General features: G+C 40.1%; 5 protein-coding genes and 1 pseudogene across 23 annotated transcripts; 2 read left to right on the top strand and 4 right to left on the bottom strand.

Moving 5' to 3' along the window:
- Positions 1–61,270: 61,270 nt before the first annotated feature.
- LOC124595961 (ubiquitin-conjugating enzyme E2 H-like) lies at positions 61,271–114,371 on the bottom strand. The gene is made up of 2 exons (XM_047134894.1): positions 113,042–114,371; positions 61,271–61,965 (listed from the first exon to the last, which is right to left on the bottom strand). The coding sequence occupies exon 1, from the start codon at positions 113,912–113,914 to the stop codon at positions 113,363–113,365; it is 552 nt and encodes a 183-aa protein (XP_046990850.1). The 5' UTR covers positions 113,915–114,371; the 3' UTR covers positions 61,271–61,965; positions 113,042–113,362.
- LOC124595963 (tetratricopeptide repeat protein 32-like) lies at positions 114,195–176,865 on the top strand. Of its 5 annotated transcripts, none has more exons than XM_047134897.1 (4): positions 114,195–114,426; positions 114,564–114,654; positions 114,895–115,049; positions 121,242–121,372. In XM_047134897.1, the coding sequence occupies exons 1-4, from the start codon at positions 114,384–114,386 to the stop codon at positions 121,292–121,294; spliced, it is 342 nt and encodes a 113-aa protein (XP_046990853.1). In that variant the 5' UTR covers positions 114,195–114,383; the 3' UTR covers positions 121,295–121,372. The 5 variants fall into 5 exon arrangements, 3 of the variants coding, with proteins under 3 accessions (XP_046990853.1, XP_046990851.1, XP_046990852.1); XM_047134895.1 differs by lacking the exon at positions 121,242–121,372 and adding an exon at positions 176,667–176,865 and having other exon boundaries at positions 114,196–114,426; XR_006978268.1 differs by lacking the exons at positions 114,195–114,426; positions 121,242–121,372 and adding exons at positions 156,120–156,301; positions 176,667–176,865 and having other exon boundaries at positions 114,433–114,654.
- On the bottom strand, positions 176,778–279,117 carry LOC124595960 (apoptotic chromatin condensation inducer in the nucleus-like). 4 transcript variants are annotated; one of them, XR_006978266.1, is made up of 14 exons: positions 278,953–279,117; positions 256,761–257,108; positions 256,507–256,658; positions 254,081–255,259; positions 244,796–244,886; positions 244,663–244,690; positions 242,954–243,069; positions 221,406–221,598; positions 203,214–203,434; positions 199,953–200,303; positions 189,596–189,752; positions 189,382–189,494; positions 178,260–178,608; positions 176,778–177,728 (listed from the first exon to the last, which is right to left on the bottom strand). XR_006978266.1 is itself a non-coding variant. In XM_047134892.1 (14 exons), exons 3-14 carry the CDS (start codon positions 257,103–257,105, stop codon positions 178,387–178,389), a joined length of 3,168 nt encoding a protein of 1,055 aa, XP_046990848.1. In that variant the 5' UTR covers positions 257,106–257,108; positions 261,509–261,555; positions 278,953–279,117; the 3' UTR covers positions 176,778–178,386. The 4 variants fall into 4 exon arrangements, 3 of the variants coding, with proteins under 3 accessions (XP_046990848.1, XP_046990847.1, XP_046990849.1); XM_047134892.1 differs by adding an exon at positions 261,509–261,555 and having other exon boundaries at positions 176,778–178,608; XM_047134891.1 differs by having other exon boundaries at positions 176,778–178,608.
- A 44,172-nt stretch (positions 279,118–323,289) lies between these two features.
- Positions 323,290–852,197, bottom strand: LOC124596602 (protein bric-a-brac 2-like). 12 transcript variants are annotated; one of them, XM_047135809.1, is made up of 8 exons: positions 851,937–852,196; positions 844,818–844,930; positions 842,150–842,335; positions 816,143–816,358; positions 786,075–786,711; positions 760,073–760,132; positions 519,355–519,613; positions 516,032–516,154 (listed from the first exon to the last, which is right to left on the bottom strand). In XM_047135809.1, coding segments are annotated over exons 1-8 (1,482 nt in total). In that variant the 5' UTR covers positions 851,947–852,196; the 3' UTR covers positions 516,032–516,153. The 12 variants fall into 12 exon arrangements, with proteins under 12 accessions (XP_046991771.1, XP_046991766.1, XP_046991772.1 ...); XM_047135815.1 differs by lacking the exons at positions 516,032–516,154; positions 519,355–519,613 and adding an exon at positions 323,290–323,577 and having other exon boundaries at positions 851,937–852,195; XM_047135810.1 differs by lacking the exons at positions 516,032–516,154; positions 519,355–519,613 and adding an exon at positions 444,674–445,464 and having other exon boundaries at positions 851,937–852,195.
- On the bottom strand, positions 492,382–492,499 carry LOC124597501 (annotated as a pseudogene).
- Positions 852,198–985,356: 133,159 nt separating the features above from the next.
- LOC124595383 (proteasome subunit alpha type-7-1) lies at positions 985,357–1,026,055 on the top strand. Its single transcript, XM_047134100.1, has 6 exons — positions 985,357–985,556; positions 985,870–985,996; positions 1,011,561–1,011,674; positions 1,013,996–1,014,129; positions 1,020,902–1,021,084; positions 1,025,875–1,026,055. Exons 1-6 carry the CDS (start codon positions 985,455–985,457, stop codon positions 1,025,962–1,025,964), a joined length of 750 nt encoding a protein of 249 aa, XP_046990056.1. The 5' UTR covers positions 985,357–985,454; the 3' UTR covers positions 1,025,965–1,026,055.
- Positions 1,026,056–1,153,433: the final 127,378 nt, after the last annotated feature.

Genomic DNA, 1,153,433 nt, shown 5'->3' with positions numbered 1-1,153,433 from the left:
TTGTTTTAAGATCACCTCCTCCTCGGTCCACTAACATCCACAAGGAAATCTCACTATTAAAAACACAGCTATTGTTTTTTCGAATGCAGCACAAGCTGGTAACAGTTCTTCCACATGTACCATTAGAAGGAAGTGTCTAGTATCCAAATTCCTTTGTGTTAGTGTATTTACGTTTTTGGTCATTGAGTTTAACAGCACATATAACACGCAGCAAATCAGTTTTTTTTATTCGAATTGAGCCATTATGGGCTACCGGTTAACAATCAATATAACTTTCTATTTTATCTCTTGTTCGTCGGCCAGCTTTGTTGTCCTGCCAAAATCTCTTGCGCCTGTCGCTCAGTGCCTTCCTTTCGTCTTCTGACAGAGCTCCCCTTCGTCTTAGAGTTGTTCTCCCAGCTTAAAACTCCAGTAGTTTCTCACCATTTGTCTAAATTAATTCCTATCCGTTATTTTGTTCTCTGAGACAGCGTTTTTCTCACGTTCATGGAACTATTCGAATCTTTTTGTCTTTAGCCTTGTGATATTTCAGATTTTCTTTGTTAGAATCAGTAACATAATCAATTAAAAAAGGAAAGATCTATGGATGCGTCTTCAGAATGGCCGATGATCGTCTACCTTCCTGTACAGTTCCTCATATGATTTCAAATTGCCTAAAATTTTCCTCAATACACTGCGCTCTTTCTACGAATACTGCTATTGGTGCCCGTCTATTCACAGTCAAGGTCTCCGAAGTATAGAATCCGTACAACTCAAAACACATTCTTAAGGATTAGAACTTTTTTCCATTAACCCCTTCATATCTGAAGACATGTCCTGTTCACAATAGTTTCAGATTATTGACTACATACGCCAGCTTCCACCAGCATTTTGGGTTCAACACGAAAGCACGAGTCCTCCCGGCGGGCGAAGTCCTCAAATTCCCTGTCGGCAGAAACGCAGAGCCTCGAGAAAGCGACTTTCTCTGCTCTCTGCCAGCCGCCGCAGAGCGGCGAGCACTGAGCAGTGAAACCTGTGGTCGCATTTCCGCTCGCACAGTTTCCCGGCTCATTACACGCGTCCCTCACTTGCTCCGCTACTATCGGCGGCCAATGTGGAATATCGACGAAGAAGTACCGTCACAAGATCATAATCGTCATAATGTCTGACTCCTGATCGTCCTTATATACTTTAAATAACATTATTATGTCTTAAAATACTAACTACTATATGCGGAATAACACGAAATACGAGGCACTTTTGTAATGGATTCAGGACTTCATACCAGATACGACTTCTTAACGGGCCAAATCGTGAGATGTAAATTTAGTTCGATGATACCCCCCAAGGACTGTTTTACGGACCTTACTGTCCGCGAAAAATAGAAATGATCTGATGGACGACGTCGGAACCTCTGTAAGTCTGTCTGCGGGCGACCACTATGCGTACTGCAAAGACGCATCGCAGCGAAATGCACGAAGACAAGCAAAGCGTCACAGTTGATCTTCAACATAAACAAATTTAGCGTACTGCGCATGAACAGGTGGAAAGATCCATTACTGTCCGTTTACACGTCTAGCTGTATACACTGGAAATAAACACTGGAAACAATAACAACCTGAAAATATCTAAGAGCATCCGACCAAAACAACCTGAAGCTGAGCGACTACATAAAACTAGTGGCAAGAAGAGCAGATGGCAAGATGAGGTTCACGAGAAAATGATGTTGTTGTTGTTGTTGTTGTTGTTGGTGGTGGTGGTGGTAGCAGCCGCCGCCTTCGGTTCGAAGACTGTGGCAGCTCTCCTTGCTAGTATTATCCTGTGCAGCCCCCCCTCATTACTACATAACTGTGACCCGTACACACAGGAACCTGCGAAGCCACGGGCTCCCTCATCAGTTTTTACTTCCACACTTAGCTCCATAATCAAATTGTACTAAGGAAATTCCAAAGAAGTTTAAATCGTCCACGAAAGAACTCGCTTAGAAAACACTTGTTCGGCTGATCCTTGAGTACTTTATGTCAGTTTGACACCGTCGCCAAGTAGTAGCGGGTATAACGAAGATCCAAAGAGGATAGGCATTTTTCCTCGCGGGTTCGCTTAGTAAAAGCGACAATATCAGGCGTGCTCATCAAACTTCAGTGGCAGACACAAAATGTACGTAAAGTGGCTTGCTGATATGATTACCAGAATTTACTTTGAAAAATTACGCCGAAAACATAACATCTCGCGACATTATATATATAAAGTCGCAAAATGACTTACGTGAAAATCATAGAAATTCGAGCTCATTGGATCATGTTTTCTTGAATAGTATTTGATACTAGCTGTACCCGGCCACGCTTTGCTGTGGCCCAGTCTACTTAAACGGAAAAGAAAGAAAAGTGAAAGCACACGTTTCTAATATGTTACAGAACTGGATATACGTCCTAAACTACCACTCTCCCCTGTCTCTGTCCATCTCCCTCTCCTCCTTTCTTACCTTTCTTAGTCCATCTTTTCTCCTCCCCCCCCCCCCCCCCTCTCTCTCTCTCTCTCTCTCTCTCTCTCTCTCTCTCTCTCTCTCTCTCTCTCTCTCTCTCTCTCTCTCTCTCTCTCTCACCATTTCCTCCTCTCCATCTCATCTTCCCCTTCCGCTCTCTCCGACACTGAGCCTTCTTATCGCTGATTCAGATTGTGCAGTAGTATTCTAAGCATAAACCAATGAGTCATAAATACATCTTTCCTGTTTCCTAACCACGTTTCACTATTGTATACAATAAGCTGTAAAAATTTGAAGTAAATCGGAAGGGTACATTGAGATTTTCGTTAACCATGATTTCCCTTTACACGTACTACATACATACATTTATATGTTATATATATTAAAAATATGCATAGGTATCTAAAAACACGCCTGTATTAGAATGCAGCGTTGTCAAAATTTCAAAGCACTCTGTCAAGAGCTTTCGGAGATACACGATTTTGAAGCAACGAACATTTTTGTTTTTATTTATGTAGATCGTTCCTTTCTATTACCTTTATGTAACAAGCATAAACCAGTATGAAAAGATTCGGTGATTGTGTGCGCATTGGACGTGACTGGTATGAGGAAAAGAACATGATATTGCAGAGTAACACTGGATGTTTTCTCGTATGGACCTTCGCAGGTGATGCCTGGTTCGTATACCCATACTGACTGCTGGAATTTGCATGCCAGAACCGCTGGTGGACGTCACTGAGTGGCGGCAGACGGCCTTTTCAGATGTGTCAGTTTTATGCTTCATCAGACATATCGCCATTGGCGCTTACGGCCCTGCAACAATCCTCTGAAGGGTCCACGCCGCAGGAGGGAGCGTTATGGTCTGGGGAACGTTTCCGTGGCATTTCGTGGGTGAGCGTGTCATTCTGGAAGGCACAATTGATCGACACAGGTATGCTTCTATCCTTGGGGACCATGTCCACCCTTACATGCAGTTTGTTTTTGCTTGCCACGATCGTCTGTATCAGCAGGACAGTGCAACGTATCACGGGGTTTGTTGCGTACATGCATGGTTCGAAGAGCATCAGAGTGCTTACCGTTGTCCCTTGGACACCAAACTTCCTGGATTTGAAACCAACCGAGAATCTGTGGGACCATCTCGATCGGGCTGTCCTCAACCGAGAAACCTAGTGTAGCTAGCGAGGGCACTCGAGTAGATATGTCTGTACCTTCCAGAACGTCACTGGCACACTTCCTGCGCCTCTCACAGTGGTCCGCACAGCAAAAGTTGGTCATTCAGGCTTTGGGCAAGTTGTCAGAGTGTGACTCGACAGCGTATAAAGACCAGTCATCCTCCAACTTTTTCTAGTTCTTATTAGCTGAAACTGCCATTACGAGTATGGAATGGAAGTCAGGTCCAATTCTCTCTCCGTAACAATCCTAAAAATTAGATTTAAGAACACATGGTATTCTATTAAAAATGTACGTATTACCTAACATAACTTACGACACATTCTCGTCTTTTAAACAGTTTACTAGCAAAATTTCTTCCCATTTAATAAACAACGCACACTGAGGGTAATAACTGATGAAGCATTTTTGCACCATAAACACAAGAGTAGAATTTCCTTTGTATTTTGCTACACGTTTTTAACCTTTGCTTTAATTTTTGTCTCTACGGACACTGCTTCTGCTCCATCCTACACTAACACAGTTCAGCTAACGTATTTGCTACGTTGTTGCTATGTTACTACTCAATTCAAAATACTCCGCAGTTTCAACTTCCAGTTCGGGTCTCCTTGGGAATCAGGCACAGAGAAGACCAAAGAAGAGTATGATGCTGGAAACAGCAGTACTGTAAGGAAATTGGACGTAATCAGAGGATAAATGGAGAGAATTGGCATAGACGTATTTGGAAAAAGTATAACGATGTGGACTGGTATAGAGAATTTGCTTTGAATGACTACAGGGTATACCATTATGGACAACAGAAGGAAGTAATCCAGTAGCCTTCACACTTAGTAACAGATTAAATGAAACTATGAATTGGTGCAACTAAAAATGATAGATTGATATTCAGCGTCAGTCAAGTTGATACGTCAGCCACCGATGCAGAAATGGTTGTTACTGACAAGTTCTATGGAGATTTGCAAGAACTACTGCTGTCGACACCAAGAAAGGATACCTTCATTATTGGGCATCGGGACGCAAAAGTGGATGTAACGGGAAAATTTGGTCTCTGCACAACAAAATAATGAAGTAGGACGGATATACCTAGAATTCTGCCAATACAATTCGGCGATTATCAACACACTGTTTCAGCTGCCCAGAAGACACCTGTACACCTGGAGGTCACCAGACGGCCAATAGTAGAATAAAAATTACTACTTACTTTGTGATTAGAGATGAAAGAGTACTATGAAGACAACTGCAACGAGACCTGGAGCTGACTACGGATCAGTTAAGCTCTTAATTAAGATCATAAGCTCTTAATTTCAAAATTTCAGCTAAAACTGTGGAAAGTAGCTAAAGCCACACCATCTTACAAATATGACCTAACATGCATACCTTCTGATTATACAGTGGCAGCCAGGAACAAATTTAATGAACCAGAGTTAGAAGTCGAAAAGCTGTGGGTAGAAATGTCCTACGCTGTTGAGGAGGCAGCAGAAAAACATTCTCACGAAAAACAATAAGGAGGAAGCCAGATGGTTATCGGGCGAGGCACTGCAAATAGTATTAGAGCGAAAGAAAGCAAAAGTCAAGAGGGGATAGATGGCAATGCTTGAATTAAATGCTGGGTTTCGGAAATTGGAAGACAGAAGAATATCTTCTTAAATTAACAGTGCAAAGAAGATTAACAGAACAACAAAACGGGGAAGACAAGGGTGCTTTACAAGAAAACCGTAAACAATAAGGAAAAATTTAACGCGAAAACTGGAGTAATAAAAGACAAATATGATAAAGATCTAACAGAAGGAGAGGACATGAACAAAAGACGGGTGAAATACGTGGAAGATCTATATAACAAAGAACCGTGTACTAGTGGTGATGAAGTTAATGTGGCATTAGAACCAGAATCAGATGTTTTAGAAAGTAAAATGAAATGGGCCCTAGAAAATGCTTCTAAAATCGAGGCTAGTGGGTATGATGGACCCCCAGAAGAATTGTTCCAAGTCATTGCAAAGTATGCGGTGAAAGTGTTGCACTCCACGTAGAACCGAACAGTAGCCAAACGACTGAGAAAGTTTAGTATTCATCTAGATTCCAAAGAAGGGACTTTGGTTGGTTGTGGACCAAACAACGAAGTCATCAGTCCCTCGCTCCAAGAGTGGTGCAACCGAAAAGAGAGACGCCCACCGTCTAATAGGAAGACACATAACAGTAAATGCGACATGGCTAAAAACATAACGGACATCTTTTGAGCCGTCAGTAATAAAAGCAAGATCAAGGAGACAAGGAAGTCAGAAGGTGTGCGTAAGAAGGGAATTTCTAAGGAGTTTTTGGATCACCGAACAGTTGCACTTATCTCAGACGCTAGAAAAAGTAATGCTTAATATCATACAAATTAGTCTTCGCCAGTATATAGACCAAATGCCACCTGAAGAACAAGCTGGTTTTCGTAAAGGATTTGTGACCAGAGATAAAGTTGCCAACATCTGACGCATTATTGAAGCGGCACGAAAATTTCAAAAAGATTTATACCCAGGGTCAATGGATTATGATAAAGCCTTTGGCTGTGTCCATCATAGTAAATTATGGGAAGCATTCGAAAACATGGGAGTACCAGACCATCTCACCTGTCTCTGACCAAAATGCCACGGTGAGAACCCTATATGGACCAACTAAAAGAGGCAAGATTGAGAAACGAATAACATTATGAGGAATGCCGGGTTAGACGAAGGAGAAATTGGAATTAAATCAGCTAGGATAGTTATAAATAATATTAGATATACAAACGATACCATCATGATGGCAGAAAGTAAATAAGAGCTAAAGATATTCTTATTGAAGGTGATACAAGAAAGTGCAAAAAGCTGGGCTAGTGTTTAATGTCAATAAAACGAAAATTATGGCAACTACACCTATCACTTCACGGCAAGTAAGAGGGGAAACAATGGAAGTAGTTTCTGCAGAGCGAGTCAAAATGGACTTCACAACTTTTGAATGATTTAGAAATTCATTGAGATAACTTTCAGAATCGGTAGATTTGTCATTTTGTAGCAAACAATCTCAAGTTTCGCATAACATTTTGGTTCGATGTGACAAACATTTGTGATGCGGCTAACATTCCACCGGTAATAAATGTCTACCCACACTCGCTGAAGCAAATCGGGCGTTACTTGTGCAACGGCAGCGTAGACAAAATTTTTCAGGTCCGCTAAATTGTTTGGTAGGGGAGAAACGTACCCTCCGTCTTTAATGAAACCGCAGAGAAAGAAATCTAGTTGTGTCAAGTCTGGGGAGCGAGGTGGCCATGAGATTGGCTCTTCACGGCCAAACCACCGACCTAGGAAGCGATTGTCGAGGAAACCTCGAACTTCTGTGAAGAAATGAGGTCTTGCAGGTAGTAAACCATCCCATTTCTGTCATCTTCATCGATCTGTGGAATTAAAGTTTTCAAGGATATCCAGATACAAAATACCAGTGACAGTTTTCTCCATGAAGACGAAAGAGCCATACACTTTCAACTTGCTAATGGCACAAAAAACTTTAACTTTGAGGGCTGTCACGAAGGTCTTCCAGGGTTGCATATGGATTTTCGATGACCCATATTCTGCAGTTGTGGGTGTCAACCATGCCACTGATATGAAATGTTGGCCCATCGGCGAAGATTATGTCCAGGAATGTCTCGTCGTCCTCAGTTTCCGCACAGAACCGACGAGCAACCTTATCTGCATGACTAATGTCCTGTGTCGTTGTGAATGTGTGAGGTTTCAAGTGTAAACGTCTACGCAGTGTCGCCAGTCTTGTGGAATGCCGGTCTCGCGAGATGCACATTCCACTGAGTTTTGTGGACTGTGAGAAAGCTCTCCCTAACCTGTTCGACACAATCATCAACACGCGGGCGACCTGGTGATTTATGTCGCAATGAACAACCCATCTTAACAAAGTTCTTGTGCCAAAGGCAGTGTCCAACCTTGACAATTTTTTAAGGAACTGAGACGTAACTTTAACAACAAAGATCTGTATAGTAAGCGCAACGTTCTTTCTAGAAAAAAATAAAATGAATAAAGCTGAGCGTCGTAGAATTGCGTCCTTTAAATTGTGGTGGTGGAGGAAATGCCTTATTGTTGCATGGACTGCATAAAGATTGAACAGGTCGGTCGGTATTACAGCAAATAAAAACCAGATTGCTCCTTGGAAGGTCTGAGGTTGAAACAAAAATTAAACTAGTATGGGCACATAAAGAGATGAGACGATTCGCTGGAAAAGGCATTGATGCTGGGGAAGACAGAAGGTACAAGGAAAAAGATGCCGGCAAAGGATGAGGCGAACGAAGTCAACACAGACGTAATGGACTCCAAGGAAAAATCTTGGGGCGGGGGTGGGGGAGGGGGGGGGGGAGCGCAGGACAGAAGAAAATGGCATTCGGAATGAGATCTGGACCGTAAGAAAAGCTGAGCCTCAGACTTGCCTCCTTTGAATTGTGTTGGAGGAAATCCCTCAGGACAAAAGAAATTGGTGTGTATAGTTGGAACCGATAACAGAAATACAGAGCTGTTAGCTTTAACGCAGCATTAGCATGTAGCTATACTGTCAACAGAAATAAACTTATCCACGTTTCCTAAGAGCTAAGTGTAACGGCAGCCACATTTAAAGGAATCATTCTGTGTAATCAAAACTGCTTGGCTATGGAAGCACACTTTTTGCTGTTGTCACTCACGGAATGTACATTTCCTTGAGCACTAGGAGGTATTACCTCGTTCGTATCTCTACACCTATATGGTTACTCTGCAATTCACAGTTAAGTGCCTGGCAGAGGGTTCATCGAACCATTTTCATACTGCTACTCTACCATTGCACTCTCGAATGGCACGTGGGAAAAAGGAACACCTAAATCTTTCCGTTCGAGCTCTGATTTCTCTTATTTTATGAGGATCATTTCTCCCTACGGAGGTTGGTGTCAATAAAATATTTTCGCTTTCGGAAGAGAAAGTTGGTGATTGAAATTTCGTAAATAGATCTCGCCGCAAAGAAGACCGCCTTTGTTTCAGTGACTGCCACCCAACTCGCGCATCATATCAGTGAGACACACACCCCTATTGCGCGATAACACGAAACGAGCTGCCCTTCTTTGCACTTTTTCGATGTCCCCCCCGTCAATCCTAACTGGTAAGGATCCCACACCGCGCAGCAATATTCCAGCAGAGGACGGACAAGTGTAATGTAGGCTGTCTCTTTAGTGGGTTCGTCGCATCTTCTAAGTGTTCTGCCAACAAAGCGCAGTCTTTGTTTCACCTTCCCCACAATATTATCTACGTGGTCTTTCCAATTTAAGTTGCTCGTAATTTTAATTCCTAGGTATTTAGTCGAATTGACAGCCCTTAGATTTGTGCGATTTAACGTATACCCAAAATTTATCAGATTTCTTTTAATACCCATGTGGATGACCTCGCACGTTTCTTTGTTTTGTGAAAATTGTCACTTTTCGCACCATACAGAAATTCTCTGTAGATCATTTTGTAATTGGGACTGATCGTCTGATGATTTTACTAGACGGTAAATTACAGCGTTATCTGCAAACAATCCAAGGGGCTGCTCAGATTATCGGCTAGATCATTTATGTAAATCAGGAACAGCAGAGCGCCTGTGACACTACCTTGGGTAACGCCAGATACCACTTCTCCTATACTCGATGATTTACCGTCTATCACTACGAACTGTGACCTCCCTGAGTGGAAATCACGAATCCACACAACTGAGACGATACTCCATATGCACGCAATTTGATTAATAGTCGCTTGTAAGGAACGGTATCAAAAGCCTTCTGGAAATCTAGGTATATGGAATCGATCTGAGATCCCTTGTCGACAGCATTCATTACTTCATGGGAATAAAGAGATAGCTGTTGCACAAGAACGAAATTTTCTGAATCCGTGTTTGTTATGTATCAATATGTCATTTTATCAAGGCGATTCATAATGTTCGAGTACAGTATATGCTCCAAAATCCTACTGCAAATAGAGGTCAGTGATATGGGTCTGGCCGGGCGCTGTGGCCGAGCGGTTCTAGGCGCTTCAGTCCAGAACCGAGCAGCTGCTACTGTCGCAGGTTCGAATCCTGCCTCGAGCATGGATGTGTGTGATGTCCTTAGGTTAGTTAGGTTTAAGTAGTTCTAAGTCTAGGGGACTGATGACCTCAGATGTTAAGTCCCATAGTGCTCAGAGCCATCTGAACCATTTGATATGGTTCTGTAATTCAATGGGTTACTCGTATTTCCTTTCTTGAATATTGGTGTGACCTGTGCTACTTGCATCAAGTGAGCGGTCGTATATGATTGCTAAGAAAGGCGCTATTGTGTCTGCATACTCTGAAAGGAACCTGACTAGTATACCATCTGGACCGAAAGACTTGCCTTTCTTAAGTGATTTGTTTCGCAACAGCTAAGGTGTCTACTTTTATGTCACTCATGCTAACAGCTATTATGGTTTCGAATTCTGGAATATTTACTTCGTCTTCTTTCGTGAAGGAATTACGGAAAACTGTATTTAGTAACTCCGCTTTAGTGGCACCATCATCGGTAACATTTCCATCGCTATCGCGCAGTGGCGGTATTGACTTTTTTGCCACTAGTGTACTTTACATACGAGCAGAATCTCTCTGGGTTTTCTACCTTGGCAGACCTCACTTCATACATTGTATTCTTGCAAATGATGTCGAATTATGGGATTTCCTCGATAACAGGACTTCCTCATGTTGCTCGGAACTCTGAAATCAGTTATGGATTACCACATCTCTAACACCCAGTTCCAAAACTCCTGTTTAGGAAACATAGTTGGGAGCGAAGCCTACAAGCACTGATTCAAAACTGTCTAAACGCACTGTAGTGGAAGTTCATCCCCCAGCGTTGTTTATATTTCACTTCCGCTCCATATCTGGCAGCTTCCCGCACTTCTCAAAGGCGGCCGTCTCGCGACGGCGTCGTTGGTGTGACCGTGGCAGCGGCGGCGGGAGTGTCCCACACACTCCGGTTAGCTCCTGGTATTTTCTACACAGTAACATTGTTTACTTCTCTGCGGGGACCTCACAGCAGAATCATTGTCCCATTTACAACATTAGTCATTGTTCTGCCAACTGAACACTCTGTCAAAGGCGTGTCAAAATTGCCACGTAAGTAGACCGCGGATTTTCAGTTTGTAAGAAGTGCATTTTAGGCACATAAAATAGGCTCTTTCGGTATCTATACCAATCCTTAAATAGCCCCTAAAACGTATTACGCGGAAAAACTAACATAATGTAAAATACACAGTGTTGATACATGAGCATATTATTAATTATTAAATACAAGGAAAATGAAAATATGCATAGTTGCACAACGCAGCAAAAATTATACTATTGTGATGTTCAGACAAATGCCAACTCTTTTTAGTTTTCCCCAACATAAAAACACAATATGAAACTGGTATATCCCGTTAAATGTAACACGTAATTTAATAAACGTCGGGTATACCACTGGTTTCAAACACTCAGACCATAGTTGGCTTCACAGCAAATAACAAACCTTTTCTAGATTTTCCGCAGAAAAAGTATGGCGCTTATCAATCACCATTAATTTATACACTGAGAGAGAATGTTCTACATCAACAGAACTGACAGCGGCGTACTTCAATTTTGGCACATGTTGGACAGGAATGCTGCAGTCAGGGGAGCTGGTTTATATATGATGCTGAGTGAGAGTCCTTCAAGCTCGATGTGTTCTTCAGCAAAACCTTTTTCATTTTGCCCGTACTTTTTCTCCCACTTCACCTGACGCTTCTTTAATTTTCTTTTTAACTTCCTTCAGTAAAGAAATGCTCTCGTAGGAAAGTCTCCCTGAGCCTTCCAATTCGGAAATAATTCTTCCTATAAATGTATAGTTGGCTGTAATACCTGTATAACCCAATCCCTATATGGTTGAGGAACATTTGTATTGAGTTACTCAGATTACAGAATCCGCAGCGGCTGGTAGATTTTCAGTTAACATATGAACTGGTGGGAGACGCTTCCAAGGGGACAGGAGAACTTTTTTACTACAATACACTGGCAGCTTTAACTCTCCCCTCGTGCATGTGGTTTTTTTTTCATCTGTAGTCAGTTCAAGCGCTATGAATATCTGTCTTTGTGGAAACAGGTAGGCTTTTTTCCATGTATCGCCTTTGATTCTTTTAAGCAGTTCTAATCTTTTGAAAATAGTACAAGATTTTTATTTTTAGGTATCTTTTAGGATTTTGAAGCCCAAGTGGCCAAAAATTGGCGTTAACGTCGATATAGGGAGTTTTAGGTACTAAAAAATTAACGGTTTCGAGAAGTTTATTTGCAACTACGAACTTAGGAAGAGAGTAGATTTTAACTTAAAGGTCCGCGGTCTACATGTAACACCTCTTCATTCTTTACACTGCGTGCAAAGCTGGCTCTGTCGCAAAGCCATCTGTATAGTACGCCGACATTTGTTGAGTATACGGATGATGTTGGAGGAAGAGGACAAGATTTGATTTTGCATTGCAGTTTGGAAAAATCCTGAAATTGAGTTTTTCAGCGTAGTCTCCTGACCTATATAAAATAAAACCCTCGTTTAGTCCAGTAGTGCTCAGTCTTTAATATGTCACGAAGTTTTCATTTCTTATTAAAACAAATCCTAAGTTCTACTTTCTTTGTGAATGTTTATACTGTCCGTATCAAAGTTCGCGGGTTAAAACCCATGTCAGGTTGGTAGCTGTTTTCTTTTCCTTGAGACACAAAAGAAAATTTGGAAAGAGAGAGCCAGTGAGCACATACAAACGGCAGAAAGGCATTTAAGACAATATAATCTATCGATAAACAGCAAGAAATTAACACACACAAAATTTTGAACAACAGAGCTGGCAGCTCAGAGGATTTCATTCTAAGTACTGGGGCTGAAGACCTAAAAAGAGTGCTGTAATAGTTTCCTCGGAATAGAGGTGGACAAATTTGTGACATGGGGAAAATCAAGTTGATAAGAACTGTTTTAAAATAAATACAAATATATTCTTAATAAAAAAAATTCTCCTACACAGTGGATACAGAAATCTCGCTAAAAATGTACTACGGAATTGTCTCAAGCGCCAGAGAAACTGATATAGGAATACGTTTTTAAATACAGTGAGATGTAAACAGGCAGAATACGGCGCTATGGTCGGCAACGCCAATGTAAGACAAGTGTCTGGCGCAGTTGGTATTATAGTCGGTGCACGAGCGATGGGACACAGCATCTCCGAGATAGCGATGAAGTAGGGATATCGGGAAACCGATAAAACATCAAAACTCCGACATTGCTGCGGCCGGAAACAGATCCTGCAAGAACGGGACGACTGAAGAGAATCGTTCAACGTGACAAAAGTGCAACCCTTCCGCAAATTGCTGCGGATTTCAGTGCTGGGCCATCAACAAGTGTTAGCGTGCGAACCATTCAACGAGACGTCATAGATATGGGCTTTAGTAGCTAAAGGCTCACTCGTGTACCCTTGACTGCACGACACAAAGCTTTACGCCTCGCCTGGGCCCGTCAACAACTACATTGGACTGTTGATGACTGGAAACATGTTGCCTGGTCGGATGAGTTCCGTTTCAAATTGTATCGAACGGATGGACGTGCGCGGGTATGGAAACAACCTCATGAATCGATGGACCCTGCGTGTCAGCAAAGGGACTGTTCAAGCTGGTGGAGGCTTTGTAATAGTGTGGGGCGCTATGGGACTCCTGATTCGTCTAGATGCGACTGACAGGTGACACGTACGTAAGCATCGTGGCTGATCACCTGCATCCATTGATGTCCATTGTGCATTCCGACTGACTTGGGCAATTCCAGCAGGACAATGTAACTACTTCAGACAGTCGTAGAGTCCATGCCACGTCGTGTTGCGGCACTTCTGCGTGCTTGTGGGGGTCCTACACGATATTAGGTAGATGCACCAGTTTCTTTGGCTCTCCAGTTCATATTTTATTGTATACCATCACAGGGAGGAGCAACAGGTATACACAATCAGACAATTTTAAAATTACTAAAGAAAGCCATCACATGCATAGCGGAACTAACGCAACGAGAGTCCTGCAAAAACCAGTTTAAATAATTTCAAATATTAACTTAGTAAGTCTGTACATACGAGTGCTTCCTTTAGTTTTAAACTGTGCAGCACCTACAAACAGTGATTTTTCATGATCACAAAACAGAAGCTAGAAGTAATCCCCGATTCTGTAGCAAACGGCTGAAAATGACAGACAGGAACCCTAGAAATGCAGGAAACTTATTTTATAACAGTCTGCCGCTTTTCATGAAGGACCTGAGCATCTTCAAAAGATGGAACATCTCACTCTGGATGTTGATATAATGTGAAGCAATACTTGCAGACAGATTCATAGAACAAAGGGAAATTGAAATGGGGACAGTGTAAAACACTTCTCATGTTGTTGTTGTGGTCTTCAGTCCTGAGACTGGTTTGATGCAGCTCTCCATGCTACTCTATCCTGTGCAAGCTTTTTCATCTCCCAGTACCTACTGCAACCTACATCTTTCTGAATCTGCTTAGTGTATTCATCTCTTGGTCTCCCTCTACGATTTTTACCCTCCACGCTGCCCTCCAATACTAAATTGGTGATCCCTTGATGCCTCAGAACATGTCCTACCAACCGATCCCTTCTTCTGGTCAAGTTGTGCCACAAACTTCTCTTCTCCCCAATCCTATTCAATACTTCCTCATTAGTTATGTGATCTATCCATCTAATCTTCAGCATTCTTCTGTAGCACCACATTTCGAAAGCTTCTATTCTCTTCTTGTCCAAACTATTTATCATCCATGTTTCACTTCCATACATGGCTACACTCCATACGAATACTTTCAGAAATGACTTCCTGACACTTAAATCAATACCGGATGTTAACAAATTTCTCTTCTTCAGAAACGCTTTCCTTGCCATTGCCAGCCTACATTTTATATCCTCTCTACTTCGACCATCATCAGTTATTTTGCTCCCCAAATAGCAAAACTCCTTTACTACTTTAAGTGCCTCATTTCCTAATCTAATTCCCTCAGCATCACCCGACTTAATTAGACTACATTCCATTATCCTTGTTTTGCTTTTGTTGATGTTCATCTTATATCCTCCTTTCAAGACACTGTCCATTCCATTCAACTGCTCTTCCAAGTCCTTTGCTGTCTCTGACAGAATTACAATGTCATCGGCGAACCTCAAAGTATTTATTTCTTCTCCATGAATTGTAATACCTACTCCGAATTTTTCTTTTGTTTCCTTTACTGCTTGCTCAATATACAGATTGAACAACATCGGGGAGAGGCTACAACCCTGTCTTACTCCCTTCCCAACCACTGCTTCCCTTTCATGTCCCTCGACTCTTATAACTGCCATCTGGTTTCTGTACAAATTGTAAATAGCCTTTCGCTCCCTGTATTTTACCCCCGCCACCTTTAGAATTTGAAAGAGAGTATTCCAGTCAACATTGTCAAAAGCTTTCTCTAAGTCTACAAATGCTAGAAACGTAGGTTTGCCTTTCCTTAATCTTTCTTCTAAGATAAGTCGTAAGGTCAGTATTGCCTCACGTGTTCCAGTGTTTCTACGGAATCCAAACTGATCTTCCCCGAGGTTGGCTTCTACTAGTTTTTCCATTCGTCTGTAAAGAATTCGTGTTAGTATTTTGCAGCTGTGACTTATTAAGCTGATAGTTCGGTAATTTTCACATCTGTCAACACCTGCTTTCTTTGGGATTGGAATTATTATATTCTTCTTGAAGTCTGAGGGTATTTCACCTGTTTCATACATCTTGCTCACCAGATGGTAGAGTTTTGTCAGGACTGGCTCTCCCACGGCCGTCAGTAGTTCCAATGGAATATTGTCTACTCCGGGGGCCTTGTTTCGACTCAGGTCTTTCAGTGCTCTGTCAAACTCTTCACGCAGTATCAAATCTCCCTTTTCATCTTCATCCTCTTCCATTTCCATAATATTGTCCTCAAGTTCATCGCCCTTGTATAGACCCTCTATATACTCCTTCCACCTTTCTGCTTTCCCTTCTTTGCTTAGAACTTGGTTTCCATCTGAGCTCTTGATATTCATACAAGTCGTTCTCTTATCTCCAAAGGTCTCTTTAATTTTCCTGTAGGCGGTATCTATCTTACCCCTAGTGAGACAGGCCTCTACATCCTTACATTTGTCCTCTAGCCATCCCTGCTTAGCCATTTTGCACTTCCTGTCGATCTCATTTTTCAGACGTTTGTATTCCTTTGTGCCTGTTTCACTTACTGCATTTTTATATTTTCTCCTTTCAATTAAATTCAATATTTCTTCTGTTACCCAAGGATTTCTACTAGCCCTCGTCTTTTTACCTACTTGATCCTCTGCTGCCTTCACTACTTCATCCCTCAAAGCTACCCATTCTTCTTCTACTGTATTTATTTCCCCCATTCCTGTCAATTGCTCCCTTATGCTCTCCCTGAATCTCTGTACAACCTCTGGTTCTTTTAGTTTATCCAGGTCCCATCTCCTTAAATTCCCACCTTTTTGCATTTTCTTCAGTTTTAATCTACAGGTCATAACCAATAGATTGTGGTCAGAGTCCACATCTGCCCCTGGAAATGTCTTACAATTTAAAACCTGGTTCCTAAATCTCTGTCTTACCATTATATAATCTATCTGATACCTTTTAGTATCTCCAGGGTTCTTCCATGTATACAACCTTCTTTCATGATTCTTAAACCAAGTGTTAGTTATGATTATGTTGTGCTCTGTGCAAAATTCGACCAGGCGGCTTCCTCTTTCGTTTCTGTCCCCCAATCCATATTCACCTAGTATGTTTCCTTCTCTCCCATTTCCTACACTCGAATTCCAGTCACCCATGACTATTAAATTTTCGTCTCCCTTCACAATCTGAATAATTTCTTTTATTTCATCATACATTTCTTCAATTTCTTCGTCATCTGCAGAGCTAGTTGGCATATAAACTTGTACTACTGTAGTAGGCGTGGGCTTCGTATCTATCTTGGCCACAATAATGCGTTCACTATGCTGTTTGTAGTAGCTTACCCGCATTCCTATTTTCCTATTCATTATTAAACCTACTCCTGCATTACCCCTATTTGATTTTGTGTTTATAACCCTGTAGTCACCTGACCAGAAGTCTTGTTCCTCCTGCCACCGAACTTCACTAATTCCCACTATATCTAACTTCAACCTATCCATTTCCCTTTTTAAATTTTCTAACCTACCTGCCCGATTAAGGGATCTGACATTCCACGCTCCGATCCGTAGAACGCCAGTTTTCTTTCTCCTGATAACGACATCCTCTTGAGTAGTCCCCGCCCGGAGATCCGAATGGGGGACTATTTTACCTCCGGAATATTTTACCCAAGAGGACGCCATCATCATGTAATCATACAGTAAAGCTGCATGCCCTCGGGAAAAATTACGGCTGTAGTTTCCCCTTGCTTTCAGCCGTTCGCAGTACCAGCACAGCAAGGCCGTTTTGGTTATTGTTACAAGGCCAGATCAGTCAATCATCCAGACTGTTGCCCTTGCAACTACTGAAAAGGCTGCTGCCCCTCTTCAGGAACCACACGTTTGTCTGGCCTCTCAACAGATACCCCTCCGTTGTGGCTGCACCTACGGTACGGCTATCTGTATCGCTGAGGCACGCAAGCCTCCCCACCAACGGCAAGGTCCATGGTTCATGGGGGGGACACTTCTCATATGAAAACCAATTTCCTGACGAGGGAAAGAATGAAGATCAAATGGTGTGCTGAAAATACAGACGAGTATGTATAGACTAACAATGGACACCTTTGACCTCTGACGCTCGAAACCACACGAAACCATGCTTACACTAGTGCTCGATCATGAAAATAACACTGGTCTGTGTCACTTCCATGCAAAACTCCGCCTTGTCTTCTAGCGCCATCAGACGGTGGCACGTTGTAGCTGCGCTAACAAGTTCTCGAGTTGCGTGAATGGTATAGGTGCAGAAAGAATGCGTCTGAGTGTTCGCATCCGATTTACTGTGTACAGTGATACCAAGAAGCAAATTAATCCTACGAATGCGGTCCAGCTTTAAGGAACAAGGTTGCGACGTGCTGAATGTGGAAATGAAATCGGGGTCGAGGATATATAACATAATTCAGAAATATAATGAGGATGACACAAACAAATGACGGTACGCTCAATACACAAAATGATTTTGAAGGACAGAAGGTAGCTGTTCGAGCAGTATACGATGTTTACACCCAGTAGAACAGTAACAGTGCGGTCATCGCGAGTACGAATTATCTCCACCCGAACAATAGGGGGCCAATGTATTAGGAGATACTGATGACAGCACACTAGAGAACATTTATGAAGGCTGTGACAATCGTGGCTTCAATTCCAATAGCAAAAATGAGCCGCTATAGGTGCATTAAAAGTTAATCAAATTGCAGATTAATTCTAAATTGTGTGTATAGAAGAAGGCGAGCAGGAGCTCGTTTCAAAGGAAACAGACTGTCGGGAGCATGTAATATCGCAATTGAACAGAGCATATTCGTACGGATCCACAGTTCACTATTGGCATCACAAATGTGGGTACTAGGAGCGTCTAAATGAGTTGGCTTTGACGATTTCAAAGCTTCGATTTCCTTTATCGACAATTTTAAGTGAACGTGTTTTTGACAGCAGGGTATGGAGAGAGGAAATGTTTGGAACAGTGACCATAGTCGATTCTGGTATGAAATGTCTTAACACTGTCTGACAGAGGACAGGAAACTACAGCTAGTGTGTTGTAGTCTGTACACATCTGTAGCCATAGCTACGCAATTGATGTGGCTTTATCAATGCAGGCAGACTAGCAAACAAGTTGTACCTCTATTTTCAAGAGGGACATGGCACTTCCAAATTCTTTGAAATATTAGGACCGAAACAATCGGCCCACGAATTGTTCACGCGCAGGCAAGCAAAAGTGGAAAATGACTAAAGAATACATGAAACGTTTTTTAAGTTCAGTCCTTGGCGAGCATATATCAAACGAAAAGAGCATATTGCTGCGAGATTCCTGTTCAGGTCATACTGATGGTATCCTTCTAGATGCAAGTTTTCCACACAAAGTTGTTACGCTGAAGATATTGCCAACCCCTTGATGTTTACTTCTTTCAGCAATACAAGCTCTGTATCAGTAAGACTGTTGATTTTGTAAGACTACAATGTGCCTAACCACAAGTGAAAATACAGGATCGTTATTTAATCATCAAACTTCACTCTGTGATTTACAGTCAATTTTCTGCGCCAAACCATACGCCTGTGCTCCGTATCACCATCTGAAAATGTTTTCACAATAAAGGATGGCAGCCAAAAACAGTTGCAGGATAGAATTTTTTTTTTTATTAAAAATTCTATCCTGCAACTGTTTTTGGCTGCCATCCTTTATTGTGAAGAATTTTAACAGTTGCTGCTGCAGCCATGTTTAAAATTTTGAAATCTGAAAATGTAATTGGTGTGACTTGATATTGGACTGCTTGAATGCAAAGGTGATTTTGAATGTAAAAACATGGCTTTAGTGTGGTGTGCACATTGTTCTCTTCCATTCAGTTTTAACCACTTCGTCGAAATACTGCATCTGCACTATGAGGATTAATATATGCTCTATCAGGTATGTAGGATGTGTGTGCTAGACAATTACTTTAAGCAGTGGATTTTTGACACTTAATTGAAAATGTAATGATACAATGACGTCAGTGCACTATTTATAATTTCCCTCCTATGGTATTGATATCTGGTCACATTGTTTCTCCCTATTAAATGTCACTAGAGGTAGAATGCTACGTTTTGCATGGAAATGACACAGACCACTGTGTTTTTTCTTTTTCTTTTTTTTTTAAATGATCGAGTGTTTGGCTTCGTGCGGTTCAGAGCGTTCGAAGTAAAACGTGTCCGTTGTAAACGGAGAACTGTGTTTCCTGGCACTATACTTAGTACAAATATGATTGGTTCAAAATGGTTCAAATGGCTCTGAGCACTATGGGACTTAACATCTATGGTCAGCAGTCCCCTAGAACTTGGAACTACTTAAACCTAACTAACCTAAGGACATCACACAACGCCCAGTCATCTCGAGGCAGAGAAGATCCCTGACCCCGCCGGGAATCGAACCCGGGAACCCGGGCGCGGGAAGCGAGAAGCGAGAACGCTACCGCACGACCACGAGCTGCGGACTAAATGATATAAAAATAGTTTTTCAGTTTGCATAAATTTCTTAATATTTTCTACAGTACGGCATACATATACTCTTATAACTGTGTTTTTACTTGTGCCTGCAAGATTGTTGTGTAAATAAATGCATGCTACTAGGACCTATCGTTCTCACATACCAAAATTTGTTCTCTTTTTTTGCTGTATTTACAATATCTAGCTATCATTTATAATCTGTCATTATTATTGTTTTTTGTTTTCCTGTACCAATGGTAATTTTTTAAAATTTTGTTTGTTCTTTGTAAAACTTGCAACGTGGCATATCTAATACCATTGTAATATATGATCTAAACTGCCGCAAGCCATGCTGTGTAACGTTGTAATGTGTCTCGTGTGCTACTGGTTGTTTCTAGTGGCGCTGACATCGGCATCACTATCACCACTCCCAGAATTCTCAACACTTTACCTTTATCAGCTTTTTGCATCCAAGTTTGTCCATGTTTCTTTGTGTGGTCAATCCATCTAGCGTAAGGTCGCCCTCCGAGGTCTTCCTAATAGAATATGAATGGCAGCAGATTCTTTGCCTGCTGCGCCGAAATCACTTACAGGTGGCACTGATCGCGTGGTAAATGTTTCAGAGTCTGTTTCTTACAGACTTTTTTATAGTACCCCTTCAGATATTTTACCACGTACAGTATTCACGCAGTGGGATGAAAGTTTTAATACGAGGTGCCGGCCAAATTTCTGTATCAACGCATTTCAATAGTACGAAGATGAGTTGTCACCCACATTGAAGTACTTTAAATCAAAGATAACAGACGGAGACTTACTAACTGCTGTTTTTATAATCATAGGCGGTTGGTTGGGGGAAGAGACCAAACAGCGAGGTCATCGGTCTCATCGGATTAGGGAAGGACGGGGAAGGAAGTCGGCCGTGCCCTTTCAGAGGAACCATCCCGGCATTTGCCTAGAGCGATTTAGGGAAATCACGGAAAACCTAAATCAGGATGGCCGGACGTGGGATTGAACCGTCGTCCTCCCGAATGCGAGTCCAGTGTGCTAACCACTGCGCCACCTCGCTCGGTATAATCATAGGCGGACCTGACACTATGTTATGGAGGTTCAGTGGACTTATTGAAAATCTTATGTTGCTGACCGTGAGTAAGTATCGCTACAGTGTTCCCTACAACAGTTTGGTACTCGCATGTCGCATTATCGGACGCAAATTCGTGTCCGACTCGGTATTTCACCAGTTCGTCCTATCGGGACGAGTGGGTAACATAACGACACGGCCCATGGCTTCGTGCCAACCTCAGGAGAGTCGATAGGGACACTGCGTAACGAATACGTATTCCCTTTCGTTGCTCTTGATGACTCTTTACACTGAATTCGTTCCCATCATGCATGTGCCTGGCGACCAAACAAAGGGTGTAATATACAGATTTTATATGGTGACCTGTTCGAAACTCTAATCTCATTTCCTTCTTGCGAGCTGTAAATAGCAACAGTACTGATACAGTAATCATAACACTGGTTTCCTTAAATGAGAGGTCTTAATATACCTGTCCCATTCAACAAATAAAACAGACACACACACACACACACACACACACACACACACACACACACACACACACACACACACTCTATAATATATACATTATAGTATCTCACACTCAGTGATATGGAGGGGAAGATCTGGATGAAAACAACAGACATTTATGGAACGGAGATTGGTGTTATATTCGGTGGTGTCATTCATGATTCTGCTCAACAATAGCAGTCTGGAGCCGGATCTTCGCTTCAGAAGAAAAACAAATGAAAACCAAACACCTTTGAAACGAAATCAGTTACTGATGTCTCGGTGCAATCCAGAAGGTACAATAGAATATTTTATAACCCGCATTTTCTATGGATCTTCGATAGGCCAGTGGCTACAAACTTATTTTTTGCTGCACTTTAATACGAAAAACCAACAAATACGACGCTTTCCTTAAGGACTATGAAATCAAAACTGACCTGCTCCCGTCTATTATCAACCAGTCACAGCACAGCAATAGTGGCGGATCTGTGGACAGACGTCATCGGTAACGAAAGTAGCGATTAACATTTTCTAAAACGGTTAGATTGTTCGACATTACCGAATACACTTAAGCCGGTACTTTTACAGGTCTACTCTTCAGTTGTTTCCTCCAGACTCTCGGCGGAGGACACCACACTGGAGATAGAGGGGAGTGGCAACAAGTTACTTCTCGGAAGACGCACGGGCACCAGCGCGGGCGCCGTGTACCGCTCCACTGAGCAGCTCCGAGTGCAGGAAGTGCGGGTGCGTGCTTCCTGCAGCACCCCAGTCCCGCTATGGTCACGGCGTGCGCTTCGCCGGAAGACGACCCAACGACCCACCCCTCGTCTCGTCTCTTCTCTTCTTGTCTCCCCTGGCTGTTGACCCTGGACTGTCCAGTCGCAGCCGCCGCCCTTAATAGTCAGGGCCGATCGCAGTTCGCTACAGACTTAACTGCCATGTAATACTAGAAGGCGGTCGCACAGTTTTGTAGGAAGGACACGACTGCCTCCTGAATTTGATGAGATACCCGTAAGGAGAGTTCTGTGCGGATAAGAGAAATGCTACCCCATCCCTTATCCGAATCCGCGGATATCAGAAGGTTTGTATCACGCCTGAGAATCCAATACTTTGCAAGAGAAACAAGCCACTTAGATGTTCCCCTTCATATCAGAAACTGAAGCGAATATCTGCCAGACCGACGATGTAGATATCGTTTCTCGCATTAATGCGTGGCCAGATTGACTCACCTTATATACTCTATGTAGAAGAAGAAGAAGAAGAAGAAGAAGAAGAAGAAGAAGAAATGAACGATGCACCATGAAGGAATTATCCGAATGGGATGGAAATTGGTAACTATGATGAAAATGTACAGACAAATTATTGAAATTCCAGAAAAAAACTGGAGGATTTATTCAAGAGAAAGAGCTTCACAATTGAGCAAGTAAAAAATGCGTTGGTCTACCTCTTACGCAAGCAATTATTCGGCTTGGCATTGATACAGTTGTTGGGATGTCCTCCTGAGAAATGTCTTGCAATTGGCGCGTTACATCGGAAATTGGAGGGTCCTACCCAAAATGCTCCAAACGCTCTCAATTGGGGGGAGAGATCCGGCGACCTTGTTGGCCAAGGTAGGATTTGGCTAGCATGAAGACTGACAGACGCACTCGTCATGTGCGAACCGGGATTATCTTGCTCAAACTTAAGCCCAGGACGGCTTACCACAAACAATAAAAAGGGGCACAGAACATCGTCGACGTATCGCTGTGCTTAAGGGTCCTATGGGTGACAACCTGCTATGGGAAGAGTGGCACCCTACACCATCACTGCAGGCTGTCGAGCCGTATGGCGGGTAACAGTCAGGTTGGTATCCGACCGCTGTCCAGGGCATCACCAGCCATCTTCGGCCTGGAATCCCATTGAGAAGAGTAGAATGTCTTCAGTCATGAGTACCGCTTCGAAATGACAGCGAACGCGTGTCTGAGACGCCCCAGAGAGTGGTACGAAACTTACTGTCGCCCGCAATACGGCCCAACAATCAGGAGTGATTTCTGGGGAGCCATTCCACTTCGCGGCAGGTCACCTTTGGTTGTCATCCACGGCACCTTTAACACAGCAGTACGTCGACGATATTCTACGCCCTATTTTATTGCCCTTAGTGGCAAGCTATTCTAGGTTTACATTTCAGCAAGATAATGATGCCAGCTCGCACATGGCGAGAATTTCTACTGTGTCTTCATGTTTGCCGAACCCGATCTTGGCCAGCAAGATCGCTGGATCTCTTCCCAATTGAGAACGTTCGGAGCATTACGGGCTGGGCCCTCATAGCAGCTCGGGATTTTGACGATCTAACGCACCAATTAGACAGAATTTGGCTCGATAACCCCTCAGGAGGACGTTAAAACTACTGTCAATGAATGCCAAACCGAATACCGGTTTGCATAAAGGCCGGAGGTGGACTGACACGTTATTGACTTCCTAAATTCGTGAAACTTTTTCTTGAATAAAAAATCCAATTTTTCTGAAATTTTAATTATTTGGTTGGCTGTACATGTACATCACATCTACAGATTTCCGTCCCTTCTGGATAATTCCTTCGTGGTGAGTCTTTTTTGTCTTGGAGGACACGAAACTACATTGCCGAGTCAAAATATAATTACCGCTGTCCACAGCGAGACTGAGTGGCACCTGGTGGCGCTATGGGCATATGCGCGGTAATAAAGTATACAACTGAAGCAGAGACGGATAGAGAAACATTCTAGCGACGATAATAGCCCAAACTGTGAACCTGACAAAGAGTAGACTGCTATGGTGCGGCGTCTGAGAACGAGCATCTCAGTAACAGCGAAGCTGGTCGGCTATGCGCGTCCCACCTGTCCTCAACATCTGTGAAGAGTGGTCGACAGCTTGCCTGCTCTGCAAAGCAGGATAGGCGCCTACCTGCGACGGATCTTGACAGATTAAAATGCCGGTGCAGGCACGAGTATTTCAGAGCACAATGTTCGGTGCACATCGTTGAACAGACGACCTCTGTGTGTTCCCATGTTAAACCAATGAAACGGTCGTTCACAGGATCATCGTGCTTAGTCTGTGGTCGTATGAATCATGTTTCTTGTTATACCAGTTCGATGCTACGAGGGACATTCATCTGTGTTTCCCCACGGGATATGTGGTACTAATCGAAGACACTGTAACAGCTGCAGCATACGTGAACATTATTGTCGACCATCTGCACCCCTTCATGCTTTATGCCTTGTCTGTGGTTATAGCACCTTCCAGCAGGATAACTTCTGCAGTATCTGTCCAACTTGCCACTCTTTTCTTAATTTTGAGAGAGACTTGCTTCAGATAAAAGCTGGTATGTTAGTCATAAGCTACAGCCTATGTACTAACAGTTGGTTCTGATGTATCCACAGGCGTCCGTAGAAGATTATCTGAAAGGCGGAGGGAGGGGGAGAGGGCGGGGAAGAATACGAAAGCAAATTATTTTTTATATAGAAGAATTGGTCAGCCTCGAGACGTGTCATGATATAAGAACTGCGATCAGCGACATAATCTAAAATTGGTTGAACGAGAATTTTAGTGGAATGATGGGAAATCACTTCTGAAAGTCTATGAGAATTCTGCAAGGAATAAAAACTCTTGGTCCGGAATTCAGAGAGAAAGGGGGAGGGAGGTGCGCGTAAGTCCTCCCTTCTCCCACGACCCCCTTGCACACTCCTATGGATGGAACGTAAAACATTTTGTGCCGCTATACAAAATTCCTTGAAATTATTAGTTCCTTTCCATACTCCTCTTTTCACTTATACATGGCGAATCAGGACGAGGGGGTGATAGTATTAGTGACTAAACAGAAAACACGTCATACGAACATGTCCAGTTCTTAACAATTTCCAGGGAAACTAAAGGATACAAAGGGGTACTGGGCAAATGCAGATGATAGTAAATGAAACGCAGATGTCATATTTTGCTTGTGTTCAATTCTTTACAAAAGATGTTAAAAAAGGCCCTCAACTGCAATACGCTTTGTAGCTATTGTAGACAGCTGCTGTGTTGCTGGTTTGAGAGCATTCGTACAGTCATTTTCTTGAGCACATGCATGTAAAATAGACGCGAGAAGTCCCTCTAGTGTCCACTCTGCGCTTGTAGACTTCACTGAGGCCAATACCACAAATAGTAATCCAATTTATTAAGTTCGGATGACCTCTGGCCACGAAATTATTCCACGTCTACCGAGCCAACGCCCAGGATACGTTTCAGTGATGTACTGTGTCACTGGGCATATGGAATGTACAGCTAGTCCGTCGTGCTGGAAGTAAATATGACCGTTTTGCCAAAGAAACATCCTCCAAGTGTCCTGGTAACCCATTTTGAAGTAAATCAAGATACCTTACTCCATGAAGATGGTTATCTAAAACAACTGCTCCAATGAGTTGGTCATCGACAATAACGCACCACATGTTCATTCAGAAACGCCATTGAAACTTGGTTTTCACAGTAGCGAGCTGATTTTCGTCTATCCACACGTGAGAGTTGCGCATGTTACTGATGCCGTTACAGGTAAGTTAAATGTTGACGTATCAGGGAACAGAATACGTAAAATACAGCGATCATTGGCAATGATCCACTGACAGAACCCTTTCGTTTGGCATCATCTCCCACGAGCAGATGCACATACTGCCGATGGTACTGATGCAGACTCTGCCCCCGATTTGAATTTCTGGAACACAACGCTATGCAGCAATTCTTCTAGAGCTGGTAGTTGGGCAGCGTTCTACCATGTCAAGAACGTCCACATTCAGTCAGATTTCGTTGGTCTGGTCGTTCAGATGTAACATGTATGCTGGGAAGCCTACCACGCCCACACAATGTCAGACACTCCGCTATCCGTAAGTCTTCGATTACGAAATGGTCGTTTGTATTCGTTGTGGAATTCCCATCGAGAAAACAGTAGACAAAGGTGATGTCATCATACTCTGCATGTGTGAAGGCTTGTGACACTGACCAGTACTGTTGTGACTGTACACCTAACAACACTGTAGCACATTGGTGCAACCACATAAGTGCTGAGACGTGAGGTAAACAACGTGTACACTTGCCGGACTCGTCGCCCACCATGAGCAAGTGAAGCACGCATTGAAATGGTCAGTAAAGACAACACTACGTAGCCTAATATCGCTGGTAAAGGACATGCGACTGACGCCCGTGACTTTCAAACAGCTGTATGTAGGATACGGTTAAGGAAAGGGCATATGTTCATTTGAAGTGGTTTTTTTTTGTTCAGCAGTACCATGTACCTTTCCTTCTGAATCACCCTCTATTTACTTTATTCGTTATTTTCGTGTGGTTCAAGATGTCGTCCTAGGTTTGTCTTTTGAAAATTATCACCAGCTTTTGTAACATGTATTCGAAGTCAGAACTGTTTATTCATTGTGGCTTCGTAGGTTTAGTAGGAGGGTAGCTTCCGCAAACCTGTCATCCATACGACACACTGGGCATCGTTATTTTAACTCCTTAACGAAGTCCCGATTTACCTCATTATTATTTTGATAGACACTTAAAATCCCGAATATATTCGGGCAACTCAAGAACAAATCATCGAAAAAAATATAACCTCGCTTATAGCCATTTCAGCGATAATAGTTACGTGTTTGGCCGCTAAAGAGCATCCACTCTTACATTCGTAGCTTGTCTGTTGTCTTCTGGTCGAGACAGTTGCCACTAGATATCGTCCTTACTGTGGGCAGCTTTAGATACTTTGCAACAAAATGCGACCTTGTAACCTCTTTTCTGTATTATTGTTAAAGTGGTGCTTCTGAGAATGGATAGCTACAGTGATCCCCAGTTTTATATCGGATTTAGTGGCTCAGAATTACTTCATTAGAGATTGAAAATATGGCAATTTGTTAGATGACTGGCAAGTGCTTCCCAATGGTACGAGATAAATACGTCCACCGTGCTCCCACCCATCTCCTCCAAATTTCTGATCACAGGAAACCTTTGTGAAACGCATGGCTCGACTTTAACATACACAGAAACTAAAAAGTTCTTAAATTGCAGGATACGAGTATTTTAGTCAAAAGTCCAGTACACGAATATATTCGGTGTTTTATTAATGGCGCCCTTCGAAAATTTGTAACTCATTGTTTTGAATTTAAAAACTACATGTCTATATGTAATAATTCACTATAGAAAGTTTTTCCATTAACAAAAGAAAGAAGAGGTCTGTTCCAAAAATTCCAGAATTTTGTCCACAAAATTTTTCTAGGCGTACCTTTTACTGTGCATGGTCTCCTCCGAAACTCTCCTCCACAATTGACACACCGCTCCCAACGCCGTTTCCACTTCCGGAAAATCTTCGTCCTTTCAATGGGGTTTTCAACTTTGGAAATCAAAAAAGTCCGCGGGGGGGGGGGGGGGGGGGGCAGGTCTGGTGAGTACGGAGGATGGGGGCAGGGAACTGATTTCCTTTTTTTTTGTGCAATAGTCACGCACCAAGAGGGATGAATGTGCGGTTGCATTATCGTGATGCAAGAGCCATGAATTGTCTCGCCACATTTCAGGCCGTTTCCTTCTCACATTTTCTCGCAGGCGTCGCAACACTACCCCACAGTACCATCGATTAACAGGTTTTACCTGTCGCAGGAATTCGTGATGGACTAATCCTTCAAAGACACAGAAAACTGTCAGCATGGCATCGGTAGACGTGGAAGGGCGTCCTGAATGAGGGTCATCTAACTTAGAGTACGGCTTAAGCACTCATCATCGTAGGCTTTCTGCATCATTTGGCGTGTTTCTATAAAGGTCTTCTTGAGTTTCACGTAAATTTTAATGCAGACGCGTTGTTCCTGTAACTCTGCCATCCTTAAATTCGCATACTCTGTGACAACGTTCTTACTGTGTGAACGTACTACCCAATATAGCACTGAATAATAACTAACAGAGATACAACCATGAAACTTCCAGCAGTTACACATTAAACACAGGCGTATACATATTTACCAACCACATTCCGCTCCAACACACCATTGGCGCGAAATTACCACTGTTCTGCAATTTTTTGAACAGACCTCGTACTGTATTTTGTAACATAATTTGAAAAAAAAGGGAATATATTAAGTAGTTATTACTTTTATAAAAGCCTTTTGAAGCAACTGGTTTATTTCAATCGAGTCAAGTATCTCAATTTTGAGAACTAGTTTCATTGAAAAGACTAGATTTTAGCTGATATTAATTATACAGCGATAGAGATACATCGATAACGAGGCTCAGAGCACCCCGTTCCAGTCATCAACAAAATCCCTGCCAGTACCGGGAATGGAATCCGGGTCAATCCGCGTAGTACTCAGCCGCGCTGACCGTCCACATACGCAGGAGAGCAGTCAGTTGTGTAATGAGCTGCTACAATGGAATCGTTTGGTACAAATCACGATACGCTGTTTTTCATTTTGACGTTTTTCTAGTAGTTTTTTCTTTCGTATGTTTTTAATCCTTCCATGACCTTTCAGCCCGGTTCCATATATTATATAAATAAAAATTTAAATGTTCGTTTGTTGAAAATCGAGAATCGTTGAAAGTTCTTTACCGATTGCTCTTAATTTTTTACACAACGTTGAATTTTTAGACATGTTTTTAGGTACTTAATAGTTTAACTTGTGTGGATTTTTAATAAACATAATACATAAATATGTACTTGTAATATGCAAAGAGAAAACATTTTTACCAAAAATCTCAAATGTACCTTTCCGATTTACTTCAGATTTTTATACGCTACTGTAATAAGCGTTCAGACACATACAGACTATCGTTGGCAAACAGGAAAGTTGTATTTATTGGTTTGTGGTTAGAATACTACTACTCTGCTTAATATGAACTTGCAATAACAATAAACAAGGCTCAAGGTCAGACAGAGGGGTGTAAGAGGAGATGGACAGAGAAGTGGGGTGGAGGTAAACGGACTTACGAAACGAGGAGGAGGAGTAGGAGGAGGAGGAGTAGGAGGAGGAGGAGATGGACAGAGAGAGGGAAGGAGAAGATGGACAAAGGAAGGAGGAGGTGACAAATGGAGAGTTGGGGGGGGGGGGAGGAGGAGAACAAAGAAAGGGTGAGAGAGAGGGGGTGAGAGAGAGAGAGAGAGAGAGAGAGAGAGAGAGAGAGAGAGAGAGAGAGAGAGAGAGAGAGGACGCATATCAAATTCCGATTGAAATTAGAAGCGTGTGCTTTCTGTTTTCTTTCTTTTCCATGTAAGCAGACTGTGCCACAACAAAGGGTGGCCGGGTACAGCTAATGCATTATATAAATCCGATTTGCATGTGAACAGAACCGGTAATTTTTGAGGAACTACTAAAGCCATTTGCATGCACTGTACTACCTGTACAATTGCGCATGTTTTCAAGACGGCGCTCCATTATTTTTACTTAGGGTGATTGTGGCAACAATGTCGCAGCAAGGTATTTCATTACATGTCATCTCATTGTTTATGTACAGAACAATAAAAAATATTTTTTTAAATTGTTTGATCTTATTTTCAAATTTAAAAAACACCGCAATATATGAAGCCGTTTGCCTGCAACCCTGGGTAACAAACGGCTACCCAGTACGTATACAAGGTGTGTGATAAAAGTAACGAGTGAGACTTTACTTATCGAAGTTTTTATATTTTGCAAACAAAAATATTGTCCCCTTGAATGTAGTCCCATTCCGCAGCTATACACAGAGTCGTCGACCCCAGTCTTGGAAGCAGTGTTGAAAGGCTTCAGCTGTTACGGCCATTAATATGTCTGTTACATTCTTTTGAATGTTCTTCAGTGTCCTAAAAAGACGCCCTTTTAAGACTTTTTTTCTATTTAGGGAAAAGGAAAGAGTCACAAGGACTAAGATCAACTGAATAGGGTGCTACGAAACAACAGGAATGACTGTTGAGGTCAAATATTCCGTGATGGAAGTGGCCGTGTGACGTGGGGCGTTGTCATGATGCAGCACCTACTTGTCTCCAATGTCCTGTCTCATACGATTCACCCTTTTCCAGAGCCTTTCAGGAACGTCTTTGTAAAACATCTGGTTGACAGTTTGTCCTGGAGGAACATATTCTGTATGCATGGTACCCTACTGCAAATCAGCATTGTTTTGATCTTTCGAGTTTTTTTCCGGTCGAGGAGATGTCTCAGAGTGCTACTCCCTACTTTCCCACTTTGTCTCAGGGTCGTACTCAAAAATCCACAATTCAACACCTACGATCACACGACTGAACCATTCGTGGTCACCGGCAATACTCTCAAGAAGATCAATGCGCACGTTTCTTCGATTGTCCTCCTGGTTTGTTGTGAGGTTTTTCGGTATAGTTTTGGCACAAACCTTTCGCATGTTTAAGACTTCGGTCAAAATTTGATGTGGGGTTGAAAGTGTTTAACAGGTCATCCATGTTTATTATTAAACGTAGGCCTGATATCAAAAGAGCATGCACACATTCGGCATTTTCGTATGTGTCTGAAGATAAGGTCTTCCGAGCGAGGTTCATCTTCAATGTGTTCTCGGCTTTCCAAAAATGATTTGTGCCAGCGATAAACAAGTGCTCTTGGTAACGACTGTTCCCATAGGGCTTTTTCAACTTTTCAAAGTTCACACTCGCGGATTCCCAAAGTTTAATACAAAACTTGATGGCATAACGTTGCTCTAAATTCAGCTGTTCTATTTTCTTAACATAACAAAAAGACAACTTCACTGATGGCGCTCCGAAACATCACGTGATGCCTATGCGGAGCTGAAACAGACAGCGTCTGGAATGATGTACACACCGGTCTACACAAGTAGAGCAACGCTGCATTGTCCAATCGCTCGCAGTACTATCAGTGTCGTTACTTTTCTTAAACACCTCGCCTTTCCACACGAGTTGTGGATTTGGGAACCTGCTTTATTAATGATGGTCTCGTATCAATCCCATTTAAAATAAACTGCAGGCAGATCTCAAACCAAACTACCCGTGTCAAAAGGCCAGAATCGTATTTCAGAGTTTCTAGGAGCATGACAGCTCACATCGTTTTGGTCACCAAATTCACTTGATCTAAACCCAATGGAACACATCTGGGACGCTACCAGGAGCCAGTTCTTCGCCCATAATTTACGGGAATTGCATGTCTGCGCGTACAGTGTATCCCGGTTCTGTTAGGACTGCTTGTGTGAAATTTCAAACTGCAATGCTATCTCGTGGCGAATTGCGGTGTTAAGTTTTCTGAAGTTTCAAAAACAGTTGCAGCAGGAGCCACCCAGGCTGCGAATGTGGCAGTGCGTGTCTAACACTCGTCGGAAACTGCCAGTGGAACAGTGAGGCAACATCAACTTTTTTTTTGAGTCCTCCAGGGTTTGTGGTCGAGAATTCGTCGAATTCGACCCTAATACCACGATGCAGGTTCCTGATTGATCTCCATGACGACACCCCAGCCCACAAAGTGCAGATTGTGGACGAATTTTTGGCCAACGAATGTATCACAGTTCTGGATCACCCATCGTGTTCTTCGGATTTCGCCCCACCCGACTTCTGGTTGTTACCCAAATGGAAGCTGGCAATGGAAGGACACCGCTATGGCGTAATTAAGGACTTTCAAGAAAATTTTGCTATAGCGCTATATGCAGGCTCAAAAAAAGGGTAAGTGACTGTTTCAAAACACTTAAAATGATTTCAGGTATGCGTTGATACTAGGCGGGACTATTTCGAATACATATTGATTTTGTGACATAATCGATGACTTTTTTCATAACCACATTCCTAATGGAACTGGGACATACTCTGTAGACATATAACGCTACGTACCGCCAGAAACAAACCAAGGACTTGGCAAATACACGCCAAATATAGTCTCTGCTGCACGGCGTTCCACAGGTGGAGCAAAAAGCTATTAAACAGGTCAAGATTTACTTTACTACCGCTCTATTAATAATGCTGAATCTGACCTCTCTTTACCTGGTCACTCGATCATTACAAAGCGTTAAGGGCGGCAGAAGCTTCACAGCTTACACCTTGCAGTTATCCAGCGGCCAGGCGTGTCACCTAGAACACTTTCCAGATTGCACGAAAGATATGATCGTGGCAACAGAGTCAGTAGGTGCACGTAAAGAAACATATTTTGCCTGGAGCGATTTAGGGGAAATCACGGAAAACCTAAATCAGGATGGCCGGACGCGGGATTGAAACATCGTCCGCATGTACTAGGCCTTAAAAAAAATAAATGTGCGTATGGCACTACTTATCCCGTAAACTAAGGACTTCACACACACACACACACACACACACACACACACACACACTGCAACCTGCAATGGATGTGCAGTTTCGCTTTATGCAATCGCGTTCAGCATCGCGTCTCCATTTGATGAAAATATAATAATAATAAACCCCGTGGAGGCTCGGGAAAAGAATAGGCCTTCAATATGTTCTTCCAGTCGTAAAAGGAGACGAAATGAACAAACCACTAATAGTGCTAACCCCCCCCTTTTAGTTTGATTAGTTGGTTCAGGACAGAACTAAAGAAGCCTCGGACAAGCGCTGTCATGGTCGTGGACGACGCTTGAACCCTATGCCCGTCCACAATGGTAACAACACTGCTAGCCACACGGAAAATGATTTAAATCCAAATAGAGGTGTTTTGCAGGACATGCTTTCTGCAACCACTCTAGAAGGAAAACAAAGACAGCGGATGAGGTGGTCAGATGAAGTTAACCGACACCTCATGTTCTGTTATTACCAAGCAACAAACTTAGGAACCAACACAACTGGCTACAGATCACAAGTATACACAACATTTATTACCAGATACCCAGAATTAAAATTTTTTACACAACAACAACTAGCTGATCAGATTCGTGTAATAATCAAAAATAACAGGATACCCCAGTCAGAATTAGAAAACATCAAACAACAAGTACAACAAATACTGGAACAAAATAATGTGCAATCAGAAGAAGAAAATACAGTTATGGACTCAAACATCCCAGAGCAAACAAACAAAGAACACCACGCATCAAGTAAACAATCAGAGGAAAACGAAATCTTAAGACAGCCACCAGAACAAGCACAAATAGAACATGAAGTGACACACATGTTAGATATAGAAGAAAAATTTCAGTTGACATACAGGGTGTTTCAGAAATGACCGGTATATTTGAAACGGCAATAAAAACTAAACGAGCAGCGATAGAAATACACCGTTTGTTGCAATATGCTTGGGACAACAGTACATTTTCAGGCAGACAAACTTTCGAAATTACAGTAGTTACAATTTTCAACAACAGATGGCGCTGCGGTCTGGGAAACTATAGTACGATATTTTCCACATATCCACCATGCGTAGCAATAATATGGCGTAGTCTCTGAATGAAATTACCCGAAACCTTTGACAACGTGTCTGGCGGAATGGCTTCACATGCAGATGAGATTTACTGCTTCAGCTGTTCAATTGTTTCTGGATTCTGGCGGTACACCTGGTCTTTCAAGTGTCCCCACGGAAAGAAGTCACAGGGGTTCATGTCTGGCGAATAGGGAGGCCAATCCACGCCGCCTCCTGTATGTTTCGGATAGCCCAAAGCAATCACACGATCATCGAAATATTCATTCAGGAAATTAAAGATGTCGGTCGTGCGATGTGGCCGGGCACCATCTTGCATAAACCACGAGGTGTTCGCAGTGTCGTCTAAGGCAGTTTGTACCGCCACAAATTCACGAAGAATGTCCAGATAGCGTGATGCAGTAATCGTTTCGGATCTGAAAAGTGGGCCAATGATTCCTTTGGAAGAAATGGCGGCCCAGACCAGTGCTTTTTGAGGATGCAGGGACGATGGGACTGCAACATGGGGCTTTTCGGTTCCCCATATGCGCCAGTTCTGTTTATTGACGAAGCCGTCCAGGTAAAAATAAGCTTCGTCAGTAAACCAAATGCTGCCCACATGCATATCGCCGTCATCAATCCTGTGCACTATATCGTTAGCGAATGTCTCTCGTGCAGCAATGGTAGCGGCGCTGAGGGGTTGCCGCGTTTGAATTTTGTATGGATAGAGGTGTAAACTCTGGCGCATGAGACGATACGTGGACGTTGGCGTCATTTGGACCGCAGCTGCAACACGGCGAACGGAAACCTGAGGCCGCTGTTGGATCACCTGCTGCACTAGCTGCGCGTTGCCCTCTGTGGTTGCCGTACGCGGTCGCCCTACCTTTCCAGCACGTTCATCCGTCACGTTCCCAGTCCGTTGAAATTTTTCAAACAGATCCTTTATTGTATCGCTTTTCGGTCCTTTGGTTATATTAAACCTCCGTTGAAAACTTCGTCTTGCTGCAACAACACTGTGTTCTAGGCGGCGGAATTCGAACACCAGAAAAATCCTCTGTTCTAAGGAATAAACCATGTTGTCTACAGCACACTTGCACGTTGTGAACAGCACACGCTTACAGCAGAAAGACGACGTACAGAATGGCGCACCCACAGACTGCGTTGTCTTCTATATCTTTCACATCACTTGCAGCGCCATCTGTTGCTGAAAATTGTAACTACTGTAATTTCGAAAGTTTGTCCGCCTGAAAATGTACTGTTGTCCCAAGCATATTGCAACAAACGGTGTATTTCTATCGCTGCTCGTTTAGTTTTTATTGCCGTTTCAAATATACCGGTCATTTTTGAAACACCCTGTATATAGAATACAAAGACACAAATACAGACATTAGACCATTCTTGCATAGACCACCAAATAACCCACAAGTGGAAACAACAATAACAACTATCAACACAATCATACACAACAAAATAAATGAAAATACAACTATGGAAGAGATAACTACACTAAATATACACACTAGGCAGAGATCAGAACCAACCAACACACAGAAGAAACCCACAAAACCAGCATGGCAACACAGGCTACAGATCAGAATACAAAAACTGAGAAAAGACATCGGACAGCTAACACAATTTATAAGAAATGAAATATCAGACAAAAAACGAAAAAGGTTAGGTAAAATCTCACAAGAAGCGATAGAGCAATTAGATGAAAAGAAGCAGAAATTACAAGCATTGGCCAAACGACTTAGAAGATACAAAAAAAAAAAAAAAAATGAAAATAGAAGGAAACAAAACCAAACATTCAACACAAACCAAAAGCAATTTTACCAGACAATAGATAACACACACATTAAAATAGACAAGCCACCAAACATAACAGACATGGAACACTTCTGGAGCAACATATGGTCAAACCCGGTACAACATAACAGGCATGCATGGTGGATACAAGCAGAAACAGATACATACAAGATGATACCACAAATGCCTGAAGTGATAATTTTGCAACATGAAGTCACCCGCGCAATTAATTCTATGCACAATTGGAATGCTTCTGGAAAAGATAAAATAGCAAATTTCTGGCTAAAGAAGTTCACCTCAACACATTCACATCTAACTAAATTATTTAACAGTTACATTGCAAACCCATACACATTCCCTGATACACTTACACATGGAATAACTTATCTGAAACCTAAAGATCAAGCAGACACAGCAAACCCAGCAAAACATCGCCCCATAACATGCCTACCAACAATATACAAAATTCCAGAATGAGATTTTCACTCTGCAGCGGAGTGTGCGCTGATATGAAACTTCCTGGCAGATTAAAACTGTGTGCCCGACCGAGACTCGAACTCGGGACCTTTGCCTTTCGCGGGCAAGTGCTCTACCAACTGAGCTACCGAAGCACGACTCACGCCCGGCACTCACAGCTGTACTACTGCCAGTACCGCGTCTCCTACCTTCCAAACTTTACAGAAGCTCTCCTGCGAACCTTGCAGAACTAGCACTCCTGAAAGAAAGGATATAGTAGTAAAGCTGTGAGTGCCGGGCGTGAGTCGTGCTTCGGTAGCTCAGTTGGTAGAGCACTTGCCCGCGAAAGGCAAAGGTCCCGAGTTCGAGTCTCGGTCGGGCACACAGTTTTAATCTGCCAGGAAGTTTAATATACAAAATATTAACTTCAGTCATTACACAGAAACTAATGACACATACAACACAGAACAAAATTATAAATGAAGAACAAAAAGCCTGTTGCAAAGCAGCACGAGGATGTAAAGAGCAACTGATAATACACTCCTGGAAATTGAAATAAGAACACCGTGAACTCATTGTCCCAGGAAGGGGAAACTTTATTGACACATTCCTGGGGTCAGATACATCACATGATCACACTGACAGAACCACAGGCACATAGACACAGGCAACAGAGCATGCACAATGTCGGCACTAGTACAGTGTATATCCACCTTTCGCAGCAATGCAGGCTGCTATTCTCCCATGGAGACGATCGTACAGATGCTGGATGTAGTCCTGTGGAACGGCTTGCCATGCCATTTCCACCTGGCGCCTCAGTTGGACCAGCGTTCGTGCTGGACGTGCAGACCCCGTGAGACGACGCTTCATCCAGTCCCAAACATGCTCAATGGGGGACAGATCCGGAGATCTTGCTGGCCAGTGTAGTTGACTTACACCTTCTAGAGCACGTTGGGTGGCACGGGATACATGCGGACGTGCATTGTCCTGTTGGAACAGCAAGTTCCCTTGCCGGTCTAGGAATGGTAGAACGATGGGTTCGATGACGGTTTGGATGTACCGTGCACTATTCAGTGTCCCCTCGACGATCACCAGTGGTGTACGGCCAGTGTAGGAGATCGCTCCCCACACCATGATGCCTGGTGTTGGCCCTGTGTGCCTCGGTCGTATGCAGTCCTGATTGTGGCGCTCACCTGCACGGCGCCAAACACGCATACGACCATCATTGGCACCAAGGCAGAAGCGACTCTCATCGCTGAAGACGACACGTCTCCATTCGTCCCTCCATCCACGCCTGTCGCGACACCACTGGAGGCGGGCTGCACGATGTTGGGGCGTGAGCGGAAGACGGCCTAACGGTGTGCGGGACCGTAGCCCAGCTTCATGGAGACGGTTGCGAATGGTCCTCGCCGATACCCCAGGAGCAACAGTGTCCCTAATTTGCTGGGAAGTGGTGGTGCGGTCCCCTACGGCACTGCGTAGGATCCTACGGTCTTGGCGTGCATCCGTGCGTCGCTGCGGTCCGGTCCCTGGTCGACGGGCACGTGCACCTTCCGCCGACCACTGGCGACAACATCGATGTACTGTGGAGACCTCACGCCCCACGTGTTGAGCAATTCGGCGGTACGTCCACCCGGCCTCCCGCATGCCCACTATACGCCCTCGCTCAAAGTCCGTCAACTGCACATACGGTTCACGTCCACGCTGTCGCGGCATGCTACCAGTGCTAAAGACTGCGATGGAGCTCCGTATGCCACGGCAAACTGGCTGACACTGACGGCGGCGGTGCACAAATGCTGCGCAGCTAGCGCCATTCAACTGCCAACACCGCGGTTCCTGGTGTGTCCGCTGTGCCGTGCGTGTGATCATTGCTTGTACAGCCCTCTCGCAGTGTCCGGAGCAAGTATGGTGGGTCTGACACACCGGTGTCAATGTGTTCTTTTTTCCATTTCCAGGAGTGTAGATACAGAGGTGACATATCAAGCTAAAACCAAACAAAGGTCGCTGCACTACCCATACATTGATTACCGAAAAGCTTTTGATAGTGTACCCCACTCATGGTTACTACAGATATTGGAAATATACAAAGTAGATCCTAAATTAATACAATTCCTAAACATAGTAATGAAAAATTGGAAAACCACACTTAATGTCCCAGCAAATTCAAATAATATCACATCACGGCCAATACAGATTAAGCATGGAATATACCAAGGAGACTCATTAAGTCCTTTCTGGTTCTGCCTTGCTCTGAACCCACTATCCAACATGCTAAATAATACAAATTATGGATACAATATTACTGGAACATACCCACACAAAATCACACATTTGCTATACATGGATGATCTAAAACTACTGGCAGCAACAAATCAACAACTCAACCAATTACTAAAGATAACAGAAGTATTCTGCAATGATATAAATATGGCTTTTGGAACAGACAAATGTAAGAAAAATAGCATAGTCAAGGTAAAACACAGTAAACAAGAAGATTACATATTGGATAACCACAGCGACTGCATAGAAGCGATGGAAAAAACAGATGCCTATAAATATCTAGTATACAGACAAAAAATAGGAATAGATAATACAAATATTAAAGAAGAACTAAAAGAAAAATATAGACTAAGACTAACAAAAATACTAAAAACAGAATTGACAGCAAGAAACAAGACAAAAGCTATGAATACTTATGCCATACCAATATTGACCTACTCATTTGGAGTAGTGAAATGGAGTAACACAGACCTAGAAGCACTCAATACACTTACACGATCACAATGCCACAAATATAGAATACATCACATACATTCAGCAACTGAAAAATTCACATTAAGCAGAAAGGAAGGAGGAAGGGGATTTATCGACATAAAAAAACCTACATTATGGACAGGTAGACAATTTAAGAAAATTCTTTCTAGAACGAGCAGGAACTAGCAAAATACACAAAGCAATCACTCATATAAATACATCGGCTACACCATTGCAATTTCATAACCACTTCTACAACCCTTTAGATCACAAAACATCAACAGATATGAAGAAAGTAAATTGGAAAAAGAAAACACTACATGGCAAGCACCCGTATCATCTAACACAGCCACACATCGATCAAGACGCATCCAACACATGGCTAAGAAAAGGCAATATATACAGTGAGACGGAAGGATTCATGAATGCAATACAGGACCAAACAATAAACACCAGATATTACAGCAAGCATATTATTAAAGATCCCAATACCACAACAGATAAATGCAGACTTTGCAAACAACAAATTGAAACAATAGATCTGCGAAAGCAAAGAGAGCTCCACTCCAAGTTTAAACGCAGCCAAAACCTCTCAGACAAACAGAAGCTAAACGATGTCAAAGTTAGCGTAAGGAGGGCTATGCGTGAAGCGTTCAGTGAATTCGAAAGTGAAATTCTATGTACCGACTTGACAGAAAATCCTAGGAAGTTCTGGTCGTACGTTAAATCAGTAAGTGGCTCGAAACAGCATATCCAGACACTACGGGATGATGATGGCATTGAAACAGAGGATGACACGCGTAAAGCTGAAATACTAAACACCTTTTTCCAAAGCTGTTTCACAGAGGAAGACCGCACTGCAGTTCCTTCTCTAAATCCTCGCACAAACGAAAAAATGGCTGACATCGAAATAAGTGTCCAAGGAATAGAAAGGCAACTGGAATCACTCAATAGAGGAAAGTCCACTGGACCTGACGGGATACCAATTCGATTCTACACAGAGTACGCGAAAGAACTTGCCCCCCTTCTAACAGCCGTGTACCGCAAGTCTCTAGAGGAACGGAGGGTTCCAAATGATTGGAAAAGAGCACAGATAGTCCCAGTCTTCAAGAAGGGTCGTCGAGCAGATGCGCAAAACTATAGACCTATATCTCTTACGTCGATCTCTTGTAGAATTTTAGAACATGTTTTTTGCTCGCGTATCATGTCATTTCTGGAAACCCAGAATCTACTATGTAGGAATCAACATGGATTCCGGAAACAGCGATCGTGTGAGACCCAACTCGCCTTATTTGTTCATGAGACCCAGAAAATATTAGATACAGGCTCCCAGGTAGATGCTATTTTTCTTGACTTCCGGAAGGCGTTCGATACAGTTCCGCACTGTCGCCTGATAAACAAAGTAAGAGCCTACGGAATATCAGACCAGCTGTGTGGCTGGATTGAAGAGTTTTTAGCAAACAGAACACAGCATGTTGTTATCAATGGAGAGACGTCTACAGACGTTAAAGTAACCTCTGGCGTGCCACAGGGGAGTGTTATGGGACCATTGCTTTTCACAATATATATAAATGACTTAGTAGATAGTGTCGGAAGTTCCATGCGGCTTTTCGCGGATGATGCTGTAGTATACAGAGAAGTTGCTGCATTAGAAAATTGTAGCGAAATACAGGAAGATCTGCAGCGGATAGGCACTTGGTGCAGGGAGTGGCAACTGACCCTTAACATAGACAAATGTAATGTATTGCGAATACATAGAAATAAGGATCCTTTATTGTATGATTATATGATAGCGGAACAAACACTGGTAGCAGTTACTTCTGTAAAATATCTGGGAGTATGCGTACGGAACGATTTGAAGTGGAATGATCATATAAAACTAATTGTTGGTAAGGCGGGTACCAGGTTGAGATTCATTGGGAGAGTGCTTAGAAAATGTAGTCCATCAACAAAGGAGGTGGCTTACAAAACACTCGTTCGACCTATACTTGAGTATTGCTCATCAGTGTGGGATCCGTACCAGGTCGGGTTGACGGAGGAGATAGAGAAGATCCAAAGAAGAGCGGCGCGTTTCGTCACTGGGTTATTTGGTAACCGTGATAGCGTTACGGAGATGTTTAATAAACTCAAGTGGCAGACTCTGCAAGAGAGGCGCTCTGCATCGCGGTGTAGCTTGCTCGCCAGGTTTCGAGAGGGTGCGTTTCTGGATGAGGTATCGAATATATTGCTTCCCCCTACTTATACCTCCCGAGGAGATCACGAATGTAAAATTAGAGAGATTAGAGCGCGCACGGAGGCTTTCAGACAGTCGTTCTTCCCGCGAACCATACGCGACTGGAACAGGAAAGGGAGGTAATGACAGTGGCACGTAAAGTGCCCTCCGCCACACACCGTTGGGTGGCTTGCGGAGTATCAATGTAGATGTAGAATGTAGATGTAGATCACAAGCGGATGTACAATACTAGCAAATACAGAATACCCCAGAAGACATGACAATGTAGCAAAAATAATACATCAACAGCTTGTCTTACAACATAAACTTATAAAACAACACGTTCCCACATACAAGTATGCACCACAAAATGTACTGGAGAATGATGAATACAAATTATACTGGAACAGAACCATTGTAACAGATAAAACAACACCACATATCAAACCTGACATCATATTCACCAATAAAAAGAAGAAATTAACACAACTAATCGAAATATCCATACCAAATACAACAAATATACAAAAGAAAACAGGAGAAAAAATTGAAAAATACATCCAACTGGCTGAGGAAGTCAAGGACATGTGGCATCAGGATAAAGTTGACATTATACCAATTATACTATCAACTACAGGAGTCATACCACACAATATCCACCAGTACATCAATGCAATACAGCTACATCCAAACCGATATATACAACTACAGAAATCCGTAATTATTGATACATGTTCAATTACCCGAAAGTTCCTAAATGCAATATAACATATACCGTACAGTTGAAAGGAAGTCACGCTTGATCAAGGTCCGCGTCACTTTCCATTTTTGACCAGACATAACGTCTGAGAAAAGAAAGAAATAATAATAATAATAATAATAATATTGAAACTGTCCTACTTCTAACCACGCACTTATATAATTGCGGATGTTTCCATGTACAGTCGCGCCAACTTGCCCCCGTAAGATCGTTTGACGTGTGGTCCATCTGAAGGTTGGTTGGTTATTTTGGGGAAGGAGACCAGACAGCGAGGTCATCGGTCTCATCGGATTAAGGAAGGACGGGGAAGGAAGTCGGCCGTGCCCTTTCACAGGATCCATCCCGGCATTTGCCTGGAGCGATTTAGGGGAAATCACGGAAAACCTAAATCAGGATGGCCGGACGCGGGATTGAAACATCGTCCGCATGTACTAGGCCTTAACCGTTGACGTCAGACTGTAGCAGGACATTTTTCACGCGTGCGTATTATGACTTTTTGGAAAATGAAAATGTTCTGTATAAGAATCAGTAGAGATACCTCTACAGGCATTTTATTTGTCTCAGCTCACCTTCCTCTTCTGTCCGATCCAGGAAAATTTAGTGATCCCAACTCGGTGCCGTGTTTCTTACTACCTGGCGGAGTGCGATATACAGGTCTTCCAGAGGGGATTGAGTACCAGACTAGTTTTTTGATTGACTTGGTAACAGAAAAGACACAGTTTTGTTCTTGACGGGCTGAAATCGTCAAAAGTGAAAGTGGCTTCTGTTGTATCCCATATCAGTCCACTTAAATTTTCCGAAAAAAAAAAGAAAAGAAAAAAGCACCTTTCCAAGGGTGGGGTAGAAAATTTCATTTTTTATATCGTTCGTATGACTGGAAAGATTAGAAAACAAAGTTTTGCCAACAAAAGTCATGTTGGTAAACTTCCTGTAGTAAAAAAAGAACTTTGAAAATTTCAGACTTATTCAATGCACCCAATACCAAGGGCGTTACATCATCACAGTCGTCGTCAGATAAACACTTTGTGAACGATGTGCCTGCATTGATTTCTGTCCTGGTATGGCTTCTCTCTCTATCCACTGCACCCCAGGTTACTCCTCTCTTCTTGAGATCTTCATTGACCTGGTCTGTCCATCTGTTCTTAGGCAGCCCAATCGGTCTTTTTCCACCTTCCTCCATCTCCAAATACTGACGTGGAGTTCTAGCCAGATGTATACGCTTCACATGACCCAACCACTTCAACCGCTAAGCAATCATTCCTTCCTCCTTGGTCAAGTTCACCTGCAGGACACTCCTTACATATACATCCCTGTCCTTTTTTAACAACTGACCCAAGGAACTTCATTTCACATGCTTGTATTTGACTCTTCTCTCTTACTTATGACACAGGTCTCCAGACTATACTTCACGACTGTCTGGGGATAGGTTTTAGACTTGGTCTCTTTAACTCTTAGGACTCCCTTGTCCCAGATTAGGTTTCGTACTTGGTTCTTCCTACTCTGTTTAAAAGTTCTGGTTTGGCACTTCCATTGCTTGATATGGCACTGCCCATATAATTGAAACTTTCTACACATTCAACCTTTCCGTCCAATTTGTTGTTACAAGGTCAAACTGATATTGTCACTGTTTTATTCTCACAATCAACTTAAATTCTTTAAATATTTTATCCCAGTAATCCAGTCTCTTCTGAACTCCCATTTCTGTCTCTCCCCAAATGGCGATATCATCAAAAGCAAAAGTACTGATTTCTTCATTTTCTACTACAGTTCGTCAAAAAATAACGATTTTTCAGACTTCGTGCAAAACTGCAAAATACCTAGTTTTTGAGCACTTTTCTCTTCATAAAGTAGAAATACATGTAATGCTATACACCGCAATTGAACATCTCACTTTCTGGTATGCCAAGAGTACATAGCATCGCTGATATTACAGTCAGTACCTACAGACATAGTCAGGCCAGGCTGTGTGAGTTCTGTATTCCTGCATTACTGATGAAAATAAGACGTATTGGTATAGGGACAGTGTGACGCGTGCAAGTTTAGGTCGGTCCGGGATGCGTGCACGGATAGCCTAATGTCAAGGCGACAGCTCGCGATAAGCGGGAAATCCACGGTGCAACACCAACTTCCACGTGTCACCAACAGGTAAAATATCTGTACCTCGTAGAGCTGACACCAAGTTTTTCGTGTTTAGCGAATTTATTTCCATCGAACTGGAAGACGCTGACTCACTGTTGGACGAACAGGTTGATATGAAACCCACTACTCACCCGGAGTCTCCTACCAATAGTTCAGTTTCCTGCCGGCGGTTACTTGATATAAATGAGTGAATGATGTAGTTTTAGAAATATGCATAAGTCAGGGCTGAAATGCCCTGGAGCTTAACTTCGACTGCTGATGTACGAATCAATCGATGGATGCCCAGGACTCACCCGATTGCATATGGAGTAATTGAATACGCCCTACTCCTCAGTGAGACGTTCAGTTCCTTTAAATGACATAATATTTGTTATATTTCTACTATATGTACATAAACTGAAATAAAAGCGTTCTGAAACTACATTTTTACCATTTCGCACAACACTTTAAAAACCGATAGTGTTTGACTACCAGTAGCGCCAATGGTACTGGGTGCAGAAAAAGTTTTAGTAATCGAATTTGTAGAGAGAAATGGATGTCAAAGCGCTAGGTGCACAAGAAACTGGATTTTTTGAAAAACACTGAAAAAGTCAGTTATTTTCAAAACTTGTCTATAGGGAGTTTAGCCAACATAAATTTCGTTGGCAATACTTGGTTTTACACTCTTTACAACCACACAAACAAGTTAACAAAATGAAATCTTTTTCTCCACCTTTTGCAAGATGAATATATATTTTTTGACTAGACTATAGGGCGTGTTATAGGGTCTTTAGTATTCCAATTGTGACCGGTTAGTAACTTTGGAAGCTCTATTAGGCAGTTCCCAGGTGATGCTGTTTTATATCAGGTCGAAAATTTTTGCGAAAAGCAAAGTATTCTTAGGACGATCTAGGCTTCTTGTACAACGGCTATTTACCCTCTAACAAATGCGTTTCGCACAAACAGGGGGAAGGATACGTTGTAGTTTCATTACTGGTACTACAGCCATGTGCACAACCCCCCTCCTCCTCCCCCCCCCCCCCCCCCAAGGCCCCCCCAACCCCAACCCCCACCCTCGCCGTCCTGAGTTCGGTGGCAGGAGGAACAAGACTTTTGGTCAGGTGAATACAGGGTTATAAATACAAAATCAAATAGTTGTAATGCAGGAGTAGGTTTAATAATGAATAAAATATAGGAGTACGAGTAAGCTACTACAAACAGCATACTGAACGCATTATTGTGGCCAAGATAGACACGAAGCCCAAGCCTACTACAGTAGTACAAGTTTATATGCCAACTAGCTCTGCAGATGACGAAGAAATTGATGAAACGTATGATGAAATAAAAGAAATTATTCAGGTAGTGAAGGGAGACGAAAATTTGACTGGAATTCGAGAGTAGGAAAAGGGAGAGAAGGAAACATAGTGGGTGAATATGGATTGGGGGAGAGAAATGAAAGAGGAAGCCGCCTGGTAGAATTTTGCACAGAGCATAACTTAATCATAGCTAACACTTGGTTCAAGAATCATAAAAGAAGGTTGTATACGTGGAAGAATCCTGGAGATACTAGAAGGTATCAGATTATATAATGGTAAGACAGATTTACGTTGGTTGGTTGGTTGGTTATTTCGGGGAAGGAGACCAGACGGCGAGGTCATCGGTCTCATCGGATTAGAGAAGGACGGGGAAGGAAGTCGGCCGTGCCCTTTGAAAGGAACCATCCCGGCATTTGCATGGAGCGATTTAGGGAAATCACGGAAAACCTAAATCAGGATGGCCGGACGCGGGATTGAACCGTCGTCCTCCCGAATGCGAGTCCAGTGTCTAACCACTGCGCCACCTCGCTCGGTACAGATTTAGGAACCAGGTTTTAAATTTTAAGATATTTCCAGGGACAGATGTGGACTGACCACAATCTATCGGTTATGAACTGTAGATTAAAACTGAAGAAACTGCAAAAAGGTGGGAATTTAAGGAGATGGGACCTGGATAAACTGACTAAACCAGAGGTTGTACAGAGTTTCAGGAAGAACATAAGGGAACAATTGAAAGGAATGGGGGAAAGAAATACAGTAGAAGAAGAATGGGCAGCTCTGAGGGATGAAGTAGTGAAGGCAGCAGAGGATCAAGTAGGTAAAAAGACGAGGGCTAGTAGAAATCCTTGGGTGACAGAAGAAATATTGAACTTAACTGATGAAAGGAGAAAATATAAAAACGCAGTAAATGAAGCAGGCAAAAGGAATACAAACGTCTCAAAAAATGAGATCGACAGGAAGTGCAAAATGGCTAAGCAGGGATGGCTAGAGGACGAATGTAAGGATGTAGAGGCTTATCTCACTAGGGGGTAAGATAGATACTGCCTACAGGAAAATTAAAGAGACCTTTGGAGAAAAGAGAGCCACTTGTATGAATATCAAGAGCTCAGATGGAAACCCAGTTCTAAGCAAAGAAGGGAAAGCAGAAAGGTGGAAGGAGTATATAGAGGGTCTATACAAGGGCAATGTACTTGAGGACAATATTATGGAAATGGAAGAGGATTTAGATGAAGATGAAATGGGAGATACTACACTGCGGGAAGAGTTTGACAGAGCACTGAAAAACCTGAGTCGAAACAAGGCCCCGGGAGTAGACAACATTCAATTGGAACTACTGACGGCCTTGGGAGAGCCAGTCCTGACAAAACTGTACCATCTGGTGAGCAAGATGTATGAGACAGGCGAAATTCCCTCAGACTTCAAGAAGAATATAATAATTCCAATCCCAAAGAAAGCAGGTGTTGACAGATGCGAAAATTACCGAACTATGAGTTTAGTAAGTCACAGCTGCAAAATACTAACGCGAATTCTTTACAGACGGATGGAAAAACTGGTAGAAGCCGACCTCGGCGAAGATCAGTTTGGATTCCGCAGAAATGTTGGAACACGTGAGGCAATACTGACCCTACGACTTATCTTAGAAAATAGATTAAGGAAAGGCAAACCTACATTTCTAGCATTTGTAGACTTAGAGAAAGCTTTTGACAATGTTGACTGGAATACTCTTTCAAACTCTAAAGGTGGCATGGGTAAAATACAGTGAGCGAAAGGCTATTTACAATTTGTACAGAAACCAGATGGCAGTTATAAGAGTCGAGGGGCATGAAAGGGAAGTAGCGGTTGGGAAGGGAGTGAGACAGGGTTGTAGCCTATCCCCGATTCTATTCAATCTGTATATTGAGCAAGCAGTAAAGGAAACAAAAGAAAAATTCTGAGTAGGTATTAAAGTTCATGGAGAAGAAATAAAAAGTTTGAGGTTCGCCGATGACATTGTAATTCTGTCAGAGATAGCAAAGGACTTGGAAGAGCAGTTGAACAGGATGGACAGTGTCTTGAAAGGAGGATATAAGATGAACATCAACAAAAGCAAAAGGAGGATACAAGATGAACATCAACAAAAGCAAAACGAGGATAATGGAATATAGTCGAATTAAGTCGGGCGATGCTGAGGAAATTAGATTAGGAAACGAGACACTTAAAATACACTCCTGGAAATGGAAAAAAGAACACATTGACACTGGTGTGTCAGACCCACCATACTTGCTCCGGACACTGCGAGAGGGCTGTACAAGCAATGATCACACGCACGGCACAGCGGACACACCACGAACCGCGGTGTTGGCCGTCGAATGGCGCTAGCTGCGCAGCATTTGTGCACCGCCGCCGTCAGTGTCAGCCAGTTTGCCGTGGCATACGGAGCTCCATCGCAGTCTTTAACACTGGTAGCATGCCGCGACAGCGTGGACGTGAACCGTATGTGCAGTTGACGGACTTTGAGCGAGGGCGTATAGTGGGCATGCGGGAGGCCGGGTGGACGTACCGCCGAATTGCTCAACACGTGGGGCGTGAGGTCTCCACAGTACATCGATGTTGTCGCCAGTGGTCGGCGGAAGGTGCACGTGCCCGTCGACCTGGGACCGGACCGCAGCGACGCACGGATGCACGCCAAGACCGTAGGATCCTACGCAGTGCCCTAGGGGACCGCACCGCCACTTCCCAGCAAATTAGGGACACTGTTGCTCCTGGGGTATCGGCGAGGACCATTCGCAACCGTCTCCATGAAGCTGGGCTACGGTCCCGCACACCGTTAGGCCGTCTTCCGCTCACGCCCCAACATCGTGCAGCCCGCCTCCAGTGGTGTCGCGACAGGCGTGAATGGAGGGACGAATGGAGACGTGTCGTCTTCAGCGATGAGAGTCGCTTCTGCCTTGGTGCCAATGATGGTCGTATGCGTGTTTGGCGCCGTGCAGGTGAGCGCCACAATCAGGACTGCATATGACCGAGGCACACAGGGCCAACACCCGGCATCATGGTGTGGGGAGCGATCTCCTACACTGGCCGTACACCACTGTTGATCGTCGAGGGGACACTGAATAGTGCACGGTACATCCAAACCGTCATCGAACCCATCGTTCTACCATTCCTAGACCGGCAAGGGAACTTGCTGTTCCAACAGGACAATGCACGTCCGCATGTATCCCGTGCCACCCAACGTGCTCTAGAAGGTGTAAGTCAACTACCCTGGCCAGCAAGATCTCCGGATCTGTCCCCCATTGAGCATGTTTGGGACTGGATGAAGCGTCGTCTCACGCGGTCTGCACGTCCAGCACGAACGCTGGTCCAATTGAGGCGCCAGGTGGAAATGGCATGGCAAGTCGTTCCACAGGACTACATCCAGCATCTGTACGATCGTCTCCATGGGAGAATAGCAGCCTGCATTGCTGCGAAAGGTGGATATACACTGTACTAGTGCCGACATTGTGCATGCTCTGTTGCCTGTGTATGTGCCTGTGGTTCTGTCAGTGTGATCATGTGATGTATCTGACCCCAGGAATGTGTCAATAAAGTTTCCCCTTCCTGGGACAATGAATTCACGGTGTTCTTATTTCAATTTCCAGGAGTGTAGTTAAGGAGTTTTGCTATTTGGGTAGCAAAATAACTGATGATGGTCGAAGTAGAGAGGATATAAAAGGTAGACTGGCAATGACAAGGAAAGCGCGTCTGAAGAAGAGAAATTTGTTAACATAGAGTATAGATTTAAATGTCAGGAAGTCGTTTCTGAAAGTATTTGTATGGAGTGTAGCCATATATGGAAGTGAAACATGGACGATAAATAGTTTGGACAAGAAGAGAATAGAAGCTTTCGAAATGTGGTGCTACAGAAGAATGCTGAAGATTAGATGGGTAGATCACATAACTAATGAGGAGGTATTGAATAGGATTGGGGAGAAGAGAATTTTGTGGCACAAGTTGACAAGAAGAAGGGACCGGTTGGTAGGACGTTCTGAGGCATCAAGGGATCACAAATTTAGCATTGGAGGGCAGCGTGGAGGGTAAAAATCGTAAAGGGAGACCAAGAGATGAATACACTAAGCAGATTCAGAAGGATGTAGGCTGCAGTAGGTACTGGGGGTGAAGAAGCTTGCACAGGATAGAGTAGCATGGAGAGCTGCATCAAACCAGTCTCAGGACTGACGACGACGACGACGACAACGTGCTTGTTCTGTGAACGGCTGAAAGCATAATCGTTCCTGAGGACATGCAGCTCTCCTGCATGTTTAAATGATGATGGCATCCTTTTATATAAAATATCCTCGATGTAATACAATTCCCATTTTGATATCCGGGTGGGCACTACTCGGGAAGACGTTATCAGGAGAAACAGAACTGGCATTATAAAGGTTGGAGTGTGGAATGTTAGATCCCTTAATTGGGCAGTTAGGTTAGAAAATTTAAATAGGGAAATGGCCAGGTTGCAGTTGGATATAGAGGGAATTAGGTAAGTTAGGTGGGAGGAAGAACAGGACTTCTGGTCAGGTGAGTACAGCGTTGCAAATACAGAAATGGGAGTATGCAGAAATATATACAACAATGAATAACAAAATGGGAATGCGGGTAAGTTAACACGAAGAGCATAGTGAACGCATTATCGTAGCGAAGTTAGACACGAAGCACACGCCTGCCACAGTAGTACAAGTATATATGCCAACTAGCTCCGCATATGAAGAGACTAAAGAGATGTATGATGCGTTGCTGGACTGGAATTCGGCAGAAGTAAAGGGAAAGGGAGGGGAAAAAATAGCTGAATATAGACTGCGGAAAAGGAATGAAAGAGGAAGGCGCGTGGTAGAATTTTGAACAGAGCATAATTTAATCAACACCTACACGGAAGAAACCTGGATGTGTCTGAGTGTTTCAAATTTATTGTGTAATGGTAAGCCAGATTACGGAACTAGGTTTTAAACTGTCAAACATTTGCTAGGGTAGATGTGAACTTCGATCATAACTTATTGGTTATGGACTGTAGATTAAAACAGGTAAAATTGCAAAAAGGCAGGACATTAAGGAGATGGGATCTGGATAAGTTGAAAGAATCAGAGGCTGTTTAGAGTTTTAGGGGAGCTATAGGCAACGACTGACAAACGGGAGAAAGAAGTGAAGTAGAAGACCAATGGGTAGCTTCGTGAGATGAAGTAGTGAAGGCAGTAAAGAATCAGGTAGGAAAAAGCTTTGATGAAAGGAGAAAATATAAAAATGCAGCAAATGATCAGGCGAAAGGGAACACAAACCTCCGAAAAATCGGCTAAGCAGAAGTGGCTAGAGGAAAAATTTAAGTATGTAGAAGCAAGTATCACTAGGGGAAAGATACATTCCGCCTACAGGAAAATTTCGAGAGGTCTTTCGAGAAAGGAGAAGCAACTGCATAAACATCAAGAGCTCAGATGGAAAACCAGTACTGAGTGAAGAAGGGAAAACTGAAAGGAGTATATCGAGGGTCTATGTAAGGTAGGTGAAAGTAGGTGGAGATGAAATGGGAGATACGGGATTGCGAAAAGAATTTAACAGAGCACTGAAAGACCTAAGTCGAATCAAGTCCCCGAGAGTAGACGAGATTCCATCAGAACTACCGATAGCGTTGGGGGAGCCAGCCGTGGCAAAAGCCATCTAGGGTTCAAGGTGTATGAGGCAGACGACATGTCCGCAGACTTCCAGAAAAGAATGTAATAATTCCAATTGCAAAGAAAGCCGTTGCTGACAGGTGTATAAATCACCGAACTATCAATTTAATAAGTCATGGTAGCAAAATACTAACACGAATGATTTACCGAATAATGTTTGGTTTCCCGAGGAATTTACTGACAGCCGATGCAATACTGACCCTGTGACAAATCTTTAGACGATAGGTTAAGAAAAGGCAAACACACGTTTATGGCTTTTGTAGATTTGGAGAAAGCTTTTGGCAATGTCGACTGGAATACACTGTTTGAAATTCTGAAGGTAGCAGGGGTAAAATGTAGAGAGCGAAAAGATATAAACAACTTTTACAGAAACCAGATGGCGGTAATAAGAGCCGAGGGACGCGAAAGGGGAGCAGCGGTTGTGAAGGGAGTGAGACAGGGTTGCAGCTTATCCCCTCTATTACAGAATCTGTACAATGAACAAGCAGTAAAGGAAGTCACAGCAAAATTTGGAATAGGAATTAAAGTTGAAGGAGAAGAAATAAAAACTCTGAGGTTTGCCAATGACATTGTAATTCTGCCAGAGACAGCAAAGAACTTTGAAGAGCAGTTTAACGGAATGGACAGAGTCTTGAAAGGAGGATATAAGATGAAACTAACTGGCAGATTAAAACTGTGTGCCAGGCCGAGACTCGAAGTCGAGACCTTTGCCTTTCGCAGGCAAGCGCTGTACTGACTGGGCTACCCAAACCCAACTCATGATCCGTCTTCACGGCTTTGACTACGCCAGTATCTTGTCTCCTACCTTCCAGGCACTGGCTGAAGTAAAACTGAGGACGGATTGTGAGTCGTACTTCGTAGCTCATTTGGCAGAGCACCTGGCCACGGAATGGAAGGGTCCCGATTTCGAGTCTGTCTAGTACGCATTTGTATCTGCCAAGAAGTTTCACAACAGGGCACAATCCGCTGCAGAGTGAAAATTACATACAGGATGCAAGATGATCGCCAAGAAACCAAAACAACGGTAACTGAATGCAGTCTACTTAAATCAGGCGACGCTAAGGGAATTAGATTAGGAAACGAGACATGGACAGGAAAATAGCCGATTGCAGAGGCAGAGGGGATGTAAAATGCAGACTGGCAGTGGCAATAAAGTTTCTGACGAAGACAAATTTGTTAACATCGAATATAAAATTCAGTGTTCAGGCGTCTCTTCCGGCTGGTATTTGTCTGAAACATCGCTTGTACGGAAGAGAAACGTGGACGATAAACATTTCAGACTTTAAGAGAATAGAGGTTCAAATGGCTCTGAGCACTATGGGACTTAACTTCTGAGGTCATCAGTCCCCTAGAACTTAGAACTACTTAAATCTAACTAACCTAAGGAAATCACACACATCGATGCCTGAGGTAGGATTCGAACCTGCGACAGTAGCGGTCGCGCGGTTCCAGACTGTAGCGTCTAGAAACGCTAGGCCACCCCGGCCGGCGAGAATAGAGGCAAAATGTGGTGCTACAGAATAATGCTGAATATTAGATGAGTAGATCACGTAACTGAAGAGGAAATTTGGGAGAAAATGTTTTGGCACAACCCGACTGGAAGAAGGGATCGGTTGACATGACTTATTTTGGAACATCAAGGGATCATCAACATAATATTTGACGGGAGTAAAAATTGTATATGGAAAACGTGAGCTCAATACAGAAGAAAGGTTCAAAAAGATGTAGGTTGCAGCAGTAATTCACAGATGAAGAGGCTCGCACAGGATAGGGTAGCATGGTGAGCTGCATCAAACCAGTCTTCGAACTGAAGACAAGGATGACGACGACACCAACATCGGTCCGGAGCGATTAAAAGTACAACGACAACATAAAATTGGTTGTTGGAAAGTAAGATACCATACCGATTTGTAGGAGAAATCTTTACGAAATATCGTCAACACAGGAGGGTGTAGCGTGCAAAACCGTCGTTCAAGCGTATCTTGAGTACTATGCACCACAGGGGGCATTTACCAGACAGGATTAAAAGAAGCAAGAGTTGATGCGAAGAAGAGTAGCAGTTTTCGCCACGGGGTTGTTTAGTAAACGCGACAGTGTGTCATGGCTGCTCATCAAAATCCATTGGCAGACGCGACAAGAGACGTTATACGTTTCTGCTGTCGAAATTTCGAAAGCGTACTTTTCATGTAGAGTCCAGCAACACATTACTTTTCTTTTACCAAAATACACTCCTGGAAATGGAAAAAAAGAACACATTGACACCGGTGTGTCAGACCCACCATACTTGCTCCGGACACTGCGAGAGGGCTGTACAAGCAATGATCACACGCACGGCACAGCGGACACACCACGAACCGCGGTGTTGGCCGTCGAATGGCGCTAGCTGCGCAGCATTTGTGCACCGCCGCCGTCAGTGTCAGCCAGTTTGCCGTGGCATACGGAGCTCCATCGCAGTCTTTAACACTGGTAGCATGCCGCGACAGCGTGGACGTGAACCGTATGTGCAGTTGACGGACTTTGAGCGAGGGCGTATAGTGGGCATGCGGGAGGCCGGGTGGACGTACCGCCGAATTGCTCAACACGTGGGGCGTGAGGTCTCCACAGTACATCGATGTTGTCGCCAGTGGTCGGCGGAAGGTGCACGTGCCCGTCGACCTGGGACCGGACCGCAGCGACGCACGGATGCACGCCAAGACCGTAGGATCCTACGCAGTGCCGTAGGGGACCGCACCGCCACTTCCCAGCAAATTAGGGACACTGTTGCTCCTGGGGTATCGGCGAGGACCATTCGCAACCGTCTCCATGAAGCTGGGCTACGGTCCCGCACACCGTTAGGCCGTCTTCCGCTCACGCCCCAACATCGTGCAGCCCGCCTCCAGTGGTGTCGCGACAGGCGTGAATGGAGGGACGAATGGAGACGTGTCGTCTTCAGCGATGAGAGTCGCTTCTGCCTTGGTGCCAATGATGGTCGTATGCGTGTTTGGCGCCGTGCAGGTGAGCGCCACAATCAGGACTGCATATGACCGAGGCACACAGGGCCAACACCCGGCATCATGGTGTGGGGAGCGATCTCCTACACTGGCCGTACACCACTGTTGATCGTCGAGGGGACACTGAATAGTGCACGGTACATCCAAACCGTCATCGAACCCATCGTTCTACCATTCCTAGACCGGCAAGGGAACTTGCTGTTCCAACAGGACAATGCACGTCCGCATGTATCCCGTGCCACCCAACGTGCTCTAGAAGGTGTAAGTCAACTACCCTGGCCAGCAAGATCTCCGGATCTGTCCCCCATTGAGCATGTTTGGGACTGGATGAAGCGTCGTCTCACGCGGTCTGCACGTCCAGCACGAACGCTGGTCCAACTGAGGCGCCAGGTGGAAATGGCATGGCAAGTCGTTCCACAGGACTACATCCAGCATCTGTACGATCGTCTCCATGGGAGAATAGCAGCCTGCATTGCTGCGAAAGGTGGATATACACTGTACTAGTGCCGACATTGTGCATGCTCTGTTGCCTGTGTCTATGTGCCTGTGGTTCTGTCAGTGTGATCATGTGATGTATCTGACCCCAGGAATGTGTCAATAAAGTTTCCCCTTCCTGGGACAATGAATTCACGGTGTTCTTATTTCAATTTCCAGGAGTGTATATCAACGACGGCAAAATGAGAGAGAGAGAGAGAGAGAGAGAGAGAGAGAGAGAGAGAGAGAGAGAGAGAGAGAGAGAGAAAGAGAAAGAGAAAGAAGGGTGTATGGGGGAGGGGAAGTATGAGACAGGAAAAGGACAGTTTTCTGGTAGATAAGTTTCTGCCGTGCTCTTCGTTCACAGGCGATAAAGTTCTGTTAGTGTTTAGCGTCCAGCCTACGTTGTGACAAAACTTTCCAGGAAGCAGGTCGTTATCTCTGGCACCTTCTTGCGGTCAGTCGCGTACTATCATTCCCAGTTTTCTGCCGAACCGACTAACGGAACATTATCACCTGCAGTGTAAGCATACGCAGCATGTGGAGGCCGTCAGCCAAGAGCTCTTCCTGGATTACGGGCTTTGTTTTAAAAAGTTCACACATTCTCCCTTTCGTTCCGACGGAATGCATACTCGTCGCCATTAAACCAAAACGTTCAATACTAGCTAACACTTGCATGACAACGCGTGGATACCAAATAATAAAATACTTACTTTTGTTTTCCAAAATCAACTAACCGAAATACGTCCTTCCTACTTGTCCGTCGCACGGGGAAATTAAACGTATAGAAAGAGCGGAACTGAAAATCATCTCCAAAAAAAAAAAAAAAACGCCTACTTTTTTTATATCGTGCCCACCTGTCTCTATATTGACGATCTGACAGTCTTATAGTAAAGCCTCTTTCACACACGCAACGTAACTAACTCCAGAGCTGATGGTATACTGTACCGGCAGCCCTTTCATAAAGGGCGCAACAAATTCTACGTTGTGGTATAGTTTTCAGTATGGAGACAGTTGAGACGATTCGTTCGGGTATTAACGTTATAGAGCAGGTTACTGCCGGGATTAGGCAAAACGTAAGCGCAAGGAAGAGAAAACTTAAATGTTGGACTCGAAAATGGATTTCATGTGGGAATAAAAGGTGACAAGGAATATTTACATAGAAATAATCCTCTAAGGGAAAATGCTGTCTGCTGTGGCATACAAATTATCAATTGGCTTGTAAATTTCATCTGCAGACGTGCCACTCTTTGGATTTATAATGTGCTCGTTAATGAAAGCGCTCTGAGCAATTTTAATTTTTACTTTCGAAACGTCACACCCCACTCGGAAGTATTCCCTGCAGAGAGAGAATGAATTTTAAGCAGTAGGAGCAGGCCGCTCTTTGTATAGTACCAGCGAAATTGGACCTGCCGAGCGCCGTATTTTTAAAAACAAAAAATTAAATTCAGTAAGAACATAACAAAAACGCAGAACAAACGGACTAATCAGCAATTATCCTACAAAAACAGACATTCTCTGTCTTTCGAATACCACCACCAGGGTGAAGGAAGTCTAGTGGCGTCACTAACTATAACCGAGATGAATTTTTTGAGGCATGGCAGCAAGCGGCACCATTCAACTGACACCACCGAAAATCGTATTCTCACATGCAACTGCGGTACCAGTGCAGTAGGTCACGAGCAGTTGTGGCGCTTGATGTGACGTCGACGGAACAACGGAGCGTGCTACGTGGGAGAAAGAGATGCAGCTCGTTCCAATATGTTAGGAGGGTCGCAGAATAAATACGCAGAACTATTAGATAAATTAGAGAGAGCGAGGCAAACTTTCTCCCCAGAGAGAAATTAAATCAATAAGATAGACAAAGTGTTTCAAAAACAACAAAGTTATAATATTTTGTCAATATTCGTAGAGTTCAGGAAAACGGGAAACTTTGTAGATAGACGAACATTGCCCCAATTTTGGAGGAGATGAGCGGACAGAAAATCCTTTGAACTGATTCAACAGACTTAAACCAAGACGATATCCTAGGATAGATCCAAAGGAAAACGTTCAGGGTCTTTCAAGATCGAAACTGGAATCAGACAGGGAGACTATGTAACTGTGTCCTTGATAAGGTGATCATGGAAATGAAAGGAGTGGGTGGAATACGACTGGGATGCAGGAAAAAGGAGTATAGAGGTAATGTATGACATTGGCAGAAGAGATTGTGATACTGTTGGCATCATTAGAAAATACGACTAGCTCCAGAGACGACCGGCTAAAAAATATTTGTAAATCTCTATAGAGAAGGCACAGTAACAGACGAACATGGGACACATCATAGATGGATGACCTTAGGAGGAGGAATTTAAACACCTAGGAGAATGAATAGAAGCTATTCTGGTAGAAAAAGATGCTACGTAAGAACGAATACACACGACGAATTTGGCATGCGAACTCTATATGAACACCTACAATAAGAAAAATCTTTATATCAACGAAAAATGAAGAAACTGCCAAACAGTCATCTGCCCTGAAGCCATACACACAGCGAAAGACTGAACCTGTAAGAAAGGTATTACTTAGACTGGAACCTATGAACGAAGGATTTTCAAGAGGATATTGGGGCACTGAACAGGAGACGGTAAATTTAGAAAACGAATGAACCAAGAACTGTACACCCAAATAGAAATGATCTAACACCCCCTCGAAAAAAATTAGTATGGCCTTCGGACACATCTTTAGAAGAGACCAGAGGACGTTGACACATATATCAGGTAATTTCTTGTGAACAAGCGAACCAAGTAAGCGCGATTCAAGAGGTACGAATGGATCTGGAAAGAAAGCCCACACAAGAACCATACTTACAACAGGGCGACTTTCAAATGAAAAATTCAGACTTCCAGGACAGTATAGAGAAAAACTTTGTGGGCAGACGAGCAAAGAAAGTTTTAGAGTATGAAGGTCGAAGAATATTGAACAGAAGAAACGAAGCTAATTCGAATTAACATGCTCCTTAGCCGGCAAAAATGGAAGGACCACAAAGCCCACAATGCTGAAATATCTAAAGTCGAGTAAACGCTGGAATATAAGAAAAGAATACTTTGAAGAGAACTGGCGAAACGAATGCAAAAACAGGGAACTAAAGACGGAAGAGTATGAATTACTACTTATTGCGGATTGTGTTTGTAGCCAGGAAACCACAGGACTCTGATAACATACAGTCCTAAGCAACCACGAACATATATTCCGATATACTGTACAGAAACGCGGAAGAAATTACTAACCATGTCAGTAACTTTAATGGGAAGCACACTGCCGGAAAAAAATGCAGTGCACTCAATAACAGGACCATTTTAGTGACAAATGACATGACAGGTACTTCATCGTGCTAGGATTATATGATGACAAATTCAGACCAAATGAAACATGTCACAGTAAAGTGTACCGTCAGTCATATAAATATACAATGTACCCCTCAGTGACCGCAACGTAGATCTGTATTTCGCATGCAAACTATTCTAAAGGTGCGGAATGGCGTCCTAAGACACACTATCCGAAGCATCTTGCTCCTTTTGGTGCAATTCGGCCTAAGTCATTTTGACTATCGCCTCTTACTAAGTTTCCTCTTCTTCCACAGGATAACCACAGCATTTATGGAAAGACTATGTAACATCAGTATAATCTTACCGTGAAATTGTTTTTTGTACTGCCATTTAGCCTGAGAATGAGGTATTCCCTCGAAACATGTAGCAAAATAAATAAATAATACAATAGTTCACAAAGTTTGTGACTGGTAGCGGTAATTTAAAAAACCTTTACATATCGGTCTTGATTCTTGCATGCACTAGAGAACGATTAAGTTCCTACTTTATCGTGTCCCATATGGGTTCACTGGCGAGAAATCTGGTAATCTTGCTGGCTAGTGGACTAGCTGTACACCACGAAGGGCACATTGTATCACAGTAGCCCTATGTGGACGTACAGTAAGCTGCTGAACAAGCACATCACCTTACTCTCGAATAAATGGCAGTAGCACAGAGTAACGACTTGTGCAATGTAGCGGGAATTAGTTATTTTACCCTGCAGAATATCATCCGTGAGAGTGAGTTGTAACGGACGACCCCCTTCCCCCCCCCCCCACCCCCCCCCTCACGAAACTATGAAGCCTGGCGCTGTACCTGTGTCGTGGGCGCATACACTAAAAAATAGGGCCCTCATCGATTCTACACGCGTACGTGCCTCACTCGAAAGCAGACAGATTAGATTAGTTTTTTGTTCCTTAGATCCGTGCTGAGGAAATCCTCGTGGATGTGGGTCAATTTTCTTGTTTTGTTTTTAAAGCTGAAATAACAATAATAGTATGAATATATACCATACATTCTATTTAAAAAATCGTCAATGGAGTAGGAGGAGTTGGCCACTAGTAAGTCTTTCAGGCTCCTTTTAAACTGATCTTTATTTGTAACTAAATTTATGTTTGCTGGCAAATTCTTGAAGATGAGTGTTCCTGAGTAGTGGACCCCTTTTTGACCCCCTTTTGAACTAAAGTAAGTGCTTTTAAGTCCTTGTGCAGATCATTTTTGTTCCTGGTACTGTATGTATGAACTGAGCTATTTGTTGGAAAAAGATTATTTAGGATAAATTTCATTAAGGAGTAAATATACTGAGAGGCAGTAGTTTGTATACCCAGTTCTTTGAACAGGTTTCTACAGGACGTCCGTGAATTTACTCCACAAATAATACGTATTACACGCTTTTGGACTCTGAAAACTTTTGTTTGACTTTAAGAGTTACCCCAAAATATTATACCATATGACATTATGGAATGAAAGTAGGCAAAGTATCCAAGCTTTTTCATTTTTATGTCGCCTATGTCTGCTGACACTCGAATTGCAAATACAGATTGGTTAAGGCGTTTCTGCAGTTCTGTGGTGTGCTGCTCCCAACTGAATTTATTATCAAGTCGTAATCCCAGGAATTTAAGACTGTCAACCTCTTCTATCCGCTCTTCTTCATACTTTATGCATATGCTGGGTGGAAACCTCTTACAGGTTCTGAATTGCACATAGTGAGTTTTTTCGAAGATTAATGTCAGAGAGTTCGCTTTAAACCATTTATTAATATCCATGAAAATATCATTAACAGATCTTTCTAGAACTACACTTGACATACTATTTATTGCAATACTTGTGTCATCTGCAAACAAAACGAACTCTGCTTCTGGCAGTGTAACTGATGAGAGATCATTAATGTACACAAGAAAAAGCAATGGCCCTAAGATGGATCCTTGCGGGACACCACATGTAATTTCTTCCCATTCTGGTGATGACTGATGACTTAATTTACTAGTCGCTTGCACTGACACCTTTTGTTTCCTGTTAGCGAGGTATGACGAACTATTTTGCAGCACTGCCCGTGACACCATAGAATTCTAATTTATTTAAAAGGATGTTGTGGTTCACACAATCGAATGCCTTTCACAAGTTACAGAAAATACCTGCTGTTTGTAACTTTTTATTTAATGAATTAAGTACATTTTCACTGTAGGTGTAAATAGCCTTCTCAATATCAGAACCCTTCAGAAATCCAAACTTTGTCCTTGATAATATGTTATTTGTGGTCAGATGGTTGAGAAGCTGCCTGTACATTACTTTTTCTAAAAATTTTGAGAATGGTGACAGAGCTCCATTGCATTTTCCACGCGACTCATGACACCAGAGTAGCCGTGGTGGAGGTGTGTGTGTGTGTGTGTGTGTGTGTGTGTGTGTGTGTGTGTGTGTGTGTGTCACTGGCGCCTGGATCGAGGCACACATGGTCTTAGTCCTGTTGCCAATTGTCGTCCGTGAGAGCAGGTGTAAAATGTGCTAGATTTCTTCCCTGAATGACGTTCAGTCTGAAACCAACGTTAACAAAATGCCTCTGTCTTGACGTGCTTCTGTACTAAGCGAACCTACAGGTCCACAGGTGCAGGAATGCTGAAAGTGGCAACACACCGCCGATATATTCTGCCCAACATGTGCAGCAATCCATCAATGCGTACACCCAGTTTTCCGCAAGCCCACAATAGGAACCCATCGAAACGACTGAAGTTGTCCGACAGGAGTACGTAATCGATGCTGAGGCATACTGTGCCCTAGTGTATGTGTTACAAACCCTGTTCATCACTAAACTCAGGTAAGTTACTGCCAGCAGAGTCAAAACAAGAGGGTGCACAGACAAACCTCCTGAGCGTCATCTGATTGGCGGTGGCCATGACGAATGAATCATCAACGCTACAAGCCCTCAGTAGCACACATTTTACGCTGCTGCCACTGAACGCAGTCCTTTTCCCCCTCGCAGCAGTGTGTAAACGTGGGAAACTTGTGTATCTGGTACTGTCAACCGTCTTCACTGTGGGGCGAGAGCCGCAGTGAAGGTAACAACCACGCTGCAAGCCACACATTAGAAAATGTGATTACTTTTAGAATCCTGATATTTTTAAGTCATTGTAAATTTTCCATATAATTGGACGTCTATTCCCCTGGATGGCTTCGGTACCATGGACTGTGACACGTGATAGTGCCATATCTATTTATTGCTTCATCTTTACCTTTTGGAAACGATCTTATAGCCCAAATTTTAGGTTAATATATCATTATGCTAATAAAGTCTGAATTTTTACTATTCTGTATCTTTTTCTCAATAACCTAAAATAATTGCTAGTTACTATGATACGCTCTGATTTGTAGCCTGCTACTGTGTACTCCGTTTGAAAATGCTGTAATTTCTTTTTATCATAACATGTGTTAACTAAGTAGTATGGCAATGGCATAATGGCATATATGCCAAAAAACCGACAAAAGAAATAAAATAAAATGTGAACAGGACTATGATGGAAAAGGAATATGTCTGTGTCTTCCTCAGTGGAACTGATATGTTCTGTGCTGGTTTAGGAGCAATGCGAACTCAGCCCAGATAAACAATATACAATAAGTTTTTTAATAAATATATAAACAAAAGCTCCTTCCAAGAGCACGTTAATTAAAGGAAATGTTTGTAGCAGTTCGTGTTAATCACTGATTTTACACAAGTTTGTAAATGGCCAGGTGGCCCCAATAAAGAAGAAAGTCAAATTCGGAGTTCACTCTCTCACAAACTAAGACAAAGGAGATGGAAAATTCCAAAGACATTTTTCAGCCTCAGGCGGAAGAGCCACTTCCTGGCGATGTCTGAGGTAGTTACTGGCGGCTCCGCTGTGGCGGTGATCGGCTGTGAGACTGCATTGACAGTTCTGATGTTTTCCTTAGCGACAAGCTCTGATGAACCACAACTGTGGTTGGCAACTGGCCGGGAGGACTAAGGAAAGACTGTTCTGGTGACGCTCGTGCAGCCACCTACCAGCCTGGTCTTAATCTGCAGGCTGCTGGTGTGGCCCCTGTCGCTTCACTGGGTTGGACACACTCACTGTGTATGAAGCGTTGCTGATAGGCAGGGCTAACAGCCCATACACAGCACCCCTCCCCACGATGGACGAGAGAGTGTGCCACGTCACTAAGTCCCAGGAGGCTCTCACCTTCCTCTTGGCTGTTCATGGAATCAGTGAGCCTGGAGGGCTCCATCGGAGCAGGTGTGTGGGACATAAGGGTGCTGACTTCGCTGGAAGCTGGAGGCTGAAAGACCAGTTGACACAGTGGCTGGTCAGCATCGTCCGTGGCCCTGAGAGAGGGAGGTAGTCCAACTCTGGAACAAAAGACTGTGAAAGACCACAGTAGAAGTGTGTGTGCACTGGGGGTACATTTGGTAGATTTGTTTGTGGCAGAGCCATCTTTTAGTTCCACTTCTCACAAGGTCTAGCCTCAGTGGCAGCAGTTCTTGGAGAAACAATGCTCGAACTTTATACTTAATTCAATAAGGGGGGGGGGGTTATGGCTGTTAAGGAGGGGGGTCAGATCAAGTCAGAAGAACGATGGAAACCTATGAGCAGTGTGGTCGCTCACGTAATTTCTCTGTTGGCCTGGCTCTGTATTGTGGGGTAGAGCGGTATGAAGCGAAAAATAGGGTCGTACATTAGCCAGTGGATAGTATCAATGCAGCTTTGTTAGCAGTGACTTATGTGCAGACAAACCATTCTGCCGATCTGCTGGATGTTGTATGGAAAGCTCCTTGGTCGAAAATACATGGGTCAGTGTCTGACTTGTTTGAGATTATTATGATGATGATGATGATGATGATGATATGCGTGACACATACGAGAAGCCACTGACTGAACTGATAACAATGAACCAGGAAGACCCTTAAAAGGGGCCTGCAAAATTTAAGTGGAGATATGGCCAAGGAGATGTATTACAACAGGGCAAATACCGCTAAGCTGAAACTGACAGTTGTGGTAATCTGCAACCATGTTGGCAATGTATCACTCTCACGCCAATATAGATGTTGCCTAACCAGCCGCTTTGTCAGCGCTATCCCCCAGTGTTCTGTTGGAGGAGTGACAATATGCGATGCCAGAGGGTGTATGGAATCATGTGATGAGTGCGATACTGTCCCCCTGTAGTAGGCTGCCTTTACGGGCAGATAGCTTGTTGCGACGATACCAAAAGGCTTGTGCTACCAGATAGTCCAGATGTTTTCAGTCCACTGGTCATCCTTGGTCCAGTAGTCAAGAGTACTTCTCAGATGACCAAGTCATTAGAGGAGTGACAGGCGATGAGTATCGCGTCTGCTTCATTGCCCACATGGAAAAAGACCACCTGTCATACATCAAATTCTGGGTGCTGGCCTGTTGGAAGTCTGGAGAGAACGTCAGAATTGGCAGGTTGAGCAGTGGAATGATACTTTATGTTTGAAGAGTAGATGGACAAAATCAATGCCTACTGCTAGAGACAATGCACTGCCCAGGTAAGAATATGTCTGGCGGCCTTTAACCATGATAAGAGGTTCATCATCCGTCAATAGTACAAGTTGTGAGGGCACAAACGACCAGAACTTCCTTTTCTATACAGCTCTAGCTGAGTAGGTCCTGCGTTAACGTCCTGGGGATAAATACAATAGGGCGTACCATGCTGTTGACTTCATGTGATAAAAGCATGCTCAAACCATAATCCAGTGCTGCCACAATTAATGGCTGACAGGTCATTGGCCATAAGACATTTCAGGTGCAGAAGAGCTTGTGTTTGGTCCCTAAAGACTGTCACATAGGCCTACAGATATCCAGTTCCATTTAACATTTTTCCTGTAATAACTAATAAAGTGGTTTGGTTTTGATTTTATTTTACTTTAGGGCGCAAAAAACAACTGGTGTCATACGAGCCCAAGTCAAAACTATAGAACACGAAGACAGAGAGGAATTAAAAAACGACTGTACATCAGCCTCAATTGACATAACAGAACACAGCTAAAACAGGCATGTGGAAAAAGGACTAAAAGAGACACCTTACAGAAACGGAAGTCCAAACCTAAAAATTAAATGGCCTTCGCCATATTGCTTTGGCGGATAAAAAGTAAAACGCGGTCGAGAACCCGCGCGTCATTTGCTAAAACGGCTGATAACTCAGGCGGCAAACCCAAGCAGGAACGTAAGCTGTTAAAAAATGGGAATTCCATCAGGAAGCGGTGGACAGTTAAAACTTGGGCGCAATTTGTACAAAGTGATGGGGTAGCGCCACTTATCAAATGACGATGGCTAGAAAAGGCAGTGCCCAATACTCAGCCTAGTTAAAATGACCTCCTCCCAGCCGAGAGGAGGTCGTCCAAGCCGCTGGGAGAGGCTTAATAAGCCGGAGCTTATTCCCGTGAAGGGAGGACCAATGGCGATGCCAAATGGACACCACCTCCTGACAGACGGCAACACTTAGGTCATCGGAGGGAATATAGGAACTCGCGGACTGAGATACGAGGACTGCAGCCTTGGCAGCAGCTTCAGCAGCCTCGTTTCCTGGCAGACTGACATGACCGGGAACCCACAAACATCACACTGGCTCCACCAAGAGTGACCAAGTGCAAGTTTTCCTGGACCCACTGCACTAAGGGATGGGCGGTGTATAGCGTACATAGACTCTGAAGGGCACTGAGTGAGTCTGAGCAGAGAACACAATTGAAAATGCTGTGTCGCTGGACGCACTCCGTGGCCTGAGACAGAGGAAAGAGCCGAACAGTGTGCCAGAAGCCGATATCGAAAGACATGGGCATCAACGACGAAGGCACACCTGACACACGATCAGTCAGAGCCATCAGTGTACACAAAGGTATTAACGTGAAGTTCCATGCGAAGGTCGTGAAACTGAAGGCGATAGACCGAGGCTAGAGTAGTGTCCTTAGGAAGCGAATGAAGGCCAAGGTTAACATGGGGCGCTTCATGAAGCCATGGTGGTGAAGGGTTGCAGATAGTGTGAAGTTCAGCCAGCATAGCAAGTGCCGAAAGTTGACTCCAGGATGTGCCCCATACTAGTGATCAAATGAATCATCAAAGGAGGAGGCATAGGATGGGTGGCCACGCATGGCACAAGAACAGCATGCATACTTGCTGAGGAGAAAGTATGGCGGTACGATAGTGGTAGTTCAGCAGCTTCAGCCTACAGACACTCAGCTGGGCTAGTGTAAGAGGCGCCTGTGGCTAAACAGATGCCACGATGGTAGATAGTGTTGAGACAGCGTAAGAGGGATGGACGTGCTGATGCATAAACAAAGCACCCATAGTTGAGTTTCGAACAGAAAGGGACTGGTACAAATGGAGGGTGGTTCGATCAGCAACCCAGAAGAACCATTGAGGACACTAGGACATCGAGAAACGGCATACAGTGGGCTGCTAGGTAAGACACATGGGAGGACCAAGAGTGTTTCCTATCGAGCATGAGCCCAGGAATTTCGTAGTTTCAACGAACGGAAGGGCAACAGGCCCAAGATGTAAAGATGGTGGGAGAAACTAACTGCGTCGCCAGAAATTCATACAGACGTTTTCGTCAGTGGAAAAGCGAAAGCATTGTCGGTGCTCCAGCAGTACAGACGATCAAGACATCGCTGAAGATGCTGCTCAGTGATGGAGGTCCGCGGAGAACTGCAATAGATGGCAAAATCGTCAACAAAAAGGGAGCTGGAGATGCCTGGCAGGAGACAGGCCATTATAAGGTTAATGATGATAGCAAAGAGGACAATGCTCAGGACAGAACCCTGAGGCACACCGTTTTCCCGGATAAATGTGTCTGACAACGCACAACCCACACGCACCTTGAAAACTCGGTCTTTTAAAATTGCCTGAAGGAAACAGGGCAGGCATCCATGGAAGCCCCACATGTAAAGAGTATGGAGGGTACAAGTTCTCCAGCTGGTGTCTTAGTCCTTCTCCAAATCGAAAAACACGGCCACAATCTGGAATTTCAGCAGAAAACCAATAATGACATGAGTGGACGAAGTAACTAGATTGACGACTGCAGAACGCTGCGCTCGAAATCCACACTATAAATTCGTCAGTAAATTGCGAGACTCTAGCCAACATACCAGCTGGGAATGAATCATATCAGTCTTAGGTATGGGTATGACGGTGTCTCCATGCCAGCGTCCGGGAAATGTGCCCTCTGTCCAGATGCGGTTGTATGTGTTAAGCAGAAAGTGCTTGCCCGCAAGAGAAAGGCGCTGCAACATCTGGATGTGGTCAGCGTCTGGCCCTGGGGAGGAGGATCGGAACGAAGCGGGAGCGTGATCTACCTCCCTCATAATAATGGCGGCATTTTAGCACTCACGATTCATAGAAGAGAGCTCGAGCCGACTCCGCTCGTTTCCGATGCAGGAAGGCGGGGTGATAGTAGAAAGAGCTCGAAACTTCCGCAAAATGGCGGCCCAATGTGTTGGAGATAGCTAGCTGTTCGTCCAAGACAACATCGTCTGCTACTGTCAGGCCGGAGATTGGGCAATGGATCTTGGTCCCTGAGAGCCGTCAGAGGTTGGCCCACACGACAGAGGAAGGGGTGGAACTGTTAAAAGAACTATTGAGTGAAATCCAGCTAGCCCTTTTGCTATCCCGAAGAACGCGACGACGCTTTGCGCGCATCTGTTTCTAATGAATGAAGTTTGCCATCATAGGATGACTGTTAAAAACGCGAAGAGCACGTCTCCATGCGCGAATCGCGTCGCGGCACGCCTCAGTCCACCAAGGGACTGGAACGCGACATGGTAAAGAGAAAGTGCGAGGAATGGAATGTTCTGCAGCAGGAAGGGTAACATTTGTGAGATATTCCACTTGATCATCACAACTGGGGAAACCATGTTCTTCGAAGGTCGCCAGGGAGGAGTAAAGCTGCCAGTCAGCTTTAGTAAGCTGCCATTTGGGCGAGCACACAAATAGGGTAGGAATTAGCAAACGGATAGCACATGGGAATTGGTCGCTCGAGTTAGTGTCAGAAAGAACAGACCACTCAAGACGATGGGAAGCTGGGTAGTGCAGAAGGAAACGTCCAAATGGGAAAAGGTGTGTGAGGAGTCGGAAAGGAAAGTGGGTGCTCCAGTGTTAAGGCAGAAGAGGTTGAGTTGAATAAGAAGATCAGCCAAGAGGTCACCTCTCTGACAGGTCCTGGAAGAACTCCAAAGGGAACGATGCACATTAAAGTCACCAAGTAGCAAAAATGGGGAAGGTAGCTGCCCAGTAAGCTGAAGGAAGTTTGCCCTTGTGACATCCAATGACGAAGGAATATAAATGGTTCAGAAGGAAAAAGTCAGGAGGGGAAGAAAAAGGCAAACTGCAACAATTTGAAGATGGGTAGTCAGAGATGGGTTGACTATGAATGTCATCTCGTATGAGCACCAGGACACCCCCACGAGATGGAATGCCAACCTCAGGGGGAAGGTCAAAACGAAGTGGTAAGAAATGTGAAAGCTCAAAGTAGTCATGGCGCAATTTAGTTTCCTGAAGGCGGACACTGCGATGCTAAAAGCAGACGTAAATCATCCTTATGGGACCGAAGGCCACAAACGTTCCACTGGAGGAGAGTCAAATGACAAGAGATGCCAAGTGACAGCCCGTGAAGAGTCGCTACTACAGGGCACAGAAGCAAGAGGATCCTGCTCCATGGGGTCCAAAGAAGCAGTGGGTTGCTTGTGCAGTCAGTCTGTGAAGTCCAACGCTGAAAAACGCTTGGTGGTGCACACTGGCGACATGGAGCTGGCCAGGCTAAGATGATATGTGGCAACATCATCGAAGAGGATCTGAGTTGGCAAAGGAGAAGACTGTTTGCTTTTGGTGGACTACTTCGAGCCTTTCCAGTCAGAGGAAGACTCTAGTGTTGTTTGGTTGGAGGGACGAAGGAAGTCTGCATGAGAGTACTACTACTGTCCTTTCCCACCTACCGGTTGTGTAGCTGGTGGCTTCACCACTTGATTTGAGGCAAGAGCTTGATGGCTTCTTGCACAGCTGGACGGGGGGGGGGGGGTGATGGCGATACGTTGACACTGGGTGAATTCACAACCTCGGAGCTGAGTTGGAGGTTGCATATCCGCGTGGCCATGTCCTTCATGGAGCGAGGGGGTAACAAGAACATAACTATAGGTGCCAGACAGGAGACTGCAGGGTTACGACTAGCCAGTAACTTGCGATGACTGGGTATGGCACTTTTTCCTTTACCCAGCAGACAATCGCCCTCATGCGCATCCCTACCACAGGTTACACATTTGCCTGGGTGTTGACAAGACGTTCTGTGGTGGCTGAAACGATTACACTGGTATCAGTGGGTTCAGAATGTCTTGCCAGACTGAATTTCGTAGCCTACTTTTATCTTGCATGGAAGCACCATTCTAGGAGGAATCTACCTTTTCATTACACAATGGACGGCAGTAATCAGAGAGGTAAGATTGGATTTTGGCCTCGGTTAGACCAATGAGCACCCTGGTGTAAATTACACTATGGGAAGAATTCAAAGTTCAATGGGCCTCAACACGAACAGGGTAGCCAGGGAGACGCAAGGCAGCAAGCAGTTTTTGTGCTTGGGAATCAGAAGTAGTCTCCAAAAGCACATTGCCATTCCATAAATGAGCAGGAGTTCACAGGGCAGGCAACTGCACAAACACCTTTCTCAATAATAACCGGATTTACCATGGCAAAGGACTGACTGTCTTCAGTGCGTGAAACCACAAGGAACTGTGGTGCAGCAGGAAGGGTCTTTGAATCATTAGCCTCATTACGTTTACGTTTTGTAGACGCTGAGTGCAAAGATGATTGTCTCATCACGAAGAAATCCCCATGATTGCCAGTGTCTCCGATGGCATGCTCCTTCCAACTAGGGGCCCCTTCACAAAGGGGCGCACCCGCCTTAGGTGATTGTTCACACCTCAGGTAAAACCTCCCGGACACCTGACAGACGGACCAATCGGCAATTTGGGAAGGTTGCGGCTCAGGCAATCACCCCTCCCTGGGCCTGGCCTTTACCAGTGGGTACATGTGAACCCTACCTGTCGATCTGAGGCTGGGAATTACACGTTACCCAGTCACCCGTTATGCGTCAGTCGTGCGTGCCGGCCTTTAGAAGTTCACAGGGAGGAAGAAGAAAACGAGGAACCTCAAACGCCGAAGCAGAGGAATGAGAGGATAAGGGAAACAAAGAAAGAAAAAGGGAGCGAAAAACAAAGGTGATACTGTTCTTACGTCAGCGACAGACAATGCAGAACATTCCCCATAACATCCCAGGCATGTCTTCCAAGGGAGGGAAAAAAAATAGCAAGAGGATAGACACGCAGCACGGAAGGGAAAAAAATGTTGCCAAGGCGGGGGCCCTGTGGTAGCGAAGCACGAGTCCGCCAAAGAGTGGTGAGCCCTCTGGAGGGCTGATGAAGCGTATCTACTATGGCTGCTGCATGGAGAATGAATTTTCTATACTATTTTGATTGGCCTAAGCCTGGCTGTAGTTGCTTAGTATCATTAGGTGTCTGATGTTGGATGGCCTGAATAATGTGGTTCATAAAGAAATAGCATTTGTCCTTGCCGTACTACACACTTGTGTGCTGGAGCACAACAAAAAGGGAGTCTAGGTTGTTTGCTAATACTCGAGCATTTTTTTTTACATGTAACAGTAATGTCATCCAGCTGGTTTGCTCTTCCGGGCATATCCTGATTCAGATTTTCAAAGTATCATGGAAAAATAGTTGGGGGGGGGGGGGGGGCTACGATGCCAAACGGAAGTCTGTTGTGGCAGAATAGCCTAGAAGAGGTGTTGATCACTAAACTGTTTCATGAGGCCTCGTCCAAAGGGAGTTGAAGATAACCACACTACAAGTGAATCTTTATGAAGATCTTGCCACCTGCATAGCATGCCTTAATGTCCTTGAGCTTAAGGATAGGGTAGGTGTTGATAAAGGACTGTGCATTAATCGTAGACTTTAAATCTCTGCAAATCCTGTGGGACATATTTATCTTTTCTACAATAATGATCAGGATGTCCACCGACTGTTAGGTACTGCCTTCAAGATGTTTTCCTCTTGTAGGTACTGGAGCTCCATTTGTAGCTTCTCCCTGAGAACAAACCGAATGTTGCATGCCTTGAAGAAGTGAGGCATGGCTGACAAAGTTGGGCAACATGAACCTCAAAACCTGTGACGCCAGTCGAGGGTTGAGAAATAATTTAGTTGTATTTGTTGCGTAAGTCCCATAGATATGAGCTGGCCATTGCAGGCTGCACGCTGTTAGCAGAGTCCAGGACTTCCAAGCCCAAGGTGTTAAACAAGCCCATGAGGATGTTCATGGCCCCTTCCTTGCTGACCATCAGAATGCATGCCATTTAGATGATAGACTGGTACTGAATCTGAGCAGTAAACTGTCCTCTGACTTCAGTAATACCATTGCTGTAGCTGCGGGTTGTCTGGAGAAAGCCTGAATTGGAAGGGAGTCGATGCAATGATAAGTCCCCAAACAAGATAGTCATGGAAGAATTAGTATCAGTCTGGAACACCATTGGATGGTATTAATTTCCACTGTGAGAGTTAAGAGTGAGATAAGGTGGTGGTGGTAGTTAGTGTTTAATGTCCCGTCGACAACGAGGTCATTAGAGACGGAGCGCAAGCTCGGGTTAGGGAAGGATTGGGAAGGAAATCGGCCGTGCCCTTTCAAAGGAACCACCCCGGCATTTGCCTGAAACGATTTAGGGAAATCACGGAAAACCTAAATCAGGATGGCCGGAGACGGGATTGAACCGTCGTCCTCCCGAATGCGAGTCCAGTGTGAGAGATAAGGAGCACAGCCTGGACATGTAGGACATCCAGTGAGGCGGCCTCAGGCACCTCATCTAATCCTTGAGTCAGAGATAGAGGAGCTCCATACAGACAACAGATGTTCATCTTTAGGGGTCACTAAGAGACTTCAGCTTTGTGTCCCATTTTACTGCACGAGGGACGTCTTACACAGTGATAATGGCACAGTTGCCATAGTTTTTGCAAGTGTTTGCAAGTAGGGAGCAACTCAGTTCAGTTGGAAGGCTGGCTACTTTCTTTAGAGGAGCCCTGCAAGGCAACAGAAGATTGGATAGATTGTTCAGAAACTCTGATGATGGGGGAAATAGGATCTTTGATTTTGAGGTGGTCACTGAGGTCCATCATTTGGTGACTGGATGAGGATCATGTCCCAGGCTAGGAAATTTGGGAAAAATTGTTTATATAGGGGTTTGGTACATTGGAAAAGGCAGTCTCTGGACAGACCCTGAACCTGGCAGTTCATTCCCTATAAGAATATAAATTAAGCCCATGGCAGCTAAAGAACTGTAGCCACAACGTGCACTTGTGAATCAAAATAGTCGAAGAGAGAAGACTCCAATGTTGTTCATATGGGAGGGCATGGGGCTCCACTTCCGAGTTGATCTGCTGTAACAAGTGGTAAAAAAAACGCACTTCTGAGTGTCACCTACGATACCATGGACCAGAAAATATTGCTCCACCCAGGCCATGTAGTTCACACATGGTTTGATCTTTTGTCTAACACTTGGAATGGCAGAAAACGCCAAGTGCATGTTGACCAGATATTGCGACAATTGATTTTTAACATTTTATTTGCTGGACAGCCAACAAACAAGTGGTTGGCATTCTATTTGCTGCAACTGCATATTGGTAATGGTATAAAAATGTAGTGTAGCTGCTGTGGTTGAACGTAAGGCATGTTATAGTGTTGTTGAACCTTCTAGAGCTTAGAAGCTTCTTGTGCCTGTACTGGGTTGAATCATGCATAATATCTGCCTCTGTAGTTGCACGACTCTTGCCACTCTGCATTCCACTTCTATGATCGTTAAATTGAGGGCGTTTAACAGTTCCACAGCTAGTATTCATTTATGGACCTCCTCTGTCAAGATTAACTGCTTTGGACTGCTGATCTGCTGTTCCATTTCCAGGAATGCCACAGGGAGCCCCACATGGTATTATACTCAATCCTACACGCATTTGGCAAACTCCCAGTTCAAACCCCTTCCTATCATAGAGACCAGTTTCATGGGCTTTTCATTTAATCACTGGATACAAAGTCTGGGCACAGCCAATTCCCATATCTGCCCTTTTCCTATACAATCTTGCGCTTGTTTCGAAAACAATCAGTGTAGACAGAACATTAAAATCTAAATGCCTTTTTCTGCAACTTTTTTGGTGTACATTGCTCGAGACCTTTTCATTTCTGCATCTACGTTCTGCAGACCACGGTCATCAGATCCTTGTTCTTGGAAATAATGTAGCTAGAAGAGTTCTGGCACAAAGAGTACTGCCATTCCATCCCATACTACTCCTCTACATGTACCAATTCTGGGACAAATTAGATTGTCTCCTAAGGTCACATCCCTCCCCTGTGCTAGTTCTCAAACAATGGGCATTTTCTGCGCTGTAGTCAGTTCATTTATTCTAAGTTTACAAAGGTGGGAAATCCAAAAATCATTGGTTTTCCACACACTTGTGACATTACAGTTCACTTTCTCTAACGTCCACTTGCGGTATGTTTAAACAGTTTTCCCCAACCCTCTGACATCACAGTTCAGACTATTGTCACCTTAAGCTCGAAATCCAAAAAGCTCACTTTTCCCCCAAGTTTAAAATAGAAGGAAAACTGAATTCACTTAGTGTAAGTTTAAAATGACGGCAAGCCCTCTGGCTGACAGAGCCAGAGAACTTGTCCTAACTTTAAAACTGTGTAGGTCATGGATGCAACCTGTATTACTGGCAAACACTCGTTACTGGCATTTTTATGGGTAGCACAATGTGGTAGTTTAAATTAAGACAAGTTGATCCTATCCTAAGACTACACCGGGAAGTGGCCCCCTTTCGCAATCTTCCAAAACACAAATTGTGAAGTGCACGCACATGGAGTTGCACTGAGTCAGAGAGCTGCAGCCACCGCTCTCAGCCACCAAGCTGACAGAGCCTGCATGGTGCTGTGCCCTCGCTGCACTGCGTGAGACCGTAGCCTACTGTCTGGTGTTACATGTCGACGACAGTATGTCCAAACAGAGTCTGCTACACAGTTTAACAATTGCTCCTACTTTAATTTTAGAACTACACTTTATCGCCACAAATATTCTGTGAACCCTCTCCACCATCCACATTCACTCATTACATATTGGAGCATACAGGATTTTATGGGAGCAGAACAGTACCTAGTCCATACAGGTACACTTTCATATGGGCTATATGCAAATTATGATCCTAGCAGGGTGTTGATGAGGAGGAGATAGGTGTTTAACATCCCGTCAGCAATGAGGTCATTAGAGAGAGCACACGTTCTGATTAGGGAAGACTGGAGAAGAAAAGCATCGATGTAACTTCGAAGGAACCATCCTGTCATTTGCATTAGGCGATTTATGGAAATCATCCAAAAACTAAATCAGCATGGCCTGACATGGGTTTGAACGGTCATCCTCTCGAATGCGAGTCCACTGTGCTAACCACTGCACTTCATCACTTAGTTGGTGTGTGATTTCGTTCAGTTTGTTGTCATACTTACTTCATAAGTGCTCCAAACATCTAGAATTGATTGGAATTGTGCCTACAATGCTATTTCCTTTACAGTTCATGACATTTTCTGATAACTATTCCAATTAATTTAACTCTTCCATTCGCTTCTCCTGCACTTTAGTTAAAAATGGTTCTATTGCTCTTAATCGTCTCAGTTTGATATCTTCTACACAAAGTCTAAAGACAATATCACCTCTCTGTTGGTTGTTATGCAGTAGAAGGTGTTGTGAAACCACATGTAGAGGACTGTGGAATAACTACTTAGGCGAGCGACGTGGAATAATATAATTTTACATGTTTAGTTGTAGATTTTGGGCAATTTGTTACAATTTTTGGTTAATTCTTTACAGTTCCTACTGTAAGATGTAGATGTATGGGGTGAAGTGTTAGGTAGACTCCAGGGCATAGTGCTTCAATTGTTCTATTTCCCACCACTTTCCTGCTTCATACGGAATCCAAACTTAATCCAACATACTTCAAGGTAGTCTACCAAAAATCAAACTCCTCATGACCTTAGTTTTCCAAGTTCGACGATAGTCTGCACTATTTCACTACAGTGTAACACATCTGAATGTCTTACAGTCTAGCAGGATTGTAGAATTTCCCACAAAACTGCATGCACAGCCATTTCACATCACATTTCCAGATGCCTACTATCACGATCTGCAAGAATACCACCTGCACAAGTACCCTTGTTGGAGCAACCATACACCCACTCACTGGAGATATAATGATGTATTTTGTGCCATTTAAGGGAATGGGATACATAACAAATATTTAGGTATAACACTATAACGTAAAAAAAGAAAAAGCTTGTTTCCTGTGCGCATTTCTTGTGCATTTGACACGTTCCACATCATAACGGTTTTTCCGTGCTTTGATCAATGGAACACTAACTTTAAATACTGTCTGGTAATGACAGAACACCGATTGCGTATCAATATACAGGGTGTTTCAAAATGATCATACAAGTTTTAAGGCGTTGTAGCATTTATTACGTCGCACTTACAATTTTAAATAACACACCAACTGAAAGAGCAACTCAAACAGTTTTGTTTGTATACCTGTGCGCAATGGGAACAGTATGGAATAACAAAGAGTGACTGAAAAACGTATTGAACAAGTGCGAGTCTTTCACGCTTAGCCCCAAGAAATATCCCCGCGGAAAGTTTATGAGCCTTTATTTTTCGGCGAATCAACTGTAGCTGATGTTTCATGGTTAAACGAAGTTGTATCCGACCGGTGGACTGGGCGCATTTGACAGCATTTTATGCATGACTTCCACGTACACACACACACACACACACACACACACACACACACACACACACACACACACTATCTGACGCGATCATGTGTATGTGCCTCCGATACCAGCTGATCCATCCGACTTTAGAAACTGTGCATTTGCAACAGTTGCTCCTGACACATTTATCAAGGTTTCGGAACACCTCTCCTATCGACTGTGTGTGTTCGGTGTTCACACTGTATAACTGTAAGAAAAATTGTGTTTCTCTTTCATTTGGTGTATTATTTATAATTGTAAGGTGAATGAAATATGTGCTACAATGCCTTAAAACCCGTATATTCATTTTGAAACACCCTGTATTAAACTGATGCTAAAAAATCACACATCGCAGTGTATATGTATGTATACAAGTTCATGCTCTTTCCTCGCAAGATAGTGAAACTGTAATATAATCACGACATAAACTAATACATAAACCTAAGAACAGCCGAAAGAAACATCGTTCAAAGTAGTTTCCTGGATCGTGTGGCTGTCTAACCATAAGGAAGAACGGGGAAACAGCCACCCTTTTCTATTATTATTATTATTATTATTATTATTATTATTATTATTATTATTATTATTAATGTCAATTTACACATCACTTTGTAAATCTTGAATTAGTACATATTTTTTGTATTTCTAGACATTATTTATATAACAGATCACAATTGCTCCAGTGTCCAAGAAATGAGAGACTTTTCTAAGGTACCAGTGTTACGGGCAGTCTTCAACAGTAGGCCTAGGTCTGAGTGTCTTAGAAAGTCACAGGTGGATTCCCCAGGGAACATCTTTCCCCATCTGCAAAAGGTAATTACATCTCCCATGGTTACTCTGACTCCTGTTAGTGTACTCTGTGACGAACAGGACAGATCAACTTCCCAAGGTTTGTTGTTGACTTGGCGACAGCTATGGATCTGTGGTTAAATATTATTACAACATCCTTGAGTTGCTATAACCTTAAAATACTTTACACGTGACATCGCTATGGCTCCTATATCATCCATTTCTATATATTAATGTTAAAACTGATTAATAAAATCTCGACTTCCCATTAAAAAAATATATTTTAAGAGAAATGGATGCGCAGTCAAAGTTGTTAATCTATGACGCAGATAATCGTGACTGGCTTAATCACTGACTAATAAGGCCTGAACCAGGCACTCATTAATAACGTAGCCTACTCAATAATCTGGGCAGGAGTCCTGACACACAAAATTCTGCACTCATCTCAGTGTTACTTGAAACGGTGGACAAATCATTATCGAGAAAAACTGCTAATCTCTTTTCGGATTATTAACTGCAGTCGAGTAAGCGGCGCACCGACAGCGATACGCCGCAAGCATCGGCACGGTCGACTCCTCCCGCTGGAGAAAATGCTTGTGCGACACGACAGTGCCCTACTCTCAGTCATACAAACGCAACTTCTTTCCGTCTTAGTGACTGGGAGATGGTTCGCCGAGGCAAAACTGCAACCTTCACCAGGCTTATTTACTTAATTTTTCCATCCAGCCATAAAACTCATCAACGAGGTAACAGCAAAAGATAAGAAGAAATACTGTAAATTGTTTTACATACATGATAAACACAAATTTAAGCACCCACAGAAGATTCAGGAATATGACAAGAATGATCATTTGAACAAAGAAGCGTAGTAAATATGGGCTCTAAAATGCATACCGCATGAGCTACAGTATCTGCACTTTTTCATCTTCACTATTGTGAAACTTCTCCTCGACTGACGAAGGGCTCATAGCTCTTAAGGTACGCATTTTAGAGAACATGTTTACTACATTGTTTTTGCTTCCAGTAATCATTCCTGTCATACCCTTGAATACTGACCATTACTTCTGGGACACACTCCAACCACGCTCCAAGTCAACTGCATTAACTTCTTACTTCTTATGAACTCTTCGCTTGGCGTCACTGAACGCAACAGCCTTATGGTGGAGTTAGTGGAAAGTCCAGCATAACATTATTTTAGTTTTGGTTTTCACTTTCCAAACAATTAACACAAAAAACTGAAGCATCGCAAGTGATGCAAAGAAAGGACACAGCAAAAAATGTGCTAGTCGTTACAAAAAGAAAAGCTGTGTAAGTCTCTAGCCATGCTTAGTATAACAGATTATTTACAATTATTTCTTTACCCGTGCTGCAGTCTAACAGGAGCTGTTATGTAACACTCTTTCTTCTTCCATCCTACTTCAAATGGGAACGACATCAAGGGCCTATGACTTTCATTGGGACCATGGCCGTTGAAGTCCTATTGTGTTCAGATCACCAGCGGTGTTCATGGCTTTTGCTTCATATGACATCTCCACGCGCAGTCTCAATGGACGATCTATTTCGCTGGAGACCATGCAGCGTTTATTCGTCATAAATACTGAGACTCTGACGCACAGCTTCAGAGGAATCTGTTGGGCATATCGCCCGACAATATGCGACGAACATGCAGACAGCCCTTGTCGGCGGAAATGGACTATGAAGAGAAAGATGATTCAGAGCGCTGCGGTTTGCGACCAACTTTCTCTAGACAACATGATACCAGTAGCGCTTATTGGCAACAGGGTCAAATGCACACACACTTTCCGGAGATCGCGAAACTGCGACGAGCGGATGATGCTGTCGATAACTGAAATAGCTGCGTGGATCGACCGAAAACTGATTATTAAAACTATCGTCTAAGAAACTATCGCAGAAGTTATTAATATTTAACGATTCGCAATACAGACTTAGTATTCACACTAACTGCCAAACGGTAGAATGCCAGTGAATTTAATACTTTCACTGAATATGAATAGTTGTTAGAAGTGACTGAAATTCCAAAAGCAGTGAGTGAAATGAAGGCGACCTGTCTTTTTGTATAAACAAATATTTATTCATAACTTACCAATAGTGAAGATATTAATACTACAGAAATTGACACTCACAAGGATAAAACACATTTTGCTTTATGGTTGATCACTTCTGGTGTTTCTTTCGCCATATGAATGGAACTTCCACGTCTTGGGCACTAATATCCATTAAGAACATACAAGGTACTTAACCGACTGCTTCATTTGACACGGCAGCAGAAAAAGTCGCATCGATAATGGTGACACCAATGACAACAGTGGAGGCTTTTTTTTCTTTTGACTGAAAAGCTTTAGGATTGTAATGGTACTTACAGTAACACTTTTCAAAAGCTTAAGAAAGTGCAAATGATAAAGATAAAATAGATGGTAGGCAATGAAAACCTCTTAACCCCATTTTGTTAAATTTTGCAGGTGAAGCAAAAACAGTTTCTTAATATTATAAAATGATACAGAAAGTGGCTACATGTGTGACTGTATAGCAGAAGCCTAGTTATTGTCGTATTAGAGAAATCTGTGCACTTCCAAATCTCTGATTATGGAGTTACTGGAATTACGAGTTTTCACAGTCAGATGGAATTACGAGGGTTTCATTGCCTACTGTCTAAACGAAACATACAAGTTAGCACTTACTTTCGGTCTCGGTAGAATACTTCATCTAGAAATAATTCAAAAGCCAAGATCGCTTAAATGCTGTTTACTGGATAACCGGTTTCAGCACACTAAAGGTGCCATCATCGGATCTGAATGTAGAATAACAGTTATAAACCATTTGTATATAACGATACAGTTGATATAAAATCATTGTCACAAAAGAAAAAACAACTGCTCTCATGGTCATTCTTTTCCATAAAATATGTAAAACCGACCATGACCAGCGGTCATGTGCCAAATAGTTTTATCTTGTGGCTTCGGTTTTACATATCTTGTGGCTTCGGTTTTACATATCTTATGGAAAAGAATGACCATGAGAGCAGTTGTTTTGTATCTTTTGTGACAATGATTTTATATCAGCTGGTCTGCCTTATGTATCGTTATATCCAAATGGTCTATAAATGTTAATCTACATTCAGATCCTATGATAGCACCTTTAGTGTGTTAAAAGCGGTTATCTAGTAAACAGTATTTAAGCGATCTTGGCTTTTGAACTATTTCTACAACAGAGTGATCGCCCCACTATGTACTATACTACGTGTTCACTGCAAAATCGTTCATCTCTCACCTTTTTATACTTTTTTTTTCTTCATCTATTGCAAGGTTAGTTTGAGCCAGCTGCCACGTTTATTTGAAACCGGTGCAATGGATTTCTTTAATGAATTATGTTTCAATGTACGCTCGATTGGTTAAGTTGCTGTCTGATCCAGGATCCACATTGGCGCTGCACAATATTTTTGGGCGTCTCTTTTTCGGGGTGCAGTAACATTTATTGCCTCGCGTGGTGTTTCACCTAACTTTGCTGGACGCTGTTTTTGTGATGCTGTCGGAATTTCCCCGAGTGTGTATGTGGATCATAGTATCTACATAACCGCACTGCCAGAAAATATTAGTATGTGTAGTAATTATTTTGCCGTTTTTCGTAGGCGGCTATTTTGTCACATACAATAAGGTGCCAGATAGGTCGGAAGTAGATACATTTTTTCCGTTTCGTCAGACAATGGTCCATCTTATATGCGGCGTTTTCTTTACAATTAGTAGTGTCTGGACTGGACTGATAGGGTTAAAGGGACGAAACAATGTCATCAGTTCCTCCATCCTATAAGCGTCATGCCAGGAAGAGTCTCAGAGAGGAACAACATAAAACAAACCCTGATGAAACTGACTGTGACCAAGAATCATAAAAAGAGATAGAAGCAAGTAGAAGTGAGAGAGGGCTAAGAGGGTGAAGGTTAGTTGCTCTGCAGCTGGAGGTTCCCATAACACGTTATGAGATGGGAGAAGCAACCTCTGTATCCGACCGGTGTTTCTTCGCCCTTCATAACAAGCGCTGTATCATTATAAGATGTACGAAGGCGAGCGAGTGCTTACCCCAGTTAATTATCACCAGCGTCACATTGTCATAACGCGCCTGTGCTTAATGTAACAAGGGACTTAACCATAACCTTAGAGTGAAATTAAAAATTAAATTAACTTTTCCAAACTTGGGGTATGCTTCAGTATATTAACGTTAACACTGTAAAGTCTCAAAATGATCAAATGAATACGTTAGGAAAAATTTACGGTCTTAAGAAAAAAGTGGCGCTGAATAACAAACTACAAAGCTAAACAGTTTTCATAATATGCGAATGTATGTCACAAAAGTTACATGTCTCAACTTCAGAGTAATATTTTGGTTAAAATCAGGGTCCTTTCGAAAAACTGAAGGCCCTAAATATTAGACTCCGAAAGCTGAAAATTCGCATGTGGCCCAAGTTTCACGCAAAAACATTAAATACGTGACACCAATATCAGTTTTCAAGTTATTTAATAAATAGTAAATTTAAAAAGAAAATATCCTTTTTCATGGTAGATTAAGTATCACTAGTAATAGAAATTTTTAATTACAGCACTCTATTACACTAATGCAATAATACACCTGTACCAACTTTAAAGATAGTATTGTACATAACATTGGTTACAAGGAATCATAAAGACGCAATTCAGAGGTCATGTTCTACTGTCGTCTCCATTCTAAAAATTGTGGAGAGCAAAGTTTAAATGCAGTCGTGCTAAAAAGTTTTCAGTTACTACAGCAAATTTCATTCTATTTATCCAAAAATTATTAAGTTTATGAATTGTTAAACAGAGCTACTGTAGAAATAATTCAAAAGCCAAGATCGCTTAAATACTGTTTACTGTGTAACCGGTTTCAACACACTAAAGGTTCCATCATCGGATCTGAATGTAGATTAACATTTATTAATCTGCCGGCCGCAGTGGCCAAGCAGTTCTAGGCGCTACAGTCTGGAACCGCGCGACCGCTACGGTCGCAGGTTCGAATCCTGACTCGGGCATGGATGTGTGTGATGTCCTTAGGTTAGTCAGGTTTAAGTAGTTCTAAGTTCTAGGGGACTGATGACCACAGCAGTTACGTCCCACAGTGCTCAGAGCCATTTGAACCATTTATTAATCTACATTCAGATCCGAAGATGGCACCTTCAGTGTGTTGAAACCGGTTTGCAGTAAACAGTATTTAAGGGATGGGCAGTGTACAGCGCACATAGACTTTGAAGGGCGCTGAGAGTGTCTGAGCAGAGGACAATTAAAAAGTCTGCGTCGCCGGATGCACTCTGTGGCCTGATACAGGGAGAAGTGCTAAACAGAGTGCCAGAAGCCGATATCGAAAGACGTGGGCACTAATGACGAAGGCACACCCGACACCACGGTCAGTCCGAGAGCCATCAGTATAAACAAAGGTACGATGGCAAAGTTCCATGCGAAGGTCGTGAAACTGAAGGCGATAGGGCGAGGCTGGAGTAGTGTCCTTAGGAAGCGAATGAAGGCCAAGGTTAACACGGGCCGTTTCACGAAGCCAAAGTGGTGAAAGGTTCACACCCACCGGGAAAGCTGCAAGTAGTGTGAAGTTAAGCCGGCGTAGCAAGTGCCGAAAGCGGACGCCAGGAGGTAATAGACAAGAGGGATGCGATCAAAGGAATCATCAAAGGAGGAGGAATAGGGTGGGTGGCCACGCATGTCAGACAAACGGCATGCATACCCGCTGAGGAGAAAGTCACGGCGGTAGGACAGTGGTAGTTCAGCAGTTTCAGCATACAGACTCTAAACCTGGCTAGTGTAAAAGGCGCCAGAGGCCAAACGGATGCCACGATGGCGGATAGTGTTGAGACGGCGTAAGAGGGACGGACGGACGTGGAGACGCATAAACAAAGCACCCATAGTCTAGTTTCGAAAGGACAGATAAGACGTATGAGAGAACCAAGAGTGTTTCCTATCGTAGTTTCAACGAATGGAAGAGCAACAGGCCCAAGATGTAAAGATGGTGGGAGAAATGTGCGGTTTGAGTGGCGAAGACTACCTTGATAGCATCCAGCCACGAGGACAAGAGTATAAGGCCATGTAAAAGAATAAATTGTTAAAAGTAATAGTATCGCTTTATTTTTTTTTATAAAGGTTCCATATGGAATTAAGTCAGTCACGGTTGAACTACTCTTGAGGAGAGTCGACACAGAAGAGCCTGGCTGAAATGGGCAGTCTCAGTACAGGTGACTTGTAAATAGCTATTGCTAACTATATTGGTGCTACGTGCAGCAGAATAGTAGCACCTGCAGTGTGGAATAAATTAGGTTTTCTTTTTTTGCTAAAGTACTGATTGGCTCGATTTAGTTGAAGGGTAGATACTGCAAGTTTTCACTCATGAATTCTTAGTAAAAGTTAATGTGTGTAGATTTAAGGAACGAGGGAGATATAGCTACGAGATCGTGAGGAGCAGGTAAAATATTTCATTGGATGTGAAAGTTATATAGTACGAACTGTACGTAGATCAGACTGTGGTTAATGAGTCGTTACTGTTAATAGGGATCACATGCTGATCTGAATAGTTCTCTAAAATCGTATGAGTGTTCCAGTTATTTTTGGTATTGGGATTTGGTACACTCTGACAGAATAGTGTGTTCATTGTGGAGATTTCTAGACTTTTGTACTCACAGAGAAAAGTGTAGCGTGTTACTGTCGGTAAAAGGTGACTGCTTTTCACTTTGAGTCAGAGGAATTCAGCTAGTGACAATTGGTATATTTCTGGCTCTAACGGATTTTGGGATGTGATAACTGCTTGGTTGTTAAGTGTTAATTTCGAATACTCATTGCCAAGACCTTACTTTAACGTCGACTGATAATTAGCTGGCACCATTTATTCTGCGTGTGGCGAGTTACTTTTGAGGTAGGGAAAGATAGTGAGTTGCGATCGGATAAGCATGAAGAGGCTTAATGTTGATCCCGTTGTTTAAAAGGTACGGCAGAAAATGGGGGTGGTACATAGGATTATTATTTTTCTATTTTTCGCTTTACTGTGGGTTACAACTTCAGTCACTTTTTCTCCATCAGCTACTTTTGTATACTGATGTCAATTAAAGCAAAGTTGTGTTAAAATTAAAGAAGTCCAACTCTCAGTTTCAAAGAATATAGGAAAAGGCCTTCCTCCCTAAAGAAAGCAAGGGAAATATTTAAATGGAAATAACAGAATTGATTAATAGGAGACAGTACTGGATATAATCAGGCAGAGAAGTTTTTTTTAATGTTGACATTTAAGTATGTGAAGTAATTTAAGTTCGAAGATTAGTAGTTTAACTGCCGGTCTGAGATAATATTATCAGTAAATAATTACTAACTAAAGTTTAGAAACTTTCAAAGCAATTTGTTTACATTAATGAAAGGAACTATTAAGATGATAAGTCTAGATTATTCATTTGCACAACAAACAAACATGTAGGAAAGACACTTTTTATTACGTGAACACATACTCTGTAGTGAGATGATGATATATCGCTAAGTAAGCGGAGTGACCGTCACAAAAATAGGCACCTCAAGTTCACATCTGGTGTCTGCAGTCCGCCGGTGTTAAGAGTTGTGATTCAGCTGCCTAATAAGGTTTGTTGCCACCTGTACGCTCTATAGTGCTGTAGATCAGCGCCAGCTGAATGTTCAGTATTTCCGTGCGATATCGTGCGTTCACGTGTAATTTAATTCTTCCGTGGAACGGTTCATTGACGTGTGTGTGGTAGTCAGTGAAATGCAGTTGCTAGGGCCTTCGCATAGTGCTACTCCGGCCAGTGCGCATAAAGGGCGGAAAGACATTCGTAAACAATCTAAAATTGTATCGAATCTAATGAAGTCTTTTTTCCAGATATGGCCAACAATCAAGAAGCAGTAAGAATATAAATTTTGCGTAAAATTCATAAACTGGGAATTTCAAAGTATTCATTAGGTCGCATTAGCAGGTCATTAAATTCGGCATCATCTGCAGATGTGAACACTTGTTTCGATTCTCCAAGAAAGGGGTATAAACGAGAATGGAAATCTACAGAATTTGACTGTTTCAACAAGGAGCTTGTCTATAGAATTGCACGCGGTTATTACGACAGAGGAGAGTATCCGACAGACAAAAAGATACACGGTAATATCCATAAAAAAATTATCCTAGCTCAGAGTCCTCTGCCCATCGTTTTTGCCGCCAAACTTGTTTATCGTGATGGTAAAAGTTCGTGCAACTCCGACTAATATTCAGAAATGGACGGAGTTTTTGTGGGTTAGTTTATTCGACTGCTGTCTGTGCTTGCAGAAGGCTCAGTTATCATGGTGGATGACGCCAGCTGTCATTCCATTAAAACAGAAAAGCTGCCACGTTCAAATTGGTGTAAAGCGGAGAATGTGGAGTGGTTGATGAGAGAGGATGTTTCCTTTTCAGTCGATGAAACGAAAGCTGAACTGCTGTCTAAAGAAGAAATCCTAGGTACCAGAAGACGTATGAACTAGATCATTTGGCAAACTAAATAGAATACCACCGTATCGCTGCCAATATAAGGTTTAATTGTCGGTGCAATATGGCGGTCTGTGAAAATAGTTTTTTGCTGCTGAAAGTTGTCAGCAGAAAGAAGAAAAAAAGGCAGACGGTGCTCCCACACCGGCGGCACCAGTAATTCGGCGGGTAAATTCGATAAGAGCCAATCACAATTCTCTATTCATTCATTCACAAGACATCCTTTGTGCCGGGACGTAGGAGCGTCTACAAACAGATTCGAACAAGATGGATGCGAGGTATGTAAGTAAAGTTCTGAGAAAGCAAGTGTTCAAAGATAAATTGAAGCATACCATCTGTCTCTGGCGGAGATGCCGTCACTCATCCGCCGCTGCGGCATTAGGACATCTCCAGACCTGTAGCTGTAGGATACCGAAAATTAAGGCCTTTTTTCTCTTCTGTATGACAGTGCTTCGAATTCTGTTTGCGTAATTGTTCTGAATCATCCCCGTCTGTGCTTAGGCTCCAAACAAGGAGACTGCTTTTATGATTAAGGGTGTTTTCGCAAGCCAGCACAGGCTTTTAGCTGCGTGAACGTTTAACGTTGCTGAGAGGTATATTGACAGCAGGACGAATATTCCGCAGCGAAGCGTGGGCCACGCTGGGTATGCAAGCATGGCTAGACACAGCTCGCATTAGGGATGCGAGGAACAATGGACCCTGTGATATTCTGGATACGATTTCTGCAGTGTCTGCGAGGGTGAGTCGCTAGGCAATTAGGTCTTCACTGGACCGCAGGTAGAGGTGCCTAATCTGTAGAGGAGGAACCCCAGCCTATGCTGTGTTATGGTTGGCATTGTTCCATTGTGCGACCTAAGTTGGCAATACTTCTACCGCCTGCGTTTTATGAGATCACAGAGTGTGTTTGTGGGCCAGTGGACAGTGACGGTACGGAGCAGGAGGAAGTGGCAATTGTAACGGGTTTTCTCGTGAATGGATGCCCACAGCTGGTTTGGCGTGTGCCCTTAAGCTTATGCTCTGAAAGACGCCTGCATCCTGCCGAGCTTGTATGGTAGAAAAGTGTGCATTTGTGGTGTGTGTAGCGAGCCTGGGCTACGTTTGCTCTTAGTGCTAACAGGTACTTCCTATTTGCCTAATTCTGTCTTTGAAGGCAGTGAGATGTTTTGAGTCCACCGGCAGACTGTGTTCCTGTATTGAAACACACAGTGTTTGGTTGCCGAGATTTCTGATTGCTATTTTCTGAATTCGATTTGCACTCACATGATTGACTATCATTTACTGGGACTTGTACTGATATTTACACTGGCCAGCAGTTGTGGTGAAAGAAAGAAGTGTTTAACTGTCTTGACGTTAAGAACAATGATAACTGGATATTAATTATAGTCTGTTGCTGGTTCGGTTCTCTTTATATCTGTTACTTGAAAGAATCCATGTGCTACGTGCCGGCCACACGTAGGAAGGAGAGTGACGCCAGTGCAGCATGCAGTGAACAAGCTAACACTTGGCTTGTCTGATACGCTGTGAGCTAGTTTATGAGTTGCAGAGACAGGCATTAGAAGCAAAGGCACAGTACAGGAACTGACTGAACAAGTAGGCCAGCACACTCATCTACAGGTGTCTTGTGAAGCGACCGACGACAATAAGGAAAGCTTGGTGGTAGCTGCTATTTGTGCTTTATTCGTAGAGGTCCTAGAAATTCCGGAGGACACGGGTACTCTTACACCAAGTTAAATGTGTAGGTTACATGCGCAATAAATTTTAAGTTATTCACAGAGCTGGTCCAAAAGACATCTGTTGGAAGATGGACACCAAAATGGTGTACTGGGTCCAGCATCTGCAAAGCTGAATGCAATGCGGAGCCATATAAAAGACTCCCATAATCAAGAGAACCAGAATATTGTAAAGCCGCAAAAAGTGAAGAGTTGTCGGTGCCCCAGCTGGTGTTACTGAGGCAGTGAAGAGTATTAAGGTGTGACCAGCATGTTTGGTAAAGATGGAAAGGATTGGGAAGCCACATCAAACAGGTAACTAAGACCAGTCCCAGGAAGCGATAAGACTCCACCACATTGAGCAATTGGTCATCGAGGTAAAGTTCTGGTTGTGGATGGATAGTACAACAGTGACAGAAGTGCATGATGCCTGTCTTCGCAGGTGAAAATTGAAAGCCATGGGTGAGCCCAGGATGCACCATTTATAGAACAGTTAGCGTTCAAGAAGTTCTGGACAAAAACTGGAAACCCCACACATGTATGGTAATGAGGATATGATGGTTCCATATAGTGTCTTAAGTCTCTTGGAAGTCTAAGAAGACAGCGATAACATGTTGACGCTAGGCAAAAGCTGACTGGATAGCAGATTCCAGACAAACCAAATTCTCAGCAGTAAAATCACCTTTGTGAAAACTGCCCTGTGACAGAGCCAAAGGACCTCAAGACTCAAGGTACTATCACAGCTACTGGCTCACTATAGGTTTGAGTAACTTGCAGAGAGCATTAGTAAGAATAATTGGCCGATAGCTGTCCATCTTAATTGTGTTTTTACCCTGTTGCAGTACCAAGACAATCACACTTTCTCACCACTGAAATGTGATCTCACCCTTGCTGCAGATACTGTTGAAAACAGCAAGGACATGATATTGGCAATCCATTAATAGGTGTTTGAGCATTTTTCTATGGATGCAGGCCAGCCCTGGAACCATGAAAGGGCAAAGGTCAATGGCAATGAGGAATTTCCAGTCACTGTATGTAGCTGGCTCCAGGAGACCTGTAGTGAAAAGTTAGTGAATTCACTACATCTGCTGTTTGAGGAAACATAATGCAGGCTGATAATTCTCAGAGAGGCTCGAAGGGTAATGGAGAACAAAATGTGTGGCAACAGCATTTGGGTCGTGTAGACAACACCAATGATACAGCTTACAGTATTGGTGTCTGTAGAAGTATCGAGCATTTGCCCAAACGCATGAATGAGGGGTATGTGGTCCAATGATAGTAACTTACTGTTTCCATAATTCTTCTTTCTATCACTTTATTGGATGGCAGACCTGGGGACAGACCTGTTTAAAACCAATGAGATGGTCCATCAATGGATGTCACTTATGGCACTGGAGAGCCCATCTGTGATCTCCAATGGCCAAGACTATTTCGGAAAACCCCAAGATACTGTCTTCCAATAGGGGGAGGGGGGGGAATCCTGAGGAATAGGTGATCACTAAGTCTGCTGCTGACAGAATGGCTGCAATTGTGCTCTGGACAGCCCCATCGATATCTCCATGTGGCAGGGTGCTTAGAACACCAGTAGAGGCAAAGGCATTGTTAAAGAGTTCATCTGAGTGGACACCCAGGTGAGTGACACTGAGGAGGGGACAGAACGACCAGAAAACGATCACTGTCACAGAGGTCATCATGGACTCTGCAATGAGTTTGGAGAGAAGACCACAGCTGCAAATGGAACAAGACCTATACACCACACTGAAGTGTGTTGGTGCACTGGAATTCAAGAGAGAATGATCACATTCTGCAAGCGAAGTTTCAATAACGTTATTGTGACCAGTGGTTGTGGATACTGAAGTCAGCCAAAATTAAGAAAGATGGGGCAGCTGAGAAATGAGTGCAGACAATGCATTCCGAGATACTTGACCACTGACAGGGAGATCAAATTACATAAAGTAAAATCCAAAGACATCCTTACACAAAGATCCAAAGCCATATCAAGTGCCATGTGTTTGCCGTAGACAGAGTGCAGAACGTATGTGCAAACTCAACCCAGTGCTCTGTCACTGTCAATTTTAGTAATCATGCCATTCTTGGAAGGGCACGTATCACATACATCAAATATAGAACTCGGAATAAAGGTGTGTGATCGCAATTAGTTCGTAAACATTGGGCCATATATTGTGTGAAAGTATTTCTCGACAGTCTACCTGCTGGAGAGCATTTGTAATCTCCATGGGGCAAGGAGGAACAAAGGAGCTCTGGTACAATGGAAGACATCTGGCACCAAGGAAAATATTATATAAGCGAGTTTTGTTTTATATTATTCACAGACATGTTAACGAGAAGTCTCTGAGACAGTAATTTTAGTTGGTTCTGGGAGAAGGAACTTCCCATGTAACGTGTGACCGTTTATGAAAGTTTGTGACAACTTGAACCAGTATACACTTTATGTAAATAGAGAAGCAGTGTTTTATTTTATAACCATTTCACTTATAGAAATCTACGAGGAAGAAAGAAGTTCAATGCTGAGGAAGAATGGGCACAGCATAGTTGGACCCTGAGATAAATTACAACAGTTGCAAGGTTTAATCTCTACACTAAACTAGGGAGTGTTAAGGTGGCGGTGTTAGAGCTGCAGCTTCATGGAGTAATAGGCCTAGAACAGACATTGCTCAAGCAGTCGAGACACCGCCACACAAACTAAATACAACAGTCATCAGCCATTAATAAACACTCCAAGCTCGATTCTTAAAATAGCTGTAACAGCTTGGAGGGTACAAGTTCACAATACTGGGAACCGAGTTTCCTGGGGGCCAGTGCAGAAAGCAGAGGAAATGCTTACAGGATATCTTAGATCAACCTGGTGGAGAAGAAAAGTGCTAGAGTTTCACTGGATGAGCGTGATATTAGTATCCTGTGAGCGTGAAGAGACCAAAGAGGCAGGTCATGCGGCAGGGTCACCTTGCTGCCACCGATCACAAGGATACGACGATTCTGAAGCAGGTTGTGTGGAGGGATCCGGTGCCACAGGGGCCACCAGGAACTCCACCTTGGGTACAGAGTCAGAACATGAGGGGTCAAGGGGCATGGGGGACCACTAGGAACAGTTTTCATTCTGTAGGTCTTTTTGTCCCTGTTCTCTCGGATGGTTTCTATATCCACAAGGGCTTGTCTGCCCTACTTTCAGGGACAGAGGAGGAAAGCGAAACCATACGACGAACAACCAGTAACTCCGACAGCCACTGGCTGGTATCCACTTGCAGATCAGTAGAATCCTGGGAAGGGAGCACCTTGAGGGACCACTCTCTGGTGAGGAATGCCAGAGGAGGGTGTTTCTTTTCCAGCTAGGGGTTGGGGATCGATATCCTCACTAAAAGTGGATTCAAGGTTCCAAAGTGTGGGTGTGGAGGAAACGGTAAGAGGAGTGCCCCACCATCACAGGAGTGGGTGTAGTTGATGGCCCGAGAGCCCAATGTAGAAGGCATAAAGGATGAGGATACCATCACTAGAAAGAATGACACTGTCATATGTACAGGATGCAAACTTATATTTCTTGGCCTCCAGGTACCTGATTCAGTCAAGATTCTTATAATTTTTCGATTTTCTTTTCTCTTTGGGAGGCAGTACAAGCCAGTGAACATGGGAAATGACGTTTCCAACAGATGGGTGGAGGAGGGGCACTAGGAGCATTTGTATGCATCTCATATCTACAATCTATACAGATGGTGCTGGCATTACAACCGAAAGACATGTGCTCTAATCTAGTGCATCTGAAGCAGCACATGGGAGGGCGACATACGGTTTCGTATTGCATCCATATACCATCACCCTGGCCTTTTCAGGTAAAGAATTTGCTTCAAAGGCCGAGATGAGGATCCCAGTATCAACCCATTGTATAAGGGGCATTCAAATGAAACCAGGTCACCAGTGTAAAGTAACGGTAGCGATTTTATTAACTCAAAAATGTAGTTATAACCAGTACACATACTCAAAAATAGCCACCAAAACTGTTGGCACATTTCTCCTGTTGCGACACTAGCTGATCAGTTTCATCCTGGAAGACGCTAGTAGACTGATGTCGGATCCAGGCCTAGACCCAGTCTCACTATTCGTCGTCGGTTGCCCACAATAATACCCTGTAACCAATGGATCTCTTCCACGGTGATTCTGCAGTTGTCCAAGACTAAAGCATTCACTTCTGCAACCATTTCCGGTGTGACGACACGATGAGCCTGTTCGGGACGAGCATCGTCTTAAAGTGACTCCCATCTATCAAGGAATCGTTTGCGCCATTCCACAACACTTGAAAGACTCACATTGTACTCATCGTACACAGCCTTCATCTGTCGATACATTTCACGGCCTCTAACTTCTTCCGCCGCCAAAAATTGAATCACTCCTCGTTCCTGCTTACTTGCCTGCATATTTGGTAGTGGACGGTAACATGTGTGAGCACATTCTCTTCGGCGTGAAACCACAATGGCGCTATGCAACATCAAACAGTGCGCACGCATCAGTCCCTCTACCAATAGATCGCGCCACCATACATGCAGTTACGTGGTGCCACCTTACCTGTAAGGCAAAGGTAGACGTACTGACCAGGTTTCATTTGAATGAACCTCATACTTTGGTCCCTTCTGGACAGCAAGTTGGGGGGAACTATCTGCACTAGATGGCAGCGCAATCTGCTGGAGACGGCAATTCAATTTTTCCATCTTGAATTGTGCTACGCAAGTATGGTATTGACCATTATTCTCAGAGAACATCATTCTTTGCCGTCATATGCATTTGCCTCGTTTTTGGTGGCTACAATTCGAATTGTACAGAAATATAAGCGTATTTCGGTCTAAAATATTGTTGGTACAAGTAAGTTCTCGTGTTTGACGGTTCTGTGATGGGTGGTTATGTTACTGTCAATAGAATAGCCACTGTCCACACAAATTTTTGTGGGGAATTTTATGTGCATAATACGTTATGCCTATTTTTCTCGCTTCAGGCCCGCCGTCCAAGTTTCAACCAACAGGAAGACGAATCTGCACCCCTCTATTTTTCAGTGTCCATGCAGAACGTATGTATCATAGGATATTTTCAGCTCACATAAATTTTGACTCCGTCATACAGGGGACGTTCAATAGGTAATGCAACATCTTTTTCTGAAAGATCGGTTTTATTCAGGATTGCAATACACCATATTATTCTCCGCTCTTTTGGCTACAAAAGCCTATTTTTCAGCATAGTTCTGTTCAGTGTGACAGCCTTATGCCACCTTGCCGGTAGGACCTGCATGTCAGCATCAGAGCAAACTTCTTGCTGCAACAGCAGCCTCCCCGTTATACACGTACTGCTTCCCACAGAGTACATTCTTATTGGACCAAACTGATGGAAGCTGGAAGGTGCGAGACGCAGACTGTAGGGTGGACGAGGAAGAACTGTCCAATGAAGTTTTGTGAGCTGCTCTTGGGTGTGCAGACTTATCTGAGGCCTTGCGTTGTCATGGAGCAGAAGTTCGATTGCATTTTTGTGCCGACAAACACGCGAAGTCGTTTATTCTATTTCCTGAGCGTATCACAGTACACTTGAAGGTTGATCATTCCACCACGAGGGGGCATATCAAACAGAACAACACGTTCAGAATCCCAGAAAACTGTCACCATGACTAACAGCTGAGGGGTACAGCTCTGAACTTTTTCTTCTAAGGAGAGGTAATGTTGCGCCACTCCATGGATAGCCGTTTTGTTTACAGTTCGAAGAGTTGAACCCACGTTTTAGCGCCTTTAATGACGAAAAAAAGCCAGCCTCTTAATGTGGAAGCAATAACACACAGTCGTGTGGTGTTTATGGTCTTCTGCCAGGCAGCGAGGAACCCAATGGCCACACACATCTTTGAGTACCCAGCACTACCAATCCTATGGAGTCATCCGATGTTAACTGCACCGTTCAACACACAGTGAGGCGGGAGTCTTCTCGTACTGAGACAGCGTGCTGGGTGACTTGACCACATATGACGGCCACTACATGGCAACAAACTCTGCAGGCGGCAGTAGTTCAGTCTTTCATCTTTAAATGCGCTGGAGAAGTATGGTATTGACCACTGTTCTCGTAGAAAATATATCTTCCTGTCATATGTCTTTGTCGCACATCTGACAGCTACAATTCGATCTGTAAATAAGTGTGTTTCATTCTCAAGTTCTGCTGCTAAGACTGGGCTGATAATTCTGGTAAAACAGCAAAAAAAAGTTTCTTAAACAACTCACCTTACTTTCTGACAGTCCCCTTTGAGGGCTGTACATTTGGTCCAATGAGCCTACAGCATTTTTATCCCATTTGAAAAACAGATTGTCAAACTCTGCAAAATACTCGTTAACTGTAACTATCACTTCCTCATTTGATGAAAATTTCTTCCTGGCAAGATAAAGTTTCAAGTTAGAGGAACGGAAGAAGTCACTTGGAGCCTAATTCATGCACTTCTGCCATCGTCATCACTGATGGGTGGGATGGTGCGTTATCCTGCTGAAAAGAACTTTGGCATGCCAACCTTGGTCATTTTTCAGCCAATGCAAGTTTCCATGCGATGCAACTTTAACATCTAGGTATGGATCTGCCTTTTACCATGTACTCTATGGAAATCCCAAAAACAGTGGCCATCACCTTACGAGCTGACAAAATGATCTTTACCTTCTTCAGTGCTCTTTCAACTGCTTTCATTAATTGTTTTGATTGCAATTTTCACTCTGCTGTTTAATGATGGATCCGGGTTTCCTTAATAGTCAAAACTCGACGCAAAAAGTCGTGCGAATTGCGATTAAACATCGCCAGACATTGTGTTGAAATTATGCCGGATGTGCTTTTGGTCAACTGTGAGCAATCAGGGCACCACCTCGCACATATCTTTTTCATAGACAGTTCTCCATGAAGGATATTATGGAGTCGCTCAGTTGAGACTTACACTCTCAGCAATCTCACGAATTTTTATTCGACAGTCTTGGATTACCAACTCATGGATTTTGTCAATGGCTTTCTTTGTGTGATCTCAATCTGACGGCCGAAGCGTCCATCTTCAGGGCTTGTCTGACCATGTTTGAGTAATCCAGAAGTAAATGGTCTTCAATGATGGTGCAGATTCGATATGATCATACAATTCTGTTTAGATTTGTGCAGTAGTGCAACCTTTCAAACAAATATGTCTAATAACAGCAAGATACTCTTGTTTTCTTCATTTTCAATCACAGTGGACACACTGACCAACTCAGATGGGTGTTAACAATGAACTGTAGGCTGTAAATTGTTGAAGTTCTTTATAAGATACGTTGAATCATCAGGCTTAGCAGATGAAGGTGCAACAAAAATAGTCCATTATTTTATGGAAATTTAGCAGAATTATCAAACCATCATACACCCCTGGTAAAGGTAAGTACGAGGGAGAGTTTGAAAATAAGTTTCCCCTGTCGACTGTGGCCAGAATTGTGTGATATGGGCGAAAGACGACACGGCAGGTGAACGCGCATGTGCAAGACACCGATAAACCATTGGGTTGAGGTCGACCGCTATCACGCAGATGGCGCTGTCATAGTGCCTTCGCAATGCGGAGGCCAGCTGCTCAGTCTTCTCCCGGAACTATGGAGAGAAGGTGCGTTTTGGAGTCGTGGTCACGGGCGGAAGTGAGAGCTGTTATCCGCTATGTGTGGGCACGTGGAGTATATCAGGCACAGAAATTCATAGCCACCTTGTTGAGGCAAATGGTGCGGAGATGGTGCCCGCAATTCAGTGATGCACGTCAGCAAGTGCAGGACATGCCGAGACCTGGACGGACGCGCGCGACCACTACAGATGCAAATGTCAGGAAGGAGGATGACACGATTAAAGTGAATCTGCGTATTACCATCGATGGAGTAGCGGCAGAACTTGGAATCGGATATGAGTGAGCTCACAAGATCATCCACGACATTCTTCGATACAGGAAGGTGTCAGCAGGAGGGGTGCCCCGCCAACTGACCCTAACACACATGGAACAACGCATGGCGTTCAGCCTGGAACATCACTGGCAATGACCTTTTGTTTCGGATTGTGACGGGGGATGAAACGTGGGTTCACCATTACACACCCGAATTAAAGGCCGCATCCACGGAGTGGAAACATCCGCCATCACCTGTCCGAAAGGAGTTCAAAAGCACTTCGTCTGCATTTAAAGTGCTACTCACTGTTTTCTGGGGCGTTAAAAGGAGTTTTGCTGCTGGACTTTCTGGAGGTTGCAAACATCAATGCTGCACGGTACTGTACCACTCTGTCGACATTGAAAGAAGTGATTCGGAAAAAGCAGCCTGGCCTTCTCAGATCTGGCGTTCTGCTGTTGGATGACAATGTGAGACCACACACGATAACGGCAACGCAAAACCATATTGCAACTCTTGGCTGGGAGCGCCTACAACATCTGCCTTACAGTCCGGATCTCGCACCAAGTGACTTCCATCTGTTTCCTGCTTCGAAGAAGACTCTCGGCAGAAGGCGCTTTGGCAGCAATGCTGTCGTCAAACAAGCCGTTCATCGCTTCTTCCATATGCAACGCCCTGATTTTTTCCTGGAAGGATTTTTTAAGCGTATAAAGTGGTATGAAAAATGTCTATGTACTTGGAAATTATGTAGAAAAATAAAGATATGTCTTATCTTTAATGTCTCATTCTCTTTTTTTCCTTTCACACACAACTCTGACCACAGTCGACAGGGGAAACATTTTCCAACTCCCCCTCATACATGTGTGACTGCTCTGTGGATCTACCTGAGTTGGAACTTTCCCCATGCAAATAACTGCCTGGGCTATTAAAAGGGTCGAAATCTTAGTAGGCAGAAGTTCACAGCCATCGCTATCTACATCACCACCATTGCCGGCAGGCCTTGATCTCCATCATTGCCTCCACTGCCAGTTATCTTTGCTACCAGTCCTCACTGCCAGTCGGTCCTTTTATCATCAGTCCTCACCAATGATTATCACATTTGCCACCAGACCTTGCCCTCACCATCAGTCATCGCCAGTCCACATCTTCACTGTATCACCGTAGTTGTAGCATCCTACAACTACGATGTCTACAATCTTCTTCTTGCGCTTGTACTCCACTCTCACCTCCACTTACTCCTGTATCCTATACTCACTATCACCTCTCGCACTACCCTCTTTTCCCACTACTCTGATGACTCCATCATCCCACTCACACAACCTCCATCCCGACAATTAACTCCTCATTTGCAGATTTCATCACTGAAGCACGCATTGTTGGTCCATTGGCACTGCCGTTTCCACTAACAATGTCACCAACTACGCCACTGTCAAAATTGCACCAGCCAGCAGCGCCACCAGCTCCTACTACTACTCTAGTGCCACGACCATCCCCACCACATCTGGGTTCAAAAACACCAGCCACACCTACTCCAGAACCAACCAGACCCACATGAACAACATATACCACATCCACATCTGCATCAGCTTCAACCTCATCCTCACCCTCACCGATTCCAGGTAAGAAAAATAAGTCATACAAAATCCTAACCCATTCCACTCTGACACCCTACCCTCAAACGATCCCTGCAAGTCACATTGTACAGGCACCCCACTTATCTCTGACACCCAACTGCCCCCTCCCAGCACCACAAAACAGAACCTACGGAGTCTTCTCCCATTCCAACCACACATCACCAACACATCCAGTCATTCTATTACATCCCAATGTCAGATTTTTCAATCATAAAACACATTCCCTTGAAACAAAAAATACTTCACAAACAACATATCGCAACTCATAACCTAGTATAACTCCATAATCATCAAATCCTCTGATCCTAATTTCCATATCCACCTACTGCAATAGTACCTACCATCACATTTGGTCGATACGCCTCCCTACTCCCACTCTGCCCAATACGACACAAACAATACCAGGAGCTAAATTCCAATCACAATTCCCAGATCCCAAAGCTATTCGAATTCACCATCGTTCTGGTCCTACATTCCTCATTCATGCCTTTTCTGAGGGTCCCTCAACCATACATCACCACCTTCAGAATGGAGCCTTCATCTATCACTAAACACAAAGTTGAGCTTCCCTGATTTCACGCCTATTGTTGCTGCAAATGCCTCATCTACAGTGGTTAACTCATGGGTGCAACCACCCACCTGTGTCACTTGCAATGAATCTTCTCCCAGTTACCTGAAATTACTTTCCCAATCCACTCTACTGACACCACTTTACCCAAATAACTCCCTACATTCTACTCCTACCACTGAAGACAACATCCACTTCATTGTCCCTGTCCTTCAAAACGTCCAGCAATTTGACTGACCACATATCGTCTTTTCATGTCACCCTGGCAGCCCATTCTGTACTTCATTTAATAGACAATGGCGCACACATTCGCGAAACAGCTTCTACCTCCTCTTTCCCCATGTAGACACCCTTGTCTTATACATTTCCACCCCATTCTCGAGCAGCCCCTCCAACCCCACAGCACACTAGAGACCCCTTCCATCACTACCCCTCTCACAACCACACCAACAACCTCATCTTCTCCACAATTTCAATTCCAGCTCTTCATCCTCATTCTTCATTTTACTCTCTACTGTACTACTTCAATCTGTTCCATCTAGCCGCCACCTGGAGATGGTCATCAAGCAGTAACCACATAAGCATCATCATGTGCAACTAATTGGCTCCAAGCTACTTGCCATGAAACGCCAACTCCACTGCATCAGCATCACCCAGTAATTTCAATACTGTTTTGTTCACCTTCCTATGTTATTAATACAATTTATCTTCAAAAGCTATAGGCTGAAGAACAGCTGAATCACTGCTGCCAACCTGCCCCCACAAGGGGAATTAATAAAAAAATATAAAAAATGTGTGTGTGTGTTTATGGTACAGCTGAATGAAGCCACCATCCATTACACAGACAAATTTTTGTGGCGAATATTACAAGCATGGAAGTTTTGGCTTCAGAACCACCGCACAAGTATCCACTGTAAGGAGGACAAATACGATTCCCTAGATCTTTCAATTTTCGTGCAGGACTTTTGTGGGTCATAGGTTATTTTCATCTCACACGAATTTTGACTCCCTGTCATTCAGATTAAATAAAAATGTGATGCCTACATTTTTCTAGTTCACTGTCATTTTAAGTCAGATCATGCACGCTGTGGCTGCAGTGCCATCACAACAGCAGGCTAGTGTTGGGAACCTTAACTTCTGCACTCCATTCTGCACTAAATTCTCGAACCGGTAGTATGCGTGTAGTGTGTCTCGCACGGAGACATCATCAGTGCACGACGGCGCAACTCTAGCGGGAGTGGAACTCTTATACCCCAGTTGGCTCTTAGTGAGGTACTGCGAATGGGGCGGAGGAGGAGGAGATTAGTGATTAACGTCCCGTCGACAACGAGGTCATTAGAGACGGAGCGCAAGCTCTGGTGAGGGAAGGATGGGGGAGGAAATCGGCCGTGCCCTTTCAAAGGAACCATCCCGGCATTTGCCTGAAGCGATTTAGGGAAATCACAGAAAACCTAAATCAGGATGGCCGGAGACGGGATTGAACAGTCGTCCTCCCGAATGCGAGTCCAGTGTGCTAACCACTGCGCCACCTCGCTCGGTGCGAATGGGGTGGTGATGGTCTTATTGACCAGTCTGGTGATAACGAATTTTGCGGCTGTGTTATACGGAGCTCTCCCTGGCAAGGTATTTGTTTAAATAGAGACGATAGTCTCCCTACTAAACAGAATACAGTACGAACTTTAACTTAGGGTAATAAAGTCGGGGCAGCAGAGAAATATGTCCAGTAGCCACTTACGCGGTGTTTGTTTAAACAAAGATGCAAGTGGAGATATTCAGACAGAGCCAGGAGCAGTAGTATTCAGTGACCATACACCTCAGAATGAACAACAGCTTGGGGGAAGCATGTTAAGTAGGGCATCCTTTGTCTAGCAGACAGGCCTGGACCTGCAAACATCGGTCTCAGGAAATGTGCCATAGTGCCAGTATTCCAGAACTGGGGTTCTGACGTCAGAGATTGTGTCAGCATTCCAGGTCAGCCAGCATGATAATGCGCCATCCTGTATTTTTGAATTTCTCGCCAGATCATACTCTGAACATCAGCCCTGCTTCACAGGAGTGAGGAGAAAACATTCGCCAATATTTGTCAGACGAGGAAGGGGGAAAAAAAAAAGGAAGAAAGAAAGAGGGGGGAGGGGGCATGACATATGACACTTCGTGCCCCAGCTGTAATTATTTACTGGTATGGATGAAAACAAGAAGAAAACTTCATTTATTGCGTTACTTATAGCTTCATTGTGACATGCCCATCATTTCGTTAATGGTCATAGTTATTCTGACATTTGCGCCAAGACGCTGCACGAATGGCGGCCTCCCCTTCCAAACACACTAATGAACTCTGACTAAAGCTGGTCACTGCGCACTGGCCATCGTGCCTGCGCGGCGACACTGTCTGAAGACAGTTTTACAGTAGGTGTGCTTGTTTGATTCTCAGCAAAGGCTTTGCGCAAATTCATATGTCGTCTGGACATTTTAATGTAGACCAAATTTGTCGAATGTTTAAGAAAGTTATTTTTCTTGGTTTGCAGAAAAAATTACGAAGTTCTACAAGTTTCTCCCTTTTCCAGAGCATAATCCGTTTTTTTATGCTTGTGTACTTCTTTATAGAGACCGGTAAGAGCAAGAATATTCTCGGCGTGGTGACAAGTGGGAGCAGCTGCAGCGGTTGAAGTCTGATGCTGGTGATTGGTACTGCTGCTTTCTGATCACTACCAGATTTAAAAGCGGGCAACAATCAATTTGATGGGATTCACACGTCAATAAATAACACGACTGCAAAAATCAGCTACACGTAACATTTCAGTGATCGTTAACTAAGTGTGTCACTTCAGCTTTCGTAGATGTTGATCTAATCTCCCTGGTGTAGATGTACGTAAGACTAAAGTGTTTTCTGCTTGTTCACATTTGACTTCTATTGATTTAAGTAGTCCCATCACCCATCTCGCCGAGAGCCTTGTTAGAGTGTACGTATAATAAGTGGAAACTCAGTTTAGAGAAGCAAATGATATGCAAGGTGTACACTATATCCGATAGCACGATTTAACAGTGTACAATCCAAGGATTTCGGTTGCTTTTAACAGTCTGGCTGCACCTCTTAGTCAACTTGAGTGCAGGATGGCAAAAGTCCGGAATGGTTCCTACTACAGTATAAGGCTAAAGGGTTGTCCCATCGTTGTCCAAGCGAACCTCTAAGTATGTAATGTCTGTATAAAAGATGAACCTTCCCCACCGCCACAATTTCGGCGGTTATTTTGATATAAGAGGATTATGAAGTGCATTTCGTTTGATTTCTTATTCTGATTTATCTTTGTATCTTTATTACACTCAAAATTTCCGCACAATAATGCAAACGTCAATGGTATGCATTGTGGCTATGTCTAAGCAGAGGGTGATGAAAGTCTCCCACTCCCCAACTTCCTTTCTTTGTCGTGCTTCACAGCAGCGACGTCAAAAACCTTCAAATGGAGTGACTCAGGAACGAAACCTGCACCGCTTAATCGAGCTCATTGTTTTTACTCTCTCACGACTGTGCCTAAATAACGCTAGATACATTTAAACTCACCTACTTATACATATAATAGAAACTACAGTCTTACCCTGGTTTGCCAGGTGTTTGGATTTTTACCCGACTGTTCGGAAATTCAGTCCCGTGTTCAATGCCGATGTATGAGTGGTTGGATATGTTTAGAATTCCATTCATATCACAAATATATTTACTGATTTGCAAAACCAAATTAATAAACATCTGGTGAGCGTTTGCTAACCGGCATGTCCTGCATTCGTGACCTTGGCTGGTCATTCTCCCTCTATTTCTCTCGATTCTGCTGCTACCACTACATTTATTTTGTACATCACTTTTAAATGTATTTCAGAAACATGTTTAAGTTCTGGAACGAGAATACATAAATCCTGTAGAATTGTATAATATTATGACAACATTAAAAGAGGATATCCAATCATATAGAAACTGATCATTTCTATGGAGCAAAATCTAACCTTTTTAAAGCTAAGGCCGTGTCCTACGTAAAGCGTCGGAAGCGAGCGACGGCTAGATATGCGACAACAGCAACAAGCGGCAGGGCAGCATACGGCGATACGCTTGCGTGTCCCATGTGCGAGCGACCATCTCCAGCTACAAGATGGCTACTACAGCCGACCAGCTGTTTCTATAAAACGCCACCCCTAAACTGTAGAATACTGTAGTTCGAGAGTACGGCTACAAAATTAGCTTTTCACAGGAAAATAATGCGAAAAGGAGCGCTGTGCATGAAACTTACGAAGGGAGGAATCTTCAAAGAGCATTTCGTAATTTATATCATCAGCTGCGAAGATAAGAAATTCTTCCAATAAACGTGGATGATCAGAGAGGCATTACACCATGTTGTTTGTTGTTTTTGTGGTCTTCAGTCCTGAGACTGGTTTGATGCAGCTCTCCATGTTAATCTATCCAGTGCAAGCTCCATCTCCCAGTACCTACTGCAACCTACATCCTTCTGAATCTGCTTAGTGTATTCATCTCTTGGTCTCCCTCTACGATTTTTACCCTCATTAGTTATGTGATCTACCCATCTGATCTTCAGCATTCTTCTGTAGCTCCACATTTCGAAAGCTTCTATTCTTTTCTTGTCCAAACTATTTGTTGTCCATGTTTCACTTCCATACATGGCTACACTCCATACAAATACTTTCAGAGACGACTTCCTGACAAATCTATACTCAATGTTAAGAAATTTCTCTTCTTCAGAAACGCTTCCCTTGCCATTGCCAGTCTACATTTTATATCCTCTCTACTTCGACCATCATCAGTTATTTTGCTCCCCAAATAGCAAAACTGCTTTACTTCTTTAAGTGTCTCATTTCCTAATCTAATTCCCGCAGCATCACCCGACTTAATTCGACTACATTCCATTATCCTCGTTTTGCTTTTGTTGATGTTCATCTTACATCCTCCCTTTAAGACACTGTCCATTCCGTTCAACTGCTCTTCCAAGTCCTTTGCTGTGTCTGACAGAATTACAATGTCATCGGCGAACCTCAAAGTTTTTATTTCTTCTCCATGGATTTTAATACCTAATCCGAATTTTTCTTTTGTTTCCTTTACTGCTTGCTCAATATACAGATTGAATAACATCGGGGAGAGGCTACAAGCCTGTCTCTCACCAACCACTGTTTCCCTTTCATGCCCCTCGACTAACTGCCATCTGGTTTCTGTGCAAATTGTAAATAGCCTTTCGCTCCCTGTATTTTACCCCTGCCACCTTCAGATTTTGAAAGAGTATTCCAATCAACATTGTCAAGAGCTTTCTCTAAGTCTACAAATGCTAGAAACTTAGGTTTGCCTTTCCTTAATCTTTCTTCTAAGATAAGTCGTAAGGTCAGTATTGCCTCACGTGTTCCAACATTTCTACGGAATCCAAACTGATCTTCCCCGAGGTCTGCTTCTACCAGTTTTTCCATTCGTCTGTAAAGAATTCGCGTTAGTATTTTGCAGCTCTGACTTATTAAACTGATAGTTCGGTAATTTTCACATCTGTCAACACCTGCTTTCTTTGGGATTGGAATTATATTCTTCTTGAAGTCTGAGGGTATTTCGCCTGTCTCTTACATCTTGCTCACCAGTTGGTAGAGTTTTGTCAGGACTGGCTCTCCCAAGGCCGTCAGTAGTTCTAATGGAATGTTGTCTACTCCTGGGGCCTTGTTTCGACATCTCATCAATAAATTGAAGATAAATGTTTCTTACATGATCAACAGCTTTCAACACCCGATAGGTGCGGAAGAATGACTACCGTAAATACAAAAGAATGAGTGCTATTCCATGAGGGGTATCAGTATTGCAACGGTGGCGTCTTCGACTTTTAATTGGACTGATTTATGGTCCTGGCCATATTAACTGAGTCAGCTACAAATCTGTATACTGTTTAAACTATGTCGCTAAGTGTGTTTTTAAGGTCTTGCTAAATTATTTGATCTGTAAGTGTATAGGCATTATATCCCAGCAGATCACATACATTAAATTCCTAATAAAATATAATGAACCACGAAATTGTACTGATATCTGATTGTTGGGAACGTAATTCATCAGCAGTCAATGTTACGGCCAAGCTTTTCATTTAATCTAAATATTCTGTATAAGTAAAGCGTATTTTTTTAAAAAAAAGGAACGTTTTGTGAAATTATTTGTCTAAAAGTATGAAATAACATTTAGAGAAACATCTGGTACAACTCATTTTCTGTACACGATTTCTAGCATCATTCAAAGGTACGTCAAATGTTTCTCTGATCTATTTTATTTCTTTTAGACAAATCATTTCACAAAATATTTTACCGATTTCTTTTATTTTTTATTTTCAAGTTTTATCCAGAAATCATGATCTCATTAACACTTCATTTGCTTTCCTATAATCCTAAGTTTCCGAAAATCCTAAGTTTAGTATGTATCTGATTCGAAGGGAGCATTTTTTATAGTTAAATATCACACCAATGTAAGTTTTTATGGACAAGATATCTAGGCTTTGGACAGATGAACTTTTTGACACTTCATTTACACCGCTAGCAGCAGCTTTTCGTCAGATATTTCCATTTTTCCTAAACTCACTGATTAAATTTTCCAGAATTACCCTTACTACCGTCAACTAATTATACGGGGCATTCAAATGAAACCCCGTCACTAGTGTAAAGTAACGGTAACGATTTTATTAGCTAAAAAATGTAGTTATACACAGTACACCTACTCAGAAATAGTCGCCCAAACTGTTGGCACATTTATCCCATTGCGACACTACCTGGTCGATTCCGTCCTTGAAGAAGCTAGTAGGCCTGGACCCAGTCACACACTTCGTCGACCGTTGCGAATCGATGTCCGCGAATAGCTTGTTGTAGAGGTCCAAACACACGAAAGTCACACGATGAAAGGTCGGGACTGTGCGGTGGATGTTCCAGCGTTTCCCACTGAAACTACTGCAATGTCGTGTTCACCGTATTGGCCGCATGTGGGCGGGCGTTATCATGCAGGAGGATACGTCAATGGACAACATGCCTCGGCGTTCCGACTTGATGGCTCGTCTAAGGTTCTGTAACGTGGCTTGATAACGCTGGGCATTGGCGGTGGTTCCCCGTTCCAGGAACTCGACAAGGTCACTTGTGGCAATACGCGACAGAAAGCCGTATTCCTCCTCATGATAATGTTGCAGATGACTCAAAGACAGCGCCATTCGAGTTTGCACTGTTCGGCGGTCAGTTGGTGGGAAACCCACTGTGCACAGACATTTCGAAAGTTCAAGTGTTGATGCATTATGGTGTGGGCGGTGCCCACGCTAATACCCAGTAACCGATTGATCTCGTCCACAGTGATTCTGCGGTTGTCCAAGACTAAAGCATTCACTTACGCAGCCATTTCCGGTGTGACGACACGATGAGCCTGTCCAGGACGAGCATCGTCTTCCAGTGACTCGCGCCCCCTCGAGGAATCTTTTGCGTCATTCCACAACACTTGTACGACTCAGACTGTACTCGCCGTACACAGCTTTCATCCGTCCAAGGCCTCCAATTTCCTCCGTCGCCAAAAATCGGATCACGCCTCGTTGTTCCTGCTTACTCTCCTGCATATTCGATAGTGGACGATAACTTGTGTGGACCAAAATCTCTTCGGCGTGAAACCACAATGGCGCTATGCAGCATGAAACGATGCGCACGCGCCAGTCCCTCTACCAATAGATGGCGCCACCATATCCGCAATTACGTGGTGCCACCTTACGTGTAAGGCAAAGGTAGTAGACGCACAGACCAGGTTTCATTTGAATGAACCTCATAAGTACTTTCATGTAAAACTACACCTCACGCTGGTCGCTTTGATACCCTGTTTGCGCATTTCTCTGTCTGCTTGGCTATGAAAATTCTGACAAAAACATGTGCAATTTATAGGGGCTCTTGTTTTCTCTGCCCAAACATTTGACAAAAACGTGTCGTGTTAATCATACGATAAAATACATCCTTTCTGCGTGCTGTTATTTTTTTAAAAAACTCGTTTCGATATCGTGAACCGTTTATGAGGTACGACAATTTTTACGACCCCCGATGCGCAGGAAAGGATGCGGACGCGCCGCGAGCAACCCGTCGGAAGATGTAACAACCAATATGTCGACAATTAAGCTCCAGATACAATTTCGATGTATTGTTTACTTTTCAAACGCAAAAATCTATGGCCTAAAATGAACCATGTGGAAAGATCACGCAGTGCGATTTTATCTTTGCAAACTCTTAAAAAAGTTTCGTGCAGTCATATACTAAGTTTCGTGCAGCACAGTAACTATGACGAATAGCTGAAATAAATTCACATCTTTATCGAGCGAAGATATCAAGCTGTAAGATGCGAAAGAATTTTTTTCACTGAACAGTCTTCTTAAAATCGGATGACTCACAGCCGCCGGCACGTCCGCTCCACTGCTTTGCCGAGAAGACTCGTAGCTGTTGCTTTCACTGTCGCGCGTGCTGCAGCGACGAGATTCAAAAAACGTTTGAATTCAAACGTCGCTAGTTGTAGCAGAGGACAGGCAGCGCCAAGGACGTCGCTCACGTAGCACTTCCGTAACTATACATGCAGTTGTGTTTCGTTGTCGCGAGCTGTCGCGCGCTTTCGATCGCTTCTGTCGCTTACGTAGGACGTGGCCTAAGTGAGGCTGAGCGAAATAAATTCAAGAATGAAGCTCTCGCAGCATACCAAAGAGCCGAAGATGTCCTTGGAAAGCTGTTTGACTGCTAAAAATCTTCTTTTAATGTATTCAGCTAATTGGATGTAGGAAAACAGCCCCTACATATGAAAAATATGTGCAGATATCAAAGGTGGTAGGTACTGAAAAAGACATTGATAATGCTAGTTTATACGAAGAGCACCGTGTACTAAAAAGAACTTTGAAAAATTACGAAGTCAAGCTTCTACGTCCGGAAACTCGTTTTCGTGATAAACGATTTAACAGAAGAAACGCCTAAGACAAATTATGAAAAGGATAATGGCAATTACATCCAGCAATACCTTTGTGGAAAGAGTCTTCGGTCACACGAATCATCATTGTGATCTGAATCTAGGAAGAAATTGAGTGCCGATAACCCAAGGCAGACCTACATATTAATTGTAATATTGCATACTTCAAATCACCGGCTTTAACCAAAAAATTAAAGGTAAAAGACTGTTGAAAGCTATAACTAGCTAAAATAAATATTTTTAATGTTTACTAGGCGTTTTATTGTGTTCACCTTCAGCTCAGCAAGTCCTTTGCCAGGCAGTGTTCAGTTATTTTGTCAATTTAATCTGGAAACCCTAGTCTTCTCGCCATCCTTGATTATTCTTTGCGGACGCCCATAGAAATACGCCAAATAGGTTTCAATTCGACCTCCTGTATGTACACGAATGTACGGTCAAAGAATCTGTTGATAAAGTCCGTAGCAAGACAAAGCTACCTGTCAATCGTGGCTTGCGACGGTACATAACGGTTACTGCAAATGTAATTGTTCTTCCAAACACCATCCCTTATTACCTGCAGTTACTCGTACTTTAGGTACTTGGGCTATGCACAGCTCAGTTTAAAAGGAGTAGCTACGTGAAGTCATAGGGTCGAACCGCGAAAGTTTGCTTTCATGCCCCGCAGCTAATTCGCTGCAAATAACATGCCGCTGTGATCCTGCGGTCAGTTTATGCATTGGCTAGAACTTCAAGTTAATAAAATACTTAGAAATACTAAATAAATGAATAATTTAATAATAAGTGTTCTATTCTAACTCTGTAATTGATGTACACAGAGAATTACGTACAATAATGTTTATTCAAGAAAGGACATGTCAAATGGAAGTGGTCGTACGATATTTAATTAAAATACAGACAGAAAATACCCTTGTAAACTGCAGTGACGTGACAGAGTTATGAGAATGGTGGCAAAATCCCCAATTAATCAAAGATACGCGAAAACTAAAACCATTTGGTCATCACAATAAATGAAAAACTCACCAGCTCAGAACAGTTCAGAGTTCAACATGATGATTCACAAATTAACACACACGATACAAAGAATAGCATCTCTTACTCTGCCCATCCTCGATTCCGTAATAGAAGCGGAAAAAGAGTCCTATTCGGGGCACACTCAGACCTCTCGAGATATGTAGTCCCTTCACAAGCTAGGTTACGGTAGTGGCCCTTCACCGCCCAGAAAATCGCCTACGCGACTGAATCAGGCATATTACCACAGGCAGTGACTCCGACAGAGTTCCGCCAATGTGCAACTCTCATTGATCAAGGCCGTCTCCACCAAAAATATATCGTTCTCCGGTTCTACATGCATGATCTGACTCATCTTCACCTCTTCCCAGACTAAACTAAAATATTACAAGAACATTTAAATGAAGAAATGTCAAACATTCGGTTACACTAAGATCAGTTACAATAAATATAATAGTTGATTCGTGACTAAATGAGCCAGCATTCTTGCTCAAGTGAATTCACGTTAAATGACAACGAAATGTAGTTAAACATTGTTTAAACAACTACAGAAGTCTGTTTTAGTTTTCTTTTCAATCGTGGTGTGCGCTAACATGCGACTTCTGTTAAACGGGCACAGTTTTTAACAGCACTTGCGATCACGATTTAAATAAAGTTACTAGCAAAATAGTGAACTGTTCATTGAATGTGACAATATGTGTTGTATTCATGCAGTGTAATTGTGGAGAATACGATGCTCTGATAAGCATTTGTGTAATACAAATATACAAGAGACATAATACGTCAATAAATAAAGTAGACACAGATGAGTGGGTTTCCGGGACGATAGCTACCGTGCAGTCCTTTCATCTGAGGTATCGTTTGTTGAAATCTCATGAAGTATTTAAAAGTTATTAATTCAGAGGTTCATTGTGAAAATGTTTATTCACCGTGAAATATTAACTTCTGTAGTTTTGAAGATATTGACATACTGCTGCGTCATTGAATCCGCCTCATTTTCTGGCGTCGCGGCTGTATTCATATTTGCTTTACACTTGACTGAATTATCATAGATGCTTGTAGAGCTGTAAGAAGCCATCTTTCAGCTTGTCTGACACCCCGTTCCATGCGAACAACCACCGTCCACATTCGCAGCTTTGCCCATTTCGGGCGACGCCCTTCTTGTCCCTGCACCTGAGCTCGCCTGGGCGGCTGCTCGGTTTTCTTTAGGGCGGCCGTGAATGCTTCGACTTCGTCGGCCGACAGAATTACATTTTGTGGCAACAGTGCACAAGAGTAATTATCGACTGACGTTGTCAACTTGTTAATCAAGTAAGTGAAATCTAAGTTTCTAATTAACAATGTATTTTGTTTCAAATACGTAATTAGTTAACTAAATACGGCTTTCAGTACTTTAAGCACTATTAAGAACGAAATTATGCTCTATAGTATGAGGTTAGAAACTAGCAAGTAAATTATCAAAGTCATTGCCAGATATTGTGGTGATGTTTCAAAATTTCGGCAGATCAGGCCTCAATTCTTCGTGTAAGACCTACTGAATCGAACTTCACCGCTTTGCCATTTATTGTTTTAATTTTATAAGTAGAGTTCAAATACTTGTTAACGTCCCAAAATTCTTGTTTATCCGAACTGTTGTGTAAACAGTTCGTGCTTCGTCGTCGATCCTAATCGGCCCTACACGCGTACCAATTTATCGACCGCCCGATAAACTGGACGTGTGTAGCGGCGTCCCGACCATTTTTTCTTGTCGGGCGGTTGGTTGAATGTGACCATCAGACAGCCGGGCCCTCCACCACTTCACTCAACAAACTGTGCCGCATGTAGCGCTGTCCGACAAACTTCCAGACTAACGATTGTCTGCAGACCGCGCGCGCGGAAATATACGCTGTTCAAAACAAATGGCTAGAGTGGCAGATAGCGAGGGAGGTAAGTGTTGTGAGAGAGTTTCGAAAGAAGAATCTTCTGTTTCTATCATTACTGTTCTTTATTACAATTATTTACGCTATAAATGCAGTATACTTTTTACTTAATCTTTTGTTTTCCTTTATATACCGGGTGATCAAAATGTCAGTATAAATTTGAATAAATCACGGAATAATATAGATAGAGAGGTACGAATTGACACACATGCTTGGAATGACATGGGGTTTTATTAGAACCAAAAAATACAAAAGTTCAAAAAATGTCCGACAGATGGCGCTTCATCTGATCAGACTAGCAATAATTAGCATAACAAAGTAAGACAAAGCAAAGATGATGTTCTTTGCAGGAAATGCTCAATAAGTCCACCAACATCCCTCAACAATAGCTGTAGTCGAGGAATAATGTTGTGAACAGCACTGTAAATCATGTCCGGAGTTATGGTGAGGCATTGGCGTCGGATGTTGTCTTTCAGCATCCCTAGGCATGTCGGTCGATCACGATACACTTGCGACTTCAGGTAACCACAAAGCCAATAATCGCACGGACTGAGGTCTGGGGGCCTGGGAGGCCAAGCATGACGAAAGTGGCGGCTGAGCACACGATCACCACCAAACGACGCGCGCAAGAGATCTTTCATGCGTCTAGCAATATGGGGTGGTTCTAATAAAAACCCCATGTCATTCCAAGCACGTGTGTCAATTTTTACCTCTTCTGTCTACATTATTCCGTTGTTTATTAAGTTTTCAAATTTATACTGACTTTTTGATCACCCGGTATTTCCTCAACCAATTACGTATCATGTTCCAGGTTTCAACTATTATTTTGGACAACAACTGTTAATCTGAGATCCTCTTAACGTCTCGCATTGGATAGAAACCGTAATGTGGCAAACGCCCTCTCCTCCCAGCTTGCAGCTTCTCTCGTCAATGTATTGCTTTTCGTTAAGAATGGTTTCGTGATGGTCAGCGGCTCCGAAAACCGTGTTCCATCCATTCCTAGATAATTACGAAAATCATTGGCTCCCAGCTCCTTAAGAAACAGCATGGCTGAATTTCTTTCTTTGCATAAAAGCCACTTCTTTGCCCATGGCTTTCTCTCTGCTTTTCTTGGCCTTGTTACCTCCAAAACAGCCAAGACAACTCCCAGATTTTGTTTGTGTCAGAAAATTCTGCATCTCGTCGAACACAATCTCAATGAATTTACTATAGGAGCAGGGACACGTTCAATATTTACTGACATTACTAGTTTGTCAAACCTTAAATATATTGAAGCGACCTCATTAGCAATAACATTGACAAAAATTGTCAGTTGACAACGCGATTTGACAAGGTTAAGATGTGTAAGACAGCAAAGAAAGCGTGTGCTGCAAATATATTAGCTATAGTTTGCAAGCAACAGAAAACAACGAAAAAGAGGGAACTGATCCGACGAGATTGGTTGAAAAAAGGCGTCTTCAAAGTTGCTTTCCAGTTCTCTTCAATCATGTATGGTATTTTCCCAGTACTTCATCCACAACTTACCCTTTGGTAAGTTAACTGGTTCGACTGCAAACATTCACCAAATAGATCATTAATATTATGGACTCTCTCATAATTTCATTAACAATTTGTGCATTCTCTTCTAAATCAGACCAGGCAATTTCGGCTCGTAAATTTATCCACCGAACCTCACTGACTATCAAAACCTGGTTCTCCACAACTAAGTACTTGATACTAGAATCATAAAAATTGTCAACGATTCAGAAGAATTTTTATTACCTGAATACTGTTATTTCTTTTATTGTGCTTAGCAATTCTTTGGCAGATGATGGTATTAAAACAAACACACACACACTTTCTTTTGCGCGCTGCTAAATGACGAGACAAAAAAAGGACATAAAATGATAAAAACGTGTAGACAAGTTATTTCACACACGAAAATAACATTAACACGCTGCCCATGTTGAGTTGCTGAATGACTTGAGAAGTTAAAGCACGCCGGTAGCCACGCCCACGTCTCCGCTTGCTCCAAGTGTCGGCTGAGAGGCACGGCCGCAAGAATGTTCAAGAACGTGATGCAGAACATCTAGGTCTAAAATTCAAAAAATCCTTGCCAGTTAAAATTCTCAAATCCTGGACATTTTCGCAAACCTGACAGCATTAAAACACCAGGATACAGCCGGACGATGGTCAGCATACTTCACTGCACAGCAACGTAGTTATATTAAAAAATACCCACGTATGTTCACATGACGCCAGACCTGTTTCTGTATTTAATGCCGAAGGTCAGTCGGTGCAACTGTTTATTTTAATAATCATTCCATATTTAAGATCCTGTAATTGTAATATATTGAACTTTTCAACCAATACCTTTAGGATATATGCCTACAATTTTAGAATCACTTCAGTCCATTCTTTTTTGAAAGTAACTGTGCATTCGATAAGTGAAAGATATGAAGGTTCTTCAATGTTCACACGTAGCACATTTTAAGTGTCACTGTCAGTAAACCAATCATGACGAAATTCACTAAGCGTCACATTTTTGTATGCTTGAGAGGAAATACGGAAGCGTCCGATCCCACCCGTCCGCTTTGACCCATGACGTCACAAATATGGCGGAAACGACCATAAACGACAATTCCAATATGGTGGATATAAAATCGTTGCATACGTATCATAAAGACGAAAATACATCGAAAAACAAACAAACACACACACACACACACACACACACACACACACACACACACACACACACACACACACACACATATTTCACAAAAAGTCTAATGACTAACGGGACAAGCGTGGGAAATTGGGGGTTTTTGGGTGGGGAGAAACTAAATATAAACAAATTTGGCCACCCACACCCATACAAAACCACGCAAAACGACGAAAAAAATCGACATCACAAACCTCACCAAATACCACAAAGCAATATCTGGAATCAGACACTTCCCTTGACCTATATAGATATACAGCAGCTCCCGATCCCATAAATTGGGATCGAACACTTCCCGTGACCTATATAGCTCAACAGCAGCTCTCGATCCCATCACCCAATACAAAAACCAAAATGCACCGCCAAACATTACGAACAAACACTTCCCTTGACCTACACAGATCTACAGCAGCTCCGGATCCCATAAAGTAGGATCGACCACTACCCTTGACCTATGTAACTCAAAAACAATTCCCAATACCAATCTTCACAGCCACAAATTTTAATGAAACACGTCCCTATACCACAATACACAACACATACGCCAAAAACAAGAAAATGAGAACTTACCACAAGAAAGTTCCAGCCCCACGAACTAGATTGGCCACCACACACACACACACACACACACACACACACACACACACACACAAACTCACAAACTCTAAACTATGGTTCACTCCTAATGATTAAATCCCCTCTCACCCAACCTCCTACAAGAAGAAAAAGCATCAGAAACTATTGTGGACCCCGGCTCTATATATTCCTCAATTAACCCCACTAATTCAGCCTTGGACCTCCCTTCCACAACCCTAAAAACACATTCGGAACCCCCCCCCCCGGAACAACAGCCACCCCACACCCAAAGACCAGCCACAGACTTCCCCCTCCCATACTTCCTTTTCCCCAAACTGTGACTCGTCCACCTCCACAACAACCCCATGCCCCCCAACTTACCCCTGTACTTAATAAATTCCGAACACACTTCACGACAAAAGGAATACCAATCTAAAACGCTACTCTCACTCACACCAGTCTCATGCGCGCAAAAACTGTGGGGATCTATAACAAAAATAATATGTAACAAGCACAATCTCGTGCATGCCCAACCTAGACTTCTCGAACCGAGTACCGGGCCGTATGGAACGCCATATGTCGTCTTTGCGACAGCGCCACATATAACCGTCCCTGGTCCGAGAGGCCGGAACTTTAACCAATTTCATTGGTTCACGGCACACACCGCACTTCACCACCTCGGCAATTAAGCCAAAAAGCCGTAGGAACTTACAGCTCTAAAGCTGTGTCCCCCATCATAGCCCTCAACCTACAACTATTGATCTTTTCTTTCATATCCATTCCTGAACAAAAAACCACAACCGATTAAACTTAATAACAAAACTACCCGACGTACAGCAATCATCACTAAATTAACCTTCACACAAAACCACAAAACCGTTAACTCACTGATACAAATTCCGCTTCAAAAATACGCAAGCAGCACTCGCCACAGAGCAACATCAAACCGAGCCCAATACACCAAACAAACGAAAACCCTGAACATACCACCAGAGGGCACAACAATCCAAAACACGACATCTACAAACACGCCACACTCACAAACCGAACTCCGCGCCGTAATGACGTTACACACCACAACATCCTTACGTCACGGGTCAAAGCCGACGCGTGGGATCGGACGCTTCTATGAACTCGCTTGAGATACGCCGAAATATGAACATGGGATGGGCCGAGAAATTCTTTACCCAGAATTGTTTCAATAACGAAACTAAGGTACAGACTGATGAAGTCACTTTAAACGCCAGAAAAAAAATGACAGACAAGAAATGTTACAAAACAGACAATTAGATAAGCCAAATTTTCCTAACATATTCAGATTTTAATTTTCAGATACCTAACCAGTGACAAATCTAAGCATAATAAGTCAATCACGGATAATACAATTTAAAATTTAAGAAATCTTCCTTTCCAATTTTTGACGTTTTCCCGAAGTTTTGCAAAGAATTAAGAAATGGTTAGAAATTTTGGTTCCTGCATGAGTCAGTAAGCACATGACATAATGGTTGGGAAATACATCAGTTCCTGCACCTGGATATTATCACTTTACGAAAGTGGCAGGTTATAGAGTTTATACTAGCCGGAAATGTATATCTTACTACGTCAAAGAACGAAAGTCCATTTCCCATTTACTACAAAATGTTTACTATCCATATGTAAAGATCATGCGCAATCTCATCGCCTCACATTGACGTGACAACCACCTGTTGCGCCCAGTTTACCGGCGAATTCCGAGGGAAGTTCCGTGGGCCTCTTAGCGAAATGACAGTTTATGCTATAACATCCTATAATGCTTACTCATCTTTATAGTACTTCAAAAGTGATATTACCGAAAACCCACAATTCCATTAGCTGCAACATACGTCAAACACTATAACCAACGCATTTCATGTTCGTAAAAACAGTATCGTCCTGGGGGTTACTGGACGTAAAGTATATAACAGCCCCTTGAGGCCACAGGTTCCCAAGATACAATGAATCTTACAAGGTCACATCATAAATGTATACATAGGTTTGTACCATAAATCTCTTATTTAATTCTGTATAAGGATTATTGTTGGAGGACATACGAAAATAGATGAAAAAGTACTTTTACGAATCGAAAGCTTATGTGCGTAACGTTTTGAAAAAGCAATACATATATTTTTTTTTTGGTTAAGTGATCAATAACTAAATCTTAGCTATAAATTTTATGCAAATGGAAATACAGAAAGCCAAAACTAATTTATACTTATAATGAAACATTTGTCTAATACAATACGGTGACACTTACTTCTCAGAAGGCTCCTGATTGTAACGCCGAACACGTTCAGCCGCGTCTTGTTTTATAGGACACAAATTTACACTGGTTTTTACAAGTTCACTGGGGCCCCGCAATTAAAAAACCCCGCCGCACTCTTGCTTATCGATGTTTAACACACGTTAAGTCGAAGAATAAAGTCGACTAGTTTTCCATCGTATTAAGTAACACAGTGACATCTAGCGTTTTCTTGAAGTATCACATCTTACGCTCAGTTTTTTTCCGAAACAGAGATGACTAAACTACGTAACAAAAGTTCCATAGAAAGTTCTTGAAACCTAACAAATATGAATGTCATAAGTCCATATCTCTCAGTTCGTCCTCTGTGTTGTCAGTCATGGATGATTCAGAATCGGATGAATCATCATTACTGTCCTGATCTTTAAATACATGTTTTGCAGCATATTTCTGAACATATTCTTGCACTTTCTTCTTATAATCATCTGGTTTGTGTAAATACAAGGCAGCTGCATCCGAATTCAAAGGATCTGTTGGGTTGGGATACGCGAGCAACTGGGGCAAAAATGACTCGAATATATTTGACAAGTCATAAAGAGCTGTCCATGCCTGATTAATTACATCCAGACAGACTGTCCCGGACGATTCATCTACATTTGGATGATAAATTTTATTCATGAAACCGATTGAAGGCGACTTAAAAGGATACTGTTCAGGTAAGTGAACACGTACATTCCATATTCCACCTTCGTACGGTGTTCCTTTCGGCCCATTAAATTTAACACAAAATTCATTCAGACCTGACAGGAACGTTACCTCCAATTTACTTTCTATAAGTTTAATAATGTCTGTGTCGATTCGCCTTTTGCCTGCACTGGGTGAAGACATGATTTAGCGATGTTCCTTTCGGTGCGATGTGCTGCGTGATTTAACCACCAGATTCTTGGACACTTCTGCTCCTGATCGTTGACGTATAGGGAACTCACGTCGCATACTCCTTAACGTCAGATGTGCTTCGCCACCATTACCAACACACTTTGACAGTACGACAGATTCCCTGGCTTTGCTGCACTGCCCGTACTGTCTGTACCATTTCACTACTAACGCAAGCGCAGACTCGCAGTACAGTGATGACAAAATCTCCCGTCCTACTACGAGTCATCTGTCATAGTAAAACAGCAATATCTTTGGAATACTTGAGTAGAAAATGTGCGGTATTCATAGTGGAACAGCTGATCCGATAACTAAATTTCACAGATTTGCTGTTACTGGCTAAACTTCGGCGCTACTGTTGACTTCTAAGACTACTGAACGATGCCTAAACACAGTAACATTTGACGCTTAATATCCGATTTGCATGTTAGTCAATGCGCAATGTCGGCGAAGCTGTAATAAACAATGTACGTATTTGCTTCGTTTCCACATTAGTAGCAATTGTTTTCACAGATAAGCATTGGTGTGTGATGAAATTGCTATCGCGTAGATAACTTTCTACCCCCACTTTTTGTCAGAATTATACTTTCAATCCTTTCACTAGTTCTCGTGATTTTCAAAATGACAAGCACAAATGAACGCCGCCAGCTTGAAATGGAATTAACCGACCTCATAGATGCTGAAAATTTAAGGGGGTATGAAACTCTTTGTCAACTAAAAAAATACGAGAAACAAGTGTGCTGATGAAATATATAGTACGTGCTCTTAGAAGATAACAACGGTAGGCATTCTTAAGTCAGCATCAACGCCAGTGAATTTTACCGCTGTGTTGTTCCTGCACCCTTTTCGAAACTCTACTAAAATGTTTTAAGTTTGTTGTGCTCGTGTTGTTCCAGTGCTAATAGGTCGCTCGTAAATCATATATTTGTCTACAGGAAGGACGCAGCATTAGCTTACAACAACAGGGGCCATATAAGATATTTGCAAGTGAACTTTGATGGAGCAATAGAAGACTATGATAAAGCAATAGCAATCGATCCTGACCTAGCAGTTGCATATTACAACAGAGGAACCGTTTTTTACAGACTAGGTAATGGGTTTACAATAATTTTTTATTACGTTGGGAAATACAAACTTAGTACTCGGGAAGTTTACCATATTGTTTTTCCTCATTGATCTCACAAAACACAATGAAATGATATTACTTACATGATAGTTTTTCCACATGGAATCAGAAAATAATGCCTCCACTATCTTAGGTCTTCACTATTTGTCTTTTAGCACCATAACAAGGTGTCAGGCATGCCATCAGTGGACCAAGCTACATTTTAGCTTGTTAACTAACATATCCCCCTATGCTAAAGATAAAGTAAAGAAATGTGGCTTGTGCGTCCAGTACAGTAGCAAAAATTGATGTAATGAAATGATAGTGTGCACTACATGTGCTGTAATTGTTAATGCTGTGATTGTGCTACTAGAATTAGGAGTCATTCCATGTCAAATCAACACACCTATTTTACCCCACCCTCTTAGATTTTGCTGAAAGTTGGTATACTTATAGTGGGCACTGAGACTAAGAAAAATACCAAATTTCAATTTTTTTTATCTCAAACCATTCCTGAAATATGGCTATGTAAACTTTTCAAAAACCAGCCAGAAATGTGTGAACGGACTTTATTTAAATTGTCCTAGGAGCTGCCCTAATTGAGCTAGAGAACTGGGAAAGGTGTCATTTTGCATGCTCTCTCCAGGGATGTACACAAAAACATAGCTTCTAATTAATAACCTTTTTCAAAATACTAATTAATATTTTGATTTAATTTTAATTGTTTTACAAAAAGTACATAATTGAAAATTTTCAAAATATTTACATAACTACTACATACTTTTGTAAATCACATGGCAAAATATAAATGTGGGATGATGATGGGTTCATTGTTAAAAAAAATTATTCTGGACTCTTGTTTTTCACTAACGGCCCTAGCTTGACCAAATTTACCTTTAACAAACAGGAATTCCTTTAAAATATACTGAAAGGTAAGTAAAAAAAGTATTAGAAATATCAAAACATCACCTTATTAAACCAAAACTAATCAGCATATTTTATAATTAAGTTGATTGCTTATTTTGATTTCATACAACTTCACTAACATTATATTAACCGATATAACAAAAACAAGAAATTGAGCATTTAACTACAAACTGAAATAAAGTATGAATAAGTACAAGTATTTACATAATAGTTCTGGTCCATGATATTTGAAATGGAACTATTAAACAAATTAAATACGTAATGCTTGTTTTTGAGTAACAGGTGTCTGTACATAGCTAAATTTAACACAATAGGTAGTAACAATAATTTTGAAACAAACTTGCACGAGCTGCCAGTCTCTTTACTGAACCCCCTACTCCATCACAAGGTCCTTTCCCATGTGCTGTGGCTGGAAAGTGCCATTCAGCTTTTATGTTGAAGTCTTCCTCTTGAAATCAAAGGTTCAGGAAGTTTTTCTTATTTTTATACTGAGTGGCAGAACTGCCAGAATAATAGTATATCTTTTTTGGAATCTTTTGAAATTTACTTGTTAGATATGAAATTAGCTTCTTTTGAAAGGTGTAAACAGCAGTTGTATTGTGCTCCAGGCAATCAGAAACAATGACAAAGCTCATATGCTCAGTTTTGTCTTCCTGTTTGTAATATATAACAAAAGGATGAATGGTAATCTGTTTTCTTGTCCAGTGGAAACTCTGAGCTTCATCCTGTAGAACTATACCATAATTTTCTGAAAAATCACATGTGACAACAAATTCAGATTCCATAAGGTTTTCTCTTGTGGAGTTAGGAATGTTGGTTGTTGCTTGGCGATGAAGTCATGTCGAATCAAAGTTGACATCTTACTACAAAATAAATCTACGAATTCTTCAGAAGTTTTCTGAACAATTTCCAGATTAAATCGGTCAACTGATGTCCACTGTCGGAAATGAACTTGTTCAATTAAGTTTTCATGAAAAGAGTCTTTTAAAATTTAACATATGACAGTTTCTCCTGGGAAGAATTCACAGTTTCCCATGTTGCAATCAACTGATGATGGGTTGCAAAGCATTTTTGCAATGCACTGCTCATAATTGTTTAAGCTGCTGTTTGTGACTGTATTTAGTTTGGCACTTTCTATCATTCATTTTATGTTTTGGTGAATTGTGCACATGCAGACAGTGTGTGTGTGTGCCACTCCAGCCAGAAAAATACACAATGTTTTGGTCTCAACTCAGCAAATTAAGAGAAACCTATTTTTAAGTTAGGAAACTTGTCTTTAAAATGCTTGTAAGCTTCTTTAAGGTTACACAAAATAAGTCTTTTTGATATTTTTGTTTTATTTCTTCTTGTTTCTGTAATTGTCACACAATCTTTAATACCTGCCATTGCCCTGCTAACTTCATCATTTTCATAAAATGAATGTACAGTTTTGACAGTTTCTGTTGGTAAACACTTCCCTGGTTTTGGGTTTGGACGTTCCATGAATCCTTTCTCTTTCAAAATTTTTTTGGACTGCCAAACAATGTAATGAGGAGCATTAAATTCCCTCATTATTTTCCTGACACTCCACTTTTCAGGTAAACTTTTAAGAATCATTAGTTTTTTTTGCTCTACTTATAGAATTTTTAAAGTTTCTTTTAAGATTTTCAAGAACGGATTCATCAGTATCAGCATCTGACGGAGAAGTTTCAGGAGCAACAAAAAGTTTACTTGCCATTGATGAGATTTTCTTCACTTTTGATTTGGCGTAATGCCTAGATGTTAGTTTTCTCTTGTCAATTGGGGACTCACCTAGTTCTTGAAGTGTTGTGTTAAATGTTTTAACAGCTACTGAAGTTGGACTGAAGCCAGGGTCTTGGTCTTGGACGATTATCTCTGATCCAGAAGATTCTTCTTCAACACTTTCATCACTGATGGGCTCTGGTGCATTTTTCAATTTGGTTACATCTTTCGTACATTCATCACAAATCTTAGGCACCACTTGGTATTTGAAGAAATGATTTGGGCATCCATGTTGTGACATTTCACAGTTTTTTTCTGTCTCTAATAAAATGATTTGACTTCTTCAATGGATTATGACACTGCACTCTTACAGCACTGCACTTTTTACTTGGTTCCATATTTAGACAAAAACCACTTATAAACTGCCCTTCAGTGTATAGATTTACTTGAAAATAAACTATTAAATATAATAGATACAGACTGATCAGCACAGAGGTAACAGTTGATTTGCACTAAAACCACAGTGCACAACAATGCTGTAGGCACACAAAGCCTTAGAAGGTAACAATGCAGACTACATCTTCTCAACAATGGCTCCAGTCTCTGAATTATTGTACAGACACCAAGCCCTACGTATACGGTCCTCTACTGACGTACTACCTTAAAGGTCAGTTTGGTCAAACTAGGGCCGTTAGTGAAAAACAAGAGTCCGGAATAATTTTTTTTAACAATGAACCCATTATCATCCCACGTTTATATTTTGCCATGTGATTTACAACAGTATGAAGTAGTTATGGAAATATTTTGAAAATTTTCAATTATGTACTTTTTGTAAAAAAATTAAATCAAAATATTAATTACCATTTTGAAGCAAGGTTATTAATTAGAAGCTGTTTTTTTCTATCACTGGAAAGAGCATGAAATATGCTGCAAAATGACATCCTTCCCAGTTCTCTAGCTCAATTAGGGCAGCTCCTAGGGCAATTTAAAAAAAAGTCCGTTCACACATTTTTGGCCAGTTTTTGAAAAGTTTACATGACCATATTTCAGGAATGGTTTGAGGTAAAAAATTGAAATATGGTATTTTTCTTAGTTTCAGCACCCACCATAAGTATACCAACTTTCAGCAAAATCTAAGAGGGTGAGGTAAAATTTTTATTTAAAGTGTGTTGATTTGACATGGAATGACTCTTGGTTGAATTGAATTGAATTTAATTTTATTTGATCCTGTAGGATTACATGATGTACAGTGAATGTGCATGTAATATAAGACATTTCAGAATTAGAAAACATTCATTATCACACACTTCGTAACCATTTTTCTTACATTCTAACTTCATTCTTTATAAGTAACAATACATACAAATTTAGCAATATTATGAAAAGGAAAGTTGCCACTCACCATATAGCGGAGATTTTGAGTGGCAACTTTCCTTTTCACAATGTTGTTACATTCCCTACTGGATTTTTAATTATGTACACATTTAATGTGATAAATACTCAACAACACTGTACAATTCCTTTTCCACGAGGTAGTCTTTGAAAACTTAGTGTCACACACATTGTCACTCAGTCTTTTTAGGCAGACTTGATAGTAAATTGATACCTGAGTATTGGGGTGATTTTTCAACCATTTTCAGTCAGTGGGGTATGCTTTGTATGTCACTCTTCCTCCTTATTTGTAATGTACACTGCACTATCTTCTGTGACATGTATTATTGTTTTATATATGTGCAAGGATATAATATGATGATCCTGACTGCTTTCTTTGTAATGTGAACGCCCTTTTTATTTCTTGAATGTTTGAGTTTTCCCACACTCTCTGTCCATACTGCATGTACAATTTGAAGAGTCCATGGTGTACTGTGCACAGAAGCTGTTTGTCTGCATACTATGATAGTTGCCTCATTACGAATATGATGGTTCCGAGTTTCTTACAGAAAGAATTAATATGTTGTTTCCATTTCAGCTTGTTATCTACAGTAATTCCTTAGAGTCTAGTAGGTTCTACTTCTTCCAGTCTTGTTTTATCCACCTCTAAACACATGTGCACAACCTTCTCTTTATTTGTGAACAGTACATAAATAGTCTTTTTTTAGGCTTATAAGAAGTCCATTTTCCAGGAGCTACTGAGCTGTGGTGTATGCAGATACGTATGCTCTCCTTTAAGCTGTACCAAATTCCAGTCGTTCAGTATTATCATGCCATCTGCCTACAATATTTTCTTCTCTTTCTGTTCAACACCTATGTCATTGACAAACAGATTAAACGACAGTGGCCCCATTACATATCTCTGCGGAACACCATATTTGACAGCTTTGGTTTCTGACCGATATGCATTCCTTACTGGTACATATTGTTTCCTGTTGCACAAATATGATTGTATCCTCTCGCCTGCTTGCCCTCAAATACCATAGTTTTCCATTTTTCTTATCAGTATGTCATGGTCAGTAGAGTTAAAAGCTTTGGAGAGATCCATAGACATTACAGAAACAACTTGTTCCTCGTCTAAGGACTGTATAATATATTCTGTCAGACTGGCAATTGCTGATTCCATAGATGTACTCTTTCTGAAACAATGCTGTGAAAGTATAAGAGTGTTGTGTTGTCCCGGTAATCAACTAATCTATTATATGTAAGCATTTCCAGGATTTTTGAGAAACCTGATATCAGTGAAACTGGCTGTAATTGTTAAGGTCATCCCTATCCTCTTTCTTGTACACTGGTGATATCCTGCTTATCTTCAGTTTACTTGGAAAAATTCCATCTCTGAAAGAGCTGTTTTCTATGTCCAGCAGTGGTGAGATTATTTGCTCACTTGCTTTATTATATGGTTCTATATTTAATCATTACCAGCTGATTTCTTGGACGTCAGTTTTTGTACAGTTTTTCTCAGTTCATCATCTGTGACTTGTCCTTAATTTTTTTTAATTACTTAGTAACCATTTTTTGCTGACTATTTCTTTGCAATTTTAAGTTCTCTACCACAATTGTATAGTTATCATTGAGTATGTTAGCTATTTCTCTGCCATCTGTAACCACGGTATGGTCTATTTTCATTTTGACCTGATATGTTTCTTTGTGTGATCCAGCTTTTTTTCTTTCTTTCTTTAATCATTAATTATATTCCAGGCTGCCTTTACCTTGTTTCTTGAGTTCAGCATGATGAAATCAATTGCTCTCGCTTTTGCCTCCCTTATTACTTTTCTATACTTCTTTGCAGTATTTTACTATTTTCAGCTTCACCCCTCCATTTCAAATCCTGCAGCTTCCTTTGCACTTACCTTATTTCATTGGTAATTCACTCTGTCTGATCCCGCAACTGTTCTTGTCTCTTTATTTTGGGAAAGCTACATTAAAATGGTGACAATAGTTGTAATAAATGAATCATACTCTTCATTTACATTCTGCACCTGTAGGGTTTCATTCGAGGTGTCCCTGCATAATATTTTACTGTAGAAGTTAATATTTTGTTCACTGATTTCTTTGATTGATTGTTTTGGTTCTGACATTATTTCCTTACTGCAGAAGCAGGTCAACTGTTGCTGATGATCAGATATTTCTGTTTGGACTACAGCTAGCATAGTTACGCCTACCAGTATTATTAATGATGATGTCAATAACTGTCTGACTTTGAGAAGTCACTCGTATAGCTGCAGGTATTGTTGCCTCCATATTGTATATTGTACTAATGATTCCTCAAAATTTCCTCTTGGTTTTGATTCTTTTCCCATGTCAGTATTGAAGTTTTCACATGTAACAATGTTTTTCTTCATATTCATTCTGAGTATGTTGGCAGCTTTTTTTCCAGAAAGATGCTAATCTTGTAGCTTGGTATATTAAACACAAAACAAACTTAAAGTTATCTGTCATTGCACCATTAATTTCAAAGTCTTTTCTCTAGCTGTGGGTAATCTCACATGTAGTATTTGCAGTCTTTAGGGGTTTTCCTATTTAATATATAAGGAAAATCCACCACCTTTATGTTTAGCTCTGCAGAAGTAACTGGGTAAGATATAGTCCTTTATTGTCAAGTTAGCTATCTGAAAGTCAGTTAGACCATGTTCACTGATACATAGCACAGTTGTATTTCACTTAGGACTATTCCTGCTCATAGTTTCTTGTCGGTAAGGTATTGAATATTCTGATGTAGCACTTTTATGTAACTTTTCTGTTGCTAGTTTACATGTTGTGGGCTGCGTTCTGAGAGCCTATTCTGTAGTCCCTCCTTTATTGTGCGATTTTTGCTTCTTCAGCTGCAGCTAGTGTTGTAAAATTCCTGGGAATTTAAAATCGAAGAAATATGCCCAGGGAATACTGCTGGCAATATTCCCAAAATTCATAAATTCCTGGGAATTTATGATTAATTTGCAAAATAGCTCAAAAAGCTGTCAATTAATAAATAAAAGCAATAATTATATGGTTAAATCAAACTCAAAAATGGAAATATAATTATAATTAAATAAAATTTCTGGGAATTTATAATTTTAAAAATGGAATTGCTCACGTTAATAGGTCAATGTGGTAATTGTGTGATTATATTTAAAAAAATATGAACACTCTTATATTTCAAAAAATATTATAATTGAATAAAAACATCAGAAAAATAACCAGAATGTAAAATGTTATAAAAATCAAATTAAAACTACTAAAAGGCAAAAGGTTTAATACAGCATCTTTACTTTCCACATTCAATCTTTTCTTAAGTCCCCTAGTCACTGTCACTCTCAATGTCCATTAAATCATCTTGATCCTTCTCCTCCTCTTCTACATTTCCAAATAATTAAAAAAAAAAAAAAATCATCGTCATTGATACAGTGACTTACTAGATCTCATCATCTTCTTCAGTCTCAAGGATTTATTCATCTTCTTCCTGTCCTCCTGTTTCCACTGGGTTGACTTCTGCTTGCTTGCTTCTTTCTTCTCTTTTGGAGGTGGAATATTCATGAGCTTCAAGTTGTAAGAAAGAAATGTCAGTTTCGGTGCTCGCCTCAGAAGAAAAATGTACTGAATGTATGCTCGCTCTGTGGCAGTCGAAGTTACTGGTGCCCACAATATTCCTATGCCCGTATCTGCCAAGTCACTAGTACCTCTCAAGCCCCTCCACCATGACAGAGGCCTGATAATTTTATCCTTTTCGCCCATCCCTTCCCAAGAAACTTTCTTTAGAATAAGTCTTCCTTGCCTGTAGTCAGCCAAACTTTCTCTTACTTTTAAGATGACCAAACCCATTAGCCAAGCACAATCACAAACGAAACCTATGGCGTCTAGTAGTTCCATAGCGTTGAGCAAAGTTTCCTGCATTTTAGGGTCCAGCATAAACTCTGCGAGATGGATTGATTCAATGTCAAAATTTTTTCTCTTGATGAACTTCTCCATGACTGTCTTTTCTTTGGATTTTTGCATGTGTGATGTTAGTAAATTTTCCTTCATACTTTTCTCTAGTTCATTTAATTTCCTGACCACTCTATGTATTTGTGGATCATTTGATTCAATGTATGTGATAAGATCAACAGTTGGTTTCAGCAAATTTATCTTCTTTTCTATTCTAACCCAAAACATAGTTTCCTTTTAATGGATGGGTCTATATCAGCCTTTTCATTGACAGCCAATGTTTGGAGGACCACTTTGTTCGATTTGCTAGCTCTCCAAACAAAAAAGGTGGCTGTTCCATGTGGTCTGCCCAGGTAACTTCAGCTTTTTCTCTGAAGAAATTTCATTGAACAAAGCTTTCAATACGTGGCTGTTTTTCACAGTTTTTACTATAGTTATCACCTCTGCTAAGAAACTTTGAACAGTCTGGCGTCCGAAGATGTCAGCACACAGTAAATGGAGAAAGTGAGCAATGGAGCGTAGAGGTACTATATGAGGATACTTTTCTTTCAAGAGTGATAAGGCTGCCTTCATGTTCGTTTTTGTTGCCAATAAGTACCAAAAACTTATCAGGACCATACTTCTCAGTGACAGATCTAATTATCTCTGTTGGGTATTCGGCATTATGTCTCTGGGTTTTGGTCATTTTTAAATCTACAAAAAATGGTTCTGCCTTTGAAATCACAAAATTAATTATAGACATGTTTCTGATATTACTCCAGCCGTCACATTGAAGAAGTAAATTTTTTGTTTCCTGAATTATTTTTGTTATTTCTTCTTTCATTTCTGTGTACTGAGCCTCAAAATAAGTTGTAGACATTAGAAATCTTGATGGTAACTTATATGCAGGTCCTCGATTTTTGGAAAAAATCCATCCACAGTGGGTGCTATATCAAAGGTAATGGGGATCAGCTTACAAAAACTGCTTTAGCTAAGGATTGGTTCAGCACCTTGTGCAGAAAAAAAAAAAAATGGCAATGAACCATTTAATAAAGCCACAACAAAGAATAAAATCTATATACTTGTGCCACCTAAAAAGTTTTATTGCTTTTGAGAAATGGCATAACACACTTCATTGTAAGCTGTTTTGAGATTTGAAGGAGCAGTTGCAACCTAGGCCTACTACTCCTAAATGCGAAAATAGTTATTTGTCAAAGGAATAGTGAAGTGATATTCTATTAGCATGAAAGTTCAGTCAGAAAAACTAACCTACTTTTGTTAACAAACTTTTGTTTTACAAACTATAACTAACATACTTTTGTTTTTGTGATATTTAAATGGTGGGAAATACTAGGCTAGGGAATGCTACTATATCTCTTTTATAGGATTAAGGAAAAAGACTAGAGTTTCCAGTTTGGCTGTTGGTTGGTAATTTTCCTTCTTAATACAGTGGAATACATACAACATTCTTACTGTTTAACATCACGAAAGCAATTGAGGCCTACAATATAATAGGCTACAAAAAGGACTACTATGAACAACCCATTTTCATACCAAAAAATAGTTGGCCTTAAGTGATTTAAACTTAACATTTGTTTGGTTATCCACGTGATCCAAAAATGCAGTTATTCTTCTTGATGAACCTGGGCTGTAAATTGGTATAGTACCAGATCCCAAACTACAAGAGTGTTCAGATAGGGGACTTGGCCAAGGCTTTGGTGGAGGTGGCGTTGGTGACTTGAAAGGAGAGGTAGCTGAACCAGCCGAGGTTACAAAAGCTTCGCCTTGGGTAGTCTGGCCTACATTTGAATGTGCATCCACTGTCAGTCCTTGATTGATATCCATTTTGGTTGATGGTCCATGTGTTAGTTTATTGACAGTGAGAATATTTTTCAATCCTGCAGGGCATTTGGTACATTTTTTATGCACTTTTCCATTTTAACTGAATTACCTTGCTTGTATTCTTGAGTACAATACTTACAAACACCTTTTCCTGTAATATTAAAGAAGTCCGAAACTACCACTTTTTTCTTGACCATTTTGCAACAGTGAATGAAAACACAACAATGAACAAAACAGGAAGCAGGCCTACTCAAAGTTATTTGATTCACTTGTCGCTTAAATGTTACAATTTCACACTCTTATCTCACACAAAGTTCTAATGAAACTGGTTCTTTAACTTGTAAGCACAACTATCAACTGAAAAAAACATTATGGCTGTTTCTCTGAAAGCTGCAGTGATGCAGTTTTCAAGGGAGCAGGGAAAAATTCCCTCTTTCGCCTTGTAAGAACTAAATTTCCCCATTACAGCTTATTGTAATTAAATTACCCTTTAGGCCTAAAACATGGTTATGATCAACTTAATTAGTTTTTCTTAATTTTAATACTTTTTGTTTGGAAGATATAATCTGAACCAGTTCAAATGGATGCCTCTGGTGCTACAGGACTGTGTTTTCTGCATCAGCATCTGTACTCTGCAAACCACTGTGAACTGTGTGGCAGAGGATACATCCCATTGTTCCAGTTTTAAGGTTTTTTTCCCCATTCCAATCATGTATGGAGAGTGGGAAGAACGGTTGTTTAAATGTCTCACTGCTTGCTATAGTTAATCTAATTTCGTCATCACAATCCCTACTAGAGCGATATGTAGGGGATTGTGGTATGTTCCCAGAGCCATCATTTAAAGCCGGTCCTTGAGACTTTGTAAGTAGCCTTTCTCATGATAGTTTATTCAAATTGTGCCTTGTTGATACTGTAGTCATAGGATACTGTGTTTTTTTTTGAAGTGCACAGTTTTACATTTCAGAACATTTAAAGCACTTTGCCAGGATATGAAGGACTTTAAAATCAACAGGCTATCTTACTGACTGTTTGTGCTAGATAGCAACATCATCTGCAAAAAGTCTGAGGTTACTATTAGTATTGACTGTAAGGTCATTAATATTCAGTCTGAACAGCAAGGGACCCAAGATACTTCTCTGGGGTACACCTGAGGTTATGTCTATATCTGTCAATGGCTCTACAATCCTGCTTTTGATAACAATTGTGGGTGTTGTACTGAGTCAAATGCTTTTTGGAGATCTAGAAATACTGCATATACCTGACTGCCTTGATCCATGGTTTTCAGTAAGTAAAGTGCAAATTGGGTATCACATGATCAATGTTTTTGGGATCAGTGCTGGTTGACATTCTGTTCAAAATAGCTCATTATGTTTCAGCTCAAAATATGTTCTAAAAGTGTACAACATATGAACATGAAAAATATTTGATAGTAATACTGTGGATCACTTCTGCTCCCCTTCTTATAGATGAGTGTGACCTGTGCTTTTTTTCCAATTACTGGGCAGGGTTTATTGTTTGCGGAATCTATGATAGATTATAGTTACCTGAAGGGCTAACTCGGCCAAAAATTCAGTATAGAATCTGATAGGGATTTCATTGGGCCCTGGAGCTTTGTTCAGTTTTAATAATTTCAAGTGTTTCTCAACACTGCTTACACTAATATGTATTTCACTCATCTTTTTAGTGGTACAAGTGTTAAATAGGAGTAACACTCCCGAGTTTTCTTTTGTAAAGTAGCATTTGGAAACAGAGTGAGGCATTTCTACTTTTGCTTTGCTTATTTTCATTTCAGTCTCTGTCTCATCCATGAGTTACTGGACACTAACTTTGGTGGCACTAACAGTCTTTCCATATGATGGAAATTTCTTTGGGTTTTGTGAAAAAAATTTTGGCAATATTCTGGTACAGTAGTCGCTGCAGGCTTCAGACATTGCTCTCTTGATAGCCAGGTGCATTTCATTCAGCATTTTTCTGTAGCTCTATGCTTTGCTGTATTCTGTTTGCAGTTGTCTGTATCCTTAGAAGTTTCTTTACAGCAACTGTATACCATGGAGGGTCCCATCCCATCATGAACTGTTCCACTGGGCACATATCTGTCCAGTGCAAGGCCAGCTATTCTTTTAAACTTGAGTCATAGTTCCTCTGTGTGCTCCTGCCCTGAGCTGAAAGTTTAAAGTTTCTCATTGAGATATGATACTACTACTTTGTCTAGTTTGTAGATCATATAAATCTTTATATTTGTTGTAGGTGCCCTTCCTACTGTAGTATTCATTCTTCCAATTGTTGCCTTGTGGTCAGTGATATCAGTTTTGTTGCGGACATCCTCAAGGACGTCATTGAGGACATCAGGACTATTTTTTGCCGGATACATTTCCATCATGCAGAGTTCCAGAGTATCTGTTGTAGGTAGGTATCAGAGGAGGGATTCAGAAATGTCCCTATTTTAATCCACTACGCACCCGCTTACAATTTTAGCCTGATATATCTTCCCTTTTAGCAGATGACATGTGCTCAGCCAGTTGCATCCTTGAGTTTAACAGTGTCAGTAAGATGACATTGGTCATTTGAAGCTCCTCTTTGGGGAATACAACCCCCCCCTTCAATAGAAGTTTTCTAAGATTTCCTTCCACTTTTAGTTTCCCTCCTCCTTGAGTTTCGCTCCCATTGCTGCTGATTTCACATTCGGTTTTTTACCCTTCCCTAAGCCACAGAATGGGCACTTATGACTGTAGCAGTTTTGCACTCTAAAACAACAAAAAAAGTAATGTTCTCTGAGATAGCATTTTGTACTTCATGATGTCAAATACTTTTGACAAATCTAGACAGTTCCTATAGTTTGTTGTTCTCTCTCTCTCTCTCTCTCTCTCTCTCTCTCTCTCTCTCTCTCTCTCTCTCTCTCTCTCCAGGAGTAGGAGTGGAATTTGGACTTGTATATAGCAGTAGTTGCAGATTTATTCTTCCTGAAATCATGCCAAGCATTAGAGCAAACTTGGTTCCTTTCCATTAAATCGAGTATTGTTTGACAAACTAATCCTTCCAGAACACAGGCAATAATTATATAGGTCTGTGACTTTCTTTCCTTTCGTAAAGAGTGAAATAATGTTTGCTACTTTCAGGCTCTCGGTAAATGCACACATTAGAAAGTGGAACAGTCATTTTATTTTTGCAGTTCTCTATGGTAAAATCAGGGATGCCATCAGTTGCAGACCACAGCAATATTTTAGATTCTTCATGCTCAATAATACACTCAGTGCTCAATAATGTACTCCAAGTTGACTGGGTACGATGACTGATTGTTGCTCCCATCAGCCACCGCATCAAGTGTCTACTGGGAATGGCATGAGAGTGATTTCATCAGCAAGGAATATAAAGGATAGGGAAGATTTTATTTTACTTTGTACATTGTGTAATGGTTTGTTGAAGCATCATAGTAATTTCTTTACAGTAACTGCTTTGATACTGAATATATTTGCAACTTGGAGTGGCTTAGTGCCTCATCAGCAGTTGTGAATTGGAGCTGTGTTCTCATTTTCAAGAGGCAGGTGATTTGTTTAATCTGTTATAATACTCCACACTGCCTGTGTGTTGTTAGCAGATGATGTCACATAATTGTCATTAGCCATTTGCTTGTCTTGTGCTGTAGCTTGTACATACTGCTTTATGTACATCACTTAATAGAGGATAGTGTAGTTGTGTTTGAAGAATGATAATTCAATAGAAATCTTTTCCTTTTACAGGAAGTCTTTAAGCCAGTTGTTAGTCACTTTTTAAATTCTTTTCCATTTAAGAGGAGGAAGAGCAATATAAAAATAGTAGACGAATGTTTTTAAGAAAGTTTTTTTAAACACCTCATTCAGAAACTTCATCTGAAAGTGTTTCTATAATAGTTGTATTTCCTGTTTCCATTTCAAGAGAGAACATTTAAAAGGTTGAAGGCTTGAGTGCAATGGTCCTAATAAAGTGGTTGGTTGGTTGGTTTTGAGGAGGGGACCAAACAGCAAGGTCATCAGTTCCATTGGATTAGGAAAGGGTGGGAAGGAAGTCAGCCGTACCCTTTTGACAGGAACCATTCTGGGATTTGCCAGAAGCAATTTAGGGAAATCACAGAAAACCTAAATCAGGATGGCTGGACACAGGTTTCAACCATCGTCCTCCTGAATGTGAGTCCATTTTCCTAACCACTGCACCACCTTGTTTGGTCTAATAAAGTGTATCTGCAACATCTACAGATGGGAGGAGTCATTTGTAAACACCTGGTCTAGAATTGTTTTGCGTCATGTATCAAATGTTAAACTAGCTTTCAGATTGAATTCACTTGTGATATTCAGTAGATATTCCAGCTCTCCAAAGAGGACCAATGGTGCTGTCTTTTAGTGAAATTTGTCTAGGAGTGTTTAAGGATTTCTGAAAAATGTTTGACGCTGCTAGTATAGAAATGATAAAGGAATGATGATGTAGGTGTCTAAAATTTTGATAACAGCTGGTTTCAAATCCACGTCTTTACTTAAAAAACTTAATTGCTCACTATAATATTTTATGAATTTTCTTGATATAAATTTGACCATCCACAGCCCTGTATTGACTTTTCCTATGATAATGAGTTGCTAACATTAACCAAGTATGCTAATATACCAAATTTAGTTTGATTCCAGCCAGTGTTCTGTCACGCGTAGGGCATTGTTTACATACCATGAAGTGGTTGTAAATAACAATTCAATACCTGCTGTCTTATTAGTGATAGACTGCATGTCTTGTCGAACATTCATGAGTACTGTGATAAACTTGTATGGTTATCATCAATTGTAGGCTTAAACTTAGTTGTGCTCTTTTAAAATTTTTGAGATCAGTAGGCCTTATTCTCATTCAGAACAATCACTCTAATTTCATTGTACAACTGCATGAGAAATAGGCAATTCTGACAATTTTTGGTTGCTTACAAAATTATATTTTTGTTCAGCCAAAGAATACATCATCCCTGAATTTCATTATATATCAACACAAATAAATATCCATTTTTGAGAATTTTTACGAGAAATTTGCAGTAAATCAGTGTTTGTGATTTAGTTACTGCAGCGTATTTTCTAACTAACATATTGTGTTACACCTAGATTTTCCTTAGAGATGTAGCCCTGTACAGGGTGATTTTTTTTCCACTGTGTTCAAACTCTAGGGATTGATCGATGAGAGGATATGGAATAAATAAACTTATGTCTGGAAATGCTTGGTTTCCATGCTAGAGACCATTTATTCAATCGTACATTGTTACAGAGACTGTGATCTAATACACATTTGTACCATGAAGCCACAGTTACAGTATGTGTTGAAAATGCTTTCCGTATGCCTCAATGCATGCGTGTACGCACCGTAGCATGTTCTGTCTCTCACATTCGCATTTGAAAGGCTGGATTGGAACAGTGCCAAAGGCAGCATGAATATGCTGGTCCAGTGTCTCCACATCATCATCATCGATGCTGATGATTCGCTATCACCATAGCATGGGGGTTTTGCGTATTATCTCACAGATGACCGTTATGAAAGTTGAAGCTACCATTCCGCATAAAGGTGGCCTCATCTGTGAGTAGGCTGGATCGCACAAATCCCGGAATTGTGGTTGCCTGGTGAAGAAACCAGCAACAAAACTGCTCCTGATATGGGAAGCCTGTCGCTAATAAGCCGTGCATGTGCTATAAGTGATAAGAGCAGTAACAATTGTCATGGAGAATGTTCCACACGGTTGTCTGGCTTGCGTAGTACTGGTGGGCCAACAGCCTGCTACTGACATGGCAGTCGCCTTCCACAGTGGCAATCACATTTTCCTCCAAGTTCAGTGTCTGAACATTTAGGGTATGTCCTTCATTTCCTGCTTCCTAAAACACCCTTGTCTCGGACAAATGGTGAAACACCATTGCAAACATTTAATGCTGTGGTTGTTGGCGGGGATAGGTCTCCTGATACTAAAACTTTGAACATAGCTGCAAAGGTTTAGTGACAGTGTCAGAATTATATTGTAACAAATAAGCCCTCGGTCACAAATATTAAGTCAAAATTGACCTGGTTTCAATGCTATTATGAGCGTCGTCTTCAGTATTAGACTAACTGTACTAAAACATTAGGTATATAGTACATTAATTTTATTAAAGTTTGTACTGACTCGAAACGATGCAGTACTTAAAAGTCACATATTAAAAAAGATCTCGGCCGGAAAGGCGACGTCATGAACACTTGTCAGATGGCGAGCCGCTAAGGGCTGCTTGTACTGTGGACAGGGGTTGCAACAAGACTGAGGTCCCATTCCACTATAATCATTCGTGGAGACTTCAATCATCCAACAATGAATTGGAAAAATTGCAGTTATGTTAGTTTCCAGAATGAGATTTTCACTCTGCAGCAGAGTGTGCACTGATATGAAACTTCCTGGCAGATTAAAACTGTGTGCCGGACCGAGACTTGAACTTGGGACCTTTGCCTTTCGTGGGCAAGTGCTCTACCAACTGAGCTACCCAAGCACGACTCACGCCCCGTCCTGACAGCTTTACTTCTGCCAGTACCTCGTCCCCTACCTTCCAGACTTTACAGGAGCTCTCCTGCGAACCTTGCAGAACTAGCACTCCTGAAAGAAAGGATATTGTGGAGACATGGCTTAGCCACAGCCTGAGGGATGTTTCCAGAATGAGATTTTCACTCTGCAGTGGAGTGTGCGCTGATACAAAACTTCCTGGCAGATTAAAACTGGTCCAGAGTTCGAGTCTCGGTCCAGCACACAGTTTTAATCTGCCAGGAAGTTTCAGTTTTGTTAGTAGTTGGCATGATAAGACATCCTGTTAAACTGTACCAAATGCCTTCTCTGAAAACTACATAGAATAGGTAGATAGGAACCCCACTTGTAATGGAAATATATTGGATGTAATGGCAACAAATAGACCTGACCTCTTTGAGGATTTTCACATTGAAAACTGGTATCAGAGACCATGACGCGGTTGTGGCAACAGTGATTACCAAAGTGCAAAGGACAACTAAAATGAGTAGAAAAATATAGATGTTCAGTAAACTACACTGGTGTCCAAAATTAAAGGAACAAACTGCTATTTCCCATTGTGTGTCTAATTCATGATATAATCATACAAACTGTCAACAGATGTCCATAAACCATGTTCTGCACAGAAGGTGGAATTCTGGTTGATGGACAACCACACCAACGATGACGTCAGGGCATTTATAAAATCGATAGTGTTTGCTGGGTAGTCCCTCATCCACAACTTCTGTGTACACTGTCACAGACGGTACAGTATGGCACAGAGAAGATGCCTACCAGACTATCTATGGTGGAGGGCCATAGGAATAATTGAAGCAGGACAGTCGCAAACTGATGTGGCTCGTAATGTGAATCGTTATGTTGTTTCTCAGATGTGGCACTGTTTATAGAGGTTGAAACTGTATCCTGAAGACTGAGACAGGGCTGACCATTTGTACCATCAGAAAGAGAAGACCATTATTTGATTGTAAGGGCATGACGATACCACCTTAGTAGTGCACAACAATTGACATCTGACCCTGCAGCATCCACTGGATGTGTTGAATTGAGGCAAACAGTGTACAGAAGGCTTTGGCAGTGTGGACTTTATTGTCAGAGACCTGCTGTATGTGCACCTCTGATGTGTCTTCACACAAGGGAACATATTGACTGGAGTTGTCAGTACGTCACCTGGACTGTCAAACAGTGGGTCAATGTTCTTTTCACAGGTGAGTCTTGATTTGGTGTGGAGAGTGATTCTCGACAGATTTGCATCTGGAGGGAACATGGAATTCGATTTTACAACCGATATCAAGGAGTATCCCTAATGGTGTAGTCAGGGATTAAGTTAACCACAAGAACACCTTTTCACGAAATTGTACAGCTGAATTGGCGAGGTTTAAATGCTCTCAGGTATCATGATGAGATCTTGGGACCCCATGTGCAGTTGTTGTGAGGTGCTGTGGATCCAGACTTCATATTGATGGAGGATAAATGCTCGACCTCATAGAGCACAAATGGTTGATGTTTTCTTGGAAATGGAAGATTTTGCACCCATGGTGGGGCCTGCTCGCTGTCCCAATTTTAATCTCATAGAGCATTCCTGGGATGCACGGGGAGACAGGTTGTATCACGTCAGCTTCCACTAACCACTTTCCAAGACTTATGACTTGTTCTGCAGTAGGAATGGGTGTTACTGCCTCAACATGAGCTCGATGACATCATTCACAGCATGCCTCATCATTGTCATGCCTGTGGTGCTGACAGAAGTGGTCCCATCCCATACTGAGCACGTTAACCAGTTGTCAGAACGTGTGTGCAAATCCGTTTGGCAAACACGAAGAACATTTTTGTCTACTGTTACGGATGTTGCAGTTGTTTACATTCTGTGTTCTTTACATTGTTTCTACTTTACTATCACCTGTGTATATTGTTCTGAGACAAAGTAAAGTCAAACTTTGCACAATTTCCATTTGGTGTTTTAATTTTGGACATCATTGCAGATAAAAAAAAAAAAAATCAGTAGTGTCATGTTAAAATGAGGAACTTGACACTTTCTGCTCAGAGTTGGAGCATGTAGAGGAACTCTGGCTCAAGTTTAAAAGAACAGTTGACCATGCACTGGATAGACATGTACACAGAACAGTTCATAATTGAAGGGACCCTTCTGTGGTATACAATCACTGTAAAGAAACTTCTAGAGAAATAGAGATTACAGCATAATAAGTGTAAAATGAAGTGTAGGCTATAGATAGAGAGATGCTGAATGAAACATGCTTGGCAGTAAAGAGAGCAATGTGTGATGCCTTCAATGACTACTGTAGCAGAATATTGTCAAATGATCGTTCACGAAACACAGACACATTCTGGTCATATGTAAAGGCAATTAATGGCATTGAAGTTAGGGTCCAGTCCCTAGTGAATAAGACAGGAAATGAAATTGAGGGTAGCAAAGTAAAAGCTGAAATGCTTCACTCCATTTTCCATTGTTCCTTTATAAAGGAAAACCCAGGAGAATTGTTCCATCCTTGTACCACTGAAAAGATTACTGAAATAAGTACACTACTGGCCATTAAAATTGCTACACCACGAAGAAATGCAGATGATAAACGGGTATTCATTGGACAAATATATTATACTAGAACTGACATGCGATTACATTTTCACGCAATTTGGGTGCATAGATCCTGAGAAATCAGTACCCAGAACAACCACCTCTGGCTGTAATAACGGCCTTGATACACCTGGGCATTGAGTCACACAGAGCTTGGATGGCGTGTACAGGTACAGCTGCCCATGCAGCTTCAACACGATACCGCAGTTCATCAAAAGTAGTGACTGGCGTGTTGTGATGAGCCAGTTGCTCGGCCACCATTGACCAGACGTTTTCAATTGATGAGAGATCTGGAGAATGTGCTGGCCAGGGCAGCAGTCGAACATTTTCTGTATACAGAAACGCTTGTACGAGACCTGCAACATGTGGTCGTGCATTATCCTGGTGAAATGTAGGGTTTCGCAGGGATCGAATGAAGGGTAGAGCCACAGGTCGTAACACATCTGAAATGTAATGTCCACTGTTCAAAGTGGTGTCAATGCGAACAAGTGGTGACTGAGACGTGTAACCAATGACACCCCATACCATCACACTGGGTGATATGCCAGTATGGCGATGACGAATACATGGTTCCAATGTGCATTCACCATGATGTCGCCAAACACGGATGCGACCATCATGATACTGTAAACAGAAGCTGGATTCATCCGAAAAAATGACGTTTTGCCATTCGTGCACCCAGGTTCGTCGTTGAGTACACCATCGCAGGCGCTCCTGTCTGTGATGCAGCGTCAAGGGTTACCGCAGCCATGGTCTTAGAGCTGATAGTCCATGCTGCTGTAGACATCGTCGAACTGTTCGTGCAGATAGTTGTCTTGCAAACGTCCCCATCTATTGACTCATGGATCGAGACGTGGCTGCACAATCCGTTACAGCCATGCGGATAAGATGCCTGTCATCTCGACTGCTAGTGATACGAGGCCATTGGGATTCAGCACGGCGTTCCGTATTGGCCTCCTGAACCCTCCGATTCCATATTCTGCTAACAGTCATTGGATCTCGACCAACACGAGCAGTAATGTCGCGATACGATAAACTGCAATCGCGATAGGCTACAATCCGACCTTTATCAAAGTCGGAAAAGTGATGGTACGCGTTTCTCCTCCTTACACGAGGCATCACAACAACGTTTCACCAGGCAACGTCGGTCAACTGCTGTTTGTGTATGAGAAATCGGTTGGAAACTTTCCTCGTGTCAGCACGTTGTAGGTGTCGCCACCGGCGCCAACCTTGTGTTATCTTGGATGGAAAGTCATTGTCAGATGTAGAAGTAAATTCGGGTTTGCTCCAGGGAAGTGTGGTGGGACCCTTGCTGTTCGTGTTGTACATTATCATCTTGCAGACAATATTAACAGCAAAATGAATGTTTGCAGGTGATGCAGTAGTTATCTATAGTGAAGTACTATCTGAAAAAAGCTGCATAAATATTCAGTCAGATCCTGATAAGATTTCAAAGTGGAGCAGAGAATGGCAACTTGGTTTAAATGTTCAAAAATGTAAAGTTTTGTGCTTCACTAAATGGGGGGGAAAAAAAAGAAAGTAAAATACTCCGACAATAATATCAGTGAGACACTGTTGGAATTGACCAACTCATACAAATACCTGTGTGTAACACACTTTAGGGATATGAAATAGAATGATCACATAGTTTCACTCATGGGTAAAGCAGGTGGTAGAGTTCAATTTACTGGTAGAATGCTGCGGAAGTGCAGCCGCTCTTCAAAGGAGATTGCTTACAAATCACTTGTGGGACTTGTTCTAGAATACTGCTCAGGAGTGTGGGACACATACCAACTGGGAATAAGAGAGAATATTTAATGGAAACAGAAAAGGACAGCACAAATGGTCACAGGTTTGTTTGCTCCATGGGAGAGTGTCACAGAGATATTGAAGGAAGTGAACTGCAATATCCTCGAAGATGTATGTGAAGTATCCCGAGAAAGTCTATTAACAAAGTTTCAAAAACCAGATTTAAATGAAGACTCTAGGAATATACTGCAACCCCTAACATATCACTTACATAGGGATCGCGAGGATAAGCGTAGAATAATTACTGTATGCACAAAGGCATTCAGTCAATCATTCTTCCTGTGCTCCACACATGAACGAAATGGGAAGAAATGCTAAAAACTGGTACAGTGGGATGTACCCTCTGGCATGCACCTTACAGGCTTTGCAGAGTATAGATGTTGATGTACTTAGCCATATTTGTAATTTTTCCTTTAGGAATGTTCAGTTTCCGGAACGATTAAAGTGCTCGGTAGTAAAACCACTTTATAAAAAGGGAGAAAGTGATAATGTAGACAATTTTAGACCTATTTCTATGCCATCAGTGTTCACTAAAGTTATTGAAAAGGCTATGTGTGTAAGTACAATTGATCATTTTGTATCAGACGATTTTCTATCAAATGTACAGATCGGCTTTAGAAGTTGTTTAACAACTGAAAATGCTATATTCTCTTTTTTTATGTTAGGTACTGGATGGGTTAAACAAAAGGTTTTGAATGCTAGGCATATTTTTTGATTTAACTAAGACGTTCGGTTGTGTTTATCACAAAATATTGCTCCAGAAGTTGGATCATTACGGAATACGGGGAATAGCTCGCCACTGGTTCACCTCTTACTCTAGCAACAGACAGCAAAATATCATTATTCACAGTGTTGAGAATGGCTGTGATGTGGGGTTTGAGTGGGGTATGGTCAAATAGGGGTTGCCCTAGGGATGAGTGTTGGGGCCACTCCTCTTCCTTATTTATATAAATGATATGCCCTCTAGTATTACAGGTAACTCTAAAATATTTCTGTTTGCCTATGACACTGGCTTGGTAGTACAGGATGCTGTGTGCAACATTGGCTCGGTTTCAAATGGTGCAGTTCATGACATAAGTTCATGGCTTGTAGAAAATAAACTATCGCTAGGTCACAGTAAAACTCAGTTTGTACAGTTCCTATCACATAATTCAACAAAACCTGATGTTTTAATTTCACAAAATGGCATAGGATTAGTAAAACTGAATTCAAATTTCTAGGTGTTCAGATAGATAAGACTGTCATGGAAAGACCACATTCAGCATCTTGTTCAAAGACTTAATGCTGCCATTTTTACTATTCGAACAGTATCTGAAGTGAGTGATCGTTCGACATGAAAATTAGTCTACTTTGCTTATTTTCATTCGCTTATGTTGTATGGTATTATATTTTAGGGTAACTCTTCCCATTCTGAAAAGATATTTTTGGCTCAGAAATGGGCTAACCTCGTGTCAACTCCTGTTCAGTAGTCTGGGTACTTTGACATAAGAATAAGTAGCTTTCATTCAGTTAATACTCTGCAGAAATCCAACCTATATTTGGATTGGACTTCCTTCACTCTTGTGCAGAAAGGTGTGCAGTATACTGTTGCATCCATTTTCAGTAAGCTACCACAAAAATTCAAAAATCTTAGCAGTAACCCACACGCTTTCAAATCAAAACTGAAGAGTTTCCTCATGGGTCACTCCTTCTATTGTGTTGAGGAGTTCCGTGAAAAAATTAAACAGATTCCTATGTTATATTGTTGACTGCATTTATTTGAACTTATGGCTTGACTTTTTCTGGGTTCATAAATATTTTATCTGTTATTACTTTTATGTTGTAATGTCATGTACTGACACATTTCATGACCTTTGAGATTTGCTCGTCAATTTGGTCGTACGGAACTTGACGTGTAACTAAAATGAATGAAATGAAAATAGTGTTCATGAAAAGATTTATTCTATAATTTTCTTGCCAGGTGATACTACTTATATTATTGCCTAAGCTATCTTGTATTGGTTGCCTCTTATGAGTATACATCTGTTTTCAAGTTTTTAAGTTATTGTCATGTGAAAAATGATAGTGATAAGCACAGATAAAGCAACTAGGATGGCCAAAGCTGTTACATAGTATCTGTTAAGAGGCCAGACAAATGCGTGGTTCCTGAAGAGGGTATAGCCTTTCCAGTAGTTTCAGGGGTAACAGTCTGGATGATCAGGCCTTGTAACATAAACCAAAACGGCCTTGCTGTGCTGGTACTGCGAACGGCTGAGAGCAACAGGAAACTACAGCCATAATTTTTCCTGAGGGCATGCAGCTCTACTGTATAGTTAAATGGTGATGTCATCCTCTTGGGTAAAGTATTCCGGAGGTAAAATAGTCCCCCATTCAGATCTCTGGGTGGTGACTACTCAGTAGGATGTCAGTATCAGGAGAAACAAAGCTGGCGTTGTGCAGGTCGAAGAGTGGAATGTCAGATCACTTAATCAGGCAGATAGATTAGAAAATTCAAAAAGGGAAATGGATAGACTGAAGTTAGGTATAGTGGGAAATAATGAAATTCAGAGGGTTAGGACTTCTGGTCAGGTGAATACAGGGTTATAAATACAAAATCAAATAGGGGTAATGCAGGAGTAGATTTAATACTGAATAAAAAAAAATAGGAACACTTGATAGCTACTATGAACAGCATAGTAGTGCTTTATTGTAGCCAAGACAGTTAAGAAGCCCATGCCTACCACAGTAGTAAAAGTTTATATGCCAGCTAGCTCCACAGACGACGAAGAGATTGAAGAAATGTATGATGAGATAAAAGAAATTATTCAGATAGTTAAAGGAGACGAAAATTTAATTGTGATGGGGGGACTGGAATTCGATAGTAGAAAAAGGAAGAGAAGGAAAAATAGTAGGTAATGTGGACTGAGGGAAAGGAATGAAAGAGGAAGCTCTGCCTGGTAGAATTTTGCAGTGAACCTAATTTAATCATAGGTAATACTTGGTTCAAGAATCTTGGCAGAATGTTGCATACATGGAAGAGACCTGGAGACACAAGAAGGTTTCAGATTGAGTATATAATGGTAAAACAGATATTTCGGAACCAGATTTTAAATTATAAGACATTTCCAGGGGCAGATGTTGACTCTGATCACAATTTACTGGTTATGATCTGTAGATTATAATTGAAGGAAACTCCGAAAAGGTATGAATTTAAGGAGATGGGACCTGGATAAACTGAAAAAACCAGAGGTTGCAGAGAGTTTCAGAGGGAACATTAGGGGACGAGTGACATGAATGGAGGGGTGGGGGGGGGGGGGGGGGGAGGAAAGAAATACAGTACAAGAAGAATGGGTAGCTTTGAGAGATGAAATAGTGAAGGCAGCAAAGGATCAAGTAGGTAAAAGGATGAGGGGTAGTAGAAATCCTTGGGTAACAAGAGATCTTCGGAGAAAAGAAGACTACCTTTATGAATACCAAGAACACAGATGGAAAACCAGCCCTAGAAGGGGAAGCAGAAAGGTGGAAGGAGTATGTAGAGGGTCTGCAGGCAATATTATGGAAATGGAAGTGGACATAGATGAAGATGAGAAAGGGGCTTATGATACTGTGTGAAGAATTTGACAGAGGACTGAACACCTTAGTCGAAACAAGGCCTCGGGAGTAGACAACATTCTGTTAGAACTACTGATAGCCTTGGGAGAGCAATCCATGACAGAACCCTTCCATCTGGTGAGCAAGATGTATGAGACAGGTGAAATACCCTCGGACTTCAAGAAGAATATAATAATTCCAATTTCAAAGAAAGCAGGTGCTGACTGAAGTGAAAATTACCAATCTATCAGTTTAATAAGTCAAGGTTGCAAAATACTAACAGTCATTCTTTACAGAAGAATGGAAAAACTGGTAGAAGCCAACATTTGGAAAGACCAGTTTGTATTCTGGAGAAATTGAGGAACACACAAGGCAATACTGACTTTACGATTTCTCATGGAAGATAGGTTAAGGAAAGGCAAACCTATGTTTACAGCATTTGTAGACATATAGAAAAGTTTTGACAATGTTGACAGGAATATTCTCTTTCAAATTCTAAAGGTGGCAGCAGTAAAATACAGTGAGTGAAAGGCTATTAACAATTTGTACAGAAACCAGATGGCAGTTATGAGTCGAGGGGTATGAAAGGGAAGCAGTGGATGAGAAGAGAGTAGGACAGAGTTATAGCCTATCACCAATGTTATTCAATCTGTATATTGAGCAAATAGTAACCAAAAGAAAAATGTGGAGCAGGAATTAAAGTTCAGGGAAAAAGAGAGAAGAACTTTGAGGTTTGCCGATGGCATTGTCATCCCATCAGAGGCAGCAAAGCACTTGGAAGACCATGTGAACGGGGTGGATAGTGTCCTGAAAGGAGATATAAGATGTACATCAACAAAAACAAAACAATTTTAATGGAATGTAGCAGAATTAAATCAGGTGATGCTGAGGAAATTAAACTAGGAAACGAGACACTTACAGTACTAGATGAGTTTTGGTATTTGGGCAGCAAAATAACTGATGGTGGTCGAAGTAGTGAGGATATAAAATGTAGACTGACAATGGCAGGAACAGCGTTTCTGATAAGGGAAATTTGTTAATGTTGAATATAGATTTAAGTGTCAGGAAGTCTTCTCTGAAAGTATTTGCATGGAGTGTAGCCATTTATGGAAGTGAAACATAGACAATAAACAGTTTAGACAAGAGGAGAATAGAAGGTTTCGAAATGTGGTGCTATAGAAGAATGCTGAAGATTAGATTTGTATGTCACTTAAATAATGAGGAGGTACTGAATAGAACTGGGTAGAAATGAAATTTGTGATACAACAACCTGACTAGAAGAAGGGATCGGTTGGTAGGACACAATCTCAGTCTTGAAGGATCACAAATTTAGTACTGGAGGGAAGTGTGTGGGGTAAAAATGGTAGAGAGAAGTCAAGAGATCAATACAGTAAGCAGATTCAGAAGGATGTGTGTTAAAGTACCTACTCAGAGATGGAGAAGCTTGCACAGGATAAAGTAGCATGGAGAGCTGCATCAAACCAGTCCTTGGACTGAAGAAGACCGCCGCTGCCACCACCACCACCAACAACAACAAATATAAATTTTGTACAAAAACAGATTACTGTATTTTTTAAAAATAAGGTTGACCCTGTCATTGAATTAATCTACTTTTCACACATATACTGACGAATCTTTAGAGGAGAAAAATATTAGTTTTGTTTTTCCATTAAAGCCTCAGTATGTGCTATGTATATTCTCTTTTTGAATCCTATCGAACACTTTTGACAGGGCAAGAATACACAGATAGGCTGGATTATTGAACTGTGTGGATTTCTCCATAGTGTCGTAAGAGTGAAAATATCTATTGTGTTCTTGTTTTTCCTGAATCCTTGCTTTTCTATATCATTCTGTATCCTGTCTCTGATTACTGATGTTAACAGTTTTAAGGTGGTATCTAAGACTTATCTCCACTTTTATATACTGGAACTGTAATACTTTCCTTCCGTTCTCTTGATATCCTACCTTCCTTCAGAATACTGTTAAATAAAGTATTAAACTGTTGACATAATACCCTCTCCCATATTTTATATGCCATCTGGCCAAGAAGATTTTCTTTTTTTAAATCTTTTTATCACAATGCATATTTACTCTGTTGAGAAGGTTATTTGGTTGTCATTTTCTGTCTTGTTTCGATTTTCTCATTTATTACATTCTTATACTGTAATTTAAAATAATTTTCCCACTGAATTTTGCTTACGCTCGGTGTCCGGATGTGTTCATTAATAACCTCACTTTTGCATTTGGAGTATCTGCCATACTTTCTTTTGTATTCCAGTAAGGTCTTTTTCCATACATTTTCTATACTGCTCCCAATAATCCTCTTGTTAATTCCAGTCTTTGTTAGATGTGTGAAGGATGTTATACTGTACATTATGGGAACAATTTTCACTGCAAGATTCTCAGTGAAAGGTGATTCAGCTTATTGCTACCTTCAGTTATGTTTATGTGTGAATAACCTAATTGATTGACTTAACATATAATCTGTCAGAGTTTCTAGACGTGATCATGTAATCAACGTCTTCTTCAAACAGTTAGTTTGTGCATTGCAGTTGTTACGACATTGGCCTCATATTTGGGAGGATGGGCGATGCTCTGTACAGCCATCTGGATTTCTTTTCATCATCATGATCATCATCTATCCTTCAAGGATTAGGCTGTTGCATGTTTTGAACGCACAGACAAAATCATCCCCATCTGTTCTGAGGTCTTTCAATATATCTTTTTCCCATTTGGCTCATAGTTCCAGATCATCTGGGGAGTTCTGTGATCTAGCATTGTTATGAAGTGCTGTCTCCAGTTTTCATTTTTAATCGTTTCTCTTTTTGTACAGCCCTTCATCTTTCTTAGGAACCTCACTTCTTCTGTTTGAATTTCATTTTGTTGTCATTTTTTTTGGTAGCCCAGTTTTTGCTTCCACAGGATATCGCAGGAACCACCATTACTTTATAGACTTTCATGATGCTCTCTTTTTGTACTTTATGGCCCAATAGTCTGCTAATGGTATCACAGGCAGCTTGGAATTTGTGTATTTTATTTTTAGTATCAGAGTAAAAATCAAAACTTATAGCACAGCCTACATACGAGATTTGTTCTAAAACTTAGTTATCCAAAACAGTTTTTGATCTGACTGGATATTTTCCTCAGAAAGCCATTATTTTTGTTGTAATGTTATAAATTTTGAAGTTATACTTCTTGTAAATTTTGTTCAGCTGGTGGACTGATTTTTGGAGGTCATCTTTATTCTTTTTAATAATAATGATGTCACCAGCAAACAAAAGTACATTCAGGTGTTCTTCATTCATTATCTTAATTCCTTTGTTTACTTTACATTTATATTGGCATAGAATGAATTCAGTGTAAATATTAAAATGAGTTGGTGATAGTCCGCCCCCTTGTCTAATATCTTGGTTAATTATTATGTCATCTAATTGATTCCCACCTGTGTTTATTACAGTATGTGCAGTTCAGTTTTGTAAAGATTTTCACTAATTCTGTTAGGTAATAAGGATATCCGCATCCAGACATAATCTTCCACAGGCTATCAAGGCTCACATGGTAAACATGACCTGATCTAAATCCATTTTGTTGTTCAGAAATAATAGCTTCTGTGATATTCTGTATGTGGTTATTGATTATCTTTGAGTATAGTTTGTAGCCAGTGTTTAGGAGACTGAAGATCCTGATTTATGCTTTCCTAAATAAATTCTGGTGAATGCTGGGATGGTCTGTCAGCAAGACCATGGCCAACCATTGTTGTACTCATGAGCATCATCCTTATATAACTGTAAATTTGAGCTGTTTATTTTCATAGGGTTATGACGACAAATCCTACGTCGTTATCAGGAGACCCCCCCCCGGACAAATAAATAAAAATCTTTGCTCGCAATTGAAATGTTAGCTGCAGTGCTAACAATAAGACATGCATTTGTGACATTTCAAATTTTTTTCAGCACATGCAGTAAATTTTGTCCACATGCAGGATAGTCACTATATTTTTTTTTTTAATCAACCGTGACTGGTTCATGTCTGAAAGTGTACAGGTGGCTATAATTTTTACTTCTTTTTTGTATATTTTGATAATATTGATGCAATTGAAACTGTGACCATTGATGAAAGCAATGTATTCGATCAAGCATAACTTGGTTTGAAATTTTGATTTTGGTACTAGAAGACACATAGAAGTGTTGACGTACTAAGTGTACCACCCCCATTCTATTTGTATGTAAAGTGGCACTGCAGTTATCATCCAGTCACCTGTGGATGAGACAGGGACTGATATTGATGGTAGCATGGTAAAAGCAGGAATGCATAGAAAACCAAATTTAATCCTCGTACCACTGCAATAAGTGTTATACTGAATTTGTAGCAGAGTTAGCCCATCTTTTAACTATAATCTATCACAGACCCCTCGAACAAAAGTAGCTGGAAGAAAGCATAGGTCTACAAGAAGCCGGCCGAAGTGGCCGTGCGGTTAAAGGTGCTGCAGTCTGGAAACGCAAGACCGCTACGGTCGCAGGTTCGAATCCTGCCTCGGGCATGGATGTTTGTGATGTCCTTAGGTTAGTTAGGTTTAACTAGTTCTAAGTTCTAGGGGACTAATGACCTCAGCAGTTGAGTCCCATAGTGCTCAGAGCCATTTGAACCATTTCTACAAGAAGGGTAGCAGAAACGATCCACAGAACTACACTCAAATATCCATGATGTCCATTGATTGTAGAATCTTATAACATATTCTGAGCTCAAACATAATGAGGTATCTCAAATGACATCGACAATGCCAAACAACCATTCGAAAACTTAGATCATGTGAACCCAACTCACAGTTTTCTCATGACATCCTGAAAGCTATGGATCAAGGCAGTCAGTACCACACCTGTGCTTATTTTTAAAAGTAAGATTGTATGAGGTATCAGGTGAAATTTGTGACTGGACTGAGGATTTCTTGGTAGACAGGATGCAGCATATTATCGTGGACGTTGAGTCATTGACAGATGTAGAAGTAACTTTCTGTGTACCCGAACGAAGAGTGTTGGGTCCCTTGCTGGTTTGTTGTAAATGCCTTGCAGACAATATTAATAGCACCCCCATACTTTTTGCAGATGGTGCAGGTAACCACAATGAAGTACAATCTGAAAAAAGCTGCATAAATATCTAGTCAAACATTGATAAGAATTCAAAGTGGTGCAAAGCTTGGCAACGTGCTTTACATGTTCAGAAACCTAAAATTGCACACTTCACAAAAAGAAAAAACATAGTACCTCTACTACTATCACATAAGTGAGTCACAATTGGAATCGATAACTCATACAAATACCTGGGTGTAACGTTGTAGGGGTATGAAATGAAATGATCACATATAGACAATGTCTTGGGTAAAGCAGTTGGTAGACTGGATTATTAGTAGAATACTGGGAAAATGCAATCAGTCTACAAAGGTCATTGCCCCAAATCACTCTGTGACCCATCCTAGGGTATTGCTAAAGTTTGTGGGGCCTGTACCAAATAGGACTAACAGGGGTATTAAGTGTATACAGAGAAGGGCAGCAAAAATGGTCACAGGTTTGTTTGATCTGTGGGTTGGTGTCACAGAGATGCTGAAGAAAATGGGCTGGCAGATTCTTCAAGATACAGTATCCTCAGAAACCCAGCTGAAGAAGTTTCAACAACAAGCTTTAAATGATGACTAGCAATACGCTACTATGTATCACTCTCGTAGGTATCGTGAAGACACAATTAGATTAATTACAGTAAGCATGGAGGCATTTAAACAGTCATTCTTTCCACACTCCATATAACCCCTAATAACTGGTTAAAGTGGAACGTACGCTCTGCCAAACACTTCAGTGGTTTTCAGAGTATATATGTGTATGCTGCATTTAACAGATTTTAGAAAATAATAAAATTCCACGAGACTGGAATAGAAGGGAGAGCTGACAGATGTTCTCAAGGTACCCTCCGCCACACACCGTCAGGTGGCTTGCGGAGTATGGATGTGGATGTAGATATCCATAAGCACTGTGCAAAATATGCAGGTCTACACTTACCTGTGGCTGCTGGATTGTCTGAACAGCTTGTGTTTGGTAGAAGGGGGAGAGTTATTCAGCTTATGCTAAGCAGCTAACTGTTTGAAGTTCTACATAAGACAGAAAGATGAGATTACCAGAAGTATTAGAAATAAATACACCACAGAAAACACCTTATATTACATGCAAAAACATTACTCGAGTTGAAACTTCCTGGCAGATTAAAACTGTGTGCCCGACCGAGACTCGAACTCAGGACCTTTGCCTTTCGCGGGCAAGTGCTCTACCAACTGAGCTACCGAAGCACGACTCACTCCCGGTACTCACAGCTTTACTTCTGCCAGTACCTCGTCTCCTACCTTCCAAACTTTACAGAAGCTCTCCTCCGAACCTTGCAGAACTAGCACTCCTGAAAGAAAGGATGTTGCGGAGATATGGGTTAGCCACAGCCAGCGAAAGGCAAAGGTCCCGAGTTCGAGTCTCGGTCGGGCACACAGTTTTAATCTGCCAGGAAGTTTCATATCAGCGCACACTCTGCTGCAGAGTGAAAATTTCATTCTGATTACTCGAGTTGCCTCCTATACTTAAATAATTTTCACCCATAAGTTAATTGATGCATAGGTCTTTGTTACTAGATTATTCCAATGGTAGGAATAAATTTATTATTGTAATGTAGAAATTTGCTTTCGTGTAGAATGTTTACATAATGTCTTTTCAATTGTAAATGATGTGTATACTGTCTAATAATTTTAGTTGACCTTGAGTTATTTTATCATTTTTAAGAAGCTTAAAAGCAGATCTTGAACAAATAAAACATGTTGCAGAACATCAAGAATAATGCATTTTCTTATTTAGTTATGATGTTATGCTATGAACTGACTGAGAACTCAGTATAAAGAATATTACTGTTCAAGGGAAAATACTTACTTCACAGAATTGGCTGCTTTTTTCCATTTACACTCTGCACCACTGTTTCTTCCCTCTACAGTAACTGTAGTTGAAATATGCAAATAGATATAACTGGTTATGTGTGAAGATATAGATTTATTTGTATAATGACTTTAAATATCTAGATGTTTTCATCAATCAAGCCCCCTGCTGATTTCCTTTGCCATCTTTGTCCAAATGATCTATTCTTCACTATTAAGGCCTTGTTGGCAACAGGACATTAACACATTGACTGCCATGAGTCTGCAGGCAGACACAGCAGTGTCTCACACGCAGTGTCGTTTGCCTAGTCCCTGCTGGTGAAATATTGATCACTACGCGTGTGTGTAAAGTTTAATATACCTTCATGTATAGAACTGTGAAAACTGTTTGCACAACGTACATTCTGGAAGAGTGAACTACACACCATATGCTAATAAAGGTTTTAGACAGTCAACAATCCGTAGAAAGTTTTGTGAACAAGTGTATGTCTGTACCTTCTTTTCCAGATCCCTGTTATACTGTACATTAATCAGAGTTTCTTAACAAATTTTGTGCAAGAATATTGAACTTATGTCTAAACTTTGAGAAGTGTGTGATGTCTGTAAATATTTAAAAAATAACCATTATGTTCAGTTTTGAGCCAAGATTGTAACTTGGTGTTTCACATGCAAATAAAAAATATTAATAAAATGATTGTACATCTTTTGTTTTTGTGGAGGATGTTCTACACCTACGATTGCTCTGCAATTCACAGTTAAGTGCCTGGCAAAGGGTTTTGAACCACCTTCAAGCTATTTCTCTACCATTCCACTCGCAAACGGCACATGGGAAAAACGAGCACTTAATTCATTCTGTGCGAGCTCTGATTTCTCTTATTTTATCATGATGATCATTTCTCCTTATGTATGAGCCACCAAAAGAATATTTTTGCAATTTTAGGAGAAAGTTGGATCACGAGAAGATCCTGCCACAACGAAAAACACTTTTAATGTTTGCTGCACCAATTCAAGTATCATATCTATGGCACACACTCTCCTACTTCACAGTAATACAAAGTGAAATCCCCTTCATTGAACTTTTTCAATATCCTTTGTCAGTCCCATCTGATGTGGATCTCTCACCACACAGCAGTGCTCCAGAAAAAGGCAGACAAGCATGGTGTAAGCACTCTCTTTAGTAGATCTGTTGCACTAAGTGTTCTGCGAATAAATCAGTCTTTGGTTTGCTTTAACCACAACATTGTGATTGTTCCAATTTAATTTATTCATAATAGTAATCCCTAAGTATTTAGTTGAATTTACAGCCTCTAGATTTGAGTGATTTATTGTGTAACCAAAATTTATCGGATTTCTTTTAGTACTCATGTAGGTGACTTCACACTTCTCATTAATTAGTCAGTTGCCACTTTTTGCACCTTACAGTTATCTTGTCTAAATCATTATGCAATTGGTTTTGATCATCTGATAACTTTATAAGATGGTAAACACCACCATCTGCAAACAATCTAAGAGGACTGCTCAGATTGTCTCCTGTGTGGTTTATGTAGATCAGGAACACCAGAGAGCCTATAACACTTTGTTGGCAAACATCAAATATTACTTCTGTTTTGGTGAATGACTTTCCACCAATGACTATGAACTGTGACCTTTCTGACAGGAAATCATGAATCTTTTCATACAACTGAGGCAATACTCCACAGGCACACAATTTGATTACAAGATGTTTAATGAAGAACAGTGTTGGAAAGCCATCTAAAAATATGAAATCAATTTGACATCCCCTGTTGCTAACATTAATTACTTTGTGAGAAAAAGGAGCAGTTGTGTTACACAAGAATGATAGTTTCTGAAACCATGCTGACATTTGTCAATAAATAGTTTTCGTTGAATAATTCATAATGTTTGAACGCAATATATGCTCCAAAATCCTACTGCAAATTGTCATTAGTTATATGGGCCTGTAATTAAGTAGATTACTCCTATTTCCCTTCTTGGGTATTGGTGTGACTAGTGCGATTTTCCAGTCTTTTGGTGCAGATGTTTTGAAGAGTGAGAGGTTGTATGTGATTGCTAAGTACGGAGCTATTGTATCAGTATACTCTGAAAGGAACCTGACTGGTGTACGGTTTGTATTGGAGGCCTCGCCTTTCGTTAGTGATTTTCGCTGCTTTGCTACACCGAGGATATCTACTTCTAAGTTACTAATGTTGGCAATTGTTCTAGATTCAAATTCTGTAATATTTACTTAGTCTTCTTTCGTGAAGCAATTTCGGAAAACCGAGTTTAGTAACTCTGTTTTAGTGGCACAGTCATCACGCAGTGAAGGTATTGATTGTGTGTCGGTGCTGGTGTACTTAACAGATGACCAGAATCTCTTTGGTTTTCTGTCAGATTTCTAAACAAGAGTTTGATTGTGGAAACTATTAAAAGCATCTTACATTGAAGTTCACACTACATTTCGAGCTTCTGCAAAACTTTGGCCAATCTTATGGAGTTTGTCCCCCCATGAACCACGGACCTTGGCGTTGGTGGGGAGGCTTGCGTGCCTCATCGATACAGATAGCTGTACCGTAGGTGCAACCACAACGGAGGGGTATCTGTTGAGAGGCCAGGCAAAAGTGTGGTTCCTGAAGAGGGGCAGCAGCCTTTTCAGTAGTTGCAGGGGCAACAGTCTGGATGATTGACTGATCTGGCCTTGTAACACTAACCAAAATAGCCTTGCTGTTCTGATACTGCGAACGGCTGAAAGCAAGGGGAAACTACAGCCGTAATTTTTCCCGAGGCCATGCAGCTTTACTGTATGATTAAATGATGATGGCGTCCTCTTGGGTTCGGAGGTAAAACAGTCCCCCATTCGGATCTCCGGGCGGGGACTACTCAGGAGGACGTTGTTATCAGGAGAAAGAAAACTGGCGTTCTACGGATCGGAGCGTGGAATGTCAGATCCCATAATCGGGCAGATAGGTTAGAAAATTTAAAAAGGGAAATAGATAGGGTAAAGTTAGATATAATCGGAATTAGTGAAGTTCGGTGGCAGGAGGAACAAGACTTTTGGTCAGGTGAATACAGGGTTATAAATACAAAATCAAATAGGGGTAATGCAGGAGTAGGTTTAATAATGAATAAAATATAGGAGTACGGGTAAGCTACTACAAACAGCATAGTGAACGCATTATTGTGACCAAGATAGACACGAACCCCACGCCTACTACAGTAGTACAAGTTTATATGCCAACTAGCTCTGCAGATGACGAAAAAATTGATGAAATTTATGAGGAGATAAAAGAAATTATTCAAATAGTGAAGGGAGACGAAAATTTAATAGTCATGGGTGACTGGAATTCAAGCGTAGGAAAAGGGAGAGAAGGAAACGTAGTAGGTGAATATGGATTGAGGCTAAGAAACGAAAGAGGAAGCCGTCTGGTAGAATTTTGCACAGAGCATAACTTAATCGTAGCTAACACTTGGTTTAAGAATCATGAAAGAAGGTTGTATACATGGAAGAACCCTGGAGATACTGACAGGTTTCAGATAGATTATATAATGGTAAGACAGAGATTTAGGAACCAGGTTTTAAATTGTAGGACATTTCCAGGGGCAGATGTGGACTCTGACCACAATCTACTGGCTACGAACTGTAGATTAAAACTGAAGAAACTGCAAAAAGGTGGGAATTTAAGGAGATGGGACCTGGATAAACTGACTAAACCAGAGGTTGTACAGAGTTTCAGGGACAGCATAAGGGAACAGTTGACAGGAATGGGGGAAAGAAATACAGTGGAAGAAGAATGGGTAGCTTTGAGGGATGAAGTAGTGAAGGCAGCAGAGGAACAAGTAGGCAAAAAGACGAGGGCTAGTAGAAATCCCTGGGTAACAGAAGGTATATTGAATTTAATTGATGAAAGGAGAAAATATAAAAACGCAGTAAATGAAGCAAGCAAAAAGGAATACAAACGTCTCAAAAATGAGATCGACAGGAAGTGCAAAATGGCTAAGCAGGGATGGCTAGAGGACAAATGTAAGGATGTAGAGGCTTATCTCACTAGGGGTAAGATAGATACTGCATATAGGAAAATTAGAGAGACCTTTGGAGAAAAGAGAACGACTTGTATGAATATCAAGAGCTCAGATGGAAACCCAGTTCTAAGCAAAGAAGGGAAAGCAGAAAGGTGGAAGGAGTATATAGAGGGTCTATACAAGGGCGATGTACTTGAGGACAATATTATGGAAATGGAAGACGATGTAGATGAAGATGCAATGGGAGATACGATACTGCGTGAAGAGTTTGACAGAGCACTGAAAGACCTGAGTCGAAACAAGGCCCCCGGAGTAGACAACATTCCATTAGAACTACTGACAGCCTTGGGAGAGCCAGTCCTGATAAAACTCTACCATCTGGTGAGCAAGATGTATGAGACAGAATGAGATTTTCACTCTGCAGCGGAGTGTGTGCTGATATGAAACTTCCTGGCAGATTAAAACTGTGTGCCCGACCGAGACTCAAACTCGGGACCTTTGCCTTTCACGGGCAAGGTAGGAGAGGAGGTACTGGCAGAAGTAAAGCTGTGAGTACCGGGTGTGAGTTGTGCTTCGGTAGCTCAGATGGTAGAGCACTTGCCCGCGAGAGGCAAAGGTCCCGAGTTTGAGTCTCGGTCGGGCACACAGTTTTAATCTGCCAGGAAGTTTCATGTATGAGACAGGCGAAATACCCTCAGACTTCAAGAAGAATATAATAATTCCAATCCCAAAGGAAGCAGGTGTTGACAGATGTGAAAATTACCGAACTATCAGTTTAATAAGTCACAGCTGCAAAATACGAATTCTTTACAGACGAATGGAAAAACTGATAGAAGCCGACCTCGGGGATGATCAGTTTGGATTCCGTAGAAATATTGGAACATGTGAGGCAATACTGACCATACAACTTATCTTAGAAGAAAGATTAAGGAAAGGCAAACCTATGTTTCTAGCATTTGTAGACTTAGAGAAAGCTTTTGACAATGTTGATTGGAATACTCTCTTTCAAAATCTGAAGGTGGCAGGGGTAAAATACAGGGAGCGAAAGGCTATTTACAATTTGTACAGAAAGCAGATGGCAGTTATAAGAGTTGAGGGGCATGAAAGGGAAGCAGTGGTTGGGAAGGGAGTGAGACAAGGTTGTAGCCTATCCCCGATGTTATTCAATCTGTATATTGAGCAAGCAATAAAGGAAACAAAAGAAAAGTTTCGAGTAGGGATGAAAATCCATGGAGAAGAAATAAAAACTTTGAGGTTCGCCGATGACATTGTAATTCTGTCAGAGACAGCAAAGGACTTGGAAGAGCAGTTGAACAGAACGGACAGTGTCTTGAAAGGAGAGTGTGAACATCAACAAAAGCAAAACTAGGATAATGGAATGTAGTCTAATTAAGTCGGGTGATGCTGAGGGAATTAGATTAGGAAATGAGACACTTAAAGTAGTAAAGGATTTTAGCTATTTGGGGAGCAAAATAACTGATGATGGTCGAAGTAGAGAGGATATAAAATGTAGACTGGCAATGGCAAGGAAAGCGTTTCTGAAGAAGAAAAATTTGTTAACATCGAGTGTAGATTTAAGTGTCAGGAAGTCGTTTCTGAAAGTATTTGTATGGAGTGTAGCCATGTATGGAAGTGAAATGTGGACGATAAATAGTATTGACAAAAAGAGAATGGAAGCTTTCGAAATGAGGTGTTACAGAAGAATGCTGAAGATTAGATGGGTAGATCACATAAGTAATGAGGAGGTATTGAATAGAATTGGGGAGAAGAGGAGCTTGTGGCACAACTTGACTAGAAGAAGGGATCAGTTGGTAGGACATGTTCTGAGACGTCGAGGGATCACCAATTTAGTATTGGAGGGCAGCGTGGAGGGTAAAAATCGTAGAGGGAGACCAAGAGATGAATACACTAAGCAGATTCAGAAGGATGTAGGCTGCAGTAGGTACTGGGAGATGAAGAAGCCTACACAGGATAGAGTAGAATGGAGAGCTGCATCAAACCAGTCTCAGGACTGAATACCACAACAACAACATGGAGTTTGTGTTCTTTAAAATTTTATGTGCTTCCCTAGTTGCTTCTGCAACTGTGTTCTGACCTGTTTTATGTGCCATTATCAGTTTGCGTGGTGTATCTCCCAACTTCTGTCGGTACTGTTTGTCTGAATTCAAACCACAGCTGGTCTACGCATACACAGTCAGATCGGAATGTGTGGAAACTGTCTAGCAGAATTTTTATCTGCTTTTTCAAATGCATGTGCTTTGCATTTATTTTTGGTGGGTTTGCATATTGCACTATTCAGTCTCACTACAACTGTGTTCTGGTTGCTAATCCCTGTGGCTGTCCTGATGCTCCCTATTTGCTCAGGACATCTGTTACGATGAGGTCAACATTGGTATTGCAATCATTTACACTTTGAATGGACTTTTGAATTGTTCAAAATAATAATACAAGAAACGATTTCTCCCGGGTGGACATTCACTTTTCCCGTGTTAAGTGATAGTATACTTTTCCTCGGCACTGTAAAACTTATCAGTCCTTTGAATGTTTATGGTTTTATATGCCGACGTAGAATTCCCCGGCAGTTTAGAAAACGAAACTAATGGGGGAAAACAGCACGTTTTGGAAAGATCTTTGATGTACAGCAACATGTACGCTGCATATTTTCATGTTATGGCTCTGAGCACTATGGGACTCAACTGCTGAGGTCATTAGTCCCCTAGAACTTAGAACTAGTTAAACCTAACTAACCTAAGGACATCACAAACATCCATGCCCGAGGCAGGATTCGAACCTGCGACCGTAGCGGTCTTGCGGTTCCAGACTGCAGCGCCTTTAACCGCACGGCCACTTCGGCCGGCTTTCATGTTATGAAGGTATAAATTAGAATTTCACCATACACCGCATGTTACTTTCCAAAGCATTGAAATCGAGATTGCCACGCGCCTTTGTAAGCCAATCATAGCTCATGTCACGTGATCTCGCCAGCCGAAAACAGCACAAGACACGTGATGTAGTCAGCCAATAGCAAGATCACTCTTACGTAGTGCGAAAACACAAATGGGAAAAGTTAATGGTTTAAATTAATATACATAGTGTTGCTACAAGAAAAACAAAGCTTTCACTTATAATCGTGGTCTCGAAGATTAACAAGCTGCAAGAGATGTTAAGCTTCCACATATAATGTTGATCTTTTTTGCGCATGTTACACTTTCAGATATATCACACAAATGTGCCAGTATAATTTTTAATAAAGACGTATATTTCTGATCTTATGAGCTCGAAATTGTTCTAGATGGTCGTCCTCAAAGAGTTGATTTTTAATTAAGAGTCAAACGCTCTGTGATTTAAGAAATTCATCGTACATTCTCGCACATTGTTCATCTTGTGTAAAAGTAAATTTACTTTGAAAGTAAACTGATTCGTTACAGCAGTTCCCAGAGAGCACTAGATAACAAGCGTCACTGCTCACGAGCTTTCTGCGTCATCGTAGCTGCGCATATGTTCGTACGTGTAGAACATTAAAAGATCTTGCACTATGTAACAAAAGAAACAAGACATCAGAGGATACTTCAAGAGTATCGGAATTTCGTGAACCATACTAAAATGCGTAATTCGGCTTAAAGTGCACATTCGTATGTCCAGATTCGGATGTAAATTTTCTTGAGTACAAGTACTGTCTGTTACATCACGCTCATCGGAAGCAATTTGTTGTTAGGAAGCGTTGCATAGTCTTCCTAAAGCCTTTGACGCACTTTGCTGTTGGCAGACACTTGTATGAGCACTATGTTTTGCTGTTGTATATGGCGCATTTCATTTGCGACTTAAGTTTTATTTTCGTTTTTTTCCCCTCTCGTTCATGTTTTGTTGCTGGAGTATTATTCCGCAGAAGCGGGATACAGTAATATCCTTTGTTGCAGTATTGAGTCTTACCAGTCAAAATCACAAAAATTTAACTGAAAACTAAAATAATAATAGACTCCCGGAATTCTAAAAAATTCCCGGATCTCCCGGGTCGTAGACACCCTGTTATTGGTCTCATACAGATGCGATTTTATGTACGTAAACTGAAGCAGCGAGTGAAAATTCCCGACCTTGGTACAAATTTTCACTTGCCGCTTCAGTCTATATAGATAAAACCAGTTATTAATTTACTCTATTTGTCAAATATAACCTCTTCCCACACTAACTCACAGGAACTACCTACTTTAGTTTCAGTACAACGTAAACTACTTCTGACAGCAAAAGTACACCACTGTCAACTATATTTCATCTATCTGTTCTTAACATGGTTAAGTCCTTTAATTTTGGCTGAACTTATTTTCGGCTTTAGCCAGCTACCTATAACGACTTGAGCTTCAGTTCTCTGGTTCTGCCCCAGCACAATTTACAACTACAGTACCTATTGCTGCTTGCTGCGAGGTCTACCTTTCTGTATTTGCCATGCATCCTTTCACACTGGTGTCCTTTCTGTAGTTTCTTGAGATACTCTAACCTAGAGAGAGAGAGAGAGAGAGAGAGAGAGAGAGAGAGAGAGAGAGAGAGAGAGAGCCCTCCACACAGTTTCCACTACCAGTGTAGCCGTTTCTTGTGTGTAGTCTACCCCTGACCCATCACACGGAATCCGGAAACCCATCATACAATGGTACAAGTTGAGGAATGTGCATACTATGTGGCAGCAGAGTCACCTGAGCCTCTGATTGAGGCCCCCCACTCTGCTGTACATCACAGGACAACAGTCAGTTCTGTTGATGGTGCTGCAGATGGTGAGCTCCCTTCATCTTGCAAGCAAGACTGCCAGTCTTTACTATTCAGATAGCCAGCCAAAAGCAGAGAGAATCTCTTCTGATCCAAAGTGACAAACAGTGTTGATACCGACATGAGCCAAATTATGCAGTTGGCTGCTGCTTGTGGTCTTCATGGCATCTGGAAGCACCCTTTCCACATCTGGAATGATTCTTCCTGGTGTGTACACAGAGTGCGCACTGGCTTCCTTCCCCCACTTGGCAGCCATATTGCTAAGGGACACCATTACGTGCCTAATGTTGGAGCTGTCAACTACCAGTGAACCCACCCTCTGTGAATTTCCAGATCTTGCAGGCTGAGAGGCTTCCTCTGGAACAGGGACTTCATCAGCCATAGATATTGCCTGACGCCTGTTTCTCAGACAAACTGGTGAGGCCCTCCAAATGGTCCATTGGAAAGTTATTGAGACCAGTGCTTTAGGCATTATTGAAAGCAGTTGGTTTGATTGACCGAAATGATTGAAAAATGGGGGTGTATCATATTCATAATGTAAGATATTCTTGGGAAAAAGATGAAATACTATAAATACAGACTATGCTGGACAGTATTATTGGCCTCTGTGCAAGTTGCTGTTTAATCTTGTCAGGTTGTGTGCAACTGGGTTTGGCAAATGCACATATAAAAATTCTATATCTAAAGAAGCTTTTGTGTATCAGTGTTTGCAGGTTTTATTGAATAAAAATTTTATGTTTTGGAGCATTACCCCAAGAAATTATCCAACGTAACAAAGGACGAAAATGTGTTGTATATTTGTATGCACGTACAAAACCCTGAGACTCCTAAGTTAAAAATTACATTGTTTATCATGATGTGAGAAATGACCCATGCCATGAAACATAAATGTGGAGAGTGGGAGGGGGACTAGAAAACTACCACAGAACATTTCTTTTTAAAATTTCATTTTAACACAAATGATTTTTATTATCATTGCCAAATAGAACATATTTAAATTTTGCCCTGATGTACTTCCAGGCAGGTGGCACTAATTTGATGTGGACTTCGAGAAAAGTACATTCATACAGCTATAGTAAGAAAACAAGTGATGATTCCAAAATTGTGGGTATAGCTGTATCCTAAATTGACAGACAGTAGTGATATTTTCAGAAAAAGATGTGTATGTTACAGAAGTTGACACAGGATCTGGAGTTTGGAAAGTAAGTGGTGTTTTTTACTGTTTACTAATTTGGCACCCCTGAACATGAAAGTGATACCACTCTCACCCCCCACCCCCCCTTCGGTTTTCTCTGCACAGTTACTGCTTCACTCAGTATTCTGCGGGCTATTTACCATTGGCTACAAAATCTATATTATGTAGTGTAATTTACATAAACGTGGCAACATTGCGAGTTTATAAGATGACTGGTCAGAGAGAGAAAGTGAACTTCAATGCTGATGTTCCATCATTGCCACAGAAATCAACAGCTGACTGAGTGCGAGTGCTAGAAAGTACTTACACATAGTGTTGAGTGGTTTTATTTAATTGAAGCTGTATTCAAAGTGTCAGGAAGACAATGTGTGAATAGCCCAGATACATTTTGTTATATATGTGGAACTGCTGGGGTAATTACAAGATATCGGAAAATAATAGAATTTTTGCTTGCAGAAATCATATTTTGCTTATTATGGAATGCTCCTAGAATAAAAAGTCATTTGTTCCCATTAAAGAAGTAGCGGGAAGGTAAAATGAAGTGCTGAACTTCATTATTTCCATGGTATGGCGCAAACGGAAGAATTGTCAGTGATTCTTCTGTATGACAAATGTAGTGTGATACAACAAAAGAAATGTGAACAAAAATCTTGTGTTCAAACTTGGATTCAATGATTAAACCTATCCCTCATGGCCCAGAGTTGCGTTGTGATCCCTTGTCCAATATCATCAATGGATATATTTGAATTCTCTGAACCAGAGGTAAGTTATTAAAGTAATGAATCAACTATTTCAAGTGTGTTACTAATAGTAACCCAAAATCTCTACTTAAACCGAAAGGTCTTGATATCTCTGGGATCACATCTTGGTGAAAATAATGTACTTGCACGTGATACCTCATATTGTGTGTATAGAAAGAGTGATAAAGACTTCAGGGTGGTGTCCTGCAAAGGCATTAGTGATGAAAGTGGAAGCTCAAAGGTATGACAGTAAGCAGTGGAAGTTATTTATAGATTCTTCAGAGTTGAGTTTGAAAACAGTATTGCTGCTTACTGGAAATGAGCTAGCATCAATTCTAAATGGATATACAATGCACTTAGAGTTACAGTACCATGGAACTACTACTCCAAAAAGTGAAGTGTGAAGAACACCAATGTTTTGTAAGTGGTGACTTCAAACTGATGGGCATTCTTGGCCAGGAAATGCCGCAAACCGAGATGCCTTTCTATCTGTGTGAATTGAGCAATTTCCCCCCCCCCCCCCTCCCCCAGGGGGCTCACGGTTCTTTCATGAATTCATGTGTGGCACACATGGGCCCCAAGCTATTGCAGCTCTTTCTTCATTCCCTAGCTACATTTCCTTCTCCCTGCCCCCTCCCTCCCTATCCCCACTCCTTCCCCATTGCCACCTCCTTCCCCTCTCTTGGTGTTCTGATTTATGTCGACCTGGCTATTCCCCTGGTTTCCTGTACTGGTTGCAATTTTGTTCCTTTTGCCTGTTTTTTCACCCTTTTGGCGTTTCGGTCCCCAATTCCGGTTTGACCTCAACTTCAAAATTTCCTGTTTTTGGTGTGAGCTATATGGGGAATAACTCCCTCCCTAGCATCTATGGTGTGGATTCCTCTCCCCCCCCCCCCTCCCTTCCCCACTGTAGCCCCCTTCCACCCTGCTAGGTCACCAGCATGTGTAGCCAGTTCGTGTGGTGGGGCTGTTATGTACCTATATGGCTGAGCTCCCTGACAACTCTGGGATCACACTACTGATACCTGAGCTGATCCCTCCCCCGTGTATTCCAAGGAGCGGTTGCTTGTCTTCTTGGAGCACTGGAACTCCCAGCAATGGCTGTCGTGACTGGGTGGTGCCCTTGAGGAGAGCCCCTGGTTGGAGTGGGTGGTACCAGGGTGGATGCTTGGCACATGAAGCGTATCAAGCTGCAAAAATCTGCCCGTTCTCACACGGCCTTCTCTTAGAATGGTGAAGGATCCTTAAATGTTGCCTCGTATGACCTGGCAGCTTTCCCTTCCCTGGCTACCCCATGGGAGGAGGGCCAGGCTCGCCGTCTTGGGCTGAAACCCTTTCCCCGCTACCTCGTCTGTACTAGGACGGATGGGGACACTTTAACTGCCACAAAGCCATTGTTTTTCGTGGAAAATATTGAGGAAAAGTTTGGTGAAGTGGAGTTCATTAGTAAGATGCGGTCAGGCTCTCTGTTGATCAGAGCTTCTTCTGCCACCCAATCCACAGCTCTTCGAGCCTGTGATCATCTTGGCAACATCCCAGTGTCTATCACTCCTCACCAATCTCTGAATATTGTCCAGGGCATCATTTTTCACCGGGACTTCATCCTGCAAACTGATGAGGAACCCCAAGGTAATTTGGAGCGTCGTGGCGTTCATTTTGTTCGATGTGTGCAGAAGGGTCGCAAAGATAACCGCACCGATACTGGCGCCTTCATTCTGGCTTTCGAGGGAGTACCCTCCCAGAGGAGGTCAAGGTTATGTGCTACAGATGTGACATGAAGCCGTACATCCCTCCACCTATGCGGTGCATACGTTTCGGGCATATGTCTCCCCGCTGTACAGGACTCTTTGTGTGGTGATTGTGGCCACTCAGTCCACGAGGGAAGCCCTTGTGTTCCGCTGCCTGTGTGTGTCAACTGTGCTGACCGCCACTCCTCTCACTCGGCAGATTGCCCAGCTTACAAGAGAGGAAAGAAGATACAAGAATACAAGTCCTTGGATTACCTGTCTTACATTGAGGCTCACCAAAGTACGAGAGACTCCATCCAGTGTCACTATCTTCCACTTTTGCCTCTGTTACTTCCTTTCCCCCTCCTCCTCCTCCTCCTCTTCCTCCCTCGTCCTTACCCCAGCCCCCCCCCCCCCCCCCTGCAGTTCCCACAACCTCCTGGCAGGAAGTCACTCCCCTTCCCTGGCTGACGAAGTGTCCCCCTTCTTAGTCATCTGCCGGTGATCGGGCTCCTTCCCAGGAACTCTCTCCCTGGTATCTCCCAGGCTAGAAGATTCTCGCTACTTCTTGGCCACGAGGCACAGCACCTGTGTGCCCCAAGGTTGTCTGCTCTCTTTCGTGCCTCGATCTTGCAGATGCCTGTACTCCCCGTGTCCTGCTCTCCTCCACTTCAGAAAGAGAAGAAGAAGAAACATAAATCTCGGAGGTCCCAACTCCCCTCTCACAACCTGCATCTGACATCTTATTTAGGGATGTCACACCATCCTTGTCGGCTCCTTCATGCCTACCTTGGACTCACGCCACACAATCATCCAGTGGAACTGCCACACGATCATCCATTGGAACTGCAACGGATACTATCTTCACCTACTGGAACTGCAACGTCTTGTTTCCTCTTATTCTGCGTTCTGTCTTGTTCTCCAAGAAACGCATTTCTGTGATGACCACTCTCCAACTTTCTGTGGTTATCGGGTGTTCTGTTGGAACTGTGCTGGCCCTGAGATAGCATCTGGTGGGGTCTACGCTTTGGTTCGCTCCGATGTCCTTAGTGACTGTGTGGCGTCACAACTAGTGCGCGATCGCCCATTTGTCTATTAAAAGCTTTACTTCAGAATGTATGTGGGCTGCAATGTAAGCCGGTAGAGTATTATACGGTCAGTAACGGACGAGTTGTGTCCTGCAGATCGACGTCACGACCATCTGTTGCAGCTGCGCGTGTGAAAGCAGTGGAGTAGCACTGGCGGCCACTTACATTATACGAAACTAAAAATATTAATAACTAATAAAGTTATAATGTCATATTTGATGTACATCCTTCTGTTGTGAAAAAAAAAAAAAACAATATGTCAAAGTCTGAGATCAAAAATAGTTGTATTTTGGAAGTTAGTAAAATTCCATAAAAAAACGTAATTTTCAGTCAGTCAAGAATTTAAATAAGTCAGTGATGTAATAGTTCACCTTCAGTGACTATGTACGATGATCTGATAACACTTTCAGTGTTCATATATAAATTTGGAAAGTTTTTAGTTTCAGATAACCTCTGTGACTTTTCTATAATAATAATTTCAAGAATTCTAAGTAAATATGTGTATTGTGTGTTAGGGTACGTGTGAATGAGAATGCGTGCGTGAATGTGGGACGTTCGGCATTATTAAAAATCATTCATGTAATTCTCTACAGGAACTGGCAAGTGTTCCAACTCTGTAACGTGGGAACGAATCCACTAGCGGTTCCCCTACTAGTGAATGTCGGATGTCCAAGTACGTATGCTTATGTATAAGACAGCCAGAACATTCGCGACTACATAATAAATTTCCAGATATAGAGTAAAGCTTATAGTTCATTTTGTTTTGTTTATTTAATTAGAGAGTTTTGTGTTACTTAATTTGATGACGTCAATGAGCCTAGAGAAATGGTTGGTGCTTGCTAGATTTTGGTGCGAGCTGCGCCCTAGAAGTGAGTTCTCATTGGTCGTAAGTGCTGACAGCCAATGAGAAGCGAGACGGTTGGCCGCCTAGCGAGGAGATATAGTTTTGAGTGTGGGACAGTGAGAGGAGAGTCGCGAGCTAGCTTTGATTGGAGGAGGTTATGCTGGATGTGACTTTTCGCATTATGTGTAAGATGAAGTCTTAGGTGACTTCCGCGTTATGGTCCAGTGTTAATGGTATCTGGTAGTGACCAGAAACTGTTTACGAAAACTTTAGAGTGTTGTGATAATTCGTTCCGACGAAAATCGCTTGTGAACTTTGAATTATATAGCGTGGTGGTACTGAGTATATTCTTACTGAGTATTTTAAGACGAGCATAAACTTTTACTAAAGACAACCACTGAATATTGTGTGCAGAAGTAATTGGCTGATCATTGACTGTGTTACAAGTAATTGGTTTCAGAATTTGGGAAGGTTAAAGTTCTGGCTGTTTTAGGTATGGTGATAACTGTGAGCAGAAACTTTAGTAATTTTCGTAAATGTGAGCTGATGATCTTGCTTAACAGCAATAAATATCTATTGATGGTTTAAAATTGAACTTCATATTTAAAGTACGAGTGACATCCCCTTTCTGAATCATTTCTTTAAAGTACATAGACAATTTTCAGCAAATTTTACTTATAGCGGCCTCTGGCGTGTAGCTATGAGGTTACAGTTTCCTCAACACTGCTTTTCTGTGATCTCGTAAGTAGCTGCAGTCAGGAGTTTACGTGCAAAGATCTACCACTGTAAAGAGGTAGGTGAACAAAAATTATAAAAGAAATTGCATTGCAGCAGCAACGTATAATCTGTCGCAATTGGTGCATCGCATCGCAAGCACGTAAAAATCCATCGCAACTGGATCCCCCTCTGTACCACTTTGGGAGTTAGCGGTTAGAGCGCAAACGACTCTGGCAATCATCCTTTGCAATGTCTACCTCCCTCCAGGTCTTCCACTTGCTTATGTTGCACTATCTACCTTAATCCAGCAACTCCTGCCCTCGGTTCTCCTCCTCGGGGATTTCAATGCCCACCATCCACTGTGGGGGAGTGTCACTTCAACGGGTCAGGGTATCCTAATCTATCAACTTATCATGGACTTCGATTTGTGTCTCCTCAATGATGGTTCCTTTACCTACTTCAGTGCTGCTCATGGCACCTTCTCTGCTATCGATCTCACGATCTCTTCCCCTGCCCTCGTGGCTTCCCTACATTGGTCACCTGATGATGACCTTTGTGACAGTGACCACTTTCCAGTGACACTCTCATTCCCCCCGCCAGGCAGACAGGTCCCCATGTTGGGCATTCTGCAGGGCCAATTGGCCTCTATACATGTCTGCTGTCCGCTTTCTCTTCTTCATGCTGCTGGCACTGCTGTCCCACTATCCACAGGGCGCCCTTTTCATCAGCCGGTACCGTGGTGGACCAAGGACGTTGCAGTCGCTGTCCAGGACCGCCAACGGGCACTGCAGTGATTTAAGTGACACCCCTCCCAGACCAACCACCTAATTTTTAAGCGTCTCCGAGCTAAGACTCGTTACGTCACCGTATCAGTGTGGCTTCCGGGCAGGGCGATCTCCAACTGATCATCTACTCCAATTGGAGTCTGCCATCCAACAGACTTACGCACCGCCAGCACCTTGTCGCAGTTTTCTTTGACCTACATAAGGCGTATGACATTGCTTGGGGCCATCACATTTTAGTTACCCTCCATGACTGGCTTCCGTGGTGGTCCCGTTCTGATTTTTATCTCACTGTCTCTTCCGGGTTCGAGTTGGCACTTCACTGAGCACCCCTCAGATTCAGGAGAATGGTATCCAACAGTGTTCTGTGCTAAGTGTCCCACCCTTCCTCATTGCCATAAATGTGCTTGTGATCTCTGTTGGGCCTCTGGTTACCCGGTGTGGTACATTGACAATTTTTGCATCTGGTGCAGCTTCTACTCAGTGGTGTCTGCGATGCCAGCTCCAAGGCGCCATCTGACGGGCCTCTGCATGGGCCACCACTCATGGCTTCCAGTCCTCCCCCTACAAAACGCAGGTTATGCATTTTTGTCGTCGACCCACAGTACACCATGATCCAGACTTTATTTAGGCAAGCAGCTCCTCGATGTAGTAGCACAGTCCCATTTCTTGGGCCTTATTTTTGATAACAAGCTGACATGGCTGTTCCACATTTAACACCTAAAGACTACATGCATACAGAAGCCTAATGCTCTCCGCTTCCTGGCCCACACATCTTGGGGTGCAGACCGTTCCACTCTTCTCCATCTTTACCGTGCCCTGGTCTTGTCCAGATTCGATTATGGTGGTCAGATTTATGGCTCAGCAGCTCCTTCCACTTTGAAACTCCTTGAAGCTGTCCATCAATGTGGGGTGCGTCAGGCTACTGGTGCCTTTTGCAGTAGTCCTGTTGGTAGTCTTCTCACAGAAGCAGGGACTCCCCTTCTACACATCCGAGAACCACCACCTTGTTTCTTATGCAGTCGCCATTTACCAATTCCCTGACCATCCTGTGCTCTTCACCAATGAGAAATACCTCCCCTGTAACACCCGCCCACGTGGGATTTCCAGTTGGCATGTTGCATTCAGGTAGTGAAGGGAGACGAAAATTTAATAGTCATGGGTGACTGGAATTCGTCAGTTGGAAAAGGGAGAGAAGGAAACATAGTAGGTGAATATGGATTGGGGGGAAGAAATGAAAGAGGAAGCTGCCTTGTAGAATTTTGCACAGAGCATAACTTAATCATAGCTAACACTTGGTTCAAGAATCATGAAAGAAGGTTGTATACCTGGAAGAATCCTGGAGATACTAAAAGGTATCAGATAGATTGCATAATGGTAAGACAGAGAATTAGGGACCAGGTTTTAAATTGTAAGACATTTCCAGGGGCAGATGTGGATTCTGACCACAATCTATTGGTTATGAACTGCAGATTGAAACTGACGAAACTGCAAAAAGGCGGGAATTTAAGGAGATGGGAGCTGGATAAACTGAAAGAACCAGAGGTTGTACAGAGTTTCCGGGAGAGCATAAGGGAACAATTGACAGGAATGGGGGAAAGAAATACAGTAGAAGAAGAATGGGTAGCTCTGAGGGATGAAGTCGTGAAGGCAGCAGAGGATCAAGTAGGTAAAAAGACGAGGGCTAATAGAAATCCTTGGGTAACAGAAGAAATATTGAATTTAATTGATGAAAGGAGAAAATATAAAAATGCAGTAAATGAAGCAGGCAAAAAGGAATACAAACGTCTCAAAAATGAGATCGACAGGAAGTGCAAAATGGCTAAGCAGGGATGGCTAGAGGACAAATGTAAGGATGTAGAGGCTTGTCTCACTAGGGGTAAGATAGATACTGCCTACAGGAAAATTAAAGAGACCTTTGGAGAGAAGAGAACCACTTGTATGAATATCAAGAGCTCAGATGGCAACCCAGTTCTAAGCAAAGAAGGGAAAGCAGAAAGGTGGAAGGAGTATATAGAGGGTTTATACAAGGGCGATGTACTTGAGGACAATATTATGGAAATGGAAGAGGATGTAGATGAAAATGAAATGGGAGATACGATACTGCGTGAAGAGTTTGACAGAGCACTGAAAGACCTGAGTCGAAACAAGGCCCCGGGAGTAGACAACACTCAATTAGAACTACTGACAGCCTTGGGAGAGCCAGTCCCGACAAAACTCTACCATCTGGTGAGCAAACTGTATGAGATAGGTGAAATACCCTCAGACTTCAAGAAGAATATAATAATTCCAATCCCAAAGAAAGCAAGTGTTGGCAGATGTGAAAATTACAATACTATCAGTTTAATAAGTCATGGCTGCAAAATACTAACGCAAATTCTTTACAGACAAATGGAAAGACTGGTAGAAGCCGACCTCGGGGAAGATCAGTTTGGATTCCGTAGAAATGTTGGATCACGTGAGGCAATACCGACCCTACGACGTATCGTAGAAGAAAGATTAAGGAAAAGCAAACCTACGTTTCTAGCATTTGTAGACTTAGAGAACGCTTTTGACAACGTTAACTGGAATACTCTCTTTCAAATTCTGAAGATGGCAGGGGTAAAATACAGGGAGCGAAAGGCTATTTACAATTTGTACAGAAACCAGATGCAAGTTATAAGAGTCGAGGGGCATGAAAGGGAAGCAGTGGTTGGGAAGGGAGTGAGACAGGGTTGTAGCCTCTCCCCGATGTTGTTCAATCTGTATATTGAGCAAGCAGTAAAGGAAACAAAAGAAAAATTCGGAGTAGGTATTAAAATTCATGGAGAAGAAATAAAAACTTTGAGGTTCGCCGATGACATTGTAATTCTGTCAAGACACAGCAAAGGACTTGGAAGAGCAGTTGAACGGAATGGACAGTGTCTTGAAAGGAGGATATAAGATGAACATCAACAAAAGCAAAACGAGGATAATGGAATGTAGTCAAATTAAATCGGGTGATGCTGAGGGGATTAGATTAGGAAATGAGACACTTAAAGTAGTAAAGGAGTTTTGCTATTTAGGGAGTAGAATAACTGATGATGGTCGAAGTAGAGAGGATATAAAATGTAGACTGGCAATGGCAAGGAAATCGTTTCTGAAGAAGAGAAATTTGTTAACATCGAGTATAGATTTAAGTGTCAGGAAATCGTTTCTGAAAGTATTTGTATGGAGTGTAGCCATGTATGGAAGTGAAACATAGACGATAACCAGTTTGGAGAAGAAGAGAATAGAAGCTTTCGAAATGTGGTGCTACAGAAGAATGCTGAAGATAAGGTGGGTAGATCACGTACCTAATGAGGAGGTATTGAATAGGATTGGGGAGAAGAGAAGTTTGTGGCACAACTTGACCAGAAGAAGGGATCGGTTGGTAGGACATGTTCTGAGGCATCAAGGGATCACAAATTTAGCATTGGAGGGCAGCGTGGAGGGTAAAAATCGTAGAGGGAGACCAAGAGATCAATACACTAAGCAGATTCAGAAGGATGTAGGTTGCAGTAGGTACTGGGAGATGAAGAAACTTGCACAGGATAGAGTAGCATGGAGAGCTGCATCAAACCAGTCTCAGGACTGAAGACCACAACAATGTCTCAGTACTCTCTGCTGCCGGGATCTCCATCTGCACTCACTGGACTGCACCCCGTGTCTTTCCTCCCATAACCCCCCCCCCCTTCCCCCCCACCCCCACGGATTAGGACCGATCTCTTCCAGAGTCCTAAGGTCTCTGTTGCTTCTATGGTTTTTCGGCATCTTGTATGTGCCATCCTTGCAGAGTTCCAGGGTGCCACCATCTTTTACACATGATGGTTCTAAGACTACTGATAAGGTGGGATACGCTTTCATGTCTCCTACCGGCTTCGAGCACCATTTGTTGCCAGGATCACGTAGTGTATTTACATCAGAGCTTCTAGCCATTCACAGGGCCCTCCTTTTTTTTTTCTCAGGCCTCCCTCCATAGTGTTTTAATTTGTTCCGACTCCATGAGCAGCCTGCAGGCTATTGATCGATGCTACTCTCATCACCCCTTGGTCTCTGCCATCCATGACCTTCTCTCTGCTCTTGAGCATGCTGCCTATTCAGTCGTCTTTCTCTAGGTCCCAAGTCATGTGGGAACCCTAGGGAATGAATTGGTTTGGCTAGAGAAGCAGATACTTATCCCATGTGGATCTATGTCAAATTGCTCTTTGCCAAACAGTGGAATGCCATCTGTAGCACTACTGCGCACAGTAATAAACTCCGTACCATCAAGGAGTCTACTACAGTTTGGGGCACTTCTTTCCATCCCTCTCAGAAGGAGTCCACTGTTTTATGCTGTTTACGTATTGGCCATACCAGATATAAGGTTCTCCTTTAGTCTTGGACCAGGGGCAGGTTAGTTGTGGTTGGGACTCCTTTTGCAGTCTTCACGGTCTGTGACCCCATGACCGCCCCCCTTTTTTTCCGGTTTTTAGATTTTGTCTCACCTTTAATGCTTTTACTGTGTGTGTTTAATGTTCATTCTTTTATAATGTGACTCTTCTGACTGAATCCATCCACTTTTAGCATACCCTCTTTCTTATGTGGGACTGATGACCTCACCATTTGGTCCCATACTCTCTCAATCAATTGAGCAGCAGTGCATATCGTGACCATTGAAGCAGGAGAGTGGGGCCTGAGAGGAAGTACGTGAAAGCACTGGATAAAACAGGAAGCTGTTTCCAATACCTGTATGCCAATTCTCAAATTTGTCGGCTGCTTACCTGTATGTCAATTCTCAAATCTGTCGGCTGCATAGTTGAAAGGAAGGATATTTGTTCGATTGGATGTATGTAAATTGATGTCTGATGAACACTTTGAAATTACAATGATAGAAATAAAATGGCAAGCTTGGGGAAGTTTAAAAAATGTGCATCATTTCCATGGGCCACAATAAGCAGCCCGATTACAAGGAAATAGTGAAAGGTTATCTTACAGTTCATTTAAGCAGACAGGTTGCAAGATCTCCCTAAAACTAAATTTTCTAATGTCGTACATAGACAATTTTCAGAACAATTGAGCTAAATGCCAGAGGAACGTGGTGAATGCTTCCACTAGGAACGTAAAACTCTGGAACATTATCAAGGTTGTTGGCGAATAAATATGATGTCTGAATGCCGGTGGCGAATCACACATGAAGAAGTGACACGCAGGAGGAAGGGCACAAGCATTCATTCACGGGCAAATGTAAAGAGAGGCAATATCTCCACTTGGAAAGCATCCAAATTACCATATTTGCTTTGTCCAAGTTACCTTTTTTTCCTTTTACCATTTCACTTCCATCTTCCTTTCATTGGGTAAAGATGTCGATGATGGTAAGAAAACCTGAAGCACTGTAAAGAAACGGGCTTCACATTCGTGATCAGCACAGTCAATTGGTTAGAAATTCATATTTTTATGCAACCTCCAAACAAAAAGTCAAAATTTGCTGACTTGTGTTGTTAAATGTATTTACAATCCGTTAACATTTGTTTGTCAATATTGGTAAGAAGTTTAATTTGAAATTTTATATTATGTAGTAATGCTGATAAACACCCAAGTACTATACCTTTTACCCCTGAAGTAAGTAATGGTCAGCAATTGTGTCTGTTATTGGTTTTCCTCAATCTAATTTTCCTGCTTTATGAACATACGACAGTTGTTGTGATTTCTCTTCTCAGCTTCTGTGTCAGACAGGATGAACAGCAATCTGCGACTCTTTGCTGATGACGTAGTAGTATACAGGAAAGTATCATCGTTGAGTGACTGTAGGAGGATGCAGTATGGCTTACACAAAGTTTCTATGTGGTGTGATGAATAGCAGCTAGCTCTAAATGTAGAAAAATGTGAGCTGATGCAGATGAGTAGGAAAAACAACTGCATAATGTTTCAATGAGATGTGTGCTGCTCACTGTCGTATCTATTACATATCTAGGCATAATGCTGCAAAGTGATGTGAAGTGGAATGAGCACATAAAGACTAGTAGAGAAGAATGGTCGACTTTGGTTTATTGGGAGAGTTTTATGAAAGTGTAGTTCATTTGCAAAGGAGACCGTATATAGGCTGCTTGTGACGCATTCTCAAGTACAGCAAAAGTGTTTGGGGTCCCCATCAAGCAAGATGTCAAAACAATTCAGAGGCATGCCACTATGTTTGTGGCTAATACGGTTGATCAACAAGTAGAAATGGAGGTGCTTCATCAACTCAAATGGGAATCCCTGGATGAAACACATTATTTTTGTAAAACACTACTGAGAGTATTTAGAGAATGGGCATTTGCAGATGACTGCAGAAAGATTCTACTGCTGCCAACATACATTTTGTATAACAACACTGTAGAAAAGGTAACTGAAATTAGTCCTCATATAGAGGCATATTGGTAGTCCTCCTCTGCTCGCTCCATTTGTACATGGTACCCTCTGCCATACACCACACAGTGGCTTGCAGTGTGTGTAGCTTTAGATTTTATTCTGTAGTGAACAGTTAATTACATTAGCTGCCACAATGACCAACAATACAAGTAAAATTGAAAGTCTGTATATTAATGCATGCACCATCACCTTATCGGAAATGAATGAACAAAGCAGTCAATGATAAAGTTTCTAAAAGTCATTCAATGTCATCACCACTTTGAGCATTGAATAAAAGAAAAGAAATAATGGAACATTTTTATACTTTCTACTTTCGCAAAATATTTGGGTATTGTGAAATACTCCAGAAATTGTTTTCCACATCTGGTCTCAAAGGGCACTGTATTTATTGTCTGAAGGAGGCTTGGGTTTGGAATCACGTTTTGTATGACCAATTGTACTGTTTATTTCTTGCTGATGCAAAGACAGTGTGGGAAATTCTCCGCATGTCCTAAGCACCATTTTGAGAAAATGTATGTGTTGGCGATGATTCTCTACACAAACCATTTAACATGCATACTACCTCTTAAAGTGTGTGCTCTCACTAATGCTCTAAAGTGTTTTATTTTTGCCTTAATACCTTTACATGTTTAAAGCATTTCAGATGTCACATTTGGTCTGACTTTGTTCTACTGGTGAATTTAGATATATAAGTTCTTTTCAGGTGTGTTCTACCCAGTTTAATAATTGGCTCTCTGCACACATTTTCAACAATGGGACTTGATGCCATTTTCACATAACTGTTGATGAAGAATGTACTGGTTCACTGGGGCATTGTTTTCTATTTCTTATTGATGCCCTCACCTTTAGGCAATGGGTGCCATGGTCAAAGACTCAGTTGCTGAAAGTTCACACACTGTGCTCTTTATGCCAAGCAAAGGGATCATTATGCTAAGATGTCCATGTTTATTAGGTAACACTCAAGTCAGATTTGGGCTTTTTCTTTAAGCACACATACAGGGTGTTCATAAAATCCAGGAACACTTTCAATTATTAATTGCACATGAACCAAACATTGTACAGATATTATACGTGTCATTTTGAAGAGAACACCCCCCCCCCCCCCCGCCCCTCCTCCTCCATGTATACTGCCACAGCATAGGTAGTTTGGTAATTTGCTGATAGTCAATGCTAGTCGCAAACATGGTGAGTTGAGGTGTGGAGCGAGCTTTGTGAGTGTTGGAGCTCGACAAAAACAAGTGTGCTACAGCTGTTCAATGGATGTTTAGAACCAAGTATGGTAAGAAGCCACCAACCACTGGCACAACAAATTCGTTGCGACAGGTTGCTTGTGCCCGGCAAATCCCAGTGTGAGTGAAGTGAAAGTGGTGTGCATATGAGAGAGATTTGTAAGGAGTCCAAAGAAATCGGTATGCCATTTATCCCATGAACTCGAAATGTTTGTAAAAAAAACTTTCAGTGTTTCTCTTCAAAATGTAATATGTATGACATCTGTACAATGTTTAGTTCTTGTTCAATAAATAATTGAGTGTGTTCCCGGACTTTTATGTACACCCTGTATTTAGAAAGTATTGTTTACATAGTCTATAGTGTGTCCAGTTTTTTAAAATGCTCAGAAATGGCTGATTTGGTGGAGTCCAGTACGACTTTCACACTCCGTCGCTCTCCTCAATGCTGAATATCGTCTAGACACTTTGCCGCATTGGCAGAGGATGCAGTGAACTTGATTTGCAGAGGCCCAGATTCTCTCACAGATCCTAATATACGAAGGGTAAAAAAACACCGAAATAACACTGCTGTGGGTGGAGCTTGTGCAGCACACATTTCTGCTGCTAGGCGTGTACAGTGCAACTCATTGCCAGTTCAGAGCTGCCTGTGTTGTAGACCTGGTTTGTTCTGTTCATTTGCAGTGCTCTTTTGTTCTTGTTCCGTTTTCTATTATGCCAAGTTTAAGTGAACAACATGCAGTTATGAAATGTTATTTTCTCCTCATAAGAAATGCTGCCGAAATTGTTTTAATGTCGAAAACAGCTTACCAAGGTGGTGCTATGGGAAAAACTCAAGTGTACGAGTAGTTTGCTGGATTCAAAAATGGCAACATGTCGATTGATGACAAACCTAATTCTGGACATCCATCAACTACCCGAATTGACAGACTTCGAGAGCTTGTGTTCACACTGTCGGACAATTGATCAACTGTTAGAGATTAGTGGGTTATCTTGGAGCTCGGTGTTCAACAAAAAAGACCAGATTTGTGGCAGACAGGAGACTGGTTCTTCCACAACACCACACCTGCACACACACACACACACACACACACACACACACACACACACACACACACACACACACACACACACACACAGCCATCTGTTAGTTTTTGGCTAAAAATGGCATGATTCTGGTGACCCAAGCATCTTACTCACCTGACCTGGCTCCATGCAACTTTTTCTTATTTCAACGCATGGAAAGGGGCATGAAAGGACAATGATTTGACAACACTGAAGTCAAGGAGAAAAAAAAAAAAAAGCTATCAACCATTTTGAGGATGACTACACAAAAGGTTTTGAACAGTGGGACAAACATGTTAGTTGTAATGGAGGGTATTTTGAAGGAGATAAGATTGTTTTGTAAACAATTTGAAAATATATAGCTTTAATTTTTTTTTTTTTTTTGGGTGCCCCTTCGTAAAGTAAGGTTGTGGACGTGCTTGGAACACACTTGATGTTATGCATTCCTAGTATCCTGCTGACCTCATTTATAACACTGCCCATGAATGCTATTGTCTTGGTGTGTCTTCTTGTTGCTGGCTGTTGGAAAGTGCTATGTACTTGCTGGTTGTTATAAACATTTCTTTTGAATATGTTCATGAAGTGTTTGAGTCTGCTTGTAACCTTTCTTTGAGGATAAGTGTCACGAGCATTTGTCACACACAGCTCTGCCAAACCATCCATTGCAGAGCCCAACTTAAACTGAAACACAGGGCTTACCAGAAAGAGCTCAAATACTTGAAAATCCCATTTAAAAGCAATGGTTGTCACAACATGCAAATACAACTCACATTTTGTGGAAGGTAATGCTAACTTGAGAGCAAGATGAGCAGGAGACTGAGCCACACTTCATATGCAGGCAATACAATGAATAAGATCAGCAGGATCCTAGGGTGGCACATCATCAAATAGTGTTCCACCCATCACTCAAGACCTTGGCTTTAGTGGCATCTGTGTGATTTGATTTGGGCCTCCACGAGACAAGTCTACTGCATCCCCTGCCAATGTGGCAAAGTACACTGGAAAAGAAGAAACATTCTGTTGAAGGATATAAGTGACTGGTTTATGAGCTTTATTTGATTTTTGACACAAATCATTTTTCTGATACAATCATTACTGGGTTTAGCACACAATGGCGGCGCTGTCTTCAGGTAGGCAGCACTCTGTGAACTAATGTTCATGCAGTGTGAAACTGAACATATTACCAGAAATCATGGAATTCTGAGGGATGACTGAAAAGTAATGCCTCCACATTTGTAACACTAACAGTTGGCAGCACTAGTATGCGGCAGGTACTGGCTTGTTCCGTAGCATCTTCTCTACAGCTCCAGTTGACGGGAAGCCTTAGCGTTGAACAGTTGTATTGTTGTAGTGTAATGTATGGAACACTGCAGATGGTCAGTCAGTGCAATTTAAGCAATGTGGAGTCATTGAATTCTTGACAGCAGAAGGTGTCACCCCAAAGGGAGAATGAAAGCAGTTTATGATGACACTGTTGATATGTTGATGCTTGAACATCTGACCTGCGTGACTAAGCGTTGCTGTGACAGCAACCACACAGTTTCACAAGCAAAATGTTGACAGATTGACTCAGACAGAAAGTGCAAGCACAATTGGCATTTCGCAGGAATGTGTGGGTCACATAATTGATTTGCTTGGCTATCTGAAGATCTGTGCACGATGGGTACCCCGGATGCTGACTCCTAAAATGAAAGTGCACTGACTTGAAATTTGCCAGGAATTTAGCACTGTTTGACTTCTGCCTGTTCCTGATAATGAAAGACGATTTGCGGGGACATCATTATGCTTCTGATGAAGACGTTGAAAGAACAGAGACTGTGGTTGCGGAAAGTTTTGACTTCTTCCGTGACAGCTTCAGAAAACTTGTTCATCGTTGGCAGAAATGTATCCAATTGGCTGGTGATTATGTGGAAAAGTGAAAATTGGTAATTAAAGATCACATTTTAAGCATTATTTCTGCGTTTGATTTATTAAAATATTCCCATCCAGACCCAATCAACAAAGGTGGAGGCAGTGATCTGCAGTGGAATGTCGATCTTGTCAGCTGCATAATCTCTTCTGAGATTATGGTCACTGATGTGAACGACTTGCAGCCTGAAGAGCAGTGCAATCAGCTATTGGAAATTGTTCCAAACTGATCACTCCTGTTTCCATTTTATAACAAAGCCCTTACTCTGTTTTAAATATGGTTTTACTACTTCAATGACCTGTATTCTACTTTTTTATTCTAAAAACAACAGAAAAAAATTTTATAACTTCAACAATTTTATGATTTTTACTAATAAAGAATTGTCTTTACAGATCTGCACATCCAGTGCAGAGAGTAAGGGGGGGGGGGGGGGTTGTACACTTGCTGATTTTTGTATTGTGATCAGTTTGCCATCACATGAACATTTGTCCACCATAACATCTGAAGGTGGCATTGTGGGCTGAAACTAGTAATGATTGTATCATAAAAAGTGACTGTGCCTAAGATGGTTCATAAACCATACATTTGGGAGACACTTAACTGCAATCAAGGAGATGTGTAAAGAGAGTAAATGTCAGACACAGCTCCACCGCCCTCCCAAGTTGGCCATTATAGAGATTACTCAGAAACAGAACATGCCACAAACAATGAAAACTGTCCTTTTTGAGAATTAAAGAAGCAGTACTTCCAGACTTAGATAGTACCTGGTAAACGGAGATAGTCAATTCTGTTTTGTGGCCAGGCATGGGGTCATGGACTTACCATAAACATTAATTAAAAGGTTTAGAAGTTCATGTAATTGAAATACTACCACATACTGGGGATCAAGAATGGAATAATGTGTGAGTGGGACAGCAACCTTGTGCTACAGTTACACAGATTGGTAGAGGTTGCATGTATATGTGCTGAAGAGTAAATTATAAGGGGCAGTCAAATGAAAATGAGGCAGATGAAAAAAGTAATTGCCATATCTGTTAATACTTTTTCCAACTGTGAGACAAGGTCAGTGTGTCTTCACAGAAAAAGGTTTGAAGTTGCTTACAGGACCAGGATTGTACCCAGGCATGCACCTCTTCATTCAAAGCACATCGACAGCCACAAATGTTTTTCTTCAGGGCACTAAAAATACGGAAATTGCATGGGGAGGGATCAGGATACCATCCTGGTATGGCTAACTCCTGCAGCATAGCTGAAACAATGTTGGCAAAATATAATTTCATCCAGGCACGAGTCCACCCTCCTCACCATTTGTGCGTTTACTATTCCATGTTTTTGGAGCTACTCGACAGCACTAGTAGAACTGTATTAAGGCAAAATTTTCTCTCCTGCTGAGGTGACACCATTAGCAAAAAAGATGTTTGAAATAGGCTATCACTAATTTAGTGTAACATGTCTATTCGGATTTTCTTTGATGATGTCTCCTATGCAGGAGATCCCCAAACAGAAGCCCCCAACAATATTGAAAAACCTGGAAATTTTGACAAAGTAGTGAGTTTTCCTACAGTATAACAAATAAATGTAATTAAGTGGTCAGCATATAATAATTATAGTGGAAAATGCTTCTTTCCAGGAACTAATGAAATAAGCACACAGTTTGTTGGAGATGGTTCTTCTAACATGCTTTATTGTCATTTTATATCCCTGAATGTTTTCTGTGCTATTTATGTCTGTCAGAGTTAGGCATTGGTTGCTATTACATATTTGGTACCCTAATTTTATGATAACCATCCAAAACCTTGATTAAAATTAGCCTCAAAATCCTCTCACCTGTCTGCTCTGTCAGATTCTGTTAATGCAGCTTTTATACCAAATAGCTTAACTGCTAACTTTAAGACAGCAGTGAATTAGTCATTTGCATACAATCACTTGTTTTAAATACCCTTAGTGGAAAACCTATGAATACTATGACAGGTTTTCAGATTTAGTTAACTGGAAGGCTAGCAAAGATACTCTGCAAGTTAGCATGTATATGATGAGAAAATGGAACAATCCACCATAACATCTGAAGGTGGCATTGTGGGCTGAAACTAGTAATGATTGTATCATAAAAAGTGACTGTGCCTAAGATGGTTCATAAACCATACATTTGGGAGACACTTAACTGCAATCAAGGAGATGTGTAAAGAGAGTAAATGTCAGACACAGCTCCACCGCCCTCCCAAGTTGGCCATTATAGAGATTACTCAGAAACAGAACATGCCACAAACAATGAAAACTGTCCTTTTTGAGAATTAAAGAAGCAGTACTTCCAGACTTAGATAGTACCTGGTAAACGGAGATAGTCAATTCTGTTTTGTGGCCAGGCATGGGGTCATGGACTTACCATAAACATTAATTAAAAGGTTTAGAAGTTCATGTAATTGAAATACTACCACATACTGGGGATCAAGAATGGAATAATGTGTGAGTGGGACAGCAACCTTGTGCTACAGTTACACAGATTGGTAGAGGTTGCATGTATATGTGCTGAAGAGTAAATTATAAGGGGCAGTCAAATGAAAATGAGGCAGATGAAAAAAGTAATTGCCATATCTGTTAATACTTTTTCCAACTGTGAGACAAGGTCAGTGTGTCTTCACAGAAAAAGGTTTGAAGTTGCTTACAGGACCAGGATTGTACCCAGGCATGCACCTCTTCATTCAAAGCACATCGACAGCCACAAATGTTTTTCTTCAGGGCACTAAAAATACGGAAATTGCATGGGGAGGGATCAGGATACCATCCTGGTATGGCTAACTCCTGCAGCATAGCTGAAACAATGTTGGCAAAATATAATTTCATCCAGGCACGAGTCCACCCTCCTCACCATTTGTGCGTTTACTATTCCATGTTTTTGGAGCTACTCGACAGCACTAGTAGAACTGTATTAAGGCAAAATTTTCTCTCCTGCTGAGGTGACACCATTAGCAAAAAAGATGTTTGAAATAGGCTATCACTAATTTAGTGTAACATGTCTATTCGGATTTTCTTTGATGATGTCTCCTATGCAGGAGATCCCCAAACAGAAGCCCCCAACAATATTGAAAAACCTGGAAATTTTGACAAAGTAGTGAGTTTTCCTACAGTATAACAAATAAATGTAATTAAGTGGTCAGCATATAATAATTATAGTGGAAAATGCTTCTTTCCAGGAACTAATGAAATAAGCACACAGTTTGTTGGAGATGGTTCTTCTAACATGCTTTATTGTCATTTTATATCCCTGAATGTTTTCTGTGCTATTTATGTCTGTCAGAGTTAGGCATTGGTTGCTATTACATATTTGGTACCCTAATTTTATGATAACCATCCAAAACCTTGATTAAAATTAGCCTCAAAATCCTCTCACCTGTCTGCTCTGTCAGATTCTGTTAATGCAGCTTTTATACCAAATAGCTTAACTGCTAACTTTAAGACAGCAGTGAATTAGTCATTTGCATACAATCACTTGTTTTAAATACCCTTAGTGGAAAACCTATGAATACTATGACAGGTTTTCAGATTTAGTTAACTGGAAGGCTAGCAAAGATACTCTGCAAGTTAGCATGTATATGATGAGAAAATGGAACAATTTTACAACAAAATAACTTAAGATCTTTGTATGTTTTGGTGCCATCCCATTTAACTGCTATCAAAGTACAGCTCATAGATAACTTCATCTTAAGACAAAAGAGTAATTGGAAAAAAGTAATAGGCACACACTGTTATAAATGAAACATGTGGCACACACACAATACATAATTTGGATTTTCATTTTTTCTTGCACCCATTAGTGAACCATAATATGATATTCTCATTGTACATGTTAATATAAGAATTTCATTAATTTTATTTTGATGTACGTGCAGGACAGTTTGAGGATGCACTGACAGACATGGAACAGGCTGTAAGACTGGAAGCAAAAAATGGAGAATTTGCAGAAGGACTAACTGCTTGTCTTACAAAGAAAAATCAAGTAATTGCAAAATAATATTCTTTTGTATTAAAATTCAATCTGCTTGACAATCCATGTAATAATTTGCAATACAAATAAATTTGTAACTGAAATGCATATTTTTCATTCATCATCAAAGGCACAATTAAATGTTTATAAGACAAGGTATTGCCATGATGCTGAATTTTTTCCCCCACAAACATATATATACATTTACAAAACAAGCACTGTTGATTTACACAATATTTTTGAATTGTATTGTTTCACTATATTGGTGTTATTAGGAGAAAGTGCACCCACTTTTTATAACCGCTGGAGCTAAAACTTTTTTTTTTTTAATTTTTAGCTAGGAGAGTAAAATGTTCCAATATTTTTTAGAGATCAAAAGATTAAAACAAATATTTGTATCAACACAACTAACATGTTGTGCTTTTGACAAATTTATTTACAAGAAGATAAGGTACCTGATGATGCTTCCTAACATTTGCATTTTGACACAGTCTCAAAGATTACCAAAGAAGTAGCTGTTAGAATTTTAGGCACTATATTTGCACTGTGGCAACACAAGAAGCTATACAGATTGAAGAGATGCTCAAAAGAAGTGCCTTGTTAGAATCTGCACACATCTGTCACCTCATGGTCTATAGCCACAGCAACATTTCAATGATGAATATCTTCTTTCAAACATATTAAGCAAATCACTTCTTGCCACAGTGACACCACATATCTTCTAAACTTTGATAACGTTTGAGTTGCCTATCTTCAAACTGATGGAGAATTGTTACTGCCGGAGAAGCAACAGGTAAAATTCTTTCCATTTCCCGACGATTTTTCGCTGCTGTCTTCTGAGACCATTACAGCGTGGAACACACGTCCGATGTTTATCCTTTACTAATCTTGTCAGCACAGACACCCAAAGGACTGGGCCCATACACCATCCCCCCAAGATCTTAGAGGGGGCTGATTGCTGTGTCCCCTAATAAGACAAAAAGTAATCAGCACCCGCGAGATCATAATTCTCATCACCAATTCTTCGTTGAACCTGAAAATAAAATGCTGAAACTTCTTCAATAATACAACAGGCAGTGGAAAGCATATCCCAGGATTAGTCAAGAGGTCAACCAGTCATTCGTCAGTTTAAGCAGTCAAATAAGTCATCTGAAAAATTATCTTACTCAATACTCGTGCAAACGTGAGCAAAACCAGTACTAACTTTGAAATGTTATGGTCTATTGTATTTACAACAAAGATACTGACACGACCTATAACTAAGAATAGAAGATTGGTTTAAAAACACACGCATCAAAGGCCTGTCTATCTGTGACAGAAGAATATGATGAAAACATCATTTCAGAAACTAACTTTGTAGCTAAGATAAAGCAAAAAATACTAATATGCTGACATACCAAAAGATGGAATTAGAATGTATCATAAAGCAAAACAATTATCAAGAATTTATGAAGATGTAAACAATGATTTGAGAAACACTTTTTACGTGATAACCGACCATTGGGGACCCTCCAGACGAGCGCGAGTGGGCCCCGTGTTGTGGCCTGGGAGACCTATATCTGCCAAGACTTAGTCATGCCAGTTCTCCTGCTGGCTGTCTGTGTCACCAGACAGCGCCTCACTCTTTATTTCTTAGGTGAACCACTGGCAGAGCGTCGCCGTCCAGACCGGCGGTCCCTCTCCCTGTCTCTGTCTCTGTCACCAGCTCCACCACCACTTCGGCGGTGGGGCCTCTGCTGAGCTCGTGCACGTTCCCTCTCCCTTTCACGTTCTGCTTTCCGCATTTCTGCCATACGGCGCTCGTGTTCCGCCATGTGCTTGCGCCTCATTTCTTCCTTCACCACTATCTGAAATACCATTTTTTTTGGTCATTGTATGTACAAACAGTATCAAAGATAGGAGTAAAATGAAATCGACGTGTTATGTCTTGTTAATAAGAGACAAAATTGTTAGCAGTATGCCATGAAGGATCTGTGATCTGCTTTTTTGTTGACTAATCATTTATACCTGACTCAGGAAAATCTAGCAGAATATCATCTTATACATCAGGAAGAAAGAAAAACAGGAAGTAATAACTTGCACAAATTAGTTATCACAAAAGAAAGGAAATCAGTTCTTTTCTAGGGCATGGTTCAATTCATTGGAGTATTCCAACTTGAAAATCTGCTCACTCTTCCACCATGTAGGAACCTGTAGACTGTTCCAACTTTGCCCCATAGGGTTTGGACATCGCAAGGCAGCTGCACGCGGTAGTCTATCCACCATGTGGACGCTACTGCAAATTGTTCAGGTCTTGTTCTGTAGCTTGCTGAGCCATTTTCCTACCCAGCGTCTGTGGCCACTTACAATCACATATGCTACCCTCCTCCCTGACTGCCAGCTCATCAGCTGTTTGCCCACACCTGCGTAAGGGTGGGCACTTGAGCCTGGCTTGATGTGATGCTCTACTGATGTAGCAACTTAGTATTACTCACATAAAGCAATTTGAAGTCAAATGATATTCAGTTCCTAGAAATCTTAAGACCAATATGAAGAATAAATCTTTGAACTGGCAGTCGATAACCTAATGACATATTTTAAGTCTTTTTTGTTTGTTTAAGACATTACTGATCGAAGATACAATCTGAAACCTTGATCCTAAGCAGGACAGTTTTAGTCAACAGGAAAACATCAAGGCAGCTGCTTGAAATATTATAGAAGCAAAGGAGGCGATCAGATACACTCCCTCACTTATGAAACCAATTATAAGCAAAGTAGTAAGGAACAGGTTCTCACCACAGATGGTTACAGTAGGGATTCACAATGCAGGACATACATATGCCATTACTTGTTTTGTTCCATATGGAGTCAGTGACTAAAGTACTGTCAATCCTTCCCTCTGTGATATTATTTATTGCCATTATTGGGTTTTGAACAGACTCAGTCTTATTTAGCACTCTAACGACCAAGAACCATCACCGTTAAACAAGAGCAATAAAGATTAAATAGCTACAAGATGATTTCCTACACTTGGGCTATTTCCTCCTCCGCTGACTGTTTTGAACGCTCAATATTGTAGTCTCTAGTGCAACAAAAATTCAAAAGAAACAGATTCTAACTAAAGAAGTTAGTAAGAGGTGAATGCTAGGTAGCACATAGACATACTGAAACGTCATAAAAGTTCTGTCTGTAAATATGCTCATGTACCACCTAGTATCCATCTGGAGATGAGAGTATGCTATCTTGATATCTGACACGGATTCTATTTTGTAATTTTTTTTTATCAGGATGTCAGACTGACAAGTGTGTGTACGATGGGAACTTCTAAACAGGAACTGCAACAACAAGAAAAAAATAGACTAGACTTGAGTCAAAATTGAATATCAGAACATAATGATTAGTATTGGTTGCACAGTGAAATCTACTTAATTCCCAAAATGTGGCAACACTGCACACAACTCTCCTGCATTACACTGCTCTCATCTCATAGAAAGGAAGTGAAGATCTTACTGTGTCTATGATTAAAGAGGCAGAAGAAAAGGAGAAGCCTAACGGACAAGAGACAAGTTTAAACAGTGTGCCAGATCTGGATTAGAACTGTCATCCTCACCTTCTATGGGCAGTGTTCTACCAATTGTGCTTTCTTTGGTGCAAGAGGATATTTTTCTGCTCTTTACGGATATACACTACAATGAACATTTGCCACGAATTAACACAGTGGTCATTGCAATGTATACTTCCCATTAATAATAGGCTATTATCACCTCAAGTGGCCTAAATGTATTAAGGCATATGAAGACAAGTAACAAAATTATGAAAAGGATAGTTGCTACTCCCCATATAGCGGAAATGCTGAGTCGCGACTCAAATCTCCACTATATGGTCAGTAGCAACTATCCTTTTCATAACACTGTTACATTGGCTCTCCGACATTGGAATAGCACCCCAGCGTTGGATGTAATGGGAAAGTCCTGTACCATAGGAGATATTATAGATCTTATAATTAAATGTTTCCCTGAGACATTTAAGTCTCTTCATTATCTACGATAATGATCGAAGCAGAAGAGGGAAGGGCACTCAACTTGGGTAGTTCATGCAACAATGTTGACCATTGTACTGCAGTGGTGTAATGGTTAGCATTTCTGCCTAGCAAGCAAGAAGACCCGGGTTCGAGTCCTGGCCGCAGCACAAATTTTAATTAATTTCTTATGCTTCGATCATTGTGCCTGGGATACAATGAAAAGGGCTGTTTATGGATAGTGTGACCCACCAACCACTCTTGAGGGATCTATGACAAATCGCCTTTGAGGAAAGGGACAATTTGGACCAACAGTGCCTTGATGAACTTGTGGATAGTATGCCACGACGAATACAGGCATGCATCAATGCAAGAGGACGTGCTACTGGGTATTATAGCAATCTGGGCCACCACCTCAGAAGGTCTTGCTGTATGATGGTACAACATGAAATGTATGGTTTCCATGAGCAATAAAAAGGACGGAAATGATGTTTATGTTGATGTCTCTTCAAATTTTCTGTACAGGTTCCGGAACTCTCGGAACCGAAGTGATGCAAAACTTTTTTTGATGTGTGTACTTTGTCAATAAAACAGTTCGTAATCTTGATTAGTCAAAACATGACGGTAATAAATTTTTCTCTAGGAGCCTCTTAAAAAAGGGGGTTGTCTTATACTCGGGCCCATCGTATACTAAGGTAAATGCAGTACTAAATTGTGAGAATGTAGTGCCCTCTTCTTTCAAATGGAGGAAAAGTTTTTCACTGTGTGTGAAATGAACTCTAATGAGGTTTTGGTCAACATGCTATTCTGAAGATATTGAATAAAATAATTTAAGAGAGTTTGAGTTACTAGTTTTCAGTAGGTTGGATTCAATTTTTAAATATCTAGTGTCGAGGAATACCCTTCAGGAAATGACTAGCATAAGAAATCCAAATTCAGTTAGCAACAAATTTGGTGAAATAAGGAATTTACTGTACACCACTGTGTAGCACAAAATTTGCGTGGAAGCGTACAGTCGAAGATTTTCATTTCTATGATTTAGAATGTTTAGTGACAAACAACTCTGTGCACAGTTTTTTTGCATAATATTTTCCAAACGTATACAGAAACCAATATTTATGTTTATGTTACTATGCAGCTCTCTAACACCATGCTGGTAATTTTCTTTTTTAAAGTAAAAACACTTTAGACGTCAAATATGAATTTAAATCTTACCTCTAAAAAAAACTGACTCACTTTCTCTATCCCTCTCTCTCTGAACGTTTACATTTTAATAACACACACATAAATACATTCCCCTCTATAATGCTTCAAGCACATTAAATTCAATTATTCAAATTAGTGTAAAAATCCAAGTCCCCCCCTCCCTGCATCCAAAAAGGTACAGGCACTGAAGGATCAGTTATTTCATCACCTAGCACAGCTAGCTGCCTAGAACATTATTAAGAGAGCCAAGAACTTGCGTATGACCAACTGAAATCCAAGCTGGAACATCTTAACTTGTTATTAAAGAACAATGTCTGACAACAAAGCAGCTGTCAGCACTACTACTTACCAGAGGCACAATCTCCAGTCAAATAGGTCAAAACTAGTGCTCTCGATAGCCATTGGAGATAATGCATGTGCAACCAACCCTGAATCTGCAATATCTTTCTGTAGTACATTTCAAAAACTTTTATTCACTTCTTGTCGCCATTGATTATCATCTACGTTTCATTTCTTTATGTTTGAATGTTACCGATTTCCTTTTTTACAGAAATGATGTTCTTGCTATTGCCATTCTGCATTTTAAATTTCTCTACTTTGGCCATAGCCAGTTATTTTGCTGCTTAATTGGCAAAACTTATCCACTACTTTTAAGTGTCTCATTTCCTTTAATTTGACTACATTCCATTATTATTTTTTATTAACTTCAGCTTGCAAGACCTTTTCAATACAAAACACAGGGTGCCATTCAAAAAAGTCATATCTGGGGGGGGACTACAATGAAGGCAATCATGCTGATTGATGTCCCCCTGACGGCTAAAGAACATTTGCTTGAAAAATTTTGTAATTTGCATCTGGACAAACAGTTATTTATGGTGGTCAAGATAAATGGGACAACCTGTACAAAGCACTGTGTGTAAAACAGGAACAGCTTCTACTAGGCTAAAAATTTCATCACTGAAGACTAAACCTATGAAACTACACTCATTCTCCCAACCTCATTCATGGTCACCCTGACAAGCACACTATCTGACATCCATTAAGGTTATGTAAAATCCCTGAAATGTGTTAAAACTGTAATGAAAAACACACGTAACGCAGAATAAGAGCTAAAATAACTAGATGGAGATGTGACTGGCTGACCATCTTAAAAAAAGGAGGGGAGGGGGCACACACAGGAGAGTCCCCTCGCTTCCTTGTATTTACCTGTCCTTTGTTTGAGAAGGAGCATTCATCGGTAAATAAAACATTGGAAAGAAGTTTGGGTTGGCGAGGATTTGCTGTTGTGCCCGCTGACAGAACTGCACACGATTCTGGGAATCATTCCCTCGAAATTCTTGATGTAGGTGTACATGGTATGGATGGAAGCTATGAATCATAGGTCTGTGTCCTGCTTCAGAAGGACTTCACCCCACCTGCGTGGCTGGAAGGAGATACAACATGGCCTAGTCGTGGACTTTACTAGATGCAGTTTATTGCCATCAGCTCCAGCCACACTTCTTCCCATTGACACATGATTCTGTACCTCAACAGCGATGTGATAGCATGCAGGGGGGGGTATCTGAGGATCACAACATGCGTCCTCGGCTGCTGCATCCACCCTTTCATATTCCATAATATCCATATAACCTGCCAGCCAGCAGAAAGACACCTCCTTCCCAGCACTTTTTAGGTGGAGGAGGGTGTCATGGATAGTCTGGACTACTACAGCTCCCGAGTAAAATAAATGATGGAAATTCAAATTAGCAGCATCAATTTTAACCCCATTTCCAGTGTTCCCGTGTGATCTGATTTGTTCACGAGTGGTTTCAGTCTTCTGTAGAAAAGTGCACTGACTTTAGTTTTGTAGTGAGGGTAATGGAGGAGGAAGGCTCCCAGCTGGCCGGCGTGCGCAATATTTTTGAAAATATTGCGAATCCTATATATCGATATTTAAATAAATATCATTATCGGCCCTTGATATACTGAAAAAAATTATTGACAAAAAAAATATTGACTTAGCAGCCAAAAAAAGTTTTCAGCTGCACATTGTAAATAAGTGCCAATTTTAGAGCTGTATATCTAGGTAGTGACTTACTATTAAATATTCTGTACATCAAAAGCTAGCAGCAAGAAGTCAACAAGCTAGCAGCAAGAACAAAGTAAAATGATGCACGTTCATGGCTGGCAATAACCACTTTGCTAACAATGGTAACTGCCGGCGAGTTGCACAATAAAAGGTGTCGATGGATCCATCGTTCACTTTCGTCACATATCGCATTTGTCTGGAACATTTCCCCATTTTTTCATTTCTGCAAATGCCAGCTACCTAGCAAGCCGTAATGTCAAAATTGTGTGGTTGAGTTAAACATTGCAGTTTCTGTTGGTAGCACTGAGTGCTGCTTACATCAGCATTTCTCCTCACATGTCTCTGCCTACTGGTAAGACTAATCTTAACATTTAGATTTTTGTTCATCAGTTTCAACAACTGTTTTTGAAGAATCATAGCACACTAGTTGGGTTAAAAATTATTTTTTAACACAACTGTTGTGCTATTTCTTCATATCAGACATTTTGTTCTATCATTTACACCCCCCCCCCCCCCCCCCCGGTGCAATCGGACTACTACTTTGTGCCATCTACCCTTGCTTCACACAGTCATAGAGAAAGACTGGACGCGATGGAAGCTCAAAAAATAGGAAGACTCCTTCACATGGTGAAAGTCAAATTATGTTCAACTACAATTTCAGAAGAACTACTTCAAATATTTTTTGAAATTTTTTTTAATAGAATAACATAAAAATATAGGCACTCAATATTGCCATTTCAATATTGATATACCGGTAAAAAAATTATTGCCGGTATATATCAATATTTTTTGGAAAAAGATATTGATGTATCAGTATCTTATCAACAGCTCTAGTGCATAAAGGGCAAGAAGACATCGGAAAATAAACTAAGATTGTAGTATTGAAAGTAGTGAAGTTTTTTTTTTTCTGGTCTGGCCAACAGTGAAGAAACCGTAATGTAAATTTTGTGCAAATTCATAAATTGATAGCAAAACCTAATGTTAATTCTGAATTGACTGTATTCCGTATTACGTGATCACATACTTTGATCCTCTAAGAAAGGGATACAAACAAAAATGGAAATTTACAGAATTTGACAATTTTAACAAAAATTTAGTGTGTAGAAATGTACTTGGCTATGACGACAGAGGAGAGCATCCAGTGGACAGAAAAGTACAGGGCAATCTCCGTTAAATAATTATGTTCTTAATCTTTTCCACTCCATTTTCTGTTCAGAAAGTGTAATGATGGACAAAAAAATTTAATGCAATGCAGACACACTACTGCGGAAAGAGTGAGGTTTTTGTGTAAAATCCACTTACTGCATACTGAGGACAACAGTCTTGTAGTATAATTCGATAAACCTGGGTTTCACAAAACCATATGAATAAATATATTTTGCTAGACTTCAATGGAAATAGTGGGCTGAAGATGTTACTTTTGTGTAGCATATATCGGTGATGGGTGCAGTGCCAAAGGTTCTTTCACAGCTGCAAATGAAACAGAATTTTGGAGGTAGGGATATTCTCGGTCATATTCGGACAAGCTGTCGGAACTAAAGTCCTGGCAGTGGCATACAAGTAATCGTGCACTGTCATAACATGATGCAATAGTGATGTCTCATATGTTACCAGAATTAATTATATAGTTTAACAACTTTCTTGCTGGAAGTTTTTAGTAGATCCAACAGAACGCAAATTCATCAGTGACGAAATTGTTCATTACACAGGCGGAACAGTTTCACACAACTCACTATATTTTATATTTTTATCTCTGAATACTTTTTGTTTTCAGGATAAAACAGGTAACAAATGAATCTATAAACTCTGAGAATGTTCCTATGTTTTTTTCCAATCCAAATATGTCACTGGTTCTATTTTTCCCACATGTTGAAGAAAAAAAATATTTTTCTTGAAAACTCCTTGTAATATTAGGGATAGGACCAAATCAATTTTCCATTTTTGTAAATTGTCGCACACTCTTCCAATGGAGGCTGCAAAGACCAACACTCTTCTGTTTGTGTTGAGGGTTCAAAATAAAAGAAATTCTTCAGTAAACTGCAAGTTGTGTAGTGCATGTTATGCGGCGGACAAGGTGTGACGAAGTGCAGTGACCCAAATGAACAGTTGCATCAGGGCAGGCATAGTTGAAGGTTGTATCTATATTGAAAAATTTTTGGAGTACATTAATTAATATTTAGACTCAAATGACTTGATTTGTTGTTTTGGTATTTACCTATATTGCTTAAGTAGCTTATTTGTATTTACATTTCATACTTCATCATTTTTTGATGTATTCAGTTTATTTTATTTACTTAGCTGTCCCCGCGATGCAACGACGCTTAGCTCAGAATATTACTATTTACATTAAACTTAAAGGGACATTACATTTTTAAATTTTTTTCTTTACTTTTTGGCGGTTTTATTGTGTTTTTTTAAATTTTAAATTTAAGTTCTATTTCATGATTTCTAAACTTTATATTTTACTGGAAGACATGGTATGATCGACACACTATTCCCGCATTCACACAAATACTTTCTTGGACGAAAACACAAAATTGCGATACGAGATCTTGCCTCCCCGAAATCTGCGTATACTGACAAGATATGTATTTTGATAAATAGCATTAAAGATACAAGATTTTGGCAATGCAATATCACATGTGCAGTTTTGAGCTACTATTAGCAATTAAAATACATTTCACTATAATAGTATTTTACCAATTGTCACTTATGCACAATTTGTGTGTTTCTTTTTTTAATTCACACGTTATGTTTTTAGTACATATTTGGTTAATTTAGGTAACATCAGCAATAAGCAGTGGCAGTAATTCTAAACCAAGTTGAAAGGAAATGGGTTGCCTTTGCCCCCTCTTGCAAAAGGCTGCCTTAACTATTGGGACAAAAATCACCTGATTAGTGTTGAACTGTAGACCCCAAAAAGAGCTACAAAAAAAAGACTATCATATGTTTATCTTTTACAGTTGAGTAGCAATACCCTTTTTCTGCTTTGTAGGTGCTGAAACGGGCAACTTCAAAAGACAAAAACCATTGTTTGTAACTGTAAAAGATAAAATATATGTTCTCGTGGATGTTTATTTAGATCTTTTTGACCTCTGCTATCTGGTACTATGTATCTTGATGTAGCTCCTATGTATTATGTAGTGTATATCAAAAGAGTGCACGGGTGGAAAACATTTTTTTTGTATTTAGTTGATGAAATTTAAATGACTGAAGAGACTTTCATGGAACACAGCTAAGAACCATTACCCAGCTATCAAATTAAAAAATTGCATTGAAATCGGAGCTTTCATTTGAGAGCTACGATGCCACAGACAGATACACACGTTAAACTTTTAACACCCCCAGTTTGCACCAGACATTAAAAGGAGAAGGAACTGCAAAGTTGTGCCTCATCTGTTCAATTTTTCTAAAATTATCATTTACTTGCGCAAAAAAGGCCACATGAAAAATATCCATCTATTTCAAATATTGCCAATAACTGACACGAAGAACAGCACAAGCAACCTAGAAATAATGTGAAACAATAGTTTTCTGTCAAACAGAGTGAAGGGGAACTTGAAAACATTAAATTAAAGAGAGACGTCAGAAGGACAATTCTGACTGTTCCACAGATTCCATGAATTTTTCTCCTGGTATTAGAAATGTTCTCTGATGACAAATATTTATTTTTAGGTGTTTTTGGTTTTACAGTAATACTACTATGAAATAGTTAGTGTACAAGTAGTTTTAGTTCAATTTATGTGGTGTGATGAAATGATTAAACAAATGACACAATAAATCCTGATATATTTTCTGGGGAAAAGACGGGTATTAAGGAAGGACACACTACACAATATATCCATGATGCAAGCACAACTAGGACAAATCAAAGAAAAAATACTCTGTACACAAGACCTATTTTCCCATACAATTCAATTCACAGATCAATCAACGTAAATTACATTAATAGAAAATGAGGATAATTCAACATAAAGTCTTATTTTATTTTTAACAGCCTAAATTGGAACAAATGTACGAACTGAATGTAATAAATAGACATTAAAGATGTTGATACATAATGTACCACCTGATTAAAATGCCACAAAGTGTATTTCTGGTATATCATGTTTATACATTACCTGATCCTAAACAACCAGACACCTATTATTGAACATTAATGTGGGTTATGTCCCTCCTTCACTTCTAACACCTGGAACTCTGCTGGGGACACTTTCAGCGAAGTTCCGGAATGTCTGTGGAGGAATGGAAGCCCATTCTTCCTCAAGGGCGCAAACCACAGAAGGCAGTGATGCTGGACACTTGGGTCTGGAGCGAAGTGGTTGGTACTCTGTGCAGGTCAGTCCATTTCAGGACTGCAGGGTGCACTGTCATGCTGATGCTATCAGCCATTGTTTCTGAACAGTTTCACTACCATACACAGTACACAATGCTGTCAAATGTTTTCATTTCCTTCTGCATTTAGGATTTTCTTAAGCATAACAGGGAACCACACATTAACCATGAAAAATAACCCCATACTGTAACTCCACCTCACCCATACTTCGTTGCTGACATTACACAATGGCAGGTATTTGGCAAACCCAACCATTCAACCAGATTGTCACACGGTATAGTGCGATTCATCACTCCAAATGACTTTTTTTTTTCCAGCGATCCACTGTTCACTGACATTACTCTTTACATCGCATCAAGTGTCGCTTAACGCTGACTACAGAAATGTGTGGCTTATGAGCAGCTGCTCGGCCAATGGGCATTTATTTAACTGTGGTTGTTCCTTCATGTTCCACTTCATTTCACTTCACTTCACAAACACATCACTGTCAGTAAACTTAGGCAATTTTAGAAGGGTTTAAATGTTACTGACAGATTTGTTACTCAGGTAACTCACAATGACTATTCAAAGGTCAACATCATTTAACTCTCCTGGCTGACCCCTTTTGCCGTTACTGCTTCTCTACTGACAACACAATACTGCCTGCCAATTTTTATACTGGTGGGCCTGCCTCAAGACAGCTAATGGTCAATTCCACATTACATAGGGATGTCCGGATATTTCTGATCAGATAGTGCATGTGACACTGTGGTAGGTTAGTACAACAATGTGGATTTTCGAAAAAACAAATCAACAATTACAAGCTTATTGCCACCGACACATCACTGTGACTTTACACATGTGAGAAATCACTACGAGTGGTTATTTTTGTTTTACTCTATATGAAGAATTCTGGAAGTACAGGCTGTTTCTTGCTTTTCTTAACTAACTGAAACCTCGGTTGTCATTTAAAAACTATTTTCCTCCAGCCCTACAAGATGATGAGGACACATTTAACAAAAGACATTACCAACCTGTTCTGCAGTAAGAGGCAGCCAATATATACATGGTGCTGTTTTTGTCTTCCTGAACAAATCGTCCAAAAGTTTTGCTGGTGCATCATCCTCTTTTTTCTTACTTTTTCTAGCTGGAAATCATGAAAATTCAAGTTAGTTTCTACACAGTCACCCACATCACAAACTGAAATGCATAGCCTGATCCACTACATAATTAAAAAGGTCAATCTACCAGATATGTCAGAAGGAGATGTGCTCCTGCTCCTATGTGGCTTATCTTTGCGAGATTTTCGTTCTCTGTCTTTGGTTCTTTCTTCCGATCTGCTATCTCTTTCAGGAGACATTTGCCCGATCTTACCAAGATCCCACTCTCTAACAGCAGGAGGAACCTGAAATAACATTTAATGTTTATAGAGCGCTTAATAAATGAAAGATTCCACTTAGAAGTGTAAGTTTACACACACACACACACACACACACACACACACACACACACACACACACACAAAATGCTATACGTGGCTTCAGATTTGCCAATTTACGTCTAGCCTGAGTGCCCAGGTCTAGAACAGAAAATTTTAAGATACTATAACGAAATAGAAGTTACAAAAATAGATCATTAAGAAAGTTTTTATTTTGGTGTATATTCACAAATTAAATATAGAAACATCAGTGTGGGATCCGTACCAGATCGGTTTGATGGAGGAGATAGAGAAGATCCAAAGAAGAGCGGCGCGTTCCGTCACAGGGTTATTTGGTAACCGTGATAGCGTTACGGACATGTTTAATAAACTCAAGTGGCAGACTCTGCAAGAGAGGCGCTCTGCATCGCGGTGTAGCTTGCTCGCCAGGTTTCGAGAGGGTGCGTTTCTGGATGAGGTATCGAATATATTGCTTCCCCCTACTTATACCTCCCGAGGAGATCACGAATGTAAAATTAGAGAGATTAGAGCGCGCACGGAGGCTTTCAGACAGTCGTTCTTCCCGCAAACCATACGCGACTGGAACAGGAAAGGGAGGTAATAACAGTGGCACGTAAAGTGCCCTCCGCCACACACCGTTGGGTGGCTTGCGGAGTATAAATGTAGATGTAGATGTAGCTTCAGTGTGTGTGTGTGTGTGTGTGTGTGTGTGTGTGTGTGTGTGTGTGTGCGTGCCCCGTGTGTGCGCGCGCGCATGCGTGTGTGTGTGGGCGCGTGCATGTAAAATGTCTCACTGAAGACTAACATGAACTTTTCTTATGAGAGATAGTTTTCTTTTGAATAAATTTGGCAGAACACTATTAATACTGAACCAGGACTGTGTGTTTTTGCTTCGCTTGTCATCAACTGGCTCATGAGCAACACTAACCATACCTATCCTGTAACGTTCCTGATGATGAGAAATGGCGTCTCTATGCTAACATAACGAAAAGAAAGGAATGGTTGAGCCCAAACAAAGCAGCAACTTCCCGTACAAAGACTGGTGCGCATCCAAATAAGATAATATTTATGCATCTAGGGGAAACAGTGATGGTGTGGTGTACTATGAATTGCTTACCCGAACTAAAACCATCACTGCTGGCATTTTAATATCAACAACTGAGATGTCTTGCAGGTGCAATCCAAGGAGGATGACTAGAGAGACTGCGTGAAGTGATGCTGCTCTACAATAAAGATCGTCCGCATTGTGCTAGACTGACAAAAAACTGTGTACAGGAGCCAGGTTGTGAAGTCATTCTGCATCCCCCTTATTCACCTGATTTTGCGTCCTAGATTTTCAGCTATTCCACTCTCCAGCGAACAACCTTCAAGGAACTTCCTTTCCAGATGAAAATGCATTCTGAACATGGCTCGAAGAGTTCTTCACTTAAAAACCCAATTGATTTCCACAGTCAAGGAATCTACACTGAAGTGCCAAAGAAACTGGTATAGGTATGCGTATTCAAGTACAGACATGTGAACAGACAGAATATGGCACTGCAGTCGGCAACACCTATACATGACAAGTGTCGGGCACTGTTGTTAGACTGGTTACTGCTACTACAATGTTAAGTTATCAAGTTATAAGTGAGCTTGAGCGTCGCGTTATAGTCGTTGTACGAGTGACGGAAAACAGAATCTTTGAGGTAGTGATGAAGTGGGGAATTTCCTGTACGACCATTTCATGAGTGTACCGTGAATATCAGGAATCAGGTAAAACGTCAAATCTCCGACATCGCTGCAGCCAGAAAAAGATCCTGCAAGAACGTGACCAACGGCGACTGAAGAGAATGGCTCAACATAACAGATGTGAAACCCTTCAGCAAACTGCTGCAGGTTTCAATGCTGGACCATCAACACATGTCAGTGTGCGAACCATTCAACGAAACATCAATATGGGCTTTGGGAGCCAAAGGCCCACTCATGAACCCTTAATGACTGCATGACACAAAGCTTTACACATAGCCTGGGCCCGTCAACTCAGACATTGGACTGTTGATGACTGAAAACATGTTGCCTCGTCGGACAAGTCCCGTTTCAAATTGTATGAAGCGGATGGACATGTACAGGTACAGAGACAACCTCGTGAATCCATGGACTTTGTATGTCAGCAGGGGACTGTTAAAGTTGGAGGAGGCACTGTAATGTTATGGGGAATGCACAATTGGAGTTATGAGGGACCCGATACGTCTATGTATGACTCTGACGTAACACGTACGTAAGCCTTCTGTCTTATCACCTGCTTCCATTCACATCTCCAGCGTGCATTCCCACAGACTTGGGCAATTCTAACAGGAAAATGCGACACCCCAAATGTTCAGAATTGCTATAGTGTGGCTCCAGAAACACACTTCTGAGTTTAAACACTTCTACTCGCCACCAAACTCCCCAAACATGAACATTACTGACTACATCTGGGATGCCTTGTAACATGCTGTTTAGAAGAGATCTCCACCGCCTTGCACTCTTCAAATTTATGGACAGCCCTGCAGGATTCATGATGTCAATTCCCTCCCACTACTTCAGACATTAGTCGAGTCCATGCCATGTCGTGTTGCGGCACTTCTGCGTGCTAGCGGGGGCCCTACATGCAGGCAAGTACACTAGTTTCTTTGGTTCTTCAGTGTAAATGTTACCCCACGGTTGGCAGACTGTTGTAAATACTGAAGGAGAATATACTATTGATGACTAAAGTCTCTGTTACGTGTATGTGTTCTGTTTCTTAAACTTATGGAAAAACGCTACAAACTCGTGCACTATCTCAATATATATAAAAATGGGAAATACTGCTAGCAAACATCTAGAGAAGTTATGCACCGATTGACTTTTAGATTTTTACACGATACCTTAATAAACATTTGGACAGACATAGACTATACTTTTTTTTTTAATTCACACGCACACACACACACACACACACACAGAGGCAAACTTTATTAGCAAAAATCTCGAAAAGTTCATGACCCACATACTTCAAATATTTGCATAATACTCTAATAAATGCTTGGCCAGACACAGGCTACATATTATTTTAAAATACTGTATATCCACGTATAATCCATGCACCATTATTTTAAGGGGGAGGGAGGACTTTGTGTTTTATTTAAAAAAATACTTATGTAATGATTTTATTCACTTTTGTCATCACTAGCAGAAGAATGATCATTGTCGTCGACACCTTCCCATAGAGTGTCGTCCTTGCTTCTGTCAAGTGAATTTGCAAAACCACATTTTTTGAAGAATTTTTCTGCAAGTGGTAGCAGAAACGAGTCCCAAGCACATTTCACCCAATCACAAACCTGAGACAAATCCAGCCACTTGAATTTTCCACTCGGCATGAACTTGTAGTTTCCATCAGCTCTCCATTGTGTACACTGCTGTTTAAATGCAGCTTTGAATGGTCGATTTACACACACATCAAGTGGTTGCAGGACAGGTGTTAGGCCTCTAGGGATAATGACCAAGTCAGTTTTCCTTTTCTGTAACTTCCTCACACTTCCTCAATTATATGTCCATGGAAACTGCCCAGGACCAACATGTCATATTCATTCAGCAGCACACCAGGGCGACATTGCCGATCATGGGTCACCCAGTCATCCACAAGATAGTCACCGCTTATCTGTATTGTCGCTTCTCATCTACAAAATCACAAAGCCTATTTTTTGAGGTCTGAATGCTTCGCTTTTTGGCTGCAAAATGCCTGGTGATTAGAGTTTATTTCTTGATGTCATTTTTTGATTTTTCACCCATCACTAATACAATCCCAGCTCACATCATACTACCTTCCTGTTGCATAGTTTCCAATGCTCTCTGCTTCTTCAATAATTTTTGGTTTTTCTTTAGCTGTGTATGAGCGATAACGAGAACTTGTAGCCACGATTAAAACGTTAACACTGTTAATACCTCACTTCTAATGTGTTACTGACGTGTCACAGACTGAGGCCGCAAGAATGTTATAGTGTAACGGGATATACTGCTGGATTCAGAGCAGTACCTTCTTATTACAATTAATCCGCACACCCAGTTTTTGTCCTTAAATTCAGGAAAAATTATGAACTGATTATTGTGCATATACAGTATACCGCATATAAATATGTAAGAGGTTAACAATTTTCATTTGAGCGTGTTGCTGCAGCATATATACAACCTAGTGTTAACTCCAATGTGGGTATATAAGCACTGACATGTAGGCAAGGGAAAAGTGTGGCATTTTTGTCTTTTCAATGTGCAAGTGGTTAAGTGTGGAAATGTGAACTATGGCGAAGTTATTACAAAATGAGTCCAAACAGGACCAAAGTGCAGTTATTCTTTTCTTGAATGCAGAAAGATGAACACCAGTGGACATCCATCAAGGAATGACAATGTGTACAGGGCAGCATGTCTGCCGAAAACCAACAATGTGGAATGGTGCGCCAAGTTCCATACTGGTCGCGATTTGAAACGACGCTGGTCAATCTGGGAGGCCAGCCTCATCCATTATGGACAACAAGTGGGTGGTTCATGATGCAATTGGGGTGGACCAGCACAACCACTCATGGACTTGCAAAGAATCTCAACATCAGCTTTGGTAGTGTCCAACACACTATATGGCAGGATTTAGGCTACCATAAGGTCTGGTGCCAGTGGATAACTACGTTGAATGCCGAACGAAACCGGATGGCTGTTTCCTGTAGCACCTGATACATTCCAGTACTGAAGGCAACACATTACTTGAGCGCATTATTGCAAGTGATTAAAGTGCCACCATAGGGAACTGGAATCTAAAGCATTGACGATGCCATGGTGTCGTTCCCTGTCCCCTCATCCCAAGAAGTTCAAGGTCCAGCAATCTGCTGAATAGGTGTTGCTCATCCTGTTCTTTGATTACCGGGGCCCACTGCTTATTGATTTCAATTGATTGATTATGGAGTGCAATTAAGGTGAAACATCCAGGAAAAATATGACAAGCAATGCTGCTATTTCACGATAACACACGTCCCCATATCACAAATGTTGTACTGGAGAAATTGTGCTAACTCAGGTGGGAGATGCTTGAGCACCCACCCTATAGTTCGGAATCTCTACCCATGTAATTATCATGCATTTGGTCCCTTAAAAATGGCCTCATCCAGTTGGATGAGGATGTAGAACAGGTAGTTACACTTCTTCACACAGCAGGACACTGTTTCACCAAATGCGTACCTTCAACTTCATGCATCGGTGGGATGATTGCCTCAATGCTGAACCGATTGTACTGTGTATACGTGCAATTTCATTTACTTTTTCAGTCAGTTTTAACTACAATAGAATGTCAAATCACACAGGTCATGTTACCCATCATCTCGGATGTTCATGAAACTTTGCTTATACTTATAACATAAGAATTTGGGCAGAATCTTTTTGCTCTCAGGCTACAACTTTTTTTTTTTTTTTTAAATTATTATTAATATCCAAATTTAAATGTGGTGATATTCTGATAACTGGACTCTGCAAGAATGTCAATACAAAATAGTAATTATCTGCATAAATGGCCATGATTCAGGTGTTTATGAAGCTTTCGATTTGGAATTTTTTTTGTAATGTAAGAGATGCACATAGTTAACAGACATTTAAATATTTAAGCAGCAAAATTACAAAGAATACAAAAAAAATTAATGTGTGTAACTTTCCAATTTCCGGAAAAGTACAGACACATTCATAAATACTATACTCACAGTTCTCCAACCTGGTGGGAACTTATGATTGGTCTTAAAATAATCCCCAAGGCAGTACACATTGTAATAAAATAAAATTATTAATTGGTTTTCTACAAATGGACAGACAAATAAACCTGAAATAGCAATACCTGACACCCACTGCTGCAATAGTCTATGCAAAATTTCTCGACACACTTAATGTAGTTAGAGAGAAAAAAATGGAAATTTTTTTACAAACATAAATGCCGCAACTGAAGCTTGTTATTTGCATTGCTTTACTTCAGACAAAAGTAATAATAACAACAGAAAGTATCTTGTTTTCAACACATCACTGTCATATTTCCCCAGATGTCACAGACGGGAAAAAATTAATGACTATTCTTGAATTATAGGAATATAGAAAATCAACTTAAGCTGTTGTGGTACAAACAAAAATGATTATAAAAAAAGCCCTCCGAGTTTTGATAGATACTGGATGATCATTTAACATATATGCCATCATTGTCCAGAAGATCACTGAAATCAGATTATGTACACTGACAATCTATAGTAAGGCTGCCTCATGAAAGTAAAGGGCCCAAAGTTATAAATTTCATTGAAACATTTTCATTTTCATTACACGGGTTAATTTTATTTAGGGTGTCAAATTACAATCTTTAAACAATGATTATTCAGCCACACTAATGTTAATTTAAAATCTACATGTTCAGCAGTGAAGATCCTGAAACTTATCAATGAAACTTCTTAAGAGCATCTCTGTTTTTAATCCATTGTGACAAATTACATTCTGTTAACTTCATATCTTTTTTATTAAAGTAATACATTCTGCCTAATAATGTTGATTCAGGTACACCAATAGCACATAAAATGCTTTTCAAAGGCACAAAACAAGTCTTCCTTCTTAGGCCAAAAGAATGACACTGCTGGTCCATGTGGGTGGAGAAAAAGTAGTTAAACGTCATCTTCATCACAAACATTTCTGACGAAGGCATGTCCACTGTGGGCATTTTCATTGAATGAAAAAACGAAGGAAGACTTTTCAGAAGAAGTTAATTTTCTAATCTCTAAAGAATCACAAGAAAATGGTTTGTAATGGTGAAAATTCCTGATACCAGGTATTATGCAGGTTGTTGAAAATCTCTTCTCGAGATTCTTGTGAAGGAAATCTACATTGACTTTCCCTTAGAGGTGAAAAAAACATTTGTCAATATTAGCTTTGCAGAAATCCTAAACATCAGATGCACATGTTATTTGTGCATCATCTTCTCAATATATATTTTATAGTTTTTCCCAAACCATTGTACATGGATTTACCATGGCTAGTAGCAAAAAAGGAATGCTCAGCATCAATAGAAAAATCATTTTTGTGCTCAAACAAATTTTTAAAGCTTTTTATATTGAGCAGCGCATCCATCAGCAAAATAATGCACTTCCTTCACTCTCTGCCAGCCACTTAACCATTTCTTTCTGGACATCATTTACAAATTCTACGTCCTGTTCCATATCATCACTAATAAAGCAGTGGCTCACCATTACCAATTTACTTTCTTCATTTACCACAAATACACACGGGTGGGATTTACAGCTGATTCTCGTCCAGTGGTAATTCTGAATGAAATTGAGAATTACAAAACTGTAGTTTTCAGCAAAGTCCATTAACAGAATTGCTTTTTCCAGAGTTAAGACTTTCTTTCAATTTTTTGAAAGATTTTGACTGACACTTAGATGTAAACGAGTGTGGTATAAGTGCCTGTAATTTTGTTACCAATAAGTCTATGTATTCACCAACAGTTGCAGACTGCTTTACTAATACTGCCCGATGACCCGTATTTATCCACTGGCTGAACTCAATTTCATCATCAGTATCTTTGTAAGCTAATTTCCGTTTTAATAATTCTGGCAGTCCTTCGACAATGGGACAATTATCACAGTGATTAAGCATGCAGTCATAGTTTTCAGAGTCATGAACAAGAAACATGTTCTTTGTATGTTTCTTCCATGTGTTCCGCATCCAAAAGCAGTTTTACGTTTTGGTGGATCCATTCTTACGACTAGAATATGACTACAGAAAATCATCCTAAACATTGCAGTCCTACCATTTCACAAATTAAAACTTTGCAAAATACTGTCATGGAAGCTGTTTTCATCACAGATCCAGAAGCTGGAGACCTCTTTGTCATATACTGTATACAAAATGATACCAACCACTTTCCCATTCACTTTCAAGCACCTTCAACTGCCAATCAAGGTTTTCTTTGCAGTTATAATAAACAAGGTCTCAAGGTTAGAGAGACGTGGAAGTGAAGGAGGTGGGGGAGGAAGCAGAAATACAGAGGGGGGAAGGAGGAGATGGACAGAGAGGAAGGGAGGAGGAAATGTGGAAGGAGAGAATGAGGGGGGCGGGAGAGGGGGGGGGGGGGGAGAGAGAGAGAGAGAGAGAGAGAGAGAGAGAGAGAGAGAGAGAGAAAAGAGGGGGTGGGGGAGGAAGGAAGAGAAATTTGATAAGGAAGCAAGGCAATATTAACAAATTCATTATATAAGGATTAAATTGATCTTGAAAGTGGTCTAGCCTGAGCAGCCATAGGTATAGTTCAATTCTTTTATCTTGGCGGCTCGCGCATGCCTGCCCAGATGCAGGAGATTGCTGCGTTGCCAGTTGCACGCGCCAAGAGAAGCAGCGCCATAATATAGTATAGTATAGTTCACAAACTTACGTTTAGGGGGGAGCGCGCAGTTTATGAAGTAAAGAGACCACGCCCGCATTAACCCTTTCGCTGCTACAGAGGCGTGCTCCCCGCATTCCGCACTGTGCGCGATTTTCTCATCACTGTACTGCTCGCCTGTGCAAACACATGGTGTTCTGACTGCGTTGACACACTTATCATTCTATTTCACAAAAACTATTTGGCCCAAAAATTTGATTTTTACACATCTTCTTGACTGATACCTTCCCCCCATAAATGACTTAATATTGTTTCGATGTTCAACGCAGTTATTGAGCAGCATTAAATGTAGTAAACCATTGCACGAAAAGAGTTCGCAGAGGTAAAAGTCCACAGCATATACTTTCCGTATGGTCGATTTTAGTTGCCACTAGAAATTTCAAAAAATTACATTCAAACGAATAAATTTCATGAAGTAAGACACTTCAATATTGTTTTTAAATAAAGAAAATATTAAGCACCGAACAAGGTTCGAACTCAGAACCTTTTGCTTAGCAGCCAAGCACCTTAACCATTATGCTAACGCAGCTCATCACTCAATGGAATTCCTGAAGGACTTTAAAGCACCACGCAAAATACCGACAAACACTGTTGTTATGACTATGAATTACTCACGTCAAAGTACAATAGGAAATAAACAATTACTGCTGTTCTTTATCACGAAAAAACGGTTAGTGAGAATGAATTTCCTTGCTATCGCCTGAATTAGGAGGCTTATTGCTTGTTTGGTTTAATTAATTAATAGAATATGAAGTAATTGGAATAAAGAATGTTTTTTTCCAAACTACCTTTTGTAGAAAGTCTGCTATCAAGACATTGCTTTTGTTCAATTACTTTATTTATGACTGAACGTTTCCAAAACTGAAGACACTCGTCCGTGCTCTGCACTGCAGCCGAGCTCTGGCAACGTCGTTCTCTGTTCATTGGCTGACTGTGTTTTGTGACATCAGATGCGCAGAACGAACCTAAACTCGGCCGTCGTCGTAAATGACGCGCACTTTAGTGGTCCTGTGAATGTGAGGTGTGCTTACTTGTGTGAATACAAAAGGGGGTTTCTTTTCTAATGAAGGCTTTGGCCACATGCTTAATGTGTAACAGTCTTTTTGTTGTGCCTGTTTGCAAATTGTGTCACCTTTACAGTGAATAGCAATCTATCCTTCCCATAATTGCTGATAATATTTCTGATTCCTGTGCAGAATGTCTGACTGTGTAAAACAAATTTTTTTAGAGGTTATAATTTCTATAATTATCTGGACAACAGTTTCTGAGTGGCGCAGGACTACTTTATGAACTACCCAGCACATCACAACTCATTTATCGTATTTATCATAGGTTGTTGTTCTCTGGGCAGATATTACAATTAGCTCCACTAAACATGCATCGACACATCGAAGTAGTAAATAATTTTTGAAAATGTAGCTTCCCTTAATATAAAAAATAATATTTGGAGCTTCTGCAACAACTCAGCTGTTTCATTTCGATATAGTACCGCCTTTTGGAAGTTTTCATTGCAGAAATGAAGGAGTTTAGTGTGGACTCTACCGTGATTAACTCGTAGAGAACTTATTAGTGAGCAAGGCATTTAAACTCAGTTTTATGGAGGTATAGGTAGTTATAATTTTTAAACAGAAACCACACATCAGCTACATTGGTACATTAAAAGCAGAGTTGTTTTTAAGGTAACAGCCCCTCTTAGCATCTGTGCAAAATGAAGTTTCAAAACAACTCACCTTCTGTGTCCTCTGTTCTGGCGGTGCAGCTCCCCTTTCCTTAACTCGCCCCCTGTCCCTCTCCCTTTCACGTTCTCTGTCTCGTTCTTTGTCACGCTGCTGCTGAGATGCAACCCAGTTCTCAACAAGTGGAATATTTCCGCCTTGCACAGGCAGAGAGACTGGAGGCACTCTTTCCACCTGTAGCGGATCTGTCTTGCGCACAACACTGTCAGTTTCACCCGCTGCCTTTGCTGCTTCCATATCTTCTCTTCGTCCAAAATCTACACACAACTGTTTTGGATTGGAGACAGGCCACCTTATACCATGGAGCGCATGCCGTGTCTCCCTTGCTTGGTCCTCTGTTTCGTACTACGTAACAAACAACATCTCATCTCATTAGCAAATCCAACCTTCCTCATAATTTTCAAGACAGCTTAAGTTCTCATATTTATATAATTATATGATTTTGCAAATGACCTTATACAAAGAATGAACTTTTTGTTGTTCAAAAATGACATTACCATAAATAAATAACTGACATCGAACAAATCACAATGCTAACAGAGAGTTACGACGTTTTAAAGAGTACTGAATAATCAAACACACGAAAACTGACAAAAATTTGCTGTAATATTTTATTCCTCATAGCTCCTGCATTCAGAAATTTTTCTCTGCAGAGTAACTGCAAGTTCGTTTGTGAATGGAAATCTTTGAGTGGCTAGCAGCAACACAGCTAAATATATAAAACTGAAACCAGTTATAATGGCGTCAAAGGGACCGACGGTTCACAGTCATTATAGACGGTGGTAGCACGAACTGTGTTTTTGCCTTGTTTTTTGAAAAAAATTTGCATATCTGTAAGTTTCAGGCTGCCATAGAGTAACAGTCCAAAAAGTATTTGTGGAAAGGGATTGAAGAGAAATTTTTCTTATGTTTATGCCCTGCATACAGCAAGAAAATGCTAGTAAAATGTAAAAATCTTCCAATACATGAAGAAAATAGCAACTATGTAACTTATTCAATAACATCAAACATGTTCTTGGATAATGAATGAGGCAAATGTTGAGCATGTTTCATAGTATAACAGACATGAATGACAATTTGTGACGAAGCAAGCGGGGATATTTTTAGTTCTCTTGTTTTGCCATCTGTCTCCTTAAAATTCATTTTTCCATATCCGACTATTTACCATTAGCATGCATGAGTATAATCTGCATTTTCATAAAAGAGTAAGGTTGGCCCTCAGTTTTAAAGAATGTAGCACCAGACCTAATTTCGTGCTTAGTTTTATGTATGTAGTTGATTTTCTAATTTATTTTGACTATTCCTAGTTAATATCTTTCATTACAGGGTGAAATCAATAATTGTTTCGTAACTTAAATTCTATTGTTGACTTATAAACAAATATAAATTCTATAATAATTGTAAATATTTGGAGGAACAATTAATTGTATGCTTAAATGATCTATTTGGCTCATTTCGAAAACATGTTAGCAAAGCAAGCTTTTAATTAGTTCCAAAGTATTTAACAGTTTTGTCACAAGTATTGTTTGTGTAACAATATTTGTTAATTTCATGATTTAAACAAATAATCTTGTAGTAGAAGAAAATGTTAAAAAGAACTAATTTTTCGATGTATTCAGTTAATTTAACTTCGAACAATGTGTAGTTTCAATACCCATTATTGTGAGGATATATAAGGGCCTGATTTTTGGTCCCGAGACAGTCAATCCATGGCCGACTTTCAGCAAGAAACCTGTGTTGGTTAAATCAATAACTATGCATCGTCTTAACTGTGAAATAAGTGTAACACAATTATACCATGTTTTAATACAATGACAGTGCCTGTTTAATACGTACCACAATTTATTTGAAAGACTGAACCGTGTCGTTAGGCTTTTTCTGCTCTTAGATGTTCAACAGTAAACTATTGCAGCAGTATGTGCATGTTTGCCTACAACCTATTAATGGGGCTTATCGAAAGTTAAACAATAGTGCACTGGCCATATAACTGTGTATTATTGGGGGGTTGTGAACAGTTAAAGTAAAGAACTGTGAAACGCAACTGTGCACCTGTCAGCTACATTATTTACAGAAGTCAGTATCGAAATTACAAACCCCATTTTTCACCCAGTGTAGCAACGCAAGTACGTCGACACCGAGGACAATCAATGAAGAAATAAAGCAGGCAAATGTCACAAGCTCCGTTCTAGTTACTGTATTACAAAAATTAATCTTAAGTCCCGAAATGAAAAGGCAATATTCTATACACAATTAAACGAAGGCCTACACTTTCTCCTGTGTTTCTCTTCAAAATTTTATAAAAATGTGATGTACTTTACCTAATTCATTGGAAGTATCTAATACAGATAAGGACAAAACGAGTAATTCCACTTCTGTACTTAAAAAAAAAAAAAATTACCACCACTGGAATTTAATTTTTTCGTTTTCTACATCACAGCAAGACAATTTGTATTTAATTTTTTAAGCAGTTGCTTTAACTTTAAAAATGCAATACAGTAACTTAAGTACATTATACTGTTTTGCTTCAGATAATTGGTCATCTTTGTTTGCTTTTTGTATTTAAGGCGTGCATACCCATTCGCGTTTGACGAGTCATTTGTTTTAATGCCTCATCTGAAACCAACATTCTACAGAAAACAAGATTTTGAAAATAAGCATTACATTTTTGTTAGTAGTTCCCAAATATGTGACAAACAAAAATGAACATTGGATGTTATAGCCAACATATTTCTCAGAAAATGCAGTAAAAAAAATTTGTTTTATAAGTCACAATAAGCGAGTCGTACTTAGCAACATTTAAATAGAGTGCTTACGTAGGATTTAGACAGGACATCAGAATTTGCTGTTATGGGCAATACATAGCTACAAGGGGTGTCATTATGAACGGTATTGACTGTATATCAATCAGTAGTGAGCACCTGTGAGCACCAATAATCTGATGAACAATAATCACTTTCGTAGTCCAATAACATAACATGAAATTCTAGGACACTTTCTGAGCTGCTAAATTCAATGTCAAATGTTTTATTGCTATCTATGTTTAAACACACTACGTACTAGTGGCGATAAGCAACCATAATTAGGCTGACACTCTGGAGGTGATCAGTAGGTATTTCTATCACTTGTACACTCTACTCTCAGCAAACAACAAATCCAAACAGAATTTAAATCTTTTAAAGTTTGCTACACTGCCCACTTAAAGCAAGAAAGAAGAGAATACTAATGAGGTTAGGCATCAAAACAACACAATATTACCTGCACAAAACATTTTGATTTAATTTTATCAATCCAGAAGCCATCTTCAACAATAGTGCCAGTCCTTGCAAGCAATTCCTTCAGTTGGTGAACTGTGAAAGGCCGTACCAAATTGGTTATAAACAATATGTCGGACACCTTGTTTTTTGGAGGACTGGGGGAACGCTGCAAGGTCCGGGCATCATCAGACACAATTGAGATCTTCCTCACAGCAAACCTATCTGAAAAAACATAACCAGTGCTGTGTTAATCTTCAGATATAATAAAAAGGGCATCCACAGCAAAAAGCCGGAGGACAGACAGGAAAATAGTCATTCTCAAAACAAATGGTTCATTAGTAGCAGACAAACAAACAGACACCAAAAATCACAACATGTTGCCTGCTCTCGATAGGAATGCCAACTTTCATTTCTGGGACAACTGCAATGATTCTATCGATTCTGATGCCACTGTTAATTTGCATGTAACTTTTCCATCATCATACCATAATGCCCGTACTTAAAATTCAAAAGTACAAATTTATAAAATCAAATAACTGAATGCAAGAGGAAATGTGATTTTTCTTAGAAGTTAATTTGTAATTCAGTGGTCATCCAATAAATGGAATCATTTGAAGAAAACAAAATTATTTGGACACAACACAACTGTTACTAACAGAAATCTAAATCAAACATACTTGATAAGGAGTAAAATCAAAATTTTCGATGGGCATTTACTACTACTACTACTACTACTACTACACTAGACACTCGATAATCCGTCCATTTCTGGCACATATGGTTGTCGGATTAGTGGAAGTGCCGGTTTATTGAGTGTCTGAAATTCATTTATTTTCTTTTTATTTATTTTGAAAACATAGGGGATATAGTGTACTGTACTTCATTAAACCGAAGGATACAATTTTAAAACACAGAGGATATACTTTATTAAGCCCAAAAATACAATAATTTTCCAAGAAAACTTTGTCCTTGAGTGTATAATTTTTAACTGTCGCAATGATGACGTGTGACGGTGGCTTGCTTTATCACGCAACCACTTTACAAGCATTTCATCTGGTTGTTGCATAATGTACTTCGCCAGGAAGACCTCGGGAACTTCAGCACCAGCAGTGTGAGAAATCTTCATGCTCGACCGTCCTGTATCCTCTTCTTCATCACTTTCATCATTACTTTCTTGCCGCTTTTCCTTATTTCTTCATATGTTAAAGTTAGGTCCATATCACAGTTTTCTTCATTCAGCCACTTAGTAACATCTTCATCAATTTCTTCTCCTCCTCCTCCTCCTCTAAAGGTTGTGGAACATGTCAGTTAACAAAGTAATTGATAATACTGAATTGACTGGCTAATCGCTGCCACTCACTACTGGATCTAACTTGGCATCAATGCATGGCCACAATTTTCTCCAGCTCTTCATTGTGGTAGCACACTCCACTTTATCCCACGCTTCGACTGCTTGGAAAACAATATCACGTAAGTTAATTGCCTTCCGCATAGTCTCCATAGAGTCGTTTTCACTTTTGTTCAGCAAGGAGACGAGAAGTGAATGTCGATAATGACGTTTAATTGATTCAAAAATTCCCTGGCCCATGGGCTGAATTAGAGCTGTCACATTGGGCGAGAGAAAGAGTGCAATACCATCGGACTTTAGATAAACATATGAAGGATGACTGGGAGCACTGTCAGTTATAAGGATAGTTCTCAGTGGAAGCTTTTTCTTCTTTAGCTCTTTCCTCACTGCTGGTACAAATGTTTCACGGAACCACCGAGAGAATATTTTTCTGTCCATCCACACTTTCTTCTGAGCGCAATACTGCACTGGTACAGTATTTATGTCATTGTGTTGAAAACAACATGGCTGTTGGGAGTTTCCAATCACCATAAGTGGTAGTTTATGACTCCCATTTGCATTACAACATGCCATTAATGTTAGTGCTGTTTCTATTGCTTTTAGCCACGCGATTCCTTCTTGTTTTTGGCAGCTAATGTTTTTGAAGGAAGCATCTTGTAAAAAGAGTCCTGTTTTGTCAGCATTATACAAAGCATCAGCAGTTAAATATTCTTCCTCTATTATCTACCGTATCTTGCTTATAGACTCTTCAGCATACTTATCATTAGCTGAGCGATTTTCCCCGGTGACTGTCAGCTGCTGAATGCCACGTCGTTTTTTCCAGTTTGATAGCCAACCTTCACTCGCTGCAAACAAGTTACTATCACCAAGTTGTTTGTTAAATGCAGCTGCTTTGTCCTTTATAATTGGGCCACTGACTGAAATTCCTTTACTGCGTTGTTATATGAACCATCTTTGAGAATGAAGAACTGGATGTAGCTGTTCACTCTTTTGCAAAACCTTCCGTTTTCCCAACTCACTATCCATTTGTGTTGGGTACTGTTGAATAACATCTTCCGTTATGATGTCATAAATAGTTGCTCGTCCAACACTGAACTCAGCAGCAATGGCTTTCTGCGAAGAACCTCTATTTAACTTATCTAAAATGTCGAATTTCTGCTTGAGGTCTTGCGTAAAGTATTTCCTTTTACAAGACATGATTCTGAACTGTAAAGAAAGCTACAATTTCGAACACAGTATATAAAGCATTATTTAACTAAGCATTGCTGTGCACAATAATTCACTGTGTACGTGTTTTTGGATGAGACCGGACTACCGAGGGCTGGATTAATGAGAGTTACTACTAGAATTACAGGGTCGTGGTGGTTTGTTTCTCCTGTACATTAACTAGGATAATGTATCTCATGTTAAAGACTTATATTTTTCAATTAAATTTTATTCTGGAACTTAGCAATGTCGTACAAAGAAAACTGAAATCCTTGCTAATGCTTTAAGACCCTTCTAGACTGTGATACACCAACTAATCCAATTAGACCACACTTACAACTGTTTAATGGCTGTGTGTGTGTCACCCAATGCCGTGGGCCTGACCCCCAGCAAATATGGAAGTGGTGTTAATTGAGTGATTTGTTTGACGTGTTTAAGTGTTCATTTGTGCACCATGATTATGCGACAACCGTGCCGGGCACTCATGATTTGGATTGCAGTGAGGATTGGGTATTCAGTGCCACATGAATACTGGCGTGTGATGACATTAATAGGCGAACTGTGACGAGTTAACAAATATCACTTTGACAGACAACAGGAGTAACTGCCTCATTCGTGCTGTTTAAACAAAAGATAAAAATATTAACAACAAGTATTTACTGATTATTACTACCTGACATCCTAATTAGCTTTGTTGGATTTGACACGAAACGACTCCAATGCAAACTTTAACCGATCAGCCTTTATCAGTTGCACACGGTCAAACTATTCTAAACTGTTAGGCTGTAATCCACTAGTCAATAACAGTGGGTTTAATAAGGGAGTGTTTCAATGTTTTACACAAACAATTACATATTGGGGAAAGAAGAACTACAAGACAAATGAAAATTACCCTCGATTCATTCTTCGCTAAAAAAAAAAAAAGGAAATACCAGGGGTGAATAACTATTGTGGTATCTCGTTACTACCATTAATGTACAAGATCTTGTCACTATCCATAATTTACAAGATATTGTCACTATCCATAATTTACAAGATATTGTCACTATCCCTCCTCAAGTGATCAGAACAACAAATCAAGCTTCATAAACTGAGAGAACATTGAGGAAGATTTAAAAAAGTTTTGGTCATCAGTGGAACAAATACAAATCTAAAATTGTTAATAAGACTATTCTAAGAGGAAGACAATATGTTTCTACCTTTGTATATTTTAAGAAGGCACATGACTCCATCAATTATGATGTGCTACTAACATACCAGCAGAACTGAGAACTTGATGAAAAACTATTAGGTATAATAAATGCAACTGTTACTAAAATGAACCAAACTCAAATTTAAGGGATGTATCTCTACACCCTTTGAAATCAAAACAGAGAAGTAAAGTTTGGAACCTGTTTAAATCTCTCAGTACTGAGACATACAAGAAGGCTGTGGAGATACACTTTAACTTCTGTAGATGAGATAGCCATAATGTCAGATGTCTTTGAAACAGCAACATAACAAATAAATGTGAACTGGAAAAAGTAACAGAACAAACAGGCTTGCAATAATATTTGAGAAAAATGGAAATAATATCAAAAATTGAGGACAATACAAACCAATTAAATACCCAGTATGGAACAATATAGCATACGAATTTATTTAAATATGTATGTGAATGGATTAGGCTTGATAAGGACACCTTGAAAGGGAAAATACAGGAAAATGGAAACTAAGGTAGTGTATCTAGACACTCCTGAGCGACTTAAGTATGTTATACAGAGATTAATGGAATTATAAGGAAAGGAGAGAAAGATTTTGAACAGTACACTGCGTCTATATTGTAAAAAAGGAATCTACAAAAACAATTAACAACAAATATATTCTGAAGGAATATACACTGAAGAGCCAAAGAAACTGTTACACCCGCCTAATATCCTGAAGAGTCTCTGCAAGCATGCAGAAGTGCTGCAACATGACATGGAATGGACTCAACTAATGTCTGAAGTAGTGCTAGAGGGAACTGACACTATGAACCCTGCAGGGCTGTCCATAAATCCAAAAGAGTACGAGGGAGTGAAGATCTCTTCTGAACAGCATGTTGCAAGGCATCCCAGATATGCTCAATCATGTCTGGGGATTTTGGTGGCGAGCAGAAGTGTTTAAACTCTTAAGAATGTTCCTGGGGCAACTCTTTAGCAATTCTGGACACGTGGGGTGTCACATTTTCCTGCTGGAATTGCCCAAGTCCGTCAGAATGCACAATGGGGCATGAATGGATGCAGGTGATCGGACAGGATGCTTACGTACGTGTCACCTGTTAGTCATATCTAGACTTATCAGGGGTCCCTTGTCACTCCAACTGCACATGCCTCATATCATTAAAGAGCCTCCACCAGCTTGAACATTTCCCTGTTGACACGCAGGGTCCATGGAGTCATGAGGTTTTCTCCATACATGTACATGTCCATCCACTTACAATTTGAAATGAGACTCGTCTGACCAGGCAACACGTTTCCAGTCATCAGCAGTTGAATTTCTGTGTTGACAGGCCCAGGCGAAGCGTAAAGCTTTGTGTTGCGCAGTCATCAAGGGTGCACGAGTGGGCCTTCGGCTTCAAAAGCCCATACTGATGACGTTTCGTTGAATGGTTCGCACGCTGACACTTGTTGATGGCCCAGCATTGAAATTTGCAGCAATCTGCGGAAGGGTTGCACTTCTGTCACGCTGAATGATTCTCTTAAGTCGTCATTGGTCACGTTCTTGCAGGATCTTTTTCCGACTGCAGCAATGTCAGAGATTTGATGTTTTACCAGATTCCAGATATTCATTTTACACTCGTGACATGGTCATACAGGGAAATCCCCACTCCATCACTACCTCAGATATGCTCGTGTGCTGACTATAACACCACATTCAAACTCACTTAAATCTTGATAACTTGCCATTGTAGAAGCAGTGACTGGTCTAACAACTGCACAAGACACTTGTCTTATATAGGCAATGCTGACCGCAGCACCATATTCTGCCTGTTTACATATCTCTGTATTTGTATACACGGGCCTATATCTGTTTCTTTGGTGCTTCAGAAAGAAAGAAAGAGAGAGAGAGAGAGAGAGAGAGAGAGAGAGAGAGAGAGAGAGGGGGGGGGGGAGGGAGAGGGGGGGGAGATAGGGGGGAGAGAGAGGGGAGAGGGGGGGGGAGAGAGGGGGAGAGGTGGGGAGAGGGGGGAGGGGGAGAGAGGGGTGGAGAGAGGGGGGAGAGAGGGGGGGAGGTGTGTGTGTGTGTGTGTGTGTGTGTGTGTGTGTGTGTGTGTGTGTCACTACAGATAGTGAAGGACAGTCCTGAGCAGAAGCAGACATGGTCCAGTGTGCATAAGATGGCTACCAATTCTGCAGTAAAAACACTACACCCATCTGGCAAGGAATGAAGTTCCATGTGTCTTGCATAGGTGTAAGCATAACCAGTGTGACTAGCAACCATGGAGCCATCAGTATAAATCACTTCTGAACCCTGGAATGAACTGAGGAGGCAGTAGAATTGGTGGCAAAGGACCTCCGGAGGGATAGAATCCTTTGAATTGGTGGAGAGATCAAAACAGACCTGTGCCCGAGAGACACACCACGGAGGAGTATGTGCGTTTGCGGAGAACAGAGGTGGTAAAGGGAAGTGCTCGAGCTCAGAAAAGAGTGACTGAATGTAGGCAGCCATGGTAAGCCTACATCGTGGTCGCCGCTGCGGGAGATTGATCACCACGTCTGGATAAAGACCATAATTAGGGTGCTTTGGGGGGGGGGGGGGGGGGGGCAGCGAATGCGGAGTGTGTAAGATATCAGCTGATGTTGGCACAAGACTCGCAGCGGTGGAATCCCCGCCTCTGCAAGAAGGCTAATCATGGGGCTGGTCCGCAAGGCACCAATTGCAAGTCATACCCCACAATGGTGGATAGGGTCTAGTATCTGCAATGTCGAAAATGTCGCAGGACCATAGACAGGACTCCTTAGTCCCAATGCGACTGGATCAGTGCTTTGTACAATCACAACAGAATAGAGCGGTCTGCACCCCAGGTGGTACTGCACAGACATCTAATACCATTGAGATGTAACTAGCGCATCCTCTTTAGCTGGTGAAGATGAGGGAGCCATGTCAACCGGACATCGAAGACCAGACCCAAGAAGTGACGGATGTCCACCACCTCAAGGGACTGGCCATCGAGGAATAGGTCTGGATGGGGATGGACTGTACAGCGACGGCACAAATGCATGACACACATCTTGGCCACCGAAAACTGAAAGCCATGGGAGAGAGCCCAAGATTGCACCTGGTAGACTGCCCCCTGTAGACGGTGTTCAGCAGCCCCCATGATGGAGGAAGCAAATTAGATACAAAAATCATTAGCATACAAAGAGGGGGACACTGTTGACCCACCAGCCGCCCCCAGTCCATTAATGGCGACGAGAAAGAGAGGTACGCTCAGCATGGAACCCTGTGGAACCTCATTTTCTTGCTCATGGGAAGTGCTGTAGGAGGAATCAACTTAGACCCAGAAAGAGCGACGAGAAAGAAAGTTACGGATAAAAACAGGCAGAGTGCCAGGAAGGCCCCATTCGCGAAGGGTGGTGAGGATGTGGTGGTGGCGCCAGGTGGTGATGTAGGTTTTATGCAAAGACTGCAATGAGGTGTTGCCGGTGGGCAAAAGCCGACCAGATAGCGGACTCCAGATGGACCAAGTTCTACACCGCAGAGCGGCCACAGCAAAAACCACCTTGAGTCGATGACAAAAGGTCATGGAATTCAAGGATCCAAAACAGCTGCCGACTCCCCAAGCATTCATTCAAGGAGCTGGCAGAGGGTATTGGCAAGGCTAATTGGATGGTAGCTATCCAATCGAATTCCCAGGCTTCAACACTGGAATAACAATGCTTTCCTGCCACTGGGCAGGTAATACCCCCCCTCACTCCACAGACGGTGGTTCTCTTGTGAAGGAAGAGAAGGGCAGACTGCAGTAAGGTCTGGCACGGAATTACACCAGGCAATCTTGGCGCCCACCAGCCATGGATTGCGTGGCCGATGTGGAGCTGCAGATCGCCTTTCAGTGGGGTGCTGGGAAGAAGAGTCCTGGGAGGGAGCTCCAGTACCGGCAGCTGCCGAAAAAGGGGAGCACTTCTCCAGTGGGGGAGGGGGAGCAGCACCTGAAGGGGTGGGTATGGGTACTGATGGGGAGGGGGAGGGGGGAGTGAAGGTGAGGAGGAAGGTGTGGGGAGAAAGGGGCAGGGCTGGGAAGAGGAGGGGGTAGGAGAGAGAATGGACGTAACTGAATCAAAAGTAGAAGTATAGGCACGGGATGGAGCCAGTCGTACCTTCGACAAGCCTCAGTGTAGGTAAGTTGATCTATGGTCTTGTAATCTTGAATCCGTTGTTCTTTCACATACACCGGGCATGCTGGTGAGTGTGGAGGAAGCTGCGCATTACAATTTACGCCCACTGGCGGGAGAGCACAGGCACTCCCCTCATGGAGGGGGCGCCTGCAGTCACAGCAGAGGGGAACATTGGTGCAGCGGGAAAACATGTCCAAACCGTAAGCATTTAAAGCATCTCACTGGTGGTGGAATGTAAGGTTTTACATCACACCGATACACCATCACCTTTACCTTGTCTGGGAGGGTATTCCCCTCGAAGGCCAGGAAAAAGGCGCCTGTATCAGTGCGATTGTTTTTAGGGCCTCGCTGTACATGGCGGATAAATCAGACTCCTCGCCACTCGAGGTTTGCACAGAGCTCCTCGTCAGTTTGGAGAAAAAGACCCCAGTGGAAAATGATGCCCTGTACAGAGTTCAAAGATTGGTAGGGTGTGATGGAGACTGGGATGTCACCACGATGGTCACACAAGCACGCAGGGCTTCAGATTGGGCAGCAGCTGATGTCTTTTATGAGCAAAGAACCAGACTGCATTTTACTCATGGATTCCACTTCACCATACTTATCTTCAATCATCTCCATGAAAAACAAAGGTTGTGGCAAAACTTTCGCCATCCGTCCTGGTACACACCAGGTACTGAGGGAAAGGTTTCAACCCAAGCCAGCGAGCTTGACGCTCTTCCTATGGGGTGGCTAGGGAGGGGAAGGCCGAAGGAGGAGTCATGTCCATTGTAATTATCCGGGCCGTTATGCTGTGGTCGGTTGATGAAATCTGTGGTGATTCCCAACGTTTCGTCTCCGACTGCGGGAGACATCTTCAAGGGGTCCGGAGCTTGATGGAAGGTCCAACACACACACTGGCTCGCTACTGACTGCTGCTAAATTCCGTGTCCGCGCGCCCTCGCGCCGCGGCGTGACGTCACGTGTTTTGAAAACGTCAGTGCAATTGGCCGCTGTCCGTCGCCGTCGATCGCCGTTGCCATCACCCAGTAGTGGACGGGTGGTACACATCATCTTTAACACTGGCATCCATATACCGTTTGACGCCCTCCTCCTTTCAGTTGAAATTATTTGGGTGTTTAGCGATTTCGATTGCCTCCCTGTAGAGCCTTTCGTAATATCCGCTCGTGGCCGCTAGTACTTGCGTCTCCTCGAAACAAATATTGTGGTTCCCTGGCTGGAAAGCATGCTCCGCAACAGCTGATCGTTCCGTTTCTCCTCTTCTACAGTTTCCCTTGTGCTCTTCCAAACGTTTAGAAACAGTTCTTTTAGTGGTACCCACATAAACATCACCACAGCTGCATGGGATCCTATACACTCCAGATTTTTCCAATGGTTTGCGAGCGTCCTTGGCAGGCTTAAGGTATTCCTGTATCTTCCTGGTGGGCTTGTAAGTTACGGTAATATTCCGCTCCGTCAAGATCCTCCCTATTCTTTCCGTTACATTTTTAACAAACGGCAGGAAAACCTTAGATTTTGCAGTAGCCTGTACGTCAGTATGATTTCTGCGTGGCTGCCTCAACGCACGTTTTATTTCGGCGGACGAATATCCGTTCTTTATTAGTGCATTGTGGAGATGTTCCATCTCAGCGTCGGGCAACTCAGGTTCACAAATATTTCTAGCTCTGTCCGCTAACGTCTTGATAACACCCCGCTTCTGTTGTGGGTGGTGGTTCGAATCCCGGTGCAAATAACGGTCCGTGTGCGTGGGTTTGTGGTACACTGAGTGGCCCAAACTACCATTTTCGTTTCTAAAAACAAGCACATTGAGGAAATGTAATTTGCCGTCTACTTCCTCCTCCATTGTAAACTGAATTCTCGAGTTTATACTGTTCAGATGTTCGTGGAACCGGCTTAGTTCCTCCCTACCATGTCTCTACAGCACAAACGTGTCATCCACGTATCGGAACCATACATTTGGTTTCTTGCTGGCCGTACCTAAGGCCTGTTCTTCGAATTTCTCCATAAAGAAGCTTGCAATTACGGGACTTGGGGGCTTCCCATAGCCACGCCATCCATTTGCTCATAAAACTGTTCACTCCACTTGAAGTATGTGGTTGTCAAACAACACTTAAACAGTTCTAAAATATCGGCAGGAAAAATTCGATCCAGCTGTTCCAATACATCATTAAGTGGAACCATGGTAAACAGTGATACCACATCGAAGCTGACCAATATGGCTGGACCACTATGCCATTCAATCTGCTGATGAAATGTGTCGAATTTCTTATATAAGAGTCCGAACGGCCCACATGTGGTTTTAACAGCGTAGTCAAAAACTTGGCTAACGAGTAGGTGGGCGAACCAATGGCACTTAGTATCCGTCTTAAAGGCACATTTTCTTTATGAATTTTGGGCAATCCACAAAGCCTCGGTGGTAGAGCAACCGAATTGCAGAGACCTTTCTGTACACTCTCTTCAATGGAGGACTTTTTTATTAACCGCGACACAGTTCTGAGAACGTTGTTAGTGGGGTTCTTATTCAGCTTCCTATATGCTTGCGGATCCAGCAGATCAGTAATTTTTCTCTGATAGTCGGCCACATCCATAACCACCGTTGCGCTTCCTTTGTCAGCTGGGAGAACCAAAATACTATCGTCGTCATTCAGGAGTTTTAAAGCTCTTTTCTCACCCACAATTATATTACTTTTCGGCGGTTTTGCATTGGCTAATATTCTCACTGTTTCTATACGGATTTCTTCAGCTGTTACAGAATCCACACTGCGAATAGCCAGTGTAGAAGCAGGAATTGCACTGACGTTTTCAAAACACGTGACGTCACGCCGCGGCGCGGGGACACGGAATTTAGCGGCAGTCAGTAGCGAGCCAGTGTGTGTGTTGGACCTTCCATCAAGCTACGGACCCCCTTGAAGATGTCTCCCGCAGTCGGAGACGAAATGTTGGGAATCACCACAAATTTCATCAACCGACCACGGCATAACAGCCCGGATAATTACAATGGACATGATATTTCCGGCTGTGAAAGTCTACATTTTACTATCGAAGGAGGAGTGTCATGTCTTCTATCACTTTTAGAGACGGCCACAGAATGGCCAGGATGTTGAAGCTTTTGTTGCTTTATGTCTACAGCGTCTGCCCTAGTATCACTCACTCCGACCAGGGGCTCACCCCATGGGCGCCACCCAGCCACAGCAAGGGCTGTCTAACACGGTGGCCATTCCCGGGAGTTCTGATACCCCAAAATGATGAGCATCAACTCCTTGGCATACACGAAGCGTTAACAGCTCAGGTACTAGCAGTGTGATCCCTGTGTTGTCAGGGGGCTCAGTCAAGTGGTACTTAACAACCCCACCACACGGACTGCCTACCGTGCTGGTGACCTACCAGGAAGTGGTCCAGGGTGCAAGGGGAAAAGGGAGAGGAGGGGGAGATGAGCCTGCACCATGGAAACTAGGTTGGGAGTTCATCCCCAAATGGCTCACACTGAACAGAAAACGTTGGAAATGGAGGTCAAACCCCAAGGGATCAAGAACGCCGAAAAGGAGATGGAAACAGCAAACTAAACAATAGCACATACCAAAACATCGCTGGGAGGACAGCCAGGTCGACATGAAGTCCACTAAGAGGGAAAGGAGGGGGCAGGGAGAAAGGAGCAAGGACAGGGAATGAGGGGGACAGGGATGGTAATGCAGTCTGGAAAAAGGAAGGAGACTGCAATAGCTTGGGGGCCCGTGCGCGCCACAAGCATACACACAAAAGGGACTGTGGCCCTGCGGGGAATTTGCTATGTTAAAAGTGTCAGCATTGTACAATCATTGGAGCTTTAGGCAGGTCTTTGTTATAATGTGTTAGGTTTCACGGCTGAGTACTACATCGCATTATGTGGCATGTACCTTAAATAGACTCTTCAACCGTCACACATGGCATGCCACCAGATCATTGGGCATATTGGCACATCGTTGCTTTTGTACACTTTTTATTTTGCAAACAGGTTCTTACACACACTATCTTTCCAAATTCGGCTTTGCCAGATGATGTATAATACCAGTAACTGAAAATTGGTTACGTTTTTTATATTTATATGCAGAAAATAAAGCTATTTCAAACTATCTCTGACAAAATACTTAATCTGTATTAGTATTAAGTAATTTTGCATTTTCGCACTTTGAGGTAGAATTCACATCTATTTCGCAAAACGCGAATTTATCTGGTCCCTACTTATCACTAAAACTGGGTAGACATTTATTACCACTGCATATTTGGTGAATATTTAAATAATTACTAGGAACCCCTTGACTGTGAGGTCACAAGTTCAATATCTAGCAAAGTTCATTAGAAAGTGTTGCATTAACAATTATGACAGAAAAAACATTAGCTGCTAATGACTCACCATCTTCATCAGGAGGGTGACAGAAAATGAGTGTCCTAGAGGTGCACATATCAATCTTCTATAGTGTGTATGTATTACACTTCACAAAAACGTTCAAGAAATGTTCAAAGGAAATGATGAACTTCCATCATGAACACCAAATAAAAAATGGCACACCACAGTGATCACAAATATTCACACCATCAAGATGAAAAGTGCACTCTTTGGGAGTTACATATTGTACTGAGGTTCAGCTAGGTACCCACTCTTTAAAGAATGCATGTAGAATCATACTGGTGTAACAGGGTGATTAGAACTGATGGAATGCGATGGCATGCAACTGAATGCGAAACTGTCGTTGTGAAGCTTATCGTTAAACTGGTTATCATTTAAGGAGCAACTGCAGATGATGTGTGATGATGATATGATATGTTTTATAGGCACAGAAAGTACAAACATCCAGAGGCTGAATTTGTCCAGTGGTTCAAATTGGTATAAATTGCATGTCATACACTTTTCATGAGGGATAGTTTTGTCTAAAGGAGTATGATATCTATACGCAGACCAGGAATCAAGCAAAAGCACGTTATTTTGACCAGCTGTTGGCCAAAAGCAGTGCTGATACCATAGTTGTACTGCAAAATCTGTAGAACACTGATTTTGAATCTGTAACGTGTAAGTCCTCATTAGCTTATTGCAGAGCCATTTTGTGGGTAATGAGACCCGTACTTGCAAATGCTAGATAGGGCATACTAACTACTTAAGTAGAAATAGGATCAAAAATAACTTTATTTGCACTTTACAGGATCTCTTTCGGTGTGGTTGCTATACGTTGACTGGTTTCTCTTTCCAGTCACTATGGTGCGGGAACTATAACCAGTACAATGTGGCTGGTAGCCACAACTGTAAACAAATGATAATTTTAATGGCCCAAGGAGTGTAGAGTGGTTTAGGGAAAGAAGCCCTGCCTCCCTCCCACAGGACAGCCATTTTACACCCGTGTTCTGCGAGAGCAGAACTGACATAAAGATCATAAGGATTGCCAATCCCTTCTGGTGTTGAGAGACCGCTCTCACCTGTGGTAGAAATGTGAGAAACTGAAAGATTACTAGATTCGGTGTGTGCAAGCATTTTTGTACAATATACTCAATACTGATTACAAAAATGTGCTGAAAAACGTGACAATGTGGAGAGAAACAGGCACTAGCGTGAATCGGACAGGTAGTAATTCATTCAAATATTTATAAATAAATGTGTATTTCATATATTTATAAATAAATGTATATTTGTATAATATGTACTGCTATCAAATTAATACTGCTGTGTAACAAATAGTTCAAATGACATAACAATATGCTTGCACAAACTTAAGAACCAAAAATGGAAACCATTTCCTATAATTCTTGGATGACTATTTTCCCTTTCTACCTTTTGATTAGATGATTAACGAGGCACAACTGGAGCCAGTCAATATTTTACATTCAATGGGCTTGGGTAACACACTGAACTGTTCAAAACACACTTGAAAATAACTGAAGAGAGACTGTCCACAACGCCAAAGTTCCTTGCAAAGATGGTGAAATTCACTATAGTCTTACCATTTACTAATGATACGATGCAGCTGCTTTTCTTCCTTGAAAAGAGTGTGAATACAACGTATGGCTATAAAATAATGGGACTGATGCTGTCACAGAGTAATGCCCAAAGATGAATGACCAATAGCTGTGACGTATGAAGTCTTCTCAGTCGAATGCGGCATCTCTGGTTTCTAGACAAATCTGCACGGCCGTGGCCTTCACTTGTGTAAGAGCTGTTACTTTGTTTTCCCAGAAAAATTACAAGTGTAATAATATTCAACAAATAGTCATGAAGTTTCACACAAAACTTGGAAGAAAAGAAGTATATGGCGAAGACAGTTTATCATATATGTGAGTTTGTGAGAGGTTCAGCCGTTTCAAGATGACTGAGAAGACGCTGGAAGGTGACACACGACCTGGATGCCCTTTAACATAAAAAATGGACGAAAATATTGCGAAATAGGTAATCTGATATGATCTGACTGTCGGTTGAATTTTTGATTGATTGCTGAAGCTGTAGGAATTGATCAAGAATGTAAGGCAAATTTTATGTAACCAATTTAACATGAGAAAAGTGTACGTGAAACTAGTGCCAAAAATTCTCACGATCAAACAAAAAGAAGCCTGTGAAAATGTTTGCACTGACACTTTGAACAATACAGAAAACGATCCTAATTTCTATGAAAAAGAGATAACATGTGACAAATCTTGTTTTTTCACTTATAATCTAAAAACTAAGCACCAATCCGTGCATTGGAAGTGCCCAACTTCATTGAGAGTGGGAAAAGCTCGAACGAGCAAATCAAGATTCAAAGCGATGATTTTTTTTTTTTTTTTTTTTTTGGATTGTTTATCTTCACAGGTTTCCCGAAGGTAAAACTATTAACAGACTTTATTACACTGAGGTTCTTGCTCAGCTCCGTGAGAAATTAAAAAGAAACCCAAACTGCGAAGAACAAGTCATGGGCTCAGCATCATGACATTAAACCACCTCTTACCGCAGTGTCTGCTAAGAGGTTTCTAGTGAAATACAGCAACCTGTGTTAGAGCACACACTTTATTTGCCTGACCTAGCACCATGTGACTTATCTATTCCCAAAGATAACATCTGCATTAAAAGGAATAACATTTCAATCCACTGAAGCAGAGAAAGAAAAATGTGGCAGACGTTATCAAGAAGCTCACAGAGGAAGACTTGGTTGGTTGGTTTGGGGGAGGGGACCAAACAGTGAGGTCATCGGTCCTATCGGATTAGGGAAGAATGAGGAAGGAAATCAGCCATGCCCTTTCTGAGGAACCATCCCGGCATTTGCCTGATGTGATTTAGGGAAATTACAGAAAACTTAAATTAGGATGGCAACTAGGGGCGAAACAATTTAAAGAGAAAACATAAGGAAAGACAGTTGCAACTGCATCATAGGGCTTATCAGGTATGAAATAAGAGGTTTGATATTCAATCAAATACACACAACATCCAGTGAAAGACTATGAAATACAGAAATTACATGACAAAAAATAAAAATCGTAGAGTGAGACCAAGAGATGAATACACTAAGCAAATTCAGAAGGATGTAGGTTGCAGTAGGTACTGGGAGATGAAGGAGCTTGCACAGGATAGAGTAGCATGGAGAGCTGCATCAAACCAGTTTCAGGACTGAAGACCACAACAACAACAACAACAACATGACAAATACAAGAGACAGAATGCAAATACAGTAAGAATATAGGGAATACAGTGAGTCTATAAATGCAAGAGGTACAAAACCTCTTAAGTATTATCGAAGACCACAGTGCAAAGTAAGGTCAAGATGAGCGTCTTGTTTTAAATGATTCTTTGACTAGCATATTAAAATAAAATGTAACTATCTTCCATGAGTGCCTTGATAATTAAGTATGGCAGACATACTTTGTTTTGTGATTTCTCTTTTACTGGACACACTACTATGAAATTTTAGTTAAGTTAATGAAGCAATGAACTTACACATACTCTTTCTGAAACTACTTACGGAAGTGCAGCTGGGAGACTTCATAAATGACCACTGATATTTTGACAGGTGACCAGTCTTTTTCAAGAAAAAACTGCAGCTAGCACTCTCTCTCTCTCTCTATCTCTCTTGTAAACACTAGCACCACCACACAAAGATGACTGACACCAGAAGTTACCAATAGTGAAAATTACTTAACAACAGGTGAAGCGACACTAACTCTGTCCCTTGACATGGGATAGCAGGATTCCATGGAGAACTTAAGCAAAAACTCCCTCTCTATTTACAAGGTCACTTGCTAATTTAATTGCAACTAGTTCCCTAATAACACTATCCCAGTAGCTGGAAGTTCATGCACGGGTCTCCATGTTTTTATATTCTATAGGATGACCAGTGCCAAGACAATTGGCTTGGCTGCTGCTAAGTGTGTGTGACACTTCTGCTCATTACACCACAACTCCACTACCCTGATAGTTTGCCCAATATATGAATTGCCACAAGCTCAGGGAACATGACGGACACCTGCCTTACACAAACCAAGATCATCCTTAATGGAACCTAAAAGGACACTAATCTTAGATGGCAGTCAGAAAACATATTTCAGATCATATTTCCACAAAATACAACTGAGTTTGTTGGAGATGCTCCCCGAGTAACACAGAAAGGGTGAAGACTTGGTACCAACTCGGTATTAACATCAATCACCCGGTGCACGGTTGGCCGATAGTACAACACAGTCTGATGTGTCTTTCACTGTATCCATTCTGACAGAAAATGACTACAATATCGGTCAACTCAGCTGACAAACTCGTCAAAGTCTGAAATGATGTGGGCCCTGTGAACCAAGTTAGGAAGTACCTCTTCACACTGAGCTGGATGGTGACAACTATAAGCCTGTACATACAAGTCAGTGTATGTAGGGTTCCTGTGAACAGCATGTAACAATCTCCTGACCGACAAATCAAGGAACGGAAAGCATCCATCCTTTTCCACTTCCATTGTGAAACAAATATATGGGTGGATTGTGTCCATGTGTTCTAAAAAGTTGTTCAAATTCTCACTGCCAGAATGGATACAGTGAGACACACGTCAGATCTGCGTTGTGCCATCAACCAACCGTGCACCAGATGAGTGATTATAATACCGAGTCGGCACTGATGTCTACAGCCTCCATACCTTATGCAGGGAGCATCTCCAACACACTCAGTTGTATTTTGTGGAAATATGATATGAAATGTGCTTTCTGACCTGTGTCTAGGATAAATATCCTTTTAGGTTCCATTCTGTCACATTCTAGCAAGTCATACATTGGTCACACTGTCAGGACCGTGAACGACCAGTGCACTGTGCGTTAAGCATCACACATGCTTACAACAGTTGAGCAGATCGGCTATTGCAGGATACTGTCTTGGCACTGGTCATCCTATGGAATATAACAACATGGAGACTCTGGCACCCATTTCCAACTATTGGAAAAGTGTTATTAGGGCAACAGTTAACATTAAATTAGCAAGTAACTTTGTAACAATACGAAAGAAGGAAAGTTGCTACTCACCATATAGCGGAGATGCTGAGCCGCAATAGGCTTAATAAAAAGATACACAAAAGCATAGTTTTCGGCCATTAAGGCCTTTGTCAGCAGTACACACACACACACACACACACACACACACACACACACACACACACACACCCCTCTCTCTGAGACTGCAGATGTGTGTCCAAGTTGCACTTGCGTTAGTGTGTGTGTGTGTGTGTGTGTGTGTGTACTGCTGACAAAGTCCTTAATGGCCGAAAGCTATGTTTGTGTGAATCTTTTTATTGTGCCTATCGCGGCTCAGCATCTCCGCTATTTGGTGAGTAGCAACTTTCCTTCTCTCATATTGTTACATTCCACCGTGGATTTTCCATTGTTTGCTTCGAGTAACTTCGTAAATAGAGATGAAGGTTTCTGCTTAAATTCTGCATGGAATCCTGCTCTTTCCCTGATCAAAAAACAGAGTGACACAGTTAATGCTACTTCACCTAGTGTTCAGTAATTTTCACTACCGATAACTTCTGGTGTCAGTCATCTTTAGTCGTGTGATGGTGCTGGTGTTTACACTGTGTGTGTGTGTGTGTGTGTGTGTGTGTGTGTGTGTGTGTAAATATGATCAGTTGTTAATGTCACCCCACTGCATTCCCTTGCGTTATTTAAACACTATAGGTAGAAACTCTGATGTCACTTACACATACTCGTTTTGAAAATTCACAATACAGAGCAGTGATTCCACTTAGATAAAGTGCAGTAGGTGATACAACGTATCAGCATAAAGATTTCATTCCAGAATAAAAGTACAAGCTTTACTTACTGTGATCATCTGCTGCTGATGTAGTGGGTCTGCTGGTGTCTGGCATCACTGCAAGTGGCCTCATCAATTCCTTTACCTCTGTAACTTTTGCTGACCAGCTTTCTTCCACTTCAATTTTAGTATCTTTACAGTTATCATCTTCAGTCAGCTGAACTTCTCCGGCAGAAAGTGGTTTGGCACCAGGAATCAAGTTCTGTAATTACAGTTCACACTTTTCAGACTAATAAAGTAAATGGAAAAATCAAGGGTTGTACTTCTTGTAACTGAAAAACTTAGAAACCCACATCTGAAAAAAAAATTTACATGAGAAATATTCTTGTGTGCACTGAAGTGCAAACTGCAAACTCTTTATGTTTTAGTTTACTGTCTCATTTGTTTTGACCAAGTCCCTGTGACATAATTCATTTTTATGAAACAGTAATTAAACATGGTGTGTCATAGAATTCATCAGGTGCTGACGCGACCCTGCACCACACCTCTCCCAGGCAGTCTGTTGCAAGTACAGCCTCTGTGATTCAACAATTGCACAGTCCAGTGAGCCAAGAAATTTGCTGCCGAGGGCCTTCTTGTAGATGAGACACGAGGACAGATGGCGCGCACAACTACAACAGGGATTGGTCGCACTGCAGACTTTTTGCTGCATCCACTGCATCATATGCGGCCAATCAAATGCAATTATGCCTCCGCCCAGCGAGAATTTAGGCCCAAGCCGGCCCTGAGCTAGCCAGTTCTGTCGTAGCCGGTAATCTGGCGTCTTCCGTTACGGACCCAGCACTGCTTCCGACCACACGCTGCCTTCGCCACCAGTGAACGCCACCAAGTTCGTCGACATGCTTGTGGGAACTGTTGGTATCATTTGATCACTCGATACTGTCAGATGCTTCCAATGAGACTGAAGGGACTTTGAAATCATAATGGTTTTGTTGGAAGTTTCATTCTGTTAAGGCTTAAGCTTCCCAGTGGAATTGCGGCATTAGAATTTCTCAGTGTTCAGTCAAATAGGAGGACTGGATCACATCACAGAGAATATTTTAGTGTGTTCCAGGAAGAGGAGGACTGTGTTATTAAGCATTCAGTGAACTTACTGTTTAGTGGAAGATTTTCTTTCAGGTTTTTGCAATTTTTGGACTCAGTCAGTGTTGAGTTTCAGTATCAGTCAAAGGAGACCATTTGGGTTAAGTTGAGGAAAATTATTTTATCAATTTATTTGTTAATAAATGGAGACAGAACTGCACTCTTATTTTTTGTTGTGGGAGTGTTCCGAGCCTCGAACACTTCAAAATATAATCAACAATGATGATGATAACAGTAGGTAAAGAAATGACGTGCAGTTATCATTACCGACAATGCTGTGTGATTTTGTAATATACAGTAAACTGAAAATAATGAAGCATGTTATTTACAACAATATAGAAAGGATAGGTTGCTATTCACCATACAGAGGAGACGTTGAGTGACAGACAGGCACATTGAAAAAAAAAAAACAAGACGGCTGGATATTATAAGCTATTGGATTAAGTCCTTCGTCAAATGTACACACACACACACACACACACACACACACACACACACACACACACACACACACACACACACTCATTCATAGAAGCATACTATATCTATACGTACTCAATAATTAGCGATGGAATCATTATTCTGTGGGGTAGAAAAAACGGGGTACACAAGTGGTCAAATTACAAAGAAGGGCCATTAGCATATTAAGTAGAAATAATAACTGAGTTCCATGAGATGTTTAAACTGCTGTAAATTCTAACCGTACAGCACTTTCTACAAGGGAATAAAATTGTGCACACACTGAACAATGAGATTAGAGAGATAACTAAAATCTAAATATTTACAGTCAGTTAAGGCATACTGCTTACATAATTCATATTACAAACTCAAGAATTATTTAGCCGAGACAGGGTGGGTTATGGTGAATTTAATATTATTTACTAATAAACAACTATCTTTCTACATTAAACTGCTGTAGTTTAACGAAAGCTATTGTAGGACAGCATGCTCAAAATCTCTGATGGAAAATACTAACATCTTTCCATTTCCTTGAACTCAATGCCTCAATCACTGCGGTGAGGTCCTGTCTCTGTTTTTTCATGTGGTCCGCGCGCGCGTGTTCGTGTGTGTGGGGAGGGGGGGGACGGATGGACGACACTGCGCATTCATGTGCATGTGAGCGTGCACAATGTTACCACTGGTGTGATACAAACAAACAGCAAAACTACTTGTCTTACTTCTAAGGGCTCATCTTTTCTGCAGCAGCAGTAAAAAAAAGTAATATAATTTATATTCTATGTTTTCACATCGTAATAGTCTTGTTTAGACCAAAATATGGTTTACATTATTTCAGAGCATCTTTGGTGGTCATGTAACAATTTGGTTTTTCTTGCAAATCTGTTTGTCAGCATCTTAACAGTCCTCAAGCTTTACATTACTACAATTAAACAGCATTAAATTACAATGATTGTTCATGATTTATTTCCTCCTACTGCATTACTAATTTCTTCCACACATACAGTAAAACCCTAAACTAACGAGCCAGCATTTAAGGAAATCCCGCTTTTAAGAAATATTTCCGTGACCCAGATGAAACTCCCATAAGAACAATGTTATTCCTACCTGCTTTTAAAGAACACTGCTTTAACAAAAAGCCTGCTTTTAAGGAATGAATACAGAACACTCTAACAATTAAAATCCAGTTTTTGCTAAATTTATTACATATCCATTTGAGTTGCTGAATTCTTTCGGTTTCACAAACGTCTTTTGTGTCGTGTGATGACAGTATAAGGAAACTGATTCTTTCGGTCGATAAGTACCTGGATTGAATTACATTGTGGCGATATCAGAAAAAGCATTGAAAGAATCAGAAATCAATTTGTGTCCTGTCTACAGTGCAATATTACTCACATGATCTGATGTCACATTCACTGAGTTAGTTAGTTATGTGTTCCACTCATCAATCTCATGGTAACCGTTACATGTGGAATGCGGAAGACAAATGCATAAGAAATACACACATGAATCAAGGTTATCTTTCTCTCTCTCTTTTAAAAAAGCTTAAAATTTTTATTACCTACCCCACTGTCTTAAATGGCACAAAATGTATACATGACACCTATAGATTTATTTATTTCTATTCAAGAGTTCATCTATGGTATAGAAATAGTTGTCAAGGAGATACGACTTCAAATTGTTTTTGGAACTATTACTGCTGTCTGTCAGACATTTTATTTCTTGTGGTAATTTATCAATAAGTTTTACAGCAGGGTTTGGGTTGGGTTGTTTGGGGAAAGAGACCAAACAGTGAGGCCATCGGTCTCATCGGATTAGGGAAGGATGGGGAAGGAAGTCCGCCGTGCCCTTTTACAGCAGCATATTTTTACCCCTTTCTGTGCCATAGACAGTTTAAGAAGAGGACAGTGAAGCCTGTCTGTCTCCTGGTACTGTAATCATGAATGTCACTGTTGTTTTTAAACTGGTACATGTTTCGGAGAACAAATTTTATTACTGAGAACATATACTGTGAGGCTATTAAAACTGAGTTTTAAACAGATGCCTACAAGATGTGCGACTATGAGCCCCACACATTATTCTAACTGCTTTCTTTTGAGCAGTGAATAATTTTTGCCTAAGTGTTAAGTTACCCCAAAATATTATTCCATATGACATCTGAGTGAAAGTATGTTAGCTTAGCTTCCGTATCCTCAAAACTAGCAATTATTCTGGCTGCAAAAGTTACTGAACCTAGTCGCTTTAGGAGACCCAAAACATGGATTTTGCCATTTCTGTTGATGTATTATATTTACTGTAGGAACTGTACTCCTTGCAGCAAAAAATTGGATGTACTGTGTTTTTTCAAAGACATTATTTGTATCATCTTCTAATGGAGTTTCTTTTACTGGATTAATAATGATGCTTTTATCACAGCAAACAGTGTCAGTTTAGCTTCTTGTTTCAGATAAGAAGGGAGGTCATTCACATATATCAAGGAAACGAGGGGAACCATGATTGAATCCTGTGGAACATGTAATGTAATTTCACCCCAGTTAGATGAAGTGGCAAAATTCCTTAAACCACTTAAACCATATAAAAGGAAGTTTCTGCTTCCAGTTTTGTAGATATGACAAAGTGGGAGACGTAAAGTGTTGCCTCTGTTATTGTCAAATTTATCAGTTTTACATATGTGGGGTTACGGCCTGCAACTGTAGAAAACTGATGATCATCCTCCACAATACTGAAGATAGTTGCAACATAAAATTTTCTGACATGGCAAAGAACTACGATTTAGCACCGTCTTCATCATGTGGCAAATAACACCCACACCACACGTTAAATTCTAAGCTAGTGATTCCCCTGGATGCAAAGAAAGAACAATCACATCAACATTTAGAGATGTGGAACCTATTATTTTTAAACGGTTTGAAGGAATGAGAAGTGGCGGTATTCCTGTAAGTGGAAACATGCTGCAAGAGAAGCTTGGGAAATCCCTTTGAAGATGGGTCTTGAAAATTTCAGTGTGTTGAATGGCTTGTGACGAAGCAAGCTGGTATATTTTTACTTCCCCTCTTGTTTTGCCATCTGCTTCCTTAAATCGTTTTTTTAATTTCTGACTAATTACCACAAACATAAGCGAGTATAATCTGCATTTTCATTAAAGAGAAAGGTTGGTCCTCAGTTTTAAAGAATATAACACCAGATGTAATTTCGTGCTTAAGTTTTATGTATGTACTTTATTTTCTAATTTATTTCGACTTTGCCTAGTTAGTATCTTTTGTTATAAGGTGAAATCAGTAATTGTTTCATAACTTAAATTCTATTGTTGACGTATAAACAAATATAGATTCTGTACTAATTATAAAGATTTGGAGGAAAAACTGATAGTATTCTTAAAAGAACTATTTGAAAACATGTTAGCAAAGCCAGCCCTTAATTAATTCCAAAGTAATCAACAGTTTTGTCAATAGCATTGTTTGTGTAACAAGTTAAGTTCATGATTTAAACAAATAATTCGGCTTAACCCTTACAGAAGAAGAAACTGTTAAAAAGAACCAATTTTTCGATGTAGCCAGTTAATTTAAAGAGTTAAGTTTTAATTGTAATTTCTGTAAATTTAATTTCAAACAATGTGTAGTTTCAGTTCCTATTACTGTGATAATATATAAGGGCCCAAATTTTGATCCCAAGACAGTCAGTCCACAGCTGAGTTTCAGACGAGAAACCTGCACTGGTTAGAACAACAACAATACTTCAACTAACTGTGAAATAAGTCTTACACTATTAGGCCATCTGTAGAAACAATGACAGTGCCTGCTCTTCATATGTAACTTTCTATTCTTCAAGAACAGTGAACTTCATGGTTAGGTTTTTACTGCTCGTAGATGTTCAATAGCAAACTATTGTAGCAGTATGTGGTTTGCTTGCTACCTATTAATGAGGCTTATCGAAAGTTAAACAATAGTGCACTGGCCATATTAAAAGTGTATATGGGGGGTTGTAAAAAGTGAAAGTAAACAACTGTGAAACGCAAATGTGCACATGTCGGCTACATCATTTACAATAGACAGTACTGCACTTCAACCCCCTATTTTTTAGCCAGTTCGTCAACACCGAAGACAATTAACAAAGAGATAAAGCAGGGAACTTCGTCACATATGGTGCTCCGGGTAAGGACTATTGTGTGTAGGCACAATAAACTAGAACTCACGAAATCTGATAGTGAAGTTTGAACTCTGGCAGTTTACAGGGATTTAAATGGAAGAGATCCTACAGCCAACCAGCTCTGGGGATTCATGGCCACAGTATAACAGCAACTAATCAGTGAGTGGGTTCTATGGAAGCAGACATTGAGCACAGGGACAGCCAATCAGCATGCAGGTGACACAAAATGACCACAAATAAACAGGATGCCTCGCCGAGAGAATTACAACTTGCAACAGGTGACAAATCGGGAGGACAACTGCAGCAGCAGCAGACGAGCATTTAAAAAACATGGTAATTTCATAGCGAAAGCCATTTCATATTAAGTGATACATAATGAGTGACCTTAACGAACAAGGCAGTGGGACTGAGAACAAAGCTGTAGAGGTCAAGTTTTTAAGTGAACAGAAAGTCCTAAGTGGGGCTGGTTCTGTAGAGGATAGTACTTATAAATAAATCAGACATGAATGTAACTTTGAATGATGGGGATGGAAATCCTATTGTAGATGAAATGATAAAAGCTTCATCTACATTGTATGGTGATATCAGCGAAATGGATGAAAACAGTAATGAAGTGCATGAGGTCGTTAAGTTTAAAGAGGAGGAACCTGGTAGTAAAAATCAGCAAGGGCGAAAGCGTATGGCAGACGGAAAAGTGAAAGTGATGTTAAGGCAAATTATTAGTAGTTTGAATACTATGGAAATTAATATGAAAGAAGAAATTAGTAGTATTAAAACTAACATGATTAGCTTAAAAGATGAACTGAAGAAAGAAATTAAGAAGGAAATTAAGGTAGTTAGTTCTAATCTTTCAGAATTAAATATGAAGGTTGAGGCAGTAGGGAAAGATTATGATGAAAAGATAAAGAAAGTAGTACATAACACCAATTAGAAATTAACACTGATGAGTAGTAAATGTGTAGAAGAGAGAAAGAAACTGTGTGTGTGTGTGTGTGTGTGTGTGTGTGTGTGTGTGTGTAGGAGGGCGGCAGCTTCTGAAAAACAGTGTAAAGATGAAGTCCAAGCTGCCAGGAATATTGTGTGCTGATAACAGGGTTAAACTTGAGAACCGAATCGTCAGATTATAAAATGATTTAGAAACAGAGGTAGAAACCAAGTGTGCAGTAGTGGCAGAGGAAAAACTGGAAAAAGTAAATGAAAATGTAGATTCAAAATTGACTGAAATGGAGATAAACGTGGAAGAGGTACAAAATCTAAAGCATAGAGAAAGTGACAGTGGATCTGATAATTTTTTGGTAAGCTGGATGATAGTTTCTTCCAGGCAAAAGATTAATGAGGATTTTTTTGTATGAACAAGGTCACATGGTAAGTAAAAAGGAAGTGGATCAAAGTGTTTACTGGATAGTGGCAGTGATTTGAATGACATTGGACAAGCATTTTTTGAATCTATTAAGAACACGAAGGGTATAGTGGTGATGTATGTTTCTGGAATAAAAATTATTGGTGCTACTGGTAAGCTATCAACGAGTGTAAAACTAGAGGATTGATAGGGCAGCTGTTCGAGTGCAATTTATTGGTAATTTAAAATCTTAGCATTGATGTAATATTTGGGAATAATTTTTTGTGCAATTAGCAAGTTGGGGGTTCAACATTCTGTGTTGGATTCATTATGTGGTGATAACGCTTACGTCAGCTGCCTGTCTAAATTTTCACATTCCCTGAGGCAGTCAAACTCTTCTCCTATCCTATCTGTAGTTTATCAGTGAATCAATAGGATTCTGAAGTATAGAAATATGTTACAGAAAGTTTTTCTAGTGTTATCTATATACATTATGTTGTGTTAGTGATAAGTAATGGAATCATAAGAGGATGAAAGAAAGTAAATTGGTACCATGGTGAAAGAATTTATGTCAAAGAAAGAGGTTAGGTAAACGGAAAATGAAACGAGTCAGCATATGTAGAGGATAATTAACATATGAAGTGATCAGCTCATTGGTGCAGCAGCAGAGTCAATATGCAGAAAAAACCATCTTAAATATGAGTTCTTAATATTAATTATGGTATAATAGAAGTGTTTGTGTTCAATGCAATCAGTATATGGAGACAACTATCAGCCCATAGAAGTGAACCGTGGTACAGCCTCTTCTAATAACATAAGCTATTTGATGGAATACAGTGAAATAATAGTTTTTCTAAGTTATAATTTTGTCGGATCGGTAATGAGAGTTAAGTCTGCCTTAGCATACAGATCTGTTACTGTGGAGTGTTTGTCAGTAGAATCAATTTTGCATTGGATAAGCAGAGAAGATGTTCATTTATTAGTTAATGAAGCAACAATGTAATAATAACATGATGAATAATGTTAGGGATTTAATCGTTGGGAGCCTGTCTCCGCAGTAGGGATACTTTTTGAGAATGCACTCCACTGGTTAACTAAGTGAGAAAGGTAAGTGAAACAATGGACCTGACAGACATGATTAATGAAAAAGATACCTGTTAACAAACAAATGTGGTGTAATTCTATTGATGATCTAATTGTGAACTAGGCAACATCTGGTACTGCTTATATTGTTAAATTCATGACACTGCAGCTGGAATGATAGCTTAACAGAAAGAGCAATATTTTAGTGACGTAAACGTTATATAATGCTGCATCATTGGATCTATAAGTTATCTCAAAACTTCTATTGGTGTTCTGAGGAATTATGAGCTTAAAGTGGTAATACTGGAACGAAGAACAGTATGCTTGCTGATTAACTGTGGTGATAGACTGATGTGAATATTCTGTCAGGTCAACCATTTGATAACATTTTGTGAGGATTTAATTTTCTGGTTGAAGGAGAGTAGTGCTCAGAGCTGAGTAGAGAAATAGGGCAATTATTTGGTACAACTTCTATCCCCTTAATTTTGATTTTATTTGTAATTAAGTTATGTGATGGTGACTATTTTTTTTATAACGTAATGATTAGTAAATCTATGCTGTTGCACATCTTGAGTTTTCGCTATTTTGCAAATGGGAAAGAAACCCAAAGTCAAGTTTCAGACTAGTTATGACAGTAATGTTTGGTGTGTAATGTGCACTTGATTTTAATATTTTTTCTAGTTCACACTTTCCTACTACAGTCAATTTTAGTGCTAATTACTATAATGTTATGAGAACTATGAACTGCAATTATTTATGATGTAATGACCATAGTTTGCCATTAGTGTTAAACTTTTTTTTTAGACATTAAGTTAGAATTAATCGTTATGGGTAATTTTTGCTACCCATGAGGATTAATTCTTTTAAGCAAGACAGGGCTTGCATAAAGTGATACAGATCTTAGCATGCAACCATTGTTTAACCAAAAAGGACAACACTTATCATGAATATGCCTAATTTCTATTAAAACTATAACCTCTGGATATTTTGTGCAAATGTACAATACACTGTGAATTAGTGAAGTTCGGTGGCAGGAGGAACAAGACTTCTGGTCAGGTGACTACGGGTTATGAACACAAAATCAAATAGGGGTAATGCAGGAGTAGGTTTAATAATGAATAGGAAAATAGGAATGCGGGTAAGCTACTACAAACAGCATAGTGAATGCATTATTGTGGCCAAGATAGACACGAAGCCCACACCTACTACAGTAGTACAAGTTTATATGCCAACTAGCGCTGCAGATGACGAAGAAATTATAGAAATGTATGATGAAATAAAAGAAATTATTCAGATAGTGAAGGGTGACGAAAATTTAATAGTCATGGATGACTGGAATTTGGTAGTAGGAAAAGGGAGAGAAGGAAATGTAGTAGGTGAATATGGACTGGGGCTAAGAAATGAAAGAGGAAGCCGCCTGGTAGAATTTTGCACAAAGCACAACTTAATCATAGCTAACACTTGGTTCAAGAATCATAAAAGAAGGCTGTATACATGGAAGAAGCCTGGAGATACTGACAGGTTTCAGATAGATTATATAATGGTAAGACAGAGATTTAGGAACCAGGTTTTAAATTGTAAGACATTTCCAGGGGCAGATGTGGATTCTGACCACAATCTATTGGTTGTGACCTGTAGATTAAAACTGAAGAAACTGCAAAAAGGTGGGAATTTAAGGAAATGGGACCTGGATAAACTAAAAGAACCAGAGGTTGAACAGAGTTTCAGGGAGAGCATAAGGGAGCAACTGACAGGAATGGGGGAAAGAAATACAGTAGAAGAAGAATGGGTAGCTTTGAGGGATGAAGTAGTGAAAGCAGCAAAGGATCAAGTAGGTAAAAAGACGAGGGCTAGTAGAAATCCTTGGGTAATAGAAGAAATATTAAATTCAATTGATGAAAGGAGAAAATATAAAAATGCAGTAAATGAAGCAGGCAAAAAGGAATACAAATGTCTCAAAAATGAGAGCGACAGGAAGTGCAAAATGGCTAAGCAGGGATGGCTAGAGGACAAATGTAAGGATGTAGAGGCTTGTCTCACTAAGGGTAAGATAGATACTGCCTACAGGAAAATTAAAGAGACCTTTGGAGAGAAGAGAACCACTTGTATGAATATCAAGAGCTCAGATGGCAACCCAGTTCTAAGCAAAGAAGGGAAAGCAGAAAGGTGGAAGGAGTATATAGAGGGTTTATACAAGGGCGATGTACTTGAGGACAATGTTATGGAAATGGAAGAGGGTGTAGATGAAATGGGAGATACGATACTGCGTGAAGAGTTTGACAGAGCACTGAAAGACCTGAGTGCACAACTAACATTATTACGTTTTATGTAAGTTTACGAGTATCAGAAGGAACACCCTCATGTTCCCCAGAGTTCCTCCAAACTACAACAGAACAGAAATTAGATTACTGGTGTGTCACGAACACCTGGCATTTACGATTGGAAGGGGGGGAATGTTGTCGATGTGATAAAGTTATATACAAACCTACGTAATAAATATATACTCTTAAAATGTGAATTGTTATTATGTGTGATATTAATGCGCATAATGATTATGTATAAAATATTGTGTGTTCGATCAGAGGATGGTGATGTGTAGTGTTTCGAGAATTTCCATGTAAATTCTAGAACCACTCGGCCTTCTACCGTCTCAAACACATAAGTGTGAGATAGCCTATCTACTGCGCATCGCCTGTCTGTGTGTGCAGGTCCAAAGTGTGTAGTGAGAAGACCGTAGACATGGCAGTCGAACGGCACCGACAAGTACTTGTCGGTTGCGCCAAGGACGTTGTAATGAAAGAACACAGCAGCCCCAAGGAACCTCTGTGTTATTTGGTGCTGTTTTATAACTTTGACTTCTGTGTTGAGAGAAGAAAAAAAAAAAAAAAAAAAAACAGTGGAGTTGAAAAATGATTTTTAGTAACTTTCAACACAGGCGTGCTAGAGGCAAGACTGGTTTGTGATTTCCGCAGTTGTTAAACCAACGCTTTAGTAAATGTATCTTAATTGTGTCTAATGTGAGGCGACACGGGCGACTTACAAGAAGTAAAATATTTATGTGAGAAATGACAATTTGTTCTTTATGAAAGTTGAAATATACCGACAGTGAACTAAAAGTATTCTTAGAGTACCTACTTATTTCACGAGTAAAGAGAGTGTCTTATATATTCCTTTAACTAGCATCATTCTTCAGCGAAGTAGTTTATAGAGATTTGAGAAGCCGGCTATCTAGAGAAGATCGGCAGCGCATTCCCAAATAAGACGACTGGTGTAACAGAATGAGGGAAAGTTGCAATCCAACTTCATACATTGTTGTTGTCAAAAACATTGGAATACAAAAATCCCCATACAAAATATTTACATACAGTGTATTGTTGTTGTTGTAGTCTTCAGTCGTGAGACTGGTTTGATGCAGCTCTCCATGCTACTCTGTCCTGTGCAAGCTGCTTCATCTCCCAGTACCTACCACAACCTACATCCTTCTGAATCTGCTTAGTGTATTCATCTCTTGGTCTACCTCTACGATTTTTACCCTCCACGCTGCCCTCCTATACTAAATTGGTGATCCCTTGATGCCTCAGAACATGTCCTACCAACCGATCCCTTCTTCTAGTCAAGTTGTGCCACAAACTTCTCTTCTCCCCAATCCTATTCAGTACTTCCTCATTAGTTATGTGATCTACCCATCTAATCTTCAGCATTCTTCTGTAGCACCACATCTCGAAAGCTTCTATTCTCTTCTTGTCTAAACTATTTATCGTCCACGTTTCACTTCCATACATGGCTACACTCCATACAAATACTTTCAGAAATGACTTCCTGACATTTAAATCTATACTCGATGTTAACAAATTTTTCTTCTTCAGAAACGCTTTCCTTGCCATTGCCAGTCTACATTTTATATCCTCTCTACTTTGACCATCATCAACTATTTTGCTCCCCAAATAGCAAAACTCCTTTACTACTTTAAGTGTCTCATTTCCTAATCTAATTCCCTCAGCATCACCCGATTTAATTCGACTACATTCCATTACCATCGTTTTGCTTTTGTTGATGTTCATCTTATACCCTCCTTTCAAGACACTATCCATTCTGTTCAACTGCTCTTCCAAGTCCTTTGCTGTCTCTGACAGAATTACAATGTCATCGGCGAACCTCAAAGTTTTTATTTCTTCTCCATGGATTTTAATACCTACACCAAATTTTTCTTTTGTTTCCTTCACTGCTTGCTCAATATACAGATTGAATAACATCGGGGGTGCTAGAAACAAAGGTTTGCCTTTCCTTAATCTAGCTTCTAAGATAAGTCGTAGGGTCAGTATTGCCTCACGTGTTCCAATATTTCTACGGAATCCAAACTGATCTTCCCCAAGGTCGGCTTCTACTAGTTTTTCCATTTGTCGGTAAAGAATTCGCGTTAGTATTTTGCAGATGTGACTTATTAAACTGATAGTTTGGTAATTTTCACATCTGTCAACACCTGCTTTCTTTGGGATTGGAATTATTATATTCTCCTTGAAGTCTGATGTTAATTTAAAGAGTTAAGTTTTAATTGTAATTTCTGTAAATTTAACTTCAAACAATGTGTAGTTTCAGTACCTATTACTGTGAGGATATATAAGGGCCCAAATTTTGATCCCAAGACAGTCAGTCCACAGACAAGTTTCAGACGAGAAACCTGTGTTGGTTAGAACAACAACAATGCTTCAACTTAACTATGAAATAAGTCTTACACTATTAGGCCATCTGTAAAAACAATGACAGTGCCTGCTCTCCATATGTACCTTTCTATTCTTCAAGAACAGTGAACTTTGTGGTTGGGATTTTACTGCTTGTAGATGCTCAATAGTAGTGCACTATTGTAGCAGTATGTGGAGGTTTTCCTGCAACCTATTAATGAGGCTTATCGAAAGTTAAACAACAGTGCACTGGCCATATTAAAAGTGTATATTGGGGGGGGGGGGGGGGGGGGTTAAAAGTGAAAGTAAACAACTGTGAAACGCCAAATGTGCACACGTCAGCTACATCATTTACAGTAGACAGTACTGCACTCCACCCCCTATTTTTTTCGGCCAGTATGTTGAGACCGAGGACAATTAACGAAGAAATAAAGCAGGGATTGTCATCACGAGCTGGTTGGATCATTATAAAAAACATAGTAATCGCTTATTTCAGAGTGTAAGTGGAAAGAGTGAGGCTGTAGATATAGAAAGTGGAAATCACTGGAAGAAACGATTCCTACAGGGTTACAAGCCAGGGTAATTTCTAATGCAGATGAAACTGGTGTTTTTTTAAATTTACATATTCTGTTATGGGAGAAAAATATCATGAAAGTAAAAAAAGTGAAGAATGAATTACAGCGCTACTGTCTGTAAATGGCGACATAAAAAGGCTACCTACGAATACAACAGTAATCCTGCATGACACCAGGCATCTGGTAAAGATTTCTCAGACATTTAAATGTTACGATGGAAGCAATGGGTAGGAAAATAGTGAGTATTATTAACCTAAGCCCTGAACATCGCAAGAAAACACTGTATCTGAGGAGTGTAAATGTTGTGTTCCTTTCACTGAACTATGCATCACCTTCAGCCTGTGTCAGAATGCTCTATCTTAAAGCCAAACATGATGTAGCAGCTGTCCTGAAGTCAATTCCATTCATTCAGGCAGTGATGAGACTCTACATTCTACAGCTATGCATATGCTTGTTGCCAGCTGGAATTGTGAAACACAACATATTGTGTTACTGCACATGGTTTTGCAAATGCTGACTGTGGTACATCAGCTGCAATGGAAGTTTTGCAGCTGCTGGGCAAGGAATTTATACACTCCTGGAAATTGAAATAAGAACACCGTGAATTCATTGTCCCAGGAAGGGGAAACTTTATTGACACATTCCTGGGGTCAGATACATCACATGATCACACTGACAGAACCACAGGCACATAGACACAGGCAACAGAGCATGCACAATGTCGGCACTAGTACAGTGTATATCCACCTTTAGCAGCAATGCAGGCTGCTATTCTCCCATGGAGACGATCGTAGAGATGCTGGATGTAGTCCTATGGAACGGCTTGCCATGCCATTTCCACCTGGCGCCTCAGTTGGACCAGCGTTCGTGCTGGACGTGCAGACCGCGTGAGACGACGCTTCATCCAGTCCCAAACATGCTCAATGGGGGACAGATCCGGAGATCTTGCTGGCCAGGGTAGTTGACTTACACCTTCTAGAGCACGTTGGGTGGCACGGGATACATGCGGACGTGCATTGTCCTGTTGGAACAGCAAGTTCCCTTGCTGGTCTAGGAATGGTAGAACGATGGGTTCGATGACGGTTTGGATGTACCGTGCACTATTCAGTGTCCCCTCGACCATCACCAGTGGTGTACGGCCAGTGTAGGAGATCGCTCCCCACACCATGATGCCGGGTGTTGGTCCTGTTTGCCTCGGTCATATGCAGTCCTGATTGTGGCGCTCACCTGCACGGCGCCAAACACGCATACGACCATCATTGGCACCAAGGCAGAAGCGACTCTCATCGCTGAAGACGACACGTCTCCATTCGTCCCTCCATTCACGCCTGTCGCGACACCACTGGAGGCGGGCTGCACGATGTTGGGGCGTGAGCGGAAGACGGCCTAACGGTGTGTGGGACCGTAGCCCAGCTTCATGGAGACGGTTGCGAATGGTCCTCGCCGATACCCCAGGAGCAACAGTGTCCCTAATTTGCTGGGAAGTGGCGGTGCGGTCCCCTACGGCACTGCGTAGGATCCTACGGTCATGGCGTGCATCCGTGCGTCGCTGCGGTCCGGTCCCAGGTCGACGGGCACGTGCACCTTCCGCCGACCACTGGCGACAACATCGATGTACTGTGGAGACCTCACGCCCCACGTGTTGAGCAATTCGGCGGTACGTCCACCCGGCCTCCAGCATGCCCACTATACGCCCTCGCTCAAAGTCCGTCAACTGCACATACGGTTCACGACCACGCTGTTGCGGCATGCTACCAGTGTTAAAGACTGCGATGGAGCTCCGTATGCCACGGCAAACTGGCTGACACTGACGGCGGCGGTGCACAAATGCTGCGCAGCTAACGCCATTCGACGGCCAACACCGCAGTTCCTGGTGTGTCCGCTGTGCCGTGCGTGTGATCATTGCTTGTACAGCCCTCTCGCAGTGTCCGGAGCAAGTATGGTGGGTCTGACACACCGGTGTCAATGTGTTCTTTTTTCCATTTCCAGGAGTGTATCTTCCTTCAGGAACTACTTTTCCTTGTTTAACATAGACAAGTCAATTCTAACAAACATTAAGCAACTGGAGTGACAACTTCTGTCACTATAATATGCAGGAAGGACCAAACGAACAATTCTTCCTGTTTCTGTCTTTAAAAAAGTGTGTGTTTTTTGTATTTAAAATTTCAGATTATTCGTGAGTTTATACACAGAAGTGCCAAAGAAACTGGTATAGGCATGCATATTCAAATACAGAGATATGCAAACAAGCAAAATATGCCACTGTCGTCGGCAATCCTATATATAGACAAGTGTCTGGCGCAGTTGTTAGATATGTTACTGCTTTTAAAATGGAAGATTATCAAGTTTGAACATGGTGTTATAGTTGGTGCACAAGTGATGGGACACAGCTTCTCAGAGGCAGCGATGAAGTGGAGATTTTTCCATACAACCATTTCAAGAGTGTACTGTGAATATGAGGAATCCGGTAAAACATCAAATCTCTGACATCGCTGTGGCCAGAAACAGATCCTGTAAGAATGGAACCAACAACGGCCGAAGAGAATTGTTCAACATGACAGACGTGCAACCCTTCGGCAAATTGCTACTGCAGATTTCAATGCTGGGCATCAACAAGTGTCAGCGTGTTAACCATTTAACAATACATCATCAATATGGGCTTTTGGAGCTTAAGGCCCACTCACGTACCCTTGACGACTGCACAACATAAAGCTTTACGCCTCACTGGGCCTGTCAACACCGACACTCGACTGCTGATGACTGGAAAAATGTTGCCTGGTTGGACGAGTCTCATTTCAAATTTTGTCGAGCGGATAGATGTGTGCATGTATGGAGACATGCTTCACGAATCCATGGACCCTGCGTGTCAACAGGGAACTGTTCAAGCTGGTGGAGGCTCTGTAATGCTGTGGGGCACGTGCAGTTGGAGTGACAAGGGACATCTGATACGGCTGACAGGTCGTCTAGATACTGACAGGTGACACGTATGTAAGCATCCTGTCTGATCACCAGCATCCATTCATTGCCACTGTGCATTCTGACAGACTTGGGCAATTCTAGCAGGAAAATGTGACACCCCACTTGTCCAGAATTGCTACAGAGTGGCTCCAGAACACTCTTCTGAGTTTAAACACTTCTGCTCGCCACCAAACTCCCCAGCCATGAACATTATTGAGCATATCTAGGATGCCTTGCAACACGCTGTTCTGAAGAATCTCCACCCAGTCATACTCTTACGGATTAATGGTGTCAATTCTCTCCAGCACTACTTTGGACATTAGTTGAGTCCATGCCACATCATGTTGCGGCACTTCTGCATGCTCGCGGGGGCCCTACACGATATTAGACAGGTGCACCAGTTTTTTTGGCTCTTCAGTGTAGTTAAACAGCTCTTACAACATCTTAACAAGTGGGAAATATAATTCTGGGTCACTCCTTCCATGTATCTAGGCTAAAACTCCATTTAAGGACTGTGTGTGTGTGTGTGTGTGTGTGTGTGTGTGTGTGTGTGTGTGTGTGGGGGGGGGGGGGGGAGACATGTTTACTAATTTCTGCGTGCGCACATTAGTACTTAGTTAACCCTTTTAGTGCCAAATACGATCTGATCGTGATCCACATTTTCGGCGAAAAATGCCAGTAACGATCTGATCGTGATGCCTTTCTCACTCATTTTTTCCGCTCTTGAAGGCAAAGTTGTTAGTATTTCCTAGCCAAGACGCAGGAGGAAGGTCGAAGGCACAGCATATCGATCTTCTTTTCGATTGTCAGTGCGATATTTTGAGTAAAATAAACTTCTCTGGTGGTGTTTATTTACCAACTATTTCGCGGCAGCATGGCGTCGCCAAGTAAGAAGTTGCGGTTCGATACAAGTGATTTAGACAATAATATGATAAGTAGTGGAAGTGAAGATGAATTTGCAGGATTTGCAGAATGTGAATCAGATTATGAGATGTCAGGTGGAGAAGAGGACTCGTCGTTTTCTTCAAGTGACGATTGTGCGTCAGCAAATGACGACGACGACGACCAAACACAACTAAATTGCAGTGCAAATACTTTTGTTGAAGTAATGGATGAGGCATCCGATAATCCACCTCCTCCAAGCTTTGTGTATGCAGACGTACCAGGCCCTAAACATATACCAGCAAACGCCACACCAATTGATTTTTTCAATTTGTTCTTCTCACTGCAGCTTTTTACGATTATGGTGACAGAGACTAACAGATACGCTCGCCAGGTGATTCAGTCAACGCATTTATCGCCAAATTCGAGAATCAAACAGAAATGAGGGCTTTTGTAGCAGTAATTTTGAATATGGGACTGATAAAAAAAACCGACGATTTTTAGTTATTGGTCAACTGATGCAAACCTGTTGACACCGTGGTTTTCACAAATGTTTTCATGTAACAGGTTTCAGTTGTTGCTGCGGTTTTTCCATTTTGTAGACAACTCGAAACTTCACCCTCCTGGTCACCCATTATATGATCCAACAGCCAAGTTTCAAGTGTTGGTGGATATTGCCAACAATGCTTTCCGTCGCTACTACACTCCACACCAGCAACTGAGTGTCGATGAAAGTCTTGTTGGGACAAAGGTGCACTCACAGCTAATCCAGTACCTTCCCAATAAACATCATCACAGATGGGGAGTCAAATTTTGGATGCTGTGTGATTCAGTCGTAAATTACTGCCTAGGGTTTTATGCATACCGTGGTGCAAAAAGTGATGATGACAAAAACGAAATAAAAGAGAATGGCCTGGGATATGTAGTCATCATGAAACTACTAGCTCTTGGGAGCTACATGCAAAAAGGTTACCATGTGTTTTGCGATAACTTTTTTACATCTATTCCTCTGGCAGGAAAGCTGTATTCAGTTGGCACTTATCTAACGGGAACAATTAGAAGAAACAGAAAATTCCTGCCACGTGGTCTTCTGTCGAATTATGCTGTAGGTCAGCTAAAGTTTTTCAAGAAATCTTTTATACTTCTCTGTGGCTTCAGACAGAAGAAATCACAGAGAAATCCAGTCCTCCTTGTGAGTACATCATCGTCTGCTACATCATCAGAAAAGACAATTCGCAATAGACAGTCGGTCAAGAAACCGGATGTTATTTTTGAATATAATAAGTATATGGGTGGCATTGACTCATCTGATATGATGGCATACTGCTATTTAGATGAGAGAAGGACTGTCAAGATGTGGAAGAAGGTAGTGTTCAGCATAATTGCCAGGATGTTGCTGAATGCATATGTTTTGTATAAGGAAAGCCTAAACCCCAGCGACAAACCACTGACACGGCTGAAGTTTAACAGCATAGTCATTTGCAAACTTTCTAAACAGTGGTTTCAGGCAAGGACTGCAACCACAAGTGCAATAGATATAAATGTACCTGCTCCAACAGTATATGGTGTAGAGACTCTTCCAGGGAGAAAGGAACGCTACTGTAGTGTTTGTTCTACGAAGGATAAGAAGCGGCATTCACGAACAGTATGTGTTTGTTGCAAGAAAGGACTGCATCCTTCATGTGTTGGTCAGCATGTGTGCAAGTAGTTGTCATAACTGCAACTTCACATTTGTCAGTGATTTATGACTGAAGAACTGAGAACACGTTCAGAGCAAAACAATTTTTTTTGTAATGTTATGTTCTTTTTGATTTTTTCCTTAGTGAAATAAAAAAATTTTGTATTCCTTTATGGTGTTTTTGTTAAGGAAACTACAGAAATTCTATATATACCTGAAATTTTTGAGTATCATCATTTGATGGGTCTCAGAGTAAACTGAAATCAAAGTTTTAATTTTTTTCGATAAACCCCATCATGAAAATATTTTTTTTCTCTGAAAATATGTTCTTTGATAATGTGTATTGCACATATTACTGTAGCCAGCAGCATTCCCTAAAAATTAAAAAAAAATTACATTCCTTTATGCATTAGTTTCGATTTTATTGCAAGTATGGCAGAGGTCTGCATTTTACTGTAAAATCGCATGGCACTTTTAACATGATCGTTTGAGAAAATGTCTGGCACTAAAAGGGTTAAAGCTGCTTTACTACAGGGTAGTGGATGATCCTGAGTGGGTATGTTGACTGTTTTCTTGTGACACTATTTCTGCGGTAGCTAGGAGGATTGTTATTTCTCTGCTATGTTTGATTAGTTTAAATGATGTTTGGGTGCTGGTGTTTGGTTGTTTATTATGTGTTTCTTTTCTGTGAATGCCCATTGAATCTCGAAATTTTCTTGTAGTGTCACGAAATGTTTTTTGTTGCTGAATCTGATTACTTTCATATCCAACAAACAGAATTTGGAATATCAGAAATCTGACATATACCAACTCAAGTGCAACAGCTGGGATGCTTTATACTTAGGACAGACCAGCAGGCAATTTGAAAAAAAAAAAAAAAAAAAAAAAAAAAAAAAAATTGGAAGTATGATACCAGCCACTCAACATTTCCACCAACCACAATAGAAGCAAATATGAATGTAGTACTGACTAAGCAACAAAAAACATCACCTGACACTGTAAGAAAACTTCCAAACTCGATAGCCAATCACAGAAAGAATGACATGCTAAACGACCAAACAATCATCAGTTATTTAAATAAAACAAGTTGTTTTTGTTGTGGTCTTCAGTCGAAAGACTGGTTTGATTTAGCTTTCCATGCTGGTCTATCTTGTACAAGCCTCTTCATCTCCAAATAACTATTGCAACCTACATCCTTCTGCTTACTGCATTCACCTAATGGTCTCCCTCTATGATCCCACCCCCCGTTTCACTCCAATGCTACACTGGTGATCCCTTGATGTCTCACAATGTGTCCTTATCAATAGATCTCAACTTCTAGTCATGTTGTGCCACAAATTTCTTTCTCCCCAATTCTACTCAGTAGCTTTTCTTTAGTTAGATGATCTATCCATTTAAAATTCAACATACTTCCGTAGCACATTTCAAAAGCCTCTAGTCTTTCCTTGTCTAAACTGTTTATTGTCCATGTTTCATTTCATACAGACCTACACTCCATACACATCAGTTATTTTGCTGCTCAAATAGCAAAACTGGTTTACTACATTAAGTGTCTCATTTCCTAATCTAACTCCCTCAGTAACACCTGAAACATATAGCAGATAAATAAAACTCCATCTAGCCACCAAAAAGACAGTATCACCCAAAATAGTCAGCATACCCACTCAGGAGCCCCCCCCCCCCTCCCACTATTGCAGTAAAGTACCTAAAACAATGTAATAATGTGTACGCACTGAAGTTAGAACATGAATCTCACATATACACCCACACCAAAATATTGAAACCTATGTACATGTGCACTCTCTCTCTCTCTCCCCAACCACAGATAACAAGACAAATGATAATCACATAAAGCAACAGAAAAACCAACTACATGTGGTGTACATGCCTCCACACAACATGAAAATGTATGTATATCCAGTGTCAGTGAAGTGCAATCTTTTAGAAATATGTGGGAGACCATTAGGAATGCAGTATGAAAAAGTACATTGTGAGTATTAATCGTAATTTAGAACTGTTTCATTGTAGTAATGTAAAACACAGGCACTGCTTACAGTACCGACAAACAGATTTGTAAGAAAAACCAAATTTTTGTGTGACTGCTGAAGATGTTTTGAAATAAAGCAAAAATTGTTTTGTCTAAATAAGACTTATTACCGTCTCAAAAGATGGAATATAACATATATTACTTGAATAGCAAAAATACTTTTTGCTGATTTTTGTGTATGCATGTTTCCACTTTTAATTCAGATGACAGTATTATGTAAACAATCAACAGATAAATTATTCATTTGCATCTGTTGTGATGTAGACTCTGATAATCAATACAAGTGCCATAGCTTTCTTTTGAAATCATTGTCATAATGAACTTTAAACAGGACCACAGTGAGTTATATAGCGAATTGTTCTAGATAGACTTTAAACAAGTAGTCACCGTCTTTGATTGTAACACACTACATGAGCAAGTGGGTCAGATCAATTACACAATACATGGCTTCATCAAACTGGAAGGAGAAAGCTGCTGTCCATTTATACATTTTGTTACATCTCAGTGCACAGCAGAAATTGTTGCCAATAGGCAATAGTGCAACAACCATCCCTGCTTCTGCCTGCCTGGTCCTAGCCATCTATGTCGGACTACTACAGCATACTTCCTTGTAGGTATAGACAATATTTACCTTGAGAGAATCTGATGAGATTGAAAGTACAGGCTTCTTATTGGCTCGGCTTGTCTTACTTGCACCCCAACGCCTTTTTCGAGAAATGCTGCCTGCTGCTGCTTCTGCTGCATCTGCTGGGTGAAATCATAAAATTTTGTTGGAAAAATATAATTAAAAGATAACACATCGCATTTCTGACTAAAAAATGATGCCATCAAGAATAAAAGGACCAATTAAATTCATTCCATTAGAGTGACTCACCATTTCAAGAAAGTAGAAATAAAGATTAATAATAAATGTTTACATAATGAGATCTGGAATTACAAATCCATCCCATCATGAATAAGGTTGAAAAATAGAAACCACAAAGGATAATTGAAAGAAAGATCACGATCTAGAATAAGAAATATTATATTTTACAGTATTTTATGAAACATATGGTAGAAAAGCTATTTAAACTGAACTGCTAATTTCCACCATTGTTCTACATCATTTAAATATGTTACACACAAACAACACAGACTATGTGAGTTTTACAAATCATGCAGGAGAGGTGGTGAATATGGGGTAAGGCTGTGTGCGAGGGGAGCAGCATAATGAAATCTACATCATGAAGGCTAAGATTAAGTATGACAATGAACACCACAAACTGAAAACCCCACATTGCAACAACTGTTCGGCTGTCAGACAGGCACTGCATTTGGTCTTCACAGTCTACCCTTTTTTCCCCAACATTTAATCAATGCATTGTAGCTCAAACTGTATTTTACTTCCTGAATACGAGGTCAAATGAAAAACAAATTTCTTCAGTTTCTGCTGTTGCTTCATTCATTTATAATACTGTTCTTGTATTTGTTTACATTTCACATTACATGGAACTTGATGATGACCAATGCATTTATCAATCATACACACACAACCAAATATGAAACATATCATAAAACAATGGACACTGGAACGTAAATGCCTGTACGAATGTTTTGTAATTATATAATGTTTGGGAGTACATAGCAGGTCTTACTTTAAAAGGAGTGCATGATTGGTGCACTGGAATGTGGCAAGACACACGATGCAAAAACACTAATAAATTCAAATCAACATCAGTGAAACTTGGATGAATAATTGTACAAAAGCACATTTGTTTCACATTTAAATTTATCCGGTATTTGGAACTTTTATAGTGTTTTGAAATGTAGCTTTAAGTAAATGGATAATGTATCAAGTAAGGCTTTAAGTAAATGGATAATGTATCAAGTAAGAAGTACAATATTCTGAAAACGGAGATGCTGAGTTGCAGATAGGCACAACAAAAAGACTCACAAAATAAGCTTTCGGCATGGCTTCAGAGACTGCAGTCATGTGTGTGTGTGTGTGTGTGTGTGTGTGTGTGTGTGTGAGGCCTTGTTGCCACAAGCTTATTTTGTGACTATCTGCAACTCAGCATCTCCACTGTATTGTGGGTAGCAATTATCCTCTTCAGAATATTGTTACATTCCATCCTGGATTTTACACAGTAAGAAATACAAATACGTAAATGCTATCGTTTTTAAAACACATGACCAATTCAGGAAAGATCGAAATATTTTTGCAAAATAATAGTTACTAAAAAGAGAACAGCTTCAAAACAGTTTCAAAATGTAGAAAATATCAACAATTAAGTAGAACATATTGACAATTAAACTCTAAATGTTGTAGTTCTTGCTTGTTTTGCTGGTACACCCACTCACCTTTATTTGAGACCAGCTTCTCATTCTCCTGAAACAAAATTAAAAAGATGTATTTATAATAAAAGCATTGAATGGCTTCAACTCAAAACATCAGCTGAAGTGGTACTGAGGGAACAAGTAACACTTTGATTACCTTATTATCCTTGCAATCTGTTGCAATATCAGTTTTGGCACGGGAAACGGTTCCTGTGTCCCCTTCAATTCTTGAAACAGATTTTTCTGAACTGCAAATAATAACAACAATAATAGTAGTTATATAAAATGAAATGTGTGATGAGACTGGATAACAAATAGAGATACTTCACATGCAGACACCCTCACAGAGAAATATCCAGAAGCGCACCACATGGTACGCCTGTAATAAAGGTCAAACAAACAATTAATTGCCACAAAGCAGATGATGTCCTACTTCTCTATAGCAGCTAAAGTACGATATTGGAAAACCATACAAAGCATCATATTCTATTATTAGTTTATGCAATACACCATTTCTTGCACACGGCGGGGAAAAAACTGACTAGGCATGAACCATTTCCTTCCCCTTTTTAATGTTTCTGAATTTACCTTGCAGTTTTACTTAGTACAATAGATACTGAATCAAATATGGAGCAAATGTTGCATTCATAAAAGAGTAGTAGTTCTTCCTGCATCTACAACTACTCAGCAATTTATATTTAAGTGTCTGGCAGTGTGTTCACAAAACCATTTTCAGATTATTTATTGACTGCTCCACTCTTGAATAGTGTAGGCAATTGAGGGTTCACATGTCATCAAAATCTCAACAGATATTACGTATCAATCAAATGATACTGTTGTGGCCTGAACTTCGGATAGACCTTTGCAAGTGAACATCGTTTATGTGGGGTGGTTCCCGACGGATTAATCAAGGCAGTTAGGTAGATGTAGTATTTCTTAATTTCTGAAAAGCATTTGACTCAGATCATAAGGGGTGTCAAGTGAAATTTGTGACTGGATTGAGGACTTTTTGGTAGGGAGAACACAACATGTTATCTTCGATGGAGAGTCATCAAGAGATGTAGAAATACTTCGGGTGTGCCCCAGGGAAATGTGTTCGGACCCTTGCCTTGTGGTGCATTAATGATCTCACAGATGTTGTTAATAGTAAAATCAGGGTTTTTGCAGATGATGCAGTTATCTATAATGAAGTACTATCTGAAAGAAGCTGCAATCAGAACTCTAAGATAAGGTTTCACCAAGTGGAGCAAAGATTGGCAACTTCGTTTAATTGTCCAGAAATGTAACTGTGCACATCATCAAACAAATGAGCACAGAATACTATGACTACAGTATCAATGAGCCACTGTTGGAATTGGCCACCTCGTTCAGATATGTGGATGTAACAACATTGTAGGGATATGAAAGGGAATGATCACATAGGCTCAGTTGTAGGTAAGGCAGGTGGTGCACTTCCGCTTACTGCTGGAATAATGGGGAAGTGCAATCAGTGTATAAAGAAGATTGCTTACAAATCACTCATGCGACCAGTTCTGAAATACTGCTCAAGTGTGTGGGACCCTTACCGAATAAGACTAACAGGGGATACTGAACATATACAGAATGGTCACAGGTTCTTTTGATCCATGGCAGTGTGTCACAAAGATATTGAAGAAACTGAACTGGAAGGCTCTTGACGATAAATATAAACTATCCCGAGAAAGTCCATTAACATAGTTTCATGAAGTGGCTTTAAATGATGATTCTAAGAATATACTACAATCCCCTATGTATTGCTTACATAAGCAACATGACAATAAAATTACAATAATTACTGCACGCACAGAGGCATTCAAACAATCATCATTCCTGCACTCCAAACGTAAACCCTAATAACTGGTACAATGGGACTTACCCTCTGCCTTGCACCTAACGGTGGTTTGCAGAGTACGGACGAATACGTATATTCGGCAGCCGGGCACTACAACAGTGCTGGTGCAGTACCCTATAATGCGGCATTCTGCTGCTGTAGGTTGACTGGGCTGCTATGTTGTGTAGCACAACATGGGGTTCTAACAGCTGAGTGCACGATGGGAGCCTACACATATGGTTGTAGAGGGTAGGAATGCTTCCAGCTCACCAATAAAAGCATTCCTTTGACGTTGTGCATTTGACTGGTCCAGTCTCTGTTGATTTTACAGCTAAGCTACTCCAGCCTCAACGAGCAGTGTCAGTGACTGGGTGGAACAGATCTGTGAGTCTCCAACCAGCGCCGACAATTCTGGACTTCATATAGGATCTGCTGAGGCAAGATTGTCCACCAAATGCACATCGTAAAGACTGGTTAGATGCCATAGGAGGGGGAATATTCATTGCAGTCAACAAAAATATTGTCTCTATAGAGGTTGAAATTGATTCTAACTGTTAAGATATCTGTTCATGAATAACTGACCTAGAATGACTTAAGTTAATCATTTTTATCGGCCAACTCTATTTAAAAAATGTCTAATTAAAATACGTTCAGCCCTCTGAATTTCCAGTTATTGTAGTATTTTATTCCTTAATTTACCTTTAATTTTGATGTTACTCCCTGTACAGATTGATATCGTTATATGTTACTAACTATTGCCACTGTATATAATACTTACATCACCCTTTCTGTTATAGATTTCACACACTGTTATCATTGTTGTCCTCACACAGGGGCCTGAAGATGGTGTAATGTAGTGTTGAAAGTGGTTCAAGTAAAATGACAACAGGAAATTTAGACCACTGAAGCTGTTCTGACATTCTATATTGAACAGCCAATGTCAAGCAAGCAACCTTCTGCATAAAGATGGACTTGCAGAGACATTCAAAGAAAGTTATGTTCAGTAGTGCAGAAATGCCCTGATCATGCAATATTTGTTGGAATTGACATTAACCTACCAGGTATGCAACAACAAAAGCAATCAACTATTGATAAAATCATTTAATTGGGCGGATAAAAAAAATCTACTCACCAAGCATCGGCAGAACACACACACACATAACACTGTTGTGACTGACAAGTAGATCTGTTATCTATCCAATTAAATAATTTTATGAAGTATAGACTGGGATGTCCATGGATTCACTGCAGGTGGTATGGCCAGACAGTCTTGTGAAGTAGTTCTAAACATGTTTCCCAAAAATGTCTTTAGCAGTAAATTCTATAGCCCACGCAAAACTGAAATAATTCAGACCTTACAGCCAGACAGACCTGACCTTACCGACTGTGTCACCATAGACACATGATTAGTGATCATGATATTGTGATGATGCTTACTAAAGTTAATAAATCTGCCACTAAAGCTAGGACAGTACTTATGCTGGAAAGAGCAGATAAGGAATAGTTAGCATCCTACTTAGACAGAGAATAGATATCATTTAGTTCCACGATAGTGAATGTACAAGAATTAATGGCAAATTTAAATTGATTGTAAATTGCACTCTGGAGAAGTATGAGCCAAGTAAGTGGGTGAAGGGTGGAAAAGACCCACCATGGTTTAGTAATAAAATTGAGTAAGCACAGTGTTTTGCAGTCTCAGGTAAAAAAAGAATGTGTAAATGTCAAAAGGCAGAAGTTGGTACAAATTTTTGAATCTGGAAAAAGATCAATGTGCAAACCAAACAACTTTCACTGTCGTACCTTTGTGAAGTGTTTAGCCAAGAACCTGAGAAAATTCTGGTCCTATATGAAATCACTAAGCCATTTGAAGGTTTCTGTCCAGTAACTCGTCATCCATTCTGGTGTGGGAATGGACAACAGCAAAAAGAAAACTGAAGTTTTAATCTGACGTTTGAAAAATCATTCACATAGAAGGATCATACAAACATACCATCATTTGACCATTGCACAGTCTCAAATATGGAGAACAAGTACTCTATGGCATTGGTCCCTTACTTAGCTCGCATTTGTAATGAATCTCTTACCCAGCATAAAGTCCCGAGTGACTGGAAAAAAAGTGCAGGTGACTTCTATACAGAAGGGTAAAAGAATGGACCCGCAAAATTACAGGCTCATATCTTTTAGATCAGTATGTTCCAGAATTCTTCAACATACTCTAAGTCCAAAAATAATAAATTTTCTTGAGACATCTAAGCTTCTGTCCACAAATTAGCATGTAAACCAAACATCCCCTTTTCTTGCACAATATCTTGCAAACCAAGGATGAAGGACAATAGGCAGATTCCATATTCCTAGACACCTGAAAAGCATTTGACACGATGCCCATCTGCAGACACTTAATGCGTATTGAGCATACGAACTAAGATCCAAGATGTGCTAGTGGTTTGAAAACTTCTCAAGTAACAGAAGGATATGATGTCCACGATGGCGAGTATTCAGCAGAGAAAAACAGTATGTTCAAGAATGTCCCAGGAAAGTGGGATAGACCACTCTTATTCTCCATGTACATAAATGATCTGACATATAGGATGAGCAGCAATCTGTGATTGTCTGCTGATGATGATGTAACATATGGGTAAAGTATCGCCACTGAGTGACTGTAGTAGGGTACAGGATAACTGACAGAATTTCTATTTGGTATGATGAAGGGCAGATTAGTCTAAATGTAGAAAATGTAAGCTAACACAGGTGAGTAGAAAAAAGAATCCTGTAATGGAAGAATACAGCATTACTGATGTGATGCTTCATGCTATCTTTTTATTGGGAGAATTTAAGGATAGTGTAGATCATTTGTACAGGAGACCACATATGGAACATTTGTGAGACCCATTCTTGAGAATCGCTGATGTGTTCGGGATCCCCACCAGGCCACTTTAAAGGAAGATATCAAAGCAATTGAGAATAATGCTGTAACATTTGTTATCGGTAGGTTTGATCAACACATGAGCATTAAGGAGATGCTTAACGAACTCAATTGCGAATCCTTGGAGGAAACACAAGCTTTCTTTTGTGAAACACAGTTGAGAAAGTCTAGAGAACAGGGATTTGCCACTGACTGCAGAACAATTCTACTGCTGCCGATGAACATTTGGCATGTTGACAGTCATTTTTCCCTCGCTCCATTTGTGAGTGGAATAGGAAAGAAAAGACTGGTGGTGGTATGTGGTACTATACAGTGGCTAGTGGAATATGTACATATACACAGATCAGCCTCTGGAGTCCCATGTGCAACATGGGTTGTGCCTACAATTTTCTTCCAGCTGTTGTGGATTGTGGCCTACACCAGCCATTGGCATTGTGAGGTGAGAGTCAACACGCTACATCGTTGACAAGTATGTACAATGACATCATCTGTTGCCTCAGATTTCCGCTGCTTGGGATTTCAACGCACTGCGTACTAACCATGATCAGCATATGAGCTGCATTTGTCAAAGTATTGTGTGGGAGGCATCGAATAATGAATAATGTTCCTGTCGAAAAAGAATTCTTGACCCCAGACTTGTCATTGCGCTGGAAAACCAATACCAGAGTTTCCTGTACATGCAACTCTACAGTCAGAACTGGCCACCCCACAACATTGGTTTTACTTTGCTTACAATAGGGTTGGGCAAACGCTGTCAAATTTCTCAGATTGAAGAGCTGGATGTATAGTTCAAGTGATGAAAGGGGATTTAGTGGTTTTGGAGAGCACAATAAGGAAAAAGATGGTTGTTTATAGGTGTTGGCTTTGTAGTTTGTTGGCCACAATGATCCTTTTCCTTGCCACAATGGCTTATGGTGCAACAGTGTCATGCTACAGGACCAAGGCTGGTGTAGGCCTGTGGCCTCCGGCGACTGATTGAAATATGCAGGTGCCCCACGTTTTAACTCGGGACTTCCCAGATACTGGCCGAAGTGTCAGGCAAAGGAATGTGCCAAAGGAATGCTGCTACTGGACAAGTAGGGACTATTTATATTCCCCTGACCAGATGTGTGGTAGACTCCCATCACATGTCTGGCTGTGGAAATGATGGATTGTTCTACAGCATATAGCAACTTAGTCAACCACTGGCAGTAGAATGTTGCATTACAGGGTACTGCACCACCATTAATGCCATGCCCAAGAACAGTATTAGATCTGTGGCTGGCCCACATCTTCCTAACCCAGTTGTGAAGACTCACGTAAAGCTCAGACCAAAACAATGCCAATAACAAACTTCCGGTTAGCAGAGGAAGAGTCAGGTTGGTTGGTTGGCTGGAGGGATGTAGGAAGTCTTCACGGGAGTATTGCTTCTGTCCTTTCCGGCCTGCCAGTTGTGTAGCTGATAACTTCGCCCCATGAGGTGAAAGTCCGATGGCTTCTTGCACAGCTGGATGAAGGGATGGTGATGCTACCATGACACTAGGCGATTTCACAACCTCAGAGCAGAATTTGAGGTCATGTCTGCATGGCCATGTCCTTCATGAAGTGAGATGTAGCAAGAACAGACAGTAGAATGCAGGGTTTGCGACTAGCCAATAACTTGCGGCGATTGGGTATGGCACTTTTTCCTTTACCCGAATTTCCCGGATAGCCCGCTCAATCAAGATACACGGAACAATTTCGAGAGGAGGCAGGAGTCGCCATTGCAGTTGATACAGGGGTGAGAAGGAGGCCGACAATCGCCCTCATGCACATCCATACCACGGGTAACACATTTCACCAGGTGTCGACAAGACACTAGTGTGGTTGAAACGATGACACTGGTTGCAGTGCATGGGGTTCGGAATGTATGGTTGGACTGTGATAACTTCATAGCCTGCTTTGATCTTGGATGGAAACACCACTCTATCAAAGATGAGCAAAAGAGTGCGTGTGGGCACTAAGGAGGCATCTACCTTTTTCACCACCCGATGGACGGCAATAACACGCCGATAGGAGAGGTATGTTTGGAATTCGGCGTCTGTAAGACTGTCGAGCAGCCTAGTGTAAATAACACCTCGGGAAGAGCTCAAAATTCTATGGGTCTTGGCGCAAACGCGGCAGCTGAGGAGAAGTAAAGAGGTAAACAGTTGTGCTCGAGTAGTAGCCTCCAAAAGCAAAGCGTCATTCTGTAAACGAGAGCATGATTTCATAGGGACGGCAATTGCAACAACACCTTTCTGAATAATAAACGGATTTACTGTTGCGAAGGACTGACAGTCTTCAGTACTTGAAACCACAAAGAACCGTGGTGCAGCTGGAAGGGTCTTTGAAACATTAGCCTCATTCTGTTTACATTTCATAGATATTAATTGTGAAGACAATTGGTTCATGGCAAGAAAATGCCCCACGATTGCATTGTCTCCAATGGTGTGCTCCTTCCAACTGGAGGCCCCCTTCACAAGGGGGTGCACCCATCGTAGGTCACTCTTCACGTCTCAGGTCACAACCCCCAAACACCTGACTGACGGACCAATCGGCAATTTGGGAAGGTAGCAGCTCAGGCAATCACCCCTCTCTGGGCCTGGCCTGTACTAGGGGCTATGTGCGAACCGTACCTGTCAATGCAGTGCTGGGAATTACGCCTTACCCAGTCACCTGTCAGACACATGGGCCTGCGTTCAGGAGTGCAGCACAGGGAAGAAGAAGAAGAAGAAGAAGAAGAAGAAGAAGAAAATGAGGAGCCTCAAATGCCGAAGCGGAGGAAGGATATGAGAAGGTGAATGAAGAAAGGAAAAGGGCACGAGAAAAAAAAGTGGAGAGACTGTTCTTATGTTAGCAACGGACAATGTGGAACATTCCCAATAACACCCCAGACATGTTCCCCAAGGGAGGCGAAAAAGAATAGCAAGAGGATACACATGCAATGCAGAAGGGAAAAGATGCTGCAAAGGCTGGGGCCTCGTGGTGGTAGCCAAGAACCAAAGAGTAACGAGCCCCCTGGGGGGAGGTGTGGTAACAGGGATGTGGTGTCAACTGTGGTGAGCAGGGATCCAGGAGGTAAAGGGGTTGGGGTTGTGGAGTGTAAATGACAAAATGTCATTGGTACTTTGATGTTGGCAGTTAGATTGTAGATGTTGGAGAGCCCTGTCTGATGGCTCCATCTGCATCTCTGTCCACATTAAACCCACCTACCACTAAGAGTACCTGCATTTTGACAGCTGTTATCCCTGTCACACCAAAAACTCCTTCCCACAAAGCCTGGCCATGCGGGGATGGAGTATCTGCAGTGACAAGAACTCCCTTGCCCAGCAATCTGAGGGTCTCACCAAGGGCTTCAAAGACAGTTACTATCCCCCAGACCTAGTCCGCAAACAAATCTCCCATGCCATTTTCCCTTAAATTCCTAATCCTCCCCTTACCCACAAGAACCAGACATAAAAGAGTGACCCACCTTCCTCACCCAGTACCACCCATGACTTGAACAACTTAACCACATCCATCGCCATGCCTTTTGAGTACTTATCGTCATGCCCTGAAATGAGGGACATCCTACCTGAGATCCTTACCACCCCTCCTAAAGTGGTGTTCTGTTGCCCACCTAACCTCCTAAACACTCTAGTCTATCTCTATACCACATTCGCTCCCAGCCCCATGTCACAAGAATCATATCCCTGTGGAAGACCTAACTGGAAGACCTGCCAGCCCACCAACCTAACACTTCCTATTCCAGTCCTGCCACAGGTTTATCCTACACCATCAGGGGCTGAGCCACCCATGAAAGCAGCCATGTCGTTTACCAGGTCTGCTGCAATCACTGCACAGCTTTTTATATTGGCATGATTAATAACCAGCTGTCCACCAGGAAGAACGAGCACTGCCAATCTGTAGCCATGAGCAACGTAGACCACCCTGTGGCACAACATGCATCTGAACATAATATACTGGATTTCAATGGCTGCTTCACTACCTGAGCCATCTGTATCCTCTGTGCAGGTGGGGGTTATCCTTACAACACATTCTCTGCTGCCGCATTAATCCCGGCCTCAACATACGGTCCCCATACCCTCCAGCCAGCAGTTTCCATCCCTTCTGTCATGTCACTTCCTCCCCACTCTTGTCTCCAACCTCTTTGTTTGTTGCCCTCTGCATCTTTACCCTGCTCCTTTCCTTTTCCCCCCACCTCCCAGCACACAAAATTCTGAAGCTTTGCCTGTTGGCATTCTAGCCCCTGCACACACCACCAGACAGTGTTCCTCTTTCCTCCCAACTCATACACTACTATCCCTTCCCATTCCCTGCCCCTTCCAGATTGCTGCTTCCATCCCATACAACAGTTGCATTTGGCCCGAGCTGCAGGAACTGGCAACCTTGTACATGAGCTGTGCTTGCTTGTGTGTCTGAATGGTGGGTGCTTCTCTTTTGCTGATGAGGGCTGTGGTTGTAAGTTTTGTTTAAGCGTCTTTTAATTGTGCCTGTCTGCAAGTTTGCAAACATGTCACCCTTATGGTAGGTAGCAATCTATCTTCTCCTACATTGTTAACGAGACCTCTAAACGTGAAATGAGCGACAATAACTTAAACAGCTTAAAATAAATCAGAAAACAGTATAATCACATCTGTTCCCAAATTGACTGGTGATGGTAAACTTACAATGATCTCCTTAAAATAATTCTTTCGTAACGTTGACCCGGACTGCGAGGTTCTTGTGAGTCACTTTCCCTTCTGCGACTCTTCTGTGATGGCTCTGGACTACGGCTTTTCCTGTTCAACTTTACAGGCCTTTGGTTCTCGTGTGAATCAGGGCTGTGGCTTCTGGTGTCTTTACTGGCTGCACTGTAGCTGTTCGTATCTCTACTTGTCCGACACAATTTTATTCTCTTTGGTTTCACTTTCACCTCTTCTGTTTTCGGTTGATCAGATGAGCCACTCTCATTTTTTGCAGATGAATTACCTGCCTCATGGAGCTTCTCCACATGCTTATCAGTCTTCTGTGAGTTTTTCTCATGCACCGAGTCGGTTTCCTTGGCAGAATCGTCTGCCTCAGGCTGCTGTTTATCAGATGATGAGACAGTTTCCTTAAGAAGAGCATTTTTTTCATCAGACAATTCCATTTTCACTCCTTCTGATGAGTCACGTCCACCCTCCTCCCTATTTGACTGAAAATCTGCCGAATCACTGCTGCTGCGTCTCCTTGGAACAGCACTTTCCTTGGAAGGTGTCTCTGAAGACGCTCGTGATGCACTACTGTCATCTTTGATTGCATCTTGTTGTACAGTACTTTCATCTGATGTTTCTCTGTCACTTTCTAACTTCAAACTGCTTTGCACTGCAGAACTGTCATCACCTAGAAGTTCCAATACCTTTTCTTTAGTCATGCCCTCAGAAATATCTTTCCGAGAGTTGTTGTCGCAGTCTGTTTCTGACTTATCACACGAAGAATCATTGCACATATCTGCAATCTTTTCTTCTATAGTTTTTTCTTTTTTTACTACCTCAGAATTTAATCCAACAGATAGTTTCTCTTCAGCAGGATCTTCCTGCTCTGATCTATTGTCCACGGAATTTCTTCTACCCTGTTCACTAGAGTTCTCATTCAATTTAACTTCACTCCCCTTTGCTTCTGACACATTACTTCCCTGAGCACAGTCTGAAGCCACTCTATCCCTTTTACTAACTGTCACTTCAGTCCCATTGTCAGATTCACTTTCAGTTCTTCCTCTCTGTTCTTCACTCTCAACTGCAGAACTGGCTGCAATTTCGTCACATGTTGCTCTGTCTGCAGCAGGTTCTCCATCCTCACAGCCACTGGCAGTAGACCTTCTACGTATCCTGCAAAAAAAAATTTACAATCATAGCACAGAACCTGGCAAAAATTAGATATGTGTAAAACTTTCAATCCTAAATTTATTACAATAAAAGTGCATAGGTGCATGTGACTTCATAAAAAGTGGCAGTGGCAGAAATTAGAATTGTTATAGTCAGTTTATGCACGAATCAACTGTATTACACAGTGTGCAGTACTGTTCACAAAAGTAAATAATACATGTAATTGCGAGTGTCACTGACAGAGTTATCTCTCTCTGCCATTCAGCTCGCATCCTCCAAGAACATGAGAAAATCTGCTCTGTGCCATTCTTAGGATTTTACTCATGGAAAAGGCACTTGAAATTGTGAGGTGGAGTAACAAGTAGAACAATAATAAGAAATAGCTGAATATCACAAAACTGTGTGTAATAATTCTGAAGTTTAGAGACATAGTTGACAATCTGATAACTGCAAGAAGAAACTAAGATTAGGGTTTAACATCCCACTGACAACTAGGTCATTAGATATGGATGCGAGATAGCACAATTCGGACTGAATCCTATCTTCAGGAATATTTTTTGTTTTACTGCATTAATTTATTTCACAAAATGAACAGTTATTGGTTCCTCATATTTATTCTGGACCTCAAATGGGCGGAGTGTGTGTTTCTTCACCACTTAATATCTGTCTGAAGACCTTACATTTCAGTGAACATCGGCATCCTCAGTGGAAGGCACTCAGTTAGGTGTGCAAAGAATCTCTAATTTTCATCAACCCTTTCCCAGTTTTCTCACACGGTCTGTGCTGTTTCTGCCCATACATTTTTAATGGGCCTAAGGCCGTGGCCTACGTAAGCTACCACAGCCTAATCCCACAAAACAGAAATCACCAAGGACTTTGTGAAATTACTTTTCTTCACAAGAGCAATGTTGGGGTCACGAATAGCTCGTTGACGATGACGAACTGCTGAGCTAAAGTGAGGTGGTTGATATTTGACCTTGAAGCATGTACTGTCCTTGGATATTCCAGAATGAATGGTGTGATGACACACATCAATGCAGTAGAATACTGCTCACTATTTCAGGTACATTTCTGTGTAACTGAAAATATCTCCATTCCCACAGTGTTGAGCAAGAGCACGCATATCAAAAATATCAGAATGGATGCCAACAACAAGCTTCCTTGTAGAGGCAGCTAAAATGTTTTTGTTATTACTACTGTTATGTCAAAATTTTTACAGTGAATTCCTCATTTCAATTGAACATGTTTACCGTTTTGTTCTTCTTGTCTTTGGTTCTAAAACAACACCTCTCCCAGTCTCAGGCAGAGACTGCTGAGACTGTGAACCTTCATCTGTGTCCATCACTTCTGTGGTGGGTAACTTTTTCTGAATTGGTTCTGTAGTCTCTTTAGGAAGCAATCCCTGCAAAAGGCAATGTAATGTTCAGTCATACCTCCTTAATCCAAAATTCAATTATTGTTGCTGCATTATTAACTGAACATGTGAATTTATGTTCTCACAAACCTGTGGGTTGTCTTCGGACCAAAATGCAGTGTCTTCTTTCCAATCCTCTTCACAGCCTGTCAAGTTTTTTTCTGTATTTTTGCCTGGATCCGTCTTCTTTTGGCCAGACTTAATTGTTTCATTTAATTCATTAGAAACTGTATTATCCTCTTGTTTCTCATCTGGTTTCAATGATCTACTCCTGCATTGAGACTCACTATCATCTGCACCAGAGTCTTCCGCTTCTGGTGAAGAGGAATGGGAGTGTTTTCTCCTCTTAGAATGCCTCCGAGATGAGCGCCGGACTGTTTTCTTTTCTGGACTCTCTCTATCTTTTTCCTTCAGCTTGTCACTTTTCCTTCTCATTTCCTAATTAAAGTGTTAAGTTAGAACACATTATAATTTTATACATATATCTAATAATAACAAGTGAACAATCTGCAGGACTGAATTTTTTGAATTATATCAATCACAGACATAACAGTAAGGTTAATAAGCACAACATTCTGAAGGAGAAAGCAGAGGCTATGGGGCATATATACAATGAAATAAATATCAAAATCAAGGTTAAGATTTAACATTTAAGTTTGACAGCACTGCAATTAAAAAGATACAAGCATACATGGATTTTTTTTCCCCCATCAAAGTATAGTCATCAACAATTGCTGCTTTCATTTGTGAGAAGGAAACAGCATGGCATAGGATAACGCCACATATAGCTTCAATTCTGGTATATCATGAATATAGCGTACAGTAGCTGAGGCTTTTGTTTTATCAGAGTACTCCTTTAATCATGTATATTGGGTAGGGGGCTTTTGCCAGTTAATGGTCGACTTCTTGGTATCAGATTTGTGGTACAACAGTACTGGGGAGTCTTTTGGAAAAAATGTTGAAAATGCTTTTAAGAGATGGAATTTGCGAGGGTAAATTTAACAGAAAAGCTGCAGCATTTTCCCCAGAAGGTGTTGGGAAAGAGATAGAGAGACTAGGATTTAATATCCCGCAGGTCATTAAGAGGGTACACAAACTCAAATTGAGGGGAAAAAGGCTGTTTCCTTTCCAAAGGAATCAGACTGGTATTTGTGTAGACGTTCTTTAGGGAAACCATGAAAAACATAGATGTAATGGGCCTGAAGGGGATTTGAATCACTTGAATGTAAGTGCAAGGATCTCGAGTTATTGTGCAACTCACTTGGTCTGTCAAGGCTGTACCACAACGGCAATACGAAAATATGTTCCAAAAGTTTCCTAAGTTGCTAAAGGGCAGCATACTGAAGTGGTTACCGAGTTAGACAAATTCAGAAGTTACAAATGTAACTCTCTCATGAACAATATACTTGCAAATTAAAGTTAAAATCAGAGCTGAAGTTTTGTAGTGGGGTGGCCTTACTATGGAAAAGCAGTCTGGCAGTAAGCTTGGAATTTTGCATCTGAAAAGAGTTGTCAAGTTCCGTATTATGGTGAACTCAGCAGTAAGTTATGTAGCATTTGAGATGCTGAGCAACTTACAAAATCCTGTTATGGAGAGGAAGAAGGAGGTTGAGCCAACAACAGTCAGTGTTAAATCAGCTGAAAGCAGGGAGTTTTAAAATCTTCCTATGGGAGGAGCAAATGTTCAGGTGAGTGACAGACATGTGAAAGAGTGGAAAGTACTAAGGAAAGCTGAAGCTTGTAATGGATTTTGAATGGCAAGAATTACAGGGGGAACACAGCAAAAACCGTAATCATTATAGATTGTTTTGGTTTGACTTTAAGTTTTTGTAGGTCTTGTACGTCATACGTAAGAGACTGAGTGCCAGAAATAATTTTGTTAACGAACTAGGCACAGCTACAGGATTACTCTGAAATTCATGCAGAAGTATATGGTAAAGCATTCACATCTAGCCACTTTTAGACTATTTCCTGACCATTCCATTCTCACGTAGCATGTCAGAAGAGGAACACCAAAAACCTTTAAGTGCGACCTCCGTTTTATGTCTTTTGACACAACACAACAGTCCTATGGAATTTAGCTCCTCCTGAGACAACAGGCTTTTACTTCAGTTAACTATAAGCTGTAACAGATTAGATATGCTTGTCAGACTGTGATTCCAAGCTGGATGCTTTCTTCTACTGGGCAGTGTATGGCCAATTGACACTTGCACATTTTTGTTTTTATGATTCAGCTGTACTTTTGTTCATGGTTTTTAACAACATGTATTTTAATTATTGTGGATGGTACCTTAGATTGAGTGTATCTTAGACTAAGTTGCACACTAGACCTGTAATATAGGTGTAGCCGATATAGCGAGTATATTGAATATTGCAATACTGATGTTCCACTTTGCACTTTTTTAAATGGTGGTTGTGGTGGCAAACTGATGTGTTGCATAGTCTAAGGCCTAAATAAAGCTGGAAGGTGATGGGTTTGCTAGGGAGTTGGCAAAGTCGGTGTGTATCTCACATCGAAAAGCTATCTGAAATATGAAGATAGTGACATTGACTGATCTGAAGTGCAGCCTGAGGTTTAGGTTAGACTGGAAGGCAGATGATTCCAGCTGGCGAGAGCAACAAATGTTATAACAACATTTTTTATGCATTTATTATATCAAAGTTACACTTGCTTCCATGGTGGGAAATCTTTTTTTCCTCTGCAGTGTGATATTTCCACATTTTAAATGTTTTTCTATGTACAAATAACAAGAACAAACCCACTCAAAAATGTGTATTACTGTGGAGGTCCTGTTAGTTCACAAACTTTTGTTCTGTTTTGATAATGTTTCAGTGTTGTTAGTGACTTTGTCCATTAGTTGTTTCTTGAGGCTTGCATCTCTGCCATGTTAAGAATATGAATCCATGCACACTTCATAACAGTGAAAAGATCATTTATTTTAAATAGTGAGCAAAATGATAGCAAGGCTGAGAGGTTTACGTTAAAACACTATAACTCTCTGTACCAAGCAACAGCAAATCTTGCAGCCATAGTGTTACTGAAAGTGACAGCAAAGTTGAAGGAGGCAGGGTTGGCATGTTCGAATTTACAGCACTTGATTTAGAGAGAGAGAGAGAGAGAGAGAGAGAGAGAGAGAGAGAGAGTGTGTGTTTTGCCTTCAGCAGGAGTACACTACTTAGCCGCTATCAGTTAAAATCAGAATTTCATTTAAGTTAGACATGAACATATTTCATTAACGTAACTAAAATTTGTTTCTTCCCTATTGGGTAAACAATAGAAAACTTAATTTTTAAGCACTAAGGGGAAAATAGCAAAGTTTAAAAAGTCACTACTCTTTAAAATATAAACAATGGTGATTGCACCTTATCCATAGTTCTGTGGTCAGATTTTGAAATTACTCACTAAAATTAATTTTGTCAGACATTGAACCACTGCTCTATTATTCCTTATCAAATTACTAGTAATATTTGTTGGGAATGGAATCCTGTGACTGTAAACTTCTGAGAGGAATTTTTCTCTATGTGGATTGTATGTTTGGCAGGTGAAGATTAAATGATTAACGCCACTCACATCAGAGTTGCTGCAGTCACAGGTGCCTGAATTCCTAAGTTGTAGACCAAATAATGATACAGAGAACTGCCTTGGTTAAATCTCATCCTTTTGCAGTGTAAAAGTAGCTCTGTGGTGTACAGATAAATCGTAAAACCACAGTATGCAGGATACATGGGGTTGTACCCAACTATAATATTTTCATTTATTCACTGATGATATTTTCCATTCCCCTTCCTAATGGAATCTGATTTCCATTTTAACTCTATGTAATAAAGCAGTGAAAGGTAACTGGATATCTAAAAAGGTTCCAGATAAAAGCACCTGCCTTGGCCAACTCGTCTACAGTTTTGTTATACAAAACGCTTGCACGAGCTTTAATCCAAAGTAAATAAATATATTTCTTTATTTGAAAGCATTCTGTTATTTCACGAACTACGCTGATAAGTTCATTGCTTTGTTAGCCAATTCCCGTTCTCTATGGTACTAAGAATGTTTTTGGAATCAGAAATAATCACAAGTCTTTTATCGTTCTGGGTTAAATAGTACAGTGTATCATAGCAACCGTCATTGAAAAAGTTAACAATCAGTCAAGGTGGTTATGAGAGTCTTTTTGCTAGAAAGAGCAGATAAGCAGTTGTTAGCAGCTCACACAGACATGAACTGCAATCATTTAGTTCCAGTATGATGGATGTTACATTACGTTAATGCTTGTTTCATAGATTTTGAATTCGACCAAAGGTTTCTGTGGCAGCACTTTCTGTGCCACATAGATGAGTAATGGGCAAAGTTTAAACAAATTGTAAGTCATGCTCTGGACAAATATGTCCTAGTAAGTGGATTAAGGGTGGAAAAGAACCCCCAGTAGTTTAGCAACAAACTGCAGAAAATACTGACAAAGAAAGGCTGTTGCATACTTGGTTCATGCTTGAGGGATACAACAAATACGACTGTAATATATCAGCAAAAAAATCTGGTCCTATGTAAGCTCTCTAAAGCTAGTCTAAGCCTTCCTTCCAGTCACTCATTGACCAGTCTCATGTGGCAGTTGAAGATAGCAAAACAACAACCGAAGTTTTAAATGTTCACATTTAAGAAATGGTTGCAGGAAAATTGTACAAACATACCGTCGTTTGACCCTGGCATAGAGTCCCATATGGGAAACATACTAATAAGCAACCCTGGCATTCAGAAACAACTGATAGAGTTGAAACCACTTAAGTTTATAGGTCTGGATGGAATCCCAATTTGGTTATACAAAGAGTACTTTAAGGTACTAGCCACTTACTTAGCTTGGATTTTTCGTAAATTTCCCACTCAGCGCATCCCAAGCAACTGGAAAAAAAAAGCACAGGTGACTTCTGTCTACAAGAAGTGTAAAAGAAAGGTCCTACAAAATAACAGACCAATATCCTTAACATTGATTTGTTGAGGAATTCTAGTACAATTCCAGTTTAAATGTAATAAATTTTGTAGAGACCAAAAAGCTTATATTCATGAATCATCACTGTTTTACAAACCACTGCTTGTGTTATGCTCAGTTCGTCCCTTCCTCACATGATATACTGTGAACTATGGATGAAGGGCAACAGGCAGATTCCATATTTTCAAATTTCTGAAAGTATTTGACATGGTGCCCCACTGCACACTGTTAATGAAGGTACGGGCACACAGAATAAGTTCCCAGACATGTGAGCGGCTTGAAGACTTCTGGAATAATAGAACCCAATATGTTACCCTTGTCAGCGAGCGTGCATCAGAGACAAGGGTATCATCAGGAATGGCATAGGTAAGTGTGATAGGACGGCTATTATCTTCTATAAAGATAAATGTCTGGAAAGGGTGGGCAGCAATCTGCAGTTGTGTCTGTGGTGTGTGGGAAGGTGTCAAAGATGAGTGACTGTAGGACGATTCAAGATCACTTAAGACTAAATTTCTACTTTGTGTGATGAACAACAGCTGGCTTTAAATACAGAAAAATGTGAGAATGCAGATGAGCATGAAGAAAAAACCCTTAATGTTAGGATACAGGACCAGTTGTGTCCACTTGACACTGTCATGTCATTTAAAATCTGTGTGTAATGTTGCCAAGCAATATGACATGGAACTAGCATGCAAAGACTGTGGTAGAGAAGGCAAATGGTCAACTTCAGTTTACTGGGAGAATTTTAGGAAAGTGTGCATCATCTGTAAAGGAGACTGCATATTGGACACTGTTGCGACCTATTCTTGAGCACTGCTCAAGTGTTTGGGATCCAAGTTGGGTTGTACCAAAGGAAGTCATCAAAAAAATTCACAGGCAGCTACCTAGATTTGTTACTGGTAGATTCGAACAACATGCAAGTGTTATGGTGATGCTTTGGAAACTCAAATAGGAATCCCTAGAGGGGAGGTGATATTTCTTTTCGAGAAACACTATTGAGAAAATTTAGAGAACTGGCATTTGAAGCCGACTGCCGAATGATCTCACTGCTGCAACATACCTTCCACGTAAAAACCAGTAAGGTAAGATACAAGAAATTAAGGTATAAGGGGGCATAAGGACAGCTGTTTTTCCCTTGTTCTACATGTGAATAGAACAGGAAAGGAAAAAAACTAGCAGTGGTACTTCGTACATTGCATCACGCACTGTATGGTGGCTTCCAGAGTGTGTATGTAGATGTACAGTGACGTATGTGATTGTTACTGCTTCCTCCGTATAAGAAGAGACTGAGGAAGGAGTTCAAAAAGTAACCCGTTCTTTGGCATAAAACAGCACAGCCACATTGCCTTCTGACATGATTCTTGGGCCATCCATATAAATATGTAGAGCTTTGCTCAATAGCATCAAAGTAGTGCTGGTTATTGCATTAAGGTTAGTGTACGCACTAAATTCCACATAAAGCAAAGGAGCAGAGCGCACAGTACACAGGCCATACATACATAAGTAGTCTTGCTTCTTGTTATAATAAATTTTGCATATATGTTTCAACCCATGAAAACTTTCTGGAGGTCGATATAATATTATGTTGGACACGATGATGTGTAGCGTTTTACATTTATTAATTACTGGGTGAGCTAAAAGCACTATCATTTTCAGAATACATTTGCTGGAGGGCCTTTGTTCCCTAAAATCAAGAGACATTACCAGTGGGTCTATTACGAGTACACTGGCAGGAGTGAGTTTGTTTGGTTTGTTTTAGGGCGTGAAAAGAACTGGGGTCATGTGCCCAAGTCAAAACTATAGAATACGAAGGGAGTAAAAAAAATGACTATATGTCAATCCCAATTGACATAAAACAGCTAAAAACAGGGACTTGCAGAAAGGGTTACAAAAGACACCATACAGATACGGAGGTCCAGAACTAAAAATTAAATGGCCTTCGCCATACTACTATGACGGATAAAAGTAAAACGCAGTCAACAGCCCGCGTGACATTTGCTAAAACAGCCGATAACTCTTGACAGCAAACCCAAGCGTGAATGTAAACAGCTAAAAATGGGCATTCCATCAGGATGTGGCAGACAGTTAAAACTTGGGCACAATATGTATAAAGCGGTGTGGGAGCTCCACTTAACAAATGACAATGGCTAAAAAGGCAGTGCACAATAAGCAACCTAAAATCTGGAGCTTATTCCCATGAAGGGGACCAATGGTGATGATAAAGTGACACCACCTCCTGACAAATGACAACACAAGAGACCATTGGAAGGAGTAGAGGAACTGCTGGGCTGAGGTACGAGGACTACAGCCTTGGCAGCAGCCTCGTTTTCTGGAAGACCAACATGACCAGGAACCCAAATAAACATCACAGTGGCTCCATCACGAGTGAGCAAGTGACAGTTTTCCTGGACCCGTTGCACTAAGGGATGGGCAGCGTACAGCGAACGTAGTCTTTGAGGGTGCTGAGAGTGTCTGAGCGGAGGACACAATTGAAAAGTCTGTGTTGCCGGATGTACTCCATGGCCTGATACAGGTAAAGAGTTCGGCTGTAAATACTGAGCAGTGTGCCAGAAGCCGATATCGAAAAACGTTGGTGCCAATGACAAAGGCACACCCAACACCATGGTCAGTCAGAGCCATCAGTGTACACAAAGGTACTACCGCAAGGTTCCATATGAAGGTCGTGAAACTGAAGGCGATAGAGTGAGGCTGGAGTAATGTCCTTAGGAAGCGAATGAAGGACAAGGTTAAAACAGGCCGCTTCACGAGGCCAAGGTGGTGAAGGGTTCACACCCACCGTGAACGTTGAAGGTAGTGTGAAGTCAAGCCACCGGAACAGGTACCAAAAGCGGACTCCAGGAGGCAAAGTAGAAGAAGGACGTGCCCCTTACTGGTGATCAAAGGATTCATCGAAGGAGTAGGCATAGGATGGGTGGCACTGTACGCCAGACAAACAGCATGCATACCCGCTGAGGAGAAAGTCATGGCAGTAGGACAGTGGTAGTTCAGCAGATTCAGCATACACTCACAACCGGACTAATGTAAAAGGAGCCAGTGGCCAAATGGATGCCAAGATGGTGGTTAGTGTAGAGATCGCGCAAGAGGGACGGATGTGCAGAGACAAACAAAGCACCCATAGTCTAGTTTCGAATGGAAAAGGGACTGGTACAAACTGAACAGGGTGGTTCGATCTGCACCCCAGGAAATACCATTAGAACATGTAGGACATTGAGGAACTGCGTACAGCGGGCTGCCAGATAAGACACATGGAAGGACCAAGAGAGCTTCCTACCTAGCATGAGCCACAGGATTTTGTAGTTTCAACGAATGGAAGAGCGACAGACCAAGATGTAAAGATGGTGGGAAGAATCAATTGCACTGCCAGAAATTCATACAAACAGTTTTGTCCATAGAAAAACAAAAGCCACTGTCCATGCTCCAGGAGTAAAGATGATCAAGCCATTGCTGAAGACGCCGCTCAGTTAGACAGGTCCATGGAGAACTGCAATAGATGGCAAAATCATCAACAAACGGGAGCCGGAGACGCCCGGCGGAAGAAAGGCAATTATAAGGTTAATGGTGACAGCAAAGAGCACGGCACTCATGATGGAACCTTGAAACACACCGGTATCTTGTATAAAAGTGTGTGACAAGGCAGAACCCATATGCAGCTTGAAAACTCTGTCTTTTAAAAATTCGTGAAGGAAACAGGGCAGGCGGCCACAAAAGCCCCACGTGTAAAGAGTACAGAGGATACCAATTCTACAGCAGGTGTCGTAGGCCTTTTCCAAATCGAAAAACATGGTCACAATTCAGAAAACCACTCATGACATGGGTGGACAAAGTAACAAGATGGTCAACTGCAGAACGGTGTGCTCGAAATCCACACTGTGCAGTCGTTAGTAAATTTCAAGACTTGAGCTAACATACCAGCTGTGCTTGAATCATACATTTCATCACCTTGAAAACACATCTGGTGAGAGAGATAGGTCAGTAGCCAGGAGGTGGTTTTTGTCCTTACCGGGCTTAGGTATGGGTATGACGGTGGCTTCATGCCAACATTAGGGAAACATGCCCTCTGCCCGAAGTGGTTGTACATATTAAGCAGAAAGTGCTTGCCTGCAAGAGAAAGGTGCTGTAACATCTGAATGTGGACAGCATCTGGCTCTGGGTCAGAGGATCAGGATGAAGTGAGAGCATGATCTAGCTTCCTCATAAGAAGCGGTATTGTAGCACTCACGATTCTGAGAAGAGAGGGGTATTGCATGAGCCGCCTCCACCCATTTCCGATGGAGGAAGACAGAGTGATAGTGGGAAGAGCTCAAAATTTCTACAAATGGCGGTCCAAGGTGTTGGAGATGGCGATAGAGTCTACTATGACATTGTCCGCTACTGTCAGGAAACAAATCGGCAAATTGATCTTGGTACCAGAGAGCCATCAGAGGTTGGCCCACAGGTCACAGGAGGGGGTAGAACTAGTGAATGAAATCCAGATAGTTTTTTTTGCTGCTTCGAAGAACGCGACACTGTGTATGCACCTGTTTATAACGAATGCAGTTTCCCATCATAGAATGACGGTTACAAATGTGGAGAGCACATCTAATCACAGGAACTGCGTCATGGCATGCCTCAGTCCACCAAGGGACTGGGACACAGCATGGTAAAGATCAAGCGCGAGGAATGGAACACACTGCAGCGGTAAGTATAAGGTTTATAATATATTCCACCTGGTCATCACAACTGGGGAAATCTTATTTGTTGAAGGTTGCTAGGGAGGAGTAAAGCCACCAGTCAGCCTTAGTAAGCTGCCATTTGGGTGTTAAAGCAGGTGCGGTAGCAGTCAGCAGGTGGATAGCACACGGGAAATGGTCACTCGCTTACGTGTCAGAAAGAATGGGCCACTCAAGACAATAAGCAAGCTGGGCAGTGCTGAAGGTAGGTCCAAATGGGAATAGGATAGGCCCCAACGGGAATAGGTGGGTGAAGAGTCTGAAAGGAATGTGGGTGCTTCAGTGTTAAGGCAGAAGAGGTGATTGGTGTGTTTTTTTATTTTTTTATTTTTAGGGTGCTCAACTACTGAAGTCATTAGCGCCCAGTCACAAATGTAAGTGCACATATAATCTGGTAAAACTCAATTGGGGGGGGGGGGGGGGGGGGGGACACCAGAAAGTTCTTACAAAGACGCAGATAAAATAATTAAAAGAGTTAGATGTCTTTGGAGAAGTCCGTCAAAGTAATAAAACGAAGAACATGAGCAGCTGCTCGAGTGTCATTCAGCTAAAATTTCCTGTAAAGTAGATGGCAAAGACAGGGCAACACGAGATTGATTAAAACGGGGACACGACAATAAAACATGACGCACTGTCAATGCATCACCACAAGGGCACTGCGGGGTGGGCTCACCAGATAACAGGTAGCGGTGGCTAAACCGGCAATGTCCAATCCGCAACCTGGCCAAAAGGACCTCCTCTCGCCAAGATGGTCGGGAAGAGGTGGTCCAAGCTGTTGGGAATGGTTTTATGGCCCGGAGCTTATTTTCTTGAAGTGACGACCAAGTATCCCACCATAATGACACAAGCCTCTTACAAACAACCCCACTAATGTCAGACGATGGGACACAAAGGGAGGCTGGCCGAGGCAGGAGGACTGCAGCCTTGGCCACAGCATCAGCAGCCTCATTCCCAGGCACTCCTACGTGGCCTGGAACCCACATAAAGCTAACAGGAGAGCCATCATCACCAAAAGAATGGAAGGATTGCTGGATCCGTTGCACCAAGGGATGAACCGGATACGAAGCTCCAAGGCTCTGAAGAGCACTGAGTGAATCAGAGCAGAGTACATATGGAGAATGGCGTTGGCGGCGGACATACTGAACGGCCTGATTGAGAGCAAAAAGTTCGGCCATAAAGCTGGAACACTGGTCGAGGAGCCGGTATTTAAAGGTGACGTCCCCGACGACAAAGGCACAGCAGGCACCATCGTCAGTTTTGGGGCCATCAGTGTAAATAAGGGTGTTAATGGCAAGTTGCGCACGAAGTTCGACAAACCGTGAGCAATACACTGCATCCGGAGTACCCTCCTTCGGGAGCGAGCTGAGGTCAAGATGAATGTGAACCGGAGCCTGTAGCCAAGGTGGTGTCGGGCTCTCACCCTCGCTGAAGGTGGTAGGGAGGGCAAAATCCAATTGTCGAAGCAGGCGAAGAAAGCGGACTCCATGGGGCAGCAGGGCAGACACATACAACCCATACTGACGGTCGAGAGAATCGGCGAAAAAGGACTGGTAAGAGGGGTGGTCGGGCATTAACAACAGCTGGCAGGCATACGGACAAAGCAATACGTAGTGCCGGTAGGTCAATGGTAATTCGGCAGCTTCAGCATAAGGACTCTTGATGGGAATAGTATAGAATGCCCCGGTGGCAAGACGTAACCACTGATGATGGATGGAGTTGAGACGGCGTAAGAGGGATGGCCGAGCACACGAGGCTCCCATAATCCAGCTTTAATCGGACTCTGGACTGATATAAGCGAAGCAGGACAGTGCGATCCGCTCCCCAAGATGAACCACTAAGAACACGGAGGACATTAAGGGAACGTGTACAACGGGCAGCCAAATAAGAGGCATGCGGAGACCAACAAAGTTTCCTGTCCGTGTGAGCCCTAAAAACTTCGTTGTCTCCACGAATGGGAGAACAACAGGAGCGAGATGTAAGGATGGTGGAAGGGATGCTTTATATCACCAAAAGTTGATGCAAACCGTCTTCTCTTCAGAGAACTGGAAGCCACTAGCCACACTCCACGAGTATAGGCTGTCAAGACAACGCTGAAGGCAGCGCTCCACGAGGCATGTTCTCTGGGCACTGCAGTAGATCGCAAAGTCATCGACGAAAAGAGAGCCCGAGACGTTAGGTGGAATGCAATCCATAGTTGGATTGATCGCTATGGCAAAAAGGGCTACGCTCAAAACGGAGCCCTGATGCACTCCGTTCTCCTGGAGGAGGACGTCGGACAATACGGAACCCACACGTACCCTAAACATTCGATCTGTTAAAAATGAATCAATAAAAAGGGGCAGGCGACCATGTAGGCCCCACCTGTGCATAGTGAGGAGCAGGTAACAGGTATTGTAAGCCTTCTCCAAATCGAAGAACACAGCTACCGTTTGGTGTTTTCGCATAAAGTTGTTCATGATGAATGTCAACAAGGTCACAAGGTGGTCAACAGCGGAGTGGCGTCGACGAAAGCCGCATTGAACATTGGTAAGTAGCCGTTGAGATTCAAGAATCCAAACCAACTGAGCGTTAACCATGTGCTCCATCACTTTACAGACACAGCTTCTAAGAGAAATGGGGCGGTAACTAGAAAGAAGGTGTCTATCCTTCCCGGGTTTGGGTATGGGAACAACGACGGCCTCACGCCAAGGCATGGGGACCTGACCTTCGGTCCAGATGCAATTATAGGTACAAAGAAGAAAGCATTTGCCTGCCGGAGAAAGGTGTGCCAGCATCTGAACCTGAAAGGCATCTGGCCCCGGAACAGAGGACCGGGACAGTGCAAGTGCACATTCGAGTTCCTGCATGGTAAAGGGGGGCATTATAATTTTCCAGTTTCAGTGAGTGGAAAGAAGGTCGCCGAGCCTCTTCAGACTCTTTTCTGGGAAGGAAGGCAGGGTGGTAATGGGCGGAGCTTGAAACCTCTGTGAAAAAGCGGCTGAAGACGTTGGAGACATCCACAGGGTCCACAAGTACCTCATTACCTGAAGTCAGGCCAGGTATCGAGAGTAGGCCTTAATGCCCGACAGCCGGTGCAGGCCACCCCAGATGACATAAGAGGGAGTAAAACTGTTAAAGGAGCTTGTGAAAGAGGCCCAACAAGCTTTTTTGCTGTCTTTGATGACTCGACGACATTGCCCTCGGAGTCATTTGTAATCAATACAAATCGCCAGCGTAGGATGGCGACGAAAGGTGGGTAAAGCACGTCGTCTAGCACGGATAGCATCTCTGCAAGCCTCATTCCACCAGGGGACTGAAACATGACGTGAAGAAGAGGTAGTACGAGGAATGGAACGCTCGGCAGCATTGATGATAACAGCTGTGAGGTATTCGACCTGACTGTCACAGCTGAGAAAATTTTGGTCCGGAAAGGTCTCCAGGGAGGAGTAAAGTCTCCAGTCAGCTTTCGGTATGTTCCAGCTCGAGGTACGTGGGGATGGGGTGTGGTGCAGGAGACGAACGACACGGGGGAAATGGTCGCTCGAATAGGTGTCAGAAAGGACATACCACTCGAAACGACGGGCAAGAGTGGTAGAACAGATCGAGAGGTCCAAGCGGGAGTAGGTATGAGTAGAGTCCGAGAGGAAAGTCGGGGTGCCAGTATTGAGGCAGACAAGATTGAGATGGTTGAAAACATCCACCAAGAGGGAGCCTCTCTGACAGGATGCAGGAGAACCCCAAAGGGGCTGATGGGCATTGAAGTCGCCAAACAATAAAAACGGCGGAGGAAGCTGAGGAATAAGGTGCATCATGTCAGCCCAACTAACTGCGCATGACGTTGGAGTGTAGACAGTACAAACAGAAAAAGTAAAGGCAGAAAGAGTAATACGGACAGCTATTGCTTGGAGTGGGGTGGTCAATGGGATGGGATGGTAATAGACATCGTCCCGAATGAGCAACATGACCCCACCATGAGCTGGAATACTGTCCGTCCACAGGGGTTAGGTCAGATCACTCGGAGGTAAAGTGGGTAAAAGCAATATGGTCAGTTGGGCATAGCTTCTTTTCCTGGAGACCAATGACGAGCGGACAGTGCAGGCGGAGGAGCAGTTGTAATTCCTCCCGATTAGATCGAATACCTCTGATGTTCCAATGTAACAGAGCCATCGCGAATCAGAGAAAGGGGGAACGAAATGGGTGATGAGCTGGTCACCTCGACGGCCGCGGAGGGCCACGTTTCGAGGGAACATCGTTACAACCGTTGGGAGGCGGATCCTGTTCCATCGGGTCGTCGCCAACTGCGGCCACATTCCCGAGTTGCACATGAGGGGCGGCATCATTCGCCGACGACAGGCCAGCTGAGCGCCTGGCAGCAGAGCGTCCCGGCGAAACTGAGGACGGCCGGGAGCAGCGACTGTCGGATGGAGCATCAGGCGAAACGTGCCGGGGTGGAGAGGGGGATAAAGACTTCTTCTTTGAGGCCTTCTTGGAAGACTGATGAGTCACAGGGATGGTGGGCTTTGGGGGCTGGACCCGAAGAAAGTCCTCACGCTCGGGGTCCTTTTTGGAACGCCGGAGCTCGGAAGCCGGTGTCTGTAACGTTTCCCTGATTGACGCCTGAGAAGAGGATCACTTCTCAGGCGGCGGCGGAGGAGGAGGTAGGGTGGCCCCTGGGGCAGAGGCCGCGAGGGAGGAGGATTTGGAAGGGAGGGATTTGGGAGGCGGAGGCATAGACCCCGGATGGGGTGAGGAGGTGGAGGGGGGACAGGATAAGGGTGAGGATACTGCGGAAGGAGTGGACACGACCGAAGCAAACGACGTTGTCAACATCATGGGATGGAGGCGGTCATATTTCTTCCTGACCTCAGAATAAGACAGATGGTCCAAGGTTTTCAATTCTTGTATCTTCTTCTCCTTCTGATATGCGGGCAGTCGAAAGATCTAGGCGAGTGGAGGCCAGGACAATTGATGCACCGAGGTGGTGGTGTGCATGTATGTCCCTCACGAAGAGGACGTCCACAATCGCCACAAAGGGGCTCAGCTTCACACCGTGACGACATGTGCCCGAAGCGCTAACATTGAAAGCATCGCATAGGAGGCAGGACGTAAGGTCGCACGTCACACATCACCTTTACCTTTTCCAGGAGAACATCCCCCTCGAAGGCGAGGATAAAAGCCCCAGTGCCGACGTGACGGTTCTATGGGGCTGCGCTGGACTCGCCGGGCGAAATGCATGCCACGGCGCTCCAGTTTGGCCCTGAGCTCCTCAGCAGATTGTAGCAGGAGGTCCCGATGGAAAATAATCCCCTGCGTCCTATTGAGTGCCAGATGTGGGACAATGGACACTGGAATGTCCCCTAGTCAGTCACGTGCCTGGAGTGCCGCCGACTGTGTAGCGGAGGTGGTCTTTATGAGAATGGACTCCGAACGCATTTTACTAAGAACCTCGATTTCTCCGAAGATGTCCTCGATATGCTGTACAAAGAACATGAGCTTGGAGGTGGCGAACGTCCCCCCATCGGTCCGAGAACAGACTAAATAGCAGGGAAAGTATTTCGCTCCAAGCCGGCGGGCCTGTCCTTCCTCTCAAGGAGTGGCCAAGGGGGAAAAGGCGGAAGTACCAGAACCAGAGACAGAACCTTTCCTCTTGGAAAACGCGGCCGCAGAGCGACCTGATGCATGTTGACGTTTCATCTGCGAAACGGCCGCCCCGATACCACCCACTCCGACCAGGGGCTCTCCCCACAGGCACCACCCAGCCTCAGCAAGGGCCACCTGGGAGGATGACTGTTGCCGGGAGTCCTGATGCCCCAAGTAGACGGGCATCTACTCGTTGGCTGACATGGGGAGGGTGCAGCTAAGGTATTGGCAGTACGTTCCCTGTGTTGTCAGGGGGCTACAACCTAGAGGGTACATGACGACCCCACCACAACGGGCTGGCTACCGTGCGTGATTTCGGGTGCCATGGAAAGTCCATCATGATCGTAGGTGCAGATGGGGACGCACTATGGGCATAAATTGTGCAACCCATCAGGTGTTTAGGCCCAAATTGATGAACAGTGGGTGCAGTTATGACGATGAGTGCCAAGGTCTTAGTGCACTGAGGACCAGTGATACACCACGTAAGGTGTCCTTCCCCAAAAGGCTCGTACTTCTGTAGAAATTTGAAAAATTGAGGTCAAAGCCCAATGCGGACCATTACATTGAAGGCCGAAATGGTTGAAACTCCTTTTAGTGTCACCTCTTAGGACAGGCATGAATACCTCGGGCCTATTCTTACCCCGGACCCGCAGGAGGCAGAAGAGGTTGAGTTGATTAAGATGAGCCAAGACGACACCTCTCTAACAGGTTCTGGCAGAACCTCAAAGGGATGATGCGCAATAAAGTCAATGGGCAGCAGAAATGGGGGAGGTAGCTGCTCAATAAGCTGGAGGAAAACTTCCTAGCAGATTAAAACTGTGTGCCCGACCGAGACTCGAGCTCGGGACCTTTGCCTTTCGCAGGCAAGTGCTCTACCAACTGAGCTACCGAAGCACGACTCACGCCCGGTGCTCACAGCTTTACTTCTGCCAGTACCTCGTCTCCTACCCTCCAAACTTTACAGAAGCTCTCCTGCGAACCTTGCAGAACTAGCACTCCTGAAAGAAAGGATATTGCGGAGACATGGCTTAGCCACAGCCTGGGGGATGTTTCCAGAATGAGATTTTCACTCTGCAGCAGAGCTGTGAGTACCGGGCGTGAGTCGTGCTTCGGTAGCTCAGTTGGTAGAGCACTTGCCTGCGAAAGGCAAAGGTCCCGAGTTCGAGTCTCGGTCGGGCACACAGTTTTAATCTGCCAGGAAGTTTCATATCAGCGCACCCTCCGCTGCAGAGTGAAAATCTCATTCTGGAAGCTGGAGGAAGTCTGCCGCAGTGATGGGTAGTGAGGGAGAATGTCATCATCTATGAACAATATGACACCCGCATTAGATGGAATGCTGACCTCAGACAGAAGGTCGAAACGGACCGGGAAGAAATGTGAGCTCAAAGCAGCCGTAAGAACACAATTTTGTTTCCTGAAGGCAGAGTACAAGGGGCCGTTGCAATGCTAAAAGCAACAGTAAAGCCTTTTTGTGGGACCGAAGTCCGCGAACATTCCACTGGAGGAGAGTCATGATGAAGAAATGAAGAGGTGTCACCTTGGCGGCTGCCAAGTAACAGCCTGCGAAGACTTGCTGCTACAGGGTAAATATGCGCGAGGATCTTGCTCATGATGTCCACAGGAACATCGGCTTGCTTGTGCTGTTGGTCTGTGGAATCCAACGCAGAAAAACAGTAGATCCTGTGCACCGGCCAACCGGACAAAGGTATCACATTGGCAACACCATCGAAGAGGATCTTCGAGTCAGTGAAGGAGTAGGCTGTTTGCCTTTGTTGGAATCCTTCGATCCTTCCCGGTTAGCAGAGAAAGGCTCAGGTGTTGGTTGGCTGAAGGCACAGTCTCATGGGAGTACTACTACTGTCATTTCCGGCCTACAGGTTGTGTAGCTGGTGGCTTCGCCCCTTGAGGCAAGAGTTTGATGGCTTGTTGCACAGCCGGATGAAGGGATGACGATGCTACCTTGACACTGGCAGATTTCACAACCTCAGAGCTGAATCTGAGGTCACACGTCTGCATCGCTATGTCGTCCTTGGAACGAGATGTAGCAAGAACAGAACTGTGAGTGCAAGATGAGAGAATGCAGGGCTTGTGACTAGCCAATAACTTGTGAGCGACTGGGTAAAGCATTTTTTCCTTTACCCAGATCTCTTGGACAGCCGGCTCATCAAGATACACGGGACAATTTCGAGAGGCGGCGGCACTGTCGCCATTGCAGTTGATACAGCTACAGCAGTGAGGAGGAGGTGGCAATCGCCCTCGTGCACATCCCTACCATAAGTCACACATTGGGTCGGGTATCAACAAGAGACTCGAGTGTGATCAAAACAATCACACTGGTTGCAGCGCACCGGGTTCGGAATGTATGGTTGGACTGTAATAACTTCATAGCCTGCTTTGATCTTGGACAGAAACACCACTCTATCAAAGATGAGCAAAAGAGTGCGTGTGGACAATAAGTAGGCATCTATCTTTTTCATCACCCGATGGACAGCAATAACACCCTGATCAGAGGTATGTTTGAAATTCAGCCTCTGTCAGACTGTCGAGCACCCTAGTGAAAATAACATACTAGTGGGAAGAGTTCAGAGTTCTATGGGCCTCAACACGAACAGGACAGCCGTGGAAAAGTAAAGAGGTAAGCAGTCACGTGCTTGAGAATCAGAAGTAGTCTCCAAAAGCAAAGTGCCTTTCCGTAAACAAGAGCATATTTCACATGGCTGGCAATTGCATCAACACCATTCTGAATAATAAACGGATTTACCGTTGCGAAGGCCTATCTGTCTTCAGTAGGTGGAACCACGGGGAACCATAGTGCAGCTAGAAGGGTCTTTGAATCGTTAGCCTCATTCCATTTACATTTTGTAGACATTAATTGTGAAGATGATTTGCTCATAGCAAGGAAATCTCCCACGACTGCCAGCATCTCTGATGACACGCTCCTTCGAACTGGGGGCACACACGACTTGGGTCACTGTTCACATCTCAGGTTACACCTCCTGAACATCTGACAGAGGGACCTATCACCAATTTGAGAATGTAGCAGCTCAAGCGATCACCCCTCCCTGAGCCTGGCATGTACCAGGGGGTACTTGCAAACCCTATCTGTTCACCCGGAGCTGGGAATTAAGCATTACTCAGTCATCTGTTGTGTATCAGACTCATGGGCCAGCCATCAGGAGCGCACAGGAAGGAAGAAGAAAAAGAGGAACTCCTAATGCCGAAATGGAGGAACGGGAGGAGAAGAGAAACAAGGAAAGGAAAATGGAATGGAAAACGGTGGTGAAACGTTCTTAAGTCAGCGACAGACAATGTGGAACATTCCCAATAACACCCCAGACATGTTCCTCAAGGGAGAGGAAAAATAGCAAGAGTTTAGACATGCAGCAAAGAAGGAAAAAGATGCTGCAAAGACTGGGGCTTTGTGGTAGCCAAGCACAAACCCTCCAAGAGTGGTGAGCCCGCTTGGGGGACTGGGAGGAGTTGATCTCATCAGGCCAAGACAAGTCCAGATACAGCAATACTGTAAAGCATCTAATTTACAAATACTTGATGCTGGCATTCCCACATACCACACATCCATATTCGATCCTGCTCCTAATAAACACCCTATATAGCCAATAATAGATTGGGGTTTGCACTCCACCAAACTTTAGTTCAAGATCTGGTGATGTTCATAACTGGGAGACAAGTATTAATAATGTAATCAATGTGTGGAACCCATCTGCATCTGGAACTCAATCACATTCCCAAGAATTTAGCTGATAGTTTAACTTGGAATGAATAACTCAGTATGAATTTCATTATAGTGCACATGACATCTTGAAATAATAACTGAAGTCTCTGAAGAAGTAGTTCCAAGTCCATTGAAAAAATAATACCTGAAGTCTTTGAAGTAGTAGTTTCAAGTCCATTTGCATGTAATCAATCACCCACTTCTGTTACTGCCCATATCAGTTTACCGATTGCTGAATCCTCCATCGAATCATATGATGTGAACATGTATCATCAGCATACTATAGTATGTGGACATCTGGATGAATAATTTCTTGCATATCACTAGAATAAATTATGTGTAACAAGGGGCTAGGGATTGCTCCGCGAGTTAAGCCTATGGAACAAATCAAAGGTTCTATAAATTGTTTCTGATAGGCTATCCTACTGAAATCACTCTCCTCACAAGGCTACTGAAATCACTCTCCTCACAAGGGCAGTACAAATGCCATATATCCAACTGATAAGAAGACCAGCTTGCTTTCTAAAACGATAGAGACCTGGACATTATTACGAGCTGATGTCACACCTGAGAATCATTACATTAAGAACAATTTTTCTTGGAAAGCTGAGCATCACAGCACAAAATTGTTACGTTGTCCATTGTTATTTTATCTTTACTAAAGCCAAACTGGGATAAACTTAAATAACTCAGTTTCCTGCCATATTTCAAGATTACTTGATGAGTCTTTCAAGAATTTTCCCCACACAAGGGTACAAGGCAATTGGTCTACATGAGATATAAATTTTGGGGTTATTCCCTGGTTTCACTACAGGTATGATAATTTGTGTAGTCCATTCTCCATTTTGTTCCCCTTTCCCAACATTTTATGGAATATCCAAAGTAGTAGTTCCACAGCACCCATGTGCTCCTGGACAGGTATTCACAGAATTTTTCATAGCTGATTCAACTTGTCAGAGGAACAAGGCTAGTGGAGAATCATTGAAATGTTTCCTCTGGAACGACCATGGGGGTTTCATGACAAAATGGAAGAACTGCCTGTATCACAATCCTTCTAACCACATGGGATCCACTATTGGCAAACCAACTGCATTAGAATGTTTTAGAGATTGATTTTCCTTCAGACATCTGAAATGTTAAGAGACCTTATTCAATCTATTACAGAAGTTGACTCAAGCCTTGTTTTTCCTGTTCTCAAGGAATCTTCTGGTGTTTGGATCTATTCTTCTGTACTCCTGGAACCACTGCAGCATCTGTTCCCCTACTTAAGGCTAACCTTTGTTTAACCACATTTTTGGAGCAGTCAGAGTCTCACCAGAAAACAGTGTTTCACAGAGTAAAACTCCTTGAGGTCATCAGTGCTCACAGAAATTTTAGTAACTGGTAAAAAGCCAGTTTATAAATCCAAGTTTGCAGGTTCAATCCCTGGTCACACCTAGGATTTTGAGCTGTCACTTACTTCCCTTTCACCTCTGTTAATGTGAAAAATACTGAGCTGCACCTTGGTTTGGACCCCATGTTTAACTGTAGATTCCCCAACAACTGACTGGGCCGGTCAGTTCAAAGTGTTGGAGGTCAATAATGGCATACTACCTCCAATAGGACCAGGCCTAGTAGAACCTTCTAATTTTCAAACCAATTTATGGATTATTACAGTTTTATTTTTTCCATTCAAATTTATTGCTGAGCAAGTTGAAATAGCTTTGTTTGCAATATTGAATAAACAATCACAATCTTGAGATACTGTATGTGTCACCACATCACACGGGCAAAAGCAATGTTGCATTGAGATATTGATCAGTTAATGAAGAAAAAAAAAAAAAAAAAAAAAAAAAAAAAAAAAAAAAAAAAAAAAAAAAAAAACAAACAAACATATGACGGGAGGAGGGAAGAGTAATGCCGCAAGAAATAGGATAATAATGAAAAGTACAATAAAAATTAATAAGTTATATATGATTTAAGACTGAGGTGAAAGAGGAAAACATGGGCAAAAATAAATTACTGATACTAGGGATTCATACAGAAAAGTGTAGATGGGTAACGGGAGCAATAGTAACAATTAAGTAAATAAATGTAAATGTGTGGCGAGCGCCTCCCGTCGGGTAGAACGTTCGCCGGGTGCAAGTCTTTCTATTTGACGCCACTTCCGCGTCGATGGGGATGAAATAATGATGATCAGGACAACAAAACACCCAGTCCTTTAGTGGAGAAAATTTCCCACTCAACCGGGAATCGAACCCGGGCCCTTAGGATTGACATTCTGTTGCACTGACCACTCAGCTACCAGGGGTGGACAACAATGATGTTAAGGATAGGGTTTTATTTCTAAAGTAAACAATACTCATCATACATGTTCTATAGTGGATAACTGCAACAATGTGGAGCACAGAATGGCACATCGTAACTAATTGTAGGCACACCAATTCCTCCTAAACGTAACTCGAACTTTTCACTCTTTTAGAGTTAGAGATAACAATGAGAGAAATCTGTGGTCTCCTTCAAAACTATCAATCCTATCTGTAATGTGTTTGTTTCATGGTAAAACTGCGTACTTGATCCATTTCTGGGATAAAATGAGATTCACTAAAAATAACACTCAGGCTCAGGCCAGGATTGGAGATAAGAATGCAAAAAACTTCGGAATGTCTGTACACATAAATTTCTTTAACGCAATTATTTCCATATAATTCCACGTTGTGTACTAGTATACGATTACCTACACATGATACTATGTACAAATGAACTACCAATGTACATATCGCCTACCACAAACAATAATTACCGAATATTATTCTTATTTATCATGGAATTTCAGCAGCATGTAATCGAAAGTGATCCTTTTTACACATAAATATACGAATACATTTTAACGGCAAGTTACGCAAATTGTTATTGTTACGTGGCAAAAAATGACTAATAAAGCAAAGCCACTAAAAGACGTTCCTAAGCAAATTACAACTGCAAGACATTTACATCGACGGCAGGCAAACTTTTCTTCTAAAAAAAATAATAAAAGTAAAAATATTAGTTATCTTCTTCCACGCTATCTCTGCTCCAGAAAATTCAGTATAACTTAGAGGCCAACTCTTTTTATAACAGATTGGGCGAAAATTATATGGAGAATACGGAAAACACTTAACTACGATCACAATGAGCCATTGTAATACGTAAATTGTAAAGTAATAAACACACAAATTCAGTCACAAAAGCACGCCATTAATACTTACTTCAATAGAAAAGTAATTATATAGATGGGAGTAGCAGAGAGAGTCTATAAGCAACAACGACAATCTGCAAAGGGCTCAAAATCATTCACAAGCCAAACAGACATACAAACGCTAATAAAGACCAAAACACAAATTCCAAATACGATATCACAGTTTTCCTAATCAAAGATAATACATTCGCATCGACAAACAGATATACTTTGCCAAAGATAAGCAGCACGGAGGTATAGGAAACAGAGACGTTTGCTGGTCAACGATGAACTCCATACTGAGAAAAAAAGTGAGGACATATATTCCGTGCTTACAGTGGATAGTGAGTTAAGTCCAAAAGTGGTGTAAGCGAGTTAAGTCAACAAATAATTCCCCGGAACTTTTCTTCTTGTCTGCGAACACTGTGTTAAGTCCTATGTCGTCTCCCTCTGTGCACAGCATTAGCATTTAGTGAGTCACGTTCGCGAAAGTTGATCCGGTACAATGTAGAGTGTGTAAGGCGGACATTACACTGTCAAATTTCTTTGTACAATATCTTCGTCAAAGAAATGTTATGGTGTAATAGGGAACTTTGTCAAATGTCGTCAAATATTTGATCAATCTAGGGCCTCGCTGTAGATATTAACCGAGCGATGTGGCGCAGTGGTCAGCACACTGGACTCGCATTCGGGAGGACGACGGTTCAATCCCGTCTCCGGCCATCCTGATTTAGGTTTTCCGTGATTTCCCTAAATCGTTTCAGGCAAATGCCGGGATGGTTCCTTTGAAAGGGCACGGCCGATTTCCTTCCCAATCCTTCCCTAACCCGAGCTTGCGCTCCGTCTCTAATGACCTCGTTGTCGACGGGACGTTAAACACTACCCACCACCACCACCACCTGTAGATATTATCATAGAAGTCGCTTCGTCTTCTGTTCACTGCGATGTGACTTTACCACGTGGAGCGCTAGTATGGTTGTAGCGTTCTGCTATCTGTAGTGTTTTTATAAACATTGCCGTAAATACAATTGGTATGTAATGACAACTACAAAATTAATAGAGAGGTATGAAGATTATGAGGTGCTTTATAACGTGAGGCACCCTGAATACAAAAACAGATTAAGAAGATTGGAGACTTGACCTAACCTAACCTAACTCTCTCCTGTAGCAAGGAATCGGAGTGCAGACATAGCAGTTCTTGAGTGAGTATTGTGCTTTGTGATATGGAAGATACACTTCACTGAGCACATACAGAAATGTATGCTCATCCATTTTTAAGTAATTGATGTACGACTTGACGTCCTCCACTATAAGCTCACGTAACAACTTTTGTTGAATGCTTTCATCGTGTCGTCGTAAAACCCACGGCTTCACCCAGGTACGTTTCCTTCTTTTCTCCCGCTTCTCTTCCGCATGTGCACACAGTGCAATTTTGGTACATGCAACTGCTGCAGTTAATAACAAGTTGTTGTCGGCCATCTTGAACTTTGACGAAAATGTGACGGTGTAATACCCCGTTTAAGCGCCACGTCAAAGATCTTTGTCAAATATATTTAACAAATATTTGATCACATCTTTGATCAACCCTTTGACAAAGATTTTTGATAGTGTAATACCGGCCTAAGGTCCGTCCATCCTGACTTCATACATTCTTCGTTGAGCTCAATGCAGTTGGGTGTGTATACAATGAACCAATTCTGCTAACCCGTAATACGTGCCGTCGCCAGTCGAGTCTTTTTAAGGAACAAATGCTACCTGATAAATCTGGCACGATGCAGCGATATTTTCGCATGTGTCGCCAAAGATAGCAATAGTGCGTTGGCACATTAGACGCACGTACACATGAAAAGGAACCGTTTTAAGGTGTGTGGGGTGGGAAACGTGTTGAGTCACCTGCAGGTGTGGATGGCGCTCGTTAGAGGCAGCCACCGGCGGTGCGAGGCAGATCCCAGTCGACAGTGCGGTGGGGAGAGAGTTCACAGTTGGGGAACGTGAAGGGAGGCAAAGCACGATGTACGATATCACATGCAGCCGTTAGTTATAGCGCACGGAAGAAACAACGACCACACTGATAGGAACAAATAAATATCCCACTCATACGGTTATAGTTGGTGGGGACTTCAGCCTTCCCTCGATGTTGTTCTTGTTGTGGTCTTCAGTCCTGAGACTGGTTTGATGCAGCTCTCCATGCTACTCTGTCCTGTGCAAGCTGCTTCATCTCCCAGTACCTACCGCAACCTACATCCTTCTGAATCTGCTTAGTGTATTCATCTCTTGGTCTACCTCTACGATTTTTACCCTCCACGCTGCCCTCCTATACTAAATTGGTGATCCCTTGATGCCTCAGAACATGTCCTACCAACCGATCCCTTCTTCTAGTCAAGTTGTGCCACAAACTTCTCTTCTCCCCAATCCTATTCAGTACTTCCTCATTAGTTATGTGATCTACCCATCTAATCTTCAGCATTCTTCTGTAGCACCACATCTCGAAAGCTTCTATTCTTTTCTTGTCTAAACTATTTATCGTCCACGTTTCACTTCCATACATGGCTAAACTCCAAACAAATACTTTCAGAAATGACTTCCTGACATTTAAATCTATACTCGATGTTAACAAATTTTTCTTCTTCAGAAACCCTTTCCTTGCCATTGCCAGTCTACATTTTATATCCTCTCTACTTTGACCATCATCAACTATTTTGCTCCCCAAATAGCAAAACTCCTTTACTACTTTAAGTGTCTCATTTCCTAATCTAATTCCCTCAGCATCACCCGACTTAATTCGACTACATTCCATTACCCTCGTTTTGCTTTTGTTGATGTTCATCTTATACCCTCCTTTCAAGACACTATCCATTCTGTTCAACTGCTCTTCCAAGTCCTTTGCTGTCTCTGACAGAATTACAATGTCATCGGCGAACCTCAAAGTTTTTATTACTTCTCCATGGGTTTTAATACCTACTCCGAATTTTTCTTTTGTTTCCCTTACTGCATGCTCAATATACAGATTGAATAACATCGGGGAGAGGCTAAAACCCTGTCTCGCTCCCTTACCAACCACTGCTTCCCTTTCATACCCCTCAACTCTTGCAACTGCCATTTGGTTTCTATACAAATTGTAAATAGCCTTTCGCTACCCCTGCCACCTTCAGAATTTGATAGAGAGTATTCCAGTCAACATTGTCAAAAGCTTTCTCTAAGTCTACAAATGCTAGAAACGTAGGTTTGCCTTTCCTTAATCTTTCTTCTAAGATAAGTCGTAAGGTCAGTATTGCCTCGCGTGTTCCAGTGTTTCTACGGAATCCAAACTGATCTTCCCCGAGGTTGGGTTCTACTAGTTTTTCCATTCGTCTGTAAAGAATTCGTGTTAGTATTTTGCAGCTGTGACTTATTAAACTGATAGTTCAGTGATTTTCACATGTGTCAACACCTGCTTTCTTTGGGATTGGAATTATTGTATTCTCCTTGAAGTCTGATGGTATTTCGCCTGTCTCATACATCTTGCTCACCAGATGGTAGAGTTTTGTCAGGACTGGTTCTCCCAAGGCTGTCAGTAGTTCTAATGGAATGTTATCTACTCCCGGGGCCTTGTTTCGACTTAGGTCTTTTGGTGTTCTGTCAAATTCTCATGCAGTATCATATCTCCCATTTCATCTTCATCTACATCCTCTTCTACGTCCATAATATTGTCCTCAAGTACATCGGCCTTGTATATAGATACTCTATATGCTCCTTCCATCTTTCTGCATTCTCTTCTGTGCTTAGAACTGGGTTTCCACCTGAGCTCCTGATATTCATACAAGTGGTTCTCTTTTCTCCAAAGGTCTCTTTAATTTTCCTGTAGGCATTATCTATCTTACCTCTAATGATATATGCCTCTACTCCTTACATTTGTTCTCTAGCCATCCCTGCTTATCCATTTTGCACTTCCTGTCGACCTCATATTTGAGGTGTTTGTATTCCTTTCTGCCTGCTTCATTAACTGCATTTTTATGTTTTCTCCTTTCATCAGTTAAATTCAATATATATTCTTTCACCCAAGGATTTCTACTAGCCCTCGTTTTTTTACCTACTTGATCCTCTGCTGCCTTCACTATTTCATCACTCAAAGCTACCCATTCTTCTTCTACTGTAATTCTTTCCCACACTCTTGTCAATCATTCCCTAATGCTACCTCTGAAACTCTCTACAACCTCCGTTTCTGTCAGTTTATCCAGATCCCATCTCCTTAAATTCCCACCTTTTTGCAGTTTCTTCAGTTTTAATCTACAGGTCATAACCAATAGATTGTGGTCAGAGTCCACATCTGCCCCTGGAAATGTCTTACAATGTGAAACCTGTTTCCTAAATCTCTGTCTTACCTTTATATAACCTATCTGAAATCTGTCACTATCTCCAGGCTTCTTCCATGTATACAACCTTCTTTTATGATTCTTGAACCAAGTGTTAGCTACGATTAAGTTGTGCTCTGTGCAGAATTCTACCAGGCGGCTTCCTCTTTCATTTCTTAGCTCCAATCCATATTCACCTACTACGTTTCCCTCTCTCCCTTTTCCTACCTCCGATTTCCAGTCACCCATGACTATTAAACTTTCGTCTCCCTTCACTGTCTGAATAATTTCTTTTATTTCGTCATACATTTCATCAATTTCTTTGTCATCTGCAGAGCTAGTTGGCATATAAACTTGTACTACTCTAGTAGGTGTGTGCTTCGTGTCTATCGTGGCCACAATAATTCGTTCACTATGCTGTTTGTAGTAGCTTACCCGCATTCCTATTTTTTCATTCATTATTAAATCTACTCCTGCATTACCCCTATTTGACTTTGTATTTATAAACCTGTATTCGCCAGACCAAAAGTCTTGTTCCTCCTGCCACCGAACTTCACTAATTCCCACTATATCTAGCTTTAACCTATCCATTTCCCTTTTTAAATTTTTGAACCTACCTGTCCCATTAAGGGATCTGACATTCCGCGCTCCGATCCGTAGAATGCCAGTTTTCTTTCTCCCGATAACGACGTCCTCTTGAGTAGTCCCCGCCCAGAGATCCGAATGGGGGACTATTTTACCTCCGGAATATTTTACCCAAGAGGACGCTATCATCATTAACCCTCGGGAAAAATTACGGCTGTAGTTTCCCCTTGCTTTCAACCGTTCGCAGCACCAGCACAGCAAGGCTGTTTTAGTTAGTGTTACAAGGCCAGATCAGTCAATCATCCAGTGTGTTGCCCCCTGCAACTACTGAAAAGGCTGCTGCCCCTCTTCAGGGACCACGCGTTTGTCTGGTCTCTCAATAGATAACCCTCCGTTGTGGTTGCACCTACGGTACGGCTATCTGTATCGCTGAGGCACGCAAGCCTCCCCACCAACGGCAAGGTCCATGGTTCATGGAGGGGCTTCCCTCGATATGTTGGCAAAAATACTTGTTCAAATCCGATGATAGGCAGAAAACAATTGTCCTAAATGCTTTCTCCGAAAATTATTTCGAGCAGTTAGTCCATTAACCCATGCGGATTGTAAATGGTTGCGAAAACACACTTGACCTCTTAGCCACAAACAATCCAGAGCTAATAGAGAGCATCATGACTGATAAAGGGATTAGTGATCACAAGGTCGTTGTAGCTAGGCTCAATACCGTTTCTTCCAAATCCGCCAGAAACAAACGCAAAATAATTTTATTTTAAAAAGCTGATAAAGTGTCACTAGAAGCCTTCCTAAGAGACAATCTCCATTCCTTCCGGACTGACTATGCAAATGTAGACGAGATGTGGCTCAAATTCAAAGATTTAGTAGCAACAGCAATGGACAGATTCATACCTCATAAACTGGTAAGAGATGGAACTGATCCCCCATGGTACACAAACAGGTCTGAACGCTGTTGCAGAGGCAGCGGAAAAAGCATGCAAAGTTCAGAAGAACGCGAAATCCCGAAGATTGGCTAAAATTTACAGAGGCGCGAAATTTGGCACGGACTTCAATGCGAGATGCCGTTAATAGGTTCCACAACGAAACATTGTCTGGAAATTTGGTAGAAAATCCGAAGAAATTCTGGTCGTGTGTAAAGTACACAAGCGGCAAGACGCAGTCAATACCTTCATTGCGCAGTGCCGATGGTACTGTTACCGATGACTGTGCCGCTAAAGCGGAGTTATTGAACGCAGTTTTCCGAAATTCCTTCACCAGGGAAGACGAATGGAATATTCCAGAATTTGAAACACGAACAGCTGCTAGCATGACTTTCTTAGAAGTGGATACCTTAGAGGTTGCAAAGCAACTCAAATCGCTTGATACGGGCAAGTCTTCAGGTCCAGATTGTATACCGATTAGGTTCCTTTCAGATTACGCTGATACAATAGCTCCCTACTTAGCAGTCATATACAACCACTCGCTCACGATAGATCTGTACCTACAGATTGGAAAAATTGCGCAGGTTGCACCAGTGTTTAAGAAGGGTAGTAGGAGTAATCCATCGAACTACAGACTTCTATCATTGACGTCGGTTTTCAGTAGGGTTTTGGAACATATACTGTATTCAAACATTATGAATCACCTCGAAGGGAACGATCTATTGATACGTAATCAGCATGGTTTCAGAAAACGCGTTCTTGTGCAACGCAGCTAGCTCTTTATTCGCACGAAGTAATAGCCGCTATTAACAGGGGATTTCAAGTTGATTCCGTATTTCTAGATTTCCGGAATGCTTTTGACACCGTTCCTCACAAGCGACTTCTAATCAAGCTGCGGGCCTATGGGGTATCGTCTCAGTTGTGCGACTGGATTCGTGATTTCCTGTCAGGAAGGTCGCAGTTCGTAGTAATAGACAGCAAATCATCGAGTAAAACTGAAGTGGGGGTGTTCCCCAGGGAAGCGTCCTGGGGCTTCTGCTGTTCCTGATCTACACTCATGGAAATGGAAAAAAGAACACATTGACACCGGTGTGTCAGACCCACCATACTTGCTCCGGACACTGCGAGAGGGCTGTACAAGCAATGATCACACGCACGGCACAGCGGACACACCAGGAACCGCGGTGTTGGCCGTCGAATGGCGCTAGCTGCGCAGCATTTGTGCACCGCCGCCGTCAGTGTCAGCCAGTTTGCCGTGGCATACGGAGCTCCATCGCAGTCTTTAACACTGGTAGCATGCCGCGACAGCGTGGACGTGAACCGTATGTGCAGTTGACGGACTTTGAGTGAGGGCGTATAGTGGGCATGCGGGAGGCCGGGTGGACGTACCGCCGAATTGCTCAACACGTGGGGCGTGAGGTCTCCACAGTACATCGATGTTGTCGCCAGTGGTCGGCGGAAGGTGCACGTGCCCGTCGACCTGGGACCGGACCGCAGCGACGCACGGATGCACGCCAAGACCGTTGGATCCTACGCAGTGCCGTAGGGGACCGCACCGCCACTTCCCAGCAAATTAGGGACACTGTTGCTCCTGGGGTATCGGCGAGGACCATTCGCAACCGTCTCCATGAAGCTGGGCTACGGTCCCGTACACCGTTAGGCCGTCTTCCGCTCACGCCCCAACATCGTGCAGCCCGCCTCCAGTGGTGTCGCGACAGGCGTGAATGGAGGGACGAATGGAGACGTGTCGTCTTCAGCGATGAGAGTCGCTTCTGCCTTGGTGCCAATGATGGTCGTATGCGTGTTTGGCGCCGTGCAGGTGAGCGCCACAATCAGGACTGCATACGACCGAGGCACACAGGGCCAACAGCCGGCAGCATGGTGTGGGGAGCGATCTCCTACACTGGCCGTACACCACTGGTGATCGTCGAGGGGACACTGAATAGTGCACGGTACATCCAAACCGTCATCGAACCCATCGTTCTACCATTCCTAGACCGGCAAGGGAACTTGCTGTTCTAACAGGACAATGCACGTCCGCATGTATCCCGTGCCACCCAACGTGCTCTAGAAGGTGTAAGTCAACTACCCTGGCCAGCAAGATCTCCGGATCTGTCCCCCATTGAGCATGTTTGGGACTGGATGAAGCGTCGTCTCACGCGGTCTGCACGTCCAGCACGAACCCTGGTCCAACTGAGGCGCCAGGTGGAAATGGCATGGCAAGCCGTTCCACAGGACTACATCCAGCATCTCTACGATCATCTCCATGGGAGAATAGCAGCCTTCATTGCTGCGAAAGGTGGATATACACTGTACTAGTGCCGACATCGTGCATGCTCTGTTGCCTGTGTCTATGTGCCTGTGGTTCTGTCAGTGTGATCATGTGATGTATCTGACCCCAGGAATGTGTCAATAAAGTTTCCCCTTCCTGGGACAATGAATTCACGGTGTTCTTATTTCAATTTCCAGGAGTGTATAAAAATGACCTGGGTGACAATCTGAGCAGTTATCTTAGGTTGTTCGCAGATGATGCTGTAATTTACCATGTAGTAAGGTCATCCGAAGACCAGTATCAGTTGCAAAGCGATTTAGAAAAGATTGCTGTATGGTGTGGCAGGTGGCAGTTGACGCTAAATAACGAAAAGTGTGAGGTGAACCACGTGAGTTCCAAAAGCAATCCGCTGGAATTCGATTACTCGATAAATAGTACAATTCTCAAGGCTGTCAATTCAACTAAGTACCTGGGTGTTAAAATTACGAACAACTTCAGTTGGAAAGACCACGTAGACAATATTGTGGGGAAGGCGAGCCAAAGGTTGCCTTTCATTGGCAGGACACTTAGATGATGCAACAAGTCCACTAAAGAGACAGCTTACACTACACTCGTTCGTCCTCTGTTAGAATATTGCTGCGCGTTGTGGGATCCTTACCATGTGAGATTGACGGAGGACATCGAAAGGGTGCAAAATAGGGCAGCTCGTTTTGTATTATCACGTAATAGGGGAGAGAGTGTGGCAGATATGATACGCGAGTTGGGTTGGAAGTCATTAAAGCAAAGACGTTTTTCGTCGCGGCGAGATCTATTTACGAAATTTCAGTCACCAACTTTCTCTTCCGAATGCGAAAATATTTTGTTGAGCACAACCTACATAAGTAGGAATGATTATCAAAATAAAAAAAGAGAAATCAGAGCTCGAACAGAAAGGTTTAGGTGTTCGTATTTCCCGCGCGCTGTTCGGGAGTGGAATGGTAGAGAGATAGTATGATTGTGGTTCGATGAACCCTCTGCCAAGCACTTAAATGTGAATTGCAGAGTAATCATGTAGATGTAGATGTAGAACTGTGGTGAGAACAATTGAATTACTCGGCGAGTCCTGATGGTTCGGTTCTTGTAACTATGTCCGTAAGAGCAAATCATGTTTGACGGATATTATTATTCTTGGAAGTCCAGGTGTTCCAATGCTCCCCATTCTGGTTGAGCCAGGTATTGTTTGTGTTTAGCCCTATACCTTTTGCAAGCAGGACTAAGTGATAAAACGGTTTTCCTTTTTTAAAAAATCATTGTTCATTAAGAAAGTTTGGTGATTCCTCTCGTCTTTGAAATGCGTAGCCTCATAAAGTTTCTCTGTTTTTCAGATCTCAAGCTGGTTGCTTATGTAATGTTTTGTTGGCTGTTACATATACAGCAAGTTGTACTTTTATGATACTTTGCTGTGGACAGTAGCGACTGCTCACCAGGAACCGCCCTCTGCCTCCCCCCCCCCCCCCGCCCCTTCCCACCCCCCCACCACAGATGTTTTACATAACTGCTAATAATTCCAGCACTGTATTTGCAGTAGTTATAAACTCTGTACAGGTTTCGTTGGGTTAAATCCACCTAGCGCTCTCTTGGTGGGGTGAACTTGATGCAAATTTCTGTTGACTTTCTACCCATTTTATTACAAGTAATAATCTGTAGACCAGTTAATGCTTTGGAAACCACAGTAGATCAAATAAGGGCTAACACCTGCCTTCTGTGTTTTGGTACTGAAATTTATTTAATGTTTGAAGGGGCTAGTGCCCGATATCTGTTTGCTGATTCTTTGTATCAATTGTTTTTAATCACTAATCATTTAAAGGGGACAGTGCATACATATTTTTTTCTAGACCAGAATTTGTTTAACATTCGAAGGCACCTGGCACGTATTTGTCAATTTCTCTGCATTAACTGTGTTTAATCTAACCATTCAAAGAGGCTAATGCCTGCTTATCTTTCTGTATTGAGATTTGTGATTCTTGAGTTTCTCCCGGCGTATTTGATAATCAAAATATCCACGGGTGTACTGCCGGTCTATAGTGTCCAACGGGCACAATATTTCGGCGATCATACATGTCGCCATCATCAGGTGAACCGACGGACTGAGCTCCTGTGAACGTGCCGGCACGGAGATCCGTGCGCTATGGGTGCTCAGAGGGAACTGGGTTCGGTCGCGGCGGCGGCCGATTTAAATACCCTCCGCCCGCGGCGCGCTCCCTCCGCCGTCCGCGCCCCGCGCCACGGTGGCGCGGTGGAACAGATTGCGACGGCGTATGAGATGACGTCGGTGTGATGGCTCTGTCCGCCATGGTCGTCACAACTATACGTTTGCTTGATTTACTCTTGATCAACCCAATCGCTGGTTCCCTATACCTCGCTAAGATTATAGCCACAGTCACGGTTTATGAGGTCGTCATTGGTGCGAATTTCGATGGCCTCTCTAACAACGCTGTCCCAGTATCTCGACGTCTGTCCCAGAATCCTCGTGCGGTCATACTCCATGGCGTGATTTTCCGACAAACAATGTTCAGCGACCGCCGACTTGCTCGGATACATCAGTCGATATTGTGCCTCTGGTGTTCACGGCATCGATCCTCGACGGTACGCATCGTCTGACCAATATACGACTTGCCACACTGACACGGAATCTGGTACACGCCGGCCTTCCTCAAACCGAGGTCATCTTTGGCACTCCCCACCAGTGCACGAGTTTTATTTGGAGGACAAAACACAGTTCCGACCCGGTGTTTCTTCAGAATGCGGGCGATTTTCCCCGAGAGTGCGCCTGTGTATGGAATAAATGCAGTGCTACCTCCTCCCTCGTGACTTCATCCATCTCAACAGGTTGTGCTGAAGTGGTTGGGCGGAGAGCACGTTGAATCTGCCACTCTGAGTACCCATTTTTTCGAAATACAGTTCTCAGATGTTCCAATTCCTGGGGTAGACTCTCTGCATCAGAGATAGTGCGCGCCCTATGTACTAGAGTTTTAAGTACCCCATACCTCTGTGAAGGGTGGTGGCAGCTGTCTGCGTGCAAATACAGATCAGTGTGCGTTGTCTTCCGATACACCCCATGACCTAGGGTGCCGTCAGCCATTCTCTTGACCAAGACGTCAAGGAAAGGTAATTTCCCCTCCATTTCTGTCTCCACAGTGAATTTGATGTTAGTGTGTATGGAGTTTAGATGTGTAAGGAAGTCAAGGAGTTTATCCATACCATGTGGCCAGATGACGAACGTATCGTCCACGTAACGGAAAAAGCAAGTAGGTTTCCTTACGGATGACGACAGGGCTTCCTCCTCGAAGTTCTCCATGTACAAATTCGCTACCACTGTTGAAAGTGGGCTACCCATGGCGACTCCCTCCGTTTGTTCGTAGTATATATATCCAAATAAAACTCGTGCACTGGTGGGGAGCGCCAAAGATGATCTCGGTTTGAGGAAGGCCGGCGTGTACCAGATTCCGTGTCAATGTGGCAAGCCGTATATTGGTCAGACGATGCGTGCCGTCGAGGATCGATGACGTGAACACCAGAGGCACATTCGGCTGATGTATCCGAGCAAGCCGGCGGTCGCTGAACATTGTTTGTCGGAAAATCACGCCATGGAGTATGACCGCACGAGGATTCTGGGACAGACGTCGAGATACTGGGACAGCGTTGTTAGAGAGGCCATCGAAATTCGCACCAATGACGACCTCATAAACCGTGACTGTGGCTATAATCTTAGCGAGGTATAGGGAACCAGCGATTGGGTTGATCAAGAGTAAATCAAGCAAACGTATAGTTGTGACGACCATGGCGGACAGAGCCATCACACCGACGTCATCTCATACGCCGTCGCAATCTGTTCCACCGCGCGACCGTGGCGTGGGGCGCGGACGGCGGAGGGAGCGCGCCGCGGGCGGAGGGTATTTAAATCGGCCGCCGCCGCGACCGAACCCAGTTCCCTCTGAGCAGCCATAGCGTACGGATCTCCGTGCCAGCACGTTCACAGGAGCTCAGTCCGTCAGTTCACCTGATGATGGCGACATGTATGATCGCCAAAATATTGTGCCCATTGGACACTATAGACCAGCAGCACATCCGTGGATATTTTGATTGTGTTGAGATTTGTTTACCATCTGAAGCGGCTAGTGCCAGACGTCTATCTGCTGATTTTGTGTTGAGTCGCTAATCGTTGAAAGTAGTCAGCGCAGCTTTAGCTTTTCTGTAGTGAATAGTGTTGAATATCTCAAGGGACTAGTGCCCAACATCTATATTTAAATTTTCGTAAAATCTTACAGGGACTGGTGTCCATTTACCTTGCCATATCCAAATCATTTTGACATTTTGAGAGGCTATTTTCCGACCTTTATTAATTACATTTCCTCTTGTGAATTTTAATGTAGGGAAAGGCAAATGGTCATTGCCTTAAGTAATCTCACTGTTGTCACTTGTGTCAAAAAAGTAAAAGCACTGCAATATCCTTTGGGCGTTAATTGTTAGCTTTTTAGAGAGTTTAACTGGCAAGAGTTCTTTCCTAATTGTTGAAGTTGTATATTGCACAAATACTCAAGGATACTGTTGTTTAATCGAAAGTGGACACATATTCGACCTGTGACAAAACGAAAATACAACTGAAGTTTGGTCCAGAAAATGAAAAAACCTGAGTTAATGAAAGCTATGAAAGAACATCATGAGGCAGCTGATGCAACTTACAAAAGTAAGGCTACTGAGAAAGAAATTGCAAGTAACAGTAACGAAATGCAGACCATTATATTTTATTTGCAGCAATGTCTCCCAACTCCTTTACTCAAAAATTCGATTTCATTTTACAAAAGGACTTACAGATGCACTGTTTAATAATATAGGACTGTTGAGGGAACTGCCACACTGTTATTTATGGCATGAGGCTGGAGCTACGAGAGGAGCTAATGAAGAGGGACCCTGCTTGTACAAATTCATTCAGATATTAAACCAGATGTGAAAACATTGATAATGTATTGTTCAGGCCAATCACAAATCTTCTACTAATGGACACACCCACATGGAGAGTGATTCACAGCATAGTTTGATAGAGCGGAAGAAGGAAAGCTTTCGTTGTACTTATAGAACACTCATATGACTGAATGTGATTGATTAGACAAACTAGAAAAAACAAGTTTCACTGCCATCGAAATGCAGAGAAACGATTTTCTTGGCTACTCTGCCCTCATGAAAATGCAAATACAAAATTGCACTAAAAACGATAGTAATCCATTATAATGGAGGCGGATCAGGTGGCTTCAATTAAACAATGAACAGTCAGGGACTATTCTTTATAAAAGATCACTGGAAAAAGAAGAACCATTTAAATCTGTGAGCTTCAAGAGCCGAGAAAAACAGCAAACACTGAAGCCTCTTCTGAAGTATTCCAAATCATGTAACATTTCACCTGAGAAAAACAAGGATTTGATGGACCTACTACGTTTCATTTCTCCAGTATTACATTATTTTTACCAAAATTTACCATCATTGAGGAGAGCAGGTAACGATGAAGAGCCATAAATATTTTGTGCAAACTATAATTTTTGTTCACTTTGTTTTTTCCAATATTTGTATAGAATAAATGCTAGAGGTTGAAAATACCGCTTCAGTTGTAAATATCTTTTATTATCACGACTGGTTCCCTGTTCTGGACTCATTCTGGAAACATCCCCCAGGCTGTGGCAAAGCCATGTCTCCGCAATATCCTTTCTTTCAGGAGTGCTAGTTCTGCAAGGTTCGCAGGAGAGCTTCTGTTAAGTTTGGAAGGTAGGAGACGAGGTACTGGCAGAAGTAAAACTGTGAGGACGGGGTGTGAGTCGTGCTTGGGTAGCTCAGTTGGTAGAGCACTTGCCCGCAAAAGGCAAAGGTCCCGAGTTCGAGTCTCGGTCGGGCACACAGTTTTAATCTGCCAGGAAGTTTCATCAGTGATTAAAATTCAATCTAAATGGAATACCAAATTATGCTGATGAGATGCTTAGTTTGGGAATACAATAAACTGCAAAATAATTTTTAGCCACCATTGTACGATTTTGCATAAGTTGTCAATCTTTGAATTGCGATTTGCCAGAATTCTAATTTTTGGACCTGACACACTATCCATTGCAGGCACAGATTTATAATATAAAAATGTAGGAAGATGTTTTAAGATCGAGTAACACTTCTGGAAATGGAGTGGGATCGAATGTTAAAACATTCCACAATGCATTTCAAATGGTGACATTCACACATACCTTCAACAGAAGAGGACATTATGTAAACATAAACATGTCTCATGAAAGAGATTTACTTCCAGGTTTGCGAAAATCTCAGATGGACAGTGGTGGGCCCTACACACGCACTAACTGGCTGACCGATCGACCAATGTCGAGTGCAGCCAACTCCACCTAGTTGGTGTTGGTGCAGACTATGTATGTTCCGACTGACTTTACTCAGCGAGTACAGAACTACCCTTTTCCTATCGCTGGTTGTAAATTGTTTGTAGCAAGTTCACTGGGTTACATTTGACGAGTTGACACTCGTTTTACACAGAAACAAAAACTGAGTTGCCTAGGCTGTTTTAGTGGTAACAAGACAAAAGAACTGAGGGAAAGCTTTGGGTGAAAACGTGGCTAACAAATGAAGAAATTCACCCACGCTCTGTTTGTTAAGGAGGTGGGAGCCGATTATTTTCGTAATTATCTAAGAATGGATGAAACACATTTTTTTAAGCTGAAGGACACCATCAAACCATTCTTGACGAAAAAGAATGTAGTCATGATAGAGGCTGTAAGCAACGAGGAGGGGTTGTTAGCTATGTTATAGATTCTACCCACTGACCACTTTCCGATTTCAGACAAGTGTCACACGTACTTTTTAGTCACTTCGCAATCAATTGGGTAAAGTGGTGACAGTGTCAGGTGAAGTGGTGGGGAGTTGGCTGTCAGGTGGTCATACTATACTGATCGCTCAACAAGAAAACTTGGTCAGTTGGTTGGACAAAGCACCTAGACATATCCAGTTTTTCAGTTGGTTGGAATAGAATGGAATAGAATGTATTGTAGGTCAAGGAAATAGATTAGATTAGATTAGATTAATACTAGTTCCATGGATCATGAATACGATATTTCGTAATGATGTGGAACGAGTCAAATTTTCCAATACATGACATAATTAGGTTAATTTAACAACATACTTAAGTTAATAGAACAACTTTATTTTTTGTGTTTTTTTGTTTTTCTTTATTTTTTATTTTTATTTTTTTAATTTTTTTATTATTTTTGTTTTTTTTTTCTTTTTTTTTTCTTAATTTATATCTAAAAATTCCTCTGTGGAGTAGAAGGAGTTGTCATTCAGAAATTCTTTTAATTTCTTCTTAAATACTTGTTGGTTATCTGTCAGACTTTTGATACTATTTGGTAAGTGACCAAATACTTTAGTGCCAGTATAATTCACCCCTTTCTGTGCCAAAGTTAGATTTAATCTTGAATAGTGAAGGTCGTCCTTTCTCCTAGTATTGTAGTTATGCACACTGCTATTACTTTTGAATTGGGTTTGGTTGTTAATAACAAATTTCATAAGAGAGTATATATACTGAGAAGCTACTGTGAATATCCCTAGATCCTTAAATAAATGTCTGCAGGATGATCTTGGGTGGACTCCAGCTATTATTCTGATTACACGCTTTTGTGCAATAAATACTTTATTCCTCAGGGATGAATTACCCCAAAATATGATGCCATATGAAAGCAATGAGTGAAAATAGGCGTAGTAAGCTAATTTACTAAGATGTTTATCACCAAAATTTGCAATGACCCTTATTGCATAAGTAGCTGAACTCAAACGTTTCAGCAGATCACCAATGTGTTTCTTCCAATTTAATCTCTCATCAATGGACATACCTAAAAATTTGGAATATTCTGCCTTAGCTATATGCTTCTGATTAAGGTCTATATTTATTAATGGCGTCATACCATTCACTGTACGGAACTGTATGTACTGTGTCTTATCAAAATTCAGTGAGAGTCCGTTTACAAGGAACCACTTAGTAATTTTCTGAAAGACAGTATTGACAATTTCATCAGTTAATTCTTGTTTCTCAGGTGTGATTACTATACTTGTATCATCAGCGAAGAGAACTAACTTTGCCTCTTCATGAATATAGAATGGCAAGTCATTAATATATAATAAGAACAACAAAGGACCCAAGACTGACCCTTGTGGAACCCCATTCTTGATAGTTCCCCAGTTTGAGGAATGTGCTGATCTTTGCATGTTACGAGAACTACTTATTTCAACTTTCTGCACTCTTCCAGTTAGGTACGAATGAAACCATTTGTGCACTGTCCCACTCATGCCACAATACTTGAGCTTGTCTAGCAGAATTTCATGATTTACACAATCAAAAGCCTTTGAGAGATCACAAAAAATCCCAATGGGTGGTGTTCGGTTATTCAGATCATTCAAAATTTGACTGGTGAAAGCATATATGGCATTTTCTGTTGAAAAACCCTTCTGGAAACCAAACTGACATTTTGTTAGTACTTCATTTTTACAGATATGTGAAGCTACTCTTGAATACATTACTTTCTCAAAAATTTTGGATAAAGCTGTTAGAAGGGAGATTGGACGGTAATTGTTGACGTCAGATCTATCCCCCTTTTTATGCAAAGGTATAACAATAGCATATTTCAGTCTATCAGGGAAAATGCCCTGTTCCAGAGAGCTATTACACAGGTGGCTGAGAATCTTACTTATCTGTTGAGAACAAGCTTTTAGTATTTTGCTGGAAATGCCATCAATTTCATGTGAGTTTTTGCTTTTAAGCAAGTTTATTATTTTCCTAATTTCAGAGGGAGAAGTGGGTGAGATTTCAATTGTATCAAATTGCATAGGTATGGCCTCTTCCATTAACAGCCTAGCATCTTCTAATGAACACCTGGATCCTACTATATCCACAACATTTAGAAAATGATTATTAAAAATATCTTCAACCTCTGACTTTTTGTTCGTAAAGTTTTCATTCAATTTGATGGTAATACTGTCTTCGTCTGCTCTTGGTTGACCTGTTTCTCTTTTAATAATATTCCAAATTGTTTTAATTTTATTATCAGAGTTGCTGATTTCAGACATGATACACATACTCCTGGATTTTTGAATAACTTTTCTTAATATAACACAGTAGTTTTTATAATTTTTGATAGTTTCTGGGTCACTACTCTTTCTTGCTGTCAGATACATTTCCCTTTTCCGGTTACAAGATATTTTTATACGCTTAGTAAGCCATGGTTTGTTACAAGGTTTCTTACGAGTATATTTAACTATTTTCTTGGGGAAGCAGTTTTCAAATGCATTTACAAAAATGTCATGAAATAAATTATATTTTAAATTGGCATCAGGTTCACGGTACACCTCATCCCAGTCTAACTGCTGTAGGCTTTCCCTGAAATTTGCAATTGTTAAATTGTTGACTGAACGTACTACTTTGAAGGACTGTTTAGTATTGCTGAATGGAGCTATGTCATATATTGTAACTAGCTGTGCACCATGATCAGAAAGACCATTCTCAACAGGCTGAGCATTTATCTGGTTAAACTTATCTTGGTCTATAAAGAAGTTATCTATCAGTGAGCTGCTATCCTTTACCACCCGAGTAGGAAAATCAATAACGGGTGTCAAATTGAAAGAACCGAGTAATATTTCAAGGTCATTTTTCCTATTACCCTCTTTCAGAGAATCTACATTGAAGTCCCCACAAATAATAATTTGCTTCCCCCTGTCTGACAGATAGCACAACAAGGAGTCCTAATTTTTCAGAAATAGATGAAAATTTCCTGATGGGGACCTATATACAGTTACAATTATAAATGTGCCTTTATTTAATTTAAGCTCACAGGCACATGCTTCTATATGTTTCTCTACACAAAACTTTTTTGTTTCTATACTTTTTGCACAATGATAACTTTTGACATATATGGCAACTCCTCCTTTCTCCATATTTTCTCTCATTAAATGTGCAGAGAGCTTATAACCACTTACATTTACCTTATCCATATCAGTAACAATGTGATGCTCAGACAGGCATAGTATATCTATTTCATTCTCAGCTTCTAAATCTTCCAAGCAAACCAGAAGCTCATCTACTTTATTCTTTAAACTCCCAATATTTTGATGAAATATACTTACATTATTTTTAATTATACTTTTTGAGAACCTTTCCTTATTCTAACATTTGCAGTACTCTCCTGTCTGAGTTTCTCATTGTGCTTAGGCCTAGTTCCTATACCAGTGGTCACATGGTGTTCAGAGATGCAGATTATGTCAATTGGGTTGGGTGACTTTAGTTCATCAATGCAATTATCTAGGACTGAGATACAACTTGGTGGAGATAAAATTTCTGGTGATTGGTGAAAATTTATAATTGATAGCTGTGATTGGTGATCCAATGTGCTAGAATTGTGCTGTTGAATTTCTTTCCTAAACTGAAGATTTGTTTCAATCCTGACCTCTCGTAGAACTTGACATCTTTCTGTCTTACCTATCCTAAAAAAGGTGCTGCTCCAACACCTGTAACCACTGGTATTTTACCATTCATGGCAGTGCCTCCCCCCTTAAATTTCCTGCTATTACCCCAGCCAGTTTCCCCTTCCCTTTCCTGTTGAGATGTAGGCCGTGCCTGGTATAGTCCCACCTACTGAGATAATCAACAGGAACCACACCAATATGAGTCCCCGCACCCGACACAAGCAGCCGTTCCAACTCCAAATTAACTCTCCCAACAGAAGAGTTCAAATGAGGCCGGTCATGGCGTCTCAGGACAGATACAAACTCAACATTGGTGTGTCTCGATGCCGACGCAATCTGGTTGATGTATATGTAGAAACCTATAGTCATCTGCTAACATCGGAAGTCAACCCCTTACTACCATGCTCACTCATGTTGCAGTACTGGGTTTCCTGCTTTTGTATCTAATAAGTCTCTATTAATTTATTGTTTCCTTTCTTTTTGCAGCACACTGAAAATGCCGATTTGGATATTTTTTCAGTGAATTTTTCAACAACAGAGGCCAGATATCTGAAACTGAAAAAGATTTAGTTTTGACTACACCTGGACAGAGAAAAGAAACAATTTTTACTAAACAACATTTTTAACAGTGTAAAAGTCAACACTATTAAAGGAGAAAATACAAGTGTTTCTGGCAGTATTTGATAATTAGAAAGGGAAAAACTCTCAAAGGATATGGAAAAAAGGGTCCATGTATTATCTTCCAAATATTGACTGAAGTGTTTATGCATATATATTTTCTCTGTCAATACAAGGTAAGGAAATTACTCAAAAGCCACAACATCTCGACATACCAACCTCGATGTATACATGTCCAGCACATTTGTCACCTGGTGGGGATGTCTATCGAGTTTTGTGTAAGTACATCACTGGGGTGAGGGCAGGAGTCAGCCCAAAGCTTACAAAAATGTAAGAAAAAATGTATAACGTACTGATCAAAGATGCCCCAGATTTGCAGAAAATTTCAATAACATATTTCCATCAGCAGCAGATAATTTAGGTTTTAACTCATCCTTAGCAGACAGCCTACAGTACGTAAGCATAGCCTTCCAAAACAATTACAATGAAATTCGACTTTGTCTTACATCTTTAGGAAAAGCCCTTTCCTTAAAACCAAAAGTTCAACTGATTATGATGAAATGACTAGTGAAATAAAATGTTGTTCATGTGAACTAAAATATATTGATTTAGTTATGGCGCTTTCACTGAGACAGCAACTCCCTTGCCACAGTGGACACACTGGTTCCCGTCAGATCACCGAAGTTAAGCGCTGTTCGGCGTGGACGGCACTTGGGTGGGCGACCATCCAGGCCACCGTGCACTGTTGCCATTTTTCAGGATGCACTCAGCCTTGTGATGCCCATTGAGGAACTACTCGACCGGATGATAGCGGCTCTGGTCAAAGAAAACCATCATAACGGCTGGGAGAGCAGTGTGCTGACCATACGCCCCTTCCATCTGCATCCTCAGCTGAGGATGACACGGCGGTGGGATGGTTCCAATGGGCTTCACAAAAAGTAGACAAACGTTTAGCAAGGAATTACTGACTTATTTCATTACTGCCAGCCTTTTCTAAAATTGCCACTCTTAGTACAGGAAAACATGCTCAGTAACAAAGAGTTTGGATTTTAAAAATGACTGTCAACTGAAAAGGGTGTATTTACATTGATGGATGATATACTAGAATCATTAAATAATAAATTACTGCCATTTGGAATATTTTGAGACTTGGCTTTGACTTTTGGTTTGTAAAACATGATAGTGTAATAAGTAAAAACATTACAGAATAGTGAGCACATCAGGTTCATGGTTTTTACCTTATTTGAATGACAGAAAACAACATGTACCAGTGCCAATGGTATAACGATTGACCCTGAGAATTGGAAGAAATTAGACATGGTGTACCAGAAGGCTCGATTGTGGGTCCTTTGCTGTTACTAATATACATAAATATTCTGCCATATGCAGTTTCTGAACATGCAAATTGTGGTCTTTTTGCAGATGTAACAAGTATAGGAATAAGAAAATGTATGAGCAATCTTACCGAAAAGGCACCTTATGAATTACTTGAAAACATCCACAAATGGTTCAAGGCAAATGGATTATTATTGAATTTTGATTAGACTCAATAATACAGTTCAGTACTTCTCATAACTCCACAAGCTATAAAAATAGGTTTCTCAAATAATGAATTGCAAGAAGTAGGATGTGTTAAGTTTTTGGGACTACAAACAGATCATAATCTCAATTGGAAAACCCACCGGCTAGAATTAATAAAGCACCTTGGTTCAGCTGTTTTACAGTATACATAATTTTGTTATAAACGATTTGAAAATGATGAAACTAGTTAATTCTGAATATTTCGATTCACTAATGGGTTAAGCAATCGTTTTGTAGAGAAATTCAATCTTCAGGGATACTATGATATCTGAGGCTTTTCTGGCATATATACTGCGTTTCTGAAGAAGAGAAATTTGTTACCATCAAGTATAGATTTAAGTGTCAGGAAGTCGTTTCTGAAAGTATTTGTATGGAGTGTAGCCATGTATGGAAGTGAAACATGGATGATAAATAGTTTGGACAAGAAGAGAATAGAAGCTTTCGAAATGTGGTGCTACAGAAGAATGCTGAAGATTAGATGGGTAGATCACATAACTAATGAGGAGGTACTGAATAGAATTGGGGAGAAGAGGAGCTTGTGGCACAACTTGACGAGGACATGTTCTGAGGCATCAAGGGATCACAAATTTAGCATTGGAGGGCAGCACGGAGGGTAAAAATTGTAGAGGGAGACCAAGAGATGAATACACCAAGCAGATTCAGAAGGATGTAGGTTGCAGTAGGTACTGGGAGATCAAGAAACTTGCACAGGATAGGGTAGCATGGAGAGCTGCATCAAACCTGTCTCAGGACTGAAGACCACAACAACAACAACATACTGCTTTCAAGGTTCTTTGGTGTACTGGTAGACACAATCGTCAAATACCTACATCATTTCAGTGGATAGCCATTCTGCCATCATCGGATCATCCTGATGGAATGATGTGTCTGCTGCATGTTTGTCATACTTATGGCTACAGATCCATAGCTGGTGTTGTGCTCGGCAGTGCATGGGTGGGGGTGGGGGGGGAGGGTCGTGCAGCTGTGGCGGTGGTGAGGGGGGAGTCACTCATTGTCAGTTGGCACCTGTTGCTGCTCACTGTTCCAGCCGCATCTTGTGCCTGGATGTCGCATTCTGCTTTGATGGAGCTTAATATAGGCTCCAACAGCTTGCTCAGTTGGAAGCCTGTGTCCATATTGATTAAATTATCAGTCACGTGGATTTCGATTGCTTCTTTGGAAATGTAGTTCCAGAATTTATCAGTAGTTCCAATTGTCCTAATGTCCTATGTCCATTATCCATACAGTTTTCTGCTACTGCATACTTGACAGGCTGCAGTAAAAGGATGTGGCACTCATGTTCTGTGCATTCACCATGGACTGTTAGTTACTTAGTTATTCTGTTAGTTACATGTTCCACTGATCAATCTCACAGTGACTGTTATGATGTGGAAAGTGTCCAAGTGCATAAGCTTAAAATTTTTGTTACCCATCTCATTCCCTTAAATGGCACACAATGCATATATTTTACCTACAGATTTATTTATTCCTGTTCAAGAATTCATCTATGGTATAGAAAGAGCTGTCAAGGAGATAAGATTTCAGTTTATTTTTTAGAAACTATTACTGGTTTCTGTCAGACATTTTATTTCATTTGGTAATTTATGGAGAATTTTTACAGCAGCATATTTTACCCCTTCCTATGCCAAAGATAGGTTATGTACAGGATAGTGTCTTTCTTTCTTCTGGTATTGTAATCATTAATGTCACTGTTGTTTTTAAACTGGTCCATGTTGTTGAGAACAAATTTCATTAGTGAGTAAATGTACTGTTGTAAGAATTCCTAACCTTTTAAACAGATGTCTACAAGATGTGTGACTATGAGCACCACAAATTATTCTAACCATTTCCTTTTGAGCAATGAATACTTTTAGTCTAACAAGTAAGTGCTGAGTTACATAAAAATATTATTATGTACGACATCAGAGAGTGGAAGTATGCAAAGTATGTTAGCTTACTAATTTCTATCTCCTGAAAATTGGCGATAATTCTGATTGCAAAACTTGCTGAACCTAGTCGCTTTAGGAGAACCAAAATATGAATTTTCCAATTAAGATTCTCATCTATATGTACACCCAAGAACTTAGTGTGCTCTACTCTGGCTACTCACTTCTGTTCATGTATTATGTTTATTGAAGGAACTGTACTCCTTGCAGTAGAAAATTGGATGTACCATGTTTTCTCAAAGTTCAGAGCAAGCCCATTCACAGAAAACCAATTAATAACTTTTCCAAAGACGTTATTTGCATCATTTTCTATTGGAGATTCGTTCACAGAATTAATAATAACGCTTGTATCATCAGCAAACAGTGTCAGTTTAGCTTCATGTTTTAGATAAAAACGGAGGTCATTCACATGTCTCAATAACAGAAGGGGGCCCATGATCGAACCCTGTGTAACACGTAATGTGATTTCACCCCCATTAGATGAAATGGGAAACTAACTTAAATCACTTAAACAACGAAGAGTAACTTCTAGCTCCCTGTTCTGTAGATATGACTTTCACATGCTGTTCCATTTATACCATAAAATCGTAATTTTTGTAACATAATGTCATGGTTCACACAATCATATGCTTTGGATAAGTCACAGAAAATTCCTGTAGGTGACATTTTACTGTTTAAAGACTCTATTATGTGGGCAGTCAAACTGTATATCGCTGTCTCACTGGAACAGCATTTTTGAAATCCAAACTGTGATTTACAAAGTATCCCATTACTGTTGAGATGGCTAACTACTCTTGAGTACTGTGTAGATCGTTTTACCAATATAAGTTTTTCCCCAATTTACACAGAACTTTGTATACCACCGATTTTTGAAGATCATATCATCTTTAACTGTCCCTAATAAAGTTCATATTTTGGCTGGTGGCCTCCATGTGAGACACGACAGGGACAGTGGGCAGAAGGCAACTAAGGCTCTTGCCCCCACCACTGCAGCCACATGACCTTCCACCATTCACCACCACATGGAACCTGTGAGGCCCAAACTCTGGTCTAGCAGGCATAAATACCGCCACCATGCTGCAGACACATCATTCTGTCAGCATCACCTGATGATGGCAGAACAGTTAATCACAGAAATATTGTGGACTTTCAATGATTGAAACCGACAGTATACCCAAGAATGTTAGAAGCTTCAGGGATACTGTTTTCAGGATATAGAAATTTGCTGTCAGAATTACACCTGATATTAAGTCTAGAACATTCTGCAGATATTTATTCAAAAAATTGGGTGTTTTGACTAGCCTCCACAAACAGGGCAAGGGAATAATATTAATACAGAAAGGAGTCAAATAAATTGGTACATATGGATAACAACTTACTAGAAACATTAAACGTATTTTTTTTTATTTACACGGCAAGTTCCGTAGGACCAAATTGAGGAACAAACCTCCAAGGTCATAGAATGTGTCACCAAATGAAATTACTACATAGAAATAATAACAGATAAAATGTTTATGAACCCAAAAAAAGTCGAGCCATAAGTTTAAGTAAATGCAATCAACAATACAACAAGAATCAGCTTAATTTTTCAAGGAACTCCTCAATAGAACAGAAGGAGTGACTGATAAGGAAACTCTTCAGTTTCGATTTGGAAGCGCATGGATTATTGCTAAGATTTTAAGACTGAATGTTTTAGGTTAATTTTTAATTAGAATTAGCACCATAAAGTAGCAATGTGATGTTAGTTCACTGTGTTGCACTTAAATAGCATTAAATTTACATCTTTGACTTCTTTCAACATACTAGGGATGTCCCCTTTCTGGGACTCGTGGTATATGACTAATGTAATGTAATGTAGTGGATGGCTGACCAACTGATTTTGTTTGCCACTGTCAGCTGTAGCTGACCACCCCGTACTTGATCCTCCCACCATGTCACACAAGCTGAGCCATGTGCAGCACTGTTGTGGTAGCAACCCGTCCGACATTCGTAAATGATGTAACTTTCAAGAATTATTTTACTTAGCTAGTATTTTTCTACATACAGCTGCAATCAATTGGAAAACTTCAAAGCTCTGCCGGAATCATATCCTCACAGTTTACAGCTTTTCTCATCACAATATTCTTTTTCATCGGCTGTGGGTTCATGAGGTTTAGTAGCACAGGAAAGAATTTCTAGTGCATTCTTAAATAATTTCAGAGCTTGTCGGATCACAGCCTCTTCAAAGGCCAAAAAAATTCTAGCTTTTTCATCTTTTTTATACCATGCCAGATGTCGAGGAATGCAGTCTCAATGAACGTAACATAAACAACACGCAGATGGCTATAGGAGTAGGGCAGCAATGTGATCACTGCTTGCCATTAGTCAGGCACTGTGAAGGGTGCCACCAAGTTGATCGGTTGGTGCATATTTAGGACCCTGGTAGGAGCATAGAAAAATCATTCTTTCTTCTTGTGTCAGTTTTACGGGATGGACGAAAATGTAGAATGCGCTCGCTTTTGTACTCAATCAATTATAGGAAATGGTGAGTTATTCTCATTTTTAAGTTGCCTACATTATTTTGAAACCAAACACTGAATTCGAGTTCTGTTTAAAGCACGTAGGACCTGGTACCTCAAAGCCGAAACAAGAAGGATGAGGAGGAGGAGCAGGAAGATATATGGCGACGTCTAACACGACTTCTAAGCGCTGCAACTCAAGACCCGTACTACAGTGTTTAAAATTTAGGAACAATCTGAACTACAATTGATGTTAAAAGGCCTGAACATTTCTGTTTCGTGAAACTAACTGGATACGACACAAAAAAGGAAACAGCCCGACAAACAGCGAGGGAAACTATCACTGACTAACATGACATGACTATTGTGGGAATAAAAATACTCAAGTCACATCTTTCAATTTATTATAGAATCTGCACCAAGTACATAGTACACGTAATTTTGATAGTGCATGTGTTGTTGTAATCGTTTTCATTCCTTGGTAACTGAAAGGCAACGCATCTCTGCTAATAGTACGTGATTAGCTGAAAAAATCGTTGTGAGTAAGCATTCATCATTTTGTTTTATTGCAATTATATAGTAAACAGCAGTGACATTTATTTCTTGTGTGAGAATTTACAGCGAAGAAAGGAACCTAAGTCAGTACAAAATGTTCAGATAAAGGCAATCAAAGAAGCTTTGACCACAAAATTCAGGGAAGAGAAGCAAGGATCAAGAGGGAAACATGTGGAAAAATTCCATAGTATGGATACCACATTAAAAAGAAAAATGGCACTGAAGTGCAGCAGAAGATGAACAGCTGGTGTAAAATGTTGATACTTAAATCACAGAATGGCATAATGTACAAAAAATGGTGTCTGAATGGAGACAAGCACATGCCAAGGAGTTGTGTGGTGAATTTTAACAAATTTTTGAGTACCCTATCTTAAAACGAAAAACAGAAATGTTCATCGAAGAAATAATCACATTACAAATCTGTGCAGTAGAGAATGACAGTGCTGACGATGTATGAGACATGTCTGAATAAAAAAAGCAATGGGATAAAATAAAAGTAAGCAATTACAGAACAGTTGCAAACACTAAAGATGTTAGGGTAGCTAGTGCAGTTGCAATGACCACTGTGTCTGGATGGTTTAATGGTAAGAGTATCTGCCTAGTAAGCAGAAGACCTGGGGTCGAATCCTGGGCCATCCCTAATTTTCAACTTTCCCTTTTGATTTAAATCAATGTCCACTTGCGGCCAACGTCTGTAATATCTTCGTGTCTTAATTTATAGTGGTTGTTAGATCAAAATGGCGTCTGTCCTTTCAGACGTGTCTGAAAAACAGAAACCACATATATATTAACATTTACTAAAATTGTGATTGGAGGTAGGGGGTTATGATCCCTAACGACTACCTTGGACCTGCACCTGCCACTGTATTTGCAAGCAGTGAGGTCGAGTAGTGGCTAGGACTTTATACGCGCATTCGGGATGACAATGGTTCAAATCCGCGTCCGAACGTCGTGATTTACGTTTTCCATGAGTTCCATAAATCACTCCAGGTATCTGATGGGATGATTCCTTTGAAGTAACATGGCTGATTTCCTTTCCCATCCTTGAAATAATCTGACTTTGTGCTCCGTCTTTAAAGACCTTGTTGTTGATGGGATGTTAAATTTTCCTTCCTACCTCCTGTATTTGATTGTTTATTAGTGCTTGCTTCGTTTGCTACCACCATCCGGAAATAGGGGTCAAATTTGGCTGCAAATGATTTAAATAGGCCAATGTCATTATTGATTCGTAGATATTGTCTGGGTATTGGTATTATTGGTTTTGTTCCTTGTTTATTTGGTCTTCGGTGTTGACAACGTGCTTAGTTTTTTACTAACAAAACCAGAGTATTTCAATATGCTGGTGTACTGCGTCGGGAGAGGACGAGACATGGAGGCCGTTAGGGGAGGGGTAGATTACAGAGACAGCATTTCTGCCTCGTCCCTTTCACACCTGATTTTTGGTTTTCAGACCTTTATTCATTACGATATTTTCAGGCATTTCTAGAAGTGTAGTCCATTCAAGTAATCTGCATTTTTATCCATACTTGGCATTACGAGTCCGATTCCCATAGGAGATACTGTGTCTCGCAGATGCAGCGTAACTTAGGTTTGTTTGGTTGCGACTCTCATCATGGGAAATTAAGTAGCGTAGCATCGATTTCGATGCTGTCCTAAAGACAAACTGTATACGAGGCTTTGCAGAACATCACTTCAATAGGAGTTCCAAGAAAATTATGATCACCTGCTTGATAGTGTTGGCCCATTACTGGAAAGCAATTCGCGATTCTGTGTGACATGGATTCAACAAATCTTTGGTAGGTTTCCAGAGGTATATGGCCGCAGATAGATCACGTCATTCCCATAAATTACGAGGCAGTGGTTTGTGAGCGAGGAGCTGGTGCCCGATAGTGTCCCAGGTGTTTCATTGGGACCATATAGAGTGAATTTGGTGGCCAAGATGTCAGCACAAGTTCCACATCATGCCCCCCCCCCCCTCCAAGCCACTGTAGCACAAATGTGACCCTGTGACACAGGCAGTTATCCTGCTGGAAGATGGCCAGCAATAATGTTTACACAGACCACAGCTGTCAAGATACCTTCGATTACCTCCTCAGGTCGCATAGGAACCCAGGTGAAAGACCCCATAGCATAATTACTGCTCCAACCAGCCTGTGTCCGACGTGCACGCATTTTTCGAGCAGCTATTCACCTAGGTGACTGCATATCTGGACACAACCATCGACCAGGTGTAACAAGAAACGAGAGTCATCCAACCATGCGATAATTTTCCACTGACCGACGGTCCAATCTCGACGATCCCACGCCCGCTGCAATCCTAAAATATGACGTCGTTGGGTTAGTATGAGAACACACAGAGGTCGTGTGCTGCAAAGCCGCATGTTAAACACTGTTTGCTGAACGGAGTTCTCTGAAACACTTGTGCCTACACCAGCTTTGTATTCTGTCGTCAGAACTGTCATATATTGCCACATATCCTAATTTACAGAGCGGGTGAGCCTCCGACCTCCACTTTCCGTGATGAAATGTGGACGTCCAACGCCTTCTCAGCTACTCGTGATTTCACCGTCGGTCAACCTACTCCTATACATGCTACTGACAGTAGCAAGCGGTCAAGCGACCAGCAGATGTTCAACTTCGATGCTGTTGTGAGGATCCTGACACTTCGTGTTATTTACTGTTATCTGGAATTTAAAAAAAAAAACTGCTTTTTAGTTTGGCTGCATAAAGAGTGTCGACAGTGATGCAACGACAGCTGGTTAAGTTGTAACAAGTAGTACAAAAAATCTTTGCTGCTGACAATTTTTTTATGATTTAGTGTTATTGTTCATGATGTGCACGTGATGGACGTAATATTTGAATGGGTACGCTTCATTTGCCGGTGCTCTTAGGATGCAGGGGCTTTAGGGAGTGTGTGTCCTTCTCGGGATTATGTTCAGTTTAATCATTAGCACCCCATTTATAGTACACTGGAAGTTTCAGTGGGAAGAAATTCACTATGTGTTGTGGCATACATTGATTTTCTTAATCAAAATATACCTTGAAATTTTGGAGAAAGACCAATTGCAACAATAAACAATAGTTTGTGATTCGTCATTAATTGTTGTCTATTAAGTTCTTTACTGGTCATATTATAACCCACTACTGAAGGAACAAGTAAATCATATATATTACAGAATAGCTGCCCCAGTTCATGGCACACAGTACCAGCTGCAGGTTACTTATCTAACGGTTTAAATGGGCAACAAAAAATCGATTTTCAGTGTTTCATACATTATTGGTCATATTTAAAATGGTCATTAAGATGTATAATTTGATATTAAAAAGTTAACACAGTAATAAAAATATTACAGTTAGAAACTATACACATGTCTTGAGGCAGTGTAGCTCATGGTGCACAAATCACCCAGGCTATATTCATCCAGTATTTGAGACTGACATCACTTATTGACTCCAAGAAACTTTACTCGTAATTTTCTTATTCATTATTAAACCTACTCCTGCGTTACCCCTATCGGATTTTGCATTTATAACCATGAATTCACTTGACCAGAAGCTCTGTTCCTCCTGCCACCAGACTTCATCAATTCCCACTCTATCGAACTTCATACCTATCCATTTCTCTTTTTTAAATTTTCTAACCTATCTGACCGATTAAGGGATCTAACTTTCCACGCTCCGATCCCTTAGAACTCCAGTTTTCTTTCACCTGAAGACGACATTATCCTGAGTAGTCCCTCCACGGAGATCTGAATGGGGGGACTACTTTACCCCTGGAATCATCATTTAACCATACAAAAGAGCTGCATGCCCTCGGGAGGAATTACGGCTGATTTTCCGATTGGAGAAACTGATGTGGAGAGGAGGATTACTGTTGCCAATATTGCAATTCGAGTGTTACACTATGTGTAATACGTTGTTTGTTAACAAATGGAGAAGACAGAAATGGAACGACCAGAAGCCTTTGAAATGTGGTTTTACAGGAGACTATGAAACATCAGTCAGGTGGATCGAGTAAGGAATGAACATGTCCTGTAACGATTGATCGAGAAAAACTGTCTAAAAGCGCGTGTCCTCTAGCGAATAAGTTTCCGCAATTCGTTTGCAGAAGCTACTTCTGCCTCTTATTTGATGTGGAAACACCCCCAGTAAGTCGAATTCTGCAAGCTTCATCAACTTGCACAAGTTCCTTCCGCAAGTTAATGGGAACAGTTTCTTCGATCTTGCTGCAAGTACTTGCCGAACTTGTCTGATACTGGAAGTTTTTCGAAAACTGGCAGAACTTTTGTGTGTTCAACCAAGGGTGACGACTTTCCAAAATCTCTGTGGGTGGATGTCAATGGCGGAATGTAGTATATGTTTCCTGGAAGTCTCGTTTGTTTTATAATTATTACCTTTCATTTATAATCTTTTATGAACACTGCCTGTGTCATAATGATTTGTGCTGTGATAAAGTAAAATATACCGGTATTACAAGCATAAATTAGACTGCCCTAGCTAAGTCAGTAACACAGCTGACTTGAAAGCAACAGAAATCAGATCAAACTCGGGTTAGAATGTGTTTGGACGAACCCACAGACCGAGAGGCGTAGCATGCGCGATACGGGCCCACCTGCAAAAATAAAAATGTAATGTATAATCTATCATCAAATACCGTAACTTTCATTACAGCAGGTAGAGATAGAAATTTAATTAAGTATGTTGTAAAATCCCATGTAATATAAACAAAGAGATCATTCGTTTACTATTTGCAAAATATATGGATAAATGTTATTAAAAATTAAACACACTATAGTTACTGACAGACAATATCAACAAGCATAGGCCTGTAGTTCTCTCTGTTGTTTGATTGATTTGTACTTGTAAAACCTTATGGTACTCACCTTGACCTCTAGTAAAACTGGACCATGTGCTGTTCGTTCCATAATGAAATGTACTGATTATTTCACTGGCATCAATAGATCACTTTGGATACTGTGGAGGCTGAGTTCTCTAACTCTGTCTTGGCTCATAGAATTCCACAGATAGTTTTGCTGTACATTACTGGATAATAACGAGACAGGTTCACTTATATGAAGTTCGCTGCAGCCAAGATTTCAAGTCAGGGGCATCTTCTGCCCTAAGCAGCAGCAAATGATGAATATTGCTGCTTAATTGGTGTGACCACAAATTGCTAGTCCTCGATGACTTAACTCAACTTAAAAGCTGGAGGGACCTTATTATCTTTAAAACCATCTTGCATGCATTTTTCCTATATTCTAATTTATGTGTTGAGATGACAGATGCAAATAATAAAAGACAATGTTAAAAATAGTCTATCAAAGGTTAACTATGTTGGGATCAGTACAGATGCTAGTCATCACAAGAATGTAAAAATGTTTCCTGTTCTGCTCCAATAGTTTTACATTACACAAGGTGTTCAAAGCAATTTTTTACATTTGAATGAGTGTGACAATGAAACCACAGTACAGTGCCTGAGTGTGTGTATAAAATAATTTTTGAATTCAACCTTAGTGACAAAGTTTGTGCTTTTGGTTGGGATAATACAAACACTAACTTTGGAAGTGTTGAAAGAAAAACGGAAAACAATGTATTCAAGAAACTTGAAAACAAACTAAACAGGTCCATAGTAGGGGTAGGTTGCCCAATTCATGCACTGCGTAATGCTATTCAAAGTGGAACCGACATACTTTCTCAAGATGTGCAAAGTATAATTATTAAGGTCTATAACCACTTTTCAATTTATACTGTTCATGTAGCAGCATTAAGGAATTTTTGTGATTTCTTCCATATGACTCACAAAGATTTACTTAGGCAGTGAAAGCTAGGTGGATGAGCTTATTTCCTGCAATTGAAAGATTTGTATACATGTTTCAAGCTCTTAAATCATACTTCCTGTCTCTCGATAAGTGTCCAAGTCTTCTCAAGTCTTTTTTTCTGATACTTGTGGAGAGATGTATTTACACTTTCTGCTTGCTCAGAGGAGTCCATTTCAAAATGGAACAAGCCTTTATCTGAACTTGAACATTTGGCTGGATACTGTTGAAGGCTTTACCTGATTGGCAAAAAAGTTGAATGTACACTCAAGTGGATGCAAGAAAACACAACTTGCAAAGTGGATGAGAGTTTGCTATTTGACCAAATAGCGAAACTGAAATGTTTTCTTACACAGGAAGATAACCAGAATTTGGAGATGATGCCTCATAAAAAGTGGGTTAAATTTTTTGAGAATTGTGTTTCTAAAGAGCAGTATCCAGAACTGCTTGCTATTGTGCAGTGCTATTTCTCCATTCCAGGGCATAATGCCTATGTGGAGAGAGTATTTTCCCTAGTGACTGCACAATGGACAGAAGAAAGAAACAGGCTAGCTTTAACATTAGTCAATGCAATGCTCCAAATCGAATATAACATGAAGAACACAAATTGCACAGACTTTCATAGACTGATTCAGAATCGGAGCGAGTTTCTTTCTTCTGTCCAGATCTCAGAGAAATATGACTGGTTTAAAGCGTAAAGTGAAATATATATATCAATTGTAGCAGCTTGATTGTGTACATGTTGATAATGTGTGTTCAGTGCTTTAATTAAAAAGTTATTTAATGTCAATTGCAATTAATTTTTTTCACCGTTGACCACTCCTTTATTAATGCTTGGATTAATTTTCCTTGTTAATTACAACTTCTTTGCTGACAGAATTACTGTTTGAATTATGGTAATTATGAAGATTTGGCTGATGTGCAGAAAGGTGAAAGGACATTGTGTGATTCCAGGTTTCAACCACATCTTCATAATTACCACTGTAAAGTAATGATGAAGATTCAACTGAAATGCAAACCAGTGGTCACTTGCACAACATATTGGTCTGTTTCAACCACATCTTTATAATCACCGAATTTTGTCCTTGATTTTCGTCCTTGGATTATGGCAACCCTAATTGGACGTATTGTACAGAGGGAAATGGTGCACAGAATGCTTCGGCAAAGTGGCCTTCATTGTCGCAGACGTGCTGTATGTGTACCTCTGACGTGTCTTCACAGAAGGGAACATCTAGAATGCCACCATGCCACCTGGACGACTGAACAGTGGGCTAATGCTCTTTTCACACGAGTCTCGATTTGGTTTGGACAGTGATTCTCGACGGATTCGCATCTGGAGGGAACGTGTGACACGATTTCGGGATTGTACAGTTAAATCAGCAAGCTTTAACTGCTGTCAGGTATCGTGACGAGATCTTGGGACCTCATGTGCAGTTATTGGGGACTAGTGCAGCAGGGGATACAACCCGTCGGCTTTGAACAATGATGTCACAAGTCGCCAGAGAGCATGTATTACAGAGATGAAAGAGCTGAGGAGAATGTTGAGAAACAAAGGAATGCGAGAGAGATAAACATTGGTCTTGCCAAAAGCATAAGTATTTTTTGAATTAAAAAAAAAAAAAAAACTCACGAGATAGAATAAACTGATCCTACTTTATTAAGCAATATCTTGTCAAAAGCCGAGAAGCGATTGTTCTTAATGTTCTAGCTCCCTTCAGTACGTAATAAGGGTTTTTTGACTTTTTAAAAAAAAAAAAATCTCACGAGATAGAATAAACTGATCCTACTTTATTAAGCAGCTCCCTTCAGTACCTAATAAGGAATTTTTGGCTTTTTAAAAAAAAAATCTCACGAGATAGAATAAACTGATCCTACTTTATTAAGCAATATCTTGTCAAAAGCCGAGAAGCGATTCTTCTTAGTGTTCTAGCTCCCTTCAGTACGTAATAAGAGTTTTTTTGGCTTTTTTTAAAAAAAATCTCACGAGATAGAATAAACTGATCCTACTTCATTAAGCAATCAGTAAAGAAACGAAACTAAAATATAACAGCTTTATTATTATTTATTATAGTTGTGTCGTCAGTGTAAAGGCGAAGTGAAGGATGTTGTTGTGATGGGGGTTTCGGAAGTACACATTCGAAAATGTCATGCTGATACTAGAGCTGGAAAACGAAAAAAGATCGCCAGCTCCGAAATTTCTGTTATGTACTTCGCAACACGGAAATACACATATTGGTGGAATAAGAAAGTGAAATAAATATTAAGTACCGGCCGAATAAAAAACAAACAATTAAGTTAATTAAATCACACGTTTAATGATGTACCGAATATCAAGCGATCGCTTTTAGATTAACATTCAATTATTTTAATGATAGTGCTTATTAGAACACAGAACTGCTTTATTATCTATGCCTCGAAGTGAAGACATTACGATCTATGACTAAGGAATGACGTCATTGTTCAAAGCCGACGGGTTGTATCCCCTGCTGCACTAGACCCAGTTATTGTGAGGTTCTATGGGCCCAGGCTTCATATTGCTAGACGATAATGCTCGACCTCATAGAGCGCAGGTGATTGATGTTTCCCTGGAGACGGGAGATACTGAATGCATGGTGTGGCCTTCTCGCTCTGTCGATTTGAATCCCATAGAGCATGTCTGGAATGACTAGGGACTCCGGCTGCATCCCGTTAGCGGAAATACAGAAGCGTCCGATCTTACTCGTCGGCTTTGACCCATGACGTCACAAATGTAGCGGAAACGACTATAAACGACAATTCCAATATGGCGGATATAAAAACATCGCATACGTATTATAAACACTGAAATACACAAGTTTCACAAAAAGCCTAATGACTCTAACGGGACAAGCGTGGGAAATTGGGGGTTTTTGGGTGGGGACAAACTAAATATACACAAATGTAGCCACCGACCGCCATACAAAACCACGCAAAACAACGAAATAAATCAACATCACAAAACTGACCAAATACCAAAAAACACATTCCTATCCAGAATCGGACACTTCCCTTGACCTATGTAGCTCAACAGAACCTACCGATCACATCCTCCAATACAAAAAAAAAACGAACACTTCCCTTACACCTACATATATCTACAACAGCTCCCAATCACATAAATTACGATCGAACACTTCCGTTGACCTATATAGCTCAACAGAACCTACCGATCACATCCCCCAACACCAACCTAAAAAACCAACACTTCCCTTACACCTACATACATCTACAACAGCTCCCAATCAGATAAATTACGATAGAACAAAGATAATAATAAACAAGTGGTACTCGAGGCCAGGCAGGGGGGGGGGGGGCTGCGCCCCCCCCTTGACCCCCCCCCCCCCCGCCAAAAAAAAACCTCCCAACCTAACCTCGTATTCAGGGCTACGCTACAGATCAATGTGTAGGTCCCTAACGTCACGGGTCAAAGCCGACGCGTGAGATCGGATGTTTCTGTTGACACAAAACACACATCAAAAACAAAAAAAAACGGAACTTACCTCAAAAAAGTTCCAGCCCCACAAACTAGATTATCCATTCCTAAACAAAAAACCACAACCAAATACAAACTCACCCGACATACAGCAATGAGCATTAAATTAAAACAAACGAAAACCATGAACACACCACCAGAGAGCACCACAAACAAAAACAAGACTAAACTCCGCGCCGTAATGACGTCACACACCACAACACGCTTACGTCACGGGTCAAAGCAGACGAGTAAGATCGGAGGTTTCTGTTGACCCCCGTTAGCATCCACCAACCACTCTCCAAGAATTGCGAGCAATGCTGCAGGAAGAATGGGCGTTATTGCCACAACATGAGATTGATGACATCATTCACAGCATGCCCCGTCTTTCCTCATGTCTGTATTGCCGCCAGAGGAGTCACACCCCATACTGAGCACATTAACCAGTTGTCAGAAAGTGTGTGTAAACCCGTTACATTGGAAAAAAACTAAGAACATTTTTGTCTACCATTATGCATGTTGCAGTTGTTTTCGTTCTGTATTCTTTATATTGTTTCTACTTTACTATCACATGTTTATACTGTTTTGTGGCAAAATAAACGCAACCTTATAAAATTTCGGTTTGTTACTTTAATTTTGGACACCAGTGTATATAAAAGACGACTAAGGGATTTTCCTTTGTGTGAGACCGCATGTACAATATCGTCTGCCGGTTTAAAGTTTAGATTCGCATATTTTACTGTCCGAGTCGCTTCTGCATAATCGTTCATTGATTGCATCAATACCCATTTGTATTGTGAAATTTCGAACATTCGCAAGTGCTGCGATAAACTCGTTCTGTTATCGTTAATTGTAGTGCTCTTTTGAAATGCTTGAGAAAAGTAGGCCTATCCTCGTTCAAAACAATCTTTCTCTAATTTCATTGAGGTGACAGAAAGGAAATTCTGAAAATTTTCAGACACTTAAAAAACTATATCTTCTCAAGTTACCGGTAAAAATGTTTCGGATACGTAATATATTTCGTAGAAAATCAGCGTTTGTGGTTCACAGTCTGTAAGGTGGCTATAATTTCGTACCATACAAGCACTCATCTACATACTTTGCCGTGATTTACTACGGGAATTAGGTATCATTTTATAGGTTGTACATCGTATGCAGAGTGTTACAAAAAGGTACGGCCAAACTTTCAGGAAACATTCTTCACACACAAATAAAGAAAAGATGTTATGTGGACATGTGTCCGGAAACGCTTAATTTCCATGTTAGAGCTCATTTTAGTTTCTTCCACCTACGCTCAATGGAGCACGTTATCATGATTTCATACGGGATACTCTACCTGTGCTGCTAGAACATGTGCCTTTACAAGTACGACACAACATGTGGCTCATGCACGATGGAGCTCCTGCACATTTCAGTCGAAGTGTTCGTACGCTTCTCAACAACAGATTCGGTGACCGATGGATTCGTAGAGACGGACCAATTCCATGGCCTCCACGCTCTCCTGACCTCAACCCTCTTGACTTCATTTATGGGGGCACTTGAAAGCTCTTGTCTACACAACCCCGGTACCAAATGTAGAGACTCTTCGTGCTCATATTGTGGACGGCTGTGATTCAATACGCCATTCTCCAGGGCTGCATCAGTGCATCAGGGATTTCATGCGACGGAGGGTGGATGCATGTATCCTCGCTAACGGAGGACATTTTGAACATTTCCTGTAACAAAGTGTTTGAAGTCACGCTGGTACGTTCTGTTGCTGTGTGTTTCCATTCCATGATTAATGTGATTTGAAGAGAAGTAATAAAATGAGCTCTAACATGGAAAGCAAGCGTTTCCATACGCATGTCCACATAACATATTTTCTTTCTTTGTGTGTGAGGAGTGTTTACTGAAAGTTTGGCCGTACCTTTTTGTAACACCCTGTATATGAATATTTAAAGAAGACTGACATTGTCACGTACACCTTGTAAATAGTTGTTAACGCTTATTGCATGAAAGTTGATGGAGTGTCTTTATATTAAAACGGCGTAATGAATGATTGCCTGTACTAGTAAAGGTTGGAACGCCAGTGGAAATGAAACAGCTGGGTGGAAAAGCCTGCACAGATGTGTTGGTCCTGCTTAACAGAGGAAGTAGCCCTAGCCGGACGGTCGGGGCACCTGAGCGCTGAAGCACAATTGAGTGGCGGCTGGCCGATATTGTAGCTAGACCCGAAGGATAACCGGAAACTCTGAAAATCTTGGACGCAGCAGAGAGGAGCAAGGAAGCGTTACTTCAGAGATCATGCAGGCTGGGCTATTTCAGAGGATTTTTTCTCTTAGAAGCGTCCCATCGTATGAATTCCTAATTAACGGGGATAGGTATTTCCTTGCAAACTTTCCGCGCTGGACGACAAAAGACTTAATTATTGTTGGTCGGTGTGTGGAAGAATCTGTAGAGAGGGAGAAAAAGTGTGGTTTCGAGCATATGATTCGCCTTCTACAGTTATGAGGGAGGGGAGCCGAGCTTTGCTGGGAAGCCAGCGGTGGAGAGAATGAGGTCTTCCATTTTGAATGCCTGTGTTTGAGAGACGCTTAGTATCAGCTTTTGCTGGTACAGACAGACTTGCTGTCTTTGCTCTCAGGAGATTTTTATAGTTAGAACCGTTATGCACTCTACTGTTGTGAACTTAAACGGTTATGGACTTCGCCTCCGGGTAGGGAGTCGTCGTTGTGTACACAGCATCCAGTGATTGAGAGCACTTGTTCTGTCTATACTCACGTAGAGACGTTATCTGAATTCCGGCCTTGTGGCTGGGAGCTCGCGTTTCTTGTGTGTAGAATACAGAGAGGAGAAGACAGTATTAGATCATACTAGTCAGAGGACCGCCTTCTGCCGTCCTAGTGTTTGAAAGAGTTTTTTATTTTGTGGCTGGAATTCTTCCATCGGTCAGACGTGTACGAGAACCATCGCTCTGATGCACCGGATACAGTACATACGGTGATATTGCAAATTGTTTCGGCTTATTAGGGCTATAAAGCTAAATAGGTGTGATCACATAAGTTTTATTTCCACTGAGGTTGCACACCACTGTAGATCATCTTTGAAAGTATTGTCTTCTAGTGTTTGGTACGTAGATGATATTAGCCATCTCGCGTTACTTGTATTAGATCGCGTAGCCATAAAAAGGGGCAGATTTGGGCAACTGATCAGTAATATTAGTTAGGAAATTCATTTGTGTCTCTTTACGTATTTTGGACATTGATATATAAACATTTATAATATATAAAGGGGTTTTAATCCCCAATAAATGTATAAGCAGAAACAGCATTTACCATTTATAGTTACTAGTTCCCTTAATTATTCATGTATGTTTATGTTGTAATTTATATGTTAAAGAGCAAGAAGGAAGAGATAATATCATCACTAAGAGATCCTGAGAACTGCTTCAGGGGGTAGTCAGGCAGGGCCAAATCTTCATTTTCGCGTTCAGTATTTTCTGTTATTTTACACCCGCCTGGAGTAGCGTCTTGGAAGTTCTGTCAAAGAATACTTTACCCCTGAACTTCATAGTCTATCAACGCAAGTAAACGTGCGGTTTTTTTTCAGAAGCTACAATTGTCCTTTGCATAATCTACTAGCAATTTGTAGCGAATCGGCGTTTGTGATTTAGTTACTGTAGGAGATCTTCTGAGTAACATGTTGTGTTACATCTAGTTTTGCCTTAAAGACGAGTAGCCTTATAAATTATCTGCCTACATCGTAAATTAACTCTGCTTTTGAATTTGCTAACAGCTATAATTAACCTCACAACTTTTTAGGAGATAGTAGTTTTCCACCACAGGCTTTTGTGGTGATTTAATAGAAATCTCGTTTTGTGCATTTGCTTTGATTCTTATAGGGAATCAGCAGATTTTTTGCTCAACAGATTAAAAGATAATCAGCGCACTTAATTTAAGGTTATTTGTTCAATGCCTTATAAACAATCCTCTAGCCAAAAAGCAGCCGCACTATGAATGCTGTTTTCGAGCATGGTATGTGTGAATGCTGTTCTTGAATACGGGATGAGCTGGTAAACGTTCGTAAGCAGCTGGAAATAGCCCTGACTACTATCAAATGATAGGCAGCTGCTGCGAATCACTGTGTAGGAAGAGCACCCGAGAGTCATGTACCTGTGATACCTGTACCAGAGGTGCCTCAAGTACTATCTTCGCCCGTGGACCATGTCTCCTCTGCAGAAATTACAGGATCTGTCATTACTCATCCACTTGACTGCAAGTGGCGTATCAGTGGTAGATCTAGGCGTCCTTTAAAGTGTGGATGTGGACCAGGGAGGACTCAGGGTCTTGTACCGATCTCTCTAACCAGCAAGTTTGAGGTGCTGTCTTCCACTGAAACTGAAACTGAGCCTGTGGGACTAACTTCACCTGTTTTAGGGAAACCTGTTTTGTCCAGTGTCAGGAGGAGGCAAATGCAAAAGATTAGGTGCCTATTAATCATTCGCAGTTCAAACGTACAGCGAACGATGATGCCCCTTAGGGAAGCAGCAGCAAGGGACAGGAAAGATCACTATTGCAATCAATGTATATTCCTGGGGACATCATTCAACATGTTGAAGAGGCTTTTCCAGCAGCCATTGAGGGAACACTGTGCAACCAACTGCATATTGTGGCACACACTGGTACAAATGATGCCTGTCATCTGGGTTCCGAGGTCGTTGTTGGGCCATTCCAGCAACTGGCAGAGAAGGTTGAGAAGACAAGCCTTGGGCATTATGAGTTTCAACGAAGCTCCCAATTTGCAGCTTTGTCCCCAGAAATGATTGTGACCCTTTGGTTTGAGTCGAGTGGAAGGATTGAACCAGAGACTTCGAAAGTTCTGTGACAAGCTAATCTGCGACTTCTTGGACTGTCGCCATAGGATTAAGAACTGTAGGGTCCCCATAAATGGGTCAGGTGTGCATTACACATCAGAGTCTGCTATTCAGGTAGCTAACTGCGTGTGGGGTGCACAGAAGGTGGAGACTTTAATCACCAAGTGACCCTCCATCCAATCCAGATCATCATTGGTGGAGATTTTAATCATCTAACAATTAATTGGGAAAATTACTGTTTTGTTATTGGTGAGACATCCTGTGAAACTTTACTAAATGCCTCCTCTGAAAACCATGTAGAACAGATACTTAGGATCCCCACCCATTGAATTTAATGGCAAGAAATAGACCTTATCTCTCTGAGCATGTCCACATCGAAACTGGTATCAGTGACCATGACACGGTTGTGTTAACTGAGATTTGAGCACTGATCTGATAATCAGGAAACAACAATTTTTTATTTAAATAAAAAAATGTGGTTGCTGTAAGGATCTTGCACCACGCATGTGTCAGGGTAGCGTCTTAAAACGATTTGTACATGTTGATATTATTGTGCTCACTGCTGCAGAGGCAGCAGACAGCCACCAGTGAGATGTGTGCCCAAACAGTGAGGCACACAGTGGACTAGCTCCATGTCATTCGACACCAAGTGCCACCTGGTGATCTCAGCATTGGCCTGCTGTATCATATAAAGCTCCCACCACTGCAGACTGTGGCTCCTTTATGTGCAAAAGAGTCAGACATCCACTGCGAGATACTGGCGCATATGAACAGCTCCGCCCCTGATGACAGCTGGCACATTCGTACAGCAGCTGCAGCAGCTGTGAAAGTACATGATTTAATCATAGATTAGAGGCTTTGAAAAAGACAAACAGTACACTTTTCCTTACCGCTATAAATTATTATCCAAATGTTTTCCAAGATCATGTTACTTATCATTGTAATTTGTTATTCAGTTAGCACTGTCTAGGGGTCCTGGTTGTCACACATTTTTCCGAGGACATGTTGCTTATCACTATAATTTTTCACTCTGATGGCTACCAGACGTCTTCCAAGACACTTATAATTTTTCACTCAGATGGCTGCCAGATGTTTTTCCGAGAAACATGTTCCTTACTGATATAATTTTTGTGGGCTGTTACCCTATTGGCCAGATGCATCAGTAGCATCCTCCAGCTCCTCCCTGGCTATTGGTTGTAAACGGTGGAAGTTACCCCACTCGGTGGATTGATAGGATTTGTCTCCACCAACGAAATGCAGTTGTGTGTGCTTCCTTCCTCTTAATCCACTCAGCCCCTGGGGGGGGGGGGGGGTATAAGTGCTCTAGCTGAATTTCCTTCTGTTTTAGACTGACTCTCAGCCATTATCAATTTGGCGATGCTGACAAGGGAAGCAGATACCTTTGTCTGGAAGACGACAGTGTATGTATATATCCAAAACATTTTACCTGTATATGATTTTGTTTGTGTATTGGCATGATCTAATGACTTTTGGTGTTGTTACAGATGGCAGAATTCTGTCATCACTGATATGGGATCAACCCTCTTGATGGAGATTATTATTACTCTTGAGGGAGGTGGCTGGTTTGTGATGGCTGAACTAGCACCACAAGCAATGATGAATTGGGTTGTAGGTAAAAGTCTTTATTTATGTGTTCAAAAAATAAATTTACATTCGTTGTCTGACATCATGCTTTTCCTCCAGGATTGTTGAATACTGTTCGTCAGATGGAGATACATCAAGGTACTATTACTGAGCCCAGTCCACTGGTTGTGTATTCGATTAGCATTACATCTAAACCAAATGAGGCCAGTGTGGATATCGCTAGCTCCAATATGGTTAGTTCCTAGGCTGTTAGAACTATGCAGGCTACAGATGTCGAAATACATAACATGTCTCCATCTCTCTATTTATATATACAGGGTGGTCCATTGATCGTGACCAGGCCAAATATCTCACGAAATAAGCGTAAAACGAAAAAACTACAAAGAACGAAATTTGTCTACCTTGAAGGGGGAAACCAGATGGCCCTATGGTTGGCCCACTAGATGGCACTACCATAGGTCAAACGGATATCAACTGCCTTTTTTTAAAAATACACTCCTGGAAATTGAAATAAGAACACCGTGAATTCATTGTCCCAGGAAGGGGAAACTTTATTGACACATTCCTGGGGTCAGATACATCACATGATCACACTGACAGAACCACAGGCACATAGACACAGGCAACAGAGCATGCACAATGTCGGCACTAGTACAGTGTATATCCACCTTTCGCAGCAATGCAGGCTGCTATTCTCCCATGGAGACGATCGTAGAGATGCTGGATGTAGTCCTGTGGAACGGCTTGCCATGCCATTTCCACCTGGCGCCTCAGTTGGACCAGCGTTCGTGCTGGACGTGCAGACCGCGTGAGACGACGCTTCATCCAGTCCCAAACATGCTCAATGGGGGACAGATCCGGAGATCTTGCTGGCCAGGGTAGTTGACTTACACCTTCTAGAGCACGTTGGGTGGCACGGGATACATGCGGACGTGCATTGTCCTGTTGGAACAGCAAGTTCCCTTGCCGGTCTAGGAATGGTAGAACGATGGGTTCGATGACGGTTTGGATGTACCGTGCACTATTCAGTGTCCCCTCGACGATCACCAGTGGTGTACGGCCAGTGTAGGAGATCGCTCCCCACACCATGATGCCGGGTGTTGGCCCTGTGTGCCTCGGTCGTATGCAGTCCTGATTGTGGCGCTCACCTGCACGGCGTCAAACACGCATACGACCATCATTGGCACCAAGGCAGAAGCGACTCTCATCGCTGAAGACGACACGTCTCCATTCGTCCCTCCATTCACGCCTGTCGCGACACCACTGGAGGCGGGCTGCACGATGTTGGGGCGTGAGCGGAAGACGGCCTAACGGTGTGCGGGACCGTAGCCCAGCTTCATGGAGACGGTTGCGAATGGTCCTCGCCGATACCCCAGGAGCAACAGTGTCCCTAATTTGCTGGGAAGTGGCAGTGCGGTCCCCTACGGCACTGCGTAGGATCCTACGGTCTTGGCGTGCATCCGTGCGTCGCTGCGGTCCGGTCCCAGGTCGACGGGCACGTGCACCTTCCGCCGACCACTGGCGACAACATCGATGTACTGTGGAGACCTCACGCCCCACGTGTTGAGCAATTCGGCGGTACGTCCACCCGGCCTCCCGCATGCCCACTATACGCCCTCACTCAAAGTCCGTCAACTGCACATACGGTTCACGTCCACGCTGTCGCGGCATGCTACCAGTGTTAAAGACTGCGATGGAGCTCCGTATGCCACGGCAAACTGGCTGACACTGACGGCGGCGGTGCACAAATGCTGCGCAGCTAGCGCCATTCGACGGCCAACACCGCGGTTCCTGGTGTGTCCGCTGTGCCGTGCGTGTGATCATTGCTTGTACAGCCCTCTCGCAGTGTCCGGAGCAAGTATGGTGGGTCTGACACACCGGTGTCAATGTGTTCTTTTTACCATTTCCAGGAGTGTAGTAACCCCCATTTTTATTACATATTCGTGTTGTACATAAAGAAATATAAATGTTTTAGTTGAACATATGCTTGAAATGTTATATGGTCAATAAAATATGAATAAATGAAAGAATTACTAAAACTGGATATGGGATTTAATTCATAAACCAGCAGTTCCACATTATATGTGTAAGATAATAAAATCTAGGACTTTCTAGCAAATAACAGAATGACTACAATCAACAACCATTGAGGAGATCAACCTAAAATTAATGCTTTGCTTGCTGTTCTTGAGTAATTTTAAATACATTGCAATGAATGCCTCATTTCAGAGTAAATTGCAATTGCAGCTAAATTCTATATAAATTCAGTCTTCATGATTCAGTGCATGCAGCAGCATAACAATAACTTCATTCATTCTGCATCCCAAAGATTCTGCTACATAATGAGATTTATGGAACACAAACCGTGAATGAAGCTTGAACTCAAATGGCAGCAGTCTAATACAGATTGCACCAAATTAAATAAGTATTACATTAAAAACAGGGGAAAATATTTTATTTTTATCTTTCATGTTTGTACAACACACAGTAATGTCAGAATTAATCAGAGTATGTTGTGATAATCTTCGTTAAGGACTAAAGTTGCAAGGACACAGTTGATAATATAATTAACCTAAATATACTGATATTATTTTGTAAGAGTACTTATACAAAGACACAATATAAGTTAAGTGGATTGCTTCGAAATCTGACTGTTAGGTAATGGAATTGATAGGTACAATTAACTTTACGCTTTAGAATTTTGTTTGGTTTTCTTAAGTGCTCCAGTAAATTGTTGTGTGATATGAAAAACATTGCTGGATACTTATTCTGAAACGTGAACTAACGATCTGGCAGGGACTGTCTAAGAACAAGCAGGTTAAAAGTAATTCTCGGTATCAGGAGTCAATGTCTTCCAGGTTCCACGATGTGATCTGCTTCGATGAACCCACATGTTATACCTGTTTTTGAACACCTTTCCACAGATTGGACATGTCTCAGGTTCAGCTTCAGCACTTCCATGTGCACAGTAAATGTGACGTGATATGGATGTGGTCAAAGCAAAAACCTTCAAACATATTGGGCACTGTCGAGATCCTCTCAGATCTGAAAAAAAATAAAAGCAAAAACTTTTACATACAGTTAAAAATTGTGATGGTCCAAAGAATTCTAGAGCACATTACAAGTCTATGGATTGCACTGTGTTAAGACTACTGCACTGTAACATAACTAGCAGATACAAACTAATAGGTGAAAAGAATTGCAGCACTAAAAAATAATTAATGTAGAGTAATGAAATTTCAGGAATACATTTGTTTAGGTAACATATTTAAGTGATTAACATTACAAGATCACAGGTAAATGCAAGAACGAAATAAGCCACTGCAAATGTCAAATGCTGATACATTAATAACTACTGTTACTACCAGAATGTTGAGTGCAAATATGCAAACGTGGTTGCATTGTGTTGTACAAGAGCCTGATGTCAGTTTGTGGGACGGAGTTCTATGCCTGTTACATTTTGTCAGTCAATACGGGGACAGTTAATATTGATTGTAAATGATGCTGGAGTTGTCGTCCCGTGATGTCCTATATGTCTTCGATTGGATCTGGTGATCAAACAGTGCAAAACACCCTGTCGACACTCTGTAGTGTATGTTGGGTTACAACAACGGTTATGTGCGAGCGTTATCCTGCTGGAAAACACCCTCTGAAATGCTGTTCTTTAATGGCAGCACAACAGGTCGAATCACCCAATTGACGTACAAATTTGCTGTTAGGATGCATGGGATAAGCACGAGAGTGCTCCTGCTGACATGCAAAATCACATCCCAAACCATAACTCCAGGTGTACGTCCAGCGCGTTTAGCACACAAACAGATTGATAGCAGGTCCTCAACTGGAATCCTAGCACCGAGGGAGAACCATCTTTCATCAGGAAACACAACAGACATCCACGTTGATCTCCATGAGCTCTCACGTGACATCACTGAAGTCGCAAATATTGGTGGGCTGTGGTCAGTGGAATGTATACTACAGGGTTTCTGGATCAGAGCCGTCCTTAAAATAACCGATTTGTAATAGTTTGTTGTGTCTATGTGGTGCCACCTGCTGCTCATATTGCTGCCGCAGATGCAGTACAGTGCCCAGAGCCATACACTACACACAGTGGTCTTCCCTCTCGGTAGTGCCATGTGGAAATCCAGAGCCCAGTCTTCTTGCAACCGTACGTTCTCGTGACCACCACTGTCAGCAGTCATGTACAGTGGCTACATTCTAGTCAAGTCTTTTGGCAGTATCGCTGAAGGAACTTCCAACTTCTTTTAGCCCTATTATACGACCTCATTCAAACTCAGTGAAGGGATGATAATGGCATCTTTGTCGCCTTAAAGGCATTCTTGGCTAACATCAACTCACGACGTCTCAAAGGTAGCTAACGTTCACGACCGTTACAACGAGTATTTAAAACAAACCTGATTTGTACCCTGATAGTGGTGCTACTACCACAACCCTTATGCGACTGGCGCGATATTTGAATTGACATCATATTTCAGACGTAGAAACATATTTACCAACTTTCTTGTATGTCACACAACTGCTTCTTGATTTTGCGTTTTTTTCCCCGCCAGCGAATGTATAGTGTGACCCAAAAGGAACGGTTAAAACTGAAGGACGTGACAGGAGTGATCACTGGAAGCAGAAGTGTCTAGTAAACATGGGATATAAATGCGCCCTTAAGAGCTATGAGTACTTCATCAGCTTGGATTCTATGAAACAAATCTCTTCTGCAAGGTCTTTGCTTTCCACGTTCACAGAGGTGGTAGTGTGAACCAAAACAACATAGTTCTTCAGCTATGCCTTTTAGAGTACATATTTGCAAGACACCCTGTCATAGTCCTGCATATTGACTATTCCTCCTGGGGCACAGTATTTGTGGGCGCGTCTGTGTGTGTGTGTGTGTGTGTGTGTGTGTGTGTGTGTGTGTGTGTGTGTGTTTCTAAGATGTTTTATGAAGCAGTCTAAAGTATAATAAGATGAAGTCATCGTTTTCACTGGAGAAGTCTGTATTTGCCACAAGCAGGTAGGTGTATGAATATTCTCATTAGACTCATTCAATGGGATCCGGAACTGTAGGAAAGTTGTATTGATTTAATTTGGTTCAGGCATGAAATGATGTAATCATATTCGCTAATGGACGGACTATTAATGGTCGGCTGACTCTGCATCTGAATCTCAAAACAGGACATGATTATTGGTAGACAGAAGACAGTTCACAAATTATAGCTAAATATGAGACTTGAACAGCACTTTTATTGTCCTTTATTACTAGTGTGTGGAACCATCAGTGAATTTCATAATGCAGTTGCTTAATGACACCTAATGAGTTGACACCTAATGAGTTGACATAAATTTTTCGATGACAACAAGTGGCAGTAGCACTTACTTTTGTGTCTTTCTCTGCATATGCAAATTCAAGCTGAGATCATATGAAAATGGCTTATGTACGACAGATCGCATCTCTAGGTGCTGTATGTGACAGGTGAGGTGTAACACGTTGACTGTATGGAGTAACATGTTGCACTTCTAACCACTCCGGCTGATGAAAGATATTCATGGAAACTGGAAACCTTGCTTAGGTAATTGTTATATGTGGAACATCCCATTGTGCATGCTCAGGTTTGCCGTATGTCGACACTTGGTGTAAAAGGTGTCAGATCAGAATATCGGCAAGGTGTGATGGTGAGTCAGCATCTTCACCTGCTGCGGAGATGTGGAACTACCAGTCAAGAGAGATCTGTTTCAGTTGTAAATGAAGTTGTACAGTGGAAACACTACACTTATAATACAGATGAATTACAGCGTAATTTTCGTAGTTTGAATAGTTTGGAGGTGTCTTTCAGCACCCACCCACTGCAAAACATAAAGAAGTCTCATGATACGATCTAGTGCCACAGCACAGCAGGTCAACTACCGCAAATGACCTCGAGAACATAAAATGTAATGGCTCATTTTTCATAATATTTCGAAGCTAACTCGGTTCACTTGATTAATTGTCAAGTCATTAAGTAGGACTCATACACTAACAGACCAAAACATTATGACCACTGACCACCACGATGTCGGATGCCGCTTGGTGGCATTGAGGGCACATGACGAAGTAATGAAGACATGTAAGCACGGCAGACACAGACGGGGAATCACCCCAGTGAAGATAAGGGCTAAAAATGTGGAAATTCATTGAGATAAGCGACTTTGACAATGGGCACTCTAGTATTACACAGAGCTTGTAAACGAGTATCTCGAAAATGGCGAAGCTTCTGTCATGAGCATCTATGGAAAGAGCAGCTACCACTAGGTGATAAAAAGTTGGATATCCATGACTCTTCGCAGAACATGAGATTTGTAGGCTTGTCTGTTCTGTAAAACAGGATAGATGGTGAGTAGTAGAACAACGACGACGTCACCCCACTCGCCATTGTTGCCAAATGTATCCAAGATGGCGGCCATGACGTCATCCAAGATAGCGGCGATGACGTCATCCAAGATGGCGGCGTGTAGACTTGGCAACAGCACATGACATCATCCAAGATGGCGGCCGTGACGTCATTTAAGATGGTGGATTTTGGAGGGAGATAGATCCAGTGGGCTACCTCCACTAACCTAACCGCCCTCCCCTCCCCCAGAAAAACGGCGGGAAACTCAAATTCCAACAGGATAATGCATCACACCCTGGTTATCTCTACTAACCTAAGAAAATGGACGGGAAGATAGGTCACTTGTGCTACCTTCACTAACCTAAGTCATCCAGCTGCCACCTCTTCCTAGGAACTGGCACCAAGTTTGAATTTTGGCAGGAAGATAGATCAATTGGGCTCACTCTACTAACCTAAAAAAATGGCTGGAAAGAAAGGACACTTGGGCTACCGCCACTAACCTAAGTCATCTGACCACCATCTCTTCCTAGGGATTGTTTGGAAAGGACCCACCCTGCACCGGTGGCTGCAGGAGAAAGGGAGGAGTGTACTTTTTTTATTTTGGGACAGTTTATTTAGGGGCGGATTTTGAGAGATAATATATTTATCACAGTGATACAGAACACATGCTCTGACATGCCACAAGCCTACAGACCTGCAAACCACTCGTAAATAATGCAATACATTTATGTGCAGAGAGCCAAAGAACTCGTAAATCATCAAAATAATAATCCATCTAAGAGACTCCGCAAACATGCTTGCTAATTGCCAATTGTTGAAATCATGCACCAGTCTTTATTTAAGCAATTTGAGGCACTACCACAATCCAGTGTGTTCGCCACGAGGTCCAGAGCCCAAGTGACCTAATACACAGTACCACCTCCAGAGGCCGCTGTCGTCCATTCTGTGACGTAATCTAAGATGGTGGGGGAAATGGCGGGAAACAGTGTGGTCGCCAGGAGATATGGACCTAGTACACAGTACTATCACCAGACGGCGCTGTCCTCCACCCCATGATATATCCCAAGATGGCTGTCTGGAGGAGAAAATGACTCAGTCTGCGCTGGGTTGCTGGAGAGGGTAAGGAAGGAGTGTACTTACTTTATTTATTTTGGAACAATTTATTTAAGGATGGAGTATATTTATCACACTGATACAAAACACACGCTCTGACATGTTTTGGGTCACGCCACACAGCCTACAGATTTGTAAACTACTCCTAAATAACGCTCTGCAGACGCGAAATCAACTCGTAAACTGTCCAATTAGTGCGTAGCACAGACAACAGCGCAAAATAATGCAACAGAGACACGCAGGCACCACCCACCGCCCCCTGTCCACTAGACCACACAGGAGGCTACCGGCAATCGAGATGCACTGACAGCCCGTGCAAAGTGACGTGACCTTCAGCTGCCAATTCACGCACAGGTGTCTGCAAGAATGAGGTGGCAACATCCTGTTCATACTTGGTACCTGAGGAATTGCCATTGAAATACGTGTTTACCTAAGCACCATTGCTGACACGACCAGATGGGAGTGAAGATCTATTTGCAGAGCATGTAAAAACTGGATGCAAGCCAGCGTGACTCATCGCTCTCACTCTGCTGCCGACGGCATGTGAAAGTTCTTCGAATGTTATGCTGACTTCACATGTCTATCTAAATAACCGCCAAGTCATCCTCGGGACTGCACTTAGCTGCGGTGCGGGTCCAGTGGGAGCACCATTCGCCATTGTTTTCTGCAAACGAGACTTTCAGTGGTAAAATTATTTTGCACAGATCGCTAAATTGCACTGACAGTTAAACCCACAAAGTTGTCTACAGATCGTCAAATACACTCCTGGAAATGGAAAAAAGAACACATTGACACCGGTGTGTCAGAGCCATCATACTTGCTCCGGACACTGCGAGAGGGCTGTACAAGCAATGATCACACGCACGGCACAGCGGACACACCAGGAACCGCGGTGTTGGCCGTCGAATGGCGCTAGCTGCGCAGCATTTGTGCACCGCCGCCGTCAGTGTCAGCCAGTTTGCCGTGGCATACGGAGCTCCATCGCAGTCTTTAACACTGGTAGCATGCCGTGACAGCGTGGACGTGAACCGTATGTGCAGTTGACGGACTTTGAGCGAGGGCGTATAGTGGGCATGCGGGAGGCCGGGTGGACGTACCGCCGAATTGCTCAACACGTGGGGCGTGAGGTCTCCACAGTACATCGATGTTGTCGCCAGTGGTCGGCAGAAGGTGCACGTGCCCGTCGGAGTGGGACCGGACCGCAGTGACGCACGGATGCACGCCAAGACCGTAGGATCCTACGCAGTGCCGTAGGGGACCGCACCGCCACTTCCCAGCAAATTAGGGATACTGTTGCTCCTGGGGTATCGGCGAGGACCATTCGCAACCGTCTCCATGAAGCTGGGCTACGGTCCCGCACACCGTTAGGCCATCTTCTGCTCACGCCCCAACATCGTGCAGCCCGCCTCCAGTGGTGTCGCGACAGGCGTGAATGGAGGGACGAATGGAGACGTGTCGTCTTCAGCGATGAGAGTCGCTTCTGCCTTGGTGCCAATGATGGTCGTATGCGTGTTTGGCGCCGTGCAGGTGAGCGCCACAATCAGGACTGCATACGACCGAGGCACACAGGGCCAACACCCAGCATCATGGTGTGGGGAGCGATCTCCTACACTGGCCGTACACCACTGGTGATCGTCGAGGGGACACTGAATAGTGCATGGTACATCCAAACCGTCATCGAACCCATCGTTCTACCATTCCTAGACCGGCAAGGGAACTTGCTGTTCCAACAGGACAATGCACGTCCGCATGTATCCCGTGCCACCCAACATGCTCTAGAAGGTGTAAGTCAACTACCCTGGCCAGCAAGATCTCCGGATCTGTCCCCCATTGAGCATGTTAGGGACTGGATGAAGCGTCGTCTCATGCGGTCTGCACGTCCAGCACGAACGCTGGTCCAACTGAGGCGCCAGGTGGAAATGGCATGGCAAGCCGTTCCACAGGACTACATCCAGCATCTCTACGATCGTCTCCATGGGAGAATAGCAGCCTGCATTGCTGCGAAAGGTGGATATACACTGTACTAGTGCCGACATTGTGCATGCTCTGTTGCCTGTGTCTATGTGCCTGTGGTTCTGTCAGTGTGCTCATGTGATGTATCTGACCCCAGGAATGTGTCAATAAAGTTTCCCCTTCCTGGGACAATGAATTCACGGTGTTCTTATTTCAATTTCCAGGAGTGTATATATTAAGAACAGCAGAGGACCCAAGACCGAACCTTGTGGCACCCCATTCTTGATTGTTCCCCAGTTTGAGAAATCACCAGTTTTTTGCATATTATCTGAACTGCAGAATGTTTCTAAACCACGCGATGAGTTGTGTTCTTACGAGAGTTACAGGTGCTGTTCCATGTCATGGCAACGGGGACAAACATCGTTACGAGTCGCATGTCCTCCTGGTGAGTGAAGAAGGAGCGAAGGGACGTTACAGGTGCTGTTCCATGTCATGGCAACGGGGACGAACATCGTTACGAGTCGCATGTCCTCCTGGTGAGAAGGAGCGAAGGAACTTCACAGGTAGTAATCGAAGACATGCTGATAGGTGCGAACCAGTTGCATCTTTTCATGCTTGATAACTTCTCCGACGGCGATGTCGTCTTTCAGCAGTGTAACTGTTCGTGTCTCTGAGCTAGAACCGTACTATAGTCGTTTGAGAAGCATTATAGCGAACTCACATTGATATCTCGGCGAACAAATCACCTGATGTAAATCCTATAGAACTCATCTGGGTCGCTATCGTGGGGTCATAACAGAGTAGGCAAATCAGCGGCCCCACTGTCATCACACCTCATGAAAATATATGAAGAACACGCACAAAAAACACTCTGCAAACAAAAATTTCTTCACATGGCGTACTGAACTGATGGTGTTGAAGAAATCATGAAATAATGGAAGATTATATACCCTGGTTGTTGTGATGCCTAATGTGATTGTAGCTGCTGGTACTCACAGTTCCACAGTCCAGTATCATCGTTATTATAATTTATTGGTTTCAGAATGTTTACTTTACTTTACTTTACTATATCTTCGTCATTTACCAGCCATGGCTGGACAGACTGCGTCACAAATACAATGTTTATCAACTAACATTTATACAACACCATATACAAAATTTATATTGCAAATAAAAGAAAATATTTATGGAGTGCACAAAAACACATAGAACATAGTGGGAAAGTAAAACTTCATAGCAGCAAATGAAAATACCATAAAGCAAAATGTCACACACACAAAGTTTCATTTTGGCAAAATATGTACTTTAAGTAAAACACAAAATTAAATGTGTAGTTAACATAAGAAGAAGATTAAATTTAGGCAAAATTATGTATAAAACATAACAATATTTATTATATTGTCCATTCAGTAGAACCGCTGTTGAAAAACTCTTCCAATGAATATAGTGGATGTTGTTTCAAGTCCTGAGCAATTTTTTTCCGAAATAATTCAGGTGGCAGGGATTTCACTTCTGGAGGCAGTTGATTGTACATTTGTAGGGCGACTGTTGGAAAGCTGTCTTGTGTACTTGATAGACGACACTTTGGCACTTCAATGTTCCTCTTACAGCGAGTGTCATGATTATGTATTTCTTGTCTTATGCTAAAATTCCCTTGATTTTCTTTTATATACATGAGGCAGAAATACACATACTGGCTAAAGACAGTCATTATGCCTAGCCTGGTGAAAATAGGCTTACAGTGGTCCAGTCTTTTGCTAGAGGATATGATCCTGACGGCTTTTTTTGGTAATAGCAACACATCTTTGCTGTCTGAGGAGTGTCCCCACAACAACAGTCCATAGCTAATGTGGCTGTGGAAGAGTGCATGGTAGACTATTGTGAGAAACTGGTCAGTTATTACGCTCTTCAGCTTCCTCAGGAGGTATATCACACGAGAAAGTTTGGTGCATACATATGCAGTGTGATCATTCATGGAGATTTTGCTGTCAATCTTGAAGCCCAGTAGTCTGACAGTCTCCATGTTTTCTTGGTCTTCAATGTTGGTTAGACTGCATATCAAATGTTGGGTTTTTTCTTCATTGATCTTCATTTTGTTTATTACGAACCATTCTTTTATTTCTTCAAACATCAAATTTGATGCACCAAGAGCTTCTGCGGCTGTATGTCCTTTGGCAATAAGGGTAGTGTCATCTGCAAACTGCAACATTTGACTATTACATCTCATATCATTGACATATATGAGGAATAGGAGAGGTCCTAAGACTGATCCTTGAGGCACTCCATGTTCCAGTTTTTGTTCAAGAGAAGTTGCTCCATGCACTGATACTACCTGCTTTCGGTTTTCCAAATAAGATTGGAGTGTTGATAGAACAACACCTCCTGCACCATAGCATCTTAACTTGGCTGTTAGTGTTGTGTGTGAGATGCAGTCCAAAATTTTGCTTCCCAAATGATATTGTCTTTCAGTCTTGATGTTAGAATGGTACACCTGGACTCACAAGCTGACTTAAGTACTATACCTGAATTAAAGCAGTATCCCAGACCATTCCACCATGATGCATTGTAACTGACTTGCTGCAGATAACGATTGTTAAATAAAAGTAAAGCAAAGTAAAAGTCTTTGCTAAAGTTAGTTCTGAAAAACGTAGATGAAATAAAGGTTCTTGAAGTTAGATGGATGTAACTCAGAACTGTTCAGAAAAATGATGGAGAGAACTCCGTTTCATTACTCCACTGCAGTTATGTTTTCCTATAAACATCTTAGATGATAACAGGCCAAAGAAGAGCATGGTTCTCGAATAAGATGAAAAGTCAAAGGATTCAGGTGTACACACATTTATTTGACATTATGTCACACAGTTTAGCTCAAAATCTCACACTTTACTGGCTCTCTCGTACTATTTCTTGTGGGTCTTATATACTCTTGCTATCAATTCGAATATTTTGCATGTAGTAATTTCGTTAATTACAGTCACAGAAGTTGTTCAAAATTACAGAAAATGTTATCATTCGGAGATCACAACTGAATTATATGCAACTGTATACAAAGTCGAATACTCATTTTTCGTTTTGATGGAAAACAAGTAAAATGATTCAAATAAGCAATTCTGATTATAGTTCGGTTAATGGCACTGAAACTACATTATCCCAAGCATTATTACCATGTTTCTTGCTTCAGATATGAGTGCATATGACAAACAGAGTTTTTACAGTTTTCTAATATCATAAAATATAGTATGTTTTGTGCTTCTTTTGTTATCCAATTGTTTGTAAATGAAAAGTTCTAATTTAAGCTAAACGATACATATTCCTGCCAATGGACAGACATAATATTAGCCAATGCTTTACCATGAAGTTGTTGCAAATCACATTGCAGAACTCAAAAGGCGAAGTTACATACACACTGATGAGCCAAAACAAAACATTGTGACCATCTGTTTGATAGCTTGTTTGTCCGATTTGGGAACGAAATACATCACTGCATATCAAGGACCCGGCAATTTGTTGGTAGGTTTGTGGAGGTATTTGGCATTGCAAAGTGAGGATGAGAATAGAAGCGAAGGCTTACTAAAAATATACAAAAAAATTATTGAATACGTTTGGATGAATGATATTAGAGTTTTAATTAAAAGATTAGCAGCTATTCATGGAGAAAAATGAGCTGGAAATAAAAATTGTCATAATGAAAAAGTGGTAATAACACCAATGTAAACAAATAAATTCAGTTGTTTCGTTATCAACAGTCCAAAAGGAATACCATGTCTGATTAAACTTTTTAATAATTTTCCATACACGATTTGGAAAAAGGAAAAATGTGGAAAAGGATTAGCTAATTCTTTAACTAATAAATTACCATTTGAAATACATCAGCCTGGTTATAATTATTGTGGCACAGAAACAAAATTAGAAGAAAGATTTCCTAGAGTAGATCAAGGAATAAATTCACTAGATGAAGCTTGCAAATCTCTATAGAGATGATAATGATTTAGTAAAAAGACATGAAACAAATAAAGAACTTTAACTAGCTGTCAAAGAAGGAATGGAGCATCATCTGGAGAAAAATTAGGTGCTACAGCAGTCAGATGAATAATGTATAAAAAGAAAAAAATAGGGATGGGCTTGGAACTTGATGACAAATATTGGAACTATAAAACTATTAAAATTTATAAAAATAATAACTTCAGCAGCAGCTATACTTTGGTACCTAGTGGAAAGACTAAACCAAAAGCAATTAAAATTAAACTAAATAATGATCAACTACACAGTATTTATAATTTTCTAACTGATGTACAAATAAGTAAGACAGATAAGAAGACAGCCGGGACTTGCTTATAACATTAGGTATTCCTGTTGTGAAAAAGATTATCGAACATCTAATAAAAAAGAAAGATTATTCTGGATTAACGAAACAGGAAGGAGGATTTCATCCACTACTTTTGGCAGTATTACTATATCTAGCAACTATTGGTTCATTAGCAGGTGGAACAGCTGGTATTGCAAAAGCAATAATGTACAAGAAAAAAGATGATAACGAGTTAGAAGACCAAAAATGACATAATTTAGTAATGAAGAAAAAAGTTTCAGCTGGCGCTCTAGTGAAGACAAAAAAATTTCCAAAAAATAATTCATTTGTATTCTAATGCATTAAGTTATTTTGATAGAGAAAACTTTGCTAAACAATTAAAAATCAAATACTTTCATGGTGTCATTATGATCCATGAATGGCCAATTCATCCTAGAGAATGTGAACCTGGAATAGTAAATTCAGATATGCCTGATAATGTGGCCACTCATTGTATATGATAGTATAACAATAATGATAAAAATTGTGTTTCATTGGTTTGGAGGAACTACTCCCAAAGAATTCATTAAATACCTTGGCTCTGATGAGCTGTTTTATAATGGGCAGCGAATCAAAATTTTAATGGAACTAAATGCAGCCATTTGTGTCTCATTGTGCTACAGTTATGGCCAGATAATTGCACATTTAATGATACATTGAACATAATAAATGTACATTTTTGGAAATAAGGTGCAGCCTAAGGGCTACCGAATAAATTTGCAAGAATTGGAAAAAATAAAGTCGGCTTTACAATCATTTGACCCAAAAATAGAAATATGATAAACATTTTCATAAAGAATTAAATAAAAATTTTCAAAGTATCAAGGGTTATATTAGTTTTAAAGGAACAAGGTTAGTCTATATAAAAGATCCACTAAGTGGTTAATGTTAAGAAATCAAAATAAAAGATCTTGTCACAGAGGCTCAGTATATGAGTATTCTCACACAATTAAATAATTATATTACCAAAGAGGAATAAGTTTCAGATAGTCTGCGACTAAATAATTGCTTTACAGAACATGAAATAGAAGAAGTATTAATAGATCACTCAAACAAAACACTGCGCCTAGTACTTGAAAAAAGCCATAGGTCATACTCATCTACAAGTAGGGCAGTAGAAGTGATCCACAAAACTACAGTCCAATATCCATGACATGATTTGTTGCAGAATCTTAGAACATTTTCTGAGCATAAACATCATGAAGTGTCTTGAACAGAATGACCTCCTCAATGCCAACCAGCATGGGTTTCGAAAACATTGATTATATGAAACCCAACTCGCACTTTTCTCACATGACATACTGAAAGCTTTGGGTCAAGACAACCAAGTAGATCCATTGTTTCTTGATTTCTGGAAACAATTTGACTCAGTACTGCACCTATCGTTGCTGTCAAAAGTACTTTGTGCCTGGATTGAGAACTTTTTGGTAGGGAGGACATGGCATATTATCTTGATGGAGAGTCATCATGAGGTGTGAAAGTAAATTCAGATGTGCCCATAGGTAGTGTGTTGGAACCCTTGCTGTCCATGTTGTATATTAATGATGTTTTAGACAATATTAATAGTAAAATCAGGCTCTTTGCAGATGATGCAATTATCTAAAATGAATTACTAAGTAAGTATTCAGTAAGATATTGATAAGATTTTAATGTGGTGCAGAAATTGACAACTTGCTCTAAATGTTCAGAAATGTGAAATTTTGCACTTAAAAAAGCGTAAAAACATAGTAGCCTATGACTATAATATCATTGAGTCACTGTTGGAATCAGACAACTCGTACAAATACCTCGGTGTAACACTTTGTAGAGATTTGAAACGGAATGATCACATAGGTTCAATATGGGTAAAGTGGGTGGTAGACTTTGGTTTATTGGTAGAATACTGGGGAAATGCAATTAGTCCACAAAAGAGATTTCTTACAAATCAGTCATGTGACCCATCCTATAATATTGCTCAAGTGGTTTGGGACCCATACCAGACAGGTCTAACAGAGGATATTGAAGGTATACAGAGAAGGGCAGCATGAATGGTCACAGGATTGTATCATCCATGGGGTGTTTTCACAAAGATACTGAAGGAACTGAACTGGCAAACTCTTGAAGACAGATGTAAACTATCCCAAGAAAGTCTATTAAAAAGTTTCAAGAACCAGCTTTAAATGATTACTCCAGAGATATATTAAACCCCCTACATATTGCTCACACAGGGATCATGAGGGTAAGATTAGAATAATTACGACATGCATAGAGACATTCACACAATCATTCTTCCTGCACTCCATATATGAATGGAACAGGAAGAAACCCTAATAACTGGTACAATGGGATGTACCGTATGCCATGTATGTCATGGTGGTTTGCGGAGTCTAGATGTAGATATAGATGTAGATTTAATTTCAAGTATTAAATCGAAATGCGAAAAAATCCATTATAAACAAACAGTTCAAATGGCTCTGAGCACTATGGGACTTAACATCTGAGGTCGTCAGTCCCCTAGAACTAGAACTACTTAAACCTAACTAACCTAAGGACATCACACACATCCATGCCCGAGGCAGGATTCGAACCTGCAACCATAACGGTCACGCGGTTCCAGACAGAAGCGCCTAGAACCGTTCGGCCACACCAGCTGCCAACAAACAGTCGATTTTACATTTATTGAATGATATGAACAACAAATTCATCATGTAGATTATGTTTTTATTCTTAATCAAGTTTTTGTTATTGGTCTATATATAAATAAAAATGTATCTAAACGATTTTGATATGAAATTAAGTGATGACGGTTCGTGCATATCGAGACAAGGACCAGGATTGCATTGTTGACTATTCCAAGTGATAGTTGCGGTACACACATGCACATGCTTTACGCATGAAGAAAGCATATATCCCACATTATGTGTCCACCTTTCTTATGTGGATTGTATTACTTACCGCCACCATAGAGATGAGAACTCGCAACAGATGGAATAAAAATTCACTAAACAACTTGGTACGATCACGTTTCATGCTCACATAGCTACGGCATTCAGAGCAGAGTGCTCAGAATACTGCTGAACACTCATTCGTTGTCAGTGAATGCATGATGTAAGTGCACAGAACAAGCCAAATTCGACCACCATCATTTATGACTCCAACTATAGTGACATTGTATTAAGAAAAATCGAACATAAATCAATCTTTCTAATTGTATTATTAAAAGATTTCGTTAAAAATTGTATCAGTTGATGTAAAGATAATTATGTGTTGGTAAAACAACTTAAAATTTAGCAAATTTTTAATCTATAAAAATGGACACTCACACCTGGTGCTTGAAGTGCAGAAAATTTACTGAGGCTCAACCTCAAAAGAGTCAACTCTAAAAAGGGAAGACAGAGGATTAAAGGTATCTGCACAACATTCAAGACTAAAAAAAGTATATTTATTAAAAAAAATTGTAGGTGATGGTCTGAATATTTGTGAAGAAATTGTTAATGAATTACATAAACCAATGAGAGGGAATTTTAGAAGAAGAAATGCTGTTTCCTTCGATATTGATGATTTATAGCAATCAGATGTAGTAGAAATGGAATCTGGAAAATTAAAAGAAATTTCAAACAAAAATAAAGGACATAAATATTTATTACCTATCTCAAAGTTTGCTTGGACTATTCCAGTCAAAGATAAAAAAAGTAGGGAATGTAGTTGATGTTTTGAAAAAATATTTATAGAGAAAACTCCAAGAAATCTACAAACAGGTAACGCAAAATAATTTTATAATAAAGATTTTCAAGAACTAATGAAAAGTATAGCAGTAATCACTATTCTACTTTTTCTGAAATGACTAGTGTGTCAGCACTTACTCATGCTCATGTTTTGCCGTGGTACTGTTGGTCGCAATCGCTTATTTAGGTGCGCCCAGAACAATTTAAAGAAGGTCAGTTTCCATCAAGGTTGGAGTGAGTTACGAGAGGGCAGTACTCTCCTGGACCAAGGGTGGTATGGCTACGGAGGTTGAGGCGAGTCACCCTGAAATAGTGCATGGCCGCTGTTGGTTTGGCATAATGTGGAGGAGTGACACAGCTGAGTGGGTGAGTACAGCGAGGCCACATTGGCCTATTGGAACTGGGGTCAGCAGTGTCCGCAGTGGAAGCCGCTGGTGCCTGTTGCTGATTTAGGCCTGGATGTTGCTGTCCTGTGGCATCATGCAGTATCTCCAACCCTCATGCTGCTGTTACCAATGGCGTAATTTCTAGTGAGTGAGCCGTTTTAACTTTTGTACTCCGAAATACCAAGACGTTGGCGGTTATTTTTCTGCTGGAAACCACATTGTGTTGCGATTGCACTGCTTTGCTTTCTGGCTTAGCAGTGTCCGAGTTATTACCCATCTATACTCTTATTCATGTTTAAATCAGTTTGTTGTAAATGTTCATGTCACCCAAGTTTACAGCTGTGCCTGGAAATGAGTTTCTGTGGTTGTATCAAGCACAAACTATTTAAAATGTTTTAATGGAAAGCCAGTGAAAAACGCTATGCACCTGTAGTTCTGTTAGTGATACTTAAATCACATTCAATTTGGGAGGTGTCATTATAAACACTATAAATTTTAAATCTTACTGTTGAACATTACTGGTTTTCGGTGTCACTTAGGTTAGTTAAGCCTCTTAGCAGCCCAATGCTTCTATAAACTTTGTTATGTAATTAAATACTAAAGTGCTGCCAGTTTTCACTTTGGTTTTCTATAGAGGAAATCCAAAATCTCATTTGTCATAATTAATTTTCACATCATTATCTGAAAGTTGGCTTACATAAACCATGATACGAGCTGTCTGGTATGTGCTGAAATAACTGATTCCTCTGATAGATTAATTCAGTGGTTGCCATCTTAAATTAGTGCTGCGTAAAAGGCTCATGGCTTCACTAGAGTCACAAAGCTTGGCTATAAATTTATTGCTTTGTCCATATGTTGTAGAGTGCAGTTCGTCCGTGTAGTGTTTGAGGCTGCCTTAGGTGCTACCACTGTTGGGCGCTGTCAGTGAGGCCTATGCTCTCTCTCAAGGGTTCTATAGTGCAACAACACAACGTTGATGAGAAAGTGCTTTCTTTAAAAAACTTTTTTAGTTGTAAATACGCTATTTTAAGTAAGACATAAAGGTTACTGATTCTACTGGACCCTTCATGTTCCAAAATAGGCAAAATAAAATTGGTGTTTAAAGAAATTTTTTCTATTTTCCTCTAAAATAACTTTGTTTAAATGCTGGAAAATTACATCTTGCTTAAAGTCCCCATGGCAAGGGATTGGTTGCTTCCTTGTGATGATTAATTTTTTTATGGAATTGCGATATTACAATTTGAAGTTTAAATTCAGTTGAAACATAATTTCCCTAGCAGTGCCTTGGATTGATTTGGCTTACATTGAAGTATTCATAAACAAACATTCTATTTTTGTTAATAACTTACATTTTTAATTACTATGTATGCTATGTTTCATGGGCTAATCGTCAGTGGCTCCAATCTATGAATTCAACATATTGTCAGTTTTAGTTTTTCATTTTATTGTTACATTTTATTTGTATAAAGTCTACCAGCTAAGAACAGGTTAGTGAAGTAAAGTGGCAAGAAATAGCGAGTTTATAAGATTTAATACAAGTATTTCCAAAATTTTCAAAAATGTTTGCTAATATTAAAACATCAGATTTATTATATAATTTCGTACATTCTTCCAAGTTCCTAATATTGAATTTTTTCCAACCTCATTTCTCGTGTCGATAGTGTTTAGCTCCTACGTTATGTTTACTAATTCTCGAATAAAAGTGTTCTTTTTTAAGTAATTTTGTTTGTTTCAATTTTTCTACAAACTCCATATATTTGTATGAATAAACAACTTTTCTTAACCATTAAACGTAATTTTTTACCTTGTGCTTTACATTGATTGTTCTTTTTTAAGATTAAATGATAATTAATCAATACTTAATGACACAAATCTAATAGTATCCAAAAATCTTAAAGGTAACCCACTTCAACTACTTTACTAAAGGAAATATAATTTTCTTCATATTTTTGGCATAGTGTTGACATCTTTATTATCCAAACAAATAAACAAATGAATATCATAATTTGTTAAATTATGAACATAATGTGGAAGAGAAGGAGTTTCATAGGTAATGTAACAATCATCATGGGTGGCACCTCGAAATTTTCCCTTTAAATGACAATGGTCTCTTATTTTTTCTCCAATAGTAAATTTTTCTTGTTGAAAAAACATTTTTTAGAATTTTTAAAATTCATTTTTTCATGATTTCAACATTTTGTTCATATATCTTGTTTTAACATTCATACAAAGTTCTGTAGGACATCATAATCAACATTATGGGTAGTTTATACTCTCCAACAGAATATTTTATATAATAGCAAAGGGAAATTGTCAAATGTTTTTGGTATTTATTAATATACAGTTTATTAGGATGGCCTTGAGTAGTACTAACATATTTCAATATACATTCAAAATTGGTAAAAATCACAGAAGGCACCATTAATGAATTATTACAATTTTTAAATATGTATTTTTCTCCTTTTTTGGGCATATTTATTTTCACTTCATTTTGTTCTCTGCAACTATATTTGTGACTGTCTAAATTTTCTTCTGAATGAAAAAACCTTAAGCATCTATCACAATAATAAGTTTTTTCTTCATTTAGTTTTTTGTGATCTAGATAATCTGGACAAGTCTTTTATCCAACAGTAAAGAGATTTGTTTTGATTCTGAATGTAAAACAAGGTTGTCATATTTTTCTTCTTTGGTTTTTGTATGGTAAAGAGTATACATAACAAATTTTCTCTTATATACATACAGATACATTGAAATATTTGATTTGTTCTCAAATTTATTAATATCTGTGAATTCTGCAGGAAAAGTAATTTTTTCTGTTTTCAAAAATTTCATCTATTTCTAGAACGATATTTTTATATTTATTAACCCTGTCCACATGACCTTTTGCTGGATACATAGCAGTTTTTAGATACAGAAAACATGTATGTTCGTAACCTTATCATTAGTTTTTTATCTTTAATTTCTTTTGGTAAATTGATATATGAGGAGCCAAAAATTGGATTGTGTCTAGTAACACATAATTCTAACTGATTTACAGAATATAAAGCCCAACCTGAGTGCCTTGTTTGCATTTCTTCCATTTCAATTAATAATTTTTTTGTTGATCTTTGGTAATTGACTTATAATTGTTTTACTTAATAAAACTTTGTCTTTTGGTTTAAAACTAAAATCTCATATTAACGTTAATCAAGCTCCTTTGTATAAAAATATTTTTAAAGTCATTAATTACATGTTCTTCGATTTTCTTAAAAAATAGTGGTAGTACAATATTGTCAGTATTATTAATTTTATAAGTTATTATTCTGGATTTGAAAGCCGCAGCTATCCTATTATTTCGTTTAGTTGTTTCAATTTCATTATCATCAAGAGCGTTTTTTTCAATTTCCTGATATTTATCTTCGAGAAGCTTTTAAAAGGTCGTTTCATTACTATTATTAATATTAGCATTTTTATTGGAGTTATTATTTTCGAATATTACAATAAGATTGATTAACTGCTGTTTATTAAGTGTAGAATACTCACTAAAATGTTTTGTTTTAGAAATATTTATGGCTCTTTCAAAAGTTTATTCTCCAATCCATTATCCTTATCATTCATATTATCCTTATTATTTTCAGTAAGTTTAATTGATTTTCGTTTATGAAGTTTAGAATAGCTTGATTTACAAATTCAGACTTGTTCATCTGTCTGTCCAACTGTTAAGAATCCTTTCTCTCAGGATCTAATAGATGTACCAAGTTCAAAATTATTTCACATTTTAAGGTCTATGGTCCCTTGGAAGTGCAAAAAATTTTGAGCTTTGAAGTCACTCCAGTCAGAATATGTTGCGATCTATGTATGTGTCACATATTTTGAGATCACTGCTCACTCATCAAAACCCGTAGGATGCTTCCCTGTGTCCTAGAATCATTTTAGGCAAGAGACTTGGTTCTGCTTTTACCAGTATGGAACCCTAAAAGTGACAAATCAAAGAACCCATGAGTTAGTAAGTAGTTCTATTTTATTCTGTGAAATCTGCAAATATTAAATTGAGATTAAGAACCAACTTGGGATTATTCTCGACAGAACTTGGGAAGCTAACTTTTAATATTTATAGCAAGCTTTCGTCTAAAGGAATGGAGAAAAAAGTAAAATTCAGACATTAAGAGCTGGACTGTTGTAATTGTTTTTGATGTGAGTGGAATGGACTGCTTTAATAATAAAAAATAAAAATAAAGCTTATAATCTAGTAGTAATGAATAGATCCCTGGTGGAATTGACAACAAGCATGTATTGGAACATGAAGGCTTCTAGGAGAAGCTAGCATGAATGTTATTACTAGGTAAAGGCTAAAAGGTTATCTAGCCAGTTAAAGACTAATAGGCTTACCTGGGTAGTGATGATTCTTTGAATGTTTCTGTACATGTTTGATTTGCCACAGGCCTGAGATTTGAAATTGTGGAGAGTGGTGCAGATTAAAATGTCAGCACATAACTCCTTATTGTAAAGATGAACTTCAATATTTTCTATCTCAATACACTTGATAAACTTTCTGTTGTTGGAATCAATTAATTTAAAACAAAGCAGATCCAGTTATCATTGAGTAAGAATATTGTAATAATAACATAGTCTCATCAAACAGGACAAATATCTCTCGTTTTTATCTATGAAAATTAAACAATGTAAATCTAAAGCACATAACTCCTTATTGTAAAGATGAACTTCAATATTTTCTATCTCAATACACTTGATAAACTTTCTGTTGTTGGAATCAATTAATTTAAAACAAAGCAGATCCAGTTATCATTGAGTAAGAATATTGTAATAATAACATAGTCTCATCAAACAGGGCAAATATCTCTCGTTTTTATCTATGAAAATTAAACAATGTAAATCTAAAGCAGTAGGAGATAATACAAGGGAAAACCAGTGTAAGTGTAGTAATAAAATGCACAATGGGAAAGTCATTCATTGTATTATAGCATGCAATGAACAGCTGTATGATTGAAGCGATTGTAAAGGGACACCCTCCTGTAGCATTACTTTTCCTCAACAGAAATAGTCAATAGCAGAACTAATTTTCGAATTTTGGATGGGTCAATATTGTCTCAACTGTTTAATGAAAAATTTCATATAATTTATTCACAATATGTTATATTTCAAGCTAAAAACCATGAAATTGAATTGTATGAGCTGTTAAAATTATTTTTTTATAAACATTTGAAATTGCAAAATATTTGGCACACTTAAAATTTCTATTATTAATTACGCAATCTGGTACTGTTTATTATGTTTATTTCTGGATTCACTTATAAATTAATGTAAATTCATTTGTCAAGAAAATTTGAAAGCCATTTGGAATATTGTTATTACTGCAGAATTAGGAAGAAGTAGTGGGCATGCCTCTGATGTAATCGGACATGTTTTTGTATTTTCGAAGAACAATTTAATTTCGGCTTTGTTAATATGAAAATTCAAAAGACAGTGTGATATAGTAAAGTGTGAAGTAAATAAACATAAATAACAATAAATCTGCGCAGGCATTCATCAAATTTATTACACCAATTGAAACATGAGAACCTAAAATGTGAAAGTTTCAGCTTCAAAAATCAAACGCCTAGACATGAAGAACTGGACCAACTACGAGAAAAGAAGGTAAGTAAAAATTTTATTGTAAATCTTACTCCTCCCGTATTTTTTGAAAAGACATTACCATCAACAATAGTGGTGACAACAACAAAAGGAGAGAGGAGGAGATTACAAATGGTGGCATCATCTGGGATCAACTGATTAATAATGAAGTTTTCTCTGTTGCAGAAAAGAAAGTACTTTATTGCATTTACAATTTTTGTATGAATGAATTTCTGATGACATGATGAAAGAAGACCAAGGGCCGCCCAACAAAGCAAATCATATCAACAGTGATGATGTGCTACCAACATTGATGGATTGGATTGAATGAAAGAAGACTTTACAAATCCAACCAAGGACATCAAGAAGGAAAGATAAGTACAAACTATTTGTGAATTTAATTTGTTTGTGGATTTGTATGCTTGGTAACGAAATGAATAGAGATGAGGGTAGGAGTGAGTTATACAAGTAAGTGAAACCTGTAGGATCGAGTCAGGGCATGTCTGAGCTGAGTGAAATCATAGTCAGCAAAGAAACAGTAAAAACTGATATTTTGCAGTTAATTTTAGCAAAACTAGAGGAAATGAAAATAGACAACAATAGTAAATTAAACAAATTGCAAGATCAGATGGACCAACTTACCAATAAAGCTTCAGAGCTAAAAAATGAGTTGTAAGAGGGGTTAAAAAGTGTGAATGAAAAAGTTGATGTTTTAGAAAATAAATTTTTTGGAAAATGAGTTGATAGTTGAGTCAGTGAGACAATCGAAGAATGTTGGTGATGTCAGAACTGAACAGAGGGCTGTAACAGAGAAAATGGAATAAAACATTGCCAGTATAACAAAAAACAGTTTTAAACATTGAAAACAATATACAAACTAATGTAACTATTTTAAATCCAAAAATTGCAGCAGTTCTGGCAAAATTGCATTCACAAAAATCTGTGTGCAAACAATGGTACTGCTCAATGCAACATTCCTGTCAAAAGTTTTCCATCAGATAATTTACATCAAGTGGATTTTCTGCACAACTGTAAAGATAGTTTTGTGTCAGGCATGAATGAGAATCAAAAAATTAAATTTGTTAAAAGATATCTTGAAGGCGAAGCTCTCTCATGGGTAAATTTAAATTTAAGTCAATGGTAAGCATATCAAAGTTTCGAGAAAAGTTTTTTAAATAAATTTTGGTTGGAAGCTGGACAGGGAAGAATCAAAAGTGAATTTTTGAATGCTCCTAATTATAGGAACAGGGCTGGTACTTTGAAAGAGTTTTGTATGAACCAACTTAAAAAATTAACACACCTTGATAAATCATTTGACGAAATGAACTTGGTTGATGCACTTAAAAGGAGATTACAAGAAAGATTGCAGCAGGATTTAGTACACAGACCTGATGACTGTCTTGAACAATTTTTATGATAAGTTGACAGGCTAGATAGGGCAGTAGAAAGAAGCATGTACCATAACAATTGGAATGATAGAAATCACAATGGGAGTAATTACGGAAACAGAGATAATGGTAACTTCTATCAGGATCAAAGTGTCAATACAGAGAGTAATTTTTAACATTGGCAGGATACGAATGATGGGGATAACCATGGGCATTTTAATAGAAGAAACAATCATAGAAGTAACAACTGGGAAATTGGCAGTTCGCTTCTATGAAGGTCCACAGTTTTGGGGCAAGGAAACACAACAAGCACAGGACCCTCAAATAACACTTGCAATTAATAACAGTAATAGTGTTAATGGTATGGAACATGTATCTGAAATTGAACAGAAGGATTATCAGATTTCTCATTTATGTATTGATCAAAAGTTTTGGAGTAGTATGTTTAATTATGGTGATTTAGGTGCTAATCACAAACCAGAATGTGAGAGTAGTGAGAATTTTAATGTAGTGTGTACTAATGATTTCTTCTCTTGGTTAAAAAACAGTGTTATTGCTGTATGTAAATCAGGTGATGACTGTATGGGATCTGAACTAGGTGATATTTTTTATGACATGTGAATGAAAGCTGTGAAATAACTGAGGCTGATGATTCTGAGACTGGTGACTTGTCGCAAATGAATGTAGGTGAGGTAAGTGACTTTGATGGAAATGAGACTTGTATTCTTAGTTGTAGTGGGACACCCTCCTCTAACACTACCTTTTTTTTTTTTTTTTTATAGAAATAACCGATACCAGCTATACTGGCAATTCTTGTATAGGTGAACATTATCGGCTGTTTCACTGAAAGAATTTCATTTGATTTTGTATACGATGCATTATATTTCAGGGTAATATGCATTAAAAGAAAATAATTTGTTACAATCGATATGTACTAACAGTTAAAAATTATTATTGTTTTAGAATTATTTGAAATTAGAAATTCTGGCATACTTAAAATTAATACTTTTAATTGCACAATCTAATGCTAATTATTTAAATTTTTTCTGAATTCATTTATAAAATAATGTTATATCTTGGTGATGATTCTTCAAAAGAGGAGCAAGGGATGAAATATCCAACTATTGGCCCATCTCCCTGCTGCCTGTATTCTCAAAGGTATTTGAGAGAATAGCATATGATAGGATTTATAGTCACACTACACAAAATGGCTTACTGGCTCCTACACAGTTCGGCTTTCATAAGGGCTCCTCCACATACAGAGCTATATTTAACCTAACACATGAAATTTTAGGTGAACTAAATTACAAAAGGTATCCAGTGGGGATATTTTGTGATCTTGCCAAGGTATTTGATTGTGTTGATCACAACACACTTTTAAAGAAGCTTCCACATTATGGCATTAAAGACAAATCTTTGACTTGGTTAGAATCATACTTACAGAACAGGAAGCAAAGGGTTGTCTTAAGGGGGACAGGAATGGCATTAAACATCAGACTGGGGAAATATAAAGTATGGAGTCCCACAGGGCTCAATTCTTGGGCCATTAATTTTCCTGATCTACATTAATGATCTACCAATCACAATTAACAACAGAGCAAAAATAGTAATGTTTGCCGACGATACAAGTATCCTCGTAAAAGGACCCAACTCAACAATGCATGATACAGCCACGACAGTCTCTACTTAAGTACGCAAATGGTTCACTGCGAATAGCCTAACCTTAAATAATTGAAAAACCAATATGATACAGTTTCTGACAAAAAATAAAAAAATTAAAGCTCCTGAAATACATGTTAACAACCACAAAATTAATGTAACCACGCATACAAAATTCCTAGGTGTCCAGATAGACAGTCACCTAAGATGGAAAGAACAAACTGATCAGCTGGTCAATAAACTTAGCTCATCATGCTTTGCACTAAGAGCTCTCCATCAGTTAGTAGACAAAGAAATAATGTTGTTGTCATACTTTGCATATTTCCATTCTGTTCTCCCCTATGGCATAATCTTCTGGGGAAATGCTACAGGTGTTGAAAAAATCTTCAGAATACAAAAACGAGCAGTGAGGCTAATATGTGGGGTCCCTAATGGGACATCTTGCAGAGGTCTCTTCAAATCTCTCAGGATAGTTACCATCACAGGTCAGAATATATACTCACTGATGTTATTTGTAGCCAACAACAGGGAACTGTTTCAGAAAAATTGTGACATCCACAACCATGACACAAGACAGGTGAAAAATTTTCATCAAGGCTCTGCATCTCTCACTAAAGTACATAGAGGAGTTACTGAGTCAGGTATAAAGGTCTTCAATAAGCTCCCCATCAATATAAAAAAGGAAATAAATAATGTACAGGTTATGAAAAGGAAACTAAAATTATTTCTCATCGAACAAACTTTTTATAAAATGAATGAATACTTAGAGTTATGATGTACAAGAGTGGGGGAAACTGCCTAAGAAAAGCACTCCCTTAGAGTGTGATGCTGTTACTTGTAGTTTAACTGAAATTGTGGTGATAAAATGTAAATTTATCTGTTTCATTATGAGAAAATGTGAACTCCCATGTATCCCACTCTCTTGAGCATTCACTTAAACCTCTTCTTAAGGAATGCAGTTAAAACTTGTATTCATTCAAACCATGACCATGAAGAAAATTTACTTCCTTATATATGTCAGTAGCATAAAAATATGCGCTGTCACTTATTCTACTGTTTTAAACAATCACTTAAACTGTTTTTGGCATAATGCAGGCTTTAATACTGCATGTAAGTAATTGTTTTTGTAAAATAAACCAATGTCTGTGCAATGTGATGTATAAATGTTGATGTACTACTGTAATTGCATCAATTGACTTGTCCTATATTACTTGTACACTGGCTGTATAATATGTAATCAACAGGACCAAATAAATAAATGATATCTAAAAACAAAGATGATGTAACTTACCAAACGAAAGCGTTGGCATGTTGATAGACATACAAACAAACACAAACACACACACACAATTCAAGCTTTCGCAACCAACAGTTGCTTCATCAGGAAAGAGGGAAGGAGAGGGAAAGACGAAAGGATGTGGGTTTTAAGGGAGAGGGTAAGGAGTCATTCCAATCCCAGGAGTGGAAAGACTTACCTTAGGGGGAAAAAAGGACAGGTATACACTCGCACACACACACATATCCATCCGCACATATACAGACACAAGCAATGTCTGCTTGTGTCTGTATATGTGCGGATGGATATGTGTGTGTGTGTGTGTGTGTGTGTGTGTGTGTGTGTGTGTGTGTGTGCGCGAGTGTATACCTGTCCTTTTTTGCCCCTAAGGTAAGTCTTTCCGTTCCTGGGATTGGAATGACTCCTTACCCTCTCCCTTAAAACCCACATCCTTTCGTCTTTCCCTCTCCTTCCCTCTTTCCTGATGAAGCAACTGTTGGTTGTGAAAGCTTGAATTTTGTGTGTGTGTTTGTGTTTGTTTGTGTGTCTATCAACAGGCCAACGCTTTCGTTTGGTAAGTTACATCATCTTTGTTTTTAGATATATTTTTCCCACGTGGAATGTTTCCCTCTATTATATAAATAAATAAACAAAAAAATTTGTCAAGAAAGTTTGTAAATGCTCTTGCTTTGTGAACTCATTGGAATGTTGTCAGTACTGCAGAGTGTAGGTAGTGGTAGGCATGCCTCTGGTGGAAGCAGGTGTTTTTCTAAGTTTGTCAACAACAATGCAATTATTGTGTTTTTTTATATATATATGTATATATGACGGTGTGATATTTAATAATGTGACAAAGAATAAAATTCAAGAAATATACAAGAAAATCTTCATCAGTTATTTAGTCATCAGGAACCCACAATGTTAAACCAAAATTTCAGCCACAAGAATGTACCCTTAGATGCAAGACTTGGAGCCAACAACAAGAGAAAATGAAGGTAGATGAGTAAAAAGTTTTTCTTTTGTAAATCTTATACCTCTTGAAGCTTTTGAAAATAATGAAGAGACTAAGAGAAATTTTAATAGTGATGTGTGGGAGGGTAAGATTACATAGCGATGTTGCTGATAAGGTAATTTTTGAGGAATATGATGATGATGAGCATCAGGTATCTGCGGAGCTTAAGATTAATGACATTTCAGAGTTATTTGTGAATGATGTTGAAAATGAAGGTAAGGTAAGTGATGTATATGATATTGTAAGTGAGAGTTGTGGAATACCAGTCCAGTCAAAACAGTTTTTCATTAATGTCATGCAGAGTAATGATCCAAACAATAAAGGTGAGTTATCTGTGAGCCTGGAGAATAAAGGTGAAAACTTTTTGAAGTTTCTTTGGGACCACAGTGACGACAGTATAGATAAATGTGCATTCTGGAATACGTTAGCTGTGGTTAGTTAGAATTTGTATCCCAATTGGTGGAATGAAGTGAAAGAAGATCTAACCAGAAAGTGTAATTTTATGAGGAATGTGTTTTGCATTCCTTCTGCAACAAGTGATGTTAGTTGTGCCATGGAAGCCATTCATTGTGTTCAATCTTTACCTGACAACATGAGTAACCAAAGTAATGCTATGATGCCAGTAAAGTTGATAAAAACCCATGAAGTCAGTGTGGATGTAGCATTTGATGAAACTGAAAGTGATCTTGTACATGAAGTGCCTGACAACAGAAAAGGTGATTTAGATTTTGGGTGTCCTTTCATTAAAATTAAGATTTATTAGTGGCAAGGTAACTATTTGATTGATACAGTTAGCCCAATTTCTGGTATACCTGAACAATTTAGAGACAAGATCAAGTGTACTGATGAATTCTTCTTGGGTTATCAGCCGAGTGGTGGCGTCGTCTTGTCGCAACATTTTGACGAGTTTCGTACCCATCATCTTCTGGCGAAACATCAGAAAGTATAGTAATAATTTTGTGGAAAATGGTTCAAATGGCTCTGAGCGCTATGCAACTTAACTTCTGAGGTCATCAGTCGCCTAGAACTTAGAACTAATTAAGCCTAACTAACCTAAGGACATCACACACATCCATGCCCGAGGCAGGATTCGAACCTGTGACCGTAGCGGTCGCTCGGCTCCAGACTGTAGCGCCTAGAACCGCACGGCCACTATGGCCGGCAATTTTGTGGAAATTCCCATTGTGTAAAGATAAGATGAGCTACAGGAAAGCAAAGCAAATTAGGAAAATCTCAGGTACTTTTAACTTTTAGTATAGAAGACAAAACTTTTGAATGTGGATGCTTAGTGATCCCTAGTCTGGAAGAAAATATAATTTTCAGTATGAAATTTGACAGTGAAAGTTGAGGTTTTTTTTGGGTGGAATGCTAAAGAATTGTTTATTCTGGAACCTAAAAGTAATAATTATGTGAAAACTAATTTCTGTATTTTAAACTATGGGAAAAGTTGTAATATTGTGACCCAAAGTGAGTACCAGGTGTTTGATGATGATATAGATTTTGATGAGACTGAGGATCAGGATTTTGAAAATATAATAGATTCTAAAGTAAGAGCAGCTACAACTCCTAATGCCCAACAAAAGGAACAACTTAGGAAGTTTGTTATTGGAGTTTAAAAATGTGTTCAGTGAACTTTACCTTAGAGACCATCAACTTTTCTTTCTCAAGCCATATAATATACCATTTTCAAAAAGGAAAGATGTAGAGAAAAATTCCAGAAAATGGAAATGTGTGTGTGTGTGTGTGTGTGGAGGGGGTAATTGAGAGAAGCAGGAGTGATTGCAATTATCCTTTAGTTGTGGTAAGAAAGAGAAATGGTGGAGTGAGAATTGTTTTGGACTCTAGACATCTTAATAAGTTTCTTATCAGTCAGAATGACCATCCTGAGAACATGGACGAGCTGTTATGCAAATTTGATTATGTAAAATATATGGGTAGTTTGGACTTGAACGCTGGACTTCACCAGATCCCATTTGAAATTAATTCTAGAAAGTACACTATATTTTTGTATGGAGGTAAGTGTTTCCAATCCCATGTGGTGCCATTTGGGCTAAATGAATCTGCAGCTGAATTCATAAGAGCACTGTATTTTGTCTTGGGAAGTGAATTGAGTTCAAAATTGATTGTGTATGTTGATTACATTTTGGTGATTGAAAAGGTTTGGGAAGAACATTTGAATTTGTTAAGAGATTGTGAAGGTTTGCCTTCTTTGTTTCTTCTTTTATTGTCCTCAGTATCGACATACTACCTGAAAAAATAGGGGCTGGAAGTGCAGTACTGTGTACTGTAAATGATGTAGCTGACTGGTGCACATTTGCATTTCACAGTTGTTTACTTTCACTTTTCACAATCCCCCATATACACATTTAATAAGGCCAGTGCACTATTGTTTAACTTTCAATAAGACTCATTAATACTTGTCAGGCAAACATCCACATACTGCTACAATAGTTTACTGTTGAATATCTATGAGCAGTAAAGAACATAACCACATAATACACAGTTATTTTGGAATATTCAGGTACATATGGAACAGACACTATCATTGTTTCAACACACAGCCTAATTGCGTAACACTTATTTCACAGTTAAGTTGAAGCATTGAGGTTGTTCTAACCAACACGGGTTTCTCATCTGAAACTCGGCCATGGACTGACTGTCTCGTGACCAAAAATGAGGCCCTTATATATCCTCACAATAACAGATTGATTGATTGATTTTAACAGGAGAGCTAAAACAGCTCAGGTCTGACCTGCCACTGCCCGCACCGAAGCTAGGTTTATTGTGCGGTATCGCTCCCTGTATATCTAGTAAAGCCAACCAGTGCCCTTAAATAGTGCAAGGAGACCCTCTACTAGTTTTTTGTTAGACACAATTTCTTCAGGTCTAGTTGTCCCGAAGATTCTGTATCTTTTACTCTCCAGTGTTATGCATTCGAAGATTAGGTGTGATGCAGTTTCTTCACCCTCATCACAGATCCTACAATCAGGGTCCTCTTCTGTTATACCCATTGTGTTTAGGTATTTTTTGAAATTCCCATGGGCGGTCATTAGTCCAGTCATGAGTTTGATCTCTTTCTTGTTCAATCCCAAGATTGCAGGGCTTCTTTTAAAACATGGCTTCGGCATCATTACCTTACCATGTTTTTGTTTATGGACCTTGGTTCCATATCCTATGTGCTGTTTCCTAAGCCAGTTCTAATTTGATCACAGCTTTGCCGATTGTCAGGACAGGTTCCGGTCCAATAAATGGAGTTGTTGCCCCCATCCTAGCCAATCTATCAGCTTGTTCACTGGCAGAGATCCCTGAGTGGCCAGGGACCCACACTAGGTTCACCCTATTGCTTCCCCTAGCTCCACCAGAGCCCTGTGGCAATCTGCAACAATCTTAGATCTTGTTGCAGGAGCTGCCAATGATTTCAGGGCTTCCTGGCTGTCTGAATAGATGTAGATGCTACGGTAATTGTAGCACCTATGCATATTCTCCTCCACACATGCCCTGATTGCAGTAATTTCAGCTTGGAATACAGAGGCCAGTTTCCCTAGAGAGACGATACTCTCCAGTCTTGGCTGAACCCCGTACAATCCTGCCCCAATGCCTTGGTCTGTTTTCGACCCATTGGTGAACCAAACGATGTCCCCCATATGGTGTCGAACTGTTTCCTTCCACTGCTTCCTACTTCCAGTTATTACGTTGTAAGGCTTGTCGAAGCAGTTGGGAGTTATTATATAGTCGGTGGGCATTTCCCCAGCCATTCCTATATTTACCTCACTCACTATGTTAGTGTGTGATTCTGGATATCCGAATGAGACCCAGTTTTTGCCAGTTTTAAGTCTGTATGCCCCAGCTGCTGCCTCCATCTTGACCCGAAGATGAAGTGGAGGCATATCCAGCATGGCTTCCATTCCAGCATTTGGGGTGCTGCTAATCCCGCCCGTTATGGCTAAGCAGGCCAATCTCTGCACCTTAGCAAGCTCCTTAGCAGTAACCCACTGTTCTACCTTCTTCCACCACACTATGGTCCCATAGGAAATCCTACGTCTAACCACTGTGGTGTATATCCAGTGCATACCCCTGGGGCTTAGGCCCCAGTTTTTACCACAAGCCCTCCTAGTACTCACTAAAGTACTTTTTGCCTTGTAGCAGATGCTCTTAATATGAGGGGTCCAAGTTAGCTTCTCATCCAAGGTTACCCCTAGATATTTCACTATCTCCTTCACAGGTAGAGTTTCATCGAAGAGCTTTAGATTCCAACTTGCATGCTGAATATGTCTCTTCGTAAATGGCACCACAACTCTCAGATCCTGTTTAATGCACCATTTTTGCACAATGTCCTACCCTCCTTGTGCCATATTCCTGACAGTGTAGCAGAGTAAGTAGCAGAGGTTGTTACCTCTGCCATAGTGACCTCATATCAGGACAACTGCACAATCACCATGAAGTGCACAAGTAGGAGTTTTCCTTTGTGGAATAACAAACTGGAAATGCAAAGAAAACAGGTATGGAGGCTGTTTAACATTGTGAGATGTAAAGGACAATGGAGTAAATATCGTGAGGCCCTTGTCAATTACAATCTTGCAATAAGACAAGCAAAGGAGGCATCCTGGAAGGCATTCTGTGAGGAAGTGGAGGGCACGGCTGCGCTAGCCAGACTTCACAAGATTCTCACTAGAGTACCAATCAATCCAGGAGGTACGTTGAGGAAGGAGGATAGGGAATATAAAAAGACAGCACATGAGAAGCTGGAATTGCTCCTCAAAACTCACTTTCCTCAATATGCTCTGCCGGACAACACAGACCAGTATGTGACCCCAGAGGGACAACAGTTCTCAGGCACTCGAAGAGAGGACGGAATCAGCCAAGGAATGTGTGAACTTCAACAAAATAAAGTGGGCGGTGGGAACATTCCAACCGTTCAAGTCACCTGGCCCAGATGGAATTTTTCCAGCTGTCCTGCAAAAGGCAGGAGGAAAGCTTATAAGAGTCCTATGCAGGCTACTCAGGGTTAGCCTAGCAGTAGGAACCATTCCCAATGCTTGGAGGGCAGTGAAGGTTGTCTTCTTTCCAAAGCCAGGGAGAATTGATCATACCAAGGTCAAAAACATGAGACCAATCAGTCTGTCCTCCTTCATTCTCAAAACATTGGAAAAACTGGTTAATGTATATGTTGGGGAGAGGAGGCTAAGTACGGTCCCTCTACACCTGAACCAACACGCATAACAACCAGGTAAATCGTGTGAGACAGCTCTCCACCAACTCATTGGGAAGGTGGAAAAAGCACTTCACTTCCAAGAAATAACCCTCTGCATCTTCCTGGATATTGAGGGGGCCTTCAGTAATGCGACCTTCGATTCCATGGTAAGGGCAGCAGAGGTGCATGACCTGGGGACCACTATATATAGGTGGACCAGGGCAATGCTTAGTGGAAGGAAGGTAGAGGCTACCATGATGAATGAAAAGATGGTAATTAAGACCACTAGAGGCTGCCCACAAGGAGGAGTTTTGTCTCCTCTATTGTGGAATCTAGTGGTGAACGACCTCATTGAGGAACTAAATTCCAGACAATGCTTCTGCTAAGGATATGCAGATGACCTTGTCATAGTAATACAGATACTAAAACTACATATTTTTCAAAGTTTAATTTACAGAAATTACAATTACAATTTAACTCATTAAATTAACTGAATACATCGAAAAATTCATTCCTTTTAAAAGTTTCTACTACTACAAGGTTTAGGATGAATTATTTGTTCAAGTCATGAAATTAACAAATATAAGTATGCAAACAATACTTCTGACAAAGCTGAAAGGTACTTGGGAATTAATTAAGGACTGGGTTAGCTAACATGTTTTCGAATAGAGATAAATAGATACTTTAAGATTACTAGTATTTTGTCTTCCAAATGCTTATAATTAGTACACAATTTATATTTGTTTAAATGTCAACAATAGAATTTAACTCTTTCACGCTGGCACCATGATTGTTGTGTTGTGCGCTGTAGATGAGTGCCAGTCCCACCCGGCCGTGCCCACAGTACGGCGCACTTTTCGCACTCCCCGCGGCGCCACTCTGTCCTGCTTTCACACTCGTAGTGTTGTCACAATTATTGGATTTTATACTAAATGTTTATTCGGGAAAATATTTACACAAATCACACATGTTTTTGATATTGTATGTCATGTCTGTGCACAAATCCAAGTCTGGGGACATCAATGGAATAGCTGGAATAGCACGTGTAACTGATGTAGAAGTAGCTACAATAGATATTTCATGTTCATCATCAGATTGAGATGATGATTCACTTTTATCTTCGAAGTAACTATCCAGTATGAGACAAAGGGCTTCCTCCACAGTATATCGCTTTTCTGCCGTATCACATCTAGTAGAAACTAAATGAGGTTAATAACAAGTTACTTCAGATTAGAAACGAGGCGGCAAATGAGCAGTTGAGTGTGTTGAACAAAGCTGCTAGATGGTGCATAGGTCGAACTTCAACACAAGTCGAGTGTAGTGAAGCGGAGAAATATGACGTGAAGTGGAGCTGATACAGCAGTTCACCAGCTGGGCGGCAGGGGCCGCACTTGACTGCTGCAGCAGTGCACCGGCTGAGTGACACATTTGTTACCGACTTCAACAGAAGTTCACGGTTGCAAAAGGGTTAAGTTACGAAACAATGACTGATTTCACCCCATAATGAAAGTATTAACTAGGGATAGTCCAACTAAATTATAAAATCAATCACATACATAAAACTAAGCACAAAATTAGATCACCAAATACTTTAAAACTGAGGGCCAATCTTTCTTTTATATGTAAATGCAGGGTTACACTCACATATGTTAATGGTAATAATTTAAAAAAAAAAATTAAAGGAGGCAGATGGCAAAAGAAGAGTGGAAGTAAAAATATCCCAACTTGCTTTGTCACAAGATGCATTTTCAAAATTTGTATCAGGAGACATGGCTTTGAAAATAAGTAAGTGTAAATTTGATGTGGAATTTGATGCTATTGCTAATTTTCCTACTCTTTGCAACAAAAAAAAGCCTCAATAATTTTTTGGATGAACCGGATTTTATAGAAAATTTTGTAGCAGTCAAGCTTGAATGCTTCATGGCTGTGTGAACCTTTCAAGTAGAATACTGTTTGGGACTGGAATCAGGAATGTCAGGATGCTTTCAATGACAGTAGAGGACAGTTGTGTCAAAGTCAGGTATTGTTCAGACTGTATTTGTTTCTTCCTTTTTGTATGATGACAGATAGTAGTGATATTGGTTTGGGTGCTCATTTATTTCAGGATGTTGAAGTTGAAGGTGTTATTGAACATAGATCTCTTGCATTTGCTAGTAGAGTATTGCAGAAGCATGAAAAGAGATACACTGTAACTGAGAAAGAAGTTTTGGCTGTACATTGGGCATTCAACAAGTTTAAAAATTATCTACTAGGTCACAAAGTCATCATCTATACTGATCACAAAGCAATGTGTTATCTCCAGGTGTGTAAGCTGTACCATAACAGAATTACTCATTGAGACTTGTTTTTACAGCAGTTCAATTATGAAATTAGGGGCACAGACAATGTAGTTGCTGGTGCTTTGTCTAGGCTACCTTTAGGGAGTGACTCATCTAACATTTGTAGAAGGAAAGAGAGAATTTAAAATTATATACTTGAGATGTGTGAAAGAGGAAAAAGAGACATTGAAAATTTGCAGAGACATCTGCAGGTATCAAAATCATGATCAAAATTGGAAATTGGTTAAGAGCATGCTGGGTAAGAAAGGAGGAGAAAAGATGGAACAATATTATAAGGCACACAAGAGTATTTTATTCAGGAGACATAAGAATGATTCAGATCATTGGAAACTATGTTGGCTGGAACAATGTATTGATTCTTTAATTACTTATACACATGAGAGTTTTGGTCTTTGGTGGATCAACCAAATGTACACAAAAGATCCAGAAAACATTTTTTTATAACATAGGAAGGAGAGTCAAGAAGAAGATTGTCAAAGAGTGAAGGTAAGTAGCCAAACAAGTAGAGGCCAAATGCAAAACATACTGCCTAATAGTAGCCTAGATATAATGTCTGTGGATGTTTATGGAACTTTGCCTAAGTCTAGGAATGGATTTTGTTATGTTTTTGTGGTGGTTGACGTATTTTCAAAGTTCATAAAGCTGTTTCCTCTTAAGATAGCTACCGGTAAACAAGTCATCTCTAAGTTTGAAAACACATATTTCCGTCAGGTGAGTATTCCTAAAACAATTTTACCTGACAATGGTTCTCAGTTTAAATAACAAGCTTGGTAAGATTTTGCTGATCATGCAAAAATAAAGCACATTCTAACCTTGGTGTACCATCCTTTGAGTAACCCTACCGAAAGATATACAAGAGAAATTGAAAGACTGTTTAGAAGATATTGTAGTAAGAATCATACAAGTTGGATAGATTACGTCTGTGATTTTGAGGATATTATGAACAGCTTATAACATTCTTCAACAGATTTTTCACCATTTGAAATCATATTTAATCACAGACCAGCTAACTTTATTTCTGAGAATGTTAAGTTTCCTCCATGTAAAATTCTGTCACTTCAAGAGAGGGAAGAGTGTGTCAGGCAGATGATGAAAAAGCAGAGGGATAGGAGAAAGCAGAGACATGATGGTAAATGCAGATTTTTTAAGTTTGAGGTAGGAGATCGTGCATTGGTGAAAGCCAATTTTTTGATATTTATATAGCACCATTCGAAATCCTTGAAAATCCACATCCTGATGCATACAGACTTGAGTATCCTAAATCTAAGAGGTTGTTTGCATTAGGGGTGACAGCTTATAGACATGATCCATAAGTATCTAATTTTTTTTGTTTCCTTTTATTTTTCCATTGTCAGGAATGTAATACATAAGATCACGTGATTTCTAAAGTTCTATATTATATATGGACTAAGTTTAAATCTACGACACACTATATTTGCAGGTTCATACAACGATATAATTATGTTTTGCAATATATTTGTGCTTTATAATTTGATACATATATGCCATGATACTATGGGAGTAGATCTTTTCACAATTTTGCAATGGGACAGTGCCATTAAATATCTAGTAATAAATTTTCATATTTTGCACTGTAAAAATTAGGAGTAGTATCATAGTATATCTGTGTGTATCACCTTACTAGTTCATTTTTCATTGCATTTAGCTCTGTTTATTAAAGTTTCATATTGGTTATGAACTGCAGATTGAAACTGAAGAAACTGCAAAAAGGTGGGAATTTAAGGAGATGGGACCTGGATAAACTGAAAGAACCAGAGGTTGTAGAGAGTTTCAGGGAGAGCATAAGGGAACAATTGACAGGAATGGGGGAAAGAAATACAGTAGAAGAAGAATAGGTAGCTCTGAGAGATGAAGTAGTGAAGGCAGCAGAGGATCAAGTAGGTAAAAAGACGAGGGCTAATAGAAATCCTTGGGTAACAGAAGAAATATTGAATTTAATTGATGAAAGGAGAAAATATAAAAATGCAGTAAATGAAGCAGGCAAAAAGGAATACAAACGTCTCAAAAATGAGATCGACAGGAAGTGCAAAATGGCTAAGCAGGGATGGCTAGAGGACAAATGTAAGGATGTAGAGGCTTGTCTCACTAGGGGTAAGATAGATACTGCCTACAGGAAAATTAAAGAGACCTTTGGAGAGAAGAGAACCACTTGTATGAATGTCAAGAGCTCAGATGGCAACCCAGTTCTAAGCAAAGAAGGGAAGGCAGAAAGGTGGAAGGAGTATATAGAGGGTTTATACAAGGGTGATGTACTTGAGGACAATATTATGGAAATGGAAGAGGATGTATATGAAGATGAAACGGGAGATAAGATACTGCGTGAAGAGTTGACAGAGAACTGAAAGACCTGAGTCGAAACAAGGCCCCGGGAGTAGACAACATGCCATTAGAACTACTGATTGCCTTGGGAGAGCCAGTCATGACAAAACTCTACCATCTGGTGAGCAAGATGTATGAGACAGGCGGAATACCCACAGACTTCAAGAAGAATATAATAATTCCAATCCCAAAGAAAGTAGGTGTTGACAGATGTGAAAATTACTGAACTATCAGTTTAATAAGTCACAGCTGCAAAATACTAACGCGAATTCTTTACAGACGAATGGAAAAACTGGTAGAAGCGGACCTCGGGGAAGATCAGTTTGGATTCTGTGGAAATGTTGGAACACGTGAGGCAATACTAACCTTACGCCTTATCTTAGAAGAAAGATTAAGAAAAGGCAAACCTACATTTCTAGCATTTGTAGACTTAGAGAAAGCTTTTGACAACATTAACTGGAATATTCTGTTTCAAATTCTGAAGGTGGCAGGGGTAAAATACAGGGACCGAAAGGCTATTTACAATTTGTACAGAAACCAGATGGTAGTTATAAGAGTTGAGGGGCATGAAAGGGAAGCAGTGGTTGGGAAAGGAGTGAGACAGTGTTGTAGCCTCTCCTTGATGTTGTTCAATCTGTATATTGAGCAAGCAGTAAAGGAAACAAAAGAAAAATTCGGAGTAGGTATTAAAATTCATGGAGAAGAAGTAAAAACTTTGAGGTTCGCCGATGACATTGTAATTCTGTCAGAGACAGCAAAGGACTTGGAAGAGCAGTTGAACGGAATGGACAGTGTCTTGAAAGGAGGATATAAGATGAACATCAACAAAAGCAAAACGAGGATAATGGAACGTAGTCAAATTAAATCGGGTGATGCTGAGGGGATTAGATTAGGACATGAGACACTTAAAGTAGTAAAGGAGTTTTGCTATTTAGGGAGTAAAATAACTGATGATGGTCAAAGTAGAGAGGATATAAAATGTAGACTGGCAATGGCAAGGAAATTGTTTCTGAAGAAGAGAAATTTGTTAACATCGAGTATAGATTTAAGTGTCAGGAAGTCGTTTCTGAAAGTATTTGTATGGAGTGTAGCCATGTATGGAAGTGAAACATGGACAATAACCAGTTTGGACAAGAAGAGAATAGAAGCTTTCGAAATGTGGTGCTACAGAAGAATGCTGAAGATAAGGTGGGTAGATCACGTAACTAATGAGGAGGTATTGAATAGGATTGGGGAGAAGAGAAGTTTGTGGCACAACTTGACTAGAAGAAGGGATTGGTTGGTAGGACATGTTTTGAGGCATCAAGGGATCACAAATTTAGCATTGGAGGGCAGTGTGGAGGGTAAAAATCATAGAGGGAGACCAAGAGATGAATACACTAAGCAGATTCAGAAGGATGTAGGTTGCAGTAGGTACTGGGAGATGAAGAAGCTTGCACAGGATAGAGTAGCATGGAGAGCTGCATCAAACCAGTCTCAGGACTGAAGACCACAACAACAACAATGTGAACTCCAGTTGGACGTAAACATTGTATGCTTGTTCTTTTTCTCTTTTTTCTTTTTTTGTCGATATAAATAAGCAGAGAATATGCCATGTGATACGAGGGAGGTATTGAACAGCATATTTAATACACAAAACAATGTTGTAGGATTTGATCTGAATGCTAGACAGGAAGTAACCAATCCACTGGAGTGTGTGATGAGAAATCTAGGGAGGAAACTGAAAGATGTGGGTTTATCCACTCCCACACTGCTCTATGGTTGTATACCCTTGCTCGTCTAGTCCACTTAAAAGAGATTGCAGGTGCTAGGTAATGTACTCAAGCATCTGTCAACTACATCAGTGTTGTCACTGATATTTTTAAATTTTTAGCCAAGAAATTATCCTGTATGAAGAAGTCATGGAGCTATTTGTTTAGAAAGATCATCACTGGCATGAACGTGTTATTCCACATAAATGTATGTTTTTTCAAGTAGGGGGATTAACTTCCCAATACATTATGTAACTTCAAATAAGTATGTGCTTTTTTCCAATTTTAACTGAATCTTATAGGCCTCTATGTACATAGTTAGTTTGTATGAACAATTAGCAAATAGTGTGTAAGACATTTATAACTACAGACAGTATAACAAGATGTATACATTTCTGAGTTTGGTCCTCGAGCTACTCGATTATGTCATCAGTCAAAGCTATTTATGACTATGATTACCTGTATTTATTTTGAATACTGCTTTATTGAATCTCATTGCAACTTGAGTTGTGGGCAAACTCACGCTTAACTCTGTTTTTGGTACCCCTGGTCATCGCAACTCTGTGTGTGTACTCAAGGAGAGTGTGCAACTATTGATTGATGCTAGATGCATCCTATAATTATTCTTTACATGTGACTGACCTTATTGATATACCATTGTGAGCTCTATTCATTTTGTTGTGTTGAAACATTTTTGCTGGTCTGTACCTGGTGTGGTTTCGACTCATGGGTTGGTCCACACATCTGGTCTGTACCTGGTGTGGTTTCGACTCATGGGTTGGTCCACACATCGTAAGCTTAGGCACTAATATTTTTTCATTATTTTGTCCTTTCATGAGTCAACATATCCTTGTACACTCTGGGTTATGTGGCTGTTTGATTTTGTGCTGTATTCCTACTCATGACTGAGTATATCTTTCTGGTCTGTACCCATCGTTGTGAGTTTTTCGAGTCGTCTCACTCGTCATACACTTAGGCTCTGAATATTTTTTCTTCTGTTTTGAAGATTTTGAAAGTGTGACTTTATAGATCTAAACTTGCAATTTGTAATTCTACATTGTCTGTGCACTTATTTCTATAGTTTAGTGTTATAATGTTGCAGATTTGACTTTGTATCATTTGTCTTGTGACAGAATGCTCTACAGGTCTGAACATCTGAATGCCATGTCCTGATATATGCATAAATTATGACGTGTATAGCAGATATTTTTCTTATGTTTTCTGTAATATGTTACGTATCAGATACTTCTATACATCTGTATTCCATCTTTTGGCATCATTTTGTACATTGTTTGGCAAACTTCATAGTAGGTCCCAAAAATTGTAAACATATTGTTTCCAACTTTTGTGAGGGGGGATATAGTAAAGGGGAACCCTCCTCTAGCATTACTTTCCCTCAACAGAAGTAGTCGATACAAGAACTAATTTTCGAATTTTGGATGGGTCAGTATTATCTCAACTATTTATCTAAAAAGTTTCACACCATAGGCAGAATAAAGGACAGATTCCAGCCAAAATTAATGGCATGCTCCAGTAAAGATGGGAAAATGGTAAAGGAGGAAGAACAGATAGTGGGGAGATGGGCAGAGTGTTTCTAGATACACTAACCACAGCCTAGAAATGAAGAGACAGCTACACAGGAAGAAAGAGTGGAGCTGGAAGTAGACAATTATGCCATTGAGGCAAGAAAGCCAACATTACAAGAGGTCTTGCAGACTGCACAAGTCAAAAAACAATCAAGCCTCTAGGGAAGACAGCATACCCCTTAATTAATAAAAACTGGTGGTGAGGCTGTAATAAAAGAACTGCACACATTAATGTCAGATATATGGGAAACAGAAACTATTGCCAGATAACTGGAAAACTGGAATAATAATCCCAATTCATAAGAAAGAGTACAGAAAAGCAAGTGAAACCCTGTAGAGGTATAAGTGGCTTTCGAACAGACAGAGGAACAATGGATCAAATATTTGTGACAAGACAAATGACGGAAAAGTTCTATGAATATGATATAGATCTACATTTCCTATTCATCAACTTCAAACAAGCCTTTGAAAGCATAAATTGGAAGAGCTATACAGAGTACTGGAAGAGTTTTGTATATGTGCTAAACTAACAAGACTAATCAGAATGACCATCACAGAGACAAGAACAAAAGTGAAGGTTCTTAGCAGAACAAGTGAAAGCTTTGACTTTAATAAAGGCGTGAAGTAAGGTTATAGTCTCTTCAATGTTCCATTCAATATGGCCCTGCATAGTCTAGTCTAGTATATAAAATCAACAAAAGAGGCACCATATTTATGACAACTAGCCAGATATGGCATATGTTAATGCCATTGCTACAGTAGGAAGCAATATCAATACACTCCAAGAAACATACCAGGCAATGGAAACAGAAGCCTTAAAAACTGGCCTCATAGTAAATGAAAACAAAGCAAAATATATGGTGATGTCACAATCTGAAGCCAGAAGAACCCCTAAAGACATAAACATCAATGGGAAATGCTTCAAAGGAGTGTCCTCTTTTAACTACTTGGGAGCCCTAATAGCAAATGACAACAGTATTGCAAAGGCTATAAGGGAAAGAATACAAGCAGGAAACAGAACTTACTTTGCAAATATGCAACATTTCAGAAATAGCCTTCTTACAAGAAAAACAAAACTGCTAATATATAACTCCCTAGTCTGCCCAGTTATCACATATGGGTCACAGATACGGACATTGACAGAATGTGACAAAAATGCACTAAGAGCTTTTGAGTGGAAAATACTATGCAAAATCTTTGGTCCAATAAGGGAGGCAGAAGGCTGGAGAATATGCTACAATCCCAAATTACAAGTGTCTGTACACTGTAGCAACATAGTAAAATTTGTGAAATCACAGCAAATACATTGGCTAGGACATGTGGGGAGAATGACAAAGGATAGAATTCCAAAGAAAATAATGAAAGTTGTGATCCATTCATCGAGATTGAAAAAGGCATTAAAGAAGCTGTGGAAGAAATAATAGGCATAAGAAGGAACAGAAGAACCCAGGAATGGCTTGACCAAGATTGCATGTCAGCAATAGAGGAAAAGAACAGGGCAAGAACAAAAGTGCTACAGAGAGAAACCAGAAATAATGTGGAACAATACAGAGAATTAAGGAGGAGAGCTAACAGACTTTGCAAGAGGAAGAAAAGAAAATGGACTAAGAAGAAATTTCAAGAATTAGAAGAAGATGGACTGATGATGTCATGGTGGATCTCACCAGTATGGGAGTCTGGGGGTGGAAAAGAGCAGCAAATAACTGAGAAATGTGGAGTAAGAATGTTGAAAAAGCCAAGGTTCACCAAGGGCTGTAGTGCAACCGAAAAAGAAGAAGAAGAAGAAGAAGAAGAAGAAGAGGTGAAAAAAGTCATGGGATACCTCCTCATATCATGTCAGACCACCTTTTTCCCAGTGTAGTGCAGCAACATGACCTAGCACAGACTCAACAATCGAAGGAAGTCCCTGCAGAAATATTGAGCCATGCTGCCACTGCAGCCACCCACAATTGTGTAAGTTGCCAGTGCAGTGTTTTTTGCACAAACTGACATCCTGATTCTGTCTCATAAATGTTCGATGAGGTTGACACTGGCAATGTGGGTGACCAAATCATTCTCTTGAATTGTCCAGAATGTCTTCAAAACAATTCAAATGGTTGTGACCATGTGACATGTTTGGGACTATGAAAATGGTCTCCTTGTGGCTGAGTATGACCATTTCCAGTCAATGATTGATTTGGTTGGACTAGAGGACCCAGCCCATTCCAAGTCCACACCATAATGTAGCCATCACCAGCTTACACAGTGCCTTGTTGAGAACTTGGGTCTATGGCTTTGTGGGATGTCAGTTGGGTTGTAGCCCAAGAAAACACACTTATTTCTGTAAGACTCGGTATATTTCATTACAGATGTCCACATTACAACAAATCATATAGTGAACTGAAGAAGCAAGATGGCATGGGTCGTTAGGTTAACAGAGTCAAAGAACTTGTGATGGCGGAGATATGTTGTTCGTATTTGTCGACACCACACAGTCCCCCCTCCCCACAGTGTGGAACACTGTCTGGGCGCAATGGAAGGAGGGGGGCATGTCCAGTGTTGAAGGCAGTGAGGGAGACAGCAGTGAAGTGATGGGGATGTCAAATCTCCGTAGGTTGTTGCAGCAGGGACCACGCTGGGAGGCCGACGTGGAACCCTGTAGGTGGAGTGGGTGGACGAGGTGTCGGCCCGTGGAGTTGTCTGGGGAGGGCCTGGTAGATGCAAAAATACTTGCGCTATGAGGAAACTGCCCTCTTATGCCTTGTGTACACGATCTACTGCCATCTGGATATGTGCATGTCACTATCCCATGACTTTTGTCCAATCAGTGTATCTTTAATAAGTATGAGTATCTGCTGCAGTAAGCATTTTCTAAAAGCTACATGATTTGTAATTGTTGATGTGATAAATTATATCCCAAAGCAACTTATACCGAAGTTTTTGACATAGTTAATCTAGTTACTGACGAGTATTTTTGAGTATCGGGTTTCCTGTTATGCAGAAATATAGCATACAAATATATTCTGTAGTGGTACGAGTTGTGACTATCACTATTATAATTTGTTCACAACATCCTTAATGAGACCCCCTAGTTCTAGATTGGCTGAAGCCAGTTGATGTTGGCTGACTTCAGGCAATGAGTGTTTTGTGTACAGTCACTACCTACATTGGTGATCTAAAAATACAGTGCTGTGCATACCATGACACGATTGTTATGTTGTGCCATACTGCTTGAGTAAGCACACAATTAGTGCCAGCACCCCATGAGGAAAGTACAAGTTGTTCCCTCTGCAACAGCGTTCTCCCAGTGGGTGCATGAGTTGAACTTCAGAGGTTGGAGCTTCCTTCCTTCCCTCCCCACACAACCTTGAAAAATTAGTGAGGACATTATGAACAAACTATAGCTATTACCACATGGCATGCACAGATTTAGGGAAGCAGCCACAGAAGCCTATGATCTGAGTGTTCTTTTATTGAATATATTGTAATTTTATTCTGGGTCTATTGATAAAAATTCTGGTTTGATGTACTTAGAATAGCTTTTGATATACAGAATAAGTGTTAAAAAATAATTTCTGCTTTGAATATAAAAAAGTTACTAATTGTATCTGACCAAAATTTTTGATTGAATTAGCTGTCAACATCAGCAGAAAAGTCATTAACGGAACTATTTTCAAAGAAGAAACTTCAAATAGCCTGGCCTTACATGGTTTTGAATCCTGTCAACTAAAACTACAAGTTAGATCTATGGGAGAAACATTTATGCCCAGCTCACCTGGATACACCACATCAGTAATGTAATTCAAGTTGTGAAATGGCACTTAACATTATTCGATCTGTCTCGAAGGTACGGTGGTGGCAGGCAACCCAGCATTTTTCTTGCTACTTACAGAGCACTCATTCTATCTAGAATAGACTATGGCAGAATTCTACATCATAATGGTCAAAAGGGCTGTTTGAGAAAATTAGATGCATTTCATAAAGATGTATAAGCAATGAGGAGCACACCTATGAATGCACTATCAATAGAAGCCCTAGAGAAACCATTCAGCCTAAGAAGACAACAGTTGTCTGATAAATGTTTGCTTTCCAGATTTTCAGTTATTGAACATCTAGTTTACCTAAACACTCTGATGCTTGCACCCATGCAAGAAAGGAGAAGTACCAAAATGCTACCAATATTGTAGTAGAGTTATGTGTCTATTAGAGTCAGTTCTCCAGTGGAGATCTGCCCCAGTGTATGGAAGCAATTATATCATACCATTTTAAGCTCTGACTTAGATAAAAGAAGGGGAAGAATTTCAAGATTTTATGTTACCTTCAATCATTTGTTAATGCTGCAAATTAAGAGGTCAAATTATTTTCCAGTTTACATAGATGAATCAAAAATGAAAGATGCAAGTCATGTAGGATTCATCTTTTTGCGTCCACAGGTATGAGTAAGAAAACTGTTCACAATTTCTCAATAATCTTATACATGTACAGCTGGAAGTGTTGGGATAATAGAGGCAATGAAGCATGCTAGAAGAATCTTAGTAACAAAAGTGATTAAACAGTTCATGGATGAACTACAAGATGTCAGTGTCAGATGGGCACAATATTTCAGCAAATGACGATGGCAGTGTGGTTATTTGCTGAAATACTGTACGCATTGACACTGACATCTGGCAGTTCGCCCATGATCTGTTTCATTCAACATGAGGTATGCCAAACGAAGCTGAAGAGTCACAACAAAAGTGTTGTTATTACCAGACTCTCAGTGTCTGCAGAGAACACACTGAAAATCATGAACAGCATCTTTATTAAAATAATGCATGAGTTATAGTATGTAGAAACTCTAATCAGTTAATATACACTGATGAGTCAAAACATTATGACTACCTGCTTAGCAGTGAGCAAGTCTGCCTTTGGAAAGCAATTCAGAAGTGATCCTGTGTGACAAGGATTCAGCAAGTCTCTGGCAGGTTTCTAGTGATATATGACACCAGATGTCTATATACAGCTCATGCAATTCCCATAAATGGTGGGCAGGTGATTTGTGAGTGTTGAACTGGCACACAATAGCGTTTGAGATGTATTGTATTGGGTTGAGATCAGCCCATTTGGTGGTCAAGACATCAATGTGAGTTCACTATCACATTTCTCAAACCACTGTAGCACAATTGTGGTCTCATGACATGGACAGTTATCCTGCTAGAAGCAGCTTTCACCTATGGGGAAGATATCAAGCATGAAGGTATGCATGTGGTCTGCAGTAATGTTTATATAGTACACAGCCACCTTAGATTACAACTACAAGTCCCATAGAAGAACAGATGAATGCCCCCATACTATAAAATGGCATTTATCAGCCTACATACATGGTGCTGTACATGTTTCGAGGAACTATTCGCCTGGATGAGACTGTATCTGGATGTGACCATCAGCATGGTGTAACAATAAATGTGATTCATCCAACAGGCCGCAATGTTTCCATTGGTCCACAGTAAAATCTCAATGATCCCATGGCTACTGCACTCATAATTGACAATGTCACTCGGTAAATATGAAGTCACTTAGGGTTCATATCCTATAGACCCTAGGTTCAACAGTGTATGCTGCACAGTATGCTCTGAAACACTGTCTCTGTTGTCAGATCAACCATGGATCCCAGGATATTCTGCTTTAGAGAGTGTCTCTGTGATGAGGCTTGGACGTCCAGTGCCTTGTGCCTTCCTCTACTCAAGGCTTCAATGTCCTTCAACCATTTTGTGTAGATGCTTACGGCAATAGCACATGACTAACCGACCAGCTTCACCACTTCTGAGATGCTTGACATCAGATCACAGGCCATATGAATACACCCTTAGTCAACACTGTGTATGTCAGGGGGTTTCCCTATTTGTGGCTCATATTGTCACTAGAATAGTCTGCCATTCATCTATGGCCCCTTCATATACTTTTCCTTCAAGTTACCACAACACTGCCAGGCAGGACTCAATCTCACGGTGGGCAGTGGTCATAATGTTTTGACTTGCTGGTGTAAATAGTCTGAGTTAGAAGCCACAGTGGTGTAATGGATAATGAGAAGGCTGACCAGCTGGGAAAGGATGCAATTATTGATGAGTTATATCTTCATATTAGCCTCTGTATGAGTAATTTTACATCTTCCTGTCATTGACAATTGCGACCAAGTAAGAATCATGATGGCATCCTCTTGTGTAAAATATTCTGGAGGTAAAATAGTCCCCCCAGTCAGATCTTTGGGTGGAGACCACTCATAAGGATGTCGTTATCAGGAGAAAGAAAACTGGCATTCTTCGGATCAAAGTGTGAAATGTTAGATTCCTTAATTGGCCAGGTAGGTTAGGAAATTTAAAAAGGGAAATGGATAGGATAAAGTTGGATATAGTGGGAATTAGTGAAGTTTGGTGGCAGGAGTAACAGGACTTCTGATCAAGTGAATACAGGGTTACAAATACAAAATCAAATAGAGGTAATGCAGGAGTAGAGTTAATAATGAATATGAAAATAGAAATGCAGATAAGCTGCTATGAACAGCATTGCGAATGCATTTCTGTATCCAAGACAGACACAAAGCCCACACCCACCACAATAGTACAAGCCTACATGCCAACTAGCTCCGCAGATGATGAAGAAACTGAAGAAATGTATGATCACATAAAATAAGTTATTCAGACAGTTAAGGGAGATGAAAATTTAATAGTCATGGTGGACTATAATTCAGTAGTAGGAAAAGGAAGAGAAGGAAAAATAGTAGATGAATATGGACTGGGGGAAAGGAATGAAAGAGGAAGCAGCCTGGTAGAATTTTGCATAGGGCGTAATTTAATCATTGTTAACACTTGGTTTAAGAATCATAAGAGAAGGTTGTATACATAGAAGAGACTTGGAGACACTACAAGGTTTCAGACTGATTATATAATGTTAAAACAGAGATTTAGGAACCACTTTTTAGCTGTAAGACATTTCCAGGGGCAGAGGTAGATTCTGATCACAATTTGTTGATTATGAACTGTAGACTAAAACTTAAGATATTGGGAAAAGGTAGGAAATTAAGGAGATGGGACCTGGATAAGGTGAAAGAGCCAGCGGATGTTGACAGTTTTAAAGGGAGCATTAGACAACAGTTGATTAGAACAGTGGAAAGGAATACAGCAGATGACAAATGGGTAGCTTTAAGAGATTAAATAGTGAAGGCAGCAGAGTATCAAATAGGTAAAAAGATGAGGGCTAGTAGAAATCTTTGGGTAACACAAGAGATATTGAATTTAACTGATTGAAGGAGAAAATATAAAAATTCTGTAAATGAAGCAGGAAAAAGGGAATACCAATGTCTACAAAATGAGATTTATGGAAAGCACAAAATAGCTAAGCAGCAGTGGTTAGAGGACAAATTTAAGGACTTAGAAGTATATATCACTAGAGGAAAGGTAGATACCACCTACAGGAAAATCAGAGAGACCTATGGAAAAAAGAGAACCACCTGAATGAATAACTAGAGCTCTGATGTAAAACTAGTCCTAAGCAAAGAAAGGTAAGCTGAAAGGTGGAAGGAGTATATAGAGGGTCTATACAAGGGAGATAAACTAGAAGGCATGATTATAGAAAGGGCAGTGGCTGTAGATGAAGATAAGATGGGAGATATGATTCTGCTTGAAGAATTTGAGAGAGCTCTGAAAGATCTAAGTTGAAACAAGGCCCCAGGAATAGATGATATTCCATTAGAACTACTGATGGCCTTGCAAGAGACAGCCATGACAAAACTCTTCCATCTGGTGTGCAGACTTTAAGAAAAATGTAATAATTCCAATTCCAATGAAAGATGTTGCTGACAAGTGTGAAAATTACTGAACTATTAGTTTAATAAGTCATGGTTGCAAAATATTAACAAGAATTCTTTACAGAAGAATGGAAAAAAAAAACTCATTGAAGCCAACCTTGGGGCAGATCAGTTTGGATTCCATAGAAATGTATGAACACACAAGGCAATACTGACCCTACTACTTATCATAAATATAGGTTAAGGAAAGGCAAACCTGGATTTATAGCTTTCGTAGACTTAAAGAAAGCTTTTGACAATTTTGAATGGAATACTCTCTTTCAAATTCTAAAGGCAGCAGAGGAAATATACAGGAAATGAAAGGCTATTTACAACTCTTACAGCAAGCAGACAGCATTAGAAGAATTGCAGGGTATGAAAGAGAAGCAGTGGTTGAGAAGGGAATGAGACAGGGTTGTAGCCTCTCCCTGGTGTTATTTAATCCACATATTGAGCAAGCAATAAAAGAAACCAAAGAAAAATTAGGAGTACGAATTAAAGTTCACAGAAAATAAATTAAAACTTTGAGATTTGCCAGTGATATTGTAATTCTGTCAAAGACAGCAAGGGACTTGGAAGAGCAGTTGAATGGAATGGACAGTATCTTGAAAGGAGGATATAAGATGAACATTGACAAAAGCAAGATGAGGATAATGGAATGTAGTCAAATTAAATCAGATGATGCTGAGAGAATTATATTAGGAAATGAGACACTTAAAGTAGTAAAGGAGTTTTGCTATTTGGGCAGCAAAATAACTGACAATGGCCAAAGTTGAAAGGATATATAATGTAGATTGGTAGTGGCAAGAAAAGCATTTCTGAAGAAGAGAGATTTGTTAACATTGAGTATAGATTTAAGTGTTAGGAAGTCTTTTCTGAAAGTATTTGTCTGGAGTGTAGCCATGTATGGAAATGAAACATTGATGTTAAACAGTGTAGACAAAAAGAGAACAGAAGCTTTCAAAATATGGTACTACAGAAGAATGTTGAAAATTAGATGGGTAGACCACATAACTGATGACGAGGTACTGAATACAATTGGGGAGACAAGAAATCTGTGGCACAACTCGACCAAAAGAAGGGATCAGCTGATAGAACACATTCTGAGGCATCAAGGGATCACCATTTTAGTATTGGAGGGAAGTGGGGGGTGGTGGACAAAAATCATTAGATTGATAATTACTGGTGACTTCAATGTTGATTTCCTAAATGAGAGCAATAGTAAAGCTGATTTAGTACATTTAATGGAGTCTTATAATCTGATGGCAATAGTAGATTTCCCAACTGGGGTTACTGTTAACAGTAAAAGTCTGATAGATAATATATTTATAGATAAGTCTAAATGCAATGAGATCACTGTGCATTCAATCCTTGGCCTTTCTGATCATGGTGGTCAATTGCTTAGGCTCAATTACATCAGTGTGTGCAACAGTTCTGAGGATTCTTGGAAATCTTTTAGGATAATAAATGAACAGGGCCTTAAAAAATTCAATGATAGCCTAAAAGAGATATATTGGACCCCAGTTTGTAGGGAAACAGATGTAAACAAAAAGTACAATTCATTTTTAAATGAATTCATGTCTGTATTTGAGTCCATCTTTCCCAAAAAAGTAGTTAGAAATAGTCACATAGGCAATGCCAAGAAGTCTTGGATCACTACAGGAATAATAACATCTTGTAGAACAAAGAGGATGTTATACAGTTCTCTCAGGACTTGTAATGATCCAAAGAAATGACAACACTACAAACTTTACTGTAGCATTCTCAAGAAGGTTATAAATAAATCTAAAAGTATGTGCATAAAATCAGAAATTGAAAGCTCAGAAAATAAAATTAAAACTATATGGAATGTAATAAAGAGGGAAACTGGCAGGACAACAGGGAACATGTCTCAGGTAGAGATTGAAACAGGGGACAGTATCATAAAGAAACCTGAGTTGGTTGCAGAAATATTTAATAACCACTTTTTGAGAGCAGCAGAGAAGACAGGCTGTAATGGTTCTATGGAAGAATCATTGTCCCTCCTACAGAAAGCTATTAGCAACAGAATTCCACAGTTATCCTTACCTCCAGTTACTGTAAGCGAAGTCATAAGAGTAATTAGATCATTAAAAAATAAAAATTCTGCTGGTGTGGACAATATTTCTAGTAAAATACTGAAACACTGTTATAAATTTGTTAGTCCCATCTTATGCAATATATACAATGCATCCCTACAAGATGGGATTGTCCCTGACAGACCTAAGTTGGCTGTAGTGATTCCTCTCTTTAAAAAAGGTGATAGAAGCATTGTTACAAACTATCGCCCAATATCCCTATTAACTACCTTCTCGAAAACTCTAGAAAAACTCATGCACAGGAGGATTGTAGACCATCTCAACTTCCACAGTATCTTAAGCAAAAATCAGTTTGGTTTTCGTGCCGGTCTTTGTACTGAACAGGCAATATTCTCTTTCAGCAACCAAGTTTTGGAAGCCATTAACAAAAAAATGTCTCCAGTGGGTATTTTTTGTGATCTTACGAAAGCCTTTGACTGTGTAAACCACCAAATTCTTTGGAAAAAGGCAGAATACTATGGTTTAAGTGGTACTGTTGGCTTGTGGCTACAATCATATCTACAGGATCGGAAGCAGACTGTAATGCTAAATGGCTCTTCTGGAGAACCTGCCTCGTCTGAATGGGGCACGATAACATGTGGTGTGCCTCAAGGCTCCGTTTTGGGCCCACTGCTTGTCCTCGTCTTTATTAGTGATCTTCCTCTTTGTTCTGAGACAAACAGCAAATTTACCCTGTTTGCCGATGATACCACAATTCTAATTGACGATTTGATTGATCATGATCTTGAACAAACTACAAATACTGTTTTTAATGACATCTTAAATTGGTTCTCCTCAAATGGTCTCTCACTCAATGCAGATAAAACTCATTATATGAGGTTCCATACATCACAAAGTAATCCCAATGAAATTAACATAAAATGTAGAGATCAACCAATACAGAAAGTTGAAGATACAAAATTCCTGGGTGCTTACATAGATAGTAAATGTAATTGGTCAGTTCACATTCTTCATCTATGTAAAAAACTTAACTCGGCAACATTTGCATTACGGGTAATTTCTTCAGTGGCTGAAGTTGACACTATTAAGGTTGCCTACTTTGGCTACTTCCACTCATTGATGTCATATGCTATCATATTCTGGGGGAACCAACCACTTGCAAAAAAAGTTTTCACCATCCAAAAAAAAGCAATCAGAATAATGTGTGGGGTCCATCAAAGACACTCTTGCAGGCACTTGTTTCGGAAGATAGGTATCCTAACAACTGCCTCACAGTATATTTTTTCCTTGCTGACCTTTGTGTGCAAAAATTATTCCATCTACCAAGACAACAGTAAATTCCATGTTATAACACCAGAAACAAAGACAATCTACATTTCGAAATGAAACGTCTCACTCTGGTACAAAAAGGAGTTTACTACTCCAGCATTAAGCTGTTCAATGCTCTACCACTACATATCAAATGTGTTCACACAGAACTGCCAAAATTTAAACAAGTTCTCAAAGATTATGTGACAGAGAAATCTTATTATACTGTGGATGAATATCTGAAAGAAAATGTATACCATCACTAAACTTATTGCATCTAGAAGTAGTTCAATTGATTTTATTGTGCATTTGGGCATTGGCACACTTTTTGTAACAACAGATTGGCTGTACATGTATTTACTCTTGTAGGCCTAATATCTGATATAACTTTGTGCTCTTATCTTTAACCTTTACTTGAAACTCCTTTTTCTGTTAAATGGTTGTTATGTTATCTAGCTGACATTGTATCTGTTACTGTATTTATAGTATGTCTTACTTAAAATATGTACAATTTGCCATTGAATTGCCCTTTTATTTATTGTAAGTTTAAATTGAAACCTGTACAATTTGACACGTTCCATATCCTTGTGATTGACTCACTAACTGGATCTACGGAACAAGAAATAAATAAATAAACAATAGAACTCCTCAAAACTTGTTCAGGGAAGGAATTATGCAGAGGTACTGCTTAACACCATCATGATTTATGGGTTGAAATTTGGACCTGGGTGTTTTCCCTATTATCTCTTTAAAATCAATATCAATGCAGTGCCATTTTGTGACTGTGACACTGAGTCTATTGGAGATGTAAAACATCCGTTTGAACCATTCCTCCTTCTCTCTCTAAAGTTTGAAAAATTTCAATAAAATTTTTCCTTTGTAAGTCACAATATGAACAGACCACGAACACTAAGAACTTCTGGCTAACTTGAATATCACAATGAAAAAGAGAAGGTCCCAATAACAATGAATGAAAGTTAAATTCTTTTTAGACAATCTGCTGTAAAATTCCATGTAATCATATGACAGCATTCATTTTTGAAATAATTCATCATCAAAAGTAAACTGTGAGCACAATATGTCAGACCATTGAGGCAACTGACATCATCATTGTTCAGTGATAGATGAGCAATCATTTTAAAAAATTATCACTTTAAAATATATGTGATTATGAGTAAATGATTATAAATCGCAGGATGGGTCTGCTTTGTAGTAAAGAAGAAATAATGAAAGAACACAAAAAATGTCTGGTCATTATCCTACCAAACCATCTGTCCTAGATCTTTTCAATCTGGCTGCTGAAACAATGGGAAAATACACATAAAGTTATATTCATTACACAGGAATCAAGAAAGGTTAGGTGTTTTTAAATAAATAAAATATGTTTCAAGGTACAATATAATCTGTTTCAACCCTGGACACAGCTTGACGTCAGATACAGAAAAGGTGCAGTACATGGAAGTAAAAACTTAAGAGAGCTATTTTCATACGTAAAAAAAAAAGAAAAGATAGTATAACTTCTCAATGCTTCTAATGGTGTAGCTCATTAATTACAGTCTCTGACCACTACAATACAGTTATTACTATGACAATTTATGTTATTTGAAAAGATATAAAAAGAAAAAAAATACAATATATTGAAATAAATGTACAGTCACTTATAATACATGAGATCTTGACACATATACAGTCTAAGACATAAAAAACAACACAACACAAAGAAATTACCTGAATGAGACAGATACTGTTACATATGATGTAAATGTACAGACAAATAAATGATTACAATTTCAGAAAAATTGGATGAAATTATTCAAGAGAAAGAAAGCGCGTCAGGAACTGAGCGAGTCAGTAAAGCATTGGTTCACCCCTGGCCTTTATGCAAGCAGTTCTTCTGCTTGGCATTGATTGATAGAGTTGTTGGATATCATGCCAAATTCTGTCCAACTGGTGTGTAGTCAAATACAAGATGACTTAGACAAAATTGCTAGTTGGTGTGATGAATGGCAGCTAGCTCTAAATTTAGAAAAATGTGGATGTGTAGGAAAAGCAAACCTATAATGTTTGGATGCAGCATTAGTAGTGAACTGCTTGATGTGGTCACAACAAATTTATACCTGGGCGTAATGTGCACAGTAATATGAAATGGAATGAGCACGTGAGAAATGTTGTAGGTAGGGAAGGCAAATGTTTGACTTCGATTTATTGGGAAAACTTTAGGAAAGTGTGGTTCATCTGTATAAGAGACCATATACAGGGTGTTACAAAAAGGTAAGGCCAAACTTTCAGCAAACATTCCTCACACACAAAGAAAGAAAATATGTTATGTGGACATGTATCTGGAAACGCTTACTTTCCATGTTAGAGCTCATTTTATTACTTCTCTTCAAATCACATTAATCATGGAATGGAAACACACAGCAACAGAATGTACCAGCGTGACTTCAAACACTTTGTTACAGGAAATGTCCAAAATGTCCTCCGTTAGTGAGGATACATGCATCCACCCTCCATCGCATGGAATCCCTGATGCGCTGATGCAGCCCTGGAGAATAGCGTATTGTATCACAGCCGTCCACAATACGAGCACGAACAGTCTCTACATTTGGTACCGAGGTTGCGTAGACAAGAGCTTTCAAATGCCCCCATAAATGAAAGTCAAGAGGGTTGAGGTCGGGAGAGCGTGGAGGCCATGGAACTGTTCCGCCTCTACCAATCCATCGGTCACCGAATCTGTTGTTGAGAAGCATACGAACACTTCGACTGAAATGTGCAGGAGCTCCATCATGCATGAACCACATGTTGTGTCGTACTTGTAAAAGCACATGTTCTAGCAGCACAGGTAGAGTATCCCGTATGAAACCATGATAACGTGCTCCATTGAGCGTAGGTGGAAGAACATGGGGCCCAATCAAGACATCACCAACAATGCCTGCCCAAACGTTCACAGAAAATCTGTGTTGATGACGCGATAGCACAATTGCGTGCGGATTCTCATCAGCCCACACATGTTGATTCTGAAAATTTACAATTTGATCACGTTGGAATGAAGCCTCATCCGTAAAGAGAACATTTGCACTGAAATGAGGATTGGCACATTGTTGCATGAACCATTCGCAGAAGTGTACCCGTGGAGGCCAATCAGCTGCTGATAATGCCTGCACACGCTGTATATGGTACGGAAACAACTGGTTCTCCCGTAGCACTCTCCATACAGTGACTTGGTCAACGTTACCTTGCACAGCAGCAACTTCGCTGGCGCTGACATTAGGGTTATCATCAACTGCATGAAGAATTGCCTCATCCATTGCAGGTGTCCTCATCATTCTAGGTCTTCCCCTGTCACGAGTCATAGGCTGGAATGTTCCGTGCTCCCTAAGACGCAGATCAATTGCTTCAAACGTCTTCTTGTCGGGACACCTCCATTCTGGAAATCTGTCTCGATACAAACATTCTGTGCCACGGCTATTGCCCCATGCTAATCCATACATCAAATGGGCATCTGCCAACTCCACATTTGTAAACATTGCACTGACTGCAAAACCACGTTCGTGATGAACACTAACCTGTTGATGCTATGTACTGATGTGCTTGATGCTAGTACTGTAGAGCAATGAGTCGCATGTCAACACAAGCACTGAAGTCAACATTACCTTCCTTCAATTGGGCCAACTGGTGGTGAATCGAGGAAGTACAGTACATACTGACGAAACTAAAATGAGCTCTAACATGGAAATTAAGCGTTTCTGGACACATGTCCACATAACATCTTTTCTTTATTTGTGTGTGAGGGATGTTTCCTGAAAGTTTGGCCGTACCTTTTTGTAACACCCTGTATAGGATGCTGGTGCAACCTATTCTTGAGTACTGCTTGAGTGTATGGGATCCGTACCAGGTTGGATTAAAGAAATACATTGAAGCAATTCAGAGGTGGGTTGTTATTTTTGTTGCCAGTAGGTTTGAATGACATGTAAGTGTTATGCAAATGCTTCAGGAACTCAAATGGGAATCCGTGAAGGGAAAGTCAATCTTCTTTTTGAGGAACCTATTGAAAAAATTTAGAGAACTGGGATTTGAAGCTGATTGCTGAACAGTTCTTCTGCCACCAACATACGTAGCATTCAGGGATCAGACGGAGGCATGTAGACAGTTGTTTTTCCCTTGCTCTATTTGCTTGAGGAACAGAAAGAGAAATGACTGGTGGTGGTGCAGGGTACGCTCTGCCATGCACTGTACAGGGCTTGTGGTGTATCTGTGTAAATGCAAATATAAATGTATATGTAGATCATCAAAATCCCAAGATAACTGGAGGACCATACCCATAATGCTCCAAAGGTTCACAGTTGGAGATTGAAGTGGCAACCTTGTTGGCCAACGCAGGGTTTGGCAGGGTTATGCAGTTCAGGTGTGAACCAGTTGTTCTGCTATTTTTTGTTTGGGGCACCATCTATTTGCATCTTTTTAGTTACTTGTGGGCAACAGCTTTGAACTAAGCTCATTAGCATGTTAATAAAGAATTTAAAAGCATTACCATTGTTGTCACAATTATACACTCTATCCCACTAAAGTTCTGATAATTTTTGCCTTAGCTGCGTAATATTGTCTAGATAAAACAGTCTCATCCTCTTAATATGTTTGGGTTGCAGAGCAGGACAGTTTTTACAGTCGACTATCAGCCATAGGCCATGATGGCTAGATAACATTAGAGCTATCACTTCATACTGATACTCACCTCTCATCAAATTGGAGATTATGTTATCCCAGGATAGTTTGCTATTCAGACAGTACAAATTGTTGGATCTTAGCAGGTTTGAAAATGGAAGACTGTTGATATTGTATGTGTGATATCAATACTAACACCGCCAATACATATTATCTTGTGGCCTGTATTTTGCCAGTAGGTACTTATCTAGAGTCTCCATTTGATCAACAAAATGATTCATGTCAGAGGTTGGTGCAGTAGCCACCAGAAAGATTGTGAGAGGCGCACATCGGCACGGCGTGTCACGGACTGTAGTTGCCGCAAGTAGAGTCCTGTCCACCAGAGGGCACGTGAGAATTCGGACGCGACCTCTGCCGGCGTAACAACAACTACTCAGGCAGCACGGGCCATGCCCAGTCAGTTAACATCGGGCATGCCTAGAGCACAGTCCCAGTCTACACTAAGTGAAGTGCGACGTAAACGTGAACAGTGTTACTACACAATTGGCGACGAGTAGGGTTGTTCTTTCGCGTGTTGCGTCGTTGTTCCGGTTTCGCAGCTTCTCCACGGCATGGAGGATTTAGTGCGGGTTTTGGTTGAGCAGCAGACGGAGCTCATGGCCACCATGAAACAAGTGCTTCCAGCATTGCTCTCCACGCAGTCTGCTCCGGCGCCGTTCCCTCCTCCCTTTCCCCCGTATGACGAGATGGTGGAGGATTAGGACGCATATGAACATCGCCTTCGGCAGCATTTCCAGGCGTTTCATGTTGCCGATGCAGAGGTATGTCATGCTCTCTTCTTGTCTTGGATATCTCCCTCACTGTATCAAGTTTTGCAGCAGCTAGCGCCGTGGCAGGAACCCTTGTCCTTGTCTTTTGACGCATTGTGTTCATTGCTGTCTTCATATTATCGCCGCCACATACATGTTGTGGCGGCTAGGGTCGAGTTCTATCAATGCAAGAAACAGCCCCATCAGTCTTACTGGGCGTGGGCCGCCACCCTGCACGGTCTTAGTCGCAAGGTCACGGAGCAGTCACGAGAGTCGTATGCCCACGTTATGGTACGCGACATCATTGTTCGTTCAGCCCCTGATAGGGAGGTCCGGCAACAGGCACTGCAGTTAGAAGACCCTTCCCTCGAGGAAGTCCTGTCCATTGCTCAATCATATGAAGTCTCTCACGCTGCAGGTCAACAGCTGGAAGCGTGGTGTGACGTCGCGGTGGTTCAGGGCGGCACGTCCGCGTCCACTGTGTCCGGGGAGGACGACGTGCGAGCGGAACAATCCAGCCGTTATGGCCGCTCCCGCACGGCACGTAAACAGAATTCCGGCCACCGGCCCCCGTTGCTATCCTGTGCGTCGTGCTATATACATCATGATCGGTCAGAGTGCCCCCAGCGTTGGGCCGTTTGTCGCAAATGTAATAAAAAAGGTCACATTGCTAAAGTTTGCCACTCAGCCTCAAAAGAATCGAAGGAAGCAGGTACAGAGGACATGGACGTTGACATTCAGGAAGTTTCATCGGGCCAGGCTCCTGACGCATTGGCACGCAAACTCTTTCTCGAGGTGTCGGTTCTGTCGCGCCGGTTACAACTGCAAGGAGATACGGGCGCGGCAGTTTCGTTGTTGAATGCACAAACTTATTCCGACCTTGGATCGCCCCCGTTGGCGCCAGTTTACCAGTGTCTACACGGTTATGGTAAACAGTTCATTCCCCTTCTGGGTCAATTCACTACCGACGTGAGTTACAAATCAGTCACTCAGCCTATTACTTTTATTGCTGTCAGTGATGTGTGGTAAACAGTTCATTCCCCTTCTGGGTCAATTCACTACCGACGTGACTTACAAATCAGTCACTCAGCCTATTACTTTTATTGCTGTCAGTGATGCGAGCTCCGCTAACCTTTTTGGCCTGGATGCCTTTCAAGCTTTCGGTTTTTCTATCGCTGACACCATACAGTTGGTCGCCGAAGATGTTCCCTATCAATCATTGGAATCTTTGATCTCAGGCTTTCCAGATATCTTTGAGGAGGGCCTGGGGCGTGTTTCAGATTTTGAAGCTCACTTAATGTTGAAGGCGTCGGCTCGCCCGCGTTTTCTACACGTGAGGCAGATCCCCTTGGCTCTCCGCCCTCAGGTAAAGGAAGAGCTAGACCGGCTGACAGCCCTAGGGGTCGTTCTTCCCATTTCTTCTAGGGAGTGGGCTTCGCCCCTCGTTATTCTAAGGAAGCCCTCGGGAAAATTACGTCTTTGTGGCGATTTCAAGGCCACCATTAATTCCCAATTGGTGGTGGACACCTATCCTTTGCCTCATGCTGGTGAATTGTTCTCCGCCATGGCGGGAGGCCAATATTTTTCGAAAATCGATCTTTCGGAGGCTTATCATCAGATACCACTTGATGAGGACTCCAAATGGCTGGCGGTCGTCAACACCCCGTTTGGCCTTTACCAATACCAGCGGTTGGCCTTCGGAATATCCAGTGCCCCGGCGATATTCCAGCGTTATCTTGAGCACGTCACGTCGACAATCCCTCATTGTATTAATTACCTGGATGACATAATTGTCACAGGCCACAGCACAAAGGAACACTTGCACAACCTTCGCACCCTCTTTCTCAAATTCAGGTCTGTGGGCTTGCGTTGCAACCTGCATAAGTCAAACTTCTTCCAACTGTCCATTGAGTATGTAGGCTACACCATCTCTCGGCACGTCGTCCAGCCACTAGGAAGTTTGGTCCAAGGTATCGTAGACCTTCCTCAGCCCGCTTCACTGAAAGAGTTGCAAGCTTTTTTAGGCAAGATAGCCTATTACCAACGGTTCATTCCTAGGGCTTCCACCATAGCCCGCCCCTTGTACTGCCTTCTGCGCAAGGGTGTTCCTTTTGATTGGTCACCTGCATGCGAGCGAGCGTTCACCTCGTTGAAGGGCCTCCTCACGTCATCGCCTTGTTTGGCTACTTTTGACCCCATAAGCCATTGGTCCTGGCTACAGATGCTTCGCAGTATGGCGTGGGGGCGGTCCTGGCCCATCGCAACGCAGATGGTTCCGAGCAACCACTGGTGTTTGCGTCTAAAACTCTTAGTCCTGCGCAGGCCCATTACTCCCAGGTGGAAAAAGAGGCTTTGGCCATTGTCTACGCTGTTACCAAGTTTCACCCTTTCTTGTATGGCACGAAGTTTCAGTTAATCATTGTCTACGCTGTTACCAAGTTTCACCCTTTCTTGTATGGCACGAAGTTTCAGTTAATCACTGACCATAAGCTGTTAATATCGTTATTTGGCCCCGCCTCTCAGATCCCGGATAGGGCGGCCCACAGACTACAGCGCTGGGCCTTGTTCCTCTCTAAGTATCATTATGACATTCATTTTTGCCCTACCAGACAGCATGCCAATGCCGACGCTCTTTCCCGTCTTCTGGTGGGCCCGGATCCTACGTTCGATCGAGAGGAGATTATGTGTTTTCATTTGGATGTGGCATCCCACCAAGCGGTTGATGGCTTCCCGATCACTAGTTCTCGAGTCGCCAGGGAAACGGCAGCTGACCCGGTTCTCCGGCAAGTAGTTTGCCTCATTCAGCAGGGGTGGTCATCCCGCCCTCCAGGCCGGGCCTCGGACCCTCTTCGTGATTATTTTATTCTACGAGACCGCCTCTCAGTCTTGGAAGGAGTTCTCCTTCTGGCTACTGAGGATACAGCTCCTCACGTGGTTGTTCCTGCAAGTTTACGAAGGGAGGTCCTCACGTTATTACATGCGGGGCACTGGGGTGTTTCCCGTACTAAAAGCTTGGCTCGCAGACATGTGTAGTGGCCCGGCATTGACAGAGAAATTGAGCACTTGGTGGCCGCCTGTTCCCAGTGTGCGAGCCAACAGGCATCTCCCAGGGCAGCGTTCTCTTCATGGCCGCCGGCAACCCAAGCATGGGAACGTGTTCACATCGATTTTGCGGGTCCATTTCTCAATGGCTTTTGGCTCATTGTCATTGATGCTTATTCCCGATTCCCATATGTGGTTCGCTGCTCCTCAACCACTTCAGAAGTTGCAATCCAGGCACTAGTGAAAATCTTTTCTGTGGAAGGTCTGCCAATCACCCTGGTCTCGGACAATGGACCACAGTTTATTTCGCAGACCTTCCAGGATTTGTGTAGGTGCTTCGGTATTCGGCACGTTTGCTCTCCCCCCTTCCATCCACAATCAAATGGGGAAGCCGAGTGCATGGTGCGCACATTAAAGATGCAGATGAAAAAGTATGTGCACGAATTTCCTGCGGAGGAGGAATTAACGTTTTTCCTGATGGCATACCGGACTACACCAATGGGAGAACACAGCCCCGCAGAGCTCCTCCATGGGCGCCAACCTAGGACTCTGCTGCACCTCCTCCGGCCTGGTCCTTGCCAGTCTTCGCAAAATGGAGTACCTGGCTTTCCACTGGGTATGTCGGTCTGGGCACGTGGGTTTGGTCGCAATCCACGTTGGATACCGGCGGTGGTCCTGTGCCGAAATGGCCGCTGGCTCTATACCTTGCAGGCAGGGGACCGGGTGGTACGTCGTCACCAAAATCAGCTACGTCCATGTTTGGGCACCCACCCTCCGACCTCTCGGACACCGGCTTCCCCATTGCCGGCACCCGTGTTGGTTTCTCAGGGGACATTACCGCCTCTCCCCGCTGTGACTCTGCCACACTGCGATGGTTCTCAGCCTTGGCAGCCTCCAGTAGCTCCAGCACCAGCATCGCCATCATTTGAGATGCCCCAGCGAGAGCCGGCCCCCCTCGCAGGCCCGGTTTCTCAGGAGGCTGGTTCACCTGTGGTCGTCCCTTCCCCATCGTCCCTGCCACTGGGTCTTGCCCCTCCCGAGGTGGAACAGGATCCGGAGTTCAACAGCTTGTTGCCCGTACTGTCCCGGGCTCCGGTGGTGGGACGATGGGGGCCTCTTCGTGTGGGTCACTTCCAGCCGTATTCGAAGGTTCCGGCTCGAGGGTTGGCAGATCCCCTTGACTCCGGCCTTCCAATGGATGTGGAGGTCATCGCTCCTGCCCGACGCTCCACCTTCCGATGCAGTGGATCACAGTGGCTTCACCCCCCGATGGAGGAGGAGTGCAGTAGCCACCAGAAAGATCGCGGGAGGCGCACATCAGCACGGCGCGTCACGGACGGTAGTTGCCGCAAGTAGAGTCCCGTTCACCAGAGGGCACACGAGAATTCGGACGCGACCTCTGCCGGCGTAACCACAACTACTCAGGCAGCACGGGCCGTGCCCAGTCAGTTAAAATCGGGCATGCCTAGGGCACAGTCCCGGTCTACGCTAAGTGAAGTGCGACGTAAACGTGAACAGTGTTACTACAGTTGGGGTGTGATAAATAGAGATAAACACTAACTTTGGTTTAGGAAATAATACTGCAACAACTTCAAAAAGTTGTTTCTTTCAAAACTGATCAACTTTCTGAGTTGCTTAAGATGTTTCATTTTTTTATTCTTTTCCATCTATTTAGTATCCTTACTGCATTCAGACATTGAGATTGAGATAGTTGCACCAGCATTGGCCACCGCACTGTGGGCAGCATGGACTTTATGTCAGCTGGCAAGACTCACTGGCAGTGTAAGCTAAGAATCCAGGAGTGCTTTCCCGGTCCAGTTGTGTAGATGTTTTCAGCACTTTCCAATCACTGACATTATTTTTACACACAGTTACTCACTTGCTATTGGTTTTCATCTCAGTTTGCTGTTGTGACTTCATATGTACAGTTCTTAGCTTTCACATTTTGGATTACTCTTGGTTTGCTCTTTTGAATATATGTACTGTTTTCATCACTAACCACAGTGTCCTTAAGGTTACTTGCCATTTCTCAGAAACTGATTCATAGAACTCTCACACATGGGCAGTACATTACTGACATCTAAGTATAGCATTGCCATAGAGTATTATTCCATAAAATATTGATGAAACAAAAGATGCAAAATAGTGTAATTTTTTTATGTTTTCGTCACCGAAAATGCCAGCCACATACATAGTAAAAGTTTCCAAACTTTTACATCAGCATCTATGTAAATACTCTGCAAACCACTGTGAAGTGCATAGCTGAGATTACTGCCACTATTCATGCTTCTTGCAATTCCATTTATGTACAGAGCACAGGATGAAATATTGCTTAAATGTCTCTGTGTGTGCATTAATTAGTCTGATCTTGTCTCTGAGGTCCTTACAGGCATGATACATAAAATTGTATGATATTTTTAGATTACTCACTTAGAAGTGTTGGAGATCTATTATATAGGATCTTCATTCAAATTATTATCAGTATTACCACCACAAGTTTTTAACATTCAGTTTTACATGTCTTCTGTTCTATGTTTTTACATGTTTTCTGTTCTATTAGTCCATTCATTGCAATAATCTGTTAAATTTTTGTGAAAACTATGAACTTCAATAATATTCACAATGAAAGATTGGCTGCATCCAAAATTACTTTTGCCATTTGAGCCATTGTACTTGTTAGATTCCTGGATTTGACATTATACTTTCGCTGTCTCATTTTTTATAAATCAGATAACACTCATCAGTGTTCAGTTAAGTCTTTAATTAAAATTTGCATAAATTAACAAAATTACAAACATGGCAACTCTACTTGTAAGTAAGTAATCCACTGCGCAGGTATACAGTATATTATCACTACGTACCACCCTACCCACCTCCTCCCCCCCCCCCCCCCCCCCCCAAAATTGTCAGTCCATGATCAGCATTCAACATGATAAGTTCTCTGCATAATATCTGCAACAAGAAGTTATATGAGCAACATCTACGGAACAGAATCTGTGTCTTGCAATAGTCCAGTTCCTTATTTATGAAAGCTTGTGGCTAGAAGGCACTAAATTAACATTTCTTTGTTAAAAAAATTATAAAAGTTGAATATATTCATCAACTCTTTTTGATTACTATATATGTGTGTGAACAGTGTCTGCCAGTCTCCTAATAATGTGTTTTTGACTTTACCATTTTGAATGTGATTAGTGACTCATACCAAGAGCTATGCATAATTGACTACCTTTTGAAGAACACAGGTATTGTTTTAGCCAATGTTTTACCATAGATTCCTTGAAGTACACTAAAGATTATGAAAAATTAAATGATATTCTATGTACTTATAATCTGTCAGACAGAGTTGATGGGTCAACCAGACTATTTAAAGATTCCTTTAGCTGTAATTCTGGTGCAAAACTTACGAGACTAGCAATCCTGGAAGTGCAGCTGAACGTCTTTGAAGTTTGGAGGACAGAAGACAAGGAACTGATGGAAGTAATGTTGTGAGGATGGGTTGTAAGTTGTACGTGCGTAGCTCAGCTGATAGAGTACTTGACTGCAAATGGCAAAGGTCCTGAGTTCGAGTCTTGGTCCACACGTACTTTTAATCTGCCAGGAAGTTTCATATCAACACACACTCCATGTGTTGCTGCGGTCTTCAGTCCAACTGGTTTGATGCAGCTCTCCATGCTACTCTATCCTGTTCAAGCTTCTTCATCTCCGAGCATCTACTGCAACTTACATCCTTCTGAGTCTGCTTAGTGTACTCATCTCTTGGTCTCCCTCTACGATTTTTACCCTCCACACTTCTTTCCAATACTAAATTGAGGATCCCTTGATGCCTCCAACATGTCCTACCAACTGATTCCTTCTTTTAGTCAGGTTGTGTCACAAATTCCTCTTCTCCTCAATTCTATTCAGCAGTTCTATTCACATAACTATTAGTTAAATCATCTACCCAACTTATCTTGAGCATTCTTCTGTAGAACCACATTTCAAAAGCTTCTATTCTCTTCTTGTCTAAACTATTTATCATCCATGTTTTGCTTCCATACAAGGCTACACTCCAGACAAATACTTTCAGAAAAGACTTCCTTACACTTAAATCTGTACTTGATGTTAGCAAATTTCTCTTCCTCAGAAATGCTTGCCTTGCCAATGCCAGTCTACATTTTATATCCTCTCTCTTTCAACCATCATCAGTTATTTTGCTCCCCAAATAGCAAAACTCTACTTACCTTAAGTGTCTCATTTCCTAATCTAATTCCCTTGGAATTGCCTGATTTAGTTCAACTACATTCTGTTATCCTTGTTTTGCTCTTGTTGATGTTCATCTTCAGTCCTCCTTTCAAGACACTGTCCATTCAATTAAACTGCTCTTCCAGGTCCTTTGCTGTCTCTGACAGAATTACAATGTCGTCAGCAAACTCAAAGTTTTTTTATTTTTTTCTACCTGGATTTTAATTCCTACTCCAAATTTTTCTTTTGTTTCCTCTACTGCTTGCTCAATGTACAGATTGAATAACATCAGAGATAGGCTACAACCCTGTCTCACTCCCTTTTTAATGACTGCTTCCGTTTCGTGCCCCTCGACTCTTATAATTGCCATGCTTCCCTTTCGTGCCCCTCGACTCTTATAATCACCATCTGGTTTCCGCACAAATTGTAAATAGACTTTCACTCCCTGTATTTTACCCCGGTCACTTTCAGAATTTGAAAGAGAGTATCCCATTCAACATTGTCAAAAGCTTTCTCTAAGTCTACAAATGCTAGTAACGTATGTTTTCCTTTCATTAATCTATCTTAAGATAAGTCGTAGAGTCAGAATTGTGTGTTGCAACATATCTCTGGAAATCCAAATCCAAGCTGATCTGCCCCAAGGTCAGCTTCTATCAGTTTTCCATTCATCTGTACATCTGTAAAGAATTCATGTTGGTATTTTGCAGCCATTACTTATTAAACTGATAGTTCACTAATTTTCACACCTGTCGACATCTGCTTTCTTTGGGATTGGAATTATTATATTCTTCTTGAAATCTGAGGGTATTTCACCTGTCTCAAACATGTTGCTCACCAGATGGTGGAGTTTTGTCATGGGTGGCTCTCCCAAAGCTATTAGTAGTTCTAATGGATTGTTGTCTACTCCTAGGGCCCTATTTTGGCTTAGGTCTTTCAGTGCTCTGTCAAATTCTTCATGTAGTATCATATCTCCCATTTCATCTTCATCTATGTCCTCTTCCATTTCCACAATATTGTCCTGAAATACAGCGCCCTTGTATAGATCCTCTATATACTCCTTCCACCTTTCTGCTTTCCCTTCTTTGCTTAGGACTGGTTTTCCATCTGTGATCTTGATATTAGTGCAGGTGCTTCTCATTTCTCCAAAAGTCTCTTTAATTGTCCTGTAGGCAGTATGTATCTCACCCCTAGTGATATATGCCTCTACTTGCTTACCTTAGTCCTCTAGCCATCCTTGCTTAGCCATTTTGCACTTCTTGTCAATCTCATTTTTGAAATGTTTGTATTCCTTTTCACCAGCTTCATTTGCAGCATTTTTATATATTCTCCTTTCATCAATTAAATTCAGTATGTCTTCTGTTACCCAAGTATTTCTACTAGCCCTCATCTTTTTACCGTCTTGATCCTCTGCTTCCTGCAATATTTAATCTCTCAAAGCTACCTGCTCTTCTTCTACTGTATTTCTTTCCCCTGTATCTGTCAGTCGTTCTCTAATGGTCTCTCTGAAACTCTCTACAGCCTCTGGTTCTTTCAGTTTGTCCAGGTCCCATCTACTCAAATTCCTACATTTTTGCTGTTTCTTCAGTTTTAGTCTACAGTTCATAACCAACAAATTGTGGTCAGAGTCCACATCTGCCCTTGGAAATGTCTTACAATTTAAAACCTGGTGCCTAAATCTCTGCCTTGCCATTGTATAATCTGTCTGAAATCTTCCATTGTCTCCAGGCCTCTTCCACATATGTAGCCTTCTTTCATGATTCTTAAACTAGGTGTTAGCTATGATTAAGTTATGCCCTGCGCAAAATTCTACCAGGCATCTTCCTCTTTCATTCCTTACCCCCAGCCCATATTCACCTATTGCTTTTCCTTCTCTTCCTTCCCTACTATTGAATTCCAATCCCCCATGACTATTAAATTTTTGTCTCCCTTAACTAATTGAATAATTACTTTTATCACATCATTCATTTCTTCAATCTCTTCATCATCTGTAGAGCTAGTTGGTATATGAACTTGTACTACTGTGGTAGGCATGGTCTTTGTGTGTACCTTGGCTACAATAATGCATTCACTATGCTCTTCATAGTGGCTTATCCGTGCTCCTATTTTTTTATTAATTACTAAACTTACTCCTGCATTCCCCTATTTGATTTTGTATTTATAACCTTGTATTCACCTGACCAGAAGTCTTGTTCCTTCTGCCACCGAACTTCACCGATTCCCACTATATCTAACTTTAACCTATCCATTTCCCTTTTTAAATTTTGTAACCTAGATGCCCAATTAAAGGATCTGACATTTCACGTTCCGATCCGTAGAATGCCAGTTTTCTTTCTCCTGACAACAACGTCCTCCTGAGTAGCCCCTGCCCAGAGATCCAAATGGGGGACTATTTTACCTCCATAATATTTTACCCAAGAGGACAAAAAAATGGTTCAAATGGCTCTGAGCACTATGGGACTCAACTGCCGTGGTCAGAAGTCCCCTAGAACTTAGAACTACTTAAACCTAACTAACCTAAGAACATCACACACATTCGAACCTGCGACCGTAGCGGTCGTGCGGTTCCAGACCGTAGCGCCTTTAACCGCTCGGCCACTCCGGCCGGCCCAAGAGGACACCATCATCATTTAACCGTACAGTAAAGCTGCATACCTTCGGGTAAATTATGGCTGTAGTTTCCCCTAGCTTTCAGCTGTTCACAGTACCAGCACAACAAGGCTGTTTTGGTTAACGTTACAAGGCCAGATCAGTCAGTCATCCAGACTGTTTGCCCTGCAACTAATGAAAAGGCTACTGCCCCTCTTCAGGAACCACACATTTGTCTGGCCTCTCAACAGATACCCCTCCATTGTGGTTGCACCTACAGTACGGCTACTGTGTCACTGAGGCACGCAAGCCCCCCAATCAACAGCAAGATCCATGGTTCACACTTCATTGTAAGTGAAAATTGTTTCTGGAAACAGTCTGCAGGCTGGGGCTAAGCCATGTACCCACAATATCCTTTCTTCCATGAGTGCTAGTCTCTCCCATTTTGCAGGAGAACTTCTGAGAAGTCTAGAAAAAAGGATATGGGGTATTGGTGGAAATAAAGCTGTGAGGACAGATTATGAGTCTTGCTTACCGCACTTTTTTTCTGGTTTTGTAATCCAAAAAACTGTCTGCGGCTTAGAATCGAGTGCAAAGTAAGCGGAAGTTATGAAAAATGTTGATAGGTGCCAACACAACTACCTTCTGCCATCGAATATATGTATCACTACACAGGTATGCTTTGCAGGCACAAAGATAAATACTGGCACCAAAACCTCTGCGTCAGTAAATAAATTAAAAAAAAAAAAAAGGTGGAGCACGAGCTTTTTTCTCTGCCCCGAGCTTCGACCACTGCATTTTCATACATTATCCAATGAAGTAAATACAAATTCTGTATTGTTCATCTTAGAATGTAGCAGCATTTCAATGTACTACAAAAATCCGACTGGCAAGACTGCCTGTGATGTTTTTCAATATGGCCATCTCTACGTTCTGAATTTTTTCCTACCTGTGAGAAGAGATGGTTACTAATAGGAACTTTTATGAATTGTGAATCACACGCAGTATTCTCTTCACCATAAGAATAATACAAATACACTCCTGGAAATGGAAAAAAGAACACATTGACACCGGTGTGTCAGACCCACCATACTTGCTCCGGACACTGCGAGAGGGCTGTACAAGCAATGATCACACGCACGGCACAGCGGACACACCAGGAACCGCGGTGTTGGCCGTCGCATGGCGCTAGCTGCGCAGCATTTGTGCACCGCCGCCGTCAGTGTCAGCCAGTTTGCCGTGGCATACGGAGCTCCATCGCAGTCTTTAACACTGGTAGCATGCCGCGACAGCGTGGACGTGAACCGTATGTGCAGTTGACGGACTTTGAGCGAGGGCGTATAGTGGGCATGCGGGAGGCCGGGTGGACGTACCGCCGAATTGCTCAACACGTGGGGCGTGAGGTCTCCACAGTACATCGATGTTGTCGCCAGTGGTCGGCGGAAGGTGCACGTGCCCGTCGACCTGGGACCGGACCGCAGCGACGCACGGATGCACGCCAAGACCGTAGGATCCTACGCAGTGCCGTAGGGGACCGCACAGCCACTTCCCAGCAAATTAGGGACACCGTTGCTCCTGGGGTATCGGCGAGGACCATTCGCAACCGTCTCCATGATGCTGGGCTACGGTCCCGCACACCGTTAGGCCGTCTTCCGCTCACGCCCCAACATCGTGCAGCCCGCCTCCAGTGGTGTCGCGACAGGCGTGATTGGAGGGACGAATGGAGACGTGTCGTCTTCAGCGATGAGAGTCGCTTCTGCCTTGGTGCCAATGATGGTCGTATGCGTGTTTGGCGCCGTGCAGGTGAGCGCCACAATCAGGACTGCATACGACCGAGGCACACAGGGCCAACACCAGGCATCATGGTGTGGGGAGCGATCTCCTACACTGGCCGTACACCACTGGTGATCGTCGAGGGGACACTGAATAGAGCACGGTACATCCAAACCGTCATCGAACCCATCGTTCTAGCATTCCTAGACCGGCAAGGGAACTTGCTGTTCGAACAGGACAATGCACGTCCGCATGTATCCCGTGCCACCCAACATGCTCTAGAAGGTGTAAGTCAACTACCCTGGCCAGCAAGATCTCCGGATCTGTCCCCCATTGAGCATGTTTGGGACTGGATGAAGCATCGTCTCACCCGGTCTGCACGTCCAGCACGAACGCTGGTCCAACTGAGGCGCCAGTTGGAAATGGCATGGCAAGCCGTTCCACAGGACTACATCCAGCATCTCTACGATCGTCTCCATGGGAGAATAGCAGCCTGCATTGCTGCGAAAGGTGGATATACACTGTACTAGTGCCGACATTGTGCATGCTCTGTTGCCTGTGTCTATGTGCCTGTGGTTCTGTCAGTGTGATCATGTGATGTATCTGACCCCAGGAATGTGTCAATAAAGTTTCCCCTTCCTGGGACAATGAATTCACGGTGTTCTTATTTCAATTTCCAGGAGTGTATAACCATTTTGCTGTGTCTTGTTTTGTGTTTGCTGCTATCTCATTTAAATCCTGTCTGCCTAATATACTATGAAACTAGAGTGAGACAACAGCAAACATGAAGAATATACATATCATGTCATGTTGATATTCGTATTACTCTTATGCCTAATAGTGATACAGTCAGAAATGAAGCACAGCAATTGACTAGATTTTTAAATCTAAGATGACTCTAATTTCTGTGCAGAATGAATTTTACTAGAGATGTGTCTTCAAAGATTTTCAAATGGAGAAAAATTTTTGCTAAACTCTTGTTCAGAACATCTTCTATCATATGCATTCTATTATTTGATTCTTGTTGATCATTATCAAAGAAAGTAGCAGTGTAAGTAACAACAAATAGCAGTCTCTTTCCATTGTTTTGCTAATGAGACAATTCCTCCCTTTTTTTCTTTTTTTAAAATTGTAAGCAGCGGTAGCACGCACAAAAGCAAGCCATGCTACGAGCGGTGACATGTCGTAAACACTCATTATCAGAATGCGACAAACAATGCATGACACAGTACAGTAATGCATTTTCAGCCTAGAGTGATGTAAACACCTATAACAAAGAGATCGGTACTTATCAGATCAAAGAAAAATAAGCAATTGATTCAAGCACATGAAAAAGGAAGGGTACCCATATAAATACGGACGGAGTGCCTGACGCATAGCAATGGCTACCTGGTGAAGCTTAACTGCTAAGCTTACGACTCGAACCAAACTACTGTAGCTGTATCGTCATTCATTCAACCTAAATTGTGCCTCATATTACAATGGACCAACTTTGTTTTGATTTGGAGGTGCGGCCTAAAACTTTTCTCTCGCCTTGAATTTTGAGTCTCAAATTTCAGGTGCGGCTTAGATTCGGGAAAATTCTTTTTCCTTGATTTCGAGTCTCATTTTTCAGGTGCAGCTTAGATTCGAGAGTGGCTTAGATTCAAGTAAATACGGTAGGTAACTCAGTTGGTAGAGCACTTGCCCATGAAAGGCAAAGGGCCCAAGTTTGAGTCTCACTTTGGTACACAGTTTTAATGCCAGGAAGTTTCATAAAAGTGCACATTCTTCTGCAAAGTGAAAATTCATTCTGCAACCAGAAAACATTGTTCAACTTGAAGATGGCCTCCAGGAAATCGCCCCTCCCCCCTCCCCCCCCCCCCAAAAAAAAAAAAAAAAAAAAAAAAAAAAAAAAAAAAAAAAAAAAAAAAAAAAAAAAAAAAAATTTACAAATAATTATTGTGCCAATTATCGATGCAAGTATGAGTTAGAAAGCCATTGTGTCAGAATATTATAGGAAAGAAACTGAATTTTTATTGTTACAAGATTTCTGCTATGCATGAGTTAAAACTTTTTCTGAACGTTGAAATTGTTCAGCTCTGTTGGTTCTTTCTGAATGAACCGGTGCTGGGTCATTATGTTCCTTCATTTTTTCAGATGAGACCTGGTTCAGTCTGTCAAAGTATGTGAATTCACAGAACACAATTTTCAACAGTATTATGAAAAGGAAAGTTGATAGTTGATATTCACCATATAGCAGAGATGATGGGTTGCAGATAGGCACAACAAGAAGATTGTCACAATATAAGTTTTTGGCCAACAAGGCCTTTGTTGAAAATAGACGACAGGCACACACACACACACACACACACACACACACACACTCTCTCTCTCTCTCTCTCTCTCTCTCTCTCTCTCTCTCTCTCTCACCAGCTGTGTGGCTTCAGCTGCCGGTGTGTGTGTGTGTGTGTGTGTGTGTGTGTGTGTGTGTGTTGTTTCAACAAAGGCCTTGAAGGCCTTGTGGGCCAAAAGCTTATATTGTGGCAGTCTTTTTGTTGTGCCTATCCCGACAGCTCAAATAGCTGAAGCATGATGCTTGTTCCAAAAATGAGGTAAAAGGAATGTACTGATCACATGCTTGTACTTGGCCTCTGAGTGAAGGATGCTAGTGACTGGCTTGTAGCACACTGGCTGCTGACGAAATTCCCACCTCCTTCTCTTAGATTAGATTTACTTTCATTCCAATTGATCCGTAGTGAGGAGGTCCTCCAGGATGTAGAACACGTCAGAAAAAAATAATACATGACAAATATTTTCAACTGAAACAAATAAGCTAATGTATCTTCCACAGGTCCCAAGTGGAATGATCATTGGCTTTTTTAATGAACACTATTTGAAAGAATCATTTTACAAACACTAATGCATTGAATTTAAAACAAAAAAGATTTTTTTATTTATAAGGTAATAAACATGTAATAGAACTACTACAATACTTATTTCAAATGAACACATTACTCCATTGAAATGGTACCGAAGTTAGATTGTATTTACACTCACACACACACACACACACACACACACACACACACTTATTTATGATGAACACATTACTGCACTGAAATGGTGCAGAAGTTATCAAATCAGTTGGTCCTACTAAGAAATTCATGAATGGAGTAGAAGGAGTTGGCCACCATTAAATCATTTAGGCTTCTCTTAAACTGAATTTCATTGGTTGTTAAGCTTTTTATGGCTACTGGCAAGTCACTGAAAATGTGTGTGCCTGAATAATGCACACCTTTTTGTACAACAGTAAGTGACTTTAAATCCTTGTGAAGATTATTCTTATTTCTAGTATTGATTCCATGAATTGAGCTGTTGGTTAGAAAAAGTGATACATTTTTAATGATAAAATTTATTAAGGAATAAATATATTGGGAAGCAGTAGTTAGCATCCCTAGTTCCCTAAACAGGCTTCTGCAGGACGTTCTTGAGTTCACACCACATATAACTACTGCATGTTTTTGTGCCCAGAAAACTTTAGCTTGGCTTGATGAATTACCCCAAAAAATAATCCCATATGACATTATGGAATGAAAGTAAGCATAGTATGCCAGCTTTTTCATTTTTACATCCCCTATGACTGACACAGTTCGCATTGCAAATAGAGATTTGTTAAGATGCTTCAGCAGTTCTGTGGTGTGCTTTTCCCAGTTGAATTTATTATCAAGCTGTAACCCCAAGAATTTAACACTGTCCACTTCTACAGGGTGGTGCACAAAGTGTGTTACCAATTGTTTCTTTCACAATTTACGACGCACATTAGATATCCCGCTCGGATCTCTACAGCAGTACCAGCAGAGCTTGGAAAAACAAATGAGTTACAAAATGATGTGTAATTCACAATACTGCTGCTAGGAGACTAGTAAGCAGCAATGGCTGACAATGGAAGACTGACGAAACAGTAACAATCGGCAATTGTGTTACTTTTTCATGAAACGAAAAGCCTTGTTGTGACTCAGAGGCATTTTCAACAACAGTTTAACACATGATGGGTCCCTTGCAAGAAGACCATCCACACGTTGTACGATAAATTTGTACAGGAAGGAATAGTAATAGAAACGAAGTGACCTCAGCCTAAGCCTGTCTGTTCGCCGAAGAATATTGAAGTGGTACGAGTTACTGTACAGAGAAGTCCCGGGAAATCGTGTAGAAAGGCAGCAGTGCAACTGGGAATATCCAGACGCTCCGTTCAATGCATTCTTAAAAGTGACCTCCATATGTTCCCATACAAGATGACCTGTGCACAGAAGCTCACTGAAGAACACAAGCTACTATTTGCTCAGTGGGCGGAGGATAGGGAAGAAACTCTCAACAACGTTTGGTTTTCAGACGAGGCGCATTTTCATTTAGACGGTGTGGTTAACAAACAAAATGTACGCTTTTTGGCCAATGAAAACCCACAAGTGCTTCATGAATGACAACATTATGCTCCGAGGATTACAGCATGGGCAGCAGTTTCCAGTCATGGACTTATTGGACCCTTTTTCTTTGAAGAAACTGTGAACAGTGAGCACTATTTGAGCATGCTTCACAATAGCTTCATTCCACAGCTTTTTGCTACTGCCTTGCCCTTCAACACGCAGTGGTTCATGCAAGATGGAGCAAGGCTACATACTGCAAACACCGTGTTGGAGTTTTTACACGAGCATTTCGACATGCGGATCATTTCACTCAGGTTTCCAGGTCGCTTCAATGATGGACAAAATTGGCCCCCCAATTGTCCAGAACTCAATCGATGTGATTTTTTTCTTTGGGGGTACCTAAAGGAAAAAATTTTCCCGAAATGTCCACTTGACTTAATGGAGCTCAGAAGACTTATTCTTCAAGGTTGCAATGAAATTACGGAAGACATGTGCCATAGGGTAATCATTAACTTCAGTGTTCGTTTGAAGGAAGTTAGGAAATGAAATGGTGGACATGTTGAGCATGCGCTGAGTTAGAACAAATCTCCATGAATGGCTCTTCATTGTAGTATATGTTCCTTTCATACTGTATTGACAATAAAGTTTATATTCAAAAACAAAATGGTGACACATTTCGTGCACCACCCTGTACCTGCTTGTCATTGTATGTTAGGCATATACTTGTGGGACATCCCTTACAAGTTCTGAACTGCATGTAGTGTGTTTTTTCAAAGTTTAGTGACAAAGAATTGGCTAGGAACCAGTGATTAATGTCCACAAATATTTTATCAGCCGATATTTCTAAGACTACACTTGATTTGCTATTTATTGCAATGTTTGTATCATCAGCAAACAAACCAAACTTGGCATCTGGTAATGTTACTGATGAAAGGTCATTGATATACACAAGAAAAAATAAGGGCCCTAAAATGGAACCCTGTGGGACCCCACATGTAGTTAATTCCCAGTTGGATGTCTCTTTCCTAATAACACCCTTTGTTTCCTACCAGAGATATAAGCAGCATTTCCTGTTACATCATAATATTCTGATTTACTTAAAAGGATGTTGTGATTTACAGAGTCAAATGCCTTTGACAGATCACAAAATATATCAGTTGGCTGCAATTTTTTGTCTAATGAATTAAGCACATTTTCACAGTAAGTGTAGATAGCCTTCTCAATATCATAACCATTTAGAAATCTGAACTGCTTCTTTGACAGTATGTTATTTGAGATAAGATGGTTATAAAGCCGATTGTACATTACTTTTTCTAAAATTTTTGAGAATGCTGGCAAAAGTGAAATTGGACAGAAATTTGATGCTATTTCTTTATCTCCCTTCTTAAACAGTGGCTTAACTTTAACATATTTCAACCATTCAGGAAATATTCCACTGATAAACGACTGGTTACACAGATAGCTTAATATGTTACTTAATTCAGAATCACATTCTTTAATTAACTTTGTTGATATTTCATCATACCCACTAGACGTTTTTGATTTTAAAGATTTTACGATGGACATTATTTCTGCTGGGGTACTGAGGGTCAAATTCATATTATGGAAGTTACTTGAAATGTCTAGTCTGAGGTATTCCATAGCAGCATCTACAGAGCCTGACAACTCCATCTTTTCAGTAACAGTTATAAAATGTTTGTTAATAAGATCTGCAACACTATACACATCTGTCGCCAATGTATCATTTACTCTTAATGCTATTTGTCCCTCTTCATGTCTGGTTCTACCGGTCTCCAATATATCCCATATTGTCTTTATTTTGTTATGTGATATGACTATCTTTTCCCTGTAATATATTTGCTTTGATGTTCATATTACAGTCTTTAATACTTTGCAGTATTTCTTGTAATGTGCTATAGCATCAACATCAGAACTGTTTCAGCTTGACAGATACAGTTTTCTTTTTGTTTTACAAGATACCCCTATTCCTTGAATAATCCATGGATTCTTTGTAGACTTTGCTCTAACCTTGGCTAGTTTTGGGGGAAAACAGTGTTAAAAAAAGGTAAGCACTTTATTAGCAAAAGTGTTATATTTTTCATTCATGCCATAAGCACTGTAAACATCAGTCCAGTGACTGTCTCTGAGGAATGGCCTAAAAAAATCAATTTTTTGCTTATTGATTACCTTATTTGGCTTATTGAGCAGCCAGCTTAGAGCTTATAAAGAAAACAAACATGTAATCAATTAATGAGTCAAAGAAGTCACACAAAAATTGATAGCAAGTCACTATAAGGACCTGTTAAAGCCTCTTCACTCATTTCTGTAAACAATATACATTTTGCTATTCACAACCTTGCACAAGGATCAATACTGTATTCGCAATGGTTACTTATTGTAATGGTGCACAGTACTGTTACTTAGCTAATGTTGGCAATGAGCATAAACATTCTGGACTGGAACAAAGCCAGTCAACTTCCACAGATCACACAGGAGGATCCAAGTAAAAGTGTGTGACCAGTACTGGGCCCCTCCTTCCTTGTATTTTTCAATACGGATAAGTGTAAATATTAGGCTTCACTACCAGCCATTTCTTTTACCACAACCTTCATTTGGCCTTCACATTCATTGGCTTCCCCAACTCACAACCTAACTGTCACCTTTCAACCTAACCTAGACCTCAGACTGTGCTACCAATCAGTTTGTCACCACAACCAAGATTTCAACAAGCATCCAATACAACTCCTTAACCCAGAGTAGGGTATCCATTTAATTTTTATTAGAAAGTGGGGCACTTAAAAAATTTTAAAAATGTGGGACTATCAAGGGAAAAAACTAAATTTAATGAGCACAGAATTTGCATCAAGCACTCAGATGATCCCAAATGACTTTTTATAATTATTCTGCTGCAATATCACCATACTTTCCACTTTAATGTACTTTATCAAGAAGTGCCTTTTCGTTTGAACACTTATGTGAGGTTTCCTTGTCTTGATACGATTCACAGTGTCAGACCTACCACCACATTGTAAAGGGACACCCTCTTCTAACATTATCTTTCTTCAACAGAAATTATCAATACCAAAAATACTTTCTACCTTTTAAACAGGTTAATATAATCTCAGCTGTTTAAATAAAAGAAATTCATATGGTTTTGTACATAAGGTATTATATTTCAGGGTAAAATGTATAAAAAGAAATTACTTTATTTTCTTTGTTACAGTTGATATGTACTAACACCGTATGTACAGTCAAAATTACTCTTCTTTTAGAAACATTTGAAATTACGCAATATTCAGCACACTTAAAATTCCTGTTATTAACTGCACAATATGACACTAATTATTAAATTTATTTCTGGATTCATTTATAAAATAATAATAGAAATTAATAGAAAGTCATTTGTCAAGAAAGTTTGTGAGCTGCTTGGAATATTGTTAGTTCCACAGCATGGGGTAGTAGTGGGCATGTCTCTGATGTGATTCGACGTGCCTTTATGTTTGGCAATAACAATGTAATTTACAATTTTGAAGTGGAAATTGTAAAGACAGTGTTATATAGAAAAATGTGATAGAATAAAAAAATTACAGAAACAGAAATTATGGAGCAGGTTTACTTCAGCATTGTCATGTCATTTGGAACCAAGAATGTCAAAAATTTCAGCCTTAAGAATCAACCCCTAGACATAAAGAACTGGTGCCAACTGTGAGAAAAGAAAATAAGTAAAAAAGTTTATTGTAAATCTTACTCCTTTCAAAGCTTATTAAAAGATTTTATTTTGAAGAAAGTGATAATGCACAGGTGATAATAGGGAGGAATAAAATTAGAAGTGTGGGCGCCATCTGGGATCAATTGACTGATAATGAAGTTTTGTCTGTTGCAGAAGAAGAGAGAGTGATTTGTGGCATTTGCAGTTTATTATGTAAATGAATTTCCTATCATGCAAAGAAAGAAGATTGAGGACTGCCCAATAAAGTCATATCAACAGTGACGAGGTACTACCAACAATGACAGACTGAATGAAGGACTTTACAACTACGACAAGGGACATTGAATAGGAAAGATAAGTACGAACTATTTGTGAAATTAATTTGTTTGTGGACCCGTGTGATTGTTAACAAAATGAATAGAGATGAGGGTAGTAGTGATGTAGAAGTGAAAGTTGTGGGATCCAGTCAGTACATGTTTGAGCTGAGTGAAATCGTAGTCAGCAAAGAAACAGTAAAAACTGATATTTTGCAGTTGATTTTAGCAAATCTACAGGAAATGAAGACAGATAACAATAGTAAATTGGATAGGGTGCAAGACCAAATGGACCAGCAATCAGGTTTCAGAGCTAAAAAATGGGTTATCAGAGAGGTTAAAAAGTATGAATGAAAAAGTTGATGTCTTAGAAAATAAATTAGTTGTTTTGGAAAATAAATTAACTGCCAAATCTGCAAAAAATTCTTCAAATGTTAATGATGTCAGAGTTGAACAGATGGCCATAGTGGAAAAAATGGAACAAAACTTAAGTAATTCAGACCGAAACCTTTTAAATGTTGAAAACAATATCCAAATTAATGTAAATGTTTTAGATCAAAAAATTTCAGCAGTTCAGGAAAACTGCATTCACAAAAATCAGTATTCAAACAATGACATTGCATGGTCCAACACTCCAGTCAAGAGCTTTCCATCAGGCAATTTACATCCTGTGGATTTTCTGCACAACTGTAAAGATAGTTTTGTGTCAGGCATGAATGAGAATCAAAAAATTAAATTTGTTAAAATATGTCTTGAAAGAGAAACTCTGTCATGGGTAAGTTTAAATTTAAGTCAGCGGGAAACATATCAAAGTTTCAAGAAAAGTTTTTAAAATAAATTTTGGTTGGAAGCTGAACAGGGAAGAATCAAAAGTGAATTTTTGAATGGTCCTAATTATAGGAAGAAGGCTGGTACTTTGAAAGAGTTTTGTATGAACCAACTTAAAAAATTAACACACCTTGATAAACCATTTGACAAAATGAACTTGGTTGATGCACTTAAAAGGAGATTATCAGAAAGATTGCAGCAGGATTTAGTACACAGAGCTGATGACTGTCTTGAACAATTTTGACAGGCTGGATAGGGCAGTAGAAAGAAGTATGTACCGTAATAATTGGAATGATAGAAATCATAATGGTAGTAATTACAGCAACAGAGATAATGGTAACTTCTGTCAGGATCAAAGTGTCAATAGAGAGAGAAATTTTGAATATTGGCAGGATAGGAATAATGGGGATAACCATGGGCATTTTAATAGAAGGAACAATCATAGAAGTAACTACTCAGGAAACATCAGTTCGCCTCAATGAAGGTCCACAGTTTTGGGGCGAGGAAACACAAGAAGCACGGGACTCCCAATTTACACTTGCATTTAGACAATAATAACAGTGTTAATGACATGGCACAGGTATCTGAAGTTGAACAGAAGGAATACCAGACTTCTCACTTACTTTTTGATCAAAAGTTTTGGGATACTATGTTTAATTATAGCGATATAGGTACCAATCACAAACCAGAATGAGAGAGTAATGAGAATTTTGATGTCATGTGTACTAATGATTTCTTCTCTTGGTCAGAAAACAGTGTTACTGATATATGTAAATCAGGTGATGACTATATTGGATCTGAACTAGGCGATATTTTTGATATAGATGTAAATGGGAGCTGTGAAAGTTGTAAGTCTGAGACTGGTAGCTTATTGCAAATGAATGGAGGTGTCGATGGAGATGAGACTTGTGTTGTAAATGATGTTGTTGATGAAGTAATTTTGGCAGAATATGATGATGATGATGATGATGATGATGATGTCGATGTTGATGAGTAGCAGGTATTTGTGGAGTTTAAGAAAAATGAAGTTTCAGATAAGGTAAGTGATGTATGTGATGATGTAAGTGAGAGTCATGGTATACAAGTCCAGTCAAAGCAGTTTTTCATTTATGTCATGTGGAGTAATGATCCAGACAATAGAGGTGAGTTGTCTATAAGCCTAGAGAATAAAGGTGAAAAATTTTTGAAGTTTGTTTAGGACCAGTTTGATGATAACATAGATAAATGTGCATTCTGGAATAGATTAGCTGTGGTTAGTCAAAATTTGGTGGAATGAAGTGAAAGAAGATCTAAGCAGGAAGTGTAATTTTGACAGTAATATATTTTGTGTTCCTTTTTAAATAAGTGATGTTAGTTGTGGTATGGAGTCCATTCATTGTGTTCAATCTGTATCTGGAAACATGAGTAACCAAAGTAATGCTATGATACTAGTAAAGTTGATAAAACCCTGCAAAAACAATGTGGATGTAGCATTTGATGAAATTGAAAGTGACCTTTTACATGAAGTGTCTAATAACAGAGATGATGATTCAGATCTTGAGTGTCCTTACATTAACTAATGATGAAGTATTGAATAGAATTGTGGATAAGAGGAGTATGTGGCACAACTTGACAAAAAGAAGGGACTGGTTAGTAGGACATGTTCTGAGGCATCAAGGGATCACAAATTTAGCATTGGAGGGCAGCATGGAGGGTAAAAATCGTAGAGGGAGACCAAGAGATGACTACACTAAGCAGATTCAGAAGGATGTGGGTTGCAGTAAGTACTGGGAGATGAAGAAGCTTGCACAGGATAGGGTAGCATGGAGAGCTGCATCAAACCAGTCTCAGGACTGAAGACCACAACAACAACAACAACATTATTAAGATTAAGAGTGATCAGTGGGAAGGGAACTGTTTGTTTGACATGGGTAGCCTGATTTATGGTATATCTGAACAATTTAGAGATAAGACCCATCATAGTAAGAATTGTGTGAAAGTGTCCATTGCATGTGTAAAGACAAGAGGAGCTACTACTGGTAAGCCAAGCAAGTATGTAAAATGTCAACTACTGTTAATGTTTAGTATAGAGGACAAGGCCTTTGAACATGGATGCATAATGATCCCTAGTCTGGAAGAAAATATACACTATGTTAGCAGATCTGTAAGACTATATAATTATGCTTTTTTCAGTTGTAAATGAATGTAGTATGTAAGATGATGTGATTTCTAGAGTTCTGTCTTATCTATTGACTTAGTTTAAATCTATGATACACTTGGTATATCTGTTAGTAGCACCTTGTTAGTTCATTTTTTTGTTGCATTTAGCTCTGTTTATTAAAGTTTCATATGTGACGACTTTTTAATCTCATCTGACATAAATCCTTTATACTTGCTTTTGGAATATAAATAGGGAGAGCATATGCCGTGTGATGTGAAGAAGGTATTGAACAGCATATTTAGTACACAAAACAATGTTTCAGGATTTGATGTGAATGCTAGACAGGAAGTTACCTGTCCTTGGAGCATGTGATGAGAACTCTATGGAGGGAACTGAAAGATGTGAGTGGATCCACTCCCCTCACTGCTGTATGGCTGTACCCTGCTGAACGAGTCAACTTACAAGAGATTATAGGTGCTGGCTAATGTCCTCAGGCATCTATCAACTACATCAGTGTTGTGACTGAGATTTGTAAACCATTAGCCAAGACTGCCAAACACAGTATTATTCTACATAAATGCATTTTTTTTTTCAAGTAAGGGGATTGACTTCCCAACACATAATATAACTTTAAGTCAGTATGTATTTTTTCAGTTGTAAATGTATCTTCTAGGTCTTTATATATGTAGGTTAGTTTGTATGGATAATTAGAAAATAGTGTGGAAAACCTTCACAAGCACAGAAAATATAACAAGATGTATACATGTCTTCTTTCGTACGCTGGTTTTGGTCCTCAAGCTACTCAATTATTTCATCATTCAAAGCTATTTATGACTCTGTTTACCTTTATTTATCCTGAGGACAGCAATATTGTATCTGACTGGAATGTGAATTGTGGGAAGAGTCATGCTTAACTCTGTTTTGGGTACCCTGGTCATCGCGACTGTGTGTGTGTACTCAAGGAGAGCACACAACTATTGATCAAGGCTAGATGCTTCTTATAATTACTCTTTACATATGATTGAACTTATTGATATGATTATGAACTGTATTCATTTTGTCATGTTGAAACTTTTTTTCTCATTTTCACCCATTTTAGTTTAGATTCATGGGTCTGTCTCCACACCATAAGCTTAGGCCCTAATATTTTTTCATTATTTTGTCCTTTCATGAGTCAGCATATCCTTAAATACTCTGGCTTATGTGACTGACTGATTTGGTGCTATACTCCTCCTCATGATTGATTATATTCTTCTGATCTGTACCTGTCATGAGTTTTTCGAATCAGCTCAGTCATCATACACTTGTGATTTGAAGTTTTTCCTCTTCTCTTTGGAAGATTTTGAAGGTGTGATTTTATGGCTGTAAACTTGCAATTAGTAATCCTAGTAATTTACCTTGTCTCTGTATTTATTTCTGTAGTTTACCAATTGTCTTGTGCAGAATGTTCCACAGATCTGAAAATCTGAATGCCATGTCCTGATATATGTATAGATTATGACTTTCATAGTAGATATTATTCTTATGTCTTCTGTAATATGTATCAGATACTTCTGTACATCATTTTGTACACCATCTGATAAACCTTATAGTCTGTCACAAAATATTGTAAAGGGAAACCCCGCCCCTCCCCCCACTAACATTACCTTTCTTCAATAGAAGTTATTGATACCAAAAATACTTTCTACATTTTAAACAGGTTAATATTATCTCAGCTGTTAAACTAAAAGAATTTCATATGATTTTGTACACAATGTATTATATTTCAGGGTAAATTGTATAAAAAGAAATTACTTTATTTTCTTTGTTACAATTGATATGTACTAAATCTGTACGTACAGTTAAAATTTCTCTTCTTTTAGAAACATTTGAAATTACGAAATATTCAGCACACTTAAAATTCCTAATATTAACTGCACAATCTGACACTAATTATTAAATTTATTTCTGCATTCATTTACAAAATAATAATAGAAATTAATAGACAGGCATTTGTCAAGAAAGTTTGTAAACTCTTTGGAATACTGTTAGTACCGCAGAATGGGGTAGTAGCGGGTACACCTCTGATGTGATCGCATATGTTTTTATGTTTGGCAGTAACAATGTAATTTACAATTTTGAAGTAGGTATTGTAAAGACAGTGTTATATAGAAAAATGTGATAGGAAAAAAAATTACAGAAACAGAAATTACGGAGCAGGCTTACTTCAGCATTGTCATGTCATTTGGAACCTACAGCCCCTAGACATGAAGAACTGGAGCCAACTATGAGGAAAGAAGATAAGTAAAAACATTTATTGTAAATCTTACTCCTCTTGAATCTTATTAAAAGATTTTAGTTTGAAAAGAGTGACAATCAACAGGTAATGTGAGGGATAGCAAACTTTGATTTACACAAGTCCGATAGAAAACTTTGATTTGCACAATGTACATTCTATAGTTTTTGCACTGCCAGTGGTAAAAGTACTCATTTTTATTTTGCTGTTAAAATTATGTTTTCATTGTTAGCAACAGTGCAAAACATTAATAATAAATAAACAAAGATTATGGAGAAAGTTGTTCAGGTGGTGCTTCTAGCATATATATTTGCACATTGTGCGGCAAATTGAAATCAAACATCTGCTAGCACAAAATACTTTAGCCAAGTGGAATAACAAGAGTGTGAAACATTTGAGTGACACCAAACAAACTTTTGGGACAGTGAAGCACTTTGAAAAATGTGGGCTGTCCCAGGCAAAATGGGATGATGGGCACCCTATTCCAAAACCATGTTGTCCACTGAGATTTCAGGCCAGATCCCCCCCCCCCCCCCCCAAAAAGAAAAAAAACACCATTTTAGCCTTAGTTGTAAAGATATTAACAATGAATTGTTAACTAGGTAATTCATGAGAAGAGGTGCACATTTTAAAACATTATCTTTTCTTGCACTACTAGGGTATTATCTGCTTACAGCACATACATATATAAATAAATAAACAATAAATCATATTACATCCTTTATCTGCTTACATAACATACAAATGTAAATTAATAAATAAATAAACAATAAATCACATTACATCCCTGAAAATCTTCCTCTATGTAGGAATTTACTGAACATAATATGTGAATCAATGAGCCACAGTGAAAGTCAACCTTGGCAAGGAAAACATGTATTGCTAATAAGGACTTATGTATAAGTACATTCTGCAACTACCATCTCTGTTTTTATGCTCTTTTTTTTTTTTTTTGTTAACGCAGTATTAATGATGGAAGCAGAAAAGTAACCCTCCGACCCTCCCCCACACACGTATATCCAAAGCTGCAATACCCCAGTTGACAACATTGTCCTGGTGGGCTGAGATGCACTGACAAGAAAATATAGACAGACAGAACAATGTAGTCATATGTGAGTGTTTTGTAATAGCTATCTCTAAAGGACATTCTCTGAAAGTCAGCAGTGTTTTTAGTCTTGTTTATGTGCCTGTGGAGCATTCAATGGCTAACCTATATGGTGAGTGGCTATCTTTATTCCTTCCACCTTCTGCATTCCACCCAGAAGTTTCCAGTATCATAATGATAAGTCTCTATACTGAGGGTTAGTCTAAAAGTTAAGATTCAAGAAGTAGATGTTCTGGGGTGTGTTTTTATGCGTTTGTGTTTTTGGGTGTATGTGATGTCAAGCAATAGTGATTTTATCCGCTTGTACTTGAATTATTGTAAATGATGTCCACAGTGGTTAGGGTCACAGTCTCTAGACTGCAGGATCCTTGGTTTGATTTCCCTGGAATGGAGATTTCCTTCATTTGAGAATTCAATATTTGAGCTGTCCTAATCATTTCATCTCATCTTTATCACAAAGATGCTCAAGGTGCCGATGTGGTATCAAACAGAAAGACATGCACCAGATGGCTGAACAGCCCTAGATGGGGGTCTCTTGGCCAACAATCCCATACCATCATTTCACTTCAGTTCATTCTAGACGATAGCTCTATTTGAAAGTTCATCTGATAATATAAAGCACAGATCACTGTGGTTGATTAATGTGCAACTCATTTAAAAAAATAATAACTGTATAAATATGTTTGTAGCATATCCAGGAGCTTGTTTGATCCCACAGGTTAAAACATTTGATAGAAGTGGAAATAAAATATTTTATTTCACTTTAAATTGCATTTTGAGACAGATCTCTTGCACAGCCGTCCTTTCTTTTTGTCACCTTTGGCTCTGCTTCCAAATTTTTAAACTGTAATGCAATAGAAGGTAGAATAGTGTTGACTCACATTATGAACAGACTATGTGCAGATGAAATAATTTTCTCTCAGCAGATGAAAATGTACGGTGACTATGTCTGCAGCATTAAAGAATACACTGTAGAAACACAAAATTTGCCATAGTCACAAAATAAACTCGAACTATTAACTGACCCAGTAATTTAATACCGCATTTCACATGGGAAGTGCTGGTGAAATGATGATGACTTACTTCAGCTTATGTTTTTATTTACTTTTGTTTGTCTTTTACTCACTGGTTGACCCGAGACTAGACACTGCTTATGTCAACATGAATTGTTTTATTATAATACTCTAAATTCCAGGACAGAAACAACAAACAAAAATGAAAACATCTGTTAACATCAAGAAAAGTAATGAGAATTTTGTACTTATACTATAAAAAGAGAGGGAAAGCTTGAAGGCTTGGGAAATTTTCTGATCTTTAAGGTGTGGCTATGTGCCAACTACCACAAATTTTGCAGATGAATGGTTACATTTCCTCACTTTTCTTTTACTAGTTATTTAATTACTGTTTTTAAGCCTTTTAAGGCTTGTTGTGTGGGTAATTCATTCATGCTTATTTTTGCAAGGAAACTAAATGGCTGGCCAGTACAGTGGAATTCCCAGTACTCTTGTTATAAACAAGCAGAAAATATTAATCTTAGCTTTCATAACTCATATGTATCTTCTTCATGGATGGATGAGGGATCAGTTGAGTAAGGTTGCAAACCGTCTTCACTCCCTGAAAAAGAAAAACCAGTTCTGAAAGTTAGAATTAATATTTTCCACTTTTAAGTGTTTTTATCAACATTACTATGAATTTTGCCTTGTGAAGGTAAGTGTCGGATAGTCATTGTGCCTCACTGCAGTTTTAAATTTTCTCAGCTTAATTTTCCTTTTGGTACATACTTACTTTTAAGGAAATATATTTATAGTGCTGCTGTTCATGTGAGCAGTGGTCAACTGCTGTGAATAAGTTTCACATTATATTACTTTCACTGTATGATTAAAGATTAATGCCATTCACCCAAAACATGAGTTTATAATTGAGTTAATGTTAGCAGGTGTTACAGCTGAAGATATCTCCCTGAGCCACTGCTGGGGCTCTGGAAATCTACATGGCCATGCACCAACTTCATATGCCTCTGAAAGTTTGACGTGCGGCTGAGTACTTTGTTGCAAAGTTTACACACAGTCTCTCCTGAATGTATTTTCTTGTGTGATGACAAGTTTTTAGCGTATCTGTAAGCTGCTCCACAAATGTCACAGGAATACATTCTTCCCTCAGATGATGACTCCCCAGTGTGGTACAAAATACCGGGTAGACCTGTAGAAGAAAACAGTCCTCAGTGTTTGCAAATAAAATTGAACTATTTGTTCTTAGACATTGTATTTGTTCATCCAAAGCCAATTAAAGTACTCCAGTCTTGAACAGAAAATTGTGATACTGAATAATTATGAGTTATGGAGGTGTAATCTTTGCTATTTACATATGGTGAATTTTCATCTTTTTTAAGAATTAAGCAAACTTTATCGTGTGGTACAAACAACATAACTGGATATGGAACAATTGACAAGCCATAGACCTTAATTTTCAGTTATCTGCAGAAATGAAAAATATTTAGCCAGCTAGCTAGGGAGGAGGGACAGATGGGGAAGAGTGGTGAGAGAGGGGGGATTTTCTGGTGGACACACAGTTCAGCATGGAATTCAAACACAAAATAACTTCAAATTTTTATTGAACAAAATGCAGTTCCCGAGACAAAATCTACCACATTCTTGTGGGTTATCTTTAGGTACTTCAGCCACAAAATCTCAGTTAAGAGGGGCATATATTTAATAGCTGATGATTTAAAGCTGACAGGATGAGTGCTAATTAAAAAGGCTGTAGGGAAAGAGAACATCAAACTTATTAATTAGTTTTAAAAAGGAACAAGTGGATTCAAAAACTTCAGAACAATGACAATATATGATGTCTTCTATCCAAAGCTTCTTTCTTTATTTTGGACAACATAGCTATCTTTTATGTAAATGGATATATTCCACTTTGTTTTCCCACTGGGATTACTGCCTGAGAAAGCAAAGCAGCCATCAAAATTGAGATTCCAGAATGAAATTTTCACTCTGCAGTGGAGTGCGCTGATCAAAACTGTGTGCCGGACCGAGACTCGAACTTGGACCTTTGCCTTTCGCAGGCAAGTGCTCTACCGACTGAGCTACCCAAGCACAACTCATGACCAGTACTCACAGATTTAATTCCACCAGTACCTCATCTCCTACCTTGAGTGAAAATTTCATTCTGGAAGCATCCTCCATACTGTGGCTAACCCACGTCTCTGCAATATCCTTTTTTTCCAGGAGTGCTAGTTCTGCAAGTTTCACTAGAGAGCTTCTGTGAAGTTTGGAAGGTAGGACAGAAGATACTAGTGGAATCAAAGCTGTGAGAACAGGTCATGAGTCATGCTTGGGTAGGTTGTGAGTCATGCTTAGGTAGCTAGTTGGTAGAGCACTTGCCTGTGAAAAGGAAAGGTCCCGAGTTCCAGTCTCGGTCTGGTTCACAGTTTTGATCTACCAGGAAGTTTCATATCAGCACACACTCCACTGCAGAATGAAAATTTCATGCTGGAAACATCTCCCAAGCTGTGGCTAAGCCATGTCTCTATAGTATCCTTTCATCCAAAAGTGCTAGTTCTGCAAGTTTCGCTGGAGAGCTGCTGTGAAGTTTGGAATGTAGGAGATGAGGTACTGGCACAATTAAAGCTGTGACGATGGGTCATGAGTCGTGCTTGGGTTGCTCAGTTGGTAGAGCACTTGCTTGTGAAAGGCAAAGGTCCCAACTTCGAGTCTCGGCCTGGCACACGGTTTTGATCTGCCAGGAAGTTTCGAAATTGAGGTTGGTTTGAACAACAAAGGGCTTCTCTAGGTACAATCCGAACAGAGGTGGTTCCCTTTTGCTTTTCTGGGCAGTTGCAGTGATGTCTAGAAGTTAGCATGGAGTACTAATTACGGTGCAACTTCGCATTCATACAGGGAAAATGAGACAAAGATGAAAACAGTGTTCAATGCTAGAAAAGGTTGCTAAGTGGAAGCAGTGAATAAATCTTGTAACTTTTAAAATAACAACAGTCCAAAGCAAAGCTCAGTTGCAATTCAAGCCAACAGCTTGTTTGTAATGGTCTGAATAGTGACAGATGCCCTAATCAGGCCATTCAGCAGAGAAGAATGAATAAAAAAATTTTATTTCTGTAAAACTGACATATTTTTAAACAAAGCACACCGTAGCACTAGTATATGATAGTCGCAGTTTATCTGAAGCTGTTGTAAGTTAGACAGTAATTCAGCGGGGAAGCAGTCTTGCATGTAAAATATATATTTGAACTGAGAAATAGTTTTCAGAATAATATCTTTCACAAAGTGAAGAAATCTTTGAAGATTTTAAATATTGCAGAGTAAGTGTTGCTCAAATTGAAGATCAAAATTTACAGTCCTTGAAAAAGAACAAGAGAAAAAGAAAGACAGTTGACATTTACATTAAACAGGAAAAGCCCAAAAAACAAAATTACATTCAAGTAGCATTTATGTGTGAGAATGAAACTGTAAAATCATCTCCATTAAGAAATAAAAACTAGCAAACCATTAGCTAAATATATGGGATCATAAGTTTGATAAAAAATTAGTTACCAGTACTATTTTTTCAAAAACAAGTATAAGAGACAGTCAAATGAAAACTAAACCCCTCACAATGGGATCATGGAATGATTCCATTCAAAAGTAATCACCACACATTAAGACATTTATTCCACTGGGAAATGAGATGAGCAATTCCTGTTTCATAGAATGTGGGCAGTTCCTGTTTCATAGAATGCGGCTGACCACTGACACATCCACAACCATACCCACACTTGCATTTCCTCATCCAACTGAAACTGACATCCACACTTGTCTTTCTTCAGATTGCAAAAGATGTGAAAATTAGATGTGAAAGAATCAGTTTTTATGGAGGATGTTGCAGTGTTTCTCAAACAAATCACTGAAGCACAGCCCGTGATTGTGGCAGTATGGAGTGGGCGTTATCATGCAACAGGATGATTTCGTCCAACAGTACTGCTGGGCACATTGACTTCATGTCAAATTGTGTTGCAGTTTCTTCAATGTGTCTGCATAGCACTGTGCACTGATTGTTGTTTGAAGCTTGAGGAATTCAACAAGCAGAGTGCCCCAGCAGTCAAGAAGATGGTCATCATGACCTTTCTGGAACTTGTCTGAACAGTTTTGGATTTCTTTCATGGGGAAGATGTGGGTGTTGTCACTGTTGGCTTTGCCACTTGCACTTGAGCTGTGACAGTGCTGTCAGAAAGAATCATTCTGTTGCATGATAATGCCTGCATCACACTGTCAATCATATGAAGGCTATGCTACAGTGATTTGTTTCAGAAACACTATAACATTCTCCGTACATCCCAGATCTTCCACCGTGTGATTTTCACATTTTTGGTGATCTGAAGAAAGACATATGTCAATGTCAGTTTCAGTCAGATGATGAGGTCTGAATGAAATGCATTTGGCTCTCAAGAGAGCAATGCATGATGCCATCAATGACTACTGTAGCAAAATATTGTAAACAACATTTCACAAAATCCAGAGAAATTCTGGTCATATGTAAAGGCTGTTAGTGGCACCAAAGTTAGTGGCCAGTCCTAGCAAATAAGGCAGGAACTAAAGTTGAGGGTAGCAAACCAAAAGCTGAAATGCTTAACTCCATTTTCAAATTTTCATTTACAAAAGAAAACCCAGGAGAACTGCCCCAATTTAATCTTCATACCACTGAAAACATGAATGAAATAAGTATTAGTGTCAATGGTGTTGATAAACAGCTGAAATCATTAAAACTGAACAAAGCTCCATGCCTCAATGGAATCCCTGTCAGATTCTATACTGAATTTGTGGCTGAGTTAGCCCCTCATCTAACTATAATCTATCGTAGATCCCTCAAACAAAAAGCCATGCCCAGTTCTTGGAAAATGGTACAGGTCACACCCATCCACAAAACTACCATCCAATATCCTTGACATCAATTTGTTCTAGAATCTTAGAACATATTCTGAGCTCAAACATAATGAGGCAGTCTGAACAGAATCACCTCCTCAATACCAACCAGCATGGATTTCGAAAACATTGATCATGTATAACTCAACTTGCGCTTTTCTCACATGATGTACTGAAAGCTTTGAATCATGGCAACCAGGCAGATAAAGTGTTTCTTAATTTCCAAATAGCAATTGACTCAGTACTGCATTTATTGTCAAAAGTATGATCATATGAGGTATCAAGTGAAATTTGTGGCTGGATTGAGGACTTTTGGTAGGGAGGATACAGCATCTTATCTTGGATGGAGAGTTGTAATCAGATGTAGAAGTAACTTCAGGCATGCCCCAGGGAAGTGTTTTGGGCCCTTGCCATTCACGTTGTATATTAATGACCTTACAGACAATATTAATAGTGAAATCAGGCTTTTTGCTGATGATGCAGTTTTCTATAATGAAGTACTATCTGAGAGAAGCTGCATACATATTCAGTCAGAATATTTCAATGTGGTGTAGAAATTGGAAGGTTGCTCTAAATGCCCAGAAATGTAAAATTCTGTACTTCGCAAAATGAAAAAAATGTAGTTTTCCTATGACTATAATATCAATGAGTCACTGTTGGAATTGGCCAACTCATACAAATACCTGGGTGTAACACATTGTAGGGATATGAAATGGAATGATCAATAGGTTCAGTCATGGGTAAAGCAAGTGGTAGACTTCAGTTTATTGGTAGAATACTGGGGAAACACACTCAGTCTACAAAAGACATTGCTTGTGAACCACTTGTGTGACCAGTTCTAAAATACTGCCCAAGTGTGTGGCACCCATACCAAATAAGACTAACAGAGGATATTGAATGTAGACAAAAAAAGGGCAGCACAAATGGTCACAGGTTTGTTTAATCTGAGGGAGAGTACCACAGAGATACTGAAGAAACTGAACTGGCAGACCCTTGAAACAGATGTAAACTATCCTGGGAGAAAATCTATTCACAAAATTTCACAAATTGGATTTAAATGATTACTCTAGGGATAAACTGTTATACTGGAGCCAAAGTAGCCCCTTGAGGGCCGGCAACCCATATTACACCTCAGAGGATGAAGGTGTCTATGCCCAAGGCATACAAAAAGCACCATGGTAAACACCGGCTATTTACATACAAGATAATGGAAACAGACATTCCGAGCACTACTTCCTGCAGGGGGAGCTTGAGCCATGGCCTGCAGGAAGTATCACTACGCCAGAACCTGATTGGCTGGAGACAGCTCTTTAGGGGCTAGAACCAGCCCCGAAGTTCAGTTCAGGCCGGATGCCGACCTCGTGCACTGCGACCGTTGAATATTACGTCTTCGTCTCTGAATTGGACTGTTACTAGTGTGTGTGTGTGTGTGTGTGTGTGTGTGTGTGTGTGTGTGTGTGTGTGTATGTGTATGTTACCATGAACCTTTGTGGAAAATCAGATGTGAACTTTTGTGTGCCTCAATTAGGAGACTTTTACTGTCATCGTTATTGTTACCTTTTTATTGTTTCCTTTTGTTTGTTGTTCAGTCATTAACCTTACATCAATAAAAGTTGTGTTTGTGAAAAATTTCAAATTGTCAGTCACAACATAAACTACAATCACCTATGTATCACTCACATAGGGATTGTAAGAATAAGATCAGAATAATTACTGCACGCACAGAAGCATTCAGACAATCATTCTTCCCACACTCTATATGTGAGTGGAACAGAAAGAAACCCTATGGCACAATGGGACATGCCCTCTGCCATGCACTTCATGGTGGTTTGCAGAGTATGGATGTGGATGTAGAATTGGAAGGATGGGTGCAGTTGTGGATGTGTCAGCAGTTGAGCACGTTTCGTGAAACAGGAATTTATCTTCTAGTCTTAATGCATGTGGTGATTACTTTTGAATGGAACCATGCCATGGCATCGTTTTTAGAGGTGTCTGATTTTCATTTGACTGCCCCTCACATTTATTTCTCATTATAATCTCAGTTTAGTAAGACTCCAATTTTTCTACTCCAGTTTTGCATTGTACTCACATGAAATAAAGATAAGCTCTTCAGTTGATGAAAATTGCTTCTCTGAAATCCATTTTTTTCCTAGTGTACACATGGCACTAAATTTGAGGAACAGGAAGAGCTGGAAATTATTTTCAAATCTAGTTTGTGCACTCGCATCACCACAATGGTTGATGTGTGAGGAGATGCATAGATCTAGTACAAAATAACTTGTTTGTGTGCTGATCTTAGTCACTTACACTTCACATCTCTATGCAAATTGTGTAATAACATTGCATTATGAGAGTCAACCACTGCATTACCTTTTTTACAAACAATAAATCAAGATTAGAACCTATAACTTTAACCCCATCTCACCCCTCCCTCTCTGCAAAGTCACTTTTCCCATTGAGAACAGGAGGGTTTTTTTTTTTTTTTTTGTTCACCCTAACCTTCATCAACTCACTATTCAGCAGTTTAGTCTCTGCTGTATAATGGAGGATCTACAGTGATGTAATCACACCAGAACCTTTAGGATTATGGTTCAGTGTTGTCAGACACAATTCTGAACTGTCCTTCCTTGAAGGTCTTTACTCTGAAGTCAGAAAATGTGGCTCCCATATCGCACTCAGTTTCTTCGTATGCAGAACTCTTTTCAGGATATTATGAACCCATTCATATAAAATATGCACCCTGTCAATGATCTCAAAATCATAATCTGACAGCATTTTGTCAGGATAGTATGAATTTTATTATTTCTTCAAAAGAAATAGGCCACATCTGCTGTCCCTATAAGAACGCATTTATATTTATTTATTCATAAGTACATAGTCTTAATTTCTAGTGCAAACTTCCCATCAGCTCCTCTTGATTCAGTTTGTACGTATTGTCACAGTCCACTTTTCTCAATAAAAATGTTTTATCACTGCACAAAATTCATCTTTATCCATTCTTATGCCATGTGGCACAGATAACTTTTGGCAGATACTAACAAATAACTGTGGGTTGCATCTGTTACAAGCAACACACTAATGTTAAGAATATATTTACTTCTGTACTGTGTGTTATCAACAATGGAGAGACACACAACATACTTGTATGATAGTAGTACAGCAGACTAGATTTTTATATTTTTGCATAGAGATCTCCATAATTTCATAGTTATGGTGATATGATTCTCATCTCTATGAATAACAACAAATGCTTGCATAATAACAGCTCAATCATTTTTCTTAAATTTATGTTATGTACTTACTACCCACATAAACAGTGGCAATTTGAGCAAGGATAACAGATAGAAAAATTAAAATGATCTGCTCTGATTATTATATACACATATAAAATCTGTCTTCTCTTTTCATCAAATGTAGGAACTGTTTCAAGATCCAAAAGATAATAATCAGAGCAGGTCATTTTAATTTTTCTATCTGTTATCCTTGCTCAAATTGCTACTGTTTATGTGGATAGTAAGTACATAACATACATTTAAGAAAAATGGTTGAGCTGTTATTATGCAAGCATTTGTTGCTATTCATAGAATGAGAATCATATCACCATAGCTATGAAATTATATAAGGTCACATTTTTTGGAATCCAAAACTTGCAAAAAGAGCCATTAGAATCATATCTCGATGCAAACACAATGACTCATACAAACCAGTGTTTTAAGATTTCTGGTATTCCACCTTTATCATGTATATACATTACAGAAACTCTTATTTTCTTTAAAATAAGTGTAATGTGATAGCATAGTAGTTTTTAAAAAAAAAAGAAAGATGACATTCATGATCACTACACCAGTCAAAACAGTTACTTATATTTGACCCGAACCAGGACTTGCCTGCACCGTAAAATTGCTTTCCACGTGGGAATTAAACTTTTGATCCAAATCAAAACTTTTTTGTGCCAGAATTGCCTTTCCATGTGGGAACTAAACTTTATAACAAACTACCAAGAAATTTAGGAGTACTAAAAGAAACTCAAAATTTAGCACAAAATTCAGTGTGGTATGCTTTGAATAGTTTGTAGAATGAAAACCTGTCTTGAAGTCTGGCAGAAAACCCACAGAGATTCTGGTCATATGTAAAGTACACCAGGTAATACTTTCCATGCATGATAGCAATGGTGATGTTACTGCTGACAGTGCCACTAAAGCAGATTTACTAAACATAGTTTTCTGAAATTCCTTCAGCAAAGAAGATGAAGTAAATATTCCAGAATTAGAATCGAGAATGCCAAATGAGTGACTTGGAAGCAGATATCCTCGGTGTAGCAAAGCATTTTCAATCATTTAATAAAGGCAAGGCCTCCAGCCCAGGTTGTATATAAGTCAGGCATCTTTCAGAAGATGCTGATACAATAGCTCCATACTTAGCAATCATATACAGCCACTCACCCACTGAAGGCTCCATACGTAAAGACCCGAAAGTTGCACAAGTCACACCAGCACCCAAGACAGGAAGCAGTACTAATCTGCTAAGTTATGGACCTGTATTGCTGACGTTGATTTGTAGCAGGATTTTGGAACATATACGGTGTTCAAACATTATGGGTTACCTCGAAAAAAAAAAAAAAACAATTTATTGACAAACAGCCAACATGAACTCGGAGAATATCATTCTTGTAAAATGCAACCAGCTCTTTGTTCTCATGAAGTAATGAGCACTATTGAGAGGGGGTGTCAAGTTGATTCCATATTTTTAAATTTCTAGATGGGTTTTGACACCATTCCTCATAAGTAACTTCTAATCGAACTGTGTGCCTATAGATGATATTATGTGTCTGGAGCATGATTTCCTGTCACAAAGATCATAGTTCATAGTAACTGACAGAAATTCATAAATTCATCAAGCAAAACAGAAGTAATATTTGGCATTCCCCTAGGAAGTGTTACAGGCCCTCTGCTCTTCCTTACCAACATAAACAATTTAGGAGACAGTCTTAGTAGCCCTCTTATATTGTTTGCAGATGATACTGTCATTTACTGTCTTGTAAAGTCATCAGATGATTTAGACAAGATATCTGCATCGTGTGAAAACTGGCAATTGACTCTAAATAATGAAATTATGAAGACATCCATATAAGCACTACAAGGAATCTGTTAAATTGTGGCTGGATGATAAATCACACAAATCTAAAAGCTGTAAATTCAGCTGAATACTTAGGGATTAAAATTATGAATAACATAAATTGGAATGGCCACATGTTGTTGGGAAAGCAAACAACAGACTGTGACTTATTGGCAGAACATTTTGAAAATGCAGCAGATGTACTACAAAGACTGCTTACACTATGCTTATCCACCCTTTTCTGGCATACTATTGTGTAATGTGGGCCCTGCATCAGATAGGATTGATGGAGGACAATGAAAAAGTTCAAAGAAGGGCAGCTTGTTTTGTATTATGAAATAGGGGAGAGAGAGTCACAGATATAATGATTGGAGTGGCAGTCATTAAAACAAAGGTATTTTTCGTTGCAGCAGGATCTTCTCAAGTAATTTCAATCACCAGCTCTTCTCAGAGTGTGAAAATATGTTGTTGGCACTGACCTACATAGCAAGAAATGATCATTGTAACAAAATAAGAGAAATCAGAGTTTGCATGGAAAGATTTAAGTGTTTGTTTTTTTCTGCATGCTGCTCAAAAGTAGAATGGCGTATAAACAGCTTAAAGGTGAGCCGGTGAACCCTCTGCCAGTCACATAATTGTGAATTGTGGAGTACTCATGCAGATGTACCGGGTGATCAAAAAGTCAGTATAAATTTGAAAACTTAATAAACCACGGAATAATGTAGATGGAGAGGTAAAAATTGACCCACATGCTTGGAATGACAAGGGGTTTTATTAGAACCACCCCGTATTGCTAGATGCATGAAAGATCTCTTGCGCGCATCGTTTGGTGATGATCATGTGCTCAGCTGCTACTTTCGTCATGCTTGGCCTCCCAGGTCCCCAGACCTCAGTCCGTGCGATTATTGGCTTTCGGGTTACCTGAAGTCGCAAGTGTATCGTGATCGACTGACATCTATAGGGATGCTGAAAGACAACATCCGACGCCAATGCCTCACCGTAGCTCCGGACATGCTTTACAGTGTTGTTCACAACATTATTCCTCAATTACAGCTATTTTTGAGGAATGATGGTGGACATATTGAGCATTTTCTGTAAAGAACATCATCTTTGCTTTGTCTTACTTTGCTATGCTAATTATTGCTATTCTGATCAGATGAAGTGCTATCTGTCGGACATTTTTTGAACTTTTGTATTTTTTTGGTTCTAATAAAACCCCATGTCATTCCAAGCATGTGTGTCAATTTGTACCTCTCTATCTACATTATTCCGTGATTTATTCAGTTTTCAAATTTACACTGACATTTTGATCACCCGGTATATGTAGATGTAGAGATATAAAAGCAAATACTGTGAACAAAATCTTTAAAGTTAGATATGCAGCATCATTTGTTTTACACCACTGAAGAATATTTAAATGTATCAAGTATATTACATAAATGAGAAGAATTTGTAATTTTATATGTGTGTGCATAGAAAATTAGTTACCATAATACTCCTTTTGTATACCGGAGGCCCAATAAACATATAATACAATATAATAGATAACTGAAAACAACCATTTTAGTGTGCAAAGAGCATGCTGTGTGAAGTTCAACCTGCTATCAGTATGACCACCAAGTTGTTTTGAGAGGTGTGCTTGCTTTATTACAGCATTATTATTATTATTATTATGTATTATGTACAGCAATAACAACTTTCGGTCAAATGAAGTGGCTGGTACCGAGCATTAGCTTTGACTTGTGACATAATGATGATGCGACGTCATCTACAGGTGACAAATTTGAAAATTTGTGTGTGATGAGAGGGCATTTTGAAGTAAGTATTGTTTAAGAAGTCACTCTTTTGCAGTAAATTTCAGTATCCAGAATGTTCCTGTGTATGTCATTTAAAAAAAATTGTATTTAGAGGTTTTTGTGTGTCTCGAGTGTGTAATTGTGGTAGTCCTATTGTAAACTGTGGAAATGTGCAACACACTGCATACCATATCATTTCTTCAAAAGCATGGTCTATCACTTTAGTAACTTACATGTCATGAGTGCAAAAAGTTATGAAGTTTCTGCTATCTGTACCAACAACACATTTATTTAGCATTGTCAGAAGTACAGGTCAAATAGTAGGGGTATTTGGTTTGAAAAATTATGGCTTTCCAGCTGTAATACTGTTTTGTTGATTTATTTTTTTCTGTTATTATTCTTTGATTTGGTAGTCTGCAAATCTATGAGTTTTCTGGAATTCAATTTAACTATACAGAAGACACCATTTTTTTATGAAAATTTGTTGATTTGTGGTTGGTAAGTATGAAGTTGAATAGCTACATATGATAAGTGAAGATGATGATATCAATTTTACATTGAAACTGGCTTTTTTGACTTGTTTGTTAGTATCATGACGATTAAGTTAGCTACATAGGTTTATTGCAGATAACAATACCAATTTTGCGGGTTGTTTAGGAGGTTTTATTTATTTTTTTTGTTTCATTAACGGATTGTTTGTATTTATTAAATAGGTTATCATTTCATACAGTTTTTATTCTTAATGAGTACACTGACTTGAATTGTAACCTTTCTAAAAATAATTCTGAAATCAAAGAAAATCTTAAATGGAATTATTTCAAAACTGCAAAGTCTATTTGGCAGTCATCAGAGACACTGCATGGGATTGCAAAAGAACATGCTTGCATGTGATTCAAAGGATGGAAAATATGAACAGAGTTGTGCATTGTAGCCCAAGGGGTTACTTTAAAGGGAGCAACATGTAAATTAAATGCAAAAATCTTTTGAATAAAAGGTTTTTCAATTAGTTTTCTCAGTTTCCATGAGACTCTCTTGAGTCCGAGTAGTGTGGTCATATAATGAAGTACTACATAAAATTTATGAATGACTGAACAGTTCACAGAAATATGATAAAAAATTAAAGTGATGATTCATGATAGTACATACATATAAGAAATTCGATACAGTAAAAGGCTCTGAAGTACTCTAATCAAACTTTGTAGAAAATAGGATTGTATCACAAAGAAGCCATGTAATAGCTTAAAGGAACTTTTGGCTGTACAATTCAACAGTGCTAAAATAGATAAAAACTAAAATGAAATATAAACAGGAATTTAGTCCTATTCCCACTTACAAGGAAACATCACCAACTTGACCTCGTATTTTTTGGAGAAATAAACAATCACGCATACATGATATTAGCCCCAGCAATTGATCTGACATGAAAATATGGCAATTATATTGACAGTTCACAGTCATGACCTTCTGAAAGTACAACTTTTAAACATGCATGTGCATCACTTGTTTGTGACTTGCTCCACCCCATTGTGCCCGCTTGATGTCCGACAGCAAAATACTGTACAGCAAAATGACAACCAGTGCCCTCCTATTTAAGAGTAGCACAACTCTTGCAAATGTACTCCATTTTAACAGTGTCAGCTTCACAGTCCAATAGTTAAATAGTGCTATCTTACTTCTTTAATACCACACGCATTTGTTTTGTTAATTTACATTACATTTGTGCATGGTAACATAAAAGTGTTCAAAATACATAGATCTCTGGCACCAGCTACAAGTTAAAAAGTGACAAAATGATATTTTGATGGATATTCAAAGTGATCAGGCTGGTTACTGATGCAGCTTCTTCAATATCAAGTGCAGTGGAAGACAGGCGTGTAAAGAAGAGAACGCACTTGAAGGATATTGTTACACTGGCTGAAGTTCACATCAACACCCAGAAGTCATGTTGCACTGGTAAACCTGCAGACAAGACCCTTGAAATGTGAAAGACAAATACTCCTAGTGGCTGAAGTATCTTGTTTCACCTGGAGGTATTGTCAATACAGATGTTAGTAGTACTCTGTAGTACACCTAATGATGACAAAAGTTTTAATTTTTCTTGTATATTTTCATGTCCTGTTGTTTTATAATATAATTTTAGCAGCAGTGGCAGCATCGGTGGTGGTGGTGGTGGTGCCTGAAGTATTTTAGGAAAACCACAGAAAACATAAACCAGGATGGATGCATGAAGACTGTAGGCATCACCCTCCTGAATACAAGGCCATTTAGTTTATCCCTAGCGCACAAAACTGTTTTGCAAAAAATTACTTAATAATCTGCTACACTAGTGCTGAACTCTTCATTCGTTTCTCAGTCTTAATTGTTGCAAGCACTATACATACATTGTTTCATAATGTATTCAAGAAAATACACACACTATCAGCTGTCATCAAGACCATAACAATGATGTTTGATTTCCAAAGAGACATTTATTGATAATGTATTTATTCTTCAAAAATAAGCAGTAAGAATATTGTTCAACATTGGTGACAATATATCTTGGAGAAGCTTCTTCTAGAGCACTTTGAATTATTTTTCTTATGCTCTTGTTCATTTACTCATTAATTTTATTTATGTTTTCTAATAAAAATCAGCTTCAGATTAGCAGTGCAACAAACAATCATGACTCAGGATGTAAAAATAATTGATGTATTTTTGTCTTGGCTTGAACTGTTGTTATCTATTTCAGTCCACAACAACAACTACTACTAACAAAAGACTGTATAATTGCACTAATAAGTATCTTGTGGTATTCAGTCCTGAGACTTGTTTGATGCAGCTCTCCATGCTACCCTATCCTGTGCAAGTTTCTTCATCTCCCAGTACCTACTGCAACCTACATCCTTCTGAATCTGCTTAGTGTATTCATGTCTTGGTCTCCCTCTATGATTTTTACCCTCCACACTGCCCTCCAATACTACATTGGTGATCCCTTGATGCCTCAGAACATGTCCTACCAACCGATCCCTTCTTCTAGTCAAGTTGTGCCACAAGCTTCTCTTCTCCCCAATCCTATTCAACACTTCCTCATTAGATATGTGATCTACCCATCTAATCTTCAGCATTCTTCTGTAGCACCACATTTCAAAAGCTTCTATCCTCTTCCTGTCCAAACTATTTATCGTCCATGTTTCACTTCCATACATGGCTACACTCCATACGAATACTTTCAGAAACAACTTCCTGATACTTAAATCTATACTCGATGTTAACAAATTTCTCTTCTTCAGAAACGCTTTCCTTGCCATTGCCAGTCTACATTTTATATCTTCTCTACTTCGACCATCATCAGTTATTTTGCTCCCCAAATAGCAAAACTCCTTTACTACTTTAAGTGTCTCATTTCCTGATCTAATTCCCTCAGCATCACCCGGCTTAATTCGACTACATTCCATTATCCTCATTTTGCTTTTGTTGATGTTCATCTTATGTCCTCCTTTCAAGACACTGTTCATTCCGTTCAACTGCTCTTCCAAGTCCTTTGCTGTCTCTGACAGAATTACAACGTCATCGGCGAACCTCAAAGTTTCTATTTCTTCTCTGTGGATTTTAATACCTACTCCGAATTTTTCTTTTGTTTCCTTTACTGCTTGCTCAATATACAGATTGAATAACATTGGGGAGAGGCTACAAACCTGTCTCACTCCCTCCCCAACCAGTGCTTCCCTTTCATACCCCTCGACTCTTATAACTGCCATCTGGTTTCTGTACAAATTGTAAATAGCCTTTCGCTCCCTGTATTTTACCCTTGACACCTTTAGAATTTGAAAGAGAGTATTCCAGTCAACATTGTCAAAAGCTTTCTCTAAGTCTACAAATGCTAGAACATAGGTTTGCCTTTCCTTAATCTTTCTTCTAAGATAAGTCGTAAGGTCAGTATTGCCTCACGTGTTCCAATATTTCTACGGAATCCAAACTGATCTTCCCCGAGGTCGGCTTCTACCAGTTTTTCCATTCATCTGTAAAGAATTTGTGTTAATATTTTGCAGCTATGACTTATTAACCTGTTAGTTCGGTAATTTTCACATCTGTCAACACCTGCTTTCTTTGGGATTGGAATTATTATATTCTTCTTGAAATCTGAGGATATTTCGCCTGTCTCATACATCTTGCTCACCAGATGGTAGAGTTTTGTCAGGACTGGCTCTCCCAAGGCTGTCAGCAGTTCTAATGGAATGTTGTCTACTCCCGGGGCCTTGTTTCGACTTAGGTCTTTCAGTGCTCTGTCAAACTCTTCACGCAGTATCGTATCTCCCATTTCATCTTCATCTACATTATTTTCCATTTCCATAACAGTGTCCTCAAGTACATCGCCCTTGTATAGACCCTCTATATACTCCTTCCACCTTTCTGCTTTCCCTTCTTTGGTTAGAACTGGGTTTCCATCTGAGCTCTTAATATTCATACAAGTGGTTCTCTTTTCTCCAAAGGTCTCTTTAATTTTCCTGTTGGCAGTATCTACCTTACCCCTAGTGAGATAAGCCTCTACATCCTTACATTTGTCCTCTAGCCATCCCTGCTTAGCCATTTTGCACTTCCTGTCGATCTCATTTTTGAGACGTTTGTATTCCATTTTGCCTGCTTCATTTACTGCATTTTCTCCTTTCATCAATTAAATTCAATATTTATTCTGTTACCCAAGGAGTTCTATTAGCCCTCGTCTTTTTACCTACTGATCCTCTGCTGCCTTCACTACTTCATCCCTCAGAGCTACCCATTCTTCTTCTACTGTACTTCTTTCCCCCACTGCTGTCAATTGTTCCCTTATGCTCTCCCTGAAACTCTGTACAACCTCTCGTTTAGTCAGTTTATCCAGGTCCCATCTCCTTAAATTCCCACCTTTTTGCAGTTTCTTCAGTTTTAATCTACAGTTCATAACCAATAGATTGTGGTCAGAGTCCACATCTGCCCCTGGAAATGTCTTACAATTTAAAACCTGGTTCCTAAATCTTTGTCTTACCATTATATAATCTATTTGACACCTTTTAGTATCTCTGGGATTCTTCCATGTATACAACCTTCTTTTATGGTTCTTGAACCAACTGTTAGCTATGATTAAGTTATGCTTTGTGCAAAATTCTACCAGACGGCTTCCTATTTCATTTCTTACCCCCAATCCATATTCACCTACTATGTTTCCTTCACTCCCTTTTCCTACTCTCGAATTCCAGTCACCCATGACTATTAAATTTTAGTCCCCCTTCACTACCAGAATAATTTCTTTTATCTCATCATACATTTCATCAATTTCTTCATCATCTGCAGAGCTAGTTGGCATATAAATTTGTACTACTGTAGTAGGTGTGGGCTTCGTGTCTATCTTGGCCACAATAATGCGTTCACTATGCTGTTTGTAGTAGCTTACCCGCACTCCTGTTTTTTTTATTCATTATTAAACCTACTCCTGCATTACCCCTATTTGATTTTGTGTTTATAACCCTGTATTCACTTGACCAAAAGTCTTGTTCCTCCTGCCACCGAACTTCACTAATTCCCACTATATCTAACTTTAACCTATCCATTTCCCTTTTTAAATTTTCTAACCTACCTGCTTGATTAAGAGCTCTGACATTCCATGCTCCGATCCATAGAACGCCAGTTTTCTTTCTCCTGATAACAACGTCCTCCTGAGTAGTCCCCCCCCCGGAGATCCAAATGGGGGACTATTTTACCTCCGGAATATTTTACCCAAGAGGACCCCATCATCATTTAACCATACAGTTAAGCTGCATGCCCTCGGGAAAAATTACAGCTGTTGTTTCCCCTTGCTTTCAGCCGTTCGCAGAACCAGTACAACAAGGCCGTTTTGGTTATTGTTACAGGGCCAGATCAGTCAATCATCCAGACTGTTGCCTCTGCAACTACTGAAAAGGCTGCTGCCCCTCTTCAGGAACCACATGTTTGTCTGGCCTCTCAACAGATACCCCTCCGTTGTGGTTGCACCTACGGTACGGCCATCCGTATCGCTGAGGCACGCAAGCTGCCCCCCCCCCCCCCCCCCCCCCAACGGCAAGGTCCATGGTTCATGGGGGAGGGGGGGGGGGGAATATAACTGCAAAACTGTGAAATAAAAATGGAAGATGAACTGCTGTATGTTGAAAACCAGAGATGTGTCCAAAATTTAGCATTTTATTCAAATTAATTTTTTTACAATCATTTGTGGGTACATAAAATGCAAATAGTGTTTCTCATCCACTTTCGTTCATTCATCGTGTTCCAAAAATCTTATCAAGAAAGAAACCCTTAGGGATGTGGGTGAACCCATGCATATTAACCTATAACCACCTCATCTTTGGATTTAATTTATATGATGCATTACCAATAAACTAACCTATAGCAATCACTATACTGCTAAATGGTCTGCCTCCATAGCTGAGAAGTTGGTACATCTGGCTGCCACATAGAGGACCTGCATTCAGTTCCCAGTGCAGGTGGTGATATTTTGTTTTGGTAGTAGGATTCGAATGAGGTGCACTCAGCATTGTGTGCTGAAAAGTAGTTGCTTCACCATCTGGATACCTGACAATAGCTGGGACAGGAGTGTCTTGATCTTATTCACTTCAAAAACACCTTCAAATTACGCAATTGGGCAGAGGATGACATAGCACCCTGGCAACATCACATGGTCCCATGGGCATGATCATGAAGTTAGTTTATTTGTTTATTTTGAATTTTGCTTAGTATTAGTTGTGCTCACAATAGCTTAATTTAACCTAACTTGTGTTGTTGATGATGATGGTGATTCTGAGTGAGAAGGAAAAGCGCGGCACTCAGTGCTGGCATATAGCACACTCCTCTTGAGTAACACCGATTGGACTACACAACTAAGATAACATTCGCAGTTGTCATATGTTGCTGTAATATTTGTATACTATTGAACTTTTTGACTCTTTTCACACTCCTGAAAGTTTTCTGCTAATTGGTCCTAGAGACATGATTCCCAGGAAATAAATTTTTTACAAAACTGTTAAGGCTTTCATGGCCACTTGTTGGCAAATTGCCTGTTGGCTTCTGTCTCATGTTCTTCGGCCGACATTTGTCTGCTGATTTTTCTGGCACTTAACCAGCATGTCAAAGTTTCACCCTCCATTGCTGATGGTGAGCTGGATCTGAGCTCGCAGCCATAGGCTATATGTACCTGGCATGCCAAAGTCCGAGGGCTTCTCCATAGTCATTTCCGGTGCACTTTTCTCGCTATCTGCGATGGTTATTCACTGCAAGACAGGAAGCCAGGACCTGTTTACATTGAAACTTTCTTCTTTCTTGTTGAAACTATTCTCGTTTTTGTGTATTTCTACAGTTTCTCTGCACAAACGGGTGCGATAGTTCTTTTCTACAGCCAGAACTTCTGTGTCGGAGAATTTTACTACATGGTCGGGCTCTCACACAGAGCGCACTCTCCCACAGTCGATTTCTCCACTTGTTCTGTGATCCTGGTGTTGATCAATTGTCCAGTCATTCCAACATAAACTTTTCCGCACGTGCATGGTATGCGCTATATTCCTGTCATTGCAAGTGGGTCCCCTTTCTCCTTTGCTGATCTGAGACACTCTTTGATCTTCTTTGTTCATTAGTAAATAATCTTTATGCTCTGTTTTACAGATTTCAAAAATGCTGTTCCACTGAGACAGCAATATACAATTTCACTGTTCACATAATAGAGTCTTTAAGTAGTAAATTGTCACCAATAGGAATTTTCTGTGACTTGTCCAAAGCATTTGATTGTGTGAACCATGACATTATGTTACAGAAATTACAATTCTATGGTATAAGTGGAATAGCATATGAGTGGTTTAAGTCATACCGACAGAACAGGAAACAAAAGGGGTCAAGTGATTTAAATGAGTTTGCCACTTCATCTAACTGGGGTGAAATTACATTAGGTGTTCCACAAGGTTCAATCATGGGTCCCCTTCTGTTCTTGACATATGTGAACGACCTCCCTTCCTACCTGAAACTGGAAGCCGAACTGACACTGTTTAAGCATCATCATTAATCTAGTAAAAGAAACTCCAATTAAAAATTATACAAATAAGGTCTTTGGAAAAGTCGTTAATTGGTTTCTGCAAGTGGGCTTGCTCTAAACTTTGAAAAAACACAGTACATCTAATTTTCTGATGCAAAAAGTACAGGTCCTTCAATAAATATAACACATCAACAGAAGTCAGTAGACAGGGTAGAGCATACTAAGTTTTTGGATGTACATATAGATGAGAATCTTAATTGGAAGATTCATATTTTGGATCTTCTAAAGCAACTAGGTTCAGCAACTTTTGCAATCAGAATAATTGCCAATTTTGACGATATAGAAATTAGTAAGCTAACATACTTTGCATACTTTCACTCTCTGATGTCATACAGAATAATATTTTGGGGTAACTCAACATTTGGACAAAAAGTATTCACTGCTCAAAAGAAAGTGGTTAGAATAATGTGTGGGGTTCATAGTCGCACATCTTGTAGGCATCTTTTTAAAAGATTGGGAATTCTTACAATAGCCTCACAGTACATTTACTTACTAATGAAATTTGTTCTCAACAACATGGACCAGTTTAAAAACAACAGTGACATTCGTAATTATAATACCAGAAAAAAGAAAGACTTACACTATCCTTTACTCAACCTATCTTTGGCACAGAAAGCGTTAAATATGCTGCTATAAAAATTTTTGACAAATTACCAGATGAAATAATATCTCTGACAGACAGCAGAAATAGCTTCAAAAATAAATTGAAATCATATCTCCTTGACAACTCCTTCTATACCATAGATGAATTCTTGAATAGGAATAAATAAATCTATAAATAAAGAATATGCATTTTGTGCCATTTAAGGGAATGGGGTAAATAATAGAAATATTAATCTTTAACTCTGTATTGTAATATATATGGTGATGATGATGATGATGTCCCATGCTCCAAGGAGCATAGGTAACAATGCAGGAGACCCGCACCACCGACTACGCAAGGTCCTAGTGGAGGTGGTTTGCCATTGTCTTCCTCCGACCGTGATGGGGATGAATGATGATGATGAAAACAACACAACACCCAGTCATCTTGAGGCAGGGAAAATCCTGACCCCGCCGGGAATCAAACCCGTGAGCCCATGCGCGGGAAGTGAGAATGCTACCGCAAGACCATATATTAAAAAAAAAAAAATCTTCTTTCATATGTGCATTTCTTGTGCACTTGACACGTTCCACATCATAACGGCTACTGTACCGTGCAATTGATCAATAGAAAATGCAACCAACTAACTAACTTTGTACAATATACAGCCAATTCTGTTCGTCACTCTGGGAATGTACAGAAGAAAGGCTGTACTCGACAGTTCTTTCTCTAATTTGTCACTTTGCCAAGTGTTTGGCTTTGCTATACTTCTAATATCACTTGTGGAGTACCCATTGCTCCTCAGAAACTTTCCAAGTGTTGTAATTCGCGTCAGAGGTGCTTTGGCTCACATATTCATCTTGCTCGTATTATGAGCATATTAATCATGCCTCTTTTCTGGCTCAAGTGGTGATGTGACAGTTTGTGCAGGTATCAGTCCATGTCAGTTTTTGATACATGCTGTGTTCCAGGTTTTTCACCATCCCTTGTGACCAGTACATCTAGAAATGGTAGATTTTTGTCTTTTTCTACTTTCATTGTAAATTTGTGTTGGCATGGAGCCTGTTCAAGTGTATTAGGAAGTCACCAAGACGTTCTTCACCATGGCTCCGCACAATGAAAGTATCATCGATGTATCTGTACCACACCTTAGGTTTACAAGGTGCCAAGTCCAGTGCCTGTGCATCGAAGTGTTCCATGAATAAGTTGGCCACCACAGGACTAAGAGAACTACTCATGGTGATGCCTTCCAGCTGATTGTAGAAGTTATCATTCCATGTTAAATAGCTCGTAGTGAGACATGCATGAAAGAGCTTAGTGATGTCTTGCGAGAAGACGGAACTGATGTGCTCCAGATAGTCCCAGAGTGGCACTTTTGTAAACAAATAAACAACATCAGAGTTGAGCAGGATGTCATTTGGTGCAAGTTTTACTTTCTTCAGCTTCTCAATGAAATGTCTTGAGTCCTTTACATATGTGTCAGTCTTCGCCACATGTGGCCAAGTTTTTGCCAGTTTATATGTTGGTGAGCCAGTAGTGCTAACAATCGGTCTTAGTGGAATGTTATTCTTATGGATCTTAGGCAATCCATACAGCTGAGGTGGTAGGGCTTCTGTGTTGCGCAGGTCCTCTGTATGACGGTCAACAGAGAAGACGTCTTGATTAACCAATCTGTATTTCGTGTGATATGCTGTGTCAGATCTGCACTTAGTTTTCAGTATGTCATCAGATCTAACATGTCCCGGATCTTCGGCTCATAATCTTTGGTCTTCATTATGATGGTTGCATTTCCCTTATTGGCAGGCCATACCAATATAGTGTTGTTGGCGTTAAGGTTCTTAATGGCTTGTACCTCTTCGTTCTTCAGATTTAAAGCTGGTGGCTTTGCTCAGCTTATTGTCCAGGCTGTTTCAGTGCATATTTCCTCTGCTCTTTCACTTGCACCAAATGACATCCTGATCAGCTCTGATGTTGTTTCTTTGTCTACAAAAGTGCCACTCAGGGACAATCTGGAGCACATCGGTTCCATCTTCCTGCAAGATATCACTAAGCTCTTTCATACATGTCTCACCACGAGCTATTTCGCGAGGAATGGCAACTTCTACGAACAGCTGGAAGGCATCGCCATGGGTACTGCTCTTAGTACAGTGGTGGCCATCTTATTCATGGAACACTTCGAAGCCATGGTGAACAATGGCTTGGTGACTTCCTAAGACAATTGAACAGTCTCCATGCCAACATAAAATTTACAATGGAAGTAGAAAAGGACAAAAAACTATCATTTCTGGATGTGCTGGTCACAAGGGATGGTGAAAACCTGGAAAACAGCATGTATCAAAAATTGACATACATGGACCGATACCTGCATAAACTATAAAATCACTACGCGAGCCAGAAAAGAGGCATGATTAATATGGTCATAATGTGGGAAAGATGAATATGTGAGCCACAGCATCTCAGATCCAAAATATAACACTTGGAAAGTGTTCTGAGGAGCAAAGAGTGTGCCACAAGTGATATTAGAGATATAACAGAGCCAAACACTTGGCAAAGTGACAAATCAGAAAAAGAACTGTCGGGTACAGCCTTTCTGCCACACATTTCTAGAGTGACAAACAGAATTGGCTGTATATTGCACAAACACAGTGTAAAGACTATTTACAAATGAACAAAGAAGATCAAAGAGTGTCTCAGATCAGCAAAGGAGAAAGGGGACCCACTTGCAATGCGAGGAATATACTATATACCTTGCAAATGCAGAAAAGATTATGTTGGAATGACTGGACAATCGATCAACACCAGGACCACAGAACATAAACGACATTGCAGGTTGGGGCAGATGGAGAAATCAGCTGTGGCAGAGCACATGCTGTGTGGGACCGACTACGTAGTAAAATTCATTGACACGCAAGAAAAGAACTCTCGCACCCACTTGTGCAGAGAAGCTGTAGAAATACACAAACATGAGAATAGCTTCAACAAGAAAGATGAAAGCCTCAAGGTAAACAGGTCCTGGCTTCCTGTGCTGCAGCTAATGACTGTCACAGGTAGCAAGAGAACTACACTGGAAATGACTGAAGAGAAGCCCTCGGACATTGGTGCACCAGGTACATATAGTCTGTGGCCGTGAGCTCAGATACAGTCCACCACCAGCAATGGAGGGTGAAACTTTGACAATGCCAGCCACTCGTGCTGGCAAAGCATCAGAAAAATCATCAGACGAACGTCAGCTGAAGAACCCGAGACAGAAGCCAATAGGCAGTTTGTCAATAAATTTTTTATTTTAATCATCTCTTTTCTTTATCAGATGGTATAAGTTTGTTAGAAAATTCATATTGTGACATAATAGGTCACTGCACAAAGACAAATTAAATTTTATCCTTCAGCATTCCACAATATTTTGGAATTTACATGATAAAATTGGTGATTAATGGTGTATGAAATATCTGGTACTTTATCATATCAGAGGGAACAGTATGCTGCATCTAACATGACAAGTTAACAATAAGAAACTGTAAACAAGATTTGTGTGTTTACATGTATGTGTGTTCTGTGTTAACTAAGAGAGAAATATGAAATGTGTTTTTTTGTGCTAACTAAGAGAGAAAATGAAATGTTTTTCTCAGTAATATTAGACCCCCCCCCCCCCCCTAAAAAAAAAGGAATGGACAAAAACCCTAATTTTGTGTGATGAAATGTTACTGTGGATGAAATGAGATCAAAAATGTTTTTCATCTGAAAAATGCACCCTTCACAAATATGCTTTGGCAGTGGGAAAATTGAAGGGTCTGGATAATGAGTTGTTGAGTCACCCACATTATTTATCACTTTTGGCACTTTACGATTTCACTGTATCCTCATTTATAATGCTCTTCTGCCATGCAAAGATGAAGTTTTATGACATTTAGGTCCACCACATAGAGTATCTGCCAAATTCTGCTTTGACTGACCTTTGATCCAATTTGTAGCCTGACTTTACTGTTGAAACGTCTTCCGCACACACCACTTGCCAAAACCACTGTAGATGCTTTTTTCACAATTTGTCCTTAACTGACACAATACTTACGGACTTCATAAGGTCATCATTTAAAATGCTCTTCTGATTAGTGTCAGCAGCTGCCCATTTGAGGTCCTTTGTTTCCATGATGCTTAAAACTGATCGTACAGCTCATTTCTAGTGGGCCAACATTTGGTGCTATAGATTGTGAAAAGACTGGTGGCAATGTGGCAAATTTTAAATTTCAGATTATCTTTTTCAACAGCTGCAGTTGACTTTGGTTGTTATTTCTAACTTCATCAAAAATCTATTGGTCCTTGCACTGACTTCATCAGTAAATTGGCCACTGTTCATGACTGTGTACCCAACATACTTGAAAGTTGGTCATTTGTGATAGATCTAGGCTGCGAACATGTATTGATCTAGTTTTTTTTAAATGAGATGTCACATACTTTGTCTTCATTATTATGAGGCACAAGTCTGAAGTGGCAGTGTCCATTTTGAAACAATGGAAAATCTGGAATGGAATAACAATGGTATGAAGAAGATAGATTCCTACTCACCACATAGAGGAGGTGCTGACTGGCTGTCTTCCTCAATGCGCCTTTCAGCTGCTCAATGCCATCTCTATGTGGTGAGTGTCCATCTTGAGAGGGAAGGAAGGAAGGTTAGGGTTTAAAATCGTATCAATGGCAAGGCCTTTATAGATGGAGCACAAGTTCAGTTTGAGGAAAGATGAGGAAGTAAATGGGCAGTTTCTTGCTTAAAGGAACCACTCTGGCATTTAACTTTAGCGATTTAAGACAGCACTTTTATGGATTGAACATAACTTCTCAGTTTGGAAACAGGAGCAATGTGCGACTGCGATGTTACTTCAAAATGACATATTTCCAAAGTATTAATCAAGTCAAGCCATGTGGTACTTGATCAAAGAAATTCTTTAGCCCTAGTGTCAAGTTAGATGCAGCTACATTATTGTCCACAAATAACCAAAAAAAGTCGTAAGTTATGGCACTGCAAACAATAACATCTAGATGTAACTTGGCTTGAGACGATGGAATACTGAATAACTATGTTCTTTTTACAAGAGATAGCCTTTGAAACATATGTTCAATGAAGTCTAGAAGACAATTGTCAAGGGAAGCAACATACTGTCATTCTGCAAAGGTCTGCATCACACAGTGACCTACAAGATACGAAAGTCAATGACAAATGGGACAGTCAGCAGACTCATTTCAAGAGCCATTATGGTTTTTGTTGAAGCTTGAAAATGCAGAAAATTTCTTTCCAGATGTTATGATACTGTCTGCTATTGCTAATGCTCAGGTACAGTTAGTTCCCACATCTATAGTGAGTTTTGTGGGAGCTGTACATAACCATTCTACACGCATATTGTTGTAATGGTGGTACATGTGCAGTATCATAACATGTACAATGGGTGCCTGGATCTCAGTCTTTTCACACTTACAGACTGTGCCATGAACTGTCAAGACTTTTCTAACAAGTATAATTTCTGTTGTTGTTATTTACTTTTTATTTTTAGTATGTTCCTTACAGCCACTTCTGGAATTACAGGCCTCTACATATCTAGTAGCAGTTTTATTGTTTTAGTTGGCAATCAAGAAATGGTATCTTATATAGCTGTTATTTTATTGAATTTTAGCAAACTGATTTGACTGTAGCACTTTTTTCAAGTCCAGCAGTGTAACTATAGGTTAACATATGTAACCGGAACATAGGGAAGTGCATAGTGTGAAATTTTATCTTTTCTTGTTGTTCTGTATTTCTTAAAATGTTACTCTTTACCCAATACTTTCACTAAAACTACAGTTATAATGGCTATGACTGGTATCATAGATACATACTCCAGAAAGTTAATTACTCTTTTATTGTGACCTGAAAAAAAGCAGCACCTTATTCTATTAAACAAAATCATACACAAACTGTAAAGCTGGTGGCAAAGTAGCCATTCAGATTATTATTCATTATTTCAGGGCAGAAAAGGAAATGAGTGGAAGTAGGTACAGTTTGACAAAAAAATTGTTGGGCTTACTAACTTCAACTCTTTATTATTAAAATGAAATACATTTTTGTATAGTTTCACATAATTGTACTGCCACCATAAAGAAAGAAATATTTTGTTACATGTTATGAAATACAATAATTGTCACCTAGGAAATCAAAATTAAAGGTATTATGAAAATGCATAGCCATTATGTTTATACCCAGTTTATTTTCCATTTCCCTACAGACTTTTTATCTGGAGTTTTACGGTGGCTAAAACTTTATTTTATACTTAACAACCAACTTGAATAGCAGCTGTATGACAAGAACACAGTTTGTTAGAGTTATATGGAGTGGAGGAAAGTCATTTTCGATTGCAATACTTGAGTGCCAATAGTGAAGGTGCACCTAAAGAGCTTGGTGAGGAGACCAGTACCTAAATGGTAACACATCTTAAAAATCCTTACAATCACATGTGCCCAGGGAGATGCACTGGCTTATTGTAAGAAGGAAAACAACTGCCTAAAGATATGAGTGCTTGATATACTGTACACTTATTTTTATTTTATGCACAATCACAGAATATGATTACAATCATAACAAGTTTTACCCATACATTGTCATACAATGCTTTCTTTTCCAAATGACCTACATAAAATGAAGCTGGCCAAGGAATGGCTAAAACTGGTTATAATCAAATAATATAAATCAGTTGCCTGAGACTGCAGTTGTGTGTGTTAGTTGTGTTTGCATGTGCGTGTGTGTGTGTGTGTGTGTGTGTGTGTGTGTGTGTGTGTGTGTGTGCATGCGTGTGTGCATTTATTGTTGACAAAGGCCTTAATGGTTGAAAGCTATAACTATGAGAGTCTTATTGTTGTGCCTATCTGTGACTCAGCACATCTCTGCTATATGGTGAGTAGCAGCTTTCCTCCTCATAATACTGTTACAAAGCTGGTTATAATTATAATCGTGCCCTATGAGTGACTAAAAGCTTTTGGGACAAAATGAATTGTTGGTGATACACTACTGTCAGATCATGGCAACAGCACATGGACAAGTTAACTAAAAATCTCATTTCTGCCTGATATGCATTTATAAATCTGTCTCCTTGTGTTGACCTACAGACAAGACTTTGTGTATTTTCACTCAATACTGCCTTATGGTATAACCTTCTGTGGCAATGCAGCTAAGATGAAAAAAGTATTTATTCTACAGAAAAGTGGAATAAGAATATTGCAAAAAGTTGACAACTGAACATCTTGCAGAACTCTCTTTGGGGATTCTTACACTTACATGTCAATACACAGACCCTCTATTGGTAAAGGGTGGCACAAAAAGAACACAAGGATTTGACTTGCATAGTATCGGTCGTGGGAGTGAAATGGCAGGGTGGGGGGACCTGTTGTTTTGAAGGTTATTACTTCCAGTAGCAATGTCACAATGTACCATGCATCATCACATGTTCACTTTTGAACATTTCCTCAAAAGTAATGACTCTGGGGTCACAGTTCAACAGATTTTCCATATGCACTTCAACGATTTGCGAAATCGTTCAACACCTGATCACAACTGGATAATCATGAAGCAGGCATCACCTGGTCATCCTCACTCAGTACGAATGCACAAAAATGTTGATGGAGTAAGAGCATCTGTTTTTCAAAGTTCTCACTGCTCCACTAGGTGGCATTCTCCAACTCTGGGTTGTCTCACTGCTAGCTGCAATGCATCCTGAGTGATGAATTACATTTTAATCCTTACACAGTGATGATAATGTAGAAGTTTCATGGCTGTGATTATGATGAATGGAGACAGTTTTGTGAGAGAATGGTTGATGTTCCTGCTGCTGATGACATTGTGTTAATGATGAGCAATTAAGCACACTTTCAGTTAGAGGTTATGGAAACATACAAAAGTGTTGCTATTGGGCAACAGACAACCCACAAGAAGTGCATCAGAAACCACTGCATAGTGCATAAGTGACAGTGTGGTGTGGAGTGTCCAAAGTGCAAATCGTTGAGCCTTGTTTTCCTGAAGAATGCAGTGTTAGTGTAACAATGAATGCTGCATGTTATGTTGCAATGCTAGCCAATTTCATGTGATCACAACTGGGCACTATTGGGATGAACATGGCAGACAAGTGGTTCCAAAAAGATGGATGCTGCTGTTTCACATGACATGTTGATGAAAGTTATGGTGAACTTTGAAGAAAGACTTTTAACTGTGTATTCACTAAGGAGACCACTAAGTTATATGTTATCTTAAAATGTACAAAAAAATGTAACAATTCAGAAATTGGATACATTATCAACTGTCATGATGTGAGTACATTTTGTATGTGAGCAAAATAGAGCCAATTATACTCGTATGAAATTCACACATTCTTTTTGCACCACCATTTATTTGTGGTTAATAATAAAAGTGAATTTAAGATGAACTCTGACGTCTGCAACCACAATATTAGAAATAAAAATATTTTTCATATAGACCATGGATCCTTATCTAAGTTTTAGAATGGCATTTTATATTCTGTTGTAACAGTTTATAGCGTACTATTCACAGAAATCAGACACGAAAATGAAAAACCCCAGATATTTAAAAACAAAGAAAATGAATATCTCATTAATCACTCTTACAATCTGGTATAATATCTGGGCTCAGAGATGTAAATTCCAAATAAATCTAATGTTTGAGTTAACCAGATCTTGATACCACCAATATATAAAATGCTGACAGTGGGCTGCGGAAACTAAATGCTTTATTTGAAGTGTTAGATAAAAACATTATCTGACAGTGATAGTATAAGTGAAGCAGCAGTAGCTTTTTTTCATTTCTTTTTCAAAAGACCTTTTTTTTTCCTTCTGTAACAAAATAATCTAGAAGTAGTTCCCATATTTATCAGTGTGGGTAACTTAGCACAAGTAATAATTTGTTGTTAACATATATTAAAGTAGTAGCTGTTAGTGGCTGCTTTTCCCTGTTAATGTTTACGTATAGAACTGAATTATAGAGGTATGCTGCAGCCAAGATATAAACAGAGTATTCATCCTTTTTTTTTTAAAAAAAGGCAGTTAAGGCATTAAGCAAATGTCAGCCAAAGAGCCTGAGATTAAAGTCAACAGGACATACATTAACAAGTAACCACAAAAGCCTCAACAATTTTGGAGTTTGGATCCTGTGCAATATCAGATACAATGAACAATATAAAAGTATGTTCAATATATGAGGGCAAGCTGATAAGTTATTCTCCAACTTTTTATGTGAACCCTCTTAAAGCTTTTTAAATAAAACAAACTTTATTAAGATTCTACATCTTTATTCTTCATGTCTACATATTTTTTCTCGTACATAGTCACCTTGGGGATGAATACACGCTTCACAATGAGAGACAAGTTTGCTGATACAATCACTGTAGAATGTTTGACTTTGTCGATGAAGTGATGACCTCACATCTGTTTGCACCACTTCATCACTATTAAAGGGAAGTCTTTGAAAGTGTTCAATTTCTACAAACAAACAAAGATTGGATGGGACTGTATGATAGGTAACTGAGAACAGTGAACCCTGGGATGTCAGACTGTTGCAGATGTCACAGTGCTCATGGTGCAGGAGAGGGTGCTCCATGTGTGGAAAAACATTCTCTATGGTTAGAAACTCGATTACAGCACACTGCATCCCAAGCACCGGCATAGTTACATTACCCACCACACTACAATTCAGAGCCCTCGAGCAGCAGAGGGTTGCGACTTGAATCAGTGGAGCAGAAAGTCAACCGAGTAATATGCATGACACAAAGTATCTCAACTGATATTGAGAATAGGATAAAAAATTTGGAGGCATTACTTCTCAGCATGCCCTCGTGTATTTCTCACATTGCACAACTAATTTTAAAGTACAGGCAGTACAACAGATTTTTTTTTTTTTAAAAAAAAAAGATGTATATATTTTTAACACTAAGGCAGGTTGTGATTATAACATGGCAAGATACGACATAAAATGTACAGACAACATCCCGCAATCATATGAGAATCAAATTTTTTAACAAACTTCCAAAGTTTATTAAAAAGTTTAAATGGAAGTTGCTTTAAATACGATTTGATGGTGTACCTCTGTAGAAATGTTTTTATAGTGTTATGGAATTCCTCCTAGAGGAATATATTATCTTAATTTCCACTACATTATTTATAGGTAATATGTAAAATAAAGGAAAGGCTATCACTCACCTACAGCTGACTGACACATGGTGCATAACACATACGACAAAATCAGTGTTTAGTAGCTTTTGAGCTCTTGCTCTTTGTCTAGTTGGAGTACTCACATTCACACACACAATTGCACAAACACCCAAATGAAGACACGTGTGGTCATGGCGAGATTGACTCAGTCAGTCAGTCTTTCTGCGACTGTAGGTGTGTTCATTTGCATGTCTGTGTGTGACTCTGTGTACTTTTACTAGACAGAGAGGGAGAGCTCGAAAGCTACAAAATATTGTTTTTGTTGTTTATGTCTGTGTGCCACATATCGATCATATAGGTGAGTGGTTGCCTTTCCTTTATTCTATGTATTATTCCATCCAGGAACTTCAATTGCTGTTAGTTATAACTAACTAATATAATGGGTGGCACAGTTAAAAGTAGCTTGCCCCAGACCCCATTCTGAATGTTAACACAATATTTTGGCTTTTTTCAATTCAATTCAATTCAATTTTTATTATCACATAACATGCCTTATACAATCAAAGATTGTGACATAGGTGACTTGTCAGTTTTTACACTATATATAACAATACTAAAAATAGACAATAAACTAATAATATACATGGTGTAACATCTTCAAAGAGGTATTTTAATTACAATTATAATGCATTGTTACCATTCATGAAATCTTCTACACTATAGTAACATTTATCTTTCAGATATTTTTCCAGGTCTCTTTTGGTGCCTTTTATATTTGGGTCATCCATATCTTTCCATATTTTATTTACAAATTTCATGCCCATATAGTATGGGGTTTTTTCATATGATTTTAAACGGTGGGTAGGTAACATGTAGCTCGTTTTATGTCTTGTATCATATTGATGCAAGAAGAAGTTGCCCTCAAAAAGTTGTGGGTTTCTTTTCGTGAAAGTGAGAGTTTCATAGATGTATATGCTTGGAATGCTCATTAGATCCAGTTTTACAAATAAAGGTTTGCAGTGTTGCTTTGGTTTTGCTCCCACCATTGCTCGGATGATTCTTTTTTGTAGTCTAAAAGCTCTAAGTAAATTTGTTTTTTCAGACCCCCAGAAAATTATACTATACCTAATGACTGAAACAAAATATGCATTATATACAGTTTTTCTTACAGCTAAATCAGTAATACTATACAAGATATTCATAATATATACAAGGCTATTCAGTCGACCCAGTATGTTATCCACATGGCGACTCCATAACAGGTTTTTATTGACTAACACGCCAAGGAATTTGACACAGTCTGCAGTCTCTAATTTTTTGTCCATATACCTTATTTCACTTATAGACTGTGCAGATTGTTTTGTGGTAAAATGAACAATTTCTGTTTTCGTAAAATTTAATGTCAAGTTATTGTTTTTGACCCATGCCTCCACTTCCCCAAGTGTTTGTTCAATATGACGAATTAGGTCTACCTCATTTTTACAACAGACTACAGCTGTTGAGTCATCTGCATAGAGGATAGTATCAGACTGGACCTGACATGGCATATCATTAATATAATATAGAAAAAGCAGTGGCCCTAATATTGAGCCTTGTGGAACACCTAATTGAGTGTTTTTCCAGCCAGAGAGAAATTTCTTGCCGTTGATGTTAATAAGTACTCTTTGTTTTCTGTTTGCCAAGTATGATGACATCCAGCTAAGAGATTTGCCTTGAAAACCATAGCGTGCCAATTTTTGGAGAAGCAGGTCATGATTTACTGTGTCGAAGGCTTTGGACAGGTCACAAAAGATGCCTGACACACACATTCTATCATCAAGACATCTGCTGACTTTTGTGACTAATTCATTTATTGCATGGATTGTGCTGCGGCCTTTTCTGAAACCATATTGATTGCCTAAGATAATGCTGTTAGATGAATTGTGATTTTCAATCTGATCACATGCAGCTCTTTCAAATATTTTTGAGAAAATTGGTAACAGTGAGATTGGCCTATAGTTGCCCAATTTATCTTGTTTGCCTTTTTTGTGTATGGGCCGAACTTCTGCATATTTTAATCGATCTGGGAAACATCCCTCATCAAATGATTGGTTGATTATGAAAGAGAGTGGATATGCAATACTGTGACGGACCATTTTTATTATTTCAGTGGGGACCTCATCCCACCCCGCAGATTTTGAATTTTTTAGGGACATTATGATTTTGATGACATCTGAGATGGAAACATGAGAAAACTTAAAACATGTGCAATTGCTATCTGTCATATTGGGCTTTGTATTTGGTGGTGAACAGTCACCAAATTTGTTACAATTTATGAAAAAGTCATTGAATGATTCACAAATGGCACTGGGTTCTGTAACAGCTCTACCATTAATCACTATTTTAGAAGGGCATTTTCTCTCTGCCTCACTGCCAACTTCACTTCTTATAACAGACCAAACAGCTTTTGATTTGTTTTTTGCATTTGAAATGAAGTCGTTATTTGCAGTACGTTTTGCTAGTTTAACTATTTTGTCAAATGTTTTTTTGTATGTGCTTACATACTTAAGAAATTGAGGGCTTCGATTTACTTTTGCCTCCATATGCAGTTTCCTCTTAGTAGCACTAGACACTCTAATTCCTTTTGTTACCCAGGATCTACTTTTTTGGGACCTGGTCCTCACTGTTACAAAAGGGAAGCATTCATTGAATACACCCAAGAATTCAGTTAAAAAGTTATTGTAATTGTCACTTGTGGAAGTATGTTTGCTGACTGTCCACTTGGTTTGGCTTAGTTTTTTGCAAAATACTTCCACATTTTCTTGACTGAAATTCCTACATCTTTTTGTTGTGCAGACTGAATTTTGCTTTGGTAGTGATACAAATAGTGCTTTATGGTCTGATACTCCTAAATCTAGAAGAAATTTTTCTTTTACATAATAATTATAACTACTTACAATATTGTCAATACATGTTGCAGAGCTTGCTGTAATTCTTGTATACTGATCGAAATTGAGATTTAGCCCATTTGTGGCTACCAGGTTCTTCTAAAATAAAGTAAACAACCACAACAATGCTCAATTTTATGCAATAATTGATTGTTATCATTCTTCTGTCAGCATTTCCGTTTATTTCATCAGCGAAGTTAGATGTTTCTCTTTGCAGTCTGCAAAATGACTTTCTTGATAGAAGAAAGAATTAAAATTGTGGAAGCATATGTGAAAACCAGTTTGATTTACGAAACTCATGAAACTTTTTGGGGTCACGTATCCAGATAGAGGGCTACCTCCAAAGAGAGCAATGCAGAATCTGTATAAAAACTGGTGCACCTATGCATCTGTGCAAAATGTAAAATAAAAAAGAATTCCTTCACTTTGCACACCAGAAGTTATTGCAGACATCCACCAAAGAACCCCAGAGCCCAAAGAAGTCTACACATAAATTGGCCCAACATGCGCATGTAAGTAGGTAGAGTTGCTAGCGGATACTGGACAAGTCTTAATTTGACGGTTGTGCAGCAATTATGGGAGCATGATAGTCATAAACGTGTAGTTTACAGCATTTGGCTATGGGATAACATCAACAGCGGTTTGTTAGACCCTTTCCATTACATCATGAGTGATGAAAATTGTTTCAACTTTCCAGTCATATGAATTCACAGAACACGAGGTACTGGGCAATAGAGAATCCTGGCATTGTGTGTCAGCAATCACTCAAGAATGAAAAAATTGGTGTTTGGTGTGGTGTAACATAGTCATGCATTATGGGACATATTTTTTGGCACTAATCTCAACATGGTTGTATATATGGAAATTTTTGATACATTTTGTGCTCAACTCACTGAATACAAAAGACAATACCGCTTCTTCCAGCAAGATAGGACAACAGCCACATGTCTAAGGTATCCCTGGAAGGAGTCTATGACGTCTTCACTGAGGAACAAACTGTCAACAAATATTTTTGGCCATATTTGCTGGGTCTAGCAACATGTGATTTTTTCCTGTGGGCACACTTGCTGAGGCACACATGATACAGAAAGTGAAAGACAATATCAGCTGTGAAGCTACTGCCATTGATACATGAACTTTATGCTGGGTGTATCCGAATATTCTTAAACATGCACAGTTTTGTACGATGTTGCAGGTGTCACTTTCATCATCTTCTACAAATGGGTTTTTCAATGTATTTTTCATTGTAAATAAATGGTAAGTGTGGTGTCACCGCCAAACACCACACTTGCTAGGTGGTAGCCTTCAAATCGGCCGCGGTCTGTTAGTATACGTCGGACCCGCATGTCGCCACTATAAGTGATTGCAGACTGAGTGCCGCCACACGGCAGGTCTAGTCTAGAGAGACTCACTAGCACTCACCTTCTTGTGTATATCAATGACCTTTCATCAGTAACATTACCAGATGCCAAGTTTGTTTTGTTTGCTGATGATACAAACATTGCAATAAATAGCAAATCAAGTGTAGTCTTAGAAAGATCAGCCAATAAAATATTTGTGGACATTAATCACTGGTTCCTAGCCAATTCTTTGTCACTAAACTTTGAAAAAACACACTACATGCAGTTCAGAACTTGTAAGGGGTGTCCCAAGAGTATATGTCTAACATATGATGACAAGAAGATAGAAGAAGTGGACGGTGTTAAATTCTTGGGATTACAGCTTGATAATAAATTCAACTGGGAGGAGCACACCACAGAACTGCTGAAGCGTCTTAACAAATCTCTGTTTGCAATGCGAATTTTGTCAGACATAGGGGATATAAAAATGAAAAAGCTGGCATACTATGCTTACTTTCATTCCATAATGTCATATGGGATTATTTTCTGGGGTAATTCATCAAGCCAAGCTAAAGTTTTCCGGGCACAAAAACGTGCAGTAAGAATTATATGTGGTGTGAACTCAAGAACATCCTGCAGAAGCCTGTTTAGGGAACTAGGGATACTAACTACAGCTTCCCAATATATTTATTCCTTAATGAAATTTGTCATTAAAAATATATCACTTTTTCAAACCAACAGCTCAATTCATGGAATCAATACTAGAAATAAGAATAATCTTCACAAGGATTTAAAGTCACTTAGTCTTGTACAAAAAGGTGTGCATTATTCAGGAACACACATTTTCAATAACTTGCCAGCAGCCATAAAAAGCTTAACAACCAATGAAATTCAGTTTAAGAGAAGCCTAAAGGATTTATTGGTGGCCAACTCCTTCTACTCCATTGATGAATTTCTTAGGAAAACCAACTGATTTGTATATAAGTACAACATAACTTCTGCACAATTTCAGTGCAGTAATGTGTTCACTGAAAATTTGTGTGTGTGTGTGTGTGTGTGTGTGTGTGTAAGTATAATCTAACTTCTGCACCATTTCAGTGCAGTAATGTGTTCATTGTAAATAAGTATTACAGTAGTTGTATTACATGTTTCTTACCTTATAAATAAATAAAAAACTTTTTTATTTTAAATTCAGTGCAATAGTATTTATAAAATGACTCTTAGTGTTCATTAAAAAATGACGATCATTCCACTTGGGACCTGTGGAATGGTACATTAGCTTATTTGTTTTAGTTGTAAATATTTGTCATGTATTGTTGTTTTTCTGACATGTTCCACATCCTGGAGGACCTCCTCACTACGGATCAATTGGAATGAAAGTAAATCTAATCTAATCTAATCTAATCCAGTTGTGCAGACAACTTTGCTAGCAATGGTTCACTGTAAACAGACACTCTCAATTGCATGACAACAGTTTAGCATAGCCTTCAGCTACGTCATTTGCTACGACGTAGCAAGGCGCCATATTCAGTTACTATAATCTGAATAGACAATATTGTGAATCATGTACCATCAAGAGTGACGTTCATCATTAATGGATTAAAGTTAAGTATCAAACCAGCTATGTCCGCTTTCTGAATTCTAATTCCTTGTCATGTTCCAGACCTCACGTCAGTATAGTTCTTCCCTCCTCACGCCAGCCTGCGTGAGCTAAAACGTGTGCATTTCGGCCTCCTCTAGTAACACGGTGTTGGCTCTTTTGCCAACACAACAGTAAGTCCATTTCAACTTTTCGTTTCTGTAATTTCACTACATTTCCTTTATACTTACATGGGCTACATTTATCTGTGCCATCCTATACATAACGTTTCTGTAGTTGTTTCCGGAAAGTTGTGACATAAATTAAAACATGTGCCCACAATCCAAAACAAATGTAGCATTCATCTAAGGTGAATAAATAAATAAACTTGACTCATTCCATATCCCTCCCTGGTGGGATTTATTGAACATAATGTGCGAATGAATGTATGGTGAATTGTTGAAATTGCTGGTAATTTCATTGATATATGGTTCAGAAAACCATCACCACATGGGATGACTACTAGTTTAGTGATTCAATAAAGAGCAGGGTGACGACCATCAGTGTCACAGTGAAAGGTTGTATGCATCACATTTTGACATACTTTTTTGCCATCATTTTTCTGGGCAGCTCCTAAAGAAGTTTCTTCTGGCAGTTTCCAGCAGCCTTATAAAAATTGTCAAAACATATTGAACGCAATGAAGTTAGCTTTGCAGATCAATAAAGGTATAAGTATAAAGCTGTACATAGTGCGTATTCCTAGACACTATGTTGCAGCTTAAATAAATGGAGGCATTCTGTCTGTAAAGTCTGCATTTTATTATCAAAGAACAGAAACTCCAAATTGGAATATCAACAATTTCCTAATTTGCTGCATTTTATTATGATATTCAACTTTTTAGATGTACCTTGTAATAATTCCATTGGTGGTTTGGTTTAGGGGAAAAAAAGAAAAGAAAAAAACAGCAAAGATTTGCATTAAAGGAGAATTTAGTAAGGCCAAGGAGAGTTCTGAAAACCAAAGTGCACTGCAATAACAGGACAAACATGCCAAAACAAAAATTTTCAAAGATTACAAGGTGCTAAATTAATACCAGGAATTGAATTACCTAAATGCAAATTAAAATACGTGAAAAAAGAATTTTGTGCTAGAAACACAGTGACATGATAATATCAATAAAGTACTGTCTGAAAAAGAAGAAGGAAGTATTGTGCACAATACAAAAGATGCCACCCGTAATTCTGTGTCCCAGTTGACATTTAATTTCTGTTTAGTCTTATTTCCTCCTACTTTTTTGTATATATATATATATATGAACATCTGCCTTCAAAGGGTATCATTTTCTGTGACTATCCATGTGTACTTGTTGCTGTTGAAACTTGTTAAAAGAGAAATTTCACAAAATATTTTCTTTGATGTTTTTATTATCTATACAGTACAAATCAAATTATGAAATTATTTTGCCTTGCAAAAGTTACCTAAGAAAATTACAGAATGGCTAGGAAAACAAGACTATCTGAAACAATTATAAAAACTAATTTACATAAAATATATTTGGCTAAAAAAGAAGCATAGGAGTAATATGTAAATCACATGTTCTCTTGAGTCATACTCAATGCTGAACTCACATAGCAAAAGCAATACAAACTTATAGACTAATAGAAATAACGACACTGAATACGGCAGCAGTACTTCAATGTAGCAATAACTTTTTATTTTTTTGTTACTATGTATTGTTATTAGATAAATTACTAATACATTTAGAATTCCGTTTTCCTTTTTTACTGTGTCAGTGACTGACATTTTTAAATATCAGAGTACATTAAAGAATAATGCCAAAGTAGATATTTCTGTTTCTGACTTGTAGCCATTGCCAACTGATTTTGTAGGAGGATCCACACTGAATTAAAAATTTTATTAGTAAAAAATTCAAGCCATCGACTTCAAAACATTGTGATAATTAAATGCAAAACCTCCAGGAAATTTGTCAACAACAATTTAAAAACTTATAATTTTTATTACAGACTTACTAGTATTACAAAGTGAGACATAATATTGAAATAGCTGTTAACGTGAATTAAATGAAACATAATAAATATTGACAGTTTTAATGAAAATTCTCTTCTACAAATCATTTATAGGTCCCGGAAAAGAATCAGAGTGAAAAGACATCTGTTTGTGGTAACGACTGTTGTGAGTAGACAGGCTCCATTTAGTTTTAAAATAACGATTGCATTTCTCACACATAAAGATCCGGGACTGTACTCGATGTTTCGCTGCAATGTGACGTGAAATGATGGCAAATGTGTTGAATGAACTTTGGCAGATATTGCACATGTAACGGTCACCCATAACTGAGTACTCATCACTGCTATCTGAAAAATGAGAAAAAGCAGAAGATTACTGACAATATTAATTTCCCCAGCACATCAGTTATGAAGTCTGGCAAAAAAGAATAGTGTCTGCTGGCAATACTAAAAAACTATATGTACTAGCATGTGCATACAAGACTTTTTTGACATTGGACTATATCTTTACACTGTGATAAATTTCATCAAAATTGATCAATTCAGGAGCAATGGGTGACCGACCAGTTTGCTAGAGATGTTTTTGGTGTAAGATATTACTTTATTTTACTGTTTTCAGAAGGTGTAACAAAAGAGTAGTCAATTGTCTGGAATATAATGAGGCAAAAATGGAAGAGATCCAGTGTAGCTTCATGGAAAATGACATGTGGCAGTACTTTAAGTAATGACAGGTACAAATACGGGCAACAAAATTATCTGGCAAAGTGCAAGAACCCACTGCAGTAAATAGTATGTACACTATCACTGAATTGATTAATTTTGATGAAATTTGTTACAGCATAAGGACAAAGTTTAAGGGTGAAAAAAGGTGACAGACTGTTCCTTATAATGCTAGCAGTCTGGTCTCCCTTTTGCCAGAACTTATATATATCCCAGTTCTAAGTTCAAACAAATGAAGCCTACATTTCACATGAAAATTTGAAGCCACTGGAAAGCAAACTAAAGACAACTTCAAAACAAGTATTTCATATCTGGAAAGATGTGATAAGAATGCAGAATTTTGGAAAAATAATGCATTGCCAGTCAGAGTGCTGAAAATGACCACATTCAAAGGGAGAGAAAAAGAGTTATTTTTCATGTATCACCATCAGTATTGGTTGTATAAAAGGAACAGATTGCTGGAATAAATACTGTTTCAGACAGAAGAGACATCTCAGCTTAAATAGATGTGAACAAATAGATGTTGAATTTTCAATAGTCCCTTCATCAGAAGGAGCTCATTTCTGTATTGTTTGTTACTTCTTATACACATTTAGACACAATATTTCTGTCTATCCAAAATTCACAATCTTTCCTTTAATTTTTTTCCCCATTTATCTTTTCCCCTTAAACAGCCTAAGACATTCTGATAGCCAGGGATTCAAACCCACCCCACCCCGCCCCATCTCCCCCAAGAGTTGGACACACTAATATAAACATCCTGCAACAAACTTGTTGTTTCAGAGCTAATAATCTGACTTACTTGTTGCTCACTGTCTTTCATTTCTCTGTTGTACTCTAACATATCCTGAAGCGGTCTACACTCATTAGTGCATCTTTGAGCACTGTGTTGATTTAACATGTTGTTACAGAATTTCATTGAGGAAAACTGTTGGTACTCAATTCACTGGTGCATCCATTAAAACTGCCACAGATTTACAAGGTTTATCATAGAACTAATATATTTACTTGCACAACATGTGTTCTTTGAACTTTAACTACAGAATAACTAGTGAAAGAAAAACTAAATTTGCTGGCAGAGACAGGAGGGTACTAAAGAGGATCACATTGATGTTTTTGACACTACATCTGATTCAGTTTAACTATTTCTTTTGGCCACAGGTACAGTATAGATAATGAACATTTTGCAACCAAATGAAGTTGATAAACTGAAGTGGGTGTAACAATCTTAAAAATTGATGTAGACTTTGAAAATGAAGTTGTACTTCCAGAATGTGTTGGACTTACACAGAAAAATAAAATATTATGGTTGAAGATTATGTAAAAAGATCTCTAATTTTATGTGACAGAAACTGGATAAACAAAACATTCATACTGAAGTGGCTATACTGCTTGTACACCATGTTAACACAAAGAAAGAGGTTTTAGTAGTGCATAAAGCACAAAACCTGGGCACCTATGAATGGAAATATATATTTTGGTGAGTCTGGGATACACTGTTTCCTCATGAAGAATTCATTTATACATCAACAATACCAGGGTATGTGAAATTCAGACAATTCTGAATTATAGTGCAGTTCTGTAATGAATTGCAAGGTCTTATCATCATTTTTAGTTCCATCATTGTCCAGCTCCAAGCTAAGAATGAGGATGGAGGAGAGTTAGTTGGGTCGGCAACCAGCCAGAAAATCACTTACATAGAACACTGGTAAATAACCCAATTCCCTAATGAAGGCAATGGCTTCACACACAAGGCCTTTAAGGAGGATGATGTTACCTCTGTGGAGGAACAGTCACTGGAAAAATCTCGTGGTATCTGTTCTGCTGTTAGGGGTGACAAAGATATCTGTTCATGATATAAGGCCAGTCTCTTGGTATGTGGAAACCATTGGGAAGCTACTGCATTAACAAAGTACTCAAACTGCTTACATAGCATTACAAATCTTTTGACAGTAAAAATTAATTTCAGACAGACATCTGCATGCAGGATGCTGAAGAAGATCACATTGATACAAGATTAAGAACAGGAGCAAGGAATGTTAAGATCTTCTTGCAACTGGGACGTTGGAGAATCTGAAGGAGGAAATGAGAAGAAACAGAGTGGATATAATGGGACTCCCTGAATGGAGAATGGACAATTTGTACAAAATGAATTCAGGATATTTTATTCTAGAGCAGCATGCAGAGTAAACCATGGTTTTGGCATAGTATTTGGGCCAAAAGTCAAGGATGAAGTGACATGTGTAGATAAAAGGCTGTACCAGTGAAAACCCACAACAAGAAAAATCTGGTGAAAAGTTTACAAATGCCAGACAGAGGTCAATCTGATGGTGAAGTAAATGAAAACCACGACAACGTAGAGGCTATAATAAAGAAAGAAGAGAAGAATGTATGTTTAACAGTAATGGGTAACTGGAATGCAATAACAGGTGGAAGAACTGTGAGCAAATGTGGATTAGGAAGAAGGACTGAGTGAGGAGAAGTATTGGAGGACTTCCATAAAACAAATCTCTTCAGTATTGCAAATATTTTCTATGAGCAATACAGAAGAAAAATGTACACTTGGACTAGATAGATGGCTCAAACATACCAGATTGACTACATTTTGATAAGGAAAGGTTTAGAAATTGTTCAGAACATGATAAGACATTATCAGGAGCAGATATCACATCAAATCAGCTCTCTTGACAGGAGAAGAAAGATAGAAAAATGAAGACAAAATTTAATGTGGAAAGACTTAAAAAGGAAGAGGTGACAAGTGTATTTCAAGAAGAACTTAAAAATAAGGAGGTAACAAATGTATTTGAAGAGAAAAATCCACAAAAAAAGAATCCAAATAACATAACAGTGTAAAACGCAGCCACAACCCAGCCTCATAGCCAAGATGCAGCTACCACCAGCAGTCGCGGTCATTATCTGCCTGCACAGCAAGTCTAGCAGCAGAGAAATGTTTCCACATCAAAATTCTGTGAGTCAACAGAATCCAAATAACATAACAGTATAAAACGCAGCCACAATCCAGCCTCATAGCCAAGATGCAGCTACCACCAGCAGTCGCGGTCATTATCCGCCTGCACAGCAAGTCTAGCAGCAGAGAAATGTTCCCACATCAAAATTCTGTGAGTCAACAGGCAATTCTGGGGCACTGACAAACTTTTGAGAGGCTTACATGGCTTGATCCAAAACTGTGGGCAATCTCGGTCATTGGTCCTATTTGAGTCCCTACTGCTTGACAGAGAAATGTGACGGCTTCCATTTTGTCAGAGCCTGACAGCTGCATATACAGCCCCACAGCTAGCCAGTTACCATTCCAGACAGCCAGTCAGTGTCATGGCAACAAGCCAACCACAGAGTCAATGTCACACTTAAGAGGCAGCCGCTACTGCTGGTGCCGGACTCAGAACAACTGGCTGTCTGGTTTCCAGGCCATGGCAACCAGAAATCCACTTCTCTGTCCTCAATGAGAACACTCATTAATCTGCCTGCTGCCTAATGGCTGGAGAACGAATGGAAGACATCCCCCCCCCCTCCCCCTCCCAGCTTCATTCCACTGATGTCCATCACAGCCAGTGGTCGAGAGTTCATCTCCCTGGGCAGCTTGGATACTGTTGCATCACCAGATATTGAGCCACAGCATATGAAGACTGTGCTGCCTAGTGCAGGTTGCCAGATCTAAGATGGGGGCTGTGACCCCAGTATCGACTAGATGCCTGGTGTGTCAGCAAAACTAAGTCAGTGCACCGCCTCCTGGGTAATGTGTGCATTCCACAGGCCACATGTATGCTCACTTTACTGAGTGGAAATATGAGACAATGCAAAGCTATGTCCTGGGTGAGGTCACACCAATGTAATTGTGCAGATCAGATGAGATGGTAAAGAACTGTTACGTTTATTTGTTGTTTTGCTGCAGTTGCTCACAACATCCTACAGTCCCCTTGCCATCACATGAACGCTGCACACCCTAGGTGAGAGTCAACCTCCTCCTTATAGGTACTAAGACGCCTTTCACCACTGAGTAGTAGTAATTAACCTTCTGACTCGCTACATTTTGCATTTAGAAGTAGGATTGCTTGGAGATTGAGAAGAAGGTATGCTCCATTCTGGTGACAGAAGCAGATGAAGATTTCAATGATGAGTCAACTGGGACAGCAACATATGTAAGCAGCAGTTCAGATTTTGGGTTTTTACTCAGGGGTCCTTGTAACCTTGTATCCTGGGAATCCCCCCCCCCCCCCCCCCCTCCCCCCAGTGCCTGGATCAGTCAGATATCATGACAGTATTTTGTAAAGGCCTGAGGGGTGAACCATTAACTCCAGTAACATTCACTGAATGTAATCTACCAGGGCATGCAGCCCCGTGCACCAAGTCGCATGGTGTAATTTGTTGGGTACGTTATTGTAAAAGACATTACACCAGAAAGTGATGGAAGTGCACCTAGCTTACGTGTGGAGGAATTTTGTGAAGTAGAATCAGTACTGTGAACAGTTAACAGCTTAAAAGAACTGTTAGGTGAGGCTTATGTTACATGGACTTATGTTATATGTCACATCTGATAATGTGAATAGCTGGAACATGGCATATTTAATTCAGCAGGAAAAACAGATACCTTGTAGCAAAATACTCTGAACCTTTAGTAAAGTGTGTACAAGAAAATAGGAAAATCTGATAATACAACAACTGCCAAGGTAATAGTTAGAGAATATCATTTAGTTCGAAGCTTTAAGTTAGTTAATGTAGATGTAAACAATAACAGTACAACATTGGCAAATTAGAACATGGACTAAGTGTCACAACAGTATAGAATGGTTAGGACTTCCTGTCTTTGCATTATGTGACACAGTCTCAAAGTAGCTATACAATGAGGCACTATATGAACATGAGATTATCATTAGATTTAACGTCATCATTAAACCATTCTAAGTACACCAAGATATGGTGAGCTCGGTAGCGGTAAATCTACCTATGATATCTGTCCAGGCTAGAGATTTGACATTATGGAAGAACAAGTCAGATGTTAAGAAATATTACATAGTATCAAAGGTGCACCAGAGGCATACGAGGGTAACTGACAAGCAAGTGTGACTCAGGAAATCAGTCCATGATATCGGAGAGCTCTGTGAAGTGCAGCAACTGGGCTAGTTTCTCAAAGTAAGAGGTAACTATGAGTTGAGATTTTAAGGTTTCTTATGAAGTACTGAGAATTTATTGTGCAACTTAATGAGTTAGAGTTACTGTTATGTACTATTGTGGGAGATGATGAAGTACAATGTGCATTACTGAGTTATTGTGAGAATGAAGTTTGTGTTACGAGGATTTAATGGGTTAATTGAGTTAGAGAATAATGGTGTTTTTCCTGGTCAATACATCTGAGAATGCAACCATAGCAATGCTACTACTGACTCCTTTCTACTCTAAATAGCTTCCACGATGTTTAGCATTGTGGAAATAAGGTGACAGGGTAGAATAACATAAATGAGTTCATACAAGTCAAGAAATGCCTGTTCTTTTGATTTTGAGCACTGGTGAGGGCATGACATTGTGTGTGTAGGTTAATGCAGGATGTAGCATAACAAGATATACACTCCTGGAAATTGAAATAAGAACACCGTGAATTCATTGTCCCAGGAAGGGGAAACTTTATTGACATATTCCTGGGGTCAGATACATCACATGATCACACTGACAGAACCACAGGCACATAGACACAGGCAACAGAGCATGCACAATGTCGGCACTAGTACAGTGTATATCCACCTTTCGCAGCAATGCAGGCTGCTATTCTCCCATGGAGACGATCGTAGAGATGCTGGATGTAGTCCTGTGGAACGGCTTGCCATGCCATTTCCACCTGGCACCTCAGTTGGACCAGCGTTCGTGCTGGACGTGCAGACCGCGTGAGACGACGCTTCATCCAGTCCCAAACATGCTCAATGGGGGACAGATCCGGAGATCTTGCTGGCCAGGGTAGTTGACTTACACCTTCTAGACCACGTTGGGTGGCACGGGATACATGCGGACGTGCATTGTCCTGTTGGAACAGCAAGTTCCCTTGCCGGTCTAGGAATGGTAGAACGATGGGTTTGATGACGGTTTGGATGTACCGTGCACTATTCAGTGTCCCCTCGACGATCACCAGTGGTGTACGGCCACTGTAGGAGATCGCTCCCCACACCATGATGCCGGGTGTTGGCCCTGTGTGCCTCGGTCGTATGCAGTCATGATTGTGGCGCTCACCTGCACGGCGCCAAACACGCATACGACCATCATTGGCACCAAGGCAGAAGCGACTCTCATCGCTGAAGACGACACGTGTCCATTCGTCCCTCCATTCACGCCTGTCGCGACACCACTGGAGGCGGGCTGCACGATGTTGGGGCGTGAGCGGAAGACGGCCTAACGGTGTGCGGGACCGTAGCCCAGCTTCATGGAGACGGTTGCGAATGGTCCTCGCCGATACCCCAGGAGCAACAGTGTCCCTAATTTGCTGGGAAGTGGCGGTGCGGTCCCCTACGGCACTGCGTAGGATCCTACGGTCTTGGCGTGCATCCGTGCGTCGCTGCAGTCCGGTCCCAGGTCGCCGGGCACGTGCACCTTCCGCCGACCACTGGCGACAACATCGATGTACTGTGGAGACCTCACGCCCCACGTGTTGAGCAATTCGGCGGTACGTCCACCCGGCCTTCCGCATGCCCACTATACGCCCTCGCTCAAAGTCCGTCAACTGCACATACGGTTCACGTCCACGCTGTCGCGGCATGCTACCAGTGTTAAAGACTGCGATGGAGCTCCGTATGCCACGGCAAACTGGCTGACACTGACGGCGGCGGTGCACAAATGCTGCGCAGCTAGCGCCATTCGACGGCCAACACCGCGGTTCCTGGTGTGTCCGCTGTGCCGTGCGTGTGATCATTGCTTGTACAGCCCTCTCGCAGTGTCCGGAGCAAGTATGGTGGGTCTGACACACCGGTGTCAATGTGTTCTTTTTTCCATTTCCAGGAGTGTATAAGAGCTTTTTACTAGTTATTACAGGTATGCGGTGCATATACTATAAGAATGTTTGAAATTCAAAAGTCAGTAGCATCAGCATGCAAATATTAAGTGGGAAGAGTGGTGACGTTATTCTCGTAGGATGCTTCACCCTCGTCATTACTTTCCCACAATATGGAATAACACAGTGGCTAACTGGACTGAAATGTGAGAGTTGAATGAAAATACTCAAGACAAGGATCTACAGAACCTGTGTTGTGAGACAGTGTAAAAACAATGATAAGACATATTAGCAGTCTTTTGCAGCTAGTCTCTCAAGTGGAAATCTGGTGGGCAGGATTTACCTATGGTGGGAGGAAGTGTAATGGCATAGAAGGCAGCCAAACCTAGAGTCATAACAAGGGTACAGCTACTGCCACCAGTTGTGATCAATAACCTGCCTGCACAGGAATCCCAGCAGCAGTAAGATGTTTCCAGACTGAACTTACGTGAGTCAATACCTGGGTCTGAGACACAGACCAACTATCAGAAAGCTTCCACTGTTCTATCCACTATTGTGTGGAAATTGCCAGACCTTGGTTACTGGCCTTTATCCAAGGCACTTCCATGTGACACAGAAATGCAATGTCTTCTGTGTGGTCAGCACTTGACAGCTGTATTTAAATCCCCTTAGACAGCCAGTCATCATCCCCATATGCTGGAAAATGACTCTGTGTTGGATGCAGCCAAGGAATCAACACTGCACTTATGATGCACCACTGACACCAGACTCTGAACCCCTGACCACTGCCTGACTGGGCAGGTCCTGGCAGCCAACACTCCACTACAGACTGTATGTGACTGCCTCATGGCTGAGGCATGAATGGAAGACTGCCCAGCTCCATGATGCTGATGTCCATCACAACCTGATGCAGCCAACAGTCCAGGGTTCATCTCCCTGGGTTGCTCTGTCTGCTGTTGTGCCACCAGGACCCTGAGCCAGAATGTAAAATGTCTTTACTGCCTGCCACAGGCTGTCAGTTCTGAGGCGAGTTGTGACCTTCATGTCAACTCAGCACCCAGCATGTTGGCAATGTCAAGTCAATGCGCCACCTCCTGGGCAGCATAGATATGCCGTAGGCTGCACTACCTCCGGAATGCTCACCATACCAAGTCAAAATGTTACAAGATGACATCAAGCTCTGCCCTCGGTGAGTGTGCATCCATAAAATTGTCCAGATCAGGTAGGATAGTGAAGAACTGTTATGTTCATTGATTGTTTTGCTGAGCCACCCACTATGTCCTCCAGTCTCCCTCATAATCACAGGAACCCAGCAAACTCCATCTGAGAGTCGAGCACCCCTGACAAGCACCAAGACAGCTCCCACCATGCAGTAGTGGTCAGTGCACAGCCAACCCTCTACAATACACAACTCCTCAGACAGTAGTAGCAACAATTTGCCTTGAAGAAGAGAACAGCGTTAAGCAACCGTGGGTAACAGAAAAAAAAATGTTGGAGTAGATGAAAGAGAATACAAAATATGAACATTTTGCTAAATAAGAAGGTAGAAAAAGATACAATGCTCTAAATAATCAGCTTCAAAAAGAAACTGGTAAAGCTACAGCAAAATGCCTACAACAGAAATGTGAAGAAATTTAGGAATTAGAAAGAAAGGGGAAGTATGGAGTGATGTATGGGGAGCAAGTAACTTGGACCTCAGGAATAAGGAGAACAAAATGTGGATGATAAAAGGTGAGAATTGGAATGAAATTGCAGGAAACAAGGATTAATCAATAAATGAAAGATGTATCATGAAGAATTATATGAGGTACGAGGTTGCCCAGATGCTTTGGATGTGTTGTGGTCTTCAGTCCAAAGACTGGTTTGATGCAGCTCTCCATGATGCTCTATCCTGTGCAAGCTTCTTTACCTCCTTTATGGCCGCCGAGTAAGTGACGCCAGAAACCATTTCCAGAAAGTTAAGTGATTTAGACAGGAATATAATTTAGTTTAACGCTGACAACAAATTAAATACGTGCATTAGTGTATCGTTTAGTCTTGCCGTTAAAGGTTTGACTTTTATTTGCGTATTTTTTCAGAAAATACGAAAAGATCGTAACTTCGCGAAGTCGTGCTTAGGCTTAAATTTTGTAAACGTGTTTGTTTCTTGTTTCAAGGTAATTTAACTAGTTTCTCGGTAACAAATAAGTAAACTACTGTAAATAGCGTATAACTTCATTGTTTTAATACAGATTTCAGAAAAACAGCGTAACTTTATATCAGAAACTTGCCTATATACATTTGTTTATAGGCCTATTCTCGTAACGTTTTTGGAGAATCAAAGTTAAAGTATCTCATTTAATTGCCCTTTTTTCATTCCATCGAGTGAAATATATAATAAATAGCGTATACCTTCGTTGTTTTAATACAGATCTCAGAAAACCAGCGGAATTTTAAATCAGAAACTTGCTTATATACATTTGTGAATAGGCTTAATTCTTGTAACGTCTTTTTTGATTTTCGGTAATTTAATTGATTTATTCTAGCTAAAGTATTATTTTTGCCATGAGTGAGAAGTGCCTGACGTGCCGTAGAATTGTTAGTTCCGGGGTTTGGTGTGATGGATGCAGTAGTTTTTTTCACTGGGGGGACTGCAGTGGCGTGGGTGTTGGGAAAGTGGATCAGGCTCATCAGTGGTTATGTAGGATTTGCAGCAGAGATAGGAAGATAGTGGAACAGGAGGGGAAAATTGCTGCCCTTCAGGCTGAGCTAGATCAGGCTAGGGAAGATCTGGACAGGTTAAGGAGGGAGAAGGGCAAAGAGAGGTGGGAAGTGGCAACAGGTAGCAGAAGGAACAGGCCTAGAACTAAGTCTGACAGTTTTGTGGTGAATGTCAAAAATAAGTTTGACCTGTTGCTTCAGTTAGAAACTGATGAGCCTCAAGCAGAGGTAGGTGTAGACAGGACACAACAAACTTTCAATAGGAAATTGAAAAAGAATGTAGGAAAGTCATCGAAAAGGAAGAAAGTTTTGTTGTTAGGCAGTTCTCATGCCAGAGGTGTAGGCCAGCTTCTGCAGGAGGAATTAGGACCAGAATACCAGGTCACAAATTTTTTCAAACCAAGTGCTAGTCTGGATCAGGTGACAGAGGATTTAGGCTCACTCTGTAAAGGATTTACCAGGGAAGACACCGTGGTTATTGTGGGAGGGCCAGGGAACAGCATCGACAGAGATCCTGGGTACAGTATAGAGTGTGACCTGGTAAAGATTGCGTCGGCATCGAGACACACCAATGTTGAATTTGTATCTGTCCTGAGACGCCATGACCGGCCTCATTTGAACTCTTCTGTTGGGAGAGTTAATTTGGAGTTGGAACGGCTGCTTGTGTCGGGTGCGGGGGCTCATATTGGTGTGGTTCCTGTTGATTATCTCAGTAGGTGGGACTATACCAGGCACGGCCTACATCTCAACAGGAAAGGGAAGGGGAAACTGGCTGGGGTAATAGCAGGAAATTTAAGGGGGGGAGGCACTGCCATGAATGGTAAAATACCAGTGGTTACAGGTGTTGGAGCAGCACCTTTTTTTAGGATAGGTAAGACAGAAAGATGTCAAGTTCTACGAGAGGTCAGGATTGAAACAAATCTTCAGTTTAGGAAAGAAATTCAACAGCACAATTCTAGCACATTGGATCACCAATCACAGCTATCAATTATAAATTTTCACCAATCACCAGAAATTTTATCTCCACCAAGTTGTATCTCAGTCGTAGGTAATTGCATTGATGAACTAAAGTCACCCAACCCAATTGACATAATCTGCCTCTCTGAACACCATGTGACCACTGGTATAGGAACTAGGCCTAAGCACAATGAGAAACTCACACAGGAGAGTACTGCAAATGTTAGAATAAGGAAAGGTTCTCATAAAAGTATAATTAAAAATAATGTAAGTATATTTCATCAAAATATTGGGAGTTTAAAGAATAAAGTAGATGAGCTTCTGGTTTGTTTGGAAGATTTAGAAGCTGAGAATGAAATAGATATACTATGCCTGTCTGAGCATCACATTGTTACTGATATGGATAAGGTAAATGTAAGTGGTTATAAGCTCTCTGCACATGTAATGAGAGAAAATATGGAGAAAGGAGGAGTTGCCATATATGTCAAAAGTTATCATTGTGCAAAAAGTATAGAAACAAAAAAGTTTTGTGTAGAGAAACATACAGAAGCATGTGCCTGTGAGCTTAAATTAAATAAAGGCACATTTATAATTGTAACTGTATATAGGTCCCCATCAGGAAATTTTCATCTATTTCTGAAAAATTTGGACTCCTTGTTGTGCTATCTGTCAGACAGGGGGAAGCAAATTGTTATATGTGGGGACTTCAGTGTAGATTCTCTGAAAGAGGGTAATAGGAAAAATGACCTTGAAGTATTACTCGGTTCTTTCAATTTGACACCCGTTATTGATTTTCCTACTCGGGTGGTAAAGGATAGCAGCTCACTGATAGATAACTTCTTTATAGACCAAGATAAGTTTAACCAGATAAATGCTCAGCCTGTTGAGAATGGTCTTTCTGATCATGGTGCACAGCTAGTTACAATATATAACATAGCTCCATTCAGCAATACTAAACAGTCCTCCAAAGTAGTACGTTCAGTCAACAATTTAACAATTGCAAATTTCAGGGAAAGCCTACAGCAGTTAGACTGGGATGAGGTGTACCGTGAACCTGATGCCAATTTAAAATATAATTTATTTCATGACATTTTTGTAAATGCATTTGAAAACTGCTTCCCCAAGAAAATAGTTAAATATACTCGTAAGAAACCTTGTAACAAACCATGGCTTACTAAGGGTATAAAAATATCTTGTAACCAGAAAAGGGAAATGTATCTGACAGCAAGAAATAGTAGTGACCCAGAAACTATCAAAAATTATAAAAACTACTGTGTTATATTAAGAAAAGTTATTAAAAATCCAGGAGTATGTGTATCATGTCTGAAATCAGCAACTCTGATAATAAAATTAAAACAATTTGGAATATTATTAAAAGAGAAACAGGTCAACCAAGAGCAGAGGAAGACAGTATTACCATCAAATTGAATGAAAACTTTACGAACAAAAAGTCAGAAGTTGAAAATATTTTTAATAATCATTTTCTAAATGTTGTGGATATAGTAGGATCCAGGTGTTCATTAGAAGATGCTAGGCTGTTAATGGAAGAGGACATACCTATGCAATTTGATACAATTGAAATCTCACCCACTTCTCCCTCTGAAATTAGGAAAATAATAAACTTGCTTAAAAGCAAAAACTCACATGGAATTGATGGCATTTCCAGCAAAATACTAAAAGCTTGTTCTCAACAGATAAGTAAGATTCTCAGCCACCTGTGTAATAGCTCTCTGGAACAGGGCATTTTCCCTTATAGACTGAAATATGCTATTGTTATACCTTTGCATAAAAAGGGGGATAGATCTGATGTCAACAATTACCGTCCAATCTCCCTTCTAACAGCTTTATCCAAAATTTTTGAGAAAGTAATGTATTCAAGAGTAGCTTCACATATCTGTAAAAATGAAGTACTAACAAAATGTCAGTTTGGTTTCCAGAAAGGTTTTTCAACAGAAAATGCCATATATGCTTTCACCAGTCAAATTCTGAATGATCTGAATAAACGAACACCACCCATTGGGATTTTTTGTGATCTCTCAAAGGCTTTTGATTGTGTAAATCATGAAATTCTGCTAGACAAGCTCAAGTATTGTGGCATAAGTGGGACAGTGCACAAATGGTTTCATTCGTACCTAACTGGAAGAGTGCAGAAAGTTGAAATAAGTAGTTCTCATAATATGCAAAGATCAGCACATTCCTCAAACTGGGGAACTATCAAGAATGGGGTTCCACAAGGGTCAGTCTTGGGTCCTTTGTTGTTCTTAATATATATTAATGACTTGCCATTCTATATTCATGAAGAGGCAAAGTTAGTTCTCTTCGCTGATGATACAAGTATAGTAATCACACCTGAGAAACAAGAATTAACTGATGAAATTGTCAATATTGTCTTTCAGAAAATTACTAAGTGGTTCCTTGTAAACGGACTCTCACTGAATTTTGATAAGACACAGTACATACAGTTCCGTACAGTGAATGGTATGACGCCATTAATAAATATAGACCTTAATCAGAAGCATATAGCTAAGGTAGAATATTCCAAATTTTTAGGTATGTCCATTGATGAGAGATTAAATTGGAAGAAACACATTGATGATCTGCTGAAACGTTTGAGTTCAGCTACTTATGCAATAAGGGTCATTGCAAATTTTGGTGATAAACATCTTAAAAAATTAGCTTACTACGCCTATTTTCACTCATTGCTTTCACATGGCATCATATTTTGGGGTAATTCATCACTGAGGAATAAATTATTTATTGCACAAAAGCGTGTAATCAGAATAATAGCTGGAGTCCACCCAAGATCATCCTGCAGACATTTATTTAAGGATCTAGGGATATTCACAGTAGCTTCTCAGTATATATACTCTCTTATGAAATTTGTTATTAACAACCAAACCCAATTCAAAATTAATAGCAGTGTGCATAACTACAATACTAGGAGAAAGGACGATCTTCACTATTCAAGGTTAAATCTAACTTTGGCATAGAAAGGGGTGAATTATACTGGCACTAAAGTCTTTGGTCACTTACCAAATAGTATAAAAAGTCTGACAGATAACCAACAAGTATTTAAGAAGAAATTAAAAGAATTTCTGAATGACAACTCCTTCTACTCCATAGAGGAATTTTTAGATATAAATTAAGAAAAAAAAGAAAAAAAAACAAAAATATTAAAAAAATAAAAAAAATAAAAATAAAAAATAAAGAAAAACAAAAAAACACAAAAAATAAAGTTGTTATATTAACTTAAGTATGTTGTTAAATTAACCTAATTATGTCATGTATTGGAAAATTCGACTCGTTCCACATCATTACGAAATATCGTATTCATGATCCATGGAACTAGTATTAATCTAATCTAATCTCTGAGTAACTACTGCAGCCTAATCCCTCTGAATGTACTTACAATATTCATCTCTTGGTCTCCTTCTATAACTTTTAATCCACAACTCCCTCCAGTCCTAAACTCGTGGTTCCTGATGCCTCAGAATGTGTCCTACCAACCTTTTAGTCAGGTTGTACCACAAATTTCTCTTCTCCCCAATTCTATTCAGTATTGCCTCATTAGTTTACTGATCTACCCATCTAATCTTCAGCATTTTTCTCTATCACCACATTTCAAAAGCTTTTATTCTCTTCTTGTCTAAACTGTTCATTGTCCATGTTTCACTGCCATATATGGCTACTCTCTGTACAAATACTTTCAGAAAGGACTTCCTGGCAAATCTATACTTGACATTAACAAATTTCTTTTCTTCAGAAATGCTTTTGTTGCTATTGCCAGTCTACATTTTGTATCCTCCCTACTTTGACCATCATCAGTTATTTTGCTTTCCAAACAGAAAAACTCATTTAGTACTTCAAGCATCTCATTTCCTAATCTAATTCTCCCAACATCAGCTGATTTAGTTTGACCCTCATTTTGTTTTTGTTGATGTTCATCTTATATCCTCCTTTCAAGATACTATCCATTCCTTTCAACTGCTCTTCCAAATTGTTTGCTGTATCTGACAGAATTATGATGTCATCAGCAAACCTCAAAGTTTTTATTTCTTCTCCCTGGACTTTAATTCCTACTCCAAATTCTTCTTTTGTTCCCTTCACTGCTTCCACATTATACAGATTGAATAACATTTTTCCATTATTCTGTAAAGGATTCGTGTTAGTATTTTGCAGCCATGACCTACTAAACTGATAGTTCAGTAATTTTTACACCTGTTGCCACCTGCTTTTTCTTTCTTTGGAATTGGGATTATTACACTCTTTGCCTGTCTCATTCATCTTACTCACCAGATGGAAGAGTTTTGTCATGGCTGGCTTTCCCAAGGCTATTAGTAGCTCTAACAGAATGTTGTCTACTTCTGGGGCCTTGTTTTGAATTAAATCTTTCAGTGCTTTGTCAAATTCTTCATGCAGTATCGTATCTCTCTTCTCATCTTCCTCTATGCTTTTTTCAATTTCCATAATATTGCCCTTACCCTTGTATAGACCCTCTATATACTCCTTTCACCTTTCTGCTTTCCCTTCTTTGCTTAGGACTCTGAGCTCTACATTCATACAGGTTGTTCTTTTTATTTTAGATATGGAGGATGAAAAAGAATTACTTGAAGAGGATAATGCATTTCCAAACATTACAGAAGCCAAGAAAAGGTGGAAATACTGAATTCGTCCAATAAGATTTATGATTAAGGTGAGTGGTCAAATGACTTCACAGAAATAGTGAAGATGCCAATATCGATAGCTAATACCGTGGAATAAATGGAATATAGGACAATAGATGAGATATCTTACTCGGTCAAAAATTCTATTGAGAGTAATGAACTCATGTTGAGATTTCTGGTAGAGAGAATTAGATGAAAAACAGTTTGGCTTCAGATGGGAATAAGGTACAAGATATGCAAATGGACTGTTACAGATCATTGGGGAAAGATGCCTAAAAAAAGGTGGAGAAGTTTGTGCAATCTCTGATGATACTGAAGGAACCTTTGAGAACAATTTTCTGAAGCACAAACTGCAAATAAGAGGACAAAAAAGCAAATCATCATATGACACAACAAGTAAAAATAATGAGAGGTAATTAAATGGCTGTAAGAATTAAAATTGGGTTAGAGATTAGACAATGCTGTTATCGTTCACCTGCTATTTATAATATCCATTTAGACGATTCAGTGAAAAACCAATCCAGCACAAGAGTTGTGTGATGTATCAGATTTGCTGATGGATTGGTATTACAATATGAAAATGAAAAATAAATTAACAATATGACAAAAGAACTAAACTCCAACTATGCAGAATATGGAATGAAGATAAATGTGAAAAAGATTACGCAATGGTTTCAACAAGGCAACTGAGAAAGATGAAAGTGAAAATCTGTGATGAGATAGTGGAACAGCCTGATAATTTCAAGTGCCTAGGATGCAAAATAACATGATTTGTTATCAAGAAATAAAGATAAGGAAGCTATTACAGAAGAAACATTTTACAGAAGGAGGAGTATTTTCTATGGTCCATTAAATGAGCAATTAGGGACAAGATTAATGAAATGTTTTGTGTGGAATGTAGTCCAATATAGCGCCAAAACTTGTACACTGCAATGGAGAGAGAAGAAACATTTGTGCCCCTCACCACAGACACTATGTCAGGTTCATTTGTTCATAATTCATAAGCTGGCACTAGATGTCATGAGTATTGCTACCAGAGGCAGCCAGACAGCAGACGTGGCCACCAACCGATGGCCGTATTGCGGACATGCCTTCCTAGGCTGCCACTGGCAGTGCTGCTATCAAATTGGATACGAAGCTAGCATCAGGCCCCCTTCAGTATTATGACTGATGCCTTTGAGTACACAGTCTCTTTGTGTCAGTGACTACAGTATTACAGACTTGTCTACAGGCTATGGCACTCGGGGCATTGGTCGAAACTGACTGTACCCGTGCTCTTCAACCTATTGAGTTAGGTACGCGATTTTCTTTTATTTTATTTTTTTGTCCCTGTTCTCTGTGTTCTGCTGTTGAGGCTGGTCCTTTGTTAACCTGCTGCTTGGTGGATTCGTGTCTTGCTGTGACAGCAACACTAGAGCAATGAAGATAGTGTTGTGTTTCTTGCAGATTTCTGGACAAACACCACATTGCTTGGTAATGATTTTCTCTGTTTTTCAGAAACTTATCTGTGACTTCTAATTGAAACATTCCTTACAGATCCAGTTTTTACATTCTGTTTCTATTCAGTGTCTACTCTGTGTTGAGTCATGGCGAATGTGCTGCAGGATTTACCACTGAGCCTAGCTATTAAGTTCCAGGCCCAACAACTTCAATAACTTATCACAGGAATGACACAACTGATGCATCTACACACAGAACTGTTGGTGTCACTCGCAGCGCCACAGGGAGCGCCAAAACTAGCTCTGCCTGTCTGTGCACCACAGTTCCAGACATCTGATGCACAGTAGGAAGACTGGTGTGAATACTGTGCTCAGCTTGACACCCACAACACTGCACATCATATTCAACAGAAAACCACATTTCTTTGGCAACAATAGGCACTGTAGTACACAAGCTGGTATGTGAACTTTTTCCCACCACCTGCCCCAAATGTGTAGCCTATGAGGACTTGATTGCTGTGTTAGGCAAATACTTTGATGAACAAGTGAATGTGGCTGCTTCTCATTACAAGTTTTTCCTATTACATGTGCAACCTCATTAGACTAGCAAACTGTGTGTAGCTGATTTACAAGGCCTGACCAGGCATCGCAACTTTAAGTGTGAATGTGGTAAATGTTATAGTGATGCCATAATCTGAGACACTATCACAGAGAACATGCCTCACTCTAAAATCAAGGAACAAATACTGAAGTACCCAGATCTAAATTTAAAGCAAATATTGGAATTAACCAAGTCACAGGATTCTTATGACAGTGCTGCAGTAGGCTTTGACTCTCCTCACATTTCTGTGGTGCAAAGTATGATTGATAGTGAGCTGGTTGTCCACCTGTTTCAGGCACCGCACTACTCCAAATCACAGCCAGGGCAGGGCTGTGCATAACAACAGTGTGATAGGCAGATGGTGTGTGGTGTTAAATCTTGGCTTCAGTGCTTCATGTCACACAAGCGGCAGGCATGCCCTGCCATGATGCAAAGTGTTTGCATTGTGGTAAGCATGAACATGTAAAATTAATGTATTTGCATAAGCAGAAATCCCACAAGCAATCTGTTCCTTATTCAAAATGTCAGTCTGTGAATCTCAATGTTGTACTTTCAAAGTCGCCTGGTGCTATTCATAGTGCCAAGTCAGTGTCAAAATCAGAGTCACAGAAGTCTAATAACTCTTATGCTATTCAGTGACAAGCAAATAAAGTCTTTTTCACTTTGCAGACTGCTAACTGCAACATGCACATGCAGTTAGGTATCGGAGCTTCAGTGACAATTTTGAACAGATGCATGTATGAACTGTTAGGAAAGCCTAAATTTCACAAATCACAGAACAACTCTCTCAAGTTTTCAAAAGCTATGATACTGGTCATGGTATCCCAGTTCTTGGTGTTTTTAGATTGCCTACCACTTTTCACAATGTTACAAAGACAGCTTCATTCACAGTGTTGTGTTCAAAGGACAGTCAAAACATTTTTGGTATTGATTCATTAAAACTTTTTGAGTTGCAATTTCAGTACTCTGTTTCAAAACTTTGTGGTGATTTCAGTGAACTTTTTCAGGACTGCCGCAGCAGAGCCACCAATTCTAAGGCTCATATTACAACGAAGGAAAGTGTGCAACACGGGTTTAGCTGGGTATGGCCTGTACTTCAACCAATTAGAGACCTAAGCACTACAACAATTGTTAAACTGGCAGGGCAAAGGTGTAAACACTCCAGTAGCAACTAGTCAGTGGGCATCTCCTCTTGTAACTATCATGAAACCATGTAGCAAAATAATATTGTGTGCTGATTTCAAGTCAGCAGAGAATGCTCACACAGTGATTTACTCCTTTCCATTAACATGGTCTCATGGACTGATGGATGAGCTAGGAGCAGGTAGCTTCTTCTCTAAAATAGACTCACAGGATTCTTATTTGCAGATGGCGTTGGATGAGCAGTCTCAGAAATTTTTTGTGACCAACGCTCACAGGTGGTCACTCAAGCTTTTGCATTTGGCCTTCAGCAGTGTTTCAGTGCTTGCAATTTTTCGGCGCTTTCTTGAACAGCTGACTGCTATAGTGCCTTCATGCACAAATTATTTGGGTGGTATTGTGGTTTGGGGTCATACTCCCAAGTAAAATCTTTCTAAGCTTCTGATGGTCTCAAGTGCTACAAACACAAGTGTTATTTTTTTTCAGACCAAAGTCGAGTGTCATCAATGCTCAGAGCATCCAACCATGGAAGTCTCATTAAACTGCAATTCAGGACCTTCCAGTGCCTTGCAACATAAGTGAACTTCAAGCAGTAATAGGAAAACCCACTTACTACTCCATTTCATTCTGAATGCAGGGCCAATTGCTGATCCTTGGACAGGTTAAGCAAGAAAAATGTTCCTTTTGTATGATACCAGGAGTGTCAAATGGCTTTTCAGAGACTGAAGGAAGCTTTGTTGAGTGTTTACTCCATCATGATTCCATTACTCCAGCCTAGTTAGCGATAAATGCTTCCTCATATGGGATTGGTGCAGTGCTTTCACACATAGTTGGATCCATGGACAGACCAACTGTGTTTCCTTCCAAGCTTTTTGCAAGGCTCAGTGCAATTATTCCCAACTAGAGAAGGAATCCTTCGCCATTATCTATATGTGAAAAAATTCCATTAGTATCTTTATGGAAAAACATTTTACTTGGTGACAAATCACTAACCATTGACATCATGGTTTAGACCTTCCAAGCCAGTTCTGCCATACACAGCAGGGAAGCTGCAGTGCTAGTCTTTGATATTATCCAGTTACCAGTATGAAATCATGTACAGACCAACAGCTAAACATTCCAATGCAGACACCTTCTATCATTTACTTGTTGGCAACAACGCAGCATTCAACACATTTAAAGACTCTTGTTCCCATATTGATGTGCAGGACCATGAAACTCTCAATATATTCCCCATTGAGCTTGTCAGATTGCTTAGGCGATGGCTGCAGGTCTCAATCTGCTGCAATACATCCACACTAGTTGGCCACATACTGCATTTCAGGGTGGGTTATTGGTACAACATGGTGTAATTCTACTTCACTTGGGTAATGATTAATTTATGTGATAGTTCTACAGTCTCTACAGAAGAAAGATCTTCATCTTTTGCCTCAAGGCCTTGGAGGCAGCTCACTTAATGCCACTGTTTATGCCAGGATGGACACACAGATTGATCAGTTGACCTCTCATTGCCAGGCATGTGCAGAGCACCAAAGATATTTCAATGGCCCAAGCCCAGTGCCCCTTGGCAGCGACTATATATTGATTTTGGGGGTCCATTTTGAGACAACCATTGGCTAATTATTGCAAAAAAAAAAAAAAAAAAAAAATGGTTCAAATGGCTCTGAGCACTATGGGACTTAACATCTATGGTCATCAGTCCGCTAGAACTTAGAACTACTTAAACCTAACTAACCTAAGGACAGCACACAACACCCAGCCATCACAAGGCAGAGAAAATCCCTGACCCCGCCGGGAATCGAACCCGGGAACCCGGGCGTGGGAAGTGAGAACGCTACCACACGACCACGAGATGCGGGCTAATTATTGCAAATTCCCATTTGCGGTGCCAATGAAATCAACCACAATAGGAAACACCATCAAAACTCTCAAATAAATTTTCAGTATAGAAAACCTCACAGAAGTTATAATCTCAGATAATGGACCATAGTTTACATCGGCAGACCTCAAACATTTTCAGAGGCCAACAGTAATCAATATGTGACAAGTGCACTGTTCCACCAAAAATCTAACAGCGAAGCAGAATGCTTTGTTAGAACATTTAAGCAGCAAGTGGGCAAGTTACATGTCTCCCACACATGGGAGCTAACTCTGGTGATTTCCCTGTCCTCATACCATTCCCAGTCACACAACGGCAAGTTGCCTGTGGAAGTCCTGCATGGATGTAAACACAGAACACTGCTGCATCCACTACAGTTGTCAGGCCTTCCCCTTCGGTGTACTAAATTTAATGTCAATGATCATGTCTTTTACAGAGTCTTTGGCAGAAACAGACGGTGGGAACAGGGAGTCGTAACTCAAGTCTTGTGCTGCTTTCTTTATCTTGTACAGCATTTGTCCAGGCTGCACAGGCAGCTGCTGTTGCTGTTTGATCCTGCCACAGATTTCTCATGGAGCCCTAAGGTACCTCACAGCCCCAACTGGCCTTGCTTCCCTTGTGTCCCAAGCCACTGGCACTGGATGGGGAGCCCACAGACGTCAACATGGTACCACCAACTCAGCAGAGTCAGCAGTCCTTACCATGGAGGTCTGGTCCTCTCCATCCTTCCCCTTTTCTGCATGCCTCCGAGGACCCACCAGTCACCAACGTGTCATCATTTGTTCACAAAGATGCTCCATCTCTTGGCATGGGTGTACACCCTATGACCGATTTCTCAGCTGGTGTTTGTGGTCATTTGTAAGGTGAATGTCAGAGTGCAAGCAGGAGCTTGCCATCACCTACAGTTCTGGCTCCTGCATCCACTATGACACCTGCATCCAGACTGCTCTCCCCTTCCCCCACTGTCATTACCAATGAAGCCAGTACACAACACAGTGAGGACGTTTCCAAGAACAGAGGGGGCAAAATGTGGTGTCATTCGCCCTGACACCATGCCAATTGTGTCTACTTGTAATTCGTACGTTGGCACCAGACGTTATGAGTACTGCCACCAGAGGCAGCAAATGCAGTTGCTAACCAGTGACTGTGCTACAGACATCAGTTTCTAAGCCAGTGTTACTATTGAAGTGGTAAGAGGCTGCTGTAAGCTAGTATCAGCCGCTCTCCAGTATTATGATCAATGCCTGAGACAACACAGCCCCTCTCTATTAGTGACTGCAATATTATGGACCAACTATGACACTCTAGACATTGTATTGGCTCTGACTGCACTAGTGTTCTGCAACCCATTGAGCTAAGTAAATGAGTTAACTGTTGTTGTGTCTCTCACTCACTTCCTTCAGCCATAGAACCCAAACTTCACTACAGGATACAACAAGCCACCTAGTGGGTTTTGAGATGTGGTTTTGGAGAAGAGTGGGAGATATGAAATGGACGTATAAAGTAAGGTATCAGGTTGTGTTACAAATGGTGAATGAGAGAAGACATATAGTGGAAACAGTGGATGAGAAGAGATTGCATAATCAAGAGTGGACTAGAACAAAAGATGTTTGGGAAGAGAACTAGAGGAAGTAGATGATTCTAAGTAACTGACAACATCAAAAGGCATTCACAGTACAAAGGACGTAAAAAATGTATACACACCAAGTATACACACCAAGTATACACACCAAGGAATGAAAACTATTTATTATTTCATTGTTTTAGATTAAAATACTGATCACATATGTGCCTGTGGTGAGGTTATATGTTCAAAATGTCCACTGCTGGGCAGCCAAACACATAGCGGAACAATGAGTGGTCACCACAGGAGCATCGGTCAATGTTTCAATGGTTATTGCTGCACATGCTACTGTAGTCTCATGGCATGATCTCCAACGCACATGGCTTGAGTTGATAGACTTGCTCTTTCACAGTTTCCCACAAGTAAAAGTCCACAGGGGTTAGATCTAGAGACATTGGTGGAAACTCACTGGGCTCTCTTCGTCCAATCCAATGTCCCTGTTGACTGTCACCTGTGAAAGCTCATAAGGTTAGGTGTTAGTGTGGTTGTGCCCCATCCTTTTTGTAGAAAACTTCACCACCAGCTCCATAAAGTGCACGTACACTTGGAAAAATTTACTCATGTAATATTTCAAAGGGCACTTCTCCAGTGAGAGTACCATCAAAGAAAGTGTGTCCTACGAAGCCTCTAGATCAGTGGTTCCCAACAGGTGGTCCGCGGACCCCCAGGGGTCTGCGAGCTATGCCAGAGGGTTCTGCAAGGTGCTATTAGAATAAAAAATTTATTAAATATATTTCGTATGATAACAGATATTTTGTTTTGGCCGCTTTCTGCATAAGCAGAGCTTTAGCGAACACTAACTTCTGCGTCTAGCATATTTTGAGCAATAATCAAAAATTTAACAGTAACAATGATGGCTAAATTGAAAAAGTTTTAAGCTCAATATTTTTTCAATAATGAATATGTCAATGTTTTTTTCTAAGTACCAAAAATAGAAAACATATAAAAAGATTCTTAATTTAGCTTTTTTAGGTACTTGATACTGTGATACGACAAGGTAACAATCATGCTCGATGAGGGGGTCCTTGAGAAAATTTTGTTGGGAACCCCTGCTCTAGATGATAGTCCACACACGCGTGAACCCCTGGTAGACTGACCACCTTACCCAAAAGGACATGTGGATTTTCTGGTGCCCAGTATATCCAGTTATGCTCGAACACCATGCCATTAAGTTTAAACTGGGCCTCATCAGATCACACTACCTTCATCACAAACAGAATGTCAAATAAAACGCCTTTCAGCCATCTAATTTCCAAAGTGTTACTTTATTTGGATACCAGTTTTGGCCATTTACTATGGTGCCTTCAGGCCCCCTGACCAATGTGTAGGGAGATTCTGATCTCGGTTTTGGTCAAAATATGGGCCAGCATTCAGATACTGGTATCTGTAGATTTCTGCTTGATACAGTGATCACTTCAACCATCACCTGCTGACTCAAATCATCAGTCAGCAGATGATGGTTGAAGTGATCGCTGTATCAAGCAGAAATCTACAGATACCAATAGCTGAATGCTGGCCGCTATTTTCACCGGAACCGAGATTGGAATCTTCCTACACATCAGTCAAGGGGCCTGAAGGTGGTGTAGTAAATTGCCAAAACTGGTAGCCAAATAAAATAACAGATTGAAAATTTAATGGCTGAAAGGTGTCCGATTTGAAATTCTGTACTGAGCAGCTGAGTCCCACAACCATCTCTGAAAAGATGTACATACAGAAATTTCATCACAAACTGTTCATCATCAGCTATCATTTGTTGCTGATACCATTCAGAAAATTGTATTGATGATCAGAATCATCATCATTAATTGCACACAGTAATTGTGGGATGTAAATTTTCCATTTAACCACTTTTAGAATTTATTGTACACTTGTAATGATAATCCTGACTTCGCATGATAATCCTGATTTCGCATGCACATTGTGTAATAAACTTCTGTGGAGAAGTAACACACTTTTCCAACACAAGATCTCATGAAGCAGGACTTGTAACTGTACATGGTCTTTGTAATATCACAAATTGTTCCATATGTTTCAAACTAATCAATGATGCCTTTGGGTGCACTGGAGGTTCTGCTCCAAACTACCACCTCCAGTGACACTGCACTTCAACGGCATTATCAAACTTGATAAATCACTTCAGAATGCATTTTTGCTCCTCAGACATTGTGTTCAAGCCATTTTGTTTTCTCATTATTGTGATGAAAGTACTGACATCCACTGTGTGAAAGACCATACTACAACATACTCGTAATTCAAATTGACTGACAATATCAGTATTCTGATAGTCTGACAAAGAGCATATACATTTTTTGGCAGACTCTGTACACAGCTATGAGAACTGGGTGGGACTGGAGAATGCTCAGTTTGCAGTAATGGACCTGCCTTATGGACAGAAAAGTCATCATAATTGTGATTTTCAGTGGCTACACTGATGTACTGAAAGGAACCATATCTAGTAACAGTTTTGAATCCAGTTTAGGTGTCTGTATTTGTGGAAAGATAAAGCCATTGCTCTCAGCAGGGGACAGTATCTTCCAAGATGGTGTTAACCGCCACTCACAATCTACCCAAAACTAGACTGATGAGAATGAGAATCAGTAAGTCATTACACCTGACCTAATGAGTTTGAATATTATTCAGCCATTGTGGTTGTGCTGAAAAGACAACAAAAAATATATATTTAAAAAAAATCAAGAGTTTGTTCCCTCCATCCAGCACCTCACAAGGTACTGGCATGGTTTCTTTGTGAAGATACATAAAAATCCTGTTGCCCACCTTTCAAGATTTATATGCATTGGTCCTCAGGAGGATTCAGACTGTTAGTTTCATTTTCCATGCAGCATTTGTGCAACACATAATAATGATGGAGAATGAGTCATTTTACTTTGACATCATAGATTAATTTGTAAGTATGTTTTTCTTTAAGTTACTTCAATTTTTTATTCAAAACATACAGATTTGACTACGTAATTCCTACCCACCATCTTCCATACATTACAACAACAGAAATTATTCTACAAAATAGAAGGAGTTGTCAAGGAGAAACTTTTTCAGTTTGTTTTCATATTTTAGTTTTGCTGTCTGTGAGACATTTTATATCACTGGGTAAGTGATCAAAAGTTTTTGTTGCGGGATTCTGCACCCCTTTTTGTGCTACAGACAATCTTAATGTGAAGTAACAAATGCAATTTTTCTTCTGGTATTGTAATTACTTACATCATTGTTCCTTTTGAAAGAGGATTGTTTACAACAAACTTCACAAGGGAATAAATAGCAGTAGTCAAAATGCTGAACTCCTTAGTCCGATGTCTACAAGTTGTCATGGGTGACCACTATATATTATTCTCACAGCCTATTTTTGGGCAATGAGCACTTTCTTTCTTAAAGATGAGTTACCCCAGAACATTTTTTAGAAGACAAACTTAGTGCTTCACTCCTAAACAAACACAACATTTCAGCTGTTCAGAAAAAATAATGAAAGCTGATAAAATGCAAATATATGAGACAGGCTGGCCATGTACTGACTTACTGCCTTACAGTGGAATTCAGAGTTATGGCGACAAGGAAGCTGCAGCAGAGGAGGAACACCAGACATGGGCAAACAGAACAGAGATTGGAGATAAAACAGCTAAAAAAGCCAAAGGGTGGAGGGCAGCAGTAAATATGTGCACCTGAGTTGGTGAGGAAATTGGAAGTTAGTGTCACCAGGGTAGGGTGCATGAACAGAATTCCTCTATCTATAAATGAGTCAGAGGCGTGCAACTGAAAGACCTATTTCTGCCATTCAGGAGCCTCAACTGTTCATTTTCTGACTCATACCAATCAAAAGTACAGCTCTCTCCTGCTTCAGCATGTACACACAGTTAATTGCTTTTTGTAGCCACAACTTTCCTTTCACAGCTTCTGTTGATCCTCACTTAATTTCTTATAGTAAGGTAAGTTCTGGCACACACAAACACACACACACACACACACACACACACACACACACACACACACCTGTGTCCTATGTACAGGGTGTTTCAAAAATGACCGGTATATTTGAAATGGCAATAAAAACTAAACAAGCAGCGATAGAAATACACCGTTTGTTGCAATCAATATGCTTGGGACAACAGTACATTTTCAGGCAGACAAACTTTCGAAATTACAGTAGTTACAATTTTCAACAACAGATGGCGCTGCGATCTGGGAAACTCTATAGTACGATATTTTTCACATATCCACCATGCGTAGTAATAATATGGCGTAGCCTCTGAATGAAATTACCCGAAACCTTTGACAACGTGTGTGGCGGAATGGCTTCACATGCAGGTGAGATGTACTGCTTCAGCTGTTCAATTGTTTCTGGATTCTGGCGGTACACCTGGTCTTTCAAGTGTCCCCACAGAAAGAAGTCACAGGGGTTCATGTCTGGCGAATAGGGAGGCCAATCCACGCCGCCTCCTGTATGTTTCAGATAGCCCAAAACAATCACACGATCATCGAAATATTCATTCAGGAAATTAAAGACGTTGGCCGTGCGATGTGGCCGGGCACCATCTTGCATAAACCACGAGGTGGTCGCAGTGTCGTCTAAGGCAGTTTGTACCGCCACAAATTCATGAAGAATGTCCAGATAGCGTGATGCAGTAATCGTTTCGGATCTGAAAAATGGGCCAATGATTCCTTTGGAAGAAATGGCGGCCCAGACCAGTACTTTTTGAGGATGCAGGGACGATGGGACTGCAACATGGGGCTTTTCGGTTCCCCATATGCGCTAGTTCTGTTTATTGACGAAGCCGTCCGGGTAAAAATAAGCTTTGTCAGTAAACCAAATGCTGCCCACATGCATATCGCCGTCATCAATCCTGTGCACTATATCGTTAGCGAATGTCTCTCGTGCAGCAATGGTACCGGCGCTGAGGGGTTGCCGCGTTTGAATTTTGTATGGATAGAGGTGTAAACTTTGGCGCATGAGACGATACGTGGACGTTGGCATCATTTGGACCACAGCTGCAACACGGCGAACGGAAACCCAAGGCCGCTGTTGGATCACCTGCTGCACTAGCTGCGCGTTGCCCTCTGTGGTTGCCGTACGCGGTCGCCCTACCTTTCCAGCACGTTCATCCGTCACATTCCCAGTCCGTTGAAATTTTTCAAACAGATCCTTTATTGTATCGCTTTTTGGTCCTTTGGTTACATTAAACCTCCGTTGAAAACTTCGTCTTGTTCCAACAACACTGTGTTCTAGGCGGTGGAATTCCAACACCAGAAAAATCCCCTGTTCTAAGGAATAAACCATGTTGTCTACAGCACACTTGCACATTGTGAACAGCACACGCTTGCAGCAGAAAGACGACGTACAGAATGGCGCACCCACAGACTGCGTTGTCTTCTATATCTTTCACATCACTTGCAGCGCCATCTGTTGTTGAAAATTGTAAATACTGTAATTTTGAAAGTTTGTCCGACTGAAAACGTACTGTTGTCCCAAGCATATTGCAACAAACGGTGTATTTCTATCGCTGCTCGTTTAGTTTTTATTGCCATTTCAAATATACCGGTCATTTTTGAAACACCCTGTATGTACGAGTGCATGAGTGTGTGTGGCTGTGGACAACTCAGTGCTTCTACTATTTGGTGGGTGGTCACCTTTCCTCACACACTATTCACTTCTTTTGTGATTCCCAAGGATAAGCATGCTCTAGACTTTAGTCTCTGTTTCGAAATTCCAAATTTTAGTTGTTGCTTCCAATAGTGAACTTTCATGTTTCAAGAACAACTCAGACTTTGGCCAATTGAATCTCACAATTCATAGTTGGGAAAACAGAATATTATAACTATACATTCTATTGAGATGTCACAAAAAGGAAAGAAGAAAAAATGGGACTTAAGATATTTAACCTAGAGTATGTTACTGCTAATAAATATTTTAAAATTAGTTCTTTCTCTGTAGTCTGTTTCCTGTTTTTCACTTAGTTTATTATAACGGAATTTTTAATTAAAATATGAGATTAACCACTGCTGCCAAAATTTCAGGCAGTTGTTGATAAAATGAGCTGCCCTTTTTCTGATCTTTTCTTGTCTTTGAATACCATACATTAATTGTAAGTTTAATACCATTTATGGAGAATGGGTAACAGAAACCATATATTTGACAACAGAGTAGCTGTATTCTATCCATTCTCCAGTACGAAAAAAAAAAATCTGAGAGTGATGTAGAAGTGTGTAAATAATGAGCAATCGGGGAATCTTTCTGATAAGTAGGTTTTTAGTTAACTCACAACATCAAGCTACAATCCATGACTTAATTCCCACAACCATCAAAATGTGCTATATACGTATATGCTGCAATACGCTCTTTGTTTTGTCTTCATGACACTGACATGGAATTACAGAAAAGCTAAGCTGAGAAAGACCTTCAGATTTCTCAGCTGTGGTTCAGTCTTGTAATATGGTACATTATGTTTTATGGAACAACCTCATTAATTTGAATCATTTAAATATTTTTGTGAGAATGTGAGTGTGATCTACTGATTGCCACTATAATTCCAGTTTTTAACTCTCTTTGCCAGTCATTCATCTGATGAATATCAACTAGTTTCTTATGCTCATAACTGGAAGACCTGACCTAAACATGTCGCTCCTCTCCCATACATTTCTCCATGGTGGTTGCCGACCTGATACAGCAGAAGACATAAGATTTCCCACAATAACATACCTGCTGGATCTACACTGTGAAATCAATCACATAAATTTCTTGTATGTGTAGCTCTTCATTACCCATTATACAAATTTTCAAAGGCTAAATTAACATCATTGTTTCTGACTGAGCTTTCTTCTAAATGGAAGTTAGAATACGTGTGCTAGATGAACTATGTTGCTGCTCTTCATGTTTGTTTGATTGACTAGAATCTTCTTAACATTGACTCATTAACTTACTGTGCTATACACATTATGTTTATGTTCACTGATTTCATCCACAGATCTGACAACACAGTCTGACACTAAGGATGTTGGACAAAATATGTTAATATTTACAAGGGTAGACTGAGGTTCACAGTACATTAAAACGTGTTTATATAAGGTTTGTTGCATTGAATAGTTCATGTGCTACACTTAATCATAAACAGCACATTTACTGTTCTAGATATTCTTTTCCCCTACGAACCATGGACCTTGCTGTCGGTGGGGTGGCTTGCACATCTCAGTGATACAGATAGCCATACCATAAGTACAACCACAGTGGATGGGCGTCTGTTAAGAAGCCAGAAAAACAAGTGGTTCCTGAAGAGAGCCAGCAGCCTTTTCAGTAGATGCAGTGGCAACAGTCTGGATGATTGGCCTTATAACATCAACCAAAATGGCTAGTTGTGCTGGTACTGTGAATGGCTGAAAGCAAGGGGAAACTATGGCCATAATTTTTCCTGAGGGCATGAAGGTCTACTCTATGGTTAAATGATGATGGCCTCCTCTTGGGCAAAATATTCTGGAGGTAAAATAGACCCTAGTCGGATCTCCAGGCGAGGACTGCTCAGGAGGATGTCATCATCAGAAGAAACAAAATTGGTGTTCTTTGGATCGGAGAGTGGAATTTAGATCCATTAATTGGGTAGGTAGGTTAGAAAATTTAAAAAGGCAAATGGATACTTTGAAGTTAGATATAGTGGGAATTAGTGAAGTTCGGTGGCAGGAAGAATAGTGCTTCTGGTCAGGTGAATACATGGTTATAAATACAAGATCAAATACGGGTAATGCAGGGGTGGGTTTAATTATGAATTCAAAAATAGGAATGCAGGTAAGCTACTATGAACAGCATAGTGAATGCATAGACAAGATAGACCCAAAGCCCAGGCCTACCATAGTAATACAATTTTACATGCCAACTACCTCTGCAGATGATGAAGAGATTGAAGAAATGTGTGATGAGATAAAAGAAATTATTCAGATAGTTAAATGAAACGAAAATTTAATTGTGATGGGTGGCTGGAACTTGACAATGGGAAATGAAACAGAAGGAAAAATAGTAGATGAATATGAACACAGGAAAGGGAATGAAACCATTGTTAAGACTTGGTTTAGGAATTATAAAAGAAGGATGTATACAAGGAAGAGACATGGAGGCACTAGAATGTTTCAGACTGATTATATAATGGTAAGACAGAGATTTAGGTTCCAGTTTTTTAACTGTGAGACACTTCCAGGGGCAGAGGTTGACTCTGGCCACAATTTATTGGTAATGAGCTGTAGATTAAAACTTCAGATATTGGAAAAAAGGTAGGAAATTAAGGAGATGGGGCCCAGATAAGTTGAAAGAACCAGAGGTTGTTGAGAGTTTCAGAGGGAGCAATAGACAACAATTAACTAGAACAGAGGACAGGAATACAGTAGAAGACAAATGGATAGCTTCAAGAGATGAATTAGTGAAGGCAGCAGAGGATCAGCAAGTAAAATGACAAGGCCATGTAGAAATCCTTGAATAACACAAGAGACATTGAATTTAATTGACGAAAGGAGAAAATACAAAATTCTGTAAATGAAGTAGGCAAAATGGAATACAAATGTCTAAAAAATGTGATTGACAGAAAGTGCAAAACAGGTATGCAGGAGTGGCTAGAGGATAAATGTAAAGACTTAGCAGCATCACTTGGGAAAAGACAGGTACCACCTACAGAAAAATTAAAGAGATCTTTGGAGAAAAGAGAAACACCCGAATGAACAACAAGAGGTCAGACGGAAAACCAGTCGTAAGCAAAGAAGGAAAAGCTGGAAGGTAGAAGGAGTATATAGAGGGTCTGTACAAGGCAGACAAACTAGAAGGCAAGATTATAGAAAGGGAAGTGAATGTAGGAGAAGATAAGAAGGGAGTTATGATACTGCGGGAAGATTTTTTAACAATGAAAACAATCAATTACTGACAAAATTATTTAATTGGATAGATAAAAAATCTACTCACCAAGCAGCAGCAGAAAACACACATAAAAGATTGTTGTAATTGGCAAGCTTTCAGAGCCAGTGGCTCCTTCTTCATGCCGAAAGGTTGAAGGGGAAGGAAGAGGGATGAAAGAAAAGGACTGAAGAGGTCTAGGAAAAGGGGGTAGATTATGGGAAAGTCACCCAGAACCGTGGGTCAGGGGAGACTTACTTACGGGATGACAAGAAAAGACTTAATTGTGGGGACTGCATCAGACGAGATTTGAAAAACTCAGAGCTTAAAGGTGGAAGATACGAGTAATATGCAGACAGAGATTACTGCTTAAATACCATGCATGAGTTAATAAGAGTGAAAGGCTAAGTTCATTGTACATAACAGAGGTGGGAGGGGGGGGGGGGGTAGTGAAAAACAGACATGAAAGACAATGAATTATGTAGAAAACTAAAACAGAGTGAAGCAAAGAGTAGTTGCACTGAAGAAATGCTGAGACTTAATAAATTTACATAAATTAAGGCCAGGTGGGTGGTGAAAACCAAGGACATGTTGTAGTACTAGTTCCCACCTGTAGAGGAACTGGTGTCTGGGGGAAGAATCCAGATGGCACGTGTGGTGAAATAGGCACCGAGGTCACGAATGTCATGTCGTAGAGCATGCCCTGCAACAGGATATTGCAAGTTGGCAGTATACACCCTCTGCTTATGCCCATTCACCCTAATTAATAATTTGGACCATCCCTGCTGCGAGACTTGCACTATGCACCCTCCTACCACCACCTATAACAGCCCTGTAACTGGCAAAATATAAACTATCAAAGGGAGAGCCACCTGTGAAAGAACACATGTCATATACCAGCTGTTATGTAAACACTGTTCGACCTTCTACATCGGCATGACTACAACATGACATTCATGACCTCGGTGCTTGTTTCACCTCACACGCCAAGTAGATTCTTCCCCCAGACACCAGCTTCTCCAAACTCTGTAGGTGGAAACTAGCACTAGACCATGTCCTTGGTTCTTGCCATCCACCTAGCCTTAATGTTTGTTAATTTATTCCAGCTCAGCATTTCTTCGCTGTAGCTACTCTTTGCTTCACTCCGTGTTAGTTTCCTACTTCTTTCATTGTCTTTCGTGTACATTTTTCACTGCCCCCCTCCCACCTCTGTTATGTACAATGAATTTAGCTTTTGACGCTTATTAACTCTTGCATGATGTTTAAGCAGTAGTCTCTGTCTGCATATTATCCTGACTTCCCCCTTTAAGCTCTCAGGTTATCATATCTCATCTGATGCAGTCCCCAACAATCAGTCTTTCCTTCTCAGCCCATACAGTAAGTCTCCCATGACCCATGGTTCTGGGTGACTTTTCCGAAATCCACCCCCTTTTCCTAGACCTCTCCAGTCCTTTTCCTTAATCCCTCTTCCTTCCCCTTCAACTCTTCCGCCTGAAAAAGGAGCCACTGGCTCTGAAAGCTTGCCAATTACAACCATATTTTATGTGTGTGATCTACCGCCATTTGGTGAGTAGATTTTTTATCTATCCAATTAAATAATTGTGTGAAGAATTTGATAGAGCTCTGAAAGATCTATGTCAAAACAAGGTCCCAGGAGTAGATGATATTCTATCAGAACTACTGATAGCCTTAGGAGAGTCAGCCACGTCAAAACTCTTCCATCTGGCATGCAAGATGTATGAGACAGGTAAAATACCCTCAGACTTTAACAAGAATGTGATGATTTCAATTCCAAAAAAAAAGCAGTTGTTGACAGGTGCATAAATTACTGAACTATCAGTTTAATAAGGCATGATCACAAATTACTAACACTGATTCTTTGCAGAAGAATGGAAAAAACTGGCAGAAGCCAACCTCAGGGAAGATCAGTTTGGATTCCGTATAAATGTAGGATCACGCAAGGCAATACTGACCCTGATACTTATCAAAGAAATAGATTAAGGAAAGGCAATCCTATGTTTATAGTTTTTGTAGACTTAACAAAAGCTTTTGACAATATATATATATATATATACTAAGATGGTATCTGTTCTTTCAGACATGTCCGAAAGAACAGATACCATCTTAGTATATATATATAGTTAAGGCTCACCAGCCACTTGACCATCTTCTTCTTCTGTGCGAATGCACAGACTGTGCCCGAACTCTTACCGGAATCGGCAATGCGCCGCGAGTAATGAGTAAAATGGGCGGGGGCACTACGAATGTAGTGCGGGACAATACGTTGACAATGTGGGTTTCGCGGCAGGCATGCCAGAGATGAATCCCTGCAGTTGCGCTATCCTCTGTGTCCACGGTGGCTCAGATGGATAGAGCGTCTGCCATGTAAGCAGGAGATCCCGGGTTCGAGTCCCGGTCAGGGCACACATTTTCATCTGTCCCCATTGACGTATGTCAACACCTGTAAGCAGCTAAGGGTGTTCATTTCATTGCTTATGACAATGTTGAATGGAATACTCTCTTTCAAATTCTAAAGGTAGCAGACATAAAATACAGGAAGCGAAAGGCTATTTACAACTTGTACAGCAACTGGATGCCAGTTATAAGAGTCGAGGGACTTGAAAGGGAAGCAGTGCTTGAGAACGGAATGAGATAGAGTTGTAGCCTATCTCTGATGCTATTCACTCCTCATATTGAGCAAGCAGTAAAGGAAACCACAGAAAAATTTGGAGTACAAAGTGATGTTCAGGGAAAGGAAATAAAAACTTTGATGTTTACCAATGACATTGTAATTCTGTCAAAGACAGCAAGGGACTTGGAAGAGCAGTTGAACAGAGTGGACAGTGTCTTGAAAGAAGGTTATAAGATGGACATTGACAAAAGCAAGATAAGGATAATGGAATATAGTCAAATTAACTCAGGTGATGCTGATGAAATTAGATTAGGAAATGAAACACTGAAAGTAGTAGATGAGTTTTCCTATTTGGGGCAAAATAACTGTCAATGGCCAAAGTTGAGAGGATATATAATGTAGATTAGTAATGGCAAAAAAATTGTTTCTGAAGAAGAGAAACAAAATTTGTTAACATTGAGTATAGATTTAAGAGTTAGTAAGTCTTTTCTGAAAGTATTTGTCTGGAGTTTAGCCATCATGTATGGAAGTGAAACATTGTCGATAAACAGTTTAGACAAAAAGAGAATAGCAGCTTTCAAAATATGGTGCTACAGAAAAATGTTGAAGATTAGATGGGTAGATCATGTAGCTAATGAGGAGGTACTGAACTCAATTGGGGAGACAAGAAATCTGCGGCAGAACTTGACCAAAAGAAGGGATCAGCTGATAGGACGCATTCTGAGGCATCAAGGGATCACCCATTTAGTATTGGAGGGAAGCATGGGGGATGAAAATCACAGAGGGAGACCAGGAGATGAATACAGTAAGCAGATTCTGAAGGATGTAGGTTGCAATAGTTATTAGGAGATGAAAAGGCATGTATAGGACAGAGTAGCATGGAGAGCTGTATCAAACCAGTCATAGGACAGAAGGCTGCATCAACAGGTATTCTTTTACAGAATAAACCAATGACTCAGCAAAGAGGGCTTCATGGGTTTATAAATTTGTGTATTACCCTCAACAGGTTTTTACTTATGATGAGCTTACTGAACAGTTAACGCCCATATAGAATGCTCCCTTTATACAAAGTTGTGAACTAGTATCTAACTCATTTAGGTTTGAATTTGTTCTAGTATAATGTTAGTAGTTTCGCTATTTTTCTTTATTCTGCAGTTGTTTGATACTATGTGGTTTTCAGAAGAGTTTTACAGTTTCAAGAATTTTCATGCAAGGATCTCCAGCCTTCTGAAAATAGGTTTGCTAGAGTCCTTGATTTTGATTCCATTAATGATTGTCACAATGTTCTTCTGGATTCTAAAAATAATTAGGGCAGTTGTAAAATTACCCCAGAATGTCACACCATATCTTAGATGGGCCTTTATTTGTGCAGAGTATGCACCGTTGACCGTTTCCTGACCCGTGCATGCTTGCAGAACACACAAAACACAGCAGCCAGTATTTATTTTACTAGCTCAGTGTGTTTATCTTGTTTCGATTATCTAGCTCCCACAGACAAGGGATATGTATTCAGTGTTTTTTTATTTGGTTGCTCATCGACTATTACAGGTGGTTTGGATGGGTTTATGTTTTGTGTGGTTTGGAAATTGATGAATACTATCTTTTTGCTGTTTATAGTCTCTTTTTACAGCTCAGTTCCAGTGTTATTCTGCTTTCTATATTGCTGTCCCCTTTGAAGGGTACAGCTGTGTCGTCTACAGCTATAATGTTTCTGTAATCATTTATATTCATGCTTGGGTCATTTACATACAGGAGGAATAGCAGAGGTTTCAGTACTGAGACCTCATTATGGAAAGGGTCTTCAAGAACATAGTGTAAGTAAAGGTATAAATTGTTTCTGTACAATATGTTCGTAATAGCAATCATTAATCTGTTGATTTCTATTTGAGTTTGAAAAGGTTGCCACTGGCCATGTCATAAATGACAAAGAAGTTATTACTTTGGGAAGAAGGTTTCTGATTTCCCAGTTATAGCACATAATTTCTGTTTACTTACTCCTGATTGCTCCATATTTATATATAGTGTATTGCTGTTTGTCCTGAGGCAACAGTAATCCACATGGTATAGAATGAAGGCCTCTAAAAGTCACACTTACAATTCATCACTTTAGTAACATGAATTTTCAATCCCCGAGTCTCCAGTTATGGCACATAATATCTTTTTACTTACTCCTGCTTCCTCCATATTTATATATAGTACACTGCTATTTGTCCTGCGACAACAGTAATTCACATGGAATAGGATGAAGGCCTCCAAATGTCACACTTGCAATTTGTCGCTTTAGTAACGTGAATTTTCAATCCCTGAGTCTACATGATCATATAATTTATAATGTTCTTTTCAGTTTTTAGAATTTCCAGACTTGTTTCCTTATGTCTGCAAATAGTTTATTAAAGATATTTATACCAGATTACGGTACTCAAGCCTATACCTACAACAGCAAAATTTACACGAAAATAATCAGGCATTATTCCCAATTAGTTTCCTTAAATGATACGTTATGTCTCCTCTTTGCAACTGAAGTGATTTTTTTAGTACCGTATAAGCATACTCAAGTCTCCAGTTCACATTACTTACAGTTATGACTATCACATCATTTCAAATTCCCTCACTTGTTATTTAGAGACACTTGAATGGCATGTTTTGTTTTCACTGTGCTCAACAAAACCCAGCAGCGGCAACTATTACAGCTCAAATATGACATTATATTTAATAAAAATAATGCATTTTATGTAAGCTATAAGATGAACATGTACTAAATAATAAAGGCTTATAATGAGATGAAATATTATTACCACTCACAAAAATTGGCACGATTTGGGGTGAACTGTTGGGAACATGGAATGACATTTGATGGGAAACCACAAAATTAAAAAAAAAAAAATCCAGCATTTCTTCCAAGTTAAAGATACAATAAAAATAAAATATGTTTTGTAGTGCAAGCTCTTCTTTTTGATGCTGTTTTAATAGCTTGTGTGTCAGTTTGGTACTTATTTTTATTAAGCAGCTTCATTGTTAGGCCTCTTGTAACTTGGTGAAGTCCATTCCTGACCATTCAATTAAAGAAAAATGTGAGATGTTGATTAGGAACTGAATGTTGGGCCTGTGTATTAGTAGCCATCACATGATAGACACCAAACCATGGGTGAGACAGGAGACAGCAAAAGTGGTGAAAGCACATGAGAGTAATTAAAAAAGGGAGAAGTCATATAAAACACTGAGCTGGAGATAATGTTATGTAACTGAAATTGAGCAAAAAATTGAAATGGAGCAAAAACCCTGTGGGCCCATCAGTAACGAACAGTCCCAATGTTATACTCTGCCACTGGCATTATTTAATGCAGTATGGAGGGGCGTGGGGTCAGCACACTGTTCTCTTGGCTGTTGTCAGTTTTCATGATCTGGAGCTGCTGCTACTCTGTCAAGGTTCAGTGCACCCCGTTCCAGTCCTCCCACTGAAGAAAAATCCCTTGCAGTACCAGGGATTGAACTCAGGTCCTTTGCATAGCAGTCAACTGTGGAGGCAGACATAAAATTTTATATACATACTAATAATCAGGAACTGAAACTCGTGACACAGGCATAAGAAAAAAATAAGAGACAAATGGGAGATGTAGTGTCAAATTTGCAGGGGGTAGGAAGGGGACTGGCAATAAAAGACTAGGGGAAGGAAAGAGTATGTGGGGATGAGAAAAATTAAAAAGATTATAAGTGAAAAGGCAAGAAAGCTAGAATAAAAAGTGATAGTTGCAGTAACAACAAATTGCGCTGCTATGACAATATTCAAATTATAAGTGATAATTTATTACAGTCACAGTTTAAAATTAAGTCCAGAGAACATAAGTGATTTCAACCTATTGGAGCCATCTTCTAATCTTTAACCCCCTGCCCCGCGCAGAAGCACAAGAGCGCACGCACGCATGCACACACACACACACACACACACACACACACACAGAAAGAACTGTAGTAACTTGCTGTTTGATTATATATATATGTAGATGTTCGAGGCATGTTGGAATATAAAATTATATGAAGATTGACTGGTTATAGATTATAAGGCCACAAAGAATTATTTGTTACGAATCACTGTCTCAGTGCTGAAATACTGAACAGGAAAATGTCCAGAATGGTATCCATCTAGATGTTAATCTAAGAACTTTAGGAAACAAGTGGTATGGAATGGAGACACGCACATAAGCTTAAAAGTAACTGGTGTGCATTACAAATAATGGTGACCTTTTTGAGTTGTTTAAAGAATGACATGCTTAATTTTAAAAACATATATTCTAGGTAATATGAAATCTAAAAGTTGAAACATTTTTAAAAAATAGAACATTTTTACAGTTGATAAAACTTGATTATTTAGAATATGTTTCACAACTACATAACCTATGTAAATAAAGAATTTTCATTTCAGTTTACATTAAAAGGTACTTATAATTCAACCACTGTATTATGTGAAGGCCTTATTTAGATGTAGTAACATAACAAAATGGCCCAGATGGTCCTGTGACATGGAGGGGGTTGCAGCACTGCTAAAGAAACTAAGTGTAGTCTTCAGTTGTCATAAAGACACTGGAGAGGTGCTGTCCACACATGAATATTGACTTACATAAAAGAAAAGTAAGGAAGGCTAGGTTTACTGTCTTTTTGTTGACATGGTCAACAGAGATAGAACACAAGCTGAGAATGGAGGATAGTGAAATAAATCTGCTGAGTTCTTTTCAAAGGCAACAGAAGCACAACAGCATTTTAATTCAGCTATTCAGGGAAATCTTGGAAAAAATGTAAATCTACATGGCTGAATAGTGATTTGAACCTCATTTCATTAAAATATGAGTGCAAGGCCTCGACCAAAGCACTACCTCGCTTTTTGTTAGCATCAGCTGTCCAGCATACTGTGGGCACTGCAGGACAGGGATTCAATCGCATATTTTATGTGTTGGATGGCACATGGAACGGACAGCAACAAGCTAAAATTATCATCAGGTTGCACCACACAATACCAATAAATTTCTAGTTCTTCAAGTGGATTCAAAAACCATCATTTACATGTCTAAAAATGTTAGGAAAGGCATAGATTGCTACTCACCATAAAGATGACCCACTGAGTTGCTGGCACGCATAATGAAGAGACTGTTATACATTATAGCTTTTGGCCAAAGCCTTCTTCAGAAAAGAAAATGCATACACATTCACACAAGCAAGCACACTTCATGCTTACACGACTGCTACCACTGGTGGCTCTGACTGAAATGTGACTGTCAAGTGAACGGCAATCTGGAATGGCATGCGGAAGGAGGAGGGATAGTATGGTATGGGTGGGGGGGAGTAGAGCACTGTCTGGTGGTGGGTGCAGGGACTAGGTCACGACCCGACAATACCTCCAGGCATAGCATCAGGAGGTGGGGGAAAAAACAGGGAGCGGAAAAGGAGAGGAGCATGGAAGGGGAAAGAATGCATGGGTACATTGGCAGAGGGTGGCACACAATGACGATGAGGGATGTGAATTGGGAGGAGGTGATAGGATGGGGGGGGGGGGGGGGGGACAGAATCTGTTTGGTGTAGGGTATGGGGACAGTATGTCACCATAAGTTGAGAAGGGGACAATTTTGGGAGTGAAGAATGTGTTGTAAGGATAACTCTGAACTCTGCAGTTCAGAAAAACTGTTGTAGAGGGGAGGATCCAAATGGCCTTGGTTGTGAAGCAGCCATTGAAATCAAGCATGTTGTGTCACAGGGTGGTCTACTCTTCCCTTGGCCACAGTTTGTCAGCAGCTGTTCTTCCTGGTGGACAGCTGGTTGGCAGTTATACCAATATAAAAAGCTGTGCAGTGGTTGCAGCAGAGTTGGTACACAACATAGCTGTGTTCACAGGTGGCCTGGCTTTTGATGGAGTAAGATAATCTTGTGATAAGACTGGAATAGGAACTGCTTGGTGAGTGGATTGGGTAGGTCTTGCACCTGGGCGGTCCACAGGGATATAATCCTTCTGGTAAGGGGTTGGGACTGTGAATGGCATGGGGATGGACTAGTATGTTGTGGAGGTTGGGTGTGCAATGGAACCCCACTTTAGGAGGGGTGGGAAGGATCATGAGTAGGATGTCCCTAATTTCAGGGCATGATGATGCATAATCAAAGCCCTGACAGAGAGTGTGGTTCAGTTGTTCCAGTCTGAGGTCATACTGCATGACAAAGGGGGCACTCTTTTGTAGCTGGCTCTTTGGGGGTGGTGGGAGGATTGGGGGTGTATGGGGACATGCCATGTGAAACCTGCTTTTGGATTAGGTCTGAGGGGGGTAGTGCCTGTCTGTGAAGGAATAGGTGAGACTTTCAGCTCACTGGGAAAGGGAGTTCTTGTCACTGCAAATATGCTGTCCCTGGGTGGCCAGGATGTATAAAGGGCGCTGATGACCTCGATGTTGAGCGCCCATAAACCCCAACACACACACACACACACACACACACACACACTCACACACACACAGGATGTATAAGAGTGATTTTTTGGCATGGAAGACATGGCAGCTGTAAAAATACATGGACTGTTGGTGATTGGTGGGTTTAATTTGGACAGAGGTGTGGATGGAGCTGTCAGAGAGGAGAAAGTTAACATCCAGAAAGGTGGGACACTGTGTTGAGGAGGACCAGATGATGCAGATGGGAGAGAAGGTGTTGTGGTTGTGAAGGAATGAGGATAGAGTGTCTTGGCCCTGAGTCCAGATCATGAAGATATCATCAATGAACCTGAATCACATCAGGGGTTTGGGAGGCTATGGAGATTTCCTCTAGATGGCCTGTAAACAGGTCAGCATAGGAGGGTGCCATCTGTTAGAATGAAGTTGGTTAGAGGTATGAGGAATGAGGTAGTAGGTTTGGAATCTGAAGGATGTTGGGAAAGATAGTGTTCAGTTGTGGAAAGACCATGGATATGAGTAACACTGGTGTATTGGGAAGTGATATCAACAACAACCAGCAGGGAACCAGAAGGTAAATGGATGGGGATGGTGGAGAGTTGGTGATGGAACTGGTTGGTATATTTGATGTGGGAGGATAGATGATGGTCAACTGGTTGGAGGTGTGGGTCAATGAGGGCCCAAACCCTTTTTATGGGGGCACAATAACAAGCTGTAATGGCACAGCCAGGATTGTTGGGTTTGTGAATTTTGGGGAGCATGCAGAATGTTGGTGGGTAGGGTATCATGGGAATGAGGAGGGAAATGGATTCAAGGGAGAGGTTCTGGGAAGGGTCTAAGCCTTTAAGCAGAAACTGAAGGTTGTGTTGAAGTTCTGGGATGGGATCACTCTGGCAGCATTTATACACACATCAAAAAATGTTTTCCAACACCCCAGTTCCTGGAACTCCTGAAGATACGACATTGACTGTGGATATTGTATCACAGACACAGACCCTTCGACTGTTCGGAGATGTCACTACACCCGCCAAAGATGTAAATAACCATGCATGAGCAGCACCTATTAGACGGAGGGGGTCCGACAGCCGATCAGTTCCAGTTATTCCACCAGGAAGGAGGTACAGGTTCGTGTTGTCTGTAGTTCAACCATGCCTAGATGGTCAATACTACAGTTCAATCACATCCGCATTGTTACTTTGTGCCAGGAAGGGCTCTCAACAAGGGAAGTGTCCAGGCGTCTCAGAGTGAACCAAAGCGATGTTGTTCGGACATGGAGGAGACACAGAGAGATAGGAACTGCCAATGACATGCCTTGCTCAGGCCGCCCAAGGGCCACTACTGCAGTGGATGACTGCTACCTGTGGACTATGGATTGGAGGAATCCTGACAGCAACGCCACAATGTTGAATAATGTTTTCTTGCACCACAAGACATTGTGTTACGGCTCAAACTGTGGGCAATAGGCTGCATGATGCGCAACTACAATCCCAGTGTCCATGGCGAGGTCCATCTTTGCATTGCAACCACGGCACCATGCAGCGCAGCCTGACAACATGCCGAATGGAATCATGTTCTCTTTCACCGATTAGTGTCACATATGCCTTCAACCAGACAATCGTCAGATATGTGTTTGGAGGCAACCAGGTCAGGATGAACGCATTAGACACACTGTCCAGCGAGCGTAGCAAGGTGGAGGTTCCCTGCTGTTTTGGGTTGGCATTATGTGGGGCCGACGTACATTGCTGGTAATAGTGGAATGTGCAGCAATGGCTGCATGATACGTGAATGCCATCCTCCAACCGATAGTGCAACCATATCGGCAGGATATTGGCGAGGCATTCATCTTCATGGATGACAATTCGTACCACCATCGGGCACATCTTGTGAATGTGCTTCCTTCAGGATAACGGCACCACTCGACTGGAGTGGTCAGCATGTTCTCCAGACATGAACCCTAGCAAACATGCCTGCGACAGATTGAAAAGAGCTATTTATGGACGACGTGACCCACCAAGTACTCTGAGGGATCTACGCCAAATCGCCGTTGAGGATTGGGACAATCTGGACCAACAGTGCCTTGTTGAAATTGTGGATAGTATGCCACGACAAATACAGGCATGCATCAATGCAAGAGGTCATGATACTGGGTATTAGAGGTACTGGTGTGTACAGCCTCTGAAGTTCTCACTGTACAGTGGTACAACATGCAATGTGTGGTTTTCATGAGCAATAAAAAGTGCAGATATGATGTTTATTTTGATCTCTATTCCAATTTTCTGTACAGGTTCCAGAACTCTCGGAACTGAGATGATGCAAACTTTTTTGACCAGTGTAGGTTGACAAGTCAGACATTTGGCAGAGGCAGTCTGCCAGGTAGTCACTACGACTCATCATGACACAGGTGCAGCCTTTGCTTGGATAACTTATGGAGGTGATGTCTGGAATGCTCTTTGAGGTGCTGGAGAGCAAAGCACTCAATTTCAGAGATATGACGTATGTAGTAGGCATTGCACAGTAGCAGCATCTTGCAGAGGGAGCAGAGGTGGCTCTGAGATGCCTGTACCATGGAAATGTGTTTCTGCAGTATCAGGTTTGTGAGGGGCAGGTTCAAATGGCTCTGAACTCTATGGGACTTGACATCTGAGGTCATCAGTCCCCTAGGGCTTAGGACTACTTAAACCTAATGAACCTAAAGACATCACACACATCTATGCCCTCTGAGGGGCAGGGACTGGTGAAATTTGAAAAGTTGGAAGTCATTGTGAACGGAGGAGTGGGTTCCAGAGAAAGGAATTTTTATGACTAGGCTGTTGGGAGGGGGGATTCAATGGTTTAGGCAGTATTTAACGAACAGAACGTGGGACTGGTTTTTAGCCAGGGAAAGGAATACTTTTTTGAACTGGTGCAGAAAGATGGAGTGGTGGTCCATTGTGGCAGTGATGGCGTTAGGGAAGTGGGAAATGATGTAGGAAATGGGCAAATGAAGGTGTTGGGTGGTTGTGAGGGGAGCCTAATAACAGAAATATACTCGTAAAAATAGACAGAGGTGTGTAAAAACATGCACAAATGTGTAAAAAAAAAAAAAAATGCACAAATACTTCTTTTATGCATCCTGCATGCAACTTTGAAATTCTGAGCAATATTACCAATAAAGAAATTAAATGTATATAGAAGTGTAAACTGGGGGCTGTTTCATTGCTTCTTAATTGAATATACCCTTTAAAGCATATCTCAAAGATCCTTCCCGTGTGCTCCACTTCAAACCTCATTATATTTTGCCATTTGTAATTTTGTAGATACAAGAGTGGACCAATTTTGTTTTAATCATACTAATGACAGTCATTTGTGTATAACAGCAAATACCTTACAGTTCACAGCTACATACTACCCCTATCTACACTCTTGTTTGTAGGTATGAAATACTTTCTTGGAAACCAAGTGTACAAAATATGGCTCCAATATTAAAACTAAAGGAAGGGCCCATAAGAATAATAACTGAAAGTAATAACTGGGATCACTGTAAAAATATGTTTAAAGGGTTGGGTATTCCATTTACCTTGCACTACTTCTGATACACAAAATGTTCAAGCAACTTACGGACATGTCTTTGACAACTGCCGTTATTTCATCAAGTGCACAACCCTGTTGTTTTCAAGGGACAAATGCCATTCCCTGCCTCAAAAAGATGGGGTCTGTATTTGGCAAAACATTGGTGGTTGTCGAAGACATCACTCAGCTGCATTTTTTATTTTATTTTTATTTACACATCAAGTTCTGTAGGACCAAATTGAGGAGCAAATCTCCAAGGTCATGGAACCTGTCAGTACATGAAACTACAATATATGAGTAATAACAGATAAAAATAAAATGTTTATAAACCCAAAAAAAGTCAATCCATAAGTTTAAGTAAATGCAATCAACAATACAACAAGAATCAGCTTAATTTTTCAACGAACTCCTCGACAGAATAGATGGAGTGACCCATGAGGAAATTCTTCAGTTTTGATTTGATTGCATGTGGATTACTGCTAAGATTTTTGAATCCCGGTGGTAGCTTATTGAAAATTGATGCAGCAGAATACTGCACACCTTTCTGCACAAGAGTTAAGGAATTCCGACCCAAATACAGGTTTGATTTCCACTGAGTATTAACTGAGTGAAAGTTTCTTACTCTTGTGGATACGCTAATATTGTTAACAAGAAATGACAGTAAGGAATATATATAATTAGAGGCCCATCATCTGGCAGCATTTTTTATTTTATTTTTATTTACACGTCAAGTTTCGTAGGACCAAATTGAGGAGAAAATCTCCAAGGTCATGGACTCGTGAACAGGGGTCGACAAGAAGTTCGTGAACTTACACCACTTATTGCCCGAACCGCCCATTTCTGAGCCAAAAATATCCTTTTAGAATGGGGAGAGTTACCCCAATTTACAATACCATATGACATAAATGAATGAAAATAAGCAAGGTAGAATAATTGTCGTGTCGAATGATCACTCACTTCAGATATGTTTCAAATAGTAAAAATTGCAGCATTAAGTCTTTGAGCAAGATCCTGAATGTTGGCTTTCCACAACAGTTTACTATCTATCTGAACACCTACAAATTTGAAATGTTCAGTTTCACTAATCATATGTCCATTCTGTGGAATTAAAACGTCACGTTTTGTTGAATTGTGTGTTAGAAACTGTAAAAACTGAGTCTTACTGTGATTTCTGTAAGTTATTTGATCATTCCATTTACCAATCAACAATGCATATTAAGAAATCTATTATTCATTACATGGTCATTTATGATCATGCCATAAGAGGAAGGAAAAACATTTTCTATCAGATTAGAAAACTGCCAATTCTGAGCAACACCATCTCTGGCACTGATAATGGCCTCAATTTTGGAAAGAAGAGAGTTCACAAATTTCTTCAGAGTTGCCTATCCAGCTGAAGCCACTCACTGATGATTACATCCTGTACATTTATCAAATTGCAGGGATGTTGAGTGCTATATTACAACTGCTGTTTCCAATAATCAGAGACATTTTCTGTTGAATTAAAACCAAGTGATTTAGCATGTCAGTCAAGATGCCACATGGCATCTTCAGTGTTCATCAAACTGCAAACGGATTTGTGCGGTCCTGTGAACAAGAGCGTTGTCATCTTGGAAGACAGGAGTGTCCACAGCATACTCATCATGAAGAGGTAGAAGATAGGGCAGCAACTGTCACAAAAATTAAACAAACATCTTGGTTCTCATTCACAGTAATCTGAATGTGTGAGTCAAAGTCATGGTAAGAAAAATTCCCCAAAAACATTACAGAACTACCTCTGACATGAACTACATCCTCTCCACACTGCAGGCTAAATGCCTCAGTGGATCATTGATGAATTTGAGGACTTTGCATCATATGAAGAGGCAAAATTGCAGCTCCTCGGATCACACTACATGTCTCCAGATGGCTACTTTCCAGTTCCTGTGTTGTTTAGCCCACTGAAGACACCTAGTTTTATGTGCTGCTATGAGCAATGGTCTTTTGTGGGATACCAGTCTTCAGCTGTCCAAGGCATGCACTTCCGTTTTTGGGTTTGAAATCGATTGTCATTGACAAGATACTACACTCACCTTTAGTACCCGTTAATTAGGATATTCTTACAATCACTGTTCTTATGCCATGTTAAATGGCTACTAGTGGTACACCATTCTTGTAAACACATTGGACAACCTGCATCGATTCACTGACAAATCACGATACTTCATTCACTCTGATGTCATGGGCACTTCCAAACATGAAACTCCTTTTTGCCGTTCTGTCATTTTTCTGTGTTGATCCAACTTGTTGTGCTGATTCTATACAGCTGACTGGCACATACACACCACTTCATTATCATGACTTACACCTGTGGTAGATGGTCACATGACTACCTGGTAGCAGTTCTATGGCACCTACTCTCCTCCAAAGTAACCACTGACCTCATTTAATGGGATGAGTAATACTTTGGCTGGTGAGCTTACATACTACACAGTAAACTATCACACAAATAACACTACACTGAGGTGACAAGCGTCATAGGATACCTCCTAATATTGTATCGGACCTCTTTTTGTCTGGCATAGTGCAGCAAATCGATGTGGCATCAACTCAATAAGTCGTTGGAAGTTCCTGCAGAAATATTGAGCCATGCCACCTCTACAGCCACCCATAATTGCCAAAGTGTTGCCGTGCAGGATTTTCTGCCCAAACTGATCTCTCGATTATGTCCCAGAAATGTTTGATGGGATTCATATCAGGCAGTCTGGGTGGTCATATCATTTGCCTGAATTGGCCAGAATGTTCTTCAAACCAGCTGCAAATAACAGCGGTTTGGTTGCATGCAGCATTGTCGTCCACAAAAATTCCATCATTGTTTGGAAACATGAAATGCAAATATTTAAGTAAAGCAGTCTTCAGGCCACAAGTGGCCCATCGGGACCATCTGACCGCTGTATCATCCTCAGCTGAGGATGAAGATAGGAGGGGCATGTGGGCAGCACACCGCTCTCCTAGTCATTATGATGGTTTTCTTTGACCAGAGCCGCTACTATTTGTTGAGTAGCTCCTCAATTGGTATCATGAGGCTGAGTGCACCCCAAAAAATGGCAACAGCGCATGGCGGCCCAGTAGGTCGCCCATCCCAGTGCTGACCATGCCCGACAGCATTTAACTTCAGTGATCTGACGGGAACTGGTGTATCCACTGCGGCAATGCCGTTGCCCACAAATGTTCAAGTACTAAGTGCAAATGTTCTCGAAGAAGTTCACTTGGACCAGAGGACCCAGTCCATTTCATGTAAATACAGCCCACGCCATTACGGAGGCAGTCCTAGCTTGCACAGCAGCTTGTTGACAACTTAGGCACATGGATTTCTGGTGTCTGTGCCACTCACGAAACCTACCATTGGCTCATACCAACTGCAATCTAGACTCATCTGACCAGGTCACAGTTTTCAATTCATCTAGTATCCAACCCATATGGTCACGAGCCCACGAGAGGCACTGCAGGTGACATCATGCTCTTAGCTAAGGCACTTCTGTCAGTTGTCTGCTGCCATAGCCCATTAATCTTAAATTTCACCACACTATCCTAATGGATACATTTGTTGTATGTCCCACATTGATTTCTGCGGTTATTTCATGCAGAGGTGCTTGTCTGTTAACACTGACAACTCTACACAAACATTACAGCTCTTGGCCGTTACGTGAAGGCTGTGAGCCATTGCATTGTCTGTGGTGAGAGGTAATGCCGGAAATTTGGTATTGTTGCCACTCTTGACACTGTGGATCTTGGAATACTGAATTTTCAAAGGATTTCTGAATTGGAATGACCCATGTGCCTGGCTGCAACTACCATTTCGCGTTCAAACTCTATTAATGCCCGTTCTGCAGCCATATGCACTTCAGATTCTTTTCACATGAATCACCTGAGTACAAATGACAGCTCCACCAATGCAGTGCCTTTAATAACTTGTTTATGTGATACTACCGCCATCTGTATATGTGCATATCATGGCTTTTTCAGATATTTTTGGCCAAAAACAATTCTGTAATGATGCCGCAGACTCAATATTTACTGGAAGTGGCCCCATATGATTTTTATCTGTTCCAAAAGAAAGAAAATTTTAAGGGACCGTCATTTTACAAGAAAAGTTGAGGTTAAAACCACATCAGTGTGAGAATTAAATGCTATCTCGAAGATCGAGTTTGTAATGGAACTGGTCAGTAGAATGAGATTTTCACTCTGCAGCGAAGTGTGCGCTGATATGAAACTTCCTGGCAAATTAAAACTGTGTGCCCGACCGAGACTCGAACTCGGGACCTTTGCCTTTCGCGGGCAAGTGCTCTACCATCTGAGCTACCAAAGCACGACTCACGCCCGGTACTCACAGCTTTACTTCTGCCAGTATCTTGTCTCTTCCTACCAAACTTTACAGAAGCTCTCCTGCGAACCTTGCAGAACTAGCACTCCTGAAAGAAAGGATACTGCAGAGACATGGCTTAGCCACAGCCTGGGGGATGTTTCCAGAATGAGATATTGGCAGAAGTAAAGCTGTGAGTACCGGGTGTGAGTCGTGCTTCGGTAGCTCATATGGTAGAGCACTTGCTCGCAAAAGGCAAAGGTCCCGAGTTCGAGTCTCTGTCGGGCACACAGTTTTAATCTGCCAGGAAGTTTCATGGTCAGTAGAGATCAGAAACAGCAAGGGCATGTCTAATGTTCGAATTGCATATATAACAATTCAAGGTACCACCATTACATCAGTAGTGATGGGCTCCCTTCATTCTTGTTGCACTTCTGTGAGCATGAGAACTGTGGCTGCAGTCACTTCATACTCATTGACTTGTTCTTTCTTACTAAACCACACAGGTGTGTAAGGGTAGTTGTGAATTATTGTTAGTACTGTTAGTACAGAAGGTGAGTACACAACTTGCTGTTGTAAAGTAACACTGACAAGGCAAAGTGTCTGAGTGTCGGGATCAGATGGTGTTTAATGAAACTGTTTTTTGTGAGACTGTGGAGGGTATAGCATGAAAATTAATGATGCAAAATCCTCAATGGCAAATGTGTTCCATTAGAGGAGAAGTGAAACCTGGAATAAGTTTCACACTGTAGTTCATGCTTGAGATGAAAAATATACAAATTTTGTCCAATGCAAACAAAATATTTGTATTCTTATTTATTCTATATCCACCATGAGAAAATATACATGCTGTGTGAAATGAAAACTGGGTATAGAAAACATTACTGTAATATCCCTGCGACAAGAAAGTACGCTATTTCTGTGCTCATTTGATCCTGGCAACTTGCAAGTTGTGTAGTGTACCATTCATTTCTGCAATTTATTTTAACAATTATTCACAATTTAGAGATTGCACTTCAATCTCATGTCATGTTTTCTGATACTGTCGTAACACTCTCAGTAACATCTCAAAAGTGTGTTTATGTCATTGTAAATATTAGACATTCTCCGAATAGGTAGTAAATAATAAAACAAATTTACAGAAGTCTCAAAACAAGTTTTACCTACTTAAACGTTTGTATAAACACAACAATAATCACTGCTAACAAATCAGTTGTTACATTGGTATATAACTTACTTCTGTCATTTAGGTAGGTTGGACATTTTGTGACATTTCAGCTCGCACTTGAGAATGGCTGTCAAGCAACAATCATGATTATGCAAAATAAATTAGTAGTAATTTACAGTTTAATGGCAGAAATTTCTTTCAAGTCATTTGTGTGTGTAGTGGGACTGCTGCAAGTCCGTGGTTACACTTGTGAATTTGTGTACTTCTCTCCTTTCTGAGCAAGCTGAGTCCACTTGTATCCAGCATCAAACTCAGGTAACAATTTGGCTGTGGTAGAGACTCAAGAGTCGAGTCTATGGGCACATAGAGCTGGCAAGTTGGGAGATAATGTCACAGTGCTCGCTGGTGTGTTTGCAGCAAATATAGGGAGCTCATTTCTGACCTCTACTGGTCAGTGGTCTGATACATATATTTAATTCATGTAACATCTTCGATCATCTTTGGTTGTTTTGGCGGGAAATGAGTTGTAAAGTAACATGAGTTGTAATCTGACATGCACTGAAGTCAGAAATGTTTATGGATGACATTATGTTGTGTCAAAAAAATGGCTCTGAGCACTATGGGACTTAACTACTGAGGTCATCAGTCCCCTAGAACTTAGAACTACTTAAACGTAACTAACCTAAGGATATCACACACATCCATGCCCGAGGCAGGATTCGAACCTGCGACCGTAGTGGTCCCTTGGTTACAGACTGTAGTGCCTAGAAGCGCTCGGCCACTCCGGCCGGCTATGTTTTGTCAGTTAAATGGATTTTGTGGAGATTTACTCTGACAGAGTTAAAATATTGGAGCTGTAAATAAAATCAACTTTTCATTTACAAACATATATAAAAGAAAACTGAATTCTGTAATTTGTTCTAAAGGGTAAAAATGTCGTATCTTCAGATGACTGTGCCAACTGTGAGAACATCGAGGAAAAAAATAATTAATGTAAGTAAAATATTATTACAATTTTTGAATTATATTACCATTGTGCCAATTACAGAAAAGGTTAGAAGGTCCAGAAGTGTTTTGGGGTCTGGAAAAAGTGCTGATATATGTGTGTAATATCTAGTGGAAAATTTTGGGAGATAACATTCATGTAGATGAATAAATAAAGATGTTTCCAAGAGACAAAATTCTTATTATTTTTAACACTCTTCTTATATAGTAGTAAACTCTTTTAAATGGTAAAAGAAATATGTGTAGATTCAATGGAGTTAGTGGTATAAGAAGAGGTCTCATTTTAAAGTAAGACTGAGACTATCTACTCTTTAAAAATGCCATTATGACCTCTGCCCACCACTGCTTAGTGGCATTGCAGGCATGTGATGCAGTAAGGAAAAAAATGTAATGAGAGTAGAGATGGATGGGGAATCATTCAAGTGACAATGCAGGCTCCAAATGGGGAAATCCACTGACATTTGTGTCACTGACAAAGGGCAGACTGTTATAGGTCCACACCTGGTGAATATGAAAGTGGTTGAAGGATGGTGAAACCATGAGTAGGTGGCAAGGTGTTGGGCATCCATACATCATCATGGGACACGTAGGTCAGAGGGTTGCACACTAAGTAAAGCAGTATAGGTGACGCTCTGTGGCAGATTCGATGACAGAGTACAATGCTACTGGAGGCACAAGTGTTTGAAGTAAACCATCCAGCACACATTGTTGAACATGGGACTCCACAGTAGATGGTGTCTATGTTTACAGACGTTGACCCAACAACTTTGTCAGTTACAATAGTGGTAGTCATGGGATCAGCAAGATTGGACTATGGATCAATGTAAATGTGTTGTGTGGTTGAGGAAACAAAGTTTCTTTTTACACCAGGTCACAAACAGCTGATATAAATTCAATATATTGTGTGCTGTAGCTGTACAGATTTGTTGCACAATATGCTCTTCATACAGACTGATTCCAAGCATTTATGCAATTTTCTGCAATCCTGTGGCTCTGCATACTTAATTTTTGACAGTTTTCTTGTGTTCAATAATTTGTACATCTGTAATTCAATAATATTGTCTCAGTATGATACTGGGGTGTGATGGATAAAACAAACAAAATGAAAGGCATGTACAGCTGTCAACCTAAATGAATGGCTGTCCGCTAACTGTGTTCAAGAGCAAAGTTTATCACCTAATGACTGAACATGCCTAAAACTTTAACAGCTGTTTCACAACTCATGGAATACACCTTCCCACCACTCCCCCCACCCCTTCCCAGTTTCTGTGAATTGCGTATGGCAATTATCTTCCTAATACATCCTTCTAATTTCATACTCCTCCTTTCTTCAATCTCTGCTAGTTCCTGTCAAGCCCCCATTTTACAGTTACCTGGCAGAGAATAGCCCAAGATTATACCAGCTTGAGGAATTTGCTAAAACCTATATCAGTATCTGATTTGAAGATGCCCCAGCACTTTATGACAGAATTGGCTATTGCTGGTGATGATGATAACTTGGCATAATTTTCTGCATTCACGTTCGACAGTATGAATTACATTAGTCTACATCTACACTCTGGAAAACAGTGTGAAGTACACGGCAAGGGACACTTCCTATCATATTTGTTAATAGGGCTTTTTCTCATTCAGTTCACACATACGGAGTCTGAGAATAATGATTGCTTAAACACTTCTGTGCACACTGCAATTAGTCTAATCTTGTCCTTGTGACCGCTAAAGAAGGAGCCTGCATAATTTTCCTAGCTTCATTACTTAAAGTTGGGTTTTGAAACTTATTAAGAAGGCTTTCACAGAATAGATGACATCAGTCTTCAAACATCTGACAGTGCAGTTTTTTTCAGCTCTTCATGATGCACTCCAAGGGTCAAACAAACCGGAGATTATTTATTCTGTCTTTCTTTGTACACATTAAATTTCTCAAGTAGTATTATTTGGTATGGGTCCCACACACTTGAGTCCTATTCTAGGATGGGTTGCATAACTGTTTTGTATGCAATCTCCTTTTCAGACTGATTACATTGCCTTAATATTCTACTAATGCACTGAACTTTGCCCCCTGCTTTATCTATGACTGAGCTTATGTGACCATTTCATTTCATACACCTACAAATTGTTACACCCTGATATTTATATGAGGTGGGTGACTCCATCTGTGACTCACTGATAATATAGTATGTTTGTTTGTTTACATTTTTGAACTTTAAAGCAAGTCACCAGCCTTTGCACCTGTTTGAAACCTTATCAAGATCTGACATGCTCAACTCCCTTAGTTCCATGAAAACACAACTTCTCTGACAGAATCTCATGAACAACACAACTAATATCTTGGTTAAGCTATACAGAATCTCAGCTGATGACACAATATGATGTTTAATTAGTAGATAAATGTCTGTAAGGGTGAAGGATAAGGAGACACCAAGGTGGAACCTTGGTTAAGTATATTAGCAACACAAAAATTTAGAAAATCGTTAGATCAGGGAGATCAGACAATAGTTATTGGCCTGTGCATACTCAACCTATTATAGAGAGGTGTTATAATGGCATCAGTTTCAGAGTAGCCTCCCTGTGAAGTGAAATAATACTAAACAGACACGTGACTGATTATTTCAATAAAACAGTTCAAAAAGTTTTCAACTTTTATTTCTATAAGACTGTACACTCACTGAAGATTACAGTATATAATAATTTCTTTTTAATGGATTGAATTGTCTGGACATACAATCCAAAGATTTTTAATAAAGATTTAAAATCTTTCTTTAAAGCATAGAAATAAAATAAATTCAGTTCTTAAAAATGATTGTCTGAAAACTGTTTTGTCACATTCAGCTGTAGGTTCCTGTGTTGATTGGATAACATCTTTACAAACAAGGAAGAAATAACATGCACTATGGATGTGGGTATAAGCTATGCACTCTGGTCAAATAAATTCTCTAATCTACTGTTTTTTTTTATGATAACAAAATCACCATTCAGTCAATTACTAAATTTCTGCCTGGCTCTGTAGGCATCTGCATTAATGTTGCATGAAAAATGACCACATTTTTTGCCTTACAACTATGTTGGCCAGAGAGAAAAAAATCTCAAAATAGACATTTCTATCACTGCCTCTTCTGGGCTATAAAAGTCATTACTACACAAGCATTTGTGAATTGTAGGACAAGAAAATTTTCACCATCAAACTCTAACAAGTACAGATTTTGAATTATTTACAAAGAAATGTGTTCACTCAGTTATGAATAAGATAGAGGAAGAGAGAAATACGCATTCAGACTGAGAAATTAACATTTATCAGTTTTGCTTCTTTCTGCAATAAAATGTTAGAAGGGTTCAATCATAATCACAGATTAGATTGAAGACCATAGTACATTTACATGAGAGTTTATAATTTGGAAATTAGAATTTTCCAGTTCAATGCAAAGATACAACAATTAAGTTTATAAACACTGTTTATAGCTTTACAATTATTTCAATTCTGTTCTTTGTAGGTTTAAGGCAATGTTTCAAACCTTTTCATGTCTATTCAACTGTGACTAACCAACCTTCAGGAGGAAGGTGTATGGTAACCCTCTTTGAATAGCAGGTATTCACAGGCAAGCTGCTGCAGATCCAGTCTACTCTAACAGGTGAAAACAGACATCATACACAACAGTTTACTTAATATTGCCAGAAGTGCAATTTCATAAAAACAGAACTGTTTTGTATCAACAGTTAACTTCATTTATCAATACCACACACTCAGAATAAGTTTAAATTTAACATCAAAGCAAAACTGGCACTAGAAACTGTTATCAGAATTCAATTACAACTGTTGAAACTAATAGCAGAAACTGAGATAGTATGACAAGCAAAGTAAAAGAGATCAGATGGATATGTGATCTGAGCTTTTGCACAGTTAAAGGTGGTGATGGTGGTTGTATCCCAGCTCCTGCTTTTCTAGTGGTTCACACTCCACTTGAGCTGTACCATTTAAGTTTGAAGTACATGTTTTTCTGAAAACTTTTAGGAGAAAGGACTACATTTTTAATCAGCAAACATAATACAATAATGGATAGCCCATGATAGAAGATACATAATGGTATGATGATGAACCTGCTATCACTATACAGAGAATATTTTTAATTCATGTGGACATGAAAAACTAATGATGATACTGATCATGTTTAAAGTTTCTCTCTTTCCAGGTTACTCACACACAGACGTATTAGTACCTAGGGTAAACTGGAAAGGAAGAGAATACAGAATTCAGAAATGGAGAGGAAAGGAGTCAGATGAGAAACTTTGGAAGAAAACTTTTTTTATAAGGCACAACTGTGACAGTTATCAATATCAACTGAAATACATAAATAACTGTAACCAGATACTTCATTTATTTGTCCATTATGCATTTCTGAGGATTAAATTTCTAGCATCAAGTGAATTTATTTAAAACAATGAAACATACATGGTTTCTAAATATGATTTACTGAACAACATGTGTGTAATATAAATACGATTCAGTAAAGGGCCTACGAATACTGGAAGGTATTATATTGCTGTCTGCCCCCGATAGCTGAGTGGTCAGTGTGACGGATTGCTGTCCTACGGGCCTGGCTTCAATTCCCAGCTGTGTCGGAGATTTTCTCCGCTCAGGGACTGGGTGTTGTGTTGTCTTCATCATCATTTCATCTCCATTCAGCACGCAGGTCACCCAATGTGGCGTCGAATGTAATAAGACCTGCACCAAGGTGACTGGACCTGCCCCGCAAGGGGCCTCCCGGCCAATGGTGCCAAACTCTCATTTCCATTATATTGCTATGTACAAAAGCAACAAAAGTTTACATGTAACTACAAAGTTGCATAAAAGCCATGTACTAAATAGTTTCGTTTTAGCCTTTTGCTGGCAGACAGTGCCACTTGTTGATTAGAAGAGATATGTGTAGAAATGACCAAAAATAAATATTTAAAAAAAATTTTAAGTTGCAAAACCTACTGTGTCATTAGTTCATCCATGATTAATATTATATTAATTTAAATAAATCCACCGCATGATGGGTTACAATGCACTGATAAGCATACTGGAAAGATGAATAAAAATGACTGGTTACATCATTTCAGGTTTTCTTGCATCCACAGTCATGCAATATTTCAGAAACTGTTACATTTTCCACTTGGACTGTTATTAAATATATTTATTCATGATTCCGACTCTGGCCTATTACGCATTTCTCAAATGACAGCTCACTGTGAAGTGCATCAGTGCATAACTGAAAGGAACATTGTCATTTCTTGAGTGACTGGTTACAGTTATATGTATATTTGATACAGGAAGCTAAAAATAAAAGTATGATAAGGCTAAAATAGTATGGGGTAATGGGACTGGACCAAAAGCATGTGTTGGGGCAAGAGACTGGATGGGAATGAGCTGTGCACCATCTGCAGAAAATAAGAATCCAGGATTATACACTGAAGGGAAAAAATCACAACACCAAAAAATAGTTAATGTAGAGTAATTAAATTTTTGGAATGCATCTGTCTAGGTACTATATTGAAGTGATTAACATTGCAATACCACAGGTGACAGTAAGTGCAAGACAAGCTATTGAAAATGTGAAATGCTGGTACATTAATAGCCAGTGCCATTGCCCAAATGTTGAATGAAAGCATGCAAACTTGCGTGTATTGTTTTGCACAGGTGCTGGATGTCAGTTTGTGGGATGGAGTTCCATGCCTGTTGCACTTGGTTGGTCAATACAGGGACAGTTAACGGTGTTTGTAGATGATGCTGGAGTTGTCATCTGATAATGTCCCATATGCGCTCGACTGGAGACAGATCGGTATGTGGGTGAGCGTTATCCTGTTGGAAAACACCCCCTGGAATGATGTTCACGAATGGCAGCACAACAGGCTGAATCACCAGACTGAAGTACAATTTGCAATCAGGGTGCATTGGGTAACCACAAGAGTGCTCTTGCAGGCATATGAAATTGCACCCCAGACCATAAGTCCAGGTGTAGGTCCAGTGCATCTAGCATGCAGACAGGTTGGGTTCAGGTCCTCAACTAGCCTCCTTCTAATCAATACATGACAATCAGAAAAACACAACAATCTCCACCCTGCTCTCTGAAGAACTCTCGCTTGACACCACTGAAGTCACAAATGGTGGTGGTTTGTGGTCAGTGGGATGCACACTACAGTGGGTCTGGCTCAGAACTGTCCTTAAATTAACCAATTTGTAACAGTTCATTGTGTCACTGTGGTGACAATTGCTGTGGAATTTGCTGCTGCAGATGCAATGTGATGCAACAGAGCCATATACTAAATACAATGGTCTTTCTTCTCGGTAGTGCCATGTGGCCATCTAGTTTTTAAATCGTAATTACAGATATTTGAAGAAAACACATACAATTATGAATTCATACCTTTTTACCACATGGTGTGGTTTTTCTGATATTTGTGTTTCTACAGTGACTGCTTTGTTTCACAGTTTGTCATCTGCAACCACTTACACCTTAAAGCGGATAAATTGTTTAAGCAAAAATTACGATTTGAAAATTGTTATTTCTATGCCTGAAATTAATTAATTCTCCATGTGTGTGTGTGTGTGTGTGTGTGTGTGTGTGTGTGTGTCACTTACATTTTCTTTTCCTCATCTTCATCACTGTCAAACACTATATATTGAGCAGTCACTGTCACTATTTCACTGTTTACCAGCCGTAAAAAAAACATGGCGGACAGTGGAACAGTTGAAGTTATAAAAACAAGATGGTTGACAGTGGAACAGTTGATGGTGTTCCTGGCGACTGTTCTGAATCTTTCAGACAAGTCTGTGCATTTGTGTGTGTGTGTGTATGTGTGTGTGTGTGTGTGTGAAAGTGGAGGGGGGGAGGGGCAGAGAGAGAGAGAGAGAGAGAGAGAGAGAGAGAGACAGAGAGAGAGAGAGAGGGGGGGGGGGAGTGTGACAGTAGGTTTGAGGATTTTTTTTGGGGGGGTTGGGGGTGGGAGGTGGGGGAGCACTCTATAGGTTGGTCTTGTCTAATAATTCCTTGTGAGGGCAGAGAACAGAGTGCTGTTGCAGAGAGCTGTGTATTCATTTATCACTTGTTTGCCTCCCACTATGATTTTTTGTATCTGATAATTTTCGTTAATTATTAGTTTTTGTGTGGGACTGTTAAAACATTTGAGAATTTTCAAATCAGTATTGATGTTTGTTGGGTTATGTTTCTTGTCCATAAGGTGTTCAGAAAATGTGGAATGACAGCTCTTACTTTTTAATGCTCTTCTGTGTTCTGTGTATCTGGTATTAAAGTTTTTGCTTGTCTGCCCTACATAAAATGATTTGCAGTCTTGACATGTTAGTGGGTAAATACCAGATGTGTTGTGTTTGTCTGTGCCTGTGTTGGTTGTCCTTAGTTTTCTCGGTGTTGAGGTGTCTGTCCTGTAGACTATTTTTACCCCTTGTTTTTTTGAGTATGTTGCCTATTCTGTGGACTGCTTTGTTGTTGTAGGTGAGAGTTTTTACAGCTGGTAAACAGTGAAACAGTGACAATGACAGTGACTGCTCAATATATAGTGTTTGACAGTGATGAAGAAGAGGGAAAAGAAAACCTAAGTGAAACATAATGAAAATACACACACACACACACACACACACACACACACACACACACACACACACATAATTAATTAATTTCAGGCGTAGAAATAACAATCTTCAAAAAATAATTTTGGCTTAAACAATTTATATACTTTAAGGTGTGAGTGGTTGCAGATGACAAACTGTGAAACAAAACAGTCACTGTAGAAACACAATATATCAAAAAAACCACACCATGTGGTAAAAAGGTATTCATAATTGTGTGTGTTTTTTTTTCCCAAATATCTATGATTACAATTTAAAAACTAATAGTTACATGTATACCAACAGTAAAGAACATTCTTTATCTTTAACAGTCATAAACTAAATACCCACTGAAGATGCTGCAACTGCAGTGAAACATGTTTGGGTTAAAAAACAAAACTGTGTTTTATTAAAGGCAGACCCTATCCAAAAAACATATGTATTGTTAAAGCAAACAAGGAAACAAGAGCTTCAACCCCAAGATGATTAATGGTGTCTTTGTCACAGTAAAGGCATTCTTGACTAACATCAACTCACTATGTTCAGTCTCAAAGATAACAAATCCTCGTGACCATTACAATGTGTATTTAAAGCAAACATGATTTGCATCCTCATAGTGGCACTACTAGTGCTACTCTTACTCGATTTGCTTGATGTTTGAGTAGTCATAATCTTTTGGATGTAGAAACATGCCTACCATCTTTCATTTGTTGCACAACTCCTTCTTGGTGTTGCATTTTTTTTCCTCATCAGTGTAAATTTCAGAATGTAACCAGAATAAATGGTTGAAACGTATCACACTTTACAAAATTTAGTTCACCAGACACATCTGATTGCTTACTGCCATCACAAGGAAATACCTGAATAGGAAGGGACAAACCATGGAACAGAAACAGGACTTAAGCTATAGTACTACAAGGAATGGAAAAAAACAATAAAATGAGAGCGGAAAATAAAAACCAGGAGATTTTCCCCAAAACTACCTGCAATTAATTATTTTTTACAATCAATCTATGGCAGCAGGACAAAGTGTGAGGGGGAGAAGCGGGACAGAGAAGGGGGGGGGGGGGGGGGGCACTGCGTGTGTTTGCACTCTGACATGAATAGGAGTTCAAAAGCTGAGCAATAACACAATACCATCATTATTACTTTGTGTACCTGTCTATCACTCAACCTTCCACTCCGGAGTGAGTGCTCATCTGTCCTTAATCATTCATTTATTTTTCCATGAACATATGCAATTTGTACCTCAAAAATCAAGATGACGAACACATTCACAATGGCTAATAACCATCTACTGTACATGAAGCTTCTATCACAGACTTAAATTTTCTTCACATTCATTATTTTTAGTGAAGGCTATTAAAATGGCAATAAGAAATATAAACTGCTTTTCAGGTGTACATACATTAACAAATGCTCAACTCTGGGTCAGCTTTACAGTACAGTGAGAGTAATACTTCAAAGAGAAATATGAAAAACCAGTCATTCATTTTCCTAGAGTTACACTACAAATAGTTTTCTGCCAAGCCAGCCTGAAAAACACAATTGTGTTCCCTTACATATTTCCACTCAATCAAAAAAAATCTCAAATAATTGCCCATTAAGGTTTGGTATGCCTCAGACCGAAGCAATGAAGATGGCACAGTGTAGTGTACATCTCCATCACTGCTAGAGAGTGCAAGTGTTATCTTTTCCAAACACCGTGCACCATGCGGGTGTGTTCACGTAAGCTGTACTTGTTCTTGAAGATGCGGCTGCAGTAGGTACATGAGGCAGGTGGTATGCCTGCATGTTGTGTCCTGATGTGTCTTCGAAGATTGCCCGAGGACAACACTGCATAACAGAAGGGGCACGCCTCCATCCCCGGAGATGGGACGGTGTTCCCTGTGATGCAGGCAACAACAGTCAGTCAGTACCTATGTGAAATACAATACTATCGTAACATATAGAAAGTAGTTCCTGTTGAGGAGTCTTTTTTCAAGAAATTTGATAGTAGTGTTGCAACTTTAACTCAGTGTAGGATAGTAAATGAAACCAATAAAAATTTAGATTCAACAAAAGTTTTCTCAGATGTAAATATGTATCACCATGTCTAAACGCAAAAGTGTGGAAAGATAAGAGAGGTACAGCACATCTAAGCAGAAAAATGTTAGGGATAATTAGAATAACCACTACACCGTGACAGAAAGCAATAAACAAACAGAAGAACTTAAAGAATATATTGAAGGACCACTAATGGGATAAGATAGATACTGAGAGGGGGTAGGGGTGGAAGTAGAGGAGGCAAGAGTCCTGAGACAAGGAACGGGGGGGAGGGAGAGAGAGAGAGAGAGAGAGAGAGAGAGAGAGAGAGAGAGAGAGAGAGAGGGGGGGGGAGGATGAGTAAATAATTACTTTATTAATTAATTATTCCATCAATGTTTGCACACTTAGCATATTTGTATTTCTTGTATACTTCTTTTTAATACTTCATCGATCTGTTATCCTTATTGCTGTTCCCTGAGCAAAAATTTACAGTCCAAGTTTGTACAACTCGATAATTTGCACACTGTTATTGTTGCAATTTCGAAATAACAAATGTTCCTTTCAATTCAGATCAGATGTTCCCACTATAATGATAAAATATTACCTGTATCATTTGTGATTCAGACAGGTAACCTTATGTCAATAGCAAGGCTCAAAACCACCTTCAAGAAAAAAGACAATGGGGCATAAAATATGTAAAAGTCTGAGAACAAAGTGTAGACAATTTCATGCATTACTATACATAAAATGAATAAACTCAATAAGGCAAATGATATCCAACTTCTCGAAGAGAGGAACAAGACACATGATAACAAGTTGAAATAAGTGACTGCAAAATTCAATGAATTCTTCCTACCAGTAACTGAAAACAGAAGAAAAAGAATATTTGAGGATCAGAAGGAGATCTATTACACTTACTTAGACAAACATTGATTACTCCACCATGACATCAATTTTGCTAAGTCACCTTTCAGGAAATTTAGAAAAATCATCAGATCACTGAAAAGAAGTAACTCTCTCTGGCTGTGATGGTTCCCATCAAAGTATGAAAACCTTGTGCGACTAAGGTGAGTTATCTTTGCAACCATTCAATGAGTTAAGGCGTATTTTCTGAAAGACTGAAGTATGTGGTAGTAACAGCTATTTATAACAGTGGAGTTATTCAAGGCACTTCTTATTATAGAACCACCTTCTCCTTCCTATGGTTTGAAATTTTTTTGAGAAGGTAGTTTATGACAAAATACTGAATCATGTGCCAAGAATAACCATCCAACAAGAGCTCTGTTTGACTTCCATGAAGGCTTCTCTACTTAGAAAGTTCTTCTGGGGAAACTAAAATGATATAATATTAAAGGCATTCTCTAGGCTTGGATTAAGTTGGATCTTAACAGTAGAAAACACAGGGTTACATTAGCAAATGAAATAACAGGAATAAAACTACACTTAATGTGGAAAAAACACTAAATTTGGTGTCCCAAGAGATATGATGCTGGGTCCCTTCCTGTTCTTGGTCTACATAAATGATTTACCTGAGGGATTAGAGAACTTTTCAAAAACTATGATGTGAGTTGAGGACACTAGTATATTGATAGAGAATATAAAAACACTGACACCAATCATAGCGAGAAGATTAATTCAACAGGCTTCAACTAGTTCACAACAAACAGTTTAATCTCCAGTCTTATAAAGACTCATATTATCGATTTCCAAAAAAATAAAGATTACTTAGAGGTGCCCAAATATAGAACAATGGGCACTCATTTACATGGACAAGAAACTGAGGTAGATACAAATATATGGATAAGTTAACTGAAAAACTCAGCTCTGCCTGCTTTGAAAAGTATTTACTGTACAGAAGTGAGCAATAAGAATATATTATAAAGTCAATAACCAAACATCTCGCACATGCCTTTTCAGGGAACTTGAGATTCTCATCCATAATACATGTACTCCCTGACACTTTTTTGGGTTAATAACAACAGTGAATTTAGGATGAAATGTGAAATTCATGATCACAATACTATTAACAAAAATAATTTCCTGTAGGGAATACATTCCTAGCTAGGGTCCAGAATGGACTCTTTTATTCTGAATTAAAATGTTATAATGTAACAGAATACTGCCAGGAAATTGGAAACCCTCAGATATTCAAAAACTTAGTAAAAGAATACCTCATCAGCCAGCCTTTCTACAGTTTATCTGAGTATTTTGTACTCAGGGATGTAAATTTCATATATCTCTAATGTTTATAGTCTTAGTTTGTATAAAATAAATTTCCTTGAGAGAGAAAAGCTTCTGTTCACAAATCAGCACAGATCTAGAAAGCATCACTTGTGTGAAACTCAGCTTGTCCTTTCCTCACATAATATGCTGTGGCTCATGTATGAGGGACAACAGACAGATTCTATGTTCCTAAATTTCCAGAATACATTCAACACGATGACCCACTGCAGAGTGTTAATGAAAGTATGAGTATACAGAATAGTTTCCCAGATTTTCAAGTTGCTTGTTACGACTTCTTAAGTAACTGAGCCCAGTGCACTGTCCTCGAAGTCAAGCATTTATCAGAAACAAGAGCACTGTCAGGAGTGCCCTGGGGATGTGTGATAGGACTGCTCTTGTTCTCTATATACGTAAATGATCAATGGACAGGATGAGCAGCAAGCTGCAGCTATTTGCTGATGATGGTATGGTGTATGGAAAGGTGTCCTCATTGACTTACTGTGGGGGGATACAAGATGACTCCACAAATTTCTAATTGGTGTGATGAATGGCAGCTAGCTCTAAATGTAGAAGAATGTAAATTAATGCAGATATGTAGGAAAAACAATCCCACATTGTTCAAATACAGCATTAGCAGTGTGCTGCTCGGCACAGTCACCTTGTTTAAATATCTGAGCGTAAAGCTGCAATATGATATGAAATGGAATGAGCATGTAACAGAACATAAGTGCAACCTATTCTTGAGTACTGCTCAAGTGCTTGGGATCCCTACCAGGTCAGATTAAAGGAAGATGTTGAAGCAGTTCAGAGGTGGACTACTAGATTTATTATCGATAGGATCAATCATGTGAGCATCATCATGAAGCTTTGTGAGCAGAACAATTCTACTGCTGTCAATGTACATTTTGCATAAGGACAATGAAGAAGAGATAATGTAAATTAGGGCTCATATGGAGACATAGGTCAGTTGTTTTACCCTTGCTTTATTTGTTAATGGAATGGGAAAGAAAATAACTAGTAGTGATACAAGCTACCCTCTGCCACTCACCATGTGGTGGCTAGCAGAGTACATACTTAGATGTAGAAACAGATCTTGACTCAGTATACAGGGAGTCTCAGGAGTAATGGCCACTATCCAGGGATATGACACGAGTGATTATTCAAAGCCAAAAAAAGTCTAGGAGACACAGGCTGTAAAATGTATACCTTGAGAGCTACAAGCACTTCTTTATCTTTGATATGGTGAAACAAATCTCTTCTGCAGCAAGCTCTTTACACTCCATATTTTGGGAGGAGGACCAAAACAAGAAAAAACTGTCTACTAAACATGGGCTCTACAATGCAAACCTCAGCAGCTGTGAGCACCTATTCAGTAGAAGTGATGTGTTTCACAGTAGTGAAGGTGAAGAAGTGCTGTTAGCTCTTAAGGTATGCAGTTTAGAGTCGACGTATACCAGACTTTTTTGCTCCAAATGATCATTCCTGTCATGTTCCTGAATATGGTCCATTCCTCATGGGACGTCCTGTGTAGAGAGATGATAGGCCTGTGTTAACTTACATACAAACTTTGTTTGAAGCAATTCCAGTAAGTATCATGTGACACCTGTCATAATTTGTTATTAGAACATTTTACAGAAGTACCTTGTAGTGGCTGGTACTGCCTGTGAATGTATAACTTGATTCAATCCATATTCCTGAAGCCTCTCCTTCTTGAGCTTTGAATGAATGCATTTGCTTTGTTAAAAACATTTTAAGTGAGTATTAGTCAGTCCCCTAAAAAGAAATTTCATGATGCATCTGTGAACTTCATTACTCAGTTTACAGTTATGTAATGGATTCCACTAAAAACTGACATCCTGAAGGCTGGAGCCAATCACCAGATTATTTGCCAGATTATTTTTGCTATGGCCAAAATTCAAGAAAACACATCTTTGTTAGCCTCCTGGTATCTGACACATTACTGGATTCACAGAAAAAGGCAACAGGATTTTTTTCAATCACTTGTTCTGTTCTTCTTACAGAGACTGTGGTGTTTGTTCTTTTTGACAGAGCACTCATTTATAACAGAGCACAACGCACTCCTGTGAATACTTGCACATAATAATAGCATGTTCATTATATCATGAGTAGTGGAGCTAATTTGGCTGGAAAAATCTTTTTTAACTACTTCTTTATTTTCAAACATTCAAACATCAGTAGTACCGATTGTTAAATCACTCTACTTCTAGCTGCATGGTGGTTATTTGCATGAAGAACATCTTGAGCTTCCCTTGCAAAGTAACAATTCACAACAGTATGTGAAATTTTACGTTTTATTTTCTCATCTTCTGCTTCATTTCTTATTTGATTAATGACTTTGTGGACAATAATTTCAACGTTACTGACAGCAGTAGTGCACAAACACAATTTCCAGTGACTGACGGTTATCTTTAATAAACAAAATATAAGCCTGTGAACACTTGCTTTTGACAGTGTGTTAATTACATCATAGGCTGCTGACTTTGTAGTAGAAATTAATGTCAACACTATGAGTAGACAGCTAAAGAATGTCAGAGTTTTTTTTTGAAGTCTTAAACAAGGGCTTGTTTCTTCATATACCAGGAAAAGTAGGTGGTTCATTGAAATGGAAACTGTACAGTAGTGAATCTGAACTACTTGCAGAAGTGTAAAATATCATTTGTTTCTGTTCCATTCTCTTCAATGTACAAGATATTAACTCGTGTTAGGATATAAAATAACTACTGATACACATATTACACAATGTTTGATGCCTATGCTACACAACCCATAAGGGAAACTGGGTTTGCAGTAAACTACTGGATGCAGAGGGTTCCTTCCATCAGTTTCTTTTTCGAGACTTGCTTCTGTGGCTACAGTTAACTTTTTGAAGGAGAAGATGTTTCTGTATAACCTGTATTCTTTATAAATAATTATACTTTGTAATTATCTAATTTATACCTCATTGGTGATTACCAAGCATACGCCACCAAATATAATAATCAATATGGCTTAATAATTTCAGAATTTGTTATGTTCAAGAAAGATCTGAAGTAAACATAACAGCTGGATGCACCTCGTATGTCTGACACTGCCATGTGGTGGCACGGGGGTTGGAAAAAAATATGCTAACACCAAAAGAAATGCATGCTTGAACATAAATGCACAGATGCTAGCCAAGCCTGCAGGTTTCACTGTTGCATTTGACCATGAACGGTACCTGCACGATGTCCTCAATACACTGCAAATGACAGCCATTGTCACAACAGTGTTCTATGTAATTGTGAGCACATTATGTCAGGACTAAGTGAATTCGAACATGGTCAAATTGTTGGCGCCGAAGTGTATGGTGTTTCAAGAGACTGGATTTATACTGCATACAGAGAAAATGGGAAAACATCAACAAGTCACAATGGGGACAAAAGTGTGTTTTGATTGACTGTGACAGATGGTCATTGAAGAAGATTGTGATGAAAAATAAGATGATGATAGCTACAAAAGTCACTGCAGAACTGAATGTCACACTCGCAAACTATGTCAGCACCAAAAAAACATGAAGGAAGTTCCATAAGCAGGGCACTGCAGAGTGAGCTGAAATTCTGTGACCACTCATCACTGATGTAAATGCCTGTAACAGGAAAAGAGGGTGCCAAAGTCATACAATCTGAACTATGAGTGATGGAAAAAAGGCATTTGGTCATGCGAGTCTTGTTTCACACTGTAATCAGCTTATGGGCAAGTTTTACATCCCAAGAGTTATACAAGTGGAGCTTTGGTAATGTATGGCCAGCCATGTCATGGTATTCCATGCCCCCCCATCGTTAGTCTGAAAGATTGCATTATTGTGAAGGATTATGTGATCATTTTGGCTGATCAGGTCCATCCTATGCTACAATGTCTGTTCCTCAGTGGCACTGTTGTGTTCCCAGGTGACAGGCCATCGTTGAAAAGTTCACATCATCCAGGACTGGTTTTGTGAGTGTGAGGTGAACTATTGCATCTCCCTTGGTCACCACAGTCACCAGATCTCAATATTATTGAACCTTTGTGGTCTACTTTGGACATAAGGGTGCATGATCCACTTCCATCATCATTGCCGGAATATGCCACTATTTTGTACAAAGAATAATACAAGATTCCCTTGAAAATTTTGATGCAATGAAAGAACATGCACCAAATATGCGAATAACTGTACTCCTCTACTACTCTAGTGTCTCATTTTGTAATCAAATTCAGTCAGCATAATCTGATTCACAATTCGACTACATTCCATTACTCTTCTTTTACTTTTGTTGATGCCCATCTCATTGTTTCTTTTCAAGACACTATCCATTGCATCCACCTGATTTCCCAAGGCCTTTGCTGCCTCTGACAGGCTCCAAAACTGTCTCACTCCTTTCTCAATTAGTGTTCCCTTTTCATCCCCTTCAACTCTTATAGCTGAGGTCTGGTTTCTGTACTCTGCTCCTGTATTTTATCATTACTACCTTCAGAGTTTTAAAGAGTGTATTTCATTTAACATCACAAATGCTGTAAACAAGAGCTTGTCTTTCTTCAGTTAATCTTCTTAAGATAAGTCACAGAGTCAGTATTGCATCATATCTTCCTACAGTTCTCCGTAGCTTTCCTGAGGTCAACTTCTATCAGTTCTTCCATTCCGCATGAACATTTATGACTCTGCATACCATTAGCTCATCAAAAACGTGCTGTTCCTCCTAAAATAGTCTTTGTAAAAAAAGAAAATGGCAGTGTTTATTAAAGGGCGAACCTAAAATGAAGTATAAATATGTGGAGATATATTCCAGCTTTCATAAAAACGAAATTTAATTCACTTACATAATAATAAGCATGCCATTCACATCCAAACCTCATAATACATTGCATATGGTAATTATGTTCATTAAATTGTCATTACTGCTAAAGAATACAGACAAAAATGTAAGTTGCTCTTGAAAACTAGTTAGCTTCAGATTGAGATGAACTTTCCCATGAGAGTTCCAATGCAATGCTTTTCACTTCTGATATTATAATATTAATAATGTAGCCTGTTGTAAAGAATAATGATTCCTTCATATGAAGATATTCAGGGATATCTTAATAAGCACATGAAATCTCCCAAGCCAGTATGTTCTGGCTTTATAATTTATTCTGTACATTTTGTGAGGAATACAATGGTGCAATATATAAGCTTATAACAGTGAAAATCATGTTTAGCGACAATGATGCCTTTTTAATGTTAAAGCTTAGCCTTCCAATAAATGATGCTTCAAGAAAATTTGGTACCTGAATATTTTGAAACCAGTGGTTGAGTGTGATCATAACCTCACTTATGAAATGGATAAATTTGTAAGCTAAAAGAAACAGTTCTTGTTTCAGTAAATTCTCAGATTCATAGGTGAGTGTACTTACAAGCAATTTAAAAAAAAAATTATTAGGATACAGCACTCTTGTTCAGTGTGGTTTTACCACGTCTGTTGCAAAAACCAAAGCACACTATGTGCCATGTTGGTGCTCTTTCCTTTTACAAATTGCCCTCCTTATCTGCAACTAAGATACAGAGCGCGCTGTTTATCTAGGGAGTGTGGTGGTGGTACACCAATCAGGGTAGTCAGATGTTGCCACGTGGAGTAGTTAATGGGACCACTGGTGCTTGGGTGGCAACATTCTCCTCTCTTGGTGTCAAAGGGGTCACATGGCACGAATTATGGTGAGACATACTGACTTTGGGCACTGGGAAGTTGTGTCATGGACAGTGCGGTATGCTACCTTATGGCACTTCTGGACCATAGTGTCTTTGCAGCTGTGCTTCTATAAGCCACGCCAGCCTGCATCATCTTCATTGAGGAGGTCGTCGCTCACCAAGTTATGTAATTGTAATCTATTAATGTTCCATATAACAGCTGTTATCCTCATTCTAAAAGCCTACGTGGTCAGTGGAGGTTGCCACTCGATAACTGCCACATTAGATGTGGCAGCCCTCAACCCTTCCCCCTTTCTTTTAATGTCGGGGGCAGTAAAAGCACTGGCTTTGGTGACCTCATGCTTGGTTTGACCACAATTGACTGTATTTCATAGGCACTGTGTCTAGGCACAAACAGACTGTTTTCAGATATTCCTTATTTTGTCAGGTCATCACACTGTTGGGTTCTATTTATTGTGCTTGGTGTTACTAGTCAAATTTTGTTAGAGAAAAAGCACATAATCCCCACTGTATAAATTAAACGTTGTGCTTAAGAGATTTATCTCTCTTGTGCAGAGTAGAATTCCTTAGGAAAGGCTGCAGAGCCAAATAATAAATTTGTTCCTTACTCATTGAATTCTAAGGTTAGCTAAGGTGCTGGAATTTGTTTCTCGCTGCAGATATAGAGGCAGTGCCTAGTCGTGGCATTTCATATTCATTATTTTTTTAATTCTATAATTCAGGCAATTGCATTTTAATTTTAGCGTTGTTTAAGTGTTGAGTTAGCCCAGTGAAGCAAGTTTGTAACATTCTTGTCAAAGGTGATGGAAAATTATATTTAACTTATTTGCACCCATTGCTCTTCTCTCACACTGTACAATAACATTTTGTCATAATCTGACATTTAAGGTTTCCTGTTTATGGTTTTGTCTATAGAGAGTTATAGTCTGACAAAAGGCCCTATTTAATTTTATAAGTGTTGTTGGTATCCAAATTGTTGTCCCTTTCTAACTGCCGTTTAATGTAATTGTTGCTTGTCTCAGGAAATGATTCTCTTAGTATATATATCATTTTTTAATGGTAATAAAGTTTGTCAAATGGTGAAAGAGGTGTCCTTAAAACCTTGGCCCAGTCCTTGGATATGTTTGATTTTGGTTAAGCTGCACTCTTCAAAAGGTGACAATTTCACACTATATGTAAATTGTTGTTTAGGTTTTTTTGAATAAAAAATATTATTTAAAAAGAAATCTCCATACATTATAAAAAGGCTATTGTAAATCCTTTCTGTGAGTTCCATTGACATTAAAATGATTTCATTCACTGTAACAGTAACATGAGACAAATCAAACTTGTGATTGAACTTTTCATAAACCGTTTGCAACTACCCATAATGCAATAACAATTACTTAACTTAAATACTTTTGTCTCCTTACAGTGAAGTGGGAGACTGTTTACCTGCCTTCTTGCAAGTAGGCAACACTAATAAATACTAGCAGATAATTTTCTCTACCACTGGTATACCAATTCAGTCACCAATGGTCATGTAAATAAAAATGTATGTGTTCATTAATCGTATATGGAACTTCTTGCTAAAGACTTCTAGTTCTCATACTTCATCCATGCCATTTCCGTAGTACACAAATACAAATTGTACATCACAGATCCCATTGATATGTCTCTTACACCTGAGTTATGTATGTTATGAAACTAATACATCACAATTCACAAATCTGTTATGAATCTAAAAAATAAAACATGATTTCCGGTGCAGCACTACGAAACAGTATAACAAAAACAGTTACTAAGAAAATGTTATTTTCCAGTTAAACTGCAGGTGAATTTACTTAGGGCATAGTAACTAATATCAAGAACAAGATTTGACTCTCTAAATTATACAGTTTACAGAATGCATTGTGAATGAGAAATACTTCCAGATTCTTTTAGAGAACATAATAATAATTAGCACTTTTTGAAAGATGGCACAGTTTTTCTGAAAATTGTGTTTGTCTGTGCCATCATGGTAACAGATGTCTCTCTTAGCATCTAAAGCAACAGGTTTCAGGAAAGTCATTACTTTTACGCATAGGTCCTTTTACATTTTTTTGTAGTTTTATTTCATTAGTTACAATTGTATAACAAATGCAGTCATTTTATTTTCAATGGAGGGTAAGAAAATTTAGCTTACTTACAGGAAGTAAACTACTAATTACACATAAATATACAAAAATTACAATATTTATAATAAGGATTAACACTTATTTTATATAGTGAAATGTCTTTTAATGCAATCTAATATCACACTCATGGCCACTGTGTGCAGAACATGAAAATGACAGGTTGCTCTTTGACTTCTCCCATCTGCAGGTGTTAACTACTTGTTGCAAAATAAGTGGCACACTAGATGGAATAAAAGACTTTTCGGTATTTCAGTTGCCACAGGTGCCTCCACCTGACAGTATGTCAAACATTCATAAATTTATTTTACAATTTTTTCTTTTGTTGTATCACAGACTGTTGTCCCAATCACAGACATATTCTGGCCCAGATTCAGCATTTGAGGATTGTAAGTGTATATCTCATAAGTCATTTAGCATGAGTCATGTGAATATGATTCTTGCCACACTTTGGACAGACGATGCACCTTGCTGCGATGGACCCACATATTGTACTTATTTTTGAACAATTTTCCACAGACTGTGCATGGTTCAGGCTCAGCTCCAGGATCCGCATGTGCAGTGTGAATGTGACGTGTTAGGGATGTAGATACAGCCAAAACCTTCCAGCATATTGGACATTGCCGAGAAGCCCTCATTTCTGGAATGAGGAAACCCACAATGTTTTATGAACAATTAACATAAAATAATTAGACTGCTCCCTTCTTAAGGTTAGTGATATTGTTTCTGAACTTCAGATGGTCATCTTTATGTAACCATATTAAAGTCAGTTTAAAAGTAAAATACATGTGGAGAAAGAGCAGTATTCTGTAGATGACAGACACATAGTGTTGGGTATCAACATCCACTTCCTGAGTGGCTTTGAATACTTATATTGTACTTATAAATACTTTCACACATGTGAGTAAAATTGCAGTAGTGGTCAGCATGACTGGTAACAAAAGTTTATGTACATAAGGAGAAGATGGGGTTGACACCATAACAGATTAAAAATTTTTCTGCAACAAAGCAATTCATCTTCAGTAAAAAATACTAGTTCTGTCACAAATTTAGCTGTGAGTATTTTCTATTACATTAAATTCCAACTGCTGAAAGTTATTATAAAGACGCCCTGCATAATTACTGTGCTTCTACATTTCACACAACCTATCCTAACACACAGCAAATTGGATGGCACAGCACAAAATACTACATTAAAGTAATTGCATGTAGTGATAGTGAATGGAAGCTCTATTATCATTATCTGACAGTTCAGATGGTATGCACAAGAGTAAACATAGTCATGTTGACATGGGCTTATCTGCATAGTCACAGAAGTACAGATTATTTTTGAGTTAAGGTGAAAATAGAAGCATTAGTTAATAGAAAAGTAGAAGTAGTAATACATTACTCTTTTCAAAATGCTGTTTTTGATTCTACACTGCAGATACATAGTGGTGTTCTATTGCAATAACTCGTTCAAATATCATTTATAGCACTTTCTTGTTCCTTTTATAAATATGATCTTATAAATTTAGACTATTATTCCAATCATCTCACAAATGCACATCACACAAGTATGAATTTCTTTCATACCGTAAAATTCCAGATTTTAAATACAATTACTTATATCCTTTACAAAGAAAAAGATCTCCAAAACTGAAATAGAATCAAATAAAAGAAGGAAATAATGCCCTTATCAGGGAGCAGCAGACACAGCTGAGAACAAAATGTAACACAAAAGCTAATGATTGATGCCAGATAATCCTCAATTCTGCAAAAAAGGAAATGATTAGTCGAAACATGACTTTTCAGTAACGGAGTAGAAAAGTCACACATGACCCCACGCCAAAGGGCATGTCAGGATACAGCAAAATCAAAAGTGCCAGATGACATTTCTACCTAACTCCCGTAAAATTCCATTTTCTACAGTTTGGGGTTCTCTGATTCAGAAACTATCTGTGTCTTCTGCTGCTTGGCATGAAATATTTCTTCTGTGATTATGTGAAGATGTACAATTTGTGATATTATTGACATTGAATTATAACTATTCATATTTACACCAGAATAAATTTTCCTGACGATCAGATGACTAATGATTAATAGTGATTTAGAGTTATAAACACCTGACATTCAGATGACTAATGATTAATAGTGATTTAGAGTTAAGAACAAACTTATATACATGGCATTTCTATGTAATACTTAGCAAACTGACTGTAGTATTATAAACAAATTTATCTTTGCTACAGTTATGCAATGTTCAATTCATTTTAGAATTGAGTCTAATGTGGAATTTAACTTTTCATGATATCACCAAAAGAAATTTCTTACATTTACTGATTAAATTGATTTAAATGACATTATTTACGAGTGTATACATCTAAGAGCAGGTAGTTGATGCCATCCTTTTTTTCTTTTATGAAAGACTTCCAAAAATATCCGAACTGTCTGATATTTTTAAATGCAGTGGGCACAAATTGAGATGGCTCACTAAGTATAATCTTCACTACAGATGTTACTTCTCTGCACTCACCATCATAATGTTAATGAATATTCACTTATTGCATGCACTCAGTATCATCATACAAAAGAATATTCACTACCATTAACAGATTGAACAGTGATATTGCACCAGAAGACAAAGTATTCCATTTGTACTTCATTCATTAGCCATCTCTAATGACCTCACTGTTGACAGGACAATAAACTATAATCATCCTTTCTTCTGCCCCCCCCCCTCCCCACCCTCTTTCTCCTGCCCACACCCCCTTACCCCTGAATGGCCCACTTCCAAGTAAGAACAATGGGCCAATTACAGTTCCTTATTCTTTCTTCTCTTCTTTTCTTCCAGTAGTCTTTCATCTGTTCACTTCATTTTTTCTTTCTGTCTTCTGGCCAATACAGATCAGTTTTTTTCACTCTTTTACCCTGGAACCCTTCCATATTTAATACTTTTTCCCTAATGACTTCCCTATCAATTGTTTCTTCAGCTTTTATATTACTGTTTTCTAACCATATTTTTACTTCATGGATCCAACTTGTTGTTGACTTCTTATCTCACAAATATTTGAAGATATTTATGGTTGATCTATAGTCTCTAATCAATATAAGAGTCCATAAAACACCAGTTTTCTTTTTCTCATTACTTCTGATATGTTTTCGATTAATTAGTACTTATTTCTTTCAACTCCCTGAAGAAAAGGGTTCAGACTCTTATCTCTCACTGGTCTCATTTCTGTTCAGCCAGAAAAAGAGTGATAGCTTATCTCAAAAGCCAGTGCAGTTTTGCTGAGATGTTACATGTGTCTTTCAATCAGTTGTAGATTTATTTCCTCATTTTTGTCTGTTCTTTTCCAGAATGTATTCTCACAATACAATAGAATGTTGAGTGGTCCATGTTTGTCTATATATGTATCTAACATGTATGCTAAAGTGGTGCACATTTCTCTCGGCAGTAGAGTAATAAAATCATCACCTGCAGAATTAGAGAAAGGAGTCTTAACCTGGCTCTCCAACTCCTATACTATTTTTGGAACAAAGTCCTCCTCTATTCATTTTCATGGATATCTTAATATTCTTCTACACTCCTTTCATTTTTATGATTTGCATGTTGTATTTAGTTTGTATTTCTTTCTTTACATTTTCACTGATTTCTGAAGAGCTTGTGCTCCAATCCCCTGAGATATGCCAGCAGTATTTGAAGTCACAACTACAGTAGTCAGCACAACCAAATAGTTTTCACATTACATGAAATAAAGAAGTACTGGTTCTTGGATTCACTTCAGTATGTTTAAACACTTTCTTTTGGTCAAAACATGTTTTTACAAGAGTAAAAGGGGTACACTGAGTACAACATACTAGAGTTGCAGGAATCCCCCAACGCCACTGTTAGGGCTATCAAATCCTGGACAACCATGTACCAGTTTCATATGTCTTCGGAAGTTTGATTTGCGACTGAGTACTTTGTTACAAAGCGCACATAATGTCTCTCCAGAATGTATTTTCTTGTGTGATGTTAGATTTGCAGCATGTCTGTATGCCGCTCCACAAATATCACAGCTGAACATTTTTGCTCCAGGTGATGAGTTTCCCTGCTGGTAACTGATATTTTGCAGACCTGAGGAAAGAAATAATCTTCAGAAATAGTAAATAAACTGTCAGGTATCTGGTTTTTACATAAATATGTTTGCTGATTTGAAGTTAAAAAACACACAATTTCTACTAACTTCATTGCCTGTACTACGTGAAACATGATTACAAGAAAAAAACAATTTTTTCTGCTGTTTCAATTAAAGAAGTATGTAATCTTTCCTTGAAGGGATCACAATGTACAAACAGTAAGGGAGATGCTGAAAAGAAGAATTTCTGCCTTTTAAATTCATTACTGAATTTGATCATTTTTGGAAAACCACATGAAATTATAGAACTAATATGTCCATTTAAATATCTGAGGTGTGATTGCCCCTGGGAAGTGTGATAGGATCTCTCTTGTCGTCTATATACATACAATCTGATGGATAGGCTGGAAAACAATCTATGACTGTTTGCCGATGATGCTGTATTGTATGCGAAAGTGTCATCTTTGAGTAACTGTAAGATGATATAGGATGACTTGGGTAGAGTTTCTGTGTGGTGCAATACATGGTGGATTATTCTAAACATTAAATAATGTAAGATAAACCAATCCATAAATGTTCAAATATAGTATTATTCATGTGCTGCTTCACACAGTCATGGTGATTAAAAAAAGAAACTCTACCCAAGTCATCCTATATCATCTTACAGTAACTCAAAGATGACACTTTCGCATACAATACAGCGTCATCAGCAAAGTTACATGAAGTGCAATAAGCATGTAAGGAGCCAGTCTCTCCTTCTTCTGGTGGAAGAGTTGAAGAGGAAGGAAGAGGGTTGAAGGAAAAGTGCTGGAGAGGCATACGGAAAGGGGTGCAGTTAGAAAAGTCACCCAGAACCCTGAGTAAGGAAAGACTCACCAAACGGGATAGAAGGAAGACTAATTGTTGGGAACTGCGCTGGACGAGATTTGGAAACCTGAGAGCTTAAAGGTGGAAGGCAGAAATTACTACTAAACATTGTGGATGAGTTAATAAGAGTGAAAAGCTGTGCATTGTATGTAACAGAGGTGCGAGGAGGGATGGTGAAAAATAGACAAGTCAGAAAATGAAAGATGTAGAAAACTGAAATGGAGTGATGAAAGGAGCAGTTATTGTGAATAAATGCTGAGACGGAAGGAATTAATGTAAATTGAGGCAAGGTGGGCGGCGAGAACCAAAGACACGTTTTAGTCCTAGTTCCCACCTGCGGAGTTCTGAGAAAATTGTGTCTTGGGGGAAGAACCCAGATGGCGTGTGTGGTGAAACACCCACCGAGGTCATAACTGTCATGTTGTACAGCATGCTCTGCAACAGGATATTGTGTGTTGCCTGTATACACTGTCTGCCTATGCTCATGCTTTTGAACTTTTTTCCATTTGTGGTCCACATCTTTGTCCTCAGCACGGAATATCTTAAGCTGAATACCCAGATACTCTGGAGTTTGCTCTCTTGTAACACTGTGGAAAATTGTGGAAAAACCTACAGAACAAGATAAAATAAAATGGTGTGAAAACCTGACACCTGCTGTTGAAAGCAGGTTTTTGAGGGAAAGTGATACAAGAACAATAAAAGGAGAGGAAAACGTAAAAGGGTAGAGATACTTGTGTTACTCCAGTGACATGCAGAGAAAGTTGTGAAAACCAACCTCACTCACTGAATATCAACAAAGTTCACAATCTGCAGCATTTTTCCCAGAACTAATCATGGCCCCTGGTTCCAAGCGGAGCGGAAAATTTGAATCAGTGACTTTGAAAGTTCTGTGAAAAGCTAGGCTGTTTCTTCCTAGACTTCTGACATAAAGTTGAGAACTGCAGGGTTCCTTAAATCAGTAGGGTGTGCACTACACATCAGGTGATGTTACACAGGCAGCTAACTGTGTCTGGGGTGCACACAAGTGGTTTTTTAGATTAAGAGGCTCACCTGCCAGTCCAGGTAACAGTAGCTGTAGACAATAACAATAGCTGTGCAACACCTGAGTACATAGGTGACATGGTACATCTTCCTTACTAAAGAACTCTAAATACAGTCATAAATTTTACTCGATACTTCATGTGACTGCACTATAATTAATAAGCACTATGTAGTACTGAGTCAAATGCTTTCTGGAAATAAGAAATACTGCCTTGATCCATGGCTTGTGGTGTAACATATCCCTCCAGTAGAGCATTTACCTAACCAATGAAAGATGGTTGCAATAATATAAACCATACAGTAGTTAATTATTTAAGAATACAAAGCTATTTGCAGATTTTTATCATCTGTTTTGCATGTGGACTTATAGGGTTGCATACTGAGTTTCCTTATGTTGGGATGGCACCTGCAGTATTATCATGAGTTACAGTAACTGCATGGGGTTTGTGTAAACTCCATGAGCTGACATCCTGGCTTGGAGTAGAATGGTGTGCTACTGAGTACAGAGGATGCCGTGACAATGCAGTATGACATCATGACAGAACAGAGGACAGCTACAGAACTGTCAAACATGTCATTAGACTGATGTAGGATTTCAAAGTGTACATACGAGTGATGTTTCCTGTTACTAAGAGACAGCACATTGGCACGTTTTATAAACAATTGTTAAAATGAGAAGTATTTCGTATTCCCCCTTAGAAAGTTGGAAGTTGGTGATGTTTATCAGATTCTAGCACCTGCACAACTGTAGTGGTAATGAAGCCCATCAAGCTTCTCCAGCACAGTCCAAACAGAAAGTTTAATTATAGGTGGAGCAATTCAGAACTTCAAGAAAACGACAAATTTGTATCTGAACAAACGTATATTTAAAGGGGAACACTGCAGGCTTTCAGGATGTTGTGGCGGAGGGTACATCCCATTGTACGAGTTATTAGGGCTTTTGCCCGTTCCATTCACATATGGTGCGCAGAAAAAAACAATTGTTTAAATGCATCTGTGCATGCTGTAATTACTCTAATCTTATCCTCATGATCCCTATAGGAGTGATGTGTGAGGGTTGTAGTATATTTAGAGTCATCATTTATAGGCAGTTCTCGAAATTTTGTATGTAGACTTTCTTGGAATAATTTACATCTATTTTCAAGAGTTTTCTAGTTCACTTCTTTCAACATCCATATGACACTCCCTCACAGGTTATACAAACCTGTGACCATTCCTGCTGCCCTTCTCTGTATATGTTAAATATCCCCTGCTAGTCCTCTTTGTCAGGGGTCCCACACACTTGAGCAATATTCTAAGATGGGTCACATGAGTGATTTGTAAGCAACTTCCTATATAGACTGATTGCATTTCACTAATATTCTATTCTACCAATAAATCAAAGTCTGCTATCTGCTTTAGCCATGACTCAGCCTAAGTGATTGTTCCATTTTATGTCCCTACTAAGCATTACATCCAAGTATTTGCAGGAGTTTACACATTCTAACTGTGACTCACCAATATTATTTTCATAGGATACTATGATTTTTTTTCATTATGTGAAGTGCACAATCTTACATTTTTGAACATTTAAAACAAGTTGCCAGTCATTGTACCTCTTTAAAATCTTCTCAACGTTTGACTGAATATTCGTACAGTTTCATTCTGACTGTACTTCTCTGTAGATATCTGCACCATATGCAAAGACTCTGAGGCTACTATTAATATAGTCCACAAGATCATTAATATACAACATGAACAGCAAGGGCCCCAACAACTTCCCTGGAGTACACACGAAGTTACTTCTACATCTATCCACTCCCCATCCAAGAGAACATGTTGCATACTCTCTCCCAAGAAATCCTCAATCCAGTTACCTATTTCATCTGATACCCCACATGATCGTACTTTGATAATAGGCATATGTATACCACTGAGTCAAACGCTTTTTAGAAATTGAGAAATACTGCATCTACCTCACAGTCTTGAGCCATGACTTTTATGATGTCATGAGAGTTGGGTCTCACATGATCTATGTTTCCAATTCCATGCTGGTTGGCATGGAGACTGTCATTCTGTTCAAGATACCTCATTATGTTTGAGCTCAGAATACATTCTAAGATTCTACAACAAATGGATGTCAAGGATATTGGATGGTAGTTTGGTAGATCGCTTCTGCTACCCTTTTTGTAGACAGGTGTGAACTGTGCTTTTTTCCAGCTACTGGCCACAGTTTTTTGTTGACAGGATCTACAAAAGATTATAGTTAACAGAGGAGCTAACTCAGCCACGAAGTCCGCCGCTCGTGGTCTCGCGGTAGCGTTCTCGCTTCCCGAGCACGGGGTCCCGGGTTCGATTCCCGGCGGGGTCAGGGATTTTCACCTGCCTCGAGATGACTGGGTGTTTGTGTTGTCCTCATCATTTCATCATCATCCAGGAAAGTGGCGAAATTGGACTGAGCAAAGATTGGATACTTGTACGGGCGCTGATAACCACGCAGTTGAGCGCCCCACAAACCAAACATCATCATCATCAGCCACGAACTGGGTATAGAATCTGACAGGGATTCCATTGGGCCCTGAGCTTTCTTCAGTTTTAAAGATTTCAGCTATTTCTCAATGCCACTGACACTAATATCACCGTATTTCACTCATCTTTTGAATGGTATAGGAATTAAATTGAGCCAATACTCCTGGGTTTTCCTTTATAAAGAAATATTTGAAAACAGAATTAAGCATTTCTGCTTTTGCTCTGCCACTCTCAGTTTCATTTCCTATCTCGTCCATGAGTGGCTGGATGCTAACTGTGGTGCCACTAACAGCCTTTACACATGACCAGAATTTCTTTAGGTCTGCAGACTGTAGCTTCTCATTTGCTTTTCCCATGACTAAGGTTATGTGATCAATCTACTTCTATCTTTAGACATTGCTACTTCCTTGTATTTGTCTCATATATCCGAGCAACTGTGGCTCATTAACCTTGTAATCAACGTCTACAATATTTCTGCATTTCATGAACTTTAAAACTTCTCATTTTCCTATATAAAGGTGGAGTTGCCTGTCCTTATGCCAGATTGATATTGTGCCAAAAATTAACTGGATGTTAAAACAATTTCAATAGGTAAAATTTTCCCATAGACAACTGCATCTGGTATGGTAAGTATGAAACTACATTAATTCAGTCCAGCGAGACCACGACACCTAAGATGAATAATATTGGGGATATTACACTTCCTTTTCATCCAGGATAATGTGTTGCATTCTGCCTGCCAAGAAATTTTCAACACAGTTGCAAATCTGATTAGACATACCATACAAATGGAATTTCTTTGACAGACTTTGGTGTGTTACTGAACAAAAAGCTGTTTTAAAGTCTAAGACGATCAAATCCAACAGATTATCTCTATCCATAGCACTCCAAATAACATGGCTGATGAGTGCAAGTTGTGTTGCACAGGATCAATGTTTTTAGAATTCATAGTAGTTTTGAGGGGGAAGGTGATTGTATTCCATTATATTTGAACTCAGAATATCTTCTAGAATTCTGCTACAAATGTAGATAAGTGGTATATGGAAGTAGTTCTGCAGAGGAGTTCTGCTGTCCTTGTTGCAGATTTAGTGTGATCTGTGGTGATTTTCAATTGCTAGAAATATCTTTGGTAAATTATGGTCAAGGTGCAACAAATTAATTTGCAAATTCCATGCATAGCCTGACAGGGATTCCATCACGCATTTGGACCAAGCTGGGTTTTAGTGATGACTAGTCTAATAACATCATTCATCTTTGCAGCAGTAAAACAGCTGAATGACAGCAACATTCTTTGGTTTTCTTTTGTGAAGGAACATTTAAAGCAAATATATTTAAAATTTATTTTGTTATTATTTGCTTCAGTCTTTGTCTCTTTACAATTTCCACTGACAGCCTTCACTTGTGACCATTTGTATGAGAATTTTTAAAAATAATTTTCAAAAAAACCATAGGTTTTCCATCATACTTCATTTCTGCACTTGTAATTTCCCCAACTTTGAGCTGGTTAAAATGCCCTCAACAAGTATCGCATAGCCTGAGAACACATAGCTCAGACAGGCAGCTACTAGAGATGTTAAACATCACAAGATTCTCATATCAGTACAGTGAAAAATAATTTTAGTGCACCACAAGATTCTCATAAAAGCACAATGAAAAATATGTTAGTATATTGCATCAGAATAACAGGGGATTAAAAAACAAAGTACATGAGCTTCTTGTTCGGTTATAAGATTTAGAATGTACTACACCTGCCTGAACATCATGTAGTCACAGGTATGAAAATGGGAAATGTAGGTGGATATAAGCTTTCAGCACATGTAAAAGAGGAGGAGTTGCCGTATATGTTAAAATCTGTCACAGTGTGAAAAATTTGGAAACTAAAAAATTTTGTGTATAGCAAAATACAGAAGCATGTGTGTGTGAGCATAAACTAAATAATTGTACTTTTATAATTGTAGCCATGTATAGAGCCCCATTGAGAAATTTTCAGCTATTTTTGAAAAACTTGGATTCTTTGTTGTGCTATCTATCAGACAGAGGGACACAAATATTGTTTGTGGAGATTTCAATGTAGATTTTCTGAAAGAGGCCAATAGAAAGGTTTCCCTTGAAGTATTACTTGGTTCTTTCAATTTGATGTCAGTTATTGATTTTCCGACTCGGGTGGTACAGGAAAGAAGCACACTAATAGATAATGTTTTCATAGACCAAGATAAATTCAATCAAACAAAAGCTTTTCCTGTTAAGAATAGTCTGTTTGATCATGATGCACAGCTAGATACAGTATATGACAAAGCTCCATACAGTAATGCAAAGCAGTCCTCCAAAATAGTGTGTTCAATTAATGATTTTAACAACTGAAAATTTTAGGGAAAGTTTGCAACACTTGGACTGGGATGAGGTGTACAGGGAACCTGATGCTAATTTAAAATTTAACCTATTTCATGATACCTTTGTGAGGATATTGGAAAACAATTTCCCTGAGAAAACAGTGAAATACACTACCCTCCATAAATTTGGAAGCACCTAGAAATTATAGACAATGGAAAGGAAATACAGTATAAAAATGCATTTGGTTGTTTTCCAAATGTTTATTAAGCTCAAATAATACACAGGAAGATGCAACAATTAAATTTTCGATTCCTCAAAATAGCCACACTTTGTTTTCATCACTGCCTTGCACACTCTCGGCATGCGCTGCATCAGTTTTGCCAAGGTTTCAGTTGGAATTAATCTCCATTCTTGCTGCAGGACCTCCCTCAATTGTGACCCACTCATGTTTTCCCATTTTTGGATCCTCCTGCCCAATTCATCCTATAGCAGCTCGATTGGGTTACAATCAGGGGATTGGGGCAGCCATTCCATGTTTTTCAGTATCTTACGAACTCTAGAGACTTCACGTAGTTCTGACACAAGCGAGACGTATGCTTCGGGTCATTGTCTTGCTGCAAGACACACCCTTTCCCAATCAGATGCAAACCCGATGTATTAGCATGTCGCTGGAGAATGGCATGATAATCCTTTTGGTTCAGTTTTCCATCTACTTTCACCAAATCTCTGACTTTATTCCCTCCAAAGGATCCCCATACCTTCACAGAACCCCCTCCGTGCTTTACAGTTGGAATTACGCACTGAGGATTCAAGCGTTCATGGGGTAAATGGCATACAAATTGACAGCGTTTACTTCCAAATATTTCGAACTTGGATTCATCAGTGAATAAGACTCTTTCCCAATCCCCCACTGTCCGATGTTAATGTTTCTTAGCCCACTGAAGCCTTTTCTTCTTGTTAACAAGGCACAACAATGGATTCCTTGTTGCTACATAACTTCGGAGGATGTTGTCTGCCACGCGTCGTCTCACTGTTGACTCACTCACCAGTTGTATCCCTCGTTGTGTTTACTTCAGCAATCAATTCATGGACAGTTTTAATCTGTTGCATTTACTGGTCACTACCAAATACTTTTCCTGGCGTTCTGATATTTTCCTGGGTGCTCCTGTGCGAGGACGATCTCCAAAGGAGCCTGTTTCTCGATGCCGGTGTATGGTTTTGACAACTCCGCTGATGGAAATCATCAGTTTTTTTGCTATTTGTCAGACACTATTGACTTCTTGGTGCAAATTGATTATCATTACCCATGATTCATAAGGAATCTCGCACTTTGGGGCCATTTTTAATTACTTTCGTGGCGTGTTATACCTTTATGCAAACGCAAATACAAGTGAACAGAAATGCAAACATCGTAACTCTACATAGCCATGCGGTCTACTGGCACCACCTGGCGTGTGTAGTAGAACTGCTTGGACAGGTAACGTCAGTTTACATAAAACAGAGCAATACTAGTATATTCCAATATGTTTGTAAATGTACAAGAATTAAGTGTACAATACTGTACGTGTCATTATTAACCATTATTTGAGTTTGCTATTCAATATTCCACCCAATAACTCACATAGATCACTTCCATCTTGCTCTGTTGTAATACGCAGCATGGTGTTTCCAAACTTATGGAGGGCAGTGTATAATTGTAAGAAACCATCTAAAACGTGATGGCTTACTATGGGATAAAAATATATTGCAAACAGAAAAGGGAAATGTATCTTATAGCTAGGAGGAGTAATGATCCAGAAACAGTGAAACATTATAAAAACTACTGCACTGTATTAAAAAGTCCAGAAACCCCGAGAGCACAGGAAGACTGTATTTCTATCAAACTCAATGAAAAGTTTGTTAACAAGAAGTCAGAGGTAGAAAACATTTTTAATAATCACTTTTAAGTGTTGTAGAGAAAATAGGATCCAGCTATTCATTATAAAATGCAAGGCAGTATATGAAAGAGGCAATACCTATGCAATTTGATAAATTTGAAATTCAACCAGCCTCTCCTACTGAAATTAGGAAAATAATAAATTCACTCAAAAGTAAAAACTCACATGGAATTGATGGCATTTCCAACAGAGTACTAAAAGCTTGCTCCCAACAGATAAGTAGGATTCTCAGCCACATATGTAGTAGCTCACTGAAATAGGCCATTTTCCAGAGAGACTGAAATACGCTATTGTTAAACCATTGCATAAAAAAGGTGATAGGTCTGATGCTAACAACTGCTGCTCAATCTCACTTTGACAGCTTTATACAAAATTCTTGAAAAAGTAATGTATTCAAGACTAGGATCACATATTTGTAAAAATGAGGTACTAAAAAAATATCAATTTGATTTTCAGAAAGGCTTTTGAACAGAAAATGGTATATATGCTTTCACTGATCAAATATTAAAGGCTCTGAATAACCGAACATCACACACTGGGATATTTTGTGATCTCTCAAAGGCTTTTGGTTGTGTGAATCATGAAATACTTCTAGATAAGCTTAAGTATTGTGGTATGAGTGGGACAGTGCACAAATGGTTTAATTCATATTTAACTGGAAGAATGCAAAAGGTTGAAATTAACAGAACAAATAGAATGCAAAACTCAGCAGAGTCCTCTAACTGGAGAGGTATCAATAATGGCATCCCACAACAAGGTTCAGTCTTGGGTCCCTTATTGTTCTTAATATTTATTAATGACTTGCCACTCTATATTCATGGAGATGCAAAGATAGTTCTTTTTGCTGATGGTACAACTATAGTAATCACACCCAAAATACATAACTCAACTGAGGAAATTGTAAATAATGTCTTTCAGAAAATCATTAAGTTGTACTCTGGAAATGTATTCTCACTAAATTTTGAGAAAACACAGTATATACAATTCAGTACAGTAAACAGCATAACACCATTGATAAACATAGACTATGAACAGAATTCTGTTGCTAAGGCAGAATATTCAAAATTTCTGGTTGTGTGCATTGATGAGAAATTGAATTGGAAGAAACACATCGATGATCTGCTGAAATGATTAGGTTCAGTTATGATGCTATTAGGGTTATTGCAAATTTTGGTGATAAACATATCAATAAATTAGCCTACTATGCCTATTTTCAGTCACTGCTTTCATATGGCATCATATTTTGGGGTAATTCATCACTAAGAGAAAAAGTATTCATTGCACAAAAGCACGTAATCAGAATAATAGCTGGAGCCCACCCAAGATCACCTTGCAGAAATTTATTTAAGGAACTTGGGATATTCACAGAACCTTCGCAATACATATACTCACTTCTGAAATTTGTTATTAATAACCCATCCCAATTCAAAAATAACAGCAAAGTGCACAGCTACAACATTAGAAGAAAGGATTATCTTCACTATTCTGGGTTAAATCTGACTTTGGCACCGAAAGGGGTGAATTATGCTGCCACAAAAATCTTTGGTCATGTGGCAAATAACATTAAAAGTCTGACAGAGAGCCAACCAACATTTAAAAACAAATTAAAAGGATTTCTGAATGACAACTCCTTCTACTCAACAGCTGAATTTTTAGGTATGAAGTAGTAACAGTAAAAAAATAAGAAAATGAAAAATAAAAATTAATTATTTTATGTAAAGAAAACTTATGTTAAAGTGACATGTTCCGCATCATTATGAAATGTCGTATTCATGATCTATGGAACAAGTATTAGTGAAATGAAATGTAATGTAAATACTAGTGAGCTGAGGTTTTCTCTGAAGTTCTCAGTTATTTTTCTAGACATTCTACAGTCTAACAGAAAGACACAACTACAGCTTTTATCCAGTATATGCTCAACAAAGTGCATACTAACAAACTAAATAACTTACAGAACACTTTCACTGGAAAAGTGTGTGAACATGGGGGGCAGGAGAAGAGTGAGGGAGGGAGGGAATCAGGATGGTGGATAAAGAAAGGGGGCATGGGGAGTAACACTGGAAAAATTAAAATCAGACTTGTACAATAGTTGTACAAGAAGACAGTTTTCCTATTGGCCATTTGTGTGTGGAAAAGAAAGGAAAGGGGTTGAGGGGCCAATGATAGTGTGCATGTTGTGTACACTCCACTAGATACCATACCATAGCTTGCAGAGCATAAAAGTACATCAATAGTAAAGCATAAAATTTTATCGTGAGTGAGGAAAATATAATATAGCTACACACAATAGAACTCTGATCAAGTTTTCCAACACAAGTACTTTAGAAATTACTGAGATATTTGCAGACCAAACCATGTGACATTTTACAAATCTGAACACTGAAATACTGTATGGTGTTATTCTGTAGATGCTATACTTCTGTTTGTGATTCATGTCTCTTATGAAACTAAAAATTGGTGAACAGATTTTCTTTAAAAATAATGAAGCCTTCCAAAATAAGTTGTCTCAGCCTTCTAAGGGATATCTAAAATGAGTTCCATAATCATCTGATTTTACCAATACTGCAATGTGGCTTAATTATATTAACCATTGCAGGAGAGAGGGGAAACAGGCTTTCTACAGCACTGTTTCTGAGTCACCTTATGGAAGAAGCATTACATTTCAGACTATTCACTCTCTTCAAGCACAAATTAAAGGAAGAAAAAAGAAAGAAGACCAAATGATTATTCACACTCTTCAACCCCAGATTACAAGAAGGAAAAAGAAAGAAAACCAATGAGAAGGTATTATATGGTACTATGATCTCTTCTCCTTCTTTCTTAATTTATATATATTTAGGTGTACATTTCATAACATATAAGTGTACAGAGTAAATCCATCATCACTTATTACAGAACAAATAATGTCTGTTTTATGTGGATGTTCATTTGAGTATTCTGCTGTATCAACACAAATTGTCGTAATCACCAAAGGCTGGTTACTGCCCACAAGCTCAATCTTAATACAGGTCTAAAATATCTACTTACCGGCATGGCTGGCAGCAGACACTGTACTGTCACACACAAGAGGTATGAATGTCAAGCTTTCAGAAGCAGAAGTGAAGGTTCTTCTGTATGGAGAATATAGGAAAACAGAGAGACTGAAAGGAGAGAAAATGTTTAATGGACTATAGGGAAAGTAATTCAGAGCCTTGACCCTAGAGAAATGTGACAACATTGGACAAAATCAAAATTAATGCTAGCTTACAATAAACTCCACTATTACTTTCTGTTATCTCCAGTCCTCTTCTGTCCTGTTGACAAAAATTAATAAATCTTTCCTCCCATCACTATATGTAACTCAAAGGAGCCCTTAAGGTTCAAGAATCAAACACCTCTCATGTGTGACTGTAGAGTTCCTGCTAACTTATATGCCAGTACATAAATTTTAACAAGCTATAAGGTTCAAAGTTCCCTGAACAGATGCTTATATTACATAAATGCCTGCACAGTGTACATTCATACATCCTGGTCTTTTCGATCCGTTTTCACAGATACAGAATATGGTGAATGCACATCTGCCGGCGGGTTGGTTCTTCACTATCCCTTCTACATGACACACATACTTAACTATTTTTGCTGTCCCAGTTTTTCATCCCACTTCTCACTACATGCTCTCACTCTACATAATCACACAATGTTTTCTGTATAATTATTCCAGTTACCTTCTCACACTGCTCACTGTTCCTCAGTCCATGTCCAATATTTGATGTGCTGTACTGTACATTCAAGATTCGTTGGACCAAATAAATACAAATATAAAACACTGTACTGCAGGATACTCCTTATCTCATATTTTTATTCCCTGCTATATACTGAAAATCGCTGTCCATATGCATTTGTAAATCCAAAATGACATGGTGAAGCTTGACAAAAGCATCAAATAAGCCAGCTCTTTTCTCCCTAATACAGGTTCAACATGGATCTTGCAACTGTCAAATGTAAGACAGTAACTAGAATTACTTTCATTCATCACAGTCATTTTTAATACAGTCTATCATTAGCAACACTGTATCAAATTTATCTGGCTATGATTCCATAAATATATTAAATTATAACTCAACATTTGATACACTGAATCAACATACCAAAAGGGTTGGGAACTAACACACATTTTCATATGCTTGAAGGTGTGGAAATCACTTGCTGCTAAATTCAAGCTATACACTGGATATACCAAAATGCCCCATCTGAACAGATGCAACATTTCTTGTGTTTGCAGCAAATAGCTTCACCACACATTACCCAGAAAACACAAAAACATAGAGTAAGCTGAAACAAGATGTTTTGGAACAATGACCTACAGTCCAGTGATACCTCCAACTCTCTTCTACATTTTCATGCCCATGAAAAAATGGATTCTTGTCAATGAACTGACTCTGATAAGGAACTTCTAAGACACTGTCATGAGATAACTGTGCTCATGTGTCTCAAAATTTTATACAGATGATATTTGCCAACTAATTAAGATGTATGCAAAAATCTGAATAGCAGTGAAGTAGAAAAGTAATACAAATATTTATACTTCAAATTTTTCTAATAAATGTTCTGTAAGTATTCCAGTACTGTATTTATATTAGATTAGTGTGTAAGTTCGTAGTGTTTTTGTTCTGCATGTTTGTATTCTGGTTGCTATGGGTTTATTTATTGATTGTAATTTTTTATTTGTAGTTCACTGTTGTTATTTGTGTTAACATGTTGCCATTTTTTCACTTGGAAATAGTGAGTAGAGCTGTGGGCTCTAGAAAATGGAGTGCCAAGTGGAGCAATTGGAACATTTAGACATATTCTTCTGTTTGAGTTCAATAGAGGTGTGACAGCAATGGAGGCAGCCAGAAACATATGCACCATGTATGGGATAATGCCATTGGACAGAGCATGGCAAGAAAATATTTTTATCATTTTAAGGAGATTTGTTTTGACATTAGTGACTCTCTTCATTCAGGAAGACATTTTGAGTTTGATAAATATTGTTTAAACGCATTAATCCAGAATGATCCATGTTACTGTACTCGAGAACTGGCAAATACGATGAACTGTGATCATTCCCCAATCATGGAACATTTGCATGCAACAGGGAAGGTTCAAAAATCAGATGTATGGGCACAACATATTCTAAGCCAAAATCACAAAAATCAGCAGGTGCCATACGTGCATCTCTGTTTGCTTGTCAACAATTGGCTCGTGAATAAAACTGACCATTCCTATCCTGCATCATTGCCAGTATGAGAAATGGTGCCTTTAAGCTAATGTGTGGAAAAGAAAGGAATAGTTCAGCCCAAACAAATCAGCAACTCTCCATACAAAAATCTGTGCACACCCACAAAAGATAACATTGTGGTGCTGGTGGAACAGCAATGGTGTGGTGTACTGCGAATTACTTCTTTGAGGTATAATCATCACTGCTGACTTTTATTGTCAACAACTAAGCACATCTTGCAGACACAGTCCGTGCCAAGAAAAACAACCAGGATGACTCTGTCAAATGACAGCACACCGTGACAAGGCCTGCCTGCATTCTGCTAAACTGTCAAAAAACACTTTACAGGAGTGTGCCCTCAGATTTTCACCTTTTCTGCTCTCTATTGAACAACCTTCAAGAAACTTCCTTTCCGGGTGGAAATGGGCTCTGAACATGGCTTGACAAGTTCTTTGCCTCAAAAACCACGTGGTTTCCACAGTCGCAGAAGCAAAAAGCTACCCCAGCATTGGCAGACTGCTGTAAATAGTGAAGGGGAATATATTATTGATGACTAAAGCCTCTGTTATGTGTACCTGTTGTATTTATTAAACTTATGGATAAATCCTAAAACCTTATGCACCAATCTGATAGCTTACTTCCTGGCTAGCCCTAATACAAACATTTCAGTATTCTGATGACTTTAAAGAGAATTTTATAATCCAATTTTTCATCTGATTTAATTGTGTATTCCTATATGTTAAGTACATTTTTCTCTCAGTTTTTCTCACTATTTTGATGCCATTTATAAGCCAGAGTTTAGGAGCATTTAATCTACTGACACAGGTTATTTTTTAGGACAGCAATTTTCAAAGGAAACTATGTTACAGAATACTTTATTTACACAAGGTGTATGGTATGTATCTTTCCTGTATCTATTTCACGAATATTTTTTGAATTCCTCTGTTTCTTTCTCATTCAAGACCCTTGCAGTTTTTCACTTATTATTTTTATTTATGTCAAGCACCACAATATTAAGTTCAGCTGATGAGCTTAATGATCTCAGACACAATTAATTATAGAATAAGTCTAAAAAATTCTGTCAATTAGCAGTGGTGCTACTACCCATACCTGCAGTTGGAAATTCTTATGTTGATAATTTAATTATATGAAATGAACCAGGAGTATAGTGTAATTACAGAATGCTAAGTTCTCGAAAATTTAAAGGTTTGGTATTCCTTATTTTTTTGGAAGTTTAGGAGCTTGATAGAAGAAGGATTCAGTATATGATAGAAAATCTGTTATGGCTGGTTCTTTTTTGTGCAAAATCTGTTCTATAACTTTTTCCATCTGTCTTTTTTGGGCTTTTGTCTCCTTTAATCATACATGATTAATTTTTACTGTAAAAGTTCCTTTAGTTGCAACAGACACTGCTTTAATTCAAATTGATGTAAAAATAATTATTACAAAGGTGCCCCTTGTGAATTTTCATGACTGGTCCCTACCAAGAAATATTGCAAGCAATTTCTAATAAAGCAGTCCAGCAACATTCTTGTTCCCATAGACGATAACTGTGCTCTTTTATGTTAGAGTTTTTCATTGGTCTTGAGGTTCATTTTGTTGTCCTTTTGGCTTATCCCATGATCTTGGTTTTCCACTTCCAACATGGGAAGAAAATTTCTATTATAGATACATATTCACAGTTTGCAAGACATGAAGTTTTGAATAGTGGGTGATAAATTCATCACTCTCAATCAGGTACCTCTCCATTTTATTTATGTACAAAGAGAAACAAAATGAAGAATTCTGCACTTGTTCTAATTTTATTCCTTTGAACTCTGTGCTGTACATGTTTGTGAATGTAGTTTGTATTACAAACATCTAAGGCAAGCCAGATTCACAACAGTTTTATTTTGATTGTTTCCAATGTGAGACCTTACGCACATTAGCAAACTGACAGTAAACAACACCTTCGGTGAAAGGCCACTCTTCAGGTGAATGAAGTTCCTTAGTCATTCTTAGACAATAAGTGATACAACATGTCAAAAAGGGGCTGCAAATGAGTTCACAAGTAGTCTTCTTTTCCCACAAGCTATATTTCTTGAAGTTCAGAAAATTGCAGCATATAATCTCCTTGCCCATGTATCATATGTTCTTTCCATTTTATACAGTCACCCAATAAATATTATATTCAAGTACTTCATTATAGACATTACAGTCAACAAAAGTGCTATTTCCTGTCTGCCCATGAGCACTCAGTTCACATTTAGCTGTAAATCAACACACTCAAAAGTAAATTCCTTGTACACAGTTATGAACCTGTGAGTGTCTACCATGGAAGAGTAGCTCTTGACAAACAAGAAAATTATTTCTAGAAAATATCAAAAGGATACTGAAATTATTTGATAAATATGAGATATATTTACAAAAACTGCCTTAACAGTACTGCCTTATGGCAGCTACAGCAATACATCAACATTTCTACAGAGACTGCTGTACAACCAACAATACTTACTGAGAAAAAATACATGATGAAATGAAATTCTGAAATGGGTGGTAAAGATACACAGTTTTGTCCTGTAAGAAACAGTACTTTGTTCTTTTTAAAAACAAATTTTCTTAGTTCCATTTCTAACAAAATGTTTAGGAACTGACAGACTATTTATGGAATCAAATCCTGTGTTACCTATCATCCCTTACGTCATTCAAAGACAGATATTAGTGTCAAGATTATAAAAAGCAGTACTGCACATTGTTCTGGTCATAGTGTATTTACACTACTGTTACCATAGCAACCAGAAATGCTGAAGATATTCACAGTAAAACCACCAAAAAGGAACACACAATTCTACAGTGCATGAAGTAAACCATGTACTGTTGCCATGTGATGCTTGAGATAGGCCAGGCGGCTGAGGACGACATTGCATACTGGACAGCGTGTCGCACCTCGGTGTACGTCTTTGTGTTTGGACAACGAGCTGCCAGATTTGAACACTTTGTCACAGAGCTTGCACGCATAAGGCCATCGGAACTGAGATGTGGAATGGGGTGCAGGTACGGGTAGGTGCAAGGGCTTTGTCTGTGCCTGACGTGACGACTGGTCCAGCTCCGGCGCTTCAGGTATTGTCCCTCCACTGGTGGGCCACCAGCCGAGTTCTTCATCCAGCCACACCGCCTCGGGTTCTGGAGGGAGAGGAACCTCAATAAGTATCCATAATTGGACAGCAGTCCCCCTCTCCACTGGAGTAAGCCCCACTTGTACTGATAACATGTACTTGTTACGACAAGTACTGACGAATTTTAATTGAACCTGACTCCAAGGCTAAATGTGATAAGGGTTTCAACTTACAAAATTTTCCATAATCGTTTCAATGAATGTATGGGAAATTAAATAAAGACACATTTCTCCAAAAATCACTAAAATGTCAGTTATAATTACATAAGTCATGAAACACAAAAACAAGCTATGTAACAAACAGAAGAAAACACGTTTTACTACTGTAACTGAGAATTAAGAGTGACTTCTTTTTCAATTCAGTAATCTCAAGATAAATTTCACACAAGCTTCAAATGTTCTGCTTTGAAGGATCAAGATATTGGTTCCTTGTATTTACAAAACCTCTCTGTGAAAGCTCCAGAACAATTACCAGAAGTTAGATTCTGGAACTATGTTAAAATGGAGACAAGAACATTATAATTACACACTGATGCACAGCATAGCATAATATGTAAGTTCAGTTTCATGAATTTCTTTCTGCAACTATAAATAATACTAAGCTATAAAAAGAAATTTCTGAAGTAAATAGCTTCCTGTCTGTAGCAAGAAACTCATCTTCTGGGGTGGCATGCATCAGTATTGTTATGAGCATACTGTATAGACATTACCAGGAGCAGAATTTTTGTACTTACTTTAATAGCCTCCAGTTACCACTATTAATAAATGAATTCCATAACAATTTCTCTCATGAAAGGAAAAAGGTAGTAAGTTAAGTAACACAGTGATGAGCAAAGACATGAAAATTCCATCAAAATTAATTTGCTTGATGACTCAATAATAAAAACCACTGTACATGGGGCAAAATGTAATTTTACATTACTTGGAAAAAATGAAAAGAATAATGTGCAGTAGGTAATAACCTAACTTTCACATTTTATATAATCATGTACTCAATAGATAGTTATCTGTTCACATAAAACATGACAGTTTTTTCAAACATTCAAAGCTTTTTTTGTTTCCAATTTCAAAGCTTAACAATAGTAGTGGTTTCTCCAGAAGTACTACTCATTTTATGTAATAAAAGAAGTAAAGTAGTATTATTCTAATGGTTGGTTTAAACACCACTGTGATTTTCTACGAACTCTCCTAGTTGAGGTGTATTGTTCTTGCTTTCCTCTGACCTATGTATTAGCTCACTTAATCAGCTATGTGTGGATTTACAGTTCAACAAATAATTTGAGTTATGGTCCAATAGCACTATTTTTACAGGCACAAAATACTGCGAGGGGTGAAACACACATTAGGAGGCTGAAAGCACTCTTAGCCTGAGCTGAATTTCACATTGTGCACCTCTGGATTACTTGGATGTACACTTAACCAACCGAGTAACGAAGCTGTGCGATATTTGTGTTAATAAATCCGACCCACTTGAATCTTAATACCCACTTGTACAGTATGTAACTTAAATCCATTTTGGAGCCCTAACAGGAATGTAGTGATTCACAAGAAGACTAACTGCACACATAATACAGAAAATAATCATAATCACTGGGAAAAATTGCTCACAAATTGCTTTTACAAACATTTAAAAGTTGATATTCAAAATTAATGTTTTGAAATGGAATTTCCTTCATGGATTCCAAAGGGGTAAAGGGAAAAAGGAAAATGCAAACCAAGAAGCAATCAGTCACTTACCAGCAATTTGTGGGCAAACATATCTGTTGAGAAGCCAGACAAATGTGTGGTTCCTGAAGAGGGGCAGCAGCCTTTTCAGTAGTTGCAGGAGCAACAGTCTGGATGATTGACTGATCTGGCCTTGTAACACTAACCAAAACAGCCTTGCTGTGCCGATACTGCGAATGGCTGAAAGCAAGGGGAAACTACAGCCTTAATTTTTCCCGAGGGCATGCAGCTTTACTGTATGCTTAAATGATGATGGCGTCCTCTTCGGTAAAATATTCTGGAGGTAAAATAGTCCCCCATTTGGACCTCCGGGTGGGGACTACTGAGAAGGACATCGTTTTCAGGAGAAGGAAAACTGGCGTTCTACGGATTGGAGCATGGAACGTCAGATCCCTTAATCGGGCAGGTAGGTTAGAAAAAATGGAAATGGATAGGTTAAAGTTGGATATAGTGGGATTTAGTGAAGTTTGGTGGCTGGAGGAACAAGACTTCTGGTCAGGTGAATACGGAGTTATAAATACAAAATCAAATAAGGGTAATGCAGGGGTAGGTTTAATAATGAATAAAAAAAAATAGGAGTGCGGGTAAGATACTACAAACAGCATAGTGAATACATTATTGTGGCCAAGACAGACATGAAGCCCACACCTACCACAGTAGTAAAAGTTTATATGCCAACTAGCTCTGCAGATGATGAAGAGATTGATGAAATGTATGATGAGATAAAAGAAATTATTCAGATAGTGGAGGAAAACGAAAATTTAATAGTCATGGGTGACTGCAATTCGATAGTAGGAAAAGGAAGAGAAGGAAACATAGTAGGTGAATATGGAATGGGGGTAAGAAATGAAAGGGGAGCCACCTGGTAGAATTTTGCACAGAGCATAACTTAATCATAGCTAACACTTGGTTTAAGAACCATTAAAGAAGGCTGTATACATGGAAGAAGCCTGGAGACACTGGAAGGTTTCAGATAGTTTATATAATGGTAACATGGAGATTTAGGAACCATGTTTTAAACTGTAAGACATTTCCAGGGGCAGATGTGGACTCTGACCACAATCTCTTGGTTATGAACTGTAGATTAAACCTGAACAAACTGCAAAAAGGTGGGAATTTAAGGAGATGGTACCTGGATAAACTGACAGCACCAGAGGTTTTAGAGAATTTCAGGGAGAGCTTTAGGGAATGATTGACATGAATGGGGGAAAAAGATAAGGTAAAAGAAGAATGGGTAGCATTGAGGGCTGAAATAGTGAAGGCAGCAGAGGATAAAGCAGGTAAAAAGACGAGGGCTAGTAGAAATTCTTGGGTAGCAGAAGAAATATTGAATTTAATTGATGAAAGGAGAAAATATAAAAATGCAGTAAGTGAAGCAGGCAAAAAGGAATACAAACATCTCAAAAATGAGACTGACAGGAAGTGCAAAGTGCCTAAGCACGGATGGCTAGAGCACAAATGTAAGGATATAGAGGCATATATCACTAGGGGTAAGATAGATACTGCCTACAGGAAAATTAAAGAGATCTTTGGAGAAAAGAGAACCACTTGTATGAATATCAAGAGCTCAGATGGAAACCCAGTTCTAAGCAAAGAAGGGAAAGCAGAAAGGCGGGAAGAGTATATAGAGGGTCTATTCAAGGGCAATGTACTTGAGAATAATATTATGGAAATGGAAGAGGATGTAGATGAAGATGAAATTGGAGATATGATACTGCGTGAAGAGTTTGACAGAGCACTGAAAGACCTAAGTCAAAAATAGGACCCACAAGTAGACAACATTTCATTAGAACTACTGACAGCCTTGGGAGAGCCAGCCCTGACAAAACTCTACCATCTTGTGAGCAAGCTGTATGAGACAGGCTAAATACCGTTAAGACTTCAAGAAGAATATAATAATTCCAATCCCAAAGAAAGTAGGTATTGACAGATGTGAAAATTACCAAACTATCAGTTTAATAAGTCACAGCTGCAAAATACTGACGTGAATTCTTTACAGACAAATGGAAAAACTTGTAGAAGCCGACCTCGGGGAAGATCAGTTTGGATTCCGTAGAAATGTTGGAACATGTGAGGCAACATTGACCCTACGACTTATCTTAGATGACAGGTTAAGGAAAGGCAAACTGGAATGGTCTGGAATACTCTCTTTCAAATTTTGAAGTTGGCAGGGGTAAAATACAAGGAGCAAAAGGCTATTTACATTTTGTATAGAAACCAGATGGCGGTTATGAGTCGAGGGGCACGAAAGGGAAGCAGTGGTTGGGAAGGGAGTGAGACAGGCTTGTAGCCTATCCCCGATGTTATTCAATTTGTATATTGAGCAAGCAGTAAAGGAAACAAAAGAAAAGTATGGAGTAGGAATTAAAATCCATGGAGAAGAAATAAAAACTTTGAGGTTTGCCAATGACATTGTAATTCTGCCAGAGACAGCAAAGGACCTGGAAGAACACTTGAAGAGAATGGACAGGGTCTTGAAAGGAGGATATAAGATGAACATCAACAAAAGCAAAATGAGGATAATGGAATGTAGTCGAATTAAGTTGGGTGATGCTGAGGGAATTAGATTAGGAAATGAGACACTAAAAATAATAGATGAGTTTTGCTATTTGGGGAGAAAAATAACTGATGATGGTTGAAGTAGAGAGGATGTAAAATTCATACTGGCAATGGTAAGGAAAGCGTTTCTGAAGAAGAGAAATCTGTTAACATTGAGTATAGATTTAAGTGTCAGAAAGTCGTTTCTGAAAGTATTTGTATGGAGTGTAGCCCTGTATGGAAGTGAAACATGGATGATAAATAGTATGGACATGAAGAGAATAGAAGCTTTTGAAATGTGGTGCTAGAGAAGAATGCTGAAGATTAGATGGGTATATCACACAATTAATGAGGAGGTATTGAATAGAATTGGGGAGAAGAGAAATTTGTAGCACAACTTGACTAGAAGAAGGGATCGGTTGGTAGGACATGTTCTGAGGCATCAAGGGATCACCAATTTAGTATCGGAGGGCAGTGAGGAGGGTAAAAATTGCAGAGGGAGATCAAGAGATAAATATACTTAGTAGATCCGGAAGGATGTAGGTTGCAGTAGGTACTGGGAGATGAAGAGGCCTGCACAGCATAGATTATCATGGAGAGCTGCATCAAACCAGTATCTGGACTCGGGACCACAACAACAAGATGGTTTTGTTAAATTGTCCATGTGTAAAAATGCAGAAATGGCTACTGAAATATGGTAATTACTATAACCCTTTTTTTAAAGTAATTTGACTTGTCTCCAGTATAAAAATCTTTAATTTGTACATGTACATCATGAGATGAATAAAATACATTCTACATTGATTTCAATCAAACAGTGCTGTTTGTCAAAACTATTTTTCCCTTCAAAAGTAAAATTATAATGGAAAAACAAAGACTACCTATTCCTGAACAGTGGCAGCAGAAGTAACAGTAAGAACACTTGTGATTGTTTTTGTCCTTTTATGAATACAATGGGTATATCATTGTTTAGAAAATTTTAGCTGTATCAGTTTTAGAACACCTTACTCTATGATAGAGATAGCTGTACCATGGGTGAAACAACACAGCAGGTGTGCTGAGAGGTCACACAACCATGATTTCCGAAAATGGGCAGTAGTCTCTTCAGTAGTCTGGTTCATTGACTGATTGAGACTTGTAACATCAGCCAGTATTGCGTTACTATGCTGTCACTGCTTGTGGCTGAAAGCAAGGGTAAACTAAATCCCTCATATTTCCAGAGAACAAATAGATTAATGATTATGGCATCCTCTTGGATAAATATTCTGGCAGTAAAATAGTCGCCAATTTGGATCTCTGGGGGTGGACTACCCAGGAGGATGTCATAATAAAAAACGAAACAGGAGAGCACAAATGTAAAAGGTATTACAGTTTGCAAGCTTTTGGACCCAGTGACTCCTTCCTCTGCCAGAAGGGTTGAAGGGGAAGGAAGAGACATGATGGAAATGGACTGGTGAAGTTTACTAAAAGGAATAGCGTTCGGAAAAGTTACCCAGAACCCTGGGTCAGGATGAGAAGGAAGGAATAAGTCGCCACTGACCTCGAGTTCTGGATGACTGTTCCAAACTCTACCCCTTTTTCCCAGACCTCATCAGTCCTTTTCTTCACCCGTCTTCCTGCTCCTTCAACATTTTTACCAGAAGAAGGAGTCACCGCCTCTGAAAGCTTGCAAACTGTAATAGCTTTTATACAGGTGGCACAACAGTCACTGCACAGTGGTTAAAAGAAATTGAAAGTAACAGCGAGACATAGTTAAGTTGGTATTACCGAATGGTGATAATTACACCGTGTCAAGTTGGTATACAATGCAATGACAAACAAATCAAACACAATGATCAAACTAGTGGATTGTTGAAAGTGTGAGCTGTGAGACATGTTTAAAGCTGTAGTTTTTCAAACTGTCGTGATGTTAACGAAAGAAGAAACATTTTATGAAAGTGGTAATACAGCAGTTTTTAATGAATGGGGAAGACACGAGATAGATTTGAAGACTATGGATTTGTTTAGGATGCACAAAGATCTGGCCACCCCACAACAGTCACAACTGAGGAAAATGAATTGTGAGTATGTTTAGTTGTACACGGAAATCAACCAGACGATTAACAACTGAGCTGGATTTAACACAAATGTCAGTTCAAAGTGCAGGAGGTCAGGTCCATATGTAGGAGGATAAGAGTGGAGAAAGTTCAGGATAAGGAAATCAGGCACAAGTACATAACAGTGATCTCAGAAAGGTACCAGTTAGTTAAAAGTAGTCAATTACAGTCATTGGAAAAGGAATGGACAAGGTACTGGGACACAGTACTAGAAGTGGCTAAAGAATGTCTTGGAACAGTAGTGTGTAAAGGTAGGATGAAGCAAACAGCTTGGTGGAATGACACAGTCAAGGCAGCCTGTAAAAGGAAAAAGAAGGCGTATCAAAAATGGCTACATACTAGAACTCAGGTAGACAGTAGAAAGTTATGTTGAAGAAAGAAACAAAGCCAAATAGATAATTGCAGCATCCAAGAAGAAATCTTGGGAATACTTTGGAAACAGGTTGGAGACTTTGGGTCAAGCTGCTGGAAAACCATTCTGGAGTGTTATTAGCAGTCTTCGAAAGGGAGGTAAGAAGGAAATGACAAGTATTTTGGACAGGTCAGGAAAACTGTTGGTGAATCCTGTTGATGCCTTGGGCAGATGGAGGGAATACTTTGAAGAGTTGCTCAATGTAGGTGAAAATACGATCAGTATTGTTTCAGATTTCAATGTACAATGGGATAGGAATGATGATGGAATTAGGATCACATTTGAGGAAGTGGAGAAAATGGTCAATAGCTTGCAGTGCAATAAAGCGGCTGGGGTGGATGAAATTAAGTCGGAACTTATCAAATACAGTGGAATGTCAGGTCTTAAATGGCTACACAGGATAATTGAAATGACGTGGGAGTTAGGACAGGTTCCATCAGACTGGACGAAAGCAGTAATCACACCAATCTTTAAACATGGAAACAGAAAAGATTGTAACAACTACAGAGATATCTCTTTAATCAGCGTTGTGGGTAAAATCTTCTCAGGTATTGTAGAAAGGAAAGTTCGAGTATTAGTTGAGGACAAATTGGATGAAAATCAGTGTGGGTTTAGGCCTCTTAGAGGTTGTCAGGACCAGATCTTTAGCTTATGGCAAATAATGGAGAAGTGTTACAAGTGGAACAGGGAATTGTATCTATGCTTTATAGATCTAGAAAAGGCATATGACCAGGTTCCTAGGAGGAAGTTATTGTCTGTTCTACGAGATTATGGAATAACAGGCAAACTTTTGCAAGTAATTAAAGGTCTTTACATAGATAGTCAGGCAACAGTTAGAGTTGATGGTAAACTGAGTTCATGGTTCAGAGTAGTTTCAGTGGTAAGACAAGGCTGCAACCTGTCTCCACTGTTGTTCATATTATTTATGGATCATATGTTGAAAACAATAGACTGGCTGGGTGAGATTAAGATGTGTGAACACAAAATAAGCAGTCTCCCATATGCGGATGACTTAGTTGTGATGGCAGATTCGGTTGAAAGTTTGCAAAGTACTATTTCAGAGCTAGATAAGAAATGTAAGGACTATGGTATGAAGATTAGCATCTCCAAAATGAAAGTAATGTCAGTGGGAAAGAGATATAAATGGATTGAGTGCCAAATAGGAGGAACAAAGTTAGAACAGGTGGACGGTTTCAAGTACTTAGGATGCATATTCTCACAGGATGGCAACATAGTGAAAGAACTGGAAGCGAGGTGTAGCAAAGCTACTGCAGTGAGTGCTCAGCTACAATCTACTCTCTTCTGCAAGAAGGAAGTCAGTACCAAGACTAAGTTATCTGTGCACTGTTTAATCTTTCGACCAACTTTGCTGTATGTGTGCGAAAGCTGGGTGGATTCAGGTTACCTTATCAATAAGGTTGAGGTTATGAATATGAAAGTAGCTAGGATGATTGCAGGTACTAGTAGATGCAAACAATGGCAGGAGGATGTTCACAATGAGGAAATCAAAGAAAAACTGGGAATGAACTCTATAGATGTAGCAGTCAGGGCGAATAGGCTTAGATGATGGGGTCATGTTACACGCATGGGAGAAGCAAGGTTACCCTAGAGACTCATGGGTTCAGCAGTAGAGGTTAGGAGGAGTCGGGGTAGACCAAGGAGAAGGTACCTGGATTTGGTTAAGAATGATTTTGAAGTAATAGGCTTAACATCAGAAGAGGCACCAATGTTAGCACTGAATAGGGGATCATGGAGGAATTTTATAAGGGGGACTATGCTCCAGACTGAACGCTGAAAGGCATAATCAGTCTTAAATGATGATGATGATGATGATGATGATGATGATGTCAGTTCAAAGAATGTTACACAAACAGAAATTTAAAGTTTCCATTCCACGTATACAATATGGGTACTTGACAATGACCCAGATTGACAATTTCAGTTTTGTGAATTGATGCTTGACCAACAGAAACACACTCCTAACCTATTCAATAAAATTGTGTGGGCTGACGAGGCCAATTTTAAGTTAAGTGTGCAAGTTAACAGGCATAACTGCACTTACCGGTATACTGAGAATCAAAATCGTTTGTTAGAACAACCCACTAAATCAACTTGGTGTGAGTGTTTTGGGGATAATATCATCATTTGGGAGACTTGGACAATATTATACCATGTAATGGGACACCCTCCTCTAGCATTACCTTTCTTTAACAGAAGTAGTCGATACGAGGGATATTTCCGAATCTTGTATAGGTGAACATTATCTCGGCTGTTTAACTAAAAGAATTACATATGATTTTATATTCGATGTATTATATTTCAGACTGAAATGTATAAAAAGAAATTACTTTATTACAATTGATACTTATTAACTCTGTATGTACAGTTAAAACGACCCTTCTTTTAGAAATATTTGAAATAACAAAATATCTGGCACACTTAAAATTCCTATTATTAATTGTGCAATCTGACACTAATTATTAAATTTATTTCTGGATTCATTTACAAAATAATGATATAACTTGGTGAAGATTCTTCTTTTGTCAAGAAAGTTTATAAACCCTTTTGTTTTGTAAACGCTTTCGAATATTGTTAGTACTGCAGAATGTAGTAGTAGTGGGCATGCCTTTGATGGAATCAGACATGCTTTTATGTTTGGCAATAACAATGTAAATTTCTGTTTTAAAGTGGAGATATTAAAGACAGTGTGACATAGAAAAATGAGGTAAAATAAAAAAGTCATAGAAACAGAAATTTCGCAGCAGACTTACTAAACAGTTATCAAGTCATCTAGAACGCACAAAGTCAAAAATTTCAGCCTCAAGAATTTACCCCGAGACATGACGAATTGCAGCCAACAATGAGAAAATGAAGGTAAGTAAAAATTTTATTTGTAAATCTCACTCCTCTCGAAACTTATGAAAGTTATTTGTGTATACAGATATGGTGATTTTATGTATTTAATCATGCCAGAAACACACTATAGCTTACAAGTTATACAAAATGTTCCAAAACATGGTACTAAAAGCATTACAATTAAATGCGGCGTGACCAGTATGCAGCAACTTCGCATGCTTCCTTGTTGACATCGATGACATTCTGTGGCGTGCATGATGTTGGGCACAGGCTGCAGACAAGAAGATGACTCATTGTCTGTTCTTCACCATATTCACATGCTGTGGAGTCACATGCAAATCCCCAGTTTTTCAAGTTGGTCTTCATTTTCCAACTCCGGAACACAGCCTGCTGATGGTCTTCCATATTGACCAGCTTTCTTTGTGACCTGATGGGAGGCTTTTGGTCGAGATCATCAACCTGCAAGGTGGAATGCCATGAGTTGACTCTGAAGTTCGAAGGTGGTTCAGTGAGACTTTCAGTTGAATGGAGAAAGCTTTTCCTTGACTTGAGCCTTGGTACTGCTGGCTGGTACCTGTGTAGTGTGTGGGTCTTCAGATTCAATGATGCCTCAGACTTTTCCAGCTGGATGCAAATTCATGGTGGATATCAGGTGGTGGGATGCCCGCTAGACAATAAACTTTATCTCAAACATCCCGTAATGAGTCTGCAGGTTTCATTCAAGGCGATATCCACTTGTTTAGCATGACTAGATTTGCACCAGACAGGGCAAGCATATTCTGCAGCCGAATAACAAAGAGCTACAGCAGAAGTTCTTAAGATGCGAGGATGTGTCCCTCAGGTTGTCCCCGATAATTTCCGGAGAATGCTGTTCCTTGCAGATACCTTCTGTTTGGTGTTCAAGCAATGTATTCTGTAGGCATAATGATACCTAGTCTAGAAGAGCTATTCCTGTAGATTTATTGTTGTTGGTGTTGTCTTCAGTCCTGAGACTGGTTTGATGCAGCTCTCCATGCTACTCTATCCTGTGAAAGCTTCTTCATCTCCCAGTACTTACTGCAACCTACATCCTTCTGAATCTGCTTAGTGTATTCATCTCTTGGTCTCCCTCTATGATTTTTACCCTCCACGCTGCCCTCCAATGTTAAATTTGTGATCCCTTGATGCCTCAGAACATGCCCTACCAACCAGTCCCTTCTTCTTGTAAAATTGTGCCACAAACTCCTCTTCTCCCCAATTCTATTCAATACCTCCTCATTAGTTATGTGATCTACCCATCTAATCTTCAGCATTCTTCTGTAGCACCACATTTCGAAAGCTTCTATTCTCTTCTTGTCCAAACTATTTATCATCCATGTTTCACTTCCATACATGGCTACACTCCATACAAATACTTTCAGAAATGACTTCCTGACACTTAAATCTATACTCGATGTTAACAAATTTCTCTTCTTCAGAAACGCTTTCCTTGCCATTGCCAGCCTACATTTTATATCCACTCTACTTCGACCATCATCAGTTATTTTGCTCCCCAAATAGCAAAACTCCTTTACTACTTTAAGTGTCTTATTTCCTAATCTTATTCCCTCAGCATCACCCGACTTAATCCGACAACATTCCATTATCCTCGTTTTGCTTTTGTTGATGTTCATCTTATATCCTCCTTTCAAGGCACTGTCAATTCCGTTCAACTGCTCTTCCAAGTCCTTTGCTGTCTCTGACAGAATTACAATGTCATTTTTATATCTCCTGATAACGTCGTCCTCTTGAGTAGTCTCCGCCCGGAGATCCGAATGGGGGACTATTTTACCTCTGGAATATTTTACCCAAGAGGACGCCATCATCATTTAACCATACAGTAAAGCTGCATGCTCTCAGGAAAAATTACGGCTGTAGTTTCCCCTTGCTTTCAGCCATTCGCAGTACAAGCACAGCAAGCCCATTTTGGTTAGTGTTGCAAGGCCAGACCAGTCAATCATCCAGACTGTTGCCCCAGCAACTACTGAAAAGGCTGCTGCCCCTCTTCAAGAACCCCTCCGTTGTGGTTGCACCTACGGTATGGCTATCTGTATCATTGAGGCACGCAAGCCTCCCCACCAACGGCAAGGTCCATGGTTCATTGGAGGGGGGGGGGGGGGGTGTAGATTACGACTATATAATTGTGTTCTGTTTGTCATGAATGTAGTATGTAAGATCATGTAATTTCTGAAGTTCTACCTTATCCCTTGACAGAGTTTAAATCTATTTGCAGATTCATAAGACTATATAATTGAATGTGATTCCTAAAGTTCTCTGTTATTTATTGACTGAGTTGAAATCTATGATACACTATATAATTACATTCTGTAATAGATTTGTGCTTTACAATTTGATACATATGTGCCATGAGACTAAATGAGTAGATCCTTTTGCAGTTTTGACTGAGACAATGTTCATAATTTGTGCTGTAAAAATTATGAAGAGTATCTGAGTATATCTGTATGTATAGCCTTTTTAGTTCATTTATTTCATTGCATTTAACTCCTATTATTAATGTTTCATATATGAACACTTTTTAATCACACCTGACATAAATCCCACATAACAAGCATACCTTGTGTGATGTGAAGAAGGTATTGAACAGCATATCTACTACATAAAACAATGTTTCAGGATTTGATATGAATGCTAGACAGGAAGTTAACTATCAGTTGAAGCATGTGGCGAGAACTATAGGGAGAAAACTGACAGATGTTGGTGGATCCACTCCCCGCACTGCTGTATCGCGTTATCCTGCTGGACTGTTGAGTGTCTGTCAACTACATCAGTGTTGTGACTCAGATTTGTAAATTGTTAGCCAAGACTGCTAAAGACAGTGTTATTCTGCATAAATGCATGTTTATTCAAGTAGGGGGATTGACTTCCCAATAGATTATGTAACTTTAAATCAGTAAGTATTTTTTTATCAATTGTAAATAAATCCTCTAGGTCTTTATCTATGTAGGTTAGTTGGATGGACAATTAGCAAATAGTGTGGAAGACATTTTCTAGTATAGACAATATAACAAGATGTATGCATGTCTGCTTTCATACACTGATTTTAGTCCTTAAGCTATTCGACTATGTCATCATTCAAAGCTATTTATGACTCTGTTTACCTGTATTTATCCTGAGTATTGCAATATTGCATCTGACCGGAACTTCAGTTGTGGACAGACTCAAGCTTTACTCTGTTTTGGGTACCCCTGGTCATTTATTTATTTATTGTCTTTTTTTGCATTTAGTCACCAACTGGTGACTTTTGCAAACGTAATAGCATTTTTATACAATCTTTGTACAAACAGTAGGAATTTGCAATTCACATTTACAAGAAGCCACTTAAGAGTGACACACTTGGCAATATATGGTACAGTACTTCATAATGCAACATACAGTTGTTACACAGTATAGGTATCTGAATTTACAGCATGTTGTTACAAAAATAATATGTATTACAATCACCTCAGAATAGTACATTGTATAGATAGAAGAGTTAGGCCTACATTTAAGAATAGCTACATTTTAATATCAGTATTCATTCAGTGAGTACAAACATTTGAGAGTTAAGAATGATTTTAATTCCCTTTTGGATGCTTTACCTCTGTGGCATCTTATAGCACTTGGCAGTTTGTTAAACCATATCTGGCCATTTATCCAAGGATTATGATCTGTTGTCTTTAGTTTAGTTCTGTTTCTGAAGAAGCAATCTTTTTGTCTTGTGTTATGGGTATGAGCAGCATGGCACTTAGCTTCATTATTTTTATGGTTCACATAGAATGTTATTAATTTGTACAGATACAAGGAGTATACTGTTAGATATTTATGTTGTACGAAGGTTTCCCTACATGAATCTCTGTATCCTAGTCGATGCATGGTGCTGATTGCTCTTTTCTGCAACGTCAGGACTCTGTTCATGTGTCTATCAGCAGCACATCCCCATACATCTGTTCCATAATTAATATATGCAAATATAGTCCCATAATAAGCAGATTTTAACGTTTGTTCAGAGACTAATTTTGATGGTTTGCTAATGAAGTGCAATGAACTGCTGATTTTATTGCACACAACATTGATATGTTCTACCCATCTAAGATTTTCATCTAGGTACATCCCCAAAAATTTACATTTGTCAGTGTCTACTTCATTGATGCCACTTATATTATCAATACAGGTTTGGTATGAATTACCAACTTTAAATGGTAATAGCTGTGATTTCCTAATATTGACTTTTAGACCTTGATCATGGAAATCAGTTGCAGCCAGTGTCAAGTCATTAGTTTGTTTGCAAAAGAACAAAACTGAGGTATCATCTGCATAACTTACTAGTTGGGAGTACAGAGGTGCCTCTAAATCATTAAGGAAGGGCCCAATACGGAGCCCTGAGATACACCTTGTTTTACTGTTTCATAGCTGGACTGGAAATGTTTGATCTGACCATTAATTTCATAACTCAGCTTTGTACACTGCTTACGATTGGTTACATAAGTGATCAGTAGTTGTATGGATGTGGCATTTATAATGTAAGTTTCCAGTTTGCTTAGTAGTAGCTCATGGTTCACTGAGTCAAATGCTTTAGTAAGGTCTAGAAATATCCCTGCTGTCTGCATTCCCTCATCCAGGGTCTGCATTCCCTCATCCAGGGCATCATCACACCTTGTGGAGAAATTTGGTAATTGCCGTAATGGTACTGTGATGCTTTCTGAAGCCATGCTGTGTTTCTGCTAGTAAATTATTCTTTGTGAAATACTCAATAAGTTGTGTCAACTAAATATTTCAAATATTTAACTGAAAATTGGTATTAGTGATATGGGCCTGAAGTTTGACAGCTCTTCTTTCGATCCTTTTTTATTCACAGGTTTAACTGTACTTTTCTTCAATATATTTGGAAATGTGTGTTCCCTGATACTACTGTTGATCATATGGGCAATTATTCCAACTAATTCCTTATTGCATTTTTAATTATAATACTACTCAGTCCATCCCAGCCAGATGAGGTCTTATTCTTTAAGTTATTTATTATTTTTCCTATTTCCTCCACATTCACTTCCTTAAATTCAAAAGCAGTTTCCACCCAAGGGTAAGGCTTTACTATCCGAATCAGACCAGTGTTATTAACTGGATTCACAGCTGAAGATATAAAATATTCATTAAATATATTGCAGATGTTATCTGGATCATTAATATAGTTTCCTTCATGTTCGATTCTGTCAATCTGAGCATCTAACTTAGGGGTGGCTTTGCGATATCTATTTATTATATTCCATGAAGTCTTCCCTATATTTGATAACTGAGCTATTTCCTTATCTAGGATCTGTTATCTTAAATTTGAGAGCTGTTCCTGAAATTGTTTTTTATCTTGATTGTACTTATCCTGAAATATTTGCAGTTTAGTTGACTTATGAAGCACACTTAGATCCTCGATATTTTGCCTGAGTTTAGTCATGCAAGCTGGAAGAATCAGTCTGGTGTTTTTTACATTTTGGTTGTGAGTTACTACTTTCTTAATTCCTTTCACTGGGCAAAAATTAAGATATTGTAAAATAATATCATAAAATTCGGCCCATTTGCATTTGGACCCTTTTTGCTGAAGAACTGATTGCCATTTGTCAGATTCTAGTTTACTTTTAAGACCATTAATTTTTTTTCTCTTTAAGTACTCTATAATCTACGACCTGAGTCCTTTCTTGGATGCTTGTGTGTTCATAATCTACAAATTGACATTTGTGGTCTGAGTAGTGGAGTCCACATTCCAGCATCTAATACTATCTTTTACCTCTTTACTTAGTATTATGTAGTCTATTCTACTAGAAGTAGACTGAGTTACTCTTGTATCTGAATTTATTGCATTCATAAGATTATAGGAGTTAAAGGTATCTATTAGCCTGCTGTTATGGTTATTGCAAGATGTTGCCTCTATATTCAAGTTACCAAGTATTGTTACCTCGTCTGGGTCACAGAGCCCCACTATTCTACTAAAAAAATCTATGAAATGCCCTACCTCTGATTTAGGTGGACGATAAATCCCAATAATTTTCTGTTTCATCGTGCCCTTTCCGCAACCTTTGATATGGAGTTCAACGCATGTAACTCCAATCAAGCCTTCATTATTATAAAGATCTAGATGGTTTAATTTATTTACTTTGAGCTGCTCTGTAACAAATACTGCTCCACCTCCACCTTTAAGATGCTGTCTACAGTAGCTATTTCCTGTCGCGATACAGTGTGTGTGTGTGTGTGTGTGTGTGTGTGTGTGTGTGTGTGTGTTCAAGGCAAGTGTACAACCATTGATTGAGGTTGGATGCTTCTTGCAATTACTCTTTGCATATGATTCAACTTATTGATATGATTATGAGCTTTAATCAAATTTTTGTGTCGAAATATTTTTTGCTGGTTTTTACCCTGTGTGGTTTGGATCCCTGGGTCGGTCCCCACATTGTTAGCTTAGGCAGTGATACCACACTATGGCCCAGAATATGTAACAGCGTTCCAAAAAAACTTCAAAGGTGTATTAATGAAGATGGAAACCAGTTTGAACATAAAAAATAAATGTAAGCATTGTTTGTGTTTGTAATGAAACATAAATTCAGTCTTCTATTTAAATCAGTGCCCAAGTCCAGTGACTTTTGCGCCATCCTATATGTGTGCTCTCCTGCCGCGTCTTGGTGGGTAATTTTTTATCAATACAATTACATTATATTTTCAAAAACTGGTTATTTTCATTGATATAAAATACAAAACAGGTATTCTACGGTTTGGAGTGTGGAATGTAAAATCCCTTAATCTGGATGGTAGGTTACAACATCTGAAAAGAGAAATGGATATGTCAGAGTTACAAATAGTATGAATTAGTGAAGTATGGCTGCAGGAAGAACAGAACTTCTGGTCAATTAAGTACAGGGTTCCACAAACACATACACAGTCATAGGTCCTGCAGACCATACACTGCAGCTTCCACAACCACAAACTGCCCCCAATCCCCCCCCCCCCCCCCCCCCCCCCGTTTGGTTCCTCCATGTGTCTTCAATCTGCAGGACTACCAGGTCCTCTGCCAGGCTGTCCATCCAGCGCTGAACTCCTCATGCTGTGGGGCGTCTGGTGTTTGGTTGAAAACGGCAAAGGTCCCGAGTATGAGTCTCGGTTTGGCATGCAGTTTTAATCTGCCAGGAAGTTTCATATCAGTGTACACTCCACTGCAGAGTGAAAATCTCATTCTGGTGTTTGGTTTCCCCTCAAGAGGTTTCTTCACCTGACTTTCTTGTAGCATCTGGCTATGTGGACTGCCCACTAGATTCTTTTCAGCTTACACAGTATTTATTGAAATAATCAGCAACCAATACTGTAGTATTCTTCATTGTTGCATCAAGAGGTAGATTTCCTCATTCTTCCTCCTCCTCCATTCTCCTTTATCTAAGATTGGTACCCATATCTTCCTCATTACTCTTCTTTCAGATATTAATAGTTTTTCCTTTTCTTGCTCAAACAGTCCACAGTTGTACTTCCAGTCCATAGTGTCCAATGGGCACAATATTTTGGCGATCAGACATATTGCCATGGTCAGGTGCGCTGACGAACTGAGCTCCTGAGGGCTGGCGGCTGTCTTAAATCCCCTCCCATTTCGTGGCGTTCTCTCCGTGGTCCGCGCCCGCGGCCGTGCGTCGGCGGTCGCTGAGATGCTGGTGTCAGCATCTGTGGTGGTGTCGGTACAATTGCCTCGTCTGCCTTGGTCGCCCATTTGTTTTCTTTGCTGGGCATCTTTTTAATTAGACTCAATGCTGGTTCCCATGCCTTGCTGAGGTTATAGCCGCAATCTCAGTTGATGAGTCCATCCCAGGTATGAATTTTGATAGCCTCTCTAATGACGCTGTCCCAGTATTTAGATGCCTGTGCCAAGACCCTGGTATGTTGGTAGTACATTTCGTGATTTTAAGACAAACAGTGCTCTGTGACCACCAACTTTGTAACGTCGGAAATGCATATCCTCCTATTTCCATCTATTGTACTATTATTTGTTTTCCTTAGTTTTGTTACCTCAAGATATGACATTTCTGTCTCTTTACATATTGTAATTGTTTTACTGTTTGTATATATATATATATATATATATATATATATATATATATATATATATATATATATATATATATATATATTTATGCACTTATGTCGATGTATAATTGGTTTGTTTCGTAAATATTATTTGTATTTTTACGCTGGGTCTTGCCCAGGGAAAACTGCTATCGAACGACTACATCGATAGGTCGTGTGAAGAATCAAAGTGTGTAGGATCTTTGGTAGTGTTAACTCTGCCGCGTGGAGCGCGGGCAGAGCAAGAGAGGGTCTGGCTGGAGTAGCGAGTGGAGCAGGTGTGTTGTGTGCAGCTCCCGCGAGTTGCCGCGCTTTCGGGGTTTGGCAGCATGTAATTGCGCTCGACTTGCGATAATAGTTTCTGACATGGTGTCGCGGACGGGAAGCATTAGCTGGCGCACATCAAGAGCCTGTTTCGTCTGGTGACCGTGTTGAGAAGAAGGCACGCCAACATCGAGCTTCTGCAACAGCGACGGCCGACAATGAGTGACTGTCGCCACCTCCTCGATCGACGGCTTCAAACCTTCAATCAACCAACAAGGAAGACTGGAAGCACGTAAAGTTTTAGAACTGTATGGCAGACCTCAGCTTTTCAAATTGTTCCATTTGCCTCGCAAAATTACAGCAACTTAGCATGAACCTTTGTTGCTCATTGTCCCAATTGCATTACCAAGCAGGGTCCCTTCCTTTTCCGAAATCAACACGAGTGTCGTTGAAATTCAGATGCCAGCATTAAAGTACAATCATTCCATTTCACTGCTTTAATTTCAAAGTTCAGTTAAAGTATTCATAGCTGGCTACAATATTTAGATTACGCAAGCACAAATTAAGAGTGCGAGTTTAGTTACCGTATTTTAGCTTACCTGTGACTGCAGCTCAGCTTGGTACGTACTAAATCTTACTATTGTTAATTGTTCAGAATCATTTAATTCAAGTTCAAAGCTAAATCTCTTATTTCTAAATTGCGTAGATTCAAGTAGCTTTTGAAATGATTGTTGAGGTAGTCCAAGACAAACCGTATTTTACTGAATTTCGATGTGCTTAAGAAAGAAAGCTTCTTATTAATTTCAGTCACTAAATTAACTTTCAGTTTTCCGGTTTTATTAATTCTTTTGCTAAATTAAGTCAGAGTGCAGCGAAAGTTATTACTTCTGACAAAGTTTCAGTTTTCACACTACACGTGTCAACCTTCAGTTGCCACGCTTCTAGTGCTAATTATATGTGTAATTACCTTTCTTTTTCAGTTACTATAGTAATTGTCCTTAGCACTGGCGACCGTAATTTCCCCCAAATCTCAAATATCTAATTACCTCTAGTTAATTGTGAACGTAACGGCCGCACATTTACTTTCTTCATTAACTTTACCCCTTTTCAAAATTAATTTCCACCAGTTTCATTTGCATTTTTCCTTTCATTTAGATGTAACCCTTTCCTCCCTCTTTACCGACAGATTAACTTCGATGACGATTGCTTTTTCCCAAATTTCCATTAGGTACACGTGGTTTAATTTTTCACTGTCATTAAGGTCGATAAGTGAGGGGGAGGTTACACGTGGCGGCCTGGTGACAGGACAATCTTCAGTTTTGAGGTTGTTCTGGACACGAATTTTGTATGGTGCAAATCTCGTAACAAAGTACTGGTTACGTACAGGCCGCTACGTCAGCGACAATAAGTAGTGGGAGTAATCCTAATTATATTTGAGATTTGGCATTTATATTGAAAATTATTAAAATGAGTGAAGGCAACAATTGCCAAAATTTGGTAGACTTGGATACGGAACAATCGGTCAAACAGTGGGAAACGCGCACCGCGGTACCCATTGTTCAGGGGCAGGCGGCTAGCATGAAAGACGCGACCGCCGAAACGCAACAAAGAGCAGAAATGGAATTCCAAACTTTAGAAAATGTTTCGGAATCGGAAGTGAAAATCAAATCTGAATCCCTTGATGACGAATACGGGGGGACAATTAAAGAGGAAGCCGCTACGGAAGTAAAACCGGTAGTTTCCGGGAATTTAACTGATTTATTGAATGTTTTGATTAACGAAATCAAGAGTCAATCGGCCAAGCAAGAAGATCAGGCTGCCAAGCAAGAAGCTCAGGCTGCCAAACAAGAAGCTCAGGCTGCCAAGCAAGAAGCTCGGGCTGCCAAGCAAGAAGCTCAGTCTGAAAAATTTGAACGGATGCTAGACAATCAGAACAAAGCTATTAACGTTGTTATCAACAATGTTGGAGTTGTTAACACAAAAGTTGATAAAATCAAAGAAGATATTGTTGTAATTAATACCGAAATCGGTAATCTTAAACAGGAAATGATAGGCGTTCAGGCGGAAATTGCGAGCATAAATACTCGTTTTAATTCCGAAATTAGCAGAATCGAGAAAAGTGTAGGAGAATCAGTTGCTCCGATCATCGAGAATAAGGTGACGGAACAAATTCAATTAGTGAAAAAAGAGGATCAAAAGAAGGTGGAAACTTTAAAGGCTTTAGTATCCGAAGTAGATACCAAAGTGACGAAGCAGGCTAATACCTGCAAAGAGAAAAAAAGGGAAGTGGAAACGCTTGCGACAACCACTTGCCAAGTAATTACGAGAGTGTCGGAATTAGAAAAGAAACTTGACGAAAAACAGAGCTATGTGCCAATCTATGCACATAGTTCGGAATTGTTGACGAAAGAGGAGCGGTTCGACCCCTTGAAAAAAGGCGGTATACACGCGACGGATTTCATTAAGAATTGTGAAAGAGTTTTACCCAGATCATGGACTGATGAGAGAAAAATTAATGTGATTATCGATGTGTTGGCTGGTGATGCCAAGCGTTGGGGCTTAAACCTCAACATTACGAACCTGACTTTTGACGAATTTAAAAATTTGTTTCTTTTTATTTATTTATTTATTTATTTATTCTTTGCCCATGGACTCCAGCTGAAAATCCAGCTGAGTATTGGGTGTGTCATACAATAGCCTATTAACATCAAACTTGATTTCAATATATATATAAATGAAACAAATTATTAAACAGAAATAGTCCATAATCATACAAAGGTTTTACATGTTTCACATTATACATACACAGAAATCGAAAAAACATACAGAAATGATAATTTTTACAGGTACATTTCAGTAATGATATATTTAAACACCATCTTAGTATTCACTCAAACTGTATATACATTTCTCTGTGAGATATAGTTTCAAATGATTTTTAAAACATTTTAGATCTGTTTCTTTTTTAATGATTTTGGGGAGTTTATTAAAAAACCTTTTGCCTGCTTCTTCTGGGGCAGTCATAGACAGTTTTAGATTTCTGTTTATCATGTAGTAATTTTCATTTCCTCTTGTACCGTGTTTGTGTACATCTTTATTTAGGAGGTGTTTATCACTTGACCTTACCACCATTATGCTTTGGTATATATACAGTGAATATACTGTCATAATATTATAGTGTATAAAAGCTTGCCTACAGGTATGTCTTCGTGGTATTTTTGCAATGCATCTCACTGCCCTTTTCTGAATTGTGAATATTCTTTTTACGTAGCCAGCTTGTGCATTTCCCCATATATGAACTGAATAAGACAAATGTGGGAAGACAAGTCCATAATACATTGATCTGAGGACTTTATCATCCACAGTCTTAGCTGTTTTATGCATGATGAAGATCTGTTTGTTTATCTTTTTACACAGTGCATCTATGTGCTCCCCCCATGCCAAATGTTTGTCTATTATAGTTCCTAGAAAATTTGTTCTGGTTACTTCTTTAATAGTCTTTCCATTTATATTAACATTTATATTATAATTTTCACTATGCTTGGTCTGAAATACTACATTCATTGTTTTAGACTGATTCATAAACAGGTTGTTTTGTGTTAAATATTTATTTGCATTTTCAATAATCAGGAGTGCTTCCTTCTCAAGCTCCTCCTTTGTGTCAGCTGTGCAAATGATTGTTGTGTCATCAGCATACATTATAAGTTTCTGATTTATATAGCTAGGGAAGTCATTTACATAGAGTATAAATAGTATTGGCCCAAGCACAGATCCTTGCGGCACACCGTGTTTAACTGTTTGTAATTCTGATATGTAGTTTGTTATATTTCCCCCACTAGTATGTCTGATTTCTGTGCATTGTTTCCTATTTGTAATGTATGATTTAAGTATGTCATAGCATTTTCCTCTAATTCCATACTGATATAATTTCATCATTAATTTTGAGTGGTTCACACAATCAAATGCCTTAGATAGGTCCATAAAAATCCCACAAGTCTTTTGCTGCCTGTCAAGTAAATTAAGAATGTGCTCAATTATATCTGTTGATGCTGTTTTTGTTGACTTCCCTTCTCTGAAACCATGTTGTGATGAATGCAGTATACTGTACTTTGTTATAAAACTTACAATTCTATTCTTTATTATCATTTCATAGATTTTAGCAAAAGTTGAGATCAATGATATTGGCCTGTAATTTCCTAATTCATCCCTGTTCCCTTTCTTAAATATTGGCTTCACTTTACTTACTTTCAGTGAATCTGGAAATATACCTTCTTCTATCGCAGCATTCAGCATGTGTGTCAATGGTTTTAATATACATTCTCTGCATTCCTTTATGAGATGTGATGTAACACCATCCAAGCCAGAAGAGTGTTTAATTTTAAGTTGTTTTATTAGGTTTGACACTTCTGCATCTGTTGTAGGTATGAAAACCATAGTATGACTTTAAGTGGGGGGTTTAACAATTTACTTACTGCATTTATTTTATTTTGACTTATTAATTCGTCTGCTACAGTAATATAATATCTGTTAAAAGTATTGGCTACTTCTAGAGGGTTTGCGTTGCTTTTCCCACTCATCAGTGGGCAGATGTCCTCTGCCCAATTTGTTACTTTTCCTCTCTCTCCATTAATGAACGACCATAAACCTTTTGAGTAGTTCTTTCCCTTATCTATAGACATCCTGATGAATGATGCTTTAGTTTCTCTGATAAAACTACAGTACTCTTTCTTTTTTATTTTATACAGTGTGTTGTAGGCCTCATTATTTTTTTGTTTGGAGAGGTCATAATACACTCTCAGATTATTTCTGGCATGGATTACTTCTCCAGTCACCCAGCTTTTCTTTTTTTGTTGCTGTTTGACAAGCCTTTTACTAACAGGACATGTAACATCATAATAATAATTGAATAAAGAATAAAACTGGTTCCATTTGGTGTTTGCATCTTTAGCTGCATATATTGTTTCCCAGTTTTCTGCCTCTAACATCTTTTTTAGCAGTTTTATGTCATGTGGGTAGTTCTGTCTTCTCATCTCCCATATCTTCTGCACTGAATCACTAGTCTTTATATTTATGTCTATCATGATTGCAAAATGGTCTGCTAATGTGGAGTTTATTACCTGTGTGTCACAATAGCATGTAGGAATATTTGTTATTACATGATCAATAATAGTTTCACTATGCTTTGTTACTCTGGTTGGTTTATCTATTTTTATTTTTAGATTGTATATGCACAATAAGTCCAGTAGGGTCTTAGTATTGTCTGTATTTTTACTCGTGTCTATGTTCAGATCTCCTATAATGATCAAATAAGCATATGTTTTTGAGAGGTGTTGGATTATATCTTCCAGCTGTTCAAAGAAGGTTTTAATTATACCATTTGGTGATCGATACAAACCTAATACACAACATAAATTCCCAGCAATTTTAGTTTCCAGTGCTGTAGCTTCAAAGCTCAATTCTATAGCATATTTTGTTATATTTATGGCTTTAGTTGATTTATAGTTAGAAAAAATGGCAACCCCACCACCTTTATAGGAAGTTCTGAAAAAACTGGCTACTTTCACATAATTCTTCAAGTTGTAAATTCCTATGTGATTTTCTTTTAGCCCATGTTCTGTAACTACTAGAATGTTTGGCCTATACTCCTGTAATATTACCTCTAGTTCCTCTGTTTTATTGTTTATGTATTGAACATTTTTCTGGCTGAATACTGGTCAGAGCAAAAACAGCAAAGTGTCTGGCGCGAATTTGTCGTATCGAGGCCTTTCGATGCGAATTCGCGCGGTTCGATGAAGGAGTTTTGTGAGGGCTGGATCCGCAAGTTGGAATACTTGCGTGATCGCCGCACGGAATCCGAAATAGTCTGGGAACTCTACAAAAAGCTTCCAGATGATACAAAACGCTACGTAGGAAGCAATTACAGGACAATAAATGATTTCGTGGAAAGAGTGGAGGACGAGGACAATTGGCGCAATAATCGCGACAGTGGTAGAGGCCGTGTTAACAACAACGGGTACCACAGCAACCACAACAACGATAACCATGGGAATAATGCATACCGCAACCATGGCAGCAATAACAATAATGGTTCGGACCGTAATAACAATCGGTACAATGCAAATAGTAACAGGAATGACGGAAACCAGTATCATACTAGCGTGATACGGGCTTCACAGAATAGTAATAACGCCAGAGGGTGTGATCAGCCGCCTCAGCAGCATCCGGGGAGCGTATCTGCTGGGACGAGACAGGGAAACCATTAGCCGCGCCGGTGAGGGGCTGACCGGGCGTGGAGAAATTTTGGAGGCCCAATAACAAGAGAAAACCCAGGTGTCGTCGTTATGAAAATTCCGTATGGAATAATCAACGGCGGGAGAGTGTGCCAGTATTAGGAGAAAGGAGTGCGCCCACAAGTAGTAGATCAGCTGTAGACACGGCAGTAGAAAATACATTCACTGTCAGTGAGAACAATTTAAGTAGTGTTCCGGAAATCGATTATAAAGTGGCAGCTGTAATACCCACAGCGGAACTGGAGATTGAGTTTAAGAATGATTCGCAAGTGTTGAGAGAAGATCAGATGTCGGATAAAACGTCCGCCATCGAGCGAGGGGATGCAGAGAGGGATGAGGTCTGGTTAAGGCAGTTCGGTCGCTTATACGACGAACTAAGAGATTATAGGGGCCTGTATGGGAGAAGTGTTTATGGGGAGCACGTGCAGGATTTTCAGCGTCTCGTCCCGCAGGAAGATAGTGTTTGTGAAATGATAGAAAGTTCTGGCCCTAACCGGCAGACTTTACTAGAAATAGTTGATGTTAATGGGGAGCACGAGCAAAATTCGTCGTGTCTCGTCCCACAAGAGTTGGATGTTGAAGTAGTAACGGAAAGTTCTGGCCCTAACCGGCAGACCTTACCGAAAGTCGTAGTGGTAGAAGTAGCCGACCCATCCGACGCAAACCTCCAGTTTAAACATTGCGAGAGTAGTAAGGAGAAAGATTACGAAAATTTTAGTGATAGCCGGACACGATTGGTATAAAAGCACATAGATTACGGCGTGTATGAGGTTAGAGCTGACGTTATGCGGTCAGACGATAGCAGTGTGGGTTGCGCAGATCCAGAAGAAGTAATTTCAGATGCAACTGGGCACATTCCTCCAGGTAGATTGGCAGATGAGATCAATCTGGCCAAAGAGGAATCAACAAAGGTGACAATTAGTGAATTGATAGCAAAGCAACACTCACTAGTTGACAAGTTACAGGAAAAGGTTTCGGTATTGGAGGCGAAGCTACAGACTAAGCCTCAGGGCAAACGTGTTGAAATTAAAACTGTATGTGAACAGAGGCTGAAAAAGCCACCAGACAAGCCGAATTTAGGATCAAAGCCGGATGGTTTTTTCTGGAATGACCTGGATATAGACGAGGATTTACTGTGGGAAAATAATGAAACAGTCGAGGACAAGTGTAGACAGATAGTAGTGTCTGTTAATATGCACGACCTACAACTAAACGTGTTGATTGACACCGGTGCAGAATTGAGTGCTGTATCTGGGAAAATATTTGAGTTACTGAAAGACAGACCTGGCATCGTAGTTATGCCAGTAACAGGAGTGAAAATTATCGGTGCTACTGGGAAGGCCAGTAAACCGGTCACAAAACAGATTTTTGTCAACTTCGAGATATGTGGGGCACGATTTGAGCAAGAGTTTGTCGTCGTGCCAGACTTAACTACGGGAGTAATTATCGGGTTAGATTGGCTATTAAAGTACCGTGCAGTGATTAATTGCGAAAGCAAAACTTTGACATGTAGGTCCCAAGATAAAACAATAGTAGTTAGTTTTGACGAGGCAGGAGACGGTGTGCATAGGCAATACCAGCCTGTACACATTGTTAACTGGCCGAATGGTATTGACGTAGGTATGAATTTGAACTGCTGTAATGTGAGGAATCTCGGCATTGACAATAGGGTAGAAAGTGAATTGGAAAGTATTGTAGACGGTGTGTCAAACGTAACACACGAACAAAGACGAGGCCTGTATGAAGTAATAATGAGGAATAAGAGTGTGTTTTCAGACAAACCGGGACTTGTGGAAGGATATAGATGCAAGTTGCATGTAATTCCGCACGAACCATTCTTCGCGAGACCGTATGCTATACCGCTGTCCAAAAAGGAAGCAGTGCAATGGGAGATAGATAAGATGATCGAATGGGGAGTGATTGAAAGAAGTACGAGTCCATACAATAACGGTTTGGTCATTGTAGCAAAACGGGATGGTAGTGTGCGTATTGTGATTGACGCACGCACGTTGAATAGGGTCGTTCAACGCGAAACAGACAGACCAGAGAGTATGGAGGAGATTTTGCAACGTTTTCATGACGTTAAGTTCATGACTAGCCTCGATCTGACGGCTAGTTACTGGCAAATAGAACTCGAAGAAGAATCTAGGCCATACACCGCCTTCTTGTTTGCGGGCAGGTGTTATCAGTATAGAGTACTGCCGTTTGGACTTAATATATCTGTGTCCGTATTCATCAGGGCCCTAGATAAAGTGCTAGGACCGGCTTTGAGTTCAAGATTAACTGTATATGTTGACGACCTATTGTTGGCCAATGCCACTTGGCATGACCATTGTGACCTGTTAGATGAAGTTTTTAGAGCATTGCGCCGTGGCGGAATGACTCTAAAGCTAAAGAAATGCGAATTTGTGAAGCAGGAACTGAAATTTTTAGGGCATGTAATTACCACTGCTGGTATTACGAAAGACCCAGAGAAACTAGAGGCAATAAGGAATTGTCCTCCACCCAAGTCAAGGAAACAGTTAAAAAGTTTTCTAGGGCTCACAGGATTTTACCGTAAATTTGTAAAAGGACAAGTGTTTAATGATGAAAATTTGAATAACCTCTTACGCAAAAATGTTCCGTTTGTGTGGACTGACGGGTGTCAGACCGCTTTCGAGAGATTAAAAGACGAGTTGTTAAGATCTAACATACTATTTCATCCTGATTTATCGCTACCCTTCCATCTGGGAACGGATTCGTCGAATTACGGGGTGGGGATAGAACTGTTCCAAGAAGTTGGTAAAGGAGAGGATAAGGAACACCGGACGATAGCGTTCGCGAGTCGAACTTTATCAAAAAGTGAGCGAAACTACACGATTTCTGAGAAAGAGTGTCTCGCTATCGTATGGGGATTCAAGAAGTTCAAGGGTTACCTATGGGACCGTAAGGTGATTGTTCATACGGACCATAAGGCGCACACTTATCTGAAGGATTGTAAACTACTTCACGAAAGACTGACTAGGTGGTCGTTGTATTTACAGCAATTTAACTATGACATCTGTTACGTAAAAGGGACCGACAATTGCGTAGCGGATGCGCTGTCGCGGTTGCCCGAGTCTAATCAAGGTCTATTGAAAGATGAGGCAGATGGAGTGGTCAAATTGTACTATTTTAAAGAAGTTGAGGGACGTAAATTAATAATGAACATCTGTAAGAATCTACGTAGTCATCAGAACGAGGATGGTTGTTTAAATATGGTGAAAAACCGATATGATGAAAAGAGTCCAGAAGGAGAGAAATTAAGGAAGTATTACAAGATATACGATCATATCTTGTACATACGTAAGGGTGAAGATAGTAATATTTGGCGGGTATGCTGGCCCACCAAATACGTAACGGAAATAATAGACTGCTACCATTTGGCGTATGGTCACTGTGGACCAAAGAAATGTACGGAAAAGCTGAGTGAAGTAGTGCATTTTAACAACATGTTAAAACGAGTTACTGACAGAGTGAAAACTTGCGATTTATGTCAGAAGGTGAAGGTTACCAACTGTACGAGTCGTGGTCCTATGCAAAGTATAAGGCCTAACGACACCTTTGAGTTACTGTGCGTGGACTTGTACGGACCTTTGCCCAAGTCATCAGGAAACTTTGCCTACATTTTAGTAGTGCTAGAAGCTTTTTCCAAGTTCATCAAACTATACCCGATTAGGAAAGTGTAATATCTCTTTATATTCGATGAATTATTCTGATACAATTCTACCCTTGAATGACGTTTACTAATTTTCTATCTTCATACTCGCAGAATCCATGCGAAAAGTAGCTCATACAATAGCTATGCCATGAGCGCATAAGTATTCTTTGTAGTACTCTCTCTGGTGGTTGTTAAAAAAAAAAGAAGGAGGGCTTCGGAGATTGTCTTCGGGCCGATTAGCCTGTGCTTGGTTTGGAAGAACTGTAATCTGATTATTGAGATTTATTACAGAAGATAACTGATATGAACTGTACGATTAAATGGAAATATATATAGATGGCTCCTTCAAGTAAATGGTGTGTATTTTAAATTTGAGAATTAATGATATTTATCGATATATTGCGTAGTTGTTAATCAGAAGGGACTTCCGAAAGACTGGATACGAACCTGCACTTAATAATCCAAGAGCTCCATTGCTTCTTCGGAAGGTTAAACTTCATCAAAGCCAAATATCCGCTTGATCTGAGGTTTCCCGACTGATTATACAACGCTCCCAAAATTACGAGGCATTTTATTTGTGCAGATTAGCAGACTGCCGCAAAGCACGAGCCTGCAGAGAAGAAGAATCATCGCCTGATTTCATTCTAACAAGTAAAATTTCAGAATCATTTTGAGTGACTGAGCTATGACTGTATTTCCCATCATGAATGATTGATTGCTCGAACGAATTGAGAGCTACAGAATTACGTAGAAAAGGAGGAAAAAAAAATTACAAAAGCTACAGCCAAAGCGGTCTATAGCAAGCTTGTGAACGATTATTTTGTTCATATTGGTAAGCCCAAGGCGATTCTATCAGACAATGGGGCACAATTTACTTCTAAGTTGTGGAATGAAGGCATGGAAAGTAATGGGGTCGAGGTGATCCATATTTCAGCTTATTGTCCGGCTGGGAATCCCGCTGAGAGGTATATGCGCGAGCTAGGCCGACTGTGCCGTACCTGTTGCCATCACAACCATAGGGCATGGGGCAAATATGTAGCAGTATTTGAGAGAATTATGAACACCTTGAGACATGAATCTACGGGATTTTCTCCAGAGGAAATCCTGTTGGATGACAGAAGTAAAAGTCTAGTGGAAGAGATAATCAAATTCCCTCCACGGATTGACATTAGTATTGGTGTGAAAAAGGATCGTTTGCGAGAAGTAATGAAGCTAAAAGCCGATGCTCGCATACGTCGTCATGACGCTAATGCGCGTTTTGCTAAGTTTGCAATCGGAGACTTAGTACTTGTAAAAGCTCATGAGAAATCGAGCGAGTTAGACCATGAAATGTCTAAATTTAAGTTTGTTTATAATGGACCATATAAAGTCATTAGTATACCTCACACAAATGCTTATTGCTTAGAGTATCCAAGCTCTGGAAAACTATTAGGTATGCGGAACATTGTAGACTTGAAATTGTACCAACCTAGGATCGATTAATACCACACATTGGGTAATTTATACAGTATGTAAAATAGAGTGTAAGATTTAACGATTTGCTAGATTGCCATGCTTTTGACTGACCAAGGTCATTAAAGAAGCTGTAATTAATAAGTAATTAATTTTGATTAATCAATTTAATTTTGATCAATTTAATCATGATCTAATCAACTGAAAAATCCAAGCTGCTAGTTTAAGTTTTCAGCTGAGTCACAGTAGATTAAGGAATGTAAATATGATTTTGTAAATAGCTGTAAGATTTCATAAATATGTGATTTACTAGTCATTGCCGATGTACTTAGACGCTGTTTTAAGTTTCAGGCTAGTACATGCGTGTGATGATGGACAGTGTTGAGTTATCCACTGTGATAGTGTTTATGGACTCCTTGAGATTACTGGGGAGTGAGTTTTTCCGAAAGAATTCAGTGAAACGGACGTTCTGGAAACGCCGTCACAAGGGCGAGTGAGATCAAGCGTGCCGCACACGCGGGCGCAACAATACTGGCGAGGCGAGCCGCTGTCGGCTCTTGTGCCGCTGTCGGCTCTTGTGCCGCTGTCGGCATTCTTTGTACTTGCGAGTACGGAAGGCGGAATTGTTTTTCTTCCTGGACAGCTGAAAGAATTCTGCTGTTAATATTTATGTTTTTGTCGATCTGTTGTACATTATTTTCTTGTTTAGCGTTAAATAGATTCTCGTGACGAGAATATTAATTATGAAAAGGTTATATAAAATGTGTAGTCTATTTAATTATTTATTTGCGTATTTTGATCTACCTGTTTTTATGACCATGCACTCTAATTAATTTTGCAAATAGTATTCCATTTCTCATAGTGTTACGAATTTTAATGATTTTGGAATAGCTAAACCATTTTCTATATTTTCTATGAATTTTAATATGTTGTCAACCTGCTTTATTTTGTGCAAGATGACAGAGTGGAATAAGATTAGGAGTGTCTCCACTCAATTATTATGGTCTAAAAATTGATTTATGGTTAATTAGACGAATGCTAAATTTTGTTGATGTTTTGAGCATATGCATTTCCGCTTTTTCTTTTTTGGGACATTTTCTGAGTCTGTTTACGTTACACGAACATCCTCAGACAATGTGGGGCACGTGTAACGCCGGAAATGCATATCCTCCTATTTCCATCTATTGTACTATTATTTGTTTTCCTTAGTTTTGTTACCTCAAGATATGACATTTCTGTCTCTTTATATATTGCAATTGTTTTACTGTTTGGCAGCATGTAATTGCGCTCGACTTGCGATAATAGTTTCTGACATGGTGTCGCGGACGGGAAGCATTAGCTGGCGCACATCAAGAGCCCGTTTCGTCTGGTGACCGTGTTGAGAAGAAGGCGCGCCAACATCGAGCTTCTGCAACAGCGACGGCCGACAATGAGTGACTGTCGCCACCTCCTCGATCGACGGCTTCAAACCTTCAGTCAACCAACAAGGAAGACTGGAAGCACGTAAAGTTTTAGAACTGTATGGCAGACCTCAGCTTTTCAAATTGTTCCATTTGCCTCGCAAAATTACAGCAACTTAGCATGAACCTTTGTTGCTCATTGTCCCAATTGCATTACCAAGCAGGGTCCCTTCCTTTTCCGAAATCAACACGAGTGTCGTTGAAATTCAGATGCCAGCATTAAAGTACAATCATTCCATTTCACTGCTTTAATTTCAAAGTTCAGTTAAAGTATTCATAGCTGGCTACAATATTTAGATTACGCAAGCACAAATTAAGAGTGCGAGTTTAGTTACCGTATTTTAGCTTACCTGTGACCGCAGCTCAGCTTGGTACGTACTAAATCTTACTATTGTTAATTGTTCAGAATCATTTAATTCAAGTTCAAAGCTAAATCTCTTATTTCTAAATTGCGTAGATTCAAGTAGCTTTTGAAATGATTGTTGAGGTAGTCCAAGACTAACCGTATTTTACTGAATTTCGATGTGCTTAAGAAAGAAAGCTTCTTATTAATTTCAGTCACTAAATTAACTTTCAGTTTTCCGGTTTTATTAATTCTTTTGCTAAATTAAGTCAGAGTGCAGCGAAAGTTATTACTTCTGACAAACTTTCAGTTTTCACACTACACGTGTCAACCTTCAGTTGCCACGCTTCTAGTGCTAATTATATGTGTAATTACCTTTCTTTTTCAGTTACTATAGTAATTGTCCTTAGGACTGGCGACCGTAATTTCCCCCAAATCTCAAATATCTAATTACCGCTAGTTAATTGTGAACGTAACGGCCGCACATTAACTTTCTTCATTAACTTTACCCCTTTTCAAAATTAATTTCCACCAGTTTCATTTGCATTTTTCCTTTCACTTAGATGTAACCCTTTCCTCCCTCTTTACCGACAGATTAACTTCGGTGACGATTGCTTTTTCCCAAATTTCCATTAGGTACACGCAGTTTAATTTTTCACTGTCATTAAGGTCGATAAGTGAGGGGGAGGTTACAACTTGTTGGGTGTACCTAAATAGAGTGTGCCTCTGATGTTCTCAGCAACGATCTTCGATAGTGCGCACTGTCTGTCCAATATAAGTCTTCCCACACTGACACGAAATCTGGTATGTGCCGACCTTCCACAAACCGAGATGATTGTCTTTGACACTTCCCAATAATGCTCATGTTTTATTGGGTGGGCAAAAGACAGTTCCTAATCGGTGTTTCCTCAATATTCATCCTATTTTTCCCAATAGTGCAACAGTATACAGTATATAGGCATTGGCTATCTCTTCTCCGTGACTTCTTCCATCTCCACACACTGTATTGTAGAGGTGGGGTGGAGAGCATGTCTGATCTGCCATTCCAAGTACCCGTTTTTCCAGAATACAGTTTTGAGGTGTTCCAGCTCATGGGGCAGACTCTCTTCATCAGAGATGATGCATGCCCTGTACACCAGTGTTTTTAGCACCTCATTCCTCTGTGAAGGGTGGTGGCAGCTATCCACATGCAAATAAAGGTCGTTGTGTGTTTTCTTCCTGTATACCCCGTGGCCCAGGATGCTTTTGACCATGACGCCCAGGAATGGTAATCTTCCTTCTGCTTCGGACTCCATAGTGAATTTGATGTTCGGATGTATGGAGTTCATGTGTGAAAGGAAGTCTAGGCGATTGTCACTTCCATGGGGCCAGATCACAAATGTGTCATCCCCATAACTGGGAAAACAAGTAGGTTTCTATTTGGATGACGCCAAAGCTTCCTTCTCGAAGTACTCCATCTAGAAATTCGCGACCACAAGCGAGAGTGGGCTCCCCATTGCGACTCCTTCTGTTTGTTCATAGTACTCTCTATTAAAGAGAAAATACATGGAGGTCAGAATGTGCCTGAAAAGGTCAGTCCTCTTCTCATCATATTTCTGTGCAATAGGCTCAACTGACTCTCGAAGAGGCACCCTGGCGAATAATGAAACAACGTCAAAACTCACCAGGATATCTGAGTCTTTCAGCTTGAAGTTGTAGAGACGTTTTACAAAATCCACAGTATTACGAATGTGATAAGGGCATTTAGCCCCGTTGTTTAATTATTCACCAGGGTACCCAATCTTCTATGCATAGTTGTCCATTTTTTACTACATTTCTTTCAACTCATGGTTTGATTCACTTACTAGTACTATATATGTGAGACAATTGAAACAACCATCCATCTGTACTCCAACCCAGTCCTGTTGCCTACATTTCCTTAATACGTTCTCTAAAACTGAACATAACACATGAAGAGCATCCCCTTCTTTAAGACCTATCTCAATCTCGGACCTTTCTGACATAACCTTTCAGAAAAGCACTGCTGCCCTTGACCCATCCAAACAAGTTTGCACACTTCTCACTAGCTTCTCAGGGATTCTGAAGTCATGCACTGCATTGTATAGGCTGTTCCAATGGATGCTTTGGTATGCACATTGAAAATAAACAAATGGAGTATAGATATCTTTATCATATTTCCAATGTTTCTCAAATAACTGTCTTAGGGTGAAAATATGATCTATTGTCCATTGGTTTGGTTGAAAGCCACTTGGTATTCCTGTGTGTTATTCTCTATGAATGGTTGTAATTTTCTGAGGATAATGATAGACAGTACCTTGTACATTACATTCATTAAGTTGATTCCTCTGCAGTTACCACATTCCATTTTGCTTCCCTTCTTGTATATTGCACATATTATGGCCAATTTCCACTCTTCTGCCAATGTTTCATTCTTCCATATCAACTAGATCAATTTATATAGCTTTAAGTACAAGCTCTTGCCTCCCTCTTTGATTAATTTTCTATTATTCTATCTTCCATGGGCCCTTGTTATTTGTGAGTTTTTTGATTGTAATTTTCACATCTTCTTCTCACTTCCCATTCTTCTTCATCTTTCCTTTGCTCCTGGTAGCTGCAGGTAGCATCTCATCTGTGCCTGGTGATTCAAGAGATTTGTGAAGTAATCTCCCCATCTTTCTATAATTCTTTCCGTATCATTTATCAAGTTCCCATTTTTATCTCTAATGAAAAAGGCTGGGCTCTGAAATACGTGTTTCCGATTTTTTATGTACTTGAACAATTGTCTTGAATTCTTCTTTTGGTTCGCTGCCTAACTTTTATTCTGATGTTGAGAAAATGTTCCTTTTTCTGCTTATTCTCCCTCATCTTCCTTCTCTTTTCTGTAGCCTCCTGGCATGTCTCTTCCTTATTCTCTTCCTTCTTCCCAATGTATCCTCCATTGCCCTTAGTATAATGGCCTTCATTTCTTTCCACTTTTCCTCCACATTCTCTCTAGCTTCCAGGTTTTCTGATGCCTTGAAACAGTTTTTCATTTCTACAGCAGACTGTTCTTTAATTGTACTTTTTCACAGTTTCCCAACATTTCACGCAGGTTCTAGTGTCTCCTTTTTCTTAAGCAGATAGAGGAACATAATTTTTTAAGTCTAATTACACACAAGAAGGAAATTGTATGCTGCACAGTCAGCCTGGTGACACTATGGCTATAGTGCTGGTCCACCAAGATGTGATCTATCTCGTTGATAGTTCTTCCATCCTGTGGGCACCAGATTCACATAGTACTCTTGTGTTCAGCTGAGCTTACTCTTAGGTTCTTTGAGACACCTAAATTGATCATCCTCTGACCATTCTCATTGACCTCATCATGCAAACTCTGCCTTCCTATACTTGGTATTCCTCTTTTCATGCTTTTCCATTAAAATTGCACTAAACCATCTTCATACTTCTAGTTGGTGCACTCTCAATTGTTTGTTCTAGTTCATCGCAGAACTCTTCCTTTTTCCTTATCTGTACAGGGTTAGCTACACAAAATCAAATATGTGTGAAGCAATAAGTAACACTGGCAGATACATGTCTGTACTTATTATTTATTTAATTGCAAATTAAGCTTCATTCATCCATTCCACCATCACGAGCCCCTCTATGGCAAATGATAGTCATATGACCTACAGTATTCAACACTATAAAAGAATTGAAAACATCAGTGTCTACAAACCTACTCACGTGTGGTGTGTCTAGTACAGCTGATTAACACAATATTTTTGCATTTAGAGGAGAAAGCTGAAATTCCATGAAAAGATCCTGCCTCAACAGAAAACATCGTTTTTTTTAATGTTTGTCACCTCACTGGATTATCGTATCCGTGACAATCTCTCCCTTATTTTATAACATTACAAAACAGATTCCCCTTTGTTGATGCACTTATCAACCCTATATGGTAAGGATCCCATATCACACATCAGTACTCCAGAAGAGGATGGACAAGCATGCATGGGCAGTCTCTTTGGTAGATCTGTTGCATCGTCTAAGTGTTCTTTGGTTCACCTACCCCACAATTTCCAAGTGATCTTTTCAATTTAAGTTGTTCATAATTGTAGTCCTTGGGTATTTAAATGAACTGACAGCCTTCAGATTTGTGTGACGTATCATGTAACTGAAATTTAATGGATTTTATTTATGGATTCTTCTGTCACTTTTTGGTGGAACAATTTGATATTTGTGGTTGGATAACACATAAACTGTTTTTGCTCTCCTCAATTTTGTTTATTTCTTACAGTTTTCCACTTACTGTGTCATGTTCAAGAAACAACTGACTTGCGTCAACCAGAAACACTAGTTCTTAGGTATCCAAACATTATAAACAAAGAAAGATACACACCACTTGTACAGAATGTTGTGCACAAAACTTGTTTCTAACATGTATATTACATTTAACACAACAGACAATATTAAACATATTAAATAATTAAACTACACAATATTACAGTATTATAGTTTATAAGGTTATAATTCCAAAGTCTGTGATGTCATGACATTGCATGAGAAACTATCAAACTGAGCACACTTCATTTAAGTTGTTTTAACATGTTTTTAACATTTCACAATGAAGAATATTAAACACAATAAATGATTAAAATACAAAACATTACAGCCTTATAGGGTATATGGTTATAATGCTATACACTGTGAGGTCATGCCATTGGTTGAGAACTGTCTAACTAAGTACTAGTTATCTACGTCGTACAACAAACGTGTTTTACATTCTAAATTACAGTTTGTGCGATGAACAAACATGCTGCCTTCCATCCTATGGTACAGCCTCTTATATCGATACCAATGTCAAAACAGAATTCTCAAACAGAATTAGAAAGCATTTAACATATTGTGTCTAAAATGGCTATATCCCTGACTTAACTGATAACATTCCACACAAAAAACAACGAAGAAAAATGTTGTCCTAATTGGATACTCCCTCTGCAGCAATAGTCATATCTAAAACCCACTAGTGTACTATATCATATTTAGAAAAGATATTTGATAAATGAGTGAAAACTCTTGAATCCTGCAATTATAAAACTTCGTTTTATGTAAGAGGCACCACAGCTCATATCTCATTCAGCACCAAGGACAAAACAAATTTATTAAACAACGGTGATTTTTACAAAATCACCTGCAATGATTGCAACAACTCTGTATATAGGTCAAACAAGCAGAACTATAACAACTAGGCTGATCGAATATGATTGCAGCTGGAGGTCACGTAAGTCACTCTGTACCTTTGCCAAAAGTACTGAAGGAAGGGCACAGATACCAAGTCCACACACAAGTGCTAGATATAGCCAAAAATGAAGAAAACTATCCCTGTCTAAATCACTTGAGGTAAGCAAACAATTAGCTCCAAATCCCCAGCTGGTTCTAAATGATCAATTACAGCTGAGCACATCCCCACTTTTAAGTTTCTTCACATAATTCAACCACCTACAAACCCATAGACTGGCACAATGACACAAACTGCTGCACAAAATTAAAAAATAAAAATAAAAATAGATTTTCATATTCCTTACCTTGCTTACCTCTCAAGCTTCAGTATTATAACAATACAACTTGTTGTATTGTAATATCGTGCCTTTTAACCACGTACTTCGTTTCATAGATGTATATGTAACAGATTATCACAGAAAGTAAATCCCTTTGTCCTAGGTGAAAACTCTGAAAACTTTACAAAATTCTCAAAAGTTTCTGTGGAGGATGTAGAAAATGCTATTCTAACATTAAGAAACAAAAAATCTGCAGGATGGGATGATATTTTGAAGAGGGCTGTTTACCAGAGGTCCTGAAATATGCTGAACTCAAACCACTCTTCAAGAAGGGATCAAGAGAGATCATGGGAAATTATTGTCCTATCTTGATTCTCCCAGTCCTATCTAAAATACTTGAAAAACTTGCTGTTGCACAAATCCAAAACTTCACTGCGAAATATTCTGTTATTCTAAACAATCAATTTGGTTTTCAGCAGGGTAAAAACACCATTGATGCAGTAAAGAGTTTCATTGAGAAAATAAGTACATCATTCAACAAGAGAAATAAAGTGGCAGGAGTTTTCTGCGACCTCACAAAGCCGTTTGATTCCATAAACCATGCATCGCTTGTTAACAAACTTGAAAAGTATGGCATTAGCGGCAATGCCCTACAATGACTTAAATCCTACTTATCCAACAGAAAGCATAGAGTTAGCATTTCTTCAAATGGCACATATTATTTTTCCGACCGGAAAAAAAAAAAAAAAATCTCAGTGTGTTCCACAAGGCTCCATACTAGGCCCAGTCCTATTTCTCTTTTATGTTAATGACTTACCATTAAATATCAGCTCCCTATCAGTCCTGTTCGCATATGATACTTCTATCTTAGTTGAAAATCAGGTCTCAGAAAAAATTCCCAAATCTGTGATCAGTACCCTCAGTACCTTAGAAACTTGGTTTCAGCTAAATGGGTTGAATCTAAACATATCTAAGACTCAGTGATGCAGTTCAGAACCAAACAGTCAAAATGTGAGCAGATTAAGATTGTACACAACAACCAAGGTTGTCAAATTCTTAGGTTTAAATGTAGATAAAAATTTGAGCTGGCAGGCACACATTGAATATCTGGCAAACAAACTGAGCAGTTTTGCATTTGCAATGCAAATACTGTCAACTGCAACTGCCATGGACACAAGAAAAGTAGCATATACAAGCTACTTCGAATCCATTATTAGGTATGGTATCGTTTTTTGGGGTAACCCAACAAACATAGTGCGAATACTAAAAATACAGAAAAAAATCATATGAAATATGTGCACTGCAAATCACAAAGAACCATGTTGACCATTATTTAGAAAACTTAAAATATTAACTCTGCCATCCTTATATGAGATTATTATATTTTTGTACACCAGACATGAATTATTTGAGGGAAACCATTTTGTTCATTCACATGTTACCAGAAACAAAGAAAATTTTATGCTCCTCACCCACCGCCTGCCTCAGACTGTATGCCCAGGGACCTCAATACATGGGAATGAAAATTTGTAATAAATTAAAAAGGAACAAGTTGATGCAGATGAATTTAGGTTCACTTAAAAGAAAGCTATATGAGGTACTGACACTGAAGTGTTATTACTCAGTGGATGAATTCACGCAGGACAAACTGGAAATTTGAGCTGGGTACAATGTGTTATCCTTATAGTGTTGTTATTTATTATAGTGCTATTACTTATTAATGTAAAAATCACTGTAATTGTTTTATAAATTTTTGACATGTCTCCTGTATGCAAACCAAATGGATTGCAAATGTATGTCATGATATGAATAAAACACAATTCACAAACTGTCTATTGCATAAGCTTTATTTTACAATGTAAAACATGTTTGTTGCACAACATAAGTGACTAGTTCTCAGTTAGACAGTTCTCAATCAATGTCACAACCTCACAAACTACAGTACTATTGCCATATGTCCTATAATACTTTAATATTGTGTATTTTAATTATTTATTATGTTTATATTGTCCATTGTATAAAATGTAATTTACAATGTTAAAAACAAGTTTTGTGCACAACATTCCATGTAAGTGGAATGTATCTTTGTTAGTAATGTTCGGTTGGCTAAGAACTGGTGTTTCTTGTGGATACTAGTCAGTTGTTTTCTGAACTTTGCCCAATAGGCTGAAAACTACTTATATATAAACAAAAATCAGTGGAACAAAAACAGTTAAGTTGTTATTCAACCTTAAATTTAATGGATGCATTTTATTGTTTAGAGTCAATTGCCACTTTTTGCACCACACACTAACCTAACCTATAATTAATACTCTGTATTTTCATTATTTATTGTGTTTAATATTGTCCATTGATAAAATGTAATTTACAACGTTAAAAACAACTTCAGTCACAACATTTTGTGTGAATGGAGAGTATCTCTATTTATAACGTTCGACTGGCTCAGAACTGGTGTTCCTTGGGGATGTTAGTCAGTTGTTTTATGAAACTTGGCCAATAAGCTGAAAACTACTTACAAGGGAACCTCCCCATCGCACCCCCCTCAGATTTAATTATAAGTTGGCACAGTGGATAGGCCTTGATAAATTGAAAACAGATCAATTGAGAAAACAGGAAGAAGTTGTGTGGAACTGTGAAAAAATAAGCAAAATATACAAACTGAGTAGTCCACGGTTCGCATACACAACATCATGGACAAAGTGAGCTCAGGAGCGTCGTGGTCCCGTGGTAGCGTGAGCAGCTGCTGAACGAGAGGTCCTTGGTTCAAGTCTTCCCTCGAGTGACAATTTTATTTTCTTTATTTTTGCATAGTTATTATCTGTCCGTTCGTTCATTGACGTCTTTGTTCACTGTAATAAGTTTAGTGTCTGTGTTTTGCGACCGCATCGCAAAACCGTGCGATTAGTAGACGAAAGGACGTGCCTCTCCAATGGGAACCGAAAACATTTGATCGCAAGGTCATAGGTCAACCGATTCCTCCAAAGGAAAACACATCTGATATATTCTATACGACACTGGTGACGGCATGTGCGTCACATGACAGGAATATGTTGTCGACCCACCTAACTTGTACACTTGGCGAAGGGGTAAAAAGATTCTTCTACCTTGCCCGATTTAGGTTTTCTTGTGGATGTGATAATCACTCCCAAAAAAGTGATGAAAACATAAGAGTTTGTCACATAAACTGAAAATAAAAAATTAAACTTTTTACTCGATGGAAGATTTGAACCAAGGACCTTTCGTTCCGCAGCTGCTCACGTTACCACGAGACCACGGCGCTCCTGCGTTCCCGGTGTCCTTGACGTTGCCTATCTTCCTATGAACTACTCAGTTTGTATATTTTGCTTATTTTTTCACAGTTCCACACAACTTCTTCCTGTTTTCTCAATTGATCTGTTTTCAGTTTTTCAAGGCCTATCCACTGTGCCAACTTATAACTAAATCTGAGGGGGGTGCGATGGGGAGGTTCCCTTGTTAGAAATAAACAAAAATCAGTAGAACAAAAACAGTTAAGTTATTCAACCTTAAATTTAATGGATTCCTTTTATTGTTTAGAGTCAATTGCCACTTTTTGCTCTACACAGTTATCTTGCTTGTATCATTTTGGATTTTGTTTTGATCTACTGATTACTTTACTAGACAGTAACACACAACACCATCTGCAAAAATCTAAGAGAGCACTCGATGTACTTTACGTACATCCAGACTTGAATTTTCTGCCATATTCCAAGACAGAGTTTTGTCATGGAAACAATAAAAGCATCTCACATTGAAGTCCGCATTAAATTTTGGGGCTTCTATAAACCATCATCAAGGTTGCAGATTTTGTGTTTTTTAAAACCTGTCCTGCTTTTTTCATTGCTTCTGCAGCAGTGTCTTGAGCTATTTCTGTACTGTGTAGGATATGTTCCATCTCTTATTACTTTATTTGGTATAAATCTCTCAACTGCCACTGGTATCACTCTTTGAATTTAAGCCACATCTGGTCTGTGCTTAAATAGTTACTTTTGCATGGAGACTGTCTCTTAGTTAGGTATCAGTGAACTTTTATCTACTTTTTTAAAAAATAGACATGTTTTGTGTTTATTTTTGGTAGATTTGGATATAATGGTATTCTGTCTTGCTACAACCATCTTGTGGTCGCACATCACCTTATCAATTATGGTTCTCCCTATTGGCTCTAGATTATTTGTTATTAAAGGGTCAAGTATTATGACAGCCAGAAAGGAAAGGGAAGGGAAGGGAAAGGAAGGGAAGGAAAGGGAAGGGAAAGGATTATTGATGTCAGCTGCGTCGGGATGTTACACAAAATTAGCAGCGATGAATGAAAATGAGTGCCAGACAGCGATTCGAACCTGGGATCACCTGCAGGAGATCCCAGGTTCAAATCCTGGTCCAGCACATACTTTCGTTGGCTGCCGCTGATTCCTCGTAATGTCCTGATGCAGGTGACATCAATAATCCCTTCCATTTCCTTTCCTTTCTCCCCCCTCCACCTTCAACGTACATATAATTTACACTTCAGTTTGTTAGTTATTCAGTTTGATATTCCATGGACCATTTTGCATGATACATTGTTATGATGTGAAACAAGTCATTTTACATTTATATCACAAATTAATTTGTAAATATGGTTACATGTTACACATTTATAAGTTTTTTTGATTAAAAAAAAATCATGCAGATGAGAGCCGTCTGGTAAAAACAGTCCACTCACGCACAGTCAGCTCCCTAACAATTGAAATTCTTTTACAGAATAGGAGGAGTTGTCAATGAAAAACTTTTTCAGTTTGTTTCCACATTTTAATTTGCTATGTGTCAGACATTTTAAGTTCTGGCATAAGTGATCAAAGACTTCACTGGAGCACTGTGCATCCCTTTTTGTGAAAAGGCAACCTTAATGTCGAGTGATTAATACCATTTTTTTCTTCTGGTACTGTAATTATTTACATCACTGTTCCATTTGTACTGCAGTTGATTTACAACAAACTTCATGAGGGAAATAATGTACTGTGAAGCAGTAGTCAGAATGCCCAACTCTTTAAACAGATGTCTACAAGATGATAGTGGCTGAGCACCACATATTATTTTTACAGCATGTTTTTGCACAATGAAGACTTTCATTGTCATAGATGAGTTATGAAATAACAGTAACCATTTGATATTATTAACATTATTATATGTGAATATGCAAAATACATTAAGTTACTGATTCGTATCTCCCCAAGATTTGCAATAATTCTAAGTGCATATGTGGCTGAACTAGGTCATTAGGAGCTCCAAAATGTGCTTTTTCCAGTCAAGGACACTTTTAAAAACTTTAATATTTCTTCTTTTTCTGTATGAATGCTTGGATTGATTACAATAGTACTGTCACCTGCAAAAAGAACTAATTCTACTTGAAGAAAATAATCTCCTTTCAAACAAATGGTTTGGTTACAAACGAGGAAGAAATACCACCTCAGCAGCTCTTGATATTGCAGAAAACAATAAATTTTGGTGAGAAATAGACATTCTCTAATGTAAACGGTAAACAAAGGGGTACCACAGGGATCAGTGCTTGGGCGATTCTTTTTTATAATTGCCATCAATGATTTGCCACATCATCTTCCTCAATCTGTGGTCTGCTATGCAGAAAACACAACAATTATTGCAAAGCACCAAGACGCATCAGCATTACAACAAATGTCACTGGAATCACTAAATTGTGCAGTAAAATGGTTCTCCTCTAACAAACTGCTGTGTAATACTGACACGACCCAGAGTCTTCTGTTAGGACTATCTAATGATATAGAAACTAGATCAATTAAACTTTTAGGATTCCATACTGACTCCACATTGATCTGTGGAGAACCATCAGTCACTTCTGCAAAAGAACATCAAGAATAACATATCTAATGTGAAACTGAGAGATTTGATTACTCCTAACTATTTAAGATTGATATATTTTGAACTGCTCCAGTCTCACATTTCTAACGGGCTGCTAGTATGAGGCCACTCCACACATATAGCTGATACATTGAAGATACATAAAAATGTCGTACGAGAAATGTGTAGGGCTGGACCAACAGATCACTGCTGATCTCTGTTTAGAGGACTCAATATACTTAGAATTGTAAATCTGTAAATATATGTCTCATCACTGTACAATACAACAAATATCAAAGAATTTCATATAACTGGAGATATACATGAACACAACACCAGAGGAAAAATTAAAATGGATATTCTGAGACACAGGCGAGACACATGGCGTAGTGTACAGCAACCTGTTATATATATAGGGAAACATTCCACGCGGGAAAAACATATTTAAAAACAAAGATGATGTGACTTACCAAACAAAAGCGCTAGCAGGTCGATAGACACACAAACAAACACAAACATACACACACAAAATTCTAGCTTTCGCAACCAACGGTTGCTTCATCAGGAAAGAGGGAAGGAGAGGGAAAGATGAAAGGAAGTGGGTTTTAAGGGAGAGGGTAAGGAGTCATTCCAATCCCGGGAGCGGAAAGACTTACCTTAGGGGGAAAAAAGGATGGGTATACACTCGCGCACACACACACATATCCATCCACACATATACAGACACAGTTGGCTGCAGGTGGCTATACTAGTAGTGGCAGCTGTGTAGAGTGTACTGTGTGGCTTTCTGATTTGGAGGGTCTCGGGAAAGTACAAAAAGGGCTTCAGTCTAAAGCAGGTGCAGGTTAAACACGTGATGAGGATAGTCCTAGAAACCATCAGTATTATACTTATAAATTGTTGTAGGCTTTTTGAACCAGACCTCTGAGCGCTAATAGAAAGTGTTGAAGCTTGAATCATTATAGGTAGTGTAGCTGTCTAACAAGCTGGAGATAAGTTTAGTCGAAATTTTTACAAATGACCTTATGGTTTTTAGAAAGGGTAGATTAAACACAGTTGGTGGTGGAGTGTTTATTGCTGCTAGAAGTGGATTATATTGTAGTGAAACAATGAAAAATGCAGGATGGAATAATGACAAAATTATGGAAAGGATCGCTGCTACTTACTATATAGTGGAGATGCTGAGTCACAGATAGACACAACAAAAAGACTGACAACAAATAAGCTTTTGGCCAAAAAGGCCTTTATCGGAAATAGACAAAACACATACACGCACACCCTGAAGCCAGAGTCTGGCCCAAGGCAGCTGGAGACTGTGTCCATGTGTGTGTGTGTGTGTGTGTGTGTGTGTGTGTGTGTGTGTGTGTTTTGTCTATTTTCAATGAAGACCTTTTGGCTGGAAGCTTACTTGCTGACAGTCTTTTTGTTGTGCCTATCTGCGACTCAGCATCTCTACTATATGGTGAGTAGCAACTATCTTTTACATAATATTGTCATTATCTTGCAGTGAGACTGAAGTACACATTCCCTGTAAGCTAGTATGAGAAGAAACTATACTTGGCAACCTGAATAAAGTATGCACTATGTGAACACGGACGGGTCTCTGGGGCTGTTGTAGTGTACGGCTGTTTACAGCTTGCAGGTGAGGTCTTGGTCTGCACTGCTATGCCTGTCATTGTCTCCATGAGGCTGCCTTTAAGTATGACTGATGTGGTATCATTCCTTCTTGCTTTTTGGCAGAAAATTTCTGATCTTTTAACACAATGTTGTGATGCCCTATCCAGGTGAAACACGTTGTTCTCAAGTTAATAAAGAACATTCTTGCAACCCATGACTGGTTGTTGATGTGACTTACTGAACGAAAGTGCTGGCAGGTCGATAGACACACAAACATACACATGAAATTCAAGCTTTCGCAATGAACTGTTGCCTCATCAGGAAAGAGGGAAGGAGAGGGAAAGACAAAAGGATGTGGGTTTTAAGGGAGAGGGTAAGGAGTCATTCCAATCCCGGGAGCGGAAAGACTTACCTTAGGGGGAAAAAAGGACAGGTATACACTCGCACACACACACACACACACACATATCCATCCGCACATACACAAACACAAGCAGATATATATATATATATATATATTTAAAAACAAAGATGATGTGACTTACCATACGAAAGTGCTGGCAGGTCGATAGAAACACAAACAGACACATACATACACACAAAATTCAAGCTTTCGCAACAAACTGTTGCCTCATCAGGAAAGAGGGAAGGAGAGGGAAAGATGAAAGGAAGTGGGTTTTAAGGGAGAGCGTAAGGAGTCATTCCAATCCCGGGAGCGGAAAGACTTACCTTAGGGGGAAAAAAGGACGGGTATACACTCGCACACACACACATATCCATCCACACATATACAGACACAAGCAGACATATTTAAAGACAAAGAGTTTGGGCAGAGATGTCAGTCGAGGCGGAAGTTCAGAGGCAAAGATGATGTTGAATGACAGGTGAGGTATGAGTGGCGGCAACTTGAAATTAGCGGAGATTGAGGCCTGGTGGGTAACGGGAAGAGAGGATATATTGAAGAGCATGTTCCCATCTCCGGAGTTCGGATGCGTTGGTGTTGGTGGGAAGTATCCAGATAACCCGGACGGTGTAACACTGTGCCAAGATGTGCTGGCCGTGCACCAAGGCATGTTTAGCCACAGCGTGATCCTCATTACCAACAAACACTGTCTGCCTGTGTCCATTCATGCGAATGGACAGTTTGTTGCTGATCATTCCCACATAGAATGCATCACAGTGTAGGCAGGTCAGTTGGTAAATCACGTGGGTGCTTTCACATGTGGCTCTGCCTTTGATCGTGTACACCTTCCGGGTTACAGGACTGGAGTAGGTGGTGGTGGGAGGGTGCATGGGACAGGTTTTACACCGGGGGCGGTTACAAGGATAGGAGCCAGAGGGTAGGGAAGGTGGTTTCGGGATTTCATAGGGATGAACTAACAGGTTACGAAGGTTAGGTGGACAGCGGAAAGACACTCTTGGTGGAGTGGGGAGGATTTCATGAACGATGGATCTCATTTCAGGGCAGGATTTGAGGAAGTCGTATCCCTGCTGGAGAGCCACATTCAGAGTCTGGTCCAGTCCCGGAAAGTATCCTGTCACAAGTGGGGCACTTTTGTGGTTCTTCTGTGGGGGATTCTGGGTTTGAGGGGATGAGGAAGTGGCTCTGGTTATTTGCTTCTGTACCAGGTCGGGAGCGTAGTTGCGGGATGCGAAAGCTGTTGTCAGGTTGTTGGTGTAATGGTTCAGGGATTCCGGACTGGAGCAGATTCGTTTGCCATGAAGACCTAGGCTGTAGGGAAGGGACCAGCTGTAACCAACACCTTTTCGCCTTTTTTCACACCAGATCTCCAGTTACTTTCCAGTCCACCTTTATCCCTCCCCATATATTTTTATTTTCATTTTCATTTCCTCATGTTACACTTTCCACCTTCTAATACCATGTCACCCTCACAACACCCCCACAACAACCCCATTAAGTTTTATTTACATTCCCTCCGCAAACATGCCTTCGCCCTAGCCATATTACGCTCCCATATTCTATTTTCTCAGGCTTGTCTGACATTTGGCATTACCCCCAAAGGCCTCACACTTAAAGTTCCCATCTCTGGCTGCAACCCTTCTTTCCATCAGTCCCTATACCAGTTCCAAACTGAACAATCCATTGCCCTCACCCACCTAATCCTTCACCTACACATCAACTCAGCCAATGAACACACCCATCAACTCTTATCCTTAATAAAAGTCCTTAATCTTTCCTCTCCCACATCCACACCGGCTGTTCAGAGCATCCTCCTACAGGCCAACCGTAAATTAGAACAGCATGCCACCCTCCACCTCAAAAAACTATCCAATCTCCTGGTTTCCCACCTCCGGAAAGGCAACTCACTCACCCTTCACAACCTTTCCAGCAAACCTCAACATCCTCTCATTGCACACAAACCCAGTCTCTCCCATCTACTCAATCTCCCACTTCCAGCTCCACTCCCTCCAAAACCTCAAAATTCCAATCAACACAATCTGGAACCACAACACCCTAATTCAGTAGTTAACCTTTCCTCGAAACCTCTCTCCCAATCCGAAACCTCTGTCCTATCCAAAGGCCTCACCTTCAGCCCCACTCCCAGATTCAACCAAACAGCCCTCGTCAAAGATTTACTGTCCGACACTCGTACTCTCTGCTGGAAATATCACTTTGCCACGAAGAAAAATGATCCTAATCCTACTCCTAATGATCCAACTCCCCAAGACACCATACAAATTGAACTCTGCCTGGAACAGTTCCGTCCTCCGTCGCAGCGGGACCCACCTCCTCTTCCTCAAAATCGCCCTCTCCAAACCTTCGAGGAATTTCTGACTTCCAGCCTTGCATCTCAATCCTTCTTAAAAAACCTTAATCCTACTCCCAACATCACCACTGCTGAAGCCCAGGCTATCCGTGATCTGAAGGCTGACCGATCCATCGTCATTTTCCGGCGGACAAGGGTTCCACGACCGTGGTACTTGATCGTCGGGAGTATGTGGCTGAGGGACTGCGTCAGCTTTCAGACAACACCACATACAAAGTTTGGCAAGGTAACCCCATTCCCGATGTCCAGGCGGAGCTTCAAGGAATCCTCAGAACCTTAGGCCCCCTGCAAAACCTTTCACATGACTCCATCAACCTCCTGACCCCACCGACGCCCCGCACCCCTACCTTCTACCTTCTTCCTAAACTCCACAAACCCAATCATCCCAGCCGCCCCATTGTAGCTGGTTACCAAGCCCCCACAGAACGTATTTCTGCCTACGTAGATCAACACCTTCAACCCATTACATGCAGTCTCCCATCCTTCATCAAAGACACCAACCACTTTCTCGAATGCCTGGAATCCTTACTCAATCTGTTACCCCCCGAAACCATCCTTGTAACCATTGATGCCACTTCCTTATACACAAATATTCCGCACGTCCAGGGCCTCGCTGCGATGGAGCATTTCCTTTCACGCCGATCACCTGCCACCCCACCTAAAACCTTTTTCCTCATCACCTTAGCCAGCTTCATCCTGACCCACAACTTCTTCACTTTTGAAGGCCAGACATACCAACAACTAAAGGGAACAGCCATGGGTACCAGGATGGCCCCCTCGTACGCCAACCTATTCATGGGTCGCTTAGAGGAAGCCTTCTTGGTTACCCAGGCCTACCAACCCAAAGTTTGGTACAGATTTATTGATGACATCTTCATGATCTGGACTCACAGTGAAGAAGAACTCCAGAATTTCCTCTCCAACCTCAACTCCTTTGGTTCCATCAGATTCACCTGGTCCTACTCCAAATCCCATGCCACTTTCCTTGACGTTGACCTCCACCTGTCCAATGGCCAGCTTCACACGTCCGTCCACATCAAACCCTCCAACAAGCAACAGTACCTCCATTATCACAGCTGCCACCCATTCCACATCAAACGGTCCCTTCCCTACAGCCGAGGTCTTCATGGCAAACGAATCTGCTCCAGTCCGGGATCCCTGAACCATTACACCAACAACCTGACAACAGCTTTCGCATCCCGCAACTACGCACCCGACCTGGTACAGAAGCAAATAACCAGAGCCACTTCCTCATCCCCTCAAACCCAGAATCCCCCACAGAAGAACCACAAAAGTGCCCCACTTGTGACAGGATACTTTCCGGGACTGGACCAGACTCTGAATGTGGCTCTCCAGCAGGGATACGACTTCCTCAAATCCTGCCCTGAAATGAGATCCATCGTTCATGAAATCCTCCCCACTCCACCAAGAGTGTCTTTCCGCCGTCCACCTAACCTTCGTAACCTGTTAGTTCATCCCTATGAAATCCCGAAACCACCTTCCCTACCCTCTGGCTCCTATCCTTGTAACCGCCCCCGGTGTAAAACCTGTCCCATGCACCCTCCCACCACCACCTACTCCAGTCCTGTAACCCAGAAGGTGCACACGATCAAAGGCAGAGCCACATGTGAAAGCACCCACGTGATTTACCAACTGACCTGCCTACACTGTGATGCATTCTATGTGGGAATGACCAGCAACAAACTGTCCATTCGCATGAATGGACACAGGCAGGCAGTGTTTGTTGGTAATGAGGATCACCCTGTGGCTAAACATGCCTTGGTGCATGGCCAGCACATCTTGGCACAGTGTTACACCGTCCGGGTTATCTGGATACTTCCCACCAACACCAACGCATCCGAACTCCGGAGATGGGAACATGCTCTTCAATATATCCTCTCTTCCCATTACCCACCAGGCCTCAATCTCCGCTAATTTCAAGTTGCCGCCACTCATACCTCACCTGTCATTCAACATCATCTTTGCCTCTGCACTTCCGCCTCGACTGACATCTCTGCCCAAACTCTTTGTCTTTAAATATGTCTGCTTGTGTCTGTATATGTGTGGATGGATATGTGTGTGTGTGCGAGTGTATACCCGTCCTTTTTTCCCCCTAAGGTAAGTCTTTCCGCTCCCGGGATTGGAATGACTCCTTACCCTCTCCCTTAAAACCCACTTCCTTTCATCTTTCCCTCTCCTTCCCTCTTTCCTGATGAGGCAACAGTTTGTTGCGAAAGCTTGAATTTTGTGTGTATGTATGTGTCTGTTTGTGTTTCTATCAACCTGCCAGCGCTTTTGTATGGTAAGTCACATCATCTTTGTTTTTAAATATATTTTTCCCGCGTGGAATGTTTCCCTCTATACTTATAAACTACTGTGTGTAATGGCCTCTTGATCTGTTAAGTGGAATCTGACACCCCTCCACCCTATGGTGCAGATTTAGGAATCTGCAGCCCACACAGTCACTCTGATTCCGACCCTCCTCTTGGCTCTGCACCAAAAGGTCTGCAAATCAGTACTGCCAAAATGCTACAGAAGGTGAGCTCTGCATATTCATCTTACAATCAAGACTGACCAGTCATTACCACTTCAGATAACGACCTGAAATCAAACAGCATCTCTTCCGATCCATAGTGAGACACATCATTAGTATTCACATAAGCCACCACCTGCAGTTGGCTGCATCCAACAGAATCTCTTCCGATCCATAGTGAGACACATCATTAGTATTCACATAAGCCACCGCCTGCAGTTGGCTGCATCCAGGAGGCAGTTAATTTGATGGGTAGTTTTAGTTATGTGTGTCATTGATGTTCCTTGTATCTCTCCTTGACTGTTCTAAACGTTTGCCCCGCATAAGACATAGATTTGCACGGAATGTGGTACACACACAGCTTTCGGAGACCTAGGTCATCTTAAAATTTACAAAGCTATGAAATGATGAAAAATTATGGGTTTCAGAGAATACAAGTATGGGCTCTGAAAAATGAAAGAGCAACAAAGGGTGTACTGGGAACTGGGAGTCAAACTCGGCTATAAATAGCTGCGTGGAACCAACAATTTTTCACTGTCTGGGTGAGTCCAGGTTACAGCTGAAGAAGATGGCTGGGTTGTTTGTTGTAATAATGTGCATAAAATTAGGTGTTAGGAAACCTTTTATGAAGGTATTTGTCTGGATTGTATCACTGTATGGAAGTGAAACATGGATGATTGGCAATTCAGACAAGAAGAACAAAGAAAGTTTTGAAAAGTGTTGCTATAGAAGAATGCTCAAAGATTAGAGGGGTAGATAAAATAACAAATGAGGAAACACTAAACTGAATTGGAGAAAAAAGAAACTTACGGCACAATTTGACTGAAAGAAGGGATCGGCTGATAGAATACATACTGAATCTTAAAGGAATTGTAATTTTTTTCATGAAGAAGGTGTGGGGGTAAACAATGTAGAGAGACACCAAGACTCAAATACAGTAAGCAGGTTCAAATGGATGTAGGTTGTGGCAGTTATAAAGAGATGAAGATGCTTGCACAGGACAAACTAACAAGAAAAGCCTCATCAATCCAATTTTCAGACTGAAAACCACAACAACAACCACTACAACAAAAGAGAAACAACTACTCAGCTGCATACCAAGATGTTGGGTCTAGTGTAGCAGGGGATACAACCCGTCGGCTTTGAACAATGACGTCATTCCTTAGTCATAGATAGTAATGTCTTCTCTTCGAGGCATAGATAATAAAGCAGTTATGTGTTCTAATAAGCGCTATCATTAAAATAATTGAATGTGAATCTAAAAGCGATCACTTGATATTAGATACAGATGCTTCAGTAGCTGATGAGTGTTTTTTGGCTTTTTAAAAAAAAAATCTCACGAGATAGAATAAACTGATCCTACTTTATTAAGCAATCAATAAAAAAACTAAACTAAAACATAACAGCAAAAGACAAGTGAAACACAAAGGTTAAATAAACAATCAAAACATATAAAATGAAACAGGTTGCAAATGTAACGTACATGTATTTCCACCTATTCGTAAGTAGGATCAGTTTATTCTATCTTGTGAGATTTTTTTTTAAAAAAAAGCCAAAAAACACTTATCAGCTACTGAAGCATCTGTATCTTAGGATCAGTTTATTCTATCTCGTGAGATTTTTTTTTAAAAAGCCAAAAAACACTTATCAGCTACTGAAGCATCTGTATCTTCTAATGGGTGCGGGAGTTCCGACTCCTGGGGAGGTGGGTGGGTGTGAGTCGGAACTCCCGCACCCATTAGAAGATACAGATGCTTCAGTAGCTGATAAGTGTTTTTTGGCTTTTTAAAAAAAAATCTCACGAGATAGAATAAACTGATCCTAAGATACAGATGCTTCAGTAGCTGATAAGTGTTTTTTGGCTTTAAAAAAAAAAATCTCACGAGATAGAATAAACTGATACTACTTTATGTTAGTAATAGCGGAGACGAAATAAACAGCACATCTACAATTTGTATCCCGTGTTCCACTTAGGGTTTACTGAAGCGGAGGATACATCATTCAGGTGAAGAACAGGACAGTAATGCTAGTGAAAACGAAGAAATCGCCTTACGACAAACTCGTATTCCGGACTGTACTTAAGCAACACACTTCGAATGAGCTTTTAATTTGTATCGGGTTTCATTTGCGGTTTAGTGAAGCAGGGGATACATAGTTCAAGTGAACAACAGGACAGCAATGATAGTTGAAACTAAGAAATCGACTACGCTGAACTTGTATCCCGTACTGCACTTAAGCAATACAGTTCGAAAGACTTTCGAGATACAACTGACATACATGTAACGTGATGTATTCTTTGCTAGTAATTTCATTCATTTCTTTCCATTGTATTTTGCAGAGAAATACTAAGATACAAACATGTGATATCGTTAACGTGAAAATACTACTGGCCCTTACATATGTGAAATAAAGTTTATCTCTCTCGCATTCCTTTGTTTCTCAACATTCTCCTCAGCTCTTTCATCTTTGTAATACATGCTCTCTGGCGACTTGTGACATCATTGTTCAAAGCCGACGGGTTGTATCCCCTGCTACACTAGACCCAAGATGTTCATCATTAATAAAGTACACCAAGAAAATCTGAGACATCAGATAACGGCTGTAGCTTCTCCTTGCTTTCAGATATTCACTGTACCAAAATAGGAAGGCTATGTTGGCTACTATTATGAGGCCAGATCTGTTGCCTCTGAAAGTGTTGAAAAGGTTGTTGTCCCACTTCAGGAAGCATATGTTAGTGAGACCTCTCAGCACTCAGTGATGGTGGCACCTACAGTCCAGTTATCTGTATTGTTGAGGTGTGTAAGGCACCACAATGCAGAAAAGTCAAGAGCTCATAGTTATCTACATTGATAATTAATTTTGCCATTAAAAGTTAAAAAAACTAAAATTTATCAAATCTTGCTTGATAGGATGGTTCATATGAGTGTACGTTCCATTCATGATGATATTCTACGAAGTTGAATGTTCATTAGTTCCCGTCTACAGACTTTCTCTTTATAATCTGCACATTGATTCCAAAGATATGAAACTTTTTTTCTATTTCATCCAATTTCTGTCAACAAACAATTGTTCCAACTACAATCAAAGACTAACTACTTTCCCTTGGTATTATTTAGATGGTAAATAATTGTCATATATAAAAAAAACACCATTCATTTTAAAAATAAACTCACAAGTACAAAACAAAATCTAATCAACATGCCAGACATCTCCTTTGCTTTTAAATACAGAGATAATTATTCAAAAGCTAATGCCCCCCTCATATAGCAACATCATAATACCCTACAAATGTATCCTATTTTGCACCTACGAACTATTCATCTGACTAGGAAGGGTATTTCGGTTTAGATAAATGTAAATATCTACAACAAATAAGTATGCCCCATTTGCATTAGTGTTTGTCAATCTGATTTTATGTCCAAAGCAGCAAAGCAAAAGATGGATAAGATCAAAACTTAGCATATGCAATGTAATCAAAATGTTATAAGTAACTATCTTAAGTCTATTTGACACATTCGTTATGTAGCACCTCTGTATTCCCACTCTTCATGAAGCATATAGTGTTTCGAGAGATAGGGAGGGAGGGAGGGAGGAGGGAGAGAGAGGGGGAAGGGGAACACATCAAGCACCCCACACAGAAGAGAGTTGTCATTACTAAAGCAATGGATTTCCACGGGAAAATAGCACAATCGAAAATACACATCAAATAATAATATAATTTTGGTGCTAATAAAGTGACACAAATATTAATTAAACAAATACAAACTGTGAATTTTAAATGTTTATTCTTAACTTTGGATACACAGTGCACAACATTGTTACAATGTTCATGCATAGATAATGGTTTGTCAATAAAACTGTGTTTAACAGTTTTTCACATTAAGCTACAAAATATTTTTCAAATATGGAGTAATCTAGTAACATTCACATGGTCCTGATTTAGACTAGGAAACAAGTGTGTGCCGCTTCTGGCACCAAAACAGAGCAGTTCTTTGAATAAAAAAGTGATGCTTCATTCTCAAATCTTATTCATTAACTCCATATATGAAACCAAGTTCACAAGTTTGCAGCGGTATGACAAATTACGCTGCAATGTACAGCTGTCACCAGAAGATGTGCTGTAATTTTGCTGAATCCAAACTATTGCTTAATTTTTATCCTTGAAGAAGATGTAATGGTGAAATACAGAGAATAAACACTAGAAAGATTGTCACATTCAATCTGACTGATGGGCATTTTTTACCATTTAAAAAATTATGTACATTTCAATTTAGAGGGCTTCTATTTCATGACTTTCAATGTATTTTGTTGGTTTAAAATTTCTGTAAAATACCAACATCTATTACAAAAACTGAATAAAGTATAAACATTTTTAACTTAAAGAACTGCAGCTGGTCATTTTGATTGCTTAAATATTTTTTTACATTTTATGTAACTTAAGGTGCAATAAAGGATTTTTAAATCCATTTAGCTTATTTTATTTCATTATTGTGCTCTTGTTCTCTCTCTTTCTTTCAATTTTAATTTATTTAGTGGAAGAGTGGACATACCTTAGTTGCTATTCTCTGTCAATAAGTTGTTGTGCTCAGCAGAAATTCAGCAGTCCTCATTATTAAAGTGCGTTGCTGTCTTCACTTGGGTAGAGAAGTACTGAACTACTTTAGTTGAAGAAGATTCTGGGAGCGATGATATTAGTGAATGTGATGAGTTGGATGATAAGGATGACACAGAATATCTGCCTCATGAAACAGAACAAGGTGAATCACCAGATCCGGAAGATGAACATTCAGAACCTATGCAACAACATGTGAGTAAGCCAGAGCTTACAGGTTTGATTCCAGTGGTCCCACAAATCTCTATTTGCAGCCCAAGAGGGAGACCGAAAGATTCACATTCAACTCAGCATCTGAAAATTGGAAGTGAAGAGACTGCAGCTGATGCAACAGTGTGGTCTCGAAATGGACTGAGCCATGCACCCGGAAGATTAGGGCATCATATGGTGGAAACTCCAGGGCCAATGTGTCAAGCTATGACACTTATAGTCACAGGTAGTTACTTGAGGACATGGTGATTGTTGTGAGACAATAATATTTGACAAAACACAAAAAATCTTTACAGAAATTAGAGCCCGAAAAATTCTCCAGGATGACACATGGGTATTTGGTATTGCCCAATTAGAAGTTGCCATAGCTGTAATGTATGCACATGGAGTGTATGGAGGAAAGAATTTCCCCCTCATACTTCTGAGGTCTCAAGCATGGGGGCAACCATTTTTTTCTCACACTATGAAAGAACTAAGTTCATAGAAGTCATGCAATTATTAAGATTTGGTGATAAGGACAAACCAATGACAAAGGAACCAAGACTGATATCTTCACTGCAGCTACCCCAAACTGGAATCCATTTGCAGACAACTGTATCTGGAATTATAAACTAGATGCATTTATAACTGCAAGTGGGCAGCTCTATCCATGGAAAGCACATTGCCATTACATGCAACACTGGAGTAATAAACCAAGTACATTTGGTTTGAAGTTCTGGCAGTTAGCAGATGCCAATAGTAAATATATGATGAATGGGTTTCCTTACTTGGGTAAACAAAGTTAAAAAGCCACTAAGAGCATATTGTTACATGTCTCACACAACATTACATTCTGAAAGGAAGAAATGTAATGTATGACAATTTTTTCACAGCCAAACATCTGGCAGAATAGTTGAATCATGAGAACATAACTATGGTGGGTGGAATAAAAAAATGTGAAGAAAAGTTCCTCCATCAGTAAAGTCTACTGCCAGATCTTTGTATGATACTATCTTATACAAATCTGGTGACACAAGAATTATTTCTTATCAAAGGAAAACCATGAAAAATGTTGTTTACTGAACACACTGCACCAGTCAATTGCACTGGATCAAAGAACACAGAAGAAACTCCCCGAAGCTGTGAGCTTCTACAACTCCACTATATTTGAAGTTGATATTCTGAACCAGATGTCTCATCGGTACACTATATGTTTGGCTACCACAGATGGCCTTTGCACATTTTTCTCAACATGCTAGATCTTGCTGGAATCAATGCTTGGATCTTTTACAGAGAGACAGCGGGAGAGAAAGCTAGCTGGAAAATGTTCCTTTTCAAATTAGCAGAAGAACTCTCCTTTGCATAAGTACAATCATGGAAAGGGCCTGTTCATGCATTCACTGCAACCAATAAAATATTTAGTGGGCTGGTACAGAAGACTTGTCAAATAGGAGGACACAATTATTTTCAAACAAAAAATTTAAAAAAAATATATTTGTGGTGTAAGAAATTCGAATATGGTCCATATGCTGGAAGTGATCAGTACATGTGTGCAAAGTTTTTTGACAGAGATAATGGCTTTCATCATTGAAAACATGTCATTGGTGGTGGTGGTGGTGGTGGAGGGGGGGGGGGGGGGGGGCGGAGAGTTATTTTATGTTATTTACCCATAGTTGCCACAGAAACTTAAGTTCATTTTTTCCTTTTATTTCCTAATGATACATTTATGGCTTGTTTGTGGCTTAGTTCATGAACACGTCATAAAGATAAAAAATGTTATTTCATAATTATATGTTTATTTTCAATTGAAAGTTTAGTTTCAATGAATATTGTATTTATGATGTATTCTTTACTTTGATCCTTTTTTTTCTTTAATGAAATGATAGTCCCTATGGAAAAACTTAAGAATAATGCTTTGGTAGAGTATTTATAATACACTACTGACATTTAAAAACACTGTACTCAGCTAATTTAACACGCAAAAGTGAAAAAAGAAAGAAAAACATTACCGGTCAAAATGACCGGCAGCAGTTCTTCCAAATAGTTCATGAATGCTGGCCCAAGTTTTAAGTAGCCAAGACAAGAGGCAAAGAAATGCAATTAAACTTCACACACAATATTATATATGCATATCTGCCACCAATTAAAAATTGTCAGCAAATTTCCTTGATTGTACATGTGCATTGCAATTCTTCTTTGATAAGTTTAGCTTAGTATAGAGCTTTTTTGCACTGAGTGTGTGCTTTGATTATGTGTGAAAGTAAACTGTGATGATCTGTATTCACTCTATTAAAAGGTGGAGTAAGAAGCAGGAGGACCATAGCTAACTATTCAGTAGCTTCTACCTATTGTGAATTGACTGCAGATATAGTGAGCTATCACTAGCACTCAGTCATCTTATGGGCACTGAATTTTGTGTATATTGCCATTAACTCATCAATACGAAATAAACTTTGTGTCGCTTGCTGTGTAATGCAAGTCTTTGAACTAGATATCATTTCAGTGTCTTGTGTTTGGGTTTTGCTGCTTATTCGCCCAAACAGCTTCTCACTTGGTCTCTTGAAGTTGAGCAACTCTATTCCAGATCTTTCTATCACAGAAAATCCAACATGGTCACCATGAATAAAATCCCAGACACATCCATTAATTTCTTGAATAAAGGCTATAGTGTAGTACGCCATTAAAGGCCAACAAAAAATATTGCCTCTCACTGTACTATGTTCATGTGGTGTTAAACGGTAATGCAGAACAGTAATACCCTCCACGACTCCATTCTATTTGCACACAGTTTTCTTCTGCTGTGGGTAAGAAACAGGCATCATTGCTATGCATCACAAGGTATCATCCCACATTCATCCATGGTTTGAATGCAGCTACAGTGTAGTGTAAGGAAAATCTCCAGTTTGATGGTACTAATGGGAATCAGCACAGGAGTTGCCTTGTCCTCTTTTTGCCAATTGTATACCAGTGCTGCAACATGGTACAATATATATCTAAATGGATGGAAACAGTATGGTTTTTCTCTCTATTCTACTACTTTTATTGACACTGTGATTCTCACTTAGTGCTGGTAGTAATAAGCCAATTAGAAGTTTCCAAACATGTAAGAGACTCTTCACATTTACGAGGGTTGTAACATCTTGCAGCTGTTATGTCTGTTAGTCATCCATGTCACTTCACATCAGCTGACAGCACAAAGAATTCAGTCAGCTCTAGATACTCCCACAATGCAGCCAATATTAAATATTACTACAAACAGTATAAAGGTCGAATGTCGTGGCTAGCCATTGTCCCTCCCTTATATGCTATCTCGTGGATTTTTATTCAAGCTCAAATCGCTAACAGCTGCACTGTTTCTGTCTACTGACAGTTGAGTTCATCAACTGGGCATCCTGACCACTTCAGCACCTACACTGCATAACTTTCAACCAAATTTCACTGCATAGGATCATATTGTGTATTCAACTGTATTTGTCTGACAGTGTGCTCAGAGAGGAAAATCAACAATGACCAAAACCACATTCACTACATCTGATAAATATCCTCTGGAATTAAGAAAATATGTATTTCTTAAAATAATAACAATAATAATAAACTTTACACACAACTGCCATCAACATCTTATTATAACCCACAGCAGTGACTGTAGTTCATTTTAGAATATGTTAAAAAAGAAGCTAATTTTGCTAGACTTCTCATTAACAACAGAACCAGCTTAAGCATGTGTTTCTTGCTTGGTCACTATGATAAAAAGAATGACACAAAGTGAAACAGAATAAACAGCACAACAAGTGAACAAAATTGTTTGAGTTATAAGCTCACAAACTGCACTCATGTCATCAACACAGTCAATAAAGTTTGTGGACCATTTTCAAATGCCTCCTGACATCCACCCTGCGACTCAATGTGGCATGACAAATGGGACATTTTGTTTTGTCGAAATGAGTTTCCATGTGCTGTTTCAGAGATGTTCGTTGCTTGTAGCTCGAATCACACAGACTGCATCTGTATTCTCCACCAGTCTTTGGCATCGAAAAGTCACACGCTGCTGATAAAGAGAATGGGAGCCATTCGTAACCTAGAAACCAAATAACACTGATTTCAAACACACTGTTCCTTACTGTCAGTAGTACCACAACAAATAAAATCCTGACCAACAGAAAATATGAGTATACTCCAGCTGATAAACATGAAGTACGAATGGATTTTGAAAACTCTTAGGTGAGAGAGTAACAAGATGAGTAAAGCTGTAAACTTGTTGACAAAACAACACTTAGCACTTCTGAAAAGTAAATAAGTTAAAAACAATTTAATGGCGCTGAACCAAGAGGCAAGCAAAATTAGGCAACTACTGTGTTCCATTTACAAAAATAAATACAGTAGTGCCCTAACACTGTAACGTGATTTCTACACTTCATTTGGAACTGAAAATTTGTAAAATGAAAGATTTTGAATGAGAACTCTTACAACATTTTTAATTGGTAAAAACGTTGATGGACTAGAATTTTAGTCTTCTTTCAACAGTAATATTCCTAGAATACTAGCCTTTCTCTTTTATCTTTCTAAGAATATAAATAATGATATGAGTAAATAGGTAACAACTCACCATACAGCTGAGTGGTCAATAGGCTCATAAACAAGACTAAAACAAATATTAAGCTTTTAGAAAAGTCCTCCTTTTGGAGGAATTTAACACACACACACACACACAAAGAAGAGTGTGGGTGCATGAGCGATGATCTACAACATCCTGGCTGAGCAGCAGCTTAATTGGGTAGTAGTCAGGCAATGTAGCTCTGCCTGTGTGTGTGTTTTCTGTATTGGTTTGCTCTGAAAAGCAGACATTTTCTGAAAGCTTAGCAGCCTTTTCAGTCTTATTTATGAGCCTGTCGGTCAGTTGATACCAATTCACTAATTCAATTATTTGTACTCCACCCGGGATGTTCTATTATCATAGCTAAGAATATGGTTCTAGTATTTGCATGAACTGTGGGTGCTGTCACAGATTTGTTCTGTTCTTCTTCCACTCTGCAGCATGTGGTTGACTATAAGGCTTCACCTCACATTGCTGGTCAAGACCATATCCACAAGATGCTGTCCATTTGGCGAAGAAGATGCGAGATAGAAATTTGCATAGTGCTAGCAATTGTTCCTGGCTAACATACACTGCTAGCCATTAAACATGCAACACCATGCAGGCAGTGTGCAACCAATGTTAAACTGATATTAAGAGTACTACATGTGTGGATATGCAAATGATGATGTTTGTTTCGTTCCGTGACACTGCTGCTCATGTTGGTTGGGATCTCACAACTGTAATGCAAATATGAAGTCTGTGGGTTAAGGAGGGTCATACTCAGCGCCATGCAGAATCTCGACGGCCTTATACGACTTGTGCCTGAGAGAACTGACTTAATTGTTCTCCCAACTGTGCAGTCCCATATGGCTACATAATGTACCTCGAATCTAGAAATAGGCTCGTTTGTAGCATGACAAATATGCACATAGAGAGTGCAAGATGTCTGAAGCTCGACAGACTGTCAGACTTGTGACCACTGTTGCGGCTTAACTTGAAGCTTAAGCAGAAAAAGAAAGCGGTAGGGGGCAATACACCAACAATGGTGTACCCAATGACAACAATGAACTCAGGAGTTGCACCACACCATTTTTTCAGATGAATCTCAGTTCTGCCTAGATCATCACAAAGGACATATCCATGTGTGTTTGTTCCACAGAGAACAAACATTGTCAAATTACAGTCATCATTGTCACAAGCACCTAGGCTGTTGGTATGTGGTTCGAATGGGTACACAAAATGACCACCTCTACTTTGCAAAGCTGGTAATTTCGACAACAATCGTTACATTTCTGACATGCTAAGGCTGATGGCTGTACTCTATTTTTCAGGTCTCTGTGACATTATCTTGCAACAAGATAACACAAGACTGCATTGTGTCCATGCTGCATCGACCTACCTCGATACAGAAGGTTTTCGACTGTCACTCTAGCCTGCATATCCTACAGATCTCTCTCGTCTGGTCACCCCTTGCCAGGAGACTGGCACGCTGCCACTCACCAGCCACTATGACTGATGAATTCTGGCACAGAGCTGAAGCAGCGTGGAATGATATACTTATTTTTGTCATCCAAGCTCAGTTAGAGTGGCTGAGTTAGAGGTTTTATTACTGTCAGAGGTACCAAATTTTTCACCCTTCATTCCCACAAAGCAAATATAAATTTAATCACTTTCTTCCTACTATATTTCATTACTTGCTGTCCTTCCTGGTGTTGCAATTTTAATGATCAACAGTGTAGAACAGCACTGGACTCAACAAGGTGTAACAGTCATCAACAGGTCAGACAGCTCACAGCCAACAATTCTCAAATGTGCAGTAAGCACATCTACATGAATATTCCGCAAATCACATTTAAGTGCCTGGCAGAGGGTTCATCGAACCACCTTCACACTTCCCTATTATTTCAATGCCGCAAAGCGTGCAGAAAAAACGAACACCTATATCCGTCTGTGTGAGCTCTGGTTTCCCTTATTTTACTTTGGTGATTGTTTCTCCCAATGCAGGTTGGCGTCAACAAAGGTTTTCACATTCCAAGGAGAAAGTTGGTGAATGAAATTTCATAAGAAGATTCCACCACAACAAAAAATACCTTTGCTTTAACGATGCCCACCCCAAATACTGTATCATTTCAGTGAAACTTTCTCCCCTATTTCGCGATAATACAAAACATGCTGCCCTTCTTTGAACTTTTTTGATGTACTCCATCAATCCTATCTGGTGAGAATCCCACACCACACAGCAGTAATCTGAAAGAGGACGGACAAGCGTAGTATAGCCAGTCTGCTCAGTAGGTATTTAGTTGAATTTATGGCCCTTAGATTTGACTGGTTTATCATGTAACTGAAATTTAAGGGCTTCCTTTAAAACTCATGTGGATGCCCTCACACTTTTCGTTATTCAGGGTCAATTGCCAATTTTCACACTGTACAGATATCTTTTCTAAATCATTTTGCAATTTGTTTTGATCTTCTGATGACTTAACTGGTCAATAAATGAGAGAGTCATCTGCAAACACACTAAGACGGCTGCTCAGTTTGTCTCCCAAATCATTTATATAGATAAGGAACAGCAAAGGGCCTATAACACCACCTTGGCGAACACCAGAAATCACTTCTGTTTTACTCGATGACTTTTGTGAATCCAGTCACATAACCGTGCTATTTCACTACACGCTGCTTGTGTGGTACAGCGTCAAAAGCCTTTCAGAAATATGGAAAAATCTGGATTGGAAGACTTGCTTTTGTTAAGTAATTTAAGTTGCTTCAGTACTTCGAGGATATCTGCTACTGCGTTACTCATGTTGGCAGCTGTTCTTGATTTGAATTCTAGAATATTTACTTCACCTTCTTTAGTGAAGGAATTTTGGAAGGCTGTGTTTAATAACTCTGCTTTGGCAGCACTGTCATCGATAGTATTTCCATTGCTGTCTCTGCCTTACGATAAATCATAGCTGAATTATGTATAATTTTCTGGCAGATGAAAGCTCAGGAGATTTTTTCATAACTCCTGGGTAGAAGGACATCCTATAAAGAATTTTATGCTTGTTGATGATAAGTGTCTATAACAGCACTTCAGATAAACTTGTACATACCCATGTCAGCTGCTATTCTGTGCAGTGCTTTCACTGCCACTATTAATAACATTCTTAGAACATTGTCATGTGACACACACCATTACACTTCATGTCTCAATTCTCTGAGAATGTAACTGGCAGTAGCAATACTCTCTACAGAATTGCACCTGTGTTGGTTACTTACAAGTAGACTTCCTAGAAGTTACAAAATTCCATTTGTATTGGAGTTTCTTAATTCTTCAAATACACAATTAGTCATGCAAAACAAAGTTCAAATAGTTTCTTAATTCTTCAAATACACAATTAGTCATGCGTAACAAAGTTCAAATAGGTGGAACCTTGCAAAGCTTGTATAGATACCAGAGATAAAAATGTAGATAGTTGAATTATAATGTTTTGTACCATTCACCCTGTTATCAGAATATTGCTCCCTGAGAAACAAGTGGAACGCACTGTTTTCCCAACTAGAAGCACTTCTGCTGCTTTGTGGGGATTCTTGCACAGATGGCCAAGGACAAAGCTTAGCTAATGTAACAGAAGGCAGTCACCTTATAATCTGTAATGACGTCTCTCCTACCCTGGGGTCTCTTCCCTATAAAAGCGGCTCTGTTACAGATGTCACGTAATGATCACTACTAACTTTCAATGTTTCTATTTGGTCAATACTGAGTGACACATGGATCTCATCATTCCCCTATTATTGTGAGGATAGAAGTGATGGGAACAGCATGTAAAATTCTTTTCTACATCCCTTGGAACATCAACAAAGCAAACTGGCAATATTTCAAAAAAGCAATGGAAAATATAATTGCGAAGTATCAGAAATGGGTGCAGCACACATAACCTGCTATGCATTCCTCAAAGTATTAAATGAGGTAGCAAACTACAAGATACTTCATTACAGGTTAGGTGCTCCATAATATAGTGGAACACCGAATAGTCTTGAGTGACTGCCCAAGGTCAATTAGCGCTTAAGCACTATAAGATTTCCTCACCTTGGGAAGATTATTGGCAATCTGAGAAGAAATATGCTTTAACCATGATGTCTGATGTGTGGAATATGACAAGGAATCTCAGAAAATATAATTGGAACCCCTACCAGGGTGAAATGGGTAACATCTGCTTGGAAGATATAGCTGACAAATTGGCTTCTTCCTCAATCTGCAATCCATTTATTCACCCAATAGGCTTAGTATTAACCCATTTCATTTCCTGTGCCCACCATTTCAGTGAAAAAGAGTTAAAGAATGTGCTGCAGTTCTTGACAAACTCTGCCCATGGAATGGATTATGTGCACTACCCTCTGTCCCCGATCTGTCAGATTGTGCACTTATGACATTTCTACAAACCTTTAACAGCATTTGGATGAAAGACGTTCTTGTTTCTGGCTGGAACACTCAAATAATTGTTCCAGTTCCCAAGCCTAAACCAATACCTGGAAGTCTGATGTCATACAGGCCCATTGTATTGTTGTTGTGTGTTTGAAAATTGCTTTGTGGGGATTGCTTTATAGTAGTTACTGGTGACAAAAATACGCGTTTCCTTGGAGTCACAACACAGATTTAAAATACCTTCATTGATTTCAAAAATAACCTCAGAAAATTGTAGGTATCTTGAAAAAAGTGTATAAGGCATGGAAGAGTTGTGTAATCCAACACTATAGGTGACTGCCAATGAAATGTTGGTTCTACCATGTTCATTATTGTCACTTATTACCCACTGTGTTATGTCTATCATTTTACAGGTATTTTGTGATTTTTCCTTCACGAAATATACGAGTACATAGTGCACAAACTGCCAGCGACTGCCACAATTTTCTTCTTCTTATCGTCCTTACTTTCTAATATATAAACTACTTTCGAGATACCAAAATGTACTAGAATAAATCAATTCATCGCCCGTGGCCACTGGCCTGCCAAGGAGCACTGCAGCCCCAGGTCTATGGATAAACCATGAAAATCCACCACATTATGCCACACAAAAACAGATCCAGCCTGCAGTTGAATCAGTGAGACTATATCCGATGGGCAGGGCTTGCACATTAGTGGAAAACGATTGGCTTCAGATCGTTAGAAATGGCCAGTCATTTTGGCCCGTTGTGGAAGTCCACTCATGTGGCCAGCTATTCACGTGCACGTGTCGCAGACACCATGTTGATGAAATGAGACCACAGTGATCAATCCATGCAAAAGATAACTTCCGCAAATACTCCGAGAATCAGTACTAATGAGGATACAGATAACTGCTGAGCTGCAGAGGGGCATGTAGAAAAGGCAAGCGCACTCTCAAAACTAAATTTTCGGCCATAGCCTTTGTCAGAAAATAAAAGCACATACACAATCTCTCAGGCACAACTCAAGTAGACTTGAGCACCGTCTTCGGCCGCTGCGCCAACAATCTCTGAGAATCAGATCCAAACAAACGACTCCTCACACGTCTCAGCCTCTCATCGGCAGCTGCTAGGCTAGCAGCAAGAAGTGGTGACAGCACTGACTGCAAGCTGAGGGGAGTGGTAGAAAGGGGAGAAGCAGTTGGAACGAGGGGGTAGGAAAGCGGCACCCAGTCAGTGATGATGCATGACATCTCATAAGCAAACCATTTCATCTACTGAGACAAAAACGAGATTTTCCCAGTGTCTTTTTCAAATTTCTCTGATATTTCCCTGATTTCCTTGGCAGGTTTGAAATTCCCTGATTTCCAGAACATGTGGCAACCCTGCTGCCCCACAACATGATGCAGTTGGAGGAAAGGGAAAACACAATGAGTATTAATCAACAAGCTGTTTCAGTACACTTTGTTGGTATTCTTCATTCCAACATGGCCCAAAGAAAACATCTGGATGACTTCACATGGGGAAGAATCATTGGGAAATTGGAAGAAAGACCAAGTGTGACGAGTGTATCCCACGAGTTTGGTATTGCTCACAGCATTGGTTCATGTGCCCGGGGAGTATTCCAAACCACAGGCACTGCTGACCAGAGGAGAGGCGGTGGTTGACCACAGTCAACTACAGCAGCAGATGACCGTTACACTGTCCAACAAGCAAGAAGGGACCTACGCCAAACACCAGGTGCAATTGCAGCCACATTTAACAGGACTGCAAGGTATGCAGCCTTGCAATCCACACCGGGACAGTGACAAAATGCACAGGGATGGTCTCCTTGCCCGAAGAGCAGTATGTTGCATTTTGTTGATACCCACACATCAAGAGCATCGTTTGCAATGGTATCAAGAGCACTGGGAGTGTACCAATGAGGAGTGAGGTCAAATGCTCTACTCAGATGAGATCACATTCATTCAGTCTGAGTAGTGATTCCGAACGTATCCTCGTATGGTGAGAGTTGGGAACATGCAATGCACCCAGGAACATAGTTGAATATGATCATTTTGGTGCTCCAGGTGTTATGGTGTGGGGAGGCACTATTTTGCATGGGCATCCTGATCTCAAAATCTGTAAAAATGGTACAGTCACCATTCAGTGTAATTTTGCCACTCTACTCCTTCCCCATGTGCGTCTCCTCAGGGGTTGCATTTTGCTCTGACTTCATTCATATGGGTCAAAATCTTCATTCATATGGGTCAAAATATGTCAGCACATCAAATGAGATATTCAGTGGATGGACTAGCAAGCCCATTGATCCAATTTAAATTCCATTGAGCATGTCTGGGATGTGATTTGGTACATGTTTGACTGTCAAAGATCTCAGGCCGCATTACCCTGCTGCCTTGCTAGGTGATGACAGAGCCAACACTGTGAAAAATAAAGAAGCACGCACAGCCCGGCTGAATGTCTCTCTAGGTCCCATCCGCAAGCAGTACTCTATGCTGGATGTGAAGTGTTTACACCAGTGAGTCTGTTGCTGCTACGGTTTGAGGGAAGACCCTGCAGCAGTTGTGCTTTCACAATTAGATGCATGATGTCCTTCCTTGGCCAATGTAGGGCATCTAGCAGTGGAGTAATCACGATAACCATAATGAATGGTTGCCAGATACGCTCTGTTTATAGAGGTGCTGCGCACTGGTGATCAGAAACACAAGACAGTTTTGAGTCACTCCTCATATTAGTCGTCTACAGTGGATGCTTCCTGATATATGTTTGCTGATGGGGAACAAAGCAACGCTTCAGTGCATGGTGAGCATCACATTCGAATGCAGATAGTTTTTTCACTGGCATCAGGACAAGAGGCTCATTTGTGCTCTGAATGTTTGGGTGTGTGCCTGGGCTTTGAATTGCTGAGTTTTAACTGCGCCTAAGGCTTTTGTTGGTTTAAGAATTGATTGTTTTAGGAATAGAAGTAAAATGTTTAAATTTTATTATGTGTTTGTGAACAATATCTTTTAAATGTTCTTATTGTGTGGACCCACATATTTTAATGCCATAAACTTTCTGTAGCTCTTTTGAATTTAAACAGTTATGATGCTTGAAGCAAGTTACGGAAGATTTTGGCTAGCTTGTAAAGCCTTGTGGCTTCCTATCAGTTGACTATACTGAACTGAAAATGAATTTACATAAGTTGCAAGCATTAAAATTCTACCTTCAAACAAAATGTATTTTCTGTTAGAATTTTTGTTGGCAGTCTTGGCCGTTAACCCCTTTAGTGAATATTTACTTAATTACTGGTTCTTCAACTCATCTAATTTAATTTGATTTTTACCCCAAGTCGGCTACATAAGTTTCAAGCAGGTTTCCTTTAATTATGCTAAGTGATAATTTGCCAGTGTACATTTTGTAATTCTTTTAATATATGTGTATTGTGCCTGTACTGGAATATGTTAATACATTCTGTGAAGGTAGCAGTTAGCAAGGCCATAGGGGCTGTATGTTTGGAGGCTATGCTGTTAGTCACATTTCAATGTCACCATCATTTGAAAATTTTTGTAAACTATTTAAGTTGTTATTTGTTGTTAATTTACTGTTAAATAAATGTATATAATTTTTTGTTTGTTTCTCGGGGTGTGTGCCCATGGTCATTTCATGAATGAATTAAGCGTGCAAAGTTTTTGTCTACTAATACCGGCAGACTGCTCACTGGAAGCAGAAAAAAATTTGGTTGTGGCGGGAGTGGGCATACGCTCAGATCCGTGTAAGTGGAGGTGAAAGAGATTAGTGTTTAACGTCCTGTTGACAACGATGTCATTAGAGACAGAGTGCAATCTCGGATTAGGGAAGAAAATCAGCCATGCTATTTCAAAGAAACCACCCCGGCATTTACCTGAAGCGATTTAGGGAAATCACTGATAACCTAAATCTGGATTGCCAGATGTTGGTTTGAACCAACTTCCTCCCAAATGTGAGTCTAGTGTGCTAACCACTGCGGCATGTCGCTCGGTCCTGTGTAAGTTTTGGGTACTGGTTGCTTTGTCACTGTTTCAGGGTGGAGTCTGCACCCTGTACGGTAATGAGAGAAACATATTTGCAGAATGTATGTTTGATACATGAACTTCAGCTTCCGTAAACACCATCAGGAAAGTGATTGCCGCTTGCACTGCTTGCCCTTAGCTGTTGTGGGATGCTCGAGAGAGAGTGTATACAATCACATTTTGGATTTGAGATGGTAAATATGGAGGTCGCCTGTTTTTGCAGATTCAGCAATTGCAAGCAGTCTGTGTTTGCTTCAATGGAGAATTGGTTTATTGAATTGGCAAGGGGTGATGGAAGGTGATGTTCCACAGTTAAATCAAGGTACTAATTTGCAGACAGGCAGTGAGGAAGCTAAGTTTTGGCAGGGCTTTGCAAAATTATCAACTCTATTAGTAACGATTATGGATGGATGGATAGAAAACAGTAAGGAGATTATGAAAATGCTTTCATTTACTGTCAGGTTAGAGACACATGTGACTGTTTTATGTATTTCACATAATTTTGTCTTCCAAGTACTGTACTCTGACTGAATGACTGCTAAATAAATTAGTGCTGAAGCTATTTAGAGAAGCAGCGTAATAAGGGATTTACACAGTAAAATTGTTCAGGGCAAGTTGGATGTCCATATGGTAACCGTGCATGTTTTTTAGTGCAGGAGTGCAAGAAGGGCTCAGTATGTATGTGAAGAGTATTCGTAAAGCTGGTATTGTGTTGTTGGGGAAGTTATCGGAAGCTGAGATGGTATACATCACTGATGGGAGTGCATCCGCATGATCGTTCCTGTGCGGTGTTATGCGATAAACTGACTTCGTTCACTGATCTGTATGACATTACATCAGCAGCTGGAAACATTAAGTTTGCGGACCAAAAGCAAGAATTAGCAGTGGAGGTAGACTGGTGCAAGACAGCTGAAAGCTTGCAATCAACAGTTAAAGCACGAAAACGATGTTGATCTCAGAAAATCATCTGTTTTCGTTGCAGTCAATCTAGTCACATGGTCCGCGATTTACAGCATCCATGAGAGGCTTTTACGAATAAATGACTCCATCAATTGGTGGTGCAATGTCAGAGGCACTACAGAAAGTTCACAAGTTGCACGTAAATTCTTATCATTTGTTTGTTCAGTTTTAAATTCTGAATTAGTGTGTGCACGGGTCGATTCTGCCAGTTCTGTAATTTTGTGGGACAGCAAATACTATTTTTGGTATCATAGCATGGGAGGTCATGTGCAGAGGAAGCATTTTACAGCCAGTAGTAGTTTGCTGTTGATAGCTGGTCTGTGTTGCTTGAAGGTTGAGATTGGTGGGTTTTCGTGGCCTTTCCAATTTCTGGCGGTCAAAGGGTTGACTACTCAGATAAAACTGGGGTGTGACTTCTCAACTAATACTGGACGTATGTGAAAGTATTTTTATTTCTTTCTTTTTAAGTTATGGAGGTAGTAAAGGTTCTCTTTCGTCAGGCAAACATTCAGCAAAGACTTTGTGTGTCAGTAGTGAGGCCAGCAGGTTTAACTTCAGTCATTTACATGAAGATCACACTGAATATGTGGTACATCTTCTTGAGAATTTTCTTGAGGTATTCTCCGATAATTTGGGAGTCACTAATAACATCCAATACTGGATTCAATTGATCAATCACGCACCTATCAGACAAGCCCCATATCAGTTACCACTGCCGAAAATGGAGGAATTATATAGGATTGTGGATCAGCTTTTGAAGGATGAGGGAGGGGGTTATTAGATATTTGGCCTCCCGTATGCCTCACCCATTTTCCTGGTGCCTAAGGCTGGTGGGATGGGATACTGCCCAGAAGAGCAGACTATCGTGCCCTGATTCAGTAAGAGGTACAGGGATCATTTCCAATGCCACATTTACAAAGTGTACAACTTTGCTTCCGCTGTTTGCCAATAGGTGGCGACAATGGTAAATAGCGGTTGAAAGAAACAGATCGCAAACATCAGGCAGTTAGCTTAGTCAACATAACCTCATTCAAACATTAGTCGATTTGTGTCTGCATCATAAAGTTGTTCTTGATTGAAAATGTCATTTTACGAGCCTAATTCTCGTCATTTGCAGAAGGTGTAACTGTTTTGTTTCAGTATGAAGAAAACAGCGACTGAGTCTCGTTGAATGCTCTCAAGTACGTATGGTAAGGACACTATTAGTGAAAGAACGTGTCGTGAGTGGTTTCAATGCTTCAAGAATGACGATTTTAACGTGATAGACCGGCATAGTGGTGGAAGAGAGAATGTTTTTAAAGATGCACTATTGGAGACACTGCTAAGTGAAGACCTGCATAAAACTCAAGAAGAATTGGCACGATTAGTCGGAGTGACACAGCAAGCCATTTCAAAATGTCTCACGGCTATGGGCATGATTCAGAAAGAAGGAACTTGGGTCCCGTGTGAGCTGAAACCAAAAGACATTGAACGGCATTTGTGTGTTTGTGAACAGTTGCTTCAGAGGCAAAAACGGAAGGGATTTCTCATGGGGACGAAAAATGGGTTCATTACGATAACCCTAAATGCAAAAAATCATGGGGATAGCGCAGCTATGCTTCCACGTTGATGGTCAAACCAAATATTCATGGCTCCAAGATGATGCTCTGCATTTGGTGGCACCAGCTTAGCATTGTGAACTATGAGGTGTTAAAACCAAGTGAAACAATCACAGGTGCTCATTATCGAACGCAGTTAATGCGTCTGAGCAGAGCATTAAAAGACAAATGGCCGCAATACGGCATTAGGCGTGATAAAGTGATTTTGCAGCATGACAACGCTCAACATTGCAAAAGAGGTCAAAACATACTTGGAAACGTTAAAATGGGAAGTCCTACCCCAACCGCCATGTTCTCCAGACATTGCTCCCTCTGACTATCATCTGTTTAGATCAATGGCACATGGCCTGGCTGACCGGCACTTTTAATCTCATGAAGAAGTCACAAATTGGATCGATTTGTGGATCGCTTCAAAAGATGAACAATTTTTTCAAAGCAGTGGCCAACGATGGAAAATACTTTGAATGATACATGTGTAACCAGTTTGTTTCATTAAAGCCTCAAATGTTGGGGAAAAAATGGTGGAAGCAAAGTTGTACACCTTGTACGTATCTGTTTCTCTTGGTTTTTGTTATTGATTCGAACCAAGCTTACTGAACAAATCGTCTTGGCGGAAGGGTCTAAAGCAGCTACCGCTTTCAGTACTGTTTACAATCTTTATGAATTGGAATGTGTTTCCTTTGGGTTGGCTCAGGGTTGTGTTGTTTTGGAGGAGGAGACCAGACAGTGAGGTCATTGGTCTCATCGGATTAGGGAAGGGCGGGTAAGGAAGTCGGCCATGCCCTTTCAAAGGAACCATCCCGGCATTTGCCTTGAGGGATTTAGGGAAATCACGGAAAACCTAAATCAGGATGGCTGGTTGGCTCAGGGAGCTGCGGTTCTTCTGGGATTATGGGACACAGTCTTTGATGATTTAAAGTTTGGGTACATCTATCTCGATGATGTTGTGATAAACAACAAGCCTGATGAATATCTGGGACACATGAGTAAGTTTTACACTATTTGAGGGAATCTGGCTTAACTGTTATGCTATGTAAGGTCAGCTTGGTTCACAGTCAGATATCCTTCATTGGGAACATTGTTTTGAGCATGGGGATAGAGACAATCAGAGTCGAACTGAAGCTATTTATAGTTTGAAGCCACCTAGGGACAAAAAGGGTGTTACGCAGTTCAGTGGGATGGTCAACTTCTTCCAGAAATTTATTCCTAATTTTGCCCAGCTTGCCACATCCCTTAATCAGTCATGCATAAAAGATCAGTTTTTGCTGGACACATTTACAACAGGCAGTGTTTGATTACCTGAAGAGAGATTTTGCTAGTGTTCCCTTATTGTATGTATCGGACTTTTTAAGACTTTGTGGTGGAAACTGATGCCTCGAATAGTGGACTTGCTTCCCTATTGCTTGAGGAGGAGGAGGGTGAGTGCAGGCCACTCGCTTATGCTTCACAGAGTCTCTCAGAGTTGGAACAGAAATGTTCGGTATATGAGTTACATCCCCTTGCAGTTCTATTTGCACTTCACTTCAGAAACTTGAGTTATATCTTGAACATAAAGAATTTGAGTGGAAACTGATAACCAAATGCTGAGCTGGGTGTTGCCCACACCTTGAAAGCCGGCCATACTGCTTGTTGGGCGATATGTGTTTCAGCTTTCAAATTTTGGGTCAAACACATACATAGCTCTAAAAATCAGACTGCCAATGCCTTGATTTTGATGTTCTACCTGTCTAGTTTGGGTTCCAATAGCTTGGAATATCCTGCAGAAGCGGTTGCTGCTGTCTTTTCTGAGATCCCATTACTGTTTGGTAATCTGAAGCAGGAGCAGGAGCAGGATCCCGAAATCGGCAGCATTTTGGAAAGACTGCGTCAGGGAGAGACAGTCGACAAGTATAGTATTTCAAAAAGAGTATGTATTACCAAACATGATATGATGACAACATGAAAATTTGCTTGCCCAGGAAGTTGATACAAGTGGTGGTTAAGTATTTCCACGGTTCGTTGTGTGGCGGACATCTGGCTTATGCTAAGAAAGTCCAGAAAGTTAAAGGCTAGCTTAAGTGGAACAATCTTCTGAAGGATATTAAAAGCTTTATTGGTCATTATGAACTTTGCAAGATGGCAAAAGCCAAATCCAATACTCATCGGGTGTTCTTATGCACCTACAGAGAAAGCAGCCCCATGGATAAAATATTTATAACCCTGCTGCATACTAAGTCTGAGTATCAGTACATATTCATCACAATAGATGTGTTTATTGGATTAGCCTGGTTGATAACCAGTAAGTCAGTTACCACTGATGTGACCATTCAATATCTCACAGCTATTTTTGCCAGTTTTGGCCCATCCAGGGTCTTGGTCTTGGATAATGCTGTGCAAGCCATTACTGAGACAATGTTGTCACAGTTTATAGGACCTTTGGTTGTCTGAATTTATCCCAGTGATCTATTGGGTGCAGAATCCTGAAACCAAGAAATGGATGCTGGTTCATTTGAGCCAACTTGCATCAAATAGGAATAATGACGGTGAAGATGAGGAATCAGGATAATGGCAAGCCAGACGACCCCCTTTCCCCTCAACCACCATCATGGTTTTGAGAGGGAAAGGACAAGTATGCCCATGATCGATTGTCAAAGATCTTCGGCCACACTAACCTGCAGCCTTGTTAGGAGGTGACAGAGTTGACAGTATAAAAAATAAAGGAGCATGCACAGCTTGGCTGAATGTCTCTCTAAATCCTGCCTATGAGTAGTACTTTATGTGACACTGGATATGTAGTGCCTACACCAGTGAGTCTGTTGCTGCTGTGGTTTTACCCAATATGCTATTAATAGAAGTGCTGCACACTGGTGACCAGAAACACCAGACAGAGTTGTGAGCCACTCCCCATATTAGTTGCTTAATGGTATGCTTCCCCGAGATGTTTGCTGATGGAGAACAAAGCAACACTTCAGTGCATGGTGAACATCATGTTTGGATGCACATAGTTTTTTCATTGGCATTAGGGCATAGTCTGAACATTTGGATATGTGTCTGGGCTATGAACTGCTGAATTTTAACTGTGGTTGGGTTATTTACGGGAAGAGACCAGACAGTGAAGTCATCGGTCTCATCGGATTAGGGAAGGAAGTCAGCTGTGCCCTACCAAAGGAACCATTCCGGCATTTGCCTGGAGCGATTTAGGAAAATCACGGAAAACCTAAAATTAGGATGGCCAGATGCGTGGTTGAACCGTCGTCGTCCTGAATGTGAGTCCAGTGTGCTAACCACTGCGCCACCTTACTCAGTTTTAACTGGGCCTAAGGCTTTTATTGGTTAAAAAGTTGGTTGTTTTTGGAACAGAAGTAAAAGGTTTAAATGTTCTTATTGTGTGGGACCATTTATTTTAGTGCTGTAGACACAGAACTTTCTGTAGTTCTTTTGAAGTTAAATGGCTGATTTGAGTTATGAAAGATTTTAGCTAGCTTGTAAAGCTTTGTGGCTCTCTGTCGGCTGGTTAAAGTGAGCTGACAATGGGTTTACACAAGCAAGCACTAAAATTCTACTTTAAAACAAAGTTTAGTTTTTGTTAAGAATTTTCTTTGGCATTCCTGGCCATAACCTCTTTGGTGTAAATTCATCAAATTTAATTTAATTTTTACACAAAGATTCACTACACAAGTTTCAAGAAGTTTCTTTTAATAATGTCGAGTGACTATATGCCAGTGTATGTATTGAAATTTTTTAATATACATGTGTTTTAGATTTTGCCTGTACCCAACATGTGTTAATGTATTCTGTGAAGACAGTGGTCAGCAAGACCATAGGGGTCATTTGTATGGAGGCTATGTCGATCATTGTGTGCCCATGTCACAGTCATTCGAAATTTTTTTATACTATTCCAACTGTTATCCGTCGATAATTTACTGTTGAATAAATGTATATAATTTGTGTGTGTTTCTCTGTGTATGTGTCCACAGTTCTTCCAAAACTGAATTGAGCATACGTAAGTTTTAGTCCCATAGTACTACTAGGACTGCTCAGGATGTATTGGGGGACATACTGCAGTATGTCCACATGCAACAATGAACATCCAGCAGCTGCAAACTGCACAACTAACGAATGGAATGTACTACCACAAGAATTCCTTATCAGTCTTGAAGTATTAGCATCTCAATATAATAAGAGAAGTCGGTGCTTCCGTGGAAATATCTAGGTGCTCAGTTTTCACTTGTGCTTTTCAGAAATGGAATGGTTGAGAAATAGTCCACAAGTAGTCCAGTGCACCATCAGACAAGTACCTAGGTGTGAATCGCAAACAGTCATGTACATGTAGATGCAGACGTAGGCGTTTCATCAACACTGAGGTAATTAGCAACAGGACATTAATATGGCCAGAGAAGGGATAGAGAGGGGTAATGAAGAGGCTATGTTAGGCTTACAGAACCATTCAAGTAGTGATGAAGAGTGGAAAGGGGTACATGCAGTAACTTAAATCAAAATGGCCAGATACGGACTTGAACCTCACTCCTCCAATGTCTTAACTGGTTGTGGAAGAGACAGGGAGGAACACAGCTTGTAATTTATAGTGAGCAGCCCTTTAGGTATGTAGTTGGTCTCTCTTTCAGGTTACTTGCATTTTTCTTTTCTGAAATCAGTATATACTGATGTAAGGCTTGTGAGTAATAATTTTTTCATACCTAAAGGATCTGACACTCAAAATGGTTATTAAAGTAATTTGTAGAATGTAAGTGTCACTCTGCAGAGCAGTGTACTCTGTTGTGAAACTTCAAGACACATTAAAACTTGGTGTCAGACTGGGTTTGTCCCTACTCTTGACTTTCTGGGGAATGTGCTTAATGACTGAGGTGTTCTAACACAATTAGTATAAGGTTTGCATCCTGCATGTTATGGAGGATTGAAATGTTTTTAGGTGACAAGGAAGAGATTCATTTTTGGACCAGTTAAGCAGTGAATTCATTCCTGTCTTTTCTCTGTTTTTCAGCCCTCAATTTACTTCAAAAAGTCAAGTAGTTGTTGTAAATTGCTTACAGCACTCAACTTCTTTGCAGTTAAGATAACAAGAAGTTTGGGAAGTTTCTACACCCATGAGAACTATTGAAATTCACCATATTGTTAAAAATGTTGAGCAAAAAAACTGGAATGATCAATAATGCTCATCAGAAACATACACTCCTGGAAATGGAAAAAAGAACACATTGACACCGGTGTGTCAGACCCACCATACTTGCTCCGGACACTGCGAGAGGGCTGTACAAGCAATGATCACACGCACGGCACAGCGGACACACCAGGAACCGCGGTGTTGGCCGTCGAATGGCGCTAGCTGCGCAGCATTTGTGCACCGTCGCCGTCAGTATCAGCCAGTTTGCCGTGGCATACGGAGCTCCATCGCAGTCTTTAACACTGGTAGCATGCCGCGACAGCGTGGACGTGAACCGTATGTGCAGTTGACGGACTTTGAGCGAGGGCGTATAGTGGGCATACGGGAGGCCGGGTGGACGTATCGCCGAATTGCTCAACACATGGGGCGTGAGGTCTCCACAGTACATCGATGTTGTCGCCAGTGGTCGGCAGAAGGTGCACGTGCCCGTCGACCTGGGACCGGACCCGCAGTGACGCACGGATGCACGCCAAGACCGTAGGATCCTACGCAGTGCCGTAGGGGACCGCACCGCCACTTCCCAGCAAATTAGGGATACTGTTGCTCCTGGGGTATCGGCGAGGACCAGTCGCAACCGTCTCCATGAAGCTGGGCTACGGTCCCGCACACCGTTAGGCCATCTTCTGCTCACGCCCCAACATCGTGCAGCCCGCCTCCAGTGGTGTCACGACAGGCGTGAATGGAGGAACGAATGGAGACGTGTCGTCTTCAGCGATGAGAGTCGCTTCTGCCTTGGTGCCAATGATGGTCGTATGCGTGTTTGGCGCCGTGCAGGTGAGCGCCACAATCAGGACTGCATACGACCGAGGCACACAGGGCCAACACCCAGCATCATGGTGTGGGGAGCGATCTCCTACACTGGCTGTACACCACTGGTGATCGTCGAGGGGACACTGAATAGTGCACGGTACATCCAAACCGTCATCGAACCCATCGTTCTACCATTCCTAGACCGGCAAGGGAACTTGCTGTTCCAACAGGACAATGCACGTTCGCATGTATCCCGTGCCACCCAACGTGGTCTAGAAGGTGTAAGTCAACTACCCTGGCCAGCAAGATCTCCGGATCTGTCCCCCATTGAGCATGTTTGGGACTGGATGAAGTGTCGTCTCACGCGGTCTGCACGTCCAGCACGAACGCTGGTCCAACTGAGGTGCCAGGTGGAAATGGCATGGCAAGCCGTTCCACAGGACTACATCCAGCATCTCTACGATCGTCTCCATGGGAGAATAGCAGCCTGCATTACTGCGAAAGGTGGATATACACTGTACTAGTGCCGACATTGTGCATGCTCTGTTGCCTGTGTCTATGTGCCTGTGGTTCTGTCAGTGTGATCATGTGATGTATCTGACCCCAGGAATGTGTCAATAAAGTTTCCCCTTCCTGGGACAATGAATTCACGGTGTCCTTATTTCAATTTCCAGGAGTGTATTTCAAACAGAGAATATGAAATAAACATGGTAATTAGGAGTTTTAAAAAAAGATGAATTTAAAAACTTAATTATCTGTTAGCCACTGGTTGCAAGGCACCTGATATCACAGTTGTTAAACATACTGTGCTTTACTATTCGAAGAAGTGGCTCCCGTAGCCAAATGTAATGAGTCTATTCTTAGAGTATTTTTAATTGAGCTGGCACAATAACATGACATTGTCTGCATGAGGCTCAAGAGATGCACGTGTGCAGTAGCAAATAAACTATACATATTACTCAAAGTCCCACATTATGTTTTACTGCCTCTATGTGAAGACTAACCTCAGAGATTATTGTAGGGTTTTGACAAGGTTTTCATTAGAGATAGACTGATGCTGTAGTACTTCTGCTAAATAGCTGTATAACACTGTTAAAAGCCAACTTGTATTAACTCTCTCTCTCTCTCTCTCTCTCTTTCATTAAATTATGGAATTTTCTGTTATCCAAATGATTTCCTATTCCGATTGACTGCTGGCAGAGTCTGCCTGAATTATTAAATTTGTACCAAGCTGATAATTTGATTTCTGAGGCAAAAATTTCTATCACGTCAATGGTGTGCTCGCTGCAATGCATGGGGCGTTTCCTGTATGACAGGAATGAAAGAGGAAGGTGCCTGGTAAATTTTGTGCAGAGCGTAACTTAATCACAGCTAACACTTGGTTTAAGAATCATTAAAGAAGGTTATATACGAGGAAGAGGCCTAGAAACACTGGAAGATTTCAGATAGATTACATAATGGTAATACAGAGATTTAGGAACCACGTTTTAAATTGTAAGACATTTCCAGGCGCAGATGTGGACTCTGACCACAATCTATTGGTTATGAACTGTAGATTAAAACTGAAGAAACTGCAAAACGGTAGGAATTTAAGGAGATGGGACCTGGATAAGCTGAAAGAACCAGAGGTTGTGCAGAGTTTCAGGGAGGGCATAAGGGAACAATTGATAGGAAAGGGGGGAAAGACATACAGCTAGTTGGCATATAAACTTGTACTACTGTAGTAGGCGTGGGCTTCGTGTCTATCTTGGCCACAATAATGCGTTCACTATGCTGTTTGTAGTAGCTTACCCGCACTCCTATTTTTTTATTCATTATTAAACCTACTCCTGCATTACCCCTATTTGATTTTGTATTTATAACCCTGTATTCACCTGACCAAAAGTCTTGTTCGTCCTGCTACCGAACTTCAGTAACTCCCACTATATCTAACTTTAACCTATCCATTTCCCTTTCTAAATTTTCTAACCTACCTGCCCGATTAAGGGATCTAACATTCCACCCTCCAACCTGTAGAATGTCAGTTTTCTTTTTTGTGGTAACAATGTCCTCCTGAGTACACCCCACCCGGAGATCTGAATGGGGGACTATTTTACCTCCAGAATATTTTACCGAAGAGGACACCATCATCATTTAACCATATGGTAAAGCTGCATGCCCCCAGGAAAAATTACCGCTGCACTTCCCCCTTGCTTTCAGCCGTTCGCTGTACCAGCAGAGAAAGGCCGTTATGGTTAATGTTACAAGGCCAGATCAGTCAATCATCCAGACTACTGCCCCTCTTCAGGAACCACACGTTTGTCTGGCCTCTCAACAGATAACCCTCCATTGTGGTTGCACCTACGGTACGGCTATCTGTATCGCCGGGGGACATATACCACTAGGTAATATAGATACTGCCTACAGGAAAATTAAAGAGAACTTTTGAGAAAAGAGAACCACCTATATGAACATCAAGGGCTCAGATGGAAAAGAAGGGTAAGTAGAAAGGTGGAAGTAGTATATAGAGGGTGTATACAAGGGCAATGTGCTTGAGGGTAACATTATGGAAATGGAAGAGGGTGTAGATGAAGATGAGATGGGAGATATGATACTGTGTGAAGAATTTGACAGAGCACTGAAAGGCCTAAGTAAAAAAAAAGGCTCCAGGAGTAGAGAACATTCCATTAAACCTCTAATTCACTTGGGAGAGCCACTCATGACACAACACTGCCAACTGGTGAGCAAGATGTATGAGAAAGGTGTAATACCCTCAGACTTCAAGAAGAATATAATAATTCCAATACCAAAGAAAGCAGGTGTCGACAGGTGTGAAAATTACTGAAGTAACAGTTGAGTAAGTCATGGCAGCAAAATACTAACATGAATTCTTTACAGAACAATGGAAAAACTAGTACAAGCTGAGTTCAGGGAAGATCAGTTTGGATTCCGGAGAAATGTTTGAATGCGCATGGCAATACTGACCCTATGAGTTATCTTCGAAGACAGATTAAGGAAAGACAAACCTATGTTTCTAGCATTTATAGACTTGGAGAAAGCTTTTGACAATGTTGACTGGAACACTCTCTTTAAAATTCTGAAGGTAGCAGGGGTAAAATACAAGGAGTGAAAGGTTATTTACAATTTGTACAGAAACCAGATGGCAGTTATAGGAGTCGAGGGGCATTAAAGTATTCAATTTGTGTATTGAACAAGCAGTAATGGAAATAAAAGAAAAAATTGGAGCAGGAATTAAAATCCATGTAGAAGAAATAAAAACTTTGAGGTTTGTCCATGACAATGTAATTCTGTCAGAGACAGCAACGGACCTGGAAGGGCAATTGAACAGGATGGACAGTGTCTTGAAAGGAGGATATAAGATGAACATCAACAAGAGCAAAACAAGGATAATGGAATGTAGTTGAACTAAATCAGGCAATGTCAAGGGAATTATATTAGGAAATGAGGCACTTAAAGTAATAGATGAGTTTTGCTATTTGGGGAGCAAAATAACTGATGATGGTCGAAGTAAAGAGGATATAAAATGTAGACTGGCTATGGCAAGGAAAGCGTTTCTGAAGAAGAGAAATTTGTTAACACCGAGTATAGATTTAAGTGTCAGGAAGGTGTTTCTGAAAGTATTTGTATGGAGTGTAGCCATGTATGGAAGTGAAACATGGACGATAAATAGTTTGGACAAGAAGAGAATAGAAGCTTTTGAAATGTGGTGCTACAGAAGAATGCTGAAGATTAGATGTGTAGATCACTTAACTAATGAGGAGGTACTGAATAGCATTGGGGAGAAGAGGAAATTGCGGCACAACCTGAGTAAAAGAAGGGACCGGTTGGGAGGACACGTTCTGAGTCTGAGGCATCAAGGGATCACCAATTTAGTAATGGAGGGAAGTGGGGGGGGGGGGGGGGGGGGTAAAAATAATAGAGGGAGATCAAGAGATGAATACACTAAGTGGATTCAGAAGGATGTAAGTTGCAGTAGTTACTGAGAGATGAAGAAGCTTGCACAGGGTAGAGTAGCATGGACAGCTGCATCAAACCAGTCTCTGGAGTGAAGACAACAGCAACAACAGGTCAAAGAAAAGCGTAATTCATCTTGCTAGCAGAAAGTGTCCAGCAGCAAGTGATGGAGTGCCTTTCCAGAATTTTAAGAATAATGGGGATACACAGATACACTGAAGCTTTGAGTCAGACTGTTGACACTTTCTCAGATGACTCACTTGATCGAATGATGCCCAAGACAAGACATGCCCTGGCATGGAGTGGACTGCTGTCCTGGACACCCCGAATATCCTATGTTTTTCGGCCATGCGTCAACATTTTGTTGACAAAGAAACCCACCTGGATAGCCGCAAGTGTTAGCATGTGCACTTCCAGCATTTGGAGAGCACTGCCAGCACCGGACTGAATGTGTGCAGTGGATTAATGATGAAGGCTTGTATGCCAGCCAGCTCGGATGTGGTTCTTTGGCAGTTTCCCCACATACAACACGGTGAATACCGGTCTGGTATCCATATCCCATCTTAGTTTCATGATTCACAAACATTTTGAAAACGCTTTCTCATTTTCACATGGATAACACTTGACACAAACAGATGGGGTACATAATGTCAGTCTGGGGAGGGAGTGAGGGAGGGTGGGAGGGAGGTAGGAGGGAGGGGAAGGGAAGGGGTAGCAATAGGAAGGGTGTCAAGCTATCCTCGATCACTGACACTGAACATGCTGACTTCCTGAAGACACAGAGTAAGGTCAGGAAAAAGATGATCTAGTTGACAGAGAGATCATTAAAAAGACAATAACACCACAATTTTTCTGAAAAAAAAATGGGAAAGAAACTGGTACTCACTATGGTCAAAACAAAGAGACTGTCTTCCCATTTGAATAAATGCTATACATAGAATAAATTATAAAAGTAGTTAAACTGAATTCTGGCACTGATTCTAACAGAAGACAAATGATTCATAAACTGTACAATAATCAAACGATGCCATGTGGTAAATAATATATCTTTTGGTACTAAACAATTATATACTGAAGCTGGCAATGGAATGATAAAGAAGGGTGGAATTAAAATAATATCTATGTTATTGCAGTCAGGACTGAATACGTGACAAATGATACATTGAATAACGTCAGCTAGCAAGCCTGAGGCAAGGATTGAAAAGGATATTGTTTTCCAAGTCAGACTACTGAACATAAATAAAAAATAAATAAGCAGGTGTGAGTAGGACTTGCACTCGGAGGGTTCAATGCAAACTTAATTACGTTATAGACACTTCGTCGATTCCAGGAATCAAGGGTTTCCATGATTTTTGCCTGTTACTGAAATTGGCACTGGCAAAATATCAGTCCTGGGAATTTTAAGATTTTTGAGAATGTTTTAATTTTAAGTCCGAAGTTATATAGCAAATGATAACTTTTTTCCTTTGTGATATAATTACAAATTAACAATTTTCAATTTTTTTCCTTTACTTGTACTGTGAAACCTTGCTTCCTGCCGAATTTCATGATTTTAGACCAATGGGGAGTGTCCTGCATGTTTTAATGAGTGAGTTTGCAAGTATCAAAATATAAGACATATAGGGCTGTATCTTTTGACTGCACTGACTTAGAAGCTTAAATTTTTTATACTGTGAAGAAGTGTTAGACTAGGGTGACCAACATTTGACCTTCATTTTAAGGGAGGTTTAAGAGAGATTTAGTCACATTTAATACATGAATCTAAAAACAATTTATTTTTATATTATATGATACAACAATATAATACCAACAGAATTTAACAAATTTGCACCTGTATATTACATGTACTCTACAAGTACTTACTTATAGAAGCTGCAGAACTATACAATTTTTTATGTTCCTGTGATCATTAAAAAAAAACCAACTCTTTGCAATTATAATCAAAACTGATTTCCATCATAAACTTTGACTTCATCAGTTATGAGTTGCTACTGCTTCTCTGATCAGCCAAAGTATTGTTTATACGAGAAAAATCTCTCTCTCTGTGAGCATTTGACCCTGGAATGCTTAATACAAACCTATGATTTTAATAAGGTTTGGCACATCAATTTGTTTGTGTTCTAAATCTTAAAAAAATTTAACTCAACTTTCTTCTGTTGTTCCTGTTTTCACCACAGTCACAGAGCTAGCACCATAGCTGGTGATCAGTACAAGGCGAGCACACCCGTGGGGTTGCTAGTACTGACCAAGAAACAAGTAAACATTCCTGTCTCATGAATTCTCTAGACGTGCAAGCTATGTCATTCTTTTTCCATTCCTTGCATTCCCTTGACCCAAGCACAAGCAGAAAAAAAGATTGCATGTCGACAATAGTGTTGGTTATCATAGGAGGGGCGACTGAGAAGTTTCCATTTGAGGGTGTTGCTTCAGCACATATGCAATGCCGTGCAACTCTGATATAGGTATGTAAGTATCAATATGTAGACAAGAGATTAGTGTGGCATTCATGTCTTTCCGACATGTACATTGTAAATGTGAAAATGTGAACTATGGTGACATTATTAGCAAATGTGAAAGAGGATCACTGTGCTGTTATTCTTTTCTTGGCTGCCGAAGGACAATCATTGGTACACATCCACTGGGAAATGAAGAGTGTGTATGGGGCAGCATGTCTGTCAAAAACCACCGCTATAGGAAACTGTGACAAGGGGAGCTCCTCTTTCATGATAACACATGTCCCCATATTGCAAATGTGGTAATGAAGAAGTTATATCAACTCAAGTGGGAGACATATGAGCACCCACCATAGGGTCCTGATCTCTCCCCATGTGATTATCATGACTCCAGTTGTTTAAAAAAGGCTTTGAAGGGCCAACAATTCTATTGGAGGATGTGCAGCTGGAAGAGAGAGACTTCTTCACACAGCAGGACATGGCGTTTTCTATCAAAAGGATATCTTCAACCTGGTGCACCAGTGAAATGATTGCCTGATTCTGGTCTGTATGGCCTTTGAACACAAACTTTTTGATCACCCCTCACACAAAAATCTTTTGTGAGCAGTTGGTAATTTGAATTATCCATAGTAGTTTGCCAGATTAATATTTAAAAGGTTGGTCATGGACAAAATACGTGGGAGAAACATGCGATCAATAAGGGACCCGGGATGATTAAATAAGAATTGCTATATTACGAGAGATCCCAGAAAATATGGAAGAGCTGGTCACCCTGCCTTAGACCTTTGTATGTGACAGAATTTTCAACGTGATATGTATTCCCATTCCTGAGAGAAAGGGATGTTAACAGACGGACAGAGAGAGAGTCGGATAAAAAAATGACAAACTTTTTTTTTAGTGTGTTATAATTAAAAATTAACGATTTTCAGATTTTTTTCCTTTAACTATACGGTGAAACTTTGTTTCTTGCCAAATATAATGAATCCAGATCAATGGGAAGTCCCATTCAGGTTTTAATGTCTGAGTTTGCAAGTATCAAAATATGTGAGAGCAATGGCCATATCTTTTGATTTCACTGACTTAGAAGCTCCAATTTTTTCCACCCCCAAGGGACCACTGACATTAGTAAGTGGCATGAATTTCAGCTTGGTACATCCATCTGTTCTTGAGAAAAAGGGTTTCAGTAGTTGAACAGACAGAATGATGGATGGACGACGAAGTGATCATACTAGGGTTCCTCTTGCCATCTGGGGCATGGAAGCCTAAAAATGGGAATGTTAGAAATTAAATTAAAATGTGGGATTGTAATCGTAAACACAGAAGAAAAGAACAAAATAAAAATTCTGAAAATAGGCAGGTAATCTTTGTGAAGGCTAACCAATGTGTAAAATAAGATGATGAAGACTGTGCTTGGCAGCATTTTTAAATTTACAAATGGTGTTGAATCTTGGACTTTAGAAATTTCTTTAGAAAGTAATACAATCCTATTTCCACATCTTCTGAAGAAGAAATGCCTTCATGAAATTTCTTTAGAAAGTAATACAATCCTATTTCCACATCTTCTGAAGAAGAAATGCCTTCATACTGTATCATGGCCAATATGTTTTGCTTTTATACTTTCTGATGTTTTATCTGCTTAATTGGGTAAATTTCAGCTTGATATGTCTTGCTGAAACATGCAAGGGGAGACAATCGTGTTTCAAACAAAGTGGCAGGCAGTTCTAGACACAATCATACATTTCAAACATAGTGGCAGGAACTTCCTGGAAAGTGTATTAAACATACTGGCTTACATTCTTTCTTGCCTTCACTTATTATTCTCCTCTCTCTCTTTTTGTCTCCCACTCTTGATATTTACTTCTGATATTTCTCATTTTCCATTCCATATATCCAGTAAACAAAGATAATAAATATGTTGACAACAGGAATACAATCAATGATATCAATTAACATAGATAAAGAATTACAAATTATTGGATTGCACAATGATGGAAAATAAACAGAAGCAGCTCAAAATGTTGTGCCTAGAAAGAAGGATCTCACCAGATTATAGGGTTGATATTAAAGTGAGTAAATAACAATGAAGGCTCACCATTATCTTCAGATCAATTTAGTTTATTAATTTCATAAATATGTAAATAACAATTGAAACAAACATTTTTTGAAAAAGTAGTATTAGTTCAGATATATATTTATGCATTACAAAAACAGTATTTACATTAGATACAAAATATCCTGCTACCAAACAAACAAACTTTCAAACTGTCATTCATAATATCGAACATGTCACCAAATACAGGAGGTATACAACTGTTCAACAGATATAAAATGAATAGAAAGGTATTCAATAAATGTGCTTTACATCAACCACAATGTTAGTTTCAATAGAAAGAGATTCGAAATGAGCACATGAACACAAGGCATGGTAACATTACTGCCCACTACATGAAAAAAGTAAGTTTTCACAACATAGCAATAAAGTAATTGTACATTCACAATCTAATTTTCATAAGTACATGAATTTCCTCCTAATATTGCAATAATCAACTACTTTCCTGAAGCTTTATTGCATTTACAATGTCTTTTCCCATTTTTATGATCAGCAACTGGTAACAACTCCAAAATGTTCAATTGTAAGGAAAAACAAGAGTTATTGTTAACAGGCACATTATTGCAATCAGAAAAATGCATCATTACTCACTCACTATGTTAAAACAGCAAGCATAAACTACTGTGAGGACTATTAAGTAACAATTTAGGAAATAAAAAATAAATAAAAAATATAAATTACTAACTTGGTCAAAACTATATGAATTGTTATTTTAACAAGAACGTACATAGCAAATAGAAAGGAAATGCAATATCGTCTCAGCTACACAATTTTAAATAATTTGTAAAATGAAGAGCAGGAAAATGGTTTCACTTTTTCTCTGAACTCTCTTATTTGTCAAGAAATCTTCTCAGAGTGTTAAACTAAGCCATCACGCCCCCCCCCCCTTTTTTTTTTTTTTTTTTTTTTAACAAAGCCGCTAAGAGTTAATTTTTAGGGATGCATTTAAATAGCATCTACTGATACTATTATGATTGTTCTTATATCAGAGCACTGACATGATTTAAGTATAAGCTGTACAATTTCAATCCAAGGGTCTCTGTTAACAGAAAAATATTCACATATCCTAAGATATATGAAAATGATTAGCTGCACCACAGCATTGTCACTATGAGTTTCTATATTTAATATGAAACTGCGTGAAAAACGGATTTTATAATACTACCATCATTCATACAACATACACAAATTTACTGCACACATTTTTATTTTCTCACTTTGTAGTTTGAGCTCGTGCTCATTATCGGATATCAATTCCAATTACATCATTGTGACTGCACTATGATAAAAAAAAAAAAAAAAACAAGAAAAAAGAGATGTATGATATTCTCATAATAGAAGCTGTTTACATGAAAGTACTAGAAATTGCAGAGACCGGAGGGTTTGCCAGAATTTACCTTCAGGAGGTGGAATACAAATACAATGTACAACTAATAGCTCTTTCCTCCAGGAGGAAAGAAGGGTGGATCAGGCAAGGTTACAAGGGAATGCCAGGTCAGTCAGACCACAGGATAAGAAGGGACTGGTTAGGAGGACAAGGAGAAACAAATATCATCATTTTCCCTGTCATCCTGTAACCTGAACGACCAGCTGTTCCTTTGTAATATTCCCCCGACCCATCCCTAATAGTTCTGAAAGCTAGGTTAAGTGTCTGCACTCCTAAACATATCTGCTACGTGTACTGGAATTCAAAGTCCTGAAGATAAGCAGTGGCCAACCAGTCTGTATCCTTGTATTTTTATAGTCTTCTCAAGATAATTTTCCTTTTGATACAGTATGACAAATTATTCAAGTTCATGTATAAGCTTATGTCTGTACATATTTAGCCAATAACAATGTGCTATAGCTTTTAGTTTAATGATTCTGTATGCTAAAGATATATTTTGTAACTGACAAACCGGTTGCATACTTCATGTTACACTAGTAAATTCAGTAGAATAAATGCATAAATATGTAAACGACACAGGAAAGATCTGGCAAAGAAGCACTTGCACAATAAATGAAGATTAGAGTTTAATGTCTTGTTGAAGAGATGGAGTCAAGCATATTGTTCGTTTGAGCACTGTAGGTGGTATGCTACTGCAGTCTGCCAACCTTTGAACTGACTGACATTACCAGTTATAGAGACACTTGCACCGTAACAAGGGCTCCCAGCCACAGTGCAATGGGGCTTTTTTCACATCAACACATTACTTCCTGAGATGAAAGAAGTTATTTGTGTGTGGGAAAAAATTAAAAAAGACATTATTAAGTAAAGCAAAATCAGAATTTTATGTTTCTTTAAGTTATCTCACACATGGAAAGGACATTCACAATAATATTTTTGTAATGAACTACAGCCTGATTCACCTTCACCAATATACAGAAACAGTGTAAAACCAAAACCACGATGGCTGGAAGGGGACTTGAAGTCCACTCCTCCAAAATGTGATTCCAGCACGCTAACCACTGCATCACTTTGCTCAGTGTACAATGCACAAATCTAGCATAAAGTATAATGTATGTTTCATGTGAGAGTAACATATATTAAGTGAAAAAGCAATTTGACCATCACTTCTTTTTGTTGTTTGGTGTGAGAGAGCAAACTGATTATGCAGTTACAACAATACAATGGTAGATACAAGTATACATTGCAGGAATATACACCGAGCGAGGTGGCGCAGTGGTAGCACACTGGACTCGCATTCGGGAGGACGACGGTTCAATCCCGCGTCCGACCATCCTGATTTAGGTTTTCCGTGATTTCCCTAAATCGCTCCAGGCAAATGCTGGGATGGTTCCTTTGAAAGGGCACGGCCGACTTCCTTCCCCACCCTTCCCTAATCCGATGACCTTGCTGTTTGGTCTCTTCCCCCAAACAACCCAACCCCAACCCAGGAATATACAAAGACTCATCTTACAGTATTTACTAATGCTCCAACTTTCACCAACTAGAAAACAAAATTTCCATGTGTATCAAAAGTGAAATTTCATCAACATCATTAGAATAAAGGACATCACAACAACTTACGTATTCAAGTTTAGATTACAATCATAGTACAGTCACAACTGTATTACGAATGGTTGCCTGAGAGTGAGTTGATGCTTAAAAACAAAGAAATAGACTGCAGTAATAAAATGCTCATTTCATGTTTTTATTCAAACGAACGATATAATTTAGATAACCCTATTCCAGTAAAAGACTTAACTTGGACATTTCAAGAATGTGTAACAGTAAAAACACACTTTTATCATAAAACATTCTAATCCCCAGTTTTTATTGTACAGTGCTGGATTCCACTGCCTGGCATGGTAGTTATCACCTTGAAAATTATATCATTTTAAGTCTTTCTCTATGAACCTTTTAAATATTTGCAATACAATATGCCAGCGGAGTTACAAAATACTACCAAGTGAAAGACAAACTCTCCCACATCCAATCTGTCAAAAGTAACATACAGCTTGGTTGTTTGACGTAACTAGTGAATTAACTTGAATTTCAGAAAATAAAAGATGTGTGGATTTTCCGTTGTCTCATTATCAGTGTCAATATGTAAATACAGTTTTCTCATGAGCTCTCCCACTGAAAATGGAACAGCAAATCGTACAATTGTATCTTTCCTTTGTGTATGTTCAAGTACTATTGGAGATACACCCTACACAAAAAAGACTTTGCCATGTATGCGACAAGCCTGTATCCAATTCAGTATTTGAGAATAATCTTACAGTTGAGCTCAACATGAAATCACGTTAATACCCTTCCCACACATAATTTTCTTTTTAAATAAAAAAAAAATATATTAACTGAGACAGAAGATACCAGCAGCACTGATAGAACACAAGTCAGTTGGTACAATGAAGCCATGCAGAGGTGTATATCTATGTCTTTTCTCAAGGATGACAACATCCTAAGGCTTAACAATGTTTTCAGTCTTGTTTATATGCCTGTCAACCGATCACCCCAACAATAAAGTGGCTTGTTTGCTTTACTCCTCCTATTATGTATCATTATTTGCACTGTACGGGTTGCATATAACCAGATTAAAGCAGTAAGTTTCAAAATAAAAGTTGCTTTACCAGAATTTTGCAACATAACAGACATGAACATAGTTTGGATAGTAGAGAAAAAATTAGAATTACTGAGAAACAGAAGATAGATCTGGTAAAACAAAATAGAATTTTAAAACATAATCCTCTTGATAAAATCCAGGTACCACATGTTTGTTTTAGTAAACACAAAAAGTACTAATTATTCTCATGTCTGTAACACTTATATACAGTTTACCTGTCCCTATTGTTTACAGCCCCATAACCACAAAGGTGTTTACATTTCCACAGTTACCATCAGCTAACTCTACTTTGCACTTTAAAAATCACATTTATTCTGAAACATCACGTTTTAATTAAGTACTAGAGGTTTGTAAAATTTCTGTACCACACTCCTAATTCACCTTGGAAATCAGAGTTAACTCCTGTTGCCACATTTAAAATTTTTCCAAACTTACTTATTTCTTTGTTCATCAATGAATGTATCTTTGTTCTAGATTTATTTTCAGTTGTACACTGTTATTGTTTTCATTGTATAACCTATTACGACGATAACTCATATTGATAAAAAATGCAAATATCACAGCATGTTAGTTTGGTAACACCAATCCTCAATCCTCATAGCATAACTGTTTATGGTGCATACATTCATGGAAAAAATGACACTGAATGTATGATGGTTCTGCATTTACTTTTCTTGACTCTCGTAGATTTGATAAAATTTTACAACTGGAAAAACATAATGATATGAGCAGTTCCTACAAGGTATTTCTCTATATGTGTCTGTAATATGTCAGATGAATCCCAACCATCACACTAAAATCGAACACTGACGTATTTTCACAGCACCTCCACTGTTTTCATTGGACTTTTTGTTTTATATATGGCCTGGAGTACATTCAATAAGTATATTTCTGGTCTGTTTAATGACAACAAACAAAATTATCAAAATTTTTCTTTTGTATTTTTTTTCTGTGTGCAATTTACACACACTAAACATGAAAAAATTTGTCATGAGATGAATCTTCAAAAATGCTGTTGATTCTGGACAGTTTTACTACTTTGCCTTCCTGTAACTTTAGGACACCATCACAAGCTAACATTTTAAGTGTGAAAGCTACTTTCATACAGCCGCTCTACACTATCCTTACTCTACACTATCCTTAAACATTTTCATAGGTAATGCTAGCTTCCCTATAAAAAGCTAATTACTTCTGTTAATTGGCTATTCCAGTACAAAATGTAGAGGCCAAACTTCGGTGTTGCCTAGCATGAAAGAGAAAGTAGAAGTAAAAAATGTGTAGCTGACACAGGTCTTGTGACCAAATCATATAAACATAATTTTCATTCACAATTAGATTTTTTAAAGAAGTAATCACTAGCTACATCAATTTTTGTAGTAATGCCAGTTATCATCATGTCCATATTGCTGAAATCATTGTGATAATGACCACCATCATCATTAACCAAAGACAATGTGTTGCTGCTGCAGGCGTTCATCTGTGATTCTTTGCCATCTGCAACCTGTGGTTGTAGCTTTTACAATTCATTCCACTGATCACACTCTGCAATATTGATGTTCTGTGCCTATCCCATGATTTTTTCTTTGTGGTATTCTTTAAAAAATTATTGTGCTGAATTAGATGCCCAATCAATTTGATTTTTCTATTTTGTATGATGTTAAATCAGTGACCTTTTTTCATTGACTTATTTTTACAGTGTCTCGGAGGTCATTTTACTACAGTTCTCCACATCTACACCCCAGTGCTTCTAATTTGTTCTCTTACTGTTTCCCTGGAGTCTTGGGATTCACTGCATAACTTAAAACACTAACTGAAAAAAAAATTGCTGTGTTGACACTGAGTTGGTAATATTCTTTTTCACTAATTTATGTAGCAGATACATAACCTTTTTGGGAGTACTGACAATTATCTTAATATTTTGAACTGAATTGTTTACCAGAGGCATAGAGGAGATATTAGTATTTAAAGTCCACAAAATAATGACATGACAACATACTTCAAGGAGAATAAAAGAATGGAATATCCCGGTGTATTATACTCTACATGGGCACTCTCTGGAAAAGGTGAAAATTTAGTGTAGTAAGGTGTTTTTCTTTCAAGAAAATTATTTAAAAGTCAGCATTGCCCAGGATTTTAAAAGGTTTAGATATGGAAGTTTCATATGGCTACTTACAAGTCATCATTCATCTTCCAAAATATTACAAAAGATATTTTTTAAGAGAAGCTCAAATACTACGGTATCAAGAATCTTGCTGGCAACTGATTTTCATCTTATCGAACTAAAAGAATCCAGAAAGTTTAATTAAGAAACCCAGGGGGGGATCCACATTGAAACATCATCTTCAAAAATGGGAATAATCACTACAGGAGTACAACTAGAAACAACACTGAATCCGCTATTGTTCTTGTTATATTAAGTAATCTTATATCGTGTATGCAATAAGCATATCATGTGAGGATTAAAAACTTGACAATGTAAATAATATTTTCTTGAAGATTAATAACCAGTTCTCTGCAAATGGACTGTTGCTGAACTTAGAAAGAACACATTACATGCAATTCAGGAGGCCTGATAACACGAGTGTAAATAAATAAAACAACATTCTAAATTCTTATATATCTACATTAATAAGAATCTGGAATGGAAGTCACATGATACATATCATCTTAAACCTCTCGGCTCTGCCACTTCTGGTTTATGGATAAATCAGATTTTGGAGAGGAAATAGTCAAACAGTTGGCTTAATTTTCCTATTTTCACTGTTTTATTTTATAACTTGTCATCAAGGAAGAAAATGTTTGTTACACACAAGTTCGTAACAAGTGTGGTGTCCACTCTAGAAGCTCCTATAGACAGTTCTTTAAACAGTTGGGTGTACCAGTAACTCTCACTGTGCATTTACTCCCTTATGGCGTTTGTTGTCAATAATAAATCACAGGCTGGTAACAACAGTAACATTCATAAATATATTACAAGAAGAAATTATTTACGCTATCTTTCACTCAACCTTAGTGTGGCACAGAAAGGAGAGAGTTACTCATTCATAAAAATCTTAGAGTACCTACCCAGTGAGGCCATAGATACTAAAATTAACTTCAGATAACACTTTCATTATGACTCCTATTCCATAGAAGAATGTGTGTGTGTGTGTGTGTGTGTGTGTGTGTGTGTGTGTGTGTGTGTGAGAGAGAGAGAGAGAGAGAGAGAGAGAGAGAGAGAGAGAGAGAGACACATAAATGGGCCACAAATTTCCATTTTTTCATCGAGAAAATGTACGATAATTATAAAACTGACTTGTTTCAATCACAGCGAGAGGTCGCTATTATGATTCATGTAACATGCAAATAATGAAACTAAATTACACAATAAAAATGTTCAAACTATTTTAACCTAGAATATATTCACGAAAATGATGCAGAAAAGCTACATACACTATACATTTTGTAAAACACAATATGTCGTATATTTTTTGCAACTAATTATTACACCCACATTCTCATGTATATATCCACATTTATCTAACCAACAAAGATATACTGCCTAGTGTCACTGCCTGCCAGTCCACTCTGATCCACTAGTGTTTGGTTCTGGTTGCAAAACAACATGGTGCACTGTTACCATATGCTGTTTGACGTAAGACGTTCGACAAAGTACCACTTGGCATATGGGGCACCGAGTCTTTCCTTCATGCACAGGCATATGCTTGCAAAAAGATTCATAATTTCTGAATGTTTTTCCACAAGTCTGGCAACAGTGAACCTCTCTTGGGGCAGAATTGCGGTTGACATGTGCACACTTCAGCAACATATCTACAACAGAAAAATAAATAATTTTTTCTTTCTTTGGAAAGATATCCCTAGGTCTTTCTCATGTGTGTGCAGCAACTGCCAAGTTCACGAGACAATCAGGGATCACTTACACAGACCCTGTAGCACCAATGATCATTATTATACAAATTAAGATTCTTGATTTTTCAGTGACACTTAAGTACCAAAAGACTTTGATAGAAACCCACATTAAAAAAAATCATCAATTTTCATAATACCCCAAGCAGGCAATACAATAGTGAAACATACAGTATATTTGCAAAAGTTGAATCTTAACCTCCATATATCCATATGGAGAATAAAACAAGCAAAGATGAACATATGAAGAAGAAAAATAGAACAGATTTTTCCTAACAGTTGTAATGATAGGACCAACACATCCCGTAATACAAGAATACCCATCGTACAGTAGCCTCCACCTTACCATAGAAAAATTAAAAGACGAGAGAGAGCGAAACGCTTCTCTTCTGAATGACATCAGAGAGACTATAGGCTACAGCTGGTTTGCTCTGTATTTTTAAACATAAAGAATAGTACCAGTATACTGTCGTTATGCACGAGATGATACAATATTAGTTTTGATAATATGTGATTAGACATCTCAAAAGTATGGTAAAGGTCTTCACTGTGCTATTAAAATCTTACAGATGCTTTAAGGCTCAACTTTAATCTAAATCTGAAATAATTAAAAACAAAGAGATAATTTCTGAGTACACTTCTGCAGTTCCTACAGGGCATATTTCAAAACATTCTGCCCAAAAGAAAACCACAGGATAGCATATGTCACTAATCATACCGAACATAAAAGAGTACTTGAGTAGACAACAAAAAATAATAATACAGTCACACTGGGCAATACTGGGCAAGTGTAGGGGCTGTGAATGTAAAGGAAATTAAGTTAACAAATAAAATCAACATGCTATAAACCAATGTGTAGTTGATAAAAGATGGCAATATTTGTGCTACGATGAATTTAACAATCCCCTAACAGGATGACATTAAAAAACATATATTTTCCAGGTTTACAGATCCAATAATGAAAATATTGACACTGATAACAAAGCCGTAAACTTTTGACAAAAATGCCAAAATTATGAATTTTGCCATTGATCTATTTCTTCGTTGTGAGGGCACATCATTTATTACAGGAGTTCATTGTTATTTGGCCACAATCAGTATGCCTGAGCTAAAAGGAAGGAAGATTAAAGTTTAGTATCCTGTCAACAGCACACTCATTACAAACGGAGCACAAGTTCAGATTATGAAATGATAACACAGGAAATCCTTTACAAAGGGATCATCCAGATTGACTGGAGCAATCTAGGGAAACCATGGAAAACCTAAACCTGGATGGCTGGATGGGAATTTGAACCACTGTCCTACCAAATGAGAGTCCAGTGTGTTAAGCAGTGCACCACCTGACTCGGTAAAGAGTTACTCTCATTCTGTGTGTTCTAGTTTTATTACAATATTTGCAATTATGAAATCTGCAATGTAGGTGACTTTTACTCTTTAGGCAGTCAAATAACTGACCAAGGGAGAACTAAAGAGGATGCACGGTGAAGACCAGCGACAGTAAGAAAAGGGTTTCTGACAAACACAATTTTGTTAATACTGAATAAAAATTTAAGTGTTAAAAAGTTTTTTCTGAAAATAGATTTCTGAAATGTAGCCTTATGTGGAAGTGAAATATGGCAACACTCAGTGCAAAAAAGAGGACACAAAAGGGTTTTGAAATGCGGTGTTAGGGAAGAGTGCTGGAGATTAAATAGGTAGAACAAAATGAGAAGGAAAAAACTATATGAGCCAACTTGACTAAAACAAGGGATAATTTTGTGCAACACCTCGACAGGTATCAATGAATAGTCAATTTTAAAAAGATGGAAGACTGCACTCAGCAGGTTGAAGTGGATGAAGGTTGCTGTCGTAATACAGATATGGAAAAACTTGCATAGGACAGATTAGCATGAAGAGCTACATCAAACCAATCTTCGGACTGAAGACAACAACAACAACGACTAGTTGTATGACCCCAGACAATTATGCTGTGTTCACCTATATCATAGTTCTTGCTCCATTGCAGAAAAGTTCTCCTGGGAGAAAATGTTTATTACAGTTTTCAAGGTATCAAATGAGGCACTCTGTTATACATTACACTGTTGCTAAGAATAGATGCATTTGCTAGAACACAGCAGCTATTTTATCACTTAACTATAATTACGATACAATATTATGTCTTTATCCCCAAGATATAAATTTCAGTGTCCCACACTGATGTGAGAGTACTTGGAAAGACTTTTAAGCCTGAATGCTATGTCAGCAATCAGCTTCCACATCTATCACATAGATCAATCTAACCAACAGTTTTGACACAAAATAATATTTATAAAGCTAAACACTGTGGGATAGTCAATAGGTGACTGGCATTATTAATTTACCCAACAGAAAACAAATCTTTGTAATTGATGCAAATAAAAAAAGACTGACTGAATATTATAAACAGAGTGCATCAGGAATCTCAATTGAGACCTTTTCTGTTAATCAATTACGTGAGTCATTTGAAAGCTGTTTACCTTTCACAGGTCCCTAGTATAAAGAAAATTACTTCAAATGAATCCATCATATCTACATCTATACTCTGCAAACCATTGTAAAGAGCATGGTAGAGATTCACAAATCTAACCGACCATCACTGAAACCATCATGTAATATTGTTGGTAGTCTGAATGTAGCTCATCTGTTGTAATTGTAATGCTTAGAGTCACCCCACCAACAGCCACTTATGATGCTATTGTATCAAACTTATTATGTAGACACAAAGCCGGCCGCTGGTGGCCGAGCGGTTCTGGGCGCTTCAGTTCGGAACCGCGTGACTGCTACGGTCGTAGGTTCGAATCCTGCCTCGGGCATGGATGTGTGTGATGTCCTTAGATTAGTTAGGTTTAAGTAGTTCTAAGTTCTAGGGGACTGATGACCTCAGATGTTAAGTCCCATAGTGCTCAAAGCCATTTGAACCATTTTTGTAGACACAAAACATAAAAGCAATGTAAGTAAAAAAGAAAGCCAGAAACTCTTTTGGGGTATTAAAAAACTTCTGCTTAACTGTTAAAGGTAATGAGCGATTACTGCAAAGGTGACAGACATAAATGCGGTACATACAAATATCATCACGTAGAGGACTCATTCAACATAGATGGGCAATAAAGGAGGTGGTGTATAATGAATATGAGTACAGTATTTTGAGGATACCAAGGGGCAGATCACGGTTTTATTGCTTTCCCACCTTTACCCAAACATCTTTCAGCAAATCTCACAAATTTCAATCAATTTACACACAAAAATTCTAATGAAAATAAAATAATCTCGAAAAATTGAGACCTAACTTGTAAAGATGAACATAAGTAGATAATTTTACAATAACAGTTTTAAAAAAATGTAAGTTGCGAATGATTATAAGGAGCTCAAGCAATCATTCTCAAGTAATTTCACCTTTACATATAAGTTTCCATTAGAGAAAGTACATTTGATTGAAAGTGTTATTAGGTCCACGTTATATGCGATAGCATAAAGAAAGCTGCTTATTACACACAAGGCAGACGGCCATACAATGACCAAATGTGGAACTGCACTGAGGTGACAAAAGTCATGGGACAGCGATATGCACACATACAGACAGCGGTAGTATCACATGCACAAGGTACAAAAGGGCAGTGCATTGGCAGAGCTGTCATTTGTACTCAGGCAATATATGTGAAAAGGTTTCCAACGTGATTATGGGCATACGACGGGAATTAGCACACTCTGAATGCAGAATGGTAGTTGGAGCTACACGCTTGGGAAATGGAAATCATTAAGGAATTCAAGCAATGGAAAATCCAGGATGGAATGTAACAATATTAGAGAAGGAAATTTGCTACTCACTATATAGCGGAGATGCTGAGTCACGATAGGCACAACAAAAGGATTCACACAATTATAACTTTTGGCCATTAAGGCTTTTGTCAACCATAGACACACACACACACACACACACACACACACACACATCTGCAATCTCAGACAACTCAAACCACACTGCAGTTGCCTGAGACTGCAGGCATGTGTGAGAGTTGCATTTGCGTGAGTGTGTGTGTGCGCGCGCGTGTGTGTCTATGGTTGACAAAGGCCTTAATGGCCGAAAGCTATAATTGTGTGAATCTTTTTGCTGTGCCTATCGCGACTCAGCATCTCCGCTATATGGTGAGTAGCAACTTTCCTCCTCTAATATCATTAAGGAATTCACTATTCTGAAATCCACAGTGTCAAGAGTGTGCTGAGAATACCAAATTCCTGGCATTAGCTTTCACCATGGACAACGGAGTGGCTGATGGCCTTAATGTAATGACCAAGAGCAACGGCATTTGTGCAGATTTGTCAGTGCTAACTGTCAAGCAACACTGTGTGAAATAGCTGCAGAAATCAGTGTGGGATGTATGATGAATGTATCCATTACGACAGTGCAGTGAAATTTGGTATTAATGAACTATGGCAGCAGACAACCAAAGAAAGGTGCCTTTGTTAGCAGCAAGGTATCGCCTGCAGCACCTCTCCTGTACTCTTGACCATAACAGTTGGACTCTGGGTGACTAGAAAACCATGACCTGGTGAGACGAGTCTTGATTTCAGCTGGTAAGAGCTGATGGTACAGTTCGAGTGTGGCGTAGACCCCCTGATGCCATGGATCCAAGTTGTCAACAACACACTGTGCAAGCTGGTGGTGGTTCCATATGGTGTGGTCTGTATTTACGTGGAATGGATTGAGTCCTCTGGTCCAACTGATCATTGACTGGAAATGGTTATGCCTGGCTACTTGGAGACCATTTGCAGCCATTCGTTGATTTCATGTTCCCAAACAATAATGGAATTTTTTATGGATAACAAAGTGCAATGTCATCAGGAACAATTGTTTACAATTTGTCTGAAGAACAGTCTGGACATTCGAGCAAATAATTTGGCTTGTCCAACAAAGAGCCCAATGAATATATATGGGGCTTAACTGAAAGGTCATTTCGTGCACAAAATCGTGCACTGGCCACATTTTCACAATTATGGCTGGATATAGAGGCAGCAAGCCTCAACATTTCAAAGAGGGCTTCCAATAACTTGTTGAGTCCATGCCATGTCAAGTTGCTGCACTATGCTGGGCAAAAGGAGGTCTGACACAATCTTAAGAAGTATTCCATGACTTTTGCCACCTCAGTGTAAGGTACTGTTTTAAGATTTTACAGGGAATTTGATTACTAGAGTCATATTAGTGCCTCAATATAACTTACCTTTTTACAATAAATACAAATACACTCAGAAATGACAGTTAGATGGATGGGGTAAGCAATATGTACTTTATTATTTAACAAGTGGAGAAGTAAACACATAAGTAGTAAGCTTCATAAAACTTCAGCTTGCTCTCTGCCTCTGTGGGTCCTATCATTTTTGTACAAGATAAGCATTTTTTCGTATAGAATTGTTTAAATTCAACTTTTATGGATTAAAAATGGTGCACTAGGGTAGAGGTGGAGGGGGGTGGGGTGGGGGGGGGGGGGGGTGAGAAAGTGAGACTCATATGGTAAGTTAAAATCAAGACTGAAACACTAAATGATTTTTTCTGAAACTTCTTTACCAAAGGACACAACTCAGTCTCTGCATTCAACTGTCCCATGAACGTGAAAATGGCAGACAGCAATAAGTGAGCATAGATGTGAAAAATAGATGAAAGTCTCCTTCTTATTATTAGCAGACTGCAAGTCACTTGAACCATGGAGCATACCACTTTCCTGAAAGAAAAAGATAAACATAAACAAAGAAAGACAGAAGGAAAAGAAAAAGGGGGGGTGGGGGGGGGAGTAAGTGCTCCTAAGCCACGAGACGGATCACAACTCTTTTCTGAAGACTGAGCAATTCCTACATAGGGATCAATAAGATTCCTGCAAGCACCAATTGTATGGAACCCTCCTTGTTCTCTTTGTTCATGACATTCAGAAAGCAGTAGATAGTCATATTCAGATTGATGCCATGTTTCTCGATTTCCAGAAAGCTATTCAATTGGTTGCACAAAGTTATATAGATAAAAAAAAATGTGCATATGGAATACCATATAAAGCAAATGGATCGAAGACTTCCTAGAAAACAGAACTAAGTATATCATTCTTAATGGAGAAGCTTTGTTAGATGTGAAGGCAGCATCTGGTGTGCCTCAAGATAGTGTGACAGGGTAGCACTATTCACAATACATAAAAATGGCCTGGTGGATAATACATGTAGTCGTAAGAGGCACTGACGAAACTTGAGGTGGAACTACTACAGATATCTAATCAGGGTGAAAATCCATGCCAGACTCAAATTTATTGAAAGCAAAACCCTAACATGAATGATTTATGAGTTCTGTCCATTAGTCTGAGACCATTGCCAAGCTGAATTAATGGGAGAAAAAGAAAATATTCGAAAAATGTTTTATAACTTTCCATGAGTTTGTTCGGTCAATGCATGAGCATTACAGAGATGCTCAACAAACTGCAGTTGGGTATGTTACAAGAAAGATTATGTGAATTACAAAAAGCAAAACTAAAATGATAGAAAATGAAGTTCATTCAGACAGGTAGTAATAGCCTCTCTTCCTGAATACAATTTGTGGATTTGTGAATGGAACAAGGAGGAGGAAAGTGATTCTGGAACATTACATAACCTCTATCACACACCAAATGGTAGCTAGCAGAGTACAGATGTAGATCTAGGTGTAGGGAGGACCCCTGAGGATACCTCCCTCTCCAATGATATGAGATTCAGCTTCAACTGCCTTTTCTCGGCATCACTTTTGATTATCATCTCTTGATTAACTCTGTTTGGTCAAGAACTGTTCTACATGCATCTAAGACTAAAAACAGAAATCGACTTCCAAAAGCAGATCATACGAGTACAATTTCCATTACGAATCTATTGCACCAAATTTACAGAAGAGTTATTTTACGTAAATGAAGAAATACATATCATGTGAAGTGCTATACTATTAATCTAACATAATACAGGATACAAATAAATATACAATATTAATGTCATATTGCAACTGGTTAGTGCAAAAGTATGTATGAAATATTCTTACATGGCAGTCAAATTACTGGATAAGAGAATATTTTAATGTAGACTGATTACTAAGCGTTACACCATGGGCTATTAGGGCGTGAGACACCATAGTGTATCTGCGACTGAACACTTTGCTGCAGACAGGGCATCTTGTCAAGCCGCGGTGGATGTTTCTGTGATGTGCCAAGGAGTCCTTCCTACCAAACACCTGGCCACACACGTTGCAGCTATGATCTGAAGGCACATCAGCAGCCGATGATGACAAATCCGTCTCAATTAGGTGGTGCAGAAGGGAAACTACACAGAAAAGTGCCTATATCACATAACTAACAATTTGTTTTCAACTAAAGAAACAATCAAAACGAAACATAAGAGAGATACATATCTGGTACGTAGCAACCAAACAGTCTGTGGCCTAATTTTTTTTATCTTTACACATATGAACAAGAGGGAAAGCAGTGACATTATGTGATATTCAAAGCATTCTAATATGTAAACAAGACAACCCAGAATGAAAGCTGCAAACATTAAACAAAAAAAGTGATAGTAATGGCACATTGACTGCAATGCTCAAAAGAAAAAATGAACCACAAATTTTTTGTTTCTTGTTCTAGTGTTAATTTAAAAGAAGGAATGGGTGTACACAGATAGTTCAAAGGATGAATTCTAAATTCACCTGGATGGGGAACATACAATGAGGCAACATTCAATAAACCTAGTCAAAATTTAAAAGTGAGTCAGTCAAATATATACAATGGTGGCTTTTCAGAAAGCAGGACCCTACATAAAAAAACAATGGATTGTTACACAAATGAAAACAAAAGAATATGAAAGAAGACAAAATTTTGATGTTATGCTTAAATAAAAAGGAGAAAGTAAAAGAACACAAGTTACATCTAGATATAACAAAATGGTTAAATAGCAAAGCTGATAGAAGACCTTTCAAGAAACACACATGTCAGGCAACGCAACGGTTATCTCCACTGAAAAAAAATCGAAAATAACACCATTTGTGCTTGGGAGAAAGAACCAGGTGTAATAATCAAGCAATAGAAAATCCAGGATGGAATGTAACAATATTATGAGAAGGTAAGTCGCTACTCACCATATAGCGGAGATGCTGAGTCGCAGATAGGCACAACAAAAAGACTCTCACAATTATAGCTTTCGGCCATTAGAGCCTTCTTCAACAATAGACACACATACACACATGCAAATGCGACTCTCACACACGACTGCGGTCTCAAGCAACTGAAACTACACTGTGTACAGCAGCTTCAGTGCAGGAAAAGTGGGAAGGGCGGAGTGGCGGAAAAGGACAGTAATAAAGAGAAACCGGTTGTGGTGGTGGAATGACGGCTGTGTAGTGCTGGAATGGGAACAGGGAAGGGGCTGGAAGGGTGAGGACAGTGACTAACAAAGATTGAGGCCAGAAGGGTTATGAGAATGTAGGAGGTAATAACTTTCCTAGCATTTGTGGATGATTTGTGGTCTGAAAGCCTGACAGATGCATCAGTGCAAGACAATCTTCTGGAACAAACAGCCAACAGGGCAGGGCTGGAAGGGTGAAGACAGTGACTAACAAAGATTGAGGCCAGAAGGGTTATGGGAATGTAGGATGTAATAACTTTCCTAGTATTTGTGGATGATTTGTGGTCTGAAAGCCTGACAGATGCATCAGTGCAAGACAATCTTCTGGAACAAACAGCCAACAGGGCAGACTTAAGAATCTCAGAAGAGAAAACAAAATTTATGACAAACACAAAAAGTGCTCCAAAATGTGTAACAACAGATATTGGGCTAAAAGAAAAGGCAAAAAATATAAATATTTCAGGATGACTATTCAAGTAAACAGATTAGAAAAATCTGGCTTAGAGGAAAGGACACAAAACGCAGAAAAGGTGTATGTTATAAGTAATAATACCTTCAGTAAAAAGTGTTTATCTAAAAAACTTAAAATAAAGCTCTATAACATGGTAGTGAAACCAGAATACCTGTATGCCAAGGAATGTCTATAATCAAAAAATATGATTGATGAGTTAGAAATATTAGAAAAAAGAATTATATGGAAAATAGTAGGTCCTCAGAAAAAGGCAGCATTTAGGAAATTAATAAGTAATGATGAAATTTAACAGAGCACAGAAAACATCAGAAGCAATAAGCAAGAAGAGATTACTATTCTGTGGACATATTTACAGAATGAATGACAATAGTCTCATCACACAGAGTTTCGAATTTCTTGGGGAAAAGAAATTAACTACCACCTGGATTCAAGAGGTTACAATAGATTGAGATAGGACTAACATAAGAAAAGTAGTAGCATTCGAAAGAGAGAATTTTTAAGGATAAAGTTTTAAAACTGGAAGGATTTGCAGGCAATAGGGAAAGCACAATTGACACAAAGTGATTGAAGAGAGGAAAAAGAAACACAGTGAACAATGAAGTAATTCTGGAAGAAAAGGAAAGAATAATAAAGGATTAAGAATTGAAATGGGCATGTACTCCCTAGAAGGCCCTAATGCAAGAAGATAATGGTGTCATGATTGGAATAGAAATATATGTTGTACTTTCAAACTCGTTGTCTTGTTAAAATACTAACCAGCTGAGAGACTCCTGAATAAATGTAATTATATTGCATATAGGAACCTCCAGTGAAAAACACAAGGTAATTCATGGCATTGGTTCGAGACAGATACTGCCTTTAAGATCTAAAAAAGTATAAGGCCAGTGGACCAGTCATATGTCAAAACACAGCTGATTTGATGTAATTACATTTTTCTGGAGATGTATTGATTGTCTGTACAATCACTATGAGAACCACAACCCAAAGAGAATGGCTTTCTGCACAATGAAAATTTAACGAAGTGGCACTGGACAAGAAAGAGGTAGCTATTTCATCAGTGTCATGTTATGTTTTGATGTAGCTATTTCATCAGTGTCATGTTATGTTTTGAGAAAATGTTAAAAATGCCAATGTTGCCAATTTCAAGTTTCAGCTATATTTTTATAATCAACTCCAGCAGATCATGACTGCTGTCTTAAGGCACCCCATGAAGATATTTTCATAACATAACCCAACCTAGCTCAAAAAATTTTACTTCCCTGTCAGTATGTTCACAGAGTATTAACTGTTACATTTTTCTCACTTTTCTTCCTCCTGTTACATGAAATCTGACAAAGAGAACCTCTCAAGACCTGTTCAGTTGTATTTCGATAAGTTACTATTTAAGTTATCCTAGTCTCCTGATGACAACTTGTTAGGAAGTTGAAACTGGTTAGAATAGCACTTGTGTGACCTGTGGCTGAAAAATAATTTTAAAAAATCATGTATATTTCTTCTTTTCATAATCTTTTTACCCTTTCCATTTACTATTATATTTCATGATTGTTTTTGTCTTCAATTCTTTGCCCCTTACTTGATTATTTCTTTTCATTCTTTATCCCTTACTTGATTATTTCTTTTCACATTTGTCGTCTAATAGTAGTATTCTAGCCAGGGCAATCAAATATTTATTAGCTTGCTGTCACTTATCTTATGTTTGCTCTCCAGATCTAAAGTCAGGATTAGAGAGAGAATAACAACCAAATGACATAAAAGCAAATGATTCAGCTCATGGGACAGCAGTATAATTTATCTTAAATTTTCGCGGGCAAGAGTTCCTGAAAATGGAACCATAAATGACTATTAATCCACTTCTCATTTGAGTTTCTATCTATGCCTCATTAATTTCCTTCAGACAGTTAATGTGGTGTGAAAGGCTAGCATAGTAGGCTGTGGTGATGATGGGTTGATTGGCTGATTTGGGGGAGGGGACCAAACAGTGAGATCATCAGTCAGAAAAATGAAATATCGTGTGGCTAGGGCCTCCCGTCGGGCTTTTTAAAACTGTTCTACCCAAAGCTGATCTGAATCTTTCAGGCACTTGGCCATAACAATGAATTGCATGAGCATTTAATTCACAATACAATGGAGAGCAAAAAAGGCAGCTAAGGAATCTGATGCCCAGTTTCACATTTTACCTTGAACAGAACATCTAATAGTGTTAAAAAGTCATGAATGTAGTTGGTTTTTATATTTAGTGAAGGAAAGGATTTTTTTAAAAAAATTTATTCAACTTCTTTGATTATGAGAGAGTCAAGTTTGTTCAACAACATGAAAGCACCACAGAAACAGAATCATTCAAAGCAGCAGTTGATTGAAAATTCCTGATTGTTCAGCAGACAGCAGGCAAGTAAAGTCCAAGAATCAATTTCCAATAATAAATTAAATAAAGGTTACTGAACCCCACATACATTTCATAATGTAACAACCAAAGCTACAGGAAGAGTGTTGATACTACAGTATCATACAAAAACATTTTCTACCAAACACACATTCACTGCTGTATGAAAAACACCACTTTAAGTTTCCTATGGCACACAGTTATCCACAGTTTAAATGGTACTGCTAAAGCTTTTTGTACAACCAAAACTGCTTTCAATACATAATAGCAAAAACTTTTTTCTTAACATATTTATATTGTATAAATCTTGGATTTCCAACAAAATTATTATTCACAGCCACAGTCAATAATTTTATCAACGGAAATTGGGTAGCAACTGTACCCGTTCACTTTGAAGATTGGTTTCATGTCAACAGAAATATCAATTTCACATTTTGTAAAACCAGAACTTCCTCTAATGCGTGACATAATGGAGTCACAACTAAAGTACAAATATTAGTATGGTAGGTGGTAAAAGAATCTTCAGAAAAAGTAATGTTCTCCCAGTCAAATTTTTAGAGAAGATACATCAGCTGAAACACTGAAATCCTGCAGCTAGATAGTTTCCTACTACTGGAGGAACACTACAGCTCAGTACATTTTTGATAGCAAAGATAAGGCACAATTACTAGTCAAACAGTGGTGTAAATAAAATACATGTCTTGACTGTGATACGTTTTCTATTGGTCAGTCAGGCTGAGACATGGCAGCTAAATTTGCTGAACATGTGTTGCAGAATTCTGACTTCAAATTTGCTGAGCACGTACTGAGTGAAGGTAACAGCTATCGGCCAGTCATATGTCCTCCACATATCCAAGAGCAAGAACTGAATCTCTTGGAAGCCCTAAAGATCAACAAACACAGTCCTCATTAATATTAATGAACACAGTTTTAGTACTTCCTCCTGCCTCTAGTTCACTAAGGCATTTCTCCAATTCTTCTCACATGGACTGTTCCTGTTTTTCAGTGTATTTATTTATTTTATTGTGACAGTCTATGTATTACATATATTCTGTTGTTTTATTGTACATATTTTCTACAATGGAAGCATTTCTTCATAAAAATGATACAGAATTTAGCTGTTAGCAATTCTATCTTTTATCTGTCTCTGCATCACCTTTCATGTGTTGTGTAGTACCTCTTCAAGTTATAATTCAATACTCTTGTGTAATATTTATTTGATTTGACTGAGACTGTTAATTTACTTGAAATTGTTACATAGATGAGTACATTGTTTCACTGCACACACATTCTCTCTTCTATGAGTGTAATTCTATGTTAATGATGTTAGGACCCCCCTCCAAAAAAAACTTAATTTTTTTCTGGTTTGTTCCCTTTACATAAATTTACTGTTTAGCTTCAACACTTGGACTCAGGACCTTTGCATTTCACGGGCTAAGACCCTGAATTAAAGATTTGCTAGGAAGTTTCATTTTCAATGTTGTTCACCAGTAATGTATCCTCTATGACGATGATAGGCAGATAATCTGCGATGGCTTTGTACGTCGAAAACCAGTACAAATTAATGATGCAGAACATCCACAATTTTGTGCTTTTCATTATAATTGTACAAAAGAATTTAATAATTTTTGAAACATTAGAATATTTATACATATGTAATTAGAAACAAAAAATTCAGCAATACATTCAAGGTCAAGATACATAGACATGAAATACAGTTAATTTCATGTTTGTCCAAGTTAATTTCATGTTTGTCCACTAAACAACTTGTAATGCACAGCTGATAGGTGCAATTTCATGTTGTACACTCGGCTGAATACTTTGTGGCAAACTGGGCACACTGTATGTCCTTGGTGAGAGCGTTTGTGGTGAGACAGTGAATCTGGGTGAGAGAATGATTTGCCACATTCAGTGCACCAGAAAAGTTGGGAGGACTCATACGGAATGCTTCCACCAAATTCACTTCTGAGCAATGTTTCTGAGAAAGAAAAACATACTGACAATGTCAAAACAATATTTTACACTCTCACATAAAACAAATTTAAGTACCTTACTATGGGCAATAGGGAGACTAACACTTCCTCATAAATGAATGTATTCCAAAATTATACAACATAATGAATATTGACAATGTTTGCAATAGAAGACAGGGATTTTATTTAATACGTAACAAAGCAGCAATAACAACAGCAGGGCTGAATGACAAATAAAATTAAAAATTCAGTTTGATCAGAAAGGTGAAGTATCAACAGTTACTTACAGAAATTAAACACTCTGAAAGTCAGAGAGCTTGCCATATTTGTAAATCTATGTATCTGTCTTTCAGAAATTGGTAAATAAACACTTCTCTGTTCTTTCATGAAGACTTCTTGACATTAACAAGGTTGGGACTTTTTCTATAAAGAACACAGATGTTACTCTAACAGCAGCAGATTGTAGCATAAATATGGGAACATTACTGCTAAAACCCAGGAGCACAATTAAGTGAACAGGATAAGAAACCTCTGAAGTTACTTACATTAGTATGTCATCTGTAGCACTTTGGGGTATCTACACTGCCAGAAAAGAACTGCAACACCCTCAAGGACAAGGCTATTTTATTGACAAGTGATGTGACAGATTGTTCATTATTGTATGAGTATATGACAACAAATACAGACCAAGTGAAACACATTTGCCACAGCACAGGGGGCCCAAACAGTTGCACTGAAACACAATGGACCATCCTCTGGCAGCAATGCCAACACGTATTCTCAGACAACCATGCGGTTGACTATCCCCAAACATTTCACACCTTTTGTTGCAATTCAGCAGTAATTCTTAGAGGTTCTGGAAAGTGAATAAGTTCCCATTTCACCATGTCCCGTACCTGTTCAATTGATGTGAGATTTGGTGATCATGCTGGCCAGAGCAGTTGTGTACACCAAGAAGAGTACATTGCATTGCAGCAATCATATGCGAATGTGCACTGTCCCGCTGAAAAAGCACATCACCGCCCTGTCAAAAAAAGGCCAGTAGAATGGGGATAACAACGTGTGTAATTCAGCAGGCACTGGTAACTTTACCCTGTTGAAACACAAAATATGACCGCAAATTGTAACTGATGGCTCCCTATAACATGAAGCATGGTGGGGGACCTATCTGTCGCAGGCGAGTACACTCCGGAATTAGCTGCTCATCAGGTCTACATCATACACATGCATGTTCATCATTCTCACACAAAGAGAATCTACTCTCATCACTGAAGACAACTGAGAATCATTCCACTCTCCAGTGAATACTTTCATGAGACCAGAATTGCAGTGCTTGGCAATGTCATGCTGTCAGTGGCAGCTTGCCCATACGCACATGTGATCTTAGTCCTGTTATGAACAGGCAGTTCCCAATGGTCCTTGGGATTCATCAGTTGCAACATGTGCCCACACCTCTTCCATGGATGACATTCGATTGGCAACTGTTGTTCTAACACTGCATCAATCTCGATGTGCATCCACACTATGTGGGTGTCCAGAACCTTGTCTATGGGTATGGTAAAGTTCCACAGACCACTTTTGTGAGAAGTGACAACACACGATACACTGTGACCAATAGGTGAGGCAACCAGTCGGTATGTCCATTTTGGTTACCGCAGGCACATTTTGTGAATCTGTTCAAATGGCTAAAGTTGTTCAGCAGGAGTACATACTTGTCAGCAGTGCACAGTTGTATGGTAGAATGGATGCTGTATACTGTTCACCTAACTCAGAAACAGTTACTGCCTGCAGAGACAAAACAGAGGACACACAAGATAGCCCTCTAGAGTCAAAACAGAGGGCACACAGAGAGCGTCCGCAGCACTGTATGATTGCCAGTGTCTGGCAAATGTCTCTACAACACCTTAGTATGTACAGGGTGCAGCAGCGATCATAGTAGGATATGAAAAACACACCATCAGGCAATAACTATAATTTATTTTTTACCTCTTATGTCAATTAATAGTTAAAGGTATGCCATTTACTAATGTGTAAGTCGCTGTCCATTGCGTGGATTACTTTTTGAATATGACTCCAGTCAAATGATGCACCCTCTGCGCAACACATTCATCTAGGCAGCGTTGGAAGCTTTCCATAACTCGGCATAAAATATTCCATGGGGCATAGCTGACGGCAGTTTTGATGCGATCCTTCAACTCATGAATGGTGGCACAATGTGTTCGGAACACTTCTTGCTTCAGGTAGCCCCAAAGGAAAAAGTATGCACATGAAAGGTCAGGTGAGCGAGGCGGCTAGGAAATGTCACCAAAATGGGAAATTACTCTACCGGGAAATGTCTGTCGAAAGAAATCCAAGCAAAATCTGGCTGTGTGCGAGGTCACTCCGTCTTGTTGAAACCATAATTGTTCCACATCCACATCGACCGTACCTAATTGGGGAAGAATGAAGTCTTGAAGCATCTTTAGGAAGTGTTCACTGGTGACAGTTACAGCCACACTGCTGTCATCCTTAGAGAAGTAAGGGCCAATAATCGCAAAGGAAGCAACTCCACACCACATTGTGATATGCAAACTATGTAAGGGCTTGATGCGCAGTTCATGTGGGTTTACATCACTCCAATAACGCATATTCTGTTTATTCACCGAACCACATAACTTGAAATGAGCTTCATCTGACATCGGGATGGTGTGCAACAATCGTGGATTTTGGTGAAGATCACGCATGGTTAAGCAGAATGTTTCGCTTAAAACCCAATCACAAGGCCTAATTTCCTGAACAATCTGCAGCTTATATGGGTGAAAATGGAGATCTTCGTGCAATATTCTCCTGAAAGACCAATCGGGCAAATGCACAGTTTGCGCGTGACAACAAGCAGACCTGTTTGGGCTACGCAATAGTGCAGCACGAACATTTTCCATGGCTTCTGTTGTCTGCACAGTTATTTCACTTCTTCCCTGTTTGCCATTGCAAACAGAACCTGTTGTTCAAAATGCACGTACCCATCTCACAATGGTCCTTCCACCTGAAATTTTCCCATGATGTCCAAGTTGAAATGGTGCCGAAATAGATGCTGGGTAGCAATAACAGAGTCTTTATTCTTGAAATAACTTTCAACAGCAAAGGCACGATGCTGTGCACTCCACTAATGCTGTGCACTCCACCGCTCCATATCACTGTCACACTCGAAATGGCAGCTCATTAGTGCATGAATGCAGCACGAGCTGGCGTGCATTCCTGCAGTATGTCACTGTACTATGCAAGTCAAATTATGCTATGAACGCTGCTGCATCCTTTACATATTATACCCTGGTGCCATTGGACACAGTCATTGAGGGTTTTGCATTTTTTTCCCAGCAGTTTCTGAAATAATCAACAACATGGTTATCAAAATCCACTGATATGACAGGAGTAAAATCTGTTTTTTCAATCACAGGAAGGTAAGGGCAGTACTTCCTCCTTCCACACCAAGTAATTTCTCTTGTCGTGAAATTTTTGCCACATAGTTCACATCAGTGAAATATCAACAAGTTTATACAAAGTTCCAGTTCAGAAAAATTTTATTTTACGAAGATCAGCAAACGTAAATAAAAATCAGAAGTATTATTATACACCAAAAATAAAACTAAAAAACCAATGAGTTTGAAACTATATTATCGTATTTTACTGAAATTTTATTTTTTACCATTACTTCTTAAGTGTAGCAACATTTATATGGTGCTTGATGTGATGAAAAGATCAACACTAAGGTCATATTCTTTTTTTAAATACCTGTCACATAACAGATAATTTCATTGTAGCCCTATTATTTCAAAATAATTCAAAATGGTGTTTGGTTTTACTTTTTCTGAGTTTACTGAGGGCTAGAAGTAACATTCTTTCCTTGTTTACAACTTTTAAGTGTTCAGTTCCAACTATTCCTCGCCCAATCCAAAATGTCAATTTTTTGTTTTTTAGATGTGTGAAAAAAACTAATGCCATAATTGAAACAATAAAGAGAAAATTCCACCTTATTCCTTTCTGTCATGTCCCCCCCCCCCCCCCCCCCCTCCCCTTTCTATTTTTCTCTCTCATCCTCCACCACGCAGCCTGCATATTGCCATGGTTTAGTTGGTGAAAATTTTTTAATACGTTTTTGTACAGACAACAGCAGTGGGGAAGAAACACAGGATGTTAAGCGAGAATCTTCCACAGAATTTTAAATTAGGCCAGAAAAATTGGAAAACAATTGAATTAACCTAGATAATAAAACTTTTGGATGAATGTGTAAACATTTCAGCAGAGACCTGGTAGCGATAACTGGGGGAACCTGGTAAAACATAAAATAAGAGTTGATACTGAACACACTAATGTTGATTTTCTGGAGGTGAAAATGTACTAAGAACAACCTTGGGTTAGCACTGTTGTAAAGCAGGTAAAGCTGTCTGGATTCCCTCGGACAGCTGTGAGGTATCATATCAGTGGGTATATACAAAGACATACCTATAATTGTCTATACCTTGGGGGTTAGATACATGAGATATCTTTTATTTGTTAATTTCAAGAATCAGGCAGACAATTTTAAGTTGTTCTCAAGAACACAACAGTGCTTTATTAAGAATGGTCATATTGGAGGCAGTGTGCCCTTATCTTTCTCTGACTTTTAACAGTCTTATCCAGCAACTTAATGGGGGCTCTATGGTATGACATGGGGTCTGAAATTTGGTGCCACATGGTTTGCCTCACTTTACCATACCACCGCTAGAAATGAATGAAGTGTCAAGTAACAGAAAAAATCCTAAGACTGATCGAGGACAGAGGACCTTTTGATCTGTAGTCCGACACACACTTAAGTCAGAGAATGGAACTGATGGCCCTCTGAAGTCATCGCACAATGTTACTAGGATTGCAAAGAATATTGTCTGTGGTCACTATGAGTATTTTATTTAATTTTAATAAATTACTGGTTTCAAAATTTGAATATCCCATTATCAAATTAAATATAAACCACATGTCATACGGCCAATGTGTGTAATGTTGATCCATTGATCATATAACCAATGTGTTGACAACACAATTACAATGAACAAATAACTATCAGCACTTAGGGTGGTAAGCACCAGAGTAGTATACGTTACTCTTGTAGAAACTCTTACCTCTTTAGTCTGGACTACTTTAGTAAATTACTTCTGTAGTAATACACTCTTTTAGTTGCTGTTGGAGAGCTCAATTCTATTTACTTCTTCAGTTGTAACTAAAGTAGTAATTCCTTTTTACTAAAGAAGTAAGCCACTTCTGCACACTGCTGACATTTGCATTACATTCCCTCTCTGAAAATATTGATTGTCAGCAGACATTGCATCACCTTTTGCGTAACTTATGTTCACTGCTATAATTTTAGACACTAGAAAGGATTCCCCCCCCATGAACCATGGACCTTGCCGTTGGTGGGGAGGCTTGCGTGCCTCAGCGATACAGATAGCCGTACCGTAGGTGCAACCACAACGGAGGGGTATCTGTTGAGAGGCCAGACAAACATGTGGTTCCTGAAGAGGGGCAGCAGCCTTTTCAGTAGTTGCAAGGGCAACAGTCTGGATGATTGACTGATCTGGCCTTGTAACAATAACCAAAACGGCCTTGCTGTGCTGGTACTGCGAACGGCTGAAAGCAAGGGGAAACTACAGCCATAATTTTTCCCGAGGGCATGCAGCTTTACTGTATGGTTAAATGATGATGGCGTCCTCTTGGGTAAAATATTCCGGAGGTAAAATAGTCCCCCATTCGGATCTCCGGGTGGGGACTACTCAAGAGGATGTCGTTATCAGGAGAAAGAAAACTGGCGTTCTACGGATCGGAGCGTGGAATGTCAGATCCCTTAATCGGGCAGGTAGGTTAGAAAATTTAAAAAGGGAAATGGATAGGTTGAAGTTAGATATAGTGGGAATTAGTGAAGTACGGTGGCAGGAGGAACAAGACTTCTGGTCAGGTGACTACAGGGTTATAAACACAAAATCAAATAGGGGTAATGCAGGAGTACGTTTAATAATGAATAGGAAAATAGGAATGCGGGTAAGCTACTACAAACAGCATAGTGAACGCATTATTGTGGCCAAGATAGATACGAAGCCCACACCTACTACAGTAGTACAAGTTTATATGCCAACTAGCTCTGCAGATGACGAAGAAATTGAAGAAATGTATGATGAAATAAAAGAAATTATTCAGATTGTGAAGGGAAACGAAAATTTAATAGTCATGGGTGACTGGAATTCGAGTGTAGGAAAAGGGAGAGAAGGAAACATAGTAGGTGAACATGGATTGGGGGACAGAAATGAAAGAGGAAGCCGCCTGGTAGAATTTTGCACAGAGCACAACATAATCGTAACTAACACTTGGTTTAAGAATCATGAAAGAAGGTTGTATACATGGAAGAACCCTGGAGATACTAAAAGGTATCAGATAGATTGTATAATGGTAAGACAGAGATTTAGGAACCAGGTTTTAAATTGTAAGACATTTCCAGGGGCAGATGTGGACTCTGACCACAATCTATTGGTTATGACCTGTCGATTAAAACTGAAGAAACTGCAAAAAGGTGGGAATTTAAGGAGATGGGACCTGGATAAACTGAAAGAACCAGAGGTTGTACAGAGATTCAGGGAGAGCATAAGGGAGCAATTGACAGGAATGGGGGAAATAAATACAGTAGAAGAAGAATGGGTAGCTTTGAGGGATGAAGTAGTGAAGGCAGCAGAGGATCAAGTAGGTAAAAAGACGACGGCTAGTAGAAATCCTTGGGTAACAGAAGAAATATTGAATTTAATTGATGAAAGGAGAAAATATAAAAATGCAGTAAGTGAAACAGGCAAAAAGGAATACAAACGTCTAAAAAATGAGATCGACAGGAAGTGCAAAATGACTAAACAGGGATGGCTAGAGGACAAATGTAAGGATGTAGAGGCCTATCTCACTAGGGGTAAGATAGATACCGCCTACAGGAAAATTAAAGAGACCTTTGGAGATAAGAGAACGACTTGTATGAATATCAAGAGCTCAGATGGAAACCCAGTTCTAAGCAAAGAAGGGAAAGCAGAAAGGTGGAAGGAGTATATGGAGGGTCTATACAAGGGCGATGTACTTGAGGACAATATTATGGAAATGGAAGAGGATGTAGATGAAGATGAAATGGGAGATACGATACTGCGTGAAGAGTTTGACAGAGCACTGAAAGACCTGAGTCGAAACAAGGCCCCCGGAGTAGACAATATTCCATTGGAACTACTGAAGGCCGTGGGAGAGCCAGTCCTGACAAAACTCTACCATCTGGTGAGCAAGATGTATGAAACAGGCGAAATACCCTCAGACTTCAAGAAGAATATAATAATTCCAATCCCAAAGAAAGCAGGTGTTGACAGATGTGAAAATTACCGAACTATCAGTTTAATAAGTCACAGCTGCAAAATACTAACACGAATTCTTTACAGACGAATGGAAAAACTAGTAGAACCCAACCTCGGGGAAGATCAGTTTGGATTCCGTAGAAACACTGGAACACGTGAGGCAATACTGACCTTACGACTTATCTTAGAAGAAAGATTAAGGAAAGGCAAACCTACGTTTCTAGCATTTGTAGACTTAGAGAAAGCTTTTGACAATGTTGACTGGAATACTCTCTTTCAAATTCTGAAGGTGGCAGGGGTAAAATACAGGGAGCGAAAGGCTATTTACAATTTGTACAGAAACCAGATGGCAGTTATAAGAGCTGAGGGACATGAAAGGGAAGCAGTGGTTGGGAAGGGAGTAAGACAGGGTTGTAGCCTCTCCCCGATGTTGTTCAAACTGTATATTGAGCAAGCAGTAAAGGAAACAAAAGAAAAATTCGGGGTAGGTATTAAAATTCATGGAGAAGAAATAAAAACTTTGAGGTTCGCCGATGACATTGTAATTCTGTCAGAGACAGCAAAGGACTTGGAAGAGCAGTTGAATGGAATGGACAGTGTCTTGAAAGGAGGATATAAGATGAACATCAACAAAAGCAAAACAAGGATAATGGAATGTAGTCTAATTAAGTCGGGTGATGCTGAGGGAATTAGATTAGGAAATGAGGCACTTAAAGTAGTAAAGGAGTTTTGCTATTTGGGGAGCAAAATAACTGATGATGGTCGAAGTAGAGAGGATATAAAATGTAGGTTGGCAATGGCAAGGAAAGCGTTTCTGAAGAAGAGAAATTTGTTAACATCCAGTATTGATTTAAGTGTCAGGAAGTCATTTCTGAAAATATTCGTATGGAGTGTAGCCATGTATGGAAGTGAAACATGGACGATAAATAGTTTCGACAAGAAGAGAATAGAAGCTTTCGAGATGTGGTACTACAGAAGAATGCTGAAGATTAGATGGGTAGATCACATAACTAATGAGGAAGTATTGAATAGGATTGGGGAGAAGAGAAGTTTGTGGCACAACTTGACCAGAAGAAGGGATCGGTTGGTAGGACATGTTCTGAGGCATCAAGGGATCACCAATTTAGTATTGGAGGGCAGCGTGGAGGGTAAAAATCTTAGAGGGAGACCAAGAGATGAATACACTAAGCAGATTCAGAAGGATGTAGGTTGCAGTAGGTACTGGGAGATGAAAAAGCTTGCACAGGATAGAGTAGCATGGTGGGCTGCATCAAACCAGTCTCAGGACTGAAGACTACAACAACAACAACAACAGAAAGGATTATTGAATTGAATTATTAAAATTGGAAAATCTAAATGCTGTTGTACTAATTAATGATAAGATCTGTGTATTACAAAAAAAAAAAAAAAAAAAAAAAAAAGTGCTATTAATGGATGAATCTATTGTTAACACCATCACCTACAGCTATCAACATCCATTGTTGGTTGGTGACATGTATTAATTTAAACAGCACTTTGAGATACGAGCTAGCAGCAACATGGAGGTAGCCAGGAAACGCTAAAAAAAACATGCCAGAAAATGAAAAATGAGCAGTTTGCTGAAATAATGAAAACATACAAAACTACTATTGAATCTAAAAAGCACAATGTAATCATGTTATAAAGGAAAAAGGATGCTTGGGAAAAAGTACACATTGAATACAACGCAGAAGCTTTTACACATAGACCACAAGATCAGCTTAAAGTAATCTGTAAGGACATGAAATCGAAAGCAAAGAAAACGAAAGCTAAATGTAATCAAGAACAGTTTCAAACTAGCGGTGGAGTAGGTGAGACGAAGATCGATGATATAAGCCAAATGGTTGTTGATATGACCCCACAAGTTTTTGAGGGGATAGCTGGTGTTAACGACAATGGCTTGTCTGAAAATAATGTGATACTTTCAAGCAACTTCGATGATGATAACTGCTCTGAACATAGCAATGAAACTGCTGAAGGCGGAACTTTATCCCATAGTCATGAACCTCGGCCTGCAGTCTGGTGGAAGCATATCAGATGATGCGTCCAGCAAAAGAGAGAGAGACCATGCAGTTGTAGTGAAGAACCAAGCGTTGTTGAAAACAGCAGACGAGCTTCATTCCTTTAAAATGCATTTAATACAAGAGGAATACAATGCAAAAATGTTTGTTAATAGAAGGACAAAGAGAAAACATAGAAGAAAGTGTAACCTTAAAATGGAAATTATGAAGAAGTTCAAGAACGTAATGGAGCAAACTTCAGGTTCCAGTTCTTCAGCCAATGTGCTCGAGAAATTTGGATTTTTGTGAATGAATAAGAAAATATTCATATCAATAAAGCATCTTTTATTTTCTTGATATTTTTTTCAAATGGTCAATGTGTTCTTGTTTCTTGTGTGGCATAATATTTTCGTTTATCATTTCATCATCAGTAATAATTTTTGTTAATACACATTCTAATATTTATCTAAGTTTGCAATATTAAAAAAAGTTTTCTTATAGAGATAATCAAAACATTGTACGACTTTGTATACTCAATTCTCAATTAAGAAATACAATGAGAATGTTTATTCCCTAGGGGGTGGAGTGGGGGGGGGGGGGGGGGGCAGAAAGGAGAGGGGGAGAGAGAGAGAGAGAGAGAGGGGAGAGAGAGAGAGAGAGAACATAACTATAAAATTACACATAAATAAAATGAGTCACTTTTCGCTGCAGTAGTGACAATCTGGTGGCTTATTTATTCATTTAAAAAGGAAAAGACTTTACACTAATTTCTAATTTTACTAACAAACTAGGTACAATTTTAAGTAATTAAGTTTAATAGACCTTCAGACAGCTTGGCCTGCAGCATCTGATTCTGGCTGAAATGCATATTGTTCAATGTCATTCACCTCCACAACATCAGGGTGAAACACATCTCCAACTTCTATTCCAAACTTCTGTAGAACTGCAGCAGCCACCAGAACATTCTCTCACTTGTTTGGTTTCAACTGCATTGTTTTAATGAGAATTTGAAAATGTTTCTTCCAAACACCAAAATCTTCATCACAGATGATTTTGTATTGATAGAAAAGAAATTTTGCGATTTCTGTATAGTTCTGCTTGTGCTCCAAAAGGACAAAGTGTGGGTATATTATGTACACAAGCTATGACACCTATGACATTTGGTAATCCACCAGTTGGATACAATTCCATTTTGTTCTTTGATATATTTTCTTGGCTCTGTGGCATGCACACATACAGTGTCTTTAGGGCAATTAAACTGTTTATCACACCGTTGAAAGCTCTTCCAGCAGTAGTACGATGGACATTAAAGAGATCCCCTGCTATGATTTGATAAGTATCTGTGCGAAAGATTCGCAGTCCACTAAGAAGTTGCAGCCTAGGAGGCAAAGCATGGTTCCTATCAGAATCATGCTGCAGTAACGGCTCCAGCATACCAAGCAGCAACTGAAAAAATTCCTTACGAAACCCAGCCGCTGTTCGAAATCACTGTCGCTACACATCACAAATGGGTCTCTTCTCTCCATTAAAACCCTCATTCTTGGGCTGTTCACCTCTTTCTCCATCTCCATATATTCTTCATAGTCCAGGTAATACAAAGAATTCGACACTTAAAACACAGAACTTAAAGATTGCACCTTACTCTCTTACTTTACTCCTACTACTGCCTAGGAGTAAATTTTGACCTTTCCTCTTTAAGTTACTAATGTAGTAGCGTACTCTTCAATGGTGCTCTCCACCAGCAACAGAGTAAATAAATCTATTGCAGAGGTAAATCAAAAATTTACTCCTGGACTAATTTACTCCTTTAGTTCAGTACTATCGATTGGAAGTCGCTGATTTCCTTCTCTCTTAGTAACTTACTATTTTAGTTTCACTTACTCCCAGTTGGTGCTCGCCACACATAGTGTGCATAAGATAGTGCATAACGTAACAATATTACTATCACCATTCCTAATTAACAAAGTTCTCTATTCGATACCAAAAGAGAGGTGAGACATCATAAAGTTGCCACAAATATAACTAACTGCAGTTGTGGAATATTTTGGAAATAAAAGTAAACTATTTAGCTAGAATCTCCAACTGCAAGATGTACTGCAGTATGCAAAGTGGTTTGTCCCGGAACATTTAGACGTAAATCATTGAGCTCTAGTACCAAAATAGCAGTTGGTCTAAACTGCTTCTTTCGTAATTGGACATCTGATATGTAACTTAATATCTTCAACCATCATGTTACTATTCTCATTTTCTAATATTTTGTGGTTTAGAATTTTTAAATCTTAAATGATTTTGAGACAATTTTCTCAACAGTCGTTGATGACTTTGGGGAATACTAGCCTTGAAGGTAAATATGTAGCAGATAACAACAGCCTCCCTTACATTCAATATTTTACATTTCAGTTATTTCATATATTTGTATTTTTTCACAACTTCCACCTCGTAGCGTGCAGGATCACATATTTATATTAGAGGTAGCACACATTTTAAAGCCAGAGAAAATCAGTCATAAGTAGGCAGATAAATATTTTGAACTGGCAGCCACTGAAGCAAAAAAGCAAGATGTCCACACGAAGTTAACCTTACTGTGCATGTAATGTGCACCTAGTAGAAATGTGTATACTTCCTTCAACAAATTATGAGATGTGTTTTGTAAGTAATTACCTGAAATAAAAATAAAACAAATAAACTTTTCTTACCAATTTTGTGTTTACATGAAGTTTGTCCTTTAATCTGCTTTTCTACGCAATTCTCACCATTATTAAGGAATTTATCATACTGTACATCCAGCTTTAAAAACCACCCTCATAAAAATCTGACGCCTGGGAATAATTTTTGATAATTTAAACAATCTGTAACAATCACATAACACACACTTCCTGACAACTGAAAAAACCCATCACGTAACATTGAAATCGAAAAACATCTGTTCTCTGTCACTCTTTTATAAGCTTTCTGCACCAAAATATCAGTAATGACTGGTTTTCAACTTTGTTCCTCACCATGCACATTCATACAGCCATCTTTAAAAGCTCTCACCCACCGCTGTACCATCCCATCACTGTTCTTTCGTTTGTTCAAGAGTCAGGCAGACTATATTAAGTTGTTCTCAACCTTAAGTCTGGTTTCAACACAACATTGCTTAATTACAAATGGCCGTATTGGAGATGGTATGCCCTTATTTTTCTCTGACTTTTAACAATCTTATCCAGCAACTTAAAGGGGCTTCTATAGTATAACATGGGGTCGGAACTGTGATGCAACTTGGCTTTTTCCTCTTTACCATAATACTGCTAGAAGTCAATGAAGTGATAAGTAAAGGAAAAATCCTAAGATGATCAAAGATAGAGATCTGGACCTTTCAATTTGTAGTCCGACATTTAATTAGCCAGGAAATGAAACTGATGGCCCTCTTAATTCATCACACAAGGCTATTAGGATTGCTACTAATATTCTTTCCTTGGTCACTTAGAGAATTTTATTTCATTTTAATAAATTATTTGTTTTGAAATTTGAAGATCCCATTATCATGAAATGGATGCTTTATCAAACTGTTTAAATTATCAAATGTTACACTCAGGCAGCAGATTTCCATGGGGATGGTTTTCACAGCTAGTTCTACGATATGGTAAATGCCATAACATTGGTGGGAATTACTTAGAAAAGTAGATTAAAGTACAGGCTTTCATGTAAAAATAAACTGCTACAAAAGTCTATTTGTTTTATTATCATTTCAAAATGGTACTTACTTAAAAACAACATATCTTGCAGCTGAAGTCCTGGAAGGGGTCCCAGACCCAAAACTAAAATAATAAAATGTGGGGACATTAATATTAACATAGGTGCTGAGGCTAACATTAGTAAAATCTTCCTAGACATTCTGAACACTTTTGGTATGACACAGGTGGCAAATAGTGCTACTAGGATATCAAAAAGTTCAACATCAATATTAGACCACGTACTTGCAGATATCAATTAGGAAAACTTTAAAGTATTTATAAAGTATATTGGCCTCTCTGGTCATTACTTTTAGATAATAAAGCTAAAGACAAATGTGGTAAAACACACAAAACAGGAGGCCGACAAAAGATCTTCTTGGAACATAAAACATATACTTTTTCCAGGGCACTGGCAAATCACACCTAGGATGCAGGCATGTGGAAAACAATACAGTTTCTAAGTTCTCTAAATTCTGCACATTGCTACTCCAACAGCAGCTGCTACGGAAAATATTCGATAAATTTCTCAAAAATATGTGATAAATTTCTCAGTTCTTTGCAAAAGTGCTACACTAATCTAGAGTTCCTACATTAATATCACAGGTACAAAAAGATTTATGGGAAGATATTGCTTGCTGGGAAAAGAAGTTCAATAATGAAATAATACATATTGCAGAAAGCAAAAGCAAAGTGGTACAGGATGTCATAAAACGAGTAACTGGAAAAGGCAACAACACATGTATAACACAGAAAGTAAAGATGGGGCTATAGTAACAGAAAATCTCAGGAATTGGCAAATCTGACGAATGGCTATTTCTCTGGGGCTTTGGAGAACTCACAAAAAATTTTCTTAAACACATGTGGCACCACAATGAATTACACAACAAGCACAATGCTGCTGCTTCCTATAAAAGAGCTTGAAGGCATGAAGACAACAGCCAGTATAGAATAATAAGTCAGCAGGCATGTGCATAAACACAGCATATCAGTGTCATCCAACAAACATAACAAAAAAAGAGTCCTTTAATTCAGGTATTTTTCCTGAGTACTTAAAGTATGTACCTTACTAAAAAAAGGTAATGCAGAGAATACAAAAGGCTATGTGCCAGTTTCTCTACTGTCAGCATTCTAAAAAAATTGAATCAATCATGAAAGATAGACCAATGAGTTAGATGAATAAACACAACCTTTTTAACAAAGCACAATTTGGTTTCCGAAGTGGAAGTAGTACAATACTGACTAGCACAGAGTGACAATAATGGTGCTTGAAGCTCTTGACAAGGATTAGTGCATCACCAGCATATTCTTAGACTGGTCCAAGGCTTTTGACACTGCTGACCATCTACTAAACAAGCCAGAGCACTGCGTGTATTAAGGTCTTACCGAGAAGACAGCATGCAAAAGATAGAGATAGTTCACATGTCTGACAATGATGAATTTTTAATAAAAACAATAGTCAGGCAATAAACATAAACATAAGTGTGCCTCAGAGTAATGTTGTGTGTCCCATTACTTTCTTAATATATCAATGCGTTTCTGACAGCACAAGACATTGAGAAAAAGTTCTCTGGCAGCATTATCATAGTCACTGATAAAACATCAGAACTCCTATTAGAGAAATCAAAAGAAATCCTCAATACATTTAGAATTGAGCATAATGTAATAGACTGTGAACATAAAAAAAAAAAAAGACAAAGAGCTTGCGCTTCGGCATACCGGGAGAAAACAGCCCTGTCACATAAAGTATAGATGATGAATCTATACGTTGTATAACAAACACAAAGTTTTTTTTGGATGAATATTGATTGCCAATTAACATGGAATGAACACGCAAATATGCTAGCAAAAAGAATACCTTCAGTGTGCCCTGCTCCAAAGGTTATATCATAGGTTTATAACACCAATGTCTTGTCGTGACTTATTATTCTTATAATACATACACTCAGTTCTTATCTATGTGATTCTTTTCTGGGGATCAGATATAGAAAACATGGACATAGTTATCATTCCATTTATAAGGGCTGTAAGAACAATAACTAAGGTAGCAGCCTAGTTCATTGTAAAGAATTATTGTAAAACACTAAGTATTCTTAATGTACCAAGTAAGTACATCTACCTATCTGACGTAATTAACAGGCAAAATATTAATAAGTATTTCACTTATAGTTCTACACATAATCGTGGGATAAAAGCCTGTATGGACTTACATTTACTACAGAAAAACAAACAAAAAAACTCAAAACAACATTTACTATCATTGAATAGAACTGTACAATAAATTCACAAGAGGATTGGAAAACGTAATTAAAATTTACCTGTTTAAAAAGATAGTAAAACATACTTCATAATTAAACAATATTTATAACACTCAGATTAGGGGTTCATAACAAATGGGTACAACTACAAAATCCTGTCACATTACAATACATACATATTCATATTCACAATGTAATGCCTTTACAAGCATATATGTCAAGATTTAGAAAATGTATCTGAATTGTGTGAAAACTGACAACTGACCCTAAATAACAAAAAGTGTGAGGTCACCCACACGAATGTTAAAAGGAATCTGTTAAACATTGGTTACACAATAAATCAGTCTCATCTAAAGGCTGTAGATTCGACTGAATACCTAGAAATTACAATCATGGGCAGAGCACATATAAAATGTTGTGGGGAAGGAAAACCAAAGACTGTGTTTTATTGGCAGAACAGATCTACTTAAGAGACTGTCTACATTACACTTGTCCACCCTCTTTTGGATTATGCTGCAGGGTGTGGGATCCTTACCCGATAAAATTACCAGAATACATTGACAACATTCAAAGAAGAGCAGCACATTATGTATTGTCACGAATTAGGTGAGGGAATGGCACGGACATGATACAGGATTTGGCCTGGACACCATAAAACAAAGGCATTTTTTGCTGCGGTGGAATCTTCTCACAAAATTTCAATCACCAACTCTCTTCTCCGAGTGTGAAAATATTTTATTGATGCCAACCTACATAGGGAGAAACAATCATCATAATAAAATACGAGAGGTCAGAACATGCATGGACTAATATAGGCGTTCATTTTTTCCACGCACTGTTCAAGAGTGGAATAACAGAGAATTATTGTAAAGGTGGTTCGATGAGCCCCCTGCCATGCACTTAAAAGTGTGATTTGTAGAGTATCCATGTACATGTAGATGTAGCTGTAGATGTACACCTATAATGTGTGACAGTTCTGTCCCATCATTCTCCTGAACTCAACTATCACTCATCTTGCAGGGGGGCGGGGGATGGGGGGTGTACGTTGACGTGGTTTCCATGAAGACGTGCTTCGGTTATAATAGCTTGCTTGTGGATCTGGAGTCAGTATACCTGACTGACTGGAGAGAGTGCAAGGGGTATAGCAGGTTACCAGTGTAACTTGAGTATGAGCAAATGAACACTGTACAATCATGAAGTTTCAGTTCCAAGGCCTTACAGTCCAGAATGGGTATGCCAATCAGGCAAAATTGCTGTTTGATGCAATCATCCCACACATACACCAGGTTGAAGACATAGTTTGATAAAACACTGTGTCCTGGTGCATAAAGTCTGTAGCTGCCTGCTGCACATCCTCGTCCAACAGGAATCATCAACCCTTTAAGGCCTTTTTTAAGGTACCGTAGGAGTGATAATTGCGTGAGATCAGGGCTATAGGATGAGTGCTCGAGTGTCTTCTACTTGAGTTTACGTAACTCCTGCAATATGTTCCCAATTGACTGGCATTTTGTATTAAATTGTGACGAGCACTAACTTTGTGCACTATTCCACAACGGTGGTTTTGGACAGACATGTTGTCCCATACCCACTCCATAGTTCACGTTTCTGCATTTACTGCATGCACGTCAAAAAGACACAAATGTCACAATATTCTCTTGTCCGTATGTTGGTGCTTATATACCTGCACTGGAGTAATGCTATGTTGCATATATGCTACAGCAACACCCTCAAATGGAAACTTTTTGAGCACCCCTTATACAATAGGGATCAACCGAACGAGGCAGTGCAGTTGTTACACAGTCCTCATACCCAGGAGGGTGGAGTTAGCGCCTTTTGCCCACTGTGATTTAAGTTTTCCTAAATCATTTAAGGAAAATGCTGGGATGATTCCCACAGCAAGGCCATGGCTGAGCACCTGCCCTGTACTACCCTTGTGAAAACTCACTTGCGTATCCTATGTGTATGTATATTTTGAGGCATATATTTTCGTTGTACTGTGATGACAAATCCTGTAACATTGTGGGGTGATTCCTGGAGGAATAAATAAATAAGTAAATGTAGCAAGTTTTTAAAATTCAAGTTTTTGTTTATTCCACTCAAAGCAAGAATAACTATCAACTACAAAGACAATATAAAAAACATAGATGATGGCAATAATACCAGAAATATGTTAAAATCTTGTGGCCCAAAAACAAGTGACATTATCATTCAAGTAAGCAGATACAGAAACTTACATTACGGAATTTAAACAGTGAAGTTACTTAATCTATTGTTGGGAAATTGTGAAAGGCATCGCACGAGGTTCAATGATAGCCCGCTTAATTTTCTTTGTGAACAACCATCCATTTAATTTTGAACATTAGTCAGACATTTTTACAAATCTACAAAAAGCAGCATCAAAACAGAAAATTACAAGTAATACTTCTGTAAAACGTTATTAACTGGTTTTCTGGTAATAAGCTTCCTCTGAATTTGAAAAAAGTGAGAGCGACAGGGGACAGGGTGGGGGAGGGGGGGGGGGGGGGGGGGGAAGGGGGAAGGAAACAACTGGTGCTTGGCCACGAGAAATCCTGGCAATAACATTTGAGTTTTGCACAATGCTGATTAACTGGGTACTGAGCAATAACTAAGATCTTATATACTAACAAGGGGAGGCCGCCAATTGTGAAATTCAGATTCGATTCATACTGCGCATAATAAAAGCTCATGGCCAGAGGTGTAATGTGGCAAAGCACCAAGATGCACTTCTCAGCCATTGTCGAGAAAATAATTAAAAGAAACCGTTGCGCTGAAATACTCTCTACGATTAATAGTTTTCTACAGCGTCGTGGCGCAGCAGTAAGCGCTCGGGTTCGTAATCCGAAGGTCGCCGGATCGAATCTCGCGCCATGCAATTTTTTTTATTGTTAGTTTTTTGTAATTCAAATATATACAAACTATTAATGAATTGGTTATGCATGTTGGTGAAGGCGGCTCGCCCTCCAATTGTACCGCCTCCATTTTTCCGTTTTTTTAACAGGGTGTACCAAAACTCTCCCGTCCAAACTGATTTTCGACGATGTTATAAGTTGCGCTAGGGACCGCATCTACCTTCTTTCGAAGTTAGCAGGCAACTACGCTGTTATGCGGCGGAACGTTTCGGCCCATTCAACATCTGTCCTTCAAGTGCAACGAGCGAGTAACGGCCACAGCGAATTTGTGTTCGTGGGGTCTCATTTCTAATTCGAACGTTTGACTTACGTTATACGTATTCGTTTCGGAATATCGTTTCTACGTCTTCCGTTAACTATATGTGGTTAACATTATCAAGACAATTAATAACATTTGTGAAATACAACTTTGTTTGCAGAAAACATAATGATGTTCGAAGTCGCCAGTTTTTCCACGACAAACGACTTTCAACAATTTCTTATATGCATAATTGTTGCAACTGATTGCCAGGGAATATATATATATATATATATATATATATATATATATATATATATATATATATATATATATATATATATATATATATATATGAATTACAAAAAACGAATACTAAAAAAAAAAGTTGCATGGTGCGAGATTCGATCCAGCGACCTGCGGATTACAAACCCGAGCGCTGCACCACGACGCTGTGGAAAATTATTAATCGTTGAGAGTATTTCACCGCAACTGTTTCTTTTAACTGTCGATTTTCTCGACAACGGCTGAGAAGTGCATCTTGGTGCTTTGCCACATTACACATCTGGCCATGAGCTTTTATTATGCGCAGTATGAATCAAATCTGAATTTCACAATTGGCGGCCTCCCCTTGTAAGAGATCAGCAGCACGTATTTAGCAAACTTCAGATGGCTGCAGAATTAAGTTAAGAGAGGCATGAATAAATTCCACAATTATGTCACCAGACTAGTACATTCTCTCAAGAACAGTCTTATACAATTAAATTTCACTGGTGTCACAATGACTTATACATATGTAAACAAAAATATAGAAAACACACACACACACACACACACGCACGCACGCACGCACGCACGCACCTGCTATAACTGGCTGAGAAGACACAACACCACTTCAAAAAAGAAAGTGTTAACTATTTTTGTCTTTTGTTGCGCAGTTTGAAATTTCAGCTAGTTATTGAAAATTCTGTTCCTCATTCACAGTTATTTCCTTCTTACCCTGTACAGTGTCACATTACCATAAATGTCTTTTAAGTTACTGATTTGTAATACTCTGGAAGGCACCTTGTTATTTTGAATTCATCCCTTAACTGTAAAACATAATGACTGCATTGAGTTAATCACAGTAAGTACAGCAAACTCACGAAGAGTTACAGATTGGCAGTTTCCTTATAAGTCAGTATAAAAGCAACTGCATAGTTTTCTGCGCTGGTATGAGGTTTTTCTTAATTATATCAAAAACAGCACATTTGAGGTAAGGTGGACCATTTTCAACACTGAATATCACTTTGCATCTCACTACACAAGATGCTTACATGATGAGGCACCTTTATAAGTGCTAAGTGACGAAAAACAAACCAGAGGTAGGAATCTCTTAATTGCAAAAGGCCTCTCTCCCCTCCTCTTTCTTATACCACTTGACATCAATCAATCTTAAGTTTAACATGGTAAGATACTGCATCATCGGTTTACCATGCACTTGATAGGTATGTACCCAGTAGAACAGTTCATAATGGGAGGGAACCTCCATGGTATAAAATCACTGTAAAGGGACTTCTAAAGGAACAGAGATTACTGCATAATAGGTGTAAAACAAAGTGTAGGGCTATAGATAGAGAGATGCTGAATGAAACACGTTTGGCTGTCAAGAGAGCAATGCATGATGCCTTCAATGACTATCATAGCAGAATATGGTCAAGTGATCTTTCACAGAACCCAAAGAAATTCTGCTTGTATGTCAAGGCTGTTAGTAATATCAAAGTTAGTGTCCAGTCCCTAAAGAATAGGAAAGGAACTGAAATTGAGGGCAGCAAATCAAAAGCTGAAATGCTTAACTTTGTTTTCAAATGTCCCTTTACAAAGGAGAATTGCCCCTTTAATTGTCATACCAGTGAAATAAATGAATGAAATCAGTAGTAGTGCCAGTGGGATTGAGAAACAGTTGAAATCATCAAAACTGAAAAAAGCTCCACGGCCGATGGAATCCCTATCACATTCTATACTTAATTTTCAGCTGAGTTAGTCCCTCTTCTAACTATAACCTATCATAGATCCCTCACACAAAAAACGATGCCCAGTTCTTGAAAAAAGCACAGGACACACCCCTCTACAAGAAGGATGGTAGAAGTGATCCACAAAACTGCCATCCAATATTCTTGACATGATTTCATGTACAGTCTTAGAACATATTCTGAGCTCAGACACAATGAGGTGTCTTGAACAGAATGACCTCCTCAATGCCAGTCATCATAGATTTCGAAAACGTCAATCATGTGAAATCCAACTCACACTTTTCTCACATGACAAAGCTTTGGATCAAGGGAATCAGGTAGATGCAGTATTTCTTGATTTACGAAACGCATTTGACTCAATACAACTACGCTTATTGTCAAAAGTGTGATCATAAGGGGCATCAAGTGAAATTTGTGCCTGGACTGAGGGCTTTTTGGTAGGAAGGATGCACCACGTTATTTTGGATGGAGAGTCACCGTCAGATGTAGAAGTAACTTCAAGTGTGCCCCTGGAAAATGTGTTGGGACCCCAGCTGTTCATGTTGTATATTAATGATCTTGCAGACAATATTAATAGTAACATCAGGTATCAGGTTTTTTCAGATGACACAGTTACCTGTAATGAAGTACTACTGAAAGACGCTACATAAATATTCAGTCTGATCTTAAGATTTCAAAGTAGTGCAAAGATTGGCAACTTGTTTCACATGTTCAGAAATGTAAAATTGCGCACTTCACAAAATGAGAAAATGTAGTAACCTATGACTATAATATCAATGAGTCACTGTTGGAACTGGCCAATTCATACAAATACCTGGGTGTACCACTTTGTACGGATACGAAATGTAATGATCACTTACGTTCAGTCATGAGTGAGGCAGGTGGTAGACTTCAGTTTATTGGTAGAATAGCCAGGAAGTGAACTCACTCTACAAAGGAGATAGCTTACAAATCACTCATGTGACCGGTTCCAGAATACTGCTGAAGTATGAGGGACCCATACCAAACAGGACTAGCAGGGGATATTGAAAGTATACAGTATTTTCGTAAACTGTTTTAACCCAATGCCGAGAAAATTCCTTTCCAGGAAGTCCCTAACCTGACATTATGCTCTGTCTCTAATGTTTTCATTGTTGACATGACATTAAATCTTAATCTTCCTTTCTTCTTATCAATTTTGTTGCAATATATTACCTAATAGATGGATAATTTTGAAATTGTGAACCACATTTTGTCCAGTCTTGTATGCAAGGATGTCTTCATTAAGCCAGAAAAATAAATTCTTTGTTTAAATAATCCAGTATTCTACTGATTGAATTATTAAAGGCAGTCAAAAGAAAAGGTCATTTTCAAACCATATAGATCTTACTACATATAGATATATGTTCTAATTCCTTCGTGGGAATCGCAAAAACATGATTGTGATTATATTTTACTACCACAAGAACAAGGGATTCTGTGAAATGTGCCATAAAATTCCAGTCAACAGCTGGCTTGTAGCTAAAGCTTCCACACTCTCTTTAAAAAAATAAATATGGATAAAAATGTAGCTTCATATTTCTGTTTTTCAAGGTCACAAAATGAGAAATTACAGCAGTATATATTGCTTTCATGCCAGGTGCACTCTTGCCATGTGACACCTCATAGCATACATGCGATTGAAAACACGCATGCACACTGGACACACGGTTCTTCCCTGGTGCCATAACCTGTGCTGACGCAGTGAATTTTCGTGCACGAACAGTTTCCCACATTCGTGGCAGCGGTGATGTGGCTGAAGTGCCCTGACCCCTGACAGGGATGTCTCCCACGTGGTCTGGTCTGAGAAACAGAGAGAAAGAAAAGAACAGTTTCGAGACCATCTCCAGACTTCACGAGACCACAGAAGCAGTACAGGTCAAAGACTTCCGTGTGTCATCGCAATGCAATTAACACAAAATGTGTTTTTTGAATGATGTTTATAAACTACATGTTACAGACACAAAGGAAGCACCTACTTACCACCTGACAAAGCTGGAATAACTGGAACAGAGGCAACAAAAATATGAAATGGCAAAAGACATGAAACAGTAAAAACAGTGAACCTACCCTATTCCTACAATTTGTCCTATCTGCCTTGCCAGTCTTAGCCTGGGTTGTTCAACAGCTTTTCAGCTCCACCATCCACAGAAGGAAATGACATTTCCAAAAACTATGAGATCTATTGTCTTTTAATATTTCACGTTTTCATAGGCCCCAGCCACATCCCAGATTGGTAACTAGTAGAGAGATGCCTATTATCTTAATACAGATTATAGCCTTCATTGTTTATTTTATGGTGGGAATAATAATTGCATAAAAGAGTGGTACCTTGAAAGCCAGAGAAATTTTCTGTACTGTGAAGTATATGTGTGCCACTCAACAATTAGTTAGAGGATACCTTTTTTCATTTTTGTTTCTTACAAATGATCAATATAAAGGACTGTTCTCAGGTTTGTTGAAATTAAACTCTGAATATGAAGTTGAAAGCTGCACCTACAAACCCATTACAGATAAAGAAGCAATAATTAAATAATAACTGCTACAGCAGTAACCATTACAATAAGGTAAAAAAAAGTCAGACAGATCAAATTTCAAGTTTTCAAAGGTTGAAGTTCCGCTGATGGAAGTTACCAACAAAGGAAAATGATTTCGTGCAGAAACAAGTACTGAATTGACTAAGAATTACGAGATACACAGAATACACGAAAAGAAAATAACAATGCAATACAAGAGCCAGAATTCAAACACCCAGTCCCAATGCTATGATTCAAACACCTAGCCCCAATGCTATCAAACTGATACTGCAGTATTAATGGGATATGCTCATTAAAGTTTCATTATTATTCAAACTTATTTTTAGTACAGAAAAAAGCTATTCCTGCAAACAAAGAAGGGTGTATGTGATGACTATTGGGACAAAACACAGCATACCCACAGAAAAGCATGCACAACTTATTACCATCTATTAGACTATGAGAAACACAGTACAAGGAACATGGGAGCATCAAACTGACAACTCGTTCAGATAGCTGATGGTAGTGCAATGACAACAGAACATGTGGCGACGAGACAGCCTCAGGACAACACTGCCAATAAGAGTAGGCATGTGGCCTTCCTGAAGAACTACACTCTGAGAATATCACAACATTGTTCAACTAGCTCTGACAAATGGATGCCAACAGCTGAAATCAGGGCAACCATGAAAGTCTGGAACATGTTATGGAAGCTGGGTTCAGATCCTGAATGTGTGGTTTACTGCTGCACCATACCACAAGCAATTTTTTATATAGACACACACACAGGGTGGTCAGAAAATGTCTGAAACGCTTGTCGTGATGTTGTAGGGCAGATTGTACTTAGACATAAATGTTAAGAAAAAAATGCAATACATTGCACCCTTTCCGAGTTATTTAGCATTGAAGTTAGTCAATAAGGTCGTTGTGTGCACGAATTCAAGTTTCTGCTAACCAAACAAAGCACTCATTAGGTAACACTGCCCCTGGCAGGCCGCTTGAATGTGAGCACGCGACGCTCCGATTGGCTACATTCAGTGCTTAATAACTCGGAAACGGTGCAACGTATCGAATTTTTTCTTAACATTTATGTCACGGTGCAACCTGCCCTGCAACACCCCTTATGTGCGTTTCAGACATTTTCCGACAAACAAAGATGATGTGAGTTACCAAATGAAAGCGCTGGCAGGTCGAAAGACACACAAACATACACACAAAATTCAAGCTTTCGCAACAAACTGTTGCCTCATCAGGAAAGAGGGAAGGAGAGGGAAAGACGAAAGGATGTGGGTTTTAAGGGAGAGGGTAAGGAGTCATTCCAATCCCGGGAGCGGAAAGACTTACCTTAGGGGGAAAAAAGGACGGGTATACACTCGCACGCACACACACACACACACACACACACACACACACACACACACACACACACACACACACACACATATCCATCCACACATATACAAATGGTGTCTGTATATGTGTGGATGGATATGTGTGTGTGTGCGTGTGTATACCCGTCCTTTCTTCCCCCTAAGATAAGTCTTTCCGCTCCCGGGATTGGAATGACTCCTTACCCTCTCCCTTAAAACCCACATCCTTTCGTCTTTCCCTCTCCTTCCCTCTTTCCTGATGAGGCAACAGTTTGTTGCGAAAGCTTGAATTTTGTGTGTATGTTTGTGTGTCTTTCGACCTGCCAGCGCTTTCGTTTGGTAAGTCACATCATCTTTGTTTTTTGAGAAATTTTTCCCACATGGAATGTTTCTCTCTCTCTCTCTCTCTCTCTCTCTCTCTCTCTCTCTCTATATATATATATATATATATATATATATATATATATATATATATATCTGTGTGTGTGTGTGTGTGTGTAGGGGAAGGTGGGGAGGGGTGTTGCACGATAGTTCATAATCCTCGTTACATCGTAGGTGCTCCTTTAAGTGACTGGGTAAGTCCGTTCAAAAGCCAGAGAAAGGTGAGGGCATGCTATCTCTAGTACCAGCATGCCTAGTAGAGCACTGTGGCACTTAATCAACCTTCAAGCTGATGACAACTTTACCTACTTTATGGGAATCTGTTCATTTGGCACTCTCTTCTTCCAAAAATCTATTTTATCCATTATGTTGTTACTCATGTTGTCTCTACCCATAATGTTTGTTCAAATCCAGAAAGGTGCCCAAAATAATTTTCTGTATTATCTACAACTCATCTTGCAGTAAGGAAATTCTTACTTACCCGTTACTCTTTTTCCATATTTTGTAACTCATAAAAAATAGAGTTTCTTTTTCTCTTGTCACTATTATTAATTTTCTTCAGCTATCTGTCCCCCCTCCACCACACCCCTCCCTCCTGACCTTCAGTCAAGCTACAGGTCAATGTCTTCTCATGTTTCAATTACAGTACAGCTTCCCATTAACAAAGTTTATTGGAGTAAAAGTAGAAACTCTACTGAAAACCAACAGGCCACAGTTCACACACAGGTCCACCCACAACATGGGGAGCATATTAAAACCAACAGACAGAAAGTGACTACCACTTCAATTCTTACTTTAACAGATTGTAAAGAAAGTACAGGCAACACAGTTGGTAGGTAATAATGTGTTTGCAAGGAGTATACTACTAAAGTAGATGAGTATTATAGACAACACCACAGACAAGTTTCGAGTACCAAGAGAAAGTCATTAATGTGAGCAGCTACAATGTGAGGAAAATGTTAAAGTAAATAAGATTTACAAGTTGCTCTGGTTGATGTTCACAAAATGGGAACAATTATTGATAAAACTCAATTCTGACTCCTAGCAAAAATGAATGGCCTTATGCCCAGAAAATACGAAAGAAAAGGCAAGAGAAGAACAGTAACGCAGCTACATCCAAACACTTTTGCTGAACATATGAAAGAACTCAAATATGTGTTCAACAGCCATCTTCCACCCACAGAGTTCTGAAATACTTCTTATATCGCTCACTCATGCTACTGTAGCACAGCTCAGTCTTGACAGCAACATGTCTGTGCCTGTTGGTCTTCTACTGGAAGAGCTGCAGTTGTAATTCTCACACATATAATTAAATGAGGACTATAAATGAGTTACTGTAATAATGGGATATCCTAGGTGAAATACAACAAAACTCTCTCCCTCCCAAAGTAGTGGCTGTTTTATGTGGTGCTGGTGATACCAAACAGGTCAGACAAAGAGGGGGCACGAAACACGGGATAGAAAGACTGTTTAAGAAATAATCAGTAGATGTGTGTTAATTCTCTTAGCCCTCATGTTACTATCTTCCACCTCCTAGAAGAAGCCTTTCAATCAGCCAGCAACTGTAAACACATGCTGTTGTCAGAGTATCATTTTGTCCAAGCAACATTACAAAGAAATGACTACTACTGAACAAATGTCTATCACTAATAAGGTTTATGTGGCAATAGTGTGCTTGGTTCACATAGCTACCACCTCAGGGTCACCACAAGTTTCCCCAAGTGATATTTTCCTGATTTCCAGACATGTTTTAGCATTTTCCCCTAACAAATTTTGCATGGATGACTAAACACATAAGTTGACAAAAAAAGTAGGGACTTCTGTATTTACAAATGGGTGAGCAAAATTCTTAAGTACTAACATCTTATGTAACGAACTGCATTTAGATGGAGAAAGCAAGCCAAACTGTATGTGTGTTTCATTAAGACCACTGATGTTATTTTATTTCAATAAAACGAAATACATTTGGTGACAAAAATGAGCATTTCCTTGGAATCGCAAGACAGATTTAAAATACCTTCACTGATTTCAGAAATGACCTCAGAGAAAAGTAGGTCTCTTGGAAGAAATGTTTAAGGCGGGAAAGAGTTGTGTAAACCAACACTTTAGGTGACCACCAATAAAATTTTGGTTCTACTAACCGTTATTGGCAGTTATCAGTCACTGTGTTATGTTTATTATTTTAGTGGTATTGTGTGTCCTTCCGCTTAGCTGAATGGTAATGTGTTTTCCTACCATGCAGCGGGTCCGGGTTTGATTTCTGGCTGGGTTGGAGATTTTCTCTGCTCATGGACTGGGTGCTGTGTTGCCAAAATGTGCTAGAATAAATAAAATGCCACGGGCAGATCGGTAAGATCAGATACGACAGCAGGGCCTACACATTAGTGGGAAATGATAGGCTTCAGATTGGCAGGCCCGATCCATTAGAGATACCCACAGAAATGACCTGGGGTTTTGGTCCGTCATGGAAGCCCCTCGTGTGGCCAGCTAAATCATGAGTCAGAGACAGCATGTTGATGAAATGAGACTGCGGTGATCAATCTATGCAACAGATAATTTGTGCAAATATTCTGAGAATCAATATTGATGAGAGTAGGTAGCAACTCTCCGTGGAGATGATTGCTGAGCCCCAGACAGGCACGTAGAAAAGACAATCACACTCTCACAACTAAATTTTCAGTCACAATAAGAGAACACATACTTTCACATAATCAGTCAGGCCCAACTCATGCACACATGACCGCCAACTCTGGTCGCTGTGCGTATAGTCTTTGAGAATCAGATCCAAACATACAACTCTTCACGCCTCCCTGTTTCTCGTCGGAAGTTGCTAGGCAAATGGCAAGAAGTGGTGGCAGCCCTGACTGCAAACGGAGGGGAGTGGTAGGAAGGGGAGAAGCAGTAGGAATGAGGGATTAGGGAAGCAGCGCACATAATCAGCTGTGTCCAGCCAATGACGACGCATGACACCTCAGTAAACAAACCATTTCACCTACTGAGGCAAATGGAAAATTTTCAGTGTTTTTTTTCCCCCTGACACGTTTGAAATTCCCTGATTTCCAGAATTTGTGGCAACCCTGCACTTGCACAGTTCACTCAGTGTTAAACAACTGAGCTCTTGCTGATACTTTACTACGGTAATGTAGGATCTTAAAGAACAAACAGCAGGTGCCGAGGCAAATATGCTATGTGGTCAAAAATTATTGCTTACAATATCTTTCATTGATGTCGTTCATTCACGTTATATTTTTGCAAAAATTCTTTATTTTTGATAAACCTACTTACAAAATTATAAAATCTGCTAAATTCAAATAGAAAAATCTCCAAAAAGGTAGTTTTGTGGGGGTTGGGAAGGACAGAGCTGTGCAGCTTTGGCTGTTCTGCTTGGCTGCATGAACTCTTCAATGCAGGACTGTTCCCAAACCAATATGATTAAACTTTTTGTGTGGCAGACTACTGAGGCATGAGTGTACAATACAGTAATGATGGTTTATAGATACACAAAACATCTTATGTGAAAAATGTGGGTAACTGTGGAAATAAAAGTTTAATGACATTGTTTCATTGTGAATAGAAACACAAAGAAGATACACATACAGCAATCAATGTCAAGGCAGATGACACAGGTCATTGAAAAGAAGCAGGTCGAGCCAAGTCAAGTCATCAAATTTTAAGGAAGACATGTTATAGTTATAGCTCACCCTAAATCCGTACAGCAAATTCCTTACACATCAATATCAATGTCAATCAGAATAGTGTCTGTCTTTAAAAATGGAAATCATATTGCTTCTCATGCTATCAGTAACATTTGCATGGCTGACCCCCTACCCACACACACACACACCAAAAAAAAAAAAAAAAGTGAAGTGAGGTTGCACAATGGTTAAAGTGCTTACTCCTATTGAGGAGAAGTGGGTTCAAATTCTTATTCTGCCATTCAGATTTTGAAAAGAACAAAAGATGATTTCTTCGTTCATCCCTGTCCAATTCAACTTAGAATGAGGACTGGGTTTTAACATCCCATTGACTGCGAGGTCAGTACAGATTGAATACAAGCTCAAAATGGATCAGGATGAGGGTGGAAGCTGAGCATACTATAAAGCTAACGAATGAGAGCTGGGAGATACTTCCTTCACACAGTCTTAAATGCCATGCATGAGCTACAGCAGTGGATATCTTGGTTGCTAAAAAAAAATTTTGTTGATCTCAGTTCTGCAGTCTCTTTCCTGGTATTATTACTGCTTCTGGGGTCTGCATATGTTTGGCTCTAGACCATCCTATCATATTCAACAGAAAGAGGAGACCCTTATGTGGCAAATTAGATAAAGAACTAAGGAAAAGGCTTGGCAAATGTTTTGTCTCGAGTGCGGCACTATATGGGGCAGAAGCATGGACGCTGAGACGAGAGGATGAAAAAAGGTTAGAAGCATTTGAGATGCGGATGTGGAGGAGAATGGAGAGAATAAGCTGGATGGAAAGAGCGAGTAATGAAAGAGTATTGGAAAGGGTTGGTGAGAGAAGATGTCTGCTGAAGGTTGTAAGAGAAAGGAAAAAGAACTGGTTGGGACATTCATTGAGAAGGGAGTGCTTGCTAGCAGATGCTTTGGAAGGATTGATTTGTGGGTGAAGACTGAGAGGAAGAAGGAGATACAAGACGATAGACAACATAAAGAGAAGAGGAAATTATGCAGACCTGAAGAGGATGGCAGAAGACCGGACAGCCTGGAGAAATACCATGTGAAAACCTGCCTTTTGGCACAACACTCATGATGATGATGATGATGATGATGATACCATCCTAGACATTGCAATTACTATTGTTCGTTACACTACACTAGCAAAGAACATTACAAAATACTGGATGTCTGAGGGAGCAAATTCCACAAAACTGACAGAGTATCATGTTAATAATAATGTTGATACTGTTTCAAACACGTTATGAGTTTCAGAAGGCTGCTCTCACACTATATCCCCTTGTAGGGTGTTACAAGATTCAGGATGTTGCAGTTCAGCATGAGTTCAAGTCACAAATATACATATTGGCAATTCGAAACATTCAAAGATTGGGTAACATCTTGAATTTTAGTTGACACTACTGCTGAATGATAATTATCTTATTGCAAAACTATGGTTACATCATCAAATGTTAAAAATAACGGTTTTGGGGACTACAGACAAATGATAAATCTACGATCTATAACACTGATTCTTCATAAAACAATGGCTACCTTATGCTTTGGATTGCTCATAGGAGCAAGTTGATGAGCATGAATTAGTGTCATCCATTAGACATGTCATCAATTACAACTAGAAACCACTATTTCTTTTTCTTCTTTTAATAAGTAAGCAAATCTGTTTGTACTCAAAGACAATTAACAATCTATCCAAACTGTTTGTGTGTATCTGTAGCACATTCAAAGAAAGAGGAGGAAGAAAGGAAAACAGAAAATTATTTGCACTGATGAAGAATAAAAGTTTGGTACTAAAACTATTATTATTGCCACTGTTTATAACAGAACTGATGTAGCAAGATGAAGACCACATGCTATTTGTAGATATTAACATAAGATTCATATCAACAATTTAGGAAAACACTAAAAGCATAAAATCACCATATTATTGCAGGAAACATTCCAAGTCCCACACAGAATTAAGTGCAGCAATGTACTGCCACCAGGTGACTTGTTAAATACAGAAAATGCTATATATGCTTTCAATGGTCAAATATTAAATGCTCTGAATATCCGAACATCATCCCATGGGATTTTTTGTGACCTTTCAGAGGCTGTTGACTGTGTGAATCATGAAATTCTTCTGGATAAGCTTAAGTATTGCGGTATGAGTAAGTCAGTGCACAAATGGTTTAATTCATATTTAACTGGAAGAATGTAGAAGGTCAAAATGAACAGCACAGGTAGTCTGCAAAAATCAGCCAAGTCCTATAACCAAGAAGATATCAAGAACAGTGTCCCAAAGAGTACAGTCTTGGGTCCCTTATTGTTCTTAATACACATTAATGACTCGCCACTCTACGTTCATGAAGGTGCAAAGCTAGTTCCTTCTGCTGATGATACATGTATAATAACCACACTCAATAAACAAGAATTAGCTGAGGTAACTGTAAATAGTGTTATTTTATAAATTTATTAACTGGTTCTCTGCAAATGGACTTTCACTAAATTTTGAGGAAACATAGTATATACAGTTCTGTACAGTAAACAGATTAATCTCCTCCTTAGCCCCACCATCCAGTAGCGTCTCCCATCATGTGCTGCTGTTCGCAGTGTGGCCTCAGCAACCAGAGACTGCAGTTATCTGAATGTGAGATGCGTTTGTGTGTTTATCTGTGTGTTCTATCTGCGATGAGGGCCTTGTTGGCTAAAAGCTCAATTTTCTGACAGTCTTTTTGTTGTGCCTATCTGCAAATCAGCATCTCTGCTACATAGTGAGTAGCAACTATTCTTTTCATAATATATCACATGTATGGTGGCAGAGAAACAGTAAAAAGACTAGTAAGGATTACGCATATCTGCATAATAGTTGATTTTATAATTTTTTTCTCTATCTGACCACGATGCCACATATTCAAAACATCATCAGTTTGAAATATACTGTAAAGGAACCTCTCCAGACCAATAATTACCAGCTTCTTTTATTGACCCAGTTAGGTGTACCCATTCTTAAAAAGATTTTTCTTGAGAAATTCCAGTCAACCTTCACTGACAACATCACACAAAATAAAGTTCTTCTAATAGCTACTAATATCATCCATAAAGAATACGAAAAACTGCAATACTCTATAACCAGGTAAAGTAACTGTCCCAACAGACAATATTCTGAAGTTTGCATATTCAGAATATCAATACAGGATGCAGAAATCTGCTCAGCTGCATACAAAAATTACTCCTCTTTCCAGCTCAGCTGAAAAGAGTATAATGGAGACAACTATGCACAACCCATATCATGGTGAGTAGTATGGTGAAGGAGGTAGGCTGCATTTGACTAGCGTAATGTTACCGACACGAAGAATAGAACTGATGTGACTTCTGCAGTCATCTGAATGTAAGATGCGTTTGTGTGTTTATCTGTGTGTTCTATCTGCGATGAGGGCCTTGTTGGCTAAAAGCTCAATATTCTGACAGTCTTTTTGTTGTGCCTATCTGCAAATCAGCATCTCTGCTACATAGTGAGTAGCAACTATTCTTTTCATAATATATCACACGTATGGTAGCAGAGAAACAGTAAAAAGACTAGTAAGGATTACGCATATCTGCATAATAGTTGATTTTATAATTTTTTTCTCTATCTGACCACGATGCCACATATTCAAAACATCATCAGTTTGAAATATACTGTAAAGGAACCTCTCCAGACTAATAATTACCAGCTTCTTTTATTGACCCAGTTAGGTGTACCCATTCAGAATGTCGACGGGATCCGGCTGCATACCCGGAAATTATTAGAAGAAAAAATAGAACTGATATTTTGTTTTCCTTACACTAATGATTACTACTAAAAAAAGCTCATGAATGCTTAAGTGTTTCATGTAATGGAAGCTGAAAATGCTTTTATAAATTGTTATACATGTGTAAAGTAATATATTTGCTATTATGTTAGTATCAGTTCACACAAAAATAAAAAATAGAACAGTCCAGAAATAAGGTCCACAGCATTTGACTGCAAGGAACGGTCACTGCTTATGTGTTACACTATTTTCACAATATTTCCTAATTTGCTCCCATTGAGGACTGTGGAGGCAGAAAACAAAGGAAATATCTTTAGGCACAATACAGACCCAAGGTGAAGCACATAACCCTTTACTTTATAAAAGATAAGAAATTAAAAGGCATAACAGCAACTTTTCTAAGCATCTCTAGGCAGTGTTTGCTATTCTTCCCTACAGGACACAGCTGAGAAGTACAATTTAAACTGTTTTAATCTCACACAAGAGAATCTTTGTGATTTTTATAATTTTTTATACCTTGTCAGACTATAGAACCTAAACTGTAATTCTGAACATAAATTGTTGGAGCATACTGCTTTGCTACTGTATACACTAGAATTAGGTAACCATACATTTGCTCTACATATCACATGTGATCGTAACCAAACTAGTCCAGTCTACGATTTTTTTATTCTTTGTATTAAGCCAGCTAAACAAAAAATAGTTTTAGTGAAATAAAAGGTGCCTTACTGTGTATTCACATCAAACTAAATCTTAAATGGCACGAAATTCATACCCTTTCACTCTCATCAGCAGTAAAACAGGATAGTATTAAATCCTCTATACTGATTAAATAAAAGTTCTAAGTACTATAAAGTTCTCAGGATGAACATCATGTATTAAATATGGACAGTTTGGCAACATACTGCGTAAATTTAGAAATACTTTCTCTTCTTAAAGAGTAAGTACCTTCCACACAGATATTAATAACCCAAAAACATGAATTCAAAAGCTGTTATACCAAAATATAATTTGAAGTTAAGCTTCTTGGTGACTAATAAAATAACTGATTATAGCATAAGTTGAATACACCAAATTTCAATTGGTATCTGACATTTCTATTCACGTGTATGTATATTAAACCGGGGACCTAGAAACGATGGAGAGGCTTTGTCCCGCCATAGCACTCAGTGGTTCACAACACAACAGGCCACAGCAGTCCACCCACCCCACACCGCCGAACCCAGGGTTATTGTGCGGTTCGGACCCCAGTGGAGACAACAACAACACGCACACGCACACGCCCCCCCCCCGGAACGTTTCATACCAGATGAGTACAGCCCCAGATATTTGCGTAATAGAATAATTATGGTGTATGTGTATGTGGAGACAGTGTTGGCATAGCAATTGCCAACATAGTTTAACTAAGGCAGAACACGGGGAACAAGTCCACATATGCCGAGATAGATGGAAAACTGCCTTAAAAACCATCCACAGGCTGACCGGCACACCGGACCTCGACACTAACCCACCGGGCGGATTTGTGCCAGGAACCGGCACCCCTTCCTGCTCGGGAATCAGTGCATTAGAACGTGCGGCTAGCAGGGCGGGCTTTCTAGTCGTACTCAATACAATGAATATGCTGATTACAATCCTCAGCAGGTAACCTTGGATACATTCTAGAACTAATTTCAGATTTTTTTAAACCAGATTTTAAACTGTACGACATTTCCTTGGGAAGGTACAGTCTTGGACCATAATTTACTGGTTATGAATTGCAAACTGAAACTGGAAAACTAGCAAAAATGTAGAAAATTCAGGAGATGGGAGTTGGATAAATTGAAGGAAACAGAGGATGTTAAGAGTTGCAGAGAGAGGATCAGAAAACACTAAACTGAAATGGAGGAAAGGAATGAAACAGAAAATAAATGGGTAGCTGTGAGATATGAAATAGGGATGACAGCAGAGGATCACATAGGTAAATAGACAAGGCCTAGTCAAATTCCCTGGATAAACAGGAGATACTCAAGTTGCTGACAAAACGAGAAAATACAAAAATGCAGCAAATAAAGCAGATGAGAGAAAACACCGACTTTCAAAAATGAGATTGACAGAAAGTCCAAAATGACTAAGCAGGAAAAGCTAAGACGACAAATGCCAAGCTGTAGAAGCATGCATAACCAGGGGAAACATAACACTGCCTACAAGATCTTGGAGAAAAGAGAAGGAACTGTATGAATATTATCAGTTCTAATGGCAAGCCATTATTAAGCAAAGGATGGAAAGTGTCTATGTAAAGAATACAAACTTGAGGACAATTATATAAAAGGAGAAGAGGATGTAGGTGAAAGTGAGAAGGGAGATATATACTGTGAGAGGAATTTAGACAGAACACTGAAAAGCTTACTGGAAACAAGGCCCCTGGAATAGATGCCATCCCCGAAAATTACCGAGGTCCTTGGGAGAGTCAGCCATGACAGAAAATTATTCCACCTGGTGTGCAAAATATATGAGACAAGTGAAATACCCTGGGACTCCCGAAAGAATGTAGTAATTCCATTTCCAAACAAGGTAGGTGGTGGTATGTGTGATTAATACTGAAATATCAGTTTAATAAATCATGATTGCAAAATATTGACATGAATTATTTACAGAAGATAGGAAAAACTGGTAGAAGCTGATCTCAGCGAAGATCAGTTTGAATTTCGGGAAATATAGGAACACTTATTCTAGAAGATAGGTTGTAGAAAGGCAAACTCAAATTTACAGGATTTGTGATTTAGAGAAACCTTTTGGCAATGTCGACTGTGCTATACACTCTGAAATTCTGAAGATAGCAGGGATAAAATACAGGGAGTGAAAGATTATTTACAACTTGTACAGAAATAGAGAGCAGTTATAAGAGTCCAAGGACATGAAGAGAAGCCGGAGTTAAGAAGGGATTGAGACAGGAAGCAGCCTATCCCCAATGTTATTCAGTCTGTACACTGAGCAAGCAGTAAAAGAAACCAAAGAGAAATCTGGAAATGGAATTAAAAGTTCAAGGAGAAGAAATAAAAAAAATAAGGTTTACCAATGACAGTCTAATTCTGTTGAGAACTCCAAAAGATTTGGACGAACAGTTTAATGGATAAGATAGTGTCTTCAAAAGAGATTATAAGATGAACATCAACAAAAGTAAAGTAGGGTTATGGAGTATAATCAAATTAAAACAAGTGATGCTGAGGGATTTAGGTCAGGAAACAAAAACAAAAGTCGTGGATGAGTTTTGGTATTTGGGCAATAAAACAACTGATGATTCATCCTGAGGTTGAAGCTCATTGTTGTGTTCTTTTTGCTTAAAAATAAATTTATGTTTTGGATAGGGTTCCACCATAAGCAATAGTTTTTCTCATTTTTATCTAGACATGTTTTACTCAAGTTTTTCTTAGAAACTGAAATTTCTGTCATACAGGTAGTAAAAAGCAATTTTTCTGTTGTCTGATTGGAAGAAAATTAAAAAACCCTCACTTATGATGCTATAACTTTGGAGAAATAAATCTGGGCACAAGAACGAGAACGTTGGGTTAACTTAAGGCAGAATTCGATTCAAAGATAAACAACTGATGACAATACAAATGCTGTAGCAAAGTTCTTGTAGAATATAAATGCTTTAGGATTGAAGGAGACCACTCACAGAAAAGCAGAAGTGTTGAGTTTTCGATAGGCACACACAAAAGAAGGAAAACTTGCTAGCTTTGGAAGTTATTCCTTGATGATCTACGGTACACAGGCACATATACACTCTCACAAAAATGCATACACGTGCCTATGCGGTGCCAGCTGGACTGACAATGCCAAAGCTTCTTTGCAGCAGGTGGGCTGGTTGTGGTGGAGGTGGTGTCGTATGGTGTGGGCAAAGGAAGAGGGAAGCAGAAGGCAAGGACAGGTTCTGGCGGGTGAGTGGCTAGTGGCTCGGAAGGAGGCCGAATTGCTGGCTAGCAACGTGGGAGGGAGGGGTGGCAGGTATAGTTGTAGCAGCCATTAGGAAGTGGCACATACTGAAGGTGACATGAGGACATGAATTGGGAGGGGTTATAGGATGGAGGAAAAGTAACTGTTGGGTGGAAGGTGTGGGGACAGCGGGTTACCTGAGATTGAGGCCAGGACGATTACACGATCGGAGGACGTGTTATGAGGATAACTCCCATCTGCATAGTTCAGAGAAGTTGGTGAGGGAGGGGAGGATCAAGAAGGCACAGGCTGTGAAGTAGCCACTGAAATTGAGTATGTTGTGCTCAGCTGTATATTGTGCTGTCAGGTGGTCAACTTTGTTCTTGACAACAGTTTGGTGGTGCCCATTCATCCTGGTGGACAGCTGGCTGGTAGTCATACCAACACAAAAGGCTGTGCAGTGTTTGCAGCACAGATGCTATATGACATTGCTGCTTTCACTTGTGATCCAGCCCCTGATGGGGTAGGGTAAGCCTGTGAAAAGACTAGAGCAGGAGGTCCTGGGTGAATTAACTGAGCTATTCATGCACAGGGATACGATCTCTGTGGCAAGGGGCTGAGAGTGGGAGAGACACAGGGATGTTGTGTAGGTTGGGTGGACAATGGAGCAACACATTAGGAGGGGTGCAAAGGATCTTGGGTAAGATGTCCTTAATTTTAGAGCAGGGAAAGGGTAATCAAAGCCCTGGTGAAGGATATGGTTCAACTGTTCCACTCCAGGGTGATATTGAGGGTGACGAGGAGGATCGGGGGCACTGCTTTGTGGTTAGTTCTTGGGGGTTGTGGGAAGATTGGGGGTGTGTCGGAATATGGCGTGGGAAGTATGTTTGTGGACTTGTTTTGGGGGATACTGCCTGTCTATGAAGGCCTTTGGCAAACTGGGAAAGGGAGTTCTCATCACTATGGATACATCGTCCATGGGTGGCTAGGCTGTATGGGAGGGAGTTTTTGGTGTGAAAGGGATGGCAGCTGTTGAAATGCAAGTACTGTTGTAGGTTAGTGGATTTAATGTGAAAAGAGGTGGGATGGAGCCTTTAGCAAGGTGGAGGTCCATGATCAGGAAAGTGGCACATTTGGTAAATGAAGACCAGGTGAAACGAATGGGGGAAAAGGTGTTGAGGATGTGAAGGAATGTGGACAGGATGCCCTGGCCCTGAGTCCAGATCATGAAGATATCATCAATGAACTTGAAAAAGATTATGGGTTGGAAGTTTTGGAAAACTATGAAGGTTTCCTGTAGACTGGGAATGAACCTGTTGGCATAGGAGGGCACCATGTGCGTGCCCTTAGCTGTGCTGTGGATTTGTTTGTAAACCTTCCCTTCAAATGAAAAATTGTTGTGGGTCACGATATAATTGGTAATATGTATAAGGAATGAGTTGGTGGATCAGGAGTCTGAAGGACATCAGGAGAGGTCATGTTTGATAGTGGCAAGGCAATGAGCATGAGGGATATTGGTGTATAGTGAGGTGGCATCAACAGTGACAAGTAGGGATCTGGGAGGTAAAAGTGTGGGGATGGTGGAAAGTTAGTGAAGGAAGCAGACAGTATCTTTGTTGTGGGAGGCTAGGTTTTGGGCAACTGGTTGGAGGTGTTGGCCAACAAGAGCTGATGATGGACAATGTGGACAGGATATAAAATGCAGACTGGCAATAGCAAGTAAAGCATTTCTGAAAAAGTTAAATCTATTAACATCAAATATAAACTTAAGCATCAGGAACATTTTTCTGAAGGTATTTGTATGCTGTGTAGCCTTGTAAGAAGTAAAACATGAACCACAATCAATTCAGATAAGAAGAGAATAGAAGTTATTGAAATACGCAGCTACAGAAGACTTCTGAAGATTAGATGAGTACACCAAATAGCAGATGAAAAGGTACTGAATCAAATTGGTTAAAAAAGAAATTTGTCGCAAACTTTACTCGAGAGAAAATAAATAAAGGGAAAGACTGAGAGGATTTATAATGGAAGGAAGTGTGGGGGTAAAAGTTGTAGGAGACCAAGGACCAAATATAGTAAGCAGGTTCAACTGGATATAAATTGCAATAGTTATACATATATGAAGGGGCTTGCACAGAATAGACTACCAAAGAGAGCTGCATCAAACCATTCCTTGGACAGAAGACCACAATAATGACAAAACTGCATCACATCACAAAATTAAGCGCCACATCCATGATTGACAGTACGTTAACAATATTACAATACTTGAGGCAGAAAACTGAATCAAGGTTAAGAGAAGCAAAAACGAAGAGGCAGACTTCAGGCTTCTCATTTTTAAAATGTCAAAGATGTGCTTCTCTATCAGCCACGATATAGTTGCTCCTGTTCCAGCAATTGACAAGTTGATCCATGTATTCTGTTTAAGCAATATTAGCAAAAAATAAAATTTTGTGTCCACAAGAAGTATAAAGAAAGCTCAGCTTAGTTTCTTTGCCAGCTTCAACTTTAGTTTATTATCCATCTACATATGCTCCAATCAAAATTACTTTGTGATTGACGTTTCAGGGAGTCGAGTAAAAGGAGTCAGCTGCCATCCAATTGCATGAGGGCAGCTAAGAAAGTAACCATCATTCTAGCATGGTAATAGTAATTGTGCGTGGAGTGCTGCCTTTGTCAGATCTGTATGTTGTCTGATTCAGTATGTGTCCAGCTGTGAAAGTATGAACCTCGTCTTTTTCATGAATTCACTTGTTATAACCTCAAAACACTTGAGCTGTAATAAAAAAAATCCCATGAAAGTTGATGTGCAAGCAGTAATGAGAGTTCTTTTGACAAAAGACTTTAAATCAATAATTCTGTATTGAGTATTGTGTAAGATCCAAACGTTGCGAGTGAAAGTGTTGTGTGGCAATAGGTCTCATTTTTTAATAATGGTTGAGCAAACACTCATAATGAAGGCAGGAACGATAGGCCTTCTGATTTTGAAGCAATTCAAACGGAACAATTTTGGTCGTGGCCCATACAGCCCAGACTTGACACCAAACATTTTTCAACTCTTCACTCACATGAAGAAGTGCCTTACTTGGCAGCAAATCAATGATGATGATGAACATCAAAATGCCTTGAAAGATTGGCTATGCACAAAGGCGGCAGAACTTTATGAAGAAGGAATTCGTAAATTACGGTATGACAAAATGCTTAAATTTAAATGGTGACTATGTTGAAAAATAGCAAAGAACTGGTTTCAAGATTTACATAAGAATCTTTTCTATGAAGTTTCTGTATGTACAGCCAAAAGGAGGTTACTTTCCAAATGGTCCTCATAGTTCTTTCTCGAGTGCCATATGCCTACTGCATTGCCTGTTTTTTAGATTACATGCAGAGCCTTGTGAAGCATTGTTGGCTGCATACCACCAATACTGTCCTCTATCACTGCATATGTCAATCACAATGTGCTTTTATTCAGAATATAACCAACAATTTTCCATCCATTACATAATTATTTTTTGCCCACCAATCTAACCTCCATGGACAACAAAAAAACTGTCATAAGACAGAGGGCACCAAATCCACATAACGTGCACATACTGTTCGTTACTTTCTGCACAGTGTACAGCAGTGACTTGCTCTAGCCTAATGTTCAAATAAGAAAAGCAATGAATTGGTATATTCAAATAAAATATTAGAAATATTCAACCATGAAACTGGGTGTCACTAAAGCATTGATTATCTTATATTTACGAGTACAAAAATTAGCTGTCTATCACATGTTTTTGCAGCAATAGAAACATTCCAACGGAGGTATTCATATAATTGAGGGAATACTTACCACACAGGCAATTTACGTAAATAATTATGAAAAAATCTGCTGAGTTTCATCTTTATCAGGAATGAAGTGTTGAAGCAAGTCATAGGCACACTAGATGTGTATTGGATCTTATCATTGGTGTTTCAAACGGAAGCACATTGTTTCTTAAACATTTCACACAATAACAATAAAACTGTCTTGCCAAAGTTCTTTCTATGATTATAATTTTTTTACATGTAGCTACAAGTGCAAATGAAATGTTAATAATTAACACACCAGTAAATATTTTCTGGAACATGTTTGCAGTTCTTTGATGTACAAATATTTCCACCAACTGACTATTGTAAACACAATGACTGAGACATGTGTAACAGTTCTCCAAGTCCTTTACATGTTCACTGAGTCACATTTTGGATAATTCATACACTTCTAAGTTTCTTCATGCAAAGATACTCCACTTCAAATGTTTCAATTCAGCTTCCATCATGAAAAAATTGCATGTTTCAGTCACTGTTAGATCTTTCAGACCAGCCTGTTGGAAAAGTACTATGTGCCTTGGCAAGATGTATCTTCAAAGTGTGTATACGACCGAACACTCTGCCACAGATGAAGCATTTTGTTTGCCCCCTGTGGGTGCTCATGTGATGGTACAGGGATCCTGGGTTTTTGAATGTCTTCTTGCAGCATGGACACTCAACAAATGGTGGTCTCTTGACTGACATGGGACTGCGGATGAGGAACCCACGCTCCCAGTAGGTTGGATAAAGCGTCTCTGCTGTTGCACCAGCTAGACCAAAATACTCCACATTACTACAGCACACATAAACATCTGCTAAGGATCACATGCAGCCCAAAATATTGGCCGGAAAGAAAGTCACAAGTCAATTAGAATCTGATTTTACTCAAATGTAATGTTTTGTGAGGTTACAAGTAATGGTTAGGTAAACTTGTTACTATTATACATTTGTTCAGAAACTTTGTACATCTGATAATGAATTATCACCTGTGTACATCACGTAAGACACCTAAGGATTTGGCATTAAATACAACTTCCATTTCTACACTTAAGCCATTTTTTCACAAATCTCACAGAAAGTAAACCAAACGATAGGTTATACTCTGCCACAGAACCATTACACTACAAAAAATGGAATGTATATAATCATGTATCAAGGGGTGCAATGCAACTGTACTATAGAATGAAAAAGAAGGGCAGCATAAAGCCACATCTAACAAAAATGTGTCACTGTCACCAAGAGATTGGTGATGAAGAGGGACCAATAACTGAATAAGTTAAGACACATTTGCACAACACAAATTGCACTCCTACACTGAAACATTGCAATACTTTCTTTCCGGCCAGACTAAGCAAATATTCAAGAAATGATTTTTACCACCCAATTTTCTTTACATTCTGTACATCGACTGCTCATCTTCTGCATTATATCACCCCTGAAGAAAATTGCAGACCTCCTAAAGAAAATCATTATGTTCATTCACCAACTGGGATAAGCACCTGCTAGATAGTGAAATGTCGTATTTACTTGGCTCCTAGATGGCACGAATGCATCAAATAAGTCTGAATTTTAAAAACCCTGGCAAATCCCCAGGATGCTACTTAGGAGATTGTGCAATCATTTACACAAAATTCCACTCTCATTTCTGTTTTACATCTGAATCATGAAGACACAAGAGCCAAAACAGGTTCTGACACCTTACCTCACCCACAATGTAACATTATTACACAAGCACAGAAGGAAAGCAACATCAAATTATGACACTGATGATGATAGTATAGAGGGTGATCAACAGGACATGTATCAGTGCCCAAAATATCAAATGATTCTTACTTGAAATGATGGAAGAGGAGGACTAGTGCCCTATTCCAATGAAAAAGATTTCATTTCTCAGTATTAGTGTCAGTAATGATACTGGATCCGCCAACTAAAATGCAAGTCAGGTATTATAATAATAATCATAGTAATAATAATTCTGCATGTTTCAATTGCCTGGTCATTGAATTAACTTCAGCAACCTGCTAGTCCCTAACCTACCTCAAGTATCTACCAGGGAAAGGGATCTACAGTTTAACATGGAATCCAAACCACATGTCAGTACTGGCAAATATTCACATCATTGAGATGTGAATTCTAAGCTAAAGGTACCCTGGCAGGAAGGGGGGGGAGGGATTTTTTTTTTTTTTTTTTTTTTTTTTTTTTGGGGGGGGGGGGGGGGAGAAGAAGAAAAGAATTGTTTGATCACAATTTGATACCATGACCTTCCAGATTCCAGGCTCACAATTTACCAGAAGACAAACAGGCCCAAGTCATGCATACAGACACTTGAATAGACATATGTGTTTAATGAGAAGAGCGCAGAGCAGATGCAAGCTGTGACATGAAAGTCTTCAGTGTTTATTCATCTGCATTGTTGCTGAACTGTTTGAATTTCTTATTTCTGCAGGTACATCTAAATACTAAGGCATTTCACAGTTTCATTTTCTATTTTCATCTTTACAGTATGTAGATTAAAAAGTGGTCGTTTCATTTCTGAAGGCTGCATCTGAAAATCTTCGAAGTGTTAAAGAAAAGTGTCTTCTAAATGTACTCTGAAACACAAATGATACCGTTTACAGTATTTTGTGTACGTTTCCCACAAATAATAACAGTTCCAAGGGCACATTAATAACAAGCACATTACAATGGAGGCCGAGTGGTTCCTACAATATGTATGTTGTTTCTATTTTTACACTGTTGTTGCTATTCCAGGTTGAACCACTAAAATATTCACACACACACACACACACACACACACACACACACACACACACACACACAAACAAACAAATCACAACACGAATGAAGAGTTGTGCGACATAAACGAAAGTTGGTAGGTGTGCTATAGAGGATGCAAATCAGGTTTGCGTTAAATACACATTGTAACAGTCTTGAGCTTGAGATTGGATGTAGTGAGTTGATGCAGGTCAAGAATGTCTTTAAGGTGACAAAGAAGTCATTGTCATCACCTCACAGAGCTTGAATGAGGTCTTCTAATTAGGGCTACAAGAAACTGGATGTTCCTTCTATGATGGAGAAAGACTTGGCAGGAATGTAGCCGCTGTACTTGATTGCCTGGCAGTGGTGGTCACGAGAATGTATGGTTGCAGGAAGACCAGGTTCTGGACAGCCATTTGGCACTACCGAGAGGGAAGACCATTGTGCTTGGCGTATGGCTCTGGTGCATTGTACTACACCTGCAGCAGCAATCTGGGCAGCAGTTAGCATCACAACGACACAAAAAACTGTTACAAACTGGTTACTTGAAGGACAGCCCTGTAGCGTGCTTTCCACTGACGTCCACCGACGTTTGGAACTTCAGTGGTGTCAAATGAGAGCTCATTGGAGAGTAGGCTGGAGGCATGTTGTTTGTTCTGACAAAAGCTGGTTCTGCCTCAGGCCTGTGACAGCCATGTGTAGATTGGAAGGGGGCCAGTTGAGGGCCTGTAACCAACCTGTCTGTGTACTAGACACACTGGACCTACACCTAGAGTTATGGTCTGGAGTACGATTTCCTATGACGACAGGAGCACTGTCTTCATCATGCCATGCACCATGACTGCAAATCTGTATGTCAATCTAGTGATTCAAGCTGTTGTGCCGCCATTCATGAACAGCATTCCATGGGGTGTTTTCCCACAGGATAGCGTTCACCCATATACTGCTACTGTAACCCAACACGCTCTACAGAGTGACAACATGCTGCCTTGGCCTGCACAATCATCAGATCTGTCTCCAATCAAGCACATATGGGACATCAACAAACAACAATTCCAGCATCTATCACAACTAGCATTAACTGTCCCTGTGCTGACTATCCATGTGCAACATGCATGGAACTCCATCTGGCACTGTACAACACAATGCATTCATGTTTACACACATGCATTCAACCCTCTGGTGGTCGCACTATTTACTTATGTACCAGCATTTCATAATTGTAATGTCTTGTTTCATGCTTACATTAACTTGGGATCTTGTAATGTTGATCACTTAAATATCTTACCTAGACAGAAGATTCCCAATTTCATTACTCTACAATTAATTATTTTTTGGCATTGCAATTTTTTTCCTGTCAGTCTACTATATGAGGTTAGCAGAAATTAGTTATGCCAATTTAACTTTATTTCTATTGCGTTCATTCACTCTGTCATACACCCATCATGTGGAACAAGTCCAGTTAACTAACATAGTAACAGCAGTAGCAAACACTGCTGGCTATTTCCATGAAGTGCAATGTACAAATGACCATGTTCTTTCATAAAAAGCAATTCATTTCCAACTGATAAACCAGAAGTGGTCACTCAAGTAAATGTTTACAGTTCTTTGTTTTTTACAGACAATTAACACAAAAGATCCATGAAGAACTGCATGGAGATTTCTGAATATAAATGTAAGTTATAAATAAAAGCTTGGGCCCGAACAGACATCATAAGTATATAACTGGAATGTAAGATCATCTACTGTCCAATTTCACTGATTAGTTCAGCCTTGTGTAGATCACAATATCCCTCTTTGAACGATAAAATTGAGGTCTACTGCCATTTTCCCAGTATCTATACCATATAATTTTATTACTAATTGCTGCAAGACATTTTCTGTCAGTGTGACTCACTGTGGCTTCACTTCTCTTTATTTTTCAGGTTCTAGAAGTCATTCTGCAACTAAGTATTCTGCATGAACACCTTTAACTCACATTGATTTGTTTTGTGGACGAGTCTTCTTCCTTTTCAATTTCTTAAATATTATTGTACTGAGCTGGAACTACTTGCTAACATTAATATTTTCAATTTCCGATTGTCTCAAAGATGGTGTCAGCTCATGGAAGGTTCATGTAAGTAGCTGAAGCACAACAACACTGTTAACATTAAATTATTTAAGAATTTACTACCGGTGACTGAAATGTTACTTATAACACAGTTTTTCAGATTTTCATTCTACAGTTTACAATTAACATTCTCATTTAATTAGGGAGACTTGTCTGTTGAATAGTATCTAAGATTCCTGACAAGAACTAAAGGAAAAAGGAAGGAAGATTAGGGTATAACATCCCATCGGTAATGAGTTCATCAGAGACGGAGCACAAATATAATTGTTGAAACAATGCTGACAGAAATTGGCTATGCCATTTCAAAGGAATAATCCCAGTTGTCTGAAGCGATCTAGGGAAATAACATAAAATCTAAATCTGGATGGCCGGCCACTGATTTGAGCCATAATTCTCCCAAATGCTAACCAATGTACCATCTCCCTCACTCAGCCAACAACTGACATGTCCTTTCACAACAGAAATTCATAAATACAAGTGCATTAAAAGGAAAAGCAACCTTGGAAAGCCAATAGAAACATTACACAAACCCCTGTTGGATCAGGTAAATTAAATCTAAATGCAAAAAAGTTACCACTCCATCTACATACCCACAACGTTTAGATAATATGACCAAATAAAAATTTAAAAAAAAAAATTTAAAAAAAATTTAAAAAAAATTATTTGGAACTTCAGCACCCTTTGACAACATAATGACAATAATCACACATATTGATGCAAGTTATCTGATAGCCAGTAGTATACACAATGTGTCGCCCAACAATGAGGCATTTCTCTTAAAACAGAGATATGCTATATGCAGCATGGCTAAAAGACTGAAAATTACACACATTACATAGTTACAGCAGTGCACAACTGTTCTCATTTCCAATAACTGTTCATACGAAAATAAAAACAAAGTCCTAAAAGGAATTTTTGCAGCCCTTTCTATCAGATCAGAACTTGACACATAATAAGTAACAGTATGCTGAAGGTGAATTCACACTGGAATGACTTTTCTCCCTCCAAAATATACATCAGCCCATTATGTGATGGGATGGACAAAGCAAGGAACAGAAAGAAATACACTTACCCATGTGTAATTTTCCATGCAGATCACTTATTTTTCAAATATTAAGAATACCTTCCCTTTAATTTCACGTCCATCAGGCATAGGAAAGAAAAAAGAAAAGAGGGAGCCCACCACTGCAAATATCAGGGTACAAATCTATCACACTGAAAAAATTGTGTGCATGACAATTAACAGATAACATTGGTAGCCATCCCCGCAACGAAGAAGCAGCATTTGTGTACCACTTGATTCACTCAAAATTAAGGAATCGAAGCCTAAATGTCTATGTTCGTGAACAAGGGCTGCCATCTGCTTTTTAACAAGCTAAAAAGTGAGCAACTACCAGGTATAATATAGCAACATTAATAGACAAAGTGTACTAACATGCTACTAATTATAGCTGTATTATACAGTTTCCACGTCCTTTTATTTGAAGTAAAGAACAAAGTGTCTAGAAACCCTAATACTAGAGCAGTAGTGTTTTCACGTCTAAATTGTAATGTTCTATATTTACTTTTTAATTTATGGTAATTCTTGAAAAACTTTCTAGGACAGTAAGTATGCATTCTTCAAAATTTAGTTTGACTTTTTAACAATTTTTCTGCAGCTCACCAAAGTAAGTAAAATGAAATTGTCACTGATACTCTTGACATTGTACTTTATTTTACAATTCAGTTACATATAACTGTAATTTTTCTTCTGTTTAGCAATAAAAACTGGGAAATAACAATCTGAGGACTATTCTTAAACATGGTAAAAAACGGTCATATGGGGGGGAAAAGAAAGCACAAGCAAAAGCGGCTATGTGAATGCACAGAAAAGTTTTCTTTTGTTTACAATGTAGAATTTCATGCTAAAGAAAATTTAGAATACTAATACAGTAAAGAAATAGCAAACGAGTAATTATTTTCAGAGCCACAAAGAACTCAATAAAACTTTTTTTTTTCCATTCTCCTGTAAAATCAGCTTCAAATCACATGGCCCATTTTGCAGGCACTACATGTCTAAATGAAATGTACAAAACACTTGTCAATATAACAACTAACAGCCTACGAAAATTGAACAGTCACATAAAAATAAATACTAAATAAATAACTGTCAAAATTGGCAACACCACTAAATGTTTACTCCTTTCTGGTTGTTCATATTCTTTCAAGAGGCTGAAATTACTATTCAACTATCTATAGTTAGCCTCTTTTCTACCGTCACTAAAAGAAAACAATCAGTCACAAACAGTGTAAGTGAATATGATTAGCAACATGCAGAGCATCACTTAAGTTCAAAGCTTCAGTCTGTTGTTATATTATGGATGAGGTGCATATGGATCTTGAGGTAGTATGTCCTACTAAACACTTTTTGGCAAATAGGGCACAGGGTGTGACCACGATGGAGCCGGCGGTGCATCGAGAGGGATCCAGAGTGCTTGAACACCTTCCCGCAGATGTTACATGTAAACCTGGGTGGTATGTTACCCTTACCCTGTTTACTTACTGCATCCGGAATTCCCCAGCAGCCTAGCGACAGGCGCTGGGGAGAGTCTGGAGAAAAGAAGATAACATTTCAGATTATATAAATACCAATATGGCTCTCACATCTTTTAAGCTGGACCTCTCTTTACACAGCACTGTATAAAGATTAAAGTGTTGTTGCCCAACCGAACTACAAAACGTATTTCTGTAAACCTATTAATTATTTGGCATATTTAGTGAGAGGCAAGTTTCTTGTAATTATTGTTCGGAACCCCTGTAAGTACAATGACTACAAAAATAACATTTATTTTCTACTTTAGTCTCTCTTAATCTGAAGTCCAGTATATCTTTTGACAGTCATGTCACCATCATGTGGTGAAATTCATTACTCATATTGTGGGCTACAATTGTGCTATGCTTATGTGATATATTTTTGGCAGACTGTGATGAGAAAACAGAAACATTACAATATTATATACACAATTTATGCATGATGACTTGGGAACACTGCATGTGTTATTGGAAAAAACTGCAACCATTCATATTTTTTAAAGACTAGTTATTTCTCAGCAACTATTGGGTTGGTGTATAAGTTCCTAGTGTTTTTCCATAAGTTTAAAACACATGGCAGATACACAGAACAGCAGTTTCAATCTTCAATAAAACACTCTCCTTCACTCTTTACAACAGTCTGCCAATGCTGGGGTAACTTTTCGATTCTGCAACTGCAGAAATCACATGGTTTTGAGGTGAAGAACTCGTCGAGCCATGTTTGGATCACATTTTTATCCAGAGAGGAAGCTCCTTGAGTGTTCAAGAGAAAGCAGAAAAGGTGAAAATCTGAGGGCACAAGAACAAGAGTGTGAAAATGACTTTCCAACCCCACTCTTACGTAGTGTTGTTTGTCAGCCTAACAGAATGCAGGTGGTCATTACCCTGTAATAGCTTTAGGCAGCCTTCTTGGTCAATGTTCTTGGATTGCGTCTGCAAAATGTCTCAGTAGTTGACACTAAATGTGAGCTGTGATGGCTACACCTCTGGAAAGCAATTTGTACTACGCCATACCGTCACTGTTCTACCAGATGCACAACATTAGCTTTTGTGGATGTGCGCATGTCTTTGTCTGGGAAATTACTGCTTTGTTTGGAAACAACCATTCCTTTCTTTTCCTTATATTAGCATAAAGACATCATCTCTCATCACCAGTAACAAAACAGGATAGGAATGGCTGGTGTTGCTCACGAGCCAATAGACGATGACACCAAGCAGAGACGTAAATAAGGCCAACTCTCTGATTTTTTGTTGTTTTGGCTTAGAGCATGCTGTACCCACACACCACTCACCCAACTTTTGAACCTTCCCCATTGCATGAAAATGTCGCACGATGTTGGAATGATCACAGTTCATCATATTTGTCAGTTCTCAAGTACAATGACATGGATCACTGTGGATTGATCTTCATCAAATCCCAAAGGTCGTCCTGAACATGGAGAGTCATTAATGTCAAAACCGATCCTCCTTGAAACGTGAAAACCATTTTCTTGCCGTGCTCTGTCCAATGGCTTAATGCTTTCACCCCTCTACCACTGAAGTCAAACAGAGAAACATGTCTGAAATGTTCAGATTTCTCCACTTGGCACTCCATTTTCTAGCATCCGCAGCTCCATTCACTTTTTCCAAAGACAAAATGACAATATGTAAACTCAAGTAGCAAATGACAATCGATAAATAAACCCACAGCAACCGGAGCACCAACATGCAAACCAAAAACCTACAAACTTATGCACCAACCTAATAATTACAGGTCAAAACAATATAACTGTAGTTAATGTTAATGGCTCAATAGTGCATGAAAACACACAACCTTGTTGTCTCATCACCAACTCCCAAACAGATTCCATGTTAGCACACTACAAATGAAATCCACAATGTAAATAATGATGGCACGAGTATCAAGGCATGCACTGGATTTTAGATAAGGAGTAAATGAAACAGAAAATCAATGTTGTTTGCGTATCAATTAAAGGTATTGCTACTCTCATCACATCGTTATTTCTGCTTTACTTTTCTTAGTAAGCAGAAATATGTGTATCACATTTAAGCAAAGAAAGCATTCACCTGAAGAAATGGATACAGGGCTTCCTTATAAATTTATATAATTTTCTGACTTTCCTGTTTCATATTGCTGCCATCAGTATTTTATGAGATACTCAACTTGTTACAATCATCAATGAAATGGGTGCCCAAGTGACATTAAACAACAAGCCATGAATAAAGGAGCAGTGCAGCACAGAGTTTCTGAAGCATGAATTATATTATTCAAAACATTAACCAAGATAAGCAAAAAATGTCACAATGAAGGGCCACATACGAACACAAGTAACCATTGTTTTCTTGTAGTTTAAAATGTCAGTTTCACTACAGCGAAAAAATTAATCTGATCACTGAAATACAGAGATTACACATGTGATTACCACTTTTAAAGGAACATATTTCACTTAAGTTCACATGTCTAGTAGGATGACAATTCATGGACAGCATACATGTGAACTTTTAGGTACTGTGTTCTACTGAACACTTTGTGACAAATGGGGCACAAAGTGTGGCCTCGATGGAGCTGACGGTGCATAGAAAGAGATGTAGAGTGCTTGAATGACTTCCCGCAGATGTCACATCTGAATCTCGGCTGTGTGTAAGGTTTGCCCTTCATACTTTCATCATCTGGAATTCCCCAGCATCCTATCGAAAAGAAGACCGTTTCAGAATACACAAGTATGATATGTAGTTAAAATATGCTAAACAAAACCTCAATACAAAACTGAACAGTCCAAAATGAAAATTAACTTGTAGTGGTCAGAAGGGGGAGCACCCATTTACTGAATGCTGAAACAAGGAAAAATGGAGTAAAGAGTACAGATACTCAAATTTGAATCTCACTTTCAGGATTTTGAGCAGTTCCTTTTGCACGGGAAAATTGTGTTATAGGTAATGTGAAATCATAAAAGTACAATTTACAGGCGCTGAAGAAAAAGAAATCGCACAAAATTATGCACCAGAAGACAGACAGCTTAGATTTAGTGGTCACTGTGGACTACCACACAGTTGAGAATGCATTTCAGAAGTACAAACAACAAACCGAAGTTCAAAAGAAATCACAGGGTCCAGATACAGACTACAGATAAAAAAATAACAAAACTTGAGAAACTGACTCAAGATGTGGGTTGGATGTAGCCGGTAGGTGATGGGAAGGAAATTTAAATAAACAAAATGTAAATTATCAAAAGAGGACACACACAGATGGACTGAAAGACAGACACGGTAATCAAACACTATCAGGAAGACATGATAAACTCTAGAGCAAAATCAAAATGAAGAAATTGAGAGGACAGTAGTACAAAGTCGATGGTGAAAGCCAATTATGTTTGGTAGACCCATCTCTTTACCCGTGGTACCACATTGTGGAATTGTTACTAACTGTCAAGTGTACCTCAGTTACACGGTTTAATATTATATTACCCCTATTCATGTTTTCATACACAACTGGTACTAACTATTTCTGAATTCTGGAGGTGTGAACTATCTTTTCACCACCCACTAAAGAAACTGCTCAAAAAAATGTGAATGTCTCAGCTCTATGCTGCTACAGCAACGGGTAAACAGGTGATCCTCTTCTGTTTCACGTGGTTTAAACTGAAGCTTGTTATTCTTGGAGGTATGCAAGCCTCAATATACATTACTGTACTTGTAACGGCAGATTGTGTGAAATTTTACCAGTATGCTACAATATTACAAAAACAAACAGATAGTGTCTCGCTATGTCATCATGATAGGAGTGGCAATACTGTTGCAATATTTGCTTTACCTAATAAACTGAGGTCAAGTACGTTGCTTATATTTTTACGATTTCCGCTATGTTTTTTATTAATGCAGTAATATGTCCTAGATCTTTCGCTCTATCCAAACCCCACACATCTCTGTTCCCAAATAAGAAACATGAAAAAGCAGAAAAGTGAATTACAAACATCACACATTTTCATACTAAATTTCCTCACATATTTCCTTTAAGAACATCTAAAGCCTTTTGACTTATAGGGGTAGTAATTGTAACTAAATTGAATATATTAATTTTATGTATATAAACTGAACTATTTAAATACATTTAAGTTTTCATTTAATAGTTTGAACATTGTAAGGAATAAAATAAGATTTGGGGGGGGGATTATCATGGTTGCAACGTGACTCGATCCCTTGCTGATCAACTGCCAGTTTGGCTTGGCATAATTTAAGTGTGATATTTACAGTGCTCTGTAGCACATGATCACCAGCCACCACCATTCACAGAAAAAATGGCACACTATTTACATTCATTCTGCACATACTATGTGATGTACTCCCTGGCATCCAATTAGCAGTCATCTGCCTCCTCAGCTCTATACTTAGAAGAGTTGCTGGGTGAAAATCAGACATGCTTATATAGTAAATTATTCCCTGTAAAATTGTTGGAATAAGTTGCAAGAAGACACGACCTCTGAGAGGGGCAAGGAACAAATGTTGCATAAACAACTGAGAGTCATCAATCAGCATGGTCTTGTAGCCATCTGTTGTGATCTTCATTAACGAAATAAGCACTTCCCTTGACTTTGAAGTAGAAAACAGTGCTTCCATTATCAATGCAGCCAGGTCTCAGGAACACACTGTATCAACTCCATGACCACGACAAATCTGCAATTAGCACCACCAGTTCTGCTGATGCTATCACCACCTCTTACTGCAAGATTTACCTACTAAAATCGTATCTAATGAGACATAAATTGTTTTCATTTTGTTATTTTCCTGTTATCTATCAGCATGCACACTGCAACTTTAGTAATCACCTTCAGGTTCTAATTTTAATGTTTTAATTTTTGTTGGCAAAAATATAAAAGGCACTGATAATCTGCTGACATTGTCAGTATGTCTGCTGTAACTTTTTTGTGTTTAGGGAATGTATCTTTGCTACAAGCAATTTATGGGGTACATTATTCCACCCTCGGAATTTCTTCCCTTGCATCACTGAAATATATCAATTTCTTAGAACTGTCTGTAGAAAGAAAAATGACCCTTATAGAAAGGATAATGTGGTGCAAACAAGACATATAGTAGATAAATGCCAGAAAAATACGTACAGGCATAAATTCTGTGCATCTTCCCCTCGTATCTATAAAACAACCACCTAATTACAACTGCAGCTGAGGAAGTGTTAAAACAGTTTTAAATTCTTCGTAACAAATATGTCAATTGCCATTTAGATCAGTCACAAAAAAAGTGTTTGTAACAACGATATCTAGTAAGATAAAGTGCAAGTTTTTGGAAACAGATGGATACAAAAATCTGTTTATGATTTTCTTAAATCAGTTAATGTGCAAGCTGGGATTATTTCCTTACAAAGGACAAGGCCAATTTCCTTCCCCAATCAGGGTTTTTTGCTCTGTCTCGAATGACCTTGTTACTGACAGCACATTAAATAATCTTCCTTCTCCCACCTGCAGTGCAACTATGAGTCACACAAGTAAGTCAACTCCTATCAAGTAGTGAGTAGCAACCTCAGCTGGCATTGTTATGGTGTGAATGCAAAAGAACTAAAATGTAAGGACACAGAACTGCAGCCTAGAAGATGGATAGAAATGTAAGGACAGGACAGCTGCTGCAAGGGAAAGTGACAGCAGTTGCAAGCATACACAGCAACATAAGATGACTGATAATGAGAGACAACTCACGGGGGTTGAGGATACGGATGACTGCTCAGAGGGAGAAGGAAAAAGGATAAAGAGATTAGCTAGCTGAGACCAATAATTCAAGTACATGGCAAACAGAAGTATGAAACAAGTAAGATGTGTTCGGAAATGGATTGGTAACAGAGACAGGGCCAGATGAATTGGAAGGGGGAAGAAGAAGATGCATATCAGGGATCTGTGGAGATCAGTACTAAATGGAAGGCATTGTCAAAGAACACAGAAGTACATCTCTCACTTACGCAATTCAGGTAAGCCCGTGTTTGATATAATAGATAGGGGTGAGGGGCCTAAATGCCACAATTTTTGAACCAACAGCTGCAAGTGATCATATAATATGCCGCTAACCAGTGTGCACTGCAACTGCTCACACTGAAAACCAAGCAGTGGTTACAGCCTTTTGCTATAGGATATGCTTTGACAAATGATTGTGCTTGTCACAGAAGTGACAGACTTGCACATGGAGGTTTTGTAGGCATAGGAATCAAGGGAAAATGGACTTGAAAGGGGGAGGGCTATAAATAAAGCATTTTGTAAGTCGCTTGAACATTGGAATACTACTTCAGTAACCATAGGATGAATTTTCTGAAAATAGTTCATGTTTCAGGGAACAATAAAACATGGTATACAAAACTAGTGCTTCTCTCACATGTGTTATCTGCAATACCCTTATTACACACTCCACAGACACATGGTGGAACATCATCAGCCAGAACTCTAATTGCTTCCCAGAATGGCCTAACCTGAAATGAAAACTACACTTGTCAAAATCTTCCTACCGCTAATATTAATGTAGTACAGTACTATCAGCACAGCCCATGAAAAATCTTTGTCCCTACTTATACCTCTTCCGCTTCCAACATCATATCAAATGTCATATAAATGTGGAAAGATTCACTGAAAGACCTGATCCATGTAACCAGCTACTGCCTCCAATTGCAGTTATTTTACCAGCAATTTCTAGTCCATTAAGAAAATGCGATTTGTGGAAGCAATTACAGTCAGCACCTCTGAGAACACATTGCTCAGTATGATGACTAGTAGTACAATTTTAATTATCACCTCAAAAAAAATTTCATTTTGAAATCCTCACATCACAGTACAAAAGCACACTGCTAGAGGAGACAAGACAAAATGGTGCTGGCCTTTGATAATCTGGAGACAGTTGGCTCCTCTAGTGACATGCTACAGTACGATGGTGCTGGGATTTCAAAGTGTATCAAGACTGCAGACAAGTAACTGCAAACGGCAAAGAGAGTACTACGTAACTTTTTTCTTTTTTTAGGTAATAATTAAATAATATGACTACCAATTTGCAATGTGGATAAAAAAAAGTGGGAAATGTCCTTCCAGTGCAGCATTTAGCAATTCTTCCAGCATCAATCACTGCACTGTTCTTCAATTGGTGTTGCTCTTTCACAGTCTCCTTCTCCGTTTTTTGTCTTAGCCAGTTTCTCTCATTATCCTTTTTGGGACATTTCCCCCCTCTTGCTCCACATCCTTAACCATTCTCCAAAGCTGATTTCTTTTACACTTTCCCATTATCATTTACACAGCCCACCGCTTTACATGGCCCTTTGCAACTACTGTCAGTGTTCAGCTGTCATAGCCCCAATATTTCTAACCTGCACCTCATTTACATTTATGCCATCACCTCCAGCTGGGAGCACTATTCACAACAGTTGGGAGTTGCAGTGGCAGCAAAGATAGAAAGAAAAAGAAAGAAAGAAAGATAGATAGAGAGAGAGAGAGAGAGAGAGAGAGAGAGAGAGAGAGAGAGAGAGATTTTACTTGCAGTGTACAGTGAGTGAGTGTCTTTGCAGACAAAATTCTTTAAATTCCGATTTTCCATTATCATATTATATAAAATAGTATGAAATAAAGTCCCACCGAAATTAGATTTTCAGTTGGGCGACACACTGTGGACGCGAAGCATATGGTTCTTGAGGTCATAAGTTCTATTCAACACTTTGTGGCAAATAGGGCACGACGTGTGGCCTCGGTGGACCTGGCGGTGCATCGAGAGAGACGTAGATCGGTTGAATGCCTTTCCGCAGGTCTCACATCTGAATCTGGGCTTTAAGTAGTGTTCATCTGGCTGACTTACAGCCTCTGGAATTTCCCAGCTGCCTAGTGAAAAGTGCTGTGGGATGTCTGGAGAAAAGAATTGTGAACTTCAGAATACAAAAATATGAACATGTATCAGAAAGACATACTCACACACATGGACGGACGCACGCACTCTCTCTCTCTCTCTCTCTCTCTCTCTCTCTCTCTCTCTCACACACACACACACACACACACACACACACACACACACACACACACACACACACACACACACCTATGCAAATGCAGTAGGATGTAAAGCTCATAAATCAGATGCCCCATTTCTTTAGAATGAGGAAGTCGTTATGCAAAAGGATAATAAAATGTGCATGACATTCACTGCTTTAATGCCAAGGAGCATTTGGAAATAAATAAACAAATTTCAACAAATATCAGGGGAAGGGATAGAACAGTAATAACCACCACCTTGCAGCCACCACAACATGGTCAGATTACTATTGAGCTTTCAATCAATTCGCTTACGCTTTACATAAGTGTAGTTGGTAGAACAGTCAGCAAAACTAACACAGAGTAAGTAGTACTCTAATCAGGAGCATAATATCTATTTAACAAGTTTTCAGCTCAAAAGTAAGTAAGTAAAATCATTTAGAAATAGTAGATGATTTCTCTCAGTACAGTTTGGTAACCACTTCTGACCTCTATATAGTCTAATGCCCATATTACACAGAAAAAGAACCTTCACAAAGATCTTTGACAATGTTTTATTTAAACTTCTTTGGTAAAAGTATCTCACTGGAGTCATTACATTACAATACAGTTTTTCGTCATAATTCTTCAAATGATTGCTGAAAAGTTAATCGTCTGTGCAGTAGAAAGTAGTGTAATGTTGGCAATGATCACATCGGATTGAAAGGAAATACGAACGCAAACAAATGCGAATGGTACTGTAGGCAGTGAGAAGTGAAGCTCAAAGTACTCACATGAATTTGATTTGTGAGCTGCAGTTCACGAGTGTTTCAGAATGTTATAGAATCTTATGGTAGATTCAAGAGAGTTCTAGTGTGTTCCTGGATCAAGAATGTTTTAGGACATTCCATTATCCTGTCATTGAGGTCATACATTCACAATCAGACTGCTACACTGTACACGGACAATAGTGAGACACAAGTGTTAGCATAGTTTTGGAAATCGATTAGAGTGGATAAAAAGAATGGAGGTGACATAAATTTAGGTACAGTGAATTGCATAAGTTAGTGAACAGTGTATTAAGTGGAACCTTAGTGCCTCAAGTAATGTTAACATTTAACATAACACTGAAATGTAAAAGGGGAGGAGGATATTGTCGGTGGTGAATTGAACAGAAGGAAACAGAAAGAACAGCGAATAAATGAAACAGAAAAGGAGCAAGACACACATTTAGCTTCAGAATGGAGGAGAATGAATAGACTCAGAGAAAACACAGTACATGAACAAAATTATAGAAGATGTTTGAGTGAGATACACAGCGAACAGACAGAGAGAAACTGGCAAAGAAACATGATTGCAAAATGAACTAAGTAGAGCTGCAATGCAAGAAGTTCATGAGGGGGTGGGGGGGGTGGGGGGGGGGGGGGGGGCAATATTAGTGCACAAATCACTCAAATATGCTGTCATTAGCAAAAATGGCTCAAGTGCATCAGCTTTTCGGTGCCAAGAAATTTAGCAGAGAAACCCCTGGAACCTCTTGCATGAGCGGAAAGATTGGATTAGCACCATTGGAAGTGTCTCCACCAGAATAAATTCATTAAATGACTGGAAAAACTACGGAATCAAAATGTTTTCAACAAAATATGAGAGCACAAAGCACTTGCTTTCAAATGATATACTGTCTTGTTACTCCCTTGAGCAGTGAAGAACATCAACTCAACCCTGTGTTTTCATGACAAGTCTATGATAGAGTGGGATCACTGTCTCCACGGTAAATGATTCTTATAAATTTTTGCAACTGTACTTCATTGGTTATGAACAAAGGTAAGTTGCTTTATGGTGTGCAAATATAAGTGGACTGGTCACTGAAGAAATTCAGATGTTTTTACATAAGTTCAATCAATTGGTGCATGTATTAAAAACAGCAATGGATCAAATGGTATCCAATGAGTATAATGGTGATTGAAACTGACTAAAGACCATATGGAGAAGAAGAATGACAATGTAATAGTGGACAGTGAGTACACAAGTTGAGTTACAATGATTCCACAAGAAGAAAGGGACTACAATGAATTGTAGAAACACACTGAACTGACAAAGCACTGTAATATCTGTTAATTTTTATTAAGGAGAAGATGTTTACCAATTCAATTTGAAACACGTGAACCCAAGTACATGTGTGGAAACAAAAGAAAAACATAACCTCAAAGGAATTTTATGCATATCACATGAGGCTGAGAGACAATCATGTTACCAACTCCTATCATTTATTTCAAAAGCTCCTGGGACAAGTGACAGTGGTGGCAAGCATACACAGGAATATAGCATTGATGATGCTCTGAGACAAGTTAGAGAGATGTAGGATAGGGGTTGAATATTCTGAGAATGGAGAAAGACATAGAAGTTAGCAAGCTGAGGAAAAAAAAAAATAGTTCAAGTAAGTAAGAGGTAAACAGAAGTGTGAAGCTAGCAAGAAGTGTTTGGAAATAGAATGTTAACAGAGACATGGCCAGATGAATGGGAAGTGGGAAGAGGCAGATGTAAACCAAGGATATGAATACTACGTGGGTTGCTTGGTCAAAGAACATGTAGGCCCTTTTTACACTTATAGAATTCAAGGAACCTACTGTTTGTATGGATGTACAGGAGTGGGGTGCATATCTGTCACAGATTGCGAGTTGGCAGCTACAGATGACCACAAACTAGTTATTCGAAGCTGTATTTAATCTCAGTTCATAAAGTTTAACACATGGTTTGTTGTTACACTCACACAGAACACCAAGCAGGGGTTACAGCCTTTCGCTATAGGGTTTCAGGAATTCCTGCCAATAATCACCAGCAAAGGGTCCTTCCATTGGGTGTTGCAGTTGCAAAGAGCATCCAACGTCGAAACAAAGATGATTTCTTAAAGACAAAAGTTTAAGGACTAAAACTCTATCATCAGATTTCCCACTGCATCATCATATTTAGTATTACTTTTTACTTTACTTGGAAAGAAATAATGAGACTCGCCTCTTACTCATGCATTCCAGGAGGGTTTACCAGCTTAAAGAGAGCAGTAGAATACAGCTTTAGAAAATGGAGGAGTAATTTTTTTCAAAAACAATTCACATTTCAGGAAAATAAAAATATGCTAAGGTGGTATGCTAAATCCCGTGCTTCTCTCACATACATTAATTAGCAAGTTCTTACTATATAGCAGCACTCCTGATAGAAATGACTGGACACCATCAGCCGGAATGTCCTAATCTGAAATGAAAAATATTCTTACCAAAATCTCCTATACCTCATGTTAATTTGGAACAGTGCCATCTGCTCAACCTATGAAAAATGTTGGCTCATTTTCCTGGCTCTTCTGCTTTCAACCTCGTAACGCGTCATATACCAGTGGAAAACTTCACTGAAAAACCTGAACCATGTAGCCAGCCACTGCCTCCAATTCCAGTTCTGTTACCAGCAATTTCTATTCCATTAAGAAAACACTATTTGTGAAAGCAATTACAGTCTGCACCTCTCAGAACATGTTGCTCAGTATGATGATCAGAACTATAATTTCAATTATCACCTCAAAAAAAAAAAATTTATTTAATTCACTTTTTTTTTCACTCTGAAATCCTTACGCAACAGCCCAATAGCATACTGCTAGAGGGGACAAGATAAAATGGTACTGCCCTCTGATACACTGGAGACGATTGGGTCCTCATTACAGTACTGTGGTGCAGGAATTTCAGAGTGTTTCAGGACTGCAGAGACACAACTGCAAACAACCAAGGAGACTACAATGTAACTTTATTTTTCTCATTTTTAGGTGATAGTTAAAACATTATGACTACCCCATGTACCATGTGTCTAATTTCACAAGATCCCCCTCATCCACACCACTAAAATATCCCCTTAAACTACTCTAGCTTCTTTGGGTTGAGCAAGTGGCAAATGTCCTTCCAACACAGCATTTAGTAACTTTTCCAGCATCAATAACTGCACTGTTTTTCAACTAGTGCTGCTCTTTCAGTGTCTCCTCCTACGTTTTTTGTCTTAGCCAGTTTCTCTCATTATCCTTCTTCGGACATTTCCCCCCCCCCCTTGTTCCACATCCTTAACCATCCTCCATAGCTGATTTGTTCTCTTCCATTATCATTTACATAGCCTGCAACTTTACAGTCTACTTTACATCTTAATTGCACCTTGTTTACATCTATTCCACCATCTGCAGCTGGAGCACTACTCACACCAGTTGGGAGTTGCTGTGGCAGCAGAGAGAGAGAGAGAGAGAGAGAGAGAGAGAGAGAGAGAGCACTATTTTGCTTGCAGTGTACAGAGAATGACTGTCTTTGCCGAAACCATTCTTCATATTCCATCCAAGATTTTCATTATCATGTTATATAAAACAGTATGAGATAATGTTCCATCGTAATTAAACTTTCAGTGGGGCAACACACGATGGATGCGAAACATGTGGTCCTCAAGGTAATATGTTCTATTCAACACTTTGTGGCAAATAGGGCACGAAGTGTGGCCAAGGTGGACCTGGCGGTGCATTGAGAGAGATGTAGAGTGGTTGAACGACTTTCCGCAGGTGTCACATCTGAATCTGTCCTTTAAGTAGTGTTCACCTGCCTGCATTAGAGCCTCTGGAATTACCCAGCTCCCTAGTGAAAAGTGCTGTGGAATGTCTGGAGAAAAGAATTGTGAATTTCAGAATACAAAAACATGAAAAGATATAAAAAACACTTAATTACTTATGCACATGCATGCACACGCACATGATTGCTTGTGAACACACACCTATGCAAACAAAGTACGATAAAAGTAACATATAAAGCTTGAAAAATCGGATAACCTGCTCCATTCAAACAAGGAAGTTGTTATGCAACAGGACAATGAAATGTGCACCAATATTCACTGCTTTAATGCCTTGAAGGATTTGAAAATAAATACATTAATTTTAATAAAAATCAGGTAGGGGTGGGTTAGGGGTAGGAGATAAATAATAACCACTACCTTGCAGTCACCACAACATGGTCAGATTACTATTACATTTTCAGTCAATTTTCTTACTCTTTACACCTGTGTAGTCTTAGGAAAGTCAGACTAATATGGAAGATGTACCACATTCAGGGGCAAAATACCTTTATAACAAATTTTTGGCAAAAAAGTAAGTAGAACTATTTAGAAATAGTAAGGATCTTCAATGTACTGTTTGGTGAACAGTTCTACTTTTGTCAAAGTTTTATTAAAACTTCTTTAACCAGAGAACCTTATGGGAGACACTATTACAATACAGTAAAATTTCGTCATAACTGTTAAAATGCGGGAAGTTAATCACATGCGCACTGTGTGTCATGTAATGTAATGTATCAACACAGTTCAAGTCAATGAAATTACCATTATAACCGTGTGATATAATTATTCAATAAATAAGAGAAGGATTACAAAGCATAACAGATAAACAGTTCCTACAGCCCACTTCAATATCAGTAATTTTTATAAAAGGAGAAGACCATTACCATTTCAATTTGAAACAAGTGAACCCAAATACATGTGCTGAAACAAATAGAAAAATAACTGTCAAGGAGTTTCACGCATATTGCTTAACAATCAGAGAATATGAGGCCTTCAATCTATTACCAAACCCTGTCATTTATTTCAACAGTTTCAAGTTGATAAGTACACTATGTACACAAAAATAAAGAGGCAGAACAAATGATATTCATACTACAGAACCAAAAGAAATTAATATATCTAACTCACTAAATAATAAGGTGACAAACACAGTTCATAAGCAAGTATCATAGCAGAATAAACAGTTAAATATTAAATAACAAAGCCGAGTTTTTTTCATTAAATTAAATAAAAGTGTACAGAAAATATAATTACTTAATTTAACTTTATAATTTCTGTTATTATGATTCACTTTCTTAATTCATATTTGATAGGAGCTAACTGGCTTTGTCCAAGCTAAGGGAGGGAAACTTCGAGCATTTAGACATAAAAACTGAAGTGATTGTGGCAAAATTTTGTGATACTTCCATACCCATCTGCTGCCAATCACTGGTTTTTGTGTGCTATTGGATTCCTTTGTTGTGCACTACATTGGTTACACACAAAAGCTGTTTTAGTTGCAGCAATATGTGAGTTGGAAGTGGTCGATGTCACATTGTGATGGTCAACACATCACCTTCAGTCTCCTTCATATCAATGTCTATTGCAACGGAAAATATTGAGATTTATCTACGACGCTCTTGTGTTTTTACGAATATTCCAGAACGTTAACTGATGTTCTAAAATATTCTCAAATGTTTCAGTAATATAAATTATCCCACAGTGCTCTTCAACATTTCTGAATGTTCTTGGATGTTTTTGAATGTTCTGGAATGTTCCCAAAAGTTCCAAAGTTTTCTTTAATGTTCTAAAATTTTTATGAATGTTCTATTTCAAATTAGGGTACTGCTGAATACTTCAGATTTAAGAGTATGTTTAAGTATTCAAGAGTTATTTTTTAGAGCATGAAATACTTACATTTTGAGTTTTATTTTACTATGATTTTTTTTTTTTTCATTTTTATAATGTTCTCCAGTCATCTTTAATGAACTCAGGAAACAAAAGAAAATGTAGAGTAAAGAAAATGGTCTTTTTCAGCTAGTATATAAGAAGAAAAATCCAGAGAAATACATGCAGGAATGAATTCTGTGCTTATTCCCTCACGAACAGCACTTGATTTACAACTGCAACTGAGGAGTTATTAGAACAACTTTCAGTTATTCATAACAGGTACGCCAATTGCCATTCAAATCAATGTCACAAAAAGTGTTTAAAAACAAATGTAAGAGGGACACAAGAAATCATTTGTCATTTCCTTAAAGCACTTAATGCATGCTCTGAGATGCTTTCTTTGAAAAGCACATGGCCAGTTTCCTTCCCCAGTCAGTGCTTGTGATCTGTCTCCTTTGTCAACACCAGAGCACATTAAATCATCTTCCTTCTCCCTCCCTCCAGTGCAACTATGAGTTACACAAGTAAGCCAACTCCTACTCCAAAGCAAGTAGAAATATCAGTTGAGGCTGTGTGGTGTGGCAAGCATACAGAGGGAGACAGGATCAATTACAGTGAGAGACAACTTCAGGATGTGCAGGGCAGGGGTTGATTTCAGTAAGCAAGAAGGAGAGATTTCAGTGAGCGAGAAGGAGAAAAGGCAAAGAGATTACCAAGCTGACCAAAAAATGTATTCCAAGTCAGAACAGAGGCATGGACAGATGAATGGGAAGGATGAAGAGGAGGATGGAAGCCAGGGACTTACATAGTTCAATACTGTGTGGGCTGTAGGCTCCAAAGAACATGTAGATACATTTCTCACTTGCATAGTTCAGGGAAGCTAGTGTTTGTTGCTATGCTCACATAGAAAACCAATCAGTGGCTACAGCAGTTTACTATAGGCTGTGCTCTGCGAAATGGCCTTCCCTTCGACAGAATAGCAAACACCAGCACACCAGTGATAGGATCAAAAAGGAGATGAGCATAGACACATACAGAACAGGCAATGCAGATGGAGTTTTTAAATGACAAACATCATTTGCCAGTACTCAAACTGCTTCTCAGAATGCCCTAATCTAGAATGAAAAATACTCCTGCCAAAATCATCCTTACCCTGATGTTAAAATAGTGTAGTATCATCTGCACAACCTATGAACAATCTTTGTCCATTCTTCTGGCTCCTGCTTCCAACCTCATATGCAAGTCATATATATAGCAGTGGGAAACTTCACTGAAAAACCTGATCCATGCAGCCAGCTGCTGCCTCCAATTGCAGTTCTGTTATCAGCAATTTCTATGTCATTAGGAAAAGGCCATTTGTGGAAGCACTTAGGGTCTGCACCTGTATCATTGCAGTCACTGTGAGGTGTTATTTTTGAACACAACCAAAAACCAACTGTCCATCCCACTGAACAGCCAGAAGAACTGAGACCAGGGTCAGAGAACACAAAGCTCAGTATGATGGTTAGTAATAAAATTTTAATTATCATCTCAAAACAAAAAAAAGTTAGTTAATATTTTTGTTGCACTTTGATATCACTGTACCACACTGCTAGAGGAGGCAACACAAAATAGTCCGGTCCTTTGATAAGCTGAAGACGTGTGTCTCCTTTAGCAAACATGCTACATTATCGTGTTGCTGGGATTTCAAAGTGTATCAGGACTTCTGACAAGTAACTGCAAACAACCAAAGAGACTACTATGTAACTTTATTTTTCTCTTTTTTAGGTGATAATTAAAACATTATGACTATCCCATGTACCATGTGGCTAACTTCACGAGGTCCCCCTCATCTGAGCCAATAAAATATCCACTTCGAGTACTATAACTTCTTTGGGTTGAGCAAGTGGGAAATGTCCTTCCAACGCAGAATTTAGCAACTCTTCCAGCATCAATAACTGCACTGTTCTTCAACTGGAGCTGCTCTTTCACGGTCTCTTCCTACGCTTTTTGTCTTAGACAGTTTCTCTATCCTTTTTGGGACATTTCCCCCCTCTTGCTCCACATCCTTAACCATTCTCCAAAGCTGATTTCTTTGTTCTCTCCCATTATCATTTACATAGCCTACCACTTTACATGTACCTTTACAGCTACTTTCAGTGTTCAGCTGTCCCAACCCCCTATATTTATATCCTCCATCTTTTTGATTTTCAGTGCCTCTTTTGCATTTATTCCACCAATTCCAGCTGAGCGCACTACTCACACCAGTTGGGAGTTGTATTTCCAAGAGCGAGGAAGGAGGGGGGAGACAATTTTCTGGTAAATAAAGTATGATAGCTGAGCTACAATAATCAAGATCCCATATGTACTGAACATCTGCTTTGCAATGCTTGCAGTGCACATTGTGTAATCTTTGCCAAACATTCTTTACATTCCATCCAGGATGCTTCATAATCAAATTATATAAACTATTATTAAAGAAAGTCCCACCAAAATTAGATTTTCAATTGTGTGAGACATGGTGGATGCAAAGCATATGGTTCTTGTGGTCATACGTTCTGTTCAACACTTTGTGGCAAATAGGACACGATGTGTGGCCTCGGTGGACATGGCGGTGCATCGAGAGAGATGTCGAGAAGTTGAATGACTTTCCGCAGGTGTCACATCTGAATCTGTCCTTTAAGTAGTGTTCACCCGGCTGACTTACAGCATTGGCAATTTCCCAGCTGCCAGATACTCCATTCCTTAAAAATGAGGAAGTCGTTATGCAACAGCATACTGAAATGAGCATCGGATTCACTGCTCCAATGTCAAGAACCTTTAGCAAGAAAATAACATTTAAACAAAAATTGGGAATGCAAAGGGATAAGAAAGCAACAATAATAACCACCACCTTGCAGTCACCATAAAATGGTCAGATTACCATTCAGCTTTCATTCAATTTTCTTTACCTTTACACCACTGTGTAGAAGAGCCAGCATAACACACACACCGTAAGAGGTGGAACACAAAATAAAAGTATCACAAGCAGGGGCATATTTCTTTTTAACAAGTTTCCAGCACAAAAGTAAGTAAAACCATTTAGAAATGTTGGGAATGATCGAAACACAATTTTGTAAACAGTGCATGCCTAAAATCATATTACACTGGAAAAGAAATTTGACAAAAATGTTTGTCAAAGATTTTGTAAAACCTCTTTGATCAATGTACCCTGCTGTAGTCGTTACACTACAGTAAAATTTTTCCATCATAATTGTTCAAGTGGATGCTGAAAAGTTAATCATCTGTGCAGTAGCATGTAATGTTCTCGATGAGCACATTTGATTGAATGGAAAGAGAAACAAAAATGTTTGTGGGCAACACTGCAGGCAGTGGGTAGAGAAGCTCCAGAATTTGATTTGTGAGCTCAGTGGGAATACATAATGCGCTGTGGGGAAATTATGTGAGAACAGACCAACAACCATTTCAATTTGAGCTTAAGAAAGTAGTCCATCATATTTTCAAACAAAATACACATTTACGAGATACTATTTCTGCTTGTCTCACCTTTATAGTAAGATTTTCAGTGACAGATGAAAGACAATTGCTAGCAATGTTAATTTCAGAAAATAAAATGCATTTTCTTTAAGAAATGTGCAGTGGCTGTGGACCCACTCACAGAAACGGCTACTGTTACTTTTCGAGTATTGACTTCTCAAGCTATTTAGTTTCCTATTCATACTGTCCACTATGCAGCCACTTCTAACACTGCTGATTGATGCAGTTATTTCCTTATATGTTCCTAACCACTTAATGCAGTTTCTTTACTTAACATGCTACAGAATATGCAGTATTTTATTCTCATAATATTGAGAAATTATCATGGTGGAAGAGTACACTCTGATGTCATTCTACTAGTTGCAGCTGCAGCAGGAGCAGTAGCTGGAGCTGGAGCAGGAGCAGCAGCAGCAGCAGTAACAATAGTAGTAGTAGTAGTAGTAGTAGTAGTAGTAGCTACTAGTACTATTAGCAGCAGCAGCACAACTGTTCAAGTAAGTGCCAAGCATTCAATGGCAAACTTTTATTTTAAAAAAATAGGATCATATTCTAATTTTTATCGAAGACCTTATATACGAGATTACTTTTATAAAAACAGTCCAAATATACTGTCAAATATTTTACAAAGACAATTTTATGAAAGATCATTTACAGTGTAGTACAGATCTAAGACAAAAATTCTGTAAAATTACCAAAGAAGCCTGAAAGTAACACAATCATCCAACACCTGCAGACATCTGTCACTGGTCATTTTTCGATCTCTTTGATGCTGATCAGAGCATATGATACCACCAGTAGTGGGCGGATTCAAAAAACATTCCACATAAATTTTGTAATTCCACGCACTGGATTATTCAACTTCTTGACCAAGAACTGATGGAGTCAAGCTTGGAAATTTACCAAAGGACTCATATTTAAATATATAGAAGATAGATGGGAGGTTTGCAGTACAGGATATTCATATCTGATAAGAGATAGCTTCAATATTGTGAAAAGGAAAGTTGCTACTTCCATATAGCGGAGATGGTGAGTCGCAGATAGACACAACAAAAAGACTGTCACAAATAATAGCTTTCGGCCTCAGTTCCCTGAGACTGCAGTCGTGTGTGTATGTGAGTTGTGTTTTTTTGAGAGTGTATGTGTGTGTTTGCTGTCTAATTCTGACAATGGCCTTACTGGCGGAAAGCTATTAATTGTGACAGGCTTTTTGTTGTGCCTATCTGCGACTCAGCATCTCCACTATATGGTGAGTAGCAATTATCCTTTTCACAATATTGTTACATTCCAACATGGATTTGACTTTAAGGGACAACTCACCAAGTGAAGATGATATCAAGTCACCAGCACAAGAAGTTTCTCATTACAACATTGGGAAGGGAAGGGAGAGGGGAATTGCAACTTGCTCTCAGATTTTTCCTTTTTAAAAAAGTTACTATCAACCTGCATCTTCATTAATGTTACGTGTAACCTACTTGAAAATCTTGATCATACCGAGGAACACAAAGTTTGGTAAGACAACTGTTTTCAAAGATGAACAAAACTTTACTTTCTATTGCATAAATTTTATGCTAGTGATGAATTGTGTGTTATTAGTAGAATTATTAGTGCAAATGCCAAAATATCCATTTAAGACTGAATGAACTGAGTCTATATATTAGCAACCAATAATAATGCATGTGTGGTAATAACTTCTTGAAATTTTCCCTCTACTGACAAAGATGCAAGAGTTGTAGCTTGGCTGTTTTTTTTTTTTTTTTAATAAAAAAAACACGCACACAAAAAATAAAAATATTCTATTGTTAAATATGTTATGAATTCATCCCTTTATTCCTGACTGCCTCTAATACCAAAGCATCACTATACATCATTATAAGACAATGATCATCCAATTTCTTCATTGCACATTGAAAAGAGTGAATATTACAAATTAAGGAAAGATCCATAAATTGTTTTAGAAATATAAAAGTGTTTAGGTTTGACATCTTTTTTACTTTTTTTTTTTTATTTCCCAGAGTTCGACATAGTAGTTTAATTGTATGAGAAGTACAAACAATTACAGTATTTTTCAAAGTTTTGCAATATGCCAATCATTTCAGTTTATCCGAATATATGGATGAGGACCGATACCTCATCATGAAATAGAACAGTTGCTGTGCAACAGATAAGCAGCAGATGGGACAAATGGCTGTTTAGCTTTAGGAAGAAGTTCACATCATAAATAACAAACATACAGGCGTGGACGTGTTTTTCAGGTCCAGATGGGCTTCTTCAAAACTAAGTTTGATTTGCGGAACAAAAATAACTCTTTTCCAAACCTCTGAAGATACTACACAAAAATGTAGAAACAATATGTGTACACGTCAGATAAACATACATAAGACTTGTCAGATGTAACTTCATATTTCTAAAAATTACATGTAAAGGCATCACAGGTGTTCCCGAGATGGTACAAAAATAATGGCAACTACATTACTCAACAAGACATTACAAAGTTATTATTCAAAAGGAAAAAAAAGAGTAATTTAAATGTGACAGTATGAAACGTTATAAATACACGTCTTTCGGATCCCTGCTGGCTTCTTGGGTAAGGAAAAAAGTTAACTTCAAAACACTTAGGGAAATAAACAAATTATGTTCTTGATATTTTTCTCCATTATTGTCCCACTGAGTTTTTAACAACTTAAATAGTTCTCATAAAAGTAGAACGCAGAAAAAAAACATTATTTTTGGTTTGGCAATGAGTTTTAGGCATGATGTCATTTATAAAGCTAATAATAATTGCCAACACTTATTCTTTTATCCAGTGGCTCTGTAACAACCCTATCAAAAACTATACACATAAAAAGTATTGTAGGTTTAACAGTTCCTTAAGTAGTCAAATGGCAAGAAATGTGAAGAAAATCCCTTGAGATGTAACACCTCTTGAACTCCTGAACATAGAAAGCAAATGAGCACCTGTTACTTCTCTCTCACTGATCAGGCCTTAAAAGATCTTAGTGGGGCAGAGGGGATTGGAGTCAATCGACATATTACATTACAAAAAACCAAAATCACTGGCTAATCTAAAACAAATACTATTCTGTCAAAAGATGTGGAACTCACCTGATTCATTTTCTGCAACTTCTATATGATGTTCCATCCATAGTGATCTTGTAGAACTCTTCAAACTACAAATTCTATCATTTCAAAATTCTCTTTTGCCTCTGTTCATAACTTTGGCATTTAACACAGAAACCTAATACATTGGTTGAATTGTCACTTTTGATACATCCCACTCCATCCAAGCATAACAACTGAACAAAGTACTTTTTACAAAATTATAGCAGTAACAGCTGCTTGTTTTTTGTCTTCTAAAGTACAATTTTGATTCTGCATGTAGTGATTGTAGCAATAATGTCAGATGCGCACATAGGCCAACAGAAATCATGAATATTCTGTTGTATGTCATTGATAAATGACATTTCAGGCCAACAGATACATAGCTATTTGCACATAAATCATTCACAAAGAAAACGATGCAAGTCAAGCACGCATACCTCATAACAGGCTCTTCAACTCAATCCCATACCAGTTGCTTGTATCCACTGTTGCATATTCATGTTGAGCAGCTTCTGTGTTGTCCAAAGACACCAAAATGAATATTGTTGCTGATTTTTCAATCACAAAAAAACTTGGGCTAGTCATGAGAATCAACTCTAGCGTCTCGATGTTATTAGGTGATAACCAGTACATTTTGGAGGTGTTTGGCCATACATGGTACTGGCAGTAACAGGATGTGAGTAATTTCAATCATTTACATTAAAGATTGCTTACACTGAATTTAACATATAACGTAAGTAGAAACTAATAATTGTGATAAGTGAAATTTGATCTGTTCCATAGCTTTCCAATATGTATGAAGTTTCATATCAGAAAAATTTCTAGACTACAGAAAATTGGAAGAACAAATGTTACACTGCTATAATAAGACTATTAAAATTTTACTTTCAGAAAAACGGATACGTAACTATCAAAAACAAAGTTTTATTTGCGATTGAGAAATACAGCTTCTCTCAAGTTAAGGTCCAAGATGTACATCATTTATCAAGCATGTAGAAACAAAATGTTTTCACATGAGAGAGACAAATAAGACTACCCTGTTGCCAGAAAATCAAACAGCTGTTTACAAATTTTGCAACATTTATTCATAAATAGAGGCATCATCTACCTCAAGTGATTCCAAATGTAGCAGGATATGGTCCAATATTCACTTTTTCTCATTTCCTGAGCAGAGAGAAGCATGCAGTACGCGACCTGTTTCAGTTAATTCAGCTCCAAAATGAGATTTCACAAGTTTTTCCTGTAATATCTTAAAACTAATGTCTTTTGACTATGGCAACAACACCAAGAAAAACAGAATGAGAGAAAACTTAAAAGAAGTTAGAGATAATGTAGAAAAAAATTAATTTGGAGGACCAGGACAAAAAGAAGAGTGATTAAATGGTATTAACGGCGGATCCAAAGGAGGAAGTGTGGTGGGGGAAGGATGCTATCCACCTTTCTGCACAAGTACACGCCCCTTAATTACAACGCCTGGATTCAGAAGACTATGACACGTGACAGTTATGTTTTTCTATTTATTACTAAGTGTTTTACTCTGTGATTCTCCTATAGGTATTAGACGAATTACTAGGCCATTATTTGTCGACATTTGTGTTAATTTCTTTAATATAATGTTTTTCGATTCTGCAAGTGCTGTCAAGCTGACATGCGTATATTTCAAATGTTGTCTGGGTGCATGGTCGAAATAGAGTTGCCAACACTACTAGTAGAAATCTTTCCTATTTTGAAAGACGCAATGAAGACTGACTCCAGCACTTCCTTCGTCATCCGTTTCACAATATTTACCATACACAATTTCCAGTATGACACTAGATTTAATGAATGATTTGTTCCTCCTCTTTTGGAGTACTGCTGCATGGTGTGGGATCCTTACCAGATAGGACTAAGAGAGTTCATCGAGAAAGTTCAAAGAAGAGCAGCAAGTTTTGTACTATCGAGAAATATGAGAGGGAAAGTGTCACTGACATGATACAGGATTTGGGGTGGATATCAGGGTTATAAACACAAAATCAAATAGGGGTAATGCAGGAGTAGGTTTAATAATGAATAGGAAAATAGGAATGCGGGTAAGCTACTACAAACAGCATAGTGAATGCATTATTGTGGCCGAGATAGATATGAAGCCCACGCCTATCACAGTAGTACAAGTTTATATGCCAACTGGCTCTGCAGATGACGAAGAAATGGAAGAAATATATGATGAAATAAAAGAAATTATTCAGGTAGTGAAGGGAGACAAAAATTTAATAGTCATGGGTGACTGGAATTCGAGAGTAGGAAAAGGGTGAGAAGGAAACTTAGTAGGTGAATATGCATTGGGGGTAAGAAACGAAAGAGGAAGCCGCCTGGTAGAATTTTGCACAGAGCGCAACTTAATCATAGCTAACACTTGGTTCAAGAATCATAAAAGAAGGTTGTATACATGGAAGAAGCCTGCATATACTGACAGGTTTCAGATAGATTATGTAATGGTAAGACAGAGGTTTAGGAACCAGGTTTTAAAATGTAAGACATTTGCAGGTGGACTCTGACCACAATCTATTGGTTATGAACTGTAGATTAAAACTGAAGAAACTGCAAAAAGATGGGAATTTAAGGAGATGGGACCTGGATAAACTGAAAGAAACAGAGGTTGTACAGAGTTTCAGGGAGAGCATTAGGGAACAATTGACAGGAATGGGGGAAAGAAGTACAGTAGAAGAAGAATGGGTAGCTCTGAGGGATGAAGTAGTGAAGGCAGCAGAGGATCAAGTAGGTAAAAAGGCAAAGGCTAGTAGAAATCCTTGGGTAACAGAAGAAATATTGAATTTAATTGATGAAAGGCGAAAATATAAAAACGCAATAAATGAAGCAGGCAAAAAGGAATACAAACGTCTCAAAAATGAGATCGACAGGAAGTGCAAAATGGCTGACCAGGGATGGCTAGATGACAAATGTAAGAATGTAGAGGCTATACTGCCTACAGGAAAATTAAAGAGACCTTTGGAGAAAAGAGAACCACTTGTATGAATATCAAGAGCTGAGATGGAAACCCAGTTCTAAGCAAAGAAGGGAAAGCAGAAAGGTGGAAGGAGTATATAGAGTGTCTATACAAGGGCGATGTAATTGAGGACAATATTATGGAAATGGAAGAGGCTGTAGATGAAGATGAAATGGGAGATATGATACTGCGTGAAGAGTTTGACAGAGCACTGAAAGCCCTAAGTTGAAACAAGGCCCTGGGAGTAGACAACATTCCATTAGAACTACTGACAGCCTTGGGAGAGCCATCCCTGACAAAACTCTACCATCTGGTGAGCAAGATGTATGAGACAGGTGAAATACCCTCAGACTTCAAGAAGAATCCCAAAGAAAGCAGCTGCTGACAGATGTGAAAATTACCGAACTATCAGTTTAATAAGTCACCGCTGCAAAATACTAATGCGAATTCTTTACAGACGAATTCGGAAAATAGTAGAAGCCAACCTCGGGGAATATCAGTTTGGATTCCCTAGAAATATCAGAACACGTGAGGCAATACTGACCCTACGACTTATCTTAGAAGCTGGATTAAGGAAAGGCAAATCTACGTTTCCAGCATTTGTAGACTTAGAGAAAGCTTTTGACAATGTTCACTGGAATACTCTCTTTCAAATTCTGAAGGTGGCAGGGGTAAAATACAAGGAGCGAAAGGCTATTTACAATTTGTACAGAAACCAGATGGCAGTTATAAGAGTTGAGGGGCATGAAGGGGAAGCAGCAGTTGGGAAGGGAGCGAGACAGGGTTGTAGCCCGTCGCCGATGTTATTCAATCTTTACATTGAGCAAGCAGTAAAGGAAGCAAAAGAAAAATTCGGAATAGGTATTAAAATCCATGGAGAAGAAGTAAAAACTTTGAGGTTTGCCGATGACATTGTAATTCTGTCGCAGACAGCAAAGGACTTGGAAGAGCAGTTGAATGGAATGGATAGTGTCTTGAAAGGAGGAACATCAACAAAAGCAAAACGAGGATAATGGAATGTAGTCGAATTAAGTCGGGTGATGCTGAGGGAATTAGATTAGGAAATGAGACGCTTAAAGTAGTAAATAAGTTTTGCTATTTGGGGAGCAAAATAAATGTTGATGGTCGAAGTAGAGATGATATAAAATGTAGACAGGCAATGGCAAGGAAAGCGTTTCTGAAGAAGAGAAATTTGTTAACATCAAGCATAGATTTAAGTGTCAGGAAGTCGTTTCTGAAAGTATTTGTATGGACTGTAGTCATGTATGGTAGTGAAACATGGACAATAAATAGTTAGGACAAGAAGAGAATAGAAGCTTTCGAAATGTGGTGCTACAGAAGAATGCTGAAGATTAGATGGGTAGATCACATAACTAATGAGGCAGTATTGTATAGGATTGGGGAGAAGAGAAGTTTGTGGCACAACTTGACTAGAAGAAGGGATCGGTTAGTAGGACATGTTCTGAGGCATCAAGGGATCACTTATTTAGTACTGGAGGGCAGTGTGGAGGGTAAAAACCGTAGAGGGAGACCACGAGATGAATACACTAAACAGATTCAGAAGGATGTAGGTTGCAGTAGGTACTGGGAGTTGAAGAAGCTTGCACAGGATAGAGTAGCATGGAGAGTTGCATCAAACCAGTCTCAGGACTGAAGACCGCAACAACAACAACATTGAAACAAAGGCAATTTTCACTGCAGCAGAATCTTCTCATCAAATTTCAATCTCCAACTTTCTCCTCCGAATGCAAAAATATTTTGCTGATACCAACCAACATAGGGACAAACAATTATCATAATAAAATAAGGGAAATCAGCGCTCGCACGGATAGCTACAGGTGTCCATTTTTTCTGCATGCTGTTCGAGATTGGAATAACAAAGAATTATAATGAAGGTGTTCAATGAACCCTCTGCCAGGCACTTGTGTGTGATTTGCAGAGTATCAATGTAGATGTATTTCCAATTAATTCTCACACTTATTCATTTGCATGAAACTTTCATTGTCTTGTTTAATTTGTTCTTCTGGAGCCATACTAAAATTTATGATTTTGCCACTCTGGAAGGTTGCATTGTTGCCACCACAGTGCCTGTGTTAATGCCCGAGTCACATTAGGGCACAGAAAATCAATTACTTTTTAATAAAGACAGGGAATGTAACATCAACAGACTAATTAGGGTACTTGTGGTACTAAACGATTGGGAAGATTTGGTTGCCACACAAGTCACACAATTTGTAAAATTCTGTTCATTGCCTAACATTGCAAACAGTCTCACAACAGATGCGCCAAATATGTGCCCCTGGTGACAATGGCATTGTCAGTTTCCAGAAATGACCTGTTCACTATCCTTCATAATATATACTATAATTAAATTTCCTGACAGATTAAGACTTTATGCCACAATCGACTTACTTCTGAGTTTTTGCTTTCACACAAAATGCTCAACCATCTGAACCACTGAAGAAAGGTCGATTGGAGTTTAACATCCCTTCAATGGCAACTTCTTATTACGTCATGTCAATGGTCAGTTAGAATGCACTTTATTCCAAAAGAATGCTTGCTCAGTTATGCAAGAAGTACGGTGACTCAATTTGGTCTACACTACGAGTATACAAACCTAAAAATATTTTATTGTATCTCGAAACATAATATACAGAATATAAGTTTACCTGTCAGAGTATGAATACTGAAATTCAACACAAAATGGTGAAAAGAAATGCACAGGCAAATTTTGCCTGCAGTAACACAACTTTGCAAGTTATAGAAAAGAATAATGTACTTAAAACAAGTGAGGAAAACATTTTAAAAATGATTGTTAAGTGTTTTGTACTTATATTAGGCTCATCTGCTCTGTTTGAGATATTTTCACTACTAATAAGATTAACATCTCTCCTCAGAGCCTACAACCACAGAGTATGCTCAACCACCAAAGTGAATGAAAGTGTTCACTGACAGTGCTTGTAGTGACAGCCACACTCCATCAGAACGTATATGACTTCTACACCTTCTGTTAAGACAACTTAATGTAAAAGAATTTGACTGTATTTAAAAAAATAAAAAAATCAATAAATTTAATTTTTGATTGGACTTACTGAAAACAATGCAGTCTGTGAGTCGGTAGCCCTTCCAATGCTTGGGTCAAGGAATAAGAATGTAAGTTAGCCACAGTGAATGCAGCAATAAGCATATCCTTGAACTGAACTCTCAATGTACAGAAAGATTACTTTAGTTAAAATAAGAGATCACCAAGAACGCAGAACTGAGACGATTGATGCTAAGATCAGCCGTTACAGGATTTGAGATTAATTTACTACCAAGATGTAAACACGAGTCTAAAGTTCAGTAGATATGCAAACTATTGCTTTGCACACATTTTGGTAAATGTGTTTCAAGTCTTGAGAGTTTATTTAATACAAGGGTGTGCTGAAAAGTAATGCTTGCAAATTTTTTATGTAAAAACTCTTAAACCTTTTTAAATAAAACAAATATTATTAACATTTTAGATCTTTATCTTGCATGTCTACACATTTATTTCTCAGCAGGGTCACCCTGTCGACGAACACTTGTCTCCCAATGGGGGACCAGTATGCTGACACCATCACTGTAAAATGGTTTTTGTTGACTGAGCTACGATCTCACTTCTGCATACACCACTTAATCACTATCAAAGTTAAGTTCTCGAAGATGTTCTTCAACTTATGGGAACAGATGAAAATCGAATGTGGCCAAGTCGGGACTGTATGCAGGATGTTTGATGAAAATGAGCCCAAGACATGAGATTGTTGCAGACGTCGCAGTGCTTGTGTGTAGCCTGCCACTGACACATTGAAGGAGAGGGTGCGCCATGTGCAGACAAACGCTTCGAAATCGAAAATCATTACAGTTTGTTTCTGATGCATCGACACAATTACATTACACACCACCATATTACACACTACAATTTGGAGCCTCCTAACAGTAGAAGGCTGCGTATGAGTAGACATGAAGAATGAATATGTAGAATGATAATAAGGTCTGTTTTATTAAAAAGCTTTAAGAGTTGTCACACACAAAATTTGGAGGCATTACTTTTCAGCGTGCCCTCGTACTAAGAGCCAATTGCTTCAGAATCAATTTAGTTACGTTTAGTGTTACAGCGCTCATAATACAGCATGATACTAATGTATGTCAACCGTGAGCACACGGAATAATGATGGTGCACTGAGGACATGTTCTCTCAGGACAAAATGGAAATGATACAACACAAAGAAATGTAATGATGCCTACATTACAAGATCAACACTGAATTTTTTAACAAATTCTAGTACCAAGTATTACCACCTCTAAGGAGAAGTACGATACACCATAGCAAATAAATTAATAAAAATAGTGTTCACCACCAAAGCAAAAGATTATGAGTAGAAGGAGGCGAAGAAGAATGATGAAAAGTTAGCCTGCTCTTGTACATCCACATGAGTCGAGCTGATCATAATTCTCTTCATTAGTATCTGTACTTACATGCTACAGATTATGGTACTTGAAACAGCACCTCTACAGCAGGAAAATTTCTATTAACAGGAATTGCTAAAATTTCACTTCATTCAGTACATAATAGTTTGGGAAAGCCTGCAGCACTGTGAATGAAAGGTTGACTCATACGTAGGATAAACAATTTGTGTTACTTCTAAACAACTGTTTGTTGCGCTAAATAGGGTAATTTTTGAGAACTCATTCTGGTTATAAAGTGGCTATCACTCGGACGTTCACATTTTATCAGCGATATATGTGTTCCCCTGAGGGAGTACTAGAATTTTACACTTTATTTCATCTTTGTTCCCAAAGACATCAGGCATTTGGTTCTGCAGAAACTCGATCATGCGCACTATCCTCCCAAAATCTAAATATGACACGAGAGCTTATACATTTTGAATTGCTGGGAACCATCCAATGCTGCACATTTGTCTACAACATGTTTACCACTTGACAAACACCCCAACTTTAATCTGACAATTTGGAAGAACTGGGTTGACAGTCGGTTGGAGGTTAAGGGTCTAAACAATAACGTCATCAATACTCTGGCCAAGAGGTGGTTGATCTGGAGTTATTGACATACCTGGAAATTTGATCAAGGCTGTGAAAGTATGTAGGAATGGTAAAGTCAATTCAATGAAAACAATATTGGCATCAGAGCTGAGAAATACGTTTCAGAAGTAAAAGTGTATGGGTCAGGTGGGTACAGAGGTCATAGCAGACGAGAGATCTCCCAGGCCAAATCTGTGTGAGAGAAACCCCACCCTCATGCAATCTCCCATAGCAACCCAATTAATGGCAGTTACAGAGTAAAGAATGCCTTCTAAACAGGAGATGTATAATAGTAGAAGTGAGAAGGCTAAAAACATAATGGACATCAGTTGGATCAAATTGTATCAGTAGGAATGACGGGAGAGAAATAATCACGTCAGCAGGTGGTTGAAGTCAGGTTAGTGTCCGCTGGGGCTCTGCACGTGACTGGAGCTCTTCCTCTCACAGCTGTCTCACCCCCAAACCGTTATTGTCAAAGTGTAAAACAGGTAGCAGCACACACTATTCATCGAAGTGTTGTCTCTAAAATGGATGTGTGTGGCTGAATAAAGATCCTAACTGCATCCAAAATAATTAAAATAGAGTACAAGAGGGATGACCAATGCAGCTGTCAAAGGAGGTAAGGTCAAGGATACCCCATACCCAGCAAGCAGCAGGAGACTCTCCACCCCAAACACCTCGCCCCACCCCAAAAGTAGTTTAAAACATTATATCAGAGAATAAAAACCACTTTCTGGAGAAAATGGAGAATCACTGCAACTGTCCGTGAGTCATCCCCCGACATTAGAGGTAAAGATTCTGAAAGGTTACGCTTAGCATGGAAAGCCAGAAGGACGAAACATTCCACCAGGACGTGAGGTACTGTCCATAATATTCCACAACCACAATGTGGCGGTGGCTCGTTGCGTAAATTAAAACTACGAGTTAACCTGATATGACCAATCCAGAGGTGACATAACAATGATGGATTCCTTAAAGGAGAAATGGAAGGAGAAGTGTATGCAACAGCAGTCTCCTTGTTAGTGTGCAGTTTATTAGATGGGGCAGTAGCCCATTAGATGATGTTTCATCTACAACTGAAGGAGGCATTATTTCTGCCTGTAAATCTGTACCTGGGATCGTCACGTGAATCTCGGGCAAGTAATCACTTCGCTAGCCAAACGGTCAGTCACTTCATTCCCTGGGATAGTTATATTACTTCACATCAAGAGATAGAGAACTGAGCAGGCAGTAGAACTTACATCAGAGAGAAAATTATGACTATCAGTTATCACAGGTTGATACAAGTAACATCAATGTCCTGGAGACTGGTCATTGGGTCATCACACATTAAAATGTGGTCAAGTGACGTCTGCTGTTTAATAAAATATAGGGCTCTGTTAATGGCTATCACCTCTGCCATTAAAACATTTACTGCCGTGGCAGTAAATGTTGTTCCTGACCAGAGGGAGACAAAAAGCATATCCTGTCCTCGTCACGATTTTAGAGCTGTCAGCGTAAATGACGAAAGTTCCCCGATACTCCTGCACAGCTCGGAGGAACGTCAAAAAGTCATATGAATGACAACCTTTTGAAATAGTGGTCTCAGTACTAACCAAAAGGGGTGGGGTGGTTCACGAGAAAAACACGGAGGGAGATATGGGGTTAGGTGGAGGTCCTGACACAGGGTCTCGAGGTGCATTCCAACAGGTAATCCCAATGGAGGTTGGGTATCAGTGGGTCAATACACCTTGGATGCAAAAAGAATCTAATAAATTAGATGATCAGGAAGTTGTCACATGCTGATTGCTTAAGTGAGCAAGAGTTGATACTGTGGGAACTGAAAAGGAAGACCCTTGCTTTGGCAAGAAGACTGCCTACAGGACTAGGCTGGAGGCTGGAGGGTGCCAGTGGCCAGTCTTCCTCCACAATCATGGACTAGGTCCAACAATTTCAAAGTTGAACGTGCCACTAAGCCAAAAACTTAGCAACCGTTGTCCAATCGGGACAAGATAAGGGCCCATTAAATTACGGAGAAGAGAAGCACGATACACATCCCACGAGGTGCAGGCGAGGAAGCAGAGAATATGAGCTTTTCACATGCAGTTATTCTTTAGTTGATGTATGTGGGGCAGCCTTATCAACTTTTTATCAACAAGCAGCCCCAAAATTCAGGACTGTGCAACAACGTCCAAGTGCTGAGTACCCAAATAGAGTTCTGGGTAAGGGCCGTAATATGATGGCAAAAATGCACGACTCGTGTTTTTGTGGGAGAGAACTGAAAGCTATCGGAAAGGGGCAAAGCAGAGGCTCTTCAGATGGCACCTCAGAGCTGGAATTTTGTCGAGGCTACGGACTGGAAGCTATACTAAATATAGAAGTTGTTGACACGTAGAACAAGGATGACCACTGGTCTGGCAGAGGTCACCAGCCGATAGATGTTGAGAAGGAGTGCAACACTCTTAGTGGAACCGTGCAAGATGCCATTCTCTTGGGCCCATGGAGGCCCAAAACAACTAGTGGGATAAACACTGAGGAATAAAAATTGGTAGATGCCTCGAAAGCCCAGTCAGGAGAAAGGAAGCGAGATTTGGTTTAACGTCCCATAAACATTGATGTCATCAGAGTGGAGCAGAAGTTCAGATTGTGGCAAGGATAGGGAAATTGGCCATGCCATTCCAAAGGAACCATCCTGGCATTTGCCTCAAGAAATTTTGGTGAAATCACAGAAAACCTATATCTGGATGGGCAGATGGGGGTTTTAACCACAGTCCTCCCGAATGTGAGGCCTGTGTGCTAACCACTGCGCCATCTGCTCAGTAAGCCCAGTCGTGGAGAGTAAGTAAAATGTAATGGTGTCAAGCAGTGCCATACGCCTTATGTAGGTAATTAAAGACTGCAATGAGGTGCTGGCACTTAAAAAAAGCCTGTCAGATTGCTGTCCCACCCTAATCAGATGGGTGGTTTTGCATCACCCCTCCTGTAAACCACACAGATATGGGACAAAAGGCCCTGTGAATTGAGAACACAGCATAATCGACAGGCTTCCATCCTTTCAAGTAATTTGCAGTGTAAATTGGTGAGGCTAATCGGTTGGTAGCTGTTGATGGACATCGAGTTTTGCCTGATATAAGGGTTGGGACAATGGCACTATCTCAAAATTTCAGAGGGAAAACACCTAGCCAAATATGGTTGAAGTTGCTGGGTAGGCGAATCTTTGAGTAACATTCAGATATTGGATCATCTGATTGTGAATTGCTTCAGGGCTTACGGCCCTATCGTGTGACGAGTCAAGAGCCTGAAGAGGTTCCCAGTCAGTGAAAGGTTCATAATATAATTCAGTGAGGACAAGGAGCGGAGGGGGAGGGGGGGGGGGGGGGGACAATGATAGGGAAATGACAAACTTGACATTTATGTGTTCTAAAGGTCTGAAGAGAACACTAATGCTGCCATTAAATGGATTGCTATGTGCTCAACAGGAACTGACACATCAGTATAAGTACCAACCTGAACAAAGACATGCAAAACAGTTGTTGTTCTCTAGTGGTGGCCCAGAAGACTATGGTGTTCGGCCTACGCCTGGGAAGAAGAGGCATATGTTCCCAAGGAGGAGATGCAACATTCCTCTTTAATGCATTTACTTAAATAGCAAACCATAGTGCAAGGCTGCTTAAAAGTGAGGAGGGTGGTCTGTGAAGGATGTCCCTTGAGACATTGCAGGGGCCTTTAATTAACATGAACAGCTGTTATAATGTCTTTGGTCTACCTTGGCACCGGTTGGTGGCAGATGGGAACTGCAGAAAGGAGAATACCAGTCTGAGTGCCCTGGGTGATCTCATGATAGACTTCTCCAACTACCTCGATGGTGCAATATGACAGAGAGGGGGCAAAGGGGATACAGCAGATGTGTACAACTGCTGCTGGCTCTTTGAGTGCCCGAACATGTTAAATGGTCCACCAAGAGTGACAAGGAAGTGGCAGCATCACAGGTAACTGGTGACTGTCATGAAACAACCACTGCTGCAAAGCCATGAAACTGGGGAAGGTAGACAGCTGAAAAGGCACCGTGGGCAGCGCTGAAATAGTTAGGAGTACCATCATGGAGGAGAAAGAGAGATCAAGATCAGAAAGAAGCTGGTAAATCAAACAAAGTGGTACTTCCCCACAGGGAGTGGTATGCTGTGAAATCTCCAAGTAAGAGAAAAGAAGCCAGAGTTGTCAGCTTAAGGTGGTCAGATCCGGATAAATAAGTACTCTGCCTGGATGTAAATAAAACATTACAAGTGGTAATCGCTGGGATCACTTGCATTCACAATGCTATTGCTTCCAACATGGTATGGAGGGGCATCATCTCACTGATGACATCTTTGCGAACAAATGTACAGACCCACCGGATACCCTCTTGACACCAGTACGGTGCCAACAGATTGCATGGCAACCTTGAAGAGTTGGGGAACAGTCATAAGTGAGGTGTGTTTCTTAGCCAGCAACACAAATTACAGAACAAGAAGAAATGAGTTGTTTTAGTACTGTTAGGTGACAATATTCATAGCAGTTCCATTGGACCATCACACTGAATGTATCCTGGTTAGATGCGAAGGGATCAGGAGGACAGGTCATTCCAGAGGATCACTGTCTGTCACTGGTGGGGGTGGAACATAAACAATGAACACTGGTTTGGAATACGACAGCGTAGGGGTGTCTGGTTCCTCTGCGGTCACTGGAGTAGCCTCCCAGGATCCATTCTTTTTTTTTTTTTTTTTCACAGCCCTGGCAGTCGAGGTTCTTGTGAAGGCTTATCCACTGTGGGTGCAGGAATGGAAGAAGAGCAGGCAGCCCTGAGACTCACAATCTGTGGCTCATTCAGCTCCTGGCTGGTGTCCCGCTTCTGATATGAGGGTTACCAGGGAAAGGGCTCTTGAGAGGGAGTCCTTCACAAGTACACAACAGGTAAGGAAGCTGCACCTCCAACTGGATGTGAGGAGTGGTTCCGAAAGATGGTACCACAGTAATCACGAGAGGGGAGGGCCTATCATTGCCACGTTGTTATATATCACACCTCCACTGGCTGAGACATAACTCTTTCTGTTTAGTTTTGTAGTTTTATGTATAGTTTTCACCTTTTTTAAAATCAAGTATTCTTTACTATCAATTAGGTACACACTTGAGCAGTTTTACCTCTGATGCCATCTCATTTTCAGTTGTCTTGAAATAAATTTGTGTTCTCAGTTCTTGTGAAGCTAAGTGGGCGCAAAGAGAAGGGAGGCACGCTCACATTTTTATACTATATTTGTTAAAATAAAGAGTGAGTCTCACAATATGTTGGTGTGGACTACCTTCATAACTATTCCCATTTAATTATTTTATATATGCTATGGTGCCTATGGGCAGAACAACAGCTGTAATGTGCAACTCACGGAAAGCAATGCTCACATGGTTCACAACAGTCACATGGGATTTTCAAGTATGCCCCAAGCCTTCCAGGTGGCATTCTGAGAACTTCAAACCACCAGGTACCTCACCAGGCAATAACAAGAGATACCTAGCTGTATCACAAGACCACTCATATGTCCTTTCATGTGTTACTAGGGGGCAGCACGTCTCTTCCTCTAGAACAGCTGTTTAAGGAAAACAAAAGGATCACTGCAGACAGTTCTTGTCAACAACAGCTGGGCGACTCGTGCTGACTACTTGCAGTCCCTCTATTAAGCTCTCATCGACATGCCATCACCAACAACAGCAGAAGTCCAAGATGTAGGCTTCTGTGTTGGAAAAGACCTTTCTTCGAGTGTTAGTCATTTCAGTGGATTTTGTCTGGAAACTCAGAAGAGGTGGAGTTAATTTGTAACTATAAATTGTGACAAACAGGTTTTTGGTTTTTGGGAGGACAAAAAGAAGCTATTGTTCTCCTACTGGGACTCTTTTTCAATTAGGATATTTTTCAATATTCATGGTGAAGAAGAAAACAGCAATCATAGAATACTGACATAAAGCAACCAAACTATTTCTTCCACCAATCACAGTCAGAACAATAGGAAAATATAAATGAGAATGGTTAAGTTTATTTGCACAACATCCGGATCTATACATCGAGGCAGTAAATACACCACATACTGCTGAAGATTGGGCCACAGCAGCAGCAAAGGTTGATATGCACTAGATTGGACACAAGCAATCACATTTTTCCAAATATGAGAGATGATCTGTGACCTTGAGTTCCTGAATTTTGCATTCCTTGAATAGGTTGGCACATTTTGGGTGGTAATTTCCTCAACTCAGACAACAGATAGTAGCATACATGGTGAATTTTTTGTAAAGTGGCTGGCCATACTCTATATAAACCTGATCATATGTACAAGTGGAGCCACACGCATAAAGTGCTTGCATTTAAAACACGGTATATCAAGGGTGGGGAATATAACACAGGATTTCGACCTTCCTTGGAAGCAAATGCCCCTGAAAAAAGCAAGGCTTGATGCACTGGTGTCTCACCTTGTTGTCAGGAAGCCTTGATGTACACAACATAGTAAGTAGATCCCTTGCTTCTCCAAGTATTTGTGTGGTCCTACACCTGACTGCAGGATTAGGTCCTGGCTTAAACTTAGTCCCTGTACCATTTAGAGGTTCTTGTTGGATATGATGGTAACAGGGATGTCACCAAGTTGTTTATAAGAGTAACACCAGAGGTTGAGTGGGATTTGCCATCTTAACTAAGATGGAACCACTTCACAATTTGCTACAGAAATGAAGTTTACCCAATACATTGTCAATATTCTCCACAAAGACTTTGGTTTATTACAGAGAAAAGATGCTCTAACTGTTCAGGTTTAAACCATAAACTGAAGGGGATAACTGACAGCAAGTCGTCTGGTTTTGTTCTCCTCCTGTGGCACAGCATAGGAAGGAAAGTTCCTAGGGCCATAACAGTTCACACTGAATTTAAGTCTGTCTGATAAGACTACTGGGACCTCACTATGACTCCCTGATAACTTTGGGCATTATTCAAAATTCCAGTTCCAGAAAGGCAAGTGCCGACATGGTGACATTACCAAATTAACAATTTAGTATGCCGCTGTTGCAAAATATTAACACGAATTATTTACTGAAGATGGAAAAACTGTCAGAGGCTGACTTCAGGGAAGAACAATATAGCTCCCACAGAAATAGAAAAACACAATACAGTACTATCCCTTTGATTATCTTAGGAAATAGGTTAAAGAAAGGCACATCTATGTTTATAGCATTTGTAGGTTTAGAGAATGCTGAATGGACTAATGGACTATACTATTTGAAATGCTGAAGGCACCAAAAATAATATACAAGGGCAAAACATAATCCACAACTTGTACAGAAACCAGACTGCAGTTTTAAGATTCTAAGGACGTGGAAAAAGGAGTAGTCATGAAGGGAGTGATGGACATGGTCTATAACTGCTGATGTTATTTAATCTGTATGTTGAGCAAGCTGTGAAGGAAACCAATGAGCAATGTGGAAAGGGAGAAGAAATAAAAATTGTGATGTTTGCTGATGACACTGTAATTCTGTCACAGACTGCAAAGGACTTGCAAGAGTGATTACACAGACTGGATAATATCTTGAAAGAGGCTATAAGATGAATATTAATAAATGTAAAAAAAAGGGTTTTGATTGCAACAGAATTGAATCAGGTGACACTGAGGGAATCTAAATGGCTAAAAACGTCTGGTTTCAGTAACAGGCTGCCTATCTAAAAGCTTCCAGAGGCAACAAAAACTTGATTGTCGTTGACTGAATTTCATTGATCAATTTTGAAACCTTAAAATGCCTTTGTAATCTACTCATTAAGAAGTATTATCTCTCATTATAGATTTCAAATGAGAAGTTGACTATTAAAGTTACAAACTGTAAACATACCTTGAGGCATCATAACTCACTGCATACAAGTTACCCAGACTATATTATCCAGTATTTGAGAATGAAGCACTTGGGAACTTCCAACAAACTTTATGAATAATTTCAAACCATTCAAACTTTTTCCCGCTAACACACCACACAAAATAATGAATGTAAAACAGCTAACTAAATTTTCACTATTCTTGCAGTAAAACTTTAGCATCACGCATTATGTCTTAAAACATTATTTCTTTAGTGCTAATTCTATTCCAAGCATGTTTTGCAGACAATATCAACATACACCACTGAATGTATCTGTAAAATTCTATCATTGTACGACACATAGTTACACAGCTATTACATTATAAACATTGAAATGTGTGGAAAACTAGCAGTTTTGTACATGCAAGTTCAGTTCTTTAAAGTACTGGGGTGGAGAGGTTACTGGTTAGATAACCAAATGAGACACTACTTTGTTGAATTACGAAATGAGAAACTAAAATTAGTAAGTGAATTTTGCTATTTGGGCAGCAAACTAACTGTCTGTTCTGAAGATAATTGCATGGACTGTAACCTTGTACAGAAATGAAACATGGATGATGAATGGGTGAGACAAGAAAAGAATATAAGTTTTTGAAATGTCATGCTACAGAAAAATGCTTAGGATTAGAAGGGTAGATCAAAAAACTAATGAGGTGGTACTGAACTGAATTGGAGAAAAAACAACTGACTAACAGAAGGGATCAGTTCTAGGACATATCCTGAGGCATAGGAATCATCACTTTGATACTGGATAAAATAGCAGAGGGAAAAACTGTAAAGGGAGAAAACATCTGACTACAGTAAGCTGGTTTACGTGAGCTGATTGCAGTAGCTATGGAGAGAAGAGGAGACTTGCACAGATGGTTTAGAGTAGATAACTGCATCAGAACATTCTTTCAATTGAAGACAATGATGATGACAATGACGACAAAACAACAAAAATACTACACTGTCATATACTGTGGTAGATCATACATTGCTTTGAAAAGTATGCTTTCAAAATGTTTGAAACAATATATATGCAGTGACTGGAATAAGTGCTTGAGGTTGGACAGGTGTGGCAAACTTGCTTATGAGTAAGGTGATCAGGATTGCGGTAGGTACAAGCTATCAACTGCTGTTACCACACTGCCAACGCAAAGTGCTGCCACTATGCTTTCCATGGTGTAATGTAACAGTCCATTTCTTTACTATCAATTCTTTTCACATTATCATTTGTGTATTTGCTTCAAAAACTTTTTACAGCGATATTTTCTGCAATTCAGCTACTCTTTTCCATTAATCATTTAAGGTTTGTTCCATATTTTCACACACACACACACACACAAATCTAGGCGTATCTACTAATTCATTCTTTCCTAAGCTTTCCCTGTTATTGACTGCATTGTCTACTGTGAAGCTAACCCCCAAATTTTAAATCTTGAGATTAGCTATGTACTTTGTTATTTTCTGATTCCTACTGCAGAAAATGCTATTAACCAGATAAATCAAATAGCATGGCATTCTAAGAAAAAGAAATATGGAAAAGTTAAATAATGAATAAGACAGAAGTAAGGAACAATAAATAACTGCATCCAAAATGGAAAATTTGTGTAAATACTGAAAAGACTAATCATTTTGCCACAAATCTGAATGATCCACTTGCTTTCTCTTTCTCTGTTCATCAAGAAGTGTACAAAGGAGTAGTTTTGTACCTAAATAGTTTCCCAAAAGAATTAAATAGTAAAAAACAATTATTAAATTATCATTTATCTAAGCCTTCAGTATCAACAAGAATAAGCAAGCTTGATTAGCCATTTCTAAGTGCATACCCTGAAAACTGTTTATTATTTTGATAGTAATTAACTTCTTTACAGAGGCATTATTTTTAGTACATTTTGATGGAACCAGGATTCAAGCCTTCCTAAATTATTTTCGACACTTTCTAGAATCATTTTGACATCTCATTTTCAATTAAAACTGCTTTAGCATCTGCAACTAAGAGTGAATGAATGTCAATAGTGAAATAGTCATTTACATAAAACAGAATTAGATGGGGATCCCAATATTGATTGCTGTAGGATTCCTCAGGAAATAATCTTCCAGTCTGAGGATTAACTTTGAAGAAAATTCAATAGCCAAGCAATTACAGATTGATCATTCTTACCTCTAATTATCAGAAATTTTAATCAGAGGACTAACTGCTTGATTTGACAATTGCTGTTGGCATTACTGTCTGCTTCCTACCTTAAGTATAACCTTAGGCACTGTAAAGCATTTATCCTGATCGCACACAGCTGCAGTTTTTGGAGAAGGGGTGATTCAATAAATCAAATGCTTTTGTTAGATCACAAAATATCCTTGCAACATTTTTACTCTCATCTAATGTGGATCTTAGCTTAGCTGTAAATTCACTAATGGTATTTACAGTGCTTTTTCTTTGCTGGAAGCCAAACGGCCTCATTTTTAATTATGTTATTTGTTGTAAGAAATTTTTAAATTTGTTTAGCTGCAATTTTTTAAACAGTTTAGAAAAGACTGCCAGAAAGGAGATAGGGAGGTAATTCCCCACTTCGTCTGTTGATCCCTTTTTTGAAAAATCATTTTATTTCTGACAATTTCAGCAAACTAGGAAACACTCCTCGTCGAAGGGCTGCCTTACAATAATGGACAATGGCTTTAAAATAATGTAATAAACACACATGTTTACACTGTGGGAACTCTATCCCACCTAGATAAAAACACTAAAAATAACTGTTAATTTTAACAACATATGCCACAACTATGGATAATTTCTCACAATATTTTACACATATATTATTATCATAAAAGTTCATTACCACTAGCTCATTCTGCATGTATGCATATTTTCTGACAACATTTGGAAATGCGCTTCTGTACCAAAACTGGCTGGATGAAAGAATAATGAAGAAAAATTGTAGCAATTAAGAGTTTGTTCCCAATAATTTCCTGCCAATAGTTTTCTACTTAATATCTTAACCACGCCACTCGCTAAACAAAAACTGAGGTCTTTTAAGAATATAGGTCTCTTCTGATAAAGGCTATTTCAACAAATGAACCCTCCATGGAACCTATTCTGCTAGCAATATAACATAGTCTAACTTAGGCATTATTTTGTATACAAGGGGAGTAGAATGAAGATAGATTAATATTGGGACAAATCCTACAAACTGCTCTAAAAGGTGAAAAGAACCAAAATGTAAATCCAGTGTGTTTCCCTAAAAGCAGTAGTTAAATTGCAAAGATACAAATGTAATAAAAATAAGGATTCAACAAATGAAGCGGAATATATTTTGGACCATATCTGTTGACAGAAATATGAAATCGATTGCAGAAATGATTTTTGTAAAGGAAATAAACACTAACGGAAAAAAAAAAGAACTTTGTGCGTATTTCATCTGCAACAATGGAAATGGTGTCCTATACTTAGAGAGAGAGAGGGAAAGACTTGGTGTGTGTGTGTGTGTGGGGGGGGGGGGGGGGGGGGCAAGGAGGAGGTTACTTGTTTTGTACATGTGGATGAGGGACACAAAAATAAAATAAAATTGTAATAAATACGAAGTATGTAAAATCTCATGTCATCACATAACCACACCATACTATGACTTGTCCTATATGAAATGTATGTTCTGTGCTTCAGCATGTGCGTATCTTGTACAAGAATGATTCCAGGAACAAATAAATAACCTCTTGCCAGCCATACAAGTGTAGTTATTTACAAAATGAATTAGTACGTCTGAACAACCATCTTCTGAACAATTTTGTGTCACACAGAAATTAGTTTCATTGGAGAACATGGGGATAAAAATCTTTATCAAATCAGTTTCAATTTTTCAAGTTAGGTGACTGTGTTGTTCAATGATGTTGTTCTGCATCTGAACACAATGAGTGTGCAAACTGGAGCCTTATTATCTAGCCAGAAATTGTCCTCATTAGAGAAAAATAAAATCAGCCAAGAATTTATGGTAACACTTGTTCTTGTAAATAATGAAAGCAATGGAAACCATTAAATTCCATCCCACACTGTCAATACTGTGGTTAATGACACTGTAGTGTATATTTCTGACTGAGTATCTACTATACACAACCTGATCTGTAATTAAGAATATTAAATAAATGAAAACGTAACTCATCAAACCACACAGTACTATTCGCATTGTGCTATCACACAAATGGTGATCAAAATATTTGGAGACTCACTGTACATCTCAAACAGACTGCTAATAAGGAAACAGGCTGCTAGATGTGCTAACTTGCTAGATGTGCTAACTGTGTTCTGATTTCAATCTGAGTGCCACAGGCATCTTGTTTTTGCTTGTGGTACTTGTACCTTGCACCAATACTATATTCTGCAACTAGGTTGCTTACAGTTTGCATATTTCTCCATGCATTAAATACCTACTCTTGTTATCTGCCACAAACTATTACATATAACTCATGCATATGCTGAAGAGGCTCTACATCACAATAACAGAGACATGTATGGTTGTCAAATGCCTTTTAAACACAATCAAGTTCTTTCTTGAAACACATCAAAGTCTAAAACACAAGCTTATTTCTATTCACTGGAGTGGTTATCAGCTACTCATTCAATGTGTTCTTGATTTAATGTAATGCGTAGCAGGAAGTCCGTGCTCTTATTCACAAACAAATGGTGTGGGTGTCAAAAAGCACACATTAAGCAAGTATATTTTTTGCAGTTTCGGGCTACTGTAGTAGCTTAAAATTTTTTTAGAGAATATTAATAACGTGTAAACTGTTGTATTTATGTTTTCAGCATCCCATCCACTTTGCCGTGCTCTTAAAAACTAAATTCTACATTACAATGCACTCCCCCCCGACCCCCCCTTTCCACGCTACAAAATTTCTCTCTTCTTTTTCTGGTAACTCAAGATGCACTTTCTCTTATGAAGTCTTCAAGCTCATGTATTTCTAATCCCCTTTTTCTTTACTTTCATCTTTCATCCTGTTGCCCTCCAAATCCCCTTAAATGCTACATCTAAATGATTAATGGAAAATCTCATATAAAGATGTGAAACAAATACTAACAAAGAGATAGAGGGGCTGGCCAGTACTTACCTCAGCTCAGTACAGCCAATAGATACACATAAAACAGAACTGAAAATTTACGTTCCTAGCTTTCGGAACAAATGTTCCTTCATCGGGGAGGAGAGAGGGGAAAGAAAGGGAAGAAGGGAAAGGAGATTCAGTTACTCACAACCCAAGTTATGAAGCAACAGGGAAAGGAAAATTTTCCTTTCCCTGTTGCTTCGTAACTTGGGTTGTGTTTCCTTTCCCTGTTGCTTCATAACTTGGGTTGTGAGTAACTGAATCTCCTTTCCCTTCTTCCCTTTCTTTCCCCTCTCTCCTCCTCGATGAAGGAACATTTGTTCCGAAAGCTAGGAACGTAAATTTTCAGTTCTGTTTTATGTGTATCTATCGGCTGTACTGAGCTGAGGTAAGTACTGGCCAGCCCCTCTATCTCTTTGTTAGTATTTGTTTTAAATGCTACATCTCTTTCTCAGTTTGGTTCACTTTCTATAACATACTTCCTGCAACCACTGAATCGTCTGACCAGGTTATGTTCATTAGCATTACCTTCAAAGAACAATTCCCCAAAGACATGTTTCAGCAACTTTTTCTTTTCACCTCCTTCCCTATTACTTCCCTTCCTCAGGTATAAGGGATTTTACATTACAAAAACTTGAGAAGCAGTGTCTACATTTGTGTGTTGACAGGCTCTGTTTCTAGTCAATGGAACACATATTCTCCTTCCTATACTCAAACATGTACTGAGGGTTTAATTACTCACTATGTTCTATCAATGCAATTAAATACTTGTGAATCAGGAAGCATTTCCCTGCTACCAATATACACACATAAAAAAAAGTTTTGCTTCACCCCAGTCCCAAGAACTCCCGAAGATAGAAGTTGACTGTGGATATTGTATAACAGACACAGCCCCTTGACTGTTCAGAGATGTCACTAAACCCACACAAGGATGTAAACCACCATGCATGAACAGTGCCTATTAGACAGAGAGGGTCCAACAGCCAATCAGTTCCAGTCCTTCCACCAGGAAGGGGTTACACAGCTTGTCTTGTCTGCAGTTCAACCAAGCCTAGACAGTCAATACTGCGGTTCAATTGTGTATGCATTGTTCCTTTGTGCCAGGAAGGGCTCTCAACAAGGGAAGTGTCAAGGCGTCTTGGAGTGAACCAAAGTGATGTTGTTCGGACATGGAGGAGATACAGAGAGACAGAAACTGTCAAAGACATGCCTCGCTCAAGCTGCCCAAGGGCTACTACAGCAATGGATGACCGCTACCTACAGATTAGGGCTCGGAGGAACCCTGACAGCAATGCCACCATGTTGAATAATGCTTTTCGTGCAGCCACAGGATGTCGTGTTACGACTTAAACAGTGCGCAATAGGCTATATGATGTGCAACTTCACTCCCAATGTCCATGGCGAGGTCCATCTTTGCAACAAGGACACCGTGTAGTGTGGTATCCAATGGGCCCAACAACATGCCGAATGGACCGCTCAGAATTGGCATCAAATGCTGTTCACCAATGAGTGTCGCATATGACTTCAACCAGACGATCGTCGGAGTTGTGTTTGGAGGCAACCCGGTCTGGGTAAACGCCTGAGACACACTGTCCAGCGAGTGTAGCAAGGTGGAGGTTTCCTGCTGTTTTGGGGTGGCATTGTGTGAGGCCAACGTCGCCGCTGGTGATCATGGAAGGCGCCGTAACGGCTGTACGATACGTTAATGCCATCCTCCGATCGATAGTGGAACCATATCAGCAGCATATTGGCGGGGCATTCATCATCATGGACAATTCATGACCCCATCGTGCTTCAGCATAACGACATCGCTCGACTAGACTGGCCAGCATGTTCTCTAGACATGAACCCTATCGAACTTGCCTGGGATATATTGAAAAGGGCTGTTTATGGATGACATGACCCACCAACCACTCTGAGGGATCTACGGCGAATCTCCGTTGAGGAGTGGGACAATCTGGACCAACAGTGCACTGATGAACTTGTGGATAGTATGCCATGACAAATACAGGCATGCACCAATGGAAGAGAATGTGCTACTGGGTATTAGAGGTACCGGTGTGTGCAACAATGTGGACCACCACCTCTGAAGGTCTCGCCGTATGGTGGTATAACATGCAATGTGTGGTTTTCATGAGCAACAAAAAGGGAGGAAATGATGTTTACATTGATCTCTATTCCAGTTTTTTGTACAGGTTCCAGAACTCTCCGAAGCAAGGTGATGCAAAACTTTTTTTGATATGTGTAATTCACTGTTAAAGCGTGACCACTATTAACTCACAGAATATGTTATAACACACTAACATAATATCTTCTTCTTTTTTTCTTTAGATGCTACATAAATACTACACACTGCAGCTGCTTTTTTGATTATTATTACCAAACTCTGCAGACAAGTACATTTTTCTTCAAAAGTATACACAGAAAAATTACAAATTCAAGTAACAATGTATTTCTCTTCTACTCTCAGTAAAAACTTGACAACTGAGCCACTTGATTTGTAATTAACGGCACTAATAGCATTTTGATTATTCCTACACCATTTAGGAGAATATATGTTCCAAAACCACATAACAAAATTGGACTTTTCAAAGGTAACTTAACATTATGGCAAAAATTTACCTTTAATGAAAATACGAAAGTCTACACTATACAAATGTAAGTGTAGCAAAAAGCAGCATTCCTACAAAATTACTTGAATCCAGGCCGATTCACAAATAAAATACCAAAGGAAAAGTCTGTTACTCTTCTACTAGAAGAAATGTGCAAATTGTAAATCAAGACATAACTGTAATTATGGTATGTTTCTGAGCAGCAAAAACCTGAAGAAAATGACTTGATTAAATATTATGAACAAAAACTGAATCAGAAATTTGATGGGAGACACAAGGGCATATTTTCTAATAATTGCATTGAGAAAAACCTCATAAATTATAAACATTATATTGTATAAAATGGCATCCACTGTGAATTCTTTAATGAAATATAAAAATATGAATGGACAAAAAATGTTTCCTGTCTCCATGTAGTCACCAACTCCACCACGAAAACTAGCAGTTTATTTACACAAAAACAGAAATTGAAACAGACAGACACCAGCATCAAAGGAAAACTAATGAATTGGCGCATTACTCCAGCCCCCGGTGAGAGCAAAAATAACACAGTACATGTAATTTTCTTATATACGCAATATTGGCTGTCCTGAGAGACAATGCAGTAAGTGAATACAAGGAAAACACTATCTTTATGATGGTCTATCAATAGCATGTACTTTACATACTGGCTGAGTATTTTATTCCTTCAATGGTATTAATTTTTTACTCATATTCATGAACATATAACGCTGGATTCCCCCACCTCTCCTCTCCCAATCTGATATCCTTGATCTGATACATAGTTTTAGCTTGTATTTCTCTTTTCTTGAGCTTTACAAAAATTATAGTTCAAATTATAATCTTACAATTTTTCTTTACAACCTGCATTTATAAATTATAAAATACTAGTATTTAATTGTTTAACCTATGTCATGCTCCAATAAAACTAGAAATGTCATAGTTCCATTGCTACTATTAATTACTGTATTTTAAAAAATAGAAAATTAAACAGTGTAGGGGAAAACAAGACTGGTGTGATTAAAATTTGATCAATATCTTTGAAAGTTCTTTAAAATAAACAACACTAAGTAAATGTAAAAAGTGAGGTCTACAATGTTTCTCCTATTATTCTATAACATGACTTTTTACAAATCGTAATGTCACAGGACTTCATGTAAAAGTCTAGAAAACTGCCATTATGACAGACTGAAGGTGCTTTACAATATAAGTCAGCTTCAGGTCATTGAACAAATGTTAAGTATTTCATACTGTAACCACCAGTATCCACATATCAATCATTTGCAGCATAAATATTTCTACAAAAAAATGTTGGAAACCAATTTTCCCATAGAGTTTGGTGACTCTGTCCAAAATCAACTGAATGAATGACGATGCAGTTTTACTGCCTAATCTATGACATTTGCAACAAACTCTTCTTAGCACTGTTTTGCCAGCGTTACAAGGAACTTTTCTGAGCGCTGTTTTGCCAGCAATGTCAGAGCAATGTGTAATTGCACTGAATTTGGATCTAAGATGAGGAATCACATTTTAACAACGATACTAGTAGCATAGTGACACATGTAGAAATTTTAAAGGTTGTGACGTAAAGAGAAATAGCTGATCAAGGGGAGGGAGGATCTAGAAATGACAACATTAGGTGAAATCACCTAACATCTCCATTTCTATATCCTCCCTCCCCTTATCAATATTACAAGTGCACTGGTTGAAACTATGAAGTCTCTACATAAGTTAATGACGGAAGAAATTGGAAGTGTTTAAGAGAATTTTCTGGCTTTACTTTTCAATCAATAGCTGGTAAGCCCAACACAAAGCATCATTTTCAGAAGAGAAGTGGGAGCAATATACAAAATATTGTGTATAGATAGTGGGACAAGAAATGAAATAACTGCCAAAATTTGTTGTTATTTATCTAAAATTAACAACTTGCAATGAAAACTGACGATGACACAGAATGTGAAGACAATGGTGATGATGCTTATGATGAAAAAGGTGCAGTCAAAATGCGTATCTAGAAAAAACTGAGTTTACTTGAAAACAAAACACAAAAAGATTCAATTTAGAAATGGTGCTCTTAAAAGGGGATGATCATGAAAGACATGCACTATTTAAAAGGTGCACAATTTTGAAGACACTGCAATGAAATTTTGTACCATGCTTTACATGAAATTAACACAATTACTGTTAAGTTCCTTACATTATATACATTTGACAATTTTTTTATGGAATTTAAAAACTTTATTTTCAAAAAATTATATATGTATCGTTTTTCCAGAAATTATTCAAGAGATTTCTACAAAATTCTTTTTGTTTAATCTCTTTGCATATTGTAAGCTTATCTCCTAAGCTTTTTTGAATATATCAAATAGGAGAACTTAAATAATTTTTAATTATAATTCTTTAAGTATAATATATAAAATTTATGCAAAATTAATTGCTCTTTGTCTCAATCTCAGCTCACCACCCAGAATTTCAAAATTTTCTTTTGAGTCAACATTTACTGTGTTTATTGAAATAAGTGTACAAAATTACATAATTCAAGCGTTCACAGATTGTGAGGAAAAAATGCGTAAACTTTAAAAAACATAATTTTGAGGTTCTGCAGTTTGAAGTTCAACCCAAGGGTTTTTTCCCGTCTTTTCTGAAGGCTCTGGATTTGTGGTCATGGTCTTTTTTCCCTTCAAGGCTTCTCTTCTGGTTTTTGTCTTACTATGTCTTCAACTGACTTTTCAGCAGCAGATAGGCAGTGTAAAATTTATTTTCCTCAGAATGCCTTGAGTGAAATTTCCTATCTTAATGCTGTTATCTCTAATACCTTGATCTTCCCAAATTTCCCAACATTAAATACAAAAACTGAATCATAAGTCACAGTTCTGACAACTGTAGCAGATTGAAATGTGGCAAAATAAACAAGGCAATTGGTATGTTAATGTTTCTAAGATACAGAACACAGTCACATATGATACATAAAACCAAATAGTATGCTTTTAAATCACAGCTTTCTAGATGTATAGAACTGCTGTTCATTATGATAGTATTGAAGGGTTGCTTCAAAAAGTGGGCATGGCAGGAAGGTCACATCACATATTTAATTATTTTTCAGGCACTTCGCATGCAATTTCATAATTGAAACTTTGGGAATTTATTGTCGATGATTTCTACTAATCAGTAAAAAATAAACTGAAAATTTAAATTTTTGGTTGATTTTCTGAACACCCCTGCCCCCTAAAGTCCTTTTAACAGCAGTGATAGATCAGTTAAATAGTGAATCATATACTTTGAAGACAGTGGGCCTGAGTCAACTTCAAGGTTTGGCTAAGCTTTTTATTCAGGTTAAGAATGGTCTCGCATCATGGGCTACACTGAAACAAGCTTTACAAGAAGAATTTGACATGAAAACAAGTTCTGTGTAAATCCAATAAATGCTGTATAGAAGAAAAAAGAAGAATGGGAAGAATCTCTTCAAGAATATTTTCTCGCAGTGAAAGAAATGACCAACTGAGCTGATATAGAAAATGAGTCATCTCAAAAGAGCTTTAAAGTAAAGCGTGAAAAGAAATAACAAAATTTACAGCAATGAAAATTTTGGAAACTCCGGTAGGAAAGATGCTAAAGACTCAAGTAACAAGTACTAAATGGCCTCCAAACATAAAGTGTTTCTACTGTGGTCCCAGTGCCCACAGGTCAAGTGACTGCACCCACAAGAGCAAGGGAAAGATATGCTTCAACTGCAACAAGTTTGGCATATCTCGCCTGAATGCAAGAATGAGAAGAATAATCAAACGGCAGCAATGAATGCAAAAACTGTGAAGAATAGTATTAACAACTATGAACTTAAAAAATTATGAATAAGTAACCAAGGGGTGAAGATGCTAACTGCCTGTGGTAGTCAATTTATTATGACAATATGTTTATGAGAGTATGAATGCTCCAAGTTTGCAAGAGACAGATGTAGTCTGGACAGTATTTGGGAAAAACTTCATCTGTCCACAGGAGTAATTTACAGACATTGTTGAGATTGATGATATGAAAATTGAAACAGATATTTATGCGGTTTCTAGAGCACTATGTATTTAGAAATGGTAGTTGGGAATGATCTACTAGACCAAACAGAAGTTTTAATAAACAATGATGGAGTTACTGTTTGAGAGCCAGAACGAAAAGCTCATCATATGTGTATCCATACAGGAAAGAAGCTAGAATTAAGTATTGAAAGCTCAGTTAGTGATGAAATAAAGGAAGATACCAAAGATTTACTGACTATTTACACCCCAACAATGATAAAGTTCACTGATGTCAGAATAAAGATTGTTGTGAGAGACAATAAAGATTGTTGTGAGGGAATAGCAACCAACACACAGTAGACCCAGAAGATTGTCACCAGGGAGAAAGAAATTGTTGACAACCAAACCCAGCTGTGACTTGAGCAAGCAATAATAGAACAAAGTTCATATGAATGTGCTAGCCAGGTTGTAGCTGTAAAATAAAAACAAGGTGAGTATAGTGTCTGTATGAAAATTAAGCAAAATTACAGTGAAAAATCATTACCCATTGCCCCACACAAAAGATCTTTTATATAAACAACAAGACACCTATCTGTTTTGCACACCAGTCCTCAAGAAAGTTCCCTTTGGATTACCAAATTCACTTACAGTGTTCCAGCATTTTATAAACACTGTTTTTTGGGCACTAGCTCAAGGGCACCTCATATGTATTTACATGGATGATATAACACCAACAAAGCGTGATGATGAGGCACTTCAACAGCTTTGGTTTAGTGTTAGAAACTGCAGCAGAATACAGCTTGGCCATTCTTGAAGAGAACTCTTAATTTCTTGTATATGTTACACAATATGGACAAATCCGACCTCCTCCTAAAATGACAACAGCAATTAAAAATTTTCCTGAACTGAAATCTATTGCAACAAAGTTTCCTAGGACTACGGATACTTTGGGAAGTTTATCTTAAATTACTCTATACAACTGCCAAACTTCTGAGTGATTTAGTGAAGAATAATCAAGAATATAAGTTTGAAGATGACCAGATGTAAGCATTCTAGACACTCAAAGATATCCTTTCATTGGATCCAGTTTTAAAAATCTACAGTCCAAACCGTGAAACTTAACTACACACATACACAAGCAAAGAATGTTTTGAAGCCGTGTTATTACGAAAATCGATGACAAGTTCCATCCAGTCTCATTTACGAGTAAAAAACAACATGGCAAGATGAGGAATAAAACCATTATGAGCTTGAAGTTTTTGCTACTGTTAGTGTCTCAGAGAAATTAAATTTCTATGATGGGAGAGAGACTAGCATGGTTCCATGCACTGTGCAACATGAAATCATCAAGGTCATGCATGAGAAGGTACATTTTGCTGTCCAGCGAACTGTACAGGATGTAAAACAAGATTATTATATATCATATATGACTGATGAGGTGAAAAGAGTGATCTCCAACTATATAAAATGTTTAATTGTGATTAAGAAATAAGGAAAGAACGAAGGTTTCCTTCAACCGTTATTGAAAGAAAGTGAGCCATTATATACTTATGGATCACATTGGACTACAGCAATAAACTCACGAAGGATACAACCATCTTCTATGTATTATAGATACATTTACCAAATTTACCTGACCATATCCTGCCCAGACTACAAAATCAGCAGAAGCAATTAGTAAGATGGAATTAAGAGAGAACTAATTTTGGGAATCCAGTCCACGTATTTACAAACAAATGTAGAAGCTTTACTTTTCAAGAATTCAAGGAGTACTGCATTACAGAAAGAACTGAACACATTTTTTATAAAAAGAGGACTCTTTTAGATCAAACAGACACATTGAGAGGACCAATTCTGCTTTGGCTATGAACATTGCTGTGGCATTCCTCAACATAGATAAAGCAGAGGTAGCAGAGCAGCGACCTGTCGACCTCAGAAATCTGCACAAGGGCAAATAATTAATCCATACCAATAGTTGGTTATTGTATCTGTATGCAACTCGGGTCACTCCTGAAGCACAATCCAAAAACAAAGTCCAAACCAGCTGCTGCAGGGTTGTTCTTTATCCATTCCACAGAGTTCGTTCTTGTTGGCAGCCAGTGGAGTATGGAACCAGCAGGCACGCATTGTTGGCCATGGCGCTATCTTGCACAACTGCTATCAGAGTCTGCGGAATTCTCGTGATATTTTACTAATTATCACCAAGCACTGCCTCCAGTAGTATCAATTGCAATGCCACCACAATTGCTAATTTTAGTATAGATAACACTAACGAATAGAATAATGTGATACCATCACATGGTCTGAACTTTTGACAGCAGTTAAGTAGCAGGCACAGACTGATTCACATCACAAAATTATTAGAAGAAGAAATGATTCATTCATTTGAAGAAAGATGCAATAAACTGAATGAAGATCTTAAGCTAAAACTCAGCAAGGTGCAGGAAAAAAGCCGTGCTAGCTTCCACCGACGGCAAAAAATGGCCTTAAAATACAAAGTTGGTCACCTGGTGGCAATAAAACGAACACAAACTGGATCAAAATTAAAGACAAAAGCCAACAATCTAGGTCCCTACTCAGTTACAAAAATTAAAATAAATGATACGTACAATGAGTGTCAAGAAGGTGATGACCACAAGAGTCCCAAGACTACAACACCACGTGACGCATTTATACAACCTCAGCCAAGTGACTAATCATCCAAGTCAGACTATCAGGGTGACAGAATGTAGAGTTCGGTTTTTTTTTTTTTTTGGGGGGGGGGGGGGGGGCGGGGGGGGGGGGTGAGACTGGTGACATGTCGTAAAAGCCAAATCCAGGAGAGTTGTTTTGTTTGTTCTTGGAGAAACAATGGTCACAGAAAAAACACAGATTTATAGTTCTGTTGTTTCATATTTTTTTTACTGATCAGTAGTAGAGCAAGGATAATAAATAGTTCTACATGGAAGTCGGGGCTTTTCCCCTACAACATTAAAAATAAAGCTAAAATTATGCCTGTGACAGTGAATAAAAAAGTAAATAACTGCACACTAAAATGGGACATCCTGCATTGGCATAAAATGTACTAAACAAAAAAAATTATCTGTACGTAATTGCTGGCCATGTGACAATATCATTGATAAATCTGAGGTGTTTTTCTTTATACTACTTTTATTCCTTATTGATGTTTTACCATGTATAGCTCTTGTTGCTCTTCTTATTTCTTCCAACATTTTTCTAAACATGTGGCTCTTTATGATCTAATCAAACATCCATCAGAAATAATGAGTTTCAAAAGGTATCTGCTACATTTTATCAGAATTCTGTAAAGCAACAGACATGTTTCACATTCTACACACAGGCTCACAATGTGTTTACTGACAACAGCTATGTCCAGTAATAACTCAAACCAGCTGATCTGCAGCGCTTCGCGTTTAAAAGTAATCACAGTATTACTTTCGAATTCTCAACTGGCCGTTTAGTCTTCTCCAATTATCAACTATGTTATGCAGTGAATGTTTCATTGCACAAGAAAGGATACATAACTCACCAAAAATGGTATGACATATCAACTTCAAACATACCTATATTAAGGAAAAACTTGCAGAGAAAAAAGTTATTTCGATGATGCCATAGTAATGCAGTAATGGCCTTATCAACGAATATAAAATAAAGAAAGTACCTAACCCTCTGGAAACATTACAATCTCCAGTTAATAATTCAAAAATACTCTTGACACAACAGACAAACTGGAAAAGTGTCAGTTTTGCAGTGCCATTGTTTCATATTGGTAGTGAACAGCAAAGCAAATTTGGTAATGTTCTCTGGCTGGGAATTACAAGACAAATTAAAATTTCACGAAATTAATGCATTATTCCATGCTCCAGTTATCTCTTCTAGAGAATTAATCTACGTTTATAGTTAATATCCCATTCTCCAGTAATTCTGAACCACTTCATACAACACAGTTACCAAGAGTGAGTGATACCCTAACCAAACCATGGCTCATACATAACAAATTCATTTGAGATAGAGTAAAAGTGAGAGTCTTCCAATATGTTGCAAAAGTACGGACAAATAAATGTGTTTCGCTTTCTGATAACAGACTAAAAGATTTTGTAACACCTGTGGTAATGAAGTTTTAACTATTGGCTACAGCTTGTGCGCTCAATTAAGTAGTGTGTCCTCTTTCTAGGACTAGATGCTTTTAATCTCATCCCTTGTCCCTGCTTCTGTTTAATTTTACCTCAGTATCTTTTGGGGGAAAACAGAATTCGAGGCACTAGATGAATATAGGTATTTGAGAAATACGTTACTTTTTAATCAAAATGGTCTGTTCTGCAAATGTCTGCATAATGTTCTTCTGTACATTATATCTCAGCACCATGACCAAGTTTCTGATTTTGTTCCCTGTTATATTCCATTGTCTTTTTGTGATGTGAACCTAACAGCTTGACACATTTTATTGTTGACCATTATTGTGGTCAGACGTAACTTTTATATCTAAACAACTTAAAGTATTTTGATCAATAATATGACTTTTATTGTTGTCCATATCAGCATTAATTAGTCTTAAATAATCCACAAAGCAACTACTTATGCCACACTTTCAGCATATTTAATGAAGTAATAAGTCAAGTCTCTTAATTACCGTAATGTGCAGTCACAGTTTTACACCATCAAGGTTTTCTCTGAAAATCTCGTGTGATAGAAGAAAGTATATCACCTAAAGACTAACAAGTGAGACTACACCCAGATTGAGGATGTCATTTTTTGCATTTCCAGTGCAATATTTGCATACAGTACGTAATATGTAATTAGCAGCAAAATCTATATTCTTGTTTCTTAAATGGAACTATGAAATGCCATTTTATCTCATTCATAAAGCAATAAACAATCCCTGCTGGTCAAATAACAAAACAAGATACATTTCTGTAAACTGATTCATGCTTAACAATTCAGAAATGATATTCTGTATGGAAATATGTAAGGTCCTGCTGAACAACAACTACAACTACAACTACACTGCAGTCTTCTCTCAACATGGATGTTTGAAATTGTTTTAATTGTTTCTTTCGACAGTAATATTACTACTGAAAAGCAACTCACTTCTGACAAAATTTGTGAAAAACTTAGCCTAATATGCTCCTACAGCTGGAAGAAACATTTCAGAATATTTGGAGTCTTTAGTGCGTTACCTATTCTTGTACAGAGTGTAAAATTCTAAATTTATCTTTTCAGACCTGAGGAAGAAAAATTTTTCATTGTGTTCTAACACTCTTAGGTGATTTTTTGATTTTTTAACATTTTTAAATTCAAGATTTATAAACATATATGTACCCATTTTCAAAATATAATTTGTACACTTGGCTTATTCTTATGGACTAAACCACTTATATTGAAACATTTTTGTTGTAATAAATAAACTGATCATTCAATAATACCATGCAACATAACAATATTCCATTATACAGTGGAATATAACTAATCAACAACTTCCGTGCATTCTGGTGGCCTCAAGCTGCTGCGTACTGCTACATTCACTTATTATTTTTGGAGTTATGCCCAACAGTTGGCAGCACTTGTGATGGTGAAAAGATTGAACATTCACAAATGTGTACATGAGGGTTCCACTGAGAAAAATACTTCTGTTGCAGCTGATACACAGCAAACATTAATGAACACAATTGTAGACAGAGGGCCTCAAAGAGTTAACCTACTACAATGCTGTAATATGGTCTACACTTTAAAAAAATCAGGTGTTAGCTAGCATACTATATCTAACGCTATCAATCAAGACATGATGAAGGAAAGTATAAGATCACTGTGACAGCAATAAGAGTTGAAGCATGTGTTGTACACCAATAACTAAACACAGTGAAAAGAGAAATACAAATCAACATAAAACAATTAAGTAAGAAAATTATAACTAGACTTTCAGGATTCACGTTATCACACTTTGATCTCAAGTGTTAGAGTTGTATACAAGAGAAGGGAAGGGAAGATGAGTATATCTGGCAGACATACTTACAGTGCTATGCTACGTAATCTGAATATTGAATTATTGATGTACCTGGGTGAAGCAAAAGCTCAGCTTTAAATCTGCAGGCTTGAGATCAGGTTTATAGATTTCAAATTATTTTTTATCAATGGCAATTCATTTGCTAACTGAATAAAACTTCACAAGCTATGATTGCTAAAAATGAATTTTATTGGCTGACCGGTTTTGACAGAGCTATGCTGTCATCATCATCAGATCTTATGCTTTAAAATATTGCAACATATTGTCTATCACTGTTGCCACTCACTTCACACTGCATATACCCTTCCCACTTGCAAGAAGATCACTATAAATCGGCAAATCAAACATAAAATTACCATGTACAAACATAAATATAAATGTATTGCATCAATTACAATTACTTGTAACCAACACAATATAGCTATGTTTATGTTTGTATGTACACTCCTGGAAATTGAAATAAGAACACCGTGAATTCATTGTCCCAGGAAGGTGAAACTTTATTGACACATTCCTGGGGTCAGATACATCACATGATCACACTGACAGAACCACAGGCACATAGACACAGGCAACAGAGCATGCACAATGTCGGCACTAGTACAGTGTATATCCACCTTTCGCAGCAATGCAGGCTGCTATTCTCCCATGGAGACGATCGTAGAGATGCTGGATGTAGTCCTGTGGAACGGCTTGCCATGCCATTTCCACCTGGCGCCTCAGTTGGACCAGCGTTCGTGCTGGACGTGCAGACCGCGTGAGACGACGCTTCATCCAGTCCCAAACATGCTCAATGGGGGACAGATCCGGAGATCTTGCTGGCCAGGGTAGTTGACTTACACCTTCTAGAGCACGTTGGGTGGCACGGGATACATGCGGACGTGCATTGTCCTGTTGGAACAGCAAGTTCCCTTGCCGGTCTAGGAATGGTAGAACGATGGGTTCGATGACGGTTTGGATGTACCGTGCACTATTCAGTGTCCCCTCGACGATCACCAGTGGTGTACGGCCACTGTAGGTGATCGCTGCCCACACCATGATGCCGGGTGTTGGCCCTGTGTGCCTCGGTCGTATGCAGTCCTGATTGTGGCGCTCACCTGCACGGCGCCAAACACGCATACGACCATCATTGGCACCAAGGCAGAAGCGACTCTCATCGCTGAAGACGACACGTCTCCATTCGTCCCTCCATTCACGCCTGTCGCGACACCACTGGAGGCGGGCTGCACGATGTTGGGGCGTGAGCGGAAGACGGCCTAACGGTGTGCGGGACCGTAGTCCAGCTTCATGGAGACGGTTGCGAATGGTCCTCGCCGATACCCCAGGAGCAACAGTGTCCCTAATTTGCTGGGAAGTGGCGGTGCGGTCCCCTACGGCACTGCGTAGGATCCTACGGTCTTGGCGTGCATCCGTGCGTCGCTGCGGTCCGGTCCCAGGTCGACGGGCACGTGCACCTTCCGCCGACCACTGGCGACAACATCGATGTACTGTGGAGACCTCACGCCCCACGTGTTGAGCAATTCGGCGGTACGTCCACCCGGCCTCCCGCATGCCCACTATACGCCCTCGCTCAAAGTCCGTCAACTGCACATACGGTTCACGTCCATGCTGTCGCGGCATGCTACCAGTGTTAAAGACTGCGATGGAGCTCCGTATGCCACGGCAAACTGGCTGACACTGACAGCGGCGGTGCACAAATGCTGCGCAGCTAGCGCCATTCGACGGCCAACACCGCGGTTCCTGGTGTGTCCGCTGTGCCGTGCGTGTGATCATTGCTTGTACAGCCCTCTCGCAGTGTCCGGAGCAAGTATGGTGGGGCTGACACACCGGTGTCAATGTGTTCTTTTTTCCATTTCCAGGAGTGTAGTAATTTCACACTGTTGATTTGTAGTGGTCTCCATTACAGGAAAAGTATATGCAATGTGAAGTGACTGGCAACACTGATGGACAATACTTTTTAATATTTTAAGGCTTAAGAGCCGATGATGACAGAATAGATCTGTCAAAACCAGTCAGCCAATAAAATGCTTTTTTAGTGATCTTGATTTGTTAAGTTTTCTTCACACTGCAGATCGCCCTCTTACTGATAATCAGAAATATATAACAGTTCATTTCATATAATAATAATAAGCAATAATAATAAATATAAATTAGGATAAACTGCTACTCACCGCATAGAAGAGATGTATAATTACTACTCCCCTGAAGGCATCACGTACACCTGTGGTACAGCCATTGGCACTACTTGGCACCATCCTGTGCCAACTTACTCATGGGCCATATGGAAGAATCCCTCCTAGCAACCCAAAATCCAAACCCCTCCCCCACCTGGTTCAGATTTACTCATGACATCCTTCTTCCAGAACATCAATACCTTCTCACAGTTCACTTCACCAGGCCCTCCTTAGACATACCTCAATGTCGACCTTCATCTCACATGTCCCACATCATGTCTCCCCAGTCACCTATAACCCCCACATATCCACCATCTAGCCACAATTAAGCAATCTCTCCTCATGACTCAGTACGACCCAGGACTGAAGGAATGAATCACATTCTCTGTCAGGGCTTTTACTACCTCTTGTCAGGCCCTAAAATGAGAAATATCCTCCCCACCTCTCCCTCAAAGGTGTTCCACTGTCCACATAATCTAAGCAATATTTTTGGCTGTCCCTATTCCATCCTGGTCCCAGCATCTTGCCCTATGGCTCATACACCTACAAAGGACCTAGATGCAAGACCTGTCCCCAACAGAGGCAGGGCCACCTGTGATAGCTGCCATGTAGTTTACCACTTAGCTGCAACCAATAGACAGCATTCTCTGTGGACATGGCAACTGACAAGCTGTCTGCCTGCCAAACTGTGGCCAAGGGAAAGCTGGACCAGTCAGTTTTCAAGCATGCCTTGCAATACAGTGTGCTCCACGGAATGGCTGCTTCACAGTAGGTGCCATCTGTACCCTTCCCATCACAATGTTTTTTTAATTATGCAAGTGTGACTGCAACATAGTCTTAATACCTGTACTCCCTGTTGGCCTTCGCCTTCATTAGTGTTATACTCCATCTACCACGATACCTTTCCCTGCTCCCACTCCAGCCACAAACATGCATTCTATTCCCCCCCACCCTCTCCGTCCATCTGTGTAGTCCTTTCCCTTCCTCCTCTGCTTCTCTCTTCTCCCTGGCCTCACCTCCTCCCAGCAAAGAGCTCTCCGAATACAGTGCCTAGCAGCCCACCATGCCATCCCTGGTATGTTCCTGTACACTCGCACAGACAGCACGGCATCATCGTTCCCACCGCTGCCATCCTATCCCTCCTCCCTCCACCTCTTCTGTGCCGCCACTATCCATCCCACTCAAGATTGTTACTCATTCCAGTGGAGCCACAGTGTCCAGGTTCCCATTACCCACCAGGCCTCAATCTCCGCTAATTTCAAGTTGCCGCCACTCACACCTCACCTGTCATTCAACATCATCTTTGCCTCTGCACTCCCGCCTCGACTGTCATCTCTGCCCAAACTCTTTGTCTTTAAATCTGTCTGCTTGTGTCTGTATATTTGTGGATGGATGTGTGTGTGTGTGTGTGTGTGTGTGTGTGTGTGTGCGCAAGTGTATACCCGTCCTTTTTTTCCCCTAAGGTAAGTCTTTCCGCTCCCGGGATTGGAATGACTCCTTACCCTCTCCCTTAAAACCCACTTCCTTTCGTCTTTCCCTCTCCTTCCCTCTTTCCTGATGAGGCAACAGTTTGTTGCGAAAGCTTGAATTGTGTGTGTATGTTTGTGTTTGTTTGTGTGTCTACCGACGTGCCAGCGCTTTCGTTTGGTAAGTCACATCATCTTTGTTTTTAGATATATTTTTCCCATGTGGAATGTTTCCCTCTATTCATATATATATATATAATAGAAGGAAACATTCCACGTGGGAAAAATTATATATAAAAACAAAGATGAGGTGACTTACCGAACGAAAGCGCTGGCAGGTCGATAGACACACAAACAAACACAAACATACACACAAAATTCAAGCTTTCGCAACAAACTGTTGCCTCATCAGGAAAGAGGGAAGGAGAGGGGAAGACGAAAGGAAGTGGGTTTTAAGGGAGAGGGTAAGGAGTCATTCCAATCCCGGGAGCGGAAAGACTTACCTTTGGGGGAAAAAAGGACAGGTATACACTCGCACACACGCACATATCCATCCACACATATAGCCACAAGCAGACATATTTAAAGACCAATATATATATATATATATATATATATATATATATATATATATATAGCGCTTTCGTTCAGTAAGTCACCTCATCTTTGTTTTTATATATATATATATATATATATATATATATATATATAATGGAAGGAAACATTCCACGTGGGAAAAATTATGTCTGCTTGTGTCTGTATGTGTGGATGGATGTGTGCGTGTGTGCGAGTGTATACCTGTCCTTTTTTCCCCCTAAGGTAAGTCTTTCCGCTCCCGGGATTGGAATGACTCCTTACCCTCTCCCTTAAAACCCACTTCCTTTCGTCTTCCCCTCTCCTTCCCTCTTTCCTGATGAGGCAACAGTTTGTTGCGAAAGCTTGAATTTTGTGTGTATGTTTGTGTTTGTTTGTGTGTCTATCGACCTGCCAGCGCTTTTGTTCGGTAAGTCACCTCATCTTTGTGTATATATATATATATATATATATATATATATATATATATATATATATATATATATATATATATATATATATATATCTGTGTGTGTGTGTGTGTGTGTGTCTTTATCATCATCATCATCTACCTTGGTCACACATCCCTTCACCGCCACAATCCGTCTGTCTCTCGAAATTCCTCAAGGTCTCTTGCCTACTACTGTCATTTCATGGGCTTGTCTTGGTACCCTGCTAACTTCCGTTCTTTCAAATCTTAAGCTTGTCTTTCCTATGGCCATTTGCATGGGCTTCTCTTCCACTGTTTCTCTAATGTGTCATTTCTTACTTCACCCATTCTAGTACGTCCAGTGCAACCTCTCTGGGTTTCCAATTCGCAAACCTGTATCCTGCTCACCTGCCTTTTCTTCATTATCCACATTTCCAACATATATGTGAATATATGCTCGATATTGCATTTGTTTGCATTTTGGTGGTACACCCTTACTCTGCACTAGGTTTCTCACATTCTGCAGAAATCCATGAACTTGCCTTTCTCTTTTACTAATCTTATATCATTCCTTCTGCTGTCTGCTATTATGCTCCCCAGGTAGTTGAAAATTTCCAGTTTCTTTTCTGATTTCTCTCTAATATTTTTATCTGTTGCTACTCTCCTCTTATTCCTCATTTTCACCATCACTTCACACTTCTTTGCATTAAATTTCAATCCATATTGTCCCTCCACTTCCTCTCATACATTTAGGCTTTCTTGTACCTCTCCTTAATTTCCTCACATTAAATAATCTGCAAATACCATTGCTTTCGTATTTTCATCTTCTGTTCATGCTACCGCTCCAGTCATTATACCATTCATATCAGTGACGCAAAGTACAGGGGATAGTGCACTCCTTTGCTTGACAACATTTTTTCTATTCCAACCAGGCTGTCTTCTCTACTTTTACACAACTCACACTCCCTTGATACACTTCCTTTATTATTCTCAAATTCAATATATCAAGGGTTTTCTGAAGGGTTTTCCAGATCTTGCTTCCTTTCACACTGTCATATGCATTCTCAATGTTCATTAACACCATTATTAAATCCTTACCATATTCTTCTACTCTCTTGGAGCTGCCTTACACTGAAAGCAATATCTACTGACAAACTTCCTATTCTAAACCCATCTATTCCTCTCAGCCCCTTCTCTTACTATGTTCCATACTTTCTTTTCCAGAATTTTCTCAAATACCATGGCAGCATTACGCGTCAAGGTAACTACCCAATAATTTTGACGGTCAAAACAGGATTTGCAGGGCTGTTCACTGTGAAGCCTCCTGCAACCGCCACATCCTCTGGGGGTGCAAACCGTGCTAATACATGGCAGACAGGTCACAGTAAACAGTGCTGCATCTGCGTTGTCACATTTCCAAATCTTGCTATGCCTGTATTACTCCACTGACGGGTAATTAGTTCACTGCTCAGCCCCTCAACAGCCACTTCTACTCTGTGCTCCAGACTGAACATCAGCTGCCTTGATTCCACATTTTGGACAACAACACCTGTTGCTGTCACTATTCACCAGACAGTGCCATCTCACACCTTCACCAGGATCATCACCCACTGGAGATCCATCAGTCACTTCCGAAGACTGGACCTGCATCTTGACAGCCTATGAGTTTCACCACACTCATCACCACTACAGAGGATTATGGACTTAATCATAGCGGGCACCCGCTACAATCATCAAGATGGATTTTCAAGTTGTACTCGCATGTGGACTTTTTTTCTCTAAAGTTGTACCGAGTTTAGTTCACAGTTAATAAACAAATAGTTGTTATTGCAACGAGTGAATCCAATCACCGCCAACCACACCACTCGACTAATGTTATTATACCCACCGTCTTCTTGATTTCCTATACAGCCTTCGTCTCCTTATTTATTGATTATTCTGACATTTTCCGTATATGACCTCGTTACTCGTCCCACAATCCTCTTCCATCATTTTTGTCCACACTTATATCCATTTCCTCTTCCACCTTCTTCTTCTCCTCAATGTATTCCTTTCTTGATCTCTCTGTTCTCTCCTGAAACCACACACAATGCTCCATTTTTTCTGAGTTTCTTGCCTTACTCTGTCAATCCACCTTTTTTTCAACAACTGTTGTTTTGAAACTCCCCTACTGCTCCTGAGTTGTGTGGGTACGAATAAGTGTGTGAGCGTGCAAAAAAATCTGACAATTTTTTTTTTTTTTTTTTTTTTTTTTTTAATGTGTGTCAGTTGCTCAATGCCTCTTCTATGTGATGAGTAGCAATCTAACCTAATTCATATAGTTATTTCATTCACATTTCCCACTGTTTCATTTCTCTATAATGATACTTCTATTAAGCTACAAAAGTAAAGAGAACGTTTACACTGCCCCTTTTAACACACATTTTAAAAATCACTTCACTACATCTATATTGTAGATGACAAAAGTACACAAAATTAAACATGCATGCTCTTCTGTGTCCTATCAAGCATTCATAGGGACCATTTTATTCGTACGAAGACCATCAAATGTAACTAATATGTCAGTTTGTGAATCATAGCCGTTACTGAATACAATTCTATGCATTATCTGATTATGCCTTATTAAAATGGATTAAGTACTTTTTTTAGGTAGTTTTTTTTACCTTTCTGTTGTAATATGATTTATACTCTTGGAAAGGAGACATCTTTAATTAAACACAATGCCAGTTTTTTGACTAATCACACAGCTGTTGTTTCACTGTCAACTGTTGGAAATTATCTCATATATACAATTAGGTGAAGTTAAACAATGTAAAGTTTGCAGGGTGGACACATTTTCATTTATCCGTGACACATTAGAAAAACTATGTCAATGATAGGAATGATTACATGGTAGCAAATATTTATATGTCAACATGAGTTTAATCTAAACTGCACAGTTTATAACCAAGAGTTCTGACCATTAAAATACCGTATCGCTAACATAAAAAAAAACACCAACCTAGATAGTACCAAGCTGAAGACTGATTCTTAATAAACCAAAGTTAAATAAATCAACAACTGAGCACTTTTTGAAAAATATCCCCATGAACATTTATGTATTTTTTCGTTCTTTGGAACCACCAACAAAAGGGGTTAGTCAACACATCTGAAGGAATGTCTTTTAAAACTCTGATTTAGGATGTAACAGCCTGCTCTGATGAAGAAACAAAGCTGATCTCAAAACTTTTCTGTAATCCCTGAGAATACAAAGTCGCAGGGTCTCATGTTAAATGAACAGGCTGTGTGTAATAGCACTCATGCCTGTTTTGTTAACAAAAAGTCAACAATTCTCAGTGTTGTGAGAGCTGATGGCCTGAAAATGTATTTTCTTTGGATGTTGCAATATCCGAGATCCAATTACAAGACACGAGAAACATATCAAATGTTCCACGAAATTTCTGGTGAACTGTCAATAACTTGCTGCCATGATATTTTGGCACATCTTCAGGTGTATACTGGCGAAAGTACACCGAGTTCCCCTAATTAAAAAGATACACTGCACATGTGTCAGTGGAGTTTTAAACAAGAGAGCTCAGTGTACTTTCGCTAGTATACACCAGACGACTCTGTGCTGATATATTGCAGAATCAAGTTATAGTCATCTGCAAGATTGCCCAAAATTTCATGGAACAATCTATACGACACATTCCACTCAACAACATTTGTGCACCAGGTACCAAAAGTAAAGAGTAGTCAAATGTTCAGTCTGTAAGAAGAATAAGATGATTCTTGTAACTAGATTTTCATCTTGATATCACCTTTATCACGGAAGCAGCAAACTGGGAATTGCTATTTGGTTTGGCATTCATAGAAACAAAAATATTTCTCCTTTAGCACAGGCACACCTGGTCTGATTTCAGTTGCTCTATCAACAAAACATGGCACCCAACACACACACACTCCTTAGAAGTATGTCTTCTGTTGTAATTTTCCTTGCCTTATCTATGTTCATCAGCATCATAGTTGCTGTAGCAAAATATACAAAGTGGAACATCTTTAAGAGAGACAGAGAGCCTCTCTTTCCCAAACTCACAAAACAAACTTTAAACTGTCATGCTGGGTAGAATGCTCTCAAAATTGTATATCAAAGAAGTGTGCCACTCCCTTACATTTAAGCGCCTTTTATTGTTGTACAGAATGAGTTCATAAACATTATGTCACAAGTGGTCTATATTGGAATGAATCTTGTTTGCCACTGACTTTTCATCATCCTGCCCACTGTTATTTGTGCAATAGCCCACACGTTTGTCTTTGTGATATTTGGGCAAACAGGCAGCTCTAGCTCCATTTTTGTATAGATTGCAGACATATGTGCTTGTGTAAAACATTAAAAGGAACAAAAAACAGAAATTAAATAAAGGTGTGGAGAAAATGTAAACTACCATTTCTGTTACAGGTAATATGTCCTTATGCCTTGATTATGGGACAAATAGTACCTGGGGCATACAAGGAACACTTGTAAAATGTGAACAGATACATCATTTTCGCAAGGTGTGCTTGCTTGTAAATTTGACATTAACACACACTGGTGTGACAATTTTGACATCATGTAGTAGCTAAGCAAACAGCTAGGTAAAAGCAGGACACATTTGACCATCATGAAAGCAGCTGGCCACTAGCAGCACTGCTGTCAACGAATGTGTGATAGTAGAATTAAATTTGCTAGACTTTTAATTGTTTATTGCAATATTAATAATTAAATATCTTTTATTCTAGTATGGAAGGACCAAAATCACTTCTTCTGCTGTTACTGGGTTAGGACACATCACAGAGCAGTCAACAAGTGTCCAAATGTGAATAAACGTAATTACTGAAAGTAAGTTGTATAGCAAAAGTAAACAATCCAAAAGAAAGTAAATCATTGTAAATGCTAAGGAAAAATGGAGGAGTCGAAGAAGATTAAGGACATTCTCAGCCAATGTATGAAACTGCCTCACTTAAAAAGATGAGATGCATTCCACCAATATGAGATTTGTAAGCCACAAGCACTGCATAGCATAGTGGATCCAGCCAACAGAGAAGGTGTTTTAGGAGCACTCTGTCTCTGCGCAGGAGATGGAAGGAATTATGCCCTTGTCAGACAAGGCACTTTCACTGGCCACAGCTTCTTCTCCTTTATTTCCAGCTACTTATCCTCTCAGTGATGTACAAGGCAGTGTTCAATAGTGACGGCCCCATGGAAGGGATAGCACATTGTGCCATAGTGGATATCAAGCAAGTCACATCATCATCTGTTTCTGCCAATATGTCTGACAGAGGTTCTCACATGCTCAAGAATCCAGTAGAATATCACTTTCTTCTCAGGTGGAGGAAGAATCCCTAGTTGTTGTCACTGCTGGGTGATAAGTTGCTTGAGATAAATTATACTAGCTCTGATTGTAGGAGACCATTAACACACTAAACATGCCACAGAGTTCTTTTATCACATATTTAGCTACAATGAGAGTTTATTTACTTTGAATTTTCTGCAATTACACGAGACATGCTGCAGTAAGAGCACCGATACATAATTTCAATACTAAGCTGATTTCAACATGACTACCTTTGTGAAAGTTAGCTGGTAGATGTTTGTTTGCTGTCTGCACTACAGTCCAACATTTGTCGAGGAAATTGCAACCACAAAAATACGTGTAGTTTCACAGAGGACAATTTTTGAATAACGTTGTATTTGCCTTGATTATGCCCGCACTTCTACATGTTTCCTTTCGAAATACTATATGGTTGAATGGTTCCCTCATCATCTAGAAAACACTTCACATGGGCAAGGTATCGACAGTATTAAGAACTTTTAGCATAATCCTTGTTCTGTGTGTGCCTTCCTTGTGTAAGGATCTCACAAAATGAAACCCATCTACTGTAATAACAACCTTCAGTATTGATTGTATGACCTAATAGTCTCTTTGTGAAGAAACAAACAACATATATGATATGAAATCTCCTCAAAATAGTTCAGACAATGACGAGTAAGCATTGCACTATTGGAATATGTACATGCCTAATACACAGTAACACTCAGGTCACCAAAGTGTAAATGTTTTGCTGCCACATTATTCAAAAGTACACAATTCTAAACCGTTAGGAGGCCTCTGAGAATTTTAAAAACTAAAACAACAGTGGAATGAAACTACAGACATTCTAGAGACAGATAATGTCAATAATGGTGTGAGTAAGAATCTCCAAGTACTCTAAAGTCCTGCCTATACATATACACACCATAAACAATGAAAATTTATTTCTTAAGTAAGCACGATGTGTTTATGAAATGATTTACATTGCGATAGTATGTACAGTTCTCTATTAAGCTCCCATGTTTACCATTCCCTCTACCAAATGACCATATATACATGGGGTGCCAAAAAAAACATCAAGATCATCACAAACAAGGGCAGGGGAACGTTCTAGTGCCAGCATTTCCCTATCCAAGTTAACTGCACAACGGTGCATAAGTGTACCCATGAACATGACTTACAATGACAGGACTTACAATGACAGAGAAAGACACACACTTCCCAAATGTCACAAAGTCAAATCAAACAGGGATCATAACTTGGAAGTGATAAATGATTTGTGCAATTAAACAATGTGTGTGAGACAACTGCCAAATAATCCAGATTGTCCGTAAATCACACTTTTTTTATATATATATTTATGTATTTCACTAGTTTTAGCAGGTGCTCCAAGTACACCATCCATCAAAATAATAAGATTTTCTCATTTGAAGAGCAAATCTGACACATGACTGGTTACTGCATGGTTGCTACACTTACACTGGTTTACTCATCTGGCTTCATCCTCTGTGTTTGGTGACACATACAAATCAATAATTGTTATAATATAAAATAATTTTGACTTACCTTGCATCCTACTACATGCACCCTCTTTTTTTTAAAAAAAAAAAAAAGGAACATGGGTCAATAGAAGAAACTTGATGTTATCCACTTCCTATTCATATATTCACTGGACGCTGGAGTCCTTACAGTTTGACAAAACATATAGTCACTGTGCAAATGCTCTCTCTCCCCTTCTACCTACCTACCTACCTAACTCCCCACATCTATATCAACTATCAATGACTGCAATGTTGGCTTCCAAATCTCCATGTTCTGGCCATGATAGGCATGACCTTTCATGTTTCAAACTAAGTCTCTTTATTTTCTTCATAAATTTCTTAGTTGTTTAACAGATGTGTAGGAAGATAATCCATCACTGTGAATATGATTAGAGGGGAAATATTTGCATATAGTCCGCATTTACTTACGTCTCTGTTACTACTAATTAAAGAACGGTCATAGCCTTATCACCTAATCAGATTCTTAGATATCAATACAAACATATGCTGGAAAGTCTTTTGTGCCATTTCTGAGGAGAGGCAGAAAGAGATGATATAGGTAAACAGGAGACACAGAAAGTGTCTCCGCCAGTCCAGAGGAGATTAACATTCATTAACAGCTAGTTCTTTCACATGTGGCCTGGAAATTGTTTACGAAGTAAATAATATCCAACATTTCCAACTGGATGACACAGTTAAAGATAAATTAACATTTTCACAATACTACCAATGATCCTTAAAATATAAAACTTAAAATTTCAGTTTTCTTTGATACCAAAGATCTTACCACAAATTACAGCAACATCACACCCGATGTGTGGAATCGGTTTGAAGTTGATGTACAGCAATCCAAACATGAACAGACCATATGTTAATGGAATGTAGTTCTCATTAACCCTACTTGGTAAATTTAGAGAGCCTGTATTTGAAGAAAATTGTGCGACCACTACACTGTCACCGTCTTATATCTCAGGCAGTGATCATGAGAATAAAATAAGACAGAAAAAAGCTGTTCTTCCCTTTGCTCAATAAGCAAATGGACTGGGGGGGGGGGGGGCATAGTGGTGGTAGTTAGGTGCGGTATACAAGTCAGATATGCTGACACTTCATTTTACAAAAAAATAAAATACCACCAATGATGTGTTCACAAAAGGCAAAAAATCTGATCTCTTGGGTACGCAGACCCACTAAAAACTAATCCACAATGGCATATACATGCTAATAAGACCACAAATCCCTACTGAAGATGCTTCACAAATATAAAGAAGCAAAATGCGTACTCAACTACAAACAGCCTTTCATTTAGTTTTATTAGATAACCACATTTCCAAGAATGTTACAGGAACTTCTATGTTGTCTAAAGACCTCCAATTCTAACTACCAAGCTAATTCTCCACATGAAAGATGATATTAATTCTGAATGACTTTGATAGCCAGTCTAAGTCCCTACCTATGAATGAACTAATGAAGATGGACACATCATCCAAGAGTGGGGCTGCACCTCATCTGTATTATTACTGTTCAACAGCAGAATCCAGATGCAAAGTTACAGCTCAACTACTCCGTACAGCAGGTTAAATATTAGTAGCTACACACCATCATTAGAAAAACAGAAACATCTCTTAGCAAAAGGTTCAACTTTATAAATGCTCAGGCCTTTTAAAGAGGGCTTGGATGAAGCAGGGGACAAAATATCAGTATGTCTGCACCACACTACCACCTCCACGATTGTAGTCAATAAAGTTTCCAGACAGCATATACCAAGATGTAGTAGAAGAAGAGACTACATTCCGTGGCAAACAGCCAAATGTAAAAGTATGAACAACGTGCACGAGAATCTATACAAAGGAAATACTTCCTTACAGGACACAACCCAACTTGGGTACAGTCTCACTCAGGCATTTAGGCGAAGAGAACAAGAGCTACTGAAATGTACTGTTACAACTGAATGTTCACGTTTGGATGGTTAGATCAAGTATCTAATAAGGAGGAACTGTATCGACTTGGAGCAAAAACGAGCTTTGTAGGACAATTAGACTAAAAGGAGGGATAGGTTAATAGGATTAATCCTCAAGCTTCATGGAACAGTTGATCTGGCAACGGAGGGAAAAGGGGGGATGAGGTGGGGAACAGTAGATGGAAGTCCAATGCTTGAATATAGTAAGCAGGTTAAAAATACGTATGGTGCAGAAGGTATGCTTAAATGAAAAGACTTGCACAAAATAGACAACTGTGGAGAGCTGCATCAAACCAGTCTTTTGGCTAAAAAACACCACAAAGCCACAAAGCTCATATTTCTACTCCAAAGAATCTCAATAAAATGACGATTACACAAACAACACCAAATTCATATTTCCACTACAAAGAAACTAAATAACATTTAACCATATGAGGAATGGAAGGTTACCAGAACTGATAATCTCCACACAGCACAAATTATAAACTGCTGGAGCCAACACAAAACAGAGTATATATATGATAAGGTACAGAAACAATTAACATATCAAAACTCTGGAAAAGTTTAATATAGTGCTAATATAAAAAATCTGAAGAAGACTGATCTTTCAAGTAGTTAAAAAATTATCACACTAATGTGTCATCTAGTTATGCTATATGAGGACTTCCCACAAATTAGAAAGGTCACCATTCCAAATTCAACTCTCAAAATACATTAAACGTTGCACAATTCAGATCATAAACTCATTAGGATTTACAGAAGATGGTTTTCAGATGAAACAAATAACTAATTTTGCTTTAGTAGGCCTATTAGCTGTAATTTACTGCAAGTAATCTTAAAAATAAAACACAGGGATCATAGTCTCTCAAATAATATACCAGTGACTGCACATAAGACGTATAAGTTTCTTGTACTTGCAAATGAGGGACAATAAAAAAAAGTGAAGGTAATATAAAGGAAAAAAAGGGCCATTATTCTGGGGACCACACCCAACTATGTGAACAACTAGTAGAAAACTGACGGATTTCACACAACACAATTATTGGGGGTTAATTGCAGACAATACTTAACTCGTTTTTTGGAATTTTCTTGCTTCTTTTCGGTATTAGATTTTCACAACCTATCAACAATGGATCACTGGAGCTACAGCTCAGCTCAGATATAAGAAGGATGTAGGAAAATGCAAACTATTGCAACAACGAATGATAACAGAAGTCACAAAAAACTTAATTTACTTGTATTAGTGGGGAAACAAATGAATAATTTCCTTAAAAGGGTAAGGTGAATTATGGAGAACTCACATTAGCATCATTGTTAAAAGAAGGTTATTGGTAATACAAGCTAATGCAATTTTCCTGTGTTTTTCAAGTGACTTATAGACTTCAAGAGTAATACAGGTACCAAGTGCGACAACACTGTGAGTAGATCTCAACATGAAGGGGAAATGCATTAGACATATACAAAAATAGGACCAAATTTTGAAAACAAAATTCCTTTTGACAATATTACAATCATTGGACTGACAATTCACAATTACTGTTGACAATGAAGCCATTAGCAGAAAAATCTGCGAAATTTATGCCCTTCTTAACAACTCAATTCAATCCGAAAAGAGAACTACGGAGTTGTGATTCTGACTTTTTTTAAAATTAATATTATTATTAGAAACAATCACTGTCTCTTTCAATAGACATTACATCAAAAATTATTAAAGTAGTAATTGCTCCTCAGTTTGACGTGGGTGCATCCAAACACATTTTATTCCATTCTACACAGATAACAAAATACTGAAAACTTAGTTCCTTGCTAAAGATTGCTGACAGGGCCCTTAAATTGTTAATGCAAAGTAATGGAACAACGTAACTCAAGGAGTTTGCAAAAAAAGCTTTCATTAAAAAGCAATGTTCCTGAGATTTCAACAACTTAAGGAAAAACTTCAAGCCACATGAAAGACCCTGAACAGGAATAAAATGAAGATATGTCAAAGGAATACAACTTTGGTATAGGAGCCGTATCTTTGCTTACTATTCTCCAAGTTAATTGTGGCTTCTGCAACAAATGTGCCACTTTTTGTAACCTTTCTAAGACATCAAATTAACAAAAGTACCATGGATGAAGCCAGAGAGCACACATTATAAATTTATAAACACATTTGTAAAAAAATAAAAATAAAAACTGAACACTCACCCTGCAGAGAATCTTGGCTCTGGCTTTCTCCCGACGGTCCCGGTTTCGCAAGGATCTGGGCTACAAATTACAAGAAAATAATTTTCCCTTGTCACGAACAGTACAAAAATGAATAAATATAATTCTTGTCTTTTAATTTAATTTTACTAACTGTACATAAAAGGGCTATTTATTTATTGTGTAACTGGACATGTGTCAGTGATACAGTGTCACAATGTGTCACACCATAGATATGACTTAGTGAAACAAAAGAAAACAATATAATACAATATTTATTACCCAGCCAAGTGAACTGGTTATCTGGCCAGAGTGGCAGCACCACAGTGCTCTTGCCTGAAAAGCAGGGAAGGGAGACAGTAATAGCATACACTCTAACACTCTTACACGAGAAGCGCTGTCACACACTACACATTTTTAAGCACCACTGAATAAAGTGCCTGTTTAGAACAATAACAGAAATAGAATGTGCTGTATATCTCACTTATGCTCCTCAGAACACTTCGCGGGCAGTAGCCATAATACCTTTTCCAGTGATGTCATTATTTTCCATAGCAGTGTCCGTCAATTCTTCATCTGCAGTTTCAGTCACAGATGGTAATACAGACTCTTTGTCGCAATCTATACCAAACGACTCTGTTAAATTATATCTTCTCCTGTAGCCATCACACACTTTTCTGGTGTGATATACAACCTCAGAAGACTTCTCATGCCACAATAGAACAAGCTAACTTCACAGCATTGGAAAGCAGAAAGATTGCATAGTATGGTGGTTAGTGCTTACATTTAGTATCTCACAGTTCCTGGGTTCGATTCACAACAACCACTTCAAATCCTTTTTCTTATGGAAAGTTCTTGAAGGGCGTCCATTCAGCCTTGTGAGGATGACTGAAAAGCAGCAGCAAAATTGACGCATGTTACCGAAGTAGTATTATGTCAAACGGCTTCACCAGGCAAGATGACATACAACATTCACTTATTAGCAGCGAAAGCATCAGGCATTATTTTTATGATGAGATAGCTAGATGCTTGATGCATTACGATTATAGATCTTATTCATTGCAAGATTCCGGACTGCTTATATAGGATTTAGGTTTAGACAGTACAGCAGAAATAGGCAGGGAGCCATTTTCTTGCAAAATAAAATATGGACTTGCTATGGTGTGGTGGTTTCCATGCCTCAACAATACAGATAGCTGTACAGTAGGTGTAACTACAATGGAGGGGTATTTGCAAGAGAGGCCAGACAAATGTGTGGTTCGTGAATAGGGGGAGAAGCCTTTTCAGTAGTTGAAGGAGCATTATCCTGGATGACTGGTCTATCTGTCCTTGTAACATTAATCAACACCGCCTTGCTGTGCTGATAGAGTGAATGGCTGAAAGCATGGGAAAACTACAGTTGTTATTTCTTCCCCGAGAGCATGCAGCTCTACTCTAAGGTTAAATGATGATGGCATCCACTTGCACTAAATTGTCAAATTGTCAGGAGGATACAAACCCCCCCCCCCTCCCAGCTCGGACTGCTTATGAAGATGTCAGTATCAAATGTTCAAATGCGTGTGAATTCCTGAATTCCTAAGTGACCAAACAATTTCAGTATCAAGAAAAACAAAACTGGCACTCTATGGGTTGCTGCATATTAAATCTCGTAATCGGGCAGGTAGATTAGAAAATTTAAAAAGGGAAGTGGATAGGTTTAAGTTAGATACAGTGAGAATTAATCATGTTCGGTGGTAGAATTAATATGACTTCTGGTCAGGAGAGTACAGAATTTTAAATACAAAATCAAATAGGGATAATGCAAGAGAAGGGCTAATAATAAATAAGAAAATAGGAATGCAGGTAAGCTACTGCGAGCAGTATTGTGAACGCTTTGTTGTAGCCGAGACGTACATGAAGCCAATACCCACCACAGAAGTCCAACTTTATATGCCACCCAGTTCCACAGATGACGAAGAGAATGACAATTGTATGGTGAGATAAAAGAAATTGTTCATACAGTTAAGGGAGAGGAAAAGTTTTGATGGGACACAGGAATTCTTTAGTAAGAAGTAGAACAAAAGGAAAAATAGCAGGTGAATATGGACTGGGGGAAAGGAATGGAAGAGGAAGGCACCTGGTAGAATTTTACATAGAGTATAATTTAATCATCATTTACACTTGGTTTAATAATCATGAAAGAAGGTTGTACATGTGGAAGAGACCATGAGGTGCTGGAAGGTTTCAGACTGATTATATAATGGCAATACAGAGAGAGTGGAACCAGATTGCAAACTGTAAAACATTTCCAGTGACAGATGTGGACCCAGACCACAATTTACTGGTTATGAACAGTACATTAAAACTTAAGAAATTGCAAAACAGTATGAAATCAAGAAGATGGGAAATGGAAAGTTGAAACAACCAGAGATAGCTGAGAGTTCTAGAGGAAGCACCAGGCAAGGTTTGACTGAAACGGGGGAAAGGAACACAACAGGAGAACGGTTAGCTTTGAGAGATGAAAGAGTGAAGGCAATAGAGGATCAAATAGGTAAAACGATAAAGCCTAGTAGAAATCCTTGGTTACCACAGGATATACTGAAAGTAATTGCTGATAGGAGAAAATATAAAAATCCAGCAAATGAAGCAGGTGAAAGGGAATAAAAACGTCTAAAAAAAATGAGGCTTACAGGAAGTGCAAAATTTTTGCCACAGCACCCATAGATATCAGTCAAGTGTGTATGAGATATGCCTGCTTTTGTGAATGTGCGTTTTCTTTCCTGAAGAAAGCTTTAGCCTCACGCTTAATGTGAAACTGCCTTTTCATTGTTCCTGTCTGCAACTCAACATATCATCTTTAAGGTAAGCAGAAATCTAACCTTTCAATTATGTTATTAACTAGGGGAAAGATAGGTATTGCATACAGGAAAATTAAAGAGAAGCTTTTGGAAAAGAAAAGCAACTATATGAACATCAAGAGCTCAGATGCAAAACCAGTGTAAACCAAAGAGGACAAAGCTGGAAGGTGTAACGAGTGTGTAGAGGGTCTGTACAAGGGAAATGAGCTTCAAGACAATATTACAAAAGGAAAGAGGACATACATGAAGATGAGATAGATAATATGATACTGCGAGAAGAATCTGACAGAGCAGTGAAAGACCTAAGTCAAAACATGGCCCCCGGAGTAGACAACTTCCCTCAGAACAACTGATATCCAGGGCGAGCCAGCCATAACCAAACTACTCCATCTGGTGTACAAGATGTATGAGACGAGGGACATACCCCCAGACTTTAAGAGGAATGTAATAATTCTTATTACAAAGAAAGCAGCTGATGACAGCTGTGGATGTTACCAAGCTATCAGTTCAAGAAGTCATGGTAGAAAACTACAAACACAAATTCTTTACAGAAGAATGGAAAATATGGTAGAGGCAACATAGGCCCTGCGACTTATATAAGAAGATAGGTTAAGAGAAGACAAACCTACCCTTACAGCTTTCGTAGATTTGGAGAAGGAAATTTAATACATCGAATGGAATACAGTCAAAATTCTGAAGGTAGTGGAGGTAAAAGAAAGGGAGTGAGAATTTATATACAACTTGTCGGAAATCAGATGGCAGTAATAACAGCCAAAGGACATGAAAGGGAAGCAGTGGTTGAGACAGAAGTGAGACAGGATTGTAGCTTATCCACAATATTATTCAAGTAAGTAGTAAAGGAAACCAAAGAAAAATTTGGAGAACAAATTAAAGTTCAGGGAGAAGAAATAAAAACTTTGCCGATGACACTGTAATTCTGTCAGAGACAGCAAAGGACTTGGAAGAGCAGTTGAACAGAATGGACAGTGACTTGAAAGGAGTATATAATATAAACATTAATAAAAACAAAGCAAGGATAATGGAATATAAGAGCTTTAAATCAGGCAATGCTTATATTATTACATTAGGAAACAAGACACTAAAAGTAGCAGATGAGCTTTGCTATTTGGGCACTGAAATAACTGATGATGGCCAATGAAGAGAGGACATAAAATGCATACTGACAATGGGAAGAAAACTATTTCTGAAGAAGATAAAATAGTTAGTACTGAATACAGATTTTGGTGTTACGAAGTCTTTCCTGAATGTATTTGTCTGGAGTGAAGACTCGTATGGAAGTGAAATGTGGACGATAAAACAGTTCACACAAGAAAGAAATAGAAGCATTTGAAATTTGGTGCTACAGAAGAATGCTGGGGACTAGCTGGGTAGATAATGTAACCAACGAGGGGTACTGAAGAGAATTGGAGAGTAAAGAAATCTGACCTAACTTGACTAAAAGAAGGGATCAGTTGACAGGACACATTATCAGACACCAAAGTACACCAATTTAGTATTGGAAATAAGTGTGAGGCAGTAAAATTGTAGAGGGACATCAAGAGGTGAATACACTAAGTAGGTTCGAAAGGATGTTAGGTGCAGTAGTTAATCAGAGATGATGAGACTTGCACAGGGTAGAGAAGCATGGAGAGCAGCCTCTAATTTGTCTTCAGACTGAAGACGACGAAGACGACAACAACAACAACAATAACCCATTTTCCACCAAACCAATTGAAAGAAAATCCTTGACAACCCCGAAATAGTAGACCTAGTTATTCAATTCAAGTAAGAAGACTGAACTTGAATGGTGGCAGTGCACGACTGTTTCAAATCTGGATTGCTGTACAAGAATATGTATGGCTTGTCATCTACAACAATCTGGTACAGCAAATCATATCCATCTTGCTGGCGAAAACATGCTCATCTGTTAGGCATTTTTTGGTCTGTGTGTTGGTCAGCAAGTTTCTCGGTGCTCTCCTTCCACAAAACTAGCAATATTCAAACTTAATAGTGACAATAATGAAAACTGTGGCATTTGCTTTCCCTGCAACTACTTATATGAGGTTTTAGATCATTTTGGGGGTTACTCCAAGATATGTCACAGTTATTACCATTTGCGGCAATTTCTTGCCAACCATAAAAGTAAACAGTAATGGGCATGTCCATCTATGTAATACGTCCAATATTTGAACTGAATGTTGAGCCTTTTTGGGTCTTCTCACACTCTACTAGAGTTTTTCTGTGTACTGACTTTCCTGTAAAAATTTAAATCTCTGCCAACAGCCTCACGGAGGTTCCAACATTATATATCGTATATAATATACACTTCATGAACATTGATGATCTTATATTAAAAAAACCTCCTTTTGGGTACCCCTGAAATTACTTTTACATCAAACCATTTTGCCCCATCACAAACGTACAGTTCTATCTGCTAGGAAGAAGAAAATCCGGTCGCAAAGCTACTCTGATGTTCTGCAAGTACCTATTTTGTTCACTATGTGACAGTGCAGGCCTGTATCCTGGGTTGCCACAAGTTTCCTCAAGTGAAATTCCCTGATATTTCCCTGAGTTCCAGACAAGTTTTAGCGTTTTTCCCTGACAAATTCTGAGATCTCAAAAACATGAAAGGACTTCTGTATTTCTCCCCCGCGTGAGCAAAAATCTTATGTACTAACATCAAAATCTTTTGTAATGAACTGTTTCAATGTTCAACAGTGAAATGGTATTCAACAATAGGCAACATCTAACAGTGGCATTGACAGACATTAAGAGTGCACATCATAATGTTCAAACTGAGTTTCTACTACAAAAATTAAGTCGTGGGGATTCTAAAAGATTCTGTGTTTGGTACTCAAACCATCCCCACTACAGAACTATATATTGTCAGTGAAGAAGCAATACCACGTAACTGACATGTCAATTTTGTGTTTTTGAGTCAGCTGACAACCTTTACTTTCAGAGTACCTGCTCTTACCACCAGAATGCCATATTTTTAATTATTTACATAGAAAATGAACTGGAACAATATTCCACATGTGACAGTGGAAAAAAATTGATGGAAATACTGTAGAACTATAAAACAACAAAATACTGCATAACTACAGTTTTTAGATGCAGGAAGCAATACCGTGGAAATGCAGAAGCGCGCACAGCCACAGCACATTGTTATTGCTTACTAAGTATCTCCCTGAGTTCGAAAGTGGTTCCTTGGTTGTAGCTTCAGTGCATGAAAATGGACAATGTTTTATGAGACAGTCTTTTTACGGAGGAAGAAATTGTTCCTTGGCTCTAATTAGCATATGAAGGCGGAGATTTCCTGAGAATCCTTGATAGTCATATGAAAATTGTTCTATCATTTACTTCGCATAAACAGCAATCCACTAAAACTATGAAACTCAATAGTGTCACAGTTGTTTTATTGTCATATGAATCAGACCATCACACTTCACTCATTCTTTGCTTTAATCATTTCTGCCTTAAGATATTTTGAACACCCAGTTAACTCTATGTTCTCCAGTAAATGCAGGAAGAACAACAGGCGAGAAAAGTAGTAACATGCACAAAACAAGAATTAATTTTGTATATTCCTTCATCATTTAATGACACACATTAATTTTCTTGTGTAACAATGTTACTGATATCACCATTACCATACATACATGAATTTGAGCTTCAACCTTGATCCTCTGCTGCTTATTTACAAATATTTGTTATCTAGAAACTTTTCTGGCTGTATCCAGGAACACCCAAAAAGAAACACAAGTCACAGTTGCCAATAGAGATTGTTGTAAAAACCCACCAATTACTATACCTACCACTCACAGTGTGCGTAAGCTCGGCCACTACAGCAAGTTCAGTATTCTACAACATCCAAACGGCATGCACACAATTGCCCGTGTCGGCCATCAGGGGAAGCCCAATCGCCAACCGACGTCATCAGGTCTCCCGTCACACAGTACTACACCAGCGACACCTGATGCAGACAGCATCTTCATAAGGGCAGCCAAGAGCCTTCGGGCCCTCAAATGTTAAATGTCTTCATGATGTGTAAACTACTTTCATTGCATTCTTGTTGATGCCGCACTATGACCCAGTAAACTGTATCTCACCAAGTGAGGTGGTGCAGTGGTTACTACACTGAACTCACATTCCAGAGGATAACGGTTCAGACCCACATCTAGCCATCCTGATTTAGTTTTTCCATGGTTTCCTTAAATTGCTTGAGGCAAATGCCGGGATGGTTCCTTTGACAGGGCATGGCCTACTTCCTTCCCCATCCTTCCCTAATCTGATGGGACGGATGACCTCACCATTTGGTCCCCTCCCCCAAATCAACCAACCAACCAACCAACCAACCAATCAACCAACTGTATCTCTTTTACAGTTGTGTGTTTCCTTGTGTTCCTAGTTAGAACAACGTCACTATTCCTTTACACTCATTGCTACATGATTGTGTTCACTGTTTACCAGAAAATTCAGACAACTTATTGGAAGACAATGAAAGCACAGATGTTGAAAGTGAAGGCCACGAATTTTATGGCGAATCCTTGAGAAAAAGGCACACTAGTTTATCATTTGAGGAATAAGATGAGAAAACATAAAGTATGCAAAAAGATGTTTCTCGGTAATCTAGAGATTAAAGAATGGACTGTCCAATATTGGTAAATAATTCCACACGTGGGATGAACCCCCACATTCAGTCTTAACATTCACGAATAAATCAAATGAAGAAAAAAGATGGAAGAACCTTCATTAAAAAAATCCTGAACTGCCTTCCAGAACTGCCACTGCAGTACTGCAGGAAATCCTGTTCCAAGCTGTACCCTGAACCTATTCCACAATGCAAACAGGAGCTGTATGGACTCTACAAGGAAAAATGTAACATAGAGAAAGTTCCACCATTAAGTTGATTTTCGGAGAGGGTAACGTTAGGTTATTTCCCCCCAAGAAAGACCAGTGTGATTTGTGTCATAACTATAGGCTTGGAAACAAGTCAAGACGTGGAAGCAGCACACAGAAACTAAGAACAGCCAAGGTTGCAAAAAGATCTGGATGTGGAAGATACCCAACAGCTCTGCTAAGTGTACACTACAGACATACAGGCCACGAAATTAGCTCCATTTTTACATGCAAGTGCAGTTTATTATAAAATAAAGTGAGCTGTTCATAACTTTACAACATACTTTTGAAAGCCATGATGCAGTATGTTACTGGTTCAATGAAACGTGAATTGGTTGCAGAAGGTTTTGCCTACTGCATCATGGACACCCTGTTCAAAAGATTAAGAAAAATCCTGTCCAAGTAATCTCGCATTCTGACAGCTGCACAAATCATAATAGAAATGTAATATTATTAAACACTCTTTTAAGATTAGTGATTGACACTTGAATTTTGACTATGCAAAAGTTTACAAAGGAAGGTCATAGTCATATAGAAAGTGGCTCAGTTCACAGTACAATCGAGTGCAAGCTTAAAGGATGTGAAGGTACACTTCCTAGCCATTACATCTTGATTGCTAAAGTGATCAGAAAAAAGCCACAACTTTACGAAGTCTACAACCCTGACTGCTCCTTTTTCACTGACTATGTAAAATTTTTGGCTGTACAACTCAATGAGGCCTGGAAGAGCTGTAACAAAATGATTCTACAGTTATGGACCTAAGTGCGATGCAGTAGGGTCCAAATGGTATTATTTACTGCAAGCACACTTTCTGTCTAAGGATAACTCTTGGAAAATCTTGTTTCCCAAAACCATATAAATAAAGATTGAAAATCAAGAAAACCAAATAATAGGATCATTTATAGCAACTTAAAGCCGTTCTTCCTAAGGGTTATCACTGAAATTATTACAATAACCTTTACAAGTGAACATCACCTTGCAAGTTACTGTTTCAGGAATGACAGTGCAGTGTAGTTCTTTCTTGCTGATTGAATGGCGTTTGGCATTTTTTTCTTGAAGAAATGTAAAGACAGTATCAGGACTATGCAAACGGTATGTGCTATTGAAGTTGCTTCCGTGAAGTCTTTCCATAAAATAAATAAATAAATAAATAAATAGAATAAAATAATTAATGCTCCAAAACATTGTTGTAACCAACTTTTCAGGCACCAAAAACAATGTAAAAGCAGTAGGTCACACAGGAGACTCTGACAAACAAATACCATGCAAATAACATATCTTGCCATAAACACTGAGAGAGTTCTGTGTATATGCCATTATTAAACTTTCATAATATTATTTTCTTTGTTGCACTTTTTGAATGATCCAAAATTTCACTGTAGTGCTACAATGCAAATGTATCAGGTATTCTATACAGTTTTTTGTTTCTGCTGCAAAATTCATGTTTTGCTACTTAAGCTGTACTGTTTCTTTATTGACAACATGTAAGATTCCAGAATAAATTACTCAGTCTTCATACAACATTACAAGGACTGCCTCAATGCTCGGCCCTCTTCTATTTTCATATATTTTACATATTTTAATATACACATGAGATAAGGACATCATCATTTCACCAGGCATTAAAACTCTCCAGTATGGAGATGATTTATGTTTTTTTTTCTGCACAACGATCTCTTGAATCTCTTTGCCTGACGTCAGACAGGGCCATTTACACGATAATCTACTGGCTGAATATTAAGGGCCTAAGAGTTTTAACTGAGAAATCTTCTGTAGTTCACTTCAGCTGCAAAAGGACATGACTGACCAGCTCAGGAATTTTATTAGGAAGTCTCTCCTTCCCACTGGTCACTAAAGCAAAATTTTTCAGGTATCATATTTGACACACGCTTAACATGGGCTGATCACATATCTTGTGAAAACAGAAAAGAGGATTAATGTAATGAAATCTGTAGCTGGAACTTGGTGGGTTGCAGACCCCTTGCATTTCTCGACTGTATTCAAATGCCAAGTCCGCTTGGTTATCTATTACAGATGCTTCTTACATCATAATCCCACTAAATGTGTACTTCATAAACTGGGCATAGTAAACTCTTATGCCTGTGAATAACCCTTGGAACAATACGACTAGTTCTTAAAGCACCTTACTAGCTGAAGCTGCTGAACCTTTGCTGTATGATGGATGCCGTACTTGGTGAGAAAACGTGTTTGCTACAAGAGTCAGCTGCACAGTAGTAGATTAATCACCCTCCAGTGAGACATAGGAGACAAACTTCTGCTCATAAGGTCTACATCGGAAATTATGAATTTTTGTCTTCTGGTAGAGGCAGCACTAAATTAGTACGTACCACAAACAGGTTGATTCGAACAGATTGATACAGAGCCCCATTTAGAACTTCATTCATTACTATCAACATACGAAAAATTGCTTTGGCACAATCTATTCAAGCTTCAGTATGGATTTATCTTCACTGGCCACACTTTGTTCACTAGTATACTAATGGCATTCAATATCAAGACTTCAACTATAGAATGTGCATTTCTTGCCCCCAAACTGAAGTATTCCAAGCTGTTTTGTCTGCCCCCTCATTATTCAATTTTTATCCCGAACTTGATAGTATTTGAGAGGTTTTCAACTTTGATCACCACCAGAACCTACTGACATGTTAGACTCAAAAATTGTATTGCAATTTATTGAAAACTCGAAGTGGAAGAGTTAAACACATATTGAAATACTGGAACTCATAAGAGAATCGTTGCTAAATAAATGAAGAGGTATAACAATGTCCTTTCTATGGCTGTCAGCTTGTGTAGGATTGATCTTTAATGACAAGGTCGACCACGATGAAAGAAGGCAGTGTTACTGGCCCTACATCTACATCTACATGACTACTCTGCAATTCACATTTAAGTGCTTGGCAGAGGGTTCATCGAACCACAATCATACTACCTCTCTACCATTCCACTCCCGAACAGTGCACGGGAAAAACGAACACCTAAACATTTCTGTTCGAGCTCTGATTTCTCTTATTGTATTTTGACGATCATTCCTACCTATGTAGGTTGGACTCAACAAAATATTTTCGCATTCGGAAGAGAAAGTTGATGACTGAAATTTCGTAAATAGATCTCGCCGCGACAAAAAAGTCTTTGCTTTAATGACTTCCATCCCAATTCGCGTATCATATCTGCCACTCTCTCTCCCCTATTACGTGATAATACAAAACGAGCTGCCTTTTTTGCACCCTTTCGATGTCCTCCGTCAATCCCACCTGGTAAGGATCCCACATCGCGCAGCAATATTATAACAGAGGATGAACGAGTGTAGTGTAAGCTGCCTCTTTAGTGGCCTTGTTGCATCTTCTAAGTGTCCTGCCAATGAAACGCAACCTGTGGTTCGCCTTCCCCACAATATTATCTATGTGGTCTTTCCAACTGAAGTTGTTCGTAATTTTAACACCCAAGTATTTAGTTGAAATGACAGCCTTGAGAATTGTACTGTTTATCGAGTAACCGAATTCCAACGGATTTCTTTTGGAACTCATGTGGATCACCTCATACTTTTCATTATTTAGCGTCAACTGCCACCTCCCACACCATACAGCAATCTTTTCTAAATCGCTTTGCAACTGATACTGGTCTTCGGATGACCTTACTAGATGGTAAATTACAGCATCATCTGCGAACAACCTAAGAGAACTGCTCAGATTGTCACCTAGGTCATTTATATAGATCAGGAACAGCAGAGGTCCCAGGACGCTTCCCTGGGGAACACCTGATATCACTTCAGTTTTACTCGATGATTTGCCGTTTATTACTACGAACCACGACCTTCCTGACAGGAAATCACGAATCCAGTCGCACAACTGAGACGATACCCCATAGGCCCACAGCTTGATTAGAAGTCGCTTGTGAGGAACGGTGTCAAAAGCTTTCCGGAAATCTAGAAATACGGAATCAACTTGAGATCCCCTGTCGACAGCGGCCATTACTTCGTGCAAATAAAGAGCTAGCTACATTGCACAAGAACGATGTTTTCTGAAACCATGCTGATTACGTATCAATAGATCATTCCCTTCGAGGTGATTCATAATGTCTGAATAGAGTTTATGTTCCAAAACCCTACTGCAAATCGACGTCAATGATACAGGTCTGTAGTTCGATGGATTACTCCTACTACCCTTCTTAAACACTGGTGCGACCTGCGCAATTTTCCAATCTGTAGGTGCAGATCTATAGGTGAGCAAGCGGTTGTATATTATTGCTAAGTAGGGAGCTATTGTATCAGCGTAATCTGAAAGGAACCTAATCGGTATACAATCTGGACCTGAAGACTTGCCCGTATCAAGCGATTTGAGTTGCTTCGCAACCCCTATGGTAACTACTTCTAAGAAACTCATGCTAGCAGCTGTCCGTGTTTCAAATCCTGGAATATTCCATTCGTCTTCCCTGGGGAAGGAATTTTGGAAAACTGCGTTCAATAACCCCGCTTTAGCGGCACAGTCGTCGGTAACAGTACCATCGGCACTGCACAGCGAAGGTATTGACTGCATCTTGCCGCTTGTGTACTTTACGTACGACCAGAATTTCTTCAGATTTTCTACCAAATTTCGAGACAATGTTTCGTTGTGGAACCTATTAAAGGCATCTCGCATTGAAGTCCGCACCAAATTTCGCGTGTCTGTAAATTTTAGCCAATCTTCGGGATTTCGCGTTCTTCTGAACTTCGCATGCTTTTTCTGTTGCCTCTGCAACAGCGTTCGGACCTGTTTTGTGTACCACGGGGGATCAGTTCCATCTCTTACCAATTTATGAGGTATGAATCTCTCAATTGCTGTTGCTACTATATCTTTGAATTTGAGCCACATCTCATCTACATTTGCACAGTCAGTTTGGAAGGAATGGAGATTGTCTCTTAGGAAGGCTTCTAGTGACACTTTATCCGCTTTTTTAAATAAAATTATTTTGCGTTTGTTTCTGGTGGATTTGGAAGAAACGGTATTGAGCCTAGCTACAACGACCTTGTGATCACTAATCCCTGTATCAGTCATGATGCTCTCGATCAGCTCTGGATTGTTTGTGGCTAAGAGGTCAAGTGTGTTTTCGCAACCATTTACAATTCGCGTGGGTTCGTGGACTAAATGCTCAAAATAATTTTCGGAGAAAGCATTTAGGACAATCTCGGAAGATATTTTCTGCCTACCACTGGTTTTGAACAAGTAATTTTGCCAACATATCGAGGGAAGGTTGAAGTCCCCACCAACTATAACCGTATGAGTGGGGTATTTATCTGTTATGAGACTCAAATTTTCTCTGAACTGTTCAGCAACTATATCATCGGAGTCTGGGGGTCGGTAGAAGGAGCCTATTATTAACTTAGTTCGGCTGTTAAGTATAACCTCCACCCATACCAATGCGTACAGAGCATCTACTTCGACTTCACAACAAGATAAACCACTGCTGACAGACACAAACACTCCACCACCAATTCTGCCTTATCTATCTTTCCTGAACACCGTCTGAGACTTCGTAAAAATTTCTAACAAACATCAGTCTGCCATCCTCCTATTTTTAATTATGAATGTGGCAACTGTACGAGGAAGAAGTAGCAGCGGATTGGCGCATTTCAGTCTGCCATAATGATCAATACTACGCTGTAATCCAGCCAGTAATTAAAAGTAACCCCTTGTTTCAAAAACTTCAGGAAAGCAGGAGGCTGATAACTATATCGATACAAATGCGTACCAGCTATGCTTCAACTCCTTACCACGTATCCTTCACAGGTATCGAGGAAAATTCTTTGTGTGACTATCAGAGAAAAGGAGATGCCAACCACTTGCTGTTTTCCAGCAGTTTCTTCAAACAACAGTAAAACTGCTTACTGCAAATCTTGTGAAATTGAAGAAGCCCATTTTATTACACCACAAAATTCCTCTAATACACAAAGCCTTTTTCTGTCTGCCTTTAACTAAACCATTTGCTTGTGAAACTTGGTGTTCTATATGTGGTTGCACAAACACACTAATCTCCATACAGATGCTTCCCAATCTCTGATGAGTTCTTTCTTATACTCTATTTTGTCTGTGATCGATATATCAAGATTCGTTAGCTATAAGTATCGAACCTTTGTGGAAAGAGTAAAATAATTTAAAATCATTGTTCAAACTATGTATATTGCGATTTTTCTACCTACATGATTTTATATTTGTACAAACATGTAGGCAGTATAGTTTCATAAATCTATACCTGTATGTTCTTGTGTAGATTATGCAATATAACTTGCTCTGTAGTAGCAGCAGTTGCAGGCAAGTAGACAAAGGCCTAGGTCACCCATTCTAAAGAAAAACAACCACACAGACAAGTGCAGCAAAAAGGTCATAGCCCTCCTTCTATAACAGGTATAGAACAGTGGAATTCATTTTATATTTACGTACAATAACCTAATTCGAAACAAGGCCCCGGGAGTAGACAACACACTATTAGAACTACTGACAGCCTTGGGAGAGCCAGGCCTAACAAAACTCTACCATCTACTGAGCAAGATGTATGAGACAGGCAAAATACCATCAGAATTCAAGAAGAATATAATTCCAATCCCAAAGAAAGCAGGGGTTGACACATGTGAAAATTACCGAACTATCAGTTTAACAAGCCACGGCTGCAAAATACTAACACAAATTCTTTACAGACGAATGGAAAAGCTGTTAGAAGCCGACCTCGGGGAAGATCAGTTTGGATTCCGTAGAAATGTTGGAACACGTGAGACAATACTGACCCTACGACTTATCTTAGAAAACAGATTAAGAAAAGGCAAACCTACGTTTGTAGCATTTGTAGACTTAGAGAAAGCTTTTGACAATGTTCACTGGAATACTCTCTTTCACACCCTAAAGATGTCAGGGGTAAAATACAGGGAGCGAAAGGCTATTTACAATTTGTACAGAAACCAAATGGCAGTTATAAGAGTCGAGGGACATGAAAGGGAAGCAGTGGTTGGGAAGGGAGTGAGACAGGGTTGTAGCCTATCCCTGATGTTATTCAATCTGTATATTGAGCAAGCAGTAAAGGAAACAAAAGAAAAATATGGAGTAGGAATTAAAATCCATGGAGAAGAAATAAAAACTTTGAGGTTTGCCAATGACATTGTAATTCTGCCAGAGACAGCAAAGGACCTGGAAGAGCACTTGAAGAGAATGGACAGGGTCTTGAAAGGAGGATATAAGATGAACATCAACAAAAGCAAAATGAGGATAATGGAATGTAGTCAAATTAAATCGGGTGATGCTGCGGGAATTAGATTAGGACGCTTAAAGTAGTAAATGAGTTTTGCTATTTGGGGAGCAAAATAACTGTTGATGGTCGAAGTAGAGAGGATATAAAATGAAGACTGGCAATGGCAAGGAAAGCGTTTCTGAAGAAGAGAAATTTGTTAACATTGAGTATAGATTTAAGCATCAGGAAGTCATTTCTGAAAGTATTTGTATGGAGTGTAGCCATGATTGGAAGTGAAACATGGACGATAAATAGTATAGACAAGAAGAGAATAGAAGCTTTCGAAATGTGGTGCTACAGAAGAATGCTGAAGATTAGATGGGTAGATCACATAACTAATGAGGAGGTATTGAATAGAATTGGACAGAAGAGAAATTTGTGGCACAACTTGACTAGAGGAAGGGATCGGTTGGTAGGGCATATTCTGAGGCATCAAGGGATCACCAATTTAGTATTGGAGGGCAGTGTGGACAGTAAAAATCGTAGAGGGAGACCAAGAGATGAATACACTAAACAGAATCAGAAGGATGTAGGTTGCAGTAGGTACTGGGAGATGAAGAAGCTTCCACAGGCTAGAGTAGCGTGGAGAGCTGCATCAAACCAGTCTGAGGACTGAAGACCACAACAACAACAACAACAATAACCTTTTACATGACCTAAAATCTCCTCTGTATTAAAGGACATAGATTCCACACGCAGATGACAGCACCCAGGTTGATACTGTGTTCCCTAACTCAGAAACAATGCAATACAGCTCTGCATTCTTGTATAGTGAACAAAACATGAGACTGATGATAAAATACTTTTGGGTGTTTTACCACGTCACTGTATAAAATACTTTCATTACTAACTGTAAAAGCAATATTTTGACCATATTGTAATGGCCTTCCACAGGGCAAGACTGAGGAGGTCCGTTGTAATAAAGTCAAAATGTTCGTTTTGCAGTATATAATTAAAGTATTTTATACAATGACATGGTACAACATCCAGAGGAATTTTAATTGTCATGACACCGGCCGTGGAAGCCTAAGTAGTTGTGTCAAAAAAATGAGATTATGAAATGCATGTCCAGCTTTGTGACTGGATTCGTGTCTCCCTAGCAAACAGAACTCAATGTATTATTTTAACTAGGGGGGAGGGGGGGGGGGTGTTATAAAGTTATAAAGCCATTACTGTTGTGACACATAGGGATGATCTGGATAATTTTGGATGATTACTGGACTGTTGTGGTACCTAATTAGGTACAGGTGCCATAGGGAACAACATTAAAAAGTTGATTTTCAACTATGACACACTATAAAATCACATGATTTTTTATAATATGTGAGCGCAAACATCGTTTCGACCCAACAGCATATTCAAATAATTGTTTTCAATTCACCAGCAAATAATCAAATTGACATTTAAACATTAAAGGTTAAAACAATTGATCCCCAGGAATAATAGTTTTAACCTTTTAACAAATTCTCAGGAGTTGTAGAACACAACATTAAGAACACAACTGACATTTAAATGTGTGTACTTATACCCATTTCTGTCTATAATAACATAGTGCCAAAAAAGTTTCCCTTTGAGCACATTCTATCAAGACGAAAATTAACTACTGTTTGCCAGTGGACATTACAGTTCTTTGGAGAGAGACTGGAGAATCTGGAAAGTTTCGACTTTGTTCTCTTTACATGCAATAGTGGCCGAGAATGTTCCACCTCACATCCAGACACTGACAGTCTGTGAACTACACTCCTGGAAATGGAAATAAGAACACCGTGAATTCATTGTCCCAGGAAGGGGAAACTTTATTGACACATTCCTGGGGTCAGATACATCACATGATCACACTGACAGAACCACAGGCACATAGACACAGGCAACAGAGCATGCACAATGTCGGCACTAGTACAGTGTATATCCACCTTTCGCAGCAATGCAGGCTGCTATTCTCCCATGGAGACGATCGTAGAGATGCTGGATGTAGTCCTGTGGAACGGCTTGCCATGCCATTTCCACCTGGCGCCTCAGTTGGACGAGCGTTCGTGCTGGACGTGCAGACCGCGTGAGACGACGCTTCATCCAGTCCCAAACATGCTCAATGGGGGACAGATCCGGAAATCTTGCTGACCAGGGTAGTTGACTTACACCTTCTAGAGCACGTTGGGTGGCACGGGATACATGCGGACGTGCATTGTCCTGTTGGAACAGCAAGTTCCCTTGCCGGTCTAGGAATGGTAGAACGATGGGTTCGATGACGGTTTGGATGTACCGTGCACTATTCAGTGTCCCCTCGACGATCACCAGTGGTGTACGGCCAGTGTAGGAGATCACTCCCCACACCATGATGCCGGGTGTTGGCCCTGTGTGCCTCGGTCGTATGCAGTCCTGATTGTGGCGCTCACCTGCACGGTGCCAAACACGCATACGACCATCATTGGCACCAAGGCAGAAGCGACTCTCATCGCTGAAGACGACACGTCTCCATTCGTCCCTCCATTCACGCCTGTCGCGACACCACTGGAGGCGGGCTGCACGATGTTGGGGCGTGAGCGGAAGACGGCCTAACGGTGTGCGGGACCGTAGCCCAGCTTCATGGAGACGGTTGCGAATGGTCCTCGCCGATACCCCAGGAGCAACAGTGTCCCTAATTTGCTGGGAAGTGGCGGTGCGGTCCCCTACGGCACTGCGTAGGATCCTACGGTCTTGGCGTGCATCCGTGCGTCGCTGCAGTCCGGTCCCAGGTCGACGGGCACGTGCACCTTCCGCCGACCACTGGCGACAACATCGATGTACTGTGGAGACCTCACGCCCCACGTGTTGAGCAATTCGGCGGTACGTCCACCCGGCCTCCCGCATGCCCACTATACGCCCTCGCTCAAAGTCCGTCAACTGCACATACGGTTCACGTCCATGCTGTCGCGGCATGCTACCAGTGTTAAAGACTGCGATGGAGCTCCGTATGCCACGGCAAACTGGCTGACACTGACGGCGGCGGTGCACAAATGCTGCGCAGCTAGCGCCATTCGACGGCCAACACCGCGGTTCCTGGTGTGTCCGCTGTGCCGTGCGTGTCATCATTGCTTGTACAGCCCTCTCGCAGTGTCCGGAGCAAGTATGGTGGGTCTGACACACCGGTGTCAATGTGTTCTTTTTTCCATTTCCAGGAGTGTATTTTAGGAACCTCAGATCATTACATGCTCTTCAGGTCACATGCGATGGATGGCTGTGTGTCAAATTGGCTCTTAAGATGGGATTGTTACCTTTTTATCATATGTTACCACATTGTCAACCACATCTAAGCTTGAACTGTGTACATGCAACAATGTCATCACTACCTGCCAATATTATCAACATTTTGTTTGAAAATCCCATGCCTTATTTGAGATACGTCCCACTGAAATGTTCCTTTACTTATTTCATGAAATTCTACGTTCAATTCCATGTGCTGACAAATTTACAATGGCAGAATAGTTACCTGCATATTCCATAGAGCCAATACGGAAAACTCACTACAATGTGAGATGTGTCAGTAAATTAACAAATGAGATTTTTGTCTGTAAAATTTGGATGCAGGCTGGTGGTCAACTACGTATTTTAATTTTTTATTTTTATCTCAGTATATGGTGTAACTTAGTAGTGTAACAAAATCACACATTTATTAACTATTCAGAAATTTAAGATTATGAGTTGTAATAGCAAAATAATTTCAATTTGTTTTAAAGCTATTTTCTTTGTCAAGCAACACCTTTAATCCAGAAGAATGGAATTAAATATTTTAATAACTGCATACTTCGGTTCTTTCTGAGCAAGTAAACGCTACTGTTTTTGTACCTACTTTATATTTATTAATGCTACAATTACATTTAAATCAAGAGTAGCTCTTCATGACACACTTCGTAAGAAAGTAAATGTATGTGAGGCTGTTGTCAGTATACCAAGTTCTTAAAATAATCACTTACATGAAATCTGAGGATGGATTTTACACACTCATGACACTTAGGCAAAACTGATTCTGTTAGAATGGTTTTAAAGTTTGTAGGGTTTCTGGTTTGCTTGTTGGTATTCTGCCAGCTACGGGTTTATTTATTGATTGTCATTTTTTATTTGTAGCTCATTGTTGCTATTTGAGTTTACATAATAATGTCATTTTGTCATTTGGAGATAGTGAGTGGAGCTGCGGATGCTAGAAATGGAGTGTCACGTCGAGAAATCAGAACATTTATTTGCATCTACACAGATACTATGCAAATCACACTTACATGCCTGGCAGAGGGTTCATTGAACCTCCTTCACAATATTTCTTTATTATTCCACTCGCAAACAACGCACGGAAAAAACGAACAGCTATGCCTTTCCGTGCGAGCTGATTTTCCTTATTTTATTATGATGATCATTTCTCCCTATGTAGGTCAGTGTGAACAAAATATTTTCCATATATTTTTGGTCACTGAAATTTTGCGAGAAGTTCCCACCGCATCTAGAAATGTCTTCGTTTTAATTATGTCCACCCTAAATCCTGTATCAAGTCTGCGACACTCTCTCCCCATTTCTCAACAAATACAAAACATGCTGCTCTTCTTTGAGCTTTCTCGATATACTCTGTTAATACCATCTGGTAAGGATCCCACTTTGCACAGCAGTACTCCGAAAGAGGACGGACAAGTGTAGTGTAGGTAGTCTCTTTAGTGGACCTGTTGCATCTTCTAAGTGTTCTGCCAATTAATCCCATTCTTTGGTTAGCCCTCCCCACAACACTTTCTATGTGATCTTTCCAATTTAAATTGTTCGTAATTGTAATTCCTAGGTATTTAGTCAAATTTACAGCCTTTAGATTTGATTGATTTATCATGTAGCCGAAGATTAACAGATTCCTTTTAACTCTCATGTGGATGACCTCACACTCTTCGTTACTTAGGTCCAATTGCCTATTTTTGCACCACTTAGATACCTTTTCTAAATCATTTTGCAATTTGCTTTTATCTTCTGATGACTTGCTAGACAATGAATGACAGCAGCATCTGCAAACAACCTAATACAGTTGCTCAGATTGTTTCCTAAATCGTTTATATAGATAAGGAACAGCAAAGAACCTGTGACACTACCTTGGGGAATGCCAGAAATCACTTCTGTTTTACTCAATGACTTTCCATTAATTACTATGAACTGTGACCCCTCTGACAGGAAATCATAAATCCAGTCACATAACTCAGACACTATTCCATAAACACACAATTTGATTAAAGGCTACTTATCATACACACAAAATTCAAGCTTTCGCAACCAACAGTTGCTTCATCAGGAAAGAGGGAAGGAGAGGGAAAGACGAAAGGATGTGGGTTTTAAGGGAGAGGGTAAGGAGTCATTCCAATCCCGGGCGCAGAAAGACTTACCTTAGGGGGGAAAAAGGACAGGTATACACTCGCGCACACACACACATATCCATCCGCACATACACAGATACAAGCAGACATTTGTAAAGGCCTTTTTTGTGAACATACTTGGAACATTTAGCTATACATTGAGCATATTCAATGTAGTCTCCGTCAGCTGTGATGCATCTGGCCCAATGTTCTTATCATGATGTAAATGCTCTTTGGTAAAATTCCAGGGATTGACTTTTACACCATTGCTTGACACAGGAAATACGGCCTTCCTCACGATCAAACGTTTTACCATGCAGGTGGGCCTGCAGACGACCAAAGAGGTAAAAATCAGATGGAGCCACGTCCGGACTGTAGGGAGGATGAGGAACTATTTTCCAACTCATTTCCCTGATTTTCTCCTGCATCATAAGGGCTGTATGGGGTTTGGCATTGTCATGGTGTAGTCTGATGAGCTGATCCTGAAGCTGTGGTCTATGGGTCTTGATGGCACGTCACAGCCTGTCCAATGACGAACAGTAATGGTCCTGGTTAACTGTGGGGCCAGGTTCCAAAAAGTCAAAGAAAATGACACCACACTGATCACAGAAGGAGGAGGCCATCACCTTTCAGCCTGCTGTTCTTGAAAGTCTTTGTTTCTTCTGCCGAGGAGAACCCAGATGACGCCACTCCATGGATTGGGTTTTGCTCTCAGTTTCGGACAAAGACAACTATGTTTCATCCCAGGTAATGACGCCATCAAAACACTGCTACCACTCTTCAGTAAAGGTCTTCATGAGACCCTCGCACACATTGTTCCTCATCGTTTTCATTTCTCTTGTCAATAATCTAGGCACCCAACATGCACAGATTTTTCTGTATCCTAGTGACTGTACCAGTGATACCACACTACCCAATGACAAACGAGTCATTTCAGGAAGCTATCGTGTCGTCACACATCTGTCATTTTGGATGATTTGATCAATAGTCTTATTCACATGTTGTCGATGGTCTTCCACATCGTGGACTGTCCAGTAGAGAGAAATCACCTTCTTTAAACCTCTGCAACCACCGCTGGATACTGCTGCGATCCACTGTATCCTCCCCATAAATAGTGAGCAACTTCCTGTGAATCGATGTGGCAGAGTCATCGCCGGTCTTGAAGAGGAACTCCATCACCAACTGCTGTTGTAACCTGACATCTACTTCACGGTCCATTACGGCGCACGTGTAAATGAAAGAAAATACTTTTATATGCCAACTTATAGCGAAATGTCCGAAGTATGTTCACAAAAAATTCATTCTCCTCGTGCAAAAAATAAAAAAATTACAGACGACTGTGCAAAACCTTTTGAACTCCCTTTGTATGTTCCAAAATCCTGCTGCAAATTGATGTTAATGATGTGGGCCTGTAACTCGGTGAATTACTCCAATTGCCTTTCTTGAAAATTGGTGTGACTTCTGCAACTTTCCAGTCTCTGAGTACAGATCTTTTCTCGAACGAACAGTTATGATCATTTAGTATGGGGCTACTGCATCAGCGTGCTCTGAAAGGAACTTAATTAGTATACAGCCTGGACCAGAAGAGCTGCTATTATTGAGTGGTTTAAGAGGCTTCAGTACTCCCGAGGATATCTACTTCTCAGTTACTTAAGTTGGCAGCTGTTTTTCATTCGAATTCTGGAATATTTACTTTGTCGTCTTTGGTGAGGGAATTTCAGAAGGCTGTGTTTAGTAACTCTGCTTTAGCAGCACTGCCATTGAAAATATTTCCATTGTTATCATGCAGAGAAGGTATTGATAGTCTAGCTGCTAGCATACTTTACATACAACAAGAATCTCCTTGGATTTTCTTCCAGATTTTGAGACAAAGTTTCATTGGGGAAACTATTCTACATACCTCGCATTGTAGTCCACACTAAATTTTGAGCATCTACAAAAGATCGTCAATCGTGGGAATTTAGCATTCATTTAAATTTGGTATGCTTTTTTCCTTGTTTCTGCGATAGTGTTCCGACTCCTTTTGTGTACCAAGGGGGGATCATCTTCATCATTTTTTAATTTACTTGGTATTAATCTCTCAATTGCTGCCAGTACAATGTCTTTGAATTTGAGGCACACCTGGTCTGCCACTTAGATTGTTAATCTGGAAAGAGTGGAGATTGTCTCTCGGGAAGGTGACAAGCAAATTTTTATCTGCTTTTTTGAATAGGTATATTTTTCACTTATTTTGGGGGGATTTGGGAGTTATGGTATTCAGTCTTGATATGGCACCCTGTATTCACCAATCGCTGTATCCATTTTGATGCTCGTTGTTAGCTCAGGGACATGTCCAACAGATTCTTCTGCTTGAGTTCAACACAGGGGTGACAGCAGCAGAGGCAGCCAGAAACATTTGCATCGTGTATGGGAATAATGCCATTGGACAGAGCACACTGAGTAAATGGTTTTCTCGTTTTGAGGAGGACTGTTTTGACATTAGTGACTCTCCACATTCTGGAAGATCTTTGGGGTTTGATGAAGATCATTTAAACACATTAATCCACACTGATCCCTGAGAACTGACAGGCGTGAAGAGCTGCGATCCTTCCACCATCATGCGACATTTGCATGCAATGGGGAACATTAAAAAATTGGGTGTATAGGTAGTACATGCTCTAGCCCAAAATCACAAAAATCAGCAGGGTGGGCATATTTACATCTCTGCTCCATCATCATCAAATGCCTCTTGACAAACACCGACCATTCCTAACCTGTATCATTACTGGTGGCAAGAAATGATGTCCTTGTGTTAACATAAGAAAAAGAAAGGAATGGTTGAACCCAAAAAACGCAATAACTCCCCATACAAAGATCTGTTTGCATCCACAAAAGATAATGATATGCATTTGGTGGAACAGTGATAGTGTGCTATGAATTGCTTCCCTGAGGCAAAACAACCACTACTGACATTTATTATCAACAACTGAGAAGTTGAAGACACAATCCATGAACAACGACCAGAAAGACTGCGTGAAGTGATGTTACTCTGAGTTACACCTGGTTGCATTCTGCTAGACTGACAAAGAATACTGTACAGGAGTTAGGCTGGGAAATCATTCCACACCCACCATATTCACCCGACTTTGCGCCTTCAGATTTCCACATTGTTCACAATCTGTCGAACAATCTTCAAGGAACACCTTTCTGGAGGGGAAAAGCACTTCGAATATGGGTCGACAAGTTCTTCACTTCAAAACCATATGATTCCTACAGTTGTGGAATCGAAATGTTACCCCAGCATTGACAGCCCCCTTGTAAATAGTTAAGGAGAATAAACTATTAATGATTAAAGTCATTGTAATGTGTATTGTTGTGTTTATTAAACTTATGGAAAAATGCTACGAACGTGTGCACCACCCCAATATATTCATTCGTTTACAATATTAACAGAAGGGTAAAATATCCTTTTAAAATGACACATGACACACGCAATTATGATAGAAAACATAAATAAATTATTGCAGAAATTCCATATACCATCACTGACTGCATAGTTTTGTCACAAGTGAATAATTTCATTACATTATATACACTATTTTGACACTTTAATGTAAACTGTTATAAAAATCTGAAGTGACAATATAATTATTGCGATCCAATAATGTGAAGGAAAACAAGTACATTTGTAAAGAATCACTGATTGGCAAACCCCAGGGACTACTACTCATCTATTTCTCACTTTGCTTATAATATCACATTTTCTTCATGAAGTGTAGGTGTTGTATCTCAAGTGCATGTGTCTAGCACACAGGTCTGTGATAATCTTGTGTCAACTGCAGTATTGCTTCGACTGATTATGAAAAAGTGAGAGGGTGAAGCTAGTGCTGGGATACAACCTATTCCTCCCAAACAGCATGAAGAGGGGACAATGCTGGACATCACCATCCAAGTCAGGCCATCAACAACAGTGTCATATCGCCTCTCTGACAAACAGGAGAAACAGTAACAACTTAACCAAGTTCAGTGACAACCAGACTTGTGATTGGGCACTGTTGATCAACACTTTTAATCTATTAGAAGGCAAATTCAACTAAACACCTTTCAGTCACCTCAGTGACATAAGCAGGTAGACTCCGTCTGTACACTCAATTCCGAATTTTCCATTGTTTAATTAATTTTTAATTCCATAGATGTAGCTTAAAATTGGTATAAAATACAAATAAATTGTCAGCATGTTACCATATTTCTCACTATTGAGTATATAAACTTATTGACTCATTTTTCAGCATAGTAAAAGGTCACTGATCCGTGAAACATAAAGTAACTAAAACTTAACAGTACTAAAACTCATTATACACATACAAAGCACTGATGCCACAAACTTTATTTTCTCATATGTTTCTAATTTTTACATAGCACAAAACTATCAAATATTAACAAGTCATAGCACAGCTTCAGAGTACATCAGTGTCTTGATAGGTTTATATTTTGAAACTGAAGTATAATCCTATCAAGTCTGATTCTGTTAGGAAACAGATGTGCCCAGCGACTGTATTTATTTCAAGTGCCGAAGAGTAAACATCCTATAGCTACATCTGAAATTTGCTAGCCACCTTATAAGGAGTGGTGAAGAACACGTTAATTACCATTACCATTCCTTGTTCTTTCTGTTCCATTCACAAATGGTGTCTGGGAAGAACAGCTATCGGTAATCCTCTGAATAGGCTCAAATTTCTCTGATACTACCAGCTTGATCTCCACATGGCATGCATTTAAGAGAAGGTTTGTCTTATATATATATCTGTGTCTGACATAGCCTTTTTTACAAGTTGTGTTATGTGCTTGCCCAATATTAAATTGCTATAAATGCTTACTACAAGATATTTTACGTTGCTTTCAATGACTGATCACCAATAATGGAATCAAAGAATGATGACTCTTTCCACATATTTATGTACAATATGTTGAACATGTTCGAGTTTAGGACCAATTGTTGATCTGAGCATCAAGCATTTGGCCTCTGCTACTCTTTGTACGCTTCACTACAACATTCTGGCATTGAGGCTACACTATATACAGCATTCTTACGGAGCTTCTGATGTCAGCCCACATGTCATTTATATATGTTGCAAACAGTTGCAGTCATATAGCACTTTTTTTGGAGCATTCATCATGCTACTTTCATACCTTACAATTTATTTTCATGCTAAGTTATGTACCGTAGGTAATCTCCAAGTCAATCAAAAAACTGGTCTGATATTCTGTGAGCTCTTTTTCATTTCACTAGTTGACAGTATGGAATCCTAATGAATGCTTCCTGGAAGTCAAGGAACACAGCATCAGCCTCAGAAACACTATCTCCTGTTTTATAGATGATCTTGCACAGTACCATGGCACTACTGCATGTAACTAGCCACCTTGCATGTCACATATAAGTCTGTCCTTGCACTTATTACACATAAATTGACTTATGTATAAAAACCAGTTTCCGGAAGAGAACAGCAGACAAGAATATCTCCACCTTTTTTTTTCTGGAATGAATTAGTTTTTAAGTTCAGCACTGAAAACATATTTAAAATTCTAACACACCACTTTCTCTCTCTCTTTCTCTCTCTCTCTCTCTCTCTCTCTCAAACACACACACAGACACTATGTACTTACACAGTTCAACAGCAGACAAGCTGTCCGAAGTGGCCCCTGCATCCCGCGAGCTCCCTCCGTAAAGATCTGACAAATCTGGCGGAGCCGAACTCACTCCTTGTGTCGGTGATGAAGCACCCTCAGTTTTTGCAGCAACAAGTTGTGCCATGCTCGCAAGAGAGTCATTTTCAACAGCTGTTCCACTGGGCATCTGACCCTGATCAGCACGAGTCCGAGATTCATCAACATAATCGGGCATTTCCATTTTGACAGGAGGGTTTGGCGTAGGTGGCACAATTTCAGTGGTGTCTGGGGTCTGATCCGTAACTGGCCTTCTGGCTGGAGAAGGTGGTGGTGGTGGGGAACCACTTCCCTCATCGTCACATTTCCTACTGGTCACAGACACTGCAGCAGGTTTTGCAATTGGCTGCTGAGTAGATGACCAACGGCGGCGTTTATTAGGTGGTGACTCCGGGCGCCGTTCTATATTAGAGGTGGTGGGAAAAAAGGCCGGAGCCTGAGGGGGACTTCGCGGGGACGACGTACGCTGCCTGTTGTGTCGCAAGAGCCCAATATGGCTACTGTTACTGACAGAGGCTTCAGTCTCATGAACTGGTGGTGGTGGCGGCGGTGGTGGAGGAGAGTCCGTCAAGTCCACCTGTAGAAAGTTTGCATACATGTTACATAACTGCACCCCTATTATTTATGAATAAACATTACAAAAACTTTAGAAACAACTTCTGACATTAATATCACTGCCATAGGTTACACATCACGCTTACCAGATAGTTACTCATCAACATAAACTTAAACAAAGCATCATAAAAATGTAAGGCTCACTACTTACCACGACACAAATATAACAATTTTCAAATTAGAATCAAGTAATTAAATTTATAATGTAATGCAAGGCGCATAAACATAACTCTCCTCTTTCCCTTAAGGTCAACAGCAATATTCAAAGTGTATCACTAGCTAATCTCCCAGTTCCTTACCAATTACCAACTACTAATTACAAATTAACATATTATTATTATTATTATTATTATTATTATTATTACTACTACTACTACTACTACTACTACTACTGCTGCTGCTGCTGCTGCTACTACTGCTGCTGCTATCTTTCACAAAGTCTTCAAATTCAACCAACAAAATTATAGGTCCCATGATCAAGAAGCATTGTTACTGTGACTCATGGAAAAAAAAGCTCAAATGGAAAAAAGGTCAAAACGATCACAGAATATTAGCCATTAAATTCATGCAGGCACTACACTGAAGCTAAGGTAACAGAATTTTACTGTAAAGTGGACATCTGTGAATACAATTCTGAAAAATCATTTTTTTTGAAATCTCTAGAATGCTGAATAGCTGCCAGCAAAATGTTTACATTATTGTTCAGTTTTTGAAAGTTGTTGTTCATCCATAGGACTTCTATTCTGGATGCAGCAAACTTTCTTGTAAAACACCTAATTGTATAAAAAATTTAGAGGAAAAACCTACATAATTTACAGTAAAATTTTAATCTACACTGTGAGGCATCTATCAACACACAAGCAATAACCAAATTCAGTACAACATAGACACATGCAATTAGTGTATGTGCCCCCTCCAGGAAGTAACCAATCACTTCTTCAGAATCGAGAAGTATGTCTTCTATGTGGATTTTGAAATTCTTTTGTCTGATAACATCCCACGTTGCTTTGCATTTGATGGAAGTATCTTCCATGTACTGTTCACAAGCAAGTTTTTGGTCAGGGTTGGGGTTCCGAATCTCAGTCGGTAAAATCGGAACTATTAAATGATAACTTTGTTGTCTGTCTGACTGTTACAAACACTTTTACTCAGGAACAGGTACAGGTATCAAATTAAAATTTATGTCAAATACTAAGGTCTATGCTCCATTGGCATCTAAGCCAACAGAGTCAAAATATACAGACATTTATGCCACGTATTTCAATACTCACAAACTCACTCATCAAAACCTACAGCATACTTCCCATTGATAATTTATAATTCTATCACATAATAATTATTTTTTTAATTTGTTGTCTCTCTTTTAAAATTCCCTTCCCTCAGGAACACATAGAAGCAAAAAGGTTGAAATTTATGTCACATACTACAGTCTATGGTCCCTTGGTAGAGTAAATAATTTAAGCTTCTAAGTCAATCAATCAAGAGATATGGCCATAAGCTAACATCCAGTAACCCATCAATTAATAAAGAGGTGCTACAAATGATTTACTCATTTTCAAAATCTTATATTTTTCAAAGTACAGGGTGAGCACAAAGTCTTGCCCTGATTATAAAAATTTATAACAGGATAATCATTTGACATAATAAGTTATATTTGATGCCATTACATAGGTTAGTGTTACTAGTTTTTCTTAAGACCACTTACCTTAGTAAACCTCAATATATGCTCGCTTGGTAGCTCGGAAAGTCGAGGCGGTATTCCAGTTCCCGCCAGGTGTTTTGCAACTTGTGTTCTGTCACAGTACCCACAGCAGCTTGTATCCTAGCCTCCAGTTCGTCAACGTCAGCAACTGGTGTGACGAAGAGTCTGTCCTTGATACGGCCCCAGGAAGTAAAGAGGCTTAATGTCTGGAGAGCGGGGTGGCCGGGAGTTGCACCGTGCCTTCCAGTCCACTGATCTGGACATTATTCCCCTCTCCAGACATTACACCCCTTGACTTTTTTTTCTGGGGCTATATCGAGGACAGAGTCTTCATCACACCAGTTGCTGACGTCGACAAACTGACGGCTAGGATACAAGCTGCTGTGAGTACTGTGACAGAACACATGTTACAAAACACCTGGCGGGAACTGGAATACTGCCTCGACGTTCTCCGAGCTACCAAGGGGGCATACATTGAGGTTTACTAATATAAGTGGTCTTTAAAAAAAAAATTTAAAAAAACTAGTAACACTAACCTATGTAACGGTATCAAATGTAAATTATTATGTCAAACAGTTATTCTGTAATAAATAGCTATAATCAGGGCAAGACTTTGTGCTCAACCTGTATTACATGTACACCCATGACTGGTACATGAATAGAGCCATAAACTCACCAAGTTTGCATTGAGCCCACCAGTTGAAGGTTACGAGTGCAATGTCTTCGCAAAATAGTGACAAAGCAAGAAAAAAGTTTGTGTGTGTTGGAATATGTAAGATGTTTATCTGTTATAACAGTGCAGCATACATTCAGAAGGAATTATGGAAAATAGATCAGAAGGAATTATGGAAAATAGAGCACTGTGCACTGGTACTGGCCCAGTTCTCTCCGTTCCCCAGGACACTTGACCTAACACCATGTGACTTTTTCTTTTGGGGATACATTAACGACCATGTTTAGTAAACCACCCTCAGTGCCAAGAATACCTGAACAGCTACAAGAACACATCAATGCTGTTGTGGTGACCATCAACAGGATGTTGCTACTCATGGCACGGAATGAACTTGACTACTGCTTGGACACTTGTCATGTGACCAGAGGAGGCATTCATCGAAGAGTGCAAAATGTAAACTTGGTGGGTTTATGGTTCGCTTCATGCACCAATCATACTTGTATATGTAATGCTTTGGAAAATATACAGGGTGTTACAAAACTATTCATTCAAATTACTACAGGAGGTAGAGAACATCAAAATACATATATTTCGTTATGTTATATATGGTGCCTGACAGCAATGCTAGGAATGATTCACACACAAGGTAGTACAGCATGTTAATTACAGCAGTAGGCATAATTCGTAACACTTCAGGCAGGGGGGTTACCTTCGTAGTCTTGGATGTTTTTGAATTTAGCATATGTTACAATTCAGGAGTAAGTAAGAAACACATATTTTATTCTCCACAAAAATTCCTGCCCTGAGACACAGGCCGCCAAAGATGACACTGCGAACACCATTTTGAAGATGCGAATTTCGGAACAAGTTTTTAAATGCTGTACCTCTGTAACCTTTTTTAGGATAGGTAAGATAGAAAGATGTCAAGTTCTACGAGAGGTCAGGATTGAAACAAATCTTCAGTTTAGGAAAGAAATTAAACAGCACAATTCTAGCACATTGGATCACCAATCACAGCTGTCAATTATAAATTTTCACCAATCACCTGAAATTTTATCTCCACCAAGTTGTATCTCAGTCCTAGGTAATTGCATTGATGAATTAAAGTCACCCAACCCAGTTGACATAATCTGCCTCTCTGAACACCATGTGACCACTGGTATAGGAACTAAGCCTAAGCACAATGAGAAACTCAGGCAGGAGAGTACTGCAAATGTTAGAATAAGGAAAGGTTCTCATAAAAGTATAATTAAAAATAATGTAAGTATATTTCATCAAAATATTGGAAGTTTAAAGAATAAAATAGATGAGCTTCTGGTTTGTTTAGAAGAGTTAGAAGCTGAGGATGAAATAGATATACTATGCCTGTCTGAGCATCACGTTGTTACTGATATGGATAAGGTAAACGTAAGTGGATATAAGCTCTCTGCAAATGTAATGAGAGAAAATATGGAGAAAGGAGGAGTTGCCATATATGTCAAAAGTTATCATTGTGCAAAAAGTATAGAAACAAAAAAGTTTTGTGTAGAGAAACATATAGAAGCATGTGCCTGTGAGCTTAAATTAAATAAAGGCACATTTATAATTGTAACTGTATATAGATCCCCATCAGGAAATTTTCATCTATTTCTGAAAAATTTGGACTCCTTGTTGTGCTATCTGTCAGACAGGGGGAAGCAAATTATTATTTGTGGGGACTTCAATGTAGATTCTCTGAGAGAGGGTAATGGGAAAAATGACCTTGAAGTATTACTCGGTTCTTTCAATTTGACACCCGATATTGATTTTCCTACTCGGGTGGTAAAAGATAGCAGCTCACTGATAGATAACTTCTTTATAGACCAAGATAAGTTTAACCAGATAAATGCTCAGCCTGTTGAGAATGGTCTTTCTGATCATGGTGCACAACTAGTTACTATATATGACGTAGCTCCATTCAGCAATACTAAACAGTCCTCCAAAGTAGTACGTTCAGTCAACGATTTAACAATTGCAAATTTCGGGGAAAGCCTACAGCAGTTAGACTGGGATGAGGTGTACCGTGAACCTGATGCCAATTTAAAATATAATTTATTTCATGACATTTTTGTAAATGCATTTGAAAACTGCTTCCCCAAGAAAATAGTTAAATATACTCGTAAGAAACCTTGTAACAAACCATGGCTTACTAAGGGTATAAAAATATCTTGTAACCGGAAAAGCAAGAAAGAGTAGTGACCCAGAAACTATCAAACACTATAAAAACTACTGTGTTATATTAAGAAAAGTTATTAAAAAATCCAGAAGTATGTGTATCATGTCTGAAATCATCAGCAACTCTGATAATAAAATTAAAACAATTTGGAATATTATTAAAAGAGAAACAGGTCAACCAAGAGCACAAGGAAGACAGTATTACCACCAAATTGAATGAAAACTTTACGAACAAAAAGTCAGAAGTTGAAAATATTTTTAATAGTCATTTTCTAAATGTTGTGGATATAGTAGGATCCAGGTGTTCATTAGAAGATTCTAGGCTGTTAATGGAAGAGGCCATACCTATGCAATTTGATACAATAGAAATCTCACCCACTTCTCCCTCTGAAATTAGGAAAATAATAAACTTGCTTAAAAGCAAAAACTCACATGGAATTGATGGCATTTCCAGCAAAATACTAAAAGCTTGTTCTCAACAGATAAGTAAGATTCTCAGCCACCTGTGTAATAGTTCTATGAAACAGGGCATTTTCCCTGATAGACTGAAATATGCTATTGTTATACCTTTGCATAAAAAGGGGGATAGATCTGATGTCAACAATTACCGTCCAATCTCCCTTCTAACAGCTTTATCCAAAATTATTGAGAAAGTAATGTATTCATGAGTAGCTTCACATATCTGTAAAAATGAAGTACTAACAAAATGTCAGTTTGGTTTCCAGAAAGGTTTTTCAACAGAAAATGCCATATATGCTTTCACCAATCAAATTTTGAATGATCTGAATAACCGAACACCACCCATTGGGATTTTTTTGTGATCTCTCAAAGGCTTTTGATTGCGTAAATCATGAAATTCTGCTAGACAAGCTCAAGTATTGTGGCATGAGTGGGACAGTGCACAAATGGTTTCATTCGTACCTAACTGGAAGAGTGCAGAAAGTTGAAATAAGTAGTTCTCATAATATGCAAAGATCAGCACATTCCTCAAACTGGGGAACTATCAAGAATGGGGTTCCACAAGGGTCAGTCTTGGGTCCTTTGTTGTTCTTAATATATATTAATGACTTGCCATTCTATATTCATGAAGAGGCAAAGTTAGTTCTCTTTGCTGATGATACAAGTATAGTAATCACACCTGACAAACAAGAATTAACTGATGAAATTGTCAATACTGTCTTTCAGAAAATTACTAAGTGGTTCCTTGTAAACGGACTCTCACTGAATTTTGATAAGACACAGTACATACAGTTCCGTACAGTGAATGGTATGACGCCATTAATAAATATAGACCTTAATCAGAAGCATATAGTTAAGGTAGAATATTCCAAATTTTTAGGTGTGTCCATTGATGAGCGATTAAATTGGAAGAAACACATTGATGATCTGCTGAAACGTTTTGAGTTCAGCTACTTATGCAATAAGGACCACTGCAAATTTTGGTGATAAACATCTTAGTAAATTAGCTTACTACGCCTATTTTCACTCATTGCTTTCATATGGTATCATATTTTGGGGTAATTCATCACTGAGGAATAAAGTATTTATTGCACAAAAGCGTGTAATCAGAATAATAGCTGGAGTCCACCTAAGATCATCCTGCAGACATTTATTTAAGGATCTAGGGATATTCACAGTAGCTTCTCAGTATATATACTCTCTTATGAAATTTGTTATTAACAACCAAACCCAATTCAAAAGTAATAGCAGTGTGCATAACTACAATACTAGGAGAAAGGATGATCTTCACTATTCAAGATAAATCTAACTTTGGCACAGAAAGGGGTGAATTATACTGGCACTTAGCAAATAGTATCAAAAGTCTGACAGATAACCAACAAGTATTTAAGAAGAAATTAAAAGAATTTCTGAATAACAACTCCTCCTACTCCATAGAGGAATTTTTAGATTAAAAAAAAAAGTTGTTATATTACCTTAAGTATATTGTTAAATTAACTTAATTACGTCATGTATTGGAAAATTTGACTCGTTCCACATCATTACGAAATATCGTATTCATGATCCATGGAACTAGTATTAATCTAATCTAATCTAACAGTTCTAGATATTTTGTTAGAGTTTTTTTTATTTGAAAGATAATTGCTTTATGATTACAATAGTATCCTCCATTTGGACAAATCTGTCAAAAGTTCTTTTACTGTTGCCTTTTGAACTTTTTTCTTTATAATTTAAATTTAATGTTTTTTTTTTTTCCCGAAAATGCCAATCCAGAAAAGTTAGATTTTTTTTTGTTGTTGTTGATTAGAACCATGTTGTACTTTACTCTCTGTAAAGGAGAGGTTCCACTTTTAAGTTGGACAGGTTTTATTTTAAAAAATCATTTTTTTTTTAACTTTGAATGGTAACATACATCTTCACTGAAATCGTTTCTTACTAATTTTTTTGTTACAATGCTTATTTCTATTGTCTTTGTTGCAGTTATTTCTTACACTTTGTTGTAGTTTCTTGTCAGTTTCTTGTTGTGGTTGTTCACTGCTGGCTTAGGTATTGTAGTTGTTCAACGCTAATTTGTTTACTGAAGAGGCTTCTAAGAAATCTGAGACCATCCAGTGAGTTCCGTGTTTTCATGAGGAATTTGCCATTTGACACAGTTGCAGTGGGTTTTGTGAAAAGGACTGTTTGAAATGTCTTCTGACTGGGGCCACAGGAAAGTGAAGTGTGCTAACTTTTTGCATATCCATAAAAGAGTGATACATAAGACAAACATAAATAGACTTCATTCAGGTTGGGAATAAGTGTTCTTATTTGAAGACTGTTTCAATGTGAAGATGTTTCCAGTGATGGCTTTTTGTGTTCTAAATGTTTTGACACAATAACAACAATGATAGTATCTGGACAAGGTGAATATGGTGCAAATGATGCAGATTTTGCATCAATAGAGGAAGAACTAAACACCCTGAATAAGTCAACTACAGAGGTAGGTGTTAGTCCTGTTAAGAAACCGTGGTCAGTGAAGTCGAGTCATAAGCTCAAGGCATCAAGAAAGCACAGAGAAATTACTAAAGCTATGGGCGAATACACTACAGCAAAACTGACCACACTCTTCAAAGCAGAAATTCCATCTTCAGAAGAAAATGAGCCAAAGCACTCTTGCACCTCTTGCCACGAATTTTTTACAAATATCAATTCAGCTGTTGAATATTGTGCATCCTACAGTGAAAAGGTGCAAGTTTTAACTATTATTCCAGAGACATTTTCAAAGGAAACAATTTTGAACCACATTCCATCAGTATCAAAGTATATGGTAGACAAATCAGGAAATGTGAGGCCTGTAAAAGGAGTCTTTGGAAGACCAGATCCCTATTATGGTCATCCTGTACAAGCAGCTCAAGTTCAAGTAGTGCAGTCATTTTATCTGGAAGATAAAGGGACTGTTCTCACCGGAGTGCCAACGAAAAAGACTATAACTGTAACAGCTGAAGGTCAAAAAGTTGTGAAAGTGAAGAGGTATATGACTCGCAGTATTAAAGAAACTTTTGCAATTTATAAGAGCAACTATACAACTTCACATATTGGAAGATCAAAATTTCATGCACTACGACCTAAATGGGTAGTTCTACACCCACCTAGAGATGTCTGTTTATGTACACACTGAGCGAATCATGAACTTTGTGTGGTAACTTTGAAGAACTTACTGGAGCACATGACATAGGACACCTTGGTTGGGTGTGTGAAGTCATTAGTAGTCTGTGACGTAAAGCGACAGACTTGTTTGTTTCAAGAATGTTGTGACTGCCCTCGAAACTTTACACACACCTGGCCTGGAAGATACATAGCAGGTAACTCTGCAGAAATTACACATGTGACATGGGAGGAAAATAAACTAATTAAGAACACTGTTGCCTTTGACAGTTTCATTGATGAACTTGGTAAATGATCAGTGAAAGCAGTAACACACCAGCATCTAAAGAAATTGCAACAACAACTCATTGCAGAAGTGAAAGGGTGTATACAGGCTGAAGAACTATGTTTAGTGCTGTGATTTTGCTGAGAACTCGTCTGTAATTCTCTCATAAGAAGTATGAGGGTATCATTGGAGTAATGACCAGGTTTTAATTTTTACAGGAGTGACAGATCTTCAAAACAAAACCACAAGTGTTGCAGTTATAAGTCATGACACAGGACACGGCTTAGCACGTGCTTTGCTAGTAACGCGCAAAATTCTTCAACTGCAAACAGGGGCAGAGAAGATCGTTATTATTTCTGATGGTGCTCCTAGTCATTTTAAAAATTGTTACCAGCTGTTTGAGTTGAGTAAGTCACTTGTGCCAACTGACTGGGTGTACAGTGGTGCTGGTCACGGGAAGGGGCCTTGTGATGGTGTAGGAAGGCCTGCTGAAGCACCATAATCTTTCCAGACCAAATATAGCTGTGATTCAGAATGCTGAGGATTTTACGAGAGTCATGAAATCTTACATATCCCACAGCCCCATTCTTTTGTCCAATGAGAAAATCGAAGAATTCCGCGAGCAGAAAAAAGATGAAGGGTCCAAACAAACTACTACTGTGAAAGGAATTCAGAGGACACCTTCTGGACTCAAAGTGATGTGCGAACTCATACTGCACGCACTTTAAAGAGCAAGAAAGAAGAAATTTCGTTCGTTTGGCCAACACCTCAGAAACAGCAGGAAGGGGGATGTTTGTGACGTGTGTATGACTGTGACTGGTGGACTGCAGAGATTATAGACGTGAGTTACGAGGTAAAGGAAATTGTAGTGAACTTTATGCTACCACGTGGACCAGCTGCTGGATATAGGTTTCCAGCTGAAGGACAGCAACAATGCCATCAGTGCTCACTTCCTATTCACAATTTTTTGAAGATTGCAAGTGCTCCACTTCCTATTGGTTCAACAGGAAGGCATCCCTCTATATCAAAGGAAGATACTGAAGCAGTGGAACACATTTTTAGTTCCTTGACTGGCCAATTTCAGTACAAAATAGAGTGCGCAGAAGTTGTATAAATTGAAACATTGAAGTCTTTGGACCTTTCACATACATTGTGGAACCATTTAAAATGCCTGAAAAATGAGTCTCCTACACATTTTTCAAAACTAAAATTATGTTAAATAAGGCTAGTTTTTGATTTTTATGAGCCTGATGTGTGATAATGTGGTAATAAAACATGTTTTATGTATGGAAAAAAATTCAATTGTTTATCAAACCTGTTCAACCTAAAAGTGGAAGCTCTCCTTTTCAGGGAATGTAGAACTATATGGTACTAATCAACAACAAAAAATAAAATTTTTATGGATTGGCATTTTTGGAAAAAAAAACAATAACATAAAATAAAATAATCTGTGAATTATAAAAAAGTTCAGAATTTTATAGTAAAAGAACTTTGACAGGTAAGTCCAAATGAAGGATTTCTTTGTAATCTTAAAGCAATTATATTTCAAATAAAAAAACCAACAAAATATTTAGCACTGTTCCAGAGATACAGCATTTTAAAATTTTTTCCAAAATTCGCATCTTTAAAATGGTATGCGCAGTGTCATCTATGCAAGGCTGTATCTCAAAGCAGAAATTTTTTTTGGAGAAAATAAAAAGAAATACGTGTTCCTTAATTAGTCCTTCATTTTAACATAGCTAAATTCAATAACATCCACAACTATGAAGGTAAGATTTTTTCCTAGCCAGCCTGAATTGATATGGACTATGGGCCCGTTGACTGTCGTGCCAGTTTGAAGATCCCTGACACGTCTGGAATGGTACCAACAACAGCAATTCTAGCAATGAGGTCTTCTTCTGTTTCCACAACAGTTTCATACAGCAGCTTCTTCATACAAGAGGTCAGGTGACCACAGTGGCCGGGCTGATCCATCATTTCCAAAGATGTCTCTCAGATGATCACTCACTACAATGCTGAAATGGTCTGGCACCCCCTTGTGCTTTGTCTAATATGACAAAGTACATCCTCCAGCAATTCGGGCAACACATGTTCCACGAAGATGCGATATCTCCAACTGTTGAGGTGGAATGGATGAATGTATGGTCAAATCAACCTATCACCAACAATATTGTCCCACACTGCCAAATCGCTTTTGATGAGCACTAGGTTGAGTACCTCATGGACTCACGTGTGCCAAAACATGTGAATTTTGTAAATTGAAACAGCCTTCACAAGTAAACAAAGCCTCCTCAGTGTACAGGACCTCAGCCAGAAATAAGGAGTGCAGGGCAGTCTGTTGTAAAAATCACTGTGCGAACTGCACGCATTATGGGAAAAAATCTTCAGGCGCTAGTGCTACCACACACTGAAGATGGAAAGGATGAAGCTACTCATCATGTAACACATTCCACACAAGGCTATATCCAATGCCAAGGAAGTGTGCACTATACTGTCTGCTCGAAGGTGGATTGTCTTCAATTGTCTTCAACGTATTGCAGAATTTTATCTTCCATTTCGGGAGTTCGCACTGTTTGATACCTATCTGTATCAAGCATACTTGCATAGAAAGTGATTGTTTCGTGTAGCACGCAATGCAGACATCTGAATGTCTGGTGTTGTGGCACCCTTTGCTTGAGAAAGCACTGTCAATACTCTTTCACTGCAGGTAGCACATTTCCATTCACAGAACCATATACCAGATGCAGGTCAGCTTGTTCAGCATAAGTAAACCACTAGATGGTCACTGTTGTCATCACAAGGTGCTAATGACTGCAACTGAATTGGTACTTTTACAAGAAAGTCATTGTTGTTGTCACAAGGCGGCGATGCTTGCAAATCAATAGGTGTGTTCCCAAGCACACCTCTGAGCCAACCATCCACACACAGGGCAGTTTTGTGTGTCAGTACACATTTCCAATCCACAAACTGACAGCAGCTTACATCAGCACCACTAACAAAATGTTCCCTAATGTTACAAGTTGATTTCAGAGACCATATGTGCCTTATCAAAATACATTTGTTTTGATGGTCTCTACCTCCTGCATTAATTTGAATGAATAGTTTTAGAACACCCTGTGCAGCTTTGAAGATGAATGAATTGTTCATAGTAGCCCCATAATTTAGCCCTGTATATTCATCTTTCAGCCCTCTTATCCATTCAACACTTACTGTTGACTGATAAGTCCAATTTTGAGCACTGTTCACAGCAGAACATTAAAAGTAGAGATTCACGATCTTCCAGAGCTCCACTAACAAGTCTGGAATCATACATACCCCTTGAAAAATATAACCATGCACGCATAATTCTGTGTGAGTTGTTGTTCGTATAGATCTTAAGATATTAAAAAAATGTTCTTATGAAAAGGATAGATTGCTACTCACCACATAGAGCAGGCATTGAGTTGCCGACAGGCACAATGAAAAGACTGTTAAACAGCGAAGCTTTCAAACAAAGAAGTCCTTCAGAAGTAGGAAACACACACACACACACACACACACACACACACACACACACACACACACAAGCACAACTTGCACACACACGGCCACTGTCTCAAGCCACTCGGGCCATAGCAGCAAAAGACAATGGTCATGTGTATGCGAGTTGTTCTCGTGTGACTGTGCATGTATTCTCTATTTCCAAAGAAGGCCTTTTGGCTGAAAGCTCAAATGTGTAGTAGTCTATTCATTGAGCCTATCTGCGACTCAATGTTTCTATGTAGTGAGTAGCAATCTATTCTTTTCATAATACTGTTGTTATTCCATCCTGGACCTTCCACTGTTTAAAAAATGTTCTTGTTTATATTCTTCAGGGTTTTGGCTGTACTAAGTCGAAATTGTGACATGTAGTGATTCCGATTTTTGATTATACTATTTTCATAACAACTAGTTCAAGTCTTGAGAAAATGTATTTACCAGGGGTGGCTTCAGAGGTAGTGCCACTGTGCTGTAGCACCACTTGTATAAAACGGGAAGAAAGAGAAATCTATGTGAACTGTGCATAAAACATTATTTCAGAGTATGTATTTTCTGATTTGAAGAGACGCGTTTCGCTGGGCAACTCCAGATTGGCACCATGTGTTCTCATAAAAGCTGTGTGAAAGGCTCGGCCATTGGTTTCTACATGCTTCTTATGGCGGTGGTGGAGCCATAGCCAGTCTGACTCAGAGCTTTACGTTCTTTCGGCCAGAGACAGTAAAGTGCAGGACCAATAGAAGCACGATTGCCATCTAGCAATCATGTTAGAATAAATCAGGGCACAGATTTCTTGTAATCCAGTTTTACAATCTTTCTGCAAGTTAATGCTAATGCATTCCTAAATGATAATTAATGCTTAATTAAACTGAATACGGAAATAATACACTTAAATATTGTTACAAGTAGTTATATGTAACTTAATCTAATTATGTCCTTAGATTTTGAAACTAAGAGGCATTATTTCAATGTTGGTGTATCTCATAACGGCAGCACTATTGTCACAGAAAAAAAAAACTAATGTATTCACCATATATTGAGCATCTGTTTTCCAAACAAAGGTTTAGTATTTCTGTTTCTACTCACTACGTTCGTGTAATACAGTTCTGTACAAACACGTTGTAGTTGCTGCGAGGTCAGGTAATTGACCATATGTAACTGTCTGCACAGTGTTATCTGTATGGAAAAATTCAGTTGACTGCGAAAAAAGTAAACACGAACAAAGTAAATGAGTTATTAAAAATGCCATTTAGTGAGAGGACTCTCAGATAAAAAAACACCAGGTAGGCCACTCTCGAATCTGAAGCTGTAGCAGCAAACAAAAAAGCAATCCAGAAATTTACCAAAAGAAGAAATGGATTTGTGATTGTGAAGAAAGCAACGCTGCATTTGTTTTCCTTGTGTGTCATTTGGGGGAGATGTTCATTGGTTTATGACCGGAATAACTGATATTGGGCGTATATGGTCTAAAATGAAATGTCAAAGTGACACATAAATAATGTGCTTAGTCTTTCATTCCGCAGAAATTAGATTCACAATATAGACTAACAATTGAAAGCCACAACAAATGTGTAGAAAAGAATAGATATATATTGAATTTAACTGTAAACTGTATTCGGTTCTGTGGTGCTTTGGAACTGGCTCTCAGGGGACACGATGAATCTGATGCCTCTCAAAATAAGGGGATTTTTTGTGAGCTAGTTCAGTTCACTGCAGAAATGGATAAAGATCTTCAAGTACATCTCATTCAGGCATCAGTGTGCAAAGGCATTTCTAAGACTGTTCACAGCAAACTACTGCAATGCACATTGAAAGTGTACCATGATGAAGTTCGTAAAGAAATAAAACGTGCCGATTATGTTGCAATAATGGCGGGTGGATGTACAATTGTGATTGCTCATACTATAGCTGAGAGTATTCTGAAAGACATTCATTCAACCATTAATTGGCAATGATTGAGCAAAACTAATAGCTCAGATTACAATGGTGCAAACGTTATGAGTGGCAAGTCGAACGGGGTTCAGAAATTAACTAAAGACAAATATTCAAATGCAAAATACATGCATTGTTATGCGCATCAGTTCAACCTTATGTCTACAGCAGTCTCTGTTAATCATAAAGCCTGCAACTTTTTTGCACATCTTTCAGGTAATTCTTCTTTCTTTTCTAACTCACCACAGAGATCAAAAGTGTTGCATAGCATATTTCAAAAAAGCTTGCCGCGTGTGTGTGATGAGATGGAATTATCATTTGCGAGTAGTAAAAGATGTTTTTGAAAACAGGGAAAACTCTTATTATTGTTCTGAAACAAGTGAGAGCATAAAACTACCTTCTACTATTGAAAAAGCCGGTTCATATAAACAAAGACTGCAAGATAATGAATTCATTTTCTTGCTATCATTTTTCTGTAAGATAACGCCTCATGCAGTCATATTTTTTTAATCAGCTTCAGAAGAAGATAACCAAACTGACCACAGTGATGCAAGACAACCAGAACTTTGAAGCGGTAATGCAAAACATCAGAGATGACATTGACTCCATCCTTAATGAGATTAGTTTTGAAAATGACGAAACGATGCCAGCCCAGAAGCCACCGATTCTTGATGGGCATAAAAAAAGAGAGAGGTGCTTTGGAAGTGTGTACTGATGCCGTTCTTTCTGAAATAAAACTACATTTTTAGCTCACTGGATACTTCATTGCAGCCAACTTATTTTATGTAAATCAGTTTGACAAATACATCACAGATTTTCCAGACAAGTACCATGAAATTAAAGACACCCATATATTTTTGGAAAAAAAAAGAAAAGATTGAAGAGTGAGCTTCAATTCTTCTACGCTAGGCCTGAGTTGAGAGCCGTTTCTGGAGCAGTTCCATTCCTTTCGCCGATTCTACAGGGTGAACTTCGTGACCCATTCGATGAGACTGTTGTTGTTGTTGTTGTGGTCTTCAGTCCTGAGACTGGTTTGATGCAGCTCTCCATGCTACTCTATCCTGTGCAAGCTTTTTCATCTCCCAGTACCTACTGCAACCTACATCCTTCTGAATCTGCTTAGTGTATTCATCTCTTGGTCTCCCTCTACGATTTTTACCCTCCACGCTGCCCTCCAATACTAAATTGGTGATCCCTTGATGCCTCAGAACATGTCCTACCAACCGATCCCTTCTTCTGGTCAAGTTGTGCCACAAACTTCTCTTCTCCCCAATCCAATTCAATACTTCCTCATTAGTTATGTAATCCACCCATCTAATCTTCAGCATTCTTCTGTAGCACCACATTTCGAAAGCTTCTATTCTCTTCTTGTCCAAACTATTTATCGTCCATGTTTCACTTCCATACATGGCTACACTCCATACAAATACTTTCAGAAACGACTTCCTGACACTTAAATCTATACTCGATGTTAACAAATTTCTCTTCTTCAGAAACTCTTTCCTTGCCATTGCCAGTCTACATTTTATATCCTCTCTACTTTGACCATCATCAGTTATTTTACTCCCCAAATAGCAAAACTTCTTTACTACTTTAAGTGTCTCATTTCCTAATCTAATTCCCTCAGCATCACCCGACTTAATTAGACTACATTCCATTATCCTTGATTTGCTTTTGTTGATGTTCATCTTATATCCTCCTTTCAAGACACTGTCCATTCCATTCAACTGCTCTTCCAAGTCCTTTGCTGTCTCTGACAGAATTACAATGTCATCGGCGAACCTCAAAGTTTTTACTTCTTCTCCATGAATTTTAATACCTACTCCGAATTTTTCTATTGTTTCCTTTACTGCTTGCTCAATATACAGATTGAACAACATCAGGGAGAGGCTACAACCCTGTCTTACTCCCTTCCCAACCACTGCTTCCCTTTCATGTCCCTCGACTCTTATACTGCCATCTGGTTTCTGTACAAATTGTAAATAGCCTTTCGCTCCTTGTATTTTACCCCTGCCACCTTTAGAATTTGAAAGAGAGTATTCCAGTCAACATTGCCAAAAGCTTTCTCTAAGTCTACAAATGCTAGAAACGTAGGTTTGCCTTTCCTTAATCTTTCTTCTAAGATAAGTCGTAAGGTCAGTATTGCCTCGCGTGTTCCAGTGTTTCTACGGAATCCAAACTGATCTTCCCCGAGGTTGGGTTCTACTAGTTTTTCCATTCGTCTGTAAAGAATTCGTGTTAGTATTTTGCAGCTGTGACTTATTAAACTGATTGTTCGGTAATTTTCACATCTGTCAACACCTGCTTTCTTTGGGATTGGAATTATTATATTCTTCTTGAAGTCTGAGGGAATTTCGCCTGTTTCATACATCTTGCCCACCAGATGGTAGAGTATTGTCAGGACTGGCTCTCCCAAGACCGTCAGTAGTTCCAATGGAATGTTGTCTACTCCGGGGGCCTTGTTTCGACTCAGGTCTTTCAGTGCTCTGTCAAACTCTTCACGCAGTATCATATCTCCCATTTCATCTTCATCTACATCCTCTTCCATTTCCATAATATTGACCTCAAGTACATCGCCCTTGTATAGACCCTCTATATACTCCTTCCACCTTTCTGCTTTCCCTTCTTTGCTTAGAACTGGGTTTCCATCTGAGCTCTTGATATTCATACAAGTCGTTCTCTTATCTCCAAATGTCTCTTTAATTTTCCTGTAGGCGGTATCTATCTTACCCCTAGTGAGATAGGCCTCTACATCCTTACATTTGTCCTCTAGCCATCCCTGCTTAGCCATTTTGCACTTCCTGTCGATCTCATTTTTGAGACGTTTGTATTCCTTTTTGCCGGCTTCATTTACTGCATTTTTATATTTTCTCCTTTCATCAATTAAATTCAATATTTCTTCTGTTACCCAAGGATTTCTACTAGCCGTCGTCTTTTTACCTACTTGATCCTCTGTTGCATTCACTACTTCATCCCTCAAAGCTGCCCATTCTTCTTCTACTGTATTTGTTTCCCCCATTCCTGTCAATTGTTCCCTTATGCTCTCCCTGAAACTCTGTACAACCTCTGGTTCTTTCAGTTTATCCAGGTCCCATCTCCTTAAATTCCCACCTTTTTGCAGTTTCTTCAGTTTTAATCTACAGCTCATAACCAATAGATTGTGGTCAGAGTCCACATCTGCCCCTGGAAATGTCTTACAATTTAAAACCTGGTTCCTAAATCTCTGTCTTACCATTATATAATCTATCTGATACCTTTTAGTATCTCCAGGGTTCTTCCATGCGTACAACCTTCTTTCATGATTCTTAAACCAAGTGTTAGCTATGATTATGTTGTGCTCTGTGCAAAATTCTACCAGGCGGCTTCCTCTTTCATTTCTTAGCCCCAATCCATATTCACCTACTATGTTTCCTTCTCTCCCTTTTCCTACACTCGAATTCCAGTCACCCATGACTATTAAATTTTCGTCTCCCTTCACAATCTGAATAATTTATTTTATTTCATCATACATTTCTTCAATTTCTTCGTCATCTGCAGAGCTAGTTGGCATATAAACTTGTACTACTGTAGTAGGTGTGGGCTTCGTATCTATCTTGGCCACAATAATGCGTTCACTATGCTGTTTGTAGTAGCTTACCCGCATTCCTATTTTCCTATTCATTATTAAACGTACTCCTGCATTACCCCTATTTGATTTTGTGTTTATAACCGTGTAGTCACCTGACCAGAAGTCTTGTTCCTCCTGCCACCGAACTTCACTAATTCCCACTATATCTAACTTCAACCTATCCATTTCCCTTTTTAAATTTTCTAATCTACCTGCCCGATTAAGGGATCTGACATTCCACGCTCCGATCCGTAGAATGCCGGTTTTCTTTCTCCTGATAACGACGTCCTCTTGAGTAGTCCCCGCCCGGAGATCCGGGGGGACTATTTTACCTCCGGAATATTTTACCCAAGAGGACGCCATCATCATTTAATCATACAGTAAAGCTGCATGCCCTCGGGAAAAATTACGGCTGTAGTTTCCCCTTGCTTTCAGCCGTTCGCAGTACCAGCACAGCAAGGCCGTTTTGGTTATTGTTACAAGGCCAGATCAGTCAATCATCCAGACTGCTGCCCTTGCAACTACTGAAAAGGCTGCTGCCCCTCTTCAGGAACCACACGTTTGTCTGGCCTCTCAACAGATACCCCTCCGTTGTGGTTGCACCTACGGTACGGCTATCTGTATCGCTGAGGCACGCAAGCCTCCCCACCAACGGCAAGGTCCATGGTTCATGGGGGGATGAGACTGTTAAGTTTTCCAAACTGCTAATCATGAAGCCTATCTCAACATCAGAAGCTGATCGGCGCTTTTCAATGCTCAAGGCTGCGTGGAGTGGCCGAGCAATTAGAGGCGCCGTGTCACGGACTGCGCACCCCCTCCCGAATTCACACACATTCGAACATTTTCTCAATGCTCAAGAGAATTAAAACGTCCCCACGAAACACCATGAAAGAACAACATCTGAGTGCCGTAGGGATACTATCCTGTGAAAAGTCAATCATGTGTAAAATGAACATTTCAATCTGAGGTGACAGATTTATCTGCCAACAACAAGGAGCAATGAATCAATTTACAATATTGTTCCTACTAATTATTTTGAAGCAGTCTCCCCAAAGTCATGGAGTTGCTACTTTTGGTGAGTACAGTGCTTTTAATTTTAAATTTTGGTAATTTGATTAAATTTGCTTCGCAAAATACAGATTACAAGTTCGAATAATTTATACGTGCTCTATTCTCTCTCATACTGGCAATCATGTTGTAGTGGACAGTTTTCTGGCAGTCAACCACAAACGTAAAACAAACGATGAGTTTTGGCTGTTGAGGGAATAAGAGCAAGTGGGGGTACACGCCACGCCTCCCTCTCACAGGGCTGGCAGTCTACATCCGTGTTCTGTGCTCCTGAGAAGGCAGAACCAATGTAATAATGTACATCTGGATCGCTGATTCCATCTGGTGTCGTGAGAGTCATATTCAAACCCTGTGACAGAGTAAGATTGCTCTCTCCACTCATTTTAAAATAAGAAAAGGAAACGACCAACAACTCAAAGCAAAGCGGAGCACATATATCATTCAGTAACAGCTAGAGTGCAATTGTTAGCTGACATTGGTGTTGGTGTTGTGTGGTAGTTCAGGCCCGATCTCCACCAGTATCTTAAGCAACTATACATCAAAACACCCCTTCTTTTATGACTGCCATGTAAAAGTGACTAAACATACCCTGTGAGGAGTGAAGAGTTCTGTTGTTGACATGAGTGCACACTTGTGCATTTGTGTGTGGGAGAGAGATTTTCGGAGTTTGTGCTACTTTTTACATCTCATGCAGACATGCGAAAAAGATAGCTAAAGCAACCCCCCCCCCCCCCCCTCTCCCTCTCTCTCTCTCTTATACAATTACTTGCTATCACGTTCTCCAGGATTATATCAATCTCTTACTGTGCATAAGAATGGTACTGTTGTAATAAGTGTTTATTTCTGTTTCTCTATATGTTTTGTTTGATATAATATCTTATGCAATATGTAAGGCCTTCTTTTTTTTTTTTTTTTTTTTTTTTTTTTTTTTTTTTTTTTTTTTTTTTTTTACACAACCAATGTAATGCCTCAGCAGCTGCCACTGGTATTTACATCTCACATTTAATATCTGTCCCTACATACATAAGCGAACAATAGCGGTATTCTCTGCAGTCATTCTTTCATTTCTGCACATAGTGTCCCAAAGGAATAAACTCAAGGAAGACAAAATGCTGCCTATCATCTTAAAGCCATTGTTCTGACAGACATAAAACAACATTTTCAGGAAATGTTCTAATTCTACTATTTTGATTATAATGCAGCAAATATTTGTTTGCATTACAGTAAGAGATTTATTTTTAACGTTTTCCCTTTCCAGTGTTACTTTTAGCATCGAGCTCAAGTGCAAGATGTTAACCAACAGTTTTCATGGACAGTTTTATTTCATTGTAGACTTTCTTTAATTATATTGCTGACACGATCAGCTATGAACCTTTTCCTTCACAGTTTAAATGCATGCCACGCTTAGTGTGTAGATTATAATGAAGCTTATTTATATCCAACTAGCTTATTGCCTGCGCCTACAATGGTGAATTAGTATGTCACATGTACCACGAGTTTCAAAATGAATATAGGGGTTTTAAGGCTTTATAGTATTTATTAATTCAACTTATAATTATAAACAATGTGAGGGTTATTTCAAAAGTTCTGCACACTGTATGACAGAACTGAAGAAAATAATTTATTTTACAAAATATTTTACACACCATCCATGTAATCTCCATTCTTGCTTATGACATCTTCCCAACGTTTTGGCAACTCCTGTATTCTGGATGGGCACCTTCATTGTTGAGCTGTCTTGTTACTTGGCTCACCTCATGAAAAATGAGGACATAGCAGCAAATATGTCAGGCCTTCTTTGATGAAATTTCAGGCACAAAGCATTTTGCAGAAACAGCTCGTAGAATGTGCCTGTCTCAGACAACCCCTGGGGCACTATTTGTAGCTATGACTCCATTCATGTCATACACAAAGATCTTCATCAGTTTCACCTTTGATCGTTGGCGGCAGAATTTTTTTGGGCGTGGAGTCAGAACTTTTACATTGTGATGACAAAACTTCAGTTCTGGGTTAAATTTCATATACAGGTTTCACCAAATCAAGTACAACAATCCTTTTCGGAAACTGTTCTCCCTCTCTTGAATAACACTGAAGCAATTCTTCTGTGATTCTTTTGCGCCCTGCTTTTTGCTCTTCACTCACATCATGTGGAATCCACCTGGCAGCAATTTTCTCGCCTTTAAATTTTGCATTATGATTCTGTGAACTGAAGTGACGCATTCTGGCTTCATATGTATTTCCTCACAAGGTTTTCATCAATCCTCTTGAAATTTCATTAACAATAACCTAAGAGGTGTAGTCTGTTGCAGCTGATGGCCTTCCACTTCTTCGGTTGCCCTCAGTGCTTACCTAATCTTATTGAAAAAGAGCAGACCACTGAGATACTGCAATACGATCCACTCTACTATTCCCATACGCCTCTCTAGGCATTGTAAATTTCCATTCTGTTCTTTCCAGGTAGGTATTTGATTTTGATGTAAGAACACTTGTCACTATGCATAATCCGACCTGACGCAGTTTCAGCTTCCATTTTAAAATGTAATCACTCATGACATAGCCACACGAACCGGCAAACACATATACTAGCATCACACCTAAAGTCTCATTCATAACCGACATGAACTTTAACTTGCTCATACCATCGTAATAGTCATGCATCCCCAGTGTGCGAGACTTTTGAAATGACCCTAGTACATCAAATGAGTTATCTTCAAATACCTGTGTGTGCATGCACTGTTTTCCAACGTCTTTCGTTAGAAAGCTCTAATAGCAAATTGGTGAGTAGTGAAAAGAAAGCTATTTGTGTTTTACAGTTTGCAAGGACTGAATCTGTTGTTACAGAGCATTGTGCATTCTGTGATTAGTCCCACTGTAATCTCCCAAGTGATTACAACATCTGTAGATGGTATTATCAGTTGAAGATACTGGCTGTCTTTGCAAAGGCAAGAGTACAGGACGATAGAGAGTGGCTGAAGACAGAGTTGAACGACTGAGAGTGTTTCACTCACAGCCCCAAGATATCAGTTCGGAAGGCTAGTAGTGAATCAACAATTCCAGTGACAACTATGTGGATACTTTTAAGGAAACGCTTACAACTATGTCCTTATTATTTGCAATTGTTACAAGCTCTAAAGCCTACAGGGTACAGTTTACATGCCAACTTTGCAAACAAAATGCTGCTGCATGACGAAGATTTTCTGGATCACATCGTCTTTAGTGTCAAATTGACATTTCATATAAACAGAAATGTGAACACACATAATGTGCACATCTGGGGTCAGCAAGTCCCAACAAGTGGCACAACTGCAACGAGACTCGCCTAAACGGAATTTTTTTTGTGCCCTGTCCTGGTGGAAAGTTTATGGCCTTTTCTTTTTCGGTGAAGTAACAGTAACTAGTGTTTCTTATCTTGATGCACTAGAACTCTTGACTCTTTCCCCAATTGAAAGCAGCTGAACCACAGAACACTATCTGGCATCAAGACAGTGCCCTGTCTGCCCGGCATAATTCAGTACCCGATTGGTTAAACAACATTGTACCCAAATGCTAGACTAGCCCCATGGGGCCAGATGACAAAGCTTGTTTTGTATGGCTTCTACATTCACCCAAGCTGACGCCATGCGATTTTTACCTTTGGCAGCTCAAAAAAAATCGTGTGCATGTGTCTCCGCTACAAACCGATCTATCTGACTTAAGAAAACAGGAGTGATCAAGGTTTGGGAAGAACTCATTTATCGACTCTATATCAGGGCGTATACATGGATAAGGAAAAAAAAATTCCCGGATTTTTCCCGGATTTCCTGGTTGAAAATACACTTTCTTCTGGGTGAAAATACACTTTTTCCATGTCAAGTGACAGTATACTTTTCCTCGGCACTGTAAAATGTGTCAATCCTTTATATGGGTTTTATACACCAACGTAGAATATACTGGCACTTTAGAAAACGAAACTCAGGGGGAAAAAAACACATTTTGGAAAGATCTTTGATGTGCAGCAACACGTATGCTACATATTTTCGTGTTATGAACACATAAATTCAAATTCCACCAAACACCACATGTTACTTTCCGAAGCATTGAAATCAAGATTGCGACGCGCTTTTGTAAGCCAGTCATAGCTCATGTCATGTGATCTCGCCAGCTGATGACAGCATAGGACATGTGATGTAGTCAGCCAATAGCAAGATCAGACTTAAGTAGCGCGCACACACAAATAAGAAAAGTTAATGGTTTAAATTAATATACATAGTGTTGCTACAAGAAAAACAAAGCTTTCACATATAATATTAGTATCTAAGATTAATAAGCTGCAAGAGAAGCTAGGCTTCCACATATAATGTTGATCTTTTTTGCACATGTTACACTTTTTTAAGATACATCACACAAATGTGCCAGTAAAAATTTTAATAACGACATAAATGTCTGATCTTCTGGGCTCGAAATTCTTCTAGATGGTCGTCCTCAAAGAGTTGATTTTTAAATGAGAGTCATACGCTCTGTGATTTAAGAAATTCATCGTACATTCTCGCATATAGTTCATCTTGCTTAAAAGGAAATTTACTTTGGAAGTAACACTTTTCAAACCACCATTCGTAATATTTTCCCGTGACCTGTTAAGAAATTGGTTTGTTTGAGCAGTTGCCAGAGAGTGCCAGATAAGAGGTGTCACCGCACTTGCGCAGCTACAATGACGCAGGAAGCCCGTACGTTTGTATGTGTAAAATATTAAAAGATCTTGCATTATGTCATAAAAGAAATAAGACATCAGAGGATACTTCAAGACCATCGAAAGTCCATGAGCCATACTAAAATGCATAATTTGGCTTAAAGTGCACGTTCATATGTCCAGACTCGGATGTACACTTTCTTGAGTACCAGTACTGTATTATCTCATGTTTGGTTCTTTATTATGGCATAATGCCATACAAGCTAGAAGATGGAAAATGTGCACCTGAAATGCAGCGAACAGTTGAAACTAGCCAACAGAGCGAAGTTAAAACACTTCCTTTCAAATAAATTGACTGCCTCAGTGCAAAAAATTAATAAAAACCAAATCTCTTTAACAAACCGACAAAAATAACTTCATTGTGCTGCAAGGCGATTAATGCTTGACTGTCATAAAGGTTGAAATAAAACCTGAAACTAATAACATATTTTAGCCTTCCGTAACTATGCGAACATATTTTAATTCATTTGATAGGTCCCGGATACAGAAATCCGTTTTGTTTTCATTTAATGTGAGATCAATAAATGAAGAGGAAACAGCAAAATCACTAAACGTAAACACAGGTCACGTGGAGACTACCCACCTCCCCACTTCAACTCAGACTGCTCTGTGCATCAGCCCCGGATCTACGATATTTCCAAACCGGGGAAATATTAGATAGTGGCACCCAGCCACACATCTGTAGCCAGAAGCGGGAGAAGATACTACTCATACACGACTCAACTGCGCATGCAAAACAGCCCATCCGCAACTGTTCAAACGAATCTAATGTAAACAACTGTCACGTCAAGCTCATCAGAGGCAATTTGTTGTTAGGAAGCATTGCATAGTCTTCCTAAAGCCTTTGACACACTTTGCTGTTGGCAGACACTTGTAGGAGCACTGTGTTTTGTTGTTGTATATGGAGCATTTCCTTTGCGACTTAAGTTGTTGTCCCCCCCCCCCCTCTCGTTCATGTTTTGTTGCTGCAGTATTATTCAGCAGACGTGGGTACAGTAATACACTTTGAGTATTGGTTCTTACAAGTCAAAATCACAAAAATTTAACTGAAAACTAAAACAATGAAAAATTCTCGGAATTTTAAAAAGTTCCCGGGTTTTTCCCAGTTTTCTCCTGGATGAAAAAATTCCAGGGTTTTTCCTGGGTCTCCCAGTTGTCCCAGGTCGTATACACACTGTGTATGTGTCATGAGATGAATGGTGCTCATACTGAATACTTGCAAGAAAAACTGAGTTGCTCTCTTTCATCTGAATTATAATTTATAATTGCAAGATAAATGCAGTAAATGCTACAAAGCTGTAAAACCTCCTTATTCATTTTGAAACACCCAGTACCTCACACAGGCACCTGTACGATTCTCCACTGTTTTACAATTTGTGACTTGGGAAAGGATGTTAAATGTATCTGAGGTATCATGCCATGTGACACAATCTTTGACGCAAAACAAGCTGACAAAATTATTGGCTTGCTACTGTTTGACTCACTGAACAACAAAAGTTGGAGACAGGTTGCACTTCACACTTTTAAAGTACCACAAGTTAACCAAGTGCAGGAAAGAAATACCAATGGATTGTAGTGGAACATTTTTACATGTCATCCCATCTCCTTAGCAACCTCAACCTTACGGTTGATAGGGGTACCTTACTCCCACAATATTTTTATACAAAAAATGGCTGATGTGTATACAAAATTTGGGTGAAATTGCTCCGGCATTCCTAAGTTATGCCTTTAGCTCAATATTTTCACACTCAATCTCATCCTTATGTATTTGCTAAGTTTGGTAGCAACTGCTTCATGCATTTGTGGTGTAACCTATCACTCTGGTATGTGCAACTCTATATCTAATTAGGTGATGAGTGATGGTCATAATCATTAAATCATATGATAATTTAGTGGTTAGAAACAGAAAGCTTTTTGTGGAAAGTCCAGGATGGTATAACAACAACATTATGAAAAGCGTAGATTGCTACTCACCATATAGAGGAGACAATGAGTCGCCAACAGGCACAAGTTGTGCTTATTTGAATATTTGTGTGTTCTTGATTTCAGGAAATGGCCTTTTGGCCAAAAGTTTAAATGTATAGCTGTCTTTTTGTTGTGCCTCTCTGTGACTCAACATCTCTATATGGTGAGTAGCAATGTATTCTTTTCATAATACTGAACCTGTTTTTTTCTCATCTGTTTCGCATGTGACAAGTATATGGACCGACACCGTGCATCTCTGCATTGTTACCATGAGTTGTGGTACTTGCATGGGCTTTGTGTAACGTCCACAATTTGGTGTCTCAGTTTGGAGTAGGATGGTGCAACACCAAATAAATGCATGCACAATGACAATTCTGAGTGTCTCATGATAGACAGAAGACATCCAAACAACGGTCAAAAAGTCTGATGTCAAGCTTTACAGACGAGCAATGTTCTCTGTTACTAACTTTTGTGAAACTGTACATTGGGATATAATATATAAGAAGTTGTTGAAAGAGGAAGTACATTGTATTCACTGGTAGAAAATCATGAATTGGTTGATGTTGATCATATTCCAGCACAAGCAGAACTGCAGCACTAATGAAGCCCCTCAACTCTGCAGGCATGGTCCAAGAAGAAAATTTATTTACAGGTACAGCAGATCATAATTTCAAGGAAACAAAAAATTTGAATCTAAGCACACATATATTTATAGGGTAACAATGGACATTAGAGATATACATCTCCAATCCCCTCCCCCATCCAAGAGGATAAACATCATTGGGGCTGTCAAACAATGAGCCTAGTAGCCTCAAAAAGTATTGATTTGATACTAATATGGGTCATTACAAGATTTTTTAAATAATTTTTTCATATTTTGTCATGAGTTCTAACCTCTACCCCTATGGGTACAAATAAATAAACAAATAATGAAATAATGGAAACCCAGGATGGAGCAACTGCAATATTAACAAAAGACAAAGGTTCCTACTCACCACACACAGAAGATATTGAGTTGCAGACAAGCACACCAAAAGGACTGTTAAACATGTGAGCGTACACACACACACACACACACACACACACACACACACACACACACACACACACACTCTCAATGACCACTGTCTCTAGCCACAGAAATGTTTCTTTATTAACACTTGCACTGTAAATTAGACTGTGCCTAAGCAGTGCAATGGTATTTCCTTAAGTGTTCTCTTCTTAAAAATTCTGTAAAGCTTTCAAGCAACATTGTTAAGGTTCTCGTGATCACTTAATGATAAATTGCCTGTTGGCTTCTGTCTCGGGTTCTTTGGCCGTTGTTCGTATGATGATTTTTGGCAGTTTGTCTTTCAAGCAAACATCTGCTTCATTTTTGCAACATTATCTGAGTGTATTACAAGAACTATATAGTTATTTTCTTGCATTATTTTCATTTGAAGATCAGCATCTACAATATCATTCGGATGTCTGAATTTAGTGTTGTTTACATTGTAATACACAACATGTAGACAAGGATGCAGTGTGTCTTGGCTGGTGGTCCAATGGTGGGGCCGAACTTTATTTTGTAGCCCAAATGAGTAATTTTCAGTAAAACCACCAGTTACGAGAAATTTTGGTAATTAATTTTGTATAAGCAAAACATAAGTGTTACGAGAAGTATGAAGTTAAAACTTATGAGTGTAGTTCATTAAAAATTACCATGTATCTGTGTATACTTCTCTAACAGATGGGAATGCACATGAGGACAAGCCTATAAAAATAACTGTACGTAACTGTAAAACGTAGTTGCAAAATATTTTTGCAAAAACAAAGTTACATTTAAAATAAAGTGATTTGCGAACTCACCAACCAACCTCACAATAACACTATTTCATGGGAGATGACAAGCTGCACAACACTGTACAGATCTTACAAATCTAACATTATATAGATAAAAACAAAGATGAGGTGACTTACCGAACAAAAGCGCTGGCAGGTCGATAGACACACAAACAAACACAAACACACACACAAAATTCAAGCTTTCGCAACAAACTGTTGCCTCATCAGGAAAGAGGGAAGGAGAGGGGAAGACGAAAGGAAGTGGGTTTTAAGGGAGAGGGTAAGGAGTCATTCCAATCCCGGGAGCGGAAAGACTTACCTTAGGGGGAAAAAAGGACAGGTATACACTCGCACACACGCACATATCCATCCACACATACAGACACAAGCAGACATATTTAAATTTTATTTAATAGAGGCATAATTATATTTATATTGGTCTTTAAATATGTCTGCTTGTGTCTGTATGTGTGGATGGATATGTGCGTGTGTGCGAGTGTATACCTGTCCTTTTTTCCCCCTAAGGTAAGTCTTTCCGCTCCCGGGATTGGAATGACTCCTTACCCTCTCCCTTAAAACCCACTTCCTTTCGTCTTCCCCTCTCCTTCCCTCTTTCCTGATGAGGCAACAGTTTGTTGCGAAAGCTTGAATTTTGTGTGTGTGTTTGTGTTTGTTTGTGTGTCTATCGACCTGCCAGCGCTTTTGTTCGGTAAGTCACCTCATCTTTGTTTTTATATATAATTTTTCCCATGTGGAATGTTTCCTTCCATTATATTAACATTATATAGAATATGATAATAATCACAACAGATTTAAAATGTTTTAGTCTTCAGTTTTGTTTAAATAAAATATATATGCTTTTTAACCCCTTAATACCTAAACAAATTTCTAGATGGAAGATAAAAATAAAAAATTGTCACCCCTTAGAGGTATCCACAACACTCCGGTGATTACAGCACTTGTCAGAAACATGAGTAGCTTCCATGCAGAATGCTACCGGCACTAGCATTAAAACACAGTTAACCATCCAATTATTAGCACTGCACTGATATGATACGAATTCCTGACACTCACCATTAAGGGGCTGTTTTCATTATTTTACAAGGACAACTTTCTGTGTTGTGTTTCTATTGCTAATAAAGAAATATAAATAAAGAAAATAAAAGACAGTGTGCCTGTGGACACCCCACCCACCCACCCCCCCCAAAAAAAAGCATGTGAGCGCGAGTACGCACACACACACACACACACACACACACACACACACACACACACACAGTTACATTGTGCCGGCTGAACACAAAATGCTAGGATTGCAGTTTGCCAAGTGGATTGGCATGAGGGGTTGTGTTGGGTGGAGTGGGTAGAGGGAGAAAGAAGCTAAAAAGCAGGAGGAGGTTACAGAGGCATAACTGGCAGATTGAAGGACGGTAACAGGTGTGCGAGATATGAATGCAGGAGGGACAGGCAGCTTGTGCATTGGCTGTGAATGTGACAGATGGGCACAGGAGCCAGTGAGTTCATGTGGAGCATGTCGACAATGACGAGGAACTGGTGAGTTTGTGTGGTGCATGACGATGATGACATAGAAGTGTGGACTGGGAGGGGGTGACAGGACAGAGGAGGGGAGACTGTTGGGTAGAAGGAGTGCAAGCAGTGGGTTTGTGGAAACTGAGGCCAGGATGACTAAAGGAGCAAAGGATGTATTACAAGGATAGCTCCCATCTGCATAGTTGTTGGTGGGGAGAAGTATCCAGACGGCATGGGTTGTGAAGAAACAATGGACCTCTAGCATAATTCTCAGCAGCATTTGCTGCCACTTTGTCTCTTGGTCTTGGACACACTTTGACGGTAGCCATCGATTTTGGTGGACAGCTAGTTGATGACCATACCCACATAAAATGCTGTGCAGAACCTGCAGAAGGGCTGGCATATGGCATAGCTGCTTTCACAAGTGGCCCTACCTGCCTATGACAGGAATAGAGTAAGATGTGATGGGTCAGTGAATTAGGCAGGTTTCAGATAGATAACATGGAGGATTGCCTAAAAGTGAAATATAACGAGGTCTGAAAGAACAGAACAAAACAAGAAAATTTATGATACGAAAAAATGAGAAATAAATTTCACCTAATGTTAAATGCATGCACAAGCAGTATAATGTTCAAATAAGTACAAAAGTGCTCAGAATAGTTTCAGGATATTATGATAGCTCAGGACAAATAATGAGAGAGCCTTAAGAACAGAGAGAAACAAAAGAGGCACCTGAGCATTTGGACGTCTATACAATGCACCTACACAGTAAAAATACTGAGGTCTCACCTCACTCTCTGGCAGTGGACTACTGTCCCTCTCCTTTTCCTTGCCCTTATCCTCAGAGAGGCCCTGCACTGCCAACAGTTCTGCTGTTGTCAGAAAGGAAGTGAGCTGCTCCTGCATCACATTCACCTCTCCATGGTACATGAAGTCTATCAGAGCCACCAGGTCTTCAAATTTGACATTGCGAAAAATTATCACAGGATGTTGGCAAGGATTTTCCTGTAAAGAAAACATACTTTATAGAACATGACATACTTCAGTATCACTACAAAAAGAGGGAGTAGTATCATCCAAAAACACCAGCAAATTGTAAATACTGCTCATCCAGCCGCCCTTTTCCATCTCAATAATGTAGAATGGGAATAATTCAGTTTTTTATTACTCTCTACTCTGAGTTCCCTACACAATCCTTAAATGTGTTGTATGAATTATTTACCGGGAATGGATTTTAGTTATTTGTTTTATCTTTTTGGGCAAATTATTATACAATTTTAATCCCTAACTAAAAATGTTGTTTTGAGTTTCTCATCTGTGTTTCTTTGATAAACGTCCAAAACAGTTCTTGTTCAGTGATCGTGTATAGAACTATTAATGAAATACTAATGTTTTTCCTGGTAGCAGCAGAGAGGTAGATGTACTAATCTGGCAGAGTAAGGATATATAATTTCTTAAATAGTTCTTTTAGTTATTATTCTTATAGTCCCTTAACACCAGTCTGAAAATTGTGCCCATGTTTAGTGCATTTGATCCCCAGCAAAGAAATGAGCATAGAGAGGAATAGTGTGTCACCATAATTCACTGGCATAGTGATGATAGGGCCCCAAGAGCATAATATACCAATGACATTCTCTTTGCCAGTATCTTTGTATGTTCATTCCGTATCAACTGACAATCAATATGCATCCCTAAAACTTTGTGTTTGCTACACTGCCTACAGATTTATCACTTAAAGTGATGGAATTGTTTCCCCTATCATTACTGAAGTTCATAATATTTGTTTTCTTTAAGTTGAATGTTAACTTATTACATTCTACCCAATCGTAAATGTTTATTTATTTATTCACACATCAAATTCCGAAAGACCATACTGAGGAGCAAATCTCCAAGGTCATGGAATGTGTCAGTACATGAAATTACAACATAAGAGTAATAACAGATAAAAATAAAATGTTTATGAACCCAAAAACAGTCAAGTCATAAGTTTCAGAAAACGCAGTCAACAATACAACATAAGAACCAGCTTAATTTTTCAAAGGAACTCCTCGACAGAATAGAAGGAGTGACCCATGAGGAAACTCTTGAATTCTGATTTGAAGTGGATGGATTAGGGTTGGGTTGTTTGGGGGAGGAGATCAGACAGCAAGGTCATCGGTCTCATCGGATTAGGGAAGGACGGGGAAGGAAGTCAGCCATGCTCTTTTAAAGGAACCATCCCAGCATTCGCCTAGAGAGATTTAGGGAACTCACTGAAAACCTAAATCAGGATGGCTGTCCGTGGGATTGAACCGTCGTCCACCTGAACACGAGTCCAGTGTACTAGCCACTGTGCCACCTCGCTCGGTGCGCATGGATTACTGCTAAGATTTATAAATTATCGTGGTAGCTAACTGAAAATGGTTGCACCAGTTTACTGCACACCTTTCTGCAGAAGAGTTATGGGAGTCCGATCCAAATGCAGGTTGGATTTCTGCCAGGTATTAACAGAGTGAAATCCGCTTATTCTTGGGAATAAGCCGATACTGTTAACAAGAAATGGCAATAAAGAATACATGTATTGAGAGGCCAATGTCAAAATACTCAGACTAGTGAACAGCGGTTGACAAGAGGTTCACGAACTTACACCACTTATTGCCGGAACTGCCCATTTCTGAGTCAAAAATATCCTTTTAGGATGGGAAGAGTTACCACAAAATATAATACCATACGACATAAGCAAATGAAAATAAGCAAAGTAGGCTAATTTTCGTGTCGAACGATCACTTACTTCAGATACTCAAATAGTAAAAATGGCAGCATTAAGTCTTTGAGCAGCATACTGAGCATGAGCTTCCCACAACAGTTTACTATCTATCTGAACACCTAGAAATTTGAACTATTCAGTTTCACTAATAATATGCCCATTCTGAGAAATTAAAATGTTGCATTTTGTTGAATTGTGTCTTAGAAACTGTAAGTACTGAGTTTTACTGTGATTTAGCTTTAGTTTATTTTCTGCAAGCCATGAACTTATGTCATGAACTTATGTCATGAACTGCACTGTTTTAAAGCAAGCCAATGCTGCATGCAACATCCTTTGCTACCAAGCTACTGTCATCAGAAAACAGAAATATTTTAGAGCTACCCATAATACTAAAGGGCATATCATTTATATAAATAAGGAACATCACAGCCATTCTCAACACTGTGAATAATGACATTTGCTGTCTGTTGTTTAAGTAAGAGGTGGACAAATTGTGAGCTACTCTTCATATTCCGAGGTGAACCAATTGTAAGGTACTCCCCGCATTCCAAGTTGAACCAACTGTGAGCTACTCCCCGTATTCCAAAATGGTCCAACTTCTGGAGCAATATTTTGTGATCAACACAATCAAACGCCTTAGTTAAATCAAAAAATACGCCCAGAGTTCGAAACCTTTTGTTTAACCCATCCAGTACCTCACAGAGAAAAGAGAATATAGAATTTTCAGTTGATAAATGACTTCTAAAGCCGAACTGTACATTTGATAGCAAATTATGTGATATAAAATGATCAATTATCCTTAAATACATATCCTTTTCAATAACTTTAGCAAACACTGATGGCACAGAAATAGGTCTAAAATTGTCTACATTATTTACTACTTACTACACAGAAAAAAAGGAAAAGCTACAAATATGGCTAAGTACATGGCTAACATGTGCAGCACAGTAATTTAATATTCTGCTAGGCACTCCATCATATCCATGAGAGTCCTTAGCCTTCAGTGATTTCATTATTGACTCAATCTCACCCTTGTCTGTATCACAGTGGAGTATTTCAGACATCACTCTCTGAAAGAGTTATATGATTCCCTGCAGAAACTAAAATTTTATTTAATTCACCAGCAATGCTCAGAGAATGATTGTTAAATACTGTACATATATCTGATTTATCAGTTACAGAAATATTTTTGCTACGAACTGACTTTATATCATTGACCTTGTGCTGTTGACCAGACACTTCCTTCACAACTGACCACATGGTTTTAATTTTATCCTGTGAATTAACTATTCTATTTGCACATCACATACTCTTTGCCATCCTAATAACATTTTTAAGCATCTTACAATACTGTTTGTAATGGGCAACTGTAGCTTGATTGTGACTACTACTAACATTTTGATACAATTCCCAATTTGTTCTACATGGTATCCTTTTATCCCACTAGTCAGCCACCCAGGCTGCCTTTTACTGCTAGTACCCCATTTAGAATGTTCTAATGGAAAGCAACTCTTAAAGAGCATGAGAAATGTGTTAAGGAATGCATTATATTTGTCATCTACGTTTTTGACACTATAAACATCCTGCCACACTTTTTCCACGCCGAGGTTTAAAAAACTCTCTACTGCCATTGGATTAGCTTTCCTATATAGTTTGTAATTATATGTGACATTTGTTTGAGCACAAAAGCATTTTAGTGTTAAAATTTGTGCATTATGGTCTGAAAGGTCATTCACCTTTTTATTAACAGCATGCCCATCTAGTAATGAAAAGGGAATAAAAAATATTGTCTATGGTTGTGCTACTGTTCCCCTGCACCTTAGTTGGGAAGATCATGATAATAGTTTCACTAAAAATATATCACCATCTTTGGCATGGGCTATTTATATTTCTCCCTATTTCCAACATATGACTGGAACCAGATGCTGCTCCTGCACCTAGTGCCAGTTTTTTATGCTCTACAGTGCCAAAAGCCTTGGACAGGTCTAAAAATACGCATATAACAAAGTCATTCTTGTTGAGACCTTCAACTATCACAACCGTAAATTCCGATATTGCAGAACTTAAACTTTGAAACCAAAACATCACTTTACTACTAGGGTTGTATTTATCCTCCTTTGTCCTTATGTAGCATATATGCTACATATAACTTTCATTTTTTTCTATCTCAGGAAGTGGACTCAATCTGCCTCAATGAAGCGTACATCATGTTCTTTCTGTATAGTATTTTTATTTCCGAAGCTCCCAGTAGGTGGTGGCATCTGCTTGAAGAAATCAGTTTATCCCAGTTCACAATGTCAGCATACCTTTGGGAAATACACGTGATTTCTGATTGTTTTCAGTAATTTTGAATCATAATGTGTTTATGATATGCAGAAATACGCTAATCTACCTTGTTGTTGTTGTGGTCTTCAGTCCTGAGACTGGTTTGATGCAGCTCTCCATGCTACTCTATCCTGTGCAAGCTGCTTCATCTCCCAGTACCTACTGCAACCTACATCCTTCTGAATCTGCTTAGTGTATTGATCTCTTGGTCTCCATCTACGATTTTTACCCTCCACGCTGCCCTCCAATACTAAACTGGTGATCCCTTGATGCCTCAGAACATGTCCTACCAACCGGTCCCTTCTTCTGGTCAAGTTGTGCCACAAACTTCTCTTCTCCCCAATCCTATTCAATACCTCCTCATTAGTTACGTGATCTACCCACCTTATCTTCAGCATTCTTCTGTAGCACCACATTTCGAAAGCTTCTATTCTCTACTTGTCCAAACTGGTTATCGTCCATGTTTCACTTCCATACATGGCTAAATCTACCTTATACTATTGAATAAGTGATAGTTTATTTCATGACAACAATATCAGGATACATCTTTTCCAATGTAGCACTGGATCTACATTTGGCAGCAACCTATACTTTCACATTCACAAGAGAGAATGTAAGAGAAAGAATAGAATGAAGAAGAAGAATGTGATGACAAACATGATGCAGTTCCAATAAGGAACCGGCCTAGAACACCAAAGCCTGTGCCATCACCAACAGCAAGAAATTTGAAATGCCTTAAATCTATCGGAGATCCTAGGGGGGGAAAAAAACTGTTGCCCGTGTATGTTGCCTTGGATGTAAATAGTTTCACATCTGTACATTGCACTATGTGCAAAATATATCTCTGTTTCACAAAATAAGAACTGTTTTTGCAATTCCATAAAAATAGCAGTACCACACAAATTTTCTGAGTGTTTCCCATATACAACATTTTGTGCTACTCACAGAAATATATTTTATGTATTTCTATTGTCAGGAAATATGTTTTATGTATTTCTATTGTCAGTTTTCCATCAAAGCAACACCTGAACACATTTTATTACAAGGATAGCCAATAAAGCATATTTGAATATTAATGTAGTGCAAGCCTTAACTATTTTGATCAATCACATGAGTTTTTTACATTTAGTATTTTAGCTTTATTTTGTCCAATAACAACCTATTGACCACGAACATAAACTTTTAATTTATAAAATCTAAGCTCAGGACTGAGGAGGTTATCAGGCAAGTCATAGGTCTGTATTTTATGATTGATTCTTTTTGAGAAAGATGACAACAGAGAAAATGGCTTGTAGTTTTAATTATTTTCCCTTATTAACTTACTCTTGTAGGGTGATAATTTTCTATGCTTTAGATAATCTGTGAAAATGACTGAATTAAAAAGATTTGTTTAGTATGTTTGTTGATGGGGGTTTGTATGCTGTAAATGTAGAACAGAAATTGACACATAATTTAAGCCTGCCCATCTCCTTTTTTTTTTCCTGACTTCTGTTTTGGGGAAATTTTGATGTAATTTTTCTGGAATATCAGTAAAAAGCAGCCATTACAAAATTCAGTAAGGAAAGTCTGGGCAGAATATACAAAATTTAAAGGAGATCACTCAGCAAACAGCAGAAATACTGAGTCATTGTACACACAAAAGACAAAGAAAACTTGCTATTTTTCAGAACAAATCCTTTTATAAGCTGTAGTACACACACACACACACACACACACACACACACACACACACACACACACACACACACACACATTCTCCAGCCAGTGCATGCCCGTTGAAGTCTCTGTTTCCGCTATTTGGTGAGTGGTCTCCTTTACTCCTAAATCTATAACAAAATTTGCTAGTTCCTGTTTATTTTTAATTAATCTACTCTTATCTTTGATTTGTATGAGGAGCAGTCAAATGAAATGTCAGTGACGGAAAAAAGTAAGTAAACTGTTCATTATTTCAAAAGTGTCTGCAGCTTGTGGTCTTGCGGTAGCATACTCGCTTCCCGCGCACTGGGTCCCGGGGTTTGATTCCCGGCGGGGTCAGGGATTTTCCCTGCCTCGAGATGACTGGGTGTTGTTGTGTCATGTTCATCATCATCATACATCCCCATTACAGTCAGAGGAACGCAATGGCAAACCACCTCCGCTAGGACCTTGCCTAATACGGCGGTGTGGGTCTCCCGCATCATCCCCTACGCTCCTCGGAGTATGGGACCTAATCATCATCATCATTTCAAAAATAATCACAGTAATTGCTAATATATTTATCCCACTATGAGACAAGCTGCTTAATGCCTTCATGGCAAAATGTCTGTGGTTGCCTACAGAGCCATGATTGTGCCCAGGCATGCACCTCTTTTTTCAAAGCAAACTGACAGCCCCAAATGTCTTGCTTCAGGGTTCCAAAACATGGAAATCGCAATAAGGAGAGACCAGAACTGTATGGAGGATGTGTAAGGGCTTCCAAGTGAATGTAGCATACTCTAAACAGCCTTTGCGGCAGGTGTAAACTGTAAATTTAGCTGCACTTGTGGAACTTGGAGACAAAATGCTTCGCGATGTGATTATCCAGGACCTTGCAGGCAACAGAATATGGGCTGAGATTCTAAAGAATGGCAAACCCTGTCCCAATGATGTACTTAGAGTAATCGAAGCTCATGAAGTACAAGACCTCGCAGACCTGACTTTCATGTGCTTATTGCAACGCTCACCAAGCCTGGTTCTAAGCAAGCTATGCCCCAACTAGCTCATGTTAACAACAGCTGCAAGCCACAGCATAAGCAGGATAGGAGGCACCCCACCTTTTATACTGCAAATTCACACACTCCAAAATCTTTTGTCTAATGTTATGTTACACTTGATCATAAACACTGCTTCTTCTGCCAAAAGGAACACTGATATTCTCCCAAGTCATGACACACAGCTAGTGTGCCTCCAAAAAAGCACAAAGTAGATTCTGTTCCACTTCAATGCAGATTTGAGCACAAGGAAGTTAATATGATCTCACGTTCTGAATCTTTGCCTGCTCTGCCTGGTAATACTCAAACGAACCACAGGCGCACGCACACGAATCCCAAAGCAACATGCACAGTGCAAGACTTGGCTAATTCAAATCAGTTCTTCTTGCATGGACAAACAGTAAACAGCTCTCTCTCTCTCTCTCTCTCTCTCTCTCTCTCTCTCTCTCTCTCTCTCTCTCCCCCAAAGAAAAGAGGAAGAAGAAATATCTAAGAGATAGAACTGATAGCCATATTCAGAGAACACACTGCAAATTATTCATAACCTTACAGATCTACAATCACTCTGAACCTTTTCAGTCAGCTACTCGCATGTCAGACACACTGATTAATCAAACTTCTTAAGAGAAATTGGGAAACTCTCAGCTTCAAAAACTATATCAAAATCTCTCAGCCTACAACAGCAACGTCTCCATTCTTGAGATGTGCACTTTGCAAGCAAAATATTGAAAAACAATTGTATCAGTGTAATTCACAGTAGTTCAGTCATGCTCAAGTGCTAATATTTTTAAGGATGCATTTGATTTGAGTGGATTAGATATTCAGAACAATGTGCAAGCTACTGATACACAAGTTTCCCATGACAGCATTCATCAACTGTGTGAAAAAGATGGACACACTGGGACACGCAAAGACTTTTAAAGTGCACATTACACCTCAAAGGTAATGCTCAAGCACAATTTTATCGAGCACACCCAGTGCCCTGAGCCATTTGCGATAGAGTTGCTTCTCAGCCCAACTGATTAGAACAAACTGGTGTCTTGAAAGATATTTCTGCTCATTGATGAGCGTCTCCTCTGGTTATCACATGAAAACTGAATGGGAAAAAAATCAGAATTTTTACCAGCTTGAAAGTCAACTATTAACTCTTCAACAGTTACTGAATCTTACCGCTTCCAAGTATTGAGATAATTATGGATCACCTAGCAGGTGGACAATTCTTTTCTGAAAATAATCTGGCCAATTCTTATCTTCCACTTCCCCTTGATGAGGAAACAAAAAAATTTATTGTGATAAATACTTGTAAGCTTGTATCAATACTACTGTCATTCTTCAAAAGCGCATCTGCTCTTGGGTTACTTCTAAGCTTTCTTGAACAAGTGACATCAAAAGTTCCACCATGTTCAAATTATTTGGATGACATCAACATTATTTCTGCATAGACATTGGTACTGCACCTGAAAAATTTGTAATATCTTTTTCAAGTTTTAACCGTAAGTGATCATTTTTCAATACTGAAACTGTATATTTGGGACATTTCATTGAGGCCCATGGTGCCCATCCCTCAACTAAGTATTTAGGGGCTATCCAGAGATTACCTTCTCCTAAAAATGTAAAAGAACTACAGGTAGCTCTGGGCAAACTGAAGTACTATATCACATTTATTCTGAATGCAGCACAAAGTGCTGCCCCTTCACATTGTTCTGGCATAAAAATTTTCCTTTCTAATGGGCTAGAGAATACGAACAATCATTTCAAAAGTTGAAACATGCATTGCTTCGTCAGCCTTGCCTTATTTATTTCAATTTGCAAAAAGCCAGTGGTGCTTGCAGTTGACGCATCATCACGTGGCACAGTGGCAGTTTTACCTCATGTGGTCAACAACTTTGAATGCTCCATAGCATTCGCGTCTAAAGCCGTATCCACAGCAGACGTGCTGCACAGTGCAGAGCCATGCACAAACGTGTGGCGCAGAATGGAGCAGGGTGTTCATAGGCATACAACATTGTTCCCACGCGTGCACGTGCATAAAAAAATAAAATAAAATAAATGGAAAATGATACATGCCGTCCAAACTGAGCCTTGCACAAATGAAACATTTCCTTTGATGTACTGACACTGCATGAAACATGTTCATTATTGCACAGAGCATCGCAGTTCGACCACATGCGCTGAGCCTCTTTTTTTGGTTTTGCACAGCACAAACCTGTGTGGACACAGCTTAAGATGTTGAAAAAGACCCAAGTTAATTACACTAAGCTGCAAGGAAGCCTTAGCCATCACATACAGTGTCACTAAATTCCATATCAATATCTCCAGGGCAGAAAATTTTTTCTTGTGATGGATCATAACCCACTGACTGCTCTTTTACATCCAACAAAAGAAGTGCTTGATCATACAGCACAGAAGCTGCTGTGTTTGGTCACTAGTTCTTTCAAATTACCAGTATGAAATTCTCTATTGCCCTATGACAGAGCAAGCAAATGCAAATACACTGGCTCACTTACTTGTGGGAAACGAACCAGAATTCAATGATCAGAAGCTTTTTGTCTTCAAATTGAACAATCTGATTCGCAAGAACTGCAAGCTTTTCACATCAATTTTTGGCAGATCGCAATATGCTGAACAGGATCAATAACTATGATTGCTAAAGTATTACATTCAGATGGGGTGGTCTCATAATCCAAAATCAATTTCAGATGCAGTAGTCTGCAAATACTATGCACAGCACAACAGCCTTTCTCTTCAGAGAGGTGTAACTGTACTGCAGTCTCCTAGTGAACAAACAGCAAGTCATGATTCCCACATCATTGCAGAAACATGTTCTGAAACAATTACATAGAGGATATTGGGAAATCATTAGAACTAAGCAGCTAGCATGCCAGCATTGTTCATTCCTATCTCCAGTTTTTTGGCTGACGTTCCCAGCAGTTTGCACAGCCAATATCACGACGCAGGCTGGTTGGCACTGTCTGCCACTGTACCACAGCCAACTCCTTCAGCAGCACCATGGCATCGTCTGCTGTGGCCACCCACTTCATACATCGTAGTGCCTTCTGCACTGGCATCTCACATCCTGTCCAACCTACACAGGATGCCTGCATCACAGGGCATACATTCACCAGGAAACCTACGTTATCTGTGTTGTCAACACAAATATTTACTGGTGGCCACAACACAACACAACACCATGTCTCTACCAACGGCCACCAGGGACTGCTACCCGTTCGGGGAGCCTGCAGAACAGCTTCACCAGAAGTCGCAGCTAGCCTAGGAACTACTCAGAGCTGCCACCCCAGCAGCCATGGCCAATGCCTCTTCTAGCTGACCTATCTCTTGCAGATGGACTTGGTATAGTCAATGAACATCTTCACATTTTAGAACTGTCTTATTGTGATAACTCCCCATGAAGAGTCGGGTCTTTTCTATTATTATTTGTTATTTTATATCTGTGACAATACACAGTTGGGATCAAGTCTGTCGTTCTTTTGGGGATGGTATTATTGTTTCATTTTGGTGAGTCCAATATACTGTTTTCTGTCTTGTAACCCCCCAACACCCTGTCGTCACCCGCACCCACACTAAGCAACGATGGAGTGCCATTTTGTGGAGGAGGAATGTGGTATTGATGGTGTCTTCATTGAATGCACTTGGCAGGTTGCACACTTCTCTCACCTCCGCAGAAGAAACATTTAAATTAGCCACTGTGAGCTGCTACTAGAGAGGGCTCACCAGGTGGCTCTATGCATGCCATCACAGGACCCCAAATTTGCATAACATCACTGCCTGTAGCTGAAATTGATCTTTTTGTGCCAACACACTTAGAGCTAAACCTCAGACTGTCCTCAGGTTATCTTCAGGTTATCATCCTACTACTATCTGATCACACAGGGCATATGGATGACTGTGCAGTGTGAACTTTATGAATCACCATGATGCCAGTCCTCCTATAACTGTTAGTTAATATTGATAACCAAGAAGAGTGAGAGAGAGAGAGAGAGAGAGAGAGAGAGAGAGAGAGAGAGAGAGAGAGGTGCCCACAGGATACGAAGTTATGTATGCTTTATATTGAATATATTGTAAATAAATATATTTCAGTTTTAAACTTTCTATAGTAATTTGATTTGTTCCAGAGCACTCATCTATCTTGTTACACGTGGGACAGCCCGCCCGGATAGCGCATGGCTTTCCAGATTGGGAAGGAGCAACTGGTCCCCGGCATGAATCCGCCCAGCGAACTTGTGTCGAGGTCCGGTGAGCCAGCCAGTCTGTCGATGGATTTTAGGCGGTTTTCCACCTGCCTCGGCGAATGTGGACTGGTTCCCCTTATTTCGCCTCAGCTAGACTTTGTCAGCGATTGCTGCACAAACAAGTTCTCCATGTACACATACACCATCATTACTCTACCACACAAACATAGGGGTTACACTCGTCTTTCGTCTGGTGTGAGACGTTCCCTGGGGCGGGGGAGTATCCACTGGGGGCCGAACCACAAAAAAACTCTTAACCCTGAAAGAGTGGTTCGGTGTGGGGCGGCGGAGGGGTGAAGTGAACTGTGGTAGTCATCGTGGGGTTGTGAACCTCTGCGGCTGCGGCGGGAACGGAGCCTCTCCATCATTTCTAGGCCCCCGGTTCACATACGATACAATACGATACACGTGAAACACAACAGATATTTTTGTAATATACTGTAAAATGTTGCTGCCAATTATTCAAATAAAAATTTTAGTTTTTTGAACTTTTACTCTGATTTTAAAGACAGTTCTTTGTATGAAGTAATAAAACTTCAGTATTTAAACCTCTGTACATGAAGGTAATCAAAATACAGGGTTAGCCTACATGATTCATCGAATTCCAAAGCAAAGTACTGTTTATTGACAAGTTTATCATGTACAGAGACAGCTGACATCTGAAAAGATATACATGCTTGTCAAGTTTAAACAGTCCATCTCGTGACTCATTTGCATGCTGGACGGCAGGCCTGGGATGGCACTCTACAAAATAGTGGAAATGCAGGAGATGAGTGTTAATGCATTACAATATGCAAAGTGTTTGTCAGTCATGAACATTCAGTGTGCATTCGTACATGAATACAGAAAACCTGCACCTGGTCAAAAGAGTGTTTTGCATTTGTTTCACCAGTTTCATGATACTGGTTGTCTGCTTAAAGGGAAAAGCACGAGGTGCATGTCTCAGAGTAATGGAGTGCTTGAGACAGAGTTTTCTGCACAGCCCACAGAAATCAACCATTTGTGCAAGACGTGAAACAGGCAGTCCACAGAAAACAGCAGGGTTTGTCTTGCAGCAGCGTTTCCATTTCACGAATGGAGTTTTGTGCCCAAATGCAGCAAGCTATTGAATATGATGATGACTGTAGGACACTGATATTCACAAATGAAGCGACTTTCCATCCATTGAGAAATATGAATTGTCACAATTTGTGTTGTAAGGTACTGAGTTGTCACATGTCCATGTGGAGTTAGAAAGGGATTCACCAAAAGTGGATGTCTTCTGTGCCACATCCAAGACAAAGGTGCATGGAGCCTTTTTTTCATCAAGCAGCTGGTGTCAAGTTCCGTGTACCTGGATGTGTTGCAGTTGTGTTAGTTGCCACAACTGACTGCTGATTTCTCCATTTTCCCCTTCAGCAGGATGGGCCTCCATCTCATTGGCACACACCTTTCCATGCCTTTCTGAACAGAAACAAGAAGCTGGATGTTCCTTCTGCAACAGTGCACAAAGACTTAGAAGGAATGTAGCTACTGTACACGACTATTCGGGATGGAAGTCAAAAGAATGTACGGTCGCAAGAAGACGGGACTCCAGATGGCCACATGGCACTATTGAGAGGGAAAACCGTCATTTTCAGTTTACGACTGTCGCATCATACTGCAACTGCAACAGCAATCTGAGCTGCAGTTGGCACCACAGTGATACAGTGAACTGTTACAAATGGGTTACTTCAAGGACTGCTCTGAGCCAGATATGTTGTAACATGCAGTCCACTGACACCAAACCACTGTCATTTGTTACTTCAGTGGTTTCAAGTAACAGCTCATTGGAGGGCAGGCTGGAAGTCTGTTGTGTTTTCTGATGAAAGCTGGATCTGCTTCAGCGCCAGCAATGGCAGTGTGACGGTTAGGGCCTGCAACCAAACTGTCTGCGTGCTGGACACGCTGGACCTACACCTGGAGTTATTGTCTGGGATGTGATTTTGTACAACGGCAGGAGCGCTCTCTTGGTTATCCCACGCATCGTGATTGCAAATTTGTATGTCAATCTGGTGATTCTACCTGCCTTCATGAATAGCATTCCACAAGGTATTATCCAACAGGATAACATTTCCCACATACCACTGTTGTAACCCAACATGCTCTACAGAGTGTCAACATGCTGCCTCAGCCTGCTCCATCACCAAATCTGTCTCCAATCAGACACCTATGGGATATTATCGGATGACAACTCTATCGTCATCCACAAACAGCATTAACAGTCCTTGTATTGACTGACAAAGTGTAATAGGCATGGAACTCTCCCACAAACTGACATCCAGCACCTGTACAACACAATCCTTGCACATTTGCATGCTTACATTTAACATTCTGGCAGTTACACCGGTTATTAATCCTCTTCACATTTGCAATGGCTTATCTTGTGCTTACATCAACCTGTGATCTTGCAATATTAATCACTTAAGTATTCCCGAATACTCTACATTAATTATATTTTTGTGCTGCTTTTTTTCCATCAGTCCACTATAGATGGAATCCGTGGTTTTAAAAAATGAATGATTAAAATTTTTCTTTTACAACATTTTACATAAAACTATTAAAATAAAAGAAAATGAATCATTAAAAATATATTCTTCATTAATGCTACACTTAGTTCCCCATTTCAAATATGTTCTTCATTAATGCTACACTTAGTTCCCCATTTAAGTTTTGTGAATACGTGATTTTTCATTATATTTTACAAAATAACAAACACTAACAAAATAACAAACACTAATAACGTACTAGATTTAACCGACTGATACTTTTTATATAAAGGCTGGTACAAAGCTAGTAGTCATGATTATAATAGTAGTAAGATGGATGCTGTGAACTGATTTGTCAGAATTCTTCAACCAGTTAACGTAAAAATTTTAACACTGTATTCAAAGTTGAGTGCTAACCACCAGTATTTCGTTCTAGAGTTTGAAATATGATGCAGACCTCTCACCAATAACAGATATCAAGCCAGTTTCATCAGATAGGTATTTATCAACTTATGTCTACTCCTCTTATCACAACATAAAATGCAAAATAAGGTTATTTTCTTTAATGGCTGCACTCTAGCTGTTACGTAAGCGACTGTGGACAGGAGGAGATAAATTAGAACATACAGCTAACTTTACTTCTTGATACACAAACACCAATCAACAAAAATCTCCATAACGATTTTGCAGGCATTGTGTGTTTATGATTATATCTGTTTGCAGGAGCTAAACTGTCAGTTGATGCATGCATACGCCAAAATGAATACCTGGTGATTACAGAAACGTTTTTCACACCTGTATATATGCTAGAAAGATTTAATGGGATTATCTGAAAGTTTTTGATGATATTACTAGTTTTGTGATTATGCTGTTACAATTTACACATTATTTTACACCTGCATACATTTAATGTTAACTTCCCATGCTATAGGTATCACTAAATAATGGCTTAGAAGCTGGAACACATTTGCAGATGATGAGGATAAATTTTTAATTTTGATAAGATGACTACAGTCCTTGTGGAACCCCAATTTTAAACTTCAACAAATTCTTAGTGGCTGTAAAACCAAATGAAAATACAAGGTGCATTCAAGTTCTAAGGCCTCCGATTTTTTTTCTCCGGTCTGGAAAGAGATAGAAACATGCGCATTGTTTTAAAATGAGGCCGCGTTCATTGTCAATACGTCCCAGAGATGGCAGCACCATACGGCAGATGGAATTTTACCACCGGCAGCGAAAATGAGAACTGTTTTAAATACTTAAAATGGCGACGTTTTCCTTACTTGAACAGCGTGCAATCATTCGTTTTCTGAATTTGCGTGGTGTGAAACCAGTTGAAATTCATCGACAGTTGAAGGAGACATGTGGTGATGGAGTTACGGATGTGTCGAAAGTGCGTTCGTGGGTGCGACAGTTTAATGAAGGCAGAACATCGTGTGACAACAAACCGAAACAACCTCGGGTTCGCACAAGCCGGTCTGACGACATGATCGAGACCGTGGAGAGAATTGTTTTGGGGGATCGCCGAATGACTGTTGAACAGATCGCCTCCAGAGTTGGCATTTCTGTGGGTTCTGTGCACACAATCCTGCATGACGACCCGAAAATGCGAAAAGTGTCATCCAAGTGGGTGCCACGAATGCTGACGGACGACCACATGGCTGCCCGTGTGGCATGTTGCCAAGCAATGTTGACGCGCAACGACAGCATGAATGGGACTTTCTTTTCGTCGGTTGTGACAATGGATGAGACGTGGATGCCATTTTTCAATCCAGAAACAAAGCACCAGTCAGCTCAATGGAAGCACACAGATTCACCGCCACCAAAAAAATTTCGGGTAACCGCCAGTGCTGAAAAAATGATGGTGTCCATGTTCTGGAACAGCGAGGGCGTAATCCTTACCCATTGCGTTCCAAAGGGCACTACGGTAACAGGTGCATCCTACGAAAATGTTTTGAAGAACAAATTCCTTCCTGCACTGCAACAAAAACGTCCGGGAAGGGTTGCGCGTGTGCTGTTTCACCAACACAACGCACCCGCACATCGAGCTAATGTTACGCAACAGTTTCTTCCGTGATAACAACTTTGAAGTGATTCCTCATGCTCCCTACTCACCTGACCTCGCTCCTAGTGACTTTTGGCTTTCTCCAACAATGAAAGACACTCTCCGTGGCCACACATTCACCAGCAGTGCTGCTATTGCCTCAGCAATTTTCCAGTGGTCAAAACAGACTCCTAAAGAAGCCTTCGCCGCTGCCATGGAATCATGGCGTCAGCGTTGTGAAAAATGTGTACGTCTGCAGGGCGATTACGTCGAGAAGTAACACCAGTTTCATCAATTTCGGGTGAGTAGTTAATTAGAAAAAAAATCGGAGGCCTTAGAACTTGAATGCACCTCGTAAATGCATGTCTGTACATGGAAAGTGACAAGTTGGTCATCAGTGATTTTGTACTCTATTATGTTCATCTGGAACATAAATGAAGGAAGGATCTGGTTTTAAAACAATTTATATTTCTACATTTAACAATAATTTAGATTAAAACACGTGTTAATTTTACTGCAGAATGTTCCATACAAATGAATAGGTAAGTCAGATTCAGAACATACACCGATGAGACAGAACATTGTGATCACCTGCTTAATAGCTTGTTTGTCTCTGGAACGAAAAATGTCACTGATTCTGCATATCAGGGATCCGACAGTTTGTTGGTAGGTTTGTGCAGGTATATGGCATTAGATATCTACGTAGGTCATGTAATTTGCATAAATAAGGGGCAGCTGATTTGCGTACATGGTGATGGCACCTGATAGCACCTACCGTATTTACTCGAATCTAAGCCGCACTCAAATCTAAGCCGCACGTGAAAAATGAGACTCGAAATAAAGGAAAAAAAAAAATCCCAAATCTAAGCCGCACGTGAAATTTGAGACTCGAAATTCGAGGGGAGAGAGAAGTTTTAGGCCACACCTCCAAACCGAAACAAAGTTGGTCCATTGTAATACGAGACACAATTTAGGTCGAATGAATGACGATACAGCTACAGTAGCTTGGTTTGAGTCGTAAGCTTAGCAGTTAAGCTTTACCAGGTAGCCATTGCTGTGCGTCAGGCGCTCCGTCCGCATTTATACGGGTACCCTTCCTTTTTCACGTGCTTCGTCTGGTTTGAATCAATTGCTTATTTTGCTTCGATCTGATAAGTGCCGTTTTCTTTGTTATAGGTGTTTACGTCACTCTAAGCTGAAAATGCATTACTGTACTGTGTCATGCATTGTTTGTTGCATTCTGATAGTGTGTGTTTACGGCCTGTCGCCGCTCGCGGCATGGCTTGCTTTTGTGCGCGCTATCGCCGCTTACAATTTTAAGAAAAAAAAAAAAGAGAGGAATCGTCTCATTAGCAAAACAATGGCAAGAGACTGCTATTTGTTGTTACTTACACTACTGCTTTCTTTGATAATGATTAACAAGAACCAAATAATAGACTGCGTATGATAGAAGATGTTCTGAACGAGAGTTAGGCGAAAATTTCTCTCCGTTTGAAAATCTTTGCGGCCGCTTCTTTAGTACATCAAACTCTGCACAGAAATTAGAGTCATCTTAGATTTAAAAATCTAGTCAGTTGCCGTCTTCATTTCTGACTGTATCACTATTAGACATAAGAATAATACGCATATAAACATGACACTATATGTATATTCTTCCACATTTGCTGTTGTCTCACCCTAGTTTCGTAGTTTATTAGGCATACAGGATTTAAATGAGATAGCAGCAAACACGAAAGAATACATGGCCAAATGTTTACATTCGTATTCTTTCTTATGGTGAAGAGAATACTGCATGTGATTCACATTTCGTCAGGTTCGTATTAGCAACCATCTCTTCTCACAGGCACGAAAAAATTCAGAACGTAGACTTGGCCATATTGACAAACATCCCAAACAGTCTTGCCAGTCGGATTTTCATAGTACATTGAAATTCTGCTACATTCGAAGATGAACAATACGGAATTTGTATTTACTTCGTTGGATAATGTATTAAAATGCAGTGGTCTAAACTCGGGGCGGAGAAAAAAAAAAGCTCATCTTTCACCTTTTTTTTTAATTTATTTACTGACGCAGAGGTTTTGGCGGCAGTATTTATCTTTGTGCCTACAAAGCATGCCTGTGTACCGCTACATATATTCGACGGCAGAAGTTAGTTGTGGCGGCACCTACCAACATTTTTCAGAACTTCCGCCTGCTTTGCACTCGATTGTAAGCCGCAGGCGGTTTTTTGGATTACAAAAACCGGAAAAAAAGTGCGGCTTGGATTCGAGTAAATACGGTACATGGGTTCCATAGGATTTACATTAGGCGAATCTGGTCACCGAGACATAAATGCGACACTGTAGCGCGGTTCAGGGTCCGAGATATGGACAGTTATACTGCTGAAAGATGACATCGTCATTGGCGAAGACATCAAGCATGAAGGGATGCAGGTGGTTCGCAGCTGTCAACATGTCTTCAATTACTACCATAGGTCTCATGCAAGCACAAGAGAATATCTACCGTAACAAATACTACTCCCACCATCCTGTGTCCAACTATCCTGCCTCTGTGACCTGTTGCATGTTTCGAGCCGCCGCTCATCTTGATGGCAGTGTTTGTGGATCAAAAATGTGATTCACCCAAAGGGCCAACATGCTTCCATTAATCGACGGTTGAATCCTGGTGGTCCCATGCCCACTGCAATCATAATTGACAATGTCATTGGGTCAACATGTGAACACATAGGGGTGGTCCGCTGCAGAGCACCATGTTCAATGATGTACAATAAATGGTGTACTCTGAAACACTTGTCCATGCACCACCATTACGCTATTTCAGCAGAGATGCCACAAATCACCATATATCCTACTTTACATAGCACACAAGCCACTGAACCCTACGTTCTGTGAAGAGTCGTGGACATCCAGCCATTTAGTGCCTAGTGATAGTTTCAAGGTCCTTCTACCTCTTTCTGTAGATACTCACGACAGTAGCACATGAACATTCAACCACCTTTTCCAATTTTGAGATATTAGTTCACAGACTCTGCGTAATAATAATCTGCCCTTTGTCAGTCACTTATCTCAATAGTTTTCCCCATTTGCAGCCCATATCTTTGCTAGAGTGATCCCCCGTCCATGTCTGCTCTGTGTATATACTTTTGTTAGCACATCATGTGCCCACATCACCAGATGGCATCCAACGTCGCAATGGGCACTGGTCATAATGTTTTGACTTATCAGATGAAGATACCTTGTGGTACTTTTACCTCACTTACTAGTCTTTTTTTATTAGTCACAAATAAGTTTGTAAATATATAGGAAAATCTGGCAGAATGTAAGTATTTAGGAGTAAAGGAGACCACTCACTGAATGGCACAGGTGTTGAGTCGTCATACGGCAACCACGAAAAGTTCTGGCAGAATGTAACTATTTACGAGTAAAGGAGACCACTCACTGAATTGCAGAGGCGTTGAGTCGTTGAGCGGCAACCACAAAAAGACAATTAAAATTTTGCTAGCTTTTCCATAAAAACATTTCTCCTTCTGCAAGATTCTGTTATTGTGCAACCCCCACTACATAACCAACACATTGAAATCCTTGCTATTCAACAACTGGAAGAGCACTCCTGATACCATCTCCATAAATCATCAAACTTGTTGTGATTCTTGAGTTTCTCCTGGGGGTATTTGATAGTAAAAATATCCACAGGTGTACTGCCAGTCTACAGCGTCCAACGGGCCCGTTGGACACTGTAGACCGGCAGTATACCCGTGGATATTTTGATTATCAAACTTGTTGACATTCTACAACTCATCAACACCTATCCTACCCACTGTGAATCACCCCAAGTCAACCCCTCATAGTACCCGGACCCTGCCTTGCCAACCCTTTCGATCTTTCACATCCTCAACTCCCTCCCAACACTCCACAAAATCCAGAAACTGAACAATACCAAAACACTGCAGGTAAACTTTCCACTAAAAAAACTCAATCCTGTGTAAGTTTCATTTCTATCCAAAGGCCTCACCTTCAGCCCCATATCCAAGTTTAACCATGTTGGACTCACCAAAGACCTACTCTCCTTCTAATCCCTGCAGCGGAAACACTTCTTTGCTACCAATCCCTCCAATCAAAGTCAACCTAATACCAACATTGAACTTCACCTCTCCCAGTTCATTTCATCATCCAACCATGACCATCTTCTCCAACCTAACCACCCCCTGGTCGGCTTACATGAATTCCTTACCTCCAACATGACCTTACCATCCTTCCCCTGGTCCCTTTCCAAGAATACAAACCTCATAATAGGAGAAAGGACAGCCATTCGTAACCTCAAAACAGATCCTGGCCTAAACACCTTCCCTGCAGACAAAGGCACTGCCATGATGAACTGAAGTGACTACCTGACAGAAGACTTCTGTCAGCTGTCTGACTCCTCCTCTCCACACACACACACACACACACACACACACACACACACACACACACACACACACACACACACACACACCTCCTAAATGTTTCCCAAAATTTACAAACCGAAAAATGCTGGACACCCCACTGTAGGTGGTTATTGTGCTCCCACTGAAAGAATTTCCACTCTCGTTGACCAACATCTCCATCCAATTGTAGGAAGCCTACACTATCACATTAAAAGATACAAACCAGTTTCTTCACAGACTCTGAAGCATTTCAAACCCATTATCAACCACATCCCTACTCCTCAATAGTTGATGCCACCTCCCCATATACTAACGTCCCTCATGCTCATGGCCATGCGACTATCAAACCCTACCTTTCCCAATGCCACTCCAACTCTAAATTCGTCTCCTCATTACTCATACACATTACCAACTATACCTTCACTCACAACTACCATTCTTTTGAGGGGCAAGTATGGAAATAAATCTGCAGCACAGTCATGGGCACCTGCATGGTACCTTCCTATGCCAACCTGTTTAAGTTATTTGCCATCCAAAGGAAACCTTCCCAATCTCCCAAATACCCAAACCCCTTATCTGTTTCAGGTTGATTTATTACATCTCTAACATCAAGACTCAGAACCAAGGCACTCTATCCTCATTCCTCCACAACCTCAGCACCTTCTTCCCCAACCACTTCACCTGGTCCTCCCCATCCTCAGTTATTGACCTCCATTTCTGTGATGACTCCATCCACACCTCTGTCCATATTAACGCTACTAACCACCAACAGTACCTGCATTTTTGACATGTCACCCCTCCCATACCAAAAAATTGTTTTCATACAGGCTGCCTCCTTGTGGATGGCCATTATGCTGAAGGCCTTCCCACACGTGTGCTTCACCCCCACCCCCAAACTTAACCCGCAAGCAGATTTATCATGCCATATTCTCACACACTGTCAATCCTCCTACCACTCCAATAGTCAGCTGCAAAGGACTGCACCCACCCTCTTGTCACTCAGTATAAAGTGAACCAGATCCTTCACCAAAGTTTAATTATCTGTCATCATGCCCACAAATGAGGTACATCCTGTCCAAGATCCTTCCGACCCCTCCTAAAGTGGTGTTTCATCACCAATCCCACCTACACAACCTCCTGGTCTGTGTCTGCTATGACACTTCCGCCTGCAAGCACTTCCACTACTCCAGTCCTGTCACAGGCTTATCATGTCCCATCAGAGGCAGGGCCACACGTTAAGGCAGCCATGTAATATATCAGCTGTGCTGCTATCACTGCACAGCATTTTATTTAGGCATGACCACCAACCAACTGTCCATGTGAATGAATGGCCTCGACCAAACTGTAGCCAAGAACAAAGCTTACCATCCAGTGGCATAAAGCGCTGTTAAGCACAACATGCTTGAGTTCAAAATCTGCTTCACGACCTGGGAGATCTGGATCCTTCCATCCAACATCAGCTTTTCTGAACTACTTAGATGTGAGTTATCTTTGCAACACATCCTTCACTCCTGTAATCCTCTTGGTGCTGTAACTTTGGTAATCTTCTGTTTCCACACCCTCTACCCAACAGTTTTTGCTCCCTATGTCCTGTCACCCCCTTTCAATTCTCTCCTACACATCACCTTCATTGTGTGCTGCACCTCATCAACAGCTGGTACAATGTAAGTGTGCGCGCAGGGGTGTGTGTGTGTGTGTGTGTGTGTGTGTGTGTGTGTGGTCTAGAACCTTAAAGGATTTATTCTGAAAGCTAGTAAAGTTTTCAATCTCTTTTGCATGTGCCACTCTCGACAAGTTGAGACCTTCCAATGAAACTGTAAGCCTTTATCGAAAGGTAGAAGAGGTAGTGCAGAAAGTAAAACTGTGAGGGCAGTTTACGAGTCTTGTATGGATAGCTTAGTCAGAAACAGAATTACCTGAAAAAGGCAAGGTACCATATTGGAGCACATAGTTTTAATGTCAGGAAGTTTCAAGGTTGTAAGTGGTTAAGTAATATGTGCGCAGTGTATGTTTTGAGAAATCTGGTTAGGTTAGGTTAGGTTAGTGTTGTTTAACGTCCCGTCGACAACGAGGTCATTAGAGACGGAGCGCAAGCTCGGGTTAGGGAAGGATGGGGAAGGAAATCGGCCACGCCCTTCCAAAGGAACCATCCCGGCATTTGCCTGAAATGATTTAGGGAAATCACGGAAAACCTAAATCAGGATGGCTGGAGATGGGATTGAACCGTCGTTCTCCCCTGAGAAATCTGGCAGACATGCAAATATGATAAGGTGCATGGCGTCAGCTATGCTACTATATCTGTTTTTTATTTACATTCTTACTTGTGTCTACACTTTTAAAATACATTACATGCAAATCCTTTTACTGCCTACTCTCTATAGATCAATTCCTTACTTAACTACACTTTGCATGAGATCTGTTGTTCTTTGGAATTATGGTATCCTTAGCTTACCTTGGCTACGTATAATACAGTTATTTTCACAGCCAACGTGGTTGGTGATGGACTATTTGATCACATAAAAGATGAAAGAGCATGGTGGTAGTTGTCCCCCCCCCCCTCCCCGATAGCCAATCGGTTAGCAGTAGAGTTTCAGGAGATAAAGAAGATGAATGAGCAAGGCAAAATGTGCCTCTATCCCCCACTCCCTCTTGCAGTGGATGACTGGTTTTCTTGAAGAGTTGTGTAGGTCTCAGTCTGTGCTTAGCCCTGTAGGCTTCATAATTTCAAAAAGTTATTCAAAATCAGGCTGTAAGTCACCACATACAATGCCCCAACCGCTCACCCCCTCCACCACACTGAAGCAAGGCAGCTTTTTGCTTACCACACACTGTAGTAAAATTAAGTTTTCTGAATTCTAAAAGTCAGTTTGAATCCAGTTATGCCTGTTAACCATTTCTATTTACTTAGATGCTAACTACTACATTTAGTTTATTCTGAGAGCCTCAGATTGAAATTAGAACCTTCAACTTTCTGTATATTGTATCGGTACATATAAGTCGCGTCCTCATAAGCAGCTTTCCTGCTTGATGTAAATGGCATTTCAGTGGCCTCTGGATTTTATACTTCTTTTCTCTCTGCATACATTATTTTAATTTTTCTATGTGTGGTTTGATTATTTCTCCTGACAACCCATTTGTTTTGGTTTCCTAGTCATCGACTGTGCAGCTGATCCCAGCGGAGGTTCGAGTCCTCCCTCGGGCATGGGTGTGTTTGTTTGTCCTTAGGATAATTTAGGTTAAGTAGTGTGTAAGCTTAGGGACTGATGACCTTAGCAGTAAAGTCCCACAAGATTTCACACACATTTGAAATTTTTTGTTTCCTTTATTGAAACGTTAAATGGTGCCACTTCCCAATGTCACAAAAGGCACCAAACATTACTGTCAAGGTCACAGATCTACTAATGCTTCTCTTTCCTATGGATATTTTATATGAAAGACTTCAATTTTACCTTCCACACTCCTCCTGAACAACAGATTTATCAAAATAATAAAACTCTTCTTATTCATTTTTCTTCTCCTCCTCTTCCTCCTCCTTTTTAGACTGAAGAGACCATGTTTCAAAGCAGACAACAAAAGGTGAAAAACAGTATTTACACTATCTGTAAAAAAACATACTAATGATTTATTCAAATCATAAGAAGAATCATCAGTCTGCATCTTATACTTTTCAAAAAATGATTGCTACAGACTGTAAAAATAATACATTAAGTTGTTAAGTTGCAGCAGACAAGCACAACTAAAAGACACATACTTAATACATTAGCTTTCGGCCACAGCCCTCGTCAGAAAAGAAAAAAAAACCACACACGCACACACACACGCACACACACACACACACACACATTCATTCATTCACACAAGCAAGCACATACCTCACACACACGACCGCTATCTCAGGCAGCTCAGAACAGAATGCAACTGCCATGTAGAACGGAAGCAACAATCTGGAGGGGATCGGGAAGGGGAACAAAAAGGGAGGGGGGGGGGGGGGGCCAAAAGGAGATTAATGGAAAAGGGGAAAGATTGTTGAGTGTGATGGCAGAGAGAGAGCCACAAAAAAGGGGTGAGAGATGAGAGTAGTGAAGAGGTGATAGGACAGATCGTGTGGAGAATGTTGGGTGCCAGGTGTGGGGACAGTATGTTACTGAGGTCGGGATAATTTCGGAAGCGGAGGATGTGTTGTAAGGATAACTCGCATTTACGTAGTTCAGGAAAGCTGATGGTGGAGGTGAGGATCCAGATGGTTTCAATAGTGAAGCAGTCATTGAAATGAAGCATGTTATGTTCAGCTGCATGATGTGCCACACGGTGATCTACTTTGCTCTTGGCCACAGTTTGGTGGTGGCCGTTCATCTTGTGGACAGCTTGCTGGTAGTCATATCAATAAAAAAAGTTGTGCAACGATTCTAGCAGAGCTGCTACAAGACACAGCTGCTTTCACAGGTGGCCTGACCTCTGATGGGGTAGGGTAAGCCTGTGACAGGACTGGAATAGGAAGGGCTGGGCGGGTGGATTTGGCAGGTCTTGCATCTGGGTCTTTCACAGGGATGATCCCTGTGGGAAGGGGTTGGGAATGTGAATGGCATCAGGACGGACTAGGATGTTGCTTCACTACACAAGCCACCTGGTTCCTCCCCTGAACTGCACAGATTGGAGTTACACTTTCTTCGCTCCCGAAATTATCCCACCCTCAATCAACGGTAACATACCGTCCCCACACTCTACACTCAACAGTTTCCACCCCCTCTATCCTATCACCTCCTCCCTATTCTCATCCGCCACCCTCTTTGTGTGTCACTCACTGCCAACTCATCTGCCCGTCTTTCCCCTTCTCCGCTCCTCTCCTTTTTCATTCCTTATTTCTGCTCCCCTCCCTCCCCACCCGTAGCCTCCCAACTCTGTGCCTGTTGGCATCCTAGTACCTGTACGCTCTGTCAGACAGCACTGTTCCATTCCACCACCAGTACCATGCTATCTCTTTCCCTTCCTTGCCCCCTCCACATTGTTGCTTCCGTTCCAAGTGACAGTTGCATTGCGGGCCAAGCTGCTGGAGATGGTGGTCATGTATGTGTGAGGTGTGTGCTTGCTTGTGTGAATTAATGTGTGTTTATGTTTCTTTTTCTGATGAAGGCTATGGCCAAAAGCTAATGGGTGCCTGTCTGCAACTTGACACTTCATCTCCATGGTAAGTAGCAATCTATCTTTTTCCTTATATTGTTCACATAAAAAAGTATTACACTATGACTACATAACCAATGAGCCACAAATGATGTCATAGGTTCTTAAGAGTAACAATGTGTGGCGATATGAAGCAGACCAATTACACAGGTCCATTTCAGATAAAGTGATTGACAGCCTTTGAATCACTGGCCTAGATGACCATCTGGTAAGCCGCTTACATGTGTAAAACAACCCCTATAGTTCAGATGCATAATGTATTTCAAGGGCACAAAATGAAGAGCGATGTGAATGACCACAGAATAGTTTTAGAAGCACAAAATAGTAACAGATATGATGGAAAAAGTCAAGTGGCAGACACTTTTAAGTAATAAGTCTTAACATCACCCAAACAAACAGCTAAAGAAGCATTGATAAAATTGTTAGAATGGAACCTCCCTGATTATTGCTCTCTTTGGTACCTCACAAATAAAATTACCAATAAAAGCTCATAAAGAATCATAAAAGCAATTATTTCTTTGTACAATTTCCAAATGAAAAGTACTGAAAGCCGTGTCTTCTACTATTGTTTTCAAGCTGTAGATTTCTTACCTTGAACAGATCTCTAAAATAAGTACTGCAGACAGACAGCAACATCTTGTGAGCCTTAATGCGCTTGCCTTCACAGCTCAGTGTTACGTCCACCAACTCATCATCATTTCTCAATGTGTCAAAGGCACCAGTTATGTGGTTCAGGTAATTATTCCACCTGAGTGAGAACTGCTGACTGCTACCCATCTTCAGCAAAAAATTATAAGTGCATTAAGTTTGGTTTACTCTTAAAGTATTCGTCTGCATTAACACAACTACAATCATTCATTTCATTATAAACACTTCATGGTTACTAAATATACAACACACTATTTTTTAAAAAAGAAAGGTCATTCAGTACTTAAAGTGAAAACTTTCCATCCATTAAATGGTTCATATACTGTAAGACATAGTGTTAGGCCTACTCAATTTTGTTGTAATATTTAGGTAAAGCTGAATATTAATACATGGTCATGACAAAGCTCATGTACCATATTGTCGTAACATCTAGGTACAGCCGAATAGGAGACGGAAACATCAGTTGGCTGAGCTTCTTGCAGATAATATACGGGAGGTCACCAACATACAAAGTAAGATCAATGTGGTTACTGGCGCCAGAGAGGCACGCATTTTTAGGTTAGGATCAGGATTCAGGCACCCTGTTTTGAAAGATGTCAAACTAAAAGAAGAGCTCAACAAAATGCTTAAGAATGCAGAGAAAAGTAAGGTCAGTTTATTTCATCAATATATTGGAAAATTTAGAGAGCTCTTTAAAGATAAGACATCCTGCACCTGCCTGAACACCACAAAACCACACATTAGATAAGTTACATATAAAATATTACATCCACCAGTTTCCTCATGCAGACCTAATAAAAAAAAAGGAGGATTTGTTACATATATTAAGACAAAATGCAAGTTCAAAACATAGAGGTAAGTAGACTTTGTATTGATCAGCACATTGAATTGTGTACTTGTGAATTAATACTGAAAAACAGTTCACTTTTAATTGTAATTGTATACAGCCCACCACTGGGAAATTTTGGAATGTTTGTGAGGAAACTAGATTTCTTAGTCTGCTGTCAGACAGCAGCAATCAGCTAACACTCTGAGGTGACTTCAATGCATATTTTATAAAGGATTCTGACAGGAAAAATGATCTAGAAATCTCATTTGGATGTTATAATTTGATTTCAGTAATCAACTTTCCAATATGGATGGTTAAAGACAGTAGGACCCTAAGTTAGTTAGTTACTTTCGTGTTCCATGGATCATTTTCCACAATAAATCGTCATGATGTGGAATGAGTAATTTTAATTTCATATTGCAAATTAATTTGTACATCTATTTGTACTCTAAACATCGCAATATAATTAATCCCCTCCCTCCAAAAACAATGAAAACAAGATATACAGATTGAGTTAGCAATTTACACATTACAAACATAGAAATTCTTCTATGGAATAGAAAGAATTGTCAAGGAGAAAGTTTTTCAATTTATTTTCAAATTTTACCTTACTGTCTGTTAGACATTTTATATCACTGGGTAAGTGGTAAACATTTTTTGTTGCAGAATTGTGCACCCCCTTCTGTGTTAAAGAAAACCTTAATGTTGAGTAATGAATATCATTTTTTCTTCTAGTATTGTAATTATGTACCTCACTGTTCCTTTTGAACTGTAGTGGATTATTTTGAACAAACTTCATGAGGGAATAACTATACTGTGAAGCAGTAGTTAGAATGCTCAACTCCTTAAACAGATGTCTACAAGATGATCACAAGTGAGCACCACATATTATTCTTATAGCAAGTTTTTGGGCAATGAAGACCTTTCTCAAAGATGAGTTACCCCAGAACATTACTGAATGAAAATAATCAAAATATGTCAACTTACTGATTTCTCTCTCCCCAAAATTTGCTATATTTCTAAGTGCAAATGTGGCTGAACTAAGTTGCTTTATGAGTTCCAAACTGTGTTTTTTTTCCAATTTAAATTCTCATCAATATAGACATCTAAGAATTTTGAAGTTCCCATCCTATGTATTACTTCATCATTATGTGTTACACTTATCACTGGTGCAGTACCCCTATAGATGCAGAACTGAAAATGATGTGTCTTTGTGAAATTCAGGGTGACACCACCCGCAGAAAACCAGTCAAGGATACTTTTGAGAACTTCGTTCACAATTTCTTCCATTTCTGTATGTATACTGCGAGTGGTTACAATACTGGTGTCATCTGCAAAAGGAACTAATTCTGCTTGTTGTACATTAGATGGTAGATCATTTACATATATGAGGACAGTAGTGGACCTAAGACTGAGCCTTGGGGAACCCCATACATGATTTCTCCCCAGATAGAATTATGTCTCTGGATTTTGCTGGTTGAATTTCTACTAAGTACAGCTTTCTGCATTCTTTTGATCAGATATGACATGATCCATTGGTTGGCTGTACCATCAATCCCATAAAATTTCAATTTACCTAGGAGTATCTTATGATTCACACAATCAAATGGACAGGTCACAGAAAATACCTACCGGTGCTCTTTTGTTATTTAACACTAGCAATATCTGATGTGTGAACATGTAAATGGCATTCTCAGAAGAGCAACCCTTCTGAAACCCAAACTGTGATTTGCTGAGGATTTTATTGTTGCCAAGGCAAGATACTATTCTAGAATACATCACCTTCTCAAAAATTTTGGAAAATGATGTCAGCAGTGAAATCAGCCGGAAGTTACTGACGTCTCTCTTATCATCTTCTTTAAAGAGGGGCTTAACAATGGCATATTTTAGTCCCTCTGGAAAAATGCCTTGAATTAGTGATGCAATACATATTTCAGACAATACCGGACTTATTATATGGGAACAAATCTTTAGCACTTTATTGGAAACGCAATCAAAACCAGAAGAACTATTACTCTTGAGAGAATGTATGACCCTCTTAATTTCAGAAGTAGAAGCTGGTGGTACATTCTCATGACATAATTTTATAAGAATTAATTCTTCCACATATTGTTGTGATCTTTCTCTTGAATTGTTGGTCCCCATGCTTTCCACTGCGTTTAAGAAATGATTATAAAGTACATTTGCTACCTGTGACTTGTCACTTATAACCCTTCCATTCAATTCAATAGTAACGTTATCCTCTTCTGTGGTTGGTTGTCCTGTCTCTTGCTTCACTATGTTCCATATTGCCTTAACTCTGTTATCAGATGCACTGATTTCTAACTTTATGTGCATGTTTCTTGATTTTTTAAAAACTTTTCTTAGAAATTTTGAGTAGTCTTTGTAGTGCGCAACTACTGCAGGGTCTCTGCTTGTTCTTGCCAAAAGATACATTTCCCTTTCCCAAAATACTTTAATCCCCTTAGTGATCCATGGTTTTTTACATGACTGTTTAATGTCCCTTCTGATTAGCTTATGCGAAAAGCTATTTTCAAATACTGATATCGATTTATCTTGGAATAGATTAAATTTTATCTTGGTATTTGGTTCTTTATAAATTTCATCCCAGGTTGTTTCTTGTAAACTACTCTTCCAAAAACATTTGTCCTGTAGTCATTAATGATTCTGACTGACTTCCACTGAGTTGTATTCACACTGTAGGGCACTATGTCATTTGTCCTAACTGTGCATCATGATCAGAGAGAGCATTTGTTACTGGGTACACAGTTATTTCCTTGCTTTGCACCTCATCAAAGAAAATATTATCAATTGGGGACTTACTGTCTTTATCCACCCATGTCGGAAAGTTAACTACTGAGAGCAAATTGTAGGATTCAAATAAGATTTCCAAATCATTTTTCCTATCAGAATCCTTTAGAAAATCCACATTGAAGTCACCACAGACTCTTAACCGCTTGCTGATGTCTGACAGACAGCACGGTAAGGAATCCAGGTTCCTCATAAATAATTCAAATTTCTATGTATTGTTACAATTAAAAGTGAACTGTTTTTCAGCTTTAATTCACAATCACACACTTCTATGTGCTGGTCACTACAAAATCTACTTGTGTCAATGCTTTCAAATTTGTGTTCTGTCTTAGTATATGCAATAACTCCTCCATTTCCCATGTTAGTTCTACATGAGTAAGCTGCTAGACTGTAATCTTTTATATGTGACTTATCTAACCCTGTGGTTATGTGGTGCTCAGACAGACGCAGGACGTCTATCTTTTCCTCTAAATATTGCAAGCAGGCAAGAAGCTCTTCTACCTTATTACTCAATTCTCTTATATTCTGGAGGAATACGCTAACCTTACTTTTCTGTGCATTATTGTAGGGGTCTTCTGTTACAGTGACTTCTTTCAAAAATGTTTCTTGTGATGAAACTCGAAGTAAAAAATTAACTGTCTACCCAGTAACAAATGCACCCTCTGATCATGATGCACAGTCAGGATAAATAACAGTGCCTCAAAGTATGGCTACTCCTCAATGGAAATAAGTTAGAATAATTAATGTCTCCAGGAAAAATGTTTTTAAGAATATTTTACAAGGGATGAAATTGATATTGAACCAAATGCTAACATAAAATTTAATCTATTCCATGATAAATTCATACCAGTATTTGAAAATAGCTTTCCACATAACCTAATCAGAAGGTATATTAAACACCCGTGTAAAAAATCATCGAGCACTAGGATTAAAGTATCTTATGAAACGAAAATGGGTAACGTAGGCATGAACAAGCAGAAATCCTGTAGTAGTTGCACACTGCAAAAACAACTCAAAATTACTAAAAAAGGTTATTAGAAAATCAAGGAACATTCACATAATGTCAGAAATCAGTAATTATAAAAACAGAATTAAGGGCATATGGGGTATAGTGAAATGAGAGGCAGGGCAACCAGCCACAGAAAGGACGACGTCACTATTGAACTGAATGGAAGGGCTATAAATGATGAGTCACAGGTAGCAAACATATTTAACAATCATTTCTTACACGAAGTACAAAGTATCGGGAACAGAGTGTCACAAGTTCCCCCAACTGAAATTTTCTGATATTTCCCTGATTTCCAGACAATTTTTAGCATTTTTCCATGACAAATTTTGAGATTTTAAGGGTACGGTAAGTAAAGACATAAAGAAAGTAAGGACTTCTGTATTTCCCCCCATGTAAGCAAAAATCTTAAGTACCAACATCAACATCTTTGTAATGGACTGTTCTTAGATGGAGAAGGCAAGTCAAATGGTATGTGTGTTTCATTAAGACCAGTTGTTATTTTATTTCAATAAAACAAAACACATAAGATGACACAAATATGCATTTCTTTGGAGTCGCAAGACAGATTTAAAATACATTCACCGATTTCAGAAATAATCTCAGATAAAAGTAAGCCTCTTGAAACAAGTATACAAGGCAGTGAAGAGTTGTGTAAACCAACACTATAGGAGACCGCCAATAAAATGTTGGCTCTACTATGTTTGTTATTGTTGGTTATTACCGGCTGTGTTATATGTGTTATTTTACAGGGTATTGTGTGATTTTTCATTCGAGAAATATATGAGTACACAGCATACAAACCACAGTGACTGCCACAATTTCTTCTCCTTATCGTCCATATTTTGTAATACATAAACTATTTTCAAAGTGCCAAAATGTATTACACTAAATAAAATGTCTGTAAAATGCCACACTGTACAACGTACTTGTGGTGAGAAAGTCACAATTCCTGAAACCCAACGCCCGTGGGCTCTGGCCTGCCAAGCAGTGTCTCTATTCTGGGTCCACAGATAAACCACGAAAATCCGCTGCATTATGCCACACACAAGCAGACCCGGCCTGCCAGCAGATCGCTGATACTAGATCCGATTGTCAGGGCCTGCACATTAGTGGGAAACGATGGGTTACAGATTTGCAGGTCCGATCCATTAGAGATGCCCACAGAAAAAGTCTGCGGTTTGGGCCAGTCGCAGAAATCCAATCATGTGAGCAGCTATTCATGTGTCACAGACATGAAATGAGACCGAAGTGAATCAATCCATTCAACAGACTTGTACAAATACTCTGAGAATCAATACAAATGAGGGTAGGTAGCAACTCACTGTGAAGATGATCGCTGAGCCACAGACAGGGACATAGAAAAGACATCACAATTTAATTTCTGGCCATAGCCTTTGTCAGAAAACAAGAGCACACACACATTCACACAATCACTCAGACACACCTCATGCACACATGACCGCCATCTCCAGCCGCTGCGTCAACAATCTCGAAGATTCAAATTCAAACAAACTGCTCCTCGCCTCCTTGCCTCTTGTAGGTAGCTGCTAGGCTAGCACCAAAAAATGGTGTCAGCACTGACTGCAAGCTAAGGGGATTGGTAGGAAGGGGAGAAGTAGTAAGGATAATGAGGGAATAGGGAAGCAGCATACATACTCAGCTGCACCCAGCAAGCGACGATGCATCACATCTCAGTAAACAAACCATTTCATCTACTGAGACCAAAATTAGATTTTTCCAGTGTTGCTTTTTCTTCCAAATTTCCCTGACACAATTGAAATTCCCTGATTTCTAGAACTTGCTACCCTGGCGACAAACAGTTCAAGAGACAAATCACTGCTTAGTGTGTTGAAAACGTAACTCTCATACAATTCAGTCTTATGAATACATCACCAACTTCTTCTTCTGAAATTAAGAAAATTATACTGTCTCTCAAAGAGCACTAAATATTTGTTCCCATACAATCAGCTTACCTAAAATCATAACTAACTCAAGGCATTTTTCCAGAGAGACTGAAATATGCAGTCACCAGACCCCTATTTTAAAAATGTGATACAAGAGATGACAATAACTACTGACCTGTTTCACTGCTGACATCATTTTCCAAAATTTTTGAGAATGTGATGTATTCTAGAATAGTATCTCACCTGGGCCACTATAATATTCTCAGCAAATCAGTTTGGATTCAGTAGAGCAGATCTACTGAGAATGCCATTCACATGTAAACTCACCCAATTTTTCAAGCATTATATAATAAAATCAAGCCGGGGGATATTTTCTGTGACTTACTAAGCCATTTGACCGTGTGAACCACAGTATTCTCTTAGATATAATGAAGCTTTATGGGACTGATAGAATAGCCAACCAATGGATGATCTGAACAAAAGTATGCAGAAAGCTGTACTTAGAAATTCCACCAATATAGTCCAGTTAAATACTTCTGACTGGGAAGAAATCAAATACAGGGTTCCCCATGGTTCAATCTTATGTCCACTATTATTCCTCGTATATGCTATTTGTTGCAGATGACACTAGTTTCGTAACCAATCCAAGTAAACATACAGAAACAAAAGAAACGGTAAACATGGTTCTTAAAAATTTTGTTGATTGATTTTCTGCATATGGTCTCAATGTCAATTTTAAAAAGACGGAACCATATTCAGTTCTACAAATCTTGGAGTACCACAACACCGATAAGTTTAATACACGGTGAGGAAATAACAAATACAGTAAAAAACTTCAAAATTCTTAGGTTTCCATATCACAGACAATTTAATCTGGAAAAAGCACATTTTGGAACTCCTAAAACGACTTAGTTCAGTCACATTTCGACTTAGAATCATTGCAAATCTTGGGGGAATACAAATAAGTAAGTTGACGTTTTGAGGTAATTCATCTGTAAGAAAGAAATTCTTCGTTGCTCAAAAATGTACTGTAAGAATAATATGTGGTTCTTAATCAAGATTGTCTTGTAGACATCTGTTTCAGAAGTTGGGTTGGGCATTCTGACTGCTGCTTCACAGTATATTTATTCCCTTGTGAAGTCTGTAATAAATACTCCATTACAATTTAAAAGGAGCAATGATGTACATAATTACAATATCAGAAGGAAAAATGACAAGCAGTACTCCACATTAAGGTTGTTTTCAGCTTGAAAAAATGGGCACAGTGTTAAAGCAAAAAATGTCTCACAATAGTTAAGTAAAATTTGAAAACAAACAGAACTTCTCCTTGATAACATCATCTATCCCGTAGAAGAATTTCTACTATTGTAATGAGTAAAAAGTGGTGGGTAGGAATTAGTAATTCATATCTGTAAACCTTTTCTTCTTTTGGGTATTAAAAAAAACCTTTGAAATTTTGATCATGTAATCACATGTACAAATTATTTTGCAATTTGAATGTAAAATGACTCATTTCACATCATTATGATTTATGACGCAAATTGATATATAGTGCACATAACTAACTACAGTAACTTACCACCCACCTTATTACAACAAACAGCAAATACAATTATTTTAGATTAATGGGGGAGAGAGTAAAACAACACAAATACACCAATTTGTTCTTCACTGATACTGTTACAATATCTTCTGGTTAAACAATCGCCCAATAGTCCATGAGGTAGTACAGGAATGGTCCATGGGAAGACACATGTAACAATCTATGTAAAAAATACATAATGAATCTGTATGTTGTGTCTTCCAAGGAATGGTATTTCAACACGTGCAGTCTCCTCAACAAGGTAACTTGTGAGGAACATAACACCCAGATGAATGAAAGTTTGCTTTAAATCACCTTCTGTAGTAAAATGAACTAACAGAGGTGACTGAGGAGGTTGTCATGGCAGAAGTGCATCTTTGTGAAGTAGGTTACATTACATGCCTTCTACTGCATATCCAACCAGTAAACCATGATATTCTGGAAGAGGCTAACCTAACCTAAGTTGTACTATTTTTAGTCACTCAAATCACCAAGGTAAACAACAATTATCCAGCAATTAACTTCGTTTGTGAGATATTCTAAAAGAAGAGACAACTTGTTTTAGCATTTTTATTTTCACAGGATAGGAGAAGATGGGGGGGGGGGGGCGGAAAGTAGTAATCCTAACACAATTCTGCACCCACTGAAACTCACTTCGCACTTGTCGTGCGCCACATTCTTTTCAATAAAAGTTCGTTAGCTGACATAAAAAATTGAGCCTACTATTTTCAATGTAATGTCTGAAATTTTATTTTAAAGTAGATCTACATCTTCCGTATCAGTCCAACAATCATTCGTCAATAGAATATCGACATGAATAATTCCCTTCCGTGTATTACACGGTAAGACTGATGGATTTTCCAAAATGGGGTTGCTCTCAAACCACTGGCAGTAGCAGGCAGTTGACAACATGGTTTTTGCTTAGAACTGACAGCAGTAATAACCACCCCCTTCTGCACACTACCGATTAAATTGATCAAGTTTATGCCAAAATCGAAAAGTATAGACAACAGACAAGGCGGGCTTATGTATATACAGCAGTACAATTCAGTAAATAGATTGGGCAATAAATGCTCGACGACTTGCAGACACTTTAAAATAGGCGTCAATTAACAACGTTACTCTCTCTTGTGTACGACGCTGTTCATGTATCGACACAACACGATTCACGGGCGCAGCTTGCTGTCATACATTGTGAACAATCTGCTACGGTTCCGATCGCTGCTTCTTCAGACGACTACAATGAATTGAACCATTAACAACAAAAAGCTGTAACCAACTTCGTCTATTCAGATAATCAATGACCGAGAAAGGTACAACCGGCAAACATAAATAAATACCTGCACGCTAAATCGCACGGTAGGCCCTAAAATTACACAAGTTTTACACAGGATAGTTTGTGGGCGTGTGACATCAAGAGATAAACAAACGAGTTAAATGTGTTTTCATCACAACAAATTTTGCTTCGTCGAAAAAATCACAATGTAAATTCCCATAACTCATTTTGTTTCATAAGACGAATGTAACTTGAAATCACGCCTTTATCTTAGCGCTAATACAGCAAATCTGAAAAATTGTTTATGCATGGAACTCACTTTTCTTCATTGACGCCTCAAGCGTTCTTGACTTTCAAATCCACTAGCCTACGGTCATCAAACAAACAAAATGGCGTCAATAAATAATCACAAAGGACTAAAACGCTCCAGGAGGCGGACATACAGTACACGACAATTTTCCGTTATTAAGCGGTGCAACAATAATCCAAAAATAACTCGAAAAGTAAAGTCTTTGGGTTAGATTAAATTAAGTTTACACCACAGTAATATAAGACCAGGATTGATTTTTTTCGGCATACAGAATCTTTAACACCAAACACCGGTCTGCCGCGAAATTTTAACTTGTTATCGAATTAGACACCAGCTGTCACATAAGTACGCGTGGATTATACCGCTACAAAACAGTAAAACAATAAGTTACTTAGGTATGCTAAAAGAAACGGGCTTGCCGTTATCTTTTTAAGTTCTCTACATTGCGTAGTCGTCATTTTTGCAGTTGCGGTTTGGTAATTTCAGCAATAGCTTTAATTTCACAACAATGTTTATGAACGCTTGATCATTCTGGAACGAAAGAGATTTCGCCATCGATACATGAAAAACCGCTACCATAAATAGACTAGGTATATTTATTATGCGGCGGTACTACTTTTATCTATTAATGACGAATTCAATTCAGCGCAGTATGAACTATTTAATACCTATGTTGAGACTTATTTTCTCGTTACTTTGATAAGTATTTCTTTGGCTGTTGTTCTATATCTTGCCTGCGACGATGCCAAGGTCAAGGAAACACTCTATGGTCTGTGGACTTTATTAATTCAAACTTTTCAGCGAAAACGTATAGCTAATCAGCTGTTATTACGAAATTTTTTAATAATTAATATTTTGGCTGTGGGGCTGAATCTGGCCCGTACGACTCATTAGCCTGCTTGTTTGGAATAAAATCAGTATTGCAGAAATGCCGTAAGTACGGAGATTGAAAGGGACTTTATTCTCCCAGTCGACAAGGTACTACAGTACATCGTTAAATGTAACGAAATTATAATGAGCTAGAGAGAGAGAGATTATGTTTGACTGTTTAGCCATAATTAACTAAGTAATACGAAGAGAAAACCCGGTTGACAATTTTCTAAAAGTAAAGGAACACAGAAAAATCATTACAAGTATATTTCAAAACAAAAGAATAACAAGCATGGCAATGATGGCAAAACATAGCGCTCCTGACGGCTGGCACAGGAACTGAATTGCCAGCGCGTGATCCAACACTTACTGCACGAGACACGTATCAAACACTCGCGCACTACACTGAACAGAACTGCACTGGTGGCGGCCGCGGTCGCTGCAACAGCCCCCTTGGCTGAAGCGGAGTACCGTCCAGAAAGCACTCTGTGGAGTGGACGCATCGACCAGATCTCATGGTCTGTTTGTTCTCCTGGAGATGGCATCATGGATAGTACTGACGCAGGAGGTGTTATTGCAGGAGCAGGTGCTGGCGCAATAGTTGCTATGGCTGGGTCATGTGCTGTGTGAGGCTTTGTCTGTCGAACATCGGTGTGGGGCAGCTCATTGAAAATGAGCCTGTCTATTGTGACAGAAGTGTGTTTGCCATTCACCAGAAGGTCCAAGGAGAGACCTCCTCTCTTGACAGCATGATATGGCCCAGGGGTTGTAGGGCCGTTCTGACGCCACCAGTGCTTAACATCATGTGTGCAAGTACCAAGGTCGTTGTGGACAAACTTGGCAACAGTTCTATGTCTGAATGGTTTTGGTGGTCGAATCTTCTTGAAGTGATCTCTAAGGCGACCAACAAAGATAGACAGGTCTGTACCAACCGGCAGAGTCACATCTACAGATTCCCTAAGCAGTCGAGAAGTGACTCTCTGTAAACCAGTTCTGCAGAGGAACCATCCATATATTGTTTGTACGCATTCTGTAGACAAAGTAGAGCCATCAGCAGAGCTTCTGTCCATGCTGCAGCTTGGCACTTGAGAGCTACATTTAGTGTTTGGCGCCAATTCTCTATCATTCTGTTGCTGGGTGGGTGGCTGCTGCTTGTTTTGTGATGATTCATACCACAAAATGCAACCAACTTGGCGAAAAATTCTGATTACAACTGCTTGCTGCGATCTGTTGTAATGTCCAAAGGAGTGCCGAAACATGATACCCAGTTTAGCATGAATGCATGTACCAAAGTTTGCCGAGAGATGTCGTCCACACGTGCCACTTCTGGCCAATGAGTGAATCAGTCAATTATTGTCAGCAGGTACCACTGACTACATAAAGGTGGTAGTGGTCCCACGATGTCCACGTGCAAGTGAGTGAAATTCGTGGCAGTGTCAGGGAAGTTACTGACTGGTGCTTGTATGTCCCAGCTGACTTTGCAATGCTGACATCATTGTATGCAACATCGCATCCACTCATACAGTCTTTCATCACTTCTGATCACACCATGTGGTCTGTGATGAGGTGTAACATAGATTGTGTGCTGGGTTGACACAGGTTATGTAATGATTTAAAGGTGTTCTTCTGAAATGTAGACTAATTGCAAGTATAATGATGAAGTTGTTTCCTGCAACAGCTCTTGCAGTTGCTGGTCAGTACGTTGTGCGCCAGAGAGCTCTGCATAGTCAGTAGTGGGGACACTATTGACTCAAGGTAGACAGTGTGCTACCACATTTTCGATGCCAGATGTATGCTGAATGTCCATGCTGAAAAATGCAATAAACATTAGCTGGCTATGCTGCTGTGGCAAAAAGTTGACATTGTTCTGCTGAAAAGCATACGTGGGCAGCTTGTGGTCGGTGAAGGCTGTAAACTCAGAGGCTTCCAGCTGAGGCTGGAAGTACATGACTGATTAGTATATCACTAATACCTCGTGGTCATAAGCGATCCACTTCTGTTGAGGTGTTGGCAGTTTCCACAAGAAAAAGGCAAGAGGCTGCTATGCATCATTGTTGCATTGCTGCATCACAGCGATCACCACAATCTGGCGTGCATCTACCACCAATACTAATGGCGTAATTTGTTCAGGGTGTGCCAAAAATGCAGCACCCATTATCGCTTGTTTTGTTTGCTTGAATGCAGCAGCCAAATGATGTGTCCAAGCTACTGCTGCGTTCCCTTTGCCTTTCAGACCTGCGAGCAAATCCGTTAACGGTTTTTGAATTTCTGCTGCCGCCAAAAAAAATTTAGCATCCCTATGCTCCGTACGTCGAGAGAAGAGCTTTGACAGCTGGCAGTGTAGTTGCCAGTATTCGACACGGACGGCCAGCGAGCCAGCGGCGGGGAGAGTGGGGTCACAGACCTTCCCGTCCCACCCTTCAGCCCATGGCAACACTCGGCTCCTTCAGAACCTAACAATGCTGCATCATTCAATGGAGCATTCCCGTAGTGGCAGCATTTTGCTGACTGATGTGTTCCTTCATGGAATATTTTTTCACGTGTGTTACCAGCTTTTGTTACCTTACACAAACACACAGATAAATATTTTCTTTAATGATGTTGCAGCCATTTGACGGCAACAATTTTTGTTTTATTGTTATACGGTTCAGATTTTGCTGTAACAAGGTAAAGCAAATAACACAAATGTAATGTGTTAAATATCTAATAAGGACGTTACCTCTATTTTTCGTGTGGGAGATTGGAAACCCCAAGATCATCGTCATCTGATTGGTCATCTCTCGTCACGACCACGTAGTCTTCAGTATCGTCGCTGCTGTCCTCATCATCTGATTAAAAAATAACAATATTATGAACGGACTCTTCTCTTACATCTTCTTCTGTGTTTGACCTTGTAATCTCTTTCCACGTGTGGTTCACGATGTTCTTCCAATTTTCTGGCATTATTCGAGTGACAGCCTCATTTACCAGCCTTTCTGTGTCTCATAACGTAAAGATTTTGTTTCACTCCGCAACATCTGCTTTTATTTGAGCCCATATGAGTTCAATTGTGTTGTAATGGCAGTGGTACGGTGGAAGATGTATTACTTTGTGGCCGTGGTTCTCTGTAAGTCTATCAATCTTCTGTGGCTTGCATTGTTTCACTAATTCCAGAAGTTCCATTTTCTGCATATTCTGTTCAAAGCCTATTTTATTATCTTTCAACCAGCTGACTATTTTGTCTCTCCCCACAGCAGCCGTTGGTAACTTACTTAATTGTACAGGATGGTATAGTGCATTGTCCATTACAAAAACACTATTAGAACTGACGTTTGATAGCTCAAATGGTTCCAATGGCTCTGAGCACTATGGGACTTAACATCTGAGGTCATCAGTCCCCTAGAACTTAGAACTACTTAAACCTAACCAACCTAAGGACATCACACACATCCATGCCCAAGGCAGGATTCGAACCTGCGACCGTAGCGGTCGCGCGGTTCCAGACTGTAGTGCCTAGGACTGCTCGGCCACACTGGCCGGCGTTTGATCGCAAACGAGTAACAAACCAGTCTTTGAATGTATCTGAATTCATCTCCTTATGGTAGTAGACAGTTTTTTTTTTTTTTGACTGAAACATCATCATAGCATCAGTTACAAAACCGTTCATAGAGCCAACATGAACTATAATTAGTCGCCCTCACTTACCAGTTGGCACACACATAGTTCCGTGGCGCGTGTCGTCTGTCCATGCAACAGAACATGCTTGACACGCATTGAGCCATGTTTCGTCAATCCATATTACATTTTCCGAATTCCCTGCTAGCAACTCGCGCAGGGAACGACAACTCCATGCTACAGTGTCTCCGCATTCCATTAATACCTTTCGTCCTGAGAACTTTTTCCAACGAAAGTCAATTTTTTTCAAAACAATGGAGAGACTTGTCGTTCTGCCTGTGAACAAACCGTTATCCGACAGTGATGCCATCAACTTTTTATGTGTCAGATATTCCTTCCTGCTTTAGCATGCAAGTATGCATATATGTGTTGTCTGACAGCACTTTCGTCAAAGTTGTCTGTTTCAGTCGCACGACACGATCTCTTCCTTACCTTTCCAGGCATCAGAATAAAAGGGCTCGCAGCTGAATTGGCAGCCTCTTTATCATTTATGACTCTCTTCACTGGCGCTGTAGAGATGTTCAATGCTTCTGCCACTTGTTAACCACTTTACTCACTGATATCAAAGGGCCACTGTTGTCCCTTTCCCTTTCAAAGTAAACACGCAATCTGTATATAAATTCGCGTGCTAGGGATTTCAGTGTAGCTCCATTCTGGCAAGCCCTCTTCTCTGCACTACAGGCAGCCATTTTCCACGTATACACACTTATACATACTTTTCCACTTATGCACATGGCAAGAACTCACAGAAGTAGCGGAATGCACACGTATATGCACAAACCTGAACATAGCACGTGGCACAACCGACTGAAAGCAGGGGTCGCCCAGCACTGCGGCAACACTGGGGCATTGCCACAGTAACGTAAACAAAAGCTCCCAATCTGACTGGCCATTATAGATGCGTGAAGCATGTGCACCTGGGCCACGTCAACTGTCAGAGCTCTTCTCTCGCCATATGGGGTATAGCATCTTTCACAGCTGTGGAAGGCCAAGAGATCTTTAGAAATGCTTCCATTTTTTCAGTCAGTGGTACGGAAACTGATGGGGTAATGTGATAACCAAGGAAATGGGCTTGTGGCTAGTCAAAAATACACTTTGCTGTGTTCAGAACAGTGTCAGGTTTGTTCAGTCATTTGGAAACTTCTATGAGATGCTGGCTGCGTTCTTCTGGCGATGCTGAAAATAAAAACAGTATGTCGTCAAAGAAAGTGAAGCAAAATGGCAGATCTTGGTGTGTTTGCACAGCATTTCTGAGGCCGGATGTCATGAATTTTCTCTGAAAGATATTAAACTGAGTAATGATGGCTTTCTTTGGGATGTGTTCCTTGGCCACAGGTATTTCTCCGCCACAGTCCAAAACAATGTATGATTGATCACCACTCAACATGTAGTTGTAGTCATGGAGCAATGGCACTGGATATCAGTCTGGTATTGTTCTGGCATTGAGGGGTCTGTAGTCAACACAAGGGCGCCATGCATTTTGATATTAGATGCGGCAGTGAAGACCAAGATGGTCGCATGATGTCCTCTTAAATCGTACTGTCAAATTCTGCCTTTGCAATTGCTAAGCAATCTGGGGCTAACCATCATGACCTTAAAGATATCAGGGGTCCCCTCGATAGTCTTTACATTGTGCTTGGTATTACGTTTAACAGCTTTAGACATTCCAAGCGGTCTTGTCAGTGCTGGGGAATTCGAAGCAGTGTAGCATACTCACTGTCAGCAGCTTTGATAAGCTTGGTGGACTGGATGGTGGTGTGGCGCCGAAATCCCATGGCCATGAGTCCGGTGACGTGGTCGGCCAGGCGTTTATTGGCGATGTCAGGCTATAGATTGTAGTGTGCCAAGAAGTCAGCCCCCATTATCTGCTCAGCAACGTCCACGATCGTGAAACTCCACTTAAACATACAGTGTAGGCCTAGATTCAGTTTGAAACATTGCGTGTCGTACGTCATGGTCCAAGAGTTGTTTGCAGCTACAAGGCAGAATGACAATCGTGGCCTAAACTGATGTAGCATCGACTCATGAGTAACTCAAGAACAAACCACCAAAAACAATTTCATCTACAACTTCGCAACGATTACGACTCGAAACATTAACACCCAGCACAAGAAAGAGCCACCAAGTACTACAACATGCCATCTAAAACAAGATCTGACTCAAAAACCATGCATCACTGTGATGTCGCACAACACAATGCAGTTACATCACAACTCAGCACCTACATGTGGTATTAAAGCTACTGCTTGGGCTCTCCCAACCTGCCAGCTGCAAGTAATCATGTTGGCAGCACTACCAAATTGTGCACATTGTTGTTTATGTCCCCTGAAGTAGGTCAGTAGTTTTACAAGACAAACAAATAAATTTGAAGAAGCATACCTTAATTTTCGGCGGTAAATGTACTCCTCAATTCATTCCCACATATTGTGAAGATAGTGACTCAGTTATATGAAGAAATGTAGCTGTATCATCCAAAACAGTACCTCCTCGAACATCGATCGAGCTGGAACCGACCATATTCAGCTATTCAGACAGACAGTACCCATATCTGTCTCACCTAAATTTATTATGCCTGGCAATTTCAAAATAGCCGTAACCACGAATACCCTACTTTTCCTCAGTTTGAATGAACATTGCACTCATACACACAAGTAGTTACCAAACAGTATTACATTATGAATGATCACCCTTTAGCCCTATCAAATAGATTACCACTGATAAAACTCTTTCAAAAACTGAGCAATTTGTGGTGTGCATCTGCCTACTAATGTATTGCATATAATGCACAGCATGCAAACTTCATCTGCACAGCACAATAATTCATACGATGTTAAATGCTGAACAATACAACATGAAAATGCAGGTGAACCTTTACAAACTACATAAGTAAAGAAATACTGCCAATTAAGAGAACTCTTTAACTCTTATCTCACTGGTATTGGTAGCTATTGTTTGCAAAAATCATTGTGTCGGGAATTAATGGGTTTGCAAAGTTATTATAATTATGAAAAGAAATAATTGAATGAATTAAACCGAATTTTAACACCTTTCTGAATGTTATTGAAAATAAAGTTGAATAGCATTACAATACGACAAATTACAATTATGTAAAATGAATGGCCAAGAAAAGCTATTGTTGTTTCTATATAAAAAGTTTATTCATTACTGATTAGAAAACAGTAGTTTTAAGTGTCTCTAGGCCAAAGTCGTTCCCACTTAGCTGATGCTGCTGGCAAGTCGTCGAAGTCCTTGTTGTCAGTCTATGGTCCAGCACTTTCCACAGTATATCCGTCTGCACTACAAACATAAATCAAATCAATTGTACTGCAGATCATTAGTCCACAGTTTAAAAGAAACAATATATGCCATGCACAATTATCCACGTAATCACTCAATCACACAGCAATCAGCATACTATACATTCACAGTTAAAATTCTTTGATCAAATGTAACAAGAAAATGCGTTACCATATTTTCTGTTTCATTCCATAGTCCATGGAACACATTAAACAGTTTGTGCTGACTACATTAGAAAATAATATCTTTACATTGTACACACAGCCTATTGGTCTTCACATCAATGTTTTATAGTTAATAATGAGTCAAATCACAGTTCCGGAAATGAGCAATGTGACACATAAAGTCACTAACACTTTAATTGTGGTACACACTGGGATCACAAATATAGCACTGTCCAAACACTGATATTTTTCACTGGCAACGCAATATGTAGCACTACTCATGCAGCACAACGATCACCTACATTCTCTTCTTCACACTCTCGACTCTTTGGTGATGCTTTCTCCCTCAGCCTATCGATATGGATCGACACCACTCACACATCTCGTTTCACATAATGCTTAAAAATTCTGATTACAACGATTTACAGTTTTATACAAAACCAAAATTTCATATTACTCTGCCAATAGAAAATAGATTCAAATAACTTGTTAACAAATACGAAAGCACACAACATCAGATAACTGAAAATGACAACTACATTCATATCAACTCCATTATGTAAACAGAAACATAATTGTAGGTGGTGGTAAGTTCCTATGGGACCAGATCGCTGAGGTCATCGGTCCCTAAGCAAACACACTATTTAGTCTAACTTTAACTAATTTATGCTAAGGACAAAACACACAAGACTCGAACTTCCGAAATGGGGAGCTGCGTGAATGATGGCAAGGTGCCTCAGACCGTGCGACTACCTCATGCGGCAACATAATTGTAAAAATAATTCAATTTATAGGACTGACTTCTGAGATAACCCTTTCAGGGTGTGATGAAAATAAAGCAGGATATAAGCAAAAGAACGTATAGAAATGTCTCAAGACTCAAAAACGGATTAAATACGTTCTTTGTGCATTGTATGTATATATGTAACCCAAAATAACTTAAAATACCACTGTCATCTTTTGAACTTATATCAGAATAATATACCAGTTGTTATTATGAGAGATACACATAAGAGTAACATTTACATTTCTCCTGAAGTTCCTAAACTATCCTACCAATAATAGGAATAACGTAGCACAGTATCCAAAAAATTAATTTCATCTTCCCTCACTGGCATACAACAAAAAATAATACAACTGATGATTTACATAGGACCCCAGATCATCACATTTTGGATCCCATTGTTTTTAATTCTTTTATGTAAATTTTCATTTCTTAACTCCTCACATTCAAAGTCCTGATTTCTGTACATTGATTCCTTAAGCTACAAGGTTATAGAAATCACTGTTGTTACTTTGTTTCATGATAAAAGTAGTCTTTCAACCCATTTCTTATTACTAACCTATGCAATGAACTGAAAATTATATACTTTTACAAATTCCAATTCCATTTATGACTTGACATAATCCTTTTCTATTACTACTTTTCCTACTGTTATTTCTCTATTTGCATATTATAGACAAATTTAGAAGCACTGAACTACTGTTAAATTAACACTCATCATGCTATGAAATATCCTCTGCCTTATATGGCCTGGCGAATTCAAAGAATTTAAACTTTCACTTTTATTCTTCAAAAAACAAAATTGTTCACTCGCTACATCTTCATTCAATTCTCCCCATTCATCTCAGGCTTCACATTGAGAATTCATAGCACTCATTAATTCACAGATTTTGCTGGTGCCATTCTTGCTGTGTATAGCTTCAGATCTACTATATTCTTAATGGCAAACTTCTTCTTCGATTTTGGATAAACCAAATAGAATGCTTTTGGGTGAGGTATACTGGCTACTTTAAATGGTCCTTTTCACACAATTAAAACACTTCTATATTTCATTATTTATTTCTTTTCATTTTTGATATGTCTTCACTAACACCAGATCCCCTACTTTCATGTCAACACATTTTATCTTATCATCATATCATTTCTTCCCCTCTAACATTTTCCTCTCTACCAATTCTCTCAATCTCTTCATTCTGTCTTCTCAACTTAATTTGTTTCCAATAGGGAAAGATATTTTCTCCTCCACCAAATTCAAAGATCTCTCACCTTTCACAAACTCATAAGGAGAAAACCCTGTTACATCATAACTCTAATTCTTCAAAGTCACTTCCTATTGGTATCATCTTTATTTTCAGATGTCCCAATAGATTGGTACTATCTATTACCAAATCCTCCTCTGCCTCACACATATGTCGGGGGGGGGGGGGGGGGGGGGGGGGGGGTGGAAGGCGAAGACACTACGCAGAACAAAAATATTATATCAGAAAAGTAACAATTCTGTAAATATAGTGCTAAATTACCTAGAAAAAAATCAAAGTGAAGATAGTTTTACTTTCCCAACAACTGCTGAAAGCTTTTCAGATGAAGCGAAGTATGGTGTTAATGCACTATATAGAAGTGTTGTGTATCCCTATGCACTTTTACCAATTAATGATGCTCGGAAATAAATGACGATCGGAAACGAAAGCCATACAACAAATTATCTCAGAGTAGAGTACAAATACTGTGCACATTTGTTATTTTGTTTACGTGTGAGAAACGGTGCCAAGGGATGATGCATATATTCAAGATATGATGGTCATTACAATAACTTCTCAAGTATGTGCATGGACATCATTACAGAAACTCCCAGCATCATCAGCCTACTTTCGATAAGTGCAACATCCTCAGAGAATATACAAATCTGACACTTGCTACACTTGGTGTCAATCGAATTAACGTTAATTTTGATTCTAACAATCTATGGATAGACTTGCATGTAGATGTTTCAGTTTGGACGTTTTCATCTGACAGATGGTTGAAGTTATGTAGTTGAGGTATGTGTTGAGACAATATAGGTGCATATATACAAAAGTGTTTTTATATTATTCAAGAAAAGCAAAAGTTGCAGTATGACACTTCCTCACAGAAATAATAGAGCAAGGAGGAGATAAAGTCCTTTGTCGCCTCATTCAAGACAATGGTTGAGCAAATAAGAGATAAAGAGGAACAATATCAAATATGTATTGAATAAAGCACATCCAGCTGAAGAGGCACCCTACATTATGGTGCTCTACTGGAGGACACATGGCTAATTATTGCTGGAGGAAAGACAGAAACACAAAAAGTTGTGTGGGTGATTATTAAATGGCATTATTTTAAAAGACCAAACCATTTTAAATGAATAGTTACTCTGAAATGGTGCAGTTGCCTCTGATAACGAGACATATACTTCATAGGCAAGGAATGCACGTCTCAATGCATACATTAAAAATAATATATTAGGAAGAAATATACTGCTGATGAAATACGGTTGAAACAGATGGTATTAAATGCAACAAAGAAGATTATTAAGATGGTGGTTCAGAAGATTCGCTGTCGATAGTTTTTATGGGTAAAGAATGTTTTCAACAGGCAATCGATGAGTTCACAGCAGCTAGTGATATAAGCAGCACTTGCACTATTTCGCCACGATGTCACCGATTTGCAGTGCCGCAGTGTACTCCACATTATGATGCTGTGTGCTGGAAGACGATGTATGATGATCTCTATTTACACAAAAACAACTTTTTTGATTTTTTTGTGGTATTATGTGTTAAATGAAGACTGAATTGTTTTTTTAAGAAAGTGCTAGTGACTGTTGTAAATTGTCGAAGAGTTATTCAGTTATTAGCATTGCATATCAGTGAGAGCTAGAACAATAAAAGAAATATTAAAAGCTATTTGTGATTTGCATGGTGAGATTCGACAAGCCAATACTGACTTAAAGACTCAAGGTGTTGAATTACATGTAAAGATGAATGCTTAAGGGGTCATGTGTGAAACATTTTTGGCTGATGCAAATATTCAAGCAGTTACTGAACTAAATTTCAAATATGATACAACTAATAACAAAATAGATCAGCAAACCAATCAATTTGGGGGTACTAATGACAAGTACATAAACAAGCTAGTAAATTAGGTGAACATAATGGTGAAACCCATCATGAGAAGCAGAGATAGACAGAAATTTATTGGAATTAGAATCCACAATATTATATTTAAAAAGTTTGACACAGTTGAACAGTCAGATTTAGTTACACATTAAATAAGTGAACGTTCTAGCGACTGAAATGCTACTCAAAATAATTTCAGATACAATAGGCAGACTGATTATTTCATAAGAAGGTAGATACCCAGATGAAATAAAAGTCTCGTGTTTCATTTTAACAAGATTGGTAGAATGTGTTAATAATTTACTTAAATGAATGGTTCAGGAAAATACTGAGTTGTCTCTTCATGCACCTCTTTCATCACTTATTGTCTGTGAATAATCTGTTTTGGGAAAAAATGTGTGAATTCGTTATACAATAACACCTGAAGTGGTGGAGAAAACATACAAATGGTTTTTTAGGACAATTAAGCACTAGCTGTAGTCACTTTGGTTTATCAGTAAGATTTGCTGTCTATTTATTTATAATATTTGAATTTCGGTATAAGTTAAGTAGTCATAGTCTAACTATAGTATTAAGATAGAGAACTATTAATGAAAAGAAAAGAATAAGGTTCAGTTGTCCAGTTAAAGTTAGATTGTTCAGTACAGACGAAAGGAAACGTAAATGTGTAGGGAAAACAAATAAAAAGAAAAGGGAACAGAAAATTGAAATAGAAAGTAGAAAACTTCAAGGTGGTATGAAGCAAAACGAGACAGATAGGTCGACAGCCACAGCCAGAGATACACTTTAATTTTAGTCTTGTACCAAAAGCCCTTAGGGGATTTACACCAACAAGATCATAAATCGGCCATTGTATTTCTCTTTATTTTGTTTTCCATGCAACGACACTCCTTCCTTGTTAATTACATTTTATTCGACCATATATAATTATCGTCATAGCTATATAGGAAATTCAGTGTGGGAGGTGTTTGGAATTGTGCTGGATGCTAGAGAGCCAGGTTAGCCCGAACTTATTACTAACAACAGACTGTACAGACAGACTGTGTGTGTACAGTACAATCGTTCACAGTGAACAGAGGATGATCCAAGTAACAAAGATATTCCTCCCTGTGGAAGGGCTATCACTGCTAATGAATTTTATTTGTGTAATATTTTGCGTCATCAATGGTAAGATATGGAACACTGGTAGGAGAAGGCCACAAAGGTTCCAACCGCTCACATATTCTTTGCGCAGTTGCACATAACCAGCCATATTGCGGCCAGGTGCAAGGTAGTACAACTGGACAGTTTCTCGTTGAAGAAGTGCAATGATGGTTCCCCCAGCCCCCCACCCCCTTTTAGAGTCCAGGTGATGCTGGTTAAGCTTGAGTGGAGGTCGTCAGATAGGGCCATAGCGAGTGTGCTTATCAGTGCCAAAGCTCTCGAGTTGCAGCAGCGGAAGGGTCGCTTATGATGGTGACAAATAATGTGAGTACCGGGCGTGGTTCGTGCTTCGGTAGCTCAGATGGTAGAGCACTTGCCCGCGAAAGGCAAAGGTCCCGAGTTCGAGTCTCGGTCGGGCACACAGTTTTAATCTGCCAGGAAGTTTCATATCATCGCACACTCCGCTGCAGAGTGAAAATCTCATTCTGGAATGTGATGCATTTTAGTCCCTCTCTTCATGTGTCTTGTCTACTGTCATGCGGCACTTGTGTCTTCTTTGCTGGGTGAAACTCACGAAACATAGATGCATTTGAGGTGATGTGTGGAGATGGTGGCCAGCTTCCATTATAGTAGTATGTTGAATGTATTATCTGCCCATTTCACTATCCAGTATGATCCAGAATATGGTGGTTACCCTAATGGTGCGATAGTATTGTCTCGAAACACAATCACAGACTGCTAGAGTCTTGTGCACTAAAATTTTTGATGAGCCACAGGGTTGGGGTATGGTTTTCACCCTATGGACTTGGGCTGGTAACTCTGTAGGGGCTGGTGAGTGTACTGGAGAGATGAAATCTGCTGGTAGGCTGAGTGACTCGCCATATAAGATCTCTGCTAATGAAGCTTGAAGGTCGTCTTTTAATGTAGAATGAACACCCAATAGTATTAAGAGTAAGGACTCTGCCTAGTGACTCCTATGGCACAAAAGTACTGCCTGGAGTGTTTGATGCCACCATTCCACAAGTGTGCTGCTCGGTGGTTGGTAGTCTGTGATGTGGTAGCGCTGGACGCCACAGAAGCTTGGAGAACGATACAGACTTGAACTGGAGGCCCTGACCAGTAGTGATAGAAGCTGGGCGGTTAAAAATACGATGTTCACAATTGTACGAGCGCCCTGGAGAGATGTCTGTCAAGCGTCTCGCCTCAACCCGGAAAATGATGCAATCGATTGGAAAGAACATATCGATAGCCTTTTGACCCTGGTAGTGGGCCAACCAGATTGAGGTGGACATGTTGTAAATGGTCTTTCGGTATTTTGTATCTCTCGTGTTTTGGATATACATGTGGACCAGTCTTGCAATGCTGGCAAGCCCATGCAGGTTTGAGTCTACTTTTCAGTCTCACTTTATATCAGGATAGACAAAGCGGTCTCTAACATACTCAGTGGAAGTGTGTACCTCTAGGTGCAATGGTCGGGGTAAGCTTCCAAAGACACGCTCCCCCACAGTTAGCAGTGCTACTGGACAGAGTCAGTGTTGAGAAATGTCGCACCAGACTTGTGTTGGGGAAGTGGGGATGGTGCGCTGCTCCAGTTTCAGTGAAGTCATACTATCCTGCAAAATTTTGAAGATTGGTAAATCCTGTCGTTGAGCTGCAGCGAGACCTTCGTTGTTCATCTTAACCAAACATGTATTGACTCAAGACAGGTAATCTGGCATGCTGTTATCTGTGCCCTTGAGATGTTGAACTTCAATGGTAAAATTGTTAGCGGTGTATCCTTGATGTATTTTTAGAAATACGGTATGGCCTTGTACACAGCTGGCAGCTCCTGATCATAAGCCAACCACTTACATTGACACTTGGTTAGCTGCTGTGAACAGAAACGTAACTATTGTTGTTCGCCTGCAGTTGTTTACTGAAGTATTGTGCCAGTTGTAGTTTCACTTGCATCTGAGGTAATTTACAAAGGAGCTGCTGCAGCAGTAATGATTGCTTGTAGCAAGCTGATCTTTATTCGGTCGAATTCCTGTTGCATTTCAGGAGTCCAAGATAAAGACTGTTTACCACATGCGTTTTCCCCAACTAATGCATCTGTCGACAATGCCTGTAGCATGTGGTATTTGTGAAAAACACTGCTGAAGGAGCGCTGTAACTCCTAATAGTGTCTTGCCCACGGGAGTTGGCCGATAACTTTTTTTATACATTGGGTCGTGGATCGAAACCTAGTTTGATTATTAATGAATCAAGCGTCTTGAGCCACAATACTCAGAAATTATTTGATTGCACACATATGTTAATGTCACCACACCTGACCATCCACTTGTTGATAAACATGTACAGCCATCCAAAACATTTTATAAATTGCTTGTCTTTGAAGTTCATTCCTTCAGATGGAGTTTGGTTTCCAATGAAAATTCATACAAGTATTGAGTTACAACAATATACATAACATGATAGCTTATACATATGGCTGGCATTCCATCCATCGCTTATACTATGAACATACACTCCTGGAAATGGAAAAAAGAACACATTGACACCGGTGTGTCAGACCCACCATGCTTGCTCCGGACACTGCGAGAGGGCTGTACAAGCAATGATGACACGCACGGCACAGCGGACACACCAGGAACCGCGGTGTTGGCCGTCGAATGGCGCTAGCTGCGCAGCATTTGTGCACCGCCGCCGTCAGTGTCAGCCAGTTTGCCGTGGCATACGGAGCTCCATCGCAGTCTTTAACACTGGTAGCATGCCGCGACAGCGTGGACGTGAACCGTATGTGCAGTTGACGGACTTTGAGCGAGGGCGTATAGTGGGCATGCGGGAGGCCGGGTGGACGTACCGCCGAATTGCTCGACACGTGGGGCGTGAGGTCTCCACAGTAAATCGATGTTGTCGCCAGTGGTCGGCGGAAGGTGCACGTGCCCGTCGACCTGGGACCGGACCGCAGTGACGCACGGATGCACGCCAAGACCGTAGGATCCTACGCAGTGCCGTAGGGGACTGCACCGCCACTTCCCAGCAAATTAGGGACACTGTTGCTCCTGGGGTATCGGCGAGGACCATTCGCAACCGTCTCCATGAAGCTGGGCTACGGTCCCGCACACCGTTAGGCCGTCTTCCGCTCACGCCCCAACATCGTGCAGCCCGCCTCCAGTGGTGTCGCGACAGGCGTGAATGGAGGGACGAATGGAGACGTGTCGTCTTCAGCGATGATAGTCGCTTCTGCCTTGGTGCCAATGATGGTCGTATGCGTGTTTGGCGCCGTGCAGGTGAGCGCCACAATCAGGACTGCATACGACCGAGGCACACAGGGCCAACACCCGGCATCATGGTGTGGGGAGCGATCTCCTACACTGGCCGTACACCACTGGTGATCGTCGAGGGGACACTGAATAGTGCACGGTACATCCAAACCGTCATCGAACCCATCGTTCTACCATTCCTAGACCGGCAAGGGAACTTGCTGTTCCAACAGGACAATGCACGTCCGCATGTATCCCGTGCCACCCAACGTGCTCTAGAAGGTGTAAGTCAACTACCCTGGCCAGCAAGATCTCCGGATCTGTCCCCCATTGAGCATGTTTGGGACTGGATGAAGCGTCGTCTCACGCGTTCTGCACGTCCAGCACGAACGGTGGTCCAACTGAGGCGCCAGGTGGAAATGGCATGGCAAGCCGTTCCACAGGACTACATCCAGCATCTCTACGATCGTCTCCATGGGAGAATAGCAGCCTGCATTGCTGCGAAAGGTGGATATACACTGTACTAGTGCCGACATTGTGCATGCTCTGTTGCCTGTGTCTATGTGCCTGTGGTTCTGTCAGTGTGATCATGTGATATATCTGACCCCAGGAATGTGTCAATAAAGTTTCCCCTTCCTGGGACAATGAATTCACGGTGTTCTTATTTCAATTTCCAGGAGTGTATATTTCTTAAGTTTTAAAATGTCATTCATTTTTCATGAACTCGATTCTGTTACTACAATTTTTGTTAGTTTTTAACTTACCTTTGTTCACATTACAATTGCAAATTAATTACATAACACATTATTATGGTACAATACAAGCATATGATCCATTTATACTTCATTTTACAAATAGGCTTTTCTCACTTATAGGAGCTCATCTCTTCGTTAGGTACTGGGGGGAGGAAAAGGTTCGAAATAGGACTAAAACATTACATATTGCTGGTCTAACTATGCTTGCACCGCCTCCTTTGTTTGGGAGGGAAGAAAGGAAATACTCATCTACTAGTTCAAGGGTGAGGAAATATTACTCGTACAATTATGGACTAGTTGCTAAGGAACTTTTATTTCATGAAAATGATGTGTACTGACTAATCATTCATGTACTATCATGTTGTTTCTCGATGTGCTAGGGCTGTTTACTTCAATTTACAGGTAGCTTGGTGTTAAATATGAAGAATTTTCAGCCATTGTAGACTTATTTTTCTCGAATACATGGAAATATCATTGTCTATGCCTTCATGTGACACAATAAATATTAGTTGGCTTTTCTGAAATCACAAGCTTAAATGTTTATGTGTACTCTGTAACAAATAGGTAATGGCAAATGACACAGAGATATACTGCGAAAATACGTATATTTATTTCTCATTGCCTTATGACCTTTGTATAAATATTCTCATAACTAAAGTGTTTACTCGTTGTGTGGCATGTTTCTGCATTTAATACCTGCTACTCTCGACATATTTCTCTTCTTCTGCGGCATGACGGTGGACTAGTCACTGAAAGAAAAAAATATAAAACTAACTTAAGACTAATTGCATTACGTAGCTCGATGATCACTGATTCATTTGGTCAATACATCCATCTGTAGATATTTCCATACTTCGTTTAAATTCATAGACATTCGTTTATTCTGTTATCCTTGATGATTATTTGCTCTGCAAAGAGAATTATTTGACATTTGCTACAGTATTTTATCGTTTCTTCCTAGCTTACATGTCTCTATTTCATCATAATGCTTCCCTTTGCTTGTAAATGTGTTATATATAGCTTAGTATTTAATGAAATCTCTGTGTACATAAATCAATAGGTTCCTTAGTTCTTAGACAGTAGATGTAATTGCTTAGTATTTCCGTTTACGTTGTATTTAAGTTAGGTGCTTGTACATTTCGCATTCCTATTTGCTTGCACCTTCTGCCAGTCTGTCACTCATGCACACAGGTCAATGCCTCCTCTCCTACTACTGATGTCAGCACATGTTGCTGAGTGTGCACAGCTGAGCTTTAAGCTAATTTTACTCTTAGAGTTATGTTCACTATGTACAATTATCTTGTGGTTGAAAGAAAAATGCTGCCTAGCTTCATCAGTCTATAAAAGCTTTTATATCTTTGTGAGGGTGGAGACCTATGTCTCTCCTTTTTGTGTCATAGATTAATCTGTATGTCCCAGGGTATGGTATTTTGGAAATTATATATGGTCATGAATAGAGTAATTGCCACTTCTTATTCAGTTTGCCAAATTTTGTCGATTTAGGGTGTGTCTGTAAGAGGACTCACCATCCCACAAAAAATTATGTAGCACGTTTCAGTGTATTATTATAAATTTTCTTTCTATACTTGCCCCTGTTTCCTAGTGAAACCACGGTTTGTTTGAGTTTGGCTTACAGTGCCATTTCTGTAGTGGGTACTTTTGGTGTGGGTAACTCCCACTCATTCGTTTGTTTTGCTGGAACATCAATTCGTTAGGTGTGTGGAAGAAAATGCTTGGGATTGTAAGAGAAAAATTAAGCTCTGCTAATAAAAAAATGTATAGGCTTCAGTGCAAAGATATGGTCCAGGGAAACTCCCAGTAGTGACCAAATCTAACACAAGTTGGTTTTGGTCACAACAGTTTGCAAGGGCAGTAAAGATAATGCAACAGAAAAGCAACAAGTATTCCTCCCAGTATCAAAAACGATTTAATGTTATTTCATGTTAATGTACAATCCCTAAGACATGAGGTTAATGACTTACAGTACTTGGCAGACAAAATTAACTGTAGAATACTGTGTATTAATGAGCATTGGTTGCATGACTGAGAAATAGATTTGTGTGTACCTTATGGCTACATATTAGCTACAAGATATTGTAGAACAAATATTGCACATGGTGGAGTTGCAATCTACTTCAAAGAAAACTTAAATCTGCAGCATTCAGTGATAGACCTACACAAACATTGCATTGAAGGACTATTTGAAGTAGCAGCCACAGTATTGCATACCCAAAAAATTATTATTGCTTCTGTGTACCGTACACCAGCCTCTGGTGAGGAAGTTCTTATAGATAAACTAAATTCACTAATCAAATTATTCACTAACCACAAAAATCACAAATTTTTTATTGCAGGTGACTTCAATATAGATATAAGGGAATGTAGAAAAAATGTAAATGACATTGTTAACAGCCTAAAGGTACTAAACTGCTACTGTATAAATGAAGAACCTACTAGACTAGATGCATGCCTTGACAGTGTAATTAGTAATGTAAATCAGGATCAACTAAAGCATGATGTGATTAAGTTAGAGTTATCTGATCATGACAGGATATGGGTCAGAATAGATAGTATGAACCCAGAGAGAAATAAATTGTTAGTCACTTACAGAATACTAAAAGAGAGCAATATTGTACAATTGAAACATAGACTGAAGGTGGTAGATTGGTCAAATACACTACACAATATAAAAAGTCTTGATGAATGTTTCTCTATGTTTTTATATATCATTAAAAATGCAGTAGATAGTCACTGTCAACTTATCACAAAAAGATGCAGAAAAAACCTCAGCACTCTAACAAATGGTACACTCCAGAGCTCAAGCAAACGAGGACACTGTTACTTATACTAAAAAATAATAGTGATAAAAATAAGGAAGCCAGGAAACACTATGTGGCCCTTAAGAAGTTGTACAAATATGAAATAAAATCAGCTAAATGTAAAGTAAATGATGAATATATTGCAGGCTCAAAAAATCCCTGTCAAGCAGCTTGGAATATAATAAAAAGTGAAATCAATATGAGCAAACAGGAAGCCACAGTGCCTATAGATTGCAACATCCTTAACAATTATTATATAAATTGTGCCAGCTCTCATTCTTCTTCTTCTTCTTTTGGTAAAAATAATTCTGATATTATTTAAGCTGCTGTAACCCTTCTTAAACAACAAGCACCAGCAACCAAGAAATTCTCTTGGTCAAAAATCACCTCTGGCCACATTATCAAACCTATAAAGAAACTTAAAAACTCAAAAACAGCTATGTTCAGGGATATTATATCTAGAGTGTTTTTTGTGAGTATTGGGTATAGCTCAGTATATGTTGGACTTTTTGATTTTTGACATATTGCACACTTTCTTAATACGAAAATGCATAATCATATCCTTTACCACAGACAACAAGATTGGACAGAAGCTACCCACAACATTAGCATACGAAAGCGACTTCATCACACGGGTGTGACAAAATTGAATGTTTGCACTGTGACTGCTTCTACATAGGCCAGACAGGCAGATCATTTGTGACTAGATTCAAAGAACACATGGCAGTACTAAAAAACAAAAAATACCACACATCAGCAATAGTCACCCACCTGCATGAAACAAAACACCATCTTAACAACACAAGTATCAGCATCCTACACATCCAACTAAAAGGCAGAAAAATAGACATCTTTGAAACACTTCAAATATACAAACATCAAACAAAACAACCTGAATCCATATTAAATGACAAAAGTGACAATATTTACAATAGTATCATCTCTGTTTTCTTCAACTGCCTACATCATTAAATTGCACACACACATGTACACACACACACACCTACCTCAATATTTGCCATAAATATTTAGTTATGTTACCATGACAGCTGACAAGAGTACAAGAGATTGACCTCATTTACATATATATCATCACACCGACAGCTTGTACCCCCTGTCAGCTTGAAACTATATATACAACTACTAGCACAAATTGTACATCTATCTACATATTTTAAAGCATTAACCAATGTATTACCCCAAACTTTATGCAGTTGTGACATATAACAGATATAAGCTTAAGAACCTTTGCCATGTAAAGTTTGCTCTCATACAGTCACTCTTTCCACCCTCTCTCTCCCTCACACTTTCTCTTTCTCTTCCTCTCCCCCTGCCTCCAGCCTTTCATATCTATGTATTAATCCCAATCAAAGTTGTTGTTTATGTATAATTTTACCACTGTTGCCAATTTGAGTATTGTACTTAAAGTTTATAACATTTCACCTGATTGTATAAACAAGTATGAAGTTTAAGCTATTTTAACATTTCACCTGACTGTATAAACGAGTATGAAGTTTAAGCTATTTTAACTTGTCAAAATCGGATTTGTATTCCACCTGAATTATTTATTCCAATGCATGTATTCGACACCTCAAAACAAACAATTCCAAATCCTTAAAAAATTATTCTGTAATAATGTTGTTATGGTTATATTATTTGTACTTTGTGATAATGTTTTCTCTTATGCTATACGATCCTTGCACCCAATAGTTTCCAGACGCCATATCTGTTTACAAAGTATGACTGTATATATGTGATGTGTCACCACAGCGAAAGGGACCTGTGACCACTGGAGGTACCCTATTTTACTTATTTTATGTTTGCCTTTAGATACAGTTTAATTTTTTGTCAAAAGAAACCCAAAATCATGTTCTGAAATAGTGTTTTGTTTTCTCCACTAGACAGTGCCACAAGTTCCTCCAAAAAATCGCAACACAACACACACACAAATGTCATACTAACAAATGTAAATACATGATGGAGGTTTAAACCTTTGAGACACTCCATGCAGGTAAATAAACAGTGACTGGTAAGAGTAAAGTTGTTGTTTCATTTAGATGTCCTTTCATTCAATGTATACCAAACAAACCAATCAAATACAGGTTGAAACCCATTGCTATTTGCGATACAATAACATTCTATGCAGCTTTAGTTGAACTATATTGCAAAGCACAAACAGATGGTCCTTACAAGTTGTCAAATAAACTATGTGGTATTGTGTATAAACTGGTAAAAACTCTGAATGAATCTGCAGGAAGTATCGAATTATGGATCAGTAGGATTCCTCCAGCAATACATGTACGGTGTGTGCTAGAACACTGTATTTGCATGAACTACCTGTAACCCATCTGTACAATAGCCTCATCTACCATGCACTGTCTTCTCACTTTTTCTCTAAGACCTTCCTGTCTGCCACATCAGAGAGGTTCCCATAGTGGTTAAGGTCGATATCCCCACTAAGCTCCCTGCTTGGAGTACAAAGTACTGTGGTGGACAATGACACTGAGTGTGAACACGCACAGGTGAAAATGACTGGCCACATAGTGACTGGTGTAAACGTATGGCGCGACCAGACCTCACTGCAATGTAGGTGGCGACAGTGTGTGTCGAAGCACACAGATGTGCATGACTGGCTGCATTGGGGTTGACGTAAATACGGGACAGCATTTCTCAGTAAAATGTGATTGTCGCCCAATGCTGTATAGCTGGTAGTGAGCCAAGGATGCAAAAGAATGACGAAGGTAGCTGTAAAACCGCGATTCCGAGGGCTTGGTAGGCACTGCGTTTGCGGAGGAGCCTGCTTTATTGCCCACTGTATCGTGAGTAATCTGCAGCAGAACTGTGTGGAGAGGTCTTGTGCTGGTCGTTATGGAACCTCAGCAAAGCTTGGTCAGGTGCCAGGGACGGCTTGTGGTTGTCATGTCGTATCCACATAGGTTTCAGGTGGGCAGTGGAAATGGTCATTCGTTAGCATGTATTAGGATGTTGCATATCTGCAGCCCTTGCCTGATGACAAAGTGTGAGCCCGAGTGTGGAGGCTGCATGATGGCCCATATAGAGTCAGATCACTGTGCAGAAATACCTTCAGTATCGAATATGGCATTGGCACTGGGACACAAATGGTGCAGATATGTTGGCATATCCGACAAACCAGTAATGAGAGGTACACCTGAAATGGATATATAGAAGATTGTATGAAGTCTGCTGGCAGAGCGAACAGCTCGCCAGCGGCACCTGCAGGTCGTCGTTGTACACTGTACGTATGCTAAGTAGAGGACTCTTGGTGGCACATCAGGGCTGACTTTATGGTCCTGGGCCAGCTCTCCAATTTTACTTTGTGAGTGATAGGCGGTGGTGCACATGTGCGATATTCTCCACAGGCAGTACAGTGCATTAAAGAAGCCAGACAAAATGATGACCCTGATCCGTGGCAATGAGCTCTGGGGTCTCAAACAATGCGATCCACGAGCCCCATCCATGGAGAAGAGAAATAATGTAGAATCAGTTCAGTTGAAACACTTTTAATGTGCTGCTACAACATACTGTAATACCGAAACTACAGGTAAAGTACCTTCTGCTTACAGATTCTGAATCTGTAAGCTTTATTACAGAAACTATATTTAATATTTAATTTATGTAATAGTGTATTTATTTATGAGTGTATATAATTGATCTTAATTATAATGAAAATATTGTAAATTGCTGGGTAACAGCCAAGGGAACTTAATTGAAATATATCGATAGCGTTGACGAAATAGCAGTAGCAGTGCCTTTGCTTATGGAGATTCTCTGTCACGTTGAGAGCAGAGAGGAAGCAGAGCAGCTTGAGTCATGCAAAGAGTGCAGAGCTGTTTGTTGGACGCTCCCGCAGACACGGGGTGCAGCTATGCTTGCGCCAGAGTTGTTGTTGTGTTGGTCTTCAGTCCTGAGACGGGTTTGATGCAGCTCTCCATGCTACTCTATCCTGTGCAAGCTTCTTCATCTCCCAGTACCTACTGCAGCCTACACCCTTCTGAATCTCCTTAGTGTATTCATCTCTTGGTCGCCCTCTACGATTTTTTCCCCCAACGCTGCCCTCCAATACTAAATTAGTGATCCCTTGGTGCCTCAGAATATGTCCCACCAACCGATCCCTTCTTCTAGTCAAGTTGTGCCACAAACTCCTCTTCTCCCCAGTTCTATTCAATACCTCCTCATTAGTTATGTGATCTACCCATCTAAAATTCAGCATTCTTCTGTAGCACCATATTCCAAAAGCTTCTATTCTCTTCTTGTCCAAACTATTTACATGGCTACACTCCATACAAATACTTTCAGAAACGACTTCCTGACATTTAAATCTATACTCGATGTTAACAAATTTTTCTTCTTCAGAAACATTTTCCTTGCCATTTGCAGTCTACATTTTATATCCCCTCTACTTTGACGATCATCAGTTATTTTGTTCCCCAAATAGCATAACTCCTTTACTACTTTAAGTGTCTCATTTCCTAATCTAATTCCCTCAGCATCACCCGATTTAATTCGAATACATTCCATTATCCTCGTTTTGCTTTTGTTGACGTTCATCTTATAGCCTCCTTTCAAGACACTGTCCATTCCATTCAACTGCTCTTCCAAGTCCTTTGCTGTCTCTGACAGAATTACAATGTCATCGGCGAACATCAAAGTTTTTATTTCTTCTCCATGGATTTTAATACCTACTCCGAGCTTCTCTTTTGTTTCCTTTAGTGCTTGCTCAATATACAGATTGAATAGCATCGGGGAAAGGCTACAACCCTGTCTCACTCCTTTCCCAACCACTGCTTCCCTTTCATGTCCCTCAACTCTTGTAACTGCCATCTGCATTCTGTACAAATTGTAAATAGCCTTTCGCTCCCTGTATTTTACCCCTGCCACCTTCAGAATTTGAAAGAGAGTATTCCAGTCAACATTGTTGCAGTGTAGGCGCGCCTAATTCGTTAACACACGAGTATTGAGAGCACGGTAGGAGTGGACAGGCGGAGGAAGCAGGAATTCTTACTATTGCCTGTGCCATAACTATCCATGGCTCTGGAGATGACTCCGGGTTCTAATCCAGCGGCAGCTCAGCAATGTCTTTGGCTACATTCTTCATTGTCCACGCAGCTACAACATTGTAAGACTGTTAAGTGAAAAATTATAAACTTACATAGGCATTACCCAGTGACCTTTCTTTCACAAAGTTTGCCTAACTTGAATAATAACCTGCAATAGTTAAAACTTGTAGGGAACATGTGTTGTCATTGTCCTCAGACATTATTACCATGCAGGGTTCCTTTCCTTTCCATGCTATCACCGAGTGTTGTAAGAATATGAAAACTGATTAACTATTTACTGGCAGTTTTGTGTGTTTGCTAATGACCAGTTTCAGTCTAAATTTTCTGCCTCAGTAACTGTTCATTCCTGTAGTGCATAACAGAGGGTTAAATAATTTGCTATTTTGAGTATTGATTTTATTCACTTAAATTAATGTAAAATTTCACTGGAAAAACTAATAACTAAAGATACAGCACAAATTAAGACTGCACCTTTTCATTTATTCTTTATTTAGCATGGGGAATGACTTCTGCTGGCTTGGTATGTACTTTATTGTTATTTTAAAAGTGAAAACAGTTGCTCATTTGCTTAAAGTAAATTCAATTAAATCATCCTTTAATCAAAAGTAAATTGCTTGCCCTTTTCTAAATTCTGCATTAGGTTACACTGAGGTTACTGAAAGGCATTTTTATATATCAAAGTTTAAGTTAAGCTAGTCATTTATTTACCCAGTAACTCCATTTAACTTTACTTTCAAAATTTAGTATTTCAGAATAAGAATTGATTCATTTATTTTCTCGTGAACTATTCTTCTGTGGAAAAGCGTGACAACCTTCTGTTGCCACACCAGTGATTATTTGCTTAAATTTCTTTGCCTTTGCCTTTCTTAGTATTCTGGAAATTCATTACCCTAGTGGGCTGTCAACCATTTAATTATCCCCTTTTTAGCTAATCAGTGTTTTCTTTGTATTATCAGTAATTTTTGTAGTAAATATAGCGTGGTACACTTCCCATCGCCCCCTGTGTGTTTCATGAGTGATTGCACTGTATTCCAGCCATTTCAAAATTATCGTCAGTATTTAGCTTAAGTTTGGAATAGATTCTTCCTTCAGAAGAGTTTGTTGTACACTTTCCTCCAAATAACCAGTGTTCTTTTCCTTTGGTAATGATAGTCTTACTCACTGTAAAATTTTATTAGGCATATGCGATCATGGACAGTTATACCATAATCCATTAGGCTGATTAGGAAGGAGGAGATTAGAATATCATTACATACTGGTACCATTACTGCTTCAAAAGGGGCTCAATATGGCGCCCATCAGTGATCAGAAGTGTCTGAAAGCGCAGGATTGCATTCTGCATAGCAGAACGAAGCATGTCCATATGTATCCTGGCTCCCTCTCTTGATATGCTGCACTTCAGATCAGCACATGTGTGAATGATCGCCTGGTAAACCCTGTTCTTCAGGTAGCCCCACAACCAGATATCACAGGGATTGAGATCAGACGATTGGAAATGGTCAGCTGATAATTCGATCATTTCCAAATGCATTTAGGAGAAGCAGATGAACTTCAAGAGCTATGTGTGGTGGAGCCCCATCTTGAATGAAAACTGCTGAGTTCAATGGGTCTCTTTTCTGTAGGGCAGGTATAACATGCTGACGAAGCATATCGCAGTAACGCTGGCCAGTCACACTGTACGTCTTTGGTCCTTGAGCTCCAGCCTATTAAAAAAAGAATTGCCCAATGATGAACGTAGCCATGAAGCCACAACATATGGTGACACGTTCACCACACAGAGGAACTTCACGGACAGTGACTGGAGGTAAAAGTCCAGCTCATGAGAGAAAAATGAGCTTCGTCTGTCCATAGGTTAGTCCAGGGCCAGCCTTCGTCAGCTTCAATCATTACCAGAAAGTGGAGAGCAAAATCAACACATCGTTGTGCATCCTGTGGTGCAAGATACTGTACAATATGCATCTATTACGGATACCATTTGAGAATGATTCGAAGTTCCTTCCATAGAGTGGGCCACAGGATGTTCAGTTCTTGTATCACAGCACGTGCACTACCTGACGATCAGGAATTGCGCACTGTGTTGTCTGCCATAGCAACAGCGATTTCATCAACCACCTGTGGTGCAACCGATCGTTAGATTCTTCCTAGAGCGATGCTCAGTTCTCCTGTTAATTCATACTCCTTGATCAGGCTCCTCACAGCAGGTGGAGAAAGAGGACTCTTCTGTAATCCTTTCAGATGGCCATATTCTCGAAGTGCAGCTGCAGCATTACTGTTGTTTTGATAATAGAGCTTCACCAATAATTCCATCCTCCGTTTGTCCAACCTCATGTTGATACATCAACAAGTACACTGCGACTTGTCAGGTGTGTGAGACTATGATCACGATGACTGATCATGACACCTGATGGCCATAGTTTGGACTGGTCAGTGCACATTAATGCTACCATGTTTGGTACTAGTACAGTAATTAGTTTCCATTTTATAGTTTGTTAAATAGGGAAAGTGGAGTATGATGTAGATGTAAAAGTAGAAAGTTTATTGATAAGCAGCCGGCATACAGGTATTGATCCATAGGAACAGGTGGGCAGTGTTCAATGTCAGTCGCAAAGACCAGTGTAAAGTCTCGTCACCTTTCCTGTAGGAGGACCATATTCCAGAGACTATCAATCGCTACAGTTCGTGTGTTGTTCTTGCATAAGCAGTTTGAGGCATTGTTTTTTTCTGCTGTAACATATCAAAGCAGGGTATGACTACAGCTTTGTACATTATATATTTTATTTTTCCACCACGACTTTCAGGTCTGCCTCAGGTACTAAACCAACATTAACATGTGTCGATCCATTGGCTCTCACAGAAGCTGGACATCACACGGTGTAAACTATTCAGCTGCCACAACACACAGGATGATTGAAATAAGAGACAGAGACAGTATTTCTGATTGACAAGAATGTGGAAGACATAACAATAAGTGGAAACTAGAAGAGTTTGTGCTTTGTAGGGTGTTTCCAAACAGCTGCCCGAAGGTGATGACCTCTACATTTAATCTTATCTCTCACAGTGATGGTATAGCAGATGTGTACGTGTTCAGTTTCGAAGAGACCAAGAGCATTGGCTCCTTATGTGGTCACTGATTGGGTGCAGACCATGCCTGGAAGGTATTGGTCCCACCAATACTCTCTCCATATCAAACAAGTGGAGTCAGTCGATCATTATTTGGTTATCAACAGCATACCAGTGGATGGATGGGATGGAAAAGACACTGTCGATACGCTGTAATAGGCACCACAGTTGATAGTGTGATCAATTTTAGCAATTTTACCAGTTTTTCCGTAATTTCAACACCAACCACTGACACAACAGCATGCTTCCCAATTTCAGTATCAACACTAAACCACCACTCCACTACTTTGCATGTATCATACACTAGACTGCGAATGTAGATTCGTGTATGTGCTGTACGTCCATTCATGGTTAATTCTCGAACATATACATCGCCCTATACTGATGAAGTTAGGTTATCTACATATTCCTAGAACTTTCATTTTAGGGCATAATTTACGATTACGATAGCCTATTTTCTCCTATGTAGATGGTCACAGAGCATTTTCGCAATCTTAGAATAAAGTCGGAGATTGAAAGATCTCCCTGGACTGTCTTTAACTAAGCGTTCCTACAACACTGTCACCGACTTAATCTGCAGCTGACCAGAAGTAACAGGGTACTATACCTGCTGCATTCCATGTCTCGTGAAGGAACATAGTGAGATGAGTCCATAACTGCTGTTCAGCGAAGACTGTTGTGCACCAGTCTTAGTCATGCCACCCATCTAAGTGCACAAGATCTCTCCAAATGCTTGTATATCAAGATTTGCACCCCTTATCGGTGTACGGTAGATATGAGGTTGTGTTGTGACGATATAACAAATGGTTGAGAAGAAACGTGCGGTTTATGCATGATGGAGCTCCTGGCGGACGGAGTTTGAGGCGTTTTACGTAAATCAACTGCGCTATCAATTCTAAAGTATTGCTCTAGTGTACAGAACATAAAAACATTCGAGGGAGTTGGTAGGTTCTACACTTAAAAAACACTCTATAATGCTGGAGCAGTGCGGTTTCCAACCTATTAGTTGCGTGGAATGCAACACTGTAAATATTCCAATGTAAGAAATATACGTATTTCCAGTGGGTGACATACATTCTTCCTGCAAATTTCTTTGTGATAAACTACGGTGTCCAACTGTAAGGTGTTAAAATAGCTACCTTGCACACCAAAGAAAAACATCGAATGTTTGTAATGCAAACACTACATAGTTTTCCAGAGGTGTGTGACGCCTACTATTTGCAAAGTTCAAGCCCAATTAAGATATTATGATATATTCACAACAGTCCTATAACATGATTGTCAGCAGTTGAAAATGCATATGAAGAAACAGTGACATCTCATGAGGAAATGAAGATCATGATCAGTAGCCAAAGGAGATGTACCAGTCTTATCACAGTCTATCGTCTCCCCTGGTAACCTTCCTCTTGCATACAGAAGTCGTAGTCCGATGTTAGGCTGTATTACTCATGTGCGAGATAATATTGCCATTCTGCCTTGGCGCCACATCTCTAGAATGCATCCTCTTTCCACTATTAAGATGTATATTGTAGCATCAGTATACTCTCCTCCTTTCATGTGTCCTCAGTCAATTTTCGTAATTTTACTACTTCATTTTGCTGATATACACATGTTCTGTTTGATTTTCTGTGACTGTATTTGTGCATCTTATACACCAACCTACTAAAAAATCCTGACTTGCCCTACCTATGATGATCCACATGCATGCATTTTGAATAGGATGATCATGAAAGGTATAGTAACAGTCACTTTGCAGCTATATGAAACTGCAGACTTTATTTATGTCCCAGATGTGACATAGAAATGGAGTATTTCACACACATCTTCGTTCGTCTAGAGGAGGGTAATGAAATGAGTTTTCCTTCAACGAACATGATTCATCATACAAGCGTTGGAAGTCCTCTGATGGCAATGGTATGAGGACAGTTGTTGTTAACGATTGCAGGAAGATAGCGCTGTAAATCACACACAGAAGGCGCAACTGTATACAAGTCTATCGCGAGTTATACCAATAACTGATGCATGCCAAGAGAGCCATGGAAAAATGCTTAACTGCATGATAAAGGACCTACAGCAACATCTCCCTCTCTGAAAACGCATAATCAGTCTACCATTAAATCATACCTCATTACAACACTTCCCAACCCATCACCCCATCTACCTTCTATCGCCTTTAACGCAGATCTACGTCAATTTAGAGACAGGTGGTTCTCTTACCCAGGAAAGCATCAAAGATGTCAGTCAACTTACATGTATCACTACCACCAAAATAGACATACAGTTGAATGTTGTTAAAAAACCATACAGAAACTGTTCTGCAAGGTATTTGTTAGCTGACACCGCATGGTTGTGATTGGTAGAGAGTACAGAGAAGCACTTTGTAAATACCGATTTTTACGCTTTAAAACACCTGAACAGTCCTGCACAGGGCTAAACACGCAAACCGTTCTGTAGTTGTATATTGCAGTCACCCCAGCTGGTAATACAACTCTTTAGCTAAGGAAACTTCATAAAAACCTGTGAGGCAGTTGCTGAAGACCTTGGGGTCACACTTGGGCTTGTGATCCTACATATATAAGTTTGGTGCTCATGGACATTCTACTCCAACCGTCTTCTGACTAGCGACGAAAAATGTCTGTTTCCCTAGTTCCCAGTGTTTCCACTTTAACTTTTTCTCATATTCCTTTAGTTGTCGCATATTCGTGCCCATGTGCAAGAATTTTCCTGCTCCAAGCAGAAGATATGCAAGTAATAGCTTATTCCCCCTCAATTTCCCCCGCATTCTGATGCATTTTCCCTCAATTTGTACGTTTTTTTCTGTGATTTTTCGTAAATTTGTCGATTTTATGTTCCTTCTGCCCATGTGATCATAACATCACTTCTCGCCACACATTGTAAAATTGTTGTAAATGTGGTACAGTTGTCAACACCTAGTGCAAATGCACTATTTTCTGGTTGGACTGTATAGTATAGCACTGCACTCAAATGCCCCAGTCACCTTCAGGGACATATTATACAGCTGCAGTGCATTTTCTGTTTTCTTTATGTCTGTGTCTGTTCGTGATTTGCGGATAGCTCCCATCACCCAGTTCTCCCACTGGTGCTTCCGCCTTCGAACATAGAAAACATCACCTGATCGATGTTCAGAGGCGGATCGACAATATGCTACATCCAGGACAGGGTTCAGAGGCAGATCCACTATGCGTAACTTCCCGAGATGTGTTATACACCCCATGGTGCATCCACCAGCGGGAGGACTGGGTCATGGGAGCCATCCATGACAGACGCAGAGACACAGACGTACAGAAAACATAGCAAATACACTGCCACTGTAGAATATGTGGTTGGAGGTGACTGGATGCCTTCGAGTACAGTGCTGTACTATACAGTTCGACCAGAAAAATAGTACATTTGCACTAGGTGTTGACAATTGTACTACATTTACAAGCAATTTTACAATGTGTGGCGAGAAGTGATGTTATGATCGCATGGGCAGAAGGGACATAAAATCGATAAAATTACGAAAAGTCACAGAAGATATGTACAAATTGAGGACAATGCATCAAAATATGTTGGAAATTGAGGGGGAGTAAGCTATTACTTCCATGCCTTCTGCTTGGAGCAGGAAAATTCTTGTACATGGGAACTAGTATGCGAAAACTAGAGGAATATGAGAAAAAGTTAACATGGAAACACTGAGAACTAGGGAAACAGACATTTTTCGTCACCATTGAGAAGGCGGTTGGAGTAGAATGTGCATGACCACCAAATTTATAGATGTAGAATCACAAGCCCAGGTGTGACCCCAAGGTCGTCAGCAACTGCCTTACAGATTTTTATGAAGTTTCCTTAGCTAAAGAATTGTATTACCAGCTGGGGTGACTGCAATATACAACTAAAGAACGGTTCGCATGCTTGACCCTGTGCAGGACTGTTTAGGTGTTTTAAAGCGTAAAAATCGGTATTTACAAAGTGCTTCTCTGTACTCTCTACCAATCACAACCATGCGGTGTCAGCTAACAAATACCTTGCAGAGCAGTTTCTGTACGGTTTTGTAACAACATTCAACTGTATGTCTATTTTGGTGGTAGTGATACATGTAAGTTGACTGATATCTTTGATGCTTTCCTGGGTAAGAGAACCACCTGTCTCTAAATTGACGTAGATCTGCGTTAAAGGCGATAGAAGGTAGATGGGGTGATGGGTTGAGAAGTGTTGTAATGAGGTATGATTTAATGGTAGACTGATTATGCGTTTTCAGAAAGGGAGATGTTCCTCTAAGTCCTTTATCATGCATTTAAGCATTTTTTCCATGGTTCTCTTGGGATGCATCAGTTGTTGGTATAACTTGAGATCAACTTGTATACAGTTGCACGTTCTGTGTGTGATTTACAGCGCTGTCTAGCTGCAGTCGTTAACAACCGTCTCCATACTATTGCCATCAGAGGACTTCCAACACTTGTGAGATGAATCATGTTCGTTGATGGAAAACCTATTTCAGCACCCTCCTCTAGACGAACGAAGATGTATGTAAAGTAGTCCATTTCTATGTCACATCTGGGACATAAATAGAGTCTTCAGTTTCTTATAGCTACAAAGCGATTGTTACTATACCTTTCATGATCATCCTATTCAAAATGCATGCATGTGGATCAGCAGAGGAAGGGCAAGTTAAATTTTTTAGTAGGTTGGTGTATAAGATGCACAAATATTGTCATAGAAAATCAAACACATGAGTATGTCAGCAATATGACCATATACATATATTAAACTATGTAAAAATATGAAATATGACATAAAATCGGTCAAATTCGAGGAAAGCCTGGATAACCACAAAAAATTGGTATGAAATAAGAAAAAAATTAGGGAAATAAAAGATGTACAACTTCGCTTCCGATGCGACGTTTACCGGTATGTGGCAACAACGGTAAGTAGAATGAAACAGATCGCAGACGTCAGGCAGTTTGCTTGGACCTCGGTCAACATAACCTCTTTCAAACATTAATCGATTTGTGTCTGCATCATAAAGTTGTTCTTGATTGAAAATATCAGTTTACGAATCTAATTCGCGTCATTTGCGGGAGGTGTTGCTGTTTTGTTTCAATATGAAGAAAACAGTGGCTGAGTCTCATCGAATGCTTATAAGTACGTATGGTAAGGACGCAATTAGTGAAAGAACGTGTTGTGAGTGGTTTCAACGCTTCAAGAACGGTGATTTTAACGCCGTAGACCGGCATAGTGGTGGCAGAGAGAAAGTTTCGAAGATGCAGAGTTGGAGACATTGCTGAGTGAAGACTAGCGTCAAACTCAAGAAGAATTGGCGTGATTAGTGAGAGTGACACAGCAAGTCATTTCAAAACGTCTCAAGGTTATGGGCATGATTCAGAAAGAAGGAACTTGTGCTCTATGCGAGCTGAAACCAAGATACGTTGAACAGCGTTTGTGTGTTTGTGAACAGTTGCTTTAGAGGCAAAAACGGAAGGGATTTTTGCATCGCATTGTGACCAGGGGCGAAAAATGGGTTCATTACGATAACCCTAAACGCAAAAAATCATGGGGATATCCCGGCCATGCTTTCACGGCGACGGCCAAACCGAATATTCACTGCTCCAAGATCATGCTCTGCATTTGGTGGGACCAACTCGGCGTAGTGTACTATGAGGTGTTAAAACCAAGTGAAACAATCACAGGTGCTAGTTATCGAACGCAGGTAATGCGTTTGAGCAGAGCATTAAAAGACAATCGGCCGCAATACAGCGAGAGGCACGATAAAGTGATTTTGCAGCACGATAACGCTCGACCCCACGTTGCAAAAGAAGTCAAAACGTACTTGGAAATGTTAAAATGGGAAATCCTACCCCACCCGCCGTATTCTCCAGACATTGCTCCCTCTGACTGTTTAGATCAATGACGCATGGTTTGGCTCACCAACATTTCCGATCTCATGAAGAAGTCACAAGTTGGATCGATATGTGGATCGCTTCAAAAGATAAACAATTTTTTCGACGCGGGATTCGTACACTGCCCGAAAGATGGGAGAAAGTAGTGGCCAGCGATGCAAAATACTTTGAATCATTCATGTGTCACCAATTTGTCTCATTAAAGCCTCAAATGTTGGGGAAAAAACGGCGGAAGCAAAGTTGTACACCTTGTACCATGAAATATGTAAAATCGCGAAAACCTAGAAAAATTACGGAAATTGACTGACAATACAAAAATTAGAGAAAAATACCATGAAATGAGTATTGAATGCAACCAACAAAATTGCGTGTTCCGTGGAGGAGTGTAGGCTGCTGATACCTATACACACCTTAATAGTGGATACAGGAGACTTTCTAGAGACGTGGCATCAAGGCGAAGTGGCAATATTATCTCGCACATGAGCAATAGAGCCTAACATGGGACCATGACTTTTGTGTAAATAAGAAGGTTACCAGGGGCTGTGGTAAACTGCGATAAGACGGGTATGTGTCCTCTGGCTACTGATTGTGGTGTTTATTTCCTCGCAAGATGTCACTATTCCTTTATATGCATTTTCAGCTGACTATGATCATTTTATAGCACTGTTGCGAACATTTTATAATTTCCCAAGCGTAATCGGGCTTGATCTTCATAAACATTAGGCGTCATATTCCTCCAGAAACATATGTAGTGTTTGTGCTTCAAAGAATCGATGTGTTCTTTGGTGTGTAAGGTAGTTGTCTATTCTTCTTGCAGTCTGTAACCATAGTTCATCGCAGAGAAATTTGCAGGGCGAATGTATGTCACACGCTGGAAATATATTTCTATCTTTGGAATATTTAACAGCGTTGCGTTCCACACAACTAATAAGATGGAAGTCTCACCGTTCTAGCATTACAGCATGTTTAGTGTAGAATCTTGTAGCTCTTGGAATGTGTTTATGTTCCAAAATTATTTCTCTCTCTCCAATTTCTTCTTATTACTGACCCCAGACACTAGAACAATGCTTTAAAATTGATAGAGCAGTTGATTTACGTAAAATGCTTCAAACTCCATCCGTCTGGAGCTCCATCATACATATACCATACGTTTCTTCTTAACCGTCTATTAGGTCATCACAACACAACCTCATATCACTATATGCCAAGCGTTGGGAGAGATCTTGTGTTCTAGGATGGGTGTCATGATTAAGATTGGTGTGGAATACTCTTCGCTGAACAACAGTTACAGACTCATCTAGGATTATGATGGTTACAGTGGAGGTATGGAGGGTGATGGAGCCCATTTATAACGTTATTATACGATTTACCTAGGCGATGGGGATTCTAAAGCTTTCAACAAAATTAATGAGTTCAACTTTATGGTGATACCTTGGTAACAAAACTGGAATGTTGTGGATATGTGAAAAAGAGGCTGAGTGCTAGATTGAGGAAGTTCCTATCCAATGGAAAATCTCTGTCTGGCCAAGGCAGATCGACAGAAACTGAAATAGACCTTCTTCAGAGTTATTATGCCACCTACACAGACTTTGCCCTAAAGGAGCAGATTCTTGGTGTGATTACCAAAAAGCAAAAGAAAATTATCAAACATAGCATCATAAGCATTCTCTTCCTGAGCCTGTTATGAATGAAATAAAACCAATTTTTGAGAGCAGAGTGACCCTGTTTTGCTTAGTAAATGTCTTCATGGTGGCACTCAGAATACAAATGAAAGTTTCAACCACGCCATATGGGAAAGATTACCAAGAATGTTTTTGTAGGACTAAATACATTAAAAGTTGGTGTACTAGATGCAGTGATATGTTTCAGTGATGGAGTGATAGGAATGTTGGAAGTCCTGAAAAATTTAGGCATAAAATGTGGCTCTAATGTAGAAGATGAATGTGATGAAGAGCGAATCTTTCAGCTTCATGCACCTGTTACCAAAGAAGCAAGAAGTGCTAAAAGAAATGGCAAGAGGAAGCTTAACGATGAACTAATGCTGCAGGATGAAGACTATGCTTCAGGAATCTTCTGAGGCACAGTTCAATTGGACTCATATCTTCATTCGCAATTTCCTGCAAGTTGTATTTTTCAGAATTCAGGTACAAATATTTCCTAAAGTTTATAAAGCATTGCTTTAATTTTTTCTGTAACTTGCAATAGTCCACACTTATGTAGTAGACCTAAGCTTTATTGCAGAATCAACTAAATTATAGAAAAAATAACATTTTTATTAGGGGAAAAATTACAAAAATTAAAATGTAGGGTGTGATATTTTTTATCCTTGTAGTATACATAGTGGGTGGAATTAAATAGGTCTAGTACCTCAGCCATCATGTCATACATATCTGGTAAAAATTTGGTCTCTGTCAAATGTATAACATTGGATTAAATCGTACCACAATTTGAGGAAGCATTTTGGGAAAAAATGCATCAATTTCTTTGTAATTTTTTAATAACGTTAAGCAGGTTCAAAGTTATTCAAAATATTTCTAATTTGTTTAGAAAGTGTGCTGCATTACCTAATACCAACAAAAAATCTATAACACATATACACTCCTGGAAATGGAAAAAAGAACACATTGACACCGGTGTGTCAGACCCACCATACTTGCTCCGGACACTGCGAAAGGGCTGTACAAGCAATGATCACACGCACGGCACAGCGGACACACCAGGAACCGCGGTGTTGGCCGTCGAATGGCGCTAGCTGCGCAGCATTTGTGCACCGCCGCCGTCAGTGTCAGCCAAGTTGCCGTGGCATAAGGAGCTCCATCGCAGTCTTTAACACTGGTAGCATGCCGCGACAGGGTGGACGTGAACCGTATGTGCAGTTGACGGACTTTGAGCGAGGGCGTATAGTGGGCATGCGGGAGGCCGGGAAGACGTACCGCCGAATTGCTCAACACGTGGGGCGTGAGGTCTCCACAGTACATCGATGTTGTCGCCAGTGGTCGGCGGAAGGTGCACGTGCCCGTCGACCTGGGACCAGACCGCAGCGATGCACGGATGCACGCCAAGACCGTAGGATCCTACGCAGTGCCGTAGGGGACCGCACCGCCACTTCCCAGCAAATTAGGGACACTGTTGCTCCTGGGGTATCGGCGAGGACCATTCGCAACCGTCTCCATGAAGCTGGGCTACGGTCCCGCACACCGTTAGGCCGTCTTCCGCTCACGCCCCAACATCGTGCAGCCCGCCTCCAGTGGTGTCGCGACAGGCGTGAATGGAGGGACGAATGGAGACGTGTCGTCTTCAGCGATGAGAGTCGCTTCTGCCTTGGTGCCAATGATGGTCGTATGCGTGTTTGGCGCCGTGCAGGTGAGCGCCACAATCAGGACTGCATACGACCGAGGCACACAGGGCCAACACCCGGCATCATGGTGTGGGAAGCGATCTCCTACACTGGCCGTACACCACTGGTGATCGTCGAGGGGACACTGAATAGTGCACAGTACATCCAAACCGTCATCGAACCCATCGTTCTACCATTCCTAGACCGGCAAGGGAACTTGCTGTTCCAACAGGACAATGCACGTCCGCATGTATCCCGTGCCACCCAACGTGCTCTAGAAGGTGTAAGTCAACTACCCTGGCCAGCAAGATCTCCGGATCTGTCCCCCATTGAGCATGTTTGGGACTGGATGAAGCGTCGTCTCACGCGGTCTGCACGTCCAGCACGAACGCTGGTCCAACTGAGGCTCCAGGTGGAAATGGCATCTCAAACCGTTCCACAGGACTACATCCAGCATCTCTACGATCGTCTCCATGGGAGAATAGCAGCCTGCATTGCTGCGAAAGGTGGATATACACTGTACTAGTGCCGACATTGTGCATGCTCTGTTGCCTGTGTCTATGTGCCTGTGGTTCTGTCAGTGTGATCATGTGATGTATCTGACCCCCGGAATGTGTTAATAAAGTTTCCCCTTCCTGGGACAATGAATTCACGGTGTTCTTATTTCAATTTCCAGGAGTGTACATTATAAACAGTGCCTGAAAGAAATAGGTGTTGATTTTTACATAATATTGAGCTGTAAAAGTACCCTGTATCCTTAAGGCTCTCATGAATGGTAAGTACAAAAGAAAGTCTGGCTGTCCGGCTAGTATGTTCTTGCCCTCAGCCTCATTGGTAAGTCCCATCTGTAGCGCCCTCTGCATAGCTGAATGGCGATCTAATACTCAGTATGCATTATACTGTTTTCACGATCATGTGTTGCATGCATTCTCTGTGGAAAATTGAGATCTTCAATATCAATCACTTCCAAGTATTGGTGCTGGACATATTAATGACATCTGAATTCCTACCTGTCCAATTATCCCTGGATGCCCTTCCACAGCTTGGGTGGTGCACTGTGGCATACATGTGCATGCACAACTGCATCTATTTTCTCCAGCCTTTGAGTGTTGGCGCTGGCAGTGTATGAGGGGACAGACATGCTGCTTGTGGACATCTGAGACATGAGTGGGCTGTATGTACAGGTGTTTCCAGCGATCTCAGGCATCTATCCATGACAACTGCTAGGGTAACAGTTCAGGACTTCTCAATACGTTGTAGTGCATGCTGCTTTGGTGTGGCATTTGTTATTGTTACTATGTTATTACACAGTAGACCCTTTGACCTCCTTCTTCCGAATGTAATGGAGAGAACCAAGTTAGTACTTCTATAGTGCTTTAAAAATCCAATCGCGACGTCCAATTCCTGAATCATAGCTGTCTCCAACACCTAGCCATGTGAGTTACTGCTACTATACAGATTGGATTGTGGTTTAAATATGTCGTGTTTAGTGCTTCTCAACACATAGCAGTGGATTCTGTCTTGCAGAGGTATTTGTTGTTGTTTCTACCCTATCATGCAGTAGACCCTTCCTTCTCCTCCTTCTTCTCCTCCTCCTCCTGCTCGTTCTTCGTCCTGGTGTAGCATTGAACCAACTTCCCCATTATATAGTGTTGTAAAAACACAGTCGCAACATCAAAATCCCGAATGATCAATTTATCGTTTCCGATAGTTGCATTATGAACACGAATCTGTCCAGCCCCTCCCGCAAATTAAGGACAGAGCATGCAACTGAGCTGAAATTTGAAATTTCCAATTGCGTCCAATGTGATGGACTTCCTACCAAATGACGTAATTATGCAAGTATTTACCAATAGGAGGTAAGGAAAAAAAAGATCCGTTAGGGTTTCGGAACTGGGTGGTTGTAGGATAGTATACTGCAAACATTCCACTCCTAGTATCCACCAATAGGATGCAAGGAAAAATTTTCAAACACAGAGGGTATGAACTTAATTAATTAGTCAATCAATCAAGTAGAGTGAGGAAATATTTCAAAGTCATCCACACCTAGAGTTCTACCAGGTAGATGCTGCTTTGTTTGTGGCGTGCCACAACCTGAAGCTTTTATTCAGAGGATTAGTGCAGTCCAGTGGCCACTACGGTGTTGCAACCGAGTGCTAACTGCAGGCTGGTGGATGGCGGATGGCGCGTTCATTGCGGTTGAAAAATTTTTAACAGTCTCATTAAGTGCAGTAAGATATGTTGATGGTATTCCTTGTGCGACTGGAATGAAATAAGACAGCATTTGTTTAAATATTCCGTACTGCCTTGCCACCCTCAAAATGTTTAAATAAACACTATTCCATCCAGTGTCGTCAATTTTCCGGCAAATTCTTTAAATAAATAAATAAACTATATTTCTAACACTGCCTTGTATCCCCATAAATCGTCGAAATAAACAACACTCCACACATTGCCTTGTCTACCAAAATATTCGATACACTGCAATAGATTCCCCGCCAAATAGCAATCAAATGGGTCTTTCTCATGCCATTTTTCAGCTGGAGGGTAGGACGAAGGCTGGGGTATTTCCCAGAGGTTGATAATTAATTAATTAGTCAATTAATTTGATATCACAATGTGCTTTTATGGTTGAGGGAGTTCCAAGAGGGTTGGGGAGGAGGAGGTTGTTGAGGAGCTGAGGGGGAGAGGGAGGGGTAAGACTTCATCCAAAGGGCAGATTATCCCCAGGGGCTCACAATCCACTTAATAGAACAATAAATTAAAGACCTATCCATCAAAAGGGAGCAATTGGCTTGCCCCTGAATGTGTGGTTGCAGCTGATGCAGGCAACCCACACTAACAAAATTCACTGATGTTCTTTTTGCCTCAATGCTAATGGCAGCGCGGGATAGTGTCAAATGACTTCTTACAGTTAAGGAGCACAGCGTCAACCTGAGTGCCTTTACCTACACCATGTAAAGAAACTTACTAATTTTTGCTTATTGATAAATGTATAGATAATTATTCTACTCTCATACCAAAGGTTTATTTGAAAAGTATTTAACACTGATGGACAAAAGAAGATTTACGCTCTTCGTTTATTAGTTTTAGCAATAGTTACCTTTCGTTGTTGTCATGTCCTGGTGATTGGACGTGTAAACGAAGTGCTCGGTATTGTCAAGTTAAATAGTGCTTAATAATGAAAACAGCTTCTGAAACAATACGATTTTCTCGTTTATGAGATCATGGATCCAGCTCCTGTAACTGTGGAAGATTATTATTATTTTAAATTTGTATGGAGAATTTAGATGGAGGCGACGATCTTTACGACCGCACTGTTCAACAATAGAGGTACGTGAAAGTGTTCATCTCTTTCCCTTCCTGTCCGCCAATGTCAGTTTCAATATTTAGGTCATATTTGCTGTGACATTCAGAACCTGCAGTCTTTGTTTTTTTCAATTTAATTACGAAGTTCGGTTATTTTCTTTTCAGGTGAATAAATGCATTTTAGCCACAATTCTTTTTACCCAGGCCACAGGAAATGATAGTACTTAGAACGCACCTGCTTCTATCCCTATCATACATTTGCATACATCTAAATGTGTACTGACGTAACTATACTTATGACCCATTTCCCTTACAGTATTAATTCTTAATTTGAACCACTCACTCGTGAATGTATATGCCGTCTTATTTTGTGTAGTCAGTCGGGTGTATTCCCTAACAACTTTACTTTTAATATTCAGTGGCCTTGTTTCCACAATTGACCTTTGCCTATGTTGCGGCGGCGCTTCATGCGAAATATTTATTACGCGACGTTCATACTAAATTTCATTCCAAAATTACGACACTGGCTGAGTAAGTCCTTAACAATTTAAAAGGCTGGTTACAACAAACATGGATCTTATGGAGGAATATGAACTGAGTTTTGTAAGATCTCGCATCTATGTTTAATTTTATAGAGGAACTTTTCGTTCACTAAACACGTAATAATCTTGAGCATAGAGCATGTAGCACAATTCTACGATAGACTGGTGTCAGTGATACAGTTTATAATTGTGTGCATATGTCGTATGTCCTCTCTTGAAAATGGGAATGACCTCCGCTTTTTTCAAGTCATTAGATGCTCTTCATTGCCCCAGTATTCTACGATTAACTGGGAACAAGTTGTTTCACATAATATTTTTAGAATCTTATAGGTATCTCGACTAGTCTTAATGTATTTCCATTACTAAGCTATTGTAGTTGCTTTTCTGTTCTACAATCTGCTATCTCAGTATCAGCCATTTTGATGTTCATACATTGATTGATACGAAGGACCATGTTTTGATTTCCTCCAGCGAAACAACTTCAGAAAACAATATTCAGTATTTTGGCCTCCCTTTTATTGTCTTCCATTACAGGTCCACTATGGTCAGTGAATGAATGAATAGATGATTTCGAACTGCTAACTGATTTTACATAAGACCAAAATCTCTTAGGGTTCTTACTCAGGTCTCTTGACAAAAGTTTTCTTTCATTGTCATTGATCGTATCTCTCATTGCTCTCCTTTCCCTCATTTTCTCTTCGTTCAGCTAGGTTTGGACTTCTTTTGAAGTGAGATGAAGCTCTCTTTGTTTACAGAGCAGCTTCAAATACAGGTATTAAACTATGGTGGGTCTTTCCTGTAACTTAAGACCTCACCTGCAACACACTTAGCTAAGGCACATTGAAAGATACTTTTCATTTTTTTCCATTTGTGTACCATATCTTCGTCCACGTTGCTGAATATTTGAGGCTTACTACTCAGACACTCTGCAGTTTGTATCCAGTCATTTCTGTTAAGGATAAATATCTTCCTACCCTTCTTAACCTTCCTTGTTAAACCCCTTGTCATAGTTGCTATCACAGCCTTAAGATCGTTTATACTTTCCTCCACATTAATTGATTTGATAATTTCAGGTCTGTTTGCTGCTAGGAGATTTAAGACGTTACCTTCATGAGTTGGTTCTCTGACTATTTGCTCAAAGTAATTTTCAGACAAGAGGTTCAGAATAATGTCACATGAATCCCTGTCGCTGGCACCAGATTTGATGGCGTGGCACTCCTGATCTATACCTGGAAGGTTGAAACCACACCCTCATTACAACAGCATGATCAGCTTAAGGTTTCTCTGAAGCATTCTACCACTGCAGCTCCTGAACCAGATGGTCTACAAAAGCATCCACTAACTATTTTTGACTAACATTTGATGCTTAACTTCACTCAGATTAATTCACATTCCGGGCTCTTGATAGCCTCACTAGATATTATAAAGTTCTGTACTGCAACTAATGTGCGACCACCATTGGCGACTTACTTACCCTTACAATAAATAGCATAGTAACAGTATCACCATATCTAATAAATAACCAGAATATAACGAGCTAAGTGCTGTAGGAATAACATGTACTGACAAATAAATGCAGGCTACCTGTGATGTAAGCAGTATGTCTGGTAGGAATATTTTGTTAAATTAAAGACTAGGATATTTTCATTATATTTTACAACATATATTGAAGTGGTCAAATATTAAAAGCTATATATATATATATATATATATATATATATATATATATATATATATATATAAAGTAAAAAAAAATTCTAACACCAAATATATTAAGGCAGTATTTTTGATGCCCCTAAAGAACACAATGATGTTACAAAAATTAAATTAACATGACTGCTCAAAGATGAAGAGAAATCTGTGTAGTTCTTATTGTAGGATAATACAGTCAGAATCTATTGTGTTCTCATAAAAAAACATATTTTAAAATTCTTTCTTGAGAGTATACCTTATGTAGAAGGTGGAAAGAGTTCATTGAAGGCCCTTATGAGAGAGAAGCCTTGTCTGACGATATGGCAGAAAAAAAATACTCAGTATTGAAAATATAGGGGATACAGCATTAGAATCACAATTTAGAGAGCTTTGGGGGACTTGAGATCAGATAAGGCAGGAAGGATAGATAACAGTCCTTTGAAATGTCTAAAATCTTTGGGGGAAGTAGCAACCAAGTGACTATTCAAATTTGTGTACACAGTCTGTGAAATGTGACATACAATCAGTCTTTCAGAAAGTATAATCCACACAATACCAAAGATAAAAGAGCACATAAATGCGAGACCTGTCGCACAACCAGCTTAACAGATCATGCATTCAAACTGACAAAAATGACATGCAGAAGAATATAAAATGAAATCGAGGATCTGTCGCATGACAATCAGTTTGCTATAGGAAAGGTAAATGCAGCAGAGAGGTGACTCTGACGTCGCTCTTGGTAATGGATGCTAGACTGAAAAAGAAAGATATGTCCATAGGGTCTGTGAAGCTACAACAAGTGCTCGACAAAAGTAAAATGGTGCAAGATATTCGAAATTATGAGAAAAATAGGAGTAGGTTATAGCAAAACTGTTCAACCTATACATCAAAGAAGCTATGGTGGAAATAAGACAGGTTCAAGAGTGGGATTAAAATTCAGGGTGAAAAGATATAAATGATAAGAATTGCTGATGACATTGCTATCCTCAGTGAAAATGAAGAAGAACTGTAGGACTTGTTTAAAGAAATGAATAGTTTGGAGTACAGAATATGGATTGAGAATAAACCCAAGAAAAACGAAAGTAATAAGAAGTAACAGAAACGACAAGAGTGAGAAGTTGGTGGTTTCAAAATAGCCAAAGTTAATGAACTCTGCTACCTCAGTACCAAAATAATCCACAATGGATGAAGCAAGGAGGACATAATAAACACAATAACACAGGCAAAGAGTGTTTTACTGGGCAAAAAAGTCTGCTAATATCAAACACAGGCCTTAATCTGAGAAGGTATGTCTGGAGCATAGTATTTTATGATAGTGAATTATGGACAAATGTTGATCCAGGACAGAACTGAAGCATCTGAGATTTGGTGCTACAGAAAACGATGAAATGTGGGCTGATAAGATAAGGAACGAGGATTCTCACACAGACACAGAGATGAGAGAATTATATGGAGAACACTGCTGATGTGCAGCAAACGAAAAAAGGGGAAGTCTACAAGTGCTTTGATTTAAAATTGATGTACAGGTTGGAAAAGGCGGCTAAGAGTGGATAGGTTGATAACCCAGTGAATGTAAGTGTGAATGTGCTTGCAACTGAACAAAACTTTTTTGAGTGGAAACATATTGAAAAGGATTTATTAGAAGATGTTTTTGAGAAACCTGTTCAGACTAAAATAACTCAGCCTTTTATAAAAACAGACATATCACAAGTAATACAGCTTTGTCTTCTTGGTAGTCGCAGTGAAGCAAGTGCCTTTACCCAAGTAGTCTCTGGTGCTATTCCTAATGAGAGTGAGGTAGCTGACATGAAAGGAAATGGTTTAAGAATAATACATGCTACTGGAAAAGCTTCTAGACCAGTGCAGCTCGAGGCTTTGATACCAGTTGGTATAGGTAACATAACAATAGATCAGATTTCTGGTAAATAGAGAAGCAGTAATAATGAAACATGCGAAATGCCTACTAGAGTAATGAGGAATAAGGGATACTTGCAGGAAGATACTAAATTCGGTAGTAACGTGCAAGATGCTAATAGGAAAGGAACTGTATCCTAGAAGAGAGAGATGTAAAGGTTCAGCCGTATATGCTATTAGTTTGTAATGTCTTCCTAGTAAATAGGAATGATTCGTGAAAATGACTATACCCAAATGATGACTTACAAAAGAATGTGAGAGGTAGTTTGCAATAGTAAATTCTGTGTTAAAATAACAGTGGGTAACTTTTGAGCTTCAATGGTGGAAAAATAATGGTTGAAGTAAATAAATAATAAGCAAAATCGGTAAAACGGGATATTAACTAAAAAAAATGTGGAACTCTTCGCATTAAGGAAGTTATCGAAGTTGGAAATTCTTATAATCTGAGACAATAGACTCTGAATAAATTAATTATTTTCAGTTGAGAGTAATGTTGTCTTAGGGTACACTATGTGATCAAAAGTATCCAGACACCCTCAAAAACATACGTTTTTAATATCAGGTGCATTGTGCTACCACCTACTGCCACTACTTCAGTAGTCATTAGACATTGAGAGAGAGCAGAATAGGGCACTCTGTGGAACTCACGGACTTCGAACGTGGTCAGGTGATTGAATGTCACTTGTGTCATACATCTGTACGCGAGATTTCCACACTCCTAAACATCACTAGGTCCACTGTTTCCGATGTGATAGTGAAGTGGGAACGTGAAGGGACATGTACAGCACACAAGCGTACAGGTCGACCTCGTCTGTTGACTGACAGAGACCACCGATAGTTGAAGCCGGTCATTATGTGTAATAGGCAGACATCTATCCAGACCATCACACAGGTATTCCAAATTACTGCAAGTACTATGACAGTTAGGCGGGAGGTGAGAAAACATGGACTTCATGATCGAGTGGCTGCTCATAAGCCACACATAACGCCGGTAAATGTCAAACGACGCCTCGCTTGGTGTAAGGAGCGTAAACCTTGGACGATTAACAGTGGAAAAACGTTTTGTGGAGTGACGAACCATGGTATACAATGTGGCGATCAGATGGCAGGATGTGGGTGTGGCGAATGCCTGGTGAACGTCATCTGCGAGCTTGTGTAGTATGAACAGTAAAATTCGGAGGCGGTTGTGTTATGGTGTGGCCGTGTTTTTCATGGAGGGGGCTTGTACCCCATGTTGTTTTGCATGGCACTATCACAGCACAAGCCTACATTGATGTTACAAGCACCTTCTTGGTTCCCACTGTTGAAGAGCAATTCGGGGATGGCGATTGCATCTTTTAACACGATCGAGCACCTGTTGATAATGCAAGGCCTGTGGCGGAGTGGTTACACCACATTAAAATCCCTGTAATGGACTGGCCTGCACAGAGTCCTGACCCGAATACTATAGAATACTTTTGGGATGTTTTGGTTCGCCGACCTCGTACCAGACCTCACCAGCCGACATCGATACCTCTTCACAGTGCAGCACTCTGTGAAGAATGGGCTGTCATTCCCCAAAAAACCTTCCAGCACATGATTGAATTTGTGCCTACGAGAGTGGAAGCTGTCACCAAGGCTAAGGGTGGGCCAACACCATATTGAATTCCAGCATTACCGATGGAGGGGGCTACGAACTTGTAAGTCATTTTCGGTGAGGTGTCCGGATACTTTTGATCACATAGTGTAAAAAAGAGCAATTAAATGGTACCACTAGAGGCAGGCCAAAGCGTTTTGATATTAATTAGAGATGTAGGGAAGTGTTGTGAGGATCACACCAAAAGTATATGAAAATAATCATGTCAGCAGCGTTGAACTAAATGTATAAATGAAAGTAGAGAGAAATTGGAGTTAGGAAGTCAGTACGCTGACATACATGGTGGAAAGGCGAAAAATTGATGAGTAATTCCTACATGTTGCGTAAAAAGGTTTGGGATACGCATAATCTTGTTTAAGGAATGTGGTCACTTAACCGATAAATACAGACAACAAAATACAAATAATCGAAGGTGTTTACAAATGTAGATCCTAAAGAATCGATATGTTATACTAAAACTGCTTTCTAATGATGTATGTAACAAAGCAAAGTAACTGTTGTCAAACAAATGACTTCTTTAGCATACTAATCCTTACGGTAATTGAGTCAAATGAAAGAAAAACTTACAAAGGCTACTCGATTTTCTAAGTTAAAGCAACACCTAAAGTAATGATATAAATTGCTAACATTCCTAACATGTCACTATTTAAGAAAATAAATTGACCTTCAGTGCAAAATAGCTATAGTTCATGTATAACAGAAAACAGAACTGCAAAGTTTGTGACTAACGCTTAATAATGAAGTAAAATGTTGCGTTTTTCTGACAGTTTTCTATATACTAAATTTTAAAAAAGAAATGGAGAAAAGAAATTCTTTCTGGTACCTTCTCAATTATTTCTTGGAACTATAGAAGGAAAATGGAGTGTAGAATCTGTTTTGTCCTGACTTAGATGTAAGCTGAGAACAGAAGCTTAGGCTATGTTTTGTGCTTCTCAGGGACATGGAGGCATCATGAAAGGTAGCCTACAAGCTGTAGTGGAGAAAGAAGAGAGGAGAATATGATCTACAGTGAGTCCTTCCACTTCCTTTTTGTAATAAAATATAATGGAGAAGTGACTTCCCACACTTTGCCTATAATGTTTTATAGACAGTGATTCGTACAAACACTCATAGTGGTGCCTACAATTGTGATTAAATAAGTGAGTACTGAAAAGCGAAAATTTTGTGTTTCACTTTCAGGTAAAGTCTGAAAAATTTATATAAAAATAATTTTGTAATAATCGAAAGTTTTGGTTCATTTTTCTGCATTATTTATGTACATGATTTGTAAAAGTCTGTCATATCATGGTTTTCTATAAATATTGTTAATTTTGTGAGTTTAGTATTAAGGAATTTTCCTAAAATCAATTTCATTTAAAAGATGTCTGCTATAGTAACATCTCTTGTTTCTAATATTTAATTTTTTCAAAAATAAATTTTTTGCAAAAATTAATAGGGGGTGACGTGGGGAAACAAACACTGTATCATTTGAAAGATACAGAGGTGAGCGAGTGTGCCGGAACTTACCCCAGTTCACTGCTACTAGGACGATGTCATCATAACATGCCTGTGCATAACATGGAAGTATTGCATCATAATTTAAGAATGAAATTGAAAATTAAAGTTGCTTTTTCAAACTTTGTCAACATGTGCTTCAGTATGGTAATGTCTGAATTGTTAAATTTCAGAGTGATCCAATGAATATCTTTCCCTAAAATACATTGCTTTAAGAAATATATAAGTTACACTAAATAATACGTTATAAAGCCAAAAATCTGTCAGAATGTGAAATGTATGTCAAAATTAACTGTTACAAGTTTCAACTTGATCAGAGCAATATTTTGCTCAAAATCTGTGTTATTACAAAAAAAATTAAAGGTGCTAAAGATTATTCTTAGAAATATGAAAATTTGTATGAAGCTTCAGTTCGATATAAAAACAAGAACTATGCGACCCTATTAAGCTACCTCTAGTAGTTTTCGAGTAACTTACTGAAAATTAAATTTGGAACAAAAACGTCCTTATTAAATAATAGAGCTGTTATAGGTTTCAAGACTTCAATGCAAATAACAATCAGTACAAGTTCTCTTAAAGTTGTAGTTCATAGACCATGTTCTGCTGTCAGTTCCAGTCTAAAACTTCTAGATGGCAAAGTCTAAATGCAGACGAGCTAAATCTTTTCCTGTGAGTACAGCCAACTTAATTCCATTGATACAAAAATTACGAAAATTCTACAATTAATACACAACAGTATTATAAAATAATACTTGTCCGAGAAATTGGCCCTTTAGCTGCTGCTACTTGGGGATAGAGCGGATGATGGCAGGTGTTTCCTTCGGCCGTCTGATGTGCCCATACATAAATATGGCCTGAGAGGCAGTGACTTGACTTCACTTCACACCTATCCACTGCACGGTCCATGTCAGTCAAACGCCAGCTTACGTGCTGCCTCAGGTGACATCTACGTCACAACCTGGCTTCTACTAAAAGCTTGTTTTTAGTGATAACAGGAAGAGATCTCGCAAGTACTGTACACCGTCCTGGACTGCTTAGAATTCCTGGAACTGTTTGTCTGCCGTCCGTAAGGTTAACAAAACCGTGTGGCAAGTGGTGAGATCATTCTCTACTTTTTTGGCGAGCAATGAACTTCGATTATTAGAATTGAGGGCGAAAGACGGTTTGTTGGGAACTTACAGTAGAGATCGCCTCTGAACTGGTCCTAGTGCTTAGAATAGAGACTTCAATATTATTATTACTATCAGGAATATTACTACATTCACAGTTCCTGATCACACTAAGCAAACAGGGAGTAGAAACATTTATTTCAGGGAACAAAAGAAGAATGTGGACTTGCAGACTGGAAACTATGGTCAATATGTTCTCCATCGCTTTCCAGCTGACCGCAAAAATAGTTTTCAAGAGCTTGTAGAGGACAGCAAACAGAACTGCTTATTTCTTATTATTACCCCATCGCCCTGCAGTTGGAAGGCTTACTCTGAGATGAAGAGGCTGGAACAGGGGAGGAATTCAAAATAGGGTGCATCAGACCAGTCAGAAGAATGATAAGGAAAAAAGTGTGCATGGAAAGAGAACTATTACTACATTTATTCAATACCATTAACAGGCATGTATTGTAATGATAGAGCAGTAGTAGGTGCAGAGGCTCATTAAAACAAGTATACGACAATGGACATAAAGGTTAAATATATCTCAAATGTGCCAATGTAAAGAACATTCCTTCAAATACAATTGGAGTATTATTATTATTGTAGTTTTAGTTGTGATGAAACAACAAGAAGTGCAAAATTAGATGCACACTACTATACTTTCAAGACCATGGCTATTAAGTTTATAATGTTTCAGTAAGTTGTGCGATTATCAGAGGAATCTGTTGGTCATATGAAGGATTGGAAAATCGCACATGTTTGATGTATGAATTAAGGGAAGTGTCTGTATATACCATGAGATCGTTAATGTAAGTGGGGCAATGCTATATACCACCCACTCCAGGAGAGTGAACTGTATTCCTCTGTATTTTTACCAACAACTGAGATTTGCAAATGAAAGTCATAAAAGAAGTATTGTAGATGAGAGCATAGTTGTGTGGATTTGTTATTTTATTTGCACATAGAACACCGTGTCAAAGACACTGTCTGTTTTCAAAATGGGACGGTGATCACAGTTACTTCGAGAGAGGAAGCACCTGTGTAGATGCAAGTATAGAACCTCTCAGCCTCTTCAGCCCACAGCACAGAGAATATATAATTCTGACAATAGTTATGATTGGTCTCAAAATAGTGAAATATTAATGAACTGTCGTTCTGTTTCTAGAGTTCTGTGGACAGCTTTGCATGTAGAGGCTTAGGTTTGGACTCGTTAATTTTGATTTAACAGGAACTTGATGTTATCTTGTTAGCAGATATACTTTGTATGTTCTAGCTAAATTTTCACAGTATGAAAAAATCATAACATTTCAGCTAAATTTCATGAAGAAATTTATCAAAAGGTGTCACAACAAGATTTTACCAAAAACTAATGTTTCAATAACAAAAACAGAAATCAAAGCGAATGAAGAATAATAGTGGTCTTTTCTAGCATTTAAAGTTTTTAGAATACTTTGACAGTTTTTCAAGCATTTTCAACATTTTCTCGATCATTTTTACTACTTTTAGAGCAATTTCACTACTAATTTCACATGTTTGTTTCAGTCACCAAAATATTGCATGAAGACTTCAAGGTAAACTCTTGAAATTTCAAGCAAACACATATAAAAGGTTTCAAGAACAACATTTCAAACATGAAGTAAAAAAATTATAAACATATAAAGTTTCTAAATTAAAAACTGAATATTATGACATTCATTATAAAGACCTTGATTTTTCTTGATGTTCGATTTTAATTTCACGTTCCCTTTTTCAAAAAATTGAAAATCCCATCCATTACTTTGTTTCAAATATTAATTTGTCAAAAAAATTTTAATTCATTGAGCTCCAAAAAACTTTTTTCTCCATGTTAAGTGTTAAAATACTCATATCCAGTAATATCATATAAAACATCTACTTCTAGTTCATTAATTTTTACAATAAGTTAGTATTGTTCTATTATTGAGGTTTGTATGTAAGGACTCCATTTAATAACAAATAAAAAATCTATCACAAAAACTAGTTTTTATTTTATTATTAAAGAATTTTCTACTAAATTAGGATGACTAAAAAGTTACAATTTGTCTAGGAGATCTAGTATATCGAATATAACTAATATTTGGGTCCAATTCGAATTTAACAAAAATATATTTTTGAGCAAAATAAGAAACAGAAAGAGAAACAGCTTCAGCAGCACATTTGCAAAACATTATTTTAAACCATCTTGAGAAGTACAAAACAGAATAATGCTATTGATTATATTAGAGATAGTTATATAAATGGTGCAAATCAATTTTAAGGTTGTGATAGCATAAACAACGTTTTAAAAAACTGTGAAGGAAACGAATAGACAAATTCTCCCGTTTTTATAACAGCAAAAAATTCCAAATTACGAATTTTATGATTATCATTACAATTAACTAAATAATAATTTACAAAAAATTAAAAGATTTTATTGTGTTTATATACTATTCTTTGAAGTTTCTTACTCAAGAACCAAAAAATCTGTAGGATACAGAAATTAAAGAGATATTTGAAGATAAAATTTTTTTCAGGAGAGCTTCTTCGAAGATTGAAATGTAGAAGACGAGGTATTGGAGGAAGTGAAGCTGTGATGATGGGTCATGAGTCGTGCTTGGGTATCTCAGTTGGTAGAGCATTTTTCAGAGATAGGCATTGGTCCCAAGTGTGAGGCTCAGTCCAGCACACAATTTTAATCTGGCAGGAAGTTTCATATCAGCAACCACTCCGCTGCAGAGTGAATATTTCATTTAGCGTAATTTTGCAATTTTTCGTTCATTATTTATTTGACTTAAAAACTCACACTAGGTATTGCAAGTTCTGCATCACATGTTAAATTCTTTCTTCCATAAATGATTACATAAGCTAGTCATCAGCTGGCATATTGGGATTAAAATTTGCACATAGTTTCACTGTCATTTTTTATGTCACCACAATTTCTTTCTCTGTGCATTTTTATAACATACAGATCTATAGATAGGATAAGTTGTTATGAGGTTATATGAGATCAGCATCTCCTTTCATTTAAGTAACTTGTTTAAAAGCATGAAATGAATCATAAGATTTGAATTAACTATCTGATGTATCTAAATCTACATTTCTTGCAGAAATAATTTTTTTTTTCAAATATAAAGATTGACATGATCATATAATGATGAATCGATCAATTGATTATTTTTATGATTAGTATGAAAAACAAGAAATACAAAATAAGACATATGAAACTCAGTTGAGTATAGTAATTTGTGATATCGGTATGCAAATTTTTCTTACCTCTTAATACTGCTAATTCTTTTGTCTGTAATTCATAAGCAGAAATCGGTGACTTAGGATTTTTCGATCAATTTCTCACTGTTGAAGTTCATAATTAGGTTTACATATAACAACTGACTGTCGAATTTCGATATTCTCAACTATAATTTTACCTACTTTTGACAAAGTATCTTTCATTTCTACTCTAGAATTATCATAATTAGACTATCTAAAAGTTGGATCATTTGCAATTGCACTCCAAGCAAAAATCACAGTAAGAACTTCTTTGCCACATTTCTTCTTTATAATATTTTTTTAAAACAAAAACGCAAAAATTTCTAATGGAGGTGGTACCTAATTTTTTTGCTCCCTATTTTACCATTAGTAAGTACATGTTATTTCAATACATATCTTGTTAGCAAGAGATAAAATTAAATTCAGTAAAACACATGGAGAAATGAATGGACATTCAAATCTAAATAAAATATTATTTCCTTTCATTATGGTTATAAAATTAAATAGCTGTTACATGATTATCAGTTACAACTTTACAAGATTTTGCATCATATGCCACATGATCTGGCCCTTTGACTATAACAATTTTAAAACTCATGTCGAAATGAACATGATTTGAAAGTGGCTAGCCATCACCAACATGAATGTTAATTTCTACATCCTTATTAGAAATGTATCAATTATCTTTACTTTTCTCATTCACAGGAAATGAACAAAACTGATTGCTTACAGTCTTGTTCATTTACAAAGAAGAATTTTTTTAAATTCATTTCTAAAATACAGTGTCACCACTGAAATAAATTACATTATCATTTTCATTACTAGCAGTTATTTCTAAATCGTAAGTCTTATTGTGAATTGGAATAAATAAAGGATTTTGTGATTCATAAATTACAGGTGTATCTAATGTGACAGTAGGCTTCAATGAAGCAATAATTTTAGTTTCATGATGAATATAATCGTTTTTTTAGTGATATCCCAACAGCAAAATTAAAATGAACATTAATTCAAATGCTAGAATTATACAAATATTGTTACCAATAATTTCCTATTTAGGTATGATAATTCTCTTATTAAATCCTAGGGCACTTTTGATACTATCTTTTATATTCATACACAAGGTTTATTTTTGTACAAATAATTTTCTCCAAGCTTTTTAAACAAAATTGCCAACTTGAATTCCTATTTTCTCTGTTACGTTAATTTTTTGATGCGATATTTGGAGTAAGCAACATTGTCTAAAAACCAAATAGTACAACATTTTTATAACTATCTCTTACAGGAACAGTTAATCTTTGCTTGAGAACTGATAAATTATCACTTAGTTGTAATAATCATTTTATTTAAAAGTAATACACTGCTACTAATTACATGAAAACGATTTGGGAAAGAAAAGTGGAAACATAAACATCATAAACTATTAACTAATTCATTATGACTTGTGATAATAGGACCTAGCAGATGTGAGGAAACGATGTTGATTATGATATTTACCTCCAGGATGGTTAAATTTGGATAAAATCAAACATTTATACATGTATTCTAAACGATTGTATCAATCGAAATATCAAGAGGTAATGAAAATATAGAAAAAGGTTATATGAAGATAATTCCGTTGTTTTATTTGATATATAATTCTTGAAAAATCAGGATGTGCTTTATTAGATGTAAATATAAAGGGGTAGATTGTTTTTCTTTGGCACAAACATATTGAAAAATACCTAAATTATTAGATAGATAACTTAATTTTTTAAATTTATTTAGATATAATTGATTTAAATTATTTTTTATGGGTGTTTGTTGCTGCAAACTTAAATTTTGGAGATTTTAAAGAAAAATGTAGTAAATGTTGGAATAAGTATCAGTTCGGATTTTTCATGAAAGATGTGACAACAGAAACTAATGATAGATAATATCGAAATAAGATTAAATATTGTGTAAGAATATGAACTACTAATGCTTCTCATATTAAGTAGTTAATTAATTAAATGGTCACTAATGAGCCCCAATTAAAAAGATATTAAAATCAATTGATAAATAATCTTATTTTTCCACAAATATAAAACAGAATCTTAAGATGCTCTTGATCATTAACAACAACAAAAAACTCTGAAAAAAATTACTAATGCTGTACAGTTTGCCATGGTCTAATAATGAAGCTTAATGTCTACTATATACATGTGGTTGTTATTGTTTTAACAAATTTAATATTTATAAATCTATGAACATAACATGATTTTGACTTATTAAGGCCAGTTGATGAACCCAAAAGTTAAATAAATATTATCAAACCACTATTATAAATTATTCAGTCATAAAATACAAACATCAAAGAATAACATAAATTTTAAACATAAACTTAATCTCAAAGAACATAAAAGTTACTTTAAACGTGAACATTTACAATGTACATAGACATAATGGAAACATGAACTATATAAACATAAATTTTAGGTACAAAATGTAATAATTTAACAATTTGTCTTAATTAAATGGTAGCAATATAAGATCCAGAATTTTTTGAACAGACTAAACGAAGCAGAGAAAGTTGGAGAATTAAAAGACTTTTTTGAGTGTGGAAGTAACAACTGACACCAGATTATAAGAAATATAAAAAAAATCAACCCATTATTAATGCAGTCAAACAACTTAAACAAGGGTTATGCGCTTCGGTGACAATTTTCTGTAAGTTACTGAAAAAATTGTGAAGCTGAAAAACGTTTCTTATTATTGTAAACTTTTGGAAAATTTGAAGATTTACTGCCAATCGATTACCATATTTTATAGATTATAAGTCGCTATGGAATGTAAGATTGACTTTCATTTTTAAGGAATTTAAAAAATATATCATTTACATACTTTTTATTATTTGAGTGCAAAGCCACATTAAAATAATCTTAGTTTATAAAACCAAACAGATCTTTAAAATCCTGAATATCTTTATCTGAACTTTCTTCTTCTCCTTCTTTTTCCTCTTCATCATCATTGTTTTCCTCTTCTTTTATAAGACAGTCTTCACTGCATCGAGAACATTACTTGTGCTGCACTTCTTTAAACATTTAACATTAATGTATTCTCTCCCTCTAGACTATGACCGTTTTTCCATTGACTCACTGGTTTGTTTTAAAGCTCCCTTTATCGCGAATTCATGTTGAGTTCCATACACCAACCATTTGTTCCATTCCTCTCTCACATACACTTTAAATGGTTTATTTATTAAGACATCAAGAGGTTGCAGTTGTGAAGTAGGTCCTCCCAGAATAATAGCAAGCTCTGTATTTCCCTGTCTCAGTTTCCCTTTCACGGAATTTTCAAGTGAGTACTAAACTGATCTAGCACATGAAGAGCACTCATCTTCAATAAAACACTTTTCCTTCTTTCCCAGGCTCTGTTAATCCATAATTTCATACCAGCCCCCTCCATTCAGAGCTTACAAAGTACATGAACAATTGTTTTGTGCTTATAAATGACCACTGGGTTATGCATAGTACCGTTAGCACAATCTGAAAGGCCAGCCTAGAGTGCGTTTCTTCATATCCACTTGTTTTTATAGTTACAGTTTTACCACCTTTCACAGTAACAGTTCTGTTACTCAGCACATCACATGTTAGAGGAGTGCTTTCATATTCGTTCTTGGGCTTAAAGCTACACCAGTTTTCTTTCGATGTTGAATAATAAATCAAAGGAAAGATAATATTTTCTCTTCCTACTATTGTGGATTATTCTGAGATATTTTGAATTTGGTTCTCATGCTAAGTCCATGACTCTTCATAAACCTGTAGCACCAACCAATACTACTCTTAAAGTCTGTTAAGTACCACGGCAGTGCTAGTTTATGTGCATGTATTTGAATCATTTTTGTGTTAATTTTAATATCATTTTGATGGTATCCTGGAATCCATTTCTGTATGTAATCTTCTAGTTATGTCCGTTTTGCGTTCAGTCCTTTATTTGCACATTCAGCCTTATTAATTTTTTTCAGTTCTTCTTTACTATGCCACCAATCGCAATGGTTTTTTCTATTGGTGGAGGACTCTGTTTCCATGTTCTTCTGCACATGCTATTACTTTCGATTTATAGCCCACTTCAAATAAATAACTTTAATTTTTTCCATTATGAAACTAGCTACTGACAAACATATTGTACTGTTACCAATAACATAAATCACTTTAAATTCAAGTTGAGTGGTGCCATAAACTGCAATGATTCATCAAAGGCAAGCCCAGGTTCTGGGTTTGTGACAGCAGGGCAAGAGGGAGAGACTGTTAGCAAGCATTTGAATCCCCACAACTCGTGTTCATCATATCATTGCACTGCTGCTGCCTGTTATCAGATAGAGAGAGGTTTCCCACAGCATCGAATATATGGCCAATTTTAAGACTGGTTACAATTATAAAGCAGTGGACATTTTTTATTAATTTGAAGTATACGATGTACCTGAATTTTGGAGGCAATTTATGGAATAAAAAATTGCATCTAGTATCTGTAAAATACGATATACATTAAGTACATCAAAAATAAAGGATGTACTGGATAAACATGAAGAAGAGAAAAAAGTAAATGATGAAGAAAAGAAAAATAAGTACAAGCGAAAGAATGTTGAAATATTAAACAATATGGGAGACACTGATACTGAATTAAGACCACCTGGAATGTTTAAATAAATGAAAGAGAAAATGAAGGTGCAGATGGCTTAATGACTCTTTCAATAAAAAACATATTTCTGTAGATCAGATGAAAACAAATTTTCATTCTGTCATTTTGTCATTTATGCAGATGCATTATTTGATTCAGGAACTCTAAATTCTGATACGAACCCAAATAAAATAAAATCAAATTGAGTTATTAAATACAATGATCTTAGATAAGAAGCAATTGAAATTAATTTTCATAATTAGCAGCAGATTACTCAGAAAGTGGGAAAACAGGTTAAAGATAATTAAAAAACATACAGCAAAACCTGCAGAGTATGTTTGGATGAACGTTATTAGACATATAATCGACTGATTAATGATAATTAATCAAGTTGAAACAGCAGCACATGAAAAAACATCATAATGAAGATGCTATTTTGTCTAAAACTGACATGGTGAGACTGTAACAACAACAACGTTATACTATTGTACATATAATAAATTTTGCTTCTGTTTTTTGATAAATTAGTATCATCGATGTTCTGATTTAATTTCTTTTTTGTTTCATGCCATTATGTTAAAGGAACTGTAAACAATTTTCGATGTGAATAGTAATGTTTATGTAAAATTGCAAGCAATATTATAACAAAATGAAAATGTAAGAAATGTTGAAACTGTTGTAAGATGTTAAAGTTGTAACTGTGCGCCTGGTCCATACGTAGGCAATGTATTAGGATATGTAGAATGCAAAACCTTTGGTGAATACCCTGTCTGTAGGGGAGCGGTAGAAGGTGGATGGTAGGCGAGCACGGGAAAACGCACACGGGCTCGGCACGGCATAACGGGCTCAGCAGTAGTAGTCGGAGTTGGGCATTGGTCTGAGTAACAACGTTCCGGATCGAGAAGGCTCTCCTGGATAACATGGTTTCGTTGAGCCTCGGATGTGCCGTTTCCGACGCCTATACAGCATGGCAATATTCCATAGGCACTAAATGGAAAAATATTGCGACGCTAAGAAGAAGTAAAGTGCCGATACATCAAGAGCCATAGCTGTGATTGTATGTGTGCTCTGCACCTCGCCATCTCGCCGCCCGCCAACCGCCGCATCGATATGAACAGGTTGAAACTTTTAGTACTGTATTCGTGTGGACCAGTGTTACTTTTGTTTCTGACTGTTCAATAACAACTTAACTTTTACCAGAACTGTCCTATCATTTAATTATCCTCATCACTAACCTAGACAGGGTCCTTTCCACATGTTGTGCAATCCGAGTGTCCCGAAATGAAGATTTAAAGTTTATGTTAAGAATAATTACCTGCAGACCTATCTATGTTAAAATTATGTTCAAAGAACTTTGTTGTTAAAGAATCAATAAGTAAAGAACAAAGGTCTGACAAAGTTGGAAGATAATGTTGAAATTGGTTTAGTAATGAAGTTTAGTTAATTTGAGACAAAAATAATGGTAGTTAAATGAGCAAGAAATAAGACAAAAAGAGTAGTAACTCATATATTGGAAATCTTGAGTGCTTAACGATTTCGATAATCAAAAATTTCAGTACAGTGATCATAACAGTTTCAGGGTCCCCCCCCCCCCCCTTTTCTTTTCTATTCATTTAAATTCTGAAGTGTACTGAACTGATTTGACCAGCAAAGCTAAAGTCAATACAAAACCAAAATTTATTAGTGTTTTACCTTTTTCAAAATTGACATTGTATGTACATTTCGAAAGTACTATTTCTAGGGTAACCTATGCCCGATTTTAATCAGATCAGTAGACAGTACGAAGTTTGTAGTAAACATTATAGTGTATTGTTGTGTATTTATGGCTTGTTCATATTAGTACAGTAAATGAAATTATTAGTTCAATAGATTTTCGGGTTCTAAAATTTACCATATTATGCAGTGTCATTACGTGTTGTTTTGTATGAACGTACATCAACTTGTACTGGGAAGAAACTCATTTAATGCCTAATTAGGCTGGCGACCGTATTATTAACAATTTGGTAGCATCTGCTGTGTTGTTTCTTGTCCGTCCTAACGTGTAGTTGTACTTCAGACTTGCTTGACGTGTCATTGTTGTTACTGAGTGGGTGAAAGTCTGATTTTGCCTCCATTCAGGTACACGCAGTCAACATATATACCAAAATCCTGTTTTATAAGGTGAAGCCCATCAACTTACCATAGTACAGGCTTTAAAGAGTATCGTGCGCCAGAGCGTAGTGTTATAAGTGGCTTCCCGGTGACAGGACATCCAGTTGTTGTCGGTCACAAATTAATGTGAATACCGAACAGTGGATGTTCAGTGGCACGAATTGCAATAATATTTAGTAAAGTAAATAGCAGTGAACGTCAAGTACGGTAGTGTGATGTAATTTGCATTCAGTATGGACAGGAAAATAGACGCGGTAGATGTGCCGAGCGTAATGGAAGATGCGCATAGCAATAGCAGGAGTTTACGCGGCCAGATAACAGATGGCGTTAGCGGAAGACAATTGGCGTGCATACAATATCACGAACACGTTAACGAACAGATTGAAATGTCGAGATCGTCTCGAACACAGCAAGGGATAAAACAGGAAGTAGAGGATGACTTTGTAGACGATAATGGGTACATGAACGAATCCAATGACATGTTTGATTCTCCACAGATAAAGAAAGAACCGAAAGAAACTTTTGAAGTAGGATCGGAACACACCGATTCCGTAGAACAAAACAGTGTGAAAATTTTAAGCATGAACGATTTATTTGAACAATTAACCAAGCAAATTGCAGGACAGAGTGAGCAGCTCAAAACGCAGAATGATCATCTTCAAAAACAAGTTAGTAGTCAGGTTAGTCAGCTTAAAACACACATTGACGAGCAGCTTAAAACACAGAGCCATCAGCTCAAAACACAGAATGGTCAGCTTAAAACACAGGTAGAAGAACAAGGAATTAAAATCAGTAAACAAATAGAACAGATAGAACAAAAAGTGGGTAGTTTAAGCTCTGTAGTAAATACTATGAAATTTGAAATTGACACTATTAACTAAAATATGGATACTATGCAGGGGGAACTTGACAACATTAACAGTAGGTTTGATGTTGAAATTCTCAACATCCAAGAGAAAGTAGAGCCTCTGGTTGAAACAAAAGTAGACGAAAAAGTTTTCGGTCTTAAAACTGAGATCGTAAACGATTGTCAACACGGAATCTCACAGTTGAAAAAGGCAGTTTCTGACACTGAAAGAGATTTAGGTGAGAAAGTTACCGGATGTGTACAAAAATGTGAACAAAATTCTTCGAAAATTCAAGGCAAAATTTTCGAACTTGAGAGTAAAATTAAAGATAGGCCTGGTGTTGTCTGTAATGGCACACCACTTACGAAGCTGTTAGAAGGTGAGGAACGCTTCGATCCCACCAAGAAACATAATGGATGGCATCCGTTAGATTTCATCAAAAATTGCGAGAGAATGTTTCCTGAACACTTGTCTGCTCAGGAAAAGATAAACGTAGTAATTAGCGCCTTAGCAGGTGATGCTAAGCGCTGGGGAATTAATTTAAATACCGAAGGGATGACGTTCGAAGAATTTAAGCAAAAATTTACGGAAGAATATTGGTCCGAACAAAAACAGGATCATTTGTGGCGCGAGTTTATCATGGCCAAACTTCATGATAACAGGGGCAGGAATTCTTTGAAAGATTTCTGCGAATATTGGTACCGAAAGCTGACACATTTAAGAGGGAGAAGATCCGATTCAGAAATCGTATGGGAGCTATATAAAAAGCTTCCAGAAGATTCAAAGAGATACGTGGGAAGCAATCATCGCAACTTGCAAGCATTTCTTGAAAGGGTCGAAGACGAAGACCACTGGCGCGAAAGTCGTGCCAATTATTAAAATTTTGGTAACAGAAACAATCGTAATCATGACGAGAGAAATGACGGCGATGGGTTTCGCGTCAATATGATACAAAGAGGTAGAGGCAGGGGAAGAGGAAGTTATTCAGGTCGCGGTAGAGGGTACACCGCGCAAAATAATAACGACGCGGGAAACTGACTTCCGCGAACGTTGCGGGCCAAACGGAAGCGGACAGTATTTACCGGCCCCGATTTAAGAAATGTTACCGGGCTAACAGTAAAATTATGAGACAGGTTAGAGACAGGCGTGGAACGACACAACGTGTTGTTGCGAAACAAGCGTCAGGTGCAAGCGCGGATGAGTCATCTTCACCGCGTAGAGCAATACTTGTTAACAGGTGAGTGGAGCGTCAGAGGGCATCGGCCCAGCCTAGCGGAACAGCTGTTCAAAGAGAAGCCGCTAGCAATGCGGCGGCATTAGGTACGAACATTGCCGTAAGAGCTGGTGAATACATTACGAGTGGTAATTCAGTGGCGAAGGAAATAATAGGCGAAACTGTGGATACACAGGGACGTGCAGTTAGCAGTGTTAGCAATGAAGTAAATGGCGAGAATGAATTAGCAGAAGTAACTGATTGGCGTGTGCAGATAGACGATCTGTACAAGGGCCTAAAGCAATGTGAGTGAGAGGATTTTAAGAAGGAGTATGAGGCAAGGAAGTTAGTTAGTGGAAAAGGAGATAGTATGGACGTCGATAAGCTGACGTGGCCCGAATTTAAAGAGGAGAGAGTAAATAGCGCCGCGCAAAGTACGCGTGCTGCCTATAGGACGAAGGTTAAAGATAGGAAGGAATTGGAGGATGAAATCCTGAGCATAAACGAGGAACTAACTTCCATTAATGATCCGCCAACAGTACAAGCTGCTACCGTAAGGCACCGTGGGAAAGAGGCAGGTGATTACCTAAAAGTAATTGAAGTCCAAGAGGATTACACTAAATATGAAGTAACAGTGGGTATGAGTAAAGCTGATAATGAGGCCGTTTTGCCAAAAGAGGATATTGAATTAAAATTAAAGCCTGACGAAAAAATAGAGGGAGAACTTAGTGCCTGTCTCAGAAAAGCTTTTATGTTAGAACCTGAAAGCGAGCCAGAATGGTCGGGTTCTGACGAGTGTTCAGATGACGAATATTTCGGTACTAGTGGAAATAATGGAAATACAGTTAATTGCTATATTGTATATATTGATGATGAAGTTTCAAAACAAAACCCAGATGTTGAGACTGAACAAAGAAAGAAAGAGCCACCTGATGACTCAGTGTTTATTTTGCAAAGAGTTCAAGGAAGTAAAGACTTTGAACTCCAGAAACCGAAAAAGCCGCCAGATATAAATGGTTCACAGGTCAGGAACGTATCTTGGGACAATGTCACAGTCAACCAAGGTGCATTGAGGAAAAAACAGGAAGGGGCATGATTTAGAGTCTGGGGCAAGTTTATCTCGGACTTTGAGAATGTCATAAACACAGTACATCATGAAACTACTGGGTTCCCACCGGAAGAAATTTTGTTAGGCAGCAGAAGTAAAAGTTTAATTGAGAAAAAACTTGAGTTTCCACCTTGTACAAGCGTGAGGTTGAATCAAAAGAAAGAATTAGTCAGAAAAAGGGCAAAGCAAAAAGCTGAATCTAGATCTAAAAGATATGATAAAATCTGAAAGTTTCAAAATTTAAAATTGGGGATTATGTTCTTTTAAAAACTCACGAAAAGTCTAGTGAGCTGAACCATGAAATTTCCAAATTTAAATATATTTATAATGGACCATATATAATACAGAACATTCCACATGCTAATGCTTACTACCTGATCTACCCAAAATCCAAAAGACCTTTAGGTGTAAGAAATGTTGTGGACCTGAAACTGTATGTTCCTAGGAGTGAGTGACCTAAGTACACTCAGAGAGCAATTTGCCATAAATGTGATGTATCTTATGCTGAAACTAATTTATTCCAAATGTAACTAATCTTTGTAAATATATGTGTACCAATATCAGTGTGCTAATGTACTTATGTGAGTTTCAGATTACCAAATGTACTGTAAATGTAAAGATGTATGGAGAAAAGGGCTGAAAGGAATGGGTAAATGCTGCAAGCCAAATAAAAGATGGGACTGTCAAAAATCAAAGTGGGCAGTATATGAGTCATAATATAAAGGTCTGCCAAACACCAATGAGGGCAGATAAATAGTCAATGGAGAATTGTAAGTGTGGTACAGGTGATGTGGTAAAATGATGCGAAATGTACTGCCCAAATCCGAATAATAGGCAGCAAATATGTGTAGTAAATTTTCTGAATATTATTGTGTGTTTATTAGTAAATAAGGAAGTGGACTGCCATTCAATGCAAGCAGCAAAAAATTGTCTTATAGTATATATAGATATATGCGTTTGCTTTTGTAGTTAAATGTTTGTGTTCCAGATTATGAAATTATTTCTTTGAGAAATTTAGTAAAAATGAGTAATTTGCTATTTAAATAATGTTGTGATAGGAGGTTGGACTGTGCCAAAGGCACTTAAGTAAATGATAAGTAAATGTTCTTGATATGTTAAAAAGTGTAGACCTATATAGTGTGAGTGAAAGGAAGTTTGTGGTATAAATTTTTTTGGGATATTCACATAAAGTTTCAGAACCATGGTATAAATATAAAAATTAGTGTTCCCATCAAATTTGCACTTAGTGAAATTTACTGGGAACAGGGGCATGTGTAACAACAACAATGTTATACTATTATACATATAATAAATTTTGCTTCTGTTTTTTGATAAATTAGTATAATCGATGTTCTGATTTCATTTCTTTTTTGTTTCATGCCATTATGTTAAAGGAACTGTAAACAATTTTCGATGTGAATATTAATGTTTATGTAAAACTGCAAGCAATATTATAACAAAATGGAAATGTAAGAAATGTTGAAACTGTTGTAAGATGTTAAAGTTGTAATTGTGCGCCTGGTCCATACGTAGGCAATGTATTAGGATATGTAAAATGCAAAACCTTTGGTGAATACCTTGTCTGTAGGGGAGCAGTAAAAGGTGGATGGTAGGCAAGCGCGGGAAAACGCACACGGGCGCTGCACGGCATAACGGACTCAGCAGTAGTAGTCGGAGTTGGGCATTGGTCTGAGTAACAACGTTCTGGATCGAGAAGGCTCTCCTGGATAACGTGGCTTCGTTGAGCCTCGGATGTGCCGTTTCCGACGCCTATACAGCATGGCAATATTCCATCAGCACTAAATGGAAAAATATTGCGACGCTAAGAAGAAGTAAAGTGCCGATACATCAAGAGCCATAGCTGTGATTGTATGTGTGCTCTGCGCCTCGCCATCTCGCCGCCCGCCAACCGCCGCATCGATACGAACTGGTTGAAACTTTTAGTACTGTATTCGTGTGGACCAGTGTTACTTTTGTTTCTGACTGTTCAATAACAACTTAACTTTTACCAGAACTGTCCTATCATTTAATTATCCTCATCACTAACCTAGACAGGGTCCTTTCCACATGTTGTGCAATCCGAGTGTCCCGAAATGAAGATTTAAAGTTTATGTTAAGAATAATTACCTGCAGACCTATCTATGTTAAAATTATGTTTAAAGAACTTTGTTGTTAATGAATCAATAAGTAAAGAACAAAGGTCTGACAAAGTTGGAAGATAATGTTGAAATTGGTTTAGTAATGAAGTTTAGTTAATTTGAGACAAAAATAATGGTAGTTAAATGAGCAAGAAATAAGACAAAAAGAGTAGTAACTCATATATTGGAAATCTTGAGTGCTTAACGATTTCGATAATCAAAAATTTCAGTACAGTGATCATAACAGTTTCAGGGCCCCCCCCCTTTTCTTTTCTATTCATTTAAATTCTGAAGTGTACTGAACTGATTTGACCAGCAAAGCTAAAGTCAATACAAAACCAAAATTTATTAGTGTTTTACCTTTTTCAAAATTGACATTGTATGTACATTTCGAAAGTACTATTTCTAGGGTAACCTATGCCCGATTTTAATCAGATCACTAGACAGTACGAAGTTTGTAGTAAACATTATAGTGTATTGTTGTGTATTTATGGCTTGTTCATATTAGTACAGTAAATGAAATAATTAGTTCAGTAGATTTTCAGGTTCTAAAATTTACCATATTATGCAGTGTCATTACGTGTTGTTTTGTATGAACGTACATCAACTTGTACTGGGAAGAAACTCGGTTAATGCCTAATTAGGCTGGCGACCGTATTATTAACAATTTGGTAGCATCTGCTGTGTTGTTTCTTGTCCATCCTAACATGTAGTTGCAGTTCAGACTTGCTTGACGTATCATTGTTGTTACTGAGTGGGTGAAAGTCTGATTTTGCCTCCATTCAGGTACACGCAGTCAACATATATACCAAAATCCTGTTTATGAGGTGAAGCCCGTCAACTTACCATAGTACAGGCTTTAAAGAGTATCGTGCGCCAGAGCGTAGTGTTACAAGACCAAAGAATTTGGTTTATCAAAAATATTTAATACAGGGTTTAATTATTTTATTACACCTCATTTAATTAGATTTTCCATCATTTACCATATGCATTTTGGAAAAATGTAAAATAGAGAAGGTTTAGTTAACACATAAATCAATAAATTACCATTTGAAATTCATCTACATAGCTGTAAACATTGTGGTCCATGAACAAAATTAGAAGAAAGATTGGCTAGAGAACATCAGAGTATAAGTACATTAGTTGAAACATGTACGAAACTTGATATTTCATACAGAGGTCATAGAGATTTAGACTCTAGTCATGAGGCAGATAAACAACTTAAAACATCACAAAAGAAGGAATGTTTGCCGAAAAGAAAAAGTAGCTGGTGCTGTGGCTAGAGGCATTATGTATGGAAAAATAAAATTACACATGGCAGTTGAACTTGATGATAATGGCTGATATTATAAAATTTTTGTTTTTTTCTGAATAAATGAATGACGTTAGTGTCAGTTATTCTGTGCTACCAAGTGGCAAAACTGTAGCTAAATCAATTAAAAGTGAACGCAGTAATGATCAAATACACATTGTTAACGATTATTTAACTTGCTCAAAAATGAAAGAGATAAGAGAAGTGATGGAAACTTGCTCAAAAAAGAAAGAGATAAAAGAAGTGCTGGAAATTTAGTCATATCGTGAAGTATACCTGTTATACAAAATTGTTAAGGCTTTCGTAGCCACTTGTTGACAAACTGCCTATTGGCATCTGTCTCGGGTTCTGTGGCCGATGTTCATCTAATGATTTTTCTGACGTTTCGCCAGCACGAGTGGCTGGCATTGTCAAAGCTTCACCCTCCATTGCCGGTGGTGAACTGGAGCGAGCTGGATGCAATGACCTTAGACGCTCTCACAGATCTTATTGACCAACTCCCCCGCCCATTTCTTCTCCTGGGAGACTTCAATGCCCATCATGTCCTGTGAGGCTCCACTTCTCTTTGCGCTCGAGGTCGAATTTTGGAGAGCCTCCTAACATCTCAAGTGTTGTGCATCCTCAACACAGGTACTCCGACTCAGTTCTCTACTGCTACAGTGTCATTCTCAGCCATTGACCTATCTTTCTGCTCTCCAACCCTCACCGACTCTGTTCACTGGGAGGTCATTGACGACCTTCATTCCAGCGATCACTTCCCTATCCGCATTCATCTCCTGGATGGTGTATTGCTGGAGCCGCGGCCACCATCATGGATGATTGGCAGGGCTAACTGGCCACTGTTCACTCGGTTGGCTGTCTTTGACCACCACAATAACGTACAGGAATGGGTGGATCACATCACGCTTGTGGTCCATCATGCTGCTGACCTGTCCATACCACAGTCTTCTGACACTCCTAAGCGGCCTTGGTGGACGGAAGAGTGCCGTTCCACAAAAGTATTGGAAGCCATCCGGAGGATTTGCGGTAAACACAGCCGTTTACCAACAGCTGCAGTCCTCAACTAGGGATGCCTCCAAACGACACCCAGAGGGATTGCTCAGACGCTGGCAGAGCATTTTGCACAAAGTACTGCCACTGCAAATCAGGATCCAGCGTTTCGTCGCTACCGTGCGACTGTCGAAAGAGCGACTTTGGACTTTCGGTCGAACAGTTCTGAGGCCTACAATTCCCCTTTCTCCATGTGGGAACTTGAATCGGCACTTACTGAGACTTCTGACACTGCACCAGGTTACGACCGCATCCGGTACTCCATGCTTCGACATCTGCCAGCGGCGTCAAAGGAAATCCTCCTCGGATGTTTTAATCTCATATGGCAGACAGGAGTGTTCCCCACCTCGTGGAGGGAGGCAATTCTCATCCCTCTCCTCAAACGAGGAAAGGACCGCACATGTCCCGGTAGTTATCGTAGTATCGCCTTGACAACCCGTGTCGGAAAGACCCTGGCTGTTAGAGACCAGACAGCTCCTTAGCCGCTTTCAGTGTGGATTCCGAAAATTTCGGTCCACGGTCGACAACCTGACCCTCCTAGAGGCGTCTATTCAGCAGGCTTTTCTCCGTCAGCATCACTGTATCGGTATCTTCTTTGATATCAGTAAGGCATATGATACTACTTGGAGACACTGTATTCTTGCAGAAATGCATCAATGGGGCTTTCGTGGCCGCCTCCCCATTTTCATTCGGTCTTTCCTGTCTCAGCGCTTTTTTCGGACCCGCGTTGGTAACACACTGTCTGATCGCTTTGAGCAAGAGAACGGTGTCCCCCAGGGCAGTGTTTTAAGCGTTACCCTCCTTGCCATAGCCATCAACAGTATAACGTCTACAGTGAGGAGTCCAGTATAGTGCTCCTTATTTGTGGACGACTTTGCTGTTTTCTGTTCCTCCTCCAGTGTTGCAACCGTGAGCCGTCAGTTGCAGCTAACAGTGCGGCGGTTAGAGGAGTGGACTGCAAAGACGGGTTTTCGGTTTTCTGCCGAAAAGTGTGTTTGTGTTCATTTTAATCGTTCTCGTCGTCTTTTTACCTTGCTTGCCTTGCATATGGGGGATACTGTCCTACATTTTAGAGACACAGTGCAGTTTCTGGGCCTAATTTTTGACTCCAGGTTGTCATGGCTGCCACACCAACGTGACTTGAAAGCCAGAACGCTGAAGGCACTGAACATCCTCAAGTGCCTCAGCCACAGGTCTTGGGGCGCGGACAGGCCGCGTCTCCTACAGTTTTATGGAGCTTTTGTGCGTTCACGGCAGGACTATGGGTCCACAGTATATGGGTCAGCGAGGCCATCTTATTTGCGGATCCTTGACGCTGTTCACCATGCTGGGATCCGACTGGCCACGGGTGCTTATCGGACCAGTCCTGTACCCAGCCTCTGTGCTGAGTCTGGCGAACCACCACTTACCATCCGGCGGCAGCTCCTGCTGGTGCGCCAGGCTTGTAAGTTTCTTGCAGCTCCCAGCTCGCCCGCTCACCATCTTGTTGCCCATCCACCTCTGGACCGCCTTTTTTCCCGCCGTCCCCGGGCTACGTTGCCGTTTGGGATCCGTGTGCAACGTGTACTAGAGTCCCTCGGTGTGGAGTCTGTACAACCCCAAATCCAAGGTTTTAACCGCCTGCCACCCTGGTTACTGAAGAAGCCCGGAGCGATTTTAGATTTATTGCAGTACAAGAGAGATTGCACTCCTGCCACCGTTTTTAATCCAGCATTTTCTGCCATTTCATCTGAGCACCACGACTACGTAGCTGTTTTTACGGATGGGTCGAAACAAGGGGATTCTGTTGGTTGCTCAGTTGTTTTTCCATATCATGTCCTCAAGGTCCGACTGCCTCAGACTTTTGCTGTCTTTGATGCAGAATTGTTTGCGATCTTGCAGTCACTGGAGCACATGAGACATTCTTCTTCTCCTAAATTTCTTGTCTGTTCCGATTCACTCAGTGCCCTTCACTCATTGCAACGTTTGTATGCGGCAGACAAAATTGTCCAGACCATCCAGGATGCCCTCCTCCGACTACAGCGACTGGGGAAAGTTGTAGCTTTCTGCTGGGTTCCGGGGCATGTTGGCATTGCTGGGAATGAAAGGGCAGATCTTGCAGCCAAGGAGGCGTGTCTCGCCCCACAAGTATCTCAGTGTGCTATCCCCTTGCACGGACTCACCTCGCTGTTGAGCTCATGGGTCATGCGCCAGTGGGAGGATGAGTGGCTGGAAGTGACTGACAATAAGCTCCGTATAGTCAAGCCCACAACGCGTGTGTGGTGTACTTCCTTTCAGCCCCATCGACGGGGCGAGGTTCTCCTCACTCGGCTTCGAATAGGTCACAGCCCTATGACGCATGGCTTCCTTCTCCGGCGAGAGGACCCTCCAATGTGTGGTGCTTGCGGCGTCCAGGTCACTGTGCGCCACGTTTTATTGGATTGAGTTTTATTTTCTGACCAGCGGGTCGCGGCTGACTTGCCAGCGGACCTGCCATCTCTTTTAGGCAACACTCGGACGAATGTGGCTAAAATTTTAGAGTTCTGTGTCCTGTCAAATGTTTTTACAAAGATTTTAGGGAAAGGATTTTAATTTGCTCAGTGTGTGACAAGCTCGTCCATATTTTATGTACGTGGCCAGCCAATAACAATTTCCTGTGACATTCTTGTTGCTATGTTTCCCCTTTCCTTAGGTTTTACTTTCTTATGTAGCATTTTCCTTCTTTTCCTGCTTTGTTTGAGTGTGTGCTTTAGTTTTCTTAGGTCTGTCCACATTCGTTCCTTTTAATGTGTGTCAGGGCGCTGATGACCTCGATGTTGAGCGCCCATAAGCCCCAACACACCACCACCACCACCACCACCGAGCTCGCAGGCGCAGACTATATGTACCTGGCGCGCCAACGTCCAAGGGCTTCTCCGCGGTCATTTCCGGTGCGGTTCTCCTCTTGCTACCTGCGACGGTCGTTCGCTGCAGTACGGGAAGCCAGGATCCGTTTACCTTAAGGCTTTCCTCTTTCTTGTTCAAACTGTTCGCGTGTTTTTGTATTTCTACAGCTTCTCTGAACAAGCGCGAGTGATAATGCTTCTCTACAGCCAGAACTTCCGTGTCGGCGAATTTTATTACGTGGTCGGTCTCATTCAGTGCGTGCTCTGCCACGGCCGATTTCTCCACCTGCCCCAACCTGTAATGTCGCTTATGCTCTTTGATCCTGGTGTTGATGGATCGTCCAGCCATTCCGACATAAACTTTTCCGCATGTGCATGGTATACGGTATATTCCCGACATTGGAAGTGGGTCTCTTTTCCCCTTCGCCGATCTAAGACACTCTTTGATCTTCCTTGTCGGTTTGAAAATCGTCTTTACGCCATGTTTGCGCAATATACAACCGATTCTGTCCGTCACTCTGGGAATGTATGGCAGAAAGGCCGTACCCGACATTTCTTTTTCTGGTTCCTTACTTCGCCGAGTGTTGGGCTCTGTTACACTTCTAATATAATTTGTGGAGTACCCATTGCTCCTCAGGACAGTTTCCAGGTGTTGCATTTCTCGTTTGAGGTGTTGCGGCTCACATATTCGTCCTGCTCTCGTTACGAGCGTCCTAATCATGCCTCTTTTCTGGCTCGGGTGGTGGTTTGACAATTTGTGCAGGTATCGGTCCGTGTGTGTCGGTTTTCGATACACTCTGTGTCCCAGGTTTTCCCCGTCCCTTGTGACCAGCACATCTAGAAATGGCAGTTTCTTGTCCTTTTCTACTTCCACGGTAAATGTTATGTTGGCATGGAGGCTGTTCAAGTGTCTTAGGAAGTCACCGAGCTGTTCTTCACCATGGCTCCACACCACGAAAGTATCATCGACGTACCTGTACCACATGTTAGGTTTGCAAGTCGCCGAGTCCAGTGCGTGTGCTTCGAATTGTTCCATGAAGAAGTTGGCCACCACTGGACTGAGAGGACTACCCATGGCGACGCCTTCCAACTGCTCGTAGAAATCGCCATTCCAAATGAAATAGCTCGTGGTGAGACATGCATGGAAGAGCTTTCTGATGTCCTGCGGGAAAATGGAACCGATGTGCTCCAGAGCGTCACTGAGTGGCACTTTCGTAAATAACGAAACAAAATCAAAGCTGACCAAGATGTCGTTTGGTGCAAGTTTCAGTTTCTTCAGCTTCTTAATGAAATGTCCTGAGTCCTTAATGTATGTGTCGGTCTTCCCCACGTGTGGCTGGAGCAGAGAGGCCAAGTGTTTTGCCAGTTTGTATGTCGGTGATCCAGGAGCGCTAACGATCGGTCTCAGTGGAACGTTGTTCTTATGGATCTTGGGTAATCCATACAGCCGAGGTGGTAGGACTTCTGTGTTGCGCAGGTTTCTCTGTATGTCCGCCGGCAGAGAAGACGCCTTGATTAATCGATTCGTATTCCGTGTGATACGCTGCGTCGGATCTGCGCTTAATTTTCGGTACATCGTCGGATCTAATAGGTCTCGGATCTTTTGCTCATAATCTTCGGACTTCATTACGACGGTCGCATTCCCCTTATCTGCAGGCAGTACCAATATACTCTTGTCGGCATTGAGATTCTTAAAGGCTTGTACCTCTTCTTTCTTTAGGTTGCAAGCTGGTGGTTTTGCTCGGCGCAGTATCCTGGCTGTTTCCGTGTGTATCTCCTCTGCCCTTTCACAAGGAAGGGTCCGAATGGCTGCTTCGGTGTTGGCAACGATATCCTCCATAGGTATAGTTCTCGGGGTGATAGCGAAATTCCCTCCTTTTTGAAGAACAGACACTTCCTCTTCGGTCAATTGTCGTTCAGTGAGGTTGACCACTGTGTGTGACATGTCGGGAATCGCCTTGTCGGTCTGCTTCCGGCATCTTTCAAACTTTTTCTTCTGTCCCTCGGTGCAGCGCTCGAGTTCGTTCTTCATGCTCCTGTGAGTGATGCTGTCGATCTTGTCCCAGTCGTCTCGATGCATTCTGCTACTTAGTTGATAGAAAATGTCCAGAAGCTCCTGATCCGTTCTTGCCAAGTCTCTCCATGTTGTATGTATTCGTTCACGAAGAAAAGCTCGATCCATTCTGTCGTAGATACGATGTGCTTGGGTGGTGGTGAATAGGCACTTACATTTCAAGAACTTCGGTGTAGCACATTCATCACGGCACTGCGACAGAAAGGCGAGAGAGGACATCAGTCGCGCTTTCTTCTTCCGTCGTTGGTCAAGGCGTCGGTACAATCTGCAAATCTCCTCCCCGTAGAGGCGTAATACAAAATTGTTAAGGCTTTCGTGGCCACTTGTTGACAAACTGCCTATTGGCTTCTGTCTCGGGTTCTTCGGCCGACGTTCATCTAATGATTTTTCTGACGTTTCGCCAGCATGAGTAGCTTGCATTGTCAAAGCTTCACCCTCCATTGCCGGTGGTGAACTGGAGCCGAGCTCGCGGGCGCAGACTATATGCACGAGGGAGCAGTAACTGCTGCGCAGAAGCAAACCCATTTCTGACGTTCTTCGCATGACGTCACTGAGGAACAGCTCTTGGCGCGCACAAAGTGTGCGTCTGAGCTTTGTCTTGTCGTGGTTCGTCCGTGTTGTGTTTCGTGCGCGTTATCGTTTCCGTTTGGTTATCTTTGTGCAGTGAGTGTTTGTCCGAAGTATTTGAGTGTGTGGAAGCAATGCCAGGTTGTGCTGTTGTTGGCTGTAACTCTCACAATCGCAATACAAAAGGGACTGAAATAGAGTTGCATTGTTTCCCACGTGATGAAAGTCTGCAAAAGGTTTGGCCTTTAAAATGCTTTAGGAAAGATCCTGTGAACGCAGGGAACGCTAGAATATGCTCTCGTCATTTCAAGGAAACGGATTATATCCGGGACTTACGTTCAGAACTGTTAAATTTACCGCGGAAACTAATCCTTAAGAGTGATGCGTATCCGTCTTGCAATTTGCCTTGTGGTAGTAGCGCCAGTGATAACACACCGATTGCAATAGAAGAAAGGAAAGAACGCTTTAACAAACGTGAAATTCGTAGAAGAAGCCTAGAGACTTTAAAGAAGCTCTCACCATTGAAGAGGAATGTTGACAAGTATACATTTACAGATGAAGTTCTTTGTAGTGATCCACATAAAGTCACTTTACAAAATTCTGTAGCGTCACTACAGAGGAAAAATGCTCATCTAAGGAACATGTGCATGAAATTGCGAGCACGTAATAAAGATCTTAGAGATTAGCTGTCCTCAATGAATCGACATCTGCACGAAGAAGAATTTAATAAAAAGTAACTTGTGTCTCGTGAAACTAATCAAATACTGGGCAAAATAATTTCACCCAATCAAATTAGAAGTTTGTTGCATGGTTCAAAACGGGTTCGATGGGGCAAAGAGGACATTTGTAAGTCTATTACTTTACGTGCTCTGCCGCAGAAGAGTTACAATTTCCTTAGAGAAAACTCGGATATCTTCTACCTCCAGTGTCAACCTTGCGTTCTTGGATTAATCGCAGTTTCAGTTGCCAACCAGGAATTTTGAAGGATATTTTAGTGGTGATGAAAATGCAGGCTGCAACACTGACTGACAGGGAACGTATTTGTGTTTTGTCATTTGATGAAATGAACATTGACAGTAGAATTTGTTACGATCATCAAGATGATAGGATTCTTGGACCTCACAGTAATGTCCTTGTTGTCATGGTCCGAGGCTTGTTTGCAACGTGGAAGCAACCTATCTATTTCAATTTTGACGTTCAGATGACAGCAGCACTCTTGAACGAAGTAATTGTTTCCCTGGCCAGCATTTGCTACAATGTTGTGGCTGCAGTAGCAGACATGGGTCCAAAGAATAGTTCTGTCTGGAAGGAGCTTGGCATTACTCATTAAAATACTTGTTTTCCACACCCGTGTGATTCTCTGAGATGTATGTGGGTGTTTGCTGACGTTCCCCATTTGCCCAAACTCTTAAGGAACCACTTGCTGGATCAAGGAATAATGTTGGAAAACAAGGCTGTGGCAAAAACTGTGTTCGAGAAACTGTTAGTTCTGGACAGTGGCGAGATGTAAATATGTCCCAAGTTATCTCAGCAACACATTACAGTGAAGGGCAGAGAGCGACAGCGAGTACGCTTAGCAGCTCAGCTGCTAACAAATACAACTGCACAGGCGATTCGGTATTTGATGCCTGAAGAAGGACACGCCAGTGATTTCATGCAGATGGTGGATGAGACTTTCGACGTACTTAATTCAAGGACAAAAGGAAGTAATAAATCACTAGCCTGTGGATTTGGTGCCAGTTTTCAAGCCCAAGAACAGTGCCTACGTAAATTTTCGAAGTGTTGTGAGAAGATGCGTGTTGGCAACTCAAAGCATCTCCTACCCCTCCAGAAAGGATTTTTGAAAACTGTTCGGTCACTTTTGGGTCTGTTCAGTGACTTAGCTGTTTATAATATTTAATACATTCTTACAGCAAGATTAAATCAAGACTGCTTGGAGAACATTTTTTTCTCTTATAAGAGGCCTTGGACGTTTTTATGATCATCCATCTCCAGTCGAGGTAAAGAGCCGGATAAGACTGTTGTTGTTGGGAGCAAACGCTCATGATATTCCACTTTCAAATGCATCATCTGCTGAGCCAGATGAAGAAGGAAGATTTGTGCCTACAACTGTTTTTGGCAATATCCTGCCTGATATGTCTGAGGCGTTGGCAATGTTTGAAGGAGAGAAGGAGATAGAAGATTTAGATTTTGGAGTAGGAGAATCCGATGTGCCTCCAATGTCACTGGCTTCTGATTGTAGCACTGAAGGATTTAAATATCTTGCTGGATATGTAGCTTATCGATGCAGACAGTATGACAGATCACTGGCCACACCCACTGGAGAGCTACTGACACTGCCTGAGGAGACATCAAGAGGATGGCTGGGCATGGTTTCTCGTGGGGGTTTGCTTGTGCCTTCAGAAACGTGGCTCGAAACAATTAGCAGATTTGATTAATTTTTGCCCAGATCCATGGACGCGACAGTTTGTCCAGGGAAACTGGTCTCATCAAGAACCTGTGCGCTATACTTACCGAGCGATTCCCCACTATTCACCCAGAAATCATTAAGATTTACGCTAGGACAAGAACATTTATCCGACTGTGTTGGCTGTCTGCAAAGGACAAGTCGAAGAAAGCAGTTGCCGCTCAGCAACGGAAAGCAAGGAAGTGGTATTTGTCATCGCTTTAGAATGTAAATAAACAATATTTGTGAAAGTTAAATAATATATAAGCTTAGTGATAGAAGTGAAGTTCCTCTGGCTGTGTGTTTCACAACTAGCGAGACTCTACACTGACAGTGTCAAGGATTGGCTTATTGTTTCCCACACTACATACCAACTTTGCTGAACGGCGGACTCGGTAAGTCAATTTACCACTATTTCCTGTAAATCGAATTTTGCAGCACTTTTTTTGATTCAATGCTCTTTTATATAAGTGAATTTTAACAACTAGGGCAAACATTATACAGCCACCTTGATAAAAATATAAGCCATAGGTTTGAGGTGTGAGAAAATTAAGAATGTGTGTGTGTGTGTGTGTGTGTGTGTGTGTGTGTGTGTGTGTGTGTCAGTTCAGGTAGGTAATTCAAATGCTTCCTACAAATAAGGCAATTGCATAATTTCATGAGTGAAAATGAAAGTGTTTTCGTAGACATGATGTAAACAGAATATAAATGAGCGTTACATAGATCTTGTGTACAAGTGAACGCTTTTCCCAGAGCCAAAGTTAGAAAACTGAGTGCTCATTTCGAATGTTTACTTCGTAGAGAACTGAAAAACAGACTGTACTTTGCACTTATTTTTGTATAGTTTATTCTATAGACGCTTGATTTTATTAAACTCAGCACTCAGCAGTGTCTGTTTAAAAGCTGGACAAGTTACAGAATATAGCAGTACTTTCTACAAATAGCAGAATAACAATTTACCTTTTACTATTTCTGTAGAATCTGAAACATTTCACTAATACATCGCTTAAATGCGTGGGCTGCGTCTTGTAGCGCTGTTCAGAGGCAGCGGCGTTCCCTTCGTGACGTCACAGCCTCAGCCAATGGCAGGACAGAGCGCTTACTGCTCAACCTTATTTTTTTTACGGACCTTGGCTATATGTACCTGGCGCGCCAACGTCCGAGGGCTTCTCCGCGGTCATTTCCGGTGAGGTTCTCCTCTTGCTACCTGCGACGGTCGTTCGCTGCAGTATGGGAAGCCAGGATCCGTTTACCTTAAGGCTTTCCTCTTTCTTGTTCAAACTGTTTGCGTGTTTTTGTATTTCTACAGCTTCTCTGAACAAGCGCGAGTGATAATGCTTCTCTACAGCCAGAACTTCCGTGTCGGCGAATTTTATTACGTGGTCGGTCTCATTCAGTGCGTGCTCTGCCACGGCCGATTTCTCCACCTGCCCCAACCTGCAATGTCGCTTATGCTCTTTGATCCTGGTGTTGATGTATCTTCCAGTCATTCCGACATAAACTTTTCCGCATGTACACGGTATACGGTATATTCCCGACATTGGAAGTGGGTCTCTTTTCTCCTTCGCCGATCTAAGACACTCTTTGATCTTCCTTGTCGGTTTGAAAATCGTCTTTACGCCATGTTTGCGCAATATACGGCCAATTCTGTCCGTCACTCTGGGAATGTATGGCAGAAAGGCCGTACCCGACATTTCTTTTTCTGGTTCCTTACTTCGCCGAGTGTTGGGCTCTGTTACACATCTAATATAATTTGTGGAGTACCCATTGCTCCTCAGGACAGTTTCCAGGTGTTGCATTTCTCGTCTGAGGTGTTGCAGCTCACATATTCGTCCTGCTCTCGTTACGAGCTTACTAATCATTAGATGAACGTCGGCCGAAGAACCCGAGACTGAAGCCAATAGGCAGTTTGTATACCTGTTATGAAAAAAACACTGAAATATTAATGAAAAAGAAAGAACCAGCAAGTTTAATAAAACATAAGGGTGGTTTTCTTTTGTTGTATTAGTAGCATTAGAAGCTATTGGTTCAATGGCTGTCAGAGCATCAGCTGTAGCAAAATCAGTTCACAACAACAAAGAAAGTGATGAACATGAGACATAGAATCTAGCATTAGAAAAAAAGTGTGTTTACAAAAATTGATAAAATAATTAATATACTGTATATCCTAATGCATTGAGTAATTTTGACATAAAACACATTAAACTAATGAAAATTAAACACTTTCATGGTGTTTTTATGATTGAAAAATTATGTAACAAACTAAAAAATTTTTGAATGTAGAACGGTAAATTTAGGCATTTCTGATAATGTTGCCACACACTGCGAATGTTACTATAAAGCTAAAGACATGAAAGTTGTGTTTGATTGATTCAGTGACAGTATACCAAAAGTATTAATTAGGTATTTTGGAAAAAATGGGCTTTACTGTGCTGTTGATACAGTACAGCATTATGATGGATTCACAAGTAGTCATTGTGTGTATTTGTATTAATGCTATTCTATAATATTTTAAATTTAATAATTGAACATCTTTGGAAGTAAGATCAATGTATAAAGTACTCAAACAATTAGGAGAATTAGAAAAATCAAACGTAAGATCAAAAAAATTTTGATCCACAAATAAAAAATTCAGTTCAACAATTTTGTAGTGAAGTCAGTAACATTTTTCGAGTATCTAAAAGTTATATTGATTTTAATGGGTAAAGATTAGTAGATGTAAATGATCCAATGTATGAAAATGGTGCAGTTAAAAATAGGTCTTTCGCAAATGAATTAAATAAACTTGTTAGAAAAGCTGAAGACACAAATATTCAAACACCGTTCAATAGATTTTTTACTAAAACACATCTTAATGAAAAAATTAATCAGTACAACACTATAACTGATCTTGTTGTCAGGTCGCCAAACAACATGTTCTGTTATTCTTGCATAACGTGACTCAGCTTTGAGATCTTTAGCTTCAATGCCTAACCTCTATTCCACAAGAGCATTTGATTATTGCATGGTGATATTTGATACTTGATTGCTTCATCCTAGAAGAATAAGTGGTTGCAAAGTGGGGCACCTAGTTTCACAAGTGATGCAATATACATGTACACAGAATTCTATTAATCTAATGATCTGTGAAGTTATTTAAACAAAACGATTTCTGACTTTTACTACCTGCATGTTACTGGTCACTTGACAATCACTTGGTATTACAGTCTAGTATGGTATATAGTGAGAATGTTGAAAGTATTTTGCTTGCAGAAACAAAAGTTAATGAAAATAAGTGATCTAATTATCTTGGATGCTGAACTAGATTTGTGATAAAGTACACTGGTTAAAAGGCATAAGGTTCAAGTTTGTTTTGTTTGTCAAAGTGAAATAGAGATTTAATTTCACAAATCACTGCAGAATGACCTGTTTGTTGTTAAAATTCCGTTTTAATGACTGAATGACTTAATGTATCTGCATGAGTGATTATATTTGTAAGTTCCAACCATAAACGAAACATTGTCAAAATCTATCAAACGAAACTGACAGTGTGTAGAATGGCCTAGAGTTACTTGGAAGGGGATAAAGGTATGAAAGGTTCAAATGAAAGTTTTCTTAACATTGAGTTTAAGCTTTGATTTTAATAGCAATGTTTAATTGCACCTAAGATCAATCAGTAACTTTCATACAATGTAGTTATGTTTCTGACACTAATATGCATTTCACTACTTGCATTATGAAAATCGTGCGTTTTTGTAGTGAAATGATCAGATGGATTTGGTGCCATAGTTACTTTTAACTATTACAGCTAGTAGCTCGAGTCGCAATGTAATCAACGCATGTTGAATGAAATATCGCATGAACAATTTTAGTTCTCAATTGTTTGATTATGAGTATTCCTCCACGAAAGTATGTGGTGTCTAAGGACATACTCATATATGACTGTCAGTTCATTGGCTTTAAGCAGAGAGGTCAAGTTTCACATGGGGTTTTAAGGGAGAAACCCTTGTTACTGCTTCAAAAAGACTGAGGACTGCTCTACCCTCTGGCCCTAGACAGTGCCTAGTCTCAGTGTAGGTAACGCCATGTCCCTTTGTTCTAACCGCCTCATCTATATTCTGTGTGGATGCAGAACCCTGCCCTTATACCATAGAGTTTCTGCACATCAGCAGCTTATTGTCATCTATATCATCTGCCATATAGTAGTATGGCAGAAAGTTTCTGTTAGCCTGTACATTATTAAGAAGTTTCTAATAGTGATATATTTTTCTTCTTTGGCTGTAGGAGTAGATGGATAAAGGACTTGATTCAACATTTCGCTTATAATATGACTATGTAAGGGAAGAATCTTACACAAATACTAAGTAACTCACTTCGCTTATTTGCTAATTCATTATTGTGTTGAACTCTAAAGAACCAAGAATTTCTAAATAAGTGGATCATTGTTGTGAAAGGCAAAGGTGTAATCCTGCATCATGCAGCTTCCTTTGTGGAAACCATTCCACATAAGAATATTACATAATGTGGCCCATAACTTCACAGGAAATTTCCCAAACCAAAAGCAGTGTCATAAGTAATTGACTTTCCAGCACATTTGATACTAGCAAATAAACAGCCAAGGCGACTTGTTATTTGGATTTTGAGTGAAAATAGTGCTGCTGCAGTGTGGGTAATTTACTGACATTTGAGTATGTGTGTGTAATTACTCTTTTGTGCACCCCGACAGCTGAGTGCTCAGCATGATGAACTGTCATGCCAAGGGCCCCAGGTTCGATTCCTGGCTGGGTCAGAGATTTTCTCCACTCAGAGACTGGGTGTTGTTTTATCTCTCTCATCATCTTCTCATCCCCATAGACACGCAGGTTTCTGAAGTGGCGTCAACTTAAAAGACTTGCACCAGGCGAAAGGTCTACCTGATGGGAGGCCCTAGGGCCACACGACATTTCCATTTACATTACTCTTTTTTTGTGAATTTGCTTGAAAATATTTCAAAAATAAAAACAGCATCAATGCTGTAATACAGGACCCATATTTATTTTAGAGCTCATCATTGGAACACATGACCAAGATGTGTGCCGTAGAATCTGCTAGTTGTCTCGAAAACATTAGTAATGCAGTTTTCACATCTTAAAGCTTTCTTTTAATATTATGTTATATCAAACCATGAGTTTGGGTTAACATTTATTGTTCTGGAAGTATTTATTTGTTTGAGAGTGAGGCAGGTTCACACTTATTTAAGGACTGTGGAATACAGTCGATGGTCAAAGTGATGGACAAGGCCACTGAAACTTGTAATTATTGTCAGAATTTGTCTACAAATTGGAAAGAAAACTTTAGTATGTCCAAGAGAAGCTCTGAAGAAGAGAGAAGAAAGTTTTTGCGATGTTGTAAGTTCACTCAAGTAGAAGGAACAGCTTACTAAGAAGCTGACTGAGTTTTTCAGGTAACAAAAAGAAATACAAGTAGATCAGGTGTGCAATATTGTAAATAATTTTGTTTCATCCAGTGGAAAAGTGTACAAGTGTGAAAATGTTTGCAATGACTGTAAATTTCTATTTACCAAAGGCATATGAATATTTACAAAAATTAATGCCTCTGCCTCAAATATCATTAATTTTGCAAAGGTTGGCAAGTGCAAATTTTCAGCCTCACTTCCTGAGAAATATATTAAAACACATTGATCTGAAACCTGTCATTAGGGACAATTTCAAAGATTGTTGCTTAATTGCTGACAGCATGGTAATTAAAAAGCAGGTAGTTTGGCCAATGGAACCAAGTACTGCACAGATTTTGCAGTCATTAATGGGGAAATGCCTCAGTCAAGAGTTATAGTAGAATCATCTGAGACACTGATTTTAATGCTTGTCTCTTTTACACCCCTGTTGCATACTTCTTTATCAACTGTATTGAAAATGAAATCTGCCATTCCTGATAAAGACTTTTATAGGGAGGATATACCTTTCTAGTATTAAAATCTACTCTATTGCTTGTGATAGCTCTAGAGTAAATGTAAACTCTTAAATTTATAGGACTGTGCACTAAGCTTTTCTAAAGGTACTTTTAAGTCATTTTCCTTAGCCTGTCGAAAAATATAATGTTTACTGTATGTTGGTCATGAGTCACGTACTAAAGTTTGCTCAAAATGCTCTTGCAGAAGTATTTCCCTGTTGATTCTTGAGTTTCTCCTGGCGTATTTGGTAATCAAAATATCCATGGGTGTGCTGCCGGTCTATAGTGTCCAACGGGCACAATATTTCGGCGATCATACATGTCGCCATCATCAGGTGAGCTGACGGACTGAGCTCCTGTGAACGTGCCGACACGGAGATCCGTACGCTATGGCTGCTCAGAGGGAACTGGGTTCGGTCACGGCGGCGGCCGATTTAAATACCCTCTGCCCGCGGCGCGCTCCCTCCACCGTCCGCGCCCCGCGCCACGGTCGCGCGGTGGAACAGATTGCGACGGCGTCTGAGATGACGTCGGTGTGATGGCTCTGTCCGCCGTGGTCGTCACAACTATACGTTTGCTCGATTTACTCTTGATTAACCCAATCGCTGGTTCCCAAGATTATAGCCACAGTCACGGTTTATGAGGTCGTCATTGGTGCGAATTTCGATGGCCTCTCTAACAACGCTGTCCCAGTCTCTCGACGTCTGTACCAGAATCCTCGTGCGGTCATACTCCATGGCGTGATTTTCCGACAAACAATGTTCAGCGACCGCCGACTTGCTCGGATACATCAGTCGAGTGTGCCTCTGGTGTTCACGGCATCGATCCTCGACGGTACGCATCGTCTGACCAATATACGACTTGCCACATTGACACGGAATCTGGTACACGCCGGCCTTCCTCAAACCGAGGTCATCTTTGGCGCTCCCCACCAGTGCACGAGTTTTATTTGGAGGACAAAACACAGTTCCGACCCGGTGTTTCTTCAGAATGCGGGCGATTTTCCCCGAGAGTGCGCCTGTGTATGGAATAAATGCAGTGCCTACCTCCTCCCTCGTGACTTCATCCATCTCAACAGGTTGTGCTGCAGTGGTTGGGCGGAGAGCATGTTGAATCTGCCACTCTGAGTACCCATTAGAACACATAAAAGATTACACTCTTGCAACTTACTCAAGCTGAACGAATATGGAAAAAGGAGTTGTTACATGTATTAAGACAGAACTCAAGTTCTAAACCATTGAGACAAGGAGATTTTGTAGTGATCAGGGCATAAAAGCACATGCCTATGAATTAATACTGACAAGTAGTTAATTTTTAATTGTAACTATATATAGATCCTCAAAAGAAATTCTGAACAGTTTATGAGGAATCTGCATTTAACGCACTGTCTGTAAAACAGCAGGAAGCAGTTAATAGTCTGTGGTGACTTCAGTGTAGATATTCTAAAATACTATGATAGAAAAAAATATCTGGAAACCTCATTTGGATCCTAGAGTTCGATTTCAATAATTAACTTTCCAACAAGGGCCTCTAACTGGTAATGTTTTCTCATGTGAAGCTCAAAAAAAGAAAAATAACTGTTTACTCTGATACAAATGCTCTCTCTGATCACAATGCACGGTATGGATATTCCAGAGTGGAAATCATTTAGAATAATTAATGACTCCAGGACAAATGTTTTTAAGAATAATTTACAACATATTATCTAGGATGAAATTTATATGGCACAAAATATTAACATAAAATTTAATCTATTCTATGATAAATTAAGAGTATCTTACAAGAAACAACCTGGGATGAACTTTATAAAGAAATAAACGCCAAAATAAAATCTAAACTATTCAATGATAAATTCTTACCAGTATTTGGAAATAAGTTTCTGCATAAGCTAATCAGAAAGTACATTAAACCGACATGTTAAAAAAAGCGTGGATCACTAGAGGGGAAAAGTATCTTGTAATAGGAAAAGAGAAATGTCTCTGTTGCCAAGAATAAGTAGAGATTCTGCAGTAGTTGCAAACTAAAAAACTACTCAAAATTACTAAGAAAGGTTATTACAAATGCAAGGAACAAGCACATAACATTAGAAATCAGTAATCTTGTCAACAGACTTAAGGCTATATGGAATGCAGTGAAGGAAGCGACATGACAACCAACTACAGAACAGGATAACGTCGCTACTGAACTGCATGAAAGGGATGTAAATTATGAGTCACTGGTAGCAAATCTATTTCATAATCATTTCTTAAATAGTGTAGAACGTGTAGGGACAATGAGTTCAAGAGGAAAATCATGGCATTGTGTGGAAAAAGTAACTCTCGTAAAATTCAAACATATGAGTGTATCACCAACTTCTCCTTCTGAAATTAACAAAACTATACATTTCCTCAAACATAAAAGTTCATCTGGTTTTGATGGTTTTTTAGTAGGGTGTTAAGTATTTGTTCCTATATACTAAGCCCTCTCTGAAGTGAAATATGTAATGCATCACTGACTCAGTGCACTGTTACAGAGAGACTGATGTATGCTGTTGTTAAACCTCTCTTTAAGAAAGGTGTCAGTGACTACCGACCTGTTTCAGTGCTGATATCATTTTCCAAAATTTTTGATATGGTGAAGTACTGTAGGATAGTTTCTCGCCTAAGCAGCAATAATATCCTCAGAAAATTACAGTCTGGATTTCAGAAGAGTTGCTTCACTGAGAATACCGTTTACATATTCACTCACTTGATTTCACAAGCATTAAATAATAAAACAGTGTCAGCTGGTATTTTCAGCAAGCTGTCCAAGGCATGTCACCAGGTAAATCACAGTATTGTCTTAGATAAAGCAAAGTTTGAAGGGAGTGATGGTACAGCCAACCAATCTTGCAGGTAATATTTTCACATGGGGAGGGATGATGTGGGGAGAATGTTGGGAGAACAGAAGTGGCTCCCTACTGGAACTGCAGAGTTTGCAGTAGGAACATTTTGATTGGGGAACAGGAATGGAAGCAAGGAAGAAACTGATAAGGATCAAGGGAGATAGGAGGAGGGGAGGGGGATGGTTCGGAACTGGCAGCTGGTAGGAGGATAGGAAGAAAGTGGATGCTATCTGACAGTTTTATCAACAATACCAAAAGCAGGTATGTACCACTGCCAGAGTTAAGTGGAGAAGAGCCTCAGGTAGAACAAGGAGCAGGAAATGTGCAGCACACTTCAACCAAAGCGAAGAAGCCTAGGAATGTACAAAGTGTTAGGAAGAAGAAAGTGCCACTACTAGGTAGTAGCCATGGGCGAGGTGTAGGCCCTCAGTTAAAGGAAATTTTAGGGGCCATGAACCAAGCCACCAGTATCTTCAAGCCAAATGCAGGGCTAAGTCATGTGATAGAGGACCTAGGGTCTTTATGTAAGGACTTTACAAAAGAGGCCCATGTAGTGATAGTTGATGGGGCAGGAAATAGTTTGAACAGGGATGGGGAATATGACATAGGTGGTGATCTGGACAAGATTGCTTCCCTGACTCATGGCACCAACATACACTTTGTTGAGCTGTTCTGGCATCTTGATGGAGCTGCAAGGCGAATCAATGTGGGGTTAGGGATGGCTCTGAGGACAGCGAATTTTGCTCATGTTTCTCTGGTGCTCATCAGGACTATCAACAGATGGGGTTTCACTAGGCATGGCCTACAACTAAACAGGACTGGGAAGGGAAGATTGGTTCAACTGATTCATGAAAGTATAGGGGATTTATCTCAGGCCACACATGGTCAAAGACCTGTTGTCATGCATGGGTAGGAAAAGTAGGAAAAGTAGGTCTTTCTTAGGATAAAACCAAACAACAGGTTCCCCTGCCTAAAGAGCATCTCCAGCAGATTAAAAAATACTGAAACAATCACTCACGAGACAGATTTTAACACTTCAAATATCACACATGCCAGATTTCAAAAATAAAAACAAACCATTGGAAAGAGTAACATCAGACATTTCACAGACTTAGCAATCCTCTATCAAAACATGCAACAATAAAAACTAAAATACAACCATTAGAAGTTGAGCTCCAATCTTTGAACTGTACAGTAGTTTGTATTACTGAGCACTGGTGTAGAGACACAGAAATACAACATATAGTATTATCATTGTATGAAAGGGCAAACTCGTACTGCAGAGCTGCTTCAAGGGGTGGAGTACATGCATTTATATCAGAAAAGGAATACAATTCAAATCAAGACATGACCTCAGTACAGTAAGTGAAGACAAACACTTCTGAAATATAAGCTATTGAATTACTAGGGCTTGATATCATCAAGAAATTAATCATTTTATTTGTGTATAGCTCTCCCAGTGGTAGAGTGGACACTTTTTTCAATAAATTAACAGAAGTTCTAGATAAAGTCAGAAGTACAAAGGTCAATTTAATTCTTTATAGGGACATTAACATCAACACTAATATCATAAATGAATCCAGCAGCATCTTCATAAATATCCTTCAAAGTTTTGGCATGTCCCTATTGGTCAACAGTGCAACAAGGGTTACTACAATGACTTCATCAGTAATTGACCATGTGGCCACAAATATGGACAGGGAAAAATGTAATGTAGCTGTAAAAGACCTCAGACTGTCAGACGATCTCTGTCAAATAACAAGAGTAAAATCAGGCATCGAATCATTCCCTAAACTACAAACTTACAAACGACATCTATCACAAATCAAAATAAAAGGTTTTTCAAAAGAACTAGCAAAACAAAGCTGGGATGAACTGTATAAGGAAGACAATGTGCATTTGAAATTCTCTGAATTCTCCACATTGTTTGAAATGAACTCTGAAAAGGCATTTCCAAACTATGCATGTCTGTATCAACATCTCACAAAAACAGACGGATAACAGCAGATATTAAGAAATCCTCTCAAACAGTTAACCACCTCAATTCCATGAAAAAGAAATCGCAATGAACCAGAATTCTTAAATATCTATCATAGATACAAAAAGATCTATAGGAAGGTGCCATTTGCTGCAAAAAAGTAATTTAATGACAAAATAATATATAAAGCAGAGAATAAAAGCAAAGGAGTCTCAGATCTTATAAAAAAGGAAATGGGGAGAGGCAAACAAATGCAGAATAATATATTGCTAAGGGAAGGGGATAAGGTAATAAATGATCCACGACATGTAGCAAACTATGTAAATGAGCATTTTTCAAGTATAGCAGAGACGTTACAGCAAATATTCCCCCAAACAAATGTAACACCTGTAAATAATGTTGCACTAAATACTATGATGTTACTTCCAACCACAGAGAATGAAGTCAATAAAACTGTTCAAAAACTAAAAAATAAAAAGACAGTAGCCTTAGATGAAGTACCAATGCATGTACTGAAACAGTGCATAGGGATTATACAAGGCCCCTTAACAAATATATTAAACGAATTCTTCACATCAGGGACATTACCAGAGCAGGTAAAACGGGTAAGAGTTGTACCTTTCCTTAAGAAAGTTAATGCAGAAGATATAGAAAATTACTGCCCAAATCCCTGCTGTCACCATTCTCAAAAATAACAGAAGCAATTATGAAAGACAGATTAATGAATTACTTGAATAAATACCATCTTTTAAGCGAATCAAAGTTTGGTTTCCAAAGTGGTAAAATACGGACTCAACCGTAGAAGAATTCACAGAAGCTGTACTTGATGCTCTTGATAAAGATGAGTGTGTCACAGGTATATTTTTGGGTCTTTCTAAGGCGTTTGATACAGTCGATCACAAGATTCTGTTAAATAAATTAGAAGCATTAGGAATAAGAAGGGTAGCTAATGACTGGTTTCGATCATACCTTGCAGATAGGGTACAAAGAGTAGAGATAACACATACTTCAAATAGACCTAAAAATTTAGTAAAACACTTATCAGATTCAAAATACATTGATATAGGGGTTCTGAAAGGTAGCATATTAGGACCAGTACTATTCCTCATATGCATCAATGACTTTCCCAGCAGTGTTACTCATAGTACAAAAATTCTCTTTGCTGATGACAGCAGTATTATAGTCATTGAGAAAACAAGAGGACTCCTTGCAGAGAAAGCAAATGAAACCCTCAAGGAAGTTTATTATTGGTCAATAAGCAATAGTGTGACTGTGAACATAAAGAAAACTAATGCCATGAATTTCAGTTTGAAGAGGAAAAATGACAATGTTAAATTAAATGTAGATGGCACCTTTATAGACTGTGTAACAAATGCAAAATTTCTAGAAATGAATATTGATTCTCAGTTGAAGTGGTGTGAACACACAAAGGTACTTGCAAACAGAATTTCATCAGCATGTTATGCCCTTAGTATCCTATCATCAGTGCATAACATGCGGTGTCTTTTAGATACATATTATTCATATGTATGCTCAATTCTTAGCTATGGCATTCTATTTTGGGAAACAAATGCACAAAATATGAAGACAATTTTCAAACTCCAGAAAAGAGCCATCAGAAAAATAACCAAGGATACTAGTTGAGCTCATTGTAAAGATCTGTTTAAAATACTGGGGATTTTAACTGCTCCATGTGAATGCATTTACCAGTTAGTTGTACACATTAAAATTAACATTGGTAATTCCTGCACAAACAGTTTTGTCCATGACCATGCAACAAGAGCTAGACTCAACTTACATTTACTAAGAAAAATAAACAAAAACCTCAAACCAGCATTTTCTACCAAGGAATAAAACTGCAATAAATTACGAAAAGACATTAAAAATTGCAAAAATACACTTATTTAAAAAGGTAGCTAAAAGTACTTGTTATGCAATACTTTTACACACTGAAGGATTACTTAGATAAAACAGAGAAGGGGCTTGGTAAAAAAAGTTAAACAAATAAATAATAGTTATAATGATTATAAAACAACCAACATTCAACATAACACATTCACATTATGTTTTTTTCCTTCTTTTTTCCTGTCTGGAAATACTTACCCCCAAGCTATGCATAGCACAATACTAACACCTCTTCCTCTTTCTGAGCTCAACATTTCATTCATTATAGAGGGATGCTGACTTAGTTCCAGGAAGCAAATGGGAAGTTGTGGTACAGAAAATGGCCTAGATATCACTAGTGTGTGTGTGTGTGTGTGTGTGTGTGTGTGTGTGTGTGTGTGTGTGTGTGTGTGTGTGTGTGTGTGTGTGTGTGTTTGCATGTGTGCGTGTGTGTGTGTAGTGAGTGAAGTGTTATGCAACAATGTGTGTATAGTGTTTGTAAAAAAAGTATTATATATTAGGAGTAAATCTAATGATTGTCACTAATTAGAAGTCTGTTAATGTATGTGTATAAGAATTAGTTTACTTTAAATTGGTCTAAATTTGTAAATACTTAGACATGTCCTATATCCTTGTGAAAAGAGATCTATAGATGAATAAATGTACTACTACTACTACAACTAACCAGAAGAAATGGCAAACAAAGTTCTTTAAAGTATAACTGATTCATTTTCTGTGAATGGTCTTACCTTCAATTTTAAAAATACACAACATATTCTGTTCTGCACTTCTAGAGGTACTACACCAGCGATAGGTGTTACACATGGCGAGGAAGTAATAAATAAAGTGTAAAGTTCAAAATGCTTAAGAGTCCATGTTGGTGAGAATTTGAACCGGAAAAAGCATATTTTGGAACTCTTAAAACAACCTAGTTTAGTCACATTTTCGCTTAGAATCGTTGCAAGTTGACATTTTTGCGTATTTTCATTCAATAATATCATATGGAATAAAGTTCTGGGGTAACTCATCTGTAAGAAAGGAAGTCTTCATTGCTCAAAAACTTGGTATGAGAATAATATGTGGTGCTCACCCACAACCTTCTTTCAGCCATCTGTTTAAAGATGCATTTACACTACTATTGTGACTCCTATGCTTGTCGGACTTGAGAGCCTTATGTATAATGTGGACAGAGTTAGGATCCAAGGACTCTCCACAAGACATACCTATGAGCCATGTAAGTCTATAGCTTGTCAGGCGCCTTCTGTTGTCAGTATATCAAAGGAATGCAAGGCAAGCTGCACAAGTGGTGTGGGCGATGACAAGACTTGATCATTTGGCTTTTTCCACTTGTCCAGTTGGTCCTTGTTACTTTCTTTTTCTATGTTGTGGACATCGGATTCTCTTTTGAAATGGAGTGAGCTCACGACTTAACTACTAAATTGATAAATAATTATGAGCAATATTGTGTGCTGTGAGATGCTACAAACTCCCATTATAAAATAAAATCCAAAAAGTTAAGTGTAGGATTCAATCATGACTGAAATCTATGTGGATGTAACAAACTTAAAAAAAGCTTATTAGTCGCTTATAGGAAAGTCTGTCAGAAGACAAATGAGCCTGAGAAGACTGGCATTGGACTGAGGAAGCGAACACTCCAAAGTTGTTCAATTTCAAAGTATTTGAATTTTTACACTGCAAATATCTGCCACAGAAGACGATCACTACAGAATAAGTACAAAATTTTTCTTTTGGAAAAAGAATAAAAAGACCTATTAACAAACTTAATTGGGTTGAGTACCTTTTGCTTTCTGTGTTCACACATGCTTAACTTTTCGTCTCTCAGTTTATATTTCAGTATGTGTTCTTTTGTAATTTTTAATTTAATTTCCTGATCATATCTTATATTAAAATATTTTTATGTTATTTTAGCTTACTACCATTACTATTAGGAATCTAATAATTGCTTATGGTTTTCAAATTTAAAAATTAAATAAGGTCTAATTGTGATAAAAATATAGGGTTTGTGGCAAAATGAGCTGTGAACATCACAGATTTCTAAAAAATAATAAAATTTTTTTGACATAAAAGGCCATGAACCCCTTTAAATGCCAGGGAAAGTCGGCAGAGGAAGTAAATTATAAATAAATAATAATGCATAAGATTTGTTTATGTAACACAATATGTATGTGTATGTGTGTGTGTGTGTGTGTGTGTGTGTGTGTGTGTGTGTGTGTGTGTGTGTGTATTTTGCTTGTATCTTCCATTTATTTCTTTATTTAAGGAAATAATAATAATAAAGGATAGGAGTTAAGAAGGTAGAACATCACACAGATGGGTAATTGAAATGCATGGAATCGGGTAGTCACTAATACACAGATAGCTAGTAGCTGAAAAGAAAAAGAAATTCTGTAATAAGTTATTGATAATCATCTTGCCGTGGCAATCTCCCATCTCCAGGCATGAAATAAGCAGCGAATTCATCTCAAATGTCTTGGAAAGTCTGCTCTGAACATTGCAGAATGTTTGCTAATTGTGTAAATGTTGTAGTAGGAGTGATCGCACTCCTCCAAGTTACTGTCATTAAGTATTCATTCTCCCCATGATCCACTGCCTACAAGAGTACGAATTTGTCTTGAAGCATAACTTTTTTGCAAGAAATTTTGGAGTCATATACAATAGGCAGAATATTGAAAAAACTATTCTGAATGCATTTTTAAAAATCCGCCATGCTCTTGAAAGTTAAAAATTCTTTTCATTGAGCTTCGAGTTTGTTGTCCACAAAACGGCTTCATGATGATAGTTGAGGTAAAATGCGTCACTTCCAACAATAATATAGGGTACTTTTTTCTGTTTATCTGGGAGGGTACGATCATTGACCCTCATATTCTTAAGAAAATGATATACTCCGAAAAACTCCACGATCTGAAATTCGACCTTGGCAGTCCACAACAGTATACAAAAAACAGTAATCAGCACTCACTAGACCAAAAATAACAGTACTGAAAAACGTCTTATGATTGAAGAAATTACTTCCAGACTTAGCTGGACTTTGGACTGCACAATGTTTGCCTCCCTGGCACCAAGGTAATGAGGAAATTTCCATTTTCTCTCATTTTTCTCTGCTACAAGCAACCACTATTGTTGTGTCTGCAAAAAAAATAAATAAATAGTACCTAATAATTCTTAAAAAATATTAACAATTATTACTAATAACATTAATGATAATGAACATTCTGATAATAATGAAAATTAATAGTAATTGAAATTAATAATAATGCATAACAATCGGCAGGTAATAATTATCATGAATAGTCTACATTTGTCATATCAACTTTGCATTGGTCCCAATTTTTTGTGATTATTAACGTATTTTCCCCCTAATCCTACATCCATTCTCTTCTTTTTTTATTTTCATTCCTTCATTATTGTGTATGTTAGTCTATTGTTGTCGCTTTGTTTTAGGAGGAATTAAAGGATGATCCAGAAGAACAGTGGGTTGCGAGTATGGATTCAAAAGTAGGTACAGCAAACACTTGTGAAGAAATCAGTAGTCAAGAAGTGTATCATCAAACAATACAAGGCAACAAAGTACCACCCACTCCAAACCTCTGCAAGAATATGTCTGCTTCACCAAGAAAATATCTGTGGAAAAAGGCCAAAGATCTTCACATATGAGCGGCATGTAAAGCCCGGTCCACACGCGATGATCTGTCTGCGCAGACATCGGCGCAGATGTTTGTACATGCAAAAGATCGCTGCAAAGTTGGTGTGTTCACACGACACAAACCCCAATCTACTACTCACCCGCCATCTGTCGGTGTAGAAGATTAATATCAGTGGCAAGCGACTACGCTCCCCATTAACGTCAAAAATTTAATCCAGTTATTTTGAAATATAGAAATGGAGGAAGTTCTGTTATGGTCTGTGTTCGCAACTTGTGTTGCAAAAAACATTCAGACCAACTGCAGGAAACAGAGAAAGCGGTCAAAATGGTGTAGACAGTGGCTGCTAAAGCGAAAGCAGTTTTCTCACGTAAATTTACTGCGAGAGTTGCAGGGCCAACCTAACGACTGGCGAAATTATTTGCACAAGGGTGTCGAAACTTGTAATTATTATGTCTTGAAGCTTGTAACCCCTCATATTATTAGAAAAAATACTTCTATGAGAAGGGCAATTTCTCCTCATGAACGGCTGACGGTAACACTAAGATTCCTAGCAACAGGAAGGAGCTACACGGATTTGGAATTTTCAACTGCAATATCGAAACAAGCGTTGAGTGAAATAATACCCAACACATGTGAAGCTATGTACGCTGCCCTGAAGGATGAGTTCATGAAGGCAAGTCAAGTAAATTAAGTCTGTAAAGTCACAGATAATATTTTTGGTGTTGTAGACGTGTTTGTAACACAGTAGGCCTATATTATTAGCGACTATACACCTACATGGCCAATGAGCTATGGTTTACTTTGTTTCTGAGTAGGCATTTTCAGTTCGCTACTGTGTAGAAGCAACCTGTTACAAACTTTTGTTCCAGGATACAAAACTCCTACACCAGATCTTCTAGATTTCTGAACTTTGGATAACTCTTTTCGGTAAACAGTTCGCAACGAAATTATTTTTTATTAATGTTTCTCTGTTTGTCGAGGCGTCAACTGCCCGCAATTTTTCAATTAGAGCATTGTATGGCCACTATATTCTTTACTTTTAATCGTCCACAAACATTGGTGGTTTCTATATATTTCAATGAATTCACTTACAAACTCTCGAGAACGCTGACGAGTATCAGCCATTTTAATGCCCTGTGCGCACAAATACAAACACAAGATTGAGCAAACAGCTGTTTCGCGCCAGATTTGCGGCGATCTCCTGTCCTCATGCTCCAACTTGTCTGCGCAGATGTGGTTTGAACCCACAGATTTGAGAAGTTTCGCTCAAACCTCCAACTCCAACTTCCAGGTTTGCACACACCTCAGGTTGGTGCAAATCTTCTGCCCACACGCAACGATCTGTCTGCGCAGATGTGATGTGCGCAGACAGATCGTTGCGTGTGGACGGGCCTTAATGCACTACAAACTGCTATATCTGAAACTAGGGACGAGTTTGACATCTATGGAGAGTTTGCATCGAATGCTCTATGATCTATGGAGAGTTTGCATCGAATGCTGTATGATCCATGGACAAAAGAACATGTGCGTTTGTTAAAAACGAATTTTCTGAACTGCTTTTCAGTGCAGAATGAGTCTGTTTCAAAAATTCTAAACCTAGTTCGACCAACAGCGACTACATTTGCTCATCGCATTTATTCTTTTCTTCAACTCAGCGTGTAAATACCCATGAGCAGATGCAAACCAACATCCAACAGACGTCTACTTCTGCTTTTAACAACACAGAACAAGGCTCTCCACATTTTCTCGATTTTCTTGATTTATAAACTTATTTCAAAGTAATAATCTTTGTGTTAAATTTTTACACATTTTCTAAAGCAGAATTTTGTTTATTATTATTTTTGCTTAATAACTGATGAATAAAAGTGCATTACTAACAAAAGCTGTACAATTCATTGACTTACCTTTACAACCTTCTTCAGGCTGCTGGAAAGAACTGCACATACTTCAGGAGCAATGTTTTTGATACCCCTTACTTGGAGACTTTAAATAAAAGGCTCAGGCTGGAATAGGAACCACAAGTTGCTGGGTATCTGAGTGTAAGTACAAACCAGTCAGTAACTAGCATAGTTTTCCGAAATTTGCTGTCAGCTTTTGCTATCCTTGGCCCAACCATATTTATCAAAAATTTAAAATCAAGTGCAGTCAAAATGTTCTTGAAATGTATGTTTTCAACATCCAAGTCATGCATCTAATCACTCCCACTATATCTCTTTCTACTTCTGAATACTGTGATCATCCACCACCTGCGTTTTATTGGGTCTTCGTTATGTCTTCCTGTATCTAGTTTCTCAGCTAACAGAAGCATCACAAGAAAGCTGGCATTTGCTATAGCCACTTCGCCCATTTTTAAATTAGGAAGCTGGCACTGGTCATGAGTGCGAGCGCGAATCGGAATCTCAAGAATCAAAGACTGGCAAGCAACTGGAGTATTTTGGACAAAGATAGATGCAGTACGAATGCGAGTCAGACAAGTTAGACAAGTCTCCTGACGCACACTTCTGGAGTGCAAAAGTAGTGTCGATGCACTTTAAGGAGTTTGGCATTCTGTCTACATGGTATATTTATTCCCTCAGGAATTTCATCTACATCTACATGGATACTCTGCAAATCACATTTAAGTGCTTGGCGGAAGATTCATCGGACCACATTCGTAATTTTCTGTTATTCCAATCTGGTATAGCATGTAGAAAGAACGGACACCTATATCTTTCCATACGAGCACTGATTTCCCTTATTTTATCGTGGTGATCGTTTTTCCCTATGTAGATCGCTATCAACAAAATATTTTAGCATTCAGAGGAGAAAGTTGGTGATTGGAATTTCGTGAGAAGATTTCGTCGCAATGAAAAACGCATTTCTTATAATGATGTCCAACCGTAAAACCATATCATTTCTATGATACTCTCTCTCATATTTCGTGATAAAGCAAAACGTGCTGCTCTTCTCTGAATTTTTTCGACATACTCTGTCAGTCCTATCTGGTAAGAATCCCACACCACACAGCAGTACTCTGGAAGAGGATGGACAAGAGTAGTGTAGTCAGTCTCCTTAGTAGATTTGATACATTTTCTAAGTGTCCTGGCAATAAAACGCAGTCTTTGGTTTGCCTTCCCCACAACATTTTCTATGTGTTCCTTCCAAGTTAAGTTGTTTGTGATTGTAATTCCTAGGTATTTAGTTAAATTTGCGGCCCTTAGACTTGACTTATTTATCGTGTAACTGAAGTCTAACGAATTCCTTTTAGCACTCATATGGACGACCTCACATTTTTCGTTATTTAGGGTCAACTGCGAATTTTCTCACCAATCAGAAATCTTTGCTAAATCGTTTTGCAATTTCTTTTGATCTTCTGATGACTTTATTAGTCGATAAACGACAGTGTCATCTGCAAACAACCTAAGACATCTGCTCAGATTCTCTTCCAAATCGTTTATATAGGTAAGGAACAGCAAAGAGCCTACTACCCTGTCTTGGGGAACACCAGAAACCACTTCTGTTTTACTCGATGACTTTCCGTCAATTACTATGAACTGTGACCTCTCTGACACGAAGTCAGAAATCCAGTCACATAACTGAGACGATATTCCATAAGCATGCAATTTCACTACAAGGCGTTTGCGTGGTACAGTGTCAAAAGACTTCCGGCAATCCAGAAATCCCTTGTCAATAGCACTCGATACTTCGTTCGAATAAAGAGGTAGTTGTGTTTCACAAGAACTATGTTTTCCAAACCCATGTTGACGGTGTGTCAATAGACCGTTTTCTTCGAGGTAATTCATAATGCTCGAACATAATATATGTTCCAGAATCCTGCTGCATATCAATATTAATGATATGGGCCTGTAACTAAGTGGATTACTCCTACTACCTCTCTTGAATATTGGTGTGACCTGTGCAACTTGCCAGTCTTTGGGTACAGATCTTCCATTGAGCGAATGGTTGTATATGATGGTTAAATATGGAGCTAATGCATCAGCATACTCTGAAAGGAACCTAATTAGTATACAGTCTGGGCCAGAAGACTTGCTTTTATTGAGTGATTTAAGGTGTTTCACTACTCCAAGGATATTTACGTCTACGTTACTCATGTTGGGAGCTATTCTTGATTCGAATTCGGGAATATTTACTACGTCTTCTTTTGTGAATGCATTTTGGAAGACTGTGTTTAGTAACTCAGCTTTGGTAGCACTGTCTTCGATAGTATCTCCATTGCTATCGCGCAGTTTGTTGTAAATAATCCACTACAGTTCAATAGAAATAAGGATGTACATAATGACAATACCAGAATGAGAAGTGACATTCATTACCCTCATTAAGATTGTTTTTAGCAAAGATAGGGGCGCACAATGCTGCAAAAAATTCTCGATCACTTACTCAATGAAATAAAATTTCTGACATACAGCAAAGTAAAATTTGAAAACAAACTGGAGCAGTTTCTCCTTAACAAATCCTCCCATTCGGTAGAAGAGATTCTATTATTGTAATGTGTAAAATTTAGTGGGCAAGAATTACTAACTAACATCTGTGTATTAAAATAAATAAATAAAACCACCATGTAACCGTATTACAAATTACTTTGTGATGGAATGTAAAATGATTATTCCCATTATTACGATTTCTGTAAAAAATGGTCAATGGAACACGAAACTAACAAAATATAAACTCTTCAGCTAAAAGCTTTGCAGCTCCCATATGAATAATTTTGCTTGTCCCCATCTTGAAAGTCACGTAAGTAGTGCTTCCAACTAGGGTGCATGGAAATGCTAACTTGCTTGGAATGGTAGAAGCAGAGGGGATGCACTTGTAAGAAATTCATGCCTGTGGAAACCCAGCTAGTCCATGAAAAGTAGCATCATGTGACTAGCTGCTGTTCAGGTCTGGCTGCTACAAAAAGTTAACAACTGATGTGGAACTGTATGATCAAGAGGAATATGATTGTATAGATTCGTAGCTATAAAATTTGTGTACTTTTCTTCTCTTTTATCCCTCAATTATCTACACATTAAAGAAATTAGTAAATATACTAAAATGCCTGAATGCTATTAAAGGGTAAAATATCATACTAACTACATTTCACTTGTGCTTAAGAGCTTCTACCTGCCAGAAAGAAAGTGTGTGATTGCTTTTTTGTAACACATTTGGATCCCATTGTAAAAGTCAACTCAAGGGTAAACAGCAGGCAACATTTCTTGTAACGTACATGGCCAAGTTAAGTATCATTGTGCATTAAATATTGAGAAATGTATTGTGGTAAATTAATACAGCATTATACCACATGCTACTGGCTCATTGTGGATGACTCTAAATACATTTACACACAAAATTTAAATGTAAATATTACTCTATTCCTACAAATTACTTAGATGTTGTATAATTGTTTGTCTAAACCAAATGAGAAACCTTCGGATTCACAAGCAATTATCTGTTGTAGATTGGTGTATGACATGAAACACTTACATCTTTGTAGGTGTCTGTGTCATTGGTAAAGGTAGATCATTAACATCTTCATCTCAGAAGACTTAAGACTATTCATATCTATTCAGTCTAAAACTGAAATTTAGACTAATACCATATTTAAGATCGTGTCTGTATACATCAAGCCTTCTTCATACTGCCTTACCCGACATTTGTTTGCTTTTGGAATAAGCCATTTTCTTAGCATGCAATAGTAATACAATTAATGTTGTAAATCACTAAGAAGTGTTGGCCTGTATGCTTCAGTCAAGTATTCGATATTATTTTAAGAGCTCTGGTTGTTTTCTTTTACCACAGAAATACTGTTGGTGTACAGTATAGTTTCCACAGAGACTGATACAAAGATGAAAATATTAACAGAAGAAAGTATAGTATGCAATCAACTTCACTTACTATACTTCTTAATTTGTGAAGGATGGACCCATTTTCATTAGGTTCTTATGTACCTGATGATTGTGTGCCTGTTATGTCACTTTGGGATCTAGCCATGTGACTGACTGAATTTACTAATTCTGTCACTGAGTTTGTGATAGAAAATGTGTATAGCTTCAGCTTCTGTGTTACTTACAAAATAGATGCCATGTGGAAAAACGACTTAAGAGTACCTATTATGCTTACTTTCTTTCTGGACTTAAACTGGATTTCATATTCTTTGGTAATTTGGCAGCACCTAAGCGAGTTTAAAGAATACAAGAAAATGTCATTAGAATCCCAAAGTATGTAAAACTAGAAACTCCTTAAGCCGTTGTTTAAATTTAGGTATTCTGCCTCCACCATGTATCTACATGATTGAGACCGTTGTTTTTTAAAACTAACGTAATGGCCAAGGATAGCAGACTATTTAAAAAGTGACAATCATCAAATGTTAATGTTGTGATCTTCAGTCGGAAGACTGGTTTGATGCAGCTTACCACGCCAAATCCTTACGCAAGATGGCGGCTGTTGAAGATGTACTTATTGTCAGGTCTGTATATAATGGAAAAAAAGGTTTGTGTAAGTGTTCTCTGTGCGAGAAATATAGCGCAGTGTAAGAAAATGTGTCTGTGCCACGTGACGTCTTAATAAAAACGCTAGAAGAAAAGAACAAGCAAATCCTTGCGTAAGTAAAAGTGACAATGACGTACTCGCAAAACGCGGACGTTTGCAGAAAAACAAAGACGAAATACTTCGTGAAATAGACACAAAAGAGAGAATTATTAACGTCCTGTGTGATGCTATTGTGAAACTACAGCAGGATTTGAAATATTTACTGTCATATGAAAGTAAAAATATGACGCATAATGCGCCAAGCAAAAACTATGTCGAGACTGTTAGGCCTAAGCAATCCACTTGATGAAAAAAGGTGAAAACGTGTTCCAAGTGCCACTACAAACAGTTTCAGTGTTTTAAAAGCAGACAAAAGACCAGATATACATGCAAATGAAAACACAACTAAAAGTACGTCCATTACGACGAGAAAGGCAGGAAAGAAAATTTCCAAAGTAAAGATACACTCGGATAGTCATACGTTACGAACATGGTGCAAACCCATGTAGTTATGTGAAACTGGGGAATCTATGCACGTAACAGCAAAAAAAACTTAAAATCCAGAACTTTTTTAAATGCACAGTAGTAGCGTAATTTACGAAAACAAATTATCGAGTGCTGCCGAAAACTTGGAAGTAATACTGGATTCTAACCAGGGCAAAACAATGGTCATCATTGGAATACTGCATAGACACGACCTCACAAATGATTTGCGTGTAAATAAAGAAATCATGAAGGCCAACAAACAGTTCGAGAATATAAGCGAAATGTATGAAAACACTCAATTTTTACCTGTCAACTACCTAGAGACAGTTTTACAAGATATGGAGTGCACTTAAATGGGAAGGGAATGAGACTTCTCAGCTACAAAATTGTGGAAAGTTGATGGCAACAGCAGAACCAAGATTACCATGCCAGCACAAATAATAGTACAGCAAGTACCACAGATCACAGCAGTGAAAACACAAAAAATTTACAGTAACAGGAAAACTACTATTAATGTCAGAAACAAAACCACCATCATCAGCTTATACAGCATAGCCAACACCAGTGGCAGAAAGACCAACATCAATTGAAGCAAAAAATTCTCTTCAGAAGTGGCAGGAACTACAGAAGCTGCAACATCATCTCAATCAACCGCAGAACCACCACTGTCAGTGACAACAACAGAGCCACTGCCACCAGTGGCAGCAGCATCAACATTGCCAGAATGAGGACCTTTATGACCACAAGAACAAGCAAAAAGGGAAAAACAAGCAACAGCAACAAAGAACCAACAACACCAACAGAAGAAACAACATCAGAAGAAGCAATAGGAACAAGTTATCCCTGTAACAAAAGAAAAATTTCCTCGACATGCCATCTTAAGAATTTTTTAGTAGAAACTGGGATGAAAGAAACAGTAAGATAAGCTACCTACGAAAAGTTGTGCCTGGCCAGTTTAGAATAGGTAATTTTGATGAGATGATGTCTAGAATTGTAATGATAAACTTATCATTCATGTAAATACTGGATGTTTACCATGACTTAGAAACATTTCTAGAGAGAAAAAAATGGCCTGTAGTGGTTGTTTGCTCACATGAACATTGGCTTAGAGATGAAAATATAAATTTATTGATTTACCCATTATGAAGCAGCAGCTAACTTCTGTAGAGTCAATGGGTGTCGTGGCTCTTATATTCTTGATCATTCATCAGTAAAATACCTAACAGTCAAAATTTCAACAGTTTAAATGAAGACCACACATTTGAGAGTTGCTGCATAGAACCTAAGAATTATAACATGCTGACATTCAGCATATATCGTACCCCTGTCACTCAATCTAATGCAGTTTTCTGGTCAAACTTGAAAATTTACTCCACCAACTCAAAACTGAAAAGTTATGTAAATAAATTCTTGTTTGTGTTGATTTAAATATACACTCCTGGAAATGGAAAAAAGAACACATTGACACCGGTGTGTCAGACCCACCATACTTGCTCCGGACACTGCGAGAGGGCTGTACAAGCAATGATCACATGCACGGCACAGCGGACACACCAGGAACCGCGGTGTTGGCCGTCGAATGGCGCTAGCTGCGCAGCATTTGTGCACCGCCGCCGTCAGTGTCAGCCAGTTTGCCGTGGCATAAGGAGCTCCATCGCAGTCTTTAACACTGGTAGCATGCCGCGACAGCGTGGACGTGAACCGTATGTGCAGTTGACGGACTTTGAGCGAGGGCGTATAGTGGGCATGCGGGAGGCCGGGTGGACGTACCGCCGAATTGCTCAACACGTGGGGCGTGAGGTCTCCACAGTACATCGATGTTATCGCCAGTGGTCGGCGGAAGGTGCACGTGCCCGTCGACCTGGGACCAGACCGCAGCGACGCACAGATGCACGCCAAGACCGTAGGATCCTACGCAGTGCCGTAGGGGACCGCACCGCCACTTCCCAGCAAATTAGGGACACTGTTGCTCCTGCGGTATCGGCGAGGACCATTCGCAACCGTCTCCATGAAGCTGGGCTACGGTCCCGCACACCGTTAGGCCGTCTTCCGCTCACGCCCCAACATCGTGCAGCCCGCCTCCAGTGGTGTCGCGACAGGCGTGAGTGGAGGGACAAATGGAGACGTGTCTTCTTCAGCGATGAGAGTCGCTTCTGCCTTGGTGCCAATGATGGTCGTATGCGTGTTTGGCGCCGTGCAGGTGAGCGCCACAATCAGGACTGCATACGACCGAGGCACACAGGGCCAACACCCGGCATCATGGTGTGGGGAGCGATCTCCTACATTGCCGTACACCACTGGTGATCGTCGAGGGGACACTGAATAGTGCACGGTACATCCAAACCGTCATCGAACCCATCGTTCTACCATTCCTAGACCGGCAAGGGAACTTGCTGTTCCAACAGGACAATGCACGTACGCATGTATCCCGTGCCACCCAACGTGCTCTAGAAGGTGTAAGTCAACTACCCTGGCCAGCAAGATCTCCGGATCTGTCCCCCATTGAGCATGTTTGGGACTGGATGAAGCGTCGTCTCACGCGGTCTGCACGTCCAGCACGAACGCTGGTCCAACTGAGGCGCCAGGTGGAAATGGCATGGCAAGCCGTTCCACAGGACTACATCCAGCATCTCTACGATCGTCTCCATGGGAGAATAGCAGCCTGCATTGCTGCGAAAGGTGGATATACACTGTACTAGTGCCGACATTGTGCATGCTCTGTTGCCTGTGTCTATGTGCCTGTGGTTCTGTCAGTGTGATCATGTGATGTATCTGACCCCAGGAATGTGTCAATAAAGTTTCCCCTTCCTGGGACAATGAATTCACGGTGTTCTTATTTCAATTTCCAGGAGTGTAGTTGTGAGTTAAAAACGACGAATTTTCCTCTAAGATGAAGGAACTTATATCTATGTACGGTTTTATTCTAAATTTTGTAGAAATGACAGGGGTAACTTCTTCATCTGCATCCTGCACAGATAACATTGCTAGAGCCAGCTGTACAATATTGGGATAAATGCAAGACTAGGTAACAGAGGAACAGGCTAACCACTAGTTAACTTGGAGTGCGCGTTGTACATCGCCATTTTATTCCTTGGTTAGTTATTTCCAGAACAACATTCATGTCCAGTTAAGTTGGCAACAACTGTAGATCACTCTGGGTACTTTCGCGTGCATCATTTCATATTTACACAGTCGTTTTCTGCTGAAATAGCTTGTCAAACATGAGTGGTAAACGTTCCAGATCGCAAAACTTTTTGCTTGAGGATACCTCGAGGCTGGTAGATATTATGAATGAGTTCAGGAGTATAGTAGAAAACACAAAAACTGTTGTAGTCTCATTCAGTGAAAATATTAGTGCAAAATATTTAACCGAATTGATATGGTATATACATGTATAACTTTCTATCTTGAATTTAGTTAAATGATAAGAAATTTGTTATTTGACACGTATGAGATTTTTTTAGATTTCCGAATAAAGCATTCGAAAAAGTATGCAACAGTTCCCATTCACAAACAGCTTCACACCGATCGACATACATACATAGATACATACATACATTAATCCTTGTTCCACAGATCATGAATACGACATTTCGTAATGATGTGGAATGTGTCACTTTAACATAAGTTTTCTTTACACAAAATAATTTTTTATTTTCTTTTTTATTTTCATTTTTTATTTTTTTACACTTACTACTTCATATCTAAGAATTCATTTATTGAGTAGAAAGAGTGGTCATTCAGAAATTCTTTTAGTTTGCTTTTAAATGCTGGTTGGCTATCTGTCAGACTTTTAATACTATTTGGCAAATTACCAAAGATTTTTGGACAGTGTAATATACACCTTTCTGTGAGAAAGTGAGATTTAATCCCGAATAGTGAAGATCATTCTTTCTTCTAGTGTTGTAGCTATGCACTTCGCTGTTATTTTTAATTGGGATGGGTTATTAACAACAAATTTCATAAGTGAATATATGTATTGTGAAGGTACTCTGAATATCCCGAGTCCCTTAAATATATGTCTGAATTGTGATCTTGGGTGGGCTTCAGCTATAATTTTGATTACACACTTTCGTGCAATGAATACTTTCTCTCTTAACGACAAATTGCCCCAAAATATGATGTCATATAAAAGCAGTGAATGAAGATAGGCATAGTAGGCTAATTTACTGATATGTTTATCACCAAAATTTGCAATAACCCTAATAGTATAAGTAGCCAAACCTAACTGTTTCGGCAGATCATCGATGTGTTTCTTCCAATTCAATTTCTCATCAGTGCACTCACCCAGATATTTTGAGTATTCTGCCTTAGCAACAGACTTCTGTTCATAGTCTATATTTATCAATGGTGTAATGCCATTTACTGTACATAATTGTATAAATCGTGTTTTCTCAAAATTTAGTTTGACTCCATTTGCAGAGAACCAATTAATAATTTTCTGAAAGACATTATTTACAATTTCCTCAGCTGATTCTTGTTTGTTGGGTGTGTCAGAGCAGCTACAACAGACATACGATTATTATTATTATTATGATTAATATTATTTAAAGAAAGAAACATGTAAACATTAAGCACAGAAAACGTAGCAGAGGCAACAGATTGATGGCGCCTCATATGTGGAATGTAAGTTCCAAATCGTGTACAATGAAGTCCATGATTTGATAAAGTTGTCAACAGAAGGATGCCACAGTCAGTTCCATTAAGATGCAAAATTTCTTTACAATAGCATTCCATCAAATGTAGCTGTAGGGTAGATGGTGAATTGAATTATAAGTAGACAAAGAAATAGAAGCAACTGTGAAATGGGTCTGCTATGTGAAATAGTTGGTCTTTATAGTCTCGCCAACAAACTGTGACAACATAGACATCATGAACATTGATTTGACGGAAAATTCTGAAAGGTGTTACGGACTAGCTTGCTGTTGTATTTAGATCTTAGAATGATTCATTCGTTACAGCAGCAATGGGTGTTATATAGAAAGTACCCTTGCTAAATTATTGAACACTATTCTTGCATCCACTTTTGCAGTTCTAGGGAATATATAAATCACGTTTCTGTGATGTGATAACTATTAATTATATTGAGGGTATGTAACGTGAGGTAACAGGCGAGTTGTGGCACCCTGAAAATATTCAAGTTTGGAGTTGGTGTGGCCACACGGGCCACTCAACAAGCCAGGGCCCGTCAGCAACCGCGAGGTGCCAAACATTAGCTGGAGCAAGAGGGGTAGCCCCAGCGTGTGGTCCAGGCTGACCGTGAGGCTGCGAATTCCATTTTGACGCTGTGTCGAGGAATGGGCTTTGTGTTGATGAAGGAGATTTGCATGCTGGGAGTGCCAATGATGGCGGACTTTGTGAAACCATTATGGCAGACATTTCACAGTTCATGTAGAAATTATAATAGCCAGAGGAATCATGATACCTTAAAAAGAACCATGTACATTACCATTATTTGCACGTCGATTCTGAAGCTGTAAAGTTTAGTATCTGTCAGTAAATTACACGGGTAACACCCAGCAACGAATTTCCAACATCTAAACGGTTTATCCGATTTTGTCAAACGACAGTCTTTAGAAACCTATTAGTGTAAACCTAAATTGGTATGAATTACAGGCATGTAACTTGAATAGTATAACAATTATTGGAGGTCAAAGTTGCTGATTACTATTGATCATGTCAGGCCATAAGTACCCCACAGTTACATGAAAAAACGGTAACAGCAGGCTTATAAATGTTTTTATTCGTCTATGTCTTTGTTTATATCCGATATATACTATTCATGATGAAATTGGTCAGATATTTACTGTGTTTTAGTAAGCAGAGAGACATTAGGCTACTGGCCCACTTTTGGTTTCTACTCCTTTGATATATGTGTATTTAAATTCTTTAGGTATTTAATAATGTGTGTTATGGTCCAGCCATAGGAATATTTATTTAATTTCAAGTTATTTAAATGTAAATCCAGTATTTCCTACGTATTTCAATATGTTTGTAAGTGTTTGGAGATATGGCGGGAGCGCTCTAGCCAAACACAGTGCTCGTTACTACAGCAGGAGACTACCAAAGTCAATGGAGAGACTGGATGAAAGTGGGGGAGGAGCGTCAGGTCGAGAGGACCCGGGGAGTGCTGAACAGGAATGCGTGATGTACGGACGCAGGAAATACTTGGAGAGTGTTGAGCAGTTTGCGAGTGGTCGTGGGAATGGTCGTAGTGCCGACTTGTGCACTTGTGAGATTTCCGTGGCTTCTGCAGTGAAGATGAGGTATGCGTTTAGAAGTGAATATCTCGCGAGTTATGTTGTTGCTCATAACTAACTATGTGAAGTAGGAATTTATTGTTTCCCTGTTATTCAACTTATATTTTATTTAATTGCTGGACCATCGACACTATTAAGTGTTTTTCAGTAATAAACGGCATTCTTAAAGGTACTTCTGCTATCGTACTCATCATTTAAAGTCGTTAAAATAGTATCTGCAGATTTTATTTAATTGCAATCTTCTATTTATAAATTTCCATGTACATTCAAAATTCGCAGTTGGCGAGTGATAGGAAACTTCGATCATTCGATTCATGTTTATATTCACATGGTATACTGTAAACTCAGCTGTATTTGGCTTGGAATGCGGCAACTACGTATTCCAGCCCCTAGCCAGCGATACCAGCCAAAACTTTTAATATTTCAACTCTGGGTCTAAGGGTATGTAGTTAAGGTCACATTTTATTTGAAAGCCCGCAATTGGGGGCTTGTGTGGGATTTGTGTTCTGCGAAGTGCTAATTCCTTTGTTCTCTGTTCTTCAGCGTACTATGTGAAGTGTAAAAACCTTTGCAAAACCAGTAGAGAGTTCTGTAGAGTGAACCTCTCGCAAAACACAGTGTGAGATCGGTTACTTTCCGTAAGTAGGGTTTTGGAAATAGTGAAATTACGCAGTAATTTTCACAACTAACGCATGCTGTCGATAGAGGTCCTAATCAATCACGTTAAAGGCAATTTGCGTGGGGGCCCAGAGTCTAAATATGTTGAGTGTAGGGAACGGTAGCTGTTAGCGCGTTTAATGGACAGCAGGGTCGGAGACGGTTGGGACATGCAGTAACCGGCAGCAGCTACAGTTACATCAGGCGACTTCTCCGGCGGACGCAGATCAACAGCAGGACGACGGCAGTGTCTTCAAGTACTCTAGGGCAGTCTTCAGTGTCGACTTCCACTACAACCCATGGCATCACCATGGCAGAGGGAACCATCTCAGATCAGATAAGTGCCTGCGCAAATAGTGAGATAGTGTTTAACTCTGAAGTTCAAGCTCCACTTACAGATCTCACAAATATAAAACAGTCACCTAGCATGTGTAATTCTGAAAACAGAAGTGAACCGTTTGGTCTGAAATCAGAGTGCAAAAGTGTAACTAGTAGGAATTCAGGCAAGAGGAATGAATGTGGGGGAGATGTCTCAGCTAATGCAAATGATCCAGTGATTGGGAAATACTATGAATACAATGGGAAATAATACGAATACAGTGGGAAATAATATCAGTACAATTCGAACAGATATGGGTACATTGCGAACAGATATGGGCACAATGCAAACAGTTACAGATACAATTCGGACTGATAGTGGGTACAATGTGAACTGAAATAGGTTCCGCTATGAAAGAGGAAGTTGAAAAAATTATGGGTAACATTGAAAAAGCAATTAATGATAAATTAAAATGTGTCCGAGTGGATATGAGGAAAATTACAGACAAAGCTGTAATAGTAAAATCTAAAATCGAATCAGTGGAAAAAGATCTTTGGGAAAAAATGGCTAAGATACAGACAAAATTGGTGGCAAGGTAAGGTAAGCTATATAAATATACCAATTGGTGACATTGCCAATCGTGTACGTGAGGGGGGAAAGAAGTGGGCAAAATTAAAGATAAAATAGAGTCCAGTATTACTAGTGAAATGGATTTAAAAAATAAATGCAACAGATAAAAAGTGATTTAAATTCGTTAGCCTCCCAACAGGCCACACCGGTTATAAGTATCTCTTGGGCATATACTGGAACTGTGAAATGTTACACAGATGACGAAAGACATCACCCAGTAAATTTCTTGGCTGCATGTAGAGACACTTTTGTTCATGGCATGTAGAATGAAGCGAAAATAAAATGTGTTAAACGGCATTTGGAAGGAGACCCACAATCTTGGGCAAATGTTAAATGCAGTTTGTGCGAATCATACGAAGAGTTCGAAAAGTGTTTTTTTGAATAAATTTTGGAGCGAGGTAAAACAGACACGGACCCAAAATGAATTTTTAAATGGGTCAAGCTACAGGTACAGTAATGGGACGATGAGAGATTTATGAAAGCGGAAACTTGGCAAGCTTATGAATGTGAAACATCCGTTTGGGGTTTTAACTGAAATTACCACGTTAAAAAGGCGATTACCCGAAAATCTGCAGTGGGATCTTCTCCATAGTCCATGTGATTCCTTGAACGAATTTCTAGAATTTGTAGAAAAATTAGAGAAGGCTTTGAAGTTCAAACCTCAGAGCAAACCGGGCGGTAGTTATCAAAATGGAAATCCAAATAATCATCACCAAAATAATAATTGTGAGAGAAATCAAAGGAAATCTCAGGGAGATAGTAGCTGGAATGAGCAGAACGGTTGGAGAACGATCGGGAGTGATAACTTCTGTGGACAGGACCCAAGTGAAGAATGTAGATTTGAAGGGGGGAAATTCGTATGAAGTGCAATCGTGTAACAACCGGTCAGGAAACTGATGATCGCCACATCTCAGGTCTGGAGATGGCGATCTGAACAGGCGATGAAAAGGACTGGAGATAATGGTAATGGTAGAAATGTTGATAGGTTTGGAGAAAGGCAACAAATATGTAATATGGAGTATGTTAAAGAGGAAGGCTATATAGGCGGTTCTTTCAATAAAAACAGGCGCGAACAGCGGAAGCATACATTTGTGCTCTCACAAATCTATACTTCCACCGTAAGTAAAAGGAAGGGAATAAATTTGCGGGTAATGATGTGAGTTATGGATGTGTAATGAATGAGTATGTGAATGGTGATGAATGGAAAGATTCAGTGGTTCAAAAAGAAGTTAAAGAGGAGATGAATTTTGTGCAAGCAAATTGTGTGGAGAGTTCTGAAGAGGTACTAGCAAATAGTAGCAATTGCAGTGAGGAATATGTTGTAGTAGCAAGTTATTTGTGAGTCAGCGAAAAGCATCGATATTAGTGAAGGCGGCGTAGCTTTGGTCTCGCCAGCTGCAAGTGAGGGTGATTGTGTTTCGGCGGAAAGCGTCAATGTTACTGAGGGAGGCTTAGCACTGATCTCGCCAGCAGTTGAAGTCAAAAATGTATCGGCGGAGGTAGATGATTTCTGTTTAAAGGAACAGAGAAATAGTAATTTATGTAATGATGTAAGAGCTACTGGTATTGATACTTCAGAGGAAGGATCTTATTGATGAATGTGTGGATCTAAAACTTTTGTTCGAGTGTGAATGTGAGAATGTATGTAAAGAAGGATCGGGGGTTAATCTGGATGTCAAGTGTGTAGAAATGGCAGTGTGAGCTGACTTTTGTCCGATCACAGCGGACTGTAGGAAGTCTGGAAGTCCCAAAATTGTACGACAAAGTAGCAGCAATTTGTGTAATGTAGAGGCGGAGGATAAAGTTGTGTACGATCCACTTAAAGTTCATTTGTCGGCGGAGGCCACTAAGGTTTCTGATGTGAATTTATGTAGTTATTTAAATGGTGTATCAGCAGGTAGGGTGCTGAGAGAAATATTTATGGTGATGATGGCTTAGGCATCGATGTATTATTTCAGGAAGATAAAGTGTTTAACAGTGAATTGATGTGTAATTTTGTTGAAGCTGCAAGTGTCAATATTTTGGAGGGGAAAAACAGTAAAGTTACGCATGCTGTGGGCAGTGAATCGGCGAAATGTGTGGAAGAACTAATAGAAAATTTAGAGAGGGCTGACGTAAATAGTGTGGATGGGGATAGTTCGTGTAATGAAGTTCGTAGGTATTGGTATATGAAGGAGGAGTGTGATTTTAGTGTGAATGATTGGCGTTGGTACGGCAGAACGATACGGTCGTTACTGCCGAGTATGAGGAAACGAATGAAGTTTAAAATCGTTAGAGGTATAGAAAAGGAAAAGAATGAATTCGGGGCGAAAGAAATACTTAATGAATTATTTGGGATGAACATGAGATTGAGGGATGGATAGAATAGGATGCGTGTATGCTAGAATTGGAAGAGTAGGGACGAGACATAGAAAATGATTTAGAAAGGTAGAAATATTTAGAACGAAAGGAAATGGTAAATGAACAGCCAATTATTCAAACTGAAGTTGGCAAAGGAATGGTAGATGCACTTCTAGATTCAGGTAGTAATGTGTCAGCGGTGTTGGAACGTTTTGTGAACATGATCAAAAATAGGAAACTTGTAATCTTCCCAGTCACTAGCGTTCAGATTAAAACGGCAGTTGGTGGTTTGAGGAAGCCAATAACACAACAAATACTTTTAGAATTTAAATGTGGAGAAAATAAATTCGAGATAAAATGTTTTGTAGCGAGTGTTCTAGTAAAGGAGGTAAATTTAGGAACTGACTTCCTGTGCAATTACAACATCGCTTAATTGTGTATGGGAATGCCTAGAATTTGAATTTCATAATGTAATAAGGCAAGTAAAATGGTTCAAATGGCTCTGAGCACTATTGGACTTAACATCTGAGGTCATCAGTCCCCTGAGACTTAGAACTACTTAGACCTAACTAACCTAAGGGCACCACACACATCCATGCCCGAGGCAGGATTCGAACCTGCGACCATAGCGGTCGCGCGGTCCCAGACTGAAGCGCCTAGAACCTCTCGGCCAAAACAGGCCAGCAGGCAAGTAAAATTTAAAAGACTTTTAACAGGTGAACATCAGATTGCTCATTCCATAGTTACTGAGGGTTGGAGCGAGGAATTCGATGTGCATAAGAGAATTAAGGAAGTGATTGACGCAGTCAAGGGTATATCAGAAGGGGAAAAGAAAGAGTTGTGTTGGTTCTTGTGCTACGAGGATGTATTCACGGATCGACCTGGTGAAGTTACCGATTTCGAGTACTCTATAGAAGTGAAACCTCACGAACCAATAAAGTGCAAACCGTATGTAATACCTATAGCTGATCGAGATGCCGTCAGAGTTCGATTAAAACAAATGTTGGGTTGGGATATAGTCGAACAATGTAGGAGTGATTACTGCAATCCTAACGTTATTATTAAAAATGTGAGAACTCGGTCAGAATTGTATTAGATACGAGAAAAATAAATAAAGTAATTGTAAGGGAATTAGACCAGCTTGGCAATATGGAAGAACTGCTGCAGAATTTTAATAATATCAATTTAATGTCCAGTGTTGATATGACCGCAGGATTTTGGCAGATCCTGTTGGCATAGGAAAGCAGACGGTACATTTCTTTCCTTTTTGAAGGGCGAAGCTACCGGTTTACGGTAAACCATTCTGGCTTACAATTTCTGTTACAGTTTTTGTAAGAGCGTTGAGTCATGTCCTGGTAGAGAGTCTAATGAGCAAACTCGTGATACACGTAGATGATATACTGATCGCTGATAGTCCATGCTGCTGCAAACGTCGTTGAACTGTTGTTGCCTTGTAAACGTCCCCATCTCTTGACTCAGGGATCGAGACGTGGCTGCACGATCCGTTACAGCCATGCGGATAAGATGCCTGTCATCTCGACTGCTAGTGATACGGGGCCGTTGGGATCCAGCACGGCGTTCCGTATTACCCTCCTGAAGTCACCGATTCCATATTCTGCTAACAGTCATTGGATCTCGACCAACGCGCGCAGCAATGTCGCGATACGATTAACCGCAATCGCGATAGGCTACAATCCGACCTTTATCAAAGTCGGAAACGTGATGGTACGCATTTCTCCTCCTTACACGAGGCATCACAACAACGTTTCAGCAGGCAACGCCGGTCAACTGCTGTTTGTGTATGAGAAATCGATTGGAAAACTTTCCTCATGTCAGCACGTTGTAGGTGTCGCCACCGTTGCCAACCTTTGGTGAATGCTCTGAAAAGCTAATTATTTGCATATCACAGCATCTTCTTCCTTTCGGTTAAATTTCGTGTCTGTAGCACGTCATCTTCGTGGTGCACCAATTTTAATGGCCAGTAGTGTAAACAAGAACAAATAGGTATATAGTATGTTGGAGAAGGAGATGCTCACGATCGTGCATGGATTTAAGCAATTCCGCATGTATTTACATCTACATCTACATGGTTGCTCTGCAATTCAAACTTAAGTGCCTGGCAGAGGGTTCATCGAACCATTTTCATACTACTTCTGTACTATTCCACTCTCGAAATGCGCGTGGGAAAAAAGAACACCTAAATCTTTCAGTCCGAGCTCTGATTTCTCTTATTTTATTATGATGATCATTTATCTCTACGTAGGTGGGTATCAATAAAATATTTACGCATTCGGAAGAGAAAGTTGGTAATTGGAATTTCGCAAATAGATCTCGCCGCAAAGAAAACCGCCTTTGTTTCAGTGACTGCCACGCATCATATCAGTGACACTCTCACCCCTATTGCGCGATAACACGAAACGAGCTGCCCTTCTTTGCACTTTTTCGATGTCCTCCGTCAATCCTACCTGGTAAGGATCCCATACCGCGGAGCAATATACCAGCACAAGACGGACAAGTGTAATGTAGGCTGTCTCTTCAGTAGGTTTGTCGCATCTCCTAAGTGTTCTGCCAACAAAGCGCAGTCTTTGTTTCGCCTTCCCCTCAATATTATCTATGTGGTTTTTCCAATTTAATTTGCTCGTAATTGTAATTCCTAGGTATATAGTCGAATTGACAGCCCCTAGATTTGTGTGATTTGTCGTACACCCAAAATTTATCGGATTTCTTTTAGTACTCATGTGGATGACCTCGCACTTTTCTTTGTTTAGTGCTAATTGCCATTTTCGCACCATACAGAAATTCTCTCTAGATCATTTTGTAATTGGAACTGATCGTCTGATGATTTTACTAGACGGTAAATTACAGTGTTATCTGCAAACAATCTGAGGGGGCTGCTCAGATTATCACCTAGATCATTTATATAAATCAGGAACAGCAGAGGGCTTATGACACTACCTTACAGAACGCCAGATGTCACTTCTGTTCTACCCGATGATTTACCATCTGTCACTACGAACTGTGACCTCTCTGAGAGGAAATCACGAATCCAATCACACAACTGAGACAATACTCCATATGCACGTAATTTGATTAATAGACGCTTGTGAGGGACGGTACCAAAAGCCTTCTGGAAATCTAGGAATAAGGAATCGACAGCACTCATTACTTCATGGGAATAAAGAGCTAGCTGTGTTGCACAAGAACGGTATTTTCTGAATCTGCGTTGGTTATGTATCAATAAGACATTTTCTTCAAGGTGATTCATCATGTTCGAGTACAGTATATGCTCCAAAATCCTACTGCAAATTGAGATCAGTGATATGGGTCTGTAATTCAATGGGTTACTCCTATTTCCCTTCTTGAATATTGGTGCGACCTGTGCTACTTTCTAGTCTTTAGGAACAGACCTTTCGTCAAGCGAGCGGTTTTGTGTATGATTGCTAAGAAAGGCGCTATTGTGTCTGCATACTCTGAGGGGAACCTGATTGGTATACCATCTGGACCGGAAGACTTGCTTTCTAAAGTGCTTTGTGCTGTTTCACAACACTTATGATATCTACTTTTATGTCACTCATGCTAACAGCTGTTCTGGTTTCGGATTCTGGAATATTTACTTCGTCTTCTTTCGTGAAGGAAATACGGAAATCTGTATTTAGTAACTCCGCCTTAGTGGCACCATCATCGCTAACATTTCCAGCGCTATCGCGCAGTGACGGTATTGACTGTTTTTTGCCACTGATGTACTTTACATACGACCAGAATCTCTTTGGGTTTTCTACCATATTTTGAGACAATATTTCATTGTGGAACTATTAAAAGCATCTCGCACTGACGTCCGCACTAAATTTCGAGCTTCCGTGAAACTTAGCCAGTCTTGTGGGTTTTGCGTTCTTCTGAATTTGGAATGCTTTTTCCGTTGGTTCTCCAACAGTGCTCTGACGCGTTTTGTGTACCATGGTGGATCACTCCCGTCTCTTATTAACTTATGTGGTATGAATCTATCTATTGCTGTCGATACTGTATCTTTGAATTTGAGCCATATCTGGTTTACACTTACATAATTAGCTTGGAAGAAATGGAGACTCTCTCGTAGGAAGGCATCAAGCGAATTTTTATCTGCTGTTTTAAATAGATATATTTTTTGTTTATTTTATAGTGCTTTTGGTTGATATGTTTTGAGCCTCGCTAAAATGACGCTATCTATTACATCAGGATTATTTATGGCTAAGAGGTCAAGTGTGTTTTCGCAACCATTTCCAATTCGTGTGGCCTCATGAACTAATTGTTCAAAGTAATTATCAGAGAAAGCAATTAGTACAATTTCGGAAGATGTTTTCTGTCTACCACCGGCTTTGAACATGTATTTTCGCCAACAAATCGGGAGTAGATTGAAGTTTCCACCAAATTATAACTGTATGAGTGGGGTACTTATTTGTAACGAGATTCAAGTTTTCTTTGAAGCGTTCAGCTATTATATCATCTGAGTCGGGGGGGTCGGTAGAAGGAGCCAGTTATTATTTTGGTGCGGCTGTCGAGTATAACCTCTACCCATAGTAATTCGTAGGAACAATCTATTTCAACTTCACTACAAGATAAAGTAATACCAACAGACACAAACACACCACCACCTGCTTTATTTAATCTATCCTTTCTGAACACGGCTTGCGCCTCTGTAAAAATTTCGGCAGAATTTATATCCGGCTTTAGCCAGCTTTCTGTTCCTATAACGATTTCAGCTTCAGTGCTTTCTACCAGCGCTTGAAGCTCTGGTACTTTTCCAACACAGCTACGACAATTTACAACTACAATACCGACTGTTGCTTGGTCGATTCTCGTCGATTCTTTGTCCTGTACCCTGTGAGAATGGAGCCTTTTTGGATCTTTCCCAAGACTGTCTAACCTAAAAAACCGCCCTGTCCACGCCACACAGCCCATGCTACCCATGTAGCCGCCTCCTGTGTGTAGTGGACACGTGACCTATTTAGCGGAACCCGAAACACAACCACCCTATGGAGCAAGTCTAGGAATCTGCAACCTACATGGTCGCAGATCCGTCTGAGCCTCTGATTCAGACCTACACTCGGCTCTGTACCAAAGGTCCGCAATCGGTCCTGTCGACGATGCTGCAGATGGTGATCTCTGCCTTCAACTCGCTAGCAAGACTGGCAGTCTTCACCAACTCAAATAACCGCCGGAAACCAGAAAGAATCTCTTCCAGTCCATAGTGACACACATCATTAGTGCCGACATGAGCCACCACCTGCAGTTGGCTGCACCCTGTTTAGAGAGCTGAAAAGTGACAGTGTTGTCGGACCACAAGGCACTGAGTTATCTGCAGGACTGGAGGATACTGAACGACTGCTTAATGCGTTGGGCAATGTTCATGTAGCAATTCGAATACGAAATCCGCTCGCTACATCAAGGGTACAGAAAATTGTGTTGCCGATGCTCTGTCCAGATTACCAGAGGGGGCGGAAGATGATGGGAGAAGCCGAACGAATTTAAGCTACTATATATGAAGGGGGAAGCGGGGAGAAAGAATTTCGTGCCGTGTGCAAAGATATGTGGCGAGCATAAAACGACGATCCTGAGCTGAAACGCATTAAGGTTAATTTCGACAGAAAGAGATACGAAAAAGTACCCAAATATTTTAAGATACACAAGCGAGTGTTGTTCCGGTGGCAAGATGGAGAGACGGACAAATCGCGACTGTGTTTTCCCAATAGGTATGTGGAACAGATAATAGAGTACGTCCATTCAAGTCATAGACATCACGGGGCTGAAAAGTGAACCGAAATCATCGAGGAACACTCCCACGTAAATAACCTGGCCGCCAGCTGGCGGCGTGCGACCGTTGCAAAAGGGTCAAATACTGCAGGACCGCGCAACAGGTGGAAATGCAAAGCATTATACCTACTAAAGTGGGCGAGTTACTGGCTGAGAGCAATTTTTGCCCACTAACCACAGGATGCAGCGGCATGAAGTACATCTTTGTTGTGGTGGACGTTTTCTCTACGTTCATGAAACTGTATCTGATACGGAAAGCGAATACTAAAACTCTCATCGCTAAACCAGAGAAGGATTTCTTCAAGAATATTGTAAAACCAGTAAGACTGTTGTCTGACAACGGATCACAGTTTACTTCGAACGATTGATAACACGTTCATGAACGACCATGTTGTGCAACATCTCCATATATCCGTCTACAGCCCAGCGAGCAAACCATGTGAACGGTCTACATGGGAAAAAGGACGTTTATGTAGGACGTATGCCAGCAATCGTCATTCCAAGTGGGTGGAGTATGTGAGCGAGTTTGAGGTCGTATTCAACAGCGTAAAAAGTAAGGCTGTGGGGTATTCACCCTTGGAAGTCATGATCGGGGTGAAACCAACGTTCCTACTCACAGAAATGGTAGAATTCTCGCCGCGAAAAGCTGAATCGGCTGCTGAAAGAGAGCAGGCACTAGCGGCCCGCCTTAAGAAATTATTCGAGTTATGCTATGGACCATTTGTTGTGGCAGAGTGCCCTCACCCAAATGCATGCCGTTTAGAATACTGTGTCTCAGCACAACCTTTGGGTCTAAGAAACGTGACAGAGTTGAGGCTGTACATAGAGAAAGGGGAGAAATGAAAAGCTGTTCTAATTTGTAATTAGTGGTAGTAATTTTGGAGTTATAATTTTATATGTTTTACTTGGGGATTCATTAGTAATTTGTTAGTTAATTGTGGCACTGTAAGTGTGCAAGAGGGGGAAGTTTAGGCACTGGGGGTGCATTGAGGTCAGCGACCTCGTGGATTTAAGTAAAATATGTATTGATTTATGCCTTGTGTAAGAGTGTGGCAAAGTATTTACTGGTAAAGTTGAAGAGTATTAAAATTTTAATTGTATTTGTACACATTTTTTGGTACATGGAGGTAGGAAGGACTTATTAAAGTCAATTAAAAAGAAATTGTGGAAATTTGAGCTTACTGTGATTCAGTCGTCTCCCTTGTGACTTTGTTCCTAAAGTATCGTTTTCCGCTGGAGGGAATCTTTCGCGAGGATCCTGGTTGGGTTTGGGAAACGGTTTGTTGACGGGTTTCTACTTTTGGTTTTCGTTGTAGACAGATTTGACATGATAAACGGTGGAGCTCAGAATTCAGAGACAGACACGATTTCTGCGAGGCACTTGGTCAAAAGACTGATGTAGGTTGAACAATACTTTGTACTAAAATCCGTGTGAGCGTGTGTAGTGCGGCGGAAAAATCAGAGCAAGAAGGCGCCTTAGCGCTGAGTGAGTGGCACAAGAAGTGCTAACAAAATCGCACGGAAGTGAAAGTGCATTTAAAAAAAAAATTATTTCTTGTCCAAAAAAATTTTTATGCATAACTGAAATGCAGGCATTTATTTAATATGCCGTTTCGTTCTTAATTTGTGTTAGTTTAAGTTACACTCCTGGAAACTGAAATAAGAACACCGTGAATTCATTGTCCCAGGAAGGGGAAACTTTATTGACACATTCCTGGGGCCAGATACATCACATGATCACACTGACAGAACCACAGGCACATAGACACAGGCAACAGAGCATGCACAATGTCGGCACTAATACAGTGTATACCCACCTTTCGCAGCAATGCAAGCTGCTATTCTCCCATGGAGACGATCGTAGAGATGCTGGATGTAGTCCTGTGGAACGGCTTGCCATGCCATTTCCATCTGGCGCCTCAGTTGGACCAGCGTTCGTGCTGGACGTGCAGACCGCGTGAGACGGCGCTTCATCCAATCCCAAACATGCTCAATGGGGGACAGATCCGGAGATCTTGCTGGCCAGGGTAGTTGACTTACACCTTCTAGAGCACGTTGGGTGGCACGGGATACATGCGAACGTGCATTGTCCTGTTGGAACAGCAAGTTCCCTTGCCGGTCTAGGAATGGTAGAACGATGGTTTCGATGACGGTTTGGATGTACCGTGCACTATTCAGTGTCCCCTCGACGATCACCAGTGGTGTACGGCCAGTGTAGGAGATCGCTCCCCACACCATGATGCCGGGTGTTGGCCCTGTGTGCCTCGGTCGTATGCAGTCCTGATTGTGGCGCTCACCTGCACGGCGCCAAACACGCATACGACCATCATTGGCACCAAGGCAGAAGCGACTCTCATCGCTGAAGACGACACGTCTCCATTCGTCCCTCCATTCACGCCTGTCGCGACACCACTGGAGGCGGGCTGCACGATGTTGGGGCGTGAGCGGAAGACGGCCTAACGGTGTGCGGGACCGTAGCCCAGCTTCATGGAGACGGTTGGGAATGGTCCTCGCCGATACCCCAGGAGCAACAGTGTCCCTAATTTGCTGGGAAGTGGCGGTGCGGTCCCCTACGGCACTGCGTAGGATCCTACGGTCTTGGCGTGCATCCGTGCGTCGCTGCGGTCCGGTCCCAGGTCGACGGGCACGTGCACCTTCCGCCGACCACTGGCGACAACATCGATGTACTGTGGAGACCTCACGCCCCACGTGTTGAGCAATTCGGCGGTACGTCCACCCGGCCTCCCGCATGCCCACTATACGCCCTCGCTCAAAGTCCGTCAACTGCACATACGGTTCACGTCCACGCTGTCGCGGCATGCTACCAGTGTTAAAGACTGCGATGGAGCTCCGTATGCCACGGCAAACTGGCTGACACTGACGGCGGCGGTGCACAAATGCTGCGCAGCTAGCGCCATTCGACGGCCAACACCGCGGTTCCTGGTGTGTCCGCTGTGCCGTGCGTGTGATCATTGCTTGTACAGCCCTCTCGCAGTGTCCAGAGCAAGTATGGTGGGTCTGACACACTGGTGTCAATGTGTTCTTTTTTCCATTTCCAGGAGTGTATTTCGAAATTCATGCTGCTCCCACACCACAACTGGCGTTTTAATCATTTAATTCTGTTCCTTGTGATTTGTTTTTATGTACTTCTATGAACTGAAGGGTGCTACTTCTGAACATTGTCTGTGAGGCAACGGGCGAGTTGTGGCGCCCTGAAAATATTGTAAGTTCGGAGTTGGCGTGGCTGCACGGGCTGCTCGGCAAGCCAGGGCTCGTCAGCAATCATGTGGTGCCGAACATTAGCCGGAGCAAGAGGGGTAGCCCAGCGCATGGTCCAGGCTGACCACATGGCTGCGAATGCCACGTTGATGCTGTGTCAAGGAATGGGCTTGGTGTCAATGAAGGAGATTTGCATGGCAGGAGTGCCCAAGATGGCGGACTTTGTGAATCCATTATGGCAGACATTTCACAGTTCATGTAGAAATTAGTAATTGCCAGAGGAATCATGATAACTTAAAAAGAAACCTGTACATTACCATTACTTGCATGATGATTCTGATGGTGTAATCAGATTTTCAATATCTTTATTAGTTTAAAGTTTAGTATCTGTCAGTAAATTACACAAGTAACACCCAGCAACGAATTTCTAACATCTAAACGGTTCATTCGATTTTGCCGATCGACAGTCTTTAGAAACCTATTAGTGTAAACCTAAATTGGTATGAATTACAGGCATGTAACTTGAATAGTGCAACAGTTATTGGAGGTCAAAGTGGCTGATTACTATTGATCATGTCAGGCCATAAGTACTCCACAGTTACGCGAAAAAACCGTAGCAGCATGCTTATAAATGTTTTTATTCGTCTATGTCTTTGTTCATATCCGATATATACTAATCATGATGAAATTGGTCAGATATTTACTATGTTTTAGGAAGCATAGAGACATTAGGCTACTGGCCCACTTTTGGTTTCTACTCCTTTGATATATGTGTATTTAATTTCTTTAGGTATTTAATAATATGTGTTATGCTCTAGCCATAGGAATATTTATTTAATTTCAAGTTATTTAAACGTAAATCCAGTATTTCGTATGTGTTTCAATGTGTTTGTAAGTGCTTGGAGATATGGCGGGAGCATTCTAGCCAATCACAGTGCTCGTTGCTACAGCAGGAGACTACCAAAGCCAATGGAGAGACTGGATGAAAGTGGGGGAGGAGCGTCCGGTCGAGAGGACCCGGAAAGTGCTGAACAGGAATGCGTGATGTACGGCCGCAGGAAATACTTGGAGAGTGTTGATCAGTTTGCGAGTGGTCGTGGAAGATAGAAATATTTCGTAGTGCCGACTTGTGCACTTGTGAGATTTCCGTGGCTTCTCCAGTGAAGACATAGTATGCGTTTAGAAGTGACTATCTCATGAGCTATGTTGTTGCTCATAACTAATTACTTGAAGTAGGAATTTATTGTTTCCCTGTTATTCAACTTACATTTTATTTAATTGCTGGACCATCGACACTATTAAGAGTTTTTCAGTAATAAACGGCATTCTTAAAGGTACTTCTGCTATCGTACTCATCATTTACAGTCGTTAAAAATAGTACCTGCAGATTTTGTTTAATTGTAATCTTTCATTTATAAATTTCTGTGTTACATTCAAAATTCGGAATTGCCAAGTGATACGGACCTTCGATTCATGTATATATTCATATTGTATACTGTAAACTCAGCAGTATTTGGCTTGGAATGCGGCAACTACGTATCCCAGCCCCTAGACAACGAAACCAGCCAAAACTTTTAATATTTCAACTCTTAGTCTGAGGGTACATAGTTGAGGGCCAGCATTAATTTTTTTTGAAAGCCCACAATATGAAGAATAAGATGCCAACATTTACAATAAGCGTCCAGTATCTTTTTTATAATATTGGGGTGAAAATGCACCTATGACACATACCAAACTGGAGGCTGCTGTTATTGTATCTCACCATAAATGGTTGGGAAGTTGTGTTCATACATAATTTTGAGTTGTGCACTCACCTCTAGTATCTGTACGTAATCTGGAAGGAGAAGCAACCAGAGGCCTTTCACCTTCACTGTGTTCTTCCTTCTTTTCTTGTCATCTCTGCATATAACTGTCAGTTTTGTTTTCAGAATAAAAATACCTATTCTGATATGTGAAATAATTAGTGGAGTTGCAGATGGTGCTGCTTCTAAAGTACGAGAACTAGAAAAGGCAGAAAGAACTTTATTGGTTAAAAAATTATCACAAAGCTCAAAATTAGGGGCAGAAAATAAAAATTAATACGAATGATTTCAGAATATGAATGTATTAATCCATATGCATTTGTTTATTTAATATTATTTTCTTTTAATCACATCACAGAACTGAAATAATTAGGAACTGTCTCTTATTCTTGTTGTCCAGTATCATACACATCCTTTTTATAATCATGCTGGCTGTCCCCTTGCCATTACCAATAAAGTCTCCAATGGGCAGAAATAAATCGTGATAGGCAAAATATTTGAGTGTCTATAGTACCTGGTTCATTGGTAGAACCGAGTCTTTTCTGAAATAAAGAGAAGAACGACATGAGACAATTCAAGAGAAATTTATTAATACAATTTGCAGCCACTCCTTCCACTGTTATTATTATGTACATCCAATAACTAAAGATTCTTGTCAACTGAATGAAAATGACCTATGTTTTTGTAACACAGAGGCAATTACTTTATAATACATATGTATGTGGTTATGTGAACAATACTAATAACTGAGAAATACAACAGCGGTCTGCTGTAGCCTTCTTTTTAAGAGAAGTTACTTTCCTATTAATTTTACTGTGTTAAACGTAGCCTGAGTAAGAGCAAATAGTTCACTGGCTTCAGTGAGAATTGGTAGGTGGGAGACAATATTTTTGTTCTGAAGCATTAATGGGCCTGAAATCCTAATATTTTCAATAAAAGATGGATAGTTGTTTTGACACTGTAATGTTTACAGAAGGGGCATTCCGAATATACAGGGTGGAACAATATTGTCTGCTGTTGATGAAACTGGGACGCTACTGTTTTGTCAAAACGTTTTGTAACACGAAAAATCGATGTTTCGTCAAACACAGAAAAAACTCTTAATGCAAATTGTACCTATAGCTGGTGTGGCTTTTCGATTTGGTTATGTCTATTATGGCAGTATCTGCTAAATAAAACGAAATAGTCCTTTTCGCTACTGCAGCAGTTGTTCACACACCAGATAAACAAGACTATTTCTGTACGAACCGTCATTTTAATGTGCCTGATTTACATAAATAACTCGACGGAATTCACAAGGTACTCAAATCGAATGCATATTACTACAAATATACACTATTATTTAAGAAAACAGAGAAATAGTCTTACCTGTCCGTCATGTGCTCCAGTTGCTCATGTAAAATTCTGATAAGATGAAGTATGGCTTTTTTTGATGAGCAAAATCTGGGAACAAATTCGGAATCGGTGTCATCACACTTTCCTTTCCTTCCCCATTCTCATGAACAGTTCAGCCAAAATCTCGTCATTACTCGCTGCATGTGTCACTATCCCTGCTATCTTGAAAAGTTATTCCCTGGTTGAAACTGGACAGAAATTGCCGGTTAAGTTATCTCAATTTTGTTCTCCGATTAGGCATTATTCCAGGTTTGTACAACTCGTTACTCGCGCTATTCCGAGAATAGGGCTTAACGAGCTGCTAACTGGAGATTGTACAACTGGCCCCTAGTAGCTTAAGCACCAGAGTGACAGAAAAATGTGTAGTAAACTTAGGGATGTCAGACCATACTGCTCTACTATAGTTCAATTCTTTTATCTTGGCGGCTCGCGCATGACCGCCCAGACGCGGGAGAGTGCTGCGTTGCCAGTTGCACAAGACGCACGCACCAATAGAAGCAGCGCCATAGTATAGCTAGTTTGCAAGCTTACGTTTAGGGGGGAGCGCGCAGTTCATGAAGTAAAGCCACCACGGCCGCATTAACCCTTTCGCTGTTACAAAGACGTGCTCCCTGCATTCCGCGCTGTGCGCGATTTTGTCACTGCACTGCTCGCCTGTGCAGACACATTGTGTTCCGACTGCTTTGACACACTTATCATTCGATTCCACAAAAACTATTTGTCCCAAAAATTAGATTTTTACATGTCTTCTTGACTCATACCTTCCCCCCATAAATGACTTAATTTTGTTTCGATGTTCAACGCAGTTATTATGCAGCATTAAATGTAGTAAACCATTGCACGAAATTTTGAAGAGTTTGCAGAGGTAGAAGTCCATAGCGTATATTTCCGTATGGTCGATAATAGTTGCCACAATGTTGAGAATGAAATGTGGACAAGATACCTAAATTTCATATAAAATTTACTGTATAACAATATCTCATTTAAGTACCACATAGGTGTTGTATGTAATATTGAGAAATATTCCGTCTTTCGCGACTGTAACAAAAGTTTTATTTACACTGAGCACGTTTGGCTTTATTTTAAAGCACTTCAATGAATCAAAAGGAAGTAGACAAAATACATTAAACAAAACTGTGGACTTACAAAAACATTAGGACTTGAATATACCGTCTATCAGTGAAGTGCTCTCAGCTATGTCAAATATAATTTTTGTGTGTGGCACACACATACATCATTTATTTGCTAAAACGCTGATCAGCCAACACAAACGTTGAATATTGTGTTACCGCAGCACAAAACTACGAAAGGTGACTTGGCAATAGAGGAGACAAAATACTGTCCACTGAAGATGCTTCAAAAGAGAGAAACACATCTGGTCTAAATGAGTCGCTTATTACAGTTGCAGAAGAGGAATATATTTCAGTACCATTGGTGAAACTGCGACTGTGGAACAAAAACAAGAAAGAGAAGATGAGTACCATTGTGTATGTGCCATAGCTTTCATTGATTGAAGTGCTTTAAAATAAAGCCAAACGTGTCTGGTGTAAATAAAACTTTTATTACAGTCGCGAAAGACGGAATATTTCTCAATATTACATACGACACCTATGTGGTACTTAAATGAGATATTGTTATACAGTAAATTTTATATGAAATTTAGGTATCTTGTCCACATTTCATTCTGAAGATTGTGGCAACTAAAATCGACCATACGGAAAGTATACGCTATGGACTTCTACCTCTGCAAACTCTTCAAAATTTCGTGCAATGGTTTACTACATTTAATGCTGCATAATAACTGCGTTGAACATCGAAACAAAATTAAGCATTTATGGGGGGAAGGTATCAGTCAAGAAGACGTGTAAAAATCAGATTTTTGGTCCAAATAGTTTTTGTGAAATCGAATGATAAGTGTGTCAAAGCAGTGGGAACACCATGTGTCTGCAAGGGCGAGCAGTGCAGTGATGACAAAATTGCGCACAGCGCGGAATGCGAGGAGCACGTGTCTGCAGCAGCTAAAGGCTTAATGAAGAGACAAAGCACTAGATATATCAAAAAATTGCATTCAAACGAATATAATTCATGAAGTAAGGCACTTCGATATTCTTTTTAAATAATTAAAATACTAAGCTCTGCACAAGGTTTGAACTCATAACCTTTTGCTTAGACGTCCAACACCTTAACCATTACACTAACGCAGATCGTCTGCCTAGAGGACACAGTGAGGAGTCTAACAAGTCACGCAAAATACTGACAAACACTTTTGGTATGACTATGAATTACTCACGCTTCGTCGAAGTACAGTAGGAAATAAACAATTACCGCTCTTCTTTAGTGCGAAAAAGCGGTTCGTGAGATTGATACAAACGCCTTTCCTTCCTATCGCCTGAATTAGGAGTCTTATTGCTTGTTTGGTTTAATTAATTAATAGAATATGAAGCAATTGGTATAAAGAACGCTTTTCCAAACTTTCTATAAAAGGAAGTCTGCTATCAAGACATTGCTTTTGTTCTATTACTTTATTTATGACTGAACGTTTCTAATACTGAAGACACTCGTCCATGCTATTCACTGCAGTTGAGATCTGGCAACGTCGTTCTCTGTTCATTGGCTGACTGTGTTTTGTGACGTCAGATGCGCAGAACGAACCTAAACTCGGCCGCCAACACAAATGACGCGCACTTTAGTGCCATTACCTTGTGTTAGCCCAAAGCACACAAACTGGAAAGCCAAAAATTTTAGACATTTTGTCAATAAAACCAGCATCATCTCACGCCCGTGTACTTCTCAGATTTCAGTCAATGAAAATTTCAATAACTTTCTGGAAACTTTCTTTATGTTTTTCAGTGAATGCCTCCCTTTTGTAACTATAAAAATTGACACAGCTAAGAGGGGATCATGGATAAGAATGGATATTAAGCTTTCTAGCATGAAAAAAAGATATATTCATATAGAGGCAAAAGTCAATTCAAACCCAGAATTCTTACATTATGTAAGGCAACATAAAAGTATCTTTGATAAAGTAGGCAAACAAGTAAAAAATTGGCAAACAATAATTATATTTCAAATGCTAAAAATAAGTCTAAGGCAATACAGTGGACTGTAAAGAATGAAATAGGTATCAAAAAAGGCAGACAATCAAAACCTGAACTAGCAGTTGCAGGTGAAACTGTTTTGGACCCTACACATATCTGTGAAGCTTTTATCGGCCACTTCACAAATCCATTTAAAATGGATGAACCTTTACCTCAAACTTATGTCCTGTTTCCACTTTATGTATCGCTACTGAATTCAAATTCACCCATATATCCTATTCTGAAGTAGCTGAGATCCTGAAGTCCTTGAAGAATTTAATTTCGTTAGACTGGGATGAAATTCCTACAAAAATAATAAAGGCAGTCACTATGTATTGCATATCCTCTGTCCCTTACAATCAGTCAATCTTTCAAGGAAGGATATTTTCCCAATATACTGAAGTACACTGGAATACGACCAATTTGTAAAAAAGGCAGACATGACAAAGTGGGTAATTATAGACCAATCGCATTGTTATCAATGTTTTCCAAAATATTTGAAAGAGTAGCATCTTACCATATAGGTAATCTGCATAATATTATCCAGAACAGTCAGCATGGTTCCCAAAGAGGACACTTCACTATGCAAGCCATCATGAACTTCTTACAAAAATTAGTAGTATTCACATCAAATGAATGTATTGGTAACCTAACTAAAGCCTTTGACATAGTAGACCATGAACTACTACTTCATAAGCTACAAGCATATGGGTTTAGTGAAAATTAATTGACCTGGTTGTCATCTTATCTATTAAACAGAAAACAAAAGAGTAGTAATATAAGGAAATGGTAAGAGATTCTTCTCAAGTCGGAAAAAGACAGAACAAGGTGTACTCCAAGGATCTATACTCGCGCCAATGCTATTCTTGTACTATATAAATGATGTGGTGACTAACATAAATTCAGATATGATTTCTTCTGAAGAGAACTCGGCAGTCATAGTCTGTTGCAACATAAGTGAAAATTTAATTAGCCATCTTCAGCAGACTCTTGCTGAAATCGTGAACTGGGTGAGAAATAATGGTCTGAAACTAAATGTAGCAAAGACACAAATCATTCACTTTACCACAAAACAATGTGTACAAGACATACTTGAAATATCGTAAGAGGACAATTACCTTGTCACCACAAAGTGCACCAAATTTGTAGGTGTAAGGCTGAGGAAGAATTTATCATGGGCAGATCAGACCATGTAGGTCCATATGTCACAGTCTAGTATTTGCAATGAATATTATACGTAATATAATAGAAACACCAGTCAAAAAGTTATATATCACGCATATTTTGTGTTTGTGATTAGATATGATATAATTTTTTGGGGATCAGACAAAACAAACTTACAGAGAGTCTTAGGCTACCGAAAAAATCATTACAACCATGGCAGGTGCAGAAGAAAGACAATCATGCAGACCTCTGTTTAAGGCCCTTGATCTTATGACTGTTCCTAGCCTCTATATATATGATACCATTAGGTTTTCTAAACAAAACTCACAACTTTTTGAGAATAATGTGTTAAAGCATTATTATGAAACAAGAAACAAATCTCAGTTAAGTTATCAACTCATAGGCTAAAACTGCTGGAGAAAGGTCCTTATTGTATTGGTATGAGGCCCCCTGCCACCTTAGTGGCAGGGGTCAAATACAGGGAGCAAAAGGCTATTTACAATTTGTACAGAAACCAGGTGGCAGTTGTAAGAGTCGAGGGACATGAAAGGGAAGCAGTGGTTGGAAAGGGAGTTGGACAGGGTTTTAGCCTCTCCCCGATGTTACTCAATCTGTATATTCAGCAAACAATGAAGGAAACAAAAGAAAATTGCAGAGCAGGAATTAAAACCTATGGAGAAGAAATAAAAACTTTGAGGTTTGCCGATAATGTTGTAATTCTGTTAGAGACAGCAAAGGACCTGGAAGAGCAGTTGAACGGAATGGACAGTGTCTTCAAAAGAGGATATAAGATGAACATCAACAAAAGCAAAACAAGGGTAATGGAATGTAGTCGAATTAAATAAGGTGAAGCTGAGGGAATTAGATTAGAAAATGAGACACTTAAAGTAGCAGATAATTTTTGATACTGGGGGAGAAAAATAACTGATGATGGTCGAAGTAGAGAGGATATAAAGTGTAGACTGGCAATGGCAAGGAAAGCATTTCTGAAGAAGAGAAATTTGTTAACATCGAGTATAGATTTAAGTGTCAGGAAGTCGTTTCTGAAAGTATTTGTATGGAAGTGAAACATGGATGATAAATAGTACAGACAAGAAGAGTGTAAAAGATTTCGAAATATGGTGCTACAGATGAATGCTGAAGATTAGATTGGTAGATCACATAACTAATGAGGAGGTACTGAATATAATTGGAGAGAAGAGATATTTGTGGCACAATTCTGAGGCATCAAGGGATCACCAATTTAGTATTGGAGGGCAGCATGGAGGGTAAAAATCGCAGAGGGAGACCAACAGATGAATACACTAAACAGATTCAGAAGAATGTAGGATGCAGTAGGTACTGGGAGATGAGGAACCCTGCAAAGGATAGAGTAACATGGAGAACTGCATAAAATCAGTCTCTGGACTGAAGACCACAACAACAACAACAATATACACACAGTGGCTTACAGCACATCATTCATGGTGACAGTATTTTTAATGATGGTGTCCATTTTGGTTTACAATTACAGTACAAAAATTTGTAGTACAACCTGATTAGAAGAAGGGGTCGGTTGGTAGGACACTTTGTGAGGCATCAAGAGGTCACCAGTTTAGTACTGGTGGGAAGGGTGTGAGGCGGGAGGGGGGGGGGGGGGGTAAAAATTGTAGAGTGAGACTCAAGAGGTGATGCAGTAAGCAGATTCAGAAGATTGTGGGTTGCAGTACTTACTCGGAAATCAAGAGGTTTGCACAGAATAGAGTAGCATGGAGAGCTGCACCAAACCAGTCTCTGGACTGAAGAAAACAATAACAACAGCAATACTGTGAATGTATGCTTTCCCGGCGTATACAGCTGGCGAAGAGTTCTCGGGCTTCCAGCTGGGTGGCGGTGTCTTCAAACTGCGACGTTTCGACGAGTGACATACCCGTCATCTTCTGGCGAAGTGCCGACACTTTGCGGATGCCGGTCCCTTTATACTTGCGGCGTGCCCCCCACCACCTGGCCGCGGGAGGCTGGGTCCAGAGGAGCTGGCGGGCGGGGTGGAGGGGGAAGCGGGTGCGCCGTTCGTGTCTCCGTCAGAGCATTCCGGTCGCGTCTCGTGAGCTGGACGGTTCTTGGTGCGTTCCTGGCGTATTGCGGCTAATGCTGGATTCCAGGCCGCGCTCAGTTGATAACCTTCGTCCCTGTTCACAAGATTCTCGTGGACCCGTATTTCTATTGATTCTTTAATGACGCTATCACAATAGCTCCCGGCTCGGCACAGCACCCTGGTGTTCTCGAAATCAAAGGTGTGGTTTTCTTTGATGCTATGTTCAGCTATAGCAGATTTCTCTATCTGTCCAAGTCGGACATGCCTGATGTGTTCCTCGCACCTTTTAGAGATGCAGCGCTGCGTTTGTCCAATGTACGGCACACCACATTCGCAGGCAATGCTGTATATACCAGGTGTGTTGAGTTTGAGTGGGTCTTTAGCTGAGCCCAGCAGCTCTTTCGTCTTCAGCGGTGGTCGGAAGACGGTATTTATGTTTGATTTTCTCAGTAGCCTCCCTTTGATTTCGAGAACACCAGGGGGCTGTGCCGAGCCGGGAGCTATTGGGATAGCGTCATTAAAGAATCAATAGAAATACGGGTCCACGAGAATCTTGTGAACAGGGACGAAGGTTATCAACTGAGCGCGGCCTGGAATCCAGCATTAGCCGCAATACGCCAGGAACGCACCAAGGACCGTCCAGCTCACGAGACGCGACCGGAATGCTCTGACGGAGACACGAACGGCGCACCCGCTTCCCCCTCCACCTCGCCCGCCGGCTCCTCTGGACCCAGACTCCCGCGGCCAGGTGGTGGGGGGCACGCCGCAGGTATAAAGGGACCGGCATCCGCAAAGTCTCGGCACTTCGCCAGAAGATGACGAGTATGTCACTCGTCGAAACATCGCAGTTCGAAGACACCGCCACCCGGCTGGAAGCCCAAGAACTCTTCGCCAACAGCAATACTGTTTAATACTTTGGGCCTTCTGCCTTAGAAAATTGGTTGCAGTTTATTTTTAAGAAAGTCCTTTAGCCGTTTTGGAGTAAGGTTTCTTACTGGTCATAAATGTTTGGCATTCTGCCTATTGAAAGGTTATTGTAGTTATGTTATTTTAAATTAGAATTAAAGACGTTTTCTGTCGATAGTCAAGCTTAGAAGTTGACCTGTAATGTTTGGACAACTAAATAAAGTGGTATGTTTGGAGTGTAACTAATAGCCGCTCATTCTGGCCCCCTTCCACAATTGCTACTACTTGTCCTGCAAGCTTAACAGGACGTCTCAATAAGATATCTTTACACAAAATAATTAATTTTTTCACAGTTTCATTTTCATATCTAATAATTCGTCTATAGAGTAGAAGGAGTTCCTATTCAGAAATTCTTTTAATTTGTTTTTAAATGTTGGTAGGCTATCTGTCAGACTTTTAATGCTATTTGGCAAATGAACAAAGACTTTTGTGATAGCATAATTCACACCTCTCTGTGCCAAAGTCAGATTTAACCCAGAATAGTGGAGAGTGCTGCGAATATCCCGAGTTCCTTAAACAAATTCCTGCAAGGTGATCTTGGTTGGCAACCAGCTATTACTCTGATTACATGCTTTTGTGCAATGCATACTTTTTCTCTTAATGAGGAATTACTCCAGAATATGATGCTATATGAAAGCTGTGAATGAAAATAGGCATAGTAGACTAATTTACCGATATGTTTATCAGCAATATTCGGAATGACCGTAATAGCACAAATAACTGAACCTAACCATTTCAGACAATCATCGATGTGTTTCTTCCAGTTCAATTTCTCATCAATGCAGTCACCCAGAAATATTGAATGTGCTGCCCTAGACACACATTTCTTTTCATTGCGTACATTTATTAATGTTGTTGTGCCATTTTCTGTATAGATATGTATATACTGTGTTTTCTGAAAACTGTGTTTTGCAGAGAACCACTTAACAATTTTCTGAAAGACATTATTTACAATTTCCTCAGCTGATTCTTGTTTGTTGGGTGTGATAAGTATACTTGTATCATCAGCTTAAAGAACTAGCTTTGATCTTCATGAAAATATAGTGTCAAGTCATTAATATACCGGGTGATCAAAAAGTCAGTATAAAATTGAAAACTTAATAAACCACGGAATAATGTAGATAGAAACGTAAAAATTGAGACACATGCTTGGAATGACATGGGGTTTTATTAGAACTAGAAAAAAAACGAAGTTCACAAAATGTCCGATACATGGCGCTGGACAGCAAAACGTCAGTGACTGCACAGGACAATCATGTATAAAAGGAGCTGTAATGAGAGAGAGAATCAGATGCATCAGCAGTCGCAGCATGTTGACGTTACCTGAAAAGGCGCTTTTAGTGAAGCTGTATTATCAGAATGGGGAATGTGCTAGTTCAGCGTCATGATCCTATTGCCATAGGAGGGGATTTGAACGGGTAAAGGTCCATTGACAAATGCAGCTGTGGCGAGAATGATTTCGAAGTTCAAAGCCATAGGTTGTTTAGACGATAGACCCCATAGCGCCCGACCGAGCACAAGGCGTAATGCTGCTGAGACAGTTCAGGAAGAAATGGAGACTGTAGCGGGTTCGTCTATGCACGGGAAAGTCAGCACTCGTGCATTCGCGAGTCGCACCGGCATTCTATACACTACTGTTTGGTTGGCACTGAGGCGTACCCTCTGATGCTATCCGTACAAAATCCACCGGCGATTTAGTGATGCGGAAGGCATTTGCGGTGTGGGCGTTTCAAAAGATGGTGGAAGATGACCATTGGTTGAGTAACGTGTTGTGGACCGACGAAGCTCATTTCACGCTCCGAGGGTCTGTCAACGCCCACAACTGCAGAATTTGGGCTACCGAAAATCCTAGAACTGTCGTGAAAACTCCATTGCGCGACGAGAAAATCACGGTATGGGTCGGATTTAGCACATCTACCGATGTTGGGCCTTTTTCCTTCAAGGAAATGCGTGATTCTGGTTTGGTAACTGCTACCATGATGGGTGAGAGGTACACCGATGTGTTACACAATTGCATCATCCCCAGCCTGGCTGATAAACACCTGCTGGAACGTACAATGTTTGTGCAGGATGGCGTTCCACTCCATATTGCTAGACGCTTGAAAGATCTCTTGCGCCCGTCATTTGGTGAAGATCGTGTGCTCAGCCACCACTTTCGTCATGCTTGGCCTCCCAGGTCCCCAGACCTCAGTTCGTGCGATTATTGGCTTTCCAGTTACCTGAAGTCGCAAGTGGATCGTGATCGACCGACATCTCTAGGGATGCTGAAAGGCAACATCCGATGCCAGTGCCTCACCATAATTCCGGACATGCTTTACAGTGCTGTTCACAACATTATTCCTCGACTACAGCTACTGTTGAGGAATGATAGTGGACATATTGAGAATTTCCTGTACAGAACACCATCTTTGCCTTGTCTTACTTTGTTATGCTAATTATTGCTATTCTGGTCAGATGAAGCGCCATCTGTCAGACATTTTTTGAAATTTTGTATTTTTTTGGTTCTAATAAAACCCCATGTCATTCCAAGCGTGCGTGTCAATTTTGTACCACTCTATCTACATTATTCCGTGATTTATTCAGTTTTTAAATTTATACTGACTTTTTGATCATCCAGCATATTAAGAACAATAAGGGACCCAAGACTGAACCCTGTGAGACACCATTCTTGGTACATCCCCAGTTAGAGGACTCTGCTGATTTTTGCAGTTTGTCTATAGTGTTAATTTCAACTTTCTGGATACATCCAGTTAAATACGAATTAAACAATTTGTGCTCTATCCCATTCATACCACAATACTCAAGCTTATCTAGAAGAATTTCATTATTCACACCATCATAATGTTTAGGAGATCAGAAAATACGCAAATGGGTGACGTTCGGCTATTCCATGCATTTAGCATTTGATCAGTGAAAGTGTATATAACACTTTCTATTGCAAAGCCTTTCTGAAAACCGAATTGACATTTTGTTTGTATTTAATTTTTATAAATACGTCATGCTGGTCTTGAATACATAACTTTTTCAAGAATTGTGGATAAAGCTGTCATAAGTGAGATTGGTTGGTAGTTGTTAGCATCAGACCTATCCCCTTTTCTATGTGATGGTTTGACAATAGCGTATCAGTCTATCTGAAGAAATGCCCTGTTTCAGTGAGCTACTACATATGTGGCTGAGAAACCTACTTATTTGTTGGGAACGCGCTTTTAGTACTCTGTTGGAAATGCAATCAATTCGAAGTGAGCTTTTACTTTTAAGTGAATTTATTATTTTCCTAATTTCAGTAGGAGAGGTTGGATGAATTTCCATTTTATGAAACTGCAAAGGTATTGCCTCTTTGAAATACTGCCTTGCATTTTCTAATGAGTAGCTGGGTCCTATTTTCTCTACAACGCTTAAAAATCATTATTAAAAATGTTTTCTACTTCCGATTTCCTGTAACAAACTTTTCATTGAGTTTCATATAAATACATTCTTCCTGCACTCTCGGTTACCCTGCTTCTTTTTCACAATATTCCAAATTATTTTAACTTTTATTATCAGGTGTGCTAATCTCAGATATAATGCACATACTTCTGGACTTTTCAATAACTTTTCTTAATACAATGCAGTAGTTTTTATAATGTTTCACTGTTTATGGATCATTTGTGCTTCTAGCTATAAGATACATTTCCCTTTTTGTTTACAAGATATTTTTTCCCTTTAGTAAGCCATAGTTTTCTTAGGGAAACTGTTTTCAAATATACTCAGAAAATTATCAAGAAATTGGTTAAATTTTAAATTGGCATCAGGATCCCAGTCTAACTGTTGCAAATTTTCCCTAAAATTTTCAGTTGTTAGATCGTTAATGGAATGCACTATTTTGGAAGACTGTTTTGCATTAATGTATGGAGCTATATCATATACTGTAACTACCTGTGCATCATAATCAGACAGACCATTCTTAACAGGAGAAGTTTTTATTTGATTAAATTTCTCTTGGTCTCTTAAACCATTATCTATTAATGTGCTGCTTTCCTGTAGCACCTGAGTAGGAAAGTCAATAACTGACATGAAATTGAAAGAACCAAGTAATATGTCAAGTCTAGCTTTCTCTCTCACTTTCAGAAAATCTACATTGAAATCCCCACAAACAATAATTTGCTTCCCACTGTCTGACAGGTAGCACAACAAATAATCCAACCTTTTCAAAAATAGCTGAAAATCTCCCAGTGGGGAGCTATACATGGCTTCATTTATAAAAGTACCATTATTTAGAGAATTAGAAAAATACCGTTATTTCGTTTAAACTGACAAGCACATGTTTCTGTATGTTCCTCTACACAATTTTTTTTTATTTCCAAATTTTTCACACTAAGACAGATTTTTACATACATGGCAACTCCTCCTCTCTAGTTACATGTGCTGAAAGCTTATATCCACCTACATTTACCATTTCCATACCTGTAACTATGATGTTCAGACAGGCACACTACATCTATTGCACCCTCAGTTTCTAAATATTCTAAACAAACAAGAAGCTCATCTACTTTGTTTTTTAATCCCCTGATAGTCTGATGCAATATACTAACATTATTTTTCACTTTGCTTGTATTGACAATCTTTGACATACTGAAATTATTTTTCACTGTATTTTTATGAGAATCTCGTAATATTTTAACATCTCTAGTACCTGCCTGTCTGAGCTTCTCATTAAACTTAATTTCAATCAATGTTGGATGATTGGACACTGAGCTCAGCTTAAAAAAGAGGCACTCCTATGATTTTCAGCACCCCTCCCCCCCCCCCCCCCCTTAAAGATTTTGCTATCATCCCAGACAATTTACCATTCTCTTTCCTATTTAGATGCATTTCATGTCTTGTTAAGTCCTACCTACCTATACCATCAACAGGAATCAAACCTATGCCTGACAAAATAGAGGCCTGAAGCAGCTGATCTAGCTCCATATTGACCCTCCTGACAGAGCTGATCAATTGGGCTCGATCATACTTCAACAGAATTATTTTTGACTTCATTTTAAAAAAGTACCCATAAACAAATATTATTAATGTGAAGAAGAATTTATGACTGATTGTCACAAATAACTATGCCTGAAAATTAATTTTACTATACTTCATTCAAAAGAAGTACTTTAATTAAATATTTTTCTCTTAATTTAACTATATTTTCAACATGGTTGTATTAAATCATTTTGTGGTACTTAAAATTAAAAAACAGCTGTAAATAGTTCTGTATACTTACAATTAGAAAGCTGTTTTAACTTGAAGAGCCACCTGTGTCCCAATCATTTAATTATATATAACATGTTATGTGACAATAAAATTTGTAATCTATTGTATCCCGTGTAAGCCTCTTAATGTACTCATGTCTCCTCCTACTCCAACCTAAATCATATTGAATCAGCTTACTGTATTTATCTCTTCATTAGTATGAATTATATAAAGAAAAGGTAAATTCCAGTAGCAAATGTAAAACAGAACGAGAACAAAAAAAGAGAGCAAGCGAAATGAGAAAAATCAAGCGATATTATAGTTGGCAAGCGCAGGTACTTTCAGAATGGTAGAACACGTACAGCCAGATGTTCGTGAAGACGAGTTGGTCATGTGATGTTAATTTCCGCTCCGAAACGCCAGCGTAGCCAGGCGTTTTACTGGCGCGATTTGCTTCCTAAGATTGTCACTTTGACATTCTCTTTCAACGTTTCATCTTTGATGTAACATCTTTGGTGTGTATTTTCCCAGTGTTTGATGCTGATTTGTTCGTGCGGTTACGCAGCGGGTTTGGTGTATGTTGAGAAGAAGGTAGTAGTGTCGTGATACAATGGGTTCTAGATATGATAGAGCCATCACAGTTTTTTCTCCTGATGGACATTTGTTGCAAGTGGAATACGCGCAAGAGGCAGTTAGGAAAGGCTCTACAGCTGTAAGTGTATTATTATGTAAATAATAGTACTGTGTAGCCCGGAGTGTAGCAGAGTTGTTTGACATCTATGTAACTATACACTGATAGGCATTCAGTCAACAAGACTCCACACAACCTTAACCAAAGAACCTTCCATTTGTCTCGGATGTCACACACTGCAATAGCGTTACATGTATCTCCACTACATATCTCTCTCTCTCTCTCTCTCTCTCTCTCTCTCTCTCTCTCTCCTCTTCCCTCTCTCTTCAGACATACACACCTACCTCTAAAAATATGCACACTAATTTCTGATGAACATGTTATCTGTTTGTAGGTTGGTGTACGTGGAAAGGATGTTGTTGTTTTGGGAGTAGAAAAAAAGTCTGTTGCGAAGTTGCAGGAGGAACGAACTGTAAGGAAAATTTGCCTTCTTGATGACCATGTTGTTATGGCATTTGCAGGTACGTGTACAACCCGTAAACATTTATTTCGCGTGTGTAATTATCTTACGTGTCTTATGGAAAAGAAAGAATATAAAACTGTACATACTGTTTTTGGTGCGTAAATTAATTCCAGCCAATATGTTCTGTGAAGTCACAAGGTGTGGCATAATTCAGGTTAAATACTACCTCCAGTTGATGTTTCCACTAGCATGACCTGCCATTTCACTACTTCACTATCACAGTGCAGTGGCAGTAAGCCAAAAATAAATTAAAAATTTTATAAAGCATAATGGGTTTTTGTAGTTTTTATTTATTTATTCGTATAGCTTAAAGTGCAGTGTAAAAATACAAGTACATAACATTAGGTTTTGTATACAAAGAGAATACACACCGAGCGAGGTGGCGTAGTGGTTAGCACACTGGACTCTCATTCAGGAGGACGACGGTTCAATCCTGTCTCTGGCCATCCTGATTAAGGTTTTCCATGATTTCCCTAAATCGCTTCAGGCAAATGCCGGGATGGTTCCTTTGAAAGGGCACGGCCGATTTCCTGCCCCATCCTTCCCTCACCCGAGCTTGCGCTCCGTCTCTAATGACCTCGTTGTCGACGGGACGTTAAACACTAATCTCCTCTCCTCCAAAGAGAATACAGAAAAGCAGAACTACTTATAAAAGTATCTAAATTTCAATAGCTAAGTTCCTAATCCATATAAGAACTGTATCATCAACTTTCATGAGATTACTCCAAATCCCCCACTATCAATGCAAGGGGCATTCATCTGTAATGTGTTTTTATGATTTGCATTGTCCATGTGAACTCTGTTCAATTTCACCTAAGTACTTAGGGTACTTCTTATGGCAAGGAGTGTTTGCGATAAGTTTCACTCTGAGCTCTGCGTTTGTTATTCAGATGGAATGATACTTCAGTTTTACTTGTACTGGATTTAAAGTTGCCACTTTTTAAAATAGCTCATAATGGTTAGATCACATGTGAGAATTGTCGCAGCTTGTTTGAGATATTTGGTTCTACAAACCACAGCAATATCGTCTTTGTAGCAGAATTTTGTTGACCTAGTATTGGGGAGATCAGAGATATATAGACTGAGTAGTAGGGTGGCTAGTGTGCTAGACCATTACTTAATTTCCTTTCCTTGCCCACATTTTCTTACAAGTAAACGTGGAAATACCTATTGTTTATTTTGATGTTGATGAGAGTTAGTGTTTCGCAATCACATTGTTTCTTGTAATTTGCATATCATCTCTTCTCTCCAGACTGTCATATCCTGCTGTTAGGTCTATGAGCCGACAATGTCTTCATGTTTCCTTGGAAACCAGCCTCTATGAAAGTTGTTAGTTCCATTACCTGGTCGTAGCAAATATGCTGTGGCCTGAAACCTGCTTGCTCAGCTGCGATATGTTCCTGAACGAAGCCATTAATTCTACTATAAATGAGCCTCTCCAAGAGTTTATAAGTAGGCCTACGGCTCGGCTCAAAAGGGAAATTGGTCTGAAACTTTGAGGGTGGTCAGCTGGTTTATCTACATTCAAAATTGGCATTATTTTTGTCCTCTTCAGCTCGTTGGGCAGTGATTGATTATCTAGGATGTTGGAGAACAAGCGGACAAGCCATTTTTTCCACCATTACCAGCGTTATTAGAAATTATGGGTGTATATTATCCAGACCAGGTGCTTTACCGAGTTTAGTTTGTTTCAAGGCCTCGTCCAATTCAGTCAGTGTTAATAGTGAAGAGAAATTGGATTCATTTGGGCACTGAGCTTTTAGAGAAGTGTGTTTCATTTTATTTTGGAAGTATGTTGTTTGTCTTGGGACGATCTAGCTGTTTCAACTATACGGTTAGCGATTTGGTTACCTGAAATACAAGGCTTCTGACCGCATTTATTGGAGGCTCCACCAACCTCTCAAAGAAGGCTCTTTGCATTTCTACCTGAATGTTAGATGTTTAATTTTCTACTATCTCATAACATCGTACACTTCTAGCAGCATCAAAACTTTGAAGGAGGTCATCTGCAATATCACTGTCACCAGTTCTGTCGCTGTCACCAGTTTAGCTATTTTCATCATAAAGTTCTTCACAGTGTTCATTCCATCCTGGTATATGTTCCTTTCTGTCTTCATGAGGGATAAAATTCTTAGCAGCAGTAAGAACAGCCCCAACAAATCAAGTATAGTTTTTAGGTTTTGGTGGAATAAAACAGATGTATTTATCTAGGTGCTCGAAAAAGCTCCACCCCTCAGCCCTGTGGAAATTCCATCTGGGTCACGATATGGATCCCGCTGTTGGAACAGAGAGCCCAATATCAAGGATTACGGGCCTCTGTCGGCTCTGGGCAGCAATCGGTAGAACATCCAGGGCCAGAGCACATTTGATTGCTTCTAAATGTTATTTATAATGGTCACTTCCATTTCTGTTGACACATAATGTATCTCATTTTCTAGGGTTTAAACTAGCTCATGTCCATAATAGAATACTACACATGCACCCCAAGTAATGCCAAATGATCTAGAACAAATGACCAGTCAGACCAAGTATTAGATTTCCTGGCTACAAAATTACAGATAAATCAAAATCAAATTTTTTTGTAGTTTGATACAGTAGCACACCAAAAGGCTGATACAGTTAATTACTTTATGTGACTTTGATTTGTCAAGATTGCTTGTTTCTTCTAATGAAAAACTTTATTTTAATTGTAGGCTACTGGATATGGTAATCTTCCCCGAAGTCAGTGCAAATGCCATGGTCAGCAATGGTTGCATTTAGGTATTTGGACATTTATGTTGAGTGTCTATAGCTAATTTCAGCCTGGCTGTTGGTGACAAGTTCTATTAATTTAGCACTTGTGGCATATTTACAATGCTTGTACAGAACGATCCATAGTGTTTACTGACCAGCAGCTTTCCAGTATTCATCCCAAGGTTGTAATCAGTTCCTCCACATATTTTGCACAGTTTCTTTCAATTTATCACCAGAATTGTGATTGTCACTTTCTCTTGCAAACTTTCTCTCGGTACCTACATAAACATTCCCCTTCCTCAAAATTGTTGTCATGGAGCATTACTTTTCTCTGACACCAAACCACATGATTTTGCTGAACCTTTTCACTAACCATGTTCTGCTCAAAAAGACACCTTTCTGTGCCAGTATGTTTGTGCTTTCAAGAGAAATCCCTCATATCCACTTAACACGATAAATCCTTTCTAAGATCCATATTCGTTGATGACATTTACATGATCTAAACCCATGGTGTGGACAGTGTTGCTGTTTCATCCACCATACATGAAACTGCGTGCTTATTCCTCATGCCTTCACATGACTGAAGCATGCCCGTAGAAGCATCAGTTTGTTTCTCCCCAGAGGGCTCATGGTTCTTTCATGAGTTTGTGCGTGGCGCACATGGGCCCCAAACTATTGCAGCCCAGATTTCCTTTTCAGGCTGCATTGCCTTTACCGTGCCCCTCCCTCCCCATCCTCGCTTCTTTCCAGCTGCCCCCTCCTTCCCGTCTCTGTTTTGATTTATGTCAACCTGGATATTGGATATCCACCTGGTTCCCCGTATTCCCCCCCCCCCCCCCCCCCCTGTCCTTTTGTGAGTATGTGCGTGGCGAGCACGGGCCCCTGAGCTATTGCAGCCTTCCTTCTTTCCCGGGCTGCATTTCCTTTCCCTTCCCCTCCTTTCCTGTCCTTGCCCCTTCCCCTCCGCCCTCTCCGCTCCCTCTCTTGGTGTCCTTGTTTATGTTGGCCCCGCTATCCTCGTGGTTATGTTTGCTTTGCGATTTGGTTTTGTTGAGTAATTACCTCATCCTTTTGACATTCTCTGGTCCCCATCGGGGATTTGACCTCCATTACTAAATTTCTCTTCCGTAGTGTAAGCCATTTGGAGAAAAGCACCTTACCTAGTGTCTCTGGTGTGTTCCCTCCTAGTTCCTTCCATCTTTTCCTTCACGTCGTTGTCTGATGCTAGGGTAGATAGCCAGCCCGTGTGGTGGGGTTGCTATGTTCCCTTTTGGTTGAGCCCCGTGAAAACACAGGGATCACACTTCTGATACCTGAGCTGTGACCACCTCATGTAAGCCTAGGAATGGTTGCTTGTCATCATAAAGCATCAGAACTCCCAGCAATGGCCACCGTGCCAGAGGGTCCTTGCTGTGGCTGGGTGGTGACCTTGGGAAGAGCCCCTGATCAGAGTGGGTAGTATCAGGGCGGACTCTATGCAGATGAAACACATATGGGTCCAGAACTCTGGCCGTTCTTCTATGGCCATCTCTTTGAATGGAAATGATACTTTTAGTGCTGCCTCTTCGGTCTTCCCCTCCATGGCTACCCCCTGGGAGGAGGGTCCGGCTCATTGGCTAGGGCCGAAATCTTTCCCCTGCTATCTGGTTTGCAGCAGGACTGATGGGGATACTTTCACCAATACCAAACCTTTATTTTTTGTGGAACACATTGAAAACAAGTTTGGCGAAGTGGGCCATCTGAGCAAGATGCGGTCAGGTTCGTTGTTGATCAAAAGTGCTTCAGCAGCCCATTCTGAGGCCCTTCGTGCCTGTGACCATCTTGGCACAATTCCTGTGTCCATCAGCCCCCACCAGTCTTTGAATATGGTTCAAGGTGTAATTTTTCACAGGGACCTCATCCTTCAAACTGATGGGGAACTTGGGGACAATCTAGGACCGCAGGATGTTCACTTTGTTCGGCATGTTCAGAAGGGCCCGAAGGACAATCACATTGATACTGGTGCCTTTATCCTGGCCTTTGAAGGGGATAACCTCCCTGAGGTGGTCAAGATTATGGTTTATTGATGTGATGTGAAGCCGTACATCCCACCACCAATGAGACGTTTTAAGCGCTTGCGTTTTGGACACGTCTTCCCACTGTTCACAGACCCCTCTCTGTGGTGGCTGAGGACGTCCACTCCATGAGGGGGGGTTTCCTGTGTTCCCCCTCCTGTGTGTGTTAATTTTCGTGGCAGTCATTCTCCACGTTCACCGGATTGCACGGCTTATAAGAAGGAAAAGAAGATACAGGAGTATAAGTTCTTTGATCATCTAACCTGCACTGAGGCTCATGAGAAGTATGCAGATCTTCATCCTGTCCCAATGATGTCTAGTTATGCTTTAGTTACATCTTCCCTCTTCCTTACCCCACTCCCAAACCCCTTCCCTGCAGTTCCCACACTCTTCCCACCGGGCACCACATCCCCTCCCCAGCCAGAGAAGTGTCCCACTTCTTCGGCATCTGCCGGTCAAGGGCACCCCTCCCAGGACCCCCTTCCCGGCCAAAGGTCTGACGACCACGAGAACCATGGTCTGTGGGCCCCAGGTTGCCCGCTCTCTTTCTTTTCCAGATCTTGCTGCAGCTGGCTCCTTTTTGCAGCACAGCCCTCCTCGATCTCAAACAGAAAAGAAGAAGAAACATAAGTCCCAGGGCAAGGAGCCTTCGGTGCCGCCAGGGGTCTCATCCCCAACTTCGCAACCTGACTCTGACCTGCTGTTATGGATGTCACCCCCTCCTTGTCAGTGACCCGGCTGCATGACTGGCTTTAATCTCCTCACCCCCCATTTGAATCATCATTTTATGGTTATCCAATGGAATTGTAATGGATATTACCGTCACCTTCCAGAGTTGAAATCCCTTATTTCGTTTTACTCTGCAGCTTGTGGTGGTTCTACAGGAATCTCATTTTACTGATGATCACTCACCGACCCTCCGTAGTTTGCGTGTTTTCTGTCAAAATTGGGTCGGCCCCTTGCGGGCCTCTGGTTGCGTTTGTACGTTGGTCCATGCAGGTGTTCCTAGCACATGGATTTCCCCTCAAACTACATTGGAAGCAGTTGCTGTTAAAGTCCACCTGGACTCTGAGGTCACAATTTGCTGTCTTTATCTCCCTCCTGACAGGGCTCTTACATCTGCTGCCTTAACAGCCCTTCTTCAGCAACTTCCTCCTCCCTCCCTCCTTCTCGGGGATTTTAATGCTCATCAACCCTTGTGGGGTAGTACATTTCCATCTAGTCAGGGTCTTCTCATAGACCAGTTTATTGCAGACCACGACTTGTGCCTTCTTAATGATGGCTCCTCTACCCATTTCAGTGCCGTTCATGGTACCTTTACTGCCATTGATCTTTCTCTTTCTTCTCCCTCCCTCCTCCCTTCATTACACTGGTCACCACACAACGACCTTTGCGATAGTGACCACTTCTCGTTGATTCTCTCGCTCCCTTCCCACTCCCCGATGGGCAGGTTACCTCCTTGGTCCTTCCAACACGCGGATTGGCCTCTATATACTGCACAGGTCAGTTTTTCTCCCTCTTTGTTGGGTCGTATTGATGATGTCCTACGTGACGTGTCTGATGCGATTGTTCGCGCTGCTAGCCTTGCTATCCCACGATCATCTGAACCATTTTGCCACCGGCAAGTCCCGTGGTGGATTACGGCCATTGCCATCCTTGATCGCCGTTGAGCTTTGCAACACCTTAAGTGACACCCATCTGCTGCCAATCTTATTACCTTTAATCGCCTTCACGCCAAAGCCCATTACTTAATCAAATGGAGCAAATGAGTGTGTTGGGAATGCTTTGTTTCTTCCCTTGGTTCTACTGTCCTTATGTTACAGTATGGGCTATACTTTGCTCTCTCCAAGGTTGCCATCGGCAGTCTACCCTCCGGGGCCTTGCCCTCCCGGATGGCCTTTGCACGGACCCATTGATTCTCGTGGAACACCTTGCGACCCATTTTGCAATAGCATCAGCATCACCCTCCTATCTGGCTGCTTTCCTTCATCCAAAACAGCGGGTCGAAGCTTCCGCCTTATGTTTTACCCCTTGTCAGTCAGAATTTTACAACGGAGCTTTTACTGAATGGGAACTTCTTTCCGCACTTACTTCTTCTCATGATACGGCCCCTGGCCCAGACTCCATTAGTAACCAATTGCTTCAGCATCTCAATGCTCCACAGTGATGACATCTTCTCCGGGTGTTTAACCGTACTTGGCTCCAGGGTGACGTCCCTTCTCAATAGAGGGATAGCATCGTGGTTCCCATCCTTAAGCCTGGTAAGAACACCCTGTTTGTCGAAAGCTATCGGCCAATTAGTCTGATAAATGTTGTTTGCAAGTTACTTGAACGGGTGGTAGCCCGTCGGCTCAATTGGCTCCCCTACTCTCGGGATCTATTATCCCCTTACCAGTGTGGCTTCAGAGAGGGATGGTCTCCAATCGATCATTTACTTTGATTGGAATCTGCAGTTTGGCAGGCTTTTCCTCAGCACTGCCATTTGGTTGCTGTGTTTTTCAACCTTCGCAAGGCCTATGATATGGCTTGGTGCCATCATATTTTACTTACACTTCAGAAGTGGGGTCTTCGGGGCCCACTCTCGATTTTTATCCAGCAGTTCGTGTTCCATTGGTCGTTCAGGGTTTGGGTTGGTACTGTTTTTAGTTCTACACGGACCCAGGAGAATGGCATCCCACAGGGTTCTGTATTTTGGACTTGTAGCCTCTGTCTGTCCTTTGGTCACCCCTGCTCTATATGTGGATGATTTCTGCATTTGGGTTAGTTCCTCTTAGAGTGCCTCTGCAGAGCAGCAACTCCAGGGTGCTATACGGAGTGCCTCTGCATGGACCCTCTCACAGGGGTTTCAATTCTCTCCTTTAAAATCGCAGGTGGTCCACTTCTCTCGCTGTACTACGGTCCATCCCGATTCAGACATTTACCTCGATGCACAACCGTTACCTGTGGTCCCACAGTTTCGTTTCCTGGGTCTTCTTTTCGACAACAAGCTTACTTGGGTGCCTCGTATCAGACTTCTGAAGATAGGATGCTTCTGTAAACTCAATGTTCTTCGCTTCCTTGCCCACACTTCTTGGGGTGCGGATCGTTCCACTCTTCTCCACCTTTATAGTGCTTTAGTGCTGTCTCACTTGGACTAGGGTTGTCAAGTTTATGCTTCGGCTGTTCCTTCTACACTGCGCCTCATGGATCCGATCCGCCGGTGCCTTCCCTACTAGCCCTGTTGATAGTCTCCTGGTTGAAGCTGGGATCCCCCCTCCCCTTTTCTGTTTGGCAGTCACAGCTTCTGGTTTCTTATGCAATCGCTGTCCGTTCCTCTCCCACTTATTCTTCCTATTCTATTCTATTCCCTGACCAAGGATGTCACCCACGTGATTTGCGCCCTCGGGCAGGTTTACCAGTTGGGCTCTGCCTTGCATCTCTTCGCTGTGATTTTCAGTTTCCTTCTTTGTCCTGTCTCCCACATTCCCTCCCCAACACCCCCAATGATTAGTTCCTCTGCCCCGGATTAGGATGGATCTCCACCGACGTTCAAAACACTCCGTTCCCCCGATGGTGTTCCATTGTTTTTTCCGCCGAATTTTATGGGAGTTTCGGGATGCTGTTGTTTCTTCCTTCCCCACTGTAGCCCGCCCCCCCTCCCCCTCCCTCCTCTCTGCCACAGTAGGTGACAAGCGCATTTATCCAACCTGTGTGGTGGGGCTGTTATGTACCCATTTGGCTGAGCCCCCTGACGATACAGGAATCACACTACTGATACCTGAGCTGTTCCCTCCCCATTTTTGCCAAGGAGTGGTTGCTTGTCATCCTGGAGCATTGGAACTCCTGGCAGTGGCCATCGTGCCAGATGGCCATTGCTGTGGCGCCCTTCAGGAGAGGTCCTGATCAGAGTGGTTGGTATCAAGGCAGATGCTTGGCGCATGAATTGTGTCAACCTGCAAAAAGCTGGCCATTCCCAAATGGCTGTCTCTTTGAGTGGTAGCGGATCATTGAATGCCACTATTTATGAACTTGCAGAAGAAGGGCCAAGCTTTACCATCTTGGGATGAAACTTTCCTCACCACCTGGTCTGGTGGATGGGGACACATTCACCACCATAAAGCCATTGTTTTTCTGGAGAATATTGTGGACAAGTTTGGCGAAGTGGAGTGTCTCAGACGCAATTGGGCTTCCTGTTGATCAACGCTTCTTCTGCTGCCCAGTCTGCAGCCTTTCGTGCTTATGATCATTCTGATGACATCCCAGTGTCTGTTATCCCTCACCATTCTGTAAATATGGTCCACAGAGTGATTTTTCATAAGGACCTCATCCTGCAAACTGGGGAGGAACTGCATACTAATCTGGAGCAATGCAGCGTTAATTTTGGTCAACATGTGCAGAAGAGTTGTGAAGACAACCACACTGATACTGGCACCTTTATTCTGTCTTTTGAGAGGGATAATCTCTCGGAGACCGATGTGACCTGCCACCCACGAGGTGCATGCGTTTTGGGCAAATGTGTCTTTCCACTGAATGGCTGACCCTGTGTGTGGTGACCATAGCAACCCACTCCATGAGGGAAGCCCCTGTGTTCTGCCACCTGTGTGTGTAAATTGTCATGACTGCCGCTCCCTGTGCTCGCCAGATTTCCCAGTTTACAAGAGAGAAAAGAAGATTCAAGAGTAAAAGTCCATGGACCGTTTATCTTATGCAGAGGCCTGCCAAAAATATGACCCCCTCCACCCAGTGTTGATTTCTTCTACTTTTGCCTCTCTTACATCCTTCCCCCCCCCCCCCTCCCCCACCTCTGACTCACCCCATCCCCATCCCACTCTCATCTTCACCTCACTTGTGGTTCCCACACTTTCCCCTCCAGGTACCTCCAGGTTGATGGTGGGGGGCACTAAACTCCCTGTTGCTCCTGCTCCATCTACTTCAGGAGCAACGCCCCCCCAACCATCGGGGACATCAGTTCCCCCTTCCCAGCCGGAGAAGCGTACAACTTCTTCGGCTCCTCTCGCCAGGAAGGGGTCCCTTGGGGACCTCCCTTCGCAAGTTCCAACCGGTACACAAGCGGACACCCGCAAGTGGCTCAAACACCCACCGGTCCCTGGTCGTAGGGCCTCACGGTCGTCGTCCGTCCCTGAGACTGACCCAGTGAAGCCCTCCCAGCCTGAACCACCGAAGGCACAGCGAGATAAGCCGAAAAAGGAAAAGGTACCCAAGAATCCCGACATTGCGGTGGCACCCATCCCACCGCTTCCTACAAGCTCAGCGTCTGAGGACGAGGTCGAGATTCTGGCATCTGCTGAAGACCTGGATCTCGCCGGTCCCTCAGACGCCATGGATGTCACTCGCGCGGGTACTGAATCAGTGGCAGTGAGTGAACAAGTGGCGTAAATTGCCTTCCCAGTCCCTTCACGCCTTTCTCAGCCATGGACAATGTCATCCTCCAGTGGAACTGCAGCAGTTTCTTCCACCATCTAGCTGAGCTCCGACAACTTATCAGCCTTCACCCTTTCTTCTGCATTGCTCTTCAGGAAACTTGATTTCCAGCAATGCGAACCCCCGCCCTTCGTGGCTATCGGGGTTATTATAAGAACCGGGCAGCTTATGAAAGGATGTCTGGTGGCGTCTGCGTCTATGTCCTTCACTCTCTGCACAGCGAGTCTGTCTCTCTACAAACACCTTTAGAGGCTGTTGCTGTTCGGGTGTGGACGCCACAGGCTGTTACCGTCTGCAGTCTTTACCTTCCACCGGATGGTGATGTCCCACAGCATGTCCTGGCTGGGCTGGTAGCCCAATTGCCGCCACCTTTCTTGTTACTGGGCGACTTCAACGCCCATAATCCTCTGTGGGGTGGGTCAGTGGCAACAGGTCGAGGCGCCACAATTGAGCATTTACTGGCACAGCTCGACCTTTCCATTTTAAATGATGGTGCCGTCACTCACTTCAGCGTGGCGCATGGCACGTACTCCGCCATCGACCTTTCGATCTGCAGCCCTAGCCTGTTACCTTCTGTCCAATGGAGAGTGCATGACGACCTGTGTGGTAGTGACCACTTTCCGATCTTTCTGTCACTGCCATAGCGTCACTCTTCTGGGCGCCCTAGCAGATGGGCTATGAATAAGGCTGACTGGGACTTGTTCTCCTCCATTGCCACAGTTGAGCCTCTCTCTCAGGATGCCATGGATGCGGTGGTTCACTTGGTCACCACCGGCATCGTAGCTGCTGCAGAATCTTCCATTCCCAGTTCTTCTGGGTCCTCTCAGAGGAGGACTGTGCCTTGGTGGTCGCCTGAGATCGCTGAGGCGATTAAAGATCGCCGGCGGGTGCTACAGTGTCGCAAGCGACATCCCTCCATTGAACACCTCATCACCTTCAAACGGCTGCGTGCACGGGCCCGCCGCCTTATCCACCAAAGCAAGCAGGAGTGCTGGGAGCGGTATGTGTCCAACATTGGCCTCCATGTCTCTCCATCGCAGGTCTGGGCCAAGATCCGATGCCTCTATGGCTATCGAACCCCTGTCAGCGTCCCTGCAATCTCACTGAATGGAGCAGTTTGTACAGACTCCGACGAAATTACCAACAGCTTGGCAGAGCATTTTGCTCTGAGTTCTGCTTCTTCCAATTACCCACTGGCCTTCCGCTCCATTAAAGAGCGGATCGAACGTCGGCGCCTTTCTTTTCGCACCCACCATCCTGAATCCTACAATGTTCCATTCAGTGAGTGGGAATTGCACAGTGCCCTCACTGCTTGTCCTGATACCGCTCCTGGGCCAGATAGCATCCACTGTTAGATGCTGAAACACCTTTCAGTGGACTGCCAGCGACGGCTCCTCGACCTTTACAACCGTATTTGGGTCGAGGGTGAGTTTCCGTCGCAGTGGTGGGAAAGTATTGTTATCCCCATTCTGAAACCAGGCAAGAACCCTTTGGAGGTGGACAGCTACCGCCCCATTAGCCTCACCAACGTTCTTTGCAAGTTGCTTGAACGGATGGTGAGCTGGCGCTTGAATTGGGTACTGGAGTCTCGGGGCCTTCTGGCTCCGTCTCAGGGTGGGTTCTGTAAAGGCCGCTCTGCCGCCGACAATCTGGTGAGCCTGGAGTCGGCCATCCGTACTGCCTTTGCCCACCGTCAGCACCTGGTCGCTGTCTTTTTCGACATGCGGTGGGCGTACGATACGACATGGCGGCATCACATCCTTTCTACGGTTCATGAATGGGGTCTTCGGGGCCCTCTGCCGATCTTTATCCGAAATTTTCTGTCGTATCGTACCTTCCGCGTGCAAGTCACGGCCTCCCATAGTTCCTCCCAAGCCCAGGAGAAAGGGGTACCACAGGGATCTGTCCTCAGTGTCTGCCTGTTTTTAATTGCAATAAACGGGGTCGCTGCAGCGGTGGGAAATTCTGTCTCCGCTTCCCTGTATGCTGACGACTTCTGCCTTTACTACAGCTCTATTGGCATTGCAGCTGCTGAACGTCAGCCACAGGGCACTATCCGTAAGGCGCAGTCTTGGGCCGTAGCTCATGGGTTCCAGTTTTCGGCGGCCAAGACCTGCGTTATGCATTTCCGCCGGCGATGCACTGTTCACCCGGAGCCGCGGCTTTGTCTTGATGGCGAACTTCTTGCTGTGGTGGAGTCACATAGGTTTTTGGGTGTGGTTTTTGATGCCTGGTTGACTTGGCTGCCTCATATTCGGCAGCTTAAACAGCATCTAAATGCTCTGCGATACTTGAGCCACACTCGCTGGGGCGCCGACCGATCTACCCTGTTACGGCTCTACCAGGCGTTAATCCAGTCCCGTCTGGATTATGGCTCAGCATCCCCATCTGCGTTGCGGATGCTGGACCCCATCCTCCACAGCGGGATACGCCTTGCCAGTGGTGCTTTCCGGACCAGCCCTGTGTACAGCATACTTGTGGAGGCAGGTGTCCCTCCACTGCGGTTACGACACCAACAATTACTGGCTGCTTATGCTGCCCATGTTTTTAGCTTGCCCGGGCATCCAAATTATCGTCTCCTGTTCCCGCAGTCTGTCGTCCATCTCCCAGAACGTCGGCCCCGGTCGGGTTGTCCGATCGCCGTCCGCGTCAAAGAGCTTCTCTCCGGGCCAGGGGTTTTCCGTGTTCCACCTCCTTTCCGGGCCCCTCTGTATACACCCCCGTGGTGTGTGCCTCGCCCTTGCCTTCGGCTCGAATTGGCATAGTGCCCGAAGGACTCAGTCCCTCCGGAGGCCTTCCGCCGCCACTTTTATTCCATCTTAGCCACGTATCAGGGCTCTGACGTGTTTTACACTGACGGCTCGATGGTTGCTGGTCGTGTCGGTTATGCGCTAACTCTAGGGGACCATTCCGAACAACATTCATTGCCGGCTGGCTGCAGCATTTACACTGCTGAGCTGGTCGCCATCTTTCGTGCCCTAGAGTATATCTGCTCCTGCTCAGCTGACTCCTTCGTTATCTGTAGCGATTCCCTGAGTGGTTTACGAGCTCTCGACCAGTGTTTCCCTCGTTCTCGTCTGGTGATGGCTATCCAGGTGTCCCTGCATACTCTTGCCCGTTGTGGCTGAACTGTGGCCTTTGTTTGGACCCCAGGCCATGTTGGGATACCCAGCAATGAAAATGTTGACCACCTGGTGAAAGAGGCCACCAGTAAACCATCTCTGGAGATTGGCCTCCCGGCGACTGATTTGCGGGCACTATTACGTCGCAAAATTTTCGATTTATGGGACGCTGAATGGCGCAACCTGCCCATGCCAAACAAACTCCGTCGTATCAAGGAGACGATGACTGTGTGGCGGTCATCCATGCGAGCCCTCCGCATTGGCCACACCCGACTGACACACAGTTATTTACTGTGTCGTGAGGACCCACCTCTTTGTCGTTGTGGGGTGGCCTTGACTGTGGTCCATATTCTGTTGGAGTGCGCCCTTTTAACTGTGCTCAGGCAGGCTTTTGCCCTGCCTGATACGCTCCCTGCGCTTTTAACTGACGACTCTGCCATAGCGGACTTAGTTTTGTGTATTATTCAGGCAGGGGGATTTTATCGCTTAATGTAAGTGTGTGTGTTTTTGTGCTGCTTCTGGCCTATGGCCTACGATTTTAGTCTGATTGTTTTAATGTGTTTCTTGGTGGTTGGCTTTTCCTTTTTTGTTTCTATGGTCGGCCAACCACCGTCACACTCTGTGTGATTTTAGTTCATCTTGTCTGGTCTTTGTCTAAGTTTCTCTTGTTCTGTGTCGTCTGTCTTCTCTTCTGTTGATCGTTTTTATTCTCTGTGGGGTGTTTTTAGTATTTGGAAAAAGGGACCGATAACCGTAGCAGTCTGGTCCCTTTAATCCCCACAAACCAACCAACCAACCAACCCAATGCCCCCGGAGGCGCCATCCCACCCTTCGCAACCTGAGTCTGACATCTTATTTACGGATGTCACCACAACTTCATTGGTGACAACCACTCTCTGCGTGATGATCCAGTGGAATTCTTGCTCTTCAAGAAATGTACTTCCATAATGACCACTCTCCCATGTTTTGTTGTTATCGGGTGTTCTGTAGGAACTGTGCCAGACCCCGGATAGTCTCTGTAGGGGCCTGCGCTTTGGTTCACACCGATGTCTTCAGTGACTGGATCTCACTTTGTACCAACCTGGAAGCAATGGTGGTAGGTGTGCGAGTGACCTCAGCAATCACCATTTCCAATGTCTACCTCCTTCCAGGTAGGCCACTGCGTTATGTTGACCTGTCTCTCATAATACAGCAATTCCCCACCCCTGTAACTTCTCCTTGTGGACTTCAGTGCGCACTACCCCCTGTGGGGAGGATTGCCACTTCGATGGGTAGGGGTCTTCTAATTGACAAACTTATTACAGACTTTGATTTGTGTCTTCACGACGTCAGCCTCCCTGCCCCCGCCACCCAGGGGGCTTGCCGCTCTTTGGCGGGTTCATACTTGGCTACCACAGGGCCCCAGCCTTTGCAGCATCTTTTTCGTTCCATGCTGCATGTCTATCCTCTTGCTGTTCTGTTTCCCCTCTCTTTGGGAACATGTCTGGACTGTTTCTGGAAATGTATTCTGCATTTTTTACAATCAATATCGGAATACTCTACACTGTATTTCATTCCTTGTTTCCTCCTTCGTGTGCCTTCTATCCTTCCTCCGCTTTGATGTTTTGTGTGTAATGCATAATTCACAGCTCCGGGTCAACAGGTAGAGTTCACACGTACCACCTGGTACCAGTCGGGCCCAGGGAGGGGTGATTGCCTGAGCCGCTATCTTCCCAAATCGCCAATTGGACCCTCTGTCAGATGTTCGGGAGGTGTGACCGGAGGTGTGAACAATCACCTAAGGCAGGTTCGTCCCCTTATGAGGGGGTCCCCCAGTTGGAAGGAGCGTGCCATTGGAGATGCTGACAATCGTGGGGGATTTTCTCACAGTGAGCCAATCATCTTCACAATCAACGTCTACAAAACCTAAACAGAATGAGGCTAGCAATTCAAAGACCCTTCCAGCTGCGCCATGGTTTCTCGTGATTTCACGTACTGAAGATGGTCAGTCCTTCACAACGGTAAATCCGTTTATTATTAGAAAGGTGTTGCTGCCATTGTTGGTCCTGTGAAACCCTGCACTCATTTACGGAATGGCACTTTGCTTTTGGGGACTATTTCTGAGTCTCAAGCGCAACAACTGCTTGCCAACTCTATTCTGTTCATGTTGAGGCCTATGAATTCTTCCCATGGTGTTATTTACACTAACTGCTCAAGTGCTCAACAGTCTGACTGAGGCCGAAATCCAATCTTACCTCTCTGATCAGAGTGTCATTGCCATCCATTGGGTGATTAAAAAGGTATTCTTCCTTAGTGCCCATTCGCACTCTTTTTTTTCACCTTTGATAGAGTGGTGCTTCCGTCCAGAATCAAAGCAGGCTATGAAATTATCACAGTCTGACCATACTTTCCGAACTCGATGCGCTTCTACCAGTGTCATCATTCCAACCACACTAGAATGTCTTGTCAACAGTGAGCCAAATGTGTAACCTGTGGTATGGATGCGCATGAGGCCGATTGTCCACCTCCTCCTCCCTGCTGTATCAACTACAATGGCGGCCATGCTGCCTCCTCTCGGGATTGACCCATTTTTCTTGATCCGGGTCAAGGAAAGAGTGCCTTACCAGGTCACCTGCAAGTTATTGGCTAGCCGTAAACCCTGCGTTCTCCTGTCTGGCACTCGTAGTTCTGTTCTTGCTACCTCTCGCTCCATGAAAGACATGGCCACACAGACATGCGACCTCAAATTCAGCTCTGAGGTTGTGAAATCGCCCAGTGTAAAGGTAGCATCGCCATCCCCCCATGTAGCTGTGCAACAAGCCATCAAACTCTTGCTTCAAGGGGCAAAGCTATTAGCTACACAACTAGTAGGCTTGAAAGGACAGTAGTAGTACTCCTATGAAGACTTCCTACGTCCCTCCTGCCAAATAACACCTGAGTCTTCCACTGCTAACCGGAAAAGCTCGAAGAAGTCCCACAAAGGCAAACAGTATTCTCCTTTGTCGATTCGAAGATCCTCTTACACAGTGTTGCCACGTGATACCTTAGCCCGGTTGGCCTCCGTGTCACTGGTGCGCACCACCAACCGTTTTTCTGTTTTGGACTCTACAAACTGACAGCACAAGCAAGCTGATGCTACTGTGGACTTCATGGAGCAGGATCCTCCTGCTTCTGTATCCTGTAGCAAAGAGTCTTCGCAGACTGTCACTTGGCAACATTCAAGGTGACACCCCTTCATTTCTTCCTCCTCATGACTCTCCTCCAATGGAATGTTCGCAGCCTTCGGTCCCACAAAGAAAATTTATGGCTGCTTTTAGCATCGCAGCGTTCTCTTGTACTCTGCCTTCAGGAAACAAAATTGTGTCCTCACAACTGTTTTGAACTTTCACATTTCTTTCTGGTTCATTTTAACCTTCCCCATGAGGTTGGCGTTCCATCTCATGGGGGCATCCTGTTGCTCATATGGGATGACGTTCTAGTCAGTCCATCTCCCTGACTACCCATCTTCAAGCCTTTGCTGTTCACCTTTCCTTTCCTCACCTGATGTTTTCCCTTTGTACTATTTATATCCGTCCATCATTCAATGTCAGCAGGGCAAACTTCCTTTAGCTTGTTGGGCAGCTACCTTACCCATTTCTGCTACTCGGTGACTTTAACGCGCATCATCCCCAGTGCGGTTCTCCCAGAACCTGCCAGAGAGGTGCCCTCTTGGCTGATCTTCTTAATCAACTCAACCTCTTCTGCCTTAACACTGGAGTGCCCACATTACTTTCCAACTCCTTGCACACCTATTCCCATTTGGACCTATACTTCTGCACTGCCCAGCTTGCCCGTAGACTTAAGTGGTCTGTTCTTTCTGACACCTACTCGAACGACCATGTCCCATGTGCTGTCCATTTCCTAATTCCTACCCCACCTGCGTGCACACCCAGATGGCAGCTTACTAAGGTAGACTGGTGGCTTTACTCCTCCCTGGCGACCTTCGAAGAACAAGATTTCCCCAGTTGTGTTGACCAGGTGGAATATCTCACTGATGTTATCCTTACTGCTGCAGAACGTTCCATTCCTTGCACTTCCTCTTTACAATGCCATGTCCCAGTCTCTTGGTGGACTGAGGCATGTTGCGATGCAATTTGCGCGCGGAGATGCGCTCTCCGTGTTTTTAGCCCTCATCATTGGGAGGCAAACTGCACTGATTATAAACAGATGCATGCAAAATGTCGTTGTGCTCTTCGGGATAACAAAAAAGCTAGCTGGATTTCGTCCACTAATTCTTTTAACAGTTCCATCCCTTCCTCTGTTCCCCCGGTGGGCCCGGGGGTTCGAATAGGCTCGAGGTATTCCTGCCTGTCGTAAGACGCGACTAAAAGGAGTCTCACACCTTTCAGCCTTTATGTGATGGTCCCTTGCAGGGTTTGACCTACATTTTTCAAAATTTTCCCGAAGAGTGAGCCAATTAGGGAAGGGTGCCTTACATGGCGCATCATGTCCATCGTGCATTGAGATCTTTAGCCCACTTTCTCGTCATGGCATTGCAGTACCGCTCATCCTCCCTCCCTTGACCAAGGACGCCATGGGTGCGTTTTCCTCCACCCACTGTGCAGTGTTGTGTTCTGCAGTAATGAGGATCGTGGAATTCTTTGCACCTCATATCCAGCACAGCAGCCAGTCTGTTGTGGTGGGGCCACCATGTACCCTTTTGGTTGTAGCCCCCTGACAATACAGGGATCGCTCAGCTGGTGCCTGTGCCATTAACTCCCCACATATGCAAAGGAGTAGATGCCCTTTACCCTGGAGCATCAGGACTCCCTGCAATGGCCAACCTGCTAGGTGGCCTTTGCTGCAGCTGGGTGGTGCCTGTGAGGAGGGTCCCTGGTCGGAGTGGGTGGCATTAGGGTGGATGACACTTGATGAAATGTACCACGTCATCACTTGCTAGTGATCAAACGCCAGCAGTCTCGAAGCATTCCAAGTCTCAGTACAATGCAAGGAAGTATGATCCTAAATCGTTCCCCTCCCTGGCCACACCATGGGAGGAGCACCAGGCTAAGGATGGGAGCGAACCTTATTCACCCCAGTACTCCGTATGTACGAGAGCTAATGGGGACTCTTTTGTCTCGACGAAGCCTCAGTTTTTTGTAGAGCATTTGGAGGACAAGTTTGGGGAGGTGGGGGGGCTTGTCCAAAATGTGGTCAGGGTCAGTCTTGATAGAAACGGCATCGTCTGCCCAGTCACAGGCTTTACTCGCTTGTGACAAGCTGGGGGATGTTTCCGTTACCATCACACCTCATAAGAGCTTAAATATAGCCCAGGGTATTATATTCCACAGGGATCTCCTTTTGCAGTCTTATAATGAGCTGTGACGAGGAGTTCATTTTGTTCGGCACGTCCATCAGGGTCCGAGGGATAATCAGGTTGCCACTTGTACCTTCATCTTAGCCTTCAAGGGTGGCACATAACCCGAGAAGGTCAAGGTGATGGTCTAGCACTGTGATTTCAAGCCATATATCCCTCCCCCAATGCTGTGGTTTAAGTCCTGGAAGTTCGGCCATATGTCTTCCCGCTGTACTTCCAGCATCACATGTCGAGATTGCAGACGTCCATCCCATCCCAATACTCCATGTGCCCTGCCTCCCATCTGTGTCAACTGCGGAGAGCATCGTTCCCCTTGCTCACCAGACTTCAGGATTTTACAGCGAGAAAGGAAAATTTTGGAATACAGGACCCTGGACTGATTGACCTACATTGAGGCCAAGAGGAAATTTGAGTGCCTACATTCTGTGGCTATGACCTCCTTTTATGCTGCCGCTACGAGAACAGTTCCGCGAGTTCCAGTCGGCGCCCAGAGTCGGAAGACTACACCTGCCCCCATGACAGTGGGAAGTCATTTCCCTCCCTGTTGCTCCCGCACCACCTGCCTCGGGGGCACTATCCCCCCAACCATCAGGGACACCAGTCGCAACTTCTCAGCCAGAGAAGCGCAAGTCTTCTTCTGCTACTCTTGCTAGGAAGGAGTCCATTGGATCTCTCCCTTCCCAAGTGTTTCTGCTAGTGGGGTAGGTGACACCCACCAGTGGCTGAAATGCCCAAAAGCAGCTGGTCGTAGGGCTTCATGATCATAGTCAGTCCCAGAGACCGAATCAGTGAAACCCTCCTGGCCAGAGAAACCAAAGGATCAGCGAGAGAAATCCAGAAAGAAGACCCCCAAGACCAAGGGAATTGCGATGGCACCCACACCACTGCTGCCTACAAGCTCTGCGTCTGAGGATGAGGTGAAGATTATGGCATCTGCTGAGAACCTAGATCTCCCCAGACCCTCAGACACAATGGATATAGCCTTTTCAGGAAATAAGTCAGTGGCAGCAGGCGTAGACTACCTCATTGAGTGTTTCATTCCTTCCCAGTCTCACAGTCACATCATCTCCAGTGGAATTGCAGTGGTTTTTTCCACCACCTGGCTGAACTATGGCAACTATTAAGCTTTACACATGATTTCTGCATTGCCTTCCAGGAAACCTGCTTCCCGGCGGTGCGGACCCCTGCCCTTTGCGACTACAGGGGATAGTACAAGAACCATAGCGAATATAATAGTGTCAGCTGGAGTTTGCGTTTATGTTATGAACGTGCTATATGGTGAACCTCTGCCCCTTCAAACTCCTCTTGAAACTGTGGCTGTCAGGATACGGATGATGCAGGAACATATGCAACATATATCTCCCTCTAGATGGTGTCGTACCCCTGAATGTATTGGCTGCACAGATTGATCAACTCCCTAAACCTTTCCCACTTTTGGGGGAATTTAATGCCCACAACCCCCTTGTAGAGTAGCACCATGCTTACAGGCCATGGCAGAGATGTCGAAAATTTACTGTCCCAACTCGACCTCTGCCTGTTAAATACTGGGGCCACCACACATTTCAGTGTGGCTCATGGTAGTTACTTGGCCATTTATTTATCAATTTGCAGCCCAGGACTCCTCCCCTTTATCCACTGGAGAGCACATGACGACCGGTATGGTAGTGACCACTTCCCCATCTTCCTGTCAATCCCCCAGTGTCATACCCACAGAGTCCTACCCAAATGGGCTTTAAACAAGGCAGGCTGGGTAGCCTTCACCTCTGCTGTCACTGTTGAATCTCCCTAACGTGGTGCCATCGATGTTTTGATTGAGGAGGTCACTACAATGATAATTTTTGTGGCGGAAAATGCATTCCCTCTTTCTCTAGGGTGCCCCCAGCAAAAGACAGTCCCTTGGCAGTCGTCGGAAGTTTGCTGAGGCAATTAAAGAGCATTGGCGAGCTCTACAGCAATATAAGGGGCACCCTTCTCGAGAGCACCTAATAGCCTTTAAGCAGCTTCATACCCGCATTTGCCTGCTCATAGAAACAACGGAAACAGGAGTGTTGGGAGAGGTACGTGTCGACCATTGGGTGCCATACATCACCTTCCCAAGTCTGGATGAAGATCAGACGTTGTTTTGGGTACCAGACCCCAACAGGTGTGTCTGGCATTAACATCAATGGCTTGCTCTCTGCCGACACAAATGCTGTTCCAAGCACTTTGCTGAGCACTATGCTCGAGCCTCTGCATCGGAGAACACCCCCCCCCCCCCCCCCCCCCCCCTTGCACCCTCAAATGGCGGATGGAAAGGAAAGTCCTCTCATTCACTACACACCACAGTGAATCCTATAACACCCCATTTGCTGAGTGGAAGCTCCTCAGTGCCCTTGCATATTGCCCCGACACAGCTCTTGGGCCGGATCGGATTTACAGTCAGATGTTAAACATCTTTCATCTGACTACAAGCGATGTCTCCTCATCATCTTCAACCGGATCTGGTGCGATGGAGTCTTTCCACCCCAATGGCAGGAGAGCACCATCATTCTGGTGCTAAAACCCGGTAAAAATCTGCTTGATCTGGATAGCTATCCGTCCATTGGCCCCACCAGCGTTCTCTGTAAGCCGTTGGAACGTATGGTGTGTCAGCGGTTGAGTTGGGTCCTGGAGTCAAGTGGCCTACTGGCTTCATGTCAGGGCGGCTTCTGCCAGGGCCACTCTACCACTGATAATCTTGTGTCCCTTGAATCTGCCATCCGAACACCTTTTCCAGACGCCAACATCTGGTTGCTATCTTTTTTGACTTACGTAAAGCATACGACACAACCTGGCAACATCATATGCTTGCCTCATTGTATGAGTGGGGTCTCTGGGGCCCACTCCTGATTTTTATCCAAAACTTCCTATTGCTCCATACTTTCTGTGTCCAAGTTGGTGCCTCCCATAGTTCCTCCCTTATTTAGGAGAATGGTGTTTGACAGGGTTCCGTATTGAGTGTATCTCTATTTTTAGTGGCCATCAAAAGCCTAGCAGCAGCTGTTGGGCCGTTGGTCTCCCCATCTCTGTATGTGGATGACTTCTGCATTTTGTATTGCTTCTCCAGTACTGGTGTTGCTCAGGGGCGCCTACAGCGAGCCATTCACAAGGCGCAGTCATGGGCTCTAGCCCATGGATTCCAGTTTTTAGCCGCAATGTCATGTGTCATACACTTCTGTTGGCACCGTACCATTTGTCTGGAACCTGAACTTTATCTTAATGACGATCCACTCACTGTAGTGGAGAGTATCGATTCGTAGGACTGGTTTTAGACACCCGATTGACTTGGCTACCTCACCTTCACCAGCTTAAGCGGGAGTGCTGGGCAGCACCTCAATGCTCTCCGCTGCCTGAGCAACACCAACTGGGGTGCAGATCGCTCTATGCTGCTCCAGCTCTACAGGGCCCTTGTTCAACCCCGCCTTGACTATGGGAGTCTGGTTTATGGTTCGGTGGTGCCCTCAGTGTTGCATTTCCTCGACCCAGTGCACCAGTGTGGCGTTCACCTACCGACAGGAGCTTTTAGAATGAGTCCCTTGACCAGTCTCCTGGTGGAGGCTGGAGTCCCCTCCATTGCGCATCCGACGTGCACAACTGCTCACCAGTTATGTTGCACACACTCGTAGTTCTCCTGAGCATCCAAATGACCGTTTCCTTTTCCCACCCTTGGCAGTTCATCTCCCGCATCGATGGCCCAGGCCAGGGCTCACAATTGTGGTTTGCGTGCAATCCCTTCTCTCTGAATTGGAGTCCTTCCCTATATCATCTCTACTTGAGGTCCATTCACATACACCTCCATGATGTGCACCTCGGCCGAAGCTACATCTGGATCTTTTGCATGGCCCTAAGGACTCCGTTAACCCCGCTGCTCTCCGCTGTCACTTCCTCTTGATTCTTGACGTGTTCGGGGGCTCTGAAGTTGTTTACACCAATGGTTTGATGGCTGATGGTAATGTCCACAGAGGCCATATTGAACAGCATTCCTTGCCCTCTGGCTGCAGTGTATTCACTGCAGAGCTTTTGGCCATATCTCGTATGCTTCAGTGCATCCATTCCTATTCTGGTGAGTCGTTTCTTCTCTGTCTGACTCCCTGAGTAGCTTACAAGCTATCGACCTGTGCTACCCTAGTCATCCTTTGGTAGCGAACATCGAGGAGTCCATCTCTGCCGTGGCACAGTCCAGTCATTCAGTGGTTTTTGTGAGACCCCAGGACACGTCGGAATCCCAGGTAATGAACTTGCTGATAGGCTGGCCAAATAGGCTACACAGAAATTGCTCCTGGAGGTGAGCATCTCTGAAACTGACCTGCGTTCTGTCTTACGGTGCAAGGTTTTTTGGCTTTGGGAGATGGAGTTGCATAACAGTATGCACAACAAACTGCGTGTCATTAAGGAGACTGCGAATGTGTGAAAGTCTTCCCTGCCGGCTTCTCGCAGGGAATCAGTTGTCCTTTGTCGACTCCACATTGCCCATACGTGGCTTACACATGGTTACCTCCTCCGTCGCTGTGGCTCTCAAATGACAGTCGTCCACCTCTTGCTGGACTGCCCACTTTTAGCCGCTCTGTGGCAGGGTTTTTACTTTCCCAGCACCCTACCTTTAGTGTTGGGTGACAATGCCTCAAAAGCAGTTTAAGTTTTACGTTTTATTTGTTGAGGTTGAGTTTTATCATTTGATCTGAGTTTTAACGCATGTCCTTTCTCCCTCTGTGTCCTCCATCCTAGGACTTATTGGTTGGAGGTTTTTAATATGTTGCAGAGTGGCTGGCTTCTCCTTTTTTATTCTCATGGTCAGCCAGCCATGGTAATCTGCTTACTTGTTTTTAATCTCCTCTCCCAGTTTCTTGCGTGTCTCTTTGGTTTTCTTGTCCTGTTTTGTCCATTGTAGTGTTTAGTCCTGTAACCCCCCCTCAGTCAGTCAGTCAGTCAGTCAGTCAGTCAGTTTGTTTACCTCAAATTGATGATGCGCTGGCTTTGGCAGCCGGTTTGCTTGTGTTGCAAAAAAAAGGGGGGGGGGGGGGGGGGGGAATGTAGTATGTGGAGTAAAGAAAGATTAAAGAAACAAAAATATTATTCCCATAGCAACTATTTGCAGTAGACACACTACGGAACATGTCTCACTGTATAAATTGCTGTCTTTTTCTTTTTTTCTTCATGTGGTATTGTATTCTTTGATTTGTTCTACATTAAAGTACAACCTTTGCACAGAATGTAATGTAAAAAAAAAATCATGGTGAAAGCATCCACAAGCCTCCCTGTTCTTGGTGTACGCACTTGAACGCTTGCACAAGCACGCAAAATGAAAATTCAGTCAAGTATCAAGCTTCTTGTACAGTTCTAATGCTGGTGCAAATTTATCCTACCACACTCTCAAGTGTGCTTGGACTAGCACACATGTACATGCATCCTTGTCCAGCAGGCAGTTGTATTTGCGGTTGACTTAAGTTGTTACCCTACAGCCATTTTAATTATAGACACATCTCCACAGGAAAGTAGCAGTTATCAAAAAGTGCTGGTATCTTGCAACAGATAGACAGTTTCATAACTTGTTATTCCTGAAGCAAATTTACGGTGACATTCTTTCCTGTGATACCAACCAACTCATAACTAATGGGAAAGATGCATAAACTAGTACTTCCTTCCAGGCCTTGAAAAAATTAAGCACCTTTTTTTGTCTGGCCTTGAATTATGGACTACCACTTTTCGTGTACTGAGATGGGAAATACCCAGTGTCCTAGTCTGTCGTTTCCCACCCTCATCTATTGTCTCCCACCTATTGTGCTGGAAAGCCCAACAGCCACAGTGAAATGTTCCTGGAAATGTAGTCACTGCAGCTTGAGAACCTAGCAGCATTTTGAATTTCCTTGAAAGTATGATTTTCATTTGCTGTCTGGAATTGGGTTGGGACTCTTTCACTACGCATTCAGTTCTTTGTTAATTTAGTTTCATGTATAACATAGTCCTAACACTTCCTCATCCATCATAAAGTTATTGACACAATGCTACAGAACTGTATGCTAGGCAAACGGACGAGGTCTAGCAGAAATCATTGGTGAACAGATGATGTGTTAAATTTTATCAAAAGGAAACTTCAGTTGAGAAAACTGTTCAGTAACATAGTGACAGAATAGTTGGTTACTTCTTACCTTCAGGAGGCAAAATACAATACAGTAGGAACTACTCTTAGATTCGCAAACCTGTTTTATCTTCCTTCTTCAAGAAAGATGAAGGATCAAAGAATTAGTTGGAGAAGGCAGGAAAGATGGAGTAGATCTCTCATTCCCATGTTAATAGGGGACCCCCACCCCCCCTTCCCTGCCTCCCTGTAATTCGTCTTAATATTTTATCTCCCTCAGTCCTATCCCCCATCCCTCCCACCTCCCTTTTCCATTCTTGTTCTAATTTTGCCCTGGATAGTTCATATTTTATCACCCAGTAGCTTCACTACAATTTATCATCTCTTAACCTTCCATTTACTAACAGTGCATTAGTAATAGTGTTCCATAATTGGAAATTCTCTGTTAGATCATTGTTAAGGAGGATTTTTTCCCCCCCTGCCAATTGTGTGTCGTAATACGGAGTTTTGCAGTGCCGGAATCACTATCTGTAGGGAAGATTTCCCTAAAGGATCCCATTGATCTCCAGAATCTTTTGTCAGTTCATTTCATTGACATTGATACCAAAGAGGAACTAAGTATAAAGTTAATATTGTCATTTCACTTGCACCAACTCAGCTAAGTGCAGTTTGGTTTTTTCAACAGCATTTATCTAAATGTGTTAAATTATGTGTAATGGTAAAACTAACTTCTTTCATGCCAGTATATCAGAAAGTAATTATTATAAACACATTTATTATTAATAATAATAATATTTTTACAGGTTTGACTGCTGATGCTAGAATACTGATAAACCGAGCCCAGATTGAGTGCCAGTCTCATAAGTTGACAGTGGAAGATCCTGTTACATTAGAATATATCACTCGCTACATTGCAGGTAAGTGCCTTTTCTCTTCTTATCACTTATTTATAGCACAATTTCTGGAACTGCATAGACATTAGTAGAGATTAAATGGGGACATGTGCTTATTGCTGGTGTTGATACAAAAATTCTTGTGAAACAACTAGTGAAGTGGAGGTCAGAATCAAAATCCAGAAAGATGGGGAAGCTTGAAAGAAGCCAACCATTTCAAATCAAACATTGCTTCCTGCACAGCTTATTGCCCATTAAACACCACATTTGCAATGACAAGGGTACCTGTCAGTGTAATGGAATTCTCATCCAAAATCTTTGATAACTGACACCATGCCATCCAGCTTTGTCCAAAAACAATTCCCCTGTGCCTCATCCTGTGCGCGCTAAACACTCCTTACGCATATGCTGACCTGTGCCTCCTTTGTTACATGATACCACCCAGGGCTGCAACCACAGTCTATGTGAGGACGGACGTTGGCTACAAATCATTGTCCTCAGAGATAAGGAACAGCTGATAGAATATTGTCCACCACTACACCACTTGTGTTCCTGCCCCCCCCCCTGCCCCCCCTTGTTCCCCTCCCCCTCTCTCTCTTCCCCCCCCCCCCCCCTCTCTCTCTCTCTCTCTCTCTCTCTCTCTCTCTCTCTCTCTCTCTCTCTCTCACCCTCACCCCCACCCCCACCCTCACCCTCACCCCCACCCTCTCCCCCACCCTCACCCCCTCTCCCTCTGCCCCCCCCCCCCCTACCTCCAAGAGTCTTATCTCAGACTAAGGCTGCTTTCACACTGGTGACTTTGCTGTGGTGATCCAGCTGCTGCAGTGCATGTGGTTGTATCACTGGGCATCTGATGAGGGGGCATTGCTTTTTGTTTTGTTGCTGAAAAGAAAATGCAGATGTCAGCAAAATCTGTAAACCTTGTTTCCTGAATCACAAATTACAGGACGACATTCTGTTTCAGTGATGGAAATTTCCACTTTCAAAGTCAGCTGGAAAGTGCACAAAATTCTTTAAAATGACTCAGGAAATACACTTCAGTTGCCAGTGACAAAGTGTGACATACACAACACAGCCCGATGAGGTGGCAACTGTTTACCCTCTCCCTCTGAAACCTAGCTGTCAGGTCGCCAAATGTGATTAAGTGGCAGACGTGATTGAATTGTCGTGGCGGGGACCGGCAGTTGCACAATGGATCGTGCGGTCAAATCACCAGTAAGGCTTTACAAGAAGATTGTGTTAAATGAAGACTGTGGACAGGCCATATGGGCAATTCACACAACTAAATCGCTATGTAAGGAATGTAAGAGGCAGATTGTTGCAAGGCCTCACTTAATACATCCAACCAACACTTCCTATTTCAGTTCCGTCGGTGACATTTGCTGTGCCATCAGAAGCACCAAGCTGGGAAAGCAGCCACACTAGACAGCAACAACTTACTGTAACCACTAAGCAATATTCTACCTCAGTATGACTACAAAGTAAACTATCCAGTGGGTTAATGGCAATTGCCAATCTGTGGCTAAGAGCTAATACCCAGACGTTGAACATGCTGCTCAGTGTAAAGTGTGATTGAGCTTGTCTCTTATGTCGACAGCTCACATCATCTGGGCATGCCTCTCCACCCTTCTTCTTCCGAAAGTGGTAATCATGATTTTATAATATATCTGTATGAGGTATGAAATCCAAATTCCAAACTGTTGCTCATTATGTATACACTGTGAACAAACATTTTTGGATACTACTCTGAATGTGTCCTCTCTGTTATTAGGCTATGTATCATTGTCATAAACACATGTTCTGTCAGAGTGAGGCACTGGAAGGAGTTAGATTTCTACCTACATCCAGCTTAATGATATTGTAATAACCAAAATGGGGAAGTCAACCACCTACCTAAATCTGTTTGATGTGTGGGGTAAAGAAACATAAAACAGCACAGAGATGGTGCCTGCTTTCATGATACTGGTTTTTTCCTAACTAATGTGTGCATTCTCATTTGGAAAAAAAAGGTTGGTGTAAGAGCTCTTTTTAAAAAGCAAAAGGTTCTTAAGGCTTATATAGTGTGCTTGCATTCATTGGAAGTTCATCATTCGGTGTTGCTAATCTACACTTATGCAGTGTTAATTGGCAACATGAGAATATTATTGGGATTAATAAGATTTATTAACTTAATTTGCAAATAATGAATCTTTTTTAGAAGCTTACAAGGAAATAAGACGGTTATCAGTAAATTAAAGGACAAGATGAAAAGTCAACAAAATACATCCTTCAGTTGCATAGTAATACGGTAAGCAAAGGAATGAAGATATACTTATGGTAATGATCACACAAAACTATATTTGTAGGTTTGAAGCAAAAATACACGCAGAGCAATGGACGACGACCATTTGGAATATCATGTCTTCTTGCTGGTTTTGACTATGATGGATCGCCGCATTTGTACCAAACAGAACCATCGGGCATTTACTATGAATGGAAGGTAATGTGCAGAACTATGTTATCTATTTCGCAAATTTTCCTCAGTAATGTCTAAATAAATCAAACTTAAATTACGATGTAAACTAGGTAAACACATTTAAAATGCGAAGTTATCTTACTCAGCTACACAGAAACACAAGCATTAAAGTGATTAATCAATTCAGTTGTCCTTGCAGACTCATAATTACATATTGCTCAGAGGTGCCAATCTGTTTTAGACTGTGGCATTTTTCTCTGGCAGGTTCTACGTCATTAAATTTGAGCATAATATTGTATGATTTGTTGATCTCATCATTGTTGCAACATGTTCAGGTGGAATGCTTTGTATTGAGAGGGTGTGGTGCTGCTGTTCAGTGAGTTCCACTCCTCATACGGAACATGAGGTATGGTCTTGTAAGAGATTTCAGTCTTGCTTGAGCACTACCCATTTCTTCTGACAATACAGGAACACTTATTCTTACATGTTCTGTGGACGTGTCAAGACAAGGAAGGAACAAACTGTTTCCCACTGCATACATCATGGGTTAAGAACAAGACCTTAGAATTAGAATAACCCACGTGCTACTTTCCATGCACTGTCTTTGATGAGCTTGAAGTGGGGTAAAAAATATCAAATATTAAATGCTCTGAATAACCAGACATCACCCATTGGTATTTTTTGTGATCTCTCAAAGGCCTTTGATTGTGTAAATCATGGAATATTTTTAGATAAGCTAAATCATTACGGTTTGAGGGAGGCAGTTCACAAATGATTTAATTCATACTTAACTGGAAGAATGCAGAAAGTTGAAATAAGTGGTTCATGTAATGTTAAATTGGCAGACACACTCAGTTTGAGAAAACAGATGAACAGGAGTCAGATTTTATCATACAGCCTCCATTTAAACAGTGTTTAACAGAAAGTAATCAGAAACTGCCAGTTCATCTTCACCAAAGCAGTTACAATCCCATTAGTATGCAGTATCAGTTATCTTTATTACACTAGAACATTCCGGGACTTAGAAATAAAGTTGATGAACTACTCATTTGTATCGATGAAATGAATTCATCTAACCAAATTGACATAATCTGCCTCTCTGAACATCAAGTGACCATTGACATAGATATGTTAGACATTTCAGGATTTAAGCTAGCTTCCTACTTCTGCAGAGTAGACATGGATGGGGGAGGAGTTGCCACATTTATCAAAAACTGCCGTAAATTCAAGAACATTGACTTTAATAAATTCTGTTTAGAGCAGCATCTAGAAGCATGTGCAACAGAAGTAGAGTTCCATGACAGATCCTATATAATAATAACTATTTACCGAGCACCTGCAGGAAATTATAATCTATTCTTAGATCATCTAGAAGCTCTTTTGGGTTATTTAACAGGAAGAAACAAAGAAATTTTGATTGCTGGTGACTTTAATACAGATTTTTTAATGCAATCTTCAAGTAAACATTCACTGCAGTTAGTAATGTTGTCTTTCAATCTAACTCACACTTTAAACTTTCCAACTAGGATCACCAAATCCTCAAGGACAGCCATTGATAACATTTTTATAGACAAATCAAAGGAACAAAATCATATCATAAAACCTGTTATAAATGGACTATCAGATCATGACATGCAGCTCCTTGTTTTAGATGTAAATTCTAAGCAGATTATCAAGACTGCTAAATCTGAGTACAGAAGAGTAGTCAATCAACCAAAAATTGAGTGTTTCAGAAAACTGCTCAAAGATATGAACTGGAAAGATGTTTATAGTGCTCATGACATGAATGAAAAATATAACAAATTCATGAACAATGTCAGTACCATGTTTGAAAACTGTTTTCCTCTAAAAGTTACTCAAATTAAACAGAAGTCTATAATAAAACTATGGATTACACAAGGAATAAAGATTTCCTGTAAGACAAAAAGGAAAATGTATCTGTCGACCAAGAATAGCTCCAATGCTGATGATTTAGCTAAACACAAGGAATACTGCAAAACATTAAAAAAAGTAATTCAGACGTCTAAACAAATGCACTACGAGAAGAAGATAGCAATGTCAGGGAACAAAATAAAAACAATATGGGGTATAGTGAAAGAGCAGACTGGTAGAACCAGAAAGGAACAGGAGCAAATAGCACTAAGGGTAGATGACACATTAGTAACTGATGGGCATAGTGTGGGAAATCTATTTAACAAGTACTTTATATCCGTTACTGATAGAATGGGACTTTCAGGATCAGTAAATAATGCCCTTGAATATCTGAAACTAGCCTTCAGAAATAGCTTCAAGTACATGAATATATCACTCACTTCACCAAAAGAAATAACTTCCATAATAAAATCTTTAAAAACAAAGCATTCTAGTGGGTACAATGAAATATCAACAAAGTTAATTAAGGCATGTTCTTGTGAGTTTAGTACAATTCTAAGTTACTTGTGTAACCAGTCAATTATAACTGGGACATTTCCTGACTGGCTGAAATATGCGGATATTATGCCTCTATTCAAGAAAGGGGATAAAGAGATATCATTAAACTACAGACCGATTTCACTTTTGCCAGCGTTCTCAAAAATTTTAGAAAAAGTAATGTACAGGCAGCTGCTCAACCATCTGACCACAAATAACATATTATCAAGAACACAGTTTGGATTTCTGAAGGGTTCTGATATCGAGAAGGCTATTTACACCTACAGTGAAAATGTACTTAATTCATTAAATAACAAATTACAAGCAGCAGGTATTTTCTGTGATTTGTCAAAGGCATTTGATTGTGTGAACCACAACATCCTTTTAAGTAAATTAGAATTCTATGGTGTCACGGGCAGTGCTGCAAAATGGTTCAAGTCGTACCCCACTAACAGGAAACAAAGGGTGTCAGTGCAAGGGACTAGTGAATTAAGTCATCATCAGAATGGGAAGAATTTACATGTGGTGTCCCACAAGGATCCATCTTAGGGCCATTGCTTTTTCTGGTGTACATTTATGATCTCTCATCAGTTACACTGCCAGAAGTAGAGTTCGTTTTGTTTGCAGATGACACAAGTATTGCAATAAATAGTATGTCAAGTGTAGTTCTAGAAAGATCTGCTAATGATATTTTCATGGATATTAATAAATGGTTTAAAGCCAACTCTCTGACATTAAACTTCGAAAAGTCTCACTATATGCAATTCAGAAGCTGTTAGAGGTTTCCACCCAGCATATGCATAAAATACGAAGAAGAGCAGATAGAAGAGGTTGACAGTCTTAAATTCCTGGGATTACAACTTGATAATAAATTCAGTTGGGAAGAGCACACCACAGAACTGCAGAAACGCCTTAACAAATCTATATTTGCAATTCGAGTGTTAGCAGACATAGGCGATATAAAAATGAAAAAGCTTGCATACTTTGCCTATTTTCATTCCATAATGTCATATCGTATAATATTTTGAGGTAACTCTTCAAGTCAAACAAAAGTTTTCAGAGTCCAAAAGCGTGTAATACGTATTATTTGTGGAGTAAATTCATGGACGTCCTGTAGAAACCTCTTCAAAGAACTGGGTATACTAACTACTGCCTCTCAGTATATTTACTCATTAATGAAATTTGTCCTAAATAATATATCTCTTTTTCCAACAAACAGCTCAGTTCATACATAAAATACCAGGAACAAAAATGATCTGCACAATGACTTACAAGCACTTACTTTAGTTCAAAAAGGGGTCCATTACTCAGGAACACACATCTTCAATAATTTGCCAGTAAACACAAAAAATTTAGTTACAAATAAAGATCAGTTTCAAAGGAGCCTGAAAGACTTACTAGTGGCCAACTCCTTCTACTCCATTGACGAATTTTTTAATAGAAACAAATGATGTATTGTATTTATTCATACTACTAGTATTGTTATTTCAGCTATATATATATATATATATATATATATATATATATATATATATATATATATAATAGAGGGAAACATTCCACGTGGGAAAAATATATCTAAAAAGAAAGATGATGAAACTTACCAAACAAAAGCGCTGGCAGGTCGATAGACACACAAACAAACACAAACATACACACAAAATTCTAGCTTTCGCAACCAATGGTTGCCTCGTCAGGAAAGAGGGAAGGAGAAGGAAAGACTTCCCTCTTTCCTGACGAGGCAACCATTGGTTGCGAAAGCTAGAATTTTGTGTGTATGTTTGTGTTTGTTTGTGTGTCTATCGACCTGCCAGCGCTTTTGTTTGGTAAGTTTCATCATCTTTCTTTTTATATATATATATATATATATATATATAATACATGTTCCACATCCACAAGGATCTCCTCAGCACGGATCTGTGGAACGAAAAACTAATCTAATCTAATCTAAAAACAGCTGATTCCTCAAACTTGGGGGCTATCAAGTACAGGGTCCCACAGGGTTCGGTCTTAGGTCCTTTACTGTTCTTGATATACATTAATGACTTACCATTCCACATTGATGAAGATGCAAAGTTAGTTCTTTTTGCTGATGATACAAGTATAGTAATAACATCCAGAAACCAAGAACTAAGTGATGTAATTGTAAATGATGTTTTTCACAAAATTATTAAGTGGTTCTCAGCAAACGGACTCTCTCTAAATTTTGATCAAAACACAGTATATACAGTTCCGTACAGTAAATGGCACAACTCCAGTAATAAATATAGACTTTGAAGATGCAAAGTTAGTTCTTTTTGCTGATGATACAAGTATAGTAATAACATCCAGAGACCAAGAACTAAGTGATGTAATTGTAAATGATGTTTTTCACAAAATTATTAAGTGGTTCTCAGCAAACGGACTCTCTCTAAATTTTGATCAAAACACAGTATATACAGTTCCGTACAGTAAATGGCACAACTCCAGTAATAAATATAGACTTTGAAGATGCAAAGTTAGTTCTTTTTGCTGATGATACAAGTATAGTAATAACATCCAGAAACCAAGAACTAAGTGATGTAATTGTAAATGATGTTTTTCACAAAATTATTAAGTGGTTCTCAGCAAACGGACTCTCTCTAAATTTTGATCAAAACACAGTATATACAGTTCCGTACAGTAAATGGCACAACTCCAGTAATAAATATAGACTTTGAAGATGCAAAGTTAGTTCTTTTTGCTGATGATACAAGTATAGTAATAACATCCAGAAACCAAGAACTAAGTGATGTAATTGTAAATGATGTTTTTCACAAAATTATTAAGTGGTTCTCAGCAAACGGACTCTCTCTAAATTTTGATCAAAACACAGTATATACAGTTCCGTACAGTAAATGGCACAACTCCAGTAATAAATATAGACTTTGAAGATGCAAAGTTAGTTCTTTTTGCTGATGATACAAGTATAGTAATAACATCCAGAAACCAAGAACTAAGTGATGTAATTGTAAATGATGTTTTTCACAAAATTATTAAGTGGTTCTCAGCAAACGGACTCTCTCTAAATTTTGATAAAACACAGTATATACAGTTCCGTACAGTAAATGGCACAACTCCAGTAATAAATATAGACTGTGAACAGAAGCTGTAGCTAAGGTAGAATTTTCAAAATTTTTAGGTGTGTCCATTGATGAGAGGTTAAACTGGAAGCAACACATTGATGGTCTACTGAAACGTCTGAGTTCAGCTATGTATGCTATTAGGGTTATTGCAAATTTTGGTGATAAGAATCTCAATAAATTAGCTTACTATGCCTACTTTCATTCACTGCTTTCGTATGGCATCATATTCTGTGGTAATTCATCATTGAGTAGAAAAGTATTTATTGCTCAAAAACGTTTAATCAGAATAATTGCTGGAGCCAACCCACGGTCATCCTGCAGACATCTATTTAAGGATCTAGGGATCCTCACAGTAACCTCACAGTATATATATTCGCTTATGAAATTTGTTGTTAATAATCCAACCCTGTTCAAAAGTAATAGCAGTGTGCATAGCTATAACACCAGGAGAAAGGATGATCTTCACTATGCAGGGTTAAATCTTGACTTTGGCACAGAAAGGGGTAAATTATGCTGCCACAAAAGTCTTTGGTCACCTACCAAACAGCATCAAAAGCTTGAAAGAAGCCAACCAACATTTAAAAATAAATTGAAAGAATTTCTAGATGACAACTCCTTCTACTCATTGGCTGAATTTTTAGATATAAATTAAGGGAGGGAAAAAACCCCAACTTAAACATTAGTGTCATGCAATATTTTGTGTAATGTAATATCTTGTACAGACATATTTTATTAACCTGACACGTTCCACATCATTATGAAGTGTTGTATTCATGATCTATGGAACAAGTATTAATCTAATCTAATCTCTAATCTCAAGCCGAGGTATTGTTTTCAAACAACATTACACAAGACTAAGAGCTTACTCAAAATGAACAACACATTTACCTTGTATATACCAATTGAAAAGGGTCAACTTGTACAAAATTAATAGAGAAAATCAGTGATAAGATACATTGCTGCTAAGACTGAAATATTGAATTTTTTGTGAATAACATGTGGTTGCAGATAAGAGATTTAGTGTGTAAGTATCACAGTGGAAAAGTAATTATTTATATATCTTTAGCAGTTTCTAACTCTATCTCTGTGGCCAAGCTGTCAAGAAGGCATTAAACACTAAATGACATAAAGGTTCAGTATTCTAAAAACTGCCGATATTTCAATATAATAGCCATATTAGAACATAGGGATCTTTTACACGTGTGGTCATGCATTTGTGGGGGAGGATGGGCTCACTGTACAGTATTTGATAAATTCTGATACGTGATGTTCTTTGTTTTCAGGCCAACGCCACAGGTCGTAGTGCTAAGACAGTTAGAGAATTTTTGGAGAAATATTATACTCCAGAGGTTGTGTCCACAGAAAGAGGCACTGTCAAGTTAGCAATTAGGGCACTGTTGGAAGTTGTGCAGTCAGGAAGAAAAAATCTGGAGATTGCTGTGATGCATCAAGGAAAGCCTATGCAGGTGTGTACCTTTCCAGTCATTAATATTTTATGCTACAGGTTATTAGTAAACAGCCTTATAAAGTGCACATGTATGTGGTTGTGTTAAGTTTATTCTGTAATTTACATGTATAGATTTGTTGATAGTGTGTATATTACACTTACAACATTTTGTATGTCAGTATGTAATTAGTAAATAATCATGTAGGTAAATAGTTACCATTAGTTCTTGGTATTTTGTGCACCATTTTTCAGTTGTCTGATACATTTACCACAACATGTTTTGTGATTATGGTAGCTCTTTATCAAGTGCTATAAAACAAAGAAACAAATCAGTACATTGCAATGCTATGCCTACTGACAACCACATAAATGTCTATGCTATCCAGCAATGAAACATAACTTACTCTCCCATTAGGTGCTGTTGACATTAAAAAGTCAGCAGCAAGTGTATATTGTCAAACATAAAACTCTTCTGTGAACATTTGATATTCGTGCAAATATCGGCTCAGTTGTGAAGTACAGGCAGCCATCTCAACCTATTAAAGATAGTACTAGCTCATAAAGAATGTATCGTAGCCCACATTGATTCCACTGGCTACCATAAAATCTTTTTTGAACTGTGTGTTGGGGCCTAGCAAATAATAAAAACCAATGCTGCACTTGTGCTACAATGTGTGCATCCACATAGAATGACCAACAGGACACATTAAAATTTAACACTTCTAACTGCTCTGAAGTGCCAAAGAAACTGGTATTGGCATGCTTATTCAAATACAGAGATATGTAAACAGGCAGAATATGGCGCTTTGGTCAGCAATGCCTATATAAGACAGAAAGTGTCTGGCACAGTTGTTAGACTGGTTATTGCTGCTACAGTGGCAGATTGTCAAGATTTAAGTGAGTTTGAACATGGTTTTATAGTTAGTATGTGTGCGATGGGACACATCATCTGTGAGGTAGCAATCAAGTTGGTATTTTCCTGTGTGATCATTTCATGAGTGTACTGTGAATGTCAGGAATCTGGCAAAATGTAAAATCTCTGACATTGCTACAGCCGGAAAAAGATCCTGCAAGAAAGGGACCAACAATGACTGAAGAGAATTGTTCAACATGATAGAACTGCAATTCTTTTGCAAATTGCTGCAGCTTTCAATTCTGGGCCATCAACAAGTGTCAGCATGTGAAACATTCAACAAAACATCATCGATATGGGCTTTTGGAGCTGAAGGTCCACTTGGGTACAGTTGATGACTGCACAACACAAAGATTTATGCCTCGCCTGGGCCCGTCAACAAAAACGTTGGACTGTTGATGACTGGAAACATGTTGCCTGGTCTGATGAGTCTCATTCCAAATTGTACTGACAGATGGATATGTATGGGTGTGGAGACAACCTCATGAATCCATGGATGCTGCGTGTCAGCAGGGAACTTTCAAGCTGGTGGAAGCTCTATCATGGAGTGGGGTGCGTGCTGTTGGAGTGATATGTGGCCTCGATATGTGTAGATATGACTCGTAACAGGTGACACATACATAAGCATCCTGCCTGATCACCTGCAGCTATTCATGTCCATTGTACATTCTGATGGACTTGGGCAATTTCAGCAGGACAATGTGACACCCCACACATCCAGAATTGCTACAGCTTGGCTCCAGGAACACTCTTCTGAGTTTACACTTCCACTGGCCACCTAACTCCCCAGACATTAACATTTTGAGCATATCTGGGGTGCCTTGCAACATGCTATTCAGAAGAGATCTCCACCCCCTTGTACTCTTATGGATTTATGAGCAGCCCTGCAGGATTCGTGGTGTCAGTTCCCCCCAGCACTACTTCAGACATTAGTTGACTCCATGGAATGTCATGTTGTAGCACTTCAGTGTGCTCGTGGGGGCCCTTACACAACATTAGGCAGGCATACCAATTTCTTTGGCTCTTCAGTGTAGAATAAGTTGGTTGTTGCTTTTCAAGGAGGACATTGCTGAAGTGGACCGAGAAATGCCCTTTTGGCATATCTGTCTCCTCATTTAATACATGGACACAGTCTTCTCTTAAAATGCAAAAAAATTCAACTTCCTCGGTGCTGCTACCCAACAAATGCTGCTTATTCTTCAGTTGCTTAACCACTGTTGATGAGCCATTTTCCTTATCATTATTCTCTTTAAACGTTATTGTAAAATTTCTTCCCATTTTTTTCCCCCAAGCACACACAATCTTTACACTTTCTTTCATAAACTACCATTCCCCCTACCCCCACCCCCACCCCCTCCCAGTTCTCTGCTGTGCCAATCTTGTGCTTCAGCCTTAGCTCCAATGAATTGTCTATCCGGAATGCAGTTTTAACCTCTTTGTTGTTAAACAGCCTTGCCAATTCATGACGGATAATCTCCCAATATGGCATGACTCTGTACTTTTGTGGATTTTTCTTGTTTTGTCAGTTCTATGCCCTACCAAAATAAAAGCAGGCAAATAGTGGCAGAAAATGGTTTCGATGTTGGTTTAATATTTAGGATTGAGGCAGCCTTAGGACACAGAAACCAACAAAGCAAGAAAATTCCACAGAAATATGTCATGTCAGTTGTGGAATTATCAGTGAGGTTATTTAAAACAAAGAGGTTAAAATTATATTCAGGATGGACAAGAAACTTGAACAGAGACTGAAAGGTAAGATTGGCACAAGGGAGAATTTGATGGAGAAAGTAGGAATTTATGAATTAAAGCATCAGGGTTGTGAAATGAAGTATGTGGGGAAAATGTGAACAAACTTTAAAGAGAATAATTATAAAGAGAATGGATCATCAGCAATGACCATGCAACTGAAGAATGAGCAGCATTCATTGAGTAGCATCACAGACAACATGAGTATATTGTACTTTGAACAAAAAGGGTGGTTGCTGTCAGATTTAGACGGAGTTAAGATTTTTCGCATTTTAAGAGATGAATGTGTCAGTGTGCTAAATAAGAAGACAGAAGTGTCAAAAGAGCATTTCTTAGTCCACTTCAGCGATGTCCTCCTCGGAAAGCAGCCACCATTTTATTCTACTGAGTGGTGTTAGATTTCAGTGTGTCCTGTTGGTCATTTTGTATGGATGCACACATTGCAATATAAGTACAGTATTGGTTTTTAGTATTTGCTAGGACTTGACACAATATTCAAAGTTTTTACTGTAGACAGTAGCATCAATTTGGGCTGTGGTAGATGGTTTACGAGATAGTACTATTTGTATTTGTATTTATTTATTTATCCTGTGGATCACATATTGTACAGAGTACACATGATATAGGACAAGTCATTTTTCTTAACAAATATGTAGTCTGGAGAAAAATCTATCTTTGGTAGGTTAAGGCAGCTGCCTTCAGTTTACAACTGAGCCTTATGAGAGTATTATGCACCAACATGAGATGTTCAAGGAAGAGTTTTATGTTTGACAATGAATTTTACTGCTGGCGTTTTACTTTTGACAGTACCTAATGGGACAGAAATATTGATATATGTTACACTGCTGGACAATGTAGATATTTACATAGTTGTCAGTATGTTTAGTGTTGCAGTGTATTGATTTATGTCCTTGTCTTGTAGCACTTGATAATAGGACAACATAGTCATGGTACATGTTGTGATAAATATCACACATCTGACAACTAGGGCATAACTTTCTCACTATTGATTCATGAGGCTGTTGTACGATGGCTTGATAACAGATAAATAGTTTGCAATTATAGATATGAAATTTCTTTGTACTGCTCGTGTGTAATGGCTGTTAGCAAATAATGTGGTAGTGTTTGTGCGATTAGTATGTATGCTGTTAGCTGTCCTGCTTCACACCAATGTTGAGGAACAGTCTGCATAATTCTGAATAATTCACATGTTCTTCAGGTGTACTTCTTTAAATTCCATTAATGTGCTATCCTGTAATCTTTCCTTTTTTAATGTAAATTACTTTTTGTTATCCTGGTCAACACAATACATTCTCATCAGTTTTGATATATGAAAGTACTATCTTCAAATAATTAAGAACTTGGGAAGAAATCAACAGTTGCTTAACTGGGTGTTGTCTCTCAAATTCAAAATACTGTTTGTTGAAATTAAAACCATGTCCCTTGCTTCTGAGTAGAAATTAGTGTTTAAGAACAACTTCGACCAGGACTGTTATATTAGTATGCTATAGCCTTAGTATCACAAGGAAGTGAGCTCACGAGACAAGGAAGACAGAAATTTCCTGAATAGTTTATGTTGCTACAACAGTGCTGGCACCACCAATGCGTACATTGTCACAGTCTCTGGCAGCATGATGTAATGATGACATACTCCAATCATTAAGAAGCTGTGCTGTAAATAATTGCCCTGACAGTCAGGTGCTCCTGGCAAAGACAATGGAGAATTTTGTCAAAAACTCAAGATTTTACCCAAATGTAATGTGGCAGGTATACCAAGAATGTTTTAAACAGATAGCAGTTTCAATATTGTTGTTTCAGTGGGGTAATGAGTTGGGCGTTATCAGTAGAAATAAAGCATTTTTCTCAGAGTTCTAAGCGTAAGGAGCTTTGTTTATCAAGAAGCCTACACTGCATAGTAGAAATAGCGTTGAAAAAAAATTATTTAACTTAAGCTTTGAAAAATCATTTTCATATCTTGATGAACAAAAAGTTTTGATTTTACTTTGATGAGGTAAAAATGCAGTGGACACAAAGATCAGTACTTTTGTTTGTCTGTATACTTCACTTGAGGATCTCAATGGATCTAGACTGCTTTGTTATATTAAACAAATTTAGTCTCAAAGTAACACAGTATCAATCTTTAATTTCAGATGTTAGATGCTGACAAAATAGAAGAATATGTGGTGGAAATTGAAAAAGAAAAGGAAGAAGAAGCTGAGAAAAAGAAGCAAAAGAAGTGAGCTTTATTTGTTGAAAGGGAAAACCATCTTTCTCTCATTTGTGTCTTGAATTTCATTTTTGTGTGAAAATAAAAAAAACTTGCTTAATGTTTTGGAGATTTTTAATTTTTTCCAGTCATAGAAATGACTGAATTTTTCTTGTGTTCCATTATTTCACATTTTCACAATCCTACATTTCACTTCAGTTATGAGATACAGTAACACTGTGCTATCTTGTGGGAACATCATGCATTACACAGCAACTGAAAGATAAATGCGCACGTGCAGTGACGTCCAGGATAAGAAGACATTTAAAGAAAATCCAGAATTGTATCTACATGGTTTTCAGCTAATGTAAATTAAGTGAAAAGAATCTTCTTCTTCCACATTTTTTAATTTTTCTCTCAAGCATCTGGATGCCTTGCTTTGGTGTAATGCTTTTTAACCACAAAACAATATGAATTTTAATTGTTGAGACAGGGACGGAAATTGGTTTTGTGACAAAATGTAGAAAGAATAAAGTTGAAAAGGAGGGAGGTTCAGGCTTAGCCATATGGATTAGGCTACCTTGTATATCCATATTTCCAAATAGTGATTTATTCTTCCAACAGTTATAATTTTTCTTTCTCCAGTGTTTAGTGAAATATTTTAACCATTGATTTTAAAGTGATCTTTTATATTATTTTTCACATTAGTGAGCCAAAACTGTACGACTACTGCCCACAGCAAGACTGAATGTAGTCTGGTGGCGCTGCAGGTATATGATGTGATTAGTAAAGTGTATAAACAGAGCAGAGATGAATCAAGAATTATTCTCCCAACAATACGGGACACACATAGGGAAAACCACTGATGTAAGTGATGTTGACAAAGGGTAGATCGTTATAGCTCAGCACATGGGAACAAGCACCAAGGAAACAGCGAAGCTAGTCAGCTATTCGTGTGCAGCTATGGAAATTGGTTGAAGCTGAAACCAAGAGTCGGTGACAAAGTGCTGGAAGCTCATGCCTCATCACTAAATGTGGATTTCGCCAGCTTGCCTGCTCTGTAAAGCTGGATAGCCAGTGATCTGTGGCAGATTTGATAACAGAGTTAATGTGTTTTGACACACTGTTAATCACACATTGTTGAACATATTAATCTGCTGCAGACAACCCCTAAGTGTTCCCATACTGACCCGAGAGCATTGTCAGTTGTGATCGCAGTGGGATGTGATCATCAAAATAGGACTGTGTTGGTGGAAATGTTTGATTGAATGAAGGATGTTTCCTGTTCCTGTTGGGATATGCTGTCATCACTGGAAACAGCTACTCAAAACATGCACCATGCCATGGATGCAGGCCTACGAAGACAGTGGAAGACCATGGAACATTCATCTGGGGAACATTTTTACAGACTACTTACGTTTCTTGATGCTTGATGTTCTCGCCAATGGCAATGTCATCTTGCAACAACCCCCATGGGGCTCACAACTCTTTTGTGCGTACATGCTTGGCTACCATGGCTCCCCAGCTTTTTCAGCACTAATTCCCTTTCTGTGCTGCAAGCCGGTACATCCACTGACCCTCTCCCTTTTCATTGAATGGTGTTTGTGGCATACACCCTGCTTGGACCTGGTGCACGATTTAAGACCCTAGTTTTCCATTTCACTTCCAGCACTCTCTACAGCTTTTCATTAATAAGTACATGGTCTCCATTGTTAGGTTTGACCTGTCACCACTTTTCCAAATTTGTCAGAAGTGTGGATTGTGTAGGGAAGGTCACCCAATGTGATGTCTGTTCCACCTTTATGCCTTTCCATCTTACCATCTTGGCATCCTTGCTTTCCAATAAGGTATTACACCCAATATGGTAGCCACCCCACTTTTTTTTTGGGGGGGGGGGGGGGGGTTTCATCAAGTACCTGCACAATAGTAGCCACTGACCACACAGTGATTGCACTATTGGTGCCTGAGATGAAACCTTCCCATGGGCAAGGAGTATGTGCCCATAGTCACTGGGGCATGGGAGCTCCGAGCAATGGATTACTGTCCCAGTAGCTGTTGTTGAGGCTGGGTGGCACTATGGTGGGTGACTTGCATGTGAAGCAGATGAACCTTTCTCTTGCTGGGGGTCACATGGTGCTATCAGTCTCTTCAGAAGGAAAGAACTTGTTCAACTTAGAGTTATGACCCTAAAATGTTTCCTTCTCTGGCTGCATCGCAGGATGAACATAGGGCTGAGAGAGAAGCAGATATACATACTGCTTCCAATACCTGGTTTATACAAGGACAGGTGGGGATTCTTATTCTTTGTAGAGACTATAGTGGGCAAGCCATCTCCAAAATGAAGAGTGGGTCAATTTTGACTAAAACTGTATCCCCTGTCCTGTCACAGGCGTTGCTTACTTGTGACAAGCTGGATAACATTCTGGTGATTTATCACTTCCCATAAAGGTCTAAACATGGTTCAAGGCATTTTCCATCGTGACATCCTCTTGCAGACTGATGAGCTGTGCACCAGCTTGAAGTGACAGTGTGTACTCTTTGTCTGTTGCGTCCATAAGGAACCAAAGGACCGTGGGGTTGCTACCAGAGCCTTCATTGTGGCCTTTAAGGGTCATTGGCTGTCTGAAAAGGTAAAGGTGATGGTATGCCTGTGCCTTATGATGTGAAATTGTACGTCCAACCACCTTGCCCCCCCCCCCCCCCCATGCAGTGCTTCAAATGTATGAAATTCGGCCACATGAGATCGCATAGTGATGCTAGCTCACTCTATAGGGATCGTGGACGACAACTGCATGCAAATGTTCTTTGTGCCCCTCTGCCCATCTGCGTCAACTGTGAAGAGAACCATTCTCCCTCTCACAAGAGAGAGGGAAAAAAACAGGAACTGGGCAGACTGACATACCAAGAGATGAAGAAAAAGTATGAGCCTCTACATCCTGCATGCATGACGGTGTCGCACACTGCAGCTATGACGGCTTTGTTCCTCTGCCAATGTTATTCTCCTCCATTATGCATCCTACGGCAAGCCTTCAGGGTCGCTCGACCATGTCTGCCCACCTGAAAGTTTGGGACTTCCCCCCACACCAACTTTGGGAGTGATGGCTCCCCATCCACTGGGGATGCCAAGCCTGTTCCCCAAGCCAGAGATGCGTCACCCTCAGACTCCACCTCATGTCAGGAAAGGGTCCCTCGGGACACTTCCCTCCAAGGTTTCTGTTGGTATGCCACTGGCTACCAACCAGTGGCTGAAGGAGCCAAAGGCTGCTTGTCGTAGGGCTTTACAATGTTTTTCAGTCTCTGAAACTAGTTCAGGGAAGCCCTTCCAGTCATGCAAACCCCTTAAGGAAAAGAAAGATGAAAAGAAGTCTTCAAAGAAGAAGAAAATTCTGGTGGCCCCCCATCACCAGAGCCCACATGTTCTGCTTACTGTGGCCACAGCAGCAATCCTTGTGGCTTCTGAAGCTCCAGATCACACTACAAAACATGTCTTATTACCTGTGTGTCTTGATTCCATTCCCTCTCAACCAGTGGCAGCAGTAGACTCTGGGATAGAAGCTGCCTCCTTAGTCCGTTAACGCACATACGGTATACTGACAGCACAATTCTCCATCCAACACCTGGTTGAGCTACGTCATCTCTTAAGTTTCTCTGCTGTCTGCATTGCCCTTCAGGAAACTTGGTTTCCAGCAACATGAATCCCTGCTCTTTGTAGCTACTGGGGATATTTTAAGAATCATGGTGATTATGATAGGATGTCAGGTTTAGTTTGCAGGTGTGTTCTGGACTCTGTCTATAGCGAATGTGTGCCTCTTATACAACTTTGGAGGCTGTGGTTGTTTGGGTAAGGGCATTTCAGGATTTTACAATCTGTAATGTTTATTTCCTTCCTGACGGTGGAGTGCCTCTGGATGTATTGTCTGTATTGATTTCTCAGTTCCACCTTTCATAATCCTGGCAACTTTGATGCCCATAACCCTTTGTGGGGTGGGATCACGATCACTGGTTTGTGGTAATGACTGGCAGATCTCAACCTTGGTCTTTTGAATAATGGTGCATCCACACCCTTCAGTGTGGCACATGTAATTTAATCGGCATTTAATCTCTATTTGCAGCCCTGGTCTTCTCCACTCCATTCATTGGAAGGTCCACAAAGACCTGTGTGGTAGCAGCCACTTCCCAAGCTTACTGTTCTTCCCTCAGGCTCACACTCCTGGGTGCCTACCTAGATGAGCTCTCCACAGTGCCTACTACGGTACTGTCACCTCCACTGTCATCCTGTGCTCTCTGCTGATGAGACTGTACAGAAGCAGCAGCAGCAACAGCCATTCTATCAGAAGTCAATTTAGTGATCCTCTATTCTTCGGGATCCCCCCTTCAGTAGGCAGTACCTTGGTGGACCTTGGACATCACTGAGGTCATAAGAGATCGCAGACAGGCTCTCCGATGCCATAAGCGGCATCCATCAATCGAACACCTATTGCCTATAAATGGCTCCATGCCTAGGTCCAACACTTAATAAAATGACAGAAGCAAGAATGCTGGGAATGGTATGTTTCAACCATTGGATCACCTGTACCTGCTTCACAGGTTTGGGCAAGATCGGATGCCTCTATGGATACCAGTCCTCTGCAGGTGTACTTGGTGTTTCCTTGAACAGTGTGGTTTTCACTGACACAGACACTGTACCCAAACATTTTGCTCTATATTATTCTCATGCCTCTTATCAACCTGCCTTTTGAGTCACAGTGGATTGAGCAATTGTACTTTAACTACACACCACCTGGAGCCCTGCAATGCTTCATCCATTGAGAGGGAGTTCTTCAGTGCCCTTAGCTCTTTGCCCCGGTACAGCACCAGGGCCAGACCATGTCAACAACCAAATGCTCAAACACCTATCACTGGACTGTCAGCATCATCATCTTTAATGTCCTCAATTGTATTTGGAGTGAGGGTGAGCTCCATTGTCTATGGTGGGAAAGCATCCTCTAGAGATGGACAGCTATTGCTCAGTTTGTCTCACCAAGGTTCTCTGTAAGTTGTTCAAATGCATGTGAGGTGGTGTCTGTGTTGGCTCCTTGAGTCTTAGGGCCTTCTGGCTCTGTCCCATGGCAGTTTTCACCAAGGCTCTTCCACTGCTGATGATTTGGTTTGCCTGGAGTCTGCCATCAGGACAGCATTTGACCAATATCAACACCTTATTGCTGTCTTATTTGACCTATGAAAGGCTTAGGATGGCACATGGTGACACCACTTCTTCAATACCTTACATGAGTGGGGTCCGCTTCCGATTTTTGTCCAGAACTTCTTGTCTCACCTTACTTTCCAGGTTCGAGTTGGTGCTTCCCACAGCACACCCGTATACAAGAGAGTGGGGTCCTACTAGGCCCTGTATTAAGTGTCCCTCTGTTTGTACGACCTATCAACAGTCTAACAGCAACTGGGCAGTTTTCAGTGTTGCCCTTCATGCCAGTGATTTTTGCCTTTACTATTGCTCCTGAGTGTTGTTGAACACTGACCGCATGACGCCCTTCGAGAGACGAAGTAATGGGCCTGTACCCGTGGCTTTCATATTTCTGCTGCCAAGACTCATGTCATGTAGTTCTGTCACCATCTTACTGTTTATCGACAACTAGTAGTTTCCCTTGACAACCAATTAGTGTGGTGGAAGCTTGCTGCTTTTTGGGACTGGTTTTTCATGGCTGGCTGACGTGGCTTCCCCATCTTCACCAACTTGAGCAAGGATACTGGCTACACCTTAATACACTTTGCTACATTGGTAACAGCAGCTGAGGTGCAGACTGCACTTCCCTTCTGCAGCTTTACAAAGCCCTAATCCTGTCCCATCTTCACTATGGGAGTCTGGCATATGGATAGGCACTACCCTCAGCATTGCAGTCACTGAACCTGATACACTACTGTGGGGTCTGACTGGAAACAGGAGCCTTTCAAACTAGCCTATTGAACAGCCTACTCTTGGAGGTTGAGGTCCCTCCACTATTGATCAGGTGCCAACAACAGATACTCCATTATGTTATACACTTTTGCAGCTCCTCTAAGCATCCAAACTACCATGTTCTTTTGCCTAGTAGGGAGATCTCCAGAACTGGGGTCACGATTGCATTTCGACTACAGTGTCTCTGCTCTGAACTCAGACTTCCCCCACTGTTGCTATTTGTCAGTTAGCAATGGTGTACACACCTATTGCGTGTACCCCGACCTTGGATCTGTCTCTATTTATCTTTTGGACCGAAAGATTCAGTTGACCTCATGGTTTTTTGCCACCTCTTCCTGGCTGTGCTAGATGCATTTCCGGATACAGAAGTGGTATATACTGACAGCTCAATGGTCAGAGGATGAATTTGTTTTGCATACACATATTCAATGTGCAGTGAACCGCGCTCCTTGCCTAATGAATGTAGTGTCTTCACTGCTGAATTGATGTCCATCCAATGAGTCCTTAGCCATGCTAGTTCTTGCACCGGCTAGATGCTTCTAATCTGCAGCAACTCTATAAGGAGCCTCCAGGTGATAGACCCGTGCTACCCTCATCACCCATTAGTCACAACTATCCAGGATGTTCTTTCTGGTTGCCATCAAGCTGGATGGCCAGTCATCTCTGTTGTGAACCCTGGACATGTTGGGATCTCAGGGAATGAAAATGCTGACCACTCCACAAAGTTGCCTATGAGATTGCGAATTTTGGAAATAGGGGTCCCAGAACTAGACCTTCGCTCAGTTGTACACCATCAAATGTTAGTTGTCTGGAACTCGGAATGGTCTGCCCTGGACTCCCCATACAAACTGAGGGCAGTAAAGAACAAAGTGACCAAGTAGCAGTCTTCCCTTCACATTTCTCACAGGTAATCCACTGTCCCATGTCGACTACACATTGGCCATAGTTGGCCGACCCACAGCCACGTTCTCTGATGTGAGGATGGGTTGGAGGGGGCAACCCTTGCCTGCTGTTGCTCTTGCTCAACCATCTGGCCTGTTTCCTACCTTTCCCAACTTTATATTCTCTTTGTCCTTTTAGGTTTGCTGTTTTTGATGTGATGTCTTTCCTAAAATGTTATCATCTGTCTGTGTTGCTAATTTTCTTGGGGTAACGGATGGTGAGTTATTGCTGGTGGGATGCAGAGGATGTGTCTCCCATCACTCCGGGGTCCACAACTGCATTCTGCGCAGAGCGTCTCACTGTACCCCCTCTCACTCCCTTCCTACTTCTCTTTGATTTTCTCTCTATCTTATTGTATCTTGCTTACAGTTGAGTTGGGCTTCCCAAGATTTGCCTTTTGTATCCTTGAGGATTATTCCCAGTTCGATGTATATAGGATGAAGCGACCGATGACCTTGCACTTTGGTTTCTTTAATTCCAACAACCAACCAGTTTCCCAGCAGTATAACTGTCCCTGTCACAGGATCAGAACCATGCTACAGTGGTTTGAGAAATGTAATAGTAGACTTATATTGATGTCTCAGACAACTAAATTTGCCTGATCGGGAACAGATAGATCACAGCTGGGATACTGTCAGATGACAGCTCTGTGAGCTCAAACCACCAGCCCACGGTGTACAGGAATTGCATGGCCCATGTGCAGACATCTGCTGTCTCATATCTCCAGAATCCTACCACAGACTTGTGAAATCCATCCTGTGCTGAATCACTGTAGTGTTGCGGTCGAAAGATGAACAAACACACTATAAAGCAAAATGAAATTTTCACTCTGCAGCGGAGTGTGGACTGATATGAAACTTCCTGGCAGTTTAAAACTGTGTGCCGGATTGAGACTCAAACTCGGGACCTTTGCCTTTTATGGGCAAGTGCTCTACCAACTGAGCTACCCAAGCACGACTCATGACTCGTCCTCACAGCCTTAATTTCACCAGTACCTCGTCTCCTACCTTCCAGACTTCACAGAAGCTCTCCTGTGAACCTTGCAGAACTAGTGCTCCTGGAAGAAAGGATATTGCAGAGACATGGCTTTGCCACAGCCTGGGCGTGCTAGTTCTGCAAGGTTCGGAGGAGAGCTTCTATGTAGTTTGGAAGGTAGGAGACGAGTTACTGGCAGAATTAAGGCTGTGAGGACGGGTCGTAAGTCGTGCTTGGGTAGCTCAGATGGTAGAGCACTTGCCCACAAAAGGCAAAGGTCCAGAGTTCGAGTCTCGGTCTGGCACAGTTTTAATCTGCCAGGAAGTTACACTATTAATAATGTTTGGCTCATCATTCTCTCTCGTGCTGCATTTCGATTAGTTGTAAAACGGTCCTTCCTTCAAATTTATATTGTCATTATTAACAGCTTATCTCATTTTTCAAATTAGCCCCTCTAACTAGTAATCACTTAAGCTATTATAGCCCATTAGGAATACTGAAGAACACAAATTATATGGCAATGAAAAACTCAGCCCAGCATGTCTACAGAAATTTGTGGATAAAATACACATTAGGATCACAACAAGTTACTTGCCTAGCCGAAAGTCTAACAATTAGAGTGACAGCAGGGGAAAACACACAGGTGTGGAAAGGTGCAAACTTTGAGAGCCAGTGGCTCCTTCTGGCAAAATGGTTAAAGGTTAAGGACTGGCGAGGTTTAAGAAAGGAGTAAAACCATCCGAACTCTGGGTCAGAGGAGACTTACTATGGGAGAGGGGAAGGAAAGAGTGAATGGTGGTGTCTTCACTGAGCAAGATCTGAAAACCTGAGAGCTTAAAGGTGGAAGGCGGGGTAATAAGCAAGATAGATTACTGAAAAAACTCATGAAAGAGTCAGTAAGAGTGGAAAGCTAAGTTGATTATACATACTGGACAGGTTAGACACTGATGGAATGCATGGCTGTTGATTGGAACAGTCATTAGTGGGCAACCTCTGGAGAATCTGCCCCACCACAGTTGTTTAAGGCTTACTCGGGCACGTGGGGCTCTGTCTGAGTGGACCCTCATTTCCCTAGCTGCTTATGGGACCCCTCAAAATCTTCTCCTCCCATCAGAAAGGGTGTACCACCTGGGCGCATTCGCACCCGTTCATCCAAAAGAATGAGACAGGCTAGTCTTCCAGATAATAAGAATACTTTGGATTGTAGTAACAGGGCTCATGGAGTCATGAATAACAATGTGTTTCTAGTGATAAAGAGGAAGGAGGAACATCCATGAGGGTTTGGAAGGCCTTGGTGAAACATTAAAATCTATAAAACGATTGCGTAACAGTGCATTGTTGGTCGAAACTAATAGGTCAAAGCAGATAGACCTTCAGAAATCGCAGAAACTGGGTGACTATAATATCATTGTTGAGATGCGCACCTCTCTCAACTCCAGAAAAGGCATTGTCGTATGCTGAGCTGTCATGGACATGGGCATAGCAGAGTTGAAGCAAGAATAGGCATCCCAGGGAATAGTCAACGCGGAGCAATGAACGTGCAGGGATAATGGAGCAACTGAAAAGACTGCCACTTTCATTGTCACATTCAGTTCTCTGGCACTGGCTGAACATCTTGTGGCAGGGTTCCTTTGACTTAATGTTCAGCCTTACATTCGAAACTCTATACAGTGCTATAAATGCCAGCATTTCGGCCATTCAACCATGAGTTGTGGAGGTGTCGCGATCTGCAGGAACTGCGGAAAAGCCACTCATGACACTGGGACTGACTGCCCATCTCCAGCAATCTGCATCAACTGCTCTTGGAACCATCCAGTCTGGAGCCGAGAGTGCCCTGCTTTTGCTACAGAACGCAAAATACAGGAGATAAAAGTGACCAAACGGATCCCCTATGTCAAAGCCAAAAAAGAATGTAAGGCAACGAAATCCTCTTTCTTTTCCACCTCATGGTCTTCCATGGTGCAGAAACCTATTCCCAAGGCCTACCCGTCGACACAGACGACGCCTAGTATGCCTGTATCCACCACAAGCATCTGTTCTTGCACGTGTACATACACTCCTGGAAATGGAAAAAAGAACACATTGACACCGGTGTGTCAGACCCACCATACTTGCTCCGGACACTGCGAGAGGGCTGTACAAGCAATGATCACACGCACGGCACAGCGGACACACCAGGAACCGTGGTGTTGGCCGTCGAATGGCGCTAGCTGCGCAGCATTTGTGCACCGCCGCCGTCAGTGTCAGCCAGTTTGCCGTGGCATACGGAGCTCCATCGCAGTCTTTAACACTGGTAGCATGCCGCGACAGCGTGGACGTGAACCGTATGTGCAGTTGACGGACTTTGAGCGAGGGCGTATAGTGGGCATGCGGGAGGCCGGGTGGACGTACCGCCGAATTGCTCAACACGTGGGGCGTGAGGTCTCCACAGTACATCGATGTTGTCGCCAGTGGTCGGCGGAAGGTGCACGTGCCCGTCGACCTGGGACCGGACCGCAGCGAAACACGGATGCACGCCAAGACCGTAGGATCCTACGCAGTGCCGTAGGGGACCGCACTGCCACTTCCCAGCAAATTAGGGACACTGTTGCTCCTGGGGTATCGGCGAGGACCATTCACAACCGTCTCCATGAAGCTGGGCTACGGTCCCGCACACCGTTAGGCCGTCTTCCGCTCACGCCCCAACATCGTGCAGCCCGCCTCCAGTGGTGTCGCGACAGGCGTGAATGGAGGGACGAATGGAGAAATGTCGTCTTCAGCGATGAGAGTCGCTTCTGCCTTGGTGCCAATGATGGTCGTATGCGTGTTTGGCGCCGTGCAGGTGAGCGCCACAATCAGGACTGCATACGACCGAGGCACACAGGGCCAACACCCGGCATCATGGTGTGGGGAGCGATCTCCTACACTGGCCGTACACCACTGGTGATCGTCGAGGGGACACTGAATAGTGCACGGTACATCCAAACCGTCATCGAACCCATCGTTCTACCATTCCTAGACCGGCAAGGGAACTTGCTGTTCCAACAGGACAATGCACGTCCGCATGTATCCCGTGCCACCCAACGTGCTCTAGAAGGTGTAAGTCAACTACCCTGGCCAGCAAGATCTCCGGATCTGTTTCCCATTGAGCATGTTTGGGACTGGATGAAGCGTCGTCTCACGCGGTCTGCACGTCCAGCACGAACGCTGGTCCAACTGAGGCGCCAGGTGGAAATGGCATGGCAAGCCGTTCCACAGGACTACATACAGCATCTCTACGATCGTCTCCATGGGAGAATAGCAGCCTGCATTGCTGCGAAAGGTGGATATACACTGTACTAGTGCCGACATTGTGCATGCTCTGTTGCCTGTGTCTATGTGCCTGTGGTTCTGTCAGTGTGATCATGTGATGTATCTGACCCCAGGAATGTGTCAATAAAGTTTCCCCTTCCTGGGACAATGAATTCACGGTGTTCTTATTTCAATTTCCAGGAGTGTATAAAGGGAAAAAGAGTAGGAACAAAGCAGTCCAGGCAGCTGCACCAGGAAAGACCAATAAGTTTCGCAGCAAGCATCCAGAAGGTACAAGAGAAGCAGAGCCTCTCAAGCCCCCTTTCCCCCCATATCGTTGAAGGGAGAGGGTGCGGGGAACGGCTCATCCAGCATTTTGTTGTTATTGTGCAACTGCAGAGGGTGAAATGTTGGACGTCAGGTCCAACAGTTCTGAGGCCTACAACTCCTTGTTCTCCATGTTGGAGCTCGAATCAGCACTGATTGAGATTCATGACACTGCATCCAGTCATGACCAAACCCGGTACTGCATTTGCCAGCGGCATCAAAGGAAATCCTCCTCAAATGTTTTAATCTAATATGGCAGACAGGCAACTTCCCCAACTCGTAGAGGGAGGCAATTCTGATCCCTCACCTCAAACCAGGAAAGGACTGCACATGTCCCAGTACTGGAGTATCGCCACAACAAGCTGTGTGGGAAAGATCCTGGAGTGAATAGCTAACCATCATCTGGTCTGGTTGTTAGAGACCAGGCAAAGCCGCTATCAGCGTGGATTCTGAAGATTTTGGTCCAGTGTCGACAATCAGACCGTCCTAGAGGCAGCTATTAAGCAGGCTTTCCTCCATAAGCATCACTGTGTTGGCATATTCTTCGATATAAGTAAGGCATATGATACTACTTGGATACAGTGTATTCTCACACAGTTGCATCAGTGGAGCATTTGTGGCCACATCCCTATCTTCGTACGGTCTTCCCTGTCTCAGCGATTTTTTAAGGACCAAAGTTGGTGGCAGGCTGTCTCTTTCTCAGCTCATGAAGAGAGGTAATTTTGATTCCTCTCCTCAAACCAGGAAAGGACTGCACATGTCCCAGTAGTTCCTTGAGTGTTGCCTTAATGACCTGCGTAGGAAAGACCCTGGAGTGAATGGTTAACCATTGTCTGGTGTGGATGTTAGAGACCAGCCAACTCCTTAGCTGCTTTCAATATGGTTTCTGAAGATTTTGGTCCACTTTTGACAATCTGACTCTACTAGAGGTTACTATTCAGCAGGCTTTCTTATGTAAACATCATTGTCTCATTGTATTCCTTAATAATCAGTAAGGCATATGACACTACTTGTAAACACACTGTTCTCATGCAACACCAGCAATGAGGCTTCCATGGCCACCTTCTGATACTCATACAGTCCTTCCTGTCTAAGCACTTTTTAGGTCCTGAATTGGTGTCATGCTATTGGTTCATTTTGAGCAGGAGATTGGTGTTCCTCAGGACAGTGTTTTAAGTGTTACCCTCTTTGCCATAGCCATCAACAGTATCACATGTACGGTAAGGAGTCATATTCTGTGCTCCTTATTTGTAGACGATTTTGCTGTTTGCTGTTCCTCCTCCAGTGTTGCAATGGCGAGCCGTCAGATGCAGCTTATAGTGTGAAGTTTAGAGGAGTGGGCTGCGAAGATGGGTTCCAGTTTTCTACGCGCGTGCGCGCGCTTGTGTGTGTGTGTGTGTGTGTGTGTGTGTGTGTGTGTGTGTGTTCATTTTAATCATTCTCGTCATCTTTTTAATTTGCTTACCTTGAATATGGGGGACTCCATCCTTCATTTTAGAGACACAGTGCGGTTTCTGAGCCTCATTTTTGATTCCAGATTGTTGTGGTTACCACACCTGCGAGACCTGAAAGCCAGAACCCTTAAGGCACTGAACATCATGAAGTGCCTTAGCCACAGATCTTGGGGAGCAGACAGGGTGCATTTCTTTCAGTTTTACCAGGCTTTTGTGCATTCGTGGCCTGACTGTGGTTGCACAGTGTATAGGTCAGCGAGACCCTCTTACTTGCGGATCATTGACACTGTCCATCATGAGGGGATTCGGCTGGCCATGGATGCTTATTGGACCAGTCACCTACCTAGCACCTGTGGTGAGGCGGGGGAACCGTCACATACTATCAGGTGCCAGCTCCTCATGGTGCGTCAGGCATGTAAGTTCCTTGCAGCTCCAACTTCACCCACACACCATACTGTTGCTTGTCCACCCCTGGAAAGCCTTTTTTTCCGACCATCCACAAGCCTCGATACCATTTGGGATCTGCGTGCAGTGTGTGTTGGAGTCACTCGGTGTGGAGCCAGTACGAGTCAAGAGTTTCAACCGTCTGCTGCCCTGGTTACTGGAGAGGCCCAGAGTGATATTAGATTTGGTGTGGTACAGGAGAGATAGCACTCCTGATTCCGTTTTTAATGTGATATTCTCTGATATTTTATCTGATTACCATGACAATGTAGCTGTTTTTACGAATGGGTCTAAGCAGGGGGACTCCGTTGCTTGCTCTGTCATTTTCCTGGATCGTGTCCTCGAGGTCAGATTTCCTCCTGAATTTACCGTCTTCGATGCAGAATTATATGCGATCTTATGAGCACTGTAGCAGATGAGGCGTTCTCCTGGTGTTAGATTTCTCATCTGCTCAGATTTTCTGAGTGCCCTTTACTCTCTGCAGTGTTTGTACCCAGCAGATACATTAACCCAGAATATCCAGGATGCCCTCCTACAACTACAATGACTGGGGAAGGTGGTGTCTTTCTGCTGGGTACCTGGGCACATTGGAATTGTGGGGAATGAAGGGGTGGATCGAGCAGCCAAGGAGACGTGTCGTGATCCGCTGGTATTTCGGTGTGTTATCCCCCTGCATGCTATCACCTCGCTGCAGGTACAAAGTCATATGTCAATGGGGAGATGAGTGGCTGGCAGTGACCGATAACAAGCTCCGTGTCATTAAGCCTACAACTCAGCTGTGGAATACTTCCTTCCAGCCACGTCAGTGAGATGAGGTCCTTCTTACTCATTTTCACATAGGCCACGGCCCTATGACACATGGATTCTTACTCCACTGAGAGAACCCTCCAGTGTATGGTGCTTGTGGCGTGCAGTTCACCGGGCACCACATTTTATTGGACTGCATTCTATTTGCCAACCAGTGGACAGCGGTGGATTTGCCGGTGGATGTGCTGTCTATTTTGTGCTTTCCTTTTAGTTCTTCTGGGTTTTGTTTTCTCTGTGTTTTAATTTCTTGATTAGCTCTCTTCCCTCCAAATTGGTTTTAGCGCATGTGAGAGTGCATGTGATACAGAGTGACTGTGTGGTCATTTTGAGTGCATGCATGTACAACACTTTTAGCTCATCTCTACATTCGTTTGTTTTCATAAGTGTAAGGGCACTGATGATCTTGCCGTTGGGAGCCTATCAGATCCAAATACACGTTTCACTTAATTTTTCTCGATTCTGTACTGTACTGTCATTTTGAAACAATGGCCCGATCACTTGTTTGCTGCTCTCATGTCACTTCCACAGTGTAAGACACAAGCATGGTCAGCAGATCACACACAGTCTGCAACATGCAACAGTCCAGAGAGCTCTCTGTCTCCGTTCATGAAAAGTGAATGTGTTTTTCTCCTTTTGCTCCATTACTTGCAATATTCCACCAAAACAGAAAAGAGTTGATAATGTTCTAACACTAAAACAAAAGCAGCAAATTCTAAGCATGTGCTAACAACAAATGCCATTTTCCAGCCCCATGTTCAAAGACAATTGCCCATAGAGAGGGAATTTTTGGGTTTGTTTGCTCTGAGTGCTGGATGTGGCCTTTTTAGAAGAGGCATAAACTCAGTGCTGTCAGTGTATATGGAAAAGCACTTAGTGATTGAGGAGATGCCAATGAGTGGGCACAGCAATTTCAGTCCAAGCTGTCTCATTGGCATTACCCAAGAGGTGTGTTTAATATGGATGAGATGGATGAAACTGGTATTTTATATAACTTGATGTCTAGAAGAAAAAAAGGGCGAAAAATGCCATGAAGGGAAATGCAGCAAAGGGAGACTAATGGTCTTGTGTTGTAATGGAAACAGTTTTGAGAAACTCGAACCATTAGTGATTGGAAAATACACAAAAATCCATTTTGTTTTAAAAATGTCAACCTACTCAGTCTGCCATGATGTTATACTCATAACAGTAAAGCTTGGATGACCAAATCTCTCTTCTGTAGCTGGCTCTTGCAGATTCAACAAGAAGTGACAGTGAGGAACAGAAATATTTTGCAACTTTGGACATGTGCTCTGCAAATCAGTTAAGTGATGCAAAACTTCTGAACATCACTTAACTGATTTGCAGAGCACATGTCCAAAGTTGCAAAATATTTCTGTTCCTCACTGTCACTTCTTGTTGAATCTGCAAGAGCCAGCTACAGAAGAGAGATTTGGTCATCCAAGCTTTACTGTTATGAGTATAACATCATGGCAGACTGAGTAGGTTGACATTTTTAAAACAAAATGGATTTTTGTGTATTTTCCAATCACTAATGGTTCGAGTTTCTCAAAACTGTTTCCATTACAACACAAGACCATTAGTCTCCCTTTGCTGCATTTCCCTTCATGGCATTTTTCACCCTTTTTTTCTTCTAGACATCAAGTTATATAAAATACCAGTTTCATCCATCTCATCCATATTAAACACACCTCTTGGGTAATGCCAATGAGACAGCTTGGACTGAAATTGCTGTGCCCACTCATTGGCATCTCCTCAATCACTAAGTGCTTTTCCATATACACTGACAGCACTGAGTTTATGCCTCTTCTAAAAAGGCCACATCCAGCACTCAGAGCAAACAAACCCAAAAATTCCCTCTCTATGGGCAATTGTCTTTGAACATGGGGCTGGAAAATGGCATTTGTTGTTAGCACATACTTAGAATTTGCTGCTTTTGTTTTAGTGTTAGAACATTATCAACTCTTTTCTGTTTTGGTGGAATATTGCAAGTAATGGAGCAAAAGGAGAAAAACACATTCACTTTTCATGAACAGAGACAGAGAGCTCTCTGGACTGTTGCATGTTGCAGACTGTGTGTGATCTGCTGACCATGCTTGTGTTTTACACTGTGGAAGTGATGTGAGCAGCAACAAGTGATCGGGCCATTGTTGCAAAATTACAGTACAGTACAGAATCGAGAAAAATTAAGTGAAACGTGTGTTTGGATCTGATAGGCTCCCAACGGCAAGATCATCAGTGCCCTTACACTTATGAAAACAAACGAATGTGGAGATGAACTAAAAGTGTTGTACATGCATGCACTCAAAATGACCACACAGTCACTCTGTATCACATGCACTCTCACATGCGCTAAAACCAATTTGGAGGGAAGAGAGCTAATCAAGAAATTAAAACACAGAGAAAACAAAACCCACAAGAACTATCAAGAACACCCTGATTACCGGGCTCTCGCAATCTGAGGCAAAGGGTTGGAGAATCTACTTCGCACTGAAGTGCTAGGTGATTGCACCCTATCGTGGCTACCATGCTGATGGTATACATTAGTGAGCAACGCAATTAGTGATGACATTCTGTGGAATATTTGGTTATTTGGCCTGTCACCTGATGCACAGAAGATATTGACAGTGTGCACCGGCAATCTAGATGCACTCTCACAATTCGCAGATTGCGCAGCAGAAATGTATCCATCCATATGCGTCACAACTGTTTGCCCTCAGCCTGAGACAGATAACACCCTCTCTGCACTACAAGCATGGGTTCCCAGACTACCAGTCACCGATATTAACGCCACAGCTCACCAGGGAAGCACTGCTGCTCACCTTCATCAGCAGGAGTTTGTTGATACAACTGAAAGAATGGTTCCAAGGCACAGAAGTGTAGCCCACCATGCAAACAAGGAAATGCAGCAGGATGATGGCCACTGGCTCTCCAGAAGCCAGCCATTGACTGTTTGTATTGGAACATGGCACTAAGTTATAGGTTTTGGTAGACATGGGTGCTGATATGTCAATCTATCTGCCCATCCATTGTGTTGCAGCTTTGCTGTCAGTAGCTCTACAATTGCAATGTATGGTCATGTCACATTAGTGTTGGGCTTAGGCCTATGGCACAAATTTGAATGGCAGTTCATCATAGCGCACGTGACACTCCCCATATTCGAAGCGGATGTTTTATCATTTCATGGACTCCTACCTGACCTCTGTCACTGACACCTTCTTGACACTACTACCAACCTAGCAATCTAGGTTGCTGCGTGGAAGACACAGCAGTACAGGTGATTACCAGTGAGTCTCCATTCGTAGAGTTCCTCAGACAGTTGTCGGAGATCACATGCTGGACTTCCTTACTGTACCTGTTCAGCACTTGATGATGCACTATATTTTGACTACACCTGGACCAGCTGTTCGTGCTTGATCACACTGCTTGACGCCCGGGAAACTGAAGATAATCAAGCATAAATTCTTGTCAATGCTTGCACAAGGAATTTGCCGCCCATCGAGCAGCAGTTGGTCATCTACACTGCACGTGGTCCCAAAAAAGAATAATGGATGGCCATGTAGTGATTATAGACAGCTCAATGCCAGAACCATTTCGGACCTATACCTAGTATTGCATATTGAAAATTTCACTTTCAGTGTCCATGGTAAGTACATATTTTCTACATTGGACTTAATTCGTGGATTCTACCAGATACCTGTGCACTATACAATGTTTCCAAGACCACTGTCTGCATGCCATACGGACTGTTTGAATTTACCCGAATGCCATTTGGACTTTGTAATGCTGCCAAAACATTTCAACAGTTCATGGATGACATCACAAATGACTTAGACTTTTGCTGTGTGTGTATCGATGATGTTCGGGTCATATGAAACTCAGAGCCAGAACACCTGTCACACTTACAACAGATCTTCACTCTTCTATGAGCACATGGCTTGCTCATCAACCCATCAAAGTGTCTCTTCAGAACGAGAGTCACAGTTCATAGGCTGTACTATCAACATGCCAGGCATATGGCCACTGCAAGAGAAAGTAGAAGCTTTACTTAATTTTCCACAGCCTGTGGCACTTAAAGACTTTCGATAATTTCTTTTTGTAACCAGTTCTTAACGTCAGTGTTTTTCCAATCATGCCCTTGTAACTGTACCACTGAATAAATTCTTACATGGTTCTCTGAAGCCAAGGACAGAATCTGGTGGAATAGTGATGTCAAATTGACATTTATCAAGCTGAAGACTGCCATTGCAGAAGCTACACTTCCTCCAAATTGTTGATCTGAACGTGTCGTCCTAGACCTCGTAAGACACCTCCCACTGTCAGGAGGATACACCTACTGCCTTACAGCCATCAATCATTTTACACACTGCCCTGAAGTGTTCCTGATCGCTGATATTACTGTTGAAACTGTCGCGACTGCTTTCTTCCAGGGATGGATTGCCTGTCTCAGTGTGCATCTATGAATTATAACAGACCAGGGAGGACAATTTGAGTCATATCTGTTCAAAGCATTCACCTGTGTATTAGGTTCGAAGCAAATTACAACTATAGCTTACCACCCAGTAATGAATGGTTTATTTGAACACATGCACCACCAACGGAAAGTGTCGCTTCGATGTCACGACTCACAGCGATGGACGGAGACATTGCCCATCGTCCTCCTGGGTCTGTTTGCGTAGCTGAAAGAAGACTTGAAAGCCACGAATCCAGAATTGTTTATGGCCAGACAATATGACTGCATGGTGAGTTCTTTGCCAATGTGCCAGATAACTGCATTGACCTGCCAGTTTTCATACAAAAGCTCCATATATGGATCTGCCAACTACACCCTGGTGCTCCAAGGGACCAGCAGACCTGTAGTCTTTTTAATTTTTGATGAGATACGGGAATGCCATCATGTTAATACAGCATGATGCAAAATGCAAGCTGCTGCAGTCACCCTAGTATGGACTGTAACGTGTCATCAGTAGGGAAGACAAGACATTCAAAGTAGATGTAATGGCTACACCAACTACCATCACTGTTGACAGGCTTTCCATGCACCCTACATTGGCACGGACTCTCCTAGTCACCACAAAGGACTCAACAAATGCCCCAGCTGCTGCACTGCCCATTATAGATCAACTGCAGTTGACGTCAGAGGCAACCTCTAATGTGCCTTCATCAGCGTGTGCCTGACCCTTTGTTACCTGGTCCGTATGCCACATCTCATTCAACAGTAAATATCGTTGACACTGTGGGGGTGGGTAGTGACAAGCAAGTTGTGTAGTGGAAGTGATTGATGTCTCTAATATAAGGGGGGGGGGGGGAGTCTTTCTTTACTATAGGTTGCAGATGTTGATCAACCAAGATATAAATGCAGTGGATGCTTTCAGCCCAGCAATTGTGGACATTCAGGGTGGTTGGATTTGTGGATCTTAGAAAGAAGGTGAAAGGTGCAAATGCATGGTTTGGGTTGGGTAAGAATCTCTAAGGACTGATGTGTTGGTCCTTGCGAGGGGTCTGAGCTTTTAAGGAAGGACTACATGTCAGTTTGTACCACAGGGATGGTGTCTTGATGACAGAAGCTGAATATAGAAGTGTCAGAAAGCTGGCATACACCCTCACTTACATTATCCCGTTGGTTTATTTTTTATTTACACATCAAGCTCCATAAGACCAAATTGAGGAGAAAATCTCAAAGGTCATGGAACGTGTCGGTACATGAAATTACAACATAAAGGTAATAACAGATAAAAATAAAATGTTTATGAACCCAAAAATAGTCAAGCCATAAGTTTATCTAAATGCAATCAACAATACAACAAGAATCAGCTTAATTTTTGAAGGAACTCCTTGACAGAATAGGAGGAGTGACCCATGAGGAAACTCTTCAGTTTTGATTTGAAAGCACATGGATTACTGCTAAGATTTTTGAATTTTAGTGGTAGCTTATTGAAAATGGATGCAGCAGTATACTGCATCCCTTTCTGCACAAGAGTTATGGAAGTCTGATCCAAATGCAGGTTTGATTTCTACCAAGTATTAACTGATTGAAAGTTGCTTATTCTTGGGAATAAGACAATATTGTTAACAGGAAATGACTGTAAGGAATATGTATATATGTTGAGAGGCCAATGTCAAATACTCACTCGTGAACAGGGTCAACAAGAGGTTCGTGAACTTGCGCTACTTATTGCCCGAACCGCCCGTTTCTGAGCCAAAAATATTCTTTTAGAATGGGAAGAGTTACCCCAGAATATAATACTATACGACATAAGCAAATGAAAATAAGCAAAGTAGACTAATTTTCATGTCGAACGATCACTCTTTCAGATACTGTTCGAATAGTAAAAATGGCAACATTAAGTCTTTGAACAAGATCCTGAATGTGGGCTTTCCATGACAGTTTACTATCTATCTGAACACACAGAAATTTGAACTGTTCAGTTTCACTAATCATATGTCTATTCTGTGAAATTAAGACATCAGGTTTTGTGGAATTGTGTGTTAGAAACTGTAAAAACTGAGTCTTACTGTGATTTAGTATTTTCTACAAGCCATGAACTTATGTCATGAACTGCACTATTTGAAACCAAACTAATGCTGCACACAACATCCTTTACTACCAAGCTAGTGACATCAGCAAACAGAAATATTTTAGTGTTACCCGTAATACTAGAGGGTGTGTCATTTATATAAATAAGGAACAGGAGTGGCCCCAACACTGAACTGTGGGGCACCCCCATTTGACTGTGCCCCACTCAGGCCTCACATCACAGCCATTCTCAACACTGTGAATAATTACCTTTTGCTGTCTGTTGCTAAAGTAAGAGGTGAACCAATTATGAGCTACTTCCCATATTCTGTAATGGTCCAACTTCTGGAGCAATGTGTTGTGATCAGCACAATCAAAGCCCTAAGTTAAATTAAAAAAAAATATGCCTACTGTTCAAAACCTTTTGTTTAACCCATCCAGTACCTCACAGATAAAAGAGAATATAGCCTTTTCAGTTGTTAAGCGGCTTCTAAAACCAAACTGTACATTTAATAGCAAATCGCTTGATATAAAATGATCAATTATCCTTACATCACATCCTTTTCAATAACTTTAGCGAACACTGATGGCATACAAATAGGTCTAAAATTGTCTACATTATCCCTTTCTCCCTTTTTATAAAATGGCTTTACTACTGAGTACTTTAATCATTCAGAAAACTGACCTTTCCTAAAGGAAAAATTACAAATGAGGCTAAATACAAGGCTAATATGTGCAGCACAGTACTTTAATATTCTGCTAGGCACTCCATCATATCCATGAGAGTCCTTAGTCATCAGTGATTTAATTATTGACTCAATCTCACCCTAGTCTGTATCATAGAGGAGTACTTCATACATCAATCTCAGAAAGAGTTATATGACTCCATGCAGAAACTAAATTTTTATTTAATTCACCCGCAATGCTCAGAAAATGATTGTTAAATACTATACATATATCTGATTTATCAGTAACAGAAATATTTTTACTACAAACTGACTTTATATCGTTGACCTTGTGCTGCTGACCAGACACTTCCTTCACTACTTACCAAATGGTTTTAACTTTATCCTGTGAATTAGCTAATCTATTTGCATATCACATACTCTTTGCCTTCCGGATAACATTTTTAAGCACCTTACAGTACTGTGTATAATAGGCTACTGTAGCTTGGTTGTGACTACTTCTGACATTTTGATATAATTCCCACTTTGTTCTACATGATATCCTTATCACACTAGTCAGCCACCATGGCTGCCTTTTACTGTTAGTACCCTATTTAGAATATTCTAATGCAAAGCAACTCTCAAAGAGCATGAGAAATGTGTTAAGGAAAGCATTATATTTGTCATCTACGTTATCAGCACTATAAACATCCTGCCACTCTCATTCCTTGACAAGGTTTAAAAAACACTCTATTGCTGTTGGATTAACTTTCCTAGATAGTTTGTAATTATATGTGACATTTTTTTTGTACAAAAGCCTTTTAGTGTTAAAATTTGTGCATCATGGTCTGAAAGGCCATTCACCCTTATACTAACAGAATGCCCATCTAGTAACGAAGAATGAATAAAAACACTGTCTATAGCTGCGTTACTGCTCCCCTGCACACTAGATGGAAAAATCACAGTCTGCATCAGATCATATTAATTTAGGAGATCTACCAACGTCCTTTTTGTTGCACCATCATATACAAAATTTATATGAAGCCACCACATATAACTAATTTCTGGTACTTCCTATAAAGTGAATCAAGAACCCTCTCTAGCTTGTGCCAAAACGCTCTGAAGTCAGAGTTAGGGGACCTATAAACAACAACAATTAGAAGTTTAGTTTCACTAAATTCAACTGCCCCTGTACAACATTCAAATATCTGTTCAGTGCAGTGCCGTGATACATCTATGGACTCAAATGGAATACTGTTCTTTACATACATGGCCATTCCCTCAACCTGTAAGGAACTACTTGAAAAACAGCCAGCTAATCTGTACCCTGGTAAAGGAAGCCTCTGAATTGTCAAATTATTTAAGTGGTGCTCCGATATACCAATAATTTCAGTCACCATCTATAAGCAGTTCACTAACTGGGATCTGAGAACTGGTGGTGAAGCAACACTGCATGTTAGATATTATTGGAAATCTTGTAAGGAGTGAACTTGAGATAATGGTTGCAGATCAAGTTTGGATCATGGTGAGGACTGTTTAAAACAGAGTTCAGTGTTAGGTTTCCTTCTACATTGACATGATTACCACCAAGTTATCAGTTAGGCCAGAACTATGTCTGAAACTGCCGCTCCTGTGTGCCTACAAGCATCTTTGCTTTCACTCAATGTCCGAAGCCTGCTTCACATTCCCCACATGACTACTCTTAGCCCTTTTATTCGCTGGCATTCCTCCATCAGCTACACTTTGTAAGAGCGCACTCCCTGTCAGCAGTACTTGGTGTGGAAGTACTATTCATGTGTTCAAAACGTGAATAGCTCTGGTATTTAGAGACATGCGGTATTGCACTGGCTCAGGCCCGGCCACATATCCAGCATGAGATGTGGTTTGTCTGTACGAAGAGCCAAAGGAACTGAAATAAAAAATAAAAATTTTAAATTCCACCAAAGCTTTCCACTCAGTAAGACTGCCCACCAGGTACACCCTTTCCCCTTCCGTAGGTGCCACTTATGGATCTTAATTTGATTTGACAATAGAATTATAGAAGGCATTGGGAAGCTCCTGTGGTCAAGTTATGCCAACATTTAAAACGGCTGAAAAAGTATATGTTTTTTGTCTAGAGTCACAGTTTATTTATTTTTCCTACTAGCTGCCAGTTCTGGTACACAGTACTATCCTCAGACTATCCACTGGCATGCAGCCATCATGCTTGCTTCCCAAGTAGTGTGTATTTGATGGCTGCGTGCCAGAGGATCGCCTGAGGATGCACACTGCAGCTGGTAGCCTGTATGCAAAATAAATAAATTGTGACTAGACAGAAACATTTACTTTTTCAGTACTGTAGTGGTAACTGTTCCACACCAGCAAAACATCAGGAATATGTAATTTAAAAGGGCCATAATGTAACGGAGGGAAGTTTTCAGTAGAAGAAATTTTTGAAGGTGCTAAAAGGGATAAGAGTTACAGTGCTTTGCCAATGATTTTGCTTTATAAAATTTTATTACATTGAATCATAATCAGCTTGGCCACATGAGTTTGACACAAAAAAAAAGAGATAATGGCTCTTTTAGATGATGCACTGGTGCACTGTCATTGGAATGAAGATGGCAGCAGGTGGGGTGATGGTGTACAGAACTGATGAGGATAGTGCACCAATGCCGAGAGGCATCAGCTAGGCAGTGGCTAGGCTGGTGCAGCTACAAAGGACTGTGGTCAGAACTGACATTGTTGGCACTACCAATGGAGTTGGCAGGGGCAGTGGTTAGAAGTCACAGGTCTGTGTAGATTGTAACACTACATCAAAGGAGTGCATCAGTGGAGACATATCATTACAAAAGGGGGTTGCTGGTAATGGGGGCACAAACTTTTACCAATTGACAGTGTCATTAGTGTCAAAAGTACAATATTGTGGGGTATCAAGTGAAATTTGTGGCTGGATTGAGGACTTTTTGGTAGGGAGGACACAGTATGTTATCTTGGATGGAGTGTCATCATCAGATGTAGAAGTAACTTCAGGTGTGCCTCAGGGTAGTGGTTTGGGACCCTTGCTGCTCATGTTGTGTATCAATGTCCTTGAAGACATAATAATAGTAAAATCAGGCTTTTTGCAGATGATACAGTTATCTATAATGAAGTACTATTTTAGAGAAGCTGCATAAATATTCAGTCAGATCTTGATAAGATTTCAACATTGTGCAGAGAATGGAAACTTGCTCCGAATGTTCAGAATTATAAAATTTTGCACTTCACCAAATGAAAAAAACGTGGTATCCTATGACTATAATATCTGTGTGTCATTGTTGGAATTGGCCAACTCATACAAATACCAGCGTGTAACACTTTCTAGGGATATGAAATGCAATGATCACATAGGTTCAGTCATGGGTAAAACGGGTGGTACACTTCAGTTTATTGGTAGAATACTGGGGAAGTGCAGTCAGTCTACAAAAGCGATTCATTACAAATCACTCGTGACCCATCCCAGAATATTGTTCAAATGTGTGGGACCCATACTGGATAGGACTAACAGGGGTTATTGAATGTATACAGAGAAGGGCAGCATGAATGGCCATAAGTTTGTTTAACCCATGGGAGAGTGTCACAGAGAAGGAACTAAACTGGGAGACTCGTGAAGATAGTGTATCTGGGACTGTAAAACAGTCAAGATCCTTAGATGCCAGGAAGGCATCTGGCCTAGACAATATCCCCATAAGATTTTATGTTGACTATGCTACAAATATAGCACCGTTCTTATCCATCATCTATCAGAGATCATTGGAGCAGTGGAAAGTTCCATGGAACTGGAAGAAGTCCCAGGTGTGAGACCCAACTCGCTTTATTTGTTCATGAGACCCAGAAAATATTAGATACAGGCTCCCAGGTAGATGTCATTTTCCTTGACTTCCTGAAGGCATTCAATACAGTTCCGCACTGTCGCCTGGTAAACAAAGTAAGAGCCTATGAAATATCAGACCAACTGTGTGGCTGTATTGAAGAGTTTTTAGCAAACAGAACACAGCATGTTGTTCTCAATGGAGAGACGTCTACAGACGCTAAAGTAACCTCCGGCGTGCCACAGGGGAGTGCTATGGGACCATTGCTTTTCACAATATATATAAATGACCTAGTAGATAGTGTCGGAAGTTCCATGCGGCTTTTCGCAGATGAAGCTGTAGTATACAGAGAAGTTGCAGCATTAGAAAATTGCAGCGAAATGCAGGAAGATCTGCAGTGGATAGGCACTTGATGCAGGGAGTGGCAACTGACCCTTAACATAGACAAGTGTAATGTATTGTGAATACATAGAAAGAAGGATCCTTTATTGTATGATTATATGATAGCGGAACAAACACTGGAGCAGTTACTTCTGTAAAATATCTGGGAGTATGCGTACAGAACGATTTGAAGTGGAATGATCATATAAAATTAATTGTCCGTAAGGCAGGTGCCGGGTTGAGATTCATTGGGAGAGTCCTTAGAAAATGTAGTCCATCAACAAAGGAGGTGGCTTACAAAACACTCATTCAACCTATACTTGAGTATTGCTCATCAGTGTGGGATCCATACCAGGTCGGGTTGACAGAGGAGATAGAAAAGATTCAAAGAAGAGCAGCGCATTTCATCATAGGGTTATTTGGTAAGAGTGATAGCATTACGGAGATGTTTAGCAAACTCAAGTGGCAGACTCTGCAAGAGAGGCGCTCTGCATCGTGGTGTAGCTTGCTGTCCAGGTTTCAAGAGGGTGCTTTTCTGGATGAGGTATCGAATATATTGCTTCACCCTACTTATACTTCCCGAGGAGATCACGAATGTAAAATTGGAGAGATTTGAGCATGCACGGAGGCTTTCCGGCAGTTGTTCTTCCGACGAACCATACGCGACTGGAACAGGAAAGGGAGGTAATGACAGTGGCAGGTAAAGTGCCCTCCACCACACACCGTTGGGTGGCTTGCGGAATATAAATGTAGATGTAGATGTAGATGTTATAGTAATCCATAAAAAGGGTAGAAAATCAGATGCACATAATTACTGGTCAATTTCACTGACATTGATTTGTTGTAGGATCATGGAACATATTTTGTGTTCAGACATAATGACCTTTCTAGACCATGAGAAGCTCACCTGGAGAAACCAGCACCGTTTTAGGAAACAGCGGTCATACAAGACACAGCTGGCCCTCTTTGTGCATGATACACAACAGGCTCTAGATACTGGCTCCCAGGTTGATGCCATGTTCCTTGACTTTCAAAAGGCATTTGACTCAGTTCCGCACTGTCGCTTGCTCCAAAAAGTGTGCACTTACAGTCTATCCGATGACATATGTGGCTGTATAGAAAGTTTTCTAACTGACAGAGAGCTGTATGTCGTCCTGAATGGGGAGACTTCAACAGAAACAAGGTAACATCAGGTGTGCCCCAGGGCAGCATAATAAGGCTGCTGCTTTTTATGATTTACATAAACAGTCTGGTTGATGGTATTAACAGTGGCATTAGACCATTTGCCAATGATGCTGTAGTCTACACGAAAGTAGTATCACACGATAGTTGTGAACAAATCAATGAGGATTTGCAGAAAATAAATGTGTGGTGTAATGAGTGGCAGTAATCTCTCAGTATTAGTAAGTGTAACCTACTGTTTATCACAAAGCAAAAATCCCCATTAATGTACGAGTACAAAATAAATGCCCAGTATTTGAAAGCGGTAATATCCGTCAAGTATCTGGGTGTGATTATTCAAAATGATCTCAAATGGAATGATCAGATTACACATGTAACAGTTAAAGTGATCTCTAGATTGCAGTTGATAGGTAGAATCCTGAAGTGATGCAATCCTACAATAAAGGAAATTGCTTACAATACTTTAGTTTGTCCAGTCTTAGAGAATTATTCATCTGTATGGGACCCTTACCAGTTGGGTCTGATTCAAGAGACTGAGAAGGTCCAAAGAAGAGCAGCAAGATTGGTGTCTGGTACATTTAGCCATCGTGAGAGCATTACAGATGTCATAGAAAGTTGGAAGTGGGACACACTTGCAGATAGATGACGTTGTAAATGGAAGGGGCTGCTCACTAAATTCCAAAATCCGATCTTCGCCGAGGATGTTGAGCATATACTATTACCACCAACTTTAATATCGCGCAATGATCACCATTCAAAGATAAGGGAATTAGAGCTCATACTGAGGTGTTCAGATAGTCGTTTTTCTCTCGCGCGATCCGCGAGTGGAGCAGAGGGGGGAAATATGACTCTGGCGCGATTAGTGCCCTCTGCCACACACTGCTTGGTGGCTAGCGGAGTATATATGTAGATGTAGATAGACATAAACTATCCTGAGAAAGTCTGTTAACAAAGTTTGAAGAACCAGCTTTAAATGATTACTCTAGGGATATATTACAAACCTCTACATATCACACCCACAGGGATTATGAGGATAATATTAGAATAATTACTGCATGCACAAAGGCATTGAGACAATCATTCTTCCCATGTTCCATACGTGAATGGAACAGGAAGACATTCTAATAACTGCTACAATGGGACGTACCCTCTGACATGCACCTCATGGTGGTTTGCAGAGTATAGATGTAGATGTAGATGTAGTTGCTGTAGAACTAATAGAGGCAGGCAGTGACATGTAGGAAATGTTTCTTACAGAACTAACTAATAGTCTCTACTTGCCCTTTTTCATTCAAAATGTATAATTTATTAAGACATTACTAACTGATTCCTAACTCATTTATTTGGAGGGCTAGCTAGCCAATAATTGACTAAGTACAAGGAAGTATGCTACATACTATTACAATTTTAACACATTCTACTTAACATATCCCCATTACATAAGGTACATAAAACCCCTTAAGATTCATTTAAAGAACAAGTTGTGAGTAACTTAATTTCTAAGCCTTAACATGGGAGGGAGGGCCATTCCTGAATTGCATTATGGCTTAACCATGGTAATCACCTGACAGCTGCTGCTCAGATAATGCTAGCATTGGTGATTTTAAATGCCTACAATAACTCTAGGTATATAGAAATATAGTAAGGTGGATAATGAACAGAATTAAAGGACCAGGTGTAGTGCTAGGAATAATTACCCTGTGTCGACAGTATTTAGTATTCCACTCAACAATGTGTGTGGTAGCACGGTAAAGAGTAATCTGACCTAGTTCCTGAATCAGTAAGTCATTAAGGGATTGTATTATTTGGCAATGTAGGCAGGCTGTCAGATTGGGGCAAGGTGAGGAGACCTTCAGCCAGGTACTGAAGAAAATATTTGAAGATAGCATTATGCATGTATGTTATATGGGCAGATAGCTTAACAATGGATATGACTATGTCATAAAAGGAACTGGTGAATAGAAGGCCACTGTTAGTCAAACTAACCCAATAGGTCGTAGACATAAATTCAGTATTGTAATGGAGTGGATCACTTCAATAGGCTGTGTTACCGAGTGCAGTATGCTGTTTCTAACAGGGACGAACCAAAGCTCGGGTATCGCAACAAAAGTAGGAGGGCAGGGAGGTGTTTTAGTATCCTTTAAAAATAGTGCTTTACTGTGTGGTTAAATGATGATGGTGTCCTCTTGGGTAAAATATTCCGGAGGTAAAATAGTCCCCCATTCAGATCTCCAGGCGGGGACTACTCAAGAGGACGTCGTTATCAGGAGAACGAAAACTGGCGTTCTACAGATTGGAGCATGGAATGTCAGATCCTTTAATCGGGCAGGTAGGTTAGAAAATTTTAAAAGGGAAATGGATAGGTTAAAGTTAGATATAGTGGGAATTAGTGAATTTCAGTGGCAGGAAGAACAAGACTTTTGGTCAGGTGAATACAGGGTTATAAATACAAAATCAAATAGGGGTAATGCAGGAGTAGGTTTAATAATGAATAAAAAAATAGGTGTGCAGCTAAGCTACTACAAACAGTGCAGTGAACACGTTATTGTGGCCAAGATAGACACGAAGCCCATGCCTACTACAGTAGTACAAGTTTATATGCCAACTAGCTCTGCAGATGATGAAGAAATTGATGAAATGTATGATGAGATAAAAGAAATTATTCAGATAGTGAAAGGAAACAAAAATTTAATAGTGATGGGCGACTGGAATTCAATAGTAGGAAAAGGGAGAGAAGGAAATGTAGTAGGTGAATATGGATTGGGGGTAAGAAATGAAAGAGGAAGCCATCTGGTAGAATTTTGCATGGAGTATAACTTAATCATAGCTAACGCTTGGATCAAGAATCATGAAAGAAAGTTGTATACATGGAAGAACCCTGGAGATACTAGAAGGTATCAGATAGATTATACAATGGTAAGACAGAGATTTAGGAACCAGATTTTAAATTGTAAGACATTTCCAGAGGCAGATGTGGACTCTGACCACAATCTGTTGTTTATGAACTGTAGATTAAAACTGAAGAAACTGCAAAAAGGTGGGAATTTAAGGACAAGGGACCTGGATAAACTGACTAAACTAGAGGTTGTACAGAGTTTCAGGAAGAGTATAAGGGAACAATTGACAGGAATGGGGGAAAGAAATACAGTAGAAGAAGAATGGGTAGCCTTAAGGGATGAAGTAGTTAAGGCAGCAGAGGATCAAGTAGGAAAAAAGATGAGGGCTAGTTGAAATCCTTGGGTAACAGAAAAAATATTGAATTTAATTGATGAATGGAGAAAATATAACAATGCAGTAAATGAAGCAGGCAAAAAGGAATACAAACATCTCAAAAATGAGATCAAGAGGAAGTGCAAAATGGCTAAGCAGGAATGGCTAGAGGACAAATACAAGGATGTAGAGGCTTATCTCACTAGGGGTAAGATAGATACTTCCTACAGGAAAATTAAAGAGACCTTTGGAGAAAAGAGAACCACTTGTATGAATATCAGGAGCTCAGATGGAAACCCAGTTCTAAGCAAAGAAGGGAAAGCAGAAAGGTGGAAGGAGTATATAGAGGGTCTACACAAGGGTGCTGTACTTGAGGACAATATTATGGAAATGGAAGAGGATGTAGATGAAGATGAAATGGGAGATATGATACTGCGTGAAGAGTTTGACAGAGCACTGAAAGACCTGAGTCGAAACAAGGCCCCGGGAGTAGACAACATTCAATTAGAACTACTGACAGCCTTGGGAGAGCCAGTCCCGACAAAACTCTACCATCTGGTGAGCAAACTGTATGAGATAGGTGAAATACCCTCAGACTTCAAGAAGAATATAATAATTCCAATCCCAAAGAAAGCAAGTGTTGGCAGATGTGAAAATTACCATACTATCAGTTTAATAAGTCATGGCTGCAAAATACTAACACAAAATCTTAACAGATGAATGGAAAGACTGGTAGAAGCTGACCTCAGGGAAGATCAGTTTGGATTTCGTAGAAATGTTTGAACACGTGAGGCAATACTGACCCTACGACTTATCTTGGAAGATTGATTAAGGAATGCAAAACTACGTTTCTAGCATTTGTAGACTTAGAGAAACCTTTTGACAATGTTGACTGGAATACTCTCTTTCAAATTCTAAAGGTGGCAGGGGTAAAATACAGGGAGTGAAAGGCTGTTTCCAATTTGTACAGAAACCAGATGGCAGTTATAAGAGTCGAGGGACATGAAAGGGAAGCAGTTGTTGGGAAGGGAGTAAGACAGGGTTGTAGCCTCTCCCCGATGTTATTCAATCTGTATATTGGGCAAGCAGTAAAGGAAACAAAAGAAATATTCAGAGTAGGTATTAAAATCCATGGAGAAGAAATAAAAACTTCGAGGTTCGCCGATGACATTGTAATTCTGTCAGAGACAGCAAAGGACTTGGAAGAGCAGTTGAACGGAATGGGCAGTGTCTTGAAAGGAGGATATAAGATGAACATCAACAAAAGCAAAATGAGGATAATGGAATGTAGTTGAATTAAGTCGGGTGATGCTGAGGGAATTAGATTAGGAAATGAGACACTTAAAGTAGTTAAGGAGTTTTGCTATATGGGGAGCAAAATAACTGATGATGGTTGAAGTAGAGAGGATATAAAATGTAGACTGGCAATGGCAAGGAAAGCGTTTCTGTAGAAGAGAAATTTATGAACATTGAGTACAGATTTAAATGTCAGGAAGTCATTCCTGAAAGTATTTGTATGGAGTGTAGCCATGTATGGAAGTGAAACATGGACGATAAATAATTTGGACAAGAAGAGAATAGAAGCTTTCGAAATGTGGTGCTACAGAAGAATGCTGAAGATTAGATGGGCAGATCACATAACTAATGAGGAGGAATTGTATAGGATTGGGGAGGAGAGGAGTTTGTGGCACAACTTGACTAGAATAAGGGATCGGTTGGGATGAGACATTCTGAGGCCTCAAGGGATCACCAATTTAGTATTGGAGGGCAGCGTGGAGGGTAAAAATCATAGAAGGAGACCAAGAGATGAATACACTAAGCAGATTCCGAAGGATGTAGGTTGCAGTAGGTACTGGGCGATGAAGAAGCTTGCATAGGATAGAGTAGCATGGAGAACTGCATCAAACCAGTCTCAGGACTGAAGATGACAACAACAACAACAATAACAAAAATAGTGCAATTTCACAGTTTGTTACTCCAGTGCTAAGTGACATGGTAGAACACATGTAATAATTGGTAAGAATTCAAGAGTGGAATTTGATAAGTGCCAGAGCCAAATGTGTCTGTCAATCTTTACTGACAATTAGGATATCATGGGTTAGCTTGACAGTATGTTTCTGGGCAGCTGCCCAAGTGAGTGGAAATGTGTACAGATGGTAACATTTGAATTCACAATTCGCGTACGTGGCAGGTAGTGATCTCTGTGGGTTCAGCGTATCTATAGACTGGGACAATTGTATATTGACAGTTGTGTAATAATGTGGCAGAGTTGTTTCCCATATGGGGTAAATCATCTGCTCTGGTGCTGATAAATGGAGTGAAATGTTTGTTAATGCTTGTAAAAAGCTTTCATTGGGTAACAAGTTAGGAATAAGCTTCTCTTGCAAGCCTAACTGAGAGATAGTAGGCAAAGTGATGTCATACAGTTGAGTTTCATGGTTGTTATGCACCAAAATTTGCAATGCCTTGGTTACTTACAGGGTAGCAATTATATTCGACAAATCCTTGTGTATGGTAATTAATTCTTGTTGGATCAAATTCTTATGGTATTGATGTTGTTGCACTAGTTCAGTGTCTACACTACAAATTTGTCTAGTGGCATTTAGGAGGCTATCTTCAATGTGTGAAAGTTGCACAAGTTGGCATACAGGAATTGGATTGTTCTGAGATTAAAAATGATAGCTTGGTGGAGAGATTTATTCTAGTGATCAGTGTCAGCCTGATCAGGGGTACCAAATGTTGTTTTCAGGCACCTCCACCTGCATTAAACCAGGCTTGCTTGTTGTGGTGGAGTGGTACTGCATCCAAAATGCTGTGTGATTGTTCTAGGTAGTAGCTAACACCTGCTTCAGATCTCATAGAGTGCAGAGAGTTCTATTTTGACCAGAGCACCTTAATAAAAGGCCACACACTGTTAGGCAGCTCCAGATTTGCTGTAAGACTACTTCTTCTGCTTTCAATATGGTTAAATTCATGCCAGACACCATTATGACCCACTGAGGGGTGTACAGTAGCTTGTCCAACTGTTCAAACATTATACCAAAGGATAAGGGGTTTTCCTGCAATGGTGGTGTTCGTACAACACTAAAAACAGGGCCAATGTAATACAGCACTTCATCTTTAGTAACTGGTGACAGTCAATGAAGGTACAACAGCTCAAGACATCTCTGTGAACATAGCTATTGCCAACTTGCGATGCTCTTGTAGTTTAACTAGGTAGCCCAAGTCTGACTACCTAAAGTTCATTAATAGAAGATGCTGGAATGAGGCAGATAAATCCTATCACTGCTTTTAGTTTAGAAAAACTGACAGGATGACCTAAACATTGGTTCCACACAAGATAACACAGTAGCTAAAATGTTGGTAGTTTACTTTGAACTGGTATAGCGGTGGTGCTCAGCAGAGTGCTGAAACAGTACTTGATGAACATGAGCAGTGACTGGGTACTGGCAAAGTCTAACAATTCCCACAATACACTGATGAGCCAGAACATTATGACCATCTACCTAATAGCCCGTATGTGTACTGGCACAGTGGTTAGCACACTGGACTCGCATTTGGGAGGATGGTGCTTCAAACCCCTGTCCAACCATCCTGATTTAGGTTTTCCGTTATTTCCCTAAATCACTTCAGGTAAATGCGAGGATGGTTCCTGTGAAAGGGCATGGCTGACTTCTTTTCCCATGCTTCCCTAATCCGATGGAACTGATGACCTAGGTGTTTGGTCTTCTCCCTCGCATCAACCAACCAACTGGTATGTACACCGTTGATACGGATAACATCGATGATGCATCATTGCATGGAAGCAATGTGACATTGGTAGGTCACTGGAGGGAATTGGCACCACATCTGTACACTTAAGTCACCTAATTCCTGTAAATTCCAGGGAGGGAGGTGATGAGCCCTGACACCACATTTAGTCACATTCCAGATATGTTCAATCAGGTTCAGATCTGGGGAGTTGGGAAGACCAGTATATCAGCTGGAACATGCCACTGTGTTCCTTGAACCACTCCATCACACTCCTGGCCTCAAGACATGACACATTACTTGTTAAAAAATCCCACTGCCATCACAAAACATTATTGTTGTACGTGGTTTCCAACCAGTGTATGATATTCCATGGCCATAATGGTGTCTTGCATGATCTCCACTGGACCCATGGATGCCCAATTGAATGCTCCCCAGATCACAATGCAGCTGCTGCCAGCTTGTCTCTGTCTCACAATACAGATGTCAAGGAGCTGTTCCCCTGGAAGACAATGGATTTGTGCCTTCCCATTGGCACTGTGAGGAAGGTATTGGGGTCCACCAGACCATGCAATGCTCTGCCACTGTGCCAACATCCAGTGCCAATGGTCATTTCCATTTCAGCCATAGTTGCCAATATTGTGGTGTTAAAATTGGCACATGCATCAGTTATTGGCTGCGGAAGCCCATCGTTAGGAGTGTTTGGTGCACTGTGTGTTCAGATACACTTGTCCTCTGCCCAACATTAAACTCTGATGTTAGTACTGCCACCGTTTGCCACCTCTCCTGTGTTTCCAGTCTTCTCAGCTTATGACATCCAACATTTGTAATGAGGGGTGGCCGCCATACCCCACAATGTCTGGAAGTGGTTTCACTTTGGTTTCGCTGTGTGGGGTAGCTGTGCAGTCTAAGGTGCCTTGCCATGGTTCGCGTGACTCCCCCTGTCAGAGGTTTGAGTCCTCCCTTGTGTATGGGTGTGTGGGTGTTGTCCTTAGTGTAAGTTAGTTTAAGTAGTGTGTAAGCCAAGGGACCGATGACCTCAGCAGTTTGGTCCCATAGAACTTACTACAACTTGCAACTTTTCACTTTGGTTTCATCATGTGTTGAAGACATTCCCCACAGTACTCCTTGAACACCCAACAAGTCATGCAGTTTCCAACATGCTCATGCCAAGGCGTCGCAATCTGCCCTCAGTCAAACTCGGTTAGATCATGTGCCTTCCCCATTTTACACATGGACAGCGTGCTTACTGACACTACATGCATCGTGCCTGTGTCTGACTAGCAGTCATTGTTGCTGTCGCCTGAATGCTGCTGTCGCATGAATGCTGTTGTCACTTGGACAGGTTTACATCAATAGTATGTTGGTAGCCATAATCTTCTGGCTGATCAGTGTGTAGTGTGGGAGAGCTAAGTCAGCACAAAAGAAGGTAAAAGGGGCTGGAGGCACTGCTTTGCCTATAATGCATACAAATCACACAAGTCAGCACTCATGTATAGTCAGGCATACCATGATACCTGAATGTGTTTGCCTTGTGTTCCCAGTGATCTGTCAGCAAAATCTACTAGATATTTCCAGGCGCTGGTAGCCTTGAATCTTAGCAAAAGCAGCAAATGGGCAGGGAAATCCTAAAATGGAGGCATAGCTTAGCCGTACAAGAGATCAGATAATGAAAATGTCAAAGTCATCAAATGTAGTTTTCAGAAAACCTCCATAGACACCTTTCAGAGAACAGCATGCATCTTTCAGGGAAGAAAGGAACCCGTAATGCTGTATTGTAAGTTGTGTTGTATTAAAGCTGTAGTAATGGAGCAAAGGCAAGCTGATGAGATCAACATTTGAGTTGCTTCTGTCTCTGCACGTAATCATAGTTACACAAGTTGTCTGTTAAGTCAGATGTCAGAAGTGCTAGTCATCAATACATCAAATCTAGAACCAGTGTCCAATGAGACAAACAGTGAAGACTAGTGGTAGCCAACCTCATTTGCTTCAGGCAAAACAACAGAATTCGTGGTTCAGCATATAATACAGTCATTGCAGTGACTGACTAAAAGAGGGATTCCTTATGATGATAGGTGACACTGTTTGAGACTGTCTCTTGTAAAGACAAGCATAGGTACATAAGAGTTATATTTACACTGACCAACAGCATCAAGTTTACTTTTACAATCAACTTCTTTGCATTTACACTGAACAGATGAAGAATTTACCTAAATTTGTAATGGTTTTAGGAACAAGAGAGCTAATTCATATCTGCCACTTATATAGTACCTCGCTTTCTGTAGAAGTGGGTTTAGTTTGAGCTTTGTGTAGGTTTTGTAATATTGCTTCACACATATTCTGATTTGGAAACTCAGTCAAGGGAGGGTTAGGGGACCAGTGCTATGAGGAGGTAGTAGTGACTATTTAAGTCTTGCTACTTGACTGAGCTGAACACTTGACAGGCAAGTAGTAAGGTACCACACAGCAGTCCATCATGGTTAGCAAAAGCAATGAGCAAAGATAGTACTTTTGAGCTCATTCAACAAAAGTGCAACTGTCTCTTTCAGAGTATTAGCAGTATAAATTACTGGTAGCCTTGGCTTGTTAGGTTCAAATTAATAATGACAAAAGCAGAGTTGAGGCGTACGCATGATATTCAAATATAAAAGAGGATGTAAGGTAGATGCAAGGTCAGCTGGGAAGGCAATCATGATTAGCTGTTTGAGCTTGCAGCATCCCCAGCAAACTGACGTGTTGTGCACCACACCAGGTAGCTCATGACACAAGAGTGCTAGATATCGGCACTCACAACACGGGCACGGTATAATTGGTTGCAGTGGGTTAAATTTGAGGGAGTGAATCAGCTGTTGCCCCTTATCAAGAACTTAATCTCTTTACCCTAGAACTAATTTCATCAGATGAAAAGAACAGCAGACAGAACATGACAATATTATCAGATGAGAGAACTCCAGGAAAAAAAGAACATAATTTTGTAATGGAGTTTTAATGAAATTATTATGTAACATACTTTTGTCCATAAAATAAAATGAAAGGGCATGTATTTATTCCCATAATGGAGCCTAGAACAATAGTAGTTGAAATGATTATGAAACTGCTGTGTTGACTTTGCATCTTGAAACTATGGATGCCTGAACTGTAGTTACTAAGAAGTTCACCAAGTATTAGGATGGGACAACAGAGTGAGCTGGGGCAACAGTGACAGAAGCAAAGCACACTTCCAAAGGTATAAAACAGACAATTTAGGCAGGTACAACAACATTCTTGGCAGGTAGTATTGTACAAGTTGAGACAGTAAGAATGCTACTGCTCAACAGAAACTTAACTGAATACATTACTCTGCCACTTAAAGGTAATAAGTTACCAGATAGTTTGTGTTTCATTCAGTGAGGTTGATCATTTGAAATGAATGTGCCAAACGCTGCTTGATAGTATTATTAGTAACATCAATTGCCTAGTGAAGACGGATCCAAATGGTATTTTAGCTTTGACTTTTCATCAGGTCTGAGGGGAGCACTTAATTTGCTGTACAAGTGAAATAGTAAGGCGACAATAGAGTGCAAAACACATGAATGAGCCATGCAAAATATGTTAAATCTTCCTAAGACAACATGATCATTATTATAAGGATATGTTTTCAATGTCCTAAGATCAAGGGAATAGTATTCAACAATATTTACTTTGTCAGTTTCACAAAGATGTTGGGAATTTATTTTATCTGTAGACATAATATGTAGTGTCAGTGTTTCATGCCTGCTATTTTTGTGCTTCAGTTAGTCATCTGTCTTTTGTGTTTTGATATTACAGGAGAGAGTGCTAGACTGGTTATCGTACATGAAGCAATTAGATTGACACACTTACATGAAAAAGCTGAACGATTTGTATGAGTTATGTCATGAGATACTAAGTGATATTGTGACCACAAGAATGGCTAGTCAGTGTATAAGGTGAATACTTGTAATCCAGACAATGAAGCAGCTTTATTATGATAAAAAGATAATTACATTGGGCAACAAAATAAAAATAAAAACTGTATGCGATATAGTGAAGACAAAGAGAAAGAGGAACAGATAGCTCTAAAATTAAATGAGACTTTGGTAACAAGTACACAGAGTGTCGCAAACCTCTTAAACAAGTACTTCATTTCCGCTACTGGCAGCTTGGGGTTATCAGGTTTGGTGAACAGTGCAATGGAGTATCTGAGAACAGTCTTTAAAAATAACTTCAGTAAATTGGAAATGACACTCACATTTTCCAAAGAAGTGGCATCCATCATAAAATCCTTAAAAAATAGGTATTCTAGTGGCTATGACAACATATCAATGAAGTTAAACAAAGAGTGCTCATGTGAATTGAGTTATATCTTAAGTTATTTGTGTAATCAATCTCTTATCAGTGGAACATTTCCAGACTGGCTAAAATATGCTGAAGTTAAGCCTCTTTACAAGATGGGGGATAAAGAGATGCCATCAAACTATCGACCAATTTCATTTTTGCCGGCTTTCTCAAAAATATTTGAAAAGGTTATGTATAAGCATCTGACTGCAAATGATATACTGACCAAGTCACAGTTTGGGTTTTTTAAGGGTTCTGATATAGAAAAAGCTATTACACTTACAATGAGAATGTACTTAATTCATTAGATAATAAATTAGATGCTACTGGCATTTTCTGTGACCTGTTAAAAGCCTTTGACTGTGTGAACCACATCATTCTCTTAAGTAAATTAGAATAGTATGGTGTCACTGGCAGTGCTGCAAAATGGTTTGAGTCTTATCTAACTAACAGGAAACTTACATGTGGTGTTCCTCAAGGTTCCATCTTGGGTCCATTCCTTTTTCTTGTGTACATTAATGACCTCTCGTCTGTTACAATACGTTTGTTTTGTTTGCAGATGATATGAACATTGCAATAAGTAGCAAGTCAAGTACAGATTTAGAAATAGCTGCTAATCAAATTTTCACTAACATTAATAAATGGTTCAAAGCTAATTCACTGTCATTTAACTTCAAAAAGACTCACTATATGCAGTTCAGACCCTGTAAGAGATTTCTTTCCAGCATGTGTATAACATATGAAGAAATGTAGAGTGAGAGGTTTCTGAGATTACAACTCGATAATAAATTCAGTTGGGAAGGGCACACCACAGAACTGCTTAAGTGCCTAAACAAGTCTGTATTTGCAGTGAGAACAATATCAGATATAGGAGATATAAATAAAAAAAACTTGCATACTTTGCTCACTGTCATTCCATTATGTCATATGGGATCATATTCTAGGGTAATTCATCAAACCGAGCAAAAGTTTTTAGCGTGCAAAAGCATGTAATAAGAATCATTTGTGCTGTAAATTCCAGAACATCATGTAGAAACCTGTTCAAGAAACATGTATTCTAACCACTACTGCTCAGTATATTTATTCCTTAATGAAATTTGTTGAAAGTAATATATCTCTACTTCCAACCAATAGCTCAATACTAAGAATAAGAACAATCTATTGAAAAACCTAAAATCACTTACCTTGGTCCAAAAAGCAGTCCAATATTCAGGAACACACATTTTCAATAAATTGCCAGCAACCGTTAAAAACTTGGTTTCAGATAAAGAGTTTGAAAGAATTTTTGATAGGCAACTCCTTCTACTCTATAGATGAATATCTCAACAGAGACTGTTAGGCCAGCTTAAGTAAAAATGTCTGTTAGATTTGAGTTTTGACAGCACTTGTCACAACAGTCAAAATTAGGTACTTTGTGTATGATAAATTTATTAATAATACATAACAATGTTTCATTCTGACAGCGTATTAATTCTGTAAATATTAGCTGTTCCAGTTTAATGTATTGTATTAACCTATTTTGACAATCTCCTGACAAATTATTGGTGTAGTAAGTGTTATATTCAAATGTTTTATGTTTTTTACAAGACTCATTTTTTGGGTCCATGAAATCTGAATGAAATCTGAATCTAATCTAATCTAAATGCCAGAGAAAACGGTAGGGGCACGAAATAAGTGACCAAATAATCTGCAGTATTATTCTTAATACTTTTTTCAAAAGAAATTTTATGCAATGTAACCCCCTATTTTGTAAGAGAGATGGGTTTTTATAAAAGTCACTTTAGGGGGGAAATTATGATAGTATAACGCCAAAAATAGAGTTGGTCTCCCCAAAAGACAGTCTGCATATGTAATGGTGTCTGTGCACAGTTATCTGTGTCAGCTTGTCCGTTGTTTGTGAGTAGTGATGTTACCAGGTTATAAGACTGAATTCATTCTATTTGCTGTTAGTAATTTTAGTTAACAGAACATCATTTATATGAGCCCTGAAGGAAGTCATTACAGTGTCAAAACCCTGAAGAATTGAGTGAGTGAGTGTCATTAGTCCCAGATATGAAAGAGGTGCATGGTTGGACATAAGTAGGAGGGCATGAGTGTTATAGTCATTTATAAGTGTGGCCCACTTTGATAGCAGCACCTTCACATGTGCAGGGGCTTGTTGACAAGGAATTGTTTGCAAAACACGACTCTACTAAGCTGAATGGTATGTTAGGTTCAAAGAATGCTATGGAAAACAGCCCATAACCCAAAACAAAACAGGGCAACAGATCACAGTCGATGGCCCTAAGTGGCTAAGTCGGAAATACAGCGTTTGTTTGAAAAGGGTATGTGGAAAGCAGTGTCACCTCGATACTATCTGCCACTTAACCAGAGATTAATGCAGTCGAGAAAGAGGATGAGATAGTGCGGGCCGAGTTAGGAGAGGGAAATGAGTTTTGGACTAAGAGTGAGGTACAACTTGTAATTCTTTCCTGAATTATTTTTGTGCATTATTGGTTGAGCAATGTTATTTTGTGTATTATTTCGCTGTCTTTCGCATATTGTATTTCCTGTGGACCCTGGGACAGCTGAAGAAGAGTTGATAGGTTATCCTATTGTGAACCAAGCCATTCACCCACATTTCTGAACAGCCAAGCACTGCTGAGCACCATGTGGCTCTAAAATAGGACATGTAGATAACAGCTACTCATAAAACCAAAGGCAGTGTCAGAGATATGACAGCAGGGATAGACCTTGCCCATGCAATACTTGTGTGTGCTAGAAATCAGACTGCAGATCCATGTGTAGGCAGCTACTGGTGATTGCCTTGATTCCATCCCATAAAGGAAAAATGGTGGAGAATGCATATATATCTTCTTGATAAACATGTTTAATACTATTTATAGTCATTTATGGCTAGACAAGTTTTATTATACATGGCAGAATTATGATCTGGACAACCGAGAAATTTGTGTGTAGTCAGGATGGGTGCTGTGGGTATGTCACTAGTTTCAATGGCAGTCGATCTTTTGATATGCAGGATAAACTATGCGATAAGCTGTGCAGGGACATTGGAGGGCTTATTGCACATGTGTACCAGAGATGCACTTAGAGGAGCAAGAACTCTTAAAGCCTTGCGTGCAGTTTGCAAAGCTTCTGAAATCGTTGGCATGCCAATCCTCTGAACCTGGGTGGGAATGTAGTTTTACTGCAAAGCCCAACACAGATGCAAAATCCATGGCTAGATCTTGTGAGAAAAGTGGCAAATCATTAGATTCTGTCCATCTTGCTACTGCCTGTTAGATTTCATGTGAGTGCGGTTCCAGTGTAATTAACAGCAAAGCCAGATGAGAACTTGGAAGCCTTAATTACAATAGTTTGGGATTGTGGTCACACTGGTGGAGGGGCAGATAACCTAGTTGCTATTGAGGCCATGAAATGTAACTCAAGGGTTACTAACTAGATCAAGAGACTGGAGATGAAAATTAGAAAGAGGGTTATCCACATTGAGAATCCTCTAAAAAACATCCCAGAGCTGACGTGTTGTGGGTGATTCGAGCCACTAGTTCTCAGTGTGCACATGAGGTGTATGTGTGTCTGTGTGAAAGCAAGATGAAAGAAGGTAGGTGGATCATAGAACAAAAACAAATTGTAAGACAGTACTATGACCATTCAGGGTCTCTGTGATCACTAATCACACTGTGCTAAGTGCATGCTATTCGAGGATAAAAGACCCAATCAACAACTTAATATCCACCCTACATAAGGGCACTGATTGCCTTGTTTGGTATTGAGTGTTGCAAATAAACTGTATATTAGGAGGTGCGCTTGCAAGGTGTTCATCTCAGCTAAAGTCTGAGAAAGACTCAGGGGTATATGCCAACCGCAACTGAACAGTTTCATCCACAAGTGTTACGGTGTCCATCTAACTGGTAATGCGAATGAATAGAGTAACAGCATTCCCATTGTTGCTCTAACACATATCAATTTATTATCGATGTTTTGTTTCATTTTCCAGAAAGGGTTAACTTTGGTCTTTAGCTTGACTATCTGGCTGAGATGCAGCTCAAACCTTGTGACAGATCTTCAGGGAGTAGGTAACAGGTACTGTGACAAGGGAAGAACAACATCTCAGTAATTATTGGATAGTACCTTAAGATAGAATTGGTACTGTCAGAGTTACATAGCCTAGGTCATCACAGACTATCCTCTCTTTGAGAGAAGGACCACAGAATAGGTTCAGTGATACAGCAGGAGAGTAATGAGTAAGAGTGCAGGGCTCAAAGATTAACTGCTATGATGTGTGACTACAGTCACCAACTGAGGGTCTCACCTGCAATACAGGTGACTGTACATTGTGACTTGTCATTGGTGTAAGAACCTGTGTCACTGAGATTATTCCTGTTCTTTCTTGTTTACCACAGGTAGAAGTAAACATCTCTTTGTGAATCACTCATCAAATAACAATGTTAACAGGTGCTCACAAGGTCCTTGGTGTCTGGCAACAGTACTGTAAGATAATCCAATAGCAATTCGTACATCTCGCTACTTCCCATAGCTTGTTCATAACTCTGGTGTAGTGTTTTAACATTAAAAACATGGCCACTTGAATGTGAAGTCTTTATAATACAGTTAAGTACTGCCAGATCTCATGAGAACAATCTCTCCCTATCACACCTACACATCTGAATGACTGCCATAGAAGTGCAACTATTGTTAAGGAAATAGTGTGACATCGCATGGCAGAGTGCACAAATTTTGCAATACCAAAACTCAATAAGGAGAAAGCATATGCTACTGTAGTGAACACAGTGAATATACACTGAAGTGCCAAAGAAACTGGTATAGGCATGCATATTCAAATACAGAGATAGTAAACAGGCAGAATACAGCGCTGTGGTCGGCAATGTATACACAAGACAAGTGTATGGCACGGTTGTTAGATCAGTTACTGCTGCTGAAATGGCAGCTTATCAAGATTTGAGTGAGTTTAAACGTGATGTTATAATCAGTGCACAAGTGATGGGACACAGCATCTCAAAGGTAGTGATGCAAGTGGGGATTTTCCTGTACGACCATTTCACGAGTGTACTGTGAATATCAGGAATCTGGTAAAACATCAAATCTCTGACATTGCTGTGGCTGGAAAAATATCCCACAGGAATGGGACCACCAACACCTGAAGGGAATTGTTCAATGTGACAGAAGTGCAACTCTTCTGCAAATTGCTGCAGATTTCAATACTGGGCCACCAACAAGTGTCAGCATGCAAACCACTCAACGAAACGTCATTGGTAGGGCATTCAGAACTGAAGGCCCACTCGTGTACCCTTGATGACTGCATGACAAAGTTTTGCAACTCGCCTGGGCCTTAGATATGACTCTGACAGGTAACACGTACGTCAGCATCCTGTCTGATCACCTGCATCCATTCATGTCCACTGTGCATTCCAATGGGCTTGGGCATAATGCAACACCCCACAAGTCCAGAATTGCTACAGAGTGGCTCCAGGAACACTCTTCTGAGTTTAAACACTTCTGCTGGCCACCAACTCTCCAGACATGAACATTATTGAGCATATCTGGAATGCCTTTGCAACATGCTGTTCCAAAGAGATCTCCACCCCCTCATATTCTTATGGCTTTATAGACAGCTCTGCAGGATTCATTGTGTAAATTCCCTCCACCACTACTTCATACACTAGTCGAGTCCATGCCATGTCATGTTGTGGCACTTCTGTGTGCTCGCGGGTGCCCTATGCAATATTGGGCAGGTGTACCAGTTTCTTTGGCTCTTCAGTGTATTTTCCCAAAGGAGATGAAATAGCAATGACAACTAATCATGGGGGAAAAACTAAAACCACTATCAAAGTGTTTTGAACACAAGTTTTTCACTATTTCAACTAAGCAAATATGGGTTGTTACATCCTTTCTAACAACATCAAGGATACTTTCTTATATTTGTTAACTTCTAAGAACCTGACTGCAACATTATATTTCACATGTAGTGACATACACAAAAAAAGTTGTGGATAGGTTCAGAGGAAAGGGTCTGTCAGGAGTTCCTAACACACATGAAACAAAATATATCAAAACATAAAATAATGGTGCAATTCTCAGCAACTTTATGTTAAAACTGTATATTCCTACCCATCCTGTGATAGTGAGGGTACCATGAACGTGTATCTCATGTTTTTAAGATGGTTGGTGCCCTATCATCACATAAGATAGTGTAGGATTCAGTGTTAGCTTCTGCCCATTGCTACTAAGAAACTGTGCTTACGACTTCTATGTCTTTAGTGCTTCTTAAAGGTAGTTACAACAGAGTTTTTTTCACATTTTCGGATTTTTATCTCATTATAAAATTTGCAAATTTCCGAATAAAATGACGAATGTATCACTTACAGACTCACATGGAAAGTATTTTATTTGATTTTTTAAAATAAGATCTAAACCGGTTGATAATGTTAAAATTTTTATGTGCATTACTTCAAGGTCTAATAAAATTGGTAATTTTGTATATAGAAGGCTGTGGATTGCTGTATTATAAAGGCCATGTCCAGAAGAGGATGGGCACTGGGTTGAGGAAGTTGAAACAAAGTTTGAGAGACAAGAAACTTTCTGATGGTAAAACCATAAGAGGCAGGCTGACAGACAAAATGATTGATGAACTACATAATACTTACGGGATGGCCATTCGAAATAATACTGAGGATTTGTTGAAAATGAAGCAGGCAGTATGGGCTACCTTCTTCCACAGACTGTCAACAGATGAAAAACCAGTACACCACCTTTGCCCTCCTGGACCAGATTCATGGTGCAATTACGACAATGCCCAGTACTCAAACGGTTCATATAGCCATAAACATTCCATCCAGCAGCAGTCATGGATATCATAAAACTGATTTACAGAAACCTGGCAAATCCTGAATTACTAAAGAAATATCTGCATGGACAGACTCAAAATCCCAATGAGTCGTTCAATAATCTTATTTGGACTCACTTACCAAAAATGTTTTTGTTGGAATGAAGACACTAAAGTGGGGGATCAGTGATGCTGTTATTGCTTTTAATGATGGCAACATTGGTAGGGAGAAAGTGCTACAACATATGGTAATTAATCCTGGAGCAAACTGCATCAGACAACTTTAACAGATGAACAAGGTTTGCATTGATAAAGCGGAGTATGCAGCACAGTTGGCTGCTAAGGAGTCCAGAAAGAAGAAGAACTTGGAAAAAGATCTAGAGGATGATATACAGTATGACTAAAAATAAAAAATTAAGTATATATTAAGTGAGTTACAGTCTTTTGAAACTTTAGAAGCCATTCCTGAAAATTTACATTTTCTGCTGCATTTTTCCCTAAATATTAGAAACCACTTTGAGTAAAGTATTCAGATTTTCAGGGAGCAATAACATACATATTCTGAGTCTACTGAACTAAAAGAAGAACATAATGTTATGTATAATTAAAAGTATTTAGGATAACACACAAAAAAGTACACAAACTTTAACCGTATAGTTAAAGAATTGTATTTCCAAAAGCAGTGGCTGAAATGCAACTATTGTAGTTTAGTAGACTGAGAACATACAGTTTAATGTCCTGTAAAAGTTTTGTGTCAATGGCTACAGTGGTTCCTTAAATACAGGGAAGCCAAGTCACTAAATTTAATATTGTTGGGATAGGGCATTCCAACTCCCCTTTATAACTTGTGCAATCATTGGTACTAACAAACTAATTTATAGCTTGACTCTTCAGCCAGTAATTTCTGTATCATGTTCCAGTCCTCAATGAATATTTTGTTATTTCTTTATTTATTCCATTCTGACTTACCTGCATTGCCCTATTTTCGTCATGCTGTGTTGACAGGCTCAGTGCACAGCAGTAGTGACAATGTCTTTGGTGATGAACTTGCCTGTGAAGCTTATAGCTTTATGTACAAAGCTTTAGATGAGCATTGATTAGCAATATCTTTTGAAAATTTTAGAGCATTCCCTAGAATAGTACACAGCAAGAATTTTCGTCATAATTTGTGTTGGTGTCCTACTTTGTTTTGATGATAAAATAATTGTATCAGAATTATTCCTCTCTTAAATGAGTACATTCCTATTTGACTAAGCAGTGCTTGTAAGCATACGCAACTGAGAAGTTGGCAGCTTCATACTGAGGTAGCTTGACTAAAGTACACACTTGCTATATGGGCAGTAGCATTTATACTCATGCACTGACTTGGTCTTGTTTGTACAAATTCTTGAGCACTGTCCTGCACTCAGTAGCAAAGAACAGACATGTGAATGCAAAAATGGTTTGTCCACGTGATGATGGAATGTGGCTCCACCTTAAGCTTCATTATTAGTGTTTCATTAAGAGGCAGTAAAAAGTTTTTCAAAATCATGTGATTTGACTGATAATAAAATCAGATACAGTAAGCAATACTTCAGTCTTTGCTAGTAACTGGGACTTTCCCAGTAGCTGCTTTAATGCCGTATTGGTCTGGAGGCTGCGTTGTGTTTCTCACTATAGCATTAACGTGGAAATCACAGAGCACTGGTCAGCAGCTCTTGGAGGTTGGTTCAATACATGCCAGAGGATCGGACACCAGTGTTAAGCTGTAGGAGTAATTTCACTACATAAAGGAAAACAGTTGTGTGGAATTTAGACTGTGAACGACCACCTTTATTTGCACCGCACAAACACAATAGATACATACGTTAACACGGGAAACGAACACTGGTGGTGTCCTCCAAAGAACCCCGCTTGTAAAGAGAATCTCTCAGTGTCTTGTCGACTATCGACTTGTCACTCCCACACAGCCCGCCCCCCTGAAGTTCGGAGCACCCAGTATGGTGAGGTACTTAAACTTCACCTCTCGGCCTGCCCGAGTGCGGATAGTGCGGGTGTGGGTGCTGCTTGATGATTCCGTTGCTGCAGTAGGTCCCCTGGTGTGGGGCTCCTGTGGGTCACAGCTGTCTGGTTCTGCAGAAGGTGTGGGTTCGTTGCAAGTTGTGTCTGAAGCCGTCTGTGAGACTGTAGTCGGTGCTGTCATTGTCCAAGCGGGTTTTACTTGCTCAATAGAAACCTTGGTCGACTTTCCCTGGAGGAGGATTTCCATTGTGTGTGTGTCCCGTCCTAGCACTTGGTATGGTCCAGTGTACGGTGGCTGTAAAGAATGACGTACCAGGTCTGTGCGGAGCATGATGTGGGAACAAGTATCGAGGGACTTATGTATGAACACTGGATGCGTGCCGTGCTGAGACGTCGGGGCTGCACGTAGCGTCTCTGCCTGCTTCCTCATTTGTTGCAAGAGGTGGAGTAGTTGTGTGTCATCTGGGAGAGCAACTGGTGCAAGGAATTCTGCTGGAACATGGAGTGGTTCTCCATATACCAACTCTGCCAAGGACCAATTGATGTCTGTTTTTAATGCGGTCCGTAACCGCAACAAAACCAATGGCAATGCTTGAGTCCATGAGTCCTCGTGGCACATCAGGGCAGCCTTTAAGGCCTGGTGCCACCTTTCCACCAAACCGTTGCTGGCTGGGTGGTAGCTAGTAGTACGGTTTCGTTGGAAGCCGCAGAGTTTTGACAGTTGTTGGAACAGTGTCGACTCGATCTGGTGTCCTTGGTCGGTGGTAACGAAAAATGGGCACCCAAAATGGGCCACCCAAGTTTCCAAGAATGCCCGTACAGTAGTCTCTGCAGAAATGTCCCTGATTGGTGTAGCCTCTGCCCACCGTGTGCAACGATCCACTGCCGTAAACAAGTACCTGTAACCTTCTGAAGGGGGCAGGGGTCCAACCAAGTCAATGTGTACATGCCCAAAACGTGCCGTTGGGTTTGGGAATTGCCCTACTGGAGCGTGAACATGGCGTCCCACTTTGCTACGTTGACACTGATAGCAGCTGCGGGCCCACTCCCGTGTATCTTTCTTGATCGAAGGCCACACAAAACAATCCGTCACTAATTTCACTGAGGCATTGGTTCCCGGGTGTGCCAGGTTGTGAATGCTGTCGAATACCTTTCATCGGAACTGGGGGGTGATGTATGGGTGTGGTCTAACTGTGGAGGTGTCGCACCATACCTTACATGGGCTGCAGGGGACGTCCAAAAGTTGTAAACATAGGCCAGTGGACAGGTCCACCAACAAGGACTGCAGTTGCGCATCTGAAGCCTGAGCCCTTGCCAATTCGGAATAATCCAACATTGGACTTATCCCATTAATACATGAGAAATAGTCTGCCACAATGTTGTCGGCACCATGGATGTGACGCACGTCTGTCGAAAACTGGCATATAAACTCTATATGGCGGGCCTGGCGGGGGGAACATGAATCGCTGACTTTGTAGAAAGCTGCCATGAGAGGTTTGTGGTCAGTGTATATGGTGAATTGCCTGCCATCAACGAAGGGGCGGAAGTGCCTGATGCTTTCATACATTGCGAGGAGTTCCCTGTCATATGCACTCCAACGAGTTTGACTCATCTGTAGTTTTTGTGAGAAAAAACTTAGTGGCTGCCAATGACCCTTCACTCTCTGGTGCAGTGCTGCCCCGATTGCCACTTGGCTTGCGTCCACTACTAGGGCTAGCTGAGCTCCTGGTGCAGGGTGTGCAAGCCCCACTGCATTGTGAAGGCTGTTTTGCAGTGCCTTGAAAGCCGAGTCCATCTCGGGTGTCCATGGGAGTGGGCGCTTGCCAATTTTGTTGTGTCCGGCCAAGACGTTGTCCAGTGGCGTCTGGATTGCTGCTGTTCCGGGCAGGTGGCGACGATAGAAATTTATCATCCCTAGGAATCGTCAGAGATCGTGGTAGGTTTGAGGTCGTGGTAGGGTATGCAACAACTCCAGCTTCTCTGGCAGTGGGAAAATGCCCTGAGCTGACACTTTATAACCCAGGAAGGTTACCACGGGTTCCCCAAACACGCACTTGTCCTTGTTAAGTGTTATTCCGTGAGCACTAAGCCTGCTTTGCACCTCGCTTACGTGTTTCTGATGGACAGAAACATTCCCCGAAAACACCAGAATATCGTCTAAATAGGCGAAACAATATGGTAGTCCTCTTAGCATACTGTCTAGGAACCGTTGCCATGTCTGGGCAGCATTTTTCAGCCCAAATGACATCACCAAAAATTCAAACAGCCCGAATGGGGTTGTCACTGCAGTCTTTGGTATGTCTTGCTCTGCCATTGGGATCTGATTATAAGCCTTACGGCAATCCAAAACACTGAATATGGTTGCCCCGGCCAGTGAATGGGTGAAAGCTCGATAATCACCGCACGGGCGCCATGACCCATTCTTTTTACGGGCGAGATGCAGAGGAGAGGACCACGGACTGTTGGATGGCTGTATAGTTCCTTCCTGTAGCATCTCGTTGAAAATGGCCTTGGTTTCCCGCAAGCGATCAGGTGCAAGCCTGCGAACACGTGAGGAGACTGGTGGGCCTGGAGTTGTACGGATGTGGTGCACCATCTCATGCTTCACCCTGCTCTTTCTTGTTCCCTGTTGTGGTTTGGGTGTCGCCTTTGTGGTTGAAACAGCAGGAGCCTGTTGTTGTGTCTTCAACTGTTTTGATGTCGTTTGAGCCATCTCCCGGTCAGATTCCTTCATTGCTATGGTGTCCTCCCAGGTGGGTGCACTGAGGTTATCTACCCTTTGGCATGCATGAGAGGTCAGACGTCCTTGTATTCCCGGAATAACAAATCCATTGGCAGAATGGACGAGTTGTGACTTGTGTAAATCCATGGAAAATGCATGTTTTGCCAGGAAATCAGCACCTAGTATAGGTTGGTCGATATCGGCCATAACGAAGGTCCAGTTGCATTTTTCTGGTAGCCCAATGTCCACTGGCAGTGTTTTCTGCCCATATGTGTGGATGATTGAATCGTTGACTGCTTTCAAAGTGGTCTCTTCAGTGCGTTTGTCTGAAGGGAAGAAATTTACAGGCAGAGTGCTGACATCTGAGCCAGTGTCAACCAAGAATATCCATCCTGTAGAGCGATCAGGAACGAAAAGTCTTTGTGAAGCAGCGTACCTTACAGCTGTGGGAGAAGTCGATCTGCATAACGTAGGCTCGTGCTGAAATGGGGGTGTTCTCCTTCCATGCGTCTGTGAGTTTAGGCGCAGTTGCTTGTTGTCACGGTCGGCTGTGCCTAAAGCAGGCCGTGGGATGCGTTTGGGTGCGAGCATGGCGCCTTACACTTCGTAGCTTGCGCGCCGAAGTGCTGGTGGAACCAGCAATAACCGGTGCCGTTGTTTGCGTGACGCGGCGGTCGCGTCAGCTGACGACGATGCGTGTGTGTGTCAGCCGCCGCAACGTTGCATGGCTCTAGCCGCTGCAGCTGGGCGGTCAGCTGATCAATGGTAGCGCGGAGAGATCGAAAATCTTCGGTCGTGTCCGGCGCTCATCGTGCGGTCGTGGCAGCACAAGCTGGAGGCGCCGTGTCGACCGGGTCCGGCCGTGCTCGGCTGGTGTCGTTGGCCGAGGTGGTTGTGGCGGCAGCCACTGTGGCGCACGAGTCGAACAGGGAGTGCGCTCTATCGGCCACTTGCAGCAACTCACTTAATGGCTGGCCCTCGTAAGCAATTAAGGTTAAGCCCACCTGCGGAGGTAACTGCTGTTGCCATATGTGCAAAAGTAATGTGTCTGAGAACACGGAAGGGTCCACCATAGCACGTAAATGCCGGTAAAAGTCTGAAGGCGATCTGTCACTGCGTTTCTTGTGGTACAGGAGCTGTGTTATCCGCTGGTCCACAGGTTTTGTACAACGCAAAATTAAAGCCGTCTTGAGAGTGGCATAGGCTTGTTGTGGTGGGGGTTGCATAATTATATCAGATACCACTGACGACGCACGTTGGTCCAGGTTGCATATCACTAGCGTGAACTGTTCAAAATCATCGACTATTTGTTGCTGCACGAAAATGTTCTCCATAATAGCGAACCAAATTCCTGGATGATCGGGAACGAAAGGTGGGGGCCGAATTTGTAACCGCAACGCGGGTGGGCCACGATCACTGGCGAACAGAAAGTGCGAAACTCGTGGGAGCAGTACCGATGCGGGTGATGAAAACGGAAGCAGTTTTGGTCTGATATCGGCGTGTCCTGCGCGCTGGTTGTGCGAGGCGATATCCTGTGGCGGCGGCGCGGGAACCACCGGCACACGCGGCGCGGTTGGGAACGTAACGTCGTGGGCGAAGTTGGTTTGAGATGTAGGCGTCCGTGGCACTGTGAACTGAGGGTTTTGTTGCATCGTGTCGAGCTCCTTCTTGATATTTTGGATGACGCCGTCAATGTTGCGGAAGAGGTTCTGTGCAGACGACATGTCGATACGAGACGTCGCGGAAAATATCTAAAGACACTTGCCTACTATCACACTGTTTAGTTACGGGGTCACCACTTATGTAGGAGTAATTTCACTACATAAAGGAAAACACTTGTGTGGAATTTATACTGTGAACAACCACCTTTATTTGTACCACACAAACACAATAGATACATACGTTAACGCGGGAAATGAACACTGGTTGTGTCCTCCAAAGAACCCCGCTTGTAAAGAGAATCTCTCAGTGTCTTGTCGACTATCGACTTGTCACTCCCACAAAGCACAGCAAAACACAGTAGTGTCTCTTCCACAAAGAAGGGGTCCATGTCTACCGTCATCCATGCAGCTGTGTGTTTGTCTAAACAAGCAGCAAATGGCCCTCCCCCAAGGGGATGGGACAAATGAGATTGCTGCAAGTCTGTAGCAAGCACCAAGTTAGCTTGCTGTCTGGTTCCATAGGATCACTTCAGAGTTACAAAAATTCTTCCAATGAAATGAGAGCGGAATGGTGACCAGCACTTGAGCACAAGTAAGGGATACAGGGATGATCATTTAGTATGTGCACACACAGAAATTTTAATAGTAATAGGCTCTTAAATGAAGTGGACATAATTTTATTAGTGGTGTACAGTTTGGGGCTGTGACACAACATGTCTCTTGTAAGAACACAAGAATGCGTGATTCAGCATCACTCCATGATGAACCCACGACAAGGGGTCAGTAGCTGGAGGCCCATTGGCATTGTATCATCCAGTGACAAAGAAGATGTTTGCTATCACACAAATGACATAGGTTGCTACACTCCGATATACACTCCTGGAAATGGAAAAAAGAACACATTGACACCGGTGTGTCAGACCCACCATACTTGCTCCGGACACTGCGAGAGGGCTGTACAAGCAATGATCACACGCACGGCACAGCGGACACACCAGGAACCGCGGTGTTGGCCGTCGAATGGCGCTAGCTGCGCAGCATTTGTGCACCGCCGCCGTCAGTGTCAGCCAGTTTGCCATGGCATACGGAGCTCCATCGCAGTCTTTAACACTGGTAGCATGCCGCGACAGCGTGGACGTGAACCGTATGTGCAGTTGACGGACTTTGAGCGAGGGCATATAGTGGGCATGCGGGAGGCCGGGTGGACGTACCGCCGAATTGCTCAACACGTGGGGCGTGAGGTCTCCACAGTACATCGATGTTGTCGCCAGTGGTCAGCGGAAGGTGCACGTGCCCGTCGACCTGGGACTGGACCGCAGCGATGCACGGATGCACGCCAAGACTGTAGGATCCTACGCAGTGCCGTAGGGGACCGCACCGCCACTTCCCAGCAAATTAGGGACACTGTTGCTCCTGGGGTATCGGCGACGACCATTCGCAACCGTCTCCATGAAGCTGGGCTACGGTCCCGCACACCGTTAGGCCGTCTTCCGCTCACGCCCCAACATCGTGCAGCCCGCCTCCAGTGGTGTCGCGACAGGCGTGAATGGAGGGACGAATGGAGACGTGTCGTCTTCAGCGATGAGAGTCGCTTCTGCCTTGGTGCCAATGATGGTCGTATGCGTGTTTGGCGCCGTGCAGGTGAGCGCCACAATCAGGACTGCATACGACCGAGGCACACAGGGCCAACACCCGGCATCATGGTGTGGGGAGCGATCTCCTACACTGGCCGTACACCACTGGTGATCGTCGAGGGGACACTGAATAGTGCACGGTACATCCAAACCGTCATCAAACCCATCGTTCTACCATTCCTAGACCGGCAAGGGAACTTGCTGTTCCAACAGGACAATGCACGTCCGCATGTATCCCGTGCCACCCAACATGCTCTAGAAGGTGTAAGTCAACTACCCTCGTCAGCAAGATCTCCGGATCTGTCCCCCATTGAGCATGTTTGGGACTGGATGAAGCGTCGTCTCACGCGGTCTGCACGTCCAGCACGAACGCTGGTCCAACTGAGGCGCCAGGTGGAAATGGCATGGCAAGCCGTTCCACAGGACTACATCCAGCATCTCTACGATCGTCTCCATGGGAGAATAGCAGCCTGCATTGCTGCGAAAGGTGGATATACACTGTACTAGTGCCGACATTGTGCATGCTCTGTTGCCTGTGTCTATGTGCCTGTGGTTCTGTCAGTGTGATCATGTGATGTATCTGACCCCAGGAATGTGTCAATAAAGTTTCCCCTTCCTGGGACAATGAATTCATGGTGTTCTTATTTCAATTTCCAGGAGTGTAGTTATCAGAGACCACACTTGTGCAAGGCAACATGCAAAAATCACTTGCCAGATACTTCAACACAATTGTGTATAAAAGTGTAAAATCAATTTTCAGTAGACATAAAGGGACAATAATTACTGATGTTTATGAAGTCATGCAGACACATATGGGCTTCCTGGATATTCAGTGTTCACCCAGCTGGTATCTGTAATAGATTTTTAGAATTTATATTGATTGCTAATTGGAAAAGTTCAGATCGAAGTCCAGAATATTTAACTTGAGACATGTGAACACATGATAATCTTAATCTGGCAAGACAGATTTCCTATAGGAATTCATAGGTCAGATGAGGATTGTAAAGTGATATTGGCATATTACTGGACAGAGCTGCAGGTGCTGACAAAATTAAAGCATGGACTAAGCAAAGTATTACTTCTACATGAAATCAATAGTTTAGCTATGGTTAACTTCAAGTATACTATCAAGTTCAAAGCAGAACGTAAGCATAGAAAGAATTCAGATATGACTACAAATTTCTATTCAGGGAATTCCATGTGGTGTTGACACTTCCACACAAGGTCCAGGGAATAGCCTTTCTTCACACATAACAGACAGACATGCAAAAATAAATAAGGTCGTAGCATTTTCATTTTGCATGTTGGTATTCCAGTTGCTAGGGGTTTATTTATCGACCTTTTTTTTTCACCATTGTACATATTGTCATTTGGAGATAGTGAGCGGGGCTGTGGGTGCTAGAAAATGGAGTGCCAAGTGGAGAAATCAGAACATTTCTGACATATTCTTCGGTCTGAGTTCAAAAAATGGGTGACAGCAGCGGAGGCAGCCAGAAACATTTGCACCAGGTATGGGTATATACCATTGGACAGAGAATGGCAAGAAAATGGATTTCTCATTTTAAGAAGGATCATTTATCATTTTAACAGTAGTGACGCTCCATGTTCAGGAAGACCTTTGGGGTTTGATGAAGCTCATTAAACTGCATTAATCTTTAATGATCCATGTTAGTGTACTTAAAAACTGGCAAATGAACTGTGGTCATTCCACCATTATGTGACACTTTCATGCTTTGGGGAAGGTTCAAAAATCAAATGTATGGGTACCTCATGCTCTAAGCCAAAATCACAAAAATTAGTGGGCAGCCATATTTGCAACTCTCATTGCTCGTGATCAATTAGATCATGAACAACACTGACCATCCCTATCCTGTATCATTACTGGTAGTGAGAAATGGTGTCTTTATGCTAACATAAGGAAAATAAAGGAATGGCTAAGTCCAAACAAAGCAGCAACTGCCTATGCAAAGACCTGTGTGCATCCACAAAAGATAATGCTATGCATCTGGTGGAGCAGTGCTGGTGTGGTGCACTACAAATTGCTTTCCTGAGCTGTAATCACCACTGCTAACATTTATTGCCAACAACTGAGACATCTTGCAGATGCAATCCAAGAACAACAAATGGGAAGACTGTGTGAAGTGATGCTATTCTGTGATTATGCATCCCTGCATTCTGCTAGACTGACAAAAAACACTATGCAACCTTATTCACTTGATCTTGCACTATGAGATTTTCACCTGTTCCATTTTCTATCAAACAACCTTCAAGAAACTTCCACTGCAGATGAAAGCACTCTGAACATGGCTCAATGAGTTCTTTATCTCAAAACCATGTGACTTCCACAGTCACAGAATCAACAAGTTATCACAATGTTGGCAGATTGTTGTAAATGGAGAAGGAGAATATATTATTGATGACTAAATCTCTGTTACGTATATCTGTTGTGTTTATTAAACTTATGGAAAAACATTATGAGCTTATCCACCAAACATAATATGTAATGTAGCAGCCAGCTTTGCTAACGTATAGACCTCTGCTAAACTGCTGCTATGGTTGATAGATAAAGCATTATGAACCTACAGGATTGTCATCAGCTTAGGGATCAACAAAATTATCATCATTGCTACAAGAGTGAAGGAAATCCTACTCTGCTTGGATGTATATTGAGCCAAAATAAAATTAACTTCAGGTCATCCATCCTGCACAGGGTGAAGGGGGTACTATTCCTCAAAAAGAGGGGGCAAAACAGAATGGAATATGATCATCTATCAATACTTTTCCAAGAATAAATTAACAAAATAAAGCTATGTTTTGTAAAATATCTGTTATTTAAGACATTTGTGCTCTTGAGTGAGCCCCTCCCAACAATTTGGAACAAGGTTGAAAATTACAGGAATGAGGAGACGAATAACATATGGTACAACTCTAAGATTTCCACTAACAAATTAATAAGCTCACCCAATAGCAAATTAAATAGTGGTAACAGCCATTTAAGTAGACCACTGAGGAAAGATGCAGAAGGCAGTGTCTCCGTCAACAGTGAACAATTCTACAGTTAGGGGACAAAGTGATTATATTGGCAAGTGCAGACAATGGCAGATATCTAGAGGATGCCCAGTAGACCCTCCAGCAGTTCTTTTCCTTACAACACAACCTTCACTTTAATGGTCCTCATCATTAATAACAAAGTACCAATTGAAAAAGTAGATGCCTCACCAATGGATTGGTATTTAAAGAAGTCAAATGTGGATTAAGCCAATTACGCAAAAATTCTATTGTAACCTGGCAACCCTTGTATGTTGAGGTCAGGGTGGGGCCAGACAATGGCAAGCACTTTCTAGCATGCTCTGATTGACAGAGCCACAGCTGGTGGTCACAACTTAAAGGCCTTGGCACTGGACAGCTGGTGAAACCCACATCTGGAGAATCTTGTCAAACTGTTTTCGTTAAATACTGCATGCTTCATCACTAACATGGACAAGACTTACATCGGTTGTTTCCTGAACAAACAAAAGCAGACTTCACCAGAGAACGAAATTGTTGTTAAACTGTAACAAATGATGTTTCTTATCTGTATGAAACCTGATTACTACTAAAGTGCTATAGCACAAGTTGTTTGTTGTTTGTAAAAGGTCAACACAACTTTAAATTATGTTGTTCCATAATCTGATTACAGATCACATTAAACAAGCGTAAACCTTCTTTAATACCTCCTGTGTGATTCAAGCTTTAATGAGTTGACTTCAGATGCCTGTTCTAACGAATCTCTGGCCACCGCAAATGAGTTTATTTGTATGTTTTGTAAAGGAATGAAATAGGAAGTTCAATATTAGAACTTTACCAAGTAGCACAAAATTGTTGAAACTTCAAATATGCTGTATAGGCAAGTAAGAGGCAACTGAATCTTTTGTCCTTTAAACCAGTTACACACTCAATAAGTATTTCACTCATTCCTTACACAAAGAAATGGTAAATTCTCTATTTGCTTTTCTTTGCCTTCAACAGTAAACTCTGATGGAAAATTCAAGAAAAAGAGATCTGCTAGTGAGCTAACACATGATTTTGAAGTATTTATGAACACTTACAAGACCTTCATCAAAACATGTATACTCATATGCAAAACTGATCTTCGACAGATATTTGGGAGGACGATTATGGCCAGTGAAGGCCTTCTTGCAGCAGTGCACTGTAGGTCTCTACAAGAGTGTAGCATTCCAAAGGATTGGAAAAGGGCACAGGTCATCCCCGTTTTCAAGAAGGGATGTCGAACAGATGTGCAGAACTATAGACCTATATCTCTAATGCTGATCAGTTGTAGAATTTTGGAACACGTATTATGTTAGAGTATAATGACTTTTGTGGAGACTAGAAATCTACTCTGTAGGAATGAGCATGGGTTTCGAAAAAGACGATCGTGTGAAACCCAGCTCGCGCTATTCGTCCACGAGACTCAAGGGCTATAGACACGGGTTCCCAGGTAGATGTTTCTTGACTTCCACAAGGTGTTTCATACAGTTCCCCACAGTCATTTAATGAACAAAGTAAGAGCATATGGACTATCAGACCAATTGTGTGATTGGATTGAAGAGTTCCTAGATAACAGAACGCAGCATCTCATTCTCAATGGAGAGAAGTCTTCCGTAGTAAGAGTGATTTCAGGTGTGTCGCAGGGGAGTGTTGTAGGACCATTTCTATTCACAATATACATAAATGACCTTGTGGATAACATAGGAAGTTAACTAAGGCTTTTTGCGGATGATGCTATAGTATATTGAGAGGTTGTAATGATGGAAAATTGTACTGAAATGCAGGAGGATCTGCAATGAATTGACGCATGGTGAAGGGAATGGCAATTGAATCTCAATGTAGACAAGTGTAATGTGCTGCGAATACATAGAAAGAAAGATCCTTTATCATTTAGCTACAATATAGTAGGTCAGCAACTGGAAGCAGTTAATTCCATACATTATCTGGGAGTAGGCATTAAGAGTGATTTAAAATGGAATGACAATATAAAATTAATCGTCGGTGAAGCAGGTACCAGACTAAGATTCATTGGAAGAATCCTAAGGAAATGCAATCCGAAAACAAAGGAAGTAGGTTACAGTACACTTGTTCGCCCACTGCTTGAATACTGCTCACCGGTGTGGGATCCGTACCAGATAGGGTTGATAGAAGAGATAGAGAAGATCCAACGGAGAGCAGCATTCTTCGTTACAGGATAATTTAGTAATCGCAAAAGCGTTACAGAGATGATAGATAAACTCCAGTGGAAGACTCCGCAAGAGAGACGCTCAGTAACTCGGTACGGGCTTTGTTGAAGTTTCAAGAACATTCCTTCACCGAGGAGTCAGGCAGTATATTACACCCTCCTACGTATATCTTGCAAAGAGAACAAGAGGATAAAATCAGAGAGATTTGAGCCCACACAGAGGTATACCGACAATCTTTCTTTCCAAGAACAATGCAAGACTGGAATAGAAGGGAGAACCGACAGAGGTACTCAAAGTACCCTCCACCATACCCACACCGTCGGGTGGCTTCCAGAGTATGGATGTAGATGTAGAGTGCCACCCTCAGTATATTTTGAGAGGGACTGCTCATCACCGCACGAGAGGTGGCTCAGCTGTATGGAAGGGACTTACTGGTACGGAAGGGGTGGCAGCTGTCGAAGTGGAGATATTGCTGGTGGTTTGTAGGTTTGATATGGATGGAGGTATTGATGTAGCCCTCTTTGAGACGGAGGTCAACATCTAGTAAGGTAGGTCATTGGGTTGAGTAGGACCAGGTGGAGCAAACAGCGGTGAAGTTGTTGAGATCCTGGAGGAATGCGGATAGGGTGTTTCCCTACGATCCAGATAGCAAAGATGTCATCAATGAACCGGAAGCAGGAGAGGGGTTTAGGATTCTGAGTTTTTAGAAAGGATTCCTCTAGATGGCCCATCAATAGAGTGGCACTACCCTCCTATATAAAAGACACCAACTATTTCCTCCACCGACTCTCCACAATTCCTGTTCTTTTACCACACAGTGGCCTGCTCATCACAATTGATGCCATCTCTCTGTACACTAACATTCCTAATGCCCATGGCTTTACTGCTATTGAACACTGCCTTCCCCAATGCCTGATGGAATCCAAACCAACAACATCCTTCCTAGTTGCCATGACCAACTATATCCTCATCCACAATTACTTCTCCTTTGGGGGCATTGCCTAGAAACAAATCAGGGGTATGGTCGTGGGCACCTGCATAGTGCCGTCCTATGCTAACCTATTCATGGGCCATCTAGAGGAATTCTTCTAAAAACCAGAATCCTAAACCCCTCACCTGGTTCAGATTCATTGATGACAATTTTGCTATCTTGATCAAAGGTGACGGCACCCTAGCCACGTTCCTGCAGAGCCTCAGCAACTTCTCCTCCATTTGCTTCACTTTATCCTACTCAATCCAACAAGCCACCATCCTAGATGTTGACCTCCATCTCAAAGATGGCTACACCAGTACCTGTGTCCATATCAAACCTACTAATCACCAGCAATATCTCCACTTTGACAGCTGCCACATTTTCCATACCAAGAAGTCCTTTCCATACAACCTAGCCACCTGTGGTCGTCGCACCTGTAGTGATGAGCAGTCCCTTTTGAAACATACCGAGGGTGTCACTGAAGCCCTCACTGACTGTAATTATCTTCCCAACCTTGTACAAAAACAAATCTCCTGTGCCTCATCCTTCCAGTCTCCCACTACCTCCCAAAGCCCCACTGTCTGGCCACAGAGGAGCATTCCTCTCGTAACTCAGTACCACCCAGGACTGGAGCAACTCAATTACATTCTCTGACAGGGTTACGATTACCTCTCGTCATGCCCTGAAATGAGAAATGTCCTGCCCAATATCCTTCCCACCCTTCCCACAGTGGTATTCCGCCATCCACTGAACCTACACAATATACTCATCCATCCTTACACAACCCCTGCTCCCAGTCCCTTACCTCATGGCTCATGTGCCTGTAATAGACCTAGATGCAAGACTTGTCCCATACATCCTCCCACCACCACTTACTCCAGTCCATCACCTATCCCATCAAATGCATGGCTACCTGTGAAACCTGTCATGTAATCTACAAGCTAAACTGCAACCACTGTGCTGCATTCTATGTAGGCATGGCAACTAACAAGCTGTCTGTCCGCATGAATGGCCACCAACACTCTGTGGCCAAGAAACAAATGGACCACCCTGTCTCTGAACACACTGTCAAACATGATATCCTTCATTTCAATGACTGCATCACAGCCTGTACCATATTGATCCTTCCCACCAACACAAGCTTTTCTGAATTGCGCAAGAGGGAAGTTTCCCTGCAATGCATCCTATGTTCCCATAACCCTCCTGGCCTCAATCTCTGATAGTCACTGACCTCACCCATCCAGCCCCCCCCCCCCCCCCTTTTCTGATCCCATTCCAGTACTACACAGCCGTCATTCCATCATCACACCCAGTCTTTTTATTTCTCTACTTTTCCGGACTCTCCCCCTCCCCTGCCTCTGTCTAACCTGCAGCACTTCACTGTCCCCCACCCCCATCCCCACCATATGATCCCTCCCCGTCCCTACCCAGTCACCACTCCCATCATGCACTGGTGCTGCTGCTCGCACTGTGGTTTCAGTTGCCTGAGACTGCAGTAGTGTGTGCAAGTTGTGTTTACCTTTGCATGTATGTGTGTGTCTATTGTTAACGAAGGCCTTAATGGCCAAAAGCTTTAATTGTTAGTAGTAACTTTCCATTTCATAATACTGAAGACTGATTTTACACTTTTATACACAATTGTGCTGGAGAATTTGGCAAGTGATTTTTGCATGTTGCCTCGAACAAGTGTGGTCTCTGGTAACTATATTGGAGTGTAGCATCCTCTGTCAATTATGTGATTACAAACATTTTTTTTGTCATTGAATCATACAATCCAGTGGGCCTGCAGCTACTGACCCCTTGTTGTGGGTTCATTGTTGAGCGGTGCTGAATCGTGCATTCAGCACAAATTGTCACAGATTTGTTCAGTCTGTGGGAGTGTTTCACAGAGATACTGCTGGAACTAGACTCACAAAGACAGATGTAAATTATCCTGAGAAAGTCTGTTAACAAAGTTTCAAGAACTGACTTTAACTGATGACTCTAGGAATATACTACAATCCCCTAAGTATTGTTCACACCAGGATCGTGAGCACAAGATTAGAATAATTACTGAATGCACAGAAACATTCTGTCAATCATCCTCCCATGCTCCATATGTGAATGGAACATGAAGAATCTCTAATAACTTGTACAATGGAACATACCCCCTGCCATGCATCTCACAGTGGATTTCAGAGTTTAGAGGTAGGTGTAGCATGTATTGTTCCATGTAGAATCTGTATGTCTATTTGTCCAAAGCTTTCTTATCACTTCTGATTTACCAATACTTCTCTTAACATGACTCCTCAGTCTACTGACAATGTCATTTTGACTGAGCACATCAACCAGAAAGTCTGATCTTGGTAGTATTTTGGTTGTGACATCAAGCCAGAGACCTTTTTCTGTACCTCCACTGATTGTAAAAGAGGTGTTAGTTTTTAACATCCATGTATACAGTTCTGCTGGATCTTGCAGAAAAGGTCTCATTCCACAGTTCCTTGTGACTGAGGTGTGTGTTTATTGCTAAAACAGTGAATTGCCTCACTGGATTGGACAGTAAGCCTCTTGTAATCTATCATCACCTGAAAACAGCATGGGAAGTCATTTCCTAAAAGGAAATCAAAATCTTTTCTGCATTTTCACACTACTTCCATATCAGATCCATACTTCTTCCCAATAGTCTGAAGAGTTATAACACCAAGTCCCTGCAGGCGCTATTACTTCTTCTTTCAATCAACTTACAATACAGTGTGGTGGTTTAAGTGCATTAATATCACTATGAGACATGAATAATACACTAATCTCAGCTCTTGTACCTTCTAATATTTTGCAAGTCCTTCCCCTGAGCTTGCCTTCTAAAATGATATTGGCCATCTCATCTAATACTCCCTTCTAGACACGTTTCACTTCAACATCTGCCTCTACATCTATATCTACATCAATACTCTGCAAATCGCTCTTAAGTGTATGACAGAGGACCCATCAAACCACGTTCTCAGTAATTCTCTCTTACTCCACTCTCAAACAGTATGCTGGAAAAACGAACACCTATAACTTTCCATGAAAGCTCTGATTTCCTTTATTTTATTATGACAATTGTTCCTCCCTATGTAGGTCAATGTCACCAAAATATTTTCGCATTTGGATGAGAAAGTTGTTGACTGAAATTTCACAATAAGGTCCCAATGCAATGAGAAATGCCTTAGTTTTAACGATGTCCACCCCAAATCCTGTGTCACGTCCAATTGACCAAAATTTCATGAGAAGAGCCCAATGCAATGAGAAATGCCTTAGTTTTAATGATGTCCACCCCAAATCCTGTATCATGTCCATGACACTCTCTCCCCTATTTCTTGGTAACACAAAATGTGCTGCTCTTCTTTGATCTTTCTCGATGTACTACGTTAATCCTACCTGGTAAGGAACCCAACCATCCAGCAGTACTCCAAAAGATGATGGACAACTATAGTGTAGGTGCTATCTTTAGTAGGTCTACTGCACCTTCTAAGTGTTCTGCCAATAAATCGCAGTCTCTGGGTCACCTTTCCCCCAACATTTTCTATCTGTTATTTACAGTTTAAGTTGTTCTTACTGTAATTCCTAGGTATTTAGTTGAATTTACAGCCTCTGGAATTGACTGATTTATTGTGTAACCAAAGTTCAATGAATTCCTTTCAGCACTCATGTGGATGACCTCACACTTTTCATTATTTAGGGCCAACTGCCAATTTTTGCACATTATAGATATCTTATCTAAACCATTTTGCAATTGGTTTTGATATTCTGATGACTTCAGTGCATGATAAACAACAGCATCATCTGCAAACAATCTAAGATGGCTGCTTGGATCATTTCCTAAATTGTTTACATAGATTTTTAAAAAAACAGAGGGTATATAACATGACCTCGGGAATGCCAGAAATCACTTCTGTTTTACTCATGACTTTCCATCAATTACTAATAACTGTAACCCCTATGAATGGAAATCATGAATCCAATCACATAACTGAGATGATATTACATATGTACACAATTTGAATGCAAGGTGCTTGCGAAGCACAGTGTCAAAAGCCTTCTTAAAGTCTAAAAGTATGGAATCAGTTTGAAATTCCTTGTTAATAGCATTCAAAACTTTATGAGAGAGAAGAGCTAGTTGTGTTTCCAAGAACGATGTTTTCTAAATAGGATTGGGTGTGTGTCAATAGCCCGTTCTCTCTGAGGTTATTCATAATGTTCGAAGACAATATGTGGTAAAAAATCCTGCTGCATATTGACCTTTAGTTTTTGTGGATTACTCTTATTGCCTTTCTTGAATATTCAAATGACCTGTACAACTTTCCAGTCTTTGGGTATGGCTCTTTCATTGAGCAAGCAGTTGTATGTGATTGTCAAGTATGGAACTATTGCATCAGCATACTCTGAATGGAATCTAATTGATATGCAGTCTGGACTGGAAGGCTTGCTTTAAGTGCTTCATTTCTCTGAGACTATCTACTTTTAAGTTACTGTTGTTGGCAGCTGTTCTTGATTTGAATTCTGGAATATTTACTTCATCCTCTTTGGTGAAGGAATTTCAGAAGGCTGTGTTTAGTAACTCAGCTTTAGCAGCACTGTCATCGATAGTTTTTCCATTGTTATCATGTAGAGAAGGCATTGATTGTGTCTTGCCATTAGCATACTTTACATATTATGAGGAACTCTTTGGGTTTACCGCCAGGTTTTGAGACAAAGTCTCATTGTGGAAACTATAATAAGCATCTTGCATTGAAGTCCATTCTAACTTATGAGCTTCTGTAAAAGATCAACAATATTGGGGATTTTGTATTTGTTTGATTTTGGCATGTTTTTTTGTTGTTTCTGCAACAGTGTTGTTACCCATTTTGTGTACCAAGGGGGGTCATCTCTGTCATTTGTTAATTTATTTGGTATAAATCTCTCAGTTGCTGTCAACACTATTTCTTTGAATTCAAGCCACATTTGGTCAACATCAAACAAATTTCTATCTGCTTTTTTGAATAGGTACATTTTTCTTTTATTTTTGGAGGATTTGGGAGTAATGGTATTAAGTCTCACCACAACAACCCCTTGTTCACTAATCCCTGATGTTCTTATTGGGGGTGAGGGCAGGTGACAGTACCTGCCCCATGTTTGTTTCCCCACTGTGATCTCTCGTTACATCTGTTGTTTTATGTAGTATTCCACTGTGGATAACTTCGCTTTTGATTTTGTTGAGAGCTGTCACTTGTTTGCCTGTCATACAGCATGACGCAAGACAGTGCTCGTCCACATGGTTTGGTTTTCCAAGAATTTGCAAGTAGAATCATTCATGAAAACATGACATGGCTCATTGCTTCATGAGGGAGCTGAAACAAATTGACCCACTTTCTCACATAGCAGAGCCAGTCTTATAGCTTCACGTAATGAGGTAGAGGAAGCCAACTTGGCTTCGCTACCTGTCTGCAGGGTTATTCTACAGATAAATACATCAATAACTCACACTTTGGCCTCTTTAATTAACATTTTATTACACTTGGCATCCTTTGCCTGTGTACATATGACAGGATAAAGCCCATCTCTGATTAGCAAAAGCCAAAACCTTCGTTGTTTTTTTTTGTCGTAAAGTAGACGAAATGGTCTGGGTAATAACTACACACTCTTTTGTAGTAGTAGTGTCCTGTTAACCCCCTTGAAGTTCCACATAACATATCAACTGATTCCACATAGATCCACACTTCAGCAGACAGTTTTCATTTTGTTACACTCAATAGGAAGAATCCAGCCAGGAGAACATGTATCCTACATTTTTGGACATTCTGTAAAAAGGTGTTAACATTCTCGCTGGGTTAACCAAAAAATGTGGGAAAAAAGAGACTGCAGGGAGGTGCTGCAATGTTTAGAATTTAATTAACATTCCAAGTTGCAGAGCACCAGAGGTGCTTCCAGCAGTCTGGCTTGATCCTTGCCTAGTTTTGCATTTGCATTCATGCAGTAGCTCAGCCATCTGTTCCTGTAGCTGTAATTTTTGCAGGGCTAAAGCATTAATCTGCTCATACAGAAGAGTGGCATGATCTATATTAGCATTTCCAGTACCTGCTGGATCCTGCGGCCAATTCAGCCCAGAACAAGTATACAGGGTGGAGAAATTTTAATCCTGGATAGCTGATGCCAGTAGGAACCAAAATTACTAATGTTGTGTAGATTGACAACGCGCCATTTTTAAACAATGGAAGCTTGGTGCCACATGCTCCGATTGGTTGTGGGATTGGCCTGTTGCCATTTGTTGGTTGATGGGCAGCGCTATGGTTGTCAATTGACACATACAAACATTCCTTGCCCCTTCACTGCCACAACATGATACGCACATATCAAATAGGTCTTGCTGGTTGTCTCCACCTCATGTCAGAGGCATTCACATGTAAGCTTTGCTTTGGAGCACACACATGTCACTTGCAATTTAGTCATACAGTAAGCACGGCAGCACAGTATTCATTTGAAGAACAATGAGATATGGTTTTTGTTTATGGACAAGCTGACGGTAACGCTCATGAAGCTCAACGGTTCTATGAGGAACCAAGACACCACCCACACCTGCAAATGTTTACAGCAATTCACCAGAGACTTGGCGAAACAGGCTTATTAGTGGGATATCGTGGTGATGCGGGAAGACCTTGAACATGACAGGATGCTGCATTTGAAGAGACTGGTCTCGAGCATTTTGAGGAAGCACCTACAAGTACTCGAGTGGTTGGACATGACATGGGAGTAACTCATTAGTTAGTCCTGGAGGTTTTGAGTCATGATGGCCAGCATCTATTTAGTTTCCACCCTGTCCAAAATCTAAATCCTGTGGCAGACTATGAACACAGGCTAGGGTTTTGCCGGTGGTTTCTGCGACATGTTGCATGAGATCCCAGCTTTCCCGCGATTGTGTTGTTTACTGACGAGTCACCTTCCATCGGGATGGCCTGTACAACACTTGAAACGTTCATTACTGGGCAAGGGGAAACCCTCATGTCATATATATCCGCAGATACTAGGAACAGTTTCCACTCAACATTTGGGCAGGCATTGTGGGTGACCATTTGAGTGGGCCGGTCCGTCTACCTCCTTGACTCACTAGGGCAAATTACCTTCACTTTTTGCAAGAACCTCTACCTGGCCTGCTGGAAGGTGTTCCCATGGACACACAGCTACGAATTTGGTTATCACGATGGGGCGCCGCCGGCCGGAGCGGTCGAGCGGTTCTAGGCGCTACAGTCTGGAACCGCGCGACTGCTACGGTCGCAGGTTCGAATCCTGCCTCGGGCAGGGATGTGTGTTATGTCCTTAGGTTAGTTAGGTTTAAGTAGTTCTAAGTTCTAGGGACTGATGACCTCAGAAGTTAAGTCCCATGGTGCTCAGAGCCATTTGAACCATTTTTGATGGGGTGCCCGCACATAACGGTCTTGCTGTGCATGAATATTTAAATGAACTCTTTGATGGCCAGTAATTGGCAGACGTGCTCATAGGACATGGCCCCTGTGATCACCAGATGTCATGCCACCCGACGTTTTCCTGTGGGGATTCTTCAAGGTTCTAGTTCACCCACCCAGACATGAACAGCCTAGAAACAATGAGCAATTAACAGATAGAATTCAACATGCTGCCAATCACATCAGGGCAATGTCAGGAAGCTTTTAAAGAGTTCAGCGAAACACCATTCGACGCTACCAAGCTTTCGTCGCATCAGAGGATCGCCAGTTCAAGCACCTGCTTTAAGTAAACAATGTCTTAGCTACAAAAAATGCCCTTATCAGGGCCTACACAATTTGTAAAATCCTTTCTATATGCAAACTAACAGCTGTTGATGGGTTTGTTCCTGGTATATCTTATTATGAAACTACAATGAATGTGTCAGAACCCCAGCGGACTCGCCCCCAGAATGGAAGGCTGGTGTGCTACCACCGAGCATGTGGACCGCCTTGGATACAAGGTGATCTCCGACAGGCAAAGCATTTGGAGTCATGCGTTGTCCAGAACATCCGGCAAGAGGGCAATGTCACGGCCAACCAGAGCATGTGGCGCAAAGTTCCCATAGTTTAAAAATAGTGTGTTGGTGACCTATACAACGTTAGTAATTACGGTTCCTACTGGCATCAGCTACCCAGGGCTAAAATTTTGTGACAATTTTTCTCCACCCTGCTTACAGAACAAAAGTCTATTTTAGACCATCAAAACTTTTATGAAAGAAAAAGCAGTAACAGTACTAAAATGAATACTAAAACCTAGCCAGGATGAAATCCAATGATGGCAGCACACAGAAAAATGGTGACACAAAAGAGTAAGCACACATGGCCAGTGAGACTTACCTTATATTTTCCAACAGTAGGGCATGGAACATTGGTGACGGGGTCAGCAAACAGGACCCCGTGCATTTGACAGCACTCATTCAGCTGAAGAGCAGTGGTTTAGTGGGTGGCTCACACAAGACTGGCCTCCATAGTGATGTAACAATAGCATGGTAGTGGTATAGCCTGTGGCCCATGTCCATGCTGCCATCTCTGGCCAAATACAGTGATGGTGCACCCCATACACGTTTCCATGTGGCGTGGTGTATATGTGAGAAAGAGAATTTGGACTACAGAATAATGGAAAAAAAAATGGAAATGAAGTCCCATGCTTCTTTATAGAGCGTAGGGGAACGATGTGGGAGACCCGCACCGCCTTACTAGGCAAGGTCCTAATGGAGGTGGTTTGCCGTTGCCTTCCTCCGACCGTAATGGGGATGAATGATGATGATGAAGACGACACAACAACACCCAGTCATCTCGAGGCAGGAAAAATCCCTGACCCCGCCGGGAATAATATGGCCCAGCATACCAATGCTACAAACTCACAGGACAACATGGAAATAGTATGTGGCAACTATCCACAAGGGAATGTTCCAGTGTCCTAGACCAAGTTCTAATCCAGTGGCTGACACCAACTTTGCATAGATGGACCAAGAATAGGACTTCAGCAGGATGTGGGCATTGTGGGTGTTACGAAATTTATTAAAAATGTAAAACCAGAGGATTTCTGCTTCCTGACTGGAGTTTATTGCTTCATTATACACTACTAAGGGTTTCAGGTGATCATCTTTGGTGCTCACGAGACTACGACAGAGAAGCAGGGGCATGATGCCCAGAAAAGGAGCAGGGACAAGTCTAATCAAGATGAGAGCTGGCAGACAGGAAAGCGAGCCTGCCCACTCCGTATCCTGCACATGATTGTTCTTGGCTCTCTTTATGGCTGGCAAAGGGCACTTTGGGAGTGCCCCTCAATCAGTGACGCTTTGTGAACCATTCCCTCTTGGCAATTCTCAATGTGGAAATACTGTTCATGTGCACAGAGTGTGGGTAGGTCTGGTATCAGGAGACACCTGGTATAGCACCAGCCCAAGGCAAGCCATAGCTTCACCATAAGATGTAGTTTGATTGTGCTAGGAACCATAGGAAATAATAAAATAAACCTCTCCATTCCGTCTGACTGGCCACAACATACACCTCATTGGATGAACAACTGAATATTGTCTGTCAGTTTTGGATCAGTAGGTACTGACAGAGGAAATAGAAAGATCCAAAGAAGAGCAGTGTGTTTCATTACAGATTCATGAAGTGGAGTAGCATTACAGAGATATTCAGACAACTCCAGTGGTTGCTGCTAAAAGAGAGTTGGTGTGTTTTTTACAGTTAAAATTCAAATTCCAAGAGTGTATGTTATTAGAACAATTATCAAATCCGTTGCTTCTCTCATGTATATCTTACAAAAAGAATATGAAGTTAGAGCCTTACCACCAATTGTTCTTCATGCTCACCATTCACTACTGGAACAGGAAAAGGGAGGAATGACAGTGGCTACACAAAGTACCTCTGCCATGTAACAATAACATGGCTTGCATAGCATCATAGTATGGATGTAGATAGTGTTAGTTATAATAATTTTCTATACCTTTCTCTCTTCTAATCCATGGTTTGAAGTGCGTTTACCTTCAAGATTTTAAACATGGCTGCAGCAGCAACTGTTAAAATTCTTCACAATAAAGGATGGCAGCCAAAAACAGTTGCAGGATGGAATTTTTTTATTAAAATTCTTGACCAAGGTTTCGGTACATATAAATATACCTTCATCAGAAGTACATTTCCTGAATAGAAAGACACATTCATTAGAAAAGCCATATCAACGAAAGTGAGAAACAGAAGCTTAAATAACGGTGAAATTGCTAAAGTAATACAGGCATACAATCTTTAGTACTTACTAAAATTACATCATGCACTGGAGAATAATGAAACAATTATGCCAAAAGGCGTCGTCAGTAATTAAACTATCATCTCCATTTGTACAACATGTGTAATGGGTACAGGATCAACGCGAACAGTTTAACAATGTTACGTCGCCTATGAACTGTTGAGACACGAGTGTGAAGGCACTAAGGTAGATTGTTTCGCCGAGAGAGGGCACTTGCATGCGCCAGACTCGTGCATATTACAATCCATAAATACATACATAAGCGCATCAAAATGATTAAAGGTTGTGTTAATTCAAACTTTGTCTTAATAAATAAAGCGTATCACGCCAATTAAAGACATTTATGTAAACTAGAAATATAGAACCAAATTTACCTGTGTCCTAGTGTCAAACGGATAAAGCTTGCGCTTGGAACATCTAACGAGAGAGGGCACTACTGTAATGCGCCAGAGTCTCGCGTAACGTAGGCAGTGAAATACATACTAGCGAAACAACCAAAAAGTTATAATAAAACGAAACCATCTGTCTGTATGAATAAAACATAGTAGTCATTTATTCATACAGACAGATGGTTTCGTTTTATTATAACTTTTTGGTTGTTTCGCTAGTATGTATTTCACTGCCTACGTTACGCGAGACTCTGGCGCATTACAGTAGTGCCCTCTCTCGTTAGATGTTCCAAGCGCAAGCTTTATCCGTTTGACACTAGGACACAGGTAAATTTGGTTCTATATTTCTAGTTTACATAAATGTCTTTAATTGGCGTGATACGCTTTATTTATTAAGACAAAGTTTGAATTAACACAACCTTTAATAATTTTGATGCGCTTATGTATGTATTTATGGATTGTAATATGCGCGAGTCTGGCGCATGCAAGTGCCCTCTCTCGGCGAAACAATCTACCTTAGTGCCTTCACACTCGTGTCTCAACAGTTCATAGGCGACGTAACATTGTTAAACTGTTCGCGTTGATCCTGTACCCATTACACATGTTGTACAAATGGAGATGATAGTTTAATTACTGACGACGCCTTTTGGCATAATTGTTTCATTATTCTCCAGTGCATGATGTAATTTTAGTAAGTACTAAAGATTGTATGCCTGTATTACTTTAGCAATTTCACCGTTATTTAAGCTTCTGTTTCTCACTTTCGTTGATATGGCTTTTCTAATGAATGTGTCTTTCTATTCAGGAAATGTACTTCTGATGAAGGTATATTTATATGTACCGAAACCTTGGTCAAGAATTTTAATAAAAAAATTCTATCCTGCAACTGTTTTTGGCTGCCATCCTTTATTGTGTTTACCTTCACATTTTTTGTTTTTGTTTCTCATGTTTATTAAAAGAATGGAATCCCAAGTGCAGAAACAGCTGTATTTTAAAATCTGTATGTATTGGTATGGCTCTTGTTCTTTAATTTGGCAGCTGGTAAGTAGGTGCTCTTCTTGTGTCAAAAGTTGTATTTTCAATGATAGCAGTCATTTTATGTTAAAACATTATGTACAACACAAATACTATTCAAACAATGGAAAAATCTGGGATGGAATAACAACTGTCGGGCATCAGCGTATGGAGACAATGGTGGCCATGTGAGTTGTGTATGTATGAATGTGTGTTTCAACATCTGATGAAGGATTTGATTTCTAGAAATTCTGCTACTGAATAGAAGCAATGATCCAATACGAATGTCCTCTGGGTTTTACAAAAGAATACGAACGATGATATGTCTTTTACTTTACACGGAAGACTATTGTAAATTTGTACAGTGCTTTTTACTGTGGACATGAAACTTTTCCTCCTGTCTTGTATCATGTTCATGGATATTAAAATTTTCATTTCCATCTTTTAAATTCTTTCTAATATATTTACAGATTTCTAGTATATACATACAGGGAAGAGGGAGAATTGATGACTTTTGAAAGAGGGGTTTGCAAGAATCCGTTTGTCAAGCATGTTGCATTGCTCTTACAGTTCTTTTTTGAGTTAAGAAGATGACTGAACTAGGTGGTGTATTACTCCAGAATATAATTCTGTACAGTAGAAAGCTGTGGAATTGGGCAAAGTAGGCAGTTCGGAGGTTGCTATAACTTGCTTTGACAGAGAGTAAACGCAGACTGTAACATATTTTATTTAGTGTTCCATTAATTTGTTTATATATGTGCACTATTTTGAAGTTATTTTGAAGCCATAGGCCTAAAAACTTTGTTTCTGGAGAAGATGAAATTTTGTTGGAGTTTATTGTCACACTGGTGCAGCATGCATCACCTTTTAAACAGAAATTTAGGAATGTTGTTGTTTTTTTTTTTTTTTTTTGTTTTTTTGGCGTTTATCATAAGTTTATTCCCCTCAAACCATCTATTTAGCTGTTCTGTAGTCTTATTAACAGCTGGTTGAAGCTGACTTGGGGTATTTCCTGTAATTAGGATGCTTGTGTCATCTGCAAAAAAAGTGTTCATTTGTGACTCAGTGTTCAGCACGTCTAGATCGTTTATATACAGCAGAAAGAGGATTGGCCCAAGAATGGATCCCTGAGGGACTCCTTTATTTAGAACTTCTACATCTGAGAAGCATGTCCTGGAGTGTTCCTTTAGTTCATGTTTTATTTGTATTTTTTGTTTCCTGAGATTTTCTCTGAAAGCTTAATAGCGTCCAACAGTCTACTTTTAAGTGCGCCTGATTGTCACTCAGTACCTCCTTTGGGTGATGAGTAACATTATATCCTAATTGAAATAAATACCATTGTCATCTTCTTGGTCTTCCAATCATAACGTAAACAACCAATTATATTTTGGTTATACATAGCTTATAACGAAAAGGGTATAAAAAATGCTGACCCTCAGAATCTGAAGTTCGACTGTGCGATGAAAGGATTAGAGGAACTGCCTATTTAAAGTGTAAGCAACTTACTTTTTCATACTTATGGGATTTATTTTACACTATAATTTTATCTATAAATTTTGCTTTCATTGTGCAACTTACCTATTTCTGGAGTTTCGTCCTTTTCATCTTTGCAATTTGTGTACCCTCTGTAGCAGATGTATTTGCCAAGAAAGGTTGATCAAAAAGTAAGTTAAACATTATTACGCAGGCCAAGAAACCTTATTGAATAATGCACAAAACTTCAAAATGACACCATTATTTACATTATCTTTTCAAATGGTCACAAAGTCTCTGTAAATAATGGCTGGAGCGTATACCAGTCATTTAATTCCTCCATGATACAATTTTGCTCCTTGGTCAAGGAGCCATTCAAGAATTGCTGTGTGGACATCCTCATTGTTGGAAAATCTCTTTCCCCTAAGATGTTCTTTAAGCTCACTGAAAAGATGGAAACTGCATGGCACAATATCTAGGCTGAGTGGGGGATGATTCCAGATCTCCTATTGAAAACACTGAAGCAAAGCTCGCATTAAGTACGCCATGTGAGGTTGTTGCATTGTCATGCAGAAAAAATAAAGAAACTGTGGCCATGATATTCCCTTCTGATAGTGTAACTTTGCATTTCTTCTATGCATCAGGGAGATGTGTGAGAATTCTATAGTTGTTCACTTTGTTGCAGGTTTGAAATGATGGACCATGTCTCGTCACTCATGATGGTGTGGCTGAGGAAATCATTGATTTCCAAGGAGTAATACTCAAGAAAGTCCAGAGATGCCACAAATCTTGCACCTCTGTGTGCAGGTGACAATGACACCCGATTCCAGTGTGAGTGCAATTTCCAATACTGTAGACAGTCTCGGATGATGGAATGAGCACTGACTATTTAGCTGCAGATCTGCTCTGCAATGTTCACAAAAATCACTCTGTGATTGTTATGAAGCATACCTTGATTGCCAGGACATTGTCATCAGTAGTCAATGCCAAAGGCTTTCCTTTCCGATAAGCATCACCCACATCTGTACGGCCTTGGTCAAATTTTTGGCACCACTTCAATCCGGTGAGATACAGAATTTCATTGTGACTTTGTATGCAATTTAGATTTTTTTCCCACAAGAAACATATTGTCTCATGTGTTTCAACTTAGGAGTATATTTCCAGTTGCCGTGCCATTTCATTTACGCACTGTCATGTACATGTTATCTGTATCATAGCAGAAATGTGTCTGCAGGAAATCTGGAACATGTACTCTCTTCTGACAATGCACCATTCTTACTGTGCAATGGTCTTAGCACGGGATGACATGTTTAACTTACGTCCTGAAATCCCTAAGTTGGGAAGTGAAATGTTGACTGCTGTTGGAGGTGGACATGTGTCCAGATACGCAGTCAAAAGTTTAGCGTGGAATTCCAACATTGCATTGGCAACAGGATCAGCTACTGTATTCAATCTTATCATTTCTTTATTTTACTGTCTCAGCTGCACTGACAATTTGGAATAATGGTGAGTAGTTTCAGACCTGTCCATTCATTATCTCTTAGTGCTAATGGATGGCTTAATGTATAATTGGCACTTACATTAAGGACACAGAATATTCGATGTTGAACAGGTGTGAATAGCTTCAAAAGGCACAAATATTATTTCATTAATTATTGGATAAAGATACAACGTTGAATGAACATGCTCAAAACTAGTCATCATAATCCAAATTGTCAGTACAACTGAGACAAGAAAGTGAAAAAATAATTAAAAAGTTAGTAACTTAAATGAAGTCAAAAATACAGCTTGAATAGTGTGGAGTTCATAATTAATTAATCATTGATGACAGGGAAATTTCTTCCTAATTATGAAAGTTGATCTTATCAGATACATGGGCAATAGTGGTAGAGATTACATTTGTGTATCCATAGCATTTGAATGACTGTTTTTATAGGTACAAAGCAACGTTTTATTTGACAAATAACTGCGTCATTTATATTATAAACTAAATATCAGATGTAAACTTGTGGAAACATCAGTACCGCTGGCCAGAGAAAACAACCTACAGTCTTATCTCTGATGGTCAACGGTAGCAGTTCAGTTTGGTCTGTGACTTGAGTGTGTTAGGTTGTGTATCCTGGTATGTATCGAGTTTCTATACAATATAGTGTGTTGTGTAATCCATACCACTGTGTAGTCTATCATTCACTATCACAGTGTACTGGAATTCTACATTTGTGGCCCTGAACTTTGAGTGAACACAAAAACAGTGCAAATTTGCATAACAACAATGTGGCTGTCACACTCCTATTATGTTATGGTAACTGTGAATTCTGTTGAACTCTTGCACCCCTCACTATCAACAAACATGAACAGTGCACCATATATTACCCAAGTGATTAAAAGAGACGAATTTCGGGGGCATAACAATGCAATACAACCGATGTTCCACTTATTGACTGTTACGGACTCTACCAGCGTAATGCATACCCCTATGTTCCAACAACATTTCCATGACCTGGGCAACTGATCCATGCTGACCATGTGGCAGCCATTATCGTGTGCACTGGATATAAGTCCACCCAATACGCATGCCGTCTCATCCATGCCACATGACAAGCTGTCCATCCTCCATTCCATGCAGTTGCCTGCATTACCAGCCACCACCCATTTGTAGTTCTCCCCATGTTGTGCAGCTGTATTCCAGACACATTACTGAACCAAACAGTTAACTACTTCATGGCTCACACTACTGCCATTCTGTATGGGCAACACGAGCTAGTGGTTCGTGATCATCAAAAGCATGTTTGGCTTCAACCCCATCATCAAGGATGACATGAGCATGTCACTCTACTCAGCCACCTTGGCACCCACACTGACATTATCTACAACACCATCCTGGCACTGCCATCTACAGACAAGCATGAAAGCATGAGACCACAAAAAAAAAAAACCCTCTTACAATGCCTCTCCCAAAGAGCAACTGCATTAGTTACTTTGCAAAGAATATTTGCAGGATGTGACCCCCTCCAAATTGTCACATCTTCACAGCAAAATAGATCCATGCATGATGCCTCATGAGGTGCAGCGGATGATCTGGATTGTCAAGCTCTTATCCCAGATGCAGATGATTTTACCTGCCACTAGTAACCAGACCCCCAATGCATGCCACTCCCTGGCTGACCACATTTTTGCCATTTCTCGACACAGACACAGTATCAACAAAGCTCCCAACAATGGTATGGATACACTGCACTATCTTGCATGTGACCTCTTGCAGCCACCGACAGTTTCTCAGCACAGCTGGTCCTGCCCAACGCTGACATCACTGTGGCCACTGCTCACTATGTTTACAAAACAAACTCGGATTGAGCTGTCAATCCCAGTACATCAGCAGCTGTGCACACAGTCTCACATCTGATGGTACCATGCCCGCTTTAGTGACACCATGTGTCTCTGTCATCAGCCTTGTGACCACTCAAACTCACCTCACAGCCCACGCAAAGTGCCCCCGAGCCGTGAATGATACGTAAGCTGCCTCGACAAACACAAATTCGCCACCTGCCAACTGGCTTCCAGTGTCACTCCGAACAACCATCCTTATGTCCTCAACCACATCAGCAGATTACATTTCCTGCACGACACTGGATTGCAGATCAGCAGAGCACTTAACGCTCCTACCTTGCCTATGTCTGAAGACTCGCACCTTCACTTGACAGGTGCTAATGGTTCTCTTATCACCACCGTTAGGGGTACGCAGACATGGACTCTAGACCTCAGCTTCGCTACATCCTTCATGTGGTCGTTCATCATCACTGATATTACAGAACCAGTCCTGGGTGCTGATTTCCTATGGGCCTTTCACCTAGTGGCTTTACTGCATACAAACAAGCTCACCTACATGCATCCTAACCACAATGTTGACAGTCCACTCACCCTGACTACCTCAATGCCCCAAGACGCCAATGTCGACAGTCCTGTGCCTTCAGCTACACTCACGCAACAGTACATACAACAGTGTGTGGACTTCGCTGACTGCTTACTACACATCTGTCAACAGTGTATGGACATGCAAGAGACACTCACTCACCTGCAACAGGGCAATGCATCCCTATGCAGCAACATCCAAATAGCACAGGCAGAACTCACAAAGGTTTGCTCCCTCCTTGAGCACCTCCATTCCTTACCTGTCGCCTATGCTTGTGGACCCACACCTGTCTAACGACACCTCAAGTCACTGAACGCAGCCGCCCCCACCTCGCTGTTTACCCAGGTCAGTATATAGCCTGCCTCTTATTCCATGCCTGCTCCTTTACCACCTGCTCACATCTATGCCATACTCGTACTACTGCTGCTCACCTCCCCCGTCCCTGTGTCCGTGTCAGATGATGCCTTCCATGCCGTATATGCACCTGTGCAGAATGCTGCCTCCCACTCCATGACTGTGCCTGCATAGAACGAGTCACCTGTGCTGTGCCCACACCTGCACAGTATGCTGCTGCCCAAAGCAAGCCAGTACCAGCACTGCTTGCTGTACTGTGACCAGACCTTCATAGCACATCAACTGTGCCGTGCATGCGCACACTCCGGCCCTGCCCAGGCTGCCTGGCCGTATGCAGCTGCCATCTGACACTGCCACCTCCCAGTCCAAGCCAGCACCTGCATGAGGCACTGCCTGCTGTGCTGTGTCTGAACCTCCACAGCTTGTTGATCATGCTGTGCATGTTCAGATTACTGACTTGCTCAAGCAACCCAGCTCCAGCCTGCAGTTGATATCCGACGTCATTTCTGCTGCCTGGGAGACCAGCCTCTATGCGGCCTGCACTGAAAAACTCTCATCCAGTGTTTTCACCCTTCACGACCTTTGTATTTTATCAACCATCAACAACAGCATGGTGCACCACATTAACAATACATCCACCATCTACTGCCTGACCACCTCTGCGCGGTGAAGGTTGCAGTGGATGAGTTGTTATGAGCTGACATTATCTGCCCATCAGATAGTAGGTGGGCCTCACCCATCTGCCTCTTCCCTAAGAAGGATGGCTAAGCTAGACTTTGTGGGGACTGTTGTGCCTTGAATGCTCACAAAATCATGGACAGTTACCCAGCCACTAATATCCATGACTTCACACACTACCTTGCCGGAGCTAAAGTGTTCACTGTAATTGATTGTAAAATGGAATATCTGGAGATACTTATGTACAAAGATGATATTCACAGGACTGCCATAACGACACCTTTTGGATTGTTTCAGTTCCTTTTAATGCCAAGTGAACCTAAAAAACCACTGCACAGCTCAGGTATTGCTTTATAGACAGCCTGCTTATTAAATCATCTTTTTCTTAACATATTTGGACAATACCCTCATTTTTTTGCCAGACGTGGGCTCACATTCTACCCACCTCGAACACATTCTCAACACTCTCAAAGCCAATGGTGTAGTGATCAACACTGACAAATGTTAACTCCGTGAGCCACAAGTCACATTCTTGGGCCACATCATTAATGTTATCAGCATGTGCCCAACTCCAGAGCTCATCGAGCTGATTCATAACCTATTGCAACCATTCGACTATCACAAACTCTTCCACTTCCTTGGAATGGTCAGTTACTATTGCTGTCACTTGCCCCACACTGCTGCTCTGCAGAAACCCTTAACACAGACCCTCAAAGGCAAAAATACAACTCACCACAGGAAGCTCACATGAACCACAGACATGCAGTGTGCCTTCCAACCGATCAAGGATGATCTGGTTCAGGCAGCCATCTTTGCTCATCCAATTCCAGAAGCTCCCCTCTCTATCACCACTGACACTAGCAATTTAGTGAGAGAAGCCATCCTTCAGCAAAAGGTTTATGGCTGCAGTCAACCCTTGCACTTCTTCTCCCATAAACTGACTGAGACACAGTAGACGTGGTTGGCTTATGACCAGGAGGTACTGTCTGTTTATGAGGCCTTGCCGTATTTCACAGAAGACACTGAAGGATGCCCCTTTGTCATTTACATGGCCACTGGCCCCCAGCTGATGCCATCCATAGCACATCCAAGGATGAGTGCCTCCACCATTAGCATCATCTCAAATACACTGCACAATTCTTTACAGGCAACCGGCATGTGAAAGGCGCATACAATGACGTCGCTGACTACTTGTCAAGCATTGGCACCATCTTGGCCATGATCGATGTGGACAAGCTCGTGCAGGCTCAGGACAGGACCTCTTAAATGATGCCTCTTCCACTCTCATCATTGAACCAAAGTTTATCCCTAGTTCCACCTGCCTTCTTCTCTGTGACATGTCCCAAGGACACACACGTCTGCTCATCCCACAGCAATTCCACAGAATTATTTTTGACCAATTTCACAGTCTCACCCACCCTGGTGTCAAACCTACTACTTGTCTTATAACTGAGCAATACATTTGGCCCCATGTGAAGTGAAACTGCAAGTCATGGATGAGGGTCTGTGTACCATGCCAGCAATGTAAAATCATTCGGCACATGCGGCTCCTTCCAAATATTGAAGGGACACTTCCAATATATCCATGTGGGCCTGGTTGGCCTCGTTCCCCTATCCAGCAACTGAGAAGAGGGCATTGTCATCAGTACCTGTTGTAATTATGACATAATAGACATTTTAATTCAACAACAACAATGGCTGTGAGACTCTGGCACATTTGCAACTACGAGAATTGACTGTGGTGCTCCATGTACACTCTACTTCGATAAGGACACCTTTTGTCGCATAGAAGAGAACCCGACTGAGTATTTGAAACATTACCCATGCTATGAGCTCATGTAGAGCAGACACATCACAGATTTGCTGTGTGCGTACTGTGAAATGGGTGATGTGAAGGGATCCGATCTTCAAACTTGTTTTACATCCAAATGTGGACACATCTTCCAGATATGAGTCCCTTATCAAAACTTTATTTACAAAGTACCCCATAAAACCCATAGAAGACTGCAATAGGATTTGTTAAACACACTGGATGATTTGCCAAAGGTTATTTTAGCAAAGAAAATAATGAAACTTTAATTTTTTATTAAATATTTTAACTGCATGCATCTTAAAGAGATGACAGACTTCAGAGTGTATTTATGATTATGTAAAGAACAGACACCATTCTTGATCTGACAGCCGCACACATAAATGATGAAATAAATTCTGACATAGACTGTAATTGAACATTGAAATGAATTCACGGGCAACAAGTCCAGCTCAGCACAAATTTTTACTTGTCTCCACAAAATTCATTTCATTATGCAATGATTGTTGAACACATTAACTCTGAAGGAAAAGTGGAGATGATGTAATGTTTTATTTCACTTTAGTGTGATTCTGAATCAAAATACACACCCACACCTTATTTAATTTTCTGCTATATATTCAGTAGACAAATGATACATCTGGAAACTTTGACAAATTGATTGTCAGCAGCAATAATATAATTACAGCTATTTTATAAATATCAGTACTTAATCAGCACTTGGTGCCATCTATTAATGCCAGTCAATAACACCAACAAGTTTCTTTACTTATCACCACATTTTAATAAGTGTTGTTTAACATGTGGTGAGGTTGAGGTCCACTCAGAATACTGATCTTTGCCTGTTGATAACGTAAAGGCAGACCCTGTTGACTCTGAAAAACACAAAAATGGCTATTTACTTTAAGAGTTAATACAAATGGAATATTAAAAACACACACGCACACACACACACACACACACACACACACACACACACACACACACAAACCATAGTCTCTGGCTGCTGTGGCTGGACTGCGGACAGCACAGGTGCCTGATGGGAGCAGCACTCTGGCATGGATGGTGGGGTCTATGTGCAGTTGGTTGAGAGGTTTGGGAGGGGGGGGGGCAGAACAGAAGACTGTGTGGGAGCAGGGAAGAAGATAGATAGGTGTAGGAGAGCGACCGGTAAAGGCTGAGGGCAAGGGGGCTACAGGAATGTAGGATATGTTGTAGGAAGAGTTCCCACCTTCATAATTCAGAAAAACTGGTGTTGGTAGGAAGTATCCAGATGGTGTAGGCTGTGAAGCAGGAATTGATATGTGCTTCACTTCAGTCAGTCACTGATATGTGCTTCACTTCAGTGCCTAATCCTTATCAACTGGCACATGAACAAGATTGAAATCATTGTTAAAATTTGGGTTCTCTCAGCCAATAGACTAACGAAAATATACAAATAAACACACACTGGTAAACACCCATACTGAGCTGCAGAATTATGAACTCTCATATGTGTTTTTGGTGATTTGTTAGCTCAAAGGAGCAGTGCTGGCCCAAATTTTAGTGTGATTTCAATCTTGTTTAAATATCTGTCGACCTTTCAATACCTCAACTACATTACCTGACAAATGTCAATGTATGTTTGTACATGGACACACCTTCTACATCTACAGACACACTCCACGACCTACCACATGGTGTATGGCAGATGGTACCTTATGCTGCTGCTGCTGCTGCCGCTACTACTACTACTGGTCATTCCCATTTCTGTTCCACTCACAAACTGGTGTGAGGGGAAAACAACTGTCTAAAAGCCTCTGTACAAGCTCCAATTTATCTTACCTTGTCCTCATTGTCCTTATGCAAAATGAATGTTGACAGCAGTAGAATAGCTCTGCTATCAGCTGCAAATGCCTGTTCTCTAAATTTTCTCAATAGTGTTTTGTGAAAACAATGTTGCATTTTTTCCTGGGATTCTCATTTGTGTACACGATGCCTCTCCATACTCACGTGTTGATAAGCCCTACCAGTAACAAATCTTGCAGCATGCCTCTGAATTACTTTGATGTCATTCTTGAGTCCAATCTGGTGGATATCCCAAACACTTAAGCAGTTCTCAAGAATGGGCCTCGCGAGTGTTCTATAGGTGGTACCTTTATAGATGAGCTTAACTTACCTAAAATACTCCCAATAAACCACAGCTGACCATTTGCCTTCCGTACTATCAGCCTTACATGCTCATTCTGTTTCATATCGCTTTGCAGCATTACGTCTAGATATTTGACCAACATGACTGTGTCAAGCAGCACATAACTAATTCTGTAAACATCAGTAAATATGTAAATGCTTACAGTTGCAACACTGTGAAATGTAGAAAGGCCACCAGAGAGAATTAGTGTTGTTACTAGGCCTGGCAGGGTATATAAGGGGTATAAACAGTGTTGGGTATTGATGCTCACTGTGAAGGACATGGAGATGCCGTGTAATTGTGTGAGACAGTGTTATCAGCCTCTGGCTGTTTGAAAGAGGTCTCATTGTGAGTCTCCATTTGACCGGCTGTCAAATTGTGTGATACTCAGTTTTGTGGAGCATTTGAATGTGACAGTGACTAGATGCTGGACTGCATTGGAACATGAGGGCAGATGTACACATCATCAAGACTCGAATGAATCACATCTTACCACCACATAGGAGGATCACCATATTGTGCACCAAGCAGACCAAAATTCTTTCATATCTGTGTCTGCCATCTGACAAGTACCGTATTTACTCAAATCCAAGCCGCACTTTTTTCTGGTTTTTGTAATCCATAAAACCGCCTGTGGCTTAGAATAGAGTGCAAAGTAATCGGAAGTTCTGAAAAATGTTGGTAGGCGCTGCCACAACTAACTTCTGTCGTCGAATATATGTAGCGCTACACAGGCATGCTTTGCAGGCACAAAGATAAATACTGGTGCCAAAACCTCTGCGTCAGAGAAAAAAAAAAAAGTGGAAGATGAGCTTTTTTTCTCCGCCTCGAGTTTTGACCACTGCATTTTCATACATTATCCAACAAAGTAAATACAAATTCCGTATTGTTCACCTTCGAATGTAGCAGCATTGCAATGTACTACGAAAATCCAATTGGGAAGACTGTTTGGGATGTTTGTCAATATGGCCAACTCTGCGTTCTGTATTTTTTCCTACCTGTGAGAAGAGATGGTTGCTAATAGGAACTTTTATGAATTGTGAATCACATGCAGTTTTCTCTTCGCCATAAGAATAATACGAATATAAACATTTTGCCATGTATTCTTTCATGTCTGCTGCAATCTCATTTAAATCCTGTCTGCCTAATAAACTACGAAACTAGAGTGAGACAACAGCAAACGTGGAAGAATATACATATCATGTCATGTTTATATTAGTATTATTCTTATGCCTAATAGTGATACAGTCAGAAATGAAGCACAGCAATTGACTAGATTTTTAAATCTAAGATGACTCTAATTTCTGTGCAGAATGTAATGTACTAAAGAGGCATCTGCAAAGATTTTCAAACGGAGAAATATTTTCGCTAAACTCTCGTTCACAACATTTTCTATCATACGCAGTCTATTATTTGCTTCTTGTTGATCATTATAAAAAAAGCAGCAGTGTAAGTAACAACAAATAGCAGTCTCTTGCCATTGTTTCGCTAATGAGACGATTCCTCTCTCTCTCTCTCTCTTTTTTTTTTTTTTTTTTTTTTTTTTTTTAAAAAAAGCGGCGGTAGCGCGCACAAAATTAAGCCACGCCACGAGCGGCGACAGGCCATAAACACTCATTCTCAGAATGTGACAAACAATGCATGACACAGTACAGTAATGCATTTCCAGCTTTGAGTGATGTAAACACCTATAACAAAGAGAACGGCACTTATCAGATCAAAGAAAAATAAGCAATCAATTCAAACAGACGAAGCACGTGAAAAAGGAAGGGTACCCGTATAAATACGGGCCTGACGCATAGCAACGGCTACCTGTACCTGGTAAAGCTTAACTGCTAAGCTTACGACTCGAACCAAACTACTGTAGCTGTATCGTCATTCATTCGACCAAAATTGTGTCTCATATTACAATGGACCAACTTTTGTTTCGATTTGGAGGTGCGGCCTAAAACTTTTTCTCCCCTTGAATTTCGAGTCTCAAATTTCAGGTGCAGCTTAGATTCGGGATTTTTTTTTTTTCCTCGATTTCGAGTCTCATTTTTCAGGTGCGGCTTAGTAAATACGATAAGGCACTTGCTGCAATGTTCTGTCTTACCACACCATTGGTTGGATGCTAACAAGAGTCAGACCAGAGAATTACCATCCCATGTGTAGGCTACCATTAACACTACAACACAAACAGCTGTGTTTGTACTGGTGCCCTGACGGAAGCATGGACTGTTGATGAATGGGGTTGCACTGTGTTCATTGATGAATCACAGTTGTACAATACCCTGGAAGACAATTGTCTTCTAATATGGCAGCAACCTTGGGAGAGTAACATTCCTCTGATGTTTTGGAGAGGCACAGTGGTGTTACTCCTTGTGTCATCATGTGGGGAGCCATCAGGTATGACTTCAGGTCACAGCTGGTAGTAACTGAGGGAACTATGACAGCAGAATGGTATGTGAAGGACAGTCTGTGTCCTTACATTTTACCTCTCGTGTAACAGTATTTCAATGTGAAAATTCTCATCCACACATGGTACATGTCCCTATGAAGTGTCTGTGTGATGCTCAAGTGAGCAAAATCTCCAGATCTGCCCCAATGGAACACATATGGGACCAGCTCGGATGTCAGCTTGGTAAAATTCTCTAAATATCACAACAACACTTGCGACAATCTTTTCTACATGTTAGAAACAAAAATTTAAAAAAAAATCACGTGACCTCTCAAAAAAAGTCTGTCTTCAAGAGTCTACCATTTCAGTTCCGTCAGTATCTCTGTGACACTCATCTACAGATTAAAAAAACCTGTGACCATTCATGCAGCCCTTCTCTGTACACAGTCAATATCCCCCATTAGTCCTATTTAGTATAGGTCCCATACACTTGAGCAATATTCTAGGATGGGTTGCATGAGTGATTTGTAAGCAATCTCCTTTGTAGACTGACAGCACGTTCCCATTATTCTATCAATAAACCAAAGTCTACCAGCTGCTTTACCCACAACTGAACCAATGTGATCATTCCATTTTATGTCCCTACAAAGTGTTACACCCAGGCATTTATAGGAGTTGGCTGATTTGAACAGTAACTCATTGATATTACAGTCATAGGATACTACATTTTTATTTTGTTTTGTGAAGTACAAAATTTTTCATTTCTGAACATTGAAAGTTAGTTGCCAATCTCTGCACCACATTGAAATCTTATCAAAATCTGACTGAATAATTATGCTGTTTCTCTCAGATAGTACTTCATTATAGATAACTGCATCATCGGCAAAAAGCCAGATTTTACTATTACTATAGTAATATATATAATATAGAAGCTATACATCAGAGAAATATATATAATATAGTAGCTATACATCAGAGGATATGCCTGCACCACAGCTGCAGATTTTGTTTTCGGCAAAAGTATGATGGCTGTCCAGAAAGTAAGTTCCACTAGTTCATAAAAATCACTAGTATGTTAAGAAAATTATTTAATTGTGTCCACCAAGTGGTGGCAGAACACACACACAAAAGACGGTTGTAACTTGCAAGCTTTCGGAGCCAGTGACTCCTTCTTCAGGCAGAAGCATTGAAGGGTAAGGAAGAGGGGTGAAGAAAAAGGACTGGAGAGGTCTAGGGAAAGGGGCAGATTTCAGGAAAGTCATGCAGAACAGCAGGTCAATGGAAACTTACCATATGACATGAGAAGAAAAGACTGATTGTTGGGGACTGCATCAGACGAGATTTGAAAACTTGAGGGCTTAAAGGTGGAAGACAGGGTAATATGCGGACAAGATTATTGTTTAAACATCATGCATGAGTTAATAAGAGTGAAAAGCTAAGTGCATTGTATGTAACAGCGGTGGGAGGGGGGCAGTGAAAAATAGACGGGTAAGACAATGAATGATGTAGAAAACTAAAACGGATTGAAGCAAGGAGTAGTTATAGTGAAGAAATGCTGAGACAGAAAAAATTAACATAAATTAAGGCCAGGTGGGTGGCGAGGACCGAGGACATGTTGTAGAGCTAATTTCCACCTGCGGAGTTCTGAGAAACTGGTGTCTGAATGAAGAATCCAGATGGCGTGTGTGGTGAAACAGGCACCAAGTTCATGAATGCCATGTTGTAGAGCATGCTCTGCAACAGAATATTGTGAGCTGCCCGTATACACCCTCTGCCTATGCCCATTCATGCTAATTGATAATTTGGTGGTAGTCATGCCAATATAGAACGCTGAACAGTGTTTATATAACGGCTGGTATATGACGTGTCATTTCACAGGTAGCTCTCCTTATGTTAGCATATGTTTTGCCAGTTACAGGGCTGTCATAGGTGGTGGTAGGAGGGTGCATAGGATGAGTCTTGCAGTGGGGATCGTCAAAGGAGTAGGAACCATATGGTAGGGAGATGGGTGCAGAAGGAGCGTAGGGTCTGACAAGAATATTGTGGAGATTGGGAGGGTGATGGAAAGCTATTCTAGTTGTGGTGGTCCAAATTTCAGACAAAATGGATCTCATTTCAGGGCATGATTTTAGGAAGTCATGGCCCTGTTAAAGTAGCTGATTAACACATTCTACATCACGATAATACTGAGTCACCAACAGTGTGCTCTGAAGTTGTTTTTTTGGAGGGATCAGCAGTACCAGATTGGATGTGATGGCCCAGGAAATCTGCTTTTTAACTAGAATGGTGGGGTAATAATATGCAGTGAAGGCTGAGGTGAGAATGGTGGTGTACTGCTGTAAAGAGTCTGCGTCCTAACAAATAAGTTTTCCCCGTATGCCAAGGCTGTATGGGAGAGAACGTTCAACATGGAAAGAATGGCAACTGTCAAAATGTGAGTACTGCTATTTTTTGGTAGGTTTACTGTGGCTGGAAGTGTGTAGCTGGCCTTTGGTGAGGACAAGATCAACATCAAGGAAAGTGGCATGGGATACGGAATAGGACCATGTGAAATTTAATTGGGAAAGGGTATTCAGAGATTCCAGGAATTTTAGCAGTTCAGCTTTGCCATGAGTCCATATGGTAAAGGAATCACAATGTATCTAAACCAAGCCAGGTGCTGAAGACCTATGGATCAATTAAATAATTTTGTCAATAATTGATTGTTTTCGCTAGTATATTAAGTGTTTTTTATTACATTTTATAAATGCAAAACAACTGCCAGCGATTTTGCTAATTAATTGCTTCCTACATTAAGACATCTGTCATTGAGGAGCTGTCTCATGGTTTGATACTCTCCTACATCAGTCATAAGTTCTGGGACTCATTATGCAGTGTCAATTTTCTCTGATTCTGTCATTAACCTCTGGAACAAGTTCATTTGTCACAACAGATGATCATCTACTTCTTCCACCACCATGGCCATTGGTCTGATAAAGAAACAGCACCCTTTCTTAAAGTGTTATCATTCGTAATTTTCTCTCTATATACTGCACAATGTTCACTAAGAATTTCTAGAGCTTTCATGTTTTTCATATAAATTCCAATCCCAAAGAAAGCAGGTGTTGACAAATGTGAAAATTACCGAACTATCAGTTTAATAAGCCACTGCTGCAAAATACTAACACGAATTCTTTACAGACGAATGGAAAAACTGGTAGAAGCCGACCTCGGGGAAGATCACTTTGGAATCCGTAGAAATGTTGGAACACGTGAGGCAATACTGATTCTACGGCTTATCTTAGAAAATAGATTAAGGAAAGGCAAATCTACGTTTCTAGTATTTGTAGACTTAGATAAAGTTTTTGACAATGTTGAGTGGAATACTCTCTTTCAAATTCCAGAAGGTGGCAGGGGTAAAATACATGGAGCGAAAGGCTATTTACAATTTGTACAGAAACCAGATGGCAGTTATAAGAGTCGAGGGACATGAAAGGGAAGCAGTGGTTGGGAAGGGAGTGAGACAGGGTTGTAGCCTCTCCCCAAAGTAATTCAATCTGTATATTGAGCAAGTGGTAAAGGAAGCAAAAGAAAAATTTGGAGTAAGAATTAAAATCCATGGAGAAGAAATAAAAACTTCGAGGTTTGCTGATGACATTGTAATTCTGTCAGAGACAGCAAAGGACCACCTGGAAGAGCAGATGAATGGAATGGACATGGTCTTGAAAGGAGGATATAAGATGAACATCAACAAAAGCAAAACGAGGATAATGGAATGTAGTCGAATTAAGTCGAGTGATGCTGAGGGAATTAGATTAGGAAATGAGACACTTAAAGTAGTAAATGAGTATTGCTATTTGGGGAGCAAAATAACTGATGATGATCGAAGTAGAGAGGATATAAAATGTTGACTGGCAATGGCAAGGAAAGGATTTCTGAAGAAGAGAAATTTGTTAACATCGAGTATAGATTTCAATGTCAGGAAGTCGTTTCTGAAAGTATTTGCATGGAGTGTAGCCATGTATGGAAGTGAAACATGGACGATAAATAGTATTGACAAGAAGAGAATAGGAGCTTTCGAAATGTGGTGCTACAGAAGAATGCTGAAAATTAGATGGGTAGATCACATAACTAATGAGGAGGTATTGAATAGAATTGGAGAGAAGAGAAATTTGTGGCACAACTTAACTAGAAGAAGGGATCAGTTGGTAGGGCATATTCTGAGGCATCAAGGGATCACCAATTTAGTATTGGAGGGCAGCATGGAGGGAAAAAATCGCAGAGGGAGACCAAGAGATGAATACACTAAACAGATTCAGAAGGATGTAGGCTGCAGTAGGTACTGGGATATGAAGAACCTTGCTCAGGATAGAGTAGCATGGAGAGCTGCATCAAACCAGTCTCTGGACTGAAGACCACCACCACAACAACAACAATATACACACAGTGGCTTACAGCACATCATTCAAGGTGACAGTACTTTTAATGATGGTGTCCATTTTGGTTTACAATTACAGTGCAAAAATTTGTTCAATAACATTTCTGTAGCACTGCCTAGCACACATTGAGCCAGGTGACAAAAGTATGCTGATGTCACCAATATTTCCACTCCTTCTTGCACCAGACAGGATCAAAACTTACTTTCCAAACAGACTTCATAGTTTTGTTTATGTACTTAACACAATTAACATGGTAATTACCAAAAAAGGAGTAGCTGTTGATTTTGTATTACAATAAAATATAACTTAAGTTAGGAGACTACTCAACAGTATATAAACTTTTTACAATGAAAAATATCGCTCTTGATTTAGGTAATTATTAGTCAAACTAGATAATTCATATAAAACTGCAGGAAAAGACAGATCGCTACTTACCGTAAAGAAGATACACTAAGTTGCAGACAAGCACAATTAAAAGACACTTAAATAAAGCTTTCAGCCATAGTCTTCATCAGTAAAAGGGAGACACAAACCATTCATACACGCAAGCAAGCATGCCTCACGCACACATAACCACCAACACCAGCATCTCGGGCCAGAATTCAACTACCAGCAATCTTGAGCTAGAATGCCAACAGGCACAGTGTAAGGAGGTTGTGGGGCAGCAAGGTGGGGGAAAAGGAGCAAAAAGGAGAGGAGTGGGGAAAGACAGGTGATGAGTTGACAGAGGGTGGCAGATAAACAGAGTGGGAGATGATAGGACAGAGAGGGTGGAAACTAATGGGTGGAGAGTGTGGGGATATCATATTACTGTAGGTTGAGGCCAGGATCATTATGGGAGTGGAGAATTTGTTGTAAGGATAACTCCCACCTGCGCATTTCAGAAAAGCTGCTGGTGGAGGGAAGGATTCAGATGGCTTCGGTAGAGAAGCAACCATTTAAGCCAAGTGTGTTGCATTCAGTTGCATGTTGTACCACAGGGTGGTTTACTTTGCTCTTGGCCACAGTTTGGCGATAGCCATTCACCTTGGTGGACAGTGGTTGGTTGTTGTGGTCTTCAGTCCTGAGACTGGTTTGATGCAGCTCTCCATGCTACTCTATCCTGTGCAAGCTTCTTCATCTCACAGTACCTACTGCAGCCTACATCCTTCTGAATCTGCTTAGTGTATTCATCTCTTGGTCTCCCTCTACGATTTTTACCCTCCATGCTGCCCTCCAATACTAAATTGGTGATCCCTCGAAGTCTCAGAACATGTCCTACCAACCGATCCCTTCTTCTAGTCAAGTTGTGCCACAAGCTCCTCTTCTCCCCAATTCTATTCAATACCTCCTAATTAGTTATGTGATCTACCCATCTAATCTTCAGCATTCTTCTGTAGCACCACATTTCGAAAGCTTCTATTCTCTTCTTGTCTAAACTATTTATCGTCCACGTTTCACTTCCGTACATGGCTACACTCCATACAATTACTTTAAGAAATGACTTCCTGACATTTAAATTTATACTCGATGTTAACAAATTTTTCTCCTTCAGAGACGCTTTCGTTGCCATTGCCAGTCTACATTTTATATCCTCTCTACTTCAACCATCATCAACTATTTTGCTCCCCAAATAGCAAAACTCCTTTACTACTTTAAGTGTCTCATTTCCTAATCTAATTCCCTCAGCATCAACCAACTTAATTCGACTACATTCCATTATCCTCGTTTTGCTTTTGTTGATGTTCATCTTATACCCTCCTTTCAAGACCATGTCCATTCCACTCAACTGCTCTTCCAAGTCCCTGGCTGTCTCTGACAGAATTACAATGTCATCAGCAAACCTCGAAGTTTTTATTTCTTCTCCATGGATTTTAATACCTACTTCAAACTTTTCTTTTGTTTCCTTTATTGCTTGCTCAATATACAGATTGAGTAACATTGGGGAGAGGCTACAACCCTGTCTCACTCCCTTCCCAACCACTGCTTCCCTTTCATGTCCCTCGACTCTTTATAACTGCCATCTGGTTTCTATACAAATTGTAAATAGCCTTTCGCTCCCTGTATTTTACCCCTGCCACCTTCAGAATTTGAAACAGAGTATTCCAATCAACATTGTCAAAAGCGTTCTCTAAGTCTACAAATGCTAGAAACATAGGTTTGCCTTTCCTTAATCTTTCTTCTAAGATACGTCGTAGGGTTGGTATTGCCTCACGTGATCCAACATTTCTAGGGAATCCAAACTGATCTTCCCCGAGGTCGGCTTCTACCAGTCCTTCCATTTGTCTGTAAAGAATTTGCGTTAGTATTTTGCAGCAGTGGCTTATTAAACTGATAGTTCGGTAATTTTTACATCTGTCAACACGTGCTTCCTTTGGGATTGGAATTATTATATTCTTCATGAAGTCTGAGGGTATTTCGCTTGTCTCATACAGCTTGCTCACCAGATGAAAGAGATGTGTCAGGACTGGCTCTCCCAATGCTGTCAGTAGTTTTAATGGAATGTTCTCTACTCCGGGGGCCTTGTTTCGACTCAGGTCTTTCAGTGCTCTGTCAAACTCTTCACGCAGTATCATATCTCCCATTTCATCTTCATCTACATCCTCTTCCATTTCCATAATATTGTCCTCAAGTACTTCGCTCTTGTATAGACCCTCTATATACTCCTTCCACCTTTCTGCTTTCCCTTCTTTGCTTAGAACTGGGTTTCCATCTGTGCTCTTGATGTTCATGCAAGCGGTTCTCTTTTCTCCAAAGGTCTCTTTAATTTTCCTGTAGGCAGTATCTATCTTACCCCTAGTGAGATAAGCCTCTACATCCTTACATTTGTCCTCTAGCCATGCCTGCTTAGCCATTTTGCACTTCCTGTCGATATCATTTTTGAGACGTTTGTATTCCTTTTTGCCTGCTTCATTTACTGCATTTTTATATTTTCTCCTTTCATCAATTAAATTCAATATTTTTTCTGTTACCCAAGGATTTCTACTAGCCCTCGTCTTTTTACCTATTTGATCCTCTGCTGCCTTCACTCTTTCATCCCTCAAAGCTACCCATTCTTCTTCTACTGTATTTCTTTCCCCCATTCCTGTGAATTGTTCCCTCATGGTCTCCCTGAAACTCTGTACAACCTCTGGTTCTTTCGGTTTATCCAGGTCCCATCTCCTTAAATTCCCACCTTTTTTCAGTTTCTTCAGTTTTAATCTACAGTTCATAACCAATAGATTGTGGTTAGAGTCCACATCTGCCTCTGGAAATGTCTTACAATTTAAAACCTGGTTCCTAAATCTCTGTCTTACCATTATATAATCTATCTGATACCTTTTAGTATCTCCAGGGTTCTTCCATGTATATAGCCTTCTTTCACGATTCTTGAACCAAGTGTTAGCTATGATTAAGTTATGTTCTGCACAAAATTCTACCAGATGGCTTCGTCTTTCATTTCTTAGCCCCAATCCATATTCACCTACTATGTTTCCTTCTCTCCCTTTTCCTACTCTCGAATTCCAGTCACCCATGACTATTAAATTTTCGTCTCCCTTCACTACCTGAATAATTTCTTTTATCTCATCATACATTTAATCAATTTCTTCATCATCTGCAGAGCTAGTTGGCATATAAACTTGAACTACTGTAGTAGGCGTGGGATTCGTCTCTATCTTGGCCACAATAATGCGATCACTATGCTGTTTGTAGTAGCTTACCCGTACTCCTATTTTTTTATTCATTATTAAACCTACTCCTGCATTACCACTATTTGATTTTGTATTTATAACCCTGTATTCACCTGACCAGAAGTCTTGTTCCTCCTGCCACCCAACTTTGCTAAATCCCACTATATCTAACTGTAACCTGTCCATTTCCATTTTTAAATTTTTTAACTTACCTGCCCGATTAAAGGATCTGACATTCCACGCTCCGATCCGTAGAACGCCAGTTTTCTTTCTCCTGATAACGACGTCCTCTTGAGTAGTTCCCGCCCGGAGATCCGAATGGGAGACTATTTTACCTCCGGAATATTTTACCCAAGAGGACGCCATCATCATTTAATCATACAGTAAAGCTGCATGCCCTCGGGAAAAATTACCGGCTGTAGTTTCCCCTTGCTTTCAGACGTTCGCAGTACCGGAACAGTAAGGCCATTTTGGTTAGTGTTACAAGGCCAGATCAGTCAATCATCCAGATTGTTGCCCCTGCAACTGCTGAAAAGGCTGCTGCCCCTCTTCAGGAACTACACGTTTGTCTGGTCTCTCAACAGATACCCTTCCGTTGTGATTGCACCTACGGTATGGCTATCTGTATCGTTGAGGCATGCAAGTCTCCCCACCAATGGCAAGGTCCATGGATCATGGGGGTGGGTGGGGGGGGGGGGGGGGGGGGGAGGGGGGCAGTGGTTGGTAGTCATACCAACATACATAGCTGTGCAATTATTGCAGCAGAGCTGGTGAACGGCATGGCTTCTTTCACAGGTGGCATGGTCCCTGATGGGGTAGGATAAACCTGTGACAGTACTGGAATAGGAAGTGTTGGGTGGGTGGATTGGGCAGGTTTTGCAGTTGGGTCTTCCACAGAGGTATGGTCCTTGTGGCGAGGGGTTGGGATAGGGAGTGCATCATAGGGATGGACTAGGATGTTGTAGAGGTTGGGTGAGCGATGGGACACCACTTTAGGAGGGGTGGGAACTATCTCGGGTAGGATGTCCCTCATTTCATGGCATGATGATAGGTAATTAAAACCCTGCTGAAGGATGTGGTTCAGTTGTTCCAGTCCAGGGTGGTATTGGGTGATGAAGGGGACATTCCTTTTTGGCTGGTTCTTGGGGGTGGTGATAGGATGGGGGGTGAAAGGGAAAATGGCATGGAAGATCTATTTGCAGACTAGGTCTGGGGGATAGTGCCTGCCTGTGAAGGCCTTAGTAAGACCCACAGCGTACTGAGCAAGGGAGTTTTTTCCACTGCAAATATGCCGTCCCCAGGTGTCTAGGCTGTATGGGAGGGATTTGTTGGTGTGAAAGGGATGACAGCTGTCAAAATGCATGTGTGGTTGGTGGGTGTATTGTTGGCAGCAGTGTAGATAGACCCTTCAAAGAGAAGCAGGTCAACAACTACGAAGGTGACACACTTGGTTGAGGAAGACCATGTGAAGCAGATGGGGGAGGAGGTGTTGAGGTTGTGAAGGAACAAAGATAGGGTGTCTTGGCTCTGAGTTCAAATCATGAAGATATCATCAACGAATGTGAACCAGTGTTTTGGGAGGCTAGGAAGGTCTCCTCTAGATGGCCAATAAAAAGGTTGGCATAGGAGGGTGCCATGCATGTGCCCATGGCTATGCCATGGATACTTTTTTTTTTTGCTGAGTCATCAGTCTTTTGACAGGTCTGATGAGGCCTGCGACGAATTCCTCTCCTGAGCCAACCTCTTCATCTCAGAGTAGCACTTGCAACCTATGTCCTCAATCATTTGCTGCATGTATTCCAATCTGTCTTCCTCTACAGTTTTTGCCCTTTACAGCTCGTTTGGTGCCATACAAGTCATTCCCTGACAACATATGTCCTATCATCCAATTCCTTCTCCTTGTCAGCGTCTTCCACATATTCTTTTCCTCTCTGATTATGCACAGAACCTCCTAATTCCTTACCTTATCAGTCCACCTAATTTTCAACATTCATCTATAACACCACATCTCAAATGTTTCGATTCTCTTCTGTTCCAGTTTTCCCAAAGTCCACGTTTCACAACCACACAAATATGTGCTCGGAACGTACATTCTCAGAAGTTTCTTCCTCAAATTAAGGCCTATGTTTGATACTAGTAGACTTCCCTTGGCCAGGAATGCCCTTTTTGCTAGTGCTAGTCTGCTTTTGATGCCCTCCTTGCTCCATCCATCATTTCTTACTTTGCTGCCTAGGTAGCAGAATTTCTTAACTTCCTCTACTTTGTGACCATCAATCCTGATGTTAAGTTTCTTAGTGTTCTCATTTCTGCTACTTTTCATTACTTTCGTCTTTCTTCAATTTACTCTCAATCCACATTCTACACTCATTAAACTGTTCATTCCTCTGGTGTCTTTATCCTTCCCAAAGACAAACTGATTGTCATGTAACACAATCTCAATTTTCTTTTCCATTCTTCTGTATATTATTCTTGTCAGCAACTTTGATGCATGAGCTGTTCAGCTGATTGTGCAATAATTCTTGCATTTGTCAGCTCTTGCAATCTTTGGAATTCTGTGGATGATATTTTTTCAGAAGGCAGATGGAATGTCGGCAGACTCGTACATTCTGAACACCAAAGTGAATAGTTGTTTTGTTGCCACTTCCCCGACAGTTTTAGAAATTCTGAGGGAATGTTATCTATCCCTTCCACCTTGTTTGATTTTAAGTCTTCCAGAGCTGTTTTAAATTCTGATTCTAATACTGGTTCCCCTCTTGTTGCTTTTTCTATCACATCAGACAAATCTTTCCCTTCATACACACCTTCAATGTATTTTTTCCATCTATCCCTTTCTGTTTCTTGTGTACATAAATGATTTAGCTGAACAAAAATGCAAGGTTGTAAGCTATGCGGATGACATATCTTTTGTCAGCTGGGGCTGTGATATGCGAACTACTACAAACAGTAGTGAAATAGATTACAATTTTCTCTCAAGTTATCTCACTGCAAATAAGATACTCATAAATAAACAGAAGACATTGGCAATGCAATTTATGCCTAGCTATAGTCATGACATAAATAGAACTCTATCTACACCTCCACTGGACATTAACTACACAAACAAACACAAATTTTTGGGTATAATTGTTAATGAACATCTTTCATGGAAAGAACATAAAGACCATAACTGCAAGAAAATCAGTACAGATGTGTATATATAAAAAAGGCAGTAAGAGGTAAACAGGACAGAGCCTTGCAGAGAAATCTTTAGAAAATGTAAAATACTACCTATCTCCTCTATGTACATCCTGCAGGCAGCAATGTTTGTGAAACAAAATCCTGAATATAATGTATCAAACAGTAATGTACATAGGTATAATACAAGGGGAAGGGAAAATTTTCAGGCCTCAAGACAGCTAATTTAAAGACTTTAAAGAATAATCTTAAGCATTTGTTAATAAAGAAAAGCTGTTATTCAGTAGAAGATTTCAAGCTGTCGTCTCCTTTTGTAAACAAGTGTATATAGCATAAGTCTGTTCTTGCAACAAAAAAAATGATAATATCTGATCATGACACACTATATCAATATATGCATTTACATTTCAAGTTGTAAAGTCTCTCTGTAAAACAGTGTATACAGCATAAGCTTGTTTTTGCAACAAAAAGTTATAATTTCTGACCTTCATTATTTATATCAATGTGTGCATTTATGTCTAAAAAGAAAGATGATGAAACTTACCAAACAAAAGCGCTGGCAGGTCGATAGACACACAAACAAACACAAACATACACACAAAATTCTAGCTTTCGCAACCAATGGTTGCCTCGTCAGGAAAGAGGGAAGGAGAAGGAAAGACAAAAGGATATGGGTTTTAAGGGAGAGGGTAAGGAGTCATTCCAATCCCGGGAGCGGAAAGACTTACCTTAGGGGGAAAAAAGGACAGGTATACACTCGCGCACACACACACATATCCATCCATACATACACAGACGCAAGCAGACATTTGTCTGCTTGCGTCTGTGTATGTATGGATGGATATGTGTGTGTGTGCGCGAGTGTATACCTGTCCTTTTTTCCCCCTAAGGTAAGTCTTTCCGCTCCCGGGATTGGAATGACTCCTTACCCTCTCCCTTAAAACCCATATCCTTTTGTCTTTCCTTCTCCTTCCCTCTTTCCTGACGAGGCAACCATTGGTTGCGAAAGCTAGAATTTTGTGTGTATGTTTGTGTTTGTTTGTGTGTCTATCGACCTGCCAGCGCTTTTGTTTGGTTTGTTTGTTTGGTAAGTTTCATCATCTTTCTTTTTAGATATATTTTTCCCACGTGGAATGTTTCCCTCTATTATATTCATATCATTAATTTGTGCATTTATGTATGTGAATTAAACCTTTGTGTATGTGAAATAAAATCTATGACAATGTCTGAAAACTGATTGTTATAGTGACAGTCCTGCATGTAAAAATGGGATTCCTATTGTATTCTTAATGTTACCACCCTTGCTTTTAATTTCACCACAGGTTGTTTTGACTTTCTTATATGCTGAGTCAGTCCTTCTGACAATCATTTCTTTTGCGATTTCTTCACATTTTTCACGCAGCCATTTCATTTTAGCTTCCCCGAACTTCCTATTTAATTCATTTCTGAATTACTTGTATTTCTGTATTCCTAAATTTTGTACTTCCTTCTTTCATCAATCAACTGAAGTATTTATTCTGTTACCCATGGTTTCTTCACAATTACCTTCTTTTTACCTATGTTTTCTTTCCAACTTCTGTGATTGCCCTTTTTAGAGATGTCCATTCCTCCTCAACTGTACTGCCTACTGAACTACTCCTTATTGCTGTATCTATAGCTTTGGGGAACTTCAAGCGTATCGTCATTCTTTAATAGTTCTGTGTCCCACTTCTTTGTTCACTGATTCTTCCTGACAAAGCTCTTAAACATCAGTCTGCTCTTGATCACTACTACATTGTGATCTGAGTCTATATCTGCTCCTGCATATGCCTTACAATCAGTATCTGATTTCAGATATCCCTGTCTGACCATGATGTAACTATCTGAAATCTTCCCACATCACCCGGCCTTTTCCAAGTATACCTCCTCCTCTTGTGATTCTTGAAGGGAGTTTTCACTATTACTAGCTGACATTTATTACAAAACTCAATTAGTCTTTCTCCTCTCTCATTCCTTGTTTATATACTTCATTCATTTGTTTATATACCTCATTCACTTTTTATTTTCCTTCCCTTCAAAGGACAAGTAGGTGTGAGTTAGAATAAAGCTAGTATGGTGTATGAGGAACGAGGTAGTGGGTTTGGAGTGTGAAGGACGCATCGCATTTACAAGCTCTGCTGCAATCATTGCACAACTTTTTATATTGGTATGATTACCAACCAGCTGTCCACAAGGACGAATGGCCATGCCAAACTGTGGCCATGAACAAAGTAAATCACCCTGTGGCACAACATTCAGCTGAACATAAACACACTTGATTTCAATGGCTGCTTCACTACCCAATCTATCTGCTGAATCCTTCCCTCCACCACAAGCTTTTCTCAATGCGCAGATGGGAGTTATATTTGTAATACATTCTCTGCTCCCATAATTATCCCGGCTTCAACCTACAGTAACATACTGTCCCAACACCCCCCACCCAGCAGTTTCCACTCCCTCTGTCTTACCATCTTCCACCCAGTTTATTTGCTGCCCTCTGCCAATGCTTCCTCTCCGTATTTCCCCACTCCTCTCCTTTTTTCCCCTCCTCCCTGCCCACAACCCCCTTATGCTGCCCCTGTTGGCATTCTAGCCCCTGCACACTCCACCAGACAGCATTCGTCTCTCTCCCCATCTGTACACTACTATCCCTTCCCCTTCCCTGCTCCCTCCAGATTGCTGGTTTCATCCCAAGTGATAGCTGCATTCAGGCCCGATATGCTGGAATTGGCAGTCATGTGGGCATGAGATGTGCTTGGTTGTGTGTATGAATGGTATGTCTTTCTATTTACTGGTGAAAGCTTTAACTGGAAGCGTCATTTAAGTGCCGTTTAATTGTGCCTGTCTGCAACTTAATGTGATTTCCTTACGGTAAGCAGCAATCTGCCTTTTCCTACATTGTTGATATTCCTACCTGGAGGTTCCACTGTTTGATTAGGTAGTTCAAACAAGCTTTTAGTGAATTTTCTACTGACTGAGAATTTACTCTTCTAATTAGGCAAATAAAAGTTTTATGTAATCTGCATCTAGTTTTGGTCTAACGATAGGAAGCTAATAAACCTGCAGTGATATTAGACACATTATGCTATTTGCTTATATTACCTGTGCTATGACATCCTGAATCTGAGCTGGTATCAGATATATTGCCAGATTCCATCAACAGCTTTCTCTGGTAATTGTACTGGGCAACAGCTCTTTCAAGTGCTTCTTCCAGGGCTTGCTGTAACGTAACATGAAAAAGTCCAAAAATGTTTGCCTAATGGTCAATCTACAGTTATGATTTTTCTTCATACCTAAGTAACTTTAGGTGAAGAAATATTTTAATTAAAACTAAACTCTGTGATACTATCATCTAATAGGAAAGTGGACTGATATTTAACTGATCAATTGTTCCCAGTCTTAGGACACTTAACCGCTCTCTGGCCACTGTTTTGTTCTGTGCCTAAGATACAAGGTCAAATCAGAAAGTCTTTGCCCCTATTTTTTATTAGCCAAAGTAAGCTACATACACTCTATTCTAAGCACCTTACACTATTTTTCCACATAGTCCCCACACCAGTTCACACATCTGTCACATCGCAGCATTAAATTTGAGATACCTCTGTGGTAGAATTCATCCAGCTGACTATGTAACCACTGTCAAATTGCTGTCTGGGCTTCATCATTACTCATGAATCACTGCCCTGCCAGGAATTTCTTCAGTGGTAAAAAATATGGAAATCGCTAGGGATAAGGCCTGGACTATATGATGGGTGGTCAAGAATCTCCCAGTAAAATGTCCGGAGCTTTTCAGCAGCTCTGATTGTCACATATGGTCTTGTATTGTTGTCCACATTGAGAATCACTCTGCACCTTCGCCTGGTGGCAGCCCTTAGACGTGACAGCATGGTACAATAACTGTTGGCATTGATGGTTGCACCTTGTGGCATGAAATCCAGCAGCAGCAGTACACGGTTATCCCACAAGGCCATTAACATCCCTTTCCCAACAGATGAAGCATTTCATCACCAGTAACAATGAGGCCCAGGAAACCTTCACCCTCCTTGGAGTACCATTCCAGATGATTCAGTGAAGGCATCGTTCACTTGCCTTTCATGATGTCATCCACTGCTTAGGCACCTACTGACATGAAACCTTCCGGTACCCAAGGACCCATGAATGATGTTGTAAGCACTCCCATACAATATGCCAAGCTCCTGGGAAATGGTCATGATGTGCACATGCTGATCTGCTTTCACCATTGCATCCATGTGGGAATTGTCATCGTCTGTCAGTGATGAACGTGGCCTCCCCAAATGCGCATTGTCATGTAGGACTTTACGGCCTTTGTCGAACTCACACCACCACCAGCTCACAGTTCGCAAAGCAAGACAGTTTTCCCCATATGCGGGCTTGCATTTCCCTGTATCTCTCCCCATAGAATATCACACTTTGCTGTTCTAATGCCATGGACATGTGAAGCACAACCACCATCTTTAACAACTGACAGCAGTGCCATGTGTCCGAGATACTGGCAGATAAGGCCAGCACGAACCAAGAAAGGTCCAACGTTACTATTATTTCTTAAGTCACAAAAATAAAAATAAATATGAAGGCACCTGTGGAACTTGTAATTATTTTTCTTTAAATAACTGAATAAGGCATTAACATTTATTATCACACTTATATATAAATCTGACCTTGATTATATACATAACAGAAATAAAATGATCTCAATAACTCTTCCTTGGAAATTTCTAATACACACATTATGAACAGCACATTTAGATTTTTTATTGCTTTTGTATTCTAGTGAGCACTTTGTTAGTCTTATTCTGGAAAATCAATATACGAGTGTGGTCTGACAAGACTGGTAAATTTCCGTGAAAGAATGGGACATTTTTGTTGAGCCTTCATGGTTGGTAAGCTCAATTACTCCAAGAATCATACAAAGATATGATTTTCAACAACATACAGCTTACAGTTTGTTATTGATAGCTGTCTAAATAGGTCAGTGTGTTGACTGAGATTGAAAATCGAGAAAACCAAGTTTAATGCTGTTATTAAATGTTTTCATTTGAGGGGTTGGGTTGCTGCACAAATCAAAACATAATGGATGAAGTTCATGCAGAATATGCACCAGCATTGAAGACCATTTACTTTTGGATTGATTGATTAAAGATTTTAAAAGACTGATAAAAGATTTTATTCAGCATTGTATTTTCTTGTTGTGTTGTGCTTATAGTGTAAAAGTACAAACAGGAATGTAAATGTGGATGAAACGTTTTTCGGTTCATTATTATTGTTGGTTGTTGTTAACATACGAAAAACTTGTGTTGATTACATGCTAAAACAGAATAGAATAGATTATTTATTGACCATTATGTAGTTTCTACACAGTTTGTTTCGTCCAAATACACAATTTAAGTTGTGTACAGCATGCACACATATTTATTTAGTAATTACATACATGAATAAAAAAGAAAAATTAACACTTACATAACAGTTACAAAGCAGCTTAATTATAACATATGTAAATTTATTTTAAAATTATTAATTTCTAAGAATCCTTCAATTGAATAAAATTTGCTCTTGTGGTGGCATCAATTGCTGAAATCAACAGTGAACAAATGTGTCTTGAGCAAAATTATTCTCCGACTTTCTGTTCCCGCTACTGTCTTATGTTGTGTACTTTGGTCTAAAGTGTCCTCTTATTACTGTGTGTGTATTCCTATCACTAAAGTTTGTAATTTGTGATGGCAGTATCTGACGATTATTCCACATACTCACTGCTACTGAATTGGTGAAATTGCTGGCCCACAACTACTGTACGTTTTCCAAACACTTGGTGAAAACATGGTGCTGCTTCCTGCTGATGATTCTCAATAAATATTATGAACCATCAGAGGTTATTGTGGCCTTTTGTGAGTTTTGACTGTGTTTCCTGTGGACTGCATAGTGCAATAAACTATATGAAACCACCCAAGGCCAAAAATGACAGTGAAAGTGACTCTCATCCTCTTACTACATGTATACAGGGACACGCTGGTTCCAGGTGGCAGTAAGCAATGCAACTTTTCACAGATCTAGCCAACTTATCTTCCGAGGAAGAAACAACAAGATCTGTTACCTGTATGTGCTACAGGGCCTATGCTAGATACTAGTGTGCAATTGCAACACCACTTCCTCACTCCTATGTTCCTGACATGTGCTTCTGCACTAGTTTTTGAGGTGATGAATTCATTCTTACCCATTGGCAGAGCTAGGCCATCCAAGTAACACCAGAATATTTCTAGGTTTTTTACCATGCTGTAACCAAAGTGGTTACGTTAAATGATACCCTGCAACGTTTCCACTGTACAGCATATGAAACTGAAACTGCCTCGGTTCCTATCGGAGCACTGGCAAACTTGTTTTGCTATTGATTAATCAGTGTTCACTGCTCACAACATTTTTAATGATACAGTGAAATATTCTGCATTACTGTGTCATACGGGTGAACATGCTGCCACCATCAATGTTGTTATACTGCCACTACCTCCTTTTAACAAGTTTGAGGCAGCCAAGACAGCATTACTTTAGAGACTGAGAAAATCGCCCGAGCTGCAAATTCAACTGGCTATTTTCTCGGAACAATTAAATGAAGCAATGCCCTCACAGTTTTTGCATCACCTAGAAACTTCAGTAGATGCTATATTAATGGCCAACAATTCATTGTGACCCAGATGGACAAACAAACTGCCTCATGAGATTCAAGCATCTTTAACATGTAATGAGGGACTCACACAGGATGTTAAGTTACAGTTTGAGCGTCAACATGGCAGGTGGTCAACAGCAGCCATCTCGGCCTTCCCTTCAGCACACAACAACTGTGCAGGACCAAGTGTGCCCAAAGATGTTCGACACTGCCCCAATTTCAGGCAATCGAGACGCAATGCGCTCAGCTGACAACAACAAACTAACAGGTGTTGCTCACCTTTCACAGCGTAAAAAGTGCATTGATGCTGGTTCCACGCACGGTTTGGCACTGCCATGTGCAAGTGCCCTCCTCCTTGCAATCAAACAAGTACCACTTGTGACCTTCATTAGACGTCAGGTGACACAACATTATCAAAATACAAAAAAAATCCAAGCAGGTGAATCAAACCAATCTGTTTCCACCATCTGCCATCTGCAATGGCCACCTTTATGTACGTGATTGTATTACTAACCAGCATTTTTTCATTGACTTGGGTTTCAAAGTTAGCACAATCCCAAACACCACTACTCTTTCTTATGCTGCAGGTATCTCAACTGAATTGAAGGTGGCAAATGAGACGATTATTACCATGCACAGATCTGCTTTAAACAACACTGACTTCAGGAACAGACAGACTTTCACGAGGACTTTCATGCAAGCAGACGTGATGAACCCATGTTAGGAGCAGAATTTTTCAACCACTTGTCATTTGAGTCCAGATTTAAGATGGAGTGCTCTTCTATAGATCATGGGGCATTAGCATTCACAGTCTGATTGGGAGACCTTCGACACAGTCTGTTCCACAACATGAAGATGCATTGTAAACCCCTATGTTCAGGCTTCACCAGTTACGCTCCTTCCCTGAGGATCAACTCGCGCAACCAATAAATTGTACAGTGGCACCAGAAAGGAACGTCTCTCATTGCAAGAAGAAGATTCCTCATTATAGGAGACATTGTGTGTGCAATGCAACCAGTCCACAGAGGCTAAATGTCAGCTTTCTTCATTTTAACCTTCACCTCACACCAAAAATGAGTGCCTATTATTAAAGAACTTCAACCTCACGGACAATTGGCATAACATGGAGGATATTTAAATCAGAGTATGGGACTTCATCAACAGCCCTCAGTATGACAACACATCTATGAGTTACTAACCCAGGCTGTACTGGCTTTGGGCTCACTGGACACTAAGGGTGATGAGCGCACTCCACTGCTGAAGTAAAGCTGAGGAAACCATCTAGCACTGCTGACGACACCCCCTACCTATTGCAATTACATTTCTTCTGCACCTACTACACACACATACAAGTTACTGACAGTGTATCCAGTGACAATGACCAACAGCGTTTAGTGCTTCCCCAGTCCCTGACCCACCACACAATTATGGGAGATTACAGTGCATGCGATCAAAACTATAGTGAGACCAATCGTCTCTTACGAAGTATGATGCCTGTCTCCTGACAAGTGACAGATTACAAAAGCTGCTATAGACAAACTGTTAACAAAGGGCATTATACACCCTTCAAATAATGCACAGGCTTTACCAGCTCATTTGGTTCTGAAAAAAAGACTGTATATTTCAGAAATATCCAAGCCTTTCCAGATTCACTATCAAGTGCTTCAGTCTTTGGCATTATAGACTGCCAGAAGGCTTACTTGCAAATACCGATGGCAATGGAGGACTTACTTAAAACTGCTATTATTACCCCTCCAGGTTATCTGAAATTTTACACATGTTGCTCGAGTTAAAAAATGTAGCACAAAATCATGACAGAGAGTCGGCAATTCTGCTTTGTGCAAGCTCCTGTTTTGTTTTCCATACTTGGACAACATGCTCATTCTTTCTTCTTTACCAAAAGAAATGAAGAACACCTCTAGCAGATTTCTTGTACCCTGGATCAATTAGGCTTGGTAGTGAATAATGAGAAATGTCCAATATGATAACAGAATGTAACATCTTTGGGTCATTCTGTATCACCAGAGGGGATCAAACTGATAGAAGAAAAGACAGAGTTAATTCAGCTGATGCATAGGCTTACAACTTACAAGGAACTAAGGAGATTTTTAGACATGATTAAATCCTATTGGCATCATATAGCACAGGCTGTGAAAATCCATGTACTTCTAACCGAGGCACAGAAAGAATACTAAGGGGAAAGGACCTGTGCTGTGGTCACTGGAAATGTTACGAGCTTTCGAACTGATCAAATGATCCTTACAGAATGCCATGACCATGGCTCACTTCTCATCCATAGCCCATCTGTCTATCATTGCTGGCACTAGCAAATCATCAACTGATGCAGCTTTACAACAAACAGTGGATTGTATCCAACAGCCCTGTAAATTAAAAGGATCACAATAGTAGTGGTCAGCATATGACTGTGAATTACTTTTGAATCATCAGTCTTTGACTGGTTTGATGTGGCCCACCACAAATTCCTCTCTTGTACCAATGTTTTCATCGCAGAGTAGCAGTTGTAACCTACATCCTCAATTATTTATTGGATGTATTCCCATCTCTGTCTTTCTCTACAATTTTCACCCTCTACAGTTCCATTTAGCAGCCTGAAAGTTATTCCCTGATGTCTTACCATCCTGTCCCTTCTTCTAGTCGATGAATCTCCTCATTCCTTACCTTTTTCAGTCCACCTAATTTTCAACATTCTTCTGTAGCACCACATCTTAAATGCTATGATTCTCTTCTGTTCTGGTTTCTCTACAGTACATTTTCACTACCATACAATGCTGTGCTTCAAACCTCCATTCTCAGAAATCCCCTCCTCAAAGTAAGACTTATGTTTGATACTAGCGTACTTTTGTGGCTAGGAATGCCATTTCCGCCAGTGCTAGTTCTTTTTACATTCTCGCTGCTCTGTCTGTCATGGGTTTTTTTGCTGCCTAGGTAGCAGAATTCCTTAACTTCACAATAACCAATTCTTATGTTAAGTTTCTCACTGTTCCTGTTTCTGCTATTTCTCATTACTTTCGTCTTTCTCTGTTTTACTCTCAGTCCATATTCTGTACTCGTTCCATTCAGTAAATCTTGTAATTATTCTTCACTTTCACTGAGGATAGTCATGTCATTATCAAATCTTATCATTGATATCTTTTCAGCTTGAATTTTAATCCCACTTGAACCTTTCTTTTATTTCCATCTTTTCTCATTCAATGTATAAATTGAACAGTAGGGCTACATTAAGCAGTGCTATATGCTTTAAGGAAGACACTGAGGGCCAATCTCTCACACTTTTCACTGACCATTGCCCCTAGGTCCATGCTATCTATACTCCTAGTTGGGACGTGTTCCCCTACCAGTTCAGGCATATGAACTATATTGTGCTATTTTCAACCAATATTGGCATGAGAAGAGGGGGGATAACGTGACTGCAGATTACGCGTCTCGCATTCATGCACTTAGTGCGCTGGATAGATTTTGATGGCTTGGCTGCAGCACAAGAGCAAGATTGATTCACTTGATTGGTTGAGGGGTTGAGAGATTAAACAGCAAGGTCATCACGCCCACAATTCAAAAGCTATGTGCGTAAGATAGAAGTGTCCATGAGAAGCGGGCGGATCCAGTCAGAGCTAAAGGAAGCTAAAAACGCACACAGTAGAAGGCATAAAAGGGCAGGTCAAATCTAAAAACTGGAAAAAACAAAGGGGATAAAGGAGTGGTCGTGGGTCCCAGACCCAGAAAACACAAAGAGAGGCCCCAACCACAACCAACCTACCCTGCTCCATGAGGAAAGCAAAACCTTAGAACTGAAAATAAAAACCACTTTCACAAAGGAAACTGGGGGAACAGTTCAGCCATCTGTGGATCGTTTGCTAACATTAAAGGCAAGGAATTTGGAAGGCTATACTTAGTATGAAGGACCAAAAGAAGGGGACATGCCACCAATATATGGGATATTGTCAGTCTGACTCCACAACCACATTGTGGGGTGGCTCATCACGCAAGTGTGACCAATGCATAGATAGCACAAGACAGCAGGCTCCTTCAAAGAAGAAAGAAGGAAGAGTGCCAAACTGCAGTAGTCATTACACTTTTAGGCAAAAAGAGATTTGATGTGAATCTGCATATCTGCATCTGGAATCACAAAAGGGAATTGGGGGAGGGGGTTAAGTACCTACCCCTCTAGCCAAATAGTCAGCCAGTTCATACCCTGGGATGCCCACATGACTTGGGACCCAGAGAAAGACAACTGAGGAGGTGGCAGGACCAATGGCAGAGAGAAGGTCACGGATAGCAGAGACCTAGGGGTGATGAGAATAGCTTTGGTCTATAGCCTGCAGGCTGCCCATTGAATCGGTACATATTAAAACACTGTGGTGGGAGGCCTGAGTAACAAAATGGAGGGCCCTGTTAATGGCTAGCAGTTCTGCTGTGAACACACTACATGATGCCAGCAGTAAATGGTGTTCCACACCAGTAGGAGATGTAAAAGCATATCCTGTCTTATCTAACACTTTAGAAACATCAGTGTAGAAGATGGCAGCACCCTGCAACTCGTCAAGGATGGAATGTACAAGATGCCTGAATACTGTTGGGATGACAGAGACCTTAGGACCCTGGAATACTAGGTGTGATTGGAAAGTTTTAAGAACGGGCTTGTAACTGTACAATGGTGGTACTTACATGCTACTGTGATGCATCTCCATCAAAATAGTCCCATTCTTACTGAACACACTGACTCCAATGGTGTTTCCACTTTTGAAAACAATCCTGGAAATTTTTTTCCTGAAGTGTCTTAAGGACGCTCTCTATATTTGCCTGGATGTCTTCAATCGAGTCAAATCGCTTCCCTTTCAGTGAAAATTTCAGTTTAGTGAACAGGTTGAAGTTCGCAGGGGCCAAATCAGGGGAATATGGCAGTTGTGGAAGCACAGAAATTTTGAATTTGGTCAAAAATTCAACGATGGAGAAGGCACGATGAGCCAGAGCATTGTCATGGTATAGCACCCAACTCCTGTCTTTCCACAATGCAGGCCTTTTTTTCTGTACCATTTCACGCAAATGCTCAGGGACACATTTGTAGTATAACTCATTAATTGTCTGTCCTCCAGGGGTAAATTCACGATGCACAATACCGGTAGAATAAAAAAAAAAATCACCAACATTGTCTTCACCTTCGACAGACTTTGCCGTACTCTTTCGAGGTGGAAAGACGGCCGGATCGTGGTTCATCTTCAAATGATTTTTAAATCTGTTGAACCAGACAAAAACATTTGACTGGCTCATACAATTATCTCCAAAAGCTGTTTTTAATAGTTCATAAGTTTCAGAAAATGATTTTCCAATTTCAAAACAAAATTTCACACAAACTCGTTGCTCCATTTTTACATCCATTTTCACGCAGACAGAATCCAGAAATACCTTTGTCATAAAATCCTGCTGCCTGAGACTTCAGCCAGTGAGTCACGCCTGCCTGGAGTTCCGTGTCGTCGTCAAAGCGCTGCATTGCAAGCCAGTTCTTCATCTTGGGAAACAAGTGGAAGTCACTTGGTGCAAGATCGGGGCTGTAGGGCAGATGAGGGAAAATTTCCCATTCGAATGAATTAAGGAGTTCTTCAGTGCAGTTTGCCATGTGAGGTCGGGCATTGCTGTGCAAAAACAAAATTTTGGACATCAGCTTTCCTTGGCATTTGTTTTGAACTGCTCTTCTAAGGCTGTGCAATGTTTGACAATACCAGGCAGAATTTATGGTTGCTCCACATTCGAGAAAAGCAATAAGAAGCACAACTTGCCTATCCCAAAAAACTGTCGCCATCAACTTCCTTGCTGACAAGGTTTGCAAACATTTTCTTGGTTTTTGGAGGGACCACAAAATTTGTGGTAGCCTAACTTTTGAGTGACAATTTCAAACAACAAAGTCCATGAAACCTGTGGAAAAGAAAGCGAAAAGCTCCGTTATTGTGAAGCGTCTGTTTTCACGAACCGTTTCATCAACTTCAGCGACAAGATTGTCAGTCACAATGCTCGGTCGTCCACTCATTCTCTTCATCATGAATGTTGATTGAGCCATTTTTAAACCAAATGCACCACTTCCGCATGGAACATTCACTGATTATGTTGTTTCCGTACACCTTACACAGTTCACGATAAATTTCTACAGGTTTTAGGTTATTTGCCAACAAAAACCGTATCACAGACCACACCTCACAACTGGTGGGATTTTCGATTGCAGCGCACATTTCAAATTCCTAATATCGAAAAAATCAGATGCACAGAGACGTTCCTGCTATCACAGATGGATGCAGACTGAGCTGCCGAGGATGCACATGCCAAAATATACATGATCAGCGTGCACCTAGTGGTGTCAGATGGAAATGTTCCCTACTTCCTGAATAGCCCTCGCAGTCTGAACAAAACCAGAGCATGGTAAGGATGGAGGAGAGTAGCATGGTCTGCACCCCACGATGTGTGGGCCACGATGCAGAGAGCATTAAGCCTCTCCATGCATGTAGTCTTCAGGTGGCAAATATGGGGGAGTCAGGTAAGCTTTTTATCAAAAAGAAGGCCAAAGAGATGGAACTGCACTACAACATGTAGGTGCTGGTCCCCTAAATAAAGTTCTGGATCGGGGTGTATTAGGTCCAAACAAAACCCACATTTTGGAGGGAGAAAACTGTAAGGCATGGGAAAGGACCCACACAGAGGCCCATTGGATGGCCCCTTGGAGCTTGCATTCAGCAGATGCTAACAAGTGGGAGCTGCACCAAATGCAAAAATCGTTGACATACAAACCCGGGGTAATCAGAGGCCCAACAGAAGGTACACACCCACTGATTGCAATGAGGAACAGTGTGACGCTTATCACAGAACCCTGTGGGATGCTGTTCTCCTGCGTCTGAGAGGAGCTGTGTGAGGATCCAACTCAAACCAGGAAGAGCTGGTGGGATAAAAACTCGCGGATAGAAATTGGATCCAACTCAACCCTGGAAGAGCTGGTGGGATAAAAACTCACGGATAGAAATTGGAAGGGGGCTGTGAAAGCCCAGTTATGGAGGGTAACTAACATGTGACAGTGCCAAGCTGTGTCATGTGCCTTACGTAGGTCAAAGAAGAATGCGACAAGGTGTCGGCTGTTAGTAAAAGCCTGTCAGACTGCTGTTTCTAATCTGAGTAAATGGTCAATTGTGGAGTGTCCTTCCAGGAAGCCACAATGATATATCCTCTCAAGTAGTTGACAAAGTACATTGGCAAGCTAATCAGTCCGTAGCTGTCGAGAGACATTGGGTTTTTCCCATGGTTAAGGACAAGGATAATTATGCTGTCTTGCCATTGCAAGGGGGAGGTAGGCGCACATAAGCCAAATACGGTTGAAGACCCTGAGTAGATTATGCCTCTGGGTAAAATCCAAGTGTTTGAACATGTGGTTATGGATGGAATTGGGCCTGAGGAGTATCATGTGACGAGGTAAGAGCTTGCGCGAATTCCCATTCAGTGAAGGGTTCAATATAGGCTTCAGCTTGTTGGGGGTTGAAACAGAGGGGGGTTTGTTCAAATCGGTGTTTCTGCAGAAGAAAGAGAGCAGGACAGGAATAAGATGACGATGCTGTCACAAAGTGTGTCATGAGGTGTTCTGCAAGGACCAATGGATCAACACACAGGGCACCCTGTAGGATAAGACCCTGGACAGCTGATTGTCACTGGTGGCCCAGAAGGCAAACCTGCAATGAAGAGGCATATGTCCCCAAGGAGGAAACATAGCACTCCCAGCATTCAATTTTACTCAGCTTAATAAGGTAGTAGCCTTTAGCATGGAGACACTTACAAGTGATACAGTTGCTATGTGAAGGGTGTTGTTTAAATCACTGCACCATCCATCGGCAGTCCTGGATAGCAACTGCTACATCCTTTGTCCACCACGGTACTTGTCAATGACGAGGGGGACCTGTGGACGGGCAGACAGCAGTGCCAGCGGCATGAAGGATAGTGTCAGAGATGTCTTGCACGACAGCATCAGTGCATATCAAGAGAGGTATCAAAGTACACAGCACACGTACATAAAAGCCAGTTGGCTCTGCAGAAAGCCCAATGTGGGAGCCTGTCTGCCTGGCAGTGACAGGGGAATGATAGGAACACCAGAAAGTGGCCACTGTCACAAATATCATCATGGGGTGAGCAACTTGTGGAAGGCACGAGAGTAGGGGAGAAGATCACGAGATCAATAATAGAAAAGGTGGCATGAGTGGCACTGAAGTGGGTAGGGGAACCATAATTGAGGAGACACAAATCAAAGTTTGTAATAAGTTGGTCAATTAGAAGACCCATACTGGTCAAAGTCGCACTCCCCCACAGGGAGTGGTGTGCAATGAATTCCCCGAGGAGGGGATATGGGGATGGGAGTTACTGTATTAAGATAGGCAGGTCAACATAAGGAAATGGCCTAACTGGAGGGAGGTAGACATTGCAAATGGTGATTGCTGTGGTCATTTGCTACCAGGTTGGTAAGGAGCAGGATCCAGTCACTAATTACATCAGTGCAGACCCTCCAGATGCTATTCTGGAGCCGGCGCAGTTTTGACAGAATGCCTAATAATCACGAAATATTGGAGAGTAGTCTTCATAGAAATGCGTTTCTTGAAGAGCAAGACAAAATGCAGAATAAGAGAAAATGACATGTTCTATTTCGGGTAGGTGATGATAATATTCGTTGCAATTCCATTGGAGTAGCATGTGGCAAGAGTCAAGGTTAGAAATAAAGAAGCCAAGGGGAGGTCATGTCACTTGGCCAGTAGTCGGCACTGACAAGGATAGGGTGAGCTCCATAAATAAGAGGTCAGACTCAAGTTGTGAGGAGGAAGATGGCACCTGTGGGGGGGCACCGGAGGGGGCTTTTCCTGGGGATTATGTTTCATCTTCTTCTCTTTCGGAGGATGAAAAGAGTGGGGCACAGAGGGAGAACAGGCTTCTGCAAGATTCGGGACTGAAAGAGTGTGAGCAGCAGGCAAGGAAGAGACAAAGGAAGGGGGGAAAGGAATCCATACCTCAGACGCTATGGAGGGAGTTCTTCCCTAAATGACTCAAATCAAAGGGGGGACCAAAATGCCAAAAAGGATGAAAGAGAACAAGCAAGAGAACTGTGAACCGCCTGGGGGTCAAGAGCAAGGTGAACAATTACCAGCCCCCTTAAATGACACTAACATGGGCTTATACAGTTACAGCACATTAGGATACTTGGCTCTCAAATTTACCTGTGGTGCAATACATCACAAGGCAGGCCACACCCTTTAGTCCCAAAGTCTTTCTTTGACAGTTTGCACAATCTGTCAAACACAGCAAATCGCCCCACCATGAGGCTCATTATGAAGCATTTCGTCTGGCTGGGGTTTAAGGCAGATTGTAGGAAATGGTCACGTGCCTGGTTTCCTTGCTAGCACAGCAATACTGGACACTAAACTTTTCCACAGTAAGACATCTTTATAGTACCAAAAGGCCATTTCCAACATGATCAGCTGGATTTGGTCAATTCTTTATCAATATTCAACCAATGGCTCCAGACACATTCTGTCAGCCATCGTCCATATGACAGGGCGGGTTGAGGCTGTTCACCTTACAATATACAACGGCGGAGTCTATGGCAGGAACATTCACAAACATATGGATATTTTGTTTTGGGTGCCTGTTATCTATCATGACCAACCTGGGGCAGCAGTTCAGAGATGTGCAGAATGCTGTGCTTCCACACAACAGCTTATCACCCTCATAGCAATGGTTTGGTTGAAAGGTGGTCCCAAACCCTGATTGCCGCTTTGATATGCCACAACACACTATGGAATGAAGCACTGCCATGAGTCCTACTGGGTATCTGGACTCCATACAATTATGACCTGAAGTTCTCACTTAAAGAAGTATTGTATGGTGAATGTCCCCTACTGTCAGGTGACTTCCTCTTACCCACTACAACAGCAACTTCTTTAGAATTACCGTTGTCAGCACTCAAAAGTCAAACGTCACACAGCGAATGTCCACGTGCCGCTTCCTCAAGCCCATAGCACCATGCAACTGCAATTATGTAATGTTACAAAATGACACTGTTCATGCTGCAATCCAACCACATTATTCTGGCTCCTAAAAAGTCATCCATCAGCAGGGGGATTGACATTTTCTATCTTAATGAAAGGTAAACCTTCAATGGTATCGGTTCTGCACCTCAACTCTATCAGGTTTTAGAACAGGAGGATGATAACTTTCCTTCATGACCTAAGGATTCTTCAACCATTTCCAGCTCCATCACCAAGGAACTTCAGTAAGATAATACAACTTCAATGGCTGATTTCAATGTCCGTTCCGCTGGTTCAAGCATCACTGATGATCCAACCTGCTGCCACTATGGCACAACTCTTCATCCTCCAGTATTTCTTCAAGATTACATATCTGAACAGAATTCCATTCCTACTCACCCCATGGTGCTCTGCACTGGAGGGAGTGAAATCTGGGGCAGCATCGATCACCAAAACCAACATCGACTGCCAAATCAATATTAAAAACAATGAACAAGTGTCTCTCTTGAGAAAAATCATTGTCTTTGCCTTTCTGTGCCTGCTATTGTCTTGTCTCATGTACTCTGGTCTCCAGTGTTCTCTGATTAGTGTGTGTATTCATATCAATAAAGTTTATAATTTGTGGCATCAGTCCCCAAAGATTATTTCACAAATTCATAGCTACTGACTTCCCACACACTTAAGTTGGTTTCAATATCTGTTCTCACAAGCAAATATGCTGCAATATTTCCTCAAGACACACATTACTAGATTTTTTTCAGAAAGTCTGGCCATGTCGACAAGTACGTAGTTTGTATCCTCAGATCATTTGGTAAAAAAATGTCTCAGTGACACACTGTCTGTTATATGGTTGGCTGGCTACTTAAAGAAAAAGCAGGGGCTGAGCCGTCCACTCAAATCTCATTGATTTCCTCTCCCAAAACTTTATGTAGGTGGCCTGATACTTCACAAAATTTTACAATGTGTGTAAACACTGTCTCTATTGTTAGCTAGGATGTTGGGCAAGTCTCCTGCAAAATTGACAGTTGCCCTTACACCTACATATGAAATACATGTAGTTAAAATATATTGTACTGAGAATGGTATTCCACAAGTTTCACACATTGGTGGATAATTCCATCTACCGAGCAGCTTAATTTCAATGAACATGTATGTGGGATGTTAGACCTCATTTTTGGATGTGAGCATGATCTGGGAGGGCAAGTTTGCCACACCTCTCCCTCATCTGCTACATCTTGTCACACCTCCCAAAAAATGTATCTGTCAAGTCTCACAGAACAGGAAGGAATACTCGGCTACAGCCATGTCTCAAACAGGAGTATTACATAAAAGCTGAGGCCCTGAAAGATGCAGCAGAACTCAGTCAGGTGGGCTGGTAAAGACTGCACATCTGAGTGAGCGAGCTATAGGGTTGTTTCTTCTATTAGCTGGCAGGTAGAGGAGACAGTTGTCACAGAGTCATTCGTTGCCCAGCGTTAGTGAGAAGTTCAGGGTTGGGTATACATGTCTGACTCACAGCGTATAAGTTGAAGTTGTGTAAGTTTTTTTTAGAGATTAATAAAACACAGCAACAAGATGAGCAGTGTACAATAGTACGAGACAATGGTAATAAAGGAGTGATTATACTGAAAACAAAATAATAACAATAATAATAGAGAATAATACTTTTCGTACAGCCATAGGACGTCATGTTACAGCTCAAACTGTGTGCAATAGGCTGCATGATGTGCAACTTCACTCCTGACATCTATGGCGAGGTCCACCTTGGAAACCACGACACCATGCAGCACACTACAGATGGACCGAATAACATGCCAAATGGACCACTCTGGATTGGCACAACATTCTCTTCACCGATGAGTGTCACATATGCCTTCAACCAATCATCGGAGACATGTTTGGAGGCAACTCGGTCAGGCTGAACACCTTTGACACACTGTCCAGCGAGTGCAGCAAGGTGGAGGTTCCCTGCTGTTTTGGGGTGGTATTATGTGGGGCCTGATGCACGCTGCTGCTGGTCATGGAAGGTGCCGTAACAGCTGTACAATACATGAATGCCATCCTGCGACCGATAGTGCAGCCATATCATTGGCGAGGCATTCGTCTTCATGGATGACAATTTGCGCCTCCATCATGCACATCTTCTGAATGACTTCCTTCAGGATAATGACATCACTCAACTAGAGTGGCCAGCTTGTTCTCCAGACATGAACCCTATCGAACATGCCTGGGATAGATTGAAAAGGGCTGTTTATGGACGATGTGACCAACCAACCAACCACTCTGAGGGATCTATGCCGAACCACCATTGAGGAGAGGGACAATCTGGACCAACAGTGCCTTGGTGAACTTGTGGATAGTATGCCATGATGAGTACAGGGATGCATCAATGCAAGTGGGCATGCTACTGGGTATTAGAGGTACTGGTGTGTACAGCAATCTGGACCACCAGCTCTGAAGGTCTCGCTGTATAGTGGTAAAACATGCAGTGTGTGGTTTTAATCAGCAATAAAAATTGCAGAAATGGTTTATGTTGATCTCTATTCCAATTTTCTGTACAGGTTCCAGAACTGTCGGAACTGAGGTGATGCAAAACCTTTTTTGATGTGTGTATCTGAGGAGTGTGCTATCATCTAACAGACTTTATGCCAACTGCCAAATGAGCGAAGACCACTGTCTGCCACAGTATGCTATCACCTAGCAGCACAAACTTACCAAACGTGTAGCTGAGTGGTAATGCATAGCTGTGCATGCCACAAACCGTGCACATTGTTAATCAAATCCATATGTATTTGACCCATATGGCAGTTTCGTCATACCAGCTGTGCATGTGCAAAAGCTACTCAAAACGTGTACAGCTGAACATGTGCTCACAGCACTGATGCCTAGTTTCACAGATTATAGAAGAGCAGTAGTGCAGTAGATTTAAGGGTTGTATATTTCAGGTTACCTCATCTATGTTATGGTTAACAACATTCAAAGAAAAATAACCAATAAATCCACAAGGTGTCAAAAGTTAGGTGTTCACGTGCCCTTGTGCTCTGACACCACTGGTTAACCTAAACAAACAGATAACGATAATAGGGAACTGTTTACAAGAAAAATACTACAAAATAAAATGTTTCTTTACAAAAGATCGCTTTGAGCTCGCATAGTTTAAAGCTTCTACGTTCCATGTGTTGTTCACTGAGTGCTTGTGCTTTTCCGTAGCTGTCTTCACGATTATCCTGCCATGCCTGGTCCACGCATTCTGCAACACGAACTGGAGATCGCACTGTTCAATTATTGCCTCGTTCCACCTAACGTATGGTAACTTCTGATTTTGCTAATTTCTTCCAAATATTTCGTAACGTTTCCGATATGACCTTAATGTTATGATGCGCCCACGATTCTCTGCTATCTGGCACACGCGCCCTACTCTGTGACTCCTACCATTATCAAATTCAAGACTTGTACGCCTAATTATTCACGTGTGATTTTGAATAATACTTCGTCTGTTTTTTTAAAAAATGTTTTTCTAGTACACCGAAGACTAAAGTTATTACGTCTTCAGTATTGTTCAGTCTCATCCGTTCTGTTAATAACTCTTTTTTTTTCCCCCAAGGACACGTACTTTCTCTTAGCTACGGCAACGGAGTCTGGGGCACAACCCTTCTTGTCAAGTTCAATGGTGCTCAGGATTTTCCCGAGCATTATGGTAGAGACGACGTAGGTGATGGCTTGCACAGTGGGTCTGATGTGTCAGCGTGCTGTAGAGCTGCCATCACCTCAGCGCAGAGGATCTCGCAAAGTCCGCTAGGATGCCGGCCGGCTCGGCCGCCTCTATAGGGATTGGCTGAGCACCCGCGCTGCTGACTGCCTATAGCGTGCCTCGTCGTCTTACCATTATTTTAAACGGTACACACACACACAGACCAAAAGGAGGAAGTGTAATACAGTTTATAAACACTCAACAAGTGATTTGGAGAGCTTCTGAAAAGCAGCACTGGTACAGAACACCTAAACTTACGAGTAAACTGGCGAGCTGTACTGAGCACTTTTCACTCGCTACGCGCGATCTTGGGTATAGTCTCCAATTTAAATGTGATGATATAATCTTATGCCCTGTCTCTGTCAAATTTCAGCGACTCGCCACGAATATCGTTGGAGGTGTAAAAATAGGCTATATGATACGGACATACAAGGCACTTGGTAACTCAATAAAAAACTGATGATAATAATTTCATACGGATGAATCCTTTCTATCTTTAACTTCTACTTCAATTTTTCACAATGGCTAACAGTGAGCTTCCACTGTTAGTAGCATGACAAGAATTACTACCTGCTAAGCAAAACAGAAACCGACTGGAAATGCTGCACAGAAATTAAAACCAGGGTAACATTGGCCAAAGAAGCATTCAGTAAAAAAAACCAATGACTAAAATTTGAGGAAAAGTTGATAAACTGTTTGTATGGAGTGTCATCTTACATTGTGCTGAAATGCAGACAATCAGGAAGCGTGGTTTCAATTGTGACAAAAAATTAAAATATCTAGCAAGGATGGAAATTGTATTGAAAATGTTACTCGAGATTCTAGTCAATAATTCTGTTGGTCAACAAGGAACCTTCGCATAAGTTATTTTTTTAGTCTGCATTGCAACCTGGATTGCCAGGTGTTCGATTTTTAACGAACTGTTCGCTATTTCAGCCTCGTGTTCGTAGTTCGGCAGTGAAGAATGGTTCGGTATTTTTAGAATTCCGCTCATATCATTAATATATTTATTGATCCGCAAAATCAAGTCAATAAACATTCGATGCCTACACTAAATAGAACTTACAGACGTTCTACGTCAACAAACTGAGTGTCCTTATGGCAAAAGAATTGTGCATTAGTTGTTATTTGAAGTTTGCAAACACGCAACGACGTTTACCAATAACCTAGAGGTAAAAAAAATTTGTTGAAAGCTGTAACAGGCAACAACATCGGTTACATTTTTATATACCTGTATCGCGCTTTCAAACACCACCATAATATCTATAATTTTTAATGTTTACAAAGTGTTTTTTCGCCATGCAATATTGGGTAATTATCTTAATTTAATCTGGCAACAACGGCATTAGCACTATTAAACAGTTTTTAATAATTTTAAAAAAAGGTAACACACAAACAAAGAAACGAAATATTACCCGACATCTCATTAACGTAGATCCGTATTTCGTCTCGTTTTCCACAGAGATAGGATTTTCTATTTTAATTTCTTCCAGTTTTTCCAGGGGTTTAGTATAATTTCTGGTGACGTATACCAGTAAGTCTTCCCGTCCAAGGCGAAAATACTTGTGCTGGAACTCGTGAACATCAAGACTCCGACCAGAAGGGTTACCACGAGCAACAATCTTCCGAAAACCATACAGATTCAACTGCCTAACAAAGCTAGTAATATTTCTTGTTTTGAACAATGGTGCTGTGCAGTTAAGATATTGATCGCGAAATACATTGTAGTCCACAACAATACTTCTTCCTTGTTGCCCCCAACGAATTGCGTCTGACTCACAGTTGTTTATGATATCCCACAATTTCTGTGGAAATCGTTTTAACAATGGTATTGTATCTCCAGTCATTGTGCCGCAAAAATACTAGTACAATAAAATGCACACACGAGAGAGAAACTGCCCAGTTCTTGAGCGTTTTATATTTCACTGTGTGTTCAATTTTTTTGCGCTGTATGTATAATATTCGTTCATTTGTTTTTCTAACAACTTTTATTAAACATCGATTTTACGTCAGTTTGTGAATTCAATTTTCGGCAGGTGTTTTCTCGTGACTGGTGATCACGCCTTGATAGCATTGTAGATTTAAATTCATAAATATACTAGAAACATTGTGCAGTAAGGATACACGAATTGATGTACAAAGTGACAACTGCAGATTTCATCGACAGGATATTGACTTTTGACTCGTACAATATGATATCAATGTAATCCATCTATGCAGGAATGACAACATGATTATATCCACATTATAGCGACAGCTAATGGTGTGCTGAGGGATCACAGCGATGTTTTTGTTTTTCGTATTGTATTACCTGTACCACAACTGCAGAATTGTATACTCCAGTACATGCGTTAATGAAGCATTGCAAATAATAGTAATGTCTCCGCCATGTATTTCAGTTTGGTTTGCAGAGGATAGGTTACCGTGCAAAGAGGACTCTGAAATTTTGACTTCCGGAGTATAATTACCTTGTCTGCCCTCCGGGCCATTTGTTGTGATATCTCGGAACACTTCTGTCACTACTCTTAAATAATTATTTAAAAAGTTTTGACTGGAACTGGTAAAAGCGTTTTTCTTTAATTAGTGATAACTTATTTTTTCCTCGTGTTAGCAGTCAATGTGACAAACAGCGAAAAATGTTAGTGCCCAAATTGTACGTATGCATCTGAATCATACATGCGTGAAGCAAAATAATGTGTAACAATTCTCCTGCAAATTATTCTCCTTGAGTTAAGTAGTATTATGGACAGTAGGTACGCATTATAAAGTGGTAATAATAAAAAAAAATATTGTCATTCGACGCATTACAATTATAAACAAAGTCAAGAGCATACAAGTCTACACTACCTATTGTATCAGGTATTTGGTTTACATCAAATAGGTAAAAGTAGGAACCGCATGTTAGGAAGCAGTACTGTCATCTTCTGAAAAACTGTAATAAGGATTGTTGTTGTAGCTTATACAATTCAGCCTCAAATTCATTTACAGGCAATTCTTTGAAGTCCAAACTTAGTCTATTAAACTTCCTTAGTTCAAAGACTTGGTAGGAATTTGCGATTTAAATATCAATGATGATGCACTCAGTGAAAACAAAATCAGACGAACTATGTTGAAGTCCACCACAAAAGGAGCCCCAACTAAAGGAAGTGAAGGCTCCTCTCACTACTCATTGATCTGGTAGTCACAATTTCGAATTTTATGTCAATGCAGACTGAATTTACATTACTAAGACTAATATGTACTGCATCATGATGCGAGGAAGGGAAACTAATTAAATCAGTGGACATACAATTTTTCTTAATATTTGTAAACACATTGTCAAGACAAGCAGAGCCCCTTGCAGATTTGCAGTTAACATAATATGAGTTATATTGTTTAAGCAAATTTATGAGTTCTGTCACAGCTTTTCTTGTCCTGCAACATATCAAGACTTGAATTGACACCCCCAACCAATGATAATACTATATTTTTCACATTTTAGTATGAAAAGTGTGCTTTAAAAGGTTCTCATGTGTCTCAAGGAAGACATGGCTTTCATGACTAGATGCCCTACTGCTACTATAACTAGCTTAAGACCCTCAGTTCCTAAACCTGATATTTCAAAATGTACTTCATCACAAAGTGTGTTGAGATCCAAGGTACCATATTTTGGTGTAAGATATGTTTTTACATATATTTCTACCCCACATGTAAGTGATGCTCTCTAGCAACTAATAAATGTGTAGTCATCCAGTACTTTCTACAACATTTATAGGCCCCTACTCTACAAACCACTGTAAGGTCCATGGCAGAGGGTAAGTCCTATTGTACCAGTTACTAGGGTTTCTTCATGTTCCATTCACATATGGACTGCAGGAAGGATGATTGATTGAATGCCTCTGTGCATGGAGTAATTATTCTAGTCTTATCCGCAATGTCCCTATGTGAGCAATATGTAGGGGGTTGTAGTTAGAGTAATCATTTAAAGCTGGTTCTTGAGACTTTGTTAGTAGACTTTCTGGCAATAGTTTACATCGTATCTTCGAGTCTTCCAGTTGAGTTCCTTCAGTATCTCTGTGAAATCTCCCATTGATTAAACAAACATAGCCTATGACCATTCATACTGCCCTTTTCTGTGTATGTTCAGTATCCCCTGTTAGTCCTATCTGGTACGGGTCCCACACACTTGAGCAATATTCTATGATGGGTTGCACAAGTGATTTGTAAGCAATCTCTTTAGTAGACTGATGACACTTCCCCAGAATTCTACCAATATACCTAAGTCTACCACCTGCTTAACCCATAACTGAACTTCTGTGATCATTCCACTTTTTTTTCTCTTCAAAGTGTTAAACCCAGGTATTTGTGTGAGTGGTTAATTCCAACAGTGACTCATTGATATTCTAGAGATAGGATACTACATTTTTTCGTTTTGTGAAATGCACAATTTTACATTTCTGAACATTGAGAGCAAGTTGCCAATCTCTGCACCATGTTGAAATCTTGTCAAGGTCTGACTGAATATTTATGCAGCTTCTTTCAGATAGAACTTCATTGTAGACAACTGCATCCTCTGCAAAAAGCCTGATTTTACTATAAATATTGCCTGCAAGGTCATTAATATACAACATGAACAGCAATGGTTCCAACACACTTCTCTGGGGCACACCCAAAGTTACTTCTACATGTGATGATGACTCTCCATCCAAGATAACATGCTGTGTCCTCCCTACCAAAACGTTCTCAGTCCAGTAACAAATTACAGTTGATAAACATGCTCCCTACCAAAAAGTCCTCAGTTCAGTAACAAATTACACTTGATACCCCACATGATCATACTTTTGACAATAACCGTACGTGTGGTACTGAGTCAAATTATTTTCGGAAATCAAGGAACACTGCATCTCTTGGTTGCCTTGATCCAAAGCTTTCAGTATGTCGTGAGAAAAGTGCGAGTTAGGCTTCACATGATCGATGTTTTCAAAAACCACACTGGTAGGCATTGAGGAGGTCATTCTGTTCAAGATACCTCATTATGTTTGAGCTCAGAATATGCTCTAAGATCCTACAACAAAACGATGTCAAGGATATTGGACGGTAGTTTTGAGGATCACTTCTACTGCCCTTCTTGTAGATGGTTGTGAGCTGTGCCTTTTTCTGAGAACTGCGCACAGTTATTTGTTCAAGGGATCTATGATAGATATAGTGAGAAGAGGGGCTAACTCAGCTGCAAATTCAGTGTAGAATCTGACAGGGATTCCATCATGACCTGGAGCTTTGTTCAGTTTTAACAATTTCAGCTGTTTCTCAACATCACTAATACTTACTTACTTCATTCATCTTTTCAGTGGTGCAAGGATTAAATTGGAACAATTTTCCTGGGTTTTCCTTTCTAAAGGAACATTTGAAAACACAGTTGAGCTTTTGCTCTGTTACCCTCAATTTCAGTTCCTGCCTCATTCGCTAGGGACTGGATACTAACTTTGGTGCCACTAAAAACCTTTAAATACAAACAGAATTTCTTTGGGTTTTGTAAAATATCATTTGATTATTCTGTTACGGTAGTCATTAAAGGCATCAGGCATTGCTCTGTTGACACCTATTATGCAGTAACCTCAGTTTCTTCAGAAGTTTCCTTGCAGTGACTGTATACCAAGAGGTTCCCTCCTATTATGCCCTGTTCTACTGGATACATATCTATCCAGTGTGTGGTCAGCTATTCTTCTAAGCTTGAGCCTGGGTTCCTGTAAGTTGCATGCCCCTGACATGTGCTGAAAGTTCAAGTTCCTCATTGAGATAAAATATTACTGATTTTTTGTGTAGTTTACAAACATACATATCTTTCTGCTTGTTTTAGTTGTCCTTTGTACTTTGGTAATCATTGTTGCCACAACCTCTTTATGGTCACTGATAACATTTTTGATGTGGACATCCACAAAGAGGTCAGGTCTTTTTGTTGTCTTTAGATCCAATATATTTCCATCATGAGTGGAGTTCCTAACTATCTGTTCTAGGAAGTTTTCAGAGAAGGCATTTCACAGGATGTCTTATCATGCCCACCGCTAACAAAATTGTAATTTTCCTAGTTAATTGTTGGATGATTAAAATTTCCACTGGTGATTACAGTATGATTGGGGAACTTGCATACAAGTGAACTGAGGTTTTCTTTGTATTTTTCAGTTACATCTGAAGATGAGCCTGCTGACCGATGGAAGGATCCAATTATCATTTTATGTCCATCCTTGATACCGAGTCTTGCCCAAACAAACTCACATGCAGCTTCATTTCTATCTTGGTGGATTTGAGTTGTTTGTGTACTGCGACAAATACACCATTTCCATTTCCCATTTGATATAGGCGCTACATTTGAATTTTCCCCAAAAATCTCACTGCTATGAATTTCAGGTTTCAACCAGCTTTCTGTACCCAGTATTATGTGAGCTTCACTGCTTTTCATGAGCACTTTAAACTTTGGCACTTTATTAAGAATGCTTTGGCAGTTTACCATTAGGATTTTAATACTCTACTTGTGGGAGGCATTTCTTTCAATCTTACACTGATACTTCTGTGTTTCCTACAGCCGTCATTATCTGGATTGGATGGAGAATCACCCAATCTAAAAACACCTTGTGTGCACTGCACACTCAGTCAGCTTCCTTAGTTGCAGCCTCTGATGTTTAGTGCACACCTGACCTGTTAAAGGGACTCTACAGTTCTCTACCCTATGGTGCAAGGCCAGAAAGTCGCAACCTACTTGTCACAAAACTTTCGAAGTCTCTGGTTCAGTCCTTCCACTCGACTCTGAACCAAATGGCCATGATCAGTTCTGGAGACAATGCCGCAAATTGTGACCTTCATTGAAACTCCATGCGCAAGGCTGGTATTCTCAACTTTCTCTGCCAGTTGCTGGAATGACCCAGAATGACTTCGGAGCACAGACGACAGATATCATTTGTTCCGAAGTGCTCCACAGTCTGCAGTTGGTTGCACCCAGTTCCCTCAATGGCTGCTGGAATAGCCTCCTCAACATGTTGAATGAGGACCCTAGGCATACACAGTGAGTGCACCTGTTATCCTTTCCTGTTCCTTGCTGCCATTTCCCAAAGGGGTACCATCATTCGTCATACGTTTGAACTGCTGCCGATAAAATGAAGTGAAATGAGCATATGGCATTGTTGACTGGGAGGCTCCATCCAGGGAAGTTCGGCCGCCAAGTGCAAGTCTTATTTCAGTCGACGCCACATTGGGCAACTTCCGCGCTGGTGATGAGGATGAAATAATAATGATGAGGACAACACAACACCCAGTCCCCGATCGGAGAAAGTCTCCAACCCGGCCGAGAATCAAGCCCTGGCCTGCGTGCATAGGAGGCGAGCACGTTGCCACCCATTGATTAAGAGACCACTACACTTTTGCGTTTGCCTCCTTCTGACACCAGACAAAGCAGGTTTCCTGAAAACAGGTTGAGTGAGTCCCAGTGGTTCAATTTTTTGTACTCGAGCACATCCTCTCTACACCAGTGTTCACTTAAACATAAAATATTCACCAAATTTTCATTTGTAAATTCGTTAAATATTAAGTTTCTATCACCCATAACCTGAATGTTGAGCAAGCCTATTTTAAACTCTATTTTTGGTGAAACTTCCTGGCAGATTAAAACTGTGTGCCCGACCGAGACTCGAACTCGCGACCTTTGCCTTTCGCGGGCAAGTGCTTGCTTTATTTGCATGTTTACATAGTTGACAATACCTAATGTTACCATATAAAAGTTGACCAGGTTGTGTCCTTATAATACTGGAACATCCCACCCGGACTTTGTCTATAAGTTTTTTGTTATCTCAGTTGGAACATAATCCAAACAGAGTATTGGTCTCTTTATCTTCCCAAGCCAGTCCAATACCATTCTGAGCATTATATCACTTAAAACACGTTTACCTAATTTGTTGAAATGTTGGCCATGCTTGGTATGCTAATCTCTGCCACAACTATTGGTGTTAATTACTAAGGTAACATTCTTAAGGTGCTTAAGAGAGTTTTGTCAAAATAATTTAATTAGATGTATAAAAAATCTTCTCACCAAGCAGCAGGAGAACACACACATAAAAGAAGGTTGTAATTAGGCAAGCTTTTGCAGCCAGTGGCCCATTCTTCAGGCAGAAAGGTTTAAGGGAAGGAAGGGGGGTGAAGGAAAAGGACTGGAGAGATCTAGGAAAAGGAGTAGATTTTGGGAAAGTCATGCAGAACCACAGGTCAGGGGAGACTGAAACCCGCATGGGATGAGAAGGGAAAACTGATTGTTGGGGACTGCACCAGATGAGATTTGAAAACATGAGAGTTTAGAGGTGGAAGACAGGGTAATGTGCTAGACAGAAATTACTGCTTAAACATCATGTATGAGCTAATAAGAGTGAAAAGCTAAGTGCATTGTATGTAACAGGGGGGGGGGGGGGGGGGGGGGCATGACAAATAGACAGTTAAGACAATGAAAGATGTAGAAAACTAAAACAGAGTGAAGAAAAGAGTAGTTACTGTGGAGAAATGCTGAAACAGAAGAAATAACGTAAATTAAGGCAAGAAGGCTGGCAAGAACCAAGGACATGTAGTTCTAGTTCCCACCTGTGGAGTTCTGAGAAATTGGTGTCTGAGGGAAGAATCCATATGGCACATGTGGTGAAACAGGTGCCGAGGTCACGATTGTCATGTTGTAGAGCATATCTTTGTTTTGAAATGAATTATATTTATTATTAATTGGTAGAACAAAGTCATGCTAATATTTATTGTTCATAGATTTGTAAGAGCTCCCCTTCGATTTGCAGGTACTCATCTACTGCTAGGCTTGTTATTGTGAACCATTATAGTCCTAACCTCATATTCTAGCAGTCTTTTCGTGGGTTTAGAAATATTAAGACGTGCCTGCTGACACTTTCTTTCAAGTTGAGCTTGAGTCTTCTATTTTCATCACACAGAATTTTTAAGTCCTTTTATAGCTCAGCAATAATTAACAACAAAGAATTTCTATCTTCATTGGATACTTTGTCAGGTTTTATGGTGTTACCTGTCATATTGAGGTGGCCATCAGCACATCTTGGGCAGATCCATTCGGCACTCTTTTTCAGTTAGGTCACACACAAAATGATTCCAGCAATTGAATGAATCACACAAAATACCATTTCGTACATTTGTATTATGTTTTACACTTTTAATATCAAGGATCAACCTGGTTTTTTGTGTGTGTGTGTGTGTGTGTGTGTGTGTGTGGGGGGGGGGGGGGGGGGGGGAGCTGAATCACTGCCTACTACTTCGACCGGCACCATCTCGACACTCCAATGTGTTTGGCGATCTATGAACATAATCTTTTAATAGTTTCTACTCGTAATTTGTAATAAATTGTGCTTTCATTCCTCCACTTGTCCCCCTTGAATGAGTTTTTTCTGACTTCTGAGTTAATTACTATCAGTGATAATTTCAATTTTATGACTTTAAATGTATCAGAGACTGAGCGTTACTGATGTTGGTTTAATTATTTTTGAACAGTTGTTTATTAACAGATCGTCTTACAGGTGGATCTGTTTTCATTTCTGTGCATATTTTTTTGTAACTTTGCCAAATTAATGGTGTTTTTGTAATGTTCATAGTAAAAACAAAATATTACAGCTTGAATATAGATGTGGATATTGAAGAAGATGCAAAATAGCATCTTCCATCAAACATCTGAAGCCTTGTCAATAAAAGAATGAACTTCTCATAACCTTACAGGAAAAGTTCAAGGATAGATGGAATGCGCAGCAGACTTTAACATATCAGAACATCACATAAAAATCAGTGAAGATAAACAAATTCATCTTGTTGGAGAGAAGCCATAATACTACTGTAGAGTCAATAAGAAGAAAGGAGTTGACTATATTTGCAAAAAAATGGAGTTAAGCCTCAGGTGATTCAGAGTGATGAATATTGTGTTGAACAAGTTATTGAATGCTGTGCCACAATAGCGGATCAGGAAAAGCAGCAGCTGTACCAACAACAATTTGTAGGCCAACAGCAGAAACAATCTTAAGCTTCATAAAGCACCTAGAAACAGTTTAATAAGGTTAATTGTATCAAAAGGAAAATTCAAGTGAAAAAACAAAGTATGAGATGGAACTGCTCACCAGTATTTACCTCCAAGGTGCAAAATAGGTAGTAAGCCTACTACTGATAGACACACATAAAAGTAAAGTTGGTGAATGAATGAACAATAGTATCGTAGTCTTTCGGGACCGTTAGTCCCTTAAGGTTACAAAATGTTAAAAATGTCAGTCAGATCCCAGGATACTCTGACACCTCCCTTTCATCTGCATGTGATCTTGTCCTCACTGCTGGTGAGTCCCTCTCCTCCTGGGATTTGAGTTACATGCCCTTCCTTCTTAACCTTCGAAACTGTCACCCTCTCATGCCTGAGGGAGAAAGTAACAGTTTCAGAAGCTAGGATAATGTTGTCACTATTATTTTTATATGCTTTTATTGGCAGTTATACGTATTTTGCCTCCTGAAGATAAGTACTATGTAGCAGATCTGTCTAATAATTTATTAGTTTTAATAATGTTATGCAGACTCAAGTGGAGAATCATTGATTGTAGAGAGATCAGTATTGATTATCTATCCATAGTACTGTTCTCCATCTGTGGATTACATACCACTGTAAAATTCCGTACAAGAATTGAAGAATGTAGTATTTGAAGACCCAGCAACTGGCAGTGATTTAACTGTAAAGCCAACAGTCAACTGTTCATCTGATCGTGAGGATCAAATGTTGACAAAAAAAGAAAAAAATATATATATCATAAAAGTAAAGTATGGGATCACAGTATCATAAACAGTGATTAAATCATTGTGTTTAAGAAGTTACTGTGGGAAGAACGCTGAGGCAAAACTTACGAAGTAGATATGTAGCTGGAAAATTTAACTTTTTCTTAAATATAGTCCTATGGCACTTCAGAAGCAAGGATACATTACAGGTACTTCTTGGGATTAACACTCCAAGAATAAAACAAAAATATTTTCCACTATTATTAAAAAAATAGCAAGGCTAATTAAATGAAGCACCCAGAAAATAACTTTGGCAGAAATAATGACACTCAAAATATTGGTCACCAGATTCAGTCATTACTTCCTGAGAGTGGCAGCAAACATTACGCCCACTAGTAAAAAACCAGATACAAATGGATTAGATTTACTTGTGCATACACTCTGTATGCAACACCATCAAACATTAGTTTCAAAATACAACCTCTAAAATGATTACAAAATGCCTCAAGTCAGAAAAAAGTAGTAATGCTGCTCACTATGATGCTGAGCTACACTTTCACAAAGAATTCTCCACAGAGAAAGCAATGGCAGTGGATCACAAAATTCATGTTTGCAAACTAAAGTACTGTGCCATCAACAGTATCTCTCTTGCCTGGATTGACTGTTGCCTTCGTAACTGAAAGCAGAGGCTCTCATACACAGATGAAAACTCAGAATGGGGAAACATAACATATGGGGTCCACTCTTTTTCTAAAAATAATCTTACAATTACTTTAAAGGGAACATCAAAAACCTTAATGTTTGCTGATAACACAAGCATGCTATTTGAGGCTCCAGCCTCAATAATACCACATACTCATGACAACTGGACAAGCCTAAGTGGTTTGAAGCTAGCAGTTTAAGTCTTGGGTTCTCAAACCCATAATAATTTAAGGAGTGAAGGTAACAACTCTGAGAATAACTGAAGTACTGAGTCTTCAGTATGTTATTCAACAATACTAAGAATGTACAGAAAGCTTCAGAAATGAAATTTTTATTCCCGTGATTGCATGTAGGTACACTGGATTACTAGTTTCGGCAGGGCTAAGCTGCCATCTTCAGTTCTGCATGGTTACAAAAATACTATACTGTTGTCGCCGTAGTAGTTAATTAAAGATTTTACGTAAGTTCTTTTTGAGATATCCTCAATGCACAGGTTATGAAGTCATGCTGGGTGATATGCTGCACACTTGTTTTTGTACCATCGTAATGGACTGTGAATTTGAAATAAAAAGTAAAATTACTTTTAAATAAGTTATTACAGTAAACATACAAATTCCAGCACATGCCTACGATAATATTATCCTGTGATGAAAAGAGAGTCAAACAGTAAAAAATATAACTGTGTCCTCACGGCAACCCACCGTCATACAGGTGCTGCACACCAAGAAGTACAGCATGTGTTTGAGTTGACTGCTGTCAACATACTGCCAAATACCAAT

This window comes from Schistocerca americana, chromosome 2, assembly GCF_021461395.2.
Source record: "Schistocerca americana isolate TAMUIC-IGC-003095 chromosome 2, iqSchAmer2.1, whole genome shotgun sequence".
Lineage (NCBI taxonomy): Eukaryota > Metazoa > Arthropoda > Insecta > Orthoptera > Acrididae > Schistocerca > Schistocerca americana.
This window is presented reverse-complemented; position numbering and strand designations above follow the sequence as displayed.

Bases quoted from the DNA above. Each gene is read 5' to 3' on its own strand.
- LOC124595961 (XM_047134894.1), bottom strand. From the start codon at position 113,914: ATGTCTTCACCCAGTGCAGGCAAAAGGCGAATCGACACAGACATTATT.
- LOC124595963 (XM_047134895.1), top strand. From the start codon at position 114,384: ATGTTAGTCAATGCGCAATGTCGGCGAAGCTGTAATAAACAAT. The intron at 114,427-114,563 runs GTACGTATTTGC...TCCTTTCACTAG, and splicing joins GCGAAGCTGTAATAAACAAT to TTCTCGTGATTTTCAAAATG. The intron at 114,655-114,894 runs GTATGAAACTCT...ATTTGTCTACAG, and splicing joins GATGCTGAAAATTTAAGGGG to GAAGGACGCAGCATTAGCTT.
- LOC124595960 (XM_047134892.1), bottom strand. From the start codon at position 257,105: ATGAGAAGGAAAAGTGACAAGCTGAAGGAAAAAGATAGAGAGAGTCCA. The intron at 203,435-221,405 runs GTAAGTAAAGCT...ATGTTTTTTCAG, and splicing joins ATCAGCAGCAGATGATCACA to ATAGGTTTGCTGTGAGGAAG. The intron at 189,753-199,952 runs GTGAGTTGTTTT...ATGTTATTTCAG, and splicing joins CAGAACAGAGGACACAGAAG to GTTCCTCCTGCTGTTAGAGA.
- LOC124596602 (XM_047135806.1), bottom strand. The intron at 842,336-844,817 runs GTGATGTATTCT...TTTTTGCTGAAG, and splicing joins TTTCCAAAATTTTTGAGAAG to ATGGGTAGCAGTCAGCAGTT. The intron at 786,712-816,142 runs GTGAGACCTCAG...AACTTTCTACAG, and splicing joins GTCCACTGCCAGAGAGTGAG to GTGGACTTGACGGACTCTCC.
- LOC124595383 (XM_047134100.1), top strand. From the start codon at position 985,455: ATGGGTTCTAGATATGATAGAGCCATCACAGTTTTTTCTCCTGATGGA. The intron at 985,997-1,011,560 runs GTACGTGTACAA...ATATTTTTACAG, and splicing joins TGTTGTTATGGCATTTGCAG to GTTTGACTGCTGATGCTAGA. The intron at 1,021,085-1,025,874 runs GTGTGTACCTTT...CTTTAATTTCAG, and splicing joins ATCAAGGAAAGCCTATGCAG to ATGTTAGATGCTGACAAAAT.